This window comes from Balaenoptera ricei, chromosome 8, assembly GCF_028023285.1.
Source record: "Balaenoptera ricei isolate mBalRic1 chromosome 8, mBalRic1.hap2, whole genome shotgun sequence".
Lineage (NCBI taxonomy): Eukaryota > Metazoa > Chordata > Mammalia > Artiodactyla > Balaenopteridae > Balaenoptera > Balaenoptera ricei.
The window spans coordinates 6,518,200-7,490,577 of NC_082646.1; the positions used below are offsets into that span (position 1 = coordinate 6,518,200).

General features: G+C 48.1%; 8 protein-coding genes and 3 long non-coding RNA genes across 34 annotated transcripts; 5 read left to right on the forward strand and 6 right to left on the reverse strand.

The window, feature by feature from the left end:
* The first annotated feature begins 153,719 nt into the window (after nt 1-153,719).
* On the forward strand, nt 153,720-710,840 carry KIRREL3 (kirre like nephrin family adhesion molecule 3). 4 transcript variants are annotated; one of them, XM_059930070.1, is made up of 18 exons: nt 153,723-153,903; nt 156,330-156,758; nt 586,470-586,547; nt 619,363-619,512; nt 624,072-624,221; nt 670,632-670,789; nt 679,480-679,630; nt 684,417-684,522; nt 689,951-690,099; nt 691,584-691,711; nt 692,827-692,953; nt 696,375-696,475; nt 698,661-698,859; nt 700,180-700,215; nt 703,463-703,570; nt 704,964-705,073; nt 708,813-708,899; nt 709,370-710,840. In XM_059930070.1, exons 2-18 carry the CDS (start codon nt 156,704-156,706, stop codon nt 709,811-709,813), a joined length of 2,337 nt encoding a protein of 778 aa, XP_059786053.1. In that variant the 5' UTR covers nt 153,723-153,903; nt 156,330-156,703; the 3' UTR covers nt 709,814-710,840. The 4 variants fall into 4 exon arrangements, with proteins under 4 accessions (XP_059786056.1, XP_059786053.1, XP_059786054.1 ...); XM_059930071.1 differs by having other exon boundaries at nt 153,723-153,818; XM_059930073.1 differs by lacking the exons at nt 708,813-708,899; nt 709,370-710,840 and adding an exon at nt 705,516-705,792 and having other exon boundaries at nt 153,720-153,903.
* On the reverse strand, nt 546,996-554,588 carry LOC132369553 (uncharacterized). Its single transcript, XR_009504444.1, has 2 exons — nt 554,437-554,588; nt 546,996-547,343 (listed from the first exon to the last, which is right to left on the reverse strand). It is a non-coding gene; the product is annotated as an uncharacterized LOC132369553 (long non-coding RNA).
* Nucleotides 710,841-719,184: 8,344 nt separating the features above from the next.
* Nucleotides 719,185-755,097, reverse strand: ST3GAL4 (ST3 beta-galactoside alpha-2,3-sialyltransferase 4). 8 transcript variants are annotated; one of them, XM_059930077.1, is made up of 13 exons: nt 751,478-751,558; nt 744,407-744,473; nt 743,198-743,267; nt 726,348-726,420; nt 725,963-726,047; nt 725,463-725,543; nt 725,162-725,259; nt 724,909-724,969; nt 724,356-724,451; nt 724,069-724,258; nt 723,290-723,433; nt 719,644-719,787; nt 719,185-719,372 (listed from the first exon to the last, which is right to left on the reverse strand). In XM_059930077.1, exons 2-13 carry the CDS (start codon nt 744,457-744,459, stop codon nt 719,286-719,288), a joined length of 1,182 nt encoding a protein of 393 aa, XP_059786060.1. In that variant the 5' UTR covers nt 744,460-744,473; nt 751,478-751,558; the 3' UTR covers nt 719,185-719,285. The 8 variants fall into 8 exon arrangements, with proteins under 8 accessions (XP_059786060.1, XP_059786059.1, XP_059786063.1 ...); XM_059930076.1 differs by lacking the exon at nt 751,478-751,558 and adding an exon at nt 741,893-742,047 and having other exon boundaries at nt 744,407-744,472; XM_059930080.1 differs by lacking the exon at nt 744,407-744,473 and having other exon boundaries at nt 751,478-751,656.
* Nucleotides 755,098-759,410: 4,313 nt separating this feature from the next.
* On the reverse strand, nt 759,411-795,382 carry DCPS (decapping enzyme, scavenger). 2 transcript variants are annotated; one of them, XM_059929232.1, is made up of 6 exons: nt 795,149-795,382; nt 793,563-793,737; nt 772,353-772,498; nt 766,282-766,395; nt 761,683-761,793; nt 759,411-759,815 (listed from the first exon to the last, which is right to left on the reverse strand). In XM_059929232.1, the coding sequence occupies exons 1-6, from the start codon at nt 795,347-795,349 to the stop codon at nt 759,549-759,551; spliced, it is 1,014 nt and encodes a 337-aa protein (XP_059785215.1). In that variant the 5' UTR covers nt 795,350-795,382; the 3' UTR covers nt 759,411-759,548. The 2 variants fall into 2 exon arrangements, with proteins under 2 accessions (XP_059785215.1, XP_059785216.1); XM_059929233.1 differs by lacking the exon at nt 766,282-766,395.
* A 6,013-nt stretch (nt 795,383-801,395) lies between these two features.
* On the reverse strand, nt 801,396-821,218 carry TIRAP (TIR domain containing adaptor protein). 5 transcript variants are annotated; one of them, XM_059930090.1, is made up of 5 exons: nt 821,153-821,218; nt 807,788-807,911; nt 807,417-807,575; nt 805,361-805,954; nt 801,396-804,245 (listed from the first exon to the last, which is right to left on the reverse strand). In XM_059930090.1, the coding sequence occupies exons 3-5, from the start codon at nt 807,481-807,483 to the stop codon at nt 804,226-804,228; spliced, it is 681 nt and encodes a 226-aa protein (XP_059786073.1). In that variant the 5' UTR covers nt 807,484-807,575; nt 807,788-807,911; nt 821,153-821,218; the 3' UTR covers nt 801,396-804,225. The 5 variants fall into 5 exon arrangements, with proteins under 5 accessions (XP_059786073.1, XP_059786072.1, XP_059786070.1 ...); XM_059930089.1 differs by lacking the exon at nt 821,153-821,218 and adding an exon at nt 818,854-818,987; XM_059930087.1 differs by lacking the exon at nt 821,153-821,218 and adding an exon at nt 818,807-818,987.
* On the forward strand, nt 817,921-825,456 carry LOC132370299 (uncharacterized). Its single transcript, XR_009504539.1, has 4 exons — nt 817,921-818,196; nt 818,869-819,289; nt 823,991-824,980; nt 825,211-825,456. It is a non-coding gene; the product is annotated as an uncharacterized LOC132370299 (long non-coding RNA).
* On the reverse strand, nt 821,976-829,739 carry FOXRED1 (FAD dependent oxidoreductase domain containing 1). Of its 3 annotated transcripts, none has more exons than XM_059930084.1 (11): nt 829,623-829,739; nt 827,440-827,660; nt 826,497-826,607; nt 826,127-826,245; nt 824,851-824,945; nt 824,470-824,571; nt 824,015-824,091; nt 823,706-823,866; nt 823,486-823,615; nt 822,895-822,999; nt 821,976-822,690 (listed from the first exon to the last, which is right to left on the reverse strand). In XM_059930084.1, exons 1-11 carry the CDS (start codon nt 829,705-829,707, stop codon nt 822,436-822,438), a joined length of 1,461 nt encoding a protein of 486 aa, XP_059786067.1. In that variant the 5' UTR covers nt 829,708-829,739; the 3' UTR covers nt 821,976-822,435. The 3 variants fall into 3 exon arrangements, with proteins under 3 accessions (XP_059786067.1, XP_059786065.1, XP_059786068.1); XM_059930082.1 differs by having other exon boundaries at nt 829,500-829,739; XM_059930085.1 differs by lacking the exon at nt 823,486-823,615 and having other exon boundaries at nt 822,603-822,690; nt 829,500-829,739.
* Nucleotides 829,740-829,991: 252 nt separating this feature from the next.
* On the forward strand, nt 829,992-836,017 carry SRPRA (SRP receptor subunit alpha). Its single transcript, XM_059930091.1, has 14 exons — nt 829,992-830,234; nt 830,856-830,939; nt 831,237-831,400; nt 831,583-831,746; nt 831,999-832,158; nt 832,289-832,442; nt 832,672-832,763; nt 832,868-832,986; nt 833,111-833,197; nt 833,507-833,679; nt 833,780-833,993; nt 834,389-834,552; nt 834,642-834,740; nt 834,908-836,017. The coding sequence occupies exons 1-14, from the start codon at nt 830,118-830,120 to the stop codon at nt 835,034-835,036; spliced, it is 1,920 nt and encodes a 639-aa protein (XP_059786074.1). The 5' UTR covers nt 829,992-830,117; the 3' UTR covers nt 835,037-836,017.
* Nucleotides 836,018-836,280: 263 nt separating this feature from the next.
* On the reverse strand, nt 836,281-895,881 carry FAM118B (family with sequence similarity 118 member B). Of its 7 annotated transcripts, XM_059930095.1 has the most exons (9): nt 895,800-895,881; nt 864,588-864,680; nt 860,504-860,756; nt 847,027-847,254; nt 844,003-844,131; nt 842,420-842,705; nt 840,210-840,234; nt 837,061-837,138; nt 836,281-836,807 (listed from the first exon to the last, which is right to left on the reverse strand). In XM_059930095.1, the coding sequence occupies exons 2-8, from the start codon at nt 864,671-864,673 to the stop codon at nt 837,069-837,071; spliced, it is 1,077 nt and encodes a 358-aa protein (XP_059786078.1). In that variant the 5' UTR covers nt 864,674-864,680; nt 895,800-895,881; the 3' UTR covers nt 836,281-836,807; nt 837,061-837,068. The 7 variants fall into 7 exon arrangements, with proteins under 7 accessions (XP_059786078.1, XP_059786083.1, XP_059786082.1 ...); XM_059930100.1 differs by lacking the exon at nt 840,210-840,234 and having other exon boundaries at nt 837,061-837,141; nt 847,027-847,221; XM_059930099.1 differs by lacking the exon at nt 840,210-840,234.
* Nucleotides 895,882-895,964: 83 nt separating this feature from the next.
* Nucleotides 895,965-904,645, forward strand: RPUSD4 (RNA pseudouridine synthase D4). Its single transcript, XM_059930093.1, has 7 exons — nt 895,965-896,182; nt 896,563-896,728; nt 897,995-898,196; nt 901,228-901,321; nt 901,396-901,540; nt 903,538-903,635; nt 904,110-904,645. Exons 1-7 carry the CDS (start codon nt 895,997-895,999, stop codon nt 904,347-904,349), a joined length of 1,131 nt encoding a protein of 376 aa, XP_059786076.1. The 5' UTR covers nt 895,965-895,996; the 3' UTR covers nt 904,350-904,645.
* A 33,221-nt stretch (nt 904,646-937,866) lies between these two features.
* On the forward strand, nt 937,867-961,695 carry LOC132369556 (uncharacterized). The gene is made up of 4 exons (XR_009504445.1): nt 937,867-937,932; nt 944,740-944,856; nt 945,018-945,109; nt 961,485-961,695. It is a non-coding gene; the product is annotated as an uncharacterized LOC132369556 (long non-coding RNA).
* Nucleotides 961,696-972,378: the final 10,683 nt, after the last annotated feature.

Sequence of the window (972,378 nt, forward strand, 5' to 3'; positions counted from 1 at the left end):
GAACATGCTCTGTATGATTTCAATCTTTTTAAATTATCAAGTTTTGATTTATGGCCCAGTATATGGCCCATCTTGGGGAAAACATAATGTGCATTTAAAAAGAATGTTATCTGTAGTTGTTGGATATAGTAGTCTATGAATAGTAATAAGAGCAAGGTGGTTGATTGTGTTGTTCAGCTATACTATATCCTTAGTAATTTTTTTTGGTCAAATAGTTATATAGATAACTGAGAGAAGAATGTTAAATTATCATCTGATATTGTGGAGTTTGCTAAATCTCCTTTAAATTATGTCAATATTGTATTTATACATTTTAAAGCTTTATGTTTAGATTCATAAAACCTTTATAATGGTTATACATTATGGTTTGTGTGAGTGACCCTTTTATCATTATGATTTCATTACGTTGTTTTATCTGTAATAATTCTCTGTTTTGAGATCTACTATACCTGATGTTAATATTGCTATTCCAGCTTTCTTATGCTTATTCTTTGTATGTTACATCATTATCCGTCCATTTTCTTTCAACTCTGTCTCTGGCAAATAGCCTGTAATTGTACTTTGCTTTTTCCATTCTGTTAATCTTTGCCTTTTAATTGGGGGTGCTTATAGTCTATGTATATTTAAAGTATATAGAGAGAAGATGGCGGAAGAGTAAGACGCGGAGATCACCTTCCTTCCCACAGATACAGTAGAAATACATCTACACGGGGAACTGCTCCTACAGAACACCCACTGAACGCTGGCAGAAAACGTCAGACCTCCCAAAAGGCAAGAAACTCCCCACGTACCTGGGTAGGGCAAAAGAAAAAAGAAATAACAGAGACAAAAGAATAGGGACGGGACCTGCACCAGTGGGAGGGAGCCGTGAAGGAGGAAAGGTTTCCACACACTAGGAAGCTCCTTCGTGGGTGGAGACTGCGGGTGGCAGAGGGGGGAGCTTCGGAGCCACGGAGGAGAGCGCAGCCACAGGGGTGCGGAGGGCAAAGCGGAGAGACTCCCGCACGGAGGCTCGGCGCCGAGCAGCACTCACCAGCCCGAGAGGCTTGTCTGCTCCCCCGCCGGGGCGGGCGGGGCTGGGAGCTGAGGCTCGGGCTTCGGTAGGATCCCAGGGAGAGGACTGGGGTTGGCGGTGTGAACACAGCCTGAAGGGGTTAGTGCGCCACAGCTAGCCGGGAGGGAGTCCGGGAAAAGGTCTGCAGCTGCCGAAGAGGCAAGAGACTTTTTCTTACCTCTTTGTTTCCTGGTGCGCGAGGAGAGGGGATTCAGAGCGCCGCCTAAACGAGCTCCAGAGACGGGCGCGAGCCGCGGCCATCAGCGCGGACCCCAGAGACGGGCGTGAGACGCTAAGGCTGCTGCTGCCGCCACCAAAAAGCCTGTGTGCGAGCACAGGTCACTCTCCACACCGCCCCTCCCGGGAACCTGTGCAGCCCGCCACTGCCAGGGTCCTGTGATCCGGGTACAACTTCCCCGGGAGAACGCACGGCGCGCCTCGGGCTGCTGCAACGTCACGACGCCTCTGACGCCGCAGGCTCGCCCCGCCTCCTCCGTACCGCTCCCTCCCCCCGGCTGAGTGAGCCAGAGCCCCCGAAGCAGCTGCTCCTTTAACCCCATCCTGTCTGGGCGGGGAACAGATGCCCTCAGGCGACCTACACGCAGAGGCGGGTCCAAATCCAAAGCTGAACCCCGGGAGCTGTGCAAACAAAGAAAGGGAAATCTCTCCCAGCAGCCTCAGAGGCAGCGGATTAAAGCTCCACAAACAACTTGATGTGCCTGCATCTGTTGAATACCTGAATAGACAACGAATCATCCCAAATTCAGGAGGTGGACTTTGGGAGCAGGATATATTAATTTTTCCCCTTTTCCTTTTTTTGTGAGTGTATATGTATATGCTTCTGGGTGAGATTTTGTCTGTATAGCTTTGCTTTATAATAGCTTTATTTTACTTCACTATATTATAGCCCCTTTCTTTCTTTCTATTTTTTCTCCTTTTTACTCTGAGCCGTGTGGATGAAAGGCTCTTGGTGCTCCAGCCAGGCATCAGGGCCATGCCTCTGAGGTGGGAGAGACAACTTCAGGACACTGGTCCACAAGAGACCTCCCAGCTCCACGTAATACCAAACAGCAAAAATCTCTCAGAGATCTCCATCTCAACATCAAGACCCAGCTTCGCTCAACAACCAGCAAGCTACAGTGCTGGACACCCTATGCCAAACTAGCAAGACAGGAACACAGCCCCATCCATTAGCAGAGAGGCTGCCTAAAATCATAATAAGGCCACAGACACCCCAAAATACACCACCAGACGTGGACGTGCCCACCAGAAAGACAAGATCCAGCCTCATCCACCAGAACTCAGCCACTAGTTCCCTCCACCAGGAAGCCTACACAACCCACTGAACCAACCTTAGCCACTGGGGACAGATACCAAAAACAACGGGAACTATGAACCTGCAGCCTGTGAAAAGGAGACCCCAAACACAGTAAGATAAGCAAAATGAGACGACAGAAAAACACACAGCAGATGAAGGAGCAGGGTCAAAACACACCAGACCTAACAAATGAAGAGGAAATAGGTAGTCTACCTGAAAAAGAATTCAGAATAATGATAGTAAGGATGATCCAAAATCTGGGAAATAGAATAGACAAAATGCAAGAAACATTTAACAAGGACGTAGAAGAACTAAAGAGGAACCAAGCAATGATGAAAAACACAATAAATGAAATTAAAAATACTCTAGATGGGATCAATAGCAGAATAACTGAGGCAGAAGAACGGATAAGTGACCTGGAAGATAAAATGGTGGAAATAACTACTGCAGAGCAGGATAAAGAAAAAAGAATGAAAAGAACTGAGGACAGTCTCAGAGACCTCTGGGACAACATTAAACACACCAGCATTCGAATTATAGGGGTCCCAGAAGAAGAAGAGAAAAAGAAAGGGACTGAGAAAATATTTGAAGAGATTATAGTTGAAAACTTCCCTAATATGGGAAAGGAAATAGTTAATCAAGTCCTGGAAGCACAGAGAGTCCCATACAGGATAAATCCAAGGAGAAACACGCCAAGACACATATTAATCAAACTGTCAAAAATTAAATATAAAGAAAACATATTAAAAGCAGCAAGGGAAAAACAACAAATAACACATAAGGGAATCCCCATAAGGTTAACAGCTGATCTTTCAGCAGAAACTCTGCAAGCCAGAAGGGAGTGGCAGGATATACTTAAAGTGATGAAGGACAAAAACCTACAACCAAGATTAATCTACCCAGCAAGGATTTCATTCAGATTTGATGGAGAAATTAAAACCTTTACAGACAAGCAAAAGCTGAGAGAGTTCAGCACCACCAAACCAGCTCTACAACAAATGCTAAAGGAACTTCTCTAGGCAAGAAACACAAGAGAAGGAAAACACCTACAATAACAAACCCAAAACATTTAAGAAAATGGGAAAAGGAAGATACATATCGATAATTACCTTGAATGTAAATGGATTAAATGCTCCCACCAAAAGACACAGACTGGCTGAATGGATACAAAAGCAAGACCCATATATATGCTGTCTACAAGAGACCCACTTCAGACCTAGAGACACATACAGACTGAAAGTGAGGGGATGGAAAAAGATATTCCATGCAAATGGAAATCAAAAGAAGGCTGGAGTAGCAATTCTCATATCAGACAAAATAGACTTTAAAATAAAGACTATTACAAGAGACAAAGAAGGACACTATATAATGATCAAGGGATCTATCCAAGAGGAAGGTATAACAATTGTAAATATTTATGCACCCAACATAGGAGCACCTCAATACATAAGGCAAATACTAACAGCCATAAAAGGGGAAATCGACAGCAACACAATCATAGTAGGGGACTTTAACACCCCACTTTCACCAATGGACAGATCATCCAAAATGAACATAAATAAGGAAACACAAGCTTTAAATGATACATTAAACAAGATGGACTTAATTGATATTTATAGGACATTCCACCCAAAAACAACAGAATACACATTTTTCTCAAGTGCTCATGGAACATTCTCCAGGATAGATCATATCTTGGGTCACAAATCAAGCCTTGGTAAATTTAAGAAAACTGAAATCGTATCAAGTATCTTTTCCGACCACAACGCTATGAGACTAGATATCAATTACAGGAAAAGATCTGTAAAAAATACAAACACCTGGAGGCTACACAATACACTACTTAATAACGAAGTGATCACTGAAGAAATCAAAGGGGAAATCAAAAAATACCTAGAAACAAATGACAATGGAGACACGACGACCCAAAACCTATGGGATGCAGCAAAAGCAGTGCTAAGAGGGAAGTTTATAGCAATACAAGCCTACCTCAAGAAACAGGAAACATCTCGAATAAACAACCTAACCTTGCACCTGAAGCAATTAGAGAAAGAAGAACAAAAAAACACCAAAGCTAGCAGAAGGAAAGAAATCATAAAGATCAGATCAGAAATAAATGAAAAAGAAATGAAGTAAACAATAGCAAAAATCAATGAAACTAAAAGCTGGTTCTTTGAGAAGATAAACAAAATTGATAAACCATTAGCCAGACTCATCAAGAGAAAAAGGGAGAAGACTCAAATCAATAGAATTAGAAATGAAAAAAGGAGAAGTAACCACTGTCACTGCAGAAATACAAAAGTTCATGAGAGATTACTACAAGCAACTATATGCCAATAAAATGGACAACCTGGAAGAAATGGACAGATTCTTAGAAATGCACAACCTGCCGAGACTGAACCAGGAAGAAATAGAAAATATGAACAGACCAATCACAAGTACTGAAATTGAAACTGTGATTAAAATCCTTCCAACAAACAAAAGCCCAGGACCAGATGGCTTCACAGGTGAATTCTATCAAATATTTAGAGAAGAGCTAACACCTATCCTTCTCAAACTCTTCCAAAATATTGCAGAGGGAGGAACACTCCCAAACTCATTCTATGAGGCCACCATCACCCTGATACCAAAACCAGACAAAGATGTCACAAAGAAAGAAAACTACAGGCCAATATCACTGATGAACATAGATGCAAAAATCCTCAACAAAATACTAGCAAACAGAATCCAACAGCACATTAAAAGGATCATACACCATGATCAAGTGGGGTTTATCCCAGGAATGCAAGGATTCTTCAATATACACAAATCAATCATTGTGATACACCATATTAACAAATTGAAGGATAAAAACCATATGCTCATCTCCATAGATGCAGAAAAAGCTTTCAACAGAATTCAACACCCATTTATGATAAAAACCCTCCAGAGAGTAGGCATAGAGGGAACTTACCTCAACATAATAAAGTCCATATATGACAAACCCACAGCCAACATCGTTCTCAAGGGTGAAAAACTGAAACCATTTCCACTAAGATCAGGAACAAGACAAGGTTGCCCACTCTCACCACTATTATTCAACATAGTTTTAGAAGTTTTAGCCACAGCAATCAGAGAAGAAAAAGAAATAAAAGAATCCACATCGGAAAAGAAGAAGTAAAGCTGCAGATGTTTGCAGATGACATGATACTATACACAGCCAATCCTAAAGACACTACCAGAAAACTACTAGAGCTAATCAATGAATTTGGTAAAGTAGCAGGATACAAAATGAATGCACAGAAATCTCTTGCATTCCTATACAGTAATGATGAAAAATCTGAAAGAGAAATTAAGGAAACACTCTCATTTACCATTTCAACAAAAAGAAGAAAACACCTAGTAATAAACCTACCTAAGGAGACACATGACCTGTATGCAGAAAACTATAAGACACTGATGAAAGAAATTAAAGATGGTACAAACAGATGGAGAGATATACCATGTTCTTGGATTAGAAGAATCAACATTGTGAAAATGACTATACTACCCAAAGCAATCTACAGATTCATTGCAATCCCTATCAAACTACCAATGGCATTTTTCACAGAACTAGAACAAAAAATTTCACAATTTGTATAGAAACACAAAAGACCCCAAATAGCCAAAGCAATCTTGAGAAAGAAAAATGGAACTGGAGGAATTAGGCTCCCTGACTTTAGACTATATACAGAGCTACAGTAACCAAGACAGTATGGTACTGGCACAAAAGCACAAATATAGATCAATGGAACAGGATAGAAAGCCCAGAGATAAACCCACGCACATATGGTCACCTTATTTTTGATAAAGAAGGCAAGAATATACAATGGAGAAAAGACAGCCTCTTCAATAAGTGGTGCTGGGAAAACTGGACAGCTACATGTAAAAGAAAGAAATTAGAACACTCCCTAACACCATGCACAAAAATAAACTCAAAATGGATTAAAGACCCAAGTGGAAGGCCAGACACTATAAAACTCTTACAGGAAAACATAGGCAGAACACTCTATGACATAAATCACAGCAAGATCCTTTTTGACCCACCTCCTAGGGAAATGGAAATAAAAACAAAAATAAACAAATGGAACCTAATGAAACTTCAAAGCTTTTGCACAGCAAAGGGAACCATAAACAAGATGAAAAGACAACCTCAGAATGGGAGAAAGTATTTGCAAGTGAAGCAACTGACAAAGGATTAATCTCCAAAATATACAAGCAGCTCATGCAGCTCAATATCAAAAAATCAAACAACCCAATCCAAAAATGGGCAGAAGACCTAAATAGCCATTTCTCCAAAGAAGATATACAGATTGCCAACAGACACATGAAAGAATGCTCAACATCATTAATCATTAGAGAAATGCAAATCAAAACTACAATGAGATATCATCTCACACTGGTCGGAATGGCCATCATCAAAAAATCTAGAAACAATAAATGCTGGAGAGGGTGTGGAGGAAAGGGAACACTCTTGCACTGTTGGTGGGAATGTAAATTGATACAGCCACTATGGAGAACAGTATGGAGGTTCCTTAAAAAACTACAAATAGAACTACCATACGACCCAGCAATCCCACTACTGGGCATATACCCTGAGAAAACCATAATTCAAAAAGAGTCATGTACCAAAATGTTCATTGCAGCTCTATTTACAATAGCCAGGACATGGAAGCAACCTAAGTGTCCATCATCGGATGAATGGATAAAGAAGATGTGGCACATATATACAATGGAATATTACTCAGCCATAAAAAGAAATGAAATGGAGGTATTTGTAATGAGGTGGATGGAGTTAGAGTCTGTCATACAGAGTGAAGTAAGTCAGAAAGAGAAAAACAAATACAGTATGCTAACACATATATATGGAATCTAAGGGGAAAAAAAAAAAAAAAGGTCATGAAAAACCTAGTGGCAAGACGGGAATAAAGACACAGACCTACTAGAGAATGGACTTGAGGATATGGGGAGGGAGAGGGGTGAGATGTGACAGGGTGAGAGAGTGTCATGGACATATATACACTAACAAATGTAAAATAGATAGCTAGTGGGAAGCAGCCGCATAGCACAGGGAGATCAGCTTGGTGCTTTGTGACCACCTAGAGGGGTGGGATGGGGAGGGTGGGAGGGAGGGAGATGCAAGAGGGAAGAGATATGGGAACATATGTATATGTATAACTGATTCACTTTGTTATAAAGCAGAAACTAACACACCATTGTAAAGCAATTATACTTCAATAAAGATGTTTAAAAAAAATAAAATAAAATAAAGTATATATTAATACATTGGATTTAAGTCTGCAATATTATCATATTTCTTCCTGTTCATACTTCTGTTTTTTGTTTCTCACTTTCTCCTACTAGACTTTCTTATTATTTCTGTTTTAGAGTCAATTTTAATTTGTCTACTGATTCTTAAAGCTATATCACTTTTCATTTTTTAGTAGTTGCTAGGGATTACAATATCTATCTTTAATTTTTCACAGTATACTTAGAGTTAATATTGGACCACATCACATAAAATATTATAAGAATCTTGCAACTATATTGACATATTTACAACCTGCTGATAGTTTTTTGCTTTTATTGTCACATATATTACATCTACACATGTTATGAATCCCACAATATAATGTTATAATTTTTGCTTACATAGTGATGTTTATTTTTTAAATTTAGATTAAAAATTACCCTTTTATGTTTACCCATGTATTTAGCATTTCCTGCACCCTTCAATTCCAACTAAAAATCCAAGTTTCCATCTGATGTGACTTTTTTAGCCTGAAGAACTTCAATTAGTACTTTTTTGTCATGCAGATCTGCTGGGGATAAATTCTTTTAGTTTTTATTTATTTGAAAATAATGTTTATTTCATCTTCATTTTAGGAGGATATTTTTACTGAGTATAGAATTCTGGGTTAGCATGTTTTCCCTTCAGCAATTTAAAGATGTCATTCCTCTGTCTTCCGACCTCCATTGTTTCTTACAAGTTTGTAGACACCTTATCAATGTTGTAAGTATTGTGTCATTTGTATCGGGTTGCTTTCAAGATTTTCTCTTAATCTTTGGTTTTCAATAGTCTTTGAAGTCTATTGGTGTGATTTTCTTGGTCTTTTTTTTTTTTTAACTTTATTGTACCATTTGTTCATTTACCTTTCTTTTTTTTTAATTTTATTTATTTATTTATTTATTTATTTATTTTTGGCTGTGTTGGGTCTTTGTTTCTGTGCGAGGGCTTTCTCTAGTTGCGGCAAGCGGGGGCCACTCTTCATCACGGTGCACGGGCCTCTCACTATCGCGGCCTCTCTTGTTGCGGAGCACAGGCTCCAGAGGCGCAGGCTCAGTAGTTGTGGCTCACGGGCCCAGTTGCTCCGCGGCATGTGGGATCCTCCCAGAGCAGGGCTCGAACCCGTGTCCCCTGCATTGGCAGGCAGATTCTCAACCACTGCGCCACAAGGGAAGCCCCGATTTTCTCGGTCTTTATCCTAAGAGTTTTCAGAGCTTCTTGAATCTGTAATTTATGTTTCTACCAAACTTGGAATTTTTTCAGTCTTTGTTTATTCAAGTAATTTTTCTGCCACATTCACACTCTCCTTCTGAGACCTCATTACATGTATATTAGAATTTTGCTACAGTTTCTGAGGCTATTTTAAAAAATATTTTTCTTTGTTCCTCCAATTTGATAATTTCTACTTACACATTTTTAAGTGTACTAACTCTTTATTTTGCTTTTTTTTTTTTATCACTGCCAATATACTAAGTTCACTGAGTGAATTTTTTTATTGTAAAATTTTATTTTACTATATACTTTAATTCTGGAATTTTCATTTTATTCTTCGTTATAATTTCAGTTTCTCTGCTTCAATTTCCTACTTGCTCATTCATTACTGTCTTGTTTTCTTTTACATTCTTGAAAATAAACATAAAAGCTTCTTTGAACTCTTTCTCTGCTAAATCCAGCATCTGAGTCAATCTCTATAGATCGCCCTTTCTCTTGAATATAGGTTGCTACAATTTTGTGTTTTTTCCTATGCTTAGTAAATTTGTTTTTATTTTTATTTGGTTCCAGATTTATTGAGATATAATTGACATATAACATTGTGTAAGCTTAAAGTGTACAAAAAATTGAATTGATGAGCACACATATTGCAAAATGATTACCATCCTGGCATCAGCTAACATTTCCATCCTGTCAGATAATTACCATTTCCTTTAGTGGTGAGAACATTTAAGATTTACTCTCTCAGCAACTTTCAAATATATAATACAGTATTGTTAACTATCAACAGAGGGCCTGAGCTGGCTGCTCATACAGTTCCTGAGCTTGGAGGATGGGGTGGTGAGCAGATCAGGATGCAGATGAATGGTGTCAGCAGATGTGAATACTTGTGGAGTAAAAGCTGGTGAGATTTGCAGGGAGTTCATAGCAGCTGTGCTGGCCACTGGCTTTTTTGGTGGTGAAATCTGCTGGGTTTCTCTGCAGAGCAGGTCACTGGGAACCACAATTACTCCCACTGTGTGATTACTACTGGTGGCCCATGCTTTTCTTCCTTGTCCCCAGCTGTCTCTATACATCTCAGCTTTGCCAGTCTGGGTGAGATGAAACCAAAGCAGGATCTTTGTGCAGTGACCTGAAAAGCTATGGAAACTCTTCTTTTCTTGGCAAGGGGAACCCTTTCTAGCTAGGAAGTCCCTCTTGGCACTGAGCAATGCTGGCTTCGGGGGGAGGGATAATGCAAGCAAAATAAAGCTGTCTTTCTTCTCTCCTTGTGTGGTTATTCCTAGGCTTTATGTCCCACTCTGTTACTAAGTTTCTTAAGTGAATTCCAGAACTCCCCCAGAGTTGCTTTTGCTCATTGACATTTGTAGGGGGATGGAGGCTGGGGTCCCCTATGTCACCATTCTTGTCTGCATCTAGTAAATTTGAATTGTCTTCTAAACACTGCATAAGGTATGTTGCAGAAACTCTGAACCCAGTTATACCCCTTTAAAGAGTCTTAATTTTTTTGTTCTGGTTTCAGTGGCCAATTAACTTAAATAGACACACAGACTCAAAGCAGAATATATTTTTTGGTGGGAAGAGGCTGAAACCTCTGTCCATTCTTTGTGTTTTAGCTGAGATGCTTGGAGTCTACCCTGTGCATGTATATTTCAGGGGTTAGTCACAGATTTGGGCAGTTTGTTTACTTACAGAACGTGGGGTTCACCCTCTCTGGAGCTCTCCTTCAAGAATTCCTCTCCTCCTCACTTTCCAACTGCTGTGAATGCCCTAAACTCTGGCTTGTTGTTCTTCAAGACAGTATGATTACGGTCTTCCATCTAAGTTTTTCCCACTTTGCCTAGTATGTACTGGGGTCTTTGCTCAGGAGACAAACAAACAAACATAAAACCAATCACTTGAGAAAGAATTGAATAACATTGCAGAAATTAAATTGACAAGCCTATCAACTAATTAGCTATACGGGAGTAAGAGAGAAATCAAAGATACACACAGAGTATTTCTCTTATCTGGAAAGCTTTCCTCTCCTGCACACATCAAAAGCCAATCCATCTTTCGAGGCACAGTTGAAGTTTCTTTTCCCAGTCCAACACTTCTCATTTCCACCAAACAGCAAGCAGGCACTGCCTTGGGTTGTGTGGGGCTTTGTGGAGTATACACTTTGCACTACCCAAGTTGATTTCAAGCTCTATGAAATTAAAAACGTGCTTTATGCATTGTTGTATAGTCATGGGGACAACCATAGAGTAGGTGCTTCATAAATACTTTGTGATTAAATGATTCTCCCACTAATCTCATCTCACAGTATCTCTGATAAGAGAGAAATAGCTCCAAGCATCTCGAATCCTCACCATGCTTTCTTAATACTTGCTGAACCTCCACTCAGAAGAAACTGCTACTCTAGTGATCAAGTTTGCTGATCCGTTTATAATATCAGGTTTTGCCAAAGTTGTCCACTTTAAAGGGACAGAAGAAATACTGCATTGAGAAGGGGGAACTATTCTTTTCGAGTAGCTAAAGACCTGAAGAAATATACTGGACCGGTAAATATGTCCCTATAGAATGGCTCTAGCTTATCTTCGATCAGAAAGATGGGAAGGAAAGAAAAACATTGTCTGTGGCCATAGGGCACTCCTTTTGGCCTTTACCTCTTGATATCGGTGCAAAGAAAATCCTGTGCAGCTCTTAAAAATGTTGATGCCCTAGACTGCCAGCATAATAAATGTTAATATGCAGCTGCTCACACCCAAAGGCTTCTTAGTACAAATAACAAAATGCAAAATTATAATAAATGGAGGCTCGGTACTTCTGGCAAGTTCCCAGAAGGCAGCAAATTGAAACAGCACAAAACCCCAAAACAATAACAACAGAAAGGAAAGCCAAGTTGTCTTGGATCCCAGAGCCCCGAAGAGCTCCCAGCACAGAGAGGCCAAAGAAGAGGGCAGCTGGAATCCCCTGGGAAGAAATGCCAGGACTAGCTGACAATTTGATGGAGTCTGTTTTAAAGCTACACACACACAGACACACACACACACACACACACACTTTACACCCTCATGCAATGAACAGGAAAAGGTAAGTCTTAAGACACAGAGACGTCTCCAACCTTGATTCACTGTATCTCTTCAGAACTACCACTGCTACAGTCAGCAGTTACGTAGCCTGCAAGCTTCTGCCCACTGTGCTGAGAGCCCTGTACCTGGACGTTATATGTAGGCAAGTTCTTCAATATAAAATGACATTGTTCCTGCACTGGTTGTATGTGTGTGTGTGTGTGTGTGTGTGTGCATCACTTGTGTGAACACAGGCAGGCATGGCATATGCAGAACTATTCTACCCAAGAATACCCCTCCGAACATCAGAATTATGAAGATACAATGTATTATGCCCATTTTACAGGTAGAGAAACTTGCCTGCAGAGTCTTACCCAAAGGTCTTCCCATAGGCCAGTCCTGAGGACTCTGCCTCCTGCTTACGCACCTGTAAATGGGTTCTTAGATGCTGATGAGTAGGCTTCCCATGAGAAACACTCAGTAACATCTTGAGAAAAAGTAACAGATTTTCAAGGAGCAGCCATTGTAGGACCAACATAAAACGAATCAGGTCCTACGCTCCCCTCAACCCCACCTCCATAGAAAACCCAACCCGAACTCTAAAATATCACACATTCCCCAAACAGCCATTTAACACTAAGGCCCAGAAATCCTCCAAATAGGAAAGATTACCATAAAAGTCCCTGGTGTTACATCGAAAGACGCAAATGAGACCTCATATATAACATCGCGTCTGGCTTCACTGATGGTGAAGATTCCTGATCGCTGCATCCCAGCCTGGTGAGGACCAACAGCGCTGCCCCAGGCTGTGCCTTCCTTCTTTGTTCTAACTGCAGGGAAGATGAAGAAGCCCAGTGGGTACTTTCAATCACTCAGCCTCCTCACCTCCAAACTTAAGAAAAAGAACTGGGGGTAAGGAGAAGATTAACATGCGAACTTTTTCCTCCTACCTCTTTTAGCTTTTCAAATGGAAAGAAAGGAAAAAGGTGAGATGTTTTGGCTGATATCCAAGCCAGGAAAAGTAAGATCTGAAGCCCTGCTAGGAAGAGTGAAGACTCCCTTATATCCAGAGGTGAATAATAAGACATTTCTGCTTGCCAGTAGAAGCTGAGGCAAATATTTATTTACTGAGAAGCTCTCCAGGCCTCTGGGGTTCTTAGGAAGAAGAAACTAGCTCATCGACCTCCAGTTGGCTGTTCTGGGAAATCTAGAGAATCCAAACACAGAAGCGCTGCAGGTAGGAACCAGGCTCTGGCTAAGAAATGGCAGTGAGGAAGGTGGCTCGATAGTGCTGGGGCCATGGAACCCAGGGCCCCTGTCGTGGAGTATGTGAGCAGCCCCTGGCAAGGAGTGAAACCAAGAGAACTTTAGAGAGCTGCAGATCTTGCTGAAGGCCTCAGATGAGTGGCAGAACCGTGGTCATGACAGCAAAGATGAGTCCATGCTGAAGAGCATTCATGGTACCTAGACAGGGATGTGAGGCGGCCGTGTGGCAGCTGAGTCCCCAGAGACACATGGGGCTGAGCTAGAAAGACACGCATTGCTCTAGAAAGGGGATGCCACTGGTAGTAGAAACTAAGCCATTGTCACTGGAGGATCAGGGAGTGAGGAGGAAATAAGGGGGGAGGAAGGAGGGAGGACTTCTTTGCTTTCTTTGAAGCAGAAGCTGTCAGTGGGGCTGATGCAGCAAAGCAGGCTGGGAGAGAGCTCAAACCAGGCTCCTGGATGATTTTTGGTGACCATATGCCCACTCAGAGTGAGTGCTCGGTGACTGACCCTCTACCTGGAATCTTCCTCTGGGTCATTTAGCAAGGGAACGGAAAGTATTAGGGTTGTAGAATGACTTTCCCGGGGAAAATTACTCCAGGGAACTTGCCTGAGGTCCATAAAATCTGACGCTGATCAGTAGATTATTTTCAGCGATGCGGTCACAAACCACACCTTGCTAAATTTAAAGGAATTTGAGTTCTAATGATGGAAAATTAAATAAATTTAGTCCAAGGGTTGTAAATTAATGGGCCTGGGCTAAAAGTGGAGCTGCCTCCAGGAACATCGTCTCTCTGTATGTATATGGCATGCATCTTCCAATCTTCCAATTTAACCTGGTCCCTGCCATTCCCTATTTTGATGTATATTACTCATCTACTAGGCATTGTGGGTATCTGAGCCAGTCATTGGCTGTGATTTTACTCCAATTCCTTTCTCTTGAATTGATGAGGACACCGAGACCCAGAGAGTTAGGAGCAGATGTGCTTCTTCTTTAGGACATCTTCTGTCATGACATGTTCCTTCCTCTCTGGTAAATAAATATCTGTACTATTTCTTTTGACCCCAAGGTTTTTAGTTCTGAACTAAGAATTGAGTCGTTTTCTGCCTGGAAATTCTGACAGCACCATTCCCTCCCATGCATTGTCTTTGGGATAGCATTGTTCCTTTGTAGACCGAGCCCCTGGTAAATGTCCAGGACCTGAATGAACGTTTCCATCTGTGTCCTTCTGACCTTTACCAAATTCACCAAGTTTCACCAGGTTGTAAGAAAGGTAATAGCACCTTTTCTCTCTTCTGTTCTCACAATTCATCACCTGATCCTCAATTTAAGTCTATTACCTTTGAAAGGATCATGAAGAATTGTTTTCCTTTTATTAAATCTCAGTTGAAGCAAATACTCCTATTCAAGTTTTTTAACTGGCTTCATCTCTGGTTTCACCTGTTAAACACCCACTTGGCTAATAAGTTACTGACAAATTGTGGAGAGTTCAGTTCGTTGTTGTTGTTGTTAATTAGACAGTCTTTACCTTGTGTAATGGAAATACCTACAATTTTCCTTCCTATGTAGGGGAGAAACCCAGTTCCCTGTGTGTGTGTCTCCTTTGCCTTCATGGAGAACACTTCACTTCTGATGCTTCACTTCACTTCTGGTCATCAAATGTATGAAGGATTTTCCCCATGTCAAGCAATGCTTTGTGACACCAGCTGAGTGTCATACCATTCAACCCAAGTCTGACACTATCTACCAAGGGATCATGTCAGATCCCACAGGTTAAGGGCTTAGTCCCATAAGACTGCCCCCACCATGCCCAACACCAACACATACACTTCAGATGCCTATCACAAGTCAAGGTTATTACCTGTGCTTCTGACCAACCAGCTACAGAGCAGAGGTTCCTACAACACTTTCTTTGTGTTCAATTAATTTGCTAGAGCGGCACACAGAACTCAGGGAAACACTTACACTTACCAGTTTAGTGTAAAAGAATAGATAAAGGATACAAAAGAATGCCCTGAAGGAAGAGGTACACAGGACAATGTATGTGGATGGGGCATGGAGTTCCCAAGCCCTCACCGGACACACCACTCTCCCAGCACCTCCACGTGTCACCAACCGCAAAGCCCTCTGAACCCTGTACTTTGGGGATTTTTATGGTGCCTTCATCGTGTCAGCATGATGGATCATTAACTCCACGTTTAGCCCTTCTCCCTTCTCAAAAGAATGGGGAGCAGGGCTGAAAATCCCAAGCTTCTAATCATCGGTTAGTCTTTCCGGTGACCAGCCCTCATCCAGGAACCCACCCAGAGTCACCTCATTAGAACAAAGGATGCTCCTATCACCCAGGAAATTATAGCGATGTCACGAGCCCTGCGTCAGGAAGTAGGGGCAGAGACCAATATTTACTTTCTACTATCTCACGCCTTGGCACCATTTACTACTCAAAATTGAAAGGTCCTTGGACCAAAAGTTACAGATATGGCCTTCCTTAAATGCCATAACACGTGTGTCCATCAGACTTAAGGGCTGCACTCTTAAGGCAGCTTTCAGAGAAAGGCAGGAAATTTGTCCAAGTTTCTGATCTCATGGTATCCCTTTTATGTGTGCCTCCATTATTTGATCAAAAAACAAATGATATCTTTGTTACACAAATAAATGAATAATTGAATGAGTGAATGGATAAGCCCATAAATGAATTCATGAACGAATAAACAAAACAGCAAAGTGGGATAGACTATAATTAATCAGCTGAATTGTTCAAACTATCAATTCTATACTTTTATAGTTTAGAGAAGAAAGATGCTGAGCATTGCTTAATGAGTCCAAGAGTTTTACTGCAGCAAGAACATTTAGACTTCAATTCATTATCTTCCTCATACCCTGATGTCACTTGTCATTTTCATGTACTCTAAATTGAAGTCACTGAGACAAGGGAAGACATAGGGAGAGGACCTGGGTCTCTGACTTCCCAGACCAATGGTTCTCCAACACCCCAGAGCCTCTCCCCAGCTGGAAAGTTGTCAGATAATTTTTTTTAACATATTTATTGGAGTATAATTGCTTTACAATGTTGTGTTAATTTCTGCTGTACAACAACGTGAATCAGCTATATGTATACATATATCCCCATATCCCCTCCCTCTTGAGCCTCCCTCCCACCCTCCCTATCCCACCCCTCGACAAGGTCACAAAGCACGGAGCTGATCTCCCTGTGCTACGCAGCTGCTTCCCACTAGCTATCTATTTTACATTTGGTAGTGTATATATGTAAATGTTACTCTCCCACTACGTCCCAGCCTCCCTTTCCCCCTCCCCGTGTCCTCAAGTCCATTCTCTACATCTGCGTCTTTATTCCTGTCCTACCCCTAGGTTCATCAGTACCTTTTTTTTTTTTTTAGATTCCATATATATGTATTAGCATATGGTATTTTTTTTCTCCCTCTGACTTACTTCACTCTGTATGACACCCTGAGAAAACCATAATTCAAAAAGAGACATGTACCCCAATGTTCATGGCAGCACTATTTACAATAGCCAGGTCATGGAAGCAACCTAAGTGTCCATCAACAGATGAATGGATAAAGAAGATGTGGCACATATATACAGTGGAATATTACTCAGACATAAGAAGGAATAACATTGAGTTATTTGTAGTGAGGTGGATGGACCTAGTGTCAGAGAATTTTTGAATCTAGTTGTGCAGGCGTTGCAATAGCCACCTTGCAGCTCTGTTTTTAAGGTACTCATTTCTTTTTGTTTCCTAATGCAGATGCCGATCTATAAGGGATAATACACCTTTTAAACAAAAATTTTGCCTGACACTATATTCTCAGAGAACAGTCAATAAATACACATTTCTCTAAAACACATATAAATGGCAGAAAAATGATTATCTATCAAGCAGGTTTGGCACCAAGAAGAAAGGTTTGCATTATCCCTAATGGTCAATAGCTTGGAGTCATTCAAAGATCTGAAAACTTAACTTCAAAATTATGATCTTCTCCAAGGAAAAATGATTGTTTAACCAAAAGACAGATGGTAAGGAGCAGAGAAAACTGATATGTCTGGGCTACAAGTGTTTCTGAGACTGAGGGAGAGAGTTGAGCAGGGGAGGTGATCAGCCATTTGACACATCGGAAAAGAAAGTTAAAGTTATCAAGGTCATCTGGTCCACTAACTGCTGTTGGCGGGTCCTCTCCACCACCCACCAACTCCAGAAAGGTCACTGTGTACCCAGAGCCTTCGAGCTGGCCTGGGTGAACTCTGTGGTCCCTTCACAAAGACTGACAGCTTTAACAGACAGATGGCTCACATATTGACAGCCCTGCCACCTCACTGGTCATCCCTCAGCATGTTCAGAAAGGATGAAAAAATGTCTCTTAGAGGAAACAAAGGAAGGAAAAGAGGGAGGAACACGCCTTCCTAAAGAAAGGGTTATAGAATTTGCTTTGGTGTGAGCCCTGCCCTTCCTTCCCTGTAATGCCAGTTAGATTTGGGCTCTCCTGCTAGTCTGACCTTGAGTAGGGCTGTTTTACAGTCTGCAGACCAGTAGGGCTGCTCAGCACCCAACCAGTCATCCTGTGGGGGGCTCTAGCCTTGACCACATCCCTCCTTCTCCAAGCTGTCCCAGTCATGCCCCAGAAGCATGGACTTCACTATGAACTTATGGCCCATATGACTGAGCTGTGTTCTCCGAGCCTGTGGCTCCGAACTCATCACCCTGAGCAAGAAACCCTCAAGATCCCAAGAGGCGATCTGTCTCTGATTTGATCAGTTACACTTCTGTCTCTGATTTGATCAGTTACACCCAGTGTCTAAAAGACTGCAAATAGGCAAGGCATTCAAATATTTCTTGAGTGAATCAAAGAAAGAAAGGATGGATGGATGGATGAATGAAAGAATGGAAGAATGAAAATTCCTGGGACATTCAACAGTAAACCGCTCCAGGAATCTTGAACTCACCACTTCACAATAAAACCAGAGCTGGATGGAATATCCCTCTTCCAAACCCTCACTTTCTCTATAATTTATATGGCGGTTGCCACTCAGATTTATTATAGTTAGCTATTTTTAACTTAGTAATGAGCTCTTTAGAGCAGAATCTGTGCTTGCTTCACCTTCATATCACTCATCCAACACATATTTATTGAATACTAAAAGTTCTGAGAGTTTTAGAGAATAAAGGCATAAATGAGGCCCAAGCTGCTTTCTCTGGCACAGATGTTGGTTGGAGGTGGTGATGGGAAAGGATGTGTCACCAGGTTCAAAGGTGTGGGGAGTGGGTAGAAGTGGATGAGAAGTAGATAGTCATTATAAGAGCTCATGTTTATTGGGTGCTTGCTGTGTAATAGATACCTTACTAAATGCTTTACAAGCATTATCTCCATCCTTACAAGGCCCCCATGAAATCAGCATCATTATTATTCCTACTTTACAGATGAAGAAACCAACTCAGGCTTAGAATGGTTAAGTAACTAGCAAAGTAAAAGAGGCAGATTAGGGGGAAGGAGGTAAATTAGGAGTCTGGGATTAACAGATACACACTACTATACATAAAATAGATAAACAACAAAGATCTACTATATAGCACAGGGAACTATATTCAATTTTTAAAAAGGGCCAGGAAGACCTTTCTGACTCAAGAACCAATTTATTCCCTCTTTATCCTTCTCTCCCTCTCTCTCTCTCTCTGTGTCTCACACACACACACACACACACACACTTCTGGTTGAATTTATATTTTAGTAACAATAGCCTCTATATTACTTGGAAATCAGTCTCACATATAAAACTATTTTAGTGAATGAACTGGACGGGATAAAGTGCAATCAAAAGTAAATTTATTCTTTCTTCCAGATTCCCTACAAAATCACTCTGGATTAGTCTTCTATCTCCCTGGGATAAAATTTCAGGAAAGTCTTAAAGCTGTCCAAGCTCCTTTTAATCACAAAAGCAGTCTCAGTTCAGTAACTGAGTCCAAAAACATCCAGTACACTATAGCCATTGGAATGCCAAACTTCATTCACGTTTAGGATTCTCCTTAAGCCCAAGCCTGAGCCCCTGCAGGCTTGCAGCCCCAGGTGAGGCAGTGGGTGTGCACCGCTTCCTCTCTGCTGCCCACCCTGATCTCTTCCTATGCCCCTCCCCCTGCCCAGGACCAGAGGGAATTAGAAGGAAACTATCCCATTTTCATGGAAGGCACAGTTGTAATCTGGAGACGGCACGCTCTGGATAGCAGAGGTACAATTGTTAGCCTTTTTACTGTATTTTGTTTGCTGTCTTTTGTGTTTAAAAGCCCCCTGCAGAGACCTCTCACTGCCTCTCCCTTGATATGAGCAAAATCTTTCCTCCTGAGACCACCTAGGGCTTCCCTTCCGGAAACCCAGCCATCCAGCTCTCTTTGTGGAAGTTTTGCCCGTTTCAAGCAAAATCTCCTTCAAACATCTCCAGGCCAACTCCCCCTGTGGGATCCATTTGTGGCCCCTGGGACACAACTCCCAAAAGTTAGAAGAGACAGGTCACTCCCAAAAGTTTCTTTGTGTTGGCACCAGGCAACCAGCGCCAGCCTCAGCTTTAGTCTCCCTAAGGTGGAAATTAAATACCAGTCCTTAGGTTTCCCAAGCTCTTATGGGCTCCTGGCAGGTGTTCTGGGTAGCCGCCTAGAAGCTTCCCTCACTCTGCCTTGAAGAACAAGAAATGCCTTAGTATTCCAAAAACTCCTTCCCAGCCTCTCCAGTAACTAGTCCTGCTGGGTGGAGGAGGGTGGTCCCTACCAATGAAAAAGCCGTTTCAGAAACTTCCCAGCAGCTCTTGCATAGGTGGGCTTGCACTCTTTTCTGGAAGCAGAGCTGCTTGGCCCTTGTGGTATTATTCTTCTACTTCCCTCTACTTCTCCTTTTGAGGAGGAAGACTTGCAGTTGGGGCTCTACCACTTTCTTTCATCTCCTTTTTTTCTGTTTCAGTATATGTTTTATCAACGGGTAATAACAGCAATGACAAGAAGATCAGGTGTTCTGTCCGCATAACTGCAATTCTGTTCAGTGTGATTTTGTCTTTGCCCCTCCTCCCCACCCCCCCCAAACAATGAGTTTTAGAACTTCCTCTTTCCTTCAGAGGCAGGAACAAGCTACAATTTGTCCCTGGTACTGAATTTGACCTCCGGGAAAGAATATAAACCTTCCGCCTCTCCTTCTCTCCCACTCCTTTCTATCAGTGCCTGTGTCAGCAGGGTGCTGTTAGGAGAGACTTTGTTCCATCTTATCCAACTGTTGGCAAGTTCTGAATCTTAAAGAGAACTGTTTTGTAGTACAAAGATTAGAGTGCTTCATCAAATGCGAAAAAAGGGAAAGGGAAAAAACCAAGTCATCAAGAAAAGTTTTTAAAAACCCTCTCTGAATATGCTTATTTGAAGAGCCTGTATTATGCACTTGGAATTTACTTTAATTATTAACATTGAAAGAACACGTTCCTTCTAAGCATAGAAACTTCAAAGGGTGAATAGTGATTGGGCTTCACGCACCTTTTTCTTAAAGTGCTGTCATAATAGCAGTTGCAGCCACGCAACTATTTGGAGGTTTGGTGGTGGTGGTGGTTTGTTTTGTCTTGTTTTACTCAGTAATTGCAAAGTGCTTTATAAGGGAAGAATAATCAGTACAGCTTCTACCCAGCTGGAGCAAACTGGGACACAAACTATGGCGTGGTCCAGGGTCATTCTGCCAGCCCTCAGAGAATGTCCTGCCCTTCATGCTCATCAAAGACTGAGGGGCTGGGTTCCATGGGGAGAGTAAAAGAAGGCATCTATGTGTGGCAGCCTGCTAAATGATGAATCTCTGAGACATGCCAAGGATCTCAATGCCAAGGCCAGGAGGAGATGGATTGATTAGTGAGACTCAAAGGGAAGAGGATGCAAAGAGCTGGTGGAAACTGCAAAAAATCCAGCCAGATACTTATATACAACCTTGGATGTCCTATAAATGGCTTGGAGACCCCAAAGCAATCTTCATCAATGGTTCAGTTTAAACCTAAACTCAAGGAACGCCAGCCCTCCTTCCCCAGAGACAAGAGAATAACCTGCTAGTTATTTGCTAGTTTCACCCTTTCCCATCTGCAGGGCTGGGTGGCTGCAGTTAGACTTTCTGGTGCAGTTAGACTTTCTGGTGCGAAACAACGGCTCAGAAGTCAGGGAAGCAGTCTCAGGTAACACTGACCTCTTGAAAAAGGTCATCATCATTTTCTAAGTTATGGGGTAATTATTTTCCCATGTAGCTCATATTTGGCCAGGTTTCTTTGCATTCCTTAAACAGCCATTTTCACCTGGAGTGCCCTTCACCTTGTTACCCATAGCTGAAAAGTTTCTTTACAACTGTAGTCTCATGACCTTTTCTCTGCCAATTAGATTCCATCCGGATCTCCAAGAATAACCTACATAGGAGGATGTAACAGTTATGCTCATAAATCCCTGCAGGTTGCCAAGAGACCTGTCACTAGACATCCTGGAAATCACCTGCTTGGTTCGATTGGGAGATACACACACACACACACACACACGCACACGCACACACATGCACACACACACAGACATACTCAACATTGGTGCTTTTCCGTGATTGGACTATTGATGGATTATTCTGAAGGTGACAGAAGAATGGAGAAGAAACACGAGGTTTAGACGACACTGAGCATTTGCTCACTAACTGATTCACTCAGTAAAAATTTATCGAGTTTGTAAACTCAAAACACTCATTTGTACAACTTCGTCCCTCAATGAACTTGATTCTATGCAGAGTTCAGCAAAACAATTACCTAATGAAATCAAGCTTCGTTGATTGACAATCTCAGCTAAGCAAACTCTGTACCCTCTTTTCTTGAATATTTTGCCTTGATTTTAGATAAATGCAGAATCTGAGACTCAGTTCTCCTTCCAAGATCACACATTCAGCCTGATTTCAGGCCTCTCGTTCTTAATAATTCCCATGTAACTGGTGTCATCATTACTGCTCTCATTGTCATCAAGAAAAATGTATGGCGGGACCACTGGGGATCTAATACTGAACCAAAAGCCTTAAGGATTTTATATTGCAGAGGATGTGCAGTCCGTGCTGTCTAGAAGCTTCAAGAGGTAGGTGTTAAATAGATTAGCTAATTAATGGCAGAGGGTTGTTTAAAAGCTACAGAGCTGGACCAAATCTGGAAAAAAGTTTTCATGTATGATCAGTTATTTTTGATTTATGGAAAATATACTCTCTTCCCCTCTAATAACAAGCAGGAAAATAGCTATTTTCTGTTTCGCCCCTGGGGATCTCTGCATACAAATAATTCAAACAAAACTAAACTTTCAAACTTCACGCTCTCCCAAGGGAATCTTCTTTTATTAGAAATAGTCACTTCAAAGGTTTGAATAAATGTGGGGCTTTTTTTAAACACTGCAAGCAATTTACATTTTTGTGTATACATTCACTAAATGATTCTGATCAGATTCAGGGAATTTATCCAGCCAGAAGTACTATGAAAGTGTGAAACTCCATAGCACAGCCATGTCAACCAATTAGTGACAGAAATTGGCTGGGTGTTCAAGCCCCCCAAGTAAACATTGGATCAGATGAATTCCTGACCCAACTCAAGAAATGATAGTAGGAGTTTGTATTTATGTGGAATACCTTCTTCAGCAATATCAAAGTCTTTTAAAAGCATACTGGTTTCTGACAAATGTCAATTTTGACAATAATAACCTGACATTTTCTGTAGCACCTTATCAAAGTTTACAAAATGCTTTCTCACCCAATATTTTATTTCTGTCCTATTTAAACAGTCCCCATGAGTTTGATCTTGTTACCTTCTTATTTTATAATCAGAAAACTGAAGCTCAAACTCTGCAAGAATTGCACAGCTAAAACGTGGAAGAACAAGATCTTGAAGCCAGATTTTATTTGAATATATTGGAATCTGTCCTAAGCTGTTTTGGCCTGAAATTTTCAGATGGTTTTATATCAGCTAGTATGAGGAGAATAATGGTGATGGTAAAAGGAACCTAATTATCCAGGATGACAGTATGTGCATTACAAATATTCTAGATTAATAGTGACCTTTCAACATCCCTTGATGCTAAGCAGAACTGTATCAGTAAAAGACTTAAATCAAAATGCTAACTAGTCCTACCTTTCTAACCACTAAAACCACGCAATGTGACTAAACTAGCAAAACCCTGAGACTCAGTTAATATCCAGAGCTGACAATCATGGGTCTGCACCGGTACAGCTAGTCTAGTCATTAATGACTAGCATCCTTTCTCATGAATGAACACCTGCAATTAGATATTAAATGCTTTCTATAAGCCTGACTCTAAGCTGAACAGTTTCTGATACTGTAGCTCATGGAACACTTACAGCACCATTCTGTGACAAGCATCGGCTTACATTTTTTGTTCTTCTTTTATTTTTTGGTACATCTTAAGAAAACTGCAAAATTTCTGAAGGTGATGTTCTATAACTCACAGAGGCTGCAGCTATCGGGACACACGCTAGGAAAAGCAGAAGCCAGCTATATTTAGACGGAGGGAAGTGGCAGTAGGTATTTCATACTAGGGGCAATTATAATCTACTGTATAGCCATTGTAGGAGAGATTTTTTTCTTAATCTGCTTATCTTCCATTTAGGCTTTATTTGCCTTTGACAAGACCTCTCTCTTAGCATTGTCTTGCATAATACACAGCAGAATGCCAATGAAGCATGGAGAGCTCCGTCCTAAGAATCCTTAGGAAATCAGCAATTCCCCACGGTGACTGGAGTCATTGATTCCCTCCTGGGAACTGCCTTTAGAAAGAATGATCTCAGAGGAATGTAGAAGAAGCATTAGCTCTGTCAGTAAGCCCAGAGGGAAAAAAGTAGAGACAAATTCCACTCTCAGTTCAATTCCATTCAGCAAGCCATTTATTGAGCCAACCTCAGTCTTTGGGATATAAAAGTAGAAGGAGACAGTCCTTGTCCTCAGGGAGTTTGCCGTCTGAGGGTGAGACCAAGGGATGCTGACCTGAACCACCTGAACAAGGTCCTCAACCTCTTCGAGCCTATTTCCTGCAGAGTGGACATACTTTGCCTCCAAAACAAGACTTCTGCTCCCATCTGGTCCACGGAACCAGCCCCTTACGCTCGCCACCCTGTTCCCTGCCACTGGCGCTGTGCTTGGGATATGTCTCAGTGTGGTCCACTGATATTTTCCAGCTTTCTCTGCTGAAGTCCTCCCCGTTCATAACAGTTTGTCAGCTCCCCTTTGCTATGCACATTTGCTTAGCACCGCAAACACAGATAACCATAGCACTGGGGTCCCTTCACACTATCCTGCTTTTCCTAATACCTCACTGCCTTCTCTCTCTTTGTTTTGTTTTTCTTGGAAAGGGCAGAGGATCTAGATTGCCTCTTTTCTTTGCAGTCATTTTAGGTCTGGTTTGTGTTGTGCCTACACATGAATCAAATTTCGTAATAAATAAAGCTACTAAAGAATGAGGTTCAGTAGAACGAAGAGGTCTGTCATGCAGGAGCAGTGACTTGGAAAAGAGGCTTAAGGACCAATTAAGAAGGATGATTTTGAAGAGGGAAAAAAAAATGACAGCTTACTTTCTACCAATAAGTGTGAGATGTTTGTGCAGTTCAGAAAATACTAGTTAGATTTTCTTTATTTTCCTGAATTGGAAAAGACTAGTTAGATATATGTCCATTCCACACACACACACACACACACACACACACACACACAGGCACACACACTCACATACTCACACACGAAAGACACAAATTGTATCAGCCAGAAGTAGTATTGCCTCTATGTGACAGGAGAAACACATATATGTCTAAATATTTCAAAGCTTTAACCCAAATAATAAACAAGTAAAATCTGTACTATTCTCCTACCTTAATAAACATAATCCATAGTGACCTAAAAGTTCAGCTTTGAATGTAGAATTGTGGGACCGCTCTGAGTTCTATGTTGCATCCTGGCAGCACAGAGAGAACTGGTACCTAGCCTGTACTGCACCTTCCCACCTCTGGCTCTGACCCACATCACAAAGAGCCTCATACGCACAGCCTGCACACCCAAGCATCATTCCTACCCATGGCCAACAGCCTCCCTTGGTCCCCCACAGGGGTGTGCACATCAGAGGCGCAGTATATGCTCAGAGGGACAGACCAGAAAAGAGGGCCTTTCAGTTGCAGTGAGTGAGCTAAAAGTCATATGAATGGAGAATTTGGGGATCCTGGGTAGCCAGAAAATGATCTAGAAAAGGGATAAATGCTCAGAGCATGCAAGTCTCTTGGCCCCATGGACTCTTTGCCCCATGGGGAGAGGTAAGACTCTACCTCCTCAAAAAGTGGTCCATGAATTGACATCATCCGCATCATGTGGGAGATTCAGATTGCATTTTCAGGATATCCCCAGATGAACTGAATGCACAGTGGTGTTTAAGAAGTGCTGCTCTGAAGTGTGGAGCCTGAACGTGACCTGTTCTACCTGGGTCTAAGGTCAGCAGTGGCCAGAAGCAGTGTGTATCCCTCTGTCCATCTCCTCCCACCCCAAAGATATACATGGAGTACAGAATCAATGTCCCGAGATTCTTCGCTTGCTGCCTGACCGCCCCCTGTTATTGGTTGGTGGCTAACGGTAAATCTGATTTCATCTGTGAGTCATTCAGCCACAAATGAGGCTACCCAGTTATTTCAAGGCTATTTCCCTGGCCCGTGAATGGATGTGGAAGAACCTCAGAGATCATCACAAGAAACACAATTTTGATACCGAAGAATGTGCCTCCATTGGTGAGCCCAATGCAAAGTAGGTCAAGAAACTCAAAGATAATCAAAGCATTCTAAACTGGAATCAGCTCCCAGATAATGGTTTGCAAATGCAGGCTTATCTCTTCCCTGTTTAATTCCTTTCAGTAGGTGCAGGTAGAGAGAGGCTTACTTTATTCCCAAATATCTGTGAGTCATAGCCCCTGGACTCCAGTTACTAAAAACATTACAGCATTGATCAGGGCTATGATTCTGAGCTAAAGGGTGTCTATTATTGGAGGACCCAGCTGCCAGGCAACATTAAGAGTGCTAGAGGGACTTTAGAAGGATATTAAGAGACCCTAAGATATGAAACAGTTCCCTTGGCTGTCATGACTGTAATACACAGATCCCTGAATGAGGAAAGGTAGAGAAAAGTGCAAACACCCTGTAAGAAAGTGAAGACACTGACTTAGAAGATTCTGTATTTTAGATAGGTTTCTTCCAATCTATGGAATACTTGATTCTGAGGTTTGGGGAAGGATCAAAAAGAAGTGACCTTGGGTCTTAGAAAATTATCTTCTCTGCCATGGCTACCTCTTCTGATCTAGGTAAGGCAGAAAGGTTATTTTTCACATCTCCGTGTTTTTATCTTTTGTAAGAACTTTATACGTGTTCCCCAAAATACAGGATTTGTCATCTGCATTTTTCCAATTCATAACCAAATAGAGACATTTGGAAGATTGAGTTTTTGTTTTGATATTTAGAGTAGGAAGGCATGTTCCAGAAAGTCCATCTTTAGAAAAATGACTATCTGATTAGAGTCATTACTAATAGAACAAGTTGACATAAAGTGGAAAGTAGAGAGTTATCAAGATAATTTTTAATTCAGCCCAAATGTGAACTAGAATGCCTGCCTTAAAATCACAATCCACTACAATGGATGTTCTCAAAGTATGGACCCCAGGCCAGCAGCAATAATATCACTGAGTAATTTATCAGGAACACAATTCTTAGACCCTACCTCATACAGCTTCAAAGTCCCTGGGGACAGAGCCCAGCCATCTTGTATTTTAACAAGATGCATCACTGGCTCTCAAATTTGATAGCAAATACCAGTGCAGGGCCCACCTTAGACCAACTGAGACACAATCCATTACATGGAGCCCAAGCTTCTCAGTAGCTTTTAAAGCTTCCCAACTGGTTCTAATATACAGCCAATAGCTAAGACCCGCCCTGTACTGGATAATTTTAGTTTTATAGACCTAGCTCTCATGTACCTCTAAGAAAACTTTTACCCAAGAATCGACAGGCCATTGACAAACAGGGGCACGTCCTCAAAGACCTGTGCCACCAAAACACGCTCACAAAGTCAAGCTGGGGTTTGGACGTATCTAGCTCAAAACTCCTGTATTTCAGGCTACCAAGCATCATTTGCACAGCTACAATTATTTCAACCACCGTTAAAAATGAGAAAGGAATTAAATTAGCTTGCAATCTTTTTACATGTTTCTAAAGAACATGTCACCTGTCACTCGGAATGAGAAGTGCTTCTCCCTGTCTCAGGATGTGGTATAATGAGGTCTCTCTCTGAACTCTGAATGCAGAAATGTATTTATGGCACAAAGGGAGATTTATGTATTTTCTAAAAATCCTGGCAGCCAATAATTGCCTTGACTGACTCTCTAGGGCTCCAAATGCAACTAGATTGTGTTTGGATATAAATCTGGATGCACTGTAGTCTTAGCCCTTTTTCCCTCCATTAGAGGCCAGATGGGGCAAAAGGGTCTGAAGGGGGAAAGTAATAAAATTATTTATAAAAAGCATAAAAATAAAATACTAAGCCAGAGAAGGCCATTTTGGTATAATCTGTGCAAAATTCTCAAAGATATCACTCGTAAGTACCATCTTGGTGACTATCTTAATGAATTCTAGGATAACAAGTGTTCTGTACAATCACAGCTTGGTGGGTAACATTTTATTTTCCTTAATGTTGTAGAAAGTTGTAAGGAAAATATATTCAGTAAAGGATTTGTCCCAGCGTAAGAAAGAGATTCAAAACTGTTTAACATCTGCCATCTGATATTTCCTCTCTGCTCGATCATTTTATCATTCAAGAAAGTATTACTAAGAGAATGAAAAGTTGGGAATGGAATGAACATACTTCTTTGCCCAGCCTGTAATTGATGGCGAGGCCCTAGGTCTCAAGAAGACTGGAGTGAAGGCAGGTGGTAAACAGTTTTAGAATCACTCTGGCTCTGAGTTGTGGCATGTATTCCAACAGTTAAATATTATAAGCGCTCAACAAGAACTTAAAAGAGTGGACACAAGTTGATCTATGAAACTGTGCTAAATAAGTAGCCCAATCACTTTAGGAATTCAGAGGAGGGAGGCTTGGGCTGCATCCTAGACGGTACCAGAAGTTCCAGGTTCCATTAGGCCTGTCCCTACTCCAGGCCTGAGAATGCGTAGAAATCATCTGTTCTTAAAACTAAGCATTCTTCTGCACTGTTGAATCTTGACAGGTTGTATCCATCACCCATCATTTGGAACCAGCTATAGATTCATGGCCATGGGCAGGACACCAGCAGAGGCCCATATCTATGGAAGCTGGGTGAGAGAGGCCCGTATCTATGGAAGCTGGGTGAGAGAAACCCAAGGGCCACTGTAAGTGCTCTGACAGAGGATGGCAGGTTAGCACTGCCATCAATTCCTATCCTCTTGGATAGGAGAATTCATTTTGGCCACTTTGGGAACTTGACAAAAAAAAAAAAATTTTTTTTTAAGTATCTGTCTTATAGAGCAGAACCAAGAGGAGCACAAATGCCCTAAAGACATTTTTTCCAACTAAATTACATGCATTTATTTTTCACCGTGGGGGTCAGAATCGAAAAGCTAACAGGCTCCAGAGGGACAGAGCATGCTAATTCCACTCATAGTAAAGGTCCTTTAAAATGCCACTCATGCCCGAAGCACTGATGAGTTTGCTAGTTGCCCAGCTGGAGGGATGCTTCTCGCGCTCCCACTGGAACCCATTAGGCAGCCTATAGATGGACGGACTGCGCACGGCCACGCACACAGCCATGCCATCCCAAAGTTTTAAAAAATTACTAAGCAATTACACAGATTTCCCAGCTCTAACAATAAGGCTAATGGCAGCCCATTTGTGATCGAGTAGTCAATTATTTGGCACAAGGAAAATGAAACTGTTTAGCATCGGGCTCAAAGCTCCCATAGAAATCACATTCAATTGCAGTTCATAGAGAATTGTGGGCCAGGGTTGTGTTTTGTGGTACACACACTGGGTACCACCCTCACCCATGTAGAGGTGGACCACACTTGACCCCCCAGATTTTCAGAGTTGCTCTCCTAACCAGCTTAAGGGATATACAGATGCCAAAACACCGGGTTTGGTTACTCATAAGGAAGCATAAACGTTTAGAGCTGAAAGCAAGCCTAGTGTGCCTACCTCTTATTGCACAGAGGGGAAACTGAGACTTCCAAATTTATGCATGAACGCATACACATGCACATATTTGCACACAGGTGTGCATGCATGCACATGTGTTCATGCGCACACACACACACACACACACACACACACACACACACACGGTTGACCAACTGTCTCAGTTTGCCCAGAACTGTCCCGGTTTCTGCACTGAAAGTCCCATGCCCTGAAAAACCTCTCAGACCTAGGCAAACCAGCACTCCAAAACACACACGTCTTTAATGAACACTCTCTAATCTAAAAAAGCTGCAAAGGCTGAGGACTATTAAGGACTCTTCCAAAGAAGTGTCATGCCAACAAAATTCTCTTCACGGGAAACCTAACCAAATTACCTAGGTCGGGTTGCCCTTGGAACAAAAAGTGGAGAGAATCTCTGGATTTCTACCTGTTGTCACAAAAATCAGAGCATCATAACACTTATCACAGTTGTAATTAATGATCTATTGCACAATTGGCTTGTTTAATATCTGTCACTTGCTGCTGAAATCTTCATGAGGAAATGTGTGACCATAGGCTTGTTCTCTATCTGATGCCCAATACCTGAAACAGTACCTGACCCATGATAGGCATTCTATAAATATTTGTTGAAATCAATGAACATATTAAGAAGAAAACTCTGTGGATGTCATGGTATGGTGCTGGGAGCGTTTCATCTGAGCTACCCGGCGAAGCATTCCTCTCTATAAATAGGAAGCCCAGAGAATATGTAGTTCTCTTCCAGAGGCAAAAGCCACCGCACCCCATCCTGCAACCCTGATCTCAATCTTCGATTATCGTGAATACACTATTACATCTGATAGTAATAATAATAGCTATAGTAAGAAAGTCGAGTGCTTTTTGTATGTCAAGAAGTATAAGGCAGGGGTTTCATCCTATCTCAGGGCAGAGTCACCGTGCTCATAGCAAAGGATATTTGGGGAAGGTTTGTCATGCTCCACTGTGCCATCATCAGTCAATGGCAGGGACCGGCGGGACTCATTGCAAGGAGGCTAAGTCCATCGCTACCCTGTGATAAAAACATGTGGCGTACAAGCCAGGCCTGCATCTGACCCAGGAGGCTGAGCTCTTCTCGGACAGGAGATTTGCCATGACCAGCACTGCCAAAGCCTGGAAGGGTGCCCGGCACTGAGCTCAAGAAACATCTGTTGGTGGAAAGTGGATGCGGGGTAAGAAAGGATGATGATTGAAGGAAGGAAATACATGAGTGACAACAGAGATGATGTCTCCAGTCCTGGCACAGGACATAGAAGAATGGAACATGTCAAGGACACAAAGGATACAAAGATGGAACATGTCAAGGACACAAAAGGACACATGTTGGGGATTTCCACACTAAACTCAACCGCATCTCAGGGGAAGAATCCAGAGTGACAGGTGCTGTGTTTCTTCACGTCAGTGAAGGAAAATTACCTGGCCCCTTCAGTTCAGCAAGTCAGCGGAGGTCTTCGAATATGATACAAGTTCCACATTTGACTCAGCTTGTCCCCTCTATCGCCTCTACAGGAAACCTCCCCATCCAGGGGCAGCCTGTCTACTTTACTTCTCTCCTTGGCTGTTTAATTTCCTCCTACAGAACCAGCAGCAGCTCAGCTGTGGACTATGTAATTCGATAGATTCACAGATATGTCCTGAGTCAATTTTAATTCTATTTAAAGGACAGTCGATAGAGTCATCTCTGCGGCTTTCCGAGATGAATTTCGTATTTCATACACTGAACAACGTGGCCAGGAAAGATGGACTTCTCTTTAAAGATATATGACTTAGGTTTCTAAAGTGGTCTGTGTCTGTCCCACTTCTCCATTTCAGTGAGACCAGGCTCAAACTTGGGAGATTATTTAGAAGATCTGAATGGCAAAGGAGGTATGCATCTATACATACAGAAAGCTTTAGACTGACTGCTTTCTTTTGGGTTTGCCAAAATAGAACTGGAAGTCACATCTTTCTCTGGGATTTCTCACCCTTGTGCCTTTCCCTGAAGTCATGCTATTCCATCTTCCTGGAATGCCATTCCTTGCCTTCCTGTATATTCTCATCCCTCCATGCTTTCAAGATCCAGCTCAAATGCCACGCCCACCATGAGGCTTTCTCTTACCCTCTTCCCTCCCACTCACCTCCACTCCCCCACTGGAAGGAACCTCCCAGGAGCATGGCCTCTCTCATCCCATTTTAGCTCATATTTTTCCTATGAAATGTATCTGTTTATTTTCCCAGCTCATCTGCAAGTTCCTTGAGGGCAGTTTATATATCTAATTGATTTTGGTATCCTCCTGTATCAGTCTGGTTTTGTTGGTTATTAGTTTGCTATTCCAATGAATATAATAAATATACCCAAAGTTTCACTAGCATACAACAACAAACATTGATTTTCCTTACTTGTGAATCTGACAGTCATCTGGGGCAACTCTTCTGAGGTCTGAGTTCAAGTCTGCTCACTTGTCTCAGCCTGGAATCCAGGCTGAAGAAGCAGCAGCTACTTGGGGGAAGCTTTCCTTCTGGTGAATCCCAGGGAACAAGAGGTCAGGCTGAGCCATGCAAGCAAGCCTCTGAGGGTCACATCTGCTCATGTCACATCTGCTCTCATGCCATTGGTCAAAGCACATCACATGACCAAACCCAAAGTCAGGAGGGAGGGGGTGAATATTCTGCACTGCAAAGTCACGTGGCAACATAATTCTGTCCCATTGACTCTGTCTCACAGCCTGCCAGCTTCTCACGATGCTTGGCTGAGTGTCTAGGAAGTTCAGTACATGCACACCCATTTCCAGGAAGCTTAAGCAGGCTGCCCACTGCTTGTACTTGGCCCAGCACAATTCTGGAAGTTATTTGAGAATTTAATACACAAGCAAGTGAGTAGGATCAAGAAAGTGACTTTTTGTGTGCAGCACAGTCTAGCTCCTGGAGAGCTCCTAACCTGGTGGGTATCCACAAAGGTCCAAAAGGGCTGGGAGAAGAAAGCAGACAGCCATTGCTAAATGATGGTTGGAAAGTTTGGGGGAAAGTCATTCATTTCAAAACATTGGTACTAGTGAGAGTATTGCCACTGGCCTTTACTACTAGAGTTCTGGAGATGAAAACAAGATCTTTGTTCTTGAAGATTTTCATCTGCTCCCACTGGTTTTTCCCACCTGAAGTGCTAATAGTCTTCTGGCCACGTCATAACCGCCTCTGTGGCAAGCCTCTCTGCAGTGTCCAAACACCCGCTTGAAGGTTCACGTGGTGAATGACCAGCAGGTGTGTCTGAAACAGACAAACAACTATAACCCAGATTTCTCTGGGACTATAAAAAATAAAAAAAGAGGGAAAGGAAAACAGATTCTCTAGGGAAGAGCCTCTTGTATATACTCAGCTTAGCCAAGTTCAAAGTGTTCTCCATACATTAATGCATGAATACTGAGGAGTAAGTAGTATGGAAGGAAGGCTGGCACACACCTGCTCTTCCTCAAAGGATGAAAAAGAGGGGACCAGGAGAGGCCAGTCCTTTCTGGAAGGTCAACAGGGCTTGGGTTGTTGGCCAAGGTCTAGAATGCCGAGATGCTGGTCCCCAAGGCTTGGTGCTTGTCCCCAGACCTAACTCGAAGAGTGTTATTATGAAAGCACTTATTCGCTATTGGATTTCATTCCAGTCAGTGTTCAAGTAGGTTTTTAATTGTACAATAAAGTCCATTTGTTTGATCCACTATGGCAGCTTTCTAAATTGTTTTCTCCCACACATTGTAATCCACGCTGCTCACTGCACAGTAATTAGGCAAGTCGATCACAGCCCTCAGTGCAAATTAACAAGGCTCTACCAGAGTGGGCTTCTGAGGTCTCCATGAGACACAGGAATGGTTCTCTCTATCCTCCTCCACTCTCGTGATAGATGATCAATTTCTTTAAATCGAATTGCATGTTCATTAACCCTCTCTTCCCAGAGTCAGCAAGTCGGCTGTGACTTACACTTGACAAAGTGAGCCAGTGACAGGGCCGTGTGGCTGGAGAGAAGCTGGGTAGAAACAGAAGTGGGTTTTGCAGGCTGCTTTGGAGAAGCACAGTGACATTTTGAGCAAAGACAACAGTGTCAGTGGTAACCACCATCCTCCTCCGCCAGGAACAATTATCTGGGGATCGTGTGCTGCTCAGACTTTCTGTAAGTTTTCCTGATGTGATGTTAGTGGAATAATTAATGTATATCAAAGTGAAGTATGGACCAAGTGGATATTTAAACAGTATACTGTGTTCCCTTGTCAGATGGTTTCTTTTGCACTTCATAGAAAGCCCAAGTGAACATTCAGTTCCCTATTATGCCTTGGAAATGAACTTAGACGGCACTAATAGTAGCATCACTTGAAGACATAAAGTTGAGAGACCATATTCTCCTGTGTCACCAGTATGGCATATTTGTTTTCTGCTTAATTTGCCCTCACTGTGTATTATTAGGAGTTAACACTGTAGTTTTGTTTAATAACGGGCTTCGCCGCCCATGGCTGACTCCAAACTGATCACTCAGGCCTGCTGATGAAAGTCCTAATTCATCCTTGTTAGAGCAATTAGAGGGAAATTGGATAACGGTGCGTCTTCTTGCAAAAGTCTACGGGGCAGCTCTAGCCTATCCCCCAAGAGGTTAAACAAACGCTCACTTTGGCTGCAAGTGAAATAGATACTTTCCTTGTCAGTGAGATAGACCAAATTAATTTAGACTTCAAGAAGTTTTTAAGTGGGAGCTGGAGCTCAGCGTCTCTTCTCCTCACTCCGCGCCTCTCTCTGCACACGGCCAGGTTCGATGTTCTCTGCCATTAGAAATCAATTACAATGCTCTGCTGTTCTACATATGCTGCCCTGGCACGAGCGACACCCCAGCATCCTGACTTCAGTTGCCGTTTCTTCTTGCCCTTGACATTCGAGCAGTCACTTGGAAGTGGAAAACTTCTCAGAGCATTACAACACATCCTGTCTCCCACCGATTCCATTTGCCTGATGGGAATACAGCCACATAGGGCTCGCTTCTGCCTGGGAAGATGGTGTTTCTTCTGTAGATGGATTTTTCACCACATGGGAAAGGTTTTGGGGTAGGGGAGAGGGTTGTAACGGACTAGGGAAACTAGATATGGGAGGAAAAATGCAAAAATTACGTGAGACGTGAGGAGAGATGTCTGTTGTGTTATGGCAGAGTTGGTTTGGACCCAGAGAACAAAGACAAACAAGCAAGTGCCATCAAAGTATCGCAAAATTTCTAATCCCTAGGCCAACGTTTCTGTTCATTTTGCTGTGAGTCTCAATTATGTATTTAACTTCTTGGGTCTCTTGTCTGTTTTCTTATCTGTTAAATGAGCTCCTTGTGATCTCAAAAGTTCCTGCTGACTCTGTAACATGAAAGTTTTTTGCGACAAGTAACAGAGCAAATGGAGTTTTTTGTGTGTGTCACATCACGAGAAATCTAGAGAGGAGATGCCGTTGGCGTTGGTTCAGAAGTCTGTAGTTACCAAAATCAGCATCTCTGCAGTTCTTTGGGGCTTTTTCTCATCTTGCCACCTGATGGCCACCCAGATGGCTGCTGGCTTCCAGGTGTGACCATCACATTGTTCCATACCAGAACAAGGGGACAAGCAAGGAAACTCCTCTTCCTGAGGCTTTGTCTCTTTTTAGGAAAGAGACGCTTTCTCCATAGATTTCTGCCTACATCTGGTTTCCCCAGGACTTGTACTTGGCCAGCCCTGGGGGCAGAGAAGCTGGGAAGTCAAGTATTCCATTTTCCATCCTCTGTTGAAAAGGAGGCAAAGCAGGAGGGTGTTGAGATAGGTTCTGAGTCAACCTGCAAATCTGCCACAGGCTTTGAATCTTGAAGCGCGGTCCCCTGCAGCTTGCCTGTCTCAGACACAGAGAGGAAGGCAGTGGGCAGGCATTATTACTGCCCATAAATATTCCCATTTCTTCTCCCTTTCCAACCACACTGAGAGACAGTATTTCGCCACCACACAAAGACAGGTACAGCCAGGTAACTTTCTCTGGCCGATAACATACATGCCACAGTAGTGTGTTTATGTCCCAGATGAAAGCATTTATGAACCAGTGTGAAATTCTTAGTGTCTTCTCATCTCCTATAGCTAGAGATGTTCCAGGATTCAGAAGCTCCATTAGCCTGGGTCCAAATGTGAAGATGAAATGGAGCAGAGCCCCCTGATGGCACACGAGAGACACGTAGTAGGAGTGTGATTCGGGGAGTTGCTAGTTAACATAGTATAACTTAGAGTGTCTGGACTAAAACACATGGGCAGAGAGGATGTACTCATTGTTGAAAATTCCACAGCTACTGTGAGACCCCAGCCTAGAGCCTGGCATCTCCACCTTTTCCTGAGTTTGGCCACTTCCTTTGCACCTTCCTTCACTTCTGCCCTGCAATCTTAAGAGCTCCCCAAATGACCAAGTGCTATTCTGGCCATGGAGATGTGATGATGGAAAATCTGCAGAGGGGAGCGCCTTTTAGAGCTCGGTGGCTTTGTGTTGTGATGGGGACCACCTGCAGGTGTTCCTTTTAACATCTGTTGATTAGATTTTTCTCTGGCTCCTCAAAGAAGGGGAGAAGGGGGATCTTTCCCAGGCTGCCGCACTTGAAATCATTTTTGTGCTGTGGCAAATGTGATGATAATAATGGCCATGGTTTTGTAACAAAGTTTCGTGGGATTCATTTTCACCATCATCGTTATCACGGCCACCATGGCCGTCATTATTAGGATTGTTGCCTCTACCAACATTTCACGTTTAGGGAGCACTGCCGTTGGGCTGGGGATGGGAAACATATAATCTCTTCTCAGTGAACCTACATCTTTTAAAAAGCCACCGGGATAAGCAAGTCATAGAAACCCCAGGAGAGAAGGATTATCCTCACTTACAAATGCAAAGCAAGGGAGTGTAGGGGTGTGGAGAAGGGGTAGATTAGACATTCAGGAAAGTCATTACTTGCTCATTTATGGACTTCCCTCTGTGACCTAAACAAGGCTCCTCTCTTTTTAGGGTGCCACTTACTCCAATTTACTATTAAATATAAAGAACATATGTGCTCAAATCCTTCCTGTATTTTAATACATCCATAGAGACAAACATTGATCTTAGAAAAATCTACACAATGGTCATCCTGCCCAAGCCACGTCTGTGGGTGGGTGAGTGTCCTCACAGGCACCAGTTTCTCTAGACCACAGGGGATCTGATGCTTTTCCTGCCCTGTAGGAGCTATTTGTTTACTTGGAAGGAGAGAAATGGACAGGCAAGCAGGAAGGGCTAAATGGCGCTAGGCTATTTATTTGCAGATATGAGCAGTCCTGTGGTGTGTGTATGTACAGGAAGACGCTGGATGGGGAAGAAGCAGCAGGGCTGGCCACAACAGTTATCAGCCCGGAACTGCTCATTTCTGGCTACAAACTCTCACACGCCACTCAAACACATTAGCACTCAGCGTCCTTCCCTATGTAGCTTGGTAATGGTCTGAGCTTCGCCCCCTCCGGGGACTTGTCACATGCCTGTGCAAAGATGACAAAGAGGTCCTCTGAGCCATCTGAGGAGGGTACCTCTTCCCCATTCTGAGCTCCAGGGGCTGGCATCTTCCACGGATGGATAGAACATAAGGCTGGTTGAGTCCTCTAATGACTTACAAATATCATTCGGAGGTCAGTTTCACTTTGAAAGGAAATACGGAAATCAGGACTCCTTCCTGGGAGGCTGCTCTTTCTTAATCTGTTTTTCATCAGTTTTTTTCATCCGTGTCCTTTTTCTGTTGAGAAATACCACACGGCATTTAGTTGTCATGTCTCCTTTGTCCTCTCCAGTATGTGACATTATCTGGCTTTCCTTGTTTTTCATGATCTTGGCAATTTCAAAGCATACCAGTCAGATAGTTTATAGAATGTCCCTCAATTTGGATTTATCTCAAAATTATTCTGGAGTTATGAGTTTGGGGAATGAATATCACAAGAGGTGAAGTGCCTCCTTATCATGTATCAGGGGAAGTATGGGGTCAACATCACTATCACTGGTGATATGAACCTTGTGATATCTTGCAGTTTCTCCTCTTCAAAGTCACAACCATTCTGTTTCCATACGCTATGCTTGGGAGGGCCAGTCCACACTCAAGAGAGAGGGGAGGGGGAAATAAACTCCACCTCCTGGAGAGGGTATTGACATACATTGTTTGGAATTATTTTTTAAGGAAGATTTATCCCTTCACCACCATTTATTTATTTGTACTAGTATGGACTTATGTATATTTGTTTTAGACTCTGGGTTATAATTCAGTGTTATGTTATTTCTTGCTCAAAGTGTTCCAGGCTTGGTCATTGGGAACTCTTTCAAGTTGGCTCTGTGTTCTTTTGATATGCTTCAATTTCCCTTCCTCCCTCCTTCTCTCCCTCTCTTCCTTCCATCCATTCCTTCCTTCCCTCCTTCCTCTCTTTCTCTCTCTCTCTCCCACTACCTCTTTCGTCCTTTATTGCTTTTTAAAACGTTTAGCACTTTCTTGCCTTCTGCCACTACAATATACTTCAAGCTCATCCTGCATTTTCCCTGCCCAGCGCTATAGCAGGCATTTCTCCAAGGAGCCCTGGTTTCTTTAATTGGAGAATGGCATATAGAAACCAAATCTTCGCATTGAGTGTGCTCCTTGCTGCTGAGGTGTCACTGCCTCTAGGCCATCTCAGCTAACTGAGCTAGAAAAGATATGTGCGTATACTAAGCCATGTAGGCACACATATCTGTATCTATCGGTACATGTGTGTGTGCATCCATATATGTGTACATATATAAACATGAGTTAATACCGATGTCTCTGGCATGAATCCAGGATCACAGGGTTCATTCTAGCCATCCTCTGCCCCTTACTTATTGGACACTTCTTTCTCAGACAGTTATCTCCCATTATCTTTAATCCATTTACTTATTTGTTCAGCTCTTAACCTCCTTTTAAGTCTCCCTAATCCTTCGGTCTCTATTGGGATCTTATGTATAATTTCGCAGCACACCATTCACATCTCATTCGTAATATTTGGCACAGAGTGACTATGCATTTGATGTCTACCGCTGCTGCCAGGCTGAGTTGCCCTGAAGGCAGGACCATGCTGCCTTGCTCTCCACTGTGCAAAGATTTACTGAATCAATCAAAGAGAGAAGGAAGAAGACTAACTAAAGCGACAGCTGCTTTTACACAGGCCCTTCCGTCCAGTCCTCATTTGTACCATTGTCTCATTAGACAGATGGAAGGTTTCCCGTTCCACTCTCCAACACTCAACTGCTTCACCCAGTTTTATCATCTTCCTAGCAACTACTATTATCTGCCATCATCTTGATTGTTTTCTGTCTCCCCTACTAGACAGTAAGCTCCACATTGGCAGAGACCTTGCCTGTCTCCTTTATCTAGAACAGTATACAAGGCAAAGCAGGTATTGGATAAAAATCGGTAAATAGGAATGTTATTAACATTGTTGGTTGTCTTACATTATATCAACACAAATATTAACCAGATGTGTGATTAGTATTGTTATTTTTGAAATGTTTTGGTGACTTTATCACACAAGTGGAAAAAAACAAAAAACCTTAAACAAAGAAAAAAAAGAAAGAAAAGAAAAATAAATGAAAACCCAAAATAGCCAATGTTAGGCTTCAATAACAAAACAACTTTTAACAGATAAATAGGTTTTGGAGATCAATGTTGGAGTCATTTACAGCCTGGTTGGGGCTTTCTGACATTTTTCTCTAACGTTTCTCATGTTTATTTGCATAACATTGTCTGTGCAAATGGCTGGTTTATGCTCTTTCCCATTTCCCCTCCATCATCTGTCTTTCCCTCCCATAAAACTTATGAAAACTTATGAAAAAACATAAATCATTCGATATACAAACTATCTGGAGATTCGTTGGTTGAAGCAAAACAGGAGGTTGTGGGCAAGTGTACAAAATTCCCATGTCGATAACTCCAGTCTGTGGTCCTCTACCCATGTCCTCTTTGTCAGTTTCACTTCATTTATCTGTAAATGGCCTCACTTTTAGAATCGAAGCTTATTAATTTGGACATTCTTAAATTCACTTTAAGAAACTTTGGAAATACCCCAAGGTAATGTTTGCTTTACCACCATCTGAAGAAATTGTTTCCTGCTCTGGAGGTGTACAACCCAGGCCATGCATCAGAACCACCTGAGATACTCATTAAAACACAGGTTCCTGGAAATCACCCCAGTTCTCCAGAGCCTGACGCTACAGAGGGTTCAGCCTTAGGATATAGGCTCTAAGCCCACTCCCCCTGGTAATTCTTATTCCAGCAGCGCAGTTTTGGGCTGGGCCAAGTAATATAATATCAGTGTAAACAAGTTTGTAATGGCACTGTTTAAACAATAAATCTATTTTCTAGAATTGGAATTCTGCTTATTCAAACCTCTAGTCAATTATCTTTTTTCCTCTTTTTATTTTTTATTATTTATGATTGTCAATTTTTAAATATGCTTGTTAAATAAAAAGAAGTCAAACTTACTTTTTACCATGACCCACAGGAAGAAATACATTTTAAATTGCATTCCAGTATACAGTACAAACATACATTATGTGGGCATGTACATGTATATAAACCAATAGAAAATTCGTAAAATAATATGATAAAGTAAAATGTAATTAACATTATATATGTTGATATGGTCAAATATCAAATATCAAATAAAATATAGAAATAGCCCCAAATAAACGATACAAGAATAGTCTAGTAAAAACCCATAAATATTGACTTTGTGACCCACTAATGAGATTCAGCCTGTGATGTGAAAAACAAGGAACTAACTACTCACTACCCCAATAGCCCTGTTACCAATACTTAAGAGATATTTCAAGGACTTGAAAAATAACAAAACTGCAATTTTTTTCAATCCAAAATTTAGAAAATGGGCCCTAATTATGAGGTGCTAGTGGGTTTATGAAACTGCCTTAGCACTTTGGATAAAAGGAAACATACTAGTTACAATGTTTGACTGTTGACAGGGCTACTAACTTATTCACACTAAAGCCTAACTTAACAGTTCTCTGGTTTCCCACCCTGGTTTCCTTGCTCCTTGGTGCACTTTCGCAGTGTGGACTCACGGTTCTCGGCTATTATTCACTCTGTAAGGACCAGAGTAGAACGGCCTCTGACCACACATTTTAGACGTAGGCTGTAATGAACGAATGGTGTTCTTTATTGACGTTCCCTGCACTTGGACTTGGACTTTTCTCATTTGCATCATTTCTGTAAAACAGGCAGCAATAGCCCTTCTGATGTCACCTGTCTCCTCTAGAACTCAACTTAATTTCTACCTATTCTGCAAAGTCTTGACCAAACAACGTCTGTCCCAACCAACTACCCTGGTCACAATTCTTTTCTTTTCACTTCCCATCCAAACACTATTTTGTGTTCCTGAAGGCTGTTAAATCCTCATCTGCCTGCTCGCTTTTGATTTTTCTATCTGCCCCCACGTTGTAAAGTTCATGGGGTCAGGGATATTAACTTCACTTTGCTAAATAGTATCATAAATGCTGATAATGATGAGGATATGTTAAATTCCTTTCAATTCCTCCTCCAGCACCTGGAGATGCCCCACACTTACAAAAACACTATATACAGAAAACTCGCATTCTTTTAGACTAGAGGAAGGGGGGAAAGAACGATGCATTCTTTAAAATCTGAATTAAATACAAATAATAGAGATGTTCAGATGAATTTCTTTTAAATACAAAAAAAAACTAAAATCAGGTTTAAAAATTGGTGTTGAATGTATGTTCTGAGGGACGTGTTTTCACAAAAATAAATGCTATATATCTGGCATTTCACATTTGATTCTAAACCAATTTTAAATGGCAGTTTTTATAAGTAATCATGGAAATAGCTAACTTTTACCAGAGGTGTGTTATGGATTGCTTCATTTGAGAGTACCTACACTGCATTAGAATTATGCCCATTTACAGAGTCCACTGAGATGTCAGGAGGTTACTTGCCCAGAGGGGCACAGCTAATAAATGCTGGGACACAAACTTTAATTTTGGAGTCCTGCCCTTAACCTCACTTTCTAAAACCTTATTATTTTTATTAACTTGCTTTGAAACCTCTGTAAAAAATAAACCTAAGTCCAGACCTTTATCCAAATCTTTAGGAATTCAGAGGGTGATCAAAGGTGGAGAAATACTACTATACCTGCCTGGGGATATTGGAAATAAAGGAATGAACTGCTAGAAACGGCTCCATCATTTTGGGCTCTGAAAACAATTCCCCTGTGAACCTTTATTTTCAACTCTTATAAATCTTAGCAGATCAATTCTGCGGGGATGCCGCTCGCTCCCACCTCACTTTGACTCAGAAGAGAGTCATTTCGGAAAGTTTCAGCTGAAACGGAGGTGCCCTTTGTGAGTTACAGGCCTGAGAAAAATTAACGTGTTTTGGTTTGCTTGTTTTGTTTTGTTTTGAAAAAGTCAAGACCTTTTTTCCCCAGCTCCCCATAAGTCACAAATAGCTTTTCTTTCAAAGTTCACCCTTGTCAGGCCGTTAATCCTGCACAAGGAAAAGTGCATGTGATAGGCTTAGAAAGGTTTAGCTCTCAAAGAAGGAAGTTATTAACTTTTACATTCCTGGTTGGCACCTTCTCGATGGTTCTGGAAGTCTCTTGGGGACTAAATACCCGAGGAGCTGCAAGATTGATGCAGCTGGGCAAACCTTTTCCTCTGTGACCCTTTGCTCTAGCCCTGTACTTTCTTTATTAGGAAGAAAGGTGTCCTGATGCAGAAAAAAAAAAAAAAAAAAATCATCATAGAGCACAAGACAAGATGGAAAAAAGGAGCAAAGTCCCGACAGAACACGCAGGTATTACCAGTCTCCGAGGGGGGTGGTCTCAGCATCTGAGCCCCAACTCACCAGCTCACAGGGGAATACTGTTCGTGTAGGTTGAAGCATGAAATTTAGACTTCAGATATTCTTGGGCATATCAAGAAGTTAATAGTACCCTTCAAATTCATTATCCACCAGTAAACTAAATTTCCCAAGGCAGCTTTGGAAAGAAGGTAGAAATAGAACGGGAATTTTAAGTCAAAAGATCTGGCTTTGAATCCCAGCTGCAGTTGAGACAAATCGGTGCTCCTGAGATGTTTGGTGTTTCCTCACCTATGAAATGGGGATAGTTTGGGGATTAAAACTATTATATACAGGATGGATAAACAACCAGACCCTACTGTATAGCACAGGGAATGATATTCAATATCCTGTGATAAAGCATAATGGAAAAGAATATGAAAAAGAATATATATATATATATATATATATATATATATATATATATGTATAACCGAGTCACTTTGCTTTACAGCAGAAATTAACACAACATCGTAAATCGACTATACTTCAATAAAATAAATTTTTTAAAAAAGAAAAAAAATTTTAAATAAAACGAGGATAATATCCACACTTCTTCAGGTACTTATGAAAAGAGTACTAACTGGCATTTATTGAGTGCTTACTATATGCCAAGCACTGTGCTTTATGTGAGTTTTTTATTTAATCCTCTCAGAAGGCACACACTGTCAGTATCTTCATTTTCCAGATGAGGAAGCTGAGGTTTACAGAGATTAGATAACTGTTTGCCAAGAGAACAGAGAAGGTTTCCCAGCTAGTATGGCTCAGAGTCCATTCACCTAGCCATGGGATACCCTGCATCCTAAGGTAACGGGTGTCAGAGCATTCTGTAAATTCTAAATAGTGGTACAAATGTGGTTATTTGTACTGTCTTTATCAATATATGACATCCTGAGTATAATTCCAGGCTCTCCAAGTGACCTCAAAATAAACCTATGAGAGAAGGAGGAGCCATGAACCCCTGGCAGGTGAGTTTGTGTAATGCAGTGGTTCTTAGACTTGAGCATACTTCAGAATCACCTGGAGGGGTTCCTGAAACACAGATGACTGGGCCCCAAGCCCAGAGCTTCTGCTTCAGTAGACCTGAGGTGGGGCCCGAGAATTTGCATCTCTCACAAGTTCCCAGATGGAGCTGGCGTTGCTGGCCTGGAGCCCACTTTGGGCACCCCTGGTGAACGGTTGAAAGCACAGTCTTGGAACCAGAGGTCAGTTTTGCCCCTTGCTGATGGTACCAAGTTTGCTGTCTCAACCTTCTCAACCACAAAATGTAAATAATACTGGTATCCACCTTGTAGACTTACTATGAGGGTAAAATCAGTATAACACACGTACAGGCCTTCGACTCAGACTTGGATCATAGGAAACGCTATACTGGCTGTTGCGTGTGTAGACACCATCCTCTGAAGCTTTGTGTCTGTCCTTGGAGGAGCTTTACCACCAAACCCTGCAAGAGTTAAATAGACCATGAAAATTTTATGTCTTTTAAAATCTGCAATTTCATTTTTTATTGAAAGGGAAATGAAGTCATACTAACATGTTGTATCTGTCAGGGTCCCAACAGGAAACAGATGGTACACTTAAAATAGGAGCATTCCAGGAGGTTTTATTTACAAAGGGACTGTTTATGATGTGTGGATGTTGGGGAACCACAAGGGATAGTATGGTAACCTGGGGCTTAATAGCAGTTAAGTTGCCATTGCTCCTAGGCCCGAAGGAATGAGGAGGAAAGAGGCAGTTATTGGAGCCTGGTGAGAAACAATTCCTCAGTGTCGGCTGCCTCGAAAGCAGTAGTCTCGGATCAAGGAACACAGCCAGCTACGTAGGCTACCTGGGAAGAAGAGAGACCAGGGGATTAATGTTCACTCTCCTCCCAACCTCCATCCTTCCAGGGCTCCCAAATAAGAGCAAAGTTGACTCTGTTTTGTCCAACAGAGACCAAACCCAACTGCGAGACAGAATGCGTGGGAAATGAGATGAATCCACCAGATGTGTTGACATGAGTTATATCAGGTAGTCCTTACTCCAGCCCTATACTCTCCCCATTTTACAGATAAGGAAACAGACTCAAACTAGTACAAGTAACTTGCCCAATGCCATACTGCTTGGAAGTGGCTGGGTATTCAAGCCCAGGCAGTCTTACTCTAGAGCCTGTCCCGTCAACAACTACAGGAGAGGAAGCCTCTGGAGAGAAATAACAGAACTGAGGTGCTTATTCTTTGTTAGTATAAAAAATAAATACTGTAAAGGGTGAGTATTATATAGTTGTCAGAGCTAGGGCCCCAGTGACCTCATCTGTCTTGTTAAGTCTAAAAATTAAAATAAAAATAAAAGGAGACAAACTTATCTGTTACACTGCGATTACACGTTGGTAAAATATGCGTATGGCAATTGATAATGTTGGCTATAATACATTAGGATGATGGATGATTTTCTTTTTATTTTCTCCCTTTTCTGAAGTTCTGTAATATGGCCAGATTGAACTTACATCTTTTTAGCATAAAAGCAATCAAATAAAATTTTTAAAAATAAAGTAAAATGAAGGGTGAACCAGACAATCTCCAAGTTCCCTTGAATGTTTTATCAGCCTACAATCTCGAAGTCAATCTCTTTATCTCTCCTCCTTTAATATTAAAACAATCTTACATATATGAATAAATGTCCATAGAATCCATGTCAAGCATGCAGACCTCATGCTTTATGAAAACTGCGGTGATGCGGGTGAAAGAAGAGCAGTATCTCAAAATTGCCATGAAGTCCTCCAGAGCAGAAACGGGTTATTTTTACCCTCTAGCTGCATCTGATCCAACTTCTGTAACATTTCTATGACTTTTGGAAAGGTCACAGAGATTTAGAACAGGGCTGGGCAGAACCAATATGGGGAGGTATCTGCTTCTGAGGGATCCCTGGTGGAAGTTCCCACTAGAGTCTTCGTTCTTGAAATGAGAGTCGGTGTGTCCCAGGATGGGCATCTTGCTTGGTACGTGGGCATTGGTGGCAAGGGGGAAAAAAACCTGAGAAGTGAGAGTAGGATATCTCGGAGATGCCCGTGAAGAGTCTCCTCCAGGCTGTGGATTATCTTCCACAGGTATCTCCCTACAGGTGGGTCATGGAAAGTCACCCCAGTGCTTCTCCCCTGAAACAAAATTGCCTCATAAAGACAACACAGAAGGTCAAGTTTCTGCATTTCTGATTGTGATGCCAAGTTTCATAGTCACAAACACGGAAGGCTAACACAAGACTAACTATCAGTTCTTAATACAGAGACGACATCTTCTTCTTTATGTTCTCACTTGTCCACCCACCATCCATGTCTAAAATGGTTTAGCTCTATCCTAAGCAAAGAGATTATCTAATCTATCCAATCACCCAATTTCTACTCAGCCTCTCTTCGAGGTCACTGAGTCAATGATCCCTCGTTGACCTTTTGCTTTGTAACTCTTCTCAAACCAAGTTTATATAAGAACAGCAAACTCGGGACTTCTCTGGCAGTCCAGCGGTTAAGAATCCACCTTCCAATGCAGGGGATGTGGGTTCGATCGCTGGTCGGGGAACTAAGATCCCACATGCTGTGGGGCAACTAAGCCTGCACACTGTAGAGCCCGACTGCCACAACTAGAGAGAAGCCCGTGCACCACACAAAAGATCTCACGTGCCACAACGAAGAGCCTGCGTGCTGCAACTAAGACCTGACGCGGCCAAATCAATCAATTAATTACTTTTTTAACAAAGAACAGCAAATTCACCCTCAACAGGCAAAGGGAGTGCCCTCTATTTATTAAAGCTCTGAGGACTTCCCAACATAAGACTTCGTATTGGGGACAGATAGAGGTGAATAGACAGAAAAGCTAATAAATCTTAAATTTCAGTGCCTCTCACTTGCAAGACCCCATTCCTAGGCCCTAAAACTGATTTTATGATTTTAATTTTGCATTCTTCTTTTTAAAGAGAGTCCTCCAAATTGTATACATTTCAGACATGGCAAAACCTAGATCCACCTTGTGTGTAAATGTAAAGGTTTCAGATCATTTCAAGCTCTAGAATTCACCTATGTTTAAATAACAAAGCCAGGGGTATGATTTCCCCTACCACTCCTCACTACCTCACAACTAGTCAATAACGAGAAGGAGAGGAACTTGGTGCCTGAACAGTTGAGAACTGAAGGGTGTCCACACTAAGGGACTGTACTTCAGTAATGAGGTGGGAAATAGGTTCAGGATGAGGGGCAGTGACAGGACAGAAGGAGGACAGAGCAGAGCTGTCTACCAGGCACCTGGCTCAGCACAGGGACAGAGTCCAGCAGGGTAGCTGAGACAGCAGGCTTCGGGTATCCAAGGGCTTTCCTCCCTACTAAGCCTGTGATGCTAAGCCTCACAACTCAAACACTGCGAGCCTCAGTTTCCTCATTTATGAAATAAGAATGGTAATGCCTATCCCTTGAGGTATCTATGAAGACGAAATGGGATAATACCTGTAAAATGCCCAGTGTGTAGTCTGGTCCATCATAACCGCTCTGTAGACGATAGCTACCTCCCTTACCACTAAACCAGAAAAAACAATAATGATGATAAGCAGATCATCTCAGTGAAATGTGATGTACAACGTGATGCTTTACTTAACATCTCATATTACTCCTTTGCCCCAACCTTCTCATGTCTTTTAACAGTACATCATTGTAACTACTATAATTTAAAAAAATCTTATAAATGGGAAAATATGTCATGGAATTAAGAACAGATACGGAAAATGACTTGCTCAAGTTGGCACAACAATGAATTATAAAACAAGAATTGTGAAATATTCCTAGAGAGCCCAAATAGTTCCTGGTGTCAATAAAATTTATTTCAACTTATATTTATTGAGCACTTACTATATAATAGGCATTTTGCTTGATACAATGGGGGAGTCAAAGATAAGAGAGATTCTCTACTTTCAGAAAGCTTGGAATAAACCAGAGCAGATTTCCCAAAATGAATTGTTTCCATAGAATACTAGTAGTCAATAGGTGTTATATGAAAAAGTTGTTCTACGGACAAATCAATTTCAGAAGCTTCAGGTTAAACAGTTTCCTCGACTCTACAACTTCTTAGAATCTTTATAATGCTGATTTTCTTTACAAAGCTCTCAGAGGGAAAAAAAAAAAATTGTCTGCAGCACTTTCCAAACTTATTTAACCATAGAACTCTTGACTACTGTAGAATCCCATGAGTCTAGTGTTCCTGGAAGATACAGAGGGAAATACTGGATTAGGGAATTAGAGAACTGCAACTAATCTACAAGTGACTCTAAGACAGATTGAGTGGCTTCAACATATTATAAAAGCTGGATGGAGAGAGCAGCTGTCCTAGTTAGTGAGATTCTGGAAAGGCTTCCAGGGGAGGTACAGTTTGTGACGGTCCTTAAGGGCTGGATCAAATGTTGTATGACGGATACACAGACAAGAGAATTCCAGGTGGCAAGACTAGTGCGAACCAGGAAAGAAGTAAGGCCAAAAGTCTGGAATGATGCATTGTCTTCATTGAATTAGCTCGTAAAATGTCTGTAGATATTAACGCATATATGTGGATAGAAAAATGGTACAGATGAACCTATTTGCAGGGCAGGAATAGAGACGTAGACATAGAGAACGGACACGTGGACCCAGGGGGGGAAAGGGAGGGTGGGATGAATTGGGAGATTAGGATTGACATATATACACTACCCTGTGTAAAATAGATAGCCAGTGGGAACCTGGTATATAGCACAGGGAGCTCAGCTCAGTGCTCTGTGACGACCTAGATGGGTGGGATGGGGGATGGGGGAGGGAGGTCCAAGAGGGAGGGGATATAGGTATACATATAGCTGATTCACTTCATTGTACAGCAGAAACTAACACAACATTGTAAAGCAATTATACTCCCAATTAAAAACAAAATGTCTGTAGATGATGCAAGGGAAAAAAAGTCAGAGAGATTGGGTGGAGCCTTGTTATGGAGTAGCATGAAAACCACAGCAAAAAAGTCCTTGGAAGTGACGGGGCTGGGACTGATCTGCACTCCCAGAAGAATATTCTGGCAAAATGTGCAGCCTGCATTGGAGTGGGGAAAGTTAAGACGTAGGGAGACCAGACAAAGGTTATCTCATTAATCTCAGCAAGAAGCAATATGTTCTGAACTAAGGCGGCAACAACTAAAAAGCTGGGGCTGAAATATTTCTGAGATAAGATCTAGGCGATTTGACAGCTTTTGTGTGTTTCATCATATTGAGTGACATCTTTTTATAGTCATAAATGGTCAAGTTGTGTGTATTGAGTTTACAAGATTGAACTCAGCTTATGTGATTCTCAACATGGCGTGAGCTATGAGAACATGAGCAAGTTGCTAACGGACAGGTATGTAAATTCTCACAACAGAAGACTTCACTGGCAAGAACCGGTGACACCGGATGTGACCAGATAATGACAAACTATTCTGATCTGCCAAAAGGTGATTGCTGGGTGAAACTGACCAGGAGGCAGAGCGGAAATCCCATGTGCATTTCTTTTCCTTGACTCTTAACGGCTACCAGTATCCCCGTGGGTCCCTGAAACACCACTCACTTAGAATTCAAGATTCTGCAAACCTGAAACCTTATTTAAAATTGTTCCCCCCGCAGTACACAAACAGGCCCTCAGAGCAATGAAAGCCCGGGGCCTCTGCTTTCTTGCAAACTACTTGGCCAACGTACAGCCTGTGACGTTGTGAGTCTAATTGCTCAGGAAGCAGCAGGCTCTCTAGGCCTCCTGACCTGGACCCACCGCACAAAGCGAGCCCATCCCCGCCTTCTCTGGCGAGCACATGTGCACAGAGGCCTGCGCTCCACCCGTCAGACCGACACCCGGCTCATCCATCCTCTGAGAGGCAGACGTTTCCCTCAATTGTTGCAGATTAAAATTTGCAAACCAAAAAATAAAAACACTTCCCCCGGGCAACAATAGCCAATCAAATCACAGGCTTTGGGAAGAAAGCCGATGATGGTGTCCTCCCCTCTCTGAGTGAGTGAATTGCCCTCCCCTGAGTTCATCTGGCCACACGGAGGCTAGACAGTCTGTCCTTAGGGAATTGGTGCTATTCATCCTCTCATTTAGTCAAAACAACCTATCATTTATGGTCCCCATGCAAAGCACTGTACTAGGCACAGTGAGAGAGGTTCAAGAGTAAAGAGATTCAAGTCTTGAAGACACCTCATTCCAATGAGAAAAATCAGGGAAGTGACCTTTGAGCCTCATTGGAAGACCAGGAAGGATTTGAACAGGCAAAGATGAAAAACAGGACATTCTTTGGGAGAGAAATTGTCTAAGTAAGAAAATATTAGGCCAATAATTAAAAGCCATGTTTGGGCGCTTGGGGTCCAGTATAGTGAGCCAGATTGAAGGCATTGTAGAGCAATTATATACATTTTATGACTGAATTATGTGAATAGATGAATAGATGGATCTTGGATTATTTGCATGACAGATATAACAGTAATAACCCTTTTGTATTTTATGGAAAATGTGCACGATCTAAAAAGGCTTCAAAGAATTAACTTCGTTGCAGAACAATGTGCAAAATCCAATTAGAATTTAAGACACACACATACACACACAAATTCTAATTGCCCTAGAAGAGGAAAGAATTGATTTATCAGCAATTGTTCCTAATTAGACAAGTCCACTCAATTGTCTGGCTACCCAGCTGGCAGACGCAATCTTTACACATCTACACTTGGCAAAAATGAACTACAGTTTATTTTCAATTTCCAGGTTTGTTTTGGACATATACATCCCCCTTTGGATATAATGAGATACAACCCGAATGATAAATATCAGTTGATTAATGTATACAGGGCTTCAGTTTAATAACTGTTTAAGGAAAAATTATTTGTCTATTGTTAAATCTTAATAAATGTTTTAAAAATAAATTGGCTTGTATTAACGGCTGGCTATTAGCTTTCATACTTGTTATTATGTACTAACGTAGTGCTTTAGATTTAATACCGTATTTATCATTGTTTATTTTCACAGTTATTGCTTCGACCTAATACTCTGTTTTTATTCCTCCAGATTCTCAGAGTTCTTTTCTAATGTTAACAATGACTTCTCTCTTTTTCTAAACCTCTGATGACCTGCACCCAAACACAGCTGCACCACTGGCTTCATTCAAGTGCCTACCTACTCAAATGAAGACTCTGTTTCCAGAATTTTCCAGACTCTTGACTTTCTAGGTCATGGTTTTGACTAGGTTTCCATTTCAATGAAGCTTTGGAACTTACTGCAACCTATGACTCCTGGGGATGAAGAGCGCCTTTTGAGAAGATTCTCCATAAGTGTGAATTCCTCTTCTGTCCTCTTATCCTAATGTAGGGACTGAAGAGCACATTTAATGAGAAAGAACCTGAGGTGTCACAGCAGAAGGAAGGGTCCACAGTGCATGTGACACTAGATCCAATGATGGTAGAGCCCAGCCTCCCGCTGGAGCATCTTTTCCACTTGAACCCCTGGAACAGGTCTTGGATCCTTTAAGAGCCTCCAGTGAGAATTCAATAATTGTCTCGGCAGAAAGTACGAGTTCCCCCTAGTGCAGCGTGATAATCACGGATAATAATAGCTCTTTCCAAGATAATCCTTAGGCAGAAGCAAAATCCAACTGAAAATGTTGTTCAGAGTCAAAACATGGGACCTGGATCTGTCTTTTATTTAGCTCTCTAAATGCAATCAGTGTTTCTTTTGTCACTGCTGTTGGCATAATGTATTAGTATTCCGCTATTATTCTCTTAATGCCTATATTTTTGTCTCTTTATTTCCTGCCAAGCCTTCATGCAATGGGCCTACTGTCCACTTTTAACCCTTACTTATCTGCCAACCAGATTACAGTTCTAAGCCTCTCCACTTTTACTACCAAGAGTCAGGACCAAACTTTAGGGAGATTTCTAGAAACAATATCCTAGTGTGAATGGAGTAGATCCAGGTTTCTAAATTGCCCTGATTTTCACTCCACTTTGGTTGGAATGATTAGGGATGGAATTTTTTTTAGGCAAAATCCCCATCATATCTGTTAAGTCATTTTCACAGTATAAGAAAAAGTTGAACTTTATGTGTCTATATGCAGGAGCCCTCAGAGCAACTCCCAGTGTTGTTCTGATTATAACTCATTGTGAAGGCTCATCTTATGTGTCAACTTGCCTGGGGCGAGGATGCCCAGATAGCTGGTGAAAGTTGTTTCTGGGTACATCTGTGAAGGTGTTTCCAGAAGAGGTGAGCACTTGAATCAGTTCACTGGGTAAAGACCTGCCCTCCTCAGTGTGGGAACCATCCGATCTCCTGCAGACCCAAATAGAACAAAAGTGCTGTGGAAGGGTAAAATTTCTCTCTCCCTTCTGCGGCTAGGATGACCATCTTCTCCTGCCCTTGAACATGAAGCTCCTGGTTCTCAGGCCTTTGGATCTGGGGACTTGACACCAGTGGCCCCTTGGTTCTAATCAGATGACCAGCTTTCCTAGTTCTCCAGTTTGCAGAAGGCAGACTGTGGGACTTCTTAGCCTCCATAATCACATGAGCCAATTCCTATCATAAATTTCCTCTTATATTTACATATATATGATATATAATAGATATATATTTTATATGTATATATGTATATATATATATATATATGTGTATCTATATGTATGTGTGTATATATATATCCTATAGGTTCTCTTTCTCTGAAACAATCCTGACTAATATACTCACTCGTTATCTTGGATTGGCTGGGACTGGTTATAATGCAATTTAATTGGCAGAAATATGGAAGTTTTGTCAGAAGATTGTTCCAACAGAGAGTGACTCACCGTGCAGTTCACATTCGTGGCTCTTAGTGGTACCACAGCACAGTCTGGAAGATCGGGCACCCCATCCCAAAGACCCAGGCCCTCTCCATTCCTGCATACCAAGTTCCCCCTATTCTCTCAGGTGCCAGAGCCACCCATAGCTCAGTAAGTCAAGCCCCATCATTGGGAACTTGAACTAAGCTTCTAAGACCCTGGGTATTATATCACCCACAAATTCGTGCTGTGCTTCTTTTCAATTTACGGGACAAACCAGATTCATAATTCTATTTTAAAATATCATAAGGCAGATTGTTTCATTTTCCTTCTTTAGAGTGTAATTATTCTTAATTCCACAATTACTTTGCAAAGTGACAGTGTAGTGATTAAGAATGTTTGCTTTTAGAAAATTTTTCTTATCACCAAACTCTATAAAAACTTAACTTCCTCCCAAAATTATGACGTTGTTGGGTAGTTTTTATTAGACAATTTTGGGACTTGAAAGTTCTTTGTGACTAGTTCTCTCATATTCCAGCACATATATAATTATAATTAATTGCTTCTCTGCACATTTCCTTTTTCTCTGGAAGGAAAGAAATAGTCTTGGGAAAAATAAGAACAGTAGGAAAAACAGGGAGGGGCCCTTTTCTTTGTTAATTGTATGGGGCTGACTGCCTGTCTGGTGTACAGTCAGCATTTCAAAAGTGCGTCTTTTCAAGTGGTGTTTCTGAACAGCTGAAATACGCTATGAGACACAAGCCAGGATAAAAGGCCAGGGCAGTGCATGGCTTCAAACCAGCAGTCAATCTATGTCTCTCTCACACACGCATACACACATATACACACACTCACACACACAGACTGGGAATTGGACTCCCCCAGAGTCTGTTGTTCTGCTGGATGACATGTGCTTTATAAGCATATGAGTTGGCAAAACTATGCTCTTCACCTTCTCTGAATCCCAAGTGAGGTCTGAACCCAAAGTCAAGAAAAACCTAGGAAAACAAGTAGCGTCATCACTCAGGACATGTCTCCCAGGGACCCCATCATTGATCATGTAGGCTCATGGTTTGGGAAGCTGCAGGTCTCGGGACCCTCACCCCAATGTGGGCCTGGAAATGAGGATGAGAGATAAGGTTCAGATGCCCAAAGAGCTTACGGCCATCATAGGAAGAGACCTTCCTGGTCATTAGTTTTCTCCCATTACCACAGCTGAGTCAGCCTCTTTCTGGGGACCATTGCCACAAGTAAAGAAGAGAATATGCCCTTTTATCCAACCGCAGTGGAAGGCTGATAGAAAAAATAATACGTAGCCTGGCATTTGATGGAGACCAGAAAGATACATAATCCCTCATACGTGGGTCTCTTAATTATCCGAGGGTCAATGAAGTCTAGCTAACCTTCCCTTCATTATTTCTGACTTCGGACAATGGAATTGGAAACTGAAAGCTGGCTGAAGGGCAGGGAGCAGATCCAACTATTTCCAGGAGGAAGTGCCAGAAAGAGCTTGTGAAACTTCCGTTCTAGCAAATCCAAGAGGTGGGGATAATAATAGCTCAGGGCTCTGTGCGCGTGTGTGTGGGTGGGTGTGTGTTTCACAAATGCGCTAAGTGCTTCCTAGACATGAGCTCATGCAGTTTCATGGCTCCCTGGTGAGGCAGGTGAAAAGCTCTGATGTCTATTTTGCATGCGCTGGACCTCAGAGAAAGTCCCAAGTACTGAGGGAGTTGTTTCCCTTGATATGCTAAGATCTGATGGACAAATATGGACTAAGTCCCTACTGTGAGCCTCGAATAGTTCTGAGTGCAATAGACACACCCGGAAAGTGGGAGATACAGCCTTTCTTCGTGAAGATCTAACACTTTGAGATCAGGAAATAAATCAATACACATAGGAAAAGAGGGCAACATGGCCCATGGGGAGAGCGGAGCAGCGACTAAAAGTACAGCTGAAATCCCCACATTTCACATCTCAGGGCATCCTTGATGGGAGACTGTTGTAGCCCTTTTGGCAACGCTACAGATACACCATTTGGGATGCGTTGTTCCCTGTAGAAAACTGTCATCATGGCTTCAACTGGAGGAAGACTTCAGTGGTTTTGTTTTTGAGACTCTGGATCTGTTCTCAAGACTTGATCTGCCTTGTAGTCCTCCAGCCCAAACAGCACAAGGACAAAGGCACGTCCTAGAAATGCTGATGGCCCCTCAGAGATGCAGTCGGAGCCCCTAGATGCTCTGGGTGGGGCAGCTGATTGGCCTCCCGTGGGGAGGGTGCACTCCTTCCCGTGAACTTGCGGCCGCGGTTCTTCCATTAACGAGTCCGTGGGTCAAACCGAGAGGCAGAGGTGGGCTGGGACCCCCGCACCGCCCTGGCCTCCCGCCTGAGGGTGGCGGAGGGGAGCCTGGAGGGCCCGGCTGGGCAGGGAGAGGCGTTCCCCCCTGTCTCTCTGTCAAAAATAAAATAATAATAATAATAATAATGTTGAGGCTGAAAAGCCCATTATGGCTGGAGGGCGAAAGTAACATTTTCATTCTAAAGTCTGTATGAGACATCTTCCCATAGAAAATGATGAACTTGCACATCGGGAAGTGCAAAGACTATTTAATCAAAGCCTTTAAGAAGATCAAACCTAATCATGAGATGTTAAAAAAATATACAAAAGCAGATAAGAAGAGGTTTTGGCTGCGTGACCAGAATCTGAAAATCAGAAAAGAGCCCTTTAGGTCCTTCCATGGCAAGGGAAATATGTCATTTTTTTTTTTTTCTTCTTGCTCAACAATCCAATTTATTCATCCCACTGGTACGAGATGGGACTTAAATAGCATGGCCAGTCCGACAGCCTTGGAGACCCGCAATGCTCTGCCAGGGTCTTGTTCTCCATGTGGTCCTTACTAACTGTCCCCATTTTCTTCTTTTGATTCATCTTAGGCACGACTTTTAAAAGAAAGAGAGATAGTAGAAACATTCCACAAGACACGAAAGGGTAGGTGCCATAGAAGGAATAAACAAGGTCAGAGAAGGAGGTGGGGTTTGGGGTTCCCTCTTGCTGACCCCAAGAAAGCCCTGAGGGTTCAGATTGTCACCCTTAAGACTAGACCGGGACCAGCTCCACTGAGGGTCCCATGCAGACAGTGGGATGCAGGAACACAAAGAAAGCCCGTAGAGAAAATGGGGTGGAAACAACACTGTGAGGACTAGATCAAGGACTGAGGATAGGCCAAGATTTTTTTCTTCCGTCATGCCACACGGCTTGTGGGATCTTAGTTCCCCGACCAGGGATTGAACCCGGGCCACAGCAGTGAAAGCGCTAAGTCCTAACCACTAGGCCCCCCCGGGGAATTCCCAAGGTCAAGATTTTTAATGCAGTTTTGATGTGTACTTTTGTCGATTCAAAGTGAAGTGCGCTGGGCCCAGTGTACACGGGGAAATAGTAACACCAAGAGCTACCACTGAGCATTTTCCAAAACAGGCATTTTGCCCAGAGTCAGAAAGGTGAAGTCACTTGATGAATTGAAGTCATAGCTGGAAAAAGCCAGACCTGGAATCCACCTCAGATCAGCATAATTACAGAAGCTTTGCTCTTTTACTTGCTGAATAATTCCCAATTCTTTTCAAATATAAAAACCTCTTTTTATACACACCTCCCCCCCAAAAAAAAAATTCTAAAAATTTTACAGCAACATTGCACTTTCACGTGTACAGTCTGCAGGCAATACTTGGTATGCACTGACCTTCAGAGGCCCTGAGCAATCCCTTTACAGCCCCAGAGAATCCCTTTTCAGGCCTCATCTCAAAGAACTTACTATCAAAACCATTCTGAGAAAAGCAAACATGAGTGATGGGCAAGGATTCACACATTTGGGCTCCTACTCCCCTACTGAAAACAGAAAGAGGTCAACTAGCAAGTAGGCTACAGGAGGCGGCAGCAGACTCCAGCCCCCCGGCAGCCCCTCAAGCCTCTAACACTTTTGTAATATCTTCTTCCTCCCACATGTTTGCCAGATGACTGCTTTCCTGCTGTTTTCTCTCCAGGCTCCCTTGATTAAGATGGCACTGTTATCTAATCAGATTCTACCTGTAAGAAAATCACAGGGTAATCTCCCAGGCCCCTCACAGCCTGCTAGGAATGGTTCTGGGTACAGTTTGATGGACCAGGCAGACATATGAAACACACAAACACACACACAAAATACAATGAGGTATCAGTGCATGAAACACACGCACATAAAACACAATGAGATCTCAGTGCATGTAAGGAATATATATATACACATGTATATACATATGACATATATTGATAGTACTAATTATTATAGCATAAAAACGTGCAGATGTAGTTAGAGGATGGGACAAAATAGAGGAATGGTCGCCGTATGAAGTTATTTAAAGAGGTTTTATGTATGGAAGGAAATGAATTAAAAGCAGATTTTGAACAGAGGAGAGAGAAAATCAAATGAACACTCCCACGATGAGAAGTAATCATTAAGTAGTAATGAATCAGGGAGAATATAGAACATGAGTTTTGATATGTCTACAATGTAGCCGAGGATAAATAATCCACATTAATAAAGAAAAACTAAAGCAAACACTCTAAGGCATATAAAATGCCACGGCTGTTTTGCTCTCTCCATGACCTCCCAGGGGAAGAACTACTCTGGGGAGGAAGGAAAAGGTCCCAGGACGAAGGCTGGGCTTCTCTTCCTTGGCTTCTGTCCTGGCTTCTTCTGAGCCCAGGCAGGCCCAGGAGAACCCAGCAGGAGACACGTGGGGCACTCGCTTCTGTCCCAACATCGCTTTGACTCCTACTTGGTAAAGGATAGAAGGTGAAAATAAGAGATGGTATAATGTCTGCATGTGCCTGTGTCTCTCTCTTGTTCAAACCTGTCACCTCCAAAGAAGGAAGTAAAAACAGGTAACAAGGAGCCTTTCAAAGGGGAGCAGTGTTGCATTCTGTGATGCACCTGGTACCTGGACTCCTCTCCCGGAGGGATATGGCCTTCTGCAACCTGGGGATAGCCGTTTCCATGCTTGTGAGAGCAACTCTATAATCAGCAAATACATCTGAGGGCTCCAGGCTTTAAGCAGCCTCCCACTACTTTGGTGAAATTGCCTTTAGTCTTCTCATATCACATATACATAATCAGAGACACTTAGGGATTATGGATCTAAATCCTCCAGGAAGCCACTGGGACTCTGGTGACCAGAGCAGGGGATTTTGGATGCCAGGATAATTAGACGGTTATCTCCATAGGGCGTCTCGCTACTTTCTCATCTCAGTAGCTGGATGTGGCTTGGGGACAGAAGTCTACCCAGGTTTACTGAACACCCCTCTGCACTAAACCCTCCCACATTCACGATCTCACTTAATCCTTACAACAAACCTTCAGGGTAGACAGCGTTATTATTATCATTACTTTATCAAGGAGGAAACTACCTTGCCTAAATTCAAACAGCCAAAGGGGTTTGAGTCAAGGGCAGATCAGCCTGATCCCCACCCCAGACTTTGCACCACAGTGTGCTGGAGGCAAGAACACTTATCCCAGACACAGAACGAAGGGAGGCATGCTCTTTGGAAAGTACTTTGAAAAGGACTGTGTGGATAGTGCAGGTGTGATAAGTCAAGCATCCAGCAGAGGTTGGCTCATGTTGTAAAACCAAAACTCGCCCTGGCACTGAGGGTGTGGGGCAGAGCAGTGAGGCTGGCTCCAGCCATGTCCTGGAGACATGGTGATGCCCTGCTGGGCACACGGATGCCCATCTGGCCAAAGCCCTAGTTCCTTTGGCCTTCAGCAGGAGAGCAAAGCAGGAAAGCTTGACCTTGGTGTGCCCTTCTGTCCATCTCAATACCCCCTTTTTCTCTGCAGTCCTCCCTCCCCACCAACGATTTAAAGATACATCCCCAGCAACATCTTCATCGGTGATCTCTTCATCAACATTTTATTTAGTTAGCGGTGCCTGGCCTTTGTTTGTGCTCTCCTCCTAACCTTGGATCTTTTCTTCATCTTTCTCTCTATTCTCCATTTTCCTTTCTGTAATAGTCCCTACTTTCTGCTCTAATTTCTCATCTATTTTTCACTCCTGAGATAGCAAAGAGAACAAAAGAATGAGAATGGAAGAGATACTTTGCATCTCCCTGAATGATTCATTATTTGATTTTTTTTCATTACATTCTTTGAATGAGCTTCATAAGATCTATGGTAACTAGATACCCCATTTGTGTCAAATGCTCTTTTGATATTTTGGCACTGACTAAATAAGCATTTCAGAGCATCTTCATTTCCCTTTCTCTATTTCACAAGCCTGATGGTTGGGTTTCCAGCTAAAGAGAGGAGAAGAAAGGAAAGAGAGAAAAGATTTGCAGAAAGGCAAGACACTCAGAGAGCAAGCCCTTGTCCATTGCCTGGGCTATTCAGGCCTTTGCATTCCTTTGAGTGAGAGGGAAGTGATCAGGGAAGAAGTTTGGAACATGCCACCCCAAAATATGCCACTTTGACATGTTGATTATTTTGAGCTGAAGGCACTTGAGAAACAGCAGGTACTGGAAGGGCCCTCTTCCCTCCCCTTTTCTACTGTAAAATAACAAAAAAAAACAGTAATTTAAAAATCTCAAGATCTAATTGGCTTTGTTGAATGATTCATGAATAAGGCAGCATCCCATCTAGCAAGTAAAGAGGAGCTCCAAGGAGTTATACAAAAGGGAAGGCTTTTATAGGCAGAAGGGGGAAGAGAGTGGGTTGTTTCAGCCTTAGGTAGCCTACCTACAGGGGACGGAAGGGAGCTATGTGGCAAATTTCCTCACTGGTGCTGGCCAGAAAATCCCAGACTGACTTGTTAAGACTACACTCCTGGGGGAAGTTGTGACTGCAATTACATTAGGTATTAGATCTTTGTTTGCTGATGTGGGGCTTAGCACAAGTAACTCCACATTGGGCCTGTCATTTCCTTTTTGAAACTATCTAAAAGCAGGTCACAAAATTTCCCGTGAAAAATGTGCCCACTCTGGACTAGGAAGGAAAGACATTCTTATCACCAGAGACTGGGAGTCAGTACCGAAATGGACCCATACAAACAGATCTACCAAAATAACCCTGATCTTTCCTTATATTCCCCCATATAGTTCCTAGTCACTTTCTCACAATTTACCACCCCTAGAAGCTTAACCCCTTTTTCCTTTGTCTTGTCACTTCCCCACACATTTATCTTTCCTTGTTAAAAATGTATATAAGCTCTCAGTCCTAACCTCTCTTTTGGATCTTCAGTTTTCCTATGAAGGCTCCCATGTGCATGAAAAAAAACATTAAATAAAATGTGTATGCTTTTCGTCTCTTAAACTGTCTTTTGTCGGTTCAATCCATAAGCCCCAACCACAGACCTAAGAGGGTAGAGGAAAATTCTTTGTTCTCCCCTACAACATCAATTCATTGTTTTGTATACACACACACACACACACACACACACACACACACACACACACACACTTCATTTTCTCTGGGAATGTCAGGGTTGGAAAGGTACAAAATCTGTAGACCACCCATTCATTTTGGAGCTGCAGAAACTAAGAGCCAGAGGAGCAAAGTGACTTGATTAAGGTCATAAAATCTGTTCCTGTTTAAACTGGGACTAGAATCCAAGCATCCTGACTCCCATTTTACAGTGTTCTTTCCACTGACCCACCTAGAAATGGAGCTTAAAATCTTTCTGCCTTTCCCTATAGTATTCATTTTTGGCTCTATTTTCCATGAACTTGTCTGAAGTCTTCTTAAAGCTATCTGGTTTCAGTGTTATGCTCCCAAGGAAGAGCCTGAAGCCACAGGAACAGAGGAAGATGGGACCAGGAAAGGTTTTATTTTTGTCCTGTCTCAGATTCATGACCTCTTTCCTTCTGAGAGAGTCATAGGCCTTACCACTTAGGAAAGCGGTCTAGAGGCGAAGGACTTTGTTTTGGGGAGGGGCCTCATGGCAAGCTGTTAAATTTCCCCAGAAATGAGTTATCCTTCCTCCCACAGATAGAGGTTGGCAGCTGACAGAGATAGAAAGGGTAATCTGGTCTGACTCTGTCTTGGACACCTGTCTAGTTCTTCCGTTATAGCCATCAGTGAGCTTAGAGTCGGAGTAGCTAGTCAGTGGATGTCTCAGCCGGGCCCCCGCTTGCATCAAAACCTTCTTTAACCCCTGGCAGACGGACATGGGGCCAAACTACTCAAGAAGCTCCTAACTATTATAAAGATAGCCAGTGAAAAGCAGCCAGTTATCTCTAGCACAAGATCATGGGAGAGTCAGGAATAGAACCCAAGGGTCCAGATTTCCAGGCAACAGAGCAAGCTCGGCTTTGTTCTTTGCCTCATTTTGTTTTCTTTGCCTCGGTCAGCTGCTCAGAACTGAGACATTTTTCAAATGTCTCTTGAAAATCAAAAGTTGGGAAAGGTCTTCTTTTTAATGATCTTGGGCCCCTCCTGTTAATTTCCCAGCAACGTGGCCTTTCATTTTACTTGGGGTTCCATATAAAAGGACTCGGCTGGGGTGGAGAAAGATAGGAGGAAGAAGATAACGCACGCAGGGCTTGTGGCTGGATTCTTTCCCTTCAAACGTGGAAGATACCAGCTGCTTGGGGGATTGGCATAATTAGAGCAGCCTAAGGATGCAAGGAAACTGGGGTGACCGGGGCTGAGGAAGTCTGAGGGGTGGGGGGAAGAGTCGGGTGGGGAGTGCTCCAGTGAAGAGAGATGGGTTCCTTTCTTCTTACCGAAATTATCCTTTCAACTTTGCTCTGTCTTCTCTGTGACCATTTAGAGGAGGGAAGGCTCCCAATCTGCATTTAAATGGAATGATTTCAGGAAGCACAGAAGAGAGTGTAGGCTTTTCATCCTCCCATCCAGGAGAAGGCCTTAGATGCATTAAAATTGACAGCTGCTCTTTGCAAAAGCAAAGGGCGGTTCCCACCCATTTCCAGGGCCCTGACAGGCCACGGGCTTCTGTGATTTGGTTTCGGGGATGGAGAAGGTCCTTTGCTCAAAGGAAGGGTCGATTGTTGTCTGAAATTCCGCCATTGAATCGAATGGAACTTCCTCCCCTGTCGCTTTCATCTGTTTTTAAACTACAGATATCCCAGAAGAGGTAAAGCTCTAAGTGATTATCAGTCGTTTACATCTAGGGATGACTGGGGTCTTTGATAAGAGGTTTCCAGTCCTTTAGCAACTATGTGAAAAGCGGCTGTTACCAGGCAGGTGCTGTGCTGGGCCCCGGGAACGAGGCTGGGCACGGCCGAAAGAAATCCCCAGTCAGAGCGTGGTTTTGCTGCTCAGGGTGGGGTGAGAGGGCGCCCTGTGGAGAGAGAATTTAAGCTCAACGGAAGGGACGGTGGTGCAAGAAAAAGGAAGCTGGGGACCCCTGACGATGCACGTGTATAACATTTTTATGATTTTCCTTTTTTGTCCTAGGCTGGTCCTGTCTCTCATAAATGGCTCCTTGCTTGACTTCCAGGATAGGAGGCACCTGCCCTTATCCTGCCATCACTGAAGGGAGAGCCAGGGGCCAGGAAGGAACTGTTTCCACAAACCAGGATGTCATTTTCTAAGTCTCCTCCACCCCAACCCCCCAGGGCGGCTTTGCTGCGGCTGAGAGTCCCATCCTGTTATTAAAATCTCCCCTCCAGTCTGCTTGGTCAGCATGTGAAGGACCAAGGAATATGCCTTTTCACTAAGATTATTTCTATTTCTGACAGGCCTCCGGGTGGGTCACGGGACGGACGGCTCAGTCCGGGGCTGACAGATGTGCTCCCGACGCCATCGGTCCTGGTAATTACTTTTGGAGCTGGCACTCCACACACCTGCATTGCCTGGGGGCCGGGCGGCCTGTAAACCCCGCAAGTCACAGTTGGAGGCAGGGTGTGTGTGTCAGGAGGAAGCTGGTGGCAGGTGGGGGATGGGATGTGGGCAGGGGCAGTTTAGGTGAGAGACCCTGGTGAGCACCGCATCCTTGGCTTTAAGAAGAGATGGAGCAGGGCTTGGTTTGGGCGGGGGGACGGGGGCACAGGCGGGGGTGGGGTGGGGTGGGCGGGGCGCGTCTGTAACAGCCTGGAATATCTCTAGCGCAAAAGCACTACCTTCGGAACAGAGCCGGCTTCTCCGGTCACTGCGTTTGCCCCAGAGCAAAGATCGTCACTCCATTCTTTTCTTCTGAGAAATGACTTCTGGGTTCTGGCTTTGCTACAGAGCACTTTGAAACTTTTACAGGTACTCTGGGGTCGTGCGTGGGAAAAGGCTCGTTGTCAGAGGATGGTGGAGTATTGGAATGTCCCAGGAAGGACCCCCCCTTGCCCCTCACCGTCTCGGGGCGGGGGCGGGGGGCATTGCAAGAATTTAGGATTTGCCAGCGGGATTAGTAGACTTTCTGGGTGGGGATGACAGTCACATGGACCAACAGCCAGGCTAAAGCATTTCTCCCAGCCGGATAGCACTGATTGGATCTGCCTTCAGGAAGAAAATGTCCTTGTTGTGATTTTTTATTTTGCAGCTAAGTAAGGTCCTAAGCAGCTATGGGATTTTCCCGAGGGCCCTCAAGGGTAGAAGAGGCCACCAGAGCCCTGGTCTTCCTCCCACTAAGCAGGGATGCTGCTAGGCTCGCGTCCTCTCTGTTTAGGGCTTGGATAACCAAGAGGATGCAGGACCGATGCCGTACCTGTCAGGAAGCCATGCTCAGGTTCTGGGAGGAGCGGGCGGGCTGAGGTCCTGCTGCCTCGGCGCCAGCCTCCTGCTCGCCCTCGCTGGGCAGCGGCTGTCCAGGCTTCACGGGGAACACAGCGCTGGGCAGCCGGGACACAGTCGGCTGCACTGGAGAGACGTGACGGAGCTTCTGTAGCAGCTTTTCTCGGGGCCAGAAAAGACACTTTTCACAGTTGCTTCTCCTACAAGACGTCTCTGTCTTGGGACAGGTGCCGGAAACTTGTGGCCACCAAGCCAGCTGTGCGTATTTGTCTATACACTCACTTGTTCTTTGGTGTTGAACACAGCTGGGCTGACTACCTGGGCCCCCCGAAGGGGGATGCAGAGATAGGCAGGACCAGACCCTGCCCGCAGGGAGCTCTCCGCCCCTCTCAGGCTATGCATCCCCAGCTCTCTCCATCTTTACGGAGCAGTCCTTTGTGTTTCACAGAGGTCGTGTCCTCACTCAGAGCAAGCCCGTGGGGTGGGTGCTGAGTGGCCCAGGGTCACACAGGTGGCTGGAGCCCTGATGCCAGCCGAGCGCCAGCCCTCAGCTACCACACTGAACATAGAAACCCAGACCAGGCTAGGAGGGGGTGTCCAGGGAGTGCTACGGTGGCCTCTCAGAGAAAGGAGCCATCTCTCCTGCTGCCACGGACTCTTGCCAGGTGTCTTTGAGAGCTGCTTCCCGATGCGCCACCAAAAAACCTGGCAGCTTTCCTAGGACAGCTTACAGACAGGGACAAAAGGATGCTCCATTTGGATCGGCCCCTGAGCCCAAGAAGAGGAAATATTCCCCACTCCTGGCTTCTGGATACCAACCAGGCTTTCTGCCTCTAGAAGTGAGACAAACAATGAGACTGGGAGGGGCCTTAGAGATAATCTAGTCAACTAGTCCGCCCCCATCCTCTGTTTACTGGGAAGGAAACAGAGGCTCAGGTCAAATTACAAAGGGTCACAGCCAGCGGCAAAGCAGGAGCCCAGCCCTGTTCCCCTGTGTTCCAACACTCTGCTACTTCCCGGGTTGGAGCTTACCAGGGAAACACCAAGTCTGTCTTTTTAAGGAGAGGGACTGACTTTAGCTTGTAATATCTATTAGGTGAAATGGGATAAACAGAGAAACACTGATTTGGGGGTCTTAGCTTCTGTCAATCTTACCTCTTTCGCAAGCCTGGCATTCGCTGCACACCGGATTCTGAAAACTCCTTTAAAGGAAATCTCTCTCTGCTGATTAGTGCTGTGCTTTATCCTAACCCACAGCCTTATTGAACACACCCCACTAAGCTAAAGGTCTCCGGGGAATTGATTGTACAATCCTGGCTCTCCTGGTCGAGGAACCGAGTCTTTGGGAACACCTGGACTGGAGTTTCTCTCCCCGCTCTGGTTTCCACGTTCTGTCTTCTCAGCTCCATCAGTGAGGGTACAGCCACGAGCATCTCGGGGATATTTTGAGACTGACCACATCTGGCAATCTGGGGGCTGGGGTGTAAAATTAATTCCTGCTGCCCCAGGTTTTATGAATGAGGGCCCAGAGTCATGCTGGATTTTGAGTTTGGGGAGTATGCATTAGCGAGGGTCATCTCTGAGTAGGAGAGTTTGCGCAACTAGCAGGGGACCCGAATGGGACGGCTCTGGCGGAGATAACATCTCCATCCTGAAGAGCAGGGGCTTTGATTTACAGGCCTGGGAGTCAAGTGCCTGATTCAGCAGAAGCCCTCTGTTTTATTGCACCAGGTGAAATTCAATCATTCCCAGGGAGGGCCTTTGCCCAGGAAGGGGGAGATTCAGGCTCTTGTTAAGTTAGGATTAAATTGCTGATTTCAGCAAATGAAAACTAATGACCACTGCTGATCTCCCATTTGCAGGGGGTGCCTGCAGAGGAAACTCAGCCTCCCCAGTGAGGGGGGCTTGAACAGGATGAGGGTTTGGATGAGCTTCTGGGAATGGCCATGCTTTAGGGCAACGTTTGGAGTCTGACAATTCAAAGGACACGTTTCTTGCTGGGACTTATTTTCTTTCTGAGTTGGCACAGAGGGGAGAAAAGGGGTGAAGATGGGAGCCCAGGTTTCCCAGGAACTGTTACCCTGGGTTGTCTTGCGAGCTCATGCATAGATGGTAAATCAGTTCACCTCGGCCCCGGGCATTGGTGTCACCTTTCTGAGTTTTCTTTTTGGAAAGCTTGGAAATATCTCCACCCTCCTTCCCTGATCGCGCTGCAAGGGTGTACCTAGTCCTTGTGGTCTTTGTATATTTCCTCCCAGGGAAGGGGGAGCATGGCCGCCCCCACTTAGTGGCAGTACACATTCTCCTCTTCAAGCATCTCCAGCTCAAATGCAAATGTAACTTAGGCTGATGCCTCATCAGACACCACATTAGCTTGGCTTAGTAACAATCAACTGAGACTAAAAATGAGGCTTAGCATCCACAATAATGATAATATCTATCATCTATTGAATAATTACTATGTACCAGGAGCTATGCTAAGCTCTCTACAAACAATATCTTTCTGCCTTCCTTTCTTTTTTTTTTTAATCCCCAGCTCTGAGGCAGGTGTTACATTTCACATTCAGAAAGGTTCAGTCATGTATCCAGGGTTACACACTAAATAGTCAGTTAGGAGCCAAACCCAGGCCGTCTGACCGTCTCCCACGTTGCTACAGGTGCTGAGGGTTGCAGCAGAAGCGGGGGAAGGAAACATCAGAGGCGGGGAATTCTGCCGCAAGGGGAGCTGGAGACAACAAAAGAGAGCATCACGTGATGGGACCATGCACGTCCTTAGGGTGGCACAGACACCGACTCCCATCTCAATCCTGACAAGTCTCCCCTGCTTTGCGTCAGCTTAGGCAACTCACTTGTCTCTGATGGTCAGTTTCTTTATTTGGTAAATAAGGATAATGATACCCTCTTTTACCTACCTATTCTCGGGTCTCTGCTTAGGGTTTCTTTGGAAGCCTCCCTGACCTTTCACGCCACACCTGCTCTAACCCTTTAAAGGCAGGGATGTATCCAGTTACATCTGCAGCATCTCATAAACATTGAATGAATGAATGAATGAGCTCACGATGAGGCGTAAAATAAGCTGGAACACAGAAGACATTCAAGAGATTGGCTCTATTCGCCCTTTTGGTAATTTTGCCTGGGGTCAGCTTCCTTGTTAAGACTTGGAATCACCACCATAACAGCCCTCCAGGACACAGAGCCTTTTATTAACATTTCTCAGCGTCAGTCACTCCGGCTTTTGGTGTAAGGCAGCAGTGCTCAGTGCAGAGGCAACATGGTACTCGGAGAGTGGAGCTTCTCCAAAGCAGCCAGGGTCCTCCTCAGCCTTCGTCTAACAGCCGGCGGGTGAGTGTTGAACAGGCTGGGGGAGGTGGGCTTCCTCTCTAGGCTCACGTTCACCAGAGCCCTGGCCTCACTCTGAGCCAACGTGGGGTCCTCAGGGGCGGAGCTGAGAGAGGAGTGTGGTGAAGGAATAACCACAGCCCTGCGGGGAGTCAAGTGCAACCTCTGTGAAAGTGGATGCAGAGGAGCTTACGGGAAGGATCCGATGCGCGGAGCCACCCAGCTAAGGCCGCGGCACTTCCTGAAAAGGAACAGCCTACAGACAGCATCTCAGGGAGGTATGGGGGAGGTACGTGGGGACGGAGGGTCGGGGCAGGACAGGCCCTACGACCACTGCCTGTCCTGCAAGAGTCCCTGCTGCTGTCATGCAAGCAGAGCAATCCCTCCAGGACCAATCCCTCCTCTCCCTCCCAAATCGCTCCTCCAACCCCCAGCTAGTTCACCTCCACATCGTATGCTTCCCGTCAGGCTCTCTTCTCCACAAAGCACTATGTGGCAGCAGTAATGATAAAAGCGACTACAGACAGAGATCACTCTGTGTCGGGTCCTGATCTGAGCTCCCACAATAACCCCCTGAGAAGGCACTATTATTCTCCCCCTTTACAGATGAGGAAACTGAGGCCTAGTGAGGTTATGTAACTAGACCAAGGTCACACAGGTGGAGAAGCCTGAAATCAAACCCAAGCAGTTTGGCTTAAGGGTCTATGACCCCAGGAGACAGAGGAAGCGAGGACAGGGAGGAGAGAGGGTGTGCTGGGCAAACAGGAAAACAAGAATGCCCTGGGTGGGCAGCGGCGGCCCCCCTGAAAGCATTCCCTTCACCCTCAACCTCTGGTTTCTGCACATCTGCTTCTCCCCCTCACCGCCTAGTGCTCTGCTGCTTAGGGAGTAGGACATCAGTGATGAGCCCTCCCCCCGGAAGGCAGCTGGTCGTGTCCTCTGTCCTCCAGGCGAATGTCAGACCTGTTCCCTCACCTGGCAAGTCCAGTGCGTGGAGACACCCATCTTCCAACTGGCTCGTGGCTTCTTCAGAGCAGGATGGAAGTGAGCTCAGACATCGAGCCCCCTCCACCTACCGTTCTCCCCAGGTACACGCACACACACACACACACACACATGCACGCGTACACACTCATACACACATGCAGTGCACACATGCACACACACACATGCTTGTACACACACACGCATGCACACTCACTCATGCGCACGCCTCCACCTTCGGCCCCACCACAGGCCTCAACTGCTGCCCCTCTAGGGAGCCGTGAGGTCGCCCAGTGTCACGAGGACAGCCTTCTTCCTGTGCACCTTCCTCGCCCGCACTGGCTTTTGACAACCCGGCAGATATTTTTCAAACCCCTTTTGTTTTTTTACTGAACAAAGAAAAGAAAAGTGTTCTTGTCATCGTTCACTGTGCTGTTCCTTCCCCCTATTAGCTCCGCTAAGATGCACCCGCAGAGGAGAAAATACAATTGCATACAATTAGCCATGGAAATTATTAATAGGAGCAAGAGATTCAATCCATTCTACAAGTAATTCTGTAGTGATTTCAGTAATTGATAGTAATTAAACACTAATTAATTCATTTCCTAACTAATGTATTTACTTTATTTATGGGTATTCACTTTAATTACACTTGTTTGCATTCCTTGGCTTAAGTAATACATTTTGCCATGTTTTCTGAAAATATTTATTTGAGCTTCTTTGAGTCATTCTTTGAGAACATGAGGGAACACGGACTAATCGTTCTGGATTGCAGCTGAGCACGTGTGTCTCTCATGTTGGAAGGCAGAGCTGAGGGAAGGTGAAGCTTTGTTGCCTACCGGATTAAGCCTCACCTCCACTCCCCGAATTTTTGGTCCAGCTTTCTGACAAACACCTTCTATGAGTTCTTCTTTGAAAAGATCAGAATCTTGACTATGGGAATATGTTCCCCATGGACCTGAAATGTCAAGGAATGAAAATCCCATCTTTGGGCCTCATTTTGGAATGAGTGTGATGACCCCTAAAGAGACATGGCAGGCATGTGTCTATTCTCTGGATGCAGGGGTTTTTAGCTAGGTGAGTTAGACTCCCAGACTGGAAGTACAGTGTAAGGCCCCCCCCCTCCCCGTCCAGCCACTCAGCTGATGCTCATGTGTCTCTATCAATTGGCCATGCAGCCAGTGTTCAGATAATTTCATTGAAAGGACATTCTCCCCAGTATTCCATCTCTGAACAGTTTCAACAATTAGAAATTCTTCCTCACACTGGGCCTCAAACTGTTTCCTTAAAAATATCTTCCTCCCTGACTACCCCCTGCCCCCAAGTGCTCTACCCACAGGGCCATAAAGAGTAAGCCCACTCTCATCCATAAGTCCATCTAATGCTTACCAATTAACATGGCAGCTCTAGACACTCCAATCCATTTACCATTCTCATGTAGAATGCACTTGTAGCCCTTCAGCATCCTGTTGGCTGAAGGAAATCTAGCCTCTTTTCATCACCCCTAAAATATGTGAATGGCTATTGTCTGACCATCACAATGAAAAATGGAAATGACCTCACTCAGTCAAGATTCTGTACTTCTGTTAATGAGTGCATTAGCTTGGGTTGACCACGTCACAATAATGACTCACTGAGTTGTTGGTCCTTTGAGGAGAAGCAGGCGTTGTGCTGAGTGTTTCTGGGGACGGTTATGAACAGTGGGGAGGTCGCAAGCATGAAAGAGACTCTTGGTCATAAAGAAAGGTTTGGAAATACCAGCCCTGGCATCAGCTATACAGAAGGAGAGGGTTTCCTCCTTGTGCTTACCTTTTATACAAACCATGTTTTACTGCAGACCGGCTGGGAGCAAATGGGTGTGCAGTCAACAGGGGAAACAAAACATGTAGGAGGAGAATGGCAAGCAGGGTCACACTCATGATGGATTCTTCTGTCAGCAAAGTTGCCCTTTAAGGCCCCGTCATTCTGGATCCCAAACCTCCCCTCTGTTTTGGGAGAGAAGGAGGATGAGGTAGGACAGCAGTGGTTGAGGTGGGAAGGGTTGGGAGAGTTGGGGGTGGTCCCTGAGCAGAATGTCGGTGAGAAGCACGTGATCCTGATAAAAAGTGAAATCCCCTGTGTACTTAATTCCTATATTCAGGGCTTTCCATAAGACCATGACGGGATGTGTCGTTTTTTTCACTGATGGGTCTGGATGAAGAGAGGGTGAGAAGCTGAGGCTGTACCGGCTCATTGCCCCTTCGCTGGCCTATGGGAGGGAGCTGAGCTCTCAGGCCGGGAAAGTGCTGGATCAGCCCTCACCTCCAAGCACGCAGGGTCTGTGGAAATTGCTGCCAGGGCCTGACTTCTGCTAATCGACCTTTCCAAGGAGGGCAGGAGGCGATGAAATAGCCACACAACCAAATTGTTAACAGAACCCTATTTAGGGTTTGAATTGCTAAAAGAATTGTGTTGGAGAAGGGATTGGGGGAGGGTCCTGGAAGAAAACCCCATTCCTGCCTAGATGACACACGCGCTGCATTGGATAGTGAACACCTGGGTACACAAAAGAGGCTGCAGGAATGACCACGCTCCCTTCCATGGATGACGGAGCCTCTTCTTCCATTGGGAAGAGAACCCTCCACTTCCAATTCCCCTGTTACTGTTTGGTCCCTTAAAAACTCCTTTCATCCTATTAAGTAACTCCTGCCTGACTATTTTTGAAATTGCAAGGTGAAGGATTTACAATTGTGTAGAAATGAATGTATCAGTAATATGGACAGATGTGGATTTTTATGACAACGGTGTGTGTGTGTGTGTGTGTGTGTGCACGTACACATGCCATCTAGAGATACACAGATGTGTGTGGTTTAGTTTCATTGGCGTGCAATGCAGGATTTGCATCTGCTAATCAGTTCAGGATCCAGAAAATTCGCTTCCAATAGAAGAATTCCATTACCAGTCAGCCAGCTGTGAAATACTGTACCTGTTCCATACCTTAAAGAGAAAGGCCTGTTTTCATCTCCTGCACAGACAGACAGACAGACACACACACACACACACACACACACACATACACACAACACATGACCCTAGCATACCACAAGGGAAATCAGGTAAGAATTCATGAAAAAGTCTCTGAAAGGAAAAAAAATCAAGGTTCTTTGAATTTAGTTTTTCTATGAACTGAAATGAGATTTTCAGGACCAGAATCTTTAACATGCTGTTTTATAATTAAGGAAGGAAGGAAGGAATGGAGGAAAGAAGGGAGGAAGGAAGGGAGGGAGGGAGGAAAGAAGGGAACTCTTTCAGACACAGAGGAGGGTGAGCTCTATAAAAAGCTGTTAAATGAATAATAATTATTATGGGAATAACAGGCATACAACAAATATATAGGCGAAATTGTCTCACCCTCTGTCTTCTCATCATCTTTGGAGTGGTGACATTTAAGCGTTGACTGGAGTTACATCCCTTGAGCCACTGATCACTGAGATTTGGCTCTGAGAGTATAACGTTAACTAAACTTTAAGAAAATGAGAGTATGAACGAGAAAAGAAATCAGATGGAATATAAGGGAAGAAAAATAATGAAACATTATTGAGAATGTGAGTCTAGTATCCTACTTGTTACTAATAATGATCCTTTGGTTTCTTATCCCCAAAACAGACCCTCTCTACATTCAATGTGAGTTGTGTATTTGACTAAATTTAGGTAAGGAGATTCCTAACCCAGAAAAATGTGGGACGCAGCCACTCCTCTTTGAGGGGAAGAATTCAAATTGGCACTCAAGCCACCCTACCACTGCAGGTGTGTACAGTCTGGAACAAGCCCGGTGCTCTGACCAGCTTTCTCAAGTGAATCTCATAATAAGAGTCTAATTACTGGAAGGGTCTCATTGACATGAGATGGAAGCTGGAGCAAAGTAAGTGACCTGACAATTCCACACCGAAGAAAAGCCCAGGAGCCTGGAATGAAGCAAAATTAGCGAGGACGCCAGACAGAGTCTAATCAAGGTTCAGAACCAAGTTAAGGGTTTGAGGAATCAACATAACAATCAGAAAAATATTCAGTTGGATGTATATATGTTCTGAAACATGATGATTTCACTTAGTGCATGCTCTCTCCCTGTTAACAGTTTCACTTGATTTCTATTCCCTGCTTATGCAATTCTTTCCCCTCCAAACAGTCGGATGTACATCCCTAGGCACGCACGCGCTTGTACCCCAGTGAGCATACCACCTTCACCTACAAAGCCAGCTGTGTATCCATCCTCATGCATTGATCATTCCTCTCCCCTTGGTTACTGAGACACTACCTCTCACGTTTACCTCCAACTATGTGGAATCGAATGTACCAGTAATCTGGATGTATGTTCATTTTAACCTCAACAGTGTATGTATTCATGATAGCTAGGGATACAGCTTATTCTTCTTTTTCTCTTCTTTCTTCCTGAATATAGAGATTTACCTCCACCAGCCCTTTAGTCCTTTCTCTGTATGTTCTCTCATAGCAATTGCTTTCATTTATAAGCCTTCAATTATCACCTCTACACATATAATTATCAAATTTAAATTCTGTCCTGAAACCAGTCCCAAGAACCCCTTCTAAATGTCCAATGGCTTGTGACCTCCTCCATCTGAATGTTCCTACCAGAACTTTAAACTCAGTACATCCCAGTCTAAACTCACCATTTCTCCTATATTTCATTAAAAAAGAAATGAGCTTCTCTGTGTACAGCTGTGTTGATTAAGACCCCTCCATCATCCCAGGGCCCAAACCCTCATCATCCCCCTTCCTCTTCCTCTGCAGCTGATTCATTTTTTGAGCTTTGTCAGTGTCGGCTCCATGATACTTCCTTTACCTGCCTCTGCCACCACCCTATTCAGACACCCATCACTTGCCTTCGAGGTTACAGTAATAGCCTCTTAACTGTTTTGATGCCTCTAGTCTCCCACATCTTTAATTTGAGTTACAAATGCCTGCCAGAGTGATCTTCCTAAAGCACTGCTCTGATCATCTTACTTACCTGTCTAAAAAACTTCCATGTCTCCTGACTCTCTCAGTCCACACACACACAAAAAAAACAGCTTCCTAATCTGCACCCACAGCCCCCCTCCAATATGACATAAATTGACCACATTGCCCACTGATCCCTTCACCTACCCTGAGCGTTTCATTCGGACTGGACCACCTGCTGTTCTCTGCACACTGCCATTTCTGTCTCTGTGCCTTCGTTCCTGGCCTGGGGTGCAGTGCCTATTTCCACAGATGCAAATCTCTGACTCAAATGCCATCTCCTCCTAGAAGTCATCTCTGGTCTTCAGCTGAAAGCAATGTTATATTCATCTGATCTCATTTATCTGTTTTTTTTTTTTCATGACCCTATCACTTTCAACTTTGTATTAAAGTTGCATGATAGCATCTCATTTCTTTTAGAAAACAGAAAGTCCTTGAAATTGAAGCCAATATCTTCACACACACAACAGTTGTTTATCACACAAGCACCTACCTCGTGCCTTCTGCACAGTCAGTGCTTAACACGCACTGGATTAATGATCATATAGGAATAAAGACAGGTGTCTGAATGCTCACACTTGCTCACCAAATGTGCAGCCATTCATGACGAACAAAATAGGAGTCAATCACTATATCAATTAATCTCTCAACCACAAGTTTACAATGTTCCCACGGTGAAGAGCAGTGTGTATATAATTGCCTGCCCACGTGCATTCATGCTTAAAAAGACAGAAAAACGAACTCCTTGAACAAATGGGCAATGCCTCTTTCTCCAAACACTGCGAGTCACCCTAGCGTGGGCACCTGCATGAAAGAAATTGGAAACACTGAAGTTGTTCCGAGAATACAGACCAGATGAAAGAGCTGCGGGGACTGGAAGAAATCCACATGCCTTGGATAGACATGACAGCAAGGACAGGGGCCAACCCAAGCTGTCGCTGATGGGAGGAAGAAACCCAGCCCAAGAATGTGCTTTAGAGGGAAGAAAACCAAACCGCAGACAATCCCAAAATGGCTCTATATGAAAATATACAGCAAACAACATTAACGTGGCTGGCGTGGAGGGGTGTGTGTGTGTGTGTGTGCGTGTGTGTGCGTGTGTGTGTGTGTATGTGTGTGTGTGTGCATAGAGTAGGGAGGAATGTGGGAATGAATGAATGAATGAATTCAGGGCACCCTGATAAATTCCCCCTGGGATAAAATCCAAATGTCTGCTTCTAAGAGATAAACAGAAAGCTCTGCTCCTCAGAGCCATGGCCAGTGGCTGAACATCACGCTAATCTTCTCTGCACCAGGTCCCAGGCACCGCGGCAAATGTGTGTCAAAAAAAAAAATGGAGGCAAAGAAGAGAATCTCACTAAAGGCAATAATGTGAATTCAAATACTCTTTGCAGTTTGGATGAAAGGAACCCAAACTGATGTTGTTTCAAAGAGAGTGTAGGGGCAAGAGCAGAGAAACAGATTCACTTGGCTGGAGAGATGGGGAGGATTCCCGGACTAAAGGGGCAGGGACTGGCCAGCTGCCAGTGAGCAAACGGTGCCTAGCGGTTGCCACGCACTCTGTCCTCCTCTGAGCGCTTTTCCATTTATTGTGTCGTTTGATCTTCTAAGCATAGCGGAGAAAAGCAGCACAGGTGCTATTACTCCCTCTCCAGGGGAGAAGTTAACCGAGGCCCAAGGGAGCCCCACCTTGGCCTCCATCTCCTTTAGGTTTAATCCAGGGCTTTAGGCTGATACTTCTAGGGCATTAATGTAAACATCACCGGGAGGACGTATTGAAATCCAGATGCAAGTCTGAGGTGGGGCCTGTGAGTCTGCATTTTTCACCCTCCCAGCTGAGGCCGATGCGGCTCGTTCAGGATCACACTTTGAGTAGCACGGCTTAGGACGCCGCATCTGTGGGTGCTGGGTTTGAATCAATAAAGGCTTGAATCAATAAAACCAGACCATTGGCTCTTCATTTGAAGGACATTATTTCATTTACACTATTAAAATTCTAGGACACGTGTCACCTGGAGAGCCTGGGTAGGACTGGTGGTCTTCGGCTCCGACAGGCCTGATCCTTCCGGCATCTATGTGGTGACCTGCAGACGTCACAGACCCTCTAGATCTCTGCTTCTCCAAGTGAGCAGAACCCAAGGTCACCCTCTCTGGAACCCCACTGTCACCCAGATGAGGGAGCCAGAGAAGACTCCTTGTGTTGATTGATTTGACTCTCGCAAACCCCCGAAAGTCCCAGAACACGGAGCCTCCAAAGCAAGCTGGTGTGCACCACGACACAGGCACACTTGACTCCTCGTGTTCCTTCAAGAGTCTCACACGTGTCAGGATGGGACTCCAATGCCCCATTGCTGACCCCACGCTCTGGATCAGAGTTTAGAGAAAAGGCCAGCTCCTCACGGACCAAGCACAGCACCTGCATCGCATCACTTAGAACATATTCCTTTGGGACTGTAGGTCCCTTTTAGCTCCAGAATGTGGTATATACACACCATGGAGTGTTATTCAAACTTAAAAAGGAAGGAAATTCTGACACATGCTACAAAATAGATGAAACTTGAGGACATTATGTTAAATGAAATAAGCCAGACACAAGAAGACTCGTATAAGATTCCAGTTATATGAGGTACCTGGAGTCATCAGATGCATAGAGACAGAAAGTAGAAGGATGGTTGCCAGGGGCTGGGAGAAGGGAGGAATCAGGCGTTATTGTTTAATAGGTACAGAGTTTCAAGATGGAAACAGTTGTGTGGATGGAAGATGGTGATGATTGCACAGCAATATGAATGTGCTTCATGCCCCTGAATTCTACACTAAAAAATGGTTAAGATGGTAAATTTTATGTTCCATGTATTTTATCACAATAAAAAATAGGGGGGAAAATTTTGCTCTAAAACTATAATCATTCCTGGGAGAACTGTTTAACACTTTTACATTCTAATCATTTAACAACATCAAGGGAATTTATGTGTTAGATTTCTTGTGACAACCAGCTGATACAAAGGCACCGCAGGGATGAGGTGAGGGAGGGGCAGGAGGGGTAGGCGAGGACCCCTAAAGGCAGCGGTGAGAAGCCACCAAACGCTACCATTGCCGGCTTCCCAGCTTTGCCAAAGGCCAGGCCTGTTTGTGTGTTTCCACCTGTATCCTCTGGGCTCTGCTCTGGGTGCCTGGACTGACCTCCGAACTCTCACGACCTCCAAAGGCTCCCTGGCCAGATATGGTCCTTCTTCCCCTGCCCCCGACTCCACCCCCACGCTCAGGCTGAGCTGTGATTGGTTCACAGAGCAGCAGGTCCCTGGAGGCTCCGTGCTGTCTCATTGGACGCGACTTCGGGTCACTGCAGCAGCTGGGCACAGAGTAGCCTCTCTTCCCGGGCCCGTACTCAACGGGCTCACCAAGGAGACGATGACAAAGAACTCCAATGTCCTGCCGCCCCACCCCAGGGCCTGCTGCTCCGCATGGCCTCGCTGCCGGCCTCAACGACCCTTCAGAGACAGCAAACCTCCAGGAAAAATTCAGTCCTCACCAAACACCCTTTAATTTTATCCACTCGGCTTAATGAAGGTTCCAGTCTTAATGGCCTCGGAGGCTTTTCGTCTGACGGTTCGGCTGGTAACTAAACCCTGTGCTATTTTTCCCACCCACCGCAGCCTGAAATCTCAAGCATTGCCTCTAATCTGATTTTCTATTTCTGGGCTCTGTTGCATTAGCACCTTTTTATTTCTCCTGGCGTGTTTGACAGTGAGTTCAGGCTAGTGAGAATCATCTCTTTGTGCCGGAAAATGGGGATTGCACTGCTTTTTTTTAGAATAATGACTTATAGTTAAAATTACCCCCAGGATGTCATAATTACATGGGTGCCACTTTCTTGTTTGACAAGGTGGAGAGGCAGAACTCAGATGCCTATAGGAGGTTGCTTGGGGTAGAGGAGAGAGAGAGATAAGTAGATGTGCACCCAGAGCCCCCCCAGAAAGCATGAGGACAGGGAACAGAGACTGAAGCTTGTGACAGAGAAGAAAGCTGGTCACCTGCATCGCCCCCAGCAGGTGCCTCCTGCCCGTCCAGGACGGACGGGGAAATTTGCAGGATTCCCCCAGACTTCCCACAACCATGAGTACCACACACTATGGGAGTCACCACAGTATCTGAAATTCACAGATGAAACTTCCATTCGGCCTAACTCATTAAGGAGAAGGTCTCTGCTAAAAGGGAAATGTTCTTTAGGAGGGGGTCCCACATTAATGATACAGGTTAGGTTAATTCACAGGTGCTCTATTGCAATTTTTTTTTTACATTTGCTCTTAGTAGTGAGATAAACACGATCTCACGTGAAGCATATTGTAGAAAGCAGTGGGATGTGGTGCTGTGTATCAGCCTCTGCCCACTCAGCCTGCCACCCCTGCCCCCCGACTGTGTTTCCAGTGATGGGGGATGGGGACCCCTGCTTGACAGCCACTGCTCTGCTCTGTCAACCTCTAGCAGGGCCTCGGGGGGTGATATCCAGAGACCGGAAGGGGGAAGATTTAACATGCTGATTCCTGCCAAGGTAGGAGGTCAAAGGGGAAGGCCAGGATGATGAGGGTTCAGGACGCCGGGGGGAATCCATGTAGGGTCAGAAAAGGAGCAGAAATGGGACAAGGGATAAGATAAGTGCACCCTAAAAGGGGGCCAGTCACAGTCTAGTCTCAGCCCCACCACGAGGACCTGTGTGTCTTTGGGCAGATTCCTTAACTTCTCTGGGACTCAATTTCCTCGTTTCTAAAATGAGAACAATAACAGGCCCTAATCTCCAGCGAGGACTATTGTGACACCTGCTCCCCCAGACCCCAAACTGCTATCTTGCTCTTCTCATTTAGAAGTCCCCAAGAGGCTGCATTCAGCCCCTGGGGAAGGGGTCAGGAAGAGAGTCCAGGGTGGCTCGGAGGCTGAACGTGTTCAGGCTGGAGGAGTTGCCACCGTGAGGGGCCAGTGGGGTGAGCCAGGCGGGGCCCCAGCCTGCATTTGTTTGTCAGGCGCCTGAACGGGAGCCCAGCCGGGTATGTGGAAGTGAGGCGGGGCCCCGAGAAAGCAGATTTTTAAACCCGACTTCTAATCTGTGTAATTACTGCCACGGGGCCAAGGCACCAGGGAGGAGGAAACTTGTACACCATCTTCTCTTTTTGTTTCCTCTCCATCAGAGAGACCTTGAGACCTCCCCAAGGTTCTGAAACAAAATTACATTTTTTACTAGAGCAGGGCCGGCTCAGCCTGCATCCCCGCCTCCCAGGTCGCCAGCTGAGGCTCCCGCAGAAGCAAGTATGCAACGGGCCATTTTTCAAATGACACTAATTAATGTGGGGATTATTGGAAAAGCAAATCTACTTCAGCTCCTTGATTAAAACCCTCTGTGCTCCCCAGTGGCACCGTCTGTCCAATGGGCTTTTGGTAGGCGCTTGCGCGGGGGCAGCTGAGGAAGCAAGCATGTGCTTGGTCCCCGTCCCCATCCCAGCCTGTTGCTCGGACTAGTCTGTCACCTGAGAGCCTGACTCAGGTTTCACCTGATCTCATGACACGGAGGGTGTGATCAGCGCAGAGGACTAGAGCAGAGGCGGTGTGGTCTCGCGCAGGGCCCAGGAGACGTGAGTTTAAGGCCAGCTTCATCTTTTACCAGTCAGGGTACCTGACCTTAATTTCTTGGACTGTTGTAGTAATAATACTGACACCAGCTTGTGCATCCTATTGTAATGGATGCTAAAGAGGCTTCTGAACCCCAAAGCCTTGCACAATGTGGTTATCAGGATGGGACTCGAGACCCAGAGGGGTGGGAAATCGATCCAGCGACACCACAGCATGCAGTGCAAGTCTTGTACAGCGATGGGGGAGAGCCCCCATCTAAACGGGAGCTGAGAGCACGCTGAACTCCTCTGGTGACAGCTATGGAATGTGGTGTCAGAGAGCGCGCTAGGTCAGGCCCCCTCAGCCGCATTTTCTGACTGTTAGAATGCACGTGGGGTCACTTTGGGGTCCAGTGCTGGCTAAGTGGCTCCAAGTCTGATGTCCCAGGGCTTCACTGTGTTCTAGTTTTCCCCCAGTACAAGTTCTTACTCCATTTTTCCACAGGAGGACCTTCTGCCCTGCCTCTCCCTGGCCTTCCCAGCCACGCTGCCTCCAAGGCACCAGCTCCAGGCTACGACCCCAGATTCCAGGAGAATACAAATACAGTCTGATTTCTTGGCCTCTTAAAGCTGTGTCATGCCACTCGCCTGAGATGGCAATTTCTTTTCTGTTGTTCTGTTGAATACATTTTTAAAGAAGATGCCCTCGGCCGCCGCTGCCTCGCTTTTCTTTGTGGTAGATGCTATGACTAGACTCCTGCACGTACTTACAAGTCAATTTTCCTTTAATGATGATTTTACCTGCTCTGAAGCTTATCAGAAGGGTTCACGCACCCGGGGTCTCAGCTTGGAGCTTTCAGTGGGTCTCGGCAGCTGTTCTATAGGCAGATGCACCTGTTTTGAATGTCATCAATGTAATGCTAATATGCAAAGCAATTTGTGATGCAGGAAACCAGAACCAACAGTGGAAGAAACCGTGTTTGGGATTATAAATCACTTCCCCATCAGCCGCTGAGCTTTCTTTGGGATTCAGCTGAGGAGGTGCTGCAGGCAGTGGGACCCTGCACCGTCCCCTTAACTGACTTCTGTTCTCTGAGAGAAGGCTCCAGAGGGACATTGGTAAATCTGGCGAGAAGGAATTAGAGGGGGTTCAAGTGGAGGAGAGGCCTTAGGCGGAAGGAGGGAGCGAGGGAGAGAGGGCATTTATTGGGCAAAAGGTATCACGGAAACGTTTAGATCTGCTTCTATCGCTACGGCTGGCAGCTTCGTAGAGGTTTGAATGGAGAGTTCTGGAAGGGTCACTCTATGTCTTACCAAGAAGAAGGGCTCCATTAGGGCTCATTAGAAACTCAAGTCTATAATCTCCACCTCAGACAATCCTCCACTTCAAAGAGTTGCTCTTATGACTTTGAATTAACCTCTGTCGATTAGCAAAACAGGATGGGCGAAAGCTCAGGCTCCAGTAAGTACTGGTGATGGCCGGGCGAATTCCAAACTGGATTTCTTGACTTCTGTAGTCCCAAGGCTGTCTCCTGAAATGCAGTCAGCACGTGGCTGCACATTTGTGTAATGGATCCAAACCATCTACTGAGGTGCCAGGCCTGGAGAGTTTCTCTCTAACGAGAGCTATGCTGTTATCACTGTTCCCTTGTTTTATTTCTCCGAAGGAATGTGGATGGATACAGCATAAAACAATGCATGACCATTCGACAGAGCTCTAAAGACAGTCACCACCCTTTCTCTGACTTACTTCACTCAGTATGACAATCTCTAGGTCCATCTATGTTGCTGCAAATGGCATTATTTCACTATTTCTTATGGCTGAGTAATGTTCCATTGTATATATGTACCACATCTTCTGTATCCATTCCTCTATCTCTCATATGTGAAATCTAATTTTTAAAAATGATACAAATAAACTTACTTACAAAACAGAAACAGACTTACAGATATCGAAAGCAAACTTACGGTTACCAAAGGGGAAACGCTGGGGAGGGGAAATAAATCAGGAGCTTGGGATGAACATACACACACTACTATATATAAGATAGATAACCAGCGAGGACCTACTGTAGAACACAGGGAACTCTACTCAATATTCTGTGATAACCTATATGAGAAAAGAATCTAAAAAGGAATAAGTACATGTATAACTGAATCACTTTGCTGTACACCTGAAACTAACACAACACTGTAAATCAACTCTACTCCAACAAAATTTTTAAAATAAATAAATTTTTAAAAAGACAGTTACCACCCTTTTACTGTCACTCTAGCTGCGTGCTCCTCACAACTGAAAACAGTTTTGAGACAAGGCTGGAATTCTTTAGGTCAAGCCATAGTGTTCATCCCAAGTTTGATAATGCTGGTAACTCAGAATTTTCTGGAAAGTTGCAGAGAAGATTTGGGTTTGCGGTGACAGGGGACACCAAGCTGGGGGCAGGTGTGGGTAAGAGAGGCCACTTTCTGTCTAAGATGCTTCTATCCCAAGGGTTTAAGGGAAGGTTCCTGCAGGATGTTGGCCCTGCGGGATAAACAAGCCTGGGGCATCTGCTACATGCAGGACACTGGTCAACATCCCGCCCTCGAAGAGTTTACGCAGCCGTAAAAAGCTAAATAAAAGCACAAGGTGGCATATCCCAAACATAAGATGTCGGTGTGTTGAACGCTGCAGGATTTCAAGGGAAGAACTTATAGTGGGGGAGGCAGGCAAAGCAGCAAAGCAGAGGTGAAACTCAACCTGGAACTCAGGAACCGGAGTGGTAGTGGAGAGGGCATTCTGAACAGAGAGAGCGGCGTGGACGAAATGTGGGGATAGGAATGAGCACGACAGGACAGGGGGAGGGGGAGACCTCGGGTGCAGGGACGCATCGGGGCAAGTTAGCAAGCGCGTAGCAGTCAGCACAGCGCACAGAATGAAGACACCCTGAACTTCAGGTCTCACTCCTGCGCCCTGAGACACAGGAGATGGAGCATGGGGGTAGGGAGCCCACTGAGAGTCTTACCACCCGAGCCTGCAGGGTCTCTTCTCACAGCTGCAAATAATCCATTTTCATCAACACTAGAGGGGGTTAGCCGCCAGCGTGTGAGCCCACAGGTGTCTGCGAAAGGGTGTCCCCCGGCACAGCTCACTCCCAGCTAACTCCTGCGAGCGTTTGGGGACCGCTGAGTCTCCACTGACCTGAGAACAATGAAGAGAATCACCCAAAGAGTCAGCATGTGAATATCTCCTAGTCCCTTCCCTGATATCATTGTTTTGGAAGCTGCAATAGAACTCTAGTCCCTCTGGATTTCCTGGGGAGAAAACACTGTTATTTACTTATTGGGTTTGTTAAAATGCACCCATTATCTGAATGCCTCCAGGCAACAGTACAAAAATATATTATTAAAAGCATGAGAATTCAATTAAGCAGAGATGCAGATGTACCTCCAGCAAGTAGGCCAACGGGACTGTCCCTGGTAGGATGGATGAGAGCCCAGATGTGAGATGTCCTCGCCTGTGAATCAGTACGTTCAGGCTCCCTAAGCCAGCAGCAGGGAGAGCCGTGGAGCTGTAAATGTCCACCATGTGGTTTCCCATCTTCCTGATCTTTCCCGTTCCAACCTGGGCCTTCTAGAGTGGTTCTCAGACTGGGCTTAGCGTCTGTGATGTGACCGGGAAGGAATGGGATGGCTCAGGTAGAAACATCTAGGAAGGGGATTTGGAAAACGCAGTTAATTAGCTGCCTGTATATTATTTTGGTTTCTTGCTCTGTTGTAATCTGAAACAGGTTTGTGGTTAGGCTGTGACTATTCCTGCAGAAATCTTGTGGGGCAGGTCGTGATCTTTCTGAAAGTCAAATGGGATGATGTCCATAAAATTCTCCATGGGTCCCCAATCCTTTAGGGTCCAGATCCCTTCTTAACACAGCTCACTCCGTTTCCTGTACAAGGGAAATGCAGACTTCTGGGTTCTTCCAGCTGAAGAATACCGGAAATCCTCATCCTAATCATCTAGGGCAGTGACTCCGAATAAGTTTGCTGTAGACACATTTGTTTATATCTGGAAAACATTATAGTTTAATGGAATGAGCAAAGGTCTGGGAGTTGGCTACTACCTAATGAAACGCCATCATATCAGCTCCTTCCTAACCCTTCCTTTCTCCATTATAAAATAAGGATTTGGGAATAAATTACCTCTATGGTCCTATCCATGTCTGAATTTCTGTGCCATATATGTGAAATAAAACAGCGAATGCATCTCAAAGTCAACATTGGTCTTGGGTTGCCCACTCTTGGATAACACACACCTCTGCTTCCTTCCTTGGGTTTAGATCATCAAAAGCTGTCAGTGCACTTCTGCTCTCCCCCAAGGTAAGGTCATGGTAGTGACGTCAGCCACAGGGAGAAAACATTCGTGCCAAACAACGATGGTTCGAGTCTCCCTGAGCTCCATAGGTCTCCTGGGGAGAGGGAAGCAGGTGCAAGACTCAGATCCTGCATTTTCTCCCAGCCCCCTGCCCAGATGGCAGTCCATCTCTGTCCCCCAAGTCCAGTGAAGAGCTTATCCTGGAGGAGGAGACACTTAATAGAACTGACACCCTCCCATCAGCTACACACAAGAGATTGATCGGCTGCTGGCACAGCAGTTGCTACTAAGAGACCACTCTCTGCTGGGGATCGCAGCTGTATTTGCATGAACTGTCTAGGGTGACCTGCCTTCCCCAGAGGCTCCTGCACACACGCAGCCCCAGAGCTCAGCTCAGAGAAGCCTTCGTTTTCAGGGAAAGGAGGCTGTTTACCATCGATGTGATCATGCAACAGGGAGCCTGAGACTTGCTCGGCTTCTGCTGCTGCTGTGTAAATGGCTGTCATAAACTTTTCCCTGTCTGGCCCAGATCACCTAGAGGGTTACATAACCCTCTCTACTTACCAAGTGGTTAGAGTCAGGGAGCAACCGTAAAGATGTCACCTCCACCACAGGTGTCCTTTATTCACCCAAAGAGAAAGCCCCAGGTCACAGGCACCACTGCCATCACTCAGACGCTGATCCGATGGCGTCATCTACTATCACCACATTGGCATGTATAGCACCCACCTCACAGGTTTGTTGTGAAGATGAAATGAATTAGTACATTCAGAGCCCTGAGAACAGCGTCTGGCACAGTGTAAGTTCGCTACAAGTGTTCACTGTTTTTATCCATTCAGTCCAATGAATACTTAGGGGACACCTACTCTGTACCAGGTACTGAGCCAGGACTGGAGATATAACAGTGGGTAATGAAGACCCACTTCCTCTCTGCTCTCTGGATGCTTAGACTCTATGGGAGGAAGCCATGGGCTGTCTTGGGGACCTTCTCTAAAGCACAGAAACCTCCCCTATGAGGTGGGAAGAGCAGTCTCTCAAATTCCCACTCTTCAAAGTGGTATGTGAGAAAGGTCACCCAAACTGACCTCTGCCTGAGAAGCAGAGCAGGGGACCCACCCTCTGCACCTCCCCTTGGGCTCTGCAGGGTACCATTTGTCAAAGCCAGCCTCTAAGACTAAAAGCCTATCCCATTTGGTTTCAATCCCACATTTACCCACTGAAAAACTAACTTTCATCGAAGCCTCCAGATCCATTTTCTAACAGAGCCATTCCAGTTAGAATTAATCCCCAACTCAACCCTTTCAGTAAATTGCCCTTCATCTGTAAGAAACAAGAACAAAAATAACGCTGAGAAAATGATCCCTCTGCCACCTTCAATCAACTCATTTTGGTACCCCAGAAAACCTTATTAAATGATGACCTGATAGTAAATGGACAGTCTCCCCAGAGCTGCTAAAGCATCTCAGCCTTGCCCCCTTCTCTTCAGGCGTGGAGAACAGCTACTCAACATACTCAATGAATAACCCTGGGAGGGGCACCCAACTCTGTGAAATGCCAAGCAGATGTAGTGAAAAGTCTGGGATTCCTTTTAGGAATTAATTTGAATTGATCCTCCATTCAACAAATATTGAGTACATAGTATATGTTAGGTACTAGAGGTAAAAAGAATAATAAGAAACATCTCTTCATTCAAGGAGCTCACAACCCTGTTGGGGACACAAATTTAGAAAACGTACAATGCAGATGGATGAGGCTGAAAACAGAAATATGCATTCAGTGGCTCCTTACTGCCAAGTAATTTGTTAAAAACAGTATTCCATCGCTAACAGGCTTTCCATCCTCAAAAACTATTCTCATCTACTCTCTGGAAATTTCTTCGATATACTATGTTGATTAATGCCTTCACCTGCCATGCCCTTACCTCCTACTTCTTGTCCAAAGGGTGAACTCCTATTCATCCTTTAAAACCCTTTTCAGACTACCCCAGTCATTTTAAGCATTCCGTTTCCTCTACTACTTCTCTACCTTTTTCATATTTCTCTCTTTGCACATATTATTCTATAGTCTGATAAATTATTTGTATGTCCATATTCTTTACTAGACCATGTGTTTCTTTAGGGATTAACACAGTACCTAGCCCATACCAGGTATTTGTAAACGTTCATTGAATTAAACTGTGTATAAGAAATAATGGTATTACTACTATGACCACTACCATAACTACTATTTTTGAGAATTTTTATGAGCCAGGCATTGTGATAAATACTTTACATACATTTCCTCAAAACAACTTTGAAAGCAGGAAGTATCACAGATGGCTTCTCCAGCAAGTGATACATTACACAAAGAATGTATTGTATGAATTACTATTTTTCCTCCATTCTTTTTTTCTCTCTCTCATACACACACACACACACATACGCATGCACACACAGAGAATCTTATAAGCCATCGTTGAACCTCTTTTACTATTGTTTGGAGTTGATAATTTGACTTAAGCATCTCATTTCTGTATTCCCATAGTGCCCTGCAAATGTCCATATGAACATATCAATCTAGCATAACTATTGATATGGCTGTTCGCTTTCTTCATTAGACTATAAATTCCTTGAAGTCAGGCATGCCTCATTCATTTCTTTTATCTGAAATAAACATCTTGGTGTCTAGAACACAATAAGTGTTCAACGAGTATTTATGGTAAAAGGAAAGGAAAAAGGGAGGAAGAAAGGAAGGAAGGAAGGAAAGGAGGGAAGGAGGGAAGGAGGGAGGGAGGGAGGGAATAGAGGGAGGGTAGCCAATATCTGCCATGAGCCAGAGGAGTTATTTAGATAGAAAATGTTATTCCTCATAAAATCCAAATACTCTTCAGCCAAGCAAAGGAAAAACACGATCAGTGAGCACATTGGAGTCTGGAATTACTGAGTTAACCAATCACTTGATATATATCACTTGATATAGCACTCCCATCTTATAAAGAGAAGAATAAGGAATCTTGGTGAAATAAATGGCCTTTGCATCTTCAGTTGAATTTAGGCAAAGTGATCTTTTTCTTCTAGCCCATTGCTTTAACTATTGGACCCAGTGCTTCCCAAGGACAACCCCAATGGCCTCTTGTATGCTCTATCTCCCCAAGCAAAAGTGAGCAGTACCAGTGGAAACTGGGTATCCATTTATTTAATAAGACCTTTACTACCTACTCAGTGCCAGGGCACTGAGTTCACAGAGGCCTGTCCTCTGAAAGCTCATGTTTTTAGACTAGGTGGTCATACCACCATCTTCATAAATCCTACAACTCAAACCACCCAAGGTCAGTACATCAATGGTGGTAACATCTGTGTACTCAGCTAGCCGACAAAGCTTTTAAATCTACTTAAAAAGCAAGGAGAGAGAAATAATAAACACCTGAAATTGAATTGACCTCTGATTTTAACCTAAGAATTGGAGTGACTTTGGGGGAAAATGTTATGTGTAGAACATAAACGTAAAATGTGCCCACTTCATTTTCTTCCTGCATCGTATTTAACAATTATCTGTGATAAGTGCCTTTCCAGAGAGACTCTCCAGATTTATTAGAAGCTACCTGTAGACTAGAGCCAGGCAACCTGCATTTCCTCCCTCCCCTATTCTGTTATCTGACTGGCAGCCAACCTCCTGCAGATCCCAGGACCCGATGACAAAACTCATCCTTCTCCTAACACACTGAGGGAGGGGTTGCCTGTGCGCAGAGCCCCCCGCGGATGCGGTGGCTCAGAGTGGTCCACAGGTCTCCTGGATCTCTTTCCCCATCTTCTCCACTAATAGGGACGTGGTTCTCCTCCCACTTCCCAACTTCCAGGGGAGACAATTGCTCAAGGTCGGTCTAACCACCAAAGGGCCACCCATTGGCTCTCAACTGGTAATAGTTTTACAGGATAAGCCAGATTCCCACAAGCTGAGGAGAAGGAAATCCAGCTCCTTTGGGCGTAGAAGTAAGCATTTCCCCCCATGCAGGGACCGCTGCTCCCCTTAGCCTTCACCCTGCAACTTCCCAGACACCTGTGGCTACAAAGCCCCAGGCAAGTGTTAGGTTGTCACACCAAACCTTGATGCCCCAAGCACTCCCCACCCACCAGGGCTGCTCAGGCAGCAGGAAGGCGATTATAACCTGTAATTTCTCATCTCGGTTAGCAGGTGACAGGCTCCCATAACGTGACATCCATATGGCATCACCCCTGCTGTTGAGCACAGTTTTAGGGCAAGATTCATACCACTTTTCTCTGTGCTCAAAATAGATGCCCAAAATTGGGATAGAATTTACATAAATTGGCTGAAGAGACTGTGTTCAATTAAAAAGCTTTTGTTGCCAAGGAATTTTTTTAGTTGATACATATGCTCCTTTATTGCAGTCCTATGGGGGGAAAGATGTTGGTTCTCTCTCTCTCTCTCTCCCTCTCTCTCTTTTCTTCCTCCCTTTCTCCATCCATTCCTTAATAAATAAAGAATGGGGAGGTGGTATGTATCTGCCCTGAAGGCTGAATGAGCAGCAGATAATGAAGCAATCCATGTGGAAATAACAGGGAACCCAGCCCATGAGAAGGAGAAGCACGTGGTGCCCTCTTGCCTAGCCTGGGGCAGGGCAAGCTGCAAAGCTCCTCTCTGTGTGTATTCTGGGCTCTGTCCCAGGGTGAACGGGCTGTCCCACTTTGCAGTCACCATAAATTCAATGGGGTGTGTTTTCAATGGCACTGACATGAAAAACATGTTTTTTAATCATGAAATAATACTGTTCTTGGGCAAAATTGGGCAACAGAAAAGTATAACAGAGGGGAAATTCATAAGTAATTTGATCAGTCAGTGATGAACTCTGTTAATGCCTTTCCTTCCAGCCTTCACATCAATTGTGTATATTCACGCACATGTGGGATCATAATATATAAATACTTCTGTAACTCAGCATTTTTAATACTGTATTATAATTTCTTGAGCATTTTTCTATATCATACATTTTAGGAACATCACTTTTAATGGATGTACTATAATGTATTGAACACTTTCTCTGTTTTGAATATTTATGTTATTTCCGGTTGTGTTGCTATCCCTATATAAATATTGCTGCAATTAACAGCCTTGACTTGGTATGCACCTCTGATTACTTCCTTAGGATACCTCTGCATGGGTTGAGATTTAAGGTGTACATTTGATAGTGAAAGAAGTTGAACTGAGCTTTTCACGTGCTTTGGGACTGAATCATCTTATGATTAATGCATGCATTTTTTACAAAGCCTGTTTAGCATCAGAAATGAAGTAAGACCAGCTCCAGGCTTCTAGAAGTTTAGAGCACAGAAAACAGTCTGGAGGGCAGGACATAGGACCATGAGAGAGGAACCACTGGGTGTTTCAGTGGATGGGCAGGTCATGCCTTACTTAAAAATAATAGAAATAATTTTGTTTTGGTGGGATTGAACTTGAGCCTTGAAGCACTGGTAGAATTTTCATGGGTGGAGCCCAAGAAGGAGGGAATAGTTGCCAAATAAAAATGGTGTGAGCAAAAAGGCAGAAGCAGGAAAGCACTAGTGGTTGGGTAACTGTGAGTGTGGAGACTACTGTGCCTCCCAAAGTATCAATATGCCATTAACCGAAGAGGACTAGCCATTACCTGTAGTGCTGTAATTATGGAATCATAATTGTCCTGAATTACATTTTGCAATGACATATTCCAACTGTGTCCTCACCTCTGAACTGAAGGCTCCTTGATGCTGGCACAGCCTTCCCTCTGCACACCTAGCTCCTGGCACATCGCCCTGTATTCTGTGCATATTCCCAAAGATTCATTGACCAAAAAAATAGCTTAAAGCTAATTGCAATGCTTGATTGGATGTAATCTAACAGACATTGAGATATAACATCCTCACCTGGTGTCTGTACCTTCCCTTGGAAGTAGGTCAGGCAAGGACTGCCTCCCTTGTTTTAAATCACTAAATGCTCTGCATCTCTGATAACTGGCTCTTTTGTTTTCCATAAGGACATTCCTGACCCAATATGCAGGATCTACCAAGATACCTTGCTCATAAATAAGAACTCAATACCTATTTGGCGAACTGAATTAATAAACCCTAGACTTCATTTATTCTCCTGGTCCCTCGAGCTAGACATGCCCTTCTGCCTACCATTCATGACCTTATTACATATCCCCAGACAGTTAGTCCAATATCAGACCAGGTGCAAAGCTGACTGATGGGAACTCTTGGCAGAATCCTCTGGCCCAAGGTTTGCTTCTCAAACTATCCTGATCGTAAGACTCACCAGGGGTGCTGGTTAAATACACAGATCACTGGGACTCTCCTCTGGGAATCCTGATTCATAGGCTTGGATTGGGATGCAGAAATCAGGGTTATGAATAAGCACCTGAAATCATGTTTGGAGCAAGTTTGAGAAACCCTGCAGATCAACAGAGCTCTCTTGGCTATAACCAGGATATAACGGACAATGTTAATTAGCCATAATCACAAACAACTAGCTGGCATATAGAAAAGCAGTCCTGTAAAGTGGAGAGATCACTGTCAAGGGAATTCAATATCCTGGACTCAGATCCTGACGCTAACACTTGTTAGCGGGGTGGCTTGGCACAAATTATGTAACCTCTTTGAACCTGTGCTTCTGCCTTTGTAAACTAAGGAAGGCACTACTTGCCTCTTTCCCTTCAAGATATCTAACCGGATGATGCCTGTAAAAGTGTATCATACATGGGAGGAATTCAGTTTGATGTCTTGACTGGAAGCAAAAGCCATAAGATGATCTGTTTGCTGGAGGAGATAAGCTTTGTCACAGTCACAAGCTATTGGTAAATATTCGCTCCACAAAAACACTCCTTGCATGCTTGTCCTATTTTGTGCCAATACAACAAAGCTGGAAGGTCATCTCAATAAATAACAATTAGCATGAATTGAGCACTTACTCTACATCAGGCATAATTCCAGGTGAATTACTCAGATGGACCAATTTTATCCCCACACAGCTCCATGAATAGGTGCTACTTTGATTGACATTTTTTAGTTGAGGAAATTGAGATGGGAGGTATCTTTAAATAACCTACTGAAGGTATAATGGAGATATATAAATAACTTGTCAGAGGTCAAACGGCTATTAAGGAGCAGAGCCAGGCTTTGAACCCAGACAGTCTGCCTCCATGGTCCCTATTTCTGACCCCCTAAACCACATGATTCCTCAAGATGTTGGGTGGTCCCCACAGTGACAGGGAGAAGAACCAAGGTCTCCAGTTACTTACTCCACTTCCCCTTTTTAAAAATGCAAAAGGCATGAGCGGAAGAGAGGAATAGGCAGAGCGCTGGGGATTTTTAGGGCAGTGAAACTATTCTGTATGATACTATCATGGTGGATACTTGTCATTACGCATTTGTTCAAACCCATAGAATGTCCAACACCAAGAGTGAACCTAAAGTAAACTCTGAACTCTAGGTGATAATGATGTGTCAGTGTAGGTTCATCGATTGTAACACATGTACCATCTGCTGGGGATGTTGATAGAGGGGCAGGGGGTCTACGGCAGCTCTCTGTACCTTCCCCTCAATTTTGCTGTGAACTTAAAACTGCTCTAAGAAAATTAAGTCTATTAAAATAAAAATGCAAAATGTAGCAGTTTTCTTATAGTTCATGCTATCGATGTCCATTTGCCCTCTATGACGTTCAGCATTATCCTACATAGCTACTCTGTAGCAGTCACTACAGAATATTAGGGCTTGCTGGAAGGTTGACAAACACAGAGTCCAGGGGGCTCTCAAGCCACAGGCCCTGCGGCAAACATGCCGCCCCCACGTTGAGGTGCTCTTGTTGGGGAATGCCTTTCGCCAAAGCGCAGGCTAGGCACCTTGGCGCTGTCTCCACCTGGCCATTTCACACCTGAATGGCCTGCCCAGTCCCTAAAGGCGCTTGAGCTTGCTCCTTGAATGCAATCCCACCCCTCTAAGAGGAAACAAAGAGCCCAGACAGATGAAATGTGTTGCCCACGTTCAAGGCAAACTAACGGCAGCGTCTGGAATAGATCCCGGCTCTCCCGACTCCCAGCCCAGGGCTCTTCCAAACCACCGTGAAGCGGGGGCCACAGCGGCATCTTGGCCATCGGAGAAAACTAACCAAAAAAATCCCCACGAAGCACAGTGCGAAAGAGCGTGACGATGACTGGAGACAGAACAGAATGGCTCCCAGCACAGCGGCGCCGCTCTGAGGACGGCAAGGTGCCCGGGGCCGCCACGCTGCCCTCCCAGCGCAGGTGCTGGCGCTGTCGCCAAGTCACCACGGTCCTTCCCGCTGCCTGGAAGGTGGGGTGCCTCGGAAGCGCCCCCCCCCCACACCCCGGAGAGGCGGGAGAGGCGCGGCTGCCGCCGCGATAGTGTCGCCTTTACTGAAACGGGCGCAGAAGAAGAGGGGCGACCGCACGCGGTCTCCCCGGCCCCGCGGAGAAGGGATGGGGGGCAGAGCCGCACAAAGCGCGCCCCGGGCCGCCCTCCGATTGCCGCCTCCCGGCGCCTTGTAGCTCTGGAGAACTTTTAATAGAAATCTGCGGAATGAAATGGGCTACAGCTGTTTGCCTTGATAAATATATTTTATGCTACATGCCTCAGCCGCCATCTGTTTGCTGATACGAGCACTTCTTCGTGGCAGCTAAGGAGAAGTCATCAGAAGGAATAGCAGGAGAGGGGTTTCCGAGCAGGTAGAGAGGGGGAGGGGGGCAGCGCAGGGGGACTGCTGCCAGGCTGAAAGGGGCCGGCCTGGGGGTAAAGGAAGGGAGCGCAGGAGCAGAACGAGGGCCGCAAGGACCAAGCCAGAGAAGCAACCCACCCAGCCCTCTTCAGCCGTTTCCCAGGATGCTCTCACTGCATCCCACAGCTCCCAGTCTTTCCTCCCTCCTCCTCTGACCTTTGGCCTCTAATACTAAAAGCGAGGTAATGACAGGAGCTACAAAGGTGCCTGCCTCTGAGCCACTGGGGAGCGTGCCCTGTGGCCCCTGGCATGAGGCTCCTCGCCTGTCAGTCGCACAGGAGGAGCCTGGGGCCCCTGCACCTGATGCCACTGTCCCCTGAGCCCACCTCCCACCTCCTCTGATCCGGGCTAAGTGCAGAACAGACCCGGAGAGGGACAGAGGCCAGTGCCCTGAAAAAATGTAACCTATTCCAGGACCAAACCAAATCAGGGAGCAGTTTTAAAGCACCTGTGCTGAGCCCTGTGGCCGCACAGCTACCCAGCCCTGTAAGGATTGCAGAAATGGTCCAGGGGCGCTTAGAACACGTATGGAGGAGGAGGGATTTACCCATTCTGGAACTCTAAAATATCTTCATGACAGGCAACAGATTTGCTCACTCTCAAACCCTCAAAGCAAAACAACAGAGGAGTCACCATAACAGATAACGGGGAAAGGCTCAAATACTTGGAGATTTCTGATTTCTGAGAGCAGAAGCTCTGTGAAGGTGTCTTCCTTCCTTCCCTCCTTCCTTCCTTCTTCCCTCCTTCCCTCCTTCCCTCCTTCCTTCCTTCCTTCCTTCCCTCCTTCCTTCCCTCCTTCCTTCCCTCCTTCCCTCCTTCCCTCCTTCCTTGCTTCCTTCCTTCCCTCCTTCCCTCCTTCCTTCCTTCCTTCCTTCCCTCCTTCCTTCCTTCCCTCCTTCCCTCCTTCCTTGCTTCCTTCCTTCCCTCCTTCCCTCCTTCCCTCCTTCCTTCCTTCCTTCCCTCCTTCCTTCCTTCCCTCCTTCCTTCCTTCCTTTCTTCCTTCCTTCCCTCCTTCCTTCCTTCCTTCCCTCCTTCCTTCCTTCCCTCATTCCTTCCTTCCTTTCTTCCTTCCTTCCTTCTTTCCTTCCCTCCTTCCTTCCTTCCTTCCCTCCTTCCTTCCTTCCTTCCTTCTTCCCTCCTTCCTTCCTTCCTTCCTTCCCTCCTCAGGGAGAGATGGGAGAGGCCAGCATGACTCGCCGCTGTTCTGAGTGGCTCCTGTTTCTGGCATCCCATGGCATCACTTACTCCTGTGTATGCCCACCACTACCACCAGCGTTCCTGCTGCCCCGACTGAGAGACACGCAGCCTGGCTGGGAAGTGGAGTCAGCGTGTGTGGGCCCCACAAAGCCCCGCACAGGAGCAGTGCGTCTCCCTGGCCCACCTCCTCCCTCCACCCCCACCTGGATGCTGCCAGGGAGGAGGCCATGCTGGCCCCCCAGCTGGCAACGCAAGGGCCAGTGTCACCACCAGCTGCATCCAGTACCTCCCTCCCCATCCTGCAGGGCTGTGAACCTCCAGAATGACTGGGTGAGGAACAGGCTTTGGTACTGGAGGGTAGAGCCAACAGGCTGAAGTGAAAGGAAAACTGCATCTGTCATAGCAGAAAAGGGGGGACAACCTTCCAAAAACATATTAGTCAAAAACCAACAGGATGGAGCCCCTGCTGCTCGGTGCCACCTCCTCGCAAGCACGTGGGCAGGGTAACTGTTGGTGACAGGCTTTGAGACACTCTGACAGAAGGCACTAAATCATTGTGTACTGAAGATTGTGATGTTTGGTCCCAGAAACCAAGTGCTTTGGACGCACTTCAGAACTGCTGGCTGTTCGCTGGGGCCGGAGCAAGCCTCGGGCCTCATCGGCACACCAGTTCCCGGTATTAAGTGTTTCCATGGCACTTGGTAGTTTGCAATTATCTCTTCTAACACGTCTGCCTTAGCAGAGGAGCAGGCCGAATGTAAATCCTTCTGCCCTCCGTGGTGCCTGCCAGCCTCTGAGGAAGAGGTCCTGACCCCGTCATCCACCCTGAGAGGAGATTAGTAGGGCCTGCCAGGTCCCCGAGTTTGCAGCCTCTTCTGTCTACACTCGGTTGCTGGCTCCACACTCACTTCTTCTACTACTTATCTGTCCACGTTTCAAGGCCAGCTCAAAACAGACTGCATCCATTTACTCATCCATTTATTCATTTCTCAATTATTTGTTGAGTACCTACTATGTGCCATGCACTGTTTTAGGCACTGAAAAAAAAAAACAGTGAATAAAATAGGAAAAAAAAATCCCCTTCCTCATGTAACTTACATTCAATAAGGAGGTAGATAAATAATAAGCAGATAAACACTTAGTACTATGAATAAACATAATGCTGGCTGAGGGTTAGAGAATACCTGGAGGGTATTATTATAGGCCTAATGGTCCAATGGCCTGACACCTGAGCAGAAAGCAGAATGAAATGAGGGAGTCTGTTAGACATCCAGGGAAAAACATCCCAGGCAGCGGGAACAGCAGGTGCAAAGGCCCTGAGGTGGGAACACAGTGAGTGTTGAGAAACAGCAAGGAGGCCAGTTTGATTGGACTGAAGCCAGTGCAAGGCATCTGTTGTCATGGCAATAGATGTGGTCAAAGAAGTAACTGGGCCTCTATCAGAAGCATTTTCTTCTCCAGTTGGGCCAGTCCCACAGGACCACCCCCTCTTCGAACTCCTGTACTGGTCCCAAAGTGGTTCATTTGGACCTTATTGACACCTGGTTTGTAGCTTCACCACTTCACACATTTGTGTTTTCTATGCCCAAAGCAGATGAAATTTCCCCACACTTCCTCCTGATTTCTGTGTCTTTCCCGAGCCCCATGGTCATCCCATCCATCCCTCCTGTCTAACATCCTGAGTATCTTTCCGTTGCCCCCTTGAAAGGAAACGTTGTGAAAGAACCACACCTCATCAGTCATAGTTCCCTGTGAACCCACCCAGGTACTCAGGAACCCCTGCATTTTTAGTTTTAACTTCAATCAGACAATGGCTGCACTGTTCAAATTAACCTAAAACACTAATCCATTGAGAGATCATTTGTTCACTCGAGTCATTGATTAATTCATTAACTTTTTTAAAATATCTACTCTGCTGGAGAACAAAAGGTGAACAAAACAGGCCCCTTCAATAAGCATCAAGTCTAGTGGACAAACAAGTTATAAGAAAAGAAGTAAATGCTAACACAAGAATACAAATAAAAGGCCATGAGAGATCAGAGGACAAATCAATTAATTTTCCATGAATTTCTTTCCAAAGGAGACAGGGAAGGCCTTCCAGGAAGAATGACGTTATAGGCAGGCATTGAAGGATAAGTAGGAGTTTACCAGAGAGAAGGGAGTAAAAGACATTAGAACCGAGTTTCTCAACTGGGGGTAATTTTCTGTCCCTGGGACATTTGGTGATGTCTGGAGAGATTTTGCCTGTTGTGGCTGAACCAGTGGTGTTCCCAGCCTCTAATGGGTCGAGGTCAGGGATGTTGCTAAACATCCTACAATGCACAGAACAGTCCCCAACAAACAGCTACACAGCCCAACTGTCAGTAGTGCCGAGGCTGAGAGATCCCTCTTTAGAAGTAAAGAGAACAACATGTAAAAGGGTATCAAGTTGTACAAGGGTCATCAGGAAAGTCTAGAGAACAGTAGAAGACGTTCAAGTGTGAAGCAGAAATCTGGAGTCCATGGAGGCAATGGCAGGAGATGGTGCTGGGAAGGAGGTCTGAGACAGAGAGAAAAGTCTCAACACCCCAAACTATGAAGTTTGGCTCCACAAACAACAAGGAGCCGATTAAGAGAAGCTGCAATAGGTGAAAACAACGGCTGCCAGTTACGGAGCCTCTACTCTGGGCTGGATGTTTGCTGCATCACCTCTCATTCTTAAAAGAGAGAGACAGAGAAACCCAGCAGGCAGTTATTATTATTTCTACTTTTCAGATGAGGAAACAGGGAAATCAAAGCTCAGAAACAGGAAGCTGCTTTCTCAAGGCCAGCCACAGGGACAGCTACAACAAGGGATCCCGATTCAAGTGCGATCTACCCGTCTCCTGAGCCAGTAACCTTCCCGGCAAAGCAGCCTCTCCCAGTCTGACCTGCGCGGCTTCCCTAGAGCCTTCCCGCCCCTGGGATGTAAGCACAGGACTCTGAACACCCAGTGCTGAATAAAACCCTCCTGAAGGAAGGGAAGACAAGCTAACACGTACAACTAAATGGGAATCCATTGACATCATTCCGTTCTTTCTACTCATTGCCATATTTTGCATCCCAGGAAACATGCCTGAATAATCTCTAGAGAAAAATTTGAGCATCTGAAAATCTTTCCTTTTTTTCCTTCCTTTCTCTTTCTTCCTTCTTCCCTCCCTCCCTCCCTTCCCTGTCCTCCCTCCCTCCCTCCCTTCCCCTTCCTTCCTTCCTCCCTCCCTTCCCCTTCCTTCCTTCCTCCCTCCCTTCCCCTTCCTTCCTTCCTCCCTCCCTCCTTCTTCCTCCCTCCCCCTTCCTTCCTTCCTCCCTCCCCCTTCCTTCCTTCCTTCCTCCCTCCCTTCCCCTTCCTTCCTTCCTTCCTTCCTCCCTCCCTCCCTTCCCCTTCCTTCCTCCCTCCCTCCCTTCCCCTTCCTTCCTTCCTTCCTTCCTTCCTCCCTCCCTTCCCCTTCCTCCCTTCCCCTTCCTTCCTCCCTTCCTTCCTTCCTCCTGAAACAGTGTGTTTGGCACACTTTGAATATTTACCAAAACCCACTTGCTTTCCTCCTGAGCACATAACCCGCTGACATTTCCTGGCCACCTTGTGGCCGAGCGACAGAATTCCGGCCACTGAGATCCCGGTGAAAGTGGCCTGTACCTCATCCAGGTGTGGCCCATAAAAACCACCCATATGCTATTCTTGCTCCCTCTCCCCATCTGCTTCGTACAAAGGATACAGAGTTCAGTGGAGATGCGGAGGGAAGGAGCACAGGCCCTGGGGTCCAGGAAGTCTGCCTGCCAACCCATTATTTCCACATTGGGCTTGATGTGAATGGCAAGCTTTTATTGGATTGAGCTACTGAGATTTGTAAGTTTGTTACAGTAGCTAGATTTACTTGCCCGACCTAATACAGGGAGGGTGAAGGATGGGGAAGCAACGTAGAACTGAGTTCAAAATTCAAACAAGCGGCTTCTCAGGCAGAGTCCAGAAATAGTCAGGGATGACAGTCATCTGGAAATCAGAGTCCTCCTATGTGTCTGCCTCACCGTCTCTAGTATGTGATACTGACATCCTTTAGATCCAGGCAGAAAGAAGGACAAAGGCAGAAACCTTTTAGGCAGAAAGAAGGACAAAGAGCAAAAGAGAAGTGTCCCTTGGTGAGTCAGCGGGTTGAGGGGCTTGCCTGGAAGCCTCACCTAATGACCTCTGCTCACATCTGGGGGCCTTGCCTCCTTGCACAGGAGGCTGGAAAACATCACCCTTTTACTTGGCACCCTGCTTCCTGGGATAAAATCAGGGTTCTGTTGGGAAGAAAGAAGGGAAACTAGGTGGGAAACTACGTGGGTGGGAAACTAGGAGTCTTTTTTAAAAGAAGGGAGGGGATAGTGGTTTTGAATCAGAAGATACTGCCCGGACTGGTTATGTGATGCTGGATCCCCTTTGTGTGCTGGACAGTTTCTGGCTTTTGCGGCCTAGGAGGTAAAGGTGTGGGTGTCTGAAATGGCTCTGCCCCAGGATGCACACACCTGCACCACCCTTTCTCAATTGCCTCTGAGACGGGTTGTGCCGCCCCCATGTCCCTCACACGCAGCCCAAATCCTCTGCACACTCACTCCCGCCTCATTTCCCAAGAGCCCATCCTGCAAAAGATGGAGAGCATCTCTGCCTTCTCCCTTAGTGCTCTTTTCAGCAGAATCTCCCACGACAGGAAGCAAGGGCCGCGTGCCAGGGCTCTCGAGCACCCGCCGCTTCTCCCCGTTCGCAGTTAACACCAGAAACACACACATTCTCCTGCCATCAGACCGAGCCAATTTCAAGTCATGTGTGGGGTTAACGCCAGTCTCTCTGCCTCTCCTGCTTGGTGTTACTAAACGCTGTTCCCTGTGGCACTCAGCACAGGCCTGCAGCGAGAGAACAACACAAATTAACCTTGAACATAGGTGTGGGGCTGAAAAACAGCTTTACCATAAATGAAAATTATAAAGGGCCAGTAATCGTCCCCTTGACGTGGCACTTTGGGGTGCCACGTGGAAAAAAAAAAAACTGTGCTGCATTTTCTGACTTTCTAACAGGACTTACTGAGGTTGATTAGACCCTCTTCTACCACCTCCGTGCCTGGAAGCAACAGCAAAGAGGCAAGCTGAAGAAATGGAAATCAACCTGCCCTGGCATCTGTGCCCTGGGAACCAGGCAGGGGAGAGGGGCCACCTAACTCAGCAACACAATGACCATGAGCCAAGGCTGGCTCCTGTAGCCTAGGCACCGGCCATTCGTGTGCTGGGATTTTAGGGATAGACTTTACATAGTTCGATAGATAATTCAGTGTCTTCCCAGTGTCTTCCCATCCACAGGCACATCAAATTCAAGGTGTTCTGGATGGCACTGATCACGGGATCTGAAAGAATAAAGGAAAGAAATAGGAAAGGACCTACTTTTTCATTCCCTAGCTCATGAAATGACACAGTCACCCACCCAGCTGTCTTAGCCAGACACCAGGGAACCACCATTAACTCTTCCCTCCTTCTCATCCTCCCACAGCTCAATCAATTTTTAAGTCCTGTAACTTCCATCCTCCAAAGTGCTGTAGAACCTGTCATGTTTTTGACCATTTTAGTGTCTTCACAACTTTTTCCCCGAGCTTGGGTCCTTGTCCTCCCTTCTTCAATGGCTTATTGTTAGCAACATTGAGGACTATGCCCCCAAACTCCTTTGACCCTCCAGTGGCGTATCACCATCTGTTGCCAAATGAGGGCCATGAGGAAGTGGTACGTGAGTGCTTGAGTTAGGAAGGGCTCCTGGTAAAAGTTGGGAGTTTTACCTGGAGCTAGATTGCCCTTGGCATTCGTGTCATTTAGGCAACACTTTTGGGGACACTAATATTTCCCCAGGAGAATGATTCCCAGTTATTCCAAGAAAGAAGAAATACCCCCATGACTCAGCAGAGAACCGCAAACTCTATCCACTCATGATGCCTTTTCTCTCCAGAGATCATGTCCTTGCAGGTGAAAGTTTACCACACTCATTCCCCTCTGACTTATTTCTGGTCAACAGGGAGATGGGAGAGATGAGAGATTGTTTGGAAGAGGTTAATGAACCCACGGGCTGCTGTTCCGGTGGTTTTCTCCCTTTCTTTTTGTCTCTCCTCCTTCCTAGAAACGCTTCTCATGCAAGAGTGCTTCTCGACTAGTCTGTGAAATGCAACTCAGTTTTCGACATCGCATCCTTAAACCACGTATCCCAAAATGCTTTACAGGAGCTGATCAACGATGGGAACAGGTTGCATGTTGTGTGAACTAGAATACCAAGACTTGATTCCCAGGTCCTGGATCTGCCCCTTGCCCATGACACGAAGGTGGCAATTTACTTAAATCTCCAGCCCTCGGTGTCTGCGTTTGTGCCACGGCTCCCAGCCCATAATTTCTATGCTAATTATTGGAAGTAATATCAGCATTTATAAACTCTGAATCAGGTTACAAAAATAAAGATTACTACTACCGATAATAGTAAGTAGTTATAAACAAGGTGTTTTTTGATGGGGGGGAGGGCTGGTTACAAACGACTCCAAAATTATAAAATATTATAAAGAGAAAAAGATGAAGCAGAGGGAAGGTCACATGAGTCATAAAATGAAGATGACAAAGTCTTGAAGACAGGAGAGAGTTTAGTGATGAGGAGGGTCTGGCACTCAGATCTGGGGGTGGAAGGTGACAAGAGGTGGGTGTTGGGATTTAAGCCACATCCCTCCATGGAGACCTTTGGAGGCCACGTGAGGGAGTTTGGATGTTTTTCTGAAAGACCATGGAAGTGATAAATGTGTTTCAAGCAGAGAAGCACTTGATAGACTTTGCATTTAAGAAAGTCATTTATGCTGCCGTTGTGGATACTGGACCTTAGTGAATCAAGACTGGAAGTAAAGAAACCAACTTAGGAGTGTGTGGCAGTGACCTGAGAGAGAGACGGCAGGGCTCAGGGCCGTGGGGATGGACAGCAGTGGATGGAATCAATAACTAAGTGGGCAGTAGGGTCCAAACGCCACAGTCTCATTTCTGAAACCTCAGCGCATCGACGGCAAAGGATCCCCTCTAGGAAGGCAGACTGGATCAGCAGGAAGGCACCGGACTTCTAATCAAAAGACCTGTATTTAATTCCTAGCCTTGCCATTAATTAGGTAATTAAAATTAGCTTCATGGATTTGGGCAAGTCACTTAACCTCGCCAAGCCTCAGTTTCCTCATCTATAAAATGGGGATAATAAGCATTATCCCACCTCATCTACTGAGTTGTGAAGCTCAGATCAAATACAACACAGGAGAGGTGCTTTGTGAATTGTCAAGCGCTGCATAATTGTAAAACACCATTCTCCAGAGGTGCAGTCAAACCAAACCCAAAATGGATAGACATAATAGAAAAGAACATTCAGATCCTCATTGGAGCCTCCTGCCTGATGCTTCTTGGCCTGTTTGACTTATATCAGGCCAGGGCTTATTTCCATGGTTCCTTAAACTTTATAAAGCCCTTCCATAGTGAGAAAACTTTGCGAGAATCTTATTAGACACAGCAAAGACCGAAATCAGCACAAAGCTCACATATAAAAGCATTAGGAAAAAATAAGGATTTCTCCAGAGGCTCTATGTGTGCTTAAATGGCGCAGAGAGCTAAATTGTGAAATTACAAATGAGATGTGGAATGACATATTTGATTATACAGAGTTATCTGCAATGCCTCATAACATGTAAGAAATTTGACTGTTTATCTGGCACGAGCTCAGAAAGAATCTGCAGAACTAAATGAGCTCTAAGAGGACGTTCCCAAGACAGAGGTGTGCTTCTGCGGGAACCGTGGGACCTCGGGGCCTCATCTCGGTGCCTGAGACCCCCGGTTCCACTTTCTCCCCCAAAAAAGGCTCACATGGACTTAATTTGACTTGACCCATTCGAGGAGAAATGAAAAGATTATCCCTGTTTCACAGGTAATGAAACTGTGTCCTAATACAATCATAAGGCATGGTCTCTACTCCCAAGCAGCTGACAATCTAAGAGGGTCCATAAGGTAGTGTGTGTGACACAGATCCTTCCCCTGTGTGGCCCAGGGCTAACCCAGTGTCCTTCATACCGTGGGAGACAGGAGAGCACAGGCTTTGGAACCAGGCAAATCCTGACTCTGCTGTTTACTAGAGGCCTTGGATAAGGTCTCTTTGCCTCCCTGATCCCTGATTTCCTCCATCCTAAAACAGGGGAACAATGCCGGTCCTGGAGTGTTGGTGGAATTAAATGAAACTTTCACGCAGGGCGCAGAGCCCATGCCCCCCCCCCCCCCACGCTGGAAGTGCCCCATAGCTATTAATACTCCATTCATGTTGTGGATGGTGCTTATGACTAAGGATGGATAGAAAGTCATCCAAGGAGTCAGGGGATACACAGAAGGAGCCCTTGGCTTCCTCTATCCTAGGTCAGCACTATGCTCTTCATCAAAGTCCCTAACGTCACTGAGGTGCACCTGAGTCCTAGCCGCAGTATCCCAAGATGCAGATGTTACGGTAACAACCTAGGACTTCTGTATTTCTCAAAGTAGAAGGTAAGAGGATCAGCCAAAAGCAGGTGCCCTGTCCCCGATCCAAGTTCTGCTGGAGCACCCAGAGCCACTTTTCTATCGCCAGCCCAGCCAGCCCTACTTTGCCAGGGCCCTTTCACCTCCTCTTCAAATCCAGGCAACTGAGGCTGTGACCCTGGAGGTCAACATCGAGGCACATTTATTAAAGCCCACGGGTGGAGGTCCACACCACCCCCCGGCTGCGAGCATTTGTAATCTGACTCTAGGAAGCGAGATAAGTTTTGCACAGATGACAGAACAAATGCATAATAAATCTGTGTGTGTGTGTGTGTGTGTGTCTATGCATGTGTGTGAGTGTGAGCATGTGTTGGGATAGATGGGATGAGAAGATAGGAAACCCATACATTTTAATTTGATTTCACTTTCTTTTTTTTTTTTAGAGAATTGACATGTTGCCAATCACTATTGAATCTTGCAAATTTTTTTTTAACTTTTTTTGGGGGGGGGGTTATTTATTTATTTATGGTTATGTTCGGTCTTCATTTCTGTGCGAGGGCTTTCTCTAGTTGCGGCAAGTGGGGGCCGCTCTTCATTGCGGTGCACGGGCCTCTCTTTATCACGGCCTCTCTTGTTGCGGAGCACAGGCTCCAGACGCGCAGGCTCAGTAATTGTGGCTCACGGGCCTAGTTGCTCCGCGGCATGTGGGATCCTCCCAGACCAAGGCTCGAACCCGTGTCCCCTGCATTGGCAGGCAGATTCTCAACCACCGCGCCACCAGGGAAGCCCTTGATTTCACTTTCTAATCATTATCAAAAGAATGAGGATGGGCTTCGAATAAAGAAATAGGACAAAGGCATAAAGAGGAGGCCTTTTCCTGTTGGACCCTCCTACTTTTCCTCATGCCATAAATAATTCCCAAGAAGAGTCTCTAACAGCATTTCCTAAAATGGTTTCATTTTGTAATTCTTACACACACACGTGTGCGTGCACACACACACACATATACACACACACAAGATTTAAGTAAAATTTCTCAAATGGGGAGACATCATTTGTCTAACCTTTTATCTTAGACCTTGTCATAGAAATATAGTCTGGGAAACCCTGGTTACAAGATCCCCCTGGATAATCAAGTCAGATGTCTTTCAGATCCTACTTAATGTCTCACCAAAGTCAATCAACAGATAGATGTTAAACACCCACCATGTGCGGTATCCTTTATGAAACTTCCCAGAAGATACAGGAAAGTCTGAGATTATTTTCTCTGCGACTACCATCAGTCACCACGCTCTACCGATTGGCTCTGCTAAGTGTGTCTCTGATCTCCCAGTCCCTCCTTGTCGCCATTGCCTGCATCATCTTTTTCCCAGACCTCTGACAGGTCAGCTCAGGTGCCAGGTCCTCCAAGACTTCCTTGATCTAATCCCTAGCTTGACTCAATGTTCCTCATCTGTGTCCTCAGAGCAAGTTTACATTTTTTGTAGCACTTACTGTATGGTATTAAAATACTGTGCTTTTAGATCTGCCTCTGACACTAAACTGATTGGAACCTCTGACAGGGCTTTATAACCCTTTAGCCTATGACAGTGTCCTACTCTCAGTAGATACTCCAACGGCATTGACTTGCCAAAACTTAGCCTCCATCACAGCAGGTTTCGTCTGTGTTGTGACAAGACCTGATTCATCTTGGAATCCCCAGAGCTGAGTACAGTGCTTGGTACCTAGTGATGAACAAATGAAAGAATGAGTGAATTACGTGTGAATGAATATATCTCTAAATTCCCTCTGATTTCTCTGAGGCTGTTTCTAATTCTAAAATCAGAGTCGATGTGTACCACATGAGCACACAGACAATAAGTGCTATTACATCTCTCAGGAGGGGAAGATCGTTTTCAGCTAGAATGGTTGGGAAAGGTTTTAAAGAGAAAATGTGATTTAGGCTGAGACTGGAGAAGGCACAGTGTTTGGATATGTTGATGGAGAGGGAGGACCTTCTGGGAGGAAGAGGGAGCAAGGGGACAGAGCTGAGAAAGAGCAGTCCCTCTGGCTGCTGGGTTCCTTGCCTGTGTCTGATCTGTATGGAAAAAGGAGAAATGAACTTGGCTTTTTTTCTCTTTCTTCCTCTGCACCCACTTCAGAATTCTCAGAGCAAGCATATTCTGAGAATTCTCTGATTCGCTCTTCACACATGATCCTTCATAACTAAAGATTCTGGGGTGGGGGCGGGAGGGTCATAAGGTGACCAGCTGTCCCAGCTTGTCAGGGACTAATGGTTTCTCCGGACTCCCAGCAGTAAAACTGGACAAGTCCCAGGCAAATAAGGATGAGGTGGCCTCCCTAGCCCTGCTGAAGAGATGGAGAAAACTGAGTAGCCAAATGAAGTTTTTAGAACCACCCCTTCCCTACTATAGGCCCTACTTCCTGATTTATTTTCTCATTTGAGGACAAAAGGAAATGGTTTTCCAACTGAAGGAACATGTTTCACCCTCTTCAAGCAGCTTTCTCTCATGCCTCCCCCTCCTAATCTAGGTGGACCATGATATGAAAATTGCTGCCATGCATTTACCGACTATTGGGTTGGTAGTGATCTGAAGTCCACGTTCCCCAAATACACAATAAACTCTTTGCTGGCCTTGGCTGGGCCTTATTTACCCTCTCAGCCTCAGTGTAGAGCACGGTGCAAACTACCCAGTGCGTATTTTTGAGCTAATGGGTGCTTTTGTTTGTTGTTTTTGTGGCCGGTTAGATAATTGTGATTCATTATTTAAAGATTCCACAGTAACTAATGGATCCATCCAAAACTGACTAGTGTAGACCCTTCTCCTGGAAACAATCTACTCCATTTGCAGTCCCCCATTTTAAAAGGAAGATGAGCCCACTTCTGCTGTTGATCAGAAATCCACCGTGTTACACCAGTTTTTAGTCTCAGGTATCAGCTCTCTAAGGCTGAAGGGCTCAGCACACCTTAGGCCACTGAGGCCCCACAACTCCCCAGACATTCTCTCAGGTTCAGTGAGGAACCAAACAGCTTTCACTAAGGGTCCCTGCTGGGGCAGCAGAGCCCAGAGGTGGCAGTGGGTGGCCAGCCCTCTTTGCAGGCTCATTGGAAGCCTTGGCCCCAGTGGGCCATTTGGCCCCAGGCAACTCGTGCTGCCTCATGCTGAGATGTGGGGGAAGGGATGAACTGACAGGGGAGGAATTCCAATTCCAGTCCAGGAAAAAGAGAATTTATGGATGAAACAATGTCAGCTAACTGTATTTTCCCCAAGTTTTTATTTTTAAAATTTTCAAGCCTACTGAAGGTTGAAAGTATAATACAAATAAAAATGTATATGCCTTGCCTTGAACTTCGCTCTCCAATTGCTAACATTTTCTTCTATTTGCTTAAGATTGCTGTCAACGTTTTTGCTAAACCTTTTGAAAATTACAGATATCTTGAAATTCGACCCCCGAAATACTTCAGCATGTATCTCCTAAGAAGTTGGCATTATCCTACATAAGCACAATGTTTTTTTTCACTCCCAAGACATTTACCTCCTAAGACAGTGATACAATATTATCTAATATGTTGTCCATATAACATTTTCCCCAATTGTCTTAGTAATGTTCTGATTCAGGATCCAATCAAGAATTATCTACTCCATGTAATTGACATTCTCTTTAGTCTAGTTAGTCTCTTTAATCTAGGACAGCCTCCTACTTTTTTTTTCTCTCTCTCTTTTGGTCTTTTAAAACAGATAGTTTTGGAGTACAGGCTAATGTAGAATATTCCGTAGTCTAAATTTGGGTGTTTGTTTCTTCACTATCAAATTCAGATTAGATATTTTGGGGATAAGTACTACATAGGTGTTGTATCCTTCTCATTCCAGCATATCAGAAAGCTCATAATGTAATTTTGCTTCAATATTGATAATGATGCCCCAGCTTCAGGGGCTTAGGGAGCAAGAACAAGTGGGGCAATCAGGCAGGACATTTTTTCTGTCACTTGGTTAAGGTGATGTCTGCCAGAATTCTCCACCAAAAAATCTTTTCTATCCTTTGTAGATAATAAGTAATCTATGGGGTGAGGCCACGTGAATATCCCGTTCTCTAATGGAATTCATCCAGTGGATTTAACATCCACTGATGATCTTTTTCTGAATAAATCATTGCACTGGTACTTACAAGTGGTGATTTTTCTAATTCTATCATTTCTTCTCCATATATAGGCTAGCACTCTTCTGTAAAGAACACTACCTCGGGCTTCCCTGGTGGCGCAGTGATTGAGAATCTGCCTGCCAATGCAGGGGACACGGGTTCGAGCCCTGGTCTGGGAAGATCCCACGTGCCGCGGAGCAACTAGGCCCGTGAGCCACAACTACTGAGCCTGCGCGTCTGGAGCCTGTGCTCCGCAACAAGAGAGGCCGCGATAGTGAGAGGCCGGCGCACCGCGATGAAGAGTGGCCCCCACTTGCAGCAACTAGAGAAAGCCCTCGCACAGAAACGAAGACCCAACACAGCAAAAATAAATAAATAAATAAATAAATTTATTAAAAAAAGAACACTACCTCACCATGCATGCATATACATGCTTATTTGTTAACTTTTCATCTTGAAATAATTAAAGACCCATAAGAAGTTGCAAAAAAAAAATTACAAAGAGGTTCAGTGCACCCAAGCCACACTTTCACTCAGTGATAACATCCTACATAGTACATTATCAAAACCAGGAAACTGACACTGGCACAATGTGACTAACTAGACTACAGACTTTACATGAATTTCACTTTTAAAAATTTTTAAATTTTATTTTAATTGTTTATCATCCCTTTGAACACATTTTTTTTTTCATTGTGTTTTAATCTATTACCATCCTTACTCTTTTTGATGCACAAAATGTCTCAAGTTTGACTAGTAGAGAACCCCTTCAAGCCAGCTTATGTATCTTATTTATAAGCTACCATCAGTTTTTGAGCTATTCTTTGGTTTCCGGTACAAGATATCCCAGACTCCAGATCTGTAATTAGACATTTCTCCAAGGGGCCTTGGTTCCTTTTTTTTTTTTCCCCTTGAAACTTTGATCCTGATTCCAAGCCCTGGTTTCTTTCGGTAGGGGATGTTATTTAAGTGTAAGATCTAGGTGCTAGGTGAGTTATTTGCTACTGGATTTTAGCAGAAGGTCCTTCCAGTGAACAAACCTGAGTGAACAAACCTGAGTTCAGATTGATTCCCCTCACTCAAACCCAGGATCCCAGAGCTCTTCCTCCTCTTTTCATGTACTATATTTCTATACCCCTTCTCCCTGGCCCTATCACCATCAATATATTTAACTCATCTGCTCAACCCTACAATATATTCAAAACTGTTAGAATTACTATACCAATACCACTCACTGCCAACAACAAACCTACTAAGTAAGTTCAAGGTGTCTTTACAGTTCTTTTTTTTAAAATAACCCATTAGGATATACAGTTGGAACACTGGGCTCAAGAGTTTGTGAATTCATTATTTATTTTCTGCATGGTTACGTTATCAATTTGATGTGTGGTTGGCTTCCTTTGTTTCATTTTATTCAGTTTTAGGATTGCTTTGTGCTCATCCTTACTGATTTAATTTATGTTAAAATATATGAAATATTTATATGATTTATAAGTCATAACTATATGAAAAGGTATATTCAGAGAAGTCTTACTATCATCCCTAATAATCTCTGCCCCTCCTCTTTCCACGTACCCCATAATGGGTAACCATTTTCATTAGTTTGTGGTTCACACTTCCTGCATTTCTTTTTGCAAAGCAAGGAAATAACTTTGTTTTCTTGGTTTTTTTTAATGTAAAAGGTAACATATTATATGTATTCTTTCTCACCTTACATTTTGCTGTCAACAATATATCTTGAAAATCATTGTGTAACAGTTCATAGAGAGCTTCTTCATTCTTTTTTACTTCGTGTGTACTCTCCTGTGTAGATGTGCCATAGACTATTCAACATATCTACTGTAGAAGGCATTTTAGTTGATTCCAAAGTTTTCTTACAATAAATAACATCACGGTAAATAACTTTATCACAGTGGTTATATTTGTGGAAGTGTATCACAGGATAAATCCCAAAAAGAATGATTGCTAGCTCAAAAGGTAAATGCCTAGTTTTGTTCAATATGCTAGATTCTCCTCCGTGGAGACTCATCATCTTACTCTTTTATCAGCAATTTATGAGTACTTGTTTCTTTGCCCAAAGTGTGTATTGTCAACCTTTTCAATTCTGCCAATCCGATAGGTAAAAATTAGTATCTGAGTGTAGTTTTATTTTGCATTTCTCTTATTAAGAGCAAGTTAGAGCAGGTTTTTTTCAAGACTATTTGTGTCTATTTTTCTCTGAAATGTCTGTTTCTTTTGCTCATGTTTCTTTCAGGTTTTGGACTTTCATTTCTTGATTTTTTTTTTTTAATTCTTATGAATACTCGGCTCTATTTGTTTTTTATAAATTTATTTATTTATTTTTTATATTTGGCTGTGTTGGGTCTTCATTGCTGCGCGCAGGCTTTCTCCAGTTGCTGCAAGTGGGGGCTACTCTTCGCTGCGGTGCGCAGACTTCTCATCACGGTGGCCTCTCTTGCTGTGGAGCACAGGCTCTAAGCGCGTGGGTCTCAGTAGTTGCGGCACATGGGCTCTAGAGTGCAGGCTCAGTAGCTGTGGCACACGGGCTTAGCCGCTCCACAGCATATGGGATCTTCCCGGACCAGGGCTCGAACCCGGTCCCCTGCATTGGCAGGCGGATTCGCAACCACTGCGCCACCAGGGAAGCCCCATTTCTTGATTTTTGAATGTTCTTTATATATCAGGGAACATGTATTATGTTCCCTATACATATTCCCCAATACATGTATTATGTATTAGCCCTTTATCTATGATGTATAACGAATATACTTTCTCCAAGTTTGTTGCTTGTCTTTTGACTTTATTTGTGATTTTTTTGCCATGAAAGAATTTTGCCTTTTTTTAATATGGTCAAATTTATCAATCTTTTTTCTTCTTAAATCTGGATTTTGAATCATGATTAGAAAAGCTTTCCCCTACCCAGATTATAAAGAAATTCACCCATGTTTTTTCAAAAAAAAAAAAAGTACTTTCTTTTATATAAGAAACTACTTGTGTGGTTCTTTGTTTGTTTGTTTGCTTTTACATTTAAATCTCTGACCCATCTGGAGTATATTTTGGAAGATGGTGTGAGATATGAATGCATTTTTATCTTTTCCCAAATAGCTAATTTTCCAACCTTTTGTTAAAAAGTCCACCTACTTCCCAGAGCTTCCTAAGTTTGGAGGTCTTCTACACTAAATAAGCCCTGCGGTCAATATTAGTCATGTCAAGACAGAAATGGATGGGTTTTCTTCTTGTGCCTTTTCAGTGTGATACTTCCAAGCCCTGAAAGACAGACACTGAAAAAAAAAGGACCTAGGGTTAGAAACTTAGAGTTTCTAAATATACATATTTTGCTTATTTTTAGGAAATACATGCTAATGACAAATATATTTTCAAAGAAATACATGCTAATGACAAGATTTCAAGTAGTACAAAAAGTTGTACGATGAAAGGTAAAATCAACCTTCTATATCAGATTGCAGCTTCTCTAGAAGCCGCCACTGTTACCAGTTTCTTACGTATCTGTCCACATAATATGTGTCTGTAGAAAGAGAAAAAATGAGAGAGAGAGAGAGAGATGTGTTTTAAATGAAAGAGGGGGAAAGTGAGCTCATACCTATTGAAAGATCCTTAAGTGCCAAGCATGTGCAGGTTGTCGTCCTCTCTGCCAACGACCCATATTGTCCAATGGTTCCGTATTGTCATTCCACTTTACAGACGAGAAATGGAAGTTCAGAGAGGCAAAGTGACTTGTGCAGAGACCTCAGCTAGCGGGGGAGGGTCTGGATTGGAATTAACACTGTCCTCTCTGTACTGGGATGTGAACAGGCAGGGAGCGGGGTGGCTACCACGTATAAGGGGCTACTTGGAACTCCTGGAGGCACACTGTCACCCTCCAAAGTGACTCGGCAGTGGGAGCAGAGAGATGTCCAAGTCGTGACAAGAAGTGCACGTGTCGTGTCACAGTCATGTGCTCCTTGACGGGACGCCCGCCACGGTGGGAAAGCAGATTCATGCAGTGGGGCAAAATCACCCATCTCCAAACACTTTGAAACTTTTCTCTAGGCCCTGATACCAGGAGAGAAAAAAAAAAAAAAATCAAAGGAAAAACTGGATTGTGTCAAGAAACATTAGCAGCTGTGACTCAAAGATACATGGAGGGCAGTTCTGCTGACTCAGAAGGGTCCTTTTCTTAGTCACTTTGCAGCTTTTACCACACTTTAATCCTTTAGAGAAAGAAAGTGATTTACAAAGTGCAGGGGGGAGGTAAAAATAAAAGATTACAACAGAAGGATTTGCTTCACAACAGCAGTTCGTGGCAGCATGCAAGGAAAATATAGAGAAGAGAGCATTGTTATTCTATTCCGGAGAGAGGGTTTTTGAATACCCAAGTAGATGGGTGTCAATTTCTGTATACTAAAACATTCAAAACACAGCTCTTTCACACAGAAGTTCCTTCTATTGTAGTGGAGATGTATTTTTTTCCCCCATCTTTAGGGATTACAACTCTGTAGAAGAGCACAGGCTAAAAGGGGAATGAGGAGTGGAGGTGTGGCTCCCCTGGAAAGTTCACAGGCTGTTTTTGGTTCCCTGGAGATTTTACTGCTTTTGGACTAAGGTCCTTGGGCTGCTCCGTTCCTTGAGATCCTGCAATGTTGGATTGGGATGGGCCCTTCATCAGTATATGGCAGAGTTCCAGCTCATGATCAAGTCTACGCGTTCCCACTCTACCCTCTTTCCAGGACCCGCAATTATCACCTCCACAAAAGATGGGGGAGGCACTAGAATTCTGGGTTCTGCACCTGAGCTAGACGTGTGCACAGCCACAGACAAGCTCCACCCCAGCACCTAACCTCTGACCTCCCAGCCTTCCATTAATTCTCCTCCTTTTCTCCATGCCTTTACCTAATTCCCTTCAACTCCTACTCTGCTCAGATTCTAGCCAAGGAAGTATGCCGTTCCCACTCAGATTTTCTCATTTGTACAGTCAGGAATATTCCTCTTCTCTTCCTAGTGGGTTCCCACACCCCTTCCCATTTAAAAATTCTATTAAAAACCCATGATTTATAGCAAATCTCCCTTGAGTTTTTCAAATGTTTCAAATAACTCCATTCTCACCCTTTAGCATCTGTCTACCCATCCATCAACTGGTGTATTTATTAGATACTTGGTATGTGCTAGGCGCTGTGCTAATAGGAGGGAAAATGATATTTGTGTAATGCTTTACAGTTTGCAAGGCATTTTCACATCTGTTTTCCTATATGGTCTCCACAATAACCCTTAAAGTAGGAAGGGCAGAAATAATTACTAATCCCATATTGCAGATTAGAAAACTAAGGCCCAGAGAGGTCAGGTGGCTGCTGGGAAGTGACAAACCCCCAAATTCAAACAGAGCTCTGTTCAAAAGCTTAGGCACTTTGTATTATGCATCAAGATGCATGTGTGTGCACCTGCGTGTGCCCCTTGGCCCAGTCCCCATACACAGTCGATCTTTATAGCTGTAATTAGTTGTAAGCATGTTTTTCTCTGCTTTTCTAATGTGTTTGCTCTGCTCTCCTTTTAATCAATAAGGTCCCCCTAGACTGGAGCCCAGAGTGGCTCTCCGAGCTTGGTGCCCAAAGGGGTAAGGAAAATCAAATAAATCCGCGATTCTTCAGAGCGAAGCTGGATAAAGGTGTCGACTTGCGTAGATGCTGTCCCCTCTGAAATGGCCGTGGAAGGTACTGAGAGCCCTTGCAGGTTCGCTCCCTGGAGCTTTACCCCTTGAGTAAGTATTAGCGTTTTGGGGAGCCATTTCCATTCTGTCAACACAACCCTGCACGAATCATCTCTGCGGTCTCCTGCCGCTCCACACAAAAGCCAATGCAGATGAAAAGCCCCCATAGCGGGCATCTAATCATCATCAAACTGCAAACCCATTTCTCAAGGATCCTTCCCCATTGCTAGAAAACTGGATTAATCAGCACGGCTCACAGTGGTTTTTGCATCTCTTAATTTACTACCAAACACTCCTGGTCTCCTGAGAGGAGTTGCTTTGTTACGTGTAATTAGACCATGTCCACAATCCTACGTGGGACTTGGTATTTTCGCACAGGAGGATTACGGAGCTGTCTCCAGGTGGGGAACGGTGACAAAGGGACAAAGTTACGCTGGCTGCGTGTTCATTTGCAAACCTCCTCTGGCCCAGTGCAGGAGGCTCGGTGGGGAGATGGTAGGGCTGGAGACACACGTGGGCTCAGCTCCTCCGTCTGATTGTCTGGGGCCGGGAGGCTCCGAAGATTATGGCTGAAGCATGTGGTCTCTACTGCTTCTGAGATTTTCTACCTCCCAAGAGCAAAGCCAGCAGCAGTGGCCGCCACGGGGCTGAAGGGCGTGGTGGTGACTTTGGAGCCCCTCCTTTCCAGGACACACGCGGGAGACCAGGATATCTAGGTAGAGCTGCATCTGATTTTAGGGAACCGAGAGGTGACTGGGCTTTGGAGGCTGAGGATCCCTCCGGGCCTCAATCTCCAATCTTAGGTCTTTTCCTTGTGAAAGTCTGATCCCCCATAATACTCAGCATCACCCTCAAGGAAACTCTTGAAGCTCTCAGTCCCACCAGAAGCAAAATGAAAAGAGAGCACTAGCCCGTTTCAAAAGCTCTCCACTCACTCGCTGAGAACTTGCAGTCTTCACTCAGATTGCACTAGAAAAAGCTGTTTAGATTTTGAGTCGGTTGGTGAGAAACAGCCTACATTTGCATTTGTCCTCAGCTGTCTTTATTTTTCTGTTAATGATGGAGAAGCGGGGTGTGTCGGGATTACTTAGGGTCAAGTACTTCACAGGAGCAAGAGGCGAGCTGGTCAGGAGGAGAAGGACACTTGACACTAACCCTAGACCATGGTTAGGAGGCCCTAGAGAGCAATCATGCTCTGGATCAGAGGTCCCGGTTCCTGCTTCATCACTTACTGGCTGTGTGACCTTGGGCAAGTCATCAGCTCTCTGAGCCTCCATCCCTTCAGACATCTGAGGATGATAATAGCAGGAACGTCTGACCTACCTCCCAGGGCCTTGGTGAGGATCCGATGAGATAATGGACATGAAAGAGCTTTGTAAACCATATTCCACTTTACAAAGGAAAGTTGTTGTTATTAATGGTAATGACTCTTCCCGCTGGTAATGGCTGTCAGCCGGAAGTTGGGGGGATGCTCTGCCAGCTCTGTTAAGGTCCTTTGTAAAGGACCAGCGTGTGCCCTGTCCCTCACCGGGAGACACCTCAGGGGACTCTGGCGGAGGTGCTGGAGGAGAGTGGCCAGGGCGCCCTGTCCCTCAGGTTTGACACAGCATAATTGTTTTGACATACGATGGAATTTGTCCTCTCATGGGTCAGAAAAAAAGCCCAATACAGATTCTTTTCATCTAATTTCAATTACAGTCATTAAAACCCTTATTCCTGAGTCAAGCCTTTCCAAAAAGCCATCAATGACAGCCCATTACAGAAGAGTTATTTATAGTGGCGCATGTTAATTTTACAGTACCACAGACCAATGATTCATGACTTGGCATTAGTGAGAGACATTATTCACGGGGCTGAGTGATCTCTGACATAACAAGCACTGCTCTGTATCTCTGCAGGGACGATTCAAGGCCTCAGACTGGGAGGCCAGACCCTGTTCAGAGCAGAATGCCCAGAGCCTCTTCCCTTGGCCCATTCCACCAAGGAGACCTTCTGTCCTAAGTGGGGAGGAAGGCCACAATCTGCTTTGGGATTGGAGGGTGACATCTATAGGATTTCTGACTGAGATGATATCTTGCCTGGGCCAGAATTTCAGCTTTTTCTTCTCATATTTACAGCTATTAGTAGGAGCATTCAGTAGACCTCGTATTATTTGCTGCTATTCGATAACTCTAAGGGGATATTTGATACTCACCTGGACTTGATGGAAAAAGATGGCTCTGGGGCCATCGAAAGCCCAGCATCCTTTTATCCAAACTACTTCAACCTCAGGGTTGTAAGTGCCACTTTGACCGATCAATATTGGGCCTTTTGATTCTTGGTCTATTTGTAGCTGAAATTCTCTCCCTTGATTAAAAATTCACCAAGAGGCAGCCTGATGTGACATTTATGAGTTCCTGGAAGTCCATAAATGTTGAATGTTAGAAATTAGCCTGAGTTGTTTAGATGATAAGAAACAATAAGCAAGTAGGAGGGCTAATATTCAACACTCATATTTTTATTGTCTATCTGTGGGACCTCACAGCAAAGTGGAACAAAAACGTCATACAAAGCACCTCCATGTTTGAGGTAACTTTTCTACCAGTCCCTGCTTCTAAATTACACTCCCTTCCAAATGAAGCTGAGTGGGGCTCAAGGCAACTGACTACCCTCTTTCCTTCCAGCTCGGTACCACTTTGATAATGAGTAACTGACCCAAGTTCCCAGCTCTATTTTAACACAGACCATGATAACAAGTATTGAAATTGATTACGTTTGCTCTATCTTCATATAATAGTAGCTCTGCAATCATTGAGAGGATAGATTGGCAAAAATAAATGTGTGACTTCCTTATTTTGGAGTTTTCAACCACAGAGTTTTTACACTCTACGCAAGATTATTTCTTTCGCATTATTTCCTGCCCACGTCCCAATGCTTTTCTGAGTCTCTGTTTCCTTCTTCTAAGTGACTTCTTCAGACATTTCTATAATGTTCCCTCTGTAGGCCCTTCTGGACCATTGATCGTGGTTCTGGGAGCTTTGTATGCTTCCTAGAAGGCCTTGTCTAGTCTAGGCTGAAGTCAATGAAAGGACAGAGAAGGTTCAATGACTAAAGCTCTAATCAACCAGTCTGAGTGCTCTTCTACTTCTTTTACTGCACAGTCATCCAGAGAGCAGTTTGTACATGGAATTCCAATTCTGTCCAGTGGCTGGTACATTTTACAAAATACAACGAGACTCTCGAATGGGGAAACCTAGAAATGTGCTGTATTATGGACGGATGAAGGAAAGTGCAGTGGAAAGAGGACGGAGTCTAGAGCCAAGTGGTTTGAGTTGACTCCAAGCTCTATCATTTATCAGGTTTATGACCTTGTGCTTTAACCTCCTTATGCATCCACTTTGTATTCTGTAGAACGGAGGTAATGATGGTCCCTGTCTCAGAGGGTTGTTATGAGAAAGTAAATGAGTTCATATTTGAGGGCATTACCTAACACATAGTCTATGCTGTATATGTGTGTGTTAAATGTGAGACATATTTTTTTATTGGAGTAGAGTTGATTTACAATGTTGTGTTAGTTTCAGGTGTACAGCAAAGTGATTCAATTATACATATACATATATTTATTCTTTATAGATTATTTTCTCATATAGGTTATCATAGAATACTGAGTAGAGTTCCCTGTGCTATACAATAGGTCCTTGTTGGTTATCTATCTTACATATAGTAGTGTGTGTGTTCATCCCAAGCTCCTGATTTATCCCTCCCCCTCACGTTTCCCCTTTGGTAACCGTAAGTTTGTTTTCAATATCTGGAAGTCTGTTTCTGTTCTGTGAATAAGCTCATTTGTATCATTTTTAAATTATATTCCACATAGGGGTGATATCATGAATTTGCCTTTCTCTGTCTGACTTACTTCGCTTAGTGTGAAAATCTCTAGGTCCATCTATGTTGCTGCAAATGGCATTACTTCATTCTTTTTTATGGCTGAGTAATATTCCATTGTATATATGTACAACATCTTCTTTATCCATTCCTCTGTCAATGGACATTTAGGTTGCTTCCATGTCCTGGCTATTGTAAACAGTGCTGCAATGAACATTGGGGTGCATGTATCTTCAGAATATGGTTTTCTCTGGATATACACCCAGGAGTGGGATTGCTGAACCATATGGTAGTTCTATTTTTAGTTTTTAAGGAACCTCCATACTGTTCTCCACAGAGGCTGCACCAATTTACATTGACAGACATTTTAATTGAAGAAATACTTATAGAATATCCACTGCTCAAAGACACAATGTTAAGCAACATAAGAATGGAGAAAATTAACAAAATATGCCTGCCTTTAAGGACAGTGTTTGGAGGGACGTAGACATACTCAAAAAATCAAGTGAGCAGAGCTGGTACATGATCTATGCAGGTGTATTCACACGAGAGATCCAAGAATGTTACCCAAGAGATATTTGAAGGGTTCCTTAAAGGATAAGTAGTATTTCCAAGGGCAGATAATGGGGGGCAGGTGGCTGAAAGCTGTCCCACTTGCACCCAGCACAAGCCCAAAGCCAAATTGCTACCCTGCAAGTCCATCAATCCCATATCTGTCTCCTCTGTGGACCTCATTTCCCAGGCCTACCTGCCTTTCTTCCTCTTTTTCCATCCCTCCCTCCACTTGCAAATTTCTACCACTGACCTCCTCCATTTTCCTCCAATTACTTTCTTCTTATTTTATCTTTCTTTTAATCTCAAAAATAACGCAAACAATGTAAATCAATCGAAAATATAGGACACAAAATGAAAAGCAAAATCTTCTTCCTCTACCCCGTACTCCCTAGAGGTAACAATGGTGTGGTGGTTTTGAAACACGGCCACAAATTCTTGAGGCTTCTCCATCTGACGGGGGCGTTTTTATCCATTCCCTTGAAACTGAGCAGGCTTACAGCTACTTCCCCCCGTAGAGGAGAGCAGAAGGGGAAGCGTGTGCCTTCCAAGACTGAGGCATAAAAAGCCATGCGGCATCCGCCTTGTTCACCCAACACCCTCTCTCTCGGAGCCCTGAGCTGCCATATAAGAAACTCAGCTTCCCTGGGGCAGCCTTGCTGGAGAGTCTACGTGCCCACACTCTGGGCAATAGTCCCAGCTGGGCGCAGCCTTCCAGCCTTCTCCAGCACTTACAGAGTTAACAGATGCCATGGCAAAACTGATTTAACCAGCCTTTTAACGATAACTCCTGTAGTAGCCTCCAAGTTGCTGGCATTATAAAAACCAGCCATGAACGTTCTTATCCACACATCATTGTGCATTCTATGGGTATGTCTTCAAGACAAACTCTTAGAAATAACATTGCTGAACCAAAGAGTATTTTTTTTTGATAGATATTACCAAATTGCCCTTCAAATAGGCTATGCCAATTTAGACTTTTCCTGATGGTGCATAAGAGTGCCTATTTCACTGCAACCTCACCAACACTGAGTTTTATCACTTTTTCATCTTTACCATTCTGATGTCATCTCTAGAGCCTTCCTTATGATGTGCCCCAGCTGTATGCAGTGTCAGCGAGCGATCCCAACTGTGACTTGTCCCCGCCTGCAAACCCAGGGGCTGAGGGGCATGTAGAAGTGGGGAGGGAGAGTTCAGGATGGTAAAGGACAAAGATAAGGCTAAAGGGCAAACTATTAATGAAAACTAATTTAACACAAAGGTGAGCCACAGAACACCACAGACCTGCAGAGCAGATGTGTCAGAGTGGAATGAAATTCAGCTCAATGACATTCTGCTAATGGCGGGTGTTATCTGAAGTCCAGAATGACCCAGTTGGAAGAAGAGGGTTGGGGGCTTACAGAAGGAGGAGGGAGGTTTGAGGAATGAAAGGAAGTTCTTTCAGTTAATCAAAGGGCTCACTGAACAGCTGGCTAAAAATGGAATATTTTATAATGATTGATTTCAACCTGGACGATTCCAGGGCACAGTCAAGAATAATGGGCCTCAAACCTAGCTGCCTAGCAATATTACCTGGAGTGCTTTTTTAGAAAAATATAGATGTTTCATCATCCTCACCATTGCTTCCAAACACATACATTGTCACCATAGATTCTGATGCAATCGGTCTGCCCTTTTAACCAGCCCGTCAGGAAATTCTGAGGCAGAACAAGGTCAAGGAGCAGAGTTTCTCAAACTTGCACGTGCATCGGAATCATCAGGACCTATTAAAACACAGGTTTCTGGGCCCCAACACAACAGCTTCTGATCTGGTAAATCTGGAGTCGACCTGGAAATTTGCATTTCTAGCAGGCTCCCAGGTGATGCTGGTCCAGAGGCAAAGCTTGGAGACCGATGCCACGGCATCAACAACGCTGGGAGCTTGCTGGAAATGCAGAAACCTAAGCCCCACCTCAGACCTCAGGAATCAGAATCTGCATTTTAAAAGAGCCCCCCAAAAAAGAGTCATGTACCCCAATGTTCATTGCAGCTGTATTTACAATAGCCGGGACATGGAAGCAACCTAAGTGTCCATCAACAGATGACTGGATAAAGAAGATGTGGCACATATATACAATGGAATATTACTCAGCCATAAAAAGAAACGAAATTGAGTTATTTGTAGTGAGGTAGATGGAGTTAGAGTCTGTCATACAGAGTGAAGTAAGTCAGAAAGAGAAAAACAAATACCGTATGCTAACACATATATATGGAATCTAAAAAAAAAAAAAAAAAAAAAAAGATGGTCATGAAGAACCTAGGGGCAAGATGGGAATAAAGATGCAGACCTACTAGAGAATGGACTTGAGGACACGGGAAGGGGGAAGGCTAAGCTGTGACAAAATGAGAGAGTGGTAATGTATATATGGACATATATACACTACCAAATGTAAAATAGATAGCTAGTGGGAAGCAGTCGCATAGCACAGGGAGATCAGCTCGGTGCTTTGTGACCAGCTAGAAGGGTGGGATAGGGAGGGTGGGAGGGAGATGAAAGAGGGAGGAGATATGGGGATATATGTATATGTATAACTGGTTCACTTTGTTATAAAGCAGAAACTAACACACCATTGTAAAGCAATTATACTCCAATAAAAATGTTAAAAAAAAAAAAGAGCCCCCAGTGATGTGTGTGCACATTAAGCGCACCCTCCTAGCTTACCTCTGTTGTCTCCATACGATGCAAGGGGAAGAGGCCTGAAGGAGTGGAAAGCTGCCTGCAAGACCTGGGTTCTGGTCCCAGTACTACGACTAATGACCTTTGTGATAAAATAAATCTCTTCTTCTCTAATAGCTTCTTTTTCCTTATAAATAAAATGGCGATACTGAGCTACGTAATCCTGTAGATTCCTTTCCTTCTTTCCTACAATTCTAATTTGGTGTTTGACACATTGTTATGGGCTGAATTGTGTTCGCCCCAAAAGACATATATTGAAGTCCTAAGCTCCAGTACTTCAGAATGTGACCATATTTAGAGAGAGTGTCTTTAAAGAGGTAATAGAGGTTAAATTGGGTCATTAAGGTGGGCCCTAATCCAATATGGCTAGTGTCTTTACAAGAAGAGATAGACATGCATAGAGACAGTGAGAAGACATAGTGAGAATACCGCCATGTACCAGCCAAGGTGAGGCCTCAGAAGAAACCAACCTTACTGATACCTATATCTTGGACTTTTAGCCTCCAGAACTGTGAGGAAATTAATGTCTCTTGTTTAAGCCTCCCAGTCTGTGGTTCTTTGTTATGGCAGCCCTAACAGACTAATATACACATATTAAGCTTTGTAACTAAATCTAGATTAGACTCTAAATGCATAAATCTGATTTCTTATTACAACTCATTTCACATTGGACGCATTAGTTCCTGTAGGCAGATTCACCAAGAATGCCAGGGCTTTCTACAGGGGCCTCAGATTTTCTAGGCAATACCAACACTGGTGCAAATTCATTTCCCTGGATTCCATATCCAAGAACCATGGAACCCTCATTTACCACCAAAGACTTATCCCACTTTCCCCAACCTAATTGTCACCCCGAACTGGCACTCCCACCAGCCCCGCCCACCCTGCATGGATTTAGCTTTAAATTTTGATCTCTGACCTGGATCTCCTTAAACGCCTCTTTTCACAACTCAAGTAAATTACACTTCTACATCCTGGTCCTGGTTGTTTCATAATTCCTTTGCCCAAGAACAGGTTTACATTTATTGCATTTTCATTCAGATCATTTTTTTTTTTCTCACCTAAGCCAAGGTACTCTTATAGAGCAAACATACAGGAAAAAAATGATGAAAACAGGAACCCTCTAATAAGTGCATTCGGATGATCTCCTCACTTCACTATAGTTACTAGTGTAATACAGCTAGAAATAAGGATTCTAGAATTCCTCTAGTCAAATGCAAAGACTCGGGCCTCCGAACATTAACATAAGAATTGCCACTGTTTTGAGAGCCCTAAAGGTAAGCCTATTTTTCACAAGCAAAGGATGTAGGTACCTTGGGCATTTTTCAGTAGAGACACAAGTAGTCAAAGTCTCACAAAAGCAAAAAAAATTTAAGACATTTCCTGAGCAATGGAGAAAATGGCAAAACTAAATTTTTTTCTTTTTTCCCATCAAGGTAGTATAAAGCTGTGTTTCTCAAACGTAAATGTGCATGCATGTCACTTGGGATCTTGTTAAAGTGTTGATTCTGATTCAGAAGGGGTGGGGCCTAAGCCTCTACATCTTTAAGAAGCTCCTAGTGGAAGACCGAGCTGTTGTTCCATTGACTACCCTTTGAATAGCAAGGATCTAACGTCAACAGAGATCGCTGGTTTCTGCAATTTCATTGATAATAAAGTTGAAATTCTAAAATTTGCTCTAGATAGGTTAGGCCACCTCACCTTAGCCGAGGTGGGTGTTTGAAAGACAAAAAACCTGGACCCCACTCACTTGGGCTCTTAATATCTTTGAAGAGGCCGGCAAGACCAGGAGAAGGCACCCAATTTGTTGACTATTATTACACGTGGTCTGTCCCAGCTCACTCTTCTGCACTGACACAGGAAAGGAAAGCAGATGATTGAGGCAACCGTGAGCTTAAATTGTAGAGTCTGATAAACATCCCTTCTCTACCTTTCCATGTCCCTGGAGACATTCCCTAGGCCTGGTTATAAAAGCTCAGCAGATTTCTCGCCTGGTCTCAGAGGGCACAGCAAATACAATTATCATAACTTGTGGTACCCACCAGAAAAGGCAATCACAGATGTCCCCTATGGTTCACCAAGTTTCTGAGTAAAACTATAAAGCGATGCTTTCCAAACTTGTCTCTACACTGGGATCACCTGGGGAGCTTCAAAAATTTCTGAGGCCTGGTGTAACCCCCAAATATTGGGATTTAATTGGTCTGGAGTGTATCCTGGGCTTTAGATTTTTTTTTTAAGACCTCACCCTTATCCCAAGGTGGTTTCAATGTGCAAACAAGTTTGGAAATCACTGCTGTAGGGTATATTGATTGAGTGCAGGGATGGAGGTGAGAGGGAAATGGTAGTTTTCTGAAGGACTCAAGAGAGCTGCCTCTGGATTGATTGTTCATTCATTCATTCATGCATGTATGCGTGCATGCGCATATGCAACAAATAATTACTGACAACAGACTTTGTGCCAGTGCTATGCTGGGCCCTTAAGATTCAAAGAGGAAGGACATAGCCCCTGCCCTCTTGGGGTTTATGGTCCAGGGGAGGAGATGTAGAGGAGTGAACAGACAACTCAAGTACAGGGTGGTGGTTCCAGGGTAGTGGGACTACGGCAGCAGTAGTGAGGTCGTGGTGCCGTGGAATACATGAGGGTGCCACTAATGACACAGAACCATACATCTCATGTGCAATTACCTCTCTTAGAATCAGGAAACCAGGAAGCAGTTCTGACAGGAAGAGCAAACTGTATTCACTCATTCAACAAAGAGTTAGCAGCAAGCACGGTCGCGTACCTGTCATTGGGTGCATTGCTGAGCAGATTGCAAATGAAGTAGTCGATTCAAGAAATACAAAGTGGGCTTCCCTGGTGGCACAGTGGTTAAGAATCCGCCTGCCAATGCAGGGAACACGGGTTCGAGCCCTGGTCCAGGAAGACCCCACATGCCGCGGGGTAACTAAGCCTGTGAGCCACAACTACTGAAGCCTGCACGCCTAGACCCTGTGCTCTGCAACAAGAGAAGCCCGCGCACCACAACAAAGGGTAGCCCCTTCTTGCTGCAACTGGAGAAAGCCTGTGCACAGCAACAAAGACCCAAGGCAACCAAAATTAATTAATTAATTAATTAATTAATTAAAAAGAAAGAAACACAAAGCCTCGTGCTCCTCTCTGAATTTTTGGATTTCCTAGTAGAGTAGATATTTCTTGTCTTTACTTACTTGTAATCCATTCTCTCTTCTGGTACCAGAACTCAGAACTTCCTCTGAGAAACAAACACTCTGTCTGTTTTGTCTGGGGGACCTCCTCTAAGTAGAGCACCAAGTCTGCCTGACTCCGATTTTACCCTTGGACTTAAACCTGGTGTGTATGTGGACATGGAGCTTTTGGCTGCCATCTTGCGACCAATGGATAGAGGCTAAGGATGCAGCCAACCTGGAGGAGAGAGCCAGGAAGTACAGACTGCTGTCTGGTGATACTGTTTCCCTGGATGAAGCCATGTCTTTATCCCCTGCTACGTAGGCTCATAATTTTCCTTTGGGGCCTAATCCAATCTGACTTAGCTTTTCTGTTATTTGCAACCCAGTGTGTCGTAACTGCTGCACCTAAAGTGGACTTTTTTCCAGGACTATTTTTTTGTGTGATTGAAAAAAAAAAACAATAGGTCCATTAATAACTGTTCATGAATTGCTCAGTTTCCTGTTTTGTGAAACTGTGTTTTTTAGAGATTCTATCTAATATATCTTTAGGTGTATAAATGGAATTCTGTAAAGTAAGTCAGATCATGAGCTTAAGATGCTCTTTAGAAAACTATTTAGGGAGATTGGGATTGACATATATACACAAATATGTAGAAAATAGATAACTAATAGGAAACTGCTATATAAAATAATAAATAAAATAAAATCCAAAAATTCAAAAAATAAAGAAACTATTTAAATAATGCTACACCTAGTTAGCAGTGTAGCATTACTAACTCATGCTAGTTACTAACTAATTAGCTAACTAATTAGTGCTGCCAACTAAAGCTCAAAGAGCAGATGGAGAGAAATATTCCAGGTTGCTCTATTTGCCTTTTAACAAGTACCTGAGAAAACCTTCTAGGTTTGAAGAGCCTGGGATGGGGATTTTCACTCTCGGGATGGTATTGCTGTGTGGTTGGGGATCACAGGTGAGGAGGAGCTGGAGGGCCAGGATGTCTTGGGTCCCAAGGTGCACCACGATCACCGTAAAGGTAGTGAAGGTTATCAGGTGAACTGGAGGAGAGGTTGTTAAGCTAAGCCTACCTCTTCACCAAGTACTGTTGGTCCTCCTAAATATCTCTTAAATTGTCCTCTTCCAAATATCTTGACATTTTCGTCCAAATTCTCATCATCACTAGCCTAAACTAATGCAACAACCTCTTAATAGTTCTTCCTGCTTTTAATAGCATTTCCACCTCCAGGCACAGAGTCAGTCCATCCTCCATACTGCTGCCTAAGTGGTCCAATCATGCTACCTATTTAGAAACCTTCTCACTTGTCCCATCACTTACAGAAGAAGGTCCAAGATTTGTGTCAAGGTACCTCTTGCCTCTATCTATTTATGAAGCCTCTACATCTAGTTCCCAGCATGGGCTAGGCTGCTTCAAGTATTTGTGCCTATGCTTACTGCATTCCTTCTGTCTCAAAGTCTTCTAGGAAAACTCCTCTTCATACTTCAAAACCCAGTTCAGATATTCCCTTCTTCAGGAAGCCTTTCCAAGAATCCTCATACCTTTAAAGCCATTTTTTTCCTCCTCTGTACTGTATTTATAATTTGTACTTACTTTTATCCCCTAACATCCTGTTATTATGTTTGCCCTTCTGTCTAAATTTGAGCCTCTTTAAGATGAGACCAGTTTCTTATTCATTTCCTATCTCTAATACCAAGTGTAGTGCCTGACATATAGTAAGCACTCGGTAAATGTTCAGTGAATTGAACTGATTGCATTTGTCTCCAAGTCAGTGTTGAGGGTGATTTAGAAAGAATCATCCTGATGATCAGGGATGAGATCAGAATTAGGTTAAGATGTGATGGGGAATAGCTAAGAAAACAGTGATAAAACTTTACCTACATGTTGATGTCTCCTGCTAAAGTTTATCTAGTTTAATATGCAAGGCTTACCATGTTTAGCTTTTGCATTAGAAGTAATATATTGTGACTAATATCTGAAAAAAATATATTTATAAAGTGTGTAGGTTTGAGTTGAAATCTCCATAGAAATCTCAAACACTAACTCTGACTTATACCCAAATACCTTCTAGTTTACTCTGGGAGAAAATAAGATTCCAATTACCTACCCTAAATTAAGTAAAAATGTCTAAGAGAAAAAGGAATTCTTTTTTAAAAAACTTAAAAGACATTCTTTAATCCTAATTATGCAAAACTAAAATTAACTAATGGAGATGATCTAGGCTGAATCCCAAAGGGTCAGAGTAGGCAAAGGGAGAGAACAAAGCTTCATCACCAGCCCACCTTCCCAACTCAGGTGACCAGGTTCCTGAGCAATGATTTCCAGACAATCTAGCCCAGAGCCCGGGGCATGAAACAGATGGCCCCTCAATTTTTTTCTGAGTCTACAGTCACCCTTTTTGGATAAGCCCTGCTTGAGCTGGGCTGTGTTTATTCCTAGTAACCATTAGAGTTACAGCATCACTTTAAACAAAAAGAAGAAAAAAAGCAAGCGAGAGGGAGCCAGAGATTGCCTTGTAAAATTGGCAAGGACTTTCACTTGCTTTTTGCTGGTGCTCTTAAATTCAAGACTGGTTTCCATGTTCCAGGAGCCCTGTTTTGTTACTGACTGACACAGCAGAAAAGGTAAGGAGCAATGGGGCAATTCCCACCCCCTCTCCCCCCATTTTACCTCTTTGCTTAGCAATTTCCTCATTAATATAACAAGATTAGCCTCCCTGCTGCAGTGAGTGTGGCTTCCTTCATGCCAAGGACACCATCACGTTCACAAGTATAATAAATCCTTTTTAAAAATCCAGCAATCAAGAGACAAATGTAACAACCTGGAATTTCTGGATTCTCCACCAATTTAATTAGCATGGCAACAAAAGGACATGTGCTTAATTAAACTGCCAATCACACCTAAATGACACGCATCCTATTTATACAAATGTTTACTCCTGTGGTTTGAATCAGCCCTTCTAGCCCAGGAGGCAGCAAGTGGTGATTAAAATCAAGTGACATCAGAGATCTCCACCAACTAAGTAAAGTAACTTAGCTTTACTTGGCTGCTACAATACATCTGATTCTTTTTTTTTAATTAAAATTTTGTTATCCTTTTAATGAAAATGCACATAATATATGTGTGTGGCTTGATCAATTTCCCCATATTGACTACATTCATTTACTAGTACAAATCACAGAACATGGTCAGCACCCCTGAAATCCACCAATTACACCTTCCAGTAACTTGTCCCTCTCCTCCGAAGAGTAACCACGGTCCTAACTTCTCTCCACAGAGCTTAGTTTTGCCTGGTTTTGTGCATTACATAAATGGAATCTTGGGAATGTATTTCTTTGTCACGATGCTGTGAGAGTCCCCCACAGTGCTGCGTTTTACGTGGTTCTTTTTTATTGCTGGGTCGTGCGATTGTGTGGCTACACCACACTCTGATGATCCATTCTGCTGCTGGATCGTGTTGTTTGAGTTGTTTCCTGTTGCGGTATTATGAGAAGTGTGGCCATTAACGTTCCAGTGCATGCCTCTTGGTGAAATATGTTCATGGGCCTATTGGGTTGTAATTGCTGGATCATAGTTTATGCGTATGCTGTGGATGCTGCCACATGGTTTTCCACACTGGTTGTAGCAATTCACACTTCTGCCGTCATGGAGACGCTAGTTACCAGACTTGAAGTCTCCCCACGTGGCCAAGATGAGGCAGTGTGTTACTTAGTCTTCACAGCAGCCCCATTTTTCAGATGAGGAAACTGAGGTTAAGAGACTTGCCAAGATCACACTCAGTAACATCTGGGGCTCCACCCCAGGTCCTTGTCACCAGAAAGCTGGAGCTCTTACACTCCATACTCAGGCCTCTCCGGTGTTCTGACTTGGTGTAGGTACCAAATGCACCGTATTCTTAACAGAACTCCCAGGCTCCGATTGTCTCATGTGGCGGAACATTTCAATGCTGGACACAAGCCTCTCCAGAACCCTTTTCTCCCTCTGCCCACTTTGTCAGCATGTGTTGTGAGGAAATTAAGAGCAGAGCTCACCACTGACCCACAATGGATAAATAGCATAAACAAAGAAGAAAAATGAAGTTATAAGTCACTAAGATTTGGGAGGCTAGGAAGTCTTTGTTACTTAGCATAACAAAGCCCATTCTAACTGATACAATGAACACATTTAGTTTTGTGAAGTTAGTTATAATCTATATTTTGACAGGTCCCAAATTTTATCTCTTGGCTGATCCTGAGTCCTGAACTCTAGAACCAGTTATTTTACCATTTCTCTAAATCTTCTCCCATAAAATTATTATATATCTCAAACTGGACATGTCCAAAATGGAATTCCTGATCTCTCCTCTCCCCAGAACTGGACCACCTACAATCTTCATATGTCAATTAATAGCAGCTACAATATTCCCATGACTCAGGACAAAAACCTTGGAAGTATTCTTTTTTTTTTTTTTTTTTTTTTTTAATGGAATGGTTCTTAAGTAACCACTTCTTTTTTTTTTTTTTTTTTGAAATTCACGTTCTTTTATTCATTTATTTATTTATTTATGACTGTGTTGAGTCTTCGTTTCTGTGCGAGGGCTTTCTCTAGTTGCGGCAAGTGGGGACCACTCTTCATCGCGGTGCACGGGCCTCTCACCATCGCGGCCTCTCTTGTTGCGGAGCACAGGCTCCAGACGCGCAGGCTCAGTAATTGTGGCTCACGGGCCCAGTTGCTCCGTGGCATGTGGGATCTTCCCAGACCAGGGCTCGAACCCGTGCCCCCTGCATTGGCAGGCAGATTCTCAACCACTGCACCACCAGGGAAGCCCTGGAAGTATTCTTGTCTCTTCTCTTTCTCTTATACTGCACATTGAATCCATCATCAGCAAGTCGTGCATGCCTACTTTACTTTTTTATAGTTTTTATATTTGCAAAATGTATTTCAAAAGATGCTCAACATCACTAATTATTAGAGAAATGCAAATCAAAACCACAATGAGGTATCACCTCACACTGATCAGAATGGCCATCAACAAAAAGCCTACAAATAATAAATGCTAAGGAGGGTGTGGAGAAAAGGGAACCCTCCTACACTTTTGGTGGGAATGTAAATTGGTGCAGCCATTATAGAAAACAGTATGGAGGTTCCTTAAAAATCTAAAAATAGAGTTACTATATGATCCAGCAATCCCACTCCCCGGCATATATCTGGAGAAAACTCTAACTCAAAAAGACACATGCACCCCAATGTTTATAGCAGCACAATTTACAATAGCCAAGACATGGAAGCAACCTAAATGTCCATCAACAGATGAATGGATAAAGAAGATGTGATATATATATACAATGGAATGTTATTCAGGCATAAAAAAGAATGGAATAATGCCATTCGCAGCAACATGGATGGGATTAGAGATTGTCATACTAAGTGAAGTAAGTCACGAAGAGAAAGACAAATATCACATGATATCACTTATATGAGGAGTCTAAAAAAATGATACAAATGAACTTATTTACAAAACAGAAATAGACTCATGGACGTAGAAAACAAACTTATGGTTACCAAAGGGGAAAGTGGCTGGGGGAGGGATAAATAAGGAGTCTGGGATTAATGGATACACACTACTATATATAAAATAGATAACCAACAAGAACTTATTGGATACCACAGGGAACTATATTCAATATCTTATAATAACCTATAATGGAAAAGAATCTAAAAAAGAATATACATACATATGTGTGTGTGTGTGTAAATGAATCACTTTGCTGTACACCTGAAACATTGTAAACCAACTATACTTCAATAAAAAAATAATAATTTACATATATATATATATATATATATATATATCTCCAGAATCTGACCGTCCTTTGGTTATCTAATTCTAGATACCATGGCTCTTCAAAAATTCGTTCTTCTAGATATTAGTATTTTTACTACCCTTTCTTTGAAATTTTCTCACAACACCCCCTCTCACCCTGCTCCCAACCTATTTGCCATGACACTATAGGGTCCTGGTTCTCCTGTACTCATCTCTTTCTTTGTAATTCACTGACCACATTTTCTCTCCCTCACTTTAGCTTCCTGATCTTCTCGCTATTCTATTTCCATGAGAAAAGCAATGCTTCTTATGGCTTTTCATTTTTATTCACATTTCACAAAATGTATGTATAACAATGGTGATACTGGGGATGATTTTAGGAGGTATATGGATGAACATTTCTCTTTTAACAGTTATCATTTTATTTTACTGTGTATTAGACAAAATATAAGTAGCACATAAACCCTGAAATTTCACAGATATTATTGCTTAGGTGAAGCCAAAAAAAAAATAAGTTTAAGTCAAATTACAGTAAAATATTAAATAACCAATACTATAAGAGTATGAGACAGAGGGAAAAAATGTAAGTAGCACACAGCTGAAGTTTAGGTAATGTATTATGTATCCTCAAATAGTAAATGCGGTCAGTTCTCTCTGAATGAACGCTTGTGATGGCCACCTGGAGAGTTGCATTTGGATGGCGGTCCACCATACCTTTAACATTAATAAATAAATCTCAAATGGATTTTCACCCCAAAACCAGTTCCTCTGTTTATTCAACGATGCCACTCTTCTAGTAGGCCAAGTCCAACAACTGGACATCATTTTTTATTCATCTCTCTCTCTTGTCCCCTTTTTCCACTAAATTTTTAAATCCTGAAATGACTGTCACATTTACCCTTTTCCTTTTATTCTCATTTACATCATCCCAAGCCATGACCCAATTATCTCATACCCAGATCATTGTAGTGACCTCCAAACTATTTGTCTGGCTCCATCGAAATTCAGTTGCATTCTGCCAATGCCCTAAAATCATCATTCCCATGTTAAAAACCTTCAGTAACTTCCCCTGAAGTCAATGTCCAAGATCCCTAACCCCATGCTAATAATAACTAGTGTATATTGAGTTTTCTGTGCTAAAAGCCTTACAGGAATTTTCTTGTTGAATCCTCATGACAACCCTGTAAGGTAGATACTACAGATGAGGAAACTAAAGTTTAGAGGTTAAATGACTTGGCAAGAGTTAGTAGGTGGCAGACCCAGAATTCCATCCCAAATAGTCTAATTCTGTCTTTCATCTAAACCGCCATACTACACTGTCTATTGACAAATCTAACATTCTTTCTAAGTATGTATAATCTTTGTGTCCTCTGCTCTATTTCCTTTTTCCCCTCATTTAGGTGAGTCTCATTCTTAAATATTGGGCCTTTATCAAGCCCCCACCTGGGTTTTGATACTCTACCCTGTCCCCCCACCAACACACACACATTGCAAAACCACCATCTGCTACAATATCCAAATTGTACCTCTCCTTTAGGACCCAGCTCAAGTTCAGGCCCTTACTCTGACACTAATGCCAGAATTATGCTGGAAAGAAATAGACGGCCGTCCTTCCAGATTGAAAACTTATGTGCCCGGGCCCTGAATTGTTCACCGTCAGTCCTGATGTGAACCTGGCTCTGTGGATAAATGACTCCAAGGAAAGAAGCCGACACCCCCCAGCCCACCCTATGAACAGGGGGATCCTTCATCTCTGAATTAAGAACATTCCAAAGTAACGCAAGTGGATACAGTTCAAGGCATTGCTTCTCAGCTTTTTATGTGTCCAGGGCCTTTTCAGCCCATTCTTTGTGTTCCATAGACATTCAGTAATCGTAATAACACAGGCTGATTTCCAAATGTGCAAGTGTTTCAGAGACAGAGAGTCAGGTCTGAGTCCTGCCCAGAGAAATCATGGCCTCCGTGAGCCGTTGGTCCACCAGGGTTTGTTTTGCTCACTGACCTTCTTTCAATTGTTCAATTCATTCCTTGAGCTCTTGTCCTCAGAGAAACCAGAAAAGAAATAGAACTGGCAAAGATAAGCTGTCTCTTCTGTTCTTTTTGTATAATAAAAGGCCACACACACACACCAAAAAAACCCTTAGAACTAGATGGAAACTTAGACATCATCTAGTCTCACCCTTTCATTTCAGAGATGACAAAACTAAGGCTCTAATAGATAAAGTGACCCACACAGGGTCACATAATTAGTGATAATTAGTGGCAAATCTGGGATTGGAACCCGGAACTTTGAGCCCCAGTGCAGCTTTTAAATCCTAGCTCTCTTAATAGGGTTATAGCCTGCAAACATGGACAAGTCACTTACTCCCTCTGGGATTCAGTTTTCTTAATTCTGCAATGATGCTAATGTTAATGATTACACTAATTTTGAAGGATTGTTATAAGAATCAAATAAAGTCAAGTGAAAAAAGTAGGGAGCAAGCATCTAACACATAATAGTTGCTCAAGAGACGTTCATTTATTCACCCAAATGGTTGTTGGTGGACATCCAGGAAGGATCTAGCAAAGACATATTTTCAGAGGATGACTAAAACGTTGAAGACTTAATCACACAAAGTTTCCGAAAATCCAGAGAGAGCCTTGAAATCGGGATGGGGAGAAGGGAGGCTGCTGTGAGAGGGGAGATGTTTAATGGCAAAGGTGTCTCCGTTGTTTGTTTTTTAAAGGAAAAGGTGTGTGTCAGCTAGGTGACTCACGAAACACTAATTAAAGTTTTTATTCTTTTTATCCCCATAAAACAAACAAAGCACTTTTAGCAACGCCGAGCTTTCTGGAGACCCAAGAAAATAATTACCTGGGTGGAACATTAATTGCTTTAAAAATTAATTTTATGTTTTAGCTTTGTTTTTCAACATGTGAAATGAGTGTTAGAGCCAAGTTTTAAGTTATGTGACACCTAACCTGGCAGGAAGAGGCAGAACTGAGGGGAATTGCTCCCCAACCTTCCACACTGCTAAGTTCAGACCTCAGCCTCCTGCTGGGTCTCTGTTTAACATGATGAGCAAGGGTGCCTGGTCCCCAGGCTATGACATCACACCCCAGCTCTCCCCTGGACCTGCTGGCTGTCCTTGGAAGACAGTTGCTCTGAGTGCATCTTTCTGTCCTTGTCTGTTTGCTCTGAAGCATGTAAGACTATATGGCTTAGACTGGGGCTGTGAGTGCTGATATCAAATGATCAGGAAAATTCTGATCTTGCAGAATGTTTTGGGTTTTTTAATTCTGAAAAATGTATATGCATAAAAGTACAGAGAATCATTTAACAATTACCCATGGACCATCCAGATTTGCTATATGTTAATTTTTTTCCTATCTGCTTTAGAAAAACTTTTAAAGTGAAAAAATTTACAGACATCATTGAACACCCCCAAATCGTTTTTCTCCCTCCTCAAAGATAATCATCATCTTAAAGTTGAATTTTATCTTTATATCTGTATTGTTTATAGTTGTCCTATGTATGTATTCACAAGTAATATACAATATTAATTTGTTCTTAAATTTTATATAAATCATACCATCTGCACATGTATTTTTGTAACTTGCTCTCTTCACTCAACATCATATCTTCAAGAGGTATATATGTTGATACATTTAAATCTAGTTCATTTTAACAGACAATATTTCATTGTATGAATGGACTACATTTTATCCATTACATTATTGATAGACATTTAGCTTTTTTGCAATTTTTTGCAACTACTGTAAGACTGCAATGGATATCCTTGATCATATCTGCTTGTGAACATGTGCAAGATTTTCTCTAGGATATATCAATACATCTGGGAGTCAAATACTGGATCATAAGGTGTGTATATCTTCAACTTTACTAGATATTGACAAATTCTTCTCCAAAGAGGCTGCACTAATTTATACTCCAATCTCCAGTTTATGATAATTCCTGTTTCCTCTTCAGTGCTTGATATTATGAGACTTTAAATTTTTTTTCCTAGTCAGATGGGTATAAAAATGACCTTTCCTTTAGAAGTTAGTCCTTGAGCACTAGTTTGATACCATTTGTATTTTAGGGGACCTGTTTTACCAGCAGGCTTGTTACCCTCCATGACTAACTGGGTAAGCAAGTGCTTATAATGGAATAAATTAATTTTTTAATGTATTTTCTTTTTTACTAACAAGTTTGCACATTTAAAAATGTTTATTGGCTTTTTAAATTTCCCCTTCTGTGGATTTCTTTTTTTTTTTTAATGTGGGTTGCTATTTTATTATTTTTTATACAATTTTTAAAGGTTATTTTCCATTTACAGTTATTATGAAATATTGGCTATACTGCTGTACAATACATCCTTGAGCCTGTCTTACACCCAATAGTTTGTACCTCCCAATACCCCACCCCTATTTTGCCTCCCCCACTGGTAACCACTAGTTTGTTCTCTATATCTGTGAGTCTGCTTCTTTTTTGTTATATTCACTAGTTTGTTATTTTTTAGATTTCACATATAAGTGATATCATACAGTATTTATCTTTCTCTGTCTGAGTTATTTCACTTAGCATAATGCCCTCCAAGTCCAACCATGTTGCTGCAAATGGCAAAATTCTGTTCTTTTTTATGGCTGAATAGTATTCCACTGTGTCTATATGTACACCACATCATCTTTATGCACTTACCTGTTGATGGACACTTAGGTTGTTTCCATATCTCGGCAATTGTAAATAGTGCTGCTATGAACATTGGGGTGCATGTATCTTTTTGAATTAATGTTTTTTGGGTTTTTTCGGATGTATATCCAGGAGTGGAATTGCTGGGTCAAATGGTAGTTTTATTTTTAGATTTTTGAGAAATCTCCATATTGTTTTCCACAGTGGCTGCACCAATTTACATTCCCACCAAAAGTGTGCCAGTGTACAAGGGTTCCCTTTTCTCCACATCCTCACCAACATTTATTTGTGTTCTTTTTGATGATAGCCATCTGACAGGTGTGAGGTGATATCTCATTGTGGTTTTGATTTGCATTTCCCTGATGATTAGCGATGTTGAGCATCTTTTCATGTGCTTGTTGGCCATCTGCATTTCCTCTTTGGAAAAGTGTCTGTTCAGTTCTTCTGTCCATTTTTTAATCGGGCTCTTTGTTTTTTAGATGTTGAGTTGTATGTGCTGTTTATATATGTTGGATATTAATCCCTTATCGGTCATATCTTTTGCAAATATTTTCTCCCATTCAGTAGATTGTTTTTTTCATTTTGTCAATGGCTTCCTTTGCTGTGCAAATGCTTTTAAGTTTAATTAGGTCCCATTTGTTTATTTTTGCTTTTATTTCCTTTACTTTAGGAGACAGTTGCAAAAAAATATTTCTGCAATTTATGTCAAAGAGTATTCTGCCTATGTTTTCCTCTAGGAGTTTGATAGTATCTGGACTTACATTTAGGTCTTTAATTCATTTTGAGCTTATTCTTGTATATGGTGTGAGACAGTAAGTGGTGCTGGGAAACCTGACGGCTACATGTAAAAAAGTATGAAATTAGAACATTCTCTAACACCACATACAAAACTAAAGTTCTGTGGATTTCTTGTTCATGTCCTTTGGCAATTTCTCCCTTGCTTTTTTATAACATGCTTATAGAAAAATATTTTTAATATTTTGGAAATGAATCCCTTGTTGACTATGTGATATTGATTTCCACGTTCCTGAACTCTCCATTACTTCTATTGGGCAGACTTGAATGTGAAAGCAGCCATGGAGAAGCACTCATGTTCAGAGTTTCCCAGGCAGTCTGTGTTGGGCAATCACACTAGATCTGTAAAGCAACATGGTGGAGTGGCTGGAATTCAGATGCCCTAGTTTCTACCTTCACCTTGACCCTGGATTATCCAAGAATTCTCAGGCTTCTTTTTCTTCATCTGTGAAATCATAATATTAATGCCAGCCTCCAGGGCTTTTGTGAAAAACAAATAATATACATAAAATCACCTTGGAAAATGCTGTGCAAATGCTAGCCATTATTAGTAGCAGCAACTCAAACATAAGGTTATTGTATTAGTCTGCTCGGGCTGCCGTAACAGAATATCATAGACTGGGTGGATTAAAAAATAGAAATTTATTTTCCTGCAGTTCTGGAGACTAGAAGTTCAAGATCAAGTGCCAGCATGGCTGGTTTCTGATGAGTGTTTTCTTTGTGGCTTGCAGAATTCTGCTTTCTTTTTTTGTTTTTAATTTAATTTAATTAATTTATTTTTTATACAGCAAGTTCTTATTAGTTATGTATTTTATACATATTAGTGTATATATGTCAATCCCAATCTCCCAATTCATCCCACTGCCCCCCTCCCCACCTCGGTATCCATACGTTTGTTCTCTACATCTGTGTCTCTATTTCTGCCTTTCAAACCAGTTCATTTGTACCGTTTTTCTAGATTCCACATATATGCGTTAATATACGATATTTGTTTTTCTCTTTCTGACTTACTTCATTCTGTATGACAGTCTCTAGGTCCATCCACATCTCTACAAATGACCCAATTTCGTTCTTTTTTATGGCTGAGTAATATTTGATTGTATATATGTACCACATCTTCTTTATCCATTCATCTGTCGATGGGCACTATTTACCTGGCTATTGTAAATAGTGTTGCAGTGAACATTGGAGTGCATGTGGCTTTTTGAATTATGGTTTTCTCTGGGTATATGCCCACTAGTGGGATTGCTGGGTCATATGGTAATTCTATTTTTAGTTTTTTAAGGAACCTCCATACTGTTCTCCGTACTGGCTGTATCAATTTACATTCCCACCAACAGTGCAAGAGGGTTCCCTTTTCTCCACACCCTCTCCAGCATTTGTTGTTTGTAGATTTTCTGATGATGCCCATTCTAACTGGTGTGGGGTGATACCTCATTGTTGTTTTGATTTTCATTTCTCTAATAATTAGTGATGTTGAGCAGCTTTTCATGTGCCTCTTGGCCATCTGTATGTCTTCTTTGGAGAGATGTCTATTTAGGTCGTATGCCCATTTTTGGATTGGTTTTGTTGTTTGTTTGTTTTTTTTAATATTGAGCTGCATGTGCTGTTTATATATTTTGGAGATTAATCCTTTGTTCATTGATTCATTTGCAAATATTTTCTCCCATTCTGAGGGTTGTCTTTTCATCTTATTTATACTTTCCTTTGCTGTGCAAAAGATTTTAAGTTTCATTAGGTCCCATTTGTTTGTTTTTGTTTTTATTTCCATTACTCTAAGAGGAGAGTCAAAAAAGGTCTTGCTGTGATTTATGTCAAAGAGTGTTCTTCCTATGTTTTCCTCTAAGGGTTTTATAGTGTCCAGTCTTACATTTAGGTCTTTAATCCATTTTGACTTTATTTTTGTGTATGGTGTTAGGGAGGGTTCTAATTTCATTCTTTTACATGTAGCTGTCCAGTTTTCCCAGCACCACTTATTGAAGAGACTGTCTTTTCTCCATTGTATATCCTTGCCTCCTTTGTCATAGATTAGTTGACCATAGGTGTGTGGTTTTATCTCTGGGCTCTCTATCCTGTTCCACTGATCTATATTTCTGTTTTGCACCAGTACCATACTGTCTTGATTACTGTAGCTTTGTAGTATAGTCTGAAGTCAGGGAGTCTGATTCCTCCAGCTCCGCTTTTTTCCCCTCAAGATTGCTTTGGCTATTCACGGTCTTTTGTGTCTCCATACAAATTTTAAGATATTTTGTTCTAGTTCTGTAAAAAATGCCATTGGTAATTTGATAGGGATTGCATTGAATCTGTAGATTGCTTTGGGTAGTATAGTCATTTTCACAATATTGATTCTTCCAATCCAAGAACATGGTATATCTCTCCATCTGTTTGTGTCATCTTTGATTTCTTTCATCAGTGTCCTATAGTTTTCTGAGTACAGGTCTTTTACCTACTTAGGTAGGTTTGTTCCTAGGTATTTTATTCTTTTTGTTGCAATGGTGAATGGGATTGTTTCCTTAATTTCTCTTTTTGATCTTTCATTGTTAGTGTATAGGTATGCAAGAGATTTCTGTCCATTAATTTTGTATCCTGCAACTTTACCAAATTCACTGATTAGCTCTAGTAGTTTTCTGGTGGCATCTTTAGGATTCTCTATATATAGTATCATGTCATCTGCAAACAGTGACAGTTTTACTTCTTCTTTTTCAAATTGTATTCCTTTTATTTCTTTTTCTTCTCAGATTGCCATGGATAGGACTTCCAAAACTGTGTTGAATAATAGTGGTGAGAGTGGAATTCCTTGTCTTGTTCCTGATCTTAGAGGAAATGCTTTCAGTTTTTCACCATTGAGAATGACGTTTGCTGTGGGTTTGTCATATATAGCCTTTATTATGTTGAGGTAGGTTCCCTCTATGCCCACTTTCTGGAGAGTTTTTGTCATAAATGGGTGTTGAATTTTGTCAAAAGCTTTTTCTGCATCTATTGAGATGATCATATGCTTTTTATTCTTCAGTTTGTTAATATGGTGTATCACATTGATTGATTTGCAAATATTGAAGAATCCTTGCATCCCTGGGATAAATCCCCCTTGATAATGGTGTATGATCCTTTTAATGTGTTGTTGGATTCTGTTTGCTAGTATTTTGTTGAGGATTTTTGCATCTATATTCATCAGTGATATTGGGCTGTAATTTTCTTTTCTTTTCTTTTCTTTCTTTTTTTTTTTTTTGTAGTATCTCTGTCTGGTTTTGGTATGAGGGTGATGGTGGCCTCGAAGAATGAGTTTGGGAGTGTTCCTTCCTCTGCAATTGTTTGGAAGAGTTTGAGAAGGATGGGTGTTATCTCTTCTCTAAATGTTTGATAGAATTTACCTGTGAAGCCATCTGGTCCTGGACTTTTTTTGTTAGAAGATTCTTAATCACAGATTCAATTTCATTACTTGTGATTGGTCTGTTCATATTTTCTATTTCTTCCTGGTTCAGTCTTGGAAGGTTATACCTTTCTAAGAATTTGTCCATTTCTTCCAGGTTGTCCATTTTATTGGCATAGATTTACTTGTAGTAGTCTCTTATGAAGTTTTGTATTTCTGTGGTGTCCATTGTAACTTCTCCTTTTTTCATTTCTAATTTTATTGATTTGAGTCCTCTCCCTCTTTTTCTTGATGAGTCTGGCTAAAGGTTTATCAATTTTGTTTATCTTCTCAAAGAACCAGCTTTTAGTTTTATTGATCTTTGCTATTGTTTTGTTTCTATTTCATTGATTTCTGCTTTGATCTTGATGATTTCTTTCCTTCTACTAACTTTGGGTTTTGTTTGTTCTTCTTTCTCTAGTTCCTTTAGGTGTAAGCTTAGATTGTTCATTTGGGATTTTTCTTGATTCTTGAGGTAAGATTTTATTGCTATAAATTTCCCTCTTAGAACTGCTTTTTCTGCATCCCATAGGTTTTGGATTGTAGTGTTTTCATCGTCATTTCTCTCTAGGTATTTTTTGATTTCCTCTTTGATTTCTTCAGTGATCTTGGTTATTTAGCAATGTATTGTGTAGCCTCCATGTGTTTGTGTTTCTTATGTTTTTTTTCCCCTGTAATTGATTTCTAATCTCATAGTGTTGTGGTCAGAAAAGACGCTTGATATGATTTCAATTTTCTTAAATTTACTTAAATTTACCAAGGCTTGATTTGTGACCCAAGATGTGATCTATCCTGAAGAATGTTCCATGTGCACTTGAGAAGAAAGTGTAATCTGCCATTTTCAGATGGAATATCCTATGAATATCAATTAAATCTATCTGGTCTATTGTGTTATTTATGGTCACATTAGTGGTTAGGGCTTCAACGTAAGGATTTGGGGGAGATACACTTCCACCTATAGCAGTCATGGTACATTGGTATCCACTCATTTATTTCCAAATGGATCTAAGTTTCTTAATCTTTCATCAGGGCTTGGAGATCTAGATGGGAACAAATACCATTAATTTTGTAGAATTATCTCCAGCTTGCTCTATTCATATGTATCAGTTATCAAACCAAAGCTTGACCATTTCTGTGACTATTATTCAAAAGGATCAAACTTTGATGGTCAGTATTTTTTCCAATAACATATTCACTTAAAACCGATTGAGTAAAGAGACTAGACCAGTACCATCCAGTGGAATTTTCTGTGGTGTTATATATGGTCTATGAAATCTACACTGTCTAATAGAGTAGCCACTAGACCCACGTGGCTACTGGGTACTTGAGGGTGAGTAGAATGATGGAAGGAGTATATTTTTTCAAAATTATTATTGGCGTATAGTTGAATTACAATGTTGTGTTAGTTTCAGGTGTACAGCAAAGTGAATCAGTTATACCTATGCATATATCCACTTTTTTTTAGATTCTTTTCCCATATAGGCCACTACAGAGTATTGAGTAGAGTTCCCTGTGCTACACAATAGGTCCTTATTAGTTATCTATTTTATATATACTAACGTGTATCTGTAAATCCCAATCTTCCAAATTATCTCTCACCACTTCCCCCTGATAACCATAAGTTTGTTTTCTACATCTGTAAATCTATTTCTCTTTTGTAGGTAAGCCATTTGCAGCAACATGGATGGACCTAGAGACTGTCATACTGAGTGAAGTAAGACAGAAAGACAAATATCATATGATATCACTTATCTGGGAAATCTAAAAAAAGAGTACAAATGAAGGAGTGTATTTTTAATTGTACTTAATTTTAATAACATAAGGTTAAGGAGTCATATGTGGGTAGTAGCTACTGCATCAGTCAATGCAGGTCTAGACCTGCTCCCCAGGCATGAGTGACATCTCCACCAGCTGATTTCTCCTCTTTTATTGTGTGGTCTTAGATCCCAGACTCTGCACAAAATGGTGCCTGGTGTCTCTCTCTCCTCTAACAGGAATATCTGATGACCAAAAAGACAAGGAAGAGAAGCTTCAAGCTCACATGAGAATGCCAAACTGGGGGATGGGTGTGAGTGTCAGAGAATGGCATAAATCAGGTGGAAAACATCAAGTTTTCACCTTTCCCATTTTTCTTTTACTTTCAGGAAATCTGAGACATAATCCTTAACAATAGAGCATTTCCAGATTTATGATGGAGAGGTCCCCTGACAACCATGCTGAACTAAAATTCAGCACACCTGAAATGAGAAGAGAAAAAAGCAGCCACTTGTTACTTCAAAAGTTTTCAACTTTTAAAATTATTTTCCCTGGGTCCCACATAAAAGTAGTTCACAGAAAGGGATTGGGGAGTACAGACAATTCAATTACCAGCCAGACTGTGAGATCTGCCATGTTAGTCCCACCTCTTATTAGGATATCCCAGGGAAAGTCAACAAAGTCAAGTTCCCAGAGCATCTGAACCTAAGAGCAATTAGTTCAAATAAGCAAGGTCCCCTAGGCTTGTCGATAAGGGAAAACAGCATCACAGATTTATGAAGGCCATGATTCTGAATTATTTGTCAAAGTAGAAGATAGGTCCAAATCTGTCCTGGAAAAGCAGGTTTGAAAATTCCGGCTTTTCACATGGTGTTTAGAGTCTTGAAAGCTGTTTCTCCAAACTCTAAATCTGAACTCTCAGCCACCAACTCATCTCTTTCACTCATCCCTGCCACTCACACACTCTCAAATTGTACTTACTGTGTTTGTGATTTAGCAAATGCCTTTGTGTGCCTGACAACATAGGCGTTCAAATGATGAGAAATATCTATTGTGTTCAAATCAATAGGCCAAACCCACACTTACCTCTTAGCTCAGAAAAAGCTTTCCATTTTCCCCTGTTAATGACCTTTAACATCTGTGCCAATAACCATCAAGCCAGGACTAAATGTCCCTGGGCTAGAGTAGGGAGGTGAGACAGGAGCTGTGAGGCCGTGGACACCTTCATACAACTCGCCAGAATCTGAAAGATTCAGAGGTCCCCGAGGAAACTGCATCCTCCCAAGTCTCCACTTCTTAGTGAAGTCACTCACCAGCTCCCACCTTCACCCTGCCCTTCTGTGCCCTTGCCCTGAGTCTTGCATGTCCTGTCCATGTGGCCCTCCAAGGCATTGGATGTCAGGATCCAGGTTTCCACGGTGACACAATCTGGGCTCCCACAAGAGAGGCACAAAGCCAGGAGGAATCCCAATGCCTTTGCAAGAGTCTTGTTCTAACCCTATTATTCACTCAGTGGGCCCAGTTGCTGTTGATATTCCTTACAATACAGGCTGGTCTCCTGTCTAAGAATCAGAATAACAGACGATCTGCAATGAACATCACACTTGGTTGGGAATGGATTCTAGGGCCACTCCACTCAGCCCCCACTTGGCCTCCGGAACATCCCTGAACCTCTCCCAGCCCCTCCTTTTCACCACACCACCACGGGGACCATAATCATAACAGACCTACAGTTACTAGGATATCTGACAGAGAATTCTCCTTAAAGGACCACCACAGGCCCAAATGGTCCTGACTTTGATTTCCTGGCTCTATTAAAACTTAGAGCAAGGAGTGAAGTAGGCCTGTTTTTCTCACCTGCTCATCTCTCACCTAGTCTCAGGAACAACAAATCATAATAGGTTTAACACTATCCATGGTGGCAATGGGGCATGTCTTACACCTGTAAATTTGAAAAAAGAAAATTAAAAAAAAAAAGTCTCACTTGGGCTATAACACAGAACAGGCAGAGGAGAGCTAGGGGGTGTGAGTCTCTCAAAAGAGCCCAGTCTGGGTGTCTTCTGCATTGCTGCAGATTCCCTTACTAACGCGCTTTTCCAATGACAATGTGAGCCCCTCAGAAGGTCCCGCCTTGCAGGGTCCAACACCTCTTCCTGGGTCACACTGACTCCTTAGCTATCCCTGAAATCCAAGGTGCCCATGTCTGACCCACAAACCCGCACAGCCACACACCTCCAGTTTTGCCCTCTTGACCTTGTTGATCTCACCATAACAAGCAGACAGCAGGGGAAGGTAGGAGTGACTAACCCTTACTTTTAAAGGTAGAGTGAGTCCCAGTGGAGGCGAGAAGCAGAACTGTTTTTCTTTGGAAGACTTGACCCTGTCCTCCCCACCTTCTATTGATGCTGAATCTGGCCTCTGTACCCCAACACTGAATTAAACCTCAGAGACAGAGTTTTAGGTGAAGTAGAAAAGAAGAGCTTTATTGCTTTGCCAGGCAAAGGGGACCACAGCAGGCTAATGCCCTCAAAACTGTGTCCTGACCTGGAAGGAGTAGTGAGGAGTTTTATAGTAATGGTTCAAATAGGGCGTGATCAGCTCATGGACATTCTTCTGATTGGCTGGTGGGGAGGTAACGGGGAGTCAGTATCATCAACCTTCTGGTTCCCACCGGGTCTGGGGTCTACGTGCTCGTGGGTGGCAGACAGTTAACTTCTCCCACCTGCTAGGGGTTTCAGTATCTGCAAAACAGTTGGAAGATATTGTTGTGTGTATCCCTTGAGGGGGAACCAGGATCCTGCCCTAAGGCTGCACTATTGTTTCTCTTGACTGTTTCTCCCTTGTCTCCGCATCCCCTCCCTCCTCTAATTAACAGCTGTTTGAACCTGCCCGTTGGAACTCAGGGTAAGGTCAGGGAGGCTGAGTAAATCCTATTTCCTGTAATCAAGAAATGGGGGACACAGGAAGGCTTTTGTGCCCAGGAGCCCCACAGGGTCCTGCTCAGTTTCACTATCATAAGCTTTTGGGGTAACTGACCAATGGCTTGCTTGGTGATGTTTCCTGGAGGTTCCTGAGACCCTGCAGGGCCTCCTAGTGAACATGCTAGAAATCCTGTCCGTGCTGAGCAGGACTATGTCCACCTACTGGTGAGAAACAGGAAGAGACCCTCGGAAGGAGCCCAGCAAGACAGGGCTAACGCCTGGCAGGAAACAGTCAAGAAAACCGGCCCTGGGATTAGCAGAAGAGAAAACCAGACAAAGAAAGGCACTTTTAAAACAAAAGATGGTGTGTTTGGGGGCAGAATTTGCTTCAAAGTGTCATTGCATGTGGGGGATTTCGAAGGAATTCTTTCCAGAAAGGCCTGAATTTTAAAGCATCAGAGTCAAATGTTTAAAAATAAATAAATAAAAGAGAGATATGGGAATCTCAAGTAACAAAATAATCACGGGTTTTAGTAAAAACTGAGCTGTCTCCTTAGGGTTTCTTCTTAACTGGATAAAAATCGGATGTAACTTTGCTTTTATGGAAGTCTGGCCACCAGCAATGATTCACAAGCCAGTCCAAAGGACCCCGTGCACAGCCTCCGATGTATATTCGTCCCAATCCCTACATCCCTACAGCCTGTAGGCAAAGCCGCTCCCGATGGCAGAGCTGCAAGGAGTCAGAGCTATTTCCCCCAAGCATATGTTGATAAGCAGAAAAGCGGACAGTCTTGCTCTATGCAAGCTGTCCTATTGAAGGCTCATTTCCTGTCAATCTTCCTTTTTTTTTCCCACAAAGCTTTAATTTTTTGCCACAGCACTTTCTACATTTTAGTTTCCTGCAAACCTCAGGAAATAGACTGAAATTAATATCGTCAGATGCTTCTAAAAGTGCTGGCTTGGCGGCATTGCGGAACGCTTTCGGATGCCGTTTTGGGATGAAAATATAGCAGTTATGTCCCCATTGTTTGTAGGAGAGATCTGCGAGAGGGATTGTGTCTGAGATTGGACCGATTTGAAATGCAGGTTTAAAAAAAATGGGAAGGGAGCCCTGTGATTTCAGACCAGGCCAAGGCAGCAGGTAAGCAAACTGGAGGAGGAGGTGAAGAAACACACCCGGCTCCAGATCAGGGTGTTTTCCCAGCACCCCATCAGCCGGGAAAACTGAGGCCAAGACACCTTGTTCTTATTTTCTGTGCAGAGCTTTCAAGCTTTGGGTAAGACATCCGTGTTCTAGGGCCTCCAGATCTGACTCCAGAGAGAAGCATAACGTGTCATGAGAAAGAAGAAGAGGTGGAGCGATCTTTTATTAGCTATGCATCCTGAACCAGCAATGAGTTTTCGGAGGAGGCAACCAACTCCTAGCTTTCCTCATGTCTCTGGCCCCGAGGAGCCCAGGCCAGGGATGAGGCCGACTTAATGTCGAGGGCCCGCTGTGCCCTGACTTTCAGCAGATCCCTCTCTTTCCAGATTGCGGGTTCTCTGTCAGTCTAATGGGGAGAGATGAGTCTTCCCTCCCTTTCCGCACAAGGACATCGCAATGATAAACTCTTAACAACTATGCAAACATGCTTTGGGTTCTTGAGGGGGAGAGTGTGACATGAATCGAAGTTATTTTTATTATTGTTGGCTTCTGCATCTATGACTTCCTAAGAGTGTTAGATGAGGCCACGCTATTTCAGTATCTCCAAAAATCTATGCGAAATCTTGGTAATATTGAAGAATACTAAGGCTTTTTACACTCTCTGGGTTTCGTTCACCTTTGGAATCAGCTGCAACTTCTCCGTCTACACCACACAGCCTCTGTTCGATCCATCCAGGAGACCGACGTATTGCACAACTAACTCGTTTGCTACCTGTCTACACCCCAGGTTCAAGTCCTCAGCACCTTCTCTCTCTCCAAATCCAACAATCACATGACTGGCTTTTCTGCTCCTGGCTCTCCCTATTCAGCCAGCCTCCGCATTGCCTCCTGCCGCCTTCCTAATACGTTGCTCTAATCAGGAGACCTCAGTGGTCTTTCAGAGACCTTCTGAGAAAACCTGTATTTTATAAATGAGGACACTGCTCTCAGAAAAGCTAGAGGAATCACCCTGAGCCACCTTACTAGCCGGGGTAGAGCTGGACCGAAAGCCAGACTAGATGACCAAATCCCAGGTCGATACTATCGCTTATCACGTTCAGGGGTCTACACTATTGCTTGTCAGCCTTCAGGGTTTCCTCATAACCTACAGAATAAACTCAAGCCCTGGACCACTCTATGCAGCTTCATAAAATGGAGACATGACTACAGAGGCTTAAAAGTTGGGGCTCATTTTTTTCACATGACGAGAAGTCAGGAGGCAGGCGTTTCAAAACAGATGCTGCAGCTCCAGGAAGTCATCATGGACCAGATTCCTTCTCATGCCCTTTCTGCCCTCCCAGGCCTGGGCCTTTGCTTCGTGCTCACAAGATGTCTGCTCCACCTCCAGGCCTCAAGTTCACACTCTAGACAGGAAGGAGGAGAGAGGAGCAAGTGCAAAAGGCATGGACCAGGTGAGTCCTTCTTCATCAGTCGTCCAATGGCTTTCCCAGAAACCTCACCTAGGAGACTTCTAGTTACAAGTTGAAGGTGAGAGTTAGGTCACGTGATGCCCCTCTAGCTGCAAGGGAGCTGAAGAGGTTCATGGTTTTAAATGGACAGAATGCCGCACTGAAAAACACTGAGGTCCTGTTAGTAAGGAGAAAGAGAAGCAAGAATATTGAACAGACAACTGGCAATCTCAGCCCCAAATAGCCTAGTGTTGACCTTCAGATGCCCTACAGTCCCTCCCCAGCAGACTTTCCTGGTCCCACTTCCTCCTGCCTCGGCCACTCACTCCATGGCCCGGCCATCCCAGGGCTCCCGTTGCCCTCCCAAGCACGGGGCGGGTGGGGGTGTGTGTGCTTTTCTACCTTGCTGCTTTTATATACCTCGTTGCCCACCACTTCTTTAAAACCCAGATGGAACGCCACTTTGCTTTTCCTAACGCTTGCAGTCAAAATTAACCTCCAACTTTTCTATTCTCCGGTAACATATTGTACTTATCTCTATTAAAGCAGTAATCACATCCCACTCTGACATGTCATTTACCGTGCATGTGTCTGCCTCATTCTTCTGTACGCTTCAGAAGACCGAGGACCCTATCCTGTTTGTCTCTATATCCAGTACGACGTTTAAAATGCTGTATGTTCCTCAGTAAATGCCCAAGTGTTTACAACTGGAATTATTTTTTCATTTTGCATGCATGGCTAATGATGGATGAAAAGGAACATCTCATAAAGCTGTGGAAGTAGAAAAAAGTTGGGACCTCCCATCTCCCTGGAATAGGCTGGTGCTACCCTCTTTGGAGGCAGAAGGATGAGTTCTGGGATCTCTCCAGCCCGTGCGCTTTGTGATGGTGTCACCGTCCAGAGGATCAGGGCTCTGCAGTGTCAGTGACTGGTGGTTTGTTCTGCATCCTTCAAGCTCTGAACACACTAGGGTGACACAGACAACTGTTTCTTCGCCCTTCTGGTTTGAACCTGAGCCTCATGACACTCTGCTCTGTTTTGGCTTCCAGGCTGAACCTTCATCAGGCTGAAGTGATGGCTGTTCTCTGTACCCACCTCACCGCCATCACCACCACCAGGGTTCACTCTCTGACCTTCTCCACTTTCTTCTCTGCCCTGATGCACTGACTCTGTGGGAGTCACCTCCAGATTCCTCTTGCTTCTGATTTCCAGTTGGGTTCAGCCATCAGGAGTCACCAAAAAGAGATGAGAGAGCAGGAGGAGAGAGAGGTAAGGGTATGTCTCCCACGGCTCCCTTTCTGTTTCAGGGCTGGGTTCTGTTGTTGGTGGCAACCTGTCCTCCAGGGTTCAACTCCAGCCAGGTGGCCCCGTCCCCCCGTCTTCAGTTCACAGGGCTCCACTTACAATGGTCCCTCCCTCTGTGCTTCAGGACTGGGGTAGGGGTGGTAAAGGTCTTCGCCTCCCTGAGTGCCTCAACGTCACCTCTTCTTAGCTCCTGGAACCCAGCCCATCCCTCCATACACAGTTTATGAAATTTCTTTCCACATCCCATCCAAGTGGCCCTTATTTTATGCCAGGATACAGACTGGCGTGGCCGCCAAGGCCCTTGCTCCGTGACCAGCATTAGATGTCTTCAACGTGATAAGACTACTCAGAATTTTGAACTGGCTCCACACACACATCTATGACAGTCTCCAGAGAAGCCCTGGTTAGTGTTTTCCTTGTTTTCTGAGGACAGAGTGAATCTTCACCAAAGACCTGATGTCTGTCTCTTTCCACAACTGGCCTATACTTGCACGTTTCAGAATGAATCTCCTTCTCTGATACAAAAACAACGTTTGTCCTGTCGGATGGGATTGCTTATGTTTGCGGAGATGGGGAGATGGGGAGATGGAGAGAGAGGTGGGGATAAGGGCCCAATGGATATTAAAGTCTCTGATTAATTGTGTCTAGAACCACATAAATTAACGAATGCTTCCCCAAAGACCTCACCCCTCTCCAGAGTTGAAATGTTTGAATGTACAGAGAGCTATCAAACAGTCACACTGTGAACTCAGAATAAACCCTTTTCTGCTTTGTCTGTGTGTTCTGGATGTGCTGATAGGATGGTAGCTTCCAAACTCTCCCCAAGACAGGCACCCGAGAAACTCAGTCTCAAGCTTGCGGAGGGCAGAGGCATTTGACTTGTTTCTTTCTCTTTCTCCTTCCTCCCTCCCTCCCTCTCTCCCTCCCTTCCTTCCCTCCTTCCTCCCTTCCCTTCCCCACTCACTCACTCCCTCCTTCCTTTCTTTCTCCCTTCCTTCCTTCCTCCCTCCCTCTCTTTCTTTCTTTCTTTTTTTCTTTCTTTCTTTCCTCTTCCTTTCTTTCTTTCCTCTTCCTTCTGAAAATGGTCAATGGTACCCTAAAAGAATATCACTAAAGCACTCGTACATTTTTGCACAAAGAAAGTGATGAATACATGTGGACTTGAGAGTGATTAGTTCAAGGTCAGGGCTGTCTGCCTCCCTGAGACCAGCTGAACATTGGTTACCTAAAAGTGTCGAGTTAATATTTGGTCCTGTTTCCCTTCCCTATGTTTGGGCCACATTTTAAAACCTGGAGACTCAATATAGCTAGTATTTTCTCCTGTGCCCTCACCTTTTCCCTTCTGCCCTTTTACCCTGACCACGACAGCAATTACTGCTTCACTGAGAGCCTGGATCAGATATGGATGAAAAAAGCAAGTCTTGCCTTGGAAAGCAGAAGACAAAAGGAAATGAATGCTTCAGTTCTTGCTTCCTTCAGGCATATTAAAGCAGACAATCACTGGAAAAAATCTCTGAGATATATTGTTAAATTCAAAGAAAATGTAATTGCAGAATAACATATATCATGTGTGATTCCCATTTATGCATTTGTGCACAGAGTGCTTGTTCTTTTATATGTATATAAACGCATAGCAAAGGACTCCAAATGCTAATAGCAGCTACCTCTGGGAGTAGATTTGGGGCAAGGGTTGGTAAAGGAAGGTGTTCACACTTTATATGCTTCCATAATATTTGGTTCTATAAAATGAGAGTATCTTCTTTAGTTTTTGCTTGCATAAGTAATACATGGATTCAATCACAAATAGCGAATTCTTTAACAATTTTTTAGGTCTTTTCTTTTCCTTCTGTTCTACCAAATTAATTTTCTTTAAGTTTTAAAAATTGAGATTTCTTCACTTGAAATACATCGTCTGTCATTTCAGGGTGTCATTGTGCTTCCTGATCATGATTTAAAATAGGTTGTAATGAATCATCTTCCACAGCAAGTTTGACTAAGTCAAGTAAAAATGGTTCAAAGGAAATCAAAATTATGAATTAATCTCTTCTTCTATTACCACAATCATGCCTCTCCTATTGCGTTTTATTGCTTATGCTCTGGAAGGTGGAACACAAGAGGAGAATAAGGAACCACTGGGCGTCTGGGTCTCTCATTTTACTGGGACTCATGTCAGGTTTAAGTCCTGTCTCTTCCTGCTCCATCTCAGGCCCGTTGTGAGACTCCCCTGCCCACCCAGCCCACAGCAAACTCTCCTTTCTCAGAATATCTGTATCTCTGAGTCACTTTCAGCTTCTCTCAAGGGCTTATACAGTTGTCCTATATGTCTCACGAGACCATGACAGGCTCCTGGAGGACAGAATGTAAATCTTTTTCATCTCTGTGTTGCCAGAGCCTGTATCCAGTGCCTGACACAAAGTAGATGCTCAATAAATATATGTCAAATGCACATTTGAATGAATGAATACATGGTTGGCTGTATCAAACCATGTGTCTGTTTTGCGTCTTCAACTGCATTGGAAGGTATTTGAGGACAGGGGCCAATGTCTTAAATCTTCTGCATCCTCTTACAGTGCCCTAAGAAAAATTAGCATCCAACAAATATTTGTTGATTGATTTCTCCTATTTTAAAGGATGATAAAAAAATAATCACAGAGATTTAGATCTTGATTTTTTTTTCTTTTTTTTTGCCAGCCTATTGACAAGCAAGAGGAGGAGAGATGTATTTTTTCCCTTATTTTGTAGATAATTCCAATGAGGCACAGAAAGGTGAGACAGCTTGACAATTTAGGTGAATAGAAATATACCTCCTGACCTTTCCAGGCTAGTCTCTGAGGGCCCTTCTGGCCCCATCAAGAACCCATTGTTTTCTGACTGTGGACTTTCCCTTCCCCATCAGGGAGCACACCAAAGCTCGGTAGACAGCCCATTGCTGAGTGATCTCTGAATTTCAGGTAGTTAAAGTAGAAAGTGGCACTTCATAATTAGATGGTAATAGCATAATTATTTGAAGGCACTTTATAATTACATCCATCCTCCCCAAGCTCCTTCAGCTGCTTCAACTGGGATCTTGGCTCCTGTCCTCCTGTCCTGTATCAGTTCAATGCCACTGGGCCAACGTTGTTTACCAGGGATGGTTGTAGCTTAATAAGGGAGGAACCCTCCAGTGGATTCTCTCCAAAACTCAGAACTCATGGGCTCTCAGTGCTACTACGTGGCAAACCCTACTTCAAATCATTCTGTATATGGTGCCAGATAAATGAGATGGGAGGTTGAGAGATCATTGTGAAGCCATTAAATCTAGATGCCTCTTCAATATTTATCTCAAAAGGACTCTGTGACCTCAGTACACCCTGCTGAGGTTCTCACCTCACTGCCATTAACGATTCTTCCTTATTTTGTAACGTTCAGTCCCATGACAAACAGATTCCCTATTGGTTTAGCCTTGAAAGCAAAGAAAAATCACCATCACCACCCTCCACCAAAGAAAAAGATCTGTGCTTTTCCTTTCTCTTGAGGTGGAGTATAGCTCCAAACCAACAGTCTCTGAGCAAGCAACACACCCAAATATAAGGGCAGAGAGTGCAAACAATCAGCTCAGCTGGAACAGCAAGGGGACTCTCAGTCAGTAGCATAAATCACCCACTTTGAAAAATGGCTGACTCAGTGAACACCCTGTCTCAAGAAAGAAAGGAGCCAAGGGAGTCATTAATGAAAGCAAGAAACTCAGTTTTAGATCTCACTCCAAAGATAGATTCACTGTACTCCTCTCCATCCAGGTGGGTGAGTTAGTTTAGTGTGGAATTTGTCTGCCCTCCCTGAAAACTCCGGTTAGGTAATGAATTATTCCAAGTAAATTAAGTGTATCGATCCCCTCCCCTTTCTGACACTTTGCAGATATTGCTATCAAATCATGCTCTATGCAAGTGTCAGTTTTTGCCACAGACATCTGAAGAGGGGAACAAATATTCTCTTGAGTTTCTCTGAGTCTAATAAGTACTCGTGGGGTCTACCAGGTGATGACAGAGCCCTATGATGAAACTGGCTGTTTACTGTGGAGAGCTAGCACACTCGGCTGATAAGACCAAGGTCTTGGCTGTACTCCCCTGTATTTCTCAGGTAATATCACATCATGGTATCATAATATCAGATCATCAGAAAGACGATCAGACCACAGAGCATGGACAAAAATGGTGAATCTATGACAATTCTGGGAAAACAATCAGACTATATACCCTATGAATAGGATGTAGCACAAAACTTTAGAAACTGGAAGAAGGCAGCCTCTTTCAAGGTGAAGTCCTGCATCACTTTGTTAAGGACTTGCTTCTTTGATGTGAATTCTTCTTCCCCATTACAATGACCAGACTCATCCTTTTCTAAATAATAAATTCTTAATCTAAAAAAAAAAAAAAAGGATCTTTGTCCATCTTATCTAATTGAACGTTGTTTTTTATTTATTTATTTATTTTTGGCTGAAAACTACCATATTAAGGCTGTTGAATGTATCCAAAGGATGAATTGTCTAAGATGAATAGTCAGGCCCAGATGGCTAACAAATGTATACTATGAAGTGTTATTTTCATCCACATTAAAGGCCCTTATCGCAAACTGAAATTCTTATGGATGAAAGGATATGAGGCCTGAATTTGCTTCAAAATAATCCAGTGAGCTGGGAGGAAGCATGGAGGATTAGTGAAACAGACCGGGCCATGGGTTGATCATTGTTGAGGCTGGGTGATGGTACAGGGGAGTGCTAACAGCATTGGTTCTAACTTTAGCGTGCATCAGAATCATCTGGAAGGCTTGTTAAAACACAGAGAGCTGGGCCCCACCCCAGAGACTCTGATTTAGGAGGTCTGGGTGGAGCCAAGAATTTGCATTTCTAAAAAGTTCTCAGGGGATGCTGGTGCTGCTGGCCTGGGAACCCCACATTGAGAATCATTGTATTAAACGGAGTTCCTACCTCTGCCTGCTTAGAATCTCAAACAGCAGGAAAAAAAGGCAGAAAAGAGACACAGACAATGGGAAAAGCACTGAACCATCAACACAATTCCACTTGGACTGAGTTTGGGAAACAATAATGTTGGTTTTCCTCATTTACTCTGAACCTCTATCTGTATAATTATTATGGAGTATGCTAGCTTCCCAACTGCTTTGGGACTGTGCCATTAAGCAAAATGAATAACCAGGATTTCTAACTGTTCTTTTAATACAAGAGCTAGAGTTACGTTGTGATTTATCTAGACTGATGGCACCACTTCCCGTATTTGCCTGAGATTCAGAATGGGTTTAGAATGTGTAGTCAGAAGTCTTTTCCTTTGGTCTTTCAGATGTGCCTAGTTCCAGAAAATAGATGTGGAACTTTCTGCATCTCGTTGGGTCTAGAGGCATCAGATGATGAAGAAAGAAAATTTCAAGCTTGGGCTGGATGGTCACAAGGAGGCAAGTAGGACTTTTGGTCTAATTTTATTTCGTTTAAACACCCGTTGGCCAACGATTGCTGCGTGCCAAGCATTGAGCAATAGACTCTGGGATATACAAAAATAAATTCCAAAAAAATGGTCCTTGACCCTGAAGAGTTCACATATAGTTTGGAAGGTAGACATGTAAATAAATAATTATACTATAATATTAATCATTATATAATAACTGTGGTTGTTATGAATATGCTGTTCGTTTTCAACTAAGCGGGGAAAGAAGTGAAGCAACAGTCTCAAGGGATGACAGTTCAACTTGTTCTTGAGCAATGAGCACCTGTCTATTAGCAAAGAGATGCAAGCAGGGGAGAGGCACGCAGGAGAGGAGGCAGTAGAAGTGTGGGAGAGTGAAAGTGGCTCCTGCCTCTAATCAAAGAGTCATTTGACAGGATTAAAGTGTGGGCTGTGAAGGAGGAGGGGGCTGGCGAAGACACAGAAAAGGTATATTTGTTTGACGTGCCCTATACACGGCGATAAAAAGTTTATACTCTATCTTGGGGACCATGTACCCCAAAGTGGTGTATGGGGAAGATATCACAGAGCTGAATTTCAAAGAGCCAAATGCGGTGGGACAGTGGGTTAGACAGTGGCAAGAGGTTTCTTTAGTCTGTAGACCAGGCAGTGAGTTGAGGAGGCCACGAGTTCAGGCAGAGATGATGAAAACTTGCTCTAAGGCTCCATAGTTTAGAATATTTGCATAGGAGGCCCGCTGCTAGCATGCCAATAGAAAAGTTGTGTGTGTGTTTGTGTGTGTGCGCGTGCATTTGTGTGTAGAGGTTTGAATATACGTAAACTTATATAACTATAAAGAGAGATAAATATGAAAGTTACATATACAACTTTTATATCACCTATCTGGCCATAATATGGAGAGAAGGAAGAAAGGAAGGGAGGGAGAAAGGGAGAAAAGAGAAAGGAAGGAAAAATACTGTATCTATAATAAACAAAAAAGAGAAAGTAAAGTTTGCCATCTAGGAAAAGAGCTTAAAGGGCTTCAAGTGAGACCCAGCTGCTCCCTTGGCTGCTATAAAGGTTTGGTAATTCATAACATAGGCCTAGGGTGTGTGTGTATGTGTGTGTTGACGGGGGGAGGAGAGGGTTATGAAAGAGAATAATGGAGAAAAAGAATAAATGCAGTATAATTTTTAGGACTTTGAATACCACAAATGAGTCACAAATTGGAATTTCACTTTTTCTTCCAATATTTTCCATATAATTAGCCCATTCATATACACAAAAAGAACACATGGAATATTCCAAAATGACACAGGACTCACTCCGAGCACTGAAGCGGGATGCTGAGGCTTGCCTCCCGTACCATCCTGGCCTGTGCATTCAGCGGGTGATGAGACAAGGCACAGGACACTGCCACCTCCTTTTATAATGTTTCCCATATCTTTTCTTCCCTGTGAATTACACATGCCAGGCCTTTGCTGAGGGAGATAATGCTGCTCCCATGTGAATTGGATACTCAGTGCCCTGCATGCCTGAGTGCGTCAAGGCTAAACAGGTCTATTGTTCTTAAACAATGTTGCCAGAGAATTGTCTCCTTGTGCAGAATGATGCTGAAGAGATAAAAATATCTTTCATTTCTGTAGTGCATTGCATCTTAAAGTGTGTTCCACATTTTGCAAACTATATATAGGCTCAATTCATTACCCATCCCCATAAAATACAGCCAGAGCAGTGGCAGGCACATGCCAGATGTTTGACAATGGTTTAATAACAGAGTGAAGAACAAGTTCAATTGGACTCGGAAAACAGGAAATGGGATGTGGGGCACTAGGTGAAACTGTGCCCTTAATCCCACATTATGTATTGAGTGCCTACTGCCTACCAGGGTAAGAGCCGGGCGCCATGGGACCTGGAGAGGCACCACTCTTACCCTCAAGGGGCCGCCAGGATATCCAGGAGGATGCACAATCAGATAGATTCTATGGTCCAGTCTGACTCATGTTGAAATATAGTTAAAAGACAAGGCGCCATGGTCCTTACTGCTTTTCAAGGAAGGTGTTTACCATCAGCCACCCTGGCATCAGCTTTCCCTCACTTTCCTAAAAGGCTTGCATCCGATAGAATTATGGAGTGTATGTTGAAGAAAAGCTGTTCTGGAGCTCAGAATCCAGGCTGAAGGTGGAGCACGGTTCAGGGGAAAATAAGGAAAGAAGAGAAATCGCAAGTTGAGCAAGTTGGGGAAAGACCGAGGGCGCTCAGAGTAGAATGAAAATCAAACAGTTTGGGGAAAATATGTGACCAATGAGACCAGAGGGGTCTGTGCAGATTCCAGGGCCATCGCTAGTCTTCCTGGGGGTGGGGGTCAGTCACTGGCAACAATCTGCCCTAAAGCCGAAGTCACTGAGTCACTGGGGAAGCACTTCCAAATCTCTCCAGGCTGAGAGGTGTGGCTTCTGGAAAGCAGACAATAGGATTTTAGGATTGGGAGGGATCCCACAGAACTACTGTCTTATTTCATAGATGAAGAAAGATACGCCCAGGTTTATTAAGTGGTTACAAAAGGTAGCAGTTCTCAGACTAGAGCCTGGGTCCAAAGGCTCACCCTGACCCCCCACTCAGGCCTGGCCTTGGGTGAATCACTGGTGCAGTCTGGCCCTGCCCTTTGGGGGATGCTTCTGAAAGCTGACAAGCTGGTTCTTGGGGCCTTTCCGCAGGACTGCAGAGAGACTGACCACAGTACACAGGGGTTGAGGTCTTATAACCCACCTACACAGATGTGAGCAAGAAAGCTGGTTCAGATAAATGAAAAAGAAATAGGTTAGAAGATTGTGACTGCCCAGGTCAGACGGGCTGCCACCCAGGGAGAACCTCTGAAGCCCATTCAGTCTCTGGAAGTATATGTAACTTCCGGCCCTTATTAACTTATCCAAGATGGGAGAGTCAAGTTACCCTGAACTCCCAGAAGGGGCCTGTTCAAAACGTGTTTAAATCCCCGAACAAGGAGGTTTTCACCAGCCCTGGCAGGTTCTAAGAAAAACAAAAAGGAATGTGGTTTATAATGTATCTGTGCAAAAAATATTGCAAAGAGGCATTAAACAGGAAATTCTCCACTCATGATGACTGTCCCTCTCATAACACTGCCTCTCCTTCTCCTTCGTGCTACACAGGGGCCCTGGTGAACACAGGAAGATAATGAGGGCGCATGAGCATTGCAGGAGAGCAAGGGAGCAGGACAGTGGAAACTCCGGCTGAAGGATGGGGTCCTGTGCTGCATCTCAACCCCGCAGCTTCCTGTAGGGCCTCAGGCAAGTGGGCCCAGAAGGATTCCACTACAAAGGATTCCAGCTGACAGATGACCCTCCAGGGTAACGTCTGTCTTGTTAAAAAGCTAATGAGAAGGTTCATAATTTTTTGCCATGGATGCACCTGTGTATGCTTCGCCCCAACTAGAGGGCAAACTTTCCAAGAACAGGAATTCACGTATTCATTCTACACATCTTTATTAAGTACCCAAAACAGGCCTCTGCACACATCGAGGGAATAATAAATATTACAGACACTGGATGAACAGCCAGGAGGAAAGTCACTGGAAAGTGGTGATGAGTCAGGGTCTGAACTCCCGCCGGCTCAGGGCGCTGAACAGCGGTGCCCGGACACCCCTGTACCTGGGCCCAGAGCCTCCTGCCTCACTCTTTGTCCCTGACCTCAGAAAACAGCGGGGTACACTTGCTGCCCAGAGACCAGGGCTTGGAAGCTGTCCGGAGGAGACTTGCACTTCTGAAACTTCTTGGCCGGAGAGCAGCGGACTCCGGAGCCGGCCCCCATTCTCGGGAGGGAGATCTCGTGCCGACCCGCTGGGCTGGGGGTTCAAAGGACACAGCAATTGGCCCTGAAGGCCCGGAGGGGGCGGGGACTGATTAAGGCGGCCACGGGCTCTGCGCCAGGTGAAGAAACGCTAGAGAGGATGCCACCTGCTGGCGAGGGGCCGCGGCTCGCGCGGTGGGCGCAACGGAGACCCGGAGCCTAGATGGGCAGAGAACAAGAATTCGGGCAGTTTTCCAAGTGGCTGGTTTTCTGCTGTCTCTTTAGGGTCGCCACCTCCTCGGGTCGAGCCCAGAGACCCGGTGCCCCGCGCGGCGCGCGCCGGACGCCGAGGTTCCCAGCGGGGCCGGCGGGCGTCCTCCCCCGGCCCCCACCCCTCCCCTCGCGGCGCTCCGAGGGCTAAGCCTCCGCGCTTCTCCATCAGGTGGAGCCGTGCTGCTCGCTGCCTCCCTCCTCCGCTCCCTCCTCGCCGCGAACTGCGCGCAGGCACCTTACAGCGCCAGGAGGTTAACCGAGACCCCGGAGGAGGTGAGGCCAAGGACCAGCCCAGGCGGAGATGGCGGGGCTGCCGTCGGGGCTGGCGCCAGAGCCCGGCCGGCTGTGGGCCCTGCAGGTACCGCTGTGGTTCTCGCTGCCCCACGTGGTGGCTGCCGAAGACTGCCCTGGTTTTTCCGGCACTTGGGCTTGAAAGGCCTCCTGGTCCTTTTAGAGGCAAGCAGCTCAGCACTTAAGCCAAGCTTTTTTCCTTTCTGCCGGAGACCAGAGGCTGCGGGGTGGGGGTGGGGGGAGGGGGGAGGGATGGCGAAGGGAACAGGCCCAGCTGGCTGGGGGGTGGAGGGGGTGGGGGATCGGAGCCAGATTGAGAGTCCGGAGGCCAATCTCGGGACCAGGGGGCGAGGGAAACCAGGTCCTTCCAACCTCGGGCTCCCCCCACCCCTCTTCTCCTGACCAAGAGTGAGTGTGTGTTGTTTTCAGGCGCCTGTAGGTGGGCCTGATTTTGGTGGATTGCACAAGTCATGACCCTGGCCTTTTGACCCTTGTTCGTAGTATTTCCCTCCGGGGCTGAATTAAGCAAGTTTGGGCCCCAGGCCGCTTAGGAATTAGCAATCAGAATTAACAGCTTAAAGGGTAAATGTCAGTTAAAACATCAAATGTTGCTTTGTAAGGCACAATCTACATTCTTTAAGTATTAGTCTTATTCACTGCAAGGTTGGCCTTAGGAATGACCCCGAGACCTGAAATTTCTTCCCACCCCTATAGATTCAATGGAAAGCTCCTACTAAAGTTACAGTAGGATGTACATGCTACATTATGAGCTCCTGAGATTATGAGCTCCTGAAAATATGGCAAAATACATGCCATATTTTCACTCTTGATATGTTATTTGACATGTTATTTAGAATTATTATTCATCTTTTGCACGTGTTTCTGATTTGTCTCTTCTGTTTCATTGCGTTGTCTATTATAGCAAGTCCCCGGACTAAGGCAGTGCTGACACTTTGCTTCTGTACCTTGTTTGCTAATTTAGCTGATGGGGTGCCTCTTTTGGGTCCTCTTAGTTTCTGTTGCTCAGCATTGCTTATTTTCCCCCAAAAGTTTGCTTATAAATTTCCCTTTGATGTGTTTAACAGCCTCTAAGGGATGCAGTTAAATAAACTATTAAGAATAGAAGAGTCAACAGGGCATACACCTACTAATTTGTAGATCTTTGATGTCAACAACCAGATGTAAGCTCCTGATAGCACACACTTTCACATGTGCCCCTTCTCTCTTTCTTGTTCATAAATACTAAGGGATGTGTTTTTTAAAGTTAAGATCCACATGGAAACTTGGAATGTACCCTGCAATCAGCAAAGTCCCCAAAATATGTAATACTGTTGGAAGAAAAGCTAAGAGTTTCCCAAAAAACCTCCCTGAGGTCTAGGGACTGATGAAAGTAATGATTGATTTTATAATTGCATGCCACAAATCGAGCGAGCATCTTTCATTTCCCTCTCCTTACTCATTACCTCCCCTTCTTCTGCATAATGCTGTATATTTTTATATGTTGCTTTGTAACTATCCTTACAGTTTGTATCTTATGTGCGTACTCTGCTTCCACACTAAATTATGAGCTCCTGAAGGCAGGGACTGTGCCTGCAGTTTTATTTCCCCCAGTGCCCTGCTTATACCAGGCATATCTAAATATCTCTCAAATAAATAGACCTAGATAAATTTGCTTTGATATGCGGGAGGAAATAGAGTTTGATTTGAGTGTGAGTTTCATGACAGGTGAAAGACCTGAAGATTCTTAGGAGGCAGTTGCCTATGACCTTGGCCTCTCCTTCGCAGTAGGATTCACAGCACCTCTTGGAGAAAAGACATGCTCAGAGTGATGGGGTGATCCTTAGAGGAGAGACTCCAAATGCAAAGCCAGCCTGCTCCCCTATCCTTGGTAGGAAATGCACAAACCAGGATAATAATAATAATAAATGGATATGTGTCATAAATCTACCTGCTTTCCCTCTAGTTCCTTCATTTTGTTTTCTAGGAGTATAGCAAAGCAAAACCAAGGTGCAAACGTTCCCAGCTTATTACCTAGTCCCCTCCTAGGAAAGTCTCAAAAATGCAAAGCACGCTTATCTTTTCCCCAACTCCGAGACTCCTGCTGCACACACTGGCCAAGTCTTTCCTGGGGAAAGAGGTATCCCTCCCTTGCCTCTCGCTTTCCCCCATCCAGCCCAGCTTCCAGTCCCCCGTGCAAAGGCGAGGCAGGCATGTTGTAGTGTGGGTACGTGCATCCAGCCATCCTTCACTCCTTTAAACAACATTATGTCCTGTGGACAAAAAGTCACAGCTCCGCTCCCTTTTCAAGATGCCTTTTGGTCAATAATGGTGGCAAAAGCTGAATTTCCCCCTAGGTAGGGGGAAAAAAAGAAGGAAAGAAAGAACAGAGCCTCCCCTGCACCACCGCCACCCTCCGTTTTGCATAGATTGCCTTTCACCGAGTATTTCCTCTTTAATTATGACCTGTTTCCCCTCCCTCTCCCCCCGCCCCAGCTTCAGTGAAAGGAGCCCTTCTGTCACTCGTCACTCGCTCCCTGGCTCGCTCGCGCGCTGGCTGTGGGAGGAGCCGCCGGAGGAAGCTGTGTGCCTGGGATGCCGAGCGCCAGAGGATGGAGCTGCTCCGAGAGGGGACGTCGCTGACAAGCCCGGCTTCCCGAGGCGGCTAGAAACAGGCGACTTGCCTCGGCTGGCTGCGGATCCCCTGAGGCACGGAGCCCGAGGCCACCCGGAGGGACCGACGGACAGACAGATGGTCGGCGCGAGCCCGGGAGGACCGCGGCGGAGGCAGGGCACCACGAGCCGCCGAGCAGGAGAAACTCACCGCGAACCCAAGTTGCCCCGCCGGCTTCCCCTCGGCGCGCGGAGGAATGAGACCTTTCCAGCTCGACCTGCTGTTCGTCTGCTTCTTCCTCTTCAGCCAAGGTAGGACCCGTGCGCCGCTGGAGTTGCAAAAAAAAGTCGGCGGGGTTGTCAGGGCGCGCGAGGTTGCGGGCAGGAATGTGGGCAGGCTTCGGAAACTCGAACTGATGGATGCGTCTCCCGGTGCCCGGCCGAGAGGCACTGGCATTGCCTCTTCGCCTTTGAAAATGCAACAAAATGGTACTGTTTATTTTCCTTTGGAAGGCAGGGATACCGGAGGGGAGGGTGACTTTCTCCCCTCACTTGTCAACATCCAGCTCAAACTCCCCGATGCAAATGAGTTCTTTTTGCTCCCGGTATGTTAATTAGGCGGCATCTATGTGGCTGTGCGGCTCTGAACTTCTGGGCGCCTCCTCTCGTCCAGACGCAGGTTGGAGAAGAGGGCCGGGAAGGAGAGCTTTGTTTACGTGGCTGTTTCGGCACGAATAAGGTCGGGCTGGCACGGGTGTATTCGGAAGGGAATGCGTGTCGAGGGGTCTGCGATGACAGCATGGACCGTGGGGGAGATGTGCTATGTTTGGGAAAAGCTTCTCAAGAGTTTCATTGAATATAATCGGCTTCTCTGAATACGGCTGCATTCTGAGTCCTACACAGCACTAGATTTCAGGGCATACAATGAAATTCCGCCCGTGATGCTGATTGCTTCCTTTCTGCAGCGTAGCAGGGGCAGAGAAGCTGGTGGACTTTCCGAAAAGAACTTGGCCACCTCGGGCTCCCTGCCCCTGGGAGCCTTGGGGCCCGTAGCGGTGGAGGGCAGGGAGGGCCGCTGGGGAGAGGGATGGCCAGTGCCCGCAGAGCCAGCGGCATCCGAGTCACCTGTGGAATTGAGTTTGAGGGACAAATCAGTCGGTTCCTTCCCCCGCTTCTGGAATGCCGGCGCTGTCTCTGCCATCTGAGGCGGCATTTGTGCCAGCCAGCACAGCTCTGGGAGGAACAGGACTCTCAGAAAAATCCACAACAGAGCACGTCCATCTGTTGATTAAATGAAGGGTAAAAGTTTTTGAGAAAGCACAGCACCACCATGGGTGGTTGGCTTTGCAAGCAAACAGCATGTCTCCCTTTCTTCCCCTGTCAGGCAGAAGCCAGATGAGAGCAGAAACCCACACCTCCTTCCCCAGCTCCTCCACTGCTACTTGTGGTCACTGCAGATTTTCCCGCTGTCAAACTTTGCTTCTGACCATCCCGATTTAACCTGGGGGCCCTTCCCACACCTGAGTATGCACGTATCCCTGCTTGTATGTAATTCTAATGTACACACACACACACACACACACACTCATGTATTCATGTGGTTGTGTGCCTCTCACCAGGGCTCCCTCCAGCAGCAGGAAGATAAATTGCCTTCCCCAGAGTTTTTGGGCTGAACGAATAAGAGCTATCTCAGGACACTGGTATAGAAACATGTGGGTTCTATTACCGTTTTGTGAGATGACCCTCTTTCTTGGATGTGTGTGTGCTTGCTTATGGGTCACACCTACACCGACATACATGCTCACTCTCATTCTCCTTTGCCTCTTACCAATTCATTCACTCAGGGAGTTACATGTAGAATCCCTAAATAGAGGATCCAACCATCCCCCCCTACACCCAGGTTCATGGAACCAGTGCACGTTTTACTCTCTCCGTTGTTTATGTTCTTAGAAGCCTGAGCCGAGATTCTTGTCTAGATTGACACAAGAAGCCTATAGGTGTCTAAGTGCCTCTCTGGCTGTCGGAATCATCACAGCGTGCACCTTCTACTTTGCTTATTCCTTTCTCAGTACAGAGCTGTTTCTTGATTGCCTCATATAAATCTTTAAATATTTACCTATGGAGGTTAAGTGCTCTGTTTCTTCTATCCTAAGCCCCAAGAGCACTAGGAAGGAACCACAGCATCATGCAGTTCGTAGTTCCTTGTTATTCCTGAGTTTTCTGAGCTTGGCCAGCTCTGCCCACCCTACCAAATGGTGGATGCATAGTCCACGGGACTCCAAAACAAGTCTAAAGAAAGACAGGGAGACCAAAGTGGACGTAGCCAATCAGAATCCCCTACATCACCGGACATGGTAGGGTAGGTTCCGTGAGTAGACAGTGTCTCACTGCAGGAATTAAGGGTCAAGTGGGACAATGTTTAATGGACTTCACTGGCATAGAATATCTTTTGACTTGATCCGGGGGCATTGATTTGAATGTGGATGTTGTTCTGAGTATCGTGAATTCCCCAGGGGATTCCATTTGACCCTCTACACATATATGCTTAATTCGTATACTATGCCCAACTCCTGCCTGGTGCCATATGTTTATCGAGTTATCAGATAGAGAGTATACACTTTCAACAGGTCGTGAAAGGACTAGCCCACAGGCTTTAGATGGCCCCCGCTCTCTCATGCCCCGACTGCGGTTGCACCCCACCTGACACCCCCTCTGAGCCACCCGTCTGATCCCACCCCCCCGTGTGCCCTTCCTCTGGGGATGCTTTCCAAGGAAATGTGCAGAGACTCAGGGATGGCCCTCCACTCGGAGAAAACAAATGTCCAGGGCTCTTTTGGGGGCCTTCTCTGGCCCTCTAGTGACACATCCATCTGCTGTCCACGCCTCTCACGGCGGGCAACTGCGTGTCATTTTGAAGTCGCTGGAAACACAGTTCTCATGCCCCCCATACAGAGGGGCGGCCCCAAACAGCGCTCCGGAGACTTTAAAAGCAAACCATTTAGGTGAACTCTTAAAGTATGTCATTTCAATCATCCTTTCTCTTCTAATTTGTTAAATATTTATTCACCTTTACTTTTTTTTCATTCCCCTTCAGAGAGTAAAATTAAGGTATAATTAATGTTAGTGATACGCTGTATCCCTTATCTTGTAAACTTTGGGCGTTTCGTATAGGTTGAGATTAAATAGGTATTGATCATTCTTAAGGTGGCAGTAGAAAGGCCAAATGGCATTCCTCCGTTCCCGCCGTGGCCAGTGTCCCCGGGCCTGGCTCTCCACAAGGAAGTGGAGAGCTGCCGGCGGGCGCTGTCTGTGGGTTTCTCTCTCGCTGGGGATGCCGCCTCCCCAGCTGTCAGGACGGCGTGCTTGGTACAGAGAGGGATAATGTCACAGCACGCTTTGCCTCCCGCAGAGAAGAGGCATGTTCTGCGCCTGGGCGAAAAGGAATCTATCCTGTTGTCACCCATACCCTTAGAACTTGCTGTGTTTTTCCCTTTCTCATTTCGGTTTGCCCACAACGATTTCCTTCTGTGCCCTCCTTCATCTTCAAGAGCCATGCCATCCAGCCTGCACAGCCACGTCTTAAGTTGCTTTGGGGGGATGATGTTGTAGCAGGACTGAGGGCACCCCGCTTCCCGTCAGGTCTCCAGTTCTGAGACAGTTCGGGGAGTGTGCAGTGGTACAAAGTCGGTGCCTCCTATTCGGCCGCTCCTAGGAAAGGTGTCCTCTGCTCCACTCTCTGACGTTTTGCTCTAGCATCCCAGCGTGTCCTGTCCTGCCTAGTAACTTTGTGGGCCTGAAAGTTCCAATTCTGGGGAGTCCAACTCCCTTGTTGGCTTTACATGTGCACCACACTGCTCTGAACGTGTTGGGGTGAGTGTGAAAACTTGCATTTACCTGTCAATGGCATCCTTGAGTTGAGGATTAATCCGGGGTGTCATCTCCCTGTTGGGAAGAATCTACGCCACTTGCTCTCGTAACTTGCTGGCAGGAATCACCAAGAAGGGCTGTCAGATGGCCATCAGAGGGGCAGAGGTTCTTGGTGACGCGAATCTCCAAGGGAATAGGAGAGCGTCAAGCAGACAGAGGGTAAGATAGAGTGTGAGTGGAGAGAGGTAGCCAGGGGGGAGGGGACCCGGGGGGGTGACAGGAAGTATGGGAAGGGATGAGCAAGGGCAAGAGGCTTCAACTTGCAAGAAGCTCCCTTGGGGAGGGCAGGGAGGGGTCTCAGAAAACAGCACGAGCACAGCCGAGGCAGCCAGAAGTATGGAGGGGATCCGAGGGGGGTACAGGCCGAGAAGGCACTGGAAAAGGAAATTGAGAATGAACAGCAACTTTGGAAACATTTATCCTTCCCCAAAAATGTCACGGAACAAAAGATAGAGCAAGTAATAAGTGTGAGACTTCCCCCACCGGCACCCCATGTGATCTGATGGCTTGTCTAGAGGGGGAAGAATCACTTATTTTGTCCTGGAAGGTCAGTGCACAGCTGCCAAGGGTGTGGGACCCCTTCTTTCACAGATCGCCTGGGTGAGGGCAACTGGGACATGTCTGTTGGGCCTGGGGGTGGTCACTATGTCTGCTGCCCAGCAGGGAGCTGTCAGTTGCCAACCAGACCTATAGAGGAGGGAGGAGATATGTCCCAGGGGGAGAGGGGTGTGTGGTGGGGTCAGGGCCTTCACGCTGCGCTCAGGGGATCCCACAGAGCCTCCCTCTTGGGTTACAAAAGGCAGATCTTGCTTGGAACATGGCAGCAGTGAGCTAGGCATGCTACCAAGGGGCAGCAGCTCTGCCTGGGGTGCCAGCGTTGGTAGGAGCCAGGGCCAGTGGGGACCCGGTAGAGCAGGGCATTAGGCCTGAAGATGCAATTTTTCTTTTTTGTTCAGCCCAGTGGGGGTGACTTAGGAGGCATTATACTGCAGACCCAAAAAAGCCCATGAATAATCCTGAGTGAATTCAAGAGATTTCAATAGCAAAATAATAACAATACTAATGATTCCTTTGATTTGCAGAGTACTTTTCTTCCAAGGAGATAAAAAGATAAACTGTTTTGGAAACATGAACGAGGGAAAGAAAATTGCCTGTGATGGAGGATTGGGGAGGAGGGCCAGGAGCATTCATTTCAGGATCTCCATGTAATTGGGGTGGGGACAGTTACACAGCCTTGGGCATCATTTCTCGGCTACAGTCCTTACCCTTGTAAGCTGTTGAGATGACTTTTGGGTGTAAAACCAGCGCAGGCCTTTTTAATCAGGGTCAACTTAGAAATAACGGGGTGCCGAATTCCTTCCCCCCCACCCCAGGAACAGGGCCGTTCTAATTCAGCAGTGGAGGGGGTCAGTAAGACCATGAACTTGCTGGAATCCACACTTGGAGTCTCACCACGGCACCGATCCCGACCTTAATGGTGGTTCTCGCAGCAGAGTGATTGGGGCCCCAGTCTTCCCTCGATGTCAGTGGACTCTCCAACATTCATGGTGCAGGGTCTGGCTGGAGCTGCTGCCCTGGGGATGTCTGTGCCCGCGGGTTTCATATCACATCACTGCTAGTCACAAGGGAGCGAGGAGCAAAGGCTGCCAGCATCCTGTGCCAGGTTGTGATAGCTTTGCCCGGTGTTCCAAATGGAGTGGGATTTTATTTCCAGCTCGGGGAATGATGCAGAGTCTACTGCATTGAGACGGTACAGCTCTGTATGTCATCGTGTGTCATTTTCTTTTCCCCAGGGGAAGGCCAGAATCCTGTTAGGTTGGCCCGTCGAATAGGAATATAGCTATGCCTTATGGAACATTGGAATACTTCTGTCACATTCACGCAAAGAATGCTGTGTCCTGCTTTCTGCTGAGCTTGAGGAGTATACCCAACCCACGCAGTTGCCATAGACTAGGGATCTCCACCACCACGTTAACATTAACTTTCATTAACTTTCTACTTCTAACCTGCTGAAAGAGCTAGGGATCAAATATGGCGCTTTTTTTTTTTTTTCCCTCCTCTCCCAATGGTAAAAATGAGTATTCTGGCTGTATACTTCTAGAAGTCAGTAAATGTCAACATTAGGTAGGTAAGTGTTTCCTTTGTATAGTTGCAATTTAGCATGAGCTGCTTGGAAACAGATGTCTTCCATAAGCATACAATATTTCCGTGAGTACACAGTCAATACCACTCTGAGGGTTAAATAAATGTCAGCTTCCCCTGGGCACACTGGTAACAAGTTAAAGCCACGGAAATGGTGGCCAGCACGAGTGACTCCTGCTCCTTGCAGAGTTACTGTGTTGCAGCCCTGGCTGGGGCATGGAGCCTGGGAGATCGACACTCATCCTCTCCTGGCTGAAATCAAGGCAAGGCGTAGCCAAATGTAGACACCTCCTGACACGCCGTGGGGAGGTTTCTCCTGGCAGCCAAGAAGCCGTACCGTGCCCACTTTCAAGCCTCCTCCCATCCGTGAGCCCCCTCTCCACACACATGCACGCCTGCCCGCATGCACGCACGCACATACCACTTATTGCTACAGTGTAGCGATATCCAGAACTCAGAACAAATCAGCCATTTTCCTCAAATGCAGGATGAGCGTTTCCCCTAATCTTCCACCTGGTGTTGGTATCCTCCTGGGCAAAGAGACGGAGATTTGCCTGAGGTTGTTTTTCGATCACTGAAACCAACGCTGCCATGGCATGCGTTTGTCATTATTAAAAGGAGGGGTGCCCATCAGGCTGGATTATCTAGGTGGTCTGCTTGCTTGGCCTGTGTTCACTGGACAGATGTTGCAAGTTCACGTTCTTTCTAACTAGTGCCTAGAAGACAGGAATTTGAAATCTGACACTGACAGCTGCAGCAGTGACAACCAAACATCATTTTTGCCTTTCCACACTCTTCCCCAGGGGCTCCGGAGGGTCTGTGTGTCAGAGGGCCACATTTCTTACTCCTTCCTTTGTGATTAAGTAGCACTTCATGACACCAAAGCTCAGCCTGTCCACTCAGCCAGCCCTCACTGGGGGCCTCCTACGTGGTGGGCACACTGTGCCAGGGACTTTTGATGAAAAGGTGACTGAGGCTGTGTTTCTGCCCCAGGGGAGCTCTCAGGCTAGTCAAGGAGCAAACAGTTGGACTTGTCGTTACAATTCAACAGCTCAAGAGTATCCAGAGTGTTCTGAGAGCATCAGGAATGGCTGAAGGTATTAAGAAGGGCTGTGCAGAGGAGGTGACTTGATCGTAAAAGATGTGTAGAGTTCTCCCGATGATGCAAAGAAAGATGGTCCCAGGTGGAACCTCAGATGTGCGCACAGGCCAGAAGGCGGGACAGAATGTCAGGGTTCAGAAGCAGTGGTTTGTGTGGGGGCTAGACTTCTGGGTGTTGAGGAAGCCTGTGAATGGTCGTGAGTACCATGCTAAATGTTTTGAGGATGGATCGTCAGAATTAAGTCTATTCTTCAGAAACATCGTTAGTAGCTTATGGGTCTGTAATCCTCTCTATACCATGGGTTCAATGGACAAAAAAAAAGAGAGAGACAGATCAACATGTTATTTATTCTTGGTATTCCCTGTGTTGCACATGGGGCTTAAAAAGTGTAGAATTGAATGGAAATAGCCTCACTCATCTTCCTACATAGTAGTGTAAAGGGATGGAAAAGTGAGCAAGAGAAGGGTAGTAGGTAGCCGCATGCTTAAGAGTGACGTGCTGGATAAAGAATGTGGACAGGACCACGGAGAACACAGAAGCAGGGATGGCCGAGTACACGCAGGATCGTTAGTCGGATGGAGTGGTCTGAGGAATGGGAGTTTCCAGTTTCTGGGGCCCCTGGAAGGCTAGGCAGAGGTGGAGGAAGCCTTAACATTGAGGACGAATGGTAAATCAGAAAGGCAGATGGGGACAAGGATGAGACAAGCAAGAGGTGCCTGGGGACACTCTGCTGAGGACTTCTTTCCTGTTCTCAGGAGGAAGCTGAGCTACCCTGGCTCTGGGGGAAACAAGGTTACAAGCTAACTGACTTTACTCGGAAATGCTTACAAGTCTCCAGCACCAAGTAACCTTTCATTCAAGAGTAAAGGACATTGTCAGATCACAGGTTCCCCACTCTGGCCCGCTCTCTTCAGGAAATGGCGGGGCTGGCAGGACAAGCTCAGGGGTGAAGCCAAACCCTGCACCGGCACGCAGGAAGAAGACAGTGACATCTCCAAGACTATCCATAGCTAACCCTACTGTCGAAGGCTGGCTGGGTACACGGCCTCCCATTGCTGAAAGGCTAAGAGTGGAATTCGGGCCATCAAGAATGGAAGAGTCGAGATGGAAAACAAGGACCTACTGTACAGCACAGGGAACTATAGTCAATATCCCGGGTTAAACCATAATGGAAGAGAATATAATAAAGAACATATATCTATGTATAATTGATTCACTTTGTTGTACAGCAGAAATTAACACAACATTGTAAATCAACTATACTTCAATAAAAAAATAATAGAGTGAGTCTCCTAAAAAACATAAATAAATAATGATAATGGAAGAGTCAGATTGGAGGGTAGACTAGATAACATCGAAATTCTCTCCAATTCCAAGATTTCCTAAATATTATCTATTAACAGCAAGCTATTTACTTTGGATAATACATTCTTCTACCATCTTCTATCATCTAGAAGGTAGATGATGGGTTATAGATCTCTTTGTCCAGCTCATTTTCTTGCAGGTATCAGACAGATTCTTTGGGTTGTTGGTGGTGGCAGCAGCGGTAGCAATGATTACGGTATCAGGATGATGATGATGATGATATTTAGCGTTTGTGTAAAGCTTCACGCGTTGCACGTGGCTTTCCACGAGCGCCGCTTCGTTCGTCACCGTGATAACAGCGAGAGGTGGCCACTGTCACTATCAGGCCGTCAGAAAGGTTCCTTTGCTGACCGCGCTCACTCCCCATCCAGCTCACTGCGGTGTCGAGAAGCCTCAATGCTTCTCAAGAGGCTGGCGGATCCACACCAGCAACACTGACAAACGCACGAGAGGATCCTAAGCTGGGGCCTGAGATGAGCCACGTGCTTAGAACTCGTGCAAATCCTCAGTGTCTAGGCACAGGCGAGGGCTTTAGGGGGGTCCCCTATGAAAATTGCGGAGTTGACCTCTGAACCGTGACCCCTCATTGCAGCTCTGTCTCTTTTTGATAGGCTCCAGACTCCTCCTGAGCTGGTCCCTTCCTCTGTCCGGCCTTCAGTTTCACCTTGAAGGCCCAAGGTTTCCAGGCCCCTCCACCGGGGGAAGTGACAGGCCAGCCTTTTGGGCTGAATGGCAACCAAGGAGCTGCTGCTTGGGTAGCTCTTTCCGTAGCTGTTCTGACAAAAACAAAAACAACCAAAAAACAGCCAGGGGCTTTTCTTAACTGGTTGATTAAAATCTCCGTTTCTTTTATCGCCCTGGTGCCTAGCACCCTAGTCGGCGTATGGGAGGCTATGAATAAATATCGACTAATGGAATAAAATGTGAGGAAAAATGAAAGAAAAGAACACGGTGCCTCTGACCCCCCCGCATCACCACACACCACAGCAGAGGCTGAGACGCCCCCCACAGGAGGACGGAGGAAAGACCCTGACGGTTTGAAGTGTGGTCTTGCCCTGTAGGAAGATGTTCCTCTCCCACCGAGGCCTTGAATGACCGTCGGGGCACCAGGAGCACTGCCAAGAGAAACACCCTCTGGCAGCCACCCACTCCTCCCAGGAAACAGTCGGGCCTTCTGTTCTTCAATGCGTGTCAGTTCCCATCTCCGTCAGTCACCTGCACATGTCACAGGTGATGCAGCTCTGGTGCAGCGTGACAGGCCACCTGTCACCCTCGGCAATGCTGGGAGCTATGACAGCTCCAGAGTGACACCAGGCCCGGTTGGCTTATCATGCTGGTGTTCAGGGGATGGAAACTTAGAGCTCTCTCCCGGGGACCCATCCCGGTGCCGCACAAGGAGTGACGGCCACCCTTCCCTGACTGCCTGTCCTCGTCCCAGAGGAAGAGCACCTGCCAATTAATCTCCCAGTGGCTTTGTTCTCCACATCCTACGACCCACACTTTTCTGTGCCTGCTTAAGGATGCTGGGGTCTACCCCACATTCACGGGGAGTCCCATTTCTTCGGGGAGCTAGACTCTGAAGCCTCCTTCTTGCATAAGACACTGCGCCTTTGTGATGGGGCCTGGGGAGAGAGGGCCTGTGTTTGTCTTGGGACCATATCGGTCAAGAGCTGGCAGAGCAGAACGTTTTGGGATCTGAAACCCGGTGAGCGCTGCAGTTCCTACATCTGCCTGACGGTGGCAGCAGCAGCGCTTGCAAAGCCCAAGAGCGAGCTGAGAGCAGGAGGCCCAGGGCTGCCTCTTAGTACCAGGAAGAGAGTCAGGGTGCCCAGGCAGCGGAGCTGGGGCAGCTGAGGGCGGGCAGAGGGCATGGAAGGGAAGAGCAGGCCTTCCGGAGGGCAGCAGACCCCCAAGGGGGCTCATTTCCTTTCTCCTCTTTCTGATGGATGTGAGGGCAGAGTGTTAAGGGGGACGCCTATGTAGAGTGGCAAGAGGTATGTGGACACATTTAAAAATGCTCGAGGGGCTTGGAAGAGCTACGAGGCGGGGGTAGAGAGCCCCCGCTAGCGGTGTCGCTGTCTGCGGTGATGTCTGTCCTGAGGGTGATGGATGGGTCAGGCCTCCCAGGAGGGCGGCTGGCAGCCAGGAGCCTCACTTCTCCCCGGGGAGCCCACTGCCCTTCCCAGGTGTTTGCCCCTTTAATGATCTGGGAGCCAATGTTTCTGCTGCTGCAAAAGCCAAACAGACGTGCTCCAATTAGGCCTCATTATCCCTGATCTCGCGGGCAGGCTCGAGAGGAGGTACTCTGTTTTCACCTCTGGACAGAAACAGGCACCATTTAAAATTGCCATGTGCCATGGCTGCCTGTTTGAAAGTGTGTCTTTCCAGGCAGGGTAACTGGATCCTGACACAGGCACGGCTAGCCGACGCACTGCGCTCTGTCGGAGGGAAAGGGAGGAGTCCTCTTTGCCCCAAGAACACCTTACCTCTTCCTTTATCTTCTAGGGGGAGGTAGCTGCCTTATTCACCTTTTGAGAATTGCAGGCGGGTTGGACCTATGCCTGGGGTCGATCCACGGGCGGCATAAATTAATACAGTGAGATGTGGGGTGAAGGAAGGGTGAGGCGTCATTGGAGCATCCCCCTCTTGTCTTCTCTGTGGGGCCTGAGGGGCTGGTAGAACTGGCTGTTTATGTTGTCGGAAATCGTCAGACATTGTGTGACTGTCCATTAGGTTTTGGTGGCCAGTGGGATTTTAGATGAGGTTTGCTCAAGCCAGAGCAGCCTCCCGCACCTGAGTCACCACCACTGTCCCTTGCTGCTTTCTCAGGAGCGTGGAGAGCTGCATCTGCCCAGTCCTCACTGTCTGTCTTCCTAGGGGTGGAGGAGGGCGCAGTGGAGTTGGGAGGACATAGGATGCTCTGTCCATCCTACTAACAGGTCCGCTGGCACATGGCAGGTGATACCTTGAGCATCTCATATCAGAAAGGAAAACTGTTGGCATAAGGTTTGCAAAATCTTGTTTGAAACTGCAGATGTGTCGCTAACACAGGTCAGAGAGGAAAAATAGAGCTGCATAATTTGAGAATTTGCTAAAAATAATAGAGATAGCTCTCTTCCCCGCATAAAAAGATGTTATAGCAAGGTGGTATGTGTGCCCTTTGTCGCCTGCCTTCCTGGCCCCCTGATTTGGCCACCTGCTCCCCTTTCTCCTTTTACAAACACGACCCTCCCTCTGGGATCCTTCAACAGAGAGGGGAAACTGTGAGAACAGAGAAGAAGCAAAACTTCTAATAGTCTCGTTGTGTTTCTCTTCCTACTGCTAACACCTGCGGTTGTTGAGCTGGAACCAGCCATGGGGAGGCACTGTTGAGGCCTATGTCCAGGTCCTTTGCTGAGCTTGCCTGCATTTGCCTAGTTAATCCTCACAGCAACCTGATAAAGCCAGGACTGTCATACCCATTTGCAGATGAAAACTACCGAGGCTTAGATTCCATAACTTGCCCGAAGGTGGCACCACGGATAAGCATGGAACCACCATTCAAACACTCGGATGAAGACCCAAGTCCTTTGCCGCCCATCCCTTCAGGAAGAATTCTGGTCCCACTAGTCTCTTGTAAGCCACAGAAAGCCCTGGCCGGACCTGTGGTCCTCCTCGTTCCTAACTTGTAGGGCTTGGGGAAAAGAGCTGGTAAAAATGGAAGAAATCGTCTCTCCTTATGCAAAAGCACAAGTAAGAATTTGAGAAGCTGTGCTCCACGGCTGGTGCTACTTTTTACCTCCACAACCCAGCTCCAATTCAGCTGAACATTTTGAAAACCAAGTGCTGATTTCTTAACAAGAATCCATCACCACCTAACTTTTCTTCAGTGGATTAGAAAAAATGTGAAACCCCATTCTGCTTAGGGAGAGGTTAGTCTGCTGTTAGCCGTGCACAGTGAGAACAGAGCTACTTGACGGGAAAAGGCACTCAGGACATCAAAACCCTCCTTTTTGTCAAGTCTAGAAGAGTAGAAATGTCAGAAGACCACATGGTTCTGAAATGATTAATACTGGTCGTTAGGAAGAAGTAGAAAAGACTCTTGAAAAGCAGGGGAGTCCAAATGCCGTTCAGCCTTCGACTCTCCTCACTTTGGATCCAGCAGGTACATCTTATCTTGTGTCAGAAATTATTTCTGAAGATGGCATGTATCTACCAAGACCATGCTTGAAATCACAATATTGGTTTCAGATAGACACTTAAGATAAACTAGCAAAACATGAAAGTTCTTCGAAGTTTTCAAAGCTCCTTTAAATCGAATCAGAGGAATACAGAGGAAGAATGGCAGTCAGGTAGATCTCCGCATGAAAGTCGGAAACCTCCTTCTTATTCCACGGCCCAAGCCCTTCAGTGGAACACACGGATCACATCAGCAGTACACTGTCAGCTGTCGCCAGGGCTGCAAATCCACGTGGTTGCCCGTTTCTCTGGGCATGAGCTTTGCCTTGGGTTTTCTCTTCATCAGACCAGGGCAGAGGTATTCACAGATAGAAATGCATACTTTATAGGTAAAAGCAGCTGAATGCTGAGCTGATCAGAATCAAGAAATACCATCCAGAGAAACAGATTACTTTCCTCCCCTTTTCTCCTGTGAATAATAATAGAAAATCTACATTCCCCTCTTATTATCAACAGATATTCATTTTCTAAAACCCATACCACTGAATTCCTGCCAAGGAAAATAAAAATACATACACTGCTGTATTTTTAAGAGAAATTGTCTTAGACTTCTTACATTGTCAGCATCTTAGTCTGAGTCTTCTTATGTTATGTTTTCCACCTTAAATGTTTACACAGGCATGGCAGGGCTGTTTCCATCTTTCTTAAGGGCTGATTGCAACCATATAAACTGAAAAAAGTATTTTCAAATCCAAATAATGAATATCCTTTACACTGAACAGTTTTGCTACTTTTGTTGAGTAGGGTTCAGAGTATTTGAGTGTCCACGAGGCACCAGTGGGGGTGGGGCGTGGAGGTCACAACTTTCCTCTCAATAAATACTGAGGTGTTTTAAAGGAACAGCTTCATGGATACTTGTCTGTAAAAGGAAAACGAGTTTCTGGTGGTGCATTTTCTGGCATGGGACTCACCTGCATCCACTCTATCCCACCCCCCCCCAACCTCACCTCCATGTGAATCTTGCTTATATTAACTTAGGCTGTACAAGGGGTCTTGGGAGTGGTTTTTAACCAGAGGAAGTAAGGTGACTCATGGGAGTTGCCTCTAAGAGTTTTATATCACATTATCTTAGGGTGACTTACCCGGTGAGAATGGACCCAGGAACCGCCATGAGTCCTGAGCTAGGAAACCAGACAAGCACCAAGGTCAAGAACATATAATTTAGAACATGGTGGCTCTGCCCGCCCATCACCGCAAAGAGTTCTGAGGATCACTCCTTTCCATGTGACTCTCAGCCCTGATCCCCTCAGGGAGCCCGGGAAGCCACGTGATGGTCTGTGCTGACAGGAGAGAACGTAGCATAGGACGGCCATAGATTTTCTTCCACCTGCACTTCAGAATGTTTAAGTCAAGGCTGTACACCAGAGATGTTCATGTCCATAAAGGATGGATTTTCTGGGTCCAGATTCTGCACGTATATAATAAGGCACCCCAAGAATTCTTGTTATTTTTTTTTTTTTTTAAATCTTCAAGGTCAATACAACCACAAACGTTGATATTTGCTTCATTGTGCGCTGGGATCTGCTAGCTGCTTATTGTCATTTTATTTTTCAATTCGTAAAAAATGATGTTCTCATCACTGGGCCTGTGGGCCTCCTTCTTCAACCCAAATCACCGATAGGAAACCAAATGCAGGAGCTGATGAATATGGTGATGGGAGGAGAGAGAGAGGTGGGGCCGGTGCCAGATTTAAAGGCGCCCTCAGCGCCCCCAGGGGCTGCTGCGCGTGCATTGTGCGCGTTCCCAGATGTCTGCGTAACGACGTGATGGGAGAGAGGAAGCAGGGAAGACACAGGTGTGCGGCCGTCAGACTCGAGAAGAGAGACAGATGGACAGACAGAAAGATTGAACCAACTGAGATGCGTGCGGGAGACAGACATTCTAGTCTCCCAGAGATCAGAAGGCTATAGGGTTCAAAGAACAGCGTTAACTCTCCCAACCCAGGTGGGGACGCTCTTGAACACAAGGTTTTAAAGGTTCATTATGAAATACTTGAGTAACTTAGCCATGCAGTTGGGCACATGTGCCTGATTTGGGGGCACAGAGGTCTCTGTCTTTGGATGGTTGTATGTTCCTTTGATGGTGTCCTGACACCTTCAGGGTGAAGATCTTCAGGCCAGAGGTCTGGCCTCTCTCCCCTGCCTGATCTCTCTCGCACCCTTGGCTCCAGCCCAGCCAAGCTAGGGGCGTCTCTGAGTGCCCTCTGCTGCCTCATGCCTCCTGGCTTCCTTACCTGTCTTTCTTCCCACCTGGAAATGTTACTAACCTTAATCAATAGAAATTGACCAAAGGCCAGACAAGAAATTCAGGCAAGGCTTTACTGGCGCCCCTGCCGCAGCAGGGGGGAGTGAGAACAAACAAGTTCCCTTGTTAGCTTGCTTCCTGAGGGGGGGCGGAGCTGCCTCCTTATATGGGGTGAAGGTAGGGGCGGGTCCAGGGGTCGGGCTGGAGCGGTGGCCTGGGTGGTGTGCCCACCCTTTCGTGGCGCTGTGTGCAGGGGGCATGCGCAGTACCCTGCTTTTGCTCCCGGCTCTTCAGAAGTGGCAATTGGACTTTTTGGTCTCTTTGTATCTTGTTGTCCATAATTTACCCCAACTGGGCATGCACGCAGTTATTTTTAGTCCCTCATAGTTTCTTTGTATTTTGTTGCTGGAGGAGACATTTGTCCAGGTGCAAGCGCTGCAGCAAAGGGTCCCAGGTCCCAGCCTGTCTCGTTAGGACCTCCCCTCTCTGCCATGTTGGTCCGGCTAACTTCCACCCTAAAGGTCAGCTCACCTGGCCTCCTGGAGGGTTTCCCTGACCTCCCTCCTCACAGGGAATGAACTGCCCTTCCTCCCTCCTTCCACAGCCCTCTTGTCACAATAGATTGAAGCGGCTTTTTCCTATCCGCCTTCCCTTCAGGACGGTGAGCTTCTGGAAGGCAAGGGCTGGCCCTGTGGTCTCGGTTTGCGTGGTGCCTCTGTTGGACCTGGGTACACAGTCGTCACAGGTCCAGTGTTTCGCACACCGGGAGAGGATGCAGTGTGTCAGTGAGTCTGGACCCTGTGGTCTCGGTTTGCGTAGTGCCTCTGTTGGACCTGGGTACACAGTCATCACAGGTCCAGTGTTTCGCACACCGGGAGAGGATGCAGTGTGTCAGTGAGTCTGGATAGCTTCTGCCTTTCACTTGCCAAGCCCGTGAAAGCGCTTCATCAGGGAATACGCTCTACTTGCCATCACTGCCTTCTGCAGCTAGTGTGCCTGTGAGCACCAAGCCTTCCTGGAGGAAAAGGTGATAGTAATGTAATCCCTCCTTGCACTTACATAGAACGTTATGGTTTCAGATCCCTTTGACATGTATTATGGGCAACTCTCATCCTCACTTTAAAAAATAAGGAAAATGAGACCAAGTCAGGTGCAGTGGCTTCTCTCAGGTCACACGGGTAGTCAGTGTGAAAGTGAAGGTGGAAACCAAATCCAGGCCCAGAGGTTCTTCCGCTCTCCCTCCTCCATGCCGCCCATGCTGGGTTCCTGCCTCCGAGGAGCATGTCCTTAGCGGGCGTTTGGCAGACTAGGCCCTGGGGGGTATTTCCTGCATCATCACGTGGATTGGGACAGGGTCAGTGTGTCCACGGAGAGGCAGGAGAGCAACTTGTGCAGGGAGCTCGGCAAAGATGCTGGGAAAGGAGTGATGGCTGGTTCCAGCTGAGGCACACGGGTCTCTGTGCAGAAGCTGTGGGGAAATTGCTGTTGACTGGGGCTCTCTCTTGTGAATGAGGCATAATAAGGGGACTTAGTAGCTCCGGTATAGTGAGGACTTCACCGTGCCTGGGAGCTTCTCCCAGGGCACCTGTCAATAAAGGAGGACCTCGTTGGGGTCCAGAGCACCCTCCACACCTCCTCATCCTCCGAGCATGTGACACCAGCTCTCGACTAGAGGCCTGGAGTCCATTCCCTCTGTCTCGTGTCTGTGGCGTGGCTCTGGGGGTGGCCTTCCTATGTAAAAGGGAACCAGGCTCCCTCTCCCACATGCCTCCCAAAGGTGTTACTTGTTGAGGAGTGTTTTGAATCGTCACGAAGTGTGCTAAGCAGAGGGGAGGTATTTGTCACCCTCTGGTTCAGCGTTTCCAGATGTGGTGAGCTGGGGCCCAAAGTCAGGATGGGTCTGCTCGGAACCTCGGTCTCTTTTCAAGGCAGGACAGTGTGTGGCTTTCTGGGGGAGCAGATGAGGCCAGGCACCCTTTCTCAACAGAGCTCATCAGGAGAATTAAACTCAAAAGGCCTAAAAGACATCGATTGTCTTAATGAATTAATGTGTTCCCTCTGCAGCTAAAATGGTTCTAGGTATGTGCTATGCTTGGGAGAAGGGAAAAAAATACTCATATTGTTTTCTGGCTTCCCTGGTTCCGAAGAGGGACCCCAGTTGAGAAAGAGTGTATGGGGCTATATTAGTTTCCTATGGCTGATATGCAAATCACCACCGACTTTAGTGTGTTAAAACAACATGAATGTGTTATATTACATTTCTGGAGGCCAGAAGTCTAAAATGAGTCTTCTGGGCTGAGGTCACGGTGTGGGCAGGGCTGGTTCTTTCTGGAGGCTCTAGGGGAAATCTTTTCCTCGCCTTTTCTGGCGTCCAGAGGCAGGCCACCCGCGTCCCTTCGTTAATGGCTGCTCCCCTGCATCACTCTGACCTCTCGCCTCTGTCACCGCGTCTACTACGACCGAATCTGATCCTCCCACCTTTCTCTTATAAGGATGCTTGTGATTATATCAAGACCACCCAGATAATTCAGGATCATCTCCCCATCTCAGCATCTCTTAACTGAATCACATCTGCAAGGCCCTTTTTGCCTTGCAAGGTGACATATTCCAGGATTAGGACATGGACATCTCTGGGGGTTCATTATCCTTCCCACCTCAGGGACCAAAGTCAAAATTGGAGCTGGGTGGCCCCTCTTTTTCACGAAAATGTAGGCATTCCTATCCCGCCTCTCTGTGTGAGAAATCTGTGCCTCAGTCTCCCTATCCATAAATTAGAGAGAACTATCTCCCACCCCATTTATATTTATCAAGTACCTTGGGATTATCAAGTAAAAGGTGCTTACTATGGAATGGCTATTATAATACCCTACTATGACTTGGTAGAAATTATGCTCACGTTGATCAGTGGAGCTACTACTAGATGCAACGTTCCTCTGGTCCCATGGGGGAGAGATTAGGGGAGCATCTATCAGAGTCTACAGTTAAACCTCACTAAATGATTCTTAATAGCGATTTACTTTGACTTCATTAGCATGGAGTATGGGAAGGCTCCTTGCAAATATCATATAGCCTGGCCTCCTCCTGTCTTTGGAGTCATTGAAATGGAACAGAGATAAACAGCAATAGTGTAAAACAAAGGACACACGGGCACTGGGTTTTTTTACATGGATTTGCTGTAGTAGATCTTTCTATCTTGGCCTCTGCGTCTGGCTGAGTCTCTGGCTGGGCAGGAGGCACAGGGAGTGGGTGTGAGTGTGTGGCAGTGAACATGGGTTTGGAGGCTCAGGGATGAGTGTGTGTCCTTCCATGTGCCCAAGCAAAGCAGAGTGTCTGTTATGATTGTATTAGACACCACATTGGAGTAGGTCTTTTTTTTTTTTTTTAATTTATTTATTTATTTTTGGCTGTGTTGGGTCTTCGTTTCTGTGCGAGGGCTTTCTCCAGTTGCGGCGAGGGCTTTCTCCAGTTGCGGCGAGCGGGGGCCACTCTTCATCGTGGTGCGCGGGCCTCTCACTGTCGCGGCCTCTCTTGTTGCGGAGCACAGGCTCCAGACGCGCAGGCTCAGTAGTTGTGGCTCACGGGCCTAGTTGCTCCGCGGCATGTGGGATCCTCCCAGACCAGGGCTCGAACCCGTGTCCCCTGCATTGGCAGGCAGATTCTCAACCACTGCGCCACCAGGGAAGCCCTGGAGTAGGTCTTGAGGTGTAGGTCTTGTAGGTCTTTCGTGTAGGTCTTGAGGCTCCATTAGTGTGCTGTAAAGGCTTCAGGAGGTCTCCCTCAGGTTAGCGATGTAAGGAATTTGGAAGCTTAGCCCTTCTTGCCCACCTCACCACCAGATGCCGTAAGAGTCCATAGAAGGCCTGGGGGCTGTTGACCCCTTGCCGTGGTTCACGGCGAGGGCTGGAGTGGCCAACCCTCTCCCAGGCCAACTCCCAGGCCTCCAGGATGCAACATGGGAGGCCCCAGATGGGCCTCTGAGCTGGCCCCCACCCCACGCTCACTCTGAAATCCCCCCCAGCTCTACCTCGGAAGCCCAGGGAGAGACTCCATCAGCAGACAATGATAACATCCTCAAATAGGTTTACAAAACGTTCAACCCTGGGAGAGCCTGAGTCCAGGAAAGGTTATGTTGCTGCTAAACTGTCCCAAGGGGACCATCACAGTCAGCTCTGAGCCCGGGGCTCTGGGGAGTTAAAGGAGAGACAAGCCCTGAGAATGATTATCATCCCACTATGCAGAGCTCCCCCTATTTATTTCTTCATATGGATGAATTTGTATATATTTGCATTTTGTTCTATCTGATAATATGCATAGAATTCAAATTGAAATGACTTGAATAGATTTGAATATTAATGAGGCGTTTAAAGGCTGCCATCCCTGGCAAAGTCCCCTGGCAAGGGAGCTTGTGGTGCAGGAGCTCAGCCATCTCCTCGGGCACCCGCCCCACCAGACACCAGCATTGTAGCCCAGGGCAGGGGAGGGCCGCCCTCGGGGAGGAGGGAGGTGCCCCCCTACAGCTGCTGGCACCACGCTAGGAGCCCGTTTCACTGAGGGGGTGCATTGAAAACAGCCCCCAGAGTGGGTTTGGCTTCTCATCAGACATCCAGACACATGGGTTTAGCAAGGTCATGAAGGGCAGGAGGTTTTCCCACATGAAGAAAAGCCTCTGCCTTTCCCTCCTAGAACTGGGGGGTGAGGGGCAGAGTCGTGCTGCAATCAGACAGGTCCAGGCGAGGGTAGCTCTTCCTCAGGGACCCAGCCAGGTGCTGTGCTTTCTCCTGCCCTGGGTCCTGGAGCTCAAGCACATGTAACACCTCCTGGTTATTTTCTACAGGGTGATGACAGTTTGCCTGTGTGTTCTCAGTGGGCCTGAGGGCTGTCAGTTCTTCTCGAGGCTCTGGTAGGAAATCACTAGATACTGGTCACTGCACCCTGCCTGAGCCTTGGGTTAACCTCCAAGAAGAAATACGATAGAAAGGCTGTGAACATAAGAACACCCCGTCTGGGGCTCACTGGCCATCTTTCTTCTCTTTGTCTAGACATTTGGGTAGCAATTTGTCCTAAAAGGTGTCCTGTGGGTCCAGGCTTCAAATATTTAAAACTCAGCATCAAAATTTGTAGGCCCATCATGTAAGAACAGCATTTTCTGGCAATTTGAATTGGGTTAATGGTTGTCTATTGTATAGAGTATTAGGGATTAACATTTCTAAGTGATCCCCAAATTATTTGATTTTGTCCTAACTCAATCCTGGCTGGTTCCACGTTTAAACCCATAGCGCCCATTCTAGTGGCCAATTGTGAGAGCAGGTAACAATGAAAATATACTTGGGAGTCGTTTAGTTTCCTATTCCATGAGCTCTCATGTGTACCCCATTTTCACTTCTAATTCAACAATCTGAAAACTAAAATCATTGTATCCCCTGTTGTGGTCCTAATCTCAGTGAAGGCTACCCCCATATTCCCAGTACCTTGTTCTGAAACCCAAGTTATCACCAGCCTCTTTCTCTCATCTCCCACAGCCAATCAGCTCTCTTATCATGACACATTTTCTCTGCACCGTCTCTATTTTCTCTTCTGTTGCCCAACTTATCCTCATCATTTTCTCCCAAAGTATTAGAGCATCCTCACAAGTTCCTCACTTTTTGTTCCCAAGTCATCCTTCACCATCGTCATTCTTCACTACTTGTAGCTTCCTAAGATACAAGTCAGATTTACTCTTACCCATCTCAGCCGAGTCCACTGGCTACCTGTAAACTGAGCCCCCCACACCTCCCCCTGGAATCTGAATCTACACCACCAGCCCACACTGAAAGTGCTATACAATCTGGCACCAACTGTCTTCCCAGCATCGTCTTCTCTCCATTTCTCCTTGCTCTCCTAGCTTTAGCCAAAAAAAAAAAAAGAAAAAAAGAAATGATGTTCTCTGGATATACCATGCCTTCATGTCTTGGCATATGCTATTCCCTCAGCCTAAATATTCTTTCCTCATCAATTATTAAAATACTCTTCCTGTTTCAAGGCTCAGCTCAAACCTCACCTGTCCCATGAAGTCATTTCCTGTTTGCAGCTTAGAGACCGCTGCTTTCTCTGTCCTCCCCCCGCCACATGATGTAAATATCCTGTTGTATCAGGTGATCGATCCTGTCCAGATTGCTGTTTACCCGATATCTCACCAACTCAATCGCGAGTCCCACAAGGAGAGAAACTCTAATGTTTTAACATTTTTCATATCATCTGATCATCTGTGACCATCAGCGAATGTTTAATGAGGGAGTACATGAAATGAATGCGTGTAAAAGATACACTGTTGTCTAGAGCTTGTCCGGTTCTCTGCAGCATCCTGTTGAGCCCTTGCCCCATCCAGCACCTAGTTGTCCTGAAAAGACACTGATGTTTATTAAGCGCTTGCTACACAGGCCAGGTGCTTCTCATGATCTCATTTGATTCTCCACAAAAACACTGAGATGAAAAGATCCTTTGTTCCATTTTGCAAGTGAGGAAACTGAGTCTCAATGAGCCTAAGAAATTTGCCGCAGGTCATAACCTCTGGTGTAATAAACCCAGAACGGAAGCTCAAACCTTCTGCTTCCCCATGCAGTGTTCTTGGCACTACCCCAAAGCTGCCTCTATAGGCAGAGCAGAGCAGCCCGATTCTCGGCTTCTGCAGTCTCTGGGTCAGGCCTCAGTGCTCTGGGAGAATGAGTTTCCCTCAAATCAATCCTGGATGCAGTTATTATTTTATAGGGATGTTGTAAGTTGATAAGGTAGCTGTTATATGTTAATAGCTACTGTAATGTTGTTCTTAAGGCCTATTACTTGTGCTGGTTTGTATCTTAATGTGTGCAAAGGTGATTACAACTTTAATATGAATGTTAAACAGATTAGCTGATTTATATGTAAAATAAATAAATAAACGAAACCCATACTCTCATTTCTATTCATTTCTTTCTCCCTCTCTGTCTTCCCCCCTCTGTTCAAAAGCAGATGTGGTCTGTGGAGCACTGACAATGGAACAAAAAGAGAGTGTTTTCTGGGTGATAAATAGTGGTTATAGACGGGTCTTTTGTTCCGAGTGAATTTGGACTGTACGTCCTTAATAGCTGCTTGTCTGAGACTTTGTGCTTTTGACTGCGTTTGGGAGATCGGTTCTGCTTGTGAATTGTGCATTCACCATTCTCTCCCTTGAAATTGTGTTTTCCACCTCTGGGAAGCCCCCTGATGTTTTCTCAGTACACACTGGAAAGTGTGCCAAACTTTTAGAAAGGCAAGTATATCCCAATGTATCCTGGGGCACAGGGCATAGAAGGGAAGACAGATATGAAAACAAGCAATTAGAGTGCAGGAAGCTGGGGCCTGGGGTGGTCTGCACAGAGTTATTTCTGTGGGAGCAGACAGGAGGGATTCTAACCCTCCGGGAGGGGAGAGCTCTCAGAGGACACTTCCTCTAGGAAGAGGAGCTCCAGGGATGAGCTGAAATTAGCTAAGAGAGTGGCATGGACATATATACATATATATACAATGGAATATTATTATACAGTGGAATATTATATTCCACTGTATAATATTATTATACAATGGAATATCCATATATATACAATGGAATATTACTCAGCCATAAAAAGAAACAAAATTGAGTTATTTGTAGTGAGGTTGATGGACCTAGGGTCTGTCATACAGAGTGAAGTAAGTCAGAAAGAGAAAAACAAATATCGTATGCTAATACATATATATGGAATCTAAAAAAAAAAATCGTTCTAATAAATACAGGGGCAGGACAGGAATAAAGACGCAGATGTAGAGGATGGACTTGAGGAAACAGGGAGGGGGAAGGGTAAGCTGGGACGAAGTGAGAGAGTGGCATGGACATATATACACTACCAAATGTAAAATAGATAGCTAGTGGGAAGCAGCTGCATAGCACAGGGAGATCAGCTCGGTGCTTTGTGACCACCTAGAGGGGTGGGATAGGGAGGGTGGGAGGGAGACGCAAGAGGGAGGGGATATGGGGATATATGTGTACATATAGCTGATTCACTTGGTTATACAGCAGAAACTAACACAACATTGTAAAGCAATTATACTCCAATAAAGATGTTAAATAAATAAATAAAAGCAAACATTCAAATCAAAAAAAAAAATTAGCTAAGAAAATAAACAGGGGGTGGAGGGGGTGGGGGAGGGAGCTTAGGGGAAGGGAAGGGCATTCCAGGCAGAGGGAATGGCATATGCTAAAACCTGGACGAATGCAGTCAGTTCCGGGAACTACGAGGGGTTTGGTGTGGCCAGAACCAAGGGGCATCGAGGGCACTAGTAGCACCAGTGCTTTCATGCACTCTGCCCAGAGCCGGAAGTCAGGGAGCTTCCTGGCCTGGAAGTGTAACTTGTGTTGGATGGGAGAGAGAATAACCAGTGTATGGTTATTCGGTGCTTAGCTTTAGGATGTAATTGCTGCAGAGGACACAGGCAAAAGGAAGAAAGCGCGCAGGTTCGTTACAGAGATTCCACACATAGGGGTGGAGGAAACTTAACTGACAGTCATTGAAACTGAAATTTGTAGAGGAGGATGAAGACACACCCATCTGAGAAGACAACAGATACGACACAGAAAGATTGTTAGCGGGAGAGGAGTACACAGCAACCCCTCAAAGAAAACACCAGAGAAAGAGGTACAGAAGCAGCCCTGAAAGAACCACATGATTGCCTACACACAGCGCATAATGACACATTAAGGTAGTGTTAAAATCTAACACCAAAGTGTTAACAGGTATCCCCTGGACTTGATGTCACAGGCTTGGTAGGAAGCATCTTGGAGTGGACCACGGTAAGGATGAAGATGGCAGTACTGGGCATCAAGGAAGCACAACTGTGGTGCAGGAACCCACGCTCCGGGGGGCGGGAAGCGTGGTGGGCAGAATCTGAGTGAGGGTACAGAGAAAAAAAGAAACCGAGGGGATTACTCTGACTATGTAGCGTATAGGATATGCATGCTCTTTCCTGATGCAAAGTATAAATTGGCACAGAAGTAAGGTACTGCCATGATGGGGACCTTCAACTCCCTGGACATTGGCTGGAAGGCCAGTTCGGCAAAAGCAGTTCTTGACATATTTTTAATCACCTTATAGGCAGCTTGATTTCTCAGAATGTTGAGAAAAAGAATCAGTTAGGGATTCTGACACTCTGAGCTCAAGCCTAAGTAATTTTCTCTCTTTCAACAAATATTTATAGAATACCCAAAGTGTGCCAGGCATTATGCCAACAAGACATAAACCTCTTGATGACTTAGGCACATAGTAGGCACTCAGGAAAGGCATGTTCAAAGAATGCAGGAATGAATGAATGAATGTAACAGGAACCTTGAAGGAAAATGAATGCTCATCTTCAGAATTATAATAAAAACAAGACACTGGGCGTGATCAGATGCCTATCCTAGGCTGTAGGCCTATTGCCGAAATCCACAGAAAAGAAAGATGTAGAAAGGGCAAGCAAAAGGAAAGGTGGTTCCAGAAGGGTGGGAGCTTCAAAAATCAGAATATACTTTGACAATACAATACAAATCATCCGGCTGAAGCATTGGGCAGCATCTAAAGAAACCAGCATGGCTGTACAGACAACACTCCAAGGGGCTCAGGTTGTAACAAGACGCATAGAAAGGATGGAAGGGGGGCACCTAGCACAGTGTGAGTACAAAAGAGGAGGAGGGCCAGGTGACATAAAGACCCAGATTGAGCCAAGTTTGCAGAAAAAGAAGAAAGCAAACCATGAGAAAGGACAAAATGGAGATTTTTAGTACTTCTTAAGAAAGGCGCATTATGTTAATCAGTTACAGAGAACGTCTCCTCAGCTTCTCTTTTGGTTCTGTCTTTTCTATTATGCTTTTCATATTTGAGGGAGAATAAACTTGGTGGAGATGGAATTGAAACCTGAGCAAGGTGGTATGATGGTAAGAGGCTGTATAAGGTTCAGAGTCCCAACGATCAAGGATTCAGTGCCAGCTCTGCCACTTCGGAAACTTGTGCCAGTAGTAACCTCTCCTGGTTCAGTTTACCCGTCTATAGCATAGAGGTAATAACAAGAGTACGGATATCATAGATCTGTTGTACAGATTAAAAGATCTGATGCAAATAACACACTTAACGTCATAGCACATAAAAACATTCAACGAATGTTAGCTATCATGACGATTAGATGTTTAAAACAAATCTGATGACACGACACAACAAAATTAACTTCCCAGGATATTGAAACAATTTGAAGATAAGATCCTGGAACCATTCTGGGTGAACAATAGTCAAGAAATAATGGAAAATATGAGAGTCTGGAAAAATACCATTTTTTTTTTTAAGTGGAGGAGTAGATGGCACTAGATTCTAGAAACAGCAGACAAGTGGATTTCTTAGAGACCTCCGGGAAAAAAAATCTGCAGGAGATGAATTTGATGGTTCGTCAACACCCAGGAAGTAACCTGTGGTCACTTGAAACCACCTTGGGCTTGCTCAGAGCAAGTCATGCTAACATCTCATTTAAGAAAAGAACTTAGTATCATTTCAGAATCTGTCTTTCCTTTGTGATGTTGTGTTATTCACAAATTTGATAAACAGATCTTCCTCTGTCTCAATTCCAGAGTCTTAATTGAAAAGGTTTGTTTATTGAAATCTCAATATGAGCTAACAGCGTGACATGGTTACAAACAATGGACTTTTCTGCTGCCTCAGTAGAAACAGTAGCAGTACCACCCTCTGCTGATGTGACCACACCTGGGAGGTGTGTGCTCCGCCCTGAGGTCACATCTTAGCCTCTTACAAACAAGGGCATCCGAAAAAGGCTGGGAGGGCCAGGGTGGTGAAGAGCCTGGGGATGATGTCATCTACGGAAGGGTGGAGGAATTGTGTGTTATTGAGGCAAGAAAGGCAAGACTTCAGGGCTCTCCAGCTTTCTTGTGCATCAGAATCCCCTGGGGTGCCTGTTTAAACTGCAGATTCCAGCAAATCCAATCCCTAGATTTGTAGAGATTCCGATCCATTAATCCCCGGAGGAGCCTGGGAAATTACAATCGAACAAGCATTCCAGGTGGTTCTCATTCCAGGGACCATATTTTAAGCAACACTGACTTAGAACAACAAAATAATTGTCTTCAGAAATAAAAGTTAGACTCTCCCATGTGGTTGAGAGGACAGAACCTGAATGGATAAGTCCTCAGCAATCCTGCCAGCCCTTGGAGAGTGGGAACCCTGGCTATTCATTCCTGTGTCTCTGCTTCCAAATATGGCATCAGGCACACAGTAGGAGGGCAGCAAATACTTGTTTCATAAAATTACAAGAAGGTAGAAGAAAGAACTTGGCAAGAAAGAAATCTTCTGGAAAACGAAGGACGTGGCCTTATTAGGCAGCCAGCATGCCATCAACAGCCATCTTTATGGGGAAACTGGATAATCATGTGTAAGAGGTGGTGGCACTAAGGTGACCGCCAGCATGTTCCACATTCTTAAAACTCAGTTAAAGAAATATATTGAAAAAATTATTTGACCAAGTCCAGAGATAATGGAGTCAGAAAAGTAGAGAGAGGAAAAGAAAGATGGTGACGAGCATTGTAGAAAAAGGCAAGAAGCAAACATTGGAAATACGAAGAGTTGACCAAGTCCGAACAAGCATAAAGCAATGAATGTCTTCATTGTGGAATTGGCACCTGTAACATTTTACATGGTATGTAACTTAATTCCACCCCAAACACTCATTGAGCACCTGCTATACACAGACAGGAGGCAGAGTTAGAGCTGGTCTCGGCCCTCCAGGAACTCACAGGACAACAGAAGAGATCATGAGTCCTACTTCTGCCCCCAGAATTACAGAACATGAATCTGCCTCTTCTCGGAGGGAGAGGAAATGTGAGCACCACAGGGAAGGACATTACCTGTCACATAAATCACCACATCCTAAGAGTTTAGCATGTACCTGGCACACTGGGAGCACCAATAAATATTTGTTGAATGAATCAATGAGTAATAGAAACTAACATTTATTGAATCCCTTTTCGCTGGACAGTGTATTACATACTTTGTATAAGTCATTACTCTTAATTTTTCCAAACTCTGTAAAAAGCATTATCCTTGTTTTACAGATGTCAGAATGGAAGCATTGTTGAGTCACTTGCCAAAGTCGTAAAGCCTGTGTTTGAGTTATGTACCTCCTAAACTCAGGCCATTTCTACTACACCGTACTAGTCTAGATAACTCGATTTTGGACAAGTGGATTGAGATCCAGAGAGGGGCAAGGTCTCAGTCAGGATCGCCCTGATAGTTTTTAACAAAACTGGGTCCAGACCGAAGCTTGGAACACTGGTTTCAGCTGCCACCGGGGTTCTTTGTCACACAGCAGCAGCTGACCTCACTCCACCACTGCCTTGTTTCTGCTGACCCTTGCAGGCCCCTCGGCCTTCACATGGGGCACATGTGCCTTAGCCAGCTCTCTCTCTGCCACTGAGTGAGGGCACTCAAGGTTACCTCAACATTGGGTGGGTCAGTTTGAACTTGGCAATGTGGGTGGGACTGGAAATTGTCTGATGCAGAGGTCCTAAGACTCCCCCACCATAAAAATGAGCAGATTTTCATGCCAGGGGACATTTGGCCTGTGATTCAGAAGCCCGTGACTAACATGTTCATGCGGATTGGCCTCAGGACTCAATTTCTGCCTCTTTTTTTTTCAAAACTTAGAGTTGGCAGTGAAATAAGTTGTGTGCTAAATTGTTCTCCAGTCCCTGTGGGTTCAGCTCTGCCCTTTGTTATACAAATCTAATTCCCATTGACTTTGGCCAGCATCCTGCTTGAGTGAAAGAGAGGGTAGATTAAAGGCTATCAACGCAATCAGAGCAAAATATTGCTCCTTTTTCTCTGTCACTTTTTATGTGGATGATAGGGAAAATGAATAAAGGGATTTTCTTTCCCCACCCCTCGGCGATTGTTTGAGCTAGCTGTACCTAACGTTTTTCAAGGCAAGAGAAGAATACTAGGGAAGAAAGAGAAGGTGTGCATGTGTGGTGTGTGCACACACTTGGCACCCCTGCAGGCACACTCCTGGGTACTGTATCCATCAGGGGCCTCAGTGGCAAGCAGCACGAGCCATCTAGCTGGTATAAACAGTGAACAATATTGGGCAGGGCACAGAATTTCAGAAGCGCTGGTGACCAGGCTCTGAGGTGGTCTACGTAATACCCCGAACCATCCTCAGAACCCCTGCTGCTGTCAGCAGACACACTGACCCTGCGTTGATCTGGCCACAGCTGCCAACCCTGTCAGAAGGACGCTCTGCTTAACCTCTTCTCGACACCACCAGCTCTCAAGACTGAGTCTGGGAAGTGGGTCACATTAGCAGTGACTGGGTCCTGGGCCTGTACTCTAGCTGCAAGGGAGGCTGGGAAAACCAGGATCTGCATTTTTGCAACTTCTACCTGGAGGTGGGAGGAGCCTCTGTTTCCCACCAAGACTCATGGATAATGAATTTCCCCCAGGAAAGGAAGGGTTACTCCTGCTGGGCAGCCGAAAGGAAGAACATGTCCATCCCAGACACATCTGGTGTGGTTTTTTTCCCTCTTAATTTGGGGGCGGGAAGCACAGCGTGTGAGGACTATGTATGCATAATCCTGCTCTCTCTCTACCAGGCCTTTTCTGTACAGTCACCAGGTCTAGGAGATGTGTACATAGTGAATATACCCTGTGATACTTTCCAGTGAAACAGGTGCTGAGGTGTCATCCTCTCTAACTCATCCAGAATTCTCAACTTTCCAAACAAGAGAAACCAGATGAGCTTCGGTGTCGCTTTGCAGCAGCCGGTTTATAATCCTAAATAGAAGGGGCCGTATAAATTCTCTACCACGAATCTGTCTCTCCTAGACTGAATATTCAGATGCTGCGCTTAACCTCGTTGGGTTCAGTTGCTCGTCATCCTGTCTGTACAATGGACTGAGCCCGAGTCACATAGAACCTGTGTATCTGGAAAAACACTGCAAGTGAATCATTAGAGTCTTTTGAAATAAATAGCAAGATTCCCCTGCCTCTTTATCTGTAGGCCTTACAGGATGGACCATAGGAAAGATGCAGAAGCACTGCCTCAGCGCTCTTTGCTAATTGGAGGTTGGAGACATTGATTTATGACAGGTGCCTTCCATGATAATACCTTAGGTTGATCTCAGAGCAGAGAATCAGAACGATTTTTTTTTTCTCTTCCATGGTTCCTTTCAGAGCTCTTCCTACAGTAACTCCCCCTCCTAGGATTGCTGAGTTAAGGTAATGTGATCGTATTTTTATGGGTGCAAAAAAGAAAGAGGCTCAATGACATGCCAAAGGTCAGATGACAGGATGGGGAAGCAGTACCCAGAACAGGACATAAAAAGCCTGTCCAGCTTCCAGCGGCTTCTAACTCTCATTTTCACATCTAGCTGTTATCTCTTGAGAATTTCTAAGCAATTTGTAATGATTACAATCTTTTCCGTAGACATCATTATTCTCAGGTCAGAGCTGGGAAAACTGGGCACTCAAAGACTTGCCTCGGCATCCCCTATTCGTTCAAGAATCAGAAACAGACCTTGACGATTTTTCACTAATGGTGTAATCTCCAAACCATTGCACTTTTCATGATGTTTATTCAGTTCTGTTTCTAGAATTTCTGTCACCAGAATTGTAGATAATACAGTCTGCTCATAAATAGTCAAAAATCACCTAAATAAGGATGTGCTTCTTTGAGCGAGATGACACTAAAGAGATACCAAGGAAGGTGAAAGCCGTTGTGTTGGGGGGATAAACAATAGATTAAAGGAAAATTGAAAGGCAACATTTGTTTAATATTTCAGCTCTTAAAACTCCCTGAGCCCTTTACAGCCACTGCAAGTGAAGGAGGTGTTAGAGGCTGGAATCTGAGATAGAGGCCACAGCACTGCCACAGTGCCAGTCTGTCCCTCTGCAGCTGTGTGGACAGACGTCTACTAGATGCTCATCAGATAATAATGTGAAAGTGTTTCTTCGCTTCCTTAGGTGTCACTTATTTGGAACTCAGCAAACATTGTTTTTGTGGAAGCAATGTTCTAAATTAGACTGGATTCCTTAGCCCATCCACAGAATTTTATTTAACTAGGAATGTGGTTGAAATACTCTGTGTTTACACTTTTACGTATAATAGAAAACACACCTGTCACCACATCAATGAACTCATTAGCAATTCAATAATTGAATTTAAAAAAAGGTAAAATCAAAACTATTCAGTAGTTTGGTATTTAATAAAAATCAGATTTCTTTAGAGGACAGTATATTGATGCAAATCATGGCTTTTCTGGACCCTGAAAGGTTGTCAGGGCATTTGTCAGGGTTTTAGAGTTTGATGGTACAGATTTCTTTATGTCTAATTTAGCTCTAAAGTTATGGATTTCTGTTTCATTGATACAGCTATATCACTTAGATTTACACTCATCTGTGGATGATACAAGTGACCCTTGAACAATACCGGGGCTAGGAAGGCCAATCTCCATGCGATTGAAAATCCACCTAAGCCTCTTCAGGTGGCCTTCTGTATCCACGGTTCCACATCTGTGGGTTCAGCCAGCCATGGATAGCGCAGTATTGTAGTACTATTTAATGAAAAAAAAATCCATGTGTAAGTGGACCTGCACAGTTCAAACCCATGTTGTTCAAGGGTCAACTGTAATAAGAATGCTGTTTAATAAGGAGAATGTGAGAGACTAGAAGAAAGGGAAGAAAAGAAGAAAGAGGAGGGAATTTCCTAGAAAACTCAAATTAAGAAAAAATTAAAAGGGAGCCAAATAGAAATGTGTACAGATATGGAAAGCAGCATGCCTGAAGTAGAATTAACCGAGCTGTGAAGCATGAAAAACAGGAAGAAGGATTTTTCAAATGCATAATATCCCTGAGGGGAAGAGGATGGTGGTAGGGAAGGTTGCAATTCCCCAGTCAACCTCTAGGTGGCAGTGTCAACCCCAGGCAGTTTGGCTGTTCTATGACTTGGGTTAAAGAAGGCTAGTTTTCAGCTAGGTTTTCTTTTGTACTGTGTTGTCTGAACTCAGAGTCTTGCATTAACTAAGCACATTAACACAAGACTTTAATTCCTCTCGTTGGTTTTGCTGGAATGACATACCAACCCTTCAATACCATTTTGTTTGCACACCTGGACCCCGGCACTGTGCTGTTCCCAGACAGTCAATAGCAGGGAGAAGGTGGAAAATTAAAAAACATGGAAACGCTCCCCTGCTGCCTCTTTCCTCGATCCAACAAGAGAATCCTGGAAGGAACCCATCTCCAACTTTGAATAGACCCACAAAGCCATATTCCAGGATGGCATGTCATCACTAAGTTACTCAAAGTAGCCTCGTGCCATCAGTGATATGAAGACCATCAAGGCCACCATCACAGTGTGCTGGAGGCTCTTTCACTGCTGCTGTTTCTTCCCTTTATTCACTTGGGTAGAATTTGTCTCTGAGGAGGACATTTCCTGTATCCTAATGTGGGATTGCTTGGAGGGCCTTGGACTCCCCAGGCTGCATCATCACCCTGCCCGCAGCTCCACAACCCTGCCAGGAGGTCTGACTTCCTCTGCGCTGGTTCACACCCACTCGTTCTTCCGGGCTTTGCTTGGATATCACCTCCTCAGTAGCTTTCTTTCACTCTTTCTGTGAATTCCCACAGCACCCGTGCCTACTCCCAACCCCATCTTAGGGCTTGCCATACCACACTGAATTGCCCATATGTTTTCCCCTGTGGTAACCCCCTCTCCCTGGAAGACTGGTGATCCTAAAGGTAGAAAATCTGTCTTATTTCTCCTTCCCCTGTGCCTATGGGAGACATTCAGCAAGTGTTCATTGACTAAGTGAATAAAGTGAATCCCCCTTGACCAGATGTCCACTACACCTTTTGCCCCCAACCTTGTTTTCACAGTTAAGTGGCTTCATGGGCCCCTGAGCGCCCTCTTCTGTCCCAGCAGAAGTGTGCTGTGCTCGGAGCCTGGTCCTCTGATAGGTGGTCACAGAGCAGGTTCTCAGACATCTAGGTCCAAAGTAACTCCCTCCCATCAGAGACCTGTTCCAAGGATGAGGCAGAGTTTTTCTGTATCCGATAAGATGGTCGAAAACACGTCTAATCACATCCTGTCAGAGCTGAAAGGAGTTTAGTGATCATCCAGCCACACCCACTCTTTTTTTACAAATGAGGGAACCGAGTCCCAGAGAGGTGCGATCCCCTTCCTAGAGTCACACAGCAAGCCTGCTAGCAGACCTGCAACTGGAAATTTCATCTTATACCCCTGCCGTTTTTCTGTAGCAAGGTGCTATTGTGTACAATTCCTGATCTGTGAGCTCCTGAGAGCCTGCTTCTGGGATAAAGTGAACAAAGGGGGTGCAGCCCTATAAATGGGCTAAATAAATAAATATGACAGCTTACCCATCTTAGAGCAGCTTTCTTCAGGAGGAGCTTAGCACATTTAATAGGGTGCTTGTAAACAGGAGCTATTTGAATAGTTTCTCCAGCACACTGTTAACATTTATACGTGCCCCATTTCATCTGTAATCTGCTTTTACAAGGCACTGGTGAGCCTTTGATGGCAGCAATGAATGACCCAGACGGCTTCATCCCAAATGTCCAAACCGAGCTGAAAACTTGGGAGAATCTAAGGTATTCATCTCCATAAAAAAATCCAAACACATTAACTAAAATTGCTCTTCTCCATCCAAATACATTAACTTTTTCTTCCTTTTCCGTTTCTTTCTTTTGCATATTGCCATTCCCATGTTCTGGTCATTGCCCACATCTGGAGCATGGCAGCTGTCCTGTAATGTGCAAGCTGCGCTATGTAATTTGGAGAACTTGAATACAAATATCTGTTAATTAAAAAAAAAATACAGAAGCATGTTTGTCAGCTTGTAATTATGTAAAGAACACCACCTCCCAAACTAATTTAAAAAGCAAAATGAAAATAACTTTACCAGCGGCTTTACAAAATCCAGCAACTCTGCATTTAGCCGTTAAGCTGCTTCTGATTATCCCAACTTCCTTTGCAAACATCCGTGAAGTTTCTCTGGGGAAAGCAGGTGGACCCAATAGGGTAATCGGGAAAGTGGGCCTGGACTGACAGGTCACTGGATTCTGTTATTTGCCCCTTACGGTGAGTGGAGGGCGGGGTTTCCCAGCCTCGGCACTGTTGGTGTTTGGGGCTGGATAACTCTCTGCTGTGATGGGCTTCCGTGTGCGCGGTGGGATGTATAGCAGCATCTTTGGCCTCCGCTCGCTAGATGTCACCAGCATCCACCCCCACCCCCACCGCGGTGATCCCCAAAATGGCCCCAGACATTGCCAAATGTCCCTGGAGAAGGATTGCGGGAGATCGCCCCCCGTTGAGAACCAGTCATTTTTATTTGCTGTGTAATATGAAGAGCACAGGGCTTGGCTTCAGAAGACGTGGGGTTAAGTGGCCGTTCCGTTCTAATTATACGACCCTGGCCAAATCACCTGGCTTTTCTCGACACCGGCTTCCTCATCTCAGCGGTAGGTTGCTGTGAAGGTCAAGCAGAATGTGGAAGATGTTCAGATGTAGAAAAGGGCATTAGGAAAATAGGTTGTTATTATTATTATTGCAAAATGGCGCCTGAGGTGAAAGTTTAGAGGAGGGCCACAGGGCAGCTTTGTGCAGTGGGAAGCGATCCCGTTAGGACTTCGGCCAGGTTAACACAGGGCACAAACTTGATGACTTGACCTGTTAGCACAGAGCTCTCCCACGCTCCGAGACTGGAGGGGCGGGTAGGGTTTGCAGTGTTCTTCGGAGAACTGATGGACCTGGTGAAAGAGCACTGGGGCAAAGAAAATCACTGAGGAGCAGCTAATGGAGATGGAATAATCTTATATACACAAGACGAAGGGCTGTACAAGGGGCTTCAGTCCCCTCCCCATACCCTCTCTTCTCCCCGTAACAGGTCGAGAGGTGTTTGAACTCCTCGGGCTCCTGTGAGGTTGTGTAAATGCCAGTCCCCAGGTCAGAGAACATTTCAGAACCTTTTCTTTTTTTTTTTTAATTTTATTTATTTATTTATTTATGGCTGTGTTGGGTCTTCGTTTCTGTGCGAGGGCTTTCTCCAGCTGTGGCAAGTGGGGGCCACTCTTCATCGCAGTGCGCGGGCCTCTCACTATCGCGGCCTCTCTCGTTGCGGAGCACAGGCTCAGTAGTTGTGGCTCACGGGCCTAGTTGCTCCGCGGCATGTGGGATCTTCCCAGACCAGGGCTCGAACCCGTGTCCCCTGCATTGGCAGGCAGACTCTCAACCACTGTGCCACCAGGGAAGCCCCAGAACCTTTTCTAATGGTGTTTTAACAGTAAAGAGATTGCCCGCTTCTGGGCTGATGGGAAGACAGGTGGGTGGATGGATGAGAAGCTCTCAAGGGCCCTTCCAGCTCAAGAATTTTAGGATTCTGGGTTCAGGCCTGGGTATTCTGGAATCCAGACCGTCCCTTAATTCATCCACAGATTTCTGGGCAGACACTGATCTAGCAGGAGCGGCCACTCACTGAGGATGGCTCTGTGCTGGAAGGTGTGCTTAGCCTCTTAGGTGTATCATCTCCAGACTGTTCTGTAAGGTAGGTATAATTCCTATTTTCCAAATGGGAAAGCTGAGGTGTTTACAGGTGACGTAACGTAACACAGAGCAGGGACACATGGTTTGTAAGAGCAAGCGTGTCATCCTCTCATCCAAATCGATTAGGAGAAGGGTCTGTGGCAGGTGGCTGGACTCCAAGCTCACAGGAACCTGGGGAAGCAGAGCCATCGAGCTGCCACTCACAGACAGAACTGTCAGGTCCCAGCCTAGCCCACCTCCTCGGCTGAGCATTCATGGCCCTGTGGCGAAACTCTGAAGGCCAAGCATTATGGGAGGGGTTAGGAGGATGCCATAATGTCGAAAATAAAAAATAAAATAAAGGCAGGAGGAAGACGCTGACAGCTGGAGTAGAGCAAACACAGTCAATACACCCGAGATAACAATTTCTGCAGAACAACGCCTCGCTTACCCAGACCCCCAGGAGACACAGCCGCTCTGACAGTCCGCAGGAATTCTGACTTGCTACACAGCTTTTCATCTCCTGCCTGCTCCTGCCGACTTTTTCATTTTATGTTATTAAATATTAAACCCTGTAAACACTTTCATTTGTCTGCGCCAGATTGTCAGTCAAATTACCCTTTTGTAACAGTATCAAGTCATACTGGTATCTCTTACTTTCCGGAGCCATTCAAAAATCCCATGGCAGGATCAAACAAGGATGGACCTGAACTGCTGCTCAGGACTCCTAAATTCTTTTTTTCAGACCCTGGCATCAGCTAACCCCGTATATCTATTCAAGTCAGATTGTTTTCTTTCCAAGCCAACAGAATTGGGCGTGCTCCTAAGACACCCACCTTCTCTCCGGCAGATTTAAAGTCGATTGGAATGACTTTGAAAATTCAAAATTCTAGAAGTTGAGCCCCATCAACTCAAGAACGTGTCTGTGGATTAGACAGAGCACATCATCAAGGTTACTGTCTTGATACCCAGAACACGTCACGTTCTGTCACTTCTCTGGCTGTCATTTGCTGGTGCTCTGGAATTGGTCATTATTTCCCAATGTTAAATATCCAAAGAAGGACATAATGAGGCCAACATGATACACAAGGAAATAATATATTCCAAAGTCAGAAAGAAATAAGATTGTTAAATTGACTGATATTTTGGATTATCCATGTCTCCTCTCTCTCCCTTAACAAAGACAATCACAACTTTATAATATTTAAAATTCAATTTTGAGACAACACAAAAGAAAGGATAATTGGTTCCATGAATTCAAATGCCAGTTACTCGTGTGTTAGTATTTTGTGATGTTACCAGCATTCCAGGACCCCACTGTGAAAGCCAAGGCATTCCTGAGAATTGGAATCTGATGGTAACTATTGTGCAAATAGAAGAACAGACCATGACTCTCCCCTCCCAGTAACTACCAATGTAGTCTCCACTTCCTAAGTACCAGTTTTCAAAAGATAGAAAAGATAGAGCTTATGATGTGTAAACACCCAAAAGCCTCCTTGTAAATAAGCAAGACCATTGACCAACTCAAGTAGATTTGTCAATAGTGGGAAATAAATCAACTACATTTAAGGAATTAAACCAAGTGGACTTAAGATTTTACCAGGAACTTTAATGAAGGCACCATCCTGTAGCTCTTTGCTGGTCTCCCCAGAGCACCCCTCCCACCCTTATCTCCAATCCATCTTCTCATTCTTGTGCTGCTTTTTATGTGCCCTAGGTAAAGCTCTTTAACCTTTTCTTGGCGCTAATGACCCATCTGTTGAGCTGGGAGAGCAATAGTCTGAGGCATCTGGCAGAGGGTGGTCCTCTGTAATGAATGTTTGGAAAGTACTGTGAACATGAGGTGCTCAGTATTAATATTGCTTTCCAATGCCCTAGACAGTCTAACGAAATGATATCTTAATCTGTGTCACAGCTAATTCATTTTGGAGCCGAGTCTACTGATTCAGTTTGGGGGTCACCGAGAAGATATATTTTTCCTTGGGGCAAATATTGACCTCCTGAGCCTCTATCAATATTTACCTTTTGGGTCAATAAATCTCAGTGTTGACCTTGATAAAAGTCAACAATCTCCACAGAACCTCAGGGTCTTCGTCTGTGCTGCCTTAGTTCCAAGGCTGTCACTTGATTCTGTTTTAATAAATCCTTATTTGCAGGAGGTTTTAACACAAGCTGTTGGCATGCCCTCAGGGGTAAAGTTGCTGGGTGTATCCCCCAGGCATTGGCGTAGAAGTGCTGAGGTGAAACTATCCCAGTGCTTCTTAGAAAATCCCTGATCTTATGTCCATACTTCTCTTCCTGCAGGGAGGGGCTTTCTAGGAGGGCCTACCCAACATGGAATAAGGTGCGGACTAGGTAGACTCCTAACAGAGTCTATCAAACTGGACGATTCCATTCACTGAGTGTTTGAGGGCTGTCTGTCTACTTGGAAGGAGGGGGTCCTGCATACATGCAGCCCGGTGTCGTGTTTGCAGACATAGGACGTTAATCTGAGCACGCTGATGGTCATCAGTAATGCTCTTCATCACCAAAGAGATTATGTCGCTTTCACTCCAAACCATGAACATGCCTGGAATAGTCTATCAGCTGGGCTGAGACCAATTGTTTTATATGTGCAGATTTAGCCATTCAGTAATTGTGTCCATTGAATATTTTTTAGGAAACTGCTGTGCCAAGCTCTTTGCCAAGGTGAGGTTTTGCTCTCTCTTGAACCCCACAGTTGCCCACTGCCTGGTAGGGACTGAGAACACAAAAATGCATGAGGCACGGAGGGAACTTTGTAGTATAGACGCAGTTGAATGCATTCCTCATTTTTCCTACTTCTCACCTCAGTCAAACCCTCATACCCACACCTCTCCCATCATGAATGAGTTCAGACCAGGAGCTGGTGCTCGTGTAAATCTCTCATTGGAGTCACATGCAGACAGGACTAAGGTCATTCACTCCAGGGATAGCTCTTTCAGACACCTTGCCAGCATCACATCATCTGCGGTCTCTGGGGAACAGTTGGGGGAAGGGGTTGCCTTGGTTAAAGACACGAGAAACACGTTTCGTAAGAGCAGGAGGGGTCTGCTTTAGAACCTATGGAGAAGACGTTATCCAAGAGGGAGGGCAGACAGTGATGAAGTGACAGATCAATAGGGTGGGTGCTGTGTTCATCAGGTTTTGTCTTTGGGGTTTGCATTTAATTGCTTTCGGTATAGATTTGAGGAGAGAGAATGGCTCATCACAAAGTATTCTGTTCAGAAATGTTGCACAAACAGATTTCTAGAATAAATGTATGTAAAACTCAAAACTCTGTCCAACATGTCTTATGATAAATGAGATTTTTTTTATGTGTTTCCCATTGATTTATCTGCTTTTAATGGGCCCATTTGCAAGCAGCAGTGCTTCCAAACTCTCAAGGATGGTGTGTGTGTGTGTGTGTGTGTGTGTGTATGTGTGTGTGTGTTGTGAAGGATGGTAAAGGGAGAAAACTAGCAGTTCATTCATTTCAGAAAGCTAAGTGTTGGAAGACTAGATCTCTCCTACAGCTCTTCCTCTCTTCTCCATTATTTGTCAGTCCTATTAGTAATTCAGGCTATAGAAGCCTATTTTTTATTTACCTAGATTTTTCCAAATAGTTGAGGAAAATACATTGATGAGAAGATGAAAGGGAAGGGGCCTTTCGAGTTATTCACAAGTAGGGTCTATGTTGTCTGAATTTTTAGCTTAATTGTCTGCTTTCCATCTGCATTTTTCTGGGTATCCCGGGCTGAATCATCTCGATCCAGGAGCCAACTCAGCAGTCTGGTCTCTGGACCGTTAGCAGCTGCCTGGAACCACAATTTGAATCAAATCAATCTTGATGAGTTTGATTAACTGAGCTCCAGGAGTTTTGCTCGGTGCTGGTCCTTTGAATCAAAACCTTAATATCTCAGGCAGTGTGTGCTGAGAGAGCCCTAAACGTACCCCAGGGCCTCTTTAGAAAGACTGGGTTTGTCTCAGTGTCCTAGGCTCCATTTCTGAAAATGGCAAAATAAAACCAAAAACAAACAGACAAACACAACCTGTTATAGCAGAGCTTGTCCTGTCCCACAGGGGGCAGTTAGGATATTAGCTGCCCTGCTCTTAAGATGACTGCTTGTTTCTGTTTTCCTCATTTCACATTTATTCATGGAGGATTTGCCTTTTATTTATTTCTGGCAAATAAATTAACTTCTTTTTCTCCTTTCATGTCTCCTGAGTCATGTCAAGGTCTTATCAGGTACTCTGCCTTCTTCCCTACTCCCAGCAGACTTCCAAGGGAAATCATTCATTCATTCATTCAATCATTCATTCAGACAACAGCCATTTATTAAGTATCTGATATTTGCCAAGTACTTTGCTGGGAACTGCGGAATTTTAAAAAATGGATCGATCAGGATTCCTGTCCAGAAGGAGAACAGAATGAGGCATAGAAAGACAGGCCTAAATAAGCATGTACAATAAACATTCGAAGACATGATTAAGAATGAGCTAAAACAGTGCTAATGTGCATAAGAGGTGGGGGAGTTAGATATGAGGGGAATCAAGAGGTCAAGTCTACCGTCCTTGAGCACCAGTTGGATTTAGGGAGTGTCAGATGCATGGCCCCAAGATTGGCTAACAGAGTGGAAGGTGGGGCATCCTTTGACGCAGGGACCAGTGGAGGGGAGGCAGGTTTGTGTAGCAAGTGCTGTCATCTTCTTTGGACTCACTGAATGTGAGTGAACTTGATGTCTGGGGAGGGGTATCAAGTTGGCAGTTGAATATATGATATTGGAGCTTGAAGTTTGGAGGGAGGGATCTGGACTAAAGAGAACAATTTGGGCTATTTCCACATAAAGGTGGTGGTTGAAACAATGGGAGTGGGTGAGGTTATCTAAGTATAGCTTGTGGAGCAGGGAGAAAAAAGGCTAAGACAAAGACCCAGTAAAAACCAACATTAGGGGCGTATTAGTCAGAATTTTCCAGAAACAAAACAAAACAAAACAAACAAAAAAAACGGAACCAGTAAGATGTATATAGAAAGAGAAAGAGATTACGTAAAAGAAATAAACTCATGTGGTTATGGAGGCTGGGAAGTCCCACAGTCTGCTGCCTATAAGACAGGGAACCAGGAGAGCCACTGATGTAGTAAGTTCTAGTCCAAAAGCCAGCAGGATGAAACCTAGGAGGAGCCAATGTTTTAGTTCAAGTCCAAAGGCAAGAAAAAGATGGATCTTTCATCCAAGCAGTCAGACAGGAGGAGTTCCCTCTTACTTATGAGAGGGTCAGCCTTTTTGCTTTAGTCAGCCTTCAACTGATTGGACGGGGCCCACCCACATTAGGGAGGGCAGTCTGCTTTCCTCAGTCTACTGATTTAAATGTTAAGCTCATCCAGCAACACCCTCATGGGCATACCCAGAATACTGTTTGACCAAATATCTGGGCTCCCTGTGAACCAATGTAGTTGACACATAAAATTAACCATCACAAGGGGCAAACAGAGGAGAAGGAAGGGGCGCCAGAGACAGAGAAGGTAAAAGAGATAAGAGAAATGCTCTCGTTTGTAGGAATAATGCCTCAAATCACCTTAAACACCTTTTGCTAGGGAGGTTTTGTATGAGTATTTTGCATTTGTGTGCACACTTCAACATGATTGGGCAAAAAAAGCTATGTGTGAAAAATACTGTGCTAGGTATTGTAGGAGAATTCACAAGTGAAGGTGATTCCATACCATCAAATGTAGTGAGAGAGGTTAAACCTATCTATAGATAAAATGGAAGAGGAAGGATGGGGCTGAAAAAGTGCTAGCCAGTCTCAGGGTCTTGAATGTGGGTCCCTGTTGTACATCATCACTTATTGTGGCCGGCTGGGGAGAGGTCCCCTCAGCCAGAGGATGGGAGGTGGGCTAAAATGGAAGAGCTTCTTACAGATGCTTGTACAGTGTCAGAAGGAGGATAGTTCAGCGGAACACCAGCCCACGTAAACTTCACTTAAGATATGGGCTCCTCTGGGGACATCCCATGTTCCACCATTCTGTCTTTGTGCTTGATGAATGGTCATGATCACACAATTATTCTTACATATTCACACTCCCAGATATCCTCTTATTTTTTTTTTTTTCTCAAAAATCCTAAACTGCAACTACTAGAAGGGGTGAGTTAACATTTCAGTGCCAGGCACTGTGCTCTACGTACATTATCTCCTTTACCTCTTCCAACAATCCTTTGAGATTGTCCAACAAAACTAAAACTTCAATCCACTTAAGGTTATAAGAAGCTGTGAGGATTAACAGACAGTAGAGGACCCCTGTTCTCCATTGTGCTTTGTAAACCGTGAAGCAGCACACAATTGAACAATCTTATTGAGTCACATGGCAGCCCTCAAGATAGATGGCACCCTGCCCATTTTACAGGGGAGGAAACAAAAGTTCCTTGAGACTGATTTGCTAGTGAGTAGTAAAGCTGGCAGCAAACCCAGGTCTTGTGATACCCAGATAACCTGGTCCTCCAGGTTACCCCCAGCTACCTGTGCAGGAAGAGGTCAAGGCCTAGCCTCAGATCTTGCTCTTGTCCAGGCAGAATTCAACCCTGACTCAACCCGCCAACAGGGCCAACCTGCCTCCTGCTCCTTAGAAACTTCTCTCATCCAAGAACTCACCAGATTGCTACGGTCCAGCCTTTCTTTGCAGCCTGTGCTCTTCCTCAGACTCAGAAAGTGCTGAACTGGCAGTGCTAGAGGCTCTGTTCTCGGGTACGCTGAACATCAGGTAAGATAAGTTTGAGCTCGCACCTTCCCCTGGCAACATTTGACAAGCATCTGCAATAGAAAAATTCAAAATTAACACTTGACAATTAATCTCTGACTTGAGAGAGCCGTATATACCATATGTGTAACCCCTGGACATTTCAGTTTCCAATCTGCACAAGTAAGATAACATTCTGAAAATGAAACGTAATCATTAATGAGCGATGTTCCTTAGGATAGATTGATTTGCAGTAGTGAGAAGTCTCCACAATCTGAGCAGTGGCTGATGATAAGCAAGAAGCAGGAGAGTCAGAAGAAGGAGAGAGATGAGCATCTGAGCCTTGAGATCAGTCCCAGAGGCTGGAAGGTGGGAGGCCAGCTTCCATGAAACACTGGCCAGCTCTGTCTTCCTGGGGCTTAGCTCTGTGAATTCATCAGTCAGCAGCAGCCATTGGCTGGGCCAGGATGGGGTTAATGGAGGCACAGTGGGGAGACACCAGAGAAGCGGAAAAGGTGGCCCCTGTTGTGAAGACTTGGTAATTGCATTGCAGAATCAGACAATATACACATGAAGTAGATTAAGCACACCGCCCAAGAGGCACCCACATGAGTACAAATTAATATGGGGCCTGGTGGTCGTGGGCCTGTTTTCCTGCCTCTGTGTCACCAAGGATGACAACTAGAATTGCCTGGCAGCAATTGTAAAAAGTACTTGTAGATCCTTGGCGAGAAGTCATCAGGCCAGAAGAGTGCATTGTGATTTCTTATTATATTTAATGGAAAATTGAAGCATTTGGATATTTCCAAGGTGTAATTTGTTCTGATGGGTGGGCCGACAGTGAATTGGACTGCTTCACCAGGGAAGAGGCAAAAAATAAATTAAACAAATTAATGACTGTGACGCATTCCAGGGAGGAGAGAATGCGGTTGATAATCCACCCCCACCATCACCCCTAACAAAAATCATCATTTTTATTGCAGTCACATCTCCTTGGGCTGCTGCTTCTTATGGGTATTCTTAAAGAAAACTTCCCCTCCAGTGGTTTTCTTTAGCCCAATAAGCACAGTCACTAATTTTCTCTCATTTGGAGATTCCCTCCTGGAACTATATGCCATTAAAATGCTTAGACATGTGGAAATGGGCTGATGGAGATATGAGGAGAAGGGGAGTTTCAGACGTGGAGAGACTTTGTCAGATGGAATGACTCTAACATGGGATTCACTAACCAAAAGAGAAAGATCCTGCCACTGGATGGTGAGGAGGAGAGCCGGGCCCCGTGCCCAGAAACGTCCAGGAGGCATCGTGTGCCCAGAGCACAGCTCAATGCCCAGCCTCTGCCAACTGCTCATTGGCCAAGTGAGCGAATGAGTGAGTGAATGAATGAATGAATGAACTCACGAACAAATGGACGAATGAGCAAGACAGATGAGCCACTGAAGCAGAGAGGCGGACTGGAGTCTGGGAAGCAGGCTGGGGCAGGGGTGGGGGCAGGACGCAGGACTTGCGAGCGGGTGAGCATCAGTGGGAACCATCAACAGAGGGCAGCGCAGAGCACAGCATGGGGTGGGCGTGCGGGCTTGGCACGTGTCCCTTGGGGCAGCATGGACCCATAGTTGCGTGTCCCCTTCTTCATAGAACTTTTTACATCTTGCATTTACTTGTGTGATCATTCAATTCATGATCACAGGATAATATTCAGACTATTTAAGAACTGGGGTATCAGTGGCACCGACCAACCAGAACAGACACAATCCCAAGGGACACCAGCTAAAAACCCAGTGTGGCCATCCAGAATATCAGCCCTGACTGCATCTCAAGACCGAGGTTTTCGGAGGATGAGTATCATGTTTGTTTTAATACCTATTAAAGCCTCCGCACCTAGCTCAAGCCTTTGATACAAATATAGTTCCTCGTTTAGACACTGTGTCTGCTCTGGGTGTAGCAGCTACTCAGTAAATACCTGTGGAATGAGTGAATGCATTACGTAGGGAAGGCATGGACTGTGTGAAGTGAGACGGAGGCAGGGAGGTTTCCCTGGCCTACCCAAACGGCAGGACGGGCTGCCTTCCTTCCGGGGGCCACATAGGACCACCCTGGGGCCTTGACACACAGGGAAGGGAGGGCAGAGGCAGGTCCAGCACCCCGGCCCCCGGCAGCCCGGGCATTTCCTCCAAAGTGCTTTCCTCGGCTTGGGTAAATAACTCTGTTAATGCTCTCCAGACCTCTCCCCTTTGTTAGGGAGCGCAGTGCATTAATTAAAAACCACAGGCAGCTGTAAGTATCTCCAGAACAAGGATTAAGCCAGCTTTCTGTCAATTGCTTTCAAAGCGATTGCTTTTGCTTAAGAAATGCTTTCTTTAGATGTTAAAGCAACGCGCTTTCCACCGTTCCATCTCCTCCGTTACCTCCTTACCCCGCTGGTCCCTTCCCCTAATTCATGCTTCAAACCAACTTCAGCGGGAAGACCACAGTGAAATGCCATGTGCCTGAAGCAATGCCCCCTTGGACAGACACGGCTCACTGGGTTCTAAGGTCATCAGAGCAAGGCCAGCATAGTGAACGGGTCAGTCCCCTGCCCCTGCCCACCTCTCAGCTTCAGCTGAGTTAAGGCACATATACCATAGTCACATCAAGCATGTTTACATGTGCCGATGAGGGGGAAGCAAAAGACAGGGCTGGTTCCTATGTAGTGTGCCTCAGTTTACCCTTCTTTTTTGCATCCGTTACATGGGTCGCTTACAGGATGACAGTGCACCCAGGGACCCGTTTTTGCCTTTTATGGGAAGGGACATTCTGATAGAGTGATTCAGGGGCGAGCCAGGCCGTCCCCCTACAGGGATGCAGCCCACCAGCATAGGCTATCAACATGACTGTTCAGATGAACCGCCCAGGAGATTGAACTACGTGGCCTTTAAGGGCCCTTCCGAGGCTGAGATGTAATGTTGTGAATCAAGCTGTCTTATGAGGTTGGAGCTGAGTTGTGAAGACTGTCTCCCCTCCTTCACGGGCAGGCAAGGACCATCCTTTCTGGACCATCCACTCTACCCGGCCTGTATAGTGGTTCCCCCCTTATCCGCGGTTTCGCTTTCTGCGGTTTCAATTACCACGGTCAACTGCAGTCTGAAGATATTAAATGGAAAATTCCAGAAATAAACAATTCATACGTTTTAAATTGCATGCCGTTCTGAGTAGCGTGATGAGATCTCATGCTGTCGTGCTCTGTCTCACCCTGAATGTGAATCATCCCTTTGTCCAGCACATCAGTTAGCCGCTTGGTAGCCGTCTCGGTTATCAGATGGACTGTCAAGGTATTACAGTGCTGGCATTCAAGTAACCTTTATTTTACTTAATAAAGGCCCCAAAGTGCCAGAGGCATGATGCTGGCAATCTGATACACCAAAGAAAAGCTGTAAAGTGCTTCCTTTAAATGGAAAGGTAAAAGTTCTCGACGTAATAAGGAAAGAAAAACTCGAATGCTGAGATTACTAAGATCTATGGTAAGAATGAATCTTCTGTCCATGAAATTATGAAGAAGGAAAAGAAATTCATGCTAGTTTTACTGTCACACCTCGAACTGCAAAAGTTAGGACCACAGTGCATGATAAGTGCTTATTTAAGATAGAAAAGGCATTAAATTTGTACAGGATATTTGAGAGAGAGCCACAACATTCACATAACTTTTAATGCAGTATACTGCTGTAATTGTTCTATTTTATTATTAACTGTTGTTCATCTCCTACTGTGCCTAATTTATAAATTAAAATGTATCATAGGTATATATGTATGGGAAAAAACATAGTCTATATAGGGTTTGGTACTATCTGAAGTCCCAGGCATCCACTGGGGGTCTTGGAATGCATCCCCCAGGATAAGGGGAGACTATTGTATGAAGGGCTGGAGGGGCACTTGGGGATGGGGGTGGGAGATAGATAGGAGACCACAAGAAAGGCAAGGCAGAAAGAAGCAGTTCTGAGCCCCCAGACAATTTGAAATTTGCAGATCTTTACATTATAAGCAATGAATATTAGGTAAATCAGTATGTTCTCCATTGAAGTGATAAATAATCAATCAGCTATAATAGCACAAAATATGTCTGAATTCTAATGTGGCCATAAAATAAAATGTCAAATCTGAGGCAGACTTTTTTTTCGAGAGACCTGATATGAACTTCCTGAATTCCTCTCTCATCCTCACTCGAGGGCAGGCAATGGCTGTCTCCATCCTCCAGCACCTATGGGGATGACCTCAACACCTCTGTCCCCCTCATTTGGAAACCTTGAGGAATGACTTAAGATACAAGAGATAGTCACAGCCCCTGGTGAGAATTTAGACTCTGCACACACACACACACACGCGCACGCACACACACACGTATACGCCTGACAGACCTGCATCTTGTCGTACACCATTCAGCAGATTGTGCTGTGAAACCCAGCCTCAGCAAAGAAAGAAAGGGGGAAAGAAAAGATCTAAATCAGGATAACATAAATAAGCCTGTGGCAGGCAGAGAAAAACCCAAACAAGTAATAACACCAGGGAAAAGTCACTGCTGAATTTATATGAAAACAGGATGTCACAAAAGCTGTTTGAGAGACCTCTGAGAGGCAGAAATCACAAAAATTCTTTCCTGCCAGCCTGTGGTTTGAAAGTGTAAGAATTACTCTTTTGTGAAACATTGGTGACCAATTTGATGATTTTCTGTCAGCCATCAGACTTTTTGTCTTATCATACTTAGTGGATTTGTGACTATTTCTCGCTCTCTCTCTGAAGTGTGTGTGTGTGTGTATTTAACTCACATTTGCATCTTTGCTCTTTTCTAAGGCTCTTCTCTTTGAACTATCAATGTGTTCAAGTTATAAACAAATAAACAAAACTCTATTTGTTCTTAAACCCTCATTGTTTCTCTAGCCCCTATCTTTTTCCAACCTTTTCCAGGACAAATATATATAGGATAAATGCGTGCATACTGGTCCAAGCTCAAATTTTGAGCTTCAGGCCCACGACTGGCCTTTTCTTAAAGCATAGTTTCAGTTCTTCTTTCCTCTTTCCTTTTGTCAATGGCTTCTTTCCTCAAGGTGAGTTCACTGCTGCAGATTTCAGTGGAGTAGAAAGGATGGCCGGCAAGGTTCAGCCGATTCTGTCTCGCTGCGGGATTGATGGGACCAGTCCCTTTGCGGTTCCTTCCATCACTCAGAGGTTTGGTTTGCCTTCTGGTTGCTTTGTTTCCAATGTCTCATATGCCAACCTAATGATGGGGACAGCTGCCTTCACACCTCAGATGCTGTCAGCCCTTCCATGATGAGGAAGAGGTAGGATGTGTTCCTCACTGAGAACTTGACCTCAAATCCTAGTCCCCTGACACAACAAAATCTTCTTGTTCAGGATTGTCTACTACTCTCTGAGCCACTCCTAAGTAGAAGACACCCATCCACCAGTAGCAGACACCTCATAACTTCCTCCTTGTGCCAACACTCATGCTGGTCAATAAGGCATTATTGAGCATTTACTGTGTGTTCTGCAGTGAGCCAGATGCTATGGGCAATAAATTGGAAATTGTAAGACATGGTTTCTGCCCCTCTGAAGCTTATGTTCTAATTAGAGAGAAAATCCAAAAGTATGAGTGTCCATTATCAAATGCTCAAAGCGTTTCTGTTGATGCACACGCCTCTCTTTTTAACCTCAGGTCTCTGGATTATTAGGCTTTTTCTGTTACTTCCATCTTGTCTTAAAGCAAAAGGTACATGTGGTTCTTCTCTCCCATGGTTATTCTCAGAACGTGTGCTTTATTTACCTTTTATGGCAAATAGATGATGGCTCCCAAAGATGTCCATGCCTAATCCTGAAGGCTGTGAATATGTTACCTTTCATATCAAAAGCGACTCTACAGATGAGATTTGGTAAAGGATTTTAAAATGGGGAGATTATCCTGGATTATGTGGTTGGACCCAATGTAATCACAAGAGTCATTATATAGAGAGGCAAGAGGGACAGAGTCAGAGAAGGGGATGTGACAACAGAAGTAGAGGTAGGGGTGATGCAGGATCAGGAGCAAAGGATGCAGGCAGCCTCTAGAAGCTGGAAAAGTCAAGGAAATAGATTCTCCCCCAGAGCTTCCAGAAGGAACCCGGCCCTGCCAACCCATCTTCGACTTCTGACCTCCAGAACTGTAAGACAATAAATTGGTGTTGTTTTCAGCTACTGAATTTGTGGTCCTTTGTTATAGCACCAATAGGAAACTAATACACAATCATACCATCCCTGGTTACCTGACCCACATTTGCATCTTTGATCTCCTTTTCTACAGGTCATGTATTGTCAACACATATAGGTCATAAACAAATAAACAAAACTCCATTTGTTTTTAAACCCTCGGTGCTTCTCTATCTCCTATATATTTTTCAACCTTTTATAGCCAAATTACTTTAAACATGGTCTAAGGCAGTGATTCTCAAATCTATCACCAAAATCACCCATGGAGTCTTTAAATAATACATCTTCCCAGGCTTCCCCACAGACCTGCCTAGCTGGGGCTCCCCATCCATCACTGATCTTTGGCACCTACCACACTAGTGAGAAGATTCTCAAGGAAGTTTACCACATTGCTCCTCCTCCCCCATTTGCATAATCACTCAACCCACTGGCTTTTCCTTAGTCTGCTTGCTTTGAAACTCTGCTGCATTTAACCATACTTCAACATCTTCCTGAAGATTCTTTCTTGGCTTCTAAGTCGCTTTACTGGTTCGGCTCTCCTAATTTCTCCTTAACTACTCATTTGTTTCTTTCCTAACCTTTAAGATGAGTCATCAGATCTATCTGTTTATCTGTCTATCTATTATCTATCTATCTATCTATCTATCTATCTATCTATCTATCTATCTATCTATCTTTCTATCCATCCATCCATCTGTCGATCTATCTATCTGTCGATCTATCTGTCGATCTACCTATCTATCTATCTATTATCTATCTGTCTATTATCTATCTCTCTAACTGTTGGTCTATCTATCTATCGTTCTATCTATCTATCTATCTCTGGTATTTTCATTGTTCATCTCCTTCCTCTCTCGCACGGAGCTCAGCTATTCTTATGGCACCACAGAGTCCCTCCATCTTCTGTGTGGACAACTAACTGCTAAACTTGTAGCTTCTGCTCTGACCACTCTTCTAACTGCCGCATCACTTTAACAACTGGATGCTATAGCTACCCTTTGTTAAATGCTTTTAGTCTTCACCACAACCCTACAAGATCTTAGCCCTGTTGTCACAGATAAGGACACTTAGGCTCCTGGAGGTTATGCCCAGCCAGAGGTCATATCTCCCTGTGAACCAGATTCAGAATGTGCCCTCAACATTCTGTTGGTCACCAGAATTCTCGATTCTTCTTCTGACAAGTTTTCAGAATCAAACTATATAGGGAGCTGACCTCCTTCTTTGGGGGGTTCTGAAGACCTAGGTCCATGATCATGCCTATGTTTCTTACTAAAGCCAAGAGTGAATCTATCTGTGTGTACATCTAAAAGATGATCTGTCCAAGAGAAGACACCAGCTTTTCTCAAAGTGAGGAACTCCCGATTTTTCCATTTATTTAAAACTTACCCTTCCTTCAGTGCTCAACTGAATGTCTCTGTGCACAGAGCTCTTCCAGACCAAGCCCATAGGGAAGAAATCACTCTTTTACTGAACTAAGGGTGTTCAAGATGTTCAGAATAGGGACGATATAGTAAACACTTCCGTCCACACCCATCCCAAACCCAAGTATCTGGGAACATGATTCTAGGGTGTTGCCAAAGGTGATTCAAATGATGGCATATTGTATTAAACTTGGGAATACTTTTCTCTGCTATCTAGTAACTGGTTTTTCTGAACAGGACACCTAGCTTAGAACTGTTTCCTATCTCTGAGTAACTTCTCTGCTCTCATGGGACAGGAATCCTCTCTCTAAACTGAGCTGGTCTTGGAAACTCCCCTTTATTTGTGAAGGTCGATCTTTGTTCCCCAAGAGGTCGTTCAGCCCAGATCTGCTTCATCACTTTTCTACCAAGGCGTTTAGGTGCTCTGTGCAAATGTAACCAGTCCTAGCTTCCCGGAATTCCTAAGATAAGTATGCAGATGGATGGTTCCCCACCCCTACCCTCAACTGTGCAATGCAAGATGGGAGAAGAGAGGGACCAGCCCAGATCAGCACCAGGCAAAGGCATCCATTACCAGCTTGACCTTAGAGAAGGATATATATTCCTACATGGAGGAGGAAAGTGTGAGCTTCTTTTTAATGCACCAAGCCTGAGTAGAGACCTGAAGGTAGAAATAAGAATGAATGATGGACAAAGTTGGCCGTAATGAGGAAACTAGTCTGGTTGAGCTGGAGCATTTATGAGACGTGAAATTAGTTAAGTGTGCAGGGTCAGATCCTGAAGGCTCTTAACCACCAGCCATTAGCCTTGGTGTTAGGGCATTGAGTATCCTTGTATATTTTAAAGCTGGAAAGTGATCTAATGCTTAGGTTTCCATAAATAACAAACCAAAAGGAAGAAGAAAAAAGTAGCCAAATATCTTAAATTCCTCTTGGGCCTATTGCCTGAATTATCCTGGACCCCAAACACACATACTTGTGCAGATTTTCTTGGATTATTTATTTTGGTTTGAATGTACACAGTGGAGAACTCGATGTGAGCTTGGCTGGATGCTTCAGGGAAAAGGACTGTGTTGTGTATGCATCTGTTGATGCAACTGGTACCCAGACCATCTGTGGGTGGTTCCTGCCATTCTTAGCAGCCCTCCTCTCTTGCAGAAAGAAGGCTCCTACACTGAGTCATTTGGTGGCCACTGAATTTTATTTTAGAGATGTGTCCTAAATACTGTGAGCTTCCCACTCACTATGCAGAAGAGAATGCCCTTTGAGAAGAGGATTCCTATTTGTCTAACAACAGCACGCTGCCCGGGCATTCTCTCTCTTTTGTCACAGGCTGAATGAGGACACGTTCAGCCTTTGAGCTCCAAGGGTGAGTGTATCCAGGGAGGACGCTTAGCAGCCTGTTAGGGTTTGAGTCTGAACTATACCTTTATGTCACCCTACATGTGAAGATGCATGTACATCACCATTTCAGTGTTCCAGAAGAAACAGAATCATAAAATTTAAGAACTAGAAGGGACGTGGGAGTCCAACTGCCTACAAATCACTAAACTCCCTTTATAGCAGATCCAATTAAGAGTCATTCTGGAATGAAATAATGCCATTTGCAGCAACATGGACGGACCTAGAGATTATCATACTAAGTGAAGTAAGTCAGAAAGAGAAAGACCAATACCATATGATATGACTTATATGTGGAATCTAAAATAGGACACAAATGAACTTATCTATGAAACAGAAACAGACTCACAGACATAGAGAACAGACTTGTGGTTGCCAAGGGGGAGGGCAGGGGTGGGTTGGATTGGGAGTTTGGGATTAGCAGACGCAAACTATTATATATAGGATGGATAAACAACAAGGTCCTACTGTATAGCACAGGGAACTATATTCAATATCCTGTGATAAACCACAATGGAAAAGAATATGAAAAAGAATGTGTGTGTGTGTGTGTATATATATATATACACACACACACACACATTCTTTATATATATATATGTAAAACTGAATTACTTTGCTTACAACAGAAATTAACACAACATTGTAAATCAACTATACTTCGATTTTTTTAAAAAAGAGTCATTCTGTTTCTTCTTGCTAGCTTCCTCTGACAGAAGACTTGCCACCTTACAAAGATATCTAATCCACGGTACCCAGTAAGTTCATACACTGCTTCCATGCAGTACTTCCAGAGAGACTGAGTTATATGTCTGAAGCTCACCAAAAATCATACCTGCAGAGCCAGCAAATTCATAGCTAGGCATTTATCTAAGGAAAGATATGAATCAAACAATCAGTTAATCAAGGTATTATATTCCTCTCAATAGTAGTAAGGAAATCAAGTGAATTACAAATCTTGCTGTAGAATAATAAATATTAATAGAGAATACCAGTAATAGCTAATATTTTCGGCACTTGCTCTGTGCCTTTGCTGAGAGCTTTATATGTATTAGTTCATTCATTATTCACTCAGCTCTGCGATGTTTATGGAATGTGTGTCTATGCGAGTGGGTTTTGGAGGCTGGAAGGGCTGGGGATTCTGTGAACACGTTAGGGTTTGTGAGGACCAGCTAGCAGTGTCTCCTCCCTCACATCCCCTACTGTCACTTCTGAGTTGCTGTCCTGCCCCCAGGTCTCTGCCTCCCTGGAGTTGAACAAAACATTTCCGCAGTTTGGTTACACCATGAATGGGGTCAGTTATCTTTTCCTTCCATCCTGAAAAGACAGGCACCCCCAGGAGGTAGGATCTCTAGGAGTGCTTTGAAGAAAGAGGGAAACAGCATTGGGCAAAGTTCTGAAGAAGGAAAATTGAATCCCATGGGTCTTTTACATGCATGTTAATACTTAATTGTTTTCGTTGTTCTTTGGGGAAGCCAAAAATGCCTCCTAGCTTTCTGGACCTCACAACCCTGGGGAAGAGCTGTGCTATCTGTCAGACACTGGACTGTAAACCCGGGTTTCTGCTAGCTGTGAGCGTAGCCTTTGAGAGACCTGGACCTTAGCTAACATCACAATGATCCGAACTGTATCCAGGTCCCCCCGAGCTCTCAGTTGCACTGAAATCCTTCTATAAAGGGGGACAGGTTCATGCCAGAGAGTCTTTCTTATGCCGTTCTTAAAAACTTGACCATTTTTTTTTATGATCAAGTATGATTTCAGTAATAGAGAATTGGTTTCTTATTAAATCAAAGGAGAAAGATATCAAGCGTGGTAGGTATTATACTTTAAGTTGATTACAAAAAGCATTTATTGAGGGTTAACCACTAGGCACTGGATAGAAAATCAATTACACAGTAGTTAAACATCCAATAATATGTGTTTTAATGAACGATTCATATTTAACACCTCTTATGAAATCATGGGCTCTATTGGAGTTTGGGGGAGCTAAGCTGCAGTTGGGATATCTGAGTTAACTCTTGAAAAACCTGGCGCCATTTAAAAGAAAGAAATTGACATGTAGTTGATTTACAAATATATTAGTTGCAGGAATATCACTCATAGGTGGAATCTGATGCCACGTTTTGTCAAACAGCATTTCACAGCCTCATGGGAAGTGAGGGCTGGTTCACTTCAGTTCTAGGATCGTGACTCCTGACCCACACAGCTTCGAAGAGTCACCATCTAGACTAGGCTCAAAGACGACACTGACATCACATTGGCCTGAAAGAGCAAGTCGTTATTTTGAAGAACTCACTAGGATGATGCCGTGCATTATGAAATGACATTTCCAGATTTCTTTAGGTAACTTGAAGAGCCACGTGTCCCAGTCCCTGGAGACCCATCTCTCCATCATCTGCTGTATCACCTCTTACGTGATCACCTGACCCAGAGATCTTTATCTTGAAAAGGTGTTTGTATGTACTATGTGCGTGTTTAAGTCAACTCAGTTGCTATTCATTCTTTCCCTTTTCACTACACTGTCCAATCAAATGTGGTTTCAGGATAGAAAGAGGCCATCCAGTTTCGAAACATGCCAAGACACCCACACTCCCAGCTTCCTTGAACGTCGTTCTGGAATTCCCTAGCTCTGCTGCTGCTCTGGGTTCTATAATGTGTGGCTACTCTTTTCAAAGGAGTTCACAGTCTGTGCCTCTAGAATCAGACCATGGAAGAGTCCTTCAGTTTAGCCGATTCACAGCTATTTTACAGAGTTATAGGAGAGGTGAAGGAAAGAGCAAAGAGTGGAAGACCAGAAGAAAATAGCAGTGTGCAGGTGGCAATTGAAAATGAGAACCAGTGAAACAGGGAGAATACAAAGTGGGTATTTCATAGGTAGAGGACGGCGGTGGGGAAGGTTAGCTCCCACGTGCGAGATGCTGAGTGGGCAAAGGACCGTGGGAGTGAGTAAGCTATTGACTCAGAAAACACCGGCTTTGGCTGACTGTATGGAGATCACCAAACAAAGCTGAGGAAGGTAGGATGGTTAGCACTTAGGAGCTTGGGCTGTGGAGCCTGGCCGACGAGATGCTTTCTGCCACTTGCTAGCTTTGTGGTTGGGAAGTCAACCCCTCTACGCCTGGAGACATGATACCAAGTACCTAGTACAAGGTCTGCCACATCCTAATCACACCATAAACCTTGGTTGAACAATGTGTGCTCAATGATATCTACCTTATATGGTTGTTTTGTCCAGATAAATTGCAAAACCCATATGGAACATTTAGTGTATTGCCTGATGCATCATAACTGTAACATTAATGATAACAATTATTATTATTACACATATTAGTAGGATATCCAAGTGTTTGATTTTCTGTAGTCATTTAATCTTATTATCTAAGTGATGTCCTTCCTGTTATGATTGCTGGGACATATTTTGTGAGCTCTTATGATTGTGAGTGACATAAAACACATTTTCAAGGTACATTAAATAAATGAATCAATTAATCTGTAGGACTTCAGAGTGGAAAGTCACCTTACTGAACATCTAGTCTAGCCTGTAGATTTTATAGGCATAGCCTATAGATCCTTTTCTGACAATATATAAATATTATAACTGAAGCAGAATAGCATTTTATTAACGAGGAAGCTGAGGCCCAGAGAGGTTAGATGGTTTGGGCTGGGTGACCCAGTACATGAGGACCAAATCAGAACTACAGCCCAGGTCTTGCAGCTCCCAACGTGGTAGCATGTCATGTCAACCGGATCTTCCCTTCTGGGGGACAAGGGTGGCTGGCCAGTTGCAGAGCCTGGAGGCTACTGCCTGAGATGTGACTTCATTTTGCAGTTTCAGGGGCTTTACCATCATTTTAGGGGAAGAAATGCAACTCGAGTCTATGCTCCAGGTTCTTGTCCTCACAGGGGGTGTTTGAGCCCCAGTTGGAGGGCTCTGGGTTCCTTCGTTCCAGTTCAGAATTCTTGGCAGTTCTGGTTAGGCTTCCTGACTTGATCTGAATGTCTAAAGCACCCAGCTCAGGATCTGAGGTTTGGAGAGGCACCACCTAGCAGCTGTCACCATAGGTTGTGGGAAGGGCACATGAAGAGTGCCAGGAGTCAGATGAAAGAGGTCAGTGCCGCTTGGGGAGGGAAGTGGCAATTCTCCTTAGACGGCACATCCCTACTTTTTATGGCTGATGTGCTGGGTGGATCAAAGGGAATTTGCACAGAAAAAGTAACCAGGAAAGAGAAGATATGGTGACTATGAGGGGACAAGAAGTGAGAAGAGTGTGTGGGTACCTGCCTCCGGGAAGCATGTGGTCTCACTTCCCTTCCAGCCTGGTTGACTCCAGCCCGTTCCCTTGGAACTTCAATCCAGGGAACCCCAGGCCAAAGGACACATGACAAGTACTCAATAGGTATTTGATGAATGAATGAATGAACCCATGAATGAATAGAACTTTAAGGAAGTTCTAATAGCTGAAAGCTATTAGAGGTCCTTAATGGACCACAAGTGATGAATATAATCAATATGGTTGCAATGATTAATTCCAATAAAGCAACTCTAAAATAAAGCTCTAACAGAAGCTTGAAACTGCAGAATTTATAGTCATCAACATGCTTATTGTTGTCACCATCTTGTTGGTGACCTGCCTGGAACTGTCCCCCCTCTTTCCAGCTGCCCTAACGAGGTGGGAAGGCTTAAGTCTAGGAACCCAGCAGAGGAGGGGTACATCTGTTGTGTGTCTAATGAGGCTATTAGGGTGGAGGAAGGTGAGCAGCTTTCCCCAAAGGCACCAGCGTAATCCTGAGATCTGTTTCCGCACAGCTTGGGGGAACGTATCTGAAGATTTGCTCAATTGCAAGTACAGATTAAAATGATACTGAAAGGACCCAGGCCACATTCTTCCAGGAACCTTGTGGAGACTGGGGAAAAATGACTTTTTTCAACAGGACGGCAGTGCTGGCTGGAAGGAAGGTGAAGAAAGAAGGTGTAGGACTCCTTCCTCGGTCCCTCCAGGAAATAAGCGGAGGTGTCCTCATGCTGCGGACACAGCCAGCTGTGTCAGATCCACACTTGCGGCTGAAGGTTGCTGACACACCGCTGAAGAGCTCTAGATGCTGGGATGCCCGAGAAGGATGGCGATGGCTTTGTCGTGACAAAAGTCACACTGGACAGCGGCCAGGCGGGGGCGGGGGCTGCAGAGAGCGGGGCCCTGAGAATCTGCGCACGTGTCAAAGCAGTTTTGTCATCGGGAAAGCAAACCGAAAGCGAAGCATAATGGAGAACTCGGGGCAGACAGGGTGTGTCAGTGAGATTTAATTTGTTTCAGAGCAGAGGGAGTCGCGAGGGCCCCTGTCCTTGATTGAAGTGGACGCGCGAGGTGGGCACAGATGGAGGGCTGGAGCTCTTCATCCCAGACGGGACGTGGGTCCACCCGTCCCATCAACCTCTTCATCAGCGTCTTGAATAAAAGGCAAGTGGAAAGAGGGCAGAACATAGCCTGCAGATTAAATCTGGTCAGAGCCAATATCTGACAATCCCCCATGCTGTTAGCCAAATGAAAGTTAATGCAACTATGAATTAGCAGCTCCGGGAGCCGGGGAGGAGGGAAGTGGGTTCTCCTCCAACTCATCTCCAGCCCAGATGGAGACAGAGACAGGAGCCCCGGGAGGCCAGTGTGTGCCCCCCAAGCATGCAGGTGTTGGAGGGGGTGGCGGGTGTGGGCGCCCCCCCTTGGGCTGCCCCGCTCTCGTCTCAGAGTCGTGCCTTGTCTCCCATGGAGCCCACATGAGCGCTGCCTCTTCTGGAAGGTTTCAATGGCAAAGGCGCCCTGTCCCGTCCGAGAAAAATTGGTTCATGCTCTCATCTTCCTCCTGCCCACCTGGAGCGCGACTCTTTCCTCACAGTGAGCCCTGGAAGGTTCCCTGGCCTGGCCCTCGATATCCAAATGAAGTCCCCACCAGCCTGAATTCAGTGACAGCGTATCCCGCAAACCTTGAGACTTGGCCGTTTCCCCACTTGGTTTTCACTCACCCCAACAGGATGTTAATGAAACAAAGAGGACAAAGGGGAACGCGGACGCCTTCCTTTCACTTATGGAGATGGCTCTTTAATGCTCCCCTTAGAGGACATGCCTGCCCTTGACCCCTTACATCAGTCATTCTGGTCCCCCTGACCCTGTGGTCGTGCCCACCTCCCAACCTTCCACTTCACATGGCACTCACGCTCAGAAATGTATTCAATATTAATGCCTGAGGTTCATTTAGCTTTCGGTCCGTGATTTAATCTCGTCCTGGGCTTGTCCTCACCCGTACTCCATGGCACTGTGTCAATGTGCTCGCAAGCTCCTAAGAGGCAGAGTCGGCCATGTCTAGGCAATTCTGTGTGTACAATGCAGTCTGTAAAGGGGCTTCTTTTGATGATGATGGTGATAATGATATCAGATTGTGCCGAGAAGGGCAGAGAAAAGCTGTGATTAGTTCCAGGAGTGAGGCTTTCTGTGGCAGAGGTGGAATCTCCATCCCTCACTGAGACACAGCTTTCACTGGAAGTGAGAGGAGGGAAAGGATGAAGGTGATTGTCTTACCATGAGGGCTGCTCAAGGCCCAAAGCCATCTCAACAGCCAACCCCCGAGACCCCCAAGAGAAAGGCCCAGTGGAGCGGCACCAGGGTCCATGACACTGATGGGAACATTTATCAGAAATCTGCAAATGAGAGTGCCGGAGCAGAGGCTTGTCCCAAGAGACTTTGTCTGCAGTAGGTGGGAGGTTGGAGGGAGTATCTTAGAATAAAATCTTTTAATGTTCCTCGCCACAGCATTAGAGCCTCCTTAATATGACAGATCGGCGCTCCTGCCTACTTTACTGCCTGCATGTTAATGAGTGGAGCCCAGGTAACAGCGCCGTTGGGTGGGGACAGTTTACAAACAGCTTGGCTTTGAGATGCTCAGGGACAGAGAAGGAAGATGAGGTTGCATGAGAGCAGCAAGCCTGGAGGAGGAGGCTGCCTCCCTGCAAGCCCTGGGGTCTCAAGGAGAGCCCCCCGGGAGTGTCCTTGCTCCAGGAGGGGCCACACAGAGAGAGCCAGTGGGGACCTGAGACTCCTTCCGCTGAACGACCCCATTCATTAAAACAATATACAAAACACTCTCCAGTGCAGGCCACGTGGCTCCCAGGATGAATGCAGGTCATTGTCCCCGACTGGCTGCCACTTCATGGTACTTGAGTGACCCTCTCCAGCTGGGAGAGCAGGGGAGGGAGTGGGCCCTGGGCTTTTACAGAATGTGTACGCCCCTGTTTTCTGAATCCAAGGTAACTGATTCTTTGTTAACCAGGTTCTTGAGGTCACTTTGCTACCTTGACAGGGTGATACAGTGGCCAGTGTTAATCAGGCCCTTGGGAACACTGGAGATCGTGTGGTGATGGTGAGGATGATGATGATGATGATGGTGATGATGACGTCATGTAACCGGTACCCAGTGCTCACCATGGGCCAGACATGGCCGTAGGTGTTCTGGATGCCGGTATTATTTAATCCTTACTCAACTATTTGCTTGATAATGCTATTACTCCATTTTTATTAAGGAGTAAACTAAGTCTCAAAGAGATTAATAACTTGATTACAGTTATAAAGCTCTTAAGTGATGGAAAATGCAAAAGTATTAATCACTGGAGGAATGTATACAGAGCTCCCTTGGACTGTGTTATATTACAGAGTACTTGAACCAGAAGGGAATTTAGATATTATCTGGCCCAACACTTTTTATTACTTGAGTGAAAATAACTGAAGCCAGGAAAGCTGAAGAGACTCCTGTAAGGCTAAAGCCCTGGAAATGGGCAAAGCTGGCGTGAAAGGCTAGTTTCTGTCAAATTCTAGCCCTTTGTTCTTTTCACTTTGGCAGACTCCTTGTCTCATTGTCTTCCCGTTTGGAGTGCTGCAGGATTTTCATTTTTAAGTAACTTGTTGATGGCTTGTGGTGAATTAAGTGCATGATGGAACTAGAACGTCTACAAATTGGAAAATAACCAGGGGGAAGCTTGTGTCCGTTGAGCAATTATAGGTGCGCTGAGACAGACGCCTGGGAAGCCCACCGTCTTCCCCAGGGAGGCAGCCATCTCCACCCGGCCTGCCTGGGGAAGCCTGCAGAGTTGGAGGTGTTTGGTTCTGGTCCTGGTCCTGGGACACTCGTTCATCCAGGCTGGTACTCGAAGACTGAAAAAGGATGAAGAGGAGAGAGTGGGAAAATGAGCAGAGATGAGGCCTTCCCTCTTATCTACCTGAGTGTGCCCAGCACGTGCTCCAGACGGGAGTGATATAAATGTCAGTTTAGGTACCACACTAGGCAGGCCGCCAGGAGACCCCTGCAGATCCCTAAGGCCTCCTTCCAGAACTTCTGACTCAGGAAGTCTAGGTTAGGAGTCATCTGTATTTGAAAAAATTGCTTCCCAGGTGATTCTGATTATCGGCCCAACTTGGAGCCACTACTGAAGGCTCTAATGTCACCAGGCAAAACACAGGGGAGGCTGGAGAGATAAGTGACAGTGTGGCCAGTTAAATGAAAGAAGGTGGTATAGGGTTTGGAGGGATGTTTTTGGTTTTGTTTTAACTATAACTCCTGGGCTATTGCTAAGAGAGACACTGAGGGTGATTCCAGCATTGAGAAACAAGAAAAAAAGGTTTTATGGGTATGGTCCATTATTTGAATGCAAATGAAATCTTCCATAATTACAACTTCTTGTCCAACATGAAGGCTCAATTGAAATAAAATCATGAATGGTGTCTGAATTATCTAGATCAGTTCTCCTGTATGCATTGTCCCTGGTAGTCAACAGATAAAGCCTCCATCACACTAGGTAATTATCTGGATAAGTGAGGCAACTAATAACTCCACAGTAAACCAGCCATGAGTGAATTTGCTGGGACAACTTAGACTGATGGAGCCAGAGGAGAGGAGGGACCCAGAGCGTGGTCCAAAGGGCTACATACATGGCAATCATGACCTCGTCCGGTGCTGTCGGCATTTAAGGGCTGAATTACTGCCTATAGGAGCAAAGGTGGGGGACAAGGATAAATTAGAAGTCTAAGGTCATCCCTCAGTTTCCCAGCAGGCAGGCTCCCAAAGTGAAGTATTATGAGCCATGTGACTGGAAGAATACAGCAACTTCAATACTGAGAACCTGGTCTTAGCACGTAAGATGAATGTCTGGACACTCTGTGGTAGCAGAGGGGGGTGAACACACACACACACACACACACACACACACACACACACACACACACGCAGCATAGATATGGGAAAAAATTTACTTCTCTCCATTGTAAATTTAAATGAAGTCCGGAGTAGTGAAGGCCATTTGTAAGGTCTGCTGAGCTAATGGATTCATAATGACTTTTAAAGCTTCACTCGGGTAAGAAATACTGTTCATTTTTTAATTGCATATAATTATATTTTTTCATAATCTAGGGTGGCATAGCAAAAGTAAATCTGCTGGCTTAGTTATCAATCTTTTTATTATCTGGAACCCTGCTGAAATAAAAAGAAAAAGAAACAACTATTGTTTTTCTAATCTAGGAAAAAGGATTTTTAAGAATACTCTCAACGTTAAATGAGTTATGACACTTTTGATGGGAAAGCACTGGTTAGCTGCAACGATTGATACTCCTTTGGGGGAATGCTGTTTGTAGAAGTGACGGGTGTTCTGACCTACCTGTGGTCCACACTCCTGCTTGTCCTGGAGGAGTGGCATTTAATGGTCTGTTCAATAAGCTGAAAGAGTCCATTTTTATCCCTAGAGGTGGACTCTGTGAAAATCTTCAAGCTTGAAGGGGCAGGAGGTAGGGGGAAGGGACAGTGAAGAGGGTGGTAAGAAGGCAAGGGGGTGAAGTTGCTGGGAGCGTACTCAGATTTATCTTTCTGCTGGGTTTCTCCTAATGATTTTCCCAAGGCCCTCATAGGACCCTGTGGTTCACTCAGAGTGACCCTGGGGAAGAAGATGTATCTCTGAAGGACACGGCATGATAACTTGGCCAGGAAGATTCAGTGCTTTCATGGGGATAAGATTTGCTGTATTCTCAGTTTCTTGCAAAGTGGAAATGCTGAATCAACCGTATGTAGGGAAGCAGCCTCATCTGGGAGGAATGAGGGCGAGTTCTGGTCTACAGGACCATGACAAGGGAAGGAGGGACGTTTTGCTCACCAAGGTACAGCGTGGTTCTCCACATCCAACTCTCCTTGTGTCTCATCTCACTAATCCGAGAGATGCCCTCAGCCTGCGAGAGGCACCGTCTCTAGGAGACAGCAGTTGGGTGGCCAGTGGAGGCCTGTTAAGTGAGGCAGCCTCTCGACAGCACCGTCCCAGCCCTCGCTGAGCTGCCACGTGGGCCTGTCTTCTCCCTGGCCCAGCATTCCGTGATCCCTCGAAAAGGCATCAATTCCGGTCGCCCCGTGTTTGAGTGAGTCAATTATTCAGTCATTGTTGGGGAGGCAGTAACCCAGAAAGAAAAACTAATTAAGCTCTTAAAGGTTGAGCAACCCATATGGGTCTGATGGAGATGAATGATGTTGCAGTGCATCTCAGAAGGGGGAGATGACTTCCTGTGAAGAGACAGCAGTTAGCAATGAACATCTCTGAATCCCTTCAAACTATTTTTTACCATCCTCCCCTAGTCCCAAACCAACATGCACATCAAGCCCATTGACAGCTCAAGGATGCTACAGATTACACATGTTACACCTAGAATAGCAATAATGACCATCACGGTGGTGCCTGTGGTATGTGCCTGGTGCTGGCTAAGAGCTTCTCTCACTGAAGCCTTTGTCTTGCCCAGGCAGGTGCTAGGTCTGGCCTTCACCCTCCACAGGGACTCCTTTCTCCTTTTTGCCTATTCTAGGCTCCAGGAGCTGTCCTCATGCCTGGTGCTGCCGAAAAGCGGTGTTTTAATCTTTACTCCTGTCTCTAGAAAGAAACAGAACCTCACATCTCCCATGGAGAACTCCTTTACTCTCCTCTACATCCTGTAATCAGTGTGGGTTTCCTGAAAAAGGTGGAGTTTAAGGTACAGAAGTGGTTGTAGACAGTGAAAAGACAATTGGGTCCACAAAGTGTCTTTATTTTACAGTTTAAAGTATGAACATTGCAATACACATGGAAACATGGTGAGTTTTGCTAGCTAACCTGAATCCCACTAGGGATCATCCAGACCCATTTGCAAGTAGATGATGTTTTTAATCAGTGGTGACCTAGAACAGCTGGTCCCTTTATCCTAGAGCGTGTGCTTTATTCCTTTAATTTCCCTCATAGTGGGCAAGACACATGCCAGTTGAGGATCCTGGCACTGCCACTTGCTAGCTACTTGACCTTGAGCAATTTACTTAACCTTTCTTAGCCTCAATGTGCTCAACCCCAAAATGGGTATAATGATACCTAGTTTTCAGAGTTGTAAGAATTACAGAAAAGATAAAAGTCAAGTACCTGGAGTCAGAGACCTGGTACCTGATCAGTGCTCAGTAGGTGGGTTTTGCCCTTGTCACTGTTATTACTATTATATCACTAGATTCAGAAAACTGGGTACAAGTCACTCTTCTTCCACTTGCTGGCACTTTGACCTTGGATGAATTGCATAGCTTTTCAAAACCTTGATTTTGACATCTGTGAAGTGTGACTAGTAATTTCTACTTTACCAGATAGCAGTAGGTTTAGCAACAACAAACAGAAAAGCCAACCACAATGGTTTAAACACGTAGGGAGCCATTGATCTCACTTAACAAGCCTGCCAGGGACACGATGCTAGAGTTGGTCCAGCAGCTTGACCTCAGCAGGACCAGCACCTGGGCGACTCTCCGGGGTTCTCTTGGCCTTTTCCACCGGCTCTGCCCTTCGTGGTCCCAGTATGACTGCTGTCCGTTTAAGGCATCATCTTTGTCCTAGGCGTGGAGAAGGGGGAGGAGGAAGGCACAGAAGATATGCCTCTTTTTGCCAGAAAAGCAAAAACTTTCCCTACAGCCCACCCAGCAAACTGACGCTCACATGTCACCGACCACAACGGGGATGAGGGTCAGACCAGCCAGCTCACAGTGTTTGCCACGTCTTGTAATCGGGTTGCTGGGAGAATAGGTGAGCTGGTGTATGTGAAAGCATTTTGTACGTGCTTTTCCCAAAGAAAGTGATTATCCTCGCCCCAGCCCTTGCACAAAGCAGAGGCCAGTCAACTGGTTAAGTGATAACTATATCATTCAGGCCTTTTAACCCACACAGAGATAAACGGAAGGCGATGGTTGTTTTAGGACTAGCCGACAGGTCATACCCTCTTTCTAACCAAGCTGGGAGATATCCTGTTTGATTCTGTCAGCGAGGTGATGTTCGAATTGGGCTTGGTGGCTTCAATTGTCTCTGCTTGATCTAACTATGAGGCCACGTCCTAGATAAATACAGCAAATTTCTAGTACCAGCAGGAGGTATTCCTGAAAGACTCGTTCACCAGTGATGGGGTGATGTGAAATTAATCACAGGTGGTCTTCTTAATGTGTGCCCTCCCATTCATGTACCCTCATGACGTCCTTAATCAGCATCCGCTATTTTTTAACAGCTTCATGGAGGTTTAATTTACATACCGTAAAATTCACTAAGTGTACAATGGAATGATGTTTAGTAAATTTACACAGTTATGCAACTATTGATACCATCCATTTTAGAATAATTCCATCTCCCTGAAAATGTCCCTCATGCCCATTTACAGACAATCCCCAGAATTGTCCCCCACCCTACACTCACACCCACCTTGCGCTGGGCAATTGCTAAGCTACTTTCTGTCTCTAGGTTTGCCTTTTCTGGGCATTTCATGTCAATAGAATTTAAAAATATGTGGTCTTTTGCTTCTGGCTTCCTTCACTTAGCATGTTGTTGAAGTTCATCCATGTTGTAGCATGTATCAGAAGTTAGTTCATTTTTATTTTTAAATAGTATTCATTGTATGGCTATACAGTTGATGATAAACATTTAAATGCCTTCCACTTTTTGCTTATTATGAATATACTGCTATGAACATTTATGGACTTGTCTTTTGTGGCCATATATATTTATTTCTCTTCAACAGATATCTAGGAGTGGATTTGTTGGGTCATGCAATAAATTTATGTTTAACATTCTAAGAAGCTGCCAAACTGTTTTCCACATTTTACCAGAGTGGAACATCTGTTACAATCCATGAACCTACATGGACCCATCATCACCCAAAGTTCATAGTTTAAATCAGGGCTCACTCTTGGCGTTGTACATTGTATGGGTTTTGACAAATGTATGGCATATATCCACCATTACACTATCACACAGAATAGTTTCACTGCCCTAAAAATCCTCTTTGTTCCACCTATTCACCCCTCCCTCCCAACCCTTGGCAACCACTGATCTTTTTACTGTCTTCATAGTTCTGCCTTTTCCAGATGTCATATAATTAATCATAAAGTTTGTAACCTTTTCAGATTGGCTTCTTTTACTTAGGAATATGCATTTAAGTTTGCTTCATGTCTTTTCATGGCTTGGTAGCTCATTTCTTTTTAGCCATTGTCTGGATGTACCACGCTTTCTTTATCCATTCACCTGCTGAAGGACATCTTGGTTGCTTCCAAGTATTGTCAGTTATGAATGAAGTTGCTCCTATAAATATATGTGTGCAGGGTTTTATGTGGACATAAGTTTTCAACTCAGGTAAATACCAAGGAGTGTGATTGCTGGATTGTATTGTAAGAGTATGTTTACTTTGTAAGAAACTGCCAAATTGTCTTCCAAAGTGGTTGTACCATTTCATATTCCCACCAGCAATGAATGAGAGTTCTTGTTGCTCCTCAACCTCACCATCATTCAGTGTCGTTAGTGTTTTGGATTTTGGCCATTTGAATAGGTGTGTGGTGGTATCTTATGTTGTTTTTATTGGAAATTTTCTAATGACATATGACATTGAGCATCTTTTCACATGCTTGTTCTCCAGGTATGCATCCTCTTAGGTGAGGTGTCTGATCAGCTCTTTTGCCCATTTTTTTAAACCAGGTTATTCATTTTCTTATTGTTGAGTTTTAAAAATTCTGTGTATATTTTGGATATTAGTCCTGTATCAAATGTGTCTTTTGCAAATATTTTCTCCCAGTTTCTGACTTGTCTGCTTTTGCCCATTTTTAAATTGGGTTGTCTGCTTTCTTATTATTGAGTTTTCAAAAGAATTCTTAATATGTTCTGGATATAAGTTTTTTATTATTCTTCTGATTCAGAAAATTTTCTCCCAGTATGTGACTTACCTTTTAATTTTCTTAATGGTGTTTTTTAAAGTACAAAAGTTTTAAATTTTGATGCAGTCCAGTTTCTTAATGTCTTTCTTTATGGATCATTCTTTTGTTGTGTATTGAAAAACTCTGCTTAAACCAAGGCCACAATGGTTTTCAACTATGTTTCCTTCTAAAAGTTTTATAGATTTACCTCTTACATTTAAGTCTATATGAATTTGGGGTAAATTTGTGTGATGTGAGGCAAGGATCTCAATTCACATTTTTGCATGGGACTATCCAACTGTTCCAGCACCATTTGTTGAAAAGGTTATTCTCCCATTGAATTGCTTTGGCATCTTTTTAAAAAATCAATTGACCATAAACGTAAGACTTTAGTTCTGGACTCTCAATTCTATTCCATTGATCTATATGCCTATCCTTATATCAGCACGACACTGTAGGGGTTACTGTAGCTTTAAATCATGTTTTAAAATCAGAAAATGTAAGTAATCCAACTTCGTTCCTTTCAGAATTCTTTGGGCTATTCTGAGTTCTTCCATTTCTATGTAAATCTTGGCATTGTGTTGTCAATTTTATCAAAAAAATTAAATCCTGCTGAGATTTTGATAGGAATTGTGTAAAATCTAAACATAATTTGGGAAGAATTACCATCTAACATTTTTGAGTCTTTCTATCCATGAACATGGAATGTTACTCCATCTATCTGAAACTAATTTCTCTCAACAATGTTTTTTTAGTTGGCCGTGTACGAATTTTTCACTTTTGTTAAAATTATTCCTAAGTGTTTAGTATTTTTAGGCTACTGTAAATGGGATTGTTTTCTTAGTTTTGTATTTGGATTATTGCCAGTATATAGAAAGAAAATTAATTTTTGTATATTGATTTTATATCCTGTGACCTTGCTGAATTCATTTATTAGTTCTAGTAATTTTTGTTATAGATTCCTTAGGATTTTTAATATGTAGGGTCTTCTACAAATAAAGATAGCTTTCCTTCCATCTTCCTTCTAGTCTGGTTGCCAAGTATCTGTTATTGAATTTGAAATTTTACAGAACACTCAAAAACAGTAAAGAGGAGGTCCCCAGGGAAGATAGTGTGATGACTCCTAAGTCTGCAAATTGGGGCTGGGGTGGCAGAAGGGACCAGGGAGTCCCTCATTAGACTGTGATGAGTTTGGACTCACTTATTCACCTTGCAGAGCGCTAGGATGAAGGAACTGCTATAAGAAATGCATGTCCAGGTTTGATGGTGGGGACTTTGATAGTGAGACAGAAGATGCATTATTGTTGAGCCCCTTTCAGAGAAATTGAATTACATACGCCAGTATTTTTTATTTTGTTCCATGAAGAAATGGTTTGTTCCCTTCCCGTTATTTTGGAGATCCTTTTCTGCTCAGCAGGGAATGGCTGGTACGCTACCCCTTCCAAATGAAGGCGGGGAAACAGTGACACGAAGGTAGCCAGGTGAACAGTCAAGAGTTCTTGAGAACATGAGTTTATCTGCCATCATAGCAGTAATTCCAAACCATAACAACCATGCTTCCTCTTCTCCAGTGAAGAGCCTTTTAAATAATCCCTCATTATTTATTTTTTTAATAAATTTATTTATTTATTTATTTATCTTTGACTGTGTTGGGTCTTCGTTGCCATGCACGGGCTTTCTCTAGTTGTGGCGAGCGGGGGCTACTCTTCGTTGCAGTGCGCGGGCTTCTCATTGTGGTGGCTTCTCTTGTTGTGGAGCATGGGCTCTAGGCACGTGGGCTTCAGTAGTTGTGGCGTGTGGGCTCAGTAGTTGTGGCTCACGGGCTCTAGAGCGCAGGCTCAGTAGTTGTGGCGCAGGGGCATGTGGGATCTTCCTGGACCAGGGCTCAAACCCACGTCCCCTGCTTTGGCAGGCGGATTCTTAACCACTGCGCCACCAGGGAAATCCTCCCTCATTATCTAACATGCAATGGCTATATGGTTATGTGAGCTGTTATCTATTTATGTTGACTATTAATAAATGATTAGACCATAGTGTGTGGATTTTAATAACTCCATAGGGAGGGAAGTGTGGCCAGGAAGTGAAACCTCAAGCAATTACACATTCGTAGGTTGAGTTATTTTTTTTCTAACACGCAGAAGCTGTTCACTTACAAGTAAATTGAACACATAGGCCTGCAGCCCTTACTTAGGATTCTGTCCATGCAAAAAGAAGGCACTCACAGCAGATGCACGGTTCCTGGTGGGAAGAACCTGCGGGGAGCAGGCGTGGCAGGGACTGCCCAAGGCAAGAGCTGATGCTTGTTAGGTTGGATGCATTGCCCTGCGCCTTGGCTTTTCAGGTGGGCTGAAAACCTCTATGGGGACAGGAATGTTGATTGTCATGGTCATATCTGTGTGATGCCAACCAGGGCTTTTAAAATGTATTCTTCCAAATCAGATAGGTACCCCCCCACCACAAATTGGCCTGCTTGACTGCTTTCCAGATAAGACCCAGGAAGCCACACTGCACCCCTTACACACATGCCCTTCCCCATTCTAGACAAACAGGTGAGAGACTATTGGAAAATCAGGATTAGAGTGTCAGCCAGGGAGATTGGACAGAGGCAGAGAAAGCACCAGGCTTCAGCCACAAAATGGAAATGGACTCAAATCATTTTCTTGTCAGCGAGGATTTTCAAATCAATACCAAGCCTCCTTGCTACATACTTATTCTTTTTCTTCTTTTCTTGCTGTCTGCTGAGGGTGATGATGAATTTCCTTCTCCAGGTAGCTGTAGAAATAAGATGCTTATACTCGCCTAGGTACCAGGGTGCCACGTCCATGCCCACCCAGGTGAAAACACAGCACTCCTGGGTGTCAGCCTACCTCAGGGCTCTGCAGCATTTGTCACCATCTTTTCTCTTTGCTGTAACGGGAATTGAATCCACTTTTCCAGCCTCACTGCTCCCATCTGGAAACTGGTGAATTTTCCTAGGCTGCTTTAAGGAAGAATGAGTACAGGCACATGACTGTCCCCGTTCCGCCTTTGACTTGCTTAGACAGCCAGTGCTACTCAGGGTCCTCACTGTTCCAGTTGCTACTAGAAAGCAGATATGGACATCAAACAAATTCATTCTCTAGGATGGCCATCCTAGAGGGTTCACTAAGGACTCCCTTCAAAAGAAAAGTATCGTAAGATTGTCCCAAGCATGGATCCCACAGCACTTGGGCTCCTGGAAGACAGGGAGGTTATCCTCTGTAAACTCCTTCTCTTTCCATAACCAACAGTGAATGCTTGTGGAGTGATTGACAGCAAAGGATGGAGATGGAAGGGAGGGAGGGGAGAGAGATCATAGATTCCAGTGTGTCCATTTGTAAACAGGGAAGAACATTTTATATTCTATTACAAGTTAATCGCTAAAGGGATGTTGCCTATAAGCTAAAATTATACATAATGGTCCATCCCTGGGAACCCTGCTTCCCAGGTAATGAGCGTTAAGCTAAAATACCTTTGTTTAGCTCACAGGAGACCTCCTGACCAGGCCCACCCGTGAATGACTACAGGGAGGAAGAAATTAACCCATGCCCTCCAGAGGCTGATGGGAACCAGGAAGTGTTTGACTTTATTCCCTCGCCTTTTAATATAAAAGGAGCCTGAATTCTAACTCAGGCAAGATGGTTCTTTGGGGGCGTGAGCCCACCATCTTCTCAGTTTGCCGGATTTCGGAATAAAATCGTTATTCCCGGCCCCAGCAACTCATCTCTCCATTACTGGCCTGTCGTGCTGTGAGCAATGCGAGCTTTGACTCGGAAGCACGTTCATCCAATCTTGATTTCAGCACAGATGACGTGCCAAGCACTGCAGTGGGTGCTGGTGATAGAGCGGTGCCCAAGAAACAGGCCCTTCCCTCAAGGAGCTTAGCGATGGGCTGGGGAGGCAGACGCACGTGGGTGAGGCACATAAGGTCTGTGCTGGGCTGAGCACAGAGGGCTGTGGGAGCTCAGAGGTAGGGTGTTCAACTCCCCGAAGGTTTCTGAGAGAAGGTGAGTTGTACACTTCTTCTATGGGGGAAGGAGGATGGCGGGGGGACGTAGGGCAGAGCGAACAGAATGTAAAAGCCTGGAGACAGATGTCTGCATAGACTGGGAATTCCGAGTGTTCAAGGCAGCTGGGAAGAGTGGGTGTAGAAGAGGGTGGTCAGCTATGACGCTAGTGTGATACCCAGTCTGTAGATGATGAAGGGCCTGAGAAGAGGCTGTGTGAAGGATTTGGGACACAATCCTGAGAGCACGGAGGGCGGGGGGTGGAGCATGGGAGCAGCGTGAGCCGATAGGCAGTTCAGTAAGCCCCCCGCACTGTGTCGCATATGGGATGGGTTGGGGGGGCAGAGCTGAATGCAGGGAGGTGATACAGGAAGGTGGCAGGCCCAGTGGTGGCATGGGAATGCAGAGCATCCCGTGCCCACCCTCATCCTCAGCATCGGTTCCAGGAAGTCACTGCAGGAAAGGGCAGAAGACTGAAACCAAGAAAGTGGATGCATCACAGAGACAGCTTTTAAGCTTGGAGAAACTTTGAGGGACAAGGGGAAAACGCCTGCCGTGGAGCTCTAGAGCGCTTAGGAATAGTAGGGAAAGGCCTGCCCCCATCACTAGAGTAGGGTAGCAAGGCGATGGGCATCAAGCATGGGTTTGGAGGCATTGAGGAGTAACCCAGTTCCAGGGCATCGCACACAGGGCTCCAGAGGCACGGGTGAGATCCAAACGTTGCAAAGAATGGGGGAAGAAAAGGCTTTGGCGCGCACAATGGGGTTCATTCACGAACTTACTGAGTGGCTCCTGTTACCACAGTAACATGTCAAGGGTTTTGCAGATCTGGGAGGAAAAAAAAGAAAAAAACAAAACCCTAAGTTACAGTAATCAAAGCAAATTAGGTCAGTGTTACGAGTTATTAATTTTAATGCATTAAGAAAAGTGTGCAGGGGGGAGTGAAGGGTTTATGTGTGTGTGTTTTTTAAACATGGCAAATGGGAAACAGCAAAAAGTACAACAATAATTATGCTGAAAGCAAAGTGAAGTGTTCCATAAAATGTAAGAAATGAACAAATGACATGCCCCTCCTTCCTCCTCCCTCCAGTGTAGTTAGGGGTGGGTGAGGTGAGGAGGGGGCCCGCAGCCTCTCATGCAATAATGAGCTCTCGGTTCACATCTCCCTGCATGTTGAGGGGTGTTACTTAAGCCAAGCTGAAATTCAGCACTGAAAAGAAAGCACAGAGGGGCATTTTTCTGGGCTGAGTTATGTTTAGTGCGGAATCGCTCTTAGGCAAATGTGCCATATGATGAGGGGAAATTGGAAGCCGTGAATAGATTCTCCAGGAACATTCATACCCAAGGGGACTCCGGGCAGGCTGGCTTTTTTTGGATGCTGGGCCTGGCTGACTCACTCCACAGCCTACTTCCCTGATGGGGCTCTGGGTCCCCCAGCTGCAAATCTGGGTCATGTGCCACTCCAGCCTGAACAGGCTTGGTGTGCTTTTGTTCTGTCTTATTTGACTTCCCTTTTGTTGTTGTTGTTGTATTTGTTTGCTTTTTGTCGTGTTCGGTTTTGCTCTGTATCTTTGAGGCAGGGACAGAAAATTCTGCGTTCCAGATGATGTCATGTGTGGAACTGACCTCCTTTTTTCTATACACACAGTCTCCCTCTCCCCCCGACCCTCTGACCTCTTCCTGAACACACCCTCATTGCCCACATGCCCACACATTCCCCCTTTCAATCCCTGTCTAGGTGGCATTTGGGTCAATTTGGGTCATTGGATGCTTTGCAGATTTGGGAGGAGAAGCTAGGACTCAGCTCTGTGGCTGCATCACCTCCCTTGACTCTTAGGATCCAACCACACTGTCCTCCTGGAAACTCTCCTCTCCTTTGCCTATAAGATCACTTCCTCTCGCGTGCCTTTTCTCCTTCCGACCACACTCAGTCACAACTGGCTGTGCATATTCCCCACTCTCTGAACCCAGCTGGCCGCCCACATTCTTAAAAGCTCCTAAGGAATCTGTGCATCTGAACTTGATAACTCCCTCTCTCTCTCTCTCTCTTTTCTCAGGGTGACTTCATCCTTCCTTTCTCATAGTTTTACCAATTGGGAATCAGCTCCTAACTCCCAAGCCCAGAATCTGGCCTTCATCTTTTACCTAAGCTCAGAGGAACCCCCTGGAGATCTCCATCCATGTAGCTCATAAGCACCACAAAATCATTGTTTTTAAAAACGAACAACTTCCCCCTCTCCTCGGTAACCTCTTCTACTTTTATCCTCCCCAAGCAAACAAATCAAACAAAGCAATATTATATAAAACAACAGCAAAAACTCTACTTGTCTTTTATTTCTTGTTGACATTAAAACATAGCATCTGCCAGCCAGCCGTGCAGGTGAGAGGCACTTGAGTTAACCAGGATCTCACCCTCTCAGTCCCTGCACGTGGATAATACTGCTGCAGTAGCCCACAATCCTCCCTCTCCTCCTGCTGCCACTGTCACTGCTGTGGTTCCAGCCATCACCCTCTCCAGCTCATGGACGGCTCTCTCAGAAGCAGTGTCAGTCTACAGGGTCTCCCTTCTCCAGTCCATTCTCTACACTGATTTCAGAGCTGTCTTTCCAAAACCTGGACCTGATCAAGGCATTCCTACCTAAGGTCCTAGAATAGCTTCTCATTGTGTAAAGGATGATGTAAGAAGCATTTCAAGGTCCAGTGAAATCTGGCCCCAGTCAACTTCGCTGCCCTCAATTCTGGCCACTCTTCCCTACCCCATGACTAGCCCCATATCCTCTAGCTCCTAAATGCTCCGTGCACATCCGTCTGTCTGAGCCTTTGCTCCTGATCTTCCCGCTGATGGCATCCATGCCATCTCTTCTCTACCTAGAAAACTCCTACTCATCTTCAAGACCCCTGAGGCCCCCTGGAAGAGTGAATCTCCCTTTCCTGGACTCTTCAGAAAATCACCTTTACCGTAGCACTTCTCACAATCTCCTGTGTTTAGTTGTACACATTCCTGGTTCCCCCGTCAGATTCTGAACCCCTTGAGAGATACCATCTTTGAATCCTCATCGAACATGGGGAAGTTTATGCTTTTTTTAAAATTCTTTATTCATGTTTTATTCTTTTCCTCAACGAAATTCTCACTTACAAATGGAAAAGTTCTGAGACGTCATCATAACCTATTCAAGACTGTAGATCCCAAGGTGGCAAAGCGTAAGTGAATTGAGAGGTAGAAGTACTAGAAATACTGATCAGACAGTCTCCTCTGGAGGATGGTCTCTCTCCAAGGTCACGCATTCTAGGGATGGATACTCTGAGATTTGAGAACACGTGAAGGCACCAGGGGGACGACAGAGCAAGCTCCTGTGCCTGGCTCTTATGTGAATGTTTCTGAAGGTTCAGGATTCAGAGGGCAGGGGGTGGGAGGGTGGACAACACTTGAAATTCTGGTTTCTTTTCTACTCTATTGTTAGGTTATTTGAGTAAAAGTCATCTCCACATTTCCCAGTAAAATAGTCCAAAGGGAGAGTGGTCAAAGGAGAACTTTCATTTTTCATTTATTAAAATACTGTTTATTTTTATGATAAAGAGAGAAAGAAAAATGTAAGCCTGGTGGAATCCCACAGAAGTCTGACCAATCTTATGCCTAGCATTGCTAAGTAAGAACAGGTATAGAATGGTGGGTATAACTGAATAGTACATATCAATATATGAGTGTGTGTACATGTAGTCATAAATCCACCTAATATTTGTTGAGTAGCCACTGTGTCCCAAGTAAGCAGTGTGTGTGTGTGTGTGTGTGTGTGTGTGTGTGTTTGTGTGTGTTCCACATGCTATGTTGGGAAGCTTTCCTTTCAGTAATTTGTATGACCCTCATCTCCTCTGTCTTAAGTACTTTCTGGACACTGGGAGAGAAAGCACATTTTTTTTCCCAGAAGTTAATTTACCTTGTGAGTGGAAAGCTCCATTTTAATTGATTCTATATTTCAAGATCCAAGTAACCTATAATCTCAGCTCAGTTGTCAATATTTTGCCTGCCCGGTCCCTTAGCCTTGAACATGAAGATGGCGCAGGCAGAGAGCCGCTGTCACGGCTCAGGAGGAAAAGGAGGAGCAGCTCAGGGTGATAATCTCCTTTTGATTTTTTTCCCCTTCCTTTTCCTACACCCTCTCTCAAATCCACTAAAACGGGGGAAAATCCATAGCGATTAGAAAAACTTCTGACCGAGACCTCTTTCTCCTTTGGCTTTCATTTTTTTCCCGCACCCTCTTTAGTATTCAGAAGGCACTCAAGCATCAGAGGTTTCCATGATGCTTGGCTGTGCTCAGTATCCCAGCCACAGAGTGGGAAGGAATTCTTACTGGAGATTTCACCGTTCCTTTCAGGCCGAGGCCAGGGGGCTTCTGTCACACTCCCAGGCGTAATTCTGCCAGCGAGCCACTGGAGCAGTGATGGCGACAGTTCTGCAGAGGCAAAGAGAGCATTAGAGATGTGAGTTAAGTGGGGAGTAGCCTCTGACTGGACAAGGTACCCAGGGAGTCTCTCAGCTGTCCCGTAGAGCCGTGGGTCTACCTGGCAGAACCTGGGAAGGTGGGCACACACAGCACTTCAGGTTGACCCTACAGAGAGCTGCACAGGTCACCAAATGACAAGAAAATACTCAAATTAGCCCAGTTAGGTTCAATGATGATCCTGGGCTCTATGTTAGGAATATTGACTTTCATTGTACAACCCACTAGCTAGATACTTGTCTTCCCATCTTACAGAAGACAAAAGTGAATTGCGTAGCTCAGGGGGCACAACTAGCAGGCAGTTGATCCAGATTTCAACCCCAGGTGTGCCAGGATCCTGCCCTTCGTTACTGACGGGCAGGATGGACCTGCAACACTGCTTTCCGGTATCTCGTCCGCTCCTCGCCCCGGCCCTGATGTGATGCGTGGACAGGGCGTGGGAACACGGGGAGTGCTCTGCAAGGTTGGGGTCATAGAAGGGACGTCAGGAAAGAGAAGCAGAGCGCCTCAGCTCTCTGCCTGCCACGCACAGGACAGATGACCCTTCTGGACATGGATGTCCCAGGTCCTGACGTGCCTGATTCCTGGCGGCCAGAGCCCTGTTCTCTGTCCGCTGTAGGTACAAGGAGGGTCAGTGCCTGGGAACGTACAGGGCAGACGGGGGGAGGAGAAGGCAGGTGCCCGCACAGTGGGGAAGTGGCGGAGATGGGTGGGTGGGAAGGGCCGCCAGGCAGTTTGAATGCTGATTCCCCGGGGGTGACTCCGGGATGCCGGTGTTCTTGGGCCCTGCGGAGGGTGAAGCTGGGAATCTGGCGGTCACTGACAGCAGGAAGCCATAATGCCGAGGAGGAGAGGGCAGGTGGGCAAGGTCCCAGGCGCTGGCATCTGCTCTCCAGCTCAGCCCTCATGCTGAGTTCAGCGCAGGCCTGACAGCCTCCCCCATCTAATCTGAAAATTCCCCCATCTGCCTCAGGCGGTCCTGTGACTCCGTGCCTGTGTCATGGGGCAGCCGCTGACTTTTCTTGCTCTCCGCTCCATCCCTTCCTCATTCCCAGGCTCCCATCACTGGAAGGAAGCAGCGACCTCCTGCTGCCTGGCAACCTCATCGCAGGGGCTGGGCCCCCTCTCAATGGTCAGGACACACGCACGTGTGCGTGGGATCCCAGGGCATTGACAGCCCAGGGAAAGGGCAGGAGAGCCTTCCAGTTACCAGTGGAGTGTGATGGTGGGTGGCAGGTGGAGACGTAACAGAGGGGCATCGGCCAAACCTTTGCAAGGGCTTCCGCGATCCTGTAAACCCTCACCCTTTTCCCTCGTGGAAGGAGAGAGCTGGGAAAATGAGCAGAGATCTTTCTAGAATAGTCCCTTTTAAGTTCACACACACCCTTTCCCTTTGCCCTAAGAGCACAGCTCCCAGGCATAGTTATTATTCTTTCCCTGTCTCCTCTGCCACACCACACACACACACACACACACACACACACACACCAGACACACACAGTCACGCTGAATATCCATGCTGTTGGGAAGTGAATCAGGCTACTAACAACTTGTATCCTCAGCCTCCAGGGAACCTAACCAGGAGGGGTGGGGAAGCCAGGTGAGGTGTCAGTGGGCTGGGGGACGGTGCCTCCAGTGTCACCTCTGCAGTCAAACAGTGGTGGGGCTGCAGGTGAGCATGCGAGTAGCCACGTTTGCTTGGAGAGGCAGGGGTTTTAATGGAGCCAAGCTGCTCCTTTTTCTTTTCCTTCTTCCAAATCCCCAAATGGCCCTACCTTTAAATAAATGCCGCGCTGAGGCCAGTTTCTGGGGGGAAGAGACCAGAAGCTGAAGAGCAGTCTGCGGGTCTGGTGTGTAAAGCCACATATGTTCCTTATTGCAAACGGGCAAATATAAGAATGACATAAAACTAATGGGCATTAGACTTCCCGTGTGCCTGGAAATCCTATTTTAGATCCCGATCATTTTTTTCCTTGAGCAAATATTTTGGAGTGCTTGCTAAGTGCCTGGTACTATAATAGGTGCTGGCAGAGAGCTCTCTGCAGGTTGTAAACTGGACAGTGAGACCGAATTTGTGTTTTGAAAGATCACTGTCTCTGCAGTGAGGAGAAGGGATGAGCCACAAGAGGACACGAGGGTCAGGAAAACCAGTTGGGTGGATTCATCCAGGTGAGGATGATGGTGGCCTCAACTAGGAACATGGGGAAGGAGCAGGGGGCATAGAGTCAAGAGATGTCTAGTCTCCCAGACGTAAAGCCACTGTTTATTGAGCACCTACTATGGACAAGGCACTGTGGCAAGTGCTGGGAGTAGAGGGATGAGCAATACTGAGGAGTAAGATGAAAAGAGCTCAGTGTTGCGCTGGTCCTGGGGGCTGAGGGTCAGGGAGAAGCCGTGACGACTGATGCTCTAGTTTTGTGTTTGAACACACGGACACATGGACAAGCCCTCACAGCAACTGGGACCATGTGAGGAGGAGAAGGTTTGGAGGCAAAGCCAGTGACTTCCATTTTGGACATATCGAGCTGAAATTGGTTCTGGCGCCTTTAAGTAGAGACGCCCAGTAAATAGTTGGTTATGTGGGGCTGGAGCTCAGGAGACAAACCTGCTCCAGGATTATGAAAAGAATCTGGGCAGAACTCCCAAGCAATACTAACATTTAAGAAAGGAGCAAGATGTAGCTGTCCAGTTTTCCCAGCACCACTTATTGAAGAGGCTGTCTTTTCTCCATTGTATATTCTTGCCTCCTTTATCAAAAATAAGGTGACCATAGGTGCGTGGGTTTATCTCTGGGCTTTCCATTCTGTTCCATTGATCTATATTTCTGTTTTTGTGCCAGTACCATACTGTCTTGATTACCGTAGCTTTGTAGTATAGTCTGAAGTCTGGGAGCCTGATTCCTCCAGCTCTTTTTTTCTTTCTCAAGATTGCTTTGGCTATTCGAGGTGTTTTGTGTTTCCATACAAATTGTGAAATTTTTTGTTCTAGTTCTGTGAAAAATGCTATTGGTAGTTTGATAGGGACTGCATTGAATCTGTAGATTGCTTTGGGTAGTATAGTCATTTTCACAATGTTGATTCTTCCAATCCAAGAACATGGTATATCTCTCCATCTGTTTGTATCATCTTTAATTTCTTTCATCAAGTGTCTTATAGTTTTCTGCATACAGGTCTTTTGTCTCCTTAGGTAGATTTATTCCTAGATATTTTATTCTTTTTGTTGCAATGGTAAATGGGAGTGTTTCCTTAATTTCTCTTGGAAGGTGTGGAAACCTAAGTTGATGTTATAAAATTTTATTTCCTTGGGTCTATAGCAATACACCCCTTCCCCACCTCTGGTGTCATAGGAATGTCTTGCGTCCAACTGCCCACTCTCTCTAATATGCATCAATCAGGATTGCACACACATACTGAAATCCATTGGTAGTGGCTGCCTGGCCTTCAGTGTAGGAAAAGATGCTGAAAAAGAACACTATACATGACTAGTAATGTCTGCCATGGGCACAGGCATGAAGAATGAAATTAGAACACTCCCTAACACCATACACAAAAATAAACTCAAAATGGATTAAAGACCTAAATGGAAGGCCAGACACTATAAAACTCTTGGAGGAAAACATAGGCAGAACACTCTATGACATAAATCATAGCAAGATCCTTTTTGACCCGCCTCCTAGAGAAAGGGAAATAAAAACAAAAATAAACAAATGGGACCTAATGAAACTTAAAAGCTTTTGCACAGCAAAGGAAACCATAAACAAGGCAAAAAGACAACCCTCAGAATGGGAGAAAATATTTGCAAATGAAGCAACTGACAAATGTTTAATCTCCAAAATTTACAAGCAGCTCATGCAGCTCAATATCAAAAAAACAAACAACCCAATCCAAAAATGGGCAGAAGACCTAAATAGACTTTTCTCCAAAGAAAATATACAGATTGCCAACAAACATATGAAAGGATGCTCAACATCACTAATCATTAGAGAAATGCAAACCAAAACTACAATGAGGTATCACCTCACACCAGTCAGAATGGCCATCATCAAAAAATCTACAAACAGTAAATGCTGGAGAGGATGTGGACAAAAGGGAACCCTCTTGCACTGTTGGTGGGAATGTAAATTGATACAGCCACTATGGAGAACAGCATGGAGGTTCCTTAAAAAACTAAAAATAGAACTACCATACAACCCAGCAATCCCACTACTGGGCATATACCCTGAGAAAACCATAATTCAAAAAAACCATAATTCAAAACCATAATTCATGTACCACAATGTTCATTGCAGCTCTATTTACAATAGCCAGGACATGGAAGCAACCTAAGTGTCCATCGACAGAGGAATGGATAAAGAAGATGTGGCACATACATACATGGAATATTACTCAGCCATAAAAAAGAAACGAAATTGAGTTATTTGTAGTGAGGTGGATGGACCTAGAGTCTGTCATACAGAGTCAAGTAAGTCAGAAAGAGAAAAACAAATACCGTATGCTAACACGTATATATGGAATCTAAAAAAAAAAAAAAAAAATTGTTCTGAAGAACCTAGGGGCAGGACAGGAATAAAGACGCAGACGTAGAGAATGGACTTGAGGACACAGGGAGGGGGAAGGGTAAGCTGGAACGAAGTGAGAGAGTAGCATGGACATATATACACTACCAAATGTAAAATAGATAGCTAGTGGGAAGCAGCCGCATAGCACAGGGAGATCAGCTCCGTGCTTTGTGACCACCTAGAGGGGTGGGATAGGGAGGGTGGGATGGAGATGCAAAAGGGAGGAGATATGGGGATATATGTATATGTAAAGATGTTAAAATAAATAAATAAAATTTAAAAAGGAAAATAAAAAAAAGAAAGAAGCAAGAGAGAGGGGTCCACAAGGCAAACTGGGAAGAAACATCCAGAAAAGTAGGAGGAAAACCAGGAGAGTGTGCTGTCATGGAAGCCAAGGCAAGAACATTTCAAGGAGAGAAAACTGACTCTGGTGACATAAATACTGACCAGTGGCCATTGAAATTCAGAGCAATGAGGTTACGAAACCTCAGAGAAAGACATTCAAGAGGAAGGTAGAAATGGGCACCAGAACAGTGTGGGCTGAGGAAGAAACGGGGGTTAAGAACCAGGTAGAGTGAATGCACACACCCCTTTCCAGGAGTTTGGTAGTAAACAGAGCGGAGAAAGCGGGGAAGTAGCTGCAGAGAAGTCTGGGGTAGAGAGAGTTCTGTTGCTACTGCTTTTTGCTTCCATTTTAAGATGGAAGAGACTTGCACACACCTTAATCCTGTTGGGAAGAAGGGGAGAGGGTAAAACTGACAGGACAGGGTCCCTGGAAGTGGGAGGGAAAGGGATCCACAGCTTAGATGGGGGGATCAGCTGTGTATAGGTGGTGGTCCACTTTTCTCGTGTCCTAAGAGGAAAGGTGGAGAGGATGAGCACAAAGTCAGGATGACGGGTTGGAGACAGGACATTGAGAAAACACTTCTCTGTTGACGTTTATTTTCTCTGCTGCAAGTGGGAGCCAGGGAAGGCAGCAGTAAAGTTTAGGAAGCGTGGAGGAGGCATCATTCAGCCTTTGTGGAGGATGGCAGACAGCTCTGACCACAGCAGCACAGAGGTGTTGCAGCTGGCGTGGACGGGCCAGTGGAGGTTGGAGGTCACGCATACACATGGGGCCAGTCGAGTGCTGGGGTGATTTGGTCTAGCACCTCTCAGCATCCCAGAATTGGGCACAGGGAAGGCAGATCATGAAGTGAGCTGGGGTTGGGATTTTCACGGAAGGTAGGATTACAGACAAGGGGGTAAGTGCGATGGGTGATTTGGTGGTCTGTGGGGTCTCAGCTGGATAGGGAAGAGAGTGAAGATGCAGGGTCTGTAGGATAAGGAGAAAGAAAGAGGCCAAAGAGGGGAAGTTTCAATAATATCCAAGAACGTATCTGTCTTAGAACACATTCTGAGCTATAGCAAAGAAAGATCAGGAAAATTAGGAAGCTGTGAACAGGAAATAAAGCATCTAAATTTATTATTTCAGAAAAAAAGACTATGGCACGGACCCACAAGAACAAAATGAACACCAATAGAACCTCTTCACAGGAAGTCTTCTTTAACTGGAAATCCCAAATCCAGATCAAATGGATTAAATTCCACAGTGAAGTGAGGATCTTTGCATTTAGAGAGATTTCACTCTACCTTTTGTTCCTCAGAGCAGTGGTTTGATAGCATTATTGTAATGCTGTGTACTTGTCTCTGTCTAATCGATAGGTCTCTTGAGATCTACAGATGCATCTTATAGTGATAAAGAAAGACATTTTATAGGTAGAGTCAGCAGTGGGAGAGCATATCAGACTGTGTAAAGGCAATCAAGCATGAGTGTTAGGAGCATGAGTTTTGGGGGTCAAATTTCTAACCTCGCCAGTCATTGTCTGTTTGACATTAGGAAAGTGATTTAACCTTTCAGAGCTTTCATCTATATGATAGAGAGAATGATGAGTGCTTCATGGGACTGATATGAAGACTAAATGATAGAATTAAATGATGAAATAAATGATAGACTTATAAACACAGCATCGTGCCAGGCCTGTAGTAATGGTTCAGTAAATGACAATTCGTGATAGTAGTAGTACTGTTACTGATTAAGGCAGAAGAACAAGCTAGACTCTGTGGCTCATCCCTAGGTAGCAACACCTATGGCCCGCATTTGCTGATGCCAACTGAGCTAGTCCCACACGTCCCCCCCAGCCTGCACCGGCAGCTCCTGCATGTCCTCCTTGGAACCTTACAGCCTAAAACTTCTCCGCATCTACTCTGAAAGTCCTGTACCCTTATCTAGCCCCTCTCAGGAAATGCTTCTCTTCCAGAGCACGGCTGACTGTGGGAGCTCAAAAGGCTTCTGCACAACAGGCCTCACTAACACGAAGCATGTCTCGGCCACTGCGGCTCAAGCACCCAGAACAGCAGGATCGCAGCTCTGGTGTCTCCCCCAGCCAGAGAATCAGGCTCGCCACCCACGTGTCGAGGCCCTGGATGGTGGCTCAACATCAAGGACCTAGTTGTCAATTATTCTAATTGTTATACATCACCGCGGCCAGAACTGCTGAGGTTTAAAGTAGTTTCCATCCTCCAGATCCATAAACTTGCCCTTGGCTTATTGAGCCCAACCACACTAGTTTAACAGAAGTGATTTTAGTTACTCAACTGGAACTACAGAAGGAAGGAAGTGAGGAGGGTGTGGGGCTGTGATCGGTGTTTAAGCAAAGGGCTGGCGTTCTCCTATCTTAGGGGCAAAGCCACTCCTGATGGCCGTACCTGCCACGAGCTCTCTCCCACCCACATCACGAGAGCATCCACGCTGTGGGATCAGACGTATTGAAACCCACAAAGTTTCTATGCCTTCATTCTAAAAATTACATGTTTATTTAGAACTTGGAAGGTATGGAAACCTAAGTTGATGTTATAAAATTTTATTTCCTTGGGTCTGTAGCAATACACCGCTTCCCCGCATCTGGTGTCATAGGAATGTCTTGCTGGTCCAGCTGCCCACTCTCTCCAATATACATGGGTCAGGATTGCACCCCCGTACTGCAATCCATTGGTAGTGGCTGCCTGGCCTTCAATGTAAGAAAAGACGCTGAAAAATAACTCTATACTTGACTAGTAATGTCTGCCATGGGCACAGGCACGAAGATTGGAAGTACCCTCTCTATGTATTTGCAAACCCGATCTTAGATTACAAACTTCTGGGAGGCAGAGAATGTATCATTTTCGTTCTCTGTGTAAATGTACCTGACATATGTCATGAGTTGATGATGATGGCGACAAATATTTATCCCAAAATACAGTATTTTAACTAGTTGTAGCCAGCTAAAATCTGATGATTGCCCTTTACCCCTTAAGCTTGCTCATCACCTTGTCAGAGAATAAGCAACACAGATTACAAAGTCTTCACTCCTTATCCGAAAACTGCTTGGCTCGTCTAAAGCACTGTCGTAAATATTAGACACCGAATTGTCAAAATCAATAAAGAGGGAAATTTTGTGGTGTGGCAAATTCTTCTCTTCTCCTACTAAATCATGTGTATTTGCTTACTTGAGATTCACTAGATGTCCCCGGCATCCAGCAATGCTTTTGAGGCTCAGCTGGACACATGCAGGGGAGAGGGAACAACCTTATAAGCAAATGAATGACAGACATTTTTTTTGCTTCAACATCATTTATCTCACTCGAGTCATGTGTCCTTCAACTGCTACGTCATGGGTCCCTGTCTTCCCTCTGAGAGGCATGTATATCATCATATGCTAACCTCATAACACACATGCCAGAGATCAGCGTGGACTCTTGTGGAAGCCCAGCTTGAGGAGAAGACTCACGAGATCCAAATTCTGCCTCACCCCTGTAAGCCGTGTAATCACACACCCAGTGAAGTAGGATTTAGCAACTACCAGAGGCACAGCTGGATTGGAGGGAAAAGCAGATCCCCTCAGTGCTTCTATCCTCCCATTCCAGAAACCTCACCCCAACTCTGCCATCCATCCCTAAGCTTAGGAAATTAGTGGGGGGCAGAAAATCTGCTGCCACCAGAAATCATGGCGGCCACCAGAAATCTCATACTGGGAACTAGATTGCTCCAGTTCATCATTACTCATTACCCACACAGTGTATGTCTGTAAGGTGACCAAGTGCCCCTGCAGGAGAAGCGGGCTGGGGGAAGCCACTCCTACCTCTGAATTGGCCTGCAGCTGAAGCATCAGGCATAAGGAGAACCCAGGAGGCTGGGCCAGGCATAGTCATCTGCCTAAACCTTCATTTTCTTTTTATAGGTGTAAAAATGAGAAGGTTGGACCAGGTGATCGCTAATGTTCTTTCCAGCTGCCAAATTTCTATTCAAGACCTAAACTCATCCTCAGTAAAATTCCCACTAACCTTCTTTCTAAGTTGGACTATTCCTAAGCTGGTATCCCCTACCCCATGGTCTATATCAGTAAGTTTGTTGTTTTGCTTTTTAATGAAGGAGGAAAAAGGCTTCTGCAATGAAGCCTCACAGGCTGGCTTTCTACACTGATCAGCTGAATTTGATAATCTAGTCGTAGGCCCAGAGGATGTTCAGAAGAGTCTGTCTCTCTCATGTGCCTTTGTCTTGCTCTTTATTGGCTGTGATGTTAATGAATGGTTCTCAAAGTGTGGTTCCAGAACCAGCAGGATCAACATCTCCTGGGAACTTATTGGAAATGCAGACTTGGGTGGTCCTCCTAGACCTGCTGAATTGACAATGTGCAGGTGGGACTCAGAAATTTGTGTTTTAATAAATTCTCCAGGTGCTTTGAGGCATGCTAAACCTTCAGAAACACTGATCTCCCTGAAAAAATAGCACATGCTGAGAATCAGGGGACCTGAAATCTACTCCGGTTTTCCCACTGACCAGCTGTAAGATCTTAAATTACTCACACACTATCTGGACTTCAGCCGCTTTATAAGGAAACTAAGGATGACTTTACCTCTGTTACCCATTCAGAGTATCAGTAAGCTACAGTTCGTCAGTAGGTGTGGAAATGCTGTGAGCAGTTTGAATATATTTTTCATATGACTAGACTTTTATTCATTCATTTCGTTTAACAAATATTTTTCATCACCTATATGCCCTGGGTCTGGAGAATGCTACAGATGAGGCCCTTGCTGTCACGGAGTCTACACTCCACACTGGATCCTTTGTGATACTGTTTAATATTTGCAAACAGATATACAATCCATTTTGAGATTAGGTTCGGATCTCTCACGGGAATAGGAAAATGTGAATTGCTTTTACCTAAGAGTAAGAATCAGGTAATGTCAAGCATAACAAAGAAGGAGTTGACTACAACGCAGCTAAAGCAATATCAGCTACCAGGAGAGAACATAGGAAGAGATTTAAAAACTGTCAAACTGCTCCTTGCCTCTCTACGCCGGAGGCTTGGATGAATGGTACTCTAGGCCTCATCCAGCTTATGATATTCCAGTTCTGCTCTCTCCATTTGAGCCAACTATTGTGGCTTCGCTTGGACGAAACTGTATACTCTTCAATACAAAGAGTAAAGCAAAGCATATATTTCCTGAGCTTTTTTCCAGTATCATAATTGGTCAGATCTCTACCATCTGAGATATGGGCCTGGTGAGAATAAACAAATGTTCATCAGATGGATGGACCCCAGGACAAATTTTTAGAAGTAAGATTTTAATCCTTAGCCGCTATCATTGACAATCAGCTGCTTTTTCTTTTCTCTTCAATCCAGAGCTAAAATTCAGTTTCCTAAATTTTATGAAAAGAAATGAAAAATATGCTGGGGGGAAAACAGTGGCTCAGGAGAGTTTTTGGACTTCAAAACCCTCAAAAATCTTTTAATGATTTAAGTGTAAAGGAATCAGAAACATACTGATGAAATTCCCCTTGATATCCACATGGTGCTTACAAACTCTGGAGGGAAGTTTCCAGCAATGAAATCTGCTATTTTTTATCAAACCCAAACCTTTTGAGATGACTGGTGAACTCCAGTATGGTGCAGTCATATCTTTTTCATAATAATCCCTTCTCCCCAAAGGCAGAAGGGGAAGGAAAGGCCTAATTAAGGAACATTGGTTTTTAAGGACAGAGTCTTAGAGGGGGTGTCAGGTTATATACTACGCTGAGTGGCTTGTGATGTTTACACTGACCCACAGGTGTGCTGTGAATATACAAAATTCACATGGTAATTGTCTAGTCTTCTGCTACTTTCCAACATGCATTTGGCAAGACTTGTTGCATCTTAAGTTTGAAAACAGTAGATTTCCAAGCTGTCATAATATTGAGGTCTCATGTGTATTGCTTGCTCTGCATAATTAATTGTAAAGTGATAATTGTACACTAAGATATTTTCATTCAAACATGAAAGTGAAAGTCTCAGCATCTTTGCCTCCAGTGGACAGAAGAAAAAGTGAAGCGGTGTGTGCTTTCCAAGCGTTGACAGTGCCTCTCCTTTCACTGAGGCCAGCTGATAAGGGGCTTGGAGGATCTTCAGCTGGTCAGGCTTTGGCACCTACCTGCTGTGAACCCCGTGCACTACCTTCTGTAGGTCTCACCCAGTTTTGAAGGTTGTCCCAACAAGCATTGTCCAAGTCTGGTCTTCTTCCCTCTGAATTCTGGTGGCCCGCACAATCTCTGTGTATAATGTATCCCTGAATTTTGTACTCCCTGTAATTCTTTCTGGCCTTACTGTCTTTGTAAACTCTCTGAGAATAGAAACGATGCCTCATAATTCTGTGTCTTCCAAATCACCCTGCAGAGTTCTAAGAATATAGTGGCACTTGATATATACTTGCATTAGCTTGACTGCCATAACAAATAACTCCAGAATCTCATCGGCCTACAACAAGAAATGCTGACCTCTGATTAATGTCACAAGGGGGGGCTGTGGGTCAGATGTGTCTCTGCTCCACGTGACTGCATTTAGGGCCCCGGGTGAAGCAGTACACCTCTCTGAGACATTTCTTTCTCATGACAGAAGGCAGAAATTGGTCAAGCCAGATCAGACACCTGTGGTCAGAGCATCTACTTACATGAGGCATCCCTCATCTTTACTCATCTTCTATCAGCCAAAGCAAATTGTAAAGCAAAGGGCAGTGCAAACCTGACGAAGGGGTGAGGAAGGAAACTCTGCCTACAGGGAACACTACAAGTCACATGGCAATGGGGGAGGGAGTCGAGCTGTGGGGAGCAAATATAGCCTACCCTAATGCTGCCGATGGATCGTACTCGAGGTGGGGAGAGCTGAGCTGCTCTTCATGAGCGTGATAGATGTGCTGCCTGGTAACAAGGCCCCTCAGAAGCAAGCATGTAGGCATCAATCACAGGGACCCCTCCCTGGCTTTGCAGACCTTACGATCTGTGTACCTCTGCTCTGCCCAGCCACTTCCTGTGTTCTTCTGTCAGCACTTAGGTGATGGTCTCTTCCCAAGCAGACTTGGAAGGAGGTACTTTTTCAAGTATTCTTTGGGTTTCAAGTAACAGAAACTGACTCCACGTGCCTAAAGCCATAAAAATTTTTGCTAACATAAACAGAAATCCAGAGTTAGGTGTTATTGAATAAAGGCCCTGGGTCTATTTTTCCATCTTTGTCTTAACTCCTTCTTTCATGGATTGCCTTTTGCCCCCAAGCAAGCCTCCTTCCTGGCCATAAGATGGCTGCCAACAGCAATCTTGGCAACATGATTCTGGGTTTACATCCAGGGAGAGAGAGGGTGTGTGTGTGTGGCTTTCCATCACTCTCTTAAGAGTGAGATGAGTTTCCAAACACCCCTCAGCAATCCTCCCTTGCATCTCGTTGGTCTAAAGAGGGCCACTTCTGAACTGATGACTTGTCAGGGGATTGGATAGCCCTTAGACCCATCAGGCTCATCCAGGGAGCTGGTCGTTTCCCTAAAGAGTATTGCTGCTATTCAACGGAGGGGAAATTGAATGGATCTTGGAGAGTGAACTGCATGCCCCAACTACATTTGGAAAATCCGGTATCACCTGCAGTCACTATTGATCCCAGATAGCTCATGGAGAAAGAATATTGGAAGATGGGCGAGATGAGCCCAGCCTCCCTGGCCCCTGCTCCTCGTGTTGGATCCACATTCGAATCAAATTGGGTAGTTCAGGCCAGAGGTGCATTCTAAATTTCACCTGCCTGTCAGCCACTCTTGTTAACTATGTTTGCTTGGCTGAGAGCCTTTCCAAGGGAGCTGGTGGTTCCCTAAGGATTGCCTCTCGTGCCTGCTTTGACTGACTGGCACACCCCAGATGTCAGGACTCAGCACCCCCTAGCATGTCACCATGATGACATGGCACTGGTAGTCATGATAATGAAAGAAGTTCATCACTAGTTTCCATTATCACGTCAAGTCCTTCTTGGCTACGCTTCACCTGCCACACCCGTGGGAACGAAGAGAGAGGCTGGTAGTTAGGTGATAAAGCGGGATGCTCCGTGGTGCCTCAGATTCGAAACAGAGACCCTGGACACATAATGAATGGCAGGTGCAGAAGCCCCGTAGCTACACAGCATGACCTCCAGGAGGAAGGCGAAGTGCCTTGCCCTTCCTCTGCTTATCAGGATCTTATTCCAAACTAGTAGACAGGATGGGTTATTTCTTTTTTTTTTTTTTTAAACAAGTTTATTTTCTTTTTTTTTTTAATTTTATTTATTTATTTATTTATTTATTTTTGGCTGCGTTGGGTCTTCGTTTCTGTGCGAGGACTTTCTCTAGTTGCGGCAAGCGGGGGCCACTCTTCATCGCGGTGCGCGGGCCTCTCATTATCGCGGCCTCTCTTGTTGTGGAGCACAGGCTCCAGACGCGCAGGCTCAGTAGTTGTGGCTCACGGGCCTAGTTGCTCCGCGGCATGTGGGATCTTCCCAGACCAGGGCTCGAACCCGTGTCCCCTGCATTGGCAGGCAGATTCTCAACCACTGCGCCACCAGGGAAGCCCAGGCTGGGTTATTTCTATCTAGCAGCTCATGGTGGGCTGACTGTTCTATATGTGGTGTGAGGTCCTCCTGGCTGATGCCGAGTGTGGCAGGTGCTCAGGCCAGTGAAAGTGCTGAATCTTCACACACACTTGCTGGAGGAGTGTGAGATGGGCAGGGGTGATTGGTGTGGACAGAAGTGAAGAAATACCTCAGACGGTGGCAGACAGGGTCCAGAGGGGCAAGGAGAGGGAAGACCAGCTCGAGGTACCTGTGGGCTTCACCTTTACGTCCTGAATGCCACGTAGTTTGCTTGAGGTGGGGCTGGTCCGCATATCTCTGGGGAAAGTGGCCGTGCTACTGATGGCTGTGCTTTGGTACTATCTTGTCTTTCTGAAAGGAGAGCTGGTCTCCAGACTGGCTTTCTGGAGGCCTGACTCACTTCATCTGGGCTTCTGAACCCCACCCCAATCCTGCCGGGACTCTGAATGATTTGGGCTCCTCCATGGGTACCTGGGCCTGGAAGCAGCCCTCCAGGGCTTCTTTCCTGGTCTCTACTGAGTCCTCCCACTATCCACTGGGGCCAGAAGAGGAGATTCCTTCATAATAATCCCTCTACCGCCACCCCCATCTCCCACCCCTACCACTTCCTGGGGGTTTGTCCACACGTAAAGTCATTCCTCTTGGAGCAGGGAAGAGCGAGGCCAACAGAAATCTGGGCTGAGCCTTCCCTTCTCTGGCTGCCAGTGGCCAGCAGGGCGCAGAGGTAATTTAATGGTTGGGCAGCCTTAACGCTAGAATGCCCTGCTCAGTGTCTGCAACAGAATCCACATCGGATTGGACCATATGGAGACTTCACCAGCAGATGCATTGGTTGCGTCCCTCTGTTGCAAAATCTCCATTAGGTTTTTTTAATTAGACAAATATCAGTGTTTCATTCGGGATGAGAAACTGTTTTCTGAGTGCAAGAACAATGCCACTTTCAGAAAAGCATCTCAGCATAGGGACTGCCTTTGCTCTGGGTGCCTCCTTCCCCCTTTGGAGCTCCTACGTGGAGAGGAAGGGTAGACCTGGGAATACGTGATCATCGTTGTCATCCACAGTATCCCGAGCTGTGCCATACCTTGGAGCTTCCCGCTTCTCGTTGCTTCCCCTGCCTCCCCTCCCCTCCACCCCACCTCCGTCTGACCACAGTGACTCCCCCCACCCCCCAACAGAGAATGAAATACAGGAGGAGTGAGAGTGGCCCAGGGCAGTTGCAGAGGGGCTTGTAAAGCCCAGCCTTCCTTCTTCTTGGCCGTTGGAACACATATCTTTCCGTCTTGCTCACTGCTAAGCCCAAGGGTCCGGGGCAGAGCCACTGCTGGGCTCCTCCTGCTTCTGATATCACCTGATAGCAAGGACACTCCACCAGAGGTGTTCCCTCCACCAGCTAAGTGGAGCCAGAAGTGTTGAACACTTACGAATTCCATCAGAGTACATACACTGTTTCCTGGGAAGCGGGGCAGGAAACAGTGGCTGACGTGTTAACATAGATTGGTTCTTTGGGGCTTGGGGCCCGACCCACCTGCCTTATTAACCATGTGATTGTGAGGGTTGTGGGTCTTGGAGAGGTTGACAAACTTGCCCAATGTCATCAGCCACAAAATGGGGATTCTATTATTTACCCCATGGACTTGTGCTAAGAATTGAATGGGTTAGTTTATGAAAATCCCTCAACAGGGGTCTGGGCCTTCGTGAGCTCTCCGTAAGTAGTAGCCAGGTGTATCATGAAAACGCCCCACTGACCACAAGTCTGCCCGTAGGCTCCTCAAAACCTTGCTCTGCCCCTTGTCATCCAGATGGACGACTACAAAGTCCCGATCGAGGATTTCAAGACTTTTCTACTTGTTAGAGACCAACTCCAAAAAGGCCTTAAAATCCCCCCAGATGAGCCCTTCTTTGCAAAGTACTCCTTGGTTGACCGCTTCCTCTTCTTTTAAATGAGGGCCTTTATACCAAGGGCTGTGCCTCCATCAAATAGCTGCCCCCTTTCCCTTCCTGAGCATGAAAAGCCCACCTCCGTGGAGGTCTTTTCAAAGTCTGGATGCTTCTGGGAGTGGAAGATGAACCCGTGTATCAGTTCCAAGGCACAGACACATGGTAAAGGAAAGGATATCCAGTGGTAGACTCCGGGCTGAGTTAGTTTGTTGCTTTGAGTTCAGGTAGACAATTTAGGGTGATTTTAATGACTCTGAAATGTTTTATCTTTTACGACCCCCAGAACTGCTGCTCTGCCACCTTAACAAATTGCCAGCTTTTCATCCCTTGCTCCCTGCCATCTTCAGTTAACGCAGGGTCCATTAGGACTTGAGAAACTTATTATTGCAATAAAAAAATATATCCTATCCATATCACAGACCATATATCTGAATCTTGCCTAACACCCTCCAGGGATTAATACATATTTTAACCCAGTGCTTTACAATGCCGATGCTTCGACCCCCTACACAGCCCTTCCCACCGATGCTGAGACAATAGAGGCAAAAGGTCATCCCTGAGGTCAGGATGCCGGCTCTCCTGGGTTTTTGGAGGACAAAGCGCATCTCCCCTCCTCTGGCAGGCCTCCCAGGAGACACCGCGCCTCCTGAAAGAGTGGAAGACACCACGGACAAGGGGACCATCGTGACCCCAGTCCACAGAGCCTGTTCTCGTTGTAAATTACCCGTGGGGGGGGGGGGGTGCATGTGCGTGTGGTGTGTGTCTAAACTGAGATCACCGTCTCATCACCAGAACCACCCCTTGGGACCTGGTGCTCAGCTGGTGCTGAAGGAGCGGGTTCTGCCTTCATCCTGCGGACACCTTGGGTGCAGTACGCAGCGTGCCTGGTGTTTTCTCCAACTACAAAGAGAGCTTGCTCTTTTGCTTTGAGGAAATATCAGACTAGCGAAGAAGTCCACGCTCAAGCCCATGGCCATTTATCCATGATCAAAAAAGCCCACAGCTGGGACCTAGGCTTTAGTTCCACAACCCCCTCTAACCCCTTCCTCTCCATCCCCACCGCGGCTAATTTCTACTCAGCCTTCAGAGTTCCACATGCCGGCCATTTCTCTAAGGATGCCCCCCATTCCCCTTCAGCCCCTGGAGGATGCAGATTACATCTCCTACCCTTCAGGGTCACCCTGTACCTTCATAGTGCTCATCTAATTTGTAATTACATGTTTATGTGACTTTTTCCAACATTCATCTCTCTACTTAGATTACAGGTTCCATAAAAGAAGGAACTATTCTAGTTGATCTGTTGCAGAATCCCCAATTTCTAGTAGTAGGACACACTTAAATGTGTTGAGTGAATGAAAGATTTTGAGCAAATTACTTAACTCTCTTAGCCTTCATTTTTCTTAATAATAGTGACAATAGCCAATGCTTCTAAAGTGCTTACCTTATGCCATGCCTATTCTAAGTATTTTATATAATAATGATAATTAATCTTCCTAACAACCCCATGAAAGGGTCACTGTTATTTTCCCCATATTACATATGAGAAAACTGAGGCACAGAGGGGTTACATGACTTGCCCAAGGTCACACAGCTAGTAAGTGATGGAGCTCCAGTTTGAACCCAGGGAGTCTGACTCCAGAGCCCCTGCCTTGGTTGGACAAAGTGATCACAAAAATCTCTTTAGCTCTTGGTGTCTATGAATTTAGAAGCTACCCATTGGCATATCCACCTAGATTCATTTATTTAATAACTATTTATCAAATGCATGTTATGTGTCTGGGAACTGGAGCTACCACTGTAAACAAAACAAAGATTCCTCTCTTCGTGGAACTTACGTTCTGATGAGGAGAGTCAGCATAATAGTAAACAAACTACAGAGCAGATTTGGCCAGTTAGATAAGAAGTGCTACAGAGGAAGATAACACAGGGGAGAGGTTTGGGGGTCTTGTGGGTGGTGGTGTAATTTCATGTCAGGTGGTCAAGGTAGGTTCTGTTGAAAAGGCAACACATGAGTAGCGACCTGAAGACAGTGTGGGGGTGGGGTGGGCGAGCCATGCAGAGACCCCCACAAGGGAAGGGCCTGGACGGGATGGAGAACGTGCAGAAAATGAGTGGGAGAGAGAGCGGGAGAGGCGAGGCTGGAAGGTAGCAGAAGCCAAGTCCTGCTGGCTCTGTGTTCATCTCCGTCACTTTACACTCATTTTCTGTTTACAAGTTCGGTCCACCATTCCATTAGACTAAGGGAAAGACACATTCATCTTTGTAGCTCCCGAAGTCAGCTCTGAGCCTTGCCACAGCTGGTACTCAGAACACTTTTTGAATTAATGCTAGAAGTGCTGGAAGAGCTCCAATCCTAGACTTCTTTTGTTTTCTTAATTTTGTTGCTGAAGTTCTCTTAAGCTTTATAACCTGTCCTTTCAACGAAAGGTTCCTTGCCTGGCCTGGAATCTGCCAGGTGTCAGATGTCTTTTTCTGCTATTTCACTGTGTTATGTGCCATTGGCAGTGACCTTCCATTTCAACTTCCTCTGTATTGCAGCCATCCCAAAGTGTGGAGGAGACTGTGATAGTCTTTGGTGAATACAGTCATAGCTATGTTTGTCACAGATAATGATTTGATCAAATGCAGACCCCTCCCTCTCAGGAGATGGCACAGTCTTCAGTGCAGATGTGGGAGTATGTGGAGCTTAAGATCAGTCACTGTGTCCAAATAATGGAGGCTCTGGGGATAGAGTTCAAGGGCATTTCCAACTGGAAGAGATGTAACTTTGCACTTTGACCAAATCTCAAGTTGAAATTCAAGTCCAACAGCAACTGTAATAGTGACGCCCTCTACTGGTAGATTCATTGACTGTGTGCCAGGCCCCATGTGGGTGATTGGACAGAGAGGTGCCCTCGTTTGAAAAAATAAGGAAGCTGTGGGTTCCTTCGTAGACTTGCTTCCCTCTTCTGAACCTTTCATCATGCTTTTCCTGTGTGGAGCAGAATAACTCAGAAGCAGAAAACTGGGGTTCAGCCAAACCACTCTGATTTCCCTGCCTGGCCCCCAGAAAGGCAGAATAAGTCATGACAAGGCAGATGTCCCAGAAGATTTCCATCATGTCCCTGAGGCTAGATGCAGCCTCATACGTACGTGGGGCTACAGAGGAGAGCTCTAGGGTCTAAAGGGATGGTAAACTTTCAGGATTTAATTTGTTTTATAATGTGTACAATTCACATCTTCTGCTTTTAATACTATTCCTGATTATTAGTGAATATAATGTTCCCATACATGCTAAGAAACAATGAAAGGAAATGAGATCTGTAGCAAAAACACTGTTTCCTGCAGCAGGAGAATCCCCATCTGCTTATCTGCTGGAAGGAGAGTCAAGTTATGGGCAGAGGCAGCGAGGAAATCGTTTGTAAGGTCCTCACCATCTGGGAGGCTCTGTGACTTGTCTCTTTGGTAGTCATCTGGCTGTTAATACCTCCCTTTTCTGAGCCTCAGTTTCCCTCTGTTGATAAAAGACTAAGGATCCCAGCTCTTTCCCGGCCTCCCTACCTTTGAATGCTTCCCTTTAGCAAAATCCACGCCACCAACAAAAAGATCTCGGCAGCCATGCAAAGCAGAATAACTTTGATTTCAGAGACTGGGAGCCACGTCTTTGAACCTCCTGCCTCTTGAGTGGTCATCAGGCAGAAAGAGGCCCATCAAAAAGTCTTCAAAGGAAACGGAGGGCATGGGGAGAAAGAGGACGGGTGTCTTCAGGGACAGGACCTGGAGAGGGGCAGGTCGGGGCTGGTACCCACCGCAGTGTGATTGCAGCCTGGGGCTCTGCACACCGCCCAGCCTTGAAGCCCGCCTGGCATTTTGTTCTACAAAGATCCTGGTTTAGCAGATAAAACGATTTTTGACCCGGAGACCTGAACTGACAACTTTGTGTACAAACCCCAAACAGAATCGCCCTGTCAGTTCTTTCGTCCCCACCACGCTTCCCCACGCTGCTGCACCAGGGCTTTTGCACTGCTGGGTGTGGACGAGGGAACCCTGGGGTCCTTCGGGGAGTTACATCCCCCCTGAAGCCGCTCCCCAGCCTCCCAGCATGGAGTGACAGCCGGTTGATAGGGCTCCGTGTTGTTAGGCCGTGGAGATGGGCGATAGCTCCATTTCACACACGTCTCCAGTGTTTTGTTAAAGGTTCACAGTCAGAAAGGTTAGACAGTGGTGGTGCCTTTCAGCAACCGAATCTCAAACCCATCCAGCGTGTGGGCTGAGGCTGGCCATGTGCTTGCAGGTCACAAGCACGACGGTCCAGTAAGGCCTGAAAAGAAAGACCCTCCCTCCCCACTCTCTGACCCCTGGGCAGGGAACGGTAAATGCCACACATGGGCTCCTCAGCTTGGAATCCCAATGAGAAAGGGCATCTAGGGCATATAGGAAGTGCCTCTCTAGTGTGTTGATGAATTGCAATTCTTTAGGGCTCTTTACGTCTTTGATAACATTTTGCAAATGAGAAAATAAGGCGGGTGAAGGTTAGAGGATTTCCATTCATCTCACAGGAAGCCTGTGTACCTGGTTGAGACCCGCAGCTAGCAGCCCCCTCTATGAGCCCCTCCTTCATTAAAAAACATTAACCATCCTCACCCCACCCCCCAGCTGTGCATGGCAAGTCCTGCCCTCCAGGATGGAACCCTCTGAGTCAAACCTAGCTCGGCCTCTACAAATTGAGCTCTGTGGCCCCAGAGCCATCCATCCAGCAGTGATACAGAGGGGACACTAGGCGTAACACTGCCCTTTTTGCCCACCCAGGGAATGACCCAGACTCCCCCAGCTTCTCCTTGGCAACATTGCCACAAATACCTATCTGAAGATGGGTTTGTACATGACCTCGTATTTCTGCATCATCATCATGTCAATTATTTTTTATCTACTTAACAATACTTGGAGCTGTCCTAGATACCTTCAAAGAACATTTTCACAGTTTCTATTCTCTGGGTGGGGTCTTAACGTCTCAGAGGGATAGTATCCATGCTTACAGATGCAAAGAGAACGTTACAAACGTTGAGTGAACGTGGACTAAAAATAGATAAGGCAAGATTAAATATGTACATTATGCAAACCTCCCCCTCTTGACCACCTCCCCCCACCAAGCTATAGATGTGCTAAACGATAGCAGGGGGCAGATTTTCTTGGCCCAAGTAAGAACAGTCTTATAAAACAGATGATTTTTTCCCCTGCTTGTCAAAAACATATAGAGAGAGTCATCAGTGGAAAGCCATCAGCAGCTGAGCTAAGAAGCGTGGCTGAGAAATTTTAAGGAAATATTATTAGGAATGACCTCTTATTCACAAAAGATTTTGTGACCAAAAGTCTGTTCTGTTGATGTTGCTTCAGACCAGGTCTCTTTTATCAGCTGTAATGTCCCTACGAGTAATCAGTCTGATTGGCGTCAGAGACGCAGTAAATATCAAGGCACAATTTAACCGGCAACAGCAAAATAGCAAGTAATCATAAATGTGTGGGCCTTTGGCCATAAAAATGCAGATGTTTACCTTGAATGTTGATTTAAACCACCTAGATTTTGCGCCAAATGAAGCTTGAAATGTATCATCTGAAGTACAGTGTCCAACAGATAAAAATAGTCCTAAAAGCTTTGCCTTTGTATGAAAAAGACGTTTCCAAGGGGATGGTCCTCTTAGAGCCAGGCAATTTGCTCTATGCCATTTTCATAAAATCATAGTATTTTCAAGTTGCAAAGGACCGTCGGGGTCTTACAATCCAGCCGCGTGCCAATGCAGAAATCCCTGCTCAAGAATTGCCTCCAGGCCGGGCTTGAAATATGCTATCTACCCAGGGCAGGTCTATTATAGGGTCACCTTGGGGAGGGTCGATTCTGTTCCAGGGTGAACCAAGGGACTACGTTCATTGTTGGGCACCTGAAGCTGATGTGAGCCTCCAAATCAAGGTGCCCAAATAACCCAGTCTCCCTAGAGGAGGTGGCAGGAGGACTGGTGATATTTGGAAATTTCTTTGATAAGACCATCTTCCTATTTTTCCAGCTGGCAGCATCCATTGTCATGCTGACCTATTAAGGTGATTACAGAAAGTGTTGGTGGCCCAATATATCTCATTTCCATCATTGCCAGCCTCCTGCAATCACAACCCCTGGACATGTCGTAAATCCAATAGACTGAATGGCTCCAGCAGCTCAGCAAAGAGGCTGCAGCTGTTTTGTTTCCACTTAGGCCAGGGTTATGAGTAGTAATAAACTCAGCAGTCAGGTCCAGAAGTGTGATAATAGGGGGAAATGAAAAAGGGTTCGAGAAAGAAAAGCAAAGCCAGAAAAATGCTCAGCGTTCCTTGCTTTGCTGAGTTCTCAAATTCATTAGCAACCCCAATTATTCAATTCCTCAATTTTAATCTCTAATTAAACACTGCCACAGACACTATATCTACGGAGGGTGGAACTTAAGTGGCCTCTTCTTAATAATTGTGCAACTATGATCCCTGCATTGTTAACCCAGAAGAAAAGAGGAAAAAAAACTTTATTAAATAAAAAGAAAGAAAAGAAAACCATGAATGCCTAAAGCTCATACCAAATGGTAACTGCAGAGAGACATTATTTCCCTCTAAATATAGCAAAGATGACGACAAGGCTTCCAGCATTTTCCTATAACAATTTCTTAAATCAAAAGCATATCTGCCGATTTGAGGATGTACCCCATAGCTATTCTTTCTGGAATAATTAGACAAGCTAGAAAACAACAGGCAGAGGTACAATATGTTGCTGACTGAATGATGAGACTATTTTTTGCTTGTTTCACAAGGTCGAAGAATCCTGGGCTTCCGTTTAAAAATATTATTATTCGGATGAAGTAATGAAATAAATATAGACAGAGATGTTGGATGATAGCATTTTGGTAACCAGATTTCTGTTTATTTAAAGAAAAACTCCCTGAGAGAGGGAAGGCACATCTACATAGCCTCAGAAGGAAATGTGATTAAAACACAGGTAGGAGGAAAATAGAACACAGAAGTGCATCTCTTCCACAATGATAGGCATGTAAGAACTAGATTGTTCCATACAGGATATCGGAAGGGAGCCGCCTCCTAGTGTTTGCCCAGAATCTGTCCACTTCCTAACACGCTGCATTGTAGTTGTCGGTTTTCTCACTCATCTGCCCCATTGATTGTGGACTCTTGAGGGAAAGGAGTGTGCCTTTCACTTTTGTACCCACAGGAATTAGCACCTTGCCTGACACGCAGCAAGTACCAAGTATGTTAAACAAATCTGCTGCATTAAGGCAGTTATTGTTAGGAGTACATTCTTTTGAATGCCCTTTTGTAAAGTCTTAAACTAATTTTATGAAATACACACTTCAAAGTCATGAGAGAATGTATATTACATACATACATGTACATGTGTGTATATACATATTTCAAATAGGTTAATTTGACCCAAAGAATCAAACTAAGAGTAAGCCAGGAATTTTAAGCAATGGGAAGGAAGTTCTTCCTCTATAGGAGAGACACAAAAGTATGCTCCTTCTGGCCGGAACTGGGTCTCTTTTGTCAGTTATGTAGACCCCTCCACCCAGTGGGTGTTTCCTTGCCAGGGTCAACCATAGCGCCTTTAGGTGGCCCCAAAGCTCTGTGCACGCTCCACGAAGGTAACACCATCGGACCAAGGCTCTGTGGGTGTTTCTGACTGGAGGGTGACACCCAGGATCCAAGATGTGCTTTGTGGACCCCAGAGTGCTGGGTATTGGAGGTGTTACTCATCGTCCTGTGGGGGAAAAGAATGGGGCTGCAGAGGTTCTGCTCCAAGGCTCTTGAAATGTTTCCCACTGCAGTAGGGGTGTCCCGAGAGCCACCTGGCAACCAGCTGGGGTCACTGAAGCTGTGAGTTATAAGATGGCATCAGTGCCAGGCAAACTCATTGGTTGTTTCTTTGCTTCGAGGAGGACAACCAATTATTGAAAGAGTTTGCACTGGGCACCCTCAAGATGCATATATTTTATTGAGACCATCAAGTGAGAAAAGGACTTTTTTAGTCTCTACCCTCAAGAAGTTTATAGTTATGTAGGGGAGATGAGTTAGAATTACAAATCCATGCTTGGGGCTGGTCAGCAATTTGTCAGCATCATATGATGGCATTAGACACCCAGTAGGGTCATAAGTCAGATGATCTTATGGGGTATCAAGGGCTTTTAGCCCCAAAAGAGGTTCCCTGCAAGTTTATGACTGTCCCAAGCCATCGCCCATTCTTTCTCCAGTCAACATCCTGTTTCTTTGCCGATCGAATTGACCCTGAGTGCCCTCTGACTCTCTGCATATCCTTCCCAAGAAAATGGGGCTTGATTTGCTGTGACTGTGCAGATTTTTCAGACTAGCAACTAGCTGTCTCCTCTTCGAGAAGCCCCCTGCTCCCCAAGGGAAAATGGACAGCTTCTTGCCGCAAGGGTGAAGATGAATCCTTTGTCAGCTTTTCCCACAGAAAAGAAAAATGATGAGAACTGAACACTAAACAGAATCTGTAACTTGACGCAGGTACCGTGTACTGGTTTGAGCCAATATCCCAGCAACTGTCTGTTGGTTGCATATTTTGGTCTTTGCCATTGATTTCTACCTTGAGTCTCCTCCAGGTCCCTTTCTTCTCTCCCCTCCTCTCCTAACTTGCCCTCTTTTCCTATAGTTTCCAAGAAAAAGCAGCTACTTGACTTAACTTGCAGTTATTTTGAAAGTGTCTTTAAATAAGTGCAATGCATACCTTCCAACGGAATACTCTGGAAGAGCTCAACAGCCCTGAAGATATACAATCAATACATTGCCTGAACCATTGATACCCTTGCCCATCACTTAAATATCATTACAGGAAAGATTTCAACAAGATCACGGCACATTATACTTTAAAGTTTGACTTTAAAGGATGCCTGGGCCTTGCTGAAAGGCAGTAGTAATGGAATTCTTTATCTCTGAGCTTAATTTATTCTGAGGAGAATAGGGCCATTATCTTAAATCTATTTTTTTTTTTCCAACAGAGAAAACAGGCCTCAGAAGTCCAGCACTTATAAAGAAATCATTGTTTAATTACTTTTTTGTTTAACCCTTTGCAGAAGGAAAGGGAGTGGGAATGCATTATTGGCAAATGAACATGCATTCCTGTTGGGTTGCCATCAATAGGCTTCCAGTATTTCTTTTCTTGTCATTTCTATTCCTATGCTTCTCTGCATTTCTCACATACAAGAAGTCTGCAGTCAAGGAAACCTCTGAGTTGTACTGAACCCCAACTGAATCCACTTTCTTTTTGAGCATGGGTGATGAAGTGGTCTTTGGTTTGAAGAATGTAAGCGATCGGTAACTGAGGGATTAGTGTTCTGGTGTTAGGCTCCATAGTTGGTGTAAATTAGACACGCGAGAGCTGTGTGTTGACACACCTGGGAACAGACACATTTGCCTGTAGTTCCTTGACTCTGGCAGGGTATCTCCACTGTGCAAAACACCTGGTTTGAAGAGTAGAGAAAATGATCTATCAATGGACTTCTCCTTTTACAAAACACCAACCACCAAGCAATTAATAGGCACATTGTTGCTTCCTTCCCTCCCAGCAAATTTGCTTAACTGAAGGGCAGTTTGGGATTTGTAGAAGGAGACTTGAGCTCCAGGAAAGACTCTAAGAGGATGCCATATGTCTAGGACCTCTTCCAGGGCCTCTACTTGCTTCTTTCTTTTTCATTCTAATATGTAAAACTCAACCACTAGGCCCCCATGACACATTTGGGGCCAGGTTTGGTGATCACTTGTGAACTAAATAGAACCAAATATTATAGAACTTCAGGAATAGCTGCTTTGCTAGCCTTAGGCTTCATCAGCCTCCCTAATCAGCCCTTCTGCTTGATGGCATCTTTCCCTCATCCCTAGGATTCATCTGGTCAGACATGCCAGTTGGTGAGAATGGCATGGCTTTCCAGAGGTTGAGGGGTGCTCCAACTTTGAGGAAGGTTTGTCTTCCACTACATTCTTGCAGATTGATTAGATGGAAGGAGAAAAGTAGGCACCATTATAATTCCAGGATCAGAGAGTTTATCAGCATTTCACATCTGATTTTCAGCTCCGCTCCTTCCCTTCTCTTCCCTTCCCTTTCCTTTCCTTTCCTTTCCTTTCCTTTCCTTTCCTTTCCTTTCCTTCCCTTTCCTTTCCTTTCCTTTCCTTTCCTTCCCTTTCCTTTCCTTTCCTTTCCTTCCCTTTCCTGTCCTGTCCTGTCCTGTCCTGTCAGTTAGGGTGCGTGACACTTTTTTCTTTTTTTACTGCTATTATCAGAGATTTTGTGTTTACTGGTTGCTGGGTCACATTTTACAAGTGCAAATGACTTGAATGATCTCCATCCACTTCTTAGCTCTCTTCACATCTACAGAGTGAAAGGCTATAAAGAATTCAGACCAGCTTTTTTTTCATCAGCCTCTCTGGATGATCATTATCCCCAAGTCAAAAAGTCAATGCACTTCCCAAATTGGAGTCATATATGTAGGAAATCTCCATTTTACAAGAATGTAGAACATCTCTTGGGTTTCTTTCCATCCTGGTGGGTCAGTTAGTTTGTAATTGAGTCTAACTGACCTTCTACCTTCTGTTAGCCTTTACTATGTAGAGTCACAGGGAACTGAGAAGTGGGAGAGATTTTCCACGTGCTTTTGAATCCCTGGCCCACGACCCGTCTTACAGCATCCCTACTGATTGTACAAGATAAGTAAGTTCAGAGGACCATTGGAAAAGGGAGCCTGGATTGTAATCATCAGAATCACCATTTATGTTGGAATTTACATACTCCATGTTCTAAGCTAATGTGCTATTTTTTTAATAGAATATAAGCTATGAAGACTTTGGCTAATCATATTTCTCACCTAATGGACATTGTCACCCATTTAAAAAGAACTCTCTTTTCTATATTTTTTTACCTTTATTTCTGATCCTCATTCCTATTTCCCTTTCTCTACCCCTAGGTAACTATTCTATGTTTAATATATGTCTTTGAATATATATGTACATATGTAGCATTTCCTATGTGGATGACTTTAATTTACCTAAATGACATGGTACCACATATATAATTCTGTTTTCTTCTTCCACCCAACTCTACGTTTAAAAATTGCTCATATTGTTAATGTTCACCTAGTTATTATCTCTAATTGACGCAATTATGAAGTTATATTTATCCATTCCCTTTTGATGGATCTTTATGTTGCTTCTATTTCCACTCCCCACTACCATGAACCTGTTTGGGAATTCTGGCATTCATACACCCAGACAAGACTTCTGGGTCTTAGGATAAATAATTTTATTAAGTACTACCAGATGTATTCTAAAATAATTGACCAGTTTACATTCTCACCACTAGTTCACAGGGGTTCCGTTTTCCCTCCATGTTCACTAACTTTTGGTATTCTCCACTTTTCTAGTTCTTGCTAACCTAGTTGGTACAAGTAGTATTTCATTGTTACTTTCACTTATTCTCATTACTGATAACTTTGATGTTAAATCTTTACTGTCAACTGTCCACAAGATAGGAAGGAGTAGCATCAAAGAACAGAACCAGGGCAAACAACCTGAGGTTGCCTGAAATGGAACACTTGGGTCTACAGGGCAGCTGTTCAAACTCCCCAACCTTTCTGAGCTTCGGGCTGCATAATGACTGCTCTAATGCTGCAGGAATTCAGTGACTCGATAGTGCTTGATGGGCTTGGACAACCCAGGCATCTACTCCCCCCTTCCTCAGCAGAGGCAAAGTTACATGCCCTCCCTGGACCCAGCTGCAACTTGAGGTGTCATACATCAGTGGATATGTGCAGACTCACTTAGTTTAATGTTTCTGTCAAAGTAGCCCACAACTGCCATCTTATCAGAGGATCAATTTTATATCAGAGGATCATTAACTTCTTTTTTCATGAGAATAAAATGGGCTTTTGCTGCTGCCTGTTGTACTGTTGCTCATCTGAAACTGGAGATGAAATCAAAGTGGAAGAGATTTAACCAAATTTTCCATCTTCAGAAAATAAGCTCCACTGTAAATGTATCTTTGATGTGGCATTGTGCAACACAGAGAGAGGAGAAATAAAAATATCCTAATGGTTCTGTTATACACAAACAGGGGGAGGCTGTAAATTTAACCCTCTGTGGAAGCAGCGTTTCACTCTCCTTCCCACTGGCAGTGAGGTAGGGAGTGGGGTTGGTTAGGAATTCGATAGGTGAGTGACAGAGGTCTAACCCCCATGATAGGCCGTGCTGGGGTCCAGTTGAATTGCACATTCATTTGTTATTTTTTCCCAAATAAGAGGACACTTGGGGAAGGCTTCTGATTTTCTATGAGGGTTTGAGCACCTTCAAGGGAAGCCTTCCTAAGCTGTGTGATCCAGGGCTGGCCTCATTCCAAGATTGACCTCTTCATCTTGGAGTTTCCCATCAGCTTGGGAGGAGGGCTCCACCCCCAACCTGGTGGGCCTGGGGCCAAATTTCTGCTTTTCCCAGTGGGGGCACCTGTGCTCCTCTGGTCCAGTGGCCAGAAGGGGTTGTTTTAGTTATGAAGTTGTTTGCAGTCCATATTTGTGAGGCACTTTTCTTAGGCTGATAACTTGGATTGTTGCAAAAACAGGGAATAAAGAGGTCAAGGCACAGCATGCTGGGAGGAGATCAGCACCAGAAAGGCACTTGGGGCCCATTACTCACTGCTGCTCCTTCCCTGACCTTTTCCTAGGGCCCTGCGATTGCAAAGTCCTAGAAGAACAAATGAACAGAGCCAGAAGCAGCAAACAGAAGCCATGGTGATGCTTCTGAAAGTAGCCCTGGGAGGAGCACAGTACTAAATGCGGTTGGGGGTAAGGTGTGTAAACAACAGCAAAGGAGAAAATGTGCTTGGATAAGAAATAAGGAGGCAAACAGACACAGAGATGAAACCTATGGCGAGAGTGAATTCTCAAGTGCTAGAGATTACCGATCGGGCCACCCCTTCCCCAGGGGTCTGAGCAGAGTCAGAACTCGGGGTGGCATTAAAGTCCCGGCCAGTTCACACAGCCTCCCATACCCTGGTTGGAGGGCACTGAAGCCACCGATGGGACCCACATCCTCCACATATTTTTGTAGGGCATCTGTGCCATTATTCCATCCACTGGGAATACCCCTCGCTCTGCCTGCTTCGTAGATTTTGATGTTTTCTCCATTCCGAGTAAAGACCAGGAGAAGTCTTTAGAAAGCATGCCTGTCAGTGGTTCTGCAAGGGCCACGGTTACCTGGAGGGGGTGTAGAGGAGAGCCGTGAAGCCTGCTCAAAAGCCCAAAGCCCAATGTTGGGAGAACTCAGAGAAGCCTTTCTTACTGGTTCAGCTTTGCTCTGAGATGCTGCCCTTTCTCAGGGCTCATTTTCCCCTTTGCAGAATAGCAAAGAGGCAGTTCTGCCTTGGGTGCTGTGGGGTTAGTTGCTTAGCTATGCAACCACCTGGCAGTGGATTAGAGCACTCACGGTATCCTGGAGAATTACGTCTCTGTGATTAATGGAGGCCTTGTCTTTTAAAAGGCCCAGCTACATTTTATATTTGCCATAAGCCATGCATGTGCTCTTCAGAGAAAACAAGAATAAAAAAAGCCATTTGCAAGATAAGTAAAGAGAAATGTAATCCCTTAGTGGAATGAAGGGTGCTTTGAAATGAATGGGGGATAATCCTTTCGTTGTCTGTTACAAATGCACTGTATTTCTGCATTATCTGGCTATGAGAATGTGCCATTTGCTCTGGTGACAAAGCCACTGCAGTTTCTTCTCTTGATGTCATTTTAAGTGTGTGCTACAAAGTAGTGTTTATCGTCTGGGGTCTGAGGCATCTGCCCGACGGGGGCAGCTGGGTCGTGTGGCCACTGAGGCTCCTGACAGAATGAGTTCTGTTTCAGGCTCAGGACAGCAGTAAAAGGGAGGCTTAAGGCAGGGGTGGAACGAATGTCCATCCCCCACCTGCTCCAGAGGCGGAAGGACCTGGCGCTCCATTCACAGGGTCTTTCAGTAACCAGAAGAGTCATAACTCAGACCCTCGCTCCATCTAAGACCTGGGACTCATCTCCCTCTTCCAGGATCTGGCATTTAGTTCTCTTAAAGGGAGAGCAGGAAAATTCCAAGGGCTTCTCAGAAGTTTTGCTTTGAATGTTTCTTCCTTCCTCCCACCTCTTCTCTCAAGCCCGCTCTGCTTTTCGTTTCCTTCCTCCCACAAGAAAGAGGCTCCTTGTTGGGAGAAAGCTATCATGGAAGCACTAGGCATGATCGCAAGCTGCAATATCTGAGAATCTCTGTTCCTGGGAGTTACTTCCTTTGAAGCTCAGATTTTCCCGTGCTAATCTGTTGATTCTCACAGAGAGCTTTGGAGCCCTACACCCTGTAGATTCCCAGAGAAGATGGAGCATGATATGAATGATTTTATATCTCCCGCTCTCAGTGCCTAGAAAGCTCAAGAGCTCATCTGATCACTGGTCAAGAAAATATTGGAGGGACGGGGCTGGTGAATGATCATGTCACTTCCTGCTTTAAAGGCTCCAGTGGCCTCCCATGGCCAAGGACAAAAATGAAGTTCTGTGGCAGGGTCTGCAGAGAGCTCCCTGCTGCAACCCCAGCCTGACCAGACAGCCTCAGCTGGTACCACCCTCCTCTTGTTCTTTTAGCTCTTTGCTACTTTCTGTCCTGGGACCCTCGTGCATGCTACTCTCTCTCCATTTCCTGTTTGTCTAATAACTTCTACTCATCCCTCACAGCCCAGCTGAAGCATCACTTCCTCAAGGAACCCCCCTTGGACCCAATGAGTAGATCGGGCCATCTCTTCTTTCATGGCACCCCATAGCTCTTTATTTTACCTAACGTGATTAAAAATGAAGAATCAGTTGGGGAATTTGCTGCTTGCTGTGGTCTCCTCACACTGGAATACAGGCTCAAGAGGCAGGAAGCATGCCTGTCTTGTTCACCACTATATCCCTACACTGGGATAAATACTTACTGAACGAAGAAATAAATTAAGACAACCCTAGCTTTCTCTAGTTTGCATATATAAACCTCAATTCATCACTTCCTTTCACTCCATTAGAAGGAAGACAGGAAGCTTGATGCCCAATAAAATCACATCATCCTCTGAGGTCGCCCCAGACGTGATGATTTAGGCATGTCAGGCCTGGAAATAGATTTTGTCATGACTTCCTGCAGCTGCACCCTGGGGAGAATTCTGCTGAGGCTCCTTCAAGTTCATCCTTGGCGTTCCTACCACCTCATTCAGCATCCAAAAGCCCACACAGAACACTGAGTCCCGTGTGGCTCTGCGATAGGCATGTACAGAGACCGTCTCATAGGTTTGCATTCTGCCTCCTGAGAGCTTACAGTCTAAGAAATAGAAACTGATTCTAGAAATAGTAACTGTACCTAGAATATCCTGGCAACATGATCAAAACCTGAAACTATGACTGTTAAGGCATTTATGACATACATGTTTAAGAATATAACATTTTTCTTAGCAGGAAGGAGCCAGTTTAAGTGCATTTGGAGGTAGGAGATGGTGAGCTGGCTGAGACAATTAGACAAAGAGGATGTGAGGCTTGGAAGTCCAGGGAAAAACAAATGATTTTCTCATAATAACCCAGATAGCCAGGCCTTCAAGAGGGTCAATTCCTCCAGAGTCTAAAACTTCTAGCCTTTCAGGTGGCTGGTTCACTGGTTCTGTTTAGGGCATGAGCTCAGCAACAAATTAAGTAAAGTGTCCCCAGTAAATGCTAATAAGTCCCAGGAGGAAACAGGGGCTTCCCCGCGCATACCAAGTGCACTCATTAACATCCCTGCTATTATGAAGGACAGCAGAGTGACCTTGCGATCATTAGAAACTTAAAATGCTACGATTTAAGTTTAGGGGGATACATATTACATTGTAAAACCTAATTAGTGTTACCTTTGCTAATTGCTGCCTAGCACTGAGCTGATAAAATAAATGCATGATGGACATTTCAGGGCAACAGACATAACCCTGTCACCGTTTTTAAAGGAAGTGAAATTATAGGAGAAGCGCCATTTGAAAAGGTATTTATCTGAATTGTTCTGAGAGGTTTGAAGAAAGTGGGGAAGCGAGGACAGTGAGTGGATTTATGTGTATGAACCCTAAATGCTGGCGTCTCCTCGGGAGAACACGGTTCTTCTCCTATGCTTCTCGAATGTGAACGCAGGGATGCCAAACAAGAGGGGGAAATTACTGTGGTACCAAAATCCCTCCCCGGCATGCAAACAGCTGTGCAGGGAGATAGTGAAAGCACGTCTAAACAGGCAGGTAGAATACTCAGCACTGGCCCAGCCCAGACCCGCAGCCGCGATGTCAGGCAGTACGTATGCTGTGTCCAGGGGTGGATTTTGTCCGCTAGACCAGCTGGGCCTGAGTCTCTCTCATTCACCCGGGAGACCCAGCGGGCTCCCTGCACTCACATGGGGTGTGAGGAGATTCACAGCCCCTTTACCACGCCGGGGCTGACGTGCGCGCAGTGCCAGGGGCACAAAACTCAGATCTGGCTGCAGTCTCTACCCTGTTACTGCAGATGACACCAAAGTAGCAAAAAAGGATTGACCCTCCAGCCACAAACACACACACACACACTCACACACTCACACACACTCACACACTCTCACACACATTCACACACACACAACACACACACTAACTCACACACACTCTCACACACACTCACACACACATTCACACACACACAGTCTCACACACTCGCACACACTCACACACACTCACACACAGTCTCACACACACACTCACACACACACTCACACACACTCACACACTAACTCACACATACTCTCACATACCCACTCACACACACACTCACACACATTCACACACTCACACACACACTCACAACACACACACTAACTCACACACTCACACACACACTCTCACACAGTCTCACACACTCACACACATTCACACACACACACTCACACACTAACTCACACACACACTCACACACTCTCACACAGTCTCACACTCACACACTCACACTCGCACACACTCACACACTCACACACACACACACACAGCCTTGCCTTGCTTCCAGCTGTGCTTAGCATTCATAATAAAGTTGTGAAAGGGAAATCATTTTCTCAGGGTTGTCATTTTTTTTCCTCCTTAAAGATAAGTGGTAGCTGATTTTTCCAAGAAAAAATTCTGTCACTGTGCCTCCCTCAGAGCCCCTCCTGCGTGTATCCTAAATGGCACAGATTAAAATGAAGTCATAGATATTACAGCCAGAAGCAGTTGTAAAGATAGTTTAGAGCTTTGTTTTCACGGTGGGTTCTGAGGAGGGCTGGGGTGCTCTGAGGTCCCTCAGCCTCAGCTGGGGCAGCAGGGTAGGAGAGGAACCAAGAAAAACAGCAGGCTGCGACCTCCTGCCACCAGACCAACCCCTCTTAGCTATTTTAAATAGTGAGTTTGCACTTAAAATTTCATTTGGAGAAGAAAACACTTCCACTGCTAAAAAATGGTTGGAAATCACCAAGGCCATTGAAGACCTGGGAGGCTCTGTGACTTCCCTCAGGCTGCACCCCAATGCTTGTCGGGCCGGGACCGGTATCCGGGCCTCACGGTTCAGTGATCTGTCTCCAGGTCGGGGTGGAAGGAAAGTGAAGAGCGTCAGCTGCTCCCAGATCCGTAACAGGTGACTCCCCTAAATAACGTCAAACCCAGCCTTACTTTTGCAGACATTCTTAGGTGGTCTTAGGTAAGATGCCTTCCCCTGAGCTAGATTTCCCAAGGGTCACGCTCCTCTTTCAAGGATAACAGGGACCTCAATGAAGGGGGGAGTGGGGTTGGCTTTTGCCCACTACCGCTGCTCCAGCATCACCTCCACCACTGCTATAGCTCTAGGGTCAGCAGGTCCTGGTGGCCGTTCTTCTCTGACTCAGCTGGTCAAGGCTGCATTTCAAAGCTAAATTGCCTCCCTGCGGTTTCCGGCGTCTGTGCATTTGCCTTGATTGTTAGCCCACGTGGCTTCTCTGGGATCGGCTCCTGCCATTTGCTGCCTGACAGTGTTAGTGCCAGCAAGACAGACTAGCGGCTGAGAACCTTCTACCTCTGCAGCCCAGGAGTCCCTCCATCCAGGGGTGGCGGGACCTGTCACAAGCAGCAGGATTTCATAGCTGCTCTTTCACCTGCTTCCCCCTCCGCGCTGTCCTTCCTCCCAGCTCCCCTGTCCTTTGAAAGCACTGAAGATAAAACAAACAAACAAACAAACAAAAACAAAGCTGCTGATAATTAAAATTAAATCTTTGTTCCACCAATGTCTGACACTCTGGGAAGTCATTATCAGAGTCAGACAGTGATATTTTGGTATTCCAGAATCGTTTTGATATGAGGAATAAAGTGCTAAGGCAGGGGAAGATAGAGCACCATGCTATTTCCTAATCAGCCTTTACAGTTTGCAGTATCTTGGAACTCTTCTCAGATGTTTCCACTGTGGCTTATGTACACTTCAAACCCATGTGCCATTAAATGCAGAAGCTGGGCACTGAATTAATGAAGGGAGCTTCAAAAGCGTACCTCTTTGGCAGACTGAAGATCTGAGGGCGGACTCAGAGGGGGTGATGGGGCTTTGAAAATCACTAAGCACAAACAATAAACCTCATTGAATAAAGCCAGTGGCGTGGGCTCAGGAACAGAATAAGGCAAGCGGGGGACAGAAGGGGCGAGACTCAGACGGAGGACTGGCTCAGTCGAGGGGGCTGGGGTTGGAGTGGAAAGGATTGTGTTTGGGGAAATCACGTGACCCCAGAAGAAGCCGTGTTAGGGAAAGTAGTCAGGAGGATGCTGGAAGAACCCAGGGTACAGACAGCCACCTATGAGCATGCTGTGACCTAGAGGCACTCTGAGTTTAAGAGTGGGGTTGCCGGCTCCTGTCTTACTCACCCCAGCAGCTTCAGGAACGTCTAAAGAAGGCAGAGCTTTTGAGCAGGGTCTGTAAAGGAAGAGAGGCGCTGAGGGCAACTGCTCAGCCATCCAAATGAAGTCCCCAAAGGTCGGTGAGGTTGTGAGTCATCCTGTCACACAGAAGCTGAGCTGGGACTTCCGAAACCCTCAAGGCACCTCTGTGTGTGCAGTCAAGGAGTAGGAACCTTAAAGAGTTGATCGCTGTTCAATGGGAGAGTTCTTCATGAGATTCCACTGAAAACTGGCCAGCACTTTGGACGATCAGAGTGCCAGACCAGTGGGTAGAGTTTTCAGAAGTATCTTAGCGCCACCGGGTAATACGTGGAGACATTACATTAGGACACAGCAGGAGCGTGAAGAACTGCTCCGCGTTGGAGCCCGTGCTTCTCCCTCTAGACCCTCCTGCAGGAAAGCCGAGAGCACTGGGCCAATGCAGACCCTTCCTGGACCATCACTGCTAGTCAGGGCGATCTCTCGTAGGTACCAGGCACTCCCTAAGGATCCAGGCGGGAGGCCAGTTCTCTCGTGAAACTGCTGAGCACCCCAGAGCCTCCCCCTCCGCTCCCAGCCCTCTGCCTCTAATAATTATATCTTCATTTTAATTCAAGAATTTAACTACAGAGATAAATCTAAATACACTGACCCTTTCCCCTAGAATGAAAGGATGGAGGAGCCTCCACCAGAGAGTTACATGTGGTTGCAGCTGGGGGTTTATTTAAACTAATTTTATTATTCATGACACTGACAGTTTATGCAGTGAATGCAATTATAGGCTATGATTGGCTGCCACCGCTAAGGGCGAAAAGTGTCACTTCCCTGGATATGCAAGAAAGAAAGGCAGAGGATATTAGAAAAATAATCAGTCACAGGGATATTTTTTATGAAGTGTTCCCCCCAAACCTTCACTGAAAAAAAAGCTAATTTAATTTCCTAAACACCCTGCAAAAGATATCTAATTATCCACTCCTGAATTGCTCTCATAGTTTCTCCAAAGTTCTCTATTGTTTATGCCTCTGTGAGTTCTCCTCTGCAAGCAAAGAAGTGTCGTCTCTATGTGCAGGTCCCAGTAAAACCTACTCACGGTGATGCTTTTGCTGCTGGGTTCTGAAGGCCTGTGCAGCCTCCGATACGTTTGTCCATTTAATCAGGAGATATTTGAGGAACAGACTTGAATCATTATCATCTACAGTTGGAGGAGGAGTAGAGGGAATTGACTTTTTCTTCCCCTTTTTCCTAAGAGGAACAGTTAAAAAATATCATTGGACATCAAGTCAAGACTAACTGTGGTGCATCCACACGGTGGAATACACCTTGGCAGTAAAAAGCTGTGAGTTACTGATACACGCAACAATGTTAGATGAATCTCAAAATAGTTATGCTAAGTGAAAGGAGCCCGGCAAAAAGGAGTTCCTAGCATGTGATTCCATTTACATAAAGTACTAGAAAAAGCAAACTCATTTTTAGAAACAGCAGATCACGTAGTTGCTTGAATGGGAGGGAGGCAAAAGGGAGAGATTACGAGGGAGAGAGAGAAAACTTTGGAGGGAGTGATGGAAATGTTCATTATCTTGATTGTAGTGATGACTTCACAGGTGAATACATACCAAAACTGATCAAATGGACACTTTAAATATGGGCAGGTTATTGTATGCTGATTATACCTCCATAAACCTCTTACAACAAACACACACCCCCTAGTTAGATCTTGGCTCCAGCATTTACTAGGTATGTGACCTTAACCTCTCTGGATGGTGGTTTACTCATCTGTAAAGTGGGGATGATAACATCTTCTCTGCCTACCCCGCAGGGTGTCATGAAGCATCAACATGAGAAAACAACAGCCCAGGTATATACATACTGATAACTTCACAAATGGACTTCCTCAACCTCAATCCCTGGAGAGGTAACAGGGGTCAGTGCTACTGTCCCAGAGCCTAGCACACAGTCAGCACTCAGTCTTTGTTTAATGGAAATGATGGACGTCTGATGTTTAATGCTTAGTAAACCTCCATTGGCACCACAGAGTCTAATTATTATCTATTGATTGAATTTCTGATAGGGACTCATAGAATCCTGAAATAGCACATCTTAGGATGGAAGGACATCAGGAGAGCCCCGGCACCACAGCCTAGTCTCAGAGAGATGAGACGTAAGGACGTCTAGTACCTGATTCGGGGCCCAGCCTTTAAAAAGGATGCTTAAGCATCCTTTTTAATGGAGGAGAAAGTGGTGATCAAGACGAAATTCCTAGAACTTTCGATGTGCTCTCCTACGCTATTCCCTACTATAGGGATTGATCAGTTGAGAACCTGGTGTGAATCTGGTAAGAGCCCTTTAAACTCACAGCACAGCCAAGTGGAACTGCAGTGGGGGAGCTCCCGCACTTCAAAGCCTCTTGCAGGCCTCTGAGAGCTCCAAATTGTAAATTGTCTGATTCCAGCCTTCGTGGCTGCTGTCTACATTAGCATCCCAAACTCTCAGAATTTTCTCCCTAGCTTCCTGGCAATCAATTCAGCCCACTTGATCACACATCTGCCTCACTCCAACCAGTACTAAACATTTGTTTATGTCGCCCTTTGCAGATCTCAAAGTACTTTCGTGTAATTATCACATTTAGTCCTCACCTTGGTTCTGTGGCGCGTTTAGGGTAGATCCTGCTAGGATTCCTGTTTGTAGTTAGAGGAATTGATGCCCATGTCAATGAAAGATTTGCCCAAGATCCCTCACTGAACAGAGTAGAGAGAAGAACCAATTCTCTACCTTCTAATGTCGTTTCCCATACTCTCTCTACTCATGCCATCCCCAGGGAGATGGGTGACCTCACCTCCACTTAACTGATGCTGAAGGCAACGTTATGCCTATTCCCACTTTTCAGATGTGATGGAGAGAAGTAATGTGACCTACGTAATAAGGTCACCCGGTGGCTGAGTGGGGATTGGGTCCTAGCAAATGCAGCCTCCTTTCCACTGTACCAATTGCATCTCCAACACAGGCAGACCTTGTTTTATTGCACTTTGCAGATATTGCATATTTTACAAATTGAAGGTTTGTGGCTATCCTGTGTTGAGCAACTCTATCAGCGCCATTTTTCCACCAGCACTTGCTCACTTTGTGTCTCTGTGTCACATTTTGCTAATTCTCACAATAAATCAAACCCTCCACCAGCGAAAAGATTATGACTCACTGAAGACTCAGCTGATAGTTGGCATTTTTTAGCAATAAAGTATTTTTTAATTAAGGTGTGTACATTTTTTAGACATAATGCTATTGCACATTCAGTAGACAACAGTGTAGTGTAAACATAACTTTTATATGCACTGGGAACCCAAAAAATTGGTGTGACTGGCTTTATTGCGATGTTCGCTTTATTGCAGGGGTCTAGAGCCGAACCCGCAGTATCTCCGAGGTATGAAGTTCATTTCAAACTCTTGAAATGTGTGTGTCATTCTGCTGCCTTTACATTCCTGGCCAGGTTTGGGGAACCCTGGGGGTGTCAAGGGATGGGGGGGAAGAGAGGTTGAGAAGTGAAAACCAACTCAGTGGACCAGCCCAGATCCCTGCCTCTCCCATCCCCTCCCTGTGGTGATGGATGTGTTGCAGAAAAGCATCCCTCACTCCTTGCTGAGGAAAGAGCGGTAACCCTTTTGACTTCATGAATTTGGAAAAAGAACAGCATGGAAGCTAAATTTGGGCAGATAGGAGAGTCCTCCCTAGAAAGCACGCTGACCGTGAACATAATCAGTAATGCTCCTTTCTTCTCAGCCTCCAATCCCCAAAGCATCACCTGCCGTTCCACTGACAAAAACATGCTTGTCTTTTTGTCTTAGAGTGATGAGTGCATGCTTGTTTTAATATTCAGGGGCTACATTCAAAACTGGACCCGGGCAATTATCAAGAGTTTTGGAAAGTCAGACTCAGATGTTTCAGATGACACGATACCTCAATTATTCAGAGGCCACCGTTTCCAAACTGCCTTCTATAATTTTGTGTCCTGTTCACCTTGCATGGGTCCCTACACATCCCCCCTCCACCATCACTCTCTGCCTTTCCCAAGGTCTTCTGGGAGGCTAGTCAAGGTGAAGCAGTGCAGGGCAGGAAGAATGATCTCTAACTCATGTGTTAACCTTAGATTTTGACTTTCCTGAGCCCACTTGGAACCATTATCCTCTTTTTTGAATGTTGAAGGTTTCTTTTTTCCCCCAGGAGACATTTATGAAATGGATCACCATTGGAATGTGAATTTTCCTGTCAGGGGTGGGACAGAATAAAGAATGTGACCGTTATTCTCGGCTCATAAAAGAGGCCTCCCTCCAGCCTCTTTGTCAGGTATTCAAAAGACAATCTAAGCCCTCCTGGCACTGGGTCACCCTGCAGGCTGGTGCTCCCCAGTCGAGGCCCAGCCCGGCATTCGGTGCATGGGACCAAGCTGTCCACTGATGGCAGAGCTCGGCTCTCCAGCCCGACTGTTCAATAATGCTCTAATTAACTACTGCAAACTTCAGAGGACCCACTAACTGTAATGGAGCGATCAACAGAGCCTGCACAGATTTAGAGGTGCATACTAATTACTGAATTAGCCAACACCTGTTTTGGAATGTAGCGCTGAAACATGGCTGCGTTTTCAGGCAGAAGACCTTCAGTTTAAGAAAAAAGTTCATCTTTCGTGAGAAAAGTGAGCCCCACTTCTTCTCTGATGAGCAAGACCCTTTTGTTGGCACCGGTAGGTGACAAAGCGAGGGCTGAGGCAATGCAAATGAAGCGGGTACCTGAAGTCCCCGTGCACCTAGACCTCAGGGGAGACTCTGAAGGGGAAGACAGGGGCTGCTTAGAAGGGATATTAATGAGGACTTTGCTCTCAGGGAGGGAGCCATGCTTGGCATCTGTGTGTTTCACGGCTGTACCCAGACCACGTTTCTGTGTCTTCTACATCTAGCATGCACCACCGTCTTTTTTTTTTTTTCTTTTTTTAACATCTTTATTGGAGTATAATTGCTTTACAATGTCGTGTTAGTTTCTTTTTTTTGTTTGTTTGTTTAATCAGTCATCAATTTTATACACATCATTGTATACATGTCAATCCCAATCTCCCAATTCAGCACACCACCATCCCCAGCCCACCATGGTTTGCCCCCCTTGGTGTCCATACGTTTGTTCTCTACATCTGTGTCTCAACTTCTGCCCTGCAAACCGGTTCATCTGTACCATTTTTCTAGGTTCCACATACATGCGTTAATATACGATATTTGTTTTTCTCTTTCTGACTTACTTCACTCTGTATGACAGTCTCTAGATCCAGCCACGTCTCTACAAACGACCCAATTTCGTTCCTTTTTATGGCTGAGTAATATTCCATTGTATATATGTACCACATCTTCTTTATCCATTCGTCTGTTGATGGGCATTTAGGTTGCTTCCATGACCTGGCTATTGTAAATAGTGCTGCAATGAACATTGGGAGTGCACCACCATCTTGATGCTAGTAATGGGTCAGAACCACTTAGCAGCTTCATTAGGGCTAGAAGGTGCAGCATGGGGACGAGCTATGTCAAAGGACAGTGAAGAGGAAAGGGTGTAAGAATCAGGAGGAGAGGAGAGCAAGGGCCGAGAGAGAAGACAGAAGACAGAACTCAGGTGAGAAACAGATTTGGACAGGTGAAGAAAAGTAACCATTTCTTAGTCCCCTTCCTCATTTTTACTGATTAGCTTCAATATCCCGTAATCAGTGGATTCAGGCAGTGGCGAAATCATGCTTACCCTGTGAGCCTCATAATTTTTTTAGATAAAATATTTGTTGCCAAATAGAAAAGTGAGACCTATTTTTCAAAGCCCCCAATACCCTAGAATGAGCACAACGGGGCACGCCCGAGGCATCCAACGTGAGAAAGCTCGGGAGCCAGCTGGCTGCCCTCTGCCCTGGGCTCCACCTAACTGATACGGTCTTATTCAGAAAAGAAAGGACTCCCAGTTACCATGAAAGAATGGCCTGCAAGACAATAATAAGGCAGATTCAGTATTTCTGGTTTTTTCTCCGTTGGGAGATGATGCTGACGATGATGGTCTTGGCAGTGACGGTGATAATGACTAACTCTTTGGCGTTCACACGCAATGCAAACAAAACTTAACAAGATCTAAGGGACACTGGCATTCTAGGATGATCTGTCCTTAAGCTGCCTTTTCTAAGAAATTCAATACATTTGATAAGAATGTGCCTGAAAATTTCTCAGAATATCCATTCGGGGAACACACTGCATTTTCATGCCTCCGTCCTTTCTCCGGGGAGGCTGTGCTATGAATGAGACCGACGTGGGCGTTGCAGAAGATGTCACCACACTGAGATTCTTTATGTTTCCCACTGTCTTCCTACTTGAATGTGAATCTTCTCAGACTTGACACACCTCTGCCTTTGGGATCTTTCTCACTGCTGAAATGTAAAAATGAAGGGACTGTTGTCCAGGACGGAAGAATACAGTGCCCATGGTCATCTCTTGGCATCAGATTCCTCTCCCCTATTCAAAGCTTTCACAGCCTTTGAAAGAACCCTATTCCCTACCACTGCCCAATCTGAAGAAGTGGCGGGGGCGGGGGGGCTTCTATATTAACACTAAATCCACGGAAGGGTTTTCTATTTAAAAACAATATCCTAGCCTCTTAACCTTTGCCCCCTTCACCCAACATCTATTCACAAAAGATTGGGTTAAATTATGAACCCCAGATGCTGTTAAACTTTGCACATGTTGTGTCAATTGTCTTAATTTGGAGAAACCCCATTGCCAAGCAACCCCTGGTTGTCTCTGTCATATTGACTGACCGCTGCACCTCTGTGCTAAAATATGCTTGTTGTGCTTTTCTAGATGAACTTTTCCACTTCATTAGCCTCTGCGGAGAGGTGACATCATTGCTTTTGAGCTCTCCCACAACCTTTGCAAATCTCCTTGTCTCATTTCTCTAGCAATAGGCCTCAAAATCTGTCATCTAGCTGATCAGTTAATTAGTTTCCTGGGTCATGACTTTTGCTTGCTCGATCGTTTGTTATTCTCCCCCATAGAGCACTGAGCTGTCCTTGGCTGCAGAGATGCGCGACTTGTGTCAGTTTTGTGCATGTGCCTGTTACCAACCTGCCCAGCCTTCCTCAAGACTCTCCAAGCACATCCTCCCTACATCCTGACAGCCTGGCTTTGGAGACTTACGCATCTCTCTGTGCTTGGACTTGGAGCCCAAATTGTAAACTTTTCACACTCAGGTATTGGGAGATACCTGAAGCTTGGGTCGACTTCATGTCAATATAAAGAGAGATTTGTCAAATAAAGTGGCCTAGGGTCTGTTGATTGGCACCTTCTAAAACAGTGTTTCTCCAATGATAGTCCCGAGCTACTTCCAACAAAATCATCTGTAGTGATTGTTTAAAATGTAAATTCCCAGTGGCCGCCTCTACATTACTGAACAGGATTTCTGGTAGTGGAGCCCAGGATTTTAACAAGCTTTACAAGTGAGTCTTATACACGCTGAGAACCACGCAGTATTAGAGAACTTTTTTTTTTTTTTACTTTGGAAAAATATTTATTCACTGAAAGGTAAATCAGTTTGTAATAAATCCCTCTCAGTTTGAGGAAAAAAATTGATGAAGAAAAGCATCAAGAGGTCGCTCCAATCTGCCCTGATTGTTCCCCAGTTCTAAGGAGCAGCGATCATCCTAGGACTTCTCTTCACTGCAGTTAGAGAACTTTTTTAAACTAGTAGACACGAACAATTGTTTGTTCATCTATATAGGCCTAATGCTTCATAGAATCTTAAGGTTGACGTGTGTCATAAGGGTCACGGGAGTCATTTGTGCCATCTCCCGGGGAGTGCACACATCCTCCAGTTTTATATTTGCAGAGATAAGGAGCTTATGACTTCAAGAGAGCTCCACTGAAGCTGCTCTAATGATCAGAAAGTTCTTTGTACTGATTCAAAGTGTCCATCCTCCCCTCTCAGTTCCAGTTCTGACTCTGAATAAATATATAATGGCCCTTCTTTTACACAACATGCTTTCTAATACTGGATCATAAATTCAAACCAACAAGCATTTTGGAACATCCTTTGTGAATCCATAAGCCAACCTGTGTTCAGCTTTGGAATTCCAAACCTAAGTTTGGTGCCTAATGCTTGCCCATGAGATTTTCATATTGTGATGTGGGGGAAAGAAAACTCTATGTAAGGATGTGAATGCTAAAATAGAGGTGTATGAGCATGCTAAGGAGAGAGCAATGAATTCTTCACCGCAGAAAAAGTACGTGTCATGTAACTTGAAGAGAGTGTTGGATTTTTTCCAGGTGGAAAAACAAATAGAGGACATTCCAAGGTGCCAGTATGAGTAGCGTTATGGAAATTGTGATGGTGACCATGCACTTATGAACCAGTCCAAAGTTGTGTGTGCATAGAAAATAGGTAGACAGGACGCAGGGGAGGAAGGTGACGGGAGGCAAGAGTAGAAGCATTGGGTGGGAACAGGTTGTGAAGGGCTGTAAATGCTGTGTTGTTTGGAGATATCTCTCACCACCCTGGTGACCTGCTTTGCCTTTGCACATTGCCTTGCTTTCCTCGTAATGATCGCTGGCTTCTCCATGACTGTTTACAACACGTGATGATTCTCCTGTCTCCTCAGCTGCCAAGATGTTAGGCTCCGGATTCAGTATCTGATTCAGTCCCTGTTTGGAAGAGAACAAAGTAAAGTAACAAACCCTAAGGACTTTCACTTAAACAGGAGGAGGTTTATTACTTATAAGGATATTTGCTCTAATGGGGAGCATGCATATATGCTGAGTTGGGGTGTTAGCAGATGGGCTCAGCGGGCAGACCTTTGAGGTCTGTCTAAACTCTCACCTCTTGTCTCTCCTGCATAGTCATCAAATGTCCAACAGATCCTATCCAGGGAGGTGAGGGGCTTTGCATCCATGGACCCTGAACCTAGGAACTCCAAAAGTTTCTTTGTTTGGGTGACTTTTAAAGTTTCCGTAGAACTGGAAAGCTGCCACTCAAAATGCATCCATTAGTCAGTCCAAGCATGTGATAGAAAATTTTCCACCAGTCAGGGAGTCACAGAAGGGAAGCAAAATCAGCTCTCCCCTGCACTTCAGACAGCCAAGAATGTCCAGGGTGGCTCTTGCCATTGCAACATTTGTTGGCATCACCAGAAAGCATGAAAAATAATGGAAATAAGATTGCCGACAAGCAGAGGGTTTAGGGACATAGTTTCTGCCTGCATTCTGCTTCCTGCTGGGATGCCTCCCTTCCCAGTTTCTCTTTGTGCTGAGAACCAGAGCACTTCCGCTGGTTACAATCTCACACACACAAAGGGCAGGGTGGACAACCCAGCCAAGTGTTTTATAACAGCAAAATGCAAATACACAGGTATGACTTGTGCTCTGAGTTCAGTTAACCAGGGAAGTGAACGCTGTAACTCTGGGGTTAGATTTACGCCCACCAGCCCACCCTACGGTGCCTTAGCAGGATGAAATTCTAAAATGCCCTGGACTGAACAGGAGGTCTGCAGTTCCTGATCTCAAGAAGAAGGTGAGGTATGCACCTGCTCCTACTTTAACAAGTGGCTGACAATTTTTAGATACATTTGAAAGGATCCTTCAGTGAAAAGTGTTCTCAGAGAATGTCAAGAGGGCCTGAGTCAGGGTGAACAGAAAGTTTGCAGAACTAAAGTGCTCATTTCCCAGATGTTCCAGAGTACCAAGAAATGATACGGAAAATGACCTTATCAGGGGCCGATTTAGGACTGGACCCCGCCCACTCTCGCACCCCAGGAAAGCTCCAGAGTGGATCTTCTACTCTCCAAGCGCTGCTTAGCTCATCCTACTTTTAGTTCAAAGTAATAAATACATTTTTCCCCAGACGTTTTGACACTTGTTTTTCAAAGCCAGGCACCCCTTTTTTAAAAGTTGCATTAAGAGCTTTAAGCAAAACCAGCTCAGCCAATTGCTGAGACAGGTCTTAGCCTAGGACCTTCTGTCTCAGTGACCATGACCGAGGAAAGCATAGTAGGGTTTGTTCTGAACCAGGCTCCTTGGCCCAGTCTGAACTGAGTGTTTGTCATGCCAGCCTGTACATGGGTTCTGCAATCTTTGACAAGGGCACGGCTCTGGAGGAGCTCGGAGAAGGGAAATGGGATCAGCTGGCACCTGAGAGAGGCCCCATTAGCAGAGCACGAGGAGAAGGGAGAGGCGGCCGCACACAAAGTTCAGCCCATTTATGCCACTTGGTCCCGTTCCGGCTAATCAAAGATACACTCCCATTAAGTACATTACACTGACACTGTGCTTGGTGGAGGGAGCAAAGTACTTGTCAGCTGAGTGGGTATTGGCTGTCACTTCTGTTATCCAGCTGCCTGCTTATTTGCGATTTTATTTTCAGATGTGATTGACAGCTGGATGGCTCTGACATTCTCGGCGCAAACATACAGCCTGTTATTATGCTTGCATTAACATTTTTATAAACACACGGTGCACACTGGAAAAGTAATTTTGTGTCATCACTTCAGTGCTTCATCAAAGAAAAGTTTACCGTGTAATTGCTCTGTGATTTACCTAGGTAGAATGTGTTACATTCCACAAAGGCTCTCTCTATTTAATAGTTTACATTTACTCTTTAAAATACACAAGATCCCGTCCCAGGGGCTTCCTTGGTCTAAAATAAACTTGGCAATATAATTTAGCTTTCCATAAATATACTTAGATATTACTGTGGAGTACTTTTGCATAATAGTTATTTAATGCCAAGTGTAAATATGCAGTGCATTATGCTGGCTGGGCTATCAGAAAAAAAAAACAAAACAAGAACTTTCTGACGACAAGGAAAAATAGGATATTGTTACCTTGGTTTCCACGTTAAGAAAAGGGCCTTTTGCTCTTATATTTATATCCATGCTTTTCACAATGACATCTAATTTTACAATAAAGTGACTTGAGCTGAAGCGCCGAGCAGTAGAATCTAAAATATTGGTTCTTGTTAGCTTTTCAAGAGCCCTTCTGATGTAGCGCTGAAAGAGGTATATTCTGGAAGAAAGCACAAATGATTGCAGGGTACTTGGGAACCGAGACAAAGGACTGTTTGACTGATGTTCACTCAGTGGGATCTCTCTGAACAGCTGGCTATCTAGGGAGCAAAAGGTAGGGGTGGATGGGTTGAAACAAATAGTTGTTGAAAGCCCCCAACAGAATCTCAAAACATAAATTGCTTTTATGGCTGATATCAGTCAGGCACTTTGATTGTCATGTGCTTTGTAATTACTGAGGAGCAATTCCTTACAGCTAGAGCCAAGATCAAATAGGTAAAGCTTTCCTAGGATGCTTTGCACATCTGGATTAGCCTCCATCTGAGAAAGGATAGGCACGGAGAAGGGACAGAGAGGAGAGGGTGGGCCAGATGACTTTCACAATAGCTTGGACCTTTCCTACTCAAGGGGTCTCCTTGGGCACAATGCTTCCCAGTAAATACCACAGCTTCCTCCGTGAACAGCTGAGATGGAGAGTGGGGCAGTGGTCTATCCTGAGATGGGCCAGTCACTCAGTAAGGGACGTGGTGGTGTAGGTCTCTGGAGATAGAAACTTCTGGGTCATGAGACCAATTGAGTCCTTGACATGATCTTTACCATGAATCCAAGTGGTCTCTTTGCCAAAGGATTATTCTCTTGGATGACCCACTCGGTACTGTACCAACGTTAAATGAATGAACCACAAAAATCTAAGTGAAATCCAAAGGATTTTGATTCTCTGGCTACTTCTCCACTCTTTTGGGATAACTTATGCCTGCACGGAAAGTGGTTTAGCAGTGAGAGAAGCGGGGAGACATGGTAGAGATTGCAGGCTGATCTTGAAAACGAAGGTGGGAAACTGACATTCAGACACAGGTAAAGAGGAGCAGTGAAAGGACCAGAAGTGGGTGAGGGCCATGGTCTTGACCAGAAGGGCCTATAGTTATCCCAGTAGCATGACGTCGATTCATCTGGGCCTAAAAAGCAATGGCAACTTTATCAGCTGCTTCCCCAGTGCAGCTGGCAGCCACAAAAAAGAAACAGTTAAAACATGCATTTCCAGATGTGTATAATGGTTCAATAATTCCACATCAGTGTATATTAATCCTCTCTGGAAATTGGCATTAACTCGGCTTTAGCACCAGTCTAAATAAACACGTCAGCTCTTAGAGCAGGAGTTTCTTTGCATAACAGCTGCATAGAGCATCTGCATCCTGGTGATAGGTTCCCTCTACATTACCTCTGAAATGAGCTCCGCTCTCCCACTTTACATTTAGCCAGACTCAGGATATTTCCTCCTTTCGCTGTCACTGATGAGAAGAAAGATGCCATTGTAATTGCCAGTTGGCCTGTGGAGTAGTGCCCTGTAATTGACAAAGATTGCTTAGCTGCAAGAAAGAAAGATACACTGATTAGGAGAGATCATCTTCAATATTGTATTTAACCTGCACTCTTTTTCCACTTTACTTTTCACCTGAGCCCTGTAAAGGATGTCTCTCATTCTTTGCTGTGCTATTTTACTCTTTGCGGGAGAAAAAAGAAGTGCAGTGAGGTCCACAAGGGAACACTTCGGCCCTTGGGAGTAATTTCACTGAGTTGGGAGACTTAAAAGCTTTAATATGGTTATATGCTGAACTATCCAAAAGCAGAATTTGTTCCCCATCACATTTAACACACCCTTTGACCTGCCAGTCCCAAGGGTGGCCAAGGCTTATGCCATTTTTCATCCGTGCCTCAAATTACTAGGTCAGATCTTCAGATCTTCATTATTCTTGGAGGGTTTTTTTTTTTTTTTCCTTTGCTCCTGAATTCAGGGTTGTGTTACATTTTTCCTTGAGAATCACATTGACTCTTTTTTTTTTTTTCAGAGAGCTTTAAAAAATTGCACTGTTAGAAAAATATATATACAGGTTAAAATGCATTTTTCATGTCCTTTCATACCTTATTGATTTTTTTTTCTCTCGTTTTTCTTACAAAAGAAAGTTTTAATGTAGTTTTTGGGGGGGGGGGGGGGGGAAAGCAGTCAGCAGTTGCTCCCTGCCCCAGGAGTAAAAATACTAGACACCTTGCTTAAGAAATGCAACAGCCTATATCAGCAGCTGTATATAATGGGAGTGGGAGGTGGTGAAACCCTATTAGTCACCTGTAACTCAACTCTTCCTGCTACACACTATTTTAATAGCTACAGGGGACTTTTAACTCCCCACAGTTTCTAACTGTGCAGTAAAGTTTAAATGTCCTTCGGGGAGTTTTTGATGTACCTACGGGATGTTCAATCTGAAGATGGAATAATTGTGTCTAAAAGCTAACACTACTTAGAGAATATGTATCTATCCATCTGTCTCTCATCCACATACATACCTGTCTCTCTCCCTGTGAATGAAAGGTCGTGTGTGGAGTGGAAAAACACTGAGTTAGAAATCAAGGGTATCCAGGTTTTAATCTCAGCTCTAAGACTCTGGGCAAGTTATCTCACCTCTTTGAGTCATCTGTGAAATGAGAAGCTTGGATTATATCTCTAAGGAGAAATCCAGCCTTGACACTGCAACTGTTTAGCACCTATTACATTAATATTCTGCCTTCCCATGCATTAAAAAAATGTAAATGGTGAGTTCAAGATTGCTGTTATCACATACTGCTGTATGCCACTTCCTTTATGTTATGTAGTTTCCGTCACCCCTGTGTTTTTGTACGCCATCTTGAGCCCAGAGATATTGTAGCAACAATTCAACCACTCTCTCCCTGTTCAAAGTTATACTGGCACATTCACAAGTTATGCTAGACAAATAAAGTTGATAAATTGGGATGATTTTCTAAATAACCCAAGTCAAAAATGCTTTCACCTAAATCAATTGATGCTGAAATTATTTTAACTCCCAATGTAATTTACTTCATTTTTCCGGGGTAGACCCATGTGCATTAGGTGTGTCTGGGAAATTGAGGAGAGAGATGAGTAAAGGAACAGATACTTTCCACTGCAGATCTTAACTGTAAACTGCTTGGGTTTTATAGGTCAAATAATTTACTTCCCCTGCCCCCTTACCGACCAAACCCTTTCCATTCAGACTTGCATTTGGTTTGAATGTACAGAATCCACAGGAAGATTTGGAAAATACAGTCATCCATTGGTGTCCACAGGGCATTGGTTCCAGAAACCCCCCACAGATACCAAACTTCACAGATGCTCAAGTCCCTTACATAAAATGGTATAGTATTTGCATATAATCTATGCACATCCTCCAATACACTTTAAATCATCTTCAGATTACTTGTAATATCAAATTCAATTTTTGCTTTATGAGACTTTCTAGAAATTTTTTTTAGCATTTTCAATCCATATTTGTTGAATCCATGGATGCAGAACCTGCAGATATGGAGGGCTGACTGTACTTGTATACATGCAATCCAGTTTTCATATACGAGTCCGGTTCCAGGTGTAGCTCAGCTCTTGGCTGGCCATTCCAGAAAAAAACTCTTGCCCCCAGTGGGTCCACACTGCTTGCTATCAGCTAAGAAGCATACAGTGTTCCTTCTCAATCCGTGGTCTCTTAACAGAGCTGGACATCTGCTTGGTCTCCCCCTTCCTGTTCAAACATCTGCCAAGCCTCCTATCTGCCCAGCAAGGGGTCCCCAGCTTTGCCTTGGCCAAGTGCCACAAGCAACTTTTATATTTATGCAGGCTCAAGCAGCCTCCCGCCCCTCCCTTGTCCGTTCTTCCTTTTCCTTGGTCCTCATTAATACAACTCTTTTCATCATTTCAGGGTTAGTCTGTCTTAAAGCTTTCTGTCATCTCCTGTAGGGGCTATCAATTATGAAATAGTCTGGCTTAACGATAAAGTCATTCTTTTTTTTTCATTCATTAAAAACTATTTACTGAGTATATACTGTGAGCCAAACCCTATGATGGATGCCGTAGGTGCAATAATGAACAGCACAACGTAGTCTGTACAAGCTGACCAGCTACGTGCTTATTTTTCCCTGAGTGTGATAGGAGATTCAGCTATCCAGATGGTCACCAAGCTTCTTTATACCACATTGACGCCCCTTCTCCACATTTTTCTTTTCTCTAGTCAATGCCTTTAGTCTGGGAAACTGATTCTAGTAAGCCTACACCCAGCAGGTGCGTTTCTGAAGGCCAGCTGTAGCAAATCTTGGTCAGTAGAGAGAACTAATGCTGATTCTGGAGAGAAAAGACCCAAGCCTGGTCTCAGTGGTCTATTGAGCCCGTGGTATTTACGCCCAGAAAGTTCTGAAGGGCAGATAGAACGATGTACTTTGAAATGACTATTTCCAACGCGAGGTCGCCTGGCACACCCCGCCCCCCATCACCAAAGTCAAGCATGGCCGTGCTGTGCTCGCCACCTTCAGGGAATCAGAGATTTAATTTCACTTTCACCTCCAAGGCTTTGCCTGTTTCTAACGTCTTATGACATAGGGACAAGTCCTCCCGTGAAATGCCACGTTTTCTCTCCAAGTATTCATCTCATTAATGATCGTGCCGTGTTACTCTGTTTTCCCTGTGCTATTCTGTAGATCATTTTTGTTATGTAGATACAAACTCTTTGATATTATAATTGTGAAGTACATATGAAGACAAATGCATAGGGCATAATGAGAATGGATTGCCAATAAAAGCTGAAAAACAGTGAACCAGTTTTAAAAGTGAACCCTTATCCAGAGGACTGTCACTTTGAATGCTCTGCAGAAGGCCCTTGGATGGAAGAAGCTTATTTTTAGTCTAATGTTGATAAAGGTTTGACTTTGGTAGCATCTTAATTATCTGATAAAAGCCAGAACCCTGTGCCTTGCTTACCTCTAATGTCTAATGCCTTCTACTGGCATTAAAATTATTGCCACGGCTCCAGACAGAGAAACAAGAGATAGCGGCATTGGATTTCCAAGATGGGAATTAGAATTTAAAGAGTCACTTGGTTTTGTTTAAACAAATTACAAAAATAATGGGTTGCCCTTAAAAGGTCTGTTTTATATATTGTTATCCTTCACTTGTGACATCCCTGGCAGTGCTATTCCCAATATTGTACTTCCCATTAGTTGCTAGGGAGAATAGTGATTTCTGGGGGTCTCATCTGTGTTTTTGTCACTTTGCCTCTGATTCTGCAGAGCCGAGAGGGGATGTTCAGCGTCACACCTGGAGGTGCGCAGGATAAGATAGTGGTTGACTGGTTGATGTAAATTCAAAAACTCTGAATTCACAGAGGGCTGGGAATATATAGATCGGGGCCAGAAATTGAGATGGGGTCCCTTAGAGGCCAATGAGTGTTCCTAGAATATGCAGGAAACAAGAGGAGCAGACACAGACCTCTGCCAGGTCAGGGTCAATCACATAACAGGTGAGCATGATGTAGACTGGCCCGTTAGCTGTGTGACCTTCCCAGGTCACTTGACCTCTCTGGACATTCATGTCTCTGCTACAAAATGAGGAAGCTGGACTGGGTATTCTCTGAGGTTGCTGAGCCTTTAATATCTCATGAGGCTCTGGGGGCTGGAAGTTCACAGCTATGCGTCCAAGCAGAGCCAAGCGGGAGGCTGAATTCTGGAAACGTCCCCTCTCAAAGAGAGAAAGTGCCTGTGGAAAAGTAGTTGAGCAAACATTTTGTAGGGTTGACCCAATTCCCACATGAAGGAAATAAGGCCCGGGCCCATATGGCTAATTCCTTCCCAGACTGTTTGTTTGCCATCACGCAGACCTACCCTGAAAATAAAGTGTCTAGTCGAGTTTCAGACCCAAATGGAGCAGAATGCAAATGAGCAAGATAATGGTGAAAAGTACATTTACTTTGAAAATTCTTTCAAAAGCAGTCATCAGCGGCAGAGGCACCGGAGTGTTGATTTTTAAACTATGCCACTTCGTGATTTGAGCGTGTAATTTTTTTTTTTTTTTTCGAGCATGTAATTTTTACCTTGGATAAGAGATGCCGTTTATTGAACGCCTTTCTCCACTCCTTTTTTGTTAACTTTTTTTTTTTTTTTTTTTTGCTTTGGCAAGTACCTAGGCTTGTTTACAAGCACAGTTGGAGATCTGAGATACAGGATTTTCTGTTGGGTTGCAAAGGAAAGGACCTTTGACCCCACTGTAAACCTTGACCTAGGTCCCCGGAGGTTAGGAGAGTTCCTGAAGACCCCGTAGCTACTTCGTCTCCAACTCCTATCTGTTTTATGTCAGCTGGGAATAAGAAAATGAGAATGAAACCAAGGCCAGAGGGTTGCATTTGAGTAACAGTTGGGCGGGTACCTTGGTACCTGAAGTATACACAGCACAGCGAGATGCGAAGCTGTGGACGTTATTGGGTTAATCTTGATGGTGCAGACCCCCAGGCTGGAGAGATGGGATTCCTTAGGGGAATTTTTTGGGAGGAGAGAGAGTGAGAGGTGATCTGGGTGTCCTAATCTGTGGCCTTGCTGGTTGGATTAACCTTCTAATTTCCAATCTTGGCATCCTTTAATACTAGGTAAAGAGTTACTGCTTCTTTGCTTGAAAAAGCATCTGTCCAGCACACAGGTAGCGGAGTCAGGCCAGACAGGTGCCTGGATTCCTCCTGTCCGGGAGGTCGCTGGTCCCTGAGTACTTGGAGGTGTACCAAAGGCCTTTGTTCCAGCTGTGAGTCACTCCTCTCCTTAGCTTTTAATGCGTTGAAAAATAATTTTCCACAGGCCAGTAACTGTATAAAAATTGCTTTTTCTTTAAACAAGGATTATGCTTGAACCTTTTGAGCCGGAAGAAAAATGTACAGAGGGAATCATTAATTTTGAATAAAAACACTTACCTTCCCGTAGCCAACAAGGGAGTGAAATGTGAAATTGGTGTTTTCTCCAGACAGCCCAGCACCGCTCCCCAATCTGTTTGCTTGATCTATTATCCAGTCACCTGCAAAGTTGAATGTCTTGTTTGGCCTGAATCTGACTTTTATTCTTTTCCCTCTACCTATTTTTTAAGGACTGTGTTATATGCATACCTCAGACTTCATTTGCATCCCATTAAAGTAAAACATTTTAAAGTTCTTCACAGCAGAAGTAAATCTGACAGACTTTATGGAGCTATTATACCTGCAGGTATTTTATACTTTTAAAATACATTCTTGTCAAGCTATCTTAATTATATTATTATATGTACTTTTGAACTTGTAGCAGCTATTCCATGATATATTACACTTTTGACAGAGCCCTCCAAAAAAGCTACAATTTCTATCAAAGTTCTTTGGCTGAACAAAGACGTATCTTTTGTGGATTCTGGAGGTATTTGTTCATTTACACACTGGAATGTGTAACCATTGATGGAGCGGGCTGCTTTAATTTTCCGTCCAGGTGATGATGCATGGCCAGTGGCTTTCAGGACCGGTGGCCAGAAAAGTAGCTGATCGACAGCTGCCTAATAACTCAGCTTCAGAGGTGAACACTGGCCATGCCCTGGGTGCCCTCCAGGCCTGCTCTTGGAGTTGGGCTGCCTTTCAAAAGACCACAGCTGTCGTTGGGGCGCTCTATGGCACACGAAGAACGCAGAGGGTTGATCAGTGTCTCGTTTCTTTCTCACATCTGTACAGCACCGTGTGGCCACACGGAGCAGGAAAGTGCCCCCACTCACAGAGAAGATGAAAGCAGGGCTGGGCTGGGCTGGGCTGGGCTGGAGACAGAGAAAGGAAAGCTAGAGGCTCCGTAGAACTGTTTCAGAGGTAACACAGCCCGTGGTCCCTTCGAGGGGCCGCTGCGCCTTTGATGTAGCCAGTCTCTGCATTCAGTGCAAAGTGGGGGGCACTGTGGTCTGTCCCGGGCAGCCTGACCAGGTTGGGGGGTATCCTGAATTGGATGGACCATGCCTTCTCTTCCGCTCCTGATGGCAGGGCGTCCTCGCGGTGCAAGCTCTGTGAGAGCAGGCACAGGGATGGATGTTTTGTTGACCTGTGTCCCCAGCATCTTGCACGGGCCCTTGATGAAATGTGCTGAATGAGGGCTGAGATGGTTTCGGGTCCATGTGCACCAGGCTGTCTGTCTCTGCTGGGCTTGGGTTTCCCTTCCTTTTTTCATTGACCTGCTTTCCGTAACCTCTGAGAGCTCCCCACACACGCTGCTGATCTGAGGGAGACAAGCTTGTTGTCATGGACGTGCTCAAGCAAATCCTGCAGAAGGGATTTCTGCTTCCAGGAAGAGGCTGGTGCAAATGACAAAAAGGCCCTTTTCCCCTACGTCTAGATTCTCTCATAGCGGGTCTACAGGGTAACTCAGCTCTCCTGATGAGAGGCCAGGAGAATGACAGCAGCTTTATTCAGAAGCCTCATCATTCTCTTGCATAAAAGGTTTTATCCCCTTCTTTTTCATCGTCTGCGGATCCCTGTGAGGTGTATCTGTATCTGGCATTGTTGAAAGTGCAGAGAGGGTAGGTGACTTACCCAAAGTCACACAACATAATGTAGCAGGGAATGCTCTATACAGACCAGTTTGCCTATCACCCATGCCATGAATCTCCCCCTTGATTACCTTTGAGCTCAAGGGTGGCCCTGCATGTTCCCCTCCCACTCAGACCTAGAGGTCCTTTATCAACAGTGAAGGGAATCACCCGTTTGTGCTTCCTCTTCCTTCCCAAGAACACACAACCATAGTCTGGGCATCAGAGCAGAAGACCGTGTGCTCAGCAGACCCTGGCCGGCAGGGCACAGCTGTTTGAGGGATGGAGATTGCTTCTGAAGAGTCTATTTGGACTGTTTTAGGCATCATCTGTTGGCTTTACCAAAGGAGGCTCCACGGATGCTCTTGACGTCTGCTTCTGGCTCCAGACCCCAGGCCAGGCCAGCTTCCAGGTCGTCGGCAGACCTGCTTGCCTGGAGAAATGTGCTCCGTGCCTCTGTGCTCAAGTAGAATAGTCTGGGTCCAGTCTTTCTGTGAGGCAAGAAAAAAATCCCATTGCCCAGCGCAGAAAACACACACCCCAGCCCTCACCGTGTGTATCCTGTGGCCCATGCAGCACGCTGCTCCAAGCCCTCCTTTGCTCTCTGTACAGAGTCCCAAGGCCTCCACTGAGCACAGACCATGCAGGGTGCACCCCTGCTCCCGCGCTGTCCGCTCTCCTCCCTGGCAGGTGCAGGAGGTGGGCGCGCCCCAGGCCTCCTGGAGTTCATGCTCACGTTATCACTGCTGCCTTTGCAATGAGTGGAATTGCAAGAGAGGTTGAGGGAGCAACTGTTTGTCCAGTTTGGGGCCTGCCAAGCCTGGCATGATGAGGGTGTGGTGAAGCCAGGAGGACCTACCGTTGGAGGGGTTGGCATGGGCCAGACCAGGAAGCTGCGTTCTAGTGAGATGTTTGCCTCTCACAAGGCGGTATTGGATTTCCGGTGAAGGACCCACCTTCTGGGGGACTTGCATCTTTAGGGGCAGGGACGGAAGCCTCAGGGGGAGGGCTCCAGTTCTGCGTTAGCGCTTTAGCTCTGACCCAGCAGTGGTGAGCCATCTCTGAGTGATGATCGCTTGGCTGGATGGGACCTCCCACCGGCCTCGGCCCCCAGAAGCCAGGCTGGTTCCACTGTCACCTTTGATAATTATATCCTAAGCAGTAGTCAGCCGTCTAATGGACCGACCGACTGTCGAGTATATGGCACAGGCAGTCCTGGCATCTCAAGGAGGGTGTGCAGAGTGGGCCGTGCTGCTGGGGAAAGGAAGAAGATGCACTCTGCTGCCCTGGCAGAGTATGAGGCTGGGCCAGAGAGGACGTGGCCTTGGCCTCGGACTGAGAAGAGCCCTGCCCCGGGACAGGGATCGCCTGGGCCACACACTTGCCAGCACTCACCCCTGCGCATTAATCACGGTGTTCTCAGGCCCCAGTTTCAAAGGAGGTGTTCGTCTACACATGGACCAGATGAGCTTTACTGAAGATAACACTGTTTAGAGCATTTGAAGCTGATTGAGGAGAGGGTCCCAGTGATGCCATTTGAAAGGCCACTCAGGGTTGGTACAACAGGATAAATAAAATAATGGACTGATTCCAAGGCACTTGTGAACACTGTGGCTTCAGGAACTGAACTTTTATCACTTTAGAAGCCAGAGAAAGGCATAGGGATTAGTTTGCTTTTGGACAGAGGGGTATTTTTTTCTGTTAACACAATCCAATTTAAAGACCATTCATGGAGCGCCCACTCTGTGAGAGGGATTTACAGTAAAGACTCAATGTGGCACAGCCCCTGCCGTAAGGACTTTACCATCGTAGTTCGGCGTGGGGTAAGGTCGGGGGCTGATAAATCAAACACCCGGATGAGCACACCATGAGAGCGATTCAGCCTCCGGTGAACATGTACGACACTCAGAGCTGAGGGTCGAGGCATTACAAATGGTTGACCTGGTTTATGACACTTGAGCAGAACCCATGTGGACAACTGGGGGAATTGATCTATTAGCAAATGTCCCTATCTCTACAACTAATAAAGACCCCACTGCCCTACTTTGGGTTCTCCCAGAGGTAGACGCTCCGATTCGAGTGCAAGCAGTTCATTTGGGACGTGATCCCTAGAAACACTGTAGGAGAAGGAAGGGGAGGAAGCCAGAGAAGGGAAGGCAGCCAACAAACAGTTCATTATGCAGAAGTCACCGTGGGGCGGCCAGAGCTCAGGCTGCCCAGACCAGGCCTCTGAATCAGCCGAGCCAAGGAGCAAGGAAGCAGGGCATTTGTCCCCCTGCTCCCATCTGTCATTGGTTGAGAACTGCTTCTGCCTGAAACAACTCCCTCAGGCCGAGGGTTCCACCACAAACAGCCTCTGCGTGTAGAGGTCAATGCTGCTGAGGAGATAGAGCAGGGCGCCAGCCACGTCAAAGACGATAACAAATAATGACCAGATGCTACGTGTATATAGGACCTCCACGTCTGCACTACGCTCCTAGACTTGGTCATATTTTACCCCATGACCAGCCCGTAAGCAAGGCTGAGCAAGCGCCGTAGCTTAGTAGGCATCATGAAAAAGTCTAAGCGAACCCCAACCCGACCCTCCAGAGATCACTAAAGAGTGAAGGTGAGGGGCTTCCCTGGTGGCGCAGTGGTTGAGAATCCGCCTGCCAATGCAGGGGACACGGGTTCGAGCCCTGGTCCGGGAAGATCCCACATGCCGCGGAGCAACTGGGCCCGTGAGCCACAACTACTGAGCCTGCGCGTCTGGAGCCTGTGCTCCGCAACAAGAGAGGCCGCGATGGTGAGAGGCCCCCGCACCGCGATGAAGAGTGGCCCCCGCTTGCCGCAGCTAGAGAAAGCCCTCGCACAGAAACGAAGACCCAACACAGCCAAAAATAAATAAATTAATTAATTAATTAGAAAAAAAGATTTCCCACTGCTCAACTTATTTCTAAAAAAAAAGAAAAGAGTGAAGGTGAGGAACCAGGGGCAATCTTTCTCACAAATGTGCCCCTCCCCCTCGCTCCACCTGGGGGCACATTGCCCATCCTGAAACCCCACTGGCCCCCTTTCTCCTGAAGCTCTCTCCAGCCACGATGAGGACCTACATTGATCCTTTAATCCCCCTTTCCCACCGTGTACCACACAACCAAGCAAGAACCAAAGGCTGCCTTGCTTAGCTCTCTGGTTGCCTCTTTTCAGGCTCAGCTTTGCCTCCTTTGTGGCAGGAAGGGTTTTGATTCCCTCCTGCCCCCCACACGCCTAGCATGTCATAGTGTGTGTTTAATAGACATCTGCTTGATTACCTTGAACTGGTCCAACATCAACTTCCCTAAATAGAACTAGCTATGCCCTTCTACCTGTGCCCCACGGTCTGCCTTGAGCACTTTTCCATAATGAGAAAAGAGAGAAGTTTCCAAATCTGGAAGCTCTCTGGCCAATCAATAAATGATCAAGTTTATATTGAATGCCTCTTGCTTATCTGGCTCTGAGGTTAGGTACTGTAGGGGATACAGGTATATCAGGCATGAGCGGCCTCCTTAGGGAATCCACAGTTTTATTGCGGAACTAAACTAAAACCTGAAAATCAATTACCTCAGAAGTAATACTGGCCTGAGAGTCAGTAAAGGGAGTGATTAAAGGCTCATTACAAAAAAAAAAAAAGAAGAAGAAGAAGGTAGAAAGTCTGGGTTCAGATTCTGGCCTACTTACCTCCTAACAGAATGTAAATTTAAATAATTACCTCACAGAGGCTAAGCCTCCATTTTTGTCACCTGGAAATATTAACAGCATATCCCAATGGGGTTTGTGAGAGTGGAAAGAGGTATTGCGTGGAAACCATGTGGTGCCCAAAAATCACTCAGTGAAATGTATTAGTATTATTATCTATTACCGGTATTATCTATTCTCTAATTCGAGTCACTGCTGCCTCAAAGTGCTATGGAAGTTTGGGGAAATGAATAAGCAGAAAGGCTTAGTCATGGAAAGAGGGATGGATGAAGTGGGTGTTAGATTGGCCCTTGAGAGAGTTTAGAAATGGGAGGGAAGAGAGAGAGTCCTCCAGGCCAGGAGAACAGCTGGACGGGAAGTTGATGGCAAAGGTGTGCAGTGTGCAGGCATCTCGGGGCACCTGGCCCCAAAGGGGTAAATGGGAAGGCAGTCAGGCGTGCAGGTCCTGAAGGCTGGCGTGCCTAGAGAGGAGTGATTCGATTTGCTTGGCGGAATGGCGTGATAGTGGTGGAGTTTCAAGACAGTGATTCCTGTGGAGGTCGAGGATGGTTCTAAGTGCAAAAACCTGGGAACGAGGAGAACACAGGCTGTGGGGGAGGAAAGCCCACCCTGCCTAGCCAGGTCAGGTAGAAAGGGAAGCAGAGTTTCCCTGCAAGACACAAACTACTTCCCTCTCATTCTGTGTCTTCCTAAATGCTGGGCAATCTTTGGCTTCTCCATAGTGTTTAGACAAGAGAGAAATCCCAGGCCACCACCCTCCCCCAGTCGCTCTCCCAGGACCCCAGTCCAGAGGCACAACCGAAGCATGCGTATTTCTCTTTCTTCTATTTCTGTGCTCCAGAGATGGCCTGAGATTGGTAAATCACTGCAGCAGGCTTTAAATGATGTATGAAATGAAAAATCCCTTCCCTGTGTATTGGGAGACTCCTGCCCAGCAGTGGGTTGGCTCTGCTGGGCTGGCTACTGTATTATTCAGCTCAGAGGCAGCCAGAAACTCAGTGGAGGTGAGAAGCTCAGGGTCACAAAGGAAAACAAAGTTACACAAAAATTTTTAAAGGTAATAAAAATATCTACTGAAACATTTACATGCCTTTCTCCCTGTCTCTCGCCTTTTTATTTTATTTTTTTATTTTTTAAAATTTCTGCTAAAGCTTTTTGGATAAGAATACTTTTTCTCTGCTTCTTTATGCATTTCTCTCCCACCCAAGTGTCTGCTCTCATTCCTTAACTTCCCCAAAGACAGAAGAAAAGACTTTGTTTCAGAGTCCTGCACGGTTGATGGCATTTCTGTTCCTTTCTCGAGGACCATTTTTAGTTTGACTTTGCTCCTGGGACTAGTTCAGGATGGCCGAGTTGGGAGGGACTTCCTCATGGCCCAGGTAGGCTCCCAGCCCATGCAGTGTGGCCCTGCAGGGGGTACAGAATGGTCATTGCTGCAGCAGCCTGGGTCTGCTTTAAGAAGCCTCGGCGGAAACTGTCCACCTGACCTCTACCCCCGGATCTGCTGAGCCCAGGCTAAATGCATCCGTGATCCACTCTGTGAGCTCCATCAGTGCAGAGAGCAACAGGCAGCCTCGACTCAGAGCAGCCGCCTCTTGCCCTTCAGACAGGGCTACAAATAGACTGAGAGCCTCCCCAGTCTACAGGGAGAGCGGGCTTGATCAGTTTGCTTTTAGCCGATGAAATAATTATTGACGGACTTCTAATCTTGGCGCAGAACAGTCGAGAGGCATTTTAGCTATAGCAGGTAAATGGGATCATCCCAGGATAAATTTAGCAACGTGGCCTGGGGGCAGAAGAGAAGGAGGCTTTGGGATCCAGGAAACACACGGTTAGAGCCTCTCTGTGCCTGGAGGCAAGGCAGGTGAGTCTGCCTGCCTCATCGGAGGGGCCCTAGGTGTGTGTGCTGGGGTTGTGCACAGGTGCGTGCAAGGAGGGGCGAGGGGGAGCTCCATGCTGGGCGCTGGGCGTGGAAACACGAACGTGACACGCACACTGTCTGTGCCTACACGCAGGAGGACACATAGGGGAGGAGAAGACCGTGGAAGAGCTGCTGACAGCCTTTCAGACAGAAGGGAGCGCACAGGAAAGGAGGAGGCCGGTCCCTAACCATCACACTTCCTACGCCTGGAATTAACGCCTTGTCACTCACAGCTCTGGTCTCCCAGTGCTGGCTGTCACGGCCATGGAGCAGGTGTGAGGCCCAGGAACTCCGTGGTCAGGGAGCCACAGCAAGAAACTGCCAGCAAAAGTCCCACTGTGTCTGCTTCTTGAGTGCCTGGCAGTGTAGCTTCAGCCTCAAGGGTCTACACTGTCAGATGCGTCACTCTCTGGCAGGTTGATTTCTCTGTGCCTTCTCCATCTCTCAGAATCATAGAATGCAGAGCTGGAAAGGACCTTGGTGTTATTGATGAAATAACATCCGGTGGGGTTAGAGTAGACGCTGGGAGTAGAGGCTAGTAACTGGAGATCGGAAGTCAGTGCCTGCCTCCTGGCGCGATGCTCTTTCTGTCGCCTCAGCATGGAGAGACCAAGCCTCCTCATTCATCGGGGCTGCTCACTGCCAACGAGGGACAGGGGCTTGAGGCCCCCCTCCAAGCCCACTGCCCATGTGTCCATGTCCATTAAACCAGCACACCTGGTATCTGCTCAGATAGGTTCAGGTTTTCCCAGATCCCAGGAGGAATGGAGATTTTGTCGATACCCACAGCAGAGGCGCTGGCTTGGTTTCCAGTAAGAGTCAGTGAAGCTGGGAAAATTACTCATTACAGTTTTATTGATATTCACTTCACTCTGCAAATGACGTGGGATGGTTCTGACAGGATGTCTTAATGGAATTGGCTGAGAATCCATTTGGGTGGATGTGGGTTAATGGGGCTGAATAGACTAAAGGGTTCAATTGCATCGGCCCTATTCCCCAGGCATCTCCTCCACCATCAGGAGCAAAATGACAGGACAGTGCCCAGCGTGACGCTGGGGGCGGGGGGAGCACTGCTGCTCAGGAAATTCTCAGGTGTCTTTTCCTCTCTCTTCTTCCATCACCTGAGTGGCATCAAACCTCTTTACTTGGCTGTGGCTTTGTTCATCAGGGCTGCTCACTGCCAAGAAGGGCAAGGGCTGGAGAGGCCCCTCTCCAAGGCTGATGCCCACCTGCCCAGGTGGCCACCTGCATATTGAACTGGTTCTGATACTAACGGTTTAAAAGCAGGTGACTAGAGCTTCATCTTCTGCAGGAAGATTTCTTATCACCTGGTACAATCCAGTGCACCCAGACCTCTGTGACAGCCTACTGGATGAACGTGTGCCATGGACTAACCCCAGGGAAACACCATCAGCCTATCCCTACTCCAGATCTAGGAGGGAGAGAAGCAATGACTGAACAGTTAAATATGGATTCTCTTTGACTGCCAGACAAAACTCTAATACACAAACATAATTAAGTTCAGAACTGTATTTGGGTAGCCTTCCGTAATTTCTGTGTATGTAATTTCCATGTATCATTCCATTTGATTCTCACCAATATCCTGTGAAATAAGTGGGGTTAGAGACATCTTGTGAATTTCCTATGTTGGTCATTTGCCCGTTTACAGGCTCAGATCCGTTCCCCATCCTTCTCCTGCAAAATATACCTCCCAGACATCCTTCCAACTGGCATCTGTGTAGGTTCAGCCAATGGAGCCTCTGTCAAGGGATTAGTGGGTAGAGAAGAGGTGAAGCCAGTATATTTCACCCCTTCCATCCTGGTTTGGGTGGCCTGTAAGACTGTAGTTTTGTTTCTTTGGTGGTCTAGTTCCCGCTGGGAGGCCCTATGCCTCCAGCTTTGGCCTGGCTGCCACCTGTTGCTAGCCTTTGGGCGTCCTCACCCTCCCCTTTTAGACTACCTGGCAGGGGCTCTGTCCACCTGGCTGCAGCCTGACCAGTACATTACCAGAAGTGATGAAACCAAGCCCAGGGTAACATAGCTACCGTGTACCGTGTCTTTATTGCAAAACAGGTCCTCATACTTCCAGAACACACCCTTTCCCAACCCATGGGAGGGCAAAGAAAAGGGGTCAATTTAATAGAAGTTAATACAACTCAAAGTAATACAACTCTAGGGAACCCAGAGGGGAAAGCACAGACATAAGCAGGGGAGCACAGAGGAGAGAGAGTTTGTTTGCAGGTGGGGCATCAGTAAAGGCTTTGTGGGCGAAGTGACATTTGATTTGGGTGGGATATGAATGTGCTGAAATTTGGTGTGAAAGGAGATACTGTTTCCCACACTGCAGAGAAGGGTCAAGTGTGGGACACCCCACTTTCAAAGTGCCCACAGCTGCTGCCCTGCATTTGTCCCTGTGCCCCCCTCCCCATGACTGCCAAGATTCTCATCCTCCTCTCTCAGACCAAGGCAGTTGTCGCCTCGCTGGTCTCCCTGTCCATTCTCCACCCTCTGTTAGGAAGTGTCTCTCTAAAAAACACATCCCACCAAGCCAGTCTTCTGTCTAGACACCTTTGATGACTCCCTGTTGCTTATGGGACTGGCCCAAGCCCGAAATCCAAGGCCATGTGGGGACCAATCACCAAGTCTCCAGTAGGCTGTGTGCTTCTCTTGCTTTGCTCAAACTCTCCCCTCTGCCTGGAATGCCCTCCTTTTTGTTTTCATCCAGTAAATTCCTTCCATCACATAATGCTGTTAAAGGATACGACTTCTGTAACTCTCCCTGGCACTTCTACCTGAAACACAAATACAGACAACCTTTTCTGTGCTCCCAGAACCCATTGCCCACACTTGTATTGAATTGTATCAAACTGTCATATCCTTATGCATTTACCACTGTTCCCACACTAGGAGCTCACACCTTGTCTTCTACGTCCCAGCACCACGCACCCAGAAACTGGCACATAATAAATGCTCATTAAACATTTGTTGCACTGAAATGAATTCCATTGTCGTCCCTCCTCCTCATTTCCTTGTACTCCCTACTCCCCTCCTGAATTCCTCTACTTAGACTAGAGGTCAGAAGCCTCTACACTGTGATGGGCTCTCAGTGGCGTCTGTGGGGCTGCGGGATGAGAATGCTGACTATCCCCTGACACTGACACAACTTCATTTGGGGTGTGCTTTTCACTCAGCAGTATGTTGATAGAGTTGAATACAGCTAGAAAGGTAAATAATAGAAGGGAAGAAGGAAATTAAGAAGAACATTAGAAAAAGAAAGATTTGTTCTCAACTGAGATACAGAGAGATAAAAATGGAGTAAGGCAGGTATGCTGGGAAGAAGTGCTATGTTGTGGGAAAGAGAAATAGCCAGACTCAGGCTGAGGCTGGTGCTGTGACAAGCAGTCTCCCCCACCCCATGGCCTCTTGGTCCACCAGCCGTCTTCTCCTCACCCTGGTTCACTCGCAGGTTGCCCTCTCTTCCAGGCAGCTGGGCTGACTGCACCTTGGGAAGAAAGTTCTTTCCACAGCTGTGCTCTTTCTCAGGGTTGGGTAGTACTTTATCTCTAATGGCAGTCAAATTCATGTATGTGTTAGGCCAGTGTTTTCAGTCATCTCCCTGTGTATGTATGTGTGTGTGTGGTTCCCCCATTAGATTATTAACAAACTCCCCAGCTGAAAGACCATTTCGAGACAGTCCCTTCCTTGTTCCTCTTGACGTGGCTTCCTGCCTGTCCCTTGGACACCGCTCACTGTCGTCCGTCCCTCTGTGTACAGAGAGGTTATGTAGCACCACGGTTAGAGGCACAGACTCTGAAACCAGAGAGCCTGGCTCCTCATCCCAGCTCTGCTAAATGCGGCTCTACAGCCTTTCGTGAATTTACGTCTGCTTCCTCATGAGTAAAAACAGGGATAAAGATAGGAGGTCCCTCATGGGCCCATTGGGACAGTTCAATGTGCCAATGTGTATAAAGTCCTGAGAACAGTGCCTAACATGGACTAAGCAGCCTGTGCATAGTTGCATTTATTATGATGATATTTTTCACCTGCAGAAGCTTGTGCTCCTCCCCTCTTCCCATCTGAGCACCAGGGACAAGACTCCATTTTCTTGAAATTGTAAAGTCTCCTTTCCAAGGCTCTGCCCACAGGGGTTAGCTCAGCAAAAAATCAACTCTTGTCCTTGCAGGACTTCCTTAAAATGTGTTTGTGCCCCAGAAGCTCATCACGTAAACTTGAGGGAAACCAGAATCCTTGTCCGCAGCTTGAGTCCTCAGCGGCTGAGACCTCTGTCCTGAGATCTCAGGAGCCCCAGCCAGCAGCAGTGCAGCAGCCTTGTTTAAACCACACTTCCCTCCTAAATTCTTATCCCCAGCAAAACCACAATCTCTCCTAGCAGCCCAGCATCCTACCTCTCCAGCTGTAAATAGAGCTGTGACTGAGCTGGCTTCGAAGACCATCTTTCCCTCAGCGTCCCTTTTCAGGAGACTCTGCACATCAGCTGCCTGTACACCGGCTAGTGTGCAAGTCCTTCGACACAGCCAACCCTGCCCCTCCTCCTTCTCAGATCCGAAACTGAAAGCCACACACACACACACACACACACACACACACACACAGCTGACCAACCTCCTAAGAGATCAAAGCCAAAATATGAGTCTGCCTTGTGGATGACAGATGAAGACTCACATTGGCTGTGTGTGTGTGTGTGTGTGTGTGTGTGTGTGTGTGTGTGTGTGTGTGAGAGAGAGAGAGAGGGAGAGAGGGAGAGAGAGAGAGGGAGGGAGGGAGAGAGGAGGAGAGAGAGAGAGGGAGAGAACATGCTAACATGCTCTCAGGGGTCAGAACCTGGAGTTTAATCCCTTTTGCTGAGGACAAACATGCCCAGTGGCAAGCCGTGTGCCCCCGGCCCACCATCGCAGTCTTCCCCCCACCCCACACACACCCCGTTCTCGGCATTTATGGTCGGTCTCTAGTGTATGAGGAGAGAAATGCCTCTGGCAGTCTACCATCCGCTGTTTAAGTCCTCTTGCTCTGTGGAATCAGGCCCAGCAGCCCCTCATAGTGGCCGACTACAGAGCATCCTTCGACAGGATATGGGGCATCCTTCAAGGTTAATGAGAGAAAAGCGCCTTTGGTCTATATCTGTGTATTTCCCTGCCATGACATGAGAGCTGAAATGGACCAAATTGCTTCCCAGCATGAGCCCACAGTAATATTTCTCCAGCTTTTGTACATGAGCCTCTTGGCCTGGTTGGCTGGGGTGGTTGGCAGGTAAGTGGTGCCCTGGCCAGGTGCCAGCATGTTAGAGCTGTGTGTCTGTTGCTAGTTCATCTTTAGCACCAGCTCTGTACCCTTTGGCTGTCTGGAGCAGGACTGGGGCACCCACACCGGCCAATTTCCCCGAGGTATATTGGTGGGGGGGCTTCTCTGCCTCCCTCTGAGAGCCTTCCACTGCCTTCAGCCCCTGCCATCCTTCCGGGCACATCCCCTGCAGCACTGGAGGACCAGGCTCACCCCTGCACCCCGGATGCCCAGAGACCCTCCTCCCAACACGTCTGCTGCCTCCCTGGGAATCAGGAGAGGAGCTGTGATAGGAAGCGTGTCCGGTCTGCGTTCTGGATATGCTGCTTATGAAAGGTGTGACCATAGTGGAAATACCTGTGTCAGATCAGAGTCCCAGATGCAGTCTCTAAGTAAAGATTCCTGAGCAAGTGCTCCCAGGAGAAACAGGCAGGAGAAAGGGCAGCAGACAGAGATGGAGAAGAAGCCAAGCAGGAGTGTGATTTTAGGCAGAGCCCCGGTCCCGCTAACCCTGCAGAAATGCTCCGGAATGTAAATTACACCTTAGGGTATACCTGACTCTCAGCAAGCACTCATCCTGCCACACCAGCCGCTGGCTAAGGGCCCCAAGGAGCGAAAACGCTCTCAGGCGTCTCCCATCCTCTGAAGGTTTGGGTGAACAGTGGGACCAAGCGTCTCCACCGCCCAAGGGCAGCGGTGTCCTGAGACCTGCGGGTGTGGGCCGGTAGAAGCAAAGCACGCAGGTGGGTAGGGACAGCTTGTGGGACCAGCAGAAGGATGCAGGGGTCTGCGTGGACCACCAGTTGTACCCGCTGCATCCCCAAGCCCACTGAGCTTCAGGGCCCTCGGTGTAAATGGAGGATACAGATAGGTATACCATAACGTTGATGTGAGATCCAAAGGCCGTCACACACGTGTAAATGTCAGCGCCCTTTTTTTCCCGTTCACCTGTCAGGTTTCCCGCCTCCTGTGACAGTTGCACTCACTTAAGAAGCCGAATGCTCATGATATAATGTTAAGTGGGAAAAAATTCAGACCGTAGAGCTGTGTCCCTGGCATACTCGCCATTGTATAAAATTCTTAAATCCACTGCGCCACCAGGGAAGCCCCTGACATCCCTTCTTTTACTCATTTAAAAACCCAGATATGGGGAGCGGGACGAGCAGAATATCCTGCTTAATATAAATGAAAACAGCTTCTCGTATTAAAGACTCAAATTACAGCCACAGGATAACTCCACGAGATGGCAGTTCGCAGAATCAATAAAACTCCAGTTTGCCTGGAAAGTCAAGTTGCCTATATGCCAAAATACATATTTTGCAAATTGCTTAATTTACATTTGAAAAGACCCAACCTTAATTCTTCAAGAAACTGAATAGAAGGGCTGAGAGAAAGGAAAGGAAAAAAAAAACCCACAACACAGCCATTTAAGCATCTTTTTTGGCTCTGCAATATACATAACTTGATTGAAATTGATAGCATTTGGAAAAAGGAAATATTATTTCCATTAAAAAAAATAAGCCAGCAACAACACAAAAAACTTGCCAGAGTTACATGAAACGTTTGTTGTCAGTGAGCTTTTACTGACTCCAGAATAGTGGTGACACACATTCTGACAGGGGTGTACAGCCTGCCATTGCTTTGTGGTGGGACCTTTAGCTCAGTGCCTTAACCCTCATGCTTCAGTTTCTTTGAAAATTAATATAATAAAAGCACCGCAGATATTTTGAGCGCAGATATAGGACCTTGAATTTGAATTCACAAGGTGCTTTCTCTGCTGTCACCACATCATTGTGTCAGTGACGCTCTCAACTCATCGTATTGAAGTAGAGACGGCATAGGCTTTGGAGTCCCAAAGCTGGGTGACCTTGCACAGACGACCTCTTATCTCAAGACTAGGTTTCCTGGTTGCAGTGAGAAGTGAGGAAACGTATACATATGGTGTTTGGCACAGAGTAGGTGCTCAGGAGTTCACCCCTTTCCTTCCATGCACATAGAAGACAGATGGGCTTCAGGGAGAATAGATGATTGGTCTCAGGCTAGACAGCTAATAAATGGCAGAGTTGAGCCTAGAACCATGATCTTCTAAGTTCCATCAAGCCCAGTGGCGTTCCACTGATTTCCTCCCCTCCCTCTTGTCTAGAATTCCTGAAAGCTGTGCTTCATAAAAGAATGGCGGATGGAAAGTAGCTTGGTCAGGTGGGGTGGTGGAGAGGCCATGGCCCGCTTTATAGCTGCTCCTGCGTCCCCCGTCTACTTGCTGGAGCCACTTGCCCATGGGCACCTTCAAGGCCCCAAGGGAGCTCAGAGGAACCATCCAGCTTTACACTGTCCCATCAAAAATCAGCAAATAAAGAGCTCGCCTCCCTGCCAGGATGTCTTATTCGCTCTCACTGGGGGCCTGAGTCCACCATTCACAGCCTGCAGGCCAGAAAAGAGAGAGAACCACAGGGGGGAGACAGGGTGGGTGCCCTGAAGAAAGGCATCTTGGGCTTGAGTGGGGTGAGTATGCGGGTCCCCGGCCAACAGGAACGGATGATGGGTATGCTCTCTCCTGCTGAAGCAAATGGTGTGGCTTGAGAACGGGGGAAGGGAGCAGATATTACCCAGGGTGACTCCCAGGGCATCCCCCTTGGTAGTTGCAGCAATTTATCAACCATACCTACGTGTTTGTGTAGCACCAAAGCAATGTCGCTGAGGAAGCTTCCACGCAGCCGTGTAGAGAGGTGCCTCCCCGCGTGGACGCATCACATGTGTCCCCCAGATGCCTGCCAGAGCCTACTGCTGTCCATCAGTTTATAAGTCACGTTCTGCCCCCGGTCCAGGACTTCTCCCACTGTACCATCAGGATGTCACCTAGGGCAGCACAGCCCAATGACCCACACACTCAGGTTTCCAAAACACAGCCCCTTCGTTCAGTACACACACACTGGCAGTCTGGTCCACGTGTAATTGGACACAGACAAAATGATTTGAGATCAAAGCCTTCTCTGTACAGAATCCTTCTCCTTCCCGACCCTCAGAGCTCCTACCAGAGAGCCTAACGCCCTGGCACCTTCCACGTGGGCTGGAAGTCATCTGAACTCCAGCAGGTAGCGCTGCTCTGCGTTTGACTTGGTGTGCAGTGTTGATGAGGCTCAGGGCCCGTTCTGTCCCCTTGTCTTGTGGTCTGACTGCCTCTGCGGCCTGGCTTTGGGTGTGGGGGTCTCCTGGTGGACCAGGTGCAGTTTTCTCCCGATCACAACCCTCCGGGGTCCTGATCTTTTAGCCTCACTCCCCTGCACAGCTGGGGCCCCTCACAGATTCCCAGACCCAACATGTCAATCGCTTGAGTCTGTCTTTTGAATTTGGTGATAAACTTTGCCAAAGTACTGTTCTCTGGAGTCCTGGTGAAAATGTCCCTCTGTTGGCAGCAGAGGTGGTGACAGGGACCGTCCGCTCACTCCCACCCGCAGACCCTTATTAGTTTGTGAGGTTGGCTCGTGGTCACCACGGAAGGGGCAGGGAGCCTGAGCCCAGAGCAATGAGGTCCAAGAGGAGGAGGGGTCCGGAGCCTCCGTGGGGATGGGCCTCGGTTAGCTTTGCCTCCATCTTCCATCCTAAGGAGGCCGTCCCGTGGTCCTTTCCCCTCCAGAGGGCAGGAGCAGAGCTGCAGAACCCCAGCAGTTTCCTCCCTATCTCCACTTCCTCCTCTGAAAAGTGGGAATAATAAAATCCACCTGCCAGGGTGCTTGTGCCACTCAAAGAGGTAACACAGGGGAAATCTCTCTAGAAAGTCCAAAGTGCCCAGCAGGCGGTGGCTGTTGGCACTGGGCCTTCGCTGTTTAACTCTGCCTCCTCTGCCCCAGGCCCAGGCCAGACAGACCTCAGGGGCCTCACCTTCCACTGGTGGCCCAGGAAAGAGGCCCTGCTGCGACCTGACAAAAACAAGAGAGTTTGTGATTACTATTCACCTCTTCTTTTAGAAAGTGCAATGAATAAAACATATGCAGTTCATGGACGCTAAAGAGCCTTTTCATATCAATTTGGGAGGAGTTGTCAGCTTTGATTTATTAAGTAAAGTTCTGAAACAGGTTACCGATGGGCTGTCAGCCTCCTGGTAACGGATGGGCCTCAGCTGGCTGCGTGGTGACGGACTTGCATCCCGCCCCTGCCGCCCTCCAGAGAGGCAGCCCTTGAAGACGCAGCGCACGTGTGAAGGCAGCCTTGTGCTGTCTTGGTGGATCTGCCCGTTTTCCATCACCCCCGCCTTTGGTCTCTTTCTGTCTCTGCAGTGCTCCCCACCCCCTACCAGTTCTCCTCCCTCAGACCCCTTCCCTCCCCCCACCCCATCACCAAGTGCTTGTGACTGGAAAACATCGCTGGGTGTTTCAAGCCTGTCTCCTTCCACACCTGGTCAAGGTGTCCCATCGGTCGGTAGGGCCAGGGTGGCTGGGAAGACCCTCTAAGAGCAGGGTCGCCTGGAGACCCCCATTTCTTTGCCAGGCTCCGTGGTCTCTTTCACAGTGGTCAGCACTCTGGTCGCTTGTTCATAGTACAAGCCACTAGGCTGTGTAATTCCTGGGGGGTGAGGCTAGGCAGACCCACGCCGAACGCAGGAGCTGGGGCTGGGATTGCTCCTTCTCGTAACCAATGGTCGAGTGAATGGCTCACCCACTCCAACACCCACCATGAAATCTCTTTTTTTAAATTTTTATTTTATATTGGACTATGGGAACTCTGCTCAATATTCTGTAATAACACAAATGGGAGAAGAATTTGAAAAAGAATAGCTATATGTATATGTGTATGTATAACTGAATTACTTTACTATATACCTGAAACTAACATGAAATCTCTCTCTAACATGAAATAAGCATTTCACCAGCACCTATATACTTGGAGATCTTCCAGATTCCCTTGACCTCCAGGCAAGAGCCAACCCCCATTAGGCTGCTTCGGTGGGTTTTCTGTTAGTGTTTTTCCTTGGTTTTTGTCCTGCTCAGAGACCATATCTTGGTCACAGAGAGCTGTTCTGTGTCGCCCCTTGCTGCCCTGATGGTACAGGATGTTGTCCTAAAGGGCAGGAGAGAAGGAAGATGCCACTCTACAGAAGTAGGGACCAGCCTCTCAGTTAGGCTTTGGATTGTGTACAGTGAGGCAGGGACTCTGTGGAACAGTTCTTCAGAGTGCCAAGTAAATGCCTCGCTTTTGCAGAAAGGAGAGAAAAAACCTGTGATGCTCGGTCTTTCTGAACTTGACCCATATTCTCTCCTGATTGGGAGGTCAGCTCTCAGTCCAACTGGAGGGTGTCATACTGAGTCAAACTCACGGTCAGCCCACTGTCTGCCTGTGACAGGGGCCGATAGGACACTGGGCCTTTGATGGGTGGTAGTTCAGTCCACTTTCTGAGAATAAACATGGGTCCTCATCACCCATGCCTTGCCCTTCCCAGCCCCTTGACTGTGGCTCTGTCATCTCTGTGCCACCTCTTGGAATGTGTCCTTTAGCCTCATTGTATAAACCGTCACATGTGAGCCAGAGCCAGGTCTGACCGTGAAGCTCTGCGGATTCCTCTGCCTCCAGAGGAGGGACCATCAGTCCCACCCTAGCACTGCGATCCCAGAATTAGATCCCAAAGGAAGGCAATCCGTGAAAGACATCGGGGGACTCAGTCTGAAAAAGAAGAGGGTGAGCCCTAGTGTAATCATGGTCTTCCAGTGGATACGTGCTTTTTACAAGAAGAAAAGGGCAAGATGTTGGCCTCTCCACCTGGAACAGAGCAGATGGAAAAGCATTTGCATCGTGGAATCCTGAGAGATTTAGACTTGATACAGGGGCAGTTTTCTCATGACTAAGAGAGTTAGGTCCTAAAACAAGTTCACAGCTCTTTAGCGGTGCAGACGTAGACAGTTGAGCAGAAGCAGCCACGTGGCAAGGGGCAGACTCAACATTACGGGTTGGATGTGCCATCTCAGGCCGTGGACCTGTGTGCAGAGACTGACGTAGACAGGGTTCCACACGGCAGCCCCATCCAACCAGGCTCAGCGATTCTTCTTCCTGCCACCTCCTCCCAGGAGTGCTCTGTCCCTCCTCTGTCCCACCTCTTCACTGCTGCAGAGCTCAGCAGAGCCTGGACACATCCAACCACTCCTCAGCTGCCCCATCCTTCCTGGCCCAGTATCTTCCTTCCAGGGATACAAGCTGAGGGGGACAAGGGGGAGGAAGGCTTGCTCCCTAGGACTGCCTCCTGTTTCTCCTTGTTTCAACCCAGAGGCTCATTTTGACCATATATGTAGCCTTGTGTTCTCCTGCAGAACCTAGTTAGAAAAAAAGACAATTGTTGGGTAGGTGCACATAAGAGTAAGGATTGTTCACGATCCTTCCTAGCTAGTTGGGAGAGAATCAAAAAGACCACTGTCAACAATAATTAGAAAGGGTCCCTAGACACTGAGCACGGCTCTGAAGGACAAAGACGACGTTGCAGGGCACACAGGCACGAATAAGTTTCAGGTTTATTGCTGCAATTAATTGAAATGTAATGGATATAACTCTCTTTCAGTAAGCAAACGTTTATCAAATACTCATGATTCTTGGTCCTGCGAATACAGATCAATAAGGTGGGACTTCGGCCTTTGAGGGCCCAGCCGTCTAGTGGGCCAGACTAACATGTAAGCAAATAATGAAGCATAGTAATCTGATAAGTGTTCCAGAGAGATCTACACAGTATGCTGTAGACACCAGAGGTGGGATTCCCTTTTTTTTTTTTGTTTTGCCGTGTCGCGCGGCTTGTGGGATCTTAGTTCCCCGACCAGGGATTGAACCCACGATTTCAGCAGTCAAAGTGCCAAGTCCTAACCACTGGACAGCCAGGGAATTCCCAGGGATTCCCTTCTGAATGCCTCCTCCATTCCTGGCACTGTGCTGGATGCTGGAGATGATAAAGAAACAGATATAGGCCTTGCCCCTCGAGGAGGCTTACAGTCAGCTGGACACACCCCAGTCTGCCCGGGGAGCTCAGAGAGGGCTCCAGGAGAGAGAGGACCCAAGGCTTGGAGAAAGAGCTTCAGTTGTTCCACAGACACACAGGGGACAAGGGCTCTCTAAATAGAAGAAACAGAAAGTACAAGAATGTAGAGATGCGAAAGCATGACCTACTTGGGGAAGTATGAAAAGCTTCTTTGCTTCTTCTTTTGTAACCCTAGCCCCATCTGCCCTTTCAACTCAGACCCATGAGTCATGGGAAATAGGACTGTGTCACTGAGATACGGTTTGGAAACATTAACTGAGATCCTTAGACTTGACCAAAGGCACTGGAACATTCTTGAAAATTTTGATTAGGATGAGTCCGTTCTCTTGTCCATGAGACTCCTACAGAAATCATATGTAAACCAAAAGAAACTAGTCTGGATTTCAGTAAGTTCTAGAGCTGTGATTTGCATGAATTGCCTCTTTCTGCTAATAGGAACGATAAAAATAATAACTCTCTCCTAGAACCCTGTCTCCAAAATGGCATGAAAAGGCAGTGATTACCAGTGTCAGTAGATACCCATATAATTTAATCCCGGTAGTGGTTCTTATTTTTTAATGGATCAATCTCCCAGGGATTTCTCAATGTTCATGTCCCCAGTGAGAAATCGATTTTATTGCTCTAGCTGCGTGCACTTTCCTTCCTGAAATCAAGAATACAGAAAGCAATCTGTAAGGCACACAGCAGGAAGAGGATTCATCCTTGTCCACTTAAATATTCATGGCAGCCTGCATTTTGGTTCAAAAAGACACTTGTTTATTTAGATAAGATTTAATTTATTCATAATTTACCTAAATTTGCAGGCGCATGCATGTACATTTTAGCGTATAAGTAGCATAATACATAAAACATCACCAAAGCATGCAAATTGTACACTGACAGCAGTGGAACCCGCCTGGATGTTTTAGGGAGATAACACATTTCCACCAGAGCCAAGACCTGAGCACAATGGCCTGGGATTGTTTGCCTGTAATACGATGAGTCATCATTATCTTTTTACCCAAGGCAGACTTCTCATTAAAAACTAAAATGTATGTAATAGAAAGTGATGCTGAAGAACAGCTTTCTGAAACCAATGTTGTGCTTCCTCCTCTTCTCCCTGGTCCTTTATTGTTGTACAGCCGACCCCTTCTCCTCCCCCGGCCCTCAAACAAAATAAAACAACATATTTCAATGGCCTCTAAGTTTCCGGTTAATTAGTGACAACCTTACATTCCCATTCGTTTACTCGTTCATTCAAGTAATATCCATTGTCCACTTGTTGCCTATAAAGACCATTCTAGGCTATTCCAGCAGCCTTGTAGAGCACCTGATCTGTCTTCTCCACAAGACAATGAGCCCTCTGAAGGCAGATGCTGTGGCTTGTCCTGAGACAGGCTGGGACCTGAGACCTGGGACCCTTTGCTGCAGTGCTTGCTCCTGGACAAACATCTCCTCAAGCAACAAAATACAAAGAAACTATAAGGGACTAAAAATAACTGCATGCATGAGCAGTTGGGGCAAATGATGGACAACAAAATACAAAAAGACTAAAAAAAAAAACCCAACTGCCACTTCTGAAGAGCCAGGAGCAAGAACAAGGTGTTGGGAACAAAAGCAGGGAACTGCGCACGCCCCCTGCACTCAACACCACCAAAGGGGTGGGCAGACCACCTAAGCCACCCCTCCAGCCTGCCCCTGGACCCTCCCCTCACCCCATGTAAGGAATCAGCTTGCCCCCCCTCAGGGTCAGAGCAAAGGAACCTGTTACTTGTTTTTGTTGGCCCCAATAAAGCCTTGCCTGAATTTCTTTTCTGGCCTCTTATCAATTTCTATTGGTTGGGGAAGGCCAAGAACCCTGGTCAGTATCCCGGTGCCCAGCCCTGACCCTGGCATATTGTAGCTGATGGATAAATGTTGTTAATGGTCTGGACCATTGTTTTCAGCAGCATATGGGAATTCTTAGAAATAGAGACAAAAAGGAACGTTTCATGAAAGTTTTTGCCATGAGAACTTTCTCGTCACTTGTCGCTGGTCATGAATCTGACAAGTCCTTCATCCTGACTCTTACGAAAGAAGAAAAACCCAGTTCTCGCCCAGAGCCGGCGACAGTGTGCCTTCCCTTCTTGGTATGCAGGGTCTCTCCAGCCAGAGCACCGTTTGTAGGCTTTGGAGGAGGAATTGGAGAGACATAATCTGAAGAGAGCGTTAAGAAGATTTAAAGGAAGGGGATTTGTTTGGAGTCTTTGCTACCTAAAGGCATTCAAACTTTATAATGCCAAACAATCCCGTTTTTCTTTATTTATGGATCATATATTCACCCCGTTATTACTGTCATATATTTTCCCAACCTGACAGCTGGTGACACCGAAAATTCACTGCTAGCAAAAAATTCCATTTACCACTCTCTCCAAGATAATAATTTTAGAATTAAAGGAAAAAATACATATACATGTCTATGCAAAAATATCCATATTTATTTTTAGCCCCTGAACTCATACTCCAGACTGAATATGGATTGGGGGTCTAGAATCACGTTTTGATCAGAGTTCAGGGGGATTCTTTTAAGAACAGAACCCTCAAACATCCTCTCTTACCTGTTAGCTATTAACTCGGGGAAGAAATATCAGAGCAGGTCATCCTGGTTTCCCCAGAGTTGGTGCAATTTAATTTCAATTTGTCAAATGTGGCACGATGGCAGAGATTTATTTTTCCTCTTGATTTATTAGAAATATTCTAAAAGGGGCAGTCTGTCACTCAGGTTATTTTAGCCAGTCCTCTTGTTGAAGTTTCTTTTCCTTTGGCTTACAATCCAAATCCACAAGAAGGGGAAAAACAACCCAAGAGATAAAAACCACAAGGGGGAAAAAGAAAGAAATCGATGTGTTTTAAACCTGATGACAGGATGGGTTGTTTAAATTGCTTCTGCACATTGATTTAAAGCATGCCCAGTAGAAACCTCGATTGTATTAACAATCTTTTCCCTTCATTTCAATCACTGTATTTGCTGTATCTGATTACCTTCAGAAAAATGATGTCCAAATATAACGTTGAATATGATTTTATTATTATTATTTGTTAGAAGAATGACGGGCAATGACTTAGAGGTCTGGGGACAGGATTAGTAACATAAATAATGTGAATTCCAAATAACCCAAGATACTGATAAATCAACTGCATGTTTAACTATAGGTTATGTCCTAGATGTATTTCTGAAAATGGCAATTCTTTCAGGCTTCACGGGTGCAGAGAGATAAGAGGTAATCCTAGCCATAGACTGCAAGTGGTGGGAGATGTTGTCCTCCCATGTGAAATGAACAAAGCTTCCAGTGTGAGAGGCTGTGTTGTGTTTTGACAAAATCACCTTTAATCTCAATAGTTTGTCATTGAGATACCATTGCCAAGGCCGCCGACATCTTTTGTAAAAATACTTCTGGTTAGCCTACCTGTACTTCAGCTCAGAGGCAATGGAGCCATTATTCCCCATGTTGCTTTGATATTTTCACACCAGTGTGACTCCTTGATGGTGGTTAGGATTGGAAATAATGGGAAGTGGTCTTTCCATTCTGTACCCATGTCTTAGACAGATTTGGTTCCCGAGTAACTGTTATGGAAATAACCCAATGATAAAGAATCCAACCGACCCATTTACTAGGTTTCTGTTTCTACTCTGAGTCTAGCACCATCCTTATATGTGAGGATCGTTGTTTTTCATTCAGGATTGTGAAAAGTTATCTGACCATATGTAAAAGTTTGCTTTTTGCACACTGAACACGTGCTTTCACATATGCTGTGTCCTTCAATCTCATGGAGCTGGTTAGATTTAACACATTTCACCATTGAAGAGACTGAGTTTTAGCCAAAAATGTCACTCTCCTAAGGTCACCCACTTATTAAGCACTGAGATTAGATTTGAACCAAGTGTTTTTTTTTTTTTTTTTTTACTCCAAACCTTCTATTCTCTTCTCTACACCACATTACCCTGAAGCTGTTGTTTTGTTTGATTCACCAAAAAATACCTACTGAATAGCTTCTATATGTCAGGCCATCAGTGTTCGAGGTGCTGAGGATCAGAGCAAGTACCCACTGAGCCTACTCTTAGGGGCACAGTACCTAGATTAGTTTGCTGTGTGTTGGAAGAGCTATGCACAGGGTATCATGAAGGCGTATCCGAGGTCTCCATGCCCACCAGGCTCAGGGAGAACTTCCTGAAGGAGCAGACCCTGTGTCAAATCTTATCATGAGACACTTGCATGATTCCTCCCTCCGGGCAGTGTCCACCTTGTGCACATAACTAGGAGGTCTGCTGACCCATTCTGCAATGAGGAGGTCAAGGTCAAATCTCTGAACGTTTTCTCTTCCCTACATAAGTCAGAGGAAGCCGACCTTCTTGCTAGCATGTTCTTTCATGAGGTTAAAAAGGAAAAAGAAAAAGAAATAACCCCATCCTCTAGGCATCTCAGACAGGCATCTTCAACCAGATTGTCAATACAGTAAACACTTTTTGAACTGTTTGGTTTAATTGAAGTTCAAGCAGCCTGTTCATCTTCCTTATAGCTGCTTGGCCCAGATGCTTATCATATACCTTAGAATCCTGGTAGGGAGAACAAAGGCTATTTATCAAGGCTTTGCTGGAGTCAGGATTTATACCAGGCAAGAATCTTAAAGGTATCAGATTTAATAGTGAGTCTATGGCACCTTTATTCTCTGCCTAACAAATTCCCATTCATTCTTGTGTGAGTTAGACCCAGCCCCTTGTGTATAGTTAGAGAGAACAGCCCTCACAAGAGACCACCTTACTTCTGACATCAGCTGGAAGTCCAGGAGGGTCCCCAAAACCACCATCAGGTTTGATCATTTTCTAGAGTGACTTATCGAATGCACTGGAAGCTGTTATAGTCATAATTAAGGTTTTCTGCAGAAAAAGGATTAAAATCAGCCAAGGAGGGAAGAAGACCTCAGGGCAGAATCTGGGCAAACACCAAATGCAGAGCTTCATTTGTCCTCTTCTTGTGGAGTCAGGATGGTCACTTTACTGGTGTCCACGTTTAACAACACACAGGGAGAACTGTCAACCAAGGAAACTCACCTGAGCCTCAGTGTTCAGAGCTTTTACTGGGGTTCCATTGCTTAGGCATGATTGGTTGATAGACTGATCGATTGCTCTCAGGGTTGATCTCAGTCTCCAGGTCCATTGATGCCAGGCAACCCAAAGCCCCCAACCTAAATCACATGGTTAGATTGCATGGTGTGAACCAAAGCCCCCCAGACAAACGAAGGCACTAAAGACACTGGCAAAGACACTGACAGCAGCCAGACCTCTTTGGGGGCAAAGTTAAGTAATTTACGGCCCCATTCTCAGTACCAGCTCAAAGATGCACTCCGCCGTGCAGAGTCTGCTTTCTCCGTCTGACTCCCCGCAGCACTTTGTCCAGGTCTCTGTTTGCACTGATTACACTGTAAACTCCTTGGAGCTGGACACTGAATACTCGTTCTGCCTTCAACACTCAGCACCTATAGGGTCAAGCACATAGCATGCGTTTAATAAATTTTAATTGGGTTGGATTTTTCTATTTGGTGAAGAAACCCATCTTTAGATTTTTAAAGAGTTTGGATCTTACTAGCTGATTTTCTTTTGTTTTTCTGGTGGACATTTATGGTTTTTAGGTGTAATTCTGCCCTTACACCCAAGTGCAGGACCTCAAAAATATGTTTTAACTTTCTACTAGCCTATAAAACCCTCAGCTGTATCTCAGTTTCCACTGATGGTTGCAGGATCTTCTTAAGCCGGAGCAAATGCCATACACCTTCCTGGGCATGTCGATGATGTTTATAGGAGAAAATTACTTCCAAGCCCTGGGAAGTATAGAGTCCAAAGCAGCTATTCCTTGCTTTGTGTTATTTCTCCATTTGGTGACATTATTAAAGATAAGTCTGTAGGAGAATTCAGCCCACTGAAAATCAAGCACAGGATTTTGAAGAGAAAAACTCCACTATCTTAGGAACAGAACATTTCAAACAAAATATAAAAAGGAGAGAAGCGGCAGGGAAACCACTGAAAAATGCACAGCTGGATGCACCTGGGTCTTTTTCCCCTGATATCTGTTTGTTGTTGCATGTTTGTTGTCTTGTGGGTGGAGCTGCTGTGCTCTGAGCATGAACGGTAGGCGGAACGCTCACAAAGAAAAAGCAATGATTCGCTTGCCCTGAGCTGCTAATTATGTGCCAGCTGTGGAGTGTTCCTAGTGTGTCTGCAATGGTGGCACAAACTAGGGGCCACTCTGCCACGTGTGCACGTGAGTGTGTTTTGTCAGTGCAACACCGTGCAGCTTGCCATGCTCCTTGTTAGTGAGGATGGGCTGCAGGTCGGTGTCTGCTGAGACTCCTGCCATGAGAATTCTCTTCTTTACAAACTGGGGAGAGAGCAAGACTCTTAGATGGCAGAATTTCAGACCAACAGCACCTCAAAATAATATTCAGTAATGGCATTCGGAGTGCCCCTGAGTGATCTGATTTCCAGTTTTCTCTCAATAGTGAGCTGCTGAGGTGATATACAGTGTCATCGGCTGTTCTCTCTCCTGCCAAGAGCCAGGGTCTGAGAGTGGAGTTTCTTGGGGCTTGTGAAAAGATGGGAAAGTCCACGTTGTATCTATGACTCAGGCTTTTCTCTTAGCCCCAGATCAGATTAGGTGTTAACCGTTATACTAATGAGTAGTTTCACACTAGCTTGGACCTCTTCCGGTGGCTACGGTCATCTGGAAGGTACACCCTTGAAAGAAATCAATCCCCACCCAAGTTCCAGGTCATGTGAGCTATGGCCCCCTCAGCACCCAGCTTGCAATAGGAGGTCACGTGATGGGGTGACCCTACAGAGTGCCTCCAGGGATTGTAGGTAATCCAGCCTCAGACCACAATTTGAAATTCTATATATATCACTGTATATGTAATGGCTGCATTTCTGCTATCCCTGGTACAAGATTATAATGTAGAAAAAAATCTCAGAAAACAAACTTTCTCCTAAATGCTGTCCATTTGGGTGGTGCATCGGTGGGACGGGGGAGGCGAAGCAGATGCTCAGAGCAAAAGAAGTTGAGAAAAAAGGTGCCGTGGACCCTGAGGGCTAAAACAGACTTGCAAGGGAATAAAACCTCAGGAGGTGGCTGGGTGTTAATTCTCCCTCACAAGTCTGGAGTCAGATGTAGGCTGAACATCATTTTCAAGAGTCTAAGGCTGAGTCAGACCTGTAAAAACAACGCACAAGGAGAAATGTGGAACTCAGGAAGACAGGAGCGATCTGTGTACAGTTTCAAATCAAGGCTTTGTTGAACACGGCCGAGAGCTCCGTGTGTCAGCAGCCTGTTGGTCTGCCTGGAGCTGCACCGTGCTCAAGGGACCAAAGGTGTGAGACGTTCATTCTTCATACACGGTAATGTGTCACCAACTGTCTTCACAACGGAATTCCAATTTGCATGTTTCAGTGCAAAGGAAACACTTTAAAGACTCCGTCCATCGCTGTCTTAACGGAGTACTGTTGCTATTCCAAAGGGTGCTTATTACGTGGGAGCCACAGATGAGTAGACAGCAAGACAAAATATAGCTAATACAGCAAATGTTCAGACAGAGGTAATAATGTGTTTCTCTGTCCACAGGGAGGTGGCCGTGTGGACCTTTAGTGGCCAACTGGTCTGGGGACCATAGGTGCATACCTTTTGCCATAGACGATTTGAGCTTTGCACTTGGGTGTGCCCATTTGTGATATGCGGGTATGCCTATTTCGTGCTTTTAAGGGCTCGTTGCCACGTGAGCAAAATACTTAACCGAGAAAAGGGAAGAAGATTGGGCTGCAGAGGAAGGCAAGCTTGCTTCATCCTTGTGCTGTTTGCAGGAGGACAGGTGGACCTGCGTGACAAATCGCTTCTGTTTGAAATAGTTGGAACTGAGCATCTCGGAGACTAGATAAGCGATCTTGAATGATCCTGTTAGGAAGATAACAGCAGTGAGAAGAGGGGACGGACAGCCATGCGTGGGCACATTCCGCGGGTGTAAAGGTGGTGTGGCAGCCTGAAACCCGGGATTCTCTGCTTTGGATTGCTTCAGTACAGACCTTTAACATTTTTTTAAAAATTTTTATTGGAGTATAGTTGCTTTACAATGTTGTGTTAGTTTCTGCTGTACGGCAAAGTGAATCAGCTATGTGCATACATATATCCCCTCTTTTTTGGATTTCCTTCCCATTAACATTATTTCAGCGTAGCTTGATCTGGGCACCACGGCTGAGTCCCCTTGAACACATCCATGTTCAAAGGAACGTGCCATCTGGGCATCAAACAGAAAGACAAAAATAAGCACTGCTAGGTCTTTGAAGAGTGAGGGTGCCGGGGAAGAGTCCAGGCAAAAAGGAACAGGTTTTCCTAGGTCCCAGTAGCGGCATCGTGGGCCATGCTGACCCTTTCAGAACCCACATCTGCTCATTATGACATTCCCAGAACACAAGCCCAGTGCTACCTCTGAGAGCAGGGCCCTTCGAAAGGAAGACCCTTTAGCAATTTAAATTTCCAAGAGTAATACTGTAGCCCCATGAGTTTATTCATCATCTGATTCTACCCTAACGAGATACACAGCTCTGGCTCTGAGTAGTTCTGAATGTGCAAGGAATCTGCTGTCCTGAAATACAGGATATTCCTTCGGATAATTTCAGCTACTGGGAGAGAGAGGAGGCTTGCCTTTCTGTGCTGCCTCTTCCAGGGATCTCCTTACAGGAATAGGTTTATTATAAATTTTCACACGCTCATTTATTTATTTTCTCCATCATATTTATCTCCCAAGCGTATAATCATCATGTGAGCTTCACTTTAAAAACAAACATACATTGATTCCTAGACCTTACATTAATAGATGCTGTTTATTCTCATTTAATTCAGCCCTGAGCCGAGGGAGAAACATCTGTCTATTCACACAGTGCACGTACCTATGGTGCTTTTGAATATACCATCAAGCAAGGCAATGACTTGACCCTGTTGTTCCATTCAGACCCCCACTTGCTGTGGAATCTGGGACACGTGCTCCTTTTCCTATTTTAAAAGAAAATGAAGAAATATTTGATGGAGAAATAACATTTGATTTTTGAGAGTTTCCAAGGTTTAAATAGTATAAGAAGTAAAAGACCAATTAAATATAAAGATATAAGGAGTATATTATTTGTACAGTTGTAGAGATAGATAGGTAGATAGATAGAGAGAGAGAGAGAGAGAGAGAGAGAGGGAGAGAGAGAGAGAGAGAGAGGGAGAGAGAGAGAGAGAGAGAGAGAGGGTAATGCTTGCTTGTCAACCAGTTACATGCCATGGAGGCAATTGCTAAATAATGTTTTACAAATAATAAGACATTTCAAATGTTCAGCCAATAGTATGAATGTGTCATTAGTTCTTTGACCACCTACTGTGTCTAACTATCACCCTAAATTATTTCTCTAAACTTACAACCATTGCTTTAATAGGATAGTAGAATCCCTTCAGGAAGTATTCCAGACACAGTATCCTTCAAGCAAACAAACAAACAGAAAATACAGATTTTTCTGTTGTATGTAACCCCAGCTTATAAGGTAGGGGTAAAAATTATTCAAGGACATATTTGGCAATTGCTGAACCATTTAAGGAGGGTTGTAGTTGTCTCTTCTAAGGTGCCTTGGGACCTTCAAAATTATGTACCTATTTTTTGGGGGGGAAATGGTTCAAAAGAATGCTTTCAGGCTATGCAAAGGTCACCCGATGGCCTAGGTTGTTTTGGTTTTTTTTTAACGTCTTTATTGAATTGCTTTACAATGGTGTGTTAGTTTCTGCTGTATAACAAAGTGAATCAGCTATACGTATACATATGTCCCCATATCTCCTCCCTTTTGCGTCTCCCTCCCACCCCTCCATCCCACCCCTCTAGGTGGTCACACAGCACCGAGCTGATCTTCCTGTGCTATGCGCTGCTTCCCACTACCTATTTTACATTTGGTAGTGTATATAAGTCCATGCCACTCTCTCACATCATCCCAGCTTACCCTTCCCACTCCCTGTGTCCTCAAGTTCATTCTCTACATCTTCATCTTTATTCCTGTCCTGCCCCTAGGTTCTTCATAAAGTTTTTTTCTTTTTTTTTTTAGATTCCATATATATGTGTTAGCATACAGTATTTGTTTTTCTCTTTCTGACTTACTTCACTCTGTATGACAGACTCTAGTTCCATCCACCTCACTACAAATAACTCAGTTTCATTCCTTTTTATGGCTGAGTAATATTCCATTGTATATATGTGCCACATCTTCTTTATCCATTCCTCTGTCAGTGGACACTTAGGTTGCTTCCATGTCCTGGCTATTGTAAATAGAGCTGCAATGAACATTTTGGTACATGACTCTTTTTGAATTATGGTTTTCTCAGGGTATATGCCCAGTAGTGGGATTGCTGTGTTGTATGGTAGTTCTATTTTTAGATTTTTAAGGAACCTCCATACTGTTCTCCATAGTGGCTATATCAATTTACATTCCCACCAACAGTTCAAGAGGGTACCCTTTTCTCCACACCCTCTCCAGCATTTATTGTTTGTAGATTTTTTGATGATGACCATTCTGACTGGTGTGAGGTGATACCTCATTGTAGTTCTGATTTGCATTTCTCTAATGATTAGTGATGTTGAGCATCCTTTCATGTGTTTGTTGGCAATCTGTATATCTTCTTTGGAGAAATGTCTATTTAGGTCTTCTGCCCATTTTTGGATTGGGTTGTTTGTTTTTTTGATATTGAGCTGCATGAGCTGCTTGTAAATTTTGGAGATTAAACCTTTGTCAGTTGCTTCATTTGCAAATATTTTCTCCCATTCTGAGAGTTGTCTTTTCATCTTGTTTATGGTTTCCTTTGCTGTGGAAAAGCTTTTAAGTTTCATTAGGTCCCATTTATTTATTTTTGTTTTTATTTCCCTTTCTCTAGGAGGTGGGTCAAAACGGATCTTGCTGTGATTTATGTCATAGAGTGTTCTGCCTATGTTTTCCTCTAGAGTTTTATAGTGTCTGGCCTTACATTGAGGTCTTTAATCCATTTTGAGTTTATTTTTGTGTATGGTGTTAGGGAATGTTCTAATTTCTTTCTTTTACATGTAGCTGTCCAGTTTTCCCAGCACCACTTATTGAAGAGGCTGTTTTTTCTCCATTGTATATTCTTGCCTCCTTTATCAAAGATAAGGTGACCATATGTGCGTGGGTTTATCTCTGGGCTTTCTATCCTGTTCCATTGATCCGTATTTCTGTTTTTGTGCCAGTACCATACTGTCTTGATTACTGTAGCTTTGTAGGATAGTCTGAAGTCTGGGAGCCTGATTCCTCCAGCTCCGCTTTTCTTTCTCAAGATTGTTTTGGCTATCGGGGTCTTTTGTGTTTCCATACAAATTGTGAAATTTTTTGTTCTAGTTCTGTGAAAAATGCCACTGGTAGTTTGATAGGGATTGCACTGAATCTGTAGATTGCTTTGGGTAGTATAGTCATTTTCACAATGTTGATTCTTCCAATACAAGAACATGGTATATCTCTCCATCTGTTTGTATCATCTTTAATTTCTTTCATCAGTGTCTTATAGTTTTCTGCATACAGGTCTTTTGTCTCCTTAGGTAGGTTTATTCCTAGGTATTTTATTCTTTTTGTTGCAATGGTAAATGGGAGTGTTTTCTTAATTTCTCTTTCAGATTTTCATCATTAGTGTATAGGAATGCAAGAGATTTCTGTGCCTTAATTTTGTATCCTGCTTCTTTACCAAAGGATTCTCTGTGTATTGTATCATGTCGTCTGCAAACAGTGATAGCTTTACTTCTTCTTTTCCGACTTGGACTCCTTTTATTTCTTTCTCTTCTCTGATTGCTATGGCTAAAACTTCCAAAACTATGTTGAATAATAGTGATGAGAGTGGACAACCTTGTTTTGTTCCTGATCTTTGTGGGATTGATTTCAGTTTTTCACCATTGAGAATGATGTTGGCTGTGGGTTTGTCATATATGTCCTTTAGTATGTTGAGGTAAGTTCCCTCTATGCCTCCTTTCTGTAGGGTTTTTATCATAAATTGGTGTTGAATTTTGTCAAAAGCTTTTTCTGCATCTATTGAGATTATCAAATCGTTTTTATCCTTCAGTTTGTTAATATGGTGTATCACATTGATTGACTTGCATATATTAAAGAATCCTTGCATTTCTGGGATAAACCCCACTTGATCATGGTGTATGATCCTTTTAATGTGATGTTGGATTCTGTTTGCTAGTATTTTGTTGAGGATTTTTGCATCTATGTTCATCAGTGATATTGGCCTGTAGTTTTCTTTCTTTGTGACCTCTTTGTCTGGTTGTGGTATCACGGTGATGGTGGCCTCGTAGAATGAGTTGGGGAGTGGTAGGTAGGTTATTACATTGCTCCTTCATCTGATGTATATTTCTCTGTCTTCTCATTTGGCTTAACTTACTGTGTTTGGGGGTCTCCTTTTCTCAGGCTGCAGGTTCATAGTTCCCGTTGTTTTTGGTGTCTGCCCCCAGTGGCTAAGGTTGGTTCAGTGGGTTGTGTAGGCTTCCTGGTGGAGGGGACTAGTGCCTGTGTTCTGGTGGCTGCGGCTGGATCTTGTCTTTCCGCTGGGCAGGACAGCATCCAGTGGTGTGTTTTGGGATGCTTGTGCCCTTATTATGATTTTAGGCAGCCTCTGAGCTAATGGGTGGGGTTGTGTTCCTGTCTTGTTAGTTGTTCGGCATGGGGTGTCCAGCATTGTAGCTTGCTGGTTGTTGAGTGGAGCTGGGTCTTAGCTTTGAGATGGAGATCTCTGGGAGAGCTTTTGCCATTTGATATTACGTGGAGCCGGGAGGTCTCCTGTGGACTAATGTCCTGAACTCGGCTCTCCCACCTTAGAGACACAGGCCTGACACCCAGCCGGAGCATCAAGACCCTGTCAGCCACATGGCTCAGAAGAAAAGGGAGAAAAGAAAGAAAGATAGAGAGAAAGAGAGAAAGAGAGAGGGAGGGAGGGAGGGAGGAAGGAAGGAAAATAAAGTTATTAAAATAAAAAATCATTATTGTAAATTTAAAAAATTAAAAAGTAATTAAAAAAAAGAAAGAAAGAAGAGAGCAACCAAACCAAAAAACAAACCCACCAATGATAACAAGTGCTAAAAACTATACTAAAAAAAAAAAAAATGGACAGACAGTACCCTAGGACAAATGGTAAAAGCAAAGCTATACAGACAAAAATCACACAAAGAAACCTGCACAGAGACACTCACAAAAAGAGAAAAAGGAAATATATATATATGTTTATAAAAAGGAAATATGTATATATTTATAAAAAGGAGGAATAATCAAATCTACCAGTGATAATAAACTCTAAACACTAAACTAAGATAAACATAAAACCGGAAACAAATTAGATTCAGAAAGCAAACCCCAAGTCTACAGTTGCTCCCAAAGTCCACCACCTCAATTTTGGGATGATTCATTGTCTATTCAGGTATTCCACAGATGCAGGTACATCAAGTTGTTTGTGGAGCTATAATCCACTGCTCCTGAGGCTGCTGGGAGAGATTTCCCTTTCTCTTCTTTGTTTGCACAGCTCCCGGGGTTCAGCTTTGGATTTGGACCCGCCTCTGTGTGTAGGTCGCCTGAGGGCGTCTGTTCCCACCCAGACAGAACGGGGTTAAAGGAGCAGGTGCTTCGGGGGCTCTGGCTCACTCAGGCCGGGGGGAGGGAGCGGTACGGAGGAGGCGGGGCAAGCCTGCGGCGTCAGAGGCGTCGTGACGTTGCAGCAGCCCGAGGCGCGCCATGCGTTCTCCTGGGGAAGTTGTCCCCAGATCACGGGAGCCTGGCAGTGGCGGGCGGCACAGGCTCCTGGGAGGGGCGGTGTGGAGAGTGACCTGTGCTCGCACACAGGCTTCTTGGTGGCGGCAGCAGCAGCCTTAGCGTTTCATGCCTGTTTCTGGGGTCCGCGCTGATCGCCGCGGCTCGTGCCCGTCTCTGGAGTTCCTTTAAGCGGCGCTCTGAATCCCCTCTCTTCGTGCACCCGAAACAATTTTCTCTTGCCTCTTGGGCAGGTCCAGAGTTTTTCCCGGACTCCCTCCCGGCTAGCACCGAAGCCCGAGCCTCAGCTCCCAGCCCCGCCCGCCCCGGCGGGGGAGCAGACAAGCCTCTCGGGGTGGTGAGTGCTGCTGGGCGCCGAGCCTCCGTGCGGGAATCTCTCCGCTTTGCCCTCCGCACCCCTGTGGCTGCGCTCTCCTCCGTGGCTCCGAAGCTCCCCCCCTCTGCCACCCGCAGTCTCCGCCCGCGAAGGGGCTTCCTAGTGCGTGGAAACCTTTCCTCCTTCACGGCTCCCTCCCGCTGGTGCAGGTCCTGTCCCTATTCTTTTGTCTCTGTTTTTTCTTTTTTCTTTTGCCCTACCCAGGTATGTGGGGAGTTTCTTGCCTTTTGGGGAGTCTGAGGTCTTCTGCCAGCGTTCAGTAGGTGTTCTGTAGGAGTTGTTCCACATGTAGATGTATTTCTGATGTATTTGTGGCGAGGAAGGTGATCTCCATGTCTTACTCCTCCTCCATCTTGAAGGTCTCCCCCTTAGCCTTCTTATACCACTCTCATTAACACAAGATAATTTGGGATCTTTTGATGCCGTAGATCTCAGCAACCTCAGCATATGATTTTCTTTCTTTCTTTGGCAGAGAACTTTCATCTTTTCACTTCAAGGAAGCACTTTACAGCTTCTCTTTGGCATATCTGAATTGCCAGCATCACTACTCTGGCGCTTTGAGGCCATTATTAAGTAAAATCGGGGTCACTTGAACATAAGCACTGCAATACCGCGAGGCGCTAAGTTACAAACGGCGGGATGCGCTTAGGTTGTTATTTAGAATAGAAGAGGATGGTGATGGATGGATGGATGGATGGATAAAGCGTGGAGAGAGAGAAAGAAAGAGAGATTGATTTAATAAATAATGAGCATATCCTCCAAGAAAGCTGTGCCCTGAGTTACTTTACTGAGCCCAGCATTTCTTTGGCCGTCACTCTCCTGCTAGAGCATCATCTTAATGAAGGTGAACTTGCACCAGTGAATAGATGGGATAACAGCGATCTCAGAATGGAGCCTAAGCCAGGAGCTATCAGCGAGTGCTGTGCCAGGCATTTGCTACCTGCTCAGTAACCTTCAAGTAAACATGACTGTCCCTGTTTTCCAGATGCAGACAGTGAGGCCCATACAGAATAAACGATGTGCATAAGACCAGAGAGCTAGTAGGTGGCAGTGCCAGTTCTCAACCCCAATTTTGTGTGATCCACGATCCATGCTCTTAATCCCTATGCTGAGGTTTAGCATCTGTAAAGTCTGGGTGATGATAACACCCAGGGTGGTATTCTTCACATATGTGAAGTCACATGTGGATGTACTATTGGGCCACAACGCAACATTCCAGTAATTATGATGTGATCTTTCTTCTAATTGCTCTAATGAAGGACCAAGGGTGATAAAATGCATGGAGGGCCCAGGCTCCAGTCATCAGTGACATAAACAATAATACCGTCCCTTGGCACAGGGAGGTGCACTGCTAGGAAGAAATCACTTCAAGAGCTCTCACACTTCAGCTGCTACGCTCAGTGAGTTTCGCAGTTAGACAATCCAGGCAGTTAGACAATGAATGCGTCTGGCACCACCAACACCTTTCTGAATGCCTGCCTGTCCAATCCCTGCTTAGCTGGCTCTTAACAGCCGCACTGAAATCGAAACATTAAGAGATGACTGTCACCAAGCCACCTGTAGAATCCAGGGATGCAAAAGGATACGTCCCTCATTTAATTGCAAACGGAGCTCCTCGCAGTCCGATTCAGAGGACCGTCACTTAGAAATGTTAATGCTATTTATTGTAGCATGCCTGGGATAATGGCATTTCTCAACATCTGTTTTCATTTAAAATTTCTAAGTTGCCTTTGTGTTCCGTTGTGTGGACGCCACTTGGTAAGGATGCCGTTCATACTTATGAAGCAGGAGGATGGAAAGTGGCAAGTGGGAACCCAAATGAAATATTATTAATAAATATTTGCAGCTGCTGCTGGGACTTGGTGAGTAGCTGCCAGCATCACTGACAGAATTCATCTTGCAAAGTGTACCTATGATAAATATCAACCAGGAGTGATTAGCAATGGTTGTTAATTCATGAATGACTTGCAAGCACACCAGCGACTCAATCGCCACCAGTGACAGGATGCATTTTTTTTTATCTTGTGCAAGGCAACCAGGAGCTTAAGATCATAACATGGTCATCATCGCCACACTCTTGGCTCTCTTTTTATACCTTGATAGGTTTAGTCTGGAAGACAGATAAAATAAAAGAAGCAGAAGTGTCTGCATGTTCAGGGAAATGAACTGTGGAAAGACCATGCACATCTTTCCAGGCTCACATCAAAACTCACTTCTTCCCAACAGGCTTTTTGGCAACATCAGCCTTCTGGAACCCTCCCTTCAGGTTCCCACTGCACTCATCTGACTCCGTCACACTCATTTATCAATAACATTTAATCGTATTTTGCCTTTTATGGTAAAGCCTTATAATTGCCTTCTCTTCCTGTGTGCACTGCAGGTTCTTAAAGGGGATCCATTTTCACCTCTTTTCCTCCATCATGGCCCCAGCAAAACTGCCACGCTTGGTCCCTGACACTTAGTCATTCTCATTAACCTTTTCCTACATGAATAGCCTTGGGAATGAACACATGAACGGGTGGCCCTCCCCAATGCCAGTAGCTGACCTGCAAGCCAAGGGTTTTAAGTATCTCTAGTACAGGTAGGAATGCAGTTTGAATCTTGAGACCCTTGAAATCACAGCTTGAAGGCAAATAGCTTATCCTACTGCTGACCTGGATTTTTAATGCCTGTGGAATCTGGTGGAAGACTCTTCGTCCAAGAGATTAACCAAGATCTTTTCAGTCACTTGGGAGTGATTAGCAAAGGCTGTGAATTCACAAACGACTTACACACAAATTGATTTCTTTTCACATCTGTTTCCTCATCTGGGGACTTTTACTCTTTGCCTTTCCTGGGGTAGAGGAAAATTCTCTTAGGTTGCGTTAGTACCCTGTGACACAGTCCATCCGTCTGCCTCTGATTTTAGCCCAAAATAAAATGGTCTGGACAGTCCCATGGTTGCTCAGACTCTGCTCCTACTTCTATCCTTCTAGATGGCTGCTCTGAATACAAGAGGCCTCAGAGCCTGCCCAGTCCTGTGGGGTCCCCTCAGCCTGCATAAAAGTGTGCCTGGAGGGTCAGGAAGTTCCACTCCTGAGGGCATCCGCAACCAATGGGGGAGGAGCAAGGGGACGAACCTCCCAGCCTCCTTCCCTCTGGGGACAAATCTTGGAGGCCTTCTGTATGCTTCCTTGGAGGTCTCAAAGCAGGTCTAATAGCTGTGACCTCAGTGACGCTCTCTCCTAGTGGCTTTTCTTCTTCCCATCTCTCTTCCCCACTCATTCATATCTACTTCCTGTAATCACCTCCCAAGGAACTACCTGCACTCAAGTCCTGGTCCAGGCACTAATTTCAGGGGAATCAAACTATTCAATCTGGCTCAGCTCTGAACTTAAAAAAAAAAAAAACCCCTCTAATTTGAAAAGATACATGCACCTCAGTGTTCACAGCTGCACTATTTACAATAGCCAAGACATTTGAAGCAACCTAAATGTCCATTGACAGATGAGTGGATAAAGAAGATGTGGTACATAAATACAATGGAATATTACTCAGCCATAAAAAGAATGAAATAATGCCATTTGCAGCAACATGGATGGACCTAGAGATTATTATGCTAAGTGAAGTAAGTCAGACAGAGAAAGACAAATATCATAAGATATCGCTTATTTGTGGAATCTAAAAAAAAAAAATGATACAAGTGAACTTATTCACAAAACAGAAATAGAAAACAAACTTACGGTTACCAAAAGGAATAGCAGGGGTGGGGATGGGGGAGAGAAAAATTAGGAGTTTGGGGTTAACATATACACACTACTATATATAAAGTAGGTAAACAACAAGGACCTCCTGTATAGCACAGGGAACTATACTCAGCATCTTGTAATAATCTATAATGAAAAAGAATCTGAAAAAGAATATACATATACATATGTATAACTGAATCACTTTGCTGTACACCTGAAACTAATATAACATTGCAAATTAACTCTATCTCAATTTAAATAGTAAATAAATAAATAAAATACACTAAAAAAAAAAAAGAAGAAATATAAATCAATTAAAAGTCCCAGAACTGAAGCGTCCAAATGAAGGTGCCTTTCAAAGCCACCACCTAGCCTTAGATGCTGTCCACTCATTTCTCAAGCTCATTGGCCTGGGCATTCCTGAGAGTGCCCACAGAGCCTAGTTACAGGGCTGGGCAAGGATGTGGCAGTGAGGCAGCCAGCGTGCTGAATGTAAGATGTAAGTGCAGGTCGGCCCTGGGCTGGGGGGAACGAGGGGTGAGGGTCTCTCCTTCAGTGCCTCACGTGCCTCCCCCTCGTCCTGGCCCTGCTGTTTACAAAACACATTAGATAACTACTCCTATTCTTAGCATCTCATTTTCTTTTAAACTATCACACTCTAAGCAATCCAGACCCCTTATGCAATGACTTCCGAGATGCCTTCCTAGGAGAGAGCAAGGGCAGATGTGGGGAAGGCGCCCAGATGAGGCCAGGGGAGCTGCCTTCTAGAACTGCCCTCCCAGCCACTGACTACTCAACCTTGAGCAAGCCCTCCCATCTCACTATTCTCACATCCAGATGGGGAAATAATGTCCCCTCCGTAGGGTGGATGGAGGAGTGAACTGGGATCCTGTTTGGTAAATCACTCAGTAAACTCTAGGTAGTAAACCAGGACACGTGGTGAAGCACTGGATGAATTCCTCAGTTTAAAATGTTCTACCCTTTAATGAATGGTTACCGTGTGTCATGCACTGTACTAAGTGCTTTCCATACCTTATTTCATTCAACGTCCTTAATAATCCTTTAAGATAAGTAATATTATCCCCGTGGTACAGATGAGAAACTAAGCGGAAGAGGATAAGGAGCTCCACCCCCAGGGTCACAGGTCAGCTAAGAATGAACACAAGTCAGTCTAATTCAATTTAACATTGTATGATTGGTTGGAATTTTATCCAGTGGAGCCCATATGACAAGGCTCAGGCAAAGATAGGAAGAAAACTTCTCTCTACTACCTGTGACTTGATGGTCTTCTTTCCACACCTGGCACCCCTTTAACTTGGGTGCAAGTCGAACAAAATGACACCAACCGCAACTCACACATCACTTGTTTAAAGCAGTCACTTTGGAATATGCCCTCCTATTTAATGGTGCAGCCATAACCTTACACAGTTTTAGAAATCCTTTACCATTATGTCCAAAACTGGTTCAAAAGAATATCCTCTAAAGTACATTACTCTCTACCTCACCCACAGAAGACGCAATGCTATCACTCTTTAAAGTAATACCGATCCCAGATCATCTAAAGCAAGGAATTTAAAGAAACCTTTGAAGGTAGAAAGACCTTCAACTGGCTGTTCCCTCAAATCAGTTTTTAATATTTGAGGGCACAGAGAAGCGGATGACATTTGATTCTTCTCTGTTATTTATCTAATAAATAACAGAGTAGTAAAACAGGAAAATCCAGATGAACCTAAAGGCTCTTGGGTAGGGAGCTCCACAAAAACAGACAAAGGAAAGCCGCTGTGCCCGGCGCCATGCTCACAGCCTGGGAAGGAAGGTGAGCCCTGCTTCAGCTGCCTCACTCCCAACACAGCGACAGTGAGGCTGCCCCACGGAGTCTCTCCCCGAAGGAGAGGCTGGCTCTAGGCTCAGACACTCAGTGTCTTCATGACAGCATTTTGTTTGCGGGGGGTTTGCACTTCAGGCATCAGGATAGATGTCCATTTGTTCCCTTCCTGTCACCCGGCTATGGTCCTGGGGGCAGGTAGAACTGGTGGCATCAGGTTGGAGCCCCACAGGCGCCCACCTTTCTGCAGATGGACCAGAGCACGTGCTTTGGAGGAGAGCCAGCATCAGGGCTGAGTGATGTCTCCCAACACCTCAAACAGGTACTTGCCAGAACATCCAAGTCCTGTAAGTTCAGAGCAGAAATAACGTCTGAAAAACTTGGAGGAGATTCAGAGGAGAGTAAGAATGATGATCTAGAGGCCAGGGGGACAAAGGGATCCCCTTAATAAACAGCCACAAAAGGATCTAGCGGGGGGAGGGGTCAGGTAAGTCTATAATCACGGTGAGCAAATAGGTGACGTCTCCAGGATTCACTATCCTCCATTCATTTGTTCTGCACGCCGTTACTGAGCACCTACCTGTGCCAGGCACACACGTCAGGGTTGGAGATATAAAGGTGATTAAACCAGGCAGAGTCCCCGCCTCCTGATACTCACTATCTAGCAAGAGAAACAGACGTTGACTTAATGATCGCACAGATAGATGCTCACTTGCCATGGTGATCCGTACTGAGAGAAAGAGGCAGTCAGAGCTACGGGCGAATGTCATGGGTGGGTGACAATTCAGAGCAGCTTCTCTGAGGAAGGGGAACTGAAGGATGGCTAGGTGTTAACTGGGCCCAGGGGAGGGAACAGCACTCCAAAAATCTAAATGACAGTCATTATTAGACTTTCACTAGATCTCGTGATTCACTGTGTTGATAATGAAGCACATGCTGTACTGTCCCACAGCTGTGTTTTTTAAACACTTTTATAACTATTTCAATGCTTTCTTTGTATCCTATATATTTTGTTTTATATTTGAAAACATTATTCTGAGCAGAGGTCCATAGTGTCAGCAGATTGCCAAAATTTAAGAATTCTTGTTCTGGGTCAGGTGTTCAGACTCTAAGCATAATTTTGAGGGTGTTTCATACCGAAGAACCCCATTTGTATTGTTCTACCTGGAGCCACAGTGTTTTGGCCACTAGATGGTGGAAAGCATGCTGGAGTAAGAGTCAGAAGGCCCATATTTATATCTGGATACTGCCTATGGATAGCTGTGTGGCTTTGGGCAACATATTACCCTCTCTGAACCTATGTGTCCTCATAGCAAATCTTAGGTAATATAATTCCTGCCTCACCAGTTGTCATGAATAGAAATGAGACCATTTATGTGAAAACACCTGCACAGGTAGACCTTCCCTAAACATTTTTTGAATCTGATTCAAGGCCCTGGGCTCTTCAGCCCATTTGCATATGCAGACATCAGCTCGTAGGACTGACAAGAATGCTTTTTTGTCTCCCTCCTGCTGGACTTGGGGGGCCTGCTGGGAAGCTTGGGGATGGCTCTGACAGCGAGGTGCCAAGAGGAAACCTGCCTCCACTTCCAGCCCTGTCCCCACAGGCGAACCATGCTGAGCCAAAGGGTTCACAGGGATTAGCAGGAAAAGGGAAAACAATTTGATTGGGGGCCCTAGAGTCAGATACTCAACATGCTGGGCTGGTGGGGTTTTTCAGCTTTAATCAGCATCAAGTTGATCTCATTTTGAGAGATGCTGACAAATCCAGACTATCTACAGGTAGCTCCCGCCAGACATCCCTTGCTCTCCACCTGTTCCCTGCCCCTTCCCCTGCCCTCCTGAAGGCCAAGGGCACCAAGGTGCCTGGACTGCTGCTCTGGACCCAGTTGTCCGCATTCTCCTCTATGCTTCAGCTGGGGGCAGTGGGCAGCAGAAATTGTGTTTTCTCTTTCAGTTTTGACAGGTTGGTTGTTTTTTTTTCCTCCTCTCTCTTCTTTTGTTGAGCTCCATTTTTCTGAAAATTAATTTATTGTGACTGAAAGGACTGCAGACAGAGAATCCTGGAGACTGATTTCCCCCTATTTATCCAAGGTATCAGCCTGGTGCTGGCAGGGACAAGGCATGTTCCTCCTTGCAGGGACCCACCAATGAGACCAGCCAGGCTCTGGAGTTAAATAGCTTCTGTTCTCTGAGGAGCTCAAGGCACTTTAGAAACATGAGATCATTTGGGGTCCATTCTGACCTGGATTCAAAATACCCCACCATCCTCCCAGGACACAGATGTCTAAGACAGCCCGCATTCCTGCTGAGGCCATTCTGTCTGCCTAGAGTCAGAAAAATGGAGGCATAAAGCCCAAGTTAGATGAGCCTATAATGAAAAGCAAATGCCCTGGAGGTTAGATGAGGGACTTTCAATTTGCCCGCCGGCCCCCCACCATGTCCTCCAGGCTTTGGTTTTGTGCCTTAGCTGAAACAGAACACTTTCTTTTCAAAGGATCAGAAGAAATCATGAATATGAAAGCACCTAGCATGATGTGTTGCAAATAGTGGATACACAATAAATGTTATTTGAATCCAGAATGTCCAGAGTGATGCAGGCCAATGGGTTCAGTGCTTGTTGTATTGCCAAGGATGGACAGTTTAGTCCCTTACATCCAACTCCCATTTCTCTTATTCTGGGTTATCTCTAAGGAATATTAGATTTATGTGGTGGATTACAGAGCGTCACAGAGTCCTTGACATTTTTTCCATTGAGAGGTGGGGTCATTGGATCCCATTGAATCTGGGCAGGACCTCTGGCTGCTTTGACCCACAGGAAATGGTGGATGGAATGCTGTGTATTTCCTGGCCCAGCCCTTAAGAGACTGCCTCTGCAGACACTCTCTCTGGAAGCCCTGCTCTAAAGAAGTCCAAGCTAGCCACCTGGAAAGGTTATGGAGAAAGAGCGATGCTGGTCAGCTCCCAGCTCTCCCAGCCAACCCAACCCAACCACAAGGAACATGAGTGAAACTGGCTTGGACCCTATACTCTAGACCAACTGAATAACCCGGATACCATGTGAAGCACAAGAACCACTCAACCAAGCCCTGTCTGCATTCCTGACCCATGAATCATGAGCTATAAGACAGTTATTTTAAGTCTCTAAGTTTGGGGGTATTTTGCAGTACAACAATAAAAACCTCAATGCTACACGAGTTGCGAAAAGTACCCAGGTCAGACCACCTTCCTCAAGAAGACACATATGTTAAAGTTAAATTAAAACAGGAATTGGGCAAAGTCTGTAAGTGCAGGACGTCCTGGAATTTGAGAAATGTGCCTGGATAGCAACTGGGAAGGGAAAGTTCTAGAGCAGTGGCCAAGGTCCCTCCTCCCTTCACATTTCCATATAGCAAAGATAATTGTTGTTATGTTTGAAGACATAACTAAGTGCTTTATGGAACAGTAATACCATCAGCCAACCCTTACCGTGTGTCAGAAAGCATTCTGGTACCTCACGAGTATTGGCCATTTCTTCCTGACAGCAATTCCACGAGACAGCTCTCACTTTCATCGCCATTTTACACTTGAGAAAACTGAGGAGCAGAGAAGTCAAGTATTTTCCAAGATTGCAAATTTAGAAGTGCATTGTAATATTTAGTTCTCCCATTAACCCTATTGTTGCTGTAACAGATTACCAGAAGCTCTGTGGCTTAAAACAACACAAATGCACTATCTTCTAGTTCTGGAGGTCGGAAACTCCAAATGGATCCCACTGGGCTAAAATCAAGGTGTCAGCAGGGCTGCCTGCCTTCTGGATGCTCTAGGAGAGCATGTGTCTCCTTGCCATTTCCAACTTCCGGGGGCCCCCACACTCCTTCGTTCCTGGCCCCCTAATTTCATCTTCAAAGAAAACAATGACCAGGCAAGCCTTGCTCATACTGCATCATTCTCGCAGGAACTCTTCTGCCTCCCTCCTTCGTTTATAAGGGCCCTTGTGACTACATCAGGCCACCTAGATAGCACAGGATAATCTCCCCATCTCAAAGTCAGCTGATGAGCGACCTTACTTTCATCTACAATCTTAATCCCCTCCCCTTGCCGTGTAACGTAACATGTTCACGTGCTCCAGCAATAAAGACATGGGCATGTCTTTGGGGGGGAGGAGGGAGGGGTATTATTCTGCCTACCACACCCTATAAGATGGGAAAGGCTAGGTCTCCCTTTTGTAAATGCGGGAGCTGAGGTTCATGGCAGTTCAGTAATGTTTCCAAGGTCACACACACCAAATGTCACTTCACCTGAAAACTGTAGTGTCTCGGGCTAAAAAGCAGGAGTATTCTAGAAAAAGGCCAGATAAGCCCCTTCCAAAGGGAGAGTTGTTATTTGGAAGTGGACTAAGCCAATCACCACGCCTTTCCACCAGCCCGTGGAAATATCATTTTCTATCAGCTTTACGGCGGTGAGAGCATTATTGGGGGTTTTCCCCCTGCCAGCTTCTCCAGCCTGAAAAAAAGAGAGAGAAATCTTGTCTAGGAAAACCCCTCTGAGAGCGCTCACTTATCTGTCCCTGAGAATTGAAGAAACACCATTTCTCATCTCCAGGAAAGCCTTCCGATAATGAACTCTGTGATAAGGGGACTCCATTCACCATGAAGCCACAAATCATTCCAGCACATCCACCCTGTCAGTCCCAAGGGAGATAAAGAGGGAATGTTTTGGAGCTCTTTAAAACTATTTTGTGTGCCTCGGACCTACTAGAAAGCTCCCAATGTGTCCCACGTGGCCCTTTGCTAGCCCTGCCTCGAATGCAAGGCTTGCTGTCCCGCACACGCGAGACGTGGCAGCCAGCCAGCCACCTGAGGGAGTGTCCTTTAACCCTCAGCAAAGCGCCCCCAGGTAGCTGTTAGCCTCTCTTAGTTTCCACATCTGCAGAATGGGGATAAGTCTGCTGTCGACAGCCAGTAAGTGGCAATAAGCTGCGAACCCAGCTCTGTTCGGCCCCAGCCCCGTACCCTGGCCACTGTGCCTCCTGCCCCCGACCCTGCTTGCTCTGCCCACTGAGCCTCTGCTCACTACTCGGTCTCCCAGGGGCACCATCTGTTACTACACCTCCCACCCATCAGAACCTCTCATCTGCCCTTCCATCCCACCTCGCCCACCAAGAAGCCTGCCCTACTTTCCCCTACTTGGTTCCCTCCTTTGGTCAAAATCCTCTACCTCTTCAAGTGCAGTAGCCCGTTGCTATGTGTCTTTATTCATCTCCCTCCCTGGGTTTGAGTCATTCTCCCAAGACAGGTTGTGAGCACATCTGGGATGGAATCCATCCCTTACGCAGGATTTCCCTTGAGTTCATCATGGACCCACCAGAAGACGAGGGGCACAGGTGTTTGATAAGGGTAGCCTGGTCTGCAGATTGACCTACTTTATCTTCAGAACATCTTGGTTATTATTTAAAGAAGCTTACTATAAAGTTTCATTCAAAAAGTTAAGGAGCTTGCTGTACACCTGAAACTAACATAACATTGTAACTAATTTTTTAAAAAAGAAAGTTAAAGAGCACATGTAACACCCACAGCCGGTTCATTGCTGGGTTCAACCTCAACCTCAGGGGTCCTGGCTCCCACTGCAGCGTCCCCTCTACCCCATGGGCCAGCTGTAATCTTTTTCTTAAAGAAAATTGCCACGCAAATAAAATGGGACAGGGATTTTTTTGTATGTTTTGTTCATGGGTGGGACCCCCGGCACCTGGAACGGTGCCTGGTACGAATATTGCATGAATGAATGAAAATTGTGGAAAAATATTTTGAATACAGATTTCAGATGCGTACCTTAATTAGCTATTACTTAGATGACTAACTTCATTAGCCCTCATCAAATGGAAACCAGATGTTCTGGACCCAAAACAAGTGCAGAGTCCAACTCTGAATGTTTGGAGTGGGGTCTGGGTGATGATATTATTAGCACCCTTCCTGGATAATTCTGTTACATTAGAGAAATGCAAATCAAAACTACAAAGAGGTATCACCACACACCAGTCAGAATGGCCATCATCAAAAAATCTACAAACAATAAATGCTGGAGAGAGTGTGGAGAAAAATGAATCCTCCTACACTGTTGGTGGGAATTTAAATTGGTACAACCATTATGGAGAACAGTATGGAAATTCCTTTAAAAAGTAAAAATAGAACTACCATATGATCCAGCAATCCCACTCCTGGGCATATATCTAGAGAAAGCCGTAATTCGAAAAGATATGTGCACCCCAGTGTTTACTGCAGCACTATTCACAGTAACCAAGACATGGGAGCTACTTAAATGCCCATCGACAAGGAATGGATAAAGAAGGTGTGGTACATATATACAGTGGACTATTCTCGGCCATAAGAAAGAATGAAATAATGCCATTTGCAGCAACATGGATGGACCTAGAGATTATCATACTAAGTGAAGGAAGTCAGAGAAAGACAAATAGCATATGATATTGTTTATATGTGCAATCTAAAAAAAATGGTACAAATGAACTTATTTACGAAACAGAAATAGAGCCACAGATGTAGAAAACACACTTATGGTAACCAAAGGCAGAAGGGGGGGGGGAAGGATAAATTGGGAGATTGGGTTTAACATTACACACTACTGTATATAAAATAGATAACTAATAAGGACCTACTGTATAGCACAGGGAACTCTACTCAATATTCTGTAATAACCTATATGGGAAAAGGATCTAAAAAAGAATGGATATATGTATATGTATAACTGATTCACTTTGCTGTACACCTGAAAATAACACAACATTGTAAATCAACTATACTCCAATTAAAAAAAATAAATAAAGTACTCCATAAAAAAAAAAAGAACCACTGCTTTATAGCAGAATTGTTCGTTGTTGCTTCTGAACCTGGCGAAGGGCTTTAAGTTATATTGATACGTTGTCTGCAGGTAAAATCCTTTTGACAGGCAGAGAGGTTGGCCAAATTTACCCTTTCACCATTACTCAGAGAGGTGTATGGAGGACCATATCCTCCAGTCAGTCTTCCAAAGTCTGGCCGGAGCCCCACCCAAAGGACCCAGCACATAGTAACTGTGGGAGGAGACCCGCTGAGGTGCTCTGATTGGGCGGCTGCCGGGAGAACCATCCATCAGTTCTGCCGGGGACCACGGCGGGGAGGAGCAGCCGCCCACGGTGGGCCTCCCACTCTGCTCGTCCACACCTCATTATACCTGAGAATTGATATCGTGCTGTTTTGTTTTGACAAGCTGGGTGGAGCCACGTCAGATAGTTGCTTCCTGTATTTGTCCTCTTTCTTCATGTTGCCCTCAGCGGCACACGGGGGTGGACCTGCCCTCAGAAAGCTCTCATGCCCCTCAGCCTGGGAGAGGGTGGTGTACACTGAGAGACACCCCCGTGGGCAGGAGGAGCCTGGCAGACTAGTGCATCACCCCAGGCTGCCCGACAAGCTAGGGACCCCAGGTTTTCTGCCACCCTTCTGTTGACGTCATCTCCTTGGGGCCCCGCCTGTCCTTCCACTAGGCTGGTGGGGGAGTAGATACCTAAAGCTGCCCACATGTCCTTACCAGGTACATGCCTTTTCCTGCTCCTTTTCCCCTGGCCAACCATGTAAGCTCAGCAATGTATTGGGTGTTCACATGGCCCAGGCCCTGGGCCAGGGCAGGGATGTGGGGATACATTCCCTGCCGTTGGAGGGTTCAGCGTGTAATGATGTCTCACATTCAAGGAAGTTGAATGACTGTAAAAATCCCTGCAGAATTTGGGGACCAGAGACCAAGTGACGGACTCTAGGTGGAGGCAGGTCTGGAGTCAACAATTACAATCACTTTGTAGTCTATATAACTGGGGGAATCCTGACAATCAACAAGGATATCTCTGCAGTATTTCCTAAGCCTCCACAAAAGGATCTCTCTCTCTCTCCCTCTCTCTCTCTCTCATACACACACACACAAACACACACACACCAATTTCTACTTTAGACAACATGTATAGTAAAGCGGAACGGTTAACATTTTGTCATCCTATAGCATTCTGGGTGCTTTGTATACATACTTTTATTTAATATATGCAACAACTCTGTGAGAGATATGGCATTGTAATTAGGAGAGAAAATTGAGGCTCAGAGAGAGGTTAGGGAACTTGCCCAAAGTCACACAGCTTGTATATGACAGAGGCAGAATTCAAGTGTCTGACTTACTCCCAAGCTGGTTGAGCACCTCAAACTCTGCCAAATGGCCTCCCTATAGACACGTATTTGCTTCACTGTTCACCCTTGCTAAGCCATTATTTGCCTTTTTTGATGAACCAGAAGCAGTTGCAAAGGGCTGGCCTATCGTCTGTGCGTCTCCGTCCCACTGGAGGCCCCCGGCCACCTCCCCAACTGTGAACACATTTCACGTGGCATGAGGTTGACTGCTCCCCTGCTGTGCGGTGCGCCCGGCCTAGACTCGCCTCACAAGCTGATCTTGAACAGATGCTCTCGCCCACCTGAGCGCCGCGTGCCAGGTGTCTGCTAGGTCTCAGCGTCCTCGAAAGGTTCCTAATACTCCCGACAAGACTGAGCCGCACTTCTGTAGAGCATAGTGACCCTCCTAATAAGCTTGGGCTCTTTTGGGGCTCTTCTGCTGAAGCCACTGATTAGAGCGCTGACTGGCCCACCTGAGGCACTGGTGAAGAGACCCCCCCCCCCCCAGACCCAAACAGAAGGGTCACTGAGATCTAGAGTCCACACCCTTGGACTGTTAGGAGTGAGCGAGTCAGAGCTTCTTCCCTGTGGGTTACCAAGGGGTCAACACAGTGACCCCTCAGCCCTCAGATCAGGGTGGAGCTGGGGCAGCCAGAGCCCCAGGGAGTCAAATCCAGATCTGAGCCCATCACCTGTTTATTCTGTGAGCCATAAAGATATTATTGTTTTCTCTGTGTGTCATGAACAAGTTTCGGGAGCTCTAAACGGGGAGCTCAGTGGAACTTCCTGATCCCTTTGACACCTGACATTGGGTCTGACTGGTCTTCTGTATGTGACTTCATGAGTGTCATTTTGCTTCCCCTTAGACCAGAAGGATGAGAAAGCAAGTTATCCCCTTCTGGTCAGAGTGGGGGGACGAGGTAACTGAGAGAAAGATCCTATGATAAGACATCAGAGACTTGGTCATGTGGATGTGTAATTGGTCAGAGGAGTGGCAGGAATGGCCCATGCCTCCGTCTGGCCCTTCCCATAAGCAGAGGAAAGAGCAGCATTGTTACTCCATCCTCTTTGCCTCTGGAGACCGGGAGGCAGACGCCCTTGGTCTCCAGCAACCCTCGTCCAGCAATGGCATCTGAGTCACCATAAGCTTTTGCTAACTGGTTCTGCCATGGCCACTGCCCTCAGCACCCTGCATCCTCCCTCTTTGGAAACCGATTCTGACTCAGAAAATCTGCATTTCTTTCCTTTATACTTGACAGTTGCAGAAGTAAACACCTACAACACAGTGTGCGCTGTTTATCCTCTGGTCTTAGATGGGCTGCTTATACACTTGGCTTTTTTGCTGTGTATCGATGGCCCAGCCGTTTAGATTTTTTTTCCTTTTCTGTTAATTTCAGTAGAGTTGGCTTTTCCCTGTTTGGTCTTTTTTCCCTGCACTCCTCCGATGACGTGCTCTTTTCCTGGGCCCTGTTTTTAATGCAGCAGGTTCTCCCTTCCATCAGGTAACATGCTCCCTGTAACTGCTTTTGATTGTGCCCAGTGTAAATACGCTTGTTTAACGAGCCTCCGCTCAGCTGCTCCTGTAGGTGCCAAGTCTCTGATTAGAAGGAATGCCGTGCTTGTGCCATTTCCGCATGCCTTTTCAATAAATCACTTATTTCTCTTCTCTGAGTTTGTTTCCTGGACAATTATTGATTGTGGCGAGCCTCCCACAGCTCCCAGAGTGGCTCTGGTCTGGAACAACGTGGCAAGCAGGCCTTGGAGCAGACAAGAGCCTGACATTTTGCTTCTGCTGACCTCCCAGCTGGGGTGGAAGAGGCGTGGGTGAAAAGGAGAAGACTGACAAGCAGCCCTGAAACTTTGCGAGCACTTGGGAAAAATCCCTGGTTTGGAGATTTGTACTTGGATCTGACCTTAACATTCAGCGTTAGGGATTATAAATGAAAACACAGCCAGAACTTTCTTTTTCCCCCGTGGGTCTCCAACTGTACAATTCTAAGTGGTCCTAACACACTGAATTCAGAACTGAGGCAAGGAATCCAGAGCAGACAGATGAAACCTGCCTTCAGCCCAATTCTAAATCCAGTGGCCATTATAATCCTGTCGGCTTGTCAAACAGTGGATTTCTCACTCTGCCTCAGGAAATGTAAACTCAAAAAGAAGTCTTGCAACTAGAGATTATCATACTAAGTGAAGCAAGTCAGAAAGAGAGAGACAAACACCATATGATACCGCTTATATGTGGAATCTAAAATATGACACAAATGAACCTGTCTACAACACAGAAACAGACTCACAGACATAGAGATGAGACTTGTGGTTGCCAAGGGGGTGGGGGAGTAGGGGAGGGATGGACTGGGAGTTTGGGGTTGGTAGATACAAACTATTACATTTAGAATAGATAAACAACGAGGTCCTACTGTACAGCACAGGGAATTTTATTCAATATCCTGGGATAAACCATAATGGAAAAGAATACAAAAAATATATATATCTGTATAACCGAGTCACTTTGCTGTACAGTAGAAATTACCACAACATCGTAAATCAACTCTACTTCAATAAAAAGTAAATTAAAATATACTTTTTTTAATCTTTAAAAAAGAAGTCTTCCCCCCAAAAGGGGAAAAACAATTTGCCTCTTGTCTGTGAAATTTTAGGATAACTGAACTGACATACCTTTGAATGATAATGAATAAGTACTGTTCTTATTTGTTATTTACCTACTTTCTAATTTTAACACATAGCACTAGTGATAATTACCAAATTCTATATTTATAGAGAGCTGACTCTTTCTTAAGAATCCAATGGGGCAATTATCTCCATACCGTATGTGCTGTTTCTCTATAAATGTTGAAGATTCAATAATTACCACTAGAACTTGCTGTGGCATTTTGAATACGGATACATAATAAGGAAGGAGGTCATTTCCTCATTAATATTCAAAACACACACTAATTCCTGCTCTTCTCTGGTGGATGAGCTCAGCTCTGGGTTTTGTAAGAACTTTACATAAGCCAGTTTAAAACTCTGTTATCATGTGGCTTTTACTTATTGAGAGTTGATAAGTGCTGTAATAAAGGGAAAAGAGAACAAGAAGTATATCTTATAATAAAAATAATAGCTCCCACTGTCATTATATATCAGGTATGGTGTGGCTTCAAATTTGTCCTCTTCATTCTCTCAACACCTGTATAAAAAAGGCATTATCCTTCCCCCATGTTACAGAGAAGTCAATTGAGGGTTCAGAGAAGGTAGTCATGTGCCTGAGGTCACACAGAGGAGTGAGAGCCAAGAACAGAAGCAGGACCGTCTGGTTCCACAGCCTCGTTCCTTCCACCCAGTCACTGCGGTGTCTGAGCTGGAATCTTGGTGCCCCCAGACTTCTCAGTGGGGAAATAAAGTGTGTCGAGGGTTGTTACGGAAGTGAGCTCAGAAGCGCTACTTGCTCCTATGATCCTAGAGAAGAACGATGAACGTATAAACCAGAACCTTCCGTCATCTGTCTCAAGTAAGCCATCACCATAAGAGCCGACCCCCAGAGCCCAAAAGAAGAGATCAGCAGGTTTAGGTACTTCCGTGTCCGTGATTAATCCTCTAAATTTAGGGTAAATTGCAGGAAGGTAACCTGAAAGAACTTATTTTTGTTTTGGTTTGTTTTGGCTGTGTTTTATCACTTTGTAGATTTTGAATAAGAAGCTTTGAGTGAAGGACCCCATTCCCTGACTCATTACTGTGACCTGTTTGCTTGAAAGTCATCACAGATTTAAACCTCAGTACAAATGATCTAAGCTCGTGAGTCCTAATGGCAAAAGGGTTCACGCTAGTCAAGGTGCTTATGAAGATATTAAGGCTAAGTGAACAAGGGAATTCGTTCTTCAGTCGCTCTTTGGGCAGAATTCCCAATCACTGCAGTGAAAGTCGAGTGGGCCAGATCTCAAGGTAATATTTTGGTCCAAAATACTTACAACTTTTTAACTGAAAATATCGTCTTGGCAGCGTGAATGTGTGGGAAGGAGATAAATGAGGGACTGCCTAAGGAGAAGCTAGCAACAGGAATCAGAGATGGGTCAGAGATTCCAGCAATTTATTTGCTTCATACACAGGTGGTGAGAGGTGCTTTGGACTAATGAACATGTTTTTAATGATTTTGAAGTGAATGCCAAAGCCTTGTTAATGCTCCAGCCACAAAGGGAAACAAGGCTGCAAATTCCTTCATCTCCCTGAATCCTGGGTATCTGAAGGCACAGTCCTTGAATCAAGTTATTTTCAGCTCAAATCCGTTGCTGAATTATTTTCGCTGGATAGCTACCGCCTCCCTAAAATCTTGCAGTGATTACAAAGAGAGGCACGTCCTATTTCGATGATGGAAGCCAGTGTACGGGTCTGAACTGGGGAAAACAGGGCCGGACGCAGAGTGAGCTGTGGCTAATGAAATGGAGAAACAGGCATCATTGCTTGACCTGCCCGTCCTGTTCTGCTGTGCGGTCCCACCCGGCCGTGGACTCCCGCTTCCCGTGTGGGCGAGTTGAGCAGTCTCCCAAGGCCCCTTTCCCCAGGACAGCGCCATGCTGTCGGGCAGGTGAATGGAGATGGTTCACACAGCGTCTGAGAGACAGCGCCCAGCCCAGAATGTGGACTGCAGTCGAGCTTGATGGAAATGCGGGTACTGATTGCTTGAGCCTGGGTCTCAGCGAAATAGTAGCTGCTCATCCCAGTGAAAAGAACCTGAATTTCCAACACAGAGGCTCAAAGTCCAAGCACACTAAGAAAGCTTAATTACTAACAATTTCCTTTCATCTGAAACCCACACAGGTTGGAGTCTAGTCATCAAATAGTCACTAGTTATATACAAATAGATAAACAACAAGAACCTACTGTAGAGCACAGGGAACTATAGTCAGTATCTTGTAATAACCTATAATGGGAAAGAATCTGAAAAAGAATATATACATATATATGTATGTATAACTGAATCACTTTGCTGTACACCTAAGGCTAACACAATGTTGTAAATTAATAATACTTCAATTTAAAAAGTGGTTATAAAAACTAGTCACTAGCATTTGTGACGTGTGTACCATGTGCTGAGTACTGGAGATGCATCTCCAGTACTTGTGGACGTGTTGTCCTTACCTTTCTAGAATACATTGTTCTGTCCACTAGATAGCATTCAATGTGGATGCTGTCAGAGCTCATCAAGAAGTGCTGTCATAAAGTGTGAACACATTCCGGAGGAGCTCTGCTGCCTAAACCAGAAGTGCTTGGCCTGGACAGCCTGCCCCATCACTGCACCCCCCCCCCACCCATTCCTCGCCACTGTCAACATCAGCTGCATCTTCAAAACAATGTGAACGAGAGCCTACTATATACACAGCTCTGTCATAAATGCCCCAAGTACCCAAGTAGGAGAGTAAAGGTCTTTGGTCTTCTGTTTCTTATGATCGCAATAGAAAGAATAGGTTAAGTGGTAGAAAATAGCAAACTGTTTGCTTAATAGGTAGAATCTATTATATCTTGACATCAAGGTGAATTGTTCAAACGGAAATCAAGTTTAAAAATTCTCCAATCCTGGGACTTCCCTGGTGGCGCAGTGGTTAAGAATCCGCCTGCCAATGCAGGGGACACGGGTTCGATCCCTGGTCTGGGAAGATCCCACATGCTGTGGAGCAACTAAGCCTGTGCACCACAACTACTGAGCCTGTGCTCTAGAGCCCGCGAGCCACAACTACTGAAGCCCGCGCACCTAGAGCCCGTGCTCTGCAACAAGAGAAGCCACCGCAATGAGAAGCCCACGCACCACAACAAAGAGTAGTCCCCGCTTGCCACAACTAGAGAAAGCCTGAGCACAGCTACGAAGACCCAACACAGCCAAAAATTAAAATAAATAAATAAATTTATTTTTTAAAAATGTTTTAAAAAAAAATTCTCCAGTCCTAAAAGTGCCATAACCTTCTCAGTGAAAATAGACGGTCTGTGATGTGTCAGTATCAGTGCTGGAGGAGTGGGAGGGCTGGATTCAGAAATAGTCTCTAGACTGTAAATTAATGTTTTGAGGGCTTGGTCTGATGTTTTTTAGTCTTAGAGAAGTCCATTGCTAATGTGGAGGGCTATAAAAGAAGGCATAGCTGTCGCTGGCACTGTTCCTGCCCAATGCACACTGGCCCCCATTTGTTCACTCATTCACTTGTCTGTCCATCCATCCAAACAGTCAACAGCTATTTATTGAGAATTCTTCATGTGTCAGGCAGGCCCTTTGTAAGGTTCTAGGGACACAGCAAGAAATAATTCAGACACAGTGCCCCTACCCTTAACACGATAGCAACCACATGGAAAATTCAGAGAAGGACCACATGACTCCAGAGCAAAGTCATTTGGTTTCTGGGTCAAGGTTCTCCCTGGAGAAGGAGGGTGATGGGAGGGAGGGGAGGAGGGTGCTGGGGAGGACCTCCTTGGGAAGAGCAGCCTTCTTAGAACAGGAGGAAAGAGGCAATTGCGAACGTGCATGGGCCCTGGTGATGCACCAGGCGTGGGGTTGCTTGTGCTGGCTTCTCAGAGGCTGGTCGCAGCAAGAGCTTAGCATCGGGGATTTAACACGCCCGTTGGTCCCTCAGCAGGGACCAGCACATGCCCAGGGCTGCCGGCTGAGCAGGCAGAGAGCCTAGGTGGCCGATGGAAGGCAGCAGATGGGGTTTGTCAAACGGGCTGCACAGCTCGTTAGCGAGCTCCCTCCTTCCTGAGCACACTCCAACATTCACCCAAACACCTGCAGCTGTCGGGGAGAGAGCTCAGAGCTGGGGGGCTTCAGGCAACCTCCAGAAGAGCATCACGCTCTCAGGGTTGCAGCCAGGACCGCAACAAAAGGTGGCAACTGCTCTCCCCTGCTCAGCCTCCCTGATTAATTTGGTATTTCAGACTCAGTAGCCCATGAGGTCTTCATCTCTTTCAGTTACTCCTCCAAACAGATGTCCATTTTATGAACCATTCCTGAGCCTTGCCTTGGGAGCCAATTCCCCTCCCCCACATGAATGCCTCTGGCTTCAACCAGTTTCCAGAATGTTGCCAATGCCCAGGTACAGGGCTGAGCGCAGAGAAGGTCTCTGGGCTGATCGTTTTTTGCCTTATGGTTCCATGCTCCCGTTTATGGGATGTTTGCAAGACACTTAACCTAAGGAGAAAAAACACGTTACAGCTTGGAAACGTACGGAAACCAGAGATTCTGGAGGGACCCTATGGGACTTGAGGGCTTACACAAAATGTTTTTAAAGTGCCGTCCAGAAAGAAGGCCCCCTGGCAAGTCCTCACATGTCTTCAGGAAGCTAATATATGATAATCAGAGCCGTGTGCAGCGGCTGTAATTTTCGACAACATAACAAGGAACTTATCGCTATTTTCCGCTGTTGCTGCATATTCCTGGGATCCTTTCTTGCTGCAGAGGCGTGAATAGGAGATTTATTTTGTATTGTTAGACTGTCAAGGCACTCTACAGCAACAACTTTTAAATGATAACTTCCCAAGCTTACACAAGTTGTGAATTACACGCTTTTAGTCCAGTGTACTTGAGGGGCTGACAGCTCTCCCCTCCCTGCTCATCCTTCACTCGGTGCCCTATATGATCAGTGACTGAACACGCTGCCCTTCCCAAACCCAATGGGACCATTATGAAGAATGACAGAAATCTATTTAGCCACGAAGCGAGCTGAGGCAACTGACGTGTCATCGCAGAAAGAGAGCTGTTTCACACCTCGGCCCCTGGGGGCCCGAGGAGAGCCTTCTTTGCCAAAATTGAGACCATCTCGAATTAGCTGAATGTGAGAAAGGATTCCGAGGTTGGGTGGGGGAGGGAGGGAGGGATGTGCAATGAGATGGGACACAGTTTCAGGGAAGTTTTGTCAAATCTTCCACCTTAGCAGCCACTTAGTCTTGGGGGCTGCCCAGCCGCTCCCTAGAAGCGGGCTTGATAGCAAAGCTTTGTACAGGGCAGCACCCGATGTGCTTTGACCTTGACCTCTAAGCAGCTGATGACCTCTGTGAACCCTCCAACCTCTCCAGTTAGCATAGAGGGATTGAGTTAACTAACAAGTTTCTTGAATGGGGTTACTAACAGATGATCAGTCTAAAGACACTGAACGCAGCCATTTCATTTTTTACTCCTGCCTCGCCCTTTCTTTGTATCCGCATAGCACTTAGAGCTCTACTTATTCCGCGGGCAACTGAGGTTACTGAAGTGTCTCTCTCCCCATCTGCCCACTGGATTATACAATCCTTTGAGGGCAGGGTCATTGCCTTATTGGTTGTCTTCTGTGTCACCCAACACACTCGGCTCTTAGTATGCACGTAAATAAATGGTCATTGAATTGAATCAGGGTCCCAGCTGATCATAAGGCCATCATCCCCCTTGATCATGCCCCTTCTTGAGCCCGGAGGAGGTGGTGTTTTCCCCTCAGCCTCCTGCCTAATTTCATTTGCTCCTGGGGCCCGTGAGTCAGGGCTTGTTTTCCAGATTGGGTGAGCCTCTTCTCTCCACTACCCCTTAATGAAGGTTCTGCTGAAGCCAAGGGCTCGTGTTGTGAGACTGTTACTGGTTTACTCCTGCCTGCCGAGTTCGGGTTTATTATTAGAGGCCTGTACATAAGGGCTGGCTCCTTGCCTGTTTGTTTTTTTTTTTCCTAAGGCAGCTAAAAACAGAATAGTTGCATTTGTTGTGAGGGGGGAAAAAGAACAAGAGATTTTGCAAACAGTTATTAAAAAAAAAGCCGAATTGGTCCATTTTGGAATCTCCCGACCTTGACAGTGTCCCTCTAATGCTCTATAAACATTTGTTTGGGGTATTTAGTAAGCTGCCAGCTGACAAATGGCAGAACTTTTTGCAAGAGCCCCTTATCTTTTCTAGAACCACTGAGATGGCAAAATATATTCTCTGTCTCCACAATTCACTCTCTATTTGCATGTGGAAATTGGAAAGCAAGTTGTTTTTCTTCGTTTGCATGACAAAACTCAGACCCCAAAATACAATTCAGCATTTAATTTGAGCTAGTTAGTGAGTGCAAAAAAGGGCCTCAGCCCCCGGTTGGCCCCCTTTTGCTGCTGCTGTTTCTGCTGTTACAATTGAAACTGATGTACAACGCTGAGGACATAAAATCCCTCCTTGGGCAGTGCTGCAGTGAACCTGGGGAGTCGTCTGCCTCAGGAGGCCACGGGGAAAAAACAAACCCCATGAAAAACTGCCTTTATTTTAAGGTCTGATTAACCGGGTTTCAACTTGGTAGACGCCTCCCCCCCGGCATGAAAAGGGGGCCACTCAGCCCTGGGCAAGGCCGGAGTTGCTAGAATGACCCCTTGGAAGCAGCCCCTGATCACAGCTTGCCAAAAGAGGATCATGAGAAAGAACTTAGGACAGGTAACGTTTAAATAAGCGCTCTCCTTGGCTAACGACTCCCCCGCGGCGTCCTCCAAGGACACTGGTGCTCTGTTCCTTTCCCCTCCCAGCCTCCAGAGGGAGCTCCTTCCGCCAAACTGCACGCAACTGTTCCTGCCCCAGGGCAGCAGCTGCTCCCTGCTGCTTGCAAGGAAGGAGCAGAGGTCACTTCCAGTCTGCAGCGAACCCTCTTCACTCTCCTTGGGACACTCACCCACTCCACCTGTATCCAGTGCTGACTGCGGGCTTGAGCCCCGTGCCAGGCACTGAGGGACGCAGATAGCCTATAATGGAAACAATCTGATTCTCTTACTCAATCAGTTTGCTGTACACTTGAAACTAACACAACATTGTAAATTCACTATACCTCAATAAAAAAATTAAAAACTTATCAGGAAAAAAAAAAAAAAAGGATCCGCTCCATGCCCTCGGGGTCCAATGAGGGAGGCAGGAACATGAACAGGCACTTATAACCCCAAGCGAGTCCGTGCGGTGAAACTTTGGAATCAGAAATTGGATCAGATTCTGACTCTGACCTCCAGAGGTTCTGTGTCCTTGGGCAGGTTACTCACACTCCCTAACTTGGGTTTGCTTTCATCCTCTTCCCCTAGGAGCGCGATGAGCATTATATAAGACAATATGTGTGAACCGTCGAATAGCGTGGTCCTAAGTGCTGAAGCAGTCATGTCTGTCCCAATAAAGAACAACCTCCAAAGAGGAGTCCCGACCCGTGTCGCAGAGCAGACATGTGGAATAACCTCTAGAAAAGCCTTCTAGAAATGCTTAAAAGACCATTTTGCAAAATTCAGGTGATAGGTGAGGGGAAAAGACATTCCAGGCAGAAGAAGTGACAAGTTCAAAGACCTGAAGATCAGAAAGAGCAGAGCATCTTTGGGTACCTGCGGGTGGTTTCACGTGAGGACCCATTCGGCAAAGCTGGTGTTCGCTGTCGTGGTGGGTACATGTCCCAGGGGGGTTCGGGATGACTTTTTTTAAGTTTTGAATTGAAATGTATTTAAAAATTGTTTATAGTAATATATGTATGAGTGGTGAAACGTATAGCTAATGAGAAGCTCTCAAACACTAGAGGCTGAGGGTAAGTCTGAGGGCTGCCTGCCAGTTAGAACCTCTGTTCCCTGCAGAGAGGGGGAGACAGGGCTGGACAGCCTCATTTACCAGAACTATCCTTTCTCCTAACATCTTTCCCACCACATGGAAATGCAACCATAATTCACTTTGGTGATCTGATGATTCTCTCTGCTGAGTTCCAAAATTTCAGTGTGAGAAGTTCCCTCATTAAATGAGAAGTGTAGGGTGTTATCAGGGAGGGTCTGATAGAAGAACTAAAGCTCTGGCAGGGAGTAGGGTCTGAGCCCTCCGCCCTTCTACTTTCTCATCCTGTATCCTGCTCGCAAACATGCCCGTGTACTGGACTCTCTCCGGGTCTCAGTGACACCCCCTCTGCAGAAAGCAACATGGTTAATATCTGATCCTCACCTAATAACACTACAGGCAGACCTCGGAGGTGTTTCAGGCTCTGTTCCAGACCACCCCAATAAAGCAAATATCACAATAAAGCAAGTCACACCAATGTTTTGGTTTCCCAGTGTATAGAAGTTATGTTCACTATACTGTAGTCTATTAAGTGTGCAATAGCATTATGTCTAAAAAAACATGGCACATACCTTAATTAAATAATACTTTATTGCTAAGAAATGCTAACCATCATCTGAGTCTTCAGCGAGTAGTGGAAGTAACAACAAAGATCACTGATCGCAGATCACCATACCAAATATGTTAATAATGAAAAAATTTTGAAATTTTGCAAGAATGACCAAAATGTGACACAGAGACACCAAGTGAGCACATGCTTTTGGACAAATGGCGCCATTAGACTTGTTCTATGTACAGTTGCCATAAACCTTCCATTTGTAGAAAAACGCATTATCTGTGAAGCACAATAAAATGAGATATGCCCGCATTGTTATCCCTAACTTATAGGTTAGAAGTCGAAGGCGTAGCAGAGGTCATATAACTTGCCTGAAGTTATCCATAACAAGTATGCCGTGGAACTGGGGGGTGGCACTCCAAAGCCCAGGAAAAGTGACCACTATACCAAGTTCCATCTCTAGCTGAATAAAGGACTTTTGTGATTACTATTTGAGCTTCCTGTCATGGAATAATACAATCTTAGGACTGGAAAGGACTTATTCTCCTACCCCGCCCCCCCCACCCCCAGTTTATAGATGGAGCTCGGCAGGAGTAAGAGATTGCTAGCCCAAGGCCCCAAGGCTACTCTGGAGGCAATGCTACGTAAAGGATTGCATTGGAAGGCAATCTCTTCTTCTTTATTACCATCACTATTAGTACTCAAATTGTTGTTGTGAGTATATGAGGGAAAATATTATTCATGTTCTTATTATCTCCATGAGGCTCATCAAGGCTGAAGAATCAAGACAATAGCTCTCCCTGAAGATCTTAGCTGGGTTTCCATCTTATTCATTCCCCAGCCTCTCTTTTTGTTTGTTTTTCTTTTCTTTTTTTTTTTTTTTTTTTTTTTTGCAGTTTGAACTCAAATTGGGATTCAAGGTCTGGATGTTTGTACAACTGCTGGGCTGGTGACTGTTCAGGCATTTAATTTGGCACATGACAGGCTCCGTGTGGATTTTAAAAGTTTGTTGAAATAGTTGAAGGGAGGAGTTTGGGACACAGGCATATTAAGAGGACAGCCAAGGAGCAGGCGACACTAGGACACGTATGCCACCCACCCCACCACTACCCACTGGGTTGGGTTTGAGCCTCTGGTCCCATGGAGATGGAGAGGGGGCTTGGATGGAGAGGCTGAGCTGAAAACTGTCTAAGGTCTAGGGTACCAATAACTCCTCCTCCCCTCCTTCCTTCCTTCCTTCCTTGGTTTTTCTTCCTTCCTTCCCTCCATCTCTCTCCCTTCCTTCTCTCTGTCTTTCTTTCACTTACATAATAAACAAATATTGAATGTCTATCACATACTTTGTACTGTGGAGATTAGCAATCACCCAGAAAATAAATGTTCTTCAGATGACAGGATGACCGGGTGGGGAAGCATTATTTAATTTATTCCTAAATGAATAAACAGCAACTTAGAAACAACAGTCTGCAATGAGATCCAGGTTTCTTTTTGGGGGGGACATCACATCACACTAAACATTGGAGTTCAGAGCAAAACCGGATGAGGTGGGTTGAGGCTGGTAGGGGAAATTGTCCAAATAGGGCACCAGGACCTTTGAGGAAGATGAGCAGAACATTTGAGTAATTAAAGCCCCTCCATCCAGAATGGCTTCTAACAGGTGGATCTCCTTTCCCCCCCAGGTCTATTTATTAATGAGAGGTAGCCCTTCTCCCCAGCTTTAGGATGAGACCTAAATTTATAAACAAGTCTTTTATGGTTTCTAGAACACTTGTCATCACTGCCTCATTTTATGTATTCATCTGTGAAGGAATTAATCTGAATACAAAGATGCTGTTTTAGTACATTAATGTATAAATATATACACACATACATATGTAATTGTTTCATTATAGGTTAAGACCAATCTCTAAAAACTCCTCAGACCTTATGAACTGTGCTCCTTAAATGATAAGCCTTAAATCTTTTTTCATCTCAATCCCCTTGCAACCCCTCCCAGAACCAGACACCCGTCCAACCTCACCTATCCTTTGATCTCAACCCTTAGCTAAGAAATGTCCAACAAGGCACTAAAATGTGATTCTTGACCTTTTTTGTATCAGCGATCCCTTGGAAAACCTAATTAAATCCTGGATTTTGCTCCCTGGAAAGATGTGCCCGACATTTGCAGATGGTTTATCCACTCTTAGGGATCTGAACATTGGGAACACCTGCTTGGAGCAAAAGTCGTTATATAACAATGACTTTCCCATTTCTGTTAGTAAATGTCGTTGTAAATGTGACCTGTGACTTTTAGTTTCGTTCAGCGGACAGATGCCCATTTTTTTTTTTTTAATTTGGTTGCACCGTGTCTTAGTTGCAGCAGGCAGGTTCCTTAGCTGCGGCTCACTGGCTCCTTAGTTGTGGCATGCGAACTCTTAGTTGCGGCATGCGTGTGGGATCTAGTTCCCTGACCAGGGATCGAACCTGGGCCCCCTGCGTTGGGAGTGCGGAGTCTTATCTACTGCACCACCAGGGAAGTCCCGCCCGTATTTTTTTTAAACAAAAAGAAGTTACAAATGAAAGCAGGGAAGCATATTTCGTAGTTTCTTTCTCCCTCACTAAGATGATTTGTCAAAAGATATTTATCCACAGTTTATCCCCTCCTCCTCCCCATCCAAAAACCAGTTTCAGACCTATTTCTCAAGGTGAAGTTCACCAGGGGACTCAGATCAGCTTCCTCTGACATCTTCTCATAAGCCTCTAAATGGATCACCTTCCCCTCCTTTCCACAAACGAGAGGAGATTTGCCATCGGAGAGCATCTTTCGGTTTGTAGGCATTTCCCTTCCACCCTTATGTATTTAAGGAAGAAAATTGCCACTTATTTGTACAGAGTAAGTTGGCTTATGCGCCATAATAGGCTTCTCCACTCTTGCTTCTGCCGGGAAAAGGTCATTTTCAGACTCTTGCACTCCACAGAACTCAGGGATTCTTGACAAGTAAGTAGAGAAATCACATGCTCCTAAACTGTAATTTCCTTCTCGGATTAAGACATCACCGGTCTCAGGTGTTTGGTTTCAGCAGGTTTATTTTCTAACATTGCTGGCTATTGACTGGCATGTACATTATACCTCATATGCCCTTATCGATATACAGCCAGAGTGTCTGAGACACACATAAGCACAAACCTACATGCAAACTCCCAAGCAAACATATGTGCGTACACACACACAAACACAGACACGCACACACGCCCATGCCCCTGTCTTTGCTCTTCTCAGTTTGGATAACTCTTCAGCATACCACTAAGCAATGTCTTACTGCAAAGGGCCCTGTTCCAATTTGATTTTATTAGCCATTGCCTTGGCAACAGATATAGATGTTGTATGTGTGACAGTAGGATCCCAGGTCCCTATGGAGCTCTTACCCTTGAATGTATCTAGTTTACAGCTGAGACAAAGTGAACATAAAACAAGCAGGTTAGAAAAGAAGTAAAACCCATGTAGTGTCCAGCTGATAGTACAGTTGCCCAAGGGATGCATGTGGAAAGTTAGCTCTGATCATACGGGGATGGAAAGCCTCCTCTGATTACGCGGTCATCTGCTCCAGCTTATCTTCACCTGGAGACTTAGCAATTTACAGGAGAATTTCATAGTAGCCGAATGTTATAATTTTTATATATTATAAATCCCACTAGCAATAGGCTTTATAATACGTATTCTTCCAGTCCTCTGACGGAAGGTAAGAGTTTCCTACCCTCAGTCCTCTGAGGACGCTCATGGGACCGGAAATCATGCTCATCTGTCTTAGAGAGAATCAGGAGCTTTCATCCTTCTGTGCTTTTGCAGGAGCCGTTCCCTCCGTTAATAATGCTGTTCCTTCAAATCTGCACGTGGCAATCTCTTTCTCATTTTCAGGGCCCAGCTCCGTTGTGTTCATCCCCGTGAAGCCTTTACACATTCCTCTAAACAGAATGGCCGTAGCACACGTCAGGTCCCACTGCGCTGTGAACACGTCTTGTGGAACCGTGTGTTACATTCAGTCAGTTAAGCCCGGGCTCCTTGGACTGGGAGATTCAGAGGCCAGGTGTGCCCCTCAGACTCTTTTTTTTTTTTTTTAGTAATAATCTTTTATTTATTTATTTATTTTTATATTTATTTTTGGCTGTGTTGGGTCTTCTTTTCTGTGCCAGGGCTTTCTCTAGTTGCCGCAAGCGGGGGCCACTCTTCATCGCGGTGCGCGAGCCTCTCACTATCACGACCTCTCTTGTTGCGGAGCACAGGCTCAGTAGTTGCGGCTCACGGGCCTAGTTGCTCCGCGGCATGTGGGATCTTCCCAGACCAGGGCTCGAACCCGTGTCCCCTGCATTGGCAGGCAGACTCCCTACCACTTCGCCACCAGGGAAGCCCCTGCCCTTCAAACTCTTGTCTGCTCCTCCCAGCACCTGGCATCCTGTCTGGGCTGGCACTTTGTTTTCACGTTCTCAGTGTTTCTAAATTGATGAATGAAGGAATCAATTAGGTGACTCTGTAATACTCATTTAGGAAGCTCCCTGGGAAAACGGCTCCCTTATATATAGAAACCATTTCTCATGCTGTGTGAATGATGAGTCTGGGACTAACGCTGTCTCCCTAGGCTGAGCTTCCTTTGTTTCTGCTCCCACCTGCCTTCGCCGTGCCCATGTGTAGGATGTTTCACTTGGTTAGCTTCTCCACTTGATATAGGGCCAATGCAAAGAGAAGCAGAAGCAGGCGATTAAGGCAGCAGGTAAAAGGGAGTAGTAACTGGGGCATTGGAACTGGATTCCTGAATGTCTGCTCTCTTTCCTCTTCTTCTCTGTCACAGCCACAGACAACTGACTGGTGGCATCACCTGCCCGTGGAATAGCAATTGATCAGGTTGTAACCAACCGACTGGGGATTTCGGGTGTTTGGGGGCAGTGGAGTGGAATCTTGTTTTAGTTTTTCGTCTCAGATTTTAGGATGGTTCAACTTTTTATTTTAAACAAATTAACTAAGAATGTTTCCTATGATAGGCACTGTGCTAGGCATGTGTGTGTTTCTCACTTACGCCTGCCCCACGCTGCTGGGTGGGTGTCATGATTCCATCTTACAGATGAGGAACAGGTCAGGGGGGTAAAGTGTCTGGCCAAGGTCCTGCAGCTGGTGAGCAGCAGAGCAACGATTTGAACCCAAGGCCTCGGCCTCAGAGCCTTGTGGTCTTTGCACTGCCTCCCAGTGCTAACACAGCTCGCATTGGGGGAGGATTGTTTTCTCATCTGACTTCCACATAGTAGAGATTTGGGGGTGGGTACCCCATACCAAAGACCCACGGATCATGAGGTACATCTTGGGCTGTGTGCTCAGGTGCTACATCATCTATATCCATGCTCATACCTGTGGCAGCAGTATCCCAGCACCTGGCCTGGTGTTTGACGTAAAGTGGAAATTCAAGAAACGTTTGCGTAAATGAATCAATGAGAAATGATGTATCTGTCTGATGTCCTCAAAGACTCTGAAACCATCCATTAAATTAACCATACTGTAACTCTGAAGATAGAAAAGAAAGCGAGTACATTTAAAAAAATATTTTCTACAAACTTACAGTTACCAAAGGGGAAAGGGGGGGATAAATTAGGAATTTCAGGTTGACAGATACACACTACTAAATATAAAATAAATAGCAAGGACCTACTGTATAGCACAGGGAACTACATTCACTATCTTATAACCTATAATGGAAAAGAATCTGAAAAAGAATATATATATATGTGTATGTATAACTGAATCACTTTGCTGTACATCTGAAACCTTGTAAATCAATTATACTTCAATTAAAAAAAAAAGATTAAGGGCTTCCCTGGTGGCGCAGTGGTTAAGAATCCGCCTGCCAATGCAGGGGACACGGGTTCGAGCCCTGGTCCGGGAAGATCCCACATGCCGCGGAGCAACTAAGCCCGTGTGCCACGACTACTGAGCCTGCGCTCTGGAGCCCGCGAGCCACAACTACTGAGCCCGCGAGCCACAACTACTGAGCCCACATGCTGCAGCTACTGAAGCCTGCGCGCCTAGAGCCTGTGCTCCACAACAAGAGAAGCCACCGCAATGAGAAGCCTGCTCGCTGCAACTAGAGAAAGCCCGCGCGCAGCAACGAAGACCCAACACAGCCAAAAATAAATAAATTAAATAAATAAATTTTTTTTAAAAAAGATTAAGCCAAGGTACACAACCAAGGAAAGAATCAGGTACTACTTTAAAGAAGATAATCACATTTTCAACTTCCTATCTAATTTAGTACAAACATGTTATGTCTCATATAAAATTTTTGAGGAAAAAAATCCATAACTTCTATGATGACAATGTTGATAAAGAATTAGGAGTAATAAACTTCCAGAATATTTTAAAATCTGAGACACATATAAGTAATATAGACTTACCTCAGACATAGGGATTCCCCAGAAATCATTCTGAAACAAAGTTTTTAAAGGTGAAAAAAATAAAAAAGATTTTCTATAAAAATGGAAACTTAAATGTAGGGGTGGTGTTTCTAGCGAATCCTCGGTTATGCAGAATGAACTTAGTTAACCATAAATCCACATCTTTTTCAAGCACACAAGTTAAAGTTTTACTAAAACTCAGAAAGCCCAAGGAGATTGCAGCTTTGCCCTTGTCAGATCTGAGGGCATGCGTGCACCCGAGATGCGAGTTCCTCAAGGGCCAGCACTCCTTCGTGTCCCTGCCCCTCACCAACCCCGACAGGCAGCAGGCATCCTATCAGCTGGAGCTTCCAGAAGCTGCGGCTCAGAGCCCAGCCACTGCTCTCTGCCATCCCATTATCCCCCGTCACAGCCGCATCCCCTGTATAATGATCCCTGGCTTTCCGTTTGCTTCCTGATTGTCCAGGGCTTGAATAGTTCTGTTCAGTCGGAAGGCCTGGAGGTCACTCCTGGCCCTCGGAGGTGGCCTGTTTGTATGCTGGGGACAGAGTGCTGCGTCTCAGTCACTAATGGAGCTGAGAAGGTGCCCAGGGCTCGTTATTCTTGAGGGAATCCTCAAGGTCACAGCCCCACAGACACTGTTTGCAGGCAGAGGAGGCAGGAGGGAAGCATATTTAAGATACTTGAGAATCCTAGCACTTGGTTGTTTGTTGTGTGTGTGTGGTTTTTTTTCCACATAAAAGAGGTGTAAGGTTTCTGGTATTGCACTGCAGTTAAATCTTAATCAAGGGAGAAACCCCTGCCTGGAGACCTCCATACCTGGCACTTGTGCCATTTACACTAACACCCTCGTGAGATTTTCTTTCTCTAGGTGCCCACCTTCTCTAACCCAGGTTATTGTAGTGCAACCCCTGCTTTATCGTGACAACATGTCTTTCCCCAGGCCAGAAGGTGGAGCAGGTGCTCAGGCAATGCAGAGAGCTCAGCTGAGGACACGGGGATGGGCCAGGTTTCCTGCAGACGAAGAGGGAGGCCCTCGGTCCCACTCGGGTCAGGTTCTAAATGGCCCAAATTAATTAGTTTTCTGTCGGTCTAGACCACTTCCCTGAGATATCCCAGGAGATTCTTAATGATGCCAAACCTGTGTGCACAAGGAATGGGCCCTGGTTGCAGTCCGGGCCCCAGCCCTTTGAGATCTGGTTACAGGCGACCTGGCGCTGTGTTAAAAGTGGTCCTCGTCTCTGGCTCCCGTTGGGATCCCCGGGGGAGTTTCAAAGCAGCTCCAGGGCTTGGAGTCCCACCCCCAGAGATTCTGATGCATTGGTCTGGAGCAGGGCCTGGGCATTGTTATTTGTTTGAACTTCTCATATGATTGGAAAGAGCAGCGGAGTGGCGACCACTCCTCCAAAGCAGCTCACGTTCGCATGCTCACCCCAGCATCCCTAGGCCTGTTGGCCCTGGAACCCCCAGGAGGGCAGCCTCCACTCCTGCGGAAGCGTCCCCATAAGAAATCACTCACAGCAAGCCTTGCATCGTCCTACTGGAAGTTTATCAACATTGGGGGCAGAGGGGTTTCCAGGGATGAGGAAGGGTCTCTACCATCTCTCTGTCTCTCTGCCCCTCCTCCAGCCCAACCCCTTTCCTCCCTCCTGGTCCCCCTCTCTCTGCAGAATGACACCAGATACCGGCCTAGTTTTCTGCTAAACTGTTATTTCCACCTGGGCTCAAGTTCCCAGGAATCTCCTCTTCCCCCAAGTTCTCATCATTTTATCTTTCCAACAAAAACCATTCATACCCTAGAGAAATCTGGGAGAAGCTGTTACTATAATAATGTTTCCTCCTCTCCATCATACACAGAAACATACACACACACACACACACACACACACACACACACACACACACACACACACACACACACACACACACACACACACACCCATCTTTGCAGTTCACCAAGCACCTGTGTGTAAGTCCTCACAGGTGCTCCGCTGTGATAGGCCTTATTGTAGTCTTTGTTTTACAGACTGAGAGACTGAGGCACAGCAAGACTGAAATCACAGAGCCGCTGAGGATGTGAACCCACCTTTAGACCCCAAACCCATGCTCTTTCCTCTTAGAGCACTTTGCCTTCTCAATCAAAAAAGCATTTCTTAGGCTAATGCTTCTCCATTCCATTTCTCTAAAGAGATCCCTGAAGATGTGCCTGCCGTCCAGTTAGAACCAGAGAGAAACCAAAAGGATTGGGAGAGCCTGAAGGGCAGGCCCAGAGTGAGCTATTTAGAGGCTCCATGTGTTAAAACGATGGTCTGCGGCCCCCGTGTGCCCCCCTGGTGCCCCAGGCCACTGTGGACTTGTAACCAATACTAATCCACCAAGTCAGGAAACGGGGCTGCTCTGAGACCCTCTGCTTTTGCTAGGGAGGGTCTCTTCCATTCTTTTAATGAAATAGCAAATGGCAAGTTCTTTCCCAAAAGAAATGTGTTCCTAATTCTTTAGCAACCCTGGCTTTTCTGGAACCCACCGCATCTGTTTCTGTTGCCACTGGACGCGGAGCCCTGGGCAGGCCTCCTAGGAGGATCCCTGGACGTCAGTCAGCAGGTTAGGGACCCCAGCAAGCGACATGCTAAAGGTTCTGGCAAAGGAGCAGGCTGGGACAGACAAGAAGATTCAGATATTTTAAAAGAGGAAAGAGCTGTGTGGTGCCTGGGTTCCCAGAGTGGTGGTGGGGGCAGCTGTGAGGGCCACCCTTGGGGGCTCCTGAATTAGGGAAGCAGAAGGGGGCTGCACAGACACCTGCCCGGGGGCCCCGAATACAGAGAAATCTTCCCTCTCCACCTGGCTCGGGTGGGTGTAATGAGCCATCACTTCCACAGTCATCAGCTTCGCACAGGAGGGAGTAGAAATCCACCTGCTCCGAGATACTCCCCTTCCTCCGCCTTGCCAGGCACACAAGGGAGGCGGAAACCACAGAACAAACCCGTGCGTTACTTTGCGGTGTCCGCAGGACCTCAGGATCTGCGTGGACATGCAGATGAATTGTTTCAAGCGAGTCTGAATACAATTATTTCATTTTCCTTCCCATTCCGAATTGTTGATGTTTAGAAATAAATTGCTCCCGGCGCTTCTGATTTACAAGGACAAAATGCAAATGCAGAAAACAGGGTCAGTGGAGTGATTTGAATTTCCATTACAATTACAGTTCTTTTCAACCATATGATTCTGTGCTTTCCTCATCTACATCAGCCTGGTGCTGACAGGGCTTGGAGACTGAGGCTCACGCTGCCACCGCTTCCTCAACAGCCCTGTCACTTGGCCCCAACTGCCGCAGGCCACCCCGTGGATTAGCACTAAGCTCCACAGTCAGCCGCTCATCAAACTGGAGTGCCCATCAGGACTTGCTCTGGGGGATGGTCAGGGAGGCAGGTGTGGCTACCCTTCCCGGGTAGCCGATGAAGCTGGAGGGTACCAGACACTGCCCAGCAGATTCTTCCTGCCAACCAGAGCCACGCCTCCAAAGCATCAATATCAAGCAGTTCCCTGGGCCAGATACTGTGCTAAGAACTTGATGTGTTTTATACTCACAATAGCTCTGTGAAATAAGGTTATCATTAGCCTACTTTATGGATGAGAAATTGAGTCTCAGAGAAATTAAATAAGTGGCAGGGGCGGAGGTTAAATCCAAATCGTTTAGATATTCAGAGCCCAGGTTCGTATTCCCTGCACGATGGTGCGTCCCCCAAATTCGGTGACAGAAAGCTGAAGGAACACCCCCAGAGTCCTGGTTTGCTCATTACAGGTGGTCCTGAAAGTGGGCTTCAGGGAATCTGAAGGATGCTTTTCCCTTTCCTTCCCCTACAGGCACCATCTCCCCTGCTCAATGGTGTGCAGAGCCCTGCACAGTATCAGGCTTTCTGGCCCCAGCCCTGATATGACCCCGCACCACAGACACGCTGTGTTTGGGATCTTCCCCGCTCCCCGCTCTGTGCTGGTTCCCCACCGCTCGCAGGCAGGCCTATTTCTGAGCCCCAGCGCCGTGACACTCTTGCTCTCTGAGCTGCGGCTCTGCCTGGGAGCATCAGCATTTAAAAAGAGCCAGGGACAGGGTGATACTTAACACAAGAGGGGACCCACGCCAACATCTCAAGTGCCCTATTACCCAGTGGGCGCCTGCTCAGCGCTTCACTCAGGAAGGAGGAGAATTTCAATCTCAGGGGCAGAGACATTGGGGCATTTCAAATCACACCCCTTAGCAACACGGTCTGTTTAAGGGGAAGGCTGGCTCTGCCATCACGGTTGTGATGTCCCCTCCTCCAGCCATGCTGGCTGACTCTCCAAGGCTCTCCTCCTTCCTTCTAGATTCAGCAATGCCCTCACCCAGCGCAGCAGGACAGGACCGCAGAATGAAATCCCTCCATCCAAGGGAAACTTCAAGGCCGTGCCCTGGGCCAGGAACTGTCACCAACTGAGCCCCTCCCTTTTTATCCCATTAGCCAGGTTTTTTCGGTTCCCCATTTTAATGTATAATCAGTCAGGTCTTATCTGGTGTCTCGCCTTTTTTTCCTTTCCCTGTCACTCCCTGGGTCATCTCTAGAGACCCGAGAGTGTGTTCAGGATTCCAACTTTATTGCATTAGCAAAAATAAAGTCAAGCCTATGTCCCCCCGTGGATACAAAAGTGTCCCAGTGAAAGGTTAGTCTAAATCAGAAATTAAATGAAGACATGATAGCAAAGTGGCTTATTACTGACTGTATGAAAAACAAAATAACCAGACAAGGTAATAGTTCAGCATGAAAAATATGCTGTCATTTTTGATTCATGCTTTTCCCAAAGCTTGCGTGAGCCTTTACCCGGCGTGGGAACGAGCCCAACATTGTCGAGGCTGGGCTGGCGTGGGAGAGCTGTTTCTCTACAGGGACCGGGTGGGGAAGAAGAGTCAGGGTTCAACCAGCTCTGTGATTAGTTTTTTTCATTAATGGGTTTTATTTCTTAGAGCAGTTGTAGGTTTACAGGAAAATTGAACAGAAAATGCAAGTACTCCACATACAATCTCCCCACCCCTATTATTAACATCTTGCATTAGTGTGGTATATTTGTTACCACCGATGATCCAATATTGATCTATTTTCATTAATTAAAGTCCCTAGTTTACACTAGGGTTCACTCTCTGTGCTGTACATTCTATGGGTTTTGCCAAATGCATAAAGACACGTATCCACCACTGTGGTACCACACAGAATATTTCACCACCCTGACAATCCCCTGTGCTCCATATATTCATCCCTCCCTCCACACCCCCAACCTCTGGCAATCTTTGTACTGTCTCCACAGTTTTGTTTTTTCCAGAATGTCGATAGTTGGAATTATACAATATGCAACCTTTTCAGATTGGTTTCTTTCACTTAGCGATATACATTTAAATTTCCTCCATGCCTTTTCATGACTTAATAGCTCACTTCTTTGTACTGCTGAATACTATTCCATTGTCTGGATGGACCACAATTTGTTTATTCATTTACCTATGGAAAGACATCTTGGTTGATTCCAATGTTTGGGAATTATAAAAAGAAAAAAGAAAAAAGACTGCTTTAAACATTTGTGTTCAGGCTTTTGTGTGAACATAATTCTTCAACTCATTTCAGTAAATACCTAGGCAAACAATTGCTGGATCAGATGGTAGGAGTGTGTTTAGTTTTGTAAGAAAACACCACACTGTCTTGCAAAGTGGCTGCACCATTTTGCATTCCCACCAGCAATGAATGAGAGTTCCTGTTGGTCCGCACCTTCCTTAGCGTCTGGTTGTAATTTACTTTCAGAAATAACCAGGTTACAATATTTTTGTAATCATACAAGCCAACATCATGTGACATTTTCACACATATTCTCTCATTTGATCTTTGTTACCACCCTGTAAGGAAGCTTTTATTATCCCCATTTTATAGATGAGGAAACTGAGACTCAGGAAGATTATGTGAAAAGCCCAAAGTCACACACTAAGTGACAAGAGCAGGGCCTGGAATCCAGTCTTCTAAGGACAAAGTCCATGTTCTCTTGCTTCTATCCCACTGAACCAGCCAAAGAGATGGTGCCCAGGGGGGGAACTATGGACCCAGGCTGGCAGGTTCTACAAGGCTCTTCCACGGTTAACTTACCCAGGAGATAGACTGAACAAGTCCTAAGGGTACCTAAAACATCTGTCAGATAAAATTTTATATTCAGCGTTTAAAACAATTAACTCCAGCCATCATGAGAAACATCAGAACATTGTTGGACTTCCTTACCATTATTTTTTGTCTTAGAATTGTTTTTATTTTTAAACAACAGAGGAAGGCACATGCTAATATTTTCAGTGTTTAGTACCCTTTAAAGGCTTCAATACAGCCCTGATCTCTCTCTGTTCACAAATCTCTCATCCTATCATTGGAAACTCAACTATTAGAAATTCATTCATTTATGCCTTTATATAACTTTCCAGGTTTTCAGTCAGCACCTATTAAAATCCACATACTGGTTGAGAGTGGAGAGAAGCAAGCTGTGTATTTTGATTGCAAATTTATTCACAGTAGACCTCAGGAGTTACTCCAATCTGCCTATTCCTTATCTGAACTTCTCATGAGTGGGCTTTTGGTTCACTCCCACACACTTGATCCAATGTAATAATTTACACATTTGCCCTAGTTAGTTCTCAGTCTCTTTGGGTGAAATTGTTTAGTCTCTCAAATTGCACCCTCTTCCTGCGGCTGCTCCCTGTCACATCCTCTTTGGAAAGACTCACGTGGCCTTGCATTGATTCTTCTGTGGGATTCACTGTTGGTGAGCAGTGGTGTCCTCCTGGTGCTGCCATGAGTCTTCTGCTGAGCCCCTGATGACATCTGGTCTACCTCACTGATACCTGTCTCTTCTTTCTTTCCTTTTCACCCTCTGGCTAACTCATCAGACCCTTGACTCAGCACTCATGTGCAAGAGAATTGAGGAAGGTTCGAAAGGGCAAAGTCACCCCTCTCTCAGCCCACCTGAGGTCTGGTGGAAAGATCGAGGAGGGCAGTGGCTGGTTGAGCCAGGACCCCAGCCTTATCCACTGGCTCGAAAACTGCTCTCAGACCCCTTTGCCTACAAATGCTGGGCTGCGGCCTCCTCGCCTTAGTCATTCCTTTTCATAAGTGCCCTAGAAATTCATTTTTTTTAAAGAAGGACAAGAAAAGGAAATAGATCTGCATGATATGTTCGATTTTCTGCAAATCCCATAACCATCAGGAGTGGCCAGGCTTTCATTTCCCGTGAGCTGAGGCCCAGGTGAAACACCCGTGAGCAGAAGTCTGGTGAGATGGTAGCTGACTGCCTTAGGCCCCGGCCAGGGACGATGAATTGGGTTTTTTATCGTAACACTCTCTGCCCTTCCTTGAGGATTTAATACCTCAACTCTTTCGCATCTCATCAGGTCAAAAACATAACAACCAAATCGTCCGTACAGGCCCCCCAAAAAGTGCACTTGTTTCCTCAGGAAGAGGTTTCCTAAACACAGACCTTTCTTCGGAAGCAGACAGAGTGTGCAGGAGGCAATTTCTGATCTTTTGTTCACAGAGATGGTTTTTCTCTCAGCTTCCAGCAGCAGAAAAAGGCCATTCCGGGGACCACATTTTTTTCCTCCCAAACCTAACAAGTGACCTCATTTTCATTTGCATTCTCATTTGCAAATCCCCCCACCACCAGATTTAGTCAGTATATTATTTTATTCATAATTTTTAAAAGAACACAGCCCATTTCTAAGCAGGGCACAATAGGCATTGTTCTTGTTTATGATGTTTCCACCCATCATTGGCTCCTCTGGGAGCAGGAGTGGGAACAGGAGACAGAGGCAGAGCCTGGGCCAGCGGTGGAGACTGGGCCAGGGACCACCGAAGAGTACCCTGACCCGCATCCGAGCCAGCGGTGTTCTCACCACATCTGGGGTCAGGGCTGAGATCATCTTTCCTCTGACTCACTGGTGGTGATGTGTGCTCATTATTTACTCATCCGTTCATATGCTGTTTAGGTTTACCTCAGGCTGGGTGGAACACGTGCCAAAACAATCAGAAAAGATAATTGATCAAATGGTTGGGTTGTTCTTAGAGTGTGTTTTTCTATTTAATGAAGCATGAATTGAGCACTAACGATGTGCTAGGTGTTATGCATGTAAACGTTTTGCAACATTTATGCATATAAACGTTGCAATAACCCTATGCATTAGGTTTAACTAGTCTCATTTGATAGATCAACAAACTGAAACTTAGCAAGATTTAGTTCTCTGACCAGTTGCACCAAACGAATCAGGGAGGAGCCTCTTTCCATGAGAACTGTCAGGCTATGACTTTTGACTCTGTGCCTTTCCTTTTACTATTCACCCATCCTTTCATCCATTCATCATCCGATATATATTTCCCAAGCATGTGGACCAAGTCTGTTTAAGTTACTAGCATCTGCCCAGGGCCCAGTGCAATGCCTGGCCGTCTCAGGTTGAGAGAAGAGAGACAAGTGGACCAGAAACAAGGGAACAAATCCATGGGGTCGGTGAGAGGACCACACAGACAGAGTGGGCGAGGGGAATTAGAAATGGTTCAGAATTCCAGCCTGGGCAACTAGGCAGACAGAGGTTTTAGTTACTAAGATAGAGGAGACTAGAAAAGGATGTGGTCTTGGGGAAGCAGTGTGATCAAAGAAGTTAGTGTGGACCAGGGTCAGTTTGGAGTGCCTGTGACACATTCAAGGGAGGGTATCAAGAGGGCAGCTGGATACAGTGGGAAAGTTTGGTCTGGAGATGTTGATATGGGGATTGTCAACCGTATATGATGGAACTGATGAGATTCTTAAAAAGAGTACAGCATAGAAAGGACAGGTTGAGGTCAGGGGCCCATGTTTAGGAAACAGGAACCTGCCAGGGAGGCTGAGAAGAACCTGTAAGAGAGGGATGAGTGGGAACAGCAGAGCGCTGGCACCCGGGCTGAGGGGAAGTGTATTCAGAGAAGTTGGGAGGAGATGACGGTGTGGAATTTTTCCTGCAGCTCCAGGAGGGTAGAGACAGAAGGCAGATGGACCCCAAGATCTGGCCACCTAAAGGCTGGCACTCATCTTGAGTTTTTGTAACCATAGGGGAGAAACCAGAAGAGGTCGGCTCAAGAGTGCATGGGAGGAGACAAAGTGAAGCTAATGTGTGTAGATGACTTTTGGCAGAAGTTTTCCTGAGAAGGATGCAGAGAAAGGGGATGACATCCAAGATGAGGTGTGGAGTCTAAGGGAGATTTCAAGAGTGGGTGGTAATTGAATATGAGTTTGCTTGCTTTTTGCCTAATGGGAATGATCCAGGGAAGAGAGGAGGGGCTTCAAGATGCAAGAAAGAGAGGAGGTAGCTGAGGAATCCTTGCGAAGGCAAGAGGAGATGGACACAGAGCACATGGTGAAGGCTTGGCTTCTTTCACAAGAGACACTACATGTGAGAGGACAGAAGAAGGAAAAGATGAAGGCAGATGTGGTAGGTCTGTGGATTTCGTGGTGGAAATATCTAGTTTCTCCATAAAGTATGAGCTTCATCAGCATTTAACAAATCAATGTTAAGTGCCCACTGTATGCCCAGTCTACTAGGCACTAGAGATGCAAAGGGGATTAAGAGTAGTCTTTGCCCCTAAAGGGCTCATGGTCACATGGGGGAGACAGACACTTCATCACATGCTGGAGGTCTGCACAGGACATGGAGTGAGTGGCAGGGGGGGAAAACAACCCAATCATCAGATCAAAGAAATCGGCTTGAGCTGCTGGACGGGGTGCCCAGGCTCACGCACTAGTAGGTGCTTAATAGATGTCACCCTTTGATGATGACAATTATTTAGAATTCTGATTTTCTACAAATGGAGGTCATGATTTGGGAACTGAAATCTACAAAACAGCCCATTATTTCCCCTTCCTTTTCCTATGATGCTGCTGATACGATGTACAGCTGCCTGGACTACTGCAGATTGAACTCTGACCATCTCCAGATCAAAACAGTCAGTCTCTTTGATAGTGATTGTAAGGCCTTTGTGGAGAAATGGTGGTGATGGGTCCCGTGAGGCTAAAGTTGGCTCTTAACCCAAGCATCATGCAAACTACAGCACGGTCTACCCTACGTCCTTACAGCAGGCCTCTCTACGGTGAACTTAACACTGCCGGTTTCCTTGCAGCCCAGTACCCCAAGAGGTGGTTGTGCTGCTCCCTTGGACCTCTTTGACAGGACTGTTTGCACTCTGCAGAGCCACTGGTAGGAAACAGACAAGGGAGGCAAGGAAAGGAGCCTGTGCCTGACTCAGTCTCAAGGCCAAGGGCCTCAGACCCTGCAGAAATGCAGAATGCAGCTTGCTCTAAATCAGAGCAGTGAGAAGAATCATGTCTCGGCCAGTAGAAGTGAAAGCCCAATGAGAACAAGATGAACGCAAAAGAACTCGGACCTGCAGAGCAGCTCTGAGAGGCAGTGTCCGTGGGAATGGAAAAGAAATGATTAGAAATGATTTCCTTCCAGATTACGAGGGAAGCAACTGAGCTGTTCTCATGTTCTTCTCAGCCCCAGCTCCGTCCCCCATTCTCCCACACGCACAATGCCTAGCAGGTGTCAGAGGAGGCAGAATATTGTCTTGGCTACGAGTATGAGCTCTGGGCCAGGCTGCCAAGTTTGTCATATATCAGCTGTGGCAAGTGTTGACCTCTCAGTGCTTCTGTTTCCCCATCTGTAAAATGGGAATGATGGTGGTAATAATACTAGTAGCTGTATCATTGGGTTGTTAAGAGGATGAAGTGGAGTACTTCCTGGCACAGAGTAGATAGTTAATCAATAAATAGAACTGGGTAAATGCCAGAAGGAAGCAGGGCCAAGAGTGGTTGTGTCGGAATAGACCGGCTTCCATTGTGAGAAGACAATCCAGTGAGGCCAATTCATCAGGAGCGTTCCCTTTGAAGGCAGCCTGTCTCTGCTGGCTGACAGCATGGCAGCCTCGGAAACAAAGGCCCAGGCGGAGAGCATCTGTGCTTCACTGGGTGGTGAAAAGGAAAAGAAATAACAAGAAGCAAGTATTGTATTCCTGAAACTGGCTGTCCAAGCTGTACCGTCTCTGCCTCCAAACTAAGGAGCTGAAAGAACATTTACATTCATTAAAAATTTATCTTTCCAGGAAAGAAAAAAAAAAAAAGACCAGTCTTCTTTTCCTCTAGTGAGAAACATGAAAAGATGCTAGAAACTGGCGTGAAAAGTTGGGTCTCCCTTCTTTATCTGTGGGAAGGAAAACAGTGTGATGAAAACTTCCGTTGTGTGTTTGTGTGTGTTTATGTTGAGTTAGGTGGGGTTGGTTTGAGCTTATTGTTCTTAGCATTTGGCAAGGATTTAAATTACGCAAATAACAGACACCACGGGGTGTGGTGTGATATGATTAATCGTGCAAACTCGGCGCACATAAAGCAGGCTGTTTCCTTGTGGTCCACACATTGCAAATCAAAGAGAATCCTGAGAACATGTACAATGGGGAGGACAAAACCCATCCACCTGGGGGTTGATTGGTTCCATCATTTCATCATTCTGTCATTCATTACATCAGTTGTTCCCTCCAGTCAATGGCCCCCTGGCTTGGCTAAAATTACATCTGGCCCATTTTTTCACTGATAACGCAACCGGCCCCCCGGGCTGGCCCTTTCCTTGCTATTATGCAGGCAGAGGCCCCAAACCCACTGTGCTCCATCAGCCAAGAATTCCTCTAACTACAGATAAGGGGATGCAGAGAGAGACACTACCTCCCCCTCAGACCCCCGCTGCTACGGCTGCTACTGATTGCTCATCTGGAGAGGCCAGCTCCATTTCCTGTCCTCTTTCATACTGGTCTTCATTACTGGCAGCCTGTCCAAAGGCTCCAGCCCAGTTAAGAAATCAAGAGAGGGCTTCATCCAAGGTGCCCTGCAAGCAGGACCAGCCTAAGTAGGGCTCCATCGCCTCAGCCCAGGGAGCCCTGGGGCGGGGAGCCGTGGCTCAGGAGTGGGCAAGGCATTCGCTCCATGGCTGCAGAGCTGTGGGCAGCGTGTCAGCCTGGAGTTGGCCAGCTTCCCCCAGTAGCCTAGATCGACAAAACGCCAGTCACTTCGATGAGAAAAAGGCCCCCCAAACTGATCCCGGAGGAAGTCAGTATGTCCATGTTAGGAAACCATCACACCATTTTTCCCAGGCTGTGTTCACTTTTATGTTATTAATGTTTATTAAGGTTCTTTTATTATTGATGACCATTATAATATTTTTCTACACATATTATGGAACCCCACTCTACTATTCATATGCACTGGGGGACAGAACTTGACATGTTTCTAAAATAATCTCTTCCATTAGGATGTAATATTACCACATCATAGAAAATTTGGAAACTAGAGAAAAGAAAAAAGAATCAACTCAAATCCCATCAGTCTAATACAAACTCTATTAGCATTTTGATGAATTTCCTTTGAGTCTTTTTCTTATGCATATTTTAACACAGTAGTAATTATCTTTACTTATATTTTTATCTTCCCTTTTTTTTTACTTAGCATAGTTATCATATGCAATTTCCATATTATATAATTCTCATAAACAATCATTTTAAGCGTTCTGTAATATTCCATCAAATCTATGAACCATAATTTACTTAACCCTATCTCAGTGATTGAATATTTAGGCTGTTTTTGCTATTACACTTATAGATTTTTTGGTATTTAGAATTATTTTCTGAGAACAGATTCACAAAAGTGGGATTACTGAGTCAGAAGGTAGGAACATCATTTTGACCACTGAAACACACTGCCAAATTGCTTTCTAATGCATGTTTTAGTCTAACCATATTCCGTAGGCTTTTTAGTCAGCAGCTTGTTTTTATGTTTGCGGGGGGAGGAGACATATGGCCCAGGAATGGCATCGATATGGTGACAGTCTGGGCTGTCCTTCTCTTTAGAAAGAAGGCCCCTTGAGAAGGCCCTTCTCATGCCCTGGAGCACTTCACACCACAGGACACTTGGTGGGCAAGGAGGAACAAACAGGACCTCTGACCGAGGTGGAGGCAGCCTTGGAAGAAACATATCAGTGTGTTTCTTTGTTAGGGTGAAAAGCAGAAAATTAACGTCAGACTTGTCATGCATAATTCAAAATGCTTGTTTCTGCTGCATTAAGACATTTTGTTACAGAGAGCCACCTGACCAGCTGTCACCAGGTCACATGTAAATAATAGAAAACAACACTCTGAGGGCATTACTCTGGATGGATCCCCACCTCCCCTGCCCCCCATGCTTTCCACACCTCTTTACTCCCATGGGAGCCCAGTAGGGTTTGGTGTAAGATTCTCCCCCTACTGTATCTCTGTGAGCAAAGCGTAATTAAGAATCCATGAGATCCTCATCTTCCTTGACACACCTGGCTTTTCTACCTTCAGACAGGTAGGAAACCAGAGCTGTCATTGTCCAGGCTTGGAAGGCAATGCTTCTTGAAGAGGAATCCACTGGCCAGTGGTGGTTCATGAGGTTTCTTCTGGAAACTCATAGGTGATCCGGTGTCACACATCCATTTATGATGCAACTGACTATTATTTCTAGCACAAATTAGTACTGTGTTTAGATGCAAGACAAGCTCTAAGGAAATCGGTGATAGAGGGTAATTCTGACTTTAGGATTGCCACTCAGGCTGTGCAGGTTGTCCACTGCACAAGAGCACCTGGCTTGGGGGGAGTGGTTGGGGGAGGAGGTGGCAAGTAAGTTAAGACTGATACCTAGCCTACTAGCTACTACCCAGTATATATACCCTAGCCTGAGGCTATGCCCGGGTAATATTGTTATTCTAGGAGTACCATTTTTTAAATGAGCTTTTTATTTGAGAACAGTTTTAAATTTACATAAGGATTATAATATAGTGCAGAGTTCTCACATACCCTTCACCCAGTTTCCTGTATTGTTAATATCTTCCATTAGTATGGTACACTTGTTATAATTAAGGAATCAATATTGATACATTATTATTAAGTCCATGCTTTATTTAGATTTCCTTAGTTCTTACTTAATGCCCTTTTCTATCCCAGCATCCCATCCAGGATACCACATTACGTTTAGCAGTTTTGTCTCCTTGGGCTGTTCTTGACTGTGACATTTTCTCAGATTTTGTTTGTTTTTGATGACCTTGCCAGTTTTGAGGAGTCTTGGTCAGGCATCTTGTAGGATGTCCCTTGGTTGGAATTTGTCTGATGTTGTCTCATGATTTAGACTGGGGTCACTGGTTTTGGGGATGACCACAAAGGTAAAGTGCCACTTTCATCACATCATATCAAGGGTGCATTCTATCAACATGAGTTGTCACTATAGAGGTTACCTTTGATCACCTGGCTGAGGTCATGTTTGTCAGGTTTCTCCAGGTAAAGTTACTCTTTTTTTCCACTTTTCATATTGCTTTAGAAGGACATCACTACATGCAGCCTACAGTTAAGAAGTGAGGAGTTATTCTCCACTACCTCAAGGGCAGAGTATCTACACAAATCATTTGGAATTCCTTTGCATTAGAGATTTATCTAGCCTCCTCTATTTATTTGTTTTACTTATTTATTCAATCATTGATGTATAATATGAGTCCATACTGTATCCACATTATCAGTATGGACTCATGAATATTTATTTTATACTTTGGGTTATAATCCAACACTATTTTATTGCTCAAATTGTTCCATCTTTGGACATTGGGAGTTCTTTCAGTTGGCTTCCTTCCCTTTGGTATAACCCATCACTGTGAGGGTTTTTTTTAGACTATGTTGAATTGTTTCCCCCAAAACAAAATATGCTGAAGTCCTAACCCCCAATATCTCAGAATGTGACCATAGTTCGAAATAGGTTTGCTGCAGATGTAACTAGTTGAGATGAAGCCATACTGGAGTAGAATAGCTTATTAATCTAATGTGACCAGTGTAGTTACAAGAAAAGGAGAGAGACACAGGGAGAAGATGGCCATGTGATGACAGAGGCAGAGATTGGAGTGATGTATCTATAAGCCAAGAAATGACAAAGATCACACATAAACACCAGAAATTAGGGAGAGGCAGGGAAGGATTCTCCCTTACAAGTTTCAGAGGAGGTATGGCCCTGCTGACACCTTGATTTTAGACTCGTAACCCTCTAGAACTGTGAAAGAATAAATTCCTGCTGTTTTAAGACAACGACTTGGTAGTATTTTGTTATGGCAGCCCTAAGAGACTAACACAGCACTTCCTTATTTTCTGGCATTACAAGATGCTCTAGACTCATCTTGTATATGACCTGCCCCAGTCCTAGAATCAGCCGTTTCTTCAAGGAGCCCTGGTTCCTTTTATTAGAGAATGGTATTAGAAACCAAAATCTGCATGCTAAGTGTGCTTGTTGCTACTGGAGTGCTGTTGCTTCTAGGCGGTCTCAGAGGACAGAGCGGGGAAATATATACATGCACACTAACCCTCACATACACACATATCTATAAATAATTCCATATGTAACCATCTGTATCTATAGTAAACTAAGCATGCATTCATACTCTAATCCAGGTCTAATCCATTACCACACTGTAGCTGCTTCCTTTTGCTCATCTGTAACCTCCCACCCCAACAGGGAGTTATCCGGTTCCCACCATCTGCCATCCATTTGCTTAATTGTTCAATTCTAGTGTACGTGTAGAGCATCTCAGAATGGTTAACCTGGAGTTTCCTTTTGTAATTCATGCAAAAAGTGCTACCCAGGCTAGTTGCATCCCTGTGCCCCCTCCCTACTGAGCTTCCTCCCAGCCAGGTTTAAGAACCTCTGCACTTTCCCCTCATCTTCTCTAAAACCAAACTTAGTCTCTCAAAAGGATCTGTTATCAGCTATTTATATCTTTGTATCAGTCAGGATAAGCTAGGTTTAGCTGCAGGAACAAATGAACATCAAAATCTCAGTTTCGCTTAGTACAACAAAGCTTGGTTACTAATTCACATCAGATTCTGATGCAGCTTGGGTGGCCCTTCTCCATGTTCAGCTTTATCATCTTGAACTTGTGGCCTCCAAAGTCGGGACAGGAAGGAGAGAGAGAGCTGGCAGATGATGCAGGATTTTTTAAAGACCCAGGCCTGGAAGTCACTTACATTCCTTCCACCCACTTGCCAGTGGAGAACTGTCTCTTGGCCTGAAGCTGATTCCTAGCAAGGCTGGGCAGTGGAAGTAACCCTGTGAGCCCAGGAGAGGAAACCATGTGCTGCGAACATAGCACTGTCTCTGCCTTAATCTTTGTGTGAGTTTTGGTCAGTGTGCTAACTTTCCCCAAATCAGTTTTATTTTAAATCTTAACTTTGTATCAAAAAGTCTTCTTTTATGATTAAGGACTTTTGAATGTTTATAAGCAGGGAGAAAGGAAAGGGCAGCTTAGGAAATGTTTTTAGCCCCTCCCCTAAAATTTATCCTATAGGCAGCTCCCTTTTCTACCAATACACAAGGTCAAATTCATGATGATATTTAATTTTCTTTAAAGCTTCATCATTTGTTGGTGACTCATCAAAAGCAGCTCCACAATTTCCTTTTCTTCTCCAGAGCTAAGGTGGCAGATGAAAGTGGGTGGGCCAGGTGGTCTGCAGAGCCCCCTGGTGCCCTTGCATGATGCATGGGCCAAAGGGAATTGAGAGGCACCATTCAAGGGCACCTTCCTCCATGTGATTTCTGCTGCTGTGGGAGAACAAATGTTTTTATTAGGAAAGGAGATGAGCCCCATTCTTCTTAGAATTTTAGTGTCAGACGAAACCTTAAAAATGAGGTCCAAATAATTTTTTAATGACACAGGGAGAATGCTTATGATAATTTAACATTCAGGGAGAGGGAAAGCATGTTACAAAATTGTTTGATTTCACTCTGCAATACACTATGTACAGAGAAAGCAGAATACACCAAAATACTAACAATGGTTTCCTCTGAGTGGTGGAATAATGGGTGTTTTTAATTGTCTTGTTTATACTTTGATATATTTTCCAAGCTTTCTATAATGAGTACACGTGACTTTTATCGTCTGGAAAGGAATGCTGAGAAAAAATTTTAAAGATACCTAATCCAAGTCACCTCCCTGTTGTAGAGATGAAGAAACCAATGCCTGGAGAGAGTAGATTGTTTCTCAACATGACACAGATATTAAATCGAAAGGTCAGGAACCCAAGTGCTAGCATCGAGCCTATCTTCTCCACAGCTCCCATTAGAGAGTATAGCACATACAAATTAAGCCCTAGGGAAATATCACCCCCACTTCCACCCACACCACATACCCATCCACAACCCCCCTTTCACGCCGATCCAAAAAGCCAGAGTTAAAATGGCTCCCAAACCCTCCCTCCACTTCACCCAGAGGCCTGGGAGCTCTTGCCATCTCTAGGGAGGGGAAAGGAACTTCTATTTAATATCTGAGATAGGCAGGCATTGTGCTGGAACTTTATAACTCACTGAAACCCAAGAGTGAGAATGGGAAAGGGAGGGTGGGGAGAGGAAGACTAACATGAACTCATAACAAACTAAGCCATAAGGCTGCTTCAACCCCATTTTACAGGTGAAAAGACTGAGGCACACTCATGGCCACCAGTAGCAGAGCTAAGATTCAGACTTACCCCAGGCTTTCTGGCCCTCCTGTGGACACCATTACCATTCAGCCTCCCTGCTGCACCATGTTTCAGGTGCATATTCAAGGCTCCATAGGTATTTGTTGAATTCATGTAAAGACCTCAATTGTGTCCCATGCCTGAGATTTCAGCAGGCTCTCAAATCTCACCCTGAAAACACCTGCCAGCCCTAGCACAGGTGGCCTGGCCTGCATCCCAAGGTGATGTGGGCATCTGGGCACTTCTGGGTACCCATTTACCTTTGCACAGGACATTCCCCAAGCTTGATGCCCTGTCAAGAGGCTGCTCAGGGAAGATATATACTGATGAGAAATCTCAGCCCCCAGATTCATTTTTCAAAGAAGCCAAGCAAATCTGGTGATTTATTCTCTGTCATTCTGATCCCAGCATATGTTCCACATCAGGTAAGTGAGATAGAAGGGATGGTTCAGCAAACATTAAGTTAAAAGAAACTCTGTCGGGCTTCCCCGTGAATAGCTGACTTTTATTTAAAGCCACAGAGTAATTAATTACACTGAGTAGAAAGCTAAGCCTCTCTCCTGCACCATACTTCTCAGGTGTGTTCAGCAAGAAGACGCTGTTCTTACGCAGTCGCGGTACACATGCCCACGCTGGCTTGGGTTTGTGCTGCTTCCTCATTTTATTCCTTCTCATCTGCTGTCCCTTCTTGTTTTCCTGTGAATCTGAATCCCTCCCTACCTCTCTCTCCCTGTGCTTCCTGCCCATCTTCCCTCTCCTAATCCCTCTCCATCTCCTCCCTTCGCTGGGACTCCCGTTTCTGGTCTCAGATGTTCCGTCCTCCCTTCCACACATGACCTGGGGCTTGCCACCGCCGGTGCATGCGGCCAGGCTCAGCCCAGCTACCCCTCCAGCCCTGCCTCTGGTGACAGACCTAGAACTCGTTCTCTCCATCCCTGCCAGCTGCGCATCTGCTCCTGAAGATGGTATACATGGTAGCAGAGCGCTTAGCTCAGTCATTTCTGCTTGATCCTAAGAAGGGACCTGTACCGTGTGTCATTAATTCATGAGACTAATCTGAATAGGAGAGAACGTCATGACTTTATTTGGCTACGATGGTGACTGTTGTGGATGGAGCCGTGTAGATGGACAGATGGGAGGAAGGAAATAAAAAAGTATGGAAGGACATTATCATCTCAAGAAGCATTTATTAAGCACATACTGTGTGCTAAGCTTGGTGTCAGATGTTGAGAATATGAACATAAAGTAAAACAAGATTCTGATTCTAAACATTCTAGTTGGTGAGACCCACATGAAAATAACAATTATAAATACAAAAGGAGACCTTATAAATAGTGATTGGGCAAGGTTTTCTGGGACTACAGGAGAGGATATTATCATTCAGGTGGGGTAGGGAGAAAAAGAGTTAACATAGGTTTCCCAGGAGACAATTCTGCAGACAAACAATGTCGGAAAGGAAATAAATGTGTTTTAGGGAGAGAGAATAGCCCAGTTCCCAGTCACTGAGGAATAAAGGGTTGAATCCTGTTAAGAGACCCACTAGTAGAGCATGGATGGGACATGGGTGAGGGTGGGAGACGCACAGAAGATGAAGCTGCAGGGTCTCAGGGGCAGGTCATGGAGCCGTATAAGCCCTACCAAGGAGTCCAGACTTCAGTGTGTGGATAATGGGGAGCCACTGAAGACATTTAAGCAAGCGAATAATATGGTCCGTCTTACATTTTTGATAAAGCATTCTGACAGGTGTGTAGATTCGCTTATAGGTTTCCAAGACAGGTGGCTGGAGACGACCCTTCAGATAAGAGATGATAAAGGCTATACCCGCAGCAGCGGTGATGGGCAAAGATGGCAGAAGCATTTGTTGAGTTTCTGCTGTGTCCTAGGCACTGAGCTAGATGCTTTCACACGTGTTACCTCATGTCTGTGTTCAGAAGCACGTACACAACTGTATAGCTCATCACGCCAAAACTGAGCACACAACTGGTAGACTATAAAATAATACAAGTGACAGTTCTTCTGCACTGAAATGGTATAAACGGGTCCTTGAATGGAATTGAAATAGCTTGTGTCGGTGTTTACATGGACTACGTGATAGCTTTTGTTCAAGAAGAGCTAATGTGCACTCTCCATACATTGCCTGTGGGAATATATGTCGGTACAACCTTTCTGGAAAGCAGCATGGCCCTACTTTTCAAAAGCTGTAAAATATGCAATTTTTGTTCCAGCAATTTCTATTCTAGAAATTCAAACTAAGGAAAAATGAGGGATGTGTGCAGAGATTTAACTAAAAGGATATTTATCGTAGCATTGTTGTCATAGCAAAAATATAAAAGCCATACAAACTGCAACAATTGAGGCCTGGTTAAATACGTTAGAGCACAACCGTACGGTCACATAGTTTGCAGCCTTTCAATGCCATGGTGTGGAAGTATATTCACGGACATGGAAAGATGTTCACACAGATTTAGCCTCTCTTCAAAGATGCAGTCTAAATAAAAATGTGTGATTGCTATGCAAACACAACTTTAAGACAAATCCCCTGGCATCCCCTTGCACTAGTTTCCAATATATTTTTAAGTGGAGAAGCAAGTACAGAACAACATATATAGCGTGATCCCATTTTAATTAAAAAGAAAAATATGTGCATGTGAATCTCATGAATATATAACCCTAGAAAGGGTGGCATGATATCTACTGAAATGTTAAATGTATTTATCACTGGGTAGGGAAACATAGGGGTTGGATCATTTTTATTTTATTCTTTTGGATTGTCTATAGTTTTTTCATTTATTTGTACAATGAGCACGTATTTCTTATATTTAAAAAAAGAAAATAGGAGGAAGGAAGTCCATCACAGTCCTTACAACTGCAGAGGGTAGACTTACCCTCTCTTGTTGCTTCGTTTATTCAACCATCCTGCTTGATGTACCTGTTATTTCTAGGCATCATGGAAGGTACCAGGGATGCAAGGATAATGAAGCATGATTCCTGTCCTCAAGGAGCTTATAATCTAGCAGGAAAACTGATTAATAGATCAATACTTATAACATGGTGCAGTAGGGAAAGCAATGATGGAGGTGTTTACATCATTTGACGGGCTCACAAATGAGTCCTGTAGATGATTAAAAAGTGACTTGCGTTGGATGGCTGTCATTCTGCCCTCCATGCATCTCTTCTTGTCTTGTCTTGACTGGGAAAGAGGCAGCGTGGTGGGTGGACAGAGTACTGGGTAGGAAATCGGCTCTGGTCTGGCCCTTCAACTAACCCAGGAAACCTTTTTCATCTTTTGTCATTTGGTGTACAAGACCGTTCTCTGCTTCCAACCTACATTTCCAGTCTCATCTCCCACTGTTGCCTTCATTGACTCTGCGTCCTGCTTCTCACCTGAACTCTCACTGTCCTCTTAACCTTCCAGACCCTTGAACAACTTGGTGACTTGAAACATACCGTTGTCTTTACCTCTAACCCAGGCTTCTCTGCCTCCGCACCATTGACTTAGGGGCCAGATAATCCTTGGTGACGGGGCTGTGCCGTGCCCACGCCTTGCAGCATCCCTGGCCTCCGCTCTCTAGAAGCAGTAGCCTCCCTCCAGTCGTGATAATCAAAAATGTCTCCAGACGTTGTCAGATGTCCTCTGGGGGAAAAAAGTCTCCCCAGGTTAAGAACCACTGCAGTCACCAACCATGTAACCTCGGAAAGGTCACTTAACATCGCTGGGCCTGAGCCATCATCCAGGAAGTCGGGACATGGAAATAGGAGCAAGCAAATATCCTGTGGCTGTGATGGTCCGTGGTTCAGTCAGGTTTACTGGGATCCCTGCATCTGCTCCACATTGTGCTATGGGCTAAGGGGACACTGGGAGAAGTCCTGTTCCTGCTCTCTCAAGTTGCTGGGGACAAAACTGTACACATCAAACAATTAACAAGCAACAGGCTGCAGCGTGTAAACTGAGTCCAGTTCTGAGGCCCTGAGCGTTCCTGCACTGAAGTCCAGCTGGTGATGCCGTTCCAGGGCCCTGGGACAGTTTCTCTCCTGACATTTGAGCTTTGGTACCGCTCACAGATGGCAGTGCTGGCTGACATCTCTCAAGAAGCCACATGGGGCATCTATGGTTGCAAATCCAAATTTCCGAAACCTCCCGGAGGCCTCACGTGGCCATTGCTGTCCTGGGCTTCCAGGGGCTGCTCCGGGTGGTGCCATGAAAGCTGGGCACTGCTGGCTGGGTGGGAGGGCTCATCTGAAAATGCTTCCTGTGGAGAAGAACAGCAGGCAGGGGACTCGGTGAAAGGAAAAAGGACATCTACTAAACCATCCGCTCCGTTCTCTTTGGATTACCATGAAGTTTTAACAGTCAACTTCTGTGACTCCAAAACCCCCAAGCTTTGGATAGACACCCGGCATTGGGTCGAGCTAGAGCCTCTTCCTAGAGAAGGACTCAGTCTCTCTCAGGGGACCTGGATTAACCCTCGTGTTTTCTCACGTGGTATGGAACCCAAGGTTGACCTGGTCTTGCCGTCAATGCCCTGAAACACTGTGTCTCCGCTAAGGCGTATTTCTCTAGCCCTTGTTCATCATCTCGTTTGACTCCCAGCCACGCTGGGAAGTAGGTGGCAGTGTCTTTATTCTACCGATGGGAAACTGTGGTTCTGCGAGGTTTCATCAGTGAAGATGGACAGAACCAGGACCCGAAACCCAGGTCTCTGCCTCTCTCCATGCTCACTGCCCGGCCCCTCAGGAAGCGCCACCTGAAACACACATTCTCTGCCCCCTGTTCTTCACTCCTCCCTGTGCAGGTGCGAAGGGAGCCTCGGAGAGAGCGGAGGGTGTGGGAGGGAATCCCCTGCAGACAAGGCTGGACCAGCTTCTAGAGGCCAGGCCCCTGCAGAGCAGGCAGAGGCCCAGGGAACCCCCGAAGAGAAGGGTGCCCCACAAGCGCCTGAGCCAGGCCTGACTGCCCTCTGGGGCAGCCGCCAAGGCTCCCACCATGCTGCCTCTGGAGCCCCCCCCCCCCCTCAGGAAGGGCAGTGGTCCTCCAGGCTCAGCGCCCCAACTCCCCCAAGCCACAGGAGTCAGGAGCCTCAGGGCAGCCTCTTTCTCCAAGTTCTTCAGGTAAAAAGAGCAGGCACATGGCCAGTGTGATGTGAGGGAGCCCCAGACTTGGCTTGAGAAGAAGCCAATTCAAATCCCAACTCATTCCCTCATCTGCAAAATGCAAATAATAGCATTTCCTCCTCCAAGATCTGTGTTAGACTTAAAGATAAAAGTTAACTATATTCAATATCTTGTAATAACCTATGATGGAAAATAATCTGAAAAAGAATAAATATATATATATATATATATATATATAACTGAATCACTTTGCTATATATCAGAAACTATCACGACAATGTAACTCAACTATACTTCAGTTTTCAAAATGGCAGAGGCGGGGCAAGAGGGGAATCACTGCCCAGACCAGCACACACAAAAAAATCACATACATAAGATATTTTACAGTACCTGGTCCATGAAAGGCAATTTTTTTTTTATTAGGAAATGTTTCCTGAGCACTTATTGTGCACCAGGAACGAGAAGAGGCCCTGAGGACCTGGGGGAACGAGACAGGCTCCGGGCATCCTCGGTGCTCTGGAGGGACGTGGGTCTGGAGGCCCCGCCTGGGCTGCGCAGACTCCCTTAGGGGGCGTTTGGGAAGTTCAGAAGGAGGAGCGCCACGGGCACTGTCCCAGGGCTCATGTTCATCTCCTCGCGAGTCGAGACGAGCTCCTCGGTCAAGGAGCTCCGACCACCTGCATTCCCCATACAAAGCTGGCGTTATTGGAAGTGTCCACGCTGCTGGGAAAGATCTGTAACTTGATGCTTCACTCAGTGGGACTGGGGAGAATTCCATTTTGCTATCGGGAGCCAACGTCCAATGCATCCATCTGAATTTTTAAATCGATGCACTCCTTAAGCGAGCACATCTGGCAAAGAGCTCCTTCTGCCTGTCGCCCACGGCTTGCATATTCTTTGACAGAACCGCCAGGAGGTGAATGCAGTGATTTCTAAGAATGAGGAGCTATTCTGGCACCATGGAGCTGGGCATTTGTTGTTTACCCCAACTGCTTAGAACCAATCAAGCCTGGTGGACAACTGGTTATCGATAGCATAATGGGAAACCCTGTTATTATTTTATTAAGGTAAACCATATTTGGGACTCCTGGGGTGCAGCAGGGGTCCGTTCTGGGGTGCCGTGGCGTGGAGCAGCTCACAGGCAAGAGTCCAAGACTTGTTGCCGAGCAGCCGGCAGCAGGAGCGGCACCTTGACAAGGAGAAGCTTAGAAATCGGAGTAGGAGGCTGGGCTCCGGGGCTGCAGCAGGAGCCGGCTGTCAGCTTGGCTTCCATTGAGGGTGCAGATCCAGCTGGCTCGGAAGATGGGTCAGCGTCTCCGAGAGAGCCCTGCCCTGCAGGAGCCAACCCAGCCCAAGGGCTCAGCTGTCCAAAGGAGAATTTTGCCAACTGGAGCTGAAAGAACTTGACAGGAGTCCCATTCTGCCTCTGCCCTGGGGGGAGGCACAGGTCATGCCGATGCAGTGCTGAGGTGTAGCGTGTGCAGCCCACACCCACTCTCAGCCCCCCCGTTTGCACACTGCACACACACCCTGCACTATGTTTGGGTGAGGGCATGGGTGGTGTTCCGGGTATGGGTAGCCCAGAGCTCTGACGACCAAAGCAAAATTCCATAACTGAAGCAAATCCAGATCACTTCCCCCTCCACTTGTGTATCTGAGGGCAGAGCCCATCCCGAAGGCCACGGAGGCCCCATTCTGCCGCCAGGGCACCCAGTGTGCAGGCTCTGGGCCCCAGCGGGAGGTGACTGAAGTGGCCACTGGCATGGATTCTAAGTTCTTTCTGTCTCCTCCTGCGCACGAAATAGTCCTTCCTAAGGCCTGTTTTCCTGCTGGGTTAGGGCCCTTGTCCCTAACCCCCATCTCTACTCTCTACCCCTTTTTCATTTATTTATATTACCTGAAGATTCCATGCCAGAGCCTGGACACAAGTCCCTAGCAGAGCACGGGCCACGGGGAAGGCATTGGGTACAAGGGGCTTCCCTCCCATCCCCTCCCTCTTTCCCTCCAGGTTTTGGTGTTCACTCTGTTACCCCCAGGACCCCCATCACTTCTTCCAACCCATCACAGGCCCTACAGCTCTCTCCCCTGGCCTCGTTCCTATCGGCCAAGATATCTAGGGGGCAGGGAGAGTAAACAGGGGACCAGTATGCGTCCTGCTGCCTGGGGATTTGGAAAGTCCCCAGAAGTATCCGAAGAACTGAGACTCACAAAGGTTTTTGCTTTCCATCCATCACTCACTCAGTACTTACTGTCTGCCAGGTTCAGTGTTAGGGACTGGGGCCATAGAAATGAATAAGGCATGTGGGTCCCAGGCTCCAAGGAACTTACAGGACACACACACACACACACACACACACACACACACACACACACAGCTTGACGCTCTTCCTGTGTCCGAAGCCAGCACTCGCAGGGCAAGGAGGACTGTCAACTGTATCCATTACTTCACGGCTCTGCAGGGACCTACGTTCTAGACCCGGTGTTAGTTCCCATACCTCGCTGGGCCTTAAATTAGTCAGTTCCCCAGAGAAACAGAACCAATGGAATGTGTGTATATAGAAAGAGAGATTTATTTTGAGGAATTGACTCACAGGATTCTGGGGCTGGCAAGTCTAAAGCCTGCAGGGTGGGCCAGCGGGCTGAGCACCTAGGGCACAGCTGCAGTCAGAGTTCGAAGGCCGTCTGCCGCCAGGATTCCCTCTCACTCAGGGGAGGTCAGTGATTGTTCTGTTCAGGCCTTCAGCTGATTGGATGAAGCCCACCCACAAGCAGAGCACGTTGGAGGGTAATCGGCTTTATTCCAAGTCCACCGACTTCAATGCTAAATCCAAACAACACCTTTGCGGAAACAACCAGGATATGTTTAACCAAGTATCTGGGCACGGGGATCAGTTGACACATGAAATTAACCATCACTGTCCTGTTACATCAAGAGATTGAACTGCAGTGAGTTGGAAGATTCTTTCATTTCCGGTATTTTAGGAGGCTACCAGCTCTGGTAAACGAGACACAGACAGTGCTTTCCCTGTTGGAACTTTTTAGAGAAGCAAGCTATCCTTAGTGGGTTGCCCGAGATCAATGATGCCGCCAAATGATTCTGCAGTGGACCCCCCTCCCCAGCTGACTCCAGATGACGAAACCTCAGGACACGACTTTGCTCAGTGGCCTAGTTCTAATGTTCATGGGAATCACCCGGGGACCTTTCAACCGAGCAGTTTCCCAACCCATCTGTGAAGATTCTTATTTGTTAGATGTGGCATCATGTCGGGAGCCTGGGCCCTAAAACCTACCCAGCAAGAAAGTAGCTACTTGGGACCTGGGAAGAACACCCCGAGGGCAGGAGGCTGCCGAAAGTACCATGACTGCCTCCCCAGGAGGCTGCTTGATTAAGGAGCTCCCAGGTCACTTCACCTGGTGTGATCTGTGGACACATTTTGAGATACGCTGGCCCGGCCTCTTCAGAGCATTCCAGGCTGAAGCAGTGAGGGTGGGGGGGTGAGTGCAAAGCAGGTAGGTAGGTGCCTTTGGAAACACATCAGTTAGCCGCTTGCCACTCCCCTTTGCTCTTTCCTACGCGTCTCACTGCTCACCTGTCCCTCCCACCCGGTGGCTGAAACTTCCTCCCCACAAACCTCTTCCTCAAATTATCCCAAATTACAAACCACCCCTGCTGGGCAGGAGGGGAGGTGCCCAGGTCGGCGTTTCACCTGTACGTGTGCTGCCTTTCACTCTCTATCCCAGAAACCCTCTTAGCAGCCTCGAGTTTGAGGGTCTGCTCCTCCAAAAAATGACCAGGAAGGAATTTAGCATCCTTCCTGAGCGCCGTACCCAAAAATCTTACTGCTGTGTTTTGCTTTTAATTTGTAGCGTCTCTTTCCTCCCAAACAACACGGGGAGATTTCACCAGACCTGATGATTTGGAGTCTAGACTAGATAAGAACTCCCATCAGTGGGAGCTACACTGGGTCTGTCCGCCCAGCGAAGCCGCTGGAGCCTCCCTGCTCTCCAGGCAAGGGGGGAGATTGTGGTTCCCTGAGATTGCCCTCTCGCCACCCCCCTAAGACAGGGAGCAGGGGGAGAGGAAGGGGTTTAGGGAGCAGGGCTGGGTCAGAGGATATTAAGATATAATTAAGGCAAGAAGGATGCTGTTTTCTATTGATGGATGCTCAGCCCGTCCACAAGAAGGGTACAGATGGGCCTCAGGTCTTTGGGTCAGGAGTCGATGCCTGCAGGACGGAAGCCATGTCTGGCCGGATTAGTCTGCACCAAAGCTATTGCTTCACCTGAAAATGTTTTTTAATAAAGGTGTTGATTGGTGACCATGTGATCTTACATTGGTCACTTCTAATGGTTCATAGCCACGGAGGAAACCAGTCATTCATTCACCAACTATTTTTTCTAACTGCCCGCAGGCACCAAGATAGAACCTGGTGATACAGAGCAGAGTAGGAAAGACAGTGATGCCCTGCCCTGGTGAAAGCCCACAGCAGAGCCGGGAGGAGAGGCAGGCAAATGATTAGTCAGATGGAGAATGAATAACAGTGTAAGTACTCGGATGGAGAAGTTCAGGGAGTACTGTAGCATGGGAAGGAGTACGGCCTCCCTAACCAGGCGCTGCAAGTTCAAATATTTCTGCCAAATGGTCTCAAACAAGGCTAAACCTCAGTTTCCTCGTCTGTTAAAAAAAAATAATAAAGTGAAGGGATGAAATGTCTTTCCTTGCCAGGTGGGTTAGTGATGACTGAGATACAAGAGTCAGAGCCAGAGCATCTCACACAAGGCTTGGTCTGTATCCCTTTGTAGCAAATGTTGGTTCCTCTTTCTGACCCTCCATCTTCCAGTGGTGCCGATGTCCGTTCCCTTGCCTGCCCGGGGTGAGACGTGGAGCCCAGGCAAGGGCTTCAGGAAGAAGCCAAAGTGAGCCTTCCTCCAAGGCTGTCTTGAGGAAGAGTCCCAGGGGGTCCCATGAAAGTTGAGGGAGCCTCTCTCGTCGGGCATGACTGGGTGGAAATACCAGGTCCTTCAAGGCCTGTGCAACCAGCCGCCCCGTAATCACTTGCAACAGAGACATGATGTGCTTCGTCTTCCATTTTATAACAATCAAGGCATTTTTTAAAAGATTCTGTTAATTGCCATCTGCAGACGATTATTAGCTATTCAGAATCCCCTGGTGCAAATGAATCACACACCGTACATCGTGTCTGAGCTCTTGCAACCCGTTCACTGACCCCAAATGCCGCTGGGACTGGAGAGACAGGAAGAGAAAGGGGCTGAGTGGCAGGAAAGGGGCAGAAGTCTTGGGAGAAAACCAGAAGGCTCCTTCGGGTGTCTGTAGGTCGGAAGCGGGTGAGTGGATTTATGATCCCTCTGGGGTATGTTTAAGGCAAGAGAAGAGAAAGGTAGCGAATGGGTAGATTCTGCTCACAACTGAAGCGGCAGAGAAGGGAGGACCCTGGCCAGCTTGCAGCACGGAGGGTCCACCCCACACCCAGCTCGGGCTCCCAGCTGCTGGCTCCACCACCGTTCCAAGTGGAGCTGCAGTTATCCTGGCTCTGAGGCTTGGAATGTGGGAAGGAAGGAAGCTGGACATGCCTACAGAGTCTAGCCAGGAGTTTTTAATGGAATCTATAAATCCTCCCATAGAAGGAGCTGGGAAAAACAGTAATCACCAGCTGTTACCCACAGAGTTCTAGCTATATGCCCAAAGCTCTGTCAAGTCAACCTAACTAGTTATGTACTGTTACCTTCACTTTATAAATGAGGAACCGAGGCTCAAGGAGATTAAGCCAGTTGCCTAAGATCACACAACTCATCAGTGTTGAAACCCACATCTTCTGATTCCAGAACCCCAGCTGGAAACTGTATTATATTCTTCTGCCTCTCGCCTGGGGGCCAACCTATGTAATCTCACCAAAGACAAATTTTTACTTCCTTATCCTTCACAGGGCCTAGTATCAAGCAGGATATTCAGGAAACATTTAATTAAAAGTTGCTAAATGAAAGAGGGAAGGAACCAGGGGATTGAGAAGTCTGTCTGTGCATTTCAATGTTAAATGGAAATATGCAAAATGCATGAATATCATATGCAAATCAACCTCTCTCTTTCTCATCAACTGCCTGTATTGGCGTCCCATTGGAGAGAGGAGAGTGTTGCATGGGTTTCACTGGGATGGGCTTCCCTTCTTGATGACAATATCTTTCAGTCATGGCTCCTGTTGACTTGAGCAGATATTGTAGGATGTGTGTGACTCTGGCCTCTCTTGGTCATCTATCAAAATTCTATCCATCCTTCACGATTTGCTTCCACAGAGCCTACCCTGACTACTGGCCCTGATCCAATCTATTAACCCCCTTCCATGTTCTGGGTCCTTTGCTAGAGGAGACACTTGTAAGCAGGTAAATCTGTTAGACTTTGTGCAAAATAGAGGTGTGTATAAAGCATAGGAATAAGAAAAAGGAGTGATGGGCAGGAGACAGGGCCTGCAGGAAGGTCAAGGGAGGCTTCACAAAGGAAGAGATACCTGAATGAGATCTTAAAGGCTCTGTAGGAGACTGACAGGTAAACAAGACAGAAAGGAGATCCCAGGGGACAGCCTACACAGAGGCATGGCAGTGTCCCACAGAAATGTGTATTTTGGAAGCTACGAGTACTATTTTATTTTTAATGATTTTGAAACATAAACCAGATTATGCTATTTCCCCGCTAAAAATGCTTCACTGGTTCCCACACACAGAGAAAGCAATCTTGACACCGTGCCATGGCCTGCCATGTTCTGGTCCCTGCCTCCTGCCCAGACTTAGGCCAGGTCCCCTTGCTCCCAGATTCATCAAGCAACATCCACAGCAGCCTTCCTTCTCTTCCTGAAGAATACCCAGCTCATTTGCACCTTAGGACCTTTGCACTTGCTATGCCATGTGCCTGGAATTCTCTTTTCTCAGCTCCACTCCCCCACCCCCATTTTGGGGAAAGGATGCTCATATTCAAGTCTCAGCTCAAATATCACAACCCCCAAGAGTCCCACTCTGACCACCCCATCCAAAATACTCTTCCAACCCACCTCCAGTCACTCATCACCCTGTTTTACTTTCTCCTGTGTACTTCTCACTGTTTGAACCTACCTTATTTATTTCTTTACTTTTTATTGTCAGTCTCTTCTACACACACTAAACCGTAAGTTCATAAGATCTTCAGCCTGCCTGACCGATTCACATGCATCCCCAGAGATCAGGGACACACAGTGCCTGCACCTAACAGGCCCTCAGTATTTGTGGAATAAGTGGATGGATGGATGGATGGATGGATGGATGGAATAAATAAATAAATGAATGATTGTTGTTGGACAAGGCTGATACAAGGAACCATAAGGATGGAGAAACATTCAGGGAGCCAACCCCACTGGGCTTTGGATGTCATGCAGATCATTTATCCTATAGCTGATGGGGAAACTAGGAAATTATCATTCTCACCAGATAACTTGGCATTTGATTATCTCTTGCTTTGCATTGGCTTTTGAGAGTTTCTTATGCCTGAACCTTATCTCACCAAATCACCAACCAGATAGCGTGAACCAATTTTTGCAGAGAACTCTACGTACTCCTTCTTTTACTGGGTTTTCATGGACAAGTTTCTCCTTGTAAATCCCTCTAGCACTTGGTTGAACATAGAGTAGGTTCTCAATAAATATCTGTTAACTGACTGAATGTCTGAGGTGGTCCTTTAAAAGAGTAGAAAGAAGGAAACTGACATATCCAGCATGGTGACGTCTGGACACTAGGCTAGGGCTTTACATATTCAGTCCCCATAGCTGCCTTATGCAGTGTGTGTCATTAGCCCCCTCATGGTCAAACTAGGGCTTAGAGAGGATCGACAGTGGGTCTTACAGCTGAGAAGCAGCAGGGCCAGGACTCAAGCCTCAGGCTCAGAACTCCTTCCATTGGTCCATGTTGCCCTGCAATCCGTCCACAGTCCTGGCCTTAGCAGCCCCTGGGAGTGTCTGTCCCAGAGGCAAACTCAGTGGCCACAACTTAGGCAAGAGCTCAGTGGGCCCCTAAGTGTATCTGGAGCCTAATCACCCATTAGATTGCCCATTAGATTTGGTAGAAAATGCCCTTGGACTTTGACCATGGGGCTGGGTGCCTGGTGTAAAACGCATAGAGAGGTAGGCTGATTCCTAGGCTTGCTTCTCCTCCTGTGTCCTGGTGCGTACTCCCAGTGCCTCCGTCACCCCCATTTGAGCCTGACACCCCCTGGAAAACCCAGCACTTCCATCAAGAGGCTTCTAGCGTTGTTCCTAAACATCCACGCTCAGCAGGAGTCTGGGAGCCTCAGCCTAGCACGTCTCTTTGTTGTGTTAAACCAGCCTGCATATCTCATGTTGAATGTTCCCCATCCCCACAATGCAGGCACGCCTCAACCCCCTACTGTCTGCAGAGCCCTCAGTCTCTATGCCTGGACCAGTCCCTGATGGCCAGACAGAGTTAGTGCTTTGACCCAGCTCCCTGTGCCTCAGTTTGCCCATATGTCAAGTGGAGCAATATCTTTCTCTCACCTCCACAAGGGAGTCCTAGGGACTAATTACTGTAAGCAAATCACTTTAATCATCATAATTATCAACAGCACTTTATGATCCCCAGTCAGAAAGATGATCATTAAGTTCTGCGACACCCCTTCTTCCCTGCCCAAGGCAGAAAGTTAATTTTGTAAGTGCCTGTTGAGATTATGAAAGCCCCAGCAAAGAGCATCCGTGAACAGACTGCATTTGGGGAAACGATCATGGGATGACACTGCTGGATCCACCATGGTTCCCTCAGACCCCAGTGATACCTTCCCCTTCCCAGAAAACATGTTCGCTGGGTTAGGGATATATGGTTGCATGCTTGTTTATCTTTTTAATGAAATAAAGGAAAATGAAAGAGGAATAATGCCACTTCTTAAGAGGAGGAAAGAGAGAAAGAAAGCAAAACAGCACAAGATTTCAACCCTGTCCCCTCTCTCCCCAGTTTTTTTCTTCTCTATGTAGGAGTGAGTGTTCTAATTCTGCAATGCTGTCATTACTGTAATGGGTTTGGCAGGTCCATATTACAGCACCGAGGCTGTCAGGAATGGATGACATGCTGTCTGTTACGGGCTCCTACTGTTCTCAGCCAACCGAGGGCAAGGAAGACAGGGGAGGAGGTGGGAGGCAGAGACACTCCAGTTGGTTTAGGCATCCTAAGAGATGATCATTTTAACCCACTCACAACATTAGGGATGAAGTGATACTAGATGCCACCCCTGGAGGGCTGGCGAATGCAAAGGGTTATGGGAGTTGGAAGTAAACAGCACTATGAAGAGGTGAATTAACTCCGCTGAGAGCTGCTTTCCACTGTGGCCAAGCTCAGACGGCTTGCGATGGATTCTGCAGCACAAAGTGGAAACTGCAGAGCACTGGGTTATGGGGCTTGGTGAGAAGGGGATCGGGGGATGCTTCCTTATCCAGGTAGCAAATTAAAAAAAAAAAAAAAAAGTTTTCACTGGGAAAAAAAAGGGTGAGCTCGAACCTAGTAAGAAGCTGGCTCTAATGACTTCCTCACCTTTCAGCCAGGTGGCAGGAGCGGGAACCATTAATCACCCTGAGGAGTGAGGTGGGTCCCACTCTCTCGGCTGAGGTCAACTTTGTTGCTGTGCAGCTCCTTCTAAAACTGCCTGGTTCCCTTTGCCTGACCTTTGACCTCATTAAAGGGAGACAGTGAAGAAAATTATAGGGGCTTCCCTGGTGGCGCAGTGGTTGAGAATCCGCCTGCCAAGGCAGGGGACACGGGTTCGAGCCCTGGTCCAGGAAGATCCCACATGCCGTGGAGCAACTAAGCCCGTGTGCCACAACTACTGAGCCTGCGCTCTAGAGCCCGCGAGCCACAGCTACTGAGCCCACGTGCCGCAACTACTGAAGCCCGCGTGCCTAGAGCCCGTGCTCCACAACAAGAGAAGCCACCGCAATGAGAAGCCTACGCACCACAACGAAGAGTAGCCCCCGCTCGCCGCAACTAGAGAAAGCCTGCACGCAGCAACAAAGACCCAACACAGCCAAAAATAAATAAACAAAATAAATAAACTAAAAAAAAAAAAAAAAAAGAAAATTATAGTAGCACCCTCTTCCCAGAGCCCCAAGGAAAAGGGCTTTCTGTGATCAAAAATAACTGTAGAAGTAAATAATGGTGTCCCGGCAATTATCAGAACATTGTTTATTCCACAGCCAAAAGCTGCAGCCACAGTCCTGCCTGAATATAGCCTGAGGAGCACCTGTGATGAGGAAGCCCGCCTGCCGCGTGCCCCGCGAGGGCCGAGGAGCAGGTGCAGCGATGGACTTGGCGGCTGTAAGGCGCCCCTGGTCCTCAGGAGGACGTGGGCGCATTGGTCTAGGCTTTCCCTTTGCTCTGCACTGTCTGCCATCCAGAGCTGGCCCGGAAAGGAGAAACACTGGGAAGAGAGTGGAAAAGGACACAGGGGCTTAGCTCTGTGGGGTTTTAGTAAGTAGATAAATCCATAGATGAACTTGACGACCATTAGGTCAAGACTTTCCTATTTCAGCCCTAAAAGGTTGTCCATCATCATGGCCTCCATTATACAGATGGGGAAATTGATAACCTAGCCAGTAAAAAGAGTTTGCAGGACCATGGAATATGGTTGGCCTGGGGTATTTGGTGATCATCAGGGGCTTCTGAATTACCAATCTGTGGCCACAGAAAGCTGGGAGACTCTAGGCACTTTTTATTACACTCTGATCTTTCACGAAAGGCTTCCTTTCTCCATCTCTAGGATGTCATGATGGTCCCCTTGTGCTGTCTCTAAGCTGATACCTTTTACTTTTTCACCTGTATACCAATTGATTACACCCCAGAATTCTTCAAACTGCAGCGAGGAACTCTTTCACTTGACAAACAGAGCTGAGGTATTGGTGGGAGTGACACTTAGATGGTTCAGTGCAGATGATCCAAGAGTGTGGGACTCTTGGCCTAAGGCTCAGTCTTAAGGGGACCTGCCCCTTTGGGTCCTGAAGTCAGATCATGGAAGAGCCATGTTTATGGGGCCCCAGAGGCTGACAGCGCAAGCCCCAAGCTCCACTCATGTGTAAAATAACTTACCAGGTTGGCCCAAAAGTTTGTTCGGGTTTTTCCCTAAGATGATACAGAAAAACCCAAACGAGCTTTTTGGCCAACCGAATATGAACCCAGCATTCAGGACCTACAAGTCCAGAGAGAGGGAGACGGTGATAACCAAGATGACATTAACTGAGACCCATGGAATGAGAGGGGAACTGTTTTGGGGATAGAGGTCTAGCTGTCATTGGCACATGGAGGGCTGGCAGGAGACTCCTGAGGCAGTGGGAGTGCCATAGAGAAGGAGGTGGGCATCAGAGATGGATGTGAGAGGAGAAGGTCCTCAGCACCCCTGGAAAAAGTGCCTCTGCTGAGAGCAAACCGGGAGCAACACAGCCCTGACGCCACCGTGCCACCTGTTTGTAGGACAGACATTCGTAGCTTCCCCTGAAGGCAGAACACAGCACAGTGCCGTCATCTTCTTCCGTCAACATCTAGCTAAGGAAGGTGGTGAGAGGCAGGACACAGGGCAGAGCCGATACTTGCCGAGACCACTGGCACTGCTGCTGTCGGCCCGTTGACCACAATGACCTGCTGTCTGATGGCTTTCCTGGAGAAACTGAGTTATGTTTCACTTTGTCCCAGGGTATACGGGTGAGCGGGTTAGACAGGGGGAAGGTTAGCATTCTATTCATTCCGATCTGAATCCTTTTTCAAACTCAAATGGCATACATAATCTTTCCCTTAATTAGAGCTTCTGAAATATCACCGGGCATCTGTATAACACCACCTTCCCTTGCCCTCTACAGAGAAGGAGGGTGGGAGAGCTTGGCTGGGGAAAGAGGTGGTGGGGGTGTTGTGCAGAGTTGTAGGGGAAAAAAAGATACGGGAAAAGAGAGGAAAGATTCGGGGGGCAGAAGCCAGGGGAGTTGGAATGTTGGCTGGAAACTAAGTGGGATCCTTAATCAGAGTCTGATGTTTTCAGAGAAGAAAGGGAGTGAGAGGGAGGGACAGAGAAACGGAATTCACTCAGCACCTACTGTGGGTCAGGTGCTTTAGGAACATTCCCGCCCTACATGTGCACATGTGAGGGGGGCTGCTTGCATCATCCTGACCTGACAGGTGAGGAAACTGAGGCTCCAAAGCCCAGAAACTCATTCAAGGTCATATAGCAAGAACGGGGGCGGGCAGACTTCAGTCCTGTGATAAGGGCACCACGCTTACCTCTCCCCGAGCCCCACCTGAGCTTTGGCCTCTCCTCGGGGGCACAGTACTTGAGTCACTTATTAGGCTGTTCTCACAGATTCTATGCGTGTGTCGTGTGGCTCCAGAGAGACTAGCCCCCTCAAGCCAAAGGTGCCTGTCAGCTGTCACCTTTGTAATGCCTGTCGCCCCCTGCACCCCCATGGCCTCAGCCCTCCCCCTCCACCAAGCACCATTCAGGGCTCAGCAAATGATGAGAAGTGAGCAGAGCTGCTCTGCCGGGCCCTCAGCACAGACGTGGACCTTCCTGAGGTCATTTGCCTTGTGTACTGAAGATAACACCGCAACCTCAAGGCTGGCCGTGGAGTTGTCACATTATGGAATGCCAAGCTGGAAGGAATTCCAGCCATCAGCTAGACTAACTCCCTTATTTGGCTCGGGAAGACAGAGAGTTGTTCAAAATCACACAGCTGGTTAATGGCAGAGCCAGAGTCAGCTCTCGAACCCAGCCCGAGCCCAGACCATGAGAAGAATTTGTTTGGGAGTCAGGACGGTGCTGCTGGGCCCCTGCCCCCCTCCTCGTACCTTGTCATGCTCTCAAACTTCAACCCCAGGAGCGCAGAGTATGAGTGGCCTCTGAGAGTGTCTCTCCAGAGCTGTCAGCCACAACCAAAGAAAACAAAGGAGAAATTTGGGGCCAAGCGTGGTTTGGAAGGGACTGTTGCAAAAGATGGCCCCAGATTCAACAGAGTTGGGTCCCAGCTGCTACTTAGCCTTTACCTGCAGGGACCCTGCCTAGCAGGTTGACAAAGGAGAACAAGACAGGAGCCCCCATCCCAGGTCCCCCACTGAAGGTCTCCATAGCAAAGGTTTCTGTTTAGGGTCATGTGACAAAGACCCAACTTAGCAATGTTGTAAACCACAAAAGCGTTCATTTCTCTCTCACAGGTAGTCAGGAGGTAGGCAGCAGAGCGTGACTCCCATCTCTGGTCCCCCATGGTTTCTCCAGCTCCCACTGTCGTGCCCAGATACCAGTCGATGGGAAGGGGAGAAACAGAAGGGAAGCACTTGTCTCCTTCTCTTAAGGGCAGAGTCCAGAAGTTGTACACATCCCTTCTGCTCACATCCTGTTGGCCAGGAGTTGATCGCATAAGGCGCAAGGGCAGATGTGGAATGTGGGGCTTATTCTGGGCAGCCTCATTTTCTCCTAATATTTAGGGTGTCCTTTAGTAGTAGCTCAAAAAGCAGAGAAGAATGGATATTAAAGGACATCTAGTGGGAAAAAAAAAAGACATCTAGTAATTTTTGTCTCAGCGAAGAGATTATTTCTAGTGAACCTTATGCATCTTCTTTGGGAGCCCAGTGCAACCCAGCTCCCCCAGCCAAGAGAAGGATCCTTCTGCAAGGCAGCTCAAAATGAAAGGTGAGTAAGCCAAGATGAACAACCAGGAGACCCAGAGTAAATTCAATTACGGGAGATTCAGAGCTAGATATCAGAAAATGAGATTGAAAGCAGGGAACAACCTCCTGGGGAGGCTTCCTAAGAGATTTTATAGGAAAGAAGATAAAACCAAGAAGAAACAGCACAGATCATAACTCTCCTCCAGCCCCCAGGGGCTGAGTGGGGTGCCCACTGGTCTACATCGTATGATCCAGTGATACACAGAGACTACACGGTAATTACAGTTGTACAAGATTAGTTAGCATTAAGAGTAACTACGTCCCAAAGTAATAACAGTATAACCATATAATCTGCTTTGTGAGTTAGGCTTACATTTGCTTCCTAAATCCTCTTCCCACTTACTGATCTTGACATTACTCGGGGTGGGGGGAGGCAGGAGGAATGGACTCTGGACACTGCCCTCTGCTGGTGACCAGCGGCGAATCACCATCCCTGCAAGTCTCAAGGAGTAAGAAATTGTCCGGAGAGGCCAGTCCACTGCAGTCCCCCCCAGTGAGCCTCAGGGAGGGAGAGCTGTCAGTAGCCTTTGCCTGGGCAGAGTGCCGGGGCCTGACAGGCTGACTGCCATCCCTCTTCCCTTATTTAGGCCGTGCATGACCCCGAGCCCCTGTCAACTCCATTTCCACCCAGAGTTTCCATTCTTCTCAGACTGGTCAAGACAAGGACTCCAAGCCCTAGCCGACTCCTCAAAAGAAGGGGTGGGTTGGAGGAAGTGGACCACCTCTGTGTCCATCCCATACGTCCCCCATGGTCCAGCATCAAGGAATATGAACTGATGAACTGACCTTCAGCTTCTTATCCCATGTGTGGTTAGCAGTATTTGTCCCAGAGGGCGAAAATGGACAAGAGAATAACCACCTTCCAAGCCACCCCAAACCAGACTGACCACCTTTAATAGTAACTCCTAAAACGTGCGTGTCGCTTCCCAGCTTGTAAAGCATTTCCACAGCCACTGTCTCATTTAATCCTCAAGACGATCCTATCAATAGGTATTATCACTCCTGTTCTATTGCTAAGACTCAGAGAGAGAAGTAGCTTGCCCAAGGGCAGGTAGCCAATCAGTGATGGAGCTAAGACTGGAATCCTGACCATATGACGTCAAGTCTTCGACTTGTTCTAGTACATCACAGTGGCCCCCCAACTCCTAGCAGACCCTGAGTAGAGCACTAGCATTAATGGGTGTGGTGCTGTGTTATAGTGGATATGTCTTGCTCTGTGATAATCCTCCTGTGTAGTCTTGGGTTTCTAGTTGATCCCTCCAACTATGATGCAAGTCAGTGAGAACAGGGACTGACTCTTACGCGCTCCTTTGGATCCCTCCAGCGTCAAGCTCAAGGTGGAGCATAAAGGAGGTTCTCAGATATGAGTGGATTCATTGTTGATGGTCCACAGAAGTGCAAGCTGTAAGAAAACACTAGAATGAAACCATCTGAAGGAACAGCTACCAGGAAGGAGTGAGGATGGTGCAGACAGGCTGGGCGTGGAAGGCTCCCATTCTCTATGGCAGCTCTCCCTCTCCCCCTACTGTCGGAGCTCTGTTGGAACATATTTGATGATCTACAGTTCTCAGTACGGGAGCAATGAACAATAAATAGGAGCCATGAGCTGGCAGCCTCCCCAGAATACCAGAGTGGAGACCAATGGGTGACTCCCAGCCAAAGAGGAGGGAGGAAAGGAGAATCTCAGGCTGATCAGAAACATGCCTGACACATCTTAAACACCCAGTAAATATCTGTGATTGAATGAGTGGGGAACCAGAGCAGAAGGTTCTTGGGAACAAGGAGGACTGTGCCAGATAAAAATCAGTCGCATGGGAAATCTCAGAGGTCTTTATGTCTGTGTAGGGAGTCCTGGCATTGAGTTGGGTTTGGGTAGGGTGCCTTTGGACGCTAGGCCTATGTTTGGGCTTGCTTAGCTGGCATTACATATTTCCCACTTCTTCTCCATCTTGGCCATTCTTCTCTGAAAACACCTCATTCTATTTTATTCCAGATGTATTTCCTTACCCAAAGAGAATTGAATCTCTTTTAGCGATATTGATAACTGTATTTCAGAAAAGCATATTTATTATTGTCTGAATAGAAAAGTGTATAAAATGTTAGGTGTATTTATGTCCAATTCTTATAGTCAGGCTTCCTTATGTCATAGAAGTACCTTCTCTAACAGTATATTTGTTCATACAGCTAATGAGCTTTTCCTTCTAGAAAATTCTCTTTAAAAGCAGGCCATCCTCCTGGCCAGCATCATAATATATGTTGTCTACTAATGATTGCCAAAGATTTTTCTTTTATCACTAGCCCTTATCTGTAAAATATTTAGCATATACCCAGAGTATGTGCATTTCTACGTAAATTATACACATGTACTCCAGTTCCAATGTATTATATGCATTAAAAATATATCTGCAAAATAGGCAATATAGAATTAAGAGATGAAGTACTTACTTTCCTGTACTCCAAAGGATCAGATGACTTCCTGGGGTGCCCACAGCCCATTTTGGAGGCCACTGGCTTACACAAGATGACACCCAATGCACCCAAACTAAACATAATCAAAGCAGAATTTTACATTGTTTTCCAAATCAGTGCTGAAACATCTCATTCCAAAAGGTCCCATTCCATCTTGTAAGGGTTGAAAAAAATACCAACATGCTACATTTCAGATCGGTCAAAGCTTTTTCTGCCCCAGAAGCAGTTTTGAGGGAGAAATTGTCATCTAGCGCTACAGTTATGCAAATGTGATAGTTATTTTTGACACTGGTAAATAATCGTTCTGTATGCACAAGCACTGTGTTCTTATCTTATCATGCAAGGTCTCAAGTCATAATTTAGACGTTCGTAAGTGATTAGCATTTTGGAGCTATGGTAAGCAATAGCTTACCATAGGGAGCTATTGGGGAAGGGATACCTAACAAAATGCTTCTCTGATCAAGGCAAATCAAGCTGGCTGACAGATGACTGGCTGATGTACATATACAAGCCATACCCTGGGTTGTCCTGTGTTCATGTTGGAATTAACGAAGCCTGCTTTTATCAGAAATACATCTGACTTCTCTTCAAATGGTATGAAAATCACTACCCCTCAAAATAGTAGTACTACAAATTATTTGGTGCAGAATAAAAATATACACGCAACACTGGTAATACAACAAGCATAGTACTGTTATAAAAATCTTTAAAAGACTACAAAACAGCATTGCCAGCCCACTCTAAAAATAGCTAATTGAGAAAGATTCCTTTATGCTAATGCTCTTAATTGCCTGGACAGCTTTATAGAAAAGTCAGTTACTGGCTAGTACTTTGAGAAGCTTAATAGCCAAAACCAGGAACCCAGTTAAATAGTGTCACAGCGGGTTCCTTCCTGCATGGCTGTACTGGATGTCTTTCTGGCTAATTAGTGAATCACAGCCATTGTGCAAATGAGCACCTCCTGATTGGCAACAGCTTGTATCTCTCCCCACCGCCCATGCAAAATGAGGCCAACTGAATGTCTGTTTGTAGTCCAATGCAGAATGAGGGAATGGTAAAGTGTTAGAGCCAATCTCCTTCAGAGATCACATAGTCTAACTTCTCAATTTACAGATGAGGAAACTGAGTCTTCAGAGATCCTTGCCTAAAGTTCTTCAGTTAGCTAGTGGTAAGGCCAAGCTTAATTTCAGGCTTTTAAACTTGTAATAGACTCTGTTCTCTTCTGCCTTTAATTTTTATTTCATCTTGGAAACGTTGGGATGCTACACACAGAAACTCATGAGACCCTATTATAGTGACAGGGAAACTAAGGTTGATAGAATGAAGTGTCACCAGATCAAGGACTCAAGAGACCTGTCATTTGAAGGATACTAAAACCACAGACTCTCTGCCCATCATGTGGGACTTGAGCCTTTTCCCATGGGAAAATTCGTGGGTCATCTAACACCATCATGAAAGGACATAGACATGACTTTCATGAGTCCTTGAAACAACCCCCCACAGTGCTTAGGAAGTACCCAGAGTTTTCCTATTCCCCCACACCCCCGGAGATCTGAGCTGAGGCCAATGGCTTCAGTCATAGCAAATTTGGATTATGAAACCTCTTCTCTTCTGAATTGTTGGGACTGACTTTTTCTTTTCTTTCCTTTTCTTTTCTTTTTCCAGTTCCTTTGTAATCATCTCAAAGCCAAGTGCTCATTTCCACCAGAACTTTAAACATTGTGCCTCTATGTAGCACAGCTTTTAATTTTCCTCCCTAACAGAAGTGATTGTTTATGTTGTAAATGCCACATTAGTCTCCATGAAATGGAGATGGAATTGATTTTCATTTCAGAGATTTCACAGCTTGCCCCAGAACTTTATGCTTGATTGCCAATGCTCAGAAATGCATGGGCTTCTGAGAGGTTCAGAAATGATGTAACATGGCATATAAAAATGTGAGAATTGGAGCCGCATTTGTTGGGAGACAGACCCCGGTGTCTCAGTAGCTGTGCCTGTCCAGGTACTCAAAGAAAAACAATGCCTTGAGGGACTTCCCTGGTGACGCAGTGGTTAAGAATCCGCCTGCCAATGCAGGGGACACAGGTTCAAGCCCTGGTCCGGGAGGATCCCACATGCCGCAGAGCAACTAAGCCTGTGCACCGCAACTACTGAGCCTGGGCTCTAGAGCTCGAGAGCCACAACTACTGAGCCTGCGCTCTAGAGCTCGCGAGCCACAACTACTGAGCCTGCGCTCTAGAGCTTGTGAGCCACAACTACTGAGCCTGCATGCCACAACTACTGAAACCCATGCGCCTAGAGCCCATGCTCCACAACAAGAGAAGCCACTGCAATGAGAAACCTGCACAGAGCCATGAAGACCCAACGCAGCCATAAATAAATAAATAGATAGATAGATAGATAAATTTATTTATTTATTTATTTTTTAAAAATCCTTGAGTAGAGGTGACACCTTCAAGAAACAGACTTCAGTCTCAAGTCAGCTCACCCACAATACCACCATCTTTCCCCTCCAGAAAGCTCTGGAAGATTTATTCATGGATCCCTTATTTCAACAAGCATTTCCTGAGCACTTGCCCAGAGCTGCTTGGGCATTATAGGAGTGAAAGGAGGAGTAGCACGCACCTTGGGAAGTTTATAACCTAATCGGGGAGAGAAGACACAGGATGCCACCAGCGTATTTGGCAGGGACACGTGGCTGCACTCCAAACTGAATTCAGAATGTACACTGCTCAAAGCAAAGGAAGGGAAAAGCTACAGAGGCACATGAGGAATGGAGGTGGAATGAAGGGCAGATGTCAGATTGACCCAAAGAAAATGTTTTGGTTTTGCTTGTCTCCCCTGCTGCTTACAGAGCTGCAGCCCCCTCCTCCTTGGGGAACCTGTTGTATTTAACTGCTGAAGCCAAGATGACAGATGACTCCACTCTCTTTCAGAGACGTGAGATAATGCCACTGACATTTCATGGGCTTGGACAAATACTACATCTGTCCTGGTCTTGGTCATCTATTGGCCTGATCATCCAGAGGGCATGCCTTCCAAAGGACCTGCCTTACTTTCCTGGAAGCCCCTTCCTCTTCAAGAGCGCCTTTGAAACTGGAGTTTTTAGAACACAGTTAACATTCAATACAATATAATTAAGATATTCCCTACCATTCTATTGACTATTACATTGGGCAGACCATTTTAAAGGTCTACATTTTCATAGGGGGTGGATAGAATGACATCTCTGTAGCACACTACTTTTTTTTCTGTGCAAGTTTTTTTATTTTCTAACACAAATTTCAAATGTTTTCATTGAAGTATAATTGACTTACAATATTATATTAGTTTCAGGTGTGTAACATAGTGACTCAATATTTTTGACATGTATATATATATGTAATATACCTTCAAGCAACAGGCTGCTTCCATATCTCAGCTATTGTAGATAATGCTGCAATGAACACTAGGGTGCATAAACCTTTTCAAATTAGTGTTTTCATTTTCTTCAGATAAGTACCCAGAAGTGGAATTCCTGGATCTCATGGTAGTTCTATTTTCAATTTTTGGAGGAACCTACATACTGTTTTCCATACTGGCTGTATCAGTTTACATTCCCATGCAACTGTTCCCTTTTCTCCACAACCTTTCCAAAACTTGTAATTTCTTGTCTTTTTGATAATAGACATTCTGACAGGTGTGAGATAATATCTCATTGTGGTTTTGATTTGCATTTCGCTGATGATTAGTGATGCTGAGCATCTTTTCATGTGCCGTTCGTAGGACCACACAAATATTAGTATTATCTATTCCAGTTCTGTGAAAAATGCCCTTGGTATTTTGACAGGGATTACATTGAATCTATAGCTTTCTTTAAGTAGTACGGACATTTTAACAATATTAATTTTTCCAACCTATGATCATAGTATATCTTTCCATTTATTTGTCTCATATTCAGTTTTTTCATTGATGTCTTGTAGTTTTCAGAGTACAGGTCTTTCACCTCCTTGGTTAAATTTATTCCTAGGTATTTTATCCTTTTATTTTATTCTTTTTGATGCAACTGTAAATGGGATTGCTTTCTTATTTTCTCTTTCTGATAGTTTGTTATTAAGTGTATAAAAATGCAAAAGATTTCTCTATATTAATTTTGTACCCTTTACAAAATTAATTCAAAATTAATTCAACTTTTTGGAATTTATGTATTAGTTCTAATAGTTTCTTGGTGGAGTCTTTAGGGTTTTCTATATGAAATATCATGTCATCTGCAAATAGTGACAGTTTTGCTTCTTCCCTTCTAATTTGGATGCCTTGCATTTTATTTTTTCTTGTTTGATTGCTGTGGCTGAGACTTCCAACACCATGTTGAATAAAAGTGGCAGGAGTGGGCATTCTTGTTTTCTTCCTGATCTTAGAGGGAATGCTTTCAGCTTTTCACCATTGAATATGATGTTAGCTGTGGGTTTGTCATATATGGCCTTTATTATGTTGGGGTATGTTTTCTCTATACACACTTTGTTGAGAGTTTTTATCATAAATGGATGCTGGACTTTGTCAAAAGCTTTTTCTACATCTTTTGAGATGATTATATGATTTTTATCCTTTGTTTTGTTAATGTGGTACATCACATTGATTTTTCAGATATTGAACCATCCTTGCATCCCTGGAATAAATCCCACTTGATCATAGTGTATGATCTTTTTAATATATTATTGAATTCAGTTTGCTAATATTTTGTTGAAATGTTTTGATTCACTGTTTATCAAGGATATTGACCTGTACTTTTCTTTTTTTGTTGTGTCTTTGTCTGGTTCGATATCAGGGTAATGCTGACCCATAGAATGAATTAGAAAGTGTTCCTCCCTGTTCAATTTTTTTGGAATAGTGGAGAAGGACAGGTATTAACTCTTCTTTAAATATTTGGTAGAATTCACCTGTGAAGTCATCTGCTCCTGAACTTTTGTTTGTTGGAAGTTTTAATTACCAATTCAGTTTCATTACTAGTAATCAGTCTTTTCAGGTTTTCTGTTTCTTCCTGATTAATCTTGGAAGATTGTATGTTTCTAGGAATTTACCCATTTCTTCTAGGTTTTTCAAATTTTTGGCATACGATTGTTTACAGCAGCCTCTTATGATTATTTGTATTTCTGTGGTATTGATTGTAACTTCTTCCCTTTTATTTCTGATTTTATTTATTTAGGTCTTCTCTCTTTTTTTCTTGATGAATGTGGGTAAAGGTTTATCAATTTTGTTTATCTTTTCAAAGAACCAGCTCTTAGTTTCACTGATATTTCCTATTGTTTTTTATTCTCTATTTCATTTTTTCCATGCTGTTCTTTATTATTTCTTCCTTCTACTAACTTTGGGCTTTGTTCTTCTTTTTCTAAGTTCTTTAGCTGTAAAGTCAGATTGTTTATTTGAGACTTTTCTTGTTTCTTGAGGTAGGACTGTATTGCTATAAACATCCCTCTTAGAACTGCTTTTGCTGCATTCCACACGTTTTGGAAATTGTATTTCCATTTTCATTTGCCTCAAGATATATTTTGATTTCCTCTTTGATTTCTCCATTGACCCATTGGTTGTTTAGTCTCCATGTGTTTATGTTTTTTCCAGGTTTCTTCTTGTAATTGATTTATAGTTTCTTACGGTTGTGGTCAGAAAAGATGCTTGATATCATTTCAGTTTTCTTAAATTTATTGAGACTTGTTTTGTGGTCAAACATGTGATCTATGCTGGAGTTTGTTCCATGTGCACTTGAAAAGAGTATGTATTCTGCAGTTCTGGGATGGAATATTCTTTATATATCTATTAAATCCATTGGTTTAATGTGTCATTTAAAGCCAGTGTTTCCTTATTGATTTTCTGTCTGGATGACCTATCCATTGATGTTAGTGGGGCATTAAATTCCTCTACCATTATTGCATTGCTGTCAATTTCTCCCTTTACATTTGATAATATTTGCTGTATATATTTATGTGCTCCTATGTTGGGTGCCTAAATATTTACAAATGTTATATCCTATTTTTTGGATTTACCATTTTATCATTATGTAATGCCCTACTTTGTCTTTTGTTACAGTCTTTGTTTTGAAGTCTATTTTTTCTCATATTAGTATTGCTACCCCAGCTTTCTTTTTGTTTCCATCTGCATGGAATATGTTTTTCCATCCCTTCACTTTCAGTCTGTGTGTGTCTTTAGATCTGAAGTGGGTCTCTTATAGGCAGCATATAGAGAGGCCTTGTGTTTGTTTGTTTGTTTGTTTTTTTAATCCATTCAGCCACCCTTTGTCTTATGATTGGAGCATTTAGTACATTTACATTTAAAGGGATTATTGATAGGTATGTATTATTTCCAGTTTGTTAATTGTTTTCTGGTTGTTTTCATAGTTCTTCTCTGTTCCTTTCTTCTTGTCTTTGTTTCTTCTTTTGGGTTTGATGAGTTTCTTTAGTGTTATGTTTGGGTTCCTTTCTCTTAATTTTTTGTGTATATATTGTAGGTTTTGGTTTGTGATTACAATGAGGCTCATATATATCAGCCTATATATAGCAGTTTATTTTAAACTGGTAGTTGCTTAAGTTTGAATGCATTCTAAAAGCACTACAGTTTTACTATCCCCTCCATGTTTTATGCTTTTGATATCATATTTTTCATCTTTTTATTTTATGTATCCCTTAACTACTTATTGTAGTTATATTTGATTTTACTATTTTTGTCTTTTAACCTTCATACTACCTTTTTAAGTGGCTGCTCCACTGCCTTTGCTATATATTTGCCTTTACCAGTGAGATTTTTTTTCTTTCATAGATTTTCTTATTACTAGCTATGACCATTTCTTTTCTCTTAAAGAAGACCCTTTAACATTTCTTGTAAGGCTGCTTTAGTGATGGTGAACTCCTTTACTTTTTGCTTTCCTGGGAAACTCTGTATCTCTCCTTCAATTCTGAATGATAACCTTGCCGTGTAGAGTATTCTTGGTTGTGTTTTTTCCTTTTGGCACTTTAAATATATCATGCCACTTTCTTCTAGCCTGTAAGGTTTCTGCTTAAAAATCAGCTTATAGCCTTATGGGAGTTCCCTTGTATGTGACTAGTTGTTTTCTCTTGCTGTCTTTTAAACTGTCTCTTTATCTTTAAATTTTGCCATTTTAATTTTAGTTTGTCTTAGTGTGGTTCTCTTTAGATTCATCTTGTTTAGGACTCTCTGGGCTTCCTGAAACTGGTCTCTTTCCTGCCCCAGGTTAGGGAGGTTTTCAGTCATTTTTTCTTCAAATAAGTTTCCTGTCTCTTTCTCTCTCTCTTGTTTCTGTGAAACAGCTACCTCTCCCAGTCTTGAAGGCATGACCTTGTGTAGGTGCATCTGCTGTGTAGACTATGTGTGCTGGGTGGCTTTGGTAGGCTAGGTGGAGCAGGAGTGCTCATGGGCTGGGGTGAGGAGGAGGGGTCCCAGGGTAAGCCATTCAGTGTATAATTTACATGGCAGTGTTGGGGGATGGAGTCTTCTGCCGGAGGATATCAGGAAATCTTATTTTGAATGATTATCATTATTTTTATTATAAACCTTTTTACTTAATTATAACTAGCTCCATTGAGTTATAAATACGTATATTTTAATGTTAACAATATGAGCTTTATTGGCCAAAGACATAATCAGTGATTAAAACAGAAATCTCTTGATGTCTAAAACAGCCACCCTAAATTAATGATAGTGTGTAAAGAGGCCCAATTCCACTGCCAGTCAATGAACGAAATTTCTTTACATCAAGATAACAACTGGGTGTGATTTAATATTTCTGAGTGAGACTTCACAGTTGAGTGCTGGGTCATGTAGGCTGGCGCAAGACTCTCTCCCTGTCGGTCTGTCTGTCTGTCTGTCTGTCTCTCTTTCTCTCTCTCTCTCTCTCTCCCTGAATGGCAGATGGCAGACACACATGTGCAAGGTAGGGGAAAGGGGGTGGAAACAAGTGCAAATAAGTGGCATGGAGAAGAGTTACTTGAAGCTGTCAGGGAGACACGTTTTGACAGAGAGAGCTGGAATTAGTTGGCTGCCAGGGGAAGCTCTGAAGCAACAGGAAATGGGCGAGGGGGCAGCATAGATACTCAGGGAAGCGTCTGTCAATATGCAGACCATTTCCTATGTAAGCCTTTTTTTTCTTTTTCTCTGTTTTCTGTCTCTCTGTCTCTCTCTCTCTCTCTCTTTCTCACACACACACACACACACACACACACTTTTTGGTGTGTTTCTTCTTTAAACAGAGTAGGGGGAGGAGGTGTCTTTATCAAGTCCAGTTCTCATTTTGTGTCGAGGAGTAGTATTGATTTTCCACCCATGGCTGCTGAAAATTAAAATTTCTTCATGAAGCTGGGTTCTATTCCTGTTGTGTTCCTTATCTTTTTAAATATGATTACCTGCACTTCAAGGCTTCATGGCTAAAATCATAATGAACTTCCCCATCCACCACAGTGCACAGGATCAGGAGAGATTTGCCTGCAGGCCCGTGTTTGTGGCTGTAGGAGGGGTGGCTAGGGCCTTGGGCTGGAATAAATGTTTTTCCTCTGGTTACTTAATGCCCTATCTTTGGGCCACCGGCTTATTGACTTACTGCTAATTTTCCTGTCAGGATAATTCTTCCAATCAAGATTTAAAACAAACTAGGAGGTTACTAAAGTGCTGAGATTAAAGCCTAATGCTTCTTTTTATTTGATTAAGATACTCTTATCTGGTTTCTTTGGGCCCAATTTAGACTCGGCACAAACCTTCCTTAAAGGGCCAGGCTTGTTTGTTTCAAGCAGACACTTTCTTTCACATCTGCCTCTCCTGCTGTGTATTTGCTCACTGGGAAGAAGAAGTAGATTATTCCCCCCAAATCAACTTTCAGGCAGCTGCTCAGGGCAACTTTCTTCAACGTCTCGCCATGGAAAAAGAGACCAGTCATTTCCTAAGTGGTGATTTGGGGTGACCTATATTTTTGGAAACTGTTGGATTCACCATCACCTCCTCTTCTTCCAACATGTGGACCCAAAGCCTGAATAGAGAGCTGCACTTAGAGGAGAGATTATTGAGAAAGGAGAGACAATCTGGGAAGAAAACAGCATGTTCACCTGACACCGCTAAATGCACAGACTCACCATGACTTTAAAGGTGGTCTTTTAACTTTATCTCCTATCCCCATTGTTTGCTTCACAAATGATGTTGAACCCCTTCACCAGTATCTGAGGAAGATATTATCCAGTTTATAGCCCATAAACCAAGTAGACTTTGCCCATCCCCTTCTGTTATTTTCTGTATATGTTCATTTGAGCCCCCAAGAGAAAGCTCTCCAACCAAACATCCAGCCCAGCTACACAGTTTGAGTTGAAGGCCAGAGACAGACGTACAGAGAACATGAAGTTAGTGAGGAAGGTTCTGCGGATGCTGTTTTCAGCACTGAACATCTTTATTTTCCACCAAGTTTTCTTTTAATCTCTCTTTCTATTAAAAGTCTTCTCAATGCTAATGCAATAAATTTAGATCTGTAGCCAGATGCAAAGCAAAACTTTTGGCAGGGAATACTCCATCAAAAGACATTGCAAATGAAATATGCTCTCCCTTGGGGATTATTCTACAGTTTAATTTAATTTGATATTTCAAATTAAATTAATTCAAATGGTTATGCAGTTTCCAGGGAAAACAGACTTCATTTATGATGTTCTGCCACCAAATTGTTTAGCAGCCATCATACATCTCACATTGTTAACTAAGAAAGATAAATAGTGACAAGGTAGGCTCTTCCCCTCATTTCCCAGTCCCGGCCTTAAATAGAACACAAGGAAATCCTTCCAACATCATACGCTCCCTTACTGGGCAGCATAAATATTTATTAAGACCATTATAATTAAGACTATTACTATCTGTGGACCCTTCTATCTAATCATTTCCTAGCATGTAATGAAGATGTATGGCGCCTCATGAGAGGAACAGATGTGATGATTCCTGTTTTAGAGACCAGGAGACAGGTGGTGATGGGATTTACCCAGCCTCGCACAGAGCACCAGGAGGAGAGACAGGAGCTCTGATCCAGCCCCCAGGTCCTCAACCCTCCACTGTATCAGGTTATGCTCCCTGCTTGTAGCCCTTCACTCGGTCTTAATATGATCTGGACTAGGTCTGCACTGTCCAAGCAAACAGAAAATGAAGTCATTATTGAGTAAATGAATCAACATAGGCATGCCATCTGGGGAGCTAAGGAGAAGAAGACTCATGTCCCACAGCTGTCTTTTATGTCATTTTATTTTTTAGATTAACAGACAGAAAATTGCCTCTTTTCTTCAGTTGTCATTTTTGTTTGTTGTTTGTCCTAAATAATCTAGGTTTCCCACTCTCTTTTGCGAGTGTGGTTAGCTGGGAAGGGAGCCCTGCATCCCTGTGGTGCAGGAAGGAGCTGGTGGCCCCTCAGGGTGACTACAGGGCCCCCCTGCCTGGTTCTGGAAAGCCTGGTTGGCTGTGAGTTGGAGAAGAAGATGCAAAGCCCCGCCAAGGCAGCGAGGGATGCTTGGTGATCTGATGCCAGGTCACTTGGATCAGAAAGGCTTCCTCCAGTGTGGAGAGTGGGCAAGCAAACATTTACCAACATGTTACGTCCTGGGGACCATTTTTGCCTGTTTTTCTTCTTTCTTTTATAGGATAGGTTTATTGAACGCATGCTGTTCCTCGAATCTACTAACCTCATGTCCCTAAATGTTGACTGGAGGAAGGCAGACCATTTATGGAAGGCTTACGTCTCTGCTATTGCCTTCGTGCCCACTGGCCACATGAAAACTCCAAGGCTTCGCTGCTAAAACAGAATTTAATATTATCACAAGAGATGGTGGCAGAGTACAGAAACCTAGATTTACAGCAGTTCATTGCTACTTCCTTCAACAAAGGACACAAGTTTTACAGAACAAAGGAGGTGTATCTGTACCAACATTTCATGCCATCAGCACTGTTCAGCTCAACCCCATTTCCTCCTAACATCCACAAGGAAACATGCATATGCCTTTATTCTTTTTTATGCCTTCACTTTAGGAGAGTTCTTTTTCAGGGGTACAGCTAGGAGAATCCATGGATTTAGATTTCCTTGACAGGAGAAATGGAATTTTCATTCCTCTGACATGTGAACCTTTAGGGGAAAAAACAGTAATTTTTTGAACAGTGATACTTGGTACAATAGATGCTTGTAAATTGTTCCCAAACATGAAAGCCTTCAGTGTCCTATAGTTCTGCATTTGTTTTCAGGTACAACACCCAGTGGGCTTATTCTGTTGTAAGGATAATGCTATTAGGCAATCAATATTATTAGCACAGTAATAATAATGTAAATGCTGCAGCTACATAATTAACTCACCAGCTACTTAGCACCTGGGATCTCTTGAACTCATAAATGCCTAACTAATCCTGACATTTTTTAAAGCCATCTTTTCACTTCTTGAAAAAGAAATCCACAAAATCCAAAAGTGAGGAAGCTCCTAAAGATAATTTTGAAAGCCAAGACCCATAGCCAGCTACCTGGTTGAAGAGAATCATAAAGGCTACAATGTTTTGAACACCTACCAAGAGCCTGGGAAATGTTTAAATGCAGTATCTTATTCCATCTTCACAACTCAGAGATAGGGGTTCCTGTCCCCACTTTGCAAAAGAAGAAACTGAGCCACAAGGAGGTGAAGTAACTTGATCAAAGTTGCATGCCCAGGCAGAGTTGGGATTTGAAACCAGTTCTTTTTTTGCTGTCAAGCCCAGATTCTGACTGACTGTATATAATTCTCTGGCTGCCCTGGTTACAGATAAACACAAACCGAGGAGACTGGACTTTTGTCTCTCTTTTTCTATTCATCTCCTTTCACTTTTCCCTTTGCATTTTTTTCCCCTCTGGCTTTCTTCTTATAATCAGATAGACACTGGAATTTTACACTAGCTCTCACCTTTATTTTTTTCTCTTTCGCTTAACAAAAATATTTGGTAAGAATCCATTTGCAGCAGGTTTTGTAACAATTACTTTGCACAGTTTTTTAACCGATGGTCCCTCTTGCCCCTAAGATCTCACATTCCAAAATTATTTTAACTCTCTTATCAAAGGGCTAGATGCGTAGAAAATGATCTCTCTCTCTGACAAATACTAAATGAACTGAGTTTATTTAGCCAGCAGAAGAGAAACTTGAACAGTGTTTTTAAAACAGCTTTCCAATTTATAACAGAGATATTGAAACCTTCCCAGCTGTTCTCCACTGCTAGCAAAAACAGAACAGAAGGAAAGTGGTTCACTCAAAGCAATAGACATTCTGATTATGTGTAAGAACTTTCTGGCTGTGAAGAACTGTTAGACAAGGACATGGTTTACCGAGGCGGGTTGTCCTTGAACACCTTTCTGAATAGGACGGTTTGCTTCCTGGGGCACTTTTGACTTAGGGGGAGTAGTTTGAATGAGCTGAGTAGACGCTGAGTCCAGGCTGGGTCCTCAGCTCCTCCAGGCTAAGTCCTCTCATTGTACAGAATGTGTTTAGGCAGTTTGTCTACACTGTCAACACGAAGTGGAAGCTTCATCAATTTTCTGGTAAATTCTGAAGCACAGATATAAGATAAAATATATTTCATCTAAAGGATCCAAATTGATTTCTCTGTCCAAATCACATGTATACACATCCATATAGAGAAACTAGACAAGATCATATTAAGATAACAAACTTAATTGGATTTATAAAAATCTATAAATGTTGTTAGCTTCTTAGAGGTAGGTGCCATGTAAATGTAAGCCATCTCTAGAATGATAGCCACTATGCATTTTATTAGCACAGTTATGGAAACGGAGACAGATGAGCATCGGTCACTAAGGACCTGGGTTCAGATCCTTGTACAATTCATGTGATATATCTGAGAGCCTGCTTTCCTCTCTATAAGATGAAAAAAAGGTTACGCCTACTTCCTGGTATGGGGAGAGGGAGCTTAGATTAGATAGCATTTGTACATCACCCCTCCGAGTGCCTGCCAATACCAGTTGGTTCTTTGCTAATAAAATGTTCCATGGCACCTCTTGCATGGTCCAGCCCAGGAGCCCTGTAAGGCCTCACTGCTACATTCACTGGCAAGTTGAAACCACATGCCTAAGCCTCTCTCAGCCAGCTCCCCTCCCACCCCCAGTCTGGGCCCTCGTTTCCAAAGAGGATAGGAGAGGAGTGCTTCTCTCTGGTTTTGAGCTCCTACATGTTTGAGCATTGAGTATTTTTACAGCCAATGTGTCATAACTGAGAACATTTTCATGGCACCTCTAAGGAATAGGAGTATGTTCAATGGGATGTGTATTGAGGAGGAAGCACCATAGTAGAAGCAGCGAACTGGGGATTAAAGGACCCGAGTTCTGGATGCAGGGTTGCCAAGGTGATTTGGGGCAGGTCACTTCACTGCTCTGTGCCTCAGCAGCAATTAACATTTATTCTGTGCCTACTATGTGCCAGGAACCTGTTTACTACCTTCATTATTTTCAATATCCATAGTACCCTGAGGTAGATAGACAACACACCCTTCCTTTTACAGATGGGGAAACTGAGGTTCAGCCAAGTTGGGAAGGACCCCTGATGGCCGGTGAACAGATGAGCTGACATTAGCACCCATGATGCAGGACGTCATAGCATGAACCCGTCCCACTCCACAGCCCTGACTCAGTTTCCTTGTGGAAAAAAATGAGGTTAGATGAAGTTCTCTAGGGTCTTCTATGTCCCACATAGTTGATGAATCTAATTCTGGACTCCTTGCCAGCCTCACAGCCAGCCTGGGCTCATTAAGGGTGGAGTCATGGAAACGGTCACAACCATCAATTTCCACCTCTCTCACTCCCACCCCTTCATTTGTCTCCCTTCCTCTCTAAAGACTATTTGGAAGTTCTCTTTTATTTCCTTCCCTGAGAAATAATTGTTGACATTTTTTTGAAAAGAAGGGCTTTTTGGTGAGGGGACAGAATCAAAAGAGTACTTTGGTAAAAAAGTCACTTGAAAAATGATCCTGTTTCCTTTGGAGATGCTCTTGTAACAGCATTATGAGCCATCTGTTACGCTCCTCTCCCCTTGCATGATCTTTCTGATGCTCAGTTCCCCAGAGAAAACCGGCAGGAAGGAAGGACGAGCCCTCCTCATTGGGCACAGAGGAATGGGGCAGTGCTAGTCAGTGCATGTAGCAAAGGTGTAGACAATCCAAGCCAAACACAAATACCAGCAAATGTTCTAGGGATTAGCAGATAAGTCGTATCAGGAGAGGGCCAGGGAGCCAAATTTATATAGCTGAGAAAGGATCCAACTCCAAGGGGACACAATCACGGTCTATAAATACCTCTACAAAAACAGTATAAATGAAGTAAGGGAATTAATCAATCGTGTCTCCAAAGCCAGGAGAACAAGGTGCACTAGCCCTCAGCATGGAGAGGGAGATGGAAAGCACAGTAGTAAAAAGTTCAGAGCTCAAAGGGGTAATTGGGCAAAGGCTGGGCTCTCCAGGGCAAGTGGCCATGATCCACCGCTGTCTGGAGACCGGGGCAGGAGGAGATTAAATGTGAATTGAGCCGGAGTCCAAGGAGGCCCAAGAAGGCTAGATGGGGGTCAAACAAGATGACCCAAGTTGTTCTTCCACCTATGATTTAGTGAACTGAGGAGTAATTACTTGCTCTTGCAAATTGCTTGGTAAATACGCTGAGTAAATCAAAGAAGCATTTTCAGCAGCAGAGTAGCTGGGGACGAGCAGATTGGCTGCAGATTCCAGAGAGATCCCCTGCAGCGTTGGGTTTGTCAGTGAGACTTTTTATCATAACTTTGGATGGCACGCCTGCCCCGGTTTAATCCACGTTTATTAACCTGAAAAGCAGCTTCCCTTGTCAGAGGGCAGGCACTCCACCAAGGGCCTTATCCGGCCTCAGCCTGCCTGCCCCTTCCAGAACCTTCCTCCTCTTCCCTCCCCACCACACACTCTGCCTGCCCCGCCCTGCCCTTCAACAATATCAATGGCTCCAGCCTAAGTACTTGAGCGGAGCCAGGCCTCTCCGCCACAGAGCCTGTTTAGGATGGCCTGAATGCCTGCTGAGAATAATTCTAGCCATAGGCAAGCTCAAGAATTATTGATGAAATAACCTTTTGGGGCCCGAGTCTGGGGTTTTGCAGATGCAACGGCAAGATTATTGTTTAAGTGGGGACTTGATCAGGCGGTGACCTAGAACGCATTTAGTTCCTTTTTTGCTTTCACAGCTTCCTGGGGATAACACTGACTTCTGCCACGGAAGCCTGGGCAGCTTATTGGGAAAGGGAGTGAAAGGAAGTGGACGCTGAGATTGTCTGCACGTCCAGAAGGCCAAAAAGTACCGAGGTAGCATCTTGCCCCGGGATGAGAGGGCCCCGGGTCTCCCTTGAGTCGCCAGGACTGGAATGGCGTAAAATAATTCAGCTTTGGTGTGACTTGCTGTTTTCACCTTAAAAGCTCAACCTCACCAGGTTCGAAGAGCAGATAAATCAATGACGAGGGAGGTGGTTATTAAGGCAGCACCCACTAACAGGGGCCACAGTGCTAGGCTGGAGACAGACCTAGAGGAAGGTCATCTGGTCCAGGGCCAGAGGGGCAGGAAAGAGGGCAGCACCCCTGTGGTGCAGGCTTCAGCTGACTACGGGTCTCTAGGGGGCAAGGGCCACAGAAAGCACCGTCTGAAAAGAACCGCTCTGCAGCACATAGAAAGGGGTGTAGGGGTCTTGTCTCTACTCGCTGCACAGGGTTGTTTCCTCACCCGTTCATTTATTCACTCAATTTGTACTGAGTACCTACCCTGTATCAGGCACTTTGCTAGGTTTGGAGATTCCACAATAGATAAGATCATTTCCAGTCTCAACATGCTCAAGGAAGATGCACTCCCAATCACATCGGGTCCTTAATACCACAATGGAGGGATAGACAAAGCCTTCCCCACGCGCACAGTGGCAACTGCCGAGAGCACTACTTTGTGGAAAAGTAACACGTGAACCTTTGAAGGGTGAATAGGAGTTTTCCTGTCAGAGAAAGACCATCCAGATAGTGGCAATGAGATTGCATGACTAAATCAAGGAGTAATAAATGGTCCAGGATAACTGGGGTATAGAGTGCGTAGTGGGGAAAGCATGAGATAGTGTAGCTTTCAGTATTAAGATCTTATCACACGCTGGCTACATGGCCAAGAGCTCTGTTTCTGTTATTGTATTTAATCCTTATAACAACCCTCTGAAGTTTAGAACGATTGTGTAACTTGATGAGGGTCACAGCTAGTCAGGACGGAGTAGGCGATGAAGCCACACCCCAAGCTCTATGCTATTGAGTCACGTTAACTGAAGGAAGGGCTAGGAGGCTTGCAATTTTAGAATCCAGTGCGCCAGAGCTATAAAGTATAAAGGCCAACCTGCTCACCGGATAGAGAAAAAAAACAAGTTAGTTACACAGCTGAAAGAATTCCATTCATTTTAAGAACGTCCTTCAGTACTGCATTAAGAAGTTCAAGGAGTTCCCTGGTGATCCAGTGGTTAGGACTCCGTGCTTTCACTGCCGAGGGCCCAGGTTCGATCCCACAAGCTGCATGGAGCGGTCAAAAAATTTTTTTAAGTTGAGAATCACTGAAGGCAGGACATGAGCGTGTCTGTTTCAGAATACACTCTAAAGGCAGCAAGGCCTATTAGAGCATGGTGGAAACTGAAGGCAGAAAGACACCACTTATACACAGTGTGGTCCATAAACCACTAACCTTGGAGCCACTGGAGGCCCTTCCCCCAGACCTACCTAACCAGACGTTCTAGGCCAGGGGCTGGAGAATGTATGCTTGTAAAAATCTCCCCGTGTGATTCATAAGTACAATGGTGTTTGAGACCAACAAGTTGAGAAGTGATTGAGATATCTGACATCTGCAGTACTCCAGGTGAGAGATAGCAAGGGCCTGGATTTGGGCAGTGACCATGACAATGTAGAAAGAGGCAGGCCTTCTTTTTTTTTTTTTTTAATTTTATTTATTTTTTATACAGCAAGTTCTTATTAGTTATCTATTTTATACATATTAGTGTATATATGTCAATCCCAATCTCCCAGTTCATCCCACCACCACCACCCCCGCTTCCCCCACTTGGTGTCCATATGTTATTTTCTCTACATCTGTGTCTCTATTTCTGCCTTGCAAGCCGGTTCATCTGTACCGTTTTTCTAGATTCCACATATATGCATTAATATGCGATATTTGTTTTTCTCTTTCTGACTTACTTCACTCTGTATGACAGTCTCTAGGTCCATCCATATCTCTACAAATGACCCAATTTTGTTCCTTTTTATGGCTGAGTAATATTCCATTGTATATATGTACCACATCTTCTTTATCCATTCGTCTGTCGATGGGCATTTAGGTTGCTTCCATGACCTGACTGTTGTAAATAGTGCTGCAGTGAACATTGGGGTGCATATGTCTTTTTGAATTATGGTTTTCTCTGGCTATATGCCCAGTAGTGGGATTGCTGGGTCATATGATAATTTTATTTTTAGTTTTTTAAGGAACCTCCATACTGTTTTCCATAGTGGCTGTATCAATTTACATTCCCACCAACAGTGCAAGAGGGTTGGTTCCCTTTTCTCCCTGGCAGGCCTTCTTTTGTAGAGAACTTTTGCAGAGATATTGTTATCAGGATGTGGTTGGATGAGGCAGAAAGAGAGATTTCCAAGATCATGCTGAGGTCTCCAGCTTGGGTGTCTGGGTAGCTGGTAATGGTGACGCATGGAGGTCAGAGTTTTAGATTTGAATATCTTGAGTTTTAGCTTTGAAAATCTTGAGTTTTTGATGTATCTGCAGGATATGCCAGTGGAGATGTCTGTCCAGTCATCTGAAACTCCAGTGTGGAACTCAGAAGACAGGAGGCAGATCATGGGCAGAGATAGGAATTTGGGAGCCTTGATTGATTGCTACCTCCTGCATAAAGTTGATCCTGGTGCGCGAGGCAGAGTTCATCACTTTCTCTGCCACATATCCTTAACACCTGTACAACACACATCCCACCGTGTTGTATCTATTTGCTTTATGTACCTGCTCTTCTACTAAACCACAGGCTGATTAAGAGCAATGTCCATATGCCCAAGTGCCCAGCACAGCGTCTGGCACACATAAGTTTCTTTAAAATATTGTGGAATACGTGCAAGAGAATAGAGAATTAGACAAAATAGAGAGAAGTTCTGAAGACCTGATCTCAGGGACCATCAACATTTGCAGGGTGGGTGGAAGAGGGCAGGACTGCAAAGAAACCTAACAAAGGGTGGTCAGAGTGGGAGGAGGGAAAGCAAAAGAAACTAGTGACTAGGAGAGAAGAGAGAAGAGAACTCTTCAGCTGCTGCAAAGAGGCCAAGCAGAGCTCTGGCCGGCAGCGGTGACAAGGAATGTTGTCCCTTTCAGGAGTAAGGCTGGGCTGCTACAAAGATAAGCCCCAGACACCAAGCCTGGCCTCTGCCATTTTCATCTGGTTCTTTCCTTGCAAGTCCAAGCAGCCCTGGCATTGTGAGGGTGAGTGGTAAGGCCATGAGAACCCAGAATGTGTCAAGCAGTGAGGTGGCCAGAAGAATCCAGAAGGCCACTGCAGGCCGAGCTCTCACGTGGTCCTCCCATGGGAGGGAAGCTCAGCGGTTAGACCACCTGAGGACCCCCTGGATACATTTTTTCTTCTCTCCCTCATCTCTGGCTTTGGTCCTATGGGCTTCTTTTCATGCAGGTGTTTGTTTGGGAATTTGGGGGAAACACAAAGAACCACTGGAAATGGCCATACCGAGTATACCAAGTATTTACTGCAGCACAGCCTGGGGGGTTTGTTTGGTTTTGTTGTCTTTCCTTTTTTTCTTTTCCTTTTTTCCTATCTTGGTCTTATCTCACTGGCCTCAGCTCATGTGACCACATTGTAAAATTCTATTTTGTCTTTTTTTTAGATGTTGAAATGTGAACCAAATGCTGTTTTTAACGAGTTAGGAAATTGTTTAGGCTTCTCTCTCTCTCTCTCTCTCTCTCTCTCTCTCTCGCTCTCGCTCTCGCTCTTGCTCTCTTTTTTTTTTTTTTCTTTTGAATTGCTATAGGGCATACCTCAAAGCTTCAGTTGGAAGCCTGCAATTTCATTAGGCAACAGAGCCTGCGCTGTATCACAGAGATATCACCACAGCTCAAATTCAAAGGGTCTCTGGTGGAGGAACCAGGATACTGGACTTGGAACATAGGAGGGTGATGTTGGGGGAGGTTCCCTGAGATCCTCTCAAGGGGGTGGCCAGAGGCAGGGTGACTGCCCAGGATGGCAGGGGTGCCCACTGGTGGCCAGGGTCTCCCTCTTTCCACTGGGCCTCCAGCCCAGAATATTCCACTACCCAGTAGACATTTCCACCAGGATGGCTCCCATCACCTCAAACCTAAAATGTCTTGAACAGAGTCGATTGCTTTCCTTACTGAACCAGTTCTATTATTGTTTCAATCTTTATTTAGTGTCTACTACGCGGCAGACAGAATTTTAAGTGTTGGGGTCACGGTGTGCAGCAAAGACACAGTATCTGGCTCCTGAAGCCTACACTCTAGCAGGGAAAGCAGATCTGAAATGTTGTTGCCGTTGTCCTGAGCGCCATAAATAACAGTAATACAAGTACTGTTCATTGAGTCCTTACCGTCTACCAGACGCCATTGCCGTCACCACTGGACATGGACGGGGAGCCCGGACTTAATCCAGAGGGTCAAGACAGGCTCTGTACCCTCTTCCTCAGCCCCATGTAGTGGCCCCCTTGGCCCCCATTTGTTCTCAGACACACACTTTGGAAACTGAGGTCTCTGCCTCCTCTGTCCTTCCTCTCTAACATCACCAAACATGGCTCTGCCTCCGTCACCTGTCCCTCCTCTCCTGGCCCTCCGTCACCTGTCCCTCCTCTCCTGGCCCTCCGTCACCTGTCCCTCCTCTCCTGGCCCTCTCTGGTCCAGCAGCCTGGCTCCCCCAGCTGGACATCACAACAGCCCTGGCCTCTCTGCCTCCAGCCTCCCTTCTGTCCTCTCTGCTGTGCACATCTCCTCCAGATGAACTTTCCGAAAGGTTGCTCCCTGCTCAACGTCTTAGTCACTTATTCAACAAAGATTAATCAGAGGGTCTGCCTCACTCCAAAACTCAGGTTACACCACTTCAAAAACAAGTTTAAAAGACTTGTAAAAAGCAAGTCATCCACTTATTACAAGACTGTCTTAAAATCAGATGGAATCACTTTACCTGTGCATTCCTTCATAGCAAAATAATTGTTAAACTTTATGAAATAAAAGACTAATAAAGCATAAAAGAAATCAGGTTATATGTTTCAGTAGAGAAACTGATGCCAATTGTGGTCCCTTGACTAAAGACAGTCCAACCTCCTTCACCTGGCACGCTTGCCCTCCCCCCATAGGCCAGCTTTCCAGGTTCATCTCCACAAATGACCTGTTCACCACTTCCCCAAACACAACTTCTGCCTTCTTGGGCCCCATGCCCCTCTCCATTTCTACTTGTTATTCAGAAATAAGACCCTAACCAAATGTCACCTCTCCATGAGGCCTTCCCTGATGAAGCCAAGCGGAGGTGCAGAAGTAGTTTCTCCCATCACTGAATTTATTCCAAGATACATCTTCAGTGCACATGCCTGCCTGTGTGTGTCTGACACACTCATATGCATGCCACACAGGTGGCTGAGAACCCCTAGGAATCCCTGTGTGCACCTGCCGTTGGTAAACCTTGGCTCTGCTCCAGGAACTGTGCTAAGTGGCCAGCCAGAGTCTCCCTTGTATTCATCACAACCCTTTAATGAAGTGGGCACCATCATCATATCCCCATATTACAGATAAGATCAAAGAGGTTAGGTGAGTTGCATAAACAAGGTCATACAGCCAGTAAGTGGCAAAGCAAAGATTCAAACCCAATTCTGACCTAATCCCATGTATGTAATACTACACTGCCATTCATCAGGCAAGAATTCCTCTTTAAACAATCATGTACCTCAATTGCCTTGTATAGTGCTTCTCGTGCAGTATGCATTCACAGTTATATCCCAATACCTCACACAGAGTCCGGAACATCTCCTGCATGTGCAGTAAACACCTTTGACTGAATGAATGGGATTGTTGCCGGGCACCCCAACAAAACTGCTGAATGAGAACAGCTGAAACCGGGGCCTGAGAGTCTCTATGTTGACAAAAATCCAGGTGATTCGTACACAGCCAGCCAGCCCTCCCCTGTCCACAGGCTGACATTACGACACTAGTCCAGCAAAAGACACTGAGGCCCACAGTGGTTAATCGACTTGCCCAAGGTTAGCAGCCTACCTCCCACCCCCAAGCCGTTTCTTCTGGCTGGAGCCTTTATAGTCAGCTCCTCTTAGTGTCTGCCTGGCTGGAAGATACGATACGAACACTGGGCAGAAAGCAAGCCCATATCTCCATCTGTCCTGTCTAAGGGGATCTTAAATTGGTTTTCCTGACTCTTCCCTCTGAGGAGGCACTTACTAGGGCCTCATCTCAGAGAAGCTGAGCAGGGGACAGCCTCTGAGCAGCTGACCTAGAAACTCCAAACCACGGCAAACCAAGTCTTTGACCTGGAAGTGCCTTGTTCTTGGGTTTTGCTTAACGCAGATCCATCATCTTCAGAATCTCCTTCTTGCCTCTTCAGAGAGGAGCCACGTTGCCCCGCAACCAGTGTGTCAGTGACGCGACAAAGCTGTTGATCAATAAAGATCGGACTGCATGACCTCTCTCTGAAGCTGTGTTTGGCCTATCTGGTTTTAAAAGCCACTGTCTGCTAATTTCTTAGCAGCTGGGGTGATGTATTCAAAAGAAAATAAGATTTGGAGTTAGACCTACCTGGATTGATGTCCCAATTCAGCCACATACTGGCTGTGTGATCTCGACAAGTCACTTGCCCTCTCTGATCCTCAGTTTCCTCATCCCTATTGTGAGGAGAGTTTAATGGGGAATCTGTGGTTCCCTCCAGTCCTGACATCTATGTTCTGTGTTCCACGGCCTGCGGTGTGAGCTCCTCCTATGATCCAAGTTCAGCGTGATGAACAGACTCAGTTCTGCTTCATGTCGGCCATTCTGTGTTATCAGTCCAGCCCACTGAGGCATGAAAATAAATCAGAAGCAATGAGAGGTTAGGATACCTTGTCCTTCCATGAATGCCACCGTCCTCCCAACCCCCAGTCTTGCCTTGATAATAAAGCTCCCCTGCATACAGACAGACAGCACGACTCTCTGGGAAATCCTCAAGAAATGCCATCCATATGTTTTTGAATCATTTACACTGAACCCATCATAATATTGTTCTTTGAAGATCCATCTACATTTGTTCTAAAGGCTTATTTTAAAGCTTATGCAAATGAACTAGATTAAGGTTGCATTCTGGAAGCTGAGGCTGGAAAATGGGAAGTTCATTTTAAAGCTTGGTGTAAATAGAGTTTTGCATGTGTTCCAAATAGTTCTCCCTTCTTAGCCCAAGTGTCCTCCGTTCAACCCCCCCCCATAACCTCAGCCTGAGAGAAGTTCTCTGGGAGGGAAATGCTAATTGGTGGCAGTAGGAATAATGGAAAGAACCAGGAAACGGTAGTCTAATTCTCCACCTCTTAACTAGCCTTATGGCATTGGGTGAGTTACCCAATTTTCCTAGGTTTCAGTTTCTTCATTTGGGTCCCACATAAGACCTCTGTGGTTCCCTGATGTCGGCAGCATTAGAATTGTCTGAGGACCAGATTCTGGACTTCTCGCCCTGATCTACTGAATTATAGTCTCCAGGAGTGAAGCCCCAGAATTGGAATTTTTCACATGTTCCCCAAGTAATTCTGATGTGCGCCCAGGTATGAGAACCACTAGCCTAGATAATCTACAAGGATCTCTCCTCGCTACCTACAAGGTTCTACGATTTGTACTGAAGTATCTCTTTTCAACTCATATTTCCCTACCTGCCTCCTGCACTCTTGTATGTGCTAAAAATTCCCATTTATCATATGGCCCATATTGTGAACTCTCAGGCATTTCCTTTGAAGAATCTTGATGCACTTGTTGAACTCTGGTTGGATGTAAGAAACCATCACTTATCAGCCCAGCACACTCTGATGACGAGGCTGAAGCTTGGAGCTCAGTATCTGGTGGCATGACAGAGCCCCTGAAGAGTCATTGTGTCTGCGCTACGGAAGCTAGCAGACCCCCTGATGAACAAACACAGCTGCATCAGTAAAATGACCTGCATATTAGCACCCTTCTGTCTATGTAGGTGTTGAGTGAGTAGCATTATGGGAATCTGCATTAGAACTTGGACCTGTGCTCCAAAGCACTGGTGAAAATGGAGATGGGGGGGAGAAGAGAGAAGAGGCCTGTGCTTTGGAAAGGACACCTTGTCTTTCCCCTGAATTGCCTCTTCCTACTGTTGAGAACAGAGAGTTGGCCTGTGTTGTGTAATGCCCAGGATGGTTTTCCGTGCAGTGCCCGCAGAAACGAGCTCCTTGTGATGATAGCTTCTCCCTGGTCTGTCACTTGCCCTGTTCTCACACAGCCCCACAGTCAGCGCTGTTTGATGATATTTCCGAGAACCTTGTCCCTTGTTATACCATGGAGGACTCCCCTGGGACAATGTACATCTCCTGCTCAATGAGTCTGGCTTTCTCCAAGCAGCATGACCTCATTTTGATGTAAATCTGGCAAGGGTTACCTTCTCTGCTCCCAACAAGGAAAGGATATACCTGAGCCCAGCGAGGCAGAATTAAGAATTTGTCTAACTTTGTCTTTCAGTCCATTTTTGTTCCTCCGCCCCCCTCACCTCTCCATCAAAGCACCAAGCACCCACCTCCCGGACCCTACCATCTTTGAGTCTCAATCGAGCTGTGGGATTATTGTTTTATTAGTCTTCTTTCCCAAGATAAATGAAGATGCTGGGACAGAGCAGTGTCTTACCCATAGGGATAAATTGCAAATATAAGCAACATGCTTCCGGGTAGGAGAGAGATCTGTGAGTGAGGGGCTTTCATGTGACCCCCAAGTCAGGGCACATTTGTGACTGCTGAAGGCTGGTCTGGAATATCCAGACAGACTTTTCTAACTTCCAGACGACTGTGGCACCAAAAAGTAGAACGAATACCATCGCCACTGAATTTAGCAATAGAGCAGTTTAGTTTCTTTCAATCCTATTTATAAAACCATATTTTACACCACTGCTTCAATTCGGCTCCATCTGCAGTCTCTTCCATTAATCACAGTAGAACTCCCCACTGTAGCTTTCATTACCTGCTCAAAATGAATGTGGAGAGAAAACATAATTAGGTGCCACTTTTTAAAAATAATATCTTGAAAACAGAGCGATGACTTAAATAAAAAAGAAGGAAGGGGGAAAAAACACCATTTGAACTAATGGGCCAAATTACCTCAGGTTAAGCTGGATTTTAAATCAGCTCTTTCTTTCTCTTTCTCTCTCTCTCTCTCTCTCTCTCTCTGCCCCCAGCCCTCCAGTGAATCATGACAAATTTAGAGTTCAGCTGGATGGATGATTAGATTTCCTCGTCTCTGCCGAAACAATGAAATATTTCTATAATATTAAACCCGTCAAACTGATCAAAGTGCAGTGTCACAATTCTAAGTGCTGCTTCTTGCCCAATCCCCTCTGCTCTGGCAAGATGGAGCACATTTTATGTGCTAGCCCTAAATTCCCTGAGGTTTCTGAAACCTGATCCATGCTGCCTGATTGGCGGGGGTTGGTGCCTTTCTCCTGGAGGTGTTTGCCACTGTCGACGCCCACCGCTGGCGGGAGTATTCCCCAAGGGCCATCTCATCCACCAAGCCCGGCACACGCCTTGACTGTTGTTTGTGCCTCCTTCGGCCTGAAATACAGACTTTGTATGTTACCAAACCGAGGGGCTGAGCCGGGCAAGAAACCCTCGGGAAGCGTGTGTTGGGTGGTGTTAGACCCAGGCAGGGTTCATGGTTCATGGTGCTACCTGACACCTGGCCCAAAACCAAGGGACCAAATGCTACTCAGGGGCCTCTCAGCTTTACCCCCAGATTCCTCAGTTTCTTCTCCTGCAAATGAGAGTAATTCAGTAATGCCGGCTCAGCCTACGGCACAAGGCTGTTACGCTGATGAAGATTAAGTGATTTATGGAGAACCCCGTAGCCAGGCCAGGATGGGGTCACATGAACACTATTATGAGTGTCACCCCATGCTCTGTGGGCAAGTTATCTGTGGAAGTCAGGCAGTTTGCATCGGTGAATCCACATTTTAGATACTAACATGGAACAGCGGGGAGAGTTCAGCTTCGGAGCCAGATCAGTCTGGATTTGAGTTTCCTTTCTGGCATTTTCTAGCTGTGTGGCTGTGAGCAAGTTACTTGGTCTTTCGGAAACAGTTTCTTCGTTTGTACGATGGAGATAATACATACCTGCCTTTTAAGATCGCTGAGGTGTTATGAGAATTAAATGAAACATATATTTAAGCACCTGGAACACAGTAGGCTCTCGATAAATGATAGCTTTATCACTGAGGTGCTTTGTTTACTAGACATTGTCTGGAAGAATAAGGAAACAAGAGATGTCGCTCTGCCTTTAAGGAGCTTCTTGTCTGACACCAGGTCCTGGGGGGTGGAGTTCATTTCTTTTTCCATAAACTTTTTTTTCAGGTAACTACCTGACTCATGAAGCAGTAAACCTCTTTCTGGGTTGTCGTGGTTTTTTGTTGTTGTTGTTTTTTAATGTTGTTTTGTTTGGTTTTGGCCTTCTTTTCTTAAGACCTGCTAGGGCTAAAATAGGAAAGGCCATTTCGGGGAAGGGAAAAGGATGGAGGGAGCCAACAAGGGGATGAATACGGTGACTTCATTTCTTAACAAATGAGAAACAAGCTCAAGATTTACAGATTACGTGCTATTAATTACCACCCAGCAAATATTGAACCACAATGTTGTGCTCCTAGAAAAAAAACAGGAACTCAGCCTGGTTACTAAAGGGCTCCATTAGCCTGCATGAACCTGCGTCCCACTCGTGTGGCTGCGTCCCATTCATGTGAACCCGCATCCCACTCGTGTGGCTGAATCCCATTCATGTGAACCCACGTCCCATTCATGTGAACCCGTGTCCCACTCGTGTGGCTGCGTCCCATTCATGTGAACCCGCGTCCCATTCGTGTGGCTGCGTCCCATTCGTGTGAACCCGCGTCCCACTCGTGTGTCTGCGTCCCATTCATGTGAACCTACATCCCACTCGTGTGGCTGCGTCCCATTCGTGTGAACACGCATCCCACTCGTGTGGCTGCGTCCCATTCGTGTGAACACGCATCCCACTCGTGTGGCTGCGTCCCATTCATGTGAACCCGCGTCCCATTCGTGTGAACCCGCGTCCCATTCGTGTGGCTGCGTCCCATTCACGTGAACCCGCGTCCCACTCGTGTGGCTGAATCCCATTCATGTGAACCCGCATCCCATTCGTGTGGCTGCGTCCCATTCGTGTGAACCCACGTCCCACTCGTGTGGCTGCGTCCCATTCGTGTGAACCCACGTCCCACTCGTGTGGCTGCGTCCCATTCATGTGAACCCGCGTCCCACTCGTGTGGCTGCGTCCCATTCATGTGAACCCGCATCCCACTCGTGTGGCTGCGTCCCATTCATGTGAACCCGCGTCCCTCTTGTGTGGCCCTGAGGACTCCAGGGGAGGCACAGGCAGGGCACGTCCGGCAGGGTCTGGCCGGGTGCCTCTAGGAAGCCCACCTGCACCTGTGGCCCATGTCTGGAACGGTGGCGAGGGGGAGCCCTCTGCCAGGAAGGACCAGAAGGAGGCAGAGGACCAGAGGAGGTGGGGTAGGTGGGACGGCCAATGGTACTGTTGGGGGATTCTCACCTTGGAATCAGAGACAGGTCGGGTTTTGTTCCTTGGCTTAGCTGTGGGCCTTGCACACTTTGTAACTAGCACATGGGAAGCCTTAGGTATACTTGTGCATCTAAAATGTCCTGCCCTGACCAACCTTGTGCATACACAAGCCTCCTGTAGCTCACCATGTCCCCAAATGCCCTCATACACTGGAGGATGCCGAGATGGGCAAGAAGCTAACACACATTAATGGGTCGTCACCATGCTAAGTGTTCACGTAAGTGATCTCATTCCGTCCACCACTGGGATCATTGCCATCGTTGTACTGCTAGGGAAACCAAGACTTCAAGATGTTGAGCCCTTGCCCAGGTCCTTTACTGGGATCCACATATGACCCAGAAGCCCCTGTTCTCCTCCCCCCCCCAGCATGCTGCCCCACCCCTAGACCCCAGGACGATGGGGGCTGCTTGGGTGGTGGGAGAGCCAAAGGGCGAGCTCACACCCGCTCTGCCTTCTCCCTGCCTCTGTGGCCGCTGCCCTCGGTGCTCTGGAGCTGAAGCCACCAGCACACTCTCTGCCCTGAACGTTTCCTGCTTCCCTCCCATATTCCTGGACCCCAGCCCGATGCACTGACAGCCACCATTGTCCCCAGAGTCAGCCCCCCAATCAGGAGGACGCATTCATTCTCCCCTTGGCGAGTGCATCCCCACTCCGTACACTCTCACCCAGATTCTGCCAAATCTGCATCCGAAAATTGCCAAATGAAGCAAAGTGGGAAACTTTCTACTTGAGAAAACTTTAGCCTTTTTTCTTTTCTGAAATCTGAACAAGGGCAGTGCTCCTGAAGATAATGTTTTCTGATGTAACAAATTGCTGGCTCCCTGGATAACTAGAGAGTGCCTTTCCCTCCCATGCTCCCTGACAGCCAGAGTAGGGCACACCCTTTGAGTTCTTTATCCCGGGTACCACAGGGACATGTATGGTGATCCCCATCCGCCTGTCTCCCTGTGACCTTTAACCCTACCCCCACCTCAGTTTTCTCATCGTAAAATCAGGAGGCTGGTCTACACGAGGGTTCCTCAGCCTCAGCACTATTGACATGTCAGGTGGGATGATGCATTGTTGCAGGGACTGTCCTGTGCATTGAAGGATGTGTAGCAGCATCCCTGGCCCCTGCCCACTAGATGCCAGGAGTACGCACCCCACCCCTCCATCTAGTTGTGACAACCCAGAATACCTTCAGACATCGTCAGACCTCCTCTGGAGAACAAAATTGCCCCCAGTTGAGAACCAATGGCCTACTTGATTGCCGAGCATCCTTCCAATGTTCAAGTTCTCTGCTTAGAAGGTGTATGAACACACAGAAAGCTTGGATGGGGTTGGTTGACTAGAGGTGGACCTCTATTCAAATCCCAGCTCTGACATTTACATTTCAGCGTTTTATAACTGGTCAGATTACTTTGCTTCTCTGAGCCTCAGTTTGCTTATCTACAAAATGGAGATGATAGTATCTATTTCATAGGGTGGATTAAAGAATTCAATGAGAAAATGTATATGAAACATCTGGCACATAGTATATAGCTCAAAAAATGATTCTGTTTTTGTATGATTGTAACTGAAAGTAAGCCAGATCATCTGCTTTCTCTGGACAGTCCCTCTTGTGACCCAATTCATACAAATTCACACAAAGCTGGCCAGCCAGCTTCAATACCTATGCAAAGAAAGAAATTAATACATGTATTAAATATTGCTATGTCCTTGCACTACATTAGCTGTGGAACTTCTCAGGCTACATCAGGAATGTAAACAGCAGTGAGAACTAGTAAACGCAGTGATAGCTATGGGCAGAGCCAGACCCCTGTCAAAGTCCAATGCCTTTGGAAATGGAAACATCGAGTTATTTATTTTGTACCGTCAGTATCGGGAATGATCCCTCTTATTTTGCCATTAAATTAAGATTATCCATTCTCTGTTACCCAGGATAAATGCCATATATGAGACGGGAAGGGATGAAAAGTAGTTTTTAGCTGGATTTGTTCACTCCCAGTGAGTTCATGTCTCCTCTTTGGCTTGGTTCTACCCAAAGGGCAATTTACTTCAGTTCATACAGAAAGAGAAATGGAAATAATATCTATCCTTAAACCAGAGTTACAGGTTTCGATTTTCTCTTCTCTCGTTTCCCATCTTCCAAGGCCTGACAGCCGTCAGTTACCTTCAAAACCACTTTCTCCAGTAAGCCCCAGTTCCCCAGTGCGCGTTACGGAGCTCACACCCTGGTCTGGCCTGCCCCACAAGAGGTTTTACTCTTCAATGGAAGTATTGAGCAGTCGCCGGGTTCCAGGCCTGGTTTCTATATTGTGTCAACAAAGAGTGGGCGGAGGAGGCTGGAAATGGGGCTGATGGAAACTCTCCTTTCTCTCTTCCTGGCTGACCATGCTTCAGTCTCTGCTGCTCCAGGGTCCCCGCAGCGCTCACCTGGCTTTGCTGGTTTCCTTTGCTATTACTCACCTCCCAGCTCTACTCATCGGCCTCTGCTTCACGCTCAGATCCAGTCACATTTTGGCACGCCTGCAAAGTGCTGTTCTCTTTCATGTATTTCATCTCACCTAGCCTTCCCAGGAACTTATTTTACAGATTTACAGAGAGGTCAAGGGTATCGTCAAAGGCCACCACTAGGGATTGGTAGAAATGAGTTGACGTGTCCCCCAGCTCTGAGTCCCAGGGCTTGTTCCTCTCTCCAGCAGCGGCCAACCACGGTCCCGACAGGAAAACCCTTTCTTCCTTAGGATGGGAAACATCCCCTATGAGCCTCTGCACTACAGATGCTGTGATTGGTCGAGGCCATGCCAGTCAGCCCCGCCCTTGACCAGAGACAGAAACAGGGCTGGACCAAAGGACAGTGTCATTCCCTGAACATCAATGTCCGTGTCTTTTAGCCATCATTCCCTCGGCCTCAATTAACACCCAACCACCCCTTCTCTTCTACCTGGCGAACTCCTGTTCATCCTTCTAGAATCAGTTCAAGAATCATCTCTTCAATGAAACCTTCTCTGACCTCTCCATGAGTCTCCCCCTCCGTGTGCCTTTAGCACTGTGAACACGTCTCTAGCAGGTGACATTCCATGTCTTATTTATTACTTTCTGCAATTCCTAGGATACAGCAATACTGAATCAATGTTTCTTAAATGAGCAAATGGATGAATGGAAAAATGGGGGTGGGGGGGGTGAAATCTCAAGCCAAATAACAAACACAGTATTTGAACTACTATAGAAATGGCCCAAGAAAAATCTACCATAGATTCTGAAAGTAGAGCTTTTTTTTTTTTTTCTTTCATGAAAGCCTGGGAATTTTGAGAGAGAAGCAGAGAAAGGTCTATTTTCTTCCCACCCACAGGTTGATTTCCTTTAGTGCAATGCTTCTCAAGCTTTAATGGGCATACAAATAATCTGGGGATCTTGTTAAGATGGAGATTCTGACCCAGTGGTTCTGGGGTGGGGCTCCCAGGTGACCCTCAAGCTGCCCGACCACACTTTGAGAAGCAGACTCTGATTTCTTCTGGGCTGCGTCCTACCTTGTCTGAAGTTGCTGGCCTGTCACTCCGAGCCCCCAGTAGGGCCAGAACGCCCTGGCATCCCTTTGTCAGCTTAGCAAAGCAGCTGTCTGCTGGTTTATTTACTTCCTCCCATTATCACCAGGGGAAGAGAATCCGTAGACATGCCACATCTTGTTTACAACGAGCATCAGAAAAGTTAAAAGTGCAAGTTTAAAAAAAAAATTGCATCAGCAGCCCCTTAGAATCATACATATCAGGGGAAAAATGGGCTAAAGGAGAGTCATAAAATATTAAATGACACTGTGTCAAGACACAGATAGGGGCAGAACAATAATTAAAGTAAACAGCACATCAAAACCCTCGCTAAAACCGTTATTTAAATTGAAAGTAAATGTAGGAACGGATCATGTAGCCTTGTATAAATGTGTTCCCAAGAGCCTTTTAAGAATATTAATGATTATGGAAGTATAATGGCTGCATATCAATGATCATATACACAGCAAATGACAGCTCAGAGGGAGAAGAAAAGAGTCTAGATCCTTCCGAAGACGCAACGGGTTTGATCTTCCCTGCACACTGTGTCCCTCCCGGGGACGGAGGGAGTGCTGGGCAGATGATGAAGGTATCCTGAGCTAGCTTTCCTGCGGTGCGAGGGACAGAAGGCTGCTTGGGCAGGGCGCCTTAGCCGTGACTGTGGTCCTCCTCTTTCTGGTCCAAGACACCAGCTGAGCTCCTACTGTGTGTCTGGCCCGTGAGTCCTTACCATCTCTAAAAATACTTTCCCACCTTACTTGAAAGTTTCTGAAAATTGCAGCGGCCCCAAAACCAGAAAGGGAGACTCTAGAGAACTTTCACTGACTTTTCAACAAAGGGGCTAGAAATTCCCCGTCTGAATTGGAAGGTTGTACTCTTATCAGAGGTGAAATGCTCCAAATTATCTCAAGATGCCTCAGTGCCCAGCATTCATTTCTTCAGTATTCACAGCAAGGGCCAATCTCCCTCCTCTGATATTGGATTTCACCAAAACTCTCCGAGAATCCAGTGGGTAGGCAAGCTGTTCAGGGTCCAGAATGAAACACTTAAGCACTGTTTTCCCCTTAGGGTTCAGCCTCTTGCTAACTTCTGGTTTGCTTGGTTTTCTGGTGAGAGAAAGGGCTCCCACTGGGCCTTTCTTGTCTATGGCCCTCTGGGGTCAGATTCCAAATCTCTCCTTAGGATTCTTCTTAGGCAAAGTCTCCTGATGGGCAACATCCCAGCATCAAAAGGTCACCTTCCTAGAAGCGTCTCCTCTCTTCTCCGAGATGGCAGCTGAGCCAGAGACGGTGTCCTGGCCCTGGGCCAGGCTTCCCAGGCCAACTGCACATCAGGAACTGGAGGGACATGCTAGGTCTTCACTGCCTCTCCGTCTCTGACTCCAGCCTTCCTGGGGCTGGTGATGGACTGGATTGGCCCTTGTCATGAAGCTGGTAAAGCCTAACTTACTTAGTCGAAATCATAGTCTTATCCGGCTGACCAGAGAGCAACAGAGTTTTCACCCCAAGCCCAGCTAACAACAAAGCATTGCTTCCCTTTCTGTGCTTATATTTTCTCAGGGTAGCTTCATGAGGAGTGGACAGGATTGGGGTATTCCTGCAACCCCTGGCTCAATATAGAACTTACCAAGTTATTGCATTATTATAAACTATGAAGTCATTTTACTGTTAATAATAGCTTCATATTAACTACTGTATTATTCTAGCCATTACTTAAATCCTCCATCCCAAATCCCTGGCTTTGATTGCCATTCCTGCAGGAACTCTGAGTCTCCTAATGGACACATTGGTGAGGCCCGGAGGCAGGGCGACGAGGAGGTGACATTAACGAGATCCCCACTCCTGGCGCCCCAGAAACCCACCGAGCCACTAGCGGGACCCTCCCTTCATGACTTTATTCACCTTCCGGCAGCCACTTCTCCCTCTCCTCCCTGCTGGAGGCTCAGTCCTCAGTTGCTTCCTCAAAGAGCTACCTGCATCAAAGTGGCCACTGTTTCCAGCATCTTCCCTTCCTGGTCCCTTTTGTTCTTTGCTTTTGATCTGGCATATGCTGGGGGCCAGGCTTTTGTCTTTCAGCTTGTGAATAAATGGAAGCACTTAGGCAGCAGCGCCAGCCGCTGGTTAGTTCCTTGTTCTTCCCTAACTGGGAGCGGGAGGGGTCAGGAGGCTTGGGACCTACTAGTGGTCTCCTTGGGGCCATCAGTTCTGGTGAGCAGGCAGAGCTTGGGCGTCCCAAGGCCTGAGTGCCAGGCCCTGTCCTTCCAGCCACAAGGGGTGGCTTCACCCACTCGTTCACCAGGCACGGTTCAGGGCGCTGGTCTGCAACGACCAATAAAACCACATCTCAAGGAGACTGCAGGAATGTGAGAGGTACACGTAAGAATGCACACAAGTCGTGGTGCAGAGGACACTCGGCTGAAGCTTGAAGGATTAAGTAAACACTGGCCAGACGCAGACAGTGAACCTGGTGCGTGAGCTCTGGTGGGACAGGGTCATGAAAGAGCGTGATTTCCCCGGGGAGCTGCAAGTTCTCCCATCTGGCTGGAGCAGAGAATGAGGGGAGAGCCGGAACACGGGGCTGGAGGGGTGGTAGGCAGGGGCCATATCACGGAGAGTTTGCAAACTACAGTCGCCCTCTGTATCCGCGGGTTCCGCATCCTCAGATCCAACCAACCACCATTCAATCAACCGAGGATCGATAATATTTGATAAAAACAAATTCCAGAAAGTTCCAAAAAGCAAAATTGGAATTTGCCAGGCACCAGTAACTATTTGCACAGTGTTTACATTGTGCTAGGTATTGTAAGTAATCTAGAGATGATTTAAAAGTATACGGGAGGATGTGCGTATGTCATATGCAAATACTAGGGCATTTTGTGTAAGGGACTGGAGCGTCTGGGGATTTGGGTATCCATGGGGGCTCCTGAAACAATCCCCCGTGGATACAGGGGGAGGACTGTATGCTAAGAAGTTGGGAAGTGGAGAAATGCAGATGGATTTGTTTGTGGTTAAGAATTCTCTCAGGAAGCAATGAAAAGAGTGGCTTAAAGGGGGAGCCTGAGGTCAGAGAGACCAGTTAGGGAAACATGGCATCATCTTAGCCAGGGTTTTGTCAGCTCTGCACCGTCCACATTTGGGACTGTAAACTCTTAGGGATGGAGGCTTGTCCCGTGCATTGTAAGATGCTCAGCCGCATCCCTGCCCTCCGTCTGCTGGATGCCAGCAGCAACCACTCAGTCATGACGATCAAAAAGGTCCCCAGACATCGCCAACTATTCCCACGGGGGCAAAGTCTCCCCCGAGTGAGAACCGTTCATCTAAGCAGAAGATGATGCAATCCTAAGTATGGTGTGAAGATGGGGGCAGATTGAAGACACATTTAGGAGTCAAGCTGAGAAGGACTCGTGACTCACAGACAGATGTGTGTGTTGGGGAGAAGGGCTGAGGCCGGGGTGACCCTGAGATCTTCAGTGGACAACTAGGGCATGTTGGAGGTGCACTGAGATGTGGGGAAGAGAGGACAGAGCAGACTTGGTGGCAACGGAGATCAGGCTGTTTGGACACACCACACCTGAGGGCCTGTGGGTCTCTGGGTGCAGGGTCCAATAGGCAGTTGGCTCCATGGGACTGAGGGTCAGAGCCCAGGTGTGGGTGGAAGACACAGATTGCAGGCTCTGGGATTGATGAGGCTGCCCCCAGGAGGGGTGTCCTGGAGATATGGGGGCCGAGGATAGATCCTAGGGACACCAACATTTAAAGGGCTGGGAAATGGACAGGTCACTGAGAAGAAACAGAGATGTCAGTGGAAGATCAGGAGGACGGTGTCCCAGAAAGAAGACAGGGAAAGAGAGTTTGCAGAGGAAATGTCAAGGAAGGGAAGGGAGGGAAGTGTCCACTGATAACCTCAAAGGGTTGCTTTTGGAGCGAATGTGAAAGATCTGTTAAAGGTGATCTGGCGACTAAGTTCCCCCCACCACCGCTGCCGCCACTGACCAGGGCTCCCTGGGCTTCTGGCTGCCTCCCCAGCTCCTAAAATACAGGTGCCTGCCCTTGGGGCGGCTGCACTGCAGGTCGTCCGTGCCCCTCGGGGTGCCCTGGGCCTCACAGTGGCCACAGCAGGACCCAGGCCCACCTGGGAGCACCGGCCAGCCTGTCCTCTGGGCCCCCTGCTGTCTCCAGGAATCCAAAGGCCAGGAGTGGCTCCTGTCTCCCTGTCCTCCCTGTGTTTACGAGGAGAACCCCCGGCGTGTTAGGTGACTCGCCCCCCGAAGAAGCGAGGAGACGCCCTGTTGACCCGCCGATTCCCTCCAGGGCTTTGTGAGCTCCGCTGTAGTGACCTAGAGGAATGGTCCAAATTCCCACTCTCTGTGTCTCCCGCATCATCCCTAAGACGTCCCTCCCCAGGCTCCACTCCGTCCTTTCCTCCTTTCTCTTTCCATACTTTACCCATGCACCACCCTCTTCCCCAAAAGAATTAGGGTTTTTGTTAAATCGGAAGTCTTGTGTTTCTTAGAAGTCTGTTTCCCCTGCTTTATTAGGCCATCTCTTTCCAGCAGCTCTCTTACCCCACCTACGATTCAGGCAGGACTCAGGTGAGACGAGGGGAGAGGACCAGCTTGTGTTTATCTGGCCTGGGGTGGGCACCCATCACCCTGGCCCGATTCAAGCCCCAAAGCATGCACACCTGCTCCCAAAGCACCTCCTTCGGGGTCTCCCCAGCAACTGGACAGCCCACTGCCCGGCCCAGCCCCACCATTCCTCCCACCCCTCAAGCTTCAGAGCCAGGGCTCTGCTCCCCAAATACAAACAGCACCCCGGGAAAGGGGGCAGCGAGAGATCAGGGCAGGAGCCAGGAGAGAGGGGAAGGGCGGTGGAATCAGCACAGGACATGGGAGAGACTGGATGCAGAATCATTTGCCCAGAGGACCACGTTACCTAATGGACAGACCTGCCCCTAAATCCTTTACAGCCCTTACTCCATTGATCAGTACTCGGGGCTTCTTCTGCCTCTCTTCCCCTCCCTGTACAAAGTCCAGGTTGTCCAGGGTTTCTTGGGTTCTACGTCAGCATCACTCAGCCTGGAAACTAATAACCGCGTACAGCAGGCAGCCAGCTGTCTGCCCTGTATCATGTCAGCTCAGGTGGACAGACACCCCTGAACTCCGTACGGGCCAGGCAGGGTGCTTAGTGCTGGAATAGAGCAGGAGCACCCTGCGCCTCTAGGGCCCTACACTCTAGTGGGGAAAACACATCCACGGACACCGCGCTGTAGTATGTGGGTAAGTGTGATGTGGGTGCTACACAAGGACATCCATCCCCATACCCATTCTGCAGAGGGGAAAACTGAGGCTCAGGTCAGGGGCTTGGAGTGACTCAGCCAAGGTCACATAGCGTCCTCTGACCCTGCCCCTCTGTGGTCGTGTTTATTTCACTGGGACTGGCTGCCCTGCTGTGACGGCCACCTCGTCCGCTGGTGGCCCTGCCCTGCAGCACCACTTCCCCGTCACGTCCAGCCCCTCTGATTCGGCCCCGCCTCCGTGACTCTGATATGCCTCCTGAGGGACTGCCTTTGCCCCATGTCCTGTGTGATGTGCTGGAGGCTCCCAGGCACCGTTGCCCTGCTTCCCTCCGAGCTGTGGGGTGTGGAGTCTTCGGGAGAAATACTCCCACCTGGGGCGGCTCTACTCCAAGCTCTGGGCCTCCTCATCCCTGGGCTTGGGGGACCAAGGGCTCCAGGTCAGCATGCTGCGGGCTGCAGGTGTCTCCACCGTGTCTGAGCCAGGTTAGGCACTCAGATACTGCTGCGCCTCACCCCAACTCCCCACCCCCCTAGGAAGCCACCAGTTTAGCCCTTCTGTCCTCACAGAGACAGTGCTTCAGTAGCAATTGTGGAAATGGCTCAAGCTAAGTCAAATCTGATTTTCTTTGGGGAGAAAATTGAATTCTCCACTTTGTGAGGTAGACAGAGAGATTAGAAGGAGGAGGACCAGAAAAGCACGGCTCACCCAGGGTGGGACAGCCAAACGCTCCGAGGGGCAGACGGAGGTGTCCGTGCAGATCGGAAACGCCGGCCTGGTGGGTGGGCCGGGCCCCGGGGGACAGCTGAGCAGCTCTTGGTCTTTGAGCCTCACGGAAGCCAAGTCCTCCAAAGTGAGCCTCGTCACGAAGCCAGAGCACCGCTGCCCATTTACTTCCTCATTTTAATTTTAAGATCTGTAAAGTCTGAGGCCTTTCTTCTCAGGCTGAGGCCACCAGAGGCAAAACCTCAGATTTCTGGTGGAGAACACGTTCCAAGGGAGCGTGGAGGTGAGGAAGAAGAGGTAGCCTGAGCTTCTGCGAATCCAGGCTGGTGGTAGTGAGGGACGGCCAGCCCGCTGGGTGCAGGGAGTGTCCACGTGGAATCCCCCTCAGCCCCACCTCTTCTGGGGAAGCACCCGCTGTACGTGCGCCTTTGCTGTTCTTCTCAGTCATTTCACACACGTGTATTGATGGTTTCTCCCCGGGAGGCTCTGTGCTGGGCACTGGGAATTTGGAGCTAAGGTCCTGTCCTCATGGAGCTCTTAATCAGGTGGGGAGGATGGGCTTGTCTACGGTAGCCACGACACACCCTGCTGAGACCTCTGGTAGAGGTGGCCCAGAGGATAAGGTGTCTCAGAGGAAGAAGCAGCTGACTGCCCTATAGGAGTGGATGAGAAAGAGAGGAAACTTTTCAAGAAAGGGGGCATCTGAGCCAGGCCTTGAAGGATGAGTAGGAGTTTTCTGGGAAGAACGCAGAAAGGGGGCATTCCTAGCACAGGCAGTAGCATAAGCAAAGGTAAGGAGGCACAGACACATGGCGTGTTCAGAAATGGTGTGTGGTCCAATGCAGAGTTTCACTGAGAGAAGGGAAATGGCAGGGGTGGGGAGAAGAGGCTGGAAAGGTAGACTGAAGCCACTCAAAAAGAGGCATCTTGAGAAGTTTAGACTCTTCCACGAAGCCAAAACTTTACCCCAGAGAAGTTCTAAAAGAAACAATGGGAGATTTATGAGAGAAAATTCTAGAAAACATGTCAGAGCTCTTCCATGGATTTGTGAGGGATTTGTAAGTGCTCCCCTAGAATCACTGAATGTCAGAACTTTAAGAAACTTAGGACAGGATCTCTGTGGTTGTCAAGCTGGGTTCAGCGGAGCCCCAGGGTTCCACGGAAAGGCCTTCGAGACCCACTCCAGGGTGCTGGGTTTAGAATGAGAGGGAGGGCGCTCAGTGCGGTGGTCTGCAGGGCCCCGAGGACAGAGACCACCAGCCCTGAACATGGTCTCCCGGAGTCCTCCAGCAAGGTGGGCGCCCTGATGGTCCTCGCCCCTGCATCCTCCAAGCGAGGCTGGCTTCTGAGGAAGGCCAGCGCACTGCTGAGCACACAGCCACACTCAGAAGCGAACGGGAGGGCCGGCCAGCTTGCGAGTGAGCGAGGGCAAGCTGACAGGCATGATAACGTTTTTGTTTATGGACCGGCAACAGTGAGATGTAAGGAAATGACAGAAAAAAAAAAAAAAAAAAAAGTCCAGGTGGGTGTTAGCACAATTCCCAAATCACGATGGTCTGCTTTGTGCCCGGAGTCAGGGAGTCAGGCCACTGATGCACAGGGCACCAAAATGAACCCTTTTGTTCTGCTTTGATCGCTGCTGATAGCACACCCTGCCAGGGATGTCATAGCTTTGATCTCTCGGCACTGATGTTAAGTTTCTGGAGCCCAGCAGCATCTCCTTGAGATTAATTCTTCGTGGCACAGCCGGCACCACGCTGTCCTCTTCCATATCCATCACACCCAGTCACACGTCCCTCTGGCCTGCGCCTTGGCGGTTACCCACAGGCTTAGGAAAGAACCCCCTATGTCCTCCCCTCCAACCTCCCCTCACCGAAACCCACGTTGGTTAAAGCCTTGGTAAAATGAAAAGGCCATTGGGCAGACAGGGGAAGCCAGGCCTTTGATTCCCGAAGCAGCCACTTTTCAGGCGAATTCCTCACCTCTCCGAAACCTCAGTCTCCTCATCTATAAAACAGGAAGGAAAGTACCTACTCCCGCATGCAGCACACCGCCTGGCACAAAGTCAAGGCACCATAAATATTCATCAAATGAAGGACTAATTGACTGGCTGATCTGTGATAAAGGGGAATGCAGGAAAGTTGGTATTATTAAGGTAATTCAAGTTTAGTAAGGACTCTTGGCGCATAAGCAAGGCTTGGTCTTGCTTCCCGTGCTCAGCATTCAAGAGGTCTCATTGGAATTCAAAAGGGGAAAGAAAAGCCTCAAGAAGAAAGGCGGCTAAAACACACACCTGGACTCAATCTTGGCATGACGTATCTGCTGAGCAGCGGAAGAGACCTCAGCAGCCCTCGGGGAGAGAAAGGTTTCACTCCAGCTGGAAATTCATGGCGCCCACCCATCTCATCAGCAGCCCCTCCCAGAGCCTGCCTGGGTCTTTGGAGAAGGCTGATAGGGAGTGACATGGCTCAGGACCTCCAGGGTGTCCGTCTGCTAGCTCACTCACTCTGCATCTTATCCGTAAGAGGAACGAACTCTGACAACAAGTCTGCGTGTGCGTGTGTGCGCGTGTGCGTGTGTGTGCGTGCGTGTGCGCATGTGTGCGTTGTGCGTGTGTGTGCGTGTGTGCGCGCGTGTGTGCATGTGTGCGTTGTGTGCGTGTGTGTGTGTGTGTGTGTCTGTGTGTCTGTGTGTCTGTGTGCTGGACCAGGGGCCTGTCTTGTGATGGAGTCTGTGTACCACAGCACAGGTGTTTAAGGTGTAGAGAAAATGAACCAACCTCAAGGAGGTGGAAACCAGAAATCTTACACAGGAAGATATCTTCCCATGGCCAGGGTAGAAGAAACCTACTTTTGAAGGGTGACCTACTTTCAGGCGTCATGTTTTTCTCCCCACTTGTCTCTTAGGTCACCCATGGGGCGAGTGAGGGCAGGGTATGGTCTCCATCTCTGTCTTTGTCAGGAGGCTTGGGTCTGAGAAAGAGCCAGGCAAGACACAAAGGCTCAGAAGAGGCAGCTCCAGCAATTCCTCTTCCCATTGAGCATGCCCGTGGATCCGCCTACCTACGTCTCCTTTCATCATCAGAAAGCTTCGTGAAAGCAACCAGCTCAGAGCCTGGTTTCCTGCAACTGTGTTCTTGAAGAGAAGAAAATTCCCAGGAACCCCAGATGGGGAGATAACAGTGCTGGTGTTTACCTTCTCTTAAAGGATTCTGAGTGTTTTGTTGGTTTGGGGGCTTGTTTCCCGAGTTCCAAGTCCCAGAAAGCATGTGTGCTGACCCCTTTCTTCCTTCTTTCCCTCCTCCCTTCCTTTTTCATATCATATCGGATCATTTATGTAATTCAACAAAAATTAATTGAGCATTTACTCTGTAATCAGGCACTGGTCTAAGTGCTAAGAATATAAACACATAACACACAGTTGCTACTTTCAAAAAGCTCACAGTTTAGAAGAGTAGAAAATACTACGTTTGCTTTGGTTGCTCTACTAGGGCTTTTATTTTATTTATTTATTTTTTTTTTGCTTTTTTGTTTTGTTTTGGTTTGGCTTTGGGGTTTTTTGGCCACACCATGCAGCTTGAAGGATCTTAGTTCCCTGAGCAGCGATTGAACCTGGGCCCCCGGTAGTGGAAGCACGGAGTCCTAACCACTGGACAGCCAGGGAATTCCCTGGGGCCTTTATATTAAAAGCATGGAGGAGAAGGGTCCAGGAAATGGTTTCTCGCCTAAGGTGAGGTGCTAGGTAGTGTCAGCCCCAACTGTTTACTGATCTCACAGAGCATGTGAGTCAGGAAGCCACAGAGAATCCGTTTGAAAAAAAGGATACCTCTTCCTAGCAGAATGTGACGGGCAGAGCACGGCCCCTCCCCCCTCCTTGCTTAACCATTTCTGGCTCCCTCTCCACTGCCCCACCCCCACGAATGCAGTGTTCTCTGGTTCAGCCCTGTTCCCTTTTCTTTCCGTTGTATTCCGCAGACACAAGAGCCCTGCTAAGTAGGAGGGCTACCAGGGTTTCAGTGGGGAAGTCCAGCTGTGTTCACTGACCACCTACCCCATGCCCAGGCCACAGGCATTGCGCTAGATGCCTGGCAGAGATGACTAGCCTTCAGTCCCAGCCCACGAGGGTCTCGGTCAAGTGCAGGAGCCCTATCTGTGCCAGACACTGCAATGCCATTTCCATGGGCAGCCATAGATGATGAAAGAGGGATAGAGAGACCAAGTGTTGATACTGTCTTGGGAGACAAAGGATGGTTTCACGATAGAGGTGACACCTGGAGCTTACCATGTAGTGAGAGAAGTCAGATTTTGTGCAGAAATCGCTATGCTCCAAAGTAAAACTAAAGCACCATGGAGCAAACAGGAAGGAGCATATATCTGGTTAGAAGATAAGGAGTTCTTCATGAAGAGGTGGTCTTGGAGCTGGACTTTGCCAAGGGGTAGAATTTTCAACATTATTCACTCAGCGAATATTTACTGGATAATTATCATGCTTTTTTAGGTCAAGAGGAATGCAATAATTTAGAAGACAGACAAAATTTCTCACCCTTACAGAGTTCACCTTCTAGTAGAGAAGACAGAAAATGAACAATGTAAATTAGCTAGAGCAGGGGTTCAGCAAACTTCCGGGGAAGGGTTAGTTAATAAAGAGTTTAGCCTATAGGGCCATATGGTCTCTGTCACAACTACTCAACTCTGCTGTTATACCACAAAAGCAGTCATAGGTACGACTGTGCTCCAATAAAACTGTATTTACAGAAACAGGGAGTGAGCTGGACGTGGCCATAGGCCAGCATTTGCCAAGCCCTGATAGAGTATGTTAGACAGTCAGAAGTGTTCAAAAGAAAACATAAATCAGGAAGGTAAAAATAAGTGAGAGTGGAAGGGGGTGAAATTTTAGTAGGGTGGCCAGAGAAAATATCCCCAAGAAGGTAGATGAGACTTCCTATAGGAACTGAGGGAGAAGCTATGCTGGTGACCAGGAGAAGAGCCTTCTGACAGAGGGAACATCATGTCCAGACCTCTGGGTTCAAGTGTCAGTGAAGAGGTGATGCCTGGGATGTTTGCAGGCAGACAGATTTGACAGACTGGGGAGAGATGCCATACGAGGGAGTCCTAATTTTCTTCCTAGGAAAGGACTTTTCTGCAAATTCCTCTCTTCTGACCAGAGCAGACACAAATGGTTCAGAAGCACAAACAAGCTTTTCAACTGGAAGGCGCCATCCTGGTGTCAGTCACGTATAGCTGTCCTGAGAGCAGGACAGTTCTGGGGGCCCCAGTGGCCCTGCCCAGGCGTGAAGCTGTGCTCGTCCCCCCAAAGCACCCCATCACTGTCCCTGCTCCAGTGCACAGCCCTCCTCACCAGGCCCTCCAGCGCACCCCCCAGCTCCTCTCCGCAAGCCCAGCGTGGAGCCTCAGCGATTGGTCCTATCTTCTTCTTCTTGAAGAGCGGGTTCCTTAGAGAAGATGCGGGGGAAGCACCTATTCTGTGCCACGCATTGTGCTGGATGCCCTCCTGCCTTGTTTACTCCTCAGAATCGCTTCAAGAAGGAGCTAGGAGGACACGGAGGCAGGGACTGTCCGTGACATCCCCACAGTCTAGTTCATGAGCGTCAGGAGGTGAGATCAAGTCAGGACCCGACCTTCCTTCCCGTCGCTGTGATGCCCCTCACTCGGTCGGCCCTGAAGGCACTTTGGCTCCCAGCCAGAATTGTTCTCATTCCATGGCCCCCTCCCAGACCAGCTCAGCTGGTGCCCAGTTAGGAATCCCAGTTTCTTTCTGCTCTCGGGCATATGAAATAGACCCTTCTTCCAGACTCTCCCAGGCCCTGCCCTTTCAATGTGGCAGACCTGATGCCCGCACTTCTCTGCCCTTTCCTGACTCCTCCCCACCTCCGGATCCCCTCTGTCTCCTTCCGTTTCCCCAGACACCTTCTTCCACTCTATCCCTCCAGCACCACCCCCATGCCCACCAGACCCAGCCACAGGCCAGCCCCTTCCTCCCCGATTAGGGTGCTATCACCTGGTTTGCCCAGAACCGTCCTGGCTTATGCCCATCGTCCTGGCATTATTATTAAAACTCCCCATTCCCTCCCCAAAGCATCTCTGCTCAGATGATGAATGTCTTCACCTAGACCGAGCATGGGAGTAAACACTAATTTAAACCCCTTGGATCTAAGTTGAAAATAATTTTCAGTTTGTCACAATTTTCTACTCATCTAATTTTTTTTTTTCCTTATATCATCCATCAATCTAGCATGTCTCCTTGAGGTCTGATTTTTTAACTACTATGGTAATACCTTCTTGGAGGGATTTGGGGCCTTGGCATTTTGAACTCAATATCACCAGGGTGCCAGGCAGATACATCCCTTAAGCAAAGCCCCACCCTGCAGCATGCCCCCATCTACATGCAAGCAGCCCTGTAGGACGGTGGAGGGACGGGGAGGGCAAAACTTCGGAGTCACTCTGGATCTAGATCCATCCCCTTGGCAAATATTGACTGGGCACCTACTGTATGCCCAGGCACCACCTATTTTGATCCCTGGGAACACAGGAGTGGACAAAACAGAGCCCCTGTGCCCAAGAGCTCACATTCTAGTGGCAGGAGACAAACAATCCACAAATAAATATATGATGTCGGGGATGAGAAGTTCAATGAAGAAAAATAAGACAGAGTAAAAGAGATAGCAGGCAGAAAAAAATAGTAAGGACCGAGATCCAGAGGAGGGAGCCTGCATGGCGTGTTTGAGAAATAGCAAGTAGGTCAGTCCGGCTGAAGCAGAGGAAGTAAAAAGATGAGTAGCAGCTGAGATGGGAAGAGTGAAGGGGCCACATCCTGACCCTGAGCCACTGAAGGGTTTGCACAGAGGGGCAGTGGGCTCCAATTCACACTGTGTACGGATGGTGTGTCCACCGCGGGCTGGGAGGAGGCTGGAGGGGAAAGGAAAGAATCAGGGCGTCTCCTAGGAGCTACTGCTCTCACCCAGGTGCCAGACGATGCTGTCTGCGACCAGGGAGGCTGCCCCAGAGAGGGTGAGAAACGGTCATTTTCCAAATAAACGATTGAATGTGGAGTGTTAGAGAGAGGGATGACTTCTGAGGTTATAGCCTGAGCAAGAGGAAGAACAAAGTTGCCGTTTTCTGAGTTGGGGATGATACTGAGAGGATCGGGTTGGGGGAGGTGGGCAGGGTGTGGAGAGGGCAGGCTGGGATGCATGAGTTTGGGATTTTGGACTTGGCTTTGGATGGGTTACGTCTGAGATGCTCATAAGACATGCAGATAGAGATGTCAGGCAAGGGGATAGTCTTCAGCATGCGGATGGTATTGGAAGCCACGGGACTAAATGAGATAACCTAGGCAGTAAGTGTAGACGGCCAGAGATGCCCTGAGGTCCTCCAACATCTGGGAATAACAGAGACGGGGAAGGACCACAAAGAGATGGAGAAGGAGCAGCCGTGACCTAAGAGTTTGTTCTCCCAGAGGCTAAGAGAAGAAAGCATTCAAACAGGAAGAGCTGATCAACCATGCCAACTAGGAGCCGACCACTGGATTTGGCAATAACCTTGAAAAGAGCTCTCTCAGTGGAGAGCTGGGAACCAAATCTGAGTGAGTGGGTTCAAGAGAGAATGGATGAAGGGGAATTGGAGATGGTGGGAAACAGGCCTCCTGTTCTGTAAAAGAGAACACAGAACAGGATCTCTAGCAGGAGCAGGGTCAAGGGAGGTTTGTCCATTTTTTAAAACTCGGAGATATCACAGCATCTTTGTAAGGAGATGATTAAATAGAGAAGAGGGAAATGATGGCACTGGAGAGGAAGAGGACAAATGTTTGGATCAGTGTCCTTGGGTGGGAGAGAGGGGCTGGGATGTAGCGACAAAGAGGAGGGTTTGGCCTCAGGGGGAGAAGGACTCAGGAAGTCCCTCTAGTATCGCACCAATGGGGGTGCCCGGCCAGCGTGTGCTACCCACAACCCAGGAAGCTCTGGGAGGGCCCCGGTGAACTTGGCAAATCACTTATTGTCTAATTCTCAGTTTCCTTGTCTTAAATATTAGCTGGCCATGCCCACCTCAAATGACCATTGTGAAAAGGAAATCAATTAAAAGAACATGTGCAGAGTGCAGTGCTTACCCCATTGTAGGGGTTCAGCAAAGGCCAGTTCCTTCCCCCCTCCCTCCCCAAGCTAGCCCTCCAGGGTTTCCCTGGGGACATCTGACTCATCGTGAGGAACGTGGATGGTCCTTCTGCTTCCATTGCTGCTTCGAGGCCAGCAGGGCTGAAAATAGGAACAGCCAGGAGCTGTCGTTCTCCCAAACACCCCTTTGTATATTTGTCTCAGTAGATTTCTGCCTGTGCGTTTGGTGAGTCATTCTTCTATGACGATTTTTCATTTCTGTGCAGTCTCCTGGAGCTGAGTTCTGTAACCCGCACCTGCTCGCTGCCAGGATCTTCAAAGAGCTGCTTCCCACTGAGTGGAGCCCAGCCAGGGATTCCCATTCCTCCGCCGGAGCCGCAGGGCAGGGGCGGGAGATGCCTGTCTGCCATTCCAGGACAGCCTGCCTGAGCCTGAGACAGAGGGCAGCAGAACAGCTACAGGAGACAGAAGTCTCCCTCCCAACAGCCTGAGGGCAGCCAGGGTAGGAGAGAGACCCAGGCCCGGGATGCAAACCCTCGTCTTAGCCAAAGCTCTGTGACACTCCTTTGCCCAACTAGGAGATCTGTGAATCCCTGACCCAGAAAGACCGGGCTCTTGTCATGAGGAAAAGGACATTTTAACTTCCCTCCACAAACCTCCCGAGGAAAAAATTTAAAGTTCTGTCAAAACAGGTTAGCCTGTTAGCAATCACGGCTCACTACCATCTGTATTTGTTCCATTTGTGGCGTTTATGACAGTTATCCACATTAATTATTTCGCTGCTAAAGTCCCTTCTAATTTCTGAACACTGTTATTTCTAAGAAAGATGGATATTAAATGTGCCACACATCAGCACAGGATGGCATTACAGCATGCTATTAAGTTCGGATGCCAAGACTCAGCAGAAAATAACTTTGCTATTTGTAATCGCAATAAAGTGTTGTATTTTGTGGCTCCAAAAGAAGAATAGCATTGATGGAAATGGATTTCTTAGTTTGGCAATGACCCTGAAGTCACCAAGAAAGACAGGGGCCACCAGCCTGGGGTGGGTGGGCAACCCGAGGACAGGGATGGGGGGGTGGAGGCGAAGATGTGGGGACAGTGATTCCCCAAGTGGTCCCACAGCAGACCTGCCGGAGGGGGGTTAAAAGGATCAGTTTCCAGCAAGAACCCTCAGAGATTCGGGTGAGGAGTAGCCAATGCTAGAACGTTCTCTCACTGCTGGTTTGCACAGTCCCTTGAGCCCCCATGAGAGAATTTACAGATGGTGGAGGAGGGTGGAACCCCGAGGACAGTAGCCACTTGCAAAGAGCTTTAGCTTACAAACTGTGCTCACACATCACTGGACATCATGGCAGACTTGGAAAGGAGGCTTTATTACTATGATTACCAGGACAAAACAAGATAAGTAACCCTCCTCCTACCTCCCAACCCCACCCCCCAAAGAAGACAGCAGTGGGTGAAACAGCTAAACCCCAAGAAGGCAGTGTTGAAGGCAAGGTCCAGCCTGAAGGCCGTTGGAAAGCAAAGAAAGCTCCCTCTGTGGAGGGAGATAACATTTGAGATTCCGATCTGAACGGGATTTGGTAGGATTAAATGCTTCCTCAAGAACCCCTCCTGCTCAAGCCCCTCCACATCCTCTCGTTTGCTCATTCATCAGAAATGTACCACACAGCTACATGCATCAGGCTCTCCGCCCGGACCCAGGCCAGAAGTTAGGGATGAGACACGAGTCATCCTTCAAGGGATGGACAGCTAACCAGAGCAACAAAGTCCATGGTCACAGGTTGAGAAAGGGGAGCAAACAGATACTGATTGAGAATAACAGGTAGATCCCGTTTAGGTGGAGTCCAGGAGACAGTGAAAATCGGCTGATACAAATCAGCCCAGTCAGCTGTTACCCTCGCAGATCACCGACTAAACCCACACAAACTCAAGCTAGCAAATAACTCCTTTGCCTGGCGTGGCTAGTTCTTAGATCAACGTGGTTGCTATTTCTGCTGGGGAGAGAGCTCCCCCTGGTGGTTGGAGGCCTAAGTTTTTGCGTGTGTAGGACGGTATAGGAATCTTCTGTGCTAAATTGGTCCCTTACATGGGACAAGCCCAGTGGTCCATGAAAGCAGGCACTTGCCTGTTCCCCTGGAGTATCCCCTGGAACTCAGGGATAACTCCTTTATCCCTGAGTTCGAATCCCAACCTACCTACTTCCTCAACGTTGTGATTTGGGACAAAGTTACTTTAATTCTCAGAGCCCTCGTTTTCCTCAACTTACATGAAAATGAGCGTGACAGTTCCCTGGTGGCCTAGTGGTTAGGATTCTGGGCTTTCACTGCTGCGGCCCTGGTTCAGTTCCTGGTGGGGGAACTGAGATCCTGCAAGCTGCAGAGCATGGCCCAAAAAAATGAGTGTGACAGCACCAGTGTGGTGTTGGCATAAGGACTAAATAAGGTAATGAAATGACACCTAGCTCAGTGTGTGGCGCCTAGCAGGTCCTCCAGAGATGTTGGCTTGCTTTACTCCTCTTAGCTCAAGATTTTCAAAATCTTTCTTTGCAGCTCCCTCCCCTCCCGCCTCCTCTCCCAAGCTCCCATCCTATCCTCTCTCTCCTCTTCCCTGGCTCCCTCCCCTCTTTTCCTCCTCCCCTCTCCTTTCCTCCTCTCTCTCTCCATCTCCTTTCTTCTCATGCCCAACCTCTTGCCAAAGCATCTAAGCACTGACACGGGCACACTGAGGGTGCTCTCCGAGGATAGATCGCATCCTTTGCCAAGTCAAGCAGGAGCCGTCTTCTGCTAGGCAGTAGCACTGCAGATGGCTCTTGTGTTCTTCAGAGGGGCACCGAGCGCCTTTGCGCACGCTTCACGCTGGAACACTAGCCCTTCCGCCGCCACCTTCATCCGCGGTGGCGTTTGCTCGTGCTCTGCCTTCCCGCTTGTTCTTTTGAATGCTCTCTGATGTTTGCAGGCTCTGCCTTCCTCTTTCCCTCCTCCTTTGCTTGCCTGCCCTCTTCCTCCTTCTCATCTTACCTTGCTTCTCCCTTCCGTATCATTGCGTGCGCTCACTGTCTCTTGCCTCGTGTTTTTGATTTGCAAAACGGCCCATGTTCCCCTTTATTCCCAAACTGCGTTTGCTCAAGCATCCTGCGATAGCTCTTCCCTGTCACCGTAAAAGCTTTTTCATCTCCATTTGGAGCCATTTGCCCTGATCATATCTCTCTTCAAGATCACACTGATGAGCCCATGTGGTCTCTAGCTGTCAACAATCCCCAGGAAAGGAGAGCCCGTTCTTAAAACTTGCTTTTTAATTTGGGGACCCCTCGGGGGCCAGCGGGTGCCGGGTCAAAGCCACCGACTGGTTCAAATGGGCCATCTGGGCACTGGGATCTTTGGGAAGGAATCTGGAAAGCACAGAATAGTTGTGTTTCCTTCCCACACAAGACAGATGGAAGGGGTAAGTAGGCCAAGACTGCTTTTCTCAAGTGATTCTTTCTCTAACAGTTTTCTTTTAGGAGGAAGGAAACAGAATTATCAGCTGACAAAACAGAGACATCAGTTGTCCAGGGTTTGTTCCTGGGGTGGAGGGGCGGGAGGCTTGCACAGGGACCCAGTGTTAGAGTCCCAGGCAACGCAGTCACACGGAAAGCTTGTGTGTGAGTTTAGAATTTAAAATATATGTATGTATTAAGTCCGATTCCTCACCCTGTGGCTTGAGGCCTACAGGGGAAAAGAAGTCCTGCAAATGAAACTCTGCTAGCTATGCAGAAGAAGGCATCCCTTCTCTGTAGTGGGACTTGGTAAATGTGACCCCCTCCCACCTTGGGGCAACTTGGGGACATCCCACTGTCTTGTTGGATTGCCCTCAAAGCAGATTCTGAGACAAAGATTCAAATGCACGTGGTTCGTCTGGGGGGCCGGGGTGGTGATCCCAGAAAACACTGGTGGGGTGGCAGGGAGTGAGCAAGAAAGGGAAGGAAGGGAGCCAACGAAGGGTTCATTGTCACTGTCGCATTAGACACCGCTGTGTGTATTGTGCTCTGGGCCACAGGGCAGCTCTGGGGCATAGGCTTCTCCCATTGAGAGACGAGGAAATTGGGATATTTGTCCTCATGAAAACCATCCATCATTTGTTGAGGGTTGCTTCCAGGGCGATAACTCCGGCATCCACCCCCTTGCCCTGTGCACAGACTGAGCACGTTTCTGCAGCTGGAGACAATGTCCCCTCCGTCCGCCAGGCCCTGCAGAGGGTCACAGGTGTTTGCACAGGTGCTCCTACGTGCAGAGCTGAGTGCTAAGGGGGGATGGGCGGCGCTCCAACAGCATCCATGCTTGGCCTGTGCCACACGCCCCCTCATTCATGCTGCTCTAGCCCAGGGGCAGCACTGTTTTTCTGTAAAGGGCCAGAGAGCAAATACTTCAGGCTCTGTAACCAGCCTCTGCTGCAAGTATTCAATTCTTCCGCAAGATTTCAAGTGCGGCAAGATGGGGAGTAGCAAAAGGCAAGCAGGGCACCCGGGCTGTGAGATTAGAGGAGGCGTTCGCTGGCAGGGCTGCGGCTGGGCACCTTCAATGCTGCACCCTGGGCACCTACTTCCCTTACACTAGTCCCAACCCAATAAAGTGCAAAAGCGGCCCACCCAAACTGTGCCCCACATGGGTGCAGCTGTGTTCCCATAAAACCACATCAAGTCAGGCAGACAGCTGTCCTTGGCCCCCAGACCGTAGCTGGTCCACCCCTGCTCTAGCCGGTCTGGTCTCTGAGGTCCTCCCAGCGCCCTGCTCCTTCCTGCTCTACCGTTTCAGGTGCTAACTCCCTGCCCTCCACCCATCACCTCACCTGGGCATTTCCTTCTCCACCTGCCCGTCAACATCACTTCCTCAAGGAAGCCTTCTCCACACCCCCGGCCAGAGCAGATCCTCCCCTAGTAGGCCCTCACCCCCTCCACTCTCTTTCAGAACAACTTATCACGGTAGTAATTGCATAATTAACTGTGTAGTTAGTTGTTTAATGTCTGTCTCCCTCCCCAGAACATAAGTTCCCTTCAGTTACCAAGGCCTGTTAAGTCTGCTTCCTAACATGTCTGGAATCTTCCTTCCTCATTGCCTCTACCATCACAGCCCTGGACCAGGCCTTCGTCTGGTCTCACCTAGGCCCCTGCAACAGCCTCCTGAGCGGCCCTCCTGGGTGTGTCACTCCTCTGCTTAAAAGCATCCGTGACCCCCCTGTGTCTTCACGAGAACCTGTTCAGCCCTCATTCGTCTTCCGGCTTCTGCCAGTCCCTTTTCTTCAGTCATGCTGAGTTACCGGTGGCCCTGACTTCCTGAAAGAGAAGGCCTCCAGGCCTTGGCATGGGCTGGCTCTCCTGCACGGATGCCCCTTGTCCCCCCCCCGTGCGTCCCGTCGGTCCAGGCGCTTCGCTGAGAGGCCTTCCCGGGCCATTTGTCCTCATGCCCCACAGCGCCCCCAAGTCATGTAGGTCTCGGCACCATGGGCCTCCTCAGCTCCCTTGCTTACCCGATTTCATGTTTCTTACACTATGTTACAGCTGCTTGTCTATCTAATGTTGCCCTTATCAGACTATGAGCATCCTGAGACCAGGAGCCAAGTATCCAGCACTCAGCACCTTGCCCCCAGCACCTACCACCTAGCACCCAGCACCTACCACCTAGCACCCAGCACCCAGCACCTACCACCTACCACCCACCACCTAGCGCCTAGCACCACACCAGAGCTTAGGAGGCTCTGAGTAAGTGGTGAATAACCAAAACCCTTGGAACACCTCAACTGTAGCTTTTACCCAGATGACTGGCAGGGGGCTTGAGTGGCCTCTGGACCTCCCGTTACTTTGTAGGAGGAGCAAGGATGGAAAAAAAGGGGGTTTTGGCCCAAAAGTAGCACTATCTTCACCTGCTTTTCTCTACTGCTAGCTTTTTGGTTGTCACCAACTTCAGAAAGCCAAAGGCCCAAACTTGCAGGCCTCCTGTCCTCTTCCCCTCCCTCCCACAAGCCCGACGTGATGAGTGGATAGGATCCCTAGATCTCGATGTCAGGGGCACAGGGCATCGTGCCTGGGCCCTCACCTGCATCCCGGTTCCTAAGGAAGAGGTACCAGCACCAGGAGAATAAGGGTAATAACCATAGGCCTCCATGTTACCTTTTCCTCTCACAGCCCTAGGAAACAGGGGGGACATGCTGAGTGGACTGAAATCCAGGGGCTGGAGAGGGGGGGCAGGCGGCGGGAGTGGCCCCCTGGCTTGCAGAGGCCCTGGCCTTTGGCCGTCATAACCTCATCCAGATGAGGGGCCTCCGAGCATCTCATCCCTCCCAGCCCCTGCCTCACTCAGAAAGGCCCCCTTAGGAGTTGCTCTGATAAGTGAGGACAGCCCCGTCCCCACCCCGTGTGCACACACAGGCACACACACACACACACACACGTGCACACACGCACTCCCCACTTATCTGCAGCACACATTTCCTCCTCCTCCGGGCTCCTGGCAGCCTGCTGTACTGTCACTTTTACGACTGCAGATAATTCACATTCAAACAAACTGACTCACCAGAGACGCAGAAAGAAAATGCTAGGAGACTGGGAACACCATAACGCGCTGCTTTGCTTTCCCTTTCCTGGCATCTTTCGTGCTCAAACAGGACCATCGGGAGAGGGGCTTGGCCGGCGGTGGTGGAAGCCCAGGTACCACGGCACTGAGGAACAGTAGTTCGGTGCCCCTGGGGAGTGGGCTTCCTGGACCCCAAAGGAGGCACTTGCAGCGGAGTGCCAGTTTGTTCGTGTGAGTGGAATATCATGTTCTTCGGGGAGCTGCTGCTTTCAGTAATAACGTGCCCCATAGCTGGTCACGCAGGCGGGAGGGAGCCTCTGTGGACTCGCTGAGCCCTGGCCTTTGCCTGCAAAGCGTCCTCGGGAAGTGGCCACCGGGCTAGAAATCCCCACCTTACTAGTCAGGTCTCTTAGCCCGTCCCCGCTAAATCAAACTTCTACGGGACCAAAGCTTTCCATTTTTTCCCTTACAACTAACATGATTAGTTAGTTAGCTAGTTCTGCTAACTATGTGGGAACCATGGACTTAATAAATTATACTAAGAATTCTCCTTAGACTCAGGTGGTTACTTGCTCACGCATCAGGCAGGACGGAGATCCTTATTTTGCACTAACTTGGTCCATGAAAGGATGGAGCAGAATCTTTTCTCTAAGGATCTAAAAGCGTGTCACAGTCACCCGAGGTTAGCATTTGCAACCTGAAGCCCAGAATGTTCGACGATTAGGTGATTAATTTGATTAGTGTAAACCACGGATTTTTTTTCTTCTTGAGGGAAGGTGAACTTGGCCAGTTTCTCCCTGCGGTGAGCTGAGGAGAGACCAGCCGCAGCTCCCACTGCCCAGGGAGGGGGCACCTGGCACCCAGGGCTCCCCTTGCCCATCCTCCGAGGTGTACCTTCCCTGCAGCCCCCAGCTCCATCGCACCCCCCTCACTGTGAGGACGTCAATCAGGTTGAGACTGTTGCCATGCATTAATTAAAGTTGCATTAATTATTAAAATGGCATTTATTGAACTCCGAAATCAGCTTTTGTGTTGGTGGCTCGTGTTGCCCTTTAGCGATTCTTTTCGTAATGACTGACTGTGATCTGTTTGACTTGGAATCACTTTTCTTATTAAACTAAACCAAACCTTGATGTGAGGCACTTAATTATAACTGAGACTAATTTGCTTCCCCTCAGGGCACCAGGGACTCCAAGTCCACAGAGGGATGGGGGAGCCCCACGTCTGCGGGCAGAGGAGGGACGCCCTCCCTGGGAGACTTGAAGGGTGATGGTCATTCATGCAGAGCATCGTTTAGAGAAATATCCCCCCAAGCTCCATCTGCACACACGTTCACTGGAGCTCTAAGCACCGCCTTCTCAGCCTATTAGGAACGTCAGCTGCCCTGGAGGGTTGCTTGAATGAGATTGAACCATCCCGGGAGCTAAAGCTGGCTCCCGATCTGAATACTTCCAGGACCAGGCTGAATATAAACAGGGAGGGGTGGTGGGTTGGTGGAAAGGACACTGGGCTGTTCCTCCTCCCCTTGGCTCTGTGAAGTCTTGTGTTTCTGACCCCATGAGGGCAGTGAACATGCCCCTCTAGACATGACACTGCTCCTAAAACCCACCTGGTGGTCAGGTAGACAGGTCTGGGGCCGACGGCTGCCAGCCTACATGCTGACCGGCACACATAACACGGAAGCATGAGCACAGGTTTCGCGGGTAGGAGACTGGGGTTCATTTCTGAGAGCCGAGGCTCATTTTCCGTGTCTCCTGGGAACCCTTACTCTCATTCTGAGCTTTGGATCCGCATATCTCTAAAATGGCTGTGACAGTAACTACCTCGCAGAGTGTTTTTGCGGATTAGAGATAATGAATGTGAAATGCTCGCATGGCAGCGTGATGCTTGGCACATAGAAGGTGCTCAGTGAGCCGAGCCCCCGTTATCAGTACGCGCCCTCGTGCCCCGCTGCCGCGCTCCCCTCCCCCACGCCCCTCCCCCACTTTTTCAGCCAACACCTGCTTAGGCTCCTGTGTTAGTCTGCTAGGGCTGCCATAACAAAGGCCCACAAACTGGGTGACTTAAACAAGGGAAGTTTATTTTCTCACAGTTCTGGAGGCTACAAGTCCAAGATCAAGGTGTCAGCAGATTTGGTTTCTTCTGATGCCTTTCTCTTTGGCTTGAAGATGGCCATCTTCTCCCTGTGTCCTCACATGGTCCTCCCTTGAGTGTGTCCGTGTCCTCTTCTTATAAGGACACCAGTCATGTTGGATTAGAACCCTCCCTAATGACCTCATTTTAACTTAATTACCTCTTTAAAGACCCTGAACCCAAATACAGTCACATTCTAAGGTACTGGGGGTTGGGACTTCAGCACGTGAATTTGGGGGGACACAATTCAGCCCATAATAGCTCCCCACCGCCACCATAACCACACGTTAGCAGATGCTTGTCTGGACTTTAGCCAGGTAGGTGTGAGCTCTGTCTTCCCTGTTTGACCACACCTTCCACCACAGGGCCTGCCCTGCCACCCCCCCCCCTCCTCCAAGAGGCCTTGATTGGAACCAATTTCCCCTTGGGGTAGAGTTTGTGGTAAGGCCAAATAGTCAAATCAGAGCCATATTATAGGGGGAGTTTTGGATGCCAAGATAAGAACTTGGAATTGCTCTAATAATTTCGTGATCCTTTTGCTTAGGGATATAGTAAAACACACTTCATAAGGTTGTTAACAGTCTTAAATGAAGTGAGAACAGGCTGTAATGGTGCCCGATGCAACATAGGCATTCAAATACCAGTGCCCTTCTCTCTTGATCGGAAGGGGTGCACTGAACACAGTGTTACAGAAGAGTCATCCGGCCATGATGGCACAGGCTGTACCGGGTGGGGGGGGCCGAAACTGTGGGATTAAGATGGATCAGGGCAGGAACAGTGGGCTGAGAAGAAGAAAGCTTCAAGAGACACCTGAAGGAAGAAGCACTGAATTTAGGGGCAGTTTGGATACGAGGAGGGCACAGTGAAAAAGAAAGGGAGAAATGATTGTTGATCCCGCCATCTTAGACCTGGCTTAGTGGAGAGCGGTGCACTTGACAGAAGGAGAAGCCGGAGGTCATGCAGAAGGGGAAAGGAGGCCCCTGGAGGCACTGGAGAAATGGGGCGGGAGGTCGGATCCACCAGCCAAGGAGTGCGAACTGAGATTGCCTTGGCTCCTCAGTCCCCGGGTGCCTCTCCTGGACGTTGAACTGCCCACCTTCCCGACCACAGGAAGCCCAACTGGGAACTGCAGCTTGTGAATTAAGCCGTTGTTACTGATGGTGATGACCCCTGGCCCTGTGGTCCCCGGGCCAGGATTCGAGACCTGAGATAAAGGACTCCAGTTCCGGTGTTCCGCTCCAGTCATTCCCTTGACAAAGAAAATAGGGTATTCACAGCTGAATTACAGATCTACTTTCCCATTTTCCAAGAGGAGAACAAATAGCATTCCTGAGGAGGAGCGCTTTTCTGGCTAACTGCCCTGGGTGTGAAGGACATTGTTATTCCAATAGTATTTATTTCAGACTTTCAGGCCTTCTCAGATGCTTGACTTCACATGGTCATCTTGCCTGCTTTCGTGGCAATACAACATTGTAAAAAACAAGAAGCACAGGCTGATAAGGTTTTCGGGTGGCATGAATATTTTCTGATTCCCTGATCAGGGATTTCTTTCACATGTGAAAAGCAGGTGGAAAAGGGAGACAGTTTATTTCTTGATCATCAAATGGTACACGGATGCCCTAGGACCTGTGGAGATTATCACCTTAGTCAGGGACACCTACAAGAGGTCCAACAATCTCGTAGTCTGCACGCCACTTACTCAACCAGGTTGCCCCATTTAACACTGCAGGTGAGTGAACAGGCAAGAGAATGAATGAGCGTGGATGTCCTCAAGAAGAGCTATTTCCCTGGAGGAGTCAGGAAGAGGCAGCTCTTGGCCCCGGGTAGAGGGGTTCCCAGGAAAGTAAGAAAAGCTAATCACGGTGACCGAGAAGAGCTTCGGAGCAATTATTTAAAGGAATTTTTCTACTAGAGAGAAATGATCCAGGGAGGGAGACTTCCTAAAGAAGTGCATCAAGGACTCCATGGGAGAAAAGAATGGGTTGGATTGGAATGAAATGGAGGTATTATGACTCTGGGGCCGGCAACAGGGCTGAGTGCCCCAAACCCTGGCTCTAAAGCAAACTGCCATCCCAGAGGAAGTGCCCGCCAGAACAGCTGAGATGCAGACTTTAGGTGCTGGCAACAAATAGAGAGATCAAGGGAACAAAATAGTACAGAGATAGAGCCAAGTACATACATGGGAGATAGTATATGATAAAGGGGTGTTTCAAAGCAGTGGGGGCAAGATCAATTATTCAATAAATGTTTTGAGCAACTGGTTAGACATTTGGGAAGAAAAAAGTAAACAGGATCCCTTCCTCACTCCTTATACCAAAACAAATACCACCTGCATAAAAAATAGACAAAAACCAGAAAACAAGAGAGAAAGAAAATGTATCACATACATACATGTGAGTGTTGGTATACACAAAGTCGGAGGCCAAAAACTAATCTGTGAAAAAAAATTTGTAACACAGATGACAGAGGGCTCATTTCTTGCGTTTGTCATCTGAGAGTTCTTGCAATTCAATAAGGAAAAGAGTTCTTGGAATTCAATAATGAGAAAAGCTCTTATGAGCCAGTAGAAAAATGAGCAAAGGACATTAGCAGAAAAAGAAAAAATAGCTAATAAACTTATCAAAAGGCAAACCACTTCAGTCATCATTGAAGAAAAGCAAACTAAAACAAGGTTGATTTTTTTTTTAATCTATCAGACAAGAAGAGATTAAAAGTTTGATTATATCGCCATGCCCTTGTGGGCAAAGGTGTAGGGAATCAGGCACATTCATATACTTTTGGTGGGAGTACAAAATGTGGTGGGACACCTTTGGAGGATAATTTGGCAATATCTGTCAAAATTTTAAATTCACATGTTATTTAATAAGAATTTTATTTCTAGGAATTTAACCTAGAAGTATATACTTACACATGTGCACAAATACACACGTACAGGATGTCTATTGCTGTGCCCCATCTAGAAACCAGATATAACATAAATGTCCTTTAATATGATATTAGTTTTATAAAATTATAGCCAATCAGTGCATGACTACGTAGTTATTACAATGAATAAATCGATCCACATGATTTAGTACTCTCTATGTATTACCAAGCCACCTCACAACATGCTAGCTTAAAACAAAAGCCACTATTTACTGTCCTTCATGGTTCTGTGGCTTGGCTGGTTTCAGCCCAGTGGTTCATTTGCTCTGTCTGGTATCACGTGGGGCCACCACCATCATCTGAAGGTTCGACTTGGCTGGAGGGCCCAATGGTTCACTCATTGGGAGCTCAGCTTGTGCTCTTGGCCTCGTGCCTCAGTTCTCCATGGGTCTGTCCATGGGATGTGGACTTCCCACAGCATGGTAGCTAGATTCCAAGAAGAAGCATTCCAAGGACGTGAAAGCACAAAGAGCAGATCTCTTCCGGCTGTGTCTCAGACGGTGTGCAGCCTCACTTCCTGCACATTTCATGGGAGAAGCGGCAAGGTCTTTGTGGTCATCTAGTCCTCCATGGTGTGTTTTCCATTTATACACATACATCTATGTATACATATACATATATACATACACACATACATACCTGCAGATACATAGATATATATAAAACTTCTGGAATGATGCACAAGAAACTGTTTATAATTTTGGCATCAATGGAAAGGGACTGACCTCTTTATACTGTTTGTATTCTTACTATAAGCATGTACCTTTTTTTAATTTGGAAAGAAACTTTTTAAGAAAACCAAACCCATTTATTAAGCCAAAGCCAGCTATATTCAATAGATAAGCTATCAGTTTAGCACTCACATATAAAGTTTGGCCCCAAGATTCCTCCCACCCTAATCATGCAGCCCTGTCCCCCCGAGGAGCTGACTGATCATTTGTAGAGGCAGAAAAATGGCCAAAAAATAAAGGGTAGAGGCTTTTTGTCCCAATGGCTTGGTTTAAGGAGGAGACTATTGCTGCCTTGTGGGTGATGGCCTGTTGTGAACCTCGGATGCCTTCCTTTTGGAGAACCCGTGGCTTGTTTTGTCACCAACTTTCATGTGCTTTCTGTGGGAGGCCTTGGGATTGGTGTCATGATGGAGCCAAAAATGCCTTGCTGATGCAGACATCCAGAAGTCATGGAAACCCAGGTATCAGGAAGGACTCAGACTCCCCTCTCAGCCCCAACTTGTGAAACCCAAGGCATCTGAAAACAAAGAGCGCTCTGTCTATGGAGAGTAAACCTGAGCCAGATACACACATGTGCATGGGCACACGCAGGTGGATGAGATGGTCTCCCCGAGGAAGACCCTACAGAGCTGTGGCCCCCACTCTGAATTCCACCGCTCTGCCAATATCTCTTGGCCAAAACTTCTAAGTGAGAGACAGTGAGCCCCTAGTCAGCTGAGCCCCGTCACTCCCTGTCTGAATGACCTCAGACAGGTTGCCTAATCTCTCTGGCCTCAGTTTTCTCATCTGCAACGTGGGGATAAGGTGATAACAGTACCCACCTTGCAGGGTGTTGGGGAGCAGGATAAAAGTGGGGTGCTTAGCACAGAGCCTGACGCATAACAGGTGATCAGTAATTGGTCACGGTGACGCTGCTGCAGACAGTGATGACGTGATGTCATCTGCTCCTCACAAGAGCCCCCGAGCAGGGCTGCTGCACCGTACAGCTCTCGGGGCACCGTTCATCCGTGGTATGTGCAGCCGGCAACCCTTGGCCTTGTGCAGTACACAGTCTGCACAGCTGCCCACGGTAGCCCGGGCCGTGGCACAAGCCAGACAAGGTGAACAGGGAGGAATCCAGGTCTCCTGGATCCTCCCAGGCCCCCCACCCCATCCCGCTGCCTCTGCTGGCCTGAGTAGTTTCACAGCTCAGAGAATGTGCCATCCGATCGCTTCCACTTTGGGATCCACAGTCACCATAAACCATCTTCCCTCCACCCTGAAAATAAAGAGGCTCCTCCAGAGCAAGAGCAATGATTGTCTTCAGGGCCTCCAACTGGACTAAGTGACAGCTGCGGGTACGACCCCGAGTGAGCGCGGCAGAGCCAGGCCTGTCCACCCACCCCGCAGGATTTCCCCTCCTGGGGACAAACTGGGCACAGGGGCACCCAGCTCTGCCGGTCCTCTGCCGGGGCCTCCTCGCTCCCAAAGCAGGCTGGGCAGAGAGGGGCCGCATGGGCACCAGGGCAGGAGAGCCGAGCAGGGGGTCGCCGGCCCCCCCAGGCAGAGCGCACACGTGTCCCTCTGGAGCCGCCGTGCGCATTGCTTTGCTCTGCTTCGTTCAGAAGAGAATGCGTGGTCCGCCGAGGCTTGGGGGCACTGCACCAGAGGAGTCGATCAAAGCGCGGGCCGGGCATCATCTCCCTCCAGCCTGACACGAGCCTGCAGAGCAGGATCCTGCCCGTGGCACATCCCGGCCCAAGTGGCATGCCCCACCTGCCGGACTTGGGCTTCGAGTGACGGTGCGACATGGGCAGTGACGATAGTAGTAATCAGAGTGTCATGTATTCTGAATTCCTGTGCACTCTTCAAGGAGATTGTGCTTTCTTTCATGTGTTGTTCAGCCCAAGCTTGTGTTGATACCTGTGCTGCCGTCGGTGAGGGGCGTCCTGCCTGACAAGCTCCACGCTGAACATTGTACCTGCATCATCATTTCATTCTCACAACAGATCTTCGAGGCAGGCATTATTCTTCCACATTTTATAGATGAGGATGGCCGTGGGGAACAGAAACCTTGGGAGGCTTTCCTAAAATAAGGTAGCTAGTTAGCGGCAGAGGCCAGATTCAAAGTCAGGTATCACTGGGCTCAAGCCCACACTCACAGCCATTACGAATTATCTATAAGTTAAATAGGGAGGTACTGTTATGACCCTGTTTTAAAGAAGGAAATTGAGGCCTAACAAAGGTTAAAGAACTGACCCAGGGCCATGCAGCAAGTTCATGACAGTTCTAGGAGCCAGTACTTGAACAACATTGACTAGTCTAAGAGTCTTAATGAAATAAAAAATTTTAAACCCTAAGAGTTTTTTATGGCACCTTCACAGGATGTTCGCCTTCCTTGTTTATAGATGGGAAACCTGAAGTACAGGCCAGAAAAGGATTCGTCCAAACTCTCCCCATGACGGTAGGGTTATCACTACCCAGCAGGCTGGGGCCGGGCTCCAGGACTCCTCCCGGGAGCTGCCCCTGGGGGCCCAGCCTGTCTCCTCTACCTCCTGCCCATCTGTCTCCTCTAGCAAAGGGGGTTCTGTGGGCCTCTGCGCCCCTTTTCTCTTTCACGTGCTGTACGAGTTCCCAAGCACAACAGGAGAGAAGCTGCTTTTAAAAGCACTAACCTGGTGACTTTCCGAGGAGTCTTCCATTTCCAAATGACGGGCCGCAGGATGACAGGTTGCACGCTCGAAGCCACCAAGGAGAAAGAGCCATTGACTCGGAGCCTTTATGCCCCACTGCCCCCCCGCTGCCTCCCTTAGATGTCCTTTTGCAGCAGCATGAACACAACGCCCGCGGCCCTCCCCTCATGACAGAGGACCCGGGGGCTCGCGGCTTCTCCACTTGCTGTGTTGACACTTGGATTTATGTTGAGAGATGGGTGCATAGACCATTCACTTGTGACGTCAGCTCATCTAGGAATTCATCATGAAATTGGATAGCAGGTCTCACACCCAAACACACCCCCCCCCAATCATGGGATTCATTTATTGTCAAAGGGACCGTGTCACTGAGCAGTGAACCTTGGTGTTGGAAAGTGGTTGAAATGCGTTGAGATAATTTCTCTGGCGCTGCCTCGTTCAAATGGCCTTTTCCTGCCAAGGCACCATGGCTTCCGCAAAGAGACACTGACTTACGCTCGGGCTTTCAGAGGCTATTTGGGGATGAATGGGCTGTTGGGCCGGCTTTTGTGGGTTCTTGTTAAATGAAATGAAGCTGGAGGCCTTGATTCTGGGCTTAGTCTACACGGCCAGACACAAAGCAAAGAGATGCTGGGAAGGGCTGAGGCAGGAGCTGGGTTTAAAGGGACTGAGCTCATTAGCGCAACACCACCGGGGAAGGTTGGGGATAATCGCTCCGCCTGGGAAGACCTCAGGGAGATATTTGCCCGCCGTACACTTTGCACGTTGTGGGACTGGGAGGAGGTTTCAGGAGAAGAGATTTAATGTGCTGAATGATGGCATGAACCTCGCAGAAACACAACGCGCGGCCCTTCCGCTTCTTGAGACCAAGCCCCCGGCCCTCTGCCCAGGTACACTCGGGCATTGTCCAGCCATGGGAGTGCCTCGGCCTGGCAAGAGGGCCAGTGCACCCCAGCTTGGTCCAGGGACAGAGGCAGAAGTCAATAAGGGGCGATCATGGTACGTGTAGCAAAATGCGGTCACCTCACATCGTTTTCCAGCCCTGCTGCTTGGAGGACCTTGCTGGGTTCTTAAGAAGAAAGGAGGGGAGGGGGAGATAGGCCACACGAAAGAGTTGTGGGAGCTGAGGGTATAAGGCCACTCTGGTGGGTGACCTCATGACAGCTCCAGTGGTAGGGCAGTGTTTCTCTCTCACCGACATGCCCTCTCTGGCGTCTGAACACTTACAGGCTCCTGTGGGATACTTTGCTGACCCCTGGAGCTGGAAGAGGAGGATGTAAAGGGATCTTGACCATAATCCATGTTCCTTCATGATGACCACTAAAGCAGGGGGTGGTTTGGGACCTTAGGTGGGTAACCGGTGGTATATTGGATTCAAGACGTCAACTTTCAGCTCTGTCCTCTCGGAGCAGAGCCTTTAACACATGGCTTTTTACACTGCTCTTTCACTTGTTCTGCATTTCCTGAGCAGCTAGCACATGCCGGGCACAGTGTCAGGGGCTGGACGGTGCGATGATAAACAATGATAAACAAATAAGACATGTTTTCCTGTTCTTGAGTTCACAGTCTAGGGACCAATATGGACACATAAGTTATTAGAATCCCATAACGTATTATAACAAATTATAATAAAAGAAAAACATGATGCTGTGACAGTAACTGTTGGATGAGGGAGGGTCTAGAAAGTTTTAACAGAAGAAGGGACTTTGGAGCTGGTTTTTGAGGATAAATGAGAGGTAGCAAGGATGAGGGGAGGGGAAGATATTGCTGACAAAGGGACAGCATGGACAAAATCTCAGAGGCAAGAAGGAGCAAGACACTGGCAAGAAATCAGAGGTGCAGGAAGTGGTGGCGTTCTTGCTGGGCACTGTTTACCCTTCAAGAAGGCAAGGCAACAGCCAGCCAGCAGCTCCCAAGTCTGCAGAGCCTTTAACATACAGGATTCTCCTCTGATTCTCAAATCAGCCCTGTGGCTATTAGGCCCATTCTACAGATGAATTATGAGCTTGGGGTTATACACAACTCACTAGCTCCAGTGCTAATGAGACGGGGGGAGAGGAGGGAGCTGCCAAGAATCTATATACAGTCATCCCTCGGTGTCCCCAGGGCATTGGCTCCAGGACCCCCAAGGATACCAAAATCTGCCGATGCTCAAGTCCCTTATATAAAATGGTGCAGTGTTTGCATATAACCTACGCCCATCCTCCCATATACTTTAAATCATCTCTAGATTACTTACGATACCTAATATAACGTGAATGCTATGTAAATAGTTGCCGGCACACAGCAAATTCAAGTATTGCTTTTGGAAACTTTCTGGAGCTATTTTTCCAAATATTTTCAATCCGTGGTTGGTTCAATCCACAGATGCGGAGCCCATGGATATAGCGGGCTGAGTGCAGTCTTCTCCCGCCAGAGTTGGCAGGAGCATCAGAGCAGGGGAAGGAGGGGAGGAGGAGGGAGTGAGCCAAGGTATCCTTTTCATTGATTCTAAGAGGAAATGAACTCATTCCAGATAAATGGCTCCAAATTATCTTCAAGTATCAATAAAGTTTCCAAATGATTTCTCTTAGACCCTGGAAACCGTAGGCGGAAAGGGAATAATAAGCAGTCCCTGCTCCTAGCCACCTGGAGAGTCCTGGGAGCCCCCCAGGGAAGTGCTCTTTCTCAGGCCAGTGGTCATCCCTGTCTGGGCCACCCTGCTTCTGTTCATGGGAGCACCATTCCTCCTGTCATCCAGGCTCAAAACCTTGCAAGTCAAATCCGACCACTCCTTTCTTCCTGCATCCTCTGAGTCACAGCAATGAACTGCTAATACCTCTCACCTCTATCCATTCCTTTCCGTTTGCATCACTGCACGGCTTTAGACCTAAAATTCACCCACGGGCTGCCCTGCTTCCCCTTGTGCCCCTCTTCTCCCACGGCGGTCCACCCATGTGACCCCAGGAGATCACATGATCTAAGGCAAAGCTTCAGCCTCTTCATCCCCCTCCGCCATTCAAAAGCATTCTAGCATCATAAGTGCTCAGCAAACGTTTGGTGAATTACATAGCCTTGAGGGAGTCTACACTGCCTTCTCAGGGAAGTGCAGAGCTCTCTGCATCCAACAGCCTTCTACCACCAGGTCCAAGTCGCCTTTGCAGCCTTGTCTTCCACTACTTGCTCGGACTTGGCCTGCTCTCCAGAGAACTGGGCCGTTGCTCTCCTCCACTCGGAGCTTGTACTTTCCTACACTACTTTGATCATGGCTGTTCCTCAAACGAGAAACCTCCTCCCCAGTATCCTCACCCATCTCCCTGTGGCACAGTGGCTTCCCCTCTGTCAAGACCCCGGTGCAGTGCCACCTCCTCCAGCGAGCCATGCCAGGTCACTCCTAAAACATGCCTGTTTAAGAAGGAAAAGGGGAAGCACGTTAACTTACTCGTCTGAGGCCACAAGTCGCGTTAGCTCTCTATATCTCCTTTTTATTCATCTGTTAAAAAATAATAATATTCACCGTCTTTATCTCACAAAATTGCCGAGAAGATCGAATGAAATCATGTACGTGAAAGTTCTTAGCAAATGATTGTTGGGGGTTAAATAACAATAATTATTATGCCTATATTATAATAATTCTTATGCATACATTTTTCTCTCCTTGATAAGCTCTAGATCTGCCCTGTCTAATACAGTCACCACCAGCCACATGTGGCCCGTGAGCTTTGAAATGCGGCCAGTCTACACTGAGAGGGTGCTGTAAGGGCAAAGATACTTAGCAGATTTTAAAGACAATAGCAAAATAAGCAAAATATCGTTTTAATGCTTTTCATCACAATCACATGTCGAACTAATAATATTTTGGGTGTATTAGCTTAAATAACACATACTACTAAGATAAATTTCACATTTCTTTTTACTTGTTTAACGTGGCTATTAGGACATTTAAAAATTCCACATGCGACGTGTTATATTTCTATGGGACATCACTGCCCTAGAGAATGGGAAGCGTGTCGTATCCATCGTTCAGAGCCGCCTGTGGGAACACTCTCAGTGTTTGTCAATGAATTGTGATGTTAGTAAACTCTCAGCCACCCTGCGGGAGGGTCGGCTGTGATGTTGGATGAGGGGGGACGAGCTGGGGAGGGGCTCTGGCTTTGCCGTCATCGCCGCCCCATGAGGCTTCCCTGGCCTCATCTGCCTGTGGCTGTCACACCCCAGTGGCACCCCACACCACCACCGCACCCCTCAGCCTTCAGGAGGCACTTGGGGTGCTGGTCTCATTCCCCCTCCCACCTGTCCTGCCTCTCTCCCAATAACTAGGAAGGGAACCATTGATTGGAAGGAAGGGGAGATGAACTAAGGTGTGACTTTTTCTACATGAAGGTAAAACTTACTGATGAACAACCTGCAGGCATCTCCCTGCACAGCATCCTAGGATCACAGCCCCCTCACGTCCCTCTCTATGGAGCAAGGGCATGGGAAGCACTTTGCTTCCTGGCCATGAAGAGGCAGTGACTTGGGTGGGAATCTTGGAGCCTTTCCTACTGGGCTCCATGCTGGAGGCCACCTGTCTTCTCTGGGACTCACTGCCAGAGCAGGGAGAGGAGCCAACAGCAGTTGGAGTCGCTCAGAGCCCTGGATGGGACACTGGTCAGTGCTCCCCAGGCAGGCAGAGCTGGTGCCTAAGCCAATGCCTCAGGCCACCAACACGCCCAGCCCCTCCCCACTGGGCTTCTCGCCTTCCATTTGGATTCCTCACTCAGCAGAACCCTGGCTTTGGTGCCCAAGACACGCTAAAGGGATAGCCCTGAGCAGATGCTCTCATGGCCTGCCACCTTCAGGACACAGGGGCCCCTGTCTCCACCAGCCCCTCCTTGTCTACCCAGGGCTCACCCACCAAGACAAGCCCGCAGAGGAGAACACCCAAAGTGGGGATATCCAGGGTTAATGTGTTGTACTTTCTTTATCATTTAGTTCAAATATTCTCTAGTTTTCATTACAACTTCTGCATTAATCTGATTATTGCTATTAATTATTAATAATTATTAATCTAATAGGCTATTAATTCCCAAGTATTTGAAGATTTTCTAGTTATCTGATTCTTACTGATTTCCAGTTTAAGTATACTGTGGTCATATGAGGTTTGCTTATAGAACAGCATGATCTATTTTGGTAAATGTTTCCTGTGCACTTACAAAAAACATGGTCTTTTTTTGTTGGGTGCAGTCTTTTATGTGTGTGTACATGTGTGCGAATTATGCCAATAAAAAGATCATTTTGTTTAAAAAAAAAACAAAACAAAGTGGGGATATCATGTGGCCTTGCCTCCTTTTGACTTCATCTTGGGGTTTGAAGGGATTGTAAGACTTTTTAAAATAGAGTCTCAGCAGGCTTAGGAGAGGGATTTGTCTCTCCTGAGTGTCTTTTCTTCAGGATATGTGTCAGAAGGATTCTTAAATCTTCAAAAACCCTCATTTCTCCATGAGCCTGAGAACGTGGTAGCAGTAAGGCACAGTAGAAAACCGCTGATAGACAGATGGAATGCTGTAGTTATACACAGGAGGGAGAGGGGGAGCATTTGCTGAAATTATTAGTGTGGGCAGACAATTAGAGGCTTTTCCAGGAGATTACACTTTTCCCTCCCATCTGCACTCCATTTAGGAGTTTTTACATTCACAATGCTATCTCCTCCTCAGCTGTGCCATTTGCCATTTTGCCCAAATTATTATTGTGCTTGACTTTGCGTTTGCTCCGACTTCACCAGTGTTCCCGGCTTCTCCTCCCGGCTCCCGCTCTCCCTCCTCGTCACTTCCAATCTCTTCCCCCTTCACTCTCCCTTCCTCCTACTTCCCTCATCCCCCAGCAGAGAGCCGAAAATGTCTATCAAGAAGACGGCTGCTTCTTGGTAGGCTGAGCTGGATGTGATCTAACGTGAAATGCTAGGAAGGAGGTCAGAGCGATCTGGAGCACTGCTTCCTGCCCTGGGACCCACGCTGCAGCCGTGGGAGAAGCCGGGGCCCCAGGACAGCAGGGCTGGATGAGTCTTGTGGTTTGGAGGGGGAGGAAAGAATCCGTGTTCTCTCTCCATCCGATTACACCGGAGCTCAGGTCATTGGGATGGGCCCAAATCGTCTGGCTTCTTATGAGCCCAAGGCTCTAGATCCCACAGCCTCATTCATAATAATTACTCATTCATTCATTCATTCATCCAGCACAGGGTCTTCCAGCGGCTATTGTGCCCCACCCACAGGGCTTAACACTGGAAAGGTAAAAGAGAACCAAACGCACTCAATGTCTGCTCTGAGTGAGGGCCTGCAGAAGGCACTTTGGCAAGCAGGAATTATTGGGTTTTTGTTTTTGTTTTTTTTTTGTTTTTTTTTTTTTAAATTTATTTTTGGCTGGGTTGGGTCTTCGTTGCTGCGTGCAGGCCCTCTCCAGTTGTGGAGAGCAGGGGCTACTCTTCGTTGCGGTGCACAGGCTTCTCATTGCTGCGGCCTCTCTTGTTGCAGAGCACAGGCCCTAGGCACCCAGGCTTCAGCAGTTGCAGCACACAGTCTCAGTAGCTGTGGCTCACGGGCTCAGTTGCTCCATGGCACGTGGGATCTTCCCAGACCAGGGCTCGAACCCGTGTCCCCTGCATTGGCAGGCGGATTCCCAACCACTGAGCCACCAGGGAAGCCCGGAATTATTGTTTTCACATTCTAGATGGGAAACCAGGTTCCAAGAGGTTGCGTTATTGCCTGAGTCAGAGACGCTTAATGCCGGATCCCTGATCTCTGGCTCTGAGGCCAGGGCTCTCCACGGCGTCCCCCTGGCCCTGGGGAAACGGAGTGGTCCTGTAGCAGCCCCCTAGCAGCCCTGTCATCTTCTAGATAAACAAGCGCGTCGACAATTACGACAGTGAGGAGGGCCATCATCCAGGGGACGAAGGTGTGCAGGAGCCAGGCCGAGGGGGTGACTAACCCTTTGCCGGGAGCCGGAGGGGCGTGTGCTGGAGCGGTGGCCAAGGATGAACAGTCGCCGGTGAGGGAGAGAGGCAGGGAGGGCATTCTGGGCACAGGGGCAGCAGGCGTGTCCAGCAGGGCTGAAAGGAATGAGATGGCACTTCTACAATGCATTTTTTTGTCGTTCGGCCCTTTCATATACATTATACTATGTAATCCTCGGGGGCAGCCCTTAGGTAGACATTGCTGTCTCCATTATACAGATGAGGAAACTGAGGCTCTGGAAGGGTGGGTGACTGGCCTAGAGAGGAGGTGGCCCAGTGGAGCCTTTACAGGCTGGCAGTTGTGTGGAGGGTGGCTGGAGGGAGACCCAGCCTGGAGGCGGGGAGATCTGTCAGAGGTCACATCCAGAGGTCAACAAAGGAGGTGAAGTGCCTGATCTAAAGCTGTGGCGGTGCAGGCAGGATTTGGTACTGACTGGAGGTTGGGAATGATGGAACAGCGGGAGTGGGGGATAACTCGAAAGTTACTGCATAAGACTTTGGATGGATTGTGTTGCCATTAAACAAGCTAGGAACCCAAGGAGGAAGTGCAGTTTCTGGAGTAAAAGGCGCGAGGGCAAATTCGTCGAGCAGGAAACTTTAGCCATGGAGGCTTTCTTAGGCAAGGTATCTGAGGAGGCAGCTGTGTCAAGGAATTGGAAATGTTACCGTGGATCAGAGATAACCTCAGTCCTTCCCCGCCAAAAATGAATTAAAAAATAAAGTCTCCCAGGAGTGTGACCCTCTACAGAAAAGGAGGATTCTCCAGGAGTCAAGCTTCCTCTCCCCGCTTCCTTTGCCTCTCAGATTTCTGTCCCAGCCCCTCCTTGCAAAGCTGCAGAGCCTCAGAGACACAAAAGCCCCAGACGGGCAGTGGCATGTAGACACACAGACAAAGGGACCCCACACCAAGGAGCTGGCTCGGCCTCGTCGGAGTTCTCTGACTCCCACCTGGAGGTGAGCAGAGGCCAGCACAGCTGGCTGGCGTGTTCTCAGGGGCACAGGCACATCAGGGTCTCTGGAAGCGTCTGCTGAGCCTGCAGAGATGGAGGTGCCTTGACGAGGGGCCTAGAGGGTGGAGCCTTGGGAAAGGGGGATGTTGGTACGGGTGTCAGTGTTACCCACCAAATGGAATTCAAGCCACCACATGACTCAGAGACTTGCAGGGCGAATCCCGGTGGCTTTGGGGTCTCTGTGCGACGGGACCATCAATTCATGAAACCACTGGGCTGGGAATCAGGAAACCTGACTGCAGTTCTAGCGCACACACTAACTCTGTGATCTCAGATGGATCGCTTCCTGTCTCTGAACCTCAGACCTCTCCCAGCTCTGTGAGTCCTCTGGCCACACAGACAAGAGAAACCCCAGAAATACCAATGAATTAGAGCAGGGGTTGGCAGACTTTTTCTGTAAAGGGCCAGATTGTTAATATTTCCGGCTCCGTGGGCTCTACAATCTCTCTCACAAATACCCAACTCTGCCTTTGTAGCAGGAAAGCACCACGAGTAGAACCCAAACAGGCATGACTGCATCCCCATACAGCTTTATATACAAAAACTGACAGTGGCCAGCTTAGCCCACTGTTTGCTGATCCCTGACCCAGAGCATTCTGGACACAGTGAACCTCACATCTAATCTTCCAATCAAAGCAAAGGATGAGGGAGCCTACATCCTCTCAAGAGTCCATGGCAGGTTCAGGGAATGAGGTGAGGTCCGATGCTAACTTCTCTTCCAGCCGTCCTTAGCAGGGAACTTTACATTTAGTGAGCACCTGCCCTATACTGGGTCAGACTTCACACGTACACTGACTCCATCATCATTATTATTAACAACAGCCCTGTGTTAATAAACTCTCTTACAGGTTAGAAAAGGTGGCTCATAGAGGTTAGGTAACTGTCCTAGGGTCTCATTGCTTGGAGCAGAGTCAGGATAAAACTTCAAAGACTTGGAATGGCATACTGCCATTCATTAATCCCCCAAAGCAGATTCTTCTTTGTTCGAAGGCTACTGGCTGCCCCCAAACCTGCCCTCTTAGCAGCTTTCCCCGCACCCACCCAGAGCTGACGGAGATCTGAGCAATCATCCTCTACGCTTTCCTTGCTTTCTCGGCAGTATTTCCCTTCCCCGCTTTTAAATGTCATGGGGAGTGATGCTGACACAATCAGACAGAATCCCCAGTCCAGACAGCCCCGCAGCCAAGGGAGACACGACTCCAGCACACACTTGCTGAGATACAAAGGAAAAGTGCAATTCACTTTACATAGATTCCCATAAATAAGCAATAAAAGAGGAACAGCCATTTTCAGTGAGCATTTCCAAGGTTTGATGAGCTAGGAGTTCAGACTGGGGGAAAAACAAAGAGCCTTTTTCATTATTTCGCCATCCCTGCAATTTTCTTTTACTGCCTGCCGACTTTGAAAGGGAAAAAACGAATGTGGCTCCCTTGGGGATGGAGTCTGTGCTCCCATCGCCTGCTGCAGCCTGCCAAATTCCACGTCCCAGCTGTGCAAGTGTCACTTTGAGAGCTGTGCCTCTGCCCTTCTCCCTCCAACCCTGCCTGCCCTGGGCTTTTGTCATCAGGTCCACTGGGAAGTGACCCTACTTCGGTTTATACTAACATGGAAAGTTACAGAGGCTGTCACTGTGGACCGATGAGATCTCCCCTTTGTAAACTCACCTGATTTGAAATGCTGCTACTCTGGCTACAGGTGTGTGTGTGTGAGTGTGTATGTGTACACGTGTGTGCACCCATGCGTCAGGCAATGTACACCTACATGTTCAGTCTGTTTGGAACCATGTCCCATGTCATGAGTCACACACTCCTGTGGCATCTCCACATAGTCTCAGTTTCCTTGTTGACTTTTAAAACATCTTCCCCTCCCGATGGGAAGTTTTCCACGTTATAACTTCCCACAGTCCACCAGCATTTTTGACAACTTCCTCTGACTTTGCTCCTCACCTTGAGTCCCAGCCATACTTAAAACCAAAGAATTGGCTGTAACCAAGTTCTGGTTTTTCTTCTGATATCAAGCCACTCTTTCCATTTCCTGAACTCACTGCCCTTCCTTAGACTATTTAGTGCGTGTAGAATCCCAGCAGAGTGGCCGCTCACTGAGGCCATCCCCCATAGCCATGCTGCAGGCCTGTGTTATAGATGGGTCACAAAATTTAACATTTGATTTTATATTATCATATATTGTTCTCAAGTTGTATCATCTGTGTTAGACTACTAAGCTCTCTGAAGACAAAAAACTGCACACATACACATAGACATTTCTCAGTCACCCTCTTAGTAACAGCTAGCTGTTGCTGTGTAAGGAATAATGCCAAGCTCAGTGGCTGGAAACACTATAAACACCTCTTATCGCTCACCTAGCTATGTGTCAGCTGGGCAATTTTGCTCACCTGGGCCAGGCTCAGCTGAACTTAGCTACTCAGTCATCTGTCTGTAGCTAACCTGGAAAGACTGAGGAATGGCTGCTTTTAGATGGCTTCACTCACATATCTGGTGGTTGTCTGACTGTTGATGGTTATTACAGTCATGCCTGGGCCATATATCCAGCATGTTGTCACAGGCCTGTTCACACAGCAGCATAAGGGCTCCAAGGGAGCAAGTGGAAGCATGCAAAGGCTCTCAAGGCCTCAGCTCAGAACCAGCACACCCTCACTTCCACCCATTATATTGCCCAAGTAAGTCACAAGACCAGCTCAGCTCCAAAGGATGAGAAAATAGACTTCACCCATCGATGGGAACTTCTGCAGAGTCACATTGCAAAGCATCTGGGGCCAGGGAGAGGTGGAGAATTGGGGACATCTTTGCCATCAGTCTGCCATACCCACTAAAGGACGGATACGTAACATAAACCAGCACAAAATCCAAAACTCAGTTCTATTGTGATTATACCCATTTATACGTTCTCATCCTTCTTTGTACCTAGCTTGATCTCTTCCAAGTTTGGCCATGGTGGGGTCATCCCAGGGCCCAGCTGCAAATCAGGAGGAGAAAGCCTTTGTTGCTGCCAAATAGATGATCCAATTGAATAGGATCAAGGCATGAATTTCATCTGCTGTTAGATGAGCCAACCTGTGAATTCATTGGATGGTAGTAAATCAAATATGAATCCGATAAGTTTCATTACCTCCTTTAATAAGCCATCAACAAGCATTCAAATCTTCTTCAGTCAAAAATGCTGGCCTGATCATTGCCCAGAGAAGAGCCCAAGGATCAAGGGGAAGGGATTTAGAAGGGATTGTAAGTTCCACCCCCCTGGCCAGTCCCTGTCCTCCATGCTAAGACTGAGTAGTCATGTGACTTCAAGGCTTCCTTCAGTCCAGATCAGGGCCATCTGGGAGGTTTCTGTTTGTGGCCTTTCTCCATTTCATGAGTACCAGTGAGCCCAGTTGAGACATAAGTGAATTAAATACAACCACTAATCACACACTCTCATCTTTAGTCTGCAAGTGGCTCCTCTGATTTATTTCTTGATTTATGTGTTTGTTCACTAATGCATTTCTTTTGTGTGGGGGGCACAGGGTTGCAAGGTTGTTATGATGGAGTTTTAGGACTTGAGTGTGATTTTTTTTTTTTTTTTAATGCTCATTGAAGCTGAGATTCTTCTCTTGAAGATTTGGCAGTAATTTAGTGAGTGCTTATACAGTATGGCTCCTGCCTTTTTTAACATTTTTTTTAAATTGTAGTAAACACATAACATAAAATTTACCATCTTATCCATTTTAAGTCCACAGTTCAGTAGTGTTAAGTATATTCGTATTGTTGTGAAGCAAATCTCCAGAACTCTTTTATCTTGCAAATCTGAAACTCTATACCCACTAAGGAACAAGCTCCCTTCTCCCCACACCCCCCAGCTCTGGTAAACAACATTCTACTTTCCATTTCTATGAACAGTATTCCGTTGTATGTATATACTGCATTTTGTTTATCCATTCATCTATAGATGGACATTTGGGTTGCTTCCATCTCTTGGCTGTTGTGGATAATGCTGCTATGAACGTGGGTGTGCAAATATCTCTTTGAGCCACTGCTTTCAAATCTTTTGGATATAAACCCAGAAGTAGGGTTGTTGGATCATAAGATAGCTCTATTTTTTTTCATTTTCTGAGTGTCCTCTGTACTGTTCTCCATAGCAGTTGCACCATTTTACATCCCCACTAACAGGGAACAGGGTTCTAATATCTCCACATCCTTGACAACACTTGTATTTTCCTGTTTTTTTTTGATAGTAGCCATCCTAATGAGTGTGAGGTGACATCTCATTGTGGTTTTGATTTGCATTTCTCTGATAATTAGTGATGTTGAACAAGTTTTCATAAACTTGTTGGCCACTTGTGTATCTTCTTTAGAGAACTATTCAAGTCCTTGGGCCATTTTTAAATTGGGTTATTTGATATTTTGTTTTTATTGTTGCATTTATGTATTTTAGTACTATAATAAATGTCCATTCAGTCACCAACAAACAAAACTAGAACACTGATGGCAACTGTGTAGTAGCCCCATCTCCCTCTGCCCAAAGTTACTAAGCACTGTCTTAAATCTTATGTTTGTTATTGCCTTGCTTTCCTTTTTTTCAAATAAAGTTTTATTACAGCTACATATTTTCTTTAAAAAATAATATTTGGGATTTGGTTTGATTTTAACTTTCATTTATTTTATGTATTTTATTTATCGTATAAAACATTATTTATTTTAAGTTATGAATTTATGTATTATGATACAAAGGGTATCAGGCAATATTTATTATTTGGAGGGCTTGCTTTTTTTATTCAAGTTCTACTACTAAGACAAATCCATAGTGTTGCATGTAGCTACTGTTCATGCATTTTAGCTGAGGTTTACTGTTGCGTCATATTCCCACAGCACAATATAATTCTCCATTCTTCTGTCAGAGTACATTTGTATGGTTTCCAGGTTTTTGCTGTTTATGGATAGTGCTGGTATGACCATTCTCGTACACATCTCCAGGAATACGTGTACAAGAGTTGTCCTTGAGTGTTTTCCTGGGAGTGGGGTTGCTGGCTTGTAGGGCATTTGAATGTCCAGCTTCACGAGATGATGCCAACTGTTTCCAAAGTGGCTATACAATTTCACACTCCCACCAGCAACGTACAAACAGCTCTGTAGATCCGTGTTCTCTCCAACACTTGATATTGTCAAACTTCTTCGTTTTTTTTTCTTTTTATTTATGTATTTATTTATTTATTTATTTTTGGCTGTGTTGGGTCTTCGTTTCTGTGCGAGGGCTTTCTCTAGTCGCGGCAAGCAGAGGCCACTCCTCATCGTGGTGCGCAGGCCTCTCACTGTCGCGGCCTCTCTTGTTGCGGAGCACAGGCTCCAGACACGCAGGCTCAGTAGTTGTGGCTCACGGGCCTAGTTGCTCCGCGGCATGTGGGATCCTCCCAGACCAGGGCTCGAACCCGTGTCCCCTGCATTGGCAGGCAGATTCTCAACCACTGCGCCACCAGGGAAGCCCCAAACTTCTTCATTTTTAACAGTGAACCGGGTGAGGATGGTATCTCATGTGCCATTGATACGCATTTCCCTGATCATTAATGAGGTTGAACATCCCTTCCTGTGTTTATTGGCCATATGTGTTTTTTAATCAAATGAAGAGCTTCTGTTCATCAAGACACTACAAAGAAAGGGAAAAACAAGTTACAAACCGAGACGAGTTATTTGCCACACGCATAGCTGCCAAAAGATTTAGTGTGAAAAATATCGCAAGAAAAGGACAACTCACCAAATAGAAAACGGGCAGAAGAAACGGCAGGCATTTCACAGAAACCCCCCCTCCCCCAGTTATTACTGTTAGCCATAAAGATGGCTACTCATAACGCCGGCTGGTCGTATGGTGGAGTTTTCTAACATGAGGTGGAAACTTCTTTCAGTGGAGACACAGTTCTCTAAAGCCTGGCCCTCAGCTAGTTCAGAGGTTAGTCAGACAAGCCTGCTGCTTTGCCCCTTGCCAACTAGGGAATTCACCTGAGTCCAGAAAAGGTGTTCACAAGGAGAAAACCTCGAAGCCAAGGGACTCTCACAGGTGGTTACCTAGAGACTCTCAAGCCTTAGAAAACCCTAAAGCTGAAGGCATGAATAGCCATCCTTTCCAAGGAGAACTAGGTTACATTTTCCCCATCAGGGCCGTTCCAGAATATTCCCAGGGGAGGTGGGGAATCTTCCCGTCTCTATTCATGCACTGAGGAAAGGGTGATCGTTTCTCTTGCTCTAAAACTGCTCTGAGATTGATGACCAAAAAAAAAAAAAAAAAAATCTATGTGGAACTAATTTCTCTCAAACATTCCCTGGAACCAAAGAAACGGTGAAATATTTAGGCTTTGAAGGACCTCCCTGCTGGGGTGAGGTTTCTGGTGAAGCGTAAAGAGAAGGAGGGTAAGATAATATATTGAATAAATAAATGCATTGTGGGGAACAGACACGAGCTGTCAGTAATTTTCAACATGGTCTGCACCATAGAGAATGCCAAAATGGGGCCATTCTGGAGGTCAGCCTGGGCTCCCTTCTCCAGCTTCCTCCAGTGGCTTCCTCCAGCCTTCTACAGGGAAGGTCCAAGCGCGAGAAAAGCAGGGAGGCAGAGTGATAAATAGCAACTAAAACAAAAGTCAACACTCACACTCCTATTCCTGTGTCACTAACTAGCTTTCTAAGGTGTTGCTTGCCATTTGCAGCTAATAGCAAGTATCTTCCCGTATTTATTCACTTACCTGTCAAGGGTACCTATTCCCTGTGCAGCAGTGGGAAATCTGAGCAGCAGATTATGCCTTCGGTGCTCACCTGTCAGTCCTAGGCTATCCTCTGCTGGATAGGAGAGCCAGGGAGCCACAGAAAAGTGACAGGCAGACAGGTAGCTAGTTGCAGTGACTTGAAGCAAAACTAACGAAAAGCTGGAGTCTTGCAATGGAAGCTACCAGAGAAACTGGCTAACAAGATATCTTTTCCAATCTCCAAGCGGGGTTGGGATGGAATAATTAGACATGTCTCCACTGGGTAGTGTCAGGGTAAGAACAGAGCCAGGTGACAAGATGGGCAGCTGGAAAGTCTGAAGGCTTCTCCTCCTTCTGAACATTGGAAACGTCCTCTTGGGAGCCTGAAGGAGCCTAGCCTGTGATCTCCCACGCACGCACCGGAGAGGATGCTAAGTGAGAGGTTGGAAAATGCAAGACCGTATCCCAGCATTCCTGTGGCCCAACGGGGTTCATCTTCCAGGTGCCTCGTTGTTCCCAAGTCTAGAGGCAGCAAATTCCTGCACCACATATTCATCTCAGAGGCCACTGGCAGAACATAGTGGCTCATTTGAAAATCATCTTTCCTAACTATTTCCAGGATTCTTTCCAGTTGCTAAAACAGCAAATCACAGATTGTTGACGTGGCCAGCAGGATCACAGAGGTTCAGCTTATCACCTGGTGAAGATGGGGCAACTCATGTTACTACATCATACACCTCTCTCTTTCTCTCTCTCTCTCTCTCTCTCTCTCTCTCACACACACACACACACACACACACACACACACACACACATACACACACACACACACACACATACACATGCACATACACACACACACACACACACACATGCACATACACACACACACTTCTACATCGCTTCCTTACAGCCAAGCAAAAACAAGATTGGGAACAGAAAAAAAAAAAAAATCCTCCATCCAACCATTTTTTTGCTTTTATATCTCCCCCTTCCTCATCATCCTCTCCCTCCTCTTTGGGGCTGAGAGAGCTCTGGGTAGTAAGCATTCCACGTTATTAAGCAAAAATGTCTTGTGACAACAACCATGTCATGTCTGAATCTTCCAGTGTTGACAGAGACAAGAACAGAGCTAATGAAATACACGCATTTCCTTCCATACAGGAAACTGGAACAGCAACAGAGCTTTAGAAACACACACTGTCCTCCCTACAGAAAACTGACATCATGTATTCAAAGCCAGTAACAACAATTCCTTCCTTTATTGTTTAATTACGAGCTGATGCAGCCAAGATAAAGGCCCAACCAATCCGGGGCTGAAAAATGCCAATCACTCTTTGAAGAAAGCTGAGGCTTATTCTCTGCTTTTATTATATTTGTTACAATTTGAGTTTGTTCAGTGGTAAATGCAATATTGACATTTAGAACCCCTAGCAAAAAAACAAACAAAAAAAAAAGATAGATAGAAAGAAAGAAAAGGCAACCAAAACATCATTTGCTTCAAATCCTTGAGCAGTTTCCAACTGGAGGCCATAGGGGTTTCCTCACTCTTTTTAATTTTATTTCCCCTCCCCCTTTCCAAACATTCCCACAGAGGCATGTTTTCCAGTCAACAACGTATCTGCAATCAATATCTCTTATGTACAGCATGCATGCAATCATGTTCTAAATGGAAAGGGAAGGTTCTTGAATGCACTTGTCAAGATCATCTGGCTGTGGCCAGAGCTGGATGAAGAGGTAACCAGACAGCAGAAGCGGGCCAGGTGGGAGAAGGATGCTCTCCGAGGTTCCTGATTCAAGTGTTGGCAATGATGCTGAGCTCTCCAGCCACGACTGTCTTCAAGCCCCAGTTATTTCGGGTTTCTTGGTACTGGCATATTAGCAGAGGCAGGAGTTGTTCTTAAAGAAGTTCTGCGCGTCTTCTTGCCTTTGATATTTTCATAAATAAAATTGTATATCTCTCAGATTTAACCAGTGCCAGGATCCCTTTTATAGTCATTAAACCTTTTATTTTATTGTCCTATTTTTTGTCTTGTTTGGTAGTGGGGAGGGACTTCTCCCCTGTCAGCAGTGGAGTCCGACTCCAGCCTGCCCCTCTCTCAGGCCACACTCATGCCGCCATGACCATGTTTCTCCCTTCGCCTGCCAGTATCCATGGGCTCTTCCAGCTCTCTCTAGACTGCAAGCATGTGGGGTACAGGCCTTGTAGCATCCATCTCTGCATCCTCAACATCCAGAACAGTGCCTGGCATGTAGGAACAATGGAAGTTTGTTAATTAAGAGATTAAAAAACAATGCACTAGTCAATCAATCAGTCAGCCGATGGATGAACAGAGTGTGTAAGAGATGCTCACAGAAAAGTGTTCCAGTAAAGTAAAACCCTCTGGAAGCTAATAGAAAACTCTGTAATTTCTCCCTCACCCAGAACTGGCAGCTCCAAAAGGCTGGGGGAGTTTTTAGAAGCTTTGGTCTATACTCTTGTGGTTTCCCCACACGAAAGCTTCCAACTCAGTGAGGTTATCTTGATTCCAAGGTTTATTGGCTCAAAAATAGAAAGATTTTTAAATAACTTTGGGCTAGGTAAATTTGGGGCTGTCATATTAGTGGGCGTATGTGTGTAAGTGTGTGTGTGTGTGTGTGTGTGTGTGTGTGAATTCTTCCCTCTCTGTACCAATCAGAGGAGATTTGTTGATACAAATGGCCCTTGAGTCAGTGCTGAATTAGCTTTGGCAAGAAAGCCAGAAGAGAACATAACGACTAGCTCATTGCCGGGCACAAAGCATAGCTCGGCAAATGTTTGAGATAACACTGTATAAATTAATTAGCTCCTTTCTGTGGCATGGTCTTTCCCAAACCCATTCATGAACTTGAGCCCTCCTAGGTGCGTCCTGAAGTTAGGCGTGTCCTACCTATGTCTGCAGCCTGTCTCTTGCCTCTCATCCACTTGAATCCCACCTCCAGCCACGCTCATTACTTGCACTTCCAGGAACGCTATACCCTGCTGGACCTTCATGTTTTTTAATGTGATGCCTCCTCTTCTCTGTGTGACCTTCCCCTTTATCCTCTACTTGATAACACTTACTTGTCTCTCAAATTTTAACATAGGGTCACAAGCCCAGGAAACTGTCCCTCACCGGCCCCCCCCAGGTCAGCACCCCACTGCCCACCCAGCACTGTCTCCCTCAAACCCTCAGCACCCAGGACTCCCACTGTCTGTGTACCTTCCTTCCTGTTGGAGGCTAAGATGATGTCTCTTGTCTCTGTATCCCAGCACCATGCCTAGACTGGTCCATAAATGTTTACTGATGAGCGAATACATGGATGAATTAATGAAAGAATGCTAATGCTATAGAAAGTCTGGAGGTGGCCTTGAGAAGCTACACAATACATGGAAAGCTGCCTGTAGCCTTGAGCCGTGAGTCAGAAAACATGGGCAGATAGATGGGCTGTGGTGAAGTTCAAAGTGGGACAGAAGGCAGAGACCCCTGCCGACAAGCAGGACCAGGGGGAAAGGAGAAGCCTACGCAGCTGGGGCTGCCTGAGGCAGGCTTCGCTCAGACCCCAGGGATGGGGCCACGGAGCCAGAGCAGAGAGGACCTTCCCTGGTCTAGAAGGCATGGGAGCAAGCTGTCCCATGGACCAAGAGGAGTGAAGTTTTTACACAGGGACTAGATGCAGCGTCGATCAGTCGTGAGATGCTGTGTGCAGAGGCTCACATGAGGGAAAGGGCTCGAGTGGCCCCTGACTCCGGTGAGTTTCCATCTCATCCCCAGGGGTGTGAAGTGGCTTTAGAAACTACCCCTGAAGGACATGCACGGCTCTGCACAGCCAAGACGCTGCCAACAGTGGGGAAACAGTCGCCATCGTAAGCGAGAGATCACAATGAGATGGAAACGACCTGTCACAGCATTTTAATTCACCTACTGTATTTTGGAACGTTTTAATTAAGGTTTATGTGTTACCGTTATGACTGTAATCCTGAGAAGCGCCAAGCCTGCCCTGGCAGAGGGAAGACAGGAGGAAAGCACATCATAATTAAAATAATTATTAATCTAATCTCATTAAGTATAGACGGTTCCTATCGTCGCTGTTATTAGGTGCTGGGGGCAGAACCCTTTCCTGAACCGGTCCCGTCAGCTTGCGTAGAGGTGGAACGCGCAGCAGTGCCTCAGGAATCCTTCCACCTCATGCAAGGCAGTGACCCCCATCTCTTTCCCGTAGAATTTCTGCCTCCACGTCTCCTTCAAGAAGGTCTCCTGCACAAAATCTGCGTCGTGCTGGGTTTGGGAAAGGCTCTGTGTTTGGCTGTGTGCCCACACCTGCCCCTCACTCCCCTGTGCAGAGCTGGGGGTCCCTCCTCTGCTCTCGGCCCTGGAGGACACCTCCCCAGTCCTGCCTGCAGGGGGCGTGTTTGCAGGTCCTGCTCCCCCACGAGGCCCTGAGCTCCTTGAAAGAATTGACCATCTCCTTCACCTTGGTATTTCTTCCAACATCTCTTTCCATCCCAATACCTACAGGAATGTGTGTACCACATTGCTTCAATATTGGAGCAAAAAGGGGGGGAAGGAGGCAGGGAGGGAAGCGGGGAAGGAGGGAGAGAGGAAAGGCGAGGAGGAAGTGGGTGTGGAGTGAGACAAAGGCAAAGAACCCTGTTCTGCTGAAGGTCGCTAGGGGCCTGGACCAGCAGCGCCTCCATCTTCCCAAGTGCCCACCCCCTCACACACACACAGCCAAGCTGCTACCTCTTTCCATTCTTCATGGGTGCAGATGACTAATGAATATCAAACCAAAGTGATTAGGTGGCCTTTACAAGCTTCAATACCTACCAGGGTATCTATAAGTCACTCTGACATCATAAATGCCTTCTCGGAAAATGTAAACAAAAGAGGAGACCCACACAAAGAAATGAATTTAACTCTAAAGTGCTTTCTCTCTCTCTCTCCCTCTCTCTCTTTTTGTTTTTTTGTTTGGTTGGTTTGGGTTTTTTGTTTGTTTGTTTGTTTGATCATCAGTGAGTAAAGTTAGACTTGCCCGGTAGGGGATTAAAGGATTCTGAGCCCAATTCCAACACTGGCATTTGGGAGGGGGGTTTCCACACCACCACCAATTCTCTGCAACCCCAGCCGGGTGTCCTCAGTTCAACTCAGTTCTGACACTCTGCACAGAGACAGCATCTGACCCCACAGGCTAAGGGCTCAGTCCCACAGACTGCCCCCCACTTTAGATGCCCATGGCAAGCAATATGTCCCCAGGTTACCCACAACTTCTGTCTGACTTGGCTACACATCGGAGATTCCCACGACCCCCTCCTCGGGTTTGATTAATTAGGCTCACAGCACTCAGGGAAACACTTGCTCATATTTACTAATTTATTAAAGGATATGATAAAGGATACAGATGAATAGCCAGATGGAGAGATACAAAGGGTGAAGTCTGGGAGGGTTCCAAGCCTAGGGGCTTCTGACACCATGGACATGAGATGCATCACCTTCCTGGAAGTGGTTGTGTTCACCCACCAGGGAGCTCTCCACCTGCTATTGGGATTTTTATGGAGGCTTCATCATGTAGGCTGATCCGTCATTAACTCCATTTTTTCCACTTCTCTCTTCTCAAGAGAATGAGGGTTTAGGGCAGATAATCCCAAATTCTAATCATGGCTGTGTCTTTCCAGTGGCCAGCCCTCATCCAGGAGCCCACCCAGAGTCACCTCATTAGAACAAAGGACGCTCCTGTCACCCAGGAAATTACAAGGGTTTCAGAAGCCCTGTGTCAGGAACGGGGGTAACAACCAAATGTTAGAACAAAAGGTGTTCTTAACGCTTAGGAAATTACAAGGGTTTTAGGAGCCCTGTGCCCGGAACCAGGAACAGAGACCAGTGTATATTTTTTCTATTATCTCACAGGGATGTTCACCCAAATAATGAAGGGACACAATTGGTCAGATGAAGTCATACAGTATTAGATGCAATTTACGCTGATGGTTTCCCCAGTATTCCCCAGAGCCCTGAGGTTTCATGAAGGTGCCTTAGGACAACTTTGAGTTTGGGGGAAAGTACGCTTAATCAGTAAGTTTTGCCTCCATATGCTTTTATGTAACAGTTCTTTGTGTAGATCTGATTTGTGAAAAGAACTCTTCTATTTAAAATAACAGCAACCTGGGAGTTCCCTGGCATTCAGTGGTTAGGACTCCAGGCTTTCACTGCCGAGGGGCCAGGTTCAACCCGTGGTCTGGGAACTAAGATCCCACAAGCCACGTGGCACGGCCAAAAAAAAAAAAAAAAAAAAAAAAAAAATGTAAAATTACAGCAACTTGGAAATCCCTGATCTCGTCCAACTCCCTGTTTTAGAGCATAGGAAATAGGTCCCCAAGGTCAGGGGAGTCCCACAGCTGGCCGGTGGCAGAGCTGGGCACGGATACTGCGTCTGCTGACTCCAGCCCTGGCTCTTTCCACTGCATCCCACGCTCCCTTCCCCTCGGCCCTGCGCCGTCCGTGTCCTGATCCGGGGCTCTGAGCAGCCCGGCCTGAGGCCTCCCCCCGTAAGGGGTCCCACTCCCGAGGCATCAGGTTCAGGCCGGCCCAGGCTGTGGGCAGAGGCCCAGAACCGAACCCTGGGCTCGGGCTCCCATCACCCTGGGAAGGACCTCCGAGGCCCAGAAAGGGGCCAGGCAGGAATCACCTCGGGATCCGGTAGACCAGCCACAGACCACGCTTGTCTGGGGCCCAGCCAGTGTCTCAAGAACGCATCTTGTTTCTCCTCCGAAAGCAAGCTGACCTCCTGAGAGAGAGGAGGCCGCCAGCCCTGCTGAATGGAGCCTAATTGGAGATTTCGCTGCTCGTAGACAAAACAGAAAAGGGGCTGATGTCAGCACTCTTATTTTCAGCTCCTGTGCCACAGACCCACTCTCCTGGGTCTCTGTGGTCCCTGTGCCCCATAGCTAGTCAGTATATAGTATAGAGCTGTGCATCCTAGCTGGTCAGTAACATTGCTCAAACACTACTGTGTGTCAGGCCACGTGCTGAGAGCATCACTTACCGAATCTTCTGTTATCCTCCCAGCACCTCTTCAGTACAGATACCATCGTGCTTCCCATTTTGCAGAGAAGAAGCAGAGGTTTCGAGAGGTCTGGTGACTTGCCCAGAGTCACATAGAGACCCTGTCTGCAAAAAGCTCGGTATGCCCCAGACCCACGGCTCTGAGTCAGATCCAGAAGCTTTTCCCCGTGTGGACCGCAGCTATTTGGGAGAACTCTCCTGAGGTCACATAGTCTGTCATACTCACAAACCATCCAACTATCTCAACATTCCAGTGCTTTCGCATCCCATTTCTGTCTCTCAGATTCAGTTCATGCCCTTGGAAGTAGCTCCAAGAACACTTGTCACACCCTCTGTCCCAGTTTTGGGGTCGGAACATTTGGGTCACAGTACCCACATGATACAGATCAAAGGGCTTGACATTGATTCTCATCTCTAAAAATATCTCATGGAAATATACCTGAAATTCTATCATGAGTTCTATTCTCTCTCTCTTTTTTTTTTATCTTAAACATTAACCGCTCCTGCATTATTTTCGTAAAATACCAATACCCCTGAAGCGCAACATGGTAACTTCATAGCGTCTTAGGGTGATTCAGTATGCCAGATTTCCCATCCTCTCTGAGAAGACTGATGAAGGAAGTCACCACTCAGAGATCATCACTCGTTGGTAGGAAAGGACCCGAAAGAGGAGTGGGAGGAAAAAGCAAACACTGATTTTCTCTGTCTCACCAGGAGCTGGGCCAGATGCTTTATGCCCATCTCAGTTTATTCCTCACAGCAACCCCATTTTACAGATGAGGCCAGTGTGATTCCAAGAGGCTATGATACCTGCCGGTGTTACCCATTCCAAGATAGAAAGAAGAGAAGGTGACTGTGGGGCTGCAAGAGATGTTTCACAGCTACCAGCACATGACTGTGTGTCTTGCAGACCCCGCGGGTCTAGTGCATGGAATTTGTTCACGCCCTCCACGCTGCTTTTTTTTGTTTGTTTTTTTAAAGACCTTTTTTCTTTTATTATTTATTTATTTATTTATTTATTTATTTATTTATTTTCGGCCGTGTTGGGTGTTCGTTTCTGTGCGAGGGCTTTCTCTAGTTGCGGCAAGTGGGGGCCACTCTTCATCGCGGTGCGCGGGCCTCTCACTATCGTGGCCTCTCTTGTTGCGGAGCACAGGCTCCAGACGCGCAGGCTCAGTAGTTGTGGCTCACGGGCCTAGTTGCTCTGCGACATGTGGGATCTTCCCAGACCAGGGCTCGAACCCGTGTCCTCTGCATTGGCAGGCAGATTCTCAACCACTGCACCACCAGGGAAGCCCTCCACACTGGTTTTGTGCCACCCGCTCTTCCTTCTCTCGGGTTCTGGTGACCTTTGCAGTGATTAGGAGGGAGGAATATTTTATTGCTTTGCATCAACTAATAGATAACAAAGAACTTTAAAGCTGGGAACCACTGAAGATTTAGTCCAGTTTTGACATCTGGTCTCCTGATTCCCAAACTAATACTTTCTTTCTTCCTATGAGATGGTATGATGTTTGAAATCTAATGGGTAAAAGAATTCTGAACAATCTTGCTATGGCATGATTTCATTTTTTTAAAAGGTACATTTGATTTGCTTGCAGTGTGTTTCTTGTCTGTCGGGGCCTGGGATGCTGAAAGGCAGAGTCCTCAGCAGTACTGATCCAGTAGGATTAGCCTTAGAGTGCCTTGAAGCAGAAAGGAACAGGAGTGGGATTGACATTAAAAGAAAGTCAATTAAACAAATAGTGACTGAACACCTACGATGTGTGAGGCAGTGGACTAATTCCGGTGACAATTTGCAAAGCTCAAGCATCGACCTCCAGGTTATATCACCGATCACGTGTGTGTGTGTGTGCGCGCACGAGCGTCTGTTTGTACACACCCTCCCTTGGGCACATGCAGTTCTCCACTTTTCCCACGGTGAACTGAAATGAATAAATCCCCATAAACTGCCCCCCTCATGAGCAACCTTGGAAATAAGTCCTATTTACAAATACTTCATCAGCCCCCCTACTTCCAGCCCCATGTTCCCCTGATGACTGTAGGCAATAACATGAATAAAACTCAGAATGATTTCCTTCTACTGGGCATCAATCATCACTTTCCTGGGCAGATAGGTAAATGATTCAGTACCAGGCAACCTGGAGGCATTAGGGAACGTCTGCAAACTCCACAACTCTGGAGCTTGGACCCTAGATAGCCTAGCTAGGGAGAGAATAAGCTGGATCCAAGCGGGGCACCAGGGGCACCTTTGGATGGCCCTGACATTATTTCTCCCATTTTACCACCTAGGAGGGAGCTACAAGTCCCTTTAGTCATTGCTGCAGAAAAACATTTTGACACGAACTCTCATACATCATGATGGAGGTTACCAAAATGCACACATTTGCCTTAGCCGGTTTCATTTACTACCCTTTAAATTATTTCTCAGCCTCGCAAATCTTGCTGTGACAGACAGAGCAGGGGTGGGGCGGGGGAACCACTAACTGTTCATTTTTCACATAATATATTCCAATCCTGTTAGGTCGTGCTGCTGAAGGTAATATTTCTGGCATTCATTTAATGAAATTGACATTGATGAATGGTTAATTATACAAATTACATTCTTATTAAATCCCCTAGAATCGGTGCCTTAAAATTTTCTAGCTATGGGCTTCTTACGGGTGATACCCTTTTTTTTGCTCTGAGTAGCTCCTCTGTTGGCTGTTGTTAAGACTCACTCTGCATATTTTTCCTCCTCTAAGAAACTTTGAAAAAGCATTAAAAACCCCCTAGTTAAGGCAATTACCGCAGATAAGTTAATCTGCATGGGATGTTTAAAGCCCAGTTCTTGCATATGTTTATTCTGATTTTTTTCCCCTCTCTAGACAGTGTCTGCCCTGGAGGTGGTAGAAAAGAGGGAAAAACTCTGCCTCCTGCTGAATGAGGGTCTGAGGGGCTGGGAGGGGAGAGAATCAGCTGCATAGACAACTCCCTCAACTGGCTGCTGGCTATGTATTTACCTAATAAAGTAGATGGTGCACCTTGGGCTGGTGGGAAAGAATCAATAAGTGGTCCCTCGCATGCGAAGTGTCACTCTGAGATGTGTTACACTGAGAGCAGCCTGCTTCTCGCCCTTTCACTGGGGAATAGAAGGATGAATCGTATCGTTAAGAGAACGTTTCTTGCTGTCACCCAGACTGGTCACAAGACAACTGATCATCTGCTAGGCAGCTGCACTGAGTAGGCACCTGGGGGAATTGGGAACAGTCTCAAGGAGTTCACACGTTTTGGGGACAGTCTTGTCAAAGGACAATTGCAAACTTGGATTGTTTCCTCCAACCAGAAGAAGCAACAGAAAGAAGTGTTGCTGGGAGGACCAGACCCGGTTTTCAAAAAGCCATCGTAATCTTTCTCAGTTTTCAAATGTCGTGAAGAAGCTGCTTCCTGCTCTGGACTCACAGATAGGAGAGGGGGCTCCACTGGGCTCCACCGGCTCAGCGTGGGGGCTTCTTACTCCAGGGCTCTCTCTGGGGACACTTCTTCTCCTTAAATCCACGCCACTCTGACCATCCAGCTGGCTGGGGCAGGTGAGGCTCTTTTGCCTAATTTCAACCTGTAAGTAAACGTGGCTTGTGTGGACTGTTTGTGGTAGGTTGGCTGTGTCAGATCAGCAGTTAGACTGAAGTTCACCTTGTTTCAGTGGGTCGTGTGGGCAAACCTCGTGATTTATTCTGAGTACTAAGTCAGCCAGACTCTAAGCAACACTCATTCCCAGGCACCAGTGCTCAAGTGAAGCATCTGCAAAGTCCCAGAGCATAATGGTTAACAGTAGTAACTCTCTAGAGTCAGAAAGATGGGTTCAAATCCAGACTCTACTCCTTCCTGGCTGTGTGACCTAAATACACTTAAACTCAGTGTCCTTATCTACAAAATGGAGGTAATAATAGCACCTGCTTCAAAGGGATGTTGAGAAGCTTCAAAACGACGTAAAACATGAAAAGCATGTGCAGGGGCTCAATAAGTGAGAGTCATCTATATTAGATAGGAATGTTTTTTCAGCTGCAAGTAACACGACACCCTTCTGACTGCGGCTTAAACCATAAGAACGTATACAGGTAGCTTAACAAAAAGTCCATGACTAGATGGTCTCAGAGGTGGTCTGCCAGCTGAGCAATGTAATCAAGAACCCAGTCTCCCTCAATTTTACTATTCTACCATCCATAGCATGTTACCTCTTCTTTTTTTTTTTGGAAAAATACTGCATTTTTTAATTTTTTTTTTAATTGAAGTGTAGTTTATTTACAATGCTGTGTTAATTTGTGTTGTACAGCAAACTGACTCAGTTATACATATATGTACATTCTTTTTTCATATTCTTTTCCATTATGGTTTATCCCAGACCATTGAATATAGTTCCCTGCGCTATGCAGTAGGACCTGGTTGTTTATCTGTTCTACATATAATAGCTTTTAACAAACGTTATTTTTTAGAATAGTTTTGGGCTCACAGAAAAAGTGAGTGAAGGTGCAGATGTTTCACCTATACCCCCTGCGCCCACACACACACTCCCCCCCTATTATCAACGTCCACATGTTACCTTTCCATCCTCATTCTCACAAGATGGCTGCCAACGTTTCAAGCATCACAACCACATTCAATGCAAGAGGAAGGAGGAAGGGGCAACACCAGCAAACCTTTATAACCTGCCTTTCCTTTTGCTTCAGAAAGCAAAATATCTTTCCTAGACACCCCTCAGCAGATTTTGTCTTCCATCTCATTAGTCAGAACTTGGCCATCTGCCCAGCTTTTTACTACTAGGTGGGTAAGAGGGCAGGAAGTCAGGAGTGGCTTTTGAGTAGGTCTATCATCAGTATCATCTAATTCAATCTCCCGCCTTCCCGTCCTAGGACGTGAAGCTAGGCCCAGCCATCTTTCTTTCTGCTCTTTAAGGGGTGCATGGCCACCTCCGCTGAGACCCTCTCTCTGTGCAGGTTTTGCCACTCTCCTGCCAGAAGGCGTGGGGATGCATAAGACCAGGCAAAGGACCCAGAAGGGCCCTTACTCCTAGAGTCCACTTACTTCTGAAAGGTCACTTCCTTAGAAGCAGAACAACTCTACCACCCCGACCCGGCGAGGAAAGTCCTTCTGCACTTCTCTTTGATGGGTATGGCCTCAGATCCCATCCCCATCTCTGCTGGAGTCAGCTCGTACGATCACACATTACGATTTTAATTGTACAGCAAGGGGGAAGATGGGAGATGTTAATCAGGTGTGGAAGCTCACAGAGTGAATGTAATAAATAGACTATTAAGTTAACCAAGTTTTCGGCTTCACTAGTGAAAGCCGCCATCTATCTTGCGTGGTTTTCTGCATGCTTCATTACCACATATAACCGTACTGAAAAAATATGCCGTCTCCTTTATAATGAGATGATAAATTCTCTGCGGTGGGTGTAGCAGAGCCTTGATTCTAAAGGTCCACGAAGCTGGAGCATGGGGAGGGGGTGTCTGTCTGTGTCCCAGGGCCTGACACTGATGCCGGTGACAGGGCAGGGCTTTGGTGGTGACAACAGCCTGGATCCAGTCCTGAACACTCCCAGGGCACCAGGGTGCCTGGGGGCTCAGACTCCTGCCACTCCCTCCCCCCTCATAGAGAAGCAGTAAAAAAGGGAATTTCACCCCAACCCCGGGCAAACATCAAGTTGTTGCTGGAATCAGCCTCACCTTGATCTGGTCCAGCAGGTCCCGTGGGCATCATTCTGGGAGCCCCACTCATGCGACTGCTGGTGGACTCTTTTTCTTCTCTCCCCGACCCATCCCGCCTGCAGCACTTAGCAGCTCAGTAGATGTTCATCCTGGCTCTACCGCTCACGGTCTCGGGGGCCTTGGACAATCCATTTAATCTCTCTAACCTTGGCTCTCTCATTTATAAAATGGGGTTAATAAGGCTACCTTTTTGGAGAAGTGGAGAGAATTAAATGAGAAAATGGAAAAGCACCCAGCCCTGTGCTTGATGCCAATATCCTTCGTCCAGAGTGAAGATTAAGTTATCAGATAAGATAATGAAATCTTTAACAGTTACAGTAAAACACATATTACATGGTTCCATTCCTATGCAATGTTCAGAACAGGGAAATCTAAAGAAACAGAAAGTAGGGTAATGGTTGCCTAGGGCTGGGGAGAGGGGGGTGAAGCCAAGTCTAAAGGGTTAGGAAAGCTACAGCAAAAGAATGTAGGGCTTCTTTTGGGGGTGATGAACATATTCTAAAACAGACTGTGGTGGTAGTCATATATATTTGTGAATATACTAAAAACCATTGAATTATACACTTTAAATAGGGGAATTGTATGGTATGAGAACTATTTCTCAATGCAACTATTAGAAAAGAACCATTCACTCTAACCAGGACATGAAAGCAACCTAAATGTCCATCAGTAGAGGAATGGATAAAGAAAATGTGGTACATATATACAATGGAATATTACTCAGCCATAAAAAAGAACAAAAGTGTGCCATTTGCAGAGGCGTGGATGGACCTAGAGACTGTCACACAGAGTAAAGTAAGTCAGGAAGAGAAAAACAAATATTGTATATTAATGCATATATGTGGAATTTAGAAAAATGGTATAGATGAACTTATCTGCAAAGCAGAAATAGAGACACAGATGTAGAGAACAAACATATGGATACCAAGGTGGGGGGCGGGGAGGTGGGATGAATTGGGAGATCAGGATTGACATATACACACTACTATGTGTAAACTAGAGAACTAATGAGAACAGACTGTAGAGCACAGGGAACTCTACTCAATGCTCTGTGGTAACCTAAATGGGAAGGAAATCCAAGGAAGAGGGGATATATGTATACATGTGGTGGATTCACTTTGCTGTACAGCAGAAACTAACACAACTTGTAAAGCAACTATACTCCAATAAAAAAAAAACCTCAATACCTTTAGAGTTGGTAATAAAACATATTTGAAGCGCAAAAAAATAAATAAAGAAAACATTATAGTAGCAAAAATGGTACCATGTGCTGGCATATGGCTGCCTACGGGCCTGAGACATAACTCTGGTCCAGGCACACGGAGTCCAGGGCCACGTCAGATAATCTTGAACTTGAGAACTCAAAGGCCCCTCAGAATATGTATCCCCAGACTATCAGGGGAAGCTCTTTAGAGAACTCTCAGCACCTTTCCCAAACCCACCAAAACCAACAAACAAGAAGAACTACATCTACAGACACTAGTTGGAGAGACTCGGGTCTAAGAGCAGCATGGTGGAGGCCATCCTCCAGAGCCAGCCCAGCAGCCCCGGGGGGCAGGAGAAGCCCCAGGATGGGAGGGAATTCTCCCATGACTGAAACAGGATGGATAGGATGGACGTGGCACCATTCCCTCCAGGATATTAACGGCATTTTCTCGGGCTCCTCACCTCCTGGAACTTCTTGGCTCTGCCTGCCCCTTAGACGCCGTGCCCCGACATTGTGTGTTCCTTTTCCGAGGTGAATTCACCTTTGCCTATGAGATCCACTCTCACCCTCATGCTGAGTACACCCCCATCTGTAGCTCCAGTCAGGTCTCTCTCCAGAGTTCCACACACAGACCTAGACCCATACACCATCTCCAATCCAGTCTGCCCCAAACAACACCTGTCATCCTCTCCCGTTCTCAAGCTTCCTTCTCCTACTGGATTTCTTATTCTAGTTTTATCATCACCCGTATATTTCTCAAACCAAAAGCATGGAATTGTCCTCAACACCTTCCTCTCCTTCTATCTCTCAGTTAACAAGTTCATTCCATTCTGCCTACAAAATAGCTTCCTCTTCTTTGTTTGGATTGCTTCTGTGGCCTCTAAGTAGTTTCCAAGCCTCCAGTCTCTCCTCATTAGCCCATTACCCAGACAGCTGCTGAAGTGATCATTTGCCTGCCTTGAATGGCTTCCTGTTGCCTACAGAGTAGAGTTCAGTCCCCCGTGCATGGCTTACAAAACCTTTCATGAACTGAGGCTGTGAGTGCATTCTTTCACTCCCCACCTCTGCCATGATGCACTCCCAGTCAGCCAGGAAGCAGCCTCTTTGTTCCGGGGAGTGACAAAGACAGCCGGTAGGCATCGGGATGCCCCCGCAGTACATGCTGGAGATTGACCCCTTTGTCCCCACCACCTGCAGACCCCCAACTAGAGAAAAATGGTCTCATACTGCTGCCTGCAGGCTTCAATCCCATGACATCCAACTCCTCCCCCAACTCTCCTCCTCCACCCCTAACCCCTACATGAAAGCAGATGTAGGCCAAAGCTGAAAGTTTTTTGTTGTAGCCTCCATCCAAAATTGAGGGCTTTTAAAATACAGAATTGAGCCGTAATTAATCATATGCCAAGTGTATAATCACAGAGCAAAGCAAAGACGGCCCAGCCCATTAGGTCAGACGTGCTGAGTGCTGTGGAATAGCAGAAATCCACTTCTAAAGTCATGAACAGTAGCTGGAAACGTAAAAGGTCAGATCACTGGCTCAGTGGACTTGATTATATGAAACGAGTGTGGAGATAAAGCCCCCAAAGCTGGGATGGTGTGTTTAAGAGATAAATGAAACCAGCAGGAGAGGGGTGATGCTGATATCATCCCTCAGAGGATCTGAGAGGCCAGCTGGAGTGGGCAGACAGCAAGCCTGGAGGTGAGGGCCTTCCACAGACGCTGAACTTGGAAGTGACCTGGTGGAGCCAGGTGCACCTGCCTCCTCTTGACCAGAGGCTGACCCCTTTCTGTGTGCACTGGTTGACGTCACCTGCCCCACTGCAGTCGGCCCCCTACTTTTTTTCAAGTAGGAATAAAACTCACTCCATCTCCTCAAGCCACCCAGTAGTAGAGACAAGAGGGACATGTTTTTATTGCCATCCAGGCTGGGGGGCTGGGAGGTGTTCAGAGAAAGCAGATCAGCTTCTTAGAATCCATTGATTGTGACCATCTCTGAAGTAGAAGTTAAAATTCTTAGCCCCCAAGCAAAGCCCCTGCCATCCTTTCCCGCTAACCCCTTCAAATACTCTTCCCGTGAAATTTGGAAGAGAAATGAAAAGACTATTTTCCTTTTGTGGATCCCCATGCAGTACATGGGCTTGGGTGACTGCATGATTTCTTGCGTGGGATCAGGAAGGAGGGTGGGTACTGGGCCCCAGTAACCTGTGCAGCAGCCCTCCTCATAGTGGTGACCACCTGAGCTTGTTCAAGCCCTTCCCTGGTGCCATTGCTTTGTCCGGACGTCTCACCATGGAATCAGGACTTACAGGCAAGGGTGTGGCGCTTGGTAGGTGCTTAAGAGGAACTTGTAAAGGCCGTGAAATTCTGGACAGAGATCACTTAGCATGCTTGTGACATCCCATCCCCTTGAGATAGAGATTGGGGATCAATCTCACAAAAAAAGGTAGAATATAGAGTCTTTGAAGTTCTTTCCAAGCTACAGAATTCCAAAATATTGCTCAGAAAAGAACTGTCCTTCCCTTCTTTCTATAACATTACAGCAGAGCCAGACCATTTCCAATGCAGACCCTTGTAAGCATTGAAGATTAGAGTTTGAAAGGGCCCTTGAAGTCCTCTCATTTGAGCCTCTCCGTTAACGAGTGAGGACGTGGGGACCCAGAAAGGGTTCACCCAAGATCACACAGTTAGTTAATGGCAGAGCCATGACCAGAAGTAGCTTCATCCCCAGAGAAGCCTCCAAATAGATGCACCTTGCTGGTGTATGCTCTGTCAACCCTCAGCCCCTTCATAGTTAACTCATGGAAAAACCTACGTGTGGAGGGAGGGGAATACACCCTGGTGTTTAGAGCTTCTTTAAATGCTTCTATGAGCAGAGCCAGGATTAATCAATTTCCCAGTGGAGGAAGAGCTTACTAAGCCCAACCCAGAATTCTTCCTGGATTGGGAGAATATTCCAAAACCTCCTCGCTGTTCTGCTTCGGAAATCTCACGTAAGACACATATGTGATGAGGAAGGCCCTGGCCTCCCATTTGTTTTTCCCTGCCCAGTCCCTGTGCCAGCCCCGACTGTGGCAATGAGTGAAAACACAGATGAATTTTGGAAACATATTAAGAAGCAATTATAGATTCCTTGCGTTTAGATGCTTCCTCCTTCCCCTTGGGTCCCAAGAATTAACATAAATGCCTTGGTCAGGAGAAGCTATGAAAATACTACCCATCTGGATCTAATTTTCAGAGCTGCTGGGCTACAAAGTGACCAGAGCTGAAGGTCTATTCATAAATTTTTCTCTTGGTGTCGCCTGCCTGAGCCCAGACTCTGCCAGCAACCCACCTGTCCTGACCAGATAACAGATGGGACCAGCTCAGATTCTGCACACGCGGCACAGCGCTCTGGCTGACCAAGCTCTCTCTCTGCCCTTCCCAGCCAGATGTGGCCTTGTTTCCTTGAACTTCATTTGTCTGGGCCATCTGCTTTCCCGTACATCTTTGCGGGTGTGGCTGTCCAAATCAGCTGAATACAAGTGCTTATTGTCTGGCCTTGCTTCTCCTTTGGCTATTCAAGCCCTTGACTGCATTGCCCCTTCCTGGCCCCAGCTGCACACCTGGGGACCATTTCTCTTCTTTTCTTTTCTTTTTTTTTAAGATTTTTTGATGTGGACCATTTTTTTAAGTCTTTATTGAATTTGTTACAATATTGCTTCTGTTTTATGTTTTGTTTTTTTGGCCCCGAGGCATGTGGGATCTTAGCTCCCCAACCAGGGATCGAACCTGCACCCCCTGCATTGGAAGGTAAAGTCTTAACCCCTGGAACACCAGGGAAGTCCCATGGGGACCATTTCTAGCTTTAATACTTTCCCAGGAGAGCAAGGAGGGCTAGGAGAGGAGGAAATTCAAGCCTGTTTATTATATTACTTTCTGTAATTTGATGAAGAGCAGATTACTAAAAATTGGCAAAAATACAAAGTTTGAGACTTCGAGGTTAACTCAGAGCAATTGGGACACAAGACAATGATTCAAATAGGAGTGAGAGAGTTCACTGCCTAACTAGTTAGTCAGCTGGTTTGTTAGTTTAGTTAGGTGACAAGTAAGGGAGGAACTCATTGCTATAGATACAAGGAAAGAAATACTCTACCAGTTATCTGGCTAGATAGTAAATTCCCTAGGTACTCTTAGGACTGTTTTTATTATCTTTGTATCCTTCCAGCTATGTGCCTTAAAATTCCCTGTGCTTCACCTATTCAGCCCTCTCCTCTACCCAGGCCTTTGGTAACTACTTATCTGTTTACCCTCTCCATAGTTTTGCCTTTTCCAGTGTCATATAAATGAAATCATACTGTATGTAGTTTTTGCAGACTGGCTTCTTTCGCTTAGCGTTATGTATCTAAGATTCATCCATATTATGGACTGATACCTCATTTCTTTTTATCACTGAATCATATTCCATTATATGGATTTACCCAAGTTTGTTTATCTCTTCATCTATTGCTTCCAGTTTTTGATGGTTATGAATAAATTTGCTATAAGCATTCACACGTTTTTATGCCCACATACCTTTTCAAATCAGTTGGGTAAATCCTAGAATTACACTTGATCATATGGTAAGAGTATGTTTAGCTTTGTAAGAAACTCCCAAACTGTCCTCCAAAGTACCATTTGCATTTCCACCAGCAATGAATGAGCGTTCCCATGGCTCCACATCTTTGCATTGTCTTGTCAGCTTTTACGATTTTAGCCATCCTTATAAGCGTGTAGAAGTATCTCATTGTATTTTTAATTTGCATTTCCCTAATGGCAGATGATATCGAGTATCTTTTCATATGCTTACTTGCCATCTGTATATGTTCTTTGGTGAAGTGTCTGTTTGGATCTTTTGCTCAATTTTTAATTGGGCTGTTTGTTTTCTTATTGTTGAGTTTTAAGAGTTCTTTGTATGCTTTGAATACAAGTTCTTTACCTGATATGTGATTTGCAAATATGTTCTCCCAGTCATTGCTGATTTGCTTTCAAAAGATCACTGTTGCCTGCTACGTGGGGCATTTTTAGGGAGCAAGAAAAGAAGCAGAGAGACCAATTGGGTCCACACAAGAGCTGATGGTGGCTTGGACTAGAATGGCAGCAGGCAAGAGAAGTGAAGAGATTCTAGATGCATTCTGGATCGATCACCCATAGGTGCCCATAGGACTTTCTGGCATGTTGAATACGGAGGGAGAAGGAAAGGGAGGAATCAAGACAAACTTTTAGATATGAGGCTTGAGCCGCTGGCTGGATGGTGTTACAATGTACCACCAAGCCAAAGCCTGGAAGAGAAACAGACTGGGGGTTGGGGGGTAGGAGTTACAAGTCTGTTTCGGATATGTTACAGTTTTCAATAAGTATTAGACCTCCAAAAAAAGATTCGAAAAGACAGTGGAATAAACAAAGCTGGAGCTCAGACGGTAGGTCAGGGCTGCATTTATAATTTCAAAAATTGTCTGTATAACGGTATTTAAAGACTTGGAATTTCATGCAATTACCCTGGGAGAAAAATTTAAGTGGAGAAGAGGGGAAAGTTCACAGCCAAGCCCTGGTGTCCTCCAACATTTGCTGGCTAGTTGGGTAACCTGACTCATGGGATGGCTTGAGTGAGTCATGCAGAGAGTTAGCAAGTATTCAGAGTGTGCCGCTGAGACCTGTAGCCTTGTGCCAGAAAAGATGGATTGATTCCAAACCAGGAGTTAAAAGTCTAGTCACCCACAATTAACAAAGACACCCTGAGATACGCATAAGCTGTTACAAGAATGAACTACAGATAAGAAAAGGTTGAGGAATATGCTAGTGGGTTCAAGAGGGGAAAGTTTCCTGGAGGAGGTGGTCTAAGATCTGAAAGCTAAAGAAGAGACAAGCACCCAAGAAGGAGAAAGACCGTGTCAGCACTCGAAACCATCTTGGGACCCTAGACCTAGAGGTGCCCTTTACTTTCACCTGTTCAATGAGTCTAGTGACTTCCCAGAGTAACCAAAACTGGGCAATCCTGCAAAGACAAACAAAAGAAAGATCTGCATACCCATGCAGGGGAAGCCAAGCAATAAAGAGCGAGTGAGTTGGGGTGAGACATTTCTCTAGTTAGCAACGCACTGGGGGTAGGGATGGAAAATCCTAACAGGCGGAGAAAGCTTCAGGACATCGCTGGGAACCCCTTCCTTCATCCAGAACGTTCCTACTCGTACACACAACCTCAATCATGGCAAGAAGGGGAGGGCTGACATTTTTGTTAATTCTACAATAACCAGATGCCCACAGGAATAGACTCTCCATTGCACACTCAGGGCTGGGGGGTTTTAAATAGACCTGAAAATTACTAAAACCCCAGGTGAACCACCTGGGGCAGTTAAATTTTTAAAAAACAAATGCCCTGCCCACAGCTCTTTATAGATTTGAGACGGCAAATAGCACGTTATTAGCTGACTCTCAACCATAATGAAAACCAAGCAGGGGCCCTTCTGTCATCTGGGGGAGTCGGGAAGGAACTAATGAGGAGGGGCAGGGGGAAGGGCCCCCATGCTGCCCGGGGTCCAGTGGACAGGCCTCTTCTTCCTGGAAGAGGCAGGAAGCTCCCCAAGCTTGGGCAGCCCGTCCGACCGTGGGGGAAGGGAGGCAGTCTGGGGAGAGGAAAGTCCAGCGTCTTTCTGTAGCCATTGGTTCTGTATCAAACCTTCAGGAGGTGCTGAGGCTTTTCTGAGACAAGTTTCGCTGTATTTGTCACCACACAAGAGTGTGACCGAACAGTCCCGTCCCGCACCCTGGAGAAAAGAAGCTTCAGGGTTTCTCTCCAGGATGCAAGGAGTCCAGGATTTTAACTGCTTTGTCCCAAGATCAGGAAACAGCAATCTTCCCAGACCAGCCAGATCCAGGACCTTAGGTCTTTTGTGAAGTGTTCATAGGGTCACTGCACTCCTGCCCAAAGTGAGCAGGTTTCCCTAAATATCATTGGCCTTGTTTGTTCCTGAAAATAGTGCCACACGCACACGTACTGACACACACATGCACACTCATGCACTTCTCAGAAATGTTAGTTGTGAACATCCCAAATGAGGTCCCAGGAGGGGTCTCAGAATCCAGGTAGGGTGACGGTTCCGCTGGGCAGCTTGACTTGAGATTCTCTCTGGGAGCAGAAGCGTGGGCACAATTGTTTGCCGAATCCATCACAGCGAAGTCGAAGTCATTATAGCCATGGCCCTCCAGGGAAAACAGGTTATGAAGAGGCTGCGTTTCTCGCTGTAGTCTCCCCCAATCTTCCCTCCACCTCACATTTGGAGTCGAAAACTCATCCTTAAAAACCTGCTGCTTTCCAGGCAATTCCCTTCTGCAAAAGTCCATTAAACACGTCAGCTGCTATGTGCAAGCAGCCCAGCTGTCTCGAAAGCCACATTATTGTTGTTCCAGAAGCACTTCTAGGCAGGCAGTTCTGAACCAAAATATTTGTCAAGCAACTTAATATTCAACCTTGTGCATATAGTACTTCTGAACAATATTTGCAGGTGGAAATTGTCTAGAATTCCAGAGAATGGAAATGGACTTTTGCAGTGATTGAATTCATTAGAGGCACATTCTCTGATTGTTTTTTTGATTTCCCATAACTCCCAACTTTCAAAGTTATTTCCTTGAGATGCTTTGTCCTACAACATGGAGTCATTTGGAGCTTTTTTTTCTCTTTGCTGTTGGGTTTTTTTTTTTTTAAACGTAGAGTGGTATCTTTCCCTGAAATAAATTGGACAAAAAGATGCAGAGCTATTGACAAATAAAAATGCCATGTTGAACAGGTTTCCTGGTCACGCCAGCATTTCCTAGGATGGACGTCAGGTATCTGAACCTTGTAAGACTGGGGGGGAACCCTGACCCCAAGGCTGTCGGTCAGGACCTCTCCCTCCCCAGGAATCTTTCAACAGTCATTCTCCCATTCCAGACCCAAAATGCATATACCCACACCAGCTCTGTTCATTGATCAGCACGTCAGCTCAGTGACTGGCTCCTCAAGAACATGGTCTTTTTTATTCTTCTGATGAAAGACCTCACAGTCGATCCAAATAAAACTGGGAAAAGCAAAAACCCCACCAGAGAGAAAAAGAGAGCTGTATTCAGCTCTACGTGTTAATATCACGGGGCGAAAAAATGAACCGTGTTGGGAGGGAGACTGAATAACCAGGCAGCACAAATCACTGATATTGTTTTCCCTGTGCCATGGAAGTGAGAAAAATGTTTCTTCATTGTTCCTAAGTGAAGGAAATGGGTTATTGTTCAATCAGCTCGGCTGTAACTTTCTTCTCATTAGATTTGTCCCATCTTGGTAAACCCTTGGAAGGCTCGGGAGCCCCGGAAGAGCGCTGAGGGCACTCGGCTCTCTATTCCTCAGGAGCCGGTTACGTAGTGGGTGGACCACACACACACACACACACACACACACACACACACACTTTCCTTCTTCCCTTCCCTGCTCTCAAGATCTTCCTTGCTCACTCATCGCTGCAGGAAGAGGAAGCTGGTACCCGGACAGCAGCTGGAACCCAAGGCTGTCCATTGTAGATATGGCGAGAAGGAAGATAACAAGATGACTTGAAATGATTTGCCAGGGACAATTGGATACCAGGAATCCATGATCTTCCTGATTAACCAAGATCCCACTGCACTTCTTTATTGTTGATTAAATGTTTCCTCAACTCCTATAAAAAAAGAAGACAGATGGTTCTGAACCAAGGGTGCAAATCAGCAACTCCTGAGCAGCTCTTTCAAAATAAAAATGCCCACATCTTTCCCAATCGAGGAACTCTGATTCAGTAACAACAAAAACAATAGCATGTGTGTGCTCATACTTACATAGCATAAGTAGAAAATTCTAAATTCTTTATATAAATTACTTCATATAGTCCTCATAACAGCCCTAGGCGACAGGTTCTATGATGACCCCCATTTTACAAATGGGAAGAAATGGACACACATAGAGTTTAAGAAACCTTCCCAGGGTCACACAGCTGATAAGTGCTGGAGGTATAGGCCTCAAACCCATGTAGGAAGTTTCCAGACTCTATGCTCTTTACCATTAGGGTTTTCTTATATTTCTACTAGAATATCTCCTGAAATGCATACCTGGCTAAGAGCCACTGTACTAAAACTGCTTTTAGATATTCTCATCGTACAATGTTTCCCTCGGAACTGGCAGCCTCAGGTGGCAAAACATACATGTGACACGAAAACTTCATCCCACAAACATCACTTGCAGACGGCAGGAGCTGTGTTGGGATTTTCTTGTTAATGCACGTCTGTTGGTTTGTCAGTACCAATGACTAAGCTCACATCGGAAGGACGTTTACCACAATTCAACAGAGTTTTACAAGGAACTGCTCTGCGACTTTCCCTGCACTTAATACAGAGAACACATGCTGAGCAAAATATGGTCTCTGCTTACAGTGTGAAGGGGAAAAGAGACACACCCCAAATAATCATAATATCATAAATAATATATGGAAGGCCGTGGAAACCTAGAGTGTGATCACAGCTCATTCTGCCTGGAGGGGACAGCGTGGGGGCCTTCAAGCTGGACACTAAGGGATGAGCTTCAATACCTGCGGGTGAATGTTCTCCCCAGGGCATTCCTGTCGAGAACATAGTGTTCATGGACCAGGAAGCAGAACCCTGTGGCTGCAGCTAAGGGTGGAAAGGGATGCAGTTCAGTCAAGTGTCATTGAATCAACCTTTGAGGGACCTGAAACAAGGGAACCAGTTTCCCAGATGCCTTGCAGGGTGTTTGGTCCTGTCCAAAACATCCAAACGTCTGCTAACCAGATGCTCTGCCGGACATTTGGTCCTGTCCAAAACTCCATAAGATATTTGGTCTATGCCAAAGGGGCCTTGAAATTTGGTCCTGTCCAAAATATCCGTGAGCATATTTGATCCATGCCAAATGGTTTTGGACAGGACCAAATATCAAGGACCTTTCGGAGTGGACCAAATGTCTCCATGGACATTTTGGACAGGACCAAATATGACCAAATATCCGAGGACCTTTTGGAGTGGACCAAACATCTTATGGACATTTTTGGACAGGACCAAATGGTCCTCCAAATATAAAGGATCTTTTGGCTTGGACCAAATGCCTTATGGACCAAATGTCTCATGGATGTTTTGGGCAGGACCAAATGTCTGCCAACCCCAAGGGAACAACAATGGGCATCTCCAAGAGCTAATTGGCCTTGGAGGCATAGAAAGGGCACAGTAGAGCTGGTAGAGCTGGAGATATCTGAGTAGCTCTTATATAGAAACGACCCCAAGAGGGTGAATTCCTTAGTCTGTTTCAGCATCCCCAGCCCCAACAGAAGACCTGCTGCCTTCCCTCCCTCTGAGGCTGCTCTACTCCTGTCTTATTTAGAGTAAGCGGTGGGGGGAAGAAGAAGCTTTTCTCAATGCTGAAAAGTGAAGTCCAGCCCATGAGGTTTCATGGTACTGCCCTCTCCACCTCTGCATACTTCCTCTTTTATTAATTTCCTGTCTGTCACATTGGACAAGGGTAGGTTCTCTGTGCTCCTCTTTGTACTTTGCCTGCTACGTATAATAGGTGCTGGGGGTGATGATAATAGTGATGGAAAAATGCAAATGGTCCCAGAAAAAGTATACATCCTCCCTCTGATCCCCAGATTGGTAATAGAGGCTGGAAGGTGCATTAGGGATATTTCCACTCAACTCGCTCTAAACGGCTCCAGTACTAATGGAAATTTTAATGAAAAACTAAGCCTTGATTAGGTTGCCATGCAGAATTCCCCCACTAGGCAGAGACTGGTTAATTTCCCTTGTGCCGGGGGCATGGGTTCACATAACACACACACACATACACACACACACTCAGCAAATTCCCTCCAATCTCCAGGCCAGTGACCCTCGTGCTTTCTTCCGCTAGCTTAACCCTCGAGTTCTATACAGGATTACGGTGGCTCTCCCATGCCTATCATTGGAGCAGGTTCAGAGGTTAGGAATTGCCAGGGAGCTCCAAAGGGGACGTCCAATTTCTCTCAACCTCCTTCAGCGGCTCAGATGGCATCTGGAAGTGGCTACGGGGATCAACAGGCTCAGAGGTAGAAATCCAGGGGGCTAGGTACTGTGCTCCCCTCTCTCTGGGCAGCCCTGGAGTGCCACTCCTCGCTTCCCTGGGTACCAGCTATTTTTACAGCTTCCTGAGAAACACCGAAGCATATGCTCCCAGGAGATGTTTTCATTATGACAGGCAGCTCCATCTATCCCTGTGCAGTAGAAACCGGCACCTCCCTAGGGAGAACCAGGAGTTGTAGGAGAGAAGCAGTCAATGGCTTTGTCTTGTTAAAGCCAGACATGATGTGGAGACTTCCTTCACGGCCCCCTGCCGCATCCACGCCTAGGCCACACTCCAGAGCCTCATCTGTCCCACGGGCGGGTGGGCAGGATCACTGACTCACCAGCACTCTTCCCACTGCTTCTTCCTGGTCCAAGCCTGAGCAGCGCCCTGACACCTGTTCAAGAGCATCTCTGCCGAGGAGAGACCGGTGAACAGGGAGAGTGGATTCCTGACTCCTGTTCTGAGTAGAAATACATGAGTAAGAAGAGAGATGGAACAAAGAAAGGAAAATGAAAAAGAAAGGAACAAGTAAAATGCAACACTCTAGACAGCTAAAGAGCCTGCTGTTAAGAACCCATCTGAAGCAAAGGTGATGCACTGGGCCTCTTCTTATTTTCCTCCCTGTAAGTCCCTTCCTTGATAAGTCACGCTCTGCTTTGCCATTTCCAGCTTCACCGCCTTCTGCAAGGGGCCTGCCCCCTTTTCTGGTTTCTTTGATGGTCAATGGGCAGATTCCCCAAAGTCCCTGGCAGTTGTTATGGTTATGGGCTCTTGATCATAGCAGTACATTTTTTCTTTTATTAGTCCCTAATGCTGCTGTTCACCAGTTGCCCGACTCCTCTGTGATTGCTGATGGAAATACTAAATTTTCCTAAATGATAACACTTTTCGGGGGTAAGAATAAACACAGCTTTCACTTTTCAGACGCTGGTTGCAAAAAAACTATTCAGGGAAAATCAATCCTATTTCTCTTCTCTCAATAGGCTTTTGGCTGTCTCTTTGTTTCTCTCTTTCCTTCCTATTCGCACCTCCCTCCCTCCACTGCCATTTATTTGCTGGCATCCTAAGGATGAAAAATCCTCTTTCAAAGGCTGGATTTGGTCCTCAGCTTTGTGACTTGAACCAGGGCCTCCTGTTTTCTCGCATATCACAGTAGAGACCTTTGCTCAGGTTTTCTCAACCCTAGTTGCGCATAGAATCTCCAAGGTACTTTTTAAAATTACCCACCTTGTGAGCCCACCTTGGACCAATTAAATCAGAATCTTTAGAGGTGTCTTTAGAGTCTGGGTGTCTATTTTTTGTGCTCCCCCAGGTGATCTTAATGTGCAGCCAGCAGTGAAAACCACTATGTCTAGCCCCATCCCCAAAGCCATAGACAGTTGTCCTCAGAACCCTGTACGTGTAAACCTCACAGCTCACAACCTTTGGTTTTGTTAAGGGTTGGAGTCAGGGGTGACCTGCCAGAAACAGAGTGAGCAGACCCTCTGGCTGATAGGGAACCCACTGAAAAGACCTCATGAGTACAGATTAACCCCAGACATAGGCTCTCTGACCTACCGAGTAATGTACCTCCTCCTTCAATTACCTTTCAACCTAGATAATTCATTTCTCATTATTATTTGGGACAGAATACAGACTTGTAAAAGTTGTAGGGGACCCCTCTCATGATTCTTGCAAAAGGCAGCTCATGAGCCTGTGTGACAATAGTATCTGTTCTGTTTGTGATAAACAGCATACAACCAAACAATGCTTATCAGAAAACCACATGAGGCATGCCCCACTGCTAGTTGCTATTTATTCTAAGAGACAGAGTCTGTGCCATTTGGGAGCTTATGTCATAAGAAAAATGACACCATCCAAAACACAGTTACCCAGAAGGCAGTTACAACTCTGTGCTGTATGTTTTCTTTTTTTCTTTTTCTTTTTCTTTTTTTCTTAGGATGTTTTGGTTTTGAGATCTATTTGGAATGTTTCACCAAGATGTTAAATGACAGAAGAGTGTGTCTGTGACATGTAAACAGTGGTGGTTTCTTTGGAGTCTTGGTTTCTACAGAGGCTTATTCCTTCCAAGCCTTTCATCTGGTCTCACACGATTTCCCCATCTCAAATGCTGGCCTCTGTCTCATCCTTGCTATGCAAAAGCCAGAGCAAAGCAGAATCGTTTGCCAAACCCCATCCCCTGTAGCTTCCTGGATGGTGTTAATATACAGCCCAAGGAAAACCATATTGCATCTTTTATTGGTTCTTGGAATGGCTTCATCCTTTACCAGCCAAGCCTCATCTGTCTCAGAGTCGGTGCATGTTCTAGCTGTGGGACAGTTTTATGGTTTACTGCCTTGGCAATCAATGTGACATGCTGAACAAGATTGCTTTCTCTAGCCTGGTAATAGTCAGGTCATCCTCAAAAGTTTGCTGCTCCTCCAATGGGCATCTGTCTGACGTTTCCATCCACTTACGTGGCTCTCTCGGGAGCTCTTATCATCCAGACAATGGGTTCCCTTCTTGGAAATGGTCCAAAACACACAGTCAGTTCTCAATTAGCCATGCTAATGGAGGCGAGCAGTGGTGCAGATAATCCAAAATAGCAGATTATCTGAAAATCACTTTTATCGGCTTGGGAACAAATGCAGTGATGCAGTGCATGTAAGTGTGTGTGCATGAGTGTGTTTCCCAGCAACGTCACATTTTCCATGGATTGTCTGTGTCTTGTATGCAGCAGAGTTTGCATTCCCTAAGGTAACATCATTTGGAAGCGAGAGTGAGCCTCTCACCTGTATCATGAGTAACAGAGGGAAGCCAGCCTGGAGTTACAGATGCTCCCGAAGGTATCTCCAGGGTGACGAAGAGGGCCATGGACCTCTGTTTCAGTAGTTTTGTGGGTACCACTGGGCTGGTCCCTTCCCACCAGGGACCCTGCTTTGCCCTCCATACCCCCCATGGGGTGGCTGGTGCCCACTCTCTGTTCCAGATCCTGGCAGGGCTGTTGGGAGTTACTCCCAGCCACTCTCTCTACAGACTGCACAATTACCCCTGCTTGGTGGCCACACTGAATTTTGATTGCCCCCTTCAACCCTGGGATGTAGAGCCTGTTAGATGCTGCTGCAGACTAAGCATCTCACAACCCCAGCCTTTCTTGGAACTTGATTGCAAGTTCTTAAGGGTCAGCTTGAAAGGAACCACATGGTGGGAAGTGGTTCTCAAACGTTATTGAACATAAGAATCACCAAGGAGTTTGTTTTAATTGCACATATCTGGGCTCTACTCACAAAAATTCTAGTTCACATGCCTGGGGTGGGTCCTTCAGTTTGCATTGTTGTCAAGCACATCACCCTTTGAGAGACTCCCTCTGAGAATCTCTGTTTACAGGACCATCTGACTCTGCTTCTGATTGACAGTGGGCAGTGGCTTGAGTAAAGATGAACATCGGCCTCTTCAGGGTCTTTTCTTCCACAAACCATTATGTTTTGGTCAGAGTTTGACTTGTGATGGGCCAGTAGAGACCATATATGCAGGGTGGGGTAACCCAGTGGGCTGGACAAAGTGTCCAGACACTTGGGTCAGTGCACCTTCTTCCCAGCCTGACCATGCACGGCCAACCCACAAGCCACAGAGCCTTCTTAAATGATGCAATAATAATAGCTACTGTTTATTGAGTACTTATGAGTTAGCCAGCATTATTGTAAATGTTCCACATGAATTTTCTCATTGAATTCCCTTAATCCTAAGAGGTGTTATTCTTATTTGGGGAGGACCTGTGGAGAAGCTATCTCAGTCTTTGTAGAGCCAATTTTAAAATAAGAGAAAAAAATAAACAAACCCAGCATGTTTGAGACTCTTGAAGGAAAGACAGCATGTAAATCAACTAATTATTATTAACATTCATAAGTATATCTTTGCAGGCAAGAGGGGGAAAATATGATTTTCTGTAGCTTTCTAAGAGATGGTTACGACTAGAGCAATTAGCTAACTAATTGGTCAGTTGAAATGGTTTTCTGTGATCCTCTTGACAGATGCCCACTGGCCTATTCTCCTTGTGAGATATAAGGGTTAGGTCAATCCAACAGCTGTGACCAACTGCCTAAAATGGGGTTGTCACTCTGGACAACTTCCCGTGCTTCAAAGATCAGGGTGGACAAAGTAACAGGTCCAATGGTTTATTTGATCACTGACTTTCTAAAATAAACAGTAAGATTCATGGTCACCTAAAGAACCCTACTCCTGGTAGACAAACCAAATGCTGTCAGTCTTGAGGCAGAATCAAGCAGGATATAATGGAGAAGCAGGCAGTAAAATAAGGCCCAGAGGCAACAAGAAGAGAAAGCTGATGACATGGAGCCCTAAAGACAAAGAAAAGGTCTTAACAAGATGAAAATCCCATTCAGGAAAGCTCTCCGACTTAGTACTTAAAGTCTACCCAGGAATGTAGGGCTGGTGAAGTATAAAAGATCAATAGGTTAAATACTTTATGTTGTTTAATCAGATACTTAACACAAATCAAATATTACCTTATTGAGGTTATAAGGCTAAATGAGGGCACCGTGGTGGTGAACAGTCATTACTGAGATACCAGTGGATCATGAAAATAGCAAGATACATCCCTGAGTCACCTCCGGCCCTGAGATGAGGAATTATATCAGAAAGCCTGTGCAGGACTAAAGTGGCATCTGTGTTTTTTTTTCTTTAGGAATAGCTCAGGGAGTTGGGGTTATGAGTTTCCCCAGAGAATTAAAGGTACCAAGTCCTGACATGTATAAAAATGTATTTTAAAAATTCCTTGGGACTTCCCTGGTGGTGCAGTGGTTGAGAATCCGCCTGCCAACACAGGGGACACGGGTTCGAACCCTGGTCTGGGAGGATCCCACATGCCGCGGAGCAACTGGGCCCGTGAGCCACAATTACTGAGCCTGCGCGTCTGGAGCCTGTGCTCCGCAACAAGAGAGGCCGTGATAGTGAGAGGTCCACGCGCCGCGATGAGGAGTGGCCCCCGCTCGCCGCAACTAGAGAGCCCTGGCACAGAAACGAAGACCCAACACAGCCAAAAATAAATAAATTAATTAATTAATTTTTAAAAAAAATTCCTTGACGCTGGATACAACTACTGATGGGCAAAAGTGAGGCAGGCATCCACAGTATTCAGGACCATGGAAAGTTCCCCTGTTCTTGTAAGATAGAGCCTTCTCATTCCGTGCATTACCATGACAGACAAGACGGTGTTAGGGTATGAAGCCGCGAGTCAGTCATAGAAACACTTCTCTGAGAAGGGACCATAATTCAAAAAGAGTCATGTACCAAAATGTTCATTGCAGCTCTATTTACAATAGCCAGGACATGGAAGCAACCTAAGTGTCCATCATCAGATGAATGGATAAAGAAGATGTGGCACATATATACAATGGAATATTACTCAGCCATAAAAAGAAATGAAATTGAGTTATTTGTAGTGAGGTGGATGGAATTAGAGTCTGTCATACAGAGTGAAGTAAGTCAGAAAGAGAAAAACAAATACAGTATGCTAACACATATATATGGAATCTAAGGAAAAGAAAAAAAAAAAGGTCATAAGAAGGGATCCCATGGGGATAAGGGGTCTACCAGACCCATCCAGAAGTGGGAGAGCTGTGACTGAGCCACAAAGGAGCCGAGTGGTCCTCGGGCTTTGGAGATACCGATCTTCACTGCTAAATTCATGGGCATCCAGTGGTGAGAGCTTTGTAGATTGATGATTACCTGTGCTCTGCCAACTTTGCCGGCCTTGATCTAGTCAAATTACATCCTTGTCTTTTCCAGGAGATAGTGGTAAAGCCAAAATGGAATTTTACTGAAAACTAAGAGGAAGCAAAAGGGAAAGGAACAAGAGAATTACGAGTGTATTACCATCACTGAACACAGGGTTCTGTATCGACACAGTCAGATTGCACAGCTCCACCTGACCCCATCTGCAGAAACCCCAACTGGTTCTCACTCCTTCCCAGAGCCGACACAGAGCCCTCCGTGGGGTGGGGACAGACAGAGGGCTGTCTGTCTTATTGTCCCTCTCCCCTTACTCCACCTGAACCCCCATTCATCTGCAGGCCCTGGGTTTCCACAATTCCTGGCCCCTCTCTGGGTGAGAAAAGGAAAAGAACTCTGCCCTTTCTCTTCCAAAGAGCACATCCCTGGGCATCAGTTCCACCATCTCTCACCTGGCAAATCTGTGTCCTGCGCTACCTAGAGCCTTCTCCTGATCACTTCTCTCTGGCTTGGTTTTCTTGGTTCACCAAAACATGTTAACTAGCAGGGTATTAGGCTGGACTCTACTCTTTTGGAAACAAACCATCCTTTCTCTTATAGTCTCAGCCTTTGGTTTTCTAAGTGGGGCCCTCAGAGCCTTGGATTCCAGGAAAGTCCAAATTGCCTGTACAATCAATGGGGAGGCTGAGCAGGCAGGGCCCAGGACCCCACCACCCCTCGACACCCACTGCCTTAGACCTTACTGACACCAATTTTATATGTTGAGATTCCATGTAAAATCTCATCTGAAAAAAAATCTACTACTTAAGAAAAAAAGATTGGAAGCCATTATTCAAAGATTTCTAGAGACTCCAATGATAGCATCTTTTATTCTATTTCCTTCCCAAAAGATAACAAAACAATCATAATAATAACTAGCAATTGTTGAAGGCTTGTTGTGAGCCAAAGCTTTTCAATGCACTGATTTAAACCTTTCTGCAAATGAAAAAACTTCATTCTGCACATGACGAAGCATAAAGACATTGGTGAGAAACCAGCCGAAGACCTCACAGATACGAATGGCAGAAGCAACAAGCATCTCTCCAAACTCTTTGTCCTTCTGACCTCACTCACCGAACCTTGCTCTCGTGAGCACCTGATGCTTCTGGCTCCAGAGACATCTCCAGTTTTTGACTCCTTGTGGGGAGCATAGATAATTGACAGCCCAGAGTCCAGGGAACCCACAGGACTTCCCGGCGCAGGTTCTCATCTCTGCCCACTTCTGGAGGATTCTAATTAGCTTCCAACACCTCCTCCACTCGTTCCTGGGTCCCACCCACCTTCTAGAGTCACACTGTTTTATTATGACAACACCTGAGTCAGTAACAAAATGTTAGGAACAAAAAGAGCAAGAGAAAGTTCATTTTGGCCTCAAAAGCCAAACAAGAGCTAATGTTTGCTATCGCTGCTGCTGTGGTTCCCCCCACTTTAGCAGAGTGGGTGGGATTTCCATCACGGTATTACCACCTAGAGACCTCAGCCCAGACAGGACTAAGGAGATCAGGCCACCAGGACTTTCCCCCTCATTCTGTGCCCACTGAAACAGCTTTGGCACGGCCTTCATACAGCTCTCGAGGGCAGCCTGCCACCCCCTGCTCCGGAGATGACAAGTGCGTTGTGAAAATTGTACCTCCGCTGTCTTCTCAAAGTGGCTTCCAGACCCCAGAGTGAGAGCACGGTAGCTCCCTTCCCTGGGCAGGAAGGAAAGCAACTCGAGAGGAGGAGGGAGAGCTTTTTTTTTTTTTTTTTAAACATCTTTATTGAAGTATAATTGCCTTACAATGGTGTGTTAGCTTCTGCTTTATAACAAAGTGAATCAGTTATACGTATACAATATGTTCCCATTTCTCTTCCCTCATGCATCTCCCTCCCTCCCACCCTCCCCATCCCACCCCTCTAGGTGGTCACAAAGCACCGAGCTGATCTCCCTGTGCTATGCGGCTGCTTCCCACTAGTTATCTATTTTACATTTGGTAGTGTATATATGTCCATGACACTCTCTTACCCTGTCACATCTCACCCCACCCCCTCCCCATATCCTCATTCCATTCTCTAGTAGGTCTGTGTCTTTATTCCCGTCTTGCCACTAGGTTCTTCATGGCCTTTTTTTTTTTTTTTTCCCTTAGATTCCGTATATATGTGTTAGCATACTGTATTTGTTTTTCTCTTTCTGACTTACTTCACTCTGTATGACAGACTCTAACTCCATCCACCTCATTACAAATACCTCCATTTCATTTCTTTTTATGGCTGAGTAATATTCCATTGTATATATGTGCCACATCTTCTTTATCCATTCATCTGTCGATGGACATTTAGGTTGCTTCCATGTCCTGGCTATTGTAAATAGAGCTGCAGTGAACATTTTGGTACATGACTCTTTTTGACCTATGGTTTTCTCAGGGTATATGCCCAGTAGTGGGATTGCTGAGTCGTATGGTAGAAAAACCATATGATCATCTCAATAGATGCAGAGAAAGCTTTCGACAAAATTCAACACGCATTTATGATAAAAGCCCTGCAGAAAGTAGGCATAGAGGGAACTTTCCTCAACATAATAAAGGCCATATATGACAAACCCACAGCCAACATTGTCCTCAATGGTGAAAAACTGAAACCATTTCCACTAAGATCAGGAACAAGACAAGGTTGCCCACTCTCACCACTATTATTCAACATAGTTTTGGAAGTGTTAGCCACAGCAATCAGAGAAGACAAAGAAATAAAAGGAATCCAAATCGGAAAAGAAGAAGTAAAGCTGTCACTGTTTGCAGATGACATGATACTATACATAGAGAATCCTAAAGATGCTACCAGAAAACTCCTAGAGCTAATCAATGAATTTGGTAAAGTAGCAGGATACAAAATTAATGCACAGAAATCTCTTGCATTTCTATACACTAATGACGAAAAATCTGAAAGTGAAATTAAGAAAACACTCCCATTTACCATTGCAACAAAAAGAATAAAATATCTAGGAACAAACCTACCTAAGGAGACAAAACACCTGTATGCAGAAAATTATAAGACACTGATGAAAGAAATTAAAGATGATACAAATAGATGGAGAGATATACCATGTTCCTGGATTGGAAGAATCAACATTGTGAAAATGACTCTACTACCCAAAGCAATCTACAGATTCAATGCAATCCCTATCAAACTACCATTGGCATTTTTCACAGAACTAGAACAAAAAATTTCACAATTTGTATGGAAACACAAAAGACCCCGAATAGCCAAAGCAATCTTGAGAACGAAAAATGGAGCTGAGGGAGAGCTTTTGAGACGACAAGTGAAGTGATTTTTAACCTTCCAAATTCAGTTGTTTGCGGGGGCGGGGGGGGAGCGGAGGGGGGTACGGGGGGGAGGGGGAAGGAGAAAAGAGGCAGGCATGATTGCTTCAGCAAGTCAGACTTTTCAGAGAAACAAAGAAGGCATTTGTCAGAGCAGAGAGCTGTGTAAACCCACGGAGAATTCAGGCAGTGAGAACCTTGGCAAGCCCCTGCCTTTGCAAGCTGTGACCTAATTTCAAGAGATACCACCTATATTGTCTCCCAGATAAACGCAGGCAACAGTAAAAGCTCTCCTGGATGAGGCTCTGACATCAGGAAAACTTATCCCAACTCAGGTGACTAATCCCCTTTCTTACCCTTTTCCCCATAACCCGACCCTGTCCCCTTCCCTCTCCTTTTCACAAATCTTTGTCAGAGCTGCCAGGTCACAATCTGCCAACACAGAGAGACAGAGAGCTGTGCTCTACCACCCCCTATCCCCTGTGGGTGAGACCCGTGTTTAACGCAGCCTTGGCCAGTGGGTGAGCGAGGAACGTCTCTCAACATCTTCTTCCACCCTAATTAAAATCTGGCAGCTTGAGCTGTATTTTTAAAGCCAGGAAAGACCAAGGCGTTACCTCTGGGGTGAATGAATGGCCCTCTGCAGACCCCTGACCTATTACCTAACAGGTTACTAATAAAAGTTAGGGAGAGGAGGCAAGGGCTTTAAAGAAGCAAATCCTTAAAATACTCATGGTTTAATATAAAATTGAAAAATACTGAGGCAGTGTGGAAGGGAAAGGGTGTAGAGGTTTAGATACACAAGTTTCCATTGAGTCCAAGAGTCTGTGATTCTCAGGGGCTGAGACCTCCTGTGGTGTCAGGCTATGTGGCTGCAGTTGGAGAGGTCTGGAGTGATGTGGTCCAAGCTCAATGCCCCCTCCAGACAGATGTGGAAGGGGGTTTCATGGCCATTACGTTCTTAGGTGGGGTGAGGGGTAGAAGGAGAGCATCTATCTGAAGCAAGGGAGCTTCCTAGATCATACACACTCCCCTTCATCTTTGAGTTTACAGTAGGAAATGCCTTTCTTGGAGGTCTTCCCAGAAAGACCAAGCCTGTCTCCATCTTCAGTATTTTAGAGGCAGATGCATGGAGGTAGGAAAAAGGGACAAAGTATTCACTTATAATTCCTTTCAGTTTAAGTATTCTAGATCCATCTTCTTGGGATTGGTTCTTCATCTTATCACTGAAATGGAAAAAGTCCTGGATGTGATGGAGAAAACTCATCCCTTAGCAGCTTTCAGTGATAAAATCAGTATCCCCAGTAGAGCAGGGGCCCTCCACCCTCTGTCCCGGTATCCTAGCCGTGAGCCGTCCTTCAACAACCTAATGATACTGAATGCAGAGATCAAAGTCAAAGAGATTCTCAAAGTAGAAATTAACGCATCCAGGCTTCCCTTGGAACCAGAGGCCGATGGTGGGGAGATTCAAGGACGTTAAACTCTAGAATTGAGGGCTGTGGCCTCGCTGTGACTAAGATTGTGATATGTGCTAGCTTTGGTTCTGGTGTAGTGGAGAATAATAGAGAAGTAAAAGACTCAGCCATGCCCTCCAGGTGGTTCTGTGTAGGGAGAAGTTGGGGGGTCTCCCCCTGGATCTCCACATAGGCATTTGCAAGGTATTTTTTCAGTTACCCTTTATGGTGCGACTGAGTATGGCTATAATAGAACGGAGTTGTCATTTTCCATATGATAGCACAAGAGACAGGAGAAACTTCAACAGCCTCCTGCCCCTTCCTACTTCCCTTTCCCAGGTCTCACTGTGCTCCCCCTGTGCAATGTCAGGGAAGCTTCAGGGTCAGTTGTGGTCTTACCACATCCTGCCCAGCTTCTCCCACTAGGCACACGGGCTCTGCTCGCTGACCTGGCGAGCAATGTGTCACCCTGAATGCTGCCAGGACAGAGCTGGGACTAACTGTCCAGGTGAGCTGGAACAGAACTCAAAGTGAGGCACCTGGAGATTTCTGTTTATAGGATGCCCGCCTCTGTGGTTGCTTTTCTCACGCGATATCTGGCGTTTATATTGCACTTGACATCTTTCAGAGCAGTTCTATATCCATTTCCCTATTTGAATGTCATGACCACCCTGTGAAGTATCATTATCTTCATCTTACGGCAAAGAACTGAGACACTAGAGAGAGATTCCCTCAAGGTCAAACACCTAATTACTAACTGAGACCTGGAGCCTGGCTTTCTCACTGGGTCCAGCTGGTGCCCCTTCTGCCATCCTGTTTCTGCCCATCTTTCAAAGAGCAATTGACATCCCACTCCCTCTAGGAAGCCTTCCAGGACCTCGCCAGGCCCAGTGCTGTCTCCTTCTGACTATACAAAGCTCACTGTCTGCATCTCACTTGCCTGGTATTCAATCACTCTCTTATTTACTTAACTTTTCAGGTGTGTACATATATTCTTCCAAGAAAATTATAAACAAGGTGTCTGGCATACGCTTTATTATACCTGCTCCCTCTCTCCCTTCCCCCGTAACAAAACCCAATTAAGGGTGTAGGAGACATTTAACAAATACCAGCTGCTGAATGCATGAATGAATGACTTTTTTAATCAGATATAAATTAAACTGGTGTCTCATCCAAAGCAAAACTTCTTTTCTGCATTAACCCCTGTGGCGCTTTTTCTAATGGCAGTAGAAGACCAGTGAGGTGGCTGGTCCTTTTGTAGCTGCTCCACCGAAGGGAACCTGAGGGAGGGAATCTGAAGGCCTCTGACCTGGTGGATTTCCTGTGGAGTAAAAATTTGGTATTAAGGTTTCGAAAAAGAATAACTCTTCAAAGTTCCCCATTTGGGGTGGTAATAATAGGGGTAGCATTAATGAGGTTATAATAACATCCCGGATGTTTGGGAGACAGTGGGAAATACAGGAGGCTGTACTGCATAGTGATTAAGTGCAGGGCTTCAGAATCAGATGTCCCCAGAGCCCCAGCCCTGCTGCTTACTGGTTGAATGAATGACTTTGGGCAAGTTACATGACCTCTTGTCCAAAGTCCCCTGACCTGTGAGGTGGAGATGATAATAGTATCTATACCATAGGGGCTGTTATGAGGATGAAATGGTATAATGTATATAAAGTGGCAACCACACTGCCTGACATTTAGCATCTGCCCAATGTACGGTAGCTATTGTTACTACGACCATAGACTCCCTGGGTGAGCTTGGTCCGGGCCCCTTCCTGCCCAGGCTCATTGGCCAGAAGGTGCCAATTCCACATTAAAAAAAAAAAAAAAAAAGAAGAAGAAGCAGAAGATCCTGGGGCCCCTATCCAAAGAAGCCCATCCTTCCCTTCTGAGGGGCTGAAATCTCAGCTTTCAAGTGACCCCCAGAAGCACGGGTTCTTCTTAAAGGAATTCTCTGGATGGATCAGAGACCACGTGTGCCTGTCTCCCTCCTGGCTCAGAGTTAACAAGCCCCCGCCATCTCATCTTTTCCCCTTCTGTTAGAACAAGGTCGAACTCCCCTTTTCACCTCCTTCTCCAGTTGGTGTAATGACTTCCTCCACCTTGTCTTAAATATCTGAATTCAAAAACGTTAATTAGGGACTTCCTGCCATTTTAAGGAGGTGTCATGATTAGACCTATTATTACCATCCCAAATGGGAAAATTGAACATCGACTGCTTTATGAACCCTTTATCACAATTAATGCTGTCTCCAAAGCTTCCCATTTATTGGGTGCCCTGGTATAATCATTCCTTATATGTGTTTCAAGACTTTGTACAAGTACAAATAATTTAAACTAATTAGCTTATTATAAAAAAGGAATGAAAACAAATGGCACATGAATGAATTGTGAGGTTTCATATGGAATTAATATCTCCCTAATACCCACAAATTTGGTAAATTCCTTATGCATCTATAATCAAACCTGATGAATCCCCTAGATAATTCAGAAGTAATTATGCATGAACTGCTGCCACTTATTTTAAAGTGCTACCAAAATAAAAGATTTACCCTCAAGATCCAGTTAGGCTCCAGGATAACTAGCACTAACCAGACATGTCCCGTCAAAATCAGCCATTAAAAATTGCAGTGGCGGGCTTCCCTGGTGGTGCAGTGGTTGAGAATCTGCCTGCCAACGCAGGGGACACGGGCTCGAGCCCTGGTCTGGGAAGATCCCACATGCTGCGGAGCAACTGGGCCCGTGAGCCACAATTACTGAGCCTACGCGTCTGGAGCCTGTGCTCCACAACAAGAGAGGCCGCGATAGTGAGAGGCCCGCGCACCGCGATGAAGAGTGGCCCCCACTTGCCACAACTAGAGAAAGCCCTCGCACAGAAACGAAAACCCAACACAGCCAATAAATAAAATAAATTAAAAAAAAAAAATTGCAGTGGCTTTGCATCCCCCCGATGCCTGCACTGACATCTGTAAAAAGCAGCCGCAAGCCTTAGAAACATGGAGTTGAGTTTTCCTTGGGATTTGTTTGTGAGATTTGGGGTGATGAGAAGGGATCCCCAGTTGGAAAAGCCACCAAGGCCCAATGAAACACTGCACACCGTACGTGATCACCAATTCCCAAGAGCCAGTCTTGATCTAGTTGAGGGATCTTGTAACAGGGAACCATTTTCTCCTTTCAACATCGATTGCAGTTTTTTGGGGTTTTTTTCCAATACTACATACCCGTAGTGAAATCAGAGCCCTAATTTTAGCAGGCTCATTCAACCAGGCAAAATGAAATTTTCTACCCTTTGAGCTACCATAGCTTTTTATTTATTTCCAGCTTTCTTAAAATATAGCTCATTATTTATTTTCAGACATAGCTCCTGTTTGATTGTATGTTTCTTACAGACTATGACAGTGCTATTTATTACATATAGTCATTACATATATGTGTGTACATATATACATATATATAATAAATATTCACTAAATATCTCTGTGCTAGGCACTGATATATCAATAAGTAAAAGAGACAATATCTAAGCCTTCACAGACTTGACATTCTAGTGGGGGAGACATAAAATAAACAAATAAGTAAGATAAATAATATGTCAGATGGGGATAAGCATTCTAGAGGAAAATAAAGCCAGAAAAGGGATGTGGAGAAAGGGATACGGTACAAGAGTGGGGTGCAAATTTTAAATAAGGTGGTCAGTCCCTGAGAAGCTGACAACTGAGCAATGTCCTGAAGGAAGTGAGGGACTGAGCCATGTGGGTCACTTAAGGGCAGGACATCTCAGGCAGAGGGAACAGCTAGTGCAAAGGCCCTGAGGCAGGGGCATGCCTGATGTGCTCAGGGAACAGCAAAGAGGCCACAGTGACTGGAACAGAGTCAGCAAACGGACGAGTAGGGGATGAAGTTAAAGAGAAAACAAGGAGGCAAGACCAGGTAGGATGTTGTAAATCATGAAAGGGGTTTTGGGTTTTATCCTGAGATGATTAGGGATGGAGAAATGACACCATCTGACTTCAGTTTTTAAAAGCCTCGCCCAGACTGCGCCGTTGAAAGTGTGGGGCAGCAAGAGCCGCAGCAGGGAGACCAGTTCGGAGGCTCTGGCAAGAATCTAGGTGCAGGCTCATCGTAACTTGGCCCAGGGTGTAGCAGTGGGGAGTGACAACAGAGTCTGAGCTTGAACACTTTGAAGAAAGAGCCAACAGGATCTGCTGACAGATTCGACCGTCTTTGTAAACTTTTCGGCTCCCAGAAGCATACTACATACCTAGACGGTGCTGAGAAATGTTTGCTGAATGAGTAGACTAAACACGTGTGTAAAGTATTCAAATAATTTGGACCTCAGCCGGGGATGGGGGGTGGGGGGTGGGGGTGGAAGGGGGTTGGGGTTGGATTTGATTTGATTAGAGGAAAAAGAGCACACCACATAACCCTCAGTCTCTCTCCCAGGGCTGAGTTGCCTTACCTGGTAGACACTCATTAAATATTTGTTGAATAAGTGAATAAACGAGTTAATTAAAATGGGAGTACAAAACCTGGGACCTTGTTGTGACTTCCAACTGAAACCCCAGCAGATAGGCCCTGCGTCTAGAGGGGCTTCTTTCTCTGGCCCCTGGCAGAGTTGCAGGGGTAAGTCTGGGCTTCATAAATATTGCAAAATGGAGCCGAGGCCCAGAAAAGTGCCTGAAATGATCATCTGGCCTCCTGTTTGTCAGTGGTGGGAAACGAGAAATACTTTCTAAGTGCTTAAATGTCATCATCATTACTAAATTGCCGTAGGAATAAAAGTTCAGTTTATACTATTGAGGATCATTAAACTCTCTTCTGAATCTGATACCAAAATTGAGATAATTGGCTCGTCGATGGTACAACACGGAATAGAACTATATCGGCTTGTCGGGGGAAGCGTTGTCTCAACATGAAGGATGGGACGGGACTTGAGTAGGTAGATCAGTTTGGTTGGCAGAGGGTTGCTGTGTGGCAATTACAATTGACAGCCCAGATCATGATTAAAAATACTTGGAGCACAAATTTAGAGTTACAGGAAAATAAATGGATTTTGCAATTAAACCAGAGTTTGAAATCCATTGGCTTTTCCAAGGCATGGTTAAATTCTGTTTCAGGAGGTCAAGTGCAGATCTGACATACCGATACTCAGTGAAGAGAAGGTACCAAATAAGAACAAAATAAATAACAATAATAACAGATTGAGCTACAGTCCGAGAACAAAGGTGTGTTTTAAATGAAAATTATTACTCACAGATGCCGGAGCACAAACCCAGACCAATTCAGTGCTGACTCTAAGGTAGAGAGAGACCCACTGGGCGCTCATATCTTAACCTGCAGATGCTAATGCTGACCTGCGGGGGGAGGGGCAGGTTAATTAGCTGCTGGTTGTAAAGCATTATTGCCTTGCTGAGTATTATTATTTTAATAAAAGAGGCTCATGAAAACGTCTCTGGTGGTAACTCATGAAGAATCATTTTGAGGACGAGTACTCATACATCATTCTGAGTGCCGCCTATGTATCTGAGTATCAACAAAAAATTTACTGTTTAAACATAAATCTCTGGAAGAAGTTGAAGTTAATTAAAAAGGTTTTTAACAGCATATGCATTAGTATTAGCCCTGGCCCTCTTTAGCATGGAAGGAAGGGAAGGAAATAAAACAAGGTATGTGAAGAAGCAGTCAATGTAGGCATTTAATTAAATGTGATCCAAAGCATAGGCAAAGATACCACTTTATCTGCCATTCAGAGCCAGGAAAGAGAATGGGAGGCAGGGAATGTTCCCTGAAGAGCGATTCATGTTTTTAATTAACAAAGGCTTTGAGCATCCTTCCTACATTTTTTTCTTTTGAAACCTAGAATTTCATCTTGTGCCATGATGCATCTGTTCAGATATGGGAGGCTTCTGGCCAACAACTGTAGCCCAGTTTAAGTACATATCCTCTGACTATGCCCAGCTATTACTCACCGATTGGTTCATTTATGCCACAAATATCTGTAGAGCTCTGCATGACCCACGGAGCCCTATAAACTGAGGGGGCTGCCGAGGTGGGCTGGTCTCTGCCCTCCGATGGCTCACAGTAGAGAAAGACTGACATGCCAACCAAGAGCACCACATGGTAAATGCTGAGAGAGACACGCATTCCAAATTTGGGGATCACAAATGAGGACATTTGGGTCCATGTAAAAACTACATGCTTAAGTTGGCCCAAGCCTGTGACTGCAGGAAAACCAACTTGGGAATATTTCGTTGCTTTTGTATTCTCATAACATCAGTCTGCCTGCCTCCATTTTCTCGTTCCACTCTCATTCCTAACTTTGTCCTTCCTAACTCCCAGCCTGCATCCCTCCCATGCTAGCTTCAGAATATGCCACATTCGTTCCACTTCTGCTCATTTATTCTCTCACCTATTGTTCAGCATTCTTACCCCATCCCTCAAGGTTCACCCCAAGTCCACCTCTTCCATGACGTGTGTCTTGACTCTCCTGAGCTGCGGGGGTGCATAGTAAGAGTTGGAATGTTTGCCATTTGTCAAGAGGGCTGGTCAAAAGCACCAGAATCAAACCTTGTGTGGCCAGCACCACACACTGTAGCACTTAAAGTAGTTGATGTCTTTATAACCTCTTGCTTATTACTTGTTTCAAAGATATCTCTTGACCCTCCGACTTAAGACTTTAAGGCACTTAGTAGGAAATCAACAAATTTATCCTTTATATTGCTTTGCCCAGGCCCACTTCAATTTGATCTCTTTGCCCCAATAATTCCATCCATTATAATTTCTGTCCATCCTTCTCACCTCATCTACAAGTTTTCTGGACACGACCCCATCTTCCTCTAGGATTTTCGCACGAGGCTCTCAGCCCTCTCCTCTCTTTCTCATCACCTCCTTCATCCTTGGTGACTTCGGATCCTTCCAAGCCCCTGACCTCTTCAGTTTCACGCCCCCTTCACTCCAGTGACCTCTGTCTCTGCCTCTTCTGCATCTTGAAAGTCACAACTCAGAATTACTAAACATTCAGATTTTCAATTGTCAAAACCTCTCTCTATCCTTACCCATTTTGTCACTCCCTCTCGACCTACTATCTGGTTTTCCCATAGCCTTCCATCTTTTCCATCCTTTCCTGTTTTCCCACCTCCCTCACTGGCTTCACTCAGTCTGAACACAACGACCACACATTTTACCTCTACTATTGCTAACATTCCAGAATTTCTCAACTTTTTGTCCTTCTACCTGCTTGACTTTGCAGCCCCCTATTCTCAGGACCCACTATGCGCTGGATCCACTTCAATTCAAGCACGCCCATCCCAAAACTAAGAGTTATTTTATCCCCTTCTCGATCACACCCTTCCCCACACTTTCAGTCATCACCCCTAAGAAGATGACTCCACATCCTTATCTCCAGTTCTAGGCTATGCCTGGCCTTCAGGCGCATAGTTCCGGCTATATATTGAACATCTGTACATGGGTTTCCTGCAAGATTTCTAAATGACCACCTAGAGCATAGCTTACCTTCCTTCAAAAACTCTTACCTTTTTCTGTGTTCCATGAACTATAGTTGACATCATGGTCTTCTCACTTATCTTTCCCTAAAGGCTCAGGGTCAGGTTCAATCCTCCCTCTCCCTCATTCTCTACATCCCATTGGTCACCAGCTCCTATTGACTGTGTTTCTGTTTCCTTTGTTTCTGTTATCACTAGCCTTGTTAAGTTCCTCATTTAATCTCACTGAGGTTACTGCTGCCTCCAAACTCATCTCGCTGTCTCCAGTTTATCTCCAGTATAATCCTACTCATTTATTGCCATATTGATTCTCCTAAAATATTGCCACTCCTTTCTCTAAAATCTCTAATAATTTACTGTTGCCCAAGGTTCAAATCCATACTCCTTAGCATAGCAATCATACGCCACAGTAGAGCCTAAACTATATCTTTGGTCTTATTTCCCACTAGTACTTGCCTCTCTTGTGTGACCTACTCTTTTCCACCTCAGTGTTCATGCTGTTCCCTCTGTCTGAAATAGCTTTTATCTACACCTGTCAAAATCCTCTTCACCCTTCAAGATCATCTCAGATACTGTCCCTCCCAACTATTGGTGAGCTTTCCTCTGTGTTTCCCTAACATTTTCTTTATTTATAATTCATTCATTCAACTAATATTTATTAAGCATCTACTATGTGCAAAGAACTTAAATATACATTATCTTATTTCATCCTTACACTAATCCTGTGAGGGAGATATCATTAATATTCTCGTTATATAAATAAGAAAACCAAAGCTAAGTGAGTTTAAATTTCCTGCCCAATATCATAAAGTCAGTAAGGGTGGAGCAGGTTTGCAAACCTAATTCTAATGCTCTTCACATCAGCCCGGAGTTACCATTCCTTTAGTACAATCTGCCTTGCATTGTATGGGAAAAAGAAACAGAGAGAGAGAGAGAGAGAGAGAGAGAGATAAATGGAAGGGAGGGAGCAAGGGAGGGAAGGTTGCCCAAATGCCTTTTTTTTTTTTTTTTTTTTTGGCTGTGTTGGGTCTTCGTTTCATGCGAGGGCTTTCTCTAGTTGCGGCAAGCGGGGGCCACTCTTCATCGCGGTGCGTGGGCCTCTCACTATCGCGGCCTCTCTTGTTGTGGAGCACAGGCTCCAGACGCGCAGGCTCAGTAGTTGTGGCTCACGGGCCCAGTTGCTCCGCGGCATGTGGGATCTTCCCAGACCAGGGCTCGAACCCGTGTCCCCTGCATTGGCAGGCGGATTCTCAACCACTGCACCACCAGGGAAGCCCCCAAATGCCTTTCTTTATCCTTCTGGATTATAGGAGCCTTGAACTCAGGAGCCATACTTGGTTCACCTTTGAATTCTTCACTTAGAGCCCGACACAGAGGACATGCTTGACAAATGTTTACTTTGTTGAACTGAATGTACAGTTTAGAGTTTTTCACATATAAAATCATAAACCTGGGAGGGACATAAAACATTATATCATCCATTCCCTTGCCTCAGAAAGACTCTTTCTATGCTCCTTTCTGGTTCCCCCTGCACCTTTTTGTGTCGTTACTCCCTGAAACTCCCAAGTGTTCATCACCACTTTCCTTTCCTGTTAGGTGCTCTTGGCTTTTCTGAGGCTTCTTGTTTGTTTGTGACCTATTCCCAGGTGTTAGCTTGGAGACGATGGTCACCCAAGGCAATCAGACCTGTTCTTCTTAGACTGAGGTCTTGCTTGGAAAGGGCAGAGGAGAGGGAGAGAACAGAAAGAGGAAGACAGAGTTCACGTTCCTGTGAGTCTAGCTTGAGCTTGGCCACGTGGTAATCTGCTCTCACAGAGAGGCAGTTTCATTCCCCTCCTGTTCCCGGTAGGAGTCCAGAAGCAAGCTCAGTGTTATCCCCCAGGAATGCTTTGCCTCATGTGGGTGCAGCCACAGTATTTACAGGGAAACCTGGCACAAACAGAGCCGCTTACTGGTCTCCGAAGAGGGAACAGTGAGAACAAATCACCAACCCTGGTGAGACCGGTGCAGGAAAGAGCTTGAAACTAGGACTAAAAGACAGGGGAACATCTGTCAAAATCTGTTACTTAACATGCTAACGAGATTATTGGTGCGCCCCCTGTTCCCATGGGTTGTGGAGATCTACCCTTTCTGGGGGGCCTTTGGCTCTCCATGAACAGCTCAGCAGCTGCCCACTGGGACCTGAGCTCCATCTGAAGCATCCAAGGACATCTGCACATTTCACAGGGCGGCTCCTCCCCACTGGACACCTGCCTCGTGCATGATGCAAAGAGGGCCCTTTCATAAACACCACGTGGAGCCACAGAACTGACACTCTTGTCCTAAGAAACAGTGGCAGTCAGGCAGAAGCACATCCAAGCAAAGGCACCTGTGATGAGGAGTAAAATGGGCATCGTTGCATGGGTCTCTGCAGCCCTGGAGTAGCAGGACTGAGCCAGGGGACGCTGATGTTAAAGGTCAAGGAGAGGAGGAGAAAACAGCAGGGGGAAGAGGTCTGTGACCCAGAGGAAAATTAAAGGAGGGGAACCCAGGAATATTCTTCCTTGCTTGCCTGTCTCATGGGCTACTCCTCGCACTGAGTTGGGCATCCCTAAATACAAAGGTCCCCGCGGTTCACCCTGAGATTCAGGAAGAACTTATATGAAGTAGCACCAAGTAATATACAAGAGGATGCATCTTTAAGACCAAGTTGTGTGGTTCAGACAAAGTGTGACGGAGTGTGTTTACCTGACCCTTGGACCCACCTAGCCACACTTTTCAGGTGCAGGCAGCCCAGAAGGAAAAGCTGACTTGATTCAGAGGCCAAATTCTTCCCTCAGATCTATGCACCTAACATATGCAGCGAGCAGATTGGAATGATTTTGATGTTGATAATCTGACCTGACAGTCTTGTCTGCTAGTTCCAGATGAGGACATCTTTCAATACTCTGTGTGTCTGTATGTGTGTGTATGTGTGTGTGCGTGTGTGTGTGTGTGTGTGTGTGTGTGTGCGTGCGTGTGTGGTGTGTTCCATCAGTCTTGACAGCCTTCTTTCCCAAACCAAAGTGGGACCCCAAGACCCCCACCCCTCCACTGGCCATGGCTGTTCCTCCAGGTGGCCCCAACCAGTCTCCATGCTACAAATGACAGGAGCTCTCAGGGACCACTCAGCAGCTGATGGGCTCAGAAAAATCGTAGAACGTCTATGCCTTGTCTTTCTTAGCACAGTGTGGGGGGAAATAAAGCAGTAATGGCCTGGGAAGGTGGGAGATTAATTGTCTTCTCTGGGCACATTCATTTCATATTCATTGTCACAGTACTGACTGTAATGAAGTTACTTAGTATTCATGCAGATGTCACATCAAGTTCCTCCATAGATGTTTTACTGTAATTTAGCATAAGTTAATGGATATCTATATTAAAGTGTTCCCAATTAAGCAAATGGCCTTTCTATTCTACAGGCCAGATTGGATTGGATAGCCATGAAGTGTAAGCAAACTAAGCCTCCTCAGATCCCAGCTTCAGAGGTCAAATCTGAAATGAGTTTAGCTCCTTCCTGCGTCTGTTTCACAAGAATCCTAGTGGCTCAAATATAGCTTTGTAATTGACTGATCCAGACAGATGAGTTGGAAAGTGGGTGATTGATGGGCCCAATATATTTAAGCAAAATCAACACTGGGGAGAATACTAATTACACAAGTCAGGCCAGCCAGCAGAGCGGACACAAGAATAGAGTCAGGATTAGCAAATCACATCTCCAGCCTACAGAGCCCCGAGACTTGCCAGAACTGTCCTGGGATGCAACTGGTGGTTATTTAGCATCTGTCTTTGAACTCTCATAGATTAGAAGCTGCCACGTTAGAAATGGTTTATTGCAGTCAGTGGAGGTACTTTTCAAGGCTTAAGGGATTGGGTTCCATTAAAAAAAAATACAAACGACTTTTAAATGAGGTTTGGTCAAGCAAAGGAACTTTTTTTTTTTTCCTCCTTTATGCTTACCCAGAAGTAGAAAAAGAAAAGGACCAAAAAATTCAAACAGAAATACAAATAGCTGCCTACACCTTCGCTGGAGATAGGACCGATTCAGTCAATACATAAGGTTTCTTTTTTTTAAATGTTATCAAAAGGTCAGAGCCAGTGGCCTTTGAAGGCAAATCTCATCTGACAGGGGTGGCCCTCCAGAGCTTAAGTCTCCAGATCCATTAGCACTGAAGTGTTTCTTCTGACTGGGCTTTGGGATGGCTGGGGCCCAGCCAAGTCACAAAGAAACTGTGGACTTTGTCAACACAGCCCAGGACTGAGAGACACCAGCCGGACGGATGGAGATTCCTCACACATTACTTGAGAATCTTAGTTCATCCAACAAGAAATTATTAAATGGCACTCTTCCAGGCCCTGGGGACAGAGTGGTGAGCAAAACAGAGCTTACTCATTCTAGAAAAGGAAGTGGGTAATAAATCAATATCCAGACACTCCGCCTTCTGTCTGTGGAGAGACTGGGAGATGCTTCAGTCACCACCTGGATCTTCAAGACTGAGGCTCTTTTGAACAGTGGTCCCCTCACAGCAACAGCTTTCTCAGCAAGGTTCCTGCACTAAATTAATTTCAAGCCCTCAGCCTGGACTTCCGGTCACGAAGGCTGATGCGTGACCAGGACTGGCTGTCCTGGCTGTAGGACATGACTGCAGTTATGGGAAAGTATAGGACAAGTGAGGGGAAAATAAAGAGGAGGGAATTACCCACGGACCCCGGGGCTATCCTCCCAGCCATGTGTGGGAAGACGGCTGCCCCACATCTGAGTGCTTCTGCTTAAATCGACTAATGCTCCCCATGCATACAATAATTGTTTCTGCTCATATGCACTCTGGGAGCCCAGGCCAGACCCAGCACAGAATACAGGGCAACTCTCAGACCTTTGAGCCTAGTTGAAAAGGAGAGTTGGTGACATATGAGGAATTTCTGGCTCTCCTAAGGAGAAGACCAACTTTAGCTGCAGCCAGAGAACAGACAAGTAGGTTTTTCCAGCAACAGGAGATGGTGGAATGAAAGAGAAACATGGTGGAGCTTTGGATTCTTTAAGAACAAGAGAGGTGTTTCTATTCCCATCTCTCTGGCAGGGTTTTCTTTTAGGAAAATCCTGTCAAGAGGAAGTCACATTACCTAAATGTTCTGAGTTCTCTGATTCCAAAGCAAAGTCAGTTATTGTTCCTGTTCTGAGCTCCCCATTCTCAGGACATTACAATTCTCCCCACACATTGGAGCAGGTGTAGATTTTGTAAAGATTCTGGAGTTTACTGATCCTGGTACCACACGTGTGCCAATGAAAGTGAACACTGCAAAGCTCAATTCTCTTCATTCCTTGATCTTTAATGCAAGTGTCCCCTTCTTCAGAGCAGCTGTCCCTTTCTGCCCCTGACCCAGATGTCTCTCCTCAGGCTCCCGTGTATCACATCACATGGGAGCATGTATCACACTGTACAGTGATCTCAGTTTACTTCCCAGTCTTCCCACCATCACCTGTGTGTCCCCAAAGCCGGGCTAGGCTTGGTACACTGTAGACATTCTGCAAGTATTATTAAATGAAGAACCGAATGGATGGATGGATGGATGGATAGACAGATGTTGGAGTCACTGATTATTAGCTTCTGCTAGCCAAATCTTTCTCTGCACTTTTATCCTTTTTTAAGTGACCGACCTTCAAAGGTAGCCAGCCTGAGGGAGAGAAACAGGTCCCCATTTTCCAAGTAGGATTTTTATCAGCCCAGACAGCACTAAGCCATATTTTTAATCAGGATTTAGACCTGATTCTTTTTTTTTTTCTTTCTTTTCTTCCAGGAGTAGGAATTGAAATAAACCCATAGGTAGGATTTGCAAAGACAAGCTAGCTAAGTGTGCCTGCTGGTTCTGGGTAAACGGGTAGGCAGAGGCTTGGACAAGAGGCTGGAGAAGAGAAGAGAGGAGGCTTCCCGGAGACTGACCCATAGTGCTAAGCAGGGAATGTGGCATCTGCAGTGGGAACATGAGACCAAAGGCCAGATGAGGAGCAGACATTGTTATAAATGCATCTGGAGCCTTTGCATTCAGAGCAAAAGAGAGAAGAAGTGCCAAGAGGGTGGTTGCAACCTGACTCACCCATGCTGCCACTGCTAATTACTGAAATTTCCCAGGTACTCTGAAATCAGCCCATATGGAAATCAAAACAGCTCACCCATGAGGAAGCTCTGTCCTCCACCCCGGAAAACGTGTCCAGCTAAATATCTTCCTTTAGGCTGGATCTAGGCTTTCCAGAATATAATGAGGAGGTATCGTGATGCAGTGAGGGAGGAAGAGTAAGGGCTGAGTCATCTTGGAGTTGGGGCAATCTCACCACCCCGCCTTCTTCCCCTCCCCTAAGCAGGCTTCAAGGCCAGAGAAATAAGCGGAAGAAGGGAGGTAACCTGGTGTTTACTAAGTACCTATCCTCCTAGGTGCTTTCACACATCATCTCTTTTTATCCCTCCATCATGCAGTGTAATAGGTGTCACTCTCATTGTACCGATGAGGACACAGACTCAATGACATCGAGCCACTTGCCTAAGGTCACACAGTAAGTAGTTAAACCAGGATTCAGATTCAAGCTCAGATGATCTCGACTCCCTGTGTGGTGTCACCGCTGTCACCCCACTCTGAGGAGGCACAAAGAGCTCAGCCCCTCCGGCTGAGACCATGCAGAGCAGCAAAGCAGGATCCCAGGCGGACACGGAGAGCGCTGCGAGAGTGCACCGCACGGGGTGTGGAAGCGCCACAGACAGCAGCGCTGGGTCCAGGAGGGCAACACGGAAGACCGGAGACCAACAGAGGAACCGGAGGGCAGAGAGATCTGGGAGGCAGGAGGAGGGCCCAACGCTCGACATCCTGTTTGTGAACCCAGTATTAAAGCAGAGCTGCCACATACCTCTCGGCTTCATACACTTCTCCTGTCAGGGCCCATGCTAAGGTCTGGGCATCACTGAGCCCTCAAGAGGACAAGTACAGGAAGGGGGAAAGAGGAGGACAGCTCATTTCTAGGGCTTCTGGTCTTATACGCGGGGGGTTCCTTACATGCCTCCTCACTGACCCTCCCAGCTCTCTGAAATGGATATTTTCTCCCAGTTAAGCAAAGATGGTGAGCTCAAGAATAAAATAACAGCAAGGTCCACATTTATTAAGTACCTAGTACATGCCATACCTGTGTATGCCTGTATATCCCTTATCCCATAATTCTATGAATATCTAAGGATAATTCTATTGCCATTCCTGTTTTTACAAATGAGAAAGCTGAAATTTGGAGTGTTCTGTGATTTTCCTAAGATCCTAAAAATAATAAGCGGCAGAGCAGAGATGTCTTCCCATGTCTGTCACACTAGGGGGCGGGATCTGAGAGCTGACTTAGACTCAGGGAGATCCGAGTCTCATAGGAAACATCACTTCCTTCACTGATCCCTCTCACTTCCTGCAGGCCTGTCGAGCCTTCCCGTGACTTAAAAATAGCCAAGTTATTCACAGAATTCTTTAGTGTTTTCACACTGGGAATGAGAAACCAGGGAGGATGTCTCAGAGGGGAAGGCAGGGCCTCTCCTTCACCCCTCATGCCTGGGATACACTCAGCTCTTTACAAGGTATTTTCATACCTGTTGGCTCTTCAGACTCTCACAACAACCTAAGGTAGGTAGAGCAGGTATTTCCATCCCCATTTTACAGATGAGGAAGCTGAGGCCCCAAAAGGTTTTGCAACCTGACCAAATATCCAGTTGGCATTAAAGCCATGTCCTCGACCTACGTCTCTCTGGCTCCTGACCCAGGACCTCTGCTCTCTCTGATCTGGCAGGGGTGCTCATCCCTGGGACACACAGTGACGTGCTGAGAACGCATCCCAGCCTCCAGCCGTCTCCACACTCCCAGTCCCTTTTCTTCCAGCCATCTCTGGCACCAGGCCTTTGACCACTGTTCAGCCCCAGCCCCACTGTCCTGTGGCCCAGGAGCCTGGAGGTACTAAGGGCCTTGGAGCCCCTCAGTCACACTGGCCCTTTTAAATTAGGAAGCTTCCCTGCTCCTGCTAAGCCTAATGTAACCCTCAAGTCCAACCTCCGTGGGACCAGGGAGGAAAAAAACTGGGGACAGTGGTTTGCTCTGGACCAGGAGGGGATATAGCTCTGCCTTTGAGACTCAGAAGGCTTTTAAGGCCAATCCTTAAAAGAAAAAGTGTTCACTGTGCTCAATCTCAGACTTAGCATTACTCCTGATCTAGGAGAAGTTTAGGGTCAAGTAGGGCCCAGAAGCTGGAAATGGCCGCATTTCCTAACCAAGTGCAGCAACTAATACTCCGGACTACATGAGAGGCTGTACTGGCTTTCTTCCCTGGGTGCACAGACCCTCTCCCCTCTGCTCCCCAGAGAGCAATGAGCCCCTCTTGGAGACCAGAGAGGCAAGAGGTATAATGGAAAGAACACCAGCAAGGGCCGCCATAGCCAAGAGGGGCCAGACCTGTAGCCCAGGGCTGAGAGTGGCTTTTTTTTGGAACTCTGATTCTTTACTGAACAGGGAGCAAGTGGTACTGACTGGGGCAGGGGGGGTGTGGAAATGGGGTGTGAGGAGGGCCGGATGAGGGAGACTGTGATCCCCCAACACATTCCTGCCAGGTATACCCAGAGCCAGGCTAACCAAAGACACCTGGTTCCCTTTGGTACTTTTTTGAGAAGAAAGGCATACCTTAAACCCTCAGGACCCAAGAATCAAGCCTTATTTCCCACACAAAGCCCCCCAAGCCTCTCCAGCCCAGTGGTCTTTCCTCTCAACTCCAGAGTTGTTCCAGCCCAGCCATTTTACCTGCCCTTTGAGCCATCACCTGCTTCACCTTGATTAGGCCCAGCTGTGCCCCAGGCATCAGGAGTGAGGCCAGCATTCACCCAGGGAGGCCAGCAACTACAGTATTGTGACAAGCACAGGCTTGAGTGGAGTGTCCTGGCTTGTGCCCAACCAGCTGTAAAACAGGGAGGAAAGAGGGCAGCTTCCTCATTCAATTATTATGAAGACTAAGTGGAATCATTCATGTCAAGTGCTTATCACAGAGTCTGGCATAGAGTACGTGCTCAGCTGGGAGTACACCCCACTCTCTTGGGGAAAGCAAAGTCAGGTCCAAGCCACCTACTTGTTGACACAGCAGAATAGGCAACTCATGCAAATCAGCTGCATGCAAATCAGCCTTCTACACTGGATCACCCCAGAAAAAGAGACTATTCTCCCTTCAAATAGGCGCTTTGAGGGAAACTAAGCCAGATCACCAAACCAGCTCTCCAGAGCAAGAGGGAAGGGCTCCCGGTGGTCAGGTCTGCTTCACATGGAGTGGACTGTACTTCAGTCCACTGAAGGAGGCTGGAAATGCATCTGAACAGGGACATTGTGGCAGGAACGTGACTGAACCATGTGAAACAAGGTCTCTATTGGATACAGCCATCCTTCCTGTCCTTTCCATGTCTACGCTGTAGATAAATTGTCAGCACTCAGGTTCTGCCTAAATAAATATATTGCTGGTACAAAAGTATGCCCTGATGGATGATGAAAAAGGAAGACAAGATGATAGTATGAATCTTAACATCTGAGGAATAATTTCTTTTTTTTTTTAACATATTTATTGGAGTATAATTGCTTTACAATGGTGTGTTAGTTTCTGCTTTATAACAAAGTGAATCAGTTATACATATACATATGTTCCCATATCTCTTCCCTCTTGCATCTCCCTCGCTCTCACCCTGCCTATCCCAACCCTGTAGGTGGTCACAAAGCACCGAGCTGATCTCCCTGTGCTATGTGGCTGCTTCCCACTAGCTATCTATTTTATGTTTGGTAGTGTATATATGTCCATGCCACTCTCTCACTTTGTCCCAGCTTACCCTTCCCCCTCCCCGTATCCTCAAGTCCATTCTCTAGTAGGTCTGTGTCTTTATTCCCGTCTTACCGCTAGGTTCTTCATGACCTTTTTTTTTTTTCCCTTAGATTCCATATATATGTGTTAGCATTTCTTAAAAGATACTTAGACCCCAAGTGGCATAGGAAAAAAAAGGATCGGTGAGAAGTATATTCCTCACACAGGCAGCCAATCTGCAGCTGAGGAGGCTGATAGAAAACAGGGAGCAGCCCTTAGCAAGCTGGGAGCTGTCCGAGGTGCTGACAACAACCGTCTGTAGCCTGCGTGCCCAGAGCACCAGGAGGCAGAAAGGAGGGGTTCAGATGAGTAACATGTTTCCCCAGAACTGGCCAGCTGGAGACAGAAGCTGATTCAGCAGGATTAAAAGGGGTACAAAATAGGAAACATAGAGATTCCTACCCTCAGCAGGATGCATCGCCCCGTCACAACACTGCAGCAGCAACTGCCTCCCTGTATTGAGTGTGTGCCCAGGTCAGCTCACACCTGCCATGAAGCAGACAGCTGAGCTGTAGTGCACTACCCCTGAGTGGACGTACAAGGTACCTGGAAGAAATGGAAGGCAAGGGAGGGTCCAGGGAACAACATGAGCAAGGGTTCAAGCAAGTCCTACAAGGGCTCCCACCAGGTTGGCCAAGGGGCCTGGACATGGTGCTCAGCCCTGTCTCCTGGGACCCACAGCCTGGCACCGCCTTGCCCCTCCACAGGTCTGCTTTGTAGGCAGAACAGAGAAAAAGTGGCACAGGAAGGGGGCTGGCAACAGAGAGCGGGGTGAGCAAGAAAGAAGCAGACACAGGAAAGTAACTGCTCAGTGCTGAGAGCATGGGGCGGGGGGGTGAGAAGGTAATCTGTGTTATTGCCCATGTGTCAGTCACAATTACTCACCAGCAAGAAAAGTAATAAAGTTGCATTATTCACACCTTACGTGGAACAAGCTATTCAATGCTGCCTCCCTCTGAGCCAAATAATGTGATAATTTTGGAGATCATAACTTAATTGAACAAGGAATTAATAATCTCACGTGTGGACAGTTTCCTTTCATGTGTGTGAACCAAAGCCCGAGGTTTTCTTCCCATTCTCTGGGCCACACAGCAGTCAGTCACGGAAGCAAGATGCAGGCAGATTTCTCACCTCAGGGAGAGACACACAAGGTGAAGTCTCTCTTTGTGTGGGGTTTCTTTAGCCCAGAATATGAGCCTTGGTGAGAGAAATCAGGTTAAATATCCATAAGACATTGCTTGGTATTAGTGGTTCTCGAAGTGTGTGGTCCCCAGTCCAGCAGCATGAGCGTCACCTGGGAACCTGGTGAAATGCAGATTCTTGAGCCTCCCAGACCTCCTAAACCAGACACTCTGGGGCGGGGCCCAGAAATCTGTCTGCTAGCCTTCCGGGTGGTTCTGATGCCCAGTAAACTTTGAGAAGCACTGCTTTATATAGTCTAGGTGGCCTGGGACCCAAGAACGGGGGGTTTCTGGGAGTCTGGGCAGCAAGCCCTTCCCACAAATGGCTCCAAATCAGAAGGTGATAAAGAAGAAAGTGAGGCATGTTGCACAGACCATAAGACCAGGGGTCAAGGACCCAGGTTTTCATCCAGGATCCCCAGCTTGGGGCAAATTACATAACCTCACTGAGCCCGTTCATCTGCAAAATAAGGATAACAATTCCTGCCTCTTCACAAGATTGTTGTGGGCATAAAATGAGCTAACGGATTTGAAAGTGCTGTGGAAACTACAAAGTGCTACACAAAATTGAGGGATTGTTATTGTGTCAATACAGGAAGAGGCTGTGACAGCGTGACATGTCCTCCCTTCTGCTACGGATGCAATTCATTTCAGGGTGAACTGGCTCCGCCTACACCAACTCCTCCCCACACTTCTCCCTCAGGGTTTTCTCGCCTCGTCTCTTTCCAGCTCTCTTTTTGCACACGCAGTCATACCTGCTCTGAGCACAGCCCGTGGAAGTGTGACTTGGGGAAGGGGGAGAGAGGGGATCTGCTCAGGACCTTCTACTTTTACATATGAAGGATTTCTAACTGTCTGTGAATAGAAATATCGTGCTGAGGCTTGAGAGTTCAGGTTCTTGTAGCATACTACCTGCTTCAAACCCTGGCTCCACCGTTTACCAGCTGTGTGGCCCTCAGCAAGCTGCTTAGTCACCCTTTGACTCAGTTTCCTCCTGTGTAAAATGACAATAACAATAGATCATAGCTGAGGAATTCCCTGGCGGTCCAGTGGTTAGGATTCCACACTTCCACTGCAGGGGACGTGGCTTTGATCCCCGGTCAGGGAGCTAAGATCCCGCATGCTGCGCGGCACAGCCAAAAAACAAATAAATAAATAAATACATCATAGCTGATAGAGACACGTGAGGGTGCTCAATAAAGAGCAGAAAGGACGAAGGAATGAACAGATGAGTGAGTATTAACTGGATGCACAGACAGCTGGATGAAGAGTGGAAATGAAGTAGCCACTGTGTCATATGTGAGAAGAAAGTTCCGTTCCATCTACACGAGCAGGAAGGTCCATTCCATATATATAAGAAGAAAGGCCCATGCCATAGTTGGGTGTGGGGAACACTGGGCAGGGGTGGAAGCTGACATTTCAGGCAGGACACATCAAGGAGAGAGTGCCTGTCTCCCAGTCAGTCAGGGGCCCCAGAGTGGAGTGGAGTGGAAAGTGAGGTATGTCAAGGGATAATCAGACCTGCAGTGCAGCTGGTCACAACATCAGGTCAAGGGCAGGCTCACCTTTTGGGGCCTCTGTGTGTGACAGCACTAATAGGAGTCCAAGACCTGGTGGGGGAAGAACACCAACCCAAACCATTGGGCAAAGAGACCAATCAGGAGTCAAAGAAGAGCTCCTTGACTGGGGGCAGGGCATGCTTCTCAAAGTTCACCTGTGTGAGGTGAGGCAAGGCACCTGTAGGAGGAAGCCAGGCAGCTAAGCCAAAATCAGAAACCCTACTCAGGGGCCAGCTCCAGAGAGAGGTAGGGAGGTAAATCATCACTGGATAAGAAGGATCCTGGGGGCCTGGCTAAGGGACTGTATCTCAGTGGAGTCCTCCCTAGCTCTGGGTCAATGCCCTACTCACTTTCCAGCAAGATCATTGAAATGAGTCTTCATAGCCAACAGGGAGCAGATAAAAGATGGAAGGATTGAAAGAGGGAGAGATTCCTATCAATTGCTAGAATACTTGCTTCAATTCTTTGCTAAATATTAGAGAGAGCATGCCCCTTAAATTCTTGTATAGTTACTCAACTGCAGTGGCCTTATCTATAAATAAGAATTAGCACCTGCATAAGACATCTGGGGAGGAATGAACCCTACCCCCGCCTTGCCCCCATATACACACACACAGAGGGCTTCTATTCCACCCTACACAGACTTTCAGATACGTTTAAGGACTATCACTGGGTCCTGGGAAGATAACTCACTAGCACTTTTCCAAACCCACTTATCTACCTTGAAACAGGGACCTTTATCACCCACAAAACTTTACATTCTGTTCCATATCAAAGCTGGCATTCCAGGAATAACCTGAGGCCAACAGGATCCTTCTGACCATGTGTCTGGTGGGAAGGATGGGCCTGGAAGAGAACAAAGCCAAAAAAAAAAAACAGATGACACACTTGAATGGGATAATCTGGAGAGAGTTTAATAAAGGGACTGTTTGCAAGACTGTGTTCAGGAAGTAACACAAGAAAAAAATAGCCTGGGGCTAGAAAGAGAGGCGGCCCTTACCAGCCCTGCCTATGGGAGCGAGGGGCGGGAGTGGTGAGAACCAGGGGTGAGTAGAGGGAGTGGTTAGAGAGAGGGGGAGAACCAGGAAAGAGAGCATCTCATAGAGTAGCCGCCTTAACAAGGAACTGCGAACTCCAGTCAAGAGACAGACCGGCCCCTGATGATCTCACAGAGGACAACCTCGTTGTCCTACTTCCCTCTGATGTCCTGCTAAGGCCTCCTCATTGGCCAGACCCAACCCAAAGCCTATGGCAAGGAAGTCTGCTGATGGAGTCCCCACACTTCAGACTCCCAGGGCCGGGGGCAGGATCCAAAGGAGCAAACAGGCAGTTACTTTCCAGCACAACAGTCACTCCATCCCCAGAGAAACAGGGCAAAGCCCTTTCTCACGGCTGCCTTTGCTCCCCACTCCATTTAGCCATTTGGAAAGAAAAGTGTCAAGAGTGACCCAAGAAACACCCCTTTGGCCCAGAGGTCCCTCAGCTGGTCCCCGAGCCCTCACCCCAGAGCTTCACCCAGGAAGCTCGGGAGGCTGGCAGCTGCCACTCATTCATGAGCCCGTGTGGATCCCCGCTGCGCTTCCCGGGGTGTGGACATCTGCCTGTCTCCTGGGAGCGCAGTCCTGATGCACCTCCACCCACACGTGCATGTCCTCTGTCAACCAAGTCTGTGCGGCAGGCCCATGCCAGAGGAGAGCGCCACATCCCCCAGAGAGCAGCTCAGCAGAAGGACATATGAGACACACCTTTTGCACAGGCCTGGTCCAGAAGCAAGAAATATGCCTCAGGGGTGGGGGGTGGGGGCAGGTGTTAAGGAGGGGCAGAGAGGAAAAGGGAAAACTAGAAAAAGAGCAGCCTTGTAATTAGGATCTGCATCCTGCCTCCCGTGGCCAGCCTTCCCGGCTCTTCCCTAGGATGTGCCCTTTAAATGCTCATGACCAGCGATTCACAAATTGTGCGGTTTTGATACCTCTGCTGAGTCATTAAAGTTCGCCCCCCTGCTGCAATTAGACACTTTCACGACATCCCCAGACGCTCAGATTTTACCCAGAAAAGACCCTGCCCAGGAGCAACGAGCCCCGAGGGGGCAATGAGGAGGGGGACTGGCTCCAGGTTGCAGGCTAGACTCTGGGCATCTGAAGACTGGGGGAAGATGGGGGCGCTCAGTAGCACCCTTCCAGCATAGGCGGGGAGGATGGCCATCAAGTTTCTATTTTCTGGTAGGGAGAGAGAGAGAGGAAACAGATGTGCCCTGCCCCAGGGGAGATGTGGGTGAGCCCTCAGAGGGAGGTCTACAGAGGGTCGTTGGAGGGAACTGTGAGAGCACCCGCCACTGCTGTGAGAGCCGTGAGGGTGAGATGTCCTGCCTTCCTGCTCCCAGGGCATTGACTAACTGCCCGTTGTGCGCGCTCAGGGTCCAGAGTTTAGACATGTGCTCAGAATACAAGGGTGGGAGCAGAGGGGGAGGCGGAGGCTATGTCTACACTGTCACTGGGAGGTGAGCTGCTCACCCCCAGAGCCCTGGGTGACACTCCTACAGCCAGAGGAAGGAGAGTATATTTCCTTCCGAGATCCTCCCATGGAGAAGGTGAAGCTGGCTGGGCCTCCAAGGACAGGGAGAAGGTGCTGGCAGGATTAGAGAGGGGAGAGCAAGGGCTCGATGAAATGAGTGATCGGAGGATGCGGCCAGGAAGCCCTGGAAAGACAGGTGAGGCGTGTTCCGAGAAACACCACGGGACTAACCTTGCCTGGGCAAAGAACGCTCCCCGACGTCCCCAGGTTAGAACCATGTTACGGTCTGGTTATATCATAGTATTGCGGGGTTTTATCCCTTAGAATTTCCATTTTCTCATTAGACCCACTCAACAAGCCTGCGAGGTAGGTAGGGCTGGTACCGTCCCCCTTTTTTTTTTTTCTAATAAGCAGATATTCATTTTTAATTATTATTTATTTATTTTTGGCTGTGTTGGGTCTTCCTTTCTGTGCGAGGGCTTTCTCTAGTTGCGGCGAGCGGGGGCCACTCTTCATCGCGGTGCGCGGGCCTCTCACTATCGCGGCCTCTCTTGTTGCGGAGCACAGGCTCCAGACGCGCAGGCTCAGTAGTTGTGGTTCACGGGCCTAGTTGCCCCGCGGCATGTGGGATCTTCCCAGACCAGGGCTCGAACCCGTGTCCCCTGCATCGGCAGGCAGACTCTCAACCACTGCACCACCAGAGAAGCCCCGTCCCCATTTTTAAAAAGGAGCCTGGGCCCTTGTCTTAGTCCATTTGGGCCACTATACAACTTACCCCAGACCGACCTCGTGGCTGAAGCCGCAGGCACGGTTCTGGAGGCTGGAAGGCTGAGATTAGGGCGCCCGCGTGGTTGGATTCTCGGTGAGGACCTGTTCCCGGTCATGGCCTCACGTGGCCTTTCCTTGGGCTGTGCAGAGACATCTTGTCTCCTCCTCTTTTATAAGGACATTAATCCCATCATGGGGGCTCCACCATCACGACCTCCTCTAAATCGAATTGCCTTCCCAAATTCTACCTCATAATACCACCACAGTGAGGATTAGGACCCCAGCCTATACATCTGGGGCAGGGGGACACCTAGCCTTGCCAGGGGGTGGGAGAGATAGTGTGAGGATCCGGGCCTCCTGATTCCTGACCACGCTGCCACCCACCCTGTCCTGTCACTACGCCAAGGAGAAGAGCCCTCCACTGGGCCCCGCGCGTGCTCTCTGATCATCTGACATCCCTCTCATCCTGCCAACACCCCCCATGAAGAACATCCCTCCCCCCCGCCCGGCCGCCAATGCCATCTCCCTTCTCTTGAGCTAATGAGGCGGCAGGCCCCACTTGGTGTCCCAGCGACAGCTGCTAGGAGCATGTTTACCGACGCCAACCGCTGGACCTGACAAGACGTGTTAATTAGGAGATGATGTACGTGGTAGGACAGATCAGCCTCATGGCAGCTGGACAGGCTGCGTCAGTCACCAGAGCCAAGGAGGCAGCCACGACATTCCTAATTAAGGCGAAGCTTGTCCCCCTCACCACGTAACAGTCCCAGACTTGGTGAAGATGGCACCACTGGTTGTCCCAGCCAGGGCCACCCCGAAGCCTGCCCGGCCAATAAGCTTTGGCTAGAGGGCTGCCTGTGGGACCACAGACAGGATAACAGTGCTTCCCTCAGGCTTCCAAGGCCCTTAGCAATCTGGCTTCAATCCTGCCACCCCGTCTTGTGCCCCCAGTGATTCTAAGCATCGTGCAATCAATCACCTTTCCCAAGCAGACCCATTCACACATCTGTGAACTCATTCAGTTCTAAGGCCTGAAATTCTCTGATCTCCACCTCCTTCTCCTTGTATGGAAATAAAACTAAAACTTAGGGACTTCCCTGGTGGCACAGTGGTTAAGAATCCGCCTGCCAATGCAGTGAACACAGGTTCGAGCCCTGGCCCGGGAAGATCCCACACGCCACAGAGCAACTAAGCCTGTGCGCCACAACTACTGAGCCTGCACTCTAGAGCCCGCGAGCCACAACTACTGAAGCCCACGTGCCTAGAGCCCGTGCTCCGCAACAAGAGAAGCCACTGCAATGAGAAGCTCATGCAACGCAAGGAAGAGTAGCCCCCGCTCACCACAACTAGAGAAAGCCCGCGCACAGCAACAAAGACCCGACAGAGCCAAAAATAATAAATTAATTAATTAATTTTTTAAAAGACAAAGAGTTACTTTAAATTTAAAAAAAACTAAAACTTAGAGGTTCAGCTCAAATGCTGCCTTCTTATAAAAGCTTTGCCTCATTCCTTCACACACACATACAAGTACACACACACACACACACACACACACACCTTCCTTTGAAGGTGGGTTCAAAATTTCTGTTATTCTTTCCTTTTTATTTTTTATTGAAGTATAGTCGATTTACAATGTTGTGTTACTTTCAGGTGTACAGCAAAGTGATTTGGTTATATACATATATAACTGTATATATATATATATATATATTCTTTTTCAGATTCTTTTCCCATATAAGTTATTACAAAATATAAAGTAGAGTTCCCTGTGCTATACAGTAGGTCCTTGTTGTTTATTTTATATATATAGTAATGTGTATATGTTACTCCCAAATTTCTAATTTATCCCACCCGCCACCTTTTCCCCTTTGGTAACCATAAGTTTGTTTTCTATGTCGAGAGTCTGTTCCTGTTGTGTAAATAAGTTCACTTGTATCATTGTTTTAGATTCCACATATAAGTGATATCATATGGTATTTGTCTTGCTCTGTCTGACTTGCTTAGTATGATAATCTCTAGGTCCATTCTTGTTGCTGCAAATGGCATATTTCATTCTTTTTTATGACTGAGTAGTATTCCATTGTATACATATACCACATCTTCTTCATCCAAAAAATTTTTGTTATTCTTTAATGAGACATCAGCAGGCTGATATGCACCAGTACAGCAGTACCAGGGCCAGTTGTTAAAATACTGAAATATTTTCATACTGACAGATAAGGAGCTGCTGGCCCAAGCCCCCTCACCCAAGCTGCTTCTACTATTCCCAGACCCTCTTCCATGGTACCCCTAACCGTCCAGCCCCTAAAGGGTTAATGCTTGGACCAAAGGGCTCTGCTTTAGCCCTGTGGCCCGTGTCCATTCTGATTGGTCAGTACACTTGCCCCGTCAGTTATTAAACATTTGAATATCAATCCCGCTCATCAGTCTGCAGGATTGATATTCAGTCTACATCAAAGCAGGGTGTGCTCTTTCTCCCATTAGAATGTCACTCTCTATTCCCCTAGGGGTCCATGGTTGCACATATGCCCAGGGCCACTGTTTTCAAAGAACTCGGTGGTAAAAAGGCACACACACACCCTAAAATCCCCAAAATGCTACTGAGTTGAGGCTCTGCTTTTCTGCCTCTAGGTCTCAATTCCATGAGGGTCCATCCTTAGACCCAAGGCTGCAGAAATATGTCGGACAGGGCCAATGTATGTGCCCTAAACCCGACTGATGGCTCCCACCCCACAGCTTTCTTTCTATTCCAGAACACAGTCCCCCATTCATTGGATAAGCACAAAGAGAACACCTACTGTGTGCCCAGAAGTGGGATATAGAAATGAAAGAGGCACATGCCCTCACCACAGAAGTTCAAACTGCACCGGGTATAGACAAGAAAACAAACACAGTACAACAGGAAGGCTGTTATAATAGAGATAAAATGAAGGCTGAGTGGTGTCCTGTGGAGTCTCAGAGGAGGAACTGCTCCTAATTCTGCACAGAGAGGCAGGGACGGTTCTCAGAGTGGGAGAGAAGAGCTGGCTCTTTTTAAGGATGGGTAAGAATTTCCCAGGCAGCAGATGGGGGAAGATGTTGAAGACACAGGGAATTTCATGTACAAAATATACAGAGGATAAGAGGACACAGAAGGGTCAGCAATGACCAGAGTGGCTGGGAACAGGAGGGGCAGGACATCAAACTGAAGACGGGGGGTGAGATTGAGGATCATGCCAAGGGGTTTATCCTGTCTGAAGAGGGGGCTGATGGAGGTCTTTACGCCAGGAAGTGACAAGATCAGATTCGTCTTGTAGCAAGATAATGTGAGTAGCAATATGGAGACTGAATTGGAATGTAGAAAGATGGGGCAGCCTGCAGAATTTGACTGAAACGGGATTTGTTTGTGAGTAATTGACTGCTTACAATTACCCTGAGGTTTTTTACAGAGCCTTTTTAGAAGGAAATATCACTTGTTTCAGGTCATATATTCAAATAGTTTGCATCAGTCTACCTAAACGTAACTGAGAGTAGACCTGGGTAAGAAATTCTGAGACCTAGATTCTAGCCCAGGCCATGAATACCTTGCTGTGTGACCTTGAATAAGTAACTTAACCTCTCTAAAAGCAGTCACTGGAATCATACACTAAAGTAGTCCCATGCTCAGATCATAGGGCACAGGGTAGGAGCTGCTACCCAGGGTCTACTGCTGCAGGACTAGAGGCATTATGCTTCAGTATTATCAGGGGCATGTAGTGCTTCTGGCTGAAGAGGTGGGAAAACCTACCCTATTCTCTGCAACAGGGTAGGGTCTGACTTCCCAGGGCCTGGCCAGCTTTCAAGATAAGAGTGTAGGATACCTGTGCTTTCTAATAATCAGTGACCTTTGTGATGAGTCACTAGGAAATGCTGTCAACAGTCACCTCTGCTTCACCACCACTACCCTATCCCACCCCAATTCCCACCATCCTTACCTTGGTAGGTCTTGAAAAAGTACAGGCCACCTCCCTAAGCCCTGGATCAGTATCCAAGGGCCCCTTCCGGCAGCCCCGCCCTCATGGTTGGCCTCAAGTCAAGCATCTTGAGGTTGCCCCGCATTACATCATGACAGACGTTATTGATGCTTGGGAATTACTCAGCCCTTTGAAAAATCACAGCCACTATATTTGTCTCCATTAATATCCATGGCAGCACTTCAGTGAATCAATAGGATACTTAATGCTGAATTACACGACATGCCCAGGCAGCCTGCCTCTGTGGAGCATAATCTGTCAGGTGAATAGCATGGGAGAGTGTTCCAAGCCCAGTGTGACCGCGCCCGGACTAGGAAGCGGCGACCTGGCATAAATATGCATGTGTTTACCTGCTAGAAATGAACCACAGATTCTTGGTCTTTACAATTATAACTGGTTTTTTAAGCACCTGATTGTGCTTTTCTTTCCTTTCTGGTTTAAGTGAATCATGCTTCGTGGTATAAGAAAGATCTGGAGATTGGCTTTTTTCCTACTAGAAATCAGAGGAGAAGAAAAGAATCATCTGTTTAGGGAAAATAACAGATGACCCAGCTGCACAAACGTATCCCCATTCTCTGACCCCCCCACTGTTCATTCTGGCTCCCTCCAACCCCGTGTCCTTGACCTTGATTCCTATTGATTTGACCCACGGTGCCATCTTCCTTGTTAGTAGCCTGACCTGTCCTCCAGGGATCTCCAAGCACTACATCACCGTCCATCACCAGTGAGGACAGTCCTTCCCAGGCTACGGTTATTGCAGGTGAAGAGAAGGGTAGCTCTTCTGTCCTCCTCATTTCAGTTTCTGCCTCTTCGATTCTGACCAGTTCAAGCATTATTTATTGAATTCAGACAACTGCTCACTATTATTTTCTCAATAGGCTAAAATAACTACCTGCCAGCCCCTCCTGAACTGAGGGGAAACGGGGGCATAACTTTTATTGCTGGGTTCAGCACAGGCCGCACTTCACAGAAAAGGACTTTTCCAGTAGGTTGGTTCATTTTCTTGAGGGCCTAGAATTTCACCATATATCTTTGTCTGCTAGATTGATGTTTAGTCAGTGACTTTCCCCTTGCCTCCTTTGGCTGCTATGCTCTTTTATTTTAAGAAAGCAATAGGAATGCCCTGCACACAGCCTAGCTCTGACCCCAGGCACCCTTTCTATCCTTGCTGGCCTATCCCTTAATGCCCCTTTTGCCTTCCTTCTCACTCTGGTCTGATTTATCCTTCTTCTTCCTGATGGAAGATTCACACAGATGCTTGTCTGATCATTCCAGTGGCTGCAAAATCTCATCAGCGCATCAGGTGGCCAACATCACAAATACCAACCCAGTCCCTTCAAAGACCTTGAAATTATAGTACAGGAGCAACAAACTGAGAAGAGCACAATGGAGGGAGTGCCCATGGAGATGCGAGGGAATGAAGAGTTCCACCACCGCCCCCCCCCCCCCGCGCTTTATCCATTTGCACAGAATCCAGGCTGAGTCCATTTGCTTTGGGGACGCTGCTCCCCGAGGGGCTTGGCTCGTACACCACCAAGGAGGGGGCGTGTTTTCTGGCGAGGCAGACTGCGCATGTGCAGAGAGCCTTGGCTTCCCTTCCACGTGACACATTATTCCATCTTCCACCCTGGAGGTGGGTTTCAGAGAGGGAGAGAGGAAGCAAGCTGTCCCGCTAGCAGGTTTTGGCTGTGTCACCGTAGACAAATGACTACCCACTTCTGTTTTCTAATCTCTAAAATGGAACAGAGGTTGTCAGGAAGATCAAATGAGATAGTTAGTGGGTAAGACTTTATAAATTATAAATGTGATATAAATGGACTCTGAGAGTCACATTGCCTGGGTTTGAATTCTGCATCCACCCCCCTAGTTGTGTGACCTTGTGCAAAACAATCTCTCAGTGCCTCAGTCTCCTCATTGTAAAGTGGGACCCAGATAGTGCCTGCCTTATGAGATCTGTTGTACGGATGAAAAGCATTAATAGAGATAAAGCACTTGGAACAGTTTCTGGCATGTACTTAGCACTCTAAAGAGTGTAGCTGCTGTTATTATTTTCCCCTTTTAGAATTCGACCTCCTGGGAGTCAAGATCTAGTCTCTCCTAAAGTGTAATGAAAGTGCCAAGTTAACCGCATAGGGACCTGATAAGGGTGTGTGAGCTCTTGTTGTGGTCACAGAGGGCACTGATTGCCGTCCTGCCAAGGGGTCATCAGCAGCGGCCCTTCCTCCAGAGGGACCAGGCGCATCGTCCCTCAAAAGCCAGAGCCCGCTGGCTCCTTCCACCTTCACCAAGATCCTCGGCCAGAGACTGGAAACTCAAGGTTCAACATGAGATAAAATATGTCACCATTTTTAACAACATTTAGAAGGTACCTCTAAGAGGAGTAATTAAAACAGCACCCAAATTTGTGATAACTTTTTCTCTAAGAACACAGGGTTCTCTGCTGGCTGGTTTAGCATGGGAACAATTATTGTATGCAAAGTACCTTAAAGATGCAATATGAGCCACAACTCCCAAGAGAGATTAGCAACTATAGCAAAATAGTGACACAGATGCAATCCCAGGTATGTCCTCTAATCTGTGCTGAGACCCTGATTCCCACACCTGCCAGCACCCGGCCAGCACATGGACAGCACCTCAGAGCTGTCTACTCCAGAAGAAACACAACTGACAGCCCCAGGGGCTGCAACCCCAGGTCCCCAACTCCGCAGCCAAAAATGAGCATTTTCCACCCATGTTGGGCAAGATAATTATCTTCATAAAGTTTAAGAAACATGATAATGGATCTCATTTTATATAGCACATTAAGGTTAGAATTTAGTGCAAGACAGTAAAACAAATCTAAAACTATAAGGTACTGTAGTAGAATCAATAGGGATTCTTAGGAGCAGAGTGGTATATCGGAGGCAATAAAGCCTTGGAAATCCAAGAAAACAATGTTCTAGTAAAACTACGATAAATGACTATGATTTAACTACTTGGTAAATAAGTTGGTATTTCTATGGGTTTTATAGTTTCATGATATAAAAAAAATGCACATCAGGGATCCATCCAAGATAATTCTTATAAAGAGTATATCCAAGAGTAGTATCATTTTGGCAATTTATGCTTTTAAATAATAGTATATTATTTTCTTCATAGATCTACTTTTTAAGCCTCTCCCATGCTTTTAAGATTTCACTTACCATTAGATGATCACTCTGAAGATTCTCAAGTCTTTGAGCACATGAAATTATATTACCCACGCCCTTCTCCTACTTCATAGAACAGTCAGACTCGGGAATTCCTACAGGAACTTGATATTCCGAACTATTTTTCATTTAGCTGGGTATAATTCCAAATGTTGGTTTAGAAAAATAGGAAGCCATTTTACTTGAAGTTCTTATCACCTGTTCAAATAAACCAAATCAAAAGGGGCTCTCCCCATCCCTGACTCAGAGCTGTTCTGAATAGTCAAACAAAGATTAAACTCCTGATTTAAGTAGCTACATCTGAGCAGTAATTAACATGTACATCAAATTTTTTTTCCTTTGATATGATGTGGTACTGGAATTTAAACCCTGATGAAGGTGCCAAAATTAACTGCAATGGGAAATGAATAATAATTCTTTTAAGATGACTTTGCCCTTTGCATTAGCTTACATTGAGCCCTTTTCCAGACTCTGCTCTGCCCTTAAGAAATCTGCAAGTCAGGCACACAGGTCAGTTCCAAAGATCTATGAGTCCAAGGTGAAAAAAAGGAAAAACCTTGGCTCTATGCCCATGTCTCTATATGTTCTCACCCCTGTTAGTTGGACACACTCGTCTCTTCTCTAAGAAAAAAGCAGAGGTTATCTTTTCTGGGTTTGGATGATTTATAAGAAGTTAAGGAAGGAATTTCAAGTGGGGTGTGAGGCAGGAAGAAGAGATCAAGAGACCTATATAGGCATTTGAAGCAAGAGGGAAGAGAATGAATGTGGAACCAGAGAAGGGACTAATCGTAGCTTCTCCTTAGTGTAAAATCCATTGATTTAACTTCCTAGGGCAGTGGTTCTCTATTTTTGAGAGCAATGAAAATTTGAGACCTGAATGAAAGCTCTGGGCTCACTTCCCAGAAGCGCGCACACAACACACATGTGCACACACGTAAGGACACCATTGTGTATGGGGTGTGTGGACCCATCCAAGGGCCCAGAAGCCCCACATTGAGAACTCCTGTACGCTAAAGACTTAGTCTAGTACTCTTACTTAGTGACTGTCCATGGAATTAACAGTACCTCTGAATCCTGGGCTTGTCAAAAGTATGGGTTTTTTTAGATCTCATCAAATTTCCCTTTTATTTACGAGCAATATTTTGCAAACTTTAGTTTTCTGCTTCCCTTCTATTTGTCATATCCATTTATCATGTCCATGCCACAGTACATTACCTGTACTATTACTGACAAAGTGTTTCTTCAAACTAACTTATTCTTCAAAGAATGTTTGATACTGTATACCACATTTTGAAAAGGTCATGGAAATGCAGGCTATGATGGGCAGATCTGGTGGCACCGCTCCGAACAGCCCATAGTGAAGGCAATACAACTGCTGGACTGGATATGAAGGAAGGTACCATTGGAGATATGGCGATACTGCATATAACAGAAAGTTTCCAAGTGAAGCGACAAGTTCTTTTAAGTGCAGCTGAAGCACCAGAGGTGATTCTACATGTGGACAACTTCATCAAGGCAGCACCAAGGAAACGTGTCCCTGATCACCACCCCTGTTAAGCATTCCCATATGCTGTTGAGCCCTGGACCAGTTCATAGTAAAGTTGTGTTTGAAAGACTTTGACCTCCTGAAAGAAGACTATAGAATTGAAGTTTACCTGTGACTGTTATACCCTTAAGATTGGACATTTAACAGACCTTCTATTCTAACATGGGTCTAATTTATTTGCTATTTCATTTTCCATAAAATTCAGTTGATTTAAAAGTTCATTTCTCATACTGTGCATCAAAATAAAAATTTGAACAATTAAAAAAAAGAAAAGGTCATGTATAAACAAGAGATCAGCCAATGAAGAATGCTCAAGATGAGGAGGAGTCTAGAATCCAAAGTACTAATTGAAATAATAGGGGAAGGTTAGAAAGAACTAAAGGTGAATACAACAGCTGATAACAAAAATTTCAAGAGGGAAGTAGCCTTGTTTTGGGTTTTGTGTTGGTTTTTGGTGCAGGAGTCATTACTAGAAGAACCAAGTGTGAACCGTAGGAAAGGGAATAATCTTCCGAACAATTAGGAGTGCCTCCTTGCAATCCAGTCTCCACATAGTATCTTTTTAAAATATGAATCATATTATGTCACCTTCCCATTCAAGCCCATCTGATGGCTTCCCACCACACCTGGAATAAAATCCAAAGCCCTCACTATGGCAGGTGGGCCCTACACCATCTGGCTTCCACCTTCCTCTCTAGGTTCATCTTCTCCCCATCTTCCTCCAACTTGATTGTTCTCCAGGCCATTGGCCTTCTTTCATGTGACAAACTCATCTCAAAGCCTTGCCATGTCCTGTTTCCTCTGCTTCAGATGCTCTTCCCTGGATCTTGGGAAGATGGATCTGTCTTGTCTTTTAGGTCTCAGCTCAGTTGTCAGGTCTTTAGCGAGCTCTTCCCTAACTGTTCAATCTCAAGTGGTCCCCACACCCAGGCACCCTCTGCCACTGTTTCATCGTCTCCAATGCATTTATCAGCACCCGAAACTCCTGTTTATTTACTTTTTATTTTCTAATACTTGTTTCCCCTGCTAGAAATCAAGATACATGAGAACCGGCCCTTGTCTGGCTTGCCAGCTTCTGGAATAGTGTCTGACACAAAGTAGGCATTTATTAAATATTCCTTGGGTGGACAAATGAGGAATCAAACAGCATAACTTCCTTGTGAAGTGATTCACGAGTCTTCCGTCAGTAGAGGTGGGTGAATCCAGTCACAGCCCTTATCAGGGATGCTCTGAGAAGCTCCTAGCGTTGAATAGGTAAAAGAGTTGAACTCTAATTTTCAGATCTGAGATTTGCATATTTCATAGGCTCACGTCACAGGGGGGAAGGAGCATGACCAAGTCAGACGGGCCTGGGATTAAGTCTTAGTGTTGCTACTTATGCATGGGGGACTCTGGGCAAGTCACTTAATCTCCCTGGACTTCAGTGTACTCCTCATCTGAAAAATGCAAATAACAAGACCTAGCTTGCTGGGCTGTGGGGCGTATTTAAGAAGATAACGCGTATGATGTACCGAACTTGGTGCCATGTGCCTACTCGGGACGCCACAGTGGCGGCTCTAGTTATGCAGCACAGCTTCCTCCACAACCTGTCAACCTTTGACAAGAGGGATGATTTGTTGGCAATATTCAAGCTAGAAGAATTTGTGGAGGGCATCTTCATTTCCTGAGAAAATCATATGCCGCTTCAAATTCTTTTTGGAAGTAAATAAGTGTCAATTCTGAAAGACAGACATCAAAATGAATGTGTGGCCTCGTATCTCTGACCCAAAAAACAGTGTATCCATGCTATTGATGTAGCTCTGAATTTCTCTGTGGTGGGTCTGGGGGTCCCCTCTTCTCTCACTCCTTCCCTCAGGGTTAAATGACAGCCAGGGCTCTGTTTCTCCCTGACCCACCATCTAATGCTCATGGACCAAATCCACAACTGTATGATGATGAGAGCACACTTCCAACCTGCAAGGGACCCGGATCCACCTATCCTGTGGGCTGAGACTGTGGCCTCAACCTGGGCAGGCCAGGAGGACCTGCTCCCAGAATTCACTTGGTAAATCAGGGTTATTAGCCCAGGAAAGCCTCCTCAGAGGGCATTCTCCTAAGTCCCCAACTTTAGTCCAGACGGCCCTCAGGTATCCCTTCTGGAAGAGAGCACAATATAGTGAAATGAACACAAAGGGTTAAGTCATGCTGAGATAAGACTCACTCACTCTAGTTTCTAATTTCATCTTCAAACCCCCGACCCGAGCCTCAGTTTCCTCATCTGTAATATGGAAACACTATCACCTGTCCCATATGTTGATCAGCAACTAATGGGATAGTGTATGTTCAGGGCCCAATTCTCGAATGTTTGCGCCCATCGTTATCCTTACCGTCTCATCACTACCTCCCCCCAACCCCTCCAGAGAAAGGGTGACACCTCTATGCCTAAGAAATTTAACAGGAGGGTAGTCACTGCAGCCAACTGAATCCCCCCTTTCCATGTGAAGTTTGATTTTGGCCATGATTAAGAAGAATGCCACGACCTTTAATACAATGCACCCTGAGTTAAAGGAATCCCCAAACCCAGCGACGTGTCCCCCCCTCTTTCCTTTTCCTGCCTCTCCTCACCCTGTGCTGGCCCCTTCCCATCCATTCTCCCAAGCCCCCATTTCACAGTGCTCCTTGTAGCCTTCCACTAATTGGCAGTTCCATCTCAGGAATATTATGTCTCTGCCTTTGGCTATGCCAGCACTTTGATGAAAGACTTCCTGGGAGCACTCCCTCCTTCATCAGCTGCTTACATCCCTCCGACTTAGAGCCTGAGCCACGCGGTAATGCAATCACTGCGTCTATGAGACATGAACGAAGAAGTAGCACAATGTTTCATGGCCAAAGCAGTTATGCATCTCCCCACCAAGACCCAGGACTAGTCTCTCCATTCTGTCCTGTCACCAGGGACATACAAAGAAGTCTGGTCCCCGGACATGTGACTGTGGGCCTTAATGAAAAATGCAGGCGGTGACAAAAGAGACCACAACATCCATTACCTGGAGATGACCACACCTGCCAAGAGAGCATTCCATCCTGGATCCTGTGCGGCAGAGGTAGTGAGGCTCTCCCTCTGGACCAGACCAACACCTTGCTTGTTGGTGGAGTCGGGGTAGAAGGCTGATGGGAGCAGTAACCAGGTGACCTAGGACTTTAAATATCCGCCTCCTCTGGCTCCATTATCATCTGGGACCAGCCTAACTCAATCTATACTCACTGCCGTGGTATCATCAGTTCACCCAAATAGTCGTGTATCTTCAACCTGAGCACCTCTGGGACTGGGGAGCCCTCTATCCCCCAAAACAGCCCACCCAGGGTGCTGGCAGGCAGGGTAGCACAACAGTTAGGAGAAAAGGTTTTGAGTCAGACAGGCTTGAGTTTCCAGCCTGCCTCTGCTACGTGCTGGTGGTAAGTTTGCACATTACTTAACCACCCTAAGCTCTGGTTTCCTTAACTGTAGACTGGGGTAATAAATAGACCTACCTCTTAAAGCACTGGAAGAATTAAAGGAAATAAGCAAGAAAAGTGCTTTGCCTAGTGGGCATTAATGACAGTCATTAAGCATCATAGAAATAATAATAAACATTTGTTGAAGACTATGTCAGGAAGTGGATTAGGTTCTAGGAATACAGGGGTGACAAAGACATGGTCTCAAGGTAGAGAAGATGGTCATAAAAGCAGGTGACAGGGAATATGGGAACAGAGCTCTATATTACAATTCTTCCTTATAATGCAGCAAATCAGTTTCCCTGACTCTCTACTCACTGGCTCAAGTTCAGCCCCCTGGAGCATCTAAAAATCACTCCAATCCCTCTTCCACATGACAGCCTTTAACCTCTTGAAGACCGCAAATCATGTCCCCCTAAGTCCCCTCTTTTCTAGGCTAAACAGTCCCAGTTCCCCTCTAAAAATAATAAGCCTGGCTTATCTTTCTACATGCCTTTCTCCAAGGAACAAAAGGTATTTTACCAGCCCCAGCTGATTCATCTTCTCAGCACAATGGGCCCACAAAGAAAGGAAGATTTACCTGCCCTACCCAGGCCTGATGCCGAGAGAAATTTAATTCCATTTGGGATCCCTCCAGGGTCCTTCAGCTGAGACACGTCAGACCCCAGCTCAGATGCACTATCCAGTGATTGTGGCCTTCTTTTCTATTTCACCAGCCTTGGCTGGTGAGACATCGCTGCCCAGCTCACAGCATCAGGCAACCAGAAATCCAGAGGAACCTTTGAGATCATCTGGGCCAGGGGTTATCTGCCTGGGCTTCACCATAGAATCTCCTGGGGAATGTTTAATAAAGACACCAACGGACAGCCCCATTCACCCACAAGAAATTCTTTTTTTTTTTTCCTGGTCGCACCGCGTGGCATGCGGGATCTTAGTTCCCCGACCAGGGATCGAACCCACGCCCCCTGCACTGGAAACGTGGAGTCTTAACCACTGGTCCGCCAGGGAAGTCCCAAGAAATTCTGATTTAATTGATCTAAGGGCCTAGGCATCAAAATAGTTTCCAAAGCTCTCCACGGCATTCTAATACACAGCCAGGATTAAAAATCCACCCGTCTAGCTCACCATTTCCTTTTGCACTTGAGAAAACTGTCCAAAGAGTAGACATGATCTGTCCAAGGTCACAAAGCTAGTTAGAGGAGAAGGCAGGATTAGAAGTCCTGGCTCCTGCTTCCCTACCTAGTGTCTTTTTTTTTTTTTTAAAGATAGTAGTCATCTTTTCTTTCTTTCTTTCTTTCTTTCTTTCTTTCTTTCTTTCTTTCTTTCTTTATTTATGGCTGTGTTGGGTCTTCGTTTCTATGCGAGGGCTTTCTCCAGTTGCGGCGAGCGGGGGCCACTCTTCATCACGGTGCACGGGCCTCTCACTATCGTGGCCTCTCTTGTTGCGGAGCACAGGCTCCAGACACGCAGGCTCAGCAGTTGTGGCTCACGGGCCCAGTTGCTCCGCGGCATGTGGGATCTTCCCAAACCAGGGCTCGAACCCGTGTCCCCTGCATTGGCAGGCGGATTCTCAACCACTGCACCACCAGGGAAGCCCTATCTAGTGTCTTTTCACTAGGCTATCTGGAGGTTAACATCCTGACTTCAAACTAGAATCCAAGATGTGTGCCATGAGATGCTATAGAGAAGTAGACAATGGATCTTACTCTTCCAAGCCCTAAACCCACCATGTTAATCTCGCTCTCTTTTCTAAACCTTTCTTCTCCTCCCTCACCTCTGTACTCCAGTCTTAAAATGTGTTGTCAAAATGACATCCACAAAGGGAGAGCTCTATTCAGTTTTCAGCCAAAAGAATTACACAGGAAAGAACCTCATCGTAAATCAAAAGCCAAAAGCAATTCTTAAAACCAAATTAAGGTCCGAAGCATTCAGCAAAGCCTCTTTAGAAATCAACCCTTCAGATTCAGTCCTCTGCAAGAGAAAGGCTATGCGAGGGTGGGGGAAGAAAAGAAACAGTATTAAAATTCCAGAAATGTAATCTGAAATAAATAAGTGATATTTTCTGGCCAAGGTAATGCCAGGGTTTTAGTTTCCAATGTGATAGAGCTACTTTACATTTTAATAAATGCACATTGAGAAAATAATATTATTGCTCTGATATTGGGAGATTATTTGTGAACATAAAATATTAGAACTTGTCAGGAAGGTATTTATTTTCTTTTTCCTTCTTTCTCTACTGCAATATTCTTTCACCTAATGAAAGATGATTGCAAAAATAATTATACCAAACAGTAGCCAACACACACAAAATAAATGGGAAAAAAAGAAGGTTATCTGGCACTGGATTGCAAACACAAGAAGGGAAAAGCATGTGTCAGAGCAAGGGGGGATAATTGCACAACAATCCGATGATTACAGAGTGGGTGGAAAAAATTAAGGCAACTGATTGGCTGCGTAATGTTCAGTTCCCAGATGGAAATCAGAACATGGATCAGAACTCATTAGTCAAATTATCCATTTCCTGTATCCATGTGGAAAAGCCAAAAATGTAGATGGAGTTCTGTGTTTGAGAAATTAATTGAACCTTAAAATGCTGCCACATGTGAGCCCGTAATCATGGAACTTTGGGATCCATAGCCAGTTTCCGATGGTTCTTGAACCCCTGAAATTATGTGTATTCATACATATACACTTACCTGGAAAGAGATTCTATGGTTTTTAGTATACTTCTAAAAAAGCTGTTTATCAAAAATAAATAAAAATTAAAAATTAAGAACCACTGAACTGCTCTATCTCCTTCATTTGAAAAATAAAATAAAAATAAAACTGTTCCCAGAAAATAGTTGGGGAGTTCTGCAAAAAGTTAAACATAGAGTTACTCTGTGACCCAACAATTCCACCCCTAAGTATGTACCCAAGAAAACTAAAAACCTATGTTCACACAAAAACTTTACACAAATGTTCATAGCAGCTTTAGTCATAATAGCCAAAAGAGAGAAACTCACATGTCCATCTAATGCTGAATAAATAAACAAAATATGGTATATCCATCATACATGGAGTATTATTCAGCCATAAAATGCAATGAAGTACTGATACAGGCTACAATATGGATAAATGTTGAAACCCTTATGCTAAGTGACAGAAGGCAGTCACAAAAGGCCACATATTGTATGATTCCATTTATACAAAATGTCCAAAATGGTCAATTTTTTTTTTTTTTTTTTTTTTTTTTGGCTGTGCCGTGTGGCTTTCAGGATCTTAGTTCCCTGACCAGGGATTGAACCCAGGCCCTGGCAGTAAAAGTGCCAAGTCCTAATCACTAGACTGCCAGGGAATTCCCCAACAATAATCAAATTCTTAAAGACAGAAAGCAGATTAGTAGTTGCCTGCAGGGTGGGTTGGGGATTGGAAGTGAGTAATACAGGGTACAGGGTTTATTTTTAGGGTGATGAAAATGTTCCAGACTTAGCTAATGATAATGGTTTCAAAATAATGTAAATATACTTAAAAACCACTGCACCATACATTTTAAAAGGGTGAATTTTACGTTAGGTGAACTATACCTCACTTTTTGAGTGTCCAAAAAAAAAAAAAAATACTATCCCCATTAACTTACGCACAAGTTCACCAAGCAGTAGCAGAGCCAGGTGATAGGAGAACATACTGAGAGCGAGTATGAGATAAGGAAGATTAACCCAAATTGATGTCATGTGTATTTATTCACTCAAATATTGATGGATGCTTATTATTTATACATGCCAGCACACCTGGGCCCTGCCGACCCCGACCCCATAGTGAAGCAACAGACGTACTCCTACTCTCTTGGACTGACATTCTAGTGGGAGGGAGATAGTCCACCAAACCCACAACAAATTGTGTCATTACAATAGTGGTGCACGATGTGAAGGAGAAGCACAGGTGACATGAGTGTGTAACAGACCAGACAGGGCAGGGGGCAGGAGGCCTCCTTAAGCAGGTGGGTCTAAGGGGGTAGGAGCCCAGCACATTTAAGGAACTAAAGGAGATCCATGTGGCCAAGGGCACCAGAGAAGGGCAGAGGGGTGTGTCAGGTCTAGAGAGACAGCAGTGGCCTGTAGACCAGATTAAGGATTTGGGTTTTCAGCCTAAGCTGATGGGTCTAGCTGAGACGTGATCTGTTCCTAAAGCATCAGACCGGCCGATCTGGGGAGGACGGATGGCGAGAGGCAGCATCAGCGTGCGGAGAGCAGTTGGGAGGCTACTGTGGTCTTGTCAGCCAGAAAAAGGGTCCAGGGCCAATGTACCCAACATGCATGCAGGCTGGAGGGTACTGATGGAAAGGAAACAGGAAAGCCAATTTGTGCAAATGCTGTTACAACATCTGGGCTCTGGCATGCCATCCGCCTGCCACACCTTCAAGAAAGATATGAGGGCTGCACAATAGGAAAGTGAAAAATGGAGTTGATGAGGTGGGAAACGTGAAGATGCTCGGTTATCCGCAAAGTCCAGTTTGAAGAAGCACAGACTGAAAGGGAGTGTAGCTCCCGTGCATGTGTGCTCACCAGAGGTGAACAGAGACCGTGGAATGAGTTGAATAGAGAACCGCCCTTGACGTTTGAAAGAAGCCTAAACCTGCAAAAGACATTATCCCTCAAAGGTGTTAGAAGATGAAAATGTATACCGGCTATAGAAGGAAAGTAATGAGAAGGTTTCGAAGGTGGTAGTAACAGTAACAGTAATAATAGCTAGTACTCACTGAGCGTTTCGAGAGAGGAACTGGGCTAAGCAGGTCACACGTGTTATCTCACTTAATTTTCCCCCGGGGACCTCCACGTGAGGGATGTCCTGTTACTATGGTCACCTCTCAGATGGAGCCACTGTGACTTCAGTGATGTCACCTTCCCGAGGTCGCAGGCCTAGGAAGAAGGGGAGCCAGACCTGCACACGGCAGTCTGCCTCCCGCACAGCCCTCTCGGCCCCTAAGGCCAATGGCCTAGTCCTCCCATCCTCTCCATCACAGGTGGTGGAGGCTAGCAGATTCCTCCTGAATCTTAGAGATTATGGCCAAGAGTCCCGGCCTTCAGCCCCTGCCCAAGTCAGGCTACGAAGGCCAAGAGGACCTTAGGCTCTGTGAGGACCTGCTATTCCCTGAGGCCAAAGCTCCTGCCCGGCCTGCAGGGACCCAGAAACCAATGAAACTGCTCTCAGGGAGACGGAGAGCCCTCCAAGTGACCACAGAGAAGCGGATTTCTCCAGCAAGTCCTGGTTCCCCTTTGCCCCATCTGCAGTCCAGGCCCTTCCAGGCTCTCCTTGTCTCCCCCGACCCCATTGACTTATAGGGCCGGAGCCCCACACTTGCTTTACAGCCTGTAGCCCTTCTGTCTACAGTGAGTAGACAGAATAGATGGGGCCAGCATCTCATTACCATGACCACCCGTTATCCTAGGGATGCCCCCTTTGTCCTTGTACCCAAAGGTTCATTGGTTAATACGAAGCATCACTTAGGGAACTGTTTAACAAGATCCTCTTCCAGATGGGACCTCAAAATGCCCCACCCTCTTGCCACCTTTCTAATGACCTTCTGAAGGGGATATAAAGTGGCCTAACCGTCTTAAGAGCACAGGCTTTGGAGTCAGACCTAGATTTGCAGCTGAATAAATGAGTGACCTTGGGCCGATTTATTTAACCTCCTTGAGCCTCAGTTTCTTTGTCTGCAAAATAGAAATACTAATAGCATCTTCCAACAACATTGAGCTGTTCTAAGGTTTCCCTGAAACTACCTACATACAATCTTACCTCTGTGCCTGTCACATAGTAATATTCAATTAACGTTCTCTGCTCTTGTTAGTAATGATTAACAGAATAAACAGTCACGATAGGGAGGAACTAGAAGAGCGATTCTGTGTATTAGACTCGCCTGGGGAGCTTCTAAACCACTCAGTAGGAGGTGCACCCCATACCAATTAAGTCGGAACCTCTGGTGAGGGAACCGGTTGTCAGGGTCTGTCAAAGCTCTCGGACGATTCCAATATGCAGCCAAAGTTGAGGACCCCCAGAACAGGATGACCCGCGATCCCGTTCCTCCCCAGCTCTACCCAGATGAATGTAAGACAAGTGAGCACCAGAGAACAGAGGTTTCCCCCAGAATGCCCAGAAGGCGCTGAGCTGAAAGTGAAGCTCTGCCCTTACTCTAGTTTCAGACACACCCACCCAACCGTCTCTCCGAGCCGCTCTGGGCCTCAAAGTCCCTTCAGGTAGGTTGGGAAGGAGACCTTCCTCACACGTCTCCCAAGGCAGGAAAAACTCTAGTCAGCCAGCCATGTTGTCCCTCTAGGACAGACCAAAGAAAGTCATAAGTAAGAGATGCTACATAAACAATGTGCAATTAACCCTGCCACCAGCCCCGGGGAAGACAGGCATTAGCCGTCTTGGCACAAGGCTAAGCTGAGACCTGAAGGAAGCCACCTGGGGTTGCACAAGAGTGGCAGCTAAACCTCAGTCCTTCAGAAGCTGCCCCTCCCTCCCAGCCCCCTTCCTGGGGTCCCGGCCTCAGCAGGAGAGACACACACCCAAGGTGGATGGACGGCTGTCAATTTAGCCCAAGTAAATGTGGAGTTAGAGTTGGCAGTAACTTTAGCCCCATCTCCATCTCCATGCAAGATCTTTCTTGTTCTCCTACAACACTAATTGCATTTCTCTTCTATGACTATCCCTCTGGCTGAGTGTTTCTGCTACCCACCCCGACAGTGATCATTGGTTTATCGGGGGCTCAGCGCATCCTCAGCCTGGCTCAGGGGCTACCCTCCTGCCCCAGGCTTCGCATCCTCACTGCCCATCTCGGCCTCAGAAGCACGCTCCCTGCACCAGCGCAGCGAGGCCCCAGGAAACTGCAAAGCACGTGTGCTAGTTACCAGCTCACAAGCGTGCGGGGTACTCTGCCCCTGGACCAGCCTCCCCTACTGGTTGAATTCCCGGCCCCGCCTGGCACCGCCATCCCCTTAGGCAGGAGGGGTGAGGAGGGGCTGTCCTTTCTGGCAGGATCCGTTCAGGATGATTACAGGCTGAGAAGGGAGCTCTGTGATTAAGGAAGCCATTTGGGGGACGGGAGAGGAGGTGCGATCCTAAAACACCTGCCTGGGAACCACTCAAGTAAGGCCAGACGTGCACCTCCCACAGACGGAGGAAGGGCTCCAGGGGCTAAGCGCAGTTGAAAAGCAAGGTTAGTGAATTTAATGAGGTGATCTTAGGCAGCTTAATTCAGCTCGATAGCCTGGGGCTAGAGGAGGAGCCAGAGCAGAAAGTCAGAAGTTAAGGCTGTGCTAATTAGATTTCACAAATGCCATTGTTATTGAGCCTGCCGGGTGGAAGGGAGGCTCCCGGGGGCGGCTTCTGAGACGCCCCGCCCAGCTGCCTCCCACCTCTCTCTCCCAGCCGGCCCGCCCACCCTCACCCCAGCAGCGGTCCTGGACCGGGCACCGGGCTCAGACCTTCCCCCCCCCCCCCGGTCCGCCCCTTGGGGTGGTAAAGGGTGTCGGCGGAACGACAGCTGCCACTCTTCCTCCTGGTTGGTAAGAGGCCGGCATGGCCGGCCCGTCAGGTGGCAGAATGTCGCAGGGGACATCATGCCCTGGTCACTGTGACAAAGTGTCAGTCCCCAGCCGTGCAGGGCTTACCCAGCAGTGCCTGTCCTGAGCTGAGTGGCGATTGGCCTCAGGGCTCCTATTGGTAGCAGCGCCCTCACTCTTCACCTGTGCACCCTGCAGAGCTCGGATGCAGAGAGCAAGTGGCCGGAAGGGAAGGGAGGGGTGGCCCGCCTTGGAAAGATTTGGCCCTTAAGCAAGAAATGGAGGGCTCAGTTTCTCCATCTGTAAAATGGCTCATTGCACAAGGCCCCGGGATGTAGATTGCAGTAGTGAAGGCTCATGTTGACCTTGCTGCTGGAGGTTTAGTGCTCTGAGGACAGGGGAAGCCACCGGGTGCCCACGCGATAACAGGGAGCCATTAATACTGGCTGTAATGGTTCTTGAACCAAGAAAGCTACTTATCTCCGGGCGGGCGAGAGGGAGCCGAGTTCCTGCTCCCAAGGGACAGCCCCACCTGTGGAGAGGTTCTGGTCAGCAAGCTCGGCCTCCTCTCGCCTCCCTTCTGATCTCGCCTTCAGCCCTTCCTCTCCCCTCCCTTCTGATCTCGCCTTCAGCCCTTCCTCTCCCAGCCGAGAGCTTCACATCCCCATCAGAGGCAATCCCAACCACCACAGACTCACAGGATCTGACACCAAAATTTGATAAAGGGAGTTGAGTCGATTGCCTCGGTTTGCTTTCCTGTAAAAGGAGGCGATGGGCCTACCTCAGCTCTGCTACCCCATTGTTCCCCTGGGCCGGGGGCGCCAGAACCCCACCTCCCGATGGCCTCTTGGCGGGGCTGGTACTCCTGAGCCCGTGACAAGCCCTGTGGCTGGTTCACAGCCGTCTGCCTGCCCCTGCTGGGAGAGCCCCCTTGGAAGCGAGCAACTGCTTAATGAGGTAAACAGAGCAACTGCTTAATGAGGTAAACACGCGCGTGAAATTACAAAGCTCTGGAATCCAGGCAGGTTCTCAAGCTGCTTATTTCAGCTAGAAATTACCTGCAGCCTGCCCCCTCCCGACACATCCGGGGCCCTCCCCCAGCCCCCAAATCCCTCCCTCCTTTGCTCAGTCTAAGCTTTTAGAGGAGAAAAAAAAGGTGTGGAGGGAAGCAAGCCTGTTGATGCATGGCAGTTCGGGCAAGTTCTAAGGCCTCTGCAGAGTTTGAGGAGAACGTCCCTGGAATGCTAAACATGCCGCTGGGTTCCCTCCGCCACCGCCTTGAGCCGGGTCTTGGGGGCTGGGACGCAGCCGCCTCCCCTGCTGCCTGCGCTGGAACGTCTAGGGTCTCAGCCTGGCATCGACCCGGGATGTGCAGGGCCACCTGGGATGTGGCCCTGTGACCAACCTAAGCTGGTGAAATGTGGAAGATGTTTCCAGGGAGCCTGGATTCTCCTCCCCCGTGGCCCTGTGAAACTGACAATGATGATGGTAATAATCCCTGATGGTTCCTGAATCATTACCATGTCTCAGACCCTGTTCTAAAGGATTTGCACATCCTAACTTGTTCAATGCCCACGACAACCCTGTGAGACAGGTATTATTATTTCCCTGTATTTTACACGTGAGGAAACTGGGACACAGGAAGGTAAGGTAAAGTGACTTGTCTAACGTCACAGCTAGTAAGCAACAGACCTGAAATCTGAACCCAGGAATTCTGGCTCCAGAGCCCACGCTCATAAATACTATGCTAAGCTGTTTCTTCATAAAAATAGTATTTTAGTATGACTGGCTCTGATTTGAGTGCTTTTACGCTGGGCACTGTGCAAAGACCTTGGTGTACCTTATGTCAGGGAATGCTCTCAACAGCCCTACAAGGCAGATGCTATGATCTCCTTTTCCAGATGAAGCATTGGAGGCTCAGAGAGGTTAAATAACTAGGCCAAAGTCACAGAGGTGGTGAGTAGATGACGGGGATGACTTCCCAAGTTTGTCTGAATCCAGAGCCCGAGCCCACTTGGAGACATTACCTCCCAGTGCTCCCTTCCAAAGGGGACAGTCTGAGTGCCTCTTTTTCCTGAGCTGAAGAATGAATGGAGGGTCTCTGGGTGTCCCTCTGCCTGTGTGCCTCTGATTTGACTCCGGACAAAAAGTGCAATGAGAGAAATCTCTGCTTAACTCCCAAGAGGAACCGTGTCCCCTGCCCTCCCAGCCTTGGCTCTCCGCCGATATGCCCTGTGCTTATCCCCCTCATCCTTTCCCCCGGCCCCCAGCATCCCTGCTCAACCCGGGCGGGGATGCACAGCTCCGGGCAAGCATGACGGAAATGTATGGCCAAGAATGGTGATGTATTTATTAAGTGAATCCGACAACTTTCATTAACCCAAGCAGACATTATTAAAACATGCCGGTTGTCTCTGGGAAATGAAGTGCCCAGTGCAGGCTGTGAGCCAAGCCCCTACTTGTACGCTCCAAGCCGCTGAGTGTGGGCTGGGCCTCCCTCCTGTCATCCTGCATCTCATCCATCATTTTCCACGAGGTGGGCCCCATCCTGAGCCCCCATGGTACTCCCTTACAGCAGTCACCACAGGACACCTCTATGTGGCATCCCTCTGAGACAGGAATCCTAGACCCTGGTGGCCTGAGGCCCAGAGACCACAGGCGCTCCATCCCTCCCACCGCCTGCACCTGGAGATGGAGCTGCCTCAGGGCCCCTGGGTGACTACATTAAATGCAGCACATTAAACCTGGCCAGGGTCCTGGCAGTGGCTGAGGAGGCACCACTGGACATGTGGTTTGGTGTGGTCCCCACTTTCTGGCCCACTGGAGTCAGTGACTAGGTAGAGTTATCCGTGGGGGCCCAGTCTGGGCAGGTGGGAAAGGCGGGAGACAGGCTGGCGGGACGGGCCCACCCCTGCACCGTGCGCCGTGTGTGATCATGGGTCTTTGCTGAGGTGCAGGAAGCAGTAATAATCCACGATGCAATTTACAGCGTGCTGTTTCATAGGCCATCTCCTCTGCTCCTCATAAGTCCTGCTGGGAGGGTGACAGATCGGCCTGGTTTCCCTCTTATGCCGATGGTGAGAGGAAGCTCAGAGAGGTTAAGTAACGCAAGCAAGGTTGCGAAGTTGCTAAGCGGCAGCTCCGGGATGGTGCCCAGGCCTCCGACCCAACATCCAGCCTTGTCTCACGGCCTCACCTCGCAGACCGCTCCTTTTTTTCTTTTTTTTTTTAAAGACACCAATTGTACTTGAACATTTGTTGCTTTTTTTTTTTTTTTTTTTTTTTTTTGGCTGTGTTGGGTCTTCGTTTCTGTGCGAGGGCTTTCTCTAGTTGTGGCAAGTGGGGGCCACTCTTCATCGAGGTGCGCGAGCCTCTCACTATCGCGGCCTCTCTTGTTGCGGAGCACAGGCTCCAGATGCGCAGGCTCAGTAGTTGTGGCTCACGGGCCCAGTCGCTCCGTGGCATGTGGGATCTTCCCAGACCAGGACTCGAACCCGTGTCCCCTGCACTGGCAGGCAGATTCTCAACCACTGCGCCACCAGGGAAGCCCCACAGACCGCTCCTTTTACTGAGTTCCAAACGCTGGTGCCTGGCAGAGTCGAGACACTGTTTGGAGTCTGCCGTTCTGCACAACCTCAGAACCACGCGCTGTGCTCCAGGCACTCAGGCCACGGCCTGTGCACACCTGCCCACCCACAGGAGCTCAGGCCGCAAGGCCAGCAAGGACCGTGCTACCCTGACTGGTCCACCTGGCTCTCCATCACCTTATCTACACAGTGAATTCTCTACAGGCCCGTGGAGGAGACTTAATGCTGTGCACGTGTCCAGCACAGCCCGGCACACAGTAGGTGTTCAGCAAGCAATGGCTCCTGGCATTCTTCTTCTTTTTTTTTTTTTAATATTTATTTATTTATTTATTTATTTATTTTTGGCTGTGTTGGGTCTTCGTTTCTGTGCGAGGGCTTTCTCTAGTTGCGGCAAGTGGGGGCTACTCTTCATCGCAACGTGTGGGCCTCTCACTATCGCGGCCTCTCTTGTTGCGGAGCACAGGCTCCAGACGTGCAGGTTCAGCAGTTGTGGCTCATGGGCCTAGTAGCTCCACGGCATGTGGGATCTTCCCAGACCAGGGCTCAAACCCGTGTCCCCTGCATTGGCAGGGAGATTCTCAACCACTGCGCCACCGGGGAAGCCCCTGGCATTCTTCTTAAAGACCAGGGCAAACTTATGCAGTGCAGCCAGGATTTATTGACTGCTCTGGTCTCATCCTGGTTTGGGAACAGTATGTTGCAGACTTTCAGAGATGGTCTCTTCCCATAAGTACACTCACCCTTGTCACCTCCATGTCCTGGTTTTTGGTTGAGAAATGCAGTCGTCATAATACCGGACACCCTGAGGAGACAGCACAAGGATGGGGCTGTAGCTTATTCATCTTTTATTCCCACTGCCTAGCATCTTGCCTGATGTGACGGATTATCAATACATGTTAATAGGTGGATAGAAGGGAGGGAGGAAGAAAAACTGCCCAGTAAACAAAAAGTGGATGGGTGATAAGAATCTTGATATTCTGTGGCTGCTCGACCATCCCAACAGATTCAGTTGCCTCTTCACAACAGGACAGCACAGGTGCTGCTTGGTCTCGGAGTCAGTGGGGAGAGGGGTATCCAACTGGGGGACGTGAGTAAAAGCCTTGTGATGGGGAGTACGGGTCCTATGCCTACTCCCTGGCCTGTACCACTTTTCTCTTCCCATCAGCAGGCCTGGCCAACCCAGAGCTGCCAGCCCTCCAGAGCCAGGAGAGGTGACAGCCGCAGCCGCCCTGCCAGCACGCTGGCTGCCGGACGTCAGGCAGCGCCCAGAGAGCGGCACGGCTGTGATGCTGGCAGCAGGCGCCGCCACCTTAACGCTCTGGTGCATGGCCCGGCACAGCTGCTCAGACGGCCGAGACCCGCGCCCGTTCCTTCCCTCTCAGCTTGTCTGTGGAGAGGAGGTAACAGAGGGGGGCTCCCCGCTACTTCCACGCCCCTCTCTGCCTTGGCAGGGCTCCTGTCCCCACCCCACCCCTTCCTCCCGTGACCTCTCCTTCCCTAGGCTCCGGGGCCGCTGCTGCCCCCTTATTTATGGGGAACCAGGGCTCTCGCCACAGGGGAGGGAGATATTTCTCTCCAAACCAGCTGCTATGAAATGATGCCAGGAGGGAGCCAGAGCTGGCTGGAGCCCTTACCTGCCTGCTCATTGGTATTCAGCGTGAATTTACTGTTTTAATCAAAGCACTAAGTGAAACGGGGAGCTCCGGTATCCTCACCCTGGCACGGCGGGGCTCGGCAGCCCTGGAAATCTGTAGAGGATTCTCAACATTACGGCCCATCCAATGCAAAATGGATTCCCTACTCGGAGGGTGGCCAGAGCCCTCCCCCGCTGGGCGGCAGCGTGACGTAGCTCGTAGAGAAAGGATCTCAGGCTGGTCTCTAGGTCTCAACCACCCAGACTCAGTAATTACGTTCTGAGACCCCTGCAGATGCAGCTGAGTGAGAGAGGCCTGCGTCTCCCTTGGCCACGCTTCCCCGGGCTGCCCCTCGCCGTGGCCTTAACCTTTCCCAGAGCAGTTCTCGAAAAGCTCATTCTCTCTTACTTGTCTTTCTAGCCCCCAAGAACTGCCCCAGAACAGAACAGCAAGCTCAGGGTAAATGGGCTTATCAAGGCCATGGTTCCCAGGTCCAAGGCAGGGTCCCAAACTGGAACCCCAGCTGAAGTGACTCAGGTCCAAGGCTAGGTGGAGGCGTCACAATGATGGTGGAGCCACATTCCCTTCTTCCTGTGATGGAATTGTGAAGTCAAAAAGCCTGGATGCAGGCCCTAATTCAGTCACTTACGAGCTGTGTGACTTCAGGCAAAGCGCTTACCTCTCTGAGCCTGTCCCACATGGTCAGATGAGGATGGCTTCGCAGGACGGTTGTGAGGATGATCAAATGAAATAATGTACGTAGATGTGCTGTGTAATCCATGAGGCGTTTGACCAAGGCAAGTTGTTATGGTGGCATCGCTGGCGCAGGTGGAAAGTACAGAGGGTCACAGGCCAGGCCTCGGAGAGTAGAGTTGGAAGGCCTGCTTCCTCCCCAATAACCCCACACACCACAGGCTCCATAACCCCCAGACCTAAAAGGCTCGGAGGGCTAAGGTGTCCCTGCTGGAGCCACCTGTGCGGGTGCACACACAATGCTCCCCTCCTCCAGAGCGGCGGCTGCATCATTCATCAGAAGGCAAACAGAAAGGCTACCGGGGCTGACCTCTCTGCCACCGCTCCTGGGGAAAGACTTTGTTCTGTGAGGAGGGAGGGGAGCCAGTCCCCATCTCGGTAAACAAACTCAGCCTTTCAATTGCTCCTGTGCAGTGTTGATCGTGCACCGGGAAAGGCCACTGCCCTGCCGGGCCTCGCCGGGCCTCACTGGTTGCTTCTGTGACTTTGCCAGGAGAATCAAAGAGGCAGCCTTGGGTGACCTTGTTTCATCTCAGATGCTCACAGGATCCCTCGTCTCCTGAAACGCGTGCTGTCCTGTGTGCACAGCTCTCAGACTGAAATGTCCACTTTTAATACAGAGGCCTTAAGGAGAGCCAGATCCTGAGGAAGGAAAGACGGAGCTGGGAGGGAAGGATCTGGCCTTCATCCGGAGCATCCTGTGTGCCAGTGTGGAGACCGCGCTGAGGGGGACGGCGTGGGCCACCCGCTGGCTATGCCTTGTTCTCTGCTCTTTCCTCTGAATTCAAACATCTCGCATGTGCAGCTTGAGCGGGCTATTTTAGAAGATGGGTCACGTTTCAGGGGGACATCGGGAACAGAACTCCAAAAACAAGCCTAGCAGCAGAGGTTGTGGTTTGGGACTGAGCGGGAGACTCCAAACTGGTGTCTAGGACTTTAGGGGGCAGGATGAATGGCATTGCAGGAGGACAGAGAAGAATGGACGGGGCAGCGCAGACAGGGTGGGGAAGGCAGGAAAAGGGCAGGCCTGCTTTCCCAGATTATCGTCGGTGCCTGAGGGAGGACTGGCTGAGAGGTGAAGTAGAAGGCTTCTGTTTACAGCCATCTATCTCCCATAATTAGCCATTTAGGAAGAAAATAGCCTTCAGATTCAAAGGTAAATTGACTTACATTGGGATAATAACGTTTGATTGAGCACGGGAAGTTCATCTTTAGAGTATGAGAGCAAACAAATTGCTTTTCTTCCCTGGTGCTTGGGAAGAAACAAGATGAGATTGCAGGTGCTCCTGGACCTGTGTTCCCATCTCCTGTAGGCATTATCTGGCCCAGGGCTCAGCCACTAAACGGAGGGTACCCATGGCTCCGTCGCCGCTGGTTGTTTCCTGATCCTTGTTTCGGAGGGTTTTTAAACTATATTGCATCACATTGATGCAGCAATCCCTTATTACTGTCAACAAGTGCATGAAGAGACATAAATTCCCTCCCTTAGATAGAGGCTGGTTCATAAATACATTTCTTTATTGCTTCCCAGATTGGAGAAATTGCTCTGAGCTTTGGCTTCCTGGAACACAGTGGGAGCAGGGGGAGGGGGGCAAAGGTTTTTAAATTTTGCTTCTGACTCTGGTTGTGAAATCTCGGATGATTTTCTGTAGACGTCCTGCATTCTGAGCTTCTTAGGATGGAGGATTAGGGAAGGGATGAGAAAATGAGGAGGGAACATATGAATAATGAAAATATGTATCTGATATAGATACAAAATGATTGGGACTCAGGGAATAGGAATGCTCCCTGGAGAAGTCAGGTAATTTTTTTTTTTTTTCAGAGGAAGAAAGTTTGAGTCAGCCTTCGAAAGGTAAGCATGGAAGTGAATTATCAGAGATGCGCACAGACCCCCAGGGCCTCGTTGGTCAGGCCTCTTCTGGCACTTTGGGTTCTGGCAGAAATTCAGATTATACTTAGGTTACTAAGAGAAACCAGAAATCACCTCAGTAGAGCTTCATCTCAGCTATGTCTTTCTTCCACTTATTGTGATAATGTATTTTTAGAATAGGGGTAAAGGGATGTGAACAGCCTATAGATTAGAGCGTGTGTGCAGATATGGGTATGTGTGTGTGTGTGTGTGCATGCGCACACGCATGAATGCACTACTACGAGTGGATGTGAAAGGTTTAAGTCCTTGAGTCTAAGTATGGAGGAGCAAAATAAAGAAACACATTTTTAGGCTAACAAAGACCTGTATTTGTTATCTACTACTGTGGAACAAAGTACCCCCAAATTAGCAGCTTAACACAGTACACACTTCTTATCTCAAAATCTCTGTGGCTCAGCTGGGTCCTCAGCTTCCATGGAACCCAAGGCTGCAGTCAAGGTATCAGCCAGGCCTGCCGTCACCTCAAGGCTCCCCTGGGGAAGGATCTGGTTCCACGCTTAGTTCCGTGCCTGTTGACCCCATTCAGGTCTCTGCAGGCTGTTGGATTGAGGGCCTCCACTCCTCACTGGATGTGGGCCAAAGACCAACCTCAGTTCTTGCCCCATGGGCCTCTCCAGCACGGTGGCTTTCTTCTGCAAAGCAAACATCAAGAAGACAAGACAAAGAGTATGTGTGCCACCTAGACAGACCCAGAAGTTACTGTCCTTTATGACTGAATTATAGCTGTGATCTCTCATCACTCTGGCCATATTCTCTTCACTAGAAACAAGGCACTAGGCCCAGCCCACACTCGACTGGAGGGAGTACACATGGGCTTGCAAACCAGGACACAGGATCGTTGGGAAGCTGCCTTGGTCACACAGGCCCTGGGCTTCCAAGTCAAAACCCCTGAATGTGGACCAAGACAGCGCAAGCCCAGCCAGGGGTTGAATTCAGGAACAGAGCCCCAGTCTTCTGGTTCTCTCCCCACAGCCTTTTCAACTGCAGAGAAGGCCACACATCAGAAGGGTGGTCAGTGGATGGGCTGGAGCCAGGGGAGTGTCCTGGAGAAGCCCACCCAAAGCTTATCTACTCAACAGCTGCAGCAGGTCCCCTGCAGAGGCCCGTGGTGATCCCAGGAGTCTTCCCCAGGCTTGACAAACCCCTAGAGGTTTTCATTTGAAGGAAAAAAGAGGTTTTCTTTTGAAAAAAACGTGGGCCTCAGTTCCTACACAGGTCCGTGTCTGCCTGACCCAGATCCAGCCAGACGCCAGGAGAGAAGGGGTGAAGCAGAGAGCCACAAAGGGGGTATAGAGGAATCAACAGCCCAAGAAGAGTGGCCACCTTTTCACTTTAAGAATTCAAGGCAACAGAGGAGAGTCTGTCAGGGGATGAAATCGCAGGCGCAGCAGAAAGCGCCTGCCTCAGAGAGAGCCATTAGGGGCCAAGACACCAAGCAGGAACAATGTAGCTGAGACAATGGATGCGCTGAAAAGCCCTGGAAATAGGGTGTACAGAGTCCCGCATCTGGGACGTCTTCACAGATTAATAAGGTTTTTGAGGATTTCCGAAAACGTTTCTATGAGTCAGAGCCTAAGAGGGGCCAATGTGGGGCTCTTTGAAGCGTCCTTTTCAGCAGCTTGAAACGGCAAATGTCTCTGCACCCAGCAAGGAGGGGCAAGGCCTGTGCGAGCCAGGAAAAGCTATTGTGTCTCTAGAAAATGGGAGCCCACAAGGGGACTTTATAACAGCCCCGAGCAAGCCATTGAACTTGGAAGGCAGGCACATGCCTTAGCCCAGGAACAATCCACCCCAACAATGCGAGGGAGGCCGCCACTGCTCAGATACAGAAAATGCATGATCTTTAGACTGAGGGGGACGGCATGCTCCGAAGCCTAGAGTAGGCCCCAGAAGTCAGAGATAACGTTTACAAGGCAAAGCAAGAATTGTTATTCCCACTGTAGAGGTACAGAAACTGAAGCTCAAAGACATTTAATGATTTATCCAAAGTCTCAGGAGTAAATGATAGAGCAGGCAATCATTCTGTATCATTGGCATTCAATAGTTAGTAGCAGATATCCAAAGCACCAGTGGCATAAGCAAGCTAGGGGTTAATTTTTCTCTCACATAACATGAAGCTTGGAGGTAAGTAGGCAGCCCATCCTTAGCACTGGCTTCCATACTTGGTTTATACCTCATGGTCATAAAACGGCTGCTGAAGCTCCAGCTATGGCTCCACATTTCAGGCAGGAAGGAAAAAACAAAATAGATGTACCCTCCCAGGTAAATCAGCCATCTTTAAAGAATGGTTTCTGATTATATCTCATTAGCCACCTCTAGCCGTTCAAGGGGGGCTAGGAAATTCGTATTTTTTAGTTTAGTTACATTTCCTCCTCAACAACATAAGGATTCTGATGGTAAATAAATGGGAGAATGTATATTAGATAGGCAAATTTTTTTGCTGTAAGATCCAAATTTCCTGAATCTAAATCCAAAATTCTGTCCACTATCTACACTGCCTGTGGTGACCATGGACAGAATGGCCCAGACTATTGACGAATACCAATGTCCCTTGACTCTTAACACAAAATCAGTGGCTGCGCTGAACTATCCGGCATCCAGAGCATCCCACTGCCCAGCACTGGTGTTGCACCGAGGACCCCAGGAAAATATGACTGTGCCCACTAAATCCTGGCCCCATTAGCTGTGGGCCAGCCCAGATCTCCTCTCGAAGAGGTGCTGTCTCCTCCGCTCGAATGAACTCGTATCTCTACTTCTGTTAGGGCCGTGCAGAACCAGGCACAGGCCTTTGCTGCCACAGGAGGAATATTATGGGATGTTGTGGAGGAATGAAGTAGCTGTTGTGTTCCACTCTAGACAGAGCTGGATTTCCAAGTGATACAGTATCGGCCAAGTTACATAGAAGAGTGTATGCAGGCATCAGAGCAGAAGAATGGCAGTCAGTTGCATATATGTTTATTAATTCCCCAGCAATCGGGGCAAGTTGCCACATTCTGCCCCATTGATACCAACTTGTATTCCATGTCAGGGAAGACAAGGGTCCCATTTTTCACTGGTGCAGCAAACAAAGAGCCCATAACCAGTCATGGGGGTAGGAACGTGAGCGAGCAGAGTGGGGCCACTTTGAGACCAAAATAGTTTGGAGCTCCTACTGGGAACTGTGACTCTGACGGCGGGACAATGTGACAGGGTCATTCTTCCCACCAGCTTCCTCTTCCCCTATTTCCAAATTTCTCCCTATGACATTTCAAGTTACAAGGCTCCCATCTCAGAACTTTGACTTTGAATGCCTTTTCATACTGGCCTTGAAGAAGATGGTGTCATCAGTGACCTTTTTAAAAGACCACGGGGACTTAATTAAAAACCAAACTTGGCCACTTAATTCAGACGATCCTGTCGACTCCTGGGTGCTGGAGTGAACTCAGGCTTGTCAGCTTGCAGCCGGCTGCTGGCACTGCCCTTTCGTGTCCCCACACTGTGGAGCTGCAGAGTGACACGCAGGATCTGGCCCAGGCCCCAGGACCACTGACGCCGCTCTTGGCGAGAGCGGGGCCCAGCCACTGAGAGCTGAGGGGCTCTGTGGAGAAGGGGAGGCGCCCATCGGGGAAACCGAGGCATCCGTGCAGGGAAAGGGCCTCAGAGGAAGAGATTGGGGGCCACACGGGCTTCTGGTGAGGGCGAGTCTAGAGCAAGGGCATTCCTCCTATGTCCTAGCTTTCCTCTGAGTGACTCAGCGGAGGGACTGGAACGCATATAATGACCCCATCCTGCTCCCTCCTCCTGCTTTGAAGATTCCAGTGATTGGCAGATGGCCGTGCCCACACGTGTCCCCTGGGCCCTGGAGACCGTACCCTGGGCTCTGCCTCTCTCTCCCAGAACCCATCCCCAGAGGCCACCGAACTCATCTGGAAGGCCAGGTTGGAGGGTGGTTTCTGCTCTTTTTACTTTATTGGTACTGGCTTTTATTCCTGCTTCCCAAAAGAGGCAAGCAGGGCGCATGGTGCGCGAGATGCTGTGAAGGAGGTGTGTGCCCCTAGGAGAGAGCGGAGAGAAGCGTCTTCTCCCCACTGCCGGCGTGTGCCTGCCAGGAGACGGGAGGCCAGTTCCTTCCCAACGACATCCAATAGCTGCAGACTCAATGCAACTAAGAAACGTGGAAAGAACTTCTCAGAGGTCAAATCAGCTGCTTGATCCTAGGTCCAAGGTCCTCACATTCCCATCTCTCCCCCTACAGAAGGAAGAGCGTGTAGGGAAAGGAGACCTCGATTCTGGTACTTCTCCCGCCAGTAACTGGCTGTGCAACCTTGGACACGTTACTTGACCTCTCTGGCCCTCAGGTGCCACCTCTGTAAAGTACAGTGAATAAAATTCTGCAGGTGATGATCTTCTAGGTTGCGTTGCACTTAATTCATTCGTTTGAGAGTTTGCTGAGCATCTAGCATATGCCAGGCACTCATTAGATCTGAGCATAAGGCACTGAACAGAGCATTCTTGCTACACCCCTTCATGGACGTAGATGCTGGACGTCAGAGTTACTGGGACTTTCTGGAAGGGAACCCTTGAAGTTGGTGAACAGCCTCTGGAGAAGACAGCTCAGCCCCGAGGCGGGATCCGCCACCTCTGCTCGAATGGCTTTCCCTGTGGTCCATCAGAGCCTAGGGCAGAGGGATTCATCCTGGGAGGTTTTCCTGCCTTTCTAGGGGCCAAGACCTCAGCTGCTTCCCCCAGCTCCTAAAGGAAGAAACTCTTTGCCAGCCTATGGCCCTGGCTCTTAAATCATAGCTTATTACGGTTCTTTATGATGACCACGCACACACCAAAGAAAGCTTTGGAAAATCAAGTGGTGCCTGTGCCTGGAGAAGCTTCTGGAAAGAAACTCCTGCCTCCCTCTGTCACTACCCATCACCTAAGGCTTTGTCATTTCTTGTCATTCCCCTGTCACTCTCAAGGGGGCAGTGTGGCCCGGCTGAGGGACTGAAGCGCGGGTGGTCAACGAGGTCTTTGGGAAAGGAAACCTCATTCTACTCCTGTCTTTGTCACATACTGGCTGTGTGACCTTGGGCAAAGCACTTAATCTCTCGAGTCACAGCAGCGTCATCCAGAAAATGGTACTAACAACATATACCTCTCGGGTTGTGGTGGAGATGAAATGAGATGATTTATGTAAATGCTTGGTAAATTAATGAGGCTCAAATCAAAGGTCAAGTGTTACAATAGGAAGACCCTGACAAGGGAGAAAGAGGCCGAGACTCAAGTCGTCAGCTGCGCGGGTATCTATCCCGTCCGGGTGTCGCCTCCTGTGTATTCCCGTCCCTGTGTCCTCCCACCGGGCACGGCTGGACTCAGCTCTGCCCAGGGGCTCTGCAGCTGCCCCTGCCCTGTCCCCACCTCCAGTCTCTGGGGGCCAAAGAGGAGGCTGACTTGGGCTCCTTTGTCTGCCCGCAGTGGGTGTCCATCCCTGTCAGGCCCCTCCTCCCTGCTCGGGTGGGTTAAGAGCCTTGGAGAGAGAAGAGGAGACTTATGACGTGGCTCTCGAGTGCTCTCGGCTGGGCTGGCAGCCCACAGACCTTGTCATGGGGGCCACAGCTGCGGGGACACGGTGCCACGGGCAGCCGAGGGGACCCTGCGTCCACATGCAGTGCCTGCTTGGGAACCATGTGCTACGACCAGGAAGGCCCCCTTGGGCCCAGGGTCCCAGAGCAGCTGCAAAGTGGCTTTTGCCAGGAAATGCCTCTCCCCCAGAACCCCACCCCGCTGGCCCGGAGGGCTGAGAACTGCACGGCGGAAGGCTTGCAGAAAACACCACGCAGACCCTAAACACAAGTTCCTTCTCTGTGGCTTCAGAATTCTGTATGATCTTTAGGACAATGATTTTTTCCTATGTTCTAGTCAGGGCCTCTATCTTTCTTTCTGTGAGGACCCCTGGCTAGACAGAGAAGGGGAGTTAGCCACGAGGATGTGTTAGAAATCAGAGAATTGTAGAGCTGGCAGGGGCCTTAGAGAGTTTCTGCTGCTGCCTCTTTGTACCCTTAAAGGTCCCAGTCGTGAGGCCTCTGGGGCCCAGAGAGGTCAGCCGACTGGCCCAGACCCTCCAGCGGTGGACAGCCGGGAAGAAAGGACTCTCCCCGCCCTGTAGAACTGAGCCCTACCCTTCACCTTCCTCCTTAGCTTTTACCAACTCCCCATCCCTCCCAGCCCACCCCTCTGCCTTCCTCCTTCTCCAGGTAAAGGAGTCCCACATCCTAGTATGTGGGGGACTGCACCGCACAGCGCTGTATCCGGCATGGGGGTGGGGACTTGGGAGTGGAAGGGACGTACGCTGTGCCAACACACGACGGAGGGAAAGGAGCCGAGGGATATGAGTTCTTTTCCCCTTTAAGGCAGAAGGAAAGACAGGTGTTCTGCAAATGCGCCATCTCCTCCATCTCTCCCTGTGATTCGTCTGTCAGTCAATGAGCAAACACCTGCCCATCCACAGGGCACAGGTGACAGAGTGAGGACCTGGCCTTTTCCTCCAGAGGAGGACAGTCAGATTGCATCTCCTGATGCCCCAAGTACCACTGCAATGACGACAACACTCCAGTGGGTCAACCTGCACAGCTTCCTGGGGGGACGGATGAGACCGATGACTTCCCAGCTTTTGCGGGGGGGGCGGGGCGGTCAAAAATCCTTTTGAGAATCTGCTAAGAGCTATGGAGACGATCGTTCTCCCTCCCTAAAGCTTTTACGCACATTCACTCAAAATTAAGAAATTGCACGAGTCCTGCAAATCACCCCATCTGTGCACGCCCAGGCCCCAGCTGAGGACGCTCTCCTAGACTGTCTTGCGCGTGCAGGGCAGCGTGGCCACAGGGAAATGACCAGCAGGCACGCAAGTCGGGCTGACAGACAGCAGCAAGCAGGGCCAGGCGGGCGTTCCTCTGCCCACCCTGAGCCCAGAGGGGAAGCGGCAGCCTGGCAAGTGCGGGGCTGCTGCTGCGTCCACTTAGCACCCTGCCCTGCTGCCCCCATGAGCAGGAGGGGCTGCGGCTGGGGCCGGGGACAGTGTGACGCTCGGCCGGCTGCCGTCAGCCAGAGAGAGCTAGCAGAGTGGAAGTGCCGGCGCCCCTGCAGCCCCCCAGGTAACGGTGCTAGATAAAGGTCATTTTCACGTCACCAGCTAGCAATGGCTGAGCGCGTCACGAGCAGTGGCCAGAGTTAGTCACTTACTGGGCTTGCTGTCGCGCAACCGCTCTGAAGAGCCACCTGGCCCGTGGTCCGCGTCCACACAAGGATAACCTGCAGAAGACAGCATCTTGGTGCCATGGAAAGCCAAGCCCACAGCATTGGCTTCTCCAAAGCCCTGGCGCTTTTCCTGTGGGAGAACCGTTCTCCGCAGAAAGCGTGGGCTCCACGGGCTTGTGGCCGAGAAGCCGTTTGTGCAAGCATCCTAATGTGGCTGGACCACGTGCCTCCTCCCCTCGGCCCCTCCTGGCTCCTCGGCGTCCACACGGAAGGCCTGCCAGGGCCTCTACTCTGGGCAACAGGCCGCTTCTCGTTATTCCAGGCCCCTTGCCCCTGGGGCCACACCCAGCTCCCCGCAGCCGCTTTCACTTCCCGGAGCACACACGGCTCAACCTGGGACGGCTTCCAAACCCATTTCCTCCCCAAGGCCTCCACAGATGGACCTGCCGGGGCTACTGCCCTGGTTCGTTTGGCCCTGACCCAAACAAAAGGGCTACTTACTCCCAGCCCCGGGGAACACTGCTCCCCGTGCTGTAGGCTCGCCTGCCATGATTCCTTTGCCGCGGTCCTTCCCATCCTCATGCGCTCTGTCTTCCTCACTGGACCAGACTCCTCAAGGAAACTGCCTCTTCTAGACCCCGGTCTTCTGTGGGAGGCCACACAGTGTAGGGGAGAGAGCATGAACTTTGGAATCGGCTGAGACTGTCGAATCCTGGCTCCCCCCCTTCTTAGCTGTGCGACTTCAGACTTTGCTCTGCCTCGGTTTTCTCATCCATAGAAAGGAAACGAGGATGCACGCTTCACTGTGTTCTTTACAAGGAGTAAAACGATAACTGTTGGGAAAACACCTGGAACAGGGTCTGAGACATCATAGGTGCCTAGCGCACTTAAGTCCCCATCCAGGGGGCCTGACAGCGGTTCTAGAATTTTATTTCATGGCCCACCCAGGGCTGCAGACAAGCCCTTAGGCATCGCAGGGACTCATCTCTGGAGAGTCCAAGGCAAAGAGCCCCCAGCCCTAGCATGCAGGCCCCAGAATCTGTCAGTGCCCTGAGGAGATGGAAGGGGAGGGGGGCTCTTGAGCCAGCAAGGGGCCTGAGGCTGCTTGGGCTCCAGGAATGGTGAGCTGTGTGACCTTGGGCAAGACACAGAACGTCTCTGAGCTTCCTTTTCCTCATCCTAAGGAAAATCACCCTGTCAACTTCAAGCCTTATTGTGAGGAACAATGTGAAGTAGGGCGGTGTCCCGGGCCGTATAACCAGTTGGGGTTTACCCTGCCCTGCCAGAACGCATGGAAGGTCACCCTGGGATTTACGCCTGGAGGTTAAGGAATTCTCTTGTTAAAGTGTTTATACCCTTGGGTTATGGCTGGTTACAAGCGTCAAGCCAATTGCTAGACTTGAACACCTTAATACCGTATTAATGTATTAGATCACTTTCTAATAAGGCAAGTGCCCCAGGAGGCGGGGTAAAATGAGACACACAGGACAAGCAAACTGTGGTGAGAGAAGACACAGGGAGAACAGGGGAGGAAGAACCCGGGTGGGATACCCAGCTAGGGAGGGTCCTGAGAAGCCTGAGCTCCGGGCTCTCTGGTGGGTGGAGAGAGGGGACGAGGTGGAGACCGAAGCCAGGGAGATGACAGGGCAAGAGAAGGTTTTACTCCCTTCAAAATTTTTCTGGCCATATTTCCTGCTTCACTCCATCCCCATCTTCCTCCCATCCCCCACTCCACCTACACACTCCCAGGGACGATCAGGGTCTTCAGTTACCGGGTCCAAAAGCCCTGGTTGCTACTCCTTCTCCCCCATGGCCGTGGACGAGCAGGCAGACTCCTCCCCCCTGCCCGGGAAGACAGAGACTACGGTCTGTGTCCCCAGCTTCCTTGAGTTGGGGACAGCAGCCCCCCCCCCCCCACCAGGCACAGCTCAGGTCCTAATTACACCCTCCATCACTTTCCCACTGAGGCTGAAATGGAGACAGATCGCTCACCAAGCAGTGGCAGCGACCTTCACAGGCCGTTTCACTTCCATCCAGCCCCCGACTCTCCCGGGACCAAGTTCTCTTTCATCTGGAGCGTTCTCTCCGTGCCACAGCAAAGCCAAGTGCAGCCATCAGAGACTAGGGGGCAGGAAAGGTGGGCTTTGGCCCTCGGCCACACAAGAGGGCAATGAAAAGAGCTTAACCCACAGTGGCTCATTTCTGGAAGACCTGGGGACTCAGGACTGGCTGATAGTTGCCAACCCGGGGACTTGGGGACCAAGGAAAGCGAGGGCAATCTTAGACTGCATTAATTGCAAAACGATGTTCAAAATGTGGGGACGTGACGTGTCCCTCGGCTTTGTTCGGTCAGACCACATCTGGAATTTTGCATTCAGTTCTAGAAGTCGGTTTGAAAAAAGATGTTAACAAAACAGACGAGGGTGGTTTAGGTTGAAGGACCATGTCATACGAGGAAGAGGCAGGACATACGCAGTGGTTCAGAACACAGATCTCCAGAGTCAGCTTCCTGGGCTCCCATTTGAGATTCAATAAATGCTCAACAAATATAAACCAGCATTAGTATTAGTATGAGTATTAATTACTATGAGTATTATTATTTGTATCTGTATCAGTATTAATATTTGTATTCGTATTCATACTCGTGTTGGTACTGGTGTTAGTGTGGGTACCCAAGGATACTCTGTGCTGCAGTTGGACCCTGGTTGGCACTCGGGGGGAGCCCCGCTCGGAGGATGAGGTGCAGTAGAGAGAGGGGCTCTGGGTTGTAACTGAAACAGGACTCAGCTAGCAGCAGGGCCCAGGGATGGCACCAGCCCAAGCCCGGCGGGGTGAGGACACGGGCAAGGTGAGGCGAGGCGGCAGGACACAGCGGGCCGAGGTGCAGGGCGCTTCTGCAGAGCACAGGTAGCGGGTGCCCCGGTCAGGAACCTGAGGCTGGGAGGTCAGGGGCTGCACTCCCACCCTCCAGGGAGTGTCCCCGCCACTCGGGGCCCAGAGAGGACGGATGTGCTTTAAGTTCAGAGACGTGGGAGTTCTTCCCCCAGCACTGCCACTTAACGAGCTGTGTGACCCAGTGCAAATTACTCAACCTCCCTGAGTTCCCGTTTCCTCATTTGAAACTGAGAGCGGCTGCTTCAGGGGGCTGTGAAGAGGGAGAGGCACTCAGCAAGACCCACGCACTGGACCGTGATGGAATGCCAGCTCCCTTTGTACAGCATGCACGGAGGACCCCGAGCCGTCAGCGGTACAGCTGATGCTGCCCCCACCTGCAGGCCCCTGCCCCCTTGGCCAGAGGGACACTGGTCATGGACAGAGCGGCCTGAAAGTCCTGGAAGAGTCAGAGGACAGCTGCGCGCCCCACGCGGGCTGGCGCCTCGGTTCCCTCCACGCAGACCCAGCCCAGGCTCTTCAGCTCAGGAGGGCTTGGAGGGCCCTTCATCTGCCGCTGGGTTATTTGTTGTCCCTGTTGTCACGAGGAACAGAAGAGAAATATTGTCTCCAGCTGGAACTGCAGGAGGCAGACACGTCAAGAGGCATCGGCTCGGGGCGGCAGTAATTGCTGTGATTGGAAGGCGTTTCGTCAGGTTGCTAGGAGGCACGGGGAAGTGCAGCAGGCTGCCGGTGCCCAGGGATTCCGGGAAAATCCTGGGGGCCTGTGGTTCCCTTGAAGGATGGGCGCCGGGCTCCACGCACCAAATTGCTGTTATTTCTTTCTGCCTGCAGCAAGCTCCCTGCTGGAGTGACGGATGCCCTGGGTTTCCCCTGGGTCCCCCCCACCGTCTCCCTCACCTCAGTTACCTCAGGAGACAGAATTCTAGCCCCGCTCATAAATCCAGTCACTGGACACATATATCCTGAGTGCCTGCTAATTGCCCAGTTGTGTTCTAGGTGCTTGGGATGTGCCAGGGAACAAAACAGATCCCTGAACTAAGGAGACAGACTCTAAACAAAACATAATAGATAAGTAAATTATATAGAATGCTGCAGTGTGCTAGGTGACGGGAGACAGGGTGTAGACAGAGCAAAATAAGCTGGTGCGAGAGTGCCAGGGCAGGGCAGCCCAAGGGAAACGTTCCACAGGGCTCCTCTCCTTCCCCTCCCCACCCAGGGACACCCAGCAAGTTTCCCCCAAACCACTTCTGGTTGCTGTTTCAGGGAAGGAGAGCCCCGACCTCCTCCAGACTCCTGTTCCCACCCCGACCTGCCAGGGCAGCCCTCCCAGGTGGCTTACATTTTACAAAGCACTTTTAACATGGAAAATCCCATTTAATCCTCTCCCTAAGGACACCCAAGGCCAAGGGTGCTTATTCCCATTTTGTGGATTAGGAGACAGGGGCTCCCAGAAGCTGAGTGACGAAGACCAAGGTCACACAGGTCTAGTAAGTGGTGTTGCCCAAATATGGCCAAGACGTGGATTCCCATCCCAGCTCTTGTCCACCCTGCAGCGTGGCTCTCACACCCCAACCTCGTGCCACCCAGAACAATCCCATGAGCCAGGAATAATAAAGCCCATTTTGCTGATGGGAAACTAAGACTCAGAGAGTCTAAGTAACCTGCCTTAAGTCACACAGCAAAGCAAATGGCAGAGCCAGGACTTTTCCCAGATCTGCCCCCAATCCCAGGGCTCTCTCCCTGCCCCGTAGATCGTACATCTTCTTACATCAGCTTGTCCTTCCTTCCTCCGAGCCCTCTCTGCACCCAGACCCGGGCTCTCTTTGCATTCAATCACCCCCATGAACACTAAAAAAAAAAAGATAGATGGCAATAAGAATTGTGTTCAACTATTTTACTTAAGTCATAATCATTCCTAATCTAAATTTGTAGGAATGTATTACACAGTCTAATCATTCACATATATTGTACTGCAGTCTCAATTTAGTGAAAAGTAAAAGCCATTCAGAAGGCAGAAATACGTTCAATGAACATCTCTCAGATTACAGTCCTTCAGTTGATAAAGCACAGCCGGGTTTTTTTGACCCAGGGGTTGGTGCTGTCTGCTCTGGTTTGGGTGCATTTCCAGAAGCTCCGTCACGTACAGTTAAAGGCTGAGGGAGTCCAGAGCAAGGTGAAGACGCTCCAGGCTGCGGGGTCAGGGCAAGGAAAGGGCTGTGGGTTTGGATTCGCTGCCCCTGATGACCCAGACACCTGGCTGGGGTGTGCTAACCCCTCAGCCTCACCGCCCCACCCCACCACTGTCCCTCCAGTTCTGCTCCAGTCCGGACTAAATGTACCTTCACCTGAGCAGAACATGCTCTTTCTGACCGCCGGGCCTTTGCACATGCCATTTCCTGAGCTGGAAACACTCTGTAGGCCCATCTTATCTGCCTGTCTCCCATTTGCCCCTCAGGTTTCAGCTTAGATGTCATGTCCTCTGTGAACCTTCTCCAAGAACCACTGTATCCGGTGGTGACTCTCCTGCACATCGTCAAGGTGCCAGGCTCCTCTCATCAGAGCAGCGGCCACTCTCTATTTGGCCGCTCTCTGGCTGTCTCTCCCACTGTACCACCAGCTCCTTCATGGCAGCGACTCTGTCTTGTCCCTAAGCCTAGTCCTGGTAGGTGCTCAGTGAGTATTCATGGGGTGGATCAACAGCCCTGAGCATCTGCACACTGCTTCGCCCTCCTCCGACACTTTCAGAGACCTGGCCACACGCCTGCCCCCAGACTTCCCTGTGAGCGCGGCCGGGTGTCCTCCTTGTCTGACCGAGGACCGCAATGAGCCCCCAGCAGGTCAGTGGCCAGGTGATGTGAAAGCCGGGCCTGACCACTGGCTCCGAGCCTCCCCGCACACTGCCTTGTGATCGTTGCCTGTCAAGACGGGGAAGGGGCAGCGGCCAAATCCGCACGGCCCAGAAATGTGGGAAGGCTAGATGTGGCATCATAAAAATTGACTTTGAGGCCAAAAGACCCGAGTTCAACTCCCACTTCTGCTTCATCTATCGTGTGACTCTGAACAAGTCATCTGATTAATCTCTGAGCCTCTACTGTCAGGTTTATAAAGAGGAATGACAATACCTGCTACCTGTCTCAAAGGGTTGTAGAAAGATCGAATGACAAGCAAAGGGTGAGGAGGGTTACGTATTTCAAGGTGGCAGTGCCCGTGTGAGCATAGAAGCCACAAGACACCCCCCAACTCATGTACAACAAGGGGGGCTCAGCCGGACAACCTTGTACTTGATCGTGAATCTCCAGCTCCAGTCAGGTTACCTAGTTGCCCAGTTACTTCATAAAGATTTAGACCAGGGAGGTGGCAGCGCTCAGCAATGTGAGTCTTACTGATTTGGGCTCTGAGTCTCTCACGAACTGGGACACGTGGGCGGGGGCCCCTCTGATTCAAGACCCTCAGGTGCCTCTTCCGAGCCAAACATCTTGCTGTGTTTTCCCAAACATGCACTGTCACCTGAGCTCATCCCTCACTTCCCATCATTGAAATGCGGCCCCATCGGGCAGGGATCCTGGGGCTGAAAGATGCTCTCCAACAGAGAGTTTGTTTTTAAAGGGAGGAAGTAAAGAATAATGTTCCTGTTCCAAGCTGCTGAGGGAATTGAGAAGGCAGACGGCCATTACTCAGGCTGGAGTCTTGCCAGGCCTTATGATATCATATTTATTTGCCAAGAAAAACACCTCCCTCACATCTCTCAGACAGTGAGGGGGAGCCAAGGCCCAACCAGTCACGGTTTGGGTGGAAGGTTGAAGACACACAGACCTCATGGCCTCATGATAACAGCAGCCATTTCATTAATAAAGTACTGTTTAGCTGGATGGACCCCCAGAGTGTGCCAAGCACTGCAGACAGGTGAACAGACGGGCATGAAGGACTAAGGCCCAGATCCCTTCCTTCCCTCGAGCCCTTTTTGTCATTTGGCGTGAAGGTGAAAAATCAAGCAGTTTCCTACCCAGTCCTCTGCTTCTAAACACTGTTAAGAAAAATGGGACAGATGAACCTATTTGCAAAGTAGAAATAGAGACACAGAGGTAGAGGACAAACATGTGGACACCAGGGGGGGAAAGGGGGAGTGGGATGAATTGGGAGATTGGGATTGACATATATACACTATTGATACTATGTATAAAATAGATAACTAATGAGAACCTACTGTGTAGCACAGGGAACTCTACTCAATGCCCTGTGGTGACCTAAATGGGAAGGAAATCCAAAAAAGAGGGGGTATATGTATACGTATAGCTGATTCACTTTGCTGTACAGTATAAACTAACACAACATTGGAAAGCAACTATACTCCAATAAAAAAAAAGATTGCAGAAAAAAAGTAAAAAAAAAAACAACGAAAAAAACCAAGGGATAAAAGCACATCTGTGGATAAAGGTCCACAGACTGTCTTGGTAAAGGTTCATTCCTTTACGACACACACCCAAGACCCACACAAATGAGTCCAGAGTTGTCTGATAGCTGACGTATTGAGTTCAGTGGCCGTTACTGGGGTCTGGCCCTGTTGGTTGTGAGACGCTCGTGGGACAGACATCTGACCTGCAGCTGTAACGAAGTCATCATGAGGAAGCTCTTCCCAGATCTTAACGAAACCCCTCCTGCATCAGCTTCTGTCCAGTGGGAGGGAAGGAGGGGAGCTGGTAGGGCCGAATCTGTTATTCTGAGCACCTGGTACCGGAGGAGAGTTGAGTCCATGTGGAATATTTGGAAGAGCCACCTTTGTTGTGCTGTATTCTGGTGCCTGGACGGCAAGACTGTGCCAAGCCCGCGACGGGGGCCAAGCCAGAGAAACATGTACAAAACGGGTTTTCAGGCCCCTGGGGACCGCGTAATGGGAAGGGAGGAAGTGGGTCATCTGAGAGTCCAGCAGCGTGAGCTTTGACAAGCTCCAGGGTCAGCAGGAAGGGAGAACATCAGCAGGAGTTGGCCGGACCACGTAGACCTATTGTACAGGATCTAGATCTGGGCAGCAAAGGGGTGGGAACCTCAGTGCCTGGGCTCTGGACCACAGGCTGGATACTCTCTCCCTAGCAGCCAGACCGTGCTCCCAGGGTCCATGCCTCTCTTGAACACACAGCCCATGCCTGCAAGCGTGCACCGGGCGCCCTGACCCCCGCCAACCTGCGGTTCTCGAATTTCTCTCACGAGAACGGCTTGGTGGCAGTTACACCATCTCATTTTCCTGGAGGTCCTGAGGCGCGGCCACCAGTCTGCGCACGCTAAATGTCAGCTACGTTAAACTAACACATTCACATCATTGAAAAACCCTATTTACGCATAATAAACATGGGGATAGATGCCACAGAGGAAATAATAGCGTATTGATTAAAACGATGGCCTGCAATGCCCTCTGAAAGGCTGGCAATCACCAGCAGCTTCCCCAGCGGCCGGCTCACAGGCAGCCTCGCCCCCCGGGCAGCCGCTGGCTGCCACTCCCCAGACGGAGCAGGTGGGCATTTCCGTGGGCCTCCCCGTGAGGAGCCCTCGCTGCCGGCCAGCCACTGAGCTCAGTGACTGATCTCCTTTTATCCCCATAGCAGCTCCCCGAGTGGGTGGTATCGTTATTTTCGTCTTACAAAGAAGGAAGGCAAGAAGTTAAATGTCTTGCCTGGGGTTGTGCAATTAATGAATGGCGGGGCTGGGATTAGAAGCTGGGTCTGCTAAGTCCATAGCACATCCTATCCACATTAATCTAGCCTCCTTTGTGTATTGGTTTTATATCTAAGTATGTAGATACGTAGACGGGAGTGAGAGAGAAGCGCCTTGTGTTAGGCGTACATTAGGCGCTGGGGGTCTGGACGAGATTGTTATCGCTGACTTGGCGGTGTAGGTGGCACGGCGGCCTGTGAGCAGCTCCACCTTAGCTGTGATCCCAGCCACCCTGGGCTGGGAGGAAGGCCGGCAGTTTGGCAAACCTGGAGGTCTCAGAATCTCAGAAATGGAAAATCTCATTTTAGAAAGGTAACTCGTTGCCCTAGAGCGGCTGGCAAGCCGAGAGCAAGGGCGTATTTTCCCTGGTAACCACAAAACCCCCCAGCGCCGAAGGAGTCCACAGCCAGCTGAGGACAGCAGGAGGGTCTGTGACCACAGGTCGGTGGGTCGGATGGAGGAGGCTCCCGCCGAGAGGGCACGGGAGGCGCGGGGAGCAGGCCAAAGGTGTCAGGGTTATTTTCCATGATGACGAGTAGCTGGTGTTGGGCAGCGGGGCATGGGGGTGTCTGGTGGCCAAGGACGGACAGCAGTATCCCCCCACCCCCCGTCAGGAACCAGAAGCTCTTCTCTGTGCTGTCATTTACTGATTGTGTGACTTTGGGCAAGTCACTGACACTGTCTGATCCTCAGACCAGGAATAGGAATAATCCTACTTCTTTGTCAATGTTGTAAGGACTTAGGAGGGAAATGAGTGTGACTGCAAGAGGTGCTGACCTGTCGTGCGGTCAGCTCTCGATGGACCTGAGTGCAGAAGGGGTGCTCGGTCCTCATGGGACCCAGGCCTGCGGAGACCCCAGAGACCTCTGCATTCAGCTTCCCCCTTCCCCACGTGACCCGGCGCTGAGGGTGTCCGCCTGTCCCTGCAGAGCAGCTGGATTTGGAAGGTAAATGCACAGAGTTTGCGTCTGCCGAGATCCTTGCTTTGCAGTGTTTTGCTTTCTTCTGCTGTAGCGGAGGATTTCCACTAAACCCTTCAACTGGGTCTGAATTATTGCTTCCGGCAGCGTCAGGGGAGCGCGTTCTGATACCAGCTCACACAGGCAAAACACGGAAGGCAGAAACACAAACCGGGGCTTAGGGAGGCTGGTGAAGGCGGCCACGGGGTCCGCTGGCAGCACTCGGCAGCCTCGCAAACAGGCATCCTCGGAGCGGGCAGTCGTCGGGGAGGAACCCTCGTGTGACCCGAGCAGGGAGGTCCCTGCGAGTTCACCCCCTGGTTGGAGAGATGAGAAACCTGCAGTTCAGGGAGCTTCAGTGATTTGGTCAAGGTCACCTGGTAAGGCCAGACGAAACTCACAGGCAGACCAGGGCCAACTAAAGGGGAGAAGTCTGGCTTTGGAATCAGACAGACTCGGGTTACAACCCTTCTGCCCCTTAGCTGTGTGACCTTAAGCAGTTTGCTGAGTCCCAAGAATCTGTGTCCCCATTTGTGAAATGAGACTATGAATACCTACGTACGTCATAGGACCAGGGGGCCACAGGCCAGGTCTGGTCTATCATAGGCCCTCAGTAAGTGGGAGCCCTTTTCCAGCACCCTCTCCCCTCTCCCCTGGGGTGTCTCTGCCTCATCAGGACACCAGCAGCTCTCCGTGTGCGATGCTAAGTGTCTTACTCTGGTCCTGAGACCCAATCCTGGCTCGAGAGGAGACTCCTGGGTTAGGCCCTGGCCAGGAGTAAGGCAGAGGTCCCCCCAGACCAGAAGAGCCCAGGGCTTGTTCTTCCTTCCTGGACTCAGAGAGGAGACCGGGTGGTGCCGTCCCAGCCGGCCCCCCCCTACAGGAGGCTCACGGGAGGGCAGTGCATGAATCCCAGGAACCGTGTAGGGCTTTGCCTGGGCCAGCTGGAGACCCTCCATGGCAGGAGGAAAGGAGATTCCAGGCTCCATCCTCCACATTCACAGTGCTCCACAGTGAGCCTCAAGCCAGCTTCCCAGATTTCCCTGAGACCCGCCTCCCTGCCACACTCAGGGCTGCCTCTTGCCCCTCCCTACCCTGACCCTGACCCTTCGCCCAAGCCGTTCCTCCTGCCTGGAACGCTCTTCCCTCCTGTACGGACCAGTCCCCATCATCCTCTGTGGCCCGGTTCTAGCCCCAGCTCCTCCACGAAGACCTCCCTGGCCAGGCCAACCACCATGGCAGTTTGCTACCCTTTGTGGGTGCCCCTGTGTCCCCAACTATGGGGGCCTCGGGTGAGCTGAAATGGAGCCTGGTGCATCTGTATACTTTCAGCTTTTGTTCAGTGTCCAGCCCATTCAGCAAGTATGTGTTAATCTCTTATCATAGACCAGTCACAGTGACAAGCGTCAGGTATGAAAAGGTGACGTGGCCCCCGTTTTCAAGGACCTTACCATCCAAGGAGACAGGCAGACACGTGAGCAGATACCTGTAACACAGCGACAGAGGAAGGGCACCGGGAGCCGAGAGGGTGTTACCACTGCTGGTAACCTGCGGGAATTGTCCAGATCCAGGTGCAAATCCAGATGTGGAGAAAGACACAAATGCCATCGTGCTCAGGGAGCTTCTGCCCAGGACTGAAGTCGCCTGGGCCCCCTGTGACGTGGCCCGTTCCCTCTGTTCCTCGTCCCTCATGCTCTGTCTCTCTAGCCCACCTCTCCCGCTGGCTCCCTGCTTCATCCCGAGCCCCATCCCGTTCATGAGAGAAGTTACTGTTTCAGTGAGAGCACGGGTCCTGGGAACTCGGAGCGCCCTGATGAGGAAGGCCCAGTAGAAACCTAGTAAGTAAATCAGAGGGATGAACGCTCAGACAGCAAGCAGGAGGGTTTGGGGAGGGAGGAGCTGCTGCCCAGGGTACCTGGGAAAGTCATAATTGACAGAGCAGCCTCAATTCTCCCAGCCCCGGCTGGAATCTTAGAAATTGGATTTTATACTCACCTGTGTTCAGGAACTAACTACCCTCCCAAATGATCAATTCCAAGAGCTCTTGGGGGAATCCGCTGGGGGCCACATTGCCATCAACTGTTTTCGTCTCATCCTCGGGGCCACGGTGGCTGGCAGGAAGGAAGGCCCTGCAGAGGCCTGGTGAGCTCTGGCACTGAGACCTCCGCCGGTGACCGAATCACGGTGACTGTGCTGGGGGACAAGCACCGGCTTTGGGTTTGATCCAGATCTGGGTCCCCTGCCCTCTGGCTGTGTGGCCCCAGACCATGGTGGCCCTTTGCCAATCCTCAGTGTTATCCGAGTTAATGGAGATAAATTGCACGAAAGGAACACAAGGGTAGAAACGTGCTCGTGGACGTGGCTGTCCCTTTCCTTTTCAGGGTCAGAAGCCCAGACCCACTGGGATACGAGAGGCTGGAACTTTCACAATTTCTAAAGCGTGGGCCTGTTTTAGAGACAGAAGAAGCAGGGCATGTGCGGTCCAAGGTGCAGAAGGCTTCAGGGCAGGAACAGTTTGTCACTGAATGCAGAGAACCCTCCCCTGGGGGGGCGGCGGATTCTGGGCCACAGGAGCATCATTACAGCCCCTCCCCCAGGGCCTGAGAGCAGCAGACACACGTGCACATGTGCTCACTCACACACCCGCACGCTCTCACACATGCGAGACACTCACTGTTCACTGCGTGTCCACCTCACAGGGACACGCACGCCCATCTTCCCAGCCATCCTCCCCTCACGGAGGTGCACATACACGCTCCCCCGTATGAGATGCCCAGCTGGAGGTCACACCAAGGTCAGATCACCATCTTTCCTTTCCCAGACGTGTGAAGCAAGGATTCCTCTGGGGAACTCCCATTTTGCCCTCCTCCTTCTTCTCGAGATGCTGAGGAAGTAGTAGTGAGTGAAAACAGGGCCCTGAATGTGCAGAGAGGCCAGGGGGCCCTTCCTGGGCTGCTAGCATCCCAGGCCCCAAACTCCCAAGGGTTGTTCCTCTTGCAGAAGAGAAAGACCATCTGCTCAGCTTCTGAGTAGTCAGTTGGAAGTGTGATTGACCTTGTTCTGTGTGGCCCTGGGGGCAGATGTGGGATGAATGAATCACAGTTGCAGGGCAGTGGAGGACATTTAAGCTAAATATAAAGGAACTTTAAAATTATTTTAGTTTTCCAAAAATGGAAAGCACAGCCTTGCAAAGTAATGAGCTGCCTGTCACCAAAAGGATCCAAGGGGAAACCATGGGACTACTTCTCAGAGATGCTATAGAGGGGTTCCTGCACCTGCTGTGAGGGTGCAGCTGAGTGACCTCAAAGGCAAGGAGTCATCGCTCAGCAACTTGCCCAGCTACTCTCCCTGAAGGCAAGGATGACGCCTAGAACAGAGGAAGGACGGCCAGTTTCTAGGATGCTGGGCTCCAGTAAGACCCTCCCCCACCCTGGGTATTGGACCCTCACTGATCAACAGGTGGCCCAGACCTTCTTCTTCCCTGGATTCTGCCCCCTGTCCCCTGCCATCGACCTGAGTACAGAAGTCCAGAGACTGAATCTGTTCCAGGTGATGAAATTTTGACATTTTGATGAATTTAGACCCAAACTCACTCAGCTTATCGATCCTAGAGAAAATGTTCATCCTCTAAAGACCACCCAACTGCATACTTAATCCATGGGCCACACACCAGCTCGATAGAAAATGCTGCCAAGACAAACATGTTGTGAAATCTTTATGGAAAGGGGGCTTTATGACATTCAGGTCCGCTCTTCCCTCCAGCCGGTAGGACCTCCCTGACACGTGGGGAAGTGTCCACAGAGGCTGAGGGGCAGTTAGAGGGAGTCACGGCTTCTGAGCCCACTTGGCTGCTGGCTGCTGACAGCTGTAGGACTGGTAACTAGCACTTACCTGCCCTGGGCCTCAGTTTTCTCCTCTGAGAAATGGGAGACTAACAGAGCCCTCACCAGTTCTGTGTGGAGTAAATGACCTAACTTTGTGTTGCGGCGCCCAGCACATGGAGCAGCTCGCTAAGCCTGGTGGCTTGTCCTTCGGTTTACGTTCCAGCTCAGAAAAGTCCATCTGTGGCTCAGAAGTCTCTGGCACCTCAGCTGATTAAAGAGGCCCCAGAAACAAAGCAAGAGGGAAGAGAGGAAGCAAACTGACAAGCACGTGTGTGCGTGTGCGCCCACATTCAGACCAGCGGCCACTCCGGCCCCAGCCTCACGCAGGGCCAGGTGTGGTGCCTGACACACACCCTGCCGGCGTGAGGTCAGCTCTACGGACAGCATTTTGCAGATGGTGTTGCTGAGGCCCAGTGACTTGTCCAAGTGATGTGACACTTCCTACCACTAAGTGATGTGTCTGAAACAGAAGCTCGGGAGGGCAAAGCATTGCCTGTCCGTTCAGCACAACATCCACAGCAAGCAAAACCGACTCAGAGTGAACGCTCAACAAATGTGGAAGGAATGAATGAGTGAATGAATGGTGGATAGAAAAAAGAATCAAAGATGAAATTCTGAATGACTTGAAACTTAACCACATAAGTCTGACCTCCATGTAAGGCTGATTCGGGCACATTTCTGAAAAAGGAAGGGCCAGTGAAGGAAGCAGATGCACAGAGTCCTGTTCTCAAACCACCAAATAAACTCTCAGACCTAAGACCTCCCCTCGGCCCCCAAGACATAAGGGTAGATAGTCCCAACCATTTAAGTCACTCATCATATGTGTTTATTGAGTGCCTACTATGTGCCAGGCTCTGTGCTAGGTAGTAGATTTGCAAGGATCAATGGAGATGGTCCCCGCCTACAGTCAACACGGGTGGTGCAAAAGATAATAAACCATCATTGCTTCCACAGAAGTCTCACAACTACAGTACTTGCAAGGTAGAGGGGTGCCCAGAGGAAGGGGTGCCCAGCTGCACGAATGGGTGAGAGAGGGCCACGTGGAGAGGGAGTTTTCTGTGGGTGGGGTGGGAGGTCTTGAACTATAAGTGGGACGGGATGGATGTTTGCAGGGAGTGCAGGAATCCCTAGTGGAAGGAACAGCGAGGTCCGAGGCACAGAAGTAGTCATCACAACTAGCCCTGTGGTGGGGGAGAGGGCAGGTCGGGAAGCAAGACTGGGGAGGGACGCAGGGGAGAGCATCCCCGCCGTGCAGGACTGAATGACGCAGCCCTGCCCCTGGTGGCTCTGGGCTGATCCCTCCCCTCCTCTGAGCGTTGGTTTCCTCCTCCACACGAGGTTGAAGGGGGTGATTTCTAAGTTCCCTTCCGGTTCTAACATTCTGTGACATTTCTGACTAATGCACAAGATCAAATATGTACACAAGACCAAAGGCATAAGAAAATACACAGAGAAACGTGGGTTAATTAGTGCAAACAGAGTAAGACCTGAATAGCGTGGCTATGCTGGCAACTCCCGTTATACCTGTGGAGTCCTCCCCCAGGTGTACCTCCTAGTTCCCAGAACCCCGTGGTCCCTCCCCAGCCCTCAAGGAAGGGGAGGTTCCCACTTGTCCCCTGGGAAGTCTCACCCATGTGAGCCAAATGCCCCCAGTTGGTGGTACAGAAAGAAGCAGTCAGGAGGGCCTCCCCCTCTTCGTGTTTGGCCAGGGGCAGGTGCTGAAAGTACACCTCAGCCCACAGGGCTCCTGACACTGAGAAAAAAATGCTTTGGTCGAGAGTAGTGGAAACCTTTCATAGCCCTCAGTTCCCTAGAGTCAGCACCATCTCTAAGCTACAGTCTCCAAGGAAGGGGAGGTCTTCAGACTCAACAAATCCTAAAGCCAGAGGGCTCTTAGGGATCCCTTTGGTGAGAGGTTATTAGTGTGGACGGGAAAGCACCAGCACCTTGGACAATACACGAAAGCCACAGTTTTCTCCCCAGAAAAAATGCCTGCTTACACCTCCAGAAGAGTGTAAGAGCCCCTGATGGAGGTCCCCTTGAGGTCCTCAGACACCAGGTGAAGTCTCCTATCCTAGTTCAAACCCTCTATTTTGCAAGTGAGAAAACTGAGGCCCAGAAAGAGTAAGTGACTCACCCAAGATCACCCAGCTAATTAGAGCAAAGCCAGATCCCCAGGAAAACTGGGCCAGCGTCTGCCCCAAGCAGAGAGGCTCCCAGCAGGGCACAGCATTGCTGGCCCCTGACCTGGAGCTGGGCCCCTAGCAGAGGCCATGGCTCAACTCCGGCAGGCAGCCGAGGAGAGGGGACCACCAGGATCCCCGGCGGGCAGGTGCTCTCCTCTGGGTATTGGCCGGTCCCCAGAGCTTTCGGCTTCTGCTGCCTCTCTGTCTGTGGTCTTCCCTGTGGCCCCAGCCAGGAGAAGGGACTTGGGCCACGGCTCCCTGACTCAGCACTCTCCAAGGATCCAGCAGGCTCCATTCCACTCTGCGCACAGAATGCTCCTTAGGCAAAACCGGGAGAACTGCATCTCCTTGCTGGCATTTGCAGAGCTAGCTGCCCACGTCCCCCCATAGTGTGAGCAGGAGACCTGGGCTCGTGAGTGCTAAAATGCTATGGGATGGGGGTAAGGGGGGGGGGGCGGGGACAAGATTTAATAGAACTCAGGCTGTGAAGTCAGACAGACCCAGATTCAAATCCTGGCTCAGCCACTTCATAGATGAGCTGACATCTGGCAAGTTATTTAACCTCTCCAAGCCTCAGCATTCTCATCTGTACAATAGGCTCACCATGGTACCTCTTCAGAGGACTGGTGTAAGAATTAAAGGAGATAATTTATATAAAGTGCTTAGCACCATGCCTGGTAAAACATTTTTGCTGCTTTTGTCACACTTCCCAAGGGGTCCCCAGTGTTGTAGAGCCTCACCTTCAGAATCTCACACCCAGCTACTGGCTGACACCCTGGTAACAAGGGTGGGGAGAAATCCACCTTCCCGCTCTTCCAAGTATTTGCTAAAGAGTGAAGCAGGGGCTTCCCTGGTGGCGCAGTGGTTGAGAATCTGCCTGCCGATGCAGGGGACACGGGTTCGAGCCCTGGTCCGGGAAGATCCCACATGCAGCGGAGCAAATGGGCCCGTGAGCCACAATTACTGAGCCTGCGCGTCTGGAGCCTGTGCTCCGCAACAAGAGAGGCCGCGATGGTGAGAGGCCTGCGCACTGCGATGAAGAGTGGCCCCCGCTTGCCACAGCTGGAGGAAGCCCTCGCACAGAAACAAAGATCCAACACAGCCATAACTAACTAACTAAATAAATAAATAAAATAAAATTTAAAAAAAAAAGAGTGAAGCAGGAGGCGTCCACAGAAGGCTGGGAAGAACTTGCCACCCATTGAGAGGTCGTGAGTTTGCACCCACCCTTGGAGATTTCAAAGCGAGTCAGTCCTGATCTTTCCGGAACGGTCAAATGGCAGTTCCGCCAGGTGGCGAGAGAGTGAACACATGGTCTCCCATGGCCCTCTGCCATGTGTTTCTCTGCCTGGACCCGGCAGCTTCGGCTCAATGGTCAGCCGACACAGGATGAGACCTGGAGGTGTGGTGACTCACCTGGAATGAATCGGAAACCGCAGGCGGAGGCCCTCAGTCACATCTGTGAAACGCCTGGAAGCCAGAAACGGGGTAGACAGCCCTCTCCTCAAATGTCAAGTCTCAGCCGGTGTGAGCTGGTGGCCCTGTTCTCGGGAAGGAGAGTGGGCGGGGGAAGAGCCCTGATGGCCCCTCTGCCGATCGCCCCGGTGTGAATCCTCCCACCGTGGCCGATTTGAGGCTGCCTATGAGGCATCACGGAACACAGCTGTCAGTGAAAAAAATGTTGCCTGCCATACCAGTAAACAAAGGATGTTGCAGCCGTCAAGCCATCACATTACAGCTGCCCCTACAGTGAGCCCTGAGGGAACTCAGGATGGAAACAGGATGCCCACCATCTAGCAGTCAACCACGGCGGTCATCCCCGACGGCGCGGCCTGGGCATACTCAGGATGAGACAGCACAGGATATGGGCCTCACAGAGCTGACGTGCATATCAAAGGAATGAGCCCAGACTTTTGCATCTTCCCATATAGAGAAAAGCAGAAAAGTACTAAATTCCTTAACTTGAGATGTCTGGTTTCCTTTAATTTACTGTAATCTTTTGATGTTCAGGCTACCTGGTCTTTTTTGCAAAAACTCCTGTGTATACTGACTCCCCACCGGCCTCTTCCGAGCAGCCTCTCAGAGCTATCTGAGGGGCTGCGTCCCAGGTTTAAATCTTCAGTTTCGTCTGCCAAATAAAACGGAATTCTCAACTTTTCTGTTGTGCATTTTTTTTCAGTCAACGCAGTAATGGGAAGAGATACCCACGTCGTCCCTCCCAAGCTGGTGCTAGGTCCCCACTCCACCGGCTGAATGCAGCCTATATCCCAGGCCCAAAGGACAGGCTAGGGGACTAGGGTCCTGGGCTCCAGTCCCACCTGAGTCCTTGTGAAGAACAGGCCCTGGGCAGCTTGCCCTGAGACCAGTTCTTCCTTCTACTGAGTTGCCACCTGCCTCCCTGTAATCTGCACCCCCGTCCAACCTCTTGCCAAAGCCCTGCGGTCAGTCTCCTCTCTGCTACCTGCCCAACCCCTATCCTCACCTGTGCCTCTTTCGGCCAGGCTTCCTGTCCCTTGCTGGCCTGGCACCATCCTCCAGGCGCTCCCAGCTTTGTCCGTGTGCCCCTTAAAGGAGGGCTTACAGAGCTGCGTGCCACCTTCCCTGTGTTCTGAGCAGTGCCAGGTGGAAACTTCCATCCTCTGCTTGAACTGGATGTGTCATGAGAGGCTTTTTATCTGTGTCTGTCTGAATATTTGTTCTGACTCCTGACTAGTTTCAAAGACCCCCGAGAGCGGGTCTTAACCTTCTTTCCCTGCCCAGCTCCTGGTATTCACCCTGCACTCACTCCGCAGTTACTCACAGCTGCTGGCGAGGTTGGCAATGACCGTCTTCAGGCCTTTTGCTCTTCTGATTCTGCACAGCACCAGCCTGGGACCTACACTGCCATGCCAGCCAGGAGTGGCAGCCCCATCAGGTCCACCACGACCCAGGGAGCTGGACACAGCCGCCCCCGAGCTGCTATGGGCATCATCTTTACAACAGTTTGGGAGCCTTGATTCAAACTACAGAACCAGAGCCCTCAGGCAAACCTCCTGCCTAGAAAATTTTATTCTTTTTTTTTTAATATTTATTTGTTTATTTGGCTGCATCAGGTCTTGGTTGCGGCACGTGGGATCTTCATTACAGCACGCAGGCTTCTCTCTAGTTATGGCACATGGACTCTAGAGTGCACGGGCTTAGTTGCCCCGTGGCATGTGGGATCTCAGTTCCCCAGCCAGGGATCAAACCCACGTCCCCTGGGTTGGAAGGAGATTTTTAACCACTGGACCACCAGGGAAATCCCTAGAGAATGTTATCCTTGTCTTGACTTGTAGCACACCCCTGCTCTTTTTTTTTTTTTTTTTTGGCCACGCCGCACAGCATGTGGGATTTTAGTTCCCCGACCAGGGATCTAACCTGTGCCCCCTGCATTGGAAGCACAGAGTCTTAGCCACTGGACCACCCGGGAAGTCCACCCCTGCTCTTTATAACAGTATATTATGTTGCTGTTCTAACTGACTCTCATGTATGGGGCACTTACAAGGCACCCAGCCTTGGTTGCGTGCCTTTGGGCAGGTAATAGGGACACACCTCTCCTTACCTCCCAACGCTCTGCGTCAGTCTCCACTCCTCATCCCAGACCAGGAGGTCTGCATTTCACAGATCAAGGAAACAATGAAGGTGGACCCTCAGATCAAGAGCCCAGGGACAGTGGAAGGCTCCACCCTACTGTGTGACAAGTCCCACGGACCGTGGGGTCAGTGGTCCAAGCTTCCTGGGCTGGCTTCCCTTGGTCTCAGGAGCAGGGAGAGGACCTGGCCGTCCTGTCCAAAGCCTGGAAGCCAGGTCAGCTCAGGACCTCCTGCTCACCAGGCCCCTGGGTTTAAAGACCCCTCTGTGTCTTAGACTAGCCTACCTCACTGTGCCCTCCAGCCAGAGAACCTTCTCCAGATTAACCAGAGGGATAAATGCTCCTGCAGGTCAGATCTGAGCCACCAGCCTCCTTCCCAAGGCTATGATGTCCTCTGTGGACTGGCCGGGGCCCGAGTCAAGGTCCCTGGTGGTTTCTTATGGGCAACAGGTCACACCTGTTGGGATCATGGATCCCTCCGCCCATGTGCACTGAAACCTCTGAGCTCCACTGCCCCCAAACAGAGGAGGAGTGGTCCGGGCCTTTCCTGGTACCACCCATGCCTGCTCCCAGAAGTAGTAAACAGCCCACGGGTGACCCAACCAGCAGGTGGTGAATAAATACCATTTTCTCTTCAGGGGAGAATCGTTTAGGTGTCAGCTGGAGTCTGGAATTCCCTCCCATTCTCCCACCGTGATATGCAAGCATGTGCCTTACCTCTGCCTCTCTCACAGCATCTCAGCAACCTCGTGCTCTGCCCTGGCAGGGTTGCCAAGTTGATAGCCCCGAATGGGGTCACCTCTCCGGGGCTCAGCTATTGATGTGTGCAGAGCTCTCGCAGCCCCTGGCACGCCTACTAGCATTCAGCCTCCTGCCGGGCCGGCCTTGAGGTAAATAAACTTTCATGTTCTTACTAAGTGATGGCTGGTGGTTCAGAATCGCTACCCTGGAACTGTTTGAGGTTGATTCCTTAATCAAAGCTCTCAGGCTCTCCTCCACCCCCTCACCGCTGAAAGGTTATCATTAAAGAGAAGAAAGGCGCTTTGATTTCTGTTGCTGGGCTGCCAGCTTGGATCTGGGGCGCTGGGGGGAGGTGGGGAGGCTTGGTTTTACCCCAAGCCTTGTGTGCAAATCTTAGCTCTGCCAGCACCAGCTGGGTGACTTGGGGCAAGTCGCAGAGCCTCTCTGATCCTCTGTACCCTCCTCTGGGGCTGTCTCGGGATGGTGAGGTTCAAGGAGACCCTGTGTCTGACCAGTGCTGCTAAGCCTGCCAAGCCCTGTAAGTGTGTTCGTCCTGATACCCAGTCACAGCCGTCTTCTCAGACCCATGTTCAAGTCCCTTAGGGGCAAGGGGCTCCCATGGAGCTTTCTGGAAATAGTGGACCTTCCATAAGGCACCTTGGACAAGCACAGGGGATTAGAAGCAGCCCGTGGCATTCCCCCTAACCCACTCCCAGAGGTATCCCCCAGAAGGAGCTCAGCCGGTGCACCTGCCTCCCTCTGCCTGCCTCGCCTCCCCCTCTCCTGTCCACATCTGTGCTTTTTGACGGCAAGAGAAACACGGGGCTAGGGCCTCCACGTAGCTAGATAAATAATTACTAAATAAATAAATAAATAAATAAAAATAAACAAAGAAAGCCTCCAAGGAGCTTGAATTGCTGCCGTGCTGAGAGGTAACTGGCAGATTCGATTTAATTATAAGATACAGAGTTGTAATGGAGTGTGTGGAGCTCAAGGAGGATTGCAGTAAAGGGAGGACGGCAGGGTTCCCTGCCTTCCCCGCCGGCTCCTCTACGAACCCCACCATCCACTTTCCTGCCTTGCCGGGTGGGCGGGAAGCTGGGCACTGCCCTGGGGGACGAGGTCTGGCCAAGCCTGGTCCTCCCCTCCTCGCCAGCCTCACCCGCAAAACGGCCCAAGTCACGATGCGCCAGTGGACGGCCCTAGGTCGGAAGTGGGGACGGCGGGGCAGAGCCAGGAGGGCTGCACACTCACCCACACTCTCCCCCTCGGCCCCAGGGGAAGGTGTGCAGCTTCTGGCTGGACACAGCCCACGCAGCCAGGCACGGCGTGGGGACCGGACTGTGAACAAGGCAGCTGTGACTGTCCTGGCCTGGGGACAATAACGTGCCATCACCTGGCCTCCCTCCTGTCCTGCTTTTCTACCCGGAAAGTGGAGGACGCGCCCTCCAGCTCACTGAGGCCTAGTCTACCCCCTTCCATCCCAAAGACCCTAAAAGACCCGACGCTCCCCGCACTCCTTGGACACATTTCCCTTCTTTCTGCCCTCTTCCCTTGTGCCAGGTGAGAACTGACGTCTCCCTCCACCCCAGCCCTCTCCAGCGGGATGTGGGCTTGAGGACAAAGGCTGGCCATTCCCGCCCGACTCCAGTGAGAAATGCTTTAAATCCAGCTCATGGCCTTTATGGGACCCTCTTGGTTCTTCCTCAGCCTTTATGATTTTATCTGGGCCATAAATGGGTGACAGGGGGGTTTGTAAGCACAAAACTAAACAGCGGCAGTGCCCCTGCTGTGCCCCACTCCCACCCCCCACCCCTCCATGCTTCCCTGCCCTACCCTCACCCCCTGCCTCTCTGGAGGCCACCCTTCCTTCTCCAGGCCTGGACTCACCAGGGACCTGGTTCCCACGAGGGCTTCTCAGAGCCCCGCGACCACCTGGCAGTTCTGACCTAATTGGCCAGCACCCTCTGGACACACGTGGTCCCCTTCCTCCCACTGGGGTCTGTGCGGATCACCTGAGCTGTGTGTGCAGTATCTAGGCTGCGTCCTGGCAGAAGGGCACAGCCTGGGCTCTGGGATCAAATGGACCTGGATTTTAATCCTGCCTCCTCCACTTCCCAGGTGTGTGACTTCAGAAAAATTACCTAACTTCCCTGAGCCCCACCTGATCAATGGGGCTACGAACCTGTGTGAATAGCAAACGACAAATCAGTCTTACATTCATAGCCTCTTATTGGGGCTCTGCCTTCTGGCTTTAGATCTGGTATTGAAGAGAAGGGCAGGGGACGGGGTGGAAGCACGTGGATGTGGGGAGACCTTGCAGGCCTCCCACTGCCCTCAGCCTTAGTCATTGGGGACTTTTTTGGTCCTACTAGAAAAAAGAGAGGAGAGATGCCCTCTTTCTGCCTGGCCTCCCAGCGTGACCGACGGCCTGTACCAGGCTGAGCATCCCCAGGGGCAGGGCCACAGCTGTCGAGTGTCAGCCCCATGCAGACGTTAGTCACCAACCCCCAACTTTCTCTTAGGAAAAGTCTAAAAGCCTTCCAGGCCTATGGCCTTCAGCAGTCCCTGTTCCTCACAGGCTAAGTAGACTGATGGCAGGCCAAGGGGTGGAGGGGTGGCCTTCATGATCTCGTTTCTCTGTCATGCTCCTCCACAGAGCAATTAAGCACTGGGATTAGATATCCTAAATCAGAGATGGCTGAGGTTTTCTTGTACATGTGATAAAACTGCTTCCCATAAAATTTCTCCACCAGCGTTATTAAACTTCCCCCAATTCCCTGCACCTCTCACAAAAAGATTATACTAGTAGCGCAAAGAACCTTGTTTATAATCAGTTTTCTTGGCCTCCACATTTACTAGCTTTGACCCTGAGTGAATATTTAATCTTTTGGATTACCAGTTTCCTATTATTAGGAACAATAATAGTACTTACCTTACAGAATTTTTACGATAGAAGATAATGCATGCAAAGTACTCAGCCCAGAGACTAATCAATCGTAAGTAATCAGTAAATGGCAACTTTAATTGCACTGGTGAATTAAGTGAGCTTGGCCCCAGGGCGGGTGATACCAGCCAGTGGAGAGGGGCAAGGCGAGGCTGGGTGCAGCCCCCAGGGGAGGGGTGGGCAGCCAGTATCCCAATTCCAGGGTGCAGAGGGGTGTGGCAGATTCTGCTGACCCTGGGGGCTGCACTGAGGCCCAAGTGGCCCAGAGGAAGTCCACGTCCCGAGTCAGCTGGTGGCCGCGCTGGAACGCTAAGCAATTAATCCGCTGGGAGAAAGACCCCCCAGGCAGCATCTGAGGGTAGGAGATGAGCCCAGCCTCGAAGAGAGAGATCAGAAGGATGATAAGAGCCCGGCAAGGTCTCAGAGCACCAGCCTGGGGTCTGAGACTCAGCATTGGTGAGGAGTCGTATCTCACAGAGAAGGGGGACCGGCACGGAAACCACCAGGCGTGGAGTCAGGCACACAGGTGTGCCCAAGCTTCACCACTCACAGCTGAGGGACCCTGGCAAACTCCTTACCCATCTAAAATGTCCAGTTCTTTATAAACAAAGACAGGAATAGTAATACCTAGCTTCATAAGGTCTGTGTGAGGGTGAAACGAGATGAGGAAAGTAAATGCCCAGGGCTGTCTTTTTCCTGCCCACGATGTACAGACTCGGGGCAGTGAGCAGAGATTTGGAGAAGCCGGAGGACTGGGGGCCACATGGGATCCTGCAGGCACATGGGATCTGGGGCCAGGAGCAACACAGACAATCATGGGCCCCACAGCTGGTGGTGAGGAATTTGCTGATATGCTGCCTGCCTTGGCCGCACTGGGGTAGGGCCATGCCGGGCAGTAAATGGCACGGCTGAGGCAGCTGAGAAGGCAGGGGCTGGCAAAGGGCTGCCCCGATGTTGGTCCTTGCTGTCGTAGGGAGCCGCAAGGTGCTTACCATCAGGGTCCTGAAGGAGCCTTGCGCCCTGCAGGAGGCAGTGAGGATGGGCTGGTGGCCACAAAATTTTTTTGGAATTAACGCAATGATTGCCAACTCTTCCTAAAAGAGGGTCGCTTGATGTGAGCTTTTTATGTAATTCATTGTTTTAAGAAATTTAATTTAAGACCACGGGTGTTTCAGATTTCTCTTAGAAGAATTTAATTGGTATGTAATAGCATAGTTAATTAAATACAAATCAATTGTTTAAGAGAACTAATTGATAGTTAACATGAAGGTGAAAAACTTAGTTCTAATATAATTAACTCATTAAATAAGTAATGAAAGAGCAATTATGTCTTTACAACAATGTAAAGTTTATAGTGCTTTAATAAACTTAGCATTAGCAAGCAATGCAATTCAAAAATTATGAAACAGGTATTATTGGTCTATTAAACATTTATTACTTGTCCTAGAGGCCCAGAGCCATGCACTAGTCAGGATTAATAAACCTTAATATCCCACTCTTCAGGACTCTTTCCTAGAGAGGTCGATCGGAAAACTGTGATCTTTGCGTGATTTATGGGCACCCTTATTGCCTGGGATGTGAGTAATTATGCTGAAAACAGGACTAGGCAAACCCGATGCAGAAAGCAGTTTAGCAGAATCATAGTGAGAACTTGCCAAACATGAGACTCCAGCATCCTGCCACCAGGGGGCTATCACCAGGCAGAATGGCTTGTGATGAACAATCACTTATGAGAGAGGCCATGGGTACAGCCACCCAACCAAGGCAAACCCCAGACAAATCTGCAGCCCCCCAGGTCCTTTAGGAGGGCCACCCCACCACCTGAGCTCCTTTTTCCTCCTCGGGACCCCTACAGCAATTATTGCCGTTCATGTAGAAATGACTCCTGCCCTGCCTCATGACGCTTCTTTAACTGAACCATTGCTTGTCTTTGACGCTACCTTTTCACAGGTGTATGCCTTACATAACCAACTGGATCATAATCTCATTGGGAGAGGAAGCTTGTGTTACATATTTTTGTCTTGAGCATCGTGCCTCTCGAGTGTTCGTGGGTTGGATTTTATAGCTGCCGCATTTTGTAAATACTTGCTGGTCATGGAGGGGTGGTAGCTGCACTATAGCAGAGGTTACCTGTATCATCCCACTGCTTTTTACATAATTCATCACATTGTGAATTGGTCTACAGACCAAGATATTTGCTCTCCGAGGTCAGTGAAGCTGGTTAAAAATGTATTTCTTCAGATCTGCACTTGCGCTCATGTAATCATCCAGGACCTGTTCACTTGGGGAATCCTTCAAATACAGGAAGTCCAAAATGCACCGTTGTCACGCGTAACCTCATAGGCTTCCTTTGTCAATCACTTCTTTTTTTTTTTTTTTTGGCTGCTTTGGGTCATCATTGCGGTGTGTGGGTTTTCTCTAGTTGCAGTGAGCAGGGCTACTCTTCGTTGAGGTGCGCGGGCGCTAGGCACGTGGGCTCAGTAGTTGCATCATACAGGCTCTGGAGCGCAGGCTCAGTAGCTGTGGCGCACGGGCTTAGTTGCTCCGCGGCATGTGGGATCTTCCCGGACCAGGGATCGAACTGGTGTCCCCTGCATTGGCAGGCGGGTTCTTAACCACTGCGCCACCAGAGAAGTCCCTGTCAGTCACTTCTGACCCAGACCCCTCGCTTCCTGCAATCTTCCCCACTAAAGACCTGTGGTCATCGTTGTCCCCTTCCTCTGCCGGAGCCACTCTGATGCTTAGCCCCATTGTCTCGGTCAAGAACATCTCTCCAAGTCGCCATTTCCTCTCAGTCGCCAGCACCTCTGGTCCTGTGGCCTCGCCTGTGACAGCCCCTGGCTTGTCTTCCTGACTTACTTCACTCCTCCAGCCCAGCTGACTTGTCTCTGCCACACTGACCTTCAAAGATGCCACCTAACAGCTCATTATATCACCTTGGACAGGGTATTTCACCTCCCTGAGTCTCCCCTTTCACATCTGTTTAAAAAAAAAAAAAAGGCTTCCCTGGTGGCGCAGTGGTTGAGAATCTGCCTGCTAATGCAGGGAACACGGGTTCGAGCCCTGGTCTGGGAGGATCCCACATGCCGCGGAGCGGCTGGGCCCGTGAGCCACAATTACTGAGCCTGCGTGTCTGGAGCCTGTGCTCCGCAACAAGAGAGGCCGCGATGGTGATAGGCCCGCGCACAACGATGAAGTGTGGCCCCCACTTGCCACAACTAGTGAAAGCCCTCACACAGAAACGAAGACCCAACATAGCCATAAAATTAAAAATAAATAAATAAATTAAAAAAAAAAAAAAAAAGGAGGGGAAGGAAGGGGATTTGATGATCTCTAAACCCCAGTCTGATATTCTGTTTCTGTTTCCTGAACGCTCCCTCATCAGTACTTCACTCGAGGCCCTTTTCGTCAGATGCTGTCTCATTGGATTTGCATGGCAGCCACGAGAGAAGGGTTTTACTACCAGTAACCATATTTCGTAGACGAGAAAACTGAAGCCCGGGGAAGCCCTGAGGACCGCTAAGGGCCGAAGCGCGGCTCCAGCCGGCAGTGGTGGTTTTACAGCACACGTGGCCTCCCCAGCCCCCCAGGGCCCCCCTGTGACTGCAGCCAGGTCCAGCTGATGTCCTCTCCACCTGCTCTCTGGAACCATCTGGGGAGCTATTTTCAGCCCCTGCACTGCTCTCCTGTGTCAAGGTGGCGGGGATGTGGAGGCTCTGAATGTCTCTCTGAGAAGCCCAGGGTCCTTTCACCTGCTTTCTCCTCTCAGGCTGTCTTGGGAGAGCAGGAAGAGGGGGCAGATGTCAGCCCATCGCCTCCCGCCAGGAGTGTTGCAATAGTCTCCCAGCTGCACTCCCTTGTCTGGTCTTACCTTCTCCCAGCCATCATCTGCCCCAGTGTTAATATGGTCTTTATAAGATGCAAGTCTGGCCTTTCTTCTGCTAAGCATTCTGTAGGAAAAGTCCAGACTCCTAGGCAAGGCTCACCAGGTCCTCCAGATCTGGTCCCTGACTCTGTCTCCTGCCTCGTCTCACTTTCTCTTCTCCCGAAATCTTTGCTGTATCCACACCAAACTGCCTGCCCATCATGCTCTATTTCTTATTCAGTAGGCTTCTGGGAACATGCTCCATCTAATAGCTTCAGGTGGTAAAGGGTTAGTCCTCAGCAGGCACCCCTGAACCATTGTGACTGGGCAAGTTGGGGACAGAAGGGCCCCCAGATGCACCGAATAGCCTCAGAAATGGTGAGGGATAGCCATAAAAAAGGACAAAATAATGCCATTTGCAGCAACATGGATGGACCTAGAGATTGTCATACTGAGTGTTATCACTTATATGTGGAATCTAAAAAAAAGGGTACAAATGAACTTATCTACAAAACAGAAATAGAGTTACAGATGTAGAAAATTAACTTATGGTTATGAGGGGGTAAAGGGAGGGAGGGATAAATTGGGAGATTGGGATGGACACATACACACTACTATATATAAAATAGATAACTAATAAGGACCTACTGTATAACCCAGGGAACTCTACTCAATCCTCTGTAATGACCTATATGGGAAAAGAATCTAAAAAAGAGTGGGTATATGTATAACTGATTCACTTTGCTGTACATCTGAAACTAACACAACATTGTAAATCAACTCTGATAAAAATTTTTTAAAAAAAGAAAGAAAGAAAGAAAGAAATGGTGAGGGAGAAGGACCTGGTACCTGTCCGTTGTCACCAGCTCGATCTGTGGTTACTTCACAGCTCATTTGTTTCTGGCTGGGGCAGTAAGCCAGCACTCTTCTAGCCAATGTCATCCTCACGCTGGCAGCAGGAAAGCTCACAGCATCCTGGATTGCCACCAAGACCCATAGCCGCCCGCCCTCCCCGCCCGCCCTCTTTCCCATCATCTCTTGTGCCACCACCCCCATTGTCCCATCTTAGCAGCCCCTCTGGCTGCTCTCCAATCAGCTGGTGCCTCTCACAAGCCTTCTGAGTGGTCATGCGATACTGCTCCCTGCATCCCCTGTGACCAAGGGATGGGAGTCAAAGAGTCGTGGCCAATGGAAATAGCCAGGTCCTATAGAAGACCAGCTTCTCCCCTCTTCCTGTCTATGTTAGCTTGCTAGGGCTGCTGTGACAAAGAGCCACAAACTGGGTGGCTTAAACATCAAAAATGTATTGCCTAACAGTTCTGGAGGCTAGAAGTCTACAAAAGATGTTGGCAGAGTTGGTTCCTTCTGAAGGCTGTGAGGAAAGGCTCTGTTCTAGGCCTCCCTTCTTGGCTTATTGATGGCCGTCTCCATGTTTATATGTGTGTCTGTCCCAAATTTCCCCTGTTTATGAGGACACCTGTCATATTGGATTAGGGCTCCCCAATGACCATTGTAACTTGATTACCTCGGTCGAGTCTCTTTGTCCAGATAAAGGCACATTCTGAGGTATTGAGGTTACGACTTCAACATCGGATTTGGCGAGACACAGTTCACCCCACAGTCCCAGCCAGGACCACTGATCTCTGCTGTCTCTTCTCTGTCTTGAATCATGGCATCAGCAGCCCTGGGATCCTGGAACCTCCCCTAAGAATTAGCCAGAAATCAGACCTGGATTCTAGCCTGAGCACTATTACCAACTGTGCTTTGGCCTTGAATTGTCATTTTACTTCTCTGAGCCTGTATCTGAAACCAAAATGGAGGAAATCATTTCTGCCTTGCCTGCTTCACAGAGCTACTGTGAACACCCAATAAGATAGTGAATATGACAGCATCGTGAAAAAATAAGTATCCCACAAATGTGAGGTAATATCACTGCACTATCATTATGATTACTAGTAAGAATAAAGGAATCCTTGGGCTAGAAAAAGTCCCATCCTCACCCTCTGAAACTGAAGGAAAACCATTCCATTTATGAAGCCATCCCTTTTTATTCCTCCCAAGAGGAAACCTCATGCTTCCCAGACTCCTGTTCTGATGAATTACAGTGTTCATTCACTTCAGACCATCTGCATCTACCTAATCCACTGTGCCAGCGTTAAGCCCACCTGATTTCACTCTGGCCCAGGTCGGGGAGAACTGATCACTCCCCATTATTTCTTAGTCATCTCTTTCATTAAATCAGACTTTTCCCGATCAGTTGCCCCGTGCCAGGCACTGTGCTTAGGGCTAAGGACTCGGAGCCTAAAACGGCACTAACCTCGCCCTTCTGTTGCTCACAATCTAGAGGCCGGGAGTTCCTGGGGTGCAAGCTGGACTTCTCCCTAAGAAACACACCCCTTCCCAGGAAATGTTTCGTTGTGTAGCAGTGTTCCCTAATGCTTTGTTCTCCTGAGACAGCGACCTCCACATCCCCATCTGCAGGTGACACTGGCCTTCTTTGCTCTGAACTGTCCTTTAAGCCAGGATGACTCCATTCACATTAATCATTTCCCATGGGTACATTCAGCGCATCTGGTGGTTCTGCTACTGATTAGTCCTCAGCCAAAGGCTGCAGCCCCAAAGTCTACGTGGAGAAGACCCCATCATCTTGCCGTTCTAAAATAGGCATCTAGAACCCTGACTCCACCATCGGTCCCATGCCATGTGACAAGGAAGGTCGCAGTCTGGTGGCTGGTCTAGATCACAAAGTGAATGATTCCTGTTCTTTCTATACATTCTTTCATCTCTCCCCTAATAGCCTGGTTGATCTGGCTTGGTGATGTTTTCCCAAGAAGATGCCATTGGTTCCTGCTTCCCCCCCCGGTTCTCTCTCTGGTCAGTATCTTTGACCACACCCATCCTCCCCACCTGTATTTCCAGATTCTTCTCCCCTCCCCCACTTTGGCCCCTGGCCCACTTCCTCATGTGGAACCAATAACCTCTAATTTAGCTCTGCAAAATCTCTCCCAAGAACACCCCAAATTTTCATATATGGATAGCTAGCTAATTCTCACTTCGCTGATCCCCCAACCTGCTCTTTCTTGCAAAGATCCCAGTGGCTTCTCCCCACTTCTCAGTAAAGACTCAGTCAGAGAGCCCTCTCACTTAATAAATTTCTGCAGTGTGCTTATTAGTGCCTTGTAATGTAGCCGCCTAAATAATTAAGACTAACCCACAAGTGTCAAATTAAATGAGCCAAATACATTGAGAAATTGCCTGGTCCTCCATTTCTTTTATTAATCAGGTTTTTTTTTTAAACTTCTTTTCCTGCTCATTTGCAAAAATCAAACATGGTCAGTGAGACTCTTACTTATAATAACCGTGCGTACGTGCAGCCTCTTTCCTTGGGTGAGTCCCCCTGGGGGCATATTATATGACATAGGACGGGGCGGGGTTGGGGGGGTGAGGGTTTCAGTGGCAGAGACAGCCAGCCCCGATAACACAGAGTCAACAGGTTGTCCACGGTCTCGAAATTTTTAGGAGAATCATGCTTCCTCCATTTCCTTGAGAGCCGAGGGGACTGTCCAGGAAGCCCAACACGAACACTGGCCAAAATCCATCCGGCATCTTCTGCCCTCCACCCTTCAGTGCTCACCGGGGCTCGTTCCTGGGCTCAGTGCAAGACCCCAGGCTTCCTTTCTCATTAGGAGCTGCCGCTGACGTGCTTCAGATGAGCATCAGAAGTCAGTGGAAAATATAATAGGAACCATCGGCAATTGTATCATCCTGATGATGAACAATATGCGTGCAATTCTGACGGGCTGGTGAACTCTGCCTGTCGTCAGCGTGTTGAGGTTTCAATACAGCGCCAGGCAAGAGGCTATTGTTTGCTGGAGCTCAGAGCACCCTCACAGCTCGGGCTTCCGCGGGCCCCCTCCTGGCATGCCGCGTTCCTGCCTCTTGAAGGTGCTTGTTAGAAAGGATCCACAAATATAGTAAGTAAACATCAAAGGGGCTTTGATCCGCACGGCTTTCAACAGAGCAGGAGCCCCTGAAGAAAGGGCCAAGGCCTTGGATGAGGGAACTTAACATCGTCAATTTGAGCGCCTGAGATGTAAGGCTGTTTGAAGTGGGGGCGTTTTGGCCGTGCCTTCAGACGAGCAAGCGTGGAGGGAAAGGAAGAGAAGTGCCTTTGGAAAAGGCACGCTCAGATCTGCTTCTCTGCTCTTTACTGATAGTCAATAAACCCCTTTAAAGAATCAGGAGATCAAAGCCTGCAACCTCCTTGGGCCATGGCTTCTGCCACCGCCCACCACGCTTTGTTTTCCTCTGGGGCTGGAGCCCCTGAGCTTGGCTTATCCGTGTCTCTTGGGCCCTTTCATCCTGCTGCCCAGAGAGGCTGGGCCTGGGCCACAAGAGGTGGGTGGAGGGATAGGGGGGAGAACGAGCCCAGCCTCTCTATGCGCTGACAGCCTAGATGCAGACTGTCTAGGGCTCAGAGAAACACCCAGTGTCGTGGGAGAAGCTGCTGTGACACACCCCTCAGGGGGACCCTCCTTCTCTAAGAAACCGATGGAGAGAGTATCTGGGTGTCCAGAGAGCTAGAAAAGCCTGGAAGGAGCTGCAGGCACATCCCCACCTCCAGAAATCATACCCCTTATCCATTTACCCAGTTTATGGCAGCTGCCACCATTTGTATGACTCCAAAGCAAAGAGGGAGGGGCGGGGAGCCTACAATAATCATGGGAAGTCATTTAACATCTTTGAACTTCAATTTTCTCATCTGCGTAATGTGAATAGTAATAACCGATCTGCCTACCTCATGCAGTTGTTGTGAGGGTCAAAAGAGAAACTTGGTGTGGAATTGCTTCAGAGCCCACAAGTGCTGAAGACAGGTGAGGAGCAAAGGATAAATACCAGAGAGGAAATCTTGCCCGGTTGGCTGAGGTACTCCAGTCCAACGCTCACACACAGTGAGCACTGATTTACAAAATATCGTGGAGGAGAAAATGGTCTCTTGCTTTCGCTACCTGGAATTGTTGTTCTAACTTGTTGTTCCACCGGGTCAAAGTCTTGTGGGACCAGAGTCTATGTCTTACGTCTCTCAGCCATCCCCACCCCTGTGTTCCACACTGTGTTTACATCTCATTAGTGCCTGATGGCACTGCTTAATTGCGCCTGAATATAAGGATGAACAGGGATCCCCAGCCCCAGAAGTTCACTCTCTCCCAAAAGATAGACTCCTTCTACCTACACCTTGACCCCTGTGTCTTCTTCCAAATTTACCCCATCACTCCCTTGGCCCCTGTGTCTAGCTGTGCTGTTCCATGCTGGACACCGCTGGCTGGACTCTGCCTCTTCTCTGGCTTGACAACAATCCCAATGTGATCTGAGCGTCGTCCCTATGCCTGGGCCTCGTTAACCTATAGAGTAATGGTGACGAACATGGACTCTGGGGTCAGGCTGCCTGTGTTCAAACTCCTGACTCTGCCACCTACCAGCTCTTTCATCTAAGGCTGCCTGCTTAATATGTCTGTAAGTGGGGATAACAATGGCATATACCTCATAGGGTTGTTGTGAGGATCAAATGACGAAATTATTGGCCTTAAATTATGTCTGGACCATAGTGAGTGCTTTCTAAATGTTTGTTAGATAATTAAGTAGCCCTGTTTATAAGAGCAACAAGCTTTACATCCCTTGCAAAAGGACCTTCACTGACCCCTGACCCATTCCCACCTCACCGACCTCTGCTTTTCTTCCAGAGCTGGGCCTGCAGAAGAGAGGATGCTGTCTGGTGCTGGGCTACATGGCCAAGGACAAGTTTCGGAGAATGAATGAAGGTCAGTGAGAACCTGCCCTCGCAGGGGAGATGGGGAGGGAAGAAGTTGTACCCTACTACTATGGTACCAGGAAAAAGAACCTGGGCCGTTTCAGAAAGGACAGTGGACAGATCAGTTTGGTTTCCATGAAGCTGTTCAGATAGTAACATGGGGAAGAGTAGCTAATGCCTGAAACACTGTATGCTGATTCACGAGCATTCTTCATATGCTATCTTCCCTCCTCCCTTTGCATCCCCTCCTTCTCTTCCTCTCTCTTTGCTTCCTTTTGTTCCTCACCTACCCACCCAGTGCAATTAAATCTGCTTCTATTATCTTTTCTCATCCAGACCTCTCTGCCCTTTTCCTTAATCATTCACATTTCTTGGATGCTTATTGAATTAACGGCACCTCACAGGGCATTTGGGAGGATACTATAGAAGAATAAGGCAGAGCTTTTATTCTCAAAGAACTTCCCCTCAAAAAACTGCCCTCTTTTCCAACTCCGTTGGCCCTACGTCTCCCACTTACTCATAAGCCATTCTGCCTTCCTCTAGCACTGGGTCTTTCCTCTGAGGTTTGACTGGGCCACAGAAGGCTGGAGGAAGGTATTGACATTGATGTGGAGGCTAGGATGTGAGAGGAGTGCTGTCACTTATGGGCCTGCTGTAATAAAGAGCCAATCCCCTCATCCCCAGCCATCTGTCTCTGTGCAGTTAATAACCCTCTCCATCAGATGCCACAGACTGTTTGTCAGGATTCAAAAGTAGGTAAACAATGGCTGGGGATGCCATTTATTCAATAAAGTCAGACAAATGAAACCCTGGCTTCTCACCAGCCCAGCTTGCCGTGAGCCGGGCCCCTCCCCACCCAAGGCCCAGGGTCCCTGCAGCCTCATTCCCATTCCAGGCATGGAAAAGGCAGCTCACCTGTACCATCTCTAGCCCTAAAGTTAGACCATAGCATAGCTCCAGTGCCCTCTTCCTATGTTCCTCAGCTGGCTCTCCTCCCAGCCCACAGACCATGACACACACAACCCCACGTGCTCCCCCCCAGACCTAATGCCTCACCAGCTGTAGGTTTGTTGCCAGCACACATCATGCTGACAGTTTGACAGCGGTTAAGCCAGCGCAATTAGACATGAAGAGTATCACCTCCCCCGTTTCACTGCCTGTCTGTGTAAGAAGGCAACAGTCTCCAGAAGCTGCTTCCTCTCTGTCGGAGCTCCGTGGCTGAGCACAGCCAGGGTTGAGGGCTGCATCTTCTGCACCCCGCCAGTCAGCACCCCTTCCTGACTGCTCTCTTTCTCAGCCTACCCCTCACTTCCCAACACCGCCTTCTTGAGAGCCAAGGCAAGTAACAGCTAATCTGTGGAAACTGACAGCATGTCTCTGTCCATGGTGCTGAATAGACACATTCTCTTGCTAGCCATGCTCATTAGAGAAGCTGAAATGAGGTTCACAGGGAACAGGGGAGCCAAAAAGTCAGGAGTTGGACTGGATTTGAAAGCTCAAGCTCTGAGTGTCTGACCTCGGTAGAAGGATACTGACTCAAGATCTTGGGGCCTAAAAAAAAATCATATCACAAGGCTGATGAACACGATTTGACTCCCCCCAGATTTTCACAAGTGACTTGGGCTGCCATAACAAAATACCATAGACTGAGTGGCTTAAACTCAGGAATTTATTTTCTCACAGTTCTGCAGACTGGAAGTCCAAGATCAGGGTGCCAGCATGGTCAGGTTCTGGTGAGAGCTTTCTTTCTGGTTTGCAGGCAGCAACCTTCTCACTGAGTCATCACATGGCAGAGAGAGAGAGAAAGAGTGCTCTGGTGTCTCTTCTTACAAAGACGCTAATCCTATCAGATCAGGGCCCTACCCTTATGACCTTCTTTAACCTTAACACTTTTGTAAAAGCCGTATCTCCAAATACAGTCACAATTAGGGGTTAGGGTTTCAACATAGGAGCAGGGGGCGGGGGCAGCAGGGGAACAGAATTCAATCCATAGCAAGGAGTTTAAATACATTTGCCATAGCAGAAAGGTACGATGGTGATACTCTGAACCAGAGGTTAGGAAAATGGTAAGAAAAATAAATGCAGCCTTAATATCTCCTTAAATTTTGTTCAAGTAAAGAAGGAAGGAAGAAAGTCAGGGAGGACTCGAGGAGGACTTGGAAACAAGACCAGCACCAGATTACTTCTGAGGACAGTTAGCCTTACTTTGTGCAACAACTAAGCTAAGGCAGCATTTTAAACTGTTTTTTTCTTGTTAAAAAGGGAAGATGCCAGAACAATGCGTCTTCTCTCTAAGTCCCCTCTTCAAACATACACAATCCACACAAACGGGTTATTCCTTTCAACTGATTGTGGTCGACCTGGTTAGGAATGCTTTACCCCAACCTATACCCTCCGCCAGTGAAGACAAACTGAGAATCAAGCAGGAGGAGGCAACAGAGCCATCAGCAATAGCCAGGAGGTAACAGAGCGGCTAACCCCCCAGCCCTGCCTTCCTCTCTGCCTGTGGTTCCCGCCCCTCCCAAATGCCCCGGCACACATTCAGGCTTACACACAACAGCACATACAGTAGCTGCTGCTGCTTCTGGGTAAACAAGGAGACAAGGGGGTGGTAAGCAAGTGAAACCACCATGTGTGAGGAGTTACAAATCTCAGCTAACAAAGAGGAGACAGGATAGGAGGTGGGTGAGTCACTGGGGCAGAAGGAGAGTTGCCGGGGGTGGGTAAGCTTTGGCTCTGGAGGGGTGGGAGGCATGAGGAGGGGAGGTGGGAGGGGCCTGGAAAGGAAAAGAATGTTTCTCTGCTCCCACTCCAGCCAATCTTACCACCCCAAGTGCCATATTATACACTTTTTTCTCTTTCTAAAGCTCACATGCCCCAACTCCAGCATGTTTGCACATAAGAAAAAAGCATCAGCAAGCATGGGGAGCTGTTTTATGTTTTATAATTATCTTGTTCCAATACTCAAAATGCTTATAACTTCCACACATTAATAATTGAACTGGAATAGCAGCTATGACATAGATCAAGAAACAGACACCTCTGTCCACGCTGCACTACACTCCTTGCTATAAATTGAACAATTGGTAAAATAGTTTTAAAAATTATAATTTTTTCTCCCGGGTGTTGGAATTAGTGAGATATTGGAACAATTAGCTGCCTCTTCCATCAAAGATAAGGTGGTGAGCATTATATCTGCAATTTAGTATAAAAATAAAAGACTAACTAGTGCTGTATTAAAGCATGTTCGTTCTGTTTAACAGTATCTAACGGGGTGTCTGTCACCCAGGGAGAAGTCGTCCCCTATTTCATTTCCTTCCTTATTAATTTGGTATCTTTTTATTTTCTTTTCCTTCCACTCTCCCCTCCTCACTACACTCCCCCAAAAAATAACAGCTTGAGAAGAAGCAAGAGAGAAATAATGAATGAACAGGAACTTTATAGATCTGGGGTTTATCATAAGCTAGAGTAAACGCAACCGGTGCCGTTAAACTACAAAAAGCAATACAAAGAAAACACTATTCAAAGATCATTTAGGGAGGCACGTGATAGTTAATGAGAGGTTTGTTCTATTTAGGAGCATGTAATAGCTTCTCGGGTAGAATCTGCAGCATTTGCAGGAATGGAGGTGGTTGGTAAAATGTGTGTGTGTGTTCTTTCCTGTTTGGACTCAACACATCTGAGGCATCAAATGGAGATATGGACAAAAATCAATGAAGGGCTGACAAGAAAGGTGCAAATAAAGACAAACTAGGCATGGGACTATTAGATTTGTTTGACATAATTGTCTTCATGTGATTAAGTACATGGTGCTTTAAGTAGGAACTGCTGGAAGGAGATCATTTATTTATTCATCAAACATTCAAAGAATACCCACCATGAAAATAATACCAATTTTTCACAGTAAGTGCCAGCCACTGTTCTAAGCACTGGAGCTTTAAAAGTAAATAAGACACAGCCCCTGCCCTCACACTCCCAATAAAAACACACAGGCGCATCTCAGTGTTCCTGTCACCTCCACAGGAGGTCCTGCTAGACCACCTCACTTAAACCAGATACCCGTCTTCCCCCCACCATTGTGCTCCGTGGTGACAACCAGCCTATTTACTTTGTGCCACTTACTCTAACTGATGATTATTCATTAGACTGTCCCACCTAAGAGTTCGCTTCAGGAAGACAAGGATTCTGCTCCCTCATTTCCTTGCCAGTCCCTGGGCCTTAGCCCAGTGTCTCGCACATAGGGAGTAATCAATTTCGATTTAAGTAATTAATTAGTGCCAGGAGTGACAATGGAGGAACACCCAAAGCCACCCACAAGGGTAAGGTGGGTCCGGAGAAGGCGCTCAGGAGGCAGAACGTCCTGACGTAGAGCACGAGTCTCCACATCCCCAGCAGTTCCATAAGCCTTACCTCTCAGCCTCTCCTCCGAGGCCAGTGCTACAGTCCCTCCTGGGAGGCTAGGACCCGGGCAGGTCAGCCGAGAGGAGGGCTAGGAGGCGAGGCCACCAGTGGTGTTGTCCGTCCTGTACCCGCCTGCCCTCCTTCTTCACCCCTCCTACTGCTGGGCCACCTTGTCATCTGGGGCATCACTAGGCAGGTATTGCCCATCAGATATGCAAGGGGAACTGCTCTAACATCACACACACACACACCCCATTCCCTTTCCTCTTTCCATCCTTCCCCGATTACCTGATTACCCATTTCTCCTGAAGAGCCCAGAACCACTCACCTGCTCAATGCACATCGCTTACCCCGGGCGGATCCTATCCAAGGGCAGAATAGGGAGCTCTCACGTGGTGTCAGATGAGGGGCTCTGCTCGCCTCTCAGAAAGCCCAGTACTCCTCTGTGTTAGAACCGTGAGCAACTCTAGCGACTGCAGCACAACCCACCCACCCAGGGAGATCTGGGAGCATGGAGGGACTTGCCCAGGGTCAGTAGGAAGTTGCTGGAAGAGCCAGGACTACAGCCCAGCTCTCCTGACATCCAGTCCAGCCCTCGTTGAATTCGGGAAGAGGAGGCTGAGGCCGTGATCGGAGGGGAAGCCCCTAAGGCTTTGACTTGAAAATACAGAGAAAGTGGAAGGGGCAGGAGAAAACGGGGGCAGAAGACAGGAGACTCTCCACCTGATGTGGGAGAAAATCAGGAAAGACGTGGGGAGGGAGACACAGGCCAGGGAAGACCCTTTCTTTCTATGGAACCAGAAAAGGCTACCGGGCCCTAGGACTCTTGAAGGGGGAAATGAGGGGGAAATGAGGAAGAGGATGCTTAAAGGAGGAGAGGGGAAGCCGCGAAGCCCTGGCCTCCCTGCCCGGGCATCCCTTCAAGGCCAAGGTGGGCCTGCCCATGAGGCTCTCGTCCTCCCTCCTCCAGCTGCGCATCTGGTGGGCGGCAGAGTCCCCAGACCTTCAGAATCACAGGGACCGGCTGCTTCTCCCTGCTCAGTGAAGGGAAAGCAGATATGCCTCCCAGCACTGTCACTTTCATCTTCCCAGAAAGAAACAAATGCAAGTGATTAGCAAAGGCAGCTTCTGTTCACTGGGGGTGGGCCACTGCGGGAGGGGCGGGAGGGGCTGGAGGGGCCGAGGAAGGAGAAGGCCTGCTCCACGGGCCACTGGTCCACACAGGCTCAGGCTGCAGCACAGCCCCTGGGGGCACCATCATCCTAGGCCAGGCTCTGCGTGCGAACGTCCTTGCCTCTCAGCCTGTGAGGGAGACAGAGCCCTGGAGGATGAGAATCCAGGCATCTTGAGCAGCTCGGGAGTTCTCTGAGATGGCAGGGGCACCCGTCCTCTCTTCCTGCACCCCTGTTCCCTAATCCTTAAGAATGAGTCTAACAGGTCCACTGCTCCCGGTCTGTCCCCTCACAGAGTGATAAGGAGGAGAGGTGGCCCATGGGCATGTGTGTGGCCTGGGGCAAATCCCTAAACCCCCGGATGATAGATAACCTCCTTGTGGGCAAAACGGGGTAATGTTGGACATGATCTCCCTTAAGTCTTTGAAATGTGATGATTCAAAACTCTACCCTGGCTCTCAACACCCTGCCACACCCTCTTCTCACCCCCCACCCCATAATTTTAAATGCTTTGGTCACCAAAGGAACCAGCACTAGGAAATTCAGCAGCCTCAGAGGCAGATGTGTGTCTGTTTCTGTCTGTCCTTAGAGAATGAATTCGGGCCCATGTCAGCTGTACCGTGGGTGGCTGGGAGGCATCGAGCTGGCCTGCAGGACAAGCGGCACTTTTTTTTTGGTGGGATGGGCAGGAGGCTGGTGGTCTGGACTTGGCCCGGGGACCTGACCCAGGGGAGGGTGGGTCGGCTGACACTCGAGCTCCTCGCCCTCTGCCTGTCGTCCCCCAGAGTCTGGCTCATGCTGAGGGCCTAACATCATTTTCCTGAGACAGTCCCTTCACCGCCTGCCAGGGCGCCCTGGATACTGGCTAATACTGTCATTTTGTTAGTTGGAGCTTTTGGGTGCATTTCTTCTTATTTCATTTTTCTTACTGATGTGTTTTCTTCCACTGGGGCTGCAAAGCTTGTTATTTGTATAAAGTCCCTGTTTATTATTTATGGCAAGACTCAGATTTCCAGGGCGCTTTATGATTGTTATTTAATTAGCTCAGCGCCTTGGAACAAGGAACCCACCATTTCCATTCTCCTGCCTCCATCTGACGGTGGATTTCGGAGCTTTTCCCCAGACCTGTTTCTCCAGACACGAGTCCTACCAGGAGACCTGCTGCTCTAAGGCGAGCTGGGGGCCATCTAGACCACAGACCCTGCCAAGCTCCTTTTCAGACTTCAGTTTCCCTCACACCCCTATCCAATCCTCCCCAGGACCTAGAAATGTTACCTCCCGAATATCGCTCGAATCCGTCCACCTCTGCCCATCTGACGGTCAGCGCCCTTACCCACCGCCAACCCCCTGACCAGGACTAAAGCTGTGCTCTCCTAACTGGTTCCTTGTGTCAATCAAGCTCAGCCCCTTCCCTCCCAGTTCTTCTTCCATCCTTTAGCCACAGCAGTATTTCAAAATGCAAATCTGAAAATGCCACTTTCCTCTTGAAAATATTTCAATAGCTATTACCGGTAGGGAAAATACCCAAATCCTCAGCATGTTTTATAAGGCTCTCTGTGACCTAGTTCCTACCAACCCCTTTGGCCTCATGTTGCCCCCTAATACTCTGTACTCCAGTCACATCAGCGTGCTTTTGGCTCCTCCAACAGGGCATGCTCCCACCTGCCATACAACCTTTGTCTACGCTGGTCCCTCCTCTTAGGATACTGGCCACACTCGCCACACCCCATCCCCAAACCTTCACATAGTGACTCCTGCTCAACTTTCAGATCTCAGCTGAAGTATCACTTCTCCAGTGAAGCCTCCTCAGACCCACCCCTCCCCAGTCTCAATCAAGTTTCTGTGTTACATGCTCTCATATTTCTTTCCATCCAAGGGCTTAGCTCAGTCTGTACATAGAAGTTCATTTTGCAATTATTTAGCTCAGACCTGTTTCCCTTCCCAGTCTGTAAGTTCTGCTTGGTTTCCATTATCTCCCAGGATAATGTTTCATGGCATCATGTTTGCACAAAGTAGACAATGAAAGAAGAGCAAGGACAGTGAAATTTTCTGCCCCTGGTCAGTGGCTCCCAAGATGCTGGGACTGGGCAACTTGAGAATCACAGAAGAAACATTAGAAATCACCTGGAAAAGAGGAAGCCGAGACTCAGGACAGTGACGGGCTTGGCCAGAACAGCACAGCTGGCGAGAACGGTACAGCGAAGGCTTGAACCCAGGCTCCTGAGCCCAAGTCCACTCCCCTCCCCACCTCACTGTGCTGAGTCCTTGAAATGTGGGCATGACCGGTTGAGCAGGTCTATCAGGGAGGTCTGCCTGCTAAAAGTGTGTTTCGGGCCTTAGGGTTTTTTTTGTTTTTTTTGAAAAACCAGGTCTTCCATTTTTATTTTAGGCATTCAAGCTTTGCTGCCTAGAGCTTATGTTTACTTTAGAGGTAAAGAACTCTCATTTTCTTGGACCACTTCTGGGGAGGGGTGGGCAGTGTTTTGAAAGAGACAAGAAGCAAGGACCTCTGGAGAAAAGGAAGGGAAGTAGGTTTTTTGGATACAGGGGTATGTTTCGACATGAAACATACCCCTGTGAGCCCAGTACTGTGCCGGGTACAGGAGCTTCAGAGGCTGGATACAGCCTCCGTCCTCAGGAACTTCATCCTCCACTTGGAGAGATTAGACCTATTTCAGGTCAAGTTGATTTTGTGGTTGTTTTGGTTTTGGTTTTTCTCTTTAGCCTTGTGGTTAGTATGCTTAATGGTTAAGCACTGTGGCTTGGGAGGCACAGAAGTTTAGGTATCGTCAGAGCAGGTTGAGAACCATATCATCAGAGATTCTCAAGGCCAGAAGGGACCCAAGGTCATCTAGTCTACACCCTCTTCTGACGGCTCAATATCCCTGCCAACTACCAATCCACGTAAATACTTTTGAATACTGTGGTGCTGCGTGCTCATTCATTCACCAACCATGTATCAAGTGCTAACTCCATGCCCAGCCCTGTGCCGGGCCCTTGGCATGTAAAGACACAGTCCCTGCCCCAAGGATATCACAGCAATTACAGCACAGTGTCATAATGGCTGTAACCAGGTGTGTAAGGAGCTATGGGAACAGAGAAGGGGAATCCAGTCAAACTGTAGGCCAAGTGAGCAGGGCCCAGGAAAGCCTCCTGGAGAAAGTGATACCTGAGCCCTGGGAACAAATTTTATTATAAGAGGCTATTGCAACACATGCACCGCAATGTTCATTGCAGCACTATTTACAATAGCCAGGACATGGAAGCAACCTAAGTGTCCATCGACAGGTGAATGCATAAAGAAGATGTGGCACATATATACAATGGAATATTACTCAGCCATAAAAAAATATAACGCCACTTGCAGCAACATGGATGAACCTAGAGATTGTCACACTGAGTGAAGTAAGTCAGGCAAAGAAAGACAAATACCATATGATATCACTTCTAGGTGGAATCTAAAAAAATGATACAAATGAACTTATTTACAAAACAGAAACAGACCCACGGACATAGAAAACAAACTATGGTTTCCAAAGGGGAAAGGGGGGGAGGGATAAAGTGGGAGATTGGGATTAACAGACACACACTACTATATATAAAATAGATAAACAACGAGGACCTACTGTATAGCACAGGGAATTCTACTTAATACTCTGTAATGGCCTATATGGGAATAGAATCTAAAAAAAGAGCTCATATATGTATATGTATAACTGATTCACTTTGCTGTACACCTGAAACTAGCACAACATTGTAAATAACTATACTTTAGTAAAAACTTAAAAAAAAATAAGAGGTCATTGCAGCCTACGCTTGAATCCCTCCAAAGACAGGAAACTCACTGCCTACCAAGGCCATGGGCAGCTCCTCGGCTAGGCTCTTATAAAGGAGTTTCAAATAGAAAACACCCCTTCAACCCCGAGAGTCTACAGTTTTGTCATTCCGGCTGCACTGGGGACAATGGGACCGAGTGACAGGTAGCAGCCACGGGCCAAAATCCCGGGGTCTCACCGCACGCCAGCTATGCCCTGAGTAGACATCCTTTGCTCTCTCCGCCTCCCCTTCCCCATCCTCAGCCAGCCCCAGAGGCTTCATCACTGAATGCTGAGACCCTCCCTCCACCCCCCTCCCCAGGGAGGGACAGTGAATAAACGAGGGTGCTTAATGGCCTGCGGTGCCATAAAGTTTTAGAGCTGTGTGCCGGAGTGAGCAGGTTCAGGCTGAGATGAATTATCCAGACCTTTTATCAAAGGAGAGTCAATAAAAACCTGAAGGAACTTGCCCCATCTCCTCGGAGTGGCCGTGTCACACCGCCGAGCCCCGTGCTCTGGAAATAGTAATCGGCGGGTGCATCTCCCCCCAATCCATCTGCTTTCTTCCCTATGCCTTCCCTTCTCCAATGTATTCGTTTCCATGGTGACTGTGTTGTTACTGGTATGGGAGGAGTTTAATGACATTCAGAAGTACCAGATCAAGTCCATTTATATAATGGTTTGAAATACACATAATGGCCTGTGGCATATAGGACACGGTGACAGTTTCAGTAACTGCGTACAGACTGTGGGATAAATAGAGCGATGTGACACTCCCCCCAACCCCCAAATCAAACGTACCAGGAATAACCACTATTCTTACTACAAGAGCAGAACTTCTCAACCATTACTCAGGAAAGGGTCTCAAAACACAACACCAAGCTGTTCTCTCGTTGAGGAAGGATGCTGGCCAGACCGTGGGTCCTCTGTACCTGCCAAGGTTTGACCAGGGTGTCGGGTGGGGCAGGTGCAGGGGAGAGGATGCACCGTCCAGAGGAGTGGAAGAAGCCGTCCTGCCCTGGGATCCTCAGGCACCCCCCTCGGCCAGCCCGCGGTAGGACATGGGCTTCAAGTGCCTGTGCTTATGGTTCCTTTCTGTCAGATTCAGAAAAGACTCATCAGGCACCCACTGTGTGCCTGGTGCTAAGGGCGATGTGGTGATGAAAAACGCATAGAGGATGCCCTTATCTTAGCTCAGGTTCCCCCAGAAGCAGACCCTAAGCACGGACTCATCCAGGAGGTGCAGAAAGCGCCAGAAGGACGGTAGGGCATTGACAAGAGAAAGGGAAGGTGTCCAAAACAGAGGGTACCATCAGGTCCCTAAATGGGGGGCAGCTGGAGCCTCATCCCAGTGGGAGGCTCTGGGAAGTGCTGTGGAATCCATGCCTCACAGTCAGGCCACCCAAGGATCAGGGTATCTACAGAGCACTCTCGCCAGTAACTGGCTGAGGGCCGCTCGGGTCGGGGTGTTCGTTCCCTGGCACTTCTGTCCTGCTCTTTGCAAGGACAGAGTGGCCTCTGCAGCTGAAGAGAAAGACCTCAGGAGAAGGGCAGCAGGTGCTGGCAGTGGGGAGTCGGCCTGAGGGATACAGGTGGGGCACTGGCAGAGTTGGCTACAGCCCCCAGGGAATTTTGAGTCCAATGGGGAGACAGGCATATAACGAAATAGCAGAAGGCAGGGTGGTGGGAGAGCTAGAGGGGTGTGCAGGTGAGATGCTCGTGGAGCACAGAGGTGGGGGGAGCCCTTTGTCTGACTGCAGTAAGACTGGAGGGACTTGGGGAGAGCGGGAGAGGGGACGGGGCAGCTAGCCCGCAAAGCTGTGGGGCTAGGGAGGCACCTTCACACACATGTCGTTTCATCCTCATGACATCACAAAGTGGGTGGTGTTAGCTCCATTTTGAGGACAAAGCAAGTGAGGCTCAGAGAGATTAAGTCATGTACCAAAGGCATAGAGCTAAGATTCAAACCCTGGTCTTCTTTTTTTTTTTTTTTAATTTGTTTATTTATTTATTTTTGGCTGTGTCGGGTCCCTGTTTCTGTGCGAGGGCTTTCTCCAGTTGTGGCAAGCGGGGGCCACTTTTCATCGCGGTGCTCGGGCCTCTCACTATCGCGGCCTCTCTTGTTGCGGAGCACAGGCTCCAGACGCGCAGGCTCAGTAATCTTGGCTCACGGGCCCAGTTGCTCCGCGGCATGTAGGGATCTTCCCAGACCAGGGCTCGAACCCGTGTCCCCTGCATTGGCAGGCAGATTCTCAACCACTGCGCCACCAGGGAAGCCCCAAACCCTGGTCTTCTTACACCTACTCTGCTTAGGGGAGCTTTGTGTATTTGGGGAGATGGGGATGGGGTAATTCCCTCCATCACCGTCAAGGGCAGACGTGACCAGAGCCTGTTGTGTATCCGTGTAGGTCTCTCCCCTTGGCCATGGACTGCCCACTCCCGTATCTCCCCGCATTGCACTGTCCATGGACCCGCACTCAGCCAGTCAGACAGCCCCTCTGATCCTGCCCCAGATGTAAGCGGGACGGACTGTACCTAATATTGAGTGAATTATCTGGAACTCACAGCCCGGCGGGTGCAGGAAAGAGAAGAGGCAGCCTGAGGTGAGGGCTTCGGTTCTAATGGGCCCCACGAGCATGCTTGCTGCCTGTCCTTGCCCTCCCTGCTCTGCCCTCCCAGCCCTGCTCCAAACCCCATGGCCTCAGGAAATACGGCGGAGGAGGGATCACGTACACGCATTTCCCTGGAGCAGCGTTTCTGTCGCAGGTTAATAGTTTTTCTGTGAAATAGAGTCTGCATAGTTAAATAAGGTGGGCAGAGGCTGGGTTAACCCTGATTAAACAAGTCTCTCCTACAGAACCTCTCAGAGCCTTTACTATGCCAAGGGGCCTGGTGAACCCCCAAAAGGAGGATACGGTTCTCGGAGTTTCCCAAACTTACTTGACCACAAAACACTTTCCCTAGAGCACGTTGTAGGACTAGGATTTCTTGGAATCCGCTTTGGGACATAATGGTTTAAGGCCAGCTCTGCCACTAACTCGTCGTTTGAGCTTTGTCAAGTAAGAATAAATGAAGCCTGCCTCATGAGGACCAGTAAAATAACAGGGATGAAAACTCTTTACAAACCATAAAGGAAATGGTGCCATTGTTTATTTACATAAAAGATGGCGCTATTGTTTATTCACATAAAACAAACACACTCAGTTTCCCAGAGAACATTTCATTCGGAGTCCAAAATAATAGTAATAATAATAATAGTAATTAATAATTTTTTTAAGTAATAAGTTCTGCTCCTGACTAAGCATGTGACCTTGACCTTGATCTCTCTTGACCTATGTTTTCTCATCTGCAAAATGGGTGTACTCACGATGCTAGCCCTCTTTCCTCCGTGAATTTGTTGCAATGATAAAATATGCACAATGGTTGTACGGGTGCTTTGAGAAAGCACAAAGCACCATAAAATGCAAGGCATTATTATTAGTGCTCCAGGTTAACACCCTCAATTCAGTCCCACTTGTGCTCAGACCAAAACAGGAGACGTGCTGGGGGAGGGGATCGGCTCGTGGGAGACATAACAATGACTAATAATTTTCATCCATATTTATGATGTTAGGAGCCTTGTATGAGCATGTCCCTGAGGGGAGAGAATGAATATTTCATGAGTGGGCACTAAATGTAGTATTAAGATGAGATGGACAGAAAGAGCCCCGCTTGCCTCCGCCTCCAGGTGCAGCTGGGAAGTCAGCACAGGTCCAGGCTCATGAGTGGCTCTGGGGAGCAGGGCAGCCAGTCAGGAGGGAAGAGCACAGCCCTCAGCACAGATGGGGAGCCGTCCAGCTCGGACTGGCCGGGGGACTCCTGTCCGGGGAAGCAGGAGAGCCGGCGCCCACTCCATATTCCAGCTGGGTAGCCTTGGGCAAGTGACTGTCACCAACCTGGGCCTCCACTTCCACGCTGTAAAATGGGGTGATAAGATCAGCCCTGCACGGCTGCAAGGTCTCAGTCCAAGCTCGACTGTTTGGAAGACGGCTCTGCAATGCACTCAGGTGGGAAGTGTTGTTATTCATGGATTCTCTCGACCACAGCTGTTGAACACCTACCCTGTGCCGATCGCTGCCACGGTCACAGTGTTCCAAACACTGCGTTCATCGCTTTATACACATCACCTCGTTTAATCATCGCCACGATCCTGAGAGGTATCTGTTATTAGTCCCATTTTCTACATGAGGAAAGAAAACCCGGGAAAGATAAATAACTTGCCCAAAGCCATACAGCTAGTAAATGGCAGAGTCCGGGGTGGTATGAAGCCAAAACCCTTCATTCTGCACCGACGGCCCATCTTTGTCTGTACTTCTGCAGAACTGGTAGGTACCCAGCCTCCACCCGCCAGCAATTCCCTATTCCGTTCATGCCTTGTGCTCCCCCTACCTGCCTTGCCACCCCCTCTTGGCCCTCCAGGATACCCTCCTTTTGTTTTCCAACCCCTACTCCCTTCTTCCAAGCCTCTTTTAAAAGGTCTGTCTCCCATACGGTGGTCACCCTGAGGTTCTAATTTCTGTCCCCATCCATCAAGACCTTTGCCTCCCAAGACCCTGGGCAACCTGTATCTCTTATCTGGACCAGCCATCGAGTGGTGTAAAGATTGAACACCTCCCCCTTAAATGCCCTCAGAAGATGAAGCAAGGACAGATGGGGCAGTGCCAGGGGTAAACCCAGCCAAGTCTTCCCCGCCTCCTGATGGATGCCTCTGGAGAAGGCTCCTGGCTCTCTCCATCCACCCCACAGCGTGAGGACACCCCCATCCCTGCAAATCTCCTCCCTATGGGGCATAACTTCCATGTTGTCTCGGCTCAGCCCTCCTCCAGAGATGAAGAGATTGTTTTAAACCTGCCGCTCCACCACCTCTGCTTCTGGCTTCCAACGTCATTAAGTTTCATTATAACGAATAAACACCACAATGACATTAATAAGTTACCACTGAGCACAGAAGCACAAATATGAAGCAGATAAACTGGATTTGATCCAAATAATTACTGCAGGCAATATTGGGCTTAGTTTGAGCTGGCAGCCAGGTACCGAGTAATTTATTAGATTGCGTAAGGCAATGTTGCACGTTGCGTTTTTCATTATTGTGTCTCTTCCCCTCTCCGCGGTCTAAATAGGTTAGAGGAGTTTAGACAGTGCACTGCCAAACAAAGACAGACTCTGCTCAAGCAGTTGGAGGCTGGGAAGTGTCCAGGAATGGCTGCTTCCTGACCAGCACAGCACTTGCGAGAGAGGAGAGGGTTTCAGATTATCTTGATGCTGCCAGCCAAGGACAGTTCCCTCTACCCCGCACACCCACTGGCCCAGATACAGAAAGAGGCCCAGTGGAGGGAATAAATGGAAGGGCCGGATGGAGCCCCCAGGACACCAGGCCTGGTTCCTGCTGCTGGCTTCCTGCTGAGTTCCTACGTGTTCAGCCAAAGACCCTCTCCACCGAAAGGCCCTCCGTAGTCCCAGGCAGCCCCGGGCAGCCGCAGGCCCCAGTCCCAGACCTCTCCTGCAATAAAGAAAGGGGAAGGAAGCAGTCTGCAAGCCAACTCTGCGAAACAAAGCAACGAGAGCTGGCTACCAGCTGCCACCTCCCTGCCGAACCCAAACTCATAAAGTTTGATTCAAGGGGTTACAGTACCTCCTATCCTGAGTCCCTCCTGCCCCATTCTCCAGCCGTAGTAAATTACCCAATAAGCAGCAAGGACCTGTCCTTATTGTGCAGTTAAACGGTATTTGCCCAGTAAATCCTGAGCAGAGTACTAACGGTGATATACAGTAACTAATTACGGACATGAATTCTCTCCCCAAGACACCAAGTGGTACCAGATATTGTTATATTTCGGGGAGGAGGCTTGAAATCTGCTCTGTTCTCTCCAGTGAAGCCATGAGTAACTCTCCTATTAGAGGAGTCGGCCCCTCCAGGGGGACTCCAGGCTGGAAACAGAGACGTCCTGGGAGATCCTTCTCCCAGGAAGACTCCCATTCGCTGCCCCCAATCCCGTGCCCAGTAGAAGGCTGGGCACCAACTGGTCCTCCTTGGGTCACCTTTACAACAGAGAAGACGCTCCGCATCACACAGGCTGTTTCAAAGGCCCAGAGCTCCAGCCATGTAGGGAATGGAAGTCATTCCTCACACGGCCCTGGATTGAGCTAAGAAAGCTATTTCAGGGGGTCGCCTATGCAAAGGGCTTCTAAACAAGGATGCAGCAGGGTGGCCCGTGCCTCTGCCTGGCTGTGGATGACTTTTGCCCTAAACTGTCGCTTACGGAGCCGATCTCAGGCCCAGGGGTTCCCCGGGAGGATCAGAGGTCTCCTGGCTGATTGTGGTCTGCAGGTGGGACAGGGCCTGTGGCCAACGGCAAGAAGCAGATGTCCCGTCCGCTTCCTGTGTGTTTTGGGAGCACAGCTGGGGGCAGCTGGAGGACACAGTAGCCAGCCTCTGCTTTCTGAAGAGGAAACCACACAGCTCAAACACTCTCTGGGCTTACCGGGGACTGTCTAGTAAACAAAGGCCCAAAACTCGGGTCAGATGGTTCAGATACCAGCCTCCAGCGCACACAGTGACCTTGGGTGGGTTTCTTAACCTCTCTGAGCTTTCGTTTTCTAATCCATAAAGTGGGATTGATTCTCTCAACCCCTCGGGATTACTGATGTGAAAATAGCTTGCCTGCAATTGAGGTTACTGCTTCCAAGGAGTAGCCCGTCCCACCCCATCCTTCTGCAACGCCTGGGCTCAGTGACCCAGCCTCAGCCTCCTGGAAAGGAAGACAAGCCCTCAGCCCATCTGGCACCCCCAGCAGCCTGCACACTCCCTCGCCTTCCTCTCAAGGTGCTTCCAGCACAAAATCTCTCCCTTACCAACATCTCCACTTCAAACAATCAAAACAAAGAAAGGGCAGTAATTGCAAGTTAGTTTTATTTTGTTTCCTTTGCTGCTGCATTCTCAGGGTTGACGCAAATAATCTGAGCCCTTCCCAGGGCCACTGTTAGGTGGTGACAGGAGAGGCCATGTGACACAGAAGAGGGCCGGCATGGGGCATACACTTGCATTAGGACCTTGGCTTGTCATCACTTTGAACCTCGACATTCAAGTGTCTACATCAGGACTGATGATAGAATCTTCTTGACAGGGCGTCAGGGGAGTAGGTTAAGTAAAATAATGTAAGTGAAGAGCTTTGTGATGTATACAGCATACACAAGAGTTAGTTGTGGTTAATATCCTAGAGCAGCCAGAAGACAAGGCCCAGAATCCCAGGGCTGTGAGAAGAAGAATCGCCTTTTTAATTAGACACATATATAGTCAGCTCTCAGTTATCTGTTGGCAAATATCCCCATTCCTGGCAAATGCTCTCACGAAGATGCTTAGTGAAGTCCTCTGTTAACATTTCACAGCTTCTTATTTTTTTCTTATTTGCATGCAGCCCAAAGGGAATGAAAGTCCTCTAAAGGCAAAATCAGCTAAGATCTCCATCCCCTCCTGAAGAAAGTGTGAGCCATAAAGACAGCAAGCTGGGGAGGGTGAGTGGATGAGTACCAGGGGTGATGTTTTCCACCCAGCTGAGCAGGAGGCCGGAGGGAGCTTCATCGCTGGGTTTTTGTGGCTTTTCATAAGTATTAAAAATTCCCAGAACATCAAACACATCCATATTCAAACATGAACACCAAAATGCATTCCAACGTTGAAAATAAATGTTACTTAGGATTATTCATTATTTTGAAATGTCCATCATTTTGGATTATTCACACCCTTGCTCCTCTCCATTAACAAAGATCATGAAGAGTGAATTGTCAAAACTACAATGAGGTACCAACTCACATCAGTCAGAATGGCCATCCTTAAAAAGTCTACAAATAACAAAGGCTGGAGAGGGCGTGGAGAAAAGGGAGCCCTCCTACACTGTTGGTGGGGATGTAAGTTGGTGCAGCCACTGTGGAGAACAATACGGAGGTTCCTCAGAAAACTAAAAATAGAATTATCATACGGTCCAGCAATCCCACTCCTGGGCATATATCTGGACAAAACTATAATGCAAAAAGATACATGCACCCCTATGTTCACAGCAGCACTATTCACAATAGTCAAGACATGGAAACAATCTAAATGTCCATCCACAGAGGAATGTATAAAGAAGACGTGGTATATATGCACAATGGAATACTACTCAGCCATAAAAAAGGAACAAAATAATGCCATTTGCTGCAACATGGATGCAACTAGAGATTATCATACTAAGTGAAGGAAGTCAGAAAGATAAAGGCAAATACAATATGATATCACTTATTGTGGAATCTAAAATATGACACAAACGAACCTATCTACAAAGCAGCAACAGACTCATAGACATAGAGAACAGACTTGTGGTTGCCAAGGGCGAGGTGGGTGGCGGGGGGTTGGGGGAGGGATGGGCTGGGATTTGGGGGTTAGTAGATGCAAACTATTACATATAGAATGGATGGACAAGAAGGTCCTACTGTACAGCTCAGGGAACTCTATACACTGTCCTGGGATAAACCATAATGGAAAAGAATGTATATATATGTACAACTGAGTCACTTTGCTGTACAGCAGAAATTAACACAACATTGTAAATCAACTCTACTTCAATTTAAAAACACAAGAAGAGTGGATGGTATCTGGGCTCTAAGAGAGGAGAAATTCAGGACATTGCCCTGAGATGATCTGCTTCCAATCAGGAAGGTCTTCAGCAGCCACGAGAAGATTCTTCCATAAACACCAGGCCTGAGTTGCTGTCCCTGATGCAGCGCTAGTGAGTGACCCAGAAGTAACCCGTGCTTCAAGGCCAGGCTGCCTCAGCCACAGTGTCCCCTGGATCCCCAGGCCTGCTTTGCACCTGTCAGTGGGACACAACAATGTTACCCTTCCTGGAACACCTGGAGGCCAGCAAAACTGCCCAGATCCTTCTGATTCCGGGAGCATTTAACACAGGGACCTTGGGGTCCACTGCAGAGGGCCAAGGGGCCAGACTCTGTCCTTCCATCTCCACCCCAGTTCTGTCTCCAACCACGTTATACACCGAGGTTCCACACAAGATTCCATCAACAAAAGGGTATATGCACTAAAAAAAGTGTGGGAGCTTCTGACCTCATCCAGTATCTTCACTGTGCAGCTGAGAAAACCACGGGATGCTCAGAGACAGACAGCAGCTTGACCAAGGCCACACAGGGACAGAGCCAAGACGGGAAAGAATGCCGTCCCTCTGAGCCTGGGCTGTTTGCATACAACAGTGCTTCTCAGATGTGGACCAAAAACCACCTGGGAAGCTGTGAAAATCCAGATTCCTTGGCCCAGCTCAGACCCACCATCTTGAAATTTCTGGCTTGAAGCCCAGGAAACTGTATTTTTAGCAAGTTCCCCAGGTGATTCTCATGCATACAGAAGTTTTAGAACAACCCGCAACTGGCAAGGCCTATACCAGCATAAAAATGATTTTTTTAAGATGTTTGGTTTTTTTTTTTTATAACAAACATTTGAACTCAATAAGTTATATTTAATTTTTATTTTTTTATTTATTTATTTATTTATTTATGGCTGTGTTGGGTCTTCTTTTCTGTGCGAGGGCTTTCTCCAGTTGCGGCAAGCGGGGGCCACTCTTCATCGTGGTGCGTGGGCCTCTCACTATCGCGGCCTCTCTTGTTGCGGAGCACAGGCTCCAGACGCGCAGGCTCAGTAGCTGTGGCTCACGGGCCTAGCTGCTCCGCGGCATGTGGGATCTTCCCAGACCAGGGCTCGAACCCGTGTCCCCTGCATTGGCAGGCAGATTCTCAACCACTGCGCCACCAGGGAAGCCCAAGATATTTGTTTTTTAAAAAAATGATTTAGGGGCTTCCCTGGTGGAGCAGTGGTTAAGAATCCACCTGCCAGTGCAGGGGACACGGGTTCAAGCCCTGGTCCGGGAAGATCCCACATGCCGCGGAGCAACTAAGCCCGTGAGCCACAACTACTGAGCCTGCGCTCTACAGGCCATGAGCTACACCTACTGAGCCCGCGCACCTAGAGCCCATGCTCCACAACAAGAGAAACCACCGCAATGAGAAGCCCACGCAATGCAATGAAGAGTAGCCCCCGCTCGCCACAACTAGAGGAAGCCAGAGCACAGCAACAAAGACCCAACACTGCCAAAAATAAATAAAAATAAAAATAAATTTTAAAAAGTGATTTAGGACATAGATATTCCCCAAATAGACCAAATAGTCTTAGGAGATTTGCTTTTACTTCCTTGTGCCTCAGTTTTATTTTTTTGGGCCTTAGGCCCTCCCCCAAAATAAGACTTTGGATAAATCAGAACACAGAACATTAGGGCTGAAAGGGGGTACCTAAGGGACTGACTTCTAGTCTAAACCCTGCATTTACAGATGGGAGTTGAGTCTCAGAGATGGGAAGGGTCAGGCCCAAGAGCACACAGCTAAGAGGTGGCAGACGCAGCACCAAACTGGTACCTTCTGGGCCTGGGTGCTCACGGCTTCCTATGTCCGGACAGCATCTCTTATAAAAGGGAACAAGACTCGCTGGACTTCCTAGGGTCCAGGATCCATGGCCCCGCCTCCAGCCTAACCCGGTGGTTCCCAAGCTGCTGTGCTCTAAGCGGGCACCATAGGAGCTCTGTCTGCCTGTAACTGACGCCTACAGCTACCTCTCAGGCTAATGACAGTCCGTCACGGCTCTTCAGCCCCACTTTCTTTATTTCATGCTGCTCCCTACCCTCCCCCAACAATGGTTCAGTGAGCACATATTCCAATCCCGAAGACACAAGAGCCCGAGACTCAGAGAAATAAGGGGGCTTAGCCTGGGCCCCTGGCCAGCCAGCAGCAGGCCTGAGATGACCTCCAGCGTCCTAGCCTTCAGAGGCTGCCCGAGTGCCTCCCATCTCTACCCTCCCCCATCGCCACCACCAAAGCCCACACTGCTCTGCCCTTCCCATCTCGGTCAGACTCCAGGATGACCGCAGGCAGGGATGGATGGGCTCCTTCACAGGCACCGACGCGCCACTATTTCCAGCAGCCCTTATCAGTGTCTTCCTGGCATCCAGAACTTGGCTGAATGGATGGAGGATCCCCTCTCCCAGCCACTAATGAACTCAGGGCAGGCTCGGGCTGGGGCTACAGGCTGATAATCAGGAGGCGAAGGATTTATAGTGCCTTTGGAGTCACCTGCCTCGGCCAGCCCCATTGTTTTTCATTAGAGCCCCACGCTGTCCTGGATAACCCTGGCAGACTGCGTGTCCTAGGGAGAGCCGCGTGAGGTTGGGAGGATCACAGGCTGCCCGGCTGCCCCAGCTCAGGCAAGGAACGAGGTGGGAGAACGTGCCCTCCGTACTTCTGCCCCTCATCCAGCCCTGGGAAGAGTAGTCACTCTCTCCCGTGTAAGCCCCAATAAAAATTCAGCACAATTTTTGGAACGTTCATGATATTGGCAAGCTTCCCCTCACCTGTGTTTCAGAGTCAAGGCTACCAAGAGCTGCAGATGGCAATGCTGGGGTTGAAAGCCTCTCTCCCAGCAGAGGTCCATGGGGAACAGACAACGGAGAGAAGGCTTGTCTTCCACCCCTGCCTATTCTTCTGGCTTCTCTGTATTTCCAATCCTGGTCCAAAGGAAGGAGATTGACCTCTTTCCATCCCAACAGGGCTCTAAGCCTGTGCAAACCTTGACAGGAGTTAGACGTGCCACCCGAGGCAGTTGCCCCCAATACTCCCAGCCTGGAGCAACCGTGTCCCTCTTAGTCACATCAACACCTATAACTTTCCAGATTTGCAGATGAGTTCTCAGGTCAACACCCAATGAGAGGACACGTCGTGGAAACACTTCTCCCACTGCCTGAGCCATAGTGAGGCTCAGTAAGTGTGAGTGAATCCCACCTTCTTCCGCCAGACCCAAGGATCCAACTACAACCAGGGCATCTTCTCTCTTCTCCTGAGCGATTCCGGGCCCCTCTCCACAACTGAGCTCACTGCCCTCCCCCAAACCTGCTTCTTCCCTTGAGACAGCAGTGGTTCCAGCAGTCACCCATTCACCCCGTTCTGCAGGCCAGGGAGAGGGGGGCCTTTAGCCCTCCATCCTCCTCGTCCCACGTCAAGTGCTATCAGTTCTACCTCCGTTGGTTCCTAAATCCGTTTCCTTCTTTCCGTGGCTGCAGCTTCAGCCTGAGCCCTTATGAGCAAAATCTTCCTGATAGTCTTCCTGCCTTCAGTTTATCCTTCTTCATCCGCCCTCCTCACTGTGGCCACTGTCATCATTCTCAAACTCAGACCTGAGCCTGTGGGTCAAAACCAGTAATGATTTCTCATCAGTGCAAACTTCTTAGTGTGCACTCCAGGGCCTACGCAGCTGGACCTACCACGCTCTCTCGATACACATCCTACATGCACAGAGGCCACGCGCCCGTCGCACCAGGCTCGCGGTGAGAGGGCATGCAGGACCCTGTGTGCTTTCCTCAAAGTGTCCTGTTCATTCTCACAAACAACCCAACAAGCATGATTACCATCCTATAGGGAAACTGAGGTTCAGAATAACTAAGAAATTTGCCCAGGGACGCACAGCTGTAACAGCAGAGCCAGAGATCACGCCTGGACCGTGTGGCGTCCGTGCTTTCGTTCCCTGAGCGCGTTCTGACCTCCTCGCTTTCCTTACGCCGTCCCCGTCCCAGGGAACGTTGCCTCCTTGCCCTCACCTTGCTTACCCTTCCAGGCCATTTCCGAAGCCAGCCCTTTGGCAACTCCTTTCCCCATTCTCCCAGAAGGAAAAATCTTTCTTCCTTGGGACTTTCTTTTTTTATTATTATTATATAAGTTTCAGGGGAACACATAGTGATTCACAATTTTTTTATTATTATTAGTTAATTTATGTATTTATTTATTTTTGGCTGCACTGGGTCTTCGTTGCTGCACACGGGCTTTCTCTAGTTGCGGCGAGCAGGGGCTACTCTACGTTGCCGTGCACGGGCTTCTCATTGCGGCGGCTTCTCTTGTCTCGGAGCACGGGCTCTAGGCATGCAGGTCTCAGTAGTTGTAGCACGTGGGCTCAGTAGTGTGGCTCGCGGGCTCTAAAGCGCAGGCTCAGTAGTTGTGGCTCGCAGGCCCTAGAGTGCAGGCTCAGTAGTTGTGGCGCACAGGCTTAGTTGCTCCGCGGCATGTGGGATCTTCCCGGACCAGGGCTCGAACCCGTGTCCCCTGCATTGGCAGACAGACTCTTAACCACAGGGCCACCAGGGAAGCCCTAGTGATTCACAATTTTTAAAGGTTATACTCCATTTATAATTATTAAAAAATATTGGCTATATCCTCTGTGTTGTAGAATACATCCTTGCAGCTTATTTATCTTATCCACAGTAGTTTGCACCTCTTAATCCCCTACCCCTCTCTTGCCCCTCCCCCCTTTTCTCTCCCTACTGGTAACCAATAGTTTGTTCTCTGTATCTGTGAGTCTGTTTCCGGTTTGTGATATTCTTAGGACTTTACACCTCACTTGGGGCACCTTTTATTTTAGTTCCCTGTGCACACAGTTGTCGCCTCCAGACGCTAAGCTCCTTGTCGTGCAAAATACATCAGTCCCTCCTCTGCATCCCCACACCTGGCCAGGGGTCTTGGAGATTGATGGGGTGGGACCTGCCCCTGTGTGTGGCCAATGGCATATCGCTGGTACCATTACACCCCAAAATGATCAGTTTTCTTATTAGTCAGGGGGCTAGGACATAACCCCATAACCCCCAATTCCGCTCTCCTGAGTAGATCACAACAGGGCATTCCAGAAATTTCCCAAAACTCATTCTCCTGCATTAAGAGCTGGCCCTGTGCTGAGCCACAGGACAGCAGCAGAAGTCAAGACTCGGGCCTCCACGCACGATCTGAGCCATCCTGCCCTGGTCCTTTCCCACCCGCCTGGCATTGTTGGTGTCAGCTGAGCGCTGAGCTGGTTCCTGCCTCCCCTCCCTTCCACCCATCTGTTCGCTTCCTGGACCCTGTGCAGCTTCCCTTAATCTCATAAGAGGCAATTTGCGTGCTCCGAGCTGGGAAAAACCTGGCAACAAATAATCCCCGGTACAAGTATTCTTAAGCCTTCCCCAATTGGTCACTAATAGCAGAGCAGACGGTGACATTTGCGCCTTTTCTGCATGGCTGACCAGGTAGCTCCAGGAGGCTGAAGCCAGTAAAGGCAGGGCTGCAGGAGGCTCAAATGCTCACCTCTCTCACCTGCATGACTCATGGGAAGGAGCAGATTCTAATCGGTCCAACTTCAGATTTGCAAAGCCTCCTTTCCCATCCCTGGGACCCCTCGTGGCTCCAGTTTTAATAGCCCTGGGCTCAGGAAAGACTCACGAATAGTGATGAAAATTAGAACAAACCATTATGAAACACCTTGTGTGTGCCCAGATCATTTACACATGTGGCCCCTCAGCCTCACGGCAGCTTTGCAAAGTAGGTGTGTCACCCCCATTTTACAAATGGGGAAACTGAGGCTCAGAGTGGGTGAGGAATGTGCCCCACATCATGCTGCTAGTGACAGGACTGGAGTTCCTTCCCAGGCCTGCCTGGGTCTGTGTTTTTTCCACTGTCCAGGACCCAGGCCCTGGCAGGTGACCCGTTAGGTACTCAACGTGGGTCCCTGATGTTACCCGTCACTCACACCTTTGCTTGTAGTTTCCCTCCCACAGAAGGCCATCTTTCTTCCATCACATCCCCGTACCCTGATTCCTCCTCCAGGAAGCCCCTCTGTTTCTTCTCCCCACCCCTACGCTTGCAGCAGGCCTTTCTTAAAGCCCGAAAGAACTTTATGTGACCTCTTTATGAGACTCATCACCTTCTCCCTCACGGTCTAGGAACTTGGGTCAAGTGCGGCCGTGCATAGACTCTCAGTAAGTTTCACCGAATGTCCTGGGAGTTGCAGCAAGCAGGACTTCAGCCGGGCTGCCCCCGCATTCAGGAACAGGGGTGGCACTGGTGCTCCCCAGGGCATCAGAGAAGTCCTTACTCCACCTGCTCCTGGACCGCTGGGCATCCTCGGGGCGTCACTCGGCCTCTCCCTCCTTGCCGTTCCCTCCCCGCTGAAGGAGCAAGTGAGGGCGGCGGTGCACCGGGCTCCGTAAAAGCCAGGCAAGCTTACCAGGCGGCCCTGACGTTCCTGTCCAGGTCTGGCTGGGATTAACCCTAAGGGCAGTGGGCACCTCCCCTCCGCCTGCTACTGGAGCAAAGCCCTGGCCAAAGTGCCCAGACAGACGGGAGGAGGAGGGTGAGCTCACTCCACACCATCTCCCGAGGGGGCTGCAGGGGATATGGGGACATCTGCACCCCTGCTCCCCGCATCAGGCTTCGGTGCAGAGTTTGCCCCTAGGCTGTCTCTCCTGTTACGCTAACTAACCCCGCGCCCCTTGCTCTCTGCACTAGTGCGTGCGGACCCCACAGAGAGCTGCCTCTCATCCCAGCATGGGACCACCTGACCACCAGATCAGTGACTGGCACAAACACATATGCCTGTAGGGGTGGCAACAGACTTACGACGCCGCAGTACCGGAATGTGTCCCCAGGAGATCTGGGGTTGACAGTTATCGGAGGCAGGGATGGGTGAGCGCCATGGTCCCTCTGAGCCTGGCAGGGAGGACCCCGGCCACCATGCGTGTGGCTCACTGGGCCCTCTTCCTGCCTGTTCTACACACACACATACACATAGACACACACACACACACACGCACATGCACAGCCAGAGTCAGGCCGCAGCACCACGAGCTCCTGGAAACTTAAAGCCTTAAAGATTGTCCAGACCACAGTCCCTTCCAGGGGTCTCCAGTGACCCTGACAGCAGAGGGAGGCCTTGGCCTTCTCAGCCTTCATTTTAGTCCCAGAAAAAATTCCACCACGCCCTCCGCAAAATTCTAAACCAGAGGCTTTCAAAGATTCTGAAAGAATAAGAAGACTTTGTTCAAGCAAAATTGTAAGTGGTTGACAAGGAATAGAAGCAGAAAAGTCTGGCTGGAGAAGGGGTGAGGCCTAGAAGTCAATTCATTCAGCCCCACAGACACGCATGCGTGCGCGCGCGCGCACACACGCGCGCGCGCACACACACACACACGCATACACACACGCGCGCGCGCGCGCACACACACACACACACACGTGCACACACCATGGCAGCCAGGCCCCTGGAGCGCGGCTGTAAAGGCATCACTCGGGGTGATCTGGCCCTTATCACCTCAGCCAGCAAAGTGCCTCTTCCCTCCCCAGGAAGTAACTGGGAATTGGGCGGGGGGACCTCAGATCGGGGGCCAGAGGTGTGTGAGCTCATAGACACTTACGGGATCTTCAGCGTTTTACATGTTTTCCTGGAAGACAGTGGGGACCACCCCGCGCCCGATGGTGATGGTCTCTCCATGCTAAGCTGTGCTGCGAGGCCCCAGAAAAGAGACTGAGGCGAGGGGCTGGGCGGTCAGGGCCGGCAGGGGCGGCCCCTTCGGAGAGCCTGGTGGGCTGATGGAGACGAGGGAGAGAGCGGGGGATGGGGCGCTTTGGAGAACAGTCTAGAGAAGGCACGAGAGAGGTGCTGAGCAGAAAGCAGAGGGCAGGGAGCGCCGGCAGCAGGACAGGGCAGCAGGGCTGCAGGAGGGGAGGCCCCAGGCTGTGCTGGTGCGGGGGGTGGGGGACCTGAGCCCTCCAGGGGCTTCTCCCGCCGCCCCCTCCCCCGCCCTGGGCCAGGCTGCACCCGCACCTGTCCCTCCCAGCGCTGGGGAGATGAGGGTCTTCCCCCCACCTGCCGCCACCCCTGCGCCTCCTCCCCCTCGCCAACCGTCAGTGCCCGCCTGCATCCCCATCCTGACTCAGAGCCCGCCCGCGGGGCGCAGGTGCGCAGCTCGTCAAGATGGGGCTCGTCAGAGCCCTCCCTCCTCCTCGTCCTTCCAGCTGGAAGCAGCCCCCGCTTCCCGAGGTCTGGAGAGAAGATTCCAAAGGCCCCACCTGTTCAGACTTCTGCCTCTGCCGCTGCCCCTCACCTGCTGCCTCGCTCCTGCCTGCTCACCCCTAATCCTGACTCAGCAAACCTTGAGGGGGTCACGTTCCCTTCCTGGGCTCAGTGGGGAGACGCAGACTCCGCCCCGCCCCCGCGCTGTAGAGGTCTGTTGCAGGGGTGGTGAGAAGCTCTCTTGGCCTGGGCAGGGCACGGCGGCCTGGGCATGCCGGGGGACACGCAGGCCGGGGCCGTCGCCTCAGAGGCTCTGAAATGGCCCCGGGGCCACAGTTCTGCAGGGCCCTTCCCTTCCTGGGGCAGGACCATCCTCCCAGGAGGGGAACAGGAAAGATGGCCTGCATCCACCTCCGGGGTCACCTCCCCCTCCCTCTACCCCACCGAATGTGTGAGAGCTCCAGATGCGTTTCCACCCGGCCCTCTCCTCTAACATCTCCTCGAGACTTTTCAGTTCTGGCCGAGGACGAGGGGAAGGAGGTCTCAGGGGGGCTCTATGAGCTCCCCGAAGCTGAGGTCTGGTAAAGGACCTCAGGATGAGGCCGTGAAACAGGATTGTTGGGCCTGCTGCCCCTTCTCCACCACGCAGCGCTCCGGGTCCCCGTACAGCCGCGTGTTCCCGTGGGTCTCGTGTGGCACCCATGTCATAGGACTGCCCACGGAGAGAACTCAATCAGATAACCTCTTAACACGTGGTTTACATTCAGTGAAAGTCAGTTATTACTAATTCTATAATAATAAAAATACTGTGAATAATATATAACTAGTTATATCATATTTATATAACAGTATTATATTAATAATGACCAGCTGTATAACAGTAAGTACCAATAAATACTACACCTCCTTTCTTCTGAACACCCACCCCGATGGTGGCCAGCACTGGAGTCCACTCTGAACCTTAACTCTGCTGGGAGGAGGCTATGTAAACTTAGGGAAGAACCAAGAAAGCGCTTTTTCTCCAAAGATCCTTTGCCTCTCTTTAGATGGTCTGAGGGAGCTGCTCGGTCGGTGGGATGAGTACTTGTTTGAGAATCAAAATCCAGGTTCCAGGCCCTTAATTCAATAACCAATGTGGGATAGTGGAAAGAAAACAGGGTTTGCAACCAGAGACACTTTCGTTTAAATTACACCTGGGCCCACTGTGTGACCTTGAACTACACCTGGGCCCACTGTGTGACCTTGAAGTATACCTGGGTCCACTGTGTGACCCTGGGCATGTCACTTCATTTCTAGGAGCCTCAGTTCATCTGCAAACTGTGGGTAATAACAGCTAACTAGCATTGTAGTTATATCCTCCATGAATAACTCAGTTATTTTTGTCTGGTAAAGCCTGACTCCTTGGGACGCTGGCCCTTTGCCTTTATTTCTCACCTCACTCCTCCTGTGTGGTGTGCTCAGCACAATATCTGTCTAATCAGTCGTTTATAATGTAAAAAGCATCTTTCTGCAGTGACCACAGATCTCAGGAGGCAAAGCAGAGTAGGTAAGCTTCCTGGGCCACAGGCGAATTAAACCTAGGCGCTAAGAGCACCAGATGGAAAGGTAGCTGTGCCCCTGCCCTCAAGGGGTTTACCCTCTAGTTCTTACTTGCTTTTGTTTCTTTGGCATCTAACACATACAGTAGGTGCTCAATAAAGGACTGAAGACATTAAGGGAGATGGGAAGGAGGAAAAGGGGTCAGCGGGGAGGAGGAGAGAGAGAGAAGACCCCCTCCTGGTGACGGGAGCTCTAGAGGTACAAGCGAAGGTCATGGGCTGAGCACTCAGCCTTCAATGACGGGCAGAGCTGGTCGGGGGGCCTGAAAGAGGGGCGAGTTCCAGGAGGGCGGAGCAGTGAGGACTGGGGCCGGGAGCCTCAGTGGAGAGCCAGCCCAGGGTTGCCACTGCTGAGCGTCCAGGGAGCAGGGCGGGGTGGATTGTGGAGGAGCTTGTAATGCAGGCTGGAAGGTCAGGAACCCTCCTGCAGACAGCGGAGAGCCACGCCCTGTAAAGGGAGAGAACATGAGATAGTGGTGATTTAGGAAGAAAACTTCAGCGCAGTACTTAAAAGGATTCATAGTCTGTTGAAAGAACCCCAGTTGAGATGATGAGGGCCTGGGCTTGGATGGTAGCTGCAGGAATGGAGAGGAAAGGGTGGATCTGAGAGATATGAAGGGGGGGAGGCTGGGCCAGACTCGGTGACGGTGACAGGTACATGCACCATGGAATACTATTCAGCCATAAAAAAAAGAGTGAAATAATGCCATTTGCAGCAACATGGATGGACTTAGAGATTATCATACTAAGTGAAGTAAGTCATACAGAGAAAGACAAATATCAAGTGATATCACTTACATGTGGAATCTAAAAAATACATGATACAAATGAACTTATTTACTAAACAGAAACAGACCCACAGACATAGAAAACAAACTTATGGTTACCAAAGGGGAAGGGGGGAGAGCAATAAATTAGGAGTTTGGGATTAACGTATACACACCACTAAATATAAAGTAGATAAACACTAAATATAAAGTAGATAAACACTAAATATAAAGTAGATAAACACTAAATATAAAATATATATAACAACAAAATATATAAACAACAAGGACCTACTATATAGCACAGGGAACTATATTCAATATCTTGTTATAACCTGTGATAGAAAAGAATCTGAAAAACAATATATAAATATACATAAAACTGAATCACTTTGCTGTACACCTGAAACTAACACAACATTGTAAATCAACTATACTTCAATAAAAATAAATAAATAAACAAAAATAAAGCATGAGACGGGAGGTCACACGGGCTGCCGGGCTTCACACCAGGAGAACGTCTTTGGAGAAAATGGGAAACTGAAGCAGAAACCTGGGATGGTGTTGAGTCCACGAGGAGAGCAGGACACTGGCTGAGGCAGCACACACTGCGCTCAGATCAGAGCTGCCGGATGTGGGGAGCCCAGATGTGATCACCTGGAGGGATGGACCAGGTCGCATTCACCCACTTCTCACCAGACAGTGCAGTTTCTGCCTCCTGGCAGGTCTCAATAAGTGTGTGCTGAATAAACAAAGGTTCTCAAGGGGCTTCCTGTCTACGCAGTATACTGCCCAGGAGGTTATAGAAAATGATCATTCGCCTTTCACCTCTCTGGACTGGAAAGCAGGAAGTGAGGGAACCGGTGAGGAGATTCTTTGGACAAGAACCTGCCCCCGTGGTTGCACACCGCACCCCCAAGGGCTCTTAGCCTGAAGAGGAGGCCTCAGGACCTGTCCCACTAGGCCATCCCTCCACCTCCTCTCCACCCTCTCGCACTGCAACCTTCATCTCCTCTAGAAGTGACACCTGACTTAGGCTCTGCTTGAGAAAGCATCTCATTGATTCAAAAAAGTGTTCTTAGTGGCTTGTCTTTAATGCACAAAAATTAAAAGTATGCTGGGGACTTCCCCGGTGGCCCAGTGGTTAGGACTCCACGCTTCCCCTGCAGGGGGTACAGGTTCAGTCCCTGTTGGGGAACTAAGATTCCGCATGCCGCCAAAAAGAAAAAAAAAATTCATCAGAGCACTAACTACGCCCTCCCCCCAAATAATTTGCCGATTATGTCCTTTAAGGCAGCTTTTTGAGACTATCCTGTGTACCTGTATCCCTCCAGAGACATTCTTTCCATAGAAAAGCCAAGGGGATCCAAACAAACAAAATGTGAAAGCCGAAAACTCTCTCTGAAGCCTGCTAGGATGGGTCGGGAGACTCTGGTCCCCTCGAGGCCTGCTGCTACTTCTCTGCCCCTCAGGCTCCCTTCCGGCGGCCCCTACCCCAACTCCTGGCTCCTAGACAGCCTCCAAGGTGAAATCGTGACCTCCACGCCTGCTTCTGACACCCTCTCCTCCCAGCCCCTCCAGAGCCCGGTTTCCATGGTGACAGCCCCTCTTCTCCCTGGGGCACTGCCACACCCGTCACTCTTGGGCTTCTCACCCTCGGCCCTGCCCGCACCTTGGCCTGGGGATGCTTCCTGCACTCCAGCTCTCTGGGCACCCTCACCAACACCAAGAGGAAGCGGGATTGGGGGCGGGGGAGACCAGGCCAGTTCCCACCGCAGGCCTCCCTATTCGTGGGCATTCTGGGGGCTCAGGCTCTACTGCTGAGGGCCAGCTCACCCCAACCCCCCAGCTCTCAGCTGACAACCCGATACTTCTCTCTGATCACACACTCTTTGGCAGCTATTGTTGCTGTCTTGACACTGTCCTTGCAAGGAAGGTGCTGAGATAGAAGAATGTGCTGTGAAATCATCATGAGGGCCTGGAGAAGGAGCCTGGGAGAGGACCGGCCTCCCACGCTCTCGTCCTCTCTACATCCCAGCCTCTCCCGCCCCTCTTTCTCCTCCTCTTCTCCCTGCTGCCTTCTCTCCATCTCTCTCCTCCTCTCCCCTCCTGCTCTCCTCACTCCCCTCCCTCTCTCGCTCCTTCTCCGGTCTCTCCCTCCCTTTCTCCTCTCATCTCTTCCCTCCTTCTCTCTCTTGTTTTGGTGCCAGAAACAGTCTAATTACAACAGGGAACTTGAAGAGACAGAAAGGAAGAAAAAAAAAACAAAAAACCACCCCACCACACATAGCTGATGATAATGTCCTATGAAATCTAATTTATAAAGCTCAAATCAGAACAAAAAGTGTTACTCTCCCAATTCAGGGCCGATTTGATTTTTAATGAGATTCCTCAGAGACCCAGCCGAGATCTCATCAGGTTGAAAACTCAGCTACCTTCCCGCCTGCCACAGACTCTCCAGTGTGGACCTCTGTCTCTCCTCCACTGCCGTCCCCAGCGCCCCTTGGAGCCACACGCCAGTGGCTCCCTTCTTAGGGCCATCTGCTGCTGACAGCTTGGCCCTAACCGTGGTCCAAGCCTGGGGCTCTGTGCCCCCAAGTTGGACAGCAGCCGGTGTCCAGGACCTCTGTGGCCACCTCTGACTCTCTCCAGGTGGAAGGGCAGCCTGCCCACCAGGTCCTGTTTTCCTTGGCTGTGTATCTGCATCTGCAGAGCAGGGGGTAGGAAAGAATACAGGCTTAGACGTCATGAACCCCAGGTCAAACCCCACTCATTAGCTGTGTGACCTTGGGCAGGTTACTTTGCCTCTCTGATCTGGGTGTCTTTGCTATAAAATGGGAATAGTCCTGCTCTGAAGTGTAATTACACGGTTACAGGAGGGACAGCATGGGAAGCACAGATGGCACTGTGGGCCGGGTGCTCAGTGGACGTCAATGTCCCATGTCCTGTTGTCCATTCAGCTGTGGCCTCCCAGGGAACATGGGTCACATCACCCCCCTTCTTCAGCAATCCCTCCAGGATGAGGCGTAGGGACCTGCATGCAGTAGTTGAGAACATGGTCCTTAGAGCCAGAAAGTCTTGGATTCGCTGCCCTGGTCCTGCCGCTAGATGCTCCCTGGACAATTTAGTTAACCTCTAAGGCTCAGTGTGCTGAGTCCCTGTGAAAAGGGGTTAATAAGGCTCCACACAAGTGTTGTGGGGATGTGACAGCCACAGAGAAGGCCCAGAGGGCACGTGGTGAGTCATTAACATGCGCAGCTCCTGTTACTATTTTTTTTACCTCCTAGGGCCTCATTTCCTCATCTGAAAAATGGGGATAAAAGTAGTACCTGCCTCATAGATTGTTATGAGGATGAAAATATTAACAGGCTAATATTTTTAAATCTCGGAACAATGCCTGGCATATTGTACCCAATGTGGATGTCTCTGTTTAATAAAATATGAACTGCCTACCTTAGATGGTTCAGGGCGGTGTGTATGGGCAGGTGTGGGTTCACACTGATGATTTGCTCCCAATGACAGAGGGGCTGGTGCAGGGTCTGCTGCAGAAAAGAAAGGGACAGGAGACGATTACCTGCTCACTCAACCCCACCATCCCTCACACTACACCACCCCTCATCCTGCCAAATTTGGCCCTAGTCCCATCCTGGGAGCCACTAAAACGATGATATTATTGATATTTCTTGGATTCTCAGGTTTAACCAAAGCACACCACGCCCTATGCCTGTTGCCCTCTTGAAGTACACCCCGCCCCCCCCCGAGAGTGCTTCCAACTGGGGGTCTCTCTCCTGCCTCTGCCCCCTTGTGGAAGTAGGCGCCAGGAAGTGGCGTTAAAGGGAAAGAGGAATAACACGTGCCAAGTGCAGCAGCGCATGGCCCGTTTTGGGGGCTGGAGGATGGCTGGACCACAGCGTGAGTGCGCTGGGGATTGATGGGCAGGGAGCCTACAGCCGGGGCCAGCTCCTGCAAGCGGTGAATGGAGCTGGGGGCAGCGAAGAAGCCACTGCTGGGCCCCAGGCAGGTAGGGAGGCGCTCTGGAGGTCCTTGTCCCCCAGGGCAGCCTGGGCTCTGCTTCCATAGCTCGAGGGGAAGCCCTTCCGGCAAGTAACTGACCGTTGCACTTGTTTCCTTCCTAGGTCAAGTGTACTCCTTCAGCCAGCAGCCCCAGGACCAGGCTGTGGTGTCGGGGCAGCCGGTGACACTGCTATGCGCCATCCCTGAATACGATGGCTTCGTTCTGTGGATCAAAGACGGCTTGGCTCTGGGCGTGGGCAGGGACCTCTCAAGTGAGTACCCCCGGACCTCCCCAAGAAGGCCTAGAACCCGCCCCTGCCCTACCCACCCACCCCCCCTCCTAGGGAACCCCACCTTCCTAGGCATTTGGGGATTAAATCTCAGCTTTCATTGCAGATCCCACGGGCAGAGGCAGGCGAGGCAGGCCCTGGGTCCAGGATGCATAGGACTTTGAGGGCCCCTCTGACTTCTGGTGATGAATTACGAGTAAACCCTCAATTCTGGCGGTCAGTCCTAAACTTAACACAGTGTTGCCCTGGAGGGTCCATTCCAAAGTCAAACATGATTCACATAAAGTCAGTTTTCCAGAAGTAAAGTGTTCCTTTTCCTTGGTCCAAAACGTATTCCCCACTTAAGTCACAACCTTGTTCTTCCCTCCTTCCATCCATTAAAGGGAGCCAAGTAGATTGAAAACGCGAAGAAACCTGGTTGAGTTTAGGGGTCGCCATGTGACGGGGAGAAAAGAAAACAAGTGTTTAAAATAAATTCCAAGCCTCGTTCAGCCCACCACCCAGGCTGGCATTCAGCAAAGACGGCTGTTGATGGCTGGCGTCTGTGCTGCCTAGTTGGTGCCCATGCCCCATCACCTGTTAACTATTGTAAATGTCAACCCTTAAGCCCATACAGATGTTTTTCCAATCCATCCTCTCCCCTGGGAGAAAAAAGAATGAAATCATCCTCCTGGTCACTCACCCATCAGCCATTATTATTCTCCCCTGAGGAGGGTAGGCATGTGGCTGTTTGCTAACTTAGCATAAACCGCAAAATGCAGAACGAAGAATGTGGGTATCCCTGTGGTTGGGGAGTGTCTGGGGGTGGAGAAGGAGAGAAAAATATGTATTCAACGGAGAAGTAGCTTTGCCTCTCTCATGGTGTTCAGCTGCAGGAAAATAAAAATCGAAGTGCACTCAGGAACATGATGGTTGGGAAATTAATATTTTAAAATGTGAGTTATGTCTTGCCAAAAATGTGTATTGAAACATTATAGCAATGGTCAATAGCATCACAGGGTTTGAGTGCTGCAGCCCAGCTGAGCTTGGATAAAATACACAATCACATCTCCAAAATATACTGTGCTGCCATAAAATTTAAGTATTGTGGGAACCAGCCAATTTCAGGGACTCTGAACCCCCTTACCCCAGAGGAACTGGGGGAATAATACGATCTTCCCAAACCGAGTCCTTCACGCTCCACGAGGCTGTGAGCTGGCCCAGCACTGTTGCTGGTTAAGGAAGCTCTCTGGGTTCCTGGTCAGTGGTTTTCAGCTTCCATCAGGGACTGGGGACTTGTTGGGTGGGTGAAGAGGAAGCCCCAGGTCACCATGGATGGTTCATAGAGTGGTCATCGCTGCATGGATAATTGACCCTCTGGCATCCACTTCCATGAATGGCTTTCTGGGATCCAGCATTGGGTCCTGCTAAGTGCTGGAGGGCAATGGGATCTGATGAACTGGGGTCCGTTTCCTCTCCAACTTGACTCCATCGATAGAAAGAAAGTCAGCCCTCTCCTTGCAGAGCCAATAAACTCAAACTCTTGGTAACGTGTTTTCTCTGTATTTGATCACTTGTCCCAAAATAGCATCATGACAATAATGATAAATATATGCTCAATAAACACTGTTTGTTTGCCTGATAAGAACGTGAGTGTAATAGATCTCAATTCAGTTCAGAAAGTATTTGCCGAGCACCTAACACTATGGGGGAACTGGGGCCCGTGTTATGGGGTTTCAGCCTGCTACAGCTCTGCCCTCTTCTATTTTAAATGTGTAGCCCCATCCAGTCTACCAGAAATGATGCCTTAACTGAAGACCTTACTATCTTTCTGGTCACCAAAGCTGGAAAAAAACAGTCGAAGGAAGTGATTTATAAATACACTCCCTCATACTGATGGAACATTTTTCTTCTAAGAAGCTCAAATACTTCTCAAGACATTATCTCATAAATCTACAATCATCCACGGGTAGAAAAAGAAGGCTTTTCCCCTTTGTTTGGCAGGTAAATAGAATCACAGCTGAGAAAGAAATTGATTCAAACAAATACCCAATCCCAATGCATGGGACCCTGGCTCGTAACCCCAAAAGCCCTTATACCCTGTCTGCTCTCCCTCCTCAAAACAGGGACCTCTGTGGCTACCCTACGTCATTGTTATGTTCATTTAAACTAGCATTTATAGACTACTTACTGAATGCCAGGCACTTTACATAGCTTATCCTGTCTGATCTTCACCGCAACTCTGTGAGGTACTAGCATTGTCCCCACTTTACTGACAAGGAAATGGAAAGGCAAAGAAGTTAAAGTAACTGACCCAAGACAACAGAGCTAGGCAGTGATAGAGCTGACATTGGAACCCAGGCAATTTGTCTGTAGAACCCAGACTCCCAATAACTTTGCCTCCCCTGGGAGTAGCAAGAGAGAGTATTGATGCTGTGGAAGGAGCTAGAACTTCCCCAGAATCTGTGCTTCTGGGCCTGTGCTTTCCGAAGATGCTGTCAGTCCTTGGGATAGCATCACGGCTCGCTGCCTAATTATGCAAATACAAACAAACCCATCACTGATGTTTTCAGCAGCTTATGAGAGCGGAAGCCTGCTGTTGACGGCTTGCAAGTCAACAAAAACACAAGCTCCGGCCAAGATGCCTGCAGGAGACCAGGGGCTAATCACAGGACAGTGGGATCCAGAGGCTGGGCTGGAGGGGCTAGGGGCAGTGCGCCAGCTACACTGAGGACAGCCGCAGCAGGGTGACAGCTGAACTAGCACCCACTTCCAGCCCCTCACCCGGCCCCAGGGAGAGCCAACTTAACTTAGCCGGGCTCCTTCCCAAAGCCCAGCAGAGGGCAGGAAGGGCGGGCAGGGGGGCGGCCGGGCTCTTGGGGGTACAGCTGATGGCCTTGTAGCATCTCCGGCCAGGCCTGAACAGCTGTGCAGGGCAGGACCTCTTGATGGCATGATGGGGACAATGCTAGTCGTGAAAACGTGAGCCTGAAAGTCTCAGCCACACAGGATGCACCCCAAAAGCATACTGGGGAGTCTGGTGGAGGATCACAGCTACCTCCACTGACCAGAAATGGGTGCTGCTTAACAGCCCACCCCCAGGGAGCCCTGCCCCACCTCTGGAAGACCCTTAGGTTATGGGGGGTAAAAGGGGCCTAAGAGCACCAACACTTCATCCAGAGTAAAAATCTCCTCTGCAGTATTCCTGACAGGCGATCATCCCATGTATGCTTGAATACAGCCAGTGACGGGGACCTCACTACCACCTCTGGCAGCCCAGATCTTTGTGGGACACCAGTAAATTGTTAACAATATTCTAAAGTATTTCACCATGTTCATTCTGACCCTTGGTCCTAATGCTGTCCTTGGGAGCTACATGAACATATCTAACCCCCACTAAGAGACTTGGAAATATTTGAAGAGAGCTATGGCACGTCCCTCTGTCTCTGCTTCTGTCTCTTAAGCACTAGTCTTCTCTTTAAAAGGCCAAATGTGCCCAATTCCCTCCTCCTATGGCACGTTTCTGAGAACTCACTCTGCCCTAGCGAAGGCCCTTCAGAAAGAGGAGCAGTGTGGGGCTGCTGGAGGGTGAATGGGCCTCTGAGGGGAGGAAGGACCCTGTAAGGCACTGGTGGGGGGAAAGCAGAGCTCTGGGAAGAGGACTGATGGAAAACAGGTCCTGCTGGGAGAAACTAAGGAGGTCGAGGGTCCAAGACCCGGGAGAGAGAGGCTCTGCCCATCCCGGCAGCCACGACTCATGTTGGCATTTATATTCAACCCGCAGAGCACAGGAAAGCTGCTTAATGATTTATCATTCTCAAGCTTTTATTTATCTGTTATTCATTGCCCATGGTGTAAGAGGCCCCAAATTTTTAAGTATCCCGAGTGCCTCCTAAGTGTTTAATCGGGCCCTGGGGTTCAGGGGGTCGTAGTAGGAATGACCAGAAAAGAGTCACTTACAGTTCCAAGTGACCAGAGGTTCCTGGGAACTGGTGGGTGGGCCTCGGTTTCTACTTCCTATCCATCCTGAAACTAAAGTTTTCCCCAAAATGACTCTTGATCCTTTTCCTAGTTTTTTTTTTTCCTTCTTCTCTCTCCTTCTGACTCTGTCTTCTCGGTTTGTACATCTCAGCCTGGGTCTCTCTGTCTCTCTGTGTGTCTCCTTATTAGGATGCATGTCTGCTTTGCAAACCACAGTGCCAAGTGCGCTGCTTTCCAGGGTGACAGCCCCGCTGTGTCTGTCCACACTTAGCACCCCTATCTCTGCTCTCTGCTTCCCGCTCTAATAATAGCTTCCCCAACATTCCTAAACTTAAAACCTACAGTACCCTTGTACACACACACACACACACACACACACACGCTGCCCCAGCCCCCCGGGGAAACTCTCTTTTGTGCTCCTTATACTGAGATCAGGGCCCTGTGCAGTCACCTCCTGCTCTGCCAGCCCCTAAGACCAGCCCCGGCTCGGGTGTCCCCCCGGTCCCCCGCGGTGCCTGTCTGTCACGCCCGGCTCCTCCACCCCCGCCCCAGCCCTCCTGATATGCCTGCCGTCTCCACAGGTTACCCACAGTACCTGGTGGTAGGGAACCACCTGTCGGGGGAACATCACCTGAAGATCCTGCGGGCAGAGCTGCAAGACGACGCCGTGTACGAGTGCCAGGCCATCCAGGCCGCCATCCGGTCCCGCCCCGCACGCCTCACCGTCCTAGGTAAGAACCGTCCGTACGCTGGGCTGAGGATGCTGTGGGAAGCACCCTGGGCTCAGCTCCAGAAGCCAGGGGCCAGACTGGAGGGGCCTCCCCCCTGGACAAAGCCCCCCGGCGTTGTCCCACAGGGCTCTGACCACTGCTGCCCCACTGTGTCGGTCCCTCCCCACCCAAAGGGGGAAAATGAAAGTTCCTGCCCTGGACATCAGAAGGCCAGCACCAGCTGACCTCTGACTTTGCCCAACCCCAGTGTGTTTGACTGCCACTTAGGGAGTTAAAAGGGGCTCCTGGGTGCTTATTTATTGAATCAGGAAGCATGTTCTGCACACGTGATCCAGGTGAGGTCCTGTGCTCGGTGATGGAGATCCACAGAAGAAGGGGACACATCCTCGAGCCCCTTCTTTCTGAATTGCCCTGACAAAGCCCCATCTAACCCCCTCCCCTGTCAGACTCAGCATGGAGCTCAGTTCTCTCCATGATTTCAGCATCCATAGGGACCACCCTGACCCTGCTCCTTCCCGCCTTTGCTGCTCCCTGGGAATCCCGGCTCTCAGGTCCCGGGCTGCCTACGTCATCCCCAGGAAAAGTCATTTCAGGTTCTTATGCTCAATCACACCTTTACCCCTCGGTCGTTCTCCATCGTGGCTTCCCAGGAGCCCAGCATCCCTGGGACATCCTCCTGAGGGGGTCCCCACTCCTTGACTCGGGCACACCTGCCTGAGACCAGGGGACGGGCTCGTCTACCCCTCCAGCTGCCTCGTCCCAGCTTAGAGTTCAGCCCCTGTCAGCTGCCTCCTCCGGCCGGATGTTAGCCAGGAGCCAGGCCCTCGGGGAGCCACGCCGGCACATAAGTAATAATAGCTCACGTTCGCAAAGCGCTACACAACAGCCCTCTCAGCACCTCCACTTATGTTACCGCGCCGGTTCCGACGCCGGCCTGCGGGGCGGGGATTGTGGCCCCGGCTGAGGGTCTGAGGCTCAGAGAAGCAAAGGGCACGCGTGGGGGATGGCACACAGGCAGCCAGAAGAGGGAAGTCCCTCCCACCCCCGCCTCCTGCAGCCGGTGTGAAGTCTGACAACAGGGTCAGCAGCTGGGGTGCTGCCTCCTTGCCACCGGCTGCTCAGAGATGAAATATTTACGAGGGTGTCAGGTTATCTTCAGATCTACACGGCCAGCACACGGGGTAGACTGTCTCAAGCACAGCAGCAGACTGACCCTGGAGGACCACTTACCCAGCTCGGAGCTTGGGCTTCTTGAGACGGGAAGGAGGAACTGGGGGCCAACCTCAGAAACCCCCTTCCACCTCTGAGTTTCCCCCCACCTGCGATGGAAGGAATGAGAAAAATAAACCTGCTCTGGAGGGTCAGTAAGTTGGGATTGACCACGAAGTGGGCCTCCTGGGTTAGAAGGAGAGGCTGCCACCTTCATCTCTCCTGAGATGTGGCTAAAATGGGACCCGGTCTATAATCGCTGTGGGGATTGAGGGAGGAGAGAGGAGGATTTAGTGCCTAATATATTTTCTGATCTTTAAGGATTGCAAAGGGCCATATAGATTTGCTAAGCGGAATTGTAGGATCTTCATCTCCAGAGGTTATTTAGCACCACCCCTGCCCTTGTACCCCTTCTAGAGGGTCCCAGAGATGCTAAGATGAGAGGAACCTGAGCAGCGCCCACTCCTGACTTCACGCAGGACCGAAAACAGATGGAGACTCCTCTGGTTCTTAAGTTCACGTCCTGGTATCAGAGCTTCAGCCTGGTCATACCCAGCCAGTCACAGCCTCCTTTCCTCTCTACTGTCTCAGTTAGGTGACAAAGTCCACCTTATCCCAAAGGTTTTACAGATAAGGAAGTTGAGGCTCAGAGAGGCAAAGGCTCTCATGGGAGGTCACACAGCTTAATTAGCCCTCAAAATAGACCCCAGATTTTCCAACTCCAAACCACTTATGTTACCTCGCCTGTTCCGACGCCGGCCTGTGGGATGGGGATTGTGGCCCCAAATGAGGGTCTGAGGCTCAGAGAAGCAAAGGGTGCTCTCTGCCCGGCCTCCACATCCCTAAATGCCAGGAAGATTGCCTTTGTCTGGCTGGTTAAGAGCCAGGCTTCTGAGAGCAGGGCCTCTGGATCTGATCTGAACAGACTTAATTTTGTCTGGGGTCACATCTAAAAGGCATTCACTGCCCCGTCTCCCTCTCCAGAGGCCTGACCTGGCACTGGCTTCTGGCAGTTTGGGGTGGGAAATGTTTCACAAGTCTGGAGATCAGTTGAAGAGGGGGAAGGCAGAGTTTCCAGGATACCCTAGCAGGACGGCCTGGGTAGAATTCCTGAGGCCAGAAAGAGAGACTGAGCTGGCATTTGTCCATCAGACTTTCATAAGGACTCCACAAAAACCACTTCTCAAGCTTCCCCAGGCTCTGCTACATTCCCCCCTGACTCCTCAAGGCTACCCTAAGTCCCTACCCCTGAGTGGTCCTGTGGGTCCCAGCCCCGACCTGGCCCTGCAGGACTCTAGCTGAGTTTCTCCATGGTATACAGCCCCACCTACTGCCCTGGAGGGAGGCCCTACAGGCAGAAGCTGACCCAGCCTTCTGGAAAGGGAGCCTGGTCTATTCATGGTGGTAGATAGACAGGGCTTCTCCTGTCCCAGCAGAGAGAGGGCTGTTTCTACCCTGGGCAGCCAGCTTCCCAGCCAAGATCCCATCTGCTTTGCCATGACATCTCAGCCTGGAAAAATGTCCCAGCCAGATCCCCAAGGGAGGCGCTGCTTTCCCTATGTTCCAGGAATGAGAGAGCTTTCCTAATTTAGTCCGTATTTGCCTGAGATAGATTTTTAATTAAATAAAGTAAGAGCCTGATTAGAACCTGCAGAAGTTGTAAGAGAAGAATCAGATGGTATTCCAGCAAAACTGCAAAGCAAACACTTTGGCTGGAACAGAGGGAGACCCCCAGGGGTCTTCCATCAAAGCACCAAGTGAGAAGGGCAAATACGAGAGATTATATAGCCAACAGATGTGCACTGTTAAAATATGCAACTGCCGGCAGCCTGCTTAGAGAAGTCAGAGGGCCAGCTCAGAGTCTGCCATGCTCCAGGGAGGGCATGGGGACCCGGGCCCGGCAGCCAAGCCTAGAGTCACAGACACATTAATTAGCCTTGTGTTCCCAGCTCTCAGATGCAATCAGGCAAGGAGCCACTGCGAGCCGAGCACTTGCTACCTCAGGGAGACGGAGGGAAGGAGCCAGGGGACAGAGAGGGAAAAGGGGAAGGGACAGATCCTGTGAAGCTGAGCAAGGCAAGGTCTGGGCGCCCCTCCACCCCACAGAACACCTCCGGAATCGTGGTGTCAGGGGCAGAGCCACAGGCTTGGAGGCAACAGTCACGGTCCTGCCATTAACCAGCTGTGTGATCTTGTTACCCAGCCTCTCTGGGTCTCGGTGTCCTCATCTGTAAAATAAAGGTGGCGATAAATAAGATGACCCATTACTATGAAGAACCATCCAGCTCCCAGAAAGCAACGACTTCTGCAATAAGGAGCCCAACTTGCTCTACCGGCTATTTTAGGAAAATCCCCCACTGGAACCCGAATTCATGTGGTGCCTGAGTCATAGACAGTAACTGATGAGGGTATTTTAGGCAACATCCCACTTTGAGGCTACAGAAAGGACCTTTCAAAGTCCTGCCCAGCGCTGGGATTCCGGCTGTACACCTTAGCCCCAGAGCCCTCCTCCACATCCGGCTTCCATGAACACCCAGCCGGCTCTGCCGGGACGCTGCTCAGGGCCCCCAGCACGTGTGCAGAGCTGTGGTGCAAGGGGAAGAGGCTGCGCCGAGAGCCAGAATACCTGCCTGCCGCTTACTCACTGTGTGACCTTGGGCAAGGTCCTCAGAGCTCCCTCTGGGCCTCTGGTTCAACTCTATAACCAGTACTTAGTACAGGGTAGATACTCAGTAACGTTGGGGATTTTTAATGAATGAGTGAATGAACGAATGAGTGATTGAATGAATGGATGGAGTTTCTGGTTCTTCATCTATAAAATGGGGATGATAAAAATACCAATCTCCTAGAATTGTTGCGAGGATGAAACTAACACACATGCCACTAAGTGGCATGCACTTTCAAGTTACACACCCATGCACACTGCTGCTTCTCCCACCTGCCAGAACCCCTGAGTTGAAAAATACCAAAACGGTTCCAGGGCCAGAGCTGTAAGGGTGATATTGCATGATGTGATCCTTCTAACTTCCTGAAAACCGGGAAGGCAGGGATTTGGGGGACCCAGAGCAGGAGGACACGAGCACCAAGGATTTGATCGACACATATTATGGGCCAGGCACTGGAGATTCATTAGTAAATCAGAGAGAAAAGCACCCCTGCCCCGGTGGAGCTCGTGTTCTAGTAGAGAGAGAGAGACAGTCAATACATAATAAACATTAAGCAAGTACATTGTGTAGCTGTGTAGGATATCAGATGGTAACAAGTGCTATGAAAATGAGAAAGCAGAGCAGAGTAAGGCGGATTGGAAGTGAGGCGGGGGAAGGATAGTGGACGTCAGGTTAATTATTAAGAAGGGGATTTTCCCAGTATTCCTATCGTATTTCCCTCTTCTTCCTGGTCCGTTCTAATACTAACTCAGCTGTCTTGTGGCTCCCACTAGAAATAAAGCTTCTTACAACTTAAGTGTCCATCGACAGATGAATGGATAAAGAAGATGTGGCACATATATACAATGGAATATTACTCAGCCATAAAAAGAAATGAAATTGGGTTATGTGTAGTGAGGTGGATGGACCTAGAGTCTGTCATACAGAGTGAAGTCAGAAAGAGAAAAACAAATACCGTATGCTAACACATATATATGGAATCTAAAAAAAAAAAATGGTTCTGAAGAACCTAGGGGCAGGACAGGAATAAAGATGCAGACGTAGAGAATGGACTTGAGGACATGGGGAGGGGGAAGGGTAAGCTGGGACGAAGTGAGAGAGTGGCATGGACATATATACACTACCAAATGTAAAATAGATAGCTAGTGGGAAGCAGCCGCATAGCACAGGGAGATCAGCTCGATGCTTTGTGACCACCTGGAGGGGTGGGATAGGGAGGGTGGGAGGGAGACACAAGAGGGAGGAGATATGGGGATATATGTATATGTATAGCTGATTCACTTTGTTATAAAGCAGAAACTAACACACCATTGTAAAGCAATTATACTCCAATAAAGTTGCTAAAAAAAAAAAGAAAGAAAGCTTCCTAAATCAACATGAATTATTTAACTCTGATGGAGAGTAAGTCAGTTTAAATGAAGAAGCCATCTTTAAAATGATGTCAAACCCCAAATACTTTGGGACAAACGAATAAGGTCCAAATGTGTCTTCACTTTGTGCATTTTTCAAAGCCACAAGCGCTGTCTGCAACTCTTCCAGCAGGGGGAGCTGCAGGGCAAGGTCTCTAAGTCCACACTGCTGGCAGCATCCCCCAATTCCCAGTCCCCTAACCTTCTGGGTAGGTGGGTCCAGAGAGAGACGGTGCATAACTCAGGTCCTACAGCAAGGGAAGGCAGAGCTGAAACAGAGCCCAAGAGCACTGGCTTCTAAAATCATTCTTCCAGTAGCTGGTGGTGAGAAAGCCACCCGGTCACACTTTTAGTAGGGGATAGTCTGAGTGGCTCTTCACGGGTGAGGAAGCACCTCCACAGAACAAAGCCCAAGCTCCCTCCGTGGCACTCAGGCCCTCTGAGGCCTCCCCTCAGCTTGCTCTCCAGCCGCTGCTCCAGGATAATGACCAGCTCGCAGCAGCCTCCACTCACCACACTCCTCTCCTCCACTCACATGTGCTTCTGCCTGGAATGCACTTCCCACCTTTCTTCCCTTGGCTAACTCTTGCTCACCTAACAGGATTCATCTTAGATATCACCTCCTCCAGGAAGCCCTCCCTGAACCCCACATGGCCCGACCATCCCGCTCTGTGCTCCTTAGCCGTCCATCCCCACTTCAATCACAATGCTCGGCACATTACATTGAAAGTCATTGTTCACATGTCTGTCTCCCCCACTAAGTGTCTACGAGGCAGTGAGCAGCCCTCACGCCAGCACAGCTCAGACACATACCGGGGGTTCAGTAAGTGTCCATCAGGTGACTGTAGTGATAGGGGTGGGGCTGACTAGGGGCATTACACAGAGAACCGTACCTGGCAGACAGTACGCCCTCGATACATGGGAGAGTTGTGTTGTGCTGTGCTGTGTCTACAGAAGCAACACGGCTTCATGGTTAAGAGCCCAGACTCTGATAGCCAGCTTGCCTGCACTTGAAACCTGTGGCGTGACCTTGGACAGTTATTCAGCCACTCTGTGCCTCCGTTTCCTCGTGTGTAAAATGGGGGAAGAGTTGTACCTGCCCCCTTGGTGGTGTAGAGAGGATTTCATAAAATAATACATGTAAGGCATTTCTCACAACAGTGCCTGGTATGCAGCAAGACATGCAAGTGTTGGCTGTTGTTATTACACCTCTCGTTGTTGTTGTTACTATTATTCCTGCAACGTTAGGAGACGCCAACAAGCAACTCCTCCTTCCTGGGGGATCAGGTTCTGTTTTCTAGAGAAGCTTTTCCATCCAATGCAAAGGCAGAAATCCACGATTCCTGCAGGCCTCTCATAGCTCGCGTGCCTGGGAAGACAAGCAGAATTGATTTCCTTATCTCCTCATTAAGCGTGTTTTCCTGGGGCCCAGCCTGGTCTTAGGCGCCGTGTCACATTTCTGCTGTGTGCCTGTTTCCTGCCACATTCATTACCCTGCAATCACCCCCAAATTGGGACAGCGAACAAGCCAGAGATGGGAGAGAGTAGCAAAAAAAAAAAGCATCCTTATCTCCCAGAGTTCCAGACGGGAGATGGTGCCTGAGCCGCTGTGCCCCTCACCCCGTGCACACCTGCCCCTGCCGCCGGCTCTTTCCGCTCCCTTCCTGCTCCTCTGCCCTCTCAGGGACCCAGGCCACCCGCAAGGTCCCCTGGGCCAGAAGCAGATTCCACCCGCCCCCCGCGTTTTGGCCAGAGCTCGCCCCTCTTTGATTTCTTGGTTTAACTCTGTGCCCACCTGCTCGCGTAGCTTATGAGGTGGGCGTGGCTTGGGGTCATTGAGTTACCTGGAGCTGACAAATGGTCCCTCTCTTCCAAAGTATTTTTTTTTTTTTTTTTTAATTTTTGGCTGCGTTGGGTCGTCGTTGCTGCGTGCGGGCTTTCTCTAGTTGTGGCGAGTGGGGGCTACTCTTCTTTGTGGTGCGCGGGCGTCTCATTGTCATGGCTTCCCTTGTTGCGGAGCACAGGCTCTAGGCACGCAGACTTCAGTAGTTGTGGCGCATGGGTTCAGTAGTTGTAGCTTGCAGGCTCTAGAGCTCAGGCTCAGTATTTGTGGCACACGGGCCTAGTTGCTCCGCAGCATGTGGGATCTTCCCGGACCAGGGCTCGAACCTGTGTCCCCTGCATTGGCAGGCAGACTCTTAACCACTGCGCCACCAGGGAAGCCCCCAAATTATATTATAAGCTCCCTGAGAGTGGGGTTCTGGTCTCTGAGGTCCACACTTGGGTTCAATGCCGTATGACTCCCGAGTGGCTGCCCATAGCCGTTGTTGACGGGGGATCGGGGGAAATGGAGGATATTCCTGGAGGTCCCTGTAGCCATTGGGTGGAGGTGCATTGACTTTGGAGCTGAGTCACGATGGACCCTCCCTCCTGCTGTGAGCTAATATCGCCCCCACCGCACCACCGACAGTCTCACTGTTCCTCTAATCGGCCATGTAGTGTGGAGAGGAATGGCCTCTCTGCCCACCCCCATCTCCCTGTTCTTCATCTCAGCCTCAGTAGGATGTCAGGAGAGGCCGCTGCTCCCTAGCCAGGGCCCATCCATCATGGTGGGAAGTGCGGGGGAGAAGGAGACTCACAGATACTGGGTGACTCCCAAAGCTCCAGAGGGGATGGGGATCCATCAGGGATGCAGGTGAGCTCAGCACTTCCCCTCTTGGCCTGAATGTAGGTGGCAGGGGGTAGGCGGGGGCCTCTCCGAGAAGGAGGAGACCTGATGCAAGGACGGACGTCCCCCACCACCCCCCCACCCGCCATCGCCAAGGGCAGTTGGAGCAGACTCAGCCAATGATAGGAGAGCTAAGTGGTCCAATCAAGTGGCCTTGCCGAGGTGGCCCAGATGCCCGACACGGCGCTGGGAAGTGCTCACCGCTCAAAGCACCCACACGACCACCCCAGGGCCAGCCCCTCCCCTCCCTGTTCCAGCTTCTCTTGCTTTCAACAGCAGCACAAGGGAAGGCAGGGAGGCTTGTAGGAGCCCAGGGTCTGCTGTACGCAAGGCTCTCAGCCTCCTGCTCCTGGCCCCCCACCACTCCATTTCTAGCTCTGCTGACCCTCCCCACAAGCCCCGCACCATCATTAAGTGGCTTAGGCTGTCCAGGGCAGCCCTGCGGTCCTGAGTGTGCCTCCACCATGTCCAGGGCACCGCCACTTCTCCAGGTCCAAGCCAGACACGGGCTGTGGCCTGGAAGTCAGGAAACGAGCATCATCGCCCCAGTCCTGCCACTGAGCAGCCGTGGCACCTGGGATCACGACACTTAACCTCTCGGGACCCACTTTCCTCCTCCTTGGGAAAACCAGGAGCTGGAAAGGTGGCATGCAAATCCACTCCACAGTTTGACTGTGCTCCTCCCTCATTGCATCATGGTTTAGGGATCATTGTTCCCTGAGTCCTTCTTCCCTTGCTCCTGAGAGCAAGGATAATATGTCCTTCCGCTGCTGTAACCAAGCATGACCCTGGGAGACGCTGAACAGGCTCCAATGCTCAGCAAAGGGGAGCGTGGGCTCAGACCACGGAGATTTGCAAAAGTCAGGACCTTGATCCTCTGGTGTCAGCCCTTTAGCATGGAACCCCCCGCTCCATGGCTACGCATGAAATTCCAGCCACTTCCCTGTAACTTTCAGAATGTAGCTGCCTTGAGGAGGCCATCACCAGCTCTACCATCACAGGGCTGCCTCCTCTGGCCTGGGCGTGACCTCCAACATCCCTCCCACCTGAAAAAGCACAAGCAAGAGCCCACCTCTCTCCGGGTGCCCCACTGGGTCTTCAGTCAGGAAGTCCAGCTGGCCACTGGCCATTTACCAGGCTCCCTGTTTATGCATCCAGACACACAATGACACCGTGCACCAAGGACAAATGCACTGGTGTGCACACACACACACACACACACACACACAAGTTCAGAGCTTGGCAGATTCATCAGTGCGCCCACGGTGAAAAGACACAAGAACCCTCAATCAAGACAATAGTAACTGTTGGGAAATAGACAAATCTCGGTGAGCCCGCTCCTTGTCAGGCCCAGAAAGGAATGGAGTAGGCGAAGCATGACACCCCCAGCACGAGGCCCACTTCTCCACTGATTCCCCCTAAGGAGGAATGAAGCAGAGGGAAGAGTCACAGCCAACAGAGAGGGGCGAACACAGCCAGTGCCCCAGGAGTGAAGGGCCTCCTCCTGGCTCCAACCTGCGGGGCAGCACAGGTGTCACACCCAGGACTCTGCCCGAGGCCAGCCCTGGGGAAAGCCCCGAGAGGCTGGGGTGGACGGCGCGACCTTGAAAGGGTAAGAATAGCCACTATTTCTCCGCTCCGACCTCAGCCCGGGCCAGGGACGAGGGTTTCACGGCAAATTATGGATTTAAAACTAGCAATGAATCTCCATTACAGCATGAAATGAGAAAGCAAATGCCACTAAATGGAAGCCTTCCCCCAGCAGCCAATGGGCAAGGGAGGTTAGAGATGAAGTCACACAACCCCAAGGCAGACCCCCAGGAGCGCTCCCAAGAGCGCCCGCATCCCGGGCCAGCAGAGGAGCCCACGGTGACAGAGGATGCGATGCCGGCCAGCAGAAGCCGGGAGCCAGTCTCTCCCTGCAGGCAGTTTTCTGCAGAGGAAGGATGCCCAGAGCCACCTTGGGACTGGGGACGGCCAGAGCTTTGTTATTTTGCCGCTGTGCTGGGATGAGCCCTTTGCTGTAGGTCCAGCTAGAGAGGAGCATTTCGGGAATCTTCACCCGCTCGGTCATCCACACAGGGACCTTTTTTAAACTTCTCACCATCTGTGGCAGGCAGGCCTGAGGTCTCCTTTTCCGGATGAGGAGGCTGACACCCAAGAGGCCCATTCACTTGCCCCGGGTCACACCACAACAAACAAAAAGAGCTAGAACCTGAACTCGGGTCTTTCTGGCTCGAAAACCTTTGCCCTTTCTGCTGTCATGCCCCGCCCCTTTCCCAAAATTCTGTTCACAGTTACTGCTGCCTGACTCCTCCCCTTAGGATCACAAGTCTCTTTCCAGCCCCAGGGAGCTCCAGGAGGCCTGTCTGAGCCCTCTCACTGCCCAGGCCCCCAGAGTCAAACCAAAGGCTCCAGAAAACCTGTCCCAGCAGCCCTGTTCTCCAGATGTGCCATGGGAGCCAGGGCCCCTGGACCCACCGCGTCCATTTTCCATCCCAGTAAGTCTCATCATCAGGGGACTGCCCGCTGCTTCTTTTCCCATCGCCCTGGGCCTCTAAATTATTCTGTCCCTGTGGAGGTTTTCCTAAGTGGGAGGTTCGTAGGCACCCAGAAGCCCACACAGCTGCTGCCCCTGTCTCGCAAAAATCAATAGCTGAGCCCTACAGCCCACGAAGGCTGGCTTCCAAAAGAGTTTCACATTTTCACAAGTCGATCAAGGTGTTTGTAAATGCTTGTAGGAAGGGAGAACTTTCCATATGTAAATATGTCAGGAAAGGTGTCAGCAGCTGAGAAATCACCCAGTGCCAGGAACACCACTGCAGCCTCCAGGGTGGAAGGCAAGAAACTGGGGAGCAGGCTAGCGGTCCCACAGCCATCCTCCCGGAAGAGCTGGCCACGCTCTGGCCACAAACACGCCCTCCACTCGCTTCCCCTCCGTCTACACACAGAGAAAGACACACGTTCAATAAGGTGATCAAGAAAACTTGTTTTGCGGATGGGTCGACTGAGGTCAAAAAAAGAAGTAAACTGGAGGCTGCACGATGCCTGGGAAGAGAAAACTAGTCCTTTCTGATTCTGTAAGACAGAGAATGGCGGGCTTTGAGCAAGGGTCACCTGGGACTGCCCTGTCCCTCCTCCAGCCCCAGCCTCAAATACCAACTTGACCTGGGCAACAGTTCTACTAAGGACCAAGAGAAGCTCCCCCAAAACAAAACCTTGATTAGAGAATATTAGAGCTATAAGTGTTACCAAAAGTGGGGTCTAGCTGCTCGCTGCTCGAAAGCTAATACTCAAGAGGCAAGATTGGTGGAAAGGAAAGTTTGCTTTATTCCAGAGGCCGGCAACTGGGGGAGAGGGCAGACTCTTGTCCAAAGGTCTGACCCCCCCCCCCCCATCAATCAGTGGGCAAGAGCTTCTAAAGGGGAGTTTCCAGCATTTACAGGCAGACGGAGGGGGCTACGTGTAGAAACAGCACAGTCAGCTCTGACAGTCATCTTGAAATTGGTCATGCGGTCATCTGATCAGTGTCATCTTGACTGTCTTCAGTACAATTAGTCTTCAGTTCCAGGGTCGGTTTGTTCCCATTTCTTGGAGGCCAGTTCTCAGAAGTGTGGCAGTTATGTCATGGCTACAGTCCGGTCACCATGCAGTTAACTTCTTCCACCTGGGGGAGGTTTCGGTATCTACCAGACACCTCACAGGATATGTCTCAGAATATTATCTATAACCTTTGAGGAGGAACTAAAGGTCCTTAACTTTGCTTAATGACTAAACTATTATTATTTTGTCCTGTTTGGCTGTTTCCCTTTGCTTCCGCATTTTCTCACTTCTCTGATTAAACTTCTTCTTTGGCTAAAGTTTATTTACAGACAAAGGGCAGGTGGCGGACATGGTGGGGAAGAACCACAGGGTCCTTCTCCGTTTCAGAAGGAACCTGCCAATCAAGCCTTCTTCCTTCATTACGTTTTTCAACATACATCTATGTACCTTCTGCACACCTGGCACCGTCCTAGGCATGGGGAATATTCATCAGTAATCAAAACAGACTAAAATCTCCTGACTCCTTGGAACTTCTATTCTAGCAAAGAGTTCATCAATAAAAAATAAATACAAGAAGAAAATGTTATAGTTTATTAGAAGGTGGTAAGTGCTATCAAAAAATGGAGAGCAGAGTATAAGGGGTGGGGTTTTCTGGGGAAAAGAGCAAGTTGAGCACTCAGGGTAGACTTCCCAGAGGAAGTGTCCTTTTTCATCTTCCCCTTTATTTTTTAGGAGCTTTATTGAGGTACAATTTATATACCATTAAATCCACCAATTTTAAGTGCACAACTCAATGATTTTTAGTAGACAGAGTTATGCAACCATCACCATAATCCAGTATTAGGCCATTTCCTAAAAAGATACCTTGTCCATCTCTGCTCCCACCTCCAGACCCAGCAACCACTGATCAGCTTTGTGTCTTCATAGGTTTGCCTTTTCTGAATATTTCATATGAATAGACTCAAAATATGTGGTCTTTGTGTCCGGCTCCTTCAGTTAGCGTCATGTTTTTGAGATTCATCTGTGTTGTGGCAAGTGTCCATAGTTCATTTCTTTTTAGTATCCCATTGTATGGTTTGACACATTTTGTTTATTCCTTCATCACTTGATGGACATTTGGATTGTTTCCAGTTTGAGGCTGTTATGAATAATGCTGCTGTGAGCACTCACATACAAGTCCAAGTGTACATATGTGTTTTCATTTTTCATGGGTAGATTCCTAGGAAGTGGACTAGCTAGGCCGTGTGGAAAGTTTATACTTAACTTTTTTTAAAAAGTGCCAAAGTGGCACCAACCTTGAATTCCTGGGGAAAATCCCATTGGGTCATGGTGTATAATCTTTTTTTATGTTGCTGCATTCAGTTTGCTAATTTGGGGTTGAGGACTTTCAAAGTTTCCAAAGTGGCTGCATCATTTTACTCTGTTCCCACCAGCAGTGTATGAGAGTTCCAGTTTTTCTACATCCTCATCAACACTGGGTGTTGTTTGGCTTTTCTGTTATAACCCATCTAGTGGGTCAAAGTGGTGTTCCACTATGCTTTTAATTTGCATTCGCCTAATGACTCATGTGTTAAGCATCTTTGGATCTGATAATTATCCATTTTTTATTTTCTTTGCTCTGTTTATACAAATCTTTTGCCGATTTTTAGACCGTATCGCTCGTCTTTTTTTTTTTTTTTTTTTAATTTATTTGTTATTTATTTATTTATTTTTTAATTTTTGGCTGTGTTGGGTCTTCGTTTCTGTGCGAGGGCTTTCTCTAGTTGCGGCAAGCAGGGGCCACTCTTCATCGCGATACGCGGGCCTCTCACTATCGCGGCCTCTCTTGTTGCGGAGCACAGGCTCCAGACGCGCAGGCTCAGTAGTTGTGGCTCACGGGCCTAGTTGCTCCGCGGCATGTGGGATCTTCCCAGACCAGGGCTCGAACCCGTGTCCCCTGCATTGGCAGGCAGATTCTCAACCACTGCGCCACCAGGGAAGCCCTCATCTTATTATTATTGTGTTGTAAGAGTTTTTTACACACTCTGGATACAAGTCCTTTATCAGATATATAATTTGTGAATATTTTCTCTCAGTTTGTGGCTTGTTTCTTCATCTTCTTAATGGTATCTTTTGAAGCACAAAAGCTTTTAATGTTAAGCCCAATTTAGTATTTTTTTTTCTTTTATGGATTGTGCTTTTGATATTCTATCTAAGAACTCTGTCTAACCCACGGTCACAAAAATTTACTGCTATATTTTCTTTACAAGTTTTACAGTTTTAGCTCTTATATCTAGTCTATGATTCATTTTAAGTTAATTTCTAGGTACTTTATGAGGTAAGGAATTAAATTCATCATTTTTGCATAGAGCTATCCAGTTGTTCCAGCATTGTTTGTTGAAAAAGACTACCCTTTCCCCCACCAAATTGCCTTTGTCAAAAATCAACTGACCGGGACTTCCCTGGTGGCACGGTGGTTAAGAATCTGCCTGCCAATGCAGGGGACAGGGGTTCGAGCCCTGGTCCAGGAAGATCCCACATGCCGCGGAGCAACTAAGCCTGTGCGCCACAACTACTGAGCCTGCACTCTAGAGCCCGCGAGCCACAACTACTGAGCCTGTGTGCCTAGAGCCCGTGCTCCGCAGCAAGAGAAGCCACTGCAATGAGAAGCCTGTGCACCGCAGCAAAGAGTAGCCCCCGCTTGCCACAACTAGAGAAAGCCCGTGCACAGCAACAAAGACCCGATGCAGCCAAAAATAAGTAAATAAATAAATAAGTAAAATATTAAGAAATTAAAAAAAAAATCAACTGACCAAAAATGTAAGGGTTTATTTCTCAAGTCTCAATTATGATACATTGATCTATATGTCTATTCTTATGTGAGTCCCACACTGTCTTAATTACTAATAGCTTTATATTAAATTTTGAAGTCAGGAAAAGAAGGTCCTCCAATTTTGTTTTTTTTCAAAATGATATTAGCTATTTTGAGTTCCTTGTATTTCCACATAAATTTTAGGATCAACTTATCAATTCCTGCAAAACGGTTGCTGGAATTTTTATAGAAATTGTGCTAAAGCTACAGACCAATTTGAGGAAAATTGTAATCTTAACAATATTGAGTCTTCCAATCCATGAACATAGAATACGTCTCCATTTAATTAGTTCTCTAGTTTTTCCCAGCAACATGTTATGGTTTTCAGTGTATGTCTTATATTTCTTTTGGTAAATTTATTCCTAAGTATTTTATTCTTTTTGATGCTATTCTGAATGGAATTGTTTTAATTTTACTTTCAGATTTTTCATTGCTAATATATAGAAACGTGATTGATTTTTATATATGGATCTTGGATCCTGTAACCTTGCTGGACTCATTTTTTAGGTTTTAATAATTTTTGTGAATTTCTTAAGATTTTCTGCATGCAGTATCATTTTGTCTAAGAATAAAAATAGATTTACTTTTTCTTTTCCAATCTGATGCCTTTTTTAAATTATTGGACTGGCTAGAACTTCCAGTACAAAGTTGAATAGAAGTGGTGAGAGCAGACATCCTGGCTTTATTCCCAGTCTTAGAAGAAAGCATGCAGTCTTTCACCATAAAGTATAATGTTAGCTCTACTTTTTTCATAGATGCCCTTTATCAGGTTGAGGAAGTTTCCGTCTGTTCCTATCTTGTTAAGAGCTTTTACCATGAATGGCATCGGGTTTTGTGAAATGCTTTCACTGTATCAATTGCGATGATCATGTGGTTTTTATTATTTATTCTATTAATATGGATTATATTAATTGATTTTCAAATGTCGAACCAACATTGAATTCCTGGGGAAAATCCCATTTGGTCATGGTGTATAATCTTTTTTATGTTGCTGCATTCAGTTTGCTAATTGTGGATTGAGGGGTTTTATCTATATTCACAATGGACAATGGTCTGTAGTTATTTTGTGATGTCTTTGTCTGGCTTTAGTATCAGAGTACCACTGGACTTGTAGAATGAGTCAGGAAGTGTTCCTTCCTCCTGTACTTTCTGGAAGAGTTTGTGAAGGATTGATAATATTTATTCTTTAAATATTTGATAGAATTCACCAGTGAAGTTGTCTGGGCCTGGGGTTTTCTTTGTGGGAAGATTTTTCATTATTAATTCAATTTTTTTACTTGACATAGTTCTATTCAGATTTTCTCTGTAGAAGGTGGCTTCTGAACAGACTTGAGGGGTGAAGGATTTAGCTGTGAATCTTGGGGGAAAATCTCTATTTGAAGTGAAAAAGCAGAGTCATTGAAGGATTCTAAAGAGAGGAGTGACATGATCTGACTTACATTTTAAAAGCCCCACCCTGGCTGCTGGATTGAGACCAGACTGTAAGAGGACCAGGGAAGGAGACCTGTGAGAGACTCTTACAGTGACACAGATGAGAGGTGATGGGACTCAGACCAGGATGGTAGCAGTGGAAGCAGTGGACAGCAGTCGAAGAGAACAGCAGGAGCCAAGGGCGATGCCAAGTATTTGGGAGTGAAGTCTTTTATCCTTATAAAATTGGATGCAAAATTCTGAATGAAGATGTGTATTTCAAGAGAAAGGTGTCACATGTTTAAAGGAGTCAGTCAATAAGCTCCCCAAAATTTAAGAATGGCTAATCTAGACCAACGTCTTCATTTTTAGGAAACTATGGCTCAGAATGGTTGGGTTACTTCCCCAAGGCCACTCAGCAAACTAGCAGTAAAGCTAGGGCTATCCCAGCTGCCTTGCCCACCACCTCGGTAGTTTACCTAGTGGTATGTTTAATCAGGACGTCTCCCCACCAGTCCAATGAGACCCATTCACTCCTGCCTAGGGGCACCTATGGGAGAGAGCAGGAGTACAGAAATGGCCCCTCCTCTGTGCCCAGCTTCTGGTGCCCGCCTGCCTCCCAGGCCAGGGTGCCCTTCCCAGTGCCCACGTCTGCCTTCACGGTCACCTGCCCTCCTTGCCCACGGCCGTTGGTCCATCCATGATCCACAGGCTCAGAAACCGCCCCCCAGGAAGATATGAGAGAAAGCCTTTCTGCCACTCACAGCCCCCTTTCCACACAGAATCGCAGAAAAGCAGCAGCTTATCTGCCTAAGAGAATGAGAGCCCTTGGTTTTTATCTGTGCAGGAATCTTACCTGAACAGGTTCAGATGGCAAGAGTGAGAGAGAAGAATAATTAAGGGGGAGGCAGGTGAAATGTTGACATTATTATTACTTAAGTGCTGTGACACTTTTAGTTCATGTTTTTATACCTGTGACACCCAGTGAGGGGAAATCAGCTTGGCCCATTATCTGAGCCACACACCCGCTCACCCCACCTCCCCACCACCTATAAATCTTATTAAAAGGGTTCCATTGGCAAGACAGAAAAATAATTAAGGCGAAGGGAGGTTCATTGTTGACGTTATTATTGTAATACAACAGTCTGTTCAGTTTCTACACCAGTGAAATGCAACCGAGGGAAACCACTTTTAAAGATTACCTTTCCGAGATGCAAATCGGAGCGCAGAAAGCTGGGCTTACAGACGAGCGCGTCAAACCAGGAAACATTTCCAAGTCTGTGCCAGACTCTTAGGGGCTTTTAAGCTCACAGTTTACCTTTTGACTGCATTCCATTTTCTTGCGAATCCTTTATTTCCCACTTATTTATTGACTAGAGATACAGCACCAAAAGGAAAAAGAAAGGAGAGTGATTCTCCAGACCCTGGTCCTAAAGATCCATAGCAGGACATGGTTCTCTGGAGGGAGGATGTTAGCACTCGCCACTGTGAACGGTGCTTAACTGAATCGCTTTCCCTCCGAGGTGCGCCCGCCCAGAGGGGATGGATTCTTCTGATGGCCACTGGGCAGAGGAGCTGCCACCTCTTATCTTACCCCAGGGAGTGGGCTGGCTGCTGTAGGCAGCATTCCCAGGACAGTCCCCTGGGCCTCGCACACATGAGGAGTCTGGGACTCTGTCCAGCAAGATGTGTCAGATGCCTCCTCTGTGTGAGGCGGCGTGGGGTCGGCCAAAGAATGAGAGATAGCAGAGTGGGCAGGGACCCTATGACTCACTGAGCCCAGGCCCACGAGTGGCAGCTGGCAGGCCAGATCCGGCACACAGCCGCATCCGGTTGGCTCCCAAAGCATCTTTAGAGTTTTTTCAATTCATCGCCAACATTTCAGGTTCTGAAGGGTAATGCATTAAAAACACAGATTCTGGCTTCTCTTGCAAAGATCTGGCAACATCAGGCCCGTTCGCCTGCTTGGCAGCATGTGGGATGGCTGCTCCGTCTGGGGCGGGACGGCTGCCTGACCCCGCCCACCTGGGGCACTCCATGCCTCCCGTTACCTGCACTGAATCCGCCGCCCCTGGTCCTGCCCATCCCAGACCTGCCTTCGGGGAGCTCACAGGGAGAATCGAAGGTTAAACGAGAAACAGGAACGCGAAAGGAGAGGAGGGAAGGCAGAAGGCCAGCAGCACCCAGTCGTGCCAGGGGAGTCACCAAGGGCAGGGTTGAACCAGTTTTAGGTGAGGTTTCAAGTGTGAGAAGAGTTTGGACAATTCAATCAGTTTGGCCTAGAAGAGTAGAAGCCTATTCCTTCCCTGCTAACAGAGGATCTCTTGTAAAGAGCCCAGAGCTTGGAGCTGAACTCTCTTTGCCACTCACTGCCTGGTATGGAAATGTCCCGTATAGGGTGTGGCCCAGAAACAGGGCCCAGGATGGGCTGGAGCGGGGTCTGCTCCGCAGGCAGTGAACTAAGCGAAATGACTCATGTTCCCCAACGTGGCCAAGGAGAGGCTCTTCCCCGGTTAAGCTTGCATTCCAGTTAATAGAGTTACCATCAACATCATACCCACATCAGCACCGAAAAAGTAAGAATGCACTAAAAATAGATCCCATTTTCGATTGAATGAATGTGAGTCACCAGAACAACTTGTGAGAAACCTCATTTGATACAAAATGGGCTTTGGTTCCAGGCCCTTCGTGCTGCCCTGGGCAATGGGTCTCTGAGGACTCCCAGTGGAGCCTCTAGATCTTGCTGTCCAATATGGCAGCCACCAGCCACAAGTGGCTATTTAATTTTAATTTCAAATCAATTAAAATTAAATAAAACTAAAACTACAGTTCCTCAGTGGCACTAGACCCACTTCAAGTGCTCAATAGCCGCATGGGGCTCTGGGAAGGCTCGTTTAAACAGGATTCAGGCGTTCCTGGCCAAAGGCCATCTAATCCTGCCGCAAAAACCCCACAGCATCCAACAGTAGACACAGGGTCAAAGACTTGGACCTGGAGGCGTAGAGGTCAGCTTCCCGCCACCATTTGCGTTGATGTCATAATGCAGCCAATGGGTGGAAGCTTCTCATTAATTCACTCCCTGTTTTACCCACCAAGTCTTTATTAAATTCTTACTATGTGTAAAAGCATCACGTAGATGCAAAGGGGAGGTATAAAACATCGTCTATGCCCTCAAGGAGTTTATCACCATGGGAAAGAGAAAACATACAAACCATTTAACAATCATACAAAGCAGAAGGAAGGAAGTGTTTGCGTGTGTAAACAAAGTACAGAGAAAGTGTTCGTTTCAACTGAGAAAGTCTGGGAGGCCTTTGTGAGGAAGTGACTATTGAACTCTCCCTTGGAAGAATGAGTAGAATTTTAGTAGACTAATTATTTAAATTATTTGGTAGATTATTTTAAAATAATCAGGGAATTCCCTGGTGGTCCAGTGGTTAGGGCACCGCACTTTCACTGCCGAGGGCGCAGGCTCAATCCCTGGTCGGGGAAGTAAGATCCCGCAAGCCGCATGGTGCGGCCATAAATAAATAAATAAATAAATGAATAAAAAGACGTGCGAACTTGAGAACATCTGCTGAGACTGGGAAACTAGAAAGAGTGATGTTGTTTAGAAGAAATAATCATAAGCGCGGAGCCATCGCAGGTGCTTGAGGAAGTTCATCACCAAATCTGATGGCCCCAAGGAAGAGAACCACATGGTGTATGGGGCATGGATCTGAAGGCAGGGAGGCATTGGCTACTTAGATCCTGGTCAACAGAAGGCAGGACCACCAAGCCTTTGCCAAAGCCCTTGCTAGAGACAAAAAAGAAAGAAGTGCCCAGAGAGAGGGTACCAAAGTGGGGGTGAGAGCCGCCCCCTTCGCTTTTCGTTAGCCAGGGAACTTCTGTGAATGTCTTTCATCCCATTCAATTCAACTATGATTTTAACTGTAAATATCCCATGATGCCTAAGCCATGTACAGTTTCTTTAATGATCCAGAAGTTTCCATGCCTCGGGCTCCTGAGCCACTTAATAATTGGCATTTGCTGCACACCCATTGAGGGCAGCCCCGTGGGGTGAGAGACCTCAGTCTCTGATGTGCAGGGGAAAGTGCCACCACAGGTGCCAGGTGACCCGGATGCCAGTCGGGCTCTGTCCCCGTGGGTCCACCCACCTCCTGGCCTCTGAGCCACGAGTTCCTCTGAGTCTCTTTACTCAGTGGAAGCTCAGAGGATGGAAACCACGGATGTGAGGTCGCCCACTCCTCACAAGCCCCTTCCCCTGTGTCTGTGGCTCTCAGCAGCCCTGGGGGCTATTAGCACCTCCCTGGGAATATTTAACTGAAAACAATTTCTAGTCAGGATCTGTTATAATTACTAATTAGATCTGATTATAATTATCTCTTGCTGCCATCCCTTACCTGGCGCACACGGTAGGACTGGGCCTTGCAACAATTAGCGGCGAGGCTTCCCTGATACGCTGGCTGATTAGGAACACAACTGCGGGGTCGAGGGGAAGAGCCTGGCTTATTAGAGGGAGGCTGCTCTTTACCGAGGAATGTCACGATCAAATTAGATTAAAATTAGTGCAGGGGGGAAAGTCAGAGTGCAGAAATGCACATTTTTTTCCCTCAACCATCTCCTTTTTGTCTCAGCTGATGACATCATTTGGAGGAAGAAGCTGAACTCCCTGCTGTGCTCCCCTTCTTTCCCCCATCTCGGGTTCTCGGGGTTCGAAGGCCACCCCCACTGCCCAGAGTGACGCAGTGGACATGATCAAAAGACACTAGTGTGTGACTTTGGGAAAATCACCTGAACTCCCTGAGCCTCAGCTTCCTCATCTGTGAAATGGGGACAACACTTGTCTCTGAGCCAGACACCTGCCATTACCTGCAGGGCTCTGGGGCTGGGGGCTCACTGGGAGCCAGAGACCACGGCTTAATCATCTGGGAATCTCCAGGCTCAGCCCCAGGCTTGGCTCAGAGAACGTCCTCGTCACTGAAGGAGGAGCCACACTAAAGTCCTATCCAGGACCCATGGCGGGGGCGTCTCCCTCCCCAAGAGCGGCAGGCACCGCCAGGAGAAGGAAGGCCAGCGGAGACGGGGTTACGCGCTGTTGGACACTCTCACCTGTGCGCTCGGCTGCTTCCTTCACCTGCTGAATAAAGTGACACCTTCTCCAAGTGGTTCACCGTGAAGAGAGGAAATCTGGGCTTGAGTATCTTCATGCAAGAAGAGTCTTCTAGGCTCCCTGAGCAGAGAGACGCTCTAACAGCCCTGGAAGAGTGCAGTGTGGCCATTACACGATCAATCTGGTGGCGTGGGCTGGTGCCCTGGGGAGACCCGAATGATTTCTTTTGAACCTCCCTAATTACCAGGCAAGTCCACCCTCGACCTGCTCTATGCGGGTGAGAGACGGCAGAGACGCCAGGCCCACAGAAAACAGCCCCTCTTGTTGTTTTGGTGAGAGGGGGACACTCGCACACGCACACACACGAGCACACACACAGCCAAACAGGCCCCAAGCTCAGGTACCTGCAGAGGTCACCCCCGCCCCATGTAAAGTATACTAGTTTATGCAGCTGCTCCGGCTAAGTATTTGACTTGCTACCTGAAAGGATTCTCAGGGGAATCCAGGACTGCTTTCCTCTACTGTCACCCCAGCTCCACGAGTGGGCCCTCTGTTCCCTCCACCCTTTGTTCCTCACCAGCAGGACCCCTCCACCCTCTTGGCCCTCCAAGAAGGAGTTGTGGATGATCGTGGCACTCGGGTGAGGGCAACCCCAGCTCCCGGGGTTCCAGACAGAGTTTCCTGGACTTAGGATCTGTGTCTGTCCCCCTTGGCTGAGCCCTGCTTCCGCAGCCTGGACACCCATGCCTACCACCGCACCACCCCCAACTTTTCTAAGGGCTCCTGTTCAGGGTGCTGACCTGGAGGAGATGGGAGTCCAAGGCTAGCCCTTGGTTTCTTTTTTTTTTTTTTTTTTTTTTATTGGAGTATAATTGCTTTACAATGGTGTGTTAGTTTTTGCTTCATAACAAAGTGAATCAGCCATACATACACATACGTTCCCATATCCCCTCCCTCTTGCATCTCCCTCCCTCCCACCCTCCCTATCCCACCCCTCTAGGTGGTCACAGAGCACCGAGCTGATCTCCCTGTGCTATGCGGCTGCTTCCCACTAGCTATCTATTTTACATTTGGTAGTGTATATATGTCCATGACACTCTCTCACCCTGTCACATCTCACCCCTCCCCCTCCCCATGCTCTCGGTTTCTTGATACCCACCCTGGATTTAACCTCCTTTTCCAGGAACGGCCCCCCTTCACCCGACCTCCCCAGAGTCCTTCCTTCCTGCTGCCTCCATCACACCCACCCCTCACTCTGAGCTTGGCCAAGGTCTTGGGTTCCCACGTGGTGAGCAGTGAGTTGGAACAGAGCCATGAGTGGTAGAGAAAGCATGGACTTATCATCAGATCCCTAAGCCCTAGTACCGCCTGCCCTTGTCCGCGTCGCTCGGACTCTCGGACCCTCGGTTTCTCATCTATAAAATGAGGACTAAGAATACCTGCCCTACCAGCCTCCTGGGTTATCACAGAGAGAAAGGTGACTGTGTATAGGAAAGCCCGTGACGAGCAGCACGGTGCCTCCTGATGCTCTGAGCGCAGATACCTTTGCAAAGTCTGCGCCAGTTCTCTGTTGCTACATAACAAGTCATCCCCAAACCCAGGGGCTTAAAACAGCAGGAATCAGTTATAAAATTCTCGTCGTTTCTGCAGGTCAAGAAGCTAAACCCAGCTCAGCCGGTCTGTTCTGGCTCCGGGTGTGTCATAGCCATCAGAGCCCAGTGGGGCTGGGTCATCTCAAAGTCTCCTTTATTTGCATGTCTGGTGCCTGGGCTGGGAATATGTGAGCGTCAGGGGGCTGGAGTGCCAGCTCCTCGGCCTCTCTCTCCATCTCTGTGTGGTCTCTCCACGTGGTCTCTCCAGCGCAGTGGCCTCAGGGCAGTGAACTTCTTACACAGCTGCTTAGGGCTCCAAAGCACATGTCCCTCCCCTAGTGGCAAATGCACCAGAAGTGCCCTGTTGCCCCGGGGCACCCAGAGCAGGGTGGGGTCTCAGCCACCTGGCCCTTGGTCAGCCATCTGCATGGGGAGCCCCTCTCCCTGACACACAGCCTGCCCCGCGGGCTCCCACCAGCCACGGCATCCTGTGGCCAGAAGCCATGTGTGGGCACCTGCCGACCACACACCAGCCCTGCCCTCTGCGGGGAGTTGCTCTGGGGCTGGGGGCAGGGAGGGCAGGACAGCAGACACCTTTTCTGCCTCCAGTGGGTTCCAGGGAGCTGGGATTTAAGACCGGCAAACAGGAGGTCAGTTTCTCAGGATCCCAAATCCAAATACGGCTTTGACGGGCTGACCAGGCTGGCATCTGCCTCATGCTGCTCCAGATTCTCATAGCAAACTCACAGAGTCTGAGCACGCTCAGGGAACGCAGCCACGGAGTGGCAGAGCTGAAGAGGCACTGGGGACCAGGAGTGTCCGGCTTAGGACCCGCTCCCTCCAGCCTCCGCTCTCCCCACTGCAGGGTACCCCCTCACTCATCCTCTCCCAGGCGTTAATCACACGATTCTCTCTCTTCCTCTGTGTGGAAGACGCCTCTCTCTCCTCGCTCTTCCCCACCCCCCGTGCCGCCCAGGCCCCTCCAGGCCTCGGCCTTCCCCGGCCTCTGATTTAGGGTCCCTTCTAGGTTCCCATGCATCCTACGCTCCCCGTGACAGCCCTCACCACACAGTCCTGTGCTGTGTGGATGTCTCCCCGCCTGGACTGCGTGTCTCCGGTGGTCAGGGCCTGGTCTCCCTGCCCTCTGCACCCAGCACCGAGCCCAGGCCCAGCACACGACCGCTGTCAGTAGAGTCCGCAGAACAGATGAATGACCACCAAGGTCACCTATTAGCTGAGGGAGTTTACCTTCCTCTGCAAGTGTCCAGGTCAGCTCGGACTGAGGGAGGAGCGGCCAGGGGACTAAACCAGGCAGGGTGCCCTCCGCTCCTTTCCCGCCCGGCTGCCCTGCCTCGGCTTGGCCGGCATTCCCAGCAGGGACACATAGCCCTCCCCTCCCACCTTGAACAAATCAGTTCATCTCTGAGCCCCAGTTTTGTCATCTGATAAATGGGCATAAGAATAGCTGCCCATCTAAAAGGTTGTTATGAAAATCAGACGAGTACTGAACGTGAGCATGAACTGTGAAGGTCTGAAGCGAAGCTCAGGGCCCTCACCCTGGCACAGTGCGTTCTGCCCAGGAGAGGGGTTGGCGGACGTCTCTTCCCAGCTCTGCATCCAGTGACAACACGTCGGCAGCTTGTAACTGGCCGTAATGGGAGGATTTATACCCTAGAAATTGCCAAACATTACAATCAGGGTTTGTTTGGTGTGTTATGTCATGTTTGGAGAGCAGGGTTTACAGCTGGCCATTGCCCTGGCCCCTCCCCTGTCTTAATCTGTAAAATAGGAGCAAATATTCTTGTCTGTCCTCACTATTCAAAGAGGCTATTTGAAATGAATGGAAGCGCCCTGGGCTCTTCAGCAAAACGAGGCTGGAGAAGCCCCAAGAGTGAGCCATTATTTCCTGTAATTAATGTCCCTTAGTATAATCACCCTTCATCATAAAACAGGCAAGAGCAGTGACAGAGCTGTGACTCATACCGGGAACCAAGCCCAGACTGGAGAGGCTGAGGATTTGCTCAGCAGCCTCCCCAGGGGCTGGCCTGGACATGGGCCCCAGAGATCACTCATGACTCAGGCCATAGGCCACCCCGGAGGGCTGGGATGAAGAGGCTGAGCCCCAGGGGGCGTGCTTCTGACCCAGGGTCTACCCCTCACTCATAGGTGACCTCAGGCCTCTCACTTTACCACGTGAGCCTCCAGGGATGGGCAAGAAGATGAAATGAGATCCTGTATGGAAAGCCATTGGAAAAGTATAAAGTGCCAACCTAATGCAAAGCAGGGACCACGGGTGCAGAGGGGGCCTTCCAGCAGAGCGTGAGAGCTGGACGTGGCCTGATGGGATGCAAGTCCATCCACCCATATGCAGATGGGAGAACTTTATCCCCCATCATATGCAGCTAGTAGGCGGTAAGCCGTTCGGATAAGCACCTACTGTGTGCCATTGCTTTTCTGAGCACTAAAGACACAACAGTGACGAAACAGAAAAAGTCACTCTTCTCCTGGAGTTTCCACCAGGGTAAGGAGACAGACAGACAAATACTGTAACGTCCTGAGTGTCAAAAAGCAAAACGAAGCAGGATGAGGAGGAGGAGGGGGGTGGAGCAGAGGTGCAATTTTATATGGGGAACCAGGGAGGGCCTATTTGAGGGAGTAACATATAACCAAAGACCTGGAGAAAGCGAGGGAGCTAGCCAAGAAAACATTTGGAGAGCAAGTGTTCCAGACCTGGGGAGGGCAGAGGTGGGTACAGCAAAGGCCCTGAGGCGGGAGCGTTCTTGTCATCTTCCAGGAACAACAAGGAGGCCTTCAGGGCTGACTCAGAGTGAATAAAGGAGAGAGCGATGGAGATGGGGTCAGAGGGAGCCAGATCTTGTGGGGTCTTGTAGATCACAATAACGATCTCAGAGTTTACTCTGCTTAAGGGAGAAACCACCAGAAGCTTCGAGCAGAGGGGAGACATAATGCAAAGAGGATCATCCTGGCTGCTATTTTGAGAAGACATCTTGGGGGACTGGGGGCGGGGAGGAAGCAAGAATGAATGCAGAAAACCCGCTAGGAAGCCACTGTGTGGTCCAGGTGTCCTATCCTGGTGACCTGACTGGGACAGCAGTAGCGCAGGTGTGAGAAGGGATGAGATCTGTGTATATTTCAGTGGTGGGGCCACAGCAGTTGGAGTGTGAGACACAGAGCAAAGTCAAGGGCGCACAAAGGTGTCTGGCCTGAGCTGCTGGTAGGGGGCAGTTGCCATTTGCTGGGACACTGGGAGGAGAATCCAGTGTCCTGCGCCTCAGGCAGCGATGTCTTCTGTCAGGAGAACCCTGAGAGGGGCGGGGGCTCCCACACAGGCTCGCAGAGGGGCCAGAGCTCTGAGCTCCCCTCCCGCTCCACCAGCCTGGCCGTGACACCGATGAAGCCCTCCCTCAGCAGCCACCCCTGCCTGCGCCCTCTGCACAGCTTGAGAGCCACGGGTCTGAGAGCATTCACAGGGTCGCGTCACCAGCATGTGCCAGGCTCTGAGAAGGGACCCCCAGGTATAAGCCATCGTCCAGGCCCTCAGAAAATTCAGAGTCTGCAGGGGGAGGCGACTTATGCACCCATGAGATGGTTCCACGCAGAAACGAGGCCGGCAAGAACCAGTGGGACAGTGAGGGCTGCGGACAGTCGGGGAAGGCTTCGGAGAGGAAGCGGAACTTGGGTCTGGAGGAGGAACCATTGCGGGGTCAGCCGGAGAGGGTGGAGGGCCCTGGAGGTGGGCAGCAGAGAGGGGGTTCATGCGGAGGACCTTTGGTGGCTTGGAGGGCAGGAGAGGGTGGGGCTGCTTGTTCAGCTCCGTCCTGCAGGCGGGGGGCCCCCGGAGGTCTGAGCAGGCAGAGGAGGGTGTGCAGGCCACCCCTAAGCTGTCTGCCTCCACCCGCGTCCGCTTCCTCCCCTCTCTTCCCACACTCCCTCCCAGCCCCCAGCCCTGCCAGGGTCTGAGCAGCAGGGCTGAGGCCCGCCTGGAAGATGGGGGCTAAGAGGGGCCGGACCAAGTACACAGCACCCCTTGGAACCGGTCAGGGCCCAGCCCGGCCGCCCTGGCTGAACCTCACCCCTTCCAGGCCCCAGCTCAGAGCCTGCAGGAGCCCTCTGCCCACTTGGCTTCTTCCTGCCTCCCTGTTCCTGAAAGCTGGGGCCTCCTGGCCTGACTAGGGTGAGTGTCACTGGGCTGGGAACTTGATGGATGGCCTCGGGAATAGCTGCTCGTCTCTGTCTGTAGAGCCTCAGAGCCCATCCATCTTCCCTTGGCAGCCTGTTCCCGCCCCAGTGCTCACCTTCCCGGGGACTATTCTAGGCCTAGGTGGGTCCCAAGAGCCCGAGGGGTTGGGCTGTGTCTTGTTCCCACCAGGGACAGGAGAGAAAGGCAACTTCCCTCCCTGGAGAGCATCAAAACAGGTCCAAGGTTGGGGTGATGTATGGAATGTAAGGGGCATCCAAAAACTCAGTAATCTAGATGATATTTGAAGGCAATATTTTAAAAAATCAAAGTTAATGCAAAAAAATTAATTTCTGAAAAAAATATCAAAATATTGAATAAAGACAGGAAACAGTAGTAGCACCAAGCCAAGACATACTGGAGCCTGAGGCAAAAGGAAACAATGTGTGCCCCTGATTCCATGATTCCACGTATTTTTAAATAGTTAATTTTCTTTTCAGAACATTAAAGTACTTGAAAAAATATTGAAACATTTAAAAGTAGATGTATTTAAACTCACAACATTATTTTATTTACAGCAAAAACAGAGTTTATTTGGCTTTGATGGAAGCAAATACATCAATAATGATAATAATCTACTTCCCTTTGCTTCTCTCATTTTTCAGTTGAAAAAAAATGGCCATGTTTGATCATTTCTCATGACAAATGACCATCTTCAGTCATTTTTAATTAATTTCAGCTTCACGATCCTGTCTTTATTTAAAATTGTGATAGTTTGTTCATCATGAATACTTTTGCATTTGTCTTTTTTTTTTTTAATTTTCATTCAATTATAATTTATCTCCATTTCTGAGGTTTTGGGCACACCCATAAATTTCATGCCTGGCCTTGAGTTAGAGCAGAGGTCTTGGACCGCCTGCCCCCAGCCTGAACCAGAAAAGGGTTCCAGGACCCGGGGCCGCGGGGGGGGCACTAGGAATGGGCCAGTTCTGGAGCAGCCAGCGGTCACCGTGCATCTGTCCAGGTGAGGCCAGCTAGGGATGGCGAGTGCAAGATTTGGGTGGCTGCAGGGTGAGGTGCCGTGGGGAAATCGTCCTGGACCTGAAGTTCAGGTTCCAGCTCAGATTCCCGCTGTGTGATGTCGGGCAACTCTCTGATCCCTGCTGGGCTCTTTGCTCCTGAGTCCCAGAGGGCTGTTGAGGCCTGCCCTGTCTGCCCACCTCGCTGGGTCATGGTGAGGTTCAAGGTAAACAATACTAATGATCGCCCCGCGCTGGGCAGCCAGGGCACCCGAGGCTATTCCACAGCCTCTCTGGTCACTCAGCACAGTGTCAGAAAGTTCTGCTTCGTGTCTGACTTAATTCCTCCACCCTCCCTCCCTGGTCCATCTCTTGTGGAAGACCAGCCTAGAGGTCCCTATTCAGTTCTGCAGCCATTGGCTCCCAGCTGGGGCTCCGAGGCGGCCACCTGAATACCCCTCCCCTGAGCATCAGAGAGGGGGTCCTGGGGGCTCAGAGCAGTAAGAGGCCAGAGTCTTCCCCCGCACAGCCCGCCTCACAGCCCCCTTCAGCACCTAGATACTTCACACCGTGAACAGCTGCGAGGCATAAATCACTTTCAGAAGGAAAGGCCCTTTCAGAGTCAATTCATCAAAGTTTGATAGGAAGCTGTAAAAATTGCCTGACTGCTGTCCCCACTCCAGACCCTGGCCCTCCCCACCCCCAGTCCAGCCCCCTCCCTCCCCGGCCCTGGCCCCTGCTCTCCGCTCCCTTCCTCCTCCACAAAGAGAAACTCCTCTCAGAGAACCGGACGGGCAGAGGCTAATTGGGAGCAGGGAGGAAACTTCCCTGGCTGGGGCCAACTAATGAGCAAGGCTGGGAGCGGACACAGGCCCAGAGGGGCTTTGGGAAGCCATCAGGTCCACCGTCTGCCTCGGGGCCATGTCGCCACCTGTATGCAATTCATCCCAGACAAGGGAAAACAAAAAACAAACAAAAAACAGTCTCCGGCCATTAAAAAGAATGAAATAATGCCATTTGCAGCCACAGGGCTGGACCTGGAGATTATCATACTAAGTGAAGTAAGTCAGACAGAGAAAGACAAATATCATATGATATCACTTATAGGAGGAATCGAAAGAAAATGATACACATGAACTTATTTACAAAACAGAAATAGACTCACAGACTTAGAGAACGACCTTATGGTTACCCTCGGTGGAAGGGTCAGGGGGAAGGACAGATTGGGAGTTTAGGATTGACATGTACACACTGCTATGTTTAAAATAGATAACCAACAGGGACCTACTATATATAGCACAGGGAACTCTACTCAATACTCTGTAATCACCTAAATGGGAAAAGAATTTGAAAAAGGATAGATACATGTATGCGTATAACTGAATCACTTTGCTGTACACCTGAAACTAACACAACATTTTTAATCAACTATGCTCCAATATAAAATTTAAAAAAAAATTTTTTATGTATAAAAAAAAGCAGGCTCTGGAGAAAGAGAGAGAAGCCCCCTCTCCCTTCCCTGGTTCAGTGCTTCCTGATGTCTAACCTCACTCGCTCAGGCTGCCCTTGAGCCCCTCTTCCCTTTAAGGGCAGATGGAGACCCCATACAGACCATCCTCTATGTATCGATGACCTCTCTGTTACTGAAGGTCCATTGTAAGTTATCCTCATATATGATAAGCCCCAGGAAACTGAGTCAAGCAAGGATGGGAGCCACTGGGCTCATTTAAGGCAACTAAGAAAATAAGTACGGATTCTGAAATCACCCTTTCCAAAAAAAAACACATCTGCGCTGCAGGGCACCCAGAGAGATGGGCGCTAGTAACCAAGACCACAATTCAATGCCCGGTCTAACTCCAAAAACAGCCCTGCCTCCCTGGCCCAGTGGCCCATCCACGGAGGCAGTGTCTTAGCCCCCAGGAGTTCTGAGCACCTGTGAATCCCACGCTCCACCTCGTGAACAAGTCCAGGCTGAGGGCTGCTTCGTGCAGGGAAAGCCCTGCCCACGTCTCCCGGGACTGCGTCCAGTGAATGCAAATTAACTCTAACAGGAGTCTAAAGTAAACATGGTCAAAAAGGAAAGCTGCCCTCCTCCCCTACACACACACACACACACACACACACACTCACAGTGTGTCCCAAAGTCAAATGCAAGTGATACTTTCAATTATACACCAAATTTGGACTATCCGTGCCTCTGGGCACGAACGTTAGTGGCCATCACAGAAGCCGACTGTGGCTTTAAGACACATCCAATACATTTCACCCCAAGCCAGCACTGAGCACCTCACCCCACCCGCTCCTCTGAGCAGCTGGTGGGCTGTTCCCCAGCGACACGTATGTGAGCAGCACTGACTCCCCAGGTTCCTGCACGGTAACAGTGATGTAGATCTGAGCTGAAAACCCGTACATTCTGATCCCAGGACACTCCCAGCAACTCCGTGCTGTCCTGTCTCTTCTTATAGAGTATCCACCGTGCTCAGAACCCTTTCCACAGTGAGTCAATTGCTAATCAAAGGAAAGGGGAAGCCTTAGAAGGGAGACAGTGAAAAGAAGGATTCAAGGGTAGCTAGGCGTAGCTAACAGGTGCCGTAGGGAAGGGTGGTTGAAGGTGGAGAGTGGGGAACACAGAAGTTAAAAGACTTGTCCGAGGTCTCAAGAAATCCAGGGGACACCAGCTGTCCTGGGTCCCATTTGGTGACTCAAATCCCTGTAGCCATCTCCAAACTAGCAATGCCCTAAAACTGGCCTTTGAGTGCCACATGGAGTGCCAGTAGGGCCAAAGGGGACCTTCTGGAACAAAGTAGGTCCTCGATACATCTTAGTGTTCATTAACGTTTCTAGGTCTGCTCCTCTCTAAGCACCCCCATCTGGAGGCTTCGTGTTTTCTACCCAACCCCGCTACATGCAGCATCTCTTCCTACCCTTCCCTCGTTTACTCCGCGCTCATCTCTTGAGCACCGGCTCTGTGCAAGCTCTCGGCTGGGGCCGGAGAGACAAGGAGGAAAACGACGGGGCCGCTCCCCTCAGGAAGTCACCCCCAGCCAGGCTCCCGGACTCAGCCGCCTGCCCTGCGAGGCGCAGGAGCTCTGCAGGAGCGGAGGGGAGGCTCCCAGCCAGCTCAGCCCCGCGGCACTGGCAGAGGCACCGGGTCACACGGGGATAAGACTGTCCCCTGCCCCCCAGTACCCAGCCACAGTGTAGTGGGGGTCACATGGGAGGCACTTCAGCAAAGCCTGCAGGTCACATAGGTGTCCACAAGTCAGAAAAGAAGGATGGGTGTTCCAGGAAGAGAGAGCCACCCCTCCCTGCCCACCCGCCCCCTAGGGACGTGAGGGCAACCACGCAATGGGGTACCCACAGGCAGGGAACCCAGCGCAGTGGCTGCACCTCGGAGCTGTCGGGGCAGTGATGGAGGAGGACGCACACACCCCAGAGGAGGGCCCCTCCCCAGGGCCAGCAGGGGTGAGGGGGGCCAAGGGAGACGGGGAAGAAAACATCACTCGGACTCAGAATAAAGAGAATCTATCTTCCAACTGAGGTCCGGGCACACACCAGTGAATGGGATTTTTTCATCCTGAGGGTCCCATCAGGATCACCTTCCCCAAAGGGTGCAAGAGGTCTGAGTGGACTCTGGGGTGTCGAGGAGAGTGGGAGCCTGTGGGGTCCAGGCTGGAAGGAGACCCAGGAGTGCATCAGAATCAGGGCCGGGAGACAGCTGGCCCAGGAGGCTACCACCCAGCATGGGGGGGGGGGGCCCTCCATCCTGAGGCCAGGGTACCTGAGCCCTCACACTGCCCCAGGCTGCCCAGCCCCTGCTGAGGAGCAACTAAGTGGAAAGGTCTCTGGACCTGAGGTCAGAAAGGTGAGATTAAAATCCTCCTTCCACCGAAAAGCTCTGAGGCCTGGACACCACCTCTGGTCCCTCATCCCTGGCACGGCACCCCTCACCCACCTCCTAGGGACGTCACCCAGTGGGTGACTAGGGCTGCACCTCGTAGCTTTGTCATAATTGACGTTGTGAGGTGGAAAGTTAGTATAAACGTTAGGAATGTCTGGGGGCAGCCTTCTCCAGCCCAGGCCAGAACACCGCCCAATTCTGCACCTTGTCACACTTGCCTGCCCCGTACGGCTTTCTGGGCAGATCTGATAAGGTTGTCCGTCGCCATGAGACATCAGGGCTCTTTCCCCGTTGCTTCTCTTACCTTGCACATTGCATTTTACTTGACCTTTTTTTCCCAACTTCATTGAGATATAATTGACTTATAATAATATGTAAGTTTAAGGTATACAATGCATTGATTTGATACATTTTATATTGCCTGTGATTATCACCACTGCGTTAGCTAACACCTCCATCCCATCACATAATTACCAATTCTTTTTAGTGGTGAGAACATTTATGATCTACTCTGGTGGCAATATTAAAATGTATAATACAGTGTAATTAGCTATAATCACCATGCTGTACATTAGATCCCCAAAACGTGTTAATCTTATAACTGGAAGTTTGTACCCTTCGACCAACATCTCTCCATTTTCCTCACCCTCAGCCCCTCGTAACCACCACTCTACTGTCTGTCTCTCAGAGTTCAGCTTTTTTCAGATTCCACATACGTGATATCATACAGTGTTTGTCTTTCTCTGTCTAACTTATTTCACTTAGCATAATGCTCTCAAGTTTCATCCACGTTGTCACGAATGGAAAAATTTCCTTCTCTCTCATGGCTGAATAGTGTTCCATTTTACATAGATATATATATATATCTTCTTTCTCTATATCGAAAACGTTTTGCAAACCACATATCCGACTTGAGCTTTGCTGGCACCCTGCCTCAACCCCAGGGAGCACAAATCAGGAGAGAGGGCAGCCGACCTCAACCTTAGCCGACCCAGCTCACGGCCACCCCTGCCGAGGACCTGCTACCACCCGCACCATTCGTGTGCTCCCTCGTTCAATCCTGCACCACGAGAAGCCCATATTAGCTCCACTTTACAGATGAGGAAACTGAAGCTCGGGAAATTTAGAAACCTGCCCAAGGTCACCACATAAGGAGGTTCCCAGGTCCGTCTGAGAGCAAAGACGGTGCCCACTCCTCACCCTGACACTGCTTCCCTGGGGCCAGAGAGGCAGGGGCTGGGTGGCCCCAAACCCAGCCCACCGATACCAGCAAACACCAGCTGTGGGCGTGACCAGAGGCAGACGGGGAGTCCTTCCCTGCCCCGCGTGAATCAAACCCAGAGCACGGAGCAGGGCCGGCACCTTCTCCTGGCCAACTACCCAGCTGTCCTCCGAAAGGGCAGTATTCTGATACAGAGCGCGCTGGGGCCAAAGCCACCCCACCCCACCGCAATATTGATGAGGAAGAGGGGGCCGCTCTGGGAGTAGAGGCCATGCCCCCCTCCTATGCACACCACCTGCAGTGCACGCTGTGGTGGCCACCTCCACTCCCCTTCCGCCTTTCAGGACAGAAGGACTCCTTCCCTCAGCTGCTGGGCTGTCAGGTGGCCAGCTCTCTGCTGAGTCCTCTCTGGGGATTAGCTGCGGCCCAAGGGGAGGAAGCCCACTGCCAGTGACTGGCCCCTGCAGGGCATAAAGGCCAGCCTGCCCTCCCGGAATGGGGCGACCCAAAGGTCCCCCTCCCGGCTTCCTGTTGGGTCTGCTGAGATCTTCAAGGTGCCGCCGCCGCAGTCCAGACTGCCCCTCTGTCCAGTCCCACCTCCCTGGTTCCCATCAGGGGTGATCCAGAGAGGCCTGCCCCCTAAACGTCCTGAGGGCTCTGTCTCGGGCTGGGCCTACAGGGCCCCAGTCTGCACTGCCCCCACCTGCACCCTCCCCAGGATGAGGATGAGCGTGACTTGATTTCCCTCCGGTTGCAAAGCGGCCTCAGCCTTGTCACGTTGCACATCGCAGCATCCGGGCAGATTGTAAAGAGGGAATGTTCACCTATAAAATGCACCCTCTCCGTAGAAAATGCCATGCAGTGCTCACCAGTTTCTGAGGAGAAATGTGGTCTCTCTCTGTGAAAAATGAGGAAGATAGGAGATTTCAAAAATATCTATAATGCTAAAGCATGGAGGAGCAGTGAAGCGCTTTTTGCAATGAATGCTAAAAGAGTTGCCCTTTTTCAAATTTAGAGGCTTGTGCTTTTCCCAAAACAGGCTCAGAGCAGAAAAAAAACCTTGACTTTTTCCTCTTAAGGATGCTGGCAAATAGTGGATTTGGTAAATTTGCATAAAGTTGAAAGGTACGTTTAGTGGTTTTCTGGGACTCCCTGAAATGAAGTTTGTGGCGAGAAGCCCAGAGAAAAAGCATTTTGCTGTTTTCCTTGCTGGGCACGCTGCTTTACAGTTCCCCGTGACGAGGGACAGGGTGTTTTCCCTGCTCCCGTTTATCATTTTCCCGAGTGGATGACTTGCCCATCTCTTGGCTCCGTCTCTTCTCGTCCCGCCTGTCTGACCCTGTGTGTCCCCCTCCCTGAACTCTCTCTGTCTCTTCTCCATCCTTCCCTGCACTTCCTCAACCAGCTACCATAGGGAACAAACACACATTTGTATAATGCAAAAATCAGTGTTCCTAGTGTCTCATCTTAAAAGCCAGTTATTAGGATTTCATGTGTTTTTTAAGCCCCTTAACGAGGTGACCTTTGCCCTGTGCCCCTCAATCTCTGTGGGACTCCTCAGGCTCCGGGTGTTGGTCGGGGAGGTTCCACCAGCCTCACTTCCCTCCTTAGTGAAGCCACAGAGCCTCTTGAGGACCCTGATTTGGCAGATGGGAGCCTGTTGCAAAACCAACCGTATCAGTTCTGCTCTCTATGTGTGGGACCGACCCAGACACGCCCGAGTCCCGCGGTGTTTTGCTGGGTCAGGATGGCCTCCTTGAAGCTGTTAAAGAGCCAAAGGCCCCGAGACAGCTTCTCACGCAGTTGCAGCCAGGCAGCCCTGAGGTTAGGAGGGCTAACCTCAGGGGCCTGAGCCAGACTCCTGGGTCCCCCCATCGTGAGTTGTATCACTTGTTCCGAGTGGGTCTGCCGCTTTGTGCCTCGGTTTCCCCATCTGTAGAATAAGGCATGAGGTTACTGTGAGGTTGAAACCAGTAAACGGCAACCCATGCCACCACGCTAGACTTCTCCCCCAGACCCAGCCATGCTGAGCAGGAGAACCCCAAAGTCAAGTCAAGGTCAGGACGAGCTGGAGAGCTTTGGGAGGTGCTGCAAAGCAGATATGGACCTGAGAAGGGCATTCAGCCCGCCCTGTGGCCCTCTGCACAACAGCCGAGCTGGAGAGGAAGAAGTCCCTTCCTCCGCAGGATGACCCACCTCCCACGTGGCAGGAGGGGTGTTTTCCCCTGCCCCCCCTCCCTCCCCCCCCGCCTGCCCCAGGGTTCCACGTGCTCTCCCACCCCACGCTGTTCTTGCTGCTGCTCTTCTCACAGGTCGCCCTTTCCCATCTGGTTTCTCCCTCTGGCCACCAAAGGGTGCTACACCTGCTCTCCGCACACCATCACACATCACCCACCTGCGCCGTGAACACACACACACAGACGCACACAGACACACACCCCTCTGCCTGCGTGGCGCCCGCCACCTCCACCCTCCCGCTCCCCCTCGTCTCTCCCTCCCTCTGCTCTGCACACACCCTGTGATTCATCTGTGTCCCCGGGAGTAAGGAAACATCCGTCTCCTCGCAGATGGGGTGGCTCAGACCCTTTCAGGGTGTAATCGGAAATAAACAGAGCGCACACCCTTCCTAATCTGAGGGGCAAGACAAGCGACTTCGTTTGACTTTGTCCCTACAGCATGTCTCCCTTGCCGCGTCTCTCCCCCCTGGGGGCCCTGCCCATCCTGGCGTCTTACCTCCTGCTGTCACCATCACCATGGTGATGGTTTCGTCGGTGCTTTGAGGCAAGGTGCTGACCAGGCCATCTAGGGAGGCGGAGACCAGGGTACAGAACAAGGAGGTAACAGAGCAAGAGGCTGAAAGGAGCAATTTCACATGTAACTGCTGCTCTCTGCGTCCACTTATTGAACACACAGTACTCATATCGGGAGCTAATGAGGGCTGAGTTCTTACTGTGGTGTCGAGCTCTGGGACAAAGCACTTGTATTAACCCATTTCATCAGCACACAGCCCTGTGAAATAGACACTGTAATATCTATGCCATCCACGCTATCTTGCCCGGGGAATGAAGCCGACTGCCCACAGTCACGCAGCCAGGAGCCAGGAGCCGAGCAAGGCACCTGCGCAAGGCACCTGCCGCCCGTCTTTTCCCTGCATAACAGGAGCTCCAGGTGAGGGGCGGACTTCGCAGCGTCCGGACCTTTGCAAGTCGCTGGAGTCAGGGACCCCTGAGCTCAGCTAGTCCAGGGCCCCCCAGGCTGGGGGCAGGGCCAGAGCTGAAATGCAGCCTCCAGCCCTCTCCCCTCCTGTCCTTCTACCCCCAACCTCCCAGGAAAAGTGTGTGGGCGATGGTACCACAGAATCCGTGGATGACACATCTTAAAAAGACCCAATTTGCATCTTACCCCTAATCTTCTTTAGGTAGTCCTGACTGGGAGTGGAGAGGGTCTGAAGAGGGGGGGAAGGCACTCACATTTATTAAATTACATATACCTAATTAACACATGTATAGCATTGCCAGATAAAATGCAGGATGCCAGTTACATTTGAATTTCAGATAAACATACTAAAAATTATGTGCAGTTTATCTGAAATTCTAATTTATCTGGGCGTTCTGTACTTTTATTTACTAAATCTGGCAACCCTGCACGTCTCCCAACTCCGCTGCCTGCTAGCTGCGTGACACTGGGCAAGAAACCTAACTGCTTTGTGCCCCCATTTCCTCATCTCTAAAGTACGCATGACCACGTCTACCTGCATAGGGTTGTTGTGAGGATTAAATGACTACTTTTATAGCACTGGAAGAGTTCTGGAGTTCTGGCTGTTAACCATATTATTATTTGTTGTTGTTGTTGTCTTCTTATTACTACACCCAAGGTAATATGCTAGGAGGTGGTAAAAATGCAAAGATGTATTAAGACTCCTCCTGGAGCTGTAGGGAACCTGAAACAGGTCCACAGATCAACCTAACGGGGACCACGGTGGGTGCCAGCATAAAAGGCTAGTGCTAAGGGAGCAGGGGACGTTTGCTTCCAGCTCAGTGGGATCAGACAAGGCACCAGCCAACCAAGATTTATTGAGGCTCACTCTGAGCTGCACACGGTACTAAGTACTGGGATAGAAAGAAGAACCCAGCGAGGGCCAGTCCTCAAGGAGCTCACAGCGGTCGGGCAGCCGACGGCAATGGCACCAAGGGCCACACGAGCTCATGGAGTTGGCACATGGTCTTAGGGCAAGGGCTGAGATTGAGAGAGGGCTTCCTGGAGGAGGTGACAGTAAAGAATGACCAAGAGTTAACAAGGCAAAGGTGGCCTTTGAGCTGCTTGGAGAGAGGATGGGATTCCAGCCTGTTAAGACTCAGGATGAGGACATTCTCGGCAGAGGGAACTTCACAAACCTAAGCATGTAGTTGTAAAGGTCAGGCTATCCTTGCAGAGAGGTGAACAGACCCGTCCAAGGAAAGCACACGAGAGAGAGCTGGAGAAAGAAGGCCTAGCTGGAGAGAGCCTTGGATGCGCTCCATGCGGGTGAACTGGGTTTTATCCCGGAGCAGCAGGGAGCGATGGACATTGTGAGTAGCAGAGATGGAGCCTGTGGGACGGTCCCCGACCATCACGGAGGTGGAAAGGGTTGGAGTGCAGCAGACAGGGTCGCGGCCATGGGCCCAGTGCTGGGACTACTACAGGAGCCCAGAGCTCCGGGCCATCTTTCAGGAGCACACCGGACAGTAGGTTACTACTGAGTGCATCAGTTAGCTTTTGCAAACTTAATGATCCTGTAAGCCAGCGATTTGGCCGAGCCCAGAGGAGGTGCTCACCTCGACTCTACACGGGGTCAGTGGCGCACGTACGCCTTTGCAGCCGTCTAGCATAACGGCCTCACTCTCATGGGCACAGCATGTGGGGAGACTGGAGAGGGAGGGGACCAAGCAGGCAGGGCAGCAGATCACCCCTGGGGAGCAGCAGGGTCTTCACCCCGTGTCTGGTGAGGACAGAGCAGGGAAAGCGGAGAGAGACCTCTGCTTCCCCAGGGAAACAGAGCATGAGACTCACAAGCCCCAGGCACTCTGCCCACCATCTTTCAAGGGAAGAGCCCAGTCTGCTTGGAGAACAAATAACCTCTCTACAACACTGGACCATTGATAAAGTGTTTTCCCACACTGCGTCTCACTTGATCCTGGGAGATACACAGCAAATCTAGTTTTATTATATTTTCTATTCTACAAATGAGGAAACTGAGGCACAGAGAGGCTAAGAAAGTTGGCCATGGCCACAAGCTAGTAAGTGCAGGGCTCAGCACGTGAAGCCAAGCTGCCTGACTTTCGAGTTAGCCAAGGAAAGGGAAAGTGACAACTGGGGAAGAGTGACTTATTCCAGGAGCTGCAGGTGATTCTCATCCATAAGAACAAATTAGAAGTGATGGAAAATGAGGCAGGAGGGGTTGGCAAGAGCCAAGAAGTTCAGACTTTATCCAGATGGCAGTGGGGGACCTTTGAAAGGTTTTAATCAGAGGACTGCTAGAAATTCAGCAAATGGTGAGTGAATGAATGACTGAGTGGATGGATGAATATCAAACCTTTGCAAAGATCACTCTGGAACAGTGTGGAGGGTAGAGCAGAAGGTGTTAGGTATTGTAACCCAAGTAAGAAATGATGAGGGCCTGAGAGAGGAAGACTGTTGGGGATGGAAAGGGAGAGACAAATTTGAGAGATATTTCAGAGAATTAACCAGGACGGTTCGTAATGCCGGATGCAGGAGAGTGGAATTCAGAAAGACGTGCAGATTTCTGGCTTCAGTAATGGAATGGTGGTGCCATTCCCCCCAATAGAAGTTATGCCTATTTGGGATTTATCAGTGTGCAGATGTTGTCTGAGTCCACAGGAAAGCCATGTGCTTCTCCACGGATAGTGTACAGAAGGACGTATGCAGGCCTGAGAATCCCTGGGGAAGACCACCCGTTACGGGTGGGAAGAAGACAGAAAGTAGCAACCAGAGAGGATGGGAGAAAACCAGAAGAGAATCCTAGAGGCCAACTTAGGATTTCTCTATTCCCCCACTTGGTCTTTTTTTTCCTTAGTACTTACTACCAACCAACATTGTATTGAGTATTTACCCGTGTATTGTCTGTCCCTCCCACTGGAGTATAAACTCCACCAAGGCAGGAGTTTTGCGTCCCCGCTGCTTTGAGCAGGGCCTGGCACATAGTAGATACTCAATATGGATTTTCTGAATACACGTCTAGTGAGCTGGCCCTGAGAAGCCAACCCTTAAAAAGCAGGCCCATCCCAGTCGTGTCTTTACAGACTGCGGTTCTGCACTTTGGCCATTAGGTGGCGCATCAAAGCGAGCGAGGAAGCAGGAGGCTGGGATCGCATGGGGCCCAGAACCTGACAACAGGGCAGAATGACAAAAGTGAGCAAAGCGTGGATCTGAACGGCAGAAATCATTCCTCCTCTCCTTTAGCAGACATCTCTCTCCAACACAAACTGCGAGTCAGGCCCGTGCGTCATCGAGCCGTCGGAAATCAGGCTGGGGGACGGGAGTGCGGGGTCTGAATGCATAGGGATAAAGAGTCAGGACTGGGGCAGGAGGGTTGATGGGACGGGCTGTGAGGCACAGCCCCAGCTTCACGGGCGGCTCTGGGTGCTGCTCTGATGCTGGCAGAACATATCACAGGGGCAAACAAACCTGGGTCTCAATCCCAACCCTACCCCTTACCTGCTGTGTTATCTAGCTACGTAATTTGCCCTCCCTGAGCCCCAGTTTCCTAGTCTATAAAATGGAGGTCCTAAGAGCACCCGTTTCGAGGAAAACTGAGAATGACACAAGAGGGCCCTTGGCCCAGTGCCGTCCACATAAACAAAACTAAATGTCATTCTTAAAAATTGGACCTGATAATCAATATTTGTCTAGCCCTTTACAAAGCTCCCTCCTCATTCTTCATATCATAAAGGTAATCCTCACGACAACCTGCAGGTATCTTTATTGCCCCACTTCCCAGATAAGAGGGCAAACGTTGTCAGATTATATATGTCACCCGCACATCATACAGCTTGTAAAGGGATGGACTCAAGCCAGGTTCAGCTCAGCAAACATACAAGGGATGACCCTGGAGCGGCAGGTGTTCTGCCAGGTGATGAGGACCAGGACGGATGAGGGCACAGTCTAGGGAAAGGCAAACACGCTCGGATCATTTCCATAGCAGAGGTGAGATACTGAGACAGAAGGATGTCCAGGATGCTATGGGATCATAGACAAAAGCCACGTGGTCCAACTGGGAGATCCAGAAAGACCTCGTGGACTGGGCAACCCCTTAGCTAAATCTGGGAGGCTGGGTAAGAATGATCCAGGAGAAGGAGGACCCCAGCATCCCAAGTTAAAGAACTGCCCAAGCAAAAGAACCTGTTATTTTTATTTTTTTATTTTTTGGATGCATTGGGTCTTCGTTGCTGCATGCGGGCTTTTTCTCTAGTTGTGGCGAGCAGGGGCTACTCCTCTCTGAGGTGTGAGGGCTTCTCATTGCGGTGGCTTCTCTTGTTGCAGAGCACGGGCTCTAGGCGCACGGGCTTCAGTAGTTGTGGCGCTCAGGCTCAGTAGTCGTGGCTCGCAGGCTCTAGAGCATAGGCTTCATAGTTGTGGCGCACGGGCTTAGTTGCTCCACAGCACGTGGGATCTTCCCACACCAGGGCTCGAACCCGTGTCCCCTGCATTGGCAGGTGGATTCTTAACCACTGCGCCACCAGGGAAGTCCCAAAGGAACCTGTTATGAAACACATTCATACTGGGGTCCACCTCTAAATCTAGTGTCTAGTGAGCAGGACGCTACCGCAGGAAGTCATGGAGGGAAAGGCACCAACCAAGGCACAGAGGTCCCCACACGTGTTCTCACTGTCCGATGCCCCTTTTTTTCAAAGCACTTATCGGTTTGTAATCATCCTAGGAGCCCTCCAGAGCAGCGTTCCTCAGACCTTAATGTACATACAAATTATCTGGGTCGTTCTTAAGCGCAGATCCAGATTCAGGAGCTCTTGAGGTGAAGCACAAGTGCCTGCGTTTCTAACAAGCTCCCGGGTGATGTGGAGGCTGCAGCTCCATCCCGGGCACACGCCTTGAGTAACAAAGTTCACCCTACCAGCTCAAGAGGGCAGGCTGCGTCTGGCTTTACTCAACCACTATGGGCTCAGATTGGGGCGTGAAAGAGGCTGAAAGAAAGATGTGGAAACATCAACTTCAGGAGGGAAGGAAGGAACACTGGCCGTGCACCTGGGACACTGGGAGGAAGGAAGGTTCTGGAGTGTGGGAGGTGCTGGTTAGGATGAGCTCGGAGGCCCCTGGGGGTCCTCCCTCCCCTCCAGTCAGCTTCCCCACTCCCAGCACAAACTCAGTCCGCTCCCCACCCCTTCCTGACTCCCTGGGGCCTGGGGCTGAACACTGACCCCTAAAAGCAGAGAAAAGCACCGTGGAAGGCACACCTCCTCTTCCCTCCAAGCCAGAAGCCCTCCGAGCTGCCACCCTGCTTGCCGCAGACCTCCCCCTAGCCTATGACCCAGACAAATCAGACGGGGTCCCTCCTCGACCGAGGGGTCTGGTGCTACCGAGAAAGCACGCCGAGAACCACCCCACCACCCCAAGCCCTCCCGCCTGGGCTCCTCCTTTCTAGAAACGGCAGGAAGCAACCACTCCCCAAGGTCCCACCACAGGGAGTTCCTGTCCCCGCAAGGGGTGGGAGGCACCTCCTCTTTGCCCGCCACCCCAACTCTACCCACCGCCGTACACACACAGCATAAAAACTGCTGGCCTCGGAAGCAAACGCCCATGCCAGACCCCTCACCCAGGGATCTTTCATTTATTCATTCAACAAACATTTACTGAGCACCTACTGTGTGCCAGGCACTGATCTAGTGACCAAGAGAGACAAGGTCTTTCTTTCCTGTCAGGGAGCCTTCTTTCCGTAAGGGGAGATACAAATGAACCCGGTGATAAAGAGGCAAGGGGGCTGGTGTGACAGAGAGTCATGAGGGGCTGTTACACGGGGTGGCCAGGCCTCGCAGAGGACGTGGCATTTAAGCTGCACCATCACTGACAAGGAGAAGCCAGCAAGACAAAGACACAGAAAAGAACATTCCAGATGGAAAGGCCCTGGGGCGGGGCGTGGTGAGGGCTGAGTGGCTGAGTGGAAGGAAGCCGGGTCCCAGAGGCAGGCCAGGACCAGGGGTGCAGGTGCTTATAGACAACAGAGAGGATTTCAGATTACGTTCCAGGGACAGTGCAGAGGCCCCAGAGAGCTTGGAACAGAGCAGTGACACAACCAGACTGTATCTGAACAGCCCACTTGTGGAGAAGGCACTGCACATGAGTTGAACAAGACCCGGGCCTGCCCTCCAGAGAGCTTAGCGTCTACGAGGTGCTCCCGGTACTGATGGGGGCGGGGGGATGGCCCGCTGACCGCCCCACCTCTGCCCCTGGCAACATAAGCTCCGTGTCCGGGCTGCTGGCCTCTGCTGGCAGATGTGTCCCATCCCCCATCTCTGGGGACCAACCATCTGGGCTGACGGAGCATCTGGGGAACCCTGGAAGTCCAGCGGGCTGGAGGGGGCCACTTAGGTGACCAACTGGACTTTGGAGGAAACCCCACAGCGCTGCCCATGGCCTGGCACCGAGAGAATTTTCCCAGCCTGTTCGGGCAAGGTTGACCAACCCGGCAAACCAAGACCAAGGAGTCAAATGAGCTGGGCACAGAGGCAGTGAGCAGTTCCAGAATGAGGCGGAAGCCCTCTGAGCCCAGCTCCACTCTGCTCTCCGTCCAGCCGATGTCCTGCGGGAAGGACAGTCAGATGGTCACCCCTAGCATATGCTCTACTGCAGGAGGCCTTCTGATCACAGGAGCACGTCTTAGAGATAGCTGTGGGGCTGGGGATCGGTCCCATACAACTTTTAGCCACAGAATCTCTTGTTGCTGTAAAATGGTATAAAGAACCCTAGTACATAAAACAGATGAAAGCTTTACCCCGCAGGTGGAGCCAGGATGCACTTCCCCAGCCTCTTACCCTCGCCCCCTGTGACTTTGGGCGGCCACCGTGCTCTCTGGCCTCACACACCTCCCGTGCCCCCCTGCCCGCCTCTCCACTGAAGCCCGCTTGCCCTGGGCAGCAGAGCTGGGAGAAAGTCCTCAGGGGCTCCCTCCCACACAGGGAGCGCGGTCCTCCACACTGTACACCCACGCACGTGGCACTGTCTACACGGCTGATGGCCAGAGGCGGGCAGAGCAAGGAGGAAGGCCCCCAGCCGCCTGCCCAAATCCTGGATGACAGGAGGGTAAACGGCAAAGAGCCAGGCACCCACCCCACACACTGTAGAACCCTAATTCGCATGATGTGTCCCTTTCAAAAGCAGCGCCCCGGAGCCAGCCCCTGTCCCAGGGAAGGTGTGAGCCCTGGGCTGGCTTCCAGCTCCTGGCACCCGCTCTGCCTGGGCTCCATCAAGTCCTCCCAGGCCTCAGCCACCCAACAGTTAATGCACTTTTCCTGACCGACAACAAGCTCAACACCAAAACAGTCAACTATTTTCATCTCCAGATTAATCACAAAAGGCTAACGCTTCCACCTTCCCTGTGATTAAAAATTAGGAGACCAAGCTCTATAGTGGTTCAGAATAACAACCAACCCTGGGAGGGGGATAACGATGCATCTCCAGGCTCGGGCTGCTCGAGGCTTTCTCCCCTCCTGGCCCCCCAGCTCCGGCCCGGGTCTGAATGGAGATGTAATGAGTCACCCCACCTCCTGTCAGGACCACAGCTGCCAGGAGCGACTGTTGATTTCTATTCAGCCTGCCGGCCCCAAACCTCCCCCCTCCTCCCCCTCCCGCCCTCCCCCACCCCAGCCCCCATCCACACCCCCTCCCACCCCATCTGGTGTGCACCGAGGCGAAGGCCTATCCATAATGCATGGTTACGTGAACAACCGGCGTGATAACCACTTATTTGGGAAGATGTAATCAGGGCCCATTCTGGGGGGGGGGGGGTGTGCACGCACGTGCGCCTAAGCATCTCACAGCACAGCCCCACTCCCCTCTCCCCTCCTCTAACCCGACATTCCAAACACAGCACTCCAGAAGCAGGAAGGAAGGGCCCGGCCCCTCGCTGCATTTGCTCTTTGGAAAGGCCCCTTCTGTCTCCGTGCGTGATCACAGGTGGTTACACTGAGCAAAGGCCCAGAGACACTATGTTCTCAAACCTGGTCACACAGCAGAATCCTCTGTGAGCTTTAAAATGCCCTGATGCTCTGGTCTACCCCCTGAAATGGAGATTCAGCTGGTCAGGGTGTGGCCTGGCGATGGGACGTTTAAAACCTCCCCCAGAATATTGTAAACTGCAGTGAGAACCACTGTCTCGGGCCCAACAAATGTCAGTGCTGGGGGAACGTTCCAGATCCCCTGTTGTACTTCCACATTTTATATCTGAGGAAATAAAACTGGGCAAGGGACTGCCTTCCCGCTTCGGCCTCTGATTTAGGGCACGTCCACAATCTCGCCCCCTTGGCTCAGCACTGGGGAGGCCACGGAGACAGGATGGCCAGGTGTTGATTCTGTTCCGGAAGCTTCGGATGGTTCTTTCCAGTCTCCCTGGCCCTCAGCAAGCTCAGCCTGAGCACATCCATCGAACAGCTCACGGGGAGAAAGCCGCCACCACGGAGGGAGGGGGCAGGAGCCCGGCCCAGTCCTCCCTGTTGGAAGGGCCGGCCCAAAGCAAGGCGATAAAATCCCCTCCCCAGCACTTGTAAAGTCCTCATTAGCCTCCCTGTGGCTCTCTGGCCGCACAGCACCAAGGAGGCCTCTGGCACTAATGAGGGTGTAAAGGGAGGGTGGGGTAGGAGGCTGTCTTTAGTGTCCGGCCCACACCCACCATCTGCCTGCACCCAGGGCCCCCCCTAGGAGGCTGGGCAGGGTTGAATGAGGCCGAATTCCTCCCTGGGCCAGGATCACGGTGGAGTCCTGGGGCTGATGAGAGCAACTTGGAAGCCGGAAGGGTTTTTTTTCCCTTAGGAAATAGAGACTTGGGGGATGGCACTCGCCGGGGCTGTAGTTCTGAACTAGGCGTCCTGGAGGCCGGAAAGGGAGGGGGCAGAGCCACTAGCTGGAGGCATGCTGCTTCAAGTACTTACCTGGCCCCAGGGTCTCCTGGAGTTTCCTGAGGAGCCTGGCGGGTGCGGGGGCAGGGATGGGCCCTGGGGAGCGGAGGGAAGCCAGCAGGTTGCTGGGGGTGCCCTGGGTGGGGAGGGGCTGGAAGGCAGAGCTGCTGGGTCTGGACGTGCCTCCACTGCCTGGAGAGGCTGCCTTCCTGCCCACGGGCCCAGAAGGTCGCACAGGGCCTGGCTGGAAGGATGGACTTTCTCTGGCTACTGGGCAAAGAAGGCCCTTTGTGTGAGGACCCCAACTCTCACCTAATGACCGCTTCACCCATTCACTGAGCAAACACGCAGCTCAGCCCTCCTGACCAGCCCCTCCTTGGGTGAGAAGGCCAGGGATTCCTCAGGTGGTCTCCAAGGAGCCCTGCCCCTTCTGGTTTGTCCAGGGAGGAGAGGCAGGGAAAGCAGAGGCCTGAGACCCTCGTGTGTCCACAAGCACAAACTTCAGAAGAGGCTCTGTGACCTTAGGCCAGTCACTTAACTTCTCTGTGTCTCTTCTCCGAACAATGGTCATACATCATCATAACTGCCCATCCCGCATCCCACGGTCGTCATGGGGATCAAAGGCGTGATTGCACTGGAGTTAGCAAACGTGTATGGAGCTTCCACCAGGCACCGGGCCCTGTGCCGGGCGCTATGGGAGGCGTCACTCTCCTCCTGGCAGTCCCCGTCTCTTGGCGGGGACCACGCTGCTATGAAATGGGGTGGAAGGACCAGGCAAGAGAGATTCATTCTGACTCTGGGATGAGGGAGAAATAAAGTGCTAAGGAGATGCCCAGCCCTCTGAAACACTGTCTCAGCCTTGGAAGGTTGCCTGTCACCTGTCCCCTGCAAGGGAAGCAGCCAGCCTGGTGCTCCAAGTGTCAGGGGACCTGCTTCCAGCCCTGGCTCTGCCACTCACGCACTGTGTGACCTTGAGCAAGTCACTTAGTCCTGCTGAGCCTCAGTTTCCAGATCTGTGTAATTGGGATAATAACGTTTACCTCGCAAGATGGTTGTGAGGATTAAATCAGACGACAGATGTGACACTGCTTTGTTTTAAAAGAGGGAGAGAGAAGTTAAAAAGAATGATCTGATCCAGGCAGCCGTGCCGTGCTTCCCGATCTGCAAATCACAGCTAATGACGCCTGCCCTGTCCCGTCACGGGCTGCCGCGCGGGATGAAATGATGACATGAGAGTCCTCTGCAAATAAACACGCGATGCCTGTGTCAGGATTACTGCCGTTGTTGCTGTTATTGTTATCCTACAAGGGGATTATACATTTTATTAAAGAATGATAATTACTGTTTGTCATCGGCTCCATAACATCCACCCAGCCCTGCCCGAGGGGAGGGACGCCCTCAGCCTGACCTCTCCCCTCCTCTCCCCGCAGTGCCACCCGACGACCCCGTCATCCTGGGGGGGCCTGTCATCAGCCTGCGGGCCGGGGACCCCCTCAACCTCACCTGCCATGCAGACAACGCCAAGCCTGCAGCCTCCATCATCTGGCTGAGGAAGGGAGAGGTGATCAACGGAGCCACCTACTCCAAGGTGAGGCGGGGTGGAAGGAGGGGAGGGGCTGCAGGAGGGGCCGGCTCTCCCCATCTCTCTGCAGCTCTTGCTCTGCCTGTATGACTTTCTGTCGCCTTTTGTTCCTGGCTCGTTGTCTCTCTCTCTCTGTCTTTTTTCTCTCGCGCGCACTGTCACCTTTTCTCTCTTTTTCTCTCTCGTGCTCTGGCTCTATTTATCTGACCTTTTCTGTCTCTCCTCCACTTTCTCTCTTTCCTGGGGTAATCGCTGAGCTTGGTCACCCTAAGAATAGAGTATGGTCAGAGGAGAGGACTCAGGGACAGAGGTGGCCAGGGCTGAGGGTTGCCAGATAAAATACAGGATGTCCAGTTAAACGTGCATCTCAGGTAAACAACAAATAACTTTTCAGTGTAAGTATGTCCCAAGTATTACATGGGCCGTACTATGGGCCATAATTATACTAAAGATTATTCATTGTTTATCTGAAATTCAAATTTAACTGATGTCTGTATTTTTATTAGTCAATCTGCCCACCTTCCCAGAGCTGCAAGGTGAGGCTCTTTAGGTTCTTTCCCGTCCCAGGTGCTTGGCTTGGGGTGGGGGAGGGGTGCTGAATCCAGCCCATAATCCCTTACCAAGCCCTGCATCTGCTGTACCTACCGGCTGAGGTGCTTTTCTCTAATTCACACAATGTGCCATGAGCTGGAAGGGCCCTGAACTGGCCCCTGTATTTGTCATGGTTTTAGTTTCTATATTTCATGATGCTTTGACATCTTGTAGTTGAGGAGGGATGGTCCCTCCTAGGGCTAGCTAATCCCTAGAGAGCAAACAGCTGGGAACAGGCCTCTAATATGCAAACCAAACCACCCTGAGTCCACATCCTCACCACCTCCTCTATCGGACTCCTGCTGTCCCAGGCGCTCTCCCCCTACCCTAAGTCGCTGCAGAGCTGGATACCAGGTAACCAGAGACCACCCCTATAGCCTAGAGCCCGCGGAAATTATTCTAACCCTCCAATCCTAGTCCCGTTCAGCTGCTTACCCTGCCTCGTCCATTCTTTCCCCCAAAAACCACAGTAAAGGCTTGCACCCGTGCTTTCCCCTCGCTCCCTCTGCCTCCTGACCGACCCGGTGCATCCTGGCGGGGCCAGGGCTGTACATGGAGTCGTGTGCCCCCTCCTCTAGGGAGCTGAGTAACAAACTACCTTTACTTTTTTCCTCTTTGGCCGTGCTGTATGGCTTGTGGGATCTTAATTCCCCAACCAGGGACTGAACCCACAACCTCGGCAGTGAAAGCCCGGAGTCCTAACCACTGGACCGCCAGGGAATTCCCCAAACTACCTTTTCAATGGCCATCTTCTCCTGATCTGTCAGCCTCATCAACCCTGAATAAAAACAAAATCCTGGGCACGTTTTAAAACAGCTCCCACCAAACTCCACTCCAGGAGGCTGTGAGTAGAGTTCCAGGCGGCTTTGACATACCACGGAGCCTTTAAAGATGAACGGGACCTTGGGGAGGGCTGGTCCGACTCCCTGACCTACAGACAAAGGAAGCGACGGCCCTTCTCACCTGATGACCGTCCTCACAACGGCGGGCCTGTTTCTCCTCTCCGTGCAGCCTCAGACACATGGGCAGCTGCTCAGAGACTGGATCAGTCTCTGAGGCGGGAGGCCCAGGCCTCCAGAACCGTGGCTCTCCTTTCCCCTGGGCCCTCCTTGGCCTCAGAGAGCAGGAAGGGCATGGCCTGCTGCCCACTCCCAGTGCACCAACTTCCTGGGCCCCGGAAAGATGAGCACGGCCTCCACCATCCATGGAGGATACGAGATAGGACCGTCCCTCCTCTGAGGGAGTGTCCTTCCTGTCCAAAGCCGAAAACCCAGCCAAGGAGTCAGCTCCAAGCCTGCAGATCGAGGCCTGGGCCCCTGGCCCCCACCCAGAGCTGGTGCTAGACCCAGGACAAATGCCTTCCCTCGGGCACGAGTCCATCCAGGGGGAAGCTGCTTTACTGTGAGAGAAATCTCGCACTCACATCTAGAGCTGGAGCCACCCTGTTGTGTTAGGAAATACAAAAATATGACACAGGGATGGATCATCCAGATGAGGGTGAAGAAGGAAAGGGGTGTTCCTTCAGTCTGGGCATCTGTCCAGTCCCTCCCTGAAGCTGGACCAGCCTGGCCCCTGCCAAGATTTCTGCCCTCAGAGGACATGCCCCCATCTGGGGAAGAAAAAGGTCCGGGTCACCCTGCTGGACCTTGCCCCCAGCACATTGGCCTCGTCCATGAGGGGAAGGCCCCTCCGAGAGCCCAGCCCCGTGCCCCTGCAGACCAGAGCAGGGAGGCCACGGTCCACCCTCTGCCCCACCTGACCCTGTCACCCTCCCACCGGCCCACGACAGGAACATGGCACCACCAGCCAGGGACCTGGGATCCATCCCTACTGTGTAACTTCAGGAAAGTCACTCCCTGAGCCTCAGGCTCCTGTGTAAAACAAAGGGGCTGGATCAGACACTCTGTATTAGTCTGTTTGGGCTGCCAGAATAAAATACTACAGACCAGTGGCTTAAACAACAGACATGCATTCCTCACGGTTCTGGAGGCTGGAAGTCCAAGACCAAGGTGCCAGTGAGGTTGCTTTCTGGTGAGACCTCTCTTCCTGGCTTCCTATAGACAGCGGTCTTCTCACTGTGTCCTCACATGGCTTTTCCTCTGTGTGTTTAGAGACAGAGAGAGAGAGAGAGAGAGAGATCTCTGGTGTCTCTACCTCTTCTCATAAGGACTCCAGTCCTATTGGATTAGGGCCCCACCCTTATGACCTCATTTAACCTTAACTACCTCTTTAAAGGCCCTATGTCCAAATATGTGCCATTGGGGGTCAGAGCTTCACCATATGAATTCTGGGGGGAGACACAATTTATATATAGCAGGGGCCTGCCCGCTCTGACTAGCTATAAACCTGTGACTTGGGGCACACGGAGAAGGCTGGATCATCCAGCCATACTCATATGGAGTCCGCTCTGGGGGCTGTCAGAGCCCAGCCCTCTGCTGCCCCCTCTTTCCCCAGGACTGCAAGTGCCATTGACCTAGGAACTCCTGATGTCCCAAAGGCAGAGCAGCCCCAGACAGGCTATGCAAGAGAAGGGGCCGGGGGCATGAGCAGCTGAGAGAGAGACACAGAGACAGAGAGACAGGGAGAGAGAGAGGTTGAGAGGACACACAAGTACACACAGTCAAGGAGGGTCCACCGTCTACAGAAAAAAATCCCACAGGGCGGCCCTGAAAGCCCTCATAGCTGAAGCCTCAGTATTTATCACATGGTGGGTGGTTAAGCCCGTGGGCCCAGGGGGCTGGGAAGCCTGAATCCAGGCTCTGCCTCCTTCTAGCTCTGTGACCATGGGCAAGCCCCCTAACCTTGCTGTGCCTGAGAGACCCCATCTCGACAATGGGAGCAATGGCACCTGCCTCAGAGGATGGTCGTGAGGCTTGAATGAGCAGAGAGCCTGGCAGGGGGAAGCAAGGCTGTTGGGATCACTGCCTTCGCTCACTTGATCCGCGAGGTCCCCATGCTGCACCCTGCCAACCACATTTCCTGGGTAAGAGTGACAGTGTCATAGTAGAGCAGGCCCCATGGTCCTACCCACTTGGTTCAAACCTGAGCCCCATCACATATTATGGTAACTTCAGCTCTCCGCCTCAGCTTCCCCATCTGCAAAATGGGAAGACGATAACCGCGGACCCCTGTTAGGATTGCTTTGAGACGTAGAAAGAATAATGTGTTGAAAGCACTGTGTAAAGTGCCTGGCGTAGAGTCAGGGCTTCGTAAATGTTCGCTGTAATTACTGGGCCCTTCCTCCCAGAGCCCCGTCTCGCTCACCCTGTTCTCCCTCCCCAGAGGTCACACAGCAGCCCAGGTTTCGTGGGGTGTTCGTTTTGCTCCTCCACCGTACGGCCAGCAGGGGAAGGATGGGCTGGTGGGACTGAGGATGGCATCACAGAGGATGGCTAGGTCCCCCACCCTGGGAGAATCCTCGGGAAGAGGATGCACCAGCACAGGCTGTGGGGCCTCTCCCTGAACCCACGGCCGCCAGAGCCCTCGTGGCCCGGGTGCTTGGGGGAGGGCCCGCAGCTCCCGGCAGGTGCCTGGTTGCAGAAGCAGGGGAGTAGATGGCAGGGCCTCTCTCCAAGTCCTCTCTTCCTGGACACCCAGCCTCAGGCCGTCTTCTCCGGGCCTGGCACCAGAACGGAGGCCACCTGGCATTCATCTGGAAGGCAGACCAGGGGAGGCAGGACAGATTGTGGAAGAGGAGAGGAGACAGTCTGGGCTGAGGCCAGAGAGAAATCTTCCCTGGGAGCCAGATTCCTGCTCCAACTGCTACTACCCCAGCAGCTGCCACACTGGGGGATGAGGCCTTGACCCTGACGCGCAGAACAGGGGGAGGGTCGCTTGGTCTTAGGATGTACAGTCGTGTACATCTCTACCTTGAAGCCCCTTACCCTCCAGCCCTACCCCTCTGCTTCCTCCAGCTTCAGACTGCTGCCTGCCCAAGGGGCCACCCACCCACCCCCAGGACCAATGAGCCTCATTAGGGTCCATGCTGGGCCCTCACTGGGGCCCAGCTCTGCAATCTCTCCCCACCAGTCACCCCAGTACCCCCATCCCATCTGTCCATCTTAGGGGCCAAGAGGCTCTGCTTGGTGTGCAGCTGCCACTCATCCTGGCCTTCTTTGTGAAGAGCATCCTTCCTGGCCCCAGGGAACCAAACTGGGGGTTGGTCCCTGAGGACACAGGGTCTGGGGCAAAAGGCACCATGCAAATCTCCACCTTCCCTGACAGCCCTCATTCAAACCACATAACAGGCACCAATGGAGTCCCCAGGCAGCTTTATAAGAAGGGGAGGCAGAGAGATGATTAAAAAAACTTGAGGGACATGGCAGGTGGGGGAGGTGAGTGAGGAGGGAGAAGAGAGGAGGCCTTGTTGCCAGGCAATCAGGCCGGCTCAAGCCCTTTCCAGGCTGTTTGCATATCAATGAACATCCTATATTTAGCACCAGGTTTGGGCCACCCACCCACTGCATTCCCTCCAAACCTCCACCCTCCCTCAACTGTGGTCACGAGGCCTCCCAGCTCTTGGGGCTCAGCCTGGCTCTCCACTGCCCAGCTGAGGCTCCAGGGGCTTTGGAAAGAGCAGAGTGGTGGCAGCTGCCCACACTGGATAACCTCACACAGGGTGCAGTCTGCGCCTGGCCAGCCCAGCTCCCCCACTACCACTGCCAATTGAATGCCAAGCGCCTGCCCTCAGGGGTGGGACGGGGGGCTGGATGCACAGACAGGAAGCAGCACAGCACAGGCAGGGTCCAGACATGAGCCCTAAGCCTCCCCCAGACACTGGGGCAGTCGGGAAGGCTCTTTGGAAGCAGTTAGTGGACCAGAGGCCGGTGGGCATGCACACAGGCCCTGGCGTGTTCACCCCTGTGCAGGTGAGGTATATAGGCCCCGCTCCTGGTCCATATCTGCACACACAGGTGGCACCCGCAGGAGAGGCCATCAGGGTCACACTAGTGCCCACCAAGCTGGAGGGAACACTGCCCCAGGCCTTGGAGGTGGTGGCCCTAGAAACAGTGATTCACCGCTAATAACCCACTTACCCTCCTGAAGCTGAGTGCGTGCTTATGAAGGTTTCTCAGGCAGAAGGTGGCGGCCTGGAGGTGTGTCCCCAGAGCCAAGTTCAGGGGAGGGAAGGGGCAGGGAGGATGGGGAAGTGACAAGAATCAGCAAACGAGAGAGTGTCCACCTGGCCTGGACCTGGACGCCACAAAGTCCCAGGGTTTCATTTGCATGTGAGAATAGTGGAGGTTTATCAGAGAGGAATGATGGAAAAGAAAAGAGAAAGAAAGGAGAGGGGAGGAGATGCGGAAGGAACGAACGAGGGAAGGAGGAAAACCAGGGTGGGAAGACCAAGGCCCCCTCCTCGCCCTGAGCTCGGCTCCCTTCCCAGGAACGCGCTGTGGCCGCGCCTTCACACCCCCGAGCTGCGGGCCCCCCCTGGGGAGCGGGCGCTGAGCTCTCCCCCGGTTTAATGAACACATCTCCCCTTCTCTAATTAGGTGGAACAAACAACTTGAACCAGAATTTTTATTTCCCAGAAAAGCACACGCCCGGACACAGTAAATATGTCATTAATCATCATTCTGGGCGAGGAGCGCCCTGGGTGCGGGGGAGCTGGCAGCAGTCAGGGGCCTAATTAGGAGCTCGGGCCCCCGGCTCCCCTCCCACCGGCCCTGCAACCCTCCAGCAGATCAATCTGAGGGGTCCTGGCAGAGTAAAATTTATGTAAATGCCCCTTGTTAGCACCACGGAAAAGTAAAGAAAAAGAGAGGGGGAAGAACAATACGATCACCCTCCTCCTCAACCCCAGCCCCGAGGTCTTATTTTCATCCAGGAAATTGTTCTGATTATCGCTTGGCTATTTATAGACTCGTGAGGTCAGCAGAGCCGGAGCCAGCAGGTTACGATGGTGCGGCCGCAGCTCCCTGCTCCGGCTGGGCGGGGCTACACCGCCCGCACGCCAAGCCCCACCCCCGGGGGCCGGCGTCCAGGTTAGCGCCCCGGCCCCGAGGCTGAGCTCAAGACCCTCACCCCACCGGCTCCTGGGACTGACCGTATCACCCTCCCCCAGCCCCTCTCCGAGATCCCTCTGCCCAGGGCTGAGACCGTCACCCCACGTCCCAGGAGAGAATATGGACGGGAGCAGGCCTGCGCCCGGGCTGTTCTAGAGCAGAGGAGAAACAGGCCGGAACTGCTGCCCCGCTCCGCGGATCTTCCCGGCATCTGAGTGTGGCTTTGTCTACAGCAGGGTGCGCTGTTCGGGACCGAAGCGCCCGTCCTGTTCTCCTAGTGTTGGAGGGTACTGAACTGAGGACCTAGAGGCAGGGTCCAGCCGCCTGCACGTCACTGCTAAACTCGGAGGCTACTTCATCATCTAACTGTTCCCGCCTTTAGGTGGGGATCACACCACCCGGCTTCCAGGTCCTCAGGAAGCTGCAGTGGGAGGGTCATGGGCTCCGGGCTCACCATTCTCCGGTGCAAATCCCAGCCCTGCCCAGCAAGTTCCTGACTCACTTTGAACTCAGTTTTCTCTTCCGTTATTTAGGAGACCTTTCCTTCCAGGGTCCTGTGAGGATTAGAGAGGATGTCATGGTTAGTTTCAGGGAGGTTTTGAGGAAGTAGAGTCTGTCCATCTATTCCTTGGCTCCAGTCATGGCAAAGTAAGACTGCATCCGGCACCTGCCTGCTGCAGGATCAAGTTCCTTCTGTACTGAGCAAGTCCAGTCTCCCCACCTCATCCCCTGAAGTGACCCTCCTGCACACTGCACCTCCCCAGTATGCACCCACCTTCGTGGGCCACCAGGGAGCTCAAGGTGCAGGCCAGCAAACGGATGGGGAAGTAGCTGGAAGGGGGCTCAGGGGAGGGAGGGGCTAGCGGCAATGTTGGGGAACAGCGGCTGTGAGGAATGACCTCATGGTCACGGGGAAGACAGGAGACCTTTAGGCTTACGTTAGTTTCTAGGGCCGCTGTAACCAAGTACCACAACTTGGTTCTTCAAACAACCAAAATGTGTTGTCTCACACTTGTAGAGGGGAAAAATCAAGGTGTGGGCAGGGCTGTGCTTCCTCCAAAGGCCCCAGAGGGAGAATCTTCTTGCCTCTTCCAGTTCCTGGGGGCTCCTGGCTTTCCTTGGCTTGTGACAGCATCATTCCAATCTCTGCCTCCGTCTTCCCATGGCCCCCTTCCTTGTTTCTCCCTGTGTCTTTTCGTCTTCTGACAAGGACACCAGTCCCTCGATTTAGGGCCCACTCTACATCCAGGATGATCTTGTCTCAAGATCCTTAACTAATTACCAGTTACTTAACTAAGTTGTGAAGGCCCTATTTCCAAATAAGGTCACAGTCTGAGGTTCTGGGTGAACATGAATTGGGGGGATACTATTCAACCCACTCCAGGACCCTCTTAACTTATATCATCACCAACTTGAAGTGAGTTTGATCAAGCTCCATAGCCTCTCTTGATCACACCTGTTTTCTCACCTGTCAAATGAAAGACGATGGCATCTGTCCCGCCTGTGGCTTGGTCCGAGCTCTAATGAGGTCAGGAAGTGAAACGATTGAAACGTTGAAAGGGTTTGTACAGGTAAAGTAATGAAATGCTCAGTGTGCGTTGATTCTGCCTACATCCCTCCCAGCCCCGCCCTTACCCCCACCCCCCAAACTGCACCCCCTTCTACAGCCTGCGTCATCCCCAGGGGCCACAGCACCTGCATGTAGCCCCCATCTCAGAGCTTCCTGCAGACCCAGAGACACCCCCAGACCAGAGGCAGAATAGTTACGAGTTCATTTCTACATAGAACCTGGTTTCCGTCAGGCCCGGCCTGGTTTCTTTTATGTGTCAGGGTGGGCAAGTCCAGGCTGATTTTCACACAGGATGGAAAATTTTCCAGTTCCTTTTTCCAGCCGAAGCCCAGCACTCAGCTGGGCCGGGGAGCCAAGGGTAACCCCTGGCTCTGCATGGAGACGGGCTCCCCTGGGTGTGTTGAGCTGACCCACCTCCATCCACAGGGCTCCCTCCTCCTCTCCGAGACTGGCACGTGTCCTCCCCGACCCACCCAGGCCGTCCCAGCCGAGTGACAAGTGACAAGGGCCTTCTCTCCCCCCTGCAGACCCTGCTTCGCGACGGCAAGCGTGAGAGCATTGTGAGTACCCTCTTCGTCTCCCCCGGCGACGTGGAGAACGGGCAGAGCATCGTGTGCCGAGCCACCAACAAAGCCATCCCCGGAGGGAAGGAGACCTCGGTCACCATCGACATCCAGCGTGAGTACTGACCCAGCCCAGGGCAGGGACCACCCGGCACCCCCTGCCCGGAGCACGGGGCGGGGATGTAACCAGGCCAGAGCCACACCCCTGCAGGAGGGCTGGAGACAGGACCTGGGTCAGTCCGCCCCGGGGACTCGCGGATTTGTATGGGCACCCAAAGGACCATATTGTCCTTCTTACTGTCAGAAATGAGGGTGACACTCTTCTTAAAAACACCACTGGGGACTTTCCTGGCGGTCCAGTGATTAAGACGCTGCGCTTCCACTGCAGGGGGCACGGGATCGATCCCTGGTCAGGGAACTAAGATTCCACCTGCCACGCAGCGCGGCCAAAAAACAAACAAACAAACAAACAAAAGAAAACATCACTGATGAGGGTCCTTTACAAACGACAAGTTGAAACCCCATTTCCATACCTGTATAAGGTAGAACTTCCACACCAACAAATAGGGTGGTCAGCCCTGGCAGTGCCGGCCCAGCCAGGCGGCCTCACACCCTCCCTTGGAGAGGATGCCACAGCAGAGGTGCTGGCAGCAGAAGGGGCACCCAGGGCTCCAGAGTGGAGGCACGGCACCAGGCCCTGTCCTGGAAGGGTCGGTCAAGGAGAGAAGAGGAAGACAAAGAGGAGTCATCACTCAGTCAGCTCGTACTTTGCCCGTATTATCTCATGTAATCTTTTTTTTTTTTGGCTGCATTGGGTCTTAGTTGCTGCACGCGGGCTTTCTCTAGTTGTGGCGAGTGGGGGCTACTCTTCGTTGCGGTGCATGGGCTTCTCATTGCGGTGGCTTCTCTTGTTGCGGAGCACGGGCTCTAGGCACGCGGGCTTCAGTAGTTGTGGCTCGTGGGCTCAGTAGTTGTGGCTCGCGGGCTCTAGAGCGCAGGCTCAGTAGTTGTGGCGTACGGGCTTAGTTGCTCTGTGGCATGTGGGATCTTCCCGGACCAGGGTATGACTGTGGTCCCTATCTGGGAAACCGAGGGCCCCCAGGCCACACGGGTTTCTGAGGTGGACAGCCAGCTCTCCAGAGCCCACGCTGGGAACTCCTCTTGTAGACGTCCACACCGGGAGCCCTCAGCCAGGGTCAGTTATTACGACGCACGTGAGCAGTGACACTTTAAAGCTCCTCCAGCACTGCATTCCCAACGTCCCTAAAGGAGACTCCTGAAGGTCTAAAATTTCTCTAATGTACCCGTCGGCCCCCGGGGAACAAAGGTGAGCTCAACACAGGGACCCAGCAGCTTTGCTCTCCATACTGGACTGGCTTAGGTTGGAAGTGTCAGCCCCCGGAAGTCGACTTTTCTTCTCTTAAACCCCCCTCCCTGCCACAGAGCATGAGGCCGTCATGAGCTGGTGGCTTTGGTTGGAGTCTCTGAAGGACAAGGCCAGAGCTGCAGGCTGGCATTTGTTTCTTCCTTGTCATTTTACTCATTTTAATTCAAATCCACCTAGAAACACCTCCCAACAGCCCTGGCTCATCTAAGTGTCTGGATTCTGTGCTCCACGGGGCTCTCCAGGGATCTGGGGTCTGCAAGGGCCATGTCCTGGGGCTTCCAGAGCCCGTCTTGGAAGCCAGAGAGCAGACTTCTCTCAGCGTCTGGAATCCTGGCAGGCGACGTTTAGGTTCCAGAGGGCAGAAGAAACTATTGAAACCCTCAAATGGGCTTGCTCTGGACACCTAGACACAACAGCTGAGGCCTCGGAGAAGGTTTTGTATTTGCCGTTTTCACCAGCTGTTAACACCCCCCCACCCCCATCTGCACCAAGCGGAGGGCTCTGGCCAGGTCTAGGACCAGGGTGATGGGAGGGAGGCCCTCGCTCCGAGGGTCATGTAAGTTCAGGGTCACCCTGAGAGGGATGCCTCCCTCCCCAACCCCAGTCCAGGCCTTGGCTCTCCACACCCGCCTGCTTCTTCCGTGCAGCAGGTGTGGCATCAAGCAGCAGGTCCAGCTATGGTGGGGAAGCGAGATGCCGGAGGATGGAGTGGTCCGCGTCCAGAGAGGCTCCACCACCCACGAGCTGTGCGGGCCTAAGCTTGACGCCTCACCCCAGAGATGCCCGTTCCTTGTCTGATTTGATCGAATGACATCCGAGTTCTCTTTCTGCCCTGAGATTGACCGTGAAACAGAGCTCTCTCCAGACACGAGCCAAATCTGGGAGGAATGAGGGTGGGAGACACAGACACCCAAGCCTCCTATAACAGGCTGCCAGTCCTGGGCGCTGTGCAGCGCCGCCCTCCTTCGCCCACCGACCCCTCCAGCTGGTCAGGAGACCTGTGCCAGCCACGGAACCCTCACAAAAGAACCGCCTGGTCGGCTCCTGGGCCCTGGCAGGAGAGACCCAGGGCAAGGGGTGTTTCCGCTCCCTCCAGCCCGTTCTCCGTCACACAGCAGAACCTCTTCTGTCAACAGGAAAGTCATCATCGTGACAACAGCCCACCAACTACTAAAACACGTTCCTCTAAACACACTCTAATGAGGTGATTGATTTACCAGGGCACACAGACCACAGTCTGCACAGGAGGAGGACGCCGGCCTTGCCAGGTCTCTGGGCTTTGCTGGCCTTCTTTCCAGGGACAACTCAGCCACCTGAGGGGGGGAGGCATCGGGAATGAGGTCGGGCTGAGGCTGAGAACCCAGGTGCCCAGTTCCTAGCTGGGCCCCATCCGAGGCAGTCTAGCGTCGTGGTTAAACCCTTCCTGGTTTGAATTCTGGCTCTGCCACTTACTGAGTGATGCCGACCTGGTTATTTAACCTCCTTGTGCCTCGGTTTCCTCATCTGTGCCTGGAGGTAGCAACGCTTGGCTCACACACTGGCTGCGAGGATTACATTAAATCATTCAGGTGGCGACCCTGGCACAGCGCCGGCACCTGTCAGCTGCTGTTACGGTGCACAGTCATGGGGGAGCAGCTGCCCCTCCCCGGTGCCCCGAGCCCCAACAGGGGGAGGTCTGCATCCATTTGTCCCCTCTCCTGAAGGTGTCTGCGTGCGCCTGCCGAGCAAAAGAGCACGCTCCCGCCACGCCCTCCCTCCTGCTCTCCCCCTGCCCCCGTTTATCCCTTTGTTCATTCAGTAAGCACCCAGCTGTTCACTGTGGACACCACGGGCTGCATCAGAGCTGCCTTTACAAACCTGCTCATCTTCTCAGTCAACCAAGAAGCATCCAGACTCAGCAAAAACACATTTGTTGTTTGTTTCCCTTGGTCTTTAGATGTTACCCAACGGAAGACAAAGCCCCCAGATTGAGTAATGGGAGAGAAAGCTTAACACCCCCAAAGTCTTGCTACATCTGGACTCTGCATCCAGCTGCCAAGTTTCAAATGGATGTGCTATAAAATCACTGAGTCATGGAGTTTCTCTCTTTTCTCACCCCCTCCTCGATGTACTACTTCCCCTGAAAACACACACACACACACACACACACACACACACACACACACACACACACACACACAGAGGCAGGTTGCTGATGGATACACTAACAGACTCTCAGCTGTGACATCTGTTCAATGTGATCTCAGTTCCACCAGCTACATCAAAGCTGCCCCCATGCAAGTTATTCAGCTGACATCACAAATGGGATTAAAATCATGTTTAATAGTTGGATATGACATAAACTATTTATACCTCCGGAGCCTGGTAGACTACTGAAAATTCATATCCTGCATACGCAGAGGAGAGGGGTGGAGAGAGGAGCATGGGCACCTCTGGGCCTGGGGTGGAAGCACAGATGAGACTGGCAAGTGTGGAAGCTTCCCAGGGCCTGTTCTTTTGGGTACCGAGCATGTTGCAAAGAGGTAGGGAAGCTGCAGGAGAGTGGTGCCCACAGGATAAACGGAGGAGGGCGGCTCTGTGGTGGAGAAGGGGAGCAGGCAGCCCGAAGGGGGTCCTCCATCAGGTGTGTGCCCCATCTCCCTGCCACCAAAGCCTCATCACTTTATAAAGCACATCCAGGTGGGGGCAGACCTCCTGGAACTACCCCGCAAGGTCTGTGGCGGGTTTCTAGAGGCCATTGAACTAGCCCTGGAAGCTGGTGGTCCTCGGCTGGGTGGGCCGGCACCAGGGTGATGGGCAGCAGCCGGGGAGAGGCTGCAGGGTTCTGGGGGTGTAGCTCTCCTGGGAGGCGTGGGGAGAGTTCTCACGGCGAGTCCTGGCCTCGCATCTTTGGAACCACTGGAGTTACGCTTTAGAAACCAAGATTGAGATCACTGAAGTACTTCCCCGGTAATTAACTCTCCAGAAAAAGGCAGACAAGCCAGCTGTTCCAGTAGCAGAGGCTCGTGGTCCCCAACCAGAAGCGGGGGATAATGTGGGGAGAAGAGCCCCAGCTCAGTCACCACCTGCTGCTCAGGAGCCAGCGTTCTCTCCCGTGTCCTAACACGCTGTCTGCAGACCCCGGCACAGCCCCTGTGGGTCATCTCCCCGGCCCCGGTGCCCCAGCGCTGGCAGCCTGAGCACCAGCAGGGCGCAGGGAGGCCGAGTGGCCAAAGGATCCCGGCTCTGGGGTGGGTGAGGCTCCGTCCATGGCTGGCGGTTCATGTAAACACCGGCCTTGAATCCGCAGCGGGAGCCCTGACCCCACCGCCAGACGGCCTGAATCCGGCACTTCCAGGGAGGGAGGGAGCGCCCTGCCGAGGCCCCCAACTGTCTGGGGACCACCCGAGGAGCGGCTGCTCTGACGGTCCCAGGGGTGGAATCGCTGGCCTTTACCCTCATGTTCTCCCGGGGAGTCAACCCCCGACCCGTGCATGCAGCTTCCCGTATGCAAGGACACCTCTTCTCTCTGCAGACCCCCCGCTTGTCAACCTGTCGGTGGAGCCACAGCCAGTGCTGGAGGACAACGTGGTCACGTTTCACTGCTCTGCAAAGGCCAACCCCGCCGTCACCCAGTACAGGTAAGAGCCCTGCTGGGGAGGCCCAGACCGCGGCGCCCTGCACACCCCTCCTTGTCGCGGGGGCGTCACCTGTGGTCCTGGGCCTCCAGCGCGGTGCTTGGTCCACCTGTGGTCCTGGGCCTCCAGCGCGGTGCTTGGTCCACCTGTGGTCCTGGGCCTCCAGCGCGGTGCTTGGTCCGCTGTGGGTGTCCTCAGCACACCCGCTCACCCCTGGCCAGGCGGACTTCTCCTTTCCTTCGTGAGCACACACCCCCCTCCTCTGAGGCAGAAGGTTTCACTCCTTCTGTTTGAGCAGCTTGTTTACCCCTTATTTCTGAAAGGAGGGAAAGAGGCTCAGGGAAGAAAAGCTAAGACGACCCGGAGAACGAGCAGGATCACTCAGCATCTGGATTCTAGTTCTGTGCTCGCCGAACCGCTCTCCTGGTAGGGTAGGGTCTCCGGGACCGCCAGCCCTGAGCGGCGGGTACCCAGAATCATTCATACCCACCGCCCCTGTGCAGCCTTTGCTCACCACACTGATAAATGCATCACTTTTTTTTACATGCCTGTCTTTCCCCGTTGACTGAGCTTCTCGAAGGCGGGACCGCAGTTTAGTCACCTAACAGCTCTCAGGTGCAGCACTTGTGTGGCAGGTACTCGGCGCTCCACGACGTTAGCTCGCAGACTCCGTAAACACGTAGAGCAGCCCCTCTGGGCACCCTCCTGCCCGGGCACCATCACCACCCAAGACTTCCAGACACAGAGTGGCCTCAGAGGTGCTCCGGGGGCTGACTCAGACAGTCCCGTCCTTGAGGCATCTGTGCAACTCACCATAGCCCTCACCCTGCCCCGTCCCTTCCCCCAGCCCAGACCTGGTGGAAGAGCCTGGTGTCGCCTCCACTGTCGAGATGGGCTATGAAGCCCCAGCATCAGCCAGTGCCAGGAATGCTAATGGTCCCAGACTAGGAAACAAGCCTGCCAGTGGGAGTGAAGGACAGGGGAGGCAAGAGGCAGTGCGGCCCCAGAGGGCAGAACTTGAGCAAACGGGCCAAAGAGGCAGCCAGAGATTCAGGCCGGACATAGGTGGTACTCCCTGCACTGCAGATAATTAACGCTGGAACCGGAAACCCAGGAAAGGCACAGAGTCTTTATCCTTGAGAATATTTTTTTTTTTTTTTCTAACAGTAAATCCTTGTTGCTTATCTATTTTTTTTATAGCTACTTTATTTATTTATTTATTTTTATTTTTGGCTGTGTTGGGTCTTTGGTTCATGCGAGGGCTTTCTCTAGTTACGGCAAGTGGGGGCCACTCTTCATCGCGGTGCGGGGACCGCTCTTCATTGCGGTGCGCGGGCCTTTTCACTATCGCGGCCCCTCCCGTTGCGGGGCACAGGCTCCAGACGCGCAGGCTCAGTAGTTGTGGCTCACGGGCCCAGCTGCTCCGTGGCATGTGGGATCCTCCCAGACCAGGGCTCGAACCCGTGTCCCCTGCATTAGCAGGCAGATTCTCAACCACTGTGCCACCAGGGAAGCCCCGAGAATATTTTTAAGTAGGATGAAGACCCATCTGTCCCGTCGATGTAAGCAGTCACTGGGCTAGAGGCAGGAGAAAGATCAGACGACCTTCAGGCTCCCTGGAGTCCTACAGCCCCTTAAGTCCAGGGGGCAGGTCTGGTTCGGCTGGGACAAGTGACAAAGGTGCAGAAGGAAATGCCCAAAGAGTCTCTGTTTTTTTCTGAGCTTCCACCCTGTACCTGCAAGACCTGGGCTCCATCCACAGGTGGGCTTCTCTCTGTTGTCTGCTCTCTGCTCACAAGCACTAAACACCAGGCACCATCTGCCCAGAAAAGACCTCTAATGCCAGTTTCCCTGGGCAGCCCTTCTCTCCCACTGACCCCCCCGGGCAGGCACACCCACATTCACCCTCACATCGTTGACAATGATAAGGTATAAATCTACATATGGAGAGATCATCAGAAAGCAAATGTGGCAAGATATTAACAACTGGTGGATCTAGGTGAAGGGAATATGGCAGTTACTTGGGCCATTCTTGTGACTTTTCTATAACTACAAAGTTATATTTAGCTTTCAAACTAAAAAGTTAATGAGGCAGGACGTGCAGGTTTCCCCAGGCTCTGGGCACCTGTGGTTTCCCTCCATCCGCATCCTTCCCTGCAGCTGAGAGCCTGGGTCAGCCCATCACACACAGAGGACGAGCCAGAGGTGCAGGCAGGCCCCCTGCAGATATGCACCTGTTCTTACTTGCCTCCTTCCCTCCTGAGCTTCCCATTAGCCAAAGGCCCCAGAAAGGCTTTGGTGCGGATCAGGCTCCCTCCAGCCCTTCTGGCCTCCAGGAAAATGTGGGAGAGCTGGGGTGGCCCGGGAGGAAGGGGGTGCAGGGGCCATGGCAAGCGGAGGCAGACGTCTGCGCCCACCCCCAACTGGCTCAGCCCCTTGGCCTCAGGAAGGGCTCACCCAGCAGGCACGTGGTCCTTCTAGACGTGGTGTTGGGATCCGAGAGGAAAAGCCTTGAGCAAATCTTGGCACGTAAGCACATCGATTTTTCCCAACTGACTTTGACAAGACTAAGGGTTCTTTGTTTCTTAACTTCCTTTGGTCTTGATTGCTTCCTCCTGTTCCGCATAAGAGGCTGTGATCTTGGAAGTTAGAGATATGCCCTCGTCCACCCCAGCACCCAGCAAGGGGACCTGGGGGGTGGTGCAGGGGAGCTCATCCAGCTGGACTCAGCAGTCACTTTGGCTGCCCCACTGGACCAGCGGCCCGGGGCGAGCAGAACAGGCCCACGCACACCTGAAGTGCATCTCCTCCGGCCTCTCTGCTCCCCTCTGAGGCTTTCAGGGCCACCCCACCCGGCAGGTGACAGGGCGGGTCCCACCGCCCAGTGTGAAAGGCAGGGCTATTGAGAACAGCCTGTCAGCCTTGACACACCAGCCTCCTGATTGTGTGATATAAATAATTAATCCTCTTACATTTGCTCACGCCAAATTAGACATTGATTGGGAAAGGTTTCATCTGACTCCTGTTCCGAGGGCTGGGAGAGGCGGTGAAAGCAGCAGTGGTGGCAGGGGCGTAGGTGGGTGGTGGGAGAGTGAAGAGACAGGAGGAAAGAGGAGGAGGAGGGAGTAAAGCTGGAAAACAGGAGAAGACAGATGGGAGGGAAGATGGGAGGGGAGACGGGAGCGGGTGGGACTCGCTCCCTGGCTCACCCTCGGTCGTGTGACCAGCTGCTTCAGTGAGTGGTTTGAGCTTCTGGAAGGGATGCCTCCAAGGGACTTTTTGGTGTGGGAGGGGAATAAAGACGGGGAAGAGAAAGACTGGCTGAGTGGGACGTGAGCAGGGGACTGTGGGGCGTCCCCCAAAGGCCCAGACCCACAGCTGGCCTCCTGTGACCCTGGGAGAAGACGGCCTACGACTTCCTCCGGCTCCCCCTTCACCTCCAAGGTGGGGACGGGCCCTGGGAGCTGAGAGCCGCAGCCGCACAGCCATCCGGCATCCCTGAAGTCTCCCTTCTTTGGCTCTGAGAGGGGAGGCCAGCCTGCTCTGGGGAAGAGGAGACCCATGTGACCTGGGGCACTGGGCTCCAGGCCTGAGGATGCCCCAGCAGTTCTGAGACCCTCAGGGCCCCAGTGGTGGAGCTTCCACCCTTCTTACACTATGAGAGGCCCCAGACAGGTGGGGAGAAAGCCCCCTTTTCCCCAGGAACCCCCCAGTAATGGAAGAGGACTGCCCAGCCGAGGCTGCCCCCTGGGGCCAAGCCCACCCCTGCCCCAGCACCTGGAGCTGTGGGCAGGCGGGAGCAGGGGTCCGGGCAGGGCAGGAGGGGCTCACCCGCCTCCCCCCAGCCCAGCCCGCTGCCTGCTCCACCCCCCAGCATCCCACCGCCTAAATCTTCACCGCAGCAGGGTAGATGGAGTAGGGGCTGGACACCGATCCCCGGCCGTGTGTCTGGGACTGAACTCAGCCACCCCAGGCGGGAGCTGTACCTGACTATTAAGTCTGGTCATTAAATTAAAGTTAGAGATGGAAATGGGTCATGAATAATTCATAATGGTTTGTTGGGAAGCTCCTTCCGCTCTCGGGGAGCTATGGTTTGCTCTGTTGTTAAACTATAATCGTTATTATTGTCTTCTTAATAACGACCCGATATTAATTTGAGCTAATAACCGCATGGTGCCAGCCTGACGCTCCCTGCTGTGCTGGGTGGGAGGCGGTGGAGGGAAGGGCAGGAGACGGGCCTCTGTGGCCCCAGGAAAGGCTCCAAGAATGTGGTTACAGGGGACCGTGGCCCCAGGGTAACGACTGCAGGGCCAAGGTACCTGCCCAGCTCTGGTAAAGACATGCACCCCAAAACAGGCCTGAGCCCCAGTAGGAAGAGCCTGGTCAGAAGTTCTGTGATTTTTAAAACGTCTTATCCACAATAGGAGTAAACCAAGGGAAGCTCTGAACTCTCTCTCCTTAGGCATCCGTAAGGAAACCCCAGCCTCACGCACACAGGCACACACCCCCCTGGGCACACTGCCCCGCAGGTAGCAGGCCGCTCAGCTACCGGTCCAAGGCAGTGATCACCGCCCCGGAGCCAGGTCCAAGACACAGATCAGCCAACTGGCCCAGCAAAGAAGTCAGCACAGCTGTCTTCCCATCCCCCCTCCCCCACCCCCATCAAACCAGTGCTGATGGAGCCCAGGCCTCTGAGGGGCGGAGCCAGGGTGGGAGGCAGAGGCTGGGCAGGAAGAAGAGCAAGTGCCATGGAGGAGGCTGAAAGGGCTTTCAGAGAGAGAGGGACACCATGAGGGGACCCCCCCCCCCGAGACAGGAGTCAGGACAGGGGGACTGAGAGAGCTGACCGAGTTGGGGAGGGAGCAGCTCACACCTCTCCATCAGCTTCTCGCCTCGTCTGGAAATCAAGCGTCCTGAGCCCCAGGCGTGTGTGCAGGAGTGCACGCATGTATGGGCACACACCATTAGACCTTGGCCTCTTTGGTCACGGATTTGGCTTCCTTCTTTTCCACTGTGGCCCAGGACGGTCCCCCGCCACCCCCGAGAGAGCTCAGAGCAAGAGGGCCGAGCGGTCTGGGCACTGACAGTTGGGTTAGCCATCACCTGGCCAGCCAGGTGCACTGACCCACTGAATAGTCAACCCACCGCCCTCCAGAATAACCCACTAGTCGAGTGCTGCCGGCTGCCTGGTGACCCACGGACCAGAAACCACTGCCCCCATCACCAACCCCACGCCCCTAGCCCTGAGAGTAAACCCTCTGCGGAGGCTTCCCCTGAGGGACCGCTCGGGGGCCTGCCCCACGCCGCCCCTCCCTGGGCCTCGTTTTTCTGCGGGATGGATGCGTCCGGCTCCCAGAGAGAAGAGCCCCCCGGGAGGGAAGGACGCCCTCGCCACCGGAGGTCCACATCAGCCCGGGCGCCTGCGTTGCAGGTGGGCCAAGCGGGGCCAGATCATCAAAGAAGCATCCGGGGAGGTGTACCGGACCACCGTGGACTACACGTACTTCTCAGAGCCCATCTCCTGCGAGGCGACCAATGCCCTGGGCAGCACCAACGTCAGCCGCAACGTCGACGTCTACTGTGAGTGGCTGTTTGGGGGCTTCCGGGTGCACGGGCACCGGCTGGTCGCTGCTCACGGCAGGAGGAACCGTCGTGGGCTCGTTGCACGTGCCATAAGAATGCCTCACAGGCTCGTAATCCGTGCGCTTTACAAAAAGCTGCCCTCGTGTTTATCTTGACCCTCATAGTCACCGAGGGAGGGGAGTTCCCCAGCGGTCCAGTGGTTAGGACCCCGCACGTTCACTGCCGCGGGCGCGGGTTCAATCCCTGGTCACAGAACTAAGATCCCACAAGCCAGGCGGCGTGGCCAAAAAAAAACTTAAAAAAAATAAATCACCCAGGGAGGCTGGACTTCTCATTCCCAGTACCCAGATGAGGGGATGGAGGCCCAAGGTCACGCGGCGAGTAAGTGGCACGATGAGGACTGAAAAGGGTCCGCCTCCCATCAGGGGCTCCCCCTCTTCCCCAGCGGCCCGGAGGGGACCCTCGGGGAAACAGCCCACAGCTGTGTTCACAGCGCTGAGCATCAGCTCACCCGCTGCCCTTTACAGATTTAGAAGCACTTTTGCGAACTTTATGCCTGACCGCCCGCTCGCCCGCACCGGCCTCAGCAGAAAGTGCTATGACTCCCTTTTTGCACCAAAGGACTCACCTGGGTCTCCTGACCCTGGTTTCACACCTTCTGCTCCCCAAAAACAGCTGTCTGCACACCCTCCCGTCACCACCCCTGAAATCCCACGGCTGCACGCACTCTGGGAACCAAGGCTTGGTCTGCAGGGGACTCGGGTTAGGGCGGGTGTAGGGGAGGAAGCAGGAGAAACCTCCATTAACAGCAGGGGCGCGGGCAACGGAACCAAAGGCCACCTGCTTTGTGGATTGAAAAAGAGGTGGGGCGGGGCTGGACTAGAGAGTAACCTGGGCGGGCGCCGGGTGTGGGGGGCACCTCCAGGAGGCCTGGCCTCCCCATTCCTTATCTCAGAGCCCTGCAGTGGCCCTGCGGGGCCCTGGGTGGGCCCAGGGAGCTGGGCCAGACGCACGGGTACCTTGACTCCCGGTCACAAGGCTGAGGCCTGCAGGAGGTGGTCAGTTGACTTGAAGGCAGACACAGAGAGATTCTGGGGTGGGGGAAGGACACTCTGCCCACACACTGGGGTCAGGGGGGCTTCCTGGGACCAGGACAGAGGGAACGGGATGGGAGAGCCCTTGGGGGCAAATCCAGGCAGAAATGGGACCAGAGCCGCTTTCCGGGGCTGGTGCTGCCTACCCCCATGGTGGGCCCGAGGGAGGCTGGGCTGGGGGAGAGGCGTCTCCTCCTTACTGCCCAGACCCGGGCCCAGACCGGTAGAGGACTGACACGGAAGGGAAGGGAATGGCCGGAGTGGAGGGACATGGCACCAGTGGTGTCCCCTCCCCCAACCAGGATGGGGGAGGGAAGGCAGCAGCAAGGAGGGTCCCCAGAATTCTCGGCCCACGAGAGCCCTGTCTCCTCCTTCCTCCCATCACAGTCGGGCCCAGGATGACCACGGAACCCCAATCTCTGCTCGTGGATCTGGGCTCCGACGCCGTCTTCAGCTGTGCCTGGACAGGCAACCCGTCCCTGACCATCGTCTGGATGAAGCGGGGCTCTGGCGTGGTGAGTCCGCAGCTCAGATCCTGGAGGGCCCTGGAGGGGTGTGAGGTCCACAGTCCAGGAGGGAACTGCCTCCCATGGCCCCTCTCACTCTTAGATTGGGGACGTTAGCCTCCCATGTAAACTGAAGGAAGAAAGGCCCCAGAAAGAGGAGAGGGAACCCCAGGTACCCACACGTTCCCCCCTTGGGTCTAAACACATTCAGCCGGTGCCGTTTTGCCTTATCCTGAACCTTATAAGAAAAGCAGGTGTTCACCAAGATGCTGGGGGTGAAAAGTCACTAGGAAGGCTTTTCAGCTTTCCCCAAATAGTTGTAACCCTTTAACTTTGGGGTTAAGCCTTGCTTTCTTCCTGTGTTCCTCTTTTAAAGTGTATGTGTTCTTTAGTGTGCATAGGGGTTTCAGACATCCCTCCTCCCAGGAGGACCAGTGAGAGCCTTGGGCAGGGAAGCAGGGGGAGAAGCAGCAGAAAAGTGACTTCTGTGTGCCCTACTGTGTGCCAGACACTGCACTATCCTCTGAGTGTCACTGCCCCCATTACAGGGACAAGGAAAGAGCCTCCAAGAAGATAATTAACACCCAAAGCCACACAAGTAGGCACCGCTGAAGCCGGGATTCCCACTCAGAGCAGCTGTTGCCAAAGCCTGTTTTCTTTTCATCACCCCAAACCTCATCCCAAAGGGATATTGCAAATGACTCAGGAGAGACAGATCCGGGACCCTCAAAGATGTTCAGCTGCGGGGTAGCTTCACCCCTGGCCAGCCTGGTACAGACTGGTCGGCAAACCCCCTGGATGAGAAAGCCCTGGGGGCCCCAGCCAGGGAGGGCCCCTCCTTCTCTCTCACCACCCCCCCCCCCTTGCATTCCCACCCTTCAGGGCTGCCGCTGGGGCGGAGCATCTTCAGCCTCACGGGGTGCTCTGTGCCGTGGGCTCCCGCACCCGACAGCCCGCCGGGCACACTGTGTAAGAAGACTTCTGGCTCCCACCCCACCCCCTGTTGTTGCTGAGATGCTGGAGACTGTGTCCCCTGCCACCCGGCCTGCCTCTCAGCCTTTCTGGTTCTGAGACAGAGAGCGTGGCCCCTGCCCTCGGGGTCTGACCCTCCCCACTCCTCCTAGGTCCTGAGCAATGAGAAGACCCTGACCCTCAAAACCGTCCGCCAGGAGGACGCGGGGAAGTACGTGTGCCGAGCTGTGGTGCCCCGGGTAGGGGCCGGGGAGCGAGAGGTGACCCTAACTGTCAATGGTAAGACCCCACTCGTGCCAGGGCAGGGCTGGGAGGGGGCCGAGAGGGTCCCTGGCATTGCCCCAAGGGGCACACGTGGGTTCTGGGCCTCACATCCACCTCCAACTATGGGTCCATAGTGATTACATCCACCTGTTGCAGTCCGTGTCAGAGTCCAGCCCTGGGGTGACGAAGGACCTAGGTGGTTGTCTGGCCACCTCCCTCCTCTGTGTTCCTTCTAAGGGGTCTCAGCCCTAAAAGTGATGGCTGATGAATTTATTCCTGGCCAGGAAAAAGGGTCCGAGAGCTACTGGGCAACCAACATAGATCCCATATCTACCCTTTGACCATGACCTTGGCCCTGGTGGAGAATTTAAGGGGGCATCTCTGTGACTCCTCGTCTGCCTCTTCCCATTTTTAGAGCCGCTCAATGAGGAAGACCTGCCACCATCCCCACAGGGCCAAGTTCAGGGGGTCCCCTGAGGGCGGGGAACTTGTCTTATGATATGTAATAAGATCACCACAGCAGGAGAGTATTGCCATCTCTCTCCAAGAACACAGTGTGAGTTACCAGAGGACTGGTACATGAGACATTCAGGGGACGGGGCCTGGTTGATGGGATGTAGAAGGTCACAGAGAAGCTGGGACCTAGCTCAGGTCAGACCCAAAAAGGCTGTGGCACCAGGACAGGAATTCGATGTCCCTGCCGTTACGTGTGCTTGGGCCACGCCGGCAACCGACGCTGCTGGTCCGAGAGGGCAAGGATGCTGAGACAGGTCCCTCTGCGTTTCCAAACGCCCTCCTTCCGCTGGGTTTTGGTTTCCTTGTGAGGCCTCTGCTCCCGCGTAGCCTGTCTCCCGATCAAGGCTCTGAGCCCCAGCAGGAACCAAGCCACAGACCCATGTCTGTAGGGCCTCTGCTTCCTGTTCCAGACCAGGGCCCTAGCGCGGGGCTGAGCCAGGACCCAGGAATCAGCGCAGGTGGCGCACAGCTTCCTCTGGTCTCCGCTTTGCTAGAAACTAAAACCAGCTTGGTGCTGTCCCCGCTAGCCAGCCCCCCTCCATCCCTTTCTTTTCCTCCCGCCTCCCCAAGAGTCGTGGCAGCCCCAGAGGGATGGTGAATCTGCTCAGACCCCGGAGCCGTCTGTCTGTCTGTCCGGGGCAGATCCCTGCCTCGGGAGCCTTCCTGCCTTTCCTACGTGTCCCCAGGACGCCACCAATAAATTGGCGCTGCAGGGCTAAAAATAACAGCATCTGATCGCACCTCCATATATCCATGGCAACATGGGCTGCAGCCTTTTCCTGCCAGCTCCAGCGTCTGACACTCGGCTCAGGCGCCAGGGCCTGGTGAAATCAGCGGCCTCCTCCGCTACCCGCTACCTGCTACCCGCTACCCACTCTGGGAGGGCGCTGGGAGTCGTGCTGGCCCATGACCATGGCCAGCTCCGCTCCGATGGCCCTGTGACCAGCCGGGCTGGGGACCCTCAGACTCACGTGTGGCCCCCAGGGTCCCCAAGCCTGAAGCTTTTAAATGAGCATCCTCATTTCTGGGGAAAACACGATGGATAAAGGAAGGACTAAAATCCGTTGTCACTTTAGACTTTCAAGCATTTGCCAACAGGGATTCAAAGCGGTTTCTTGAGGAGGGAACACACACCTCAAAGGGACATTCCTCTTGGATGGGACACCCCAGCCTGGGCCCTGGTGTCTATCCAGGGTTTAATCTGCACTCTCCAGGGTCCTTCTTTTCAACCCCCTCCTATGCCTCCAATGCTCTGACACAAGCTCCCCTAGGCTGCTGGGAAGAGAAACACCCAAGAGATTGGAGTGAAGCAAGGAGGAGGCAGTGTGCTTGTTTCTGAATGAGGGTCATCATGCCCTGAGGCAGAGGATACAGGAAGTGGCCCACAGAGGGGAGCCGGCCAGCCCGCACATGCGTGGACTTGGGAATGGACTTGTCTATAGCTGTGTCTGGAGCACAGGTGGGGAGGGGTGGTGAAGCCCCTTGGGCAGGCCTGGACTAGGCTGAAGGAATCAACACTGTGAACAAATCCAAAATGCGATGAGGTTCTCATCAGAATGCATCCCGGCCGGGGGGTGACTGCTGGCCATTGCCCTTTGGGGAATAAACGGGCCCGTGATTTGGCTCAAACCCGGGATTTGCAGGAAGGGGGAGATAAACCATACTACTGCTGCCTTCTGACTCTCCCAACCCCATCTACCCTTACCCCGATTCCTGTTTTCTTTTAAGAAGCCCTTAAATGTGTATGCATTTACCTGATCGTTTTTAGAACAGCTGATGACCACCCCCACCACCCAGGGAAATCGTAGCTCCTGGGAAGTGAAGGGGAAAAGGTTTTACAGGATCAGCACTTTCAGCCCGGCAGCAAAACAAAGCACCACCCAAGGTCCTAAAACGTGAAGCCCTCCTGCCTTTTGGCCAAAGGCTTCTTGGAGCTAAGGTACCTAAGAGAGGAACTCTGAAGGCCCCCTGAGGGTGGAAGCCCTTATCTTGAGGGTCCCTCATGTCTGCCTCTCCCAGCTCCAAGACCTTTCCCTTCCCAGCCTAAATGCAGTCATTTGGGTTAGTTAACGGGCAGAACTGGACAGAAACGCTGCTGGAATCCTGGTGGACCCTCCAGGCTGTCCAAGGCGGTAAATGAGCCATGTGTCCCCAGAGACATCCATAAACATGACCCATACACGCACGCACGCCCGGCCGGATAGGATAATGTCAGGGTCAGCTTTGGAGCTGTGGTCCCACCTGGGCTGTCCGGGTATGTATGTGGAGGCGTGCAAAGCGATGAACTAAGGGATCTCCTGAGACACATGTGAGATGAAGTCTATGAAGGTGCCTAGCCCAAGCCATGTATGCCGGCGGGGGCGGGGGAGTGAGTCCCCGCTTCGTGGAGGAACATCTTTTACTTCCGTTCCTGCCGAGGACACCGGTTTGTTAGGCAAGCGCGCCCTCTACTGGAGACACAAGGGAATGGTTTGAAATCCAACAGCTGGCTAAGGTGGAGGTGACATTAGTTAGGGGAGGTGACATTACATTCCTTCCTCCCTGACCCCTCCCCCACTCCCTTCTCAGGTGTACCGCCTCCTTCATAAAGGTTTCCCCACCTGCCGGGTAGAGTTCTCTCTGCTGTGAAGTCGGTTAGCACTTTGCCTGGTGCTCACCTCCCCACCTCCTGTGGCAGCTCTTGGCGTCTCTGGGCATCCTGACTTAGAGGCACTCACTCACAATCCCTTGAGAGGTTTTATGACTGAAGCCTCATCTATCTCTGAGTCCCCTGCCTCGCCCGTCACCTTGCATATACAGGCCTCCAGTAACTGTTTGCTGAACGACTGAATGCATGTATAAACTTCTGAATTTGCCAAGAGGGGCCCAGCCAGGGCCCACCCCCTCCCAAATCCCTGATGTGATGCTGTCTCCCCAACAGGACCCCCCATCATCTCCAGCACCCAGACCCAGCACGCCCTCCACGGGGAGAAGGGCCAAATCAAGTGCTTCATCCGGAGCACGCCACCACCCGACCGCATCGTGAGTGCCCTGGGGTGGGCAGGGAGGGCCAGTGGCACAGCCCCCGGGCTGGGCAGCCTGGCGGGTCATCTCTGCCTGCAGCCGCTCCACCATCCGGCTGGTCAGTCTTGCCTCTGCACTGCCTTTCCCCGTTGGGGAAAACTATTCCTGCCTTGTGTCTCTTGGAAGGGCATCACGAAGACAAAAATCACGGGCAGTCTCCTTTCTCAGGACAGGCTGTGCTCCTTGCCTGCAGGTGTGTTTAACTCTTCTCTGCCTCTCAGCTGTGTGCCAACACAAATGGTTCCAACCGAATTCTGCATCTTGTGGGCAGAGGGCCAGTGAGGGCAGCAGAAGGGAAAAAAATGATTTCTTCCCTTTCCCAGGTTCAAGGCCAGCCTTTAGCAAAATCGTAAACAGGATGCAGTTTATAGTTGGCAGACCTCTCTCTGCGCCTCCACAGTCCTCCTCTGCTTTGATGCCCATGGAGAGCGCTGCCCCAGTTAGCAAGTTTTCCCTCTGAAAGCATCACTCCATTCTCCCCGCCCCTCCCTCAAAACCCTCGTCCCCCGCAGTGCAGCTTGGGCCGCCTGACTGGCTCACACGTAGCCCTCCCAGCTATTTGCACTTGTAAAAGTGGGGGTCTCCCACCCAGGTTCCGCTGACACTGGTAGAAGCTGGGGCGGGAAAACGGAGAGGCGAGCATCTCCCTGTACTGTTGGGTGTCGGGGGAGGGGTGGAGACACTGTTTTCGGCAAGCCCAGTGCCCAGGCGGTCCTGCCGGAAGACCGCCCAGGTCAAGTTCACAGGGCAGCCTCACCTTTCCCCAGGGCAGCAGCACCAGAAGGGACGTGGGAGGCACACGCCAACAGCTAAGGTGTCACCCTGTAGACGAAGACCTTGTTAGAGCGCTGGTGCATTACACACTTCCTCAGGCATTCAGTTCATTCACTGTCTGAGTCACACAAAAATGGCAAGAGTCCACGCGTAGAACTAATGCCTACGCCTCCCTCTTCCCTTCACTCTAATCTTTTTAAAGTGTAACACGTGCCAGTGTCAATAATATCCTGTTCACTCCTGAGCATATTCACACTGTCTTCCTCTTCGTGGAAATGGAACTCTAGGCCAGGGGTTCTCAACCTGGGCGGTTCTGCCCCCAGGGGACATTTGGCGACACGTGGAGACATTGTAGGGTGCAGCTAAACGCCCCACAGAGCCCAGGGCAACACGGCAGGGCGGGCGGCGACAGTGTACGGGAAAGGGCTCTGAGAAGAGGTAAACGCTCACCGGCCGAAACCAAGCTGCACTAAGGTTCTCACAACCGCAACTCTCAGAGCGTAACGTTTGAACAAAGACACGCACAAAGTAACCAAACCAGACTCAGTCAGCCTGGGGCTGGCCTTCACCACCATCTGTCAGGGGCCCCAGCTGACGGAGGGGCTCCTGTCGCCGCCCCAGAGTCCCCTGCTTGCCTGGGAAAATGTTCCAGCACAGAGCCGCGTAAGGCCCCGTGTCGATGGAAATACCCTCTGAGGCAGCCCAACCTCTGTGTGTGTACGTGTGTGTGTGCTACGTGTGTGTGTGCTACGTGTGGGGTGGTAAGTGTACCCGTGTTGTGACGTGTGTGTGTGCTGTGTGTTGTGACGTGGGCGTACTTGTGTGTACACGTGTTGGCACTGTGGGTGGGGCGGTAGGTGTACCCGTGTTGTGACGTGTGTGTGTGCTGTGTGTTGTGACGTGGGCGTACTTGTGTGTACATATGTCGGCACTGTGGGTGGGGCGGTAGGTGTGCCCGTGTTGTGACATGTGTGTGTGCTGTGTGCACACGTGTCTGTGCTCTGTGTTGTGATGTGGGCGTACTTGTGTGTACACGTGTCGGCACTGTGGGTGGGGCGGTAGGTGTGCCCGTGTTGTGTGTGTGTGCTGTGTGCACATGTGTCTGTGCTGTGTGTTGTGATGTGGGCGTACTTGTGTGTACACATGTCGGCAATGTGGGTAGGGCGGTAGGTGTACCCATGTTGTGACGTGTGTTTGCATGTGCTGTGCTGTGCGCACACATGTTGTGGCATGCGCGTCGACCTGTGCCGTGTGGCGGTGAGCATGAGCGTGGGCCTGGCAGCGTCCGCCCGGGAGCAGGGAGGCGGCACGGTGGTCCTGGCGGGGTGGCTCCAGCGGGATGTCCTCCTAATTCTGCGCACCTGGGCAGGCCTGGTCCTGGAAGGAGAACGTGCTGGAGTCGGGGACCTCGGGCCGCTACACAGTGGAGACGGTCAGCACCGAGGAGGGCGTCATCTCCACGCTGACCATCAGCAACATCGTGCGGGCGGACTTCCAGACCATCTACAACTGCACCGCCTGGAACAGCTTCGGCTCCGACACAGAGATCATCCGGCTCAAGGAGCAAGGTGGGGCCACCAGAGCCGCCAGGGCCGTGGACCGCGGCCACTCCCCGCGAGGGCAGGGCCCCAGGCAAGGTCCTCCGGGGCCCTGGGGGGGAGAGAGCGCCTACACGGTGCGGGCGAGCGGGAGGCCCTTCCTCACCTGCCACGCAGCCACTGCCGGTCGGCCAGCTCCCCCGGGCCCAGGGGCGCTGGCCTGCACCAGAAGCGAGCAGGCGGAGAGCTGCCCGGGTGGTGTCCCCTCAGGAGGCGCCACATCGCCTAAAGGCCCCGGCTTCCCTGCTCCCAGCAGCTCCCTGGGGCCCTTTGGGGGCGTGACCTCTGAGCAGTGTCCCCACGGGGATGCACCAGGATGGGCGTATCGGGGAGCCTGGCCCAGCCCGTTAAGACAACAAGCCAGTCCAGGTGCCCCAAACCCGAGGGTGCCCGTGCTAAGCTAAGGAGTGGCACTTGAGCTGTGCAATCCCTGGTGTGCGGGAGGACTGGCCTCAGGCTGTCTACAGCTCCCCAGGGGGACACAGGAGACACTTGGACTGCTGTGCTCTGACGGAGACCCCGGCCGGCAGGGCAGCGCTGGGCAGAAGGGCTCAGAGCTCAGAAGGACTCAGGCTCGGAGGGCGGGGAGCCTCCGAGGGGCACGGAGGGGGTTCCAGAGAAGCGAGGCAGCCAGCCAGTGGCACACCAGGTCCTGAGATGGGCTGCAGATCTAGCCCCTTGGCCAGCGGGGGTTAGTCCAAGACAGACAGGAACGGTCCAGGGGGCCTCGGCCCTGGCGGTCTCGGACCCCTCCAAGCTGAAGCCCCACCCACAGGCTGTCAGGCCTCGGAAGAGATTCTGGGCCAAGCAGGTGGTCTCAGCTGGGCCCCTGGGGCCGCAGTGCTACCCTCTGGATCACGCATTGCTCCCAACCCCTCTTCCCTAATAAGTGCTGCTTTGCTAATGCTTTGCACATAATTTGCATAATATCATCCACACATCATCCCAACCCTCCCGGTCCACTGTTGCTTTCCCTCCGTGTCTTCCCCTCAGTGCCCCACTCCTCTGCCCGCCCCTTAGTGTTCTCACCACCCCCCCTTCCTCAGAGCCAACTCCCACCCCAGCCTTGACCTCTCTCTCTCGTCCCACCCGTCTGGAGTCTCTAAGTCAGTCTGAACGAACTCCAGGTTCAGTTCGGCCAGCCCGGATCGGTGGAGCATCCTGGAGACGTGAGGCAGGAGGGAGCCCCCAACCACCCCAGACCCTCCAGAGGGCCGCCCCCGCCCCCAGTCCCACCCCACCCTGGCCAGCCAGGCCCTGGCTGTGGACGCTTGCTTTATTTCCAAACAGGTTCGGAAATGAAGTCGGGAGCCGGGCTGGAAGCAGGTACGAAGGAGACTTGAGACTCCCCGGGATGGGGGAAGGGACTGCTGGGCTAGTGGGGGAGGGAGCCCAAAGTGTGGGTAGGGAGGCCAGGGCAGCCGCTAACTTCTCTGCCCTCCCCCCTGTCTTGAGGCTTTAGTGCAGTCAGAGCAGCAGGGAGAGGGTCTCCAGGCAGCATGGGTCTAGAGACCCCGCAGGCCTGTGTCCGCTGCCGCTGCCCCCCGCAGGCTCCTCGCAGCCCAGGGCACCGGCTCTGGCCCCTCCCCGTCCTTCCTCCCGCCCCTCCTCTTCTGAAGCCCTGACTCCTCCCCCCTGGGGTCAGCTCACCCCGCCTGACCCCCGCTTCTCACCATCACCACCAGCTTGGCCATCGCTTCCGAGAACACCCGGGCCGCCCAGCCCGGCTGAGGCCTGCCATAATCCATGCTGACCCCGTGCTTTCTGCTGGCCGGCCCCTCCCCGCACTCCTGCACTCCCCGTGGGGCTGTCATCCCACCCCCGGGCTCAGGCCGCTGGGCAGTGCCTCTCTCCCCGGGGGCTCGGCAGCAAGGGGGTCACCAGGCTCCCTGGCTCGAGTTGCTCTCTCTTGGGACCCCACAGGAGACAACTGCCCCCCACCCTCCAGGGAGAAACCCAGAAAAGAGAATCAGGACATGGCAAGCCAGACCCTACAGGGTCGACAAAGGCCATGACGAAGATGTGGGGTCCCCTGCCCTAGTTCTCCCGCCACACCGGCCCAGAAGGAGCTTCAGCAAGTCCCTGGTGGGTCCCGCTCGCCCCCTCGCCTCTGGGCGGACAGCCCCTTAAAGAGCGACAGGCCGGGCACAGGCGGGCTCAAGGGGGGCACATATTATCAACGCCTGCCGTGTTCTCCCTGACGCCCCTCAGGGCCACTCCTGGCGCTGAGCTGGTGTCACCCTCTGTCTCGCATCTCTTCTGTGCCTGCACCCTGGGTCCCCCGCCCAGAACCCTCTCCCTCTGCCCCCGCCCACCCACTCAGGACAGTCCTCCAGATAAGATGGCTACCACCACAACCCCCCAGCTGTTAACAACTTAAGGAAATGCGGACGCCAGAGGCAGAAGCTGCCTTAGATACCGCTTCCCTGGTCCTCTGGTTTCACAGACCTTGAGGCCCAGAGAGGTTAAGGACCCTTCCACCGTCATCCTTTGGCTCTGAGCTCAGCTGAGACACGACCCGAGTTTTCCAAGGAAATTCCCTAGGAATCTAGGAGAAACTAAATTCAACTCAAATCAATAAAATTCAAAAGCATAGAAGCAATGAACTTCCAACGTGGCTTTCCTTTCCTAGAGGAATTCAAACCTGGAGACAGAACCATCTCACTGTCAGAGCAAGCTTACAGGGCTGGCCGAGGTCAAGTCCATTGTCTCACCCCTGACTGTTGAGACCAGCCCAAACGCCTCCCATTTTCAGTCCCCGAGTGTTTGTCGCACCCACACCCTCGCCGTCGCCTCCCCTGCCACCCCTACAGGGGTCTTGGGCTCCAGTAGGCAGGTGATGAATGCACCAGTGTGCCTGTCCTGGGCTGGAAGGAAAGCCCCAGCCTGACGGCCAACACTGCCAACCATCGGACACGCGCTCCTTCCGGGAGAGGGACCCCACCCCCTCCCAGCAGCGTCTCCAGGGGCCAGGGTCTGCGGGGTTCTTCCTTTCTTTTGCTCTTTAAAGAAAACAACAGTGAGAGGCGAGAGGCTAACCTCCAGCTCAGGACAGATACCTGGAGTCCCCAGTCATCCACACTGAGAGCGTGGGTAGGGGCAGCAGCTGAGTCTCAAAAAGGGTCTTTCCTATCCTTGCATCTGCTGCGGTCCTCCTTCCCACACAGACACGAGGGCAAAGGCTTGGATCAGTTTGGGTGCCAGGCTCTGTGCCAGCCTTTACCTGCTTGCATTCACCCATCTAAACCCCAGACACCCGCCCTGAGGCAGGCACTGTAATTATCCTATTTTACAGGTAAAGAAAAGAGAGAGAGGTAAAGTACGTTGCTCTGGGCTGTACAGAGGATGTGAGATTTGTAGGATGCCATGGGACGCAGTGTGCGGAGCTGGGCAGGATGAGGGGGGTGGATAAGAGGAGACGTGGATTTGCACTGGCTCTATGGCAGCTGTGTGTCCTTAACCAAGTCACTTGACTTCTCTGGACCTCAAGGTTTCCATCTCTAAATGGGAGGCTTGGACTCTCTGAGCCCTAAGCTCTCCTGCCCCTGCATTCTCTAGTTCTATCCCCCCCATGGACTACTCAGGGCCCCACATCATATGCTCAGGCCCCCTCTGCAGACACAGAAGGGTCAGGACTGTCTGGAAGAGCGCCCACCCCAGCCTAACGTCACCCTCCCCACCCCCATCTCTACTTGGCTAGGGCAGGAGACAGACTAGAGGAACTCAGCAGGGAGTGAAGCTTTGTCTAGCTGGAGTTCCAGGTGCCTCTCTGTCGGGGTGGGGTGCCGGGATTCCTGCCCAGAGGACTGGCCCAGGAGAGGAGGGAACAGGACTGGGCATCTCTCCTTAAAGAGGTGGGGGGAAGGACTTCCCTGGCGGCCCAGTGGTTAGGACTCCACGCTTCCACTGCAGGGGGCACAGGTTCGATCCCTGGTTGGGGAAGTACATGCCATGCAGCGCGACCAAAAAAAAAAAAAAAAGGGAAGAAACAAGAAAAACAGAAAGAGGTGGAGGGAGCTGTGATCCTGCCCTCCGGCCCCTAAGACGTGGCCTCTGGCAGTTACCACCTGTGATGCCCAGGTCCGGAGGGGAAGCTGCCGCAGACCTGAAAACTCTCCAAAAGCTGCTGGTCCATGCCCACCCTCTGCACCTGGGAAAGGGGAGAGAAGGAAAAAGCGAAGCGAACAAACAGCGGCAGTGACCCTGGTCGCTTTCCAAAGAAAAGCCAGGACTTAACGACTCTCCTGGCTTATCACCTCGGAGAGCTCAGTGTACCAGCCTTGCCTCTCACCTCCGACGCTCCCCTCCCCTCCCTGTGTCTGCTTGCCTCTCTCCCCCCACCACTGCTGCCATCTTTCCCGGGCCCTCTCCGCCACACCGTGTCCCGCCCGAGCTGACCCCTGTTGGACTGTGCCCGCGCCTGCCCAGGCCCCTGTGGCCTTTCCCAGGAGCGCCCGCGCGCAGTGGTCTGGCCCCAGCTCGGCAGGGGCTGCACCCGAGGAACTGGGTGAGATCCTGGGGGAGAGCGGGCTGTCCCAGCTCCCTCATCAGCCTGCTTGCTTCTCTCCCACAGAGGCTGTGCCGATGGCCGTTATCATCGGGGTGGCCGTAGGAGCTGGCGTGGCCTTCCTCGTCCTTCTGGCAACCATTGTGGCCTTCTGCTGTGCCCGCTCCCAGAGAAGTACGGGAGGGAGACCCGGGAGCTCAGGGAGGGGGACAGAGAAAAAGGCCAGGCTTAGACTGCCCCGGAGAGCAAGTAGGCAGGCGTGCAGTGAGCAGGGGCCCTACCAGTGCCGTGAGCTGCTGGGGCAGGGATGGGTCTCGTGCACCTTTTCACATGCAGCTGGACGGAAGTGAACTTCATGCAGCAGGGCCGTCAGCTAGCACCTCGGATTGAACACACGCAGCACTCTCCACCCATCGGGAACTGTATTGAAACCCAGGGTGGGGGGGTGGGGGGAGGTGATCTTTGCCCTCCAAGATCTGCTAGTCGAACCAGAAAAGCAGGTCACCCACACAGGAAAGAAAAAGGCGTTCAAGGAATTGCTTTGTGCGGACTCCTAACGGTCTTTTAGTCGTTGGCCATAAAATGCTGGTGTTGATGCGCTCTTGAATTGTGTGGGCCTGGAGTCTCCGTCCTGGGCGTAGCTCTGAAGTTACGTGTGCTAGACAGACACGTGAAAGGGTAAATGGGACAGTGGAGACGGTGGGGAACAATAGAGACTGTCTTGTGGTCCCGCCTCTTCCACCCCGTGACCCTGGGCAAGCCACAGCCACTCCAGGCCTCGGTTCTCTCCTGTGTAATAGCAAGGGGTCGGCTGATGTGACTTTCGGGGGCCCCGCCGGCTCTGACATTCTGCAAGCGTAAGGCACAAAAAGAATAATCAGGGCAAGCCTGCTCCCTCCCCGGCTCGGCAGCCTTCGCGTGTTGGAAGAAGGTTGCCTGTGTCCTCCCCTCCAAGCTGAGCAGCCTTGCTCTCTTGAGGACCCCCAGTGATGCGGTCTCAGGCCCTCCCTCACCACCCACTCAATGGACATCATAGGGGAGCGTATTTCAGCAGGAATTTTCTAACAGAGCTCTCCAGGTATAAATGGGCTTCTTCCTCTAGAAGCCGTAAGCTCTCCATTACGGAAGCTGGACCACTAGTGCAGGGACGTTTCTGCTTTGGGCGGGAGGTTGACCATGGAATCTCAAGGTCCTTTCTAACAGACGTGTGATTCTCTGAACAGAGAGATCAGAGCCTGGTAGAGTAGGTCAGGGAAGACTTCTAGAAGGAGGTGAGGATTTAGTAGGATGACCAGGTGGCCGAATGGCTGGGGATGGCCACCCATGCCACAGGAGCAGCAGGGAAAGGCTGAGGGTGGTGCAACCAGGAGCCAGCAGAGAAAGTACTCTGAGGTCCCAACAGCCCATGGCACGTCCAGACAGGTTCTATTACCAGGCGGGCCCTGAAACTGCTGAGTTCAGGGGCTGGAGGGTCAACTGGAGGGGAGGGGAGAGCTTGACATCTCAGGTCCTAATGCCTGAGATGACAACTGATTCTGTCATCTACACTTTCCTATTTTATGTCCAGATCTCAAAGGTGTCGTGTCAGCCAAGAATGACATCCGGGTGGAGATTGTCCACAAGGAGCCTGCCTCTGGCCGGGAGGCTGAGGAACACCCCACCATCAAGCAGCTGATGGTGAGAATGTCATCTTATCCCCGCCCCACCCCGACCTCTGTGCCCTGAAGCTCCCAGAACCAGAGGCTTCTTGATGCTCTGGATGTCCTTGAGAAGCAAAGCATCAGCCAAGATGTGCTTCTCCGCCCGTAACAGGCCAGGCATCTACAGGCAGACCTAGGAGACACTGTGGGTTGGGTTCCAGGCCACACTAAAGTGAGTCACATGAAATTTTTGGTTTCCCAGTACATGCAAAAGTTATGTTTATACTATATACTGTAGTCTATTAAGTGTGCAATAGCATTATGTCTTTAAAAAGGTACATATCTTAATTAAAAAATACGTTATTGCTAAAAAATGGTAACTATCATCTGAGCCTTCAGTGAATAGTAACATCAAAGATCACTGATCACAGGGACTTCCCTGGCGGTCCAGTGGTTAAGACTCCGCGCTTCCACTGCAGGGGGCACAGGATCCCACATGCCGTGCGGCGTGGCCAAAAAGAAAAAAAAAAAAAAGATCACTGATCACAGATCCCCATAACAAAGATGATAATAATGACAAAGTCTTAAATTCTCGAGGATTACCAAAATGTGACACAGAGACACAAAGTGAGCAGCAGATGCTTTTGGGAAAATGGTGCCCAGAGACTTGCCCTCTGCAGGGTTGCCACAAGCCTTGGACTTATAAAAAATGAAATATTTGTGAAGCGCAATAAAACGAAGTGTGCTTGTATTCTCCGCCAACAAAGATTTATTGTGTGTCTACTATATTGTGCTTGGGGTTCTCGGAGACTCAAAGGCATCTAAGATGCAGTCCCAGCTTTCAAGGGACCCACTGTCCGGTAGGGAGAGAAGATGTGCATGATTGCCATAAGATGTTGTGATATAACACAGAATCCTCCACACATAGATGTTATCAACATTCAGTACATGCCCTGCTCCCCCCATCTCCCCAGAAGTCTGCAACAAGCATAGGTTCCTCTTTGGGAAGTGGATTGCTTTAAACTCATAACTTCTCCAGCAACCCCAAAGCCACTTCTCCTCCTAATCCCCATCGATGGACCATCACCCATCCATCTGTCCAAACAAAATCCTGGAAAACTCTGCTAGAAAACTCTGGTGCCTACTGTGTCACGGTTATAATATGTTGCAGTAGCAGCAGCAAGCAGGTGGGTCAAGAGCATGGGCCTCTCTGTGCTTCAGTCTCCTCTTCTAGGAAATGGGATGAAGGTCATGGTACATGGGGTCGGGGTGAGGGCTCAGTGGATGAACCCCTGAAGAGGCTGGAGCCAGTGGAACACAGTGAGGGCTCAAGGAACGGTAGCTACTTGCTTTGCTGTGAAATCACCTGTTTCCTTATCTGTCTCCACTAGATGGTGAGCAAGCTGCCTAACTCATCCCTGTGTCCCGAGGGCCTTCCACGGTCCCTGGCAGATGCTCACCAACGTTTAGTGCATTGAACTGACGTTTGCTGCTCTTTTTCTATCCAGTTGATTTTCAGGTCCCGACAATTCCACTTCAAAATCTTTTCCGAGCTCTGCTCCTGCCTCTTCTCCACTGTAACTCCTCAGCGCAGGCCTCACCACGGCTCCCCTGGTCCCTGACATCATCCTCCCAAGTGGTCCCACATTCTAATCTTTCACCACTTTACTCTCCACCCTCCAGAGTCCCACAAAGGGTCCTTCTAAGATGCAAATCTGATCCTGTTACCGTCCTACTTAAAGACCCTCGGTGGCTCCAGATCTACTGGATAGTCCAGCACCAGGCGGGTCATCAAGACCCTTCAGCAGGAAGCGGCTTCTGGCCTGTCCAGCCCCATCTTCCTGCCAAATGCATCCAGCCCTCCGACACCCCGGAGAACTTGCAGTTCCCAGCCCTTGAGTCTTTTATACCTCGGAGGCTTTGCACTGCTGTTCCCTCGGCCCGTTGATTTTGTCTGTTGAATTTCACATTCTCCTTTGAGAGTCAGCTCAAATGTCACCTCCTCCACAATTTTCCAGGCTTGCCCCACCATGGCTGGCAGAGCTATGCACTTTCCTGGTGCTCTCCCCAAACACTTTGCATGTTCCTCTTTCATAGTGCATTTCTCTAATTACACGTCAGCCTCCCCAAGTATCCCAGCATTCCTCAAAGGCAAAGGGACAAATGTCTACTTCGCCCGGACCTAACATAGTGTCTGACACAGCTGAACGGTCAGTCTTACAAGGGAGGGGACCACAGTCCAGACCTGGGCAGGAATGGACGTCTCTGTTGATGAGATTTATTGAGTCTAGTGTGGAAGTACCCACACCTGTCCTTCATCCCCTGGGGACCTTGCATTCCCTCCCACTGGGATAGTCTGACTGCCTCTGACTGTTTCTGCACTGTTCTCCAGTCCAGACCCTCAGGGAAGGGGGGGGGCGGTCACTCAGTCGTCAGTTAAGAGTGGGAGATAAGAAGAACCCGCTGAGGGCTCCCCTTGGGGAGACCTTCGTTCCGCCACTCCCTTCACCCCCGGCACCGATACAGCCCCAACACTGAGGAGAGGCGGGCTGAGAAGCTGAATCTGGTGGAAGAGAAGAACTCAATCCAGATAGAGCCACAGCATTTACTGGAAAATGAAAAAAGCAGCATTAGTGGGGAAGTGACAGGATGGAAGTACGCTGGCTGATTCTGTGGGGCTCCAAAAAGAGGTCAGGAAAGTGAGTCACAAGGGAGAAGACACATGCCAGTTCTGAGAGTGGGTGGGAACCTGGCCCAGATCATGTCATGTGCAGAAGGGATACATGGGAAGAACATTCTGTGCCACAGGACCAGAACCACTGTGGCTGTTCACATTCATTAATAACCCCACTGTGTGCCAAGTGTGCTTTACTTTTCACCTTAGGTCTAATTATTTTTTTAATTTCCGGTAATTGAGCGCCATGCCACTTCATTCATTCATCTGACATAAACATAACATTTGTGACAGTCCTACTGTATGGCAGGCACCACGCAGGGCACCGGCAAATCAAAGAATGAATAAAACACAATTAAATATGATTCCACTCCAAAAGGATTTGGGTCAATGACCACAGTATGTAAGGCACTGTACCAGGTGTGCTGGAGAACCAAAGAGAAACAGGAAGTGGTCCTTGTCCCCAGGCTCTCTGGCCTCTGTTCAGGAAGATAACTTTGAATAATCTAAGTCCTTGCTGTGAATGGCAGGTGAGGCCCTAGCTGCCAGCACCTCAGAGGTAGTTATTCACTGATTCCTTCTCAAGGCCGTCATGAAGCCTAGCACCGCTGAGGAGCTGCGGGGCCCCGATCCCTGCCCAGAGCTTCTGCAGTTATTTATCTACGGGCCCAGCTCCCTGATGAGCACAGCTGTTCTGTAATGTCTCCTGACCTCTGTTTGCCTGGCCCTGAGCACAATGCCTGGCCTGAAGTCAATAAACGCTCACTGAATTGAACCAAATCAAAGCGAGATCTCTGGAGGAGATAACCGTAGCCCACGGGAAGGAAGGCGGTGGGTCTCAGAGACCTGCCCTGCACCCACCCACCTCTCTGTCTCCGGCTCTCAGGAGGGGTGGGGCTAGGGGGTCCAAGAACAACAGTGAGATCTGGAATCTCCTCCAGACTCTTGTCACCTGCCTCGGGGGGCCAGGCAGTGAGAAGGGGGGGGGGGGGGGAGGCACAGATGGCAAGCATCTTTTGAGTGCATTTCTCCGGCTTTTCCTTGGGGGAAGTGGACGATTAGCCCACCTCCTACCCACTGAGCAGCGATTTCTGGGTTGTAGATGGACCGGGGTGAATTCCAGCAAGACTCAGTCCTGAAGCAGCTGGAGGTGCTCAAAGAAGAGGAGAAGGAGTTTCAGAACCTGAAGGTAAGAAGAGCCCCGGGTCACGATACGCCGGGCATCTGGTCTTCAGCTCTGATGACCCAGGCCCCAGATCCAGGCACAGATAGAAGGGACAGCCCCCCACAAAGGCACCTGCTCTCTCGCCCCAGCACCAAGGAGGTGAGAGAGTTAAGGCTGAGCTCTCACAGTTCTCCCCTCCCACGACTTCCTCACCAATCACATTTTTAATAACGTTTCCAAGTTCCGGACTAAAACAAAAAACAATGAAAGCCTGGTTTTCACATGGCCTTGAGCTGCCCTGAAATAACAAAACGTACCGGTCAAGACCCCACTTGAACACCTGCCAGCATCCTGCCCAGGTTGACCCTCCCGACCGCCACCCCCCGCACCTCTCCCGCTGTCCCCTTCCTCCTGTGTGTCCCTGGCCCTCCCCGTGGAGGGCGGGACTGGCGCCCGGCCGGCGCTGTGACGCCGCTCTCCCCCCGGCCCCCCAGGACCCCACCAATGGCTACTACAGCGTTAACACCTTCAAGGAGCACCACTCGACCCCCGCCATCTCGCTGTCCGGCTGCCAGGCCGACCTGCGCCCCGCGGGCAAGCAGCGAGTGCCCACGGGCATGTCCTTCACCAACATCTACAGCACGCTGAGCGGCCAGGGCCGCCTCTACGACTACGGGCAGAGGTTCGTGCTGGGCACGGGCAGCTCGTCCATCGAGCTCTGTGAGCGGGAGTTCCAGCGGGGCTCGCTCAGCGACAGCAGCTCCTTCCTGGACACGCAGTGCGACAGCAGCGTCAGCAGCAGCGGCAAGCAGGACGGCTACGTGCAGTTCGATAAGGCGAGCAAGGCCTCGGCCTCCTCCTCCCACCACTCCCAGTCATCTTCGCAGAACTCCGACCCCAGCCGGCCCCTGCAGCGGCGGATGCAGACTCACGTCTGAGGATCCCGGACCGAGGTGGGGGGGCTCGGCCTGGCTCTGCAGAGACTTTGCAGAGGACCCCGGAAGCAGCCGCCTCCAGGACGGCCCCGCCACCACCCTCCTGGCAGCCCCGATCAAGCACAAATGCGGGCCCAGCTGCAGGGCATCGGGGCGTGGAGGTGGGGACGTGGCCAGAGGACGCCGCTGAGCGCAGCGGGCTCCGTGCTGGCCGCCCCGGGCCCCCGGCCCTTTCCGGGCGGCCCCTCCTCTACCTGCTCCTCCCACAGGCTCCAGAGGCAGCTACAGCTCTGCTTTCGTGAAACTGCGGTCCATGCTCCGGGCTTCGGAGGAGCTCTGCCCCTTGCTGCCCGCAAGCTCTCCCCCGACTCCCACCGTGCCTGTGCTCCTGTACAGCCCCGGGGAGCAGGGGATCAAGTGCTTGCCGGCACTGAGCTGCCCCAGAGACCCCAGCGCCCCCTGCCGCTCCTAGTGCAGACCCCAGAGGCTGAGAAGCCAGAAGCGGCCCTGGCTGCCACACTGGCCCGCAGCCCACCCCCACTTTGTTCGGTGTTTTGTGTCCATACTTGCCAGTTCCGTCCTTGGACTGGATACCTCTCGACTCTGAGGTGGGACTGGCCCAATCAGAGACTGGCGTCTGGGAGGGAGGGGGAGGGAAGGAGGGGGGAGCGTGACCCTCGGGGACCCCTCGCCAGGCTGTGCGACTCAGAGCCTCCCCACCCAGCCCTGCTTCGTGTACTCCCCTCCTCCCCTCTGCACATTCGGAGTCAATATAAGGAGTGTGAGAGCTTCTCTGGTCAGGGTTCTTTAAACAGCCGTTGGAGAGACTGTGTCCCAGGATCTGTGGGGTTTGAGGGGACTAGGGGGCAGGCCTTTAAGGTGATGAGACTCACCTTCTCAGCTGAGCCTAGATTCACACAAGGAACCATGGTCCTGTCCTCAGTAAGGCTGCTGGGGCAAGAGAGAAAGCATATCTGCACCTCACTCCTGCCTGCCACCTGAGAATAAATGTTAGGGGTCATTCCTCCAACAGATGCGTTCTATTCTTTTGTTCCTGCAGAGTCACAGCAAGACCCCAAGAGCTCAGAGGATGCTTTGGGAACGCAGGGTGCCTTGCCCTGCTTTGATCTGGTTTTCCCAGGCAGTGGAGAGCTCTGGCAGTGGTGACAATAGGACCTATGGGCCGACTCCTCTCCTTGCAGATGTGCCCAACCCAGAGGGCGCATGAAACCGGGCCTCACCAACCGCCTGACTCATGCCAAGTGCAGCTCAGGGGCCAAGGGGTCAGACTGCACATTGGAGGGGTCCTTCTAGGCCTTTCTCTCAGCTATATTCTGCAAGGGCGGCTCCCTCCGTTGGGGGTTCAGGGGAGGAGGCCCTCTTCAAAGAGCCTGTGCCACCAAGCAGCCCAACACTCTGAGACTCAGATGATGTTCTAAGAATGGCTTTGTTTGGGTGGAAAGCTTGACATGGTGATGGCAGACAGGCTAGGGTGGATAAACAGGGCCAAGTTAGGATGCTATCTCTGCAGGTAGGACTCAAATGGAACTCTGGAGAACCCACACTGTCCCAAAGGTTGGAGGTTCCTCCTCAGATTTAGACCCTTCTCCTCCAACCTTCCCCGGGAGTCCTTACCCACCCTGGGAACCTTCATCACAAAAGTCTCTGCTTCTTTCCTCCACTGATGCCTTGGACGGCCCCAACCCACAGATGGTATACATAGCCTTCCTAGAGCCTCCACCCAGAGGATGTTTCTGCTTCCCCCATATTTCCTATTGCTTCAGAACCCTTCACTTCCTTAGATGTCTTCCTTTGCAGCACCCAAGCCTGAGGTAGTAGAAACGGATGAGAAATATAAGTGTACATCCCATCCCAGCCCCACATCCTGCTCCTGGTACCATTTCTGGCCCAGCACAGATGCCTGTGGGCTCCAGGTTAATCTTGACAAGTTCTCTTCCTTCCCATATACGTTTTGCCTTTGCCAGCAAGGAGTAAGGATCTAAGATCAGATGCAAAATGCCTTGGTGTGCTAGAATAAGGAAGAGGATGACCTAAGAGGATCTGTCCATTCGTTTCTCCTAGTCTTCCCCACCTTGGAGGTGGGTGGGAAATCTACCTCCTAAGCTTCTCCACAGCCTACCTTGCCCCTTACCCCCTGCCCACATCCTCCCCCAACACACACACAGCACTTATAATAGGATGGAGGTACCCATTCTTTCTTGGAACCCAAGGTTATGGCACAGAATAACCTGGAGAACAGGGAAGAAATCTGATCTCCTGGAGAACAGAACCCTCTTCTCCCTTAGGAGCCTCAGACACTCCCAGGGTGGGAACGTGGGCATCACGGAAGATGGGGCTGCACAGTCAAGACTCGCTACACGGGGCCCACCCCCTGAGCTCTCTCCGAGGCACAAATACAGCAAAGAATCGCCGAAAGGGTAGGAGATCACAAGAAAGGCCCTGGTGAAAGAGATGAACGTAGGCAGGGGAAATCAGTAGGCTCTGGTGGCCTCTGGACCGTTGAGGCACTGAGAAGGATGCTGGCCTGAGCAGTGTGTGTCCTTCAACCCCTCTGACTCCATTTACTTCTCACGTAGGAGTGAGGGGACAAAATAGCTGGTAAAGGGAAGTGTTAAAAAAATTAAAAAAATTAAGGCAGTGGGAAGCCCTGAATTTCCCTGTAGGTGATTTCAACTTAACTGAAATGAGTGCTTCACATTTGTAATCATTTAATTCTCACAATTCTACCAAGTATTACCATTTTACAGACGAGGGAGTGAACTTAAAGAAGCCAAAAGACCAGCCCAAGGTCACAGAGCTAACAAGTGACAGCACGAGATTTAAACATGTGATTTCCTCTGTGAAATGTTTCCATCCTACAGTGCAAACCCAAGGCCACTTTCATCCTAGAATAAGATGAAAACGGCCGACGCTGAAGGCCATGAGCTGGGACCCCCTCGGGGGCAGGCTGAGCAAGGACAGGCCAGAGCTCCAGCAGGGAAGCAGGACTGGCATCCCCCACCGCCAGTCCCCAGATGACCTGGAAAGACCACAACGCCCTGGGAAAGTTCGTCTGTGTATCAAATCACCCCCACCCCTCCCAAGGCCAGGACCCAGTTTTCTGATAGCTTTACAATTCGTTACTGGCTCCGAGTCACTGGATGGGGGCCCAGTTTCTGACTCTCAGGCTCACTATCGGTCTGGAAAGGCCAGGGTTATTTCCATCACGTCTTCAACTTTCATGGAACAGGAAATGGTCTCATACAAAGCACTAGAGCACCACAGCAAATCCATCTCTGATGGAGACTACTGAAACAGTGCTCTAAAGGAATAGGCCTTGAAGCTGCCTTTGAGCTTCCGGAGTGGAGAGGAACCCGGGGGGAAATAACAGCAAATGTGAAGCAGCCCTTGGGAGATTTCTCAGAACAGGAGAAAAGAGCCAACAGGAATTCCGCTTCTCGCTTCCTATATGGGGGCGGCATACACGAGGCACCGTGGCCTTTGCTATTACGGGATCAGAACTGAAATCGCCAGGTACACACTCCAGGAGTCCCATCAGCCCTTCCCAGGTATCGTGCTCGGTTTATGATGGCGCCAGAAAAAAAGACGAGGGGGAGTCCTGTGATTAGTTTCTTCTCTAGTAAGTTTCCCTATAAAATCAACTCTTTATTAAAATAAAAGTATAAATATTTAAATAAAAACTATCCTAATTTGCATATAGATTTTTATTTAAAATACCACTTGGGGGTGCCTGCTTAAAGAAACATGAATGTTTAGACATAAACTGATGACATCTCAACTAAATCTTGACGTTTACTTCCCCTTTAAAAAAGCCTTTTAGAAGCCTCTTAAGGAAGCTGTTTTTAGGAGCTGTAACCCCAGGCCAGCCATTTACAGCTTCAGCATCGAAACTACAAGCGATCTCTGAGTCACTGATAAAACATTCCCTTGCTCTGACAGTTACTTCTTACACCCAGTAAGGCTCTAATCATCTTTTCCCCAACCCCCTACTATGTTTCCATCTTCCTAACTAGGTCATAAACTGGGAAAAAACAAATAAGGATTTGTTTTCCTGGATGAATCCATTTGTGTTTTAGGGAGAGGACCACCCACTCTTTCCCTCTCTAACATGCCATTCACAGGATCCATTGTTGAGTTTTGGTCTACATCCCAGGTGCCCATATCTGCCTGCCATTCCATGTTCCCAGAGCTCCTCTCTGGACCAGCCCACTCGGCCCACCCACATGGCCGGAACAGCCTCAACCCCTGGGCCAAAAGCCTCCCTTGAGCTCACTGATCAGGGAGCCCCGGTCACACAAAGGAATCTCCTTCCACTGCTTCTCAATCTATGACCCTTGGAAATATCTTGGAATGCTATGAGAACATTCATATAATGCTCCTTAATAGCTGTCTTCTTTGTGATGAATCTAAAGTATTCATGTTTAAAGACAAGGTATGTGAAGTCTCAGGAAACAGGTCTTCTTAGGGAGAAGTGGGGTCTTATTAAATAGACCTTCTCTGAAATCTACTCCCCATTATGCAAGAGGAAAAGTGCTACTCAGGATAGGAGCTGAATATAGGGATTCATTCCCCTGAATGGATTCATCCCCCCTCAACTAGGCAAAGAAAAGTTCCAGGGGACTGAGCTCAAGATACCACCTTGACCACCTTTGTAAAGAAATTAAAGGGCCACAGCCTTGCTGCCCAAGGACTAGAAAACAAATTCATGACACTAATGGGAGAAATACGGAATGAAGAAGGCATTAGAGATAAAGTGATACAGATAAGGATTGAGGACTTCTACAGCAGAATTTTCAGATGAGAACTTCCTGAGTTTTATTTACAAGTTTCCCTAGCTCTCTTGCCATGCAGGGCTGCAAGTGGAACAGAAATCTACAGAGAAAAAGAACAGAAATGGAGAGAATCTCCCTACCAGACTGTAACTTGTCCCCTTGTGATATTTTTCCTCAGGAGAGAAACACATTTTTAAGCAAGTGAAGACACTCCTTAAGTGTTAAAGTTGGTGATGTACATAAATAGTGTTTTAGGAAACCTCAGAATAACAGACGGTTCTGGAACAGCTTAGTTCAGTAATTCCAACTTCGATTCCCCTGGGGTGATCTCTCTCATTCCCTCCGCCAACTCCACCCTCCCAGTCTTGCAAGATTCTCCAGAGGAAACAGCGCCTCCGTTGAGGGGTGCAGTACTTTCAACTGGTCCGCCCTGGGAACCTGAAATCTGGCTCCCAACTTTCAGTATTCCCTAAAAACTTTTGTCAGATCCTCTGTGCTGACGCTCCTAGACAGGACTGTGGTCTCCCCAGCCTGCTCCCAGCAATCCCTTTACTTTAAGAGGTGGAGCCCTCCAATACATTTGGGCTCCCCCCAAATCTGACATTTAATGAGACCCAAGGTTCATCTCCCCGCTTCATTTCCCGGGTGCAGGATCTCCACAAACTCTAACAAGAGAGGGAAGGTCACTGAGGAAGAACTGGACAGGAAAACAGGCTATATACCTACTGACATACGCACACATAGATCCCTCCTTAAACTTTTAAGTTGGAAAGATTTCCTGGAACCACGTCTGGTACAAAACCATGGAAATGCTCAAAACTAACAAATAGTTTTCTGAAGCTATAATTAAGACATCAAAACGGTCAGATGGTTTAGGGGAGAGCTTACCAACTCTGAAGATGTACTTCTCAACCTTAGTTTGGGAACCTACCCTGGTGTGCTGCATGCCATGGAAACAGATAATGCCACCCAAGAAACCCCTTTCTCCAAAAACCCCTAAGAGCGTCTGACTTCAACTTGAAAGCCACTGCCAGAGAGCAGTTTGAACTCACAGTTCTTTGTCGGATTCTGCAAAGCCTGCATTCGAGTCCGCTCACCAATGTCTTAACCTTCCTCTCCTTAGCTTGTGGGTGACTTGAGGACAAAGACTTTTCTGTAATTAGCCGTACCTGGGCATACGTTTGGCCCTTCAGATGGACCTCACTTGTCCCATATGCTTTCCGGTATTTTCCATTATGCAAGGTAGCTTTCCAATCTAATATTTATGTCATACTTTACAGTCTACACAATGTTCTTCCAGACATATTCCCACTAGATCCTTAAAGCTTCATTGTGAGACAGGCATGCGTAATCACTATTTTACAGATTACGTGGCAGAGCACGCTTGTGTGTGCGCTTACACCTAACTGCCTCGTGGACGGAACTGCTTCCGAGTTCAAACTCTTCGCAGGCTGGCCAGTCTCTGGGGTAAGGCAGTTGGATGTATTCATGTCCTCGGAAAGTGTAAATAAAACCCTAAGTGTTCAAAATTAAGACACGCCACTTGATGTGACTATAGAATATCATTTCAATGTGTTCCTGGGCTAGATAAAGACCTGAACTCTGTCTTGCCCAGCTAAGAGGTCGAGCTGGGAGTCCCGCCTCTTCTCCGGGCCTCTGCGGAGGAGAGATGGACCTCACAGTCTACACTGCACGGAGCAGATCTCCTCCGCTCCCTCCCAGTCCTAGTCTGTTTCACCCCCGCCCCTGCGGTGAAGTCAACGTAAGTCACGTGAACGAGGCCCAGCGGGAGCTCAGACGAGCCCAGGGAGACACCTGCTGGGAAAACCGCGGCTCCGCTGCAAACCGGGCAGACGGGCGAGGCCTCAGCGGCCGTTGCCAGGCCCGGAACCGGTTGCCAGGGAGGCGCCGGCCTCTCAGCGCGCCGAGAGGTTCCCGCGCGCACCGCGCTAGAGCGCCGCTCTGACGGGGTCGGTCCCGCGCCCGCGCGGACGACGCATGCGCGTCCCGGCCCCCGCCTCCGCCCCCGCCCCCTCCCCCTCCCGCCGAAGAAAACCGCGCGTGCGCCTAATTAACGCGGCTCAAGGGCTCCGGGGGTTAGGCTGGGCTGTACACGCAGACCGTTGAGTTGGAAGAGGTCCGTGAGATCATCCTGTAGTCTAGACGACTGGAGCAGTGGTTGCGGGTGCTTGTTAGAATTCCAGATTCCTGGGCCGTACCCGCAGCGGCCTGGGTAAGACCCGAGAATCTCCATTCTTGATTATGCCCAGATAATTCCGGCATAGGTGGTCCTCATGGGCTGGACCCTCCCTCTTGTTTCAAGGGATGTAGGAATTGGGGCAGAGACGTGGAGAAGTGATCAGCCCAGGGTCGTCGAGAATTAAGTGACAGAGCCCGGTGGAGGACCCGGATTTGTGGACTTGCACCCAAGTGCCTTCCCTCTGCTGTACCCTGCCTCCCCGCCTGCCTCCTTTTCGGGGCACGGTTTAATCAGGACCAGACAGGCTGGCTGGCCGGCGGTTCATTCACATCGGTCGGGCTAACTGAAGAATGAAGTTCCTTTCTCAGAACGCCAAAGAACCCCATCCAGCAAGTCCACATCAAAGCTCCACTGCCTGCTCCTTAGCTGAGCGGTGCTGCCTCCATCCACCTAGATTGGGGCACCCTGGAGAATGCACACCCCCCAGGGAACAATGGCCACTTTGGGGAGTATACACCCCCTCCCCATACACACTCATGTGTGGATGTGATTATGTCTGCATGTGGTATGACAGGCTTCACGCAAGAACGTAAACCGCTCCTGTGTCTGCATGCGTGCGTGTGGAGTTTGGGGCGGGGTATGAGTTTGGATTCTGGCTCGAGTTTAGGCACATTCAGTAACAGGCAGTGGCCCCAGTCCAGGACAGCTGGATCATATGTGCTGACAGCCACTTTCAATGGCCTGGACGGGGAACTGGACACTCCCATGCATACCCTTACGAGAAGCAGCTGGAGAAGCATCAGCAATCAGCAGAGCTGAGATCCCCGAACACACTCACGCCTGTGACGCCTGTCGGAGTCAGCAAGGCCCCCCAGGACAAAGCCTGGGGGATGGAGCTGGCCCGTGTGGTGGAGAGGGGAGGGGGCTTGGGGCTGCAGCCCAATTTGCTTTCAGAATTCCCCCTCTCCCCTGGGGGGAGAGCAGCTAGCAAAAGTGTTCTGCCAGGCTTCTGTCTATGCATTGCAGTGGTCCTCTGCTGCTCCCAAATCTCTGCCCCTCTTTATCGGTCCTGTCCCAGCCTTGCTGTCTCAAAACCTCAAGGCTTCAACTCTTTCCAAGAAAGCCAGGAACACAGCTGTGAGTCCCTTCCCTCTGGGGGAGGTCCAGCTCTCCCTCCTGGCTCCAGATGTAAAGGAACAGCTGTGAGAGTGGCAGGAAGCCCACTTGGCAGCTAAGCAGGGCCTGGGGAGATGAGGAACAAAGCGGGGTAGAGACAGGCAAACAGCAGGGCTGTATCAATTCTAGAGACTGGGGGAGGGCAAAAGCATTTCATCCTGTGGCTCGGCGACTGGCTGACAGGCCTTGCCAAGCCCTCAGACGCCGCCCATGCCCTGCCTATCCCAATTCTGGCTGCCTGGGCCACTGGCAGGACTTTCTGTAAACTCCATTTTATGATTCCCACTTAATCTGAGAAGGGAAACTTGGCTTTCTTTGTCTGTCTCCACCCCTGTCCTCAAACACACACCTCCCAGAATGAGATTTTGGAAAAAAGGCTGGTGAGGGAGAGGAAGGGAGGTGGAAGAGGGTGCTGCCACTCTACCCTGGCATCCTCCTGCCCCTCCCTACCTCTGGAAGGTAAACCAGGATGCAGATGCCAGGCTCGGTGTCCAGCAGACAGGGCTGCTTGGGGCACCACTTGCTTGCCTGCTACGCCAGGGCGACAAAGCACGACTTGGCACCCACCAAGCACTGTACTCAGTAAATAATTATTTCCTGAATGACCCTGGCCCACTCTGGGTCCCAGTGGGTCTTTAACAAGCCTGTCCATGGCTGGGAGAGGGACCCGCCGCTGTGGCCCACTACGCACCCGTGTCTTCTTCCCTCTGAAAGGACACAGGGTATCACAGCTGCTTCTGTTTTAGGAAAAATAGTTTAATAAGTCTGAAACCCCTTTTAGGTCCTCTCCTCCATGGAACCCGTGTGCCAGTGCTCTTCCCATGCCTGCTGGGAGGGAGCAGCCCTTCTCTGGAGGGCACCACCCACTCTGGGCACCGCCCACTCCAGACGCCTCGCCCTCCTGGGAGGCCTGCTCTGGGTCTAGGCCGTAGTGGGTCCATCACTTTTGTGTAAAAAGTGAGCAGACCACTGTAATATGCCCCCTTCTCTGGATGCCACGGGGCCAGCCCACAGCATGTTCCTACCCCTTAATTAAATAGCCCGTTAAATAATCTCCCGGCGCTGGCAGAGAGGGGATGCCACGGCAACAAGCCCCGTGCCTTGGCCGGGCTCCTGCTGCCTCACGGCCGCCACCCTGACCCGATCTGGCCTCCACCAGAGCAGCCAGGGACACAGCCTCGTCTCAGACCTGGCCTCCTCCCCACGCAGGGGAGGCTGAGTCCAAGCTGGCACTGGGCACCCCCCACAGCCACGGACGGGGGCACTCGGCAGGGTGAGCAGGCGGATGGGAACAGCTCCTGCCCAGTCAGAAGTACGTGAGGTTCTTGACGGCTCCGATTTCCAGCATCCGCTTGATGGCCAGGGCCTCCTGGGAGACATTGTGGCCTGACCACTGTGGAGACAGCCAAGGAAGCCAGCTGAGGAACTCCTAGGCAGCTCCCTGGTCCTCCCCGTAAGCCCACGCCCCGGGAGCTCCGCTCCCCATGCCGGCTCTCGGAAGGCAGACAGAATACAGGGGACGCTGGCCTGGGAGCCCAGATGCCTTGGTTCCAGATCTGACTCTCTGTGTGACCTCATGGTGAGCTGACTCTGGGACCATCCTCACTCACTCCGTGTCCCCAGGCTGGCCCGCCCCACCCAGTTCCCCAGCAGGGACCACTTACCACCATGGACTTGAGTGTGATATACTCATAGTAGTGAATGGACTGCCTCTTGTGGTGGGCGTCTGGGTAGCCGAAGCCAGCAATATGCACCAGGTCACAGAGGTGGAGGGCCAGGGTGATGGCCAACAGCCCTGTGGTGGGCTTCTGAGGGACGAAGCGTGGGGAAGGTATTACAGGGAGTCTGCTTCTTTCAGCACCTCTAGGCCAGCGTTCTGCAACAGAACCTTCTAGCATCATGGAAATGTTCTTCATCTGTGCTGTCCTATATGGCAGCCACGAGCCATACGGGGCTCATGCAGCTAAGGAACTGAACTTTTTATTTTATTCAATTTTAATTAAAATTTAAATTTAAATAGCCACATGTGGGGAATTCCCTGGTGGTCCAGTGGTTAGGACTCCGTGTTCTCACTGCCGACGGCTCAGGTTTGATCCCTGGTCGGTGAACGAGGAGCCTGCAAGCCGTGCATCGCAGCCAGAAAAAAAGCCACACATGGCTCGTGGCTACCATACTGCATACTATAGCTCAACACGTCTGGGGAGGGGTTGGGCCTTTGGGGATGATGATGGCCATCAAGATGACACAAATGATAGTAATAATAACATCTGTGATTTTCGGAGCACCTGCTATGTGCCAGACACTATGCTAAGTATTTCACCCCATATGTCCCTCATCCAGTCCTCACAAAAACACTTTGAGGTAGATAGTATTATTAGCCCCATTCTCCAGATGGGGAACTGAGGCTTACAACCGTTAAACAAGTCACTCAAGGAGTGGAAAGGTTCTGCTCTCACCTTGGAGAAACTCACCTCTCCTGGAAGCCCCGAGGCTCTCACATTTCCGGGCTGTGTGCCCTTCATGAGGGTGGGCTCTCCCTCCTATAAAGTGGGGGACAGCAGCACCTCCCCCGCCCCCTACCGTATGGGCTGCTATGAGGACCTCACTTTCTCCACCCCTGAGCCATCCACGGGGATGGGCCACCTGATATTCTAGCCTCACAAACCGCCTTCCTCAGCAGGGATGACCTGCCTTCCACTCCCCGGACCTTGTCAGATCCCCTAAGGCCAGGTGTTCCCCAGCTTCCCTTTCTGAGCTCTCCTGTCCTTTCATGTCACTGCCTGCCCCGGCCTTCCGTTTCAGCCCTGTTGCTTTTACCGCCACTGTGTTATCTCATCCAGTTCAGACCTCTGCCAAACCACACATGCATCACCTTCTAGCAAACTCTTCTCTCCCCGTGTATTCCTGTAATTGTTAAACATATTACCGTCCACCCAGTTGTGCTGGAAACCTAGAATTGTCATAAATCTCTCAATTTCACCTTAAAAGAAATGCTGTAGCAGAAGAATTCTAAGATGAACCCCAATGACCCCTTGCCCTTGAGAGTGTGCGTAACCTATGAATATGATGAGATATATTACATTGTATTATATTGCTTACTATGGGACCGTAGACTGTAAAATAGATAGTCCTGGTGGGCTTGACCTAGTATCGTGAGCTTTTACATCTGGGTCTAGAGATCAGCAGTGGAGGAAGTACGAGATGTGAAGCACAAGAAGAATTTGTCATGCATTTCTGGCCTGAAGATGGAGGGGACCAGACAGCAAGGTATGCAGGCAGCTCTTACGTGCTGAGGGTACCACCCCTAGGCTGAAAACCAGCCAGGAAATGGGGACCTCGGTCCTGCAACCCAAGGAACCAAATTCTTCCAACAACAAGAATGAACTTGGAAGCAAATTTCACCCCCTGAGGCTCCAGACAAGAAGGCAGCCCAGCTGCCAACTTGATTTCAGCCTTGTATACCCTACGCAGAGAATCCAGCCATGCTGTACTGGACATCTGACCTCCAGAACTATGAGCCAATACATGGGTGTTGTTTTAAGTCTCTAAACTGTGGTAATCTGTTAGGCAGTGACAGGAAACTAAAGTTCATCCCTTCCTCTCCCTCTTCCTCCTACCAGGAGCTGGTTTCTGGTCCTAATCTCTGGCTTCCCTCTCTAGCCTTCACCCTCTGCCATTAGGGCCATAAAACTCCTCTTTGCTGCCCCCCACCCAACTCCATGTGCACTAGAACTCAGTGCCAGGGGCGTTGTTTGCTCTTGACAAATGAAATACCTTCCCTCAATTCTCTGCTTGACGGGCCCCATGACCCCTTAGGGCCCAGCTCCAGCCCCACCTCTTCAGGTGGCACCACCTCCAGACAGCCCCAAGCAGAGTTCCGCCCCTCCTCTGAGACCCCGCAGCACTTGGAACAACTCTCTATTGGAGCATTTTGCCATTCCAGGCTGCATCCTGCGTGTTTATTCCGCTAGACCGAGTTTCCTTAGGGCAGAGAGCATGTCTTATTCCCCATGCATGCAAACTTGGGGCCTGGCACTGAGCAGTCACAAAAGCAGGCATTCAGCATAGGAAGCTGAATCGTAGTAGATTTTCAGTAAAGAATAAAATCATGGGGAGCTCCCTGGTGGCCAAGTGGTTAGGATTCCGGTCTTTCACTGCGGTGGCCCAGGTTCAATTCCTTCCTGGTTAGGGAACTGAGATCCCGCAAGCCATGCAGCGCCGGGGCGGGGGGGGGGGGGCGCGGAAAGAAAGAATAAAATCATTTATTCAAAACTTGGCAAATATTTATCGAGCATTCGCGGTGTGTCAATCTCCGTGATAAGCACATTATGTAATTATCTTTTTAAATTCTAGAATGGCTTTAAAAGGTCAGTACTCCTATTTTCCCCACCCCACAGATAAGAAAACCAAGGGTCTGAGTGGCTGACTGGCCCAAGGCCATACAGCAGGTAGCACCGTGAGTCCTGTCTATATCTGATCATTACTCCTGTCTCCTAGCCTACACAGCCTCTCTGAGGGCTCAAAGATACGGTGGAAGTACCTGCTTGGGAAGCTACCCAGTGTGCCAAAGCCCGCCAGCAGAAGACCACTAGGGAGGGTACTGCGAGCCGAAACCAAAACCGGAACTTGCAAACTGCACCCTGACTTCCCAAACTGTCACACCTACCAAACCATGATCTGCAGGACCAACTGCACCCTCAAATTCTTTTAACTCCTTTAGACCAATATGCTCCAAGATTGGATCACAGATGAAGGGATCAAATAGTAACCACAGGGCTCAGGCTGGGCTCCATATCGTAAACATAAGATTACTGACTGTTGGGACTTCCCTGGCGGTCCAGTGGTTAGGACTCCACGTTTTTACTGCCGGGGGTGCGTGCTCAATCCCTGGTCGGGGAACTAAAATCCCACAAGCCGTGCGGCCCGCGGCCCCCCCCAAAAAAAAGACTACTGACTGTCCCAGCAAATCCGCAGTGTACAGATTCTGATCAGCGCCTGCCAAAGCCATCCTCTACCTCTAGCCCCCAAGCCCTAAAAACACCCTTCCCTGACTCCCCACTTTGGAGATGCCCCCGGGGCATCTCAGGAGTGCGTGCCCTCCCTTTGCTGTAAAAGCCAGAATACCTGCCTCTGATTACAGGTGTGTGCCTGGGGGCTGTGTGTTATTCAGATGCGTGCTGCGGTCTCTGCTATTGTTTTCCCCTCGCCTGGGGTCCTCCCTGGCCTTCTGGAGCCTCTAGGAAGTCCCTCCTACTTCCCACAGAGAACCCCAACCCTCTGGCTTCCCGTCCGTCTGCAGCCCATCATCACCTGCTTAATCTTGTATGGCTGCTGTATCGGCAGGCTCAGCAGTTTGTCAGCTGCAATCTCCATGAAGAAGGGGTTGAGAATCCGAATCTGTTTGGGGTTGACGTCCCAGATGAGGGGAGGCTGCTTCCAGAAGCCCTTTTGCACCTAGGCGGGTGGGGTTGGGAGGGAGAGAGCCAGTGGGTTGAAATGGGGAGGTGGGGAGGGGCTTCTCCAGGGGACGGGGCCCCTGTGTTGATGGCACAGGCCCTCAGGAGTGCGGGGTGAGGGGGGGGACGTGGAGGCCTACACCAGAGGTGGGAGAGGAGACCGGAAGAGAGGAGGAGGGAGAGAGGGGAGCGGGGCACCCCCCAGGGGAGGCCAGGTGACATGGTATGGAGAGTATGGGCTCCAACCATTGCCCACTTCCAAGTATAGGCATGCAGGTAGGAGGGGCTGGCTAAACACGTGGCAGAAAATGGACAGTTCAGCAGTCAACCGGATGGCAAAGAGACAGAGCGGACTTTCTGGAGTCCACCTAGAAGGACAGAGATCTCGACTGTTCTAACCCGCCTCCACCTGGAGACGACTACCAACTGGCCCCTCTGCTGCCAAACTTCTCACTGGCAAACATATTTTGGCAGCTTCTCTGTCCCAAGCAGCCTCGAGCTTGGGGTGCCCTTCGCGGCTGCTGCCTGACTCCTGAGGACCGTGGGGCACACGTGATGGAGCGGCAGGGCCTGACCCGGGCGGCGTCCCCATCCCCAGGCTGCGACCTCACCCCCGCCAGTCTCTCCACGTACGCGCTTCTTATCACTCAGGATGCTCTCAATCCAGTGGAAGTCCATGGCCTTGAAAGCGACCATGACAAGGAGCGTGTCAGGGTTGTCCTCCACTTTGGGGTTGAAGTGGGCGGATTCAGGGTAGAAGAGACGCATGGTGGTCTTGGAGCCCACGTCATGCTCGTAGCCAGCCACTGGCGCACTGTTTAACCTGGGAGGCAAGGGGGAGGGTGCCCGTCACCTAGAGCCCCCCTGGGTCTGTTTACCGTCGCCCCCCAAACAGAAGAGGGAAGGGCGGTCCTACAGACCTGATGACCACGTCGTACTTGTTGATGGCCTCTCCCAGAGAGCTGTTGCGCAGCCGATGCCCGTTCCCCACCACCACGCAGCGGCGGCACTTGAGGCTGCCACGGGAACAGGGTGGTGAGACCCAGAAGGAGCCCCCGCTCCTGCCCCGCTTCACTCTCCTGGCCCAGTCTGCCCAGGCCCCCTCAGCCCCTCAGCCCCTGGGCCCCATGGACCAGGCATCTCCAAGGAGTCCTGCTTCTGGTCATGCCGACCCTGCGGCCCTGGGCTTTCAAGGGAGAGGAAACTGAGCAGAGCACGGGAGACAGAGGGGAGGAGGGAAGATGCCTGGGGAGTACCAAGAAGCAATCCCATCTCGGAGCCCCCGACTGCTGCCCAGGCCTGCCTGTTACCACAGCAATACCCTCAGCAGCCTCTGCCCACTCCGGCAGCCTGATGCCCAGGCTCAGTTGCCGTGGGGACTGGCGTGCCCGCCTCCCCTGGAGACAGGTAGGCTCATCGGCAGGTGCTGGACCATGACTGTTCCACACTGGGGCAGGAAGGAGGGTCTCTTACCTCTGGATGCTCTCTGGAACGGAGTAGCTGGTGATGGCCAGCACCCGGAGGAGCAGGTCTTCTACAAAAGAACCGCAACGGAAGGGGCTGAGGACAACAGCTAGCTCCCCAAAGGCCGCCAGCCCTCCCTGCCCTGACCCCAGGATCCAGGCCTGGCTGAGAACCTGGGCGCTGGGACCACGGACAGCAAAAAACGAGAAGCAGCGTGGCCAAGGTGAGGCCACCGTTCCCACCTGACCAGGCGGATACTTACCACTCCCCTTGGTCCCATAGGGCAGCTCATAGGCAGATGGCGTCTTGACCCAGAAATAATCCTTAAGCTGCAGGAAGACGGGCTGTTCTCGGGAGTAGCTGCGCCGAGGTGAAGGCAGGGTAGGGATGAGAAAGAGATTAGTCTTCATGCCAGAAACTGGGTCAGACCCCTGACTCACATTATGTATACACACCAAGGCCTCTCCCTCCCTCACAGGCTGCACCTGACCCGTGTCCGCCAGCACGGTTCCCTCCATCCAGCCGGCACCCAGGCCCACCCCCCACCCCGCATCCTCACGTACTTGCCGAAGAGCTTGGAGGCCATCCTCTCCGCCTCACCCTGGAGGCAGGGCTCCTTCTTCCCTGGGATGGGAAAATAAAAGCTGGAGACAGAAAAGGAGAGAGGCAGGCGCTCCAGTCAGACCTCCCGGGCCCCGGGGGGCCAGCTTCCCAGGAAGCCTCCACCTCCTCCCAGGGCACGTCGGCCCCAGGGCCCTGGAGAGCGACTTGCAGGCTGGAACAGTGTCAGCCCAAGTCCCACTTTGAAACCAAATCACTGCAAACCCAGCTCTTCCTTCTCCTGAACTCCCTGGGTGAGGGCCCCGAGGAGTCATCCCAGGCCCTACTCCCCAAAACCCACCAACTCCCCTCACAGAGGATTCTGGGCTGTAGTGTACGGGAGAGGTCACGCCCTGGCTCTCTGAACCCCCCTGTCGCCCCACTAGGTCCCCACCTCACGTGCTCCATCCCCGAGCCCGCTTCCCAAGGGGAACCCACAGAAGGACACGAGAGATGGACTCACAGCTCAGTGTACCTGTCTTCTCGGGAGATGGAGTACCAAACCATGACGGCCAGGACCAGAGCCAGCGTGGCCAGGAGTTTCCAGCCTGCAGGGCGAACGCACAGAAGAGCTGGAGGCAGCGACAGGCAGGCACCGCCCCAGGCCACCTTCTCAGCTGCCCCAGCTGGGGCCCCTGCGAGGCCGGCTCAAAGCAGGCCCTCGCCTGGCCTTAGTTCTCTGGCTCAGGGCTCGGACCCGAGTGTTCCTGCTGCCCTTCAAGATGAAGACAGGGGCCCCTGGCTCCGTGTCAGTCCCTCCACAAGCCCCTGCGGGTCCCAGGATGACGTTTACCACTGCTTGTGGGGATCCCACCCCTCAGGGTGGGGAGCCCCTGGAGAATACTCACGGGACTTGCTGATCATGTTTCTCAGGTGCCAGGGTTCCTGGGGAGAGCTGTCATCCCGGCTGCCTCGGGCCACCTAGGAGGAAGGAGTCACAGGTGTGTCTGGTCAGCGCCACAAACGCTCTCGCCTAGACCCCGGAGCAGGGCACACCCACAGCCTGCCTCTTCCCGCCTCCAGAAAGCACAAAGCTGCTTCCAGGGCGGCCATCCGGGGAGCGGCCCTCCTCACCCTGGACATCTCCCTAACCCCTCAAAGGCAGCACCAGCGGTCCAGGTGGGGCCTACGCCCCAGAAAGGGAAACCGAGTCCCACCCTTCACGAATTCCGTCCCAGGCCAGACCAGCCTACCACAGCTTCCCCGGCACGGTTCCCCTCACTGTGTCCTCTCCCTCACTTGGACCTCAGAAGGGCCAGCTCCAGGAAACGGATGTACCTCCACCCATTTTCTACATGAAAGTTAAGCTAACTGTACAAGGGCGTGATTCACATTTTACACAACTGAAGTTTATCTTTTCTCCACATCCAAGGCATTCCCTCGGTTCTGGCCACCGTCCACCCCTCTATCATCAATCTCTCACTATTCCACCCGAATAGATCTGCTCGGGCCATGCCCTGGGGTGACTCTGGGACCATCAGATGGTCCGCAAGCCCTCTTGCAGCCCTTCTAGACTCTGGCTGAGTACAAACAGTGTCCAAGCCGTCACCACCAGGTACATGGGGGAAACTCAATGGAGGCAGGCTGTTTGAATAGGAGCACGGAGAGTGAGAAGGGTCTGGTTGGTCAGAGGAGAGAAGGGAGACCCTTTCAGGTAAGGGCAGAGGCTGGCAAGGTAAGGACAGGGCTGTGGGAGGGGTGAGTTGCTACATGCACATAAACAGTGAGGTCCCTCTAGTCACAAAGCCAGCCAAGGACCATGCTTCTGAGTCACCGGGAAGAAATTTCTGCAGCTTTCACAGCCACACAGAGAGGCACGGGATGCACGCAGAGCGCCAGTTTCTCCTCTCCGTGACATCTTCCCCAATGATCTGGGTTGTAGGAATCAGATGGGCCACATACTAAACACAGATTCCAGGGCCCTTTCCTGGGATAGCTTCGGCCAGCTGGGGTGGGACCTGGGATGGGCATTTTCACAAGCTGCCCACGTGATTCTTTTGAAGGATCAGGAAAGGGAGGGAAGCCCTAGTGTCTGTGCTCTTTTGGGGAGAAATGAAAAATCTCAAATTATTTCTCAATGGTGGGGGACCGCGTCTGGACGGTCTGGTTTTTGTTAGAAATCACAAATCCATTATCCTGAACACTGTCCTGTCATGGAGTCGACGCTCTGCTCCCAGGGGGCACTCCCCAGGTTCCACCCTGAGTCCACCGACACCCAAGAATGAGAGTGTTGAGGGAAAGAGAAAGCCGGGTGGGGGAAAGGGATAGGGGTGGGGACCAGAGCCAGATGTTTTCAGTAGGGTCAGGAGGGCCCATCTCTGAATCCCAGTGGGAATGGGGGATGGTCCTGTCCAGTAAAGAAAAGCTCTAGAGTTGTAATCAGCAGACCCCAGTGAAAGTCAAGACCTACTGCTTTTCTGAGGGTGGCCTGCCTTCCCGACCTACCCACGACAACTGCCAAGTCATGCCCTACCACGTTATCCCCTTCACATGCTTCTCCTGATCTGTAATTCGTTTAGTTCCTTGCTCTCTGTCTGTCTCCCCCGCTGCATATAAGCCCTGTGAGGGTAGGAATCGGGTCTGTCTTATTCTAGCATCTAGCACACTGCCTGACACACAGCCAGTGCTCAGCAAGTATTGAATGAATAACATGTTGGGTTATCTTGGGGGAGTCACTTTTCCCTCTCTGACCCTCAGTTTCTTCAGCTGTAAAACTGGGAATTTGGCCTAATAAATGCTTGTGACGCAAATATATTTATCAGATCAGCAGCCTGAGCCACGCCAGGGACCTTATTAGAAATGTATAATCCCAGGCCCCTCCAGATGCACAAATCAGAAACTGCATTTGCGTAAGATCCCCTGATGATTCACAGGCACATTCAAGCTTGAGAAGCACTTGTCAAGATGGATGTCCTTGACCTTGGCTGAACAGGAGGATTGCAGTATCTGGGTCCCATAACTGGAAATTCTGACTTAAGTGGTCTGGCCTGGCACTGGAATTTGTTCAAGCACCCAGGGGCGATTCTAACCCAGCCAAGGTTGAGAACCACTGGTCCGGATAACGGCGAAAGCACGGTTCTCAATCTTTGATGTGTACGTTCTGACTCAGTGAGTGTCGTGGGTCCACATTCTAACCGGCTCCCAGGTGGTGCCCTGCTGCTAGGCTGGGACCGCACTGAGAGCTGCAAAGCTCTAAACAAGATCCTTCAGGCTCTCACATTTCTTTACATTATGAACTGCATCCTCTCCCGCCCTCCGCGCTCTCAGTCCTCCTTTCTGATCAGGATTCAGTCCATTGTACTCCATCTCCCTGTATCAGTAGGTCACAGCACTCGGGGCACAAGGCAATCATCTGAGAAGCTGAGGCATTTACTGATGTCTAGACCCCACTTTCCAAGTCTTATCTAATTGGTTGGGCATGGGGCCCAGGCATTGGCCAGTAAAAAACCAACCAAACAAAAAAAGCTCACCTTTCTGGTGGTTCTAACATGCAACCAAAATGGAGAACACTACAGAGAACGTGCTCTGCAGTAACCGGAAGTCAAGGACTCAGCTGTCCTCAGTGAAGGAGAACTTTGGTGGCCGGAGGTGATGGGTACTGAGCAACAAGACAACTACTCTTTTTTGACCTCTTCCCCAGTAAAGTTCTGCACTTCCCTCCTAAACTGTGCTGGTCTTGTGCTAAGCAGGCTGGCTAGTCCTGGGGTCTGCTCCAAGAGACCCCCAGGGATGTCATCCTCCCACCCACCCCCTCCCCTTACTGGCCAAGCCAAGAGGATGGCTCAGCCCCCAGGATTCCAGGAGCACGGGCTTCTTGGGCTGGCTGCTGCCTCGGGACAAGTGGGAGTCTTCTCCCAGCAGCTGTCCCATATCACTGACAGCCCCTGGGGACAAAAGGACAGAAGAAAAGTCACAGCAGGGTACCTGGGCAGGAGAACAGAAATCTGATCCACTCATGTCCAAGGTGCAGCAACCTCTGCCTGCCACCAGCTGCCCAGGAGACTGGCTCACCCGACCCGCTAGGTAAAGCTGACCCCAGGGCAGGAAGGCTGTGTGCCCTCCTGGTGCTCTGCTAAGAACCACGGTGTCCCCCGCGGCAGTGAGGCTGCCGAGCCCTGCCACGGAGTTGCCAAGGGGCAGAACTGGAGGATGGGGTGAAGAACAGAAGCCTCCTGCTGCCTGGCACTCAAAGCCTCACACAGTGAGTACTCAGTGGGTACACGCTGTACCAAGATGAACAGAACTGGGCATCACCCACGGACATGGCATGACGCCAGGCCCCTCCAAGCCCTTGGGCCCATCACAGGGCTGTGGCTTAATGTTCCTGAGAAGGGCGATGGGAAAACCAGTGGGGCAGAAGCCGTAATCAATGTTACCGTCCCTCAGATCTGGGGGGAAAACCCGGAGCTGCCTGCCTGCCACCTCTAGACCCACCTGCAGCTCCTGCCCCACCCGGATACTGGGTGGGTCCCCGCCCACCTTTCCAGCATCGTTCCCAACCAGTGGTCCCCTCTGCCTTGCTGCTTCCACCTCTCCCCCCTCCTCCACTCCCTTTGACTCAGAAACATCAAGTCTCCCTGTACCCAAAACAAAACAAACCCCCTCTCTGCCTCTGCCTCCTCCTCAAGCTACCTCTGCATCTCCATCTTGAGCTCCAGTGGTCAAACTCCTTAATCTGTGCTACATCCTCACTTCCCACTCAACCCTCTACCCCTACTCCACCCCTGATCCCCACTCTTGTCTTTATGCTGACATTGCTCTTGCCGAAGCCTTCAGTGGCCTCCTAATGGTCAAACCTGAAAAAGATCTATTTTCACTCTACCCATACTCTGAAGCCTTTGCTACTAATAGCTAATAGGCCGATGCTTCCAGGTCAAGACTCTCTCCAGGTTTCCTCCAAACTGGCTCCACTTCCTTTAAGTGCTGGCGTTCTCCAGGGAGCTGCCCTTGAGCCTCTGTTCTCCCTCTGCTTGTTTTCACAGACCAGGTTCATTCATTTTTGGAGGCTTAACTACTACTCAAACCCTGATGATTCAAGCTCTTTTTCAGCTCTGTAATTTCTCTCCCAGATCCTGTCCTAATATTTCTGATTTTCTACTGCTCCTCCTCCCTGGATGATCTTAAACTCTCACACGTAACACGTCCACAACTGGGCCCGCATCTCCCCGCTCCCCCCCACCCCACATTCTCATCAGCTCATCCGCCCAACATCTCCTTCGCCTTCACACCATCCCTGCGAAACACTACCCACTCTACCCCCAGTTCCTCGTTCCAGCAAACGCTTGCTGAACTCCCACTGAACGCTCGCCATTATAGGCGGCACTGGGATGTAAAGCTTGATAAAGCTCAGCGCAGCGTGAAGGCCACACGGTCTAGAGCCTCAGAAGTACTTCGGAAAGCAGCCTGCATCTTCTCTTCTTGAGCCACAGGTGGATTCTAGGATCTCACCCCAATTTATCTGTCTCCTAACTGGTCTCTTCGCCACAAGTCTTTCCTCACTCAAGCCTCTTCCTCAGAACTGCCAACAAGGTATCTCTCAGAAACAGTTTGGACCAAACCACCCTCCTGCTTCAATCACTCCCCATTCTTCAATGAAAAACCAAAGCTTTTTAGAGGCAACCAGGGCGCTTCAGTCCCAGGCCCCAAGCCCTGCATGTGCATCTCGGAGCTCCTGCCACGTGCGCTGCAGGTGCCGCCTTCTTCCACAACCCCACCTCTGCACGGGCTTTCCTCCAGCAGGAAGACCCTCCGCAGCCCCGGTTAGCCTCAACAATCTCACTCCTTCTGCAGCACCGGCCCCTCCTCTACAAAGTGTTTTCTGACATTTCTAAGCAATGTTTTTCTTTCCACAAAAAATCGTTTATATCTTGATTTTAGCACCTAATAGGTAGTAAACTTTTTGTATTATATAATTACTAATTTCATGGCTTGCCCACTATCCTCTGACCTCTGAAATTGGAAGCTTGTTTATACCAAGAGTCTACCAGAGCACTTAGAGAAGATGCTTTATCACATAATATAATTTTATATTACATTATTGTGTTTTCGTATCTTGCCCATGAGACTATGACCTCTGTGGTCCAGGCCTGCATTATATCTTCAGACTCTATTACAGTGCCTAGAACATAGCAGATGTTTTATAAACATCTGACACACAAGTAATAGGATGAGACTAAAACTGTATTACATCCCTTACTGATCCTGAAATGTATTGTGCACTTATTATGTGCAACACCAGGGGGGTGCCAACCTCACTGCCATTGCTTTGGGGACCAGGTGAGTCATCACTGTGGAGGCTGTCCTGTGCGCCGCTGGATGGTTACCAGCACTGTGACCACTGCCCACTAGAGGCCAGTATGACCCCCGCTCTCCAGTTCTGACAACCAAATGTCGCCAGACATTACCACATGTTGAGAGCTACTCTGCAAGGTACTTTTAAGGGCTGTCCAAGTATGATCTCAACCCTATGAGTTAAACACTATTATTACCTCCATTGTGGAGACAGGGAAGTGAGGTGCAAAAAGGGTCAGCAACTTGCCCGGGGTCGCCGAGCTAGTGAGCAGCTTAGCTCCAGAGGCGCGCTCCCAACTCCTGCCCTCCACCGCCCCTAAACCATCCTGCGAAGACGCCAAGATCCTCGCAGGGCCCACCTGCAGCCCTCTGGGGCAACAGGAGGAAGCTGCCCTCCGTCACAGCCAAGTCCTTCAAAGCCTTCTGACAGCTAAGAGGTGCCTCCTGCGCCCCTTCTCAGGCAGGCTGCCTCGTGAGACACAGTCTCCGGCCCCCGCATCGCCTGGCTCCCCTCGAAACCCTCCAGCATGTCTTCCAAGCCCGCAGCTGTATTCACGGGATGACTGGTGCCCTCCATCTGGACACCAGACTTCCACGAATGCTGGCAAAGACCGCGTTCACTTTCTCACGGCCGTGCCGCTTTGCTGGCGGGAAACCAACAGCCCTCAGCTGGTTAGCCAGGTCCCCCGGGCCCTGAGCTTGTGTGGCTACTCTCTGGAACCAAAGAGCAGGGCTGTGCTACCACAGCTGCTTGCAAACATCTCCTCTCGGGGATCTCCCGCCATGTGTCCGTGAGGCGTGTGAATCTTGACAGTGCCAGCTAACCCACAGCGATTCCTCTCAGCTTCGAGTCCTCTGCCGTTATTCCAGGGGGGGGGCTTGAGCTGGACGGTGAATTTAATGTAACTAATACAACTGCGAGGTAAGGCAAGGTGAGGACACAGGCCACTGGAGTCGCACTGCGTTATGATCAGCCGCTCTTGGGTGGAGTCAGCTAACGGCGACTCTCCAGAATGGACCATCCGTACCCCCTCTCCTCAGCTCAAAAACCCTCCAAGGCGCCCATCTACTCAGAGGGAAAGGCCAAGCCTTTTGCTCTGACCTGTAAGAATGCACGTGATCTCCTCACCAGCACTTCTCCGCCCTCCTTCCCCATTTCCCTCATTTAGTCTGCTCTACTCAAACGAGCCTCACTGTTCTTGACTGGGCGAGGCCCTCTCCCTCCGCTCTGGCTGTTCCTTCAGCCTGGAATGCTTTTCCCCTAGACACAGGCTTGGTAGCTACCCACTCAGCTCTCCACTCATCTTCTCCACCTCTGGTCAAAAGTCCCCCCTACACCTCATATTTCAGATCCCCCCTCCCTGGCTTGCAAAGAACTTTTGCTGTTGTTTTGTTCGATGCTGTATCACCAATGTCTAGAACAGTGACTGGCACACAGCAGGCTCTCGACACAAGTTTGTTGAATTAATTTACTCATCGGGAACTACACCGCCACAGAGCAGGCAGAGCGAGAGGGGAAGAGGCGGTAGCAATAGGTCAGATACCCACTCCAGCCCCTCTGGCCTGGCCGCTGGCTAGACACAGCCTGAACAGCACAGCGTGATCTGATCTCCGCCGGCCCAGTAGGGAGGGAGCTGGCCTTGGCCCGGGGCTCTTGTGAAGCGGCAGAGGGCAGAGTAACTGACCAACTGCCTCAAGGCCCACCAGTGGGCAGATGGGGCATCTGTCCAGCCAGCCAAGCTTGGAGGAAAGGGGCTGCAGAGGCTTCCACCTGCAGGGCAGGAAGGTTCTCTGCTCCCCACCCTGGGGGTCCACAGGATACCCTCCACCCCCAACAGGCGTCTCCAACAGCCCAGGCCTGCAGCCTCCTGCAGAGAAACACTGTATTCTCCACTTTATCAGCTGCCGGTCACAAGACACCACCAAGAACCACATGAAAATCATACTTCTGGAGTTGGCCGGGGTGGGGCAGGAGCTTTGAATTCCATTCGCTGGGTAAAAGAGCTTAAGTGTAGTGACGGGGTGGGGAGTCAACAGTACAGGTTCATGCCCACAATAAATAAAGAAAAAAGCCGGTGTGGCCGTCGACCGGCGCCAGGCTCCTGGGCACGATTCCCTCATACCTCCCACCCAGGGGCCAATGAATCCAGCCCCAGGGAGCCAAAGCTGAAGGCCCTGCAGGAACTGGAGCTTGAAACCACCAGTATGGCCAGTCCCCTCCCTCCCTCCGGCCTCCAGATGCCCCTTCTGAAGACGGTGGACTGCACCAGCCCCGCCGTGTCCCGTCTGGTGAGGTGGCCGCAGCCTCACGTGGCCATGGAGCACTTGCAATGCGGCTAGTTTGCGCTGAGGAGCGCTGTCTGCGGGGCCCATACGCTGGATTTCAATGACTCACTACAAAAAAAAAAAAGTAAACTATCCCCTTAAAAATTATTTACATTGAGGTGGCAGCCGTCATTGATAAAACACTTTTTCAGCCTGTTCTGTGGCCAGAAAGCATAGCACTAAGGACTGAACCTTACATGGAGCAGAGCTGGACGGCCACTGAACTGAAGAGGTCCCCGCTGACCCCCGAGGCCCCACCAGACTTCCTAAACACACGCTCCCCTCCCCAAAGGTAAGAATCTTAGCTCACACGCCCCCATCTGCACCCCAAGCCCGTTTGAGGACGGAGGAGGAGGCAAGGTCAGTGCCAGCAGTTTCACATCTGAGTCCTCGTCAGGGGGGTTGATTACAGTATAAATGTTGGGGGGATCTGGAATCATTGCTGGGACCCAAGCCCAGGCTGCTCTCCCCAGCCACCCCTCAAGGATCCTGGCACTCACGCTTCCATGCTTCCTCCTGGCGCCGGGTCCCAGATTACCCAACCACTCCCTCAGTCTGTCCCACCCGGTCGCCCTGTTTCATTTCCTCTGTAGCAGGGACACCACACTGTCTCCCGTACTCACGAGATGATAGGACCCAAGAAAGCAGGGACTTCTTGTGGCCCACAGTATCTCCAGCACCGAACGAAACACCTGATGTGTGGTAGGTAACTGACGAATATTGAAATGAACAGATGTCTAAATGAAGGAGCAAATTAGCAGAACAAGTGTGAACAGAAAGTTTCACCAAGTTAAAAATTTCCACACCCTTACTTTGCCGTGACCTGGTCAAACAGGGGCCAGGGGCTTGTTAGAGGTCAGCTCAGGACCTGGCACAGCCAGCCACTACCACATTTGTTGCCAAAGGCACGTTGCCATGCTCATAAACACACCCCTTTACCAAGAAGGTGTTGTTTCTGCAGAACTGGCTAGGGTTAACCTTTGACTCCCTTTAATTACTACCAGCTCCAAGGTTGCTGGACCACACTGCGAGCTGATGTCAATATACTCTGTGGGGTCCCAGGAGAGCTACAGGCCTGGAGACACCCTATTACCCAGGAAACCTCCTTTCCTCCTTACTTGCTCAAGAGGGCCAGCCTGGGCTAAAACCCCAGCCAGCAAGCCCCAGACCTCCAAGTACCCTTGGCCTCCTGGAAGCAGAGGAAAGGGGTTTGGACACAGACCTGATGTCCAACCCAGCCTCTGTGGTCACGGGCCAGCTGTCCCTGGACAAGGTCCTGTATCTCTTGGGCCTCAGATTTCCCATCTGTGAAATGGGAGTAGCAAGAACAAGTTCTGGGAGGTGTGGGAGCCTCAAAACATATCCCAGGATCGAAAGCCCGCAGCCTTAGTACCGGCTGAGCCCAGAGCAAGCACTCAGCCCCTGGAAGTTGAAGGTGACTCCTGGTCTGGGCCTCCCCCAGTGCGTGGCAGCCCCTCTCCGCTCCAGGTCTGCCCCAGCCCAGCACGGGGAGCGGTCCAGAGCTCCCACCTGACACCACAACCACGACTGCACTCACCTCTCCTCCCAGCCGCTGGGTCCACTGCACTCATGGCACACACGCAGCTGCCCGGGGACCGGGGGGACTGCCACCCAGACTCTGCCTGCACTGAACGTGGATCCCACATACTAGCCAGGTTCAGGGTTGCATTGCTGGGGTGGGGAGGAGCATGGGATGAAGGAGAGAGATGAGGCTTCGTTGGAGAAGCCACTCTCCCCTTCCGGGTACAGCACCTCCTAGAGAAGGTGCCCAGACCCCTGATCAGACCCCTCTCCTGAGTGGTGCCCCCTTTGCAGAACAGGTGCTCACAAAGCTGCTCGGCCACAGGCAGAGGCAGTGGTGCAGCGGTGAAGAGTCCCAGCCTCGGACAAGTCAGAGAAGGCATACCATCAACAAATACCTGGATGGAGCAGTAATCCTTCCAATCAATTAAGAAAAAGACCAAGGAACCAAAGAGAATAAAGCAAAGGACAGGAAAAGCAATTCACAGCTTAAATCCACACACCTAACAAACATGAAAAGATGTTCAACCTCACTAAGTGACCAGGGAATGCAGATTAAAACCGAATATCGCTTCTTGCACATTGCTGGCAGGCGTTCATTGACATAAAGGCTTAGAGTTCACTGACATAAAGGCTTTGTTCATTGACAAAAAGTACTTCATAGTATCTAGTAAGGCTGAAGGCGTGCACACTCTACGAGCCAGCAATTCCACATCTAGGTGTAGCCCAGAGTGACCTGGCTTTGTACGTGTACACACACTAAGGATGTTTATTGCAGCACTGTGGCAACAGCAAAAGAATGGAAACATCTTAAATGTCCAAGAGTGGAGGGATGGCTGAATAAACTGTATCATCACACAACTGAATACAGCCATTTAAACTGAAGAAAGTACTCTCTATGGATCTATTAGGATAAACCTGATGTTTAAGGGTTTCAAAAAACTGTAAACAGATACTTATAGTATGATCTCATTAATTTTAAAAACACACAAGACTATATATAGCGTGTGTGAGTTAAAAGAATTAAAAAAACAACAAACAAACATGGAGGAATCACCCAACTCTTGGTGACCATTACATTCTAGGAAGAGATCGAGTAAACTGGGATGGATTGTGAGGACAGGGCTTAGTTCTATTCTTCTAATATTTTATTTCTTTTAAAAAATCAGACATAATATGCAAAAACATTAACATTTGTAAATCTGGCTGTCACATGGGATTCTATTATCCTTTATATTTTGAAATATTTTTATACTGAAAAAAGGGAGTACAGATTTTAAGACAAAAATTCAGAAGCTATAAAAGATAAATTCAACAACATAAAGATTTAAGAAGCAGAGGGCGGCGGGAGAAGGGGGAGAGAGACAGGATGAACAGTTAAAAAACAAATGACAAACTAGGAAAAGTATCTCTGCAACATAATATGTATCAGACCAATGAACTCCCTTAGCCTATAATGTGCTCATGCAAGTCAATAAGGAAACAAGTCAACAAATCAGACAGAGAAATAGGCAAAGGACGTGAATGAGCAGTTGACAGTACATAATATAATGGCACAGAGGAAAGACCCATTCTTCACTGATCGTAACAGCAAAGCTCCAGAGGCCTGAGAGCCCACGCTGCTTGGGGAGGTGAGGAAACAGGCCCTCTGTCAGATCAGGAGTGGATCAGGGTGACCTTTTTGGAAGTGACCTGGCAATATCTGTCGAAATCCCCTTAGCCTGGGAATTCCATTGCTAGAAGTTTATTCTACAGAAGAGTCTCCTATATTTGCATGAACTTTTCTATCACAGTCTTTACAGACAGCACTATTTGTGACAGTGAAAGATGTAAATGACTTGAAATTCTACCGAAAATCGACAAGGACCTGTTTAGAAGCATCACCACACAAACAACGAACGGAACGCTACGCAGCTGTGAAAAAGAGGATGCAAATGCAGGCACGTTGCCACCAGATGATCTCCCAAGTACACGATGAAACTTTAAAAAGGCAGGTGGGGAGCAGTGTTCTTTGTATCTCATGCCCTTTTGACAGAAGACTTACACGCATATACGTGGATATGTCGCTAAAGGAATAGATTATTCAAAGGATGCGGAAGAAACTAAGGGGGCAGGGGTCTAGAATGGGAGAAAGGCCTTCTTTATATCATATACCCTTTTTTTTTTTTTAATTAATTAATTAATTTATTTATTTTTGGCTGTGTTGGGCCTTCATTTCTGTGCGAGGCCTTTCTCCAGTTGCGGCGAGCGGGGGCCGCTCTTCATCGTGGTGCGCGGGCCTCTCACTGTCACGGCCTCTCCCGTTGCAGAGCACAGGCTCCGGACGCGCAGGCTCAGTAGTTGTGGCACACGGGCTCAGTAGTTGTGGCTCGCGGGCTCTAGAGTGGAGGCTCAGTAGTTGTGGCTCACGGGCTTAGTTGCTCCATGGCATGTGGGATCTTCCCAGACCAGGGCTTGAACCCGTGTCCCCTGCATTGGCAGGCAGATTCTTAACCACTGCGCCACCAGGGAAGCCCCATATACTCTTTTTACGTTTAATTTTTTTTAACGGGTGAGTGTGATACACTTTCAACTAAAGTTTTGCTAAAAGGAAAAGAGGAGAGGAAAAAAAAAAAAAAAAAAAGGAATGTAAACTCTGGAGTCTCACACACCCAGACCTGAATTCCGGACCGACCACTTACTGGCTGCACAAGTGTTGGATCTTCTCTGGATCTCAAGTTTTCTGCTGCGTCAAATGGAGATAAAAACAGGGCACTTCCTCCTAGGGTGGGTGGATATGCCAGGTAAGAGGGACTCTAAGGTTGTTACCGTGGAGAAGTAGAAGCAGCTGGTCTCAGACTCCAGAATGCGCTTCATCTTTCCCCCTCACGGATCCAACGGACACAGGCCCTTCTTATCTCTCCTTATGTCCCACTCCGCAGACAGGGAACAGCAGGGGCAGGGCCACCAGGCACAGCTATGCAGACTGGGTGTGCGTGGCCAGGCCTGGGTGGGGAGTGAGGGCTGAAATCCAGCCCTCCCTTGGCTTGTCAAACCATCGCCCTGGTGCAGGGCTGTGTCCAGTCGCTGGGGTCATTCATTCTGCTTTCTGTAAAGGCTCTGTACAGGCTAGCAGCAACATAATTTACAGCAGAGCAATTTAACCCTTCTCCAGAATCCTTGCCAGGTTATAAAGAGCCCAGGGAAAAGATCTGGGGGTACACAGACCAGGGGTGGGGGGTAGCCATGGGAAAGTTGGTACAGTCATCCCATCGGTATTTATCTTTCCATGTGTCATTTCCTCTGAACTCACAGAGACACCCTGTTTTACCAGCAGAAGTGGTTTCTAGGGAAAGAGTCCTGCCACCTTTGGCCCATCGGTACCCACTTCATAAACCTTGGGCAGCTGGGTGATGTTCTAAGTGAGGTCACCCTGAGACGAATCCTGCGTGGGGGAAGGAGAGCCAAGGGGACACCCCCCTGCTCCGCCTGCCTGCTCCTCAGAAGGGCTTGTCTGCAAGAACAGCCCTGTCCCAGGGCAGGTTTGGGGTCCTGAGGCCTCCAGGGACACGGTGAGGCTGGGCAGTCCAGAAGAAACAGGAGCTGACAGGGACTGTGGGCCTAGTGCACCCAAGGCACAGCCTCAGGCACTGAACTACAGCAGGAAACAAGGTAACAGGCCTGTGCTCCTGGAGTGTACACCTGGGGAGCGGGCGGGAGGGTCGGGGGGAGACACCTGACAACCACATAGATGAATAAGAAAAGGTGCCATGAAACACATGGTGAGGGGCTTCCCTGGTGGCCCAGTGGTTAAGAACCCGCCTGCCAATGCAGGGGACGTGGGTTCGAGCCCTGGTCCGGGAAGATCCCACATGCCGCGGAGCAACTAAGCTCACGTGCCACCACTACTGAGCCTGCGCTCTAGAGCCCGCGAGCCACAACTACTGAGCCCGCGTGCCACAACTACTGAGCCCGCTTGCCACAACTACTGAAGCCCGCACGCCTAGAGTCCGTGCTCTGCAACAAGAGAAGCCACCGCAGTAAGTCCATGCACCGCAACGAAGAGTAGCCCCCGCTCGCCGCAACTAGAGAAGGACCCGCATGCAGCAACGAAGACCCAACGCAGCCAAAAATAAATAAAATAAGTAAATTTATCAAAAAAAAGAAGAAGAAGAAACACACGGTGAGGCCATCAGAACAGGGTATTGGAGCAGAGGGAGATGGGGCAGCACCTTGGGATGGAGCGTTGGCAGGTCCCTGAGGGGCTGCCTCTTGACCTCAGACCTAAGTGAGAGGCGGTCATGGAAAGGGGGGTGGGGGAGGGGAAGCAGAGGTTCCAGCCCGAGAGAAGAGCAAAGACCCTGGGGCCTGTGGGGTGTAAGTAACAGAAACAAGTCCAAAGTGACCGGAGACAGTGAGGAAGGGCCAGTGGCGGTGCCAGGGAGACCCGCTGGCCGGGTGGTACAGGACGTCACAGGCCACCCTGGAGCCTGGACGTTACTCAGGGTTCCATGAGAAGTCACTGGAGGGTATGAACAGAGGAGTGACACTCTGGATTCATTTTTTAAAGATCCCTGGGGCTGTTCGGCAGCTCTTGTGCATAACCTCATTTAATTTTTAAAACACTCTGTGTGGTAGTCCTCTTTCATTCTCATTTACAGATGAGGAAACAGGCACAGAGAGATACATTAAGGATCCCAGGGTCTCCAGAAATAAAGAATTCAAGCAGTCTGAACTGCTCAGAAGCCCTACACTCTCTGGCACCCATGAACTGGGGGGAGCTGTCTGGGGTGGATCTAGAAAAGCTCCTACATCTCTTGGGCCTCAGATTTCTCATCTGTGAAATGGGAGTAGCAAGAACAAGTTCTGGGAGGTATGGGAGCCTCAAAACATATCCCAGGATTGAAAGCCCGCAGCCTTAGTACCGGCTGAGCCCAGAGCAAGCACTGGGCCCCTGGAAGCTGAAGGTGACTCCTGGTCTGGGCCTCCCCTAGTGCGTGGCAGCCCCTCTCCGCTCCAGGTCTGCCCCAGCCCAGCACGGGGAGCGGTCCAGAGCTCCCACCTGACACCACAACCACGACTGCACTCACCTCTCCTCCCAGCCGCTGGGTCCACTGCACTCATGGCACACACGCAGCTGCCCGGGGACCGGGGGGACTGCCACCCAGACTCTGCCTGCACTGAACGTGGATCCCACGTACAGGCCAGGCTCAGGGGGCGTTGGAGTCCTCAGTGGCCAAGCCGCCCTCCCTTTCTGGGTACAGCCCCTCCTAGAGAAAGTGCCCAGTCCCACGGGGCGTGGCCACCGACCTCCAGCCAGCGCCAAGCTGCCCCCTCCCCCGGCGGCTCCAGGGGCAGCACCTGCTCCTCTCGAGCAGTGCCTCATTTGCAGAGTGCTATCCCCTCTCCAGAGCTGGTGCTCCCGAAGTCCCCCAGCAGGGACGGTACAGGGCCAAGTTCAGTCCACGCCTGAATTTCTATCAGGAGCCCACCAGGGTCAGAGTGGCTGAGGGTGGGATTAGGGCAAAAAGGGAGGGCTACGCATGCTGGTGTGCATGGCCTCCGGGGTGGGGTCTCTGGAGGAGAAAGGAAACTGCGGAGAATGAAAACAAGACCTCCATTTCCTGCATCAGCCTGTCCCCTGGGAACAGCGAAGCCGATAAGAGAGACCCTTTTGAGATCGTTTCACATCAGTAAGATGTTTCCACAAACCAGCTGTTTATACAACTCTCCTGGAGGTAAAGGTTACCAATGAGGGAAGGGGAGGGGCGGCTAGCATTCTAGGTGTTGCTGGGGAAGGTGCAGACCCTCCAGTCTGACCAGTGGTCCCTCTGGGGCAGGGCTGGGGCAGAGCAGGTGGGACTGCTGGCAGGAGGGCTGCCAGGTCATCAGGGATGACCCAGAGCCTCCCCTGCCAGGGGCTCACGCAGCCCCTGTGGGGAAACAGGGAGGCAGATCTGAGCACGCACGGCGCCATCCAACCCCAGAGCCGGGAGGCACCCAGAAGACATTCTGAGCCCCTTCCCAGGCCAACTCCGCTCTGGTCCACTGAGACCCTCCGTGTTGAAAACCTACAAACACACCTCTGAGCACAAACACACGAACCCCTGTTCAAACACAGGAGCACACCCCAGGATAAACATGGCCTCTACACACACACTCACTCACACACACACACACACACACACACACTCCCCCCCCCCCTCCTCCTTCCTCCTCCTCCTCCCTGCTGGCCCCACTTCCCGCCACAACGTACAGCTTCTGGGGCCTGCTGGGCCTCCTCTGCCAGGGTGCTGTCTTCCCCCATCTTTCGAGAAGGGCACTGCCCACCGGGTTCCTTCAACTTCAGCTCCGGCTCCAGCGGAGTTTGTTTGTCAGGTTGTAGGTCCCTTGGGCTGTCAGCCAGGGAGCCTGAGATTCGGGAGGAGCCAGGAGTGGCTGGGCCAGTCCTCCGGGGATCTCTTCGTCTCCAAAAGTTGAGTAAAGGGGAGCCCTGGGCTCCTGGCTCGGCGCGGCCAAGCCCAGTTCCCAGGAAGGGAGTCCCACCCCAGCTGTGCTCAGAGGTGCCCGGGAAGGCGGGTTGTGGAGCAGGGGGCGGCAGGAAAGCAGAGGGGGAGGACACTCGGCCTTGTAAGCGTGTCCCCGGGGCCAGGGGAGCGTCCTGGGGCAGCCTGTGGCCAATGTCTGGCACGGGGCAGAGGCCCCTGCCCCGGGGCAGGGCACACCCCCCCCCCCCCCCCCGCAGCAGCGTTCACTCACCATCCTCCTGGCCTGTCCCAGCCTCTCTGCACCTGCACCAGATCTTGACCTTCCCGCTAACAAATCCAGGAAACCCCTAGGCCTTCCCCCGCCCACATCCCACCCCATTCAAGCCCTTTTGGGCTCAAGCCCTGAGGCATTAGCAATTCCAGACTCATCCAGGCACCCAGTCCTGGGGGAGGCGGAGGAGGGCAGGCCTGGGGCAGTCAGGGCCTGGGGACTGAGGATTCCAGAGTCTCGGGCTTGCTCGGCAGGTTTGGGCCATGCCCACGCCGCCTCTCCCCAGAGCTGCTGGCCCAGGGTCCTAGAGGGTGCCCCTGGGCGGGCACCCTAAATCTCACGGAGGGCGGTGCTGGGGGTCAAGTCACGAGCCAGAACCCTGGGCTCTCTGCCACTCACGCCCAGGAAAACCCTGGGCTTTGCCAGCAGCTCCTCCTCTCTGCCCTTGTGGGAGCCGTCCTGGTTCTCAGGCTGCAAGGGCAGGAGCTGTCAGCCCCCTGCGGCCCGCGCATGAGTACCACCCTCAGGGCCAGACCACATCCGGGGCTCCTTCTGAGGAAGCCTGGTGCCAGAAGCAGACTCAGAGAGACTGAGGCACAGAGGAGACACTGAGAAGGCCTAGGCGACTGAGCCACCGCGGGGCCCTGGCCCCGTCTGAAGGTGGGAGGCCCGAGAGGCGCCCCCATCCATCCTCTTGGCCTCTTCCGCGAGCCCTTCCTCCTGCCTAGAAGCTGTCAGGATCAGGGTCCTGGGACAGGGCCCCTCCCGCCCCCAGCAACACACCCAAGCCTGGCCAGCTCACCTGGCCTTCCCGGCCTGTCAGTCCCGCTGTTCCGGAAAGAGAACATTTTCTTCTCACTCTATTGGGACAGCTGCGGGGAGAGTGAGAGTGAGAAGAGAGTGTCTGATCATTGAGGGAGGTGGTGTGCAGGGGACAGGGCCACAGGGCCCCCGAAGTGGCCGGGGGGCCGGAGCTGGGGAGGCCCCAGATGGGGGGCTGCGTGAGGAGCTGGGAGGCCTGGGGCCACCCGACAAGGGTCAGCGTCCCTCAGCAGCACCATCAAGAGAGTAGCTGGAGGGGCTCCCGGCCCAGGTCCGGGGGTAGCAGGAGGGACGAGAAGCCCAAGGCACCAGGGAGACCGATTCCCATCTTTAGGGAGTGTGCTCGGTTACAGGGCGGGGTGAGCACGCCTCTCAGGCCCAGCAGCCCCTCTGCAGGTCCAGGGCTGACAGGCGGGGCTCCAGAAAGGAGGACAAGGCACCCACAGGACAAGGCCAGAGGACCTGGAAGCGCAGCTTCTTCCCGCCCTGGGAGGCAGGAAGTAGGAGCGCGGGGTCAAGCCAAAGGCTCTTCCTCCTCCCTCTGCCCAGCCTGCCTCCTTCTCAGTGGCCGGTCTCTCTCTCACTCCCCTCCCCGCTCCTCCCCGCCCCCGTCCCCTTTCCAGCCGCCCCATCCTGGTGTCTCCTTGTCCCCATCTCCAACTCCTCCTGCCTGCCTCCCCCGCCCCGGTTATGTAAGGGGCCTGAGAACACACAGAGGGAGCTTTGTTGTCAAACCAAATCCATACGGAGCCGGGATCGGCCAGCGCAGCTGTTCCCCATTCCCTCCGCCTTGGCAGGGGTGAGGCACCGGGCAGGAAGCCCCCCGACGCCTCCATTTGGGGAGGTGGGGGGCAAAACACGCTGGCCCCAGGGCCCCCAGGCAGCTGAATGGGTGGCCCGGGATCAGTCACCACCGCGTGGGACCACAACAGGGCAGCAGCTGGCCCTCAAGACAGAGGAAAGCCTCAGTGCAGAGCCAGGGCCCCGAAGCCCGGAGAGGAGAGCTCGGGGCTACGAGCAGGGCTGCACAGTGAAGGCCTGGAGGGGGGCCCAGACCCACACCAGTGGACCCCATTCTTGTCCACACGTGGATGCAGGCCCGTGTTCTCTCTGCCACACAACCCAGGTACATACTCTTCCATGCGTGTGCGCACACACACACACACACACACACGCTGTGTGTGCTCACCTGGAAGGCATCTGAGCAGAAATCTCCTCCCTGCTCTCATCAGCCTCCTCCATCCCAGCAGGTACCTCTGGAGAGAGGAGGGTGGAGGGCAGAGGGCAGAGGTCAGAGGCCAGAGAAGCTCCACCAGCCAGCTCCTCTTTGGAGGCCCTCTGTCTCCGGCATGAGATCCTGCCTTCCCACCCAGGCAGATGTCCAAGAAGGGAGGTGAGGGGCCAGGAAGCTGAGCTTAAGATCAGAGCATCCACACCTGGGGCAGGCCCTGTCCCTTCACCCAACCCAACTGCTGGACGAGCGTCCCGCTCGAAGATGCTGGGGCCGCCAACAAGAGGAGGCGCTCCTGAACCTCCACGGCTGCAGGGCACCCACCCGAAGTCCAGCTGCCACATCAGGCAGGACAGCGAGGAGCCTGAGGCCTGGGTGGGGCGGGGGCAGAGGGGCAAGGGAAAGAAGAGCAGGCAGACACAAAGGAAGAGGGATGGCTGGGGGAGGAGCTGGGAGAAATCTGAAGGAGAAGGGAGGGAAGGCAGGGGGGTCGGAAAAAGAGGAGAAAGAGGAAAAGGACCAAAGAGGAGACAAGAGGAGCAGGGGGCGGTGTGGAGAGAAGGGCCCACACCTCCTGCAAGGATGCGTCCACACCCTCTCAGCCAGCCAGGCCGGTCCAGGAGAAGCAGCACAGGGAGGGGGCGTTTCCGGAGCACCGGCCCCAGCCCACCCCGTGCCACCGTCAGCCACGCCCCAGGGGCTTCAGCCTCAACAATCCTGGCTCCTCGGAACCAGAGGACAAACCAGGACCTTGGAGGAAGGAGAGACAGGGGTGGGATGGAGGTCAGGAGAGGCAGCCCCTGCCTGGGGGAAAAGTCGCTCTGACACCTTGAACAGTAAGTTACTTTTCTGAGTCTCAGCTCCCACCTTTGCAAAAAGAAAGAGTTACCGAGAGGCTACTATGTGCCAGTGCGGTGCCGGGTGCTGGGGACACGATGGGGAGTCAGACGGTCACGGGTCCTGCCCGACAGTCTAACATCAGCCGGGACCTCTGAGGCCTCCCCAGCTCGCCAGTGTCTATCATCTGTGCTCCGAGATCCATCCCGTGAGCTGCGCTTCGGCAGACGCTATCAGGCCGGTTATCGGATTGTCTGATGGAGAGCCAAAGTCCCAGACCTGCCTGAGGTCACACAGCTGGGAGCAGACAGAGAAGACAAAGGCCACCTGCCTGGCTTCCTGGCCCCGAAGGAAGGCACTCTGCAGTCTCTGGGCCGCACCCTGAATCACAGAAAGCCCACCAGCCAGCACTTACAGAGCCAGGCCCCAGGTGCTGAGACATTATCTGAAACGCACTCTGGTTCAGAAGAGGAGAAACCGAGGCTCCGTGTCGGGCCCAAGGCTGTGCAGTCCTGCCCTCCCCCACCCGTCTGAGCTCGCGGGTGGTAGGGTCCCCTGATGTCACAGGCTGGGACCTGTGGGGGGGGCGGGGTACAGGGTGCAGGGCCGTCAGGGGAGCCTCAGAACAGGCTCGAGTCGGATGCAATCTACGAAGGGGACTGCCAGCGGCGCCCAAGCCACCGTCAGGGGACAGTGGCAGCAGAGGTGGGGAGCTGAGAACACGCGGCTGGGGAAGTACAACAGTCCGACCGGCGCCCAGCGGAGGTTTTCAGATAAAAAGGGTTTTAAGCCGAGACACCCTCTCTCCCACTTTCAAATGAGATTTTATGTGGAAACCCAATATGTAGAAGGAATAAGGGTGGAGTCATTTGGGGTGAAGCAAGAATGGGGGCGAACCCGCCTCTTGAGCCCTCACTCCTGAGATGACACCCCAGAGGGTTCCACCCCTGGGGCGATTTTCGTGGACCCGGATAAGGGGAGAGCTGACATTGGGCAGGAGGGGAGGTTAGGACCAGTCTGTGCAAGGACCCAAAGGCAGGGCTGAGGAGGGGATGGCGGCAGGAATGTGACCAGGTGGCCCTGGCACGGGGGAGTGGGGGGATGCCCTCCCGGTGGGCAGACTCCTGCCCAGCCCACCCCCAGAGCTCCTGCCTGCCTCTCCTGTGTCTGAAAAGGCTGCCAGGCCAGGCTCCAAACAGCTCAGCTGTCAAAAGGGAAACTCTTCGCCCTTCGCCCCAAGAAAAGGGGGAAGCAAAGCAGGGACACAGTGAAGACAATGTCACATCCGATCTATATCCTCCCTTTGTTCATCAAACAAATATTTACTGAGCACTTATTACTTGTTAGACATCATTCCAGGCATGAAGAACATGGCAATGAGATGACAGGTTCCTGGAGCTTACATGAAAACCCTAAAAAGTCAGGGAGGAAAATGCCTTGGAAGTTTTCAAACCCGTTTCACACCACAAACACGCCCCTCCAGTGCCTGCATCTCCTCTGGACCGGCCCGGCCAAGGTCACGGCTCCAAGCCTGAACATCTTCAGCCACAGGGCACTTGCCCCCTACGCAGGCAGAGGGCTGCTCTTGAAAGCTCCAGATGGCCACACTGAGGGCCCTGGGTCCCTCCCCGCCCAGCCTAGGCAAGGCAGTCCACAGGGCACTGAACACACCGCTAAAGGGGCAAGTTTTAGTTTTTATCACGACAAAATATGAAGCTTCATCTCGAGTTCTGCTGGTTCTGGGTCAATTGCTCGGAACCAAAGGAAATGAGCCGTCTCCCTTCTCACCTGCCCAGAGTTCCCAGGTCCCTCGGTCCCTGCCACCGCCCGTCCCCTGCTTTGCTCCCCTCCCGTGACCTTCAAGCAGTGGGTTGCCAGGGTGGGCCCCTGCTGGCCCCCACTTCTCTCCTGCCATCCCTTCCAACCAGGCCTCCCTCCTCCTGACCTGAGTGACCTCTAAGGAGCAGAGGGGAAGCAGGTCTTTGAGGAGCCTCTCTGGCCTTGAGCCAGGCCAGGCCAGGGTCCAGGAGAGCCCCAGAGCAAAGTACTGTGGCCTGGCAGGAATCTGCAGATGCCAGATGCCAGGAGCAGCCACCTTGGCCGGGTCCCCGCGCTCAGACCCCCGGAGGACCCCTCCCCTTCCCCACGTGTCGCCGTGGTTGCCGGATGAGGCCTTACAGCCTTGTGGGCGGCAGCCGGGGAGCCGCATTTCCAAGGAATAGGAGCCGTTGGGCAGGCCAGATGGAAGCAATTACCGGAGGGAAAGCGGGAGAGGTGGGGGCCGGCAGGGGCTGGGAGGGGCCGCAGCGGGGAGGGAGGAAGGAGAGCCCAGCCCCGCCCAGCTGAGAGAGGCAGGGGATGGGGAGCCAGGACCGGCAGGGCCAGACGTGGGCTTCAGGGCCGCACAGAGCCCTGGGCTGCGAATCAGGAGGGCTGTGTCCTCCTTTGTCACCCACACCCGGTGGCCTTGAGCAAACCCTTTCACACCTCTGAGCCTCGCCCTCTTCCTGGATCACAGGGCAGGAGAAGATGAGCTTGGGGAGCAGTAGAGAACTGGGCTGTAAAGTGCAGGTTTTGGAAACAGGCCTAGCTAGGAGTCCCAGCTCGGCTGCTTAGGAGTCGTGTGACCTTGGCCAAATGGTTTAATCTTCCCGAGCCTCCATGGCTTCATTTACAAATGGGCTTAATGAAAGGGTCGTGCTTGCGTGAAGTGATGTAAATAAGTGGACAGCACTTTTTTTTTTTTTTTTTTAGGTTTATTGGGTCAGGCTTTTAATAAGTGCTCTATAGATAAATCATAACTAGTTTTGTTACTTGCTAAGTCCCTTTTTACTATAAGGACAGGTATTTGCAGAGGCTGCACGGGCAGAGGACACAGGGCAGACCATGGACACGGGAGCATCACCGCAGGCCCTGGAACGTGCACTCTGGAGCAGGGTTTGGACCCACGCAGCACAACAGTGCGCGAGCCCGGCGCTCTGCAAACTGCTCTGTGTCCCCTTTCTAGCAACCACGGTCCACCCCGCACAGGAAAGCAAGATCCTGGGGCCCCTGACACACTGGGGCTTTGAAGTGAAGCTGCAGGCAAGAAGAAGGGACCATCCTACAGCCAGGCCTTCCTCACCCTCGAGGCCCAGGTGGACAACCCCCCGGCCACCCCCCGGCCCCAGCAGCACCCTCCTCCCTGCTGGGCTCAGGGCAGAAGCCAGGGCTTCAGATTCTAGAGCGTTCACATCATCTCTCTGCAGGATGGCTTTGCGGGGTGTGGGGTGGCAGAGATAAGGCAGTCATCTGGCTGGAGGTCTCCCGGTCCCAGGCAAGGGGCCAAGATTAAAGGAGAACCTGCAGCTTGGGATGGCCTTCCTCACTCTGAAGAGCAATCAACCCAGCGCACCCCCTGGCAGAGTTCACCCCCTGCCAGCCTCAGGGGCACCAGTCGGAGGCCCATGGCACCTGGCTGGGGCCCACACATCGCATACAGCTGCTTGCACTTGTAGTGCATTTGACCACTTCCTCTATCCGTAGAATAAAGGGCGTCACTCACACTCACATTCACACACACACACACACACACACACACACACGGAATGTGATACAGATCAGGAGTGAACGTGAGGCCAGGGGTGGCAAGCAGCCCCTCCAGGGGCACTCAGAACACTCATGTAGAAGTGCTGAGCACCTCTGGGAAGGGGTGACAAACGAGAGGGGGAATTAATGACTACAGGCACCCAAACGTGCCCGCCCTAGTCATTTCCTCAAGGAAACCAAAGGTTTCAGGTCAAGGACAAGAGTCGAGAAGGAAGGAGGACCTGAGGTCGAGAGGCATGAGAAGCCAGCTCGTTTCTGCAGGGAAATGTGTAACCCCAGGGCAGCTGAGGAGTCAGGAGGGAGGGGCAGGCCCTGTATGTTTTCTGGGTGTCTCCCCACCTGACTGCCCTGCTCCCTAGCACTGACGGCCCAACCCCCAGGGCCTGGGAACTCAGCTGGGTTGTGGTGGACGCCTTGGGCACAATCTGTAGGTCTGGCTCTCAGGCTCTGGGACCCTCTGGGACACTGATCTGAAGGGTCCCTTTCAGGAGGCTGGAGGTCCCCACCCTACCGTGGGCTGGGACCACTTTGTGTCATTCTGAGGTGGAGGGACCCCTTCCCCACGACAGCGGGGACAAACCTTTGAGCCGCTCTGAGAGGAGGAATTCACCCAGAGAACGTACCCAGGTAGGGCCTGGGCGGGCACCCAGTGCAGGGCAGATGCCAGGCCAGTAGGGGTAAACCACAGATGGCCACAGGTTAAGCTGGGGCACAGGAAGGGGGGTCTGGCCTCTCTGCTCCAGCTGGTGAAGGGTAGGGGGGCTTCTTTCCAGGATTTGTTATATAATTCTGAAAGGAGCAGATTCTCGGTTCTCTCCAGAAAACTGGATCCCAGGGATCTAAGAGGGCTGGCAGGGTGGAGGGGCCGAGGAAGTCTGTTTCTGAGGAGTGGGGACTGAGTCACTGCTCTGGGTAGGGAAGGGGTGAGGGAGGGAAGGGAAGATGGCCCAGAAGACGCCGAGCGCTTCCTTGGCCTGGGCCTCCACTCACGGGCAAGGGGCCTGTGGCCATGACAGCAGTCCACTCCCAAGCCACAGATGCCTCTCGGCCCACAGTCCAAGCAAGAGGCTCCCACGCTACTCTCCTAATTCCTCCTCTGTCTACGCTCCCCTCCTAACCCCTGACCACCTGGACTCTGGGGGGAAGCGCCCGACTCCTGGCTCCCCCTCAGCTGCTGGGAGACCCAGGCCCAGGGGACAGACGAAGATCTCCCGCCCAGCACATGGATGCTGAGGGATGGGGCACGAAGAGCACGTGCAGGGGAGACACGAGCAGAGCCAGGAACAGGCTAGAGGGACCTGGGGTGCCTCAGCTCGGGCAGGGGTCATTCACAGAGGAGCTCCCGGCAAAGAGAAAAAGCCCCGGAAGTTCATTTCTAGGCCCCAAACAGCTGGCGCCTCCCAGGCACCCTCTCTGGAATTATGGGGCAGCTTTGGTGAGTGTGGAGAACTTTGGAGGGTGCGGGAGAACCGCTGCTAATAGCAAACACTCACATACCTCCGCCTCTGTGCAGACACCTTCCACAGTACTCAGCGCCTTTATGATCACCCCTCCCTGCCCCCCGCAGCACAGCAAAGCTCAGGAGAGAGCGGTATTGGTTTGTGCCTCTGGTGACACCCTAGCTGTATACCAGGCCCGTTCCCAAGGTTCCGCAAAGAATAAGTCTGCCTGAACTTGGCTTCCACACTGTGCCTCCCCCCAGCGGTGGAAAGCACAGGCTTCTGTGAGAAGCGCATGGGGGTGCCAGCCTGTGGGTGGGCATGAGGTCACATGGGCAGAGCTGAGCACCTGGACGGTGCCTGTAGCCCCAGTCCTCTGGCAGGAGCCTCCCACCCCGGCACTCAGGACCCAGTCTGCAGGACAGACAGAGGAAGGAGCAGCAGTAGATCAGGCCTCCGATGCCCAGAAAGAGCCTCCCCCAGGACTGGGAATGGAGGGGGCAGTGCTGGCAGACATGTTGGCAGCTCTGGGCTGCCTGGGAGGTCCCAGCCAGCAGGGGCCCCAGGGGGGGCACCCAGCACAGACGGCTGAGCCCAGCGATTCTGCCCCCAGCTGGACTCCACCTTCACCCCAACCCCATCCCTTCCCACTGCCCACCAGCCAGCTCTGTGGCCCAGTGGCCTAGGCCCAAAGAGCCCCGCAACGTGTACTGGTGTCTTGGGCACAGCCAGCCTGCAGCTAGAGCCCCACCTTTGGGCTCTGCTTGGCGACCTTGGGTCTCCTGCACACAGCCGGACGCAGCAGAGCCTGCCACTTGCAGGCAAGCCAGCCCAGGATCTCCTGGACTCGGTGGGGCAGTTGTGGGGAGAAGTCGGCTCAGAGGATGCCCAGGGGTGGGGGCTAGAAACTTTCTAGAGAAGAAGACCGTCCCATTTGCTCACTCCCAGGGAGCAGAAAGAATCGGCTTCCCCGCGAAAAACTGGTCCAGGGCAAGGGATCCCAGGGCTGTGGCCTCCCCACCCGGCCCCGCGCGGCGCCCACGTGCCCGGCCACCTCCCCGGCCGCGGCGCCGGGCGGGGAACCGGGCAACCGGGCAGCCGGGACCCGGAGGCGCTCCCCACCCTCCCTCGCGGGCCCCAAGGGGACCGGCCGCCGCGTACTCACCCTCGCGGGTGGCGCGGGGCGAGGCAGGACAGTTCCGCGCGCAGCTCCGATCCGCTAGGCGCACGGGCTGGAGGCGCGGCACTGGCGCGGCGGCTCCGCTCGGCCCGGTCCCTGTCCCGGGCGCGGGGCCGGCCTGCGAGCGGGTAAGTCCGCCTGCTGGGAGGCGGGGGCCCGGGCCCAGGCGGGGGGCGGGGAAGGGGCCGAACACGCTTGCGCACACGGCCGGGCAGCCGACTGGGGAGCCGGCGGGCAGGAGGAGGAAGGGCGGGGTGGAGGAGGAGGAAGGACTCGGGAGATCCTGCTTGCGGGCGGGGCCGATGCCGGCGGCTCGCGATGGTCCGGGAGCCGCGGAGGCCGGCGGAGAGGGCGGGCGGCCGGGACAGGAGCGAGGGGCGCGGAGGGGTCGACCGACCGGGCAGGCGCGGAGGGGCGGGAGAGGAGGCTGGTAAGGTGAGGGTAGAGTTCTGGCGGGCGCAGCCTGTGAGTGGCACCAGGATGGATATGCCCAACGCAGCCTCTGCACACCCTCCTGGAAACAATGAGACCCAACAAAGGGTTCTCCGCTCTCCCACGCGATGAACCGTGTCCTTCCCTCGCTCGGGAAAGCGAGGCACAGAAGAGGGAGGGCCACCTCCACTCCCCATGCACAGTGGCCGGGTGCCCTGGACGGAGACCTAGACCCTCCCTCTGCCCTAGTCTCCACCTGCCACCCCCAAACTCCTCCTTCTGCAGCCTCTTTGCACACCCTATCTTTGGCCTTGAGAAAGCTTCAGTTGCTGTTCCTTACTGAAGGCGCCAAGCAGCCTGTCTCCAGGGGAAACCCCATCAGGCCTTCCCTTGGTTCCTGGGGCCCACCCACCCCAATCAAACCTGGGAACTACTCAGGCCGAAGAATAGTCCAAAAGTCACCCGCAGGACAATCCCCATCCCCCGAGACACTCTTTCATAGGTGCACAGCATTTACTGAGCGCTTAGTGTGAACAGCCTGATGCTGGGGGCTCCAGGGCTCCAAGGAAAAACGTAAGACACACCCCCCTCGCCCCCCACCCCACAGGAAGCTTACTAGAAAGAAGGCTCACAGTGGACTCCCACTCAAAAATAGGAGGGATAGGACATAAAAGCTTTTGCACAGCAAAGGAAACCATAAACAAGACAAAAAGACAACCCTCAGAATGGGAGAAAATATTTGCAAATGAAGCAACTGACAAAGGATTAATCTCCAAAGTTTACAAGCAGCTCATGCAGCTCAGTATCAAAAAAACAAACAACCCAATCCAAAAATGGGCAGAAGACCTAAATAGACATTTCTCCAAAGAAGATATACAGATTGCCAACAGACACATGACAGAATGCTCAACATCATTAATCATTAGAGAAATGCAAATCAAAACTACAATGAGATATCATCTCACACCGGTCAGAATGGCCATCCTCAAAAAAACTACAAACAATAAATGCTGGAGAGGGTGTGGAGAAAAGGGAACCCTCTTGCACTGTTGGCGGGAATGTAAATTGATACAGCCACTATGGAGAACAGTATGGAGGTTCCTTAAAAAACTAAAAATAGAACTACCATACGACCCAGCAATCCCACTACTGGGCATATACCCTGAGAAAACCATAATTCAAAAAGAGTCATGTACCAAAATGTTCATTGCAGCTCTATTTACAACAGCCAGGACATGGAAGCAACTGAAGTGTCCATCAACAGATGAATGGATAAAGAAGATGTGGCACATATATACAATGGAATATTACTCAGCCATAAAAAGGAACGAAACTGAGTTATTGGTAGTGAGGTGGATGGACCTAGAGACTGTCATACAGAGTGAAGTAAGTCAGAAAGAGAAAAACAAATACCGTATGCTAACACATATATATGGAATCTAAGAAAAAAAAAATGGTCATAAAGAACCTAGCAGCAAGACGGGAATAAAGATGCAGACCTACTAGAGAATGGACTTGAGGATACGGGGAGGGGGAAGGGTAAGCTGGGACAAAGTGAGAGAGTGGCATGGACATATATACACTACCAAACGTCAGACAGATAGCTAGTGGGAAGCAGCCGCATAGCACAGTGAGATCAGCTCGGTGCTTTGTGACCACCTAGAGGGGTGGGATAGGGAGGGTGGGAGGGAGGGAGATACAAGAGGGAAGAGGTATGGGGACATATGTATATGTGTAACTGATTCACTTTGTTATAAAGCAGAAACTAACACACCATTGTAAAGCAATTAAACTCCGATAAAGTTGTTAAAAAATAAGTTAGGACAGGATGTGACCAAGTGTAGGGTGTGTGTAACTGACAAAGAGGGTTCCCGGAAATGCCCGCTCAACGCTCACTTCAGCCGATACTGGACGGTTTATCTGCTAAGAACGTATAACAGAGGAAGCTCTACCCTGCGTAAGCAAAGTGGAGAAGGCAGGGTGAAGATAGAGGGCTTCAAGTGCTTCCACAGGTGACTCTCCATCCTAAATCCCACCTTGCATGGGCAGAGGTTTTTCCTACGTTTCCCCAGTGTCTAAATTATGCTTGAATAGTGCCTTTGGCTTTGTCAATCAAGCATTCATCCAACAAATGTTTTTGTATCAGCTCCAGGTTTTTGTATCAGCTCCAGGTCAATGTATTGTGTATCAGCTCCAGGTCTGGCACAGTGACTAAAGTCTCTGCCTGGGTCAAGGTTAGAGGAAGACAGAATAGCCTTCTTGGTGCATGGGTGGGAAAACTGGCCCAGAGAGAGTAAGCAATCACCCAAAGCGACTAGGTGAGTCTGGCAGAGCTGAACTGAGAATCAGCCCAGCTTCTAAACTTTGCAAACTCTTTAATGAACTAGATCTAAACACAGTTGGCAGTTCTTGTTATGAGCCATGTAAACTTCACTCTGTGGGAAAACAGAACTGAAAGGCCAACTTTTGCTCCTGGAGACCTGATTTCTAACTCTGCCTCGGTCAATAAATAGCTTTAATTTTCTTACTAGAAAAAAATGGAAATAACTGTGCTGATTCAAAGGAATGTAAGTTCAAATGGATACACATTTGCTCTGGCAGTATAAGGTGCTGTATAAGTACGCGCTTTTATTATGCACACGGAACTAGTAAGCTGTATTCGGATCTCCTCCCTTCCCCCTCCCCCAGCTTATCCCAGACCTGGTTACTGGGTGCCCAGAAGCTAACTGAGATCCTGACTTCTCCCCTTAGGCCACAATGTGCTTACTCAGAATCTTTTCCCTCCAGTTTCTTAATGGCACAGCCAGATGCTTAGCTGGCTGCCTAGAACCCACTAGAATCATCTGTGGGGCAGGAGGAAAGCGATGCTGGTACTTTTCACCTGGAGCCCCTCCCAGCTCCACTGCCCCGCCTGCCCATCTACAAGGCACTGGGATTTGCTTAGCAAGAGGCAGTGTGGTGGGACAAGCGGGGCTTCGGCTCCTGAAACTGTTCCTGTCGGAGACCAGCTGTGCCAAAGGCGCGTCAAGACACCCTGAGGGTCAGTGGTCTGGGTCCTGGTCCCCTTCCAAGCCATGCTGCCTCCATTCCCACCTCCTCAGCCGCCCCCCTTTACCTCTCTGGTTCTGTCTCTGCTGTGGAGGAGGCGGCGGACACCACTCTGCTGGGACGACCAGGGCGCCTCTCTCTCTCTCTCTCTCTCTCTAGGGAGTAGAGGGAGGAGACAGAGGAGCAAAGGGCGTGGGAGGGGCAGGTGCATCTGGAGCTGGGAGGCCCTGGACTTGTGGCTCCTCCCGGCCAGGCAGGGGTGTGGGTAGGAGGCGTGGAGCCCTTGACACGTGTGTCTCACAGGCTTTTGGCTCCTGTCCTTCACATGTGCCACGCTAGCATCCTGCCCACCGGGAGGAGGGAACAGCAAGATGCCATTTGAGGAAGAAATAAACCCAATCCAGCATCTCAGACGCTTTTAAAAATAGCAACTCCAGGATGGTGTTTCAGCTCCTATTTTTATCAGGTTTATATGGCTGGACGCTGGAGCTGAGCTGTCACCAGGGTTCTCAATAGCAGCGGACACATCACTATTGTAGTCTCAGAAACCTGCCGTAAGGCGAAGGCTGAAACGCATTCCAGGAACCTGTCGGCTGGACGGGATCCTTGAGAAGTCATTGCACACAGCCCTTGTCTCTTTTGGGGCCACGATCAATTAACCACAGAGAGTTTATGGCTTGCATTTTGCCTTCAAGTCTCTTGGTTACCATGACTTCAGTGCATAATCGAGGATTTCACTGCCTTCTAATCCGGAAGTCCTTTTTAATATCTAACCCCAACATATTGGCTGTGTCCTTTAGGCCCTTCTCGCGGTAGGAAAATGGCAGCTAACATTTATAGGTCTGACCATGTCCACAAAATCCTCTTATTTAATCCTCACAAAGCCCCTCGGGGTAGGCACTGCTATCACTCCTAGCTTACGAACAGTTATGTAACTTGCCCGAGATCATATCTGGTTCTGGTGCAGGTTCTATGCCAGAATCACCAGACCACGCTGGCTCTCAAAAGGAGGTGGTACAGAACATTAAGAAATTTCCCCCTGGGCTTCCCTGGTGGCGCAGTGGTTAAGAATCCGCCTGCCAATGCAGGAGACACGGGTTCAAGCCCTGGTCCGGGAAGATCCCACATGCCACGGAGCAACTAAGCCCATGCACCACAACTACTGAGCCTGCGCTCTAGAGCCCACGAGCCACAACTACTGAGCCCACGCGCCGCATCTACTGAAGCCCGTGCGCTCTAGAGCCCGTGCTCTGCAACAAGAGAAGCCACCACAGTGAGAAGCCCGCGCACCGCAACGAAGAGTAGCCCCCGCTCGCTGCAACTAGAGAAAGCCCACACACAGCAACGAAGACCCAACACAGCCAAAACTAATAAATAAATAAATATAAAATTAAAAAAAAAAAAAACTTCATAAAAAAAAAAAAAAAAAAGAAATTTCCCCTTAGCCTTGACTTTAATTTCTTCCTCCTGATCCTGAAGGAAAAACTGGTCAGGGTACTCTTGGACGTGTGTGCCCCATGCTAGAAGCCAAGTTCTAGGTCCCGGCCGTGCTGAGCCACTGTCTCCCTGACTGCTGGCCTTGGCTTGTGCTGGCCACTTGGCTCTCAAGCTTCAGCCCAGAAGTCTGGCTTCTCTCGGCATAAGCTGCCACAGTCCCCTCTGGGTCTTCTCAAAGTACTCATGTCCATGGAATTACTTTGTAATTATGTCTCTGTGTCTCACTACCTTGTAAGCTCCACGAGAGCTCTAGCTCCATATTCTTGTCTAAAAACAAAAAGTAGGGTAGATATTCAAAACCTTGTTGATTGAACAGAAACACTGTAGTCCGTGCTTATTTTTCAACAGTGGTTAAAACTTGGTAACTTCAAGTTTATAGAGACTTCAGAATCCAGTGTAATTTCAGTAAGAATATGGAGCAAACACAGGGCTGCCAACATTTATTTTGCTAAGTGAGGATTTTTAAAAAACAACTACTATTAATTATCACCATCTTCTTACAAAAGAAAGGACATTTTAGGGTTCAATATACGGGTCTGGAATAAAGATTCAGTCCTTTCTGAGAAGGCAGAGTTAGCAGACCCACGTCAGCCTATTCAGAAATAAAATAGATATATTAAACTATTTTGGAATAGAAGTATTACAAGAGAAACATTTTCAAATATTACTTTGTACGTAATTGTTTTTTTTTAAATTAAATTATTTATTTATTTATTTATTTTTGGCTGTGTTGGGTCTTCGTTTCTGTGCGAGGGCTTTGTCTAGTTGTGGCAAGCAGGGGCCACTCTTCATCGCGGTGCGCGGGCCTCTCATTATCGCGGCCTCTCTTGTTGCGGAGCACAGGCTCCAGACGCGCAGGCTCAGTAATTGTGGCTCACGGGACCAGCTGCTCTGAGGCATGTGGGATCTTCCCAGACCAGGGCTCGAACCCGTGTCCCCTGCATTGGCAGGCAGATTCTCAACCACTGCGCCACCAGGGAAGCCCCCATAACTGTTTCTTGAGTTGTTTCTCCATTTGGGGATCTGTATCCAACAGAATCAGGCACTGTGGAGCTAACTGTCCAACTCCTCCTGAAATGCTATTTTTCTCACGGTCATGAAGGAACGCTGACAAATACAGAACACTCAGCAATTCTGCTCTATGAGGAAACATTTGGGCAAACTGAGAGGAGCCGAGGAACAGCAGTCCTGTCTCCAGTTGCTCCCCTCCCTCCCCAACCACGCCGGGAAGAAAGTCGGCCAAGAACTGGGGCCTGGTGGCCGGTGGGGAGCCCTCCAGGACTCACCTGGGAAGGTGACATCTACCTCCAGGAGAGCAGGGACACAGGCGCGCACACCGAGGGCACGCGGCTGAACACACAGGACAGACTTCCACGCTGCCAGAGAGGGCTGGCACTGCCCGTCTTGCTCAGGACGCTGTCTCCGGGCCGGCGGGATGCTGGGGTCTGCTGAGGGAAGGCAGGAGGAAAGCCAAGGCAGAGGACGGGGTGGTTCTCACTCTGCATCCCTCGGGCTGAGGACCGTCTGTCCGCCCACTAGCCCGTAGGCTGGGAGCTTCTTTTCAGTCACCTCTGCATTCCCAGCACTTAGGACACTGTCTGGCTCAAGAGTCCGTCAGCGAGTCAAAGCTCTGGACGCCACCACAACCATGTCACTCTGCCCTGTTGGCTTATGATCACCCAGCACATCACTCCGTAGTGGGTCCTCATCCCCATTCCCCTTGACAAAGAAACAGGCTCAGGACGCCTCGGGTTGACGCCAGGAAGAGACCATTTACCACTATCTGGGGCAGTGCTTGGCCTGTAGTATGTGTTTAATAAACACGCGAGAACAAATGAATGGAGCTCGGCTCTGACTCCAGTCTCCTGCCTCTCAGTCCAGGGGACGCAGAATAAGAGCCACTCCGTCGTCTGCCTCAGCTTTCCTCCTCCTTTCACTTTGCGGGACACACATCCTGTCTCCCCTGAGAGTGTGTCCTGAGGAAACAAGACCCAGTAACCCGCAGCCCCAGGCTGACTAAGGAGCAAACGCCAGCCCCTCTCCAGCAGCGTGATACATCTGTCCCCTGGGCTGGAAAGAGGGCCTCATGTGTTTAACTGCATGCTGTCAACGTCTGCACCTGTGTCCCTGTTCTGCTGGAGCAGTGGTAGATGTCACCTTCCCAGACAAGCCCTGGATGGCTTCCTACAGGCCACAGCCTTGGACACTTTGAAGTCCCTTCCTGGCCTCGCGAGTCTATGGACAGGGACCTAGGACGCTGGTCACACCTTGCACCCAAGGCCCTCAGGGCTTTCGGACTCCACTGCTACCATGTCACTTTGCCCTGTTGAGACACTGTTTGTATTTGATCTTCCGGCTGCTCCCTGAGAGTTGTTTTATCTTCCTGCCCAGATAACAAACTCAAGGCCACGGACTCACTGACCAAGTAGCCGAGGCAAAGGCAGGCTTCTTGGGCTTGCATCATCTGATTCTTATTAAGGCCCTCCCACTTCCAGGAGCGGCCATGCTCCATCCTTGTCAACAAGAGTTTATCAACAGGATTGGCTCACACATGGGAAGTGTGACCTCAATGCTGGGGAGAGAAAGAGGAAGTACTGTCAAAAAGACTCTATAGATTACTTCCAGAAAGTTTTTGTACTTGGTTTTTTGGGGGAACTCCCAGACAGGTGGGTGGACCTAGAGAACCATTAGGAAGATACAGTAAGTGGGAAGAAGGCAGAGGGCCCTGTGGTGGCAGAACAGGAAGGAGTGAAAGCAGGGAGGCTCAGTTGGATTCCGGATGTGAAGTCAGCCAGGACGGGTGCACGGGGGCCTAGAGAAAGCCCCAAGCCCTCCGGGCCAGCTGGGGCTGCCCCCCAGACCCTCACCCCCTTCTTAAGACCCTCCCCCTAGGTTCTGCCCACTCTGCTTCCCCAGCAGGCCACACCGTGTGTCCACACCGAATGAGACCGATAGTTTATTCTCATGCTGGGAAGAAGCCAGTACAAAATATATTAAAAAAAAAAAAAAATTCACTTGGTGCTAAAAATCTGGCTGCCCACCCCCCCCCCCCCCATACACATCAGTGCTCTTCTCCAACTCAGCTTCTCTGGGCCTCCTGCAAGAGCGCGAGGAGGGGGTCATCAGCTCTGAGGGCAAAGGTGAGGGTGCGGCGGCCATAGTGCTCAGGGTCCTGCTCCAGGTTCTCGATCACCTCCGCCAGCAGGTGGGCCCGCTCCACGCCTGCACCAGGGGCCTCGAAGCCCAGGGCGGTGAAGTGCACGTGCAGGTGGTAGTAGGAGGGCAGGTAGTGCAGGTACACGCGAAGGCGGTCTCCCGCCACCTGGTAGCGCTGCAGGATGGCTTCCTGGCAAGAAAGGGGAGGGGCGGGGAGGGTCACCGTGCTACCCACACACTGGTGCCAGAACCCCCTCCTGCCCACGGCCCCGACCAGCCTCTCCGCCCGCTGTTGGCTTCGGATCCCTGTCTTCCATTCTTGGGAGTCAGCAAGTGCAGGTGACAGCAGCAAAGCGGAGGCTCTTTCTCCCAAGGATGGGGACGGTGGCCTCGATCAGGCTTCCCCGCTCCAACCTGGTAAAACACCTGCTTCCTCACAGTTGCCACTGGGCCTCTAGGAAGTCTCGGTGCTAAGGACAGGCCCAGGTTTCCAAGACTGTGGGGACTATCCTGCCCTGGATGATTTACCAGACTCATATCATCAAGTAGGTGGGAAGAGGCCTTGTTCTCCCTTTCAGCATAGAACAGAGTGGAGCTGGGCTGCGGCAGAGCTAAGGGCTTGGTGGCAGAGAAAGGACAGGGGAGGGGACGCGAGCAGGGCTGCCCTGGACAGACCAGGGAGTCATAATAGGACCATCAGATTCTTGCAGGACTCCTGGTGGAAGAGGAAAGCATCACCTTCGGCCCTGGCTCCCTTTGCCTGCCCCAACCTTGCTCAGGGGTAGGGCTTTTTCTACCACACCCCCTTCAGGAGCCTCCAAGGCTCCGAATTAAGAGGAGACTTAATTTCCACTGTAGGCAAATCCCTGAGGCAGCAGGGGTGAAGAGAAAAAGACAGGGCCTCAGTGTGCTCAGAATACACCCTGGAATTGTATTCTATTCTGCATTTGGCGCTCCCCCAGGGATCTCGGCAGCAGGGTGACACCAGGACCAGGGCACCCAAAGGGCTTCCTGGAGGGCTGGCCTGCCTGGGAGGTGCTGCCGGAACTGCCAGGGCAGGCGCAAGTGCTGGCCCAGCATCTCCCAGGGGCTCTGCATCCAGAGGCTGTTTCAGCAGAGAAACGAGTTACTGGGAAAAGAGAAAGGCAGCCAGGGGGATGGTGACGTAGGCAGGCGGGGCAGAAGGCAGTGGGCACAGGACAGGGAGGGGCCGCAGGTGAAGGGAGAGCGGCCCCAAGCACAGCCCCTCCTTCAGGTCTGCGGCAGAGCCTCAGAGCAGCTCTTGTTGAACCTGACCTGGGGGGGAGCCTCTCCCCCGCTGGGCACCCTGGTGACAGCAGGCCTGGCATGGAGGCCACATCTTCTAATGTCTCAGGCTGAGACCAAGCCCACAGAATAATGGAATCAGAAGGAAGAAGGACCCCCTCCAGACACCGAGGCCCAGAGAGGTGAAGTGACCTGCCTGAGGTCATCCAGTGGGCTAAGGTCAAAGTGTCAGAACCAGGACCAGGACCCAAGACTTGAGACTCTCTTGACCCCCATCTCCCCTCGCCCCCAGGGCTCCTTTTAGCAACCCTGTAATTTCATTCGATTCAGCAAATCTCCCAGAGAGAAAGAATCTGGGAGAATGCCAGGTGCTAGAGGATTCAGTCTCTTCCCTCAGGGTAGATGAGGGGGCACAGACACACGTCAGGTCGTGCACCATCTACCCGAGAAACACGTCTGGCATGATGTGGCTGTCGTGAGCGGGGCGGGTGACCCTGGGATGGGAGGGCATCCCAGACGTGGCCTGCAGGACAAAGGCAGGGAGCAAAAGCGGGACCCCAAGCTGAGGAAGCCCATGTGGGGCGAGGCAAGGGGGCTTAGAGCTCGAGGGCAGAGCAGGACCAGGAACGGGGGCCTCGTGAGGCCCCCTAAGAGCCTGCACGGGCATTCAGAGAGGAGCCCTTTTCGCGAGACAGATTTCTGGGAGGGGTGAGGAGAGGGGTCCAGGAACGCAATGGAACTGCAGTGTAACTCCCCTGGGCTCCGGCACGGATTCGGCCCCGGCAGCTCACCTGCCCCTCCTGGAGGATGTTCCTGAGCAGTGGCAGGTGCTCTGGGGTGAGGTCCCGAAGCGACTTGATGTCCCGGCGATGGCAGATGGCAATCAGGTACAGGTCATCGAGCTGTGCAGAGACAGGCAAGGGTAAACCGGGCTCAGCAGGGGACAGGGCCGGGGAGGCTGCCAATCCCAGAATTCCGCTCAGAAACCAGGAAGCATCCACACCCCAAGGCCTGCAGTGTCAGCCATAGCCAACCCCAGGGACCCCGTGGCAGGACCAATCCCCAGGCAACGTGGGCGTCCTCGTGGCCAGGGTGACTGGGACGGTCTAAGGGACAGAGCTTCTGTTTATTCTTCCTGCTAAAAAATACCATATGAGAGCATTTACATACTCACAGCTGACGGGGAATGAGGGGCGGGAAGGAGGTTCAAGAAAATGCCAAGAACAACTCTTATGGTCTAATCGCATGTACAGAAGTAACTGCTGTAAGACATAAGGTGGTAAGAGTGCAGGAGGAAGAAGGAAAGACTAGCTAGGGTGATCCAGAGAGGCTTCCTAGAAGAGAAGGCAGGGCACCCGGGTCTTGAAGAAGAGGTAGGGTTTGGAGAAAGGGCATTGAGGTAGAGGAAAGCGAAGGCTCAGAGGCAAGAAAGTCTAGGGCATCTAAGTGGGAGAGTAAACAACTCCATGTGCCTGGAATCAGAGGCAGGTGAGGGAGTGAAGAGGCATGTGACGGGGGGAAGGGAGCCTCAGGCCAGCGGGGCAGTGAGCTCCACCACTGCTTCACGCTCTTCTCCCTTCCCCTATCTCCCAGGGCTCACAGATGGCCCTTCCTGCTGTCCATCCTGAACACTGCCTGGCTGAAGACCTGGAGTTCACAACAGTACTGAGACCCAAGGCCAACAAGGTCTTGAGCCAAGGAGCAAACGGACTCTTCCTCTTGCCCACAAAACCCTCCCACCCGTCTCTGCTTACCCAAACCCTGGCCTTGGCCAGTTTCACATCCTCGTGCGAGGCAAGCCCCAGACACCAGGGCTCCAAGGGCCAAGGCGTGGAGAGAATCCAGCAGCCCTCAGCCCTGCAGTCTGAGCTGCTAGATTCCTCAATGAGATAATTTGGGGACCATGAGTCACCCAACCAAATCCCCAAGGGCCCCAACTTAAAAACTTAGAATGCGATTTTCCATATGGTGCCGGACGTCCAACCGTGCCTCTGCATGCCAACAGTCTCTCCATGCCATACACATTCTTCTCCTCCAGGGCCCTAAGAATCCAGGCTTTCTGCCCCAGACCTGCTACAGATGAGCCCAGTGGGGACCTCCCAACAGATGGCTAAGCTGTGCCCACCCAGACCTCAGTTTTGCCTACAAGTCCCTTCTGGACTCTTCCTTCTCATGGCCTGTGTCCAGGACTCTTGCAGTAGCTAGGGGCCCAAGGAGAAGTAGGAAATAAAACTGCTTGAACTCGGAGTGTGTGTGCATGTCTGTGGGTGTCTTCAGCTGTTCCACGTGTCACTGTCACAGGACTTCCAAATAATAGTAGCATTTATTTTAGATGGTATCTGCTGATGAATCCCAAACATGACATTAAATCACACCTCTCTGCTCCACTGGCATGGAATGAAGCATGAAGCCTGTACTGGGTATCAGCTCACGGGATGGGCAAGGGAAGGGAAACACATTCTTTGGGATCAGACGTGACCCCGGATTTCCTGCAGGCAGCCAAAGGGCCCCGGCCCAGAGAAATGATCTGAAAAAAGCTAGACGGGGGGATGGCAAGGGTCTCAGACTGGCACCCAAGAAGGTGGCCCATCAGTCACTCTGGGGAGACAGGCGTCATCAATCTTTTTCGTAAGGCAGGACAGCAAACTCAAAGTAACGGCTTCCTCGCAAGGGGCAAGACGGAGAGCGGCTGGAGCTTCGGAGAGCCATCTCCCCACCTCAGGGGAGACGCAAAGGAGGATCCCCCTGTCTGAGGGCTTTAGACCCAAGGATCTAAATTCCGTGAACTGAAAGTGTGTCTCTATAAACACATACATATATGCTGATGTGCACAATATGTGAAGACTAACTCTGGAAGGAGAGACAAACACAGTCTCTTCTGGGAAGGGAAATGGAGGAATGTGAGGTGAGGGAACGGACTTTCACTGCCCATCTCTGTACTATTTGCATTGTTACCACGTACGTGTATTAACTAGACCGATTCCCCCCCCCCCGGCAACCCCAAATAAGGAAATAAAAAAGAATATACAGGGTCTCTCTTAAGAGAACTGAGGGAGGGATTCTATAACCTCCAGGGAGCCAGAATCTGTAGCAGACATTAGGCACTTGATAAATACTTGTGAGGCGGATGGACGGATGAATGGATGGATGGACATCTTTAACCCTAGGCCATCAGCTGGGGGAAAAAAGACACACTCCTGGGAGAAGTGGCGGCAGGAGACTCCAGGGTGGCTAGAAGTCCCCTCAAAGCACATGCCAGACAGCCCTCTCCTCAGTCCTCCCCTGGTGGGTGAGGACGAAGGACAGAGGTCCAGGCCTGGCCTGTCTCCCTGCTGGACACACTGCCTAACTCCAGGGAGCGGCGGACCTCAGTGCTCTGTCACAAGTCGAGGATTTGAGACACTGACGTGGCACCCCAAAGAGACAAGTGCTAAAAGCTAAGCAAAGGTTAGGGACAATCGCACGTGTCCCACCATCAAGGAAAGTCTGATATGTAAGCTGGCCCCTTCACAGCCCAAGGGCGAGTCGCCCCAGCCAGGTGGCTGGGAGCCCAGTGCAGCTCCTGAAGCCTTTTCTCTCTTAAAGGGGACAGAGAGAGGGCAGTTCCACCGGCAGGCCCGCGGGATGCCTGCCAGCACCAGGTCAGGAGGACGATGAATTTCCGTTCTCGGCGCCGTGGGCGCCGGTGTGTTAGGGCTTCTTGGATGGAGATGTTTCGGTGGCCCCCGCATGGCCCTCAGACCCCCTCCCCGCCCCCCGCAGATCACAAGGTCTTCAAGGTCTGCAGGGATGCCGTGAGTCACAAGTCCCTCCCGCCACACACCCACCTGCCGCCACCCAGTCTGCGATCCACAACCTGCCGGTGCGGGGCTGCCCAAGGGACAGGCAGATCTGCAGAGCCACACGGAGGCACGGCCCAGAGCCCCACCGGCGCCCCGTGCCCCGACGGCCGACTCCCGCCCGGCCCGAGTGGGGTGAGCTGTTGGGGGTGGGGAAAGGGAAGCAGCTGCACTCCGGCACCCGGAGGGGAGGGGGGCGCCCGGGACCTGCCCTGCCTCTAGCAGACCATCGCTGAGACCTCTGGAAGCTCCCTTCAGGGTCCCCCCCCCACCCCCGCGAGCCACGTTCAGGAACTCCCGCGAGCCTCCCCAGGAGGCAGCTGGCGCTCGCCGGCCTATGCGCCTCGCCATCCAAATCCTGTCCCCTCACCACGACCACTGGCTCTCGGCCCCCCTCTTTTGGCGACTGGAGTGGCGTGGCCAGTCGGAAAACCACCGAAGTGAACCAAGCCAACTGCAGGGGAGCCCAGGTGAGGACGCAGAGGCCAGGAGGGCGGGCGGCAGCCGAGAGAGCGAGACGGGAGGCGTCCGTGCCGGGCGGGCGCCTCCAGAACAACGTCCCTGGGTGATGTCGCGACGGTGCCCGGGTGATGTCGCGACGGTGCCCGGGTGATCTCGCGACGGTGCGAGGAACACAGAAACCAGGAAGGCCCGCCCGAGAGCAGAACGGCAAATCTGAGCTTGGGTCGCTCGCAGATTTCAGCTGGGGGAGGGGGCGCTCATCTATCCCTACTGCCAACCCCGAGAGCCCGGGTCTGGCTCCCTAGGCCTTTTCCCGGCCCAACTCCAGTCTGTGCAGGAAGAGCGCTTCCTGCACCCGGCGCTCTGCTGCTTTGTGTTACTATCAGGATATGAAAGTCCACCCAGAGAGGCGACAGTAAGGGAGACTGGTGACGGGCCTCACAGAGTGAGGTGAGGAAGGAGGAGAGAAGGGGGACAGAGGCTGCAGAGGACAGGAGGGGCGGTGTGAGTGAAGGCGGCTCCCGGAAAAGCTGCTCCCAAGAAGGTCAGGGCGGGGGGCCGCTCGGGGGCCAGGCAGCAGAGCTGAGAGGCTTGGAGGAGGGGGGTGGCCCTGGGCCACCGGAGGCCTCCTCTGTGGCTCGGGTAGTGCAGGGGACTCCTCGGGTCGGTCACCCTACTTCCTGCCGGCCAGCGTCGCAGACCGTGGGCCTGCCTGGATCTGCCGGTATCCAGGGCGCGGGGGGAGGGCGAACAGTCCACCTCAGGGCCCCACGTGCTCCTGGAAGTGAGGGTGCAGCTCCCCAGCTTGGCTGGTAAAGGAACAGCCCTCGAGGTCATGAATGCAAACACTGTCCCATCCTCACCCCCAGGGTGGGAGGTGAGCCAGAGAGGGGCTTTAACTGGCCCATTAAAGTGTAAACATTTGTTTTAGGCGCTCCCACTGCAGAGACCTCAGGCCTCCCCTGTTGGTTAATTATAATCTGCTTAGAGAGAGCGAGCAACGTGAGGAGGGAGGGCAGGATTAAGGAGGCCCAGCAGCCTGGAGCAGAGCCCTCAGGGACCAGAGAGGCCCAGCACGAAATCCTTTACCTGCTGTTGGTTCCACTTGAGGTCGGGGATGAGGACAAAGCCGTCAGAGGGATCTGGATTCTCAAAAACAATCCGCTCAGCTTCAGCCTTCCTGTCGAGAATATTGTACACCCACTGGAAGGAAGGGGAGAGAGGGGGTTCACAGACCAATCACTTTCCCCGGGAGACACCCCACAGCGGGCCAGGTAGGCTCTCAGGCCTCCCCAGGAAGGACAGCCAAGTCCGGAAGGGCCACTAAGCTCAGGGGACCGACACTCAGGCTGTCCTGTTCCGGGGAGCTACTCTTGGGGGTCCGGAAGGGGCTTCCCCTCTCCCACCACAGCCACCCCCACAGGGGTCCCGACAACGCAGACAGGGCCAGCTCTTCAGGCGCTTCCTGGCCGGCACTGTGCACGTGCTGTGCTCCGGCCTCACAGGCCTGGTCTGCAGCTGCCCCTTCCACTGCCCACAGGACTCGGGAAAAGCGTCCCATGGGCGGGCCCTGTCCCACTTTATTCAGGACCACCGGCAGAGAGTCAGGCTGGGAGTTCCCTCTGCAGAGGAAGTCCGCCACACACCAGGGTGGGGAAAGGCTCAGGTTCTAGAAGTTAGTGTGCTGGGTTTCTCAGCCTGCTGGGATTCTTGTGAGGGCTGGGGTTAGCACCTCTGCCCCACCTGGGGACCCAGCTGACATGGACCCTTCATGACAAAGCAGAACGAACGCCACGTGGAGAGGCGATTACACAGACCTTTCCTGTTAACCCCAGGCTGTCAGCTCTCTCACGCCCTTTGATTAGCTGCTGTCAACAGTCTTCAGAGGACCCTTCCTTGGGCGCTGTGTGGATCCCAAGGGCATCACTTTAACATTAAGGTCCTGGGGGCCTCTCTGAAGAAGCCAGCCTGCAAGGAGGTTAAGACAAGAAGGCCCCTGTTCTCACGGGGATCCAACCCCCCGGCCCCGGCTCTTCTCCACTTCCCCAGAGGTCTGAGAGCCCTTTGCCAACACGACTTCCTTCCAGGCCAGTGAACTCTGTGCCTGAAATCGGAGAGCGAACCCTGCTGGAGAGCCACAGAGAGGGCAGGAGCTGGGCTCACGGCTGCCCCTTCCGCCCCGCAGTCACGCAGGGCCTCAAGCTGCCCGAGGGGTGGATGGGAGGCCAGGGCGCCGACACGGCCAGGCCAGCGGAGGGCTCCTCTGCCCACCACCAGGAACGCTGGCGCAGCAGTGTCAGCGAGGGCCAGGGCCACACACATCCTCCCCCATGCCCCGCCGGGTCCACATCCTCTGCTGCCGGCCAGCAGGGCCAAGGCCAAGTGCCACTGTCTGAGATGGAGAGGGAGGAGGCAGAGAACACCTGCCTGGGACCATCTGGGCCTCCCAGACCCCCTGGTAAGACCCACAGCCCAGTCACAACACGGTCGAGAAGTGCCTGCCAGCTTCACTTCCTGGGTGGAGTCTGGAGGCCGCCAGCAGTGGCTTCCTCGTGCAGCACTGGGGCCAGAGCGATGCACAGCCCAGCAGGTGGAGAACGTCCCAGGGAGGGACATTCCAGTCAGAATGTCCTCTCTGACCGGAACTCTCTCTAAGAATGTGCTACTGGAGAAGAAAAGCCAGCCGGATCCTGACCTGAAGCCTCCCAAAAATAAATGGGAGGGAGGGGATGGTGGCCCTGCGTGGAGGGCCCTGGTGTGGCCCAGCCTCCCTGGGGCCTGTAGCTTTTGCCCACAGATAAGCAGCTCTGCCTCTGCCTGGAAAGCAACATGTCGTCTGGGAGAGAATGAACGGGCTCTGGAGCCCAACAAGACCGGGTTCATCTCTCACTTCCACCACTAACTAGCTGTACGCTGGCAAAGTGATTTCATCTGGGACTTCCCTGGTGGCACAGTGGTTAAGAATCCGCCTGCCAATGCGGGGGACATGGGTCCGGGAAGATCCCACATGCCTCGGAGCATCTAAGCCCGTGCACCACAACTACTGAGCCTGCGCTCTAGAGCCCGTGAGCCACAACTACTGAAGCCCGTGCGCCACAACTACTGAAGTCCGTGCGCCACAACTACTGAGCCCACGCACCTAGAGCTCGTGCTCCACAACAAGAGAAGCCACCGCAGTAAGAAGCCCACGCACCGCAACAAAGGCCCCCACTTCCCGCAGCTAGAGAAAAGCCCGCATGCAGCAATGAAGACCCAACGCAGCCAAAAATAAATAAATACATAAAGAACTAGCATCTTAAAAAAAAAAAAAAAAGTGATTTCATCTCTCTAAGCCTTGGTTTCCTCCTTCGTCAAGAGGAGCTAATAACACCCCCAAGTGAGGGTTGTGGTGCGGACTGTAGGTGAGAAAATGCGCGTGAAAGCACCGCGCACAGAGCCCTGCCCAGGGAGGCAACTGAGAGCAGGGAAGGTGCTGGGAAGGCTCCAAGGGCAGGTCAGGCTGGGCTTGCCCGAGGCTACACGACCGACTGTGGAAAGGCAAAAAAGAAAGCAGATGAGAGCAAAGGAGGTGCGCTGAGGGGACCGCGTATGGGGCTGGAAAGGCGCGTGAGGGCTGGGAAGGTATGCTGTGATGAGGGCATCTCACGGGACCACGCTGTGCGGCAAGCCCGTGAGGTGGGCGCTGTCGGGGTCCCCATATTGCAGGGAAGGAAGAGGCAGGTGCAAGGAAGTTCACCCGAGTTCACACATTCCGACCCAGAGCCCACGCTCCAGGCCACGTGGGTAAGGCCTCTGGGAGAGCTGGGAGGGGCCTGAATCCACAGGATGTCTCAGCCCAGATGAGAGAGGGAGGAGAGCCAGGGAACAAAGTCCACATGAATCATAGGGGTGACGTAACGGAGAGTGACACGCTGGGAGAGCAAGCCCGGGAACCTCGGCCCCGCAGACGATATGGGGGTGCTGGCGGCTTCCGGACGCACCTGGCACGACTTCTTCCCTGCAGGTGACATTGGCAACTGACCCAGGAGCCCCTCTCCCCGAGCCCCCTCTTCACTATCCTCCTGCTCTTTTCTGCAGGCCCCTCTCCTCCAGCCGCCCCTCCCCTGCCTGTGTCTCAGCCCCACACTCTCCCGTCCTCCCTGGAACGGCTACCTGTGTGGGCAACGGCGGCCACCACTCTGGCGCCTTTTCTGTGCTGGAAATGGCAGCAGGCACATGATATGTGGCACGGCTCTCAACTTCCACTGGGACCCCAGGAGGGAGGTGCCGTCGGTCACATTTTCCAGACAAGGAAACCGGGACTCAGAAATGAAGGGTGAGGTCGCGAGGCTCTGGGGTGGCAGGACTAGAGTCCAAACCCTGGGCTGATGCATAAGCCCTTATCGGATGGCTCACCAATCAGTCTCTAAGGCTCCAGATCCAGACACCCCACCGCATTTTTTTTTTACTGGGAAATTACAAGCACCTCAAATTTGAGCAGCCGAATAGGGTAGATGGCTGAGAGCACAGACGCTGGGGCCAGACTGCCTGGCTTTGAAGCCCGTCTCCAAAGGCCTGTTGTGAAGATACGATGCCTGTAAAAGGCTTAGGACAGTCGCTGTTCTAAGTCACCCCGTGAATTCCAAGAAGTGCCAAACTAACTCACCGTCCTCCACGTAAACCACTCCGCTGCCCACGCCCCCGTGCTGGCTAACGATCCGACTCTGTACCATTCATCGCCCAAGCTACCCCTGGACCCACCCCAGGCCCTTCCCTCACTGCTCCAAATCCCCCACGTCTAGGCCTTATCTCTTCATCGCGAGGGAAGCTCCCCGCTGCCTCTGCCCTGGTTCAGTCCTCCTCCTTCTTCTACTCTCACCACTTCCAAATGATTCTTTAAATCTGATCACGTTACCCACATGCTCAAAACCTTTAACAGGACGCTCATCGCTATGGCAATCGTCCACAAATCTGACGATCATTAGAACAAAAAGATTTTTTTAAATGCAGATTTCCCAGCTCTACTCCCAGCTCCATTCTGACTCAGTAGATATGGAGGAGGGCCCTGTGCTCTGTATTTTAAAAAATCTAACCAGGCCATCCTGACAATCAGCAAGGTGTGGGAACTCCTGGTCTCCTGGACAAAGTGCACAAGCCTCTTTCTGGCCCCCACCTGCCTTCTCCTGCCCGTTCCCGAAATGCAACAAATGGGTCCAGCCCTCTGTGCCCCTATACTTGCTCTGCCCTCTGCGCCCCTATACTTGCTCTGCCCTCTGCCTGGAGTGCCCTGTCTGCCTCTTCCAGCTGGCAAACTTCTCTTTGTCCTTTAAGACCCAACTGGAGGATCCTCTCCCCTGTGAAGCCCCCCACTGTCTGGGCTGATCACTCCCCCTCTGTGTCGATACTGCACCTCGTGTATAGAGCACCAAAGTGCTCATCCCATTATACTGCAGTTACCAGGTTGCATGCCTATCTTCCTTACAAGACTGTGGGGACATTATCAGTGTTTATCTTGGTGACCCTCCAGAGCCTAGCACAGGGCCTGGTACATAGGGGATGCTCAATAAATATAATGACTATAGCCAATTAAGCTGAGTGCTTGTAAACTTGCTAGAAACAGCCGAGAAAGAATACATGGGGAATTCCCTGGCAGTCCAGTGGTTAGGACTCGGCGCTTTCACTGCTGTGTGCCTGGGTTCCATCCCTGGTTGGGGTACTAAGATCTCACAAGCCATGCGGTGCGGCCGAAAAAAAAAAAGAATACATGAATGCTCATGTCAAGCAGAAGTTGGTAGAGCAGAGGGGTTATTATTTCCCAAGAGGATCTGCATAACGGTCTGTAAGAAGGTATGTATATGACTCATACCAGCTGTATTAAGGGCTTCCTCTCTTGAATCCCATACATGTGCAACCAGTGCAGCAGAACACACATTCCAGGACATCCCCCCGCGATCTTAGACACTGTCTAGGAAGATGGAGACATATTTCCCTTCTACTTAGAAGACAGAGCAAGTGCTGGGACTTCTTTAAAAAAAGGAAAAAAATCAAGCCACTGTGAGCTAGAGGAGCCTTGTGCAAATACTGTGCAGGGGACCACGGCTAACAGCCGGGTCAGGTCTTCCCCAGGGGACCCCCCTGCAGGCCCTGTCAACCTCCTGTCCTTCCTCCTCCCAGGCACAATCCACCCCCCGGGACCCCACACACAGGACACCCTCCCTCCTCCGGGACAAATGGCTGTGAGCTTCCCATACTAGGACGTCCCACACCACCGTAGCCTGAATCTTGGGTGGAGTACGTAGAGATGCTCAGAGAGAACAGGGGTGAGTAATAAAGAGACAGAGAACGGGAAAACACCTCATCTATCACATTATCTCTGAGCATGCACGTGGGACCAATTCCAGGCAGAGGCTCTGGCTGGCGCTGGGCACAGACCCAAGGAGAAGTCGGATGTCTTAGTGAAATGGCCTCGCATCTGGCCCAGTTGCTGCAGACACTTCGAAGATGCCCCCAACCCACGGACATCGCCCTGGGAGAAGAGGCCCCGCACCAACCCCCCAGCCTACCCCCTGCAATGGATGCAGGGGGGCGAGGGAAGGGGGTTTCTACCCTGTGACTCAACTCCTGGAGGCTGGTTTGCTGTGGGTGAAACCAGGGATAAGAGTCTGGATGAGGAGGCCTAACCAGCACCCGTCTTTACCGTTCACAGACCCCCGGCCAGGGCAAGCCATTCTGAGACCGTATCAAGGCTACTGTAGAGTACTTAGAAATTCTTTCCACGAACTGGACTGCTCTGAGATCCCAGAGTGCCTCGGCGGCGTGCCCAAGACCGGTGTCAATTCCCTTATCAACGAAGGTGACTATCCTCTATGAAACCGCGACTGCCTCGGCCCAGCACGTTCTGTGCCCTCTATCCTGCTTCTTCTTCTCCACAGCACTCACAGTCTCACGTTTTGTGTGGTTGCTTATATATTCACGCGCTGTCTGACGCCTGAACAAGGAGGTAAGCTCCATGAAGGCAGGGGCGCCGCTGTACTCTCTGCCTGCTGTGTCCCATGGCCTGTGCTGTGGGAGAGTGCTGGCCCCCGGTACCGCCTCGACTGGTGCTTGAGAAGATACACTGGCCGCGGGGACAGCACTCCGAGTCTGACCCGGGGGGCTGGCCCAGGCCGTGGCGGCCGTACCTGGACGCTGAGGCTCTGGGACTCCAGGTGCGGTAAGGTGACGTTCCTGTAGTCATCGCCCGTCTCCCGGACCAGGCGGAGGTCCCGGTGCAGGTACTTCTGCAGGTGTTTCTCTGTGGCGGGGTAAACCACGGTTGTCTTCACGTCTGCAATGACACAACACAGCCCGGGCCACAGTCAGCCACTCTCTCCACCCAGCCCTGCCACACTCTGGCCCTGACAGGCACCGCGGAAAGGATGGGCCCAGTCCGTCTCTGATTCCCCAGTGAAGGGAGCCAAAGACTAAGAAGTTATGTTCACCCATAACCCACTCCCATGAAGTGCCTCGTGCCATTAAATTCATGACCTGAACCACACTCGGAAAATGGAAAACGTACGGTTTTCACTGATGGGTCACTAGGCCCCTCATCACCCTTAACCCTAGCCCTTCCCTCTTATGTTCTAGGCACAGGAATGAAACGTTTCTTGACTCTTCTCACATAGCAAACGTCCAGGTGTGGGGCTTTCTGAACCCAAAGCTGAAAGTCTGATTTAAAGCCAGGGACTTCCCTGGCGGTCCAGTGGTTAAGACTCCACGCCTCCACTGCAGGGGGCACGCGTTCGATCCCTGGTCAGGGAACTAAGATCCCACATGCTGCGCAGAGAGGCCAAAAAAAAAAAAGCCAAGCAGCCTCCTTAACACAGGGCAGTGCAGCACAACAGAGGTTGAAGGTGCAGCCTCTGGGGCTGGACCATCAGAGTTCAAGTCCTGGCTCTGCCTGCTCCTCGCTTGGGACCCCTGCCCCGGTCCAGGTGTTTACCCTGCCTGTGCCCCTACTTCCCCATCCGTCAGCTGAGGGTAATAATAGCTCTTACGTCATAGGGTTGGGAGCATTAGCAAGTTAATGCCTGTGGAGCTCTTCGAACAACAATGTCTGACACATAATAAATACTGGCTATTTTCAACCCAGGGTGACTGACTCAGTCTTGACTTTGGCACCATCAACATTTCCACCTAGATAATTCTTTGCTGTGGGGCTGTCCTGTGCATTGCAGGCTGTTTAGCAGCATTGCAGGTTTCTACCGGGATGCTAGTTAAACCCTCTCTCCAGTTGTGACAACCATAAATGCCTCCAGACGTTGCCAAGTGCCCCTGGGGGATAAAACTGCCCCCAGTTGAGAACCACTGTTTCCATCACAAGGAAACCTGGTAGTGTTCCTAAAGAGACTCTAAGCTAGGGTCCTAGTAAAACACCAGCCGGTTTTGGTTAAGTCCTTTTTCCTGTTTCTCTTAACATCTGCTACAACAGCTTCAACATAGATCTTAAAAGCAGGATCTTAAAAGCAACATAGATCTTAAAAGCAGGTCTTAAAAGCAACATAGATCTTAAAAGCAACATCAGTTGGGATGTTTCTCAAAGGACCCAAGTCCTCCCTGACTCTAGATTCAGATGTGCTCTCCCAGAGAGGTCCCTGAGAGGAGCAGCCCAGCATGAGCATTGGACACTCCAGGAAATTCTCAGACTCGCCTGCATACCCACCTAAGAACTACCGACCTAGGTCTGAGGACATAGGCGATTGTCATGCTCATTTCACGGGTGGGTGAAGAGTTCACAGGGATTCCAGACTCCTCCGACACCACGCTGTGGGATGGGGCAGAGGCAGGACTGGAACCATGGCTCCCATCTGACCTGGAAGGGGAGGCACAAAAGTCTCCTCGCAATCCTCTGGGCACTTCTCACTCCCACCACCCTCTAACGGCCCAGGGTCACAGGCCAGAGGTCAAAGGGCAAGCACACCAAGCTCTCAGGAGACAGGAGACTGCCTGAAATAGAGGGAATGTCAGCACCTTGGCCCTTGCAGTGCAGCCTGGTGGGGAAGGACGAGATTCTGGCACCCATCGGCCTGGGTTCAAATCCTGGCTGGGTAACCTTGGGCATGTGAGAAGCCAGTGAGCGGCAGCTGGGAAGCCTCTAGAAGCTGCCCTCCACCTGCAGCCCCATGGAAAAGTGCTCCTCCAATGCTGCCTCTTACTCTCCTTGTGTCGCCTGGGCAGGGCAGGCGGAGAAAGGCGCTCCCTCCGGGTGGGGAGACGGGCCAGGACGACCTGGAGAACAGCCCAGCCCCACTGGCAACGCACACGCAGCCCTGGGCTCCCGGCCTGGGGCCCCCTGGCCGCTCCAGACCAGAAAGCCACGGGGCCTATGGGCACGCCCGCCTGCCAAGGCCGGCCAGAGACTGCCCCCGCCGCAGAGCCCTGGGAACCGGCCCCTCCTGCCCTCCCCCCAGCCGCGGGGAAAAATAAAAAGGCACTTTCCAACTGCTCACTTTCTGCCGTCCTGCTTCCTTTCCCGAGACCCGCCTGCCTGGAGGAGGCACACCTTGCTGCACTCTGAGCCCCGCCAGAGCCAGTCACTCCTCGCCCGGCCTCGGGCAGAGCCGCGCTGCTGGCATCACGGTGGGGACTGCCCCTCCAGTCTCGCCCAGGCCCCCCTCCGAGCCCACTGACCGCCACGCCCCCCCCCCGGGCCGTCTCTGCCCCAGCCACAGCGACCTCCTTACACTCCCCACCGACTCCCATCTCTAGGCCTCACACCTGCCCCCCTGTCTCATTCACTCAGGCCTCCAGCCAAAGGCCAGCTCCTCAGAGCTCCCAGACGGCCCCGACCAGAGAGGCACCCCTTACCTCCCCACGCCCTGCCTCCTTCACCCCTCACTGCCTGACGACAGAGGACATATTTATTGTCTGATTCCCCCATTAGACGGACTTCCCTGGAGGACAGGGATTTTTGTCTACCTTAAAATTTTGTTTTATCATTTTATCCCCAGCACCTGGAAGAGCGCCTGGTATACGGCAGGTACTCAACAAATACTGAACAAATGAAAAAATGAATCTGGCCTTTTTAGACTTTAAACCCAGGAAGAGCATTTCTTGTCCCAAATGGAATAAAACCTCTCCGGAAAAAAAAAAAAAAAAAAGAGTCAATATATTTCCCAATGCTGACTTTCTCACTGGAAGCCAAAAGCAAACTCTGGCGTTTATCCAAATGACCTGCAACTGAGCTTCACGAGGAATCTGGGCAAGAGTCAATGCCCGATATATGCTCAAACCATCGGGTGAAAATATGTTGAGGAACAGGACATGCACTCAGGGCCTCAAAAACATCTCCTCAGAGATTACTTATTAATTACAGAGGCGGACACAAAGTGACTGGGGTGAACACCACTCCCCGTGGGATGAACTGACAGCCTGGGCCTCCGGGGCTGTGCCGTGGTGCGCCCGACGAAACGCATAACCCGCATCCGATCGTGAGGCGACATCATCCTCCCAAACCCAGGGACGCTCTCCGGAACAAGTGGCTTCAAGCTCTGCCCAAGCGTCAAAGTTAGGGCTGAGGGACTGCTCCCGATTACAGGACACTAGGGCCTGGGCTGGATCCTGGACGGGGGCAGGACCGGGGTGTGCGGGAGTTTCCTGCTTGAAAGATGGTACTGAAACACTGGCAAGATTTAATAACGGTCTCCACATCACATAATGGCTTTGTATAAATGGGGAAGCTCCCAAAATTGATCATTTTACTCTGGTTCCTAGGAGACACACACCGACGTGCTTAGCACTGAGGGGCTACCACGTCTGCAACTTACTTTTCAATAACAGAGCGAATAGTAACAAAATATTATTATATGTGTATGTGGAGAGAGAAAAAGGAAACGTGGCCAGATGTTAACAAGAGGTGAAGGGCTTTTTAAGGGAGTTCTTTGTACTATTCTTACAGCTCTTCTGTAAGGCTGAAAATTTTTTTCAAAATATAAAGTTAAATAAAAAGGTGTCGGTACTCTCTAGACCCTGGGCGCTAACTGGCAGCAGAGGTACCAGGCGCTGTCCTAAGCCCTGCATGCATATGAACCCACTCACTCCCCACAGCCAGCGTGGGACGGGTATGACTTTGGTCCCCGTGTCACACACGAGGAAGCTGAGGCTCAGGGCCGGGCTTCCAGCCTCAGCACCACGTGCCAGCCGCGCAGGCCAGCAGACGTGGCTTCACCCCTCTGCCCGGCGCCCTCTCTGCCAACCCCAGTTTAGCAAGTTGACTTAAGGGGCCACCTGCCCAGGATGAGAAGTACCTGGAACCTCCCAGCCCAGAAGCTTCTCCCCGTAGCTAGAGAAGCAACAAGGAACTTCCTGACCCTGCCCTCGTGCTGGCATTCTTAAAAAAATCAACTCCAAAACCAAGAGCTCAAAAATGTTCACAATCTATTGAGAGCATCCTTGACACTCCTTACAAGGGCTTCCTATCCGTCATGCTCTTTCAAACTTTGTTTTTATTTTTAGTTTAAGGTGTGTTTGCACATAGGTTAGAAGTCAAACGAAGCTTGTTTTAAAATATTTTCTGCTCCTTTCGGAGCACCATTTTCAACTCTTCTGGCCATTTCCTTGGTTTCGTACTTCCACAGTTCCAAATTACAAACATTTTTATAACTTGTTCCACCTTGATTTTTCAGTTTTATTATTTATTAAGCTCCCGTTATGGAAGATAAGGATTTAGCTTTTTTACCAACTCTATACCAGAAGAGCGTGAGTATGCATGTGTGTGCGCGTGTGCACACACGCTCCTTCTACCCCATCCTCACAACACAACCAGATCACGATTTTGGATAAATCAGCACACACGCTCCTTCTACCCCATCCTCACAACACAACCAGATCACGATTTTGGATAAATCAGCACACACGCTCCTTCTACCCCATCCTCACAACACAACCAGATCACGATTTTGGATAAATCAGCACACACGCTCCTTCTACCCCATCCTCACAACACAACCAGATCACGATTTTGGATAAATCAGCACACACGCTCCTTCTACCGCATCCTCACAACACAACCAGATCACGATTTTGGATAAATCTGTACACACGCTCCTTCTACCCCATCCTCACAACACAACCAGATCACGATTTTGGATAAATCAGTGCTCAACATCAATACCATTATGATGATGTAAATGCTGTCTACTGCTGAATAGTACACTAGGACTATTTTTCTTTTTCAGCACAATTTTTGGTATACAGAGTTAGTATTTACTTTTTTGTTTTCTTTTCTATAAACTTGTCACTAATTCATCCCCAAATCCACTTCCCTTTTTATAAAAATCTCCCCTTGATGTTACAACTCATCAGGCACAAGAGCAACAGTGTGTTCACGGAGCCTGTGACCTGCTCCTGCAGGTGCCCCGTGCAGGGCTGTGGCCTGGGAGCTCGGAGCACTGCCCTCGCCCCCTCTCCTGTGCTGGGTACCTTGTTTCCCAGATCCATTATCTTCCTCTTTCACATGTATGTCCTCATTTTACTGAAGCAGTGCTTCTCAAGCTTTAGTGTGCATCAGAACCACCTGACTCAGGACGCCTGGGGTGCGGTCCAAGAATCTGCATTTCTAACAAGTCCCCAGATGCAGCTGCTGCCGCCGGGCCAAGGACCATACATCAAGAACCACGGCACTGGGCTTCCCTGGTGGCGCAGTGGTTAAGAATCTGCCTGCCAATGCAGGGGACACGGGTTCGAGCCCTGGTCCAGGAAGATCCCACAGGCCACGGAGCAACTAAGCCCGTGCACCATAACTACTGAGCCTGCGCTCTAGAGCCTATGAGCCACAACTACTGAGCCCACGCGCCTCAGCTACTGAAGCCCGCGGGCTCTAGAGCCGGTGATCCGCAACAAGAGAAGCCCACGCACCGCAACAAAGAGTAGCCCCCTCTCGCCGCAACTAGAGAAAGCCTGCGTGCAGCAACGAAGACCCAACACAGCCAAAAATAATAAATAACGAAATTAATTAAAAAAAAAAAAAAGAACCACGGCACTAAAGTACAAACGCAAGATGCGTCCAGAGATATGGTGCAAGGGAGATACATTTAGAGACTTGAAACATCTGAAAATGTCTTTATTCTACTGTTGCACTTAATTAAGCGCTTGGCTAAAGAATTCTAGGATGGATAGCAACGACCCTCCAAGTCTGAAAGCACTGCTCTGTGACCTTCTAGACTGCAGTGCTAAGAAGTCTGAGGTCATTCTGATCCCCAAACCTTTGTACCGACCTGTTTTTTCCTCACTGTCCCCCCGTGTCCTGATTGTATTGATGGGTCTTGGAGCGGGTTTACTTTCATCCATCAAGCTGGGTAAGTGTCAGGCCCTTTCAATCTTGAAAATCATGTTCTTCAGTCCTGGGACTCATCTCTTTGATTATTTTCTTCCCCATTTTCTCTGCCCTTTCTTTCTGGAACACTATTTGCATATTTAACTTCTTTGCTTCATCTTGTAGTTTTCTTTTCTCTCCCATTTTCCAGCTCTATGTCTTTCTGCTCTACTTTTCAGGAATTTTTCTTCATCTTCTCTTCTGTTTTCATTTCTGCTGCATTTTTAAAAATATTTATTTATTTATTTATTTACTTGGCTGCCGTGAGGTCTTAGTTGCGGCACATGGGATCTTTAGTTGCGGCACGCGGGCTCTTAGTTGAGGCATGCAGGAACTAGTTCCCTGACCAGGGATCAAACCCAGGCCCCCTGCATTAGGAGCATGGAGTCTTACCCGCTGGACCACCAGGGAAGTCCCATTTCTGTTGTATTTTTAATTTCTAAGAGCTTTAAAAAAAACTTCCTTATTGATAGTATCTTGTTCTTTTGCTTTCTATATACCATAATTTCTCTCTGAGATTAATGACAGTCTTTGAAAATTCCTTCTCCCTGCGTAGTCTCTGTCTCCTCCAAGTCTCTTTCTTTTCCTTCCTTCCTTTTCCTTCCTTCCTTTTCCTTGTCCTTTCTTTTTTAACTGAGGCATTACTCCAAAGTCTGCCACCTGGTTTGTCCGCTCACTCGTATGTAAGAGGAGAGCACTAAGTCGCTGGCGGGGAGCTTGCAGACACACGGGCGCTCACCTGGAGCCTCATTTTAGGATCATCAGGCTATTCCTTTGCGTGATGGAGCCCTCAAGAACTTAAGTCTTTTCTCTTGGGCTGGTCAGATTCCCCACATGATTCTTCCAGTTTCATATGTGGAGGTAGGAACCTGGCAGGCAGCATTCTGAGCGATGAGGAAGAGAAGCAGGTGGGTGGAGGGAAGGTGGCCAGGGGTCATCTCAACACTAAGTGTGCTGACTTCCACTTAACCTTCTACGCTTTGGTACCATCACCCCACCCTCACCGGCACCTAGAATCTCTAGACCCATCTCTGGAAGGAGCAGTTACCAGTCCTGTGAAGCGGGAAAGGGGATTTCGGCAGCCGTGGCTCAGGTTTCCCCTCTCAGACCTGCCACGTCAGTTCCTCCTCCTCCCTTCGCTTCCTCGGTTTGTCTCCTCTCCCTCTAGTCTTTATGGGTTAATTTTATTTAAAGGTAATTCCTTTCATGCCATTTTTCGTGAGGGTTTTAAAGGAAGCAGGTGGGCACTTGAACTGCCCCCTTTTAACTGGAAGCCCAGGTCCCTGTCCTTCTGTCTCCCTTCTAATGCTTTATTTTTCTTCTTAGCCGTTTACTGACTCTTGACCTGTTTGTTATTTATGGTTCCTCTCCTCCAACTGGACATCAGCTCCTTGAGAGCAAAGACTCTGTTTTGTACACTGGGTGTACTGTGCCTGAAACAGCACCTGACACATATTGGGCCCTCACAATACAGTCTACAGAACAGAATATATGCCACTTTACTGATAAAAGAGTGTGTGCATGTACAACTGCATACACATAAGCACACACAGAAAAAAGTCCAAAATTCAGGACATATTCCAAGATGGGATGTTATGTCTGGGCAGTGGAGATGTGTGTAATTGTAATTTTTAAAATTAGTTTTTTTGGGTATTCATTACATTTTCTAAAACAAATATGGATCACTTCATGACAAATATATTAAAAACAGAAAAATAAGCCACCCCTTAAAACTGAAGCCCAGGGGAGGTTAGTAACTTACCCAAGGTCATACAGCTAGTAAGTGGTGGAGCTGAGATTGAACCTAAGAAGTCTGACTCCTCTATGCAACAGTGCTTTCCCTGCTACAGGGCCATCCTCTTCCAGGCCTTCTCCTAAGAAACCTGTGCTGCAGCCACTTTCTCCAAAAAGCAGCCCTATCAGATAGGAGAGACACGATTAGTTCCAACCCCTCCTGGAGACACGTAAACAGCCGTCGGCAAAACCAAAGAGCTCAGTGAGGTGCCAGAGCGATTGGAGCTGCAGACTGGGAGGTCCGGGAGGACGTCAGAGCGAGAGCCCAACAACGTGATGCTCGCTGCTCGCTGCACGGCCCCTGGGAGCACAGGGAAGCAGAAGCATGCTCCCCTCAGCGCTGGGGGCCTGTCTGAGGAGCGGCCCCAGGGGGTCCGCTGAAGCCAGGTGCTGGGCTGGAGCAGGCTCTGGAGGGGAGCATGGAGGGATGAAGACGAGCCCGCGGACAACAGGGAACGATGGCTGCTTCGACTTCTGTGGGTGGTACCAACCGCCCTGCCGCCCACCCACGGTGACAGTGCCGGATGGTGGGGAAGGAGGCCTGGGGCGGGGCGGTCGCCGCCCTTGTGGCGCTCAGGGCAGCAGCTGTTTCTCTACAGGGGTGCCGTGGCGGCGGGAATGGCCACACTGACACACCCCAGGTGTCAGCAGCCCTGTCCACACCTGCGCCCTCTCCCCGCAGCCCGAGGAGCAGGCTGGTGTGCCCATGGCCAGCACACAGCTCCGTCCTGCCCGTCAGGACCCTTAATTAGGGTCTCCTGAACATCCTTCTCCAACAAATAAAACCAACCCTGTCCCCCACCCAGACACGAAAGCCCAACTGCTTTCAGAGGCAGGGCTACAGACAGGAAAGAGCAGCTGCCTTTCTTGCTCTCTGCCAGAGCTAGCTTAGCCAAATCCCCAGGAAAATGCTGTTGCCCATGAAACACGAAAATGCAAACCACAGACAGTCTGCTCTCCTTCCCACACACATGTTCAAACAAGCCTGCTTTCCAGCGCTGCTGCTGACTTCTCCCCAGTGAGGTCATCGCTGCGGCCCAGCCCGTGGCTCCTGCTCTCCCGCCATTATCAGGAGCTGCTTTCAACTTATTTGACCCAGATGTGCAGGCTCAGGGGAGCAGGGGAGAAGCAAGAGGAAAGCGGGAGCGGCTGCGAGGCCCACCCCGCCCTCCGTCCACAGGAGCCAAGCAGACACCCGGGCGATGGGCTGCCAGACCCAGGCTTGCAGGGCACCCCATCAGAGCACTCCTAGAGAAGGTTGGCAAGGGGAGAGGCTGGTGGGGGGTCTCCCGGGACTTGCGTGTTCTTTCCTCCTCTTGGGGACCTCCCCCGGCCAGACAACACCCTCCGCAGCCCTGGTGTCATAGAGACCAGAGAGCAGGCCGGAGGCTGGAAGAGGAGGCCCGGGGCGGGGCGTCCATTGTCCCACGCTGCAGGACGCTGAAAGTACTCAAGAAAGGCCTGAAAAGACCTCCAGATCAAGGATAAACTGGGCTGAAGGGTGTGGTCGGGATCCTACTGGAAAGCAGCTTCAACCGCCCCACAGCAAACCTCCAAACAGCTAATTACCTGTCTCAACGAAAGCACAGAGATGCCACTGGAGACAGAGGAGAGGCAGATGCCGATTTTAGCAAGACCCTGGCTCCGGCAGGCTCCTCCCCGCCCCCTCCTCTCCTTGGTCCTCCGAGGCCCGGGAGGGTCAGGAGAGGGTCTGACAGGACCTGACAGCCCAGCCACAAATTCAGTGACTCTGCATGCAGCCCCAGGGGTTACATCCTTTAGGGATGGGAACTGCTGCGGCAGGATGGCTGCAGGGCGCACAGCACTCCAGAGTTGCATCTGAACAGAAGGATGAGAGCAGGTATCTAACGAGATAATGGAGCTGCCATCGACAGTCCTGGCGAGACCCTAACCCCACACGCGGGAAGAAACTGTTCTGGGGCCCAGCGGGCCTGACTCTTAAAAGCTGTTAGACTGAACACTCAGGAGTCCCAGAAGACGGCCTCAGTCTCAACTTCTGTCTAAAGGCATCTCCTTGCTTCAGTCTGAAAGAAGCAGAGGTGCCAAGTCTCAGGGCGTCCTGCGTGCGCTGGCGCGAAGTGAGAAGGCGGAGGGCACAGGACACCCGGCCTCCGGGGAGCCAGGACTACCGGAATGCCAGGCCTTCGCTCGCGGAGAAGCACGGGTCAGAACCAGGCCGCCCAGGCTGAAGTGGGACCAGCTGACGCACGGGTAATCCGCCCTCGCCCACTGGTCCTGAGCAAGCTGACTTTCTGCTGACTCGAGCCTTAAGACTGCCACAGAGTCTTGGTGCCTTGCCCCATCTGACAGAGTGAGAGAGAGAGTGGTGGCCACACTTCAGGAGCTCAGGATCTAGCCACTTCTAAACAGGCTCTGAACGCAGCGGCTTTTCCCAGCCTCGCGGAAGCCACAAGTCTAAACAGAGAACTGAAGAGAGGCTTCTGCTCCCAGCCGGTGAAGGAGGAGATGGGGGCACGGAGGAGGCCGCACCCGAGGGCGCTCGGAGCGGAGCTGGCAGAGGAGGGCAAGCGAGGCCCGTCAGACAGCTGACAGGAAGGCAGAACCCAGATTCTGGGACAAGAATTTTACTCTGGTGGTAGGGACCTTTCCATCTTGAAGTTTCTGCTTGTTGTTATTCCACTGTCCCTCTAAGCCCCAGAGAGGGCCCTGGCTTGCTGGTGTCAGAAGCTCTGAAGCTCCCAGGGAGAAAGGTAGACAGAAATCTGCCATCCTTAGGTGGCCTCTGCTGATGAAGAGAGACCCCTGTGGGCTGGCTCGCCTTTCCCCTGCCCCATTAAAGAAGCCCCAGAAGTAGCTGAGGCCACTCCGCAGCTCTGTCCACACCGCTGTCCTCACCGGGAACCACCTTCTGCCTTCCCGTCTCCAGGTGTGGGAGGAGCTAACTGTGCACGGCCCACCCCACCAGCACCCAGCATCACGCCTCCACGGCCACACGCTCTTGACCAGTACCTCCCAGGTATGTCTCTGCAGCTAAGTGTAAATCTCCAGAGTTTGGGGTCTGCATAGTTGGGGGTACGCAGTACTTGCTGATGAACTGACAAGCCCCGTACAACGAGGGCCATTCAGGCTGTGAAGTAAGGACACAGCCAGAGGCCCCCGTCCAGGCTCATCTTCTGGTCTGCTTCTTTGTTTGGTTTGTTTGGGGGTGAGGTTAACATCCTAAAAAATCTCTAACAGAGCATCACGTGATTATATTCTCAAGTAATCCAGAGGTCTAACCCCTAATCCTTTTCATTGACGTAAACACCAATAATAGTTCGGTGCTCATTATTCCAGTCTCTTCTTGAATGAATTTACATATACATGAACACACGTACATAGAGGTCTATTTTTTAAGCACAAGAGGGATGAGTCTTGAGGGGTTATCTGTGACTTCAGAGATCTCCCACAACAGTCCACACCGACCTCCTTCCTCCTTTGTAACAATCGCGTTGTAGCCTAGGCTGCGTACGTACCACGCCTATTAACCCTTCTCACACACACAGGGTCACTTAGGTTGGTTTTGGTTTTATTTTTCATTTTTTCTATCACAGACGATGCTGCAGTGGACATTCTGGCCCCTCTTTGTGACGTGTATGAGTGACTGTCTAAGTCAGACACCTAGAAGTAGAAACGGTAGGTCAGAGGGACACAGGTTTCAATATCTTATGGATCTGGCCATGTCTGACACCCCACCCACTGTGCATGAGCACCTAGGACTCGCTCTGTGCAAGGGAGTTTGGGAGAAACGAGGTGTCTGTCTCAGCTCACCAACACTGGCTCCATCTGGCCATGGCCTCAGTGGGGGTAACTTCTCTATGGCCTAAGCTCCCTACACCTACAGAGCCTCACCCGGCATATTGAGACATATGGGGAAGGTCCCCATCTCCTATTTAATAGTGACTCTCAGGCCGTTTCAAAAACCCACTGCGATGGCAGTAATGACGTACAAATGGGAACAAACCCGTAACAGTGACGGGAACAAGAACAGGGAGGCAGCAGAGAATGAGAGACTGCAATTCATTTTCCGAAGTTAGGAAGTGGAAGGTAGGATGTGAGTGGATGAGACCACACTGAAGGAAGCTGCAGCCTGGAGCATCCACTGGGCTACAGGGAGGTGACTGCCAGCCTCACCACAGGAACCAGAAGAGGATGTGGGCTCTAAACAAGCAGGGACAGAAGACAGGACGGGAAACGACGCTGGAGACTAGGACCAGCTAAAGGCCCCCTCTAGAGAAGAGCTGTACCAATTGGCTCCATCCATTGCCTACCTTCATCCTAGGGGCAGGCACTTAATGCAGATGAAAACAGAGGAATGTGCCCCAAAGATATTAACCCTTGGGCTGGAGCAACGGTAGGAAAACTCTTCTTAGTTTTCTTTTCTTTTTTTTTTTTTTAAACAACTCTTGAAAAATGTAAAAGCCATTCTTATCTCATGGGCCACACCAAAGGAAGCAGGCCAGATATGGCCCATGAGCTATGGTGGGCGAGAGAGCATGCAGGCTTCAGAGCACACAGTGGTCAAGCCGCACACTCAGGCAAGGCCAGACGGCCGGCAAGCCCCGCGCCCCGCCTGCACAGCACCGGGCAGCTACCCACCCAAGAGGGGCCTACTGTGGAAACAGACCTACCTATCAGCTCACTAGACTATCAGCCTGGTTCTTCAATTTTAAATACAAATGAAGCGGGACTTCTCTGGCGGTCCAGTGGTTAGGACTCTGTGCTTTTTGCTGCGGAGGGCCCGGGTTCGATTCCTGGTCGGGGAACTAAGATCCCACAAGCCACATGGTATGGCCGAAAAACCTTTTTTAAATAAAATAAATACAAATGAACTAACATTCACCAGACACTGAGGGAAAAACAGCAGCCTGAAAAAGAATGACCAAAATAAACAACCAGAACCAGATCCCAGAGGAAATGGGATCATTTAAGGGCCAGGAGATAATTTTTAAAACAATTCTAATTAGTGTGTCAGAGAAAGTCAACCCAACTTGGCCTCTGTGAAGCAAGAGCAAGACGCTATGAAAATGAAATCATCAGAGGACCAGAAGAAAGAAGATTAAAATGGTGGCTCCCAATGAAAACCTTCACTCGGAGGTCTGGAGGACAACGTCAAGAAACATCTACCACCTACAGAAAGAAAAGACACGGATGGGAAAAGGAAGAGAACAGAAACAGCACACGGGATTGAAACCGTGCACCTCAGATTGGGACCTGAACCCACACGGCTGGGACTCGAACCCGGCCAAAACCCACGGTCTTCCAACTGAGATCACATACCTGGTTTCAGGACTTAATGAAGCTCAGGTTCTTGAAGTCTCATTGCAGAAAGAATTCAGTGAGAGACAAAGTGATCAGTAAGAAGTGGATTTACTTAGAAGCACACTCCACAGACAGAGTGTGGGCCATCCAGAAGGTGCGAAAGGCACCAGGACATGGGGGTTGTCAGTTTTTATAGGGGTGGGTAATTTCATAGGCTAATGAGTGGGAGGAGTATTCCAGCTATTTAGGGAAGGGGCAGGGATTTCCAGGAATGGGGCCACTGCCCACTTTTTGATCCTTATGGTCGGTCTTGGAACCGTCATGGTGCCTGTAGGTGTGTCATTTAACTTGCTGATGTGTTCCAGTGAGTGTATACTGAGGCTCAAGGTCTAATGGAAGTTGACTTGTCCACGATCTTGGACCCATTTGGTTCTAATAAGTTTATGTCATGTCCTTGGGCTATATCATTCTTTCAAAGGCTGTGCCCTGCCCCCTTCCCTCCTGTTTCAGGACCAATCTAGGAAGTCTAACAACTAATAGGATTTCCAGTAAGAGGAAATAAAGGAAACAGAGAGAAGGAAATTATCAAAGAAATAATAGAAAAAATATTCAGAGTGAAAGGCTAACATAAGACTTTAAATTGAAAGGGTCCAAAAGTACCCAGCGGAATGAATGAAAAAAAAAAAAATCCAACCTAGACACAGCATTACAAAACCCCACTACACTAAAGATAGAAGACATCTTATATGCTTCCAGAGAGGAAACTAACAGAGCAAACAAATGACAACAAAAAGCGAAGTTAGCTACAGAGAAATGAGAATTAAACTGGCATTGGATATCTTATTAGCAACAATGCTTTATTTAAGTCAAGAGATCAATGCCTTTAATATTCGGAGGGGAAATAAATTTAAATTCTGTATTCAGTCAAATCATAAATTAAAAGTGAGGGCAGGCACTTCCCTGGTGGTTCACTGGTTAGGACTCCGCACTCTCACTGCCAAGGGCCTCGGTTCAACCCCTGGTTGGGGAACTAAGATCCCACAAGCCACGTGGTGTGGCCAAAAAAAAAAAAAAAGTGAGGGCAAAACAAAAGATTCAAAGTTTTCCTCTCATTTATTCTTTCTGAGGAAGTACTTAAGAATGTACTTCAGCTAAACAAGAGTAAAACAAGAAAGAAAAAGACACAGCATCCAGAAGACAGTGGATCTAACCCAGGAAAGCAGCTGTGGAAGGGAAGTCTGTTGAGAGCTCAAAGCACGCCTCAAGAATCAGCTCTCCAGATTGGAGCGAAAAGAGAAGAACATTTTGGAAACAATGTTTCCAGAAGGAAGGAAGGAGATACATAGCAAATTATTGAAGTAAATGACTAGGTAATTTCAGAGTACAGGGCCTCCTCACCTTATGATGAGGTTACATGCAGATAAACCCATCCTAAGTCAAAAACGCATTTACTACACCTAACCTACACCATACCTCAGTCTAGCCTACCCCGAACGCGCTCAGAACACTAACATTAGCCTACAGCTGGGCACCACCATCTAACACAAAGCCTATTTTATAATAAAGTGCCGCTATCTCACGTAATTGAATACTGTACTGAATGTGAAAAACAGAATGGCTGTCTGGGTACAGAATGGTTGTAAGTGGTTTGCCCTCGTGATCTCAGGGCTGCCTGGGAGCTGTGAAATACAAGTACAGTACAGCTGACAGAGAAGCTGGGGGACAGCAAAGGACAGATGAGGTGCTGGGAAGGGAAGGCCGGAGGCTTCTCACTGATACTCTCCCCCAGCAGAGTGATACAACCTAGAGTACACGGAATAAGGACTAAAGATTTTGATATATTTAGGCTTCCAAAGGCAATTAAGAAAAAAACCCTGGAAATAATAATATAAACATCAAAAATTGGGAGGAGGAGGGAGGGAGGGTGAGGAAAATGTAAAGGAGCTAAGACTTTCATCTTCCACTGTGGGAAACTGATAATGTCAAAATTGATAAATCAAGAAAGAGGTGTATAAGCATATTACTCAGTTAAGTGTCTAGAAGAAATCACCAGAAGCACTAACCCCAGAAACTGTCTTAATGGTAGTTACTTCTGGAAGGCAGAACCAGGGTGGGTCAGAGTGGTACCAGAGCCTGTCTCTACCCAGATAAGCCTCCGTGCTATTTGATTATTTGACCGTGTGACTGCATGACTTTGATAAATGCCCCAGCCTACCCCAGACACTCTTATTCAGTGGGTCCAGACTCTGTATTCAAGAAAGCTCCTCAAGCAATTCTGATGACTGACCTCTGCATCCCATTCAGAGCTGAGAAATGATGATTTTATGACCTCATCTGATACCGAAGCCCCCTGAGGTAGGCTAGTCAGCTACTCGATTCCTCATTTCTCATTCAGAGAAACTGAGTCTCAGAGCAATTCCGTGATGTGGCCCTGAGCCTGGGGTATTTCTCGTGTTGGATGATGCTGGCGCCCTTCCCCACCCTGCTCTGGTGCTGTCCTGGCCGAGACCTGTCTGGCAAGGCTTCCCCTGCTGGTCACGGTTCAAACTGCACTTGTCCTTCAGCTCAGCTGTGCCGGGAGGGCTGCGGAGGACACCCGAGGGGACGGGGTGAGAGGCCTGTGCCAGTCTGTGCTGGAGCGGAGCCACGGAGCCTGGTACCGGCCCTGTCCTCCAGTCGTTGGAGGAGGCCACATGCCACCCTCCTCTGCCCGCTGGCACTGTCCCGAGTGGGCACCGCACAGCACAGGGCTCCCTCGTCTGCAGAAGGCAGAACAGAAACAAAAGTCTGCTAGTGCCCCAGACCCAAAGGAAGGCAGGAGGCCTTAATCAAACACTTTTACTTGCAGCAACAGTGACTAGAAACCAAACTTGAGAATGAGGGCAGAGCCCTATAATGCAGCTGGGAAATATTCTTAGTTCTTCCAAGGACTTGCCAGTTTTTCTTAATTTTTAATTGGGAAATATACTGTAAATATTAAATGTGTGTCTGTGTATATATATAACACACATATATATGTATATATATATACACACACACACATTTTACACACACACATATATACACATATACATACGCATATGTACATAAATATAAAATATATACTGTTTAAAGACCTAAAATTAAAGAACCTCCATGCATGGAGCACGCGGCCCAGGAAACAAATATTACCCGAAGTCTCTGCCCTGCCCTGCCAGGGATAATCATTTGCTGAATTAGGGATTAATCATTTCTTTTTTTTTGTCTTCCTAGTTTTATGAGGCATGAATGCATCCACAAGCAGTGTATTGTTTAGTTCTGCTTGTTTTTCAACGTGATCTAATCGGAATCAAGGAATCACACAGTATTTTATGTCTTGCTTTTCCGGCTCTATGTGTGTAGAGCCTTCCTTCCTGGCGTGTGTAGCTGGGTGGAGAAGTAGTCCAGTGCAGGATTTACTTACCTACTCTTATTGTTAGTTGTTATCTGGACTGTTTCTAGTTTTTTCTATGCTGCCAGAAAAACTCTTATGGGAGTGGCTGGCCTTTTAAAATGCCCCTCCTCCAGAGCCCCAGGTTTTGCCTCTGTACAGAATACCGGGCCTGTAGCTAGAGTTCTGGGAGTTCCCTGCACCCACGAGAAGATGGGATTCCCAGGGTCCCTTTGCTCCCTGGCGCGGCCTTACTCACACACAGAAGCCGTCTGCTTTGAACCTGAGACTCCCCACCCCTGCTCTAACAGCAGGGAGAACAACAGCCTTTTTAGAGGCAGTCTGGATTTCTGAGTCACACCGCTCTGCCTACTATCTGCCCCTTCTTCCCCGGGTAAGAGAACAGAGTTCCCAATGAAAGGGCTCCACTGATGGGCCACAGGCGTGAAAGCGTGAGAGCTGGAGCAGGAGGGGGCCAGGCTCTGCCCCGCCATCTGGCCCACAAGGTCCTCACATTTGCCACATGGCTACAGGGGGAACAAAGGAAACTGGACCGTGGTCAGGGCCAGGCATGTTTCCCTCTGTTACATATATTGTTCCATTTAAGGCTCATATAATTTTAAAGGTGGAAAAACAACAACAAAAGATGACTAACACTTTTGAGTACACACCATATGCCACTGTGCTAAGTGCTTTAGATACCTTATCCCAGTGGGTCATAACCCATGACAGTGGTGAGGAAATTAATTTAGGAGGTTAAGACCAGCATCTAAACAAAAGGAAACAGACAAGACTGGAATGAAGATGAGAATACTAGAGCGTGTCCCATAACGTAAGGGTAAGTACTGTTTTGTGAATTCTTTCTGTACCTTATATTCACATATATTTATCTATCTGCACTGGGTCACAATGTAAACTATATCTATATCTCTCACTGTGGATAGAGGCTAAAAAATCTTAAAACACCCTTTCTTGTCTCATTTATTTCCATCCTGACGTAGGTTCAGTTACTAACCTAATTTAACAAGAAAATAACTGCAGCTACTTCCTCAGCTTCACCTGGGTCACACAGCTCCGTCACCAACCACCCACCAGGCTCCCGCTGCTCTCCGTTTCCCTTTCCTCCCCCAGAACACGTGCTGCAGCCTCAGCCCAGGGCATCCTCCCCGCCCCTCTCACCAGCTCTTTGCACAGCTGGTTCCTTTCCATCCTTCAGGCCTCAGCTTGGGGGTCATGTCCACAGAGCCCTGGTCCCCAGCCCGAGCAGCCCCTCTCCTGTTCACGGCCATGTCGATGTGTCTCCTTGTTGCCATCTGCCTTCCCCACTACGACCCCAAAGGAGGTAACGTCTGATGCCCTCGCCTGTGTGTACCTGGCAGCAGGCACTTCCTAATTGGTTGGTTGAATACAGACATTCAAGTTCTCACAATTGGTAAATGGCAAAGCCAGGATCCCAGCCGGAGGAGCCCGGACCCCTTGACCCCTGCACTGTATATGAAAACTACAAAACAGCACCAGTAAGTGTTAGCGCTTGGCTGGGTCGGACTCCGACGCCCGTGCTCTATTAGGTCAACGGGGTAGGGGGGCCATGAGGGCCTCGCTGAACAGCCTTTTGTGGTCAGCTGAGAACTTGGAAGGGGTAAGTGAGGAGACAGCAAAACCTCAGGCTAGAAGAGAAGAAGTCTGCCAAAGAATAGAGAAATACCAGAAGAAGTCATCAGAGCAGCCAGCTTAGAAATGAGCTGGTGACTGGGACTAGAGAGGCGGGGCCGAGAAGCCTGAGGACCAAGGCCAAAGGGATACTTTGGCCGTGCTGCCACCTCGTGGCTGTGGAATGCTTGGCCCACAGGAAAAAAAAGAGAGGTGGGCTGGCCTGTGGGTTCATTCTTCAGGGGCCATTTACTGAACACCTGATGTGGGCCTGGCTGCTGGGGCCTGGAAATGAGTCTGACACGGCTCCAACATCCAAGGACCGCTGTTCCCTCCATCCGGGCAGTGACCCAACCCTGAGAGGTTTACTTCCCGCTTTTCACAGTAGCTTGTGGGGTGCACCCTCCCCGAAACAAGACTGAGAGGGCAGAGATGGTCTCTCATTCATCTCTGAAGCTCCAGCACCCAGCACAGGGCCCAGCACATCAGAACAGTCATAGTGGCTACAATTTAATATGTGCTAAGTGCTTCTAAAGACAGCTCATCAGTTCTCACATTTTACCTGAGGCACCTATGAGACCACCAAATGGAGGTGTCAAGTCAGTGTTTATTTCAGTATGAGCCTGGGGTTCTTGGAGAGGTCAGAGATGGAGAAATAAATGTGAACATCACCCACAGATGTGTTCAAAGACCAGGACCTCTCAACGACTTTCGTGTGCATGTGACTCACCTGGGGTTTTTGCTAAAATGCATATTCTGATTGTGCGGTCTGGAGCGGGCTCTGAGAGTCTGCATTTCCAGCAAGCTCTCAGGTGACACCAACGTTGCTGGTCCACAGACCACACTCTGAGTGGGAAAAATCTGGAACAGAAGTTGACAAACCATGGCCAGAGGGTCAAATCCAGCCTATGGCCTGTTTCCCTACATCCAGCAAGATAAGAGCAGTACTTTTATTTTTAAAAAGGTTAAAAAAGAAAAGACTATGTGACAGAGACCATTAGTGGCTCACAAAGCCTAATATATTTATCTCTGGTCCTTGACAGAAAAGGTCTGCCAACCCCTGATCTGGCATGTCATCCAGGGACAGGACGCACAGCGAAACGAGAGAGGGATGAGGGTGGAGCCCTGAGCCAGACTGTTACGACTTCCAAGTTGCCGTGCCTAGTTTCAGTAGGAAAAATAAGAGTATAATGCACTGTTTGTGCGCTTATGCTTAAAGACAGTGAGCCCTGGAAAAGATGAGCTAAAGCCTGAGGCTCCCAGGTGGGAGTGTGCCGCACTGGGGAAGAGGTGTAGACATCTTCGGGGCTGAATGGGGACAAACACCTGTCATCTTGATAATCCACTGCCTCTTTCAGCGCTTATCCTGGAAAAAAACGACAAAAACAGAAAGGCGGGGCAACAGCCACCAGCAACTGTGTGCAGCACCACAGAAGTACACGTGCTGAAAAAAATAATACGAAAGGGAGTTCTACAAGGTTGCTCTGTGGAGCAAAACCTTCTGAATTTTGGATGAGGGTGGGGAGGGTGGAGAGAGAAAAGGGTAAGGCAAGGGCAAGGGGTGCAGCAGAATAACGGCCCCAGAGCCTGTAGTTTGGGGGCTGCCCCACGTCGTGTTTGACTACAGTGTTTGGCTACTGTCATGCTTCTGCCACGCTGTGTTGACGACTATGTCTGCTTAAATGTCAGCGCCTGAGAAAGCAAATACAGCCGTCCATTTCCGTCAACGGGAACCGATCAATCTGGCCCTCTTTCAACAAAGGACCGGGCTCTTTTGCTTCCAGCCGTGAAAAGTTTGCTTGTCTCACATTAAGCATTCACATATATTTCTGAAGGACAACAAGAGAACCCTTTCTCGGGGGCGCAGAAAAGACTAAGTCTACCCAAAAGACCGTGGCAGGATATCTGTAAAGCCAAACTGTTCTTAAATGCTGGAGGGCAAATAAAGACAGAAGGATATTATAAAACTGTCCTGGGCTGCAAAGTACATCCCAGAATTTCCTGGTTGGAAGGAACCTTCAAGGTCAACCAGGCTGCCTCATGCTTCCCACAAAGCTGTCTCCTGAATCTAACCGTCTAAAGGAGAAAAGCTCACATCACGTCTGGCTTTAGGCATGGAATATTCTTCTTCTTCCTCTTCTTACTAAATTAAAAAATACTTGTGATCAAAACCAAATCACTGCCTTTTAACCCACAAACTCCTGCCCTTCTCAAGTCCTTCCTCAATCACACTGTCTCTCCCCTAGAAAGTGAGTTCCTTCGGGGAACTAACTCATCTTGCGGCACCCAGCACACTGCTCATTCCACAGCCGCGTGGTGAGCAAGTCCTCGGTCGACTAAAGATCTCAGTTTTTCTGCCACCTTTTTGCTGTGTGATCTTAGACAACTTCCTTAACCTTCCCAAACTGCATTTTCCTCACCTGTAAAGTCCTATCACAACAGGGCTATTTTGAAGACTAAACAGAATGACACATGTAGAATACTTAGAACGGTGGCTAGCACAACAGTAAGGGTTTAATAAGTGCTGACAATCATTATTATTCAATTAGTAGATGAAACCGTTCTGTCCTATGAATCACACTACCACCCCAAAACACATCACACCAGAACTGGGTTTCTCAGCCTCGGCACCATTGCCATTTCTTTGCTGTGGAGGCCCACCCTGTGTTTTGTAGGACATCTAGCAGCATCTCTGGTCTCCGCCTTGTAGGTACCAGCAGCACCCCACCTCCCCAGGTCTGACAACCAAAAATGTCTTCAGAGATTGCTAAATGTCCCCTTCTTCCTCCATAAGGAACTACTGCACTAGAATATGCAAATCAGTTGTGGAGTGGTCACCGCACCCCCTGATTCCCCACCATCCCACTCTCCCCACAGGCAGCCACCCCCACCCCACGTGCTCACCACTCAGTTGCCGTGGAGGGAACAGGTGATAGGTGCTGTAGATATCATTGGAGAACTGCAGCTGGAGCTCAGGGCTGCCCTTCAGGAGCTGGGCAACGTGGTCCACCTGAAATGGTGTCTTCTCCAGGATCACAATGGCATCCTCTCCGTCCCCATCCCCAGAAGCCTCATTAACCTGTGGGTGAGACGCCGTCAGTGGGCCCAGGGGCAGAACCACAGGTGAGGTCTGGAGAGCAAAGGTAAAAGATGTAAAAGCTCCCAGGGCCTCTGCAATCCCAACACTTGGGATTTCCTTCCCTGCAGTCTTCCCTCTGGGGAAGTCTAGCCGATGGCGCCCATGTTTCTTCTCCCAGAGAAGGCATCGCATCAACCCAAATCCTTGTGGCAGCGCTCACATCCTCCTTCTAAAAGATGCAAAGCTTCTCAGCTGTCTTCTATTTTAGGCTCACAAGGCCTCTGTCAAATTCTCCCCATTTTACAGATGAAGAAACTGAGGTCCAGAGAAGACTGTTTGCCCAAAGTCACACGAATAGTCAATGTTGAAACAAAAACCAGAATCTGGGTATCCCAACAGGCTTCTAGGTCGAAGGTTCTCATGGCTAAAATCTTCAGCAGGTGCTGCAGACTGAAGACAGGTAGGGCTGAGAGAACCAGACAGAACCTTGTAAAAAACAAGTTGCAGGGACCTCCCTGTCAGTCCAGTGGTTAAGACTCCGCGCTTACAATGCAGGGGGCGTGGGTTCAATCCCTGGTCTGGGAACTAGGATCCAGCACCGCCAAAAAACAGAGAGAGACACAGAGAGGCATGGAAGCCTCGGCCAGGTCCCCCTGATGCTGTCAAAAGTGAGAGCTCCTGCCAGGAGTTCTGGAGAACCCTTGGGCAGCGTCCTCACTAGTTCTTGAGGTGGTCTCCAGTCTCTCCTCAGCCCCTGCTGGAAAGCTGAGCGCATGGCATTAGAGGCAGCGGTGTCTGCCTACCTGAAGATACTCTGCTCTCCTGAAGACCAAGGATGGTAACTTTCATCACTACGTCCCCTGCACCCAGCTCAGTGCTGGCCTGTCAGCGCGTGATATGTGGAACTGAATCACCAGTTTAATAAAGAACTGAATCACCAATTTAATAAACTGTCTCCTCGGTTGGGGCTGGAGTTCTGTATAGCAAGGATCAGACCTCCCACATTCTCTATGTCCCTACCTGGATGAGCAAGACCGTCCAGAACTTGCTGGGTTCCTAGCATCTTACAGGTTTAATGAATGACTGATGAATGCTTAGAGACTTCAACATGTGATTTTGAATCGGCAATACACTCTACAAATGTTAGTTTTTTTTAGTAAAAGAGGAATTAGGAAAATTAGCCCTACGCGTGTTAATTCCCTTAATTTCACAGGTAGTCTTGCCTCCTCCACGAACTAACCCCCCTGCATTTTAGTGCACTCTGCCTTCCCCGCTCCCCACCCCGAGGAATGCGCTTGGTATTTTCCGAAGAATCTAAAAAAAAAAAAAAAAAAAAAAAAAAAATCCGCCTCCGAGGCGACGATTGGGTCACTCCTTCCCGCATCCCCTCCCCAGGGCTGCCTAATGGTACCTTCCCGTGTAGGAAAATGATTTTGTCCCGCGCAGACTCCCTCAGCACTTTTTTCACTCTAAAGCCGGAGAAAGGTAAGCGGACAGGGGCAGAGGTACCATTCCCAACGCCCGCTTCCTTCCCCTCTGTGCTGGGCGCCTCCGCCTCCTCAGCATCCAGTTCGCGCTTTCTCTTGTTGGGCTGCGGCGCTGTGTCCGCCATGCTGCCCGGCGGGAGGTGTGCGCCTGCGCGAACCCGGCCGCGGCCCCGCCCCTCCCGACCGCCTCCTCCCACCTCCGCCAAGGAGCGGTGACTACAACTCCCGACGTGGTCCGCGCCGGAGTCCGCATCCCTTCCGGCCCTAGGGAGCCTCGGAGCGCTGATCACTGGGATCCGCCCGTAACGAGTGTTTTAATTCAAGTTACCTCCCCTTGGTCCCCTGGTGCTAGCCGGCCCGAGTGGAGGCCGGTGCTGAGGGCAGCGAGAAGGCAACAAGGCCTTAAAGAGGCGGGCTAGAGAGGCTGCAGAAAGAGGGCTGCCCCAGCCTCCCAGAGGCAGGAGCCAAAAGACGCCGTTTGGACTCTGAATGCTTTGACACTTTGGTTGAATGCACATTTTAATCAAAATTACACCCACATTGATTAGAGTGGAAGGGATGTTTCGGAAATAAATCTGTTGAGCCAATCTGTTTCTTGGTCAATGTGTTTTTAGAGAGAGCCCTTAAATCATTTCCAGTTTTCACCCGTTTTCATTTTTACAGAAATGTTCATCATGTTCAGTTCTCAGTACTTTTTGCTGAAAAGAAAGGTAAGTGAACAGGGACTGAAATACATTTGTAAAACCTCCAGCCTGGAGGCTCCTGCCCTTCTGTATCCACATTACTAAACCGAGCTTGTGTCTGCTCCCCCCAGCCCGCCAGTCTACCCACCCTGGGTTGTGGTGAAGGAAAGTAGCAAGGCTCTCAAGGTAGGGCCAAGCAAGGAGAGTGGGCAGCTCATGCTCAAAAGACTTGAACTCCCTGATGACTTTCAGGGATGCGATTTTAAAGACAAGATGAGGGAGAGGGTCACGGGGTGCCTGATCAGCTCCTGGACTTCTTCTGATTGGCTGGTGGTGATGTAACTAGGTGGTATTTCTGGAGTCAACATCAACCTTCTAGTCCAGCGAGGCTGGGAGTCTACGCAGTTATGGTCAGCATGCGGTTTGCAGTTAACTTGTTCCACCTGGTGGGGGCTTCAGTCTCTGAAAAATAACTCAGGGATATGGCTCAGGATATTATCTCTAGCCCTGGAGGAGGAACTAAGGGTCCTTGACTTTGTTTTATGGCTAAACTATTATTATTTTTGTCTTGCTTGACTGTTTTCCTTTGTCTCTGCATTTCCTCACTTCTCTGATTCAACTTGCTCTTTGGAACTCTGGGAAGGCCTAGGAGGCTGAAGCTTTTCTACAAACTTGAGATGGGGGTGGGGCTGGGGTCTGCTCCCAGGAAAGCCTCACAGTGTCCTGCTCTGTTTCGCCCACTTGGACCATGTGTCCACTGTGCGACCAAGGTTGTGATTTGCAGCATGAATATGATTCATCCATCAGTTTCTTTTCTTTATTTGGCCATGTAAAATTTTAATTTATAACTTCTCTGCAACCTCCCAGTGCTCGAGCACACCCTTCCAGGGACCAATGGCACATAAGCATCACCTCCTGAGAAGTGAGCTCACCCCTGCTGAAACCTGCCAACTGGAAAAAAAAAAAAGCACAATGTAAAAGTTAAAAGTTGTATTTTATTCGGGGACCTTACTGAGGACTACAGCCCGGGAGACGGACTGTCAGGATGGCTCTGAGGAGCTATTCCAAAGAGGTAAGGGAGGAGCCGGGATATATAGGAGCTTTTGCTGAAAAAAAAATGTAGTTGAACATCAAAAGGTTACTGCTAGGGGACTTCCCTGGGGGTCCAGTGGGTAAGACTCCACACTCCCAATGCAGGGGGCCCCAGTTCGATCCCTGGTCGGGGAACTAGATCCCGCATGCATGCCACAACTGAGGATCCCCCATGCCGCGATGAAGGTCCCACGTGCCACAACTAAGACCTGGAGCAGCCAAAATAAATACATAAATAAATAATATAATTAATTAATTTTAAAAAGATTACTGCTAATCACAAAAAAGAGACATCTCAAGCTAATGATTTTAGTGCTTGTCTGTGTATGGGAAAATGCAAGAGTCTGGGCTCCTTGGAATTATTCCTTAGATATGCATCTTAACTATCTAGGGCCGGTATCCTGTTTTTCTCCATCCTGAGTCCCCTCAGGGTGCACCATGGGGTGGCTGTGTGGCTGATGGCTTGATGGTGGCAATATTTGTTGTTTCCTGAAATAGTAGGTGACATTTTTTTTGTCAGCAAACCATTGGTATTTTCTACTCACCACCCTTACTTTTTAAATTTTTTTAAATTTGGTAGGAGGGAGCATATTGGGTTTTCAAAGCACTCTTGGGTGAGCTTGCACTAGTCCAGTTAAATTTATAGCACTTTCTCTAGCTCCTCTTCCCCGTCCCCCCATAAGCATGAGTGACCAGCTGGGCTATTAGCAAACTGGTTGAAATATGGTGGCTTTGGTGGAAACTTCAGGAGAGTGAAGTCTCTGCTTTCCAGAAAAATAATTGTCACTCAAAGTGAAATTTTTCTTTGAAATAATTTTTTTAAAAAAGAAAAGAAACAGCTCTCAGCCTTAGTGCCATCTCCTGAGAAACCTCCGCGCCATGAGAGCGAAGTGGAGGAAGAAGTGAATGCGCAGGCTGAAGCGCCAAAGAAGAAAGATGAGGCAGAGGTCCAAGTAAAATCGTACACCCATGGAGGCCACAGGAGCAAAAACAAGGGAAGCCAGAGGCCAGGGATGCTGGTAGAAATTGTTGGGCTGCATACCTACTGTCTAGAACTTGTCTCAGTGGATCTGGAACATGTATGGCCATTCTGATTGCCTCGACAACCTTTGAGAGACCCACCTTGCTCACATCAAAATGGCCCCTTTTGGTCCTTTGCCCTGGACCTGTGTCATTCTGTACTAGTTCTGTCCTCAGCTGCGGCTGAATGTAATGTGTACAGTAAATCATCTCTTTTGCTGTCTTAGCTGACGAAAAAAAAGAACAGAAAAGAAGAATACACTTGGCCCTTGAACAACATGAGTTAGAACTGCAGGGTCTACATATACTCAGATTTTTTTTTAATAGTAAATACTGCATTACTACATGAATCCACAGATACGGGTCCAGAGGGTCAACTGTAGAGTTGTAGCTGGTTTTCTACTGCACAGAGGGTCGGCGCCCTTAAGCCCCACATTGTTGGAGGACCAACTGTATAATTCTAATTAGAATATGCATAAGGTCAGAATTCTACTCATAAGAGGGCCTGGCTCAAGGAAAAGATGAGCTCATAGGGAGCCTCAGCCCCCAGAGGACCTGCTGGAATACCAGACAGCAGAGTGTAAGGGACCTTTACAGCAGTAAATCTTCACTTGGCTTCAGAGGCATTTGTCTGTTGAAAATTTTTTAGTTCAGCTTGTTTGGAAACATTAGAAGGCTCTGCACTGTCCTATCCAGTAGCCATTAGCCACATGTAACTTTACATTTAAATTAATTAGAATTAAATGAAATTTAAAATTCAGTTCCTCAGTCATACAACCACGTTTCAAGTGCTTGATAGCCACGTATGGCTCGTATCACATTGGACAGCACAGATGTGGAACATTTCGATCACCACAGAAAGTTCGACTGGACGTTGCTGTATTAGAAGGTTGTTACTGGGAAGCCCTAGTCTATAAGCATCAATCCTTCCATTTTCTTGTGGAATCTCAAAACTTCTCCCTTTTATTTTACTTACTTATTTATTTATTTATTTATTTATTTATTTTAGTTTAAAGAAGGACTAGACACTTCCACTTCAGGTAGTATGACAGACTAGATATTCTAAAAACAATCAGCTAAAAACACCTAAACATTCTGGATACAAAATTTAAAACATCCCTTCGTTACATTCCTGCGCTCCCAAGAAAATAAAATTTTCAGAAACAAAAAATGTGGGAGCACAAATCTATAGAATAGTAAGTGGGTATTGAAGCTGAAGTTCTAAGGGTGATGGCTTGTTTCTGGAAATCTAGAGCCTTGGGCTTTAAAATGTGATGTTTAAGGCGCAGATCTGGGTTCATGCAAGCGAGGAGTTGGAAGAGAAAACTTCCCAGAGAGCCAAGATCTCTAAAGGGCCCCCACCTCAATGAAAGGGCCAACTACTTAAAAAGTAAAATAAAAGCAGCCCTACTAAAGGAGACAAGATGTTTAGGAAACTTATCCGCCTCAACATCTGGCTCCAGAGGGGAGAAGAAAAGAAAAGACAAAAAACCCTGAAAATTTGTAATCACAGGCCAATCTCCATGCAGGTTTAGAATTCAGATTCATACTGCCTACATGATCTGGGAATTCAAACTGAAAAATCTATTTCAGCCAGTCTTGTATTCTTCACTGTTTATGCCAAATTGACTCCAGAAGAAATGAAAAATCTAAATAGATCTATAACTCTTTAAGATACAGAAATTGCAGTTTAAATCCGCCCCACTCCCCCCTCGCAAAACACGCTAGGTCCAACTGGATTTACAGATTAGTCTACTAAACATTCAAGGAACAATTAATTCCAAGCTTTAACTCATCAATGAATAGAAAAAAGGGACCACTCCCCAATTATTTTAGAAAGCTGATATAACCTTGGTAACACAGCCAGAAAAGGATAATACAAGAAAGGATAATTATGGGCCAATCTTACATACGGATATAGATGTAAAAATCATAAAGAAAATGTTAGCAATCTGAATCCTGCAATTTAAACAAAGTTAATAATACATCACGATCAAGATAAGTTTACCCCAGGAATATAAGACCAGCTTAACATTAGAAAATCTAATGTTATTCACTGCATTACCATTTAAAAGGGGAAAAAAAACATCATTTCAGTAGATGCGGAAATTTTAGAATATATTTCAAACCCATTCAAGATAAGTAAAACTCTTAATCAACTAGAAACAACAGGAAACTTAACAGCTTGTTTAAAAATATGTACCAGGCCGCTCTTGCCTTCTGAGATGGCCCACACTCTGTCTGTGGAGTGTGTATCTCTCTAAATAAACCCACTTCTTACCTATCACTTTGTCTCTCACTGAATTCTTTCTGCCAGGACACATCAAGAACCTGAGCTTTGGGGCTTCCCTGGTGGCGCAGTGGTTGAGAGTCTGCCTGCTAATGCAGGGGACACGGGTTCGAGCCCTGGTCTGGGAAGATCCCACATGCCACGGAGCAACTAGGCCCATGAGCCACAACTACTGAGCCTGCGCGTCTGGAGCCTGTGCTCCGCAACAGGAGAGGCCGCGATAGTGAGAGGCCCGCGCACCACGATGAGGAGTGGCCCCCGCTCGCTGCAACTGGAGGGAGCCCTCGCGCAGCAACGAAGACCCAACACAGCCATAAATAAATAAATAAATTAATTAATTAAAAAAAAAAATGTACCAAACCCAAAACGTACAACAGTTACCACATATAACGGTGAAATGTTTGAAGCATTCCCTTTGAAATCATGATTTAGACAAAGTTGCCACTTTCAATATCTTACTGGTGATCCTAGGCAGCAGAGAAAGACAAGTTTTTGTTTTGTCTTGCAAATTATATGATTGTCTTTATAGACACCCAACAAAATCTATAGTCTTATAGAATAAATAATTCAGCAGTTTGCTTATATTAAATCAATATGAGGTGGTGGTCCAGTGGTCAAGACTCCACGCTCCCAATGCAGCGGGCCCGGGGTTCAATCCCTGGTTGGGGAACTAGATCCCACACGCATGCTGCAACTAAGAGTTCGCCTGCCGCAACTAAGAAAAAAAGATCCCGCGTGCTGCAACTAAGACCCGGTGGACGTAATGAGAAGCCCGCGCACCACAACGAAGAGTAGCCACCGCTCACCGCAACTAGAGAAAGCCCGCGCGCAGCAATGAAGACCCAACGCAGCCAAAAATAAATAAATTTATAGAAAAAAAAAGACCCGGTGCAGCCAAAATGAATGCATGAGTAAATAAATAAATAAATAAATTTTTTTTTTTAAAAAACCTTCTACAGTAGCAACAGAAAATACGACGTACTAAGGAATAAATCTCATAAAAAATGTGACTGACCAATATGGAAAAGATTTATAAAGTTTTATTGAAATACATTTAAAGACATGAATAAATGGAGACATGCCATTTTTATTAGGAGAATGATTCAATATCATTAAAACATCTATCCTTTCCAAATTAATCTCTCAACTCAATGTAAGTCCAATAAAAATATTAACTGGCCTTTTCCTGGAATTTGACAAACTGAATAAACAATTTATATGAAAGAGTAAAGGAACAGGAAGGGTTGAAGTGATTTTCATGATTAAGAGGAGTGGGAAGAGCTGACCTATTAAGTTATCAAGGTTTACTAACAACAACAGTAAGTAAGCCACGCTGCCACTGACACAGGGATACATCAACAGACAGAGGGAGGAGGCTGGAGAACCCAGGAGCAGACCCTCACGTATGACAACGTATGACAGCAGTGACATCACAATCAGTGGGGGAAGGATGCACTAGTCAGTAAATAATGGCTATTCAAATGAAAAAAAAAAAAAAGTATCTCTAACTTATAAACCAAGAGCAACAAAAACAAACCCAAACAAAACATCCAGGTGGATTAAAGACCAAAATGTGAAATACTTCCAGAAGAAAATACAGGAGTAGGGAAGATTTCCTAAAGAAGACACAAAAAGCACAGACTACAAAGTAATAGATAAAAGTTTTCACATTAAAAAATAAAGCTTCTGTTCTTTAAAAGATACTGTTATATGGTGGTCATTTTTTTTTAAACTTCTAATAATTTAGAGAGACATACTTAAATATTTAGAAGAAAATAATACCTGTGATTTGCTTCAAAATGATCGTCGGGTGACTAATGGGTAGGGTTATTATTAATAAAAGCTTATCTCTGAGTTGATAATTGTTGAAAACTGGGTGATAGGTATATGGGGATTCATCAAACTTCCTCCTTCCTCCTTTTAGTGTATGATATATATTTTTTTTTATAAAAAAGGCAAAAGGAAAAAAAGAATATTATGACAATGGGATACCAGTGTTCATCCACCAGCTTATTAAACACTTAAAAAACTGATGATAAGTCTAGGGAATTTCTTGGCAGTCCAGTGGTTAGGACTCGGTGCTCTCACTGCCGGGGCCCGGGTTCAATCCCTGGTCAGGGAACTAAGATCCCACAAGCCGTGCAGCATGGCAAAAAAATAAAATTTAAAAAATCTGATAATTCTAAATGTTAGCAAGAACATGAAGAAGTGGCAACTCTTAAGCACAAATGGCAGGAACATAAATTGCACAACCAATTTGGAAGAAAATTTGGTATCTTCTACCAAGACTGAAGGTGCGCACTCTTCACTACCCAGCTCTTCCCCATCTAGGTTAAATCCTAGAAAATCTTGCTCTTGGAAACATACACAAGAATAAAAACGCTCACAGGCTCATTGTTTTCAACAGCAAAAAGCCTGGAAACAACCAAATGCCCGCTTGTAAAAACACGTGCGACTGAATGGTGGTATATTTACATAACGGAATGAAAGTGGATTTACTGCAGCTCCATGAATCAACATGGATACATCTTACAAACATGGCAAAAAAAAAAAAAAAAGGAATTTGCAGAATATAACACCATTTATGTAAAGTGTAAAACCATGTAAAAGTTAATATATTGTCAGGGATGCATACATATGTAATAAATTTCTAGAGAAAAGCTAAGAATGATAAATTCAAAATTCAGAATAGTGGTTACTTCTGGTGGGAGTAGGGAAGAGAATGTAAGGGCACAAAGGGAGCAACATGGGGATTGTGAGGTTTGGCTTCTAAGCTGGGTGTTGAGTACGTGAGTGTACACTGTATTATCCTTTAGTCCTTTTGTATGTAATAAGATAATCTGTAATTAAAAATAAAATTTTTTCACAATATATACAAATAGCGAATCATGTACAGTTAAAACTAATATGTTATATGTCAATTATATCTCAATTTAATATATATATATACATTTTTTTCAGTAAAAGGAGGAGATGTGGTAGGGGGAAGTGGGAGAAGAGACACAAAAGTACACATCAGGGGAATCATAAATTCATTTCAGTTCAACAACCAAGTTTTACTGAGAACAGATGAATGAAACTCTGCCTGTACTACAAGGTAGACAATCATCTGCCAGAAGAAATACGCTGATTCCTCTGAGTGCAGAGGTGAAGGAACTACTGTAAAAGCAGGAGTTCTGGCCAGACGCCTGATGAGGCCCCCATATGTCAGAGCATTGGTGGGTGGGCTTTTGATCCCAGCTAAAGGGTCTGAGCTTTCCTTCTCTTCACCCCACCTGCTCCCTCCCCTCTTCTGTCTATTCAGACTCGTTTCTAGGTGTGAGTCTTTAATGACAGGCATGCAGTGAAAACGAACACAGGACAGTATTTGTCCTGTAGACGTGCTGAGGGCATCTTCCACGCAGCTTTCGGAAGTGAACGACTCACTGGGAGACCCCGGCAAGAGGGTGAGTGTGAAAGACGCTATACCTGTTGTTTTCTCCTGACACCTGTTCAGGGCTTCCCCAGGCAACTGGGAAAACCACCCAGCTGAGGCAAGCAGTCCAGGCTCCCAGCTCCTTACTCAGGTGAGTCACCTCTTCGGGAGGAAGGCGCCTAGACACCAGCGCCCGATTCCAGGGGAAGAAGACATAGGCACGATGTGCCAGGCTCCACGTCCGGTCACGCAGGAGGCAACACGTGGGTGATGTCTTGGTATCAGCACTTCCTTCCACCTCCACTTTCTGGCTTCCCCAGGCCTTCCTGGGAGCCCACGGCTATGGAGGCCACGGACAATCTGATTCCAGGGTCACATACAACGTGCTGCAAACTTACTCCTTACAACTTGGCACGTCTGCTGGAATCCAAGGTCCTAGGTCCTCTAACTCCATTCCCAGCTTTGCTCCAACTGTCTGCATCCGTGTTGATGTAAGAAGTGTCAGCTGAGGGTCTGCAGGTCTGAAAGAGACGAAAGAGAATCACATGGCTTGTCACCCTCCTCAAATCCCAGAATCTCTGTTTCCCCCACATGTCCCTGCCTTCGCTACCTTTTAATCTATTTTACTTCTAAACCCACTGTAATATAATGCCCCTCCCTGGATACACTTATGGTAGGCAATTCTTTCCTATTATTTTGCACCTGTTTGCGTTACTAAACCAATACTAAACCAGGGTCCCTCCTGGCATTTTCCCAGCTCTTGGTGGCCATCTCCAACCTGACCTCAGTGAGAGAAACCTAATACTATTAATACTAATAATGATAATAGTGGCTTATATTTATTGAAGACTTGATAATGCACTAGGCCCGGCCTGTCACAAGTACTTTACATGTGCCAGGCCACGTTCTGAATTTACTTAGTGTATATACTTATTTAGGTATATAGTTTCATTCTCGTTTAACCAATGAGAAAACCCAGGCACAGAGCACTTAAGTAACTTGCCCAAGTGACACAGTTTTTTTCCAGAGCCTGCATTCTGAACTACAGGCAGACCTCAGAAATATTGCAGGTTCAGTTCGAGACCACCACGATAAAGCAAATATTGCAATAAAGTGAGTCACACAAATTTTTTGGCTTCCCAGTGCATACAAAAGTTATGTTTACACTTTTCTGTAGTCTATTAAGTGTGTAATAGCATTATGTTTTTAAAAACAATGTACGTGCCTTCACAGAGAACTATATTCAATAACCTATGATAAACCATAATGGAAAGAATATTTTAAAAAAAGAATGTGTGTATATATATCTATATCTGTATCTATATCTGAATCACTTTGCTGTGCAACAGAAACTAACACAACCTTGTAAATCAACTACACTTCAATAAAAAATGGATTAAAAAAAACAATGTACATGCCTTAATTTAAAAATATGTTATTACTAAAAAAAATGCTAATCATCATCTGACAACGCAGGGTTGCCACAAACCTATTTGTAAAAAAAAAAAAGCGCAGCATCTGCTAAGTGCTCTAAACTGAAGCCTGCACTAGGCCACATTGGGTGTCTCCTAAAAGCCCAAGTAGATCAGGCGCGATGGCTGAAGCCCCTTTCCCTTCTCCCTTCCCCGTAACTTACACCGCGTGACAGCCTCCTTGACCTGGCGAAAGCCGCCGTCGGGACCCCAGCCGTCCACGAAGTACATGAATCGGAGCTCGGCGGGGTAGGCGGCCCTGGGGAGGCCCGACATCAGCGGGATGGTGCGGCCCTCCGCCCCGGGGGCCTCGCTCAGCGCCTGCAGCATCTGGTACCTGCACCACGGGTCCCGCAGGAAGCCCTGCGTGATAAGCAGCACGCGACAGTGGCTGCTGCTCAGGGCCTGGTACAGCTCGGACACTATGGCGCCGCCGGGGGTCGCGTCGCGCAGCTGCAGGAAGCAGCGCAGGCCGGCAGCGCTGCCCTCCAGGTAGGAGACCAGCTCCTGCGCGGCCGCCAGGTCCTCCTCGCTGTGGCACACGCACACGTCATAGTCTTTGCTCCAGCGGCCGCTGCCGCCGCTGCTGCCGCCGTGGGCGCCCACGTGTGTCGGCGGCGGGGTGGGAGACACCGCTGGGCTGGGGCCCAGGGGTGGGGGCCTGTCCGAGGAGCTCGGCTGTGAGACGTCACTGCGGGTGCTTTCTGGGGAGACGGGCGTCTTTGTGGGCTTTCTCGACAGGGCCTGCCTGAACCAGTCTGCGGGGAAGAAGCACTGCTCTGGCCTGGAGTTTTCAGCAGGGGTCTCCTGGCGACCCCCCCAGAGAGGAGCCACCTCGGGGAGGAGGCCAGCCCATCTCCCCTGTCCACCTTCTCACAACTGCTGCTCTGCGACTGTGTACATCCCTCAGGACTTGCCCAGAAGTTTCCCTTGTCTTTAAAGGTTTCGGGAGTACATAAAAACTCTGGCAGTTTTATAAGTCGGCAGGGATGTAATGTCAGCCTGTCTTACTGTACTGCATATTCTGAAGTTGCTAAGAGAATAGATCTTAAAAGTTCTCATCCCAAGAAGAAAATAAATCTGTAACTATGTATGGTGATGGATGTTAACTAAACTTATTGTGATTACTTCACAATGTATATGAATGTTGCATCATTATGCTAATGAATGCTGTATGTCAATTATACCTCAATAATTTTTTGTAAAGCTTTTGGTATAACAACAATATGAGGGGAAAAAAAAGAAAGAAAGAAAGAAAGGGAGGGAGGGAGGAAGGAAGGAAGAAAGAAAAGAACTCTGGCTGTTTCACCAGCCTGATTGGGAAAGATGGCTTTGTCTGCCCCACACCCTTCGATTGCTGGTACCCTCCCTAACCTATCCTAACCAGAACTTCCCACAAGCTGACTAGTCAACCATCTGTGAGTCAGTAAGTAGAGCTATGTTAAGCTGGTAAAGATCAATTAGTCCCCAAACCCACTTTCAGCATTGAGGGGAGGTGGATTTAGATTAAGGGGCTACCCATTATGGGAGGGAGAGAGGCAGGGATTGGCATCTGTTTGGCCCTGAGAAATCCTAGCTTGTTGCTAAATGGGTAAAACAGAAATGTGGGAGAGGACCACTCACTGCCCAGAGTACCTGAAGACCTTAGAGCTGAGTGATCCGGGACCACACTTTGGAGTGGGGCACACAGATTTGATTGTGGACCTGCCACTTGCTTTCTATACGACCATAAGCAAGTCAGTCTATGTCTCCACTTCCTCATCTGTAAAATGGGTTCATTTTAGTTGTTGTTGAAGATCAGCAGAGATAATGCAGTGTCTGGCATATTGTGAGTACTCCAAATGGTTTCAACTCAGCTTCCCCAGCTTTTGACCTGGACAGAAAGTATGGTGTCCTGGAGGTTGATTTGTTTTTTTCTCTCTGCTTGGCTCCTACCTCTGAATGGTTCAGGGCGATTTAGATAAAAAGAGACGCCCTGTTAAGCACTCAGCACGGTGGTTTCCAGGCTGGGAAGACTAGCTGAGCACACCTGGGAAACCTGTGAGCCAAAAGGACTGAAGGCTCCCTGATGCACGCCCCTTCACTCCCCACAGAGCCTCTGGGCACTGAGGTCAAGGCAGGACCCCCCCACGCCCACCCCGTCAGCCTCCCTGCATCTCTCCAGGGCCTGTGTTTCGGGGCCAGGTAGCCTCCTGGAATTAGGAGTCTGTGTCCACTCACCAGCCATCTTGCCCAGAGGCTTCTTGGACCTGGAACGAGGAGCTGGCAAGGAGGGTGATGATGCCATAGTGGTGGGCTCCAAACTAACCCCATGAGATCAGGCATTGGTAAAGTGGGAGAAGGGAGGGGACCCAGTCTTGACCTCATCCAACAGCCATCCTACAAGAGACAGAGAGACAGGATCACAAAAGCTGTACTTAACCTTACTCCCAGTCCCAGTGGGTGGGCTCTGGCATTTCTTTCTCTCCTGGTGCCTGACAGAGGCTCAGTCTCTAGATCGGCCCCTCATCCCTTTGGGGATTAGGGACAGACACCACTGGGATCCGGGCTGGTTGCCAGCTGAACCCCGACTGTGTAGCCATCAGACTTACAGAGTATGAGCTCAGCATGACCAGCAGAGTGACGGTTCTCCGTGCCACCTGGCCAGGGTTGCATTCGGGATCTGGGGAAGGGCGGCTGGCAGGCAGCTTGTTGTAAGGACTTCCTGTGTAAATGCTGAAATCAGAGAAGACGGTCGGTTACTATTTGGACAAATAATTATATATCAGGGTAGACAGATGTTGAGCAGTAGAGAGAGAGCACATGAAAGGAATCTTGGGGGATGTTTCCTCCAGGTCTGCCTTCCCCTGAATAACTCCCTCCCTCCATCCACCCACCCATCCTCCCTCCACTCCCTCCCTCCCTCAGCTGTACATAGTGGTAAAGGCTGCAGACTCTGCAGGCAGAGGTCCTAGATCTCATCTCTTATGAACTGTGGCCTCTGGTAAACTACTTTACTCTTGCTAAACTTTAGCTTTTTTTTTTTTTTTTTAATTTATTTTATTTATTTATTTTTGGCTGCATTGGGTCTTCGTTGCTTGCTGCATGCAGGCTTTCTCTAGTTGTGGTGAGCAGGGGCTACTCTTTGTTGCGGTGCACGGGCTTCTCATCACGGTGGCTTCTCTTGTTGCTGAGCACGGGCTCTAGGGCGCGTGGGCTTCAGTAGTTGTAGCACGCGGGCTCCGTAGTTGTGGCTCACGGGCTTAGTTGCTCGGCATCATGTGGGATCTTCCTGGACCAGGGCTCGAACTCATGTCCCCTGCGTTGACAGGCGGATTCTTAACCACTGCGCCACCAGGGAAACCCTAAACTTTAGCTTTTCCATCTGTGAAATGGAAATAATACTACAGCCCACTCAGCATTACTGTGAAGATTATATGAGATGATTTATGTAAAACGCATGGCATACAATGCTCAGAAAATAGTGTGGGTTAGTATGTATTTAAAATAATCTAGATATTGGAGGGATCTATTCAATGTTATTCCAAATTCCGGAGGGTTTTTGGTTTGTTTTTTTTTTGGGGGGGGGAGGGAAGGGATTGTCAAACGGCATCTAAATTTATATGGAAATGCAAAGGCCCATTAGACGGGCAACTCGCCATGGCCATGTTCTCTTCCCACCACAGTGACCTGATGTCCCTGATGGTGGAGGCTCTTTCTGCCTAGGTTTCTGGGAGGACACTGCATGGGGCAGAGCCCACCCTGATCCAAGATGGAGCCACTGTGTTCTAGTGGATTCTGAAGATGAAGGGCTGGTGGAGAACCTGGTTCTAGAGCAAGGACTGCTTTCTCATTATTTGATGGATCTGCAGAGGTCAAAACAACACCCCCCCCCCGCCCCCACCACCCAGGAACTCACAGAGAAACGGCTTGTCTGAATAGACGCGCTGAGATAAGAGTTTTCAAAATTTAAAGAATGTCCTTCAGGGCTTCCCTGGTGGCGCAGTGGTTAAGAATCCGCCTGCCAATGCAGGGGACACGGGTTCGAGCCCTGGTCCGGGAAGATCCCACACGCCGCAGCGCAACTAAGCCCGTGCGCCACAACTACTGAGCACGCGTGCCACAACTACTGAAGCCTGCACGCCTAGACCCCGTGCTCCGCAATAAGAGAAGCCCCGCTTGCTGCAACTAGAGAAAGCCCGCGCACAGCAACGAAGATTCAACACAGCCAAAAATAATACATAAAATTAAATAAATAAATTAGAAAAAAAAGAAGAATGTCCTTCAATGTTGGACAAAAATGCTTCATTCTGCTAAATGCTGAACACCCTTATGCTAAGCTGATGAAGAGAAGACAAGAGATACTGATGATTCATGAAAATATACCAAAGTTCAAAAAAAGGAGAACTTCCACTGCAGCAGTAGTGGGTGCAGGGGTGTGGGAGGAGGAGGAGGAGTTGCGACGGGCTCGGGACCAGAAGTACATTTGAAAGAGCAAAGCAGAGAGCTGCTACGCGAGCCAAAAAGACATGAAAAGGGGGAACATTAACAAGGACATGGGTTTCTTTTCCTACCTAATATTCTTTGGATTTCAGCCCCTAAGTGGTGAGATTGAGGCAGTTGCCTGGTAACCACTGTTAGGTTTTGAAATCCTTTTCCTGGTCAGGAGTCTCTGTTTCTTGACATCTTCATTTCAACCATTCAAGATGTCCTTCCCCTCCCCACCCCGCCCCCCAGCAGTAGACACAATGTTACTTGCTTTTTATATTATTTAAATCTTTTTTTCAACTGTGTTTTAATTTGAAAATTCATTACTTGGCCTTGATACACTTACAAACTGGAGAATCATTTGATATTTTTAATGACAGCCTAAAGGTTCAAAATTAACATAACACTTAACAGATGTAGATAGATCTAAGTTTCAGTTTCTCATTTTATCAAATGACGTGTCTTTTTGGCGATACATGCTGATTTTGGGTAGCTGCCTTTTTTCATTGCTTGTTTAAGAAATCCAATTGCCCAACAGCCACTGGAAGTAGATTGGTATAAGCCCTAGTGATTGATATTATGCAAAAGTTCAAACACAGGAAATAGCATCTTTGACAACGGATAATTGAGCAAGAATGCAGATCAGTTCCATTAACTGTATACACTGTCTACTTCCTAGAGTCTAAAACCATACTGCATTTTCCTTGTTACTTTTTCAGTTCTGTACAGCTGAGGCGGTGGAGCAATCACATTCAAATACGCTTTAATCTTTACAAGATTTAGTAACAGTCTATATTGAGATATGGTCGAGATATGGGAGACATAGTTGTCAGGCAGGTAAGAAGATAATGAACCCAAATCTCCAACTGGAAGGTCTCATCCCTCACTCCGTCTATTCTCTGATTTGTTATGTAGTCACCTTTCCCTGTGCTTTTAAAACATTCATCAAGTAGAATGATATAGACCTAAATACCTACTTTGTAGATAATTACAAAGACTTGATAGAAAATTAGTAAAGAGCTTCTTCAAAAGAAAAAAAAAAAAAAAGCAGTAGCCTGTTACCATCAGTGTTTTTAGAATGCTTTTTCAATATTACATGAAGGAACTTAATATGTGAGGTAAATAAAGTTTCACTGTATAAAATCCCAAGTGTATTAAGTATTATTCAATATCTAACTGGTCTCCAGTATCTATTATATAGGGAATGTTCTGAAACCTATGAAGGCATATGATTATGTATCTTATATAACTCATATCACATTTCTGTTAAGCTGGAATCACTGTCAGTGGTCCCCAAAGACATCCACACCCTAATCCTCAGAACCAGTGAAAATAAGCTACCTTACTTGGCAGAAGCTGACTTTGCAGATGTGATTAAGGGTCTGGAGATGGGAAGATTAGCCTGGATTATCGAGGTGGGCCAAATGTAATCCCAAAGGTCTTAGAAAAGGAAGACAGGAGGGTCAGAGTGAGAGAAGAGATGTGACAACAGAAGCAGAGGTGGGTGTAGCGTGGGGCTGTGCGCAAGGAAGGCGGCAGCCTCTAGAAGCCAGAAAAGGCAAGGACCTGGATTCCTCCCTAGAGCCTCCAGAAGGGATGCAGCTCCACTGACCCACTTCAGACTGTGACTGCCACAACTATAAGATAATCAGTGTGTGTGGTATGAATCCACTACGTTTGTGGTACTTTATTGCAGAAGCAATAGGAAACTACTACACTATGTTTGATTGTATGTGAGGCTAATGAATGGGGAAAGCATTGAATCTGAGTGCTAAAAACTGGTCTGCCTGGGACTTCCCTGGCGGTCCAGCAGTTGAGGCTCTGCGCTTCCACTGCAGGGCGGGGGGCGGATTCGATCCCTGGTCGGGGAACTAAGATCCCTGCATGTCGTGTGGTGCAGCCAGAAAGTAAACAAACAAACAAACAAAAAACTGGTCTGCTTAAAGATTTAAATTGTTTGAGGGAGTTTTTCACTTCTTTGATGGATAAATTATTATCTACTCTTCATGTGATTTTTGACTTTAAGAACACTGGTTTCAAAGGCTCCAACACTGGCTTCTCAAACATTTGCTGAAACACTTGTCAGGGCAGGATGCGTTAGAACTTGCAGGACGACGTCCCTTAAAGTGCTGAAATTAATCGTTAATAGCTAGAGAGGCACAATACACTGTTTCTGAGGAGTTGCAGACTGTGGTGGGCAGACCCTAAGGTGGCCCCATGTTCATACCTGTGAGTGTGGGCAGGACCCATGACTTCTTACCAAAAGAATATGGCAAAGGTTGCAGTATGTCACTCACATGATTGTGTTATTCTGTAGGGTGTGTGTGTTTGCATATGTATATAAATGTATATACACATCACATATATAGTAACATAATCGTGTGTGTATATGTGTATATACATACATATCGTATGTATATTTGCTATATAAGATGTGTATATATAAATATAACATATAAATGAATATTATGTACATATGTACGTATGTGCATGGGTGTAGGTGTGGGTGTAAAAATTCATCTTAGCAGACTGGAGAGAGACTCCCTTGCTGACTTGGAAGAATTTCCCATGTCATGAGAGGGCAAAGTGTCAAGGAACTTCAGGCAGCCTCAAGAAGCCAAGAGTGGTGTCCAGCTGATGGCCAGCAAGAAAGCAGACCTCAGTCCTACAACTTCAAGGAGGTGAATTCTGCCAACAAACAACAACCTGAGGGGGCTTAGTAGTGGGTCTTTTCCCATTTGCATCTCTGATGGCACCGCAGCCCTAGCTAACACCTGGACTGCAGCTGGGTGAGACTCCAACGGAAGACTCAGCCAAGCCTTTCACAGGCCCTTGACCTACAGAAACTATGAGATAACAAATAGGTGTTGGTTTAAGTTGCTAAATTTGTAGTAATTTGTCATGCAGCACAGAAAATGAACACAGGGACCAACCAAAATGATGGGTTAAAATGCCAGTTCCTGGGCCTCATCCCAAATCTACTGAATCAAATCTCTGGGTGTAAGACTTGGGAATGTGATTTTTAAACAAGTACCCCAGGAATTCCCTGGCGGTCCAGTGGTTAGGACTCAGCTGTCTCACTGCTGGGGCCCTGGGTTTGATCCCTGATTGGGGAACTAAGATCCTACAAGCCGCGCAGTGCGTCACAAAAAACAAAAACCAAAAAAACCCCCAAAAAGCACAAAAGCCAAAAAACAAAAAACAAGTACCCCAGGATTCTGATGTAACTAAGGATTGATCTAGTGGGCTGCAGCCATGACTCCTAAACTAAGCTGTATACAATTATCACCTAGAGAGCTTTTAAAAATATAGCTGCCCCTGGAAATTCTTATTCAATAGTTCAGAAGTGGGGCCCCCAAATCTGTACTTTTTTAAGAGCTCTCCAGGTAATTCTGACACAAGGAACCACTCATCTCGATTTATATAAGCAGTGGAATAACTGAAAACTGCCTGGCAAATCTTGGGATTTGATTTTGTGAAATAAATTTCAAACTACTAATTTTGCTATAAAGTCAGATTTAAGATGGGACTCTAGCAAGCAGAAAACTGAAGTCTTATAGCCTGTATTAAATTAAATCATTTTGCTGAATTTTTGCTGCATATATATCAAGGTACATATGCTTTCAGCACTACATTTTGTAAATTTTGAAGACTTTTAAACATTTCAAATATATGTGTGAGTGTGTGTGTGTATGTGTATATAAAAGCACCCACTGCTTTATTTTTCTTAATATTTTGGCCGCGAGGCTTGCGGGATCTCAGCCCCCCGACCAGGGATCACACCCCAGCCACGGCAGTGACAGTACTGAATCTTAACCACTAGGCCACTAGGGAACTCCCTAAATTTAATTATATATCAAAAGTATTGTTACTTGGTTGTTAAAATCTAAAACCTTAGCTGTATTTTAGTCACATGGGAATATATCTTACTGACCAAACACGGAATGTGAAGCATTTTAATTAGTGTTGCTGTATTTTGCAAAATGTAGCAAATTGGTCTTTGGAAAACAGCTCCTTAGTTTTAAAAAACTGCCTTAGTTTTGAAACTATGTCACATGCGTACTAAAGGTCATTTTAAACTGAAATGGTGTGAACTTATTTTGTATTTGCTGTAGGTCTCAAGTAAATACGCAGGCATTAAATGTAATCTAGATTGTGCCAGCAGTGAATTTAATGACGGATATAGTTTACAAATTATGCCTTTATACATTAGTTCCCTTTTGAGCTTACAAAATGACTGCTTTTTATATATTTTTGAAAAAGGCTTGGGGGGGGGGCGGTTAGATTAAAAAAAAACTAAGATTTTTAAAGAGGAACTTTAAGAAGACTTCCACTACCAGAATAATAAAAACTTACTATAAAGCAACAGTAGGTTTAAGATCCTAGTGGGATATTTGCATGGAGACACATGCCAAGCCATATGTTTAAAATGAGTCTGGAGTTTGAAGAAGGCAGCAGGGCCAGAATTATAGATGTGGTAGTCATCAGCCTGTATGTGATAATTCAAATCATCTGGGGAAAGCGTAGCATGGAAAGAGACAAAGCATTAAGGAATACCTACAGTTAAAACATGGAGAGGGGCAAGTTTTACAAGCAGACACATCAGGAGAGTGCAATGTTATGATAGGCAAGGAAACAGAGTTTTGAAAACGAGATGGTGTTTACAATGGTGTTGGTGAACAATGTCAAATGCCCAGTGAGGATTAAGAAGAAGCATTTGAATTTGAAAATTAGGAGATGACCAACTGCCTACACAAAACCCCACTTTCATTTAGAACAGAAACTAGATTATGGGGAACAAATGAAATGCCTGCTAGAAAATGAAGACAGTAATTATACACTTTTTAAGTTTTGCCTGTGAAGTGAAGGGAAGATGTAACATCATAGTATAAACAGAAAACAAGATTTACTGGTTTTTTTGTTTGTTTTTCTCTTTCAGGAGATTTCAGTACGTTTATAACACTTTTAACTACATAGGCTGACTACAAAATAGGTTGACTATCACACGTAATTACTTACTGAAATACCATCCCAAGTTAAAGCGCAATGATTACGTCACATGCTTAAAAATTTAACAGAAGACTGGCATTATTTTCCAAAGAATCATGTCAGAGAACATGAATTGTAGGAACTGATTCATGAATAGTTGTCTTATTAGAGCAAATGAATCAGCAATGTTTAGCTTTAAGATTCTGTTCCCTAACTTTTTATAATATCTTCATCTTTCATTAGCAAATATTTCATTAATATCTAATTCTGTTCATATTTAACCATAACCAGACAGAAAGTCTTAGTAATGTCTGGGGACCAAAGAAGGATGAAAATTTGCAATCTGTATCTTCCTAACAGAGAATAATTTCAAATAACTTAAAAGCATATTGTTCAGAAGTATTTACCAGAAGGAAATAATAGTAACTCTAAGCTATACAAGTCTATATTCTTATTGGAATACCTGCATTATTACTGCTATTTGTGCTATTTTAAAACCAGACATTTTATTATTTTCACTGGGCCTTTCTTCTTTGTTAAAATCTACCTTCAACTTGGTTTCTTAGTAAAATTTACCAATATCAGTGGGGCAGATAAGAGATATCTATTCAGTAAATGCCAAATATAATGAAAATATATTACAAAAGATTCATATTAAACTGAATTGTTTAGGCTTCAAAAATAGAAATTAAAACATTCTACTCTAAATTAGAAAAATAGTCTTGATTTCAATGGATAGTACAACTATCCATTGTACAAAAGTTGCCAAAATCCGCTGATTCTCCCATATTTCTGCTATTATCACTTTCTGTTCCTGATCTTCGTTATGTATTCTCTGTCTCAGTGAATTACACACAACCCATTCACTTGCCTTATCTACATACCTAGGAATCATCTTTGACTGCCACTCTCCTCTACATCTCTTCAATTACTAAACCTGTCAGTTATATCTATTCAATATTAAATAGTTCAGACCACCATAGACTGTCACCTGGATGACTTCAGTTTACTAACTCATTTTCCCATCTCTGATCACATCATTCTGTCGCTTAATATCAATGTTTCCTCATTGCTTTTAAAGCCCAAATTCCTTATAATGACTTACCAAGCTCTTAAATATATGGTCCCTGTTTACCTTCCCAGCCTCATATTCTTTTGATCACTCTCTTTCTCCACTCCGTACTCTCTAGCTTATATCTTCAGACATACGGAAAAATCAGTGATAATTTGTGCACAAGGACAAACAGAGTAATGGAAGAATAGGGTGTCCAGAAACAGACCCACATCTATACAGTCTGCTGGTTTATGACAAAGCTGACACTGCAGTGCAGTGGAGAAAGGTGGTCTCTTTACTGGATGGTGCTGGGTCAATTTAGACAGCCTTGTGGGAAAAATGAATCTTGACCCATATATCCCACCATACCAAAAAAGTAATTTCAGGTGGATAGTAGATACATGTGAGGATAACAATAAAGCTTTTAGAAGAAAATATAGGAGATTATTTTCCTGACTTTGATTATTTTCCTGATTTTTAAAAATTGAGATGTAATTGACATACAACATTATATTAGTTTCAGATGAACAACACAATGATTCGATTTATGTATGTATTTAGAAATGATCATCACAATAAGTCTAATTAGCTTCCACTACCATGCATAGTTACAAAATTTTTTTTCTTGTCCTCAGGACTTTTAAGTACTACTGTCTTAGCAACTTTCAAATATACAATACAGTATTATTAACCATGGTCACCATGTTGTACATTACATTCCCAGGACTTATTTATTTTATAACTAGAAGTTTATACCTTTTGACCACCTTCACCCATTTCGCCCACTCCCTACCCCCCAGGATAGGCAACAATTTTTTTTAAAAAACTGAACATAAATAATAGAACCATAAGGGGAAAAATGATAAACTGGACAACATTAAAATGAAGAACTTCTGTTCTTCAAAAGACGTCATTAGGACAGTGAAAGGCAATCTCCTGAGAGAGAGAGAAGATACTTTAAAAATACAGATCCAATATGTCTCATATCCAGAATATTTAAGAACTCTTACAAACTGGTAAGAAAAGGAGAGACAACCTATTGGAAAAATGGGCACAAGAATTGAACAGACACTTCACAAAAGGGTATCCAAACGCCCAACAGATGTATGAAAAGATGCACAATTTATTAGTCACCAGAGGAATGCAAATTAAAACCTCAATGCAACCCCACTTCCCACTCACTCAGCAGAATGGCTACAATGAAAAAGACAGACAATATCAAGTATTGGTAAGCATGTGGAGAAACAGGAACTCATATACTGCCTGTGGGAGTGCAAATTGGTAGGAGGACTTTGAAAAACTGTCTGGCGCTATATTCCACTTCTAGGAATGTACCCAACAGCAATGCTAACATATGCTCACCAAAAGACAAACATAAGAATGCCTCAGCAGCACTATTTACAATAACCCCAAGCTGGAAACAACCGTATCCATCAATCCTAGTATCCGGTAGAATGTAGAAATAAATTGTGGTCTATCCATACAGTGAAAAATTACACGTCAGTGAGAATAAATGAACGAGTGCTAAATGCAACAGGGTTCAATCTATATATTGAGTATAAAACACCATACACAAAAGTACATAAGTATGATCCCAAGTATCCAAAATTCAAAACCAAATAAAACTATTTTATGATGTTAGAAACCAGGATAGCAGTTACCCATGGGTGAAAGTAGTGATTGGAAGTGGGCATAAGAGGGCATCTGAGGAGTTCCCTGGTGGCCTAGGGGTTAGGATTCCAGGCTTTCACTACTGGGTGCCAGGGTTCAATCCCTGGCCGGAGCCTGAGATCCCACGAGCTGTTTGGTGCAGTCAAAAAAACTCTGGAGTGTGAGTCATGTTTTATTTATTCTGGGTGTGGGCTGCACAGGAATGTCACTGCGTGACACTGGGAAAGCTGTACACTTAAGATCTGTGCACTTTTCTGTGTGTGGGTTGTATTTCAATTTTTAAAAAAGGTTTTAAAAATAACTAGATGTGACTTCCTCTGACAATGGGTCATTCCTGACCCTCGTGGCCCCTGGGTTAGGTGCATCGGCTTGGCGAGCCTGTACTCCATCCTCCCCTCTCTTAGCTGCACCTGTCAGGGTGTGTGTGGTTCCTAGTGTCCCCAGGTAGAGGACGAGGGCTGACTCTGTCCTGTTCAGTGCTGTCACACGATGCCCAGCCCATCGGAGAGGTTCGTGAAATGACTGTGGAAGGGGTCGCTCCGTAGGCCTGTAACCCTAAGTAAAGCCCTGTTCTTACTGAAACACTGTCACAAAGGCCATCAGAAGAGCAGAGGGAGAGGCTGCGACCAAAGCAGAGAAGGAGGCGAGAGCCTGGAAGAAAAAGAATCTACAGTTCAAGACCGAAGCCACCTGAACCAGGCAGGCTCCTCAAGCTCAGGGAGGTCTCCCTGCACGAGCTTCTTGGCGACAGAGAAGGTGCCAGCTCTCTCCGAGGGCCTTTTCACCCGTTTCCGCGTTGTGGGGGCTACGAGCGGCCAGGTGAAGGGGCGCAGAGGGGACGGCGGTGAACCGGCCAGAGGTGTCGCAGGGAGGGGGCAAGTCCGCGACCGGGGACCGGGGACCGGGCCGCTAACGGGGCCGAACGCGGGGGTCCACTGCCCGCGGGAGTCCTGCCGGCCCAGCCGCCTGCCCGCCCCGCTCGCCCGCTCGCCCGGCCCGCGGGGCCCCGCCGCGCCCGCTCCCGCCCGCGCCTCCCCGAGCGCTCACCTGCGCCTGGGTGCGCGGGGCGCTGCCTCGGTGCGGCCGGTGCGGGGCGCGGACTCCGGCGCCCGGCGGGCCGCTCGCCCACGGGAAGTGCAGCCGGCCGCCCGCTGCCCCGGAAGCGCCGAGGCTCCCGGCCCGCGGCTCCTCCTCCGCCCGCCGCTCCCGCGCCCCGAGCCCGACCCGAGGGGGCGGCCCGCCCGCCGGCAGCCGGGTCCTCCGCGCCCGCTTCCCCGGGCTCGCAGGGAGGTTCGTGGCCATCTGCGCAGCTAAGGACCGGGCGGAAGCTTGGAGATGAGTCTTTCCTCCCGAGTTCCCCAAAACCCACCAGGAGAACCTGCAGCCTCGGCTGTGTTCTCTGTCGCGGACACGGAAAGAAACCCCTTACTTCATTCATTGAGTCTTCTCGACGCCTTGCCAGGGAAGCGTTTATACCTTTTTTCTTTTCAGGCAAGTGAGGACGATGATGCCGGACTTTTCCAATGGCCACACACAGTCAGTGGTGAGGCGGAGAGGCCGGCGGCCGTGGCAGCCGTGAGGGCAGCCCCCGGGGCCGGGGCGCCTGGCACGCGCCCCTGAAGTTCATGGCCCAGCGCACGGCCGGCCGGGCACGGCTCTGCGGGCAGTAACGCCTGGCCGAGTGTGACGGGCGAACGGTGGCGAGGCCTAGCTTAGACAGAGTGAAGGGACTTCTCAGCGCCCTTGGGGTGTTGATGAACAGTGTGAAGCACCCAGGCGGGGATACAGCACCCAGGCGGGGATACAGCACCCGGCATTTCCCAAGCTTGTTCCACCCCAGCGGGAATGCCAGTATCTTCCTGAGCAGTGTTCCTCGCATGCCGGTTTGGGAAACACGCCTACTGCTGTGCAGGTGAAATGCCGGAGGGTGGAGGTGGTTTAATAGGGCCGATCTAAGATTCATGATCTCCTTTTCCATCTGATTTCCTGCTTTTCTCACCAGCCAGCCAAAAGGACTTAGTGCTACTCCTGGGAGGGAGTGTGGTGTTAAGGCCGAACCGGGGGAGCTCAGGAGTCAGATGGCTGGGGTTCGTATCCAGGGCGCATCACGCTAGAGGTGAGACCTTGGGGAAGCGCGGGGCCTGTCGAGGTTCACTTTCATCATGGAAATTATGATATCTGGTTCCTAGCGTTGTGGGAAGGAGTAGATGAGATAAGGCCTGTCAGACAGCTAGCCTAGTGCCCAGGTGCTCAGAGTAAAAGGGTTCCTTGTACTCTGCATGGAGTATACCTCCGTTTTCCCTGCCCTGTGCCTGTGCTCCGAGGTCCCCTCCACCCAAGGTGTCCTCCCTTTTCCCAACTCTGCTCTTCAAAAACCCCCATCTTCTGACAAGGGTCATTTTTGCAGCTTATGCAGGAAATCTTTTCTTAACCCTGCTCTTCCCACCTTCTTCCCTGAAATCCCCGCTAGGACCTTACGTTATTCGGAACTTGTGCTCAAGCAGCTTACCTCTGTTAGAGTGAAAATTCCCTGAGGCCAGGGATCGATCTGGCTCCAGTGGAAGCAAAGAGGAACTCAGGTAAACACACTGAGAGCCAAGGCTAGGACAAGCCTAGGACAGCCCAGCTCAGTGCTGGGACAAGCGTGAAGGCTAGGTCCCAGTGTCCCTCACACAGGGAAGACAGATGCAAGGGTAAGTGCTGTCCTGTAGCCTGAATAAAGCCCTGTGGGAGTGCAGAGGGTTCATTACCGCCTTCCTAACAAGTGCAGCATTTGTTGTCCTGGAGGAAGCAGCTTCTGGGGGAGGAGCCAGATGAAGGCCTTTTTCCTCCGGACCAGTATATAGGGGCGTCTGTGCTGAAGGAAGGGTGAGTGGATACTGGGCACCAAAGGAGGCTGCCTTGCACGGTTAACACGGATGCTGGGTTTAACCAGCCTCATCCTGGCCCCTGGGACCTGGCAAATTCCTTCCTCTCTTTCAGCGTGAGTTCATTGAGTTCATTCCTCATTCAGGTGGCTCTTCCTCTTTTGCTCACCTAACTAGTCCTGGTTCTTCCCCACCCATCCTCACCGCCCCCCCCCCCACTCAGGGGCTTCTACTGTTCCCTCCCTGGGAGCACATCTGCCCTCTTCTCCCTCCCTCACCCAACTGATGATCGGGAGGTCCACCACCTCCATCTTTTATGTTTCATTCTTCTCCCCACAGGCCACTTTAGGAGGGAGTGGGCACTTTACTAGCTGTCTCTACTCCCACTCACTTCTCCCTCTGAACAAGTATCCACACTCAACCCCACTGGGTGCATTTCTCCCTGGGGCTGCCCTCCGTAAGGTCCCCACGGACCCTCTTGGTACTGAATCCAGCCCTCATGTGTGTGTTTATACCACTGACCCTTCCTCCCAGGCTCTGGAGACACCTCACTTTCTGGGCTTTTCTCCTGCCTCTGGCCACCTCTTCAGCATCCTCATCTCTTAAATGTGGCAGGAGCCCCTCCAGCTTCCCCCCCCCCACACACACCAGTCCCCTATTCTTCTCCCCTCCCAGGGTGATACCGTCGTTCTCCTTGACGCCCACATCTCTACCTACAGCCCACATCCCCCTCAGTGCCACCACCGTGAGTCAGCCCCTATGAGATATTTCTATCAGACGTCCTGCAGGCAGAGCCTTAACTCAACGTGTCCCAAACCATCCCACTCAGCGTCCCTCACACTGCTCCTCAGCTCTGCGAAAGGCATGACATCCACCCAGTTGTCCAAGCCAGAACCCTGCAGTCTTACTTGAGCCCATTTCTCGCTGCTGCTGTTGCCTCTTGGGTCCACGCACCTCTTGCCGTGATGGTGCAGGCCTGGTTGTCCCTGCCATGTGGACTATAGTGACAGCCTGCTGTCTGGTCTCCTGCTTTGGCATCATACTCTTCTCCACAAGGCAGGCAGGGTGATTTCTCTAAAAGGAGAATCCGATCATGTGGCTTCCCTATTGAAAGCCCTTCAGCGGCCCCCTTTGCACAGAAAAATAGCCAAGCTCCACAGCTGGCTCTTCAGGCCCCGGCCCTGCTGTGCCGGGACACACCACTTGGAGTCCCTTGAATGTTGCTAACTCTTGGCCCCAGGCCTTTGTATGTGCTTCTCCCGCAGCCTGGGATCACCCTGCGCTCACCGTGTTAAACTGCTCGTCCTTTAGGTTCAGCTCAGAGGTCAGCTTCCCTGGGAACCTTCAGGGAGAAACACCCAGCTGGGGACAGGCGTCTGCATCCTGTGCTTTCTCGCAGCACCGCAGGGACTGACCTAGGGGCGAGGGGCCGGGCAGAGGTGAGAACTCCCAGTGAGACCACATGCCATGCTTTGCCTGCTGGTGTATCTCTAATATGCAGCCCTGGGCCTGCCGAGAGTTGGAACTGAATACGTATTGAATTGATGAATGAACACCTTCCTTCCCTCTACAGTCACCCCCGTGCAGGAACTCAGGAAAAGGAGGCACTAACCTGCAGACCAGATGCCTGACATCTAGGATTTAAGAATGCTCCTGTGCTCCCCCCAGCCTGGTATCAAAGGCCAGTGGGGTAACGTGAGGTGAAAAGAGGAAGGGACAGAAGACTGAAAGGAAGGCGTTAATCACATTTATTGATCGATGAATAGGGTAAATAGACAAGTCCATAGACCTGGGCCAGGCTGCCCCAGAATGCTCCCTGCCTGGGCTCTGCCGAGAAGGGGGCAGAGGCAGTCTTTCTGGGTCGGTCCCACGAAGGAGCCAGTCCTGGGCCACGGTGCTCAGGTCCCCTGAGGTGTTCTGTCCGGCTGGGCTCCTGGTGCGTGGCATCAGCCTGGGCCATGATCAGTCCTGGGGTCCCGCCCCATCGTTCTCTGTCAGCCTGGGCCTTAGGCAGTGGTCGGCCCACCTGCCCAGCCATATGGGGGCGGGATGGCCTGGGCGAGAGGGGGGCGGAGGAGACCCTGGCATGGTGCTGGGGAGCAATCAAGCAGTGAGGCGGTGTGAAAGTGGGCCAGGGTCGGAGCCCAGGGTGACAGATGGGGCGTTGGGGCCCAGCGAAGAGCTCACAGGCTCAGATGATACAGCGCTCTTGGGCCTTCTCTCCCAAGTAAAAGCGGCTGAAGAGGAAGGGGCTCAGGTTGATGGTCTGGAAGCGGCCCTCCAGCATCACCTCTGCCACAGCCCGCCCCACGGCGGGGGCCTGCTGGAGCCCGTGGCCGCTGAAGCCCGTCGCAAAGTACATGTTGACGACGAGGGGGTGAGGGCCCACCACGCCATTCTGGTCAAAGGTGTTGTAGTCGTAGTAGCCGGCCCAAGCGCGCCGAACCTGCGGGGCACAGGACGCAGGGTCTCGGGAGGGCTGCCACGCCCTCCGCCCCACCCACTCGCGGCTGGGGTCGGCGCACGGTACCCTCCACCACCGCTGAGCACGCTCGCGGGACGGGTCCTGTGGGGCGGAGGCACAAACACAGCAGGCAGGCCCTCTCGCGGGGCCCAGGTGCTCCGGGGCCATCTGTCACCTTCCAGTTACCTTCAGAGCCTCAAAAGCTGGCACCCTCCGGGCCAGATGGGGCCACACCTTCTCCTGGAAGAAATCATGGTCCACTTCCAGGTTCCCTGGGTCTGGTTCCTCCTCCTGGGGGCAGAGGTGGGGACAAGGCTTACGTTGCCCGGGACGCACGGGCAGACCCAGGCCTCGCTGGCCTCTTTAACGTGTCTGCTTGGTAAGTGGCGGATAGGGGGAAGAGACCCCAAGTCAAAGCCAGAGGGGACCGTGACATCAGGACCAGCACTGGGCCCGCCAAAGAAGCCTGACTGCTCAGCGACACCCGCTCTCTGTCGTCTCCCCGGCACCCCGACCCCACAGAGCTCACCTCAGCGGCACCCCGACCCCACAGAGCTCACCTCAGAGGCACCCCGACCCCACAGAGCTCACCTCAGAGGCACCCCGACCCCACAGAGCTCACCTCAGAGGCACCCCGACCCCACAGAGCTCACCTCAGAGGCACCCCGACCCCACAGAGCTCACCTCAGAGGCACCCCGACCCCACAGAGCTCACCTCAGAGGCACCCCGACCCCACAGAGCTCACCTCAGAGGCACCCCGACCCCACAGAGCTCACCTCAGCGGGGCTACAGCCGCCCAGGTAGTTGTTGCCTAATCCTTCCCGGCGGAAATAGGCTCCGCTGGGGTCTGCGACAAGCGGAGCCTCCAGGCCTGGTCCCTGGGGGCAGTGCCACAAGTACACATACCTGCCATGACCAGCGGCGTTAGAAGCGGCGAGAACAGCAACTCCCCTCCCCGACTCTCCTCTCACCCCCCCGCGGCCCTGGGCAAGTCACCTTTTCCTCGGCTCCACAGGCAGCTTGGTGCCCTGCAGGGTGCCAGGCGGCCCCTTCCCAACGCCAGCCAGCTCTGCGATTCGCCCAGACCAGGCCCCCGCTGCATTGACCACTACGGCGCATTCCACGGGCTGGTACTCCTGGCTATGGTCCACCTTCACCTATGGGCACCAGAGAGGGGGGAGGAGGGAGCGGTCCAGTTTTTCCTGAGCCTCAGTTTACCCACACTGGAAGTGGGTAGAAGAAGATCAAAATGACAGCCGTTACGTTTCTCATTTGGTAAAGGAGACACCTAGGCCGGGAACTTACATGGACTTCATGGATCCTTTTCAAAGTCACCTTCTCCCCACTGGCGGTCTCCATGTGGTTAGATGAAGAGACGAAACCTGCAGGAAAAAGGAAAGAAAATAAGCCCTTGAGGCCTCAAAGAGGAAGGAGATGGAGATTCCACTGGTTTCCTAAGGAAAGAAAGCTGGAAGGCTGGAAGCTTTCCCACAGACACTGAAGCAAAGAGACAGGGTAACCGGGATGAACTTGGCCGCACAGGACAGGAGAGTGCCAAAATCTTCAAGCAGATCACGAATCACGGACAAATGCAGTTAGGAGCCAGAGTCAGGATGCCCAGGACCAGTCCCCGGGGGAGAACCCCCTATCCTAAGCAAGCACAGGCCTTGCTCAGCCTGTGCGTGAAGGTAAGACCCAGTCTGGGCTGGCGTCCTGGCTGGCAGAGGTCACAAGCAGTGGACACGGGGCCGCAGACTCACGTGTCACCTCTCCGTGGCAGAAAAGGACCCCCATGGACTGGACCTTTCGCCGAAGCCCCTGGAGCAGACACCAGGGGTCAAACCAACCTTCGTTCTCCAACCCTGTGAGGAGAAAGAGGACGCGTGAAGGTGGGCTAGGACCCTCCTCTCCTGTTGTCTCTCCTGCACCCCTAACTCTTCTTTAGGGCTCGTAAGCTGGGGAGTCACACTGACCAACTGCACCAGAGTCAGATCCTGCGGAAGGACAGAGAGCCGGCCTGGCCCGGGGGAGGCCCTGCCAGCCAGGAGGGAAGCATTCCTCCTGGACTTGGCTGTGGGGTGCTGAGACTCGTAACCTGAGGTGCCGCTCAACCCCTGACGCCCTCTGCAAGCAAGCCTCACCATAAGATGCCAAAGCCACTCCCTCTGTGTTTATCCAGGGAAACTTCTTCCGAAGCTGCTCCGGAGACATCAGACAAACTTTGGCTCCTTCTTGCCTGGAGAAATGTGTGGGTCTACGTATGTGTGCTGGGTGAGTGTACGGGGGGAGAAGTATGGGCCCCAGCTCCACAAGTCACCTCCTTCATGTCACTCCTCTGCCCCCAACTCCCCACGTAGCCTCCCTGCTTCCTGGAAAAGAGCAAGCTCCTAGTCAAGGCTCTTCAGCATCTGACCCCCCTTTCCTTTACGACACCCTAGCCTCCCTTTGGCCACGCTAAACACCTTATCACCCCCTAACTGTTCCTCGTCCTTTCACAACAGGGCGGGTCACTCTGTTCCCTCCACTCCTTCTGCCCAGGACAGCCTTCCCGTCCACCTCCTAGAACAATCCTGCTCACCAGCACAACTGTCTCCTTCTGGGACCCTCATGCCCAAAGGCAGCATTGTATGCGCTAAAAGGACACACTCACAAGCCAGACTGCCTGGTTCAAGTCCCAGCGCCACCGCTTACTAGCTCTGGGGGCCTCAGTTTTCCCACATGTAAAATGGGCATGTTCTGATGATTAAACGAGTTAATATTTATAATGCATTTAGGATGTGACCTGATGTCGCTAGTGAAACTCGTAGAAGGTTCTGCTGAAGGGTCTCAGGCACAGTGATCAACCTGCCTGCCCAGCCATACGGGGGCGGGATGGCCTGGACGAGAGGGGGGCGGAGGAGACCCTGGCGTGGTGCTGGGGAGCAACCTAGCCGTGAGGAGGTGTGAACCCGGGCCGGGATTAGAGCCCAGGGTGACAGATGGGGCGTCGGGGCCCAGTGAAGAGCTCACAGGCTCAGATGATAGTCCTGACTGACTGGTCATGAGACCCACGGCCTTTTACACGAGTCCCGGTATGGCCGGCAAAGCCTACGAGCTTAGCTCTCCAGCTTAGAGAAAACATTTGCAGATTTGTGGGCCCCTCCCCAGAGATCCTGACTTATTAGGAGGGATGTGTCCTGGGTGGTTCTCATCACCTGGGAATTTAGGAACCACCACGGCAGCGCTTTGTCCGTGTCTGTGTCACAGCACTTAGCACAGGGCATCGGAGGTCTGCCTGTGTCCGTCTTCCTGACAGACTGAGCTCCTAGGGAGCAGGGCCTGTCTCGTTGGCTCTGTCACCCCGGCTCCGAAAGTGAGTCAGAGCCCACTGCGTGTGGGCAGCTGAGACGCAGCATGGCAGCCGTGCCGGGCGCCCACCTCTGCACTTTCACGTTGTTTTCCATGATCGTAGCCCCCTCCTCTGAAGCCAGAAAGAGGTAACCAGAGGGGTTGAACTGGAGGTCCAGGGGAGGGTCATCAACCACGGCCAGGTACTCCTGTGTGCAAAGAAAAGGTCCTCCAAGAAGCTGACTTCAAGAAGGGAGGGAGAGCTTTTCTGGCTTTCTCACCACAGCCCCCGGGCTCGGTGCCCCGACCCAGAGGGAAGCCCTCTCCGGGCACCGCCACTGGGAAGAAAACCGGGGGTTCCAACTCCTAGCTGCCCGTGCTCGCCCAGCCAGCTGGGCTGCTCCCCTCTCTGGGCTAAAGGAGGGGTCACCACCCCACCCCCAAATCTCACAGCACGTACATTGATGTTCCGGAGAAATTCGACCGAAAAGAGGGAGAGCTGGATGTTCTCAGGCAACGAGAACTGCTGGCGAATCCCACCCACAGAAAGCACGGTGGAGGCCTGGGAATACTGTGGAAAGACAAGAGAAGGCGACGTGGGCCCTGTTCCACGCGAGCAGAATACTGTACTGGAGGGTGACAGTCACATACCCAAAGGTAGTTTTTTTTTGGCCGCGCTACTGCTTGCGGGATCTTAGTTCCCTGACCAGGGATGGAATCTGGGCCACCTGCAGTGGAGGTGCGGAGTCTTAACCACTGGACCGCCAGGGAAGTCCCACGTACCCAAAGTTAAAGGGGAGACCTACTTGCAAGTTTATAATCTAAACTTGCATAAACCTATATGCAAGTCCATCAGCAGCCCATCAAGGACAATAGCTATTAAAGTCCTTACTAGAAGATACACAGAGCAGAGAGGCTCAGTCATCTAAAAAGGGCTGGGCGCCGTCGTACAACATGGTAATGGCCTGGAAGTACAAGGCAGGAGACTGACGTTTGCTCTACTGATTGGAAAACAGAGGGATGTGGCCAAAGGAGCAAGATTCGTGACTAGCTGACGGTGGTAAACAGGAACAATTAAAGCGCAAAAACCTCAGAAGTAATGTAACCTACAAGGGCGTCATGACAGCTGTTTGTTAACCACAGCTTGAATGCAGGCCAGACCTCTGAGATCACAAGACATACAACGTTGTGAAATTTGCTTCCAAAAGCAAAAACCTTATTGTCAAGGTCTCTGGTTTGAGGGAGGAAGAACCTGGGGCTATTTCTCAACAAGGGCCAAAGCACAGTCCCTGCCCTTTGGCCCTTCAAAGAATGAGGTCTTTCCTCTCCTCTCCTCCCCTTGAGTCCTTAAGAAAATACGAGTCTGCACCCCACTCCTGACTCTGCCCCACCCCAGACCTCACCGTGTGGTCCCGCTCCACCACCAGCACCCGAATGGCACCTTGCTGCTTCTCCAACCTCTTCAGCCAATAGGCTACGGACAGGCCAACCACCCCACCGCCAACAATCACCACATCGGAGTGTTCGGGGGGCAGGTGGCTGGTGTCACACAGTGGACTCCAGGCCCCTCCAGGAAGGATGGACTGGATCTTCTTCTTAATCTCCAACACCTTTCCATCCCAGTCTGTGGGATACAGTTATGGTCAAAGAGGGCCATACATCTCCTTTTCAGGAGGTGGAGGGGGTGTGTGTGTTAGAGGATGGGCACAGGAGAAGGTGGGCTAAACTGATCACTGAGTTTTCAGTCCTCACTGCCATTCCTTCTCACGAGGCCAACTCGCACCCAGCAGCACTCCACAGCTTGGCTTCATGTTCTCTACACCAGAGTCTCGCTTCCTTTGAGTGCATTATACCCAGCACTGCAAGATTCAACTTCCTAAAACTGACACTCTCTATTCTCTCCATTGGCTAGGGGACTTACACATATTTCTCTCCTGTGCAGACCTCTCTCTCCCCTGAGCGCAGGCTCCTGGACCAAGAGGTCCCGGCACACCTAGAGCTGCACTGCCCTCTAAAGCACGGACCTCTGAGTGGCACCTTATCCTGGATATCCATCACCATCAGCAAACCTACATTCATGTTGTCTGTTATCAAGTCCTGATGACTTTGCCTCTTAAATATCTCCCCAATCTGCCCAATCTGTCCCCCTTTTTTCCCCATCTCTACCACCACTGCCCTAGACCAAACCATGACGTCTCTCCCACCTAAACTGTTAAAAGCTCCTGTTTCCACTCATTCCCCTCTTGTCCAACCCCCCAGCTTCTTTTCTATATCACAGCTAGAATGATCTTTTCTAAACACGAATTTAATCACACACTCTCTTGCTTAAAACCCTCCAGTGGGTTTCCATTACCCTAAGGATAAAAGTCCAAAATCTTTCACGTGGCCTGTGAGACACTGCATGATCTGGCTCCTGTTTGCCCTGTCCTCCCCGAACCTTCCAGCCTCAGCCCCTTCATTCCTGCCACAGGGGATCCACACAGGTGTTCTCCCTGCTTTGAAACTCTGTGCCCACTTCTTTGCCCAGTTAACTCCTTGCTTCCTTTAGATCTCAGCTCAGTTATCATTTTCTCAGGGATGCCTTCTTTCCTGACCCCCTAGACTATGCCAAGTTCTCCTGTCACGCTATCTCATAGCTCCGTGAACCGCTCTTTTGCAGCATGCAACACACTTGCAACTTTGAGTTTATCTGTGATTGCTTCATGCTGTACTATGTCTACCTTCTCCATAGAATCTCCAGTCTAGAACAGTACCTGGCACATCCTAAGTGCTCAATAAATGTCTTGAATACATGAATCCTTTTGTCTTTCACACCTAACTCACAAATCTCCAAGTCTTCTCTCACTGTCTCCAATTCAAAGTTCAAACTCTTCTCAGCATTCGAATCTTTCTTTGATCTGGACTTAACCTTACCTGTCCAGAGTACATTTCATACTACTACTCAAACTCTCTATCTGGATGGCCTTTGCTAATTCCTTGCACAAGAACAATACTTTCCTCCTCCTAACCTTTGCTCAGTTCCCCAGAACCTGGAACTCATGCTTTCCTTGAGCCAGTAAACATCATCTTTCAAGGCTGATCTCCGTTCCCACCTGCTCCATGTACTGCTACAATTACACTAGCTACTGGCACTGGCAGTGCAGGGTACCCTCCGAGTTGGGTTCTCTCCAGTCTTGAACCGGTCTACTAAAGCCTTCCCTCTCCAGCTACACTTCAGGCACCTGCAGGACATCTATCGAATCCTCTCTTTCTCTCCTTTCCTCCTTCACGGCCACAACACTAAGCACAGCATCCTGCACGCGAGCAGGACTTCATGCACTTCTGTGCCACCAATGAATCAGCCCGGCTGCTATTCTGGTGGTAAGCTCAGGCACAGAAGGATCTGGGATTTGTCACCTGAGAAAGGCGACCCTGGGATCCATACCCCTGTCCAGGCTCTACCAGCTCCGGCAAGCAAGGTTACCTCCTGCTCCCAGCGACCCGCTGTCTTCCCAGCGCGGACCGGGACCTCGAGTCCTGAAGGTCACATGGCTGGAGACTGGGGACACCCCAGAACCACGACACCCTCCGCTGCCCTCAGCTTTACCCAGAGTAGAGCCTCCTCTGTGTGTGCCTAGCCTCCGGCCCAAGAGGCCCGGGCCCAAGCCGAACCGCAGCGCCCCCCGAAGCATGGCCCTGCTGCTCTTGGCCGCTAAGTGAGGGGCGCCCTACCCTGGCACGGTCCCAGCCCGCCGTCACTGCTACGCGTCTCCGACTGTTCATTCGAGCGCGCCCATTGGCCAGCGACCCCTCCGGGTCCCACCCCTCCACCCTATAGGCGGCCGTACTGTCCCTTGACTGCCTGAGAGCCCCGCCCAGGCCCGCCCCCACCCGCCATTGGCGAGCCCGGCGTCTACGTCGGTCTTGCGCGCCCGCTGGCCGAGCTGGGGAGGGACCCAGGCCACTGCGCTGAGCGGAAGTGCGGCTGAGCAGGTTTCCGGGGCCGCTGGTGTGACGTGTCCCGCTCTTGGCGCAGCAGGAAGCGGCGGCGATCGCGGCCTGAGTTCCCGGCGCCGGCCCCGGCTCCTTTCCCGCTGCCGCCATGCTCGACTTCTTCACCATTTTCTCCAAAGGCGGGCTCGTGCTCTGGTGCTTCCAGGGCGTGAGCGACTCATGCACCGGGCCAGTTAACGCCTTGATTCGTTCCGTGTTGCTGCAGGTACTGCCCCCGCGGGATCAGAACTCCGGGCTCGTCCCCCTGACCCGGTCCCTAGTCCCCCTCGACTGATCCCGTGCCTCCCTCCCACCCCGTCGGCCCACCTCAAACTGGCCGCTCACTCGTAACTGTGACTCCACTTCTTTCTCCCGCCCCCATCAGACCATCCGGCAACTTTGCGCTGTCCCCTCCCCCTCCTCTTTCTGGGACTCTGGCCGGAATCCGTAGCCTATTGAGACTTACCGTCGTTCCCTCCATTCGCCCCCAGCAGCTTGGTTTTATGTTGTTTCGAAGGCCGGGTGAGATCATGGATGGGAAAACGTCCTTTAAGAACTGTAGATAGTGTACAGCTGCTAGTAAGTCTGATTGTTTATATGAGATGAGGACTCCTTCCTTTCTGGCTCGCACGTGTCCTCCCCTCCCACCTCTTTGCCCCTTTCCCCCAGGCTTGCTCTCTCCTTTTCTCGCAGAAGGAATGCTGAAGAGCAGCTCCCCTGAATCTTCTCGCCCTGGGGACAGGTTTGAGTTTGGGGGAATGTCTAGTTCTTCTCCAAAGGCAATCCTGGAGAGGCCCAAGTCTAGGTGTTGGGACAGTCTGAACTCTGAGACATACTCTTTTTCCAGGAAAGGGGAGGTAACAACTCCTTCACCCATGAGGCACTCACGCTCAAGTATAAACTGGACAACCAGTTTGAGCTGGTGTTTGTGGTAAGTGGGGGTATTTTAGAGGGGCAATGATTACAGTCACCACGGAGTCCTGATTATTCAGAAAACCCTGATTAATTGCACCCAGTGTTTATGATGAAGTAACTGAGAAGACACGGAGGGTGGAGGGGGAAAGGGGAGACGCTCTCGGGCCCAGTCAGAGGGCTTGGCTGCTCCTCAGGTCAGGGAAACCTGCCAGGTGGCTGAGCCAGTCTCTGAAGGCCTAGGTTGAGTTGGCTTCCCTCTGTTCTGGGCTGGCATGTGAGCAGATCTCTTGGCTCTGTTTCTTTCCCTAAACAGGTAGGTTTTCAGAAGATCCTAACACTGACGTACGTAGACAAGCTGATAGACGATGTGCACCGGCTGTTTCGTGACAAGTACCGCACTGAGATCCAACAGCAAAGTGCCTTAAGTCTACTGAATGGCACTTTTGATTTCCAAAATGACTTTCTGCAGCTCCTTCGGTGAGAGGCCTCCCCTCTCCAAAATCAATTTCTGTGACTTGAGCTTCCTTCCTTCCCGAGGGTGGGTGAAGGGTAGTATGTTGTGGATTGAAAGGCACTCCTGAGTTTGCTGCCCAGTTCTGGTTGTCCTCTGGGTGTGAGGGCCCTTTTCCTGGATTTGGACTGTTCCCTTTTCTCTTTAGTGAAGCAGAGGAGAGCAGTAAGGTCCGTGCTCCCACAACCATGAAGAAATTTGAGGATTCTGAAAAGGCCAAGAAACCTGTGAGGTCCATGATTGAGACACGGGGTGAAAAGCCTAAGGAAAAAGCCAAGAACAGCAAAAAAAACAAGGGGGCCAAGAAGGAAGGTGAGTTTGAACTTGGACACCTGGGGGCATGAGAAGTTGTTAAGGTGGGCTGGAGTGGTTCCCCGCCCTTGCCTTTGTCATTGTGTGCCTCCCTCGCTCGGGTGCCCACCACCCTCACCATCGTCCCCGGTCCTCGCGATCCCCCAGATGTGTGTTCCTAGTTTCGTCTTACTGATTTGGAAGGCTTTTCCTCATTTGTCTATTTTGTTGGAATTTGGTCTTTTTTTCCCCAGTGAGTTTTCTCCTTGGCAGGTTCTGATGGCCCTTTGGCTACCAGCAAAGCAGTCCCTGCAGAAAAGTCTGGTCTCCCAGTGGGGCCTGAGAACGGGATAGAACTTTCCAAAGAGGAACTGATCCGCAGGAAGCGAGAAGAGTTCATTCAGAAGCATGGGAGGGGTATGGAGAAGTCCAGGTGAGCATTCCAGCTTTTGCCATACGTACTGCTATCTAGACACGTTGTGGGGAGGGAGTCCTTGTCTCTGGGGTGGATGTTTCCTCTCCTGCTTCTTCATCGGAACCCTTTGTGCTGTAACCCTTTGCAGCAAGTCCAGTAAGTCAGACGCTCCCAAGGAGAAGGGCAAAAAAGCGCCCCGGGTGTGGGCGCTGGGTGGCTCTGCCAACAAGGAAGCCCTGGACTACAGCGCTCCGACCGCCAACGGGGCCCCCGAGGGGGCCCCGCCCGAGGACATCAACTTGGTAAGAGGCAGCAGGGCCAGAGTGAAGGCCAATGTCAATAAGAAATGGGGGAGGAAGGGGAGATGAGGAGGGCAGTACTCTTGACTTCTTGGAGCGAGGGGTGAGTTACTTTGGGAGCTTCCTGAATCGAAGAGGTGGAGAGCAGTGTAGACAGGGTAAATCCAGGCTTTTCCCCCCACAGCCCATCGTGTTCTTGATCCCATCTCCTTCCTTTCCGCATACCCTCCAGATTCGAGGGACTGGGTCTGGGAGGCAGCTTCAGGATCTGGACTGCAGCAGCTCAGATGACGAAGGGGCCGCTCAAAACTCCACCAAGCCTAGGTAGGGGATCCCAGGTGGTGGCTGGTGGGTGTGGCTCCAGAACCGAGGAGACTTGCCTGCTGCCTGCTGGCCACATGTGCACCTGTGACCCTCTGTGCCTGCAGTGCTACCAAGGGGACTCTGGGTGGCATGTTCGGGATGCTGAAGGGCCTTGTGGGTTCCAAGAGCTTGAGTCGTGAAGACATGGAATCTGTGCTGGACAAGATGCGTGACCACCTCATTGGTGAGTCAGCAACGGGTGGACTCGTGTTTCTGGGGTAGGGACGGTGCGGGGGAGAATGGCGGTACCACAGGGGTGGTTCACTGCTGCTGGAGCACTCATACCGCGCCTGTGCCCCTCTTCTCAGCCAAGAACGTGGCAGCAGACATTGCAGTCCAACTCTGTGAATCTGTTGCGAACAAGCTGGAGGGGAAGGTGATGGGGACGTTCAGCAGTAAGTATCTCGCTGGGCCTGGAAGTGCTGGGTGGGCGTTACGCACCCCAGCAGGCCGCCGCGTCCACCTCCACTCTTCCTAGGTGCGTGACTTTTGACAGATCCCGTAACATCTAAATTTCTGTTTCGTAACTTAGACTTTGGGTGTTGATGACCTCTAAATTAGGAGGATTTAAATGAACTAATACTTGTAAAGTGCTTAGGATTCCTGGGCAGGCTCCTAGTTCCCTTAGCTCAGAAAGGGGCTGGGCATTCCTGGAGCACATTACTGGGGCTTCACGGTTATATGTACCTCTCCCCCCACCTCAGCGGTGACTTCCACCGTAAAGCTAGCTCTCCAGGAGTCCCTGGTGCAGATTCTGCAGCCACAGCGCCGTGTGGACATGCTCCGGGATATCATGGACGCCCAGCGTCATCAGCGCCCTTACGTGGTCACCTTCTGTGGTGTGAACGGCGTGGGCAAGTCTACTAACCTTGCCAAGGTCGGTGCAGTTCCACAGCCCGTCTCTGACATCACTTCTTCACTCTGCATTTCCTGGCAACTCTGGGTCTAGGTGACAGTTTTCTTTGCCTCTTTTGCAGATTTCCTTCTGGCTGTTAGAGAATGGCTTCAGTGTCCTCATTGCTGCCTGTGATACATTCCGTGCTGGGGCTGTGGAGCAGCTGCGGACACACACCCGGCGTTTGCACGCCCTGCACCCCCCCGAGAATCACGGTGGCCGCGCCATGGTGCAGTTGTTTGAGAAGGGCTACGGCAAGGATGCCGCTGGCATCGCCATGGAAGCCATTGCCTTTGGTACAGTGCACAGAAAGCTGGGGGGCTTGTCTGGGCCCCTTTTCTCCTTGGGTTCTCTTGGAACTTGCAGAGGACCAGGGTTACCCTACCACCAACTTTCTGCTCAGTGACAGGTCAGGATTAGTGACGTGCCGTGCTCTGCTTTGGGGTAACAAGTGTAGTTGCAGGCAACCTAGTATATTTGTTTATCTCTATTTGGTCACCTTTATCCTACCGCCATCCTTTTCCTAAATATGCCTGATGGCTGAGTATGGGAATTTTTTCTTACACTACCTTGTAACCTAAGGAAAATAAACAGGTAGACTTCTAATATGGCCAGTGTGGGACTTCCTGAGAGGAAAGCTGGAAACGTGACAGTCCAGGAGTTTTGACTTGACCTCTTTTTTTCTCTCTAGCACGTAACCAAGGCTTTGATGTGGTGCTGGTGGACACAGCTGGCCGCATGCAGGACAATGCCCCTCTGATGACTGCCCTGGCCAAGCTCATTACTGTCAACACACCCGACTTGGTGCTGTTTGTGGGGGAGGCCTTAGTAGGCAATGAGGCCGTGGACCAGCTGGTGAGCGCTAGGGCTTGGTTCTCTTTCCAACCTCAGCTTTGGCCACTTTAGGTGCATCTTATTACTTACGTCATGTTCCTCCTTTCCAGGTCAAGTTCAACAGAGCCTTGGCTGACCATTCTATGGCCCAGACACCTCGGCTCATTGATGGCATTGTCCTTACCAAATTTGATACCATCGACGACAAGGTAAATATGGAGGACACAGGGCAAAGTGGGACTGGGAGACGGGAATGGCCATCCTTCACAAGGGAGCAGAGGCTCTAAGGGCACACTGGCTCCACAGCCTCCTGTTGCTAAGGGAGTGACAAGGAGTGGCCTGGGGTTGACTGGGTATCCCCCTTTCTCTGCTTCAGGTGGGAGCTGCTATTTCTATGACCTACATCACAAGCAAACCCATCGTCTTTGTGGGCACCGGCCAGACCTACTGTGACCTACGCAGTCTCAACGCCAAGGCCGTGGTGGCCGCGCTCATGAAGGCTTAACGTGGCTCTCGGCCGATACCAAATCACCGCTTCCCCCCAAAGCCCCCACCCCCGTATCAAGAATGTGCTTTAGAGAACGTGAGCAACTTGTCTTCAGTGCAGTTCAAAGGCAGAGTGAGGGGAGTTCCAGGCGGGGGCTTGCAGCCCCTCCTCACCCCACTCCCTGTTCAGCCCAGCCTCCCTCTGCGAGGAGGGCCTAATCACGTTGCAGTCACTGCCCATTACCCGCCCCCAGCCCCATGCTCCTCCCCCTTCCGACTCACTCAGGCATCCCTTCACTCTGCCTACAAACTCGGTCTCATTACAGCTTTGACCAGTGGTTAGAAGATCCAGCACCAGAGCTCTGCTAGTTAAGTGTGGTCGTGGGGATGTCCAAGCATCATCCCCAGCTCCATTAGATGGAGAGACTTCCAGAGCCAGCTCTGGGTCTTGAGTGGCACCTCCCCCTAGGATACACAGCTTTCAGGTCCCTGGGGCCAGGACGACACCCCCACACTGTGGCAGTGTGTGGCCTGTTCTTAATTGCTGCTGATTCGAGGATGACCCCTGGCCCCGTTTCCCCAAAGCATCAGCTAGGCCACAGTGATGTGTTACAGATGAGTGAAAGAGGAGTCCCTGCTTCCCTCAGAGATGAAGGGAGCCGAGCTGCAGTGCTGCACTGGGCTTCTCAGCTTCCAAGATCTCCTCCCACTTCCAGAATCCAGACATAACTTTGCATGTTCCCCTTCCCAGGAGAAAACCAACTGTCAGAAGGGGAGACACACTGCCCCCTCCCCCTTCTTCACCTGGGATGGATCCTGGCTTTTCCTCATCCTCCTCTACAGTGCCTGGTAGACAAGTGCTACGTTGAATACAGACCTTGTTAAGACTTGTCCTGTAGCTTGGTATTACAGATGTGCTATTAGTGCAATAAGGTGAAGGCTGTCTGCCCAGAGAAATACATAATTTATATAAGAAAATAAATTTCATAAATAAATTGCCTTTTAGGTCTTGGAGTTATTTTACAGGAGGATTCAAAACTAAAATCCTACATCACACGAACTGTAGTTCTAGGATTTATGGTAAGAAGGGAAACAGGAATTGACAATGCTGAGGAATCAGGTAAAAATAAGTAGTTGTCCCAAGAATGAGATCACCTTTCCCCAAGGTGAAAGAAGAGAACTTTTAAAATTTAAATTCGGCTTGTACCTTTGCAGGTTAGGAGTTTTCTAAAGTGACTCAAAGTAGAGGTGGGGCCCTGGGAAGTAAATGAACAAGCTTTTAATACAGCTCAATTATGTAAAATACTGTACACTGTAAAAGATCTAGAAAACTAGAGCTTCAAGCCATGTTTTAAAAAAGCCATTAAGCTTAACTGAAAAACCAAGTATAGAGTACAAAACTGCAACAAGGGCCGCGGCGATCCCGTGGCATCTAGATCCCGAGTCCTTCATGCAGAGCTGTGGCCATAGTCAGTAGAGATGTCCCGTGGATCTGCCGTGTGGACACAGGCCTGTCCAGCCTGGGGGTGGGGCAGGGCGACTTCCGGGTCCCTTGTCACTTGGGTATTGAACTGGAACAGGCCGCGGAGGATCAGGAACCAGCCGGCGCAGCACGAAGGGATAAGCTGCGACACCCGCCCACCAACCCCGGCCTTCAGCCTCTGCGTTCTGGTACTTCCTAGGAGCTGCTTTGGGTTCTTGTGAGTTTACTTGTTAAACACTGTCCACGGTAGGCCCTTACAGCTTGGTCTAATGGTGGTGATTCCTCTAGCCCTCTCATGTACTACAGTCTGTGGAGAGAGAGAAGGGAGAGAGTAAGTGAAGTTTCACAAAACAGGTTTACACATCTAAAGCTGCAGAAATTAAAGTCAAGCTTAACCCTTCAGAAGAGAAGACACAAGATACTAGGAAACTTGTAACAGACTTGGTAGGAAAATATAGACTCTTTAACAGGTAGGAGAGGTTCTCCAAGGTCTTAACTAAGTTCTGGGAAAGCATTTTCTGCTGACAAACTGACAAAGAGTAGAACAGGAAACAGTATACCTCTCATTTCACTGTGTGCTGTCGATGAGCCATTTAGCTGGCCTTCTGACCCATTTAGCTGGCCTTCTCTTACCATCCCTGCTAAACAGAACATACATCAGTATCAGATATTTGACTGAAAAGCTGAAACTACTAATAACAGAAAAGCAACCAACTAAAGGGAGATGAAAGTACATGGCTGACTAAGAAGGATGACATTATTTAGGAATGCACACATTAGGCAGGAGAGTAAACCGGTTAGTCTTCACACTGTTGGGTTAAACAACAGGGAAGCAGTGAGGTCCCTGAGTACACAGACATTACTTGTGAAAAAAACAAGTGTGCTTGCTGTCCCTAACTAGTCCAGAAGGCCAAGTTTAGGTAAAAAAAACTACTCCAGCCGGGGTCGGGAAGCAGCGTGCAAGGGGGCAAATCCAACCAAGTAGAAGAGTGAAAAGTAGCAGACACGCCCACGGTATAAAATGGGTTTAGAGCTGTGCTGTCCCACTGGCCACATGTGCTGTTTAGTTTTAAATTAAATGAAAAATTCTGTTCCTCAGGGAACTCCCTGGTGGTCCAGTGGTTAGGACTCCGAGCTTCCACTGCAGGGGCCTGGGTTCAATCCCTGGTTGGGGGACTAAGATCCCGCAAGCCGAGTGGTGCGGCCAGGAGAAAAAAAAAAAAAAAAATCTGTTCCTCAGTCACACTAACCACACTTCAAATGCTCAATGGCCACATGTGGCTTGTGGTTACAGTACTGGACAGAGAAGATTACAGAATATTTCTATCACTGCAGAAAATTCTATTGGACAGCACTGGGATAGATAATGTATAGGAAGAGGTTTAAATCTGAACACACGGGAGGAAAGAATAGCAATCAGAAACATGGCCAATTAGGATATAAACAAAAGACAGCACCCGAACATACAAATTGGTATTCCTCTCTTGGAAAGCACTTTAGCAATATTTATCAACCACTAAAATGTTCATGCCCTTTGACCTAGTAATTATACTGAGAACCCATCCTACTGGCAAAAGGAAAAACTGTATTGATGAATATACCATTCACTGCAACAGTGCTTACAATAGAAAAAACTAGATACTGCCTAACATAGGGGAATAATTAGGTAACTGTGACATCCACACTGGATTATAACACAGTCATTAAAAACACTGGTTATGGGCATTTTTTACAGAACCAGAACAAAAAAATCTTAAAATTTGTATGGAGACACAAAACACCCCAAATAGCCAAAGCAGTCTTGAGGGAAAAAAACAGAGCTGGAGGAATCAGACTCCCTGACTTCAGACTATACTACAAAGCTACAGTAATCAAGACAATATGGTACTGGCACAAAAACAGAAATATAGATCAATGGAACAGGATAGAAAGCCCAGAGATAAACCCATGCACCTATGGTCAACTAATCTATGACAAGGGAGGCAAGGATATACAATGGAGAAAAGACAGTCTCTTCAGTAAGTGGTGCTGGGAAACCTGGACAGCCTCATGTAAAAGAATGAAATTAGAACACTCCCTAACACCATACACAAATATAAACTCAAAATGGATTCGAGACCTAAATGTAAGACCGGACACTATAAAACTCTTAGAGGAAAACATAGGAAGAACACTCTTTGACATAAATCACAGCAAGATCTTTTTTGATTCAGCTCCTAGAGTAATGGAAATAAAAACAAAAATAAACAAAGGGGACCTAATGAAACTTAAAAGCTTTTGCAAAGCAAAGGAAACTACAAACAAGACGAAAAGACAACCCTCAGAATGGGAGAAAATATCTGCACATGAATCAACAGACAAAGGATTAATCTCCAAAATATATAAACAGCTCATGCAGCTCAATATTAAAAAAACAAACAACCCAATCCAAAAATGGGCAGAAGACCTAACTAGACATTTCTCCAAAGAAGACATACAGATGGCCAAGAAGCACATGAAAAGCTACTCAACATCACTAATTATTAGAGAAATGCAAATCAAAACTACAATGAGGTATCACCTCACACCAGTTAGAATGGGCATCATCAGAAAATCTACAAACAACAAATGCTGGAGAGGTTGTGGAGAAAAGGGAACCCTCTTGCACTGTTGGTGGGAATGTAAATTGATATAGCCACTATGGAGAACAGTATGGAGGTTCCTTAAAAAACTAAAAATAGAATTACCATATGACCCAGCAATCCCACTACTGGGCATATACCCAGAGAAAACCATAATTCAAAAAGACACATGCACCCCAATGTTCATTGCAGCACTATTTACAATAGCCAGGTCATGGAAGCAACCTAAATGTCCAACGACAGACAAATGGATAAAGAAGATGTGGTACATATATACAATGGAATATTACTCAGCCATAAAAAGGAGCGAAATTGGGTCATTTGTAGAGACGTGGATGGATCTAGAGCCTGTCATACAGAGTGAAGTAAGTCAGAAAGAGAAAAACAAATATCATATATTAACGCATGTATGTGGAACCTAGAAAAATGGTCCAGATGAACCAGTTTGCAGGGCAGAAATAGACACACAGATGTAGAGAACAAACATATGGACACCAAGGGGGGAAAGCTGTGGGGGGTGGTGGTGGGATGAATTGGGAGATAAAAGGCTACATTTTAAATTTAAAAAAAAATGGTCCATATGAAAAAAAAAATCTAAAAAAAAATACTGGTTATGAAGACTGCAGCCATGTGGGAAAATGTATGATGTATCACTGAATAAAAAAAAGTACCGGGGGCTTCCCTGGTCGCGCAGTGGTTAAGAATCTGCCTGCCAATGCAGGGCACATGGGTTCGAGCCCTGGTCCGGGAAGATCCCACATGCCGTGAGCAACTAAGCCCGTGCGCCACAAGTACTGAGCCTGCGCTCTAGAGCCCACAAGCCACAACTACTGAGCCTGTGTGCTGCAACTACTGAAGCCCACGTGCCTAGAAGCCCATGCTCCGCCACAAGAGAAGCTACCACAATGAGAAGCCCACGCACTGCAACGAAGAGTAGCCCCTGCTCGCCACAACTGGAGAAAGCCCACGCGCAGCAACAAAAACCCAACGCAGCCAAAAATAAGTTAATTAATTAAAAAAAAAAAAAGTACCAGGAGTGTATGCATACTTTGTTTACAGCCATGAAGAAATGCACAAGGAAAACTTACCTGAAATATACCAAAGTAACTGCTTCTGTTACAGTAATGAATTATAAAAGAATTATTTTCTTTTCCACATTACTTGGTTTTTCTGAAATAAATGTACTGGGATCCTACAGAATCTTTTGAACCCAAGTAATTCTCACTATGCAAAAGAGAGTAGGCAGCACAACGCCAGGCACACAGCAAGAGGTCAGGGTTAAAAAAAAACCATCAGCAAAAGACCTCGGACCTCTCATCGGTATTTATCTATAGAGACTCAAAACATAACCATGGATGAAAGGTAAGCTTGACCTGTCTCAAAACAAAGAAGTGTTTTTAACCTAAAACTGCTCTGCTAGATTTCAGATCACAAACTTAGCTGACCATTCTAATAAAGCCCCTGGCCACACTGAAAATCCTTGATCTTTAACAATTCACAATACCATAATGAGTGATAACTCTGGGGAGAGCTGCTCTGTTAGGAAGCCCACGCAGCTAATGAAAGAGTCTGCGCTGCTCCACAACACTTCTGATGATTTTTGTCAAGAAAAGACACAGTGTAAGAGGAACAGCTGTCCAGCAGGACTTTGTTCTTTTCCACCCTAGCATCTTCCCCAGGTGGAATATCTCAGAACGCAGATCAAAAGAAATAAGTAGAGCTTGGCTATGTACTCCTTGCCCAGTGGAGAAGCCTGCTGAGAGTCCTATGTGTGGGCAAACAGCAGAAGAATCTGGAACACTGCAGGACAGCAGAAAACATACCCCCAAGAAAGAATAGCAAATTGCTTTCACAAAAGAGATAAACCAGAAGATTTTTCTTTTTAAGGGTTTTTAAAAAAAGTCTTCTGGAAAAAGGGTAGACCTAGTTTTCAGTGTTCAGTTATGGTGATGCCTTTTACAGATCTTGTTCCATCAAAACACAGCCATGGATAATAAGAGCTTGTGGAATTTCTCATCACAGGAGAATTCCACTTGAAGCAATCTGATTCAGAAGAGAAACCTGGGAATGATTATTGGGTATAGGACAATTAAATCAATCTGTTAATCTACTAATAGATTAATAAATACATAGATTAATTAATAGATTAATTTAATCTATTAAATTACCTGTACCTTAACAGGCTCCCTAACATGTATTCAGACTGACAATGAAAATGCATACTGGCACATGACTTTTCAAGAACATATTCTACTTACAGCAGGAAAGTTCCTTTGGAACTGCGTGGTGAGTCAGAATGGCCATACCCTGGGGTCCGGCTTTATTCAAACTGAGATTTTAAAAAGCATTCTCCAATTTAGCTATACCAAAAGGTTTTGTATTTTGTAGAGTAACTGAGAACTTGCCTGGAGCCATTAATAAACTGAACCTTTTATCCCCATTTGGCTTTCCTGTTAGAACCTGGAGGTAAAATGTCAAGTGAGTGGTACCCCTACCCTCTGACTTTAATTCCACCATAACAGTTTCCAAACAGCATTTTCAAAGTGTGTCGTTTTTTTTTTTTCTGTTTATAAAGACGAAGCATAATCATAGAAAATGCTAACAGAGAAACAAAACATTAGAATATATCTACAATTTTGTATGCCAGGGACTGACCATGGTGGCATTTTACAACCGGTTTTTTTTTTTTTTTGGTCACTCACAGTATTGTATCTCTGACATTATTTTGGGCAGTAAAAGCATTTTTTCTTTTATGGCTTCGTATGTATTTCATCAATTAATAAATGGTGTATTTATAGAATCCTCCATTTTCTGGAACATTTTAGATTGCTTCCAATTTTTGCCATTTATCTACAACACTGATTACATCCCTACACTTGTATCTTTGTGCAACTGTGTCGTATAATTGTGCAAGTGTCTGGTGATCTCCTTAGGAGAAACTTCTCCTAAGATAAGTTGTATCAAGTGGGATTTCTGGGTCAAAGGTTTTAAACTTCTGAACATATTCCAAATTTCCCTTTCAGAAAAGCTGTACTAACTTTACCTTCTCGCCAATACTACATGAATGTATTCCTTTCCTCACGGCCTTAGCCAAAAGGGAGTTATCATTCTTCTCTATTTTGAAATCTAAACTCTAATTGCATTTCACTTATTAATCTGAAGACTAACCGCCATCTCCCTTCATAATCTGGTTAGGATTATATTCCTCATCTTGGTGATGCCTTTACCCACCACAAACACATAAGAGGCTGAAGAGCGGTTGCCCGCCGAGCCCTCTCAGTCTCAAAACGCATCTTACCTGACCTTCCCCTTGTGGAGATCTCACATGTCAGTCGCCTGAAGTATTCTGGAAGGTCAGCATATTCATTTCCATAGGAGATGACCTTAATCCCTTTGTCCAGCATGTTTTCTCGAAGCTTCTTGAACTCGTCCACATCTCCTCTCCGAACCAGCATGAAATGTTCTAAGTCAGATTTGTGCTTGACAGCCTCCAGAAAAAGGGCTTGGAAAGTGGTGTCATCCACAGTCCAGCCACAGCCCAGGAAAAGGAACGACTTGTTTTCATAGAGCTTCTGAATCTCTCTCTTGTAGGAAAAGAAACATATTAATGACACCGTGAAGACATGTCTGAAACAAGAGTCAACAAGGTCATAACTGCTGCATTTAGCAGACTGTGATGACCGATTAACCAGCATTTAAGAGGGGAGATGCATCCCGTGAAGGAGTCTGACCTCCTCATTGTTTATTACTGTAACTTGATGACTGCCCTAAAATTGTATCTTTACCTGGAGTTCTCCTGCAGGCTCTCTATTCAGGGTCTCACTGGGCTATGCCTTACAGTTTATTTTTTAGATCTATGTGCCCAGAGGCCATAAGGCAATGAGTAGTCTTCAGTATAGCTTACTCTTCCCATTTTCTTGACCATATCTGCCTTTTTTGCTTAACAGAATAAGCCGTGGATAACTAGAGAAGAGAATTCCATCACCAGATCTGCTCAAAGAAAGCCTGACACTTAGAACATTAATATATACATGTGTGTATACATTTATATACGTGTGTGTGTGTGTGTGTGTATATATATATATATATATATATATATATATATATCACACACTACACATATATAAATATAAAAATATTAGAAATGATAGTGATGATAGATGCAGCTATGACAGATGTCAGGGAAAGAACAGGTGAAAAAAAGTTCCCTTATGCTTTAGAAAACATCACATTTTCTTGGTCTTTTTTCACAAAGAAAGCCTCCATTTTATCACCCTATCCAAATTTTTTTCTATGTTTTCCAGTGAGCAATAAGTGAATAAGTGTGATGATTCAATATAAAACCATCACCATTTACATAAAATCTCTTTAGAATGTATGCTCTAGTAGTGACTGGTCAGTGAAAAGCTGCACAAATTAGTTTTGGCATAGAGAGGGCCATTAACACTATACATACCAAACGATGAAGGGTAGTAAGTCTTCTTTGTATGTGAAAATGACACCAATAACACAGTGCCATCTGCTGGGTGTCAATCAAGAACAAAGTAAAACCTCAGAGTTTGACACCTGAAGAGATGTTTGACATTTCCAAAGATGGCATGCACACCCACAAGTTAAGAAGCACAGGAAAGAATGCTTGGCCTTCCTTTTTTTTTTTCCCGCCTTGCCATATGGCATGTGGGATCTTAGTTCCCCGACCAGGGATAGAACCCGAGCCCCTTGCATTGGAAGCACAGAGTGTTAACCACTGAACCCCCAGGGAAGTCCCGGCCTTCCAATTTTAATTAATGAGAAGAAACTGTTATCCCTGGAAGACCAGTGGTGTATTTAGAGGTTTCCCAGGAAGGCTCTCCCGAGGGCAGCAAGGTCAGCACCACTCACCATAACTTCAGTGTTCCTGAGCACATTCTGATACCCAGCTGGGTGAAGGACAATGCCACTAGGGTTGGTGTAGACCCCATGAATGTGTAAGACGCTCAGCTTCCGCTTCTCCTGAGCCCACTCGAGGACCTGCACAACACAAACACAGCTCAACCAGGCGGGCAGGGCTGAGCACTTGCTTCAGGGTCCCAAAGGGCAAGAGGCTCTTTTGAGGACAAGGCTTCTGACATAACTCTCCAGCTTCATGATACTATAGGCCAAGAATGCGGCCACCCGACGTGGCCGCACTTTCTACTTCATGCATGACTGTTAGGAATGAGGGCAGCAAGTCTGGTGATTTCTCTTTGAGAGTAACAAGCAAAAATTAGAATTTATTTGTCATAATTTGCAGGAACCACAGGGCTCTTTCCACTGGTGACATACATGACAGCTCTGGATGACCATCTCAGGAAGGATCCCCGAGATGTCAAACCTTGTATCGATGCCCTGGTCTAGTCCCCTTTCACACTTACTCCAGGCTTGGCCATATGGCTTGCTTTAGCCAAGGGGGCATTAGCAAACAAGAGCAGAAGCTTGGAAAATGTTGGCACAATGAGTCTTATTTCTCTTTTGCTGCTTTTGGAACCCAGCTACCATGTGAAGAAGCCTGATGGCCCAGCCGACTGCCTGCACCAACAAACATGCAATCAAGGCCATCTAACACCACCTAGTCTGGCCCCCAGAGGACTGCAGCCATGTGTGTAACTTGCAAAACCGGCAGAACTGTCCAGCTGAGCCGATCAGCCCAGCTCAAGTAGCAAATTCACATTATCACGGGCAAATAAAACATCGTTTTAAACCACAAAGTTTTCAGGGTGATTTCTTGTGCAGCAATTGATAAGTGATAAAAGAATCACTTCGGTCACCTCTGAGTTACCAAAAGGCTACCAATGAAGAACGATTATTTAGATGACAATGATAATAAGGGCCAACTGGATCCCATGTTTCCATTTTCCCAAGGACTTGAGACAGTATAAATTTATTTTTAACATTCTAGAGAAATAAGGTATGGATTAGGGAAAAACAGTCAAGAGGCACAGCGGTTTAGAATTAGAGTATTACCAGGCTCTATTCTAACTGCCAGTCAATGGCTTTAACCCTTAAACTTCAATATTGCCCCTAATGTGGACTAAAATACAAAGCAAATCTTGAGACTCCAGGATGAAAATGAGAAGGAAGATTTCAAGTCTGATTGATACCTTTAACTTTATTTATTTTTTTTTTAATAAATTTATTTATTGATTGATTAATTTTTGGGTATGTTGGGTCTTCGTTTCTGTGCGAGGGCTTTCTCTAGCTGCGGCGAGCGGGGGCCACTCTTCATCGCGTTGCGCGGGCCTCTCACTGTCGCGGCCTCTCTTGTTGCGGAGCACAGGCTCCAGACGCGCAGGCTCAGTAGTTTTGGCTCACGGGCCCAGTTGCTCCGCGGCATGTGGGATCTTCCCAGACCAGGGCTCGAACCCGTGTCCCCTGCATTGGCAGGCAGATTCTCAACCACTGCGCCACCAGGGAAGCCCAATACCTTTAACTTTAAAAAGGCCCTTATGCTTTTGATGCTGGTCATGATCTTTGGAGATTGTATCAGAAACAGCATGGAAGCTGTTTCTTGCCATTCATTTTTAAATTTCATTCAACCATTTATAAATTCAAAAATATTTACTGAGCACCTACTATGTACCAAGTACTATCTTAGGCATTAGGGTAAGAAGGGCTGACATGGTTCCTGTCCAAATGGAGTTGCTATTCCTCTGGGGCAAACAGGCAGAAAACAAACAAACCAAGATGAAAATGGAAAGTTATATCAAGTGCTTCATTGAAAAAATGAACCAAAAAATAAGGGTGGGTCCTTTCTTAATTAGGATGGTCAGAGAAGACCTCTCAGAGGAAGTGATTCGTAAGTGAAGACTTACAGGTGAAGAAGGAGCTGGCCATACAAAGCATGGGGGCAGCAGGTGGAAAACACTCCAGCCAGAGAAAACCAGTCTTTTCAGCACCATTTCTCTAAATTGGATTTCCTTTTACGACTCGAATTCAAGGTCAGCAAAATCACAAGACTGGCATTATAGCTACTGCTCTGGCAGAGGCAGTACTGTGACATGAGTGCCAGTGGGGGAGTCATTTGTCTCTTCAAACTCTACTTAGCTGGGCTCTAAGTGGGACACAAAGGCAGGCAGGCTCCCAGGAAAACGAAGTATGAAGGCAAATTACAAAAACTACAGGGCAGGACAAATGAGACCCTGTGGCGGTTTATAATCTGTTTTTTCCCCCCCCCTCCTTCTTCAATCATTACGTCTCTGACATCTTCTTATGGCAATGAAAACATTTTCCCTTTTATGGCTTCAGTGTATTTCATCAATTAAATGGTGTTATCTATAGAATATCCCATTGGTGCTAGATTTCAAATTACAACCTCTGGTGACCATTCTAATAAAAGCCTTCTCTCATTAGATGACATAGATGGACATCTGTAATTCCATATTATGGGAGATGGCTTAGGTATAGTATGGGCTACATTAAAAAAAGAAGTCTGCTGAGGTGTCCTTTGAATACTAATCTCAACCCAGCTGTCATTTGGCTTGAAACTTGCTCTTCAGACATCAAAAAGTAGCTTTCGTACATTTCCAACAGATGCCATGAAGAATATATCCTAACAGAGAACTCTAAATCAATACTGCACCCACCTGATATTATCTAGTGTTAAAAGATTTAGATTTCACAGTTCAAATGGCTTCCTATAATCTTGCTTAAAATCGGGTGAAACTGTCAAAACTCACAGAACGGAACACTTTTAAGATCTGTGCTTTTTATTGTACATTGATTTTTATCTCAAAAAACCAAAAACAAAAATCCAACCAGCGATAACAGTCTCCCTTTCTACCTCTCCATAAACGCCAGTACTATACAATATCCCAACCAGAAAACAGTATTTCTCATGAGGATACAATCCACTGGCCTGAAGAGATAAACTAATCCTTTACTTCTTACCTTCTTCTCATCAGTAAGGTCAAGGGATTCAAGTTGTTTCCCCTGATCTGCTGCATAGAGTTCCAGGAGATTGTCAAAATTTGTAGTTAACACCAGGGCTCCATTTTCCATCAGGTGGAGAACTGACTGAAGTAGCTGTTTACCAGAATCTTCCATCTTTGACTCCAAGTCATCAAATACTTCATATAAACAGTCCTTGAAAAATGTGGATCGAACATTACTAGTACGCTGGGGAGCGATATAAGAGAGATAAGTTAGTTCTAGCGTTTTGGTAGGTCATTTGTTTTCATTAAATAACAGCAACTTTTTGAAGAGTGCTTTGCACTTATACTGTCTCTGGGACTTCCCTGGCGGTCCAGTGGTTAAGACTCTGTGCTTCCACTGCAGGCGACACGGGTTTAATCCCTGGTCGGGGAACTAAGATCCCACATGCCGCGCAGCATGGCCAAAATATTAAAAAAAAAAAAAGAAAAAGAAAAAAAAAGTAGAATACTGTCTCCCTCACAGGGTTCTAATACGGAAAATAGGAGGATACATGCCAAGTGCCAGCTCAACAACTTTAGCACATAGCAAGTGATCCGCACTATTACATCATATGCAAAGAAGCACATGCTCTCTAAATAGGCATTTTTATAGAATGAAGAAGATGGGCATGGCGAGGAGAGGTGACTATTACCCGGACTAAAGGAAAACTGGGGCAGAAAGCACAGCTCCAACTACCCTTTAAGCAGGCCTCAGGTAAGAATACTTTCTGTTAAACTTTCCTTATCTAGGGAATAACCACTAAAAGACAGCTCTAAATGTGGTTTAACATGTCTTTTTCTAACCCTAGGTGCTTTTTACAGATGCTGATGGCTTTAGGACAAACTGCTTACCTTCTCCCTGCCTGTTTTTTTCCCTGGTATAATTCAGCAACTTGTTTACAAGGCTGCCAGGGAGAATATTTAGTACATGATAACGGTTACCAAAAGTCTGCATTTTGCAACTGTTAAAAATACCAAAACTAATCAGTTCTGAACAGACTCCCTATTTCTTAACAAATGGTTCATTTAGATAACTGCTTTCCCAGGTTTGTTTTGAATACTACATGTAAATATCTCTGAGAACTAATGAGGAAATATAATACCAATCTCAAGTGGGAAGTTGGCTTTCTAACTTAAAAGGCAAAGTGATCCCTAGGACAAAAGGAATTTGAAACAGGAAAGTAACTATGCAGTGTGCTATAACAAATATCTGATCCCTATCTTATCGCTGCAACACCATTCCATTAGATAATACCTAAGCAAGAATCAGTTCTTAAAGGCCCCATTATTCCCCATTCAAACTCCAAGTAACTGCAATTAGCTGCTAGATAGCAGATGAGCCATAATCCTTCTGTTATTCCTCAAAGTCGTCCCCCTACCTTCCTGGTTTCCCTACATTGTATACCTTTCTAATAGCCCATAAAGATCTGTTTCCATGGAACCACATAAGTAGATTCATAAAGCGCACTTCAATTTGCCAAATGTGCTTCCTATTTTTTTCAAAGTATTTTAAAAAACTATCCATTTTTTCATTATACCTTCCAAGTAAATGGTAAATTATTTTCACAGGAGAAAAATGAGAGCACAGAGGTGAAACAGTACCTCTGCCTGGTGATGACACACCCAGAAGTTTGTCTAGTTCTGTGGATCGCTGTTCTAAGCTACATTTACCACAAGACAGGCTTCTCAGTGTACCCTGTTGTCAGTGGGCTCAGGCTCCTTTCTAGGGCTAACTAGATGGTACAGCCCATGATTTATGTGGCTAAGAACGTGGGTCAAGTTTTTCAACTTCTGTCCGCTCTCTTTACATCATGGCATAAATTATTACGTCACATATTTGCAGCCCACAGGCAACCAACTAGGGACGCTAACACTGAATCAGAATGAACAATCTGATCAGAAACGAACAGTGAAGAAACTGAATTTCACTACATGCAAGAGTCAACCACTACTGAATGCCAGGCACTGTTCTAGATTTGTTATCAAAAATATGGTGCCCCTTTAATGTCCATCAACATTACAATCCATGTACCCTATAATCTTGCAATCTCATTTCTGGGAGTATATCCCACAGATGTAATTGCAAACAAATAAAATGACATATGCAACATTATCACTGCTCTGTTACCTGTGACAGTAAAAGACTGGAAATGAGCCAAGTATCCATATACAGGAAACTGGTATGGAAAGATCTCCAGGATATACTGTCACGTAAAACAAACAAGTGCAGATCAGCATGTCTAGAATGCTACCTGTTGACACGGGGATGGAAGCAATGAAATAAGAATACATAGAATCCTATTTGCTTGTTTTTGCACAAAAGAACACTGGAAGGATACTCAAAAAGAGTGGTGACCAACTGGGGGCAAGTCGGGGAAAGGAGCCAGACAAAGCCATGGGTGCGAGTGAGATGCCATGATGTATGCACACCTTTTATACCATTTTGATTTCTGCAATGTGTATAAACAATACCCATTCAAAAAAGGAAAATTAAGTTTAAAATTAAAGAATATGGTGATTTTAGGAACTTCCTCATCTTTCATACCTTCATTTTTTTTTTTTTTTAATAGCACTGCTCCAGGATGGTAGGGCCATCAGAAAGCAGGTGTTTTAAAAATTTTTAATTAATTAATTAATAAATTTATTTATGGCTGTGTTGGGTCTTCGTTTCTGTGCGAGGGCTTTCTCTAGTTGTGGCAAGCAGGGGCCACTCTTCATCGCGGTGCGCCGGCCTCTCACTATCGCGGCTTCTCTTGTTGCGGAGCACAGGCTCCAGACACGCAGGCTCAGTAATTGTGGCTCACGGGCCCAGCTGCTCTGCGGCATGTGGGATCTTCCCAGACCAGGGCTCGAACCCGTGTCCCCTGCATTGGCAGGCAGACTCTCAACCACTGCGCCACCAGGGAAGCCCACATACCTTCATTTTGTACTCTGATTCATACACACACACCGTTAAACAACACTAATAAGCCAGCACCAGTTTAATTATTATGCACACATATAAAAACACCTGGGTATACGACCAGGTAAGCATGGGTGTGGGATATACTTCCTTGCTTCTAAGAAAAGAAATACAAAAGGTTAAAGTCTGGAAATAAAAGTCATGAGTCACTTATTTTAGCTAACTATCTTTGGGTCCTCTTTCTCTGAGTTATTACATTTTGCATATCAACATAGAGAGGAAGGAAAGCGGCTTCTATAGCTGCATCGATTTCCTCAGACTTAAAATCAACTTTTTCTCTCTTGAAACAGGTGACCCTAGAACTGAATTTCCCACCAGTGGCCTCTCTAAGTAAAGACAAAAGAATGAAAACAAACAAGGAGGTTCCAAGGTCAAAAGGAAATGCCAAACTCCCACACATATTTATGGACATTTTCTCATTCGTTTAAAACAGTGAACTGAACCCAATGTTGTTTCATTTCCTCCTACCCTGTAACTCCCACCCTTCTGATCCCAGACACAGTAAAAACTACAAAAAAAAAATCCTGACTCATTTTCACCAAGGTTATTAACATTTACAGTGCATTTACTCTGTGCCAGACACTTCCCATACATTTTCTCACTTATTTTTCAAGTGGGATAAGTAGCATTATCCGAGTTTTACAGGTTCAAAAATAGATTCTGAGACGTTAAGTGATTTGCCCAGGGTCCCAGTGCCTTTAAAAATGGCACAGTCTTTCCGGTTCTGAAACCCAAGATTTTTGCAATGGCATTTCCCTACTGTAAGAAACTGGCTCAGTAGATGGGCCTATTAACCCTGTCATATTACTGTTGTGTGTTAGATTCTTAAAAAAAAAAACCAACCAAACAAACAAAAAACCCAAAAAGGACATTTTCAAATGTATTTTGAGTTTTAAACTGAACTAGCCACCTTTTTTTCATCAAACATCATTTTTACTTGAAAGAATGACAGGCAGACAAACGATGACTATTCAGATTTGAGTATTCTCAGCATTCTTGCAAAAATAAATGAAGTGAGCTGTCATTTCGAGGGAAAACTAGCCAATGATCGTTGCCATTGTTGCCAATGATAAAAGCTGAGCTTTCAAGCAAAAATCAGATTTTTAGAAAACTTTTATCTGCCACCATGAGCTTGACAGCTTCCAAATACCTTTGTGATGAGATTGGTGGTGATATTAATGGATGCAATTTTTTTGGATGGTGTAATGAAATGTGTCAAAATCTAGAAGATACGTATAACTCAGTGAAGCAGTATTTTCCCAATGGGTAATGTTACAAAACCGTGCATGGGTAGAAGATGGATCATGGATCTTAATGCAGCAGCATAAGGGAAGTTCAGATTCCGTACCACCAATAACATGGATATGATCTGATATCAGATTCTTTATGGCTATTAATCTTTAGGAAGCCATCACTTACTGAATTTTTGGGGTAGTATCAACAACGAGTATCTATAATTATCCAAAAAGACTATTAAAATACTTTTCTCTTTTCCAAGTATGTACCTGTAAGCCCTGATTTTTTTGCATAGTTAAACCAAAACCTCACAAAGACACCGAACTGACTACGTAAAGCAGATAGGAGAATCCATTTTCAATTAAGCCAGACACTGAAGAGATTTGCAAAATGTGAAACGATACCACTCTTCTAATTTATTTTTGTTTTTGGAAAATATAGTTGCTTTTCATAAACACGTTATTTATGTTAGCATGTAACAGGCTTATTATTATTTTTAAATGAATTTAATGTTTAAAAATTTCTCAGTTTTAATTTTTAATATAGTGAATATGAATAGACATAACCCACATAAACAAGAGCTGTTTGAGATTCTCAGTAATTTTTAGGCGTATATAGGGGTCTTGAGACCAAAAAGTTTGATAATTGCTACTCTATTGGAAGTGACACTACGACTACACTTTAAGGTGAATACTAAACCTTCATCCAAAGATAATTAGTGACTCCAGTTTGATGTTTGGTTAGTATACATTTATTGACACTGACTTTAAATCCTCTCATTACTTTCAAACATAACTAACCCACCTAGCAAGGTCATGCTTTCTAGTCTCAGGAGACCTTTTCAACGGATGAATGAAGGCTCCAGCCGAGTGGCACGGCACCATGCAGACAAGACTTGCTGGACTAACACAGCTCTCTTTGTCCTCATGAGCTCTTTCTTTCTTTTTTCCCCCAGAAAGACAACATTTTTGTTACTGGGCTGACACACTTCTTTAATACTTTTCCCTTATATTTTGGGTCTATATACTCTTTAATTACCTTTTTATATGACAATTTTGTATTTTTTTGAACATTAAAAAATTATGCTTTCTTCTTCTTTTCTCTCAAGTGTACTTATGAGTTATTAACACAGCCACCCTCACTTTCATTGACTAGTGTTTGGATCATACAGCTTTTCCATTCTCTTACCTGTATTTTTAACAGCTTTATTGAGATATGGTTCACATAACACAATTCACCTATTTGAAGTGCACAATTCAGTGGTTATTTGTAGATCCACAGATATGTGCAACTGTCACCACAGTCAATTTTTTTTTTTTGGCTGTGCCTCACAGCTTGCCGGTTCTCAGTTCCCCGACCAGGGATGAAACCCCAGCTTCAGCAGTGACAGCCCGAAATCCTAACCACGAGGCCACCAGGGAACTCCCCATCACAGTCAATTTTAGAAAATTTTCATCATCTCAAAAAGGAATCCCGTACCCTTTAACTATCACCCTCTCACCCTCCATCCCTGCTCCAGTCCTAGGCAACGACTAAACTACTTGCTGCTCTAACAGATTTCCCTACTCTGGACATTTCATATGACTGGAATCCTCTAACATGTGGTCTTTTGTGACTGGCTTCCCCTCAGCATAATGTTTTAAAGGTTCATTCACATTGCACCACGTATCAGTACTTGATTCCTTTTTATTGGCAAGTAATAGTCTATTGTGTGAATATGCCACATTTTGTTTATCTATTTGACAGTTGATGGACATCCGCACTATTTCCAGCTTTTGTCCATTATGAGTAACGTTATAAAGATTTGTTTCTAAGTTTTTGTATGGACATACACTTTCATTTCTCTTGGGTATATGTGTGTGTGTGTGTGTGTGTGTGTGTGTATATATATATATGCATAAGTGGAATCGTTGGGTCATATGACAACTCTATTTATTTGTTTGAGAAATGGCCAGGCTATTTTCCATCCTGTCTGAACCACTACACAATCCCAGCAGCGTACGAGGGTTACAGTTTCTCCACAGCCTCGTCAGCAATTATTACCCAACTCTTTGATTCTAGCTATCCCAGTGCGTGTGAAGTGGTATCTGACATAGTTTCTGATTTGCGTTTTTCTAATGACTAATGATGTTAAGCATCTTTTCATGCACTTACTGGCTATTTGTATATCTTCCTTGGAGAAATGTCTATTCAAATCCTTTGCCATTTAAAAACTGGATTATTTTAAATGCTGGAGAGGGTGTGGGTGGGAATGTAAACTGGTGCAGCCACTATGGAAAACGGTATGAAGGTTCCTTAAATAGAGCTACCATATGACCCAGCAATCCCACTCCTGGGCATATATCTGGAGAAAACTCTAATTCAAAAAGACACATGCACCCCTATGTTCAGAGCAGAACTACTTACAATAGTCATGGAAGACATGGAAGCAACCTAAATGTCCATCCACAGATGAATGGATAAAGAAGATGTGGTACATATACACAATGATACTACTCAGCCATAAAAAAGAACGAAATAATGCCATTTGCAGCAACATGGATAGACCTAGAGATTACCATAGTAAGTAGGTCAGACAGAGAAAGACAAATATCCTATGACATCACTTATAAACGGAATCTAAAAAATGATACAAATGAACTTATTTACAAAACAGAAACAGGCTCAGAGACATAGAAAACAAACTTATGGTTACCAAAAGGCAAAGCAGGGGGAGGGATAAATTAGGAGTTTGGGATTAGCAGGTATGAATCACTATATAAGATAGATAAAACAACAAGGTCCTACTGTATAGCACAGGGAACTATATTCAGTATTTTGTAATAAACTATAATGGAAAAGAATATGAAAAAGAATATATGTATAATAACTGAATCATTTTGCTGTACACCAGAGACTAATATAACACTGTAAATCAACTATACTTCAAAAACAAATTAAATTGAAAAAAACTGGATTATTTGCGTTTTTATGAAGTATAAGAGTTTTTTTTTATACATTCTGGACACTACACTCTTATCAGATATATGAATTGTCAACATCTTCTCCCATTCTGGGGGCTGTCTTCTCACTTTCCTGATAATGCTCAGTGAGCCTAGTAGCTTTTACAACTTTGGTGAAGTGCAGTTTATCTATTTTTTCTTTTGATTCTTGTGCTTTTGGTGTCATGATTGAAAAACTACTTCCAGATCCAAGGTCATGAAGCTTTAAAACTATGTTTTCTTCTAAGAGTTTTATAGTTTTTAGCTCTTACATTTAGGTCTTAAATCCACTGAGCTAATTTTTGTATATGGTATGAGGTGGAGGTCCCATGAGCTCTTTAAAGTCTTAATTTTTTATATTGTTCTAGGTTAGTAACATTATACCCCAATTAAGGACAAAGAAATGAAAAGATGAAGTAAAAGGCCCTAAGTGTTTGAATGACTCATGATCTAGGAGGGAATTATCAATACTTTTAAATGCCTTTCAGGTTAACACTTAATGACACTTCTTTCCTATAGGCCCTAGGGCGTAGGGGGAAAAAATCAACACTGATAATTGACTGTTTAAGGCATAAGAGTTACATTTTTTTTCAAGGTGCACTTAATTCATTAAGCTTTAAAATATGCTTTGGCTACTCTACTATTTCCAAATATATCTTAAGTGAATCCTGATTTTTAAGACATTTTTAAAACGAAGCAAGACAAGGAGGCCCTTAAATCATTCAGGAATCGATTTCCAGCTCAGTTTGCTGAAACGCAGCAAAATTCCATATATATATATATATATATATATATATATAAATATGTATGAATGATTGCCTTTAAAAGGAACATTAGACAGTTACAGAAAGATAGAGAAGATGAAAAGGCAGAGGGCTATGTACCAGATGAAGGAACAAGAAAAAACCCCAGAAAAACAACTAAATGAAGTGGAGATAGGCAACCTTCCAGAAAAAGAATTCAGAATAATGATAGTGAAGATGATCCAGGACCTTGGAATAAGAATGGAGGCAAAGATTGAGAAGATGCAAGAAATGATTAACAAAGACCTAGAAGAATTAAAGAACAAACAAACAGAGATGACCAATACAATAACTGAAATGAAAACTACACTAGAAGGAATCAATAGCAGAATAACTGAGGCAGAAGAACGGATAAGTGACCTGGAAGACAAAATGATGGAATTCACTGCTGCGGAACAGACTAAAGAAAAAAGAATGAAAAGAAATGAAGACAGCCTAAGAGACCTCTGGGACAACATTAAACGCAACAACATTCGCATTATAGGGGTCCCAGAAGGAGAAGAGAGAGAGAAAGGACCAGAGAAAATATTTGAAGAGATTATAGTCGAAAACTTCCCTAACATGGGAAAGGAAATAGCCACCCAAGTCCAGGAAGCGCAGAGAGTCCCATACAGGATAAACCCAAGGAGAAACACGCCGAGACACATAGTAATCAAAGTGGCAAAAATTAAAGACAAAGAAAAATTATTGAAAGCAGCAAGGGAAAAACGACAAATAACATACAAGGGAACTCCCATAAGGTTAACAGCTGATTTCTCAGCAGAAACTCTGCAAGCCAGAAGGGAGTGGCATGATATACTTAAAGTGATGAAAGGGAAGAACCTACAACCAAGATTACTCTACCCGGCAAGGATCTCATTTAGATTTGATGGAGAAATCAAAAGCTTTACAGACAAGCAAAAGCTAAGAGAATTCAGCACCACCAAACCAGCTCTACAACAAATGCTAAAGGAACTTCTCTAAGTGGGAAACACAAGAGAAGAAAAGGACCTACAAAAACAAACCCAAAACAATTAAGAAAATGGTCATAGGAACATACATATCGATAATTACCTTAAACGTGAATGGATTAAATGCCCCAACCAAAAGACATAGACTGGCTGAATGGATACAAAAACAAGACCCATATATATGCTGTCTACAAGAGACCCACTTTAGACCTAGGGACACATACAGACTGAAAGTGATGGGATGGAAAAAGATATTCCATGCAAATGGAAATCAAAAGAAAGCTGGAGTAGCTATACTCATATCAGATAAAATAGACTTTAAATTAAAGAATGTTACAAGAGACAAGGAAGGACACTACATAATGATCCAGGGATCAATCCAAGAAGAAGATATAACAATTATAAATATATATGCACCCAACATAGGAGCACCTCAATACATAAGGCAACTGCTAACAGCTATAAAAGAGGAAATCGACAGTAACACAATAATAGTGGGGGACTTTAACACCTCACTTACACCAATGGACAGATCATCCAAAATGAAAATAAATAAGGAAACAGAAGCTTTAAATGACACAATAGACCAGATAGATTTAATTGATATATATCGGACATTCCATCCAAAAACAGCAGATTACACGTTCTTCTCAAGTGCGCACGGAACATTCTCCAAGATAGATCACATCTTGGGTCACAAATCAAGCCTCAGTAAATTTAAGAAAATTGAAATCATATCAAGCATCTTTTCTGACCACAACGCTATGAGATTAGAAATGAATTACAGGGAAAAAAACGTAAAAAGGACAAACACATGGAGGCTAAACAATACGTTACTAAATAACCAAGAGATCACTGAAGAAATCAAAGAGGAAATCAAAAAATACCTAGAGACAAATGACAATGAAAACACGACGACCCAAAACCTATGGGATGCAGCAAAAGCAGTTCTAAGAGGGAAGTTTATAGCTATACAAGCCTACCTAAAGAAACAAGAAAAAGCTCAAGTAAACAATCTAACCTTACACTTAAAGAAGCTAGAGAAAGAAGAACAAACAAAACCCAAAGTTAGCAGAAGGAAAGAAATCATAAAGATCAGAGCAGAAATAAATGAAATAGAAACAAAGAAAACAATAGCAAAGATCAATAAAACTAAAAGTTGGTTCTTTGAGAAGATAAACAAAATTGATAAGCCATTAGCCAGACTCATCAAGAAAAAGAGGGAGAGGACTCAAATCAATAAAATCAGAAATGAAAAAGGAGAAGTTACAACAGACACTGCAGAAATACAAAGCATCCTAAGAGACTACTACAAGCAACTTTATGCCAATAAAATGGACAACCTGGAAGAAATGGACAAATTCTTAGAAAGGTATAAACTTCCAAGACTGAACCAGGAAGAAATAGAAAATATGAACAGACCAATCACAAGTAATGAAATTGAAACTGTGATTAAAAATCTTCCAACAAACAAAAGTCCAGGACCAGATGGCTTCACAGGTGAATTCTATCAAACATTTAGAGAAGAGCTAACACCCATCCTTCTCAAACTCTTCCAAAAAATTGCAGAGGAAGGAACACTCCCAAACTCATTCTATGAGGCCACCATCACCCTGATACCAAAACCAGACAAAGACACTACAAAAAAAGAAAATTACAGACCAATATCACTGATGAATATAGATGCAAAAATCCTCAACAAAATACTAGCAAACAGAATCCAACAACACATTAAAAGGATCATACACCACGATCAAGTGGGATTTATCCCAGGGATGCAAGGATTCTTCAATATACGCAAATCAATCAATGTGATACACCATATTAACAAATTGAGGAATAAAAACCATATGATCATCTCAATAGATGCAGAAAAAGCTTTTGACAAAATTCAACACCCATTTCTGATAAAAACTCTCCAGAAAGTGGGCATAGAGGGAACCTACCTCAACATAATAAAGGCCATATATGACAAACCCACAGCAAACATCATTCTCAATGGTGAAAAACTGAAAGCATTTCCTCTAAGATCAGGAACGAGACAAGGATGTCCACTCTCACCACTATTATTCAACATAGTTTTGGAAGTCCTAGCCACGGCAATCAGAGAAGAAAAAGAAATAAAAGGAATACAAATTGGAAAAGAAGAAGTAAAACTGTCACTGTTTGCGGATGACATGATACTATACATAGAGAATCCTAAAACTGCCACCAGAAAACTGCTAGAGCTAATTAATGAATATGGTAAAGTTGCAGGATACAAAATTAATGCACAGAAATCTCTTGCATTCCTATACACTAATGATGAAAAATCTGAAAGAGAAATTATGGAAACACTCCCATTTACCATTGCAACAAAAAGAATAAAATACCTAGGAATAAACCTACCTAGGGAGACAAAAGACCTGTATGCAGAAAACTATAAGACACTGATGAAAGAAATTAAAGATGATACCAACAGATGGAGAGATATACCATGTTCTTGGATTGGAAGAATCAACATTGTGAAAATGAGTATACTACCCAAAGCAATCTACAGATTCAATGCAATCCCTATCAAATTACCAATGGCATTTTTTACGGAGCTAGAACAAATCATCTTAAAATTTGTATGGAGACACAAAAGACCCCGAATAGCCAAAGCAGTCTTGAGGCAAAAAAATGGAGCTGGAGGAATCAGACTCCCTGACTTCAGACTATACTACAAAGCTACAGTAATCAAGACAATATGGTACTGGCACAAAAACAGAAACATAGATCAATGGAACAAGATAGAAAGCCCAGAGATTAACCCACGCACCTATGGTCAACTAATCTATGACAAAGGAGGCAAAGATATACAATGGAGAAAAGACAGTCTCTTCAATAAGTGGTGCTGGGAAAACTGGACAGCTACATGTAAAAGAATGAAATTAGAATACTCCCTAACACCATACACAAAAATAAACTCAAAATGGATTAGAGACCTAAATATAAGACTGGACACTATAAAACTCTTAGAGGAAAACATAGGAAGAACACTCTTTGACATAAATCACAGCAAGATCTTTTTTGATCCACCTCCTAGAGTAATGGAAATAAAAACAAAAATAAACAAATGGGACCTAATGAAACTTCAAAGCTTTTGCACAGCAAAGGAAACCATAAACAAGACGAAAAGACAACCCTCAGAATGGGAGAAAATATTTGCAAATGAATCAACGGACAAAGGATTAATCTCCAAAATATATAAACAGCTCATTCAGCTCAATATCAAAGAAACAAACACCCCAATCCAAAAATGGGCAGAAGACCTAAATAGACATTTCTCCAAAGAAGACATACAGATGGCCACGAAGCACATGAAAAGATGCTCAACATCACTAATTATTAGAGAAATGCAAATCAAAACTACAATGAGGTATCACCTCACTCCTGTTAGAATGGGCATCATCAGAAAATCTACAAACAACAAATGCTGGAGAGGGTGTGGTGAAAAGGGAACCCTCTTGCACTGTTGGTGGGAATGTAAATTGATACAGCCACTATGGAGAACAATATGGAGGTTCCTTAAAAAACTAAAAATAGAATTACCATATGACCCAGCAATCCCACTACTGGGCATATACCCAGAGAAAACCGTAATTCAAAAAGACACATGCACCCGAATGTTCATTGCAGCACTATTTACAATAGCCAGGTCATGGAAGCAACCTAAATGCCCATCAACAGACGAATGGATAAAGAAGATGTGGTACATATATACAATGGAATATTACTCAGCCATAAAAAGGAACGAAATTGAGTCATTTGTTGAGACGTGGATGGATCTAGAGACTGTCATACAGAGTGAAGTAAGTCAGAAAGAGAAAAACAAATATCGTCTATTAATGCATGTATGCGGAACCTAGAAAAATGGTACAGATGAGCCAGTTTGCAGGGCAGAAGTTGAGACACAGATGTAGAGAATGGACATATGGACACCAAGGGGGGAAAACTGCGGTGAGGTGGGGATGGTGGTGTGCTGAATTGGGCGATTGGGATTGACATGTATACACTGATGTGTATAAAACTGATGCCTAATAAGAACCTGCAGTATAAAAAAACAAACAACTAATACTAAAAAAAAAAAAAAAAGGAACATTAAAAACTGGCGTTGCTTCATCCACAACATGAGAATTATCTCTAATGTCTCTGAGGTTCCCTGAAAGGCACGGATGCCAGGGAACACAGCTTTTATAGTAGTGCGTGCAGAAAAAGTAAATTTAAAACACAGCAATAATGGGACAGTGGTCTCATTTTGTACATATAGAGGCCTCAACAACATTATCATCACCATCATCACCACCCCCCCCCCCCACCACACACACTGAAATGAGGTCAAGGAAACTACCATGATTCCGGTCCATAAACGGACATTTTGCAGAAGAGCCAAATGTTATGCAAATCTATAGGCTAGAAACATAAATCTCCTTATTGCATTCAGCATGTGTGTCTGGTTTTAGGAAAGGTCGAATGCCAGGGCTCACACAAGGGTACTCACAGGAGAGAGTTTCTGGATGAGGTCATGGGCAACATGGACAAGGTTCTTGTCTTCATGGAGACATTTCTGAAATTTTTTGCTCTCCTCATCTTCTAGAAGATCAAAATCAATGGCCGCATCCAGTAAGGCCTGAATCAACCCCTTCCAGGATTTCAGGGCTGGGACCTGGGGTGCGACCGCAGCACTGATGCCTGTTCCAATCACCAGCACGAGCTCCCGAGGCTTCTTCGTTTTCAGGCTTGGGAGCAGCTTCCTGAAAAAGTCAAACAAATGAGAGGACTGGGAACGTCCAACAGGCACGAGGCACGAAGACCGTCCAAAGCCACGGTTTTCAGCTCTAACTCCTACAGCCACAAAGATGACAAGCACAGGCTTGATGCCTTTCCAAAGTAGTGTGAGCACAGCCAGTGCTTGCTGAGAAAGTAATAACCCTACTGTGGAAATCCTAAAGAGCCACCGTAAGACCAATCTTCTCCTTTGTAGTCCTCTCAACCTAAGAAAACCCACTAATATCAGGAAAAGGTCCAACTATCACCACTCAGTTCAGTTCTGATAACTAAATTATATTTTAAACAAACATAAATTTAAAAAAACACGTCTGATTTGATTTGGATTCCAGAGAGAAAAGAAACCCCCCACATGTGAAATTCCTATTGTTGAGAAATGCAAAACAGGAGATGAAAGAAAAGCCAATAAAAAAAACGTAAGTCCAAAGTTTGTGAACACAAAGATGAAAATGAACATGACTAAAGTTGAGCATGAGATAGTCAAATACGGGAACACATTTGCCTTCGGCTTTGTTCTAGATATCCCCAAGCAGGAAAAAAAAAAAAAAAAAAAAAATAGTGGCCAACAGAATTCTGAAAACACAAAAGCTTTACATACCTAAATAAAGAAACAACTATTCAATGGATATGACGGAAGGTGGAAAACATTCCTTTCTTCCCGTGATAAACACTGAGTTCTGCCCTGACTTCTGTGTGAGATAATTTTTGTGTTTTGGTACAAATTTTTGTGTTTTGTTTCTCCACGCCCCCTTCATCCTGAAACTACATTAAAATCTGTTTGAAATATGTTTATGCACTTTAATTTTTGCTGATGGCATGTGTTTTCCTAAGAAACTGCCCTTCTAGACCTTTTGTCCGCATAATACAATGAACAGAAAAAGGATCTGCATGTTGGCATAATGCAAGAAGGGAAAGGTACTTTTAGCCTTGAGAAAGCTGGTTTTGAAGAAACCACCTCTAGAACTGCCTTCCCTATTCCCAATTCCATGAAAAACTCATAAAGCACCATACACATGGAGTCCCTGGCCGCAAAAGCTTAGTCTGCTGGGGAAGACTGATAATAGACATTAGAAGCAAACAATGAAAAATGCACTTCAGTTCAAGGGGATCAAGAAAGTGAAGCGCACACAAACATCTACTTAAAATTTCTAGAAGGGGGTGACGAGCAGATGCAAACTACTGCACATAGAATGAATAAACAAGTCCTATTGTACAGCACAGGGAACTATATTCAACGTCCTTTAATAAACCATAATGGAAAAGAAAAAAAAATTTCTAGAAGGATTCATAAGAACTGTAAATTAGTGGTTAACTCTGGGGATTGGGGAGAACAGGGATTTTTGCTTTCCATTTGAATGTGCTGTGCTATTTGAATTCTTTACCTCATACATTATAGATTTGAGATGTGACTTTTCCAAATTTAAGATTCCAGTTAAAAGGGAAAAATTTAACAGTTATGTTTCACCTCTGGTTCTTCCTAAAACACTAAATAATAGTAACTTTTTAAGAAGGCATACATTCATAAAAAGCAGAATAGGAAAAGATGACAAAAATAGGAAAAGTAGACAGAAGAGGTCAATAGATTTTAGAAGCGGTCAAGTAAGAGCTGATTCCCTCTGCAGAAGCTTGGGAATGTTCAGGCACAGCTGAAGGTGGAGGGTCAGTTCTCTGCAAGGCTGTGTCAGAAGTGGTCAGAACTCTAGGACAGGAGGCCTGTCTTCCAGAGAGCTTCCACCCGAGGGTTCTGCATCTGAGAATACCGTGCACAGCTTGGGGAGGGGGACTGTGTACATTCTGTGTAAGAAATATGAGACTCTCCCCTGCCCCCCTCTCCTAAAGGAAGACTCCCGGACATTGGCAGTCAACCTTATGCCTACACCTCAACCTCACTGGGTCAGGAGGTGGGAGGAGTTCCCTCTGGGGAAAATGGCCAGCATGAGAGAAAAGACCCACAGAGTCCGGCAGGCTGTGGAACCCGGCCCATGCTTGTTACCCACAGGGAGGCCCACCAGCCACCAAGCCCCTCGCCACACACAGAGTCTCCATTGGCTTTTCAGTGTTTTCTCTTAAATATGAGCAGAAAAATAAGGGTCACCTTACCTTTGAACAAAATCCCCAGCATGAGAGTTATACCCAAACAAACCAGCAGATAGAAAGGAACTTGGGGGAAATAAGAGACAATCTGGGAAGGGGGAGAAAAACTGAAAAGGAAACAGTGACATCCTGACATAGATTTTTTTTTTTAAATGGCATCTGTGCAACAGAACAGGATGCTATAAAAAAAACTGGGCAAACGAAAACATTTCTTATTTCTATAAAAAAAAGACAGAAATAAAAAATTCATAAAGTTGGGAGATACAACTGAGAAAATCTCTGAGAAAGTAGAATGATAAAAACAAAAGTCATAGAAAGCTGTAAGAAAATTAGAGACTTATCCAAAAGGCCCAACATCTGAATACCAAGAATTCTACAAAGACAGAATACAGAAAGAACTGTAAAGGAAATTATGAAATAAGTAACACAGGAAAATTCCTCCAAAGTGAAATTATTAGTAGCCTGCTTGAAAGAGCTACCTGATATCCAGATTCATATGAAGATATATCACTGTGAAATTTCAGATTACTGAGAATAAAATAACCATACTTACAAGTTTCTAATGAGAAAAGAAAAAGAGATCATATAATACAAAGGACTAGGAATTAGAAGAGAGTGGCTATTTTGGCAGGAACACTTAAGACGTTAGCAGAGAATGGGCAATGATTTCATAACTGTAAGGAAAATGAGTCCGTATCTAAAGTTCTACACTCAGCCAAATCATCAAATCAATGTAAGAGTACGATAAAGACATTTTCAAATGTCTCCCAAAACTTTTCTCCTCTGAATCCTTACTAAGAAAGCTAACGAGATATTTTTCAGCAAAATGAAGGAGTACGCCAAAAAGGAAGACATAAGATCTAGGAAACAGAGGATCCAATACAGGAGAGACGTGAAAGGAATTCGCAGGGTGACAGGAAAGGAAAATGGCAGACAGCAGCACTGTGGCAGGCCTGGGGCACAACTGGCCAGAGGGAAGAACCCACGGAGCAACTTTAAACTCGTACATTACTGACGTGTGTCAGCAGATCAGGAGATTTACTCTCTGTCACAGAGTTTGAATTTAAGTGGATAGGTTCAAAGAAAACAAAGCAAACCACCCCCCCAAAAAATGAGACAATCTTTAATAACCTGGAGGAAAAAATGGACAAGAAAAAGAAACATAACGATAACACATTCGGCTCAGCTATGAATACTATTTATACAGTCATACAATGTAAATATTAAACCAAAAATTGTGATATTGTGATATAAAACACACTAGGAGGCTGTGAGGAGAGTCTATGGTGTGTGTGTGGGGGGAGGGCGGCTGGGGACATGAGGGGAGGATTCAGGACAGCAAGCCTAACCCTACCTTCCATAACCAGAAACAGATAAAACCCAAAACTAAAAAACAGCAGTACACATACAGTATTAAAAATCTGGGTGTAAATATTAGAAGAAACAGACAAAGTTGAAAGCGATTGCCTCTGAGGAGGGGGTGAGGCACTATGAGCCTTGAAGAACTGACTTTTAAAATTATATACATTTCTGACCTTGATAAAAAATAGAAATTAAATGCAAAATAAAAATAATTTAATTTTTATATGCAGGCCAATATTAATTAGTGACGCCAACTGGGACGTAGGGCAGGTTCATTATTTTTCATTATCTACCATCAGTGGTGATTTCCTCTGTTCCTCGGATCCCCTTCCTTTGTTTACCTGGGCTTTTTGGTGGGAGGTGCGCCATCACTGAAGAACCCCCAAATCTTGTCTATATCCGAGGCCTGGCTCCCTGTAGAAGCCATCCAGTTTCTAAAAGAGATTAAACACCATGGACCACAATTAGATGTGTAAGGTGTACCATTCAAAATAGCACATGCATTAAACAGTTTTAACAAGCTGTACATCCTAAAAAGTGTTCTACATGTATAACTGGCTTAACGGAAATTCATTAATTAATGTGTCCCAAACTTAAGGAATTAAATTCATCCAAAGGAAAGTAACCTCAAAATTATGACTTTGGAGCTCTATATTGTTATCCAAAGTATACAGATATATGTAAGTTCTGAAGGCTTCCCCTCCCCCTCCAAAACCAAACAAAACCAACATCAACTCATGTCAATTGTTGGCCATCACTTTGTGGAGCCTAAGAAATACCTGCTATTCTCCCATGAGACAGGCTTGGGGAAGACTTAGAGGATAAAAATAACCCACGGGGACTTCCCTGGTGGTACAGCAGTTAAGAATCTGCCTGCCTATGCAGGGGACAGGGTTTCGATCCTGGCCCAGGAAGATCCCACATGCCGCGGAGCAACTAAGCCCATGCGCCACAACTACTGAGCCTGTGCTCTAGAGACCACAAGCCACAACTACTGAGCCCGTGTGCCAGAACTACTGAAGCCCATGCGCCTAGAGCCCGTGCTCCGCAACAAGAGAAGCCACCGCAGTGAGAAGTTCGCATACCGCAGCGAAGAGTAGATCCCACTCTCCACAACTAGAGAAAGCCTGTGCACAGCAACGAAGACCCAATGCAGCCCAAAAAAAAAAAAAAAAAAAAAAAGATTTAAAACTAACCTACGGGTAAGTGTGCTAAATGCCCCCAATTATCCTTTACTATCACCTAAAGAAATCACTGGCTCAAGAATAAAATAATCAATACTAATTTGCTGATTGTTGAACATCCCTTGTTGCTGGACAATTGTGTCCTCACGGGCAGCGAGGCATGACTCTCTAGCTAAACACAGAGTGGGTTCTGAGACACTGTGAAGAATGGGAAAGGTATTACCGAGCAATTATATTCAGGTGATAACTAGCCAAAGTGAAAGAATTATCGTGGATTAGAATAAGATCAATAAACAGAAGTTTTAACTGCTCAAAAGTTTACTAAACTTGCTAAATATAAGGACTGTTAATTCTAAAATAGCTATACTTTAAATATTGCCCCCCCCCAATGAACAGAAGACAATACACATTACCAGAGTTTGGGACTTTTTAAAAAAAATTGTATTTATTTATTTATTGTTGGCGTGTTGGGTCTTCGTTGCTGCACGCGGGCTTTCTCTAGTTGCGGCAAGCGAGGGCTACTCTTCGTTGCCGCGCGCATACTTCTTATTGAGGTGGCTTCTCTTGTTGCGGAACACGGGCTCTAGGTGCACGGGCTTCAGTAGTTGTGGCACGCAGGCTCAGCAGTTGTGGCTCACGGGCTCTAGGGCGCAGGCTCAGTAGCTGTGGCGCACAGGCTTAGTTGCTCCGCGGCAGGTGGGATCTTCCTGGACCAGGGCTCAAACCCGTGTCCCCTGCATTGGCAGGCGGATTCTTAACCACTGCACCACCAGGGAAGTCCCTGGATGTTTTATTACCTTACATTGTCAGTACTTAGAAACCAAATTAGTAATAATTACTTGAAGCTTGCTGTTTTATCAGAAAGCTTTTTTCTTTCTTAAGACATTTTTAAAAGTTTGCTGAATTAGTTTTTCTGGTAAAGAGAAGGCTAATTCCCTCAACTCATATTCCACCACACATATTGGAATTCTTCTTTGGTATCATAATCACTTGGAAAATAGGGATCACAAAATCCTAACAGTGAGTGAGGAAGTAGACCACCTTTCCAGTCAAATCTCTGGTTCTGTTAGTGAGAAAGCTGGGGCTCAGAGCAGACAGACGAACCACTTAACTCAATAAACCTTGCCCTAGCTTCATAATCATCTGAGATGCTTGTTAAAAGTATATGTTCTTAAAGATAAAGTCTATTAGTTAATTTAAAAGATAGTATATGTTCCCAGGCTCTAATCCTACATTACTGAACGAGAATCTCCACAATCTTCAGGGGATTCTTATGATGAGACAAACAGGGAACACCTAAATGAAATGCAAACAATTTCCCCACAATCCAACGTTTTGCTAAATAAAGGATGCACACCACATGCCACACTCCCTTCTTTTACGTGTACACATCACTTATTACAGTCTCACAGCTCCCCAGCTGCCAATACCAAGAGTTAGGAGTTAACTGCCAATAAAATATTTCCATGAGGTTTTTATTTCTCTGAAGTCTACCTATGCTCTAGACTGGAGAAGTCGTGGCAGGAGAGTGGGAATTTCTACCACATATGCGACAACCCAGCAGTTTGGGGATGTTTTTTAAAAGAACACAATGAAAAGTGTATATGCTTATGCTCTTTCCTTAAATATGGCTGTATAAACCCATCTGCAATCTGGACAAACTACACTCATGTAAAAAACACTGTGTCTTGAGAAAGATGAAAGTAAAACATAGAGGAAAGTAATTTAATGTTCATTAAATTTTGAAGATCGACATCTTCATAATCCAATGTTTAATTCAGCTACTAAACCAGAGTTTTAACTCTTATATAGTGCTTACCACGTGCCAAGCACTATTTACAAATATTAACTCATGTTATCCCCATAACCTTATGAAGTACTATTACTGCCCCATTTTAGTGATGAGAAAACTGAGGCACAGAAAGGCTAGGTACCATAATTCAAACCAAGGCGGTCTGCCTTCCAAGTTCATGCTCTTAATCACACTATTACAACCTAAAAACATTCTCCAAGTATTAGCTTCTCAGCTTTTTTTCCCCCCGTTTTTATATATTTTTTTTTTTTGGCTGTGTTGGGTCTTTGTTTCTGTGCGAGGGCTTTCTCTAGTTGCGGCAAGTGGGGGCCACTCTTCATCGCGGTGCGTGGGCCTCTCACTATCGCGGCCTCTCTTGTTGCGGAGCACAGGCTCCAGATGCGCAGGCTCAGTAGTTGTGGCTCACGGGCCTAGTTGCTCCGCGGCATGTGGGATCTTCCCAGACCAGGGCTCGAACCCGTGTCCCCTGCATTGGCAAGCAGATTCTCAACCACTGCGCCACCAGGGAAGCCCCCCCACCCCCGTTTTTAATTTACAGCCCAAAACTATCAAAAAACGGAGCTCCCACATTCTAGAAAGATTTACTTGAAATAATTGTAACGCTTCATAGCTGCTACATGATTAGGTGCTCTGTTGATGCAATCACAGCAGTCGGCTAAATTCAGGAGCTAAATGAAGCCATTTTTTTCTGGTGATAAGCACTACTTGTCACGTACCTCCCACCACCAACAACCTACCAGAGCCCTAGATCTGTCCTATCATTTTCTCCTGGAAAGTATGCAAGGTCATTCTGTTGGATTCTCTTTTCTGACAGATGGTCAATTCTTAGTGTCAACACCTGAATACTAAGCTTTTTAATTTTTTTCTTTACAGAGCCAACTGTTCCGAAGGTCCATTCCATCTACATAATTTAAGAGAGTTAAATATGGCCGACAACTCTTGATAAGTTGTTACTGGAATGTTCTCGGTCCTCTTAGGAACTGAAAGAGAAGTAATTCAATATGCCCACATTAAATTTGACCATACATTCATTCTGTTTTCTAACAGGATAACATCTTTTCTTCAGTCTAAAAGATGCCTCATATGATACAATCTTACATGTATACCTCAGTGACATCTAAGCATAAACCATATCTTATTCCTTTTAGAGTGTTATTTCAGGAAAAAAAAAAATCTATTTTACCCCATTGTTTCAACAATCTGCAGGTACTGCTAAAGAGGTTCTACGCTAATTGCTAAAATCTTGCACAGAATTCCTAATATGCATCAACTAGTTCACAGATTAATTTCTTTATATGATCACTATTTGAGTTTTCATTTTAGTGGGACTTAGCAGAGGTGGAAAAAAGCTTTTCTGCCACAAGAAAACAAAGGCAATAACCTGTGCCAGTGTCTTCATTACTCCAATTACTGCTAAGCCACTGAGAAATCCTTTAAGGCCAACAGAGTTCAGCAAAATAAAAGTTAGACGTTCGGTAAATACCAAGACAAGTAACCTCATTAACAAACTTTTTAAGGCCTAAGTCTTCATATCAGATAGGATACTTCTACTTTGAAATCTGTCAGCTTGGCAAGAAATAGAATGCTTATATCTGGTGGGTGAAAAAGGGAAAAATCAAGGCAAGTGTTCTAGGAAAAATCCATTAAGAAACATGGAAAAGGTAAGAGAAAAAGGATTGGTTATATGAATGAAATTAAGATTGTATAAACCAGCAGTTGTAGATTTGAAAACATGAAAGAATTCCAGCTCCTCCTTTCACAGCATCTTGGTGCTAGCAAAGATGGCAAAATCTGGCTTCTTTTTTCATGGAGGGATGAGAGTGGGGCCTCCCAGCCCGCTCTCCTCATGCTGATCCGGGGGTCTCCCTGCGCTTCCAGTGTGTGGTCTTCAGCCCAAACAAACCACCGACATGCCAGAAGGAACACAGAATAATACACTTGCAGATATGGGTGGATGGAATAAAAAGAAAAGAAAAGTTCTAATGATGGCATTTTTGCCTGGAAATAAAAGATCTACAAATGACTAGCTTGCAAAGATGGTACATTTCTTGTTTTAAAAGATCAGCTGTATTTATAGCAAGCTTTCCCCTCTTCTATTAAAAATAAAAATAAAACAGTGACTGAAATAGAGACTGGCTTATTTCTCTATCAGAAACATAGAAAAGGGTTAACTTTGTTTTTTTAAGGGAAAAGACAGTCATCCTCCGACTTGGAAGAAACCAAGCCCCTCTGATTGTGGCTTTTGGACTAATTTCAACACATCTGTTTTTTTTAGCAACTATGGGAGAGGAAAGAAGGAAAAGATAGCCAGTGTAAGGTACTACAAAAGGGCACCCGACAAGCTTGTTGACAATTTAACAATATAACTAAAATAGTTTACTAAGGCAGTTGATGAATTCAGTTCTATAATGTAGATTACAGCCTATCCTATTTGTTTTGTATAAAACAAGATTTCCATTTTCTTCCTTCTCATTCATACAAAGAAATGGAACTGATATATAAGAACTGTATCTAGATGTGCCAGGATGCCATCCCTCTGTGTACCCCAGTCTTGAAGTCTTTCCTCTACCTCTGGTTAACCTAGTTTGCTCCTACTTTTATCCCTAAATTGTATGTGCCCGACACCCTCTACCTTATGTCAGATAAGATCTGTATCACACTCATTTCCTTTAATACAGTCACTGATAAAATGCCAGATTGATACCACTTATTCCTGGGATTTCACCAGCAAACAATGACCTATCAGTGAAAAATGTGAGAATGAACTCATAAGATATAGGGTTTCTGGAAAGACTTTTAAGGATTGAGAGGTATAATCACAAATTCCAGAAAGCCTTTTAACTCAAGTCCCAAAATAAACTACACTGGTATTCCAGGCTCAAGAGCTCAGATGTTGTTTATATCATTTATTTTCAATTATAAAACCAAAGTAACACAGCATGCATGTACAGGGAACAAAAAGAGTTTCAAGAAGGACTAATGGAACATCCAAATTAAAATCTGATTTGAATTAGAAGTTGGTGATGGAAGTTGATGATTTTACCATGCAAAGAATGATAACTAATGAATTCCTTCTTTGTCACAGCTTTCCCTCCTGTGAAGCTTCTGAGAATCTTGTACCTGAGACAGTATATCCTGAAAAAAATGACACATGTTGCTAAGGAAGGAGACTTTAAAAATATTTAATAAAAATATTTTCCATGGGGACTTCCCTGGTGGCGCAGTGGTTAAGAATCCGCCTGCCAATGCCGGGGACACAGGTTTGAGCCCTGGTCTGGGAAGATCCCACATGCCGCACAGCAACTAAGCCCTTGCGCCACAACTACTAAGCCTGCACTCTAGAGCCTGCGAGCCACAACTACTGAGCCCGCGTGCCTAGAGCCCATGCCCCGCAACAAGAGAAGCCACTGCAACGAGAAGCCTGCGCAACCCAACGAAGAGTAGCCCCCGCTCGTCGCAACTAGAGAAAGCCTGTGCGTAGCAACGCAGCCAAAAATACATAAATAAAATTAATTTGTATATATAAAAAAAAATATGGTCTTTATTAAAAAAAACATATTTTCCATGTATCAAGTAGTACGATCATACAATTTCATCACAAGTGACCTAGGCAATTCATTAAAAATAAGATTAAATAAATCTTCAAGGGTAAGATTTTACATTCTAGCCAGTCCTTGAAAACGAAAGTCCCCTATTAAGACAGTGTGAATTATGAATGGCTGGACCCTCGACTGCTTGCTTCTCATGCCACCAACAGGACACACAATGTGCCGCATACAGACACAGGTTCCTTCAAGTCCGGGCGAGCTCAGGCCATGTCACCATTATAGAGGATCTCTCTATGAGCTGAAATTTGACAAGTCGTAAAGAAGGGAAGACCTTCCTGTCATAATAAAAATTAAAATGTTTAGTAAGAATATCCCACCTAGTTTCCACCCCTTTTTACTTTCTTGAGGATTTCTGACTTAAACAGCACTGAGTTTGAAAAAATGTTTTTCAAGTTGCATTTTGACATGGAGCTTGGCAAATATTATGGTTAGAAACTTCAAGTGTAGCTGAATGTTAATAGTGATTAAGTGAACGTCAACACCGGGTGAGACATCTCAGAGGTCCGCTGTGGCCATGTAATCCAAAACCCGTTCACAGTAAAACCAAGGACAGAATATAGGAAAGATACACAAAATAGACTTGTCTTTGCACAATATCTTAAACTGACATAACGGATAAAAAAGAACTGAGTAGATACCCATCTTGGGTTCTTAATTATGTTTAAAACTCAATTATCAAAATACCCAGTAAAGAGGGATTTCGCAAAAAGCTTGCTGTGAGTGCATTCAGTCTTTTCATTCTGTCATTCAACAGAGATTAAATGTCTATGAAGTGCTCGCTCCTGAACTTCCCACTCAGGATGGCAATGGAACTAGAGGCCTACAGAGGTCATGGCATTTCCTTTTAAAGAAAAAGAGGGCAGACCATTACCTTTTGGGGTGATGCTTATGCAGTCCTATCTAAAGGAAGGAGAGAAAAGGCCTTGCAAATTTTTCTAGGGCCTGTCTAACTCAGTTATATTAACCTGTACCATTTTCCTTTTTTACTGTGAGATGAATGTAGAATGTTTTGTTTCAGAAAGTCAAAGACGTGTGCTTCTCAGCATTTTCTTTAGTGATCATACCTCAGCTTTAGCCTCATGGGAAACTAAACTCAAAACAATAAACAGCAATTTCACAGAGAGGACTCAAGTATGAAACAACCATGACAAATTGGGGAAGGAATCAATAAGAAAGAAGTTTAAGAAACCACGAAAGGATACTCTGAAAAATAAAATTCAGAAACATGGGAAAAGATCAGTTATGGGCAAGTACGGCAGAACACCTCTCTGGATAAACTAAGCCTGGTTCTTTATAAGGAATACTGTATGTGCAAAACAAAGATGATACTGAATATACACACCAACAAAATACACTTGATATGCATGCAACTCTGGCAGTATTCTACTACATTAGTATTGATTAGGACTGGAACTGAGCAGAACCCCGCACCCCAACCCCGCCCAAGTACAAACACCCCTCCATGTCTCCTGCCTCTTGTCTGTAGAGAAGCTGAAGTCTCCCAGGCCTCCCTGAGTCACAAAGGAGCAGGCTCAAGCAGCTAATGATTAGGACAATAGAGTTACAGACTCAGTGTCTGATGCAGGTTCCTGAGTTGTTTTACAGATACCGTAACTGCCACCAGAGGGAAAAGGCTGACTGCATGACGACCAGACTGCAGTTATGACGAACCACTCCGTCTTGAGCAGTACGGAATCTATGGCTAGCACAGTGCCAAGAACTGACCTTAAGAGAATGGGATTAACACTACTGCTGAAAATAATCTGTATCTTTGTGGGCATCAAAATAATTGTAGCTTGTTCTGCCCCTGTATGGGAACGGGCAACTACAACTGTGAGCAAAGAGATGCTACAGACCCATGTCAACATCTTCCACTCTAAGAACACGGCACCCTACGTCAGCAGGAAGAAGTTACAGAAGACAGACCTTTGCCCATGATCCCACAGAAATGGAATGATGTTCTGACAAGTGGGGATTTGTAAGCAGCTTTTGGCAGGAAAGAGCTCTCTGCAGGAGGCCCCTTTGCCTTGTCACTAACCTTAAAGCAGCCCCCAGCGCCCCCCGCTGCCCCCCACCCCGGCTCTACTCATCTCCGGCCCTAGTACACCTTTCAGACCTTTTGACCACATGATACCTTTCCTAATCCTAGTCTGTTGGTTCTTTCCGTAGATCAAAGGAGTAGAAATGAAGAATAAGTAACAGATAACCAGATCTCTTCCTCAGCTACCCCTTCAGTAATCCGGCGAACAAACTGTGAACACGATAGCATCTAAAGAAAAATCATGGGAATTCCCTGGCAGTCCAGTGGTTAGGACTTGGTGCTTTCACCGCCGTGGCCCGGGTTCAATCCCTGGTGGGGGAATAAGATTCCCACACGCTGCACAGCTGGGCAGGGGGGCGGGGAGGGATCATCACAAGACGTTGGCAAGCCTGCACACAGTGGGATGTAGATGACTGTGACCCCCTATGTGAATGACTGACTGAGATTACTTCCCTTTTTCCCTTTAAAAACTTCCACGGCCAAGCAGAATCTTTGGAGATGGTTTTGGGGGGACACTGAGTCCACCATCTCTGCAGATTGCAGGCATTCTATAATTAAAGGCAACTTTCCTTTCTACCAACATTTCTCTCTCTCTTGAGTATTGATTCTGAGTGGCCAGCAGCCAGACCTGATTTGGTAACAGGACCTTATGAAAGTAGTGTGCCTGATTTAGGTGGCAAACTTAAGAAACACATGGAAAATCTCACTGAGTCAAAGAACAGAAAATATAGATCACCAAATGAAAATGTTAAAAAAGGATTTGGAGCAACTGAGCTTGAAAGAAATAAGGGAGGTGACCAAAGCTGCTCTTACAGGGCAGTTTCTCCCAGGCTCGGCCCAACCTTCACCCCCATCACTGCCCCTCTTGGAGGTAAGTGCATTTGGCACCTCTGCCATCCTTTGCTGTAAAACAAAGCCTTTGGCTTTTAACCTGAGATCTCTAAATTGGAAAGGTAAATATTCAGCTTTTACTAAATGCTAGGTCATATGAGCTTGTGATCTAACATCAGTTTCTCATTCACAGAAAAAGAGATTTTTGGCTTGTTTGTTTAGCTACCCTTTGAAAAGAATTTAAGAAACTTTCGTGTTACTTTGGAATTACCTAAATCAAGTTAAGACATGAGTCGGGGTATTTATAGATTACCACCTGCAGAGCATTCACAGAATGAAAATTCTTTCCCTAATTTATTCACTTATTTTGGCTTATGAGCTTTTCAATTTGACTGAGAAGCCTGCTCCTAAAAGGCTGAGGAACTCCCTCCCTCCCTCTAGACCTGCTGGCTTCTTTACTGTCCCTCAAACAGGCCTGGAGCACTCTGGCCTGGGGCCTTTCTTTGTATGATTGTTCCTTCTGCTGGATCTTCACCCCCCACCCCCCCACCAATCCACACAAGTTTCCAGTCCTTTGCTCGAGGCAGGCCTTCTCAATGACGCGACCCGGCCACCGCATCTGCAACTGCAGGCTCCTCGCTCACTGCATCAACTGCTCTGCTTCTAATGTCATAGCACATACCACCCCCAGTATACTAGTTATATTTATTATTAGTATAATAAAGATATTAATTACGCTTATTATTTGCCATCTGCCTCCTCCCACTGGAATATAAACTCCTCAAAGGTAGGGATCTTTGTTTAGTTCACAATGTAGCCCAAGATGCTAGACGGTGCCTGGCACAGAGTAGGCGTGAAAATACTTCCTGAATGAACTAACTGAAATGTAAGATGTTGCTCATGATCAGAATTACAAGAAAGAAATTTATTGTGCAACAGAGAATGCATTTCTAATTAAAAGAAACACCCTGTGACTGCTTTTAATGCAACTAGGACCATAAAAGGCCATTTCTTTTTAAAATGGAACAAATGGGAAAAGACAAATTCCTGTGAAAATTGAGTGCACAGTAAATCAACATTCAGGCTATCACTTTTCAGATACACCAACAGTCACAACAGGGAGTGAAGGTAATCTGATTCCAGCAGGCAAAAGAAGGATTTCAGACTTAAAAGTTTTAAGACTATCCTCTGACACTAAATGAAAAATTTTAGATGTAAATAATTTTATTTTTATAACTCAAGCTTCTGATATCTAAGATGTAAACTCATGTAGATTCTTAACGCAGGAACTCTTTCTGGCAAACAACTCAAAGACCTTAGTATTTAGGGCTAAGAAATCAGTTTCTTTTATTTAATATATTAAACCTATCCTAAGTATTTTACAACTAGAGAAGTCAAAGTCTTTTGTAGCAGCAAAAGGGATTTCGAAACACAAATTGGATTAAGTCACTGGTTTAAAATCACTCAAAGCCTCTCTGTGTTTAATAATACGAAACTCCTCATCCTGCCTGCAAGACCAGGCCTGGCCTGGCCTCTCCAGTCCTCTTAACATCCCTTCCAGCCCTCTGCCTCACCCACACAGAACACATCACACACCTTCCCGGCTCACACAGTCTTTGCTTAGAGTGCTAACTCTGCCAGGGAAACAGGAGGGAAGGGGGCAGGACACAACCTTTGAAAGAATAACATAGCCTGAGGACATGACATAAACCGATTTAAACCAAATGGGTCCAAGATGGTGGACAAGTCAACTTCCACTAGACCTTGAGCCTCAGTATACACTCACTGTAACACATCAGCAAGCTAAATGACACACCCACAGGCGCCATGACAGTTCCAAGACCGACCATAAGGATCAAAAAGTGGGCAGTGGCCCCATTCCTGGAAATCCCCCTTCCCTAAATAGCTGGAATACTCCTCCCACTCATTAGCCTATGAAATTACCCACCCCTATAAAAACTGACAACCCCCATACGCTGGAGCCTTTCTCACCTTCTGGATGGCCCACATTCTGTGGAGTGTGTTTCTCTCTAAATAAATCCACTTCTTACCTATCGCTTTGTCTCTCACTGAATTCTTTCTGTGATGAGACATCAAGAACCTGAGCTTCATTAAGTCCTGAGACCAGGTGTGTGATCGCAGTTGGAAGACCGTGGGTTTTGGCCGGGTTCGAGTCCTGGCACGTGGTTTCCAGTCCCAGTCTGAGGTGCAGAGTTTCAGCTGGCAACCAAGAAGGGCCAGTGATAAGGTAAGAAAATGCTGAGAGTTACATCTTGGTCCTAAAGAGGCCTGTGGGATGCCGCAAGCCAGGCATACTAGGGAAGATGCCCTGCCGATGTCTGCTCCTTTTTGACTGGCGGGTCAACCCTGTATACTTATGCACATCCAACAGCAGGTCCAGGACACAATTGTTACTCTCTGTACTCTTCTCCTTGACTCTGAGGTTTTTCTCCTACATTCTTGCATTCTTGTTCATTCCTGCTCTATTTCTTCCTTCCTTCCTCCCTCCCTCCCTCTCTCTCTCTCTCCCCCTCTTTCTTTTTCTTTCTTCTGTTAACCCCAGGAAACCTATGTGACCACCAAAGTGTACTTTTTATTGCTTTTACTCCCCTCCCTCTGACCCTTACAAATGCTGACCCTTTATTCCCAAATTATAGCTAGACCAACTCCCACTCATCGTCAACACTGTTGGGGACATCTTCTGTGCCATTTCTTTGTGACTTCTGGGGCTCTAACATCTGGTTGGGAGACTACCTTAGAAGCGATAGCATCTAAAATCGTTAAGTGCAAATCTTGACTAAAATGCGTGGAGGATTTTGACTTAAGAGTGGAATTCTGGATAGCTCGGGAGATAGAGACATCACCTCAAGCTTGTCTGAAATGGGTCAGGCCTCATCAATCCCAACCAATACCCCTCTGGGCCATATATTCTGGGATTGGGAAGATTTGGACAAAAGAAATTAAAAGGAAAAAACTTAGTAGGTTATGTAATCAGGTTTGGCCACCATATGAGTTAGGAAATTTAAAATGGAGTGAAATTTTCATGGCCTTGTATCTAGGCAAGGGAACCCAAAAGGAATTCAAGGAGTGTGTAGCTCGGGAGGGATAAGTCTAGGAAGGACACAGAGGGCATTTTCACTGGCTCACCCTACAGTGCTGTGGATCCCAAGTGAACGTGGATCCCTCCTCCCCCGAGGTACAGGCCCTTTGGCTATGCATTTCATAGCCTAGTCTGCCCCAGACATCAGGCACAAAATTCAGAAAGCAACTGCTGGTCCTCAGACTCCAATGAATGACTTGTTCCAATTGGCTTATTTGGTTTTCAGTAATAGGGATGTGGCCCAAAAGGCTGAACGCTCCCAGAGAAATATGCAAAAGGCCCGAATGATTGCAGTGGCTTTGTTCGTTCAGAGACCACCAAAGAGGAAGCCGGCTTTTCTGGACCAATCTGGCCTTGGCAGACCACAAGGCCCACGGGTACCCATACAAGGCCAGTGTACCCTGTGTGGACAAAAGGGGCACCGGAGGGAGGATTGAGATCAATGTGCCCATTGCAAACAGCCAGGCACTGGAAGAAGGAATGCCCCAGATGCCAGAGAGCGACAGGGGCCCCTCGGCCATTGATGGTTTTGCAATCAGAAGACTAAGGGGCACAAGGCCAAAAGTGGCTCTGCCTAGAGATACCATCTATGTAACTAATGTAGAGCCTCCGGCGGTCATCGATGTGGCAGCCCACTTGACAGAATTTCTTATCGACACTGGTACAACCTTCTCAGTCTTAACCCACAGGACTGGAAACCTTAGCAATCATAAGGAATACGTGATGGGGTTGTCAGGGAAGAGACATGGGCACTTTCCTGGAACGCCTTTTGTGCAAGATCAATGGCCAGCTGTTTTTACATTCCTTTCTGTTTGTGCCTGACTGTCCCATCCCTCTAATAGGAAGAGATTTATGAACTAAGTTAGGGGCCACTCTGTTTCTCGAGGGGCAAGGGAACCACCCTCATCACCAAATGGTTCTAACACAAAGCAAAAAGGAACAGATAAAATCTGAAGCTAAAATAGAAGGCTTAGTAGACCCTGGAATGTGGAATATTGAGGTTCCGGGCTTGGCCAAAGATATCCAGCCGGTGATTATTAAGTAAAAAGGGTTACATAGTGTCTAAATATAAGGTACAAATTTCTTAAACCTAGGGGAAGATCCTCAAAAATGTTTGTAAGTAGATTACCAAAATAGGAGGCCACTGCTCTGACTAAACTGACCATAGCTGATATTCAGACCCTGATAGGAATTTTGGAAGAGGCCTTCTCCCCTAAGCTAAACAAGGAAAAGTAAAACTTTCCAACATAGGTGAATGGGTATGTCAGTCCTTCAATATCAAAAGAGGGTCAAGTAATTTAGAACTTGACTGGTCAAGGATAAATAGAAATCTTAAGTGTCTTTTCTGTAAACACTAGTAAAAAGGGTTTAGGTAAGTGACCTTGATTTGTTCCATCTGCCAGAAGCCAAATTTGAGTCCAACCTCTTGTAACTGACGGGTTTTATGGTGTACCTGTCTCAGGACTGAAATTTTGGAATGGCAACTACGAGGTCTCTGTGTTTGTGTGTTCATATGTATCCATACGTGTGTTGTAGGTGTACGGTACTGCCAAAAATTAATTCATAAAAGAGCTCTACTTAATTGGCTTTAAAAAAATTAAGCACTTATGTAAATACCCAGAAATAGAAAATAAAATGGCCAGAATAAATTTCAGGTACATGTCATCTGGAAAATATTCAGTACTAAACTGGTATCTAGTATTGAAGGTGGCTTAAACTTGTTGGTTTGATTAATATAGGCATGTCTTTAAAATCATCAATGTTGAGTATAATACTTCTTTTGTACCTAGATTTACTAGAAGTCAAATAAAACCTTATTCAATCTGTTATAAATCTGTCAACAAGAAAAGTAACTCAATGTGAAAAAAAAAAAAAACTTTTAAGGAAAGTAAAATGTATGTTTTCAGTAAAAGAAGGTGGAGGAATGAGGAAAAAAAACTGAAAAAAGTTGTGCATGATCAAGATTTTCTAAGACTGGATTCAATTTAGCTGCATAAATGAATTTTGTTGGGAGTGGGCTGGGACAAGTCTGGATTTGCTTTCTCCCTCCAAAGTTTCCTTGAAATGCTGCTTTTAATAAGCGATAGTATGAGTTTCTTTGCCTTTAAGTGATCTGTATTTGCTTTTGAGATCTTTTGTAACTTTGGTTAAGAAATATTGTCTCACAGTGACCTATGATCTTATTTGACCAGGTGTTTGTAAACTTTTGGACAAACTTCCCAAATATCAAATTTTAATTAAGTTTCTTTTGAAACTTAATAACTTCTGGGGTACTTTAGAGGGGCCCTGAGGCATCTTAAAGAGAAATATGTAACTAGGATTATTTGGTACATTAAGTTAAATGTAATCATTCCTAATTCTGGTTATTGTAACCAAGTTTCTTTATCGATTACACTGTAAGCGATGTGTAACCATGCCTTTTAAGTCTTTTACCATGTATAGATATTTTTGTACTCTAATGCTGTTACAAAAAGTGCTTCATCATCAAGGAGATTCATAGAAAGGCTATGGAAGCCATTACAACAGTTCTATACCAAGATGATGACTATGAGAGGATTCCAGCCTATACTGACTTACAACAAGGAGCTGTCCTGCCGCTGGGGCCCCTAGATCAGGCATCCAGAGGTTTTTACTCCCTGACAGGCAGGGTCGACGCCCCTACTCAGCCTTGAAGCAGTTAGGGAGGAGGAACCACCGCCCTTCTGCTTCCCATAAGAATATGGGACTAAAATCTCTGAGGGGGGAATGAAACAGGAGGGAAGGGGGCAGGGCACAACCTTTGAAAGAATAATATAGCCTGAGGACATGACATAAACTGATTTAAACCAAATGGGCCCAAGATGGCGGACAAGTCGACTTCCACTACACCTTGAGCCCCAGTATACACTCACTGTAATACATCAGCAAGCTAAATGACACACCCACAGGCGCCATGACAGTTCCAAGGCTGACCATAAGGATCAAAAACTGGGTGGTTGGACTTCCCTGGTGGTGCAGTGGTTGAGAATCTGCCTGCCAATGCAGGGGACACAGGTTCGGGCCCTGGTCTGGGAAGATCCCACATGCCACGGAGCAACTAAGCCAGTGCGCCACAAATACTGAGCCTGCGCTCTAGAGCCCGTGAGCCACAACTACTGAGCCCACGTGCCACAACTACAGAAGCCCACGCGCCTAGAGCCCGTGCTCCGCAGCAAGAGAAGCCACCGCGTGAGAAGCCCGTGCACCGCAACGAAGAGTAGCCCCCACTTGCCACAATTAGAGAAAGCCCGCACGCAGCAACGAAGACCCAACGCAGCTAAGAATAAATAAATAAATAAATAATTTTTTAAAAAAAACCCCAAAAACTGGGCGGTGGCCCAATTCCTGGAAATCCCCACCCCTTCCTGAAATAGCTGGAATACTCCTCCCACTCATTAGCCTATGAAATTACCCACCCTTATAAAAACTGACAACCCCATACCCTGGTGCCTTTCTCACCTTCTGAGATGGCCCACACTCTGTCTGTGGAGCGTGTTTCTCTCTAAATAAATCCACTTCTTACTTGTCACTTTTTCTCTCACTGAATTCTTTCCACAATGAGCCATCAAGAACCTGAGCTTCATTAAGTCCTGAAACCAGGTGTGTGATCTCAGTTGGAAGACTGTGGATTTTGGCTGGGTTCGAGTCACGGCCACGTGGGTTCAAGTACCAATCTGGGTTTTGGCCAGGTTGGAGTCCTGGCATGTGGGTTCAAGTCCCAAACTGAGGTGCACAGTTTCAACTAGCGACCACGAAGAAACAGTGATAAGGTAAGAAAACGTTGAGAGTTAGGTCTCAGTCTTAAAGAGGCCCGTGGGATGCTGTGAGCCAGCCATACTGGGGGGGACGCTCTGCCAATGTCTGCTCCATTTTGACCGGCGGGTCAACCCTGTATACTTATGCACATACAACAGCAGGTCCAGGACAGAATTGTTAATCTCTGAATTCTTCTCCTTAACTCAGGTTTCTCTCTTACATTCTTGTTCATTCCTGCTCTATTTCTTTCTTTCTTCTGTTAACCCCAGAAGACCTGTGTAACCATCACGGTGTACTTTTTTTTTTTTAATGAATGAATTAATTAATTAATTTATTGTTGGCTGTGTTGGGTCTTCGTTTCTGTGCAAGGGCTTTCTCTAGTTGCGGCGAGCGGGGGCCACTCTTCATCGCCGTGCGCGGGCCTCTCACTGTCGGGGTCTCTCCCGTTGCGGAGCACAGGCTCCAGATGCGCAGGCTCAGTAGTTGTGGCTCACGGGCCTAGCCGCTCCGCGGCATGTGGGATCTTCCCGGACCAGGGCACGAACCCAGGTCCCCTGCATTGGCAGGCGGATTCTTAACCACTGCGCCACCAGGGAAGCCCCAAGGTGTACTTTTTATTGCTCTTACTCCCCTCCCTCTGACCCTTACAAATACTGACCCTTTATTCCCAACTTATAGCTAGACCAACTCCCGTTCATCGTCAACACTGTTGGGGACGTCTTCTGTGCCGTTTCTTTGTGACTTCTGGAGCTCTAACACCTGGTTGGGAGACTACCTTGGAAGCTATAGTATCTAAAATTGTAAGTGCAAATCTTGACTAAATTGCGCGGTGGATTTTGACTTAAGAGTTGAATTCTGGATAGCTTGGGAGATAGAGACGTCACCTCAAGGTTGTCTGAAATGGGTCAGGCTGCATCAACCTCAACCAATACCCCTCTGGGCCATATATTCCAGGACTGGGAAAGATTTGGACAACAGAAATTAAAAGGAAAAAACTTAGTAGGTTATGTAATCAAGTTTGGCCACCATATGAGTTAGGAAATTTAAAATGGAGTGAAGTACCCTATGGTCAAATTTTCATGGCCTTGTATCTAGGCAATGGAACCCAAAAGGAATTCAAGGAGTGTGTAGCTCGGGAGGGATAACTCTAGGAGGACACAGAGGACATTTTAACTGGCTCACCCTACAGGGCTGTGGATCCCAAATGAACGTGGATCCCTCCTCCCCCGAGGTACAGGCCCTTTTGGCTATGCATTTCATAGCCTAGTCTGCCCCAGACATCAGGCACAAAATTCAGAAAGCAACTGCTGGTCCTCAGACTCCAATGAATGACTAGTTCCAATTGGCTTATTTGGTTTTCAGTAATAGGGATGTGGCCCAAAAGGCTGAACGCTCCCAGAGAAATATGCAAAAGGCCTGAATGATTGCAGTGGCTTTGTTCGTTCAGAGACCACCAAAGAGGAAGCCGGCTTTTCTGGACCAATCCGGCCTTGGCAGACCACAAGGCCCACGGGTACCCATACAAGGCCAGTGTACCCTGTGTGAACAAAAGGGGCACCGGAGGGAGGATTGAGATCGATGTGCCCATTGCAAACAGCCAGGCACTGGAAGAAATGCCCCAGATGCCAGAGAGCGACGGGGACCCCTTGGCCATTGATGGTTTTGCAATCAGAAGACTAAGGTGGACAAGGCCAAAAGTGGCTCTGCCTAGAGATACCATCTATGTAACTAATGTAGAGCCTCCGGCGGTCATCGATGTGGCAGGCCACTTGATAGAATTTCTTATCGACACTGGTACAACCTTCTCAGTCTTAACCCACAGGATTGGAAACCTTAGCAATCATAAGGAATACGTAATGGGGTTGTCAGGGAAGAGACACGGGCACTTTCCTGGAACGCCTTTTGTGCAAGATCAATGGCCAGCTGTTTTTACATTCCTTTCTGTTTGTGCCTGACTGTCCGTCCCATCCCTCTAATAGGAAGAGATTTATGAACTAAGTTAGGGGTCACTCTGTTTCTTGAGGGGCAAGGGAACCACCCTCATCACCAAATGGTTCTAACACAAAGCAAAAAGGAACAGATAAAATCTGAAGCTAAAACAGAAGCCTTAGTAGACCTTGGAATGTGGAATATTGAGGTTCCGGGCTTGGCCAAAGATATCCAGCCGGTGATTATTAAGTAAAAAGGGTTATATAGTATCTAAATGTAAGGTACAAATTCTTAAACCTAGGGGAAGAACCTCAAAAATGTTTGTAAGTAGATTACCAAAATAGGAGGCCACTGCTGTGACTAAACTGACCATAGCTGATATTCAGACCCTGATAGGAATTTTGGAAGAGGCTTTCTCCCCTAAGCTAAACAAGGAAAAGTAAAACTTTCCAACATAGGTATGTCAGTCCTTCAATATCAAAAGAGGGTCAAGTAATTTAGAACTTGACTGGTCAAGGATAAACAGAAATCTTAAGTGTCTTTTCTGTAAACACTAGTAAAAAGGGTTTAGGTAAGTGACCTTGATTTGTTCCATCTGCCAGAAGCCAAATTTGAGTCCAACCTCTTGTAACTGACGGGTTTTATGGTGTACCTGTCTCAGGACTGAAATTTTGGAATGGCAACTACGAGGTCTCTGTGTTTGTGTGTTCATATGTATCCATACGTGTGTTGTAGGTGTACGGTACTGCCAAAAATTAATTCATAAAAGAGCTCTACTTAATTGGCTTTTAAAAAATTAAGCACTTATGTAAATACCCAGACATAGAAAATAAAATGGCCAGAATAAATTTCAGGTACATGTCATCTGGAAAATATTCAGTACTAAACTGGTATCTAGTATTGAAGGTGGTTAAACTTGTTGGTTTGATTAATATAGGCATGTCTTTAAAATCATCAATGTTGAGTATAATACTTCTGTTGTACCTAGGTTAACTAGGGGTCAAATAAAACCTTATTCTACCTGTTATGAATTTGTCAACAAGAAAAGTAACTCAATGTGAAAAAAAACATTTTTAAGGAAAGTAACATGCATGTTTTCAGTAAAAGAATGTGGGAGGAATGAGGAAAAAAACTGAAAAAAGTTGTCCATGATCAAGATTTTCTGAGGTTGGATTAAATTTAGCTGCATAAATGAATTTTGTTGGGAGTGGGCTGGGACAAGACTAGATTCAGTTTCTCCCTCCAAAGTTTTCTTGAAATGCTGCTTTTAACAAGCGATAGTATGAGTTTCTTTGCCTTTAAGTGATTTGTATTTACTTTTGAGATCTTTTGTAACTTTGGTTAAGAAATAAATATTGTCTCACAGTGACCTATGATCTTATTTGACCAAGTGTTTGTAAACTTTTGGACAAACTTCCCAAATATCAAATTTTAATTAAGTTTCTTTTGATTTCCAGGTAACTTTTGGGGTACTTTAGAGGGGCCCTGAGGCATCTTAAAGAGAAATATGTAACTAGGATTATTTGGTACATTAAGTTAAATGTAATCATTCCTAATTCTGGTTATTGTAACCAAGTTTCTTTATCGATTACACTGTAAGCGATGTGTAACCATGCCGTTTAAGTCTTTTACCATGTATAGATATTTTTGTACTCTAATGCTGTTACAAAAAGTGCTTCATCATCAAGGAGATTCATAGAAAGGCTATGGAAGCCATTACAACAGTTCTATACCAAGATGATGACTATGAGAGGATTCCAGCCTATACTGACTTACAACAAGGAGCTGTCCTGCCCCTGGGGCCCCTAGATCAGGCATCCAGAGGTTTTTACTCCCTGACAGGCAGGGTCGACGCCCCTACTCAGCCTTGAAGCAGTTAGAGAGGAGGAACCACCACCCTTCTGCTTCCCATAAGAATATGGGACTAAAATCTCTGAGGGGGGGAATGAAACAGGAGGGAAGGGGGCAGGGCACAACCTTTGAAAGAATAACATAGCCTGAGGACATGACATAAACTGATTTAAACCAAATGGGTCCAAGATGGTGGACAAGTCGACTTCCACTACACCTTGAGCCCCAGTATACACTCACTGTAATACATCAGCAAACTAAATGACACACCCACAGGCGCCATGACAGTTCCAAGGATCCATAAGGATCAAAAAGTGGATGGTGGCCCCATTCCTGGAAATCCCTGCCCCTCCCTGAAATAGCTGGAATACTCCTCCCACTCATTAGCCTATGAAATTATCCACCCCTATAAAAACTGACAACCCCCATGCCCTGGTGCCTTTCTCGCCTTCTGAGATGGCCCACACTCTGTGGAGTGTTTCTCTCTAAGTAAATCCACTTCCTACCTATCACTTTGTCTCTCACTGAATTCTTTCTGCAATGAGACATCAAGAACCTAAACTTCATTAAGTCCTGAAACCCGGTGTGTGATCTCAGTTGGAAGACCGTGGGTTTTGGCTGGGTTCAGTCCCAATCAGGATTTAGGCTGGGTTCAAGTCTCGGCACGTGAGTTCAAGTCCCTATCTGAGTTTCACACAGTTTCAAAGCTACATGCAGCGAATTCTCAGTCCCCTGAGTTCTTCCTCTGGCCTGGCACGATTATATTCTGTATATGCTGATAGAGTTTAAAATGACTGGAACTGTATTAGTCACAGCAAATCCATTGCTTTGCAGTCACAAGTTGTTGAATTTTCATGTTAAAATACCTGTTAAATGCCAGGCATTGGGCTAAAAGTGATACTATTACCGCATCCAGTTCACCTCCAATAAACACCATGTAGTGTTTACAGTGAGCCAGGCACTGTTTTCTGGGCTTTACAACATTCACTCCTCTATGAAGCAGACACCATGACCATCACATGTCACAGATATCACAGATAACGGAAGCACAGAGATGTTAAGTAACTCGCTAGTGGTCACATGGCTATTTATTACACAGTAGATACGGGATGCTGATGCCAGAGTCCACGTTCTGGAGACACAACTCAATACTGTCTCACCAAAGATGACTAACGTCATACCCTTAAGGGCCAAACCCTTGAAAAGTCTCCATCTTTTAGGGGCAACGGAACTGTAAACATGTACTTACCATTATGGCAAAATTCAATGAAATAGTTCGGACTTATCTTCCTTTACCTCTTAGAAGCATCTGACACTTAATTCCATTCTCATCTCCCGTGGATACTGTGTTTTCCTTGTCTTCCTCCCAACCCTGTAGGGAAAGCTCTTCTTCCTCTGCCCATTCCCTGAATGTGGACTGTCTTCATGGCACCATCTGAGGCTCTCCAGTTTAACCACTTTACCTACTCCCTACTCTCCCCACCCCACTTACTTCAATGGTTTACGAGGCCAACTAAATGCTAATGACTCCCAAATCTGTATCTTCAGCTCAGATCTCTCCTGTGTTTCAGACCGATGAGATACCTACTCAGAAGTTTCATTACAGCCCTTCAAAACTCAAACATACTTTTAGACAGTCCTATTTCAAACTTAAAGATCAAAACAGTTCAAAAACCTGCTCCTTATCATGTGTTGGAGGTCTCTGAATGGCAGAAATAATCTCTGGGAGATAGGATTACAGGTGATTATTTCCTTCTTTCTGTCTCAAGCACTAACACAAGTATTTATTGATTTTGAAAGAACTGTCATCTACTTTAGGAAAGTTCTTGCAATACCTTTCCTGGACCAATCTCAGTAATCCCTTAAGAACAAGAGAATGATGGACCAGTGGGAATGTAGGAAAGTGGCTAAGCTTGTAACTGTAAACTAGCTGATATTCCTTTCAGGGTATTTGGATTTCTTCCTAATAAAAAATTAACTGAAAAATATTCTCTTTGATCTGTAAATGAACTGAGGGATGAAAGCATTGTTTAGACCTGAAACAAGAATCTGAAAGCTCCAAAAAGAGGTTATTATCTGCCACAGAGGCCCACCAGAGCTAGAAAGACTAGGCTGACTTACAAGAAACAGCTTTAAAAGCATTGCTTTGCAGAGCAGGCGGCATCAGACTTAAAAAGTGGCCAGTGAAAATAATTAAGGAAAAAAGATAGATGAGAGAAAAACAGGTTAGGGAGACCTAAAAACATACTTTCGTAAAGAGCGAAGGAGGTCAATGCAAGACTGAGGAGTCACAGGAAGAGACAAGAGGGCTGGATGGCCTGGGCCCCGAGGTGGGGACAATGCATGGGGGCGGAGGGAGTCGGGGAAAGCACTTCTGCTTTCTGCGAAAACGAACAGGTTGCATGTAGGCACCCGGGAATACGTTTAGGGTACAGCGAAGTAGAAAGAACAAGTGCTCCCATTTGGTTCTGTGGAGAAAAGCAGTTTTCAGGAGGAACTCTTGGAGCAAGTGTTAAGCATCCTGGTTTCATGTTGACATCAATTCAAAACAACTGTATTCTTAAGAGTTTGCCCCTGCTTTTACACCACACGTTTTCTTATACGTAAATCCCCTTCGGGGTTTGTTTTTTTTTTTTTAACTTTTCTTCCTTCATTTACCTTAGTGTCTTAGTAAAATTAACTTTTTAAAATATTAAGTACTTGTGGATTCACGCAAAGAGCAGCAGAGCATGTTTCTAGAGCAGAAGAAAGAGAGAAGCAGTGCATTGCAGTGACTGAGGCCAGTGGGCAAGTTGGGGTGATGGGGGAACCGGGAGGAAGTGAGGAGAGGGCTGGACCCTCCAGGTCCCCGTGGACATGCGTTAGTGGGGTCTACAGAGCTGTGGTGAAACGCTAAGTTCTTATCGCATTCATTCTGGCAATAGATCTCAAACCTGCTCCAATGTGGAGAGCAGGAAACTCAAAACTATAATGGGCTCTCATTAAAGCTGTCATATCCATATGACAAGAATGGATATTATGAAAAATGATCAAAGGAAAAGAAAAGATCGGGAGAAAGATCACAAGAATCATAGAAGAAAATGTCCCAGGATTGAAGGACATGAATTTCCAGAATGAAAGGGTCCACTGAGCACTCAGAATAGTCGATGATGAAATACCTGCACCAGGGTACATCATCATGAAACTCCAGACCACCAGGGAGAGAGAGAATATCCTCAAACTTCCAGTGAGGGAGAAAAGAAAAACCAAACCAACAAAACAAGGTTTCGTAGAAAAGGTGTGAACCACCACACCTCCAGGACACTTACAGACACCGGGAAGTACAACGAGGGCTTCAAAACTCTGAGGGAAAATTATTTCTAACCTGGGACTCGATTACACTTCCAAACTATCAAACAAGTTTGTGGGCAAAATAAAGTCTTTCAGATACTTCTTGGCATGTAAGATGTGAGCCAAGAAATGGGATGGCATGGGGGCCAGCCCAGGAGGAGAGTAAAGGTCAGTTCCTGAACGATACTGACAGGAAGCAGTAAAGGCAGGAGGAAGCTGATGCGGGGCTCCAATAAAAAATGCAAGTGATACATTTGAGCCCAGAGATAACGTTACTGATATGAATGGGATTAATACATTAGAGCATTTGGGAAAAAATTAACATAGGTAAGTGAAATAACCAGGCAAAGGTGAACCTACACACAGGGAACAGCAACGCAGGATCACCTGGCTCAACCAACGGTGGACGACATTGGGCAGAGGTATAAATACAGGAGTGTCTGCCGGGCGGGAGGGAGGGAGGGAGACTGATTCCTGGGCCCTAACTCAGCATTCACTGAATCAAAATTTCTAGAGGAGTGATCTGTAGCTTTAAAAGTACCTCAGGTGATTCTTATCATCAAGCAAGTTGGGGAAATGCTGACTAGTACTTTGGAGTCAGTAAACAGAGTGGATTTTGTTTTCTGAGTCAGTTAACAGTGCAGCTCTCTTTATAACAGCTAGTGTAAGTCATTTTCATTAAGCCAACAATATCATTAGAGCAAACACAGCATATTCCAATCACTAACAATTAATACACACATACACACACACACACACACACACACACCCAATCCACATCTTTTTATATGGTCAATTAATCTATGACAAAGAAGGTAAGAATACACAATGGGGAAAAGACAGTCTTGTCAATAAATGTGTGGGGAAAACTGGACCGCTACCTGCAAAAGACTGAAAGTGGGCCACTTTCTTACACCATATACAAAAATAAACTCAAAATGGATTAAAGAGTTAAATGTAAGACCTGAAACCAAAAGCTCCTAGAAGAAAACATAGGCAGTACACTCTCTGACCTTGGTCTTAGCAATTTTTTTTGGATCTGTCTCCTCAGGCAAGGGAAACAAAAGCAAAATAAACAAATGGAACTACAGTACATCAAACTAAAAAAAAGCCTTTGCACAGTGAAGGAAACGATCAACAAAACAGAAAGGCAGCCTATGAATAGGAGAAGACATTTGCAAACAACATCAGGTAAGGGGTTAATACCCAAAATATACAAAGAATTCATACAACATCAAAAACAAACAAACAACCTGATTAAAAAATGGGCAAAGGACCTGAATAGACATTCTTCCAAGAAGATATACAAATGGCCAACAGGCACATGAAAAGATGCTCAACATCACTAATCATCAGGGAAATGTAAATCAAAACCACAATGATATACCATCTCATACCTGTCAGAACGGCTATCATCAAAAAGTCAAGAAGTAGCAAGTGTCTTTATGGTGAGAATGAGAGAAAAGGGAACTCTCGTGCACTGTTGGTAGGATTGTAAACTGGTGCAGCTACTACAGAAAATTGTACAGAGATTCCTCAAAAAATTAAAAACAGAATTGCCATATGATCCAGTGATTTCACTTCTGGGTATTTACTCAAAGAAAAAACACAAATTCTAAAAGACACATGCACACCAGTGTTCACTGCAGCATTATTTACAATAGCCAAAATATGTAAGCAAACTAAGTGTCCACCGATAGATGAATGGATAAAGAAGATACACAAACACACACACACAGGAATATTACTCAGCCATAACAAAAAAGAAATCATGCCACTTATAATAACATGGATGGATCTAGAGAGTATTACGCTAAGTAAATAAATCAGAGAAAGACAAATACCATATGATCTCACTTACATGTGCAATCTAAAAAAACAAAACAAAATGAAAACAGACTCACAGATACAGAGAACAACAGGTGATTGCCAGAGGGGAGGGGGGTGTGGAGGTGGGGGAGAAATAGGTGAAGGGTGTTAAGAGGTACAAACATCCAGTTATAAAATAAATAAGCCACAGGGATGTAACATACAGCATAAGGAATATGGTCAATAATATTCTAATAACTTTGTATGGGGACAGATGGGTAACTAGACTTAATGCAGTGATCATTTCATAAAGTATGCAAATATCAAATCACCATGTTAGCACACCTGAAACTAACATACCACTGTATGCAAACTATATTTCAATTAAAAAAAGCCACATCTTTAACTTATTGATGAAATTTTCAAATGCTACAGAAAATAGGTTTATTCAACTTAACCAACTATCTGTTGCAAAGACCTTCTTGAATTTCTCTAGGGATCCTCATATCCTCTGGCTTTTATCAACATGGCTGAATAATCCCTCAATTTTCCATTGTCCATGTTCTGGAAACATAGTTTCCAGGTTCACCCTTCCAGTGTATATTCCTTTTCCCATACGATACTTGGTCATCTTCATTTATATAAATGCTACAAAATACATAGCTCTTTAAGATGTTGAAAATGCTCCAATGTTGAAAATGCTCCAATGTAACATTCTTGTTTTATAATCATAAAATGCTGACTAATAATGTGAGTACCTACTACACAGTAGGATCCAGATATATTTATCTTGCTGCTCATCACAATAATCTTATCAGGTAGGTATTATTGGTTCCATTGAACATATGAAGAAACTGAGGCTGAGAAGATTAAATGCTTGTAAATAACAAAGTGTGATGCAAATCCCAGTCTTTTTTTTTTTTTTTTTAATTTATTTATTTATTTTTGGCTGTGTTGGGTCTTCGTTGCTGCGCGTGGGCTTTCTCTAGTTGCGGTGCACAGGCTTCTCATTGCGGTGGCTTCTCTTGTTGTGGAGCACGGGCTCTAGGCACGCGGGCTCAGTTGCTCCACGGCATGTGGGATCTTCCTGGACCAGGGCTGGAACCCGTGTCCCCTGCATTGGCAGGCGGACTCCCAACCACTGCGCCACCAGGGAAGTCCCCCCAGTCTGTTTTTGAAGCTCATGCTGTTTCTAAAATACTAAGCCTGCCTCATTTCCTGCAAGCACTGGAATTTCAGGGATCATCAGGTTGTTTACTCCACCCCCTTTTTTGGACGAGAAATTTAGGGTACAAAACTTTGAAGTGATTCCCCTAAATGGCAGAATGAAACCAAATTCCATAGCTCTTGACTCTTACTCTATTTTTATTCCACAAATCTATGCACTGATGCTATACTAGGTGCTGGACAGAGCTAGTATTTATTGAGCATTAACTACGTATGGGGCTCTACAGTGCTTTAACCTGCATTAACTCAATCGATCCTCATGGTGGTCTTAGGGTAGATATTATTCCCATTTTACAGGATAAAAAAACTAAAGTGAGAGAGATTAAGTAACTTGCACAAGGTCGCACAGCTAGCAAGTGGCAGAGCTGGATCTGAAACCCAGTCTGCATGACTCCGAAGTGCAAGCTCTTAGCATCTCCAAGGTTTACAGTCCACATTATCTCTTCTGAATGCCCATATGGTTTTAGTCTAATTAAAAGTGTACACATGATGTGTGGACCCTTCTTTCAACCTGATGATTCAAACAAATAAAGTGTTAGAAAGTGAGACCAACAGGAAAATCTGTGCACTGACTAGTTGCTTGGTGATACCAAGGAATATATTTTTTAAGGTGTGATGATGGTATTGAGGTTATGTTGAAAACTAGTTCTTATCTTTGACAGATACATACTGAAGTGTTTACAGATGAAATGATTATTTCTGGGATTTGATTCAAAACCATCCGGGAGTTTGGGGTGTAGAACAAGACTGGCCCTGTGTTGGCTGGATGTATTAGAAGCTGGCTCATGGGTACATGGGGTTTATTAGAGTTTTCTCTATCATGTAAACGTTTGAAAATTTCCACAATTCAGAAAGAATGCACAAAAAAAAGAAAAAGATGAGAAAAACCATGTTATTTTAACAGTATTTGGGAAACAGAAATATGAATGATTTTCCCCCACTCTACTTTTTATATTTTCACATTTTCTATATTACTTTTATAATGGAAAACATAAAATAAGCTACTTAAAGAAATTCTCCCCCCCCCAAAAAAAGATATTCCCTATCTTCTAAAAATAGGCAGAGCAAGTCTGCCCATAATCTAATGAGGTCAAAGCATCATGACGAAAGCATTTCCCACCTCTTTATCAGTTAACTACCATTCACACACTTCAAAAAAAGGCCACTTTTTAAGGACAAGTATGGTCTTTAAATATTAAACTAGCCAAGAGCATAAAGGCACATAAGGGCAAAACAAATTAGACACAGACTTAAGAAAAATAATTATGGTAACTAGACTTGTGGCGGTGATCACTTTGTAGTGTATATAAATGTTGAATTATAATGCTGTACAACTGAAACTTACATAATAATAATTTAAAAAAGAAACTGAACCCCAAAACCAGATACGGTCAGGTAAAGATGGGTTACATTTCAAGGGATAATTAATATATAACATGCTTTGGTTTAAAAAAAAAAAAAAAAGACTAACTAGTGAGACAGTTCCTCTTGATAGTTAGGCAGAGTTTGGGACAAAGACTTTGAATGTGTAATGCTGACCTTCCTAATGGTCACATGGGCCACAGGACAGGGATCTCCTCGCCAGTGTATGGCCAGGTGGGGATGGGACAGCCACAGCTCCCAGGCCAGCTGTCTTCTGTGTGTCGCCGCCAGTTTTCCTCAGTGACACAACAATAATTTCCATGTGTGTCACAGTATGAAAAAAGTTCGTGAAGCAGGCATTTAAGCTAGACCTGCCCTGATCGTTGCTCAAAAGCTGAAAAAAAGTGAAACAAGGGGCAACAGTACAATGGAATCTCTTTGAAATGCTGGCATGGAAAAAAGAACTAACACACATGGTATAGGTCAATACCATTGTTTTCTAACTTTTTTTCTATCTGCACTCCTTTCCACAACCCACCTAGGAAATCTGAAGGTGTATTCCAGCAGCACTCAATGAAGTAACCTCCCAACATAAATATTAGCTCAGTGGCATAAGGTTAAATTGTGGGGACAGGATTAAAATCCTGGTTCTCTGTGCCAATGCTAAATGTACTCAAGGTAAGTCTGAAATAAATTCCACTTGTTAAGAAAGAGAAGCACTTAAGTGTCAGTGGAAAATCTTGATAGAAGCTTAGAGCTAGTAAGGATCTTCTTTTAAAAAACAATAACTGAAGCCCAAATTACTCGCTCAAGTTCACAAGCAGCTGAACTGGGACCAGTCCCCAGATCTCCCAGCTGCCGACAACTGCTCTTTCCAGGGCACCTCCAGAGAACTGCTAATTGCTTCTTTGAATCTCTCTAAAACCATAAAACAATATCCAAGTACTTCCTGCTCGTCAGGGAAACTGAATCGCTGGTTAATCTGCAACTAGCAAATCGCTGTTCAAGGAACCAGAATTTAACCTCATGCCACTAATTAACCTTAAATTTGGGATATTTAGACACAAGTTCTTTTATTAGTCCCTGTTTGTATTTATGAAATAAAAAGAAGGCTTTGTTGTTCTTGCACAGGTTAGAAAATATCCTTAAAAACAAATTATCAAGTTCTTCTTTATATGGTTATGGGGGGGGGCACATATTATGATATATCAAGATCTAGGTAGATAAGCCACGTTTGTACTCTATAAGAATGAAGACACCACTAATAGAATTTCCCTCCTTACACTGAGAAAACAGTCCAGATAAGAAGAGTTCCCAACCAAAAAGAGAATATGAGATTAGTGCAGAAGTGGAAAAATGAGCTACCTAAAACAGGACCAACTGAATGAGGAAGAGAAAGGAGGCAATATATATCTTTACATAAATTCTTGCGTACTGAGAGCAACTCTATTTCAAATCAGCAAGTGCCTAGACTCAAACGATAAACATTAAGGAACCAAACTTCTGTACCCACATTGGCTAAAGCTGTACTGTGATACCAAGCAAACAAAAACTCTGAATTCTTCAAATTTCTCTTACAAAGTTTCAACAAGAAAAACCTAAAAGTTCCTTCTTCAGAAAAAAAGGGACCAGTGTTTTTATGCCTAGGCACTATAATGTGTGCCTTGGGTTAACCTGAAACCCAAGAACACAAGCTCTGTGTCACTGACAATGACATCTGAGTTGGTTCTTCGTTTTGTTTCCTGCCACAGAAGGCCAATTCTGCAGGAACAGGGGTCACTTCTTGAATGCCATTAAGGACAGGTTAAGGCAGAAGAAGGTTCCCCAGCCCCCCCCCCCAAAACCATAAAAGTCCTACACCTAAAACAGGCTTGCAATTAATATAACGATACGAATTTAAGTCCTGATGTCCAAATTTCAGACTCCCTGGAAAGGAGCCTTCACATACTAAAGTAACACGTGATGCGCGACTGCTTAGTGAAATTAGAACCTGGGTCTGGGACGTTATCAGTAAAAGGTAGTAATTCTCAACTTCTCTAGATCTGTGTCTTTCCTGGGAATTTGCAGGGGAAAAAAACAGTAGGAGAGAAGCTGTTTCTCAATCTCCCTTCGAATTCTTCACATTTATACCCCGATCACCTCTCTTATTACAGAAACATACACAGGTCTTCTTTCCCCCTCTTTACAAATACATGTACTCCTACCTCCATTCTTCAGGTCAAAAATGGACAGAAATTAGATCATTCAAAACGTTCAGACACACCTAACTCATGCCTGTGACGCACTTCAGCCAGCCAAGGGATATTTGTGAGTTCACTCGGTACCAGATGCGGGGGATAAAAAAAATGAACGCGTTCTTAAGGCACTCACAGTTCAACAGCAGCTGTCAATAGTACATCTTGACCTGTACAACTCAAAACCAATTCACACTCCAAGGACAGTACAGTGTAGGGAAAAAGACCACTGAACCAAGCACAGCCTTTCTACTGAGCACTCAGATTGCAGCGTCCTAGCTGATTTCCCAGCTACCAAAGCCTTCTCCTTTTCAATCTGTCCTGCATTCAACTGCCAGATTCATTCCCAGAATTCCATTTTTCAAGGAGTCTCTCTCCTGCTCTAGCATCTTCAAAGACTCCTCCCTACTTACCACACCTAGTTCAAAGCCTTCTTCCAGTTAAAGTCTTCTATAGGCTAGCTCCACTTACCTGTTCAACTTTATCTCATGCTCTACAGGGCTCCCTTCTGCCAATCCCTTTTAGAGGGGTAGGACGCAAACTTAATTCCACTACCTCCTCTAACTCCTCAGGCAGCCTTCATTCTAAGCAGTCTTAAAAACTGTTTCCTCTATCGTCAGCACAGTTCCGTTAATTTCCTGAGATCTCTTCAGGGCTCGGCATCAGCTCTCTTCTTAGTAAATGGCAGGTCTGTTTCCAGGTACTTTTAACATTACCATCCCAACCAGATGTTCCTCTTCCCTGCCACCCCTTAGTGAAGTCACAGGGTCTTGACTTAGTGAAGTCCCTGGCAGTTTGGGCATGGAAGTCCCAACATTGCACCTTGTAAGAGAAGGAGAGGGTCTGGAGCAAGTTACAAACCAGGGGTGGAGAAAACGAAGGAAGTGGAAAAGGGAAGGGAAGATTCCTGCTCTGTACTTTTTCTTTTCTTTGGAAGCAGTTGGGGGAGGGACGGAGGAGACGCCACGAAATGAATTCTGGAAGAAGGCAGAAGAGACTCAAGGTGCTCCCTAGGAAGAAAATATGGACCCGTGGCTAACGGAAGGGCTCCCCGTCTCCCCTGGGAGAGAAGGACTAGTTACAACGTGAAACAAAGAGGTTGGGAGTCAGGAGATGAGGGGTGGAGAGGCTTCAGAGATCCCGCATCTCCGAAGGTCGAGCGGTAAGGAAAAAAGAAAGGACGCGAGGCGTCCCTCGAGGGATTGGCCGAGCACCCGGGACGTGGTTGCCAAAAGGGACGAGGTGGGCGCCTCAGACGGCTCTGGGGCGAGTGTTCACGGGGCACGCTTCTCCCGAGCGCGGGGGCGGGGAGGTGGTTTTGAGTGGGGTCGTCTCTTAAAGGGAGAAACGGTTTCCCAAGACAGGGGTCTCCGAGAACGGAAGTCCTGGGGACGCGGAAACGTTAAAGCGTTGAGGCACCGGCATTTCCCAGCCCCAACCCGACTTCCCCACACACTCACCGCGTCTCCTCCAAGCACCACCGCTCCAGTTGCAGCTACCGGCCGGCGCAGCCGCACTTACCGCGCATCGCCCCCACGTGACTCGCCCGGGACCCCGCCCCTCCCGCCCCACGTGACCCGCGGGGCCCACCCACTCCCTCCTCCCTCCAGTCCGTCTTCTGCGCGTGGGCTTGGCTCGCACCTCCCTTCTCGGCAAGATGGCGGCTCCTAGCTGTAGTGTGCCTGGCCTCTGGGTCCGGGGTTCCTGGCAGCGTCTGGGGAATCTCTTCACTTTCGTCTCAAAGCCACTTTGTTCCGCTGCTGCTGCCTCTCGGCCCCTGGATGCCCAGCGATTAGCGGAGAGGCTTCGAGCCCAGAAACAGGAACAAAAGACGAAGAAGCCGGTGAGCCCAGAAGGACCACAACTCCCAAGAGGCAGTGCGCTCACTGGTTTCCCAGGCCGGGAGGGAGGTGGGAGGGTCCTCTGACACGTGTCAAGTAATCAATGTCGAGGACTTGTGGTGGGAGAATGGGGAGAAAGCGGAGGGGAGAGGTCGGAAGGGTGCGGTATCTTCCTGTGGGCTGGGTCTCTGGCTCCTGCCGACCCCGGCCCTAAGCACCACGTGGGTACAGGCGAGACAGACACCCACCCCTGCGCTCATATTCCTCGGGGACGGGGCGAGTCTAATGCTAAAATACAGGCATTCCCTTCCCAAATTCTCACCCAGACTTACTGAAAGTCCTCCCCACCAGGCATTTACCGTCGCTCCTTCTCTCCCCGCAGGTGCCCACAAACCCTGTTCAGCGGAGAGTGCAAGAACTACTGCGGTTCACAGAGCAGCTGCAGCGCGTCCACCCCAACGTGCTTGCTAAGGCGCTGAGCCGAGGACTTGTCCACCAGGACAAGGACCTTGTGGTCATCAATAAGCCCTACGGTCTCCCTGTGCATGGTAAGCAGCACGTGGGGAAGGGAGGCGGGCCGCTGGCTGCTTTCTGCTACGCGTAGGGGCAACTCTAACATTACCCGGGGGGCTCTCTGAAGCCTTGCTTTCAAAGTAATTAAACTTTTGTGGGGCACTGTCCTCTGTGAGGAACCAGGAAGGACGCAGAGATAAATAAGACAGTCCCCACCTTCCAAACATCTGGCAGCCAGCAGTGATTTATGGAATTTGCTGTGTGCAGACCTCCACCGAGGATTGCTATAGAGAAGGACAAAGGCTGTGTGGTTCCTGTCTTCAGATTATTTTCCATCAGAACTGGGAAAGAGGACATAACGTGTGTTGGTGTATACCTAACAAAACCCCAGGGTGCCTAGAACGTAATGGAAACCCTAATGTTTTTGAATAAATGTTAAATGTAGTTGTCAGAGACAGCTAGGGTGAGTCAGGAAAGACTGATAGAAAAAAATGCATTTGTGGAAAGGGTTTTGCTGGGGGAATCGGCATATTTTAGCTAGAAGAACGAATGTTTTGGGGAGAGGTATGGAGAAGGTTGTACATGAAAACAGCGAATTAAATCAGACAGTGCCAAGTGCTTTGTATGGTTTTTTTTCTCTCTTGATCCTTCCAGTAGCTTGCCTTTCCGTTCCCTGAGAGATAACTATTATCAAGATATTTACATTTTATAGATGAGAGAACTGAAAGTTGGGAAGAGTAAGTAATCTGTCCAAGGTCAATGGCTAGTTGTGAGGGTCCATAGAATGGAACCCAGGAATGTCTCACTCCAAAGCCCAGCCTCTCAGCTCTTCTGTAATGCCTCAGGAGGGCCTCATGGTCTTGCATTTCTCCCTAGGGTTTACTTGGCAAATTCTCAAGCCTTTGCTTACATAGTGAAATATCAGATCTCATCATTTTGGTTGCTAATTTTAGTATGAGTACATAAGTAGATTAAAAAAATATATATATATATACATATAGGTCTGAGGAGAAAGCCACATGCTCTAGGATGGTGCTTTTTAAACTTTAATATGCATATGAGTCACTTGGGCCTTTTGTTAAAATGCAGATTTTGATTAATTAGTCTGGGTTGGAGGCCTGAGATTCCTTTCTAGCAAGCTCCCTGGGCAGACTGATACGTTGCTAGTCCCTGGACCACAATTCAGTAATAAGGCTCTAGAAAGCATTTACTGTTAATCCAGTAAGGGCTGTTGTCCCAGGTAGAGGTCTTTGGTGGGATCTTTTCCTGGCCGCTCAAACCTCTGGCTTTTTCCTTCTTAGGTGGCCCTGGGGTCCGGCTCTGCATCAGTGATGCACTGCCTGTCCTGGCGAAGATGCTTCACGGCCACAAGGCAGAGCCCTTGCATCTGTGCCATCGGCTGGACAAGGAAACTACAGGCGTAATGGTGTTGGCTTGGGAAAAAGAAGTGGCGCATCAAGTCCAAGAGTTGTTTAGAACCCGTCAGGTGACAAAGAAGTACTGGTATGAAGCCCATCGATAGCGGTCGAGGTGGTGTAGGCACCCTTCCATCTATTCATCCGTTCATACAGCAGGAACTCCTAGTAATAGAAGGCACTGTACTCGGACGTGTGGGCATATAAAAATTATAGGAAACAGGTTTAGTGCTTAGAATATTAGAGTCTGGTGGCATAGTGGTTCCTAATTAGGGCTGTACATAAAAATTATTAAAAATTAATTATATGAGTATACATGATTTCATTCCTGTGGTAAAATGTCAGACTACAAAGATAAAGCAAAAAACTCCTGGAGAATCCACTCATGCTATTATTCTAGTTTCTTCCCTTGGGGTACTTTGGTATTTATTCCTCTGGTGCTTACTCAACGTACTTACATATATGTCTTGTGTATACACTATGTGTGTATGCCTGTGTATGTCTACATACAGACGTGTGTATATATATCACACTTTACAATGTATACTGTACTTTCTTTTTCAACTTAACTCTTTGTTTTGGGGATCTTTCCATGTTAGTGCATATAGATTTACCTCAGTTTTTTTAATAGAAGAAAGATGCATGAGCAAAACTGAAACCTACTTCTGTCCCCCACCTACTCAATTTCCTTCTCCAGAAGCAGTCCCTATTATTAGTGTCTTGTGTAAACTTCCAGAGTTATATGGGGCATGTATAAGCATATTACTGTATAGCAGCATATTTTACACTACTTTGCATCTTGCTTTTTTCGCTTGGACAGTATATCTTGGAGAGCATTTTGTGTTGTACATTTAGAGCTATCTCCTTTTTAATGGCTCTGTTGTATGGATATCATAATTTCCTTATTGACGGGTGTTTAGGTACTTTCCCAATTTTCAGAGCCTATTGCAAAGAATATGTGAGTATATCCTTAGGACAGAGTCCCAGAAATGGAATTGCTGGGTTGAAGGGTACACACATTTAAAATTTGAATGGTTACTACCCAAATTGCTCTCCAAAATGGTTATGTCAGTTTTTACTCCCGCTAGGAGTGGTAAATATCTACCTCCCCTTATCCCTGACCAATGCATTTTTAAAAGGTTTGCCATTCTGATGGGTAAAAAAATATATGATATTTTATTTTCTGTTTCCATGTGTACTAGTGATGTTGACTGTTTTTGTGTGTGTGTTTATTGGCTGTTTGAGTTTCCCCTTCTGTGAACAGACTATTTTCTTTTGCCTATTTTCTGTTAGATTGTTTATTATTTTCTGTTTGATTTGTGAGTATTCGTTTTAGATTTTGCTTGTTAGTCCTTGATTTTGCAGCTGCTTTGTAATCTTGGGAGCCTTTAAAAAATCTATATGCTTGAGACCCACCCACAGAGGTTCTGATTCATAAGTCTGGTGGGTGTGGGGATTGGGCATCTATATTTTTCAAAAGCTCCACAAATGACTCTGATGTAGAATCAAGTTTAAGAATCACTGTAAGAAGAGATTACAGGTAATGGAGGAAGTTTGGCATGGTAGCTAAGAGCTCAACAAGATCTGTGTTCAACTCTCACCTGTGTCATTTACCAGAGTGGAACCTTAGGCAAATTATTGAACTTCTTTAAGCTTTGTCATCATAATGGAAAATGGGAATAATGGAGTCAATGAGAGAGTTAAGTGAGACAGTGCATGTGAAGTGTTTAACACAGTACCCACATCACAGTAAAGGCTGAAAGATGGAAAATCAAGACTATTATTATGTATACAAGTAATCAAAATGTAAGTCTATAAAAAGTGTTATTTGTGAGAATTGTCTGTAAAAGTTCAGCATCGCTCACCATTTTCTGTATCAGGCTTCGTGGAAGACTTGAAGTCAGTTAATTGGGTCTCAACGAATGAAGGGTTTGATAGATGAGGTGGAGAAACGTGTTCCAGATTGTAGGAACAGCGGACATTGTAGGAGTAAGGCCTACAGTCTGGTGTGGGACGGGGGGCGGTGGCAGAGAGTGCTGGAAGGTTCGGCGGGAACCTGGTTACTGACAGCCTTAAATACCAGGTGCAGGAAATAGAAGTTAGAAGTAGAACATAGCAGGCAACTGATTAGCACTTGCTGGCTTAGTATGATAACAATTTGTTATATTCTAGTGATTTGTTTGAGTCTTCTTACTAGATTTGGAATTCCTTAGGAACAGGGATTTTTGTCTTGTTCATCCATCTAGAACTAGTACCTACCGAAATCAATGTCTATTTATATTCAGTGAATATTTACTGACTGAACGTTTTTGAGCAGTAGTGTTAGGTCATTAGAAAGGGTCAACTCATAGTTACAACTCAGTGTAAGTATGATAAAATGTATCAGATAGCAGCCTAAACTGCTACCAATCTGCAGTGGGGTGTCTAGGGTGTGCAATGTTATATCTGGGCTTGTGACTCCTGGGCCAGTGATTCTGTGTTAGGCCACCAAGTACCCAGGAGAGCTGATTGACTGGAAGAGGCATGGACATAAGGACAGATTAAAGAGTCTTCTGCCTGTCTGTGGTGTGATGGAGGGAAACCTCCCACAAGAGGGACTTACTGAGCTGTGGTTGGGGTTCCTGGGACTTTTCTGAGCACAGTTCCTCCCTGTTTTATCGACCTGGCAAATAGGGCAGGAGCGGTCCTGTGAATTTTTCACTCAATTCATTCATTTATTTCATATGCAGCTCGAACTTACCGTCTTTTATTATTTAAAAAAGAAAAACAGGATACAAAACTGTATTACCCTAGTTTTACTTTAAGCTGTACATACTCATTTTTAAAGGCTGAATGAGTGACCGTGTTATTAATATAATTTTTTTCTTGTTTTTCTGTTTTGTCCCCAAATATTCTGCAATCAGCACATATTAGTTTAGTTGTAAAAAAGATAGGCTTATAAGGATAGTGTCAAGCTCTCAGGCTAAGCACTATACCAAGAGATCATTTGGGACCCTCTGATCTTAAGAACCGACCACAGTAGTGCAGGAGGTCCAGAGTTAAAACCTCTAAGTAGCCGACGCAAGGAGAGCCTCACTCACCTTTGTGGCTTAAGCAAGGGTCTGTGTGTGTCCCCCCAGGGCCATCACGATGCGCGTCCCGGTGCCCTCAGCGGGAGTCGTGGACATTCCCATCATTGAGAAGGAGGCGCAGGGCCAGGAACGACACCACAAGGTGGGTGAGCGCCTCCAGAGGGGTGGGTTTGCTGCCCTTTCTTCGAAATCGTGTCTTGATTTCTTTGGCTCCAGATGACGCTGTCCCCGAGCTACTGCATGGACAATGGGAAGATAGTGAGGGTGCGGACCAGCAGGAACGCACACCTGGCTGTGACTCAGTACCGGGTGCTGAGCAGCACCCTCTCCTCCGCCCTCGTGGAGCTCCAGCCTATTACCGGTGAGGGTCCCACTGCTCTGCAGTGGGCGGAGAAGCCTCACCCAGGGCCTTGTGCTGGGCTCCGCCCCTCCCCTGAGCAGCTGGTATTCTGGGGGCTCTGGGATTGCACCAGAGCGTGCTTCCGGTGCTGATCTGAGGCTGGGAGCTTCCATAGGGATGATTGTTACAAACAGTAGGTAGCAGAAGGATACAAATAGTTTGCTTTAGGCAGACTCCTACTCTTTTTTTTTTTTTTTTTAATAAATTTACTTATTTATTTTAATTTATTTTTGGCTGAGTTGGGTCTTGCTGCACGCGGGCTTTCTCTGTTTGCAGCGAGCGGGGGCTACTCTTCATTGCGGTGTGCGGGCTTCTCATTGCGGTGGCTTCTCTTGTTGCGGAGCACAGGCTCTAGGGGTGTGGGCTCAGTAGTTGTGGCACGTGGGCTCTAGAGCGCAGGCTCAGTAGTTGTGGCACACGGGCTTAGTTGCTCCGCGGCATGTGGGATCTTCCCAGACCAGGGCTCGAACCCGTGTCCCCTGCATTGGCAGGTGGATTCCTAACCACTGTGCTACCAGGGAAGCCCAGACTCCTACTCTTAATCAGTTTCCTGGGTGGGTGAGAAATATTCAGTTAAAATGATTGAATAAATCAATTCTTCCCTTCAAAAAATAAATAAATAAATAAATGGTTTGCTTACGTTTATTTAAAAATTTGCAAATTGATTCCTCAAAAAATGAAGCATAGAATTACCATATGATCCAGCAGTTCTGCTCCCTGTATATATGCAGAAGAATTGAAAACAGGGATTCAGAAAAGATATTTGTACACCGGTGTTCATAGCAGCACTATTCGCAATAGCCAAAAGGTGAAAACAACCTACATGTCCATCAACAGATGAATGGAAGAACAGAATGTGGTACATCATGCAGTGGAATGTAATCCAGCCTTAGAAAGGAAGGAAATTCTGACACATACTGCAGCGTGGATAAACGTTAAGACATTATGCTAAATGGAACACAAAAGGACACATACTGTATGATTCCATTTATATGAGATACCTAGAGTAGTCACATTCATAGAGACAGATAGTAGAGTAATGGTTACCAGGGGCTGGAGAGAGCAGGGGGCGGGGAGTTATTGTTAACTGGGTACAGAGTTTCAGTTGGGGGCAGTGGAAGAGTTCTGGAGAGGGACTGTAGTAGTGATTGCACAACAATGTGAATGTACTCAGTGCCACCGAACTGTACTCTTAAAAACGATTAAAATGGGACTTCCTTGGTGGCGCAGTGGTTAAGAATCTGCCTGCCAATGCAGGGGACACAGGTTCAATCCCTGGTCCGGGAAGATCCCACATGCCGCAGAGCAACTAAGCCCGTGCACCACAACTACTGAGCCTGCGCTCTAGAGCCCGTGAGCCACAACTACTGAGCCTGTGAGCCACAGCTACTGAAGCCCACACGTGTAGAGCCCGTGCTCCGTAACAAGAGAAGCCACCGCAATGAGAAGCCCGTGCACTGCAACGAAGAGTAGCCCCTGCTCGCCGCAGCTAGAGAAAAAAGACCCAACGAAGCAACGAAGACCCAATGCAGCAACGAAGACCCAATGCAGCCAAAAATAAATAAATAAATAAATTTATATTAAAAGAAAGGATTAAAATGGTAAATTTTATGTATATTTTGCCACAATAAAAAAAATGTACAAAGCGATACTATTTAGTGTTATACAACACAATTATTTAAAAATAAAAAAGCATGGCAATGATAGACACCGAGTTGATAGTGGTTATCTGTGGTGGAAAGGAAACTGTGATGGCAAGGGGTACGTAGAGGCTTAACAGTATTTATAATGTTTATTTCCTAATAGCTTATTGTTTGTTAGATTATTCTTTATACCTTATTGTAGTTGGGGCTTTGCCGGTTTTACTGTCCTTTGATTTAATATGATTAGAAGCAGATGCCACCAGTGGTATTGTTTCAATGGCTACTCATAAGCTTCCTCCCTCTCTTTTTTTAAAGGAATAAAGCATCAGCTTCGAGTTCACCTGTCTTTTGGGTTGGATTGCCCAGTCCTTGGTGATCACAAGTACTCAGACTGGAACAGGCTGGCCCCCCAGGTAATACACGTTTGACCCAATGTGCAACAGAATAAGGGTCAGAACTTATGCTTTCCCCTTGTTCAATCCCTGAAGTGAGTCACAGCAGAGATGTGTTGATTGTCTTCCGACACAGTACCATGCTAGTTATCTAGCTTATGGAGAAATTGAGAAGCAGTTAGGAGACTCTCTGAAGGCTCAAAGCAGGCTTTCACGCTACAGCTAAAGAGCCTTGGTGGAAACTTTGCTTGTTGCTGTTACAGCCCGTTCTCTTGGAAAGCCAGAGAACTGGCCAAGGAGAGCTTCCGTGGTGTGGTGGGTTTTCTCATACACGGGCTCCGAAGCCTTCCTAGAAATGGCCCCGAAGCAGGCTGTCCATCACTGTGTCTTCCGGGAGTTGGTGAGGGGGCCCCGTAAGTGGAGGTCTTCTGCCCCCGCACGCGGGTCCGGGAGGGGCTGTTGGCCTTGCGCTCACGAGCTGTCTCCCCTGCACAGAGGCTGTCTGCCTGCCTCCTGAAGAAGATGGGGCTGCCGCAGTCCAAGGCCCGCCACGTCCCCCTGCACCTGCACGCCCGCCAGCTGACCCTGCCTGCCCTGCAGCCCGGGAAGGAGGGCCTCAACTTGGTCTGCAAGCCTCCTCGATGCTTTGTCCTTTCCCTGCGCCGTCTGGGCTTGAAGATGCCGAGTCGGGATCAAAATGGGGACGAGGAAGCCACACACTCGGGAGCACAGTGAAGACGGTTGGGCAGTTTGCCCTGAATTCTTCTCTCTGTTTAAGGGACTCTGCTAACTTCTCACTTGGGACAGACCCAGAAGAGCCAGGCCTGATGAGTTGAAGAAACAGCTGCTTCAGGGCTCTTACTGGGGCCTAGTGTCTGTTTCTCGACACTTTGGCCACATGCTGGAAAAGCCAGCAGGCAGTCTGCCTGCTTCAGAGTGGAAGAGAGCCCAGGACCAGGAGAACTAAAGCACAGAATCTGTGATCAGGAACTGTTTTTACCCAACAATAAAGCTCTTGGTCTGTCAGGAAAGTTCCTGTGGTTGGAGAGAACATAATGGTTGTCTAGCTCACAGAGATTCAGAAGCAGCTTCTGCTGTCCTCATGGAGCTGCAGGATCTATCAGCAAAGCCTTCCTGCTTTACTTGTTAAGTCTCAGGTTTTGTAGCCAGCGATCATAGACTACAAGGATCCTCTTCAGCCTCAGCTCGGGCCCCTTACTGTGCAAGTGACCATGGGGCCTGCGAAGGGCTGTTCAGTGAGCAAGCAAAGCAGGTGTAAATGGCAGGCAGGTAACAAAAACGAGTGGAGCAAGCAGGGTGTAAGGCCGTGGTGCAGAGCACCCACATGTCTAAAGAGGGCAGTTGTTAGCTCCAGCTGAGGGTTGCTCTGTGGGAACAGGTTTTCTAAATTAATTAATTAATTAATTTATGTATGTATGTATGTATTTATTTATGTATGTATTTATGTATTTATTTATTTATCTATCTATCTATCTATCTATCTAATCTCTACCAGGTCTTAGTTGCGGCACACGGGATCTTTGTTATGGCATGCAGGATCTTTAGCTGTGGCATGCGAACTCTTAGTTGCGGCATGTGGGATCTAGTTCCCTGACCAGGGATCAAATCCGGGCCCACTGCATTGGGAGTGCAGAGTCTTAACCACTGGACCACCAGGGAAATCCTAACTTTTTTCAGAGAGTAAGGAAACCCAGATATTTATGTGAAATCTCCCAGTATATTGCTAACTAAATCAGAATTTTTAAAAAAACACTTGGATAGCCAAGCAGAACATATTTGTAGGTTGGATTTGGTCTGCAGGCTGCCTGTTTGCAATCTAAAGAATGGTGTAGAAGTTTGGGGAAAGGGATCATCTTGAAAGTTCTGGATCAGTAGTTGGCATTTTAGCTCCATGTAGCATCTGTCCTTTCTAGACTAGGGGATGGCTTTGATTAATCTGTAAATACGTGGTTGTGAGGGGGCTGCCGGTTTTTTGAATCTCCTTTGTTTTGGAAGCAAGCCTGTCCTTGGGTCTCAGGAGGGAGATGCTGAGCCGAGCACCCCATGGGAGGGAGTTATCGGCCATCCCACTCAGTTGTCCAGCTGGCTCCCATCTTATTTCTTGCAACAGTACCATCTTGCAAACAAATACACCTCACGTTACTTTGGCTGAGCTGAGAAAACTCGGAGTGACAGCACAGCTGGTGAGAAGCCCCAAGAACAGTCGTTAGGTGTTCTCTCTGTGTTGATAATACAACTTTCTAAAAACTCACTTTCCTATTTCCATGATGCCTGTTACCATGCACGATGGATTGAACTTTAAAAGCACAGATGAAATAACTGTCCAGTAAGTCCCCACCATACGAACGAGTTCCATTCTGAGAGCACGTTTGTAAGTCCAATTTGTTCGTAAGTCCAACAAAGTTAGCCTAGGTACCCAACTGACACAATCGGCTATATAGTACTGTACTGTAATAGGCTTATAACACTTTTCACACAAATAATGTATAAAAAACAAGCAAAAAGTAAAACATTTTTAATCTTACAGTACAGTACCTTGAAAAGTACAGTAGTACAGTACAACAGCTGGCATATAGGGGCTGGCATCGAGTGAACAGGCAAGAAGAGTTACTGACTGGAGGAGGGAGAGGAGGTGGGAGACGGTAGAGGTGAAGGATTGTCAGCAGTAGGAGATGGAGGGCAAGCTGCAGTACCAGCTACATCACCACTGCTTTTACGCTTGCTTCTGGACATCTTGAGCTTGAAATAAAGATACTGTACTACTGTACTTTATACAGTACTATACAGTGAAGTACACAGAAGCACAACCACTTACAGAGGATGCAGGCATGTGACAATGTACGCCAGACGTGTGAACTAACACGTGATTGGACATGCAAACGCACGTTCGCATCTTTGAAAGTTCGCAACTTGAAGGTTTGCATGTAGGGGACTTACTATATTTGTTTCTGTAAGGCCTAAAAATGTTGGCTGTTTGTTGTTTCTATTTCTAGTAAACCATGCTCCTCGAGATAAAGGTACAAGAACGTGACACTTAGAAAATACTGATAATTGACTTTGAATTGGGGAGGCAATTGAAGAAGACCCCTGGTTTTGTGAGTGTTTGGAGAAACCCCAGGAACCTGGGAACCGCCCCCAAAGGGACCAGGCAGTCCAGATGTAGGGCAGCCCGGGCGGCAGGCGTCGGCTGGAAGAGGTGGGTCAGCACCAGCCTGCAGCAGTCTGCTGGCGACATTCCCGATTGCTGGGCGGCTAGGGCAGGGCGCGGAGTGACGGTGCTCTTCCCTTTCCTGTCTGTGTTTTCTTAGTCTTGCTGGGTGTAGCGGTTATCCAGGATAATGTAAGAGAACTTTTATGCCAGGTTGGCGTGGCCTGGGAAGGTGGGCTACATCCAAGGGAGGCTGGAGCGTGCCTAAAATGAAATACTGGTTAGAGCCAGTGAAAAGGTTCGATTTGGGGCTTCCCTGGTGGCGCAGTGGTTGAGAATCTGCCTGCCAATGCAGGGGACACGGGTTCGAGCCCTGGTCTGGGAAGATCCCACATGCCACGGAGCAACTGGGCCCGTGAGCCACAACTACTGAGCCTGCGCGTCTGGAGCCTGTGCTCCGCAACAAGAGAGGCCGCGATAGTGAGAGGCCCGCGCACCGCGATCAAGAGTGGTCCCCGCTTGCCGCAACTGGAGAAAGCCCTCACAGAAACGGAGACCCAACACAGCCAAAAATAAATAAATAAATAAATAAATAAATAAATAAAAAATAAAGGAATTCCTTTAAAAAAAAAAAGATTCTATTTGGTATTCAATCATATAATTAATAAGAAAGTAGTTTTTCATTCTTTTTATTAAAGTTCTACATGCACGTGATTTTTTTAAAAATCAAGAACTAAAAGGCTTAGAATGAAAATCAGCGTCCCTTGCCCGTCTGGGCTTTTATTTTTAGCTTCCCCACAGATGCCCACTGTGAGCCTCTGGGAAGAGCCAGTCGCTTTGCTCGGGGGGTTGTAGGGCAGACTCACGCCAGCACTCGCTGCTGCAGGAAGCCGCTCCCCGCCTGCGACTCCCCAGGTAGGTTTTTTCCAGGCTGGGCACCCCCCAGCCTGAGCCGGCAAGCACTTTCCTCCATCATCACGCCGTACCTCGTCTGTACGTTTAGAACGCATCTCTCCTGCTCTGCCTCCTTGCTCGCTTTGATTCCGTGAACTCCTCTCGCATCTCCTCACTTGGTTTCCTTCCAGGCTCCTTGAAGGGCTCCGGCCTCGGCGCTGCGTCTGTGCATCCTGTTTGTCACCCAGGTGACCTGGCAGCAGAGCTGGACCGACGTCGGAAACCTGTGCCTGTGTGCTGATGCCTCAAATCTCTCTCTGACCTGGGTCTCTCCTGTGAGCTCCCGATCTTTGTATCCATTTGCCCGTGGTCATCACCCCTTGAGATCCCGTACCGGCCCCCCAAACCGTGCTCACTGCTCACCTTCTCCCTCCAGACCTGGCCCTCCTTCCCTGCTCTTGCCTTAGTTAGATGGTATCACCCTTGTCCTGGGAATCACCCTCAACTCCTCTCTCAACACCTGTCCCCAAATCCAGTTAAGTCACCAAGTCTGCTCTCCTTCCCTCTAAACCCCTTCTCTGAATATGCACTTACGTCCTGCTTCCCGGGCGCCAGTGTCACCCTCCCCAGCCTTCCACCGCGAGGGGATAGATGGGGAAGGGGGAGTGGCAGAGCCGCTTAGAGGTAGGATAACAGGCAACCTGCTTGTTCCCCCAGAAACCAAGCTCAGGCTGTGCTGAGACCATCCTGGGCCCCTGGGCTCTGGACAGTGGAGGGCTGTTGTAACTACGACAGAACACCGCAAAACACGCCCCCATGTTTTCTCAATTGGCTGCCCTTGGCTCTCTGGGCCACTTGTAGCCAGAGCTCCCAGTAGGATATACAGACACGGCCTTCTGCCTGTGCTTGTGCGGAGCATGCCCTGGGGGTGCAGACACCTCTTCCCCCAGTGGGGCGGACAGCGCGGTGTACTTCCCACACTACCTGCCCAGAGTGAGGCCAGACTCCGCAGGTGAAGGGCACAGTGCTTCACAGGACTCCTGGCCAGACACCAGCTGCAAGCTCGGGGGTTCCCAGGCCACCGCACTTCCGAGTAATCAAGGGGAGGAATGAGCTTTCCACAGCCCTCTTAGGGTCCCTGGCCGGGTCTAAAAATTGAACTGACAGATTAACAGGAGAAAAGCATACAAATTTATTTGATACAAGTTTTACGTGGCATGAGAGTTTTCATAAAGAAATGAAGACCCAGAAAAATACCTGTGTATTTTCATGCTGGTTTTGTTGAAGAGTGGCCCATCAGGGAGGAATGGGATGGGTTAGGGGGAGGAAGTAATTGTAGTAACTGGGGGAAGCTTCACAAGGCCTGTTTGTTAGGATTCTTCTTGGCGATGCAGTCTTTGCAGATAAGGATGCTCCTTTTCTCCAGGTATGGGGAGGGCGCCTCTCACGTGACGGTTCATGACCTGTTTCAGGGAAGAAGGGCAAGGAGAGGAGAAGGTCAAAGCGAGTTTCCTGCTTCTGCTGTTTTCTCAAACTTCTTCAACTTAAAATATTCAAGGTGCCAGATTTTGGGGTAGCATGTCCTCAACACCATCACCAAATAGCTAAAAATTCAGCGGTTCCTGCTACCTCCTCAGGCTTGATAATCCTCTAGAATGACTCCCAGAACTCAGGAAAGTGCTATACTTACTATTACAGGCTTACTACAGCAATAAAAGAATACAAATCAGGACCAGCCAAAAGAAGAGACTCGGAGCAAGGTCTGGGAGGGTTCCAAACATGAAGCTACCATGGCCTCTCCCTGGGGAATCAGGACGCATCACCCTTCTGGCACACAGATGTGTATTGCCAACCATGAAGGTCATGTAGCTTCAGTGCCTGGAGTTTTTACTGGGGTGTCATCATGTAGGCTTGATTGATTACATCACTGGCCACTAGTAGTTGAACTCAATCCAACTCCCCTTTCCATCTCGGAGCCCAAACCCTCTAAATACAAGGTTGGTCTATTGACATAGCCTCCACCCTGACAGTCCCCAGGGGTTACACAAACTGTCAGGGCCCAGCGTGAGTAACGAAGACACTCCTATCATTCCAAGGATTTAGACGCTTCATTCCAGGAGCCAGGGACAAAAGCCAGGCAAATTCCTTACTATACAACTTCGTTTCCCCCCTGCACCCCCAGTTCCCTGAGTCATCTCTCGATGTCCTACATAGGGAACCCTTCACCTTTCTGTCTCCTTGGTGGCTGTCTGTATAGATGCCTCCATCAGCTGGGGCCTTAGGGTCCTTTTGGACCAGCAGTCGAGATATTTCTGTTCACTTCCTCTCTCAAACACCACGTGGTGCACTCTTATCTGCTACGATCTACAGCGTAGATTAAATCCCTGGGGTTTTAATCAGGGGTGATCACACAGTAGGGTGAATCTCTTCTTCTCGGGGGATTTTCTATGCTGTGTGTTCACAGTTACAGTAAACATGTCCTAAATACACAGGTACCCCATGCCTTCCAGCCCACGTCAGTCCATACACGTGTGTACTCCACACACACCAGGAGTCCACACTTCATATCACCTCTCTTTAACACTCCCCCCAACCCACCTCACTGCCACTCTTCACACCTGTGGGGCTCTTGACCTGCCCCTGCTCCCACTGTGGACTCCTCAGTGGGTGTGTGCAGAATGTCTTGTGGGTGCCAGACTAGGAGCAGGGAGACTGGTGAAGAGGCCCACACCATGGCCCAGGTGACAAGTGACGGTGGCTGCACTAGAGTGGGGCCCTGGGCGCGCAGTAAACAGGCTCAAAACACAGCTGGGAAGGAGCATGGGTAGAGCTGATTAGGGGTTGACATGGGTGGGGTAGGGGGAGCGTCTAGGGTGCCTCCCAGGGAGCCTGTCTGAGTGGTGGGGTAGATGAGGTGGGTTGACAATAAAGGGGGGAGGAAGAGGTGTGGGGTGGCCGTCCCAGTCCTATGTCAGTGCTGTTACACATCCACGCATCCAAGAGGGAGGAGCGGAGGGTGGCGGTTACCCCATGTCCCCAGAGCACCGCGAGGTGTGCCCACCTTCGTCATTCCACGCTTACTACAACGCATCCTAACCATTACCTGTAATCATGTCTGCCTTCTCCCAGCCTGTGAGCTTCTCGGGGGCAGGCACCAGGGCTTTCATCTTTGTGTCTGGCCCCCAAGCCCTATACCTGTAAACCCTTGAAAAGTGGCTACTGAACAGAGAGGCAGCCCTAGGTCTGTGGTAGCTCTCAGGCTCTGGAGCCAGATGGGCTTTGGGTTCAAATGGCTCTGATATTTATTTGGTATGACCGTGGATAATTTATTTAACTTATCAGAGCCTCAGTTCATGCACCTTCAAAATGGGTATAATAATAGTACCTCTATGACACAGATATTTTAAGGATTAATTGAAATAATTCATGTTAAGTTCCCAGAAGAATTCCTGACATATGGCAAGCGCCCAATTAATGTAATGTTAGGTTAAAGCAGGTTAAATTTGCCATTTTTATTGAGATAAAATTCACATGCTTTATATAAAATTCATCCATTTAAAGTGTAAGATTCAATGGTTTTAGTATATTCCTAGAATTGGACAACTATCACCCCAATGTAATTTTAGAATATTTTCATCCTCACAAAAAGAAACCCGATATGCATTTAGCAGTCACTCCCCATTCCCACTCAGCCAGGGCCAACCACTCTCCGATTTCTGCCTCTATAGATCTGCCTATTTTGGATACTTGATATAAATAGAATCATGCAATATATGATCTTCTGTGCCTCTTCTACTCAGCATGTTTTCAAGATTCATCTTGTTGTAACATGTATCAGTATTTCACTTCATTTCATTGCTGAATAATACTCCATCGTATAAGTATGCCAAATTTTGTTTATCCATTCATTTGTTGATGATTGTTTCCACTTTTTCATTATGAATCATGCTGCTTATGAACATTCATGTATAAGTTTTTGTGGGGGTGTATGTTTTCATTTCTCTTGGGTACATAACTAGGAGTAGAATTGCTGGGTCACATGGTAACTATAGGTCAAACGTTAACTCTACTCAACACTTTGTAGAACTGCCAGCCTATTTTCCAAAGGGGTTGCACCATTTTACACACCCAGTTTCTCACCAACACTTGTTATTACCTATCTTTCTGACTATGGGCATCCTAGTGGATGTGAAGTGGTTTCTCACTGTGGTTTGGATTTCCATTTCTCTGATGACTTATGATATTGAGCATGTCTTTATGTGTTTATTAGCCATTTATATATTTTGTTTGAAGAAATGTCTTCAAATCCTTTGCCCATTTTTAAATTGGGTTGTCTTTTTATTACTGTAAAAGTTCTTTATGTGTTCTGGATGCTAGTCCCTTATCAGGTATATTATTTGCAAATATTTTCTCCCTTTCTGTGTGTTGTCCTTCCATTTAAAAAATTATAACATTTGCAACACAAAAGTTTTAGATTTTGATGTTGAATTTATATCTCCTTTTGTTGGTTGTGCTTTTGGTGCCATATACAAAAAAAAAAAATTGCCTAATCCAAAGTCACGGAGATTTAATCCTATTTTTTCTTCTAATAGTTTTCTAGTTTTAGCTGTTACATTTTGGGCCTATGATCCATTTAAAATTAATTTTTCAGTATGTTGTATTAAGGTCCCTAACTTTGCATGTGGGTAGCTAGTGGTCCCAGCGTCATTTGTTGAAAAGATTATTCTTTCTCCCATGGAATTGTTTTGGTAAGCTGCCATTTTTGAAGGTCACACTGGGTCAGATATAGATAATTTCATAGGGTACAATTTAGTTTTATTACAGTGTTAATGTGAATGAGGCAAAATAAGAAATAATTGCAGCTTCTTATTTTGCCACCAGATGGCAACAGTCGCCCAGATTTCTTATGCCTCACTGGGCTGAAAGTGGGAACACGTTTTATAATCAAGTATCCTCCACAAGAGTCTTTCCCTGTTTTTCTCTAACCTCCTGAAACCCCTGACATTGGCTTCCCCAGCATTGTAAATCTCGGTCCTTTATTTTTTAATTTAGCTTAAACGTGGGGTTTTCTGTTCTCAGGTGGAGAGTGAGGTAGTGGGGAGAGGTCATGGTTTAGGCTGGCCGAGTGTATTCAAACTAGAATTTGACTCATAAACACTCAGTTATAAAAGTACTACAAGTTCATTATAGAAGTGAAAAGTATAATCAAGCTGTTCTCAACTATCTAAAAGCCTAATGGCTACACTCAGATAAGAGTACATCTTAGGTGGGATGACAAAATGACATCCAGCCCTATAACGGGAGCCCTGCCTTATCAATCCCAGATCTGCATTATGGGGCCCAGCCCACCAATCACACTGCCTGCACGCTGTCCCTGGCACACCAGGGGAGAAGTGAGAGTGGGAAGTGAAAGCGCTCGCCTACCTTCCTTTCAGGAATAAATACCTTCCGCTCTGGCTCACTGGCCTCTCTTGCCCGTTTCTCAGAGTATTAGCCGTTCTGAAGTCCCAGAATCTGCTGGGAGGAGTGTTGCTACATCCTCACCTCCGGGCTTCCTAACTGTGCACGGGGTTGAAGGGCCACCTTTCCTCCCAATTCCGCTAGAGACAGAGATTTTACCCGTGAATTCTGTTGATGGGGCCCATTCCCTAGTCTGCAGGCTCCATTCATTTATAAGACACTGCTACTTTCAATTTTTCACCAATTAAAAAAAAAGCCTAATGGAAATATGCATGTACTCACCACGTGGTTGCACAGCTCAGCTGAAATATCCAGAATTCTTAGCTTTTGGCTTCTTTTATTTTGGCTCAAGGTAGTAAAAAATTGCAATCTCTCTGTTGATCAGAAGCACTGATTGATGTCTATGATTTTGACTAATAAAAGCAGGTCGATAAAATGTCATTTAATAAATAATGGGAGGAAATAAAGATGGCAGGTTTGGAAGCCTGGGCTGCTATGATGTGCCTTAGGTACCAGACATGTGTGCTCAGCTGCCGCCCTTCCCTTCTCCACTGTTGCTCCGGGGGCGGGCCTCACTCCTGCTCCCCACAGGCTTTCTCACATGGATTTCAGAGTCCTCAGGTCCCTCACCTCTCCCACACCTCCCACCTGCATCTGTGGGCTCTGAACCCCAGCATCAGAGCAGACTGTGAACCCCTTTTTCCCAACTTCCACTGACCAGTCTGTCCCGGGGGAGCCCAGAGGGTGGTTGCAGGAGAGGGCAGCAGGGAGCCCCGAGGGCCAGCTCTGACCGCCGGGGCTGTGCTAACCCGAAGCTGCTCTTTCAGCACTCTGGGAGCTATTACCGTCTGTCCATCAGCAGCTTCAGGGAGCCAGAAGTGATGACCTGGACCCATTCAGGGAGCGAGCAAGGGGAAGGGGTCCCCACTTTGATGTGAGCAACAGGGTCAGGGAGGGAGCAGGAGGTGAGAGCCAGGGCCGGGCTGCTGGCGGCAATCTCCTCTCCCAGCCAGGCCTCCACGCAGATGCCAGCTGTCTTCATCACCCCTTTCCTGTCTCCCTTCTCTGGGGCCAGCTCTCCGCCCAAGCCTCTGGACTGCTCTGGGCTCCTGGTCCCACCCTTCCAGCCCGTGTCCCAGATGTGGCCCCATCGCCTGCCCACACACCCTCCTCGGAGGGGGAGTGAGGCAGTGGGTGGGCAGGTAGTGCCCAGGGTGGGGACCAAACCCACCTGCTTCATCCGTCCTTGATCCTAAGGGGCAGGTGGTAGCTGCTTCCTGGAGGAAGCACCCAGCCTGAGAGAGAAGAGAATCTTCCCTTTGGAACCAGAAATCCCAGGGCCGGGAGGGATCTCTACCTTCTGCTACATTCGTAGCAGGCAGCTGCCCAGCCTGGCCTTGCACACTTGCACGGCAGGAGCATTATCTCCTGAGGGTCCTGCACTCATGGGTGGAGGGAGGAGATGGGAGAACAGGGAGGGAGGCAGGGAGATGGAAGACAGAAGGACAGACAGAGGGAGAGAGCCACCGGCTCCCCTCACTGTGGCCGGAGTCACACACACGCACACACACACACACACACACACCTCCTACAGCCAGGCCTGAAAGGCTGTCAGCAGCCGGGGAGTCTGGCCTTTTTCCTGTCTAAAGTTACAGAATTTTCCAGAAGTTTCCCTGTCTTTTTTTTTTTCCGGCGTTAGAAACCAGATTTTCTCCTTTCCCCCTACTTCTCTGGCCTAGAGAAGAAAAGCCAAAGAGGGAAAGCAAGCAGACAGAGGGCCTGTGATCACACCGAAGGCCGATCCTTCCCTTCTTCCCTCCTACTCGGAGTTCCTGGAGCCTAACTGACTGTACCTGTAACATCCAACACCTGTTGCCCACACGGAGCCTCTTGCCTGTGTTAGCTTATTTAAAGCCCCCAATAATAGCCATGGGTGGAATACACTCTTCTTTCTAATTCTGGTTTCTGTTTTACAGAAGAGGTCCCTGTAGCCCAGAGTGGCCACTGGGCCTGAGGTCACATCTGGTTACACAGCAGAACTAAGTTCTAACCCACATCTGTCTAACTTTGGAGCCCTTGCTTTTCACCTGCATCTCCCCAGCGATCCAGGTGTCCCAGAGATCAACAAAGGAGTCCCAGGCGTCCTCTTCCAGCCTTCCCAGTTCCCAACCAGATGGACAGCAGCCCTGAGAAGAGAGGAAAGAGCATCTCATAATGGAGGATGATTCAGCTGCATCTTATCTTTATTCTGCTGATGGCTAGCTGGGTCACAATCTCTCAGGCCTCAGTGTCCTCACCTGTAAAATGGGTAGGATGGGGCAAAGTCTATGATCCCAGTCTCTAGCAAAGACAATCTCTGAGATCACTTCTAGTTGCAGGACCCTGAGTCTGATTGTTCTGAGACTACTGATTTGGAAGAAGAAACAATGCCCTCAGCCCCTTGCTTGGAACCCACAGGGTTTCTGCCTAAGAACCTTTAGCATCTCAGAGAAAGACAGTGTAATCACTCAATATTTGGATCCAACTTCGGAGGCTTGCCTGTTGAGCCTCCCAGAAGGGCCCTGGGGACATGGTGTCCTTAACATTCTGCCCAGCACCTGGGCTGGGAGGCACGTTCCTACTATTCCAGGCAGTGAGTGATCACAGGAGAATCAGAGCAACAGCGAGTAGCTTATCCTGAGCACTTACTGTGTATGCTGTGCTGTGTGTTTTATCTATGTGATCTCATTAAATCCTCACAGAACTGCCACATAGTAGGTATTTTAGAGACCAGGAAATTGAGTTAAGCAAATTGCCCAGTGGCTGGTAGCTTGGAAGTGAGGGGGCTGAGAATTGCACACACGTTCTTATCCACCGTGCTATCGTGGGCCCGATTTCAGACGCAGTCTTAGATTTTCACCAATTTTTCTAGAAAGGAGGCGGATCTCTGGTTAGGCTCTTTGGGCCATTAGTATGTTTTTCTGGAGTCCTCATGGGATGAAGAACAGCCCTAAATACGCTACCTTTACTACAGTTTGGGGGAGAAGCAGGAAAGGAAAAGAAGTTGGGTCCTCCCTACCTTGAGAAAGACTGGGGACTTCCCTGGCAGTCCAGTGGTTAAGTCTCCACGCTTCCAATGCTGGGGGCATGGGTTTGATCCCTGGTCGGGGAACTAAGATCCCACATGCCACGTGGCGTGGTCAAAAAATAAAAATAAAAAAGAGAAAGACTGGAGTCCCAAGCTGGACCTGGGAGTTGCCAGGCAATGACTGAGCAGTTAGAGCCTCAGGAGGGAATGTGAGGAGGCCCCCACCGTAGCTCAGAAGATCACCCCGAGAATAGGGTGGGAACACAGGTGCTCCGCAAACTGGATGGTTCACCAGAGATGAAGCTGGAGACCTTGGGAGTGGAGGACACGGCAGACACCCCCAGCCAAGCCCCGCTGCCGGGAAATGAGCAGATTCGAGGGACAGCACAGCGTCACGGGCAGCCCCCGAAGAGCCTTGGATCCCTTGAGACATGTGCGGTGGTTTGAAGGTGCTGATATGCAGCCAGGACTCCTGGCTTCCTGATTTGCAGGCCAGAAGCCCAAGATACCGGGGATAAGGGAACCGCCAAGATCGGGCCTCAAATCCTTTCCCTGTCCCAGAACCGGAGGGGGAGGGGTGAGGTTGCTGTATCAGAAGCTTTCTTTCCTTCCCATCCTCCAAGCAGGTTCACTCAGCGCCCAGCCTCACTCATCCCTGGGCAATTTATCTGCCACCAGTGGTGCTGTCTGGTGCAGGGAGAGGGAAGGGGAGGCAGAGCAGGGAGGAGAGCAGAGGGGAGCCCTGGGGCGTGGGGGACACTGGCGGCTTTGTCTCCCATGCCCACCTTTTGGGGGAGGGGCGGGGGTTGTCGGCAGCCCCGCACCCTCTCCGGCACACAACCCTGAGTCTGGGTCAGGGAATTAGCTCTCCTCGCCTCCCCAGCGTGAATGAGCCCTGAGAGGCCGTGACAAGAGCTGTCGGGGCTGGTGTCCTGTCCCAGCAACTGCTGACAAAGCCAGGCATCTCAGGACACCTGGGAAAGAGGACAGGGAGAGCAGGGTCCAGGGCCCGAAGGGGGCAGTGCAGATGGGGACACAGCAACCTTTGGGCACACCTGACCAGCGCTGGCCATGAAGAGCTTCCTGCCAGGGGGCTCTGTTCCTGACCTGCCTCCCCGCACCTGGACTCTGCACGCAGTGTTCCCCGCCCTCCATCCCCCTCCCCGTGTCCTGGGAGGAAGCCTAGCCTCTGTGGGAGCTGGGCCTCCACCAGAGAGGAGAGAAACCACCCGGGGATGGGCCTCCTCGTGGTCCCCAAGTCTTCCTGGGCCCTATGGCCCAACAGCCCTACACGAGCAGGGACCTTACTGGGCTTGCGTTTCTGCCTGGTGAGGACCTTCTGGGAACTGAGGTTCTAGGTCCTGAGCCCCAGCCCAGCTCATCCCCAAACCCAGAGGCCAGGTAACCGCAGCAGCGGGCAGGGCGGGTGACAGCGGCCGACAGCTTCTCTCCAATACACTGGCTTATTAGCAGTGCATGGCCACTGTCTCAGCAGGAAACTTGCCCAGGACTGTGTTCTGCCCCCTCTGTCTCATATTGTCCAAAGAAAAGTGCCCCATCACCAGTTGTCTCATTCGCCCCTCCTTCTGGCCAGCCCTAAAATCAGCCTGGGTGGGCTCCAGGCCAGGGTCTGGGGTAGCAGGAGTGGGAGGAGGCAGTCCCTGGAAAGGGGGTAAAGCCCCAGGGAGACCTGGAACCTTCCCGGTGCCCGGGAACTCAGGGTCCTGGGAAGGCCTCGGAGAATCCAGGTGGGTCCCCTGAGTCACAGCAAGACTCCAACTCTTCTTGCCGTCAACAGAGCTGAACCTGGACAGAGGCGTAAGGAGCGGGAGGTAGAGTTCCTGCACCCAAGAGGCTGGCACTCTAGCTGGAAAGACAAAAATGCAGCGAGAACCGATCAGGACTAACTGGTGAGCTGAGGCTTCCCATCTGACCGTGCCGTATCTGTTCACTCACCCCACTGGGCCCAGGCTCTGTGCCGGGCAGTGGTGATGCACGTGAAGTTGCAGCCCCATCCTCGAGAGCATGTTTCAGACACATACAGGGTGTTATGAGGCCCCAGGCAGTGCAGGTGCAGCCTGGAGGGTTGGAGCTCCAGGTGGAGGGAGGGGAAGGGGGTCTCCCAGGAGACAGCGTAAGGGATTACAGGTGGGTCTGCAGGGGGTTTGGTGTAGCTGGAGCACAGAGCTGGGGCAGGAAGAGGCACGGCTGGGGAGTGGAGCAAGGGCCTGGTGACCTGCAGGTAAGGGAGTCTGAGGGTGAGGCCGGGAAGCCCAGGGCGATGGGCAGTCGTGGGCAGTCTTGGGTCCGAGCTATGGGGACCAGGAGGCCTGAGCCGTGCAATTAGGCTCTGGTGACTAAAGGACAGTTTCCTGAGCTGCCTGTTTTACTGTCATGGCCTCAGCAGCTGCAGACAGGCCACCTCTCAGTCTCAAAACCCCCAGAGATGCCCCGTCCTCGGCTCTTCTTGGGTCCGAGGTCCACACTCAGCCCTGCTATGTGCCACGTGGGCCTGGAAGGAGCCTGGGAGGGTCAGTATGACTGGTGGTTCTTAGGGTCTTTCTTGCCCTCTCCAGGGGCTCTGCTCCTGGTGCCCCACAGACAGCCCCACCCAGCTGGCTGGACCCTGGAGTCTCTGGCTGCAGCTGGAACCTCACAGAGAGGATGGGGAGGCTTGCAGGGGCCTCGAGGGTTCCCATCAGAAAGGTGGGAGAGGAAGGCATCCACTGACAGGCACACTCCTGGGTCCTGACCCGGGACTGAGGCCAAGAATTCTCATAAGAGAGTCAAGCTCTGAAATACGAGTGGCTGCGCATCGTCCGTCTCACTGCCTCTGCCGTCGTTTCTGCTGTGGCCTCTCCACCCCTCTCACCCTCGTTTCTGCTGTGGCCTCTCTCCACCCCTCTCACCCTTGTTTCTGCTATGGTCTCTCTCTACCCTCTCACCCTCTCTCACTCTGCCTCTGTCTCTCTGTCCGTCGTTTCTGCTATGGTCTCTCTCTACCCCTCTCATCCTCTCTCACTCTGCCTCTGTCTCGCTGTCTTGCCCCGTGCCCCGTCTCTCTGTCTCTCTGTATCTGCCTCTCTCTCTCTCTCTCTCTCATTCTCTCTCTCTCTCTCTCTTTCTCTCGCAGCTGTTGTTGGCGTCCACCCCTCTGCTGTTCCCTATCTAGTGCCTTTTCCTTCCTAATTAGACCCGAGTCTCCCCTCCTCTCTCTCTGCCCAAACCGCCCCCATTTTCTCTGTCTTGATTGGCTTTCTTTGTGTGAAGTCCCTCCTCTCCTCTGGTGGCAGCTTCAGCCGCATCCTCTCTGCAGCCCCCCGTACAGCAGGAGTGGTACAGGGCAGCCCCAGCGGCCTCACTCGTCCCCAGGACCCCCTCACGGAGACCAGGAGACCACCGGGCTCTCCTCCAGGCATTGGGAAGCCAGCCCTGTGGTTGGGGGGTGGGGGGGGCGGCTTTAGCTCCTGATAATCTCCACCCGCTCCCCCAGCAAACAATCGAAGTACTAAGGCGCCTGCCTGACTAACGTTTCCAGACCAGGCCCCTCGCCCTCTCTGCCAGAGGGGCTGCCGCCCCTAATCCCCTCCTGGATGGAAATGCTGAGCCTCCACCACCCAAAGGCTGTCACCAAACCTACACTGAGTCCCCAGGTCCCACACACAGAGTGTCGCTTCTCTGCTGTGAAGGGGGAGGAGGGGGGCGTCTGTGTGCGTGGAGGCTTCTCTCTCACCCCCATTGCACTCCCCTCCGCCACCAGGCCGGCTGAAGCCCCTCCTTCCGACGTCAGTATAAACGTCCCCACCTCGGGGACCACCGCCCAACCCTCCGCCAGACTCTGGGTCCTTCTACGCAGTCTGACGCCCCTGCCCCATCACATAGGCCCCTCTGTGTGATGTGAGTCCCCTTCAGACACTGCCCGCCGGCGGCTCAGGGGAGGGAGGGTTTACTGAAAATCTACAATGTGCCAGTTGCTAAACTAGGATCTTTCCTACCATCTACCTGATTTAGTCATCCCAGGAGCTGCGGATGGAGGGAACCCGCAGGAGGAAACTGCGGATCAGAGAGGCGAGCAGTCAGCCCCATTGCCGGGGTGACCTCCTTTCTCCACGGCCACCACCTCCTAGGACCCCGCCTGAAGGCATCAGAGCTGACTGCCAAGTTCATGCTGTGCTAGCCTGCAACCCGCGGTTCCCTGCATTTATAAATACCCGAGTCTAACAAACATTGTTTTTGAGCTCATTCTCTACCCCAGGCATTGGGCTAGTTTAGGGGCTGGACTTGCCAAACGGGATGTGGGTGGCACCTCCGGGAGGTCACTTGTCTGCCTCTGGACCGCTGTTCTCTAGCAAGTGTTTGTGTTGCCACCTGGCCAGGGCTGAGGGGAGGAGGGGCAGGTGTGGGCATGTGTGTGGGGGGCTGTGGGTGAGAAGGGTGGGTGGAGGGGCCTGGGGTTAATGAGGTGACTGCCACTTGTAAATGAAACAGAAGGCGGCGCAGCTTGTGTGAACTCTGACCTCTCCTGTCCATCTCGCCTTTCATCGGGAGCTTTACGAGTGAGCAGCTCCCTCACAAGGGACCCACCGCAGCCTGGGGATGCTCGGCCCCGGGTGGGGTGAAGGAGGGCTGGGACTGGGGCTCAGGCTAGGGTTCACTGGAACCCCTGCACCTCCCGCCTCCCTAAGAGGAGCTCTGGAAAATAGAAGCGGGGGCTGGATTTGAGAGGCATAGATTGCAAACCTGGAGACTTCTAAAAATACAAACTCCCAGGCCCCATCCCCGGAGTTTCTGGTTCAGTAGGTTTGAGGTGGGGCTTGGGAACCTGTATTTTTAAAAAGTTCCCATGGTGATTCTTAAAAACAACCAAGTTTATAGCCAGCACATGGAAGCAACCTAAGTGTACATCAACAGATGAATGGGTAAAGAAGATGTGGCACATATATACAATGGAGTATTACTCAGCCATAAAAAAGAAACGAAATTGAGTTATTTGTAGTGAGGTGAATGGACCTAGAGTCTGTCATACAGAGTGAAGTAAGTCAGAAAGAGAAAAACAAATACTGTATGCTAACACATATATATGGAATCTAAAAAAAAAATATGGTTCTGAAGAACCTAGGAGCAGGACAGGAATAAAGACGCAGACATAGAGAATGGACTTGAGGATGCGGGGAGGGGGAAGGGTAAGCTGGGATGAAGTGAGAGAGTGGCATGCACTTATATACACTACCAAATGTAAAATAGATAGCTAGTGGGAAGCAGCCACACAGCACAGGGAGATCAGCTCGGTGCTTTGTGACCACCTAGAGGGGTGGGATAGGGAGGGTGGGAGGGAGACGCAAGAGGGAGGAGATATGGGGATATATGTATATGTATAGCTGATTCACTTTGTTATAAAGCGGAAACTAACGCACCATTGTAAAGCAATTATACTCCAATAAAGATGTTTAAAAAATAAATAAGGTGAGCCCCTGTGGAAAAAAAAAAACAAACCAAGTTTAGTAACCACTGTCTTCGAACACACAGCAATGTCGACTGGCCAGAATCATCCTCTCACCGGGCTAGGAAATTCCGGTTCTCAGGGATACTCGTTGGCTCCATCTATGGACGTCCCCACACATCAGATACTGTGCTTCATGTTTTACAGCCATTACCCCACTGTGCCCTTCACATAATCCTGCAGGGTAGAAGGCGTTATCTCTATTTCAAAAACGGGATGGAGATTAAATAACTTGCCCAAGAGGACACAGGACTGACATTTGAAAATGTTTCCCCCTGACTCCAAAATTTCTGTTGTTAAGTAGATACTTATGCCATTGCCTTTATGGACCTATGTAAAGGTTGCCATTAATTGAGATATCCAGTGTGTAGGAACCAAGAAATCATGGTCTTATTGCATTCTAAACATAGTCCCTGGGCCAACTTTGGACTCCATGACTGAATACAGCCCCACGAGGCAGAGATAATTATCTAGTTCGTGATTGCATCCCAGAGCTGAGCAAGGCCTGGTTCGTAGGACGTGCTTAATAAATGCTCGTCAAAGGGGTAGTAAATACTGTAAAAAAGAAAAAAAAAAAATAGAAAGGATCCTTGATACAAAGTGTAAGGCGGCCCCTTCTACATTGGATGCCCCTTCATAAAACCACAGTTTTTTCCTTCTTCTTTTGAGCAGCAGAGGTGGGTTTGGCTGAAAAGGATAGGCTTTGGGGAGGGTCCCGTGTGTGTCATAGCTATGGGGACAGTAGAAAGCGCCCCTTCCCTCTGGTCTGTCGCCCTCCTGCCTGCATCCCTGAGGGCAGGTTTCGGTGGGATCCACCGCCCACAGTGCCACTCTTCCGGAGAGGGTATCATCCAGGGCTGCCCACGCCTAGAGGCCGGGCTCTGCAGGGCCCATGCCCAGGGCGATATACTGGCAGCTTTAGCATAATTTTGCCAGCGCTTTATTCATTCAAAAATTACTTTTCAAAAAGAATCATTTCTGGAGCACCTCCTACTTTATATAGGCACTAGCTGTATAAAGTAGAAAGGATATGGTCTGGGACGGTAAAAAGCAGAGAGGATGGGGAGCTGGGGAAGGGTAGAAATGAAATGTGAGGATTTGGGATTTTTCAGCCTGGGGAGGAGAAGGAAGGCTGCTGGCTGCAGGGCTCCAGGGGAAAGTCACCACTGCCTTCAAAGGTCTGTAGGGAGAGTCCTGGGGATGAGGACAGATGACATGGGAGGAGGTGAGGCCTTGGGGCCAGAGCGGTGGCAAAGGACCACACGCTAAGGTCTTCAAACACAGAGCCAGGAAGGCTGTCCCAACGATTCTGCTGGCGGGCACAGCCTTGGGATGCTGGAGTCCTCCCCACAGTCACTCCCCCTTTAGGCAAAGAGCCAATTAAATGCCTTACAAACCAGGATACTTTTGAGGACAAACGTGACACTCAACAATCACCCCCGGACACAGGCTTAAACCAAGACTGTCTGCAGGCAACCAGGACTGTGGTCACCCTACCTATGGGTCACCCCAGCATCAGAGTTGGGGGCCCTGGAAACCAGGACTCCCGGCTCCCGGGGAGCCTCGCAGGGCAGCGGGAGGGGGGACCGGGAAGCAGGAGGGTCCCAGGGGGGAAGGTGCCAGGCTGTGGCAGAGCGCTGCTCTGTGGGGAGCTGCGACCAACCCGACTCCACACCGCAGTGGAGCAGTAAGTAAACAGACTCGGTAGCATAATCGCCCCGAGTGGGGGGGTTTGGGAGGGGCTGGGTGGAACCACTCCTCTCCCATCACCGCGGGACAGCGGATCGCGGGAAGAGGTGTAAAGGGGTTTCGCAGGACACGCTTTCCCACCCTTCCCCCTCCAGTCAGCCTGAAGCCAGCGATTCCTTTCTGTTGCCTGGACCCTCTGGAGAATCTTTTGAAAGCTGCCGGCCTTCTTAGAAAACGCACAAATGCTCTCCCACGTACTATTTTGCAATTCCAGGGGATTCATGGACCCTAGGAATCTCTATCCGAGGAAATGATGGGCTTCCCCCAACAGCCTTATTGAGACTTCACAATACCATAAAATTCACCCGTTCGAAGTGTCCAATCCAATGGTTTTTAGTATATTCACAGAATTGTGCAACCATCACAATTAATTTTAGAACATTTTCAGCACCCCGACGCCCTGTATTCAGCAATCCCAATCTCCCTTTTCTCCCCAGCCCTAGGCAACCACTAATCTGTGTTCTGTCTCTAAGATTGGCCTATCTGGACATTTCATATAAATGGAGTCATACAATATGTGATCCTTTTTGATTGACTTCTTTCACTTAGCATCACGTTTTTCAGGCTTTTCCTGTTGTAGCAAGTATCAATATTATATATATTTTTTTGCTGAATAATATTCCATTGCATAGATATGCCAAATTTTGTTTATTCGTTCATCAGTTGATGGACATTTGGGATGTTTCTCCTTTTCTCCTTTTACGAATAATGCTTCTTTGAATATTTATGGACATATCGAGTGGACATGTGTTTTTATTTTTCTTAGGTATATACCCAGGAGTGGAGTTGCTGGGTCAAATGTTAACTATATGTTTTGCCTTTGAGGAACTGGCAGACAGTTTTCCAAAGAGGCTGCACCATTTTATATTCCTGCCGGGAGTGTATGAGGGTTCCAGTTTCTCCACATACTCACTAACACTTGCTATTATTTGTCTTTTTGATTCTAGACATCCTAGTGGATGTGAAGTGATATCTCACTGTGGTTTTGATTTGAATTTTTATGTTGCTAATCATGTTGAGCACCGCTTCATGTGCTTATTGGCCATTTGTGTATCCTCTTTGGAGAAATGTCTATTTAGATCTTTTGCTCATTTTATTTATTTATTTATTGCTCATTTTAAAATTGGGTTGTCTTTTTATTACTGAGTTGTAAGAGTTCATTATATACAAGTCTCTTATATGATTTGCAAAAACGTTCTCTCATTCTCTGGGTTATTTTTTCACCTTTTTTTTTTTTTGGCCGTGCAACACGGGATCTTAGCTCCTGACCAGGGCTCAAACTCTGGAAATGTGGAGTCTTAACCACTGGACTGCCAGGGAAGTCTCTCTTTTCACTTTCTTGATGGTGCCCTTTGAAACACGAAAGTTTTGAATTTTGATGATGCCCAATTTATCTAATTTTCCTTTTGTCATTTGTGTCTTTGGTGTCATATCTAGAAACCACCATCTCACCCAAGATCACAAAGGTTTATGCCTGCATTTTCTACTAAGAGTTTTCTAGTTTTCGCTCTTACATTTAGGTCTTTGATCCATTTTGAGTTAATATTTGTACATGGTGTGAGGTAGAGGTCCAACTTCATTCTTTTGCATGTGCACATCCAGTTGGCCCAGCTTTGTTTGTTGAAAGCTCCCTTTCTCTTTATACTTTCCTTCTCCCTCCTCCTGCTCCTATCCCCACCCAAGTGCAAGGAATGTGGGGTCATTGATCAGCCATGTGACCTTGGCCAAGTCACCTGTGTCTCAGGGTCCTAGACTTCTCATCTCTAAAAATCTGTAAAATGAGTATCTCCACAACTCCTGTCTCAAAGGGTATGCTGTGAGGAGTAAACTAGATGATAGAGGCAGCTGTGGACAAAATTCTGTGAGCACTTTTTAATAAGCCCATCACCCTTTGTTTGATGAAATGGCAGGAACTCTGCTTTCTCTGTCACTTCTGCTCCCCAGGATCTCGTGTTCACTTGTAAGTCTTTTGTACTCTTCCTCAGCAATGGGACTTCCTTCTACACTTTGTCTTGAGGAGGCACGAGGGCAGGCAGACTTTTGCTTTTTTCTATTTTTTATTTTTTTTTTTAGCATTTCCAATGTGTTGGGACTGTTCTAGGCTCAGGGGGAGCCTTCAGTGGACATCTTTTGTATGAGTAAGAGGGTTGCACTTTATTCACAGATAAGGAGAGGTAAACAGTGCAGGTGGAGACACCTGCTTCATGTAGCTTGGAGCTGAGTCTTGGTGATCCCATGGGCCAGGCTCCCTCTCTCCACTTTCTCTTAATCCTCCTCCCCATCACCCACTCCATCAGTCAGTTAATTAATCTGATAATTTTCATCACTTGCTATGAATCATTCAAATGAAGCTTACAGACTAGTGGGGGAGCTAAAACTCTCTGGACCTCTGGACTTGTGATGGACTGGAAATGGGAAGTGACAGGGATGACGAAGTAGGTGATCTGAAACCTCCCTGTCTTTGTCTGAGGAGGTCTGTAGGAAGATGCAAGGTTGAAAGTGTACATTGGGTCACTTGTCCTACCACCTTTCTATTAAATATAGGCTTGACCAAGCCACTTAATCTCCCTGAGCCTCAATGTCCTAATCTGTCAAACAAGGATACTCTGGTTGACTCATAGGTGGTTGTGAGGATCAATCAAACTGTCTGTAAAGCACCTGGATAATAACTTGGATAAAGTAAGTGTTCTAGTCAATGGTGGGAAGTATTATTATTTCCTGTTGTTCTGCCCTTCATCTGTCTGAATTACTTTTCTTAGGGAACTTTCTTGTGACTCTCCATCTATCTCTGATTCAATGACACTAATTGTCTGGCTGATCTGGTAAGTGGCTCCACACTGAGGCTAGGAATGTGGAGGAAGACGAGGATGGGAACTGGACTGAGAGCTTGTAGGAAGTGGGGAAGGAAGGGAAGAACTTGCCCTTTGGAAACGATCTCCTTTCAAAGGAGAGAGCTGACCCTTATCTTCTTGCTCGCTTTGCCTCTTAGCAAGCCTTCAAAAGCAGGGATGATGTCCCTTCGAGATCCTTCTGAAGACAAAGGGCTAGTGATTGCTTGTAGTCTTAGATGAAGTTGGACTCTATGGTGGCCTCTAGATCACGAGGGGACTTGAGAGCAGGGTTACAACCAGCTCATATGGTGTCTCCATGTGAATTTGAAAAGGGCAACCCTCTTCTGGTCTAATGTAGCCCTAAGCTGCATTTGCATCTTAACTGGTATCTTTTTTGCAGTGCACAACCTGCACAATGTTAGTAGTTGCCCTACTTAGAGGACAGAGGGAAGCCAGCTTTAAAACTTCGCATGGTATTTGTGAGCTCCAGATCCTGTGAATTTCAACCACAGCATCGTGCTGTAGGAGCCACTCATGAGAGGGGAGAGAGAGCATTTTACAGCTTTGTGATCAGTGAAGCTGCTTGAGGAGGGGAACTGCGAGAAGGCAAGGGATGAGGATGTCTCTGAAGGACACACTGAATTCTGGGGAAAAGGTCAGTTGTGCCTAGATTTCCCACCTCTACCCCACAGGATAGTTTCTTATCTCAACACTCTAGTAGGCATAGGTTGGGATGACTCCTCGTTGGAGCACGGCAGGGTGGGTCTTGCCTGAAAAAGGCATCAAGTGACCTGGAGAGGAGGCGGGGCTTCATCATCCCTTCCTGATTTTTTTTTTTAAACAGAAAAACCAGTTTTTATTTTTTTTAATTTTATTTTTTTTAGAAAAGCACATAAGCAGGGAGCTACCTGCGTCAGAGTGAAAATTCCAATACACTAGAATGTGAAGGGAGGTGAAATCGTCTGTTTCGTGCCACACATACCCATTTGCAAGGCACCCAGGAACCCCATGGAAAAGAACTCAGATATCTACACAGATGTCCAGATCCATCTACAAATCTGTAAATGCAGGGAGGCAAAATGGGACCGAAAAAAATCACTCAAAGCCAAAAGTATTGACCATGGCCTTTGCACATGCAGTCCCTTTACCTGGACACCTGTTAACACTCCTCCCCCCCCCCGGCCCCCTCCTCCCCCCAGTCCCTTTGCCTAGCAAACTCCTATTGATAGCTTAAATATCACTCTTTCTAGAAATCCTCCCCTGACTCCCCAGACCATTTAGTCCAGTTGGTATAAGTTCCTGGAGCACCTTGCCCGTCTCCTAAATACTCAGCGCCCTTGGAGTAACTCACTCCTTGTCTGGTTTCTGCTAGACGATGAGTTCCATGAAGGTAGGGACCTCACCTGTCCTGTTCTGTACTCTGACCCAGCTCCTAGCCTGGCCCAGAGCAGGCTCTTCTTGGGAAATCAGTGAATAGATTTTGAAAACAGTAGGTGGAGGCAGAAGGAGGGAGGCGGCTGCCATGTCTCTCTTATGCGGCCCTGGCCTCAGCCACTCATCTTTCTCTGCCATCTCTCCCAGCCCTCACCCCGCCTCTCCTGCACGCCCTTGCTTGGGCTTTGCTTGATGTTCACTTGAACTGGTTTTCACCATCAACTAATGTTAACAGGAAAGGGAGGGCCCACAGAGCTCAGGTCAGCCTCTGCCTGAGCATGGCCCTGCGCAGGGAATGCAGCTGGGCCTTCCTTCTGCTGCAGGATATCGATGCTTTCTGTCTCAAGCCTGCCGGCTTGGTCCGGCTGTGACTCTGAGATATTTTTTGTCTGCCGGACCAAGTCAGTGTTGGGAAGGTTTTAAAAATGGCATTCATATCACAGCCATCCACCAATGACTCTGAAAGTGAGACTGGGCCTTGGGGAAATGGGGGTGTCACTGCACTGAGAATACAGCACCCTGGGAGTTTCCACCTGGACTCTGCACCTGCATGTGGTCCTTTTCTGATCACAGCACCAAAATGAGGCCAAGCCTCACGGGTCTTCCTTGCACCCCGCTGGAGCAGTGCCAATTCCCCAACTAAAGGGAACAGAAGAAGCCAGCGAATGATTATGTACTTAACATAGAATGTTAAGACTCCTGGCGCCCTTACACTTGTATTAGTTTTTAGTCAATTAGTGTTGACTGTTTGCTGTGTGACCACTGTATGTCATCTCATTTATCCTTACAACTCTGTCCTGGATAGAATAAGGATCACTATCTCCATCTTGCAGCTGAGAAGACTGAAGCTCAGTGAAGTTATATGGACTGGCTTCTGGGCCTCCCATCTTTGCTGGGTCCCACGCTCCCTCTGCTGTGCCCCGCTGCTAGCTCCAGAGGGCATCCCCTACTGCCCCGGCCTTGGGGCCACTGGGTGTGGAGTTGCTTGCGACTAGGGTCAGATGTAGAAGCAGGCAAAACACCACCAGGCACATAACTTTTTTGGGGAGCTGGCAATTTCCTTCCTCGGCCTTGTAAACATTTTCCAAATATGGGGAGCCATCTGTTGATGATGTGAGAATTGGGCAACTTCCACCCTCATCACGAGCTTGGCAGCAATGGGAAGCAAGTCCAGAAAGAGCCCTCGTGTATCATAAAGGAAATTTAAGCCGTATGTTTCTCATTCATTTACTCCTAAGTCATCAAAATGTTGGTTTTAAAGAGGCCTTTGATGTCCAACTCACTTTCTGCTTTTTTATGGGGGAGAGAGAGGGAGGAAGTCACAATTCTTTAGATGTAAATTGCCCAGTTTGGGCAAAGCTGGAGATGATCCAGGACCCCAAACACCAGAAGAACCGAGGCAGCTCCAGGCAGGGGGCTGTTTTAGGAACGTAGACAGGACTCATTCTTGTTCCCAAAAAATGCACATTGAATACTTAGTGTCAGGCATAGTGACAAGTCGCAGGTAAACAAATCACGAGCCTTTTCCATCAGTATTAGGGGAAAGTAGGAAGACAGACATCTAAATAAGTTACCATGCTGTTCTCCGGTAGGTGACTCCCCTGCCCGCAGTCACCTTCTGCAGCTGTAGCCCTAAGCAGCAATGCTGTGATGAAGAGATCGTGGCTGAGAGGGCAGGAGCCATGCCCGAGGTTACCTATGCAGGGGATGCAGTCCCAGAGCTGGGACTGGGGTCTCGGGGTCTCAGCTGTCTTTCTCGAGAGCTCCTGTTCTTAGCCTCTGCCCCCTCTAGGAGAAGAGGCGGTGTTACCTAGGCAGGGAGAAAGGAAAAGAACTCTCCAGGTGGAGGAAACCACCCCTGAGAAGGGCCCCAGCAGGGAAGGACATGTCACATGTAAGAAACAGAAAGGCCAGGGTGGAGAGCGCAGGAGAGGGGCCCAAGGTGAGGCTGGAGAAGCTGGGGAGGGCCGGACCTGAGGGCCTCGGTGCCAAGGCAAAGGTGTGACCTCTAACCTAAGAGCAGGGGAAAAGCCCTGGAAGGTTGGAAAAGCTCTCCAGGTGCCTCTAATATGCATTCAGGGTTGAGAACCACTGGGGCTAAGGCGGTGGCAGTAAAGGCAAGGAGAAGTGGACAGACTGGAGAAGGACCGTGGGCTTCAGTTTATAGGACCTGGAGTGTTGCCTGGTGGGAGGTCAGGGAGGTATTGAGGATGAAGAGGGGAAGGTAAGTGATGGAAATGGAGACTCGCCAGAGAGGGGTGCGGAGACATCGGATTTTAGGAGGTGACTGCTGCCTGAGGCTCCCATTAGCACCAGAGCTTCTGTCTGAGGAGTGACTGCAGCTGTGCCCTGAAGGTTGTCCAGGCTTTGAAATCAGATCACTTTTGTCCTTGTAACCCAAACAGCCTAATGAATTTGTTTTTAATATGACATGGCAAGTGTCACAACAGAGAGAGAAATATCAGTAAAATGCTAGAGCTGCTGAGTGAACCGAGGGACTAATTCTGCCGGGAACGTCAGGGAACACTTCACTGCGGAGGTGACATCTGAGTTGGTTCTTGGAAGGGTCGTCGTTGTTCTCAGGCGAAGAAGGAAGAGGGTGTCCTAAGCACGTAAGAGGGCACAGGGTTGTAAAGGACCCGTTGAGTCTGGGAAACACTGGGAAGTTCAAAGCGGCAGCGATGTAGCTGTGTCTGGGAGAATGACCAGGATGTGATGGAGAGACAGGCTGGGACCAGCTGAGAAGGGCTGTGGAAGCCAAACAAATGATTTGGGTTTCCGTTTTGGTTCCACTCCTCTAATTTGTAAGTTCTCCTCCTCACAGGACTTGGTCTTTGACCTTCTGTTGGGGGCCTACGAACACAAGAGAATCCTTGGCACCCATGGGCCCTTGGAAGTTCATCTTATCCGTTCTGCTGTCCTTTGGGGTGCCAGATCTAAACTGTCCTGGACACAAGAGAAACTTTCCTATATTTGAAGCATTTTAAAGGAGATCCTACCACTTCACTGGGTCATCCATTCGTTGACAGGAGCCCTCATCCTAATTCTTTTCCTTTACAGTTTCAACTTATTTTTGTAGATTCTCAAAGGAATGGAAATAGCCACTCATTACAGCCATTTTCTGTAATGAAAGAGTCCCACATTCTTAGGCAATCACCAATGAAGAACATTTATTGGACTCTTACTGTGTGAAAGGTTCTGTGCAGACCCGATTATAAAGAATTAGAAGACACATTCTTTGGCTTTGACTTGCTCATATCTGGCGAGTCAGGAAATAAAAAAGAACACTCATAACACCAGGCAATATAGGCTTAGTGCCAAATGAAATCTTCCTGATTCACTTAGACCAGGGTTGTTCTCTGCCTGTGCTCCCCTTGTTCCTGGTACACACGTTAGTCCCACATAGCAATTGTCCTGTGATAGCACGGCTGTTTGTTTCCATTTTGTTTGCCCAGCAGGCTGAGTTCCTTAAGGCAGAACAGCTTCTTCCTCTTTGTGTGAACGCTTCCTGTTTATGTGAACTCCTCCTCCCTAACTCAGTATCTATCTTACACTGGGTGCTCAATTAATGTTTGATAGATTAATAAATGAATGGTAAAGACAGTACATTTCTCCTAAGAGTTCGGAGGATGTAGGGATCTCTCTGGGCCAGAACAGTCAGGAAGTTTGACAAAGACAGTGAGGCACCTACCGTATGCCTAACTTTCAGTGGTGGGAAGTGGGAACCAAAATAATGAAGTTAGAAAGGGGTAAGTTGGGTAGGAGAAGGGTCTGCCATCACCAAACTCCAGCTAATATTTTCCACTTGCAGCCATGGCCACTTACTTGAAACACAATGGATTCTGGGACAATTGACCAGTGAATTGTTCAAATGGGTAGCCATGCATTGAGTCACGGGGATCCTGAGTCCATCCTGGGCATTCTCTTGGGTCCTGGAGCACCAGATGTTGCTCTGGTTTTTCTGGAGTTCCCTGGGATCCCACTGTCTCCACCAGCGACTGTGCCCCCTTCTGAGTCAGTCCCTTTCTCTCTTGCTCAAATTAAAATGGCTAATTTTAGACACTCCCTGATTACTCCTCTCTGGGTCTCATTAGTGGAATTAAAACCTTTGGAACCTCAGCTGGAGGAGGAGCCACTTCCATTGGTCCTGGTCTGTTTTCCATCTCCACATTGCTGTTGATGTTGGCTGCCTTGGAGAAAAGCAAAATGAACTCTCTCCCTAAGAGAGCAGACCACAGGCTTTTGGCTGAGTGCCTAAACCAGTGGGTGAGGGGTGAAGGCACACATGTCCAAGGGGATATGACCACCTCTGGTGGCAGGCACATGTTTTGCTCACAGTACATCTGAAAAATGCAGAGGCATTCTTTTTTTCATTTATATACTCATTCAACATTTAGTGATCGCCTAGCATACACCAGACACTAAATTATCCCGTATCCCAGGTTGTTAGGATACAAAAGCATCTAACAAATGGGTCCTGCTTGTCAAGAATTTACAATCAGGTGGATGTGATGGGCAAGCATTTGACTACCAACCTGCAGGGCCCACGTACAGGTATGTGAAGGGCACTCATCTTTGAGTGTCACGGTCCAGGTTGTCTAAGGACTTTACATGAATTTACTCACTTAATTCTCACAATAACTCTATGAGCATTGGGAAGGACTACCTACCTAGCTTAGTGCAGAGTGGGAGCAAAGAACAGGTACAAAAGAGAAGGAAGAGTATTCCAGGCAGAGGCACTGGCATCCTAAAGATGTGGAGGCCCCACATGCAAATCACGTATGGGGATCTGTTTACCTCTTCCTGCAATTCTTTTTCTCTGTCCCAGAGGAAAAGATCCCTGCAGATATCTTGCAGTTGGTGATAGCTGTTGATTACAAGATGGATTTCAAACATCTCCAGGGCATCTTTATTCCACCGAAAACAGTCTCCTGCAATAGCTCTTGTCTCCTGCTGGATTTGCACCTTATCTAACAGCAGCCTGGCTGGGAGCCTATTAATCTGCTCACCCCCACTGTCACCATTTCCCTCTTTCTTGCTCCTCCCCCTGCTCCTGTAAATTGATCCCAGAAGCATTCTTCTCACTTTTGGCCTAGAGCCTCCTAGGTTGGCTCTTTCCCCTCCACTAACATAGCTCGTTTTCCCATGAAACTCATCATCGGGGTCGCGCTATCATCTCTTCTCATCGAGTCCCAATCATCCTGGGACTGTCCTGAAGCAGGATAAACAGCCACAAGACTTCAACAAATACAAGATAAGTGGGAAGCAGAGCAGTGGCGGTCGGTGTCCATCCATGCATGGCCTGGGCTGGACACCGTAGAGTCCAGTGTCTTCTGTCTGACAACGCGATGCCCAAATCAGGATTTATGTGGAATCTACACCGAAGCTTTACGTGGCACCCAAACCCTAGTGTAGGAAACGGAGAAGGGATTTGTAGAGAGAGGAGAATTGCCAGCACAATTTCAATCACAGAGGAGATACTTCTGGAATCACTGAGAAAAGCGATCCTGGGAAGACAGCAAAGTTACAGATAATGATGTTTCCCATCCCGAGTCAGACGGCCTGAGAATCTCAGCACATCTGACCTTCGCTGCCACTTTTCAGGAACTTAAAGCTCCTTCTTGGGCTCAGGGCCAAGGAGACATGGACTTTTCCCTCTCTTCTGCACGTACTTTGTCCTAAATCATAGAGAAGTTCTGAGCCCCAGCCTGGGATAAGGGAGACGGGGAGCCCTGAATCTGCCCTCAGAGGGGAGAGGGTGGTACCTCTCGAGAAAGCCAGCTTCCCTCCCCCCTGAGGTCTTGGCTCTGTGTAATGATCCTCTCCAGAGCACTTGAGGCCTAGAGTCTTTTTTAATGGGAACAAGAGACGTGTAAATCCCCAAGCCAGACTCCCTTGGAAGCTCCTGGCTCAGCACTCTCCTCCTGGGCTCCCTGCCACGGGGAGCGTCTCCCATCTGCCCGCCCTCTCTCCCTGCAGACTTCATGCCTTGACTCCTGACTCTGGCCAGGCAGCCTCTACCGCCTGGCCAAGGCCTTGGGCCTGCTCTGGTTAAGATGCGTGAGCATCTTTGGGCAGAGCTATAGCCCTCAAGTCCTTCTGAAACTTGACGTTGCTGGATCGAGAGATACTGACCCAGCATTTTGGGGAAGGTCTGAGAGATTAAGTTTGGAGAGGTCCCAGACAGCCATCAGACCAGGAAGAGCTTAGGTGAAATCTACCTACAGTCCCCTTTCCTCAAGCGGAGGTTCTGGCACCCAGGTCCCCCCATTCCTTCTGTGGCCCCATCCCAGAGGGCTGATCTCCCTCCAGGTCCAGCCCTCTGTCCGGGAGTCTGTCTCTCTTCCACTCTGATAAGGGGACTCCTGGCCCCTCCCCTCCCCTCTTCCTTTTCCAGTCAATCTTGTCCTTCGACTAGAGGTCATGAGCAGAGACGTCCAGGTGCAGCCTCTGCTGGGATGAGGGCAGTCAATCCCACACTGTCAGGCAGATCTGTCAAGAGGGCTTTAGGGTTTGTAATTAGGAGGGCCAGCTGGCCTCCTTCTTTAGTCTTTTCTGGCTCCCTCGCCCCTCCACCCAGCACCCCTGGCTTGTAACTTGACTTTTTAAGGTGGAATCAAAAATTAAAAAGAAAGAAAGAAAAAAAAGAAGGACGACTAACCTCCACCCCCTCCCCGTGTTCTAAAAATGGCCTTGTGCCAGGTCTTACTTCTTACTTCTTGACTCCTGGTGTCTTTAGATGTCCTCAGAATTTGCAGGGGAAAGTTTCTGATGGAGGAAACTGATTCCTGGAAGTCGTCCGAGGAGGGAGGTTTCTCTCTTTTTTGTTATAGCAGGTCAGCCATGGGGCTGGGCCTGGATCTCAGACATCCCCGTGTTCCGGCCTTGACTGGAGCTAACCGGGTGGAAACAACCAGGAAGGCACCAGGAGCCCTGGGCACTGGTCAGGCTCAGGCCCTAAACTGCAGGGCGACCTTGGACCAGATTTTTCTCCTCTCTGGATCTCAGAGTGTTTTCATAGAAATAGGAGAACACTTCTGCTTTTGAAGGTACTTCGGATAAGCGGCTGCAGGAAAAGGAGTGATGGTTGCTAGGAGCAGTTCATGTCATAGGTAGATGGAGTCTTAAAGGATTTCGTGATGGAGCTGGACTGTTTTGATATAAACATGGAGAGGAGGGGACTTCCCTGCTGGCACAGTGGTTAAGAATCCACCTGCCAACGTAGGGAACACAGCTTCAATCCCTGGTCCGGGAAGATCCCACATGCTATGGACCAACTAAGCCCGTGCGCCACAACTACTGAAACCCACGTGCTACAACTACTGAGCCCACGTGCCTAGAGCCCATGCTCTGCAACAAGAGAAGCCACCGCAATGAGAAGCCCGCGCACCGCAACGAAGAGTAGCCCCCGCTTGCTGCAACTAGAGAAAGCCCGTGCACAGCAACGAAGACCCAACACAGCCAAAAATAAAAAAAATAAAAAAATAAATAAACACGGCGAGGATGTTGGCCTTGGGGGGCGGGAGGTGGGGTGGCGAGAGCGGCCGGCTGGAGAAGGTGGCTGAGGCGGGACCTGCTGGAAGTCCCCGAGTCCAGGCGGGTCCAGGCAGGTCCACGGCCTGTTTCTGAAGATTCATTTCCTCTCCCAGGCCCGTTCAGAGGAAACCAGGCTACGTGGGCACAGAGTTCCAGAAAAGAGTTTCTTGACTGTTAGGGCAAATCTGCCTGCAGCTCTCTGTCTGCACCTCCTGGGTCTCACTGCCTCTGTGGGAACCTCCCCCCTTTGGGACTCAATTACTGGAACCTCCAGGAAAGTTTAATTGAATATTTGTATCGAAAACAAGAGCCGGGGCCCAGGCCCCTGATTAGGGGAAGCCAGGCACAAGAGGAGAACTGTGTCTGCTTTTCACTCCGGATTAGAGACCTTTAATTGTGCTGAGAGCAGACAGGGGGATAATGAGTCTGAAGTTTGTTTTCTCCCCAAACTGCCCCTTCCTCCCTCCTCTCTCCCTGCAGAGGAAAAGGGTCAGGACAACGGGCTGCGGGCTGTCCTGGCATCCTCCCCGGGCGCTCTGCACTCTGGGCCCCAGCCTGGGTGTCGGGAGCTGGGGATGGAGGACCCACACTTGTGTCCAGCGGGAGGGTGGGGCGTGCAGGTTCCTCTGTGTGTGAGGTCATCACGGGGCAGGGGATAGCGATGAGGCCCCTGCAGAAAGCCCCTGGCCCCTGCGCATGTGACAGGGGTGCTCTGGTCAAGACAGCAGTGACAGCAGAGCCCACCTGCCGGGGCGCCCAGCTGGCCACGTGCGGGGTGATTCTTTGAGCCCTGACAAATGCCATCGATCTCTCTCTCTCCCTGGAAGGCATAGCGTGAGCCGTACTTCATCTACACTGTCCTCACGGCGGCCCCTGCACTTTCTCAGCCTGGCCCACCTCGGGAGAGTCGGCCCAGGAGCGGGGGTTGACTGCATCCCGGCCTTCTGTGGGTGTCCCCTGTTCAAAGTCCTGAGGCCCCTGTGAACATTACTGCTTATTATCTGAGCGGATTCGAGAGAGGTCCCTGACTTGGAGAGGCTGGGGGACTGGCCCTGGGTGGCGCCCCTCGGGCTCTGCTGGCACCAGGTGTGGTCTCGTGGAGAGGCTCTCCTGGTAAGACAGGTGCTAGTGGCCATGACCTTAGAGCCGGACAATTAAGTCATAAGTCACTTTCTTAAGGCCACACGGCCAGCTCCAGGCAGAACTGGGATTTCACCCAGGTTTGTCTGCTCCAAAGCTCACGCTTCCCTTTGCGCCATGTGGAGATGCAGCATCAAGGGGTGAGGGGCGGGGGGGTTCGCACCAGGCTAGAGATGAGGAAATTTGGTTCTTCTACATTTTTCTCTGAGGTAAGATTGTGAAGAGAGACATGAAATTCCTGCAGGTGACTCTGAGTCAGTAGCGGTGTGAAGACGGAAGCAAGTGGTGTCCGTATCAGACTCCGGTTCTCCCTCCTCTGCATCCCCCCGGCCCGGCCCGTGCGGAGATACCAACAGCCCATCACTGAGCACCTGTGTGCCAGGCCCACTGCGAGCGCTCCAGAGGGGTAACTCACTGGCAAGGGGGCCTCACTCGATTTTAAGAGGGAGACTGGGGCTTGGAGATGCTGAGTAACTTCTCTCGCTCAGGGAGCCGGGGGCCTGCCTCCTGGTCCCGGCGCTAACCACTGAGCCATGCAGCCCTGAGGGGAATGCTTCCAGCAGCTCCCCTGCCACGTCTCCAAAGGGGCAGAGAGGGGGAGGGTCACCATCCTCTGGTCCTCAGGGGACGGTGCCTCTTCCCTCAGCTGCTGGCAGCCCAGAGATCAGAAGAGGCAAGGTTGGCCCCGCTTTGGTGGGGAGACCCCTCCCTCCTCGTGCTGCCCTCCGGGCCTGGTAGCCGCAGGGTGACCGGTGGCCGGGATTCCAGGGCTGTGAGCCTCATCCGTGCCTCACAATAAGGGCTTACGGCAGCCCCAGGGCACAGGGCATTTGTCGTGGCCCTGTTGACCGTGGGGTGTGGAAGGGGCAGGAGGTGCAGTCTCTGCATGTTGACCTGACCTCGAATGGAGGTGGCAACACACTCGGGCCCTGGAGCGTGTCACTGTGGCTCCTCTGCCTGACCGATGATCTGACTGCACCTGCCTTCATTCTTAAACTCTTTGTCCTTCTACCAGTGTGTTTATCAGGGAGCGGGATGAAAGGTGGAGGAAACCCAAGGTCCAGAAGGATGGGGAAACAGGAGCTGGAGTAACGACAGACCCAGGAGTCGGCCCTGTGACCCTGGGGATGCTCCCCATTCATGGCCTGTGCTGTCCTTGCTCTCCCAGACCAGCTGAGCGAACTTCAGACCCACGACTGGGGCCAAGTGGAGCTGGGAGGATGCCGAGGCTGGCCCCCCTTGCAGGAAACAGTAGTAGGAAAAGGCAGCTGTTTGTGTATAAACTCAATCTCCTTACAGTCCTGGAAGCCTCTGACTCGGGGGCCCACAGACGTGGAGCAGAGAACCCTGTGGGGAGAAAAATCCTGTGAGAGCTGCGACTGCCTGGCCCCAAGCATTCTGCGGCCCCCCTCGCCCTCCTTCACTCTCTGGAGCTGCCCTGCTGCCCTCCCCTCACCCCCGCCGGAGCCCAGACACAGCCCAGCGGCAGGAAGTCAGCCTCTCATTACCTCCCCTGAGCTCCTGCACAAACAGAGCAGGTCTGTAGGGGCAGGGATGTTGGGGGGAGAGACCCGCAAGGTGGGATAGGGCTTTCCTCAGGGGTTGAGCGCCGTGAAACGTGCCAGAGGAGGGGTACAGGCACTTTGGACCCCTGCCATCCACGGGGATGCCCTGCGCAGACCCCTACCCTGAGGGCGGGGTGGAGGCGTGAAGAGTTTTGGTGCAGGCTGGAGCCCACTCTGCAGGGCGCGGGAGAAGGTGACACAGCCGTGGGGAGAAAAGGCTGGGGATCGGGCCGCGGAGGAAGGCGGCAGTGGGGAGGGGACATTCCGTCCATTCTGGCATTAACTGTTTATGTAAATAACATGCAAATTGGCCCTTTATTGTGTTTTAGTCAATAGCCAGGCATCTTTTATCTTTGACTGGGAGCTTTGGTCTCCGTAGGTCCCAGCAGGTCACCAGGTGGGGGGGGGGGGGCGTCAGCCTCCGAAAGAGGAGGATGGGGGGGAGGAGTCATCTTTTTCCTCTGCCCAGTAACTGTCACACCCCAGGGGCTGGCAGCGGACAGGCCCTGGGAGTCCCTCCTGGTGGGCCCTCTGACGGCAGCTCTGACATTCACAGGCTGGGTGTGATGGGGCTGGCGGGAGGGAGGGTTGTGCTGGGCCTGATGGATGGGCCCTGGCAGCAGCTCTAGCTGCCCTGCTGTGGGTCGGGGGCCCAGACTCTGCAGAGCAAGGTCAGGCTGAGGGCAGAGGGGGCTCTGGTGACTGAAATGTCCACGGGATGGGGGGCGGGGGCTGTTCAGAGGGCTGGTGATGGGAGGTGGGTGTCTGTGGGGGGAGAAAGGACAAGTCCCATGTGGGCAGCGGACTAAATGACTCTCTGGCTAGAGAGGACCATCTTGAGTTGTATTGCTAGGCTTCCTAAGGAGCTAGTGTGACTGTATTTTGTGTGGGTATCAGGGTGCCCGTGTTGGGGAGGGATTGGGTCCAAATGCAGTACACAGGCCAAACAGGTAGTGCCTTTCTTGTCAGTATCCTCTGCCCTACCCCAAACACACACACACACACACACATACCCACAGAACCTCTTTTCATTAAAAAAAGGGACTTTGGTTTCCATGGAAACCTGACCACTTAGATAACCTAGGTGTCTAAACTGACATTCTTGGCTGTAAATCATGTCTCTCCTCCCACCTGTTTCTCCAGTGCCCCAAGTGCAGTGTCAAATTCCCTCCTGCTCAGTCCCTGAGGGTCCACCCTCTCCTGTACAAGCTCCACACCCCTTCCTCCCTATATGCCTGAGAATTGCAGGGGGCGGGTGGGGAATGTGGAGGGCAGTCCTGTCTATTTCTGCCTCATGGTCACAAAACTGGGACCCGGCTGCCTGTCCTCAGAGGTCAGAGGCTATGCCGTACGTCAGGGGGGCATGCAGCCCTGGGGGAGGTCTGTGCGTCTGAGTTAGAGGGAGTTGGGAAGTGAGTGGACCTGTGTGGGAACCCAGAAGTGGCTGTCACCGCCTTCTCCCTTTCCAACCTGTTCTGCAACCCTCACCATTGTGTGAACATCAGCTCCCAGAGGCCCTTCCGGGGGCCTGAAATCTGAGGGGTTTGCCCAGCTTGCTGGTGAGAATGTTGCTTCATCGAGGTGACCCTTCTCCAGGACGGTGCAGGGTTGAGGCAACAGGGCTGGGGCAGGGCCAGCAGAGAGCTGTCAAACCGGCTGCCTCCTCACTTTATAAATTCCCCTGCCATTTCCCTGGGATACCTTGATTCTGACCTCGGTGCAGGGAGCAAAGTCCTTTCTTTGTCCCCTAATAAACAACCTCAGCCATCGCTGGCCTCCAGCTGTTCTGCGGCCCCTTGGGCCCCACCCCCTCACCCTAGAGGCTCTTTCTCCCTGTGAAGTCTCATTAACCGGAGGCTTGGGGCCAAGGCGGGGCTCTTGTAGGCCACCTCTCTCCTTATTAGCACAATCATTTCTGTCTGGCGTGATGGCCCGAGCTTCTCCTGGAAGCCTGTATGCACAGAGGCCCCTCAGAGGCCCTGGAAGCACTGCCTTGTGTCCTCAGAGTGACCAGGACTGTTTCTACCCTGTGGTCATTAGTGCAAAGTGGCTATGGGTGTGGGAGGACTGCCTAGGTCTTCTCAGGGCCCAAAGGAAACAGCTGCTGTTGGATCAGATGCAGAATGATGGGTCTCCAATACCTTCTCCCTAAAAGCCATCCCTGCTCTTCTTTGTGAAGAAGAATTCCTTTCCTCGTGGTGTTTGCCCACTGTAAACTCAGGACGCCCAGAAGGTATTCTTCTGTGTGCACACATTCTGTTCCGGCACACAGCTCTCTCCCTTCCTAAAATTCAGTGCAAAACCTGAGCTGGGCCAGAGAAATCTCACGAGGAAATTCGGGGTGCTCTTTGCAGGTGGATTTCTCCCTGGACATCTGAGTGGAGACTGGATTTCAGGCTCTTCTCTGTACTCTCTGTACACCCCACCCCTGGACTTCAGTCTGCAAAATCCAAAGTGCTTTCCACTTCCTCTTTCTAGGAACAGTTGTGTGGTGGTTGAGAGTCGAAGAGGTGCAATCAGACAGGCCTGAGTGCAAATCCTGCTGCTGCTGCTATTTACTAGCTGGGTGACAGGGAACATTTCTGAACCTCTCTGAGCCTCAGTTTCTATGTCTGGAAAATGGGGCTTTTGAAAGTAATACGGAGCATGACAAGCGAGAATGCCCGTAACACACACGATATTAGTTACCATCCCGAGGACACTCGATGTTCATCTGTATTATATGTAACGTCTGAGGGAGGACTTTCCTCTTCTACATGAGCCAGGACACAGGAGTGTGTGCATTCCCCTCTTGCCCCCATGCAGGGGAATTCCAAAACGGCCCAGAAAGTTTGTTTCAGCGGGGAAGTGTGTTTCTTTTTCTTTTTTTTTTTTTTAATTTTTATTTATTTATTTATTTATTTATGGCTGTGTTGGGTCTTCGTTTCTGTGCGAGGGCTTTCTCTAATTGTGGCAAGTGGGGGCCACTCTTCATCGCGGTGCGCGGGCCTCTCACCATCGCGGCCTCTCCTGTTGCGGAGCACAGGCTCCAGACGCGCAGGCTCAGTAGTTGTGGCTCACGGGCCTAGTTGCTCCGCGGCATGTGGGATCTTCCCAGACCAGGGCTCGAACCCGTGTCCCCTGCATTGGCAGGCAGATTCTCAACCGCTGCGCCACCAGGGAAGCCCTGTGTTTCTTTTTCTAAAGAAGATATGCAGGTAAGAAAGTCTCTGAAAGGATCCACAAGGCCCTGGGAATATTGGGAACAGGAAGGGGAACGCAGTGGCCACAGGCAGAGGTAGGAGGAATATGCCCCATCATAGGTCTTTTTGACTCTTTGTTCTGTGTTTACATCATACAAAACTGCCTTTTAAAAAATGTATAAAATTTAAAAATTAAATATTAGAAACACATAAAAGGAGACACACACTGGGATAGCAATCCCTAAGCTTTCTTTTTTTTTTTTAATTTACTTTTTTTTTTTTTTAAATAAACTTATTTATTTATTTATTTTTGACTGTGTTGGGTCTTCGTTTCTGTGCGAGGGCTTTCTCTAGTTGCGGCAAGCAGGGGCCACTCTTCATCGCGGTGTGCAGGCCTCTCACTATCGCGGCCTCTCTTGTTGCGGAGCACAGGCTCCAGACGCGCAAGCTCAGTAGTCGTGGCTCACGGGCCAAGTTGCTCCGCGGCATGTGGGATCTTCCCAGACCAGGGCTCGAACCCATGTCCCCTGCATTGGCAGGCAGATTCTCAACCACTGCGCCACCAGGGAAGCCCTTAAATTTACTTTTTATTGAGGGACTTCCCTGGTGGTCCAGTGGGTGAGACTCTGTGCTCCCAATGCAGGGGGCCCAGGTTTGATCCCTGGTTGGGGAACAAGATCCCGCACGCGTGCTGCAACTAAGAGTCCACATGCCGCAACTAAGACCCAGTGTAGCCAAAATAAATAAATAAATAAATAAATAATTAAAAAATTTAAAAATTTTTTATTGAAGTATAGTTGAATTACAATGTTGTGTTAATTTTTGCTGTACAGCAAAGTGACTCAGTTTTATATATATATATGTATATATACATTCTTTTTCATATTCTTTTCCATTGTGGTTTATTACAGGATATTGAATATAGTTCCCTGTGCTATACAGTAGGACCTTGTTGTTTATCCATCCTATATGTAATAGTTTGTATCTGCTAATCCCAAACTCCCATTCCAACCCTCTTGCATCCCCTTCCCCCTTGGCAACCAACAAGGTTGATCTCTATGTCCCTGATTCTGTTTCTGTTTCTTACATAGATTCATTTGTGTCATATTTTAGATTCCACATGTAAGTGATATCATGTGGCATTTGTCTGTCTCTGTCTGACTTACTTCACTTAGTATGATAATGTCTAGTTGCATCAATGTTGCTGCAAATGGCATTATTTCATTCTTTTTTATGGCTGAGTAGTATTCCACTGTGTATAGGTACCACATCTTCTTTATCCATTCATCTGTTGATGGACATTGAGGTTGCTTCCATGTCTTGGCTATAGTGAATAGTGCTTCTATGAACATAGGGGTGCATGTATCTTGTCGAATTATAGTTTTGTCTGGATATATGCCCAAGAGTGGCGAAACCCCTAAGCTTTCTCAATTCTCAAACCTTAAGGTGTTTGGCTGTCTGGTTGGGCAAAGGGCCGATTGTGACGGGTTCTTCAGAGGAGAAAGTGATGTGGGGACCGAGGGGTAGAGGCTCCAAGGCCCCAGGGAGTTGGTGTGGGTCTGTTTGGAGTAATTTCCTTGGCAGGTTATCTTTCGTCTGAGTGCCTTGTCCCAGTGGCTCCTCTGTGACCTGGATGCAGACACTCAACGTCCGTGCGGCGAGCTCTGCTCTGTGGGGAGTGAGGCAGGAAGTTGCAGCCATGGCCTCTGGAGACCTCCTTGGGAGCCCTCTCCCCTGCAGGCCTTCCTCTTTCGTTAAAAGTCTTTTCTTCAAGGTTTAGCTCAAATTCCACTCCTCTGTGAAGTCTTCTCTCCTCCTACCGAATCAGAGTTCACCTCCCCGTTCCTTCATGTATTTTTTTTGCTCGTTTCTCTATTCTAGTTCTTTCCTCCAGCCTGTTTTACATTATCTTTAGTCATTTGGCTGCTAGCCCCCACTGTTAGTTTTGAAGTCCCCCAAGGACAGAGACCACGGCTCAGACTAGTTCTAGAGTTCCTGGCTCAGGACCCAGAACATCTTAAGTTCTCCATCAATGCTTGTGAAGGCATGAGTGAGTGAGTGCATAGCCCTTAGCCCTCAGGACCTCCTAGACAGCCCCTGATATGTCCTCTCTTTGAACCTCAGTTTTCCATCTGTAAAATGGGGATTGCAATAATGGAACCACCTGTGAGAAATCAGCTGGGTTGTGCTAGGAGTCTCCGCTGCGCCGCTGGCCCTGATGGATGCCTGATACATCTGGGCAGTGCTGGTCCTCTGACTTCCTGTCAACTCTACTGCGTGCAGATTTTGCCTTCTTTCCATTTCCCACATGGGTCCTTGGTGTCACAGTTTATAAACTTAGCTGGCATTAGGCTGGGCCTAACTTTAGGGCCCATCGCTACCAGACACAGAGTAGTTAGCCCAAGGAATCAGCCCTCGGCCCCCCTCCCCGACTGCTCCCCAGCAGGGCCTCAGGGCAAAGCTTCCTGACTCTGCCCGCCTGCTGATGGCATCAGGACCAGTGCTTGGAGGCGTGCACGAGGGGGCCTGTTGGAGGCCTTGAGGAGTGTCTGCTGTGAGCCGGGTGATGCCACTCTGACACGCCGACCTCCTGTCTTCCGCTCCAACCCATCTTTCATGTCCCACTTTATGCCCTTCCTCCTTTCTCCTTCCCTCTTGCTTGCCTCTTCTCCACATCACCCACCGGCTTAAATCTGCAGACGGCTGAGGGATGTGTGTGGGAGGACCTGGGTGGGTGTGGAAGGAACATCCATGGCCTTCACCGATCTCCCATCTCCGGCGCATCATCTGGTCCTGCTCCTAGGAGGAGCTCGTGGGTTACGCTGAGTGAGAAGAGGCTCCGTTTATCCTATCTGTCATTCCTTCCTGGTCCTCCCAGCTCCGTCCCTAAGAGGCCCACTGGAGTAAGGGTCTTGCCAAGGGTCTTCTGTGAGCAGCACATTTCTATGAAATGGATACAGGGCCTTACAGAATCCATCAATCCTGCCTCAAATGAGAGCTTCAGTTCTTACCCCAGAAAGAAGGCATCTTCTCCCAGAGCACAGTAGGAAGCCAGGCATCTTGGGGTTGGGGACATGCAGTATAATGTCACTAAGGGCACAAGGACCGTCCTAGGGCTTTATTCTTTCCTTTCCTCAGTCACAGAACAAACACTCCACCCTCCCCAGGGTAGTGGAGACCCAGGGCAGAAGCAGCAGCAGCTGGTGAGATGCTACACCCAGCACCCACGGCCCTGCCCCCGCGGTACCCTTCTTCCTCCTGCCTCTTCTGTATCTGCTCCGCAATCCTCAGCACCAGCGGAAGTGCCTTCAGATTTATATGGTGCTATTTGCTGGCCCTCTGCCAATTAGTGACACTTTGAAATTCCCTTAAATGACGCACTGCTGCTCTGACAATAAACAAGTCATTAGCTGGGTCGGAGGGCAGCTTCCAGCTGGATTTGATTCATTGTTTCTAAAGCAGCTCAAGAGGCTCATTAAGATGCAGGGTCCCCAGCCCAAGGCTCAGGAAACCCCTAAAGTTGGAGGCAGATGGGGTTTCTGAGCATCCAGGTGCCGGGTCACCGTGTCATCTGCTGTCTCCTCTGATCTCCCATGAGGCTCATCCCCACCCCTGGGAGGGATACTGACTGCCAGCCGAGCCTCCACGCCCCACTTCCTAAGACACAGACGTGGCACCAAGGCCTCCCAGGCAGTGGACTTGGAGGAACGGCAAGGTACGGTGAAAGGAAGCTGGTGGGTGCAGGGGGCGCTGGGGGTGGAAGGAGAGGCCACAGGGAGAGAGAAACTCTCATGGGTGATTTGGGGTGGGGAATATCTGGGGGACACTTGAGTGAGATCCTCACTGTTTTCTCCAGTATATGTTCTTACCCTGCAGCTTCAAAGGCTGTCGGAGCTGAAATGGATCTTGGAGATCGCCCAGATCCTCCGCCTCTGTTTTACGGATGCAGAATCTGACACCCCAGAAAGGTGAAGTGACTTTTCCACGTTCTCCCAGCTCATAAGTGCCCGAGATCAGACTAGAATGAGGGTTAGCTTTTGGTCCAAATCTCTACCTGCACTACCTCCTAGGAAAGAACCCATAGCTTGGAAAAGAGCAATGAAGTGTCCTGCGTCAGTGCCAGTGCTTACTTCTGTGTCCCTCCTCCCTGGATCACCCTGCATGTCCCCGGCTTATGGGATTCTGCACAGATGAAGGGGTCAGGGTCATGTGTGGGTGCCTAAGGGTTTTGTCTGTTTGGATGGATAAGTAAGGAGGCTGTGACAGAGCACTGCGCTAGGCACTACAGGAGCGATAAAGATGAAGTAGGCAGGCTTTTCAAGAAGTACTCGGTCTGTTTGCAAAAACTCATGACTTAGAATGCAAAGCACAATAAAAAAAAAGTCCCCAGGAGGTAAACATAGAGCTTAACGTCTGAATGGTAAGTTCCACAAGCTGAGCCACCATAATGGTGCCACGGGGGATATCAGATTAGATGCAGTCCTAGGTGTTAGAGACTATGGTTTTGATATCAGCAAGGGGGCAAGTGACAGGATCTCTAGTTCATAAGAGGCAGACAGCTAAAATAGAGACCTCTGAAAAAGCTGAGACCCTGTGAGGGATGCATCCTCAGAGAAATCTGGACTAGAAATATATCACTCAGGGCCTTAGAGTAGTGACAATTAAGCTTGGACTTACTGGGGCTCTGAATAGAAAAAATTCTCCAGTGAGAAAAAGAAGCTCCAGGCCCAAACCATATGTGACTATAGTGTCTGAATTTCCACTGTTGGAATTCCCAAGCTGAGAAATTAATGTAAGAATAGATTCCAGACCAGTAAAACTCATGGGGTATCAAGAGGAGGAAGGACAAGACTATTCTGGAGGAATGTGCCCCAGAGCAACAGCGTTCTCACAGCAAAATATAATCCCCTTTGAAGTTGCACTAACAATAAAAAAAACTGCAAACCACATGAGGAAACAATATGCCATTAGGGAAAGTCAGCAAACACAGCAAACTAGTTTAGCATTAATAACATAAAATAATATAGCAATCTGAAAGAGATCTTAAAATAACTGTTTAAAATGATTAAAAAGGTGAAAAAGCAATACAAACCATAAAGAAAGGGTAGAATATTTTGAAAGAGAACAGGGAAATTTGTAAAGAGAACCAAATGGAACTTTCTAGAAATGAAAAAAATAGTCATTGAAATAAAAGCTCAATGGATGTGTCAAACAGCAGGTTAGACAAAGCTGAACAGAGATTAAGTGAACTGAAAGATAGATCAGAGGAAATTACCCCAAATGCAGCACAGAAAGATAAGGAGAGAGAAAATATGAAAGAGAATCTAAGAGGCATGGAGGGTAGACTAAGAGAGTCCAAACTACCCTACAAGGAGATGCAGAAGGAGAAGAACAGAGAGAATGTGGGAATGGCAATATTTAATTTTCCAGAATTGATGGAAGACATTCATCCTCGGGTTAAAGAAATTTGGGGAGTTCTGAGGCAGACATACATAAGTAAATCCACATTCAGATATGTTATGGTGACACTGGATTCAAAGAAACACAATCAGAGTATAATTTTGCCCATGAATGTCTGGGAGAGTTCATGGATCACTGAGGCTTAAGCCGGAGTAGAATTTTAAGATGAAGAGAGACTGTGGAGGAAATCTAAGAAGTAGTAGGAAAATAGGAGATTCCAGACTGTCGGACTAGTTTCTGAACCGGTTTTAACACAATTTGTTTTGAATTAAGTTACCTAGACTCTGGATACCTGTCTGTTAACTGAAAGTTTCAGGGGACCCTCCGCTGCTCTGTACCTTCACTCAAGCCTGGTCTTTGATCTTCCTGTTCGGGACCCCTGCTCTGTCCCTGAGGTCCACCATGATTCCACAGCCCTGGGAAGAGTCCTTTCTGAGACCAATCATAACCATCTTGCCCTTTGAGGCCTCCCCCTCCTTTCGGGGCTGAGTTGAAATTGGACTATCCAACCTTCCTTCTGTCTACTTGGGGTCCTTCAGGGCAAAGAAAGCCCCTGCTCCGAAGTGGACAGCAGGGGCTTGCTCTGCTGCATCTGTGTCTTGTTAGCAGTGCCAGGGGCTTCAGAGGAACAGAAAAACCTGGCCATGGTAATTGGCTCATGAAAGCTGCATGTTGCTGGAGGGGGAGGGAGGGTCTGAAGAGGAAGAGGGAGAGGGCTTAATGGGAAGCAAATGCCAGAGAAGAGCCCTGTGTAGACCCTCCCCCAATTCAGGGCCATTAGCATTCCTCAGACACCTGCAGGCACTTGGCCTTGGCTGGGGATGGGATGTGTTGGCTCCTCCCTGCTGGTGCACAGAACAGAAAGATGAAGTTTGGTTCCAATTAAGGGGGCAGGGAGCAGGGGTGGATGTGAGATAGGAGACCTCTTTCTTGTATCTTTGAGAGCATGCGATTTTATTTGACAGTTGTTGAATTCTGCTTCACCTTGTGGCTGTTTATGGGGTCAGGGAAAGAGCACTGGGCTTTAGGACCAGATGAATCCGGGTCTGAACACCAGATGATGCCTTTCCTGGCTTTGTGACCGTAGAAAAAGCACCGAATCTCTGTGGTCCTCTGTGAGAATAATGACGGAATAATATCTACCAAATGGGGTAACGAATAAATGAGGTAGACTGCTTGACGGCACCTAGCGGAGTACTTATTATGGTACTGGACACTCAAAAAACACTAACTTTCTTTATCCCTGGATTGTAAATCCCTTTAGGGGAAGGAAAGCATCTCGTGCATGTTTGTAGCCCCTGACGTGCTTCTGGGAGTGCGAGGCACACAAAGCAGACTGTTGAGTAAATGAGGTAGTGAACAGTCTACACGTGGAGCTCCCAGCCCCCATGCTATTCCAGGTCAAAGGTTAGCTCAGAAGCCTGAGATGCCAGGAAGGGAAAACACGGCCCCTGAAGTCACTGACATGAGCATGTGGCAAGCTGGCGACCAGCCAGTAGAAAGGCAGTCTGCGCTTCCTTGAGGCCACTTGAAGAATTCATTCCATCTGAATACTGGGGCTTCTAGGTCCCTCTTGCAGGGAGGGAACCGTGCTGGGAAGTAGGAGGCCGCCCTGCCCAGGGACCCAGCCTGGCCCAGGAAGGACGGCTCCTTCTTCTACTTCTCCCACTCGGTACGTGCAGATGCTGTGTTGGGATCAGCAAGGGGCGGGCTTGTCTGAGGCTGGAAGAGGGTGAAATGGCCTCTGGGGTTGGCGCCCCTCCAGCCACGAAGCCCTTTGGCTGGGGCTCCTCTCCACCTGCTCTCCAGCTGCTGCTGGTGGAGCCCTGGTCGGCTGCGGCATCTTCCACACATCTTAAATCTGTCGTGCCTCGGTGCCAAACATCTGTAGAGTGGATCCACTGGCCGTTTATTTTCTGTTTGTCTTGGGTGTGACACAACCTCCATTCTTCACTTCAATGACTCTTCTCTTTATTATTATTGTCTCAACCACTCTGTTTATTTGCTTTGCCCCAGTACCAACCACTTTCGCTCTCTACTCCCAGATTGGCCGGGGCCCACGCCAGCCCCCCCCTGCTTCCCTTCCTCCCCAGCTCTGGGCCCTCTCCTCTGGCATCCCAGGGCCCTGCTCTCTCTGCTGGGAACCTCACTCAAACCAGATGTGGCTTCCTCCTCCTCTTCCTCCTTCTTCCCCTGATTTGCCAAGGGCTGCAGGGGGTAGAGGAGGAGGAGAAGCTCTCCACCCCCATCCTGCTCTCCCTCCTCTGCTTCCCTGCCCAGCTCCGAGGCCCAGGCCGAGGGGAAGCAAGAAGTGCATGACAGGACGTCTGTTTAGTGCCAACAGTGAGGCATGGTGCTGGGTAAGCTCTTACCCCTGGGAGCTTAGCCAGCAGGGGGCCTTGGTCCCTTCTGCAACGCAGCTGCCCTATAAGGATTTGGGCACCATCAATGACATTAAGTATCCCAAACTCTTTGACCACAGATTGTTTCAAGGCCTCTCTGCCTAAATATGTCCTGATTAGCAATATCTTACAACTGGTTAGTGCTTATGGACTATATGAAAGGCCTTTATTTTCAGTCTCAGCCACCCTCCCCATAGCCCTGGAGTGCAGGGCTATCAGCTCCTCATGTCAGAGAACGCTCAGGCTCCGGCATCATTCAGTTGATAAAGACCAAGTAAAGATGTGAACCCAAGTCTGGTCTGATGTGAAGAACGGCTGATTAGCTTAAAAACTGGGTCTGCCTTTCTCCACCTGGCCCCTTCTGTTCCAACACGTGGGAATGAAACTCTTTTAAAAAACAGAGTCTGGGTGTGGAGGCATCAGCCAGCCTGAGACACACCTCTCTCTTTCTGGAGTCATTTCTACCTCTGGCCACGACGGGTCATTGGAATTTGACCTCTGGGATTACCATAGTGATTGTTAGAGGTGATGTTATAGCTTTCACTGGGCAAAGAATATTGGACTGTATGAGGGAAGAGGGATGTAAGAGAAACCGGAGACAGCCTATCATCAGAGGGGGCGTGTGACCTAGGCTTAAGACCCTATAAAAAGTCACCGATCAACTAGCTCAACCAGGGGCTGGGCCAGGTTTTTCGGGGTTTGAGCTTTTCTTATGCGGTGGTTACGTTCTCTTTAAGTAAAAGAATTCACAAGTAGGAATACAGAGTTACCAGGGCCCCTCCCAGGGCCTTGTAAGGAGCCTGTGCAAAGGTCGTTCCGTTCTTGGAAAATCCGCCCCAAGTAGAGCTCACGAAAGTTCAGACTGAGCACGTAGGTGGATTCTCGGTGGAGGCTATAGTTCGGAACAGACCAGGACGGTGGTTCTCCACCCTTAGGGGGCCCAGGACACGCCCGGAGCATGTGTGAAAATGCGGGCTGGGTCCCACCCTTAGAAGCCCTGCTTCTGTGGATCTGGGTGGGGACTTGGAGCCTGCTTACTTAACTCTGGGCCATCCAGAGCAGTCTGATCCTGGACATCTGGGGACTGAACTCTAGGAGACACTGGTCCGGCCCACCCTTGTCATAAGGGGGTGATGGTGGAGAACGGGGCGTCTAGTCACAGCCATAGAGCCAGACAGCGGCTGGGGCGGAGCTGGGGTCTGGGGCCCGCGTCCCCGGTCCACGGTGCCTTCAGTTTGCCACACTCCTGATGCTCAAACCTCACTTCCTGAAGAAGCTGGGTTATTAACATGGGGGGTGGAGACGTGAGGGTGCGAAGCAGGGAGAGGCGGGGATGGTACGGGGGTGGGGGGGGGAGGTTGGGAGGGACACGCACAGCCCGCCTGCTTGGGACTCTTGAAAGGGGAGGGACCCCAGGCCCCGAAGGCGGTACCCAGGCCCTGGGGAGGAGACCTTTAAGTGCTGGCAGGTGCCTTAGGTGTGAGGCAGAGCCTCTCCCAGAGCAAATGTCCAAAGCCTTCCGGAGCTCCCCCGGTCAAAGGTCACCATCAAAGGATCCAAATGTTAAGGCAACGCTCTCATTAAGCCAAAATACGGACTGGTCTTGATAAGAACTTTGTTTGTTTGTTTTGGCCGGAGGTTTAGTCTAAACACGTAGACGACTGTCATCTGCTGCTGAGCGCGTCTTTTCTTCCCCAGGAGTCTCTTCTGAAGACTCATTACCCAGCGAGGAGACCGGGGGTGGGGAGGCCGGCTGGCTCCTCACTGGCCTCAGTGACAGAGGGGACAGTGGAGGAAAAGAAGCTGGAACGGGGGAGACACGCCCACCCTCTGTGGGGCCCAGAGGGACCTGCCCGGACCAGCCCCCAGCAGGCCCGCAGCCCCAGTGCCCCCAGGGCCCCCAGGGCTCCGAGCAAAGCAAGGAGGAAATTGCTCAAAGTTTCAAGAGGGCTGAGGAGCCCAACAGGCCTAGGGTATCAGGCCCAGGTGCCCTTGGCCGGGGCCTCTCCACCACACAACCCCAGGGGGCGCCAGCCACAAAGTATTGCAGTGACAAGGTGGCCTACTCTTGGGAGCATGGTTACTTAGTCTGTGCCCGCTCAGGGGGAGGAAGGACGAGGACGGTGGAGGAGGAGGTGGAGGAAGGATGGAAGGGAGGGAGGAAGGGAAGGAGGGAGAAAGGATGGAAGGAAGGAAGGGAGGGAGGGAGGGAGGATGGAAGGAAGGGAGGGAGGGAGGAAGGGAGGAAGGAAGGAAGGAAGGAAAGAAGGGAGGAAGGAAGGAAGGGAGGGAGGGAGGAAGGAAGGAAGGAAGGGAGGGAGGGAGGGAGGAAGGAAGGGAGGAAGGAAAGAAGGGAGGAAGGAAGGAAGGAAGGAAGGGAGGGAGGAAGGATGGAAGTGAGCAAGGGAGGGAGGGAGGAAGGATGGAAGGAAGGATGGGAGGGAGGGAGGAAGGAAGGAAGGGAGGAAGGAAGGAAGGGAGGAAGGAAGGAAGGGAGGGAGGGAGGAAGGAAGGGAGGGAGGGAGGAAAGGAGGAAGGAAGGAAAGAAGGGAGGAAGGAAGGAAGGGAGGAAGGAAGGAAGGAAGGGAGGGAGGGAGGAAGGATGGAAGGAAGGAAGGAAGGAGGGAAAGAAGGGAGGAAGGAAGGAAGGAAGGAAAGAAGGGAGGAAGGAAGGAAGGAAGAATGGAAGGAAGGAAGGGAGGGAGGGAGGAAGGATGGAAGGAAGGAAGGGAGGGAGGGAGGGAGGGAAAGAAGAGGAAGGATGGAAAGAAGGAAGGGAGGGAGGGGCAAATTTTCCCTGAATCCCTACTTTGTGTCAGGCCCTGCACTGGGTGGGACGTTCAGGTGGGCAGGGCAGAGAGAAGGATGGAGAGTGGACCAGGGCGGGAGAGGGAAGCTGCCGGAGGAGGGCCGAGCCCCTTGAAAGCTGTTATTGTTTGAGGTCTCTGCTCAGAGGAGCCCCAAGTAAAAAGAGCTTGTTAGAGAAGGCCAGGCTGGAGACAAGCGGCTCTCAGAGAGCCAGTGAACCGTGCGAAATGACTTAAACTAACATCCCTGACTGCACTGGGCCGGGACCCAGGAGTCAGACCGTGTGCTCATCAGAAATTCATAGAAGGTGCCCCGTGGCTCGGCTTTCTCTGGCCCCCTTGTTCATTGAGCGGTTTTTTCTTTCCAGTCCCGCGGCTCTGAAAGGGAGACAGGGGCTGCCTGATGGGGAAGATCAAGTGGCCTTTGAAAACCTCTCTTGGAGTTTATTAAACCCTGGGGCCAGGGCAGGATGACCTGGAGGCCCAGCCAGGCCTGGCTCCACCCCCCCGGGCTCCCCGGAGGGAACCTGGCCTGTTCTCAGGTCCCCAGCTTGGCAGGCCTGTGCCAGGGACAAGGAGCAGGTCCTGGGGACCTGGAGTGAACACCCGCATCTTCTTCCAGAAGACGGGGGGGCATGCTAGGGAGGGGGCCTGAGGGGGCGGAGGTGAGGAATCAGAGGGTCTCTAGGCTGGGTCACAGCTCAGTGACCGAGTCAGGGCAGGAATGAGGCTTCTCGGATGAAACCTCAAGTTCCCTGGATCTGGAGCCCCTCCAGACGGAGAGGTCACACCTGCTGAGTGTACCCCCAGCTCCAGAGGGACTGGCCCGGCTGAGACAGTGCACAGAAGTGGGGTGAGAGTTGACGTTTAGCCCAGAAAGCTCCTGTGAAAGTGCTTTGTGAACTGTGTTGACAGAAAGCATAGTTGCGGTGTATCCGTTTATTCCACAAGTGCTCACAGAGGGGCTTCCGTGTGCCAGACATGATGCTAGACGCTGGACAGAAGCGGGGAGCAAAGCGGGTGAGGAGCTCTGGGCGCGGCACCTCTGGAGTCGACATGCTGCTGACCCCCGGCAATGACCACATGGCTCTGAGTCCGGGGCGGCGGGGGAAGCAGCAGAACCAGAAGGGAACCACATTCAGCCAGAGCAGCTCCTTTGACCCATTTACATCCTGGGATTCTACGTCTGCGTTTGATTTCTTTTCTTCTTCTTCTTCTTCTTTTTTAAAATATGTATGTATGTATGTATGTATTTTGGCTGCGCTGGCTCCTTAGTTGCGGCACACGGGATCTTCGTTGCGGCACGCGAACTCTTAGCATGCGGGATCTAGTTCCCCGACCAGGGATCGCACCCCGGCCCCCTGCACTGGGAGCACGGAGTCTTACCCACTGGACCACCAGGGAAGTCCCTCGATTTCTTTTGAAAAGGTAGTTCGCCTTATTTAAAAAGTTGAGGGACTTCCCTGATGGTCCAGTGTTTAGGACGCCGTGCTCCCACTGCAGGGGTACGGGTTCGATCCCTGGTCAGGGAACTAAGATCCCACATGCTGCATGGTGCGGCCAAAAAGGTTAAAAACCATGAATCAAACCCCGTTCAGCACCTTATTCTCATCTTTTTTGTCTTGTTTCATTTACTGTGCCCCCTTCCCAGATCCTTCCAAGGCTCCTTCTTCCTTCTCCCTACACTTCTCGCCCATAGAGACTGATCTTTCCCAAGCTGGCTTAGGATTTGGAATCCAGTTTGTCTCGGCCCCGTTTTATACTTCCCCTTCAAACAAGTTCAAAGTCCTTTACAGTTTTTCCTGAGTCTCTTTCTTGGTAACTGTAGAGAATAAACAGATGGGGACAGTCTGAAGAAATAAATAAATCTAGAGTTCAAAGTCATATATGGTAACTGTCCCTGGACCTCGAATAGATTGCAAGGTACAAGAAATGACCGTATTTCCCCTACACCGTAGGCCTCTTTCTCCATGGCCCAGGCAGTTAACAGGCAAGTTTAAAGCACTTGCCTCCCAAGTTAAGGCCAGCCCTCATCTCCTGTTGGAGTTATGGGCCAGCACCTTGTCCTATGGGTCCAGGAGGCCATGAAGGATGGTTTGGGCAGTGATGGTGGTGGTCCTTTTAGCTTGGCTTTCTTGGAGTCAGACACCAACAGAGTGTGGGCTAGCAGGGAGGTTTCAGCTCATGTACTGACTCTTCCCGATTGGGGTGGGCACCTGGAATGCTCTGTTTAGACAGATCCTGAGACTGTGTTGCTGTTATTATTATTTTCAATATTATTATTATAATTATTATTCTGAGAGTGTTATTATTGACTTGTGATATCTGCCATGGGCACGGGCTGGAGGAATGATGGAATCGGTGCTGTTTCTCCCATTCCTGAACCAAATGAAAAGAGGGGAGAGTTACAGTGCTCGTGCTGATCGTATTTTCTCTGAACCAAAAAAAATAAAAAGAGAGAAAGAATGATCTGACAGCGAGACAGAATATTTGAATGTGGGAACTGTGGCCCAGAGTCGGTGCATGTGTTCACTGCACGTTCTTTCATAGAACCACAGTTCTTATAGCCGGTAGGAACTCCCAAGAGAAATTATACCTTAGTGGTTTCCAAACTCTTCTTTTACAGGCTTGCAACGGTAAGCCTTTCTTTCAAGGAAGTCTTACATAAAAGCAAACAAATCCAGCAGATAATGTGGAGCTGCTCTGGTTGAGATGGGGGCCCTGCCAGCTGTGAGCGACCTCCCTCCCACCACCTACCCTCTTCCTCTCCCCGCCCTCTGCTGGCTTCCCAGGAGCTCCTTGTGTTCCTTGGAGCCCATCTGAAGCTACTCATCTACCCCTCCTCTCTGCTTTTAGGGGGAGTATTTTAAAATATCGAGTTGGCCAAAAATTTCGTTTGGGTTTTCCATAACATCTTGTGGCAAAACCCAAACGAACTTTTGCACAGGAGAACGAGTTGTGACTCAGCAGTCTGAGTTAAGTTAGACTGAGTTGATGCACAATTATCCTGGCAGCTGGGTCACGTTTACACACCTCCATACACACCATTGTTACCCCAACCTGCATCCTCAAACTCTCTCTGGTCCCCTTCTCCCGAGCAGTGAACCACTTCCTGCTTTTCGTCTTTCTAACCTTACTGGTCCAGGCTGCTCCACGCCTTGCTGTGCCTGCCCTTATAACATGGCCACATCCCCGCTCCATGCCCACAGCTCAGCGGAGATCACACATCCTGGACCTCAGCCCGGGCTGTGTCTTGGTGCCATGGGCCCCTCCCTCTTCCCCATCACTCGTCCACCTCTCTTTGCTCTAGAGGTCCAGAGTGACCTCTAATTCCCTGCATGTGGGATGGGGAGGGGGCAACGGCAGCCCAGGACTGCAGAGGACGAACCCTTGGCTACTGTGCTGGGACCAGCTTCTGGCTCTGTGCCCACAGCTCACTCTGTCCTTCCCCACCTCCTCCCTCTCCTAACCTGGTCCCCGCCCTTGTGTGCACTCGCTTTCTGGATGCACCACCTGGTTCTCTGACCTGCTACTTTGTGCTTCCGTTCATTCCGCTCCCTGAAATGCCTTTCTGTCTGAACTCTTCTCCTCCGTTTCATTGTAAGGGCCTTTCAGAAACCAGTTGCTTCCCAGGAGCTTCCCTGGATTGTAGAAAGGTAGAGCTATCTTTCCCTAATATTTCCACCCGTTCATCCATACTTAGCGCAAAACCCACTGGCACATTGTACTGGGCATCATGCCAGGGTTAGTTTACTTTGTTCTTGGGCGCTGAGCTCTGGTGTCGTCCTGATTTATTTTGTGGTCTGTGTGCCCTCTGCCTCTATCCGCATATGCACGGCTGTCTGACACTGTACTCCCCTAGGCCAGCATTTAATACAGAGAGTACAATGAGGAAAAACGGACCATGTAAAGGGCAGGAGGGTGTGCGGGCCAGGCTGGGACTGATGTGGAGGGAAGGTAGGGTGACGGGGGTGACTTGTAGTTCGGGTTCTTTCTCCTTGATGGGGGACTTTGGGACTGTGTGTGTTAGCTGGACTTCCCAGTTCCCACCCAAGTCTCCCCTCCTGGGTTGTGTCAGGGACCCTGGCTTTGCTGACAGCCCTCTCCTTACCTCCCCACACTCTACCTTCCCAAAAGACTGCAAGGGCTGGCTGCAGTTCAGCGCTTGTCAGCTAGTTCGGTGGGAAGGAAACATTAAACACTCCGAACACTGCTTACTGGAGCTGGGTAAACTCAGCACACCACAGTTTACTTTGCTGTCAGAAATCCCTTGGCTTAGCACAGAGCAGAACCCCTGGAGGACCGGGACCCCCTCTGTCCCTCCCCCTCCTTCCCCACCCACCAGAGACCCCGCCTCTCTTTTTTCCAGCCTGAAGCCCTCTGTAGTCCCTTCCGAGCTTCAGCCCCCATCTGACCTCTTCTCTCTCCCCTCCCCCCCTCCCCCAATCTCCTCCTCCTCCTGTCTCTTTCCATCCAACTCTGGATCCTTCCTGAATCCTCCTCCAGACTTTGTGTCTTTCAGCAGCCAAAGGCCAGGGGAGCTCACCCTTCAGAGCAGAGAGATGGGGCAAGGGAAGGTCAGGTCCAGGCATTTTTCAAGGGACAAAGAGAGATCCGAATGCACCCTCTTTTCTTCCTCACTCCACACAGCCTTGCGCTAAGAACCCTCTATTCAGGAGGGGCAGGAGGTGAGACAAGGTGCAGAACTGGAGCCAGAGGTTGGAGGAATGTGCAGGCACGTGAGAGGCACTTGGATGAGGCTGGAGGCGTGGCTCTGCCGCTCAGGCTCCTGGGTAGGTGCCTGGAGGAGTTTTGAGTTAGGAAGGAGGGTGTCGCCAATGTTGGACCCAGCTTTGCCCTCACTCAGATATTCTTGGACATGACAGCTCCCACCTCCCTGCTGGCCTCCCGCATCCCCACCGCTCCAAAGACATGTGCAGCCCGGCCAAGGTTTTCTCTTTGGCTCCACTTGGAAGTGCAAACCTTGTGGGCTTGAGATGAAGCATATGCTGCTCTGGAATGTGGCTATTAGCCAAGGGATTGCTCAGAGGCCCCTGCAGAATTTGCAGCCATCTGCCTGGGATTGGGGGCTGGGGGGGGTGTAACTGACCATCTGGGGCCAGGAAGGAGCAATGGAGGCTGAGGGCACCTTCCTTCTCTCCCCCGCACTTAGGACCAGGGCCTCTTTCAACACTTGAGTGGATCTCAATGTACTGTATTTCCTCCCCCTGGGGACACCCAAAGCCAGGCTCAACCTCAGATGCCACAGGCCTGCTGGCTCCCAAATGAACAGGTGCTGATTAGTGTGGCATTTTCATATTCTCTGAATGTAATTCACTTCCTGCCCGAAGGCACAACCAATTGCCCCTGCCTTCTTCCCTTGGGACCCACATTTTCTGCTCTCCCTCTCCGACTCCATGTGACTTACAGTACTTGCCCTCTGCAGCTTTTGCTGACCCTCTCCTACAGCTCCCTCTGGCCTCACAGGCCCCGATGACCCCGCTGGGGCACCTTCCGTTAGAGGAGTCCTCACCTGTCCTCCTTGGTGAGATCAGAGAACAAAAGCTCAGGTCCTGTCCTGAGTTTCTCCAAAGCGCAGAAATAAATTTGCTTTTTGAAATGAGGATTCCTGACCCTACTCCATGGGACGCCCTGCCTAGGTTTTCTTGGATGACTGCAGGGCCAGGCTGGGAAGCTTCTGGCAAGGACTAGTCACCAGGGATGGGTGGTTTGTCATGACAGAGAGGTGGCTGGCAAAGACCCCACCAAAGTCACGGGTCAGAGAGCTCCATTCTGGGAAATTGCTGGGGCCGGGGTCAGGTAAGGAATTCTTAGGGGTTGGCAAGGGCCTTGAAGATTATTTAACTCAACACTGTGAATTTATTATTATTATTATTTATTTATTTATTTTTAAATTTCTGGAGAATCTAAGACCCAGAGGGTGAAGGCTATTTTCCCGAGGCCGTTCCGTGGGTTAGTGGCAGAGCTGGAATCAGAAACAGGGGCTCTCAGCTCCCCATCCAGTGTTATTTTCACAAGACGCCATCTTACGTGTCCCTCTGTTGAGAAATTTCACCCTGTCCCCAGAGCGCTGTGGAGGTGACAGTTCTTCCGTGAGGCTCCTGCCCCCCAGCTTTCGAGATCCACTCCTGAGATGGTTGGATTCTCTGAGGATGAGTGTTACCCGTCCCTCGATGAACCCCAGAACCACGTGGGGGGTTAGACACACCTCGGGAGGGATGCGTCTACTTCTCAGAGAGTTGTTTCCCCACGTTCAGCTTCTGCTACCTCGTACATGTTTTGTACCTCCTGTTCCACCCCTCAGCCACGACTCATTCGACCAGGAGTAAATGCCCAAGGCCAGCCGGTACTGTGGCGGAACCACAGCCAATCTGTTTTTCTTTTTAAGAGTTTGAGAGAAAAAAGCACAGACTCTGCAGCCATTTAGTTGGAGGGGCTGGCCTAAAACTTCTCATTCAACCAGGACTTGAGTCATGACCCTCTGCTGACACCAAGGGCAAACCAAGCAACACACGGAAAAGCTGAGACAGGAGACTGTAGCTATGAGGCCTGGTACTTCACTTATTTGGAATCTCTTTGTCCTCCAATAGCTGTCCCTTTATCCACTTTTTATATGTGAATGGGTTTCTGCCCCTTGTGACCCAAAGTGCTTTGACCAGAAGTGATGAGGAAGGGAGCATTTTAGCATAAAAGTCCCCAAACAAGCCTGACTCAAATGAGGCTGGACCACAGCTGTCAATGGGCAAGGTGCATTCCCACCCTGTCAAGGCAGAGGCGGGACTCTGGGAGTGGAGCATTAGGGACCCCTGCCTGGCAGTGTCAGGTTACCAGGAGAGGAGAACAAGGCCACAGGCCCCTACTCCCTCCCCCAACTTCCTTCAGCGAAAAAGCTCCTCTGTTGTGAGGACCCTCATCTGAGAAACCCTCTGTATCCTGTTTCACCTCCCAGAGAATGTTGGAATGAATATAACTCTACCTGGTGGAGAAACATCCAGTGTATCCTCTGCTGTTACCCAGTATTACTCTCCTCTCCCCTGGAAATACCAGTGTGTGTGTGTGTGTGTGTGTGTGTGTGTGTGTGTGTGTGTGTTGGGGGAAGGCGGGGGTGGTGGAGAGATGGGAAGATGGTCAGCTGATTGCTGGAATGTGGATTTGAGGGACAAAGATACAATCAGCTCCATCTAGGTTGGTTCAAGGACTTGGGGGTTTGGAAGAGGGTGACAGACCCGAGAGTATGCCCCACAGTGGCTCCAAGCAGAGAGAGACCAGTCCCACCTCAGGACTCCCTGGCACCCTCCCATCTGGAAGACAGAGCTATATCTTGCAGCAAAGCTACCTCTGCCAGCCAGATGAGTGGTACCTGTGAAAGATTCCCACATCAAGCCTTGTTGGGCTAATGCCTCTTCCAGAGCCTGCTGACAACAGGAAAACCATCTCAGAACTACATTTCCCAAAGGACTGGGAGATGCTTGCCCTTGAGAACGTAGCGGGGAGTTTGATATTGTCTACAGACATCTCAGGAAGGACTGCTGCAACGGGAGAGGGACGGGAGATGGCCAGGACGAATAAGGGGAGGGTTTAGGGAACAAAAGCAGATTCTCAGAAAGAGGTCCCTACCTCCTTCGTAACAGAAGTCCCTACCATTTACTGAATGCCTCCAAAGTGCCAGGCCTCTTACAAACATTAGTTCATTTAATTCTCACAACCCTCCAGAGAATGCATTACTCTCCTCATTTCACAGAGGAAGAAAATGCAGCTCCGAGAGGGCAAGTAAGTGTTCAAAGATCACAGGCTGGCTATCCTGCCTGCTGCTTCAGGTCTCAGCAAAACAGAATGTCTTCCAGACACCAGGAGACCACTATGGGGAAACATTGATAAAACGGAGCTCAAAGAGAGTAGGTCAACTTCAGACCTTGGTCTTGGTCCTCTTGGAACTGATGGTCCAAAGAGGAAAAGGCGAAGAGCAGAGTTCCTGAAACTAACAGGTGTCTTTTTAAATAAACACGCCTAAGTTTGTCCAGAAATGCGGGCCATGCTTTGAAACCAGGTCCTTGGAAAGCTGTGTTCTATCAGATCTGCTCTCTGGCAATGGCCTTCAGGGCTTAGAGCACATTCCTTGGAAAATCTTCATTGTGGTAAATCTTCCTCTTCCTCGTCTGGGGCAGATTTGATTTTTAGGGCAAGAGCCAGAAGTCATTTCAGGTTTGGGTGAGTCGTCAGACTGAGCTGTATCATTTCGGGTCCAAGTGAGGTGTGACCCTCCTGCGGGAAAGTGCCCGGTGTCATCAAAAACACAGCGGAGCCCTTGGTGTTCGGTGGAGAGGTCAGCCCAGGATCCCATGGTGACCAGCGCGTCCTTGCAGGGGCCGCGGGGAGGGCTTGAACAGATCTGAAGCTTCTTCAGAGGGAGAGATGCGATCAAACCCAATCAGGGCATAAGTAAAAACACACACGGTTCCATAAAGTGGCCTGGGAAAGACGCCACGTTAATAAAAGGAAAAATGCAGAGGAATGTGTGAGGAGGGAGCCACTGAGAACACACAAGCGCCTATAAACTCTGCTCTGCAAACCCTACCCCTCATCTCTGCTCCAACTTGTTTTTCATTTAGACTCAAGACAAGCCCTAAAGAAACCCCTGTTTGTGGAGGCAGCAGAGGGTGGAGCTGGACTTGTGTCTCGCCTTTGCTGGTCCTCTGCGTGTCCCCTGCCCAGCCTCTTCCTTTCCACACTTCCCTGGGGCCAACTGCCCTGAGTAATATTCCCTCCAAGATGCCGTAGGAGCACGGCTGTCTTGGCAGGCCAGGGTGCTTGGCGTGAGGAAGAGGGTTAGCGTGAATGGGGTGCAGGAGGGCCATTGTTTCCACGCTGGTGCATTCTGAAACACTATTTATGTCAAAAGAGTCATTTTCCCCTTCATCTCCCCAAATTGGCCTTGGGAACCAGCCAGTCTGTGGGCAGCCAGCCAAAACCTTGTCACATTTCCAGGTCCCAACCCAACAGGAAATGGGCTTGAACTGTAGTCAGAGGGTAGCTCTCAGGTGGAACTTCCTGAGGGTCAATAGTCAGAAATGTGAGCACCGACGACAGTTCAGAGGGGAAGGAGGAGAACTGGTCTGTACTCCAGAGGAGCTCCGGGTTTATGAGTGGGTGGGAGAGACACTGACATGAGCATGAAAACAAAACTGAGAGAAGATACCGCGAAGCTGAGTGCATTGGCAAAAATTATCAAGTAAGCACTTAGCATTGAGGAAGCAGCAGAGAAAGAACCATGGGAATGAGCAGACTAGCTAGAGTCTCCTCGTATCACTCACAGCAGTTTTGGGGAGAAGATAAGTCTTACACTCGAGACCTGAAGCCCAGAGAAGGACTAGGGGTGTTGTGGAAACGGGGGCAGGTGGGCATGCTTGGGGGACAGCATTTGCCGCGCTTGGTAATGAAGGGGCAGAGCTGAGCTCGGGAGACAGGCAGGAGGCTACGTCTTGCCGATGTGGAGGGTTGAACCAGTGTCAGTAGCACAGGTAGTTTGTGCAAATAGTTTGACTCTGGGGAGGGTGGTTGTCAGTGATTAGATTCTGAAAGAGTGACCTAGGAGGCCACAGAAGCATCCAAAGATTTCTGGAAACTGAGCCACGCTTCTGCCTCTGTGCCTGCAGGAAGAGACCCGGGCGCGCTTGACCCTGGGAGCCCCTTCCGGCCTAGGAAGTTTGTCTCCTTGCTCTGCGATGATGATGAAGCTCTTCAGCGCTCCACCCCCAACTTCTGGGGCTGTGATTGGACACAGAGCTGGACGGATTGTCTTTGCTTAGGAATCTGTGTGGGGACCCAAGGAGCAGGAAGCAGCTGAGATGCCGCCAGTTAACACTGCAACCCGAATACCCTCTAAAAGAGGCTCAGCCGGAGACCCGACAGACTCTGCATTGTTCAGCTGGACAGCTGGGAGCAGCTGCAGGGCCCCCGGGTCTCCCCAAGCACGGGGATTGGGATAACCTTCATCCCAAGCTCACAGACATCCTGTGAGATCAGTGGAGTGCCAGCTTGTCTGACGTGGTACCCGGGTTGGGAGGTAGTCATGGGTCAATGACAATCAAGGACAGAGACCTTTAAGAGCTTGTATTCTAACCTGAAAGAGATCACATTGATGTCATGGAAGGCTGGAAAAAGGAGCCAAGAGTGGAGGGACCAGCTGGGGTGGAGTTGGGGGACAGCATCCTCCTGTGGTCTCTGGAGCAGCTGGCTAAGTGCTCCCTACTCCCAGCCCAAGCTCCAGATGGCAACGGGCTGAGTCATTTTCCCAGTGACTCGGGAAACTGTCCCTCCCTGAGAGGGAGGCCAACGTGAAACTGAGTCAAAGAACATACAGTTTCAGAGCAAGAAGTGACCTCAAAGCGCATCCAATTTGTGACTTTCACATTATAATACCTAGAAAAGTGAAGCGACCCACTCAAAGTCACACCCCTCATTAGTGTCAGTGGCAGAATTTCGAACCCGGGTCTCTAGATTTGAAGGCCAGGGATCAGTCCAATGCTACTTTGGATGAAGCCACTCAATCCAGCTTTCTAGAGGCTGGCATAGGCCAAGATTAAGGTGAAAGGGGCAGGAATTGGGCAATACAGTGCGTCCATTTCACCATAAAGTGATCAACGCACAAATGAGATGCAAAATTAGAGGCGAATGAGCATTACAGATGGGGGCAGGGCGAGGTGAGCCCAGCAGTGGGAAGAGCACGGGGCTCTGAGTCAACAGACCGTGGTTTAGATTCCTAGTCTTGTCCACGATTTAACTGGGAAAACATGACAGTCTTTCTGAGCCACAGTTCATTCAGCTGTTAAATGGAGCTAAAAATACTGCAGGGTTCTTGTGAGAAATAGCATATATAGATGTACCTAGCATAGGGGAATGGGTTAGGCAAATATTAGTTGTTATCATGATTATCGGGACTGTCAAGGACTAGACTGCTGAGTTTGCAGGTTGGAAGAGTTATAGTTGGGATTCTCCTAGTTCTCGGAGCTTCTCAGCAGAAGAGGGAAATCCGATCATTGACGAGGGTTTCTGCTTCATCTTGGACGTGTCCAGATTCAGCAGCAGGAGCTGAATTAGGGCAAAATTCAAGGCCCGGGTGGGAGTTCAGCTACACAGCTACACAGGGAGGAGCCTTCAGAATGAGGGTTTCCAGTCTCTGGCTTCTGCCCCAAGAGTCCTGACCTTCCCTGAGAGGGTGCCTCTTGCAGAGGAATAAAGCCTGATACCTCTCCACCTGAACAGGGTCCCTCTCGGCTGTCTGGAGGGGAAGAGTGGAGTCAGGAGGAGAGAAGAGGAAAGGGGGGCTGCCAGCCATGAGGTCACATGCTTCAGCCAAAGCCACTTGGAGCCGCTTGGACAAAGGGACCCACAGCATCCTCTCTAGCGGTCCTGATGGCACCGCCCTCCTGATTTTGTAGCAGCCTTGGGCAGGAAGTTATGGCTCAGGCCTTAAACTAGGGGAGCAGCATGGGGTACCTTGAAGGGGAAGAGTTTGGAGAAGGGAGGGTCTTGTTGTGGTCCAGACCAGAGCAGCAGCTTTTCACAGGTAAAAGCCCTGCTATTCAGGCTGAGGTCATTCCTGGCACGAGCTCCCCACTCATTGCAGACGTCTGCAGGTCTGTTTTAATATCTGCAGCAACCGCATTCCTAAGCAGGGTGGGTAAGAGGCTTCTGGACAAGACTGCTTTCCATCAGAAATGATTCAGTTCACCAGGGTCAGGTATTTTAGAGGGAGCTGGATTGTTTTTTGTTTTTGTTTTTTAAGGAAGAAAATAAAAATTCAGAGAGAATTACTAAATGCAGGAACTAGAAGCAGGGAAAGGTCCCGAGGACTGGAGAACGGAAGAGGGACCTCGGGTCATAGGTGAGGGAGAGAAAGGAACAAATGATATAGGTAGCAGGTCTGGGGAAGAGCCCACTTTTTGGGTCTAGCCCAGCCAGACCTTTCTCAGATCCTGATGAGTTTACCTGTAACCATCATTCATTCATCCATCCACTCAGCCCACACTTGACTGCTACTCTGTGCCAAGTGCTGTGCTAGAAACACAAAGAAATTATATTAGTTATTTATTTCTGTGCAACAAATTACCATAAAACTCAGTGGCTTAAAACAATACCCGTTATCTCATGGTTTCTGTGGGCCAGGAGTCTGAGCACAGCTTTGACCAGGGCTGGAGTGTCGTCTGAAGGCTCAGCTGGGGAAGGATCCCTTTCCAAGCTCACGTGATAGCAGGCAGAATTCAGTTCATCGAGGGTTGTTGGATTGAGGGCCTCAGCTGCCAGCTTGTCCTCAGCCAGAGGCTGCCCTCAGCCCTCGCCTTAGGGCTTCTCCAGCAGCTCACAAGCTGGAAGCAACAGAGCTGCCTAGCAAGTCGGAAGTCACAACTTCATGTAACCTAATGACAGAAGTGACGTTGCATCACCTTTGCCATATGGTATTGGTTAGAAGCAAGTTACAGGGCCCTCCCAGGCTCAAGGGAGGGGATTACACACAGGGATTGTCCAGGACCATCTGAGAGTCTGCCTGACACCGAAGTCCAATGGTTTCCTGCCCTCAGGCAACTCAGAGTCAACAATAATGACAGTTATAACAGTAATGGCAAATGTAGTGTACTTATAAGCGCTTATAGTGTGCCAGGAACTGTGCTAGGTTCTTTTATATATGCTTGCTTTTAATCCCTATTTAGGAGGTACAATTGCTATCTCCTCTCTAGGTTAGGGAACAGAGCCTCAGAGAGATCACAGCAGTGAGAGATCTAGGAGATTTTGGACTCAAATTTGTCAGACTTCAAAGCCTTTGTTCCTACCCCATCATTCCCTGTCTCCCAGATGAAGGGCAATATATAACGTGGGCAGGGCTAGACCGGTCCCTGTATTTGGGGCACCAGGCAGGGCTTTCAGAGATGGGGACACAGGAGCACAGCTCAAACAGCAGTGGGACCCTAGAGGGAGTCCAGGGGGTGGAAAAGACACGATCCTTTGCTCTTGAGGAGCCCTTGAGGCTCAAGTGGGGAACCGGACCCAGGAGCAGACCCAGGGCACTTGCTGGGAGCCGCAGCAAGTGCAGACTAAACAGCTGTTTGAAGGAGCTCTGAAGAGACTGGAAGCCGGTGGCTGTTTAGATTAGTTTTCTAATTGGCTGAGTGTTAGCAAAGCCTCTTGTGTATACAATGGGAATCGTTCATCTTGTCTATTTGTACATCCACTCATGTTCTGTCACTCCCTGATCTGCTCAGCTGTCTGCCTCTTACGGTCAGTTTTAGCCCAAGACAGGGTTCAAGTCCACAGGATGGGACGCTTTCTACCCGGCCCGCAGCAGAGGAGGGCAGCAGGAGGAAGGGCAGCAGGAGGAAGTCGATTCCAAAACTCCCCACTCCCATCCCTGCCCTTGTCCCTGCCCGCCTGCCCCCAGCTAGTCCCCCTTCCTGCAGGGCTCATCGTCCCCACACCCATTTCAGTCATCGTAACCCATACATTTGTAGCAAGTGGCCTTACATATGTCACCTGGCAGCTTCACGGCAAACCTGGAAGCTAGGCTTTGTTTTTGCAAATGGGAAACCCAAGAGAGAGGTCAGATAACTCGGCGGTGTCACCCATACAGCTATTAAGTGGCTGAACCAAGCCTTGAACTTAGGTCCCACACTCTTACTTTCCTACACGGTCTGTCAGTCCGCCTCACCCCACACACCACATCCATTGTGCAATTTCCTTGCTCAAGAAACCATAAAGGGTCCCCTTGGCTGACTGTGTCAGTCCATCCACATGCTTCTGCCCACCTTTCAGGGCCCTCCAGTACTTGCCCAGTCCCCGCTCCCCCATGAACCCAGCTAAACTCTATCACGGGCTTCTGCGGGACTGAGCCTGGGTTCCCTGACTCCCTGAAACATCTCAAGTTTGTCAGCTCCTTCTCGAGTCAGATTGGCACCTTTAGATCAGGAACCAAGGTAGCAACTTCTCCCACCATCCTCCAAACCCAGGCACAAATTAAGTAGTTATGCCTTGATTGATAACCAAGGAGGGAAAGATGACCACATGGCTGAGAGGATGGCTAAGGATATGAGGGCCTCTTTCTGAGGCAGAAATGAGCCCTCTGCCTGTGTGGGCGCCTGCCTAGGTCATCCCCTACAGATGAACCTTCAAGTTGCGAACTTTCAAAGATGCGAACACGCGTTCCATTGACATCAGGCGTGAATGAAATTGCAGCTTGCCCTCCATCTCCTATTGCTGACGATCCTTCAGCTCTGCCGTCTCCCACCTCCTCTCCCTCCTCCAGTCAGCAACTCTTCTTGCCTGTTCACTTGATGCCAGCCCCTGGATGCCAGCTGTTGTACCGTACTACTGTACTTTTCAAGGTACTGTACTGTAAGATTGAAAGTGTTTGGTACTTCCCTGGTGATCCAGTGGTTAAGACTCCACGCTTCCAGGGCAGGGGCCGTGGGTTTGATCCCTGGTCGGGGAACAAAGTTTCCACATGCCACACGGTGTGGCAAAAAAAAAAAAAGTTTTCTTTATTTTTTGTGTTTTTTATGTTATTATTTGTGTGAAAAGTATTATAAACCTATTATAGTAGTACAGTACTATATAGCCGATTGTGTTAGTTGGGTACCTAGGCTAACTTTGTTGGACTTACGAACGCGGTCTTGGAACGGAACTCGTTCTCAAGTAGGGAACCCACTGTATTCACTCTCCTCCCAGGTCTCTCTCAGCCACTTCCTTCCCTGGAGCCCTGTCTTAGGCGTCTAGGTGTCTGTTAACGATTTTCTGTCACACATGTACTTAAACACACATATTTAGGGGGGAGAGGTGGGGGAGAAGGAGCTCTTTACATATGGTGACACTCGTGTCAAACCCTGGGGAGCGTTGGCAAGGTGATGGTCCATTCCTCAATAACACTCAACCAGACTTGTTTCTTGGGAATATCATTCAGAGAATTAGAAAAAGATGACTATATTAGTGAGATAAACAGTCAGTTAGTGAGGTGTTGGTTTCCTCGATCACAACCAGTCTTATATATAACTATATGATGCATAGCTATAGCTACTATTGATTAAGCACTTTCTATGTGCCAGACATTTTACTACTAATGCTCTACAAAAAGGATCATATTTAGTCTTCAAAACCATTCAGTAAAGTAGCATTACAGAGCATCAGTTTTCATCCCTGTTGAAAACTGATGCTCACAGAGATGACGTAGATCATTCAAGATGACACAGGAAGAATCAGGATTTGAACCCAGGCTGCCTGACCCCCAAACCTTTGCCCTTAATCTCTGATGCCAGTGGATGGCCTCACAGTTTTGTTTTTGTTTTTGTTTTGTTTTGTTTTTTTGCTGAGAGGGACTCAGTAAATATGCCTCTTCCTCCTCTCTGGCTGGGACTTGATAAGAGGGAGAGAGAAGGTTGGGATTCCTCCTTCTTTTCTAAGAGGGGCCCTGGGTCTGGGTTTCTTCCCCGCCTAGCACAGCCCTCTGCTTTGCAACTTCGTCGAAGTGGGCAGCTGGCAGGAGAGCTGCATTTTTTAGGTCCCAGGCTGCCTTCTTATCTCAGGGAGCCTTGATTTACGTTCCTCTATCTTATCTCAGTTCAGGGCCCTGGTGATGGATTTCACCTCTGGCACTTGGAGAGTTGCTCCTTGCCAACAGCACTCCCCTGTAGACAGATGGAGAAGGAGACAGCTCTGGGCTCCCCACTCTGGGATCCACCCTTACCTCCCCCAGCTCAGGCGGAGAGAGGAGGAGTTTGCTCTTTCTGATTGGAGAGGGAGAGGTGGGACTCGGAGGCTTTGCAAGAAGAAAACTGCCTTTCCTCACCCAGGACTGTCCTTCCTTGAGATGTGTTAGGGGAACAGGAGGGGAAAAATAATAGTAATATCAATGCGGTACTTTCCTTTTTGTTATGATTGTTCATATGTCTTTTCAAATTTAATCTTCACAACAACTAAATAAATCAGCTTTTGTATTCCCCTTTTACAGATAAGGAAACCAAGGCTCAGTGGACTAGAGTCACACAGACAATTAGTGAAGAGCTGGGTGTCCAACACGTGTCTTCTGACTTAAATCCTGTGTGTCTTCCGTGACACATCAAGGAGGAGAGAGTTGTCTCTTTGGGGGAATGCATCTCCCACATGCCTTCTCTTCATTTTTACATCTTCAGAACAGAATTGTGACTTAGATCAGGGCGGCGCATTCCTTTGCAGCGCCGGACTCAAGTGAGGGAGCGTGGCCAGCAGGAAGGGGTGCCGTGTTGAGAGAGGGTCTGAGTGTCTAAGTTGGGCAGACATGAGGTGGAAACTCACTCTGAGAAGGAAGAAGGTGGATGTCAACCCCTTCTCGTGCCTGGGAGGGAATCAACAGTGAGCTTCTCAAAAAAAAAAGCCTTGAAACCCTTCAGAAGGCATCATGCCAGGGGTGGCACACCGCCATAGAGGCCAGGGCTCGGGAGAAAGGAAGGAGAGTAGCATTAGTGAGGTTCCCTGTGTGCCAGGCATGGGGCTGGGGAAGTTACTTGTTTGATTTGATTTGCGTTAACAGTCTTATAAGGTGGGTTTCATGACCCTTGGTTCAGAAGAAGCTGAGGTTCAAAAAGGTTAGATAATTTGCTTACGGGCTAGTAGCTGGTGAAAGGTAGAGCTATGATTCAAATCCAGGATCTCTGACTCTAAATCCATTAGAAAACTAGAAACCTCTCTTTCTCATATATCCTGAAGTGTGGGGAAGTGGGATTTCTCTCCTCCGGAACCAGAAGAGCACCTTACAGATGGCAGCCTAACCAGGTAACCTCTACTTCCTAACCCACCCTGTGTACCTCCTGAAGGTTTAGGGGGAGGAAATACTTACAGGGGGAGTTCAGGTTATTTGTAGAAAGAACTCCAGATGCTCCCTTGCTGGCCGAGTGTAAATCTCTAAGGGGAGCGACTATGCCTTATTCATCTTGGTGTCCCTGGTGCTTAATGCTGCGCTTGGCAAACAGGAGGGGCTCCATAAATGCAGGCTGACTTGCACTTTTAAGACTTGGGGCTCGAAACTATAGAAGCTATATTGTCAGACTGGCCAAAAGTACACGAATTCATGGAGCAGAACTCAGGGACAACTACGGAAGGGACAGGATTTTTGAAGGAAACAGGAATTGGGAAGTTAGCTGGGAGGCTTGAAGTCGGCTGTTGCACAAAGTGCATCTCTCCTGGGGTTGAGGAGACCTGGGTTCCAGTGCCGGCTCTGTCACTCACCAGCTGAGGGACCTCGGGCAAGTGGCTTCCTCTCCGTGAGCCTGTTTACTCCTTTGTAAAGTGAAGGGTTGGACCAGTGTTCTAAGATGCCTTTCAACTCTAACACGGCAAGACTTTTGAATCATTACCCCCCACACACCCACTCCAACAGGTTCTAGGGAAAGACCATGAAAGTCGCCTCTTAAACAGAAAAGTTTCACCTCCAACCAGGATGAGTGAGGCACCATCCTCCCGGAAAGGTGAGAATAGACTAGATGGCATTAGCCAGATCTTTTCAAGCCTGAGGGTGTGGCTGCTTTTAGGGTGGATGGGCCCCTTTCCTAAAGCTCTTCTCTGTAGACAATTGGACTCAGCCTTCAGTGTCACCAGAGAAGTCACAAGCTTCACCACGGTCAGCTCACCCCAGCGGAGGGCAGGGAGTAGGAAACCACTGATCTCGTGGGTGATTCTCAGCTCCCCAGTGTGCCAGCCATCTCCCACCCAGGCCTCATTTGCACAGCTAATCTGTTATGTCTTCCTCGGTAATTTAGCACTTTCAGACAGTTATGGTTAGATTCTGTTTATTTTTCTAAATCTCACAAAAGCCCCTTAATACAGCAAGGGAGTGAGCTGAGAAGGAGAGGGGGCGGGGGAGTTTTTCTAGAAATGTAAACTCAAGGTTCAAATGCTCTTCCCCATCTGTAGGACAGCTGTTGTGGCACCCTGTCCATCCTGAAAGCTCCGGCATCCCATTTCCAGGATCTCTTGCTGGCTCCCCTCCCACCATCATTCCTTTGAGGGAATGTGGCCTTGAGATCAAGCCCCGGAGAGCTGCCAGCTACTGCCACCTGACACAAAACCTCACTGCCCTTGCCTAAGTCTTTTCCCTCTCCTTCCTCACTAGGGGGTCAAGAATGGGGACGTTTATTCCTTGAGGTAAGAGCAGGGGACATGAGGGCTAGAAAAAGAGACTTCTCCGTTACATGGCTGTGTAGGAAGAAGTTTGGGGTCCGAGTGGGCCAGTCCCTAACCTAACCTAACCTGGTCTAATTGAACATAGTCTAACCCTAATCCGATGGCCCAGGTGGACTTCTTGTTTTCTTCCCCAGGAGGTTGCCATGTGTCAATCGCCCAGCTCTAGCTAGAGTGGTGGATGGAAACTGGTGTCATTGAACTTTTGTTGAATGAATGGATGAATGAACGCATGGATGGATGATATCTTAGAGAACTGATTGAAGTTTCAGCAAGAGACAGGAAGACAAGGCCAAGACTGTGTAGCTCACCAAACGCCCTCATGCCCCTTGGGAAGAAGAAAGATTCGTATGGAAGAGGCAGAAAGGGATGAGTTTAAATTGAGGCATAAAGGATAGAGAACTGGAGAAGTAAGATCGGAAAGGACCCTAAGGTTTGAATCCATTCCAAACCTTTATTTCTTCAGGGGAGGCACCAAAAGCCCGAAGGGACAGAAAACTTAGTGACCTCCTTAAGGTCACAGAGCCGGACTGAGGACTTGGCGTCTCTTGATGGTCTTGTCCCTGACAAAACGCTCACTTCGTCTTCTCCACACTCACCTCAAACTCGTTGATTCCAGAAAAGCACCTCACCTAACCTGGGGATCCTCCTTTTTGGGCTTATTAACCCTAAAGTAGTTTGCACTTACCTTGATTTTACTGTTCTTGAGCCCATTTTGGCATTTGCCTTGTGGCCTCAGGGTCACCCCACTTAAACAGAAGGATGGGTGAGGGTAGCAGAAGCCAGCCATATGGGGCCTCTTTTACCCCAGGCTGGCCCCATGAGAGGTTTCCTAGAAGTTTCCAGTGGTCTGCAGACATGGGAATTTACGCAGTCTTGAACGAAGGTGTTCAGACCTTGTCAGTGCTCAACGACTGGGACACGGACGTACATTTTACCCCTTCATAATTATATGGGTGTCCCAAACAACACCCATCACTCCCAAATCCCAAACTAGGATTTTCTAACCAAGCGTGTCATTAGAAGAAAATGTAATCCACATGTATCTGACTCACTGACCTCTAAGTTATCCTAATGTTTGACTCTGGGAATGGTTTGATATGTAGTCTGGTTTTTTTCAACTCTTGGATTGGTGAGTTGGCCAAAACAAAATAAACAGCTACCCCAAGAGATGGAAGGAAGCTTCAAGTAGAGGCGTGACCTGCAGGCTCCTCCCCCAGGCCTACCTGGGGAGCACACCAAAAACCCAGAAACATACCTCAATTCATCTCACCCCCAGCTCCCCTTCTGCTTGTACTTCTGGGATTCTGAGCCTTACTACGGAAAATCACCCAGCCCAGGAGATGGTGTCACCACAGATTTATGGTATCTGATCTCTGTTGCACCCGAGAGAGTACACAGAGACCCCATCAGGTGAGTCTCCACAGCCATTCCAGACCTTCACCACTCTTGGGGTCTTCTCAAGACCTCAAGCTCTCTTTCTCAACAATTTTCTGTTTTGCAAAGAAAAGGGGAGAGTCCATCAGGACAGTTTCCTCCATGCCTGTCACTCTCTGCAAACCTGCCTGCCTCTGCGCCCCCCCTCCTCACGTAGGATGCTCTGCTACCTGCATCACCTTCGGCTCCTGTCTGCCACGCCTGCCTCCTGGCTCCCTCACTCAGCAGGTGTTGTCCTTAAGATCCTCCCTCCCCCACCCCTCCTGCCCCGGTAATTCTCCAAGAAAATCTCAAAGTCTGTTTCCTGGGGAACCTGATCGGAGATAAGAGGGAGTGTTTCAGGCACAGGATCCTGTGATTGGGATCCTATTTTTTCCTCTGTCCTCCATCCCATTTCCTCCTCTTTTCCCCCTGAATCTTCAAACTCCACCTCTCCTTAGCGTATATACTTCCTCAAGTCCTTCCCATGTTAAAAAATGAAAATTAAACCTACCTTGTACCCGCAGTCCCTCTCTAGCTATGACGCCACACATCTTCCCTCTTGATCAAGCTTCTCAAAAGAGTGACCTGTCATCGCTTGCTTCACCTCACACTCACTCCTCAACCCAGATTGCACTCCCCCAAGTCACCACCAGTAGGCGCTCCTCAGTCTTTCTCTTACTGGACTTGTCAGTGGTTATTTGATACCATCGACCTTTCAGTCTTAACGTGCTTTGCTCCTTTGGCTTGTGGGGTACTGCTCTTTCCTGACTCTCTTGCCACTACTCTGGAGGATTCTGTTTAGTGTCTTCTGTGCCCCCTGCTGCCTTCCCCCCCAACTAGATCCATACATGTTGGTGGGGTTTCCATGCCTTCCCTTCTCACTCTACACACTCCCCATACACTTCTGGCTACACTACACCCTCAGGCCCCTGA

Bases quoted from the DNA above. Each gene is read 5' to 3' on its own strand.
- FOXRED1 (XM_059930082.1), bottom strand. From the start codon at position 829,707: ATGCTTCGGGGGGCGCTGCGGTTCGGCTTGGGCCCGGGCCTCTTGGGC. The intron at 827,661-829,499 runs GTAACCTTGCTT...TGTATCCCACAG, and splicing joins CGGGTCGCTGGGAGCAGGAG to ACTGGGATGGAAAGGTGTTG. The intron at 823,867-824,014 runs GTAAGTTCCCGG...TGGTGCCCATAG, and splicing joins AAAGGATCCATGAAGTCCAT to GTGAAGGTGGACCATAGCCA.
- RPUSD4 (XM_059930093.1), top strand. From the start codon at position 895,997: ATGGCGGCTCCTAGCTGTAGTGTGCCTGGCCTCTGGGTCCGGGGTTCC. The intron at 896,729-897,994 runs GTAAGCAGCACG...TTTCCTTCTTAG, and splicing joins CTACGGTCTCCCTGTGCATG to GTGGCCCTGGGGTCCGGCTC. The intron at 901,541-903,537 runs GTGAGGGTCCCA...CTTTTTTTAAAG, and splicing joins GGAGCTCCAGCCTATTACCG to GAATAAAGCATCAGCTTCGA.
- SRPRA (XM_059930091.1), top strand. From the start codon at position 830,118: ATGCTCGACTTCTTCACCATTTTCTCCAAAGGCGGGCTCGTGCTCTGG. The intron at 830,235-830,855 runs GTACTGCCCCCG...CTCTTTTTCCAG, and splicing joins TTCGTTCCGTGTTGCTGCAG to GAAAGGGGAGGTAACAACTC. The intron at 833,198-833,506 runs GTAAGTATCTCG...CCCCCACCTCAG, and splicing joins GGTGATGGGGACGTTCAGCA to CGGTGACTTCCACCGTAAAG.
- KIRREL3 (XM_059930070.1), top strand. From the start codon at position 156,704: ATGAGACCTTTCCAGCTCGACCTGCTGTTCGTCTGCTTCTTCCTCTTC. The intron at 586,548-619,362 runs GTCAGTGAGAAC...TTTCCTTCCTAG, and splicing joins GTTTCGGAGAATGAATGAAG to GTCAAGTGTACTCCTTCAGC. The intron at 705,074-708,812 runs GTGAGAATGTCA...TCTGGGTTGTAG, and splicing joins CCACCATCAAGCAGCTGATG to ATGGACCGGGGTGAATTCCA.
- ST3GAL4 (XM_059930076.1), bottom strand. From the start codon at position 743,243: ATGTTCTCTTTCCGGAACAGCGGGACTGACAGGCCGGGAAGGCCAG. The intron at 726,421-741,892 runs GTACGTTGTGGC...CCTTCCTCCTAG, and splicing joins CCCAGCAGGCCCCAGAAGCT to GTGGCCCGAGGCAGCCGGGA. The intron at 724,259-724,355 runs GTCTGTAGGACC...CTTGCCTCCCAG, and splicing joins AAGTACGACGTGGTCATCAG to GTTAAACAGTGCGCCAGTGG.
- FAM118B (XM_059930094.1), bottom strand. From the start codon at position 864,673: ATGGCTTCTACAGGGAGCCAGGCCTCGGATATAGACAAGATTTGGGGG. The intron at 860,757-864,587 runs GTAAACAAAGGA...TGACTTTTTCAG, and splicing joins CCTCCCACCAAAAAGCCCAG to GAAGCTGCTCCCAAGCCTGA. The intron at 842,706-844,002 runs GTGAGTGGTGCT...TTTTCCTACAAG, and splicing joins TCAGGAACACTGAAGTTATG to AGAGAGATTCAGAAGCTCTA.
- DCPS (XM_059929232.1), bottom strand. From the start codon at position 795,349: ATGGCGGACACAGCGCCGCAGCCCAACAAGAGAAAGCGCGAACTGGAT. The intron at 766,396-772,352 runs GTACGGCCGCCA...CCTTCCTTCCAG, and splicing joins CCCAGAGCCTCAGCGTCCAG to TGGGTGTACAATATTCTCGA. The intron at 759,816-761,682 runs GTGAGCTGCCGG...CTTTCTTGCCAG, and splicing joins ACATCCTCCAGGAGGGGCAG to GAAGCCATCCTGCAGCGCTA.
- TIRAP (XM_059930090.1), bottom strand. From the start codon at position 807,483: ATGGCATCATCACCCTCCTTGCCAGCTCCTCGTTCCAGGTCCAAGAAG. The intron at 805,955-807,416 runs GTGAGTGGACAC...TCTTCCCCGCAG, and splicing joins GCCTCTGGGCAAGATGGCTG to ACTGGTTCAGGCAGGCCCTG. The intron at 804,246-805,360 runs GTAAGTTACGGG...CGTCTCTTTCAG, and splicing joins CAAGGAGGCTGTCACGCGGT to ACCTGCAGACCCTCAGCTGA.